Source organism: Atheta coriaria, unplaced genomic scaffold (assembly GCF_025399875.1).
Source record: "Atheta coriaria isolate IRGN ID8LTWV9N9 unplaced genomic scaffold, Caltech_Dcor_3.1 hic_scaffold_5_pilon, whole genome shotgun sequence".
In the NCBI taxonomy this organism is placed as follows: Eukaryota; Metazoa; Arthropoda; class Insecta; order Coleoptera; family Staphylinidae; genus Dalotia; species Dalotia coriaria.
In genome coordinates, this window is record NW_027045447.1 from 5,895,438 (window position 1) to 6,822,683 (window position 927,246).

At 37.6% G+C, this 927,246-nt stretch overlaps 102 protein-coding genes, 14 long non-coding RNA genes and 3 other non-coding genes across 204 annotated transcripts; 49 read left to right on the top strand and 70 right to left on the bottom strand.

Moving 5' to 3' along the window:
* Nucleotides 1–6,743: 6,743 nt before the first annotated feature.
* LOC135792482 (uncharacterized) lies at nt 6,744–8,920 on the bottom strand. Its single transcript, XM_065303132.1, has 4 exons — nt 8,768–8,920; nt 8,592–8,713; nt 7,992–8,533; nt 6,744–7,934 (listed from the first exon to the last, which is right to left on the bottom strand). The coding sequence occupies exons 1-4, from the start codon at nt 8,778–8,780 to the stop codon at nt 6,977–6,979; spliced, it is 1,635 nt and encodes a 544-aa protein (XP_065159204.1). The 5' UTR covers nt 8,781–8,920; the 3' UTR covers nt 6,744–6,976.
* A 599-nt stretch (nt 8,921–9,519) lies between these two features.
* LOC135791615 (luciferin 4-monooxygenase-like) lies at nt 9,520–11,417 on the bottom strand. The gene is made up of 4 exons (XM_065302062.1): nt 11,340–11,417; nt 11,164–11,285; nt 10,570–11,111; nt 9,520–10,506 (listed from the first exon to the last, which is right to left on the bottom strand). Exons 1-4 carry the CDS (start codon nt 11,350–11,352, stop codon nt 9,582–9,584), a joined length of 1,602 nt encoding a protein of 533 aa, XP_065158134.1. The 5' UTR covers nt 11,353–11,417; the 3' UTR covers nt 9,520–9,581.
* A 21-nt stretch (nt 11,418–11,438) lies between these two features.
* Nucleotides 11,439–15,407, bottom strand: LOC135791614 (luciferin 4-monooxygenase-like). Of its 2 annotated transcripts, none has more exons than XM_065302061.1 (5): nt 15,216–15,402; nt 14,476–15,157; nt 14,265–14,424; nt 12,180–12,470; nt 11,439–12,122 (listed from the first exon to the last, which is right to left on the bottom strand). In XM_065302061.1, the coding sequence occupies exons 1-5, from the start codon at nt 15,217–15,219 to the stop codon at nt 11,610–11,612; spliced, it is 1,650 nt and encodes a 549-aa protein (XP_065158133.1). In that variant the 5' UTR covers nt 15,220–15,402; the 3' UTR covers nt 11,439–11,609. The 2 variants fall into 2 exon arrangements, with proteins under 2 accessions (XP_065158133.1, XP_065158131.1); XM_065302059.1 differs by lacking the exons at nt 11,439–12,122; nt 12,180–12,470 and adding exons at nt 13,168–13,850; nt 13,908–14,198 and having other exon boundaries at nt 15,216–15,407.
* Nucleotides 15,408–15,755: 348 nt separating this feature from the next.
* On the top strand, nt 15,756–16,886 carry LOC135791958 (serine/threonine-protein kinase 33-like). The gene is made up of 4 exons (XM_065302572.1): nt 15,756–15,924; nt 15,988–16,158; nt 16,215–16,552; nt 16,611–16,886. Exons 1-4 carry the CDS (start codon nt 15,801–15,803, stop codon nt 16,794–16,796), a joined length of 819 nt encoding a protein of 272 aa, XP_065158644.1. The 5' UTR covers nt 15,756–15,800; the 3' UTR covers nt 16,797–16,886.
* Nucleotides 16,887–17,154: 268 nt separating this feature from the next.
* On the top strand, nt 17,155–19,542 carry LOC135791613 (ESF1 homolog). Its single transcript, XM_065302058.1, has one exon. The coding sequence runs from the start codon at nt 17,256–17,258 to the stop codon at nt 19,443–19,445; it is 2,190 nt and encodes a 729-aa protein (XP_065158130.1). The 5' UTR covers nt 17,155–17,255; the 3' UTR covers nt 19,446–19,542.
* On the bottom strand, nt 19,492–21,525 carry LOC135791616 (N-alpha-acetyltransferase 30-like). The gene is made up of 3 exons (XM_065302063.1): nt 21,168–21,525; nt 20,672–21,105; nt 19,492–20,616 (listed from the first exon to the last, which is right to left on the bottom strand). The coding sequence occupies exons 1-3, from the start codon at nt 21,370–21,372 to the stop codon at nt 20,299–20,301; spliced, it is 957 nt and encodes a 318-aa protein (XP_065158135.1). The 5' UTR covers nt 21,373–21,525; the 3' UTR covers nt 19,492–20,298.
* A 933-nt stretch (nt 21,526–22,458) lies between these two features.
* On the top strand, nt 22,459–191,746 carry kek5 (kekkon 5). 5 transcript variants are annotated; one of them, XM_065302645.1, is made up of 7 exons: nt 22,459–23,408; nt 149,182–149,261; nt 157,933–157,996; nt 171,073–171,107; nt 178,420–178,446; nt 188,005–189,491; nt 189,558–191,746. In XM_065302645.1, the coding sequence occupies exons 6-7, from the start codon at nt 188,042–188,044 to the stop codon at nt 190,382–190,384; spliced, it is 2,277 nt and encodes a 758-aa protein (XP_065158717.1). In that variant the 5' UTR covers nt 22,459–23,408; nt 149,182–149,261; nt 157,933–157,996; nt 171,073–171,107; nt 178,420–178,446; nt 188,005–188,041; the 3' UTR covers nt 190,385–191,746. The 5 variants fall into 5 exon arrangements, with proteins under 5 accessions (XP_065158717.1, XP_065158718.1, XP_065158716.1 ...); XM_065302646.1 differs by lacking the exons at nt 22,459–23,408; nt 149,182–149,261 and adding an exon at nt 153,298–153,319; XM_065302644.1 differs by lacking the exons at nt 22,459–23,408; nt 149,182–149,261; nt 157,933–157,996 and adding an exon at nt 165,577–165,877.
* Nucleotides 166,063–168,086, bottom strand: LOC135792022 (uncharacterized). The gene is made up of 3 exons (XR_010548187.1): nt 167,046–168,086; nt 166,498–166,989; nt 166,063–166,426 (listed from the first exon to the last, which is right to left on the bottom strand). It is a non-coding gene; the product is annotated as an uncharacterized lncRNA (long non-coding RNA).
* A 6,959-nt stretch (nt 191,747–198,705) lies between the features above and the next one.
* On the bottom strand, nt 198,706–211,291 carry mei-P26 (meiotic P26). 2 transcript variants are annotated; one of them, XR_010548200.1, is made up of 7 exons: nt 210,700–211,291; nt 210,079–210,399; nt 209,869–210,013; nt 207,433–209,416; nt 207,132–207,364; nt 206,850–207,069; nt 198,706–199,958 (listed from the first exon to the last, which is right to left on the bottom strand). XR_010548200.1 is itself a non-coding variant. In XM_065302762.1 (6 exons), exons 2-6 carry the CDS (start codon nt 210,237–210,239, stop codon nt 206,965–206,967), a joined length of 2,628 nt encoding a protein of 875 aa, XP_065158834.1. In that variant the 5' UTR covers nt 210,240–210,399; nt 210,700–211,291; the 3' UTR covers nt 198,706–206,964. The 2 variants fall into 2 exon arrangements, 1 of the variants encoding a protein (XP_065158834.1); XM_065302762.1 differs by having other exon boundaries at nt 198,706–207,069.
* Nucleotides 211,292–212,024: 733 nt separating this feature from the next.
* MED25 (Mediator complex subunit 25) lies at nt 212,025–215,798 on the bottom strand. The gene is made up of 7 exons (XM_065302758.1): nt 215,504–215,798; nt 215,107–215,277; nt 214,811–215,036; nt 214,047–214,743; nt 213,240–213,982; nt 212,442–213,176; nt 212,025–212,384 (listed from the first exon to the last, which is right to left on the bottom strand). The coding sequence occupies exons 1-7, from the start codon at nt 215,623–215,625 to the stop codon at nt 212,085–212,087; spliced, it is 2,994 nt and encodes a 997-aa protein (XP_065158830.1). The 5' UTR covers nt 215,626–215,798; the 3' UTR covers nt 212,025–212,084.
* An 854-nt stretch (nt 215,799–216,652) lies between these two features.
* On the top strand, nt 216,653–219,949 carry RnrL (Ribonucleoside diphosphate reductase large subunit). The gene is given in 5 exon segments (XM_065302763.1): nt 216,653–217,033; nt 217,135–217,223; nt 217,284–217,461; nt 217,526–218,194; nt 218,197–219,949. Coding segments are annotated over 5 exon segments (2,472 nt in total). The 5' UTR covers nt 216,653–216,990; the 3' UTR covers nt 219,690–219,949.
* Nucleotides 219,871–220,693, bottom strand: LOC135792143 (metallo-beta-lactamase domain-containing protein 1). 2 transcript variants are annotated; one of them, XM_065302765.1, is made up of 2 exons: nt 220,518–220,693; nt 219,871–220,453 (listed from the first exon to the last, which is right to left on the bottom strand). In XM_065302765.1, the coding sequence occupies exon 2, from the start codon at nt 220,413–220,415 to the stop codon at nt 219,882–219,884; it is 534 nt and encodes a 177-aa protein (XP_065158837.1). In that variant the 5' UTR covers nt 220,416–220,453; nt 220,518–220,693; the 3' UTR covers nt 219,871–219,881. The 2 variants fall into 2 exon arrangements, with proteins under 2 accessions (XP_065158837.1, XP_065158836.1); XM_065302764.1 differs by having other exon boundaries at nt 219,871–220,690.
* A 106-nt stretch (nt 220,694–220,799) lies between these two features.
* Naa15-16 (N-alpha-acetyltransferase 15/16) lies at nt 220,800–243,074 on the top strand. Its single transcript, XM_065302761.1, has 8 exons — nt 220,800–221,004; nt 221,427–221,909; nt 221,970–222,971; nt 223,033–223,246; nt 241,335–241,528; nt 241,593–241,701; nt 241,764–242,107; nt 242,176–243,074. The coding sequence occupies exons 1-8, from the start codon at nt 220,948–220,950 to the stop codon at nt 242,401–242,403; spliced, it is 2,631 nt and encodes an 876-aa protein (XP_065158833.1). The 5' UTR covers nt 220,800–220,947; the 3' UTR covers nt 242,404–243,074.
* LOC135792139 (uncharacterized) lies at nt 223,762–233,521 on the bottom strand. The gene is made up of 2 exons (XM_065302759.1): nt 232,975–233,521; nt 223,762–227,151 (listed from the first exon to the last, which is right to left on the bottom strand). Exon 2 carries the CDS (start codon nt 227,149–227,151, stop codon nt 224,302–224,304), a length of 2,850 nt encoding a protein of 949 aa, XP_065158831.1. The 5' UTR covers nt 232,975–233,521; the 3' UTR covers nt 223,762–224,301.
* Nucleotides 243,075–244,929: 1,855 nt separating the features above from the next.
* LOC135792382 (uncharacterized) lies at nt 244,930–246,206 on the top strand. The gene is made up of 3 exons (XM_065303012.1): nt 244,930–245,468; nt 245,533–245,882; nt 245,940–246,206. Exons 1-3 carry the CDS (start codon nt 245,079–245,081, stop codon nt 246,112–246,114), a joined length of 915 nt encoding a protein of 304 aa, XP_065159084.1. The 5' UTR covers nt 244,930–245,078; the 3' UTR covers nt 246,115–246,206.
* A 121-nt stretch (nt 246,207–246,327) lies between these two features.
* LOC135792381 (uncharacterized) lies at nt 246,328–247,956 on the top strand. Its single transcript, XM_065303011.1, has 3 exons — nt 246,328–246,939; nt 247,228–247,607; nt 247,665–247,956. The coding sequence occupies exons 1-3, from the start codon at nt 246,550–246,552 to the stop codon at nt 247,828–247,830; spliced, it is 936 nt and encodes a 311-aa protein (XP_065159083.1). The 5' UTR covers nt 246,328–246,549; the 3' UTR covers nt 247,831–247,956.
* On the bottom strand, nt 247,821–249,692 carry ort (ora transientless). The gene is made up of 6 exons (XM_065303010.1): nt 249,508–249,692; nt 249,309–249,453; nt 249,027–249,253; nt 248,879–248,961; nt 248,583–248,818; nt 247,821–248,516 (listed from the first exon to the last, which is right to left on the bottom strand). Exons 1-6 carry the CDS (start codon nt 249,582–249,584, stop codon nt 248,067–248,069), a joined length of 1,218 nt encoding a protein of 405 aa, XP_065159082.1. The 5' UTR covers nt 249,585–249,692; the 3' UTR covers nt 247,821–248,066.
* Nucleotides 249,693–250,556: 864 nt separating this feature from the next.
* Nucleotides 250,557–253,504, bottom strand: LOC135792846 (heparanase-like). Of its 3 annotated transcripts, none has more exons than XM_065303606.1 (10): nt 253,462–253,504; nt 252,660–252,763; nt 252,384–252,600; nt 251,942–252,315; nt 251,655–251,886; nt 251,466–251,602; nt 251,232–251,410; nt 251,028–251,169; nt 250,838–250,961; nt 250,557–250,776 (listed from the first exon to the last, which is right to left on the bottom strand). In XM_065303606.1, exons 2-10 carry the CDS (start codon nt 252,745–252,747, stop codon nt 250,632–250,634), a joined length of 1,638 nt encoding a protein of 545 aa, XP_065159678.1. In that variant the 5' UTR covers nt 252,748–252,763; nt 253,462–253,504; the 3' UTR covers nt 250,557–250,631. The 3 variants fall into 3 exon arrangements, with proteins under 3 accessions (XP_065159678.1, XP_065159679.1, XP_065159677.1); XM_065303607.1 differs by lacking the exon at nt 253,462–253,504 and adding an exon at nt 253,158–253,287; XM_065303605.1 differs by lacking the exon at nt 253,462–253,504 and adding an exon at nt 253,088–253,146.
* LOC135792849 (oocyte zinc finger protein XlCOF26-like) lies at nt 253,293–254,508 on the top strand. Its single transcript, XM_065303614.1, has 3 exons — nt 253,293–253,426; nt 253,489–254,169; nt 254,229–254,508. Exons 1-3 carry the CDS (start codon nt 253,319–253,321, stop codon nt 254,409–254,411), a joined length of 972 nt encoding a protein of 323 aa, XP_065159686.1. The 5' UTR covers nt 253,293–253,318; the 3' UTR covers nt 254,412–254,508.
* Nucleotides 254,487–263,825, bottom strand: LOC135792105 (probable multidrug resistance-associated protein lethal(2)03659). Its single transcript, XM_065302725.1, has 7 exons — nt 263,643–263,825; nt 262,895–263,334; nt 262,603–262,836; nt 262,130–262,543; nt 255,826–257,120; nt 255,538–255,768; nt 254,487–255,471 (listed from the first exon to the last, which is right to left on the bottom strand). The coding sequence occupies exons 2-7, from the start codon at nt 262,969–262,971 to the stop codon at nt 254,531–254,533; spliced, it is 3,192 nt and encodes a 1,063-aa protein (XP_065158797.1). The 5' UTR covers nt 262,972–263,334; nt 263,643–263,825; the 3' UTR covers nt 254,487–254,530.
* Nucleotides 263,826–264,298: 473 nt separating this feature from the next.
* LOC135792106 (probable multidrug resistance-associated protein lethal(2)03659) lies at nt 264,299–274,528 on the bottom strand. Its single transcript, XM_065302726.1, is given in 10 exon segments — nt 264,299–264,711; nt 264,766–265,952; nt 266,038–266,206; nt 266,209–266,311; nt 266,313–267,710; nt 267,768–267,904; nt 273,160–273,418; nt 273,479–273,602; nt 274,071–274,339; nt 274,396–274,528. Coding segments are annotated over 9 exon segments (3,582 nt in total). The 5' UTR covers nt 274,249–274,339; nt 274,396–274,528; the 3' UTR covers nt 264,299–264,684.
* LOC135792850 (rhomboid-related protein 2-like) lies at nt 268,463–269,751 on the top strand. 3 transcript variants are annotated; one of them, XM_065303616.1, is made up of 5 exons: nt 268,463–268,821; nt 268,873–269,135; nt 269,191–269,404; nt 269,460–269,481; nt 269,548–269,751. In XM_065303616.1, the coding sequence occupies exons 1-5, from the start codon at nt 268,738–268,740 to the stop codon at nt 269,727–269,729; spliced, it is 765 nt and encodes a 254-aa protein (XP_065159688.1). In that variant the 5' UTR covers nt 268,463–268,737; the 3' UTR covers nt 269,730–269,751. The 3 variants fall into 3 exon arrangements, with proteins under 3 accessions (XP_065159688.1, XP_065159689.1, XP_065159687.1); XM_065303617.1 differs by having other exon boundaries at nt 268,873–268,929; nt 269,044–269,135; nt 269,460–269,751; XM_065303615.1 differs by having other exon boundaries at nt 269,460–269,751.
* On the top strand, nt 269,837–271,599 carry LOC135792848 (rhomboid-related protein 1-like). 4 transcript variants are annotated; one of them, XM_065303612.1, is made up of 6 exons: nt 269,837–270,054; nt 270,145–270,353; nt 270,408–270,601; nt 270,663–270,893; nt 270,960–271,170; nt 271,233–271,599. In XM_065303612.1, exons 2-6 carry the CDS (start codon nt 270,270–270,272, stop codon nt 271,494–271,496), a joined length of 984 nt encoding a protein of 327 aa, XP_065159684.1. In that variant the 5' UTR covers nt 269,837–270,054; nt 270,145–270,269; the 3' UTR covers nt 271,497–271,599. The 4 variants fall into 4 exon arrangements, with proteins under 4 accessions (XP_065159684.1, XP_065159682.1, XP_065159683.1 ...); XM_065303610.1 differs by having other exon boundaries at nt 269,837–270,049; XM_065303613.1 differs by having other exon boundaries at nt 269,847–269,987.
* LOC135792847 (GPN-loop GTPase 1) lies at nt 271,512–272,940 on the bottom strand. Its single transcript, XM_065303608.1, has 4 exons — nt 272,660–272,940; nt 272,004–272,595; nt 271,763–271,953; nt 271,512–271,700 (listed from the first exon to the last, which is right to left on the bottom strand). Exons 1-4 carry the CDS (start codon nt 272,832–272,834, stop codon nt 271,591–271,593), a joined length of 1,068 nt encoding a protein of 355 aa, XP_065159680.1. The 5' UTR covers nt 272,835–272,940; the 3' UTR covers nt 271,512–271,590.
* A 964-nt stretch (nt 274,529–275,492) lies between the features above and the next one.
* LOC135792977 (uncharacterized) lies at nt 275,493–276,834 on the bottom strand. Of its 3 annotated transcripts, XR_010548503.1 has the most exons (6): nt 276,503–276,833; nt 276,361–276,415; nt 276,199–276,307; nt 275,945–276,092; nt 275,735–275,891; nt 275,493–275,671 (listed from the first exon to the last, which is right to left on the bottom strand). XR_010548503.1 is itself a non-coding variant. In XM_065303807.1 (4 exons), exons 1-4 carry the CDS (start codon nt 276,669–276,671, stop codon nt 275,660–275,662), a joined length of 486 nt encoding a protein of 161 aa, XP_065159879.1. In that variant the 5' UTR covers nt 276,672–276,830; the 3' UTR covers nt 275,493–275,659. The 3 variants fall into 3 exon arrangements, 1 of the variants encoding a protein (XP_065159879.1); XR_010548502.1 differs by having other exon boundaries at nt 276,199–276,415; nt 276,503–276,834; XM_065303807.1 differs by lacking the exons at nt 276,199–276,307; nt 276,361–276,415 and having other exon boundaries at nt 276,503–276,830.
* A 70-nt stretch (nt 276,835–276,904) lies between these two features.
* On the top strand, nt 276,905–278,377 carry LOC135792975 (serine/threonine-protein kinase 16). The gene is made up of 3 exons (XM_065303803.1): nt 276,905–277,246; nt 277,299–277,471; nt 277,545–278,377. Exons 1-3 carry the CDS (start codon nt 277,137–277,139, stop codon nt 278,216–278,218), a joined length of 957 nt encoding a protein of 318 aa, XP_065159875.1. The 5' UTR covers nt 276,905–277,136; the 3' UTR covers nt 278,219–278,377.
* LOC135792107 (ciliogenesis-associated TTC17-interacting protein) lies at nt 278,377–280,312 on the top strand. The gene is made up of 6 exons (XM_065302727.1): nt 278,377–278,725; nt 278,785–279,186; nt 279,269–279,516; nt 279,571–279,694; nt 279,755–279,915; nt 279,970–280,312. The coding sequence occupies exons 1-6, from the start codon at nt 278,377–278,379 to the stop codon at nt 280,147–280,149; spliced, it is 1,464 nt and encodes a 487-aa protein (XP_065158799.1). The 3' UTR covers nt 280,150–280,312.
* Nucleotides 280,188–288,827, bottom strand: ZnT63C (zinc transporter 63C). 2 transcript variants are annotated; one of them, XM_065303801.1, is made up of 6 exons: nt 288,152–288,814; nt 282,308–282,501; nt 282,018–282,240; nt 281,419–281,953; nt 281,125–281,356; nt 280,188–280,996 (listed from the first exon to the last, which is right to left on the bottom strand). In XM_065303801.1, exons 2-6 carry the CDS (start codon nt 282,479–282,481, stop codon nt 280,772–280,774), a joined length of 1,389 nt encoding a protein of 462 aa, XP_065159873.1. In that variant the 5' UTR covers nt 282,482–282,501; nt 288,152–288,814; the 3' UTR covers nt 280,188–280,771. The 2 variants fall into 2 exon arrangements, with proteins under 2 accessions (XP_065159873.1, XP_065159874.1); XM_065303802.1 differs by having other exon boundaries at nt 280,933–281,067; nt 288,152–288,827.
* A 239-nt stretch (nt 288,828–289,066) lies between these two features.
* Nucleotides 289,067–290,153, bottom strand: aay (phosphoserine phosphatase). Of its 2 annotated transcripts, none has more exons than XM_065303805.1 (3): nt 289,829–290,153; nt 289,268–289,710; nt 289,067–289,217 (listed from the first exon to the last, which is right to left on the bottom strand). In XM_065303805.1, exons 1-3 carry the CDS (start codon nt 290,065–290,067, stop codon nt 289,177–289,179), a joined length of 723 nt encoding a protein of 240 aa, XP_065159877.1. In that variant the 5' UTR covers nt 290,068–290,153; the 3' UTR covers nt 289,067–289,176. The 2 variants fall into 2 exon arrangements, with proteins under 2 accessions (XP_065159877.1, XP_065159876.1); XM_065303804.1 differs by having other exon boundaries at nt 289,067–289,201; nt 289,829–290,150.
* A 42-nt stretch (nt 290,154–290,195) lies between these two features.
* Nucleotides 290,196–300,202, top strand: LOC135792979 (uncharacterized). Of its 7 annotated transcripts, none has more exons than XM_065303812.1 (5): nt 290,206–290,335; nt 290,514–290,565; nt 290,617–290,762; nt 299,161–299,280; nt 299,334–299,698. In XM_065303812.1, the coding sequence occupies exons 2-4, from the start codon at nt 290,535–290,537 to the stop codon at nt 299,269–299,271; spliced, it is 288 nt and encodes a 95-aa protein (XP_065159884.1). In that variant the 5' UTR covers nt 290,206–290,335; nt 290,514–290,534; the 3' UTR covers nt 299,272–299,280; nt 299,334–299,698. The 7 variants fall into 7 exon arrangements, with proteins under 7 accessions (XP_065159882.1, XP_065159881.1, XP_065159884.1 ...); XM_065303814.1 differs by having other exon boundaries at nt 290,620–290,762; XM_065303810.1 differs by lacking the exon at nt 290,514–290,565 and having other exon boundaries at nt 290,196–290,335.
* On the bottom strand, nt 290,940–295,784 carry LOC135792972 (uncharacterized). Of its 2 annotated transcripts, none has more exons than XM_065303800.1 (15): nt 295,588–295,784; nt 295,323–295,529; nt 294,932–295,261; nt 294,734–294,877; nt 294,459–294,673; nt 294,230–294,401; nt 293,767–294,170; nt 293,226–293,709; nt 292,938–293,166; nt 292,360–292,881; nt 292,036–292,296; nt 291,629–291,975; nt 291,364–291,568; nt 291,144–291,309; nt 290,940–291,086 (listed from the first exon to the last, which is right to left on the bottom strand). In XM_065303800.1, the coding sequence occupies exons 1-15, from the start codon at nt 295,696–295,698 to the stop codon at nt 290,942–290,944; spliced, it is 3,942 nt and encodes a 1,313-aa protein (XP_065159872.1). In that variant the 5' UTR covers nt 295,699–295,784; the 3' UTR covers nt 290,940–290,941. The 2 variants fall into 2 exon arrangements, with proteins under 2 accessions (XP_065159872.1, XP_065159871.1); XM_065303799.1 differs by having other exon boundaries at nt 294,230–294,404.
* Nucleotides 296,637–296,987, bottom strand: LOC135792982 (uncharacterized). Its single transcript, XR_010548505.1, has 2 exons — nt 296,900–296,987; nt 296,637–296,833 (listed from the first exon to the last, which is right to left on the bottom strand). It is a non-coding gene; the product is annotated as an uncharacterized lncRNA (long non-coding RNA).
* On the bottom strand, nt 297,184–298,416 carry LOC135792031 (galectin-3-like). Its single transcript, XM_065302657.1, has 3 exons — nt 298,241–298,416; nt 297,503–298,187; nt 297,184–297,436 (listed from the first exon to the last, which is right to left on the bottom strand). Exons 1-2 carry the CDS (start codon nt 298,389–298,391, stop codon nt 297,898–297,900), a joined length of 441 nt encoding a protein of 146 aa, XP_065158729.1. The 5' UTR covers nt 298,392–298,416; the 3' UTR covers nt 297,184–297,436; nt 297,503–297,897.
* Nucleotides 300,203–300,850: 648 nt separating the features above from the next.
* LOC135792981 (uncharacterized) lies at nt 300,851–301,481 on the bottom strand. The gene is made up of 2 exons (XR_010548504.1): nt 301,226–301,481; nt 300,851–301,168 (listed from the first exon to the last, which is right to left on the bottom strand). It is a non-coding gene; the product is annotated as an uncharacterized lncRNA (long non-coding RNA).
* Nucleotides 301,482–301,803: 322 nt separating this feature from the next.
* Nucleotides 301,804–302,476, top strand: LOC135792978 (uncharacterized). The gene is made up of 2 exons (XM_065303808.1): nt 301,804–302,043; nt 302,110–302,476. The coding sequence occupies exons 1-2, from the start codon at nt 301,890–301,892 to the stop codon at nt 302,436–302,438; spliced, it is 483 nt and encodes a 160-aa protein (XP_065159880.1). The 5' UTR covers nt 301,804–301,889; the 3' UTR covers nt 302,439–302,476.
* Nucleotides 302,477–303,392: 916 nt separating this feature from the next.
* On the bottom strand, nt 303,393–337,474 carry Plc21C (Phospholipase C at 21C). The gene is made up of 10 exons (XM_065302262.1): nt 336,355–337,474; nt 319,887–320,033; nt 310,312–310,583; nt 310,071–310,256; nt 309,161–309,998; nt 308,826–309,039; nt 307,486–308,770; nt 307,171–307,414; nt 306,865–307,119; nt 303,393–306,804 (listed from the first exon to the last, which is right to left on the bottom strand). The coding sequence occupies exons 1-10, from the start codon at nt 336,499–336,501 to the stop codon at nt 306,736–306,738; spliced, it is 3,657 nt and encodes a 1,218-aa protein (XP_065158334.1). The 5' UTR covers nt 336,502–337,474; the 3' UTR covers nt 303,393–306,735.
* A 527-nt stretch (nt 337,475–338,001) lies between these two features.
* MSBP (membrane steroid binding protein) lies at nt 338,002–340,994 on the bottom strand. The gene is made up of 3 exons (XM_065302633.1): nt 340,321–340,994; nt 340,106–340,255; nt 338,002–338,736 (listed from the first exon to the last, which is right to left on the bottom strand). Exons 1-3 carry the CDS (start codon nt 340,658–340,660, stop codon nt 338,627–338,629), a joined length of 600 nt encoding a protein of 199 aa, XP_065158705.1. The 5' UTR covers nt 340,661–340,994; the 3' UTR covers nt 338,002–338,626.
* A 19,643-nt stretch (nt 340,995–360,637) lies between these two features.
* Nucleotides 360,638–371,416, top strand: LOC135791706 (liprin-beta-1-like). 6 transcript variants are annotated; one of them, XR_010548106.1, is made up of 16 exons: nt 360,638–361,869; nt 361,922–362,137; nt 365,712–365,861; nt 365,947–366,566; nt 366,729–366,905; nt 366,960–367,187; nt 367,272–367,364; nt 367,439–367,673; nt 367,977–368,078; nt 368,162–368,294; nt 368,356–368,603; nt 368,669–368,957; nt 369,031–369,301; nt 369,360–369,488; nt 369,707–369,795; nt 370,078–371,416. XR_010548106.1 is itself a non-coding variant. In XM_065302192.1 (15 exons), exons 1-15 carry the CDS (start codon nt 361,272–361,274, stop codon nt 370,122–370,124), a joined length of 3,501 nt encoding a protein of 1,166 aa, XP_065158264.1. In that variant the 5' UTR covers nt 360,653–361,271; the 3' UTR covers nt 370,125–371,416. The 6 variants fall into 6 exon arrangements, 5 of the variants coding, with proteins under 5 accessions (XP_065158264.1, XP_065158265.1, XP_065158262.1 ...); XM_065302192.1 differs by lacking the exon at nt 369,707–369,795 and having other exon boundaries at nt 360,653–361,869; nt 369,360–369,453; XM_065302190.1 differs by lacking the exon at nt 369,707–369,795 and having other exon boundaries at nt 360,656–361,869.
* A 6,021-nt stretch (nt 371,417–377,437) lies between these two features.
* On the bottom strand, nt 377,438–378,798 carry LOC135792691 (uncharacterized). The gene is made up of 3 exons (XR_010548426.1): nt 378,774–378,798; nt 378,609–378,660; nt 377,438–378,495 (listed from the first exon to the last, which is right to left on the bottom strand). It is a non-coding gene; the product is annotated as an uncharacterized lncRNA (long non-coding RNA).
* A 1,240-nt stretch (nt 378,799–380,038) lies between these two features.
* On the bottom strand, nt 380,039–381,287 carry LOC135792685 (testis-specific serine/threonine-protein kinase 1-like). Its single transcript, XM_065303361.1, has one exon. It carries the CDS (start codon nt 381,163–381,165, stop codon nt 380,110–380,112), a length of 1,056 nt encoding a protein of 351 aa, XP_065159433.1. The 5' UTR covers nt 381,166–381,287; the 3' UTR covers nt 380,039–380,109.
* Edem1 (ER degradation-enhancing alpha-mannosidase-like protein 2) lies at nt 381,023–383,561 on the bottom strand. The gene is made up of 7 exons (XM_065303352.1): nt 383,419–383,561; nt 383,225–383,335; nt 382,985–383,170; nt 382,355–382,929; nt 382,042–382,298; nt 381,292–381,977; nt 381,023–381,156 (listed from the first exon to the last, which is right to left on the bottom strand). Exons 1-7 carry the CDS (start codon nt 383,523–383,525, stop codon nt 381,147–381,149), a joined length of 1,932 nt encoding a protein of 643 aa, XP_065159424.1. The 5' UTR covers nt 383,526–383,561; the 3' UTR covers nt 381,023–381,146.
* Nucleotides 383,562–383,582: 21 nt separating this feature from the next.
* On the top strand, nt 383,583–387,979 carry LOC135792684 (uncharacterized). 2 transcript variants are annotated; one of them, XM_065303360.1, is made up of 6 exons: nt 383,583–383,692; nt 386,256–386,539; nt 386,598–386,795; nt 386,867–387,077; nt 387,139–387,284; nt 387,347–387,979. In XM_065303360.1, exons 2-6 carry the CDS (start codon nt 386,343–386,345, stop codon nt 387,888–387,890), a joined length of 1,296 nt encoding a protein of 431 aa, XP_065159432.1. In that variant the 5' UTR covers nt 383,583–383,692; nt 386,256–386,342; the 3' UTR covers nt 387,891–387,979. The 2 variants fall into 2 exon arrangements, with proteins under 2 accessions (XP_065159432.1, XP_065159431.1); XM_065303359.1 differs by lacking the exon at nt 383,583–383,692 and having other exon boundaries at nt 385,939–386,539.
* LOC135792683 (uncharacterized) lies at nt 384,087–385,739 on the top strand. Its single transcript, XM_065303356.1, has 5 exons — nt 384,087–384,283; nt 384,345–384,536; nt 384,593–384,949; nt 385,007–385,439; nt 385,496–385,739. Exons 1-5 carry the CDS (start codon nt 384,087–384,089, stop codon nt 385,610–385,612), a joined length of 1,296 nt encoding a protein of 431 aa, XP_065159428.1. The 3' UTR covers nt 385,613–385,739.
* Nucleotides 387,929–390,837, bottom strand: LOC135792690 (calcineurin subunit B type 2). Of its 2 annotated transcripts, none has more exons than XM_065303367.1 (5): nt 390,700–390,837; nt 390,499–390,538; nt 390,179–390,355; nt 389,988–390,109; nt 387,929–389,745 (listed from the first exon to the last, which is right to left on the bottom strand). In XM_065303367.1, the coding sequence occupies exons 1-5, from the start codon at nt 390,700–390,702 to the stop codon at nt 389,575–389,577; spliced, it is 513 nt and encodes a 170-aa protein (XP_065159439.1). In that variant the 5' UTR covers nt 390,703–390,837; the 3' UTR covers nt 387,929–389,574. The 2 variants fall into 2 exon arrangements, with proteins under 2 accessions (XP_065159439.1, XP_065159440.1); XM_065303368.1 differs by having other exon boundaries at nt 390,621–390,791.
* A 518-nt stretch (nt 390,838–391,355) lies between these two features.
* Nucleotides 391,356–393,866, top strand: eEF1gamma (elongation factor 1-gamma). Of its 2 annotated transcripts, XM_065303353.1 has the most exons (6): nt 391,356–391,503; nt 391,625–391,774; nt 391,835–392,041; nt 392,277–392,583; nt 392,643–392,720; nt 392,932–393,866. In XM_065303353.1, exons 1-6 carry the CDS (start codon nt 391,492–391,494, stop codon nt 393,546–393,548), a joined length of 1,371 nt encoding a protein of 456 aa, XP_065159425.1. In that variant the 5' UTR covers nt 391,356–391,491; the 3' UTR covers nt 393,549–393,866. The 2 variants fall into 2 exon arrangements, with proteins under 2 accessions (XP_065159425.1, XP_065159426.1); XM_065303354.1 differs by lacking the exon at nt 392,643–392,720.
* A 361-nt stretch (nt 393,867–394,227) lies between these two features.
* Nucleotides 394,228–431,847, bottom strand: rsh (Rap GTPase activating protein radish). Of its 11 annotated transcripts, none has more exons than XM_065303343.1 (17): nt 431,689–431,847; nt 418,584–418,664; nt 412,286–412,386; nt 410,157–411,826; nt 406,190–406,465; nt 402,256–402,444; nt 401,497–401,737; nt 399,307–399,487; nt 398,207–398,399; nt 397,930–398,139; nt 397,394–397,687; nt 397,090–397,277; nt 396,668–397,028; nt 396,313–396,608; nt 396,080–396,246; nt 395,848–396,022; nt 394,228–395,784 (listed from the first exon to the last, which is right to left on the bottom strand). In XM_065303343.1, exons 3-17 carry the CDS (start codon nt 412,321–412,323, stop codon nt 395,611–395,613), a joined length of 4,653 nt encoding a protein of 1,550 aa, XP_065159415.1. In that variant the 5' UTR covers nt 412,324–412,386; nt 418,584–418,664; nt 431,689–431,847; the 3' UTR covers nt 394,228–395,610. The 11 variants fall into 11 exon arrangements, with proteins under 11 accessions (XP_065159415.1, XP_065159413.1, XP_065159412.1 ...); XM_065303341.1 differs by having other exon boundaries at nt 412,286–412,597; XM_065303340.1 differs by lacking the exon at nt 431,689–431,847 and adding an exon at nt 429,205–429,334 and having other exon boundaries at nt 412,286–412,597.
* Nucleotides 431,848–431,994: 147 nt separating this feature from the next.
* LOC135792692 (uncharacterized) lies at nt 431,995–444,074 on the top strand. Of its 2 annotated transcripts, XR_010548429.1 has the most exons (3): nt 431,995–432,207; nt 439,045–439,373; nt 443,739–444,074. It is a non-coding gene; the product is annotated as an uncharacterized lncRNA (long non-coding RNA). The 2 variants fall into 2 exon arrangements; XR_010548428.1 differs by lacking the exon at nt 443,739–444,074 and having other exon boundaries at nt 439,045–439,535.
* A 13,199-nt stretch (nt 444,075–457,273) lies between these two features.
* Nucleotides 457,274–458,698, bottom strand: eIF3f1 (eukaryotic translation initiation factor 3 subunit f1). The gene is made up of 2 exons (XM_065303363.1): nt 458,545–458,698; nt 457,274–458,158 (listed from the first exon to the last, which is right to left on the bottom strand). The coding sequence occupies exons 1-2, from the start codon at nt 458,651–458,653 to the stop codon at nt 457,431–457,433; spliced, it is 837 nt and encodes a 278-aa protein (XP_065159435.1). The 5' UTR covers nt 458,654–458,698; the 3' UTR covers nt 457,274–457,430.
* A 428-nt stretch (nt 458,699–459,126) lies between these two features.
* On the top strand, nt 459,127–464,889 carry LOC135792677 (nuclear factor related to kappa-B-binding protein). Its single transcript, XM_065303350.1, is given in 7 exon segments — nt 459,127–459,732; nt 459,789–460,170; nt 460,321–461,253; nt 461,255–463,422; nt 463,475–463,615; nt 463,677–464,597; nt 464,656–464,889. Coding segments are annotated over 7 exon segments (4,659 nt in total). The 5' UTR covers nt 459,127–459,728; the 3' UTR covers nt 464,766–464,889.
* Nucleotides 464,840–465,406, bottom strand: LOC135792693 (uncharacterized). The gene is made up of 2 exons (XR_010548430.1): nt 465,280–465,406; nt 464,840–465,221 (listed from the first exon to the last, which is right to left on the bottom strand). It is a non-coding gene; the product is annotated as an uncharacterized lncRNA (long non-coding RNA).
* LOC135792688 (uncharacterized) lies at nt 465,327–467,595 on the top strand. Of its 3 annotated transcripts, none has more exons than XM_065303366.1 (4): nt 465,327–465,482; nt 465,541–466,050; nt 466,111–466,299; nt 466,681–467,188. In XM_065303366.1, the coding sequence occupies exons 2-4, from the start codon at nt 465,707–465,709 to the stop codon at nt 466,751–466,753; spliced, it is 606 nt and encodes a 201-aa protein (XP_065159438.1). In that variant the 5' UTR covers nt 465,327–465,482; nt 465,541–465,706; the 3' UTR covers nt 466,754–467,188. The 3 variants fall into 3 exon arrangements, with proteins under 3 accessions (XP_065159438.1, XP_065159436.1, XP_065159437.1); XM_065303364.1 differs by having other exon boundaries at nt 465,328–465,482; nt 467,023–467,595; XM_065303365.1 differs by having other exon boundaries at nt 465,350–465,482; nt 465,557–466,050; nt 467,023–467,595.
* Nucleotides 467,596–467,943: 348 nt separating this feature from the next.
* Nucleotides 467,944–470,327, bottom strand: Ccdc85 (coiled-coil domain-containing protein 85). Its single transcript, XM_065303355.1, has 3 exons — nt 468,776–470,327; nt 468,397–468,710; nt 467,944–468,163 (listed from the first exon to the last, which is right to left on the bottom strand). The coding sequence occupies exons 1-3, from the start codon at nt 469,770–469,772 to the stop codon at nt 468,119–468,121; spliced, it is 1,356 nt and encodes a 451-aa protein (XP_065159427.1). The 5' UTR covers nt 469,773–470,327; the 3' UTR covers nt 467,944–468,118.
* Nucleotides 470,328–470,541: 214 nt separating this feature from the next.
* Glyp (glycogen phosphorylase) lies at nt 470,542–473,569 on the top strand. The gene is made up of 4 exons (XM_065303351.1): nt 470,542–470,875; nt 470,994–471,522; nt 471,606–473,212; nt 473,282–473,569. Exons 1-4 carry the CDS (start codon nt 470,633–470,635, stop codon nt 473,450–473,452), a joined length of 2,550 nt encoding a protein of 849 aa, XP_065159423.1. The 5' UTR covers nt 470,542–470,632; the 3' UTR covers nt 473,453–473,569.
* A 615-nt stretch (nt 473,570–474,184) lies between these two features.
* On the top strand, nt 474,185–475,385 carry LOC135792686 (uncharacterized). Its single transcript, XM_065303362.1, has 2 exons — nt 474,185–474,600; nt 474,770–475,385. The coding sequence occupies exons 1-2, from the start codon at nt 474,228–474,230 to the stop codon at nt 475,294–475,296; spliced, it is 900 nt and encodes a 299-aa protein (XP_065159434.1). The 5' UTR covers nt 474,185–474,227; the 3' UTR covers nt 475,297–475,385.
* A 3,374-nt stretch (nt 475,386–478,759) lies between these two features.
* Nucleotides 478,760–482,062, top strand: LOC135792327 (uncharacterized). Of its 2 annotated transcripts, XM_065302945.1 has the most exons (4): nt 478,760–478,916; nt 479,038–479,126; nt 479,217–480,069; nt 480,238–482,062. In XM_065302945.1, the coding sequence occupies exons 1-4, from the start codon at nt 478,914–478,916 to the stop codon at nt 480,334–480,336; spliced, it is 1,044 nt and encodes a 347-aa protein (XP_065159017.1). In that variant the 5' UTR covers nt 478,760–478,913; the 3' UTR covers nt 480,337–482,062. The 2 variants fall into 2 exon arrangements, with proteins under 2 accessions (XP_065159017.1, XP_065159016.1); XM_065302944.1 differs by having other exon boundaries at nt 479,038–480,069.
* Nucleotides 482,063–483,439: 1,377 nt separating this feature from the next.
* LOC135792832 (uncharacterized) lies at nt 483,440–484,536 on the bottom strand. Its single transcript, XM_065303591.1, has 5 exons — nt 484,401–484,536; nt 484,255–484,340; nt 483,961–484,204; nt 483,798–483,901; nt 483,440–483,731 (listed from the first exon to the last, which is right to left on the bottom strand). The coding sequence occupies exons 1-5, from the start codon at nt 484,533–484,535 to the stop codon at nt 483,560–483,562; spliced, it is 741 nt and encodes a 246-aa protein (XP_065159663.1). The 5' UTR covers nt 484,536; the 3' UTR covers nt 483,440–483,559.
* A 55-nt stretch (nt 484,537–484,591) lies between these two features.
* On the top strand, nt 484,592–487,469 carry LOC135792830 (ATPase family gene 2 protein homolog A). The gene is made up of 5 exons (XM_065303587.1): nt 484,592–484,722; nt 484,949–485,344; nt 485,399–485,747; nt 485,813–486,376; nt 486,442–487,469. Exons 2-5 carry the CDS (start codon nt 484,957–484,959, stop codon nt 487,451–487,453), a joined length of 2,313 nt encoding a protein of 770 aa, XP_065159659.1. The 5' UTR covers nt 484,592–484,722; nt 484,949–484,956; the 3' UTR covers nt 487,454–487,469.
* Nucleotides 487,470–492,938: 5,469 nt separating this feature from the next.
* LOC135792051 (uncharacterized) lies at nt 492,939–494,071 on the bottom strand. Of its 2 annotated transcripts, XR_010548190.1 has the most exons (3): nt 493,984–494,071; nt 493,806–493,934; nt 492,939–493,756 (listed from the first exon to the last, which is right to left on the bottom strand). It is a non-coding gene; the product is annotated as an uncharacterized lncRNA (long non-coding RNA). The 2 variants fall into 2 exon arrangements; XR_010548189.1 differs by having other exon boundaries at nt 493,806–494,064.
* Nucleotides 494,072–498,048: 3,977 nt separating this feature from the next.
* Nucleotides 498,049–500,070, top strand: LOC135791833 (CD151 antigen-like). The gene is given in 9 exon segments (XM_065302382.1): nt 498,049–498,299; nt 499,084–499,170; nt 499,238–499,394; nt 499,397–499,425; nt 499,487–499,504; nt 499,506–499,697; nt 499,699–499,821; nt 499,823–499,891; nt 499,956–500,070. Coding segments are annotated over 8 exon segments (714 nt in total). The 5' UTR covers nt 498,049–498,299; nt 499,084–499,092; the 3' UTR covers nt 500,004–500,070.
* Nucleotides 500,071–500,342: 272 nt separating this feature from the next.
* LOC135792834 (transmembrane protein 272-like) lies at nt 500,343–501,409 on the bottom strand. The gene is made up of 4 exons (XM_065303592.1): nt 501,129–501,409; nt 500,965–501,075; nt 500,646–500,909; nt 500,343–500,583 (listed from the first exon to the last, which is right to left on the bottom strand). Exons 1-4 carry the CDS (start codon nt 501,253–501,255, stop codon nt 500,351–500,353), a joined length of 735 nt encoding a protein of 244 aa, XP_065159664.1. The 5' UTR covers nt 501,256–501,409; the 3' UTR covers nt 500,343–500,350.
* Nucleotides 501,410–501,461: 52 nt separating this feature from the next.
* Nucleotides 501,462–505,215, bottom strand: LOC135792831 (uncharacterized). 2 transcript variants are annotated; one of them, XM_065303589.1, is made up of 10 exons: nt 504,986–505,215; nt 503,375–503,580; nt 503,118–503,308; nt 502,963–503,065; nt 502,829–502,909; nt 502,598–502,764; nt 502,359–502,547; nt 501,872–502,310; nt 501,670–501,808; nt 501,462–501,607 (listed from the first exon to the last, which is right to left on the bottom strand). In XM_065303589.1, the coding sequence occupies exons 2-10, from the start codon at nt 503,490–503,492 to the stop codon at nt 501,532–501,534; spliced, it is 1,503 nt and encodes a 500-aa protein (XP_065159661.1). In that variant the 5' UTR covers nt 503,493–503,580; nt 504,986–505,215; the 3' UTR covers nt 501,462–501,531. The 2 variants fall into 2 exon arrangements, with proteins under 2 accessions (XP_065159661.1, XP_065159660.1); XM_065303588.1 differs by having other exon boundaries at nt 504,852–505,215.
* Nucleotides 505,216–505,222: 7 nt separating this feature from the next.
* LOC135792835 (uncharacterized) lies at nt 505,223–505,944 on the top strand. The gene is made up of 2 exons (XM_065303593.1): nt 505,223–505,532; nt 505,697–505,944. The coding sequence occupies exons 1-2, from the start codon at nt 505,316–505,318 to the stop codon at nt 505,891–505,893; spliced, it is 414 nt and encodes a 137-aa protein (XP_065159665.1). The 5' UTR covers nt 505,223–505,315; the 3' UTR covers nt 505,894–505,944.
* Nucleotides 505,945–506,022: 78 nt separating this feature from the next.
* Hsp110 (heat shock protein 70Cb) lies at nt 506,023–509,668 on the bottom strand. 2 transcript variants are annotated; one of them, XM_065303585.1, is made up of 5 exons: nt 509,358–509,668; nt 508,977–509,175; nt 507,857–508,922; nt 507,531–507,802; nt 506,023–507,246 (listed from the first exon to the last, which is right to left on the bottom strand). In XM_065303585.1, the coding sequence occupies exons 1-5, from the start codon at nt 509,471–509,473 to the stop codon at nt 506,443–506,445; spliced, it is 2,457 nt and encodes an 818-aa protein (XP_065159657.1). In that variant the 5' UTR covers nt 509,474–509,668; the 3' UTR covers nt 506,023–506,442. The 2 variants fall into 2 exon arrangements, with proteins under 2 accessions (XP_065159657.1, XP_065159658.1); XM_065303586.1 differs by having other exon boundaries at nt 507,576–507,802; nt 509,358–509,666.
* A 491-nt stretch (nt 509,669–510,159) lies between these two features.
* On the bottom strand, nt 510,160–510,823 carry UQCR-Q (Ubiquinol-cytochrome c reductase ubiquinone-binding protein). The gene is made up of 3 exons (XM_065302378.1): nt 510,689–510,823; nt 510,371–510,529; nt 510,160–510,312 (listed from the first exon to the last, which is right to left on the bottom strand). Exons 2-3 carry the CDS (start codon nt 510,522–510,524, stop codon nt 510,218–510,220), a joined length of 249 nt encoding a protein of 82 aa, XP_065158450.1. The 5' UTR covers nt 510,525–510,529; nt 510,689–510,823; the 3' UTR covers nt 510,160–510,217.
* Nucleotides 510,824–511,061: 238 nt separating this feature from the next.
* Nucleotides 511,062–514,982, top strand: Top3beta (topoisomerase 3-beta). Of its 2 annotated transcripts, XM_065302735.1 has the most exons (9): nt 511,062–511,247; nt 511,303–511,710; nt 511,765–512,113; nt 512,183–512,981; nt 513,052–513,269; nt 513,336–513,356; nt 513,495–513,719; nt 513,784–513,939; nt 513,997–514,982. In XM_065302735.1, the coding sequence occupies exons 1-9, from the start codon at nt 511,157–511,159 to the stop codon at nt 514,313–514,315; spliced, it is 2,586 nt and encodes an 861-aa protein (XP_065158807.1). In that variant the 5' UTR covers nt 511,062–511,156; the 3' UTR covers nt 514,316–514,982. The 2 variants fall into 2 exon arrangements, with proteins under 2 accessions (XP_065158807.1, XP_065158808.1); XM_065302736.1 differs by lacking the exon at nt 513,336–513,356.
* On the bottom strand, nt 514,340–520,210 carry fid (fire dancer). Its single transcript, XM_065302733.1, has 4 exons — nt 519,943–520,210; nt 519,158–519,431; nt 518,749–519,098; nt 514,340–518,692 (listed from the first exon to the last, which is right to left on the bottom strand). Exons 2-4 carry the CDS (start codon nt 519,419–519,421, stop codon nt 515,815–515,817), a joined length of 3,492 nt encoding a protein of 1,163 aa, XP_065158805.1. The 5' UTR covers nt 519,422–519,431; nt 519,943–520,210; the 3' UTR covers nt 514,340–515,814.
* Nucleotides 520,211–522,189: 1,979 nt separating this feature from the next.
* Nucleotides 522,190–527,836, bottom strand: egh (beta-1,4-mannosyltransferase egh). Its single transcript, XM_065302011.1, has 2 exons — nt 526,650–527,836; nt 522,190–523,570 (listed from the first exon to the last, which is right to left on the bottom strand). The coding sequence occupies exons 1-2, from the start codon at nt 527,451–527,453 to the stop codon at nt 523,001–523,003; spliced, it is 1,374 nt and encodes a 457-aa protein (XP_065158083.1). The 5' UTR covers nt 527,454–527,836; the 3' UTR covers nt 522,190–523,000.
* Nucleotides 527,837–527,904: 68 nt separating this feature from the next.
* On the bottom strand, nt 527,905–528,521 carry LOC135791576 (mitochondrial inner membrane protease subunit 1). Its single transcript, XM_065302013.1, has 2 exons — nt 528,377–528,521; nt 527,905–528,318 (listed from the first exon to the last, which is right to left on the bottom strand). Exons 1-2 carry the CDS (start codon nt 528,476–528,478, stop codon nt 527,965–527,967), a joined length of 456 nt encoding a protein of 151 aa, XP_065158085.1. The 5' UTR covers nt 528,479–528,521; the 3' UTR covers nt 527,905–527,964.
* On the top strand, nt 528,522–529,215 carry mRpL23 (mitochondrial ribosomal protein L23). Its single transcript, XM_065302015.1, has 2 exons — nt 528,522–528,660; nt 528,717–529,215. The coding sequence occupies exons 1-2, from the start codon at nt 528,647–528,649 to the stop codon at nt 529,153–529,155; spliced, it is 453 nt and encodes a 150-aa protein (XP_065158087.1). The 5' UTR covers nt 528,522–528,646; the 3' UTR covers nt 529,156–529,215.
* A 401-nt stretch (nt 529,216–529,616) lies between these two features.
* Nucleotides 529,617–530,434, bottom strand: LOC135791580 (uncharacterized). The gene is made up of 3 exons (XR_010548055.1): nt 530,038–530,434; nt 529,893–529,984; nt 529,617–529,754 (listed from the first exon to the last, which is right to left on the bottom strand). It is a non-coding gene; the product is annotated as an uncharacterized lncRNA (long non-coding RNA).
* Nucleotides 530,435–530,655: 221 nt separating this feature from the next.
* On the top strand, nt 530,656–532,110 carry LOC135791575 (serine/threonine/tyrosine-interacting protein-like). Its single transcript, XM_065302012.1, has 3 exons — nt 530,656–530,873; nt 531,074–531,513; nt 531,569–532,110. Exons 2-3 carry the CDS (start codon nt 531,074–531,076, stop codon nt 531,867–531,869), a joined length of 741 nt encoding a protein of 246 aa, XP_065158084.1. The 5' UTR covers nt 530,656–530,873; the 3' UTR covers nt 531,870–532,110.
* A 432-nt stretch (nt 532,111–532,542) lies between these two features.
* LOC135791577 (ecdysteroid-regulated 16 kDa protein-like) lies at nt 532,543–533,598 on the bottom strand. Its single transcript, XM_065302014.1, has 5 exons — nt 533,441–533,598; nt 533,269–533,358; nt 533,089–533,202; nt 532,845–533,020; nt 532,543–532,714 (listed from the first exon to the last, which is right to left on the bottom strand). Exons 2-5 carry the CDS (start codon nt 533,351–533,353, stop codon nt 532,637–532,639), a joined length of 453 nt encoding a protein of 150 aa, XP_065158086.1. The 5' UTR covers nt 533,354–533,358; nt 533,441–533,598; the 3' UTR covers nt 532,543–532,636.
* Nucleotides 533,599–534,095: 497 nt separating this feature from the next.
* LOC135792889 (protein transport protein Sec61 subunit gamma) lies at nt 534,096–534,891 on the top strand. The gene is made up of 3 exons (XM_065303680.1): nt 534,096–534,292; nt 534,398–534,500; nt 534,597–534,891. The coding sequence occupies exons 2-3, from the start codon at nt 534,407–534,409 to the stop codon at nt 534,707–534,709; spliced, it is 207 nt and encodes a 68-aa protein (XP_065159752.1). The 5' UTR covers nt 534,096–534,292; nt 534,398–534,406; the 3' UTR covers nt 534,710–534,891.
* Nucleotides 534,892–535,616: 725 nt separating this feature from the next.
* Nucleotides 535,617–563,662, bottom strand: Atf3 (Activating transcription factor 3). Of its 5 annotated transcripts, XM_065303677.1 has the most exons (4): nt 563,320–563,662; nt 548,096–548,173; nt 538,716–539,307; nt 535,617–537,899 (listed from the first exon to the last, which is right to left on the bottom strand). In XM_065303677.1, the coding sequence occupies exons 3-4, from the start codon at nt 539,178–539,180 to the stop codon at nt 537,354–537,356; spliced, it is 1,011 nt and encodes a 336-aa protein (XP_065159749.1). In that variant the 5' UTR covers nt 539,181–539,307; nt 548,096–548,173; nt 563,320–563,662; the 3' UTR covers nt 535,617–537,353. The 5 variants fall into 5 exon arrangements, with proteins under 5 accessions (XP_065159749.1, XP_065159750.1, XP_065159747.1 ...); XM_065303678.1 differs by lacking the exon at nt 548,096–548,173 and having other exon boundaries at nt 538,716–539,303; XM_065303675.1 differs by lacking the exon at nt 548,096–548,173.
* Nucleotides 563,663–564,369: 707 nt separating this feature from the next.
* Nucleotides 564,370–569,191, top strand: LOC135792887 (uncharacterized). 2 transcript variants are annotated; one of them, XM_065303673.1, is made up of 6 exons: nt 564,370–565,263; nt 565,320–566,044; nt 566,100–566,191; nt 566,355–566,508; nt 566,672–567,216; nt 567,403–569,191. In XM_065303673.1, the coding sequence occupies exons 1-6, from the start codon at nt 564,849–564,851 to the stop codon at nt 568,739–568,741; spliced, it is 3,270 nt and encodes a 1,089-aa protein (XP_065159745.1). In that variant the 5' UTR covers nt 564,370–564,848; the 3' UTR covers nt 568,742–569,191. The 2 variants fall into 2 exon arrangements, with proteins under 2 accessions (XP_065159745.1, XP_065159746.1); XM_065303674.1 differs by having other exon boundaries at nt 564,380–565,251.
* Nucleotides 569,192–577,226: 8,035 nt separating this feature from the next.
* Prosalpha7 (proteasome alpha7 subunit) lies at nt 577,227–578,536 on the bottom strand. The gene is made up of 5 exons (XM_065302586.1): nt 578,375–578,536; nt 578,113–578,319; nt 577,705–577,953; nt 577,535–577,647; nt 577,227–577,471 (listed from the first exon to the last, which is right to left on the bottom strand). Exons 1-5 carry the CDS (start codon nt 578,393–578,395, stop codon nt 577,294–577,296), a joined length of 768 nt encoding a protein of 255 aa, XP_065158658.1. The 5' UTR covers nt 578,396–578,536; the 3' UTR covers nt 577,227–577,293.
* Nucleotides 578,537–578,883: 347 nt separating this feature from the next.
* Nucleotides 578,884–582,228, bottom strand: Cpsf6 (cleavage and polyadenylation specificity factor subunit 6). 2 transcript variants are annotated; one of them, XM_065302584.1, is made up of 5 exons: nt 582,106–582,228; nt 581,737–581,952; nt 581,078–581,671; nt 580,063–581,018; nt 578,884–579,968 (listed from the first exon to the last, which is right to left on the bottom strand). In XM_065302584.1, the coding sequence occupies exons 1-5, from the start codon at nt 582,160–582,162 to the stop codon at nt 579,785–579,787; spliced, it is 2,007 nt and encodes a 668-aa protein (XP_065158656.1). In that variant the 5' UTR covers nt 582,163–582,228; the 3' UTR covers nt 578,884–579,784. The 2 variants fall into 2 exon arrangements, with proteins under 2 accessions (XP_065158656.1, XP_065158655.1); XM_065302583.1 differs by having other exon boundaries at nt 580,063–581,024.
* Nucleotides 582,229–582,695: 467 nt separating this feature from the next.
* Nucleotides 582,696–603,116, bottom strand: UBL3 (ubiquitin like 3). 2 transcript variants are annotated; one of them, XM_065301916.1, is made up of 4 exons: nt 602,652–603,116; nt 585,907–586,015; nt 585,351–585,515; nt 582,696–585,292 (listed from the first exon to the last, which is right to left on the bottom strand). In XM_065301916.1, exons 1-4 carry the CDS (start codon nt 602,676–602,678, stop codon nt 585,228–585,230), a joined length of 366 nt encoding a protein of 121 aa, XP_065157988.1. In that variant the 5' UTR covers nt 602,679–603,116; the 3' UTR covers nt 582,696–585,227. The 2 variants fall into 2 exon arrangements, with proteins under 2 accessions (XP_065157988.1, XP_065157989.1); XM_065301917.1 differs by lacking the exon at nt 602,652–603,116 and adding an exon at nt 596,285–596,311.
* Nucleotides 603,117–603,447: 331 nt separating this feature from the next.
* Nucleotides 603,448–605,553, top strand: Art3 (arginine methyltransferase 3). Its single transcript, XM_065301913.1, has 7 exons — nt 603,448–603,569; nt 603,627–603,977; nt 604,032–604,147; nt 604,196–604,390; nt 604,452–604,639; nt 604,709–604,935; nt 604,996–605,553. Exons 1-7 carry the CDS (start codon nt 603,557–603,559, stop codon nt 605,463–605,465), a joined length of 1,560 nt encoding a protein of 519 aa, XP_065157985.1. The 5' UTR covers nt 603,448–603,556; the 3' UTR covers nt 605,466–605,553.
* LOC135791518 (alpha-N-acetylgalactosaminidase) lies at nt 605,457–611,339 on the bottom strand. Of its 2 annotated transcripts, none has more exons than XM_065301914.1 (7): nt 610,990–611,339; nt 608,549–608,742; nt 608,301–608,475; nt 607,798–608,229; nt 606,127–606,324; nt 605,900–606,064; nt 605,457–605,826 (listed from the first exon to the last, which is right to left on the bottom strand). In XM_065301914.1, the coding sequence occupies exons 2-7, from the start codon at nt 608,710–608,712 to the stop codon at nt 605,629–605,631; spliced, it is 1,332 nt and encodes a 443-aa protein (XP_065157986.1). In that variant the 5' UTR covers nt 608,713–608,742; nt 610,990–611,339; the 3' UTR covers nt 605,457–605,628. The 2 variants fall into 2 exon arrangements, with proteins under 2 accessions (XP_065157986.1, XP_065157987.1); XM_065301915.1 differs by lacking the exon at nt 610,990–611,339 and adding an exon at nt 608,800–609,067.
* A 2,832-nt stretch (nt 611,340–614,171) lies between these two features.
* Nucleotides 614,172–674,330, bottom strand: LOC135791880 (transcription factor Sox-5-like). 3 transcript variants are annotated; one of them, XM_065302444.1, is made up of 7 exons: nt 674,014–674,330; nt 660,308–660,348; nt 636,752–637,402; nt 635,655–635,811; nt 617,257–617,481; nt 616,728–617,193; nt 614,172–616,643 (listed from the first exon to the last, which is right to left on the bottom strand). In XM_065302444.1, exons 2-7 carry the CDS (start codon nt 660,316–660,318, stop codon nt 615,979–615,981), a joined length of 2,175 nt encoding a protein of 724 aa, XP_065158516.1. In that variant the 5' UTR covers nt 660,319–660,348; nt 674,014–674,330; the 3' UTR covers nt 614,172–615,978. The 3 variants fall into 3 exon arrangements, with proteins under 3 accessions (XP_065158516.1, XP_065158515.1, XP_065158517.1); XM_065302443.1 differs by lacking the exon at nt 674,014–674,330 and adding an exon at nt 660,420–660,472; XM_065302445.1 differs by lacking the exons at nt 660,308–660,348; nt 674,014–674,330 and adding an exon at nt 642,440–642,957.
* A 22,058-nt stretch (nt 674,331–696,388) lies between these two features.
* LOC135792108 (uncharacterized) lies at nt 696,389–700,883 on the top strand. The gene is made up of 4 exons (XM_065302728.1): nt 696,389–696,420; nt 696,479–697,355; nt 699,958–699,965; nt 700,030–700,883. The coding sequence occupies exons 1-4, from the start codon at nt 696,397–696,399 to the stop codon at nt 700,771–700,773; spliced, it is 1,653 nt and encodes a 550-aa protein (XP_065158800.1). The 5' UTR covers nt 696,389–696,396; the 3' UTR covers nt 700,774–700,883.
* LOC135791936 (uncharacterized) lies at nt 698,025–699,157 on the top strand. The gene is made up of 2 exons (XM_065302531.1): nt 698,025–698,079; nt 698,130–699,157. The coding sequence occupies exons 1-2, from the start codon at nt 698,056–698,058 to the stop codon at nt 699,102–699,104; spliced, it is 999 nt and encodes a 332-aa protein (XP_065158603.1). The 5' UTR covers nt 698,025–698,055; the 3' UTR covers nt 699,105–699,157.
* Nucleotides 700,884–737,594: 36,711 nt separating the features above from the next.
* On the bottom strand, nt 737,595–738,065 carry LOC135792576 (uncharacterized). Its single transcript, XR_010548391.1, has 2 exons — nt 738,010–738,065; nt 737,595–737,900 (listed from the first exon to the last, which is right to left on the bottom strand). It is a non-coding gene; the product is annotated as an uncharacterized lncRNA (long non-coding RNA).
* A 111-nt stretch (nt 738,066–738,176) lies between these two features.
* Nucleotides 738,177–739,275, bottom strand: LOC135792575 (uncharacterized). Of its 2 annotated transcripts, XR_010548389.1 has the most exons (6): nt 739,156–739,275; nt 738,837–739,071; nt 738,667–738,723; nt 738,507–738,558; nt 738,343–738,415; nt 738,177–738,229 (listed from the first exon to the last, which is right to left on the bottom strand). It is a non-coding gene; the product is annotated as an uncharacterized lncRNA (long non-coding RNA). The 2 variants fall into 2 exon arrangements; XR_010548390.1 differs by lacking the exons at nt 738,177–738,229; nt 738,343–738,415 and having other exon boundaries at nt 738,475–738,723.
* A 16,836-nt stretch (nt 739,276–756,111) lies between these two features.
* On the bottom strand, nt 756,112–766,192 carry LOC135791570 (ankyrin repeat and SAM domain-containing protein 1A-like). 2 transcript variants are annotated; one of them, XM_065302005.1, is made up of 16 exons: nt 765,935–766,192; nt 764,876–764,956; nt 764,651–764,804; nt 763,506–763,651; nt 763,310–763,432; nt 762,418–762,644; nt 762,099–762,345; nt 761,422–761,878; nt 760,680–761,363; nt 760,247–760,406; nt 759,150–759,697; nt 758,686–759,069; nt 758,106–758,432; nt 757,900–758,052; nt 757,714–757,845; nt 756,112–757,651 (listed from the first exon to the last, which is right to left on the bottom strand). In XM_065302005.1, the coding sequence occupies exons 1-16, from the start codon at nt 766,036–766,038 to the stop codon at nt 757,286–757,288; spliced, it is 4,293 nt and encodes a 1,430-aa protein (XP_065158077.1). In that variant the 5' UTR covers nt 766,039–766,192; the 3' UTR covers nt 756,112–757,285. The 2 variants fall into 2 exon arrangements, with proteins under 2 accessions (XP_065158077.1, XP_065158078.1); XM_065302006.1 differs by having other exon boundaries at nt 761,422–761,668; nt 765,935–766,191.
* On the bottom strand, nt 765,161–765,242 carry TRNAS-AGA (transfer RNA serine (anticodon AGA)). Its single transcript has one exon. It is a non-coding gene; the product is annotated as a tRNA-Ser (tRNA).
* Nucleotides 766,193–766,800: 608 nt separating the features above from the next.
* LOC135791573 (uncharacterized) lies at nt 766,801–767,502 on the bottom strand. The gene is made up of 2 exons (XR_010548054.1): nt 767,370–767,502; nt 766,801–767,144 (listed from the first exon to the last, which is right to left on the bottom strand). It is a non-coding gene; the product is annotated as an uncharacterized lncRNA (long non-coding RNA).
* Nucleotides 767,138–769,976, top strand: LOC135791571 (transmembrane 7 superfamily member 3-like). Its single transcript, XM_065302007.1, has 7 exons — nt 767,138–767,312; nt 767,372–767,713; nt 768,440–768,696; nt 768,859–769,030; nt 769,091–769,390; nt 769,456–769,704; nt 769,774–769,976. Exons 1-7 carry the CDS (start codon nt 767,231–767,233, stop codon nt 769,881–769,883), a joined length of 1,512 nt encoding a protein of 503 aa, XP_065158079.1. The 5' UTR covers nt 767,138–767,230; the 3' UTR covers nt 769,884–769,976.
* On the bottom strand, nt 769,973–780,680 carry toy (twin of eyeless). Of its 2 annotated transcripts, none has more exons than XM_065302010.1 (10): nt 780,323–780,680; nt 779,292–779,434; nt 777,250–777,472; nt 777,005–777,185; nt 774,431–774,650; nt 773,598–773,744; nt 773,296–773,378; nt 771,829–772,013; nt 771,454–771,671; nt 769,973–770,922 (listed from the first exon to the last, which is right to left on the bottom strand). In XM_065302010.1, the coding sequence occupies exons 2-10, from the start codon at nt 779,302–779,304 to the stop codon at nt 770,819–770,821; spliced, it is 1,374 nt and encodes a 457-aa protein (XP_065158082.1). In that variant the 5' UTR covers nt 779,305–779,434; nt 780,323–780,680; the 3' UTR covers nt 769,973–770,818. The 2 variants fall into 2 exon arrangements, with proteins under 2 accessions (XP_065158082.1, XP_065158081.1); XM_065302009.1 differs by having other exon boundaries at nt 777,250–777,475.
* Nucleotides 780,681–783,554: 2,874 nt separating this feature from the next.
* On the top strand, nt 783,555–784,688 carry LOC135792109 (uncharacterized). The gene is made up of 2 exons (XM_065302729.1): nt 783,555–784,082; nt 784,143–784,688. Exons 1-2 carry the CDS (start codon nt 784,071–784,073, stop codon nt 784,686–784,688), a joined length of 558 nt encoding a protein of 185 aa, XP_065158801.1. The 5' UTR covers nt 783,555–784,070.
* A 3,684-nt stretch (nt 784,689–788,372) lies between these two features.
* On the top strand, nt 788,373–796,491 carry tsl (membrane-attack complex domain containing protein torso-like). 6 transcript variants are annotated; one of them, XM_065302210.1, is made up of 4 exons: nt 788,373–788,757; nt 788,947–789,047; nt 794,618–795,268; nt 795,413–796,491. In XM_065302210.1, the coding sequence occupies exons 2-4, from the start codon at nt 789,015–789,017 to the stop codon at nt 795,806–795,808; spliced, it is 1,080 nt and encodes a 359-aa protein (XP_065158282.1). In that variant the 5' UTR covers nt 788,373–788,757; nt 788,947–789,014; the 3' UTR covers nt 795,809–796,491. The 6 variants fall into 6 exon arrangements, with proteins under 6 accessions (XP_065158282.1, XP_065158281.1, XP_065158280.1 ...); XM_065302209.1 differs by having other exon boundaries at nt 788,953–789,047; XM_065302208.1 differs by lacking the exons at nt 788,373–788,757; nt 788,947–789,047 and adding an exon at nt 789,867–789,937.
* LOC135791716 (tetratricopeptide repeat protein 5-like) lies at nt 795,939–798,468 on the bottom strand. Its single transcript, XM_065302206.1, has 8 exons — nt 797,826–798,468; nt 797,646–797,778; nt 797,346–797,560; nt 797,052–797,294; nt 796,943–796,996; nt 796,490–796,851; nt 796,233–796,377; nt 795,939–796,166 (listed from the first exon to the last, which is right to left on the bottom strand). Exons 1-8 carry the CDS (start codon nt 797,898–797,900, stop codon nt 796,047–796,049), a joined length of 1,347 nt encoding a protein of 448 aa, XP_065158278.1. The 5' UTR covers nt 797,901–798,468; the 3' UTR covers nt 795,939–796,046.
* On the bottom strand, nt 798,466–798,557 carry TRNAI-UAU (transfer RNA isoleucine (anticodon UAU)). The gene is given in 2 exon segments: nt 798,466–798,501; nt 798,520–798,557. It is a non-coding gene; the product is annotated as a tRNA-Ile (tRNA).
* Nucleotides 798,558–798,999: 442 nt separating this feature from the next.
* LOC135791718 (kielin/chordin-like protein) lies at nt 799,000–800,345 on the top strand. Its single transcript, XM_065302214.1, has 4 exons — nt 799,000–799,353; nt 799,441–799,824; nt 799,881–800,059; nt 800,127–800,345. The coding sequence occupies exons 1-4, from the start codon at nt 799,230–799,232 to the stop codon at nt 800,229–800,231; spliced, it is 792 nt and encodes a 263-aa protein (XP_065158286.1). The 5' UTR covers nt 799,000–799,229; the 3' UTR covers nt 800,232–800,345.
* Nucleotides 800,346–800,725: 380 nt separating this feature from the next.
* Nucleotides 800,726–806,900, bottom strand: LOC135791715 (uncharacterized). Of its 3 annotated transcripts, none has more exons than XM_065302204.1 (4): nt 806,514–806,897; nt 801,575–804,125; nt 801,236–801,393; nt 800,726–801,044 (listed from the first exon to the last, which is right to left on the bottom strand). In XM_065302204.1, exons 1-4 carry the CDS (start codon nt 806,526–806,528, stop codon nt 800,952–800,954), a joined length of 2,817 nt encoding a protein of 938 aa, XP_065158276.1. In that variant the 5' UTR covers nt 806,529–806,897; the 3' UTR covers nt 800,726–800,951. The 3 variants fall into 3 exon arrangements, 2 of the variants coding, with proteins under 2 accessions (XP_065158276.1, XP_065158277.1); XM_065302205.1 differs by lacking the exon at nt 806,514–806,897 and adding an exon at nt 804,176–804,258; XR_010548107.1 differs by having other exon boundaries at nt 800,964–801,044; nt 801,165–801,393; nt 806,514–806,900.
* A 2,015-nt stretch (nt 806,901–808,915) lies between these two features.
* LOC135792645 (uncharacterized) lies at nt 808,916–809,373 on the top strand. The gene is made up of 2 exons (XR_010548413.1): nt 808,916–809,122; nt 809,183–809,373. It is a non-coding gene; the product is annotated as an uncharacterized lncRNA (long non-coding RNA).
* Nucleotides 809,347–810,704, bottom strand: LOC135792644 (uncharacterized). The gene is made up of 2 exons (XM_065303304.1): nt 810,571–810,704; nt 809,347–810,511 (listed from the first exon to the last, which is right to left on the bottom strand). Exons 1-2 carry the CDS (start codon nt 810,628–810,630, stop codon nt 809,393–809,395), a joined length of 1,179 nt encoding a protein of 392 aa, XP_065159376.1. The 5' UTR covers nt 810,631–810,704; the 3' UTR covers nt 809,347–809,392.
* Nucleotides 810,705–814,479: 3,775 nt separating this feature from the next.
* On the top strand, nt 814,480–821,834 carry LOC135791720 (transforming growth factor beta regulator 1). Of its 2 annotated transcripts, XM_065302220.1 has the most exons (8): nt 814,480–814,758; nt 814,815–815,326; nt 815,386–815,467; nt 819,021–819,076; nt 819,141–819,195; nt 819,305–819,355; nt 819,421–819,482; nt 819,540–821,834. In XM_065302220.1, exons 1-4 carry the CDS (start codon nt 814,675–814,677, stop codon nt 819,033–819,035), a joined length of 693 nt encoding a protein of 230 aa, XP_065158292.1. In that variant the 5' UTR covers nt 814,480–814,674; the 3' UTR covers nt 819,036–819,076; nt 819,141–819,195; nt 819,305–819,355; nt 819,421–819,482; nt 819,540–821,834. The 2 variants fall into 2 exon arrangements, with proteins under 2 accessions (XP_065158292.1, XP_065158291.1); XM_065302219.1 differs by lacking the exons at nt 819,021–819,076; nt 819,141–819,195; nt 819,305–819,355; nt 819,421–819,482; nt 819,540–821,834 and having other exon boundaries at nt 814,491–814,758; nt 815,386–815,922.
* On the bottom strand, nt 815,713–816,761 carry LOC135791721 (uncharacterized). Its single transcript, XR_010548108.1, has 3 exons — nt 816,470–816,761; nt 815,917–816,411; nt 815,713–815,859 (listed from the first exon to the last, which is right to left on the bottom strand). It is a non-coding gene; the product is annotated as an uncharacterized lncRNA (long non-coding RNA).
* Nucleotides 816,869–818,959, bottom strand: LOC135791719 (probable protein phosphatase 2C T23F11.1). Of its 3 annotated transcripts, none has more exons than XM_065302218.1 (3): nt 818,809–818,959; nt 817,846–818,478; nt 816,869–817,790 (listed from the first exon to the last, which is right to left on the bottom strand). In XM_065302218.1, the coding sequence occupies exons 2-3, from the start codon at nt 818,462–818,464 to the stop codon at nt 817,363–817,365; spliced, it is 1,047 nt and encodes a 348-aa protein (XP_065158290.1). In that variant the 5' UTR covers nt 818,465–818,478; nt 818,809–818,959; the 3' UTR covers nt 816,869–817,362. The 3 variants fall into 3 exon arrangements, with proteins under 3 accessions (XP_065158290.1, XP_065158287.1, XP_065158288.1); XM_065302215.1 differs by having other exon boundaries at nt 818,635–818,944; XM_065302216.1 differs by lacking the exon at nt 818,809–818,959 and having other exon boundaries at nt 817,846–818,628.
* Nucleotides 821,835–829,315: 7,481 nt separating the features above from the next.
* On the top strand, nt 829,316–830,248 carry LOC135792255 (uncharacterized). Its single transcript, XM_065302873.1, has 2 exons — nt 829,316–829,824; nt 829,887–830,248. Exons 1-2 carry the CDS (start codon nt 829,704–829,706, stop codon nt 830,096–830,098), a joined length of 333 nt encoding a protein of 110 aa, XP_065158945.1. The 5' UTR covers nt 829,316–829,703; the 3' UTR covers nt 830,099–830,248.
* A 406-nt stretch (nt 830,249–830,654) lies between these two features.
* On the bottom strand, nt 830,655–857,650 carry rk (G-protein coupled receptor rickets). 2 transcript variants are annotated; one of them, XM_065302871.1, is made up of 16 exons: nt 857,378–857,650; nt 839,974–840,045; nt 837,837–837,908; nt 836,340–836,411; nt 835,916–836,059; nt 835,300–835,371; nt 834,881–834,952; nt 834,603–834,671; nt 834,324–834,467; nt 834,017–834,157; nt 833,891–833,956; nt 833,676–833,819; nt 833,519–833,590; nt 833,150–833,436; nt 832,721–833,092; nt 830,655–832,662 (listed from the first exon to the last, which is right to left on the bottom strand). In XM_065302871.1, the coding sequence occupies exons 1-16, from the start codon at nt 857,605–857,607 to the stop codon at nt 831,065–831,067; spliced, it is 3,627 nt and encodes a 1,208-aa protein (XP_065158943.1). In that variant the 5' UTR covers nt 857,608–857,650; the 3' UTR covers nt 830,655–831,064. The 2 variants fall into 2 exon arrangements, with proteins under 2 accessions (XP_065158943.1, XP_065158944.1); XM_065302872.1 differs by lacking the exon at nt 835,916–836,059.
* A 1,296-nt stretch (nt 857,651–858,946) lies between these two features.
* On the bottom strand, nt 858,947–861,843 carry LOC135791482 (double-stranded RNA-binding protein Staufen homolog). Its single transcript, XM_065301866.1, has 4 exons — nt 861,476–861,843; nt 861,150–861,254; nt 859,167–860,528; nt 858,947–859,108 (listed from the first exon to the last, which is right to left on the bottom strand). The coding sequence occupies exons 1-4, from the start codon at nt 861,582–861,584 to the stop codon at nt 859,068–859,070; spliced, it is 1,617 nt and encodes a 538-aa protein (XP_065157938.1). The 5' UTR covers nt 861,585–861,843; the 3' UTR covers nt 858,947–859,067.
* A 153-nt stretch (nt 861,844–861,996) lies between these two features.
* On the top strand, nt 861,997–864,343 carry Ufsp2 (UFM1 specific peptidase 2). The gene is made up of 6 exons (XM_065301865.1): nt 861,997–862,156; nt 862,220–862,913; nt 862,973–863,236; nt 863,297–863,449; nt 863,619–863,993; nt 864,050–864,343. The coding sequence occupies exons 1-6, from the start codon at nt 862,118–862,120 to the stop codon at nt 864,259–864,261; spliced, it is 1,737 nt and encodes a 578-aa protein (XP_065157937.1). The 5' UTR covers nt 861,997–862,117; the 3' UTR covers nt 864,262–864,343.
* On the bottom strand, nt 864,230–867,387 carry NTPase (ectonucleoside triphosphate diphosphohydrolase NTPase). Of its 3 annotated transcripts, none has more exons than XM_065301869.1 (5): nt 867,264–867,387; nt 865,428–866,061; nt 864,806–865,372; nt 864,638–864,744; nt 864,230–864,580 (listed from the first exon to the last, which is right to left on the bottom strand). In XM_065301869.1, exons 1-5 carry the CDS (start codon nt 867,267–867,269, stop codon nt 864,500–864,502), a joined length of 1,395 nt encoding a protein of 464 aa, XP_065157941.1. In that variant the 5' UTR covers nt 867,270–867,387; the 3' UTR covers nt 864,230–864,499. The 3 variants fall into 3 exon arrangements, with proteins under 3 accessions (XP_065157941.1, XP_065157939.1, XP_065157940.1); XM_065301867.1 differs by lacking the exon at nt 867,264–867,387 and adding an exon at nt 866,549–866,921; XM_065301868.1 differs by lacking the exon at nt 867,264–867,387 and adding an exon at nt 866,373–866,519.
* Nucleotides 867,388–867,403: 16 nt separating this feature from the next.
* On the top strand, nt 867,404–869,354 carry LOC135791480 (alkylated DNA repair protein alkB homolog 8). The gene is made up of 3 exons (XM_065301864.1): nt 867,404–867,558; nt 867,617–868,696; nt 868,762–869,354. The coding sequence occupies exons 1-3, from the start codon at nt 867,448–867,450 to the stop codon at nt 869,341–869,343; spliced, it is 1,773 nt and encodes a 590-aa protein (XP_065157936.1). The 5' UTR covers nt 867,404–867,447; the 3' UTR covers nt 869,344–869,354.
* LOC135791479 (Bardet-Biedl syndrome 7 protein homolog) lies at nt 869,208–871,811 on the bottom strand. The gene is given in 7 exon segments (XM_065301862.1): nt 869,208–869,484; nt 869,540–869,695; nt 869,698–869,772; nt 869,828–870,773; nt 870,833–871,210; nt 871,264–871,393; nt 871,445–871,811. Coding segments are annotated over 7 exon segments (2,166 nt in total). The 5' UTR covers nt 871,786–871,811; the 3' UTR covers nt 869,208–869,344.
* Nucleotides 871,812–872,182: 371 nt separating this feature from the next.
* Nucleotides 872,183–875,019, top strand: LOC135792079 (uncharacterized). The gene is made up of 7 exons (XM_065302700.1): nt 872,183–872,579; nt 872,707–872,882; nt 872,950–873,391; nt 873,443–873,791; nt 873,859–874,089; nt 874,157–874,498; nt 874,560–875,019. The coding sequence occupies exons 1-7, from the start codon at nt 872,480–872,482 to the stop codon at nt 874,852–874,854; spliced, it is 1,935 nt and encodes a 644-aa protein (XP_065158772.1). The 5' UTR covers nt 872,183–872,479; the 3' UTR covers nt 874,855–875,019.
* LOC135792082 (uncharacterized) lies at nt 873,687–875,236 on the bottom strand. Its single transcript, XR_010548194.1, has 2 exons — nt 875,099–875,236; nt 873,687–874,485 (listed from the first exon to the last, which is right to left on the bottom strand). It is a non-coding gene; the product is annotated as an uncharacterized lncRNA (long non-coding RNA).
* On the top strand, nt 875,218–877,985 carry Pvf1 (PDGF- and VEGF-related factor 1). Its single transcript, XM_065302701.1, has 6 exons — nt 875,218–875,578; nt 875,818–875,917; nt 877,092–877,118; nt 877,168–877,355; nt 877,417–877,527; nt 877,583–877,985. The coding sequence occupies exons 1-6, from the start codon at nt 875,396–875,398 to the stop codon at nt 877,886–877,888; spliced, it is 915 nt and encodes a 304-aa protein (XP_065158773.1). The 5' UTR covers nt 875,218–875,395; the 3' UTR covers nt 877,889–877,985.
* On the bottom strand, nt 875,923–878,115 carry LOC135792081 (uncharacterized). Its single transcript, XM_065302702.1, has 3 exons — nt 878,018–878,115; nt 877,914–877,956; nt 875,923–877,006 (listed from the first exon to the last, which is right to left on the bottom strand). The coding sequence occupies exon 3, from the start codon at nt 876,992–876,994 to the stop codon at nt 876,293–876,295; it is 702 nt and encodes a 233-aa protein (XP_065158774.1). The 5' UTR covers nt 876,995–877,006; nt 877,914–877,956; nt 878,018–878,115; the 3' UTR covers nt 875,923–876,292.
* A 7,523-nt stretch (nt 878,116–885,638) lies between these two features.
* On the bottom strand, nt 885,639–889,450 carry dap (cyclin-dependent kinase inhibitor dacapo). Its single transcript, XM_065302832.1, has 2 exons — nt 888,675–889,450; nt 885,639–886,882 (listed from the first exon to the last, which is right to left on the bottom strand). The coding sequence occupies exons 1-2, from the start codon at nt 889,120–889,122 to the stop codon at nt 886,779–886,781; spliced, it is 552 nt and encodes a 183-aa protein (XP_065158904.1). The 5' UTR covers nt 889,123–889,450; the 3' UTR covers nt 885,639–886,778.
* A 5,853-nt stretch (nt 889,451–895,303) lies between these two features.
* On the bottom strand, nt 895,304–896,573 carry LOC135791829 (uncharacterized). The gene is made up of 2 exons (XM_065302379.1): nt 896,029–896,573; nt 895,304–895,553 (listed from the first exon to the last, which is right to left on the bottom strand). The coding sequence occupies exons 1-2, from the start codon at nt 896,453–896,455 to the stop codon at nt 895,468–895,470; spliced, it is 513 nt and encodes a 170-aa protein (XP_065158451.1). The 5' UTR covers nt 896,456–896,573; the 3' UTR covers nt 895,304–895,467.
* A 3,111-nt stretch (nt 896,574–899,684) lies between these two features.
* LOC135792711 (DNA ligase 1-like) lies at nt 899,685–909,201 on the bottom strand. 2 transcript variants are annotated; one of them, XM_065303395.1, is made up of 4 exons: nt 909,070–909,201; nt 900,601–902,610; nt 900,331–900,520; nt 899,685–900,233 (listed from the first exon to the last, which is right to left on the bottom strand). In XM_065303395.1, exons 1-2 carry the CDS (start codon nt 909,098–909,100, stop codon nt 900,971–900,973), a joined length of 1,671 nt encoding a protein of 556 aa, XP_065159467.1. In that variant the 5' UTR covers nt 909,101–909,201; the 3' UTR covers nt 899,685–900,233; nt 900,331–900,520; nt 900,601–900,970. The 2 variants fall into 2 exon arrangements, with proteins under 2 accessions (XP_065159467.1, XP_065159466.1); XM_065303394.1 differs by lacking the exon at nt 909,070–909,201 and adding an exon at nt 903,323–903,873.
* TRNAD-GUC (transfer RNA aspartic acid (anticodon GUC)) lies at nt 905,412–905,483 on the bottom strand. Its single transcript has one exon. It is a non-coding gene; the product is annotated as a tRNA-Asp (tRNA).
* Hipk (Homeodomain interacting protein kinase) lies at nt 907,026–917,866 on the top strand. 5 transcript variants are annotated; one of them, XM_065303388.1, is made up of 11 exons: nt 907,026–907,495; nt 908,734–909,024; nt 909,085–909,220; nt 909,406–909,599; nt 909,666–909,896; nt 909,952–910,542; nt 910,594–910,890; nt 910,957–911,931; nt 911,985–912,511; nt 912,611–912,796; nt 912,924–913,146. In XM_065303388.1, the coding sequence occupies exons 2-11, from the start codon at nt 908,737–908,739 to the stop codon at nt 912,985–912,987; spliced, it is 3,489 nt and encodes a 1,162-aa protein (XP_065159460.1). In that variant the 5' UTR covers nt 907,026–907,495; nt 908,734–908,736; the 3' UTR covers nt 912,988–913,146. The 5 variants fall into 5 exon arrangements, with proteins under 5 accessions (XP_065159460.1, XP_065159461.1, XP_065159457.1 ...); XM_065303385.1 differs by lacking the exon at nt 912,924–913,146 and adding an exon at nt 913,300–917,866 and having other exon boundaries at nt 907,027–907,495; XM_065303386.1 differs by lacking the exon at nt 912,924–913,146 and adding an exon at nt 913,300–917,866 and having other exon boundaries at nt 907,027–907,495; nt 909,952–910,539.
* Nucleotides 917,867–918,307: 441 nt separating this feature from the next.
* Nf-YA (nuclear factor Y-box A) lies at nt 918,308–920,286 on the top strand. 2 transcript variants are annotated; one of them, XM_065303396.1, is made up of 6 exons: nt 918,308–918,628; nt 918,857–919,204; nt 919,262–919,443; nt 919,542–919,712; nt 919,773–919,970; nt 920,026–920,286. In XM_065303396.1, exons 2-6 carry the CDS (start codon nt 918,862–918,864, stop codon nt 920,065–920,067), a joined length of 936 nt encoding a protein of 311 aa, XP_065159468.1. In that variant the 5' UTR covers nt 918,308–918,628; nt 918,857–918,861; the 3' UTR covers nt 920,068–920,286. The 2 variants fall into 2 exon arrangements, with proteins under 2 accessions (XP_065159468.1, XP_065159469.1); XM_065303397.1 differs by having other exon boundaries at nt 919,262–919,425.
* Nucleotides 920,287–920,418: 132 nt separating this feature from the next.
* On the top strand, nt 920,419–926,759 carry pod1 (coronin pod1). 3 transcript variants are annotated; one of them, XM_065303391.1, is made up of 7 exons: nt 920,419–920,676; nt 921,204–922,406; nt 922,466–922,900; nt 923,030–923,675; nt 923,735–924,808; nt 924,868–925,007; nt 925,070–926,759. In XM_065303391.1, exons 2-7 carry the CDS (start codon nt 921,204–921,206, stop codon nt 925,160–925,162), a joined length of 3,591 nt encoding a protein of 1,196 aa, XP_065159463.1. In that variant the 5' UTR covers nt 920,419–920,676; the 3' UTR covers nt 925,163–926,759. The 3 variants fall into 3 exon arrangements, with proteins under 3 accessions (XP_065159463.1, XP_065159464.1, XP_065159465.1); XM_065303392.1 differs by having other exon boundaries at nt 920,420–920,676; nt 922,466–922,663; XM_065303393.1 differs by having other exon boundaries at nt 920,421–920,676; nt 922,466–922,627.
* Nucleotides 926,760–927,246: the final 487 nt, after the last annotated feature.

Consider the following 927,246-nt stretch of genomic DNA (forward strand, 5'->3'; position numbering starts at 1 on the left):
TGTGTGGTGAGAGGAGCGGGCGAGCGGGCCGCCGTCGAAGGTCCGACTGAACGCATCGGTCGACTCTGCTTGGCGTCGTCGATTCCGCTCGTCTCGCTCCGCTTTTCTCCGTTCACTTCCGGTATTACGTCAGCGCGAGCGCGAGCTGCGTGCGCGCCCCCGTTCGAATTCTGCACCTTACGATTTACATACGGCATGGAGACAAAGAAATGTCCGAAACTTATCTTCTTTGTTCATCATCGCGCACGGCACATACATAATACCCAACTAAAAACACACATGCTTTATTTTTTAACAACCTAACCATCCTGTATAATAACAATTAAAACAAATTTGTGGCTCACCATGATATAACACTGCTCTCCTTGCACTCCTTGTGGAATATTATCCTTCGGGTGAGGATAATATTGCTAACGTCATCACCGGCGCACCCTCATCCACACCAAAAGTACCTTTTCGAGACCTTACTTTTTTCGGCTTGTTTTTTAATTTGTGTGGTGTATACTTCAAGGATTGAATTTGGGTTAGAAGTTTTGGTGTATCACTGGTTGCCTATGTTGAGATTTTTCAACTTGGTTTTGATTGGATTTTTATAAATTTCGCGCAATGTGATTGTTTTATGTTTAACCGGAAGGCGGAAGGAGGAAGAAGTGGCGGTGGCCATCCCCACGTTCGCATTAGCTAAATGGGAGTGGGCTCGGCCGCGCCTCAGTTTGCAGTTATTATATTGTAAACAAATAGAACTCAAACACGGCACGCAACTCGCGATGTGCATTTCTACGATGCGCGCGATGTTACAGTAAGGGACGGCCACAACTAGTCTACACGCACAACACACACACAACGCTGCGTTGAAAATAAATACAATTGTGTGTTTTAGTTTTAAATTACATAATCTCTTTCTCTTTGTAAATTGTTTCGTTTGACTTTGTTGCCGTGCTGTGCTGCGCGAATTGCTGTATACACCAACGGCGAGAAAAAGTTTTATTTGCGATGTGATGACGATTGTCGGCGGCTCGTCAGAATCGGAAAAACGCAATTTATCATGGGCCTTTAACGATGACAGTCTGACAGACTGTCGCAGGGCGATAAATGCGATAAGCTGGCAAACAGGCGCTGAAATGCGATCGAATCCTGACTAAACAAAATGAAGACTCGCACCTTTACCCCGCCCTCGCAGGTTACACAGCGGATTTAAGCGCGCAATTTCCGGCTTTAGTGCACAATCTGAATCGTCATAGGCAACTTATTAAAACATACTTCAAACACAATACAATATTCGACGAGTGACGTTATTTTTTTGTGTGTAAGTGGGAGTTTTCGTGCTGGCCAGCCAACGATGATGGCAACGTTTAATTAACACTAATTAATTCGAGCTGGGTTACGTGGGCGTATATGTATAGCACGCGGTCGTAAAATGCGATAAACTAAATGCGGAAAATATGCTAGTGGTGGTGGTGTAGGATGATAATAACGATAGCGAGTCACCTCCACCGGCGCAACTTCAAACAACCCCTCACGCAAACAATGTTTGTCTACGTATATTTCTCCAAGACATGTAATAATTCATTCGGGCGATATATTTACATACAATATAATATAGGCAAACTACACAAACACCAAATTTTTCCATTTGCTAAACTATAGGCAAACCAATCATACGTATTTTGATTTAATTAAGTCTACGACACGCCAGTTTATTTTTATACTCAGCGCCCGTCTAATTGGGCAACATTTGCGAGACAACACACACACGACACAAGGTAATAACTATTAATTTTGATCGGGCAATGAATTCTTCAATATGCGCAATTTGTAACCCCACAAATCATCATAAAAGTTTATACAGGTTTTTTATACCGTGTCATATGCAGATGGCATTTGAAGACGCGTTGCCCTTTATCAGCGTAAAGTTTAGCGCGCGTAACGAAGCGAAACAATCAAAATGTCACAATACCGTTTTCGAGGGTGCGGTGAATGCCAAACACAATGGTCAGTCCGCCATAATGATGCGTAGGTTGTGCTTGGTTGCTGATGTTGCTCGGAAGAGGTCGAGAAGTGCGCGCGTCGAGCGATGTTATGGTAAGAGGCCGAGCCGCTCTACAAGCATCCCTTGGCTGAGCACCCCAGCGCGGTCTGGTCGGTGGTGTTCGTGGCTCGTCGGCTCGAGACGCGGCCCTTCCGCTGGGTTGTAGGTCGCGGATGTTGTGGGCGTTCCGGACTTCGCCGCAAGTGGGCGCCGGAGCCAAGGGCGACTTCACTCCCCCCTCTCGAAGCGAGGTCCGTACGTAGAACCTCTCCAATCGGCTTGCGTGGGACGTGGAGGTCTTCGTCACGACGTTGCCTTCAACGAGGCCCAGTTCGTAAGTCTCGGGACCTAGGGACCGGAGAACCACGAAGGGGCCGCTATACGTGGTCGTAAGCTTATGGCGCGTGGGATGGTGTGGGGGAACGCGTCGCTTCACAAGGTCGCCAACTTGAAACGCACTTGTCTCGTGCTCCTGGTTGTGTCGATCTCGTCGTCCCTCTTTTTCTTCGTTCGACCTCTGGGTCGCATCGGCGCGGGCTACCTCTACCGGCACATTGTCGCAGGCAGCATCGGATGGCTCAGCGAACTGCAGGAAGCGCGGGGAGTAGCCGGTAATCCCATGCGGTGTTCGGTTATGGTTGTCCACCACTTGAGAAAGAAGCGTTGACCATCTTTGGCTTGGGTGATCAACTACTTCCAGGCGTAGGCCTCGCGCTATCAGGTCGTTCGCCTTCTCGCAGAGGCCATTGGCCTGCGGATGGTAGGGCGACGTGGTGACGTGACGCACTCCGTGAGCTTCCAGGAAACGCCGGAACGCGTTTGCCGAGAAGTTGGTGCCCCTGTCCGAGATCAGTCGTTCCGGGGGGCCTACGGCGGTGAACAGCTAGCTCAGTAACCCTATAACAGTCGCAGTGGTGTTTTTAGGTGTGGGAAATGCCCAAACGTACCTTGAGTGATGATCCACTACCACCTGGATATACTTCGCCTTGGTGCGTGCAGCTGCAGACCCCATGACGATGGTGTCGATCGCCCATATGACCCCTGACCCCGGCGGCGAAGCGATCGGCTGAAGGAGGCCGAGTGGTCGACGGTTAGCAGGCTTCACCAGCTGGCACGCCGTGCACCCACGAACGTACGCCTTGATGTGATCGGCGGCTTCAGGCCACCAATAGTGTCCGCCCAAGAGGCGTTGTGTCCTCAACACGCCAGGATGTCCGTGCTCGTCGTGGTAGTGTCGGAGAACCTCGACGCGGAGTGGGGCCGGTACGAATATTCGATTCAGGCCTCGATGGCGATGAATCAAAAGGCCATCCTGCGTTCGTTGGCAGCCTGGGGGTGGATCGTCCAGCAAGTTTTGCTCGCGTCGCAAGACGTCATCATCGATGAGGAGCGACACCGGCTCTCGAGAGCGTCACACCCTTACGCCGTCCGGCCGATGATGCACGTAGTGGTACACCGACAAGCGGATCGACCAGCGGGTACAGCTTGCCTGAGGGGTTCTTCATGTTGAAGAGCCACCGCAGCGCTGAATGGTCTGAGTAGATGTCCACATGTCAAGCGTGCATCGTAGACATGGGCGTCACCGCACTTAGGACCGCTTGGTGGCACTGAGCTCGCTGGCGCTGTATCGACTCTCAGCATCGCATACAAGCGCGGAGTAGTATGCACTGCTGATGTCGATGGCCAATGTCGTCTGCTGCACTTCAAGACAGCTCCAAGTCCAACGGTGCTGGCGTCAGTAAACAGGACCACAGGCTTGTCCGGGCGGTAGATGCTGACTACCGGCGTCGAAGTTAAGGCGTTCTTGATGGCTTCGAACGCGGCCTCCTGCTCGGCGCCCCAGGAGTCGGTGATGTTGTCGGCAAACTCCTTCCTGGTGAGTCTGGTGAGAGGTTCGGCGACTCGGGCGTAGTCATCGACAAAGCGGCGGTAAAAATTGGCAATCCCAAGAAACCGCTGGAGTGCCTTGACGTTCTGCGGCCTTGGAAATTCAGCAACCGCAGCAAATTTTCCCTGCGGAGATCACATGGCCAAGGTACTCCACCTCGGGCTGCGAAAAGTGGCACTTCTCCCGGCGAAGGCGGACGTTGGCGGCTGCGAGGCGGGTGAACACCTCCTCCAAGAGGGCATCGTGCTGCTGCTGCGTCGGTGCGTGAACAATAACGTCGTCCAGATACGGAACGACGCCCTTGTTCAGCAGATCCCCTAGGACTTGACGCACCACTCGTTGGAACGTCGGCGGGGCATTTCGGAGGCCGAATGGCAAGACCAGCCATTCGTACTGGCCATCGGCGGTGACAAAAGCTGTGAGTGGCACGGACTCTTCGGCGACGGCGATGTGCCAATAGCCCCAGGCCATATCGAGGACGGACATGACGCGGGACTCCGCCAGTTGGTCGATGACGTCACGGATGTCTGGTAGTGGCTCACGTTCAGCAACGGTGACGGCATTGAGGGGCCTGTAATCAATGCATAAACGCTTACCACCGGACTTTTTCTCGACGAGGAGAGCGCGTGATGCCCACGGAGACGTGGACTTCCTAATGAGGCCCTTGGACAGCAGCGTAGTGACCTGGGCGCGGATGGCTTCGGCATCTGGCTGGGAGTGCCGGAAGGGCCTGCGGGAGACGGGTGCGGAATTCGGCTCGAGGCGGATGCGGTGAGCCACATCGGGGATGCGGCCGACGTCGGTATCCTCGGTAGCGAACAGCTGCGGGAAGCGACCCACAATGGTGGAGACGCTAGGCGGCAGCTGGGCATCTGCGGTGAGGCAGAGCGTTGGTTGTGTTTGGCCAGGGGTCTGTCGGTGGACCGTGAGCTGGCGAAAGTCGATCTTCAGTCCGAAGACTCGACTCGTGTGGAGGCCAATAATCACGTCGCGGGGTGAATTGGCCAACACGTGGACATCGACAGAATGGCTGTCGTTGCCGATGGTCAGAGAGACGGTGGCGGAACCGTCGCTAAAGGTGCGACCGTTCACTTGGAAGACGGCGATTGCGGTGTGCGGACGGGGCTTGACATTCAAGCGTCTGGCGAGGGTGGCGCTGATGACGTTGATGGTGCTCCCGGAGTCAATAACAGCTCTGCTGGGGGAACCGTTGATACGCACCGCAATATCCAGCAAGCCTAGTGACGGTCGCTCAGGAAGTTTTCCTGAACAGGAACGACTTCCTCATGTGGCACCTGTTGGACCGCGTCCCCGGGGTCGTGGTGAGGTTCGGCGGCGACCATTACTACCGGCTGGGTCCGCAGACGAGGACACTCGCGGTGCCAGTGCCATTGCGTCAGCCCGCTTTCGGCACAGATGCGGCACGCTGTTGGTGGGCGACGTTTTTGGTTGTTGGGACCCGAACTGCGCGCGGGCGTCGACGTCCAACGCTGTGGCGAAGGAACTGCTCGTGGTTGTGCGGGCGGTGGCGCTGGTTTCCCCAGCGTGGCTTCCAACTGCATGGCCACGTGAAGCCAGTCGGTCGCTGTTGGAGTGGCGGCGCACAGCAAATAACCGCGGTAATGCGTCGGCATTCCCTCGGTCAGTTGCGCCACCACGTGCGTCTCCCCAATGGCGATCATTCGCAGTAGCCGCATCTTGTCGTTAAAATACGACTCTACTGACTCTGCGGGCCCTAGGATGCGGCGCTGAGCCTGCACCAGCGGGTCGGCCACTGGCCGGCCAAATCGCGCGATCAATTTGCGTCGGACCTCTGCCCATGTGATTGAGCCCATTCGTGGGGCTATGTCCATCGCGTACCACTGTAGCGCGTCGTCCACGAGGTACCCCATGAGCATGGCTACCTTCTCATTGTCGGTTTTGTCGAAGCCGACCACTTCGAACAAGTTCAGCCATAATTCGGCGCGAATGACGGTTTTGTGTCCGGAGTACTTTTCAAGAGCGGGTGCGGCCATCTTCCACCGGATCGCAGGTCAATTATGGAAATGTTGTATACCTCTTCGAATCCTACCGACTGCGCCAAAATTGATGCGTAGGTTGTGCTAGTTACTGATGATGCTCGGAAGAGGTCGAGAGATGCGTGCGGCGTCGAGCGACGCTGATGGTAAAGAGGCCGAGTCGCTCAGCATTCCTTGCTGAGCACCCTCAGCGCGGTCTGGTCGGCGGTGTTCGTGGCTCGTCGGCTTGAGATGCGGCCTCTTCCGCTGGGGGTTGTAGGTCGCGGATGTTGTAGGCGTTCCGGACTTCGCCGTATGTGGGCGCCGGAGCCAAGGGCGACTTCAATATAATTGATCAGTTTGAATTAATTAAATTAATAATTGTATAAATACTAGCGACCTGCCCCGGCTTCGCACGGAAGTAAAAAACCGCATCAAAATCCGTTGCGTAGTTTCAATGATTTAAGCATACAAAGAGACAGACAGAGAAAGCGACTTTCCTTCTCCAAACAAAAACATCAACCGGTCAACACGTCTATGCTTGGAGGGGGAAGCTACGAAGCATCGCACAAAGAGCAGACGGGAATAATCGAAAACTTTGTATTTACGACATCACATTAGAAACCTCAAAAATAACAGTACTTCTCCACTATTTAATGGATGTTATTATACATACAAACCTTCCTCTTGAATCACTCTATCTATTAAAAAAAACGGCATCAAAATCCGTTGCGTAGTTTCAAATATTTAAGCGAACAAAGGGACCGGAAAAAAAGCGACTTTACTTTATACTATGTAGTGATTTGTAAAGGTTACTTTACACTCCATATGAGTGTAGGACAGTAAAATATTACTTATTTTTATTTCAGTGCTACATTTATAACTGTACACATCGTGAAACTAAAATAAATAACTTTATAAATTATCAAATTAACTTAATAAAAACAAAAGTAAAATTTAAATATTTATGTTTGATGTATTATAACACGATATTGTGTTTTCTACCATGAAGTATATATATATATATATATACTTCGTGGCGTGTAATATTAATGCATGAATTTACATTTCTGCTCGTACCATATCATAAACTTTATTTCGTTGAATTTTTCCTGTAGGAGTTCTAGGCATTTCTGTAACAATGTAAACGCCACCTCTTAATCTTTGCCTATCTGCTACTCTTTCTTCCACGAAGTTGGCAATATCTTCGGGTTTGATTTTGCCGATCATTTTTTTGTGCAGAGTTATTGCTGCACTTGGCAGGAAACCATCTTCTTCGTGTGGTATTCCAAAAACAATGGCTTCATCTACTGCGGAATGTTCTTTAATAATGGATTCCAAAGAAGCTGGGACAATGTGCCAGGACTGGTATTTAAACATGTCCTTACTGCGCCCGGAAATATACATCATTTTATTTTCATCATAATGTCCCAAATCTCCTGATCTTATAAATCCTTCTTTATCAAATGGATTTTCCGTATTGTTTTTGTGATAGCCGAGCATGCTAAATCTTGATTTGCAACAAATTTCGCCTCGTTCATTAGGTCCCAAAACTTTACCGGTTTCTGTATCGATAATTTTTATAGTAAATCCTGCAAGAGGAACACCAGTGCTTTCCGGAAACTGTTCCCTGTAAGATCGATAGTTTGCTGTGAATGCACAACATGGTCCACCAAATTCCGTCATGCCATATCCTTGATTGAAATGAATCTGTGGAAACGTTGACTGCATTAGGGCAAATTGTCCTTTGGTTGGAGTCATGCCACCAGCCATAACGGCTTTGAGAGGTGTTTGGTTAATTAAATCTTTGGCTTGGAGAAATTTTGATAGGTAGCTGGTCGCTAAAAATGTTCCTTCGACTTTATACTGTTTGCAAACGTTGCAAAATTCTAGAATATCAAATTTGCGCAAGGCTACTTTGGTAGCACCTTTGAGAAACTGGCCAATAAACATGCCCAAACCCGAAATCCAATAAAAAGTTGTACATAAAGTAAAAACATTTGGATTTTCCATAAGTTCGCTAAAAAAGAATGCAATTTTAAAAGCATAAACAAAGAGAAATCGACGATTGACTTACTGCATTAGTGTACCAACATACAAAACACTTTCATGATTCAAACATATTCCTTTTGGCAAACCTGTGGTTCCACTACTGAACAAAATGGCTGCCATTGTTTTGGCAGGATCTTTAACAATGACAGGTTCAAATCCGGATGTGATATCTGTTGTTGCCAATAAATCTTGTAGATGCAGGTTTCCATTTCTTTCTAGTTGCGTGTGATCGTAGTTTACTATTAATTTAGCTTCTTTTTTAATGTTTTTTAATGCTGCTTTGATATTTTCGACAATGTCTGCGTTTACAAAAATAACTTTTGGCTCAGCTAAGTTAATTAGATACTCGCAATCACGAATAGAAAGTGAAGGATCTAAGGAACAAGTCACAGCATTCAGGTAGAATGTTGCAGCAATTGGAAGAGAATTTTCCAGGGAATTTTTCATTGACGTCATTATAATATCGCCTGGTTGTACTCCACATAAAGCCCGCAGGTTTGCGGCAAGGTTTAAGGATTGTACTTTGAAATCGTGGAAAGTTATTGAAGCGTTTGTAAATGGACATATCTATAATATGTATAGAATTAAAATAATTATAATACAATTAGAAAATATGTTTGTTTACCTGAAATGTATTGGTAGCAAATTTGTGACATGCTTCTAGTATAAAATGTCCTAAGCCTTTTTGGACGGTCAGGTCTGTGTCTGGTGTGCAAAGCACTCCATTTTTGATAGTTATATCATAATCTATATGAAGCACAAAATTAATTAAGGACATTAAAGACTTATTAAAGCACCTACCTTTATAATTCATCTTTCGTATATATTATATGTGATACAAATGAATGTTAGAAATATAAAATCACAATTTACTGATAGGTACGTTTATGTGATGAACGTTTTAGTATGATTGATATAACGTATAAATACTTGTGATAATCGTAACATTAGTTTACTCTCATGTATCAACAACATTTATCTCGTATGTGACGTAACAATTATTTAGTCTAGTCATTATTGTTTAAATAATGTTATACAAATATGAATCAGCAATATTTCATTTATGAATTTAAATTTTAACTAAAGATGGAAATATTTTTCAAAGAAATTCAATTTTCTTATTTTGAAGAAGCTTTAAAATATGGGGTATTCCATACCAAATTGACCACTTTTGAATTCAAGACAAAGAAATAATCGCATTTCTGAGTAAAAATCCAATTTTTTCAAAGTTCGCCATTTAAAACAAAATTATTTTCTAAAAAAAAAGTTTTCACAACTATTTCCCCATAATTTCGAAATGAGCCGATTATATTTTATATTTTTTCTTTTTAATCGCAAAATAATGGTCTTTTGCAGCACGTAATTTTTCAATTAAATAAAAAAAATATATATGAAATAAAATTGACCCACTCTCAAATTAGCGGGAATAATTGTCAAAAAACTTGAATTTTTCCAAAATAATCGCCAATTTAAACTTTGAAACGTAAATAATTCCAGAACTAAAAAAGAAAACTCTGTCAGGATAAAAGATGGGTAATCAAATTCTCTTTCGTATTGCATCATTAAATTTTTTATTTCAAATTTTTAATTTTTAATTGATATAATATCATAAATTTTATTTTTTGGATTTTTCCAGTTGGCGTTCTTGGAAGTCGGTGAGAATATACACTCCTCCTCTTAGTCTTTGTCTATCAGCAACTCGTTCCGCTACAAAATTAGCAATATCCTCAGGTTTGATTTTATCCCTCATTTTCTTATGTAGAGTAACAGCGGCACTTGGCAAGAAGCCATCTTCCTCGTGCGGAATACCAAAAACAATAGCTTCGTCAACACCATCACATTCTAGTATTATAGATTCTAAAGAAGCTGGCACAATATGCCATGACTGATATTTAAACATATCTTTACTACGACCGGAAATGAAAATCATCTTGTTTTCGTTATAATAACCGAGATCACCCGATTTTATAAAACCATCTTTGTCAAAAGCTTGATCTACATCGTTTCTATAGTATCCCATCATACTATATTTAGATTTACAATAAATTTCTCCTTGTTGATTTGGTCCTAAGATTTTACCAGTTTCCGAGTCAACAATTTTGATACTAAATCCTTCAATGGGCGGACCAGTGCTTTCTGGGAACTTCTTTATATCATGTCGATAATTTGCGGTGAACGCGCAAATTGGACCACCACATTCTGTCATTCCATAAACTTGGTTAAAGTTAATTTGGGGAAACGTGGATTGCATGACAGCAAATTGTCCTTTGTTAGCCATCATGCCACCAGCAATAAGTGACTTTAAAGGTGTCTGATTTACCAAATCTTTGTATTGAAGCAATTTTGATAAGTAGCTAGTAGCCAAAAATGTTCCTTCAACTTTATTCTGAATGCATAGTCTTGAGAATTCGTGAATGTCAAATGTTTTTAAAGCAACTTTTGAAGAACCTTTAATAAATTGCCCTGCAAACATTCCCAAGCCAGATATCCAATAAAATGTCGTGCACAGGAGATAAACTTGAGGCATGTCCATTAACTCACTGTAGAAAAACAAACATTATAAAATAAATTACCAAAATAAAACTAATAAATTATATACTTACTGCATTGTTACACCTGCAAAATACACACTTTGATGGTTCAAACAAATGCCTTTTGGGAAACCTGTAGTTCCACTACTAAATAAAATCGCCGCCATTGATTTATTGGAATCTTTGACTATTACAGGCTCAAAACCAGTTGAAATTTCGGTGGAAAGCAACAAATTCTGAAGATGCAAGTGTTCATTACTTTCTGATGCAGGTTGACTGCAGTTTACAATCAATTTTGGTTTAAGTGTCAGATTTTGAATAGCTTCTTCAATCTTCTCCTGGACTTCAGCATCCACAATTATAATTTTTGGCTGGGCCAAATTAATCAGATACTCGCAATCTCGAGCAGATATTGTGGGATCTATTGAGCTTGTAACTGCGTTTAAATAAAACGCTGCAGCAACGGGAAGTGAATTTACTAAAGAATTTTTCATTGAAGTCATCACAATATCACCAGGTTGAACTCCACATAAATGGCGAAGATTTGCTGCCAAGTTTAGTGATTGTATTTTGAAATCGGAGTATGTTATTGAAGCGTTTGTAAATTGACATATCTAAAAAATTAAAAGTTATATTAACGTATATATGTACATAGTTATTACTTACTTGAAATATATTTTTTGAAAATTTGTTACAGCCTTCAATTATGTAATGTCCTAAACCTTTTGGAACGTTTAATTCAGTACCGGGAGTGCATAACACTCCATCTTTAATTATTATGTCATAATCTATAAACGCAGAATAAATAATTGAAAAATTTGTACTTTATTAATGTATTTTACCTTTACAAGACATTATAGATTCTAATAATAATTGTATTAATAACCTTTTAGCTGAAATTATAACTTGGAACTAAATTTAATATTAATTTTCAACGCATATTTGACGAAATATCTCTTTATTCATATCTGTTATCAATGACTCTGCAGTTTCACATATCTAAATTAATATAAATCATAAGTAAACAACAACTTCTAATATAACACGATTACAAAACATGTTTATCTATTTATAAACTAGTAACCAATGACCCAGTAAATCACAGTCAATATTTATCTTGGCATACACTTCAATAACATATCTTTAACTTTCCGACGCTGAATCTTTCCAGACGGAGTTTTCGGCATATTTTCGACGAAATAAACTCCACCACGTAGCTTCTCTCGGTCAACTACCAACTCGGCGACAAAATCTTCAATGTCACTTTCTTTGATGTTGCAACCGGGTTTCAAAACTACAGCAGCAGCTGGTAGATTTTCGGCAATTTCACTAGGAATACCAAATACTACACATTCTTGAACTGCTGGATGTTCTTTGATGACAGCTTCAACAGCGGCTGGGACAATATGCCAAGACATATATTTGAACATATCTTTTATTCGATCACAAACGTAGATTAAGAAATGCTGGTTAAAATATCCTATATCTCCAGATTTAAAAAATCCATCGGCATCATAACTGTCTTCTGTTTTCTTGTAGTATCCGAGCAGTTTTGATGGTGGTTTGAAAAGTATTTCACCCATTTCATCAGGGCCGAGCAATTTGTTTGATTCGGGATCCACAATCTATAATTTAAATCTAATTATTTCTAACATTATTTTAAATTTTTTAAATTTCTATACCTTTAGTTGCATTCCTCTCATAGGTCTCCCACAAGATGATGGATACTGCAAAAAATCTTTTCTATCTTGCGGGAGGTAGCCAACTACACATGATGCTACTTCTGTCATACCATATCCTAGGAAAATACTGCAATGTGGTAAACATTCTCGTGCTTTGACCATTTGCTCAGCACTAAGTGGACCTCCTCCTAAAAGAATACTTTTCAACGAAGAGATGTTATACTTCTTTGATAATTGTTTTAATGTTTCGAATTGATAAGCCATTGGTGTTGCCATAAATGCTGAAGTAATCTAAAAATAAATCGAAAAACACTATTAACATTTGCGATACATTAAAATTGAAATAAATTAACATACGTTGTGTTTTGAATTAATTTACAGGTATCCTCAGGTATAAAACTTCTTGCGGCTAATCGACAACTTCCATTGATAAACGTCGCTAATGAAAATCATAATGGCGGACACCCAGTATAGTGTACTATAGTGTAAAATACAAGTAGTGTCATCCAGTAATTCACTAAAATCACATTTTTATTGTTATGTTTTGAATATATAGTAATACATAAATGGCGAAGATTTGCTGCTAAGTTTACAGATTGTATTTTGAAATCGGAGTATGTTATTGAAGCGTTTGTAAATTGACATATCTAAAAAATTAAAAGTTATATTAACGTATATATGTACATAGTTATTACTTACTTGAAATATATTTTTTGAAAATTTGTTACAGCCTTCAATTATGTAATGTCCTAAACCTTTTGGAACGTTTAATTCAGTATCGGGAGTGCATAACACTCCATCTTTAATTATTATATCATAATCTATAAACGCAGCATACATTATTGAAATATTCAATATATCAATTAATATTTCTTACCTTTACAAGACATTTTAAATTCTAATAATAATTGTATTCACTGAATATTAATAACCTTTTAGGTGAAATTATAACTTGGAACTAAATTTAATATTAATTTTCAACGCATAATTGACGTAATATCTCTTTATTCATATCTGCTATCAATGACTCTGCAGTTTCACATATCTAAATTAATATAAATCATAAGTAAACAACAACTTCTAATATAACACGATTACAAAACATGTTTATCTATTTATAAACTAGTAACCAATGACCCAGTAAATCACAGTCAATATTTATCTTGGCATACACTTCAATAACATATCTTTAACTTTCCGACGCTGAATCTTTCCAGACGGAGTTTTCGGCATATTTTCGACGAAATAAACTCCACCACGCAGCTTCTCTCGGTCAACTACCAACTCGGCGACAAAATCTTCAATGTCACTTTCTTTAATGTTGCAACCGGGTTTCAAAACTACAGCAGCAGCTGGTAGATTTTCCGCAATTTCACTAGGAATGCCAAATACTACACATTCTTGTACTGCTGGATGTTCTTTGATGACAGCTTCAACAGCGGCTGGGACAATATGCCAAGACATGTATTTGAACATATCTTTTATTCGATCACAAACGTAGATTAAGAAATGCTGGTTAAAATATCCTATATCTCCAGATTTAAAAAACCCATCGGCATCATAACTGTCTTCTGTTTTCTTGTAGTATCCGAGCAGTTTTGATGGTGGTTTGAAAAGTATTTCACCCATTTCATCAGGGCCGAGTAATTTGTTTGATTCGGGATCCACAATCTATAATTTAAATCGAATTATTTCTAACATTATTTTAATGTTTTTAAATTTCTATACCTTTAGTTGCATTCCTCTCATAGGTCTCCCACAAGATGATGGATACTGCAAAAAATCTTTTCTATCTTGCGGGAGGTAGCCAACTACACACGATGCTACTTCTGTCATACCATATCCTAGGAAAATACTGCAATGTGGTAAACATTCTCGTGCTTTGACCATTTGCTCAGCACTAAGTGGACCTCCTCCTAAAAGAATACTTTTCAAGGAAGAGATGTTATACTTCTTTGATAAGTGTTTTAATGCTTCGAATTGATAAGCCATTGGTGTTGCCATAAATGCTGAAGTAATCTAAAAATAAATCGAAAAACACTATTAACATTTGCGATACATTAAAATTGAAATAAATTAACATACGTTGTGTTTTTGAATTAATTTACAGGTATCCTCAGGTATAAAACTTCTTGCGGCTAATCGACAACTTCCATTGATAAACGTCGCTATGAAAATCATAATGGCGGACACCCAGTATAGTGTACTATAGTGTAAAATACAAGTAGTGTCATCCAGTAATTCACTAAAATCATTTTTTTATTGTTATGTTTTGAATATATAGTAATAAATATACAGTAAACTATGAGCTCCTAAAAAGAATGATTTGTGAGATACACAAATCCCTTTTGATAGTCCAGTACTACCACTGCTGAACATAATCAGGCAATTTTCATCCAAATTCTCTGCTTTCCTTGGTTTAAATCCTTTTGCGTCATTTTGCAAAAAAGTTTTAAATGTATCATATTTTACATTTTTTTTATTGTCACCTGTAGATCCTTGAATAACAATTTGAGGATGTATATCACTTTCATTAAGACCACTTATTTTTAAACTTTCTTCAATTAACTCCAGAGCATCTTCATGCACAAAAATAAATTTCGGCTCAATTAACTTCAACAAATGCCCGCATTCTCTGTGAGATAAAGTTGGATCCAAAGTTGAAGAAATTGCACCAATGTATAAACATGCTGCAGTTGTTATTGCACTATCATAATGATTCGGACAACAGTTGACAATCACATCCTTTGGTTTGACTCCTCGACGGATCAACTCTTTGGCTACTCTTGAAGAACGATCTTTGAAACTTTCAAATGTCTCACTTTTAAAATTCTCCAATTCATTCCCACATGGACTTATGTGGCAAATCTTTTTTGCGTATTTTGTGCAAGCAGCAAATATCATACACCCCAAACCTTCTTTCGGACATTGCGCCGTCACTGGAGGTCCTTTTATTATATTATTTGATATAGTTACACCTGAAACAAGTACTCGTTAGAAGTAATACTATATAAATTGGTACATTGTATTGCGTACTCATGATTGCTACACGTAATATTAGAACTAGTTTTGCGCTGTTGCACGTTTTATATACTCTTAAATGCAAATTAATTTAATTATTGCTTTGTGTAGCGGCATGTGATTCAACATTGTATGATATCGCATGATTGGTGGTGCAATTTGTTCAAAGTGCAATCGTGCAGCTTCAAATAAACTGACATGTACTTAATAAATAATTGAATATTTCCCTCCATATAGTTTGCCAATCGTTTGCATTAAATAATGGATCAAGGAAAATAACCGTAATAACAGATGTAATAATAGATAACTACTGTATACACTGGGTAATGTTGGATGATTTTTAAAATAAATCATGTGTTCTTTTATTTCTGGTCGCATACCTTCATCAATAATTAAATTGACTTATATGGCAGTTTAACTAGATTATGCAATTTTAATGATCGTGTGGTAAATAAACAGGTTTCATTATTCTTATGAGAAGTAATTACATAAACACACGACATTCAATTAAACCTTATTTGTGCAAAATTATGTATGAAATACAACATTATCATTTCTCTGCGTGAAGTTTTTGAATCGGCGAGTAAGATATATCTCATCATGGAGAAATGTCTTAGCGACTTGATGAAACTGACGAGAGACGAGAACATGCGTTTTACCGAGAGCAATGTCAGACCAATTATTAATGATTTGACCAGTGCCATTACGTATTTACATAAAAACGGTAAAAATTCGTAGAAAAACTTAAAACTTATTTTATTTTAAAATTTATTTTAATCATGACAAGATATTGTTCATCGAGATGTGAAAATGGAGAACGTCTTGGTAACAAACAATCCAAATAATGTAAATGATCACATGTACATTAAACTTAGCGATTTTGGGCTAAGTATTGTTAAGAGTGGACATGGTATTGCCAATATGCTAAATGAACGTTGTGGAACGTTGCAATACATGTGTATGTTCATCTCTTAATTATTTAAACTCTGATTGTTCGAGAATTTATTATTTTAGCGCCTGAAATTTTACAATCGAAGTCTTATAGCCAGCAATGCGACGTATGGTCAATTGGTGTTATTACTTATTATATTTTATCATTACAAATGCCTTTTACGGGAAAAACGGAAGCAGAAATTATAACGAATATTTGTAGCAGTATTCCCCAACCGCAGCACTTTTTCTCCCCAGAATTAAGAGATCTCATCGGACGAGTACTGAATAAAGATCCTGCCGCAAGAATCACCGCCGCTGAACTACTTAATCATCCATGGTTGAAAGGAAAGAAATTAATTGATTATTCTCAATCGCATAATGTTATCGATATGATGCGTTTGTGTAATAAGGACATGCGCGTAAGTAAAAGGAATAAAATACTAAATTATTTTATTATACAGGGATTTGTTTTATTAGATAAGTTTAGATGACGAAACTGATGATGAGCTTCTGTACGCACCAGATCAGCACAAACGTTCAGCAGCTGCAGTTTCTGTAAAAAATGTAACGTTCGATAAAAGGAACAAACGTGCTTCCAATATGGGTTCAAAGCGTTCTCGGGGACAAGGTCGGCAAGACGACAAGAGTCCCAAACGCCGCTGATTATCTAAGTTATACGCCGTTTGCTTTTCACGTATGCTTTTTACGTCAATAAAGTTAATTGGTATAAATACATATGAATAATTAAGACAATTGTACTCGTTGATTTGCCGCCGTATGTGTTTTCTCCAGCATGTTTTCAAATTTTTAGTTAAATATTGATTTGTAATGAGCATTTCGGGCACTTCCATGCATAAAATAAAGGGCTTTTGAACTACAATATGAAAGAAAAAACTTAAAATTTGGTGTTCTTCACATTATGATTTCCAATTTTAAGAAAATGCTAATTTTTAATGGGTATTTCCTGAGTTATATGCAACCCGTTTAACGGTTAGCCTGCTGCATGCTTACTCTGAAAAAGTCCGTAACCTCAGTTTGTGGTGTTTGAATTCTTCAATAAGTTTGCACATAAACACGTGCTACATTTAATTTTAACTTAATATAATATTGTTATAAACCATAATGGAAGCCGATAAACGTTTTGCACATGTTGCAAACGACCCGAAATTTCGGCGCATTCCAAAAGGGGAACGTAAGGTAAAAATCGACAAACGTTTCCAGTCTATGTTCAAAGACAAGAAATTCAAAGTAAAATACACTGTGGACAAGCGTGGACGACCTGTAAATCATTCGACGACTGAAAATTTAAAACGGTACTATGATATTGACTCTGATGATGATGATGAGAAGGATAATGAAGACAGCAACCAAGAAGAGTCTGAAGAAGAATCAGAGGAAGGTACTAATGAAGACAAGGAACAGGATGATGAAGAAGATGATGAAGAGGAAGAAGAAGAAGAAAAAGAAGTCCAGCAAGATGATAAGAAGCTAAAAAATAAACTCAATAAGGAAAAGCAGAAGAAAGTTAAAGAACCAACACTTGATTCATCTGATAAAAATGTATCAGATCAAATTAAAAAGAAATTGAAGAATCTAACAGTAGATTATGCTAGAGGTGAAGGCAATTTGTTGTCTGGTGAGTCTTCATCAGATGATGAAGAGACTGATGATGATGTTCAGGCACTTGAAGAAGATGATGGCATAGATCACAAGTGGGGAGAATTAGATGCAGATGCTGGAAGCACTGAGGAAGCTACATACAGACTAGCAGCATGTAACATGGATTGGGACAGAATAAAAGCAAATGATTTAATGGTTCTATTCAATTCATTCTTACCTCCTGGAGGAAGCATCTCTTCAATTATCATCTACCCATCCGAATTTGGTAAGAAAAGGCTTGCTGAGGAGGAAATCAAAGGTCCGGCTGAACTGGTTCAATCTAATGAAGATAATGAGAATGAAAATGAAGAAGGATCCAAATATCACATGGAAAAACTGAGGCAATATCAGTTAAACAGGCTTAAATATTACTATGCTGTTGTAACTTGTGATAGTGCAAATTCTGCAAATAAAATTTACACAGAGTGTGATGGTATGGAATATGAAAGTAGTGCAACAAAAATTGACTTGAGATTTATTCCTGATGATATGGAGTTTGATGATGAACCAAAAGAGGTTTGTGATAAGTTGCCTGAGATGTCAAAGTACAAACCTAGGTTTTTCACAACCACAGCACTGCAACAGGCTAAAGTTGATTTAACTTGGGATGAAACTAATCCTGATCGAGTGGAAATTGCTGAAAAATTAGCGAGTGGAAAGATTGACGACATTGCAGATGCAGATTTGCAGGCATATTTGGCTTCAAGTAGTGGAGAAGAGTCGGAAAATGAAGAAACGAATGATATTAACGATAATTCAGACGATGAAAACAATGATGCGCCTGCAAGTAAAAAGAAAATGATTGATAAGTACAAAATGTTACTACAAGAAATAGAAGTGAAGGAGAAAGCCAAGGAGAAGAAAGATATTGGTATGGAAATCAGTTGGGGAGTTGATCTTCAGAAGAAAACTGAAGAAATTATAAAAGAAAAGAAAGCAGCGGCCGAAAATAAGACACCATTCGAGCAGTTGATGGATAAACGTAAAGAAAAACGCAAAGAAAAGCGAGAGGCAAGGAAAAACGCGCAAAGTGGAGATAAAGATGATGACGAATCTGATGTACCTTCAGATATTGACATGAATGATCCATACTTTGCTGAAGAATTCAATACTCCTGAGTTCCAACAAAAGAAAAAGAAAACAAAGTCGAAAACGAAAGAAATCGATAGTGATTACGATTCAGAATCAGAGTCTGAAACAGCCGAACGCAAAGCACAACTTGAGTTGTTATTGAATGATGAAGATGAAGGCAAGAAACATTTCAGTTTAAAGAAGATCCAAGACAATGAAAACGAGTCAAAGTCAAAGAAAAAACGCAAGAATAAAAAACCTACTACGGATGTAAATGAAACTAAGGATGATTTTCAAGTTAATACGAACGATGAACGATTTTCAGCGCTTTTTACAAGTCATCATTATAATATTGACCCCACAGACCCACACTACAAGAAAACAAAGAACATGGACATATTGATCAGTGAGAAAATTAAACGAAGAGCTGAAATTGAAGATGGTGATTCCACAATAACGAAAAATCCCAAAAAGAAGAAACTTAATGATGATAGTAAGGCGAAAAAGGGTAATGCTGAATTAAATGTACTTGTTAAAAGTGTTAAACGTAAAGCTGAAGCATTCAAAAATAAGAAAAAATGATTAACATTCGTTTGAACGCGAGTTTTTGTTGATGTTTGATGGGCTATTGTTAGTCTTCATATTTTATTGTTTAATAAATCAACAAAGTACTAGCTCATATTCGAATTCACGTCATTTCATTCCAAAAACGATTACCATACCATTTTGTACGCAATCTATTGCATAATATTAAAGTTTGTTCACGTGGTAATACAATAATCAAAATATTTAAAAGATTGCTGTGAATTTGCACAATTTCAATGTTTAGCTTTCTGCAGGAGGCGTGAAATCGATTCCTATTAATTTGTTAATTAATTATTTCTCATCATTTATGTACAACATATTAAGATATATGTTAATAGTTGGTTTAACACATGTAAAGCGATTGCATTTCCATGTAGTTTTGGTATTTTCTCGTAGATGAACGTGTCTTTACTCGTATCCATCGTATTGCGTTTGCCATCCAGAACGTAAAAAGTTATTATCAATTAATTATGCGCTAAGTCAATTTATAACCGAGACTAGAATTAGAATTACATCCAATGTTAACGAAATTGGTCGATGGTGTGGGGGGGAGTCGGTATCACCACGTGCACTTTTAGCTCAACAGGACGCTGTTTTAAAAACCATCAAATTTCAAACAAAAGTAATCGGGTAACAAATCATTGTTTGTACACACAAATGAAGTCCTCACGCAGACATGTGTCGTTCTTGCGCATCCAGCTTGTTGCATTACGTAGTTACTCCGTTACTCGTTACATTATTGTTGAGGTAGCGTATAGTCTCCTACCCGGTTGTGTAACTTTCGCCAGATCGCAAATTTCTACAACTAAACGACGATACCCTGAGCTCAAGCACCGCGGTGTCGCGTGCCTCATCTGAGCCACAGTTTGAGGCGCAGTGCGTCTACGCCATTGAGATAGTAGCGAAAGAGACGTTTGTCGCGCACGAAACCCAGTGCTTCGTACAACCGCAACGCAGGCCGATTGGTAATCTCCGTCTCCAGAACAACCTCATCAGCGTCGCCAGCGATCATCTCTTGAATAGCGCGCTTAACTAATGTTGAACCCAATCCATGTTTGCGGTACTGCTTGTCTACAGCGAGCATGGCGATATATCCTCGCTTTATTACTTTTCTGTGCATGTCCAGCTTGCACACGATTGCGCCCACGCATTTACTTTCGTGCATTGCCTAAAAAAACATTCAGTTTTAATAGATTTGCAGTAGAAATGTGTATTTTTCTTACCAGAAAGCATAAATTGGGCCAATTATGAATGAAATACCTATATGTGTATATTGAATAAGGTTCTGACAAGTCTTTCTGGATTATCTTCATTATAAGTGGCATTTGTAGCTCAGACTGATAGGCAACATATTCAATCGTTGGATTCTCTACCCTTGGCAGCTCTGGATCTGGTATCACTGTTGATTTATCATCTTTTAACTCAATCTTTTCAAAGTGATTCACCACTATTTTGAGCTTTTCATCACTGCTGCCTGCTTCCTGCTTGTACTTGTCTCTAATTATGCTTGTGATGTCAAAGTCATCATGAAGACATGGGTGTGAGTTGGATTCTGCATGAATATCATTCTTATTCCTCTTCTTTTTGGCCTTTTTCTGCTTGGTTTCTTTCTCTTCACTGCTTCCTTCTACTTTTGTAGTATCTGCTTGTGATGTGTCTTGAAATTCAACCACAAAAACACTTTAAAGTCATGTAGATTTATGAGGAAATGATGCTTACCAGTCTTCGCCATGGGCGGGTGTTCCTCGTGGACGACGTCGACATCGGTGCCGTTGACGACTCCGTTGAGCGCCTTCGTCTTTAGCTTTATTTTCTCGATGTTGTCGCACACGGACTGCTGCAGTTCACATTTCGAGCCGTTCGAGGGCGGCTCACAGCCGCCCGTGGGCGCGCAGTCCTTTCTTTTACTATCTACTTTGTTCATTGTCTATGTACAAATTTGATTTTAACTAGTTCGAGCGTATATACAAATTTACAATGCATTTATACACGGATTTTCATGATTTACACATTGAACGGATGGCCATCTTTAATATCAAATCGAGTCGACGGCGCGTGAATGAAAGACTAACTTTAGGGGTAATTGATGACATTTGGCATTGGATTTTACAAAATAAAGCATTAACTTTTAGTTGTATTTTAAGAAATAAATGGACTTGTTTTGTGCAATAGACAGTTTAATTTTATAAGTTGATTTATCAGATTAAACAAAACGATTTATTAAGAGTATTCAGTTTAAACATTTTTGGCGTTTGCGCAATAACACACGTGGAAAATTCTAAGGCTACTTTCACAACACTGTAAGTTTTGTGAATATAATTTATTTTAAATTACTTACATATAAATTATGGCCATAAATATTTAATACATTTTATAAATATAAGCTTTAAACAATGTAATTTTAAATTGAATAACGCAAAAAATAGCGTTATCGATAGTTTGTAAAATGTTTAACCAGGAAGTACTTAGATTTGACGGCAGATGTCACTGGTAGTATCATATTAAGATTTATTTTATTATTATCTTTAGAATTGGCAACCAATACTGAAAAAAAAAACCACCAACAAACAAAGTTGACACAAGACGCCATGTACGATAGACGGAATTTTGTGTGTGCAAGTAAGAATTATTTAAAATGCAATAATTTAATGCTAATGCTATTTCTTTGGTTTTCATGTAAGTTAATTTATAAATAATGATAATAATCAATGAGAAAAATATGATTGATAAAAAGACACATTATTATTATTTAAAAAAAAAACGAATATTATATATGATTGTGTATGATTATAATGAGCAATGCTTTAGACTAATGGAATTATAATAATATGCGATCAACAATTGGTTTTTCTTCGCGTTGCCAACCAAAATAATTGTTGTAACGATGCAATTGTCGAATATCCAGAGTGGCCTTCAAAGTCTGGCGCTAGTGTGTATCGAAACCCCCTCTAAATGAATATTCTAATAAAATATCTGTCAAAAATCATCCAACCGATCCAACCTGTTTATTTGCAGTCCTAGTTTTCTAGTGTTACCATTCTTGCCGCCTCCGCTGCCGCCGTCGGCGTCGTCGCAACTCGCGCCGCCTCGTGCGCCCTCGCTGCCGCAACACTCTGCCTCTTGTGCTATACGGGCCGCAATCGTTCGTCGGCTCTCCTCCAGGACGTGTTATCCTCCGCCGTTGTCGCCGCCGGTGTGCGTGTTTACACACGCTCGCGCTTGGGATACACACGATTTTTGCCGCGACCCCAAAAACCGCCGATTGTTGATTGTTTTTGATGCGTTTTTCGTGTACGCGAAAGTTTTTCCCGCACTGCGAGGACGAGAGGACGAAAACCCAAGGATCACGAAAAAGTTTCCAACGCGTAATCAGTGGTGTGTTGTTCTAAAAAAACAACAAAAAAAGTTTAAAATATTTCCAAAGTTTCAACATTCTAAACTCAACCAAATCTAATAAAAAAATACTAGAACATTACTTCATAACTTATTATCGGCTAATTGATAATATAATCGTGCGCACTAATATATAATCTTATAAATACTAACAAAAGATAAATAGAAGTAAATTACATTAGTCCAATTATTATACTCTAGTAAAATATAAAAATTCTTTGAAAATATAAATATTTTATTATAAACAAAAAATTAATAGGCTTCTACAGGCTTTGGAAAAGATATAAAAAGTAAATGACTTGCTACCAAATAACGCGTAGAAAACACAATACAGAGCAAAAAAACGATAAATAGCATTAGTTAGCTTATGCGCATATTCTTTAATGTATACCAAGAAGACATAACCAACAAAAAGTGTAGGTACACAAAATATAATAACGACAAAATCTGTTTTACTCGTGCTGAGTGTTAAATTAAATTGAACAGAAGTGTTGTGAAGTTCATCAAGCATCAAAAAGACTGCAACCATACATACACAGGACTAGAATTCATCATAAATCTAATAAGGTTAGTAATTTTATTATTTTAACCATTTTTAATGTTATATTTAAACAAAAACTATTTTTTGTTTAAATTTGTTTAAATACTAGGAATATTTTATCATATGCATTACTAATGTAATAATAGTGCTCGACATTTTATTTCACAGCATATCTTTATGCTTTTTGATTTCGAGCGATAATAATTATTGAGTTAAAAGTCGATTCATTTAATCGCGTTTGTTTTGTTTCGTATTTTCCGTTTTCAACATTCGTGTGTGTTGGGTTGTCGCGATTGCGTTATGAGATTATAAACGTTTTAAAACGCAAAAATCATTCGAACTTTTCCCATACATATATATGCTACAAAGTAATTATATTAGAAGGGGTTGTAATTAAAATAAATATAGACTTAGCACTTTTCTTTCTATTATACTCGTTTTAATTCCTGCTCCACATTTACTTTTTCACATTTGTACAAAAAATAATAATTCATCTTTACATCATACTTGAGTATATAGCATGAAAAATGAAAAACTTCTTTTAACTTGTTTCTTAGTTAAACTTCACTCATTGCAAACGGAAAATTCGAAAGTCAGAAAGTCGGAAACATTGGTTATTCCACTAGCATCTAGTTTTCGTTTCGAGGGGTCATTTCTGCCATTTTTGTCGAGTTGTGTTTAAGAGAACCGAACGAAAAACGACCATCAATCAAGTTATTAACCCCGTTTTAGATGCGTATCGCAAACGCGCGGTTTCCTACCGCGTTTTTTCCGTTCTCGCCGTGCGCGCAACAGCATTAACAATAATATGCAAACGAGCAGTGCGGCGTACTCGAATTATAGTGATATAAGGGGTGGTCGTAAATTAAATCATTTGCTTAATATATTTTGATACATTTTTCGGCATAATCGCCATGCTATTTGCTAGTATTATGTTGAATAATAGGCATTTTAGGGGGACACAAAGAAAACATTTACTTAAGGATATGAAAAAAGTAATAAAACTTATAAAACCATAAAATTTTGACATTTTTATTTGTATATTAATAAAATTTACTAACTAATAATTATAATTTTTCCAAAACTAAAAAAACTTAAAACCTGTTATGTTTGTGTGTATTTGGTTGCATAAATCAATACTTTTACACAAATCAGGTTAAATAAAAAGTTAAAGTGACAGGAAAATTATTTATTCACACGACAATTATATATAAACTTTATATGATGCAAAAAACATACTCACAGCTATTAATTTACGATTTTTCTCCGCATTTAAATGAAGTGCTTTCTACACTTTGTAATAAAAGTATACTCAAAGGATAAGTGCTCGCAAACAATTTATTAAACTGAGTATTGCTTAATGCATGCATAATAAATTTCCTCGCATTGATAAAACGGCCTAGAAATAACTTTTACGTAATCCATGGGCATATAACTGACCGATGTAAACCACTCTGGAATAGAAGGGGAAACAACCTAACAATAATATATCGCAAAGTACCACAAACACCATCTATGCATTCGACGAGTCGTTTTTGTGTTACATAAATGCTTTTGGTTTGTATTGGGCAGTAATTTTATTTTATTTCCATTATTACAAATTTTGTTTTCTTTTTAAATACATTAAAGATGATAAAAATGCATTTTAACGCCATCTATGTTTGAATTATATAACTATAACAATGATTGAATTTTTAAACAAATTTTCATCATTTGTTTCACGCCTTATAAATCATAATTTTTGATATGTTAATAGTTATTTTGCTATTCTAGACCAAGACAAATTCAACAAATCATAGATAATCAAAATCTGTTCAGACGTTCTTGAGTTATATTTGGTGTAACTAACACGACTTTAAAAAATCGGCATATTCAACTGTATTGTTCACAAAAAATCATTTTTACCGAATTAATTTTTCTATAATCATGAGATAAAAAAATATAAATAAATATAAATAAAGCATACTGTATAATACATTGACTGACATTTTTATAATAGCGATAGTCTCGCACAAATTCTATGCGCGGATACAAAAACCAATTGTTTATTATAAACCCATCAGCATGGCGATAACTTGCGAAAGAGCGACGCAAAGGGAGTAAAAGTAGAAAATATCGAATATCCACTCAACTGACAACGCAAGATACACAAAAACCTAATCAAACATTCATACGCGCTCAAAACTATTATTCGTGTTACGTGATGTGAGCGCAGAACAAACACGACACGCATTTCGCCGGGGCGCCGAATTATCATTTTCGCCAGCAACGCAACGAAAATAAATGGTGGAGGCGCCGGGCATTCGAAAATAGAAAAGTGATTAAAAATAAATTCATAATCGCCACTCTCGGCCGACAACCTCAACTCAATTTAAATTTGAAATTTCATATTTTCAATCAAGTTATCAACAACATAGTAGTACTTGTTTATTTAGGGTTTACCTAAACCGAAAAATGCTCCTGGTAAAAAAGTTGTAAATGTTTAAATAATTGTTATGTTTAAATATTGAATGCTTTGTATTGTTCGCAGCGGCAACACGATGCACAACGGAATGCGGGATTTAATTACGAAATGAAAACATTAATTAAACCGTTTCCAGTATTCTGCGCGCATCGTGCTCCTCACTATTCCACCGTCGAACAATGCCATCCATTTGTATTTATAACCGCGTCCATCAACAATTAGATTCGAAACGCGCATAACCCTAAATATTATTTGCGAGTTGCATATTATGCAACCCAATGTACACGCATTTGTTATGTTTTTGTTTTTAACCCCAATATTTATAAACTTTTAACAAGCATAAACTATTAAATATGTTTTGATATTCATATATATAGATCAATTAGTAAATAGGTTATAATGAGCTAATGTGTATTGTTATCTCCTGCGTGTTATTCGAGTCGAAGCGATATTTATTCGGAGCATGTTTGCGGTCGCTCATTAATTAGCGTCGCTCAATGCAATATTAATGCAAATGACTGTCTGTGTTTATATTTCCGAACGCAACTGACACTAATGCAGACAAAAATAATATTTGCTTTGACTTAATAATATTCATATTTGATTGGAATATTAATTAGTATTTTATTTGAAAGCAATAAAAAGTTTTTTTTTTACGTGTTGGTTGGGGATTGAATTTAATTTCGAAAATAAATAGAAAAATAAAAGCGTAACTCGAAACGAAACGCTAATAACGTTAAAACCCGGTTTGTGGACGAACATAAATTCATTTCGTGTCAAAAGGACATTAAGTTGGCGACATTATACCTACGTCTATTTGTAGTATGCATCGTGCTCATATGTTGGACTGTTTTCTTTTCCTGCTCTGTGTGTTCAGAGCGCATGGAACCACGCAATATGAAACGTGTTAGTGTGGAGGAAGACTTTTGTTTCTTGTGTATCTGTTTCATGGTTTTAAGCATTACTACGTTTTCTTCGTTTTCTGGGTGCTAGCTTTTACGACTTTATTGAAAGAACAAATAAATGGGAGGAATAGAATGCTACAAGGAAGCTAAAGAAAGAAAATGTGAGGTTAGTGTAGTTTGGTTATTATTATTGGCAGAATAAAGGAGTTGTAGGATAGAGAATAGTGAGATGGAGTGAATAAGTTTAGATGAGGTTTTAGGGGTAAGACAAAGAAGAGTAGTAAAAACAGGGTCAGGATATTAACTTGAGAATGAATGTGAATGCGAATATGAACAAAAAGTTATTCAATTTATTCAATTTTGGGGTATGTTTTATTTGATAATAGAGAAATATGCAAATTCCGAGTAATTTATGTAAATTATGTGTTATGAAGAACACTAAAGTCATTTTTAACCTCAAATATTTATATTTTAGGTTCTGCGCATGCGCCAAAATAGTAGTTAATTAGATATCTACCAAAACATGTATATAATAAATAGGCAACATACATTACAAATCATTAAACGTATAGAATTGACTTGTTTTTACTCTTTTTTAACTCAAAATTTGTTCAAATAATAACATCGTTGTAATCGACGTAAAGCAAATTTGTTTCTTCTACCTGCCCAATCTCTCCCTCTAGTACCCTCGAGTACTTAATGTCACAAAGTAGATTTAAGATGATAACTCGGAAAATCTGACCATCTTTTCGTTCCTTTGATGCTCGCCCGCTGTAAGTAAGAGCGAACGCGTGAGCTCGTCGCGAAAATGACTTTCGCATGTAAATTAAGCCCAAGGTTAAGTTTCCCATTAACGTAACCTCACCCTCGTCTAAACTCGAGCGGAACGAAAGAAACTCGTCGAAAACTCTGCCACGACAAACCCGAAAGTGCGAACTTCATAAATATAGACTTCTTTTCAATTTTTTCAAACCAATTTCTTGAAACAAAAACTTTTTTAATCCTTATGTGCCTAAGTAAAATGCAATATTTTATTCTAAATTGTAAAACGTCACGTTTTATTCTCAAAGAATTTAAATAGAAAATCCCGAATGGTAAATGGAATCTAAAACTGTTTGAAAAAAAAAAACGTAAAGTTGAAAGTTTTGAAGTGTGGAAACTGAGAAAACTGAGCAAAGTTGTGAATGCACTCGGAAAATAAAAGATTTGTCATTCGAGGTTGCATTCTATTTGCATCAATCCGTGTGGCGTCGATTGCACTTTTGCAATTCTCTCTCGATTTGCCAAAAAACGTTCCACTTGATGCGCATTTACATTCCAATACGATTCAGACTAGCATTCATTTTTTATCGGCGAAAAACTTTTCCAAACTTTTTTGTTATTCTTGTTTTATTCACTCTACTTTAATTTAAATTGTTATAAATTTTTTACATCAGGTGGGCGATATAACAAGATGTGCACTACGTGAAGAAAATAAATTATCCTTAACAATTTTTTGTTTTGCCGTAAAAAAACTTGCAAACGTTTCAATTCGCGAAACAAAAAACAACCCTTAAATAAAAAAAACTAAAGAGTACGTGAGTAAAAATCGTAACTCGTTTACCTCCCCAACCTTTACGACCCTCGCCGTGTAACAGATTCTTTCGATCTTAATTTTATTTCGCTCGCTCATTTTTTTTGCGCATTCGAAGTTTTTCGCGCGCGCCACCGAAAATTGATGTATTAGAGCGTGTCGCCGGGTCGAGGCTGGAGACAAACATATCGATCAGTGTTTCAGACTTCGTGTCGGCGCGCAATTTGCATAAATAGTTGGAAAACGACGTCGCGACGCGCGACCGAATGATGGATAGATGGCTGCGAATCGAATTTTGTTTTTCTTGCGATTTTTGCGATCGCGATCGATCGCAGCGCGAGTAAATCACGCTCTGTCGCTCGAGGGGTGAGTTATTACGAGCCAGACTCGTCGGATTACTGGATTACACATGTCGCTTGCGTGCAGATTGAATTTTAGATAAGCCGTTTGTTTATTAACAATAAACCAGGCGAATATTTCAGTAAAAAAACAGCAGTAATCAATTTTTTAAATTCAATGTATATTGAGTTGCCTAACCTGTCGAAAACAAGTTATGGAAAAAAATTGAGGTTAAGTTTATGCAAATACAATTGATTTGTTTTATTTTTTATGTTTAACATGGGTATAATTTGCAAAAGTCATGTAACATGTCAAAAATACGCGCAGCAGGACGAAAGATGAAAAAAATAAAATAAAAATAGTAAAAGACGTGCGCGAGTCTGATTTGTGGTCGGCGCTTTTTTATATTATTCTAATTCGTACATGTGTACCACGCATGCCGCAAAATTAGCATAGAAAGCACATTTTTAATGATTTATTCCTCAATTTGTTTGCGTTTTTTCGCGCAAACTAACGTAACTAAACATAACCCCAAAACGCAAACTACAAAATGCTCGTTTTTCAACTAAGTACGTGACGTGCGCTCATTTATTCGCGTATTTTTGCGTTATTTTTAGACAAATTAGATAAATAATAATTCTTGCTTTAGCTTGCACACACAAACAGGATTGTGCAAATTGAGAGCTGAGCTTGAGAGAGAACCAAGCAGTGCGGTTCATGTAAATCGTAAATATTTGCATGACGTGAGTGCTACTCAAACAACAACACAACTTTTGTATGAGACGGTGAAAATAAATTGTTTTCCACGTGCCCCGCAGCCAAATTCAGACATTTATTTAAGTTTTAAACCACTTTTAACTTCGTTACACATAAAAACAATTGTGCAAGTTATACAACTCATTATACACTTGTTTGCATATTGAGAATTGGGTTGCATATGTGAAATATTCTTGTGTAAATTATAAAAAGTCAAAAATAGAAAAAAACAAAATAAACGCGAGTTGCGTCATGCTGCGATTCAGGAGTTGATAAATTCGGATATTTTTTGAATATTTCGGCAAACACGTGCAACGTTTGCAGATGAAATTTTAGCGTCGCTTTGTTGACAGTTGGCTTGTGTTTGCTTTATTTTTATTTTTATTTCTGTGCGTATTTTAAGCTTTCGCACACGGATGACACTTTTGCAGCTTGTGCACTTGATGTTGATGTTGATATTGTGCAAAAATGCAAATCTGCGTGTGATAATTTCATTTTTTTCAATTTTTTTACACAAAAAAGGTTAAATATTAATTTTTTTTTTATTTTTTCACATTCGGTTATTTTCTTTGTTTTTATTTACGCCCCGCATCTGAGAAATCTCTGCGAGCATCGAAGGGGCACGCGATTGATGAGGGTTTTAAGTCTTGCAATAAATTCGGTATTTTTCTGCGGGGGTAATACTAAATTTTACGATTGTTTACCGTGCAAGAGCTTGGGCACATGTCCGCGCCGAAGAGCGCCGGAGTTATGGAAAATCGCGCAAATAAATTTCGGCTTTCGATTGTGATATGCGATACAATCGTGCAACACAACGGCAACGCAAAGTCGATGAAACACTGCGAGCGTTTTTTTCCGTCGTAGATTAGACCAAATTTATTTCCTCCCTTTTTTTTCCTGGCGATATATGAGGATAATAACAAAGTATTACAAGGATGAGAGGATAGGAAATCAATCAGAAACAAAACGTAAATAAATATGACATAAAATCCACACAAATGAATTTTTGACGTTTCAAATGTTAGCCAACTTATTATACATTAATGTATCGGTAATGTATATTGAGTTGCCTATATCAGAAAAAAAAATGCTTTTTGTTTTTTTTGCTGATACACGTCTTGCACCAAAATGAAAATGATGGAATGTCGAGCAATCGATATTTGTTTCGTGCAAAGCAACCCTCCGGAGGTTCCCCAAGCATTGGCTCGCATCCTCCGCGTCGAATATTATCGAAAGCCCAAAGGTATATTCAGACTTTATCGCAATTCGGACGCGTTTCGTTCGGTTCCGTTTATTTATGTATTCCCCATTTTCTTACATTTGGTTCGAAGGGTGGTGTGCGCATTCCGACATTCCGCGACTTGCCTCTGCATGCTCGATATTTCTATTATTTTCGACTCTTTCTCAGCGAGAGATGAAAATGTTCTTATTTATTTTTTCCAGCGTCGAGTTTTTCTTTGAGCGCGGAAATACAAAGTTGCCAGGGGTGAAAAAATAAAATTTTCCAAATTGAATGTTTCTGCGAAGCCACGCAAATAAATTTCGGAGCGTGATCTCGACGGCAAAAGAACCGTTTGAACGATTGATCACTTATATCAACTGATATTGATATTCAACAATAAAAAATTTCAATTTTTTAAGATTTATTTTATATTAATTTTAGGTTAAAAAATAATCAATGCAGGCAATCAAATTTACTTTCATTTTATATACAATTTATTTTGATGTTTTTTATTTATGATATGAATTGGTTGAGTGGATAAAAACCAGGTCAAAACCCAGAAAGTTTTCCGCATTCGGAAAGATTCGAAATAAAAATACAAAAAAAATATAAATAACTTTCCTTTTATTCTGGACTCATTTTTGGCATGATACAGTCGCATTCACGCCCGTTAAAAGCCTCCACGCACAATATCGACGAGGACAAATTTATTGCGCATAAATTCGGCTTACATGACAATTTGTTTTGACTGCCCTCGAAACGCTGCGAATAAATCATTCATTTACAGCAAACACTTCACAGTTTCGATCGCTTGAATTATGCATTTATTAACAGTTTAAACAATTCGGGCGAAAAACAAAACAACAAAACTTAAAATATTAAACAGAGTTTAACAATAAACATGCATTAATAAATTAAAATACAGTTATGCAACCAAACATACAAAATGTAAGCCGTTGAAGTTGCCTATATAATAAAAATGAACCAGTTAAACTTATTTTATTACAAAATGAAGATAATTCCGTAAAGTAAGCGGTCACAGTGTCGTAATAGGACTAATTAAACAAAAATTAATTAAACGCGAGTTCTATCAAAACGTTGATATAACATAAACATCGCAGAAAGGGCGATTCGGCGCTAATTTTCGACATTCGGCCTCGACAAGCCCCGCCGCTGCTGAAAATTAATTAAACTAAGCAATTTGTTCGTTTTCGTGCGCCGAATGCATGACTATGACAACCTTTATACAGTATGCTACAAATAATGAAGTTTACCTATTCAATTAACAAAATTTACGACTACATTGTTTCTTACTAAATAGATATAACTATTATCAAGGAAAATTGAGTTGAAACTAAATTTAAGTCCAACTTTAGTTAAGTTTAAGGACTTATCTTGTTCAGGCAAGAAGTTTTTCGTAATTTGAAGGTAGTTGCAGGAGTTTGCAAGAGTTGCGCTGCAGGAAATGCGTCGCAAAGAGTCCACGCAGTTACGTATTAAGACAATAACGTAATATTTGTGTTTAAATATCGTTAATAATGCTTTATCGTCCTGAATAAATACGCGACGGGACTCGACCTGAACAAATAACGTCTTAGCTCGCCGGGAAAATGTACAGCATATTGTGTTACATTTAATTTTCCTTCGAAGGGATAATGAATTAATTTTATAATTTAATTCATGCAATATTTAAGGTTAAAAAATTTCAATTTCGTATTTTGGGTTGCCTACCATGTAGAGTTTTTAATTTGACCGGAATTGTTTGCTGGAAAATTTCGTTTGGTATTTTTTTCTCTGTTTGAGGTTGTGGAAATTAATTTGGTTCAATTTCGGTTAACATCATTACATTACACGCGCTTCAGGTTTTAATTACAGTTTTTCGTTTTGTTGTTTTTTTTTTCCTTCTGAGGGCGTAAATTTTTCGTTTTCGTCGATGCGGTGCGGTTGTTATCGATTCAGCGGGGCGGAATCGCATGCACAGATTGCTCGCAGGCGTCACACATTCCAATGTTTTCGCTGTTTCGCCTCTTCGAACAAATCAACGCGTCCCCGACGCGTCTCCGCAGACAGGCAAAAGCGATTAATATTGGTTTGGTTGTTTTTTCAGCGCTTTTTTCCACATTCGCTCCCCCTATTCATTCCACTCACAACTTTCTCACCACTTACCGATAGCCGCGGGGGTGCATGAAAGGATTATGCAGAAAAGAAAGGAAATATGCGCACGATAGCGACGACCAAAAGAAAAAAAACCGCGCAGGAAAAAAAGCGTGTATTATTATCAACCTCGAAATGAACGTGAACGTTTCACAAATCGGGTGAACTCACGCGATTTGGATCGAATGTGCGGTGCGTTTCGCGGCGAAATGAAATACAATTTAGTGAAACAAGTTGAAAAAAATAATACGCAAGCGGAAAAAAAAACACAACACAACGAGGGATGAAAATTCATTTACATGCACACATCATCGGAGGCTTGGCGTAAAACACCGCACGAGCGCGCGAAAAAAAAAAAACAACGAACGCGTAGCAAAATGAGGCGAAATGAAAATGGACGTGCAGGTGGAATGGTATTAACTGTTTCGGGCTTTGTTGCCTTTGATTGGACAAAGCTCTGCGCGTTTAACGCACAAAAATGAACAGCGTCAGAATAATAACGTTTGGGTAATGTATGAATTGCCAAATGGAAAATTCAAAAATATAAATTCATATAACATAGGCAACCAAATTTACTCAAAGCTAGAGTTTAATCATTTTAACCTATTTCGCAAACTATTACCATTAAATATTCATCTTTTCATCTGTTGGAATACAAATTTACAACTTGTTGAGATTAGAATCAGCAATCACCTGCGACTTGGGTTGCGTCTTCGCGTCACCAGATTTAAACGCGAGATAAAACTCATCTCAATCTGTACGTCTGATTATAGTTGTTCTACTATTGTATTTGTAACGCTTGACGTGCAATTTGTTGATAACACTCCGCAACTAATGATCGTACGCATTAATTATCATCGTGTGGTTGTGGTTGTGAATGTGTGACCCTTTGGTTTCATGCCTACGTAGATCAAGTTTCCCCTAACACGCCAATACACAACACAATAACGAAATGCGTGCTTTGTGTGGGTGTGCGCAATCTCAGTAGATCGAAATCGAAACTTAAATCAAAATGTTAGTTTTGGGTCAGGTCAGAACTCGCCGACTAACGATAGAATGAGAATTAGAGGTTGGTACGGTTCGTGGCGATAGTTTGCAATGTGTTACTTCCTTTCGAGAGGACAGCAAGCGGCAGGAAGGGCTGGAGTGGTGGAAGTGGTGGATTTATGCGCGCCGTACGCATCGCAACCAACTATTAATTAGTTGCAATTAATAACGGCGCGCGGCCACCGGCGGACATCGCGCCAAGCGTTATCGACGCGTGCGATCGCGAAACTAATTTGAATTTCGGATAAAGATGTGGACCATGCAAACGTTAATTAATGTTCAAATCAATTTCATGTATGATTTCACTAAATACATAGTGGCTACAAGTTTTGAATCAATAATTGTTTATTTGGGATAAAAATTATTACAAATATTTTAAATTTTAATAAATGTATTAAGTATTTATTAATTAAAACAAACATTAAAGCTTTTAATTTTATATATTTGCAATGATTGGTTGTAAAAATGAATTGTTTCTTTTCTTGCAATATATATTTTTATAAAATACTTAGACAACCAAATAAACATAACCTTGCTTGAGAAAATATTATTTTTTCATAATATTAATAATTTTTTCTATAAAACTCAAATGTTTATTATTGTTTCAAGTAATTTCATGAATAATTTTACTAAATACATATTAGGTACCATTTTTAAAGACATCACTTCTTAAATATTTATAATAAAATTTATTTAAAAATGCAAACAATTTAAATTCAAAACACAAATTACAAACTTTTCACGTTTATTCATAAAAATTTTATTGTTAAACAGTAAAATAAAAAAGTTTTCCGATTTAAGCATTACACAAATTCATAAATAATATATGCAACCCATTAAACATAACCCTACTTGTTAAATATTAAATTTATCTAAAACAACTCATTTAATATTAATAAGAGTTAAAATAATAATAATTTTTATCTTTACGATACAATTCCGTGCATAACTGACCCAGAAATATGGTTTGAAGACAAAACGCGACAATATTTTTACTACGAAAATGTTTATTCTTCCGTGAAGCCGGGCGCTCCATTAGCTAAGTCAAGAACGCTGTTACGCCCGGACGAGATACCGAAAAAAAAAAACGAATAAAAACCCTGACCGCGGGGCCGAGCTATAAAGTTGCAACAAGCCGCGACCGCGGCGCCTCCACCATAATATGTTACAGATGAGACACACCGCGCTCTCCAGCTCTCCGGCAGAGAAAACGTACGTTTATGATGTCCGCAGGAATGTTTTATATGTGCGATGCTCTTGCGCAGCGATACAAATGTGTGCAAGTGTGTTATTTTAGTAACTTTGAGCTCAGTCGTAAAAAAAAACGAAACGTACAAAAGTATACGATGTGATATGATGAGGGAAAAAAATGTAATATTTGTGTAAAATGTAAGCATATTTGAATTCCTCACTGCGCAAACATGTTGTTGAGTGTAAACCAACACTTGAACGGAGTTTACATTTTTTTATTTCGACGCGAAAGAAAAGTTTTATTACGTTTCTTATCAGATATAACATGTTTTAGACTATTAACACACTTGTAGCTTGTATGTTGGGTTGCGTACTTGGGTGTAGGTTATGTTAGGTTATGCGTGTATCATTCGCGGTGTTCCGCATTTCCACACGCACTTGCGTTCATTGCTTTGCCGGCTGTGAATCAGTATGCAAACGCCGCAAAATTTACCACCCTCTGACGCCAGGCGCTCGCGTGTTGTGTAAATTGTTTCGGCGTTGTGTGATAATGCGCATTGTAAATATACGCACGCGCACGCATCCATCACATCCCGCATTATTCAAATTCGGCTAATATTTGCTGATTAGTTGCGGGCGGCCGGTCGAAGGCCGACTCGTTCGTGCGCGGGCGCGCTTAATTAATTAACGAAATTGCCGCCGCCATCGACCTTCATTCGAGTAATGAATTTATTGCCCAAGGGGCTGAAAAAAACATAAAGCAAGGAAGCAAATCAGAAGCAATAATATTTGGATTGAGGAGGAGTGAGGGGTGGGGGAACATTAGAAATATTTGTCAAATTTACTGATTCATTATTTTTTTATTAAAAATTAAGAATTTTAGTTTAAATCAACAAAAATTATTTTTTTCTTTGTGGATTTGCTATGTTCGATACTTATACCGCAACTCAAACCCAGTGTTATTCTAAATTTCTAAGTTATTATTATTATTTCTAATAATATGTAAAACATGTTAATATTATATCATTTAATGTATGTTTTTGTTTGTTTCAGGTATGTACAATTCCATTGTCTATTCAAGAGGATAAAATGATGAAATACTAAACTGGTAACGTTATTTATTAGAACTTATTGTTTCCATTATGATTTGAATAGAATGAAAGTGAAGCTTTGTAGCTTGTAATGCGTGGCCCGAGCGCATGAAAATTTGATTCACAATGAGAAAGTTTCTAATTACTATTATTAGCCGCTCGACCGCGTTGCCGGTTTGCCGGTTCGACTTTACGGACTTTTGAAACTGTTCGACAAGAAGCCAAAACTTTAAACATCAGGCTAAACTTCCGACTGTACAAAGCACGACTACAACGGTGAATATTATATTTAAGTATTAATCCAAATTAATTTAAAGAGTATTTAAAAATACATACTTGTAACATTTTCGTGTCAATTAAATTCTAAATTTTAATTTTAAGAAACAAAAATACTAATAACTTACTTTAGCGCCATCTCAATTCGAATTATAAAACTAAAACAATAATTGAATTTCAAAACTAACTTTCAACCCTTATTTCATGCCCTTCCAATTAAATTTTTGTGACAAAAAGTAGTCTATGTTATTTTCAAAGATCAATACTATCTCTATACAAAAATTTATCAAAAATGATTCAGTGGTTTTTCTGTAAAAGCGTAACAAACAAACTCCCATTCTGATTAATACTATTTCTTACGATTATCTGATCTAAAAGAAGGTTTTCTTCATTTATTTTATTTTCCATGGTTACATCTATCTCTATACCAAATTCTATCAAAATTAGTTCAGTGGTTTTTGCGTGAAAGCGTAACAAACAAACAAATAAACTCAAATATACATTTATAATACTACTTTAAATATAAGTAAGTAAATATTGCTTTAGATAAATCGAGAGAAACAAAATCACTACTCATTTCCTCATTTACACGAAACTATGTCACTTGATGAGCGAGCAGTGTAAAGTGCAAAGTGGTACTGCCATTGCGCTCGTTTCGAGTCCGGCCATTTTCATTCCGAAGGGGGCGCTCGCGCTAGATAACGCCAAGCGTAAAATAAAAATCTCCAACGTGTGGCCCCGCCAGAGATGCACCACTATCGTCGCTTTCTTATTGCTCTCGTAATTCATGTAATTCCCATTCTCATCAGCGCTGTGACGACGCTGCGTTTGCGAAAGAGGCGAAAATAATGGCAATGATTAAATGCATACGAAGTGTTGCAGCACTTTGCTCTTGCAATTTAAATATTTCAAGGTTTTTAAGATGTTTTCACAGATTACAAACAAGAATCGAGGATATTACCAAAAAGTTTATTTCATGAAGTGTATTTTATATTTAAATATCATGAAAAGTATTAATGTTGGATTAATTTTTGTTTTGGGAATTAATAAAGTATTTAGTTAGGTATTTATTTTATCAAATTGAATTTCGTTGGTTTAAATATTAAATAAATTAATTACATTATAAAAATGAAAAACATGAAAATGGCCTCAAAATTTATTTTAAAATTTAAATAACCGGAGAATTATTCATTGTAAACAAATTTTCTTTTTTACAATTGAAATAACATTCGATTAAGTATTTATTTCACTAGTTTTAATTCATATATTGCAAAAAGAATAGCAAGTAAATGCAATACAATTAATAAAAACAAGTAGCAATACATTGAAATACTGAATTAAATTGTTGGAAATATATTTTAAAATTTACATAAAATCAAAAGTATTAATGTTAAATTATACATATTTATTTATTGCAAAGACATAGTATTTATTTAAATACCTAATTAACTAATATTTAATTTAAATTTATTTAAACAGCATTAAAAACATAGTAAATGAAATACAACTAATAAAAACATTGAAATATTTAAAAAAATTAAAATATAATTAAATATTTTATATATATATATATATATATATATACTACTAAACTAATTAACTATGTACTAAAATAATTAAAGTTTAACAAATAATTTTTTTTTTCAATATAAAACACTAGGTATATTTAAACACGGTTTTAATTGAAATTTATAAATTGATCAGTAATAACCTGGGATTTGAGTGAGTCGAAAGCACGAAAACAAGCGAGCGTAAATTGCATTTTGTTTTCTAGAACTTGCGTTGTTCTCTTTTGTTTAGCTGCAGCGCGTTTCCGTTTTCATTTCATTGTTGGGATCGAGGTTGAGTATGAGCTTGAGTTCTAAGTCAGATCTCAGCTCCGAGATCTCGAAACTGGAGTTTCTGTTTTTCGCTCGTCTCTGACCATGCTGCGGTTTCCGTATTATTTCTTCCTCTACCTGAACCACTACCAACCTAACAACCACTACAAGAAATTTATACAGAGTGTTATAAAATCCACAAAAAACATTTTAATATCAATCCAATGCGTTTTTATCACCGCGTAAAGTTTTAAACATATGTATGGTTGTTTTAGTTTGATTGCGTGATGGTGATACCAAAAACCACTTTGTAAATGAAGTTTAAGTTTACGTCCGCCCTTAGGACAACAAAACAGAGTGTTATTGCGTTGCGTTCGCCATTGTTCGCTTTCCGGTTGCGCTCCGTCGAGCACCTTTTTCCATTTTCAAAGCTTGACCTGCGGTCGCCTCATATGTTGATCGAACGCTTTATTTCATTGTCCGTCGGCGGTTTGGGAAATGAAAACCTGACGATATGAAACTGCATGCAGGTACATTTAAGTTTCAAATTCGAGAATGCAATCGCATCTGGTGCTCCAGGTTGGAAATGAAAGACAAAGGTTTTACGTTTGTTCGACAAGTACGCCAACATTTTGTACCTTGTTTCGATGTCGCGAGTAGAGCGTAGAGATAAAATAAAGTCGGGGGCGGGGGATGGACGTCGCCGCCGCACTTACTTTTATAGTTGTCGAATAATGGGCACACGGCGTGCTCGGATTTATCGAATTCGTTCATAGTTTAGTCTACGACGGTGGAGGCACCGCTCGTAAAATTGATTTATTGCATACTGGTCGTGCGCTACAACTAAATAATTCAACTAGAGACATTCAAGAACTCCCATGATGAACCAAACTTTTATTTCAATTCAACTTTGGTAACTTTAATAACCACAATTATATGAGAAATAATTTAACTCAACAGTAACGCCATTTAGTGATACTAAAAACGTAAAATTTTACGATTTACATTTAAATTAATACATTACCTAGTACTTACAATAAAATTTACAAAAACGAGTTGAAATTCATTGAAATATTAAATAAAATTATTGGAATTATGTTTTAAAATTGAAATAACAAGAAAATTATACATCAAAAACAAATTATTGTTTTAACCATTCAAATAGCATTTATGTCCGTATTTATTTTACTAGTTTTAATTTATAAATTACAAAAAGAGTAGCAATTAATTGCAATACAATTAATAAAAGCAGGTAGCAATATTCGGAAACACAAAATAAAATTTTGTTTTAAAATTCAAATAACAAATAAATAAACATTAAAAGCAAATTTAATTTTTTCCAATTAAAATAGCGTTTATTTAAATATTTGTTTTACCAATTTTGATAGATATATTGCAAAAAAAAACATTAATTGCAATTCAAGTAATAAAATATAAAGTAACGCCATCCAGCGACACAAAACACAACACAAACACAAATTGACATTTTTAGCCTCAAAAATAAAAAGTAATTACCCAATAATATTTTTTATTCTTGCGCATAGGAATTTTTGCAATTTATATCGATACCGAATATATTGACCTATATACCCACCATCTTAATACCGCTTTGATCTATCTCCTCGCGAAGAACTGGAGTTTATGATTGAGTCTTACAAGTTATATTCGGCCGCACTTGTGCTCCCTTCGTAGAAGGTGAGCGAGTGAAGTCTTAAGAGATTTAAGGGCGAACTCCCCCATTTCCCGTGCGCCGACATGAACTTATGTTTGTACTTCTTAAACGCAAAGCTGATTCGTGATGGAAAACCGAGCGAAACATCATTTCGCAAATGTGTTTGAACTGCGGGCGTACGGCGGTAATAAAGTGAGTTTTATACGCGCACGAGATGCGGAAATGATTGGGGAATATTCAAAAAGTTATGATTTTTGCACTCAAATTCATATCAAGCGTCCATAAAGTCATAAAATATTAAGAATTATTAAAACATGTAATTTTTTAGCTTACGCCTAAAAGTATGCAACTTGTTGTACACAATGTATTATCCATAAATGCAATGTGGCTTGCCTATAGTTTAAAAATTCAAATTAAGTAGCGATATAGAATAAAATATAAAAAATTAAAAAAAAAATTTTTGTGTTCTGGCTAAAGGTATGCAACTTGTTATACGCAATAAAATACCACACAAATACAATGTTGGTTGTCTATAGTTGTCAAATTAAAATTATTGGAAAAAAGAAATCAGCGTCATTCAAACACATATTTTGTTGTTTATTTATAAACCATCCACGCTGGGCTTTATGCGCCGACACGCCCGATGATTTATTGCTTTCATTTCAAACTTCACCAGGTGAAAATATGCCACGCATTTATTTCGATATAAATTTTAATATATGAACATAAATATTTTGTGCTATTAAATTTTACTATAAAAAATGTAATAAAAATTTTGGTTATTATTCCGTTGAAAAAATTCGATGCAGCAAAAATGTTGCGCATGCCTATGCAATTTTAATATTTACTGATTGTGTTTATGCTGGATACGAGTGTTGTGTTTAATTAATTTTGTTTATGATTGCCGCGCGGAATATTAGTTCCAGTCGATTATTTCCATCGCGATCATTTCAAGCGTGGCTTTCAACCCCCGGAACGAGTTGACCTCGTGTGTCCAGGACAATCGCGACGGTAACACGCACAATTACCGCGTGAATTATATTTGCAACAGGCTGGATTGTTATTCATTCAAATCAAATCCGTCTTTAAATTAGTTGTGATGATTGCATCGTAAAGTAGTGGTGAGTTTAGTAGCGTCATCTGGCTGAATATAAATCTATTGCTATATAAAACACAGTTGTGTTAGTTACAACATTTATAACTCAAGAACGGCTGGACAAAATTTGATTATCTATAGCTTGTTGGATTCGTTTTTGTCTTGAAAAGCAGAATAACTATTAAAATATGAAAAATTATGTTTTGAAGGGTGTTAATTAAGGGATTAAAATTTATATAGAGATTTAATCATAGTTATAGCTAAATAATTGAATCCGTGATGGCGTTAAAGGTCATTATTAACAATTCTCTTTAGTTTAAAATAAATTTAGGAATTATATTGATTCAATCGACACATAATTTATTAAGAAATTGAAAATTAATTACTTTTTACTAAAATCGTGCATAAAAGCAGGTATAAAATGAATATAAATTTCACGATGAAAATTAATGCTCAGTATAGATTATAACTGTAATTTGCAAATGTACGAATTATTAGACAAGGGGTGAATGGGATTCTAGGGTTGGCATATTGAACGCAACATTAAAATGCACCCCAACGCGTATACAAAGCAAAAAAGCGCGTTCTCGTTCTCTCTATTCGCAGCAAATGCATTTTACCATTTGTAATAATTAACTCGTTTGCATTTTTAACAAAAACAAATTGTACACTATTAATTAATTATTTCCATACAAAAACATTAATTACTTTAAAATTTTGTAAACTTTTTCAAAAACAAAACCGGAAAAAAATGTATTCATAATTAATTATTTTACGCATATACTATTTTTCTTTATAGAAGAACTAAAACAAAGCTGATTTTTTGCGTATAATATTAAAATATTTAAAATGAAAATTTTCATTTTGCCAACAGCAGCGGGTAATTAAACATTTTTAATCCTTTCATTCACGAAGGCAAGAAAAATGCGTTCTTAAAACCCTCACTCTTAATAGAAGTACATTTTTCAGTCCGTAAATAATGCAAAAAGAAAAAAATTGCCATTAACAAAATATAAAATAAAAATATTACACTCTGAGAGGACTATCAACACAAAGGCAACGCACAGTCAACAAAGTCAAAGAGGAGCTCTTTGGCTCTTCACTTCGTACTTGCGAGATACTCGTATAACGAGAAAAATATGCAAAACGTTTTCTTTCTTTTTTCATTCTACCATCCAACGAGGGCTTAGGTTAGAGTAGCATGAATCGTAGGTCACATTCATTTTTTTAAAGTTTGCTCTATATTTTCTTTCTTATAGAAAAAGAAGAAGCAAGAAAGAAAAAAAAATAGTTTAAGGCAAAACCAACAGAGAAGATAATTTTTTCTGCCTGTAGAAAGAAAAAGGGATAAAATATTTAGGTTATGTCTTCATCAGTATGCTTACAACATTACGCTGTTGGCCTTGGGGTAGTTTTCAGAAAATTCCGCATGAAAATTTCACATTTTGCTTGTATTTGTGCCAAAAAGCAAAAAACTTTTACAGTCACACATAGATGGCGTTTATTAACATGATAAATACCCTTGCATATCATAAATTATACAATATATAATTATCATGTCGTTAGCATTTGATGCGCGTTCAGTAATCATCCCGCAAACAGACACACGCGATTCTTCATACCGCACGCGCGCATAAATCCAACATAACCTCACCTAACCTAACTTCCACTCACCTCACCTCAATAGCAATGAAATATAGTTAATGATAGTATTTACAATGTGTAGTCGTGTGGGGTAGTTATGTTGAGGTTGAGTAATCCTCATGTTAGCATCCACCGCTCGGACCATAATAGACTTGATGTGGAATTTACAACTTGTATTCTCGCCGGTGTTAGTGCCAGGGGCGGTCGTGGTGGCGCGGGAAGAGTAATGTAGTGACTGCATGGTACAACGTATAATTTGTGCGTAATACCGCGCGTAATTTTCTATTATTAACATTTATTTTGGAAACAAATTGGTTTAGACCTGACTTCTGCTCTGATTTGCAAGCTTTGGCTTAAATATTTTATATTTACGTATAAATAATTTAAGTGTTGTGGTTTGTATCATGCTGAAACGTAGTAATAGTTTGTGGAATGATTAATGTGCGGTAATCGCTCATTATTAATGTTTTGGATGGACTGAATGTTTGACCAGCGCCGCAATGCTGTACAGCGATGATTAATGCGTGATTTTTCTTTCATTATGCTTGTTTTTTGTTGTGAATTTTAAAGTTTTTATTTATTTTCTTGCGTTTTTGGATATGGTAGTGACCTCTTGCGGATAAAATGATTAATGTCTTGTTTTTAGTTAGGCAACACAATATACAAAACTAAAAATTTCATAAAATCACAAAAATTCTATGTTATTTCATTATTTTTATAAGAAATCCTTAAGAATGTTTAATTTAATTTTGAATTGTTTTTCAGCGCATTGTTGTTTTACTCATGAAGCTAGTCAAGTCTAAAGTCTACACGAAAAATACAAGAAACTAGCTCGCAAGACACAATAATGAAACAATAGAAGCTTTTTCCTCTTCGGAAACCAATGGCAACGCTGTATACTCAGCTTCCTTGTGCCTTATTGCCGACTCCAGCCAGCAGCACATTGTAGATTTATGCGAATACGTGCCGCGTGCCTTCGTGCCAGAATATTCAAGCGCGAGTACATTGAAAACGGAGCAAGCCGGCTGAACACGCTGGAACAGTGAACTCGGCGACGAATTCGAAGCTGAAGAAGCCGAAGGCTATGTCGCGGGGAGCACATGCACATCGCGCACAATAAGCACGCGAATAAATAAGCCAATCTATGCGCACATGTTTTATGTTGCTGCGCTGTTTTTCGCATGCATTATTTGCATAAATTTCAATGTTCCGCTACACAATGTGCAAGCGATCATAATGGTTCCCTGTTTATTTTTAAGTGAAGAATTAATCTGCGCATTTTTTATACATGATCACTGGTATTATCATATTTTTACATAAATTATTTTCTTTTAGAGACAAAAAAAATATAAATTAGAGCTTAAATTAATAATAATTGTTGTTTTATTCTGTTTTACATTTGTTTTCTAGGTTATGCTATGTTAGCTTACAGCAGTGAATAATAGGTGGCGCTGTATGGACAAAATATGACATATTACACTTACAATAGACTAAACATAGTCAATTACTTATTATATTTCCTCTCAAAACCAATGAAAACCTAAAAATTAATTTAATTTCATATTTTATGTCAAAATTAAGTTAAAGATGGTTTACTGAGTGACTTTTTGACAAAATGCATTGTCCTAAGTGTAAATAGCTAATTTTTTAGGTTAAAATAATTTTCTTTATGCCTTATTTTACAATTCATCTTCTGTTGTTGTTGTTGTTAATCAAACAAAGCTAGAAATTAGTCTAATTACACAAAATACATACGCACTTCCCAGACCGGTGCGGCGGTGCGTCGAATTTACAGATTTACACCTCTGGAAAATTGAATTTTCGCTAAACCTAATTCGATTTGCTCGCGTAGCATGGCGCGCACCTCGTTTTGGTCCCTTGCTCACAAAACTCCGAATTCAACGAGAAGCCAGACACTAGCCAACAATTCTCACACTCAAACTCACATTATTTATTTATTTACAACAAAATATGTTAATTAAAATTTTAATTTGTTTCATTAAATTGTATTAAATCAGTTAAATATGTAAACGATGTGTTTTTTAGTTGAGTATAGTTTGTTTTAGTTGTAGTTTTAGTTTAGTTGTAGTATTATCTGATTATTATTCATGTCACGTTCGCTTTTCATTTGTTTCCGGAGTGTTCGTCGTTTTGCGACAAAGAACGGTTTATCAACATGCGTATGGCGTTTGTGATGCTTTTTGTTCCTGTGCCGAGCGACAAAGATGAAAGGAGCATCGAGGGCTTTTGTTTAAAGGTTTTAAGCACACTAGAAATAGAACACTCAATTGTTTTTATATGTCTTAAATAACAGGCAACAAAATAACATTATATCTATCTACAATATAAAAATGAATCGCAATATGTGTTGGTAAGCGCATAACTCATCAACGCTTAGACCAATTTGGCCAATTCTTTTTTTTTAATGTTCGTTAAAGTCCAAGGATGGTTTTTACGGCGAGAAAAATTCGAATAATTGCCGGGAAAACCTTAAAGATAGCCCTTTTCTATAGGATTAAAGTTGGCATTGAGATTCAATCATAGTTATAGTTAAATAATTGAATCCGAGATGGCGTGCTGAATTGCATTATTAGCAATTCTCATTTCTTTAAAATAAAATTGCGAAACTTATTGATAGAATTGAGACATACTATGTTTAGAACAAGAGAGTAAAAATAAATTACATTTTTATTAAACACTAGTTTATTTGTTACATTTTTAACCACTAGATGTCTCTCAAAACAATTTTGATTCCAACAATCTTTTTTATTTTATCAATTGAGTTGTAAAACATAATTATATTCGTAAACTTTGAATTTTTAAACTATTTATATTTTATTACTAAACTTTCAAGCAAATTCTTGGGTCGTATCAAAAAGTAAAATTTTTATTTTCTTGCATCTCATTAAATTCCAACTTCTGTAAAAGTGCACTCATGATGCCGCAGATTTTTAAACACAACATAAAATTTTAATAACCATTAATTTCCTCAATTTCCGCGAGCTCTTGCGGTTTATATCGTTCTGGTGCACCATGCACGCTGTTATTAATAAAATTTAAACTTTACAGCGTACTCAAAACTCAAATGCATGAATAACTTTATTTAAAACTAATATTTGCGTTTATTGTTAATAAATGCTTGTGATTTTAGCAAATCAAAATAATAATTTTTAATATCTTAGTGTAAAAAGTAATATTTCTTAGGTCAAATGAAAAATTTATGCTTTTTTAATAATTTTCTCGGAGTAAAAATGTTTTTAATAATAAACCCGTAACGTGCACCTTCCATTTCGATATGAATTCAATGCCATAGTGCGTATTCATAGATGAACTCGTTTTTCTCGCACCTTGCTAAAGAAACACGAGAACTAATATCAGTATTTTCCTCTTACTTATAATACAGAGTGTTACAAAACATTTTGATTATTATTTTTATTTAAAAAAATAAAAATTTTATTAATTTTAACAAATAACAACTAAAAATTTATTTAATATTTTATTCATTGATGATTTTATTTTGATAAATGATATTTTAAGTGTAATTTGAGTAGTTTTTGTATCATAAGGTGTTGGTGAATCACTATCTAAACTCTTATGAAAAATGCACGTAATCTCAGGATGGCGCGCGAACGCGCTAAGAGTGATAAAACGCGAGTGACGCTTTGAAATTACAGATTATAACGTTCGCCAACATCTACACACGCTCTCCCGCAACCAGCCGAACACAAACTTCACACCTTTACACCTCTCAAACACACTCACACTCCTCCACAAACATCTTTCATCTTGAATCCTTTCTATTTCATCTCTTACCACCACATCTGCAACTACTACACATCCAAATATATATGGTTGAGTATTGGTGCGAGTTAAAAAGTAATGGTCGAAGGGATGAAGCAAACGTTGAGGGAACGTTTTGGGGTTTAAGGTGTGCGCCAATACTCTCTGCGCGAGGTTTTTCAACGTTGGCGTGTACTTGCGGCTGGATGCGGGTGTGTAAGATGCACGAACGCTTTGAAATGTCTCGTAGAATATATGGCGGTGGCAGCAGCGCGGTCGCGCTGGCCTTCTTTAGAAAAATGTCGGCGTTTTGGCACTAAGTCAGCGGCTGCGAACGCCCGGCGCCTCCGCCATCGCCATCAGGACGCAATATTACGACAAAAGTTCAAAAACGGGACCTTCAAATAGTGCTAAAAATATATTGAACATAAAAATTGGTAATCGATAACTTTATCAAAGATTAATTTTGTTTTTAGAGACAATATAAAAATAAATTGTTTTGACATTAAAAATGTCAAAAATGAAATTTTTTTTGTTTGAAAAGTAGAAAAACAATCAGATATTTTTTGTACTAATGCCTAAAAATGCTTTTAAGAATAAAAAATGGCATTAAAAACATATTCTTTGATTCTAGTGCAAAAAATATTAAATTTTCGCTTATATTTTCTCCTAAAATACTAAAAAATCCAAATATTCAACAAGTAGATTATGATTCAAAAATAAAATTGCAATATGCGTTGTTCCACTCATGATTGTGATGATTTGGAGTTTGATTTATTCCGAGTACGGCTTATGCCGGTATAAAAAGTATCATAAAACATGGTGGGCGTAATTTATCGGCGATGTTTTCTTATTTCCGGCTGGCAGCGCGTCTCCTCATTGCTCAAAGTAGGCTGTTATCTTAATGCCAGCGAAATGATATTTTGACAAATGTAAAGCGTGAAAGCGACGCGCGCGTACGACCATTACGCACTTACGCACACTTTATGTTGTACTTTATTCTCGGCGCTGCAGCGACGTCTCCGAACTGTTTTACTTTTACTTCCCGTTTTGTTTATTTTATTTATTTCTTGCGATGTATGTTTTGTGGCACTCAAAACAAATGACGAGAATAACAAATGACAAATTTTGCAATAAAATGCAAATGCTTTAATAGAATACATTTTTAATTTTGGATAGAAACATGTTTTATGCAAAAGAAGTTTTTTTCGAGTTTTAATTATGAAATTTGAACGTGAAAAGCTAGAAATAAGTTAAAATATCCCAGAGATGGCGTTGTGGAACGTATACTAGCGACATCTCTATGCCAAATATAAAAATTCACTATTATAGTTTAAAATAAAACAAATTTTAAATAATTCAAGTTAAAATCATGCATATTTAGAGCAAAAGTTAATAAAAAGTTAGGTTTTTGTTATCTGGGTGCAAAAAATCAAGTTTTTCATGGTTTTTTGTGTAAATTAATACTAATAATGGCGTTGTAAGAACACTTACTGCAGCCATCTTTAAACCATGCCCAAAAACTCACAATTCTAACCTAAAATAAAACAAAATTTTAATTTTTTTGGCGCAGGTGAGCGAAAAATGTTACTTTTATTACATTTTTTTACATTGTGTTTAATTTATATTAGAAGTGAGTTTTCAAATAAAAATTAGATAATATGTAACCATATACGACATAAGTGTCGTGCGGGGGCGCGCGTCGCGACCTTTTATGGGGCGAGAGTAAAAGATCATAACCGTTTGCGGTCTCGGCCGCATTTCCCGCCGCAACATAACGCAACATAACGTTCGGTCATTTTTTTAATAACAATCATATTACGCCGGCGCTTTTATAGCTTTTTATGGACACGCGGAGCGTGCGCGCGTCCCCGCGAGCTAAAGGTTTTATAACGCCCCAACAATGATAACAATGTAACGCGCTTAATGCGCCGGATGGCCGAGAATCTTTAATTAAATAAAAATCTAGCCCAATCTTACCCAACAATCACAATGTTACTCTATTTAAAATTTTACAATAGTTTTAATGCGTGTTTTTATGCGATAGTTTTAATGCCTTTTGGCAATAATTTTAACGCTGGTAATTTAAAAGACGTTTGTCTTAAACGCTTCGCTTTTCGGCGTTTGAAGGGTAAAACCGGGTGCAAAACACACGGAACAAAATAAACTTTTGATTAAACTTGCCGTCCTGCTCGGCTCGGGCTGTCCTAGCAGATGGAAACTTAATTATTCCGTAAGCCGCACGTAATATTGCAAGTTATACAAATATTCGGCGGGCGCAGGTGCCGGCCGAAAGTTTATTTTAGTTTGTTTTAAGGTACAAAGCGCCACAACCTGGACGGAATCTTCGAATCTGAGAAAACGCAAACGGCACAACGGCCCGAAGCGCAACAAGAACACGCGGTGGTAAAATGTAAAGTATGAAGAGAGATAAGCGAAAAAAGCAAGTGCTGAGAGGAGAAATGCGTGGGCGGAAAGGCAAGAAATGTTCGAGAGAATACTTCGTCGTAATGGCTGTACATAATTTGTGCGCAAATTAATTTCATTACTGAAAATATTCTTTGAATTTACCGACATTTTAGCCGGCAGTATCATAATGGGCTGGAGGATATCTCAAAACTTTGAGGAGCGGTAGAATTTTCAGTAGCGTTAATCTGGTGGAGTGTATTTTAGTCAAAAATTGTTTATATTTGCTTTAATTCCATGTGGAGTATAATATTATGCTTTATTTTAGTGAAAAACTTTGAATTAGCATTTAATTAATTAAAATTCACTAAAATTAAAAAACTGATATAAAACTAATCTAGCAGCACTCAAAAATAGTGTGATTTATAGGTTAGAATTCATTTTTTGCGGTTATATGAAGTAAATTAATTTTTAAATTTTTAAATTATTTTTTAGAAAAACTTAATAAAACCCCTGTATTAGATGTAAATTAAAATTAATTTTTGGTGGTTTTATGTATTGCAAGAATTAAAACCTATTTATCTCAAATATTTTTTTTTAAATGTTAAATGTGTTGCCTACCTTTCGTAATTCAAGAAATTTTGATTTTCAACTACGTTCTCCGTATCCAAACAGATCCTTCTTAAATAAAGCGATACACATAGGGTTACATTTCGAGGGATGGAGCATTGGCAAACATTCAACATTCAAACAATTCCAGGGATTTGCGCTTGCACACTCCTACAATATCACCAGAATACACCTACGTGAATACTCAAACATTCACTCACCCAAACCCAGCAGGTAAAGAGAGATGGCGCTGAATATGAGTACAAATATGTGTATTCACAATGAAGATGAAGATGAACGCGTATACCTACTCGTATTCTGAAATAAAGGTGGAGATATACGAGGAAAAGCCGTGTCGTTCGCGTCGATTGCGTCGAGTGTGCTTGGCGACGACGCTGAATAAAAGATTTTCTCTGGTCGTGGCAACAGTATTGGCTTTAATACCATTCGAGTACTTGAAGCGGTGAGAATGATGTAGGCAACTCTACAATAATCATTGCATCATTTTTCTTGCGCATGCGCGTTAAAAATATATAAATTTTTAGGTTAAATTAAGTTAATATACAGTAAAATAAAATTCGTCGTCAGGTCGTCAGCACAGAGTGTAAAAAGTGGAATTTATCTTCCCACAGCTCTGTAAGTGTAAGTGTTAGTGTAAGAAGAGTTGACTAAGTTAAAGTCGAGCGTAAACTTTTTTCTCTATTCATAAAAATAAAAACAACAAGTACATTTGGTTCACTTACATTACCTTGATTAAAATTTTATTGGTTAGTTTAAAAGTTCACAATTTACTGTGTTGTGTGATAGGTTTGAAATTGTTTTGGCATTCGAATTTAATCAAAACTAAAATGTCAAAAGCCACAAAGTAGTGTAGGAATCAAAGTAAACGTAAAAACCCGATATATTTGTAGTTACCATTCGTTCTTAGTGCTTCTTTTGTACTGAATGTACGATCCAGTTGTACTAGTAGATACGATTTGTCTGCGTACGTTTGTAAATTGCTTTCAATTACGTAGGTTACGTACGCTCCGAATTCAATCGCGCGCATTCGTTCATTGTCTGGGTTCGAGCAAATTGATTTTTGTATTTCTATCATTCCTGGCAGTGCTATTCAATTATTTAAGTTCTTTTTTCGATGAAGTAATTTTCCAATGGTTTAAAAATTTAAAGCTAATTTAAATTAAGTGCTTATTTAACCTGTTTTTTCTTGTTTCAGGTAAAACTAAAACATTTTCGACATTTTCATTTCGATGGAAAATAATGGTAAATATTATTTATTCAATTAGAATCTTTGGATGTTGGTTATGTTTTGTGTGTTGCCTATATTAACATCGATCCATAGAATCAAATAAGCTATGATATTGTGAGTATATGCAACCCATTTTTTTAAACAATTTTAAGTGTTTTTTAAGTAATTTCAATTAAAAACTACTAAATATCTCAAATAAAATGAATATAAGATAATTTTTTCTAAAAATATTTATATTTTTTACGAAAACAGCAAAAAATCATGTAAAAACAAAACAAAAATAGTAATTTCTCTCACTTCACTTGTTCACTTCTCGAGTAGACATTATTTCCAGTTGAAACTCTGGCAAATAATGACTAGATGAACGCAATGAATTAAAATGGCGTCGAGAGACAGGATCCCGCCAGGCAGTGGTGGTACGGCGTCCTAGATTGATTTCAAAGCGAGTGCCTAATTTACAAAGCGCATTGTTTAAATTCGTTTCCATTACAATTATAATCGCACCTTTTCAATTTTGCTCGCCAGCGAGTGCCAGATTGAAAATATCGCGCCTGAGCTGAATTTCTGCGATGTGCGCGATGTTTTACGCTTGGTGTGGTGCCAACAAAGCGCACTCACTATGACTCTACGGATAGACTTCAACTAGAATTGAAACAATGACAAATGACAAACGTGAATTATAAAAAGCATAAAATTAATTTGTTTATCTTTCAATTACATTCATGTTTTTAACAAATTAAAAAAATATTTTTCTTCTATTTTTGTTGTTTGTTTTAGTTTTTGTGTTGAAAGTAAATTTTCTTTGATTGGCTTTAATTCTTTGTGAAAATGAATGTAAGTGGGTCAAATTGGTCGTAATCAAACGAATTCACGATTTTCTTAATTCCTCAAAGCCTGTACACTCTAATCACTAATTAATCAACTTTAAAATTACCCTCAAACATGTTTGAAACTAATTAATTGGATTTTTATTGCTGCAAATCGGTGGATTGCAAACAAAACATTTTTGTAATTTTTAGTTTTTTTCTGGTTTACAAAAGAAGATTTAGAATCTAGCTACCCCAATTGGCAGGGATTTGCAGGCAAAGCGAACGCACGAAATCCGATTAATTAAACAATTCGCCGATGGGGCACGATAATCCCCGCCGCCCGCAAAACGACGTATAAATTTCCGATGTAGGTGGATCGGGATCAGTAAACGGGTGGTTTGACGTTCCGAGGGAGGCGGTTGGCGTAGAAAACGAGGGATGGGTGCCGCAGTTCGCACAGTTACACGTCGCGTCGCTTTGGTTTGCTTTGCATTGATTTCTCAATTCACAATTCGTGAACAGTTTTGGCAATTCAACCCCTTTGGAGCAAGGGCTCATGTTTCAAGGTTTCATGCCTTTAGCTATGCGGAACATATAATTTACTCTATGGGGGATGTTTGGTTAACCTTTACAAGTAAAGAAAATGTTGTTTAAGTTGGATTTTTAGATATAAGTATTGATTATGTCACGCCTATAAAGCGCAGTGCGCATGCGCAATCAACTTTAGGTGAAATCAGAGTAAACAAGTCAATATTTTTGATGGAATAAAATTTTTAATTATATTTTAATATGATATCAAAATAAAATGGAAATTAATTGACAGATTAATTGAATTTTCACGTTATTTTGTTGCATTTTATATAAAAGCTTAATTTTATTAAATTAATAATACAAATATGAAGTTAACATGCGTATTATGATATTATAAATGCTAATTTGACAATATTTGTTGGTTTGTGACGCTTTCACGTAAAACCCACTTATCCAATATTAATAAATGTTGGTTTGGAGCTATTTTAGACAAAGGAAAAGGATATAAGCTACTTTATGTCGCAAAAATATAACATACAGGGTGTAAAATAAATGTTTAAAGTTATTATGGAAATTTAATGATTGTTAAAGTACATAATTTAAATGTAGGTGGCGCTATAGTTTATTATTTTTATTTTTTATTTTTTGAAATTAAAGTTACTATTTTTTTGATGAATTTGCTTCATAATAAGACGAAAAGATTTCCTAAAATAAAATTTAAACACTGGTTTGGTTTTAGTGACCGAGTCTTAAATGCATTAAACTTGTTGGAATAGTTGAACCCACGTTTTCCGTCAGTTTCTTGTCACTTTGTGCTTGTTACACACCCCAACTCAACTGCTTTCAGCTCGCTTATTACTCCATGACGGATGTGAGAACAAACCCAAGACTTCCCGAGCGAAACTTACACTTTCCTGGCGCGTGGGTCCTGCGAGGTCATTGCAACTATTACAATTCTGGCTGGGGAACAAAGACGTTAGCAGGACCTCACGCAGGATTTAAGCACCGCAACGAGGAGTTAAAACTATTAGGCGGTCTTGCAACTGGACCCAAACAAACACCAACGAAATTGTCTTTCATTATACCGAGTGTATGTGCAACTCAAAGAGAATGCGAATTTGTTTCGTGAATGCAAGTGAACTAAAAGAGCAAGAAAAAGTTCTTTGTGTGACTTTAATTATTTTCTTTTTGATAGTTCAAAGCGTCTTTCATTAAAAGTGCGCACGAAATGCGCAATAGACAAAGAAGTACGAAAAGTCTTGAATCTTTTATACGTTTAATTAAAGCCCAACTTTTATTATTATTTATTTTTATCTGTTGTGCAAAAAAAATAATTTTTTAGATTTTATATAGAAAGGTCTATTTTCTCACACCGCAAAAGCGGGCAACATCAAAGAAAAGCGCTTATCTCTGAAGCGTTGGCGTTTAGCGTTCGGCGTCTCAACCTCAACACGAAATAACGTCCGTCCTGAAAGGACATGCAGGTCGTGTCGTGTAATCATACGTGGGATGGCCCAGCGGCGGAAATGAGAACAGACAAATTTTCGTGCCGAATATTCAGCGTCCATTGGATAATCCTTTGCACACGCGGGCAGCGCCATCTTCGGATGGCTTGAATTTCCCGTCGCCGACCGGCCGGCCGAAACCCAATTGTGAATGTAAATCGTAAATCTTTGGTTCGCGCGGATGTGCGAATATGTTTCATCTCCGCCTACTCGTGTTTTACATATTTCATGCGAGAATTGGGTGGATATCAAAGATATTATTGTCCTTCCGATGTGCGAAATGATTATATTTTGATTTATATTTATACTAGATTTTGCCAAAATTAATTTTAATTTCAAAACATTGCTTAACTAATGATTTTTGGTGTTTTAAGGATATTATGTGCAGAATTTGGTAATAAAATTATTAATTTTGATTTTATGTGAATAAGAAATGCTTATAATGCATTCTAACGCCATCTGGAGTTGAGTTTTATAACTATAACTATAATTGAATGTCCATAATAACTTGCATCCTTTATTTTTCACCCTTACAGTTATTTTTCTGCAACAAAAAGTAGCCTATGTGCTTTTCCATGGTAAAAAGTATCTAGATACGAAAATTTTTCAAAATTGTTTCAGTAGTTTTTGCGTGAAAGCCTTACAAACAAACAAAAACACTCAAATTTACATTTATATCGATAATTTCCCTTATTTTGCGCTTTTCTAGATTAAAAATCATGTATGGACACATTAATGATGACAAAATTAAGTTAACACAGTTGTTTCAATAGTTAATTACGCCATATTTCATAATTTAAAACGTTGAATGTGTTTTCTTGACGTTTTTCATCATTTCCAGCTAAAAATAAAGCACGAGCGCATGTTGCCGTAAGAACACGAAGCGAAAGAAATCGTTTCCAATTAAGTGCGCTGAATCGTAATGATATGCACACATTTTAATAAGAGGCGACGACGCGCGTCGCTTCGTCGACAATGATACTAATGTTTGCCTATTAAGGCGAGTGGCGCCGAGTGCAAACTATCTCTCTCTCAATGCGACCATATCGACAAACACCCACGCAGCCGACCCAAAATGACATCAAACACCATTAAAAAACAGTGCCGCACTAACAACACCCACAACATTCACAAAATCAACAAAAACACAATTTCCTATCGCGAGTATTTAAATAACACTAATTAAAAACGCATTTATGACAGTTTAATTAAAAGATGTTTAGATGTGATATGAATTGAAACGCATTTAATTGCATTATTGCGCATTTCATTAGCATGCCACTCCTGCCCGCTGGCATCTCTAATGGTTGTTATTATCGAGTGCGAAATGTCGTCGGCCATTTGCGCGCGCTGCAAATTGCAGAATTGCAGCTTTGAATTTTGTGCATAGCGCACTCGTCGCCGGCTAATTGAAACAAAGAGCGCCGCGCAAAGTGGCGGCCGAGGCTGCATTTTAAGCATTGCCGCCGCTCGCTGCCGCCTTCGTCTGTGAACATCTTGGACGCGAACAGCGCGCGAATTTATTGATGCAATTCGCGCCGTGCACATTGCGCATTATTTGCATTTCGTACGCGCGGCACGTCGCCGCAAACATTACACTTCGTTTAGGCGATAATCTAATTTAATATTGTCAACTATTTTCAACATTAAACGATTATACCAAGTATAACTATTAATTTAAAGTTTATTTTGTATTTCGCATGCGTAGTATTAAATTTACTTACTGTAAAAAACACCAAAAGTTTTTTTTTTGTTTGGTGCTTTTACATGCTTTTAATTTGCACTGGCAGAGGCGACCAGTGTAACGACGCAACTTTACCCACCGGACAAAAAAAGCGAACTGCCAAAATTGAGCGCACTTTTAGTCAAATAGTGTTGGAACGTTTACTGGAAGCGGCATGCTGCGTCATCGATACGCTGGTTAATTGAGGCTCCCAGCCAATTTTGGCAATTTTCGTAACCGTCGCAAAGCGTTAACGATCGCCGATAAATTGCATTTTTTACACGTGCGAAGGAAAAAAAAACATTTTTAATGCGCGTTGTGTCGTTGTAAATAAATTTCAACATTCGCGTATGTGCATTTATTTATTACTGCGTATGTTTTATTTGTGTACAATATCTGTTTGTTTTATTTGGTGAAATATTGATGATTGTAGGTTTTTTGTATAAAATTATAATATTTTATTAGAAAATCGGTACTAAAGTAGTATTTTACAACATTGGCATTAAAGTTAAATTTTAATATTTTAATTTTATGTGTTAAGTAACTATTTATTATGCATATAATAAATAAAAACCGATATTTCTCATTTTGAGAGTAATTTGGCTATCAGAGGATATAAAATTTTACAATTTAATGCACGAACCTTAATAATGGCTTTGTATTGCATATTTTTTATGCTTTTTGTTATATTATTGTCAGTTTTACAATAATTATTAATATTTTTAGCAAAAAATTTAGCTTATATTACTCTTAGGTAATACAGCTTCCAATTAACAAAAGAATTTTAAAAATTCAGTAAGTAATCTTTGCGTTTATTCAGCACAAACAAACATGTAGAAGAATAAAATCATTTATTATACATTTTAAATCTTTTCCATATAATACTATTAATAAAACTGAAAATTTAATACTTCAATAATAATTCTATACAATAGGAAAAACTAAATGAAAAATAAAAATGAAAATTCTATGCGTGCTGCGGATGTAAAATCTTATTACGGATTTCCTCAATTTTCGCATGCTACAACATTTCATTTCTTTCGTTTCTTTGCGTTGTAAACGAGCATTCTAATTTTTTCCGCTTTTTGTTTATTGCGAGCGTATATTTCTATGTATTTATGTATCTGCGGACATGACGGCGATATCCTTGCAAGAAAGAATTTTTATTTTTACGAGCTTTACGATTTCCCTACAATGTTGTGCCCCGGTAATGTCTCAAGCGTCTCAAGTCGTAGCAGGCAACCAACCACACGCCAACTCCCTATCCACGCCATTTTTGCATGTTCGCCTTTAATAAAAGAGTAAAAATTTAAATGTGGTGATAATTACACGCTCGCCATCAAACCTCACATGTGCGATATCTGCATATATGCAAAGAGAAATGCATGAAAAATCATAAAAGCTTCGCAATTTGTAATTAAAACATGATGCAATTAGTGCGTTTCGTTTTTGATTAAATATACCAGTTAAAAATCGTTTGAGTTTATATTATTTACAATCGGTAGTATAACATGGAATGCGTTTTAATTCAAATTTAATTAATTGTTAATGTTGCACGCACTATCGTAAGTAGTCTATTATGATAACGCTGTCGGGGTGTTGGCGCTTTATTTACGAGCGCGATTTGCCAACGGGCGAGCACTTTGCCGTAGAGTGCATAAAAATGGGCGTTAATTAACGGCGCAAAATTAATAACGAACCGGCGACGATGATAATAAGAAAGCGTTCCTGGAAAACGCGGAATAACGCGTGGAAAACCGAAACCGGAATGAAAATGAGCGCTACGCAAACATATATTAACAAATTTTAATATACAGGGTGATAAAATATTTTAAACATAATAATAAACTGTTTAAAATATAATTTTAGTGTAATTTTATACAGAAAAAGCGAATTTTATGTTTTACATGTTTGTTTGTGTTGAATTAACTCGGAAATTATTTTAAAAACTTTAAATATTTTTTATTAATTGATAGATGTATTATTAGTGAGTAATATGAGATAATTTTTTTGCTAAAAATACTAATAATTACCAAGAAAATAGCAATAAAGTAACCTAAAGCATAAATAACTGTTTTTTGAAGTCATTATTCACGGTATGCAGCACAAATTACACTAAACAAATATAACATTTATTTCCTTTCAATTTTTTCTTTTTTTCCTCCCTATATATAATTTTTTCCTATTTATACACATTGTACACCTAATATTACTAATTATCGCGTCTAACGAAGCGTATAACAATATTCCAACAAGAGTTTTCTTACTGCTGTAACGCTTCCAAGAACTAACAACGAATACAAGTAGGTGTATCGTGTGTAACGTGTCGTATGCCGACCGACGCTTTTAATAAATTACCATCCTCGTAATTAATTTCTTCGCCGTGCGGAAATATGCGCGCGCGAGTCTAATCCGTGCGGAAAATAGACGCGTAGGCAGTAGATTTAAGGATAGTGTCCTTTAGATCTAGACATGTACTACTAAAGCTCAGTTGTGCACAGTGTAGAAATGTACAAGGAATTGCAGTTTGCAGCCGGATGTGAGCAAGCAGGAAACCGGGTAGAAATCGATGACTCGGACGTTATCTAAGACTAATGTGCTTGAGATGGACTTAAGTGGCGCGTAAATCAATGTGGAACATGTGTAACTACTGCAAACATTGTGAGAAAGTGAAAAATTACAAAGTAAACTCAAATATTTATAAAAAACACATTTTTGGGATTTCAGATACTTTTTAAAAGAATTTTTTTGTTAAAAATATTGAAAATTTTATTTTATAGAAATTAAAAGTGCAAAAAATACATTAGCGCCATCTGGATATGAATTATTTAATTATAAATACCATTAAACCTCTATATCAATTTTAATCTCTTATATTTCACCCTTTGAGTCATATTTTAGTGATAAAACGTAGTCTATTTTGTTTATTATAGTCAAAAATATTTTTAAACCAAAATTTACCATAATATCTTCAGTAGTTTTTGTTAGAAAGCGTCACAAACAAACAAATATCTCACATTTTCCTTTTTAACATAGTTTATACACCTATTGATTTATTATATGTTTGCTTACCATCAGGTCAATTTGTTTTTGTTTATTTCTCAAATTTCTCTAATTTAAACAATAGTTTATACGCAACTAAAGCATATAAATCACTTGTCTAGGACTCGAGTCGAGATTAAAATACTCGTAGCTGCACAGTGCACATTTAAGTGAACCACTGACTCCGCTCGCATTGGAAGTTGTAGTCGGTTAGGAAAAGCAAGAGAAAAGCTGTCCGAGAGCCCTGCAACTCTCCGCTCCGACCGATATGTTACCGCGAGATCGCTCGCAAACATTCAACATTCAGCCAACCGCCAGTGTAACATGTAGCGGACGAGAGGACAAAGATGTAAACTCGGCGCAAGCGGACCATAAATTTACCAATGTTTGTTAATTTCTCTTTGGTTGCGCAACCGCTTGTCCAGAAGCACAAAATTAAATGGAAAAGTAAGACATGTTAGTGTCAGGACAATATCAGACATAACCTTAATTCATATTTTGTGGGAAATAATAAAAAATATATTTTTGGTTTGTTAGATTAAGTATATTGGTGTTTTGGATTTTTTTAAATTTTATTTTTAATACTGTTGGTTATAGTTTTCATTTTTTTAGAGAAAATCCGTTAAAATGAAGCAAAACCAAACATAACCTCAATTTAAGCCTAGTAAAACGTGAAAGGCATTAATGCATCACTCAAAAAAGAGGATATTATTTTTTGTCATTCAGATATAACCTTAAATTTGGTTATTAACGTTGAAAGTATTATCAAAAAAGTGTTTTTAGCTATTTTTGTGTGAATTTTTTATCAATTTTTTGTGAAAATGTACCAGAAACAAACCTAACCTCAATTTAAACCTACTATAACCTTATGTTGAATTACTATTGCCGGAAGTAGTTAAAAAAGTTTTTTTCCTGATTTACTTCTATTTCTAATCCTGCTGCTAACATTTTTGTTAAAAATTGATTTTTTCTTCTAAAAATATGTGTCAATGCAAAACGTCCGCTTTGTTACACTCCTTCATTTTATTTTCTTCATATATTTTCCCTCCCCGCGTTGTGGTTTCGTGCATTGTTATTACGAAAAACCCCACAGCCGCAAATGAATGACACGCACGCCATGCTTACCAGCATTCGCGTGCGTTCGGAATTTCGCGAACATTGTTTATGCCCCACTTTCTCATTACCATACGAATATAAACATTTTTTCCGCCGCCCTCCACACACAATGTAGATCGAGCGGGAAATATACACATCCACTCGCTTCTTATGTTGCGCGCCGCAATTCTCACGAATTCGTACAAATTTTAACGATCGTCAAACGCTGCAAAGTTTATTACGCTTTTTAGTATGCCTCCTATTCGCTGTAACGCGTTCTACATTTCATACATAATCTGCGCGAAACAAGAAGTGGAATTAAATGAAATTTAGACATTTGCACATTGGAAATGAAACGATTTTGGATTTTCAATGATATATCTCCATTCATAGAACCTATCATATTACTAAAATCACGTCGTCGGATGAGTGTATGTCTCAAATTTCATTCGAATGATAAATAAATCAGTTTGCAAATGTTCCGCTTCTTGTTTATTCACTCAAGCTCGCTGAAATTCAGCCGTAGTCTCGTATGCGCCTGTCAGCAGCAAATATTTCTTCCGGCATTCCGGTATTCCGGTGCTTCTGGCGGCGGTGTCGCACAACCAGGTTGCAAATTGTTTTAAGCAGCGCATATTCGCGATGTATTGTCGTCGGCGAGAGTAATGTGCACTCGCGACGCAAGCCCTGAAGCGGCAAGACGCTAATTTGATTAGCAAATATGTAAATTGCCCCCGCAAATTCTCACAGCGCTACATTCCGCCCCTGTGACGTGAATATCGAGTTGAGAGATAAATTTCCGATCATGCGACAAGTAAATGTAAGCACGAACAATACAAGATTTTGGTTAGTTTATATTTAGGCAACCCAAAATACGCTTTGTATATATTATACGCAAATAGGCGAATTTGTTGGTTATGTGCTTATAAAACTTGAATTACTTTTTAGTTTTATTGTACGATTGTTGTATTTTTGAATAGATTGGATTATGGTTGGTGTGTTTTTTTTTTGTTTGGCAATTTCCAGCGTTTTTTGTTTCTTTTTCTGCAGCGTAGGAAGAAAATTCCGAAAGGTACACGCTTGACGACAGGACGACAATATGGAAATTTCTAGTATCCTTCGGGGTGTGCTAAACTTTTTTGCTGGCGTCAGGAAAAAGAAAAGACACGAAACAAAAACGACCTCGTTTTTCCATTACGATCAACACCTTTGAATAAAATTTTAGGAGGAAAATAAAATTAAAGGATCAAATATAAGCCCTCAGCTTCAAATTATCTTGAAATAAAACAAAAGAAAAAAATTGTAATATGAAACATTTTGAGCAGAGAAGAAAAAAAATTAAAAATTCATATCACAACAAAATAATTATTACGTAAATGTAAAATGTAATATATCCTAAGATGTAATGAATAAACTAACAAGGGAGTTGATAGAGTTGATGGATGTCTTAACGGATATCTCCATCTCTCCGCTTCATGATATCGCAGGAATATCAGCGTCCCTAAATAAATAGGGATCGAGTAATGTTGACGGCACTATGAAAAGACACCATGGTGACTCATCTGTTTTCCCCGCGTGTAGTAAAGTGAAGACGTTGTTGGTATAGACATGTAGACATAACCTCAAAGAAAACATTCTAACATTCACTTTCGATGGATATCGAAGGGCGACGCAGTCGTCTGCGGGTAATGATCAATCGAGAGGGAAAGCGTCCCTAAAACGCCAGTTTATCACTGTCATGGCTTGACCTTGTCACAAGGGGAATCAAAAGTTAACCTCAATCACAAAAATATATAAAGTACTACGAAAAATTATGTTTTTTTTAAATTTTAAGCTAAAATTTTGAATATTTTTAAAATTTTTATCTTTCTGTTACACTCTGTATATTGTATCGAAGGGTTGTTGTAAATGAGATGCGAGTAAGCAATAAACCGCAACCGAAGACGCGTCCGAAGAGTTAATGGCTCTCGAAGTTCACGCCTCGCGCTGACGCCAGCATACACACACGAAAAGGTGGCGGTTGCCACCCCGCGCGCGCGCGCGCGCTCTTCCGGAATGTCTGTATATCGAGCGGCTGACAGTAATACCCGCGTTAGTGGCCTGTCACGGATAGTGACACGACTCTTTCGTCTTCACACACAACTCACCAAACTCGTCGACACCACGAACAGGACCAAAAGGGTGCTCTGGGTACACGAATCGGAAACGCAAAAAAACGAACTCCACCTCCCGGTTATCCGGGGAATCTTTAGTGTTCACGCATCCTAAGTGCACGTGGTGGAGTGTAGACGTGCTTGCAGTTGTACCTTCGTCTTATTTAAGCGCTTAGAGACAAAGACATGTCTTAACCGGCTGGAGGATGAAGGACGAAGGACGCCGGAATGCGACCCAATAGTGCGCATACCTTACGTCCTTTCGGGTAGACGTCGACCGGTTTCCGCAGCGCTTTGACGCTTTGAGACGACGACGACGACGACGACTTGCAAGGTGTGTTGCCTAGCGGACTCGAGCGGACATGGAAGTATTACCTACCGCTGACTCGCGTTAGTCATTTCGGGCGGAAACGAATGGCCGTCGGTGTTGGCGCGCGTTTGCTCCTCGTGCCATTTTTATTGAGGCGTCCAGCGACGAATTGTTTTCCGTCTGGGGACATTTTCCATTTCCGTTTTCTATTTTCACTTGTTTGAGCTAACACGTTAATTTACACTCGTGGAGCAAAAGAGGAAAACTAACAAAACTGTCAAGTGAACACGTGGAATTCCAATTCTTTTCTCTAGTTACATTCTCACACTTCCGGTTTTCCGGTTTCTGGAAATTTATCACTAACTACATTTAAAAATGATTGTTACATTAATTTTAAAAATTTTTCGAACCCGGAAAACTATTCCGGAAGTAAAATTTTCGTCGTTGATGAAATATGCATGCGTTAGCAGTATGCTGACGTACGGTTGGTCAGGAAATAAAACCGCATTTTTGTACGATTAAAGTTTTCGTTTTCCGCATTGTTGTCGCGCATTATTTATGAGGCGCGCCCGTTTTTATTTTATTTTATATTTCGGTGCGAAAATATTTACGACCGCCGCGGTGCATATGTAACTATCGCGCGCAAAATAAAAATCGCGGAAACGCAACCGAAGCACAAAAAAAAATTACAACGACAAAAACATGTCATTTCACAATTTTTTTTTGTTGCGAATCACATATGAGTAATAAAAGTTTTACTGAGCATATAAACATGTTAAAATTCCAAAATATTTTTTTATCATAAAATATTTTATTAATAAAAGAATCATTACATTCACGTTTACATAAATTATTATTCATGGAACAATGAACGACATAAAATAGAATTCGATATAATTTCTTCCTTTGTTGGCGATTTTACAAACGTATTACGACGGGACAATTATCGATTGCGTTTGATTAGGCGACGAGGCAAACTGCAGCGAGTCAAAGACGATGACAATGACAAGCAGTGGGCGGAAATACGATCAAACTACTTTTCCGCGACGAGTGAGCGCCGATTCGTTGATTGCCAATATTGCCGTTTGCGATCGTCCGCAACGAAACGCGACGCGACGTAACGACGGATCTAATTAGGAAATAATTGTTTCACGGCGTGGACAAGCGCAAATTGCACATCGTGTTTCAGTCAACTGATGGCCGGACTTATTTTTATTAGGCTACAAACGCTAAATTCGTTAATTGATCAATTAACACTATTTGAAATTGATTTATTCTATTTTTGAGCTTGAAAATTGAATTAATAACTGGTTTTACGTTGCATTTGCTAATAATATTTTATTATAAAATTTGGATGATAATGTTTCATTGAAAAACTAAGGTTATATTTTTTTAAGAGAAAATAGGTTTCTTTTGAGGTTATGTTGCCAAACAACTGATCCAGATAGTTTTAAACTGTGTTAATCGTTTTTTTTTAGAAAAATTAAGATTTTCTACAACCGGTGTGGAAAACACTGTTTTCAACGCTAGTGCATTGTACTGAAAACAATATTTTCAAATATAGCAGCAAAAAAAAAAATGAAAAAAAAAATGTTTTTTCCATTTTATGAAAATTCACTAATGTGACACTTTGAAGTCTTGTCGTGGCAGCTAGTTCCTATATAAATCTAATATTTGAAACCTTCGAGAGTACCTAACCTATAAAATTTTATAGATTTGATATACATTTCTTTCCTGAGTTGTAAGACAATATTATTGTGTGCTCGTTGCAGCAGCAGCATAAACAGATATTAAAATTTTATTATTTTCACTATTTTCAGTATCTGCAGCATTTCGAGCGTTTTCAGCGTTTATATTGCGGCGGCTCACAATGCGATCAGGTACTAGCGGGCGCGTATTAAAAATTGAAGCTAATAAAGCAGAGAGCATGAAAGATTGAGTAGTAACAGTACTCCGGCGAAGGTGGAAGATAAAGCATAAAGTAAGAAATGAGCGCTAAACCGAATGCGAAAAGTATTGTGCTTGTGCTTTATGGAGGAAAAAGTATGGCTGCGTGGTTTTATGTGAAAAATGTTATTTAAATGTAAATTTTAGTTGGCGTTGTTTCCAACACTTTGTATGCGTGATGGTTGGGGATGTTTCGGATCGTCGGAGCGTGTCGGCTCGTCTGTTTGCTGTTTGTTATGCGCAGCAGGGAGGAAGTGATTTCCTATTCAGATCTATTATCTGCATGCATTCATTGAGAATGCAGTTTTTGGATTTTCTTCTGCTGTAATACTTCATGTTGCATTTTCAACCGCGGAGAGGATTTATATTTATTACCAACACGTTAATCTTCCAAAACCAAGTTTAAAGAATTTTTCCGTGAACATAACCTTAACTTAAGTTATTTTAAGTTAGGTTATGTTACAAATTTACAGGTTATGTATTTTTTTCGGTATGTTTTCATTGGTTTTCGATGTGAATTTGTATGAGATTAACCGCCTATTAGTTTTATCACGCCTCGACTATTATTCATGAAACCGGAAATGAGAAGCACGACCGCCTCCTAAACAATTCTCCACTATTCCTCTTCTTGATCTCCTCTCCCCACTAATTTCTGCTACTACAAGATCCAATAACACCCTGTATAATACTTCTTAGGAGCTTATATTCTACATCCCCGTCTAGTTATCTAATGATGCACTCTACAACCATTCTCATGCTTGTTCTTGATCTTGTCCGGGTACGTGTGGATTGTGTTTGGTTGTGGTCGGGCTTGCATTCAAGGCAATCCAAAATTCCGACGAAATTCAACAGGAAGAAAAGCAGTTTCCGGAAGGTTCATCCTTCACACGCTGAAGGCTGGACCACCAGCTTGCCGCCGACCACTGATAGCCATGGGGGATGAAGATTGAGAGAGATGCCTTGCTCAGCAAGGGTGGTGGTGTTGACTTGACTTGAATAGCGGTCGCGGTCGCCAGCATGATGAATGAATCTCGTACGAAATATGCAGCAAACCGGAACCTCCACCACACTTTAAAAATGCATGCCCTAGGGGTAGCAAGGTACTAAAACTAATACCTGCAACGCATACTTGCCGCATCATTTCCGGCTTTACACAATATCATATTTTAAAATATTACGGAAAATATAAAAATTTTCCAAACCGGAAAACCGGAAATTCAAAGCTGAATATCGTACAAAGTGTCTCATGATTGTTCTAGTTATTGTCTTGGCGTTCTCGGTGCTTATCGCTGAAATATTATACTCTGAATTGCAGTCGTAAATTGCAAGCACAACAATCTGGAGAAGCTTTCTGCTCCTTGAAAGGATAATACGTAATGCAATATTCTCTCAGTGCTTATAAGCTTTACTGTCGGGGTTTTGAAAATTAAAATATTTACGAAATTCTATTTGGGTTAGAGTTATTTTCCGGGTATTTTTATTGGGAAATATTTTAGGGTTATGTTGGTGGTAGTCGTGCATACGGAGAGGGCACTTCATCAAATTGAGTGCATTCCATGCAGTTTATCGTGTTAGACACTCGGAATAATTCGATTGCGGCAATTGTACGGTAATTGCTTAATATGACAAATAGAGTTTCCATCCTGGTATGATAAATTTTAGAGGTTAGAATCACACATTGATATATTATATTGATGGTAATTTATATTAATATTTTTAGTAGTTTCGCGCCATTTTTGATCATCAATGAATTTCTTTATAAATTTTGAACCCTTATTTAACACCTTTTAAATTAGAATTTCTAACATTTTACTATTTATTATTCTATTCCTAATAAAGGCAAAGCCAAAAACACAAAAATCATCTAAATCTATCCAGCCGTTCTTGAGTTATAAACGATGTAACTAACACTAAATGTTTAATATATAGATTTACCGCTCCGGAACGTAAAGAATTCTATTCCTCACCAACTGTGTGTATCCTATGCAACCAGTGTATCATTTACATTAGCGTGTTATTCCCACTGACACAGATGCGATCCGCGCTCGAGGGGTAGCGCACCAAACCCGCCTCCCCACAGTAATAACCGTTATATAGTTAGTTGTATACTTGGTGTTGGTGATGAAACAACTGCCGGCGTCACGCCCTAGTCGTGGCGTCGCGCGACGCGCCGCAGGACAATGCTGTATTCGACAAAATCGTAAAACCGCTAAAATTGCAGACATACCTATCCACACGCAAAACAAACAAATAAAACGACCAAAAATGGAAATAGAGCAAATAACGCCATCGTAAAAGTACCAAAAATTCAAAACTCCATAAATAACCTCAAACAACCCACACTGCCATCTATAAATACTGTATTCACTTAAAACCACTCACCGCTAGATGGCAGTAAATAAAATTAACCTAAAAACCATTCCACAAAAAGTATTTAAATATTTTATAACAACTTCTATTGTTTGAAGCAACGAAACTCAACTGTGGGTCATAACAACCCCTCACATTCTATTTATATTGCACTCGGTTGGTTTTTTTGTTAACTATACACACATGTTGTTTTATTCAGGTTTATTTTATACCCTTTTCCATCATCCCCGCCGTAACGCACACCCAGGGCGCAGTCTTTTCTAAAATGCGCGTTTGAGTTGTTTGAGTCAGAGTCAGAGTCAGAGTCTTCAAACGTATGTGCATATTTCACCGGCAGCGCGGGCACGAATATAATATCGGCGGGATATTGATGGCGTACTCGTGTGCGGGCTGGTTCTCTGCACACAGGTAGACCTCCTGGTGGAATGGGGATATGTGCGTGGTATGATTGTGTGTTTGTTGTGTGGCTGTGTGAGGGTGAGCATATTGGACGCAATTCGAGAGTCCTTTTACCTCACAGCTCGTACGGACAGCGAGCGCCCTGGCGGCCATCATCATTCTTCATGTTTCCAACAACCAACGACCCACCCACACTCGGAACCCACGCTTTCTGCAATGTCATAACCCCGGCGTTCGCACACGGCGCTCGGTCGTGTCAATAATATCGAATGCGATGCGGTTTTCCGCGAACGCAGGACGATATCGGAACGTCCGGCATTGAGGATAAAATATACAGGGTGTTAATAATATTTCAAATTTGAGTTTGATTAGAAAACATGTATTTAATTATTAAATTGATGATTTTATGATGTTTAACTGGGAAAAAATTGATTTTTTTTTAGTTTTTATTTAATTCCTTGGATAATATTAAGGTTAGAATTTTAAAGTTGGTAGAAATTGATTTTTAATTAAATTCTACGTTTAATTATTTTAAAGTTAGTTTATATAACTGTTAGAGAAAAAGTTATTAACAAGTAAAGTTTGACTTTATAAAAATTGATAAATTTTAATTTAAATCACTTATATATTCTGTCTTAAAATATCTATTAATAAAATAATTACATAATTTGCTTCAGAATTTAATTTCAAACAAGACTGTAAAAATCATCATCTTAAGTCAATTAGTTTTCGAGTAATTAACAAAAACTATTATTTTCCCAATATTAAGCTTCCATCAAGTAAATGTGCCGTGACTATACTCGTAGATTCTAAAAGCACACGTCATGAAATATGCATACGCTCCATATTTGTTTTTTATTGTTTGATCGTAAACTTTTACCGGAGCTCACGCTTCAAATACCCGCTAACAAAAAGGAAAAACAATTGAAAAAGACAATGCACGATGTACCCAGCAATTTGTTCGCAAATATCTTCGATTCGTCTCGCATTGCATACATTTTAATTTCGAATATTTCAAAACACGAAACTCAATTTAACAAGCAAACAATTGCTGGAATGTTCATTTAATTAAAACCGTCCGAAATAAAAATAAAAAATACAATAATTTATCTTCCATGCAATTTATCAACGCGATGCATCATACAACAAACACGAATGTAATTAACTTTAACATTTCTATACTTGTACATACTTGTATAGGTGTATTCGTATGAGTGCCCAATCAACGATTCCATTTGCCTCGCATTGATGGCACACCAATATCGTTAATTGATATATCGCCCACCTGTGCGTTCCGGACAATAATGCGCTATCACTTTGTTTGCCACCCACTTGCTTAATAAGCTATCGTAAAACAATTTAATTTACTTTACCTTTACTTACATATAAGTTATATGTATACATATTACTAGCGCCATCTAGAAAGAACATTTTGGACTACATAATGTGAGTTTGGTTGCATATATTTTAGTTATACAAATACTCAACCCATTGTTGATTATTATGATAATCAATGATTAATGTTGTCCTACCATATCGATCTCCGTCCATTCTGAACATTGTTACGGCGCTGGGGTTATCCAATTGTCGGTAAACACCGCATCCATAACGAAACAGGTGTTACGGTTCACTGGCCCAGCAAGCTTCTCGGTTACGCTGCTTACTTTGCGTCGTTCTAATTGTATTGCCTTGTAGCTGAATGTAGGGTAGTCTTTGCAACGCATAGCGAAACAGGAACAGGAGCAGCATGCAGGTGGGGAGCTATTAGACGATTAACAGGGAAGTTATATTAAAGTAAACAACTTCTTGCTGTTCCTGCTGCTGCTGCTGCTATAGGTTGAAATAAGTTCATGTGTGTTAATCTGGGCAACTAACTTGTAAGAGGACTTTACTCGTATATGAAATCCTAAGTGCAAATATCAAACAATAAAGAAAAGGTTATGATGTTATGCAGTTATTAAGTTACGCCATCTATCGGATAATAACCGTATTATAACTATATTGTAATTATATAGGTATATTAATAGAATAGAATAAAATGGTTTGACAATAGAGAGTGGTGAAAGGGTTCCACACTTGTCCCTTGTCCGATCAACAAACATCCGAAAGGAAACTCGGCGATTATTAATGAGGCGCTTATCGACAGCCCAGCCGGAAGCTGACCCTGCTCATAATTACGAAACTAAACTAAACCAACAGCAACACATCCCTACACTCTCATACACACACACACACACACACACATAACCTCTTTACTCATGATGTGTTGTTGATGATGTTGGTCAGTATCCAGCATGGAAAGTTATTTCAGGGAATTAATGCGGCGATAGAGAATGCTTCCGTTTTTGGACTTAACCGAACTATAAGTGTGGTTATGTTGTGCTGTGTTGTGTAGTTGTAGTGGTCTGCGCGTGATGGAGCGCGCAAAGTTCTTATCGCGCGAAAAGGAAAATCAATTTACGCAATAACCGAGCGGCGGCGTTTCAGTTACGGTTATAGTTATCGTCCACTTCCAAGAGTGCTAATTATAAACGACCGGCGAATTCCCAGCGGGGGGATGCGAACGCAAACATTTGAACAATGAGCGTTCCATCAACACTTAATTATTGAATGCGGAGATCAATTACTATTAAAATTATACGTAACTAACGCCATCTATGATTTAAAAAACTATAGTTATTAGGTTATATCTGGAATATTGAAGGTTTAATCGGACGTAATAATAATTTAAACGTGTAATCATTAATCACTGTCACTGTCAGTCGTAATTCCAAATGAAACAAACACAACACGTCGCGTGTGGGGCCGAATTTATTTTTGCTGCAACCCAACATACACCTAGAACTATTAATAATTGGATATCGGAGCACTATTTTTATTATGGAGATAATAGACAGGCAGAAGTAGATATAGGCAAACACAGATAGGATTTCATAATGGCCGTAATGCGGGTAAACGGCATAATAATGGTAATAATGTTAATAGGCCAGTACTATTATACCCATAACCAGAACACCATCGCGGCTGTGTTAGTTTAGTGGCGGTTCGTGCGGCTATCGTGGATATTGAATGATCGCGGATCACGATAATGAAAATGAAAGGTACTGATAGCGTCGATTCCAGCACTGGATAGTGCTTAATCGCTTAATATCCTGTGAAAACATGCCAGCGAATGGGAATCGTAAAGGTCAGGACAAAAAATTTCCGTGGTTCAAACAAAAACGAAGGTAATAAAGTTGAATAAATTTTTTATGCATTGTACACACACTATTTATTCGCCCACATATTTTTTTATCAATGCTATGGCTTAAAATACCAAAAATTGTTTTTTAAGGTTGAATATATTATTAAATTAATATTAAGAACAAAAAAAATTAAGGTAAAATATTTTTTACGCATTGTACACACATTATTTTTTCGCCCACCTATTTTTACCGACTGTATGGCCCCAAAATAACAAAAATTATTTTTAGGGTTAAATATATAATATTTAGATTAAGATTAAAGTTTAGATTCACGTTCGAGTTAAGTTTTTCGTAGTTTTATAACCTGTCATAACATATTCGTGCAAATTTTCATTGCTCCACTTCCACGGCGCTTAAAAACTCGCAAAATTCACATTGGCTTAGCGCAGTCAAGTGAAACTTTAATCAAACACCTTGTAGAAACTGCCTGGGCGGGCGGCAGTTGCTCATGTAACATGAAATAACATGAAACGCTAATGAGGATTACGCGCTCATGACGGCCGGGGTGGCAAAGCCACCCCAATGGCGATATTTCGTCATGGCCGTTTGTGTGCCGCCGCGTTATTACACATTCAGCGGGAAAGGAAGAGTTATACTCGAGAGCGTTCCCATATGCAACAGCCACCACCCAAAACTGCCACTGGAAGTCCATTCCGGAGTGTCGTAGCCGCCGGGGGCGGCATTCGGTCAGAGTGCATAAATATATCATTTGCAAAGCACACACGTACGTGTTTACCCAAAATAGAGAAATTCTAAACCGGAAAACAGAGTTTTAACTAGTTCTACACACAAGTTAGGTTAATTTCGTCATAAAAAATACTTTTTTCTATTTACCTACAGATGGCGCAGTAAAAATATTGACATAAATGGTGTATATAAAGTAAATTTATGATTTTTTGATGAAACACATCATATTTTATGACTTTGAACATGAGAACCACTCAAATTTAAATTTACAACCCTTAAGAAATATTTTTTATACAACAGGTGTTCGGCTTTACACTTGAAGTGATGTAAAAGGTAAAGATTCGATTTTAGATTAAACAAAGTACTTTTGAGTTTGGTTGTCATCTCTTTATCTACCTCTGTGCAAACCCCTCAAACCGCAATGTTTGAAACCGGTGGTTTATTGCATATACTCCTTTGAACGTAAATTGCATGACAATAATATTAAAATGATACGCGTTGAGGGTGAAAATTTAATCAAATTACTATACGATTAAATATTGTCGACGTTAATGTGGCAATGCGTTAATAATTTCCAAATGAACGCATCGCTCATTTCAACGCATTTGAGTGCGAAAATATTATAGTCTATTGTCTCGTTGAAATTGAACAATTATTTAATACTACATTAAATCCTGATAAATTCGCGAAATTTAATCTCGTTTGGCATTAATTGTGTTCATCAATATCATCATAAATAAATATATTTTGTTTCATTTGAAATTTACGTTGATTATGACATTATTAGGTTATGTTATGTAATGACATAATTACAGGAATCTGTAATTTGTGTGTCTAGACGCTTTTGATCGTAAATGCAAGTTATTAACACACGCATTCTACGCGAAGGGTTGATGAGCAAGACGTTAAATTGCGCGGCGTGTTGGTCCTCGCATGCTTGATTCATTTTCATAATCAAACATCTAATGTGTCGTCGTGATGTTAATTACACGCGAGATGGCGTGGCGTCTTTGCACGCTTCGTTTGGTTACTTCCCGAATGTAATCTCGTTGCGAGCTCAATCGATGTGCCCGAATCAATATATTTTCTGATTAAAGTCTTTTAACAAATATACAGAGTGTTTAAATTTTAAAATGAGTTTTTGTTGAAAAATTATAATAGTTTGAATTTATTGATGATTTTGTAAAGTTGGATTTTTGGTGGTGCATTCAGAAGGGTGCAGATTTATCTGCGAAGTGGGAGTACTTGCGCGGACGTCGAACCGTAGGCAAAACGGCGGAAACTGCTTGCGATGGCGACGCCAAATCCCACATCGAATAATCACCTTGGGTAATTACTCTTCGGCGAGACGGAATTCATTTCCGAGGATGTTAAGGTTCGTAAATTAGAGGTAACTAACCATTGGGGGTAATAGTCACTTTTTAGGATTACAAAGAAATTAGTAGATGCAATTGTTTGATTCTCAACTTTTCTCAAAATGCATTCAAAGTTTTTATTCCGGTTATTTTTGTACCGGAAAACCGGAAACAACTTATGATTAATTTATTTTATTAAATTTAATCTTAAAAATCACAAATATATTTTATTTGGATTAAAAATTAGGTTAAATATGTTATTTATTAGGTTACTAGCTTTAAGCCGCGGGCTTCGCTCGCGTTGAATCCATCAAATAAATATTAGAAATCATTATACATAGTTAAAACGGATTGATAGAAAGAATGTATATTTCATTGCTTGACTAGGATTCCAGATGCAGAGGTATTATTGGATAAACAATTTCTTTATTTTATTTAAAAAATAATTGTTTTTATTAAATAAAAAGTAGCCTATAACCATTCGGGGACCACTAAGAATATGTGTACAAATTTTCATGATGATCGGTTAAGTAGTTTTTGCGTGAAAGTGTAACAAACATCCGGACTTTCGCATTTATAATATTAGTAGGGATGTTATGTAATGTCACAATTACAGGAATCTGTAATTTTATTTTAGTTATTTTGGTGTTCTACAAGCGTTTGATTGAATTTTAAAATTATTTTGATGCATGTAAACGACAACAAATGAGATTTTGCTAATTTTCCGATGACAGATGTTAAAAAACGCGTGAAATCAGCGAAGATAATTAACGAATCGAATGAACAAGCGTAACATCTCGTAAAGTAGTCATCGCCAGCAGCGCGTCTCGACTGCACTCGTAATTAACTTAGTGCAAGCCGCGATAAAAACGTTTGAAGTTTCCCTTCGGTTTCCACTCGTTTCCACCATTACACTCATCACTAGCAAGTCGACAACGTCGCCATTACAAGCCACCAGTCGCACCATTTCCTCCATTTTCGTTTTCTCTCACTTTTCCTCGAAATCAATTCGAAACTTGCGGTTTTTTTTGCGTGCCACCACTAACTAGCGCAAAGACCGAATTACGCTACTTAAACAATTTCGCAAAGTGATTCAATCCGCGAATCTCTCCGAGTGCGACCGAGGAAGTTAACCAAAGTTAATTTTTAATTTTTATGCAGTCGCACTTTGACGATACGAGTGCGGGATTTTAAAAATTAACGAGCCCTGCGAACGCGTTCACGGAAATTTCGTAATCTTTTTTACAGCCACTAAAAGGGCTCGCCGAGGAAAAATTCTTCACCGCGAAAAGTTTCGTTTGAAGTCACACACAAGTCAGAATTCGCAAGTCGCAAGTTTGAGCGGTGAATTTAAACTAAAACTTAAAATATTAAACTTCTAACCCACTATTTCTATATATGCGGAGGAATAAGTTCAAAAGTTAAACCGTTTGATTTTATTTCAATTTAGTTTTTTCGCTTATTACTTCGGCAAGTACGTCGTAAGGAGGTAAAGTCCGAAAGTGAGCGTTGACGTCGTCGCCGGAAGGAACGCGGATGTCGGATGGTGGAAGCGAGTTAAAGTTTTCAAGTGCAGAACGTCATCCAATTAGGTACCGGTGTCGTGGTCCGACAAATTCACGTTCTTGTCAGGTAATAGTTAGAAGTCAATTAGTGTTCAAGTTTAAATACATTTTTAAATTTTTTTTCGCAATAAAAAAGGTTTTATTAGAATGGGTAAGTTTTAAGTAGACTTTAGAAACATTTGGATTAGAGAGGCAATAAATTGTCATTTTAGTGCTTAAGCATTAAAGTTAGGCAATAAATAAATATATTTATATATTATATAATGAAGTTGATTTAATTTTCATTTTAATCATAATTTTGGAAATTATTTTTTTAAAGAAAAATTTCTATATCAAAATTACAGGAACCTGTAATTACAAATTACAGATTACAGATTCCTGTAATTATGACATTACACAACATAACCTAACATTGTCATATTCAATTAAAATTTGAAACACCACAAAATTTACCTATAAATTAATAAAAATTTATATAATTACACTTTGTAATTATCATAATTGATCGATAATAAACAATTAAAAACATTTTTAGTCTAAAAATTGCATTATCATCAAATTAACTTTAAAATTCACTAAAATAGCAAGTTTTATAACTAAATTTCCTCTCTTTTCCTGAATAAGGATAACAGGAAGGACAACATGGCGGCCATTACGCATTAATACCGTAATAGGCGCGCCACGCGCCTTGTACATACGAGTATACCAAACGAGGTCGAAAACTAAATAATTTATCGAAGGAGACTGACGAAAGGGCACTGGTGCTCCCGGATTAGACGCACAGCACCACCACACACATGTGAACGCAAAAAAGAACCGGGAACAACATTAGAACCGGGATAGAAAAAGAAAACCCTCTTAGTATTTCAACAAGAAGAATTGCATAACGGTCAGCGTCCGGAACTCCGGTTGCTCCGGGTTGTATCCTCGTTGTCCTTGCGCTACACTGTACTTGTAGTTCTAGTATCATATCATCTGTATGTGTGTGAGTGGGCGTGCTGGAAGAAGCGGGAGAAATGTGGACGGAAGCAGCACGCCCTCTGAATTATTTAATATTAGCCTGAAACAAGGAACAAAAGCAGGAGCGGAGTTTATTCCGTGGGGTGTTCGCCCTGCAGGTAATCTACAAGATGTTCACACACACTCACACATCGCGTTCGTTATTTGCAAGTTGGGAAATGAACGAAATCTACGACCAATTTTATTCCATTCCGGTTTTTTGCTCGTTTTTGTTTGAATATAAATATTTTATTTGTGCATAGGAATCAAATATTTATCGATTGGAATTTTATTTTTTTGAAGCATAAATTTTGTCCTTTTTATCTATCCAATTATTATCAAGGACATCCTTGATTGCTTCAGGAGGCTTTTTATCTCTTTTATTTCTTTAGCGTTTCAAATCGCTTACGAGGAATTTTTTTCGCGCTCGTTTCTGTTCGGTTCGATTTACATTGGGCTGGATTTAATTATTCGGCCGTGTCGCACCCTTTGATAATTTTTAGGGCGCCGAGGCGCTCAATTAAGATGAGAAAATTGCGAATTTAAAAAATAATTTTATTCGTCTTTTTCTTTGCTTCCAATTAAAAAAATACGGATGTGAAAAGGAAAAAATTATGAATAGGGTTGTAAATATTAAAATATTAAAAATTATATAGGTCTTAACTTATATTTTGCTTTATATTTTTATTATCTTACCGGTAATAAGCAATTTTAACTTTTTTATGTGATAGATAGCGCTAGGTGATGATTTTTGCATTTTTTAAGTTTTTATTTAATTAAAAATTATCTGTTAATCATAAATTAACTTTTTTGATATAAAGTTATAGTTAAAGAAATTCTTAATTGTTAACAGCAAGAATTAATTATTTATAATTATTTGTTTCCTTTTTATTAACCTTTAAAGTTTCACCAACTTTATACAAAAAAGTCGTTGACCCTGTTTGCATTTGTATTTAGTTTTTATTTAATTAAAAATTATCTATAACCATTAAAATTAATTTATTTTTATAAAATAATACCCAATTAAATTCTCTATCTTTGACACTAAGATTTAATCATTTATAACTTTTGGTTTTTCAGTTATAACCCTTTAAAGTTACACAAACTTGACGCAAAAAAACGCTTGGCTTTCCGCTTAAAAAGCTTATTCCGCAACCGAAAACTTTGATGAATTTTATTATCCATATATTGAAATATATTTATTGGCCAAACTGGCGTATCCGAGTAGAAAAGTTTGACGCAAAACACGATTGCCAATTGAATTGAAATCGCCTCGACCGAAACGCAACCGTTTGCAAACTTTTCCACAAATTTGCATGCATACTTCTAATGTCGCACAACGTATAAGAATATGAATGCTTATCCTTTTTCCCTTCCGCATTTATTACGTTTCTTCAACTCATCACGCTGACATATATGAAAAAGTTTCACGAGCTCAAAAATGCGCGCACACAAACAAGTATCAACTAAAATGTGAGCATGTTAACATACAAGTTTTACCTGTGGTTGGATTTTTGACGTTGTGCCTTGAATCCTTGAATTCTTGCGTGTGGCGTGTCCTTGAGTGAACTTTACTTTTCCTGGTTGAGTTGGCTTGTAGTTTGTGTGTGCATTCTTTTCTTTTTTCTTTGCGTTTTCAGCAAACCGTAATAAATCTCCGGCCGGTGGTATTTATTGCTTTTTATATTTATTTTTCTCCGCAAAAAACTGCCGTCGAGTCAAAAGTGGGCCTTTCGAAACGCGCTCATAAATATTTTTTCAGCCTTGTCGTTGACAAATGATATTATTTTTCAATATTTCATTCTTTCGCCAATAAAGTAATCTTTTTTGCTTTGTTATTCGCTACTTTTATTATAATATTATCTTAATTATATTTTTAAACAGAAATATTCTGTATTTGTTTAAATATTATAACATTTAAACGTAGTGTATTCTATAGATAATTTATTTACCTTCCATTTAAGACTAAATTTGGTTTTCTACGACAAAAATTATAAAAGTTATTCACAATTTTAGTTCAAGTTACAAATTACAATTTTATGTTAACATAAACTAAAAATAAACAAAAAACTACTTATACTAACACAATATAAACAAATTATACATCATTTTAAAGCCAATTAAACAAGCTATCTACCCAATTTAGTTTTAATAAAATTCTACTTCTGAATCAAAAGTAATTAGCAATTTTCTCAAAAATTATTCTAATTTCAACGCAATTTCCCAACTTAATTAATCCATGAACATCCTATTGAATTCAAAGTGTCTCAATTATCACTCTCACGCCAGAACACATCTCGACTCGCGTCAGCTCCGGCTTGTTGCGACTTCCGGCGTTAATTAATCTCGCGCGTCGTCGCCCGATAGCGTCATAACTTCAGGTGCACACCCGCACCGCAGTGACTTGATACATCAAACTGCATGCATGATGCACGTCGTCAAAGTATGCAAGCCGAAAGTTGTAAGTATATTCGAAATTTGCAAGTTTCTGAAGCGCGCATCGTCGCTAATTGATTAATTACGACGCGCCGCATAAAGGCAATAGCACAATGTAACCTTGGAAACCTGCGAAATTCAAGCGTGAAACTTGCCCGTCATGCTGCAACATACTTTAGCAAAGTGTTCAACAGTGTGCTTAATAATAAAACAGTTTTGTTGCGTTTAAGATAAGTATTTTTAGTTGGATTAAACTGATACCGATAGGTGGCGACCTCTAACGGAGCGCGTGGATACTAGTGTCTAATCTTTTGTTTTATTTTTGTTTTGTTGGGTTGGTAGTGGTCGCGTCGCATCTCCTCGTGGCATTTGTGCGTGCATCGTGGTTGAGTGCAGGTTAAAACATTTCTATTGCAAAAAAATCAAGTTAAAAGTGATTATTTCCAGTTTTTTCGTTGTTTTACACGTTGAGCAAACAGTTAGTATCGGTTAGAGTCAATTTGCGTGCTGAGTAACGTTGGTTAGTGTTTAAAATGGAAGAAAACGTGAAATTACTCATAGACATTTTTGATGGTATGGCGTGCCGGTACCCCATGCGGTTAAAAATGAGGATTCTGCATAGCATAAGGTATTTGTTCATTTATTTTGCGTGGTTATTGCCGTAATACATTGATTCTCGTCTTGTGCTTGGTTTTTATGTTAATTCCTATTTGAATTCTTAAAGAATTCTCACGTTTCTTCCTTTTTTGCTTGCTGCTCTTCGATTTCCTGAATTTTTTCACTAAGTACAACTCAGGAAATCCTAATGCAATGCATAAAAGGATTGCTTGGCCTGATCCGAAAGTTTCGGAGCGTTGGGAGCGCTGCGAAGCGCTGAGGGAAAAATGTAGATGGCTAGATGGACATCGAGAGGACATTGGAGGGACATCAGGGAGATATCACGCCGAGGTTATATCTCTTTCGCCATCTTGTGCGGGAAAGTTTAGCGTCCGGTGGCCCTTTAGGTTTTTACGTCTTTACATTTTTTATGCGCGAATATGTCTGGATTCAGCTCTCCTGAATGGCTTTCGAGGTCACTACCTAAGTTCTTTTCGGGTCACCGGCTGGAATTTTGTGGAAATCGTTATATGTATATGAAAACAAAAAATAAATTTGATTTATAAAGAATACTAATGGATATTTCTTTTTGTTTCAGGTAAATTTCTTTATTTCAACATCAAAATGAACATTTGGAGGTGTAAAGCTGGTATAAATCGTTGAAAATTGAATAAATATTTTCATAGAAAGGTAATAATAGGACAATTATATTGATATTTGGTTAAGAATGTGTCTGGGTACAAATTATTCAATTGCAGGAAACAAAAACTAAAATAATTTTAATTGTAGATTACTGGATAAGGTTCTAATAACTGTAGTTTCATTTATTTTATGAAAAGTAAAAACTTTTATATCATAAATTAGCTGCAATTCGTTGTAAACACTTCAGAAAGACTTTTGCAGCGTTGGTATTTTATAGAACACTTCACGCTGCACTTATCAATAGTGTTGTTGTTCTATAAACTGGTTTTGCGCCGAACTAGACGATGCAAAACTACGAAACGAATTTACATTGTTTACATTCGAGCAAATATTGTCAGACAAATACAGTATAGATATCTTGAATGAAAGTTGTATTAGATTATGAATAATGCAGAAAATCTTCAAATTTGTCTGCAAATATAAAAATAATATGATAGATTTTTAGAATACTATCTGCAAAGTTTTTCGTCGTACTTATTTCGTAGTGATTTTATTCCAAAGCACTTTGCGTGAAAACAATTCACTTTGCACCGCTTGCCCGTTTGTTGTTCACTTTTTTCGAGGTTATAACACCGATAACATTATTGCTGAGCGAATGGTGCATCGTCAGCTTGCGCGAACTGCACACATACACTAAGAGCGTTCAATTTGTAAAGCTTAAAAGCCACTTTATTTCTTGCGGAATCTGCGCCGTCTCGACGCTAAGAGCCGAGACGATAGCAATAAATGCAATAGAAATTCACACCACACTTGCTTGGAAAACAAGTATGTGTTGCATGTTATGCGGAAAATTACAACAAAACTTTATTAATTTCCTAAATTAATTCACGGATACATTATTATGTTGAGGGTATGGAGTGTGGAAGTTGGTATAGAGCAACAAGTCACTTTGAAAGCGCATGTACATCATACGGGTCAACGCACCCCCTTTCACTTTTCTCCCTCTGTGTGCTGGTCCTGACTACACACACCTTTGCTTTCATTCTTTTCCCGTTTTTCCCCGCACGAAGCCGCTCGGCATTACATAAATATTGCAATTTTACGAGGGAATATCGGTCGATGGGGCGGATGAGCACGATCAAAAGAGTCTCGCACACAATGGCGCGCCGCATTGATCCGCGCGCGCAATTCTCCGTAAAGTTACAAATCCGTGGCGTACAAAACACAAAAGCACCACCCTTTGGCGCTGCCCCGCGCAGGGTAAAAGTATTGAAAGTGTTTGACAATCTCGGATAAACCTTCAAAAATTGCGCGCTAATCCGCTTGAAGTTTAAACTTTACATCTTTATAACTTGATTTCGGTGTAAGTAGAAACCCTTTTCAAGACAAGCGACAGCATATTATGCCTTGTATAGTCCCTTTATTAACCCTTGCGTATGTTTTGCTGCGTTGCGCTTGAGCTTTTGTGCTTTACGAGTGTATCAAACGACGGTTGTAAGTTGTAATGTTGTAATCTTGTAATGGAGATTATTTAAATGAAGCCGTGTGCATGTTCTCAATGCCTCAATTATATTAACAGATATATCCATGGAATAAAGGTACTTTTGCGAGGGGGGTTCATGCGAGTGTGTAATTACATTAAAATTAGTCGGGATGATACTCGGCGCGCTAAGGTTGCCAACGGGGGCGGTGAGAATAAAGGAGTAAGTGCTAAGCACTCGGGAGTAATGGGTTAAGGGTCAGGAATGATATAAAAGATAAGAATTAGCTTTTAAATTATTTTTTTAGGTTTTTTAGCGAAAAATATTCTTCTTCAGTTTTCTTATGATTAATTTTTCGATTGTGATTGTGATTGCATTTTCGTGATGCTATTAGTTTCTGCTTAATATTCGACACGCGTTGACGCCATTACTCATAGCTTCATAGCTTCCTTCAACTTCCGTCGCAGGCGCACGATCTTACACCGAGTTTTTCTTGTTTTTTTTTTTTCTTCTTCTAAATCTATAAAAACTATATTTTTCTCTAGTTGAACTTTCTGCTTGATATTATAGCTATGATGTACCTATAATAAAACTATAAAGCATGCTTGTATGTTATGTGAGAAAACTCTTTCCTGCCTTGGTTGTTATAAGCCAAAAGAGAAAAGAGGAAAAGAAAGTAGCTTCAGTATTTCAGTATCCCCTTGGTTTCTTGGCTAGACAGACGTCATGAGTTCACGATGCTTTATATAGCCTTGAAGGGCACGCCATAATTCTTTCTTTCTTCCGGCTGCGCCGATCTTTGGTGTGGGGAATGACTGTGTAGGGATGAGGGATGAAAGCTGAATGTCCAGCCTATTCTCACATTTTTTTCTTGAATTTTTGTTTGTTTTTTGATAAAAATAAAAGAAAAACACAAAGAAATGTTAAAATATAAACTGCAATGAGTGAAATAGAGTGTTGTGTCCCTTGACAGGAGTAGAACTGCGACTAGGACTTGTTAATATTCCACACGAGTCATTGAATCCTTGAATAGAATCCTAGGCGCTCGAAAGAAAGCGAACGCAAAGAAAGAAATATTTCCGTATTGTACGCACGTTTTCGTTAATTAAAATTGTCACCCGCACGAAATATTTATGCGGCGACCCTTTTGCAATCACTTATCTAACTCTTCGTGCACACACAACAAATTAATTTATTAGATTAAATAAAATATGTTTAAATATTGCATTTAAATATAAATCCGGATGAAAATCGCAGTTTGTGGGAAAAGTAGTAACTTGGGAAAAGCAGGAGAGCCGGAAATGTTAGTGTGACATGACAGGAAGGCGCACGAAGAGGCCGGAAGGAATAAACAACGACTACAAGGGCTGAAAGTTGCTTGTCACAACAAAATTCACGGCACTAAATTTTGCACTTTCAGCGGAACAAAATTTTTTTCGCTTTTCGTGTATTTTCTTGCTTGTAGATTTTTAAATTCAAATGAAAAACACGCTGCTATGCAGTGATTTATCTCGCAGGTGGCGATGAAACTGCGTGCCGTGAATCGGCGATTGTTTCTCACCCTCTTTGCGGCGCAAAGTGTGTAAAGGTAACACTTTAGGCGATACAAGCAACAAAAATTGCTCGGCGCTGTTTTCAATCGAGGATTTTCGATGTCGATTTGGTTTCTGTTTCGGTTTCGGTCATGCGGAAGGGTGGAAACATTAGTGTGGTTTGGCTGGAGGTGGTTGGGGGCAGCATTATCCGGATTGCTAATCCACGTGAGTGGTCAAGGCAATTGCCACGTGCGCGGCGTACAACTAGAACTCAGATTTTCCGCCCCGCACAAAGAAACAAATTCCGGCGATGGTGCGAGACTAATAATTTCGGGTGTTTTGCACGTCAAACTAAAAATACACTTCCGTTTTTTGGTTTTGTCATTTTGTTGAAAGCACTTGCGGTGTATTATTTTTTCGTCTTGATGTGTAATTTTGAAATTTCGTGCTTTTCGTAAGTTTGGCGTTATTTTTCGTTATTTTCTCGAGTTTGGCGCGACTGCTTTTTGTCCGGATTACTTTGGAATGCGTCGCAAAGCGACAGAATGTGACCGAGGCACGTACGCATCATTCCAGTCCTGACGGCGGGTCCGCAAAGTGCCGATATGCGTCGCGCGGACCCCGTCCATCCTGCGGCGTCCAGCTTCCTCGTTTTCCTCTTGTGTTATTTTTTTTCACAGCTCACTTGCCAGAGTGGAAAGACATAACATTGCGTTTTTATGCGCACGAATCCCGCATATCGAACTTTCCGCATGCCCACTAATAGCGCAATTTACATTTTTTTCCTTTTTCGCCTTCGCACATTTTCTCGCGCGCACATCATTTCAATATCGACGTTTCTCGGTTGCACCTCTTCAACCTTGCGTATTGGTTTCATTTTCTTGCGAATGAAATCCACAGTTTGGAGTATTTTTTGCACTTTTGCACTCAACGCGCAGAAAGTGCATGTAGTCAGTCGATGCGGTAGATTTTTACGCGTTGAGGCTGTTTCAATGTCGATCGCTTCTTGTGATAGGAAGGGAGGCGAACAGCTGTGTCGTCGCTTCGAGGATATGGCGTGTTAGTAAAACATCAGGTCGTCAGGACGAGAGGGGCGCCCGCGGTAAAGTCGCGCAAAAGTATGGGCGAAACGAGTGGCACTCGCAAACGCATTAGAGTTTAATATCCACTTTATGCCCTCCTACATGCCATCAAGTCCTCCTACGTACAAAGCGGGGACGCATCAAGACGTCGTCGCGAAATCTACAACAGCTCTCGCAGATTGAAACAAAAAAAAATACGATGATGAAGAAAAATTGTATTGATTTCTTTATCAACGCTAGGCTAAAGCTAAAAATGCGTGAAATTTTTATATTTTTTATATAGTTGGTATAAATGTGCAAAAAAATTATTGTGCGTTAAAAAAAGCTTTTAAAATATTTATTTACGCTATAAGTTGCACTTAAGTGATGCTTACTAAACATTTTTTAGCACTCTGGTAAACATTTTACTTATTGTTGTGCCTTGTGAAATATTGTTGGATATAGGCATTTTGAAGTTGTCGGGGAATTTCGTGATTCTAGCTGCTTTTCTGTGCGCGGAATGCGGATGAAAGCAAATCTGAAATCCGCTGCAAGCGCAATGTCAAAAGCTGAAGTTCTTGCTGCTGCGTTTCAGACGCCACAAAAAAGCTTTTAGGCCGCGACGGTCGACGCAAATCTCGAATATATCGCCAAATCCACAAAACCCGAAAATCGCTAAGTCACCGCGTGTCGCCGCGCAAATTGCACACGATCCGATGCAGATCAAAAGTGAAATATTTCCATTTTTTAGCTACACGCACGCATAAAATACCGAAAAACATTTTTGCGGAGGCGGGGAATTTTCGGAACACATTGTATGCATTTTATGGCTCCAAGGTGAAAATCCCGCGCGCTGACGTCGACAATACACCGCAAATTGAAGTCAATGCCTTTCATTGTCGTTCGATTTCTGCGCCGCTTCGTCTCGTTCCGGCCGCAAAGGCGCGTCATCAATTTCGATTCGATTTCTTCATCTATTTCCACATTTTTTTTATTTCCTTTACGCTGAAACGTCTTGCCATAGACGGCAAGGAGGCTTTTCGTAGCTCAGTTTCGCACTGATTTTTCTCATTTTCCACCATCGTCACTCACACAATACAAGTATTACTCCAAGCAGCAGAGAAAGGTTTACATGATATTGACTAGCACTTTTATTTAATAAGTGCGGAAGTAACGACACTTCCTGGTTTTCTATCTGAAAATATCCGTATTTTTCAAATAAATTGAATGCGATAAACGCATTAATAATTCGATAATATTATCAAACATTTTAATGATGATTTAAACTGGACTGAATGCATAATTTTCTAATGCAATCTATTTTTGAGTAATACTATATATTTACCAAGCGCTAGTAGTACTTTTGTTGTGGCTGGAATAGTAATAATCCTTGCACTAAATTAGAATGCATAATATGATGTCCGATGAGTCAGTCAAATGTGGAATATGTGAATATCACGATTCCCAATAGATTTATTTGCTTCTATCATGTGTTCATGTGAATGTGGCGTTTGAATGCGACGTATTTGCATTCGTGTTGCCAATTTTCACGTGCGCATAATGCGTGTTTGATTTACATTTCAAATTAGTAATTTTCATGGTTTCAATGAGTCCGTGATTGTGATTGTGCCTCATTATGTAGGCAGCCTAATTATCAGCAGGGATTATACTGAATGAGCGCTTAATTACGTACGCCGCATAAATGTCACTATGTATATTTTATGTTTTGTCAATATTTTGACATATTTTATATTATAATTCAGTTGGGAAAGGAATTTTGATATTTTTGGTAAAATTGACTTAAAAGGACTTTAAACAGCTTTAAATTATAAAATTTTTGCGAATTTATTGCAAAAACAAATGAAATATTACTTTTAGAAGTAATTTTAAGCCAAAATTTTATTTTATTATTAAATTTACGTGTGATATTCAATTCTACGTAATCATTTTTCAATTTGGAGAAGATGTCAAGGACAATTCACAGAAAAATTGAAAAAAATAAAGAAATCCATTTGCTGATTTCTTTCTCCGGTGAGATTCCTCTTAGTTTTTTTTCTTCAGGCAAAAATTTTTCTTTCTTTCACTTTTTTCTAAAGCACACATATCGCTTGCCCTGAAGCGATATTTGTTTGATCGATTATACCTAAATTTAAAGAAATACGCACAATCTGATAGAATATAATATAACGTAGACAATGATTTATAGACCAACACAGATTCAAATTATGTCTACCTACCCACTATTGATATTTTCTTATGCAAATCCTCGGCCCCATTTGCTAGTTCTAAATTTAGATAATACATAAAACTCTTCCGGGGGCTTTGAAGTGTTTGAACTTGTTCAACTCTTTGGCGTTTTTCGACATTCAATCAAAGTGCGCCCACAAGAAAATTATTGCATGAATAATGCATGAGTCCTTCAAGTGGTGATGGAAGTGCGGCGGCGGTCGTCTTTGGCGTAATATAAGCAATACATGCGTAAATATTTGATGTAATATCATCGGCCCGCATGCGTGCACACACGCGCCGAATAGTTTCTCTCCTCCTCCGTCCCTGAAACATCATAGAGAAGTGAAACTCATGCGTACAATGTATTGGCGTGCGTGTGTGTAACGCGATACGCATTTTGGCGCATGGAATGCTCATCTGGTGGTTGTATTCAAACTGTCAGAACGCTATACCACCACCTGCAGGGCTTGGGGCTTGGAGGTCTTAGAACTATGTGTAGTTATCCAAGTACAGAACATAACCTCGAGGTATATTGTAGGTATATGCCCGAAGGTGATAGATAGGTGTAGGGTTATAGTGTGTGGTGGTGCCGGGTGATGGAGGAGACTTCAAGGATGCAGGCGACATTCAGAGTGTCATCGAGGATGGATGCGATTAATAAAGCAGAACCTAATTACTTAGCCGGGTTGTGAGTGGGTTCGGTGACGTTCGTACAATACAGTTGCTCGACTTATCAGCTGTATCAATATTAAATTCTCGACGTCAACCACAAATCAAAACTTGCGCTATTGACTCTCAACGTGTTTATCATGTATGGTAGTTGAATGGAGGAGTGCAGAAATTTGCAAATATGCTTTTGCGAATGGTAAAATCATGTTTATTTGGATTTTTTGCTATGCTAAGTAATATTATTCAAGCGAATGTGATTTTTTGTTTGTTTGTAACGTTTTGGAGGAAAGACTACTGAAGCAATTTTGATAAATCTTCGTATTGAGGTATTTTTGATCAATGAAAAGCATATAGGCTACTTTTTGTCGAAAAATGATAAATGTTTATATGGATATTTAAACGCAGTTATAGTTATATATTCGGCTCCAGATGGCGCTAATACTCATTATTAGTATTTATCATGTTTTTTAAATAAAATTGATAATTTTTTCCGCAATTTATGCATAAAATTGGAAGTTTTATATAAAAAATGATCACACCAAAGCTGTAAATTTTCAATTTTCAAAAAAACTATATTAACATATCATTTTTCTAATAGATTTAACAGATGGCGATTTTTAAGCTAATTTTACATACCTATTCTGATTTATAACTTATTCTAATGATTATACAGGCTGATTTATTAGTTTATTAGTTTATTGTCCGCACGTTGAACGCCAGAAGACAAATTGAGTCGAAATTGAATAACCCTTGTCCATACTGCAGTATTGCACACTGCACATAGCACATTGCATTCCGGCGTGGCGCAATTTGGAAATTGTAAATTTGCACTTTGCATACAATGAATACAATGATGGTCCCACCATCGTCGAATTGCTGGCGGCGGCTGTTGCTGCCCTTGTGATGTATTTACAGCTTTTGCGTCGTTATGTTCTCCTGTGCGCGCTATGTCGCCATTTTGTAAACACTAGTGCGCCGTAATCCGATTATCTCGTTTAGTTCATTATTCTGCAATTACCTGCGTATTCTATGGACACAAACGTCAGGTAACTGAATGTTTGTATTGATCTACTTGATGGTAACGACTAATACAAATCACAAATTTAAAAATAAGCATTTATAAAATGTGTAGAAACAAATGAATATCATTCATTATTTGTTTGTGGGTCTTACATCGGGTGCTTTGGGGTGCACTGGCGCAAAAGGTACATATGTTTAAATTCGCCCAACGCGCATCCCAATTGAAACATCAAAAATTTACAACGCGCGCGCGCTGTTAAGCGCAAACGAAATAAAATTGCGCATTACATATTCATATTTTTGCCTCTCGTGACTCTTGCGCGCGCCCGCTGAATGAAAGAAACCTTGAGCAGGTACAAGCTCAATGCGAGTGAGCACACAAAGGTGGCGGTTGTAAATGAGAGTGCAAAACGAAATGAACGTACAAACGCACGCATAAAGTTATGTTATGCGATGTTCACATTCAACAATCTACGAGAAAGTGAAATGTTGCCACTTTTTTTATATATATGGGAATATTTCATAGATAAAAAGTTGTGTGTGTTTGCGCATGCGTAGTAGCTGAGAGTACTTATGGGCGGAGCAAATTTGGAAAAAATGTGATTATTTACTTTCACAGCAATTGTTTTTTAGTCAAAATATGTAACATGTCATTTTTATGAGTTTGTATTGTGTAATATTGGCAATGTGTTGGTATTATTGACTGTGCGGTCCAATAAGGCCGAAATTGATTGGGACATTACAAATTGCTAATATTCCAATGACTTTGCAATACAATTGCGCCGCGCCGCGCTTTAATTCCTCTCGGGATCATGTCGATTTGCCGTCATAATCCATTGAATTTGCAACTAATTTCGATACGTCACCCAAATTCCTCCGCTTTCCATTCGCACAATACACATCAACAATATTTGATTTAAATTTCTTTTTTATATTTGTTTTTAACACAAAAAGTCAATTAGTTTACATTTTTGCTTGTCAAAGCGGTTTAGCAAATTTCCACGCGGGGTATTCAATTTCCTAATACCATGTGCTAGTCGATGATAAAGTTAATTGATTAAAAAGCTAATTGATTAAAGCGTCGCGACGCCGACGCCGTCGGCCCGCGCATAATGGAATGCATTAAAACGCATAGATTCGCGCGTCGGATAAAAAGCCAATTAACTCGTTTTGCTCGCACTTGGGAATTTCGCTCGTCCGCCGCCTCCGCTAGTTTTCTTCATTCCTTCATTCCCCTAACGTCCTCATTGCCGTCTCTCCCGGCCGCACACTACACTGTTCACTATTTCATGAAATTGTTCCCAACTAATACCTGCTCATAAAGTGAACGCCCTTGAGGAAAATTGCACTCGTAGATGAGCGATGGCACGGCACCATCCGATTGAAGAATTTTCGTTGTGTGTATGAGGGGAAGAAACGAAGAGTGTGGAAGCGAAAGCATTGGGAACTATTGCGATTAATCAACGCCCGGTGCTTTAATGTCCTTCCGCGTGCGCGAACGCGACGTGACGTCGTAAAGTTAACAAACGAAGCGTGGGACGTTAAGAAATTAGAGAGGAAAAAATAATACAAGTTTGTGTGTGTTTTATTTTCGTGGGCCGGTTTTGGATTACAGCCGTGTTATAATAATCTCTTGGTAACGCGCGCACGTCCAATTAGATCCGTCTAGCCGCGGGCGAATAGCTAATGCACGCTTAATTAAATAATTAATAAATTCCCAGCGTCCGCGCCCGCCTTCATTGCGGTTTGCATCGAAATAATTAATTATTACAGCGCTTGGCAACAAAAAGCAGCGTTCAATTTAAATAATATGTTACTGGTGCTCCGCCTACACGATTCACTGCGCATGCGTCACTAGCAGTGTTTGATTATTTCGATTATGTAAATTGTAATGAGCAGTAGGCGACGTGCGCCGAAAGAGAATCGGTGGAAAGGACTAAAAAGGTTATGTGTGTGCACGATGGTCCTTCATTGACATGGCGACCGTAACAAGTTCATAATTACTTAAAGGTGACCGCAATTCGTGTGTGCGCAGTCATTGCGTCATTCGACTCATGGCTGCCACTTTAAACCCTTTTGCACGCAGGCGGGCGCGAGGGATGAATTTCGAATTAGAAGTCTCTGGAGCACGAAACCTGCAGATATGTATGCAAATCGACGCGGCCGGTGTGAGGAGGGATTTAATTTAACTTTTGATTTGCTCGAATTTGCCGAAAAATATGCACACATAGATGTGTAGAGAAAATGTTAACAAATTTAAATTAAAACTGAAAACAATTTAACTGATTGTTGTTTTCTGTTATAATTGAATTTATTGAATGTATAGGAAAGGTAATATTATACAGGAGGTCATCGAAATTATATTTTTTGTGAAATAAGTTTTCCATTTTACCAATTTTCATTCTTTATTTTGCACTCTTTCATTATATTTTTGGGTTAAAAGTATTCTATGTCTTTTTCCAAGAACAAATCAATCTCCACACAAAATTTTATTGAAATTGCTCTAATAGTTTTTGAATTAAATCTAAACAAACATACATTTTGCATTTCAAAAACTCGTTTTGACAATATTAATACAATCTTTTATGTTTTCTTCATTCCAATGCCATTAATACATTTATTTAACCCAATATATCCAAGAAAATTGTTGTTTATTCCCAAAATAATTTAATTATTAACTTTAAAACAATTACAACCAAAATATAAGCAAATATCACCGATAATACAATATTATTGTTTTGAAATGATTTTTTTATGAAACAAAACAACGTACTACATTGTGAAAGTTGGTAATATCCTGAAACAAAGCAGCACCAGGCTGAAAAACGTCCCGGATCGTCCAGGCTAGTCCAGGACGTCATGATTTATCGCCCTGACTATATTGCGTCTTGACTGTCGGGGCTGTCGGCTCTGGCAACAGAGACGTTAAGCGCCAAGATGCCAAACGACTACGAAAATACTTTGCCCGCCGAAAAGAAAGGCAGACGTGCGTCGTGCGCGTGGCCAGGACTAGTTTTACAAGTTGTCGGGACTTCGGCGCGTAGATAATATCGCATCAATTTATACAAACTTGTAGAAACAAGAATCTGCGCTAAATTTATGACTAGAAACATATTTTTCCTGGAGGTTAGGGAATATAAGTCTGCTGCGCATGCGCAAACTATAAATTATATTAATTTTGTTTTATTTTGTTTCAGGTGAGTTACGAGGTGAAATTTAGACGTTTCCTGTGAGTAGAACTTAATTTTTTTTTTACAAAAGTTGTAGTATCTTATCTGTGGTTGAAGGTAAAACCAAAAATTTAATTTTATGAGAAAGTAGAATAAATTCACTATCTTTTGATGAAATTTTTTATTGATAAACTAAGAATATGAGCGCATAAAAGAGAAAACAAAAATTTTACTTGAAGCTCTAGTAACGAGGCATTTTAGGCAATTTATGCGATTCTGAATTGTCAGAGATCAAATCGGAGATTGTCTGCGTCACATATGCGCACATATCTCTGGTGGCGTCGTGCGTTGCTAGCGCCGCGTAGGAAATTAAAATTGTAGTAAAACTTTTCCAATTAACCGAATCCCCACAAGAAATTAAAGTGATAGCGCTCGCTCCGCGACTCCAATGTCGTCGTGCGGATGTCATCGGATGCCAGCCAATCGCCCACACGCCCCCCGACCACATCCTCCACTCCTTATTAAATACAGAGTGTTAACATGTCAAACGATAAACAAAAAATAAAATCCCGTTTGTAGATTATTGGCACTTTGTATAGCACACATTTTAATTCCCACGAGGGCGAAAAAACTCAGAATTCGATTCCGCGTAGAATCTAATTTACATACTGACGACAAAAATTAATCAAAAATTCTAATTACAGCGCTTCGGAAAAATTTATATTTGATTTTATTATGATTATTATTATATTCTGCGGTTTCTAATTTAAATTTACGCTGTTGTCAACATATCCACGCCCGCCGGCGACGATGTGCGCGAGCGTGCCGCATTTCCGTGCGCTAAAAATGATTAATCCGGGAAATCCGGCAGCGAAGTTAACTTGTTAGAGAGTTCTTGCGCTTTTTGCGCCGCCGAGATGAAATTATAAAATCCGAAACTCGGAACGAGAAACGCGAAACACCAAACGCCAAACTACATGCTACTTACTTCCTTCGGGGGGTGGCAATGGTTACGGCGGCGTAGAGTAAGCGGAGAGAAAGTCGGGACTTTCCGCGAGTTGCACTTTATAAATTATAGTTACTTAAACTTCGTTTTATCATCGTTACGAAGCCGCAATAGCTGCGCACGCGGCTTGTTATTTCGGCAGTCATGTTTCATCATTATTTAAATATTTAATTTGCGCGCATTTTACACTAATTGTTTGTGTTATTAGTATTTACATTAACATGTGAATGGGATTTGGGGATTTATTATAAAATAATTAACAATAGGTATAAAATTGCATTTGATATTAACTAGTTTTTGCCTGTTACTTAATATTAATTTTTTAAACTTTCATCCCTTGTTTTACACCCTTCTACTTTCATTTTTGCAATAAAAAGTAGTCTATTTGCTTTTCTTCAGTGAGAAATAACTGTATATTAAAATGTATTAAAATTGGTTAAGTGGTTTTTGCGTGAAAACGTCATAAACAAACAAATAAACTCACATTTGCATTTATAACATGTTAAAACATAATATTAACATCGTTCTCATCTTTTTCATACAAGTCAATACTATCAAAGTCACAAGATTGCATGAAATCCAATTTTTTCAGCTCTGGTAGACAACAAAACACAATTTTGTTGGTTTTACTGGCAGTTTTAAATTTTTGACGCTAGATGACACTAGCAGTAATAGTAAATATTAGAATTTATTATTTATTAAGGCAGTTTAATCAAAATTTAATGCGTTGACACATAAATACAAACGATTGCGATTTTTGTTTCTTCTGCATGTGCGCGACGCGCGAGAAATAAAAAGCAATAAATGGCAACCAACGTCGCGATACGCAATCGCATATTTTACGTTTATCTAATTTACGCCCGCTCGTTTTTCCTCTCCGGGGCGCATTTTTGTGCGTTCGTTTGGCGAATTTTACGTTTTCGGTTTTGCGTTTCATTTCGCTGTTTTATTTCGACATTCTTCATGTTTATCACGCCTTTATTACGTTAGATTGCATTAACAGACAACATCATCACGATCGTAATCATCGGCGTTAACAACATTAACAGCATTACGGTCGCTATCAAAAATATATCAAAATTATTCCTCTTTGTGGGCACGTGGTAGGTGGATGCTTTGGAATATTACAGGGGCATTAATATAGCGTGTTTATTTTCGAAATTTATCGTTTGTTCTTTTACGTTTTCATCGTTTTGTTTGCGTTTTTTTATTCGTTTGAATTCGTGGAATTTGTTTGTGTTTTCATTTTATTCTCTCTCGTTGTGTTTTAATGCTGTTGTTATTGTTAAGATTTGAATGTGCGCAGTAAACAGTAAAAAAACGCGAGCATTAACTTCCAATCTGTCCGATCTGTTAATTAAAATCGAACGCAGGGCGCTGCGTCAGGGCGTGTTAGGCGCAGCAAGACAAAATTGAAATGGAAAAGACAGGCGGAAAAGCAGTTCGACGATGAGAACGAGGAGAAAAAATACGAGATGTAGGGGAAAACGAGTGTGATAGATGAAAAGTCTTGAGCGAGTGATATTTACGCGCAAATAAAAAGAAAAACAGCATAGATTGACATAGAAATCAGACAAACAAAAGAAAAACTTTGAAAGTGCGTGGGACGTAGAAAAACAACACGACGGAAACAATCAAGTCGAAGTCGGGTTGGCAAACAGTTTTAATTGAAACAGATCTGTCATTCAAACTTGCGTAAAAATAGAAATATAAATATTATGAAAATAATTAATTACTTACAATCTATTTATATTAAAGTTAAGTTTTCAATATAAATAAATTTTTCATTAAATTTTTCTCATAAATTCGTAGAATTTGTGTTTATTTTGTTATTAAAAAAAAGTAATAATCAATTTAATTTTGCAATTCTAAAAATTTTGATTTATTTCTGTTATATTTTGCTTAATAACTTTTACAACAAAAGCATTAACAATAAAAATATTTTTATTGTGAAATTCAGGATTTAATAATGCACAATACTGTAAAAAAATATAATAAATATCTTTATTAGTTTTTGAGTAATTAATAAAAAAACTAGAATTATTCAACCATTGAAAAAATATTTTAAACATTTTTACAGCTTTTTGCTTCACTAGTCTATATTTTAAAAGCCAAAATATCAATAAATTAATCCGCCGATAATTAACACATCGTTTACAAACCAGAAAAACAAATAAAACGCCGATTTGTGCGCTATCGTGTTTTACCCGCCGCATTATTGCGATTACAAATCATCTCATTCTGTTAACAAATAATTTCATTAAGTCGAATTAAAAACGCCCAGCATAATGCTGCAATTGGTGTTAATGTGTGGGAGAATTTTACCAGCGACAATGAATCGCAATGGTTGTATTACTCTTGTAGTTGTTGTTGTTGTTTTCGTTGCTGTTAGTGTTGTTATATTGGTTGTTATAGTGTGTAATTATGGACAATGCCGCGCGGCATAAAAACCCGCAGCGCTTTCAAAGTTTATTAAGTTAATTAACATTGTAAAAGCTCAGCGCCGCGAGCGTTGTAACAAGTTTATTAATACGCAATATGTGCGCGGTGCTAACCACGTGGGCGGCGTATGTGAGGCTTGTACAGGTAATAATTTTAATTAAATTTAGTTATGTTTCTGGCCGGCCGGCGTACAATACGAAGCTTCGATTTGTCGCTGGTGCTTAGAACTCGAGTTTATTGACGAGCGTTAACCTGAGGACGATCATTTCGATGTGTATTGCTTTAAAAATGAGCATAGTTTTATGTTTACGAGCGAGATAATATTTATTTTCGATTATTACCTTCGGAAATTCGCAGAAAATTTAAAAATGATTAATATTGAGCTACAATAGTCTTGTAGATTGCAGTTTAATGTCGGTTACATTGCACTAATTCGCATTGTTTATTAATAAATTCATCTTAATCTACGTGCAACAACAATAGCCGGTGAAAATTGCGATTTTTTTTCGTTGGCTAATCGCCTTTCATGATCCCATTTCACTAACATTCTAAACCTATTGTTCAGTTTTCTTTTGATTCACGCGCAGTAAAACGAAAACGGTTTTCTTGGCCGCTCCCCATTTCCTCCGCTTGTAAATCTCTTCTTCTCTTTTTTACTCCCGCGCGCAAGAAAAGAGAGTCGCATGTAGACGAAATGAAGACGAAACGAATGAAAAGCGAAAGGCCTGCTGGAGGAAAGTGCGTAATCGGTGAAAACGCGCCGAACGGAAAACAAAAGGAAACAATGGCGATAATTAACCTTTATTAGCGCTAATAAGCTTATCCAATGAGCCAATGAATCGAAAAAGCGTGAATATAAACTTTGGCGAACATAAAAAATATTCTCTTCTTTAAAGAAAAAGAAGAGGGAAATTTCCGGTATTTTTCTAGGTTTTATTTTGATAGCCCAGTTGCGGGATCTTACATTAAGTCGTCCTGACGTCCTGATAGAGAAATAACTCTCAACTCTCTTAGCCTCGCCGGCCTTGGGCAATTTTTTCTTTATTGACTTGAGCGGTCGGTCTTTACCGAAATTCACTAAAGAGGTTTTTCGCGAGTGAACGGCGCAGGAAAACTAAGCGATGGCCGAGGATAGCTCACAGGACTAACAGGACGTGTAGGGCACGCGCGGGTCGGGTTTCTAGCTCAATTCGTATTCGTATTAGTATAAGTATAAGTATAGATGCGTCGATAGGTTCGAATAGAAATAGAGTTTGAGAGGTCGGGCCGTGGAAGGACGAAGGATGAAGAGAATGAAACTTGGAATTGGCCGTTAAACCTTCTCGATTATTGATGGCGGTGTATTGCAAGTTGTAATGGAATTGAAATTTTATTTATGTTTGTTTAGTTTGGCGCTTTATTGTGCGTTTAAATTTGTTACGTTTGATATTTTACGCTGCGCAAACGGGAAATCTATTCATATGTTAATCCTTTTCGTAGTGCAGGCATAAGAAACGCAAACGTGCAGTTGCAGGCTGCTTCCAGTTTGCGAAATGTAATTAAAAGAACTCGGCGGTGGACACGCGAGCGTTTCGAATTAAATTACGCTTTACAGATTTATATTACGTTTGCAGTTAGGTACTATTATGTTTGCAACGAATTACTTTTTCATACTATCAAAAAGATTTGCATATTTGCATGGGTAATAAAAATGTTTTTGTGGTTACAAAAGTTTAATAATAAGTAATAATTAATTGCATTCACATTATTATATTAATAGTAATTTTTATAAAGTATTTTAACATTTTAGTAAGAGTAATATTAGTTTTAGTTAAAAAAATAAATAAAAATCTATTTCTACTTTAATTTATTCAAAATTTCAAGAAATGTGTAATAATATGTTACATAGCTAGAGTGGAAAACAGTGTATTATGTAATAACGTGAAATACACGCGTTTCGAGTGTTTATTCATATCGTTATAACTGTTAACATGAAAAACATTGCTTTTAACATCATTTTATCGCATGGTAAATTCTGTTTTTAATTTTAATAGATGAAAAAAAACACACGTTTTACTTGTTTTGATTGTAGTTTTAAATTTTTACCACTAGATGACACTAGCAATATTAGTTTTAAAAAAAGCAATTTATTGTTTTCGTGTTTTTCTGTGTAATACTTTTGCTATTTTCACAAATTTTCAACTAGATTTTATTTTATAAGCTGCCAAAGTTTGTAATTTGTTATTTGTGATTCGATTCGCATTCGATTTATATTCACAGCGGCGCGAAACAGACGAAATTGATGCAATAAACACGCAAAAACTCGCCCCGAAACTAGGTTTCAACTTTACGTTGCGAAACTTGGGCTTTGATTCCGCGAGTTGTTACAGTTTCTTCCATTTGCACATCGCCGCTAAACTGCGCCGAACTTTGATCACATTCAGCGGCTTTAAAATATTCGCACATGTCGACTCAACTTTGACTCTAAGTGTGATTCTAGTTTATAGTCGAGTGCAAAAAGTCGCTGGCTGAGTTGAAAAAAAAACATAGGAAGTGGATATGCACATGAAGAGGCAGCTAAAGTAAAGTTTCGTGAAGTGTAAACCCAAGACACTAAGAAAACCAAGAGATAAGTTGATGTAACTTTTTTACATCGAGGTATTTTATATATTTCGCCACAAGATGGAGCAGTTTAGTGATTTTTTCTTATTTTGAGGTTAGAATTTGCAAGCATTGAAATGACCCAACATGAAAATGAACTTTGCCCTGCGCGTGAATCATAGATAATAATAGACACTTAAGTGTGTGTACGTTTGTCCTAGAAAAGTACCGCTTGTTACCAGCAAGTTTCACGATTCCTTCGCGGCGTCTGTTTGCAATACAGTTCGTTAGTCTGTATAGTTTGGTCGGCAGTCACAGCCGCAGCGTGCGGACGAGTGGAAAATATTCAAATCATTACTCTGCATATTCATAAGCGGCGGGTTTTGTGAAGTGCACGCGCGCCGGAGCGTTTTTCGTTCGGTTCATGAATAAATTTTGCGGCGGCGAAGTTTAATGAAAATTGCCGCGTTCCGGCGTGCTGGATTTCGACGCGTTTTTCGATCGATGTTCGAACTGAATTCGCCGAATCAAAAACTCAAACTCGGAGTTGTTTTAATTGCCAGATAATTTATTTTATGCATAAATAGGAAAAAAAATTCAGAAGTAAAATATATATTTTATTGCTTAGATATTAAAAATATATTTACTATGCGCAAAAGTAAGATTTGACTTTTTAATTCGCGTCGCTTAACTGCCATCGTTAAAAATACGAACGCCTACGCTAAGCGCACAAAGGACCTAGTAACTCTAACTCTAAAGTCAAAACTTTTTTTAGGAATTTTTGCAAATGAAGATGAAGACAGATAAAGAAAGGGAAAATTATGCATCCAGCGCCGCCGGTGGCGACGGCGACGGAGTAATCACATTAAAAGTAAAAAATTCGTTAAACAAGTGTAATATAATTAGGCGCAGCGACCGCCCGACACGCCGAAACGCCCCGCAGCAAACGTAATTAATTATTAAACTTGCGGCACAGAGGCATTACGTTGTTCTCCGGTTACATGCGGAAAAATGAATTAAATATTTCAAACATTCACTCGGCAATCATTTATATTAATCCATTCAAGTATTGTATTTCGACTGAATTGTTATTTATTTTGTGTAAAGACACACTGTATGTTTATGCTGCGAAAGTGTGTGGTGTGCCCGCAGGTGGTTTTCGCAATCTGTGCAAAAGTTAATTTCACGCATATGAATACGCAAACGGACTCAAAGCCGGCAAGCAGCGCCGGGTGCGATTTTTTACGTTTTGCACCCTTTTTCGCACTTTTCGACTTTTCCATGCACACTGCCGGCGCGCTCATCTGTTTCGCATGCAAGTGCGAAACATCTGCAAAGTGTGCGCGTCGCGCGTCGGCAATTAGCATTGCGACTAATTAGAAAATTAGATTACGTCGCCGGCCGGAACAACCCCTCTTAGAAATACGAATTAAAACCCAAGAAGAGCTGGAGAAAAAAAAACATTTGCGAAATGTCTAAAAATATAAAACTTAATGAAAAAACCCAGCAACATAACAATGACACAAAATAAAAATAGAAGGAAGTAATTTTTCGCGTTGGGTGTTTTTGCGGCAAACAAGGACGAAATGCGAACGAAAACGACAAGCAGGTTAGCGAAAAGAAAAAAAATTAAATGTAAATTGTAAGTGAATACGCGTTAATTACGGCAATACAATTAACACTTATTTTTCCAAGGTTCGCTTCGTCCTGTCGCAGTGGCCTAGAACGTGCCAGGGTGTTTTTTTTTTCGCATCGCCTTTTGTAGTTGGGCTCGGTGTGCTTCGTTTTTTTATGTCCAACACGCTCTCTGAGCCTTGAGCAGAGGAAAGTAAACAGCGTTTCGTTTAAGCTGCTTTTATAGTTTACAATTCTGCAATTTTCACTATATTTACCGCTTTTTACATCTTAGTATTTGCGCTGTTTTTAGTATTTTACACGAAATTCTAAATAAACAAGTTTATCTACACTGCTAATTAGTGCGGTAAAATTTTCCTACTTTAATTACGATATTTCTTACGTTTTACAAATTTCTAAAATATTATGTTTTTATTTATTTCAAACAGATGGCGTTAGTTACTAGTAATTTTAATCCCATCCGAAATGAACAAATTGCGTATTTATTAATGTGAATGTACTTATGAAATTGTTGTAATTAATTTTAAAACATGACGCTAATTAATTAAATTGCACTCGCGTGCATTGATCGCACGCAAACTGATGGGATTTAAAATGATGCGAGGTTATGTGTTGTAATGGCCGGAAATATGCGCAGTCGCAACATGAAAATGTAATTTGATGCGATTTGATGTCGGTCGGGCGTAATTATACGCTCGATTCGGAACCGCACTAATAACGCACTCCTCTATACGTATATTCTTTCTCACAATGCGATTTATACACACCCGCGCATTCGTAATGTGCATTACTGCATACTTCCGCTATGGGAGTTTCGACAACTCGTTTTTGCATTCATTTAATTCAGTAATTTGTAGCATAGTTTACAAATTTGTTGGTTTTTAATTCGGAGTATTTTATAAATTGCTAAAACTTTATTTATTTTGCCAAAAATATTTCTAGTAATTAATTTAATGTATATTATACTTATTAATGTCAAATTTGTTAAATAAGTTCACAGTTTTAATGTAAAAATATGAAAACGGTAAATAATACACTCTAGCGCCATCTATGTGTGAATTACATAACGATAACTATGATAAAATGTTTATTTCAACTTTAATCTCTTATTTTTTACTCTTCAAGTAATATTTTTGCGACAAAAAACATCCTATTTTATTTTCCAAGATGAAAACTACTTCTACCCCAAAATTTATCAAAATTACTTCAGTGGTTATTGTGTGTAAGCGTAACAAACAAACAAATTCACATTTGCATATATAACATTACTCAAAATTTGACTCCAATTAAAATTATTAACTCTTGATTAAAATATTTCGGGTTAAATTTTGATCAAATTGTTTTGCTAAGGTGAAATTCCTCCCCGGGAAGCTCCTTAGCACCTAAACACCGCACAATGCGAGAGTTTGACCTAAGCTTGGATGACTGAAAGTCCAACAACGGTATCCACCATCCGCCGGTGGCAACTTTGCGAGCTGGCCGCTTCTAATTAGAATAACGTACTTAATTAGCCAAGCGTCGAGGTGAAACTTCGCGGACGTTGACCACAATCATCTCCGGGGGTTGAAAGGTTACAAAGTTTTATATTATAATATATAGCGAAATTAATTGGCGTATCACTCGATGTCATTTCCGGTCTGAGGAGGTCGATTCCGCATCGATTGTCCGTACACATCAATGGCACGTTCTGCCGCATCAAACGGGACAGCTTGTCACGCTAATTAGCTTAATGCGACTGCTAATCAATGTTGACAATGTCCCACTATCGCAATGCATGCATAGTGCTGTTGGGAATAGTGTATCATACGTGTCATTGACGATCTAGTACTTCCGGAGCTGTCTGTTTCATTTGTTCGCTTTGCTCTAGTGTAATTAATTTTATACCGCGATCTAGTGTAAGGTATTAATATAAATATACTGAAATATTTCGTGTGCAATAATTGAATTTAATTTATTGATGAAATTCGACGCGATCGGATTTCGCAAACCGGCGAAGTTGGACGTTAACTCGTCGCCAAAGTGCAAAATTGTGGCGAAGTTTAAACTTAAATTAACCAAGTCAACACCAACTAATCTAACTTTTCAACAAACACTGCAACGCTAACGTTGTAACACTACAAACTACACAAATCCACGAATCAAATTTGCGTTTTAACATAACTTGATTTTATGAATATGAATTTTACATAAATTCATAATTTATTGCGTTAGACAGTGAATAATTTTATTTTTATGAAAATACAACGTGTAGAAGGAGAAAAAAATATTTTAGCAAAAAAACTGCGTAAAAGTTTTTTGTTTCTCTGTTGAAATGCACGAGAAAAAAAAACCTCCGAACGGACCAAAACAAAAACAGATAATTAAAACGAAGCCCGAGCGAAATTTAAGCCGATTATTATAATATGCACGTTTCTCTGTTATTATTTACGGTTTTTTTTTTCTGTTCCGGGACTAAAAATGTCAATGAAAGATTAAACCTTTCACCAAAAATAAAAAAAATATAATTTATTTTATCCACCAACACTTTTTCCTAGGGGTTAATGAGACGAGTAATCTGTTAAGCAGTGGATAAAGTCTAGTATTCAACTTGAATTAATTTAGTATCATCATTTAAATCACATCAGAGTTAATAATTAATTATTTCTTCGTTTATTCGTAAATGACGTGCGAAACCAAGCCAACGGAGTCTTGAACATTTTTGTTTCGCTTTTATTTCCATGATTTTGTATTATTTCGCTCGTTTTGTTTCATTTACTCGAGTGATTATAACGTGCGCGCACGTCGATGTTAATTATGTCGATTATTTTCGCATTTTTAACTCATTCATCACACCGTTTCTTTGTTTTTATAATTTATCATGACGGTGCAATTTTGCGCATGTCACAGTCGCTAATTCTATCGCTACTTAATGATAATTAATGTGCAGCGTTAAAATATAATAATAATTTAAAATATTTTTTATTAAAAAGAAAAAAATGCTGATGACACGATTGCGCTAGCGCGAGCGCTCGTTTAACTTGCTTCGGACGTAAATATGAAATTTCAATTTACTTTTTAAATATTTAAAACTTTTCGAATCATCGCTGTTGGTGGTGTAGGTATGGTGGCGTGTTTGCGCAACCCCTTTTACATCCCTTCGTCGTCGTTTCCTTCGGCGCTGTACGCTGAGGTTATTGTAGCAGTGGGCGAGAAGGCGAAAAAAGTTTGCAAACTTTCGACGACACGGAAATATTCAGCTCGAACGCGTCCTTACGTTTTTCACATCCTGCGAGCAGAAGGTAATCTAATAAAAACGGCCAACCGAAGAGATAAGTCCGTCCGGACATTTAAAATGAACAACTTTTTTGATTTATTTTTGTTTTCGGCCGGTTAGCAACGAAAGTATGAATAAATCAAAACCGGAAAAAGCAAAGAAATGCAATCGGAATATAAATGTGTAGTTTTAGTTGAAAAAAGTAAAACTAAAGCATTGGGTAAAAAATAATTAAAAGCGGTGTGAGTTTCCGGTTTTCCGGTTTATTATTTTTACGCATATGTGAATAAAAATACTAGAAAAGTATGTACCTTTGAAAAATAATTAAAAGAAATATTTGTTTCCGGTTTTCCTGTTTAATATTTTTTGCGCATATGGGAGTAATTTATGCCGGGTATATATAAATCGTAATAGTCTGACGGTAACATCTAACACTACGTGTCATTTTGGTGCATGCGGTGTGAATTACACGGCACCGGAAGAAAGATTGAACCAATTCCATTATGAAAATTACAGTTTTCGTGCGTTTGCTGTGGCACAGTTTGGTAAAACATGCGCTGATAAATTACAATTTTATTGGTGTGAACGCTCGCTGGCAGTTGTTAAAAATTGGCTTTGAAAACAAGACGAAACAAACAACAATTTAAATCCGCATTAAAACAAACCAAAACCAAAACAAACAACAAGTGTAATAATCGTAAAAGTCATGAAAATATATCAAAAATATCCGCATATATTTTATGCGCATGCGCGAAATCAATTCTCTTTTGATTTGTTTTGTTTATTATTACGTGCGGTTTCTAATGTGTTTATTATGTATGTACGAGAAATAATGGCGTGATCGGCTCGTGTGCGAAAGAGTCAAAGAGCGTGGGCGGAATTTCTTGGCGGTTGGCTGTAAATTTCCGTTAGCGCCTTGGCGGAGCGGAAAAGCGCGCCGGCAGGAAACAACAGACGCTGGTATTAATCTTGGACGCCTTTTCGCGCGCACCGTGCGTTTATTTACGTTGCCGGCGGCAATAATTTACGGGCGTCGATTACATTTATTGAGTCTTATTGTTGGCGCGATGGCTTCGTGCCTAGACGCACGCCGGCGAGCGCGCGCGCACACCCCCGATGGTCTAGGAATTTAATGCCGCAATTGTGCGCCGATAATTCTGCACGCACTCACTGCCTTCATGGATGTTTATTTGATTTCACACGAGGTGATAAATTTTCGGCACGGTGTTGAGCTGCAGGCAAGATTATTCGGTTTATAAATATTAGAAATAGTGGCTTAATCTTTAACTTTTTAAAAGGTAATTTTCAGTGAATTCATAAATATGGCATTTTGAGGTTGAAGAAATGAGAAATGTGTCTCAGAATTAATTGAATATTAAATATTTGGTAGGCAACTAAACATACATTATGTTAATTTTGAATTGGTCGACAAAGGGCACTAGTTTCAACTGTTAAATGGCGCTTTTAGCTTCTTTAACCTATGATTCATTGTTTTCACTTTTAATATAGAATGAAACATTTATATCATATATTTATTCATTTTTATGTAAAGAAATCAAAAAGTTTCTGTCTTAAAATACCAAATTTTGTAATTTTTAAATTTTGGAACATATAATTTGCCTGGAAGGTATATTTTGATTAATACAGCTTTACACCGCCGAGAAAATAAATTTGGTGTCGTGCCGACACACATCGCCTTTTTTCTTCAATAAAAAACGTGTGTGATAACATGTTAACGCACAAAAAAAAAACCTACGTATTGAAAAATTTGCCATTTACGGAAGCAGGAAGCGGAAATACCAGTTAAAAATTCAATTTGGCTTTTATAATAAAACCAATTTTTTTTCTGTTGTAAAACTTTACTAAAAATAAATACTATGGACACCAAATGTTTACTATAAACTGCTAGGCTTTTAATCACGACCCACATCAAGGTAGCAATGTGTAATCAAAAATTAATTATCTTGGTCATTTTGCCATTTTGCAATTTAATCCATTCTAACGCATTATTCAGTTTGCGGCGAGGATTTAATAACAAAACATTTCATGCGTGTAAGTGACATGTTGAATATTAACAATGTAAATGTAGTAATCAAATTTATAATCACGGACTAATTACAAAAGTATTACGTTTGTGATGAATGTAGATGTACTCTCGTAGTTAATGTTGAAATTTTGTGATTTTAAAAATATTTATGTATTTTATAAGCAATTTTGTTTACTTAAACGTCTCCTCGTTCTTATTTGCCGGATAATGTCCGTCTAAAGCACACGGAAGCTCCAACTCGTGCTCATGCTAAGCCTTACTAGCTGCTTTCTTGGGTGGTCCTGGTGTAGCAAAGGATAATAACGCCGAGCGCAAGTAATCCGATGCAATCGTGCGCGAAATCAAACGGCGAAGACGTGACACGCATCGAACGCTCGTCCTTACCGGCCTCCTTACACACTCATCCTTAAACATCTACCAACAACTCCTCTGCTTCCTACTAGTCAGTCCTTTATACCTAGTCCAAGGACCACAACACAACACCACACCACACAACGTGGGATAGAAAATAAAAAAAGAGGAAAAACGTAACACAAACGTTTATGAACTTTATGCACGTATTATATTCGTTTACGCGGTTTTCGTGCCGTGCCATTTTATATCCTGAAGCCATAGTATAAGTACGAGTATATTCTGAGTGTGTGTTTAAGCTTTAAGCTATCTAGCTTGTAATGTAATTCGTTATGTATATTAAATAAGCACTGCGGGGTGGGCAAAGGTTGGAGATGATTCGATTTTTGTTGTTTTCTTTTTGGCGTCGCTGGCGGAAAAGACGAATTGCCGCTAGCATGGCGGAAAATGGAAAAACGCGTTACTCTGAGTGCGGAAAGGGCGATGGGGAGAGTGCTGCGCTGCCAACCAACCTGGTCGTAGGTTGAACGTAATGAAAAACAGTTTAAGCGACATGCATGAATACTTCGCTGCGCATTGAATAAATAGATTACTTTGTAAATAAACTGCGAGGAAGCATACAGAATAACAAATTGACTCGAAACAAAAATTCGCACGAAATTTCACGGGAAATATGCGCGCAGCGTCTTTTAATTTAAATTGCCAATTTATTTTGCGATTATTTATTGTTTAAAGTGGATAATGCGATAGATAAATCATGTCTTAGAGTTTTTTTTAATGTTTTATCAGATTTTTTAAAACTTTTCATTGTTTTTTAAATCTTTGTATCATAAATGTTTATTTGTTACATTTTTTGATGATAATCTTTGAAAAATCCTTGAAATTTAATTTCTTTGTGAATTTTTCTTTTTAACAAAACGTTGATTTTCCATCGTTTTTTCCAATTCTACGCATAACTTTACCACGAAAAAATCGATTGGGATTTTTTTTCTTCTAAATTTTCAATTTTAATACAATTTTTGATAAAAAAAATGAAAAAAAAAATTTAAACCCTAATTCTATGATATTTTATGCTTCCACTCTTAAAAAATAGTAAAAATTGCTTATTTTATTTCCTAATTAGTAAAGTGTAATTTTTTAATTGTTCGCAGTTAAATTAAATTGAATAGAGTTTTCTTTAGCGTGCATTATCCTTGATGGGCGTGTTTAGTCATGTTTTGTTTGTGTTTACTCGCGATTTACGCACTCTAATTACGATTTTCATTAGTGAATTCTTCACTCAATTATTCAACAGTGTGTTGTAGCGTGCGCCGGCGTCTTTGTCGCGAGTTCAAAACTTCAAACAACTTTCGATGCGGAAGCACACACAAGCCAAGATTAATTAATGACGACAACGTCGACGGCGTTGCGCGCTGCGTCCTTTTTGATTCCGTCGTTGTCGAATTCAACACACGCGCACATACTCTACACGTGTGTGGTGGTGCTACGCCATGCATTGTTATTAACATAAGGACATCCATCATGTGGTTTTCAGCGCACGCGGCGGGTGTTTAGTGCTTCCGTCTTCCCCACTTCATCCCTCATCCTTCGTCAGCGGACTATCGTCCCGGATCGTTTCATACACGCTCTCTTAATGCGTGGATTTGCTGCTGGGGTTGCGCTAGTGGCGCGCTTATGCTACAATTTACAATTGTGGAGGACACGGATTTAAACCGCCCTTGTTGTCGCGCCGCCATTATATGGGTGGGTGGTGTGTTCGCGGGTATTGTTCTCGAACGCGTGAATGAACGCAAACACACTTGCGAGCGGTGGAGGCGGAGGCGGAGGCGGTAGTGTCGCTGAAAGCGACAACTAGCAAGCGTTTTAGGGCTTGTTTCAGTCTTGAATCTCTACTCAACTATCAAGTGTAAAGTGGGAACTGTTATGTGTGTATAGTGCATAACCCGAATAGGGGGGAAAGTGCAAAGTTGAAGGGTTGAGATTTTAGGGATGATATATTGTATTTATTTTTACAAGTATAGTTACATTTATATTAATTTTTGTTTATTTTTATTGTTTCAGGTTAGTTGAACACTCTGTATCTTCATCTAAGGGCGTGTAAATGAGGTGCGTATTAATCGGTGGCATTAGATGGCTATTGCGGCAATTGTTGGGGATTGTGAGGACAAATCGCTGCTTTCAGGTTTCAAATACACCTACACACAATTATTGCCATCAATATTATTAGTATCGCAATAATTTTACGGTAAACAAAGATTCTCATGATTTACGCTACATTTCTCTATCACATAACCTAGTTTTACTAAATAGTAGTTTATATTGTTGTGGATAGATGGCGCTCGCGTACAAATTCTATTAATATTTTATTTGTTTTTGTATTGCTGGAGTTAAATACTGGAAATAATATTATAGTCAATTATTATCCATTTTTCTTGCTTGTTTTACGTCGGTTGCCGGTTATCAACAGTTTAATTCAGAAGCAATAAGATGAGATTGCGTTCAATCAAGAGATAACTCCATTCTCTTATTCGTTTTATATTTGGCTGCCTTTTTGTGGCCCGCTTGAGACCTGCCCGAGATAGTATTTTATGTTCGCTGTGCTCGATAATGGCAAAGCCGATGAGAATCGCCGGCGGCTTCATCTTGCTGCTGCTGCCCTCGCGTTCGGACGGTTCATCAAATTCCCACCGCGTTGGCCGGCATCGCCGGCCTGGATGGTCAATTCCGGTGAGATATTCCGGCGAGGATTCACCCGGGCACGACCTGTGGATTTTCTATAGAGTGCATGAACAAATATAGTTTGTAATTTCGCATCGAACATGTTTTCACAAAACGAGATTTTTAGTTTTAGTAATTTTTAGCGCGGAAATTATTTTGTTATGGTTTAATTTTTAAAATGACGAATGGCGTTAAATATAGCCAAGTGAGCAATCACAATGAAGTATATTTCAAAGTGTAAATGGCGAACGTCTGGTCGTGACGTGAGGTCGTTAATATTTTTAATATTCTCCGGAAATATTTCACCTTTTGTCAGTGAGTCAGTGTGTCTTGCTGCATATTTCATAAAATAAGGTCAATTTTCGCTTGCGAAGCAAGAATTCAATTCTCCGTAAAGAAGTTTTATTGCAGCATAACCTCAAATTCCTAATTGGATTTATTTTTCATCATTAAATTACAAAACTGCTTATAAAACTATTCGTTACTTTTTTTGCTTAAAAAAATTGTGTTTAGTAAAACTAAATTTTAGCATGATTAGTCTTTTGAAATGTACAATTTGTACATGTATAGACGCTGAAAAATTAACCCTTTTGTCTACCCGGCAAGTTATCATCCACGAAATGTACATACAGATATTTTTCGCAGCTTTGTACGCGCCCAGCGCGCACATAAACGGTCATAAGTCTAACTTTTCAATTCATTTGTTCACCTAATGCGCCCATCGCAGCACTTTTCATTCGAATGCGCCAAATGCCCACTCGGGCCTAGATGTAATGCGATATGTACCTAATGTGCGCCGGAGTTTATGCGAGTATGTGAGCAGTTCGAAGTTGAATGTTGAATGTTGGAAGTTCTTCTTGGGTTTATTATACATATTCGCGAGATGTATGAGCGCGCATTACGCGCGCGCGCTCAAAGGCAGCCAGCGAAATAAAATGAAACGTAACGAAATGAAATGAAATGGAAATAAATGAACTCACTCTGGCAGCATTCAAAAACGCCGAGTGTGTGTATAGAGAAAAGTTATCCGATGGCGAGTTGTTCACATGAGTGTACATGTCTTGATGTGAGCATCTGAATGTTGAAAGTATGCTGATGGTGGTAAATTTGGCAAATTTTTCGTTATTTACTATACAAGAAGCGGAAATGTATCAACAAATCGTTGAAATATCAATGTATCAAATGGTATCGTAAGAAAACATAAGAAAAATTGTATTTAGAGTGGAAAACAATGTTTTACATGCTTGTATATGTAATGTTTTGTTTTCCACTCTTGGTGTGTAATGTATTACATAATTGCATTACGTTTAGGACGTTAAAACCTTTATTTTTGCAAAAAAATATTTTTCTATTATTCCTGAGACTCTTGGACGTTAAATATGCTTTTTTGTCTCGAAATAATTATTTTTAAAACAAAATGAAGCTAAAAACAAAACATTTTTAATATTTATTAATGGTGGGCGTAGAAATATTGTGTTTACAACGTGCAGAAAATGAATAATGTTCAATTCAATGAATATTTTATCCTATTTTTGTTAAAAGTCTAATTTAGTCTTTCTTTCATTTACGTTGGGTAATAATTTAGTTGTTTGCACAAGTTTCCATTGTTCCCACTCTGACGGAAAGCATAAATCAATGCTCTGGGTAAAAACACTGGCACATGACCTTTAATTTCGCATTATTGCTGTGTCCGATATTACATATTATTATGTTTGCGCTCGGTTCTTAATCAAGAATTTAATCATTCGCATGGGATGGCCAAAATTCCTATTTCCGAACGCAAATCCCCTGATTCGGATCCCGATCCTGATCCTCTTGTTCCGGGTGTGTTTGTTGGTTTAGTCGTTTTCGACGATGATATTAAATTATACGCTTCCAAAACCAGCGAATTAAAATCCTCCTCCAATGAGTAATTTATTATTTTCCATGTAATTTTATAAATCAATAAAAAAACATTTTTCGTTTTTTTTTTGCATTCGAAGCGAGTTTTCAATATAAAAATCGGTATTTTACGCATGCATCCAACATAATTTAAGAACTAATACTTTGCTTCACGCGCGCCTTGGCAAAGATGTGGTGGCGTGGCGTAGGGAAAACAAATATATGGCCACAAAGCGGACGTTATTTACTGCCCGCGCACCTGTCAACCAGAACGCGGCACTAAAGTCTCGCGCGGCGCCTCCGCCATCGTCGGCGCAGCGATTTGCGGAGGCTGCAATAATGTTGGCCTTACGATGCTGTGCATGCGGAACAATAGGATACGCAAAATAGAATTTCGCAAAGCAACCACACAACACCCACACGGCTAGATATACCGAAAAAGCCAAATTGCATGCAGCGGAAGACGAAAAAAAAAAAAAAGGATACAAATCTTGGTGGAGACGTAAAAAGCGTGAAGGAATAAATAAAGATTAAGAGTGTGACATACACATAAAAACAAAACAATACTATATTATTTTTATACAGTGTGTTTAGTTTTTTTTTAATTTGTTTAAATTTTTTATATTTTTTCAAAATTTAAACACATTGTATTTCTAAACTGTAAAACTTTATATATTTCAATATATACTCGTCTAGAAAAAGTCGTCTTGTGCGGACATAAAATGGATATTAAAGTTTTAAGCTGTGCTGTTCGCCTTTCGCTCTGCTCGGTTTGTTATTTATGCGTATTAAATGCTCTCACACAAACACACGTTTATTTTAAACCAGTGTACTCGTACATACTTGATACTTTCCTCATCGGCCCGCCGGACAATGCCTGTAGCATGCAGTAAATCTTAATTTGCGGAATGTTGGCTGCAACTATCGGAGGGTGGTTTTAGTATAGTTGAGGCTTTTCGAATATGTTCCTCTGCTCTTATCCGCGTACATTGATTCTATCTGCGTTTTGGGCATTAATCCAAAGCATCCGACTAAGTCCGATTTATTTATTGCGCCAACATCGAATCCGGCCGCTGGGACGCGCGCTCGTAAATTATCATTAATGTTCGATATTGTTTTAATTAAATGTGCGCACGACGCCGGCGATAAACCTGAGCGGCGCACTTGCATTGACCTGAAATGTTTTGATTAATTTCAGCCGGAATAATATTATCTGGTTAATAAAATAATATTAATTTTTTTTTTGTTGGAGGAATGAAACATTTGATTTTAATTTTTTCGCACTCTGGTTAATCCCAGGCGTCGTTAGTCACTTAAACAACCACTGCGCCAGGTATTTACGCTTAATTTGCTTTTAATTACTGCGCTACGCACTTTTTCCGCGTGGGGCTCGATTCGTTCGATACTCGAGCGGGAAAAACTCGGGGGTAAACGATTTATCCAGTAAAGCCTTCTCCAATCGCCGAAATCCACGTATTCGCCGAGGAGGGTTGTAGTGATTTCGAAGCTAATGAAATTTTAATCCCGATTGGTTAACTAGTCTACTAATTTGGCTTGAAATATTACCAAAAACACGTTTATTTCAAATAATCAAATGTTTATATACAGTATGTTTATATTTTAGGTTAAAGAATAATAAAACTGAAAAGTTGTTTAACTGTCGTTTGAAGCGTATGAGACGCGAAAACTGAAGAGCGAATACCGAAAACTATTTAAACTTGAAAGTTGAGGCTTGCTTGGCGCGCCGGAAAAGTTTAATAGATTTTATAATTTAGGCAGCTATCTCGCGTGGGGCGGCGGTGGAAGCACCTAATATAACACGCGTAAGACGGTTTATTATGAGACGGCGAGAGCTAGCAATGGCTTTTTGAAAATGTGAGGATAACTATATATCACGCGGCGGGGGTGTGCTTTATTTTTACACACGCTTTTCAATTTGGAAAGTTTTGTGTGCCAAGTTGAGACAAAAATTCAATATTGTTATAAAACTGTTGTAGGAGGAACATAAATTAAGACATAGGGAGAAAATCAAGCAAAATCTTATTTTATTCTATGTTAAATATTAGTATAAATAGAAATTTGAGTTTTTTGTATGTTTGTGACGTGTTCACACTATAACCCCTGAAGGAATTTTGATAAAATTTGGTATAGAAATTTCTATGAATAAGGAAAAGGGAATAGGCTATTTTTGTCGCAAAAATATAATATACAGAGTGTAAAATTAAAGATAAAAGTTGATATTGAAATTAAATCATAGTTATAGTTGCATAAATCTAACAGAGATGGCGTTTTAATTATTGTTAATGCATTGAAACGATATTTCAACTTTTTAAAATTGAGAATTTTATTCATAAATTCGACATTTAATGGATACAGGAATCAAAAAAGTAAAAATTTTAAAATCTTGTAATATTAAAAGTCAACGTTTTGTACATTTTTGTGCAAAATGTGAATAAAAAGAAGAAAACATATTTACCTACCACGCAATCAACAAAGTTGTGTTTGATCTTTAAGTCAAATCCAACGTAAAAGTAAGCGAAACCAGTAATTACCTGCTCTCTTCTCGCTGCTCATGATTGAAATTGCACTCGAAAATATCCTCATTAACGTTCTAATTACAACTTCCTTGTTTTGCTTTGTTTTGCAGCGCGCTACCGGTTACCTCATGTTTTATCTTTAATATTTCCACGGCCTTAGATATAACGTGTACCGTATTGCGTATTTGTAATATTGGCGGCTGGTTTCCGCTTGCCTTTTGCCCCGGATAATGTTGCAATACCTTAATTACCTCACTGTACACACGCCCGCGCCGCAGGCGACTGTGAGCGACTACAATAGTACTTCGCGGAAATTACAAAGTCCCACTGATTACAAAAGCCGACGCCAGCGCGCAGAATACGAAACGCCGGAAAACACAATATTACACCGCTGATTTATAAGTTTAAATCGTGTTGGTTTTTTTATTGGAAATTTCTTAGGACATATTGTATATTGTGTTGATAATGTGATTTTCTTTCGAACGATTTGTTGCCAACCAGATAGCGGTTAACATGTTAGTCCACGTTGGGATTTTCGCTAATACACACATTAAACCTTCATCCTCGCCGCATCCTTGAAGATCCTGCCGGAGATCTAATTAAGTTGACGACGTATTAATTGGGTCACTCACGGCTTACCCAAGACTTAACACTTTACACGAAACGAAAAGTAAACTTTTTCTTAATCATTAAATATAAAATTGCTTCGATGTCGGGGTTTATCTAATCATGTTCTCGGGCGTTTTTCGACATGTTGCGATGCTTAGTTCTGACATGGTTTTGCAGGAAATGTCGTTTGCTTGCGGGTCGTGCGCCCACGTTATCCTATTTCGAAGGCGAGTTATATTAACTCACGCACGGGCATGGTCACAGGCGCTTGCAGGATATTGCGAGGATTCTCCTTGCAATAATGGACAGATATTAATAACGCTCTGACCGCATCACGACCAAAGGCAAACTGTCAAATACATGTCTTGAAGTTCAGATATAGAGAATGTTTCATAAAATTTTATCAGAGAACAGTTTTATGCTTTTTGTTGAAAATTTCGAAATTAATGGTTTTGGTAGTTTTATTTTTCAAATTTAAAATTTTTTATTAAAAAAGCACCGATTAAGACCATTTTTCTTGTGAATTATCATTTTAAAGCCTATTTTCTAATAGAAATAATTCAAAATGAATAAAAATCTCATTTCTATGCAATTTTCAAGTTAATAAGTTATTTTGATGAAGATTTATTGATGAGGCGGAACAAAATAAGCCTGGAAAATAAACTACAATAGAAAATAATTTTAGATATTTTTATATTTTTTGCTATTTATTCTTTCGTGTCAAGGATTTTATTCTCCCAACTCTAGTTTAGTAAATATGTCATACCATGTGACCTCGCCGTCAATGTGGCGACATTGCCGCCCCGATAAAACGCAAAAGAACTGTTGAAATGGATGCAAATAAAAAGCGCAAACCTCCTCCGGCGGAAAATTTGGTGGAGGCGCCTTGGCAACTATTCAAAGATGCGTCCAGTTAAACCTAAGCGTGCACGAGCCGCGACCAACAAAAAGAAAAGAAACTAGAGCATCACACAATATTTTGCGTCTTGCTGTTTGTGCCTGCCCTATTTTCCTTCTTCGTATTTTATGCTGAAAATATTAAAATATTAATTTTAAACGAGACAAAGCGCGCATTTTCCATTCCGATGCGAATCGTTACGTTTATTGCATCGACAATAAACATGAATATCCAACGCTGAAAAGGGTCAGGAACTTTTGTCGTCTTAATAGCTTATGATATCGATGTAATTTTCTTGTTCTACTTGGCAACAACTCAAAACATTTTTACGCCAATGCATAAAATCGTCTCGCATGCGATTTTCCGATGAATAAAATTTTATTTTATTAAAATGCGCGCCGCGCGTTGCACTCAGCGAGTTTATGAAGTCGTAAAACATGCAATTTTTACCATATTTTGAAATATCACCTACATTTTATTGTTGGCGCATTAAACTTCTACATATATATTATTTCAAGTTTTAATTTAAAAATGCAATGGAATTATTGGTTCCCGGTGTAATCGAAATTCGTGCGAATCCGATACACGAGCTTCATTACCGGTGAGCCGACGAGACTCACTCGCAGGATGCTAGCGAATCGGAACTGCGATAAAGCCGCGCCTCGGTCTCGTCCTCGGATCGGAAGAATCCGTTTAATGATTAAGTGCGCGCGACGGGCGTAAAGTTTGCGTCGCGCGAGATTAGCTCGAACCTTAAACGAGCGCGCAGGCATCCTGCATCCACGATGGGCCAGGATAACGCAAACTTCAACTCATCTAAACGAACTTACTTCACTTACAACTTCTTCCACATCGACGAGAGAAGTAAGAGAATGTGTGCATTAAAAAAATTAATTTAAGAATTTGATTTTTATTTGCACGTCTGCACAGCGTGTGAGAGTTTTGTTTGTTTTTTCTTTGAATAATTTATTATCGAGAAACGTGACACTGAGATGAATTATTTGCGCCGGATATCTATAGGTATATTATTGGCGATATTGCGATGAGAATGTGTCTAAGTTCTTTGAATAAAAGAAAGAAGCAAAAAATACGCAAGGTTTTTCATGATTTATGAGGAAAATTATCATTAATAAGGTGCACCTGAATGGAAACATTACAGAATCATGAAAAATGCGAGCGAAAAGTTTAAATTAATAAAAAAAGACACTGCAAACAACTTTTAAGTAGGTAGACGTTTATTTATAAGATTTAATTAAATTTATACAAATTGTTTTGTTTGATTTGATGTGAAAATAATAAATTTTCGCGTTTTAGGTGAATATTTTGTTTGTGTGGTTGGTTGCAGTAAAGATTTTTCTCAATTATGTGATGCTGCAATCTCTTGGCATGCTGCAGCACCTAATTTATTTATTCCTGCATCTTTTACTCGGTTTATAACATTTTCTTGCTTCTTCCACTCTCAATTTTATTTCATTTGCTTTTTTTCCGCTTGTATATTTATTTAAATTTTTTGTTGTTGTGTATGCCAAGAGAGTCACGATCTGTTGGCCTGTTGCAATGCATTTTGCGCACGGTAGGAAAAGCGCAATACCGGAAGCGGCACTTTATTATTTATTTGATAAACTCCATCGCGCCGCCGCGCGGGAGATGAGCAGCGCATCGCAAATATATTTCCATTTTCTTACCCGCCCAGAGGGCGCGGGTGTTGTACCTAACGGCGGCGGCGTTACGTACGGGTAATAAAATTTCGACGCGCCGGAAAAAGCGCCAACTCGAGCAAACTCGCTCTTCTCGCACCGCGCCATGGGAAATGCATGTCGAGATGCCAGGAATGTGCGCTATGTACTTTGATTTCCGGCGCGATTCTTCGCGAATTCTACAACTCTACTTGTAGGAAGTAAATTTCTTGTGACATTCATAAACTAGACTTGTACGCCGACCTATATATTGCATCCACAATATTTTTATTTGATTTAAACCCGAGGAAGTTTTTATTTTAATTCAATTTCGTATTTTATCGCATTTCCAGGTTTTAGAAGCAATAAAATGAAAAGGTTTACATTTTGTGGATTTAATTTTGATTTTAACTCTTGGTTATTTACAATAATTATAATCTAATTGCACATTTCATTTTGACAGGCGGTGCGCAATGCTCGAAAGAGAGATAAAATTAATTGGGTGCCATTTGTGCAACTACATAAATAATCCGCGATTTGTCCACTCTCGGCGCATTTCCTTTCGCGTTACGATTTGCGCAAATTATATGAATACGCGCGCGGCGGCTGTTGCCAAAACGGCCCCGACCGTTTGGCCGACCTTCGCCGCCGCCCATCCCCAGACTCTGCACGTTTTCACCATTGCGCCATGTCCTTGTCATTATCGCAAAAATCATGGAAAATCCCTCGGGGGCGTGTTTGAACGTTGTACACGGCCATGGGATTTACTGAAAGTGCATTCAGGTGCAGTGGTACGGAATGTTGAAGGACAGGAAATGATTTTTTTAAATTTTGTTTGGGTTTTTGTGAAACTTTTGAGTTTAGCGTTTTCATAATTGGCGTTGAAATTTGTTTGTGTTCCTATGCCATGCGCTTGGTCGTGGGTTGAGCTCACTCTCTCCGTACGTGTTGAACGATTGGTGGTTGTCGTCGCTGGTGCGGTGGGGTACCGCCGCTGCGTTGGGCTAACCCGTGCGTCAATTCAGCGCCTGGACGGTCGTCTCAAATTGATGCGCAAACAAAATGACCAAGGGTTGATTGAGGCAGGACGTTAAATTGGGTGCTCATCATCCCTGGGAAAATTGATCTTTAACAAAGGCCGTTTGGTTGGTTTAAAAAAAGCGAAGGTAAATGAGGTTCATTATGTTTTTATCGAAGTTTTAGGTCAGATTTGATTAATTTTGGTGATTTGATGGGTTTTAGGTTTTGGTTTGAAGGATTCCATTTTAAGTGGGTGGTTCTGGATTTTGAGCCTGGAAATCCGGCTTATTAAAACCGACTTTCGAACCGGACGGAACAATAACATCTTACCGATAGAAATCTCAAACGATCCTTACCCCAGAATGTTATTATAATGCAGTATAATCCAGACTCGGCCTGGACGAACGCGCGCGTCCTCATCAATGAATAATAAAGCGCCGATGGGCGGAAAGTGCGGTGACCGAAAAAGATCGTTTAGACAGACAAACAGCTTTGAATATAAATTGACTGATTCGGCCGAAACGCCATCTCGTTTTATCGAATCAGATTCATTCCGCCCTTGCCGCCTTCCAGTACGTCTTTGTTCGTTTCGTACGTGCGGTGTGTTGTTCGCAATGGCATTTGATTCTTTGGGGATCATGCCTTCGGTGTTGGTTATTGAGCCATTTTGCGTGTTGGTTTCGCGGCGGCCACGTATTTGATACCGACGGACGTGGGATGATGTTTCCGTGCGAGGTTGAACTTAATATGGTAAGTAAAGCCGAAGGTTTTGGTGCGATGATTTGGTGGACTGGATTTCCAGAGTGGTATAATTATAAAAATATTACAGGAATGTAGATAATTTATGCAGCTTTCAATTGATATTAAACAAATTATTAATTAGCATTAGCAAAGTGGCACAGGTGATAAATGCAAGGTAAACCGTAGCCAAAAATGTTATTTTGAAATTTAATGCATTATAACGATAAATCTTACAGTGATACAAAATTTATTCTTTCTTGTATAGTTGGCTAATTTAATCAGCTTTTATTTAATGTATAAAACATGAAATTCCTGCAAAAATTAAACAAGTTATACGCAAATATTCGCCCCGATGACAAAACTAAACTCCTGATGCTGCATAAATAGTTGCGTCCTCGAATAAGAATGATATCGATGATGTAGCATTATTGCACGCATGGGGCCGCCACCGCGTGATAATTGTTTCATTTTCCCCGCATATAAGCCGCCATTTGCATCGCGGGCCAACATGAGCACGAACAATGTCCGTCATTGAAAAGTGTGCGTTTGTGCGATGGGTCCCTGGACGTATATCGGTTTGTTATTGCGCTGCCGCCGCCGCCATTGCGGACGAACGCGCGTATCGGTTTCCGGCGTCAGCCAGATGGCGATGTCGCCGGTCCCAGCGCGTCCGCGTGTCCGTGTGATATTGAATTTCGTGTCCTGCAGGACGGCGCCGAACGTGTTATTGCCTGCGACATGCATCAATTGCATCCATCGCGCGACCATTCCGAGTGCATCAATTTCGCACGACACGATGCACTAATGAACGATTCAATTTATAATTCAGATCGCGTCGGCGGCGGCGCCGGCAAAATTCACCATCGGCCAAATTCAGCATTTAAAAGATATGCGAAAAAGGTAAATGTAGCAAACGTAAGTTGGAAAAATGAGTTTCAATTCCGGTTTGTGTCGAGTTTGATGCAATGCTATAATGATTTCGAGTGGAGTTTTGCGGAGGCGGTGTATTGGTGGCGGGTTAAAAGTCGAAAATGCAATAAAACGAACGTGGCTCGACGCGCGATCCATCAATCACCGAGGCAAATCATTGCAATCAATCAATTCGCGAATCGAAAACGTATTCAGTAGAAATTTTAAGAAATCTTTTTGCTGAGATACAATTTTTTTATTCATTTATATACAAAAAAACAAAGTTATGTTAGTTATAACATTTATAACTCGAGAACGACTTGACAGATTTTGATGATTTATAATTTTTTGGATTTGTCTTTATCAGGAATAGCAGAATAACTTTTAAAAAAATAAAAATTATTACTTAAAAGGTGTCAAATAAAGGATGAAAATATGTATAGAGATTCAATCATAGTTATAATTGAATAATTGAATCCTAGATGGCGTTAATGTGTAATATAACAATTTTTTACTGTTTTTAATTAAATTCATGAAAATGTTTCCTATTAAAATCAAAGTTTTGGCAAAAAAATATTTTTCTTCTATGTTCGGTAGATGTACTGCAACTCAAACGTTAAGCTTCTACTGAAAATAATAGGTTTTAATTTTTGTGTGGTAGATAAAGTTGGTTGTCGTTAAGGATAGAAACAAATTGGTATTTTCTTGCGATCGTAAAGTGTTAAATTGTTAGCCGGCGCGCATTGAATCGTTCGCGCCCCGCGAACACACATAATCTTGATAATCGTGCGGATTGGCCATAAGTTTGCCGCGAACGTCTCGCAATAAACATGGCGGCGCGCATACTTAGTGGTTACGTAAGCAGCGAAATGAAATTGCGCGAAATTGGCAAAAACGCGCAACGCATAAAATAGAAAATAAACCCGATGCGCATGATGATAGCAAACACTTACCCGACTACTACTACTGCTGCTAGCTGAAACCGCAGCTGGTAGATGGAAAAAATACGGGCGCTAGACATGTTTATGAGAATTTAAATTTAAAGCGTTGTTATGAAGGTTTAACCGCGATGGTTTACGACACGTGCGCTCTTATTATCCTCGCGAGCGAACGCAGCAAACGGGATCGATTTTAGTGGCGCGGCGCGCACCGAGCCGGAGATATTGGTTTGGTAAGCATCCAAATGTGTGTACCGAACGTGTAGCGTAAGGATAACGACGGGCGTACAATGGTACCACCTTAGCTACTCGTGAAAGAGTAGAGTAGAGTAGTGGGTGGTTAGTCGCAAGAGAAGAGCGCGCCCGCAATCGATGCCTGGCGTGCTTCGAGTTCGATTCGAGGGGCCGACGCTGCTCGCACTGTCGAAGATTGCTGCAATGCAGCACTGTGACGACAATTTGCCAATTATCGGTTAAACGCCGCGCGGATGCCTGCAAACGCGACAATGCGGGGATTTGCGAACGACTTTCACGGTCATACAATTACAGGCGATTCTTTTCAACAGTTTTAGAGCCAATTTATTTTGCGTAGGGGTATTTTGACAGTTGTTAGGTCATTATAGTAACTACCGCCATCTGGTGGTCAAATATAAAATTATTTTAATGTTTGGTTGGTTGCCTAATTAAATTTTAAAGTTTAAGTTAACTTCTCTTTAGTTTTAGCAGAAATAAAAGTAGATTTCTGTAATTTGACTATTTTTCAATGTATAAAAACATTATTTCTTTGATAATTTTATTGTTTTCACGCAGTTTTACTTTCAACTCTCATCTTTGCATTTCTCTCAACTTAAAATCGCTTCCAACCTAACCTAAAAGTGAACATGAACGCGAATGTGAATGCAGATTGTAGTTTTGCTATAGTCACATGATATCACTGGTGTTGGTTGAGTTGCCTGGATACTAATAGCGTCGCACACGTTCCCCGGAGCGGCACCGCTAACACCAGACGCAAATTGACATAAAATTGCATTAAAACTAAATTCACTTTGCTCCTGACGCTGAAGCTTTCCATTTCCATTCGTGCGCGCGCGCCTCTGGAAATTGTATCACCACACAACTCCTTTACACAATTCCACTCGTACCTTAATACACCTACAGTCGTACGTATTTTTGTGTGTTTATGTGATTGTCACTTCGTACTAACTACTTGAATGTTTAATGGTTAAAGTTGCGAACGCGATTTATTTAATCCTGGGTATTTGTCACAATCGCCGCAAGAGGCGCGCAATTGTTACCAACAACAGTCGTTAAAAGCAAAATGATTGAACGATTTATTCACAGAGATATATTTGTTTTAATACTCCGCGGATATAATGAGTTTTAAATTCATTTTTATCGTGTTTAAAACAGATAATAATCGAATATAACGAATAAAGTAAATGTGTTTGTAATTATCGCTAGTGTTTAAGGTTTAGTCGAGCTGAAATTGAAATATTAATCCGGTGTGGCGTTTTGCATGCTTTATCGATTTGTTGAGGGGCGGTTTTTGGCCTAGTTAACGCCTCTTGACCTATACCAACATGTTGGATGGCGGTTTAAACGGCCTGCTTGAAACTAAAATAGCAATATTTTGTGATTAAACGATAAAATCAAAATTTTAGAGTGTAATAAAATTGCACACAATAATATTTCCAATAAAAGGTGATTTGTGAATAATATTGATGTTTTATTGCAATTTATATTTTGTTTTTATCGCGTTCGGATAATATTAATAAAAATAATAATAAAATATTTACGGTACTCTAACGGTTAATTTTTAATAATTTCCATTTTGATATACCGCTAGAGAATTGAATAACGGTTCGAAAAGTGAACATTTAGTTTTCAATCTCGTCGAAAGTTTCGATGTATTTCAAGTCAATTTGAGTCAAACTTCAGGTGGAATTATTCAAGCCGGGTAATTTTCTCATTTTCCCATTTCCATCGGTGTCACATTTCACGCGGCGCAATATACCTACTACGCCGCCTTGTTCTCACCTCCGCGGCGGCGGCGGCGGCGGTTCTCTTTTACGAAAAGGTTATTCGACTACGTCGACATGAAGGTGTAATTTTCATGACTTCACACGACTGTGAGTGAGTTTTGTTTTCGCGCTGGTTTTCGCTTGTTTCTTGTTTCATTCGGCATGGAACTGCGTCCCCAGACAACAAAACACCCTGCTCACATCATTGCGAGCTCGAGCAGCTGCTCGCGCAGGTACTTTATAGTTAGAGTAGTTTCTGGACTGCTTTTCATTCGGTGAAGCGTTGGAGGTCTGACAGTGGATAGCGGCCGGTCGTTTTCCTTCTCTTTATAATCGAAACTAACTAAACTTGGATGGGGTGAGTAAATTATTCATGTGGGTGGGAGGCGGGAATACTTTGCGTCTGAAACGTGGAGGACCCTTTGCATACTTGATTAGATTTATTATCTCTTTGAAATTTGTTTGAAAAATTAATATTTTTTAGTATTTTGGGTTGTTTTAAGGTATAAAGTAAATATTTTAAAGAAAGTGAAGCAAAAGAAACAAATTTTACTTTTTAATCATTTTGCTAAGCATTTTCTACATTTACTACATAATTAATTATTTTATCGACGTGGTCAACATGAACATTTAACTGATAACAATCACGATTTCTGCATACAATCGTAAATTAACAATTTAACGTAAAATTAATGCAAAACTAAAATGTTTTTACTGTTTTTGCCCACTTTGCGTTTCTTTGCATTTGCGCTGTCGTCGTTTTTAATTGTGAATTGTAAATTTCAATAATTTACGAGCGCTGTGTCGTCCGAGTGGCGCGAGGCGGAACCGCGGAAAAGGTCTAGGACTCTAGGCGAATGAGAAATTATTAACAGCCGGGGCGAGCGCGCGCGCGAGCTTTTCTCATTAGCATTACGAATTAGCAATTACGGCGTAATAATCACCCTTGTTCTCGGCGTCCGCGCGCGTTTTAGTGTTTACGGCTCGCTCGCCACCCACCCCGACACTGCAGCCACTCCACCACTCTGGGGAGTTGCAAGTTTTCATTTCACATTTTCTACTGCCTTCGTTTTCGTTCGTTTCTACGAGTATTTTGCGTATGAAAGTGCATTTTAAGGTTTTAAGGTTTTATTATATTTTAGATAAGTACTAGTTTTTTACTGATGGAATGAGAATTATTTTGCTCTTTATTTCAGAAATGTAAAAAATTAATTCATTTTTATTCTTTATTTCAAGAATATATAATTTATTATGTGAATTTTATTGTAATTTTAGTTTAGATTTATTGTTTCATCCCAAAATTATAATTTTTTTGCCTTAAAAATCAATTTTCTGCATAAATTTTCTTCATTTTTGATTATTTTGATTTTGAATATTGTCCTTCAGATGAAGATCTCTATTATGATGCAGAATGCTTGATAAATAGCCGCTTATCCAAGCGGTAAATTACAAAATTAAATCAATTTTACTCGTGAGTCGCTCGTTGTTAATCCCGCGCCGCCCGCGATTAATACCGGCGATTATATCCGAGTATATCAATGTATAAATATCCTGGCGGGCGATTAAGTTGCCGGGCGCAGCGCCCAGGTGAGCTAATGATATCCTTGCCGGTTAGTTAGTTACCTTGTGAAATACTATCGGGTCTCTTCCGTTTCGCGCCGCGCCAAAATATGCTACACATAGTTGCGTTCATTATAAGAACAATTCAATTTCCACGTCGAGTTTATCTAATGAAATATAATAAATTAACACCCACACATACATAAATATTATACTTACTTAGGGGGCTGAAATGTGAAAAGTAAATCGTTGATTATATTTACGAACTTCCGGGTTTGATCATTAACATTTCGCCGAGGCGCTCAAACATGAAAATCATTTTCCATTTGTAACTTTACGATTTCACCTCATTGCTTCATCTCTTCATCGCTTTAACGCCGAAAATATCCGCTGGCCGCAGGCGAAGCACAAAGTTATCACATGTTGTTAAGTAATTTTACAACTTGAAAGCTTTTAAAATTTGCGAGCGCTAATTCTGCGCTCTGTGTGTATGTGTGCGGGGCTTTAAGCTGCGCGGATTCGCGAATTCGCTGCCGTCGTTCGGTTTGCGCGCACAACAACGCGTAATTTTGTTTATGCGGCGAAGTAATTATTCTTCGGCTTTTTATGCGCCGTCGACGACGCGATGCCCTAACGCTATAAAGCCCCCGTGGTGGTGGTGGTTGTATTACAGAGAGTGGGAAGTTATGTGCCAGTAATTTAATTAGTCATTGGCTTTGCCTTCTGCGCGCGAGGTCTTTGCTCAGATGCAAAATTGAGCAATTATAAAAGTAGTAAATATAAGGATATATTTTATTAGGATTAAAATTTAATGGCCGGAGCTTAACTGCGTTTTTCGTTAATTTATTTATTAATATAGATAAAGTAAAAGGGTTTAAGTGGGTTTTATTTAATTAAAACTATTAAATTTGGTAGTTTTAGTAGTAAAAATGAAAATGTCTATGTTTTGACTTGCGGTATAAGTACCGAACATAGTATTTCTTGATAAAATTATTTTTTTGCTGAATTTAATACACATTTTTTAAATTCTTGTGAGTTTGTGATTTTTTAATATTAATTTCTTTTTATATTTACTAAAACTTTTATATTTTTCTAAGAAATATAAGTTTACTTTAAGAATGCACGACGGTGTTGGTTCCGCGAAAAGATGGAAAATGAAAACGGAGAATTTATGTGCGCCGTGCTGGTTGGCGTCCGCGCGTCCGAATGACGAGCGGCGGCGGTGGTGGCGGCGCGCACCGCGTGCGCCCATAAATTCTAAAATCTGGCATAAATCTGTTCGCCGTGTGCGGGCGAAGGGGGCGCCGCGAGTCAGCTGCGGAATGCAGATATCGCAAAGAGAACGCGCTCTCCCCTTTCACATCCTTTCATAACCGTACGCATTCTTCCTGATCCGCCAAAGGAGCGAATCTTTTGTCCTTTTTCCCCGCGGCTTTATTTCTTGGAAATCACAGCCGAAGAATTATTTTGCGTCGAAAGATAAGAAGATAAGCACAAACACACAGGAAAAGAGTAGCGTCTGTGCTTTTGGCGGTGGTGGTGGAGGAAAGCGAAAGGAAACGGAAGTCGGAATATGAAATGTAATGTCGGGAGAACATGAACATGAACATGAACATCAACGCGAAGCAGATGTTGTTAATTACCACGCTTTTGGGCATTTTGCGCCGTGCCGCGTGGAACACAAAGTAATGGCGGCACCAACAAATCCACGCAGTTACATGGAGTTGCGAGTTGCTAAGAGTTTGCCAAGGCGAGTGAAAGATGATAGATAGCAGGAGATAAGGTCGTAATTCGGTCGATTCGCTTTCACTTTTTGCCCGTTTGCAACATTTACGCGCGTTTTACACTCATTCACAATTGTTGCCAAACACACATTAAGCAAATCTTTTAATTTAATATTTCCCGAAAAGTTTTTAAGTAATATTACTTTAAAAGCTTCAAAATTGCAATTAAAATAAATTTGGTGTGATTGAACAGTTTGTTTTGAATTTAAGTATAAAATTTCACAAATCCAATTTGTATGATTTGCTTTTTATTTGTGACGTTAATGCATCGAATATGCATCGAATCGAATACATTCGAAGATTGATAGTTTTAACGAGAAATGCGAATATTCGCAACGCCACATTGAAATTATATTTCGCTTCATCGATCAGTGTCAAGCGGTGAACACTTGGTTCGTTCGCTGCAGAGAATCTGGAAAAGTCTAAAATCCATCGAAGGTCTGACATTGCACCGTGGAGAAATGAATTTTTTTTGTAATTAAAAAGTTATACATAATTCACAACAAGTTAATGTTTGATTCCGCTAAACATTGATCAATTATAAATTGAGTAAACTTTATTTCTAGCTGCGAAAGTTGGACAGTTGTGTTATAAACTTTTATGAAATTTTTGTTTCTGCATCAAACTAATTTCGATCAGGGCTGACAGCGTTGTTGCAGTGTGCGAAAACTGACGAGTGCAGTTTTATAAAGTTTTATATTGTTGTTGGTGTTTTTTTTTGTGTATTTGTATGAAAGGAATGTCGATTATATTAAATTCCATTTGCAAATAAATTAATATCACTTTGAATTAAAAACACAATTTGTTGAATGCACGCATCGTGAAGAGAACAATGGATTACGTTTTTGGGAAATACAAACAGATAACAATTTATGACAATAATGAATTTTATTGTTGAATATGTTGTTTGTATTCTGTTTGTTTATTAATTTATAGAAATTTCAAGGTTTCTCAGTTACACATCTGTTCTTCATCTCTTTGTCTTTTGTTCTTCACCTTTGTTAACATACCACAACAAATGTGTGTAAATTTACAATCAACTTCTTTGTCTCATGCTTGTTTGCAAGTATCTAGCCCACGTGTATTCTCTTTCAAAAACATTTTCAATGTCGCTGCCAATGGGCTCTTATATCACCTCCGGTGAGCGCACGTGAAATTTGTAGTTCACTCGGAGACGAAATGAAGCGCAACATCAATTAAACGCCGAGAGTGGAAGTGACGATGAGCGAGGAGTGAGCGGAGATTGGTGATTCAGAAAGACAGGGTTAGCGTGAGAGTGGTGGTTGGCAGTGGTGGTTCCGAGGGCGCCTGGTATGGGTGGTAGTCAGCTGTGATAGCGGATAACTGCGTGCGACATCTTCGTTTCCGGCTGCGCGCCCAAATCCCTCCTGTCACCGGCAGTCGTGTTGTTCATTCTTGCGACTAATTTATTCAATACAGAAACACACAAAACACAAACAAAATTACATTTAAACTAATGCGTATTCAGAAATAATCATTATAGGCAACCAAGTATACAATACATTTATAACCAAATGTAAAATTGGTTGCCTACATTTAAAATTTTTCATATTTAATTTTATATGCATTTAACATTTTGCATTCAAAGTGTGAAACACAAAACTTTTTTACTTTCTTTCTCTCAGGAAGATGGAAAAAATTGGAGCGATTATAAACGTGCGTGAGACTCGCTAATGACGTAATGCGTGTCATTAATAATTCATATCGCGACTGAGTACACCGAGTTAAAAGTACCGACTAAGCCTCGTTGGCGAAACGCGAAGAATATTATTATTGAAACTTTTATATTCCCGCACGTCCTTTGCGCTTTTTTTAAGCATGGCAAATCACCAAAGAATAGACGTGTGCAAAAGTATTGTACATACTTACACATACAACCGAGGCTATAAAATAATGGAAGTATGAAAGGACGATTAATGAATATTAACGTCACATTACAACAATGCGGGGACTTGAACCGTGCATCCGAAAGTATTTTTTTTTGTACTTTCTGGCATTTTCGTTGACGCTGGTAATTTCAATTCTTTGCGTGCTTTTAGTCTTTTCAATTTCGTTTTCGCTTTGTTTATGAATGCATGTGTGCTGGTAGAATTCCGAAATGCTGTAAATGTTTGGATATAAAAACAGGGAATGTGTGTGAGTGTGTGTGTGAATGCGTGAAGCGTGGCCGTAATCCTGTTTTTGTTCCTTGCGTGTCGAATAATTATAACGTGGGGCAAGGCAACGAGAAATAAAAGAATTCCTCGGTGGGTCTTTGTTAACGTATAATGTTCCTTTTAAATTTTTGATTTTTTAATGCTGAAAATTCGTTATTCAATTCAATTTACTAATAGAATAAATGTTTATATCATAATATGAATATTTAAAATATTTTTATTAGTTTATCTCGTATTTCTCTTTATTTATTTTTTAATTTAGTCAATTTTAATACAAAAATATCCGCATAAATAATTTTTTAGTATTTTTCGAGGTTTTTTTAAGAAAAATCTTATATCTTGCTGATTTCTTAACTTTTGAGACAAAAAAAAAGGAATTTAAAGCAAAATTAATATTCTAAGATTTTTTTGGCGATGACATTATGGCGTACAGGAAACGCCCGACGGTGCTAATAACCTAATTATAAGCTTCTAAGCTGATATTTTCCGTTTTGCGCTCGACGCTTTGATGTTCAAACGACACCGGAAGCGGAACATGGAAAGTTTTTAAGAGAATGCGATTACAAGAATAAAATCAGTACAAGGACGACGAGCTAAAGGATTTTTGGGTCACATTAAAAAATTATCAACTCCATTTTATAAAATATTTAAAATTTTGATAGAACCGGATGACATTTCACAAAATTTGCATTTTTGACACTTTAAATTATTCACAAACGAAAGGGGTGAAAATGGAGTCATAATTTAAGTGTATTTTAACAATAAATATAATATTTTAACATTTTTAATGCTTTTCATTTAAAAAAATGTAATTTTTTATTGTTTTTTATTTGCTACTGCTGATTTTGTCAATCAATAAAAGGTGCTTTTATAAAAATTGGCGCAAAATTAAATTTAGACTCAATATAGTATTTGTTTTTTATATAAATTGAATTTTTTATAAATAAATTTAATATTTTCCAGATAAAGCGGAATGCAATCTATTTTTATTTTTAGCAATTTGCAAATACAATCGGTTGTCTGTGACTTGCATATATGCGGGCTTTAAAATTGAATTAAATTTAATGTTTCATCTATATTCGTGAGCGAGGCGTGTAACCCCGATGGTTTGCTGGGGTGGCTGGCTGGTGTTATGTACGAACTCTTCAATTATTTTTGTTATACAGTTTCTACACCTTGCAACAACTGCAACAACACGAACGCAATAACTGAAATAACAAGGGATTGCAGTTTAAACATCCGCCATGCATTTCACTATCGTCTATTATCGCAAGATTTATAAATATTTAAATTGGATTTTTATCGAACCGAATGAAATCATATCGCAAACAAATATTTCTGTTCAATTTTGTTTCATAATATCAAATATTGTAATGTTTAACATTTGTATCGTACCTCTTGTTCAATTTAAATTCTCGAATGTCGTAAATTGGCGAAATTAATTTTTCACGTATGAATGTTATTACTAAGCACACACACGTGCCGGTATAGCCCTAATTTTTAATCACGAAACGTTTTTAGAACATTCCGAATATAATTTTCATAATTTCGCTCTTTCATTCCAGTGAGTAATCATAAAACATAATAAAATTCAATTCCGGCATTACGCAACAATGTAGCACAACTATACGAGCTGAGTAAGTCACAACAGCGTGCTGCGTTTTTATCGTCGTCGCGTTACACTCGCGCTCATTTATTATTTATTCGCCATTTTATTTCGTTTTGCTTGGCGATACGTTTATGGCGCGCTTAACGGCTGCAGCCGCGTTTGCTCAGGTGCCATTTGGGTGGCCTAACCACCCACCCTACCAACACGTGGGTCGACCTACTGCAAACACACAGCGAACAGGAGAAAAACTTAACGTTTCTTTTATGTTTTTCATTTTCTCATAATTTCTTCCTTTGCACTGCACTCTCTTATACTTTCAGCGTTTCGGGGCGTCTTTTTACGCTTGTTACACACACTTGTAATGTTGTAATCTTGGAACTAGCGCAATTGGACATTTCGCGTACATGAAATGCACGTGCGAAATTATATTGCGGACGTCATTAAATTCGGGCGTACGCTGGAAACAAAACGTAGCGCCACGCATTAGAAATTGCGCTGTGTTTTTTTTTCTTTTGTTAAAGCAATTCAACCATAAAAATGAAATACGCATGAAACTGCTGGGAATTTATTGCGACAGCATTCGAATTGTTAGGGTTAATTAACGCTGGAAACGATTTATTAATTTATGTGTCACGCAGACATTAATTACATGAATATTTTTGCGATACATTGTAGTAAATTCTTAATCAAATTAATTAGTCGTTTTATTGCCGCGACACGACTGAATATTGAGAAAGTCCTTGTCAAGGACGATATGGATAGCGCTGCACGAACGATAAAATTCGCTCTTTCCCGTCGATAAACTTTTAATGGAACTTGTGCTCAGTAGTTTTGCGTTCACAGCAAATAAAGCTTGTTAATTATTTACATTATCTCATCACAAAACTATTCAATAAAAAAATTAATAGTTTTTTATAGTATGCAACCAGTTTTACACATTATTGAATAGTGTGTTGTCTACATATAATTTCGTTTTTAAATATGATATAAATTTACAGTTTTAAATGAACACATTAAATTAACGAGCCAATAATTTGCAATTAAGGACGTGTAACGATCGCTCGTCCGCAAAGGTAATGGCCAATTAACGATTATAAAATTACGGAATTTTATAGCTTTGTGTGAGGCACGCGCAATTTGGCGATAAATTTCGACAATTTTCTCATTTTCTCGCTCTGGTAAAAACGTTTAGGGTTTCGACTCGAAGGCTATTTTAATAATAATAAATTCCGGAATGTGTAAAAGCAAATAACAATATTAAAATTTATGCGTTAAATGTTGGTTTCGTATGTAAATGCAATATTAAATTTTGTATCGAGGTAGCTTGTAAAACAAACGTGTAATTTAGCACCGCCGCTTTAAATAGTGGGCTCTCTGCGTTTCATTTCGCAGCAAAAGGGAGGAAATGATTGCGAAACGCGTATTCTTGTGTGTTGGTTTGTTGTGCACGTATCAGATTCGCGTGCGCTAATTACAGAGTGCGCAATCCGGCTACCTGTTTTCTATTTGCCGCCGCTGCAGCGCCGGCGAATGCAAATAGGAAACATTAGAATGTGTGTGGTTGGTTGCCTGCTGTACGATATTGCAATGGGAGCGCCAGAGGTCTCAACTAGGGTTAAATTCGGTGTTTAAATCGTAACTGCATGTTGTTCACATTCAGCTTTTAGTAATCAAGATTTAAAACGAAATTACTGCACAAATTTTTCTACATTTTGGATTATTCTTGCATAAAGCACCATTTGATGGAGTATTTAGCAAAGCGATAAAATATTATGGCGGGATTATGCAACTACTTTGATATTAGTATGCTTTGTTATTAACAACAATTGATTTTATGGTTTATTGGAAAGTTGTGGTTAATGGGGTTGCAAATACCGACAATATCGAAATTTCCGTTTCGATTAATTTCACCGAGTGATTGTGTTTGGTATGATTAGATTGATTAAAGTGACTTTGGATGTGATGGATTGGATAATAATTTTATTGTTTTCTGCTCTAGGACGGCAAAATTCAAACCTTTTTTTTACAATAATGAAAAATAAAACTGTTACTATTGTAAATTTTGATTGGTTTACGCTGGAAAAAACAGAAAAACTATCAAATCCTCAAAATTTAAAAGGGAAAATATGGATTTATCGGTTTTCACAGCTAAAATAATGCATTGTATAGTAAAAGTGGAGAACAATGAATTACATATGTAAGAGAAATTCACTTCGTTAGGTCAAATAATATTTTACCGTAATTTTAAATAATAACACGTTTTTGGTTGTGAAAATAATTGATCGAAAAATTATTGTGTGTACAACGTGCATAAAATGATAAATGATACCAAATACACAATTTTGTTTCTATTTACAGAATATGTGTATTCATTTTGTTAAGCGTTCTGTGGTCGAAAGCGTTCGAAATGTGTTCCATTCCGACCCGCACTTTTCGAAACACTCTTCGACCCTTTAGCCAGCTGATTTTTTATTGTTCGTATACTCGTGTTGTTATACTTGTATACTGGTTTGTGTATTTTACTTTTATTTGTATCACTGGCTCGAATGGCGATTGTTGCTATTCTTTCAGCTCAGCCTAGCAATATCGTAACGCGCCAGACACCGCGCGCAATGAAAAGAAATGGCGAGAAGCGAACGGCGAGTCCGAAACAAGTTGGGCGGAAAAGTTTTAATTAAAGAGAATGCCCTCGCCTTCGTTGTGTCTTCGCCGTGCGCAAACACGAGCGCGGGCGCAATCTTGAATCGCGAGTCCTGATTTCTCATTCGCGAGAGCAAATAGAAACCGGAAATAGGAAATGGCGAAAACAAATTGCAACATATTTGTTCGGCTGCTAACAATTTGCAAACATCTTCAAACTTTTATCAAAATTAATTTTAGTTGCTTTGCTGCAGTGGAAAAATGTCGGCAACCAAGTATACACTCGGCACTAGATATATAATTGCCAATTTGACGTTGGAATTTATTTCTTCTACTCGATATATGCGATATATTCACCCTCATCTTAGTTATTTTTCTACGCTGCGCGCGTAGACATATTCATATCTTTTTATCCTTGACCACAATACGAATGTAACGAACGAAATATTGCTATATTGGTTTTTGGGGTAAGCCAACGGCGGGTAAAAGCAACCCCTCGTTCGGATTCGTAAGTAATGGTCGTTAGAATCGTATCGCCGGACGGAGAGAGGTCCTTCCTGCGACCGGGTCGGCCATTTGCCATTCGACAATTCGAGGCTAGTCCTGCGACAGTGACGCATTATGAATAAGGACTCGCAACTGTCCGAGCCGGTCGCGCGTCTCTAACGACGTCATTTGTATCGTCGTTGTCCTCGAAACATCAAGCAGCAACTCACAAAAAAATATAACACGAGTCAGTCAATATAGGAAAAATGAGTATTTGTCATCTCAAGGCAATATTTTTCAATATCAGCTCAATTGCCCAGAATTAATTCGATAAATAAATCAAGCAATGCAAAAATTTAAACGAATTCCAATCTAATTGAATTTTAAATGCACTCCATGTGATTTGCACTCCAATATCCTTGGCGTTGGTCTTTCGTCCTTGGCACTGCGAAAATCGTGTGTACTGTGTATAATGAGTGCGTGCGTTATGCGCAAACGATTTCCTCCCATCTCGGCTTCGTGCCTATATAAATGTAAATTCGGAAAATTCAACTCTCAGCCTCATAGTGGGGTAACCACCCTGCAAGACACTTTTTTCCTACGCTGGCATGTCTACACATTTGTGCGTGTGTGCGACTTTTTCAAGGTTTTCATCAGTGTCTCTCTGGCGCTGATGTCTGTAACTTGCTTGAGTAGGGGATGAAACCCCGACTGGGTCGATGGCATCGGCAACTTGCACATATATTAAATTAGATAAGTGAGGGAGCAAATGAAATTTATGGCACAGTGTTGAAACGCGTGCATATTTGCCACCCTCACGTTTACTCTCCACGCCACCATTGGAAGACTAGAATGGTGCATGGACTACTTTGGAAAAGTTGTGCTGAAATTCTAATCGTTATTGCACTTTCGGAATGAACGCGACGAACGCGTCAAATTGTTGCGGAATGCTTTTCTCGAGGATAAGATGAGGGAAGATGCAGTGGGGGGTGAATTATGGCCGTCGGCGCAATTTGGCGTTGCGCCATCGTCACCATCAGCTACGCATCTGCATCCTATGAAAAGATAAAGTAATTTGTCCCAAAAACAAATTTAAATTTTTTTTCTAAAATATTTTTGCAAAAAAATTATTAAAACAAAGTTTGTTTAACGATATTAAACTTAGTAAATACTTAATGATATTAAAACACTAAAGCAACAGCTCTAATTTCAAGAACTTACTTGACTAGCATTGTAGTATACGAGTACGTACCTAACAAGTCTTCTTCTTTAGTGAAGGTGCTCGGCTGCGTCGTGCACGATTGCAATAATTGCGAGCGAGCGAGTGCGCAACCTGTAATCAGTAAATACTCGCCTAAATTACAACGTAAATTGTTCAAATTGGTTTCGGTTATGTTTGTTATTGCGAGCGGAGTCGGAGGCGTTTGCGCGACGGACGGCAATTGCAGCGGGCGTGCGCGCTCAGTAATTGTGTTATCAAATCAACCCCCTGGTGGAACTCACGAATCCTTCTCCTGGAAATGCACAGATGCACCCGCATTAGACGTTACACCCCTTACAATTTGCTAAATACCAGACATGAACTATTTGTAAATTTACTCCTTTGTTACATTTATATTAAATTTCGTGTTTATTAACAAAGTAATTAATATAAAATTATTTTTATGTCAATTGTAAAATGTATTAATGTAGATTTTATTTGGCGACAAATATGTGAACATTACGCGTATCAGAATTCGAAATGCGGTTGTTGGGTCGGACATTGAACGCAAATTATGCATGAAACGCACGCGTTTTCGGGAATGTGGGTGAGTCGCGTGTGCGAATTGAATGCGTTCGGCCGTTACGTTCGATTTGCATGCGATTCGATTCGCCGCCCGCCGCCGCCACGAATAATAAAATCACTCATTCGGGCCGCTGCCACGGCTGGCACGTTTTGGAATGACGAGAACAAAGTGACCCAGCACAGTATGCACTAACAGACCTGTCGCATCACACATTAAGCGTGATCAAATCGACAGCGGTGACAAATTGGCCAAAAAAATTACAAATCATTTACAGACAAATTGGGTAATATTAATAGATTTGAAAAAAACGGTATTAAATTGCTTTTTTTTGTTCGTGTAAGCATGAAAATTGGCACAGTTTTGTCATAAATAATATAAAAACTAACATATCTTACAGGGTAAGATTGGAATCAGTGTGTAATAAATTTTATTCTTGCTCGTTTACAATGTCTTCAACAAATTTGCAAACGAAAACAAGTAAAAAACATTGTAGCACAATGCTTGTCGCACAAAAAAGTCACATTAATTTATTTTTATGTGTGTAATGATATATGCATGTTCTTTTTCTACATTTGCCCTGCATACAAACTGTTTAAAGAAAAAAGAATTGGATCAATAAAATGTACATGTAATAGATTATGTGGAGGCGCCGGGCATAATCTAAAATATGACCTTAAAATTAGTTATATTTTACACTATGGGTGTAATAATTTGTATAATTTTTAATAGTTTATGAATTTTTGCTATATTACTCATTGTTTATTGTTGTTTTCCTGTTTATGGAAATCTATCAAGCACAAGATCGCAAATCTCGGCACACGCATGAATAACATGAATAATAAGCGCGTGGGATATGGGAAAATCGAGCGTCAACACTCACACACATCCACGTGCACGGGTAAAACGGCTTTTGTTTATCTCCTGCCCTCGTGTGCTCGTAGTCTGGCGTTAGTCCTAGCGCTAGAGATACGGAAGGACATCGCAGCAGCTTTATCTTCGACGCACTGCAGGGCCTGAAAGCCGCAGGTTTCAAGTCCTCTCGTCCTGTGTGTGTAGTCTTTTAGCTCAATGTTTAATCCTCGAAGGCAACGCGCGTAAGTTTCGGCGTCGCCACATATAAAATTTACAATTTTGTTTTCCTATGTAAATTTAATGCCGGGCGCTTGGTATAAACTATGTAGTAGTATCTCATACGCAAGAATGAGGGTTGTGTGGGAAAATATTTAGTTGAGTCAACAGGATTTAATTTTGATATGTCATCAAAATATTCAATTTTATTTCTAATATATGCAGCCCAATTTACGCGCCTGGGAAATATGTGGTTTTTAGTCTACTTAGTATTATTATTTGCTTCTTTTGTGGTTCATTAACTTTGGTAATGAAGCTTTGTGAGACCAGCTTGTTTCACTCCACTTCACTTAATACTGAAGTATGAAGCTTAGACGAAGAATTTAAGCCTGATATTCCCCGGTTCCCTTCGCTTGTCTCATCTTAGCTAACTCCCAACACAAGAAAAACTAAAATAAAAGGTGAAAGAGGAAAATCTGAGCATCTGCGAGCAGCGGTGAGAACCTGCCCGTGCGGGTGAACAAAAAGGGTTTGTCGAAGGGGTGCGAAATCCGCTCCGCGCGCAGTAACGGCAGCAAATTAATTTATCTCGGCAAATCTCTGCCGAAGCTTCAAATTGGGTTAAAGAGATTGATTTCACTTCGACAGTCTATAGGGGTACACAGGGGTGGATAAGGTAAAGCAGGGTTGAAAGTGACGGCAATTCGAGCAAAGAAAACAAAAGTTTTAATAAAACATAAAAAAATTTGTAACAAGATTAATTCTTGACGGATTTTGATGGATTTGATTGTAAACGTCCGCAGGGTAGTTTGTTCGCGCGCTGGTCACTTAATTTAATCGCCGGGGTGGATCCGACACCCATGTTTGCGGCCGTTGTGGAAGACCTCGAGGGCCGCCGCCGATCATCTATGCATTCCTTCTTCCGCCTTTGGGTATCTTACAGCGGCTATCCCTTACTACAACATCCGGTTCATTCACTCCGCGTCTCACTTTCACTAGACCATTATGGGCCATCGCGCTTACAAACTTCACTTGATTTCGCCCACCAAGTGCCGGGGAGTGCTGGCGCGCAATTCGCTATTAATCATTGCGCGTTTTTCTTCTTCAACTCGCTCAAGCGCGTGAGTGGGTGAGTGGCTGAGTGGCGGCGAAGGCGGCGACGGCGTTGCCGTAAGAGGCATTAAATCATTAAGGGTGCGAGCCGCGAACCCCGCCAGCGGTCGTGATTAATAACGCGCCGATCCATCATTCGCACGTACGCAGAATTTAACTATCGCGAGCTTATCAAAACAGGAACAGACTGTCAATAATACATAATCACGCTGAAAATTGAATACATACAATGTGTTTTTATATAAATAATCATGATTTTTGTTATTTGTTTCAGGTATGTCTTGATCCATTCGAAAACTCTGCTATTATCCTTGGTATGTACAAAATTTAAATCAAATTTTAGTTTATTTTAATTTAAATCATGATTAAAATATAAAAAGTTTGTTATTTTGTTGTTTAAAAGTTGTAAATTAACTTTTCAACTGTTTTTTACCACTTTGCGTGTGTAAAACTTTAATTTTCCACACTTATAACACAAAATACTATTTTTTATAGTATTTTACATGAGTTAATAATTTTTTTGATTTGAAATGATTGAAGATAATGGCTAATCTACACATAATCGACAAAAACCAAGCTATCATTTTACAAAAAGCTTTAAAAAAGCTTGCGCCCGCATGGAAGCCGAAAGAAACAAGGCGAAAACGTTGTTAGTAGTTAGTTTGGCTGCGGGGTCACGCGGCGGGCGGCTAAAAATATCTCATTAATACAAATAGAAACACGCGATCTGATAAGGGCGCGCACGGAAAAATGGCCACATGAAATATTCGCCAAGCGCGCTAACTCGTTCACGTATGGCATTCGCAAACCACGTGCAGTGACACACACACACACACACAAACAAAGAAAACAAACGCAGAATGCCGGTGGGAAGGGTGGAAATCAACCGAATGAAATATAGCTGCGGGCATAAAAAACGAGACGCATAATCATCGTAATGAAATAGGCTTTAATCAATCACGCGCTGTTTAGTGCCCGGCATGATTCGCAAACTACACGCGAAAAATGATACACAAACTAAAATCAAATTAAATTAATATTTTTAAGATAAATTTAAGATTTATATTAATTTTAGTGTCGAAGCAAGTTTTATTATGATACGAAAAAAATAAATAAAACGAAAATAAAGTAAGCCCACTTGCTAAGCTTGTTGTGCTCTGGCCGCGCTTGGTTTTAATGTATTAATAACCACGCCGAAAACTCAACGAAAACACCGAAACACACAGCAAACAGCTGGAAAGTACACGACAACCCTGTTAGTCGACCGCTGTTTTGCTAATGCGCATTATTCGCATCGTGCGCACCCCGAGTGCAAACAAAAACAAAAAATATCCTTTTAAAAGGACCTCAAAAGAAAAATCCGTTGCGTTATTTTTGCGCAAATTTAAATCTACCAAAATGATCAAAATATAACCGCGAAACCTTTGAGAAATAATTAGCAGAAACATTTGATGAAATATACGATTGATGATTTGTGATTTATTAATGTTGGCGGCAAAATGTCAAATGTCACGTGGGAATTAAAACAAATGATCAACTGCCGGCGGGCGTGCGCAAATTGGCTCGCGTGTCTTTGCGTCGAACAACAACGATGTGCATTTGCAAATTAATAGTTAAGTCTACCCCGTTCGCCGACATGAACTTAAACAAACAGCTTTGTGTGCCGCTCGCGTGTTTACACCCCTTTCGATAGATAGCTTGTGTGCTCGATCATCCTGTCGCATTAAAAATGCAAGATGCAAGCGGATTGATTGCTTATTGCTTTCAATCCTGAATCTTTATAACATAAAAACAATACATTGTGTATGAATTGTATTTTAAGTTTATTGCCTAAACATTAATTAGGAAAATAATTTTCTTTGAAAGTTTGTACGTTTTGTTGTCCTTGTTTGCGCTTGTGTAACAAATTGCGTATTAAATTTTAAAACTTGTTTCTTTTGTGCACGCGTTACGCACATAATCACATAATAGATATTCAGATTGCGCAAGAAGTTTGTGATGTGTTGGTCGCGCGCTTTGACTTTCGCCACTTTGGACTTTATGCGCTCGGAAAATTTCTTAATTGTGTGGCTTTAACTGTGTGCCACTTTGCGGTGCGCGAAACTTTCGACGTGGCGTTTTGTGTCTTTTGAAAAGTGCGAACAAAAGCTTTTATTGGGGCTAATATTTCAAACGCTTTTGTCATTTTCCGCACATAACTTTGCGCAATTTGAGCGCACAATAAAAATTACTCATTATAATTTTTTATTTCGGCAAACAGCCGAAAAAAATGTGTTGGTAATGTAAGAGAGTGGAGAGAGAGTCGTCCGCAAATATTTAACCATGTGAGGAGTATGTGGAGCGAACAAAAATGAAAATGCGTGCGTTGAATAATTAATGAAATTTGCGTAGGTACGCGTTGTGTAAACACGCGAGCGATATTAATCACACGTTTCTTTCCACCTCCTCTCCGGTTACACAATTTGCAACCGTTAATTTATTTTTTATATAGATATATACCCAGAAATAGAATAGATACACTATAATTTTATTTAAAAAAAACAAAACTAATCATATATTATCATTGGATCAATAGTTTGCCCGGCGCCTCCACCTAATAAATAAACTTGTATAAATATTAAAAGCTTTTAGCCTCAATAGTCAAATGAAAACATAAAATATTCTAAGTGCAGGCGGGCGGAAACGGCAAATACCACCGTTATGGATGTTTCGATTGTTTGTTTACCGTCGTCGTCTCTTTGCGCTCCACCGCAGTGAGCGTGGTTTTCGAACATCGATACGTGTGTCGACTGTGTATTACAAGTTTAGCTGCTACTGTGTATAACCCGGTAACGCAGTCGCGTTATTTGCTCGCTGCTAGCGTGCCGAAACCGAAAACTGGAATTTCTTGCCGCCCCTTTTGCTGCACATGCACATGCACATTAATGTCTTGCGACCTAGTTTCATTCGGATGGCGGTGGAACTAGTTTTAGTCGTTTTGTGCATGAACCACTCGCTTAAAACCGAAAACTTTACCCACTTGAGACACAGCGTGCAAATTCGAAGCGGGAAGTTTATTATTTAGAAGATTGTAAAATAGTTATTTAGCATATATGTCAGTTTGTAGTGTCTAGTAATGGAATTGTGAATATATCCGGTTTTGCAGTCAGTAGTAGCTGACATTCGATTAGTGGTCGGTTGTCACCAGTCGGCTGTCGGTGGTGGCGATGCGCGTGACGCTGTCATCACATTACCCACCCTGTTAGCCATCGAACACAATTGTATTGACATCTTCATTTGGCATACCGGTTTAGTGCACTTCATTTTCTAGGAATATATGCATGCAGTATTGGTTTATTCACATTTCTCGCCAGGTATATACTGTTTTTGTGTTGATTACAATGTGATTATATTACTTCAAGAGTTTCGATGGCAGTAATGCTTTGTGTGCTGTGCTTTAATGTCATGCAATGGTTTATTCACAAGATGTTGATGCATTTTTTATTGTAATCCAGATAAAAGCTTTGGTCGAAGCAAAAGTATTGCTGATATTTGAAGCAAAAGTAGTTCTAAGAATTCTGATGTAAAGAGAGATTATGATGTGATTTAAAGAGAATATATTTAGAAAATTTTAGTGTATTTGCTTTGCAAAAATGTAAAAATTTGTCGAGTTGACGTAAATAGAAGAATTGCGTTAAAATTGATGCAAAGCAAAGAAGAAAAAAAAAACGCAAAAGTCTGCGTAGTCTGGCAATTCCAATGCGGTGAAAAACCAACTTGGTTCAATAATAGTTCAATCAGAAGAGCTCCGCAAGCATTCGAGAGCGCGCCCGCAATCGAAGTTCGAAATGGCTCGAAATGCGTTTATCTAAGTTATCTCCAACATCAAACCAAAGCCAAAAGCGAACGAACGCAGTGTGCTAAACCAACAGTCAACAGACGAAGCCATCAGATGCAAACGCAAAAGAACTTGAAACAAAAGCCAAGCACTGTGAGGAATCGAATCAAAAGTCAAGTTGCAATCTGCAACCACTGAAATTTCATTTTTCCAACGCAAACACATATTAAATGTTAATTACACTCGAACTTATTGTGGAAGAAGAATTATACTTTTGTTTTATTATGTGCGGTGCGTAACTTGTGATCTACAATCGCAATATAGTCGGCGGTGTAACGGATGGTTGTCATTTTGTTGTGTTGTGCCGACGCCAATTTACGTTAATTTTTAACCGAGCGTCCGCGGTCAGGATTGATGGGCTGCGAACGCCCGGCGCCTCCACCCGCCACCGCCGATGGTTGATGGCCAACAAATTGTGTATATTGCGTTCGTTTGTCACCGACCGGCAGGCCGTTGCCATTCTGGCTTTAATTTCATTAACCAGCCCACTACGTTATTTTGCGTTATTTATGAGTTTATTAAACTTTTCGCGACTTTTACGCTCGGGCGCTTATTAAACGATGCGTCACATGAAATCAAGAGTGACAACGACGGAGGCATTACTCTCAAAGTAATTTATATATTTATTTTCTTTTTAGCAAAAGAAAATAATATTGGAAGTTTAGTTTATAGCTAATTATTAGGAAAAATCAATTTAATTTATGTTCAAATTAATATCACAAGCAATTAATTAATATCTCGGAAAGAAAATGTATCTATAATATGAGCTTCTGAAGATGTGTTTTTTTTCTCTATTTATTTTTTAGATGTTTTTGATATTTATACCTTCGTTTGATGTCGAGTCCGGAATCAAATAACTTTGATAAAGAGTAAATCAACGCTGCCGCGTTTCGTCGCCGTGCTTTGTCGACTTATTCAAAGCGAAAAGCGAATTTCTGGGAACCAGCGTGTCGGTTTTCACTTTTTCACCGCGCCGACGCTGGTAATGTTAAAAACGTTAAAATGTTAAGCAAAATATGCCTCGACGTTGCTTTGTCGCCGTCGTCGCGTTGATTCTCTCGTTTGCTGCTTATTTTTCGACGTCTTTCAGCTGCACGCGCGTTTTTTTCATCTCTCGCAAGCGATATGGCATTAACCTTAGCGGGGCATTTCGTATTCGGGGGTGTAATATCGTTTTACAGGGGTTAGAGACAAACCTGCGACGACACTTGCCAACGCAAGAACCTCTGAAAGGATGAAGGACGTAGTGCTGGGCGTAAAAACAAGCTCGACGTTTTAAATAACAACGTTTGACATGCGAAACGCGCTTGAAACATAAACAAAAATATTTTTAAAAAAAGTAAAATGAATAAAACTAAAAATATAACATGACATGAACATCTGCGGTTCTGTGAGCGGCTAAATATTAAATTATTCTTGTTTGATATTAAAATCCTTGGAATTAATTGCTTAACGCGCACGCAGCAAATCCGCGCGCAATTGCCGCCGCAGTTGGCGAATGTTTGCAGGATGTGCCGAACAGCGTCGACCTGGAATATTGCAATATTGCCCTCTTAGACCTCGGGCTCGTCCGACCGTGATTAGTTAAATCGTCCTTTATTCCGGCGCGCGTCCTGCGGGCCATATATCAATTTGTGTTTAGTCCGAGGCGGCGTCGCGGTAAGGTTTATTAATGTCCGGCTAGCAGCAGCCGCAGGAGCAGGTCTTAAGCGCGCCGACTATTAATATTTGCATAATTAAAGTCTCCATCCTGACGACGAGGCGACTATCACTGCGACAAGGACTTGAACCAGCCGAACTAAGTGTTGGTAAATGTTTGGAGGGCTGTGCTTTAATCGAAATTTAAAGGAAACGGAAATGGCAGCAATCGACCTCGCTCGGTGGTTAACTTGATAACAAGATGAAGATGTTAGGATATTGACTTTACACTACTACAAGCTAATTATTTAAATATTTTAAGCGTGATAGTTTTTTATGTCCTCCAATTTCATCTTGTTTGTAATCTGGGTAGTATACGTACACTTTTGGTTTGAGAGCTTTCGACTATAAGTTTTCGAATTTTATGTGGCTCGGCACATCGCGCACGGCGGCGCATGTTTAGTGATCGTAAAAATATTCTCATCAAATTTTCCACTCTGCACAGCCTCTGGATTAAAGCTCACAGCGATGGAAAAAAGCCGCGTAATAGTTTTTTTTTTTTCGGTTTTTTAATCATAAGATGATGCAAATTAAATTTTCAAAGTGTTTTGTTGTTTCGAAAATGATGTGCTGCTGTGTGATACCGCTGGGAACATACAAGCAGACATCGTAATAAGGAATAAGAATAGGAATAGGAATTGCGGGTGTAAACTCCAAAGCTGCGATTCGGCGCGGCCATAAGCGTCGTGGAAGTTGGAAAACTCGGGTTTGCTTTGAATCATTTATAAGTCGTTTCTGGTGCTCCGCCGGAGGATTCTGTCCTTGCGATCGCAACTCCCCTATGACCATCGACATTGACGAGGTCTTATCAGGACAATGAACTAAACAAAACTAAAAATAATACTTTTATTTTATTATTTAGGAACTAATTTATTTATATATAAATGGTTTTAAAATTTTTGCAAAAAATCGTTTTTAATTTTTTTTTTAATTTTAAACACTCTGTATATTTACCAAAAGTTTAAAAGGTCACTGACCTTTGATGCAGCACTGACCTCTCCTAAAGTTGCGCGAGAACGCCATAACAACAGCTCCATAACCGAGTTATAAACGTATAACTTACTTCCCGGAGTTTTCCGGTTCTTCCTTCCAATTGTTCTGTTTGCGTCCTGCCGAGCCAATCGACTTATCGGCATTGATACAGATCTTCGTCCGAGCCGTATCTTCGGGTCAGTATACTCTTTGTGATTCCACTACGGACGCGGCGACTTACTTGAGCAAATTTGCAATTTTTTACGATTTTCTTCAAATAATGCGACGACTTTTATCAAGATTGAACAATTATTTCAATTGATCCCTGCTTTTGTTTTGTTTGTTGGTGATTTTGGTGTCTGGAGAACCCCGCCGACGTCGTAAATTTCTTCGTGTTCGTTTCTAATCAGACTTGAAATCACTTTGCGAATTTCCCTCCGGGCTTCGATGCTCGCACATTAGTCGCCAATTATACGACCGCGGCGAGACGTGACGATATTAAAAATTCTTCTATTCTTAAAAGCAATCAATATACACTCGGCGTTCTTGGCGAGAATAATAAACAACCAAGTGGAAAGACAAACACATTGACACTGGCTGCAATTTTATTATTTTGTCAACAATTAAATTTAATGCGCAGCGCCTAACCTCAAATTACGGCGCGGATGAAATTCACCTTAAAAGGGTCTCTCACATCGCGTGGAAATTGCTGAACTCGCGCAAATGGCCGAGATAATTTATTAATGATATTAAAATATGCATCGAAACGTTTTCCGACTCGTCGAAACGCTATCAACGAATAATCAGGCTGGTTGGAAGTCTGAATCGTGGCGGCCATGTTTGTCCAGTGGTCGTTTTTTGTTATGCTAGCTACAGATCCAGTGAGCTTCGCTTAGTATTTTCACAGTTGTTTGCTTTCGGGTGAAATTTCTCATTTGGAAAAGACGGAAAATGTTTAAAATTACTAAGATATTTTTGGTTCTATTTTAAGCATCAATTTGCTACAATAATGTTGTATTTTGGTTTGTTTGTTCTCTTTTCACGCCTAAATCAGTGAACAAATTTTGGGGAATTTTGGTATATAAATAGATTCGACCTTGGAGAAGAACATAGGCTACTTTTTTGGTTTAAATAAAACATGGAGGACCATAAAAATGTTAAAAATTAGTAAAAAAAATTATTTTTCTTTTTTTTGGTTTTGAGACAATTTTTGCGTTTGCTTCTCGCATTGATTTCCTCGAAGTTTCAACGATAGGGTTGCGGTAACAGTGCCACCTCCAAGTTTCCTCTGAACGTCGCGACGCTGCGTATATATTTAGCCATGTTTATTTACCGAGCATCGAATTTCAAACGCAATTGCACGCTGTTCGATTATTTGCTTCCCACTTGTACACCGTTGCGCTGTGTGTTTCCCAAGGACAATTATTTGCTCCCACGTTCAATATCAAGAAAAATAAACAGCACTCAACCAACAGCATAATAGTAGTTTACACTATGCATAAATGCCGACAACCCACATCACACATAAATTGAGCTAATAATAAAACATTGTCGTTTTTTCATTGTGAATGTGTTGAAAATAAACTAAGCAGAAACAAAACGATTGAAATCAATTGAAAGCCTAAATATTTACCGGGCTCAACCCTTAAAAATGAATTACAATTGTTTGTTGGCTTTTTTGACGGCTGATAGCACGCAATTTGTATTCCGGCCTTGCGGTGCCGCATGTTATTTGTTATTCGCACACAAATTAATTATCCTTTTGAACGCATGAGTGGAATGCCATCGAGGGTGACGCGCGCCCTATTGAACCGGTGACCCTCTTTATTTGAACACCGCTTTCGAAACGTATCAACCGAACAATACGCGCCGCCTCGCACTTCAACTCTTCCGCGGCGTAACAACAACCACCATCATCAGCACCAACAAAACTAGGTGGAATAAGCATACGGAAACCGGGGTGGTGGCGATGGTGGTTGTTAAGTGGTCGCGCGATCGTAAATGCCATCGTGCTCGTCAGGCGCTTATTATGCGTAAATAAATTTTGTTGTTTGGGGGGCGGCAAAATAAAAACGCTTCGTGCATTCCATTTCAGGAAGGTCATTATCCACATATGAACACATTATAATTATATACAGTGTGTTTATATATTTAATAATATTTTTTTTACATTTTGAATAAAAATAAATAAATTTAATGCTGATGTTATTATAGCATCACCCTGTATATAGAGTATATTGTCGTAAAGGGTTTCTGGGTTTGGGGCGTGCGAATGGCCGGTTATGACTGGCGTCCTCGACGCCTTGTCAGTTGCAGTGATTAATGAATGGAAATAAAACGACGCCGGCTCGTTACGCGGCGTCGACCCAATCCAGCATGCAGGGAAAAAACTCACCGTGTTTTTTTTTTATTTCGCTAACACGAAGCGTATAATAATGCGCGAAAACCGCAGCAACATGCAAACCATACCATCATCGGCTGTGTGCACGTAAAAAGCAAGCGTCAACATCACACGAGTGATAAAATATGTTTACCTAATCATTGGATTATAACCAAACAACTGAACTCAATTTAGGCAACCAACAATGCAGAAAGCACTAGTTTTTCTCTTATTTTAAAAGTAATTAAGCTAATTATACGGTTTTTTAGCGGCGCATGCGTCTGAACATGTTAGTTGTTTCAACTTTTGTTTGTATTATTCCGCCGCACAATGGCGGACTGCACTTTTCGTGTCCGTATTTGTTTAGTTCATTCAACATTCAAAGTTTTGAGTTTGGTTTAGTTTGGCTGTGTGCTTTTGTGCTCATAGTTTCAGCTAGGGAGACTAAGGGTTCCGCATGTTGTTTCTCGTTTCGAGTTGGATTAAACTCGCAGGCGCATCCACCAATTAAAAAATTTCATTATAATGAAAACTGTAATCAAAAATATCACAACGGAATTTATGGCAATGATTTATTTATTATTTTTAGTTTAATATACAATTTATTATTACGAAAATATATTTATTTTATAGTTTATTGTTTATTGCAGGCATTTTATTGTCGACAATAATGTTATATTTAAAGCTATATTGAGGCGATTGCGAAATTCAGCGCTGTTACTGATCGGTATTGTATTTAATGTTCACATTTGTATTAATGTTTGATCATAAAACATAAAATCTATTTATATTGCACCAGCAATACAATATATTTTTCTGTGTGTGTGAGTTTGGTTGCATACTTTTAATTTTTTTCAACATACATGAAATTATTATCGGCGCGATTATCATCATCTTTATTCAACGCTTTAGTTGCATTTGGTATTGTACTTGTGTTTATAGTGAGGTACAATACGTACCCGATACGAAACGTATCGTTATTCGTTGTGCGCTCGCTCGTTACCGCATGCCGGGGGTGAAATTATTATTCACCAGCGATCATCGGACCCGCACGAGCGCATTTCTCTTCTTGTCGCCAGCATACTACTGCATATTTCTTCACCGCCAACCGGAGTAATTTGAAATGCGATGCATACCGATCGCGAACGTAAAGTTTACGCTAGCCGAAGGCGAGTCGAAGCACGAAGCAGCACAAAACGTGGACGTTGCACTACGCAGGGGATGAAGCAATTCATCTTGTCTCGTCAAATTTAATTGCGACGAATGGCATCAACGACACTGACGACGCGACCGAGAATACGTAACGAGTAACGACACTCGGGCGAGATGTCGAGCATAAATTAAGAATTTTTTTTGGGGTTGCTTAAAAAATAGGACGGAATAGTAAAACAAACAGCGCGACAGTGATGACAGTTGCTAATGGCTTGTATTTTTCATTTGTGGAAAAATATTCAAATAAATTTTGATGAAATTGTGAAAATTTTACATTTTTGGTTGTGTTTTGAGGGCGTTTTAGGTGGTTTTGTTAAATATTTTAGGATTTTTTCGAGTGCGTTTTGGGATTAATGGAACGGTTGTAAATTTTACACATTTGCTTGGTTTGCAATGGCGGAAATAAATGAAAAGGGTATGAATTTGCGAATTATCCAATTTGCGCCGCGGCCATTTTCCACTTTTCTACTTTCACTCTTTTGACAACCGGGGAAACGCAAAAAGCGCCAATTACGGCACGATGCCCCGGACTATAAAACGCGGTTTTTACCTAAAACGCACCTACCATCTATCTCTTGTAGATATCTGCTCATATACAGAGTGTTAACACAACATAAGCAAAGAAAATTGACAAAAATTACATTAAAAACTTGCAATTTATACCACATTTTCTTAAAACCTTAAATTTACTGAATTTTGTTGTATCAATGATTTTATTTGATTTTTATGTTATAAATCCGAGTTTTCTGCATTTTTCTATTTTAATTTTTGGCACTTTTTGCAAATTTTCTTTGCATAGGACTGTGAGTTTTGGTGAGCATGCATAAATCGTAATAATGCGTCGGCAGACACACACCGCGTCCTTTCGGTGCGTCCCGCGTCGGGCGAATCCATTAAATGGCGCGTGAAAGTGGCCGCGAAATGGGCCCTGGTTCCAATTCGGCGCGCGCGGCCCGGCGCCTCCACCACTCGCGCGCCCATTTGCGCCTCTACGCTTTAAAGTAAAACTTTTACACTTATCCCCGGCTCTCGAGCCCCGCCGCTGAAGAGGAGATTTGAAGAAGTTGGAAAATATACATTTTCGGCCATTTTTAGCAATCTCTAGCCATCCGAAGCCATTCTTAGCCATTACTGCAATTTCAGCCACTTCCGCTTGTCGTTTACGAAATTTTTACGACTCACATTTTCGTCAAATTATTGACTTGATTTAACATCAATGACAAAATGTAAATTTTCCATTGTTTAAGAAATAAACTTGGTTGAAATAGCGGAAAATATAGGGGAAAAATATTTACACTCCTAGAAAAGGGTGCAATTAGGTAGAGTACGCCGGCGGCAGTTTATGACAAAGCTGGGCGTGCATTCCGCCCCCGTCGACGAGAGTTTACTGCGTGCGGACGTGCCGAGGCATGCGTTTACTAATTCCCACCGTCCTCTGCCGATGGATGCGGTTTATCGTCCACAGAATGATCAGGACCAACCACCAGAACGAACATTGCCGCCCCCTGACTGATCCTTACTCTAATTCGACCAATTTACTAGATTGTACTTTGAATTTAAGTCAATAGCATTCTTCACTTAGCTACAATTACGCAATAGCATGTAATAAAACACCTCGCAGCATAAATATCACCGGTGTTAAAAATAAAAACTTTTAGCATAATTAATAGTTGCCGTATGCGAAAATAAATTACCCCGCTATAAAATTTTAATCCCCTGCTGGATTTAGTACATTATCCGGGCGAATGTTTTCATGTAAGCGCTCGCAGTGTTCAGTATCCAACAAGTGGCCATCGGCGGCAACGGCGGCGGTCGGGTGTGTTTGCGTGCCTACACTACACTCTTCGCCGCCCCGCAGCGCGCTTCGGGTTCATCGAGCACGGCTCGTAATAATAAATCACTTAAAATGCACCTCCAATAACACCCCCGCGTCGTGTCGATGCGGCGCTGCGGTGGAATTGCAGCTTTACTTATTTTTAGCTCGATTTGCAGCTTTTAGTGCTCGCCCGCTTTGCCACCGGATAACGATACTTTTCCATCGACGACGACGACGCTATGCATACGTTATTCTTATCGATGGCACGTCGTTAAAACTCTGCAATACAAACAGTAGAAAAACCACGAGTTGTTGGAAAATTGATGGTATCAAAAAAATTAAATTAATGTTTATTGGGTTGCCTATGTAGTTAAAAACACATAAAGTATACTTTAATATTAGGTTGGGATTTTTTTTATGTGTGAGCTCTTGTTTTATAAAACGAGTTTTTTTCATGTGATAATCTCTTTAGATTTTGAACTAGATAGACGTTTGGGCTTTGCTAATGCTCGTGTGACGTCCTGTTCCTTTTCGGAATGTGCGCACTGCCGCAGATTACCTCCACACCAAAATCGGGATCGCAGACACATCGCATTGCGATTATCCCGCGCCACCTCTCTGCGTCGGGGAAAAAGGTGATGTGGTCTGAGGGGGTGTTTTTTTCCGGTGCATAATCATAGGTCGTTATTGCGATACCTCTGCGAATTCGCGTCATAAACTCAACATATCGCCGCGCCGCTGATGCTGTTATCAGCCCCTATATATATATATATACAGGGTTGGATGTTTGGCGGATGTCAAACTGAAACGCAAACCGAACGTGAATGTAGATCAGACGTGTGTGTGTGTGAGGGTAAAAGTGTGGGTGTAATCAGCTCGCGCCCGGTTTGGCTCTGATAAGGCACGATTGCTTCGATGCGCGTCGTTCTTCGGCATCGCAAACCGGACTCTGCAATACAAACAGTAGAAAAACCACGAGTTGTTGGAAAATTGATGGTATCAAAAAATTAAATTAATGTTTATTGGGTTGCCTATGTAGTTAAAACACATAAAGTATACTTTAATATTAGGTTGGGATTTTTTTTATGTGTGAGCTCTTGTTTTATAAAACGAGTTTTTTCATGTGATAATCTCTTTAGATTTTGAACTAGATAGACGTTTGGGCTTTGCTAATGCTCGTGTGACGTCCTGTTCCTTTTCGGAATGTGCGCACTGCCGCAGATTACCTCCACACCAAAATCGGGATCGCAGACACATCGCATTGCGATTATCCCGCGCCACCTCTCTGCGTCGGGGAAAAAGGTGATGTGGTCTGAGGGGATGTTTTTTTTCCGGTGCATAATCATAGGTCGTTATTGCGATACCTCTGCGAATTCGCGTCATAAACTCAACATATCGCCGCGCCGCTGATGCTGTTATCAGCCCCTATATATATATATATACAGGGTTGGATGTTTGGCGGATGTCAAACTGAAACGCAAACCGAACGTGAATGTAGATCAGACGTGTGTGTGTGTGAGGGTAAAAGTGTGGGGTGTAATCAGCTCGCGCCCGGTTTGGCTCTGATAAGGCACGATTGCTTCGATGCGCGTCGTTCTTCGGCATCGCAAACCGGACGTCATAAACGATCTGTTCGCTGTTCGTTTGTGCGCGCGCGACAAACGGATGAAAAACGCAAAAAACCTTATCGCCGCCACACACGGCGCCGGCGCTGATAGCGCACTGTGGTATTTTACAGTGTTGAGTTTAGAGTTGAGAGTTTAGAGTTTACGTTTTTTTTTTATGTAGAAAAGTGTGTGTGTGGGTGGGTGGGTTTTAACGCGCGCATCGTTCGGAATCCTCACTCACATGAGATGGAATTGAACCCACGCATCATTTACCTGCGAAACGAACACACGGTGAAGATTTTAGAGGAACTCAAGCGTGATGAAAGAACATAGAAAAAATAAAAAGGAAAAATGATTGTGTTTTGTTATCAGGCAAAGTAGCTATTGCCTCGGGTTTATTTTTTACTTTTTAATTAATTCAACAAAAACTATAGAGCTAATAATTATTATTTTTGTATGTATAGTTTTATAAATTAATTTTACATCTAATTATGAAAAAAATATTTTTATTCGACTAATGATTTAAAAGTTATAAACAATTAAAATTTAATTTTTGAAGTTATCGAATAATTGTGTATTTTGTAGAATAATTATTGTTAGAAAAGTGATATGCTTGTTATCTTTCTAAATGTTGCATAACATTTAACCATAAATTGATTATAGAAGAAATCATTAATATATATTGTTCGGTTGTAGAGTAATTAATAAATAACGATATCAATTTATCCATTATCTACACGCAATGTTTGCTGCATCGACTATAATTCAATAGTCACAGTTATTAATTAATTATTCGAAAACTACGAGAGCTAGATTCATTATTCTTTCACAAATAAATTCCGAACTAAATTCCACATCACAAAATGTAAACATATCATTACTGAGTTTATCACACACAAAGTTATAAACAATTAAAATTGGACTTTACGATATTTCCGTGTATTTTGGGTGTTAAATATTAATTTTCCATTTTATACTTATCATCACGTCATCAAAAATATTTATAAGTACTTCATAAATATTTTTCATTCGGCTTACTTCGGTTTCCGGTTCTTTTGTTTGTCAATTTTATCCTGCATATTGTTAGCACACATTCGCGAATCGTACTCACTCCTACATTTAATATGTACATACATCAAAAATATATGCAAAAAAAATTCCCGTACGCAAGTTATTTCGCAAAAGGACGAATCGCGTCGCGGCTGGCGTTGACGCGCGTTTATAGATTTCCTCCGGACCGTGACACCTTTCTCGCGAGACGCGCGACGCGACGCCAAAGTCATGAAAGGATTTGATAAATTGCTCCGACAGGACGACGTAATGCGCAATAATATTTAGAAAGGAATGAAGGATGTGCATACCGACGCGTTGATATTCACATAAATGTACAACATAAAAATTGCATTATCATATTTTTTCAATGACAAAAAAACAACAATAATAATAATAATAAAGGTGTTATCTTTGTAGTGCTTTAAATGTTTAGTATTCTTGTAATTCTTGTTGCGTGTTTTTATGCGCATACTCATTCTGACACTTACACACTTTTTGTACTTGCGCAAAGTGTTATGGAATCCTGTGAAGTCCTGTTGAGTTCTGTTGAGAATGTCGCTCGTTTCATACCTGTCTGGAAATTTGTGCCTTCTGCTAAAGCATGCCACGAATACCGATAAAAACGCAAGCAGAGAGATAGCGCCGAAAAAAATTGCTTCGCAGGAAACTGTGAGGATGGAAAGGAAAGGACGAACTAAAGGCACGTCCTGTCTAGTCTCGTGACTAGTTCTTTCTCGTTTTCTCTTATTGAGGGTTTTATCCAGCGTCGTAAAGACGGTTAGTTTGGTAGTGCGTCGTCCTTGCTGGCGCGTCGACGTCACTAGTTTAATTGGGCGCTTGGGGCGTCTCGAATATGACACGAACGAACAACTCCACAACTAGCACTCCTTGCTTGTAATATAAAGAAAGTCCTAGAGAATATTTCAAGGGCGAATGAAAGCAAAAAAATTGTTTTAGGTAAAAATAAATTTTCTTGCTTTGCTTTGTGTTTAAATGTGTAACAAAAGTTATTCAGGCTCGTTTGAGGTGTAATAGGCTTGTGATGTTTTGGCGTCTCTTGTGTGAAAAGTTTAGTTTTAAATTACGTTGGTGGGTAATGAGTAGGATCAGGTGACTTTTGCCCAGCGGCACTCTGGCAAATTAAAACCTAGCAATGTTCACTATATCCCCACACTTGTGTCTATTTTTGTGGCCTTGATATAAACTGTATGCGACATAAAATGAACAAAACTAGTTTTTTGTAAAGTTAGGTTATGTGTGTGTTTAAAAAACGTGCACGTGCGGGTGTATTGGTTCTTTTGGTTTCGTGGTTTAGTTTTGCGGGGTTTGGTTTGGCCTCACAGACAAATTGCGCGAGAAATTCGACGAACGACGCGTTTGGGATTTATAAATTCGGCCGAACCCAAGCCAGAACGGACCAAGGAAGGTTGTAGAAGGTTGTACGGCTGTAACTATAACAGCGCAATATATACTAACTACATACGTACACTATAACTATCTCGCTAACTGCCGGCACCATTTCGGCACACTGTTCTCTTCACTTGGAGCATTTTCTATTTATTTCAGCAGGTTTACGTGGGAAATACGAGAAAAGTTTTGGATACACGAATAAAAATGTGTGTTTTTCGCACTTGTGCAAAAAAAATTCAAATACAAACTTTATTATAAAGTAAAAACAAAATTTTGTAGTGTATGACCAATAAATGTCGTTTTGTATATTCACAGATGTCGTTAACTGACATTAGGCAACCAAACATTCACATTACTTTATTACTTTTAATTTAATATAATTAAAACAGTTTATTTATTTATTAATATTTACATTTCAGATAGTGAAGTCTAGTGCGTCATTGAAACATTTTCATCTTCCTGAAAACTACATCTTAAACAACGGAAACTGCATAAAATCGTAAGCAATTTTCTATATTTACTAACAAGTTCATGAAGTTCATTAAGTTCATTAACATCATTAACTCACATTCATTTTATGCGTTTCCCGCTGCATGCTATTAAAACATAATCACCAATAATTACATTTATTTCTATTTGCATTGGAAAATCAGGCGTAGAAAATTATAAAACGAAAGAAAAATCTTAGTTTTGCGTGTTGGTACTGCATTATTCTTCAATCTAATGCGCGCTTTGTTGAGCTTTCACAATGAAGTTGAAGTTTAACGACAAACGAGACAAGATACTACTGACATCGGAAGGCAGAGGGTGGCTCTTCCAGGGCAGTAAAACGCAAACTTTACCGATCTCGAATGTTTGCGCTAACGCTATAACTAACGATGCGCAGCGCGAGCGAAAATATTCCTCCGGAATAATACAAGTTTTAATGACTGACACTAACATTAAATGACAAGCGTTAGATGTTAGAAACTAGTTGTGCTTGAATACTGAAATCTCAAATGAAGCGCCCTCTACGTTTTAATGTTTTACAACTTTTATTGTTTACTACCTTCTTTAGATGATAATCTTTTGTTTTGTTTTGTTGTGATGCCTACAAAGGTGCGCAGATAATATTATTTATGCTAATTAGAAGCGATGATAAAATCAGTGCTGGATTCAACCCCTAACATGCATTGTTTTGTTTCTAACGGGCTGCTTAAACTTTCATCGTGCCTTTTATTTTCTTCTCCGGTGCGTTTCTTTCTTCTCTAATTTCTCGACTAATTCGTCAGCGGAAAATTTCTAATGCGTCTCGGGGGTGTCTTTTGCATTTGAGCATTATATCCGCGCTCGTCACTTTTGTTTTGTTTTCTTCGGCGCCGGCTTCTTTTGTTTTTGCCCCTTTCGGAGTTTGTTTGTTTTCGCATCGCATCGGCCGGCGTGTGTCGAGTTGTATTCCCTGCTTGCGCATTTTTACGTTTCGGGCGGGTTTTTGGCCCGCTTGTGGAGGTTTTATTTCACGTTTGAAGGGTGGGCTTAGAGCGCCGGCGCCGGCGGAGGGCATTAAAGTGCAATTTAATAATTAATTAGCGCGCTGGCTTCCAGCGGGCCGCCGCCGCCACTTAACTAAATAATTAATGAAGTATCTAACCCCCTTATGCTTGCGACTGATATGATATGCGCGCGCGCGTTATTAATTTCCGAAACGCCTGTTCAAAATAAATGTATTTCGAATAATAAATCGCGCGGCGAGTGCGGCGCGACAAAAATAAGACAATTTGTCAGAAATGTGTCGAGACTTTGGCTAATTTATGGCGCAAGATTCGCGACACGCAGAAATATTAAACGTATAAAATATTAGTCATAAAATTTCAAGGATATTAATTAAGTTATTACATTTAATACTCAAGAATAATATAGATTTTTTTCTCAAATAAACTTGAAAAAAGGGTGTTAATAAAATTCCGTTATATGAATGTAGATGGCGTTGGATTGTATAAAAGTTTTGATAATAAAAACTCAGACATTAATTTAAAAGTTATAATTACAAACTTTTCACATATAAATAAAATATTCCCAATAAAATGTGATTTATTTTTTGAGGTCTTAACTGAAATATGAGTTCTATTGGCTGTAACTCAACATTTTCAACTCTTTCAAACCATCTAGAATCTAGATACTCTTAGCTGATTCTAGAGTAGTCTAGACCTACTCTAGATCTTGACTCATATCCCACACTCGAGACTCGCGAATCTGAAGATCCCTAGCGTCTCCCCTCGTATTCCCTCACTTTGCACATGTTGGCGGCATACAATGAAGTGGTACGAGTGGCAATAATATTTTTTCAAGTCGGTAATAACTTGTCACAGTCACATCTTGTCGGCGTGTGCGCCGTAATCGCATTTCATTCGTTTCTCTCCATGCTGCGCCTCTTGGAGACGCGCTTTCGTCACACATGTCGGCGGCGTGCTTTACGCAAGCACTTGGCCGACTTGGCGAAGACGTTAAGTATGCTAAAAGCCATCGCGGTAATCTCGGTAATGCGAGCAGCAAATCCATTTCGTCGAGATAACGATTTTCAGACTAACAAATTTAATGAAAAAAAATGCGAGTGGTTGGTTTTTTTTTTCATTTGATAAATACATGAATTTATTTAATTATTTTGAGCGTTGTCTTGTGCCGCTTGCAATATGAGCAAGCATATATTAAAATATGCCGTGAAGTGTGTTATGCTTTAATTGGATTATATCCGGTTTAATATTAAAAGGTCAGTGCCTCGCCTGAGTGGATGTTTGTGCATTTACGTGCGCTGCCCTTCTGCCGGTTGTATTTAAGTTGCGTTTCGTTGCCTCGCCGAGTGATTAGTCTTGTTCCGGTGCGGTGCGAACTGTTTTCCGTTTTGTATGTTTGGTCAAGGGATTACAAAGGTCGCCAAAACTCACTCTCATCCACTCCGAACATTTGCGTAAAACCCAAATAAACATTGCGAATTTTGAAAGTTTAAATATTTAAAAATCTGCACATCTTGAGGTTTGTCAACTGGTGAATATCTTAGGCTTGGTGGTGGTGGTATGTGCGCATGAAAATGTTTGCGGTTTAAATTCCGACGAATTCCGCGGAAAATAGTTCGTATAACTCGAGATACTTTGGATGGCTTGCGGTGTGCACTTTGGCTCGTCGTGGCGCTGCGGTTTTCCGCCGACTCGCCCGAAACGCCAATAAACAAATCGGTCGCACGCCGCCGCCAAGTTGCATCGAATAAATAAACTGAAAACCGAGCTGCGGCGAAATCCTCACTGCGAGTACACACTGTGTTTGCTTGCGTTCACGCGCCACCGGCAATTCTCGGAAATGAAAAAAATTATAGAAAAAGATAAAACAGACGGGTGCAATAGTGCGAACCAACATAATACACACCAACGATCAAAAACACAAAAACAAATCCCGAAATTCCCAGCAGCTTAGTACCGCTTTTGATATCGTGATAGAATTCAACATATAGGGATACACATTCATTCCAATACTCGTGTACTCGTGATTCTGTTTTGTGAATTGTACAGCCTCTGTTTTGTCAGTCAATGACTGGACTGCAGGCAGGAGTTGATGGCGCTGTCGATGATAACATCTGCATTAAAGAGCGTTTGCTCGCGTTTACGCCGCGCTAATAATAGTGCGGGGCCCGCATATTTACGACTGGCAATGATTTTGCCGCGCTGTGGCGCAGCCTAAGGAAATTGCTTCCGATTTGTTATGCTTTTTTTTCTCTCGTTCGGCGATTAAATACCGCATTGGAAAGCCATATGCGCGCACAGACGAAATAAACTAAATTTATATTTGGATGACGATGGGAACGTTGACCCGATTTATTGAAATTTTATTGAAATTATAGAAAGTTATACGTACATCGCGTGTCCCCAGACACTACATTTACTTCCGGTAGAACCAAGGGAGCAGAAATAGGGAAGATGCCCTTTATTTCGGGGCTTCCTTCATGTTTCTTACAAACTCGTACTTGGTTTGTAGTTTAACTTAGTCCATTGTCCAGTACACGCCCCTGTAGGTACTAGCAACTTCCTTAGGGTTGCACCCATTGACTCATTCCACTCACCCTCATGCTTCAATGCCATCAGTTGCATCGATTTCTCGTTTCTTCGTTTACATTCATTCACATTCGACTCGTGCTATTAGTAGTGGAGTTCGGGGACTTGAGGATTGTTTCTTGAAGGTTGCGTGCATGTTGTCTGTGCGCGAGTTTTCGGGGCGCATTGCCGAAGCGCCGAAAAGGGGACACGGGATACGCTCGGATGGTTGGGTTTTCAGATAGGCGGGTAGTACGTCTGCGGCCGTCGTGCGGTGCTGCTCGTGTGCACCTCGCCACTCTAGCTGTAGAAAAATCATCGCGTGTGTGTGGTTCACGTTTTTATTTTCATTCAAAAATTGTAGCATAATTACAATGCACTTGGATGTGGCTTAAAATTAAAATTGTGTGCCAAAAATAAACGAGATTTTTTTTATAAAAATATTTTTTATTAATAAAAAGCGTGAAAAATCATGGATTACGATGCTGAATACAAATAGGTAAATTTTTATTTGTAGTTTATGACTAACACAAATATAAATAGCGCTGTGTTGCACACTGCTTTCTGATTAATGCGCTCGGTGGACCATAAATCACAATTTCATGCAATCCAATTTAATTACACGCATTCTCAGTCCCACGTGCATATTATATACACCCCAATATCTCTCTTAGAAATATAGAATATCGAGAAGTATACCGGGTGTTTACCGACGTTAAATTTTATAATTGTCGATGTGAAAGTTTAAGTTTATACAGACACACTGTATATAAGTGACAATACCTACATACTTGAATTGGAATATTCAACGATTGAAGTATTTGCGCGTATTCCTTGAAATGAATGAATGAATGAATACGGGAACGTATGAATAGATCCGTTGGAAACGCGTCGTGCGAATTCCTTGCTGTTGTGAGGGCTAGTTGTCGGCGGTAGGGTGGAGGTTGGCGCATTCATACAACATTCAACAATATTCGACAGTTCGACAAATTCGCTCTCGATCACGATCACGAACACTCGTTTCGCGATTGAAAGTGGAGCAGACGCGTATAATGTGTACATAATCGTGTTTTAAGGGTTGCAGGGGCACGAGTGGTTTGTGATCGCATGTGCGACAAATTGCCACTTGACAATATGACAAGTTTTCTATCTTTGAGCAAAAAAGTATAGAAAAAATATGGATTTCTTGATTTTTATAGTTTAAAAGTACAATTTTTGATATTAAAATAACTTTAAAATTTATTGTAGGCAACCAAATATACATCCAACATGAATTTATGTTTAATAATTTTATTTGTACTTTTTAACACTCTGTATATTCAATATCATATTACAAAGCACCAGATTTTCCATTTAATAACTAATCATATTGAAAAACTTCTAATTTTAGTTGTAAACCATGTATTGTACTCATAAATTATCTGGATTATGTATATGTGGGCTTCATTAATTCATTCACAACTCATTGTTGGTACTTTATACATAAATTATCCAACGTGCATTTCCTCGTGCGACGCGTCACATGATAAATACTCACACGAGAAAAAAATTGGAAGCCGGCGTGTTTTGTTTGGTTATATTTTAAAAGTAAGTAAGTACAAAGCGCGAAGGAAAAAGTTATGTAAATATTTATTATTTAGACGCCGCGTTTTTTCCCTTCTACGGGGTGGTCGTCTACCTCTCATAAAAAAACGTATTTTTATTACGACTTGTTGCCACTAGCTAGACTCAGTGTAAATACACTTTTAAAGCTTTTCCTAAGGCAAATAATGATGATATTTCCACCCACGATAAAAAGTAATAAGTTTATATGAGTTTTTGGTTGCCTACGGTAATTAATTTTTTATATTATAGGTTATGTAGTTCAGTGAATAATTAAATTGTCGGCTTTTCAATGGAAACTATGGAATTCTTTTTAAAAATCACGAAAATATTGTATTTCCTATTTATTTCGTGCATTTTTTTTTACTTTTTTGATCATATTGTTTGGTTTACTGAAAACAGTGGAGGCGTTTTTTGCTTATTAAAAACGCGTATCATTTTTTCCTCTTGCGTTTGTTTGTTTCAGTTGCCTACGCATTTTGACAATTTGGTAGTAGGTAGTACATTTTCTGAATTGTGAATTCCGAAATGTTTTTTTTTGTCTGACCGCCGCAATCGGAAGCGCACTCAACTGACGCGAGTAAATATAGAAAACATAGACTGCGCCCTGTTTGTCCCGAACAGGCACGTATCGCATAATTCGCGCCGCTGTGTGGAAAAGCAAAACGACAACGCGCCGAAAAAAAACGCTGCAGAAAACAAACATGCGTCAACGCTAAAAACAACTTCATAACCCGATGTGCACTACCGAATTGCATGGCGACTATTGTTTTATTTCGTGAGGTACTCATCCAGAATTTACTTTTGCCAATTCCGAAACTGTTGATTTAATTATTCGCCAATAATGTATTTGACCGTTTGATTTCATAGGCAACATATAGTACAAAACTTTATTGTTTAGTATTTATTGTACCTGCAATACGTGTTGCATAGATAAACTATTTAATGGTAAAGTTTTCATGCGTTTTGCATGTTTGGGCTGAGTTGGCAAAAACCTTTTGCATATATAGTCGATAACGTATTTTCAACCTTCAACTTTCGAACAATTCCGAAATAGTTCAAATGGTGCGGAATCGTTTGGTTCGATTCGACCTCATCGCGCGCGCGATCCACCATTAGGAACAGATGTCCCGTTCCAAGGGGGTGCACAAAAAGTAATTTTATTTCAGCCCCGTAATGACCCCTCTTTTCCATTCTAACCAGCTTTCTGCGCCGGAACGAAAATCGACAAAATCGACACAAAACACAAAAACTTTCATACTTTGAATATAGAACACCCGTTTGTTTCACTCTCAAACACCCACACACACAAACACTGGGTGTTTTTGCGAATGTGTTTACGTAGAGTAAAGTTGCATCCCACTGCGAGCGCGAAAATGTTTGATGTTAAATTGTGCATGGAATTATCGATTCGGTGGTGTTTTCGTTCGAGACAACGTATGCACCGAGCGGAAACTCCCAACTCGTACCTGGGAAACTTTTTCGAAAAACACACACACACACACAATTGGACAGAACGTCCCAATACAGAATCTTTGTGTGTGTGTGGTGTACTACCCTCGTTGCATTCGCACGTTGCGCTTGGCTGATGCGTTGCACACAAACCCTGATTGCTTTCGTTTTTAGGGGTGGCATGCACGCTGAGCATGACAGTGCTACTTTGGTTACCTGTGTCGTGTTGTGGTTTTTATTCCCCAAAAATTCTTGTTAGTTATATATTTTTTTCTTCATTGTATGCAACCCAACCGACAATGTACGAGTATAATTGGTTGCAGTATTAGATTTATAATGTTTTAGTTACGATAATAAGTTATCTCAAGTGTTGTAATCTTTTAGCTTTTAGTTTCAACCAGAACTAGGCAGATAAAATATATGAATGCGTGTGTGGTGGCGTGTGCAAGAAGGGTATACACCCATCTAATAAATCCAAACGACTGGGTGAAATGTGCGCGCTATTCCCGCATAAATTTGTCCCTGTGAGGTCATACATTTTCGCTCGGGAATAAACTCTAGTTATATCAATTCAGAATGTTTTTGAAAATTTTGCGCCCGATATTTATTGAGTGAGTGAGTATTGTAACGGTTTTTGGCTTTTGTATGTGGGCACCTGGCTCACCTGGCGCTTGGCTTACACCTTGGTTCAGCTCTGTTAGGTAATAATAAAGTTCGGATGCTAATGGATCACGACGCATGCTGCGCATCTTGTCGCACTGCGAGTAATAACATTATTTCATCAAGTGAAGCGTGCAACTTTCGTCTCTCTACTGATTCTACTGATTCTTGAATTGAGGCAAATCTCTTCACAATGCTCAAGAAAATTCTCCGCTGTCGTGCCTCTCTGTAATTGTAATTTATTTCCACGCGCAGCAATATTATTCACGGTTCAGTTGATGTTCAGACATCAAAGCACTGAAGAAAACCTGTAGAACAGAAGAATTGATGTTCTACGAACTCAAGTTGAAGTTGAAGTTCATTCTGCGAGATAATGTTCAATAAGCAAACAGATTTTTTACGATAAGGTCTGTTTTTTATCTTTCTATTTTTAGTGATTTTTCTTGGATTTTGTAATAATAGTCTATCATGATTTACTGCTGCAATCATCGTATTACATAAATAAACATATTTTCGGCTTCTAGCGTTTGAAGACGTGCCGAACGACATCGTACCTCAGCGTTGAAAGAAGCCGACTTTATAAATTGAGTGTTAAGTTTCCCGAAAAGTACTTTACTTAGAATTTTCAGGTAAAAAAAGTAAAAAAAAGTTAAACTTTGAGTTGGAATTCAATTATCGAACGTATAGACCACCTTAACACGATTTTAACTTAGAAATATGTTGAAAATTAAAAATGTCATATTTCTTTTCATGTAATATACGAATCGGGTCGATTTAATTAAACGAGGAATATTAATTTTCCTACATGTCGCCCGATAGCCCCCCGGCGCAGTGTATTACCGGCGACACGAGCGACGAACATGTTTCATTAATGCGCCGCGCACACCTCGTGCAATATGCGATCGGTGTTCGGAGGGCGGCCGAAGCCGCCCCTAATATGAACACCGTGAGCTATGCGTGCATTACACATACAATACCTACAATATCGGGCGTTTATTCATCGATTCTCGCCCTCCGACAAACAGTACAACTTTCAAATTTCAACTGCGAACAAGCAAACCTTCCAGCGAGAGCATTGTGCAATTTGTACGATTCACAATCGTACTCACAATTACATTAATTCATTATATGCAACCAATCGTGCATGGGCAGCCATTACCAATCGGATCATATTTAATCATTAATTTAATTTGTGTTTTAGACGCTCTGATGGTAATTTAAACTTGTTTTTTGGTATTATAGTAATAAACACTATAATACTGGAATTATTTGATGTATGCAACCATGTATACTGTCAAAACATGGCCATCTGGTGTTAAATTATAGATATACATAACCAAACATTAGATAAATGATGATTTGCTTGTAATTTAATTTCGTTCGTCTTTTTTCTTGCAGCATCTGGTTGAATGTGAATCGTGAAGTCTTCGGGCGACGACGACACGGTGGATGAATGCATGCGGTGAGTGCTCCAAACATTTTTCTCTGCTTTTCGTAGCATAATAAGTGCAGCCAGCAGTGGTGATGTCGCAAATGTCGTAAATGCTACACTAACATCGTTAGGTCCTTCCTGTGAAGGGGAAACATGAATTTTATTGCGTAGGGTGATCAAGCTAATACAGGGCAATAAAAAATTTAGTTTCGGATTATTTTGAAAGGTCTTGAATAAATGTGAAATGTGAAATTTAAAAAATGAATTTGCTGAGAGATGGAAAAAATGTTTTTTCTGCCAAAGTATCATTTTCCACTCGATGGAAAGTAAAAACGCGCACGTATTCGAACGTTCATTTTCCGGTTTGGCTCGAAGGGGCAGGCGCAAATCGAAATAGAGCGCTGATTGCACCTCATCATCGCCGAAGTCGGCGTCCTTTTTATCCGCGTCGCGCAGCCATCGCGGTTCAATGGCGTCATTCGTCCCGGTGCTCTCAGCTGGCAACCACCGAATCGAAGCGCACAGAATAGGTCATATAATACCTTTTGAATTCTTCTCCGAACGCCCGGGGACGGCTGATAACTCTCGTGCACTCCGGCGGCCATCAGGCCCTGAATTGAATGCATGCGGATTCAGAATTCTGAATCTAGATGCGGAATGGTGGAGAATTGTGCGCGCGCGAATTGGCATCATACACACACTCTCGTTCCGGGCGATGAGCGCGCGACAAGGGTGCATGGCGCGCGCACGGGGTGCAGACTGGCCCGGCTGATAAGACGGATGTTTCGGACGTGCCGTCAATGCGAATTGCGCGCGGAATTAGGCAGGCGCCGGCGATGGGCGAATGTGCGAACGAGCTGGAAGAACTCCTCCGGCCTGGCGAATTCAATCGAGAATGGAGAATAGAGAATGCAAAACTCCCCAGTTGCACACGCGCCGCAACGGGCGCTATCAGTAGAGATAGCCCCGGCTGCTGCCGAGGGGATGGATGCCCGCATTGCAAGTAATTATGGATGCAATTGGATTTGACTTGTTGGAGCAATACGCGGCTGCTACAAATAAATTAAGCTTCACTTCCGCTTCAATTTGGTTTGTTTTTGAAGTGGGGGGTTGGGGAGATGAATCATTAGGGTGTTTGCTGGCTTGAAATGTATCTAATATATAATTTAGTTGATTCCGGCTGCAATTTTCGCTGTATTTTGTAAACCCCTAGGGTAATTTTTAATTTCTATTTGGATTTTGAAATATTATTAAATTTTGCATTATATTGCACTATATTTTATTTTTTCTAAAATAGAATAATTATGAAAATTAACTTTAAAAATTTCTTACAAAAATTTGCCAAAAAACATTGAGTTATATTTAGCTTCATAATTAATTAAATTTTATAATTAATTGCATCCAAATTATTTATTTTTATAGGTTGTGAAATTTACTTTTTAATACCGATTTTTTGGTATTTATAATTTTTAAAAAGTTTGTCAAAATTAACGTCAAACTTGAAACTTTGTAAAAAATTTCATTTCCTCATACAAAAGTTTTATTTTATTTTTTAATTCATTAAATATTCAAGTTATTGTAAATTTTATTTTTGATAATAATAGCAATTTAAATTCTTCTTTTAAGTGTATTTTTCACAAAATTTTAATATTTTTACAAATACTTCAAAAATAACTTTGAAATTTGATCTTTTAAGAAAAAATTTCTTCAATTTTTTTATTGAATAATTTGCATTTTTTCGCCTAGTTTATAAAATAGTTCAGTTATTATTAATTTTATTCTTGATAGCAGTAGGTAATTAAATTCTTCCCTTAAATTTATTTTTTTCAAAATTTTAATATTCCAACAAATAGTTTAAAATTGCCTTTGAAGTTGAACAATTTTTATTTAAAATTGCGTGCTCATAGCAAAGGATCAGTACAGCTTAGCTTATCATACAACGCCGATTTAAATATTATTAAGCCTGTATTAACCGACGTTAAAATGTGCAACCCGCGCAATTTTTTCCCTCCGATGCTTTTTTATGCAACATTTTGTCTCTGTGCGCGGCGGCGCGCTCATCTCATCTTCTGGTCGGGCGACATTTCGCATTCCTCGCCGCGTATCCACCCCTCAGAGTGAAGTTATCTTTGCGCGCCGCATTCCGCATTCCGTTTTGCCGCTTTTCCGCCTTTCCGTGCTTTCGGCTTTGTCCTCACCGCTTGTCGTCGACCTTTCAACTCGCTTTTTTTCCCCGAGTGCTGAGGGTTTTGTTTTGCGTTTGCATCGGACCCTGCGACTTCAGGTTGTGCGAGTAAATAAATAATGCTGACGATGTAATTAACGCCGCTTTGAACATTCTTAGCGCATGACAAGCGAGGGTTTTATATGGAAAATGCAGCAATAAGGATAAAAATACACGTGTAACTGTTGAAAAAATGTTTGCGGAGACTTTTTTGGCTGGTTTACTTGAGTTTTGTGATTTTTGTCATCTGTAAGTCAGTTTCCAGTGAAATATGCATTCGTGCATCAATCAAACCTCGCTTCCTGGAGTACGTGCACTGTGCATGTGGCGGTTTGCGCATCTCGCCTGCGAGTTTTCCACATCTTCTCATGCCTTTTGTGCATCCGTCAACGCTGTCGCTTCGCCACGTCGATAGCAGCGAGAGCGCCGAGAAAAATTTGCGAATTGTCACTTGAACATCCACATACTACATCCTCTCTCACCACTCTCGATATAAATCCGACAGACTACATATTCTAACCTCAAATTCCAATCTTTCAGTCACCATTGAGAAAGTGGAATAAAAATACAAGTTTGATATTAAAAGAAACAAAAAATTAAAAACTATTTTTTTCGTAAATTTTATATTAATAATTCAATTACATAACGCATTTTTATTTATAGATATTGCGTATTTTGGTACACATATATCGTATTTTCTGCGTTTGTGAGTTTTTGACAAATGTGCTCAACGTGTGAATGACGTACGTCATAATCACACATCACAAGACATCTCAAGACATCAACTCTATTCTCGTCTCGTCTGCATTCTTTTTTTCGCTGCCTGAAATTTCGTTTCTGCAGATGTCAACCAAGTGACGATAAAGTCGATAAAAAATTATACACACATTTACACTTAGAGATAACACGTGTTGTGCAAACTAACACAATGCAATTTCCTGTTACATATTTTATGTATGTAAATATTTCTCTTTTACTTTCCTAAGAATCAACGTATTTTTATTATTATTGTCCAGACTAGAGTTGCCACGAATAGTGATTTGGCCGAATACCGAATACCGAATATTCGGCAATGCTGTCGGCCGAAGCGCCGAATATTTGGCGGCCGAATATTCGGCTAAGTACGATTCTTCTCCACGTCGTAAGAAGAGAAACTTGAACGAAAATGATAAGACATTTGAAATACACGACAGTTTCTGGAACTGCTTTGAGGAAGTCGCTAAAGATAATATGCGAAATAGTAATAGGCAAATGAGACGGATTTTTATTTGAAATCAAATCGCCTAGATCGGAAAGCTGATCCTTACAAGTGGTGGTCAGCAAATGAAAAACAATACCCAAACCTCTCGAAATTTGCTAAAGTTTATCTTTCTTCTCCCGGGAGTAGCGTGTATAGTGAGAGGTTATTTTCTGAAGCTGGTACCATTTACGACGAAAAGCGTAATCGTTTGCTACCGTCAAATGCTGAAAAGCTTGTTTTTATCCATCACAACTTACCGATGATTAATTTTACTTATTAAAGTATTTTAATTTGATAATAAATACATATCATGATTAATATGATGTGTTTTTCTATGATTTGGTATTCGGTATTCGGCCGAATAGTACCTATTATTCGGCCGAATACCGAATACCAAACAAAGTGGCCGAATAGGCCGAATACCGAATAGTAGCCGAATATTCGTGGCACCTCTAGTCCAGACAGTTATTTTTTTTTTTTAAACTGAGATTTTTTTTTGTATACCTACTTCGGATAAAGAAATTAAACATTTGTTTGACGTCATGGGTAATGGAGAAATAAGCGACGGGTAAATATTGAAATACAATAAGTGTGCAAACACACACGTCGCACCATATTAGTCTTCTGAGAATTAATTCCTTCATTATCGTCGATTCGTCTACAATTCTATGCGATATAAGTGCGTTGCTCAGCGTTACAGTTTACACTTCTCTTATATTTCGTATTGTCTCTAGTCTTACCCGTATCTAATTGTAATTAGCAATGCAATCATTGAGTGTAACGCAATACGCTTTGTTCTAATTAATTTCCTAACGTAAACATTTATAATAATTAAAGTTAATCTTATAATTGTGAAATTTTACAATGTAATAATTTTATTTTTATTTTTATTGAATTTTATTGATTTTTTATTTTTTGCTTAATGTAATTAACTTAAGTGTATTCCCACGCAATCTAAATGCATAAAATTAACCCATGTTAAACTTTGCGATTGTCAGTGCAGAGGGCAAGTGACACAAAGCGAATTAAAATTTAAAATGAAACGAAAACGCGCATCGATAATAAAATGCACTACACAACATTGTACTCGTTATGTATGTGTGTGTGCCTTTGGTTGCAAGTCGCAACATTTCCAACACTCGAACATTAAAAGTTAATCATCGTTAATGGAGTCGAACTCGAGTTCGAGTTGGCTGATTTAACAGTTTCACCACTTGACGTTCGACATTTCCACTCGACGAGTGACATGTCATGACACAGAGATCGTTACTTGGTCGTGTTTATCGTCTGCCAACTTGCAGGACATAAAAATGAGTTTTAAAGAAACCGCATGCATTTTTTAATATTGTAGTCAAAACATCATTAGGGTTGGCATTTAAGCTTTAAAATATATTATATTGTGATGGTAATAAATAGTTTTTTGTGGGTTGGGGTGCAGGAATGTTGAAATTGTAAAATTTCTTTATTAGTTTTGGTTTGAGTTGGGTCGATTTATGACCCTTGTAGAAGGGAAAACTTATCTGTAAATCTTGAAATCTTTCAGTGTTGAAAAACAGGCGACGATTTTCAGTTCTTGATGAATTATTAGGTTACATTCGTCTATAACTGAAGCACGACTCGTCTGTCTATCTAAAGTATCAACTATCAGTAGATGAGAAGAAACATGGAAGACGTTTTGGTCATTTTAGTCATTTTAAACACTCGAGGAAACTTAAAATCAACCTCAAGATCGTATAATAATGACATTTGTTGGAGAGCACTCGAAACTGTCTTCATCAGTGTTATCACATGTCGTAATTCTTTCTGAAGAGGAAGAGAAATAAAAAAATGAGGTTAAAGAGATCATTTGAAGCATCACCATAACCTCAAATTTACATAATAATTTGTTAATTTGAAATTAAATTAAAAACTATACCATAACACTGATAACACCAATATTAACACAAGAGCGATAATTTATTATAATCCCTGAAACAAATACTTTTGTGATTAGTAATAACCTCAACCGGATGGACGGTCTCATGACGCATCTGTTAAGAATTCCATCCAAATATTTTTTGCACCATCTTTAAACGTCGCATCAGGTAAAAAAATCTACACCAGTCATAATTATACGTTTAGAATACATACTTCATCATCATACTTAAATTAAACGCTCAAGGTGACTCTACAACCAGCATTATTCCTATTTCTCTATTTCTATCTTTTTTTGTACTACGTTAATAGCGAATAGTTTTGCAGTCGTCAGGAAACGCAATCAAACGCAAACGCAATTAATCACTGTTATCGACAGTATAACTAGCTACTATCAACATTATCCTGCAATTCAATAAATACGCAATGCAAAGTTTATAAACTCAATAAAATAAATACAAGTCATTTCTCGCCAGCACGCCGACTTTTCCAACATTAAAAATGCAGTGTATTTAGTTTTAAGATTAAAACAAGACAACAGTGCCGTTACTCTTTGCAGTCAAAGACTGCAGCGACGTCAAGTTGCATATGAATAAATAATCGCGACGTAGTATAAACAACGTTATAAACAACGTAATCAGAGACAGAATAACTGAATAGTGAATATCTTTGCATGGCGCCAGTATCGCAGACGCCTAAGTTATCTGACGCGTTAAGATATTATTATATATTGCATTTATGAATATTAAAATGTGACGATGCACATAAATTTATTTTTACGGACGTATCTAGGAGTAAAGTCGCGACAAGTGTTTTCAATGGTAATGATGAGATTTTTTATAGTTTTTAATTTATAACTCGAATACTATTTGGGTTAGCGTTATGATCCTATTAGGAAATTATTTTTAATAAAATTTTATATCTAACTACCAAAAATGGTATTGATCCGTTTGTTAATTAAAAAGTTATAAACATTTTATATTGGAAATTTTGGAAAACATTAATTGGAAACAAATTGGCTTACAACTATTGATTAAAACCTGTTATCAATGACATTTTTTATTTTTAGGAAGATAATTTTATGCTAGATAGGTTGCAAAAAAGATTATTTATTTATATTTATTACTTTTTGAGTTATGAATTAAAATATATTAAAAAATGTACTAAAAGTTCAATAATTACAATATCAACATAAAATTGTTTTGTAATTTTGATAATTTTAATAATTTATATGAAGTTAATGTTTAGTGTATCACTTTATTCTATTTTATTATCAGTTATTTGTGTCTATCGTTCATATTTTCTACGAATATTATTAACTGGAGCATGACTCAAACACACTTCATTTAAATCAATTTTTCAACTATAAAACGTCTGAACAAACATAATTTAATGCTTCGCAACCAGAGAATTAGTGATAACGGTTGTTATTTTATTTTCAATAAACATTCCACTCTTAGATAAAACTATTTCTGTTGCAGTTGTACTTAGTTTGTTGTTTTACCACTCTATAATTACACATTTTTACCATTTTGTCCGCCGGAAAAAGTCTCATTAAAGCCGGGCTGTGATTAGTAGCTACAATAAATCGAAAGCAATGCAAACAAAAAACTCTCTACAACAAATACTTCAACAACTGCAGCCAGATCTAACATCAAACCGAATAGTTTCAATAGTTCTTGCATCGCATCTTCTTGTACTTCTTGTAGTGCTCGGTTGCAACGATCTGGTAATCGCCCCGTCGGGAATCGGAGTTATTGCTTGAATGGCGAGCGTCGCCAGCGTTTTAATGGCGTAATGTTTTAACTATACTCCTCGGAGTCATCCGAGTGCTAACTGCTAAACTAGTCACTTTGAAAACATGGACGCTGCGAGTGAAAAACAAAGCGACGACCGCATGATTGTGATTCTGCAACACTGTGTATACAAAAACACAGCGAAGCAAAAGTGAGAAAGAGTTTATAGTTAAACGTAAACTGGTTTCGCACCTCCGATCGGCCAGTGTGCCTGCTGGAAACAAGTCACGAGTCATCTGAATTTTTAAATATTCTACACGGTGCGGTGCGCGTACATGGATTTTTTGATGTGTAACACTCTGTAAGATGAGTTAAGTCGGGGCGAACGCAGTCGAAGGTGGTCTAGTCGGCCACGCTCGGACAGAGAACAAGACGCGATGCGCATGCGCGCCAGGTTGAGTGTGTTGAGAGAGTTCGTTGGTGTTTGCTTCGGCGTGCACGTTCTGCTGTGTGTTGGTAATTTCGTGCACCAGTTGATGCACACGGCGCAGACAAAACCGGCATCGCGTCTGATCGCCGCAGTTCACGCTTGCTATCCGCGTCGTGTTGACTTAAGTCTTTTCTTGCGCGTTGCAGCTGCAACTGCAGCAAAATCTTCCATTAAAACATTTCATTTCAAGTAACTATTTAGTGTTGTGTGTATAAAATCTAGTTCCAATTGGATTTACCACGGTTTGTCCAACAAAGAAAATGGATTAACACACAGGTTACGAAAACCGAAGCAACAAAGACATGAGGTATGAAATGCGTTATCACTTGACACATATTTATATATAAAGTGTTATCGTACATATTGAAGCGTTCGGTCAACATTTACACAAATGCGATTGATAACATAACATAAGGTGAAATTGGATTCACGCTGTCGTTTTTTATCTTATCACATTGATTAAACAAGAAACTTTTATTTCCTATAGACGTATGCAAAGAGGGTACGCAGTGTAAATATATTTTACGTTTTGATATAAATCCATATCTCTTACTGATATAACGCAGTATAATATCGTATTCCGTGAGCTGTGAGTTGTGTTGATTATTTTCGGATAGCACGATTACAGGTCGGGTCGTTTCGGCTGTATAGAGTTAATTAAGGTAATTATTTACGGTTGCGATGCGCGGTACATGTTCACGTCACAGTGGAGTGGTATGTTTGATCAAAAATTCACATAACTAACGGTGTAGCATTAATATTAAGCCACAAATAACAATTAACAACGGATTGTTTAATATTCGGATCAGTTTAGTTGTTAGTCGTATGTAGTGTTGATGTTGATATTGATAACAATCTAAAAACAGAAACAAAACAAGTTTATTTTTTATTTTTTATACTTCCAAGTATAATTTATATTTCGTTGACCTTTTATTGTATATTGTTGTATATTATATAGGTGCACTAGTATAGCACCATGTTGGTCATCATCATCATCATCATCACGATGGTGTTTTCATGCAGTGCAGTCAAATCTGTTCTTGTATGCATGGTCAGCAAAGCAAAGCAAAAGCTCTCGGTTTTATCTTGTAGGTATAGGAATAGGTATCCTAGGGTCAGGTCTCAGGTTCTCTTTGCTCTAACCTCTAATAATATAATGCAGCTTGCATCTTTCTTGCCCACAGGTAACCATTTTGTTCGTCTATGGCTAGCTGCCGGCATTCTGGGTTTGTTTTTCTCACTTTTTGTGTTGTGTTGTGTTTTTGTGGTGATGTTGTCGTTGCGGGTCTCTACCTCTCTCGGTATACGAGCGCTTGCTGCTTCCTTGGAAACTGATCATTGTGTGCTCGCTCTCTATTGTCCACTCGAAGACTGGTTTCTCAAACTCAAACTCAAACTGAAAACGAACGTGAAGCTGAACTGAAATCCAATCATTAGAATTTTATTCCTTTTTTAACTTAAATGTAAGCTTATACCTATAAATGGTTATAGGAATACAAAACGTGAGGTTATGTTAGTTTTAGATTTTGGTTTGATAGAATTGTAAAACAAGTTTTTAATTGTCGGGCTGCTTGTTTCTAGATCGATCGATTGATGATTAATATCAAGATCTAGCAAAGTGCGAAAGTTACGAAAAGCAATTTCGTTGAAGCGTCATTGGAATTCTCCGACGTTTGTTAAATCATCGACCTTGAAAGTTGGCAACTTTCCGCGATCGTGTTCGACTTTCCGACGCGTGTTTATTGGCTCTGCCCTTCTCGAAGTCTCTTCGTGACGAGTCGACACGCTCAACATTTTACCACATTAACTTTTAATTTATTTTTCGGCGCATTCGCTTCTCCAACACTCGATGAAAAAAAAAACAAGACTCATTGCGATCAAATATTGTGTAGGATGTTGATATCCTTGATAATCTTAATTCTCTCTCCTCTGGATGCTTCAAAGTTCAAGCGCCAGGTAAACGTATAGATAGATTCTTGTAAATTATTTACTTTTTCTCTTCTTTTGGAGAGTTTACTCGTACTGTGTTTGTTGTCGTCTCAACATCAACGTTTTCCGCGCCGACATTTGGACTTTCTCAATATAAATTTCTTTTATATTGGCATGTTTCGTTCTGTTTGTAATGCGAAACTTTTTTGTAGAAATCCTCTTCTTCTTCTCATTCTCGGCGTGTCTGTTGAGAGAGGCTTGGAAGATGATATTATTGCGGGGAATATCGTTCGGGCAGGAAAAAGCGTGCGGGAAACAACTTCAACTTCCTCGAATTTATCGAATTCAACTCAAATAACTTTATTACGGATTAGACAGACAAGCGTATAGGGGTTGAGTCGTGTGTCCTCTCAGAGATGAGGAAAAATTGACGGATTCAGAGCACGTTTATTACATTTGCTTGTATTTTCTGCAAACAGCGAACAAATACTTGACTAAACCGATGTCTCAAAAACCGAAATAAATTTAATTAACAAGTTAATATTAAATAACTTACCAAATTAATATTTATGTCAATTTTATGTTCTACTTGCATGCGCTTGAACGTTTAGTTAAATACTGCACAAAGTTGGAAAACAAAAAGTCGGAAAACACGAACTATCAACTCGAACAACTGCAATTACATGCTCGCGATGTATGTGTGTATGTGTATTCGCGTTGCTCACATAATTTTAAATTTGTTCCACATAACATTAGTCGACATTAAATAATTTGGCTTGTTTTTACGCCGCTTGCGGCCGGCGGTTATTTAATTAAAGACACACAAACCGCATGAATGTATAGTTTTATGACGAGTTCATGTAACGCAAAGTTACGAACTTAAGTTTAAATTATTATCGCGTGTGGAATTTAATAAATTAATTCATTAGCTTGAAAATGCGCTCATTAATGTTTGCTTTAACTTGTCAAAAGCGTGAAATTCTTAAAAAGTAGTAGACTGTGTCAATTGTAATTTTATACGATGTGAAGACAGGATCTAATATAATACGACACAAAGGAATTGATATTTATTGTTGGTTTGTTTTTTTCGGTTAAACTCGAGCGTTTCCTTTTTATCTCCGCGTGGAATTGCAATTGCAACTTCAATCAATTTGATTACAAACAGTAATGCAATAACCGCGGTGCATCATTATAGAGTTGTAGACAATTCAACACAATTTGTATAATTAAGAGTCGTTCATTGAAAATTGCGTTGAGAGTTTAACATAAAGAAGAGCGGAAGACAAAAATGTAATTATTTTGTTTTACAGCTTTGTGGCAACACCATCAACACCATATTTTCATCTTTAATTTCCACCCTTTGCGTAAAGCTGAACTTTTTCTTGGTTTTACAAGAAGTGGGTGTAGTTATTTGCGTGCCAGGATAATTTTTCTCAATCTAAATTCAAATGAAGTTGGCTAAGTTTTTCGGGCGTCGCCGGTGGAACTTCTTTTCTCTCGTTCGTCGTCGTCTTGCGTGCAGCTTTTGGTCTCTGTGTGCTCTCGTCCATTACTTCTTGGATTTCTCGGACGCAAAGCTTTGGCTCGCGCGTTCGTTCGCCGCGGCGCAAAACTCGTTTTAATTTAAACTCCTTTGAGTAATAATTCAGCTCGTTGGGGCGAACGAACCCTGAAACCAGCCACCAACTAGTACCTACTACTTCCAGGACAATAAGGAAATTATTTTAATTTCCTACTAATTCTAACCTATAAAGTGTGCTTGTGTTTTTTTTTTCTTGTCGAAGTTTTTAATTAAGAATTAGTAAAGTCATCTAAAGTTAAGACAAGAAGCCGACTTTATCACAACTCATTAAATTGCAGGCATAAGCATGAATAGAGATGGTTTATTATTTATAATTGACGGCAATTAAGCGACTGATAATAAATTTATGTTTAATTAAACTACTGAAACTCTCGTCGGCCGGCACACTAACGGCATCGACGTCCATTAAACCGTCGTTGGGGCCGCAATTTCGCCATTGACTCGGACATGTATTCGATCTCAATCAAATCGGACGATTTCAACGTGCATTTTCTGCGGCCTGGCCTATGCAAAGTGCAAAAATGTTCGGAAGCCATTAAACTATCGAGTGGCGGGCCGTATTCGAGCATAACAAAGTTATTACTGTACGCGCTTGACCGGCGCACAGTTGAGTGATATGAATAAATTCTTTATGGTCTCGTTAAAACGGTACAACGATGGAAAATGTGTACTCGTACGCTCTCGGCGACGGTATTGTTAGCCATGTCTGTCTAATGGATTAAATTGCGCGCGGCATTCAGTTCTCTAACCTCTCGAAAACATCGAAACCCATCGCAGATGCAGATTGGAAATGTCAGTCAGATTTTATTAGCAAGAGCAAATCATTTTAAACGGAAGCATTAAACTTTTAATATATTTTCATAGAATTTTCACAAGTTGTGTTGTGTGTTTTTTTCGGTGTAGAATTTCTTAGAAAAGTTGTACATTAAAGAATTTTACTTCTCGAGTTGCGACGGTGATAAGAAAACGAGCGAAGCGAGGAGAACGTGCTCAAAGCGAAATTCCGCGCGTCGCAATATCACGGTTTTCTCCACCCTCGACTCGAAAGTTCCACACGTTTGTGTGAACGAAAATAAAAATATCTCGTCGGCGCGTCGCGAGATTATCTGTTGCAAAAATAGACTCGTGCCGGAACTAAACAGCAACCGGAAATATAAGATAAGTACAACACGTGCTAAACCTGGGGGAGACAAAAAATTGGTTTAGATTTTTTCTTTTCGTTTTTAAATTATACTTGCACATATAAATAGCGTTTGAAATAAAATATTTGTCTTGTTGTCTAGAGGTAGAAATCTTTTGCTCGTTGCTTGGTTTCGAGCTTGGGTCAAAAGTCACGTGCGCTGTTGAAGTATACACGCACGTATCACGAATAAATGCTCACTACTTCCATAATGCACCCGGCGGGTTGCAGCGTGTGTCGGCCATGGCCGACATGCAGTGCACATATTTCTACATATTCCGAACGTGCGCACACACGATCTCATTACGCGCGGACGTTATTATTCCCCTCGTCGCACATTCCGGCGCCGCACACATCCAACGAAATTATTGCTTTGTACATACTCGGAAAGTTGCTGAGTGCACTCGAAAAAAGCTGATTTCAAATGTCCGTCACGCTGTGTGTTACACACACTCGCGCGCGCCATCTATCTATCTGTGCAGTCACCTGTTTCCGTTGGATACACGATGTCAAAAAGTGGCGAAAGCTTTCGCTTGGAGATTTTGCGATAAAACGCACCACCAGCCAGCAATCTATAAAACAAAAGGAGCAGAGTTGCAGGGCAAAAATGGGAAAGTGCGCCGTCGGCATGTGTGCGCGATGGCATCGCGCTTTTATGGCGTTTTGATTGAATTCTGTTTGACCGGGCGGCGTGCGCGCTGCCTCAGCGCTCGTAATAACGCGAAACCTAATTAGTTTCAAGATTGCACTTCGATATCGCTCTACGGCAAAACTTGATGATGTTGCTAATTAAGTCTGTTTTTTTTTGCAGTGCGCTTCCTGGATTCATACAAAGACCAGATTAAGGTAAACAAATTATTTCATACTTACCGCAATATTTCACCACTGGTTTTGTATTAATTTTCCGCAAAGTTTTTGAAGCGCTGCGCGAGTGAATAATGGCCGATGCACTTTGTATATTGAATTCGCGATGATTTATGCGTCTGTTTATCAGTTATGGCGCTTCGGCAGTGGCGGAGTTGTTGCAGAGTCGACGCATATTGGCCGATCGCGCGAGTTATCGAAGCAATTTAGCATCGTAAAACGCTGAAAACGTCCGAGCGCAAAAATCCGCCGCCGTGCTAAAAACGCGGAAATTGAAGAGCCGTCGCGAGTAACGGCTTAGTTGGATCGAATAAACCATTTCGACATTCGACGTTGTGTTATCCATTCGTTAGTCGTTACTTTATCGCATCACGAGTGCCATCAATCGCATTCATTTCTAGATATGCACTTTTCTGATGCGCACAATATTTTTCATCTGCAGCGCTTGCAGTTTCAGTTTTTCCGTGTTTGCAATATTACAAAATTACAGATTTCAGCATGTATTTTATTCAGTCATATTACAGAACTCTGTAATTTTTAGCGCCGTTATATTGTGTTGCAGTAAAATACAAATTTTTCATTTGCATCCACGATTTGCATCGATGACATTTTCTATTTTTTGATGCAAAATTACAGATTCCTGTATTGATTTAGGAACCTGTAATTTTTAGGGAGGTTATGTTTGGTTGAAGTAAAATATACATTTTAGTGCCTTTAATGAATTAATTCACTTTATCTTGGCGCGGTCGTCAAAATAATCCGGACTTAGGAACGTATTCGGCATTTAAAGACTTTGGGGAATTTTTCACGCCCTTAGAAAATGCTATTTATGTCCGCAACAGGCCTCGCCTGGATTTTTCGCTCGCGATAAGCAACCAGCTCTAGTTATTTAAGTTTTTGTCGGCGTGTTCTCTGGGGGCGCGTCGTAAAATCGGTTTATTTCCGTTATTCTTATTTAAAAGCGATTGCGCGTGCATAAATTACGCGGACGCCGCGCCTCTCGGGTGAAGTATTTCGAGCATCGGGCGCGCGTCAGGAAACTTGAGGCTGACTAATAAAAGCTCGTGTCCTGGTGAAATAAGTTGAAATAAGTACACAAAGGGACAACAACCAAACACCTGGGATGCATGAGAGTGCCACGCGGAAAAACGAGCCGTCCCCGAAAGCGAAAGGCATTCTTCGCCAGCCGGAAGTTTCGGCTTACTTTCTTATTAAATAAATTTATTTGTCTTCCTGCGCGCGCGCGCGTAAGGAAAGTTATTCGTCGACGTTTAAGTGAAATACCGCGCATCGTCCAAGGGACGAAATAAAACCCTGTGCCTGTCGGTCGTAAATTATTCGGCTACGCGACGCTGTCTTTTTGGCCAAGGTGCTTGCCATCCGGGGTGCTTAAATTGCTTAATATGTACTCGAGGAGAGTTTGGAGAACCGAGTTGAAAAATCATCCGAATCGAGCGCAGTGTTTTAACAAAGTAGGAAAAAATGTGAAGTTCTCTGGTTTTACGCTCGAGATGAGTGTCCGCAACGCGTTCATAATTTTCACATATCTCTCGTGGCAAAAGCGGCAAAAAGCAAAATATGAAAAATTACTCGCCAACACCGAGCAAGTAAATGTTTTATCGTCGATCTAATGTATCAATGTCGTCTGCGAAAAACCTAAAAGCTCTCTCGCTGGCGGGCTGGTACTCTGGTACTCTGTGAAAGTGCAAAAAGTCGCCTCGATTCCGATAGTCGACACGTTCCTATTACAAAGTATTATAAAGTTAAATTTTCTGCATTACAAATGAAGCACAGCCGGCAGAAGGAGGGAGGCGTGTGTAAAAAAGCAATTTTCTGATAGCGCAAAAAAACCGGTATGGAAAAAAACGTATATAGATATGAGCGAAGTACAAATGCGGGGTGGCAAAACGTGCGGACGTGAAAGACGATCGCAATGTGAAGGAGAGTCGAGGGAGCTGGAAACGATAACGTTGAATTAATCTCGGATATATTTTTCATGCAAATCCCGATTTCTACGTGCTAGTTTCTGCATGAGAAAATTGGAAAATCTGGAGCAAATTAAAAATTACAATTTTTAGCTTTGTAAATATACTAGCAACTTTGCCCCTGTTGTATTTAGTAAAATTTTAATTAATTTTTACCTTCTGGGACCTTATATGTGTCCATCAATCAGATTCGCAATTTTATTTTGAAGAAATGAGATATGGTAATAATGCACTTTTGCGCCATCTCTGATTCAATTATTTAACTAGAAGTATGATTGAATCTCAATACCATTTTTTTATCTCTTATTTAACACCCTGTAAATCAATATTTCCAATATTTTAATAGTTATTCTGCTATTTTAGACCAAGGCGAATCTACCAAATCATTGATTATCAAAATCTGTCCAGGCGTTTTCGAGTTATAAAAGTTGTAACTAACACGACTTTGTTTTATAGATTTTATAGAAAATTAACGTTAATTAAACGCAATTAACTTAGCCATAAAACATGTTTCGAAACTTTTTCAACGAAAAGTTAAAATTTTTATTTTTAGCATCTGCTCTCGCATGCATTTACTAATTTGTTTATAACCTTCGACATTGTTCTCCTAATTACATGAATCACTTAACAAATTGAAGCTAATTAAATTGCCTACTGCTCAACATTAACACTACTGTTCTATTATGACTCACCTTTCTTTAAACTCGCTGTGAATTAGGTCATTTTTTGCTCGATGAGTATCCACTCGACACTCTTCTATTAATATTAATAAATCTATTACTTCCGTAATTATTCCAAGAACTGTCTAATGACTACACAGCGATTAAAGCCGATTGAAACATTAAATTTTATTTATCAAACCCTCATTGTCTTCTATTTATATCGTAAGTTGTTTGTTTGCCGTTTCGTTTTATTTTTATACAAGTCATGAAAATAATTTCGAACTAGATTGAAGTTTATTGTTTGGAAATAAATACTCGATGGACGATAACAATAACATAAAAATAGCGGATTTGTTCACTTGAGTCTGGAGTGCACGACAATAATAATAATAACTGCTCGATAAGTTTTCTGTTGAAAAACGACGCCGCGAGTTCAATACGCTTTGAACTGATTGTTTGCTTCGAGCTCACTGCCGCCGCCACCGCCGCGGCATGTCCGTTTGCGTTACGAATCATCGGTATGATTCATAACTTCTTACGAGCTACATAACTGAAGTACAATTGAAGTATGTAGGTAATGCACACACGCACGATTTATTCAGGGAATCAAGAATCAAGTGATTTTACGAGGCAGGAGACTTATTCATTTATCAATTCAATAAATTCATTCTTGCAATTGCCGCACATGCGTAGGTAGAAAGTTAGAGTACATTTGTTCAATATTATTTATCGCTGACGTTTATCATTGTGTCATTGTGTCGGTTATTATATATTTTACTTCTTGTTCTTTTGTTTAGTTTTGTTTTTTTGTTCGTGTAATAACGATGACCAAATTGGACAAAGATACGACGTGAAACATGGTCAGATGACGCCATTACGAACATGACACACGACACACACGTGGAGATTATATCTTAAGGCTGAGAATAGTTTAAAATTAATTAATTTAATTCGACTATGCGTGCGCAAATTTATTCACATGTGGTAATGTGAGTGTAGGTTACGGTGGCACATATAATTATAAAGAGATTCGCGGATTGCGGAAGCCGGAAACTGGAAACTAGCAACGCGTTTGGTCGGAGGTTGCTCATTCAAAGTTTCTCGCGCTCATTTGGCGGATTTCTTCTCTGATTAGGACCGAGTCTTTGATCCCAACGCGCGCTGCGGGCGCATGAAAAAGTCGTAATTAAAAATTTCTTGCTTTGAACATTTTATAATGTCGTTCTGTTTGAATTTTTACTTGGAAAAATTCTTTTAGAATTTTAGTATACTTGATACTTAATTTAGTTAACATCCAATATTAATTTAATGTAGTTGTTGGCAATAACAATCTAGGAATGGTCATATTATTAATTTTTATGGAAATTGGAAATATTAAACAAATTGCAATTGCAATGGTAATTTTAATGTAATTTTTACGAATGTACTTTAATTAAACACGTAATTAAATGTACTTTACAGTATTTAAAGTTTTATATTAATATCAGCTTTAATTTATGTGTTTTTCGTACGTAAAATTGAAACTTTTTTCAAAAATTCTTTTAATTTTAGCATCAAAAAGTACACGACTCATTTGTAATGCCAATTAAATTAAGTTACCTTTACTTTACGCATCTGAATATAATACTAGTTAATCTCTATTAAATTTACTACTAGTTGGTGCTAATTTCAGCTAGATTTATTACCTAGTTCATCAGCAAATTAAACTCAAAATTAAAAAAAAAAGTTAAAATTCCTAGTTTTTCACAATTTTTTGACAAAATTTACAAGTTATCTGAATACGACCGCAATTAAAAGGTAAATTAGTCATCCTTGGGTTTTATTTTATACCTAATTAACTATATAATATTTTTGTTTGACTTTTATATGATTTTAACTCATAGTTCTTGAGCTATTATTCGGTAAAGTTGAAATTTGTTTGATAATTTAAATAAAGATTTCGCAAATAACTAACGTTTATAATTTATAGCATCGTAAATATTTACATCAGCGATATAAAATTAGTACTAAATTATGCACGATAAAATAGTCTATTATCTCATGAACTCCAATTGTTATTATACTGAGTGTTTAATAATTTATTAAAATAATTTCTTTCGAAAGTTTAACATAAATATTCGATTTTTTTGTCTTGCAGAATTTGTTTGCTTTCCACGATAGTAAAATATTCAGCGGTTGGTGAGAGGCGGTGGCGGCGGCAGCGCGCGCAATATTCGCAGCGCTCGTTTCGGCTGCGAGTCAGCATTATTATTATGCAAATGGCCCTTTGTTTTCCGGTTATGTTAAATTAAAATCTTACATTACGCAGCTTGCACAAAACGCGAACGTGAGCGATAGCGGCAGCGGTGGCGGCTGCACGCGGGCGGCTTTCAGTTCGACGTAATAAAACTTTCGGCGAACAAGTCGCGCGCCGCCATTACGATTATGACATTATGCCATTTGCGTTATGCGTCCGCATCCGTTATATCTCGTTTTACGATTCCATTGTGATTGTGATTATAATCATAATGCCTTTTCACACTTTTGACAATATAATGTGCACGATGCCTGGATTTTTCCCTCTTCGTCAATTTCACACTTTACGTCGTATATTTTTTCGGATCAGGCAAACTCAAACAAAGTTTGCAGTTTGCAATTTAACATGAGTTTTGAATGTTTTCGTGCTGAAGAACTTTCCAAACTTTTTCGTCTGTGCGCGCGCGAAAACTTAACACAACTTAAAATTCGTTACGTTGACTGACTTTCAATCCACGAGTAGATGTCGCTTTAAACTTAAACGTCTTAATAGATTTTATCTTCATTTTTTCGCATTGTTGAAAGCCGCGCGTCATTATTTTATCCCGCGGAAATGAGATTTTGTGCATGCGCGAGTCGTGCTCGTAACTGAATCGAAACGCTTGAATAAACATCGTTTAAAAAGAAGTCACTCCTTGACTGCAGCCAGAGAAAAAAAGACAACGCTGCAAAGGAGCGATTCGGTGGCATCGTTTTGGCGATTCGGCGATACGAGCACAGTCGTAAAAGTGGCTTAACAGATTTTCCGTGCGCGCGCTGTTTTTCACTATGTACTTTCTTCGGTGTGTATTTTTTTTGCTGCAGCGCCCTACGGCGAGTCGTTGGATGAGTTGACGAGTTTTATTTCTCTGTTAGTGCACAACGAAACGGCGTTTATGTCGTCGTTCGGTGAGTTTCGGAAAAATAATAGGATTCGATACGATGGAGCAGTCGATAATGACACGTAGGAAACTTTTAATACTCTCATATCGAATAGGGTCATCGAAATGCCTTGTAATGAGGAAACTAGACAAGTTATTGTTATCACTTAACTGTGTTTTGTCCAGAATAGAGGTTTCTTGCACACAGTCACAAAGATAATAGAATATTGTTATTTTTGAAAGCTCAAAGACGTGTTAAATATGCATTTTATTATTCAAGCAGTAAAATTTCTATTTGTATCTTCCATGTTTGACTGGAAGCAGGTAATTAATTTTTTATAAGGTTTATATGCTTTGAATAGTAATTAAAATGTTTATATGGTTTAAAAAAGAAAATTCAAAACATATTTATTGCCCTTTTATAGACGAGAAATTAATTTGCGTCGGCCATAAAACATTTTATCACTCGTGTATCTAGGAAAATAGATTGTTTTTTCCAAAGTAATTTCATGCTTAATTCAGAAGTTTTCCACGTTTTTCCACGGATTGTTGATATTCTACGCAACCCAACAAACACACTCGCCATTGTATTGTTGGGCTAAGAATAACTTTAAATATTTTTGTGTTTGGTGTAAAACTATCACTTTTATTTGGTAAAATTATCTTTTAGTATCATTTACTGCTTCTAATACCTATCTCGCGCCTTTATTATGTGCTTTCATCGTATTTATATAAACAGATATTTTCGATATTTTTACGCTTGTAGACATTGTAGGCAACCCAACAAACAAACTCGCTGTTTGTCGTTTTGTTCGGCTAAAAATAACTTCAAAATATTTTGATGTTTGGCGGGAAACTATGACTTCTATTCCGTAAAATATTCTTTTTGAAATACAATGGTAGTACGAGCAATATTCTTTTCTATCATTTACTGTTTATATAGGCAACCCAACGAACAAACTCGTTGTTTTATTGTTGGGCTAAAAATAATTCAAAATATTTTGATGTTTGGCGGGAAACTATCACTTTAATTCCGTAAAATTATATTTTGCTAGTCATTTACTGCTTGTAGCAACTCGCGCCGTTGTAATTTGCATCCACCGTATCTACGTATTGATGTCGGCGTTATTTCATTACGACGTTATGACATTATGAGCGATGCGGTGGGCATAATTCGCGCCGCGCGCAATAAATTCGGCGGCGGCGCGTTTGTCGCGCTAATGATATCATCGGCAATCCGACGCTTCGTCACGATCACGTGTGCATAATGTTGTTATATCTTCTGCGAACGCGCACACGTCACTCTAAAATTTAATACGTATTAAATATTGCTTTACTAGAGTATTAATAGCATTAACAAAGCAACACCGTGCACTGATTTGTTTTGATATAATGCGTTTTATTTTGCATGGAATTTGCATATAAATTACTTTTATTAACTTTTTTTGTTCATTTTATGTGAAAATGCTAAATATTCTTGTTTTTGTTGCAGATCTGGATGAAATTTACTAATTAACTGGTGAGTAAAACTGAAAATTATTAAAAATAAGAATATAATCATGTTATTAATTAATTTTAACTAAAAAATGGTAAAATTAATTTGCAATTTTAATTTTTGCATAATTTTTACTTGTTTTTTACTTCAAACTTGAATTTACCTCATAAATAATTCAATATTTTCATTTTTTAATTTATTATTTTATTCACAATTAAATTTTCTATACGACTTCAAATTGAACTGATTATAAATGTTATTTTAAGGGTAGTTTTTGCCCCTTCAAAGTTCACGTTGTTGTGTTTGCGCCATTGAAAGTTGAACTTTAAAGCAGAAATAATTGTCGTAGACTAAACAACTTCGTGTCTCTTATTCACGGGGCGAAACTTATATAAGTCATAACTCGTGTTCGCCGGCGTCGCCGCCTCCTTGCTCGCGTTGCGCGTCCATTAATTATATGTTAAACGACGAGATGAGCTGCGCCGAGCCGCGACGCGAGAAAGCTTTGTCGTGTAATCCAAGGCGAACGGTGGAAAATTATCCATAATGCTATACGGTTATGTTCGTCGGGGACGGCGGAGGCGGCGGCATGAACTCGTCGGCTCGTGTGAGCGCGCGCGCGGTCGTTACGTCTCACATATCGAGCAGTAAACCGTGTAAACCGTAAACCTTGGGCGTTAAGGAGCGTATTTATCCGCCGCCGACGACGACGAGCCCCGGTCTCGCGCCCGCACGGTGACGGCAAAGGATAAGAAAATAAACACCCGACGACGGGCCCAGGCAGGCAGGCAGGAAAGCGCGCGGGTCGGAAATCGCTTGCAATTGAAGTACGCGCCCCGGCGTGTAATTTTATGTCGTGTTTGTCGTATGGTAATATGTCAGCCGGTAATTTCGTCGTTGTCAAAATCCTGTCGCGACGGAAAACGACGCAAGATGGTAAACAATGTAAACACCGTTTGATGTTGTGTAAACGCGTATGTATATACACACATGGGTGACGACGTTGGATTTTTTTCTTCGCGGAAACTGTCGCATTAAAAGCGGAAATAATTGTTTATCGCCAAACAAGTAGACGTAATATGGTTTGTGATTAAATTTTGTATATTGTGGTAACAATTTTTGGCGTAAATTATATCAAAGCAGGATTTTACAGGCTTGCAAAGTTGATACTTTCATTATGAAATATTTTACATTTTTGGTACAAGTTGAGTTTAAATTAATATTTTGTTATGAAATTATTATTAGAAATTAAAATTTTTGACATGATTTTATTCACAATGAAATTATTTATAACTTGTGACAGTTTCAATTGAAAATATTTATAACTTTACAGAATAAAATAATTATTTTTTAATAAAGTGAAAATATATATTGTTAATTGACAATTTTTACCAAAATATTTTATAGTGATTAATTTGTGCATAAATTGTTTATAAAATAATACAAAAATAATTAGAAAATATTGTTTTTTGTGGCATTTACAGCCTTGCAAAGTGTTTGCTTAAACTGTGTTGTTGATCTGGTTTTGTTTGATTTTTGCACTTCAAAGCATAATTAATCAAACAAATTACGATTAATACTAAATAGTTTTCTCGGTATCTTATAGTATATTAATTGGCTTTTTAATTATTAAAAAGTTAACTAGAAACTATTAATATTAAGTGCATTTACCTTTCGTAGAAAGTACACAGTTTAATCGTAATGTCGTAATTCTCAGCATGTTATCGTCGCCTATAATTCGAAATTAACCATGAAATATCCGCTTAATTCACAATTGCTGATTATACCAGGGTTTTCCATAAAATATGCTGCCCAGTGATCGAAAATTTCATCAAAAATTATTAATATTAAGCACGGTTACTACCTCCTAAACCCCGAGCAGAGTGTATTATTGCGTCCTGTTGATTACATTTAATGAATTTATGAACGCGTGCGGCGCACAGCTGTGTTTCCCTACGAACAACAATCCCGTGAATCCCCGGATGAGGATCTAGGGATATACCCGTCTAAAACCTAGCGTATAATCTGTGCAAGGAAACGCGTTCGGAAAATCCTTCGATTGCAAACGAAGAGTTTGGTTTTGTACGCCGCAAAGGACCTTCAAATATTTGCACAAGCACGATTTTATTCTCGACACCCTCGAGAACAATATAAACATAACATTTTACGTGTCGTGCTTAAAATTTTTCCACACTTTTTTTCTCACTTGCTGAGCAAAAAAAAATTACGTGAAATAAATTTTGTTCAAATTTCATTCCGCCTAGAAATGTTTTGAGCGTCGAAATGTAAATTCCGGGCTTTGATACATTTGATGTAGAGGTAGTCGAAATAGATCCTGAAATAAAAACGAGGACGTGGTTTAGCGAGTTGAAAGCGGCAACCGAAACGCGCATTCGTGCGCGTTCGAAAAAAATCCACGAAATAAAAGCGGGCTAATGGTAATAGCCCCGAAGGTTAAAGGCCTCAAAAAGAAATACGCGAAAAGCAAAGCCCAAAAACGTAAAAAAATAAAACGCAAACGAACGAGCCGGCGCACGAAAAAGGAAATGGCGTCGGGCGCAAAAAACGAATGCAACACACCCACACACACCGACGACTCGAGTCGAGTCTCACGGCGCGCGTCGAGTTTACGTTTCGGGTTGGAGGTTGAAGAGTTGAAGTTGAAATTTTTATTTTCCAAGAGATTCTCTCCTATCTTGCTGCGCGTTTGCTATGTTCCATTCTATTCCCGTGCGGCTGGAACGCAGAATAGAAAATATGCAATGCGATAGCAGCGTCGAGATATGCAACCAAGCACACACGCGTATAACACTGCACTGAATAGCGCTGAATATCGCGCAGCGGCGTTCTGTTATTTATCGGAACACAATCGCGCATCCTTTGCGCGAAGAATTCGTCGAAGTTGAAATCCCACGCGTGAGTTCATGCTCGTGACTTTACACGCGGCGCTTTTTTACTAAAGCCCCAACTAACATAACCTAACTTAATAGATACCGTTATGTCGGGCTAATAATTTACGTTTCGATCGTCGCAATTGCTTTGATGTTGTTGCTTGCTCGTCTTCTTGGTTCGTCTGTACGTGCTCGCGGCGCGTTTGTAAAATGTTTGTGAATTTGCATGCGGCACGTATTTCCAGCTCGCTGTGATGATAGTCAAGTCGAGTTGCATTGTGTTGCATTTCGGTGTTTTCTTGTTGCGTGGGGGCGGCGACGGCAAACAAAGCATCGCGCACAACATTCGGAGCGTGTTTTGAATGCGCGCTTCGATTCGCTTTTGCGCGATTTCTGCCATCTTTGAATCATAACATGTGGTTGTGTGGTTCGCCGCTTGTGAATATATTAGATTATCAGATGTTTGCCTGGATTTACACGATGTAATCTTTGCATATCACACGAACCGTACATTCATTTTCAATATTTTTACTGTATGCAATCCAGAATACACCTTTTTTGCTGGTGCATACTTGTTGGTGTTTTTGCAACCTTCACCGAAGTTATGAACGTGGCCGGCTGAAATTTATTATTAAAAAAGTTTTATTCCTCATATCCTTTGGAGACTTCCGGCGCGTTTGGGCTTTGACGACACTTTTGGTTATTAAAATAGTTTTAATGTTCTATATCGAAAGGTGGTGCTTTTCATTAATAAAATTAAACTCATAGAATATTTGATGTAATATCGAAAAATTATTGTTGATATTAACTCTGCGGAGGCTAGATTGCAATTTCAATATTTGTTTATGACTACTCATTAATTTCGCACTGAAAGGCTTCGCAGGTGTGTTTGCAATTCAAATGTTTCATCTCGGCGCGATGTTTTCAATCGTCTCTGCGCCACTCATTCGATGATTGATTAATAAACGCGTTCGCATTGCATTAGCCGCGGCTGAATGGCAATGGATTCACTCGCAGCCAGAAATTAACCAAAATCGTATTGGTTTGTTTATTCGAGCCTTTCGCTTTGATTAAAATCCGCTGCAAAGCTGTAACGTTTACCGCGAAAGAGCTTACAAAAGACAAAACATCCAACATCCGCCAAAATGGCGGCGTGTTTGGAGCGTTTGCGATCAGCATCTGATGAAATGCGCGCTCGAGACACATTTCGTTTCATCGTTCAATAAACTTCCAAGTGAAGTTAAGGGCCATTGGGCTTTTATTATTTCCCAGGCAGCAGCAGCAACGTCTGATCTTGTTCCATCAGCGTCATCAACATCAACAACGAACCAACGGTGTGGGTTTGTCGTCCTAAGCCTGCATTGCGTTAGTCGACTCGTAAAAAACTGCGGATAATGATGATGTCCGGCGTTTGCTGGCGGCGTAATGAAAATCATGGCCCAGCTGTTACGCTAGTTTGCTGGAAATAAACCCACGAAACGAACAAAATATAACAATAAACCGATGGCGATCTTGTCAACAAAAACGCACCAGGGACGCGGCGCAACATATGACACCATTTATATACAATGTGTTCGAAATTATAGGTTTATTTATATATTTTTTTGTGTGTTGTGGCTCGTTTATAAATCCGCGGTGGCTATGTGTCTATTTCATTTGGTTAGTAATGGCTTTGAAATAGCCACCATTATCTTTTTTCGATCAATTCCGGTTTTCCGGTGCGCGATGTGGCTCTTGCCAATGGTGCGCGTCGCATTTATCGACGCGTTTCAATAAATCATAACGATTCGCGCCCGGTTTATTGTCGAAGCATTAACAGCTCTTCGGTTGCGTATAGGCTGCCGCCGCCACCGCCAGTCACCACCACCGCAGGCAATGAATTGCTCTCTCACATTTCGAGCGCGTCGTATCAGTATCTGTATCGGTATCGGCATGGCGCGATCCATCGCAATGAATTAGTTTCTGACATTCTTTTTTTCTCGTTCTCTTTTTCGCTTTTGCTTCAACCACGGCGTGCTACCCGAAGAGTATTTATTGCCGCCGACCCAAATCTACTACTCTCGGCCGTCGTCGCCATTTTGGTCCTAGTCTAGCAGTTTCTGAAAGAGTCTCTCGCAGTTTATCGCACAAACGGAATTGTGTTGAATAGCGCGGCCGCGTTGAATATTTCTTCTGGTCTTTTGGCTTTGGCGACGTTTTATGTTTTATTTTTCGCTGCCATTTTCGGCGTCGCGGCGGCGGCGCTATCTCGCGCTCGTTTGATATCAAAATGGTTTGGAAACGGCCGGACTTTCGGGACATTATGCGCCAACTTTGCCAACAATTACAGCCCGTGCGCGCAAAGTTTTTTATTTAATCTTTGCGAGGCGATCTTTATAGAGTGCCTCGGTCCTTTTGCCGCCCTGCGCCCTTCGCCCACCGTCGGGATACGCAAAACTAGCGACGCGCTAAAGCGAATAAAAAACACATTTCGGTTGTTTGTTGTCGGCTGTTTCACCTCCTCACCGGAGAGCAGCAGACGAGCGCGCACACGAAGCAATAAAAAGTTTAAAATTAACTTTACGTGTAAAAATGCAAAATGCAAAATCGTTTGCCCTTATTTCCGCCCCCGAACGCTGCTCGAAAGTGAGTTTTTGTTGCTTTTTCCGTGTGCTTCAACTCCTGAGCACACTGTGGACTTTTTTTTTGCACAAACTAAAACAACAAATTTCAACCCAAAGCATGTGTAGGTAGTTTATTAGGTAAACTACTGAATACTTTGAATGTATTCTGAATATTTAACTTATAATGATGAGAAATACATTAGAACCAATTTTATGCATTAAAAATTATATCAGATATGTATCTAACTAGGTTTATGGCTTTATTTTCGTTTCAATTAATAATAACATCGTGAACAGGTTAATTATCTTATAATTATTGAACATTTTACGATTTTAATTCTCCGCGGTAACCTAAAACGTTTATTTTGCTTTGCTATGACTACATAGGCAACCAACAATACATTTATCATAATAGTTTACTCAGGAATAACTTTCGACCTGACATATTCACTTGTTTAATGCAATAATAATGTACTTAAAACGATTTTAATATCAGTTTTATATTAGCCGCCAACTTTATAAAAGTTGAACACGCACGCTCGTTTTTTGTGTGGATTTGCTTGTTTGTCGCTTGAAGCGACTGACGTAAAAGTCAAAGTTCAATTTCCTCTGCTCAGCAACAAAAGGAAAGCAATAATAATAAAGGTGAAACTAGCGGCTCGCTACCACCAACGCCAACGCACAATGTACATTGATTTTATGTCAAACGTTATACCTTCCAACCTCGATTACATCCGGCTTGTAAATAAATAAGTGGCGATAACTTAAGCTGTCGTTAAAGATAACAATTATTGGCGGATATTTCATTTTGCAAACTTGTATTACATGGAAACACTTTAAAGTGGATTTATGTTTGATTTCAACGCTTGTTTATGCTGGCAAATATTTTCTTTCTAATATGATTTCTGTTGCTTTTTTTTCTACGTCTGTAAGTGTTTGAATTATGAAGGAAAAAAGTATCAAGGACTTGAGTTGAGTTGAGTCTTGAGAAAAGGGGTAAAAAATGCGGTGTCATTATGAGCGCGCGCAACGAGTTGGTAATGGAAAACGTGAGACGTCTAACTAGCACTTTGGAAACGTGTTCCAATTATATTCTCACTCGCCTCGGTCAGGACGACAGGCCGTAAACTAGCTGGCTGCTCCTGGTTTTTCGTGTCTTTCAGTCTGTTACTCTCGCATGTCATTCGGTCCTTCGTGTCTTCGTGCGGTTCCTGCCACGGCACGCGTCGAGACGATAATGTAAAACCAAAAGTGAGAAACCGGAAAACGTCACTTTTACCCCAACACATTTATTTTGTTTCTTTTTGGTGATAATCTTGGGAAATAAATTTACTTTCAATCCAACTAAACTGAAATACTACATTTAAAATTTACTAGTAATGTAGGTATTATTTGTTGCCTACTATGATATGATAGGCTAATTTAAATCAAATTACAATTGAAAAAAAAAGTAATAGATTTTTTTCCACTTTACTCGTAAGTACAAATCTATTAACAAGCCTCGGAGGTTTTAACGATTTCCTTGTTTCCTTCATTGGGTGCATTTAGGGTTTGAGACAGGAAACAAAAAAACGCAGCGACAAAGGAGCGGGCGTCGGTTTTCTTGGTCTGTGGGGTGAAAACGACGCGTGCTAATGACTCAAAAGAAAAGAAAGCCGTGCAGTGACGTCGAGCCGGGCGTAAAAAGGAAATCTTCGGGATTCGTAAATCGTTTTCTAATCGTAAAACTGTACTCGCTTTATATACGAGTCTCTGGCAACTCCAGACGCAGTCGGGAAGTTCCAGAGTTTTTCTCTCTTTGTTGCGACTTGCAAAAAGTGTTTAGACGCGGGTAGGAAAAATGGCCGAAAAAAGTTTGCGAAGAAACGTGAGAAATCACTGCCTATCGGGCCTATAAATCTTCAATTCGCGTATGCTTCGTGTATATTTCTACGTTTTTTTTCTCTTGTTATACGGATACTCTTTATTTATACATATAGTTTTCTTTTTATATATAAAAATGATGAAATATTACTCTAGGAGCAAACTAAGAGCAATATTATAATTTATCGTATGCAACCAATCATACACGTTGTATAGAATGAAATATTAACTTTACTATTATAGGTAGCCAATTAAAGGGCTTTATGCTGGGAACGTGTAAAGTACAGAATAATTGCATTTCGAGTTAAGTTTGCTCGGAAGCGGGTGGTAGTTAAACGATGGTCCACTTGTTGGGAACACTGTTTGTACGTCGCTCGGCCATTGCTCAAGTCAGCAGTGAATGCAGCGACTGCCCGAAAGCGAGATTGCTTCATTTCGTCTCGGCGTGCGCTCGAATTTCGATTGAATTTCGATTGAAATTCGAACGTCCGCAGGGCAAGCAGCAGAAGAGGAACATCGGAAGCAGCGAGACTCGGGACTAATGAAATTTCGATTTAAATTCATTCTCGAGCTCGTTCTCGGTGTGTTATCAGAATAATGGCACTTTCTTAGCGGCGCTCTCTTTCATTATTTCAGCGCAATTTGAGTGGAATGTAAGGAATTTAAATTGAACGCTTGATGATAAACTAAATGTACTAAACTTGGCGCAGGTCAAACTTCGATTGATCATTGTTCCCGTACGTGCTGATAGCAATGTGTGGTCTAATCTATTATTTATTGCTTTGTAGGTTCACAGTTGTGCTTTCTTTCTTCGATTTCTGTTCAAATCAGACAAATCACCTCATTGTTCACTGATTACCATAGGGACGATGGTATTATTGAGCTGCAATCGCTTTATTAACGCAACAATGGCGGCAAAGAAGCAACTCTTTTGTACCCGGCACTATTTCTACACTCAGTTAAATCGTTATCATTATCATATTCAATATGCGGTCGAAGTCGTCGCCTTGCATTCGTATCTAAATCGCCATCTAAACTGGCTATAAAATGCATTTCCGAGTTTTGCGCCCGGCGTGCAAGGTGAATGTGAAATTCGCAGCGTCCGCTCGGCGTATATTCTCGAGTGGAGCGGCGCTAGAACAAGAAGCGAACGTATTGTGTCCGGAACTTGAGTCGGTGTTTGCACGGCGTGCGAGAGCAATTTCCCGCCTTCCGGCCCGCCACCGAAGAGAAATGTTCAATTGCTCCCAGCTCGAGAGCAAAACCGACCTGAGGTAGGAGTCCCCTGAACATTCGTTGTCTTATTTTATCACCGGCGCACAATTTGCCAGCTTGCGAAAGTGGCCAAAAACTGGAAATACCAAATTTTGCGCGACGCATTGAACGCAAGTTTACAGAAAACCACTGCGAAAAAAAGTCACACAAAATCAAGATAAGAGCATGTCGTGTCGTTGCGGGGGCGGTATTTGTATTTTCTCGTTTGCGGCAAGGTGACTGACTGCATTTCACAGACTTTGCTCTCTTACCTTATCCGAATAATATTTTCCGTGCTTTATGCAACGCTCTTTATGTTCAACCGCAACGTTTTTCGTTTGAGTTTACGCGCACGACGCTGAATTCAGCTCGAGTTTACGATTCGTGTCTCGACCGCGCACAAGGTGTTCTTGCACATAATTCTCCAGCATTGTGTTTGTCGTTGCCGTTTTTACCGTCGTCCCAAAAACTGCTATCCGCCTGAAATGTGACTGTTGTGACTTTAAAGTTTAATGCTGACTTCTAAATGTTTTACTACCGCAGTAATTGGCCGGCTTAAGTTTTATTTTTAATTTAATGTTATTGGTATCTCTGGTAAAATGTAAAATGAGGCGTGTAATAAAATTGTCAGCGTTTGTGCGAGCGGCAGCGACGCGCGCTTTGTTGGTAGGGCGAAATCTCATAGGGGAGTCGGAATTTAATTTAATCTTAATTACAGTGTATATAAATCTCCCCGTTTTGCGTTGATTCGCAGCGGCATCTCGCCGAGATTTCATTACGATGACAATGCGCCCGACCACCCTCTGGGGCATCGAACACATTGCCGGGTTGATACCCTCCACATGCACTGTCATTCTATATCTATACATTTGGTTATGAAACGAAGTGAATTTTCGATTATCGGAAAGCACTGCGTAGATTAACTTTCTCGTGTTGATCATAAACTTAATGATATTCTTGTTTGCTTTCAGATGGAATAGTGGTCCCCATTTGGCGCTTGTATCGAAAATGGCGTCACCGTTAACGATACCACTCTTTTTGGTGGCTTGTGCATTGGTGCTGCTGCCGGTACTCAGCGAAAAAGACTGGACGACCGAGTGCAACAAGTGTAAATGTGTTTGGTCGAGTGGCAAAAAATCCGCCGACTGTCGCAACCTACGCTTCAGTCAGATCCCTAACGACCTCAGTAAAGAAGTTCGTGAGATTGACTTTTCGGGCAATCCACTTTACCAGCTCCGTCAGCGTGAGTTCGACGACGCCGGACTGCAAAATGTGCACAAGCTCAAGCTGGCGAACTGCAGTATTGAAGAGGTGGACCCCAGCGCTTTCGAGCGACTAATGCTGCTCATTGAGCTGGACCTTTCCAACAACAACATCAAGAAGCTGGACAACATGGTCTTCAAGGCCAATGTTAAGCTGAGAATCTTATATTTGTCGCATAATAAATTGCGGCAACTAGGGAGTAACATGTTTCCGAACATGACGCACCTTCAACGGATTCATCTGGATGACAATCGTTTGGAGGTGATTAGCGAGGATACTTTCGGTCCCACGTGCCCTATAACGCATTTGTCATTGGAGAACAATCGGCTGACTTATTTAGGGCCCAGTTTCACGGATAGAATGCAAAAGTTGAGTAGTATTGAGCTTGGCGGTAATCCGTGGATGTGCGATTGTAAGCTGGAATCGTTTAGGAAACTAGCGCTGGTGAATAATTGGATCACACAACCCATTGAGTGCCAGCAACCGGAACGCCTAAGAGGCAGAAAGTGGGCTGACGAGAGCGTGATCTTTGCCTGCGAGCCGAAAATCATCGAACCCTCGCCCAGCGCGGTACTGGAGATTGACAGTGTTAATTACACTATACCCTGCAAGGTTGAAGGTGATCCTCGTCCGTCTGTTGTTTGGATGTCGAACGGACGGAGTGTAGACACACATAGAAATTCACAAAAATATCACGTGTCCAGTTCGAAAGATTGGCCCTACTGGGATAATTTGACTATAATTAACGTGAGCTATCGTGATCGCGGAGATTATAAGTGCATTGCCACCAATCCGGGTGGTTCTGACGAGCGTAACGTCACCGTGTATCTCAGAGGTACGGATTATTTGGGTGGTGGCACTTTATCGTCCACTTCAATGTCCAACACTATGTTGCTGATTATTCTCCTGGCTGCCGGTGCGATTATTCTACTTGTGGTCATCATGCTGCTCATCTGCTGCTGCTGCAAGCGCACTGATAACCATGAGCGCTTAACCAAGAACAATCCAAATCAAAAGGAAATGCAGGAGTTCATCAGGAATAATTCCGACTCTAGACACGATGACGGCCGGATTACTAGTGTTAATCCTGTTTCCAAACCGCCGAGGCAGCATTCTGTGCCCACTTCGGTTATTAGCGGTGGCACTGAAGTCAGTGATGCCAAGACCAAACTCATTGATGATGAGTCTATTTACAGTAAGTCTTTTTTTCAATATTAAATGATATTTTATTTTGCAATGGATACTCATTCATGTTTTTTAGATGGTGATGAAGAAATGAAGTTGTATGATTATCCTGCTTTGAAAGCTCCAAAGCGGAACCCAATGGTCGATGATTATAAAACGGATCACTATCCTCCAGATCTGTTGTCATTTCCACCGAGGGCAACTCACCAAATTTCGCCAGCTGGAAGTTCTGCATCTACAGTTGCAGATACTACCAGATTACCACATCATGGGATGCATTCGCCAATTCACAGCCCATCGTACGACCATTCAAACGCTCTCTACAGGACACTGCCCTACTCTAGGTCGCATTCGCCATTTGCTTCTAATGGTGTTCAGCCTTTGGCTAGGGTGTCCCGCCCGGGAGCATATGTAACCATTCCTAGACGACCTCGCTCCAGCTGGAGTAGCGAACCTCCCAACATGCCCGAAGTGGGCGAACCCCTCTACGACAATCTGGGCCTACGCACTACGGCTAAAGGCGCCTCCGCGCTATCTCTCAACAAGCTGGACGCTACATCTCCGGCTGGAACGCCAACGCGTACCGCACGGCCGAATATGCCGTTGCTATCACCGCAACCTTGTGATACCATCGCCGAGCACGAGTCCCCGCCTCGTGCTCTCACCGCATCTACGCTGCCGCGAAACCTCGCTGCGCATCGTGCGCTAAGTCCTCAGTTTGATCTGCGTAGTTCGTGGGCGCGCAGCTCCGATACTGACTCGCGGCGCGACTCTACAGCATCGCTCATCCCTACCGACGGCAAATCACCTAAGATCCCGCCGCGACCTCCGCCAAAGCCTAAGAAGCGCACCTCTACCGGTCCCCTCTTCGAGGACGAGGGTGAGGATGGTACCGAGGTGTGAGAATGGCTTTTACTAGTGCTCACTCGAGCACTGGTCGTGTAACATACAAAGATACGCTAAACTGTTGGTGCTACCAGATGCCACGCAGTGCGGACCAATGACGGATGGAACGATTGAGCCGTGTTCACTTACGATAATCACAGGGTTTCTAGGACGAATAGCTTGTATATAACTTGCGGTCGAACGCGGTCAGAACGCGATGGGATGTTGATTGTGCCTTACATGTAAATTACGACTCGTTTCATTCGGCGATCTTCACCACTGTTCTTCTCTCACGTACGACGACCTAGCTCAGTACTGCTTCGGTTGTTCGAACACTCGACACTAGTACCTCGGGCTTCCAGTTGAATGTTTTCGGACTACACTTGCGTATACTTGTAATAATGGAACTAAGCGTACATTAGCGAAATTTAATCCATATTCGAAAAACGCATGCGTCTTATTTATTTTGTACTTTTATATCGATGAAGACTATACTAGTAGATTGTGAGTTGAATGCGAGATTGGCCCATCTAAACTTGTTAACCCGACCACGAGGACAATCGTGCTGAAAACACTGATCTCTTATGTTAGCGTTTAAGATTAGACATAAGACGAAACAACAATCCGCAGTTCAGTATTATACAAACAGACAGTCGGCGGCGATAATCTATGAGGTGTGTTAGACAGTTGGAATGAGTTCATTCTAATTGTCAAGAGCCCAGATGTAAACATCTTTCCGTTGTTTCGATAAGTTAGTTCATTGTAAATGATTCATAGCTCAAGCAACAAAGAATGCGAATGTAAGATCATCGATAATTGCACGCCACTGACGTAACATGTAATTAATTAACAATAATTTCAAATGTGTGCTCTCTCTATCTCTGGTTTCGTACATGAAATGTATCATCCCTCATGTCATTCTGTAAATATTGCCATGACATTTATTGACGAATCAAACAAATTTGTAAACATAAGCTACGAAAACTAAACAATTTTATTACTGTGACCATTGATTGACATAACTATTGTAAAATTTTGTACAGATGTACAAATCATTCCTCGACATATTGTTAAACAACCAACAAATGCTTTTCGGTGTTATACATTTATACATTTTCAATATCAAAATTTCAAAGTAAACCTAAAGCCTGACCCAAAAATAAAGTTATAAAATTAATTAAATTTAACTCGATTTAAAACGAATAACAACGGCTTGTATAAAATATTATAGTATCTACATCAAAAATATAATGTACATATTCCTATTTTCTAAATAATTGTATAATGAATTATGTTAATTTGGATTATGATAGATAATATTAATGATGCTACATGTAAATGTTTTATTGTCATGGAAAGAAAAACAAGATATATAATCAACTTGTAATCGCTTTTACGGCTTTGCTAGTTCAATCGGCCAACACATTTATTGTTCCGATACTCATGTGATTAAATCCCTGGACCGGAAATTAATTACGCACACCTACAATTTGGGTTCTTCTCCTAAGTTTCAAACAGATCCAAACGTGATTCTATTTGAGATTTTACTGCTAGAAAATACGCGAGAATTATGTGGTTGTTTATGTGCAAGTAGTTTTTTTCATCGGTGCACCGCGCGCTTTTAGCCTTGTGTTGTTTGTGACTGTTATCTACGAGTAGTTTGATTCTGTTTGCCGGTGCGTCCGTACGCACCATGCGGTTCGCCACGTTTCTCGGGTATTTTATTCGGTTAATCGCAATAATTGCTATCGACTATTATTGTGATAATAATAAATGCAGTGGTAAGTTGCTAATCAAATAAAAAATTCTCCATTTAATAATAAAGGAGTGTGGAGTTTACTGGAGATACTGTAAATGTTTGTTTACTTTTTAAAATGTGATTAATAATGTAACATTTATAACAGCAACAAACAACAACTTAAGTTCAGCGTGGTAGCTCAGTGGTATGTGCATTTACTAGCGTACTAAAGGTGTATGAGAGTCATGGAATCTACAATACCATGAAGGAAGTATTGGAGATGCGCACATTTTAAGGCAAGTTTTTACTGCTACGAAATTTGAGTCGTCAATGTTTTATTTGAAAAAATATTTCTTTCTACACGTTGGCAATAAAACACAATATAATGTTAAAAATTAATTCTTATTTTGTATGTATCCCGTTTGTTGTTTTCAGTATTGGTATCACAAATCATATATTGCATATAAATTTAATGCGCGTGAAGCGTGTGAAACGCATAGCTGCTGCATGTATTGTTGTTTTTAAATTGAATAAAAGATAAACATATATAGAAGAAACGAATAACAATAATAAAAACACTCGGTGGTCGAGTGGAGACGTGCACCTGCTGGCATGCTAGTAGACACGGATCGAATCTCAGACAGAAGGCATTTTTTCTCAATATAAAAATATCAGATTGGGGAAATTTGGGTTGCATATACTTTGGGTACGGCAAGTACGCAGAAATGGAAATACAAGTAGGGGTAATAAGAAGTAAGAGGAAATGGAGGAAACGGAGAACAGAGGAAATAGGAGAAGTCAGAAAAAAGGAATAGTAGAAAAGAGTTGAAGACAGAAGGAGAAGGTATTAGAGAAGAGGAGGAGGAGATAGAAGAAAAAGCAACAGGAGCGGATCAGATTTTTAAATTTTTTGGAGCGTGTCGTTAGACAGTCCTTGCTTCGATGCGTTCATTGCTCCCAGCCCATCCCTACAGCTACGATGTCTCTGCGCTTCATCCCCAGAAAATTCTCAGACATAAACTTAATTTTAATGGCCGGGATGCCCCAGAGAGAGAGGACTCCTTGCAAAAGGACAATCCCTAATAAGGACTTTCGCTTTAGTATTCTAAGTTTTAAGTCGCCCTCAAGAGGTGACACCATATTCTTACAAGTTCTGACCTGTGGCTGAAAATGAAAGATGGGTACACGAATCGCACCGGGAATACCTTAACAATTTTTAAAAGTGGGGATCATCCCCTGGGGAGAGGGGAACTGTTCCTGAAGTAATCATAGAAGGGGTACATACCTAGGTAAAGAAGTCCAATATATCTTACTGATTCTTTAGTAACAATAGAATACAAGTTTACATTTTACAAGTCAACCAAATAAGTTCCGCCATATTTGAAGCAGGACTTACGACCTGCCAAGCCACGCACTTTTATATAAGCAAGTAGAAGTTCAGTTCTACCGGAATAAGGAAATTAGCAAATATGGTTCATTTCTACGTTATTGAAAACGAAAACAACTATATACAGATTATTGTTAGAAATGAAAATTTTCTACCTTGAAACCGAAAATATTTTAACACTACAAATATCATTCGTTTCACGAGGCTCAGGAAACTAATATATACAGGGTGTTACAAAAAATTCAAGGGGCAATAAAGAAAACCCTAAAACAACGTTAAAACAAGGTTTTCACGGACACAAAGAATTGTATACAGGGTGTTTTCGGAAGAAAATCTCTGGTTAAACGAAAAAAACGCCAATACGGCTGGCGATTTTCTACGTAGTGTTAGAAAAACAATATACACATAATTTACTAAGAAAAACTTTAAAACTTTACAAAAGGTTTAATATTTCACAACACGAAGAGAAATTTACAATACAATAACAATATTTTAATACAAAAATCAGATTTTGCAAAAAAATCATCAGGAAGTGAGCAAAGACTGACATAAAAATAAATTATTTATATTGGCAGGAATGCGTATTCATTAATTGAAGCATCTTTACATAAAGTAACCGACGGGTGAAGCATCACATCATAAATTGATAGAATATCGGCGGAAACATTCAAATCAGCTGACAGCGGCAAGCGACGGCGTAGCAATACAGTTGTCCAAAGAGAGGGATAAAAATAACTATTTTTTTGCGTATTTAAAATGTATAGAACTATAGAAAACGAATTATTCAAGGTACAAGATGTGTTACTAAAAGAGTTGCAAATCGATTAAAACATTTAAATTGTTCATCAGAAAAGATGGCCGAGCAATAGAGCGACCGACAGCAAAGTGAGTGTTGTCGACCATATAGATAGTACGAATTTTAATAAGCTAAGATGCTTTTTTAAAACAGTGTTTGCAGTAATTAAATCATCCATGTATTTAATTTCGGAAACGGAACTAAAATTCTGATAAAAATGTTGCCTACCATGTGTGTTTTGTAATTTGCTAGATGATACATGCAAATTTCATATACTCATATAGAATAATCAATTTAAATTGAAACCGGCGTAACTTTCCGTAAAAAATTTGAGTACGCAGCAACTGTATTAAAGAAGTTTTATGTTTGAATATAATTATAACAAAACACGCACAGATTAATGGACCTTACCTTTATTTCAGGAGAATCTAAACGCCTGGAAATCACATTGAAGCAGAGCGACACATGCGGCAGAATAATAATTGCTTTGATGGTCGAAAAAAGTACGTGATTAATCCAATTACAGCCTCAAAACGCACGGCGATTAGAAGGAACACGTTCGCGGATACGCGGTGAAACGGCTACCGAGTGCGCTTCGCTTAGCCAGGTACAAGGCTGGTGGTAGCGATATTACGCGCATTAGTCAACAGAAAAAGTTGTTTATACACGGGCAATAGTGATAAACTCGGATTGAAAGACCAAACTAAAATTTCACAGTATTTGAAATAACCGACATACACAGGAAATCAACTTTTTTACTTTCCAATATTTCTCGGCATAAAGAAAATGAATTTATTGAAGCTTTTGGGATGTCTCATAAGATTGAGAAAAACAGGAATTTAATTTTAAAACTATTACAAACTGAACGTTGCGTTCCATCTTTTTGATGCCGCGCCAGGGTATGCAGAACTGCTACGATCAGTACAAACTCAAAAAATACAAATATTTCCGAAAACGGTGGGTACATCACACTTTAATGCAAATTTGTACGGGTTGCAGGAGAATTCCTCCATCACACACATACACCTGACGGAGAATTTAATTCCATCTTTAGATGCAGCGCCGAAGTTGTGAGACGCTGAGATCACGTCTTACCTCAAAAAAATACGATTATTTCACGAAAAACTGACAGATAAATCACACTTTAAAGGTTGGCGGGTTGCGGGTCAGATTCCTGCATCAAACAAATACAGCTAGACGGAGAATTTAATTTAAACCCATTCCACCCGCCTGGTTTATAGCGGCGACCCGCTCGCGTTCAATGACTAAAGACATTACATATTATTACCAGCACCTGTCGATAGAGGTACAGAAACATACATAATTACATATTCTACATACCAGTATTTCACAGGTTGCAACGCTCGACACTAATCTTGAAATAATAAAATCTGCCTAATAAGTATAAATGACATTGTTATGAGGAAATGCGGGAAGAGGTATATTTGTTTATTTTATTTTAAATCGGGAGTCGGCCGACGAAGCGACTATTCAAATTTGGCTCGTGACTCGCCCTAAAACAGAGAAGAGAACAACAGAGAGAGTTTTTCGTAGTTTATCGTAGCAGTTTTTATGGACAACAACTAAGACTCACTTAACACAAACATTTTTGAAAAGGTTACTTCACACTTTATATGTGTGCAAAACAGTAAAATATTGCTTATTTCTATTTCAGTGCAGAAGTAATACATTTATAACACTACACACTTTAAAATTGAAATAAATATTTATATTAGTTATATTAATTTTGAAATACAATGGTAGTTCGAGAGGGTGAATATAAGCTAAGTAAAGTTAAGTAAACACTTACTGTACACTATACCCTCACAATATCGCCGAAACGATATTTTTACTAAACCTGGCTTTGTCAAGCCAGTAGGTGTGCTGATGAGACCTCTAATGGTCGAAATAGCTATCCACATCAGGCTTGACAAATACTTGCATTGACTTGCAATGGTTTAGTAATACAGGTAGTGATACATTTTATAACATTATATTAATTAATAACACAAAAATAAACTTTTATATTGATGCGTAGGTTTTCTGTCAGCGGTGGTGAAGGGCTTGGGTATTAGTGGACTGGTGAGGATGTCGCTGTTCTGAGAGGTTGAGCTCGCTTGCAAGGTGTCGATGTTTAGTGAGGTCGGATTGTGGGTTGCCGCTTGTCATGAGGACAGCTCCCTAAGATCCCAGCTCTCTAGGATCCCTAGTTGAGCGTCCTTAGCGCGGTCTAGTCGGCGGTGCTCGTAGTCCATACGCCGCTAGAGAGCGCCGGAGCCAAGGTGGCTTCAATATAATTATGGTTTATGTATTATATCACGATATTATATGTTAGGTTTCATTGTGTCAACCTGCCCAAGCTTAGTTAACGCATTCGTGATTTGTAAAGCGTACTTTACACTTTATCAAAAATGTTTAAATATCAGTAAAGTTATATTTATTTGTATTTTAGTGTTACAATGTAATAGTTGTAACTCTTTTACACCTTCTAAAATATAACACCTGGTATGGTTCCAACCTAGCCAAAACTATAATATTTTTTAACTTTTTACTTTCGTTATATTAAGAAGCTGAATTTGATACATATTATAAATTTGGTCGGTTCTGTCATCCTGCCAGACGCATTGATGTATAAGAGTTGTAAAAGTTAAATTGTTTAAACATGAAATTTACGCATAATAGTAATTTTATTTCAACAAATCTTTAATAATTTTCATCATTGTTCTCGATACCGCGACTGAAACCGCGACTGAAAGAGCTCAAAAGTGCAATTTTCAATTTTTGACGTTTTATTTCAATTGCTAATATCTCGTAAACTAAAGGAGATAGAAAGGAACGAATAGCCAAGATATCGATGATGATTATTATTAAATATTTGTTAAATTAAAATTACTATTCTCTGAAAATTTTATGTTTAAACAATTTAAATTTTGCAACTTTTATACATTGATAAATATAAAAATATTATACTCGCATAAATAAACGAACAATATATGTAAAAATGGAGTTTGCTAAAATAACGTGAAAACAGGCTTAACTTTCCTAAAATTTGGTAATAGTTGTAACTCTACACCTTCTAAAATATAAATAAATAATTGTATAAATGATAAATAATTGATAAATTGATTGATAAATATTGATGATATTGATAAATATAGCATAAATAAAAAATGTGAAAACAGGCTTAACTTTGGGGGTCATTTTAACACAATTCGAGCAACATAAGAAGGCGCAGGTACGTGCCCTTATAAATAACTCTTGAGCAATCTAATTTTGAAAAGAAAGCTGAATTATAGGTGAAAGCAGGGCGTGAACCTACAAGTGCAAGGAGAGGGTAGGACTTGAACCCACTAATTCAATGGTAGTGCGGCTTGAAACTACTAACGGGTGGTTGGAAGGAGTTCAGCAGTCTCTCATCCAAGTACTACCCGCGCCCGACGATGCTAGACTTCGATAATCGCAGGAATGCACGGGTTTGAACCATGCTACGGCCGGTGCCTGAAGGTTCCCCATTGAAATATGAAGAGAAAACTAAAATATAGGTATCATAGCTATAAAATATGTTTCGTAAACTTGCTAATCTTAAAGGTATTGGTTTGGAAACTAACCCTACGATCGCAAATAAGATAAAAAAAAAGATCTGTTGCACTAAATCGCACAAAACAGTCAACACACAAACACCTACAAACTCAAAAATGACCTGATCAAATCTAATATAAACAGTAAGTACATCCTAATTAAAAAATCAATAGCGATATTTCTATTTCTTATTTCCAGAATTATAAAAATAAATTACCTCTAATTTGTTGCTGCATTCATATATCCTTATATGTTGATTTGTAGACGTTTGAAGATAATCTACATCCGACGGCACAACATCTTCCTCCCCAACACATGAACAGCCACTCGAATTGTACAAACACCTTGTACAAACACTCCGCACCGTTCACGCGGGATAAATCATTAGCACAACATCGCGCAAGAATATTGTCACTCAATATCATCGGTAGCCGATCAAGCAGAATACGATTTCCTAATTAAAATCTTTAAAACTGCGGCGAATCGCGTGCAACGCGTGTGAGCGGCCGGTCGACTAGAAACTGCAGGAATGTAGCAAGTCTGCCAAAGTACTGCGAGATACCGGCGAGGTGAGAAGAGGGCAGCAGCAACCAGACTCTAAAAGATCGCACGACTCCAATTCGCGCGCCGAACGTGATAAAACTTGTTTACATTCAAACGCTGATACACATGTCGAAATGACATTGAAAACAATTCAAGTTCACCTTTTTATCAAAGTTACAAAACATCGCATCTATGCAAGCAAAGTTTTATTCACTTACCTGCGGACGAATGTATTCCATTGTCGATAGTAGAGGTTTAAACAATAATACGTCATATAACAAAAATACACAGCAACATTTTGTAATTGTAAATATTTATTTTAAATAAAAAACCAAAAAAACTTACAAAGTAACAACCATAAAATCGTCATCAGTACAGTACATATACATATTATTAAATTTTTTGTGTTTTTATAAAGTAATTTTTGCTTTTTTTTTTGTTGTGATCTCCACAATTTTCTGATCGTAATATTGTAACTCTTGCATTTTCGTTTCATTTCAAGTTATGCAAGATCGCATTCGTTTAGCACTTCATTACTACGCTCGTAACTCTACTATTCTATAGAAATAAGGTACACATCGTATTCATTCGTTGGTCAATCCGCCAACCCCCTCGGGAGTAATGCGCAAATCAACCAACGTTCATTCTAATTGTTAAATATCAATAAGACAATAAAAACGCCCACACAATTAAATTTGGTTGCGTCCGTATGATCGGATATAATGGTAATAGTATAGTAATAGGTACATGAATAATTTGCAAAATATGCCGTATCAATTAATAGTACATCATATAATACGTAATATGCAATAATAACCAAATAAACTGCATCCAAAAATACATTTCTTCCGAAGCCATTTCGTTAACTCGCCATTGCAATCGTCTCGCGACGCATCATCTTCATCAAAGTTGCGTGTATTCGTGCACGTCGCTCGTCGATTCTTAGGCGCTCTCATGATAAATAAATAAAACGGCTTCCGAATTATAACCCTGAATAACCATTGTGTTTATTGTATTTGCGATTCATGCTTAGTATTTCCGTTTCGTTCGTTCATTTCCAATGTCCGCGAAAACACCCCGTTTTTGATTCATCTTGTTTATCTTACAAGGTAAAGAAGAAACTAACAACAATTAGTTTTAAAGATATAGAAAGAAAAAAAAAGGTGTAAACAACAAGTCTACGAAGAATGGTATACAAAATGAAAAATTATCAAAAAATGAGAAACAATAAGTTTCGGAGAAGCAGTAACAAAACCAAAATCAAAATTACTGTGCAATATAGCAGGATAAAGTCGGAGTTGTAAAGTAATAGATAAGAAAAGGACCGGACGACCAGTAAGTAGCGTTTAGTTATTCTTCCGCTTTGACATGTATTCGTTTTTTCGTCGCCAATCCCAATTAAATCTCTTGTTGTTTGGCTAACGTGTAAATAGACGCGATTTCTTTATCAATTCTTACATCAAGCGCTTTCAGCTCAATCAATTAGATGCCTTTTGTTTCGGTCTTTCTTTCAACTTTTAAAAATCCGTTTCAAATTGTTTCTTAAAATCTAGAAAAGTCAAGATTGTTAGATAGGTAAAACAAGCGGATTTAATATGCGCAGGCCAGCCTTTCTACTCGAACAATTGCTACCGGAGATCTGCAGAAGATCTTCAATTTGTCTCCATCTATGTGTGTAGCGCGAGATATTAATGCACATGCGTTTGAATGTTGCTTTTTTGCCACGATTCGTCGGTAGTTATCTTAAGAAATTTGTAATAATTGTAAAATGGAAACTTGTAAATATCAAGAGATTACAATTACACTTAGGTATATAGTTTTTGCATACTAGTGCGAGCAACCACTAGCAAACGCTAATCGTAGAAATGGCAATAAAATCTTTGGATGTTTTCATTTGAATTTCATTTCACACGCAAATTTGCGTGAATGTGTATACATGTAAACTCGTCAACAGTATATACGGCAATTCAAAAAAGTTCATTTTGGTGTCTTCAAAGAGCCAAGTTTCAATTTGGTTGCATTGTTAAATTCTTATTCGTTCTAAACTTATTCGCAAATTTTGTCATTCCTGCATCGTCCAAACACAACCAAGTAAAATTCTACGACAATTTGGATTTTGGAAGTTTTTTTTTGCTTGTTATTAAATATTCTTTGATGGAGAAACACGTGCTTGTCAATATATTAATTATGTATATGGTAATTAATAAGTTGCAATTGGCGCGTTGTTGTCAACTTCAATCCGGGCTGTTCTTCTCAAAGCAATTCGTAATTGGCGACTTAGAAATTCGATAAAAACGACTATCAACGACAGCTATTAGTTATTTTAAAATTCCGTAAAGTTTGCTAGAAAATTATACATGAAAATCGTCAAAATGATATGTTTGCAACGTTTACAATATGACTTAATCAACAAGAGCTTCTTACATCGTATTTTACTCTAAATTCTACAATCGTACATTCTCGTTACACGTACTGCAAAGTTTACAAACTAAACGACGCATATACAACTCGACAAAAACTAAAATCCGAATATCAGAATCGTTGAAACTTTTTTAACATCTATGCAAACACACTAAAATACATACATCAATTTATTTTAATTAACGACTCCTTTAATTTAATTTGTAGTAATTCACACGACTCTTCAAAAATATTCATTTCTTTTAGTGTTAAATTTGTACTTTCCTGACTAAAATGCAGTTTTATTTCCATTTACACCACACAAATAACGAACGTACAACTAAACTCCGCCAAAATTTTGATTCATTTCTGGTTACAACATTTGTAGAATTATTGTTTTAATTTCATGATGTTCACTCATCGTATTTGCAGTTATTGCACAATCTGCTTTCAAAACACGACACTACCATCTCCCACCTAATACTACGATATCTAAGACAACTTTGAAAAAACACGTAAAAAATAGGGGCATGTGGCAAATAGATATCTTCCTCTTATTATCGCATCGCAACAACCAAACGGGGGCAAAAAATACTCTTGATTTGCATCGATACATCAATGGGGCTCACAACCGTTCATTGAAGAAACCAATTAATTAATAAGAACCCACGCCAGCGCGCGTCACGACGCAGTGAATATATTTTACTTAGATTCAATTGGTTTGGATAATAAGTTGCATTATGAGGTAAGGTAGATAAGGTATCTTTACTTTCTTTATACATTAGTAAATATTATTATTATTCTTTTAAGTGGTGTATAGATATATTATATATGGTCGTTTCAAAATGATTGTACAGAGCGTCATCTAGAAAACCGTCTAATTCAGTGTTCAATTTTAGAATAAAATTTTTCTTTTTTTTTTTCATTGCGTTTTCGTAAAACCGGTGTTGATATTATTTCGCAAGTTTCGAAAGAATTCAAGCAACTCATCGAGAAACTAGTTAGCATTTTAGGATGTTTCATATAAAACCAACTAGGATAACAACTACATGTTCAACACGTCTGGCTAAATTTGTCAACTATACATTGTCAATTCATGTTCCATTAATGTTGTAATTTTTACGATAAATACTGATTTTCTTCTCTCGTGAAATACTTATTGCTATAGTTAAACTTTAAGCTTGAATTTGAATAACTTTCCAAACAGCTTCCTCACGCCTTCTTTAGTTTTTCGTTATTTGCGATTGCTTTTTTGTCATTATTAAATGATTCAACAAACACCCACATTAGATTTACACCAATCTTGTAAATATCCAAATCAATCAATGAATAATAAATGTATAATTTATAAATATTAACTTTTGTATGTGTGTATACATGGCGAAAATACGAGTATCTAAAAACGTTTAATATTTTCTCCTCTCCACTCTCGTTTCCTCTTTTTTTTGCATTTTGTTTGTTTTTCTCAGGTGACTTTTTAAATATTTAGACTTCATCTTAAATTCACACCATCGCTTTCCTACCGCCCGTCGCTGCTTTGTACACGATTCATGATAACATTTAATATTTTGTCAAACATTTCAATTATGAGACTGTTAGCGATTGTAAAAATCATCAAAAATCTATCACATTAAAGTTATACATGTTTCATATTTTGAATATATTTGAAAGGTAGTGGTAGTCGTGTCCTAAGTTTGTGTCTGTGTCGTATAATATTATCAACATTCGGGAAAAATTGTATGTATGTCATAAACATGCGGATGTTGAGAGAAAGTGTGTCTAATATTGCGATATTGCGTGGAATATACTTCCGGCGTGCAACAACCTTTCAGTAAGAATTAGTCCTAGAGTCCTAGTGGAAATACATCTAATTATTAACATTCGTAGTAACGCGTAGGTTCCCAAAACGTGAGGAATATAGCAAGTATATCATCAACTTCAATTCGAAAGCAACTTGATATTTTGGTGTGGGTGTGGATTCGTAAGAGTGCATTATTGAGATTTTCATAGATATTAAAAGAAACATCCAACACTCGTTTTGATTCCTTGATTCCTACTTTTTAAACTTCTATAGTAAGTGAGCAAATGCTTCTCATTTTCTTTGATAAAATGTAAATGTATATATGTATATGAAGATTTGTTTCAATTTTCTGCATTCTCATACACATAGTAGTTAATAGTACAATATGTAAACGTTTATTAATTGTCTTTGGCGAGAAAAATATGTCGATGCCATGTCAATAAGTCAACAACAACATGTTACAGGTTTTTGTTTTAAATGGACTCCCTTCTAACGCTTTACTTCGTGTGTTACATTATGTGAATGTAAATTGTAAATCAAAAGCGATTCCATTACGATAATCAATTTTGTTTCTTGATAATTTGAGTGGACGCCAAATCAGCGCGCAACTTCATAAAATATGTATGTGTGTGGGTGACTTAACTACTAAATTTATTATGCATCGCCTCACTATTTGTTTCATTATTAAGTTCTTTCATCTTGATTTGTAAAATAAAACACCAAACGAACCGACTAATCTTAATATTGCCTCACCAATTCGCCATATTTGTTAGTTTCGAACTTAATCTAGAGAAAATAATGTATGTATATTATGTATGTATATATATATAAAGAAACATTGTTAAACAATTAAATAAAAAATAAATCAGTTTCGTTCTACCTTAATATGAATCATACGATAATTGTAAATACACATTTTGTAATTGTATAAGTTGTAAAATGACTTTCGAATGACTTCATTTTGCTTATTGTTACTTCGCTTGAAAATTAATTCAATCAATAATCATGCAGAATGCGAGCGTGCCGCCGCACTCATTATTTAATTGTAAATAGTTTTGCATGTTAGTACCAACTAATATCTAATGTTTTTTTTGTGTTTTTCTCATTTTTTCTTCTTTGCCATCATGTTCAAGAGATAAAATTGACATCACAAGTAAATTTGTAAAGTTTTTCATTTGTATGCTATGTTATTACATACTAATAATATAATCGTGTATTATAAGAGGTACGGATATTAATTGTAATATTGTATAGTTTAAAATTTAGTTTGCTTCAATGCCGTGTCTCCTTGAACTGTCCCACAAACTCGATTTTCGACTGTGACTCTTTGATATATGTATCAATACTACAATTTTTAAATATTGAATGACTGTAGCTCTTGTTTTTGTGTCTCAATTAGTTTTTGCTTCATTTTGTATGCATCTCTTTACATGTATATAATATATACATAAATATCGTAATATATTTAAAAATATTTCTTGCGCGTCGCACTAAAAATGTAATAATCATGCTTGGAACGTTGCAGGTCGGTTTAGGGGCAAAACGCGCCCGCGCTGCCAAACGTGCAACGTTTAACACTCATTAGAATAGTTAATGTCATGTTGCGCAAGTCGTGCGGCGCGCAAAATAACAACGACAGACTAAGGTCACAACTTATCCTGAAGATACTATTATCACAGGCGCGGTTCGCCGTGGCTGCTTACATTTCGATTCTAATTTATTCAAACACCGAATATTTCAAAATTAAAACTTATCGCACTTCTCATACATTACATGTCGCTCTAATTAAAATTTTGGTTGTTTTCTTTGGATTGGAAACTTTTGTGTTAACCTGCAAGCAGTCACGGTGATATTTTTTGTATTTTCATTTTTTTTTTCTTTTGAAGAACAATTATATACCACAATCAAACGTACATTTACTCGAGAACATTTCAAAATGTCCAATCATTCACAGCACATTCACGCTTGTACTCAACACAAATCATTTTGGTAAGTAAATCAATAATTAATAATACAGCGGCGCTTCTTCCTTCCCTCGTATTGTTACTCAATATTAGGCTGATATAACTGTACGTGTGTATATATCATTTTGTTTTGTTTAGTTATCGTCGATCGTACTTGCTCTAGTGCGTAGACATAGTAGATACAATTGTATGAAGATAAATAATCAAATAACATTCTTAAAATTTTTAGTACCCTACAATTAAAAACAGCTACGGATGATGGCACAATGTATAATGCTATTATTTGTATTCCTTCAATCATTCTCACACCGCCCCCTAAGTTTTCAAACTTTATCGTTTTCTTTTTACACAAGTCTAACGCTAACATCCTGAAAATTTGATATTTGCACGCGTCTTTTACGATTATCCACATTCCTCATCTGCCTGGACTAAATTTACATTTTTTAAGGAAACGCCTAAGCAACCTGAGTACGTATATATGAATTTTGAATTTTAAAGCGCGCCTGTAAATATTTACGCCTAGGTATCATATATGTAAATAGAAAATCTGATGAATCAATTTGATTGAAAACATTCACCCAACCACACGCATCATCTTCCATCTCCTCCTCTGCTCTTCTCGTCGATTGTTGCATTAAATTTAATATTTAATATGTAAATAAAAGCATTCAAAAATTAATTAAACATATCAATCAATAATTTGATCTCAACTTCAAAAATAAAAATAAATAATCACAAAAAACAACAAACTTACAAACTAAAATACATTATGTGTTCGCGTAATAATTTTATTTGATTATTAAATGTTAAAAATTAAAAGTAGTTAAATAAACGGAATGATTGTTGTTGTTTGTGTTTCGTGTACGCCCAGACTATGCGGCAGTCATTCAATCAAACACAACTTTTGATCAAACTTCGGCTGCAAATCCCCTCCGTTTTACACTAATAAACTCCTGTCTCGCGCAAGTAATCAGAAATCCCAAACTCAGAGACAACAATTAGGCGATCGCAAAACATATAAGTGTATATAAAAATGTCACAAACGTATGTAGTAGTATATTGTAATCGTAGTTTTGTATAATATCAAAAAGATTGTGCTCGTATTACCGTTTTTTTTTTGTTTGTTTTTCTTTTTAAACTTCAGGTATGCGCTCTTCAAAATGGAAATTTAAATTTATACTCGTGATCACTACGCAAATCAATCACCCGCCGAGATTCATCAATTATTAATGTGCAAATTTTTGGTATTACGCTGTTTTTGTGTTGAACAATTCGAAACTTTAAAATTTAGTAATTGGCACATGAAATATCTTTGTATTTATTTTCATTATCGCTTATAGTAATTATCATCAATATATAGTAAACGTTTAGCTCGATCTCACCCACAAACTTTTTACTTTTGTTGGTTTGCATTTTCCGCGCGAATAATTGACAAATCAAAAAATTGATAAAACTTAAAAGTAATAATTATAATTAACGTGTAAATATGTAGGAACCTTATTCATCTCGCTTTGTCTGCCTTGCAGTAAATGTGTGCTTGTGTGTGTGTGTGTTTGTATGTGTGTAATTTAAAATTACATTTCTCATGAAGTTAAACTATATAAAAACATATCAAAAAACAAATCTTACGAATTGTAAATAAAGAAAACAAGTTTTAAAAAACGTTAAAATCTGCGTGTGTACACATTTTGACATTGCAGCCCCATCTCGGGGCAATTTTAGTAAATTCATAGCTAAAATACGTATGTATGTAGAATATGAATGTATGTGTGTATGTAAACTTTGGATTTAAACTTCACATGGCTTTTTGTTTGTGTACGGTCGCGATATTCATCCTCATCTACATTGTTTTTGTGTTTTTCTTTATGTGGTTTCGTAGAATTAAAAATCGTTCATGTAAATATTGTAAATCTTTTCGTTCTCACTTGAATTGTATCGCTTTAAAATTATATGTTACGGTTTAAATTAAGTGATTATGTTTTCACACTCCATAGGTTAGGCGAAAACGTTAGAAATTAAATATTAATAATTTTTAACGTTGTCGCGCAAAATCATAGATTCTGTCGATTTGACTACTATGGAAATTTGAAATATTTTAAACAAGCATCGCTGATAATAACAGCGACAGTGAGGGTGTCGATGCTTCGACGCGTAAACAAACATTTTTCATATTTTTTTTGTTTAGAACAAATCAACAACTAGTAAAATAAAATCAGTTCTGTGAATAAAAATTAATTAAATCTAATATATAAAAGAGATCAAAAATACTACTTGCCGTTGGTAGAGTGCTTTTGTTGGATGGCGCTTGTCGCTGGTCGGCAATTATGTGTGTGTGAAGAGTTCATTAGTTGATTTTCGTGCAGGGCTTCGTTTTTCTTGTTATCTTGTATTTAGAGAATGTAAAGCGTGTTGAGCACCAAGACGTGATGATTATTCTTGGCCAAGGTGACAACGTAGCCCTCGGACGTGATCTTCAAACCGCAACAGCGAGAAACCTGCACAAACATAATTACATAATTTATTTTGAAGGAAAAAAAAAAGATGAAAAAGAACTTACTTTGACATAGGGGCACTCGAATTCCGAAATGAGGTCGCCTTCACGATTGAATACAGCGACATGGAAGCGATTGCCGTGTGAGTCGCCGATGAGAATGTCGCCAGCGTCGGATATGTCGATGCCGTTCGGATAACTGGTGATGTTATCCCAACCAATGCGGCGGATGTAATTGCCATCCTCGCTGAAAATCACCACGTTGTGACCCTTGAAGTCACAAACGTAGAACTCTTTGCCTGTAAGAGACACAAACATAACGATCAATTAACTTCATGTAACAAGTCGAATCTAAGACGTGACTTACCGTGGATAGCAATATCAGACGGTTCGCGCATGTAATCGCTGCAATCAAACCATCTAATGAGATCGCCGTTTTCGGAAATCACGAAAACAGTCGGACTGACACTGTCCACAGCGACAATCTCGCCGTTGGTGGTCACTGCCAGTCCGGCAACGATGTCGATGTATCTGATGGCGATCTTCTTCAAGAAATGTCCGTTCTTGGTGAAGATTTGCATGCGCGAGCGTTCATTACCGCGATCGCAAACAACGTACTTGCCGCTTGAGCGCATCACAGCAACCTTTCGCGGATACCATAGCTGCCCCTCGTCTTTTCCAGCCACGCCGAATTGAAACTTGAACGTTCCATTCTTGTCAAACACCTGAATTCGGTGATTATTCGTGTCGGCCACGACAATATCCTCCTCTAAACCCAAGCAGAATCCATGCGGGGAGTTAAACTGCCCTTTTCCAGCGCCCAATTGCCCAAATTTACAGCGTATCTGCATCGGGCACACCTTGCCAGCTCTCTGCACCTGTGGTCCACGACCAGCTTGATGACCCATTCCATCAGGAATAATATCATCCGGTGTGGACAACAACGGCGAAGTGGAAGTCGACAACGGAGCAAACCCATTGAGAAGATTATTAGTCAACGCCGGTGAAGAGGCGCGCATCATCATACCACCCCCATTGGAAATACCATGATCTCCATTGCTAAAGCCGCCAAGCTTCGCCAGCGACTGGAGATTCTTGAATGCAGTGTCGGTAGTAAACAAGTCAGCCAAAAACGGCGGTTGAGTCGGCGATGTCGCAGTATTGGCATTCTCAGCCAAACTGGCAAGTTGAGTTATATTGTATTCAGCAATACTGGTAAAACCTTGCAAACCAGCGGAGTTAATTGGCGCAATGGGTGGAGTAGACGCCAGAGCCAAGCCTTGCAAATTGGAGCTCAAATCTCCATCGAATGAAGATTGCATCGACGTCGGCAGAGATATCGGGCTGCTGGTGGTCTGCGAATCATCGGGAATGTTTCCATTCGGAATTGGAATCATCGGCAAGTTAACCGGCTTCTCTTTCTTGACCTCAACAGGCTCTTCCATCACCGCATCAATCGGGGCAATATTTTCGGTCTTAAACCTACCGAAAACTTTCTTCATCACAGCTTCGAACTCATTAATATCAGTGACGAATTCGAACGAATAGTTGCATTCGGGTTTACGCAATTGTTTAATCAACTTCATGAGCTGGCTGCCGACAACACTACGCAGATACATTATCTCCGAAGCGGTGCCGACCTCGAGGACGCGTGTAGCGTACTTGCAAGCATCCTCCAACAGCTCAGTATCTCTACCAACCTTCTGAGTCATATCCATAATCTTCAGTTCCCTGTCGCGATACAAATTATTGAGCTGGCCGAGCGTGTCCTCGCAGCATTGCTCCAAGATAGCCTTGTAGCTCTGGTAGGATTCGGTAATTAGATCTTTGGCGGTGCTCTTCTGATTAGCAAGCTCCTCGAGAGCGCTGTCCAAGTCACCAGAGGCTTTGAACATGCCCTCGGCGACATTCTTAGTCTTATCAAGCAAGCACTGCAGTTCTTCGCGAACGCGCTGTTCGGACTCGAGAATCTGCTCGTACTTGTGGCCAGCGGCACTGTTGTGCTCCACCTTGACGCACTCAGTGCACACGGGCATCTCGCAAGTGCCGCAGTAATAGAGAAGATGTTCGCCGGCGTGCTGCGCGCACACCAACGGCTTATGGATGGTGATTTTCTTACCCTCGGCGCGCATCTCATCCAGAGAGACCACCACGTGGGTCTCAAACAGACGCATAAAGTGATGCGCTTTCTCGCAATGACTGCACAGCAAATTGTGGCACGTCGAGCAGCGCGACACGGCCACCTCCTTGGCGGTGCAGCTGGTACACTGCAAGTTGGAATTGTTGGTCACGTCAGAGATGTTGGTCGTCATTACGTCCAATGGTAATGAGGCTAATTTTTTCATGCCAACCTATAAATACCATCACATTGCATAAGAAAATCAAATTATTCAAGATACAAATATATTATGATTATGTGCTTGGCCTTCAAATGTACAGGTGCCGTGCACACTGTCGCCCCCTATCTTCGCCATCTCTCGCGCACCGCCGCCCCCGGTACGACGCGTCAGCCGCGCCAATATGCCGCACCGCGCGCTGCCACCCCAATGGGACACGTGCGGAATTGGGTCACGACCCAGTTCCGCAACTAGATCCGACCGCATTGACCCAGATGTCGAGCGTTTCGCGACAACTGGACCAGATAAAAACTTTCCCACTTTTCCAGACAACTCTAAACTCTTAATTACAACCAATTCTCACCTCATCAGATTAGGACACTTTCATTTCCTTCTCAACACCGCAAATCTTTTTTGATCTTATTACATCTAATTTGAACTCTAAAAAAATAATAATCTGCACTTACATTAGTGTCCTGTTCACAGATTGGACAGCAAATAACTGTAGTTGTACAGCCAGCATCACCACCCCCATCCATCAGCTTCATATCCAAGCATTGCTCACAAAACACATGTAGGCAAGACAGCAATCTTGGAACAACCAATGGTCCCCTGCAAATCAAATTTTATTATTATTTCAACTACTTTACAAGTAAAAAAACAGTAAATTTTATTACCTGCACAAGCGGCAATTGTCTGGATCGCCCAACAAGGCATTCTCCAGTGGACTAGAACTGCTGCTCTTGACACCATCCCCAAAAATGGTTCCTGATAGACCAAACTCCTCAATGGGCTCAAAATCCTTTTCACAGTAATCTTGTTTCAGTTCATCCATCATTGCAGCGGATTGCGGACGTTACAATGTTCCCGGCAAAGCGTCCAATGGCAATATGCGAATCGTGTCCTATCACTTGTCTTGTATTCTTGTGGCGTGAACTTGCAACTTGATTACTTAATGTTATAGGCCCCCCAAACTTGCAAACTTAAGAAACGTTCATCTGAACGTCACAAACAAAAGATATTAATAGAATAATCATATTGTATATACACACGAACATTAGTATTGGATAAATTGAAGAGCATTTAAAAAAAATAAAGCTCACAAGTAAAAAATGAGCAAGTGTGTGGGAGTAGGAAAGCTAGGTTAGTTTAACTGCACTGCGTGCGGCAAAGCTCACGAAATCAATCAATCGGGTAATTCACGCGACGTGAATAACATGCAATCATTCACTGCCTGCAGTTTAGCGAGGATTATGGCGACGCAATGAGACGATAAAGAGAAGAAAAATTACACTCACCACTGCCATGACGAGCGTGTGGAATTGTTTAGCAAATGGCGCGTCTCGCTGCGCGTTCGAGTTTGAGCGATCTGAGCAGAAGCGCAAGGGCACGCAGCAACACACAAGCAGCAGCGGGCAGCAGCACACACGGCTGCGTGGTACGCGTGCGGCGACCGCCAGCCAATCACAAATCGGTGTCGGCGCGAGCAGGAGCACGCGGCACGCGTCTTCGTCCCAAGCGGTCTCCCTTCGCTGCGCCGTTCTGTCGCACTCAGACCCACTCACTGCACGCTCTGACGCAACGACAACCACGGGCGCACTGTGTTAACACGTCCGCCGCGCGGGTCCACTTGTCCGCATGCAGTGTATAATCAACGAGACCGAGCGACTGACTGAGGGACGCGCAAAAAATCACTGTGTCGCTCGCACATCTCGCCGCGTGGGCGATGTGATAACGCGCCACACTGCGGAACGAGGAAGCGAGATGGACTAATATCCGCATGTCTCCTACAATGTCGCAGCGTCAAATAAACACGCAACAATCGGTTGAATTTCTAGAAGTTGAAACATATTATACATAATTTTCGGACACCCTATATAGATGTGGAGTTATTGTGCATTAATATTTATAACAGGTTGCAATTGAGTTGCGCGATGCCCGCCCACACAATATCACACACACCGCATGCGAAAGCAATAATGACTATTGATAAGAACAACGCGATGACCTTGGGGCGGCGGGTGCCTTTAGTTTCTTGTTTGTATACAAATAAATGAGCGCTGGCTCAAAAGCTAACGCAAGCAATTAATAAAATAAATGCGTATAATCCCGCACATCATCCGCAATGCGGCTGTAGTTCCACGGGCACATTTATATTTCATTCGTCTGCAGTTACTAATACCTGATATACCTCAATAAATGAAATTTTCATTCAAAATTCATCTTTTCATAGAAATAAAGATTGAGTTTTAAAAAAGATAAGAAAATGTACTCACCGATGAATGAATGCACATCGAGGCTCCAATTAACATGTAATAAATGATTGCGAATGCGTATGCCGAGATTTGAATATGTAAATTTGTCGCAAAACAACTAAGACACAAGTGTGATGCAATGATCTGGTTTCGAGAATCTGCGTCTCACCGCCGCCACGATTTTTTGCCCCTTGTAATATGCTGGCGACAGTAAACAAATCACCATAGCAAATGCGTTTTGCTTTTATTTTGATGTTGTTTTCCTCCAGCAACTTGATTTTGTTTTTGCCGCTGGTTTGTTTACAAACCAAACAAAAACAATTTTTATAATTATGGACATTCATCGTAGGCAACCACTCATACACATCTTTAGACATTAATACGTTTATCGCTTGTATATATGTATATAAATTACGTTAAAATAATGCTTAATTATTGGTGAAATAATCAAAGTTTGAAACTTCATCGAAGTTCACCTGATTATTTCCTTGCCCTTGTCCCATTTGTTGATCCATCGTTGGTCGCGGTCCGCCATGTTGCATATTACCACCCATGTTCGGATGCATCTGCCCAGCCATCATCTGTTGACGATATTGTGGCTGTTGTTGTAGCAACGTCCTCAATCCTGGATTGTTTGGTAGGACTTGTGGTCCGCCAGGTCCCGATAACATCATTCTTTGAGGTTGTATACAATTCGGCGTTGGTATAACAGTTTTCATACGTTGTTGCTGTTAAAAATCAAAAATTAAAAATAAAACAGCAAAGTATTCAACAATGCGCCTTACATCAAGCAACTTATATTGCATCTCTTGTTGCTGAGCAACATGCAACGCCTCCTGTAACTGTTGCGTCTTCATATGGGAAATCCTCTCGAGTTGATTCTTATACTGTTGCTCCTGTTGTTGCGCAACTTCCAGCGTTTGCTTCAACTGATTAATCTTATCCAGATTAACCTGTCGCTCCGCCTCAAGTTGATTATACCCTTGCTGTGGCCGATTAGGCCCACCCATCATACCACCTTGTTGACTCCCACCCGCCATAGTTTGATTAGGAGGAGCTTGTTGCTGTGCTTGATTCGGGATCGGCATCCTCAACCGCATCCCACCAGGCATATTCGGGTTCATCATCCCACCGGGACCAGGAATATTCGGTTGTGGTTGACTACTGGAAGTAACCACATTCTGTGTGAGTTGACCACCTCCCATGGTCATCGTGTTCTTTTGCACCATCATCATTGGTTGACTCGCTGATTGCGGAGTGGAAGTATTTGGCATTTGTGTAGGACAACCAATTCCAGGCCCAGGTTGACCAGGATTCATGCCTTGCGTCTGATCAACACGACGCATAATTTGCGTGGATTTTTGTTGCTGGATTACTTTTCGAAGACGATCAACAAACGCAACTTGATCGTTAGGAATGAAACCTAAATATGCGCGTTTCTCAGCGGTGTAGAGAAGAATCAAGACTTTAATATCACAAACGGATTGGTTGTTTGCGCCTGTAAAGTGTACACAACCAGCCTGCATACAAAATTTAAAAATTAATCAAAAAAACTTAAAAATAAATAAAAATCAAATACTTACAAAACCAGTACTCATAACTTTCGTCAAAGAATCCAAAGCCTCACATGGCAATGGATGAAAAAACACCGATTTCGAATTCTTCAAATACGCTCCACCAATATTTCCAATAAGTTGCTTAGGCATCAATTGCATAATCAACTTGTGTGGCCATCCATCAGCCTTCAACTCCAATTCGCCATCTTTAACGCCAGCCGAAACAGAGCATTGCACTTGTTTAGTAATCTTTTGCGAATCCGGCAAAACCTTTGGTTTTTCAATCCATTCCAAAACACCCTGCCAGATTGTTTGCCTACCCCCAGTACCAGGCTGTGCTTGTGAAGTAATCGGTTGATTACCCTGGGCTTGCTGTTGAATAGGCATGGATTGTTGCATGGTCCCTGGACCTACGTTACTCACATTAGGCATTACATTAGGCGGAACACCTTGGTTCACATTCACGCCTTGTTGATTTACATTGGACATAGAGGTTTGTATATTTTGCTGTTGTTGTTGTTGTTGGGCTTGTTGCTGTTGCTGCTGTTGTTGCTGTAAATTTTGCTGTTGTTGTTGCATATTCTGCTGCTGTTGGTTTAGCTGTTGTTGCGCAAGCTGTTGCTGCTGATTCAACTGCTGTTGTTGATTCAATTGTTGCTGTTGATTCAACTGTTGTTGCTGTTGTTGCGGCGTGAGTAAACCCATACGAATTTGCTGTTGTTGGTTGTTCGGGTGTTGTTGTTGAGGAGACATCGCTACGTTATTACCCACTACAAGAAAAACGTAATAGAAAAATTAGCAAAAAACGCAAAATTTCCAGAATAAAATGCTTACATGAGTTAAATTGATTAACCGTATTAGGCATAGAATTCGGCGGTTGTGTAAGTTGCGCAATCAAAGCACTCCCCTGACTCTGTCCCCCTTGAGGTTGATTCTGCATGAATGGTGGCCGTTGCGGTTGTTGTGGCGGCATCATCCATCCACGTTGCGGACGATTTCCACCCATACCACCCATGGAAATAGTCTGTTGATAACCAGGCGGTGCTTGCATTTGCGTGTTTTGGAACTGCTGGTTGCCCATCAGTCCACCGCGTACTTGATTCATTAGTATATTCTGCTGTTGTTGATTTTGTTGCTGCAGCGATGTAATGCCTTGCGGATTGTTCGGGCGGAAGACATTATTCGGCCCAACTTGATTAGGTCCAGCGTTAGGATTTTGACCCATCATGTTAGGATTAACACCTTGTTGACCACCAGGAATAGGAGAATCATTGTTTGCAATCGGACTTGGCAATGAACCGATTTGTATAGGATTGCTGCTAGGAAGTTGGTTTTGAGATGAAGTAACAGGGCCACTCGGTGGAGTCAAGGGTCTTTCTTTAAGCGAGAAACCTTTAAGAAGTACCAAATGTCGTGGATCTTTCGCATAATTTTTAGTTTGCGAGATTGAGAGATCACCACCGGCTTTTTCAAAGAGTTTATACAAGGATGGAATTTTTCTTGGGGAAATAATTGATAAATTAATCCCATTCTAAGAATAAAATGAAAATAATACATTATTTACCTATTTGGTAAATTATTACATTCATTCAACTCACTTCCTGTAAAACTCCTGCAAGTTGTTCAGTATTCTTCCCAGAATAATTATGTGACTCCAAAACTGGAATCAAATATGGCGGCGAGTGACAAACCAAGATACAATGTTTCTGCACAGATGCATTACTAGCAGCATCTCTTTTCTGACCCAACTCTTCAAAACAATTTAAAGCTGTGGCTAGACCTTCGCCGATATTTGCATGGGATTCACCTTTACCCCCAATCAATCTTAACAAAACAAACCCAACATATATTTACATCATTCTTATTCTTTTCTAATGAACATTTATTGACTTACTCAAGTTTATCAAGTGCATTCAGTAATTTACTTGGACTTGAATATGGGCCAATTGTGTCACTGCTAGGACTTGGCAAACAATCTGCTGCATGGTAAACTACAATACCATACAAACAATTTGCATTCTCAGAGATATAGTTAATATCATCAATATTTCCCTGGCTAAAGTATCTGTAACAATTTCAAAAACAAAAAATGGGTAACTAATTAAATCTAGTAAGGTGTGCAGTTAAAATTTTAATAAAAAAAGGATCAGGTGTGTAAATTTTCACATAAAACAGCAAGGTTACATCCAAGATTAACCAGATACCTCAAACCATCTTCAAATATCCGTTCGGTTTCATCATGTTTCGTATGTAATGTGAAATAATTTAGAATGTATTAGAAAGTCACTTACTCTAGGGATGGTAGAATGTAGTTCGTCTTCAAATCGTTTATGTATGCTCCATTTATAGCTGTTGCTTCGATGACGAAAATTACGTCGGCTTGTAAGCCGTGATCAGCCGGGCACACAACCATTTTGTTAAAAGAATAACAACTTATTAACTTATTAGTTGGTTTATGCTATTGTTGCGAGTATAATCGAGTAGTTATCACTTCATTTTAATGAGTTTCACGGAGAAAAGCAATTACTATAACTTGGTTATGTTTCTGTTGTTCCTCCGCCAACCCTACCAACTCAACTGAGTGTAAAACAGAACCTGTTATTGACGATAACACCTCGTACGCTTAAACAAAAGCAAAATGATTTTATGAAATTGTAAGAAAATTAACTTTATAAATGTCTTCCATTTAAAAAATATTCTATAGTTTAATAGTATTAATAGATTATTCATGTAAAAGACGTAAAAAGTTCAAAAACCGTTCTTTGATCGCGCATGATCGCCTACGATCGTAATTTTTCGTCTGTTGAAAACAAAGAATATTTGCAGAAACAAATAAAAGCTATATTTTTATATTTTAGCAACCTATGAATTATATATCCATGATAAAACAAAATAAAGTGTTGATAATAATAATTAATAACCTTTCAAGTTTCAGTTTGAATCGTTTTACCCGCGAGTATTGAATATAATTCCTTGAACAAATCCAACAACCCTCAACATGATTGGTCCACTGCTTCGTGCTCGGTCATTATTTACAAGACAACCGATTCGCACTCAAATCTGGAAGAAACTTTGCGAGAAAAGAGTCCCACCCGACCCGAAAGATTTCCTGTCCAAGTCCATCGGCGGTGATCCCTTCTATATGGTACCATTTCAAATCAGGAATCATATGCGTTTTACCATTGTTTTCCTGTTATACTTCGGAATTGCTTTCTGGGCTCCACCGATTGTCGTTCATCTTCAATTGTACAAACGGCAATTAAATGCTAATTAATATGTCGCATCTGACGTTGATTTGAACTTTCAAACAAAATAAACACTGAATTTGAAAGAAACGAACACGTCTTCCACCTCTTTTGATTTAATTGTGCTTCTTGCGCATGCTTACTTATTTTGAATAAGTTTTGGCGGGATACTCGGGCGGTTTTTATTTTTTTTGGTCATGGGCCGCTGTTTCGCGCCACTTGTTTAAGGTTATCGCAGTTTTCGCACCGCTTTTTACAACTTACCCTCATTTACTCACACTGCTGCGAGTTCGTTATAAAACGGCCGTGCGTTACGCCGAACGATCTTGTTCATTCTTGTTTGTGCACGACGCAGTTTGCCTCGCGTGAGGCAGGTGTTTTTTTTTATATAATCAACGATTTTTACCTGCTATTGTTGGGATTGCAACGGAATTTCTTCCACTTTTTCGTTTTATTGTAACAGTCGACGAGGGAGTTAACTTGTAGCCACCCTCTTCCTCTCGATAATCGCAGTGCAGAGTCACATTTTTACAATGGTGAACAAACCTTTGAGCAAGATGTTTGTCCTTAAGAGAGGTGAGCTAAAAACTTATATTAAATGTATAAAATACTAATAGATCAAGTGTAAACTAATTAAACAACATCCATAACATGTTAATAAATATCTTTATCTTCAGATGGAAGAAAAGAAGAAGTCCACCTTGACAAGATCACCTCAAGAGTACAAAAGCTCTGTTATGGATTGAATGCAGACTTTGTAGATCCTGTAAGTAACATTTCTTAATGTATTTATTCATCTGAATAATGTTTATTTTTCTTTAATTAGTTGGCAATCACTTTAAAAGTCATCAATGGCCTCTACCCTGGTGTCACAACAGTTGAGCTGGACACTCTGGCTGCTGAAACAGCAGCTATGATGACCACAGATCATCCTGATTATGCTATACTTGCCGCACGTATTGCCGTTTCCAATCTACACAAGGAAACAAAGAAACAATTTAGCGGTAAGTCTCATAACATTACACTAAGACTTATAAAAGTATTAATTCAATTTGATTGCAATAACAGATGTTATTGAGGATTTATACACGATGATCAACGAGAAAACCGGTAGACGTTGTCCGCAAATCTCTGATTATCACTATAAAATCATCATGGAGAATGCCGATAAATTAAATTCCTGTATCATCTACGATCGCGACTTCTCTTACAATTATTTTGGCTTTAAAACCTTGGAACGATCTTATTTAATCCGCATTAATGGAAAAATTGTCGAGCGTCCTCAGCATATGTTGATGCGAGTTTCTGTCGGAATCCACGGTGAAGATATTCCTGCAGTTATAGAAACCTACAATTATTTGAGTGAGAGATATTTCACTCATGCATCGCCGACTTTATTTGCTGCTGCAACACCGCGTCCACAATTATCTTCATGTTTCTTGTTGATGATGCCTGATGATTCCATTGAGGGTATTTTCCGTTGTCTTAGTCAATGCGCTTATATCTCGAAATCCGCTGGTGGAATCGGTGTGAATGTACACAACATCCGCGCGAATGGCACTTACATTGCTGGAACTGGCGGACATTCGAATGGGTTGGTACCTATGCTGCGTGTTTTCAACAATACAGCAAGATATGTTGATCAAGGAGGTAACAAACGCCCCGGTGCATTCGCTATCTATTTAGAGCCATGGCATGCGGATATTTTTGATTTCTTAAACTTAAAGAAAAACACTGGAAAGAGGAATTACGCGCGCGTGAATTATTCTACGCGCTATGGATTCCTGATTTGTTTATGAAGCGCGTTGAAGAGGACGGAAAGTGGTCATTGATGTGCCCACATCAATGTCCTGGATTGTCTGATTGTTGGGGTGAAGAATTCGAGAAATTGTATCAGAGTTATGAGGAACAAGGCAAGTTTACCAAACAAGTTGATGCTAGAAGTCTCTGGTCGCAAATCTGCGTATCACAAATTGAGACTGGAACACCTTATATGTTGTACAAAGATGCATGTAACAGGAAATCTAATCAACAGAATTTGGGAACGATTAAATCTTCGAATTTGTGTACTGAGATTATTGAATACACTTCACCGGATGAGATTGCCGTATGTAATCTTGCTTCAATTGCTGTTAACATGTTTGTCGTTGATAAAGACAAGTATGATTTTGATGAGCTCAAGAAAGTTACTAAAGTTGTGACTAAAAACCTGAATAAAATCATTGATGTTAACTATTATCCTGTACCAGAGGCGAAGAAATCTAACTTGAGACACCGACCAATTGGTATTGGTGTTCAAGGCCTTGCAGATGCTTTTATTCTCATGAAAATGCCGTTTGAAAGTGCAGAAGCTCAAAAGTTGAATGTTCAGATTTTCGAGACGATTTATTACGGAGCTTTGGAAGCCAGCTGTGAAATCGCTGAAGTTGATGGACCGTATTCAACTTATGAAGGTTCACCAGTCTCCAAAGGTATTCTACAATATGAAATGTGGGATGTAACACCGACAAGTCTCTGGGATTGGTCTGCGTTGAAGGCTAAAATCGCTAAACACGGAATTAGAAATTCACTGCTCCTGGCACCAATGCCAACTGCTTCCACTGCTCAAATTCTAGGCAATAATGAATCCGTTGAGCCTTATACTTCTAACATCTACACGAGGAGAGTGTTATCTGGTGAATTCCAAGTGGTAAATCATCATTTACTCAAAGATTTGACTGATAAAGGTTTGTGGGATGATGTGATGAAGAATCAAATCATCGCAAATTGTGGTTCGATTCAAAACATTCCAACTATTCCGGATGATTTGAAGAAAATCTACAAAACCGTCTGGGAAATCTCACAGAAAGTCATCATAAACATGGCCGCTGATCGCGGTGCTTTCATTGACCAATCGCAAAGCTTGAATATTCACATTGAGAAACCGAATTATGGAGTTTTGACATCGATGCATTTCTACGGATGGAAAAAGGGATTGAAGACTGGTATGTATTACTTGCGCACAAAGCCCGCTGCTAGGCCGATTCAATTCACGGTTGATAAGTCTAAATTGATGGTGAAGGAAAACGGAACCGCACAAAACGGTGTAAGTAATGGTGATACGAAGGAAAATGGCGTCAATGGTAACGATAAAAGTTTCCATGAGGAAGAAGTTGAGGAGGTAGAAAAGAATATGGCGGCGATGGTTTGCTCACTGGCCAATCCTGAGGGTTGTGAAATGTGTGGAGCTTAAATTATATTTTAGGAAATTATACCTTTGTGCCTTTTATCTTTATATGCTCCAATTAATCTTAAGTTTTAGTTTATAGTCAAATACATAAATTTTCCAGCTTTACTTTTATGAATCTTGTCTAATGTATTGTAGAAATTGACTGCGGTTTGTCTTATAGTTTTAATTGAGTATTTCATATTGATACAACTTGATTTAAGTTTTATTTGGGTTTTTAAACATGGGACCATGTCCAGGTACAATAAAATCAGCTATTTCAAGAATTTTTCTTCTACTTTCCTCCTGAATTTCAGGAAAGTCACTGCAACACTTCCACAGCTCCTCATCATCCATATCTTGTTTCTTTTCAAATAAATCACCTACAATAGCAATTAATCCTTCTTGTGTCTGTACCAGGACTGTTATACACTCAGAGGTATGTCCAGGTGTTGTTATTAATTTCACATACTCATCAATTACATGGTTATCTTTGAAATCATAGTCATAATACAAATCATTCCTGGAAATGCATGTTTTTCCAACTATGTGTAAAGCGTTTTGGAAGAGATAGTTGCAACCAATGTGGTCCGAATGGCTATGAGTACAGATAACATAATTTATGTCTTCAGGTTTGATATTTTGTTGCTGAAGAGCTGTGATAAGGCTGTCACCATCCCATGGTGTTCTTGTATCAATAATTATCTTGTTTTTTTCGCTTTTTAATAATGTACAGGTACAATTAGCCTTCATACCCTCCTCTACGGTTGTAGAGTAACCATCAAAGAGTACTATTAATTCGTATTTACTCATAGTTTTAGTTTAGTATGATAAATATATAAGTTCTTTTCTCACCCTGCTTTTAATTATCACATGCTGCACAAAGTGCCGACAAAACATATAGGCAACCCATACTGCGCAAAACAATATTAGAACTTAAATTTTAGAGTTTTCCTTAAATAAAGTTGCTTTTAAATAATTTCATGCACTTTTTCTAAGTTATGTTTTTAGGTATTTACGTTTGATTAGTACAAATAATTATAAATGAATAAACCTAAATTGTGCAAACGTGGTTACGGCAATTTCGGCGCAAAATTTACTCGCAAGCGGCGTGATTTATTTGATCAGGGACACTATTTCCCGGCGCGATCGGTTGGCGGCAGTGGTGTTGGTCACGTGACGTCTATCGACTCCGTGAGGTTTGTGTGACCACGAGGTTTTTATTTTATCCATAATTCTAATTTCGCCGGATTATTTATAACACACACATAGTGGAATTGTTACGATGCCCTCAAGTAATCCGTTGCCGCCAAAAGAAAATGCCTTATTTAAACGAATATTGGTATGTACAACGTCAACCATGCACTGCTAAACTTACAGGAGCAAGCCATTAAATGTTTGCGCCGCTTTATCCAACCGGCAGCCGCGTAGAAGCCGCTACGATTTTCTTATATTCAGCAACTTTTTCGAATGTAAAATCACTGCCGCAAATAGCTAGCGAATTCAATACCGAAATTATTTGCAAATCGACAGCCTAGTCATGTCGGTACATAACCTATTTTATTAATGTTGATGCTTTTCTTGCTTCCTATGAAAATGAAACATTTTACATATCAACTTACAAAATATCCAATATCAACTAGTTGTTATAAACTGATTGTTTTATTAAGGATTAAATGGCTATGCTACTGTTTGTTTTGTCAGAATGCTACTAAAAGTAAATTTTAATATTATGTAATTAATGTTTGGAAAATTTTCCCACAGAGATGCTATGAACAAAAGCAGTACAAAAATGGATTGAAGTTTGCCAAACAAATCCTCACCAATCCAAAGTATCAAGAACATGGAGAAACCTTGGCAATGAAAGGCCTGACATTGAATTGTCTAGGCAGAAAAGAGGAGGCATACGAGTATGTACGAAGAGGGCTGCGAAATGATTTACGCTCGCACGTGTGTTGGCATGTATACGGTCTTCTACAACGCTCGGATAAAAAGTACGATGAGGCAATCAAGTGCTACCGCAATGCGCTCAAATGGGAGAAGGACAACATTCAAATCCTGCGCGATTTGTCCCTGCTGCAAATACAAATGCGCGATTTGGAAGGATACAGGGAGACCAGGTACCAGCTGCTGATGCTGAGAGCCACTCAAAGAACTTCATGGATTGGCTATGCCATGTCCTATCACCTTTTAGGTGATTATAAGAATGCACTGATTATATTAGACACTTTCCTGGATCAGCAACCAGTAAGTTAATGATTAATCAATTTATATTTATTAATACTTAAACGTTTTTGTTTGTTACAGAAGGGTAATTTTGATTATGAACACAGTGAGCTCTTGCTCTACCAGAACCTAGTGATACAAGAGTCTGGCGATCTGCAAAAAGCCTTAGATCATTTGCAAAAGAACGCCGACCAGATTGTTGACAAACTCACCTGGAAAGAGAATCTTGGTTCATTGCATCTGCAGTTGAAGCAGTTTTCTGATGCAACCAGGATTTACGAAGAGCTGATTCGGCGAAATCCAGAGAATACTATTTACTACAAGAAGTTGATTGAAGCCAAACAACTGACGAACGCCAACGATATTGTTAACTTCTATCTGGATTATTCAGAGAAGTTTCCACGCGCGATGCCACCGCGTAGACTTCCACTGAATTACGCTACCGGTGAGACTTTCAAGTCGCAAGTGGATAAATACATGCGTCGCGGGTTTACCAAAGGTGTCCCGCCGCTTTTCGTCGATCTCAGATCCCTCTACACCGATCCGGCAAAGGTTGCAATCATCGAAAGCCTTCTTCTACAATATGTGGATTCATTGAAGAGTTGCGGAAAGTACGCGGAGTCTGAAAAGAATAACGGACCACGCGAACCAGCATCCGCATTATTATGGGTATATTATTACCTTGCTCAACACTATGACTATCTAACCAACACTGATAAGTCACTCAGTTATATTACTTCGGCCATCGAGCATACCCCGACACTTATCGAACTGTACGTGACTAAAGGTCGTATTTTCAAGCATGCCGGTGATGCGGAAGAGGCGTACAAGTGGTTGGATGAGGCACAAGCCCTCGACACTGCCGATCGCTACATTAACTCCAAATGCGCCAAGTATATGCTCCGGGCGAATCATATTAAGGAAGCAGAGGAGACCTGCGCTAAGTTCACACGTGAAGGTGTTTCTGCGATGGAGAACTTGAATGAGATGCAGTGCATGTGGTTCCAGACGGAGTGCGCGTTGGCTTACCAAAGACTGGAGCAATACGGCGATGCCTTAAAGAAGTGTCATGAAGTGGACAGAGTAAGTTGATCATATTATGATATAAGAGTATATTAATAGTTACTTTGTGATGTTTTTGTAGCATTTTTCGGAAATCATCGAGGATCAATTCGACTTTCATACATACTGCATGCGTAAAATGACATTACGATCGTATGTTGGCTTGTTGCGCTTGGAGGACGTCTTGAGGGGGCATCCTTTTTACTTCAAGGCTGCACGATGTGCGATTGAGGTCTACCTGCACTTGTTTGATTCACCATTGAAGGATGAGAGTGCCGAGCAGGAACTTGACACTGGTAAGTGTATTTTTTGGATTATTTTGGTTAAATTTGGTTAAAACACTTATGCGGAAATATCTTGAAATTTGAAATGTTAGGGGCATATTTGATTGATTTATACTGTGATACTGTGAACTTGTGATAAATAACCGAAACATCATGTTTTTATGGTGAATTAATTAGTAATTGTCAATGAAACATGAAATTAGTAAAATTATTCGCGTATTTAATTGGTTTATGCTGAAATTTATGATAAGCAATTGAAAAAACTGTTTTTACCGGGTTTTTAATACAAAAAATTGTCCATGAATTATAAAAATTAACAGTACTAGTCGTGTTTTTATCAGGTTTAAGTAAAAATTGATCATGAAACATGAAATTAGCAATATTAGTCGTGTTGTTCGTTGATTTATGCTGAAATTTATGATGAAACAATCGAAAAAACAATTTTTTATCGAAAATTACTCAAAAATTGCCCTTCGATTTGCATTTTCTAAGATCTGAATTTAAATCCTGGATGCAAGCAACATGCATTCTACATACAAGTGTTTATTGTACATGCTTCTCTCCTTAACATAACAGTAATTTACAATGCTCGTAAATATCAACTCGTCTGGAGTCGCGAAAAGAAAGAAGAATTGTCTCGCGCGGCGTAACACTCTCTCTCGATTCGTTTGGTAGATTCCTGGGAATATTCACACCACATATTTTTATTAATCTTTTCTATACTTAAGCATTATACATACATACATATTCATCAATTTTTCATCTTGAATAAATTGCAGTCGAAATGCGTGAGCGTGTTCTGGCACTCCGACGATCACAGACCACTCAAAAATAAAATAATTACTAAATCATATTTGTTTCTTCGTTCTTTAAATACAGCATGAATTAAATTAATATCTATGATTACATAAACGTTGCAATAGGAAGCATACATGAGAAACACAAATCATTATCGGGTAGTGTAGAATAGAGTAATAGGTAGTAGGTAGGTGGGCAAATTTTACAAGTACATAAATTATCGTGTGTGTCCATAAATATTTGAGCGTTGACTGGATGCTGACGCGCTGTTAGCTCTTGGTGCGTTGCTGCTGCTGTTGCTGCTTGTCTTTGAGCTCTTGCGCCTTCGGATTCTCAAAGTAGAAACCTGCCCCTTGGTCTCTGCTCTGCGCCAGCTGCGGGGTGAGGAAGTAGAAGTGCGCCCCATCATCACCCGGTAGTTCATAAGAGATAAACGAGCCGGGTTTACCTTCGGGCGATGCGGCGATTTTCACTGGTATGGCTTGCACAATTTCTGGCTTTGAGGGCGCCGGATGCTGCGGCTGTGGCCGCCTGGCGCGCACATATTCCGCCTGCGCTTCAATCGGGCGCGGCCGCACGTAATTTACGATCGTGTCGCCGTGCAGAGATACCTCTTTACCTGCGCTCTGCGCGTACTGAATCTGCACATTAGGCCGCTGGGTATTTGTGGGAATCGGCGTGGTTTGTCCGGGTATTTTCTTACCGAAAACCGTGAAATATTTCTGTGTTAAATCATCTAAATACGCATCTTCCGGTTTTGTATAGTATTGCTGGTATGGATTCGGTGTAGCATCGAATGAATACTGACTTATTGGTTTTGGAGTGGCAGTTGCTGTTTGATAAGGCGACTTTTGCTTAACATCAATCTGTTCATAATCATAATCCGGTTGAGGTGTAGTGTAATACTTGGAAGGTCGTTCTGTGGACGTCTGCAGGACTTGAATTGGTTTCGGGTGGTAATATTGTCCTGGTGAGGGTGTATTTTGATAGGGAATCCTTGTGGGCAGTACTTCTATGGCTGGTTGTATTTCAACATTGTATTTATTAATCGGTTGGAACTTTTCATCATCAGAATCATCCAGTGGTGATGCCCGGAAACCATTTATTTGCTGTGGTTGATAGTTTGCAGCTTGGAAACTAAACTGATATACTGGTTTAGGGGCTGGTTGTTGTTGTTGTCGTGGTTGTTCATAACTAAGATAAGGTTCTGGAGTAGTGTAATATTGATGAATTTGTTGTTTTAGTCGAGCTACATGAATACTAAACGAATCTGGCTTTTTGGTTGTTTCTACAAATCGGTACCGACTTGCTGGAGGTCGACTTGGCCGGTAGTAGTATTGTGGTTGTTGTTCTAGAATTGGTTTCGCCTGGTAATTCTCACGAACCGCCTGCTTTGCAGGCACGTAGTATTCCTGCGGCACGTTGAAGTAATTCTGTTGATGCTGTTGTTGTTTGGGTGTGCGTTGGGTGGTGATTGAATTCACCTGCGGTTGCTCTTCGTAGTAGTAGTATTGTCGCGGTTGTTTCGTTGTGGTTCTCGGCCGATAGTAATCAGTTTCGGGCAGTTGAGTCACTACCGAATTGGTGTCGATTTCATTCGATGTGCTGTAGTGATATTGGGCTTTCAATGGTATTTGCGTGGAGCTAACTGTTGTTCGTGGTCTGCTTGGTGGCCCGTAAATCTTGTATGGTTTAACGTTGTTTTCGTAGAAGTAAATTGGTCGTGGCGTGGGTGCTGGTGTATTTCCGGTTTTGACTGGTTTCAGGACTGTGACAGATTCGGGTTTGGGTCGTACCACAACCCCTGTTCGGTTGTATTGTTGGGTGTGATAGTGTTTTACTGGGACTATTGTGACTATTCGTTGGGGTTCGATTGGTTGGGCTGGTGTTGTGTCTTCTACGTGTATAACAACACGTGGTGGTTGTTGTGGAGGTGGTGGGGGGATGTAATGGTTATCCACTTTGACTCTGTTGGATTTATGTGGCGTAGGTGGTAAGGCAGTTGTTGTAGGTCGAATTTGTTTAAAGCCTTCCGTGCTCACTGTTGTGAATGGTTTACGAGTTGTTGTCGTTGTTGTTGTTGTGGTAGTGCTGACACGTATTGGTTTCATTCGGGGTTTATCCAATGGCGCAAAGAAATTTGGCGGTGGTGGTAGGACTATACCCGGAACCAAAGGACCTGGTGGTACTTGTGTTGAATTATCCATCTGGTAATAAAAACTATACGGCGGTGGATAATATATTGATGGGTCATCATCATCGTATTCTATGCTGGTATTACTCGGTGGAGGCAGTATAGCAGCTCCGGGTGGTAGCGATGCGAAAAAGGGTGGTATACTGCCGTTCAGCGGGAACGGCGGTGTGCCAAATTCTGGAGGGAAAGCAGGTATTGGGAACGGAGTTTCCCCGGAAGTAGTGTTGGCCTGATAGGCACCTCCATCTGACGGGAACGATGGATAGAAGCCGCCTTCCGCGGGCGGTAGGGGGTATGGTGACGCTGCGATCGTTCCATTAAGCGTTGTCGAATAGTTTGTGCCCAGGATTTGGAGTGGCCCGTCCTCGGTGAGCTGGACGGGAAAGGGCGGTGGCACTTTTGGATTGCTCGGCAGCTTGACCTGCCTCCCCGGCGCGTGATAATCATCGATGGGCGGCCACACCGGATGGCTATCACTGACGGCGGGCACATCCTGATCGGCAAAGTCGCCACCTCTTATTACTAATAGGTGGTTCTCGGCCAGCCAGATGTCGTTCTTATTCAGTCCTCCTAAATTGTTTATATTGTCCTTAGGCACTTCCGGATTACTCTCGTAACTAATTATACCCGGCTTTTTCACCGGCTTGCTGAACAATTCGTTCTGTATCAGTCCGTATTTACCGTCCGCCACTTGCTGCGACAGTGTTTTTTTGTCGTCGCCTTCTTTTGTTTTACTTTCGCGACCTCCGCCCGCACTGGAGGTGATTATTAATTCGGCATCGTCTAATTCCGGTTGAGTTCTCATGTGACCACCAACGAGTCGGTGTAACGTTCGTTGCGGCGACGATGTATCACATTGTACAAGGACTAACCATAATGGAAGTAACAGTAGAAAACCCCAAAGTGGGCCTAGCTGCGGCTGCATCTGAAAACAATGCGAAATTTCTAATTAGTTTGAGCCGTATTTAGAGGTATCTGGTTGCGACTTTCGCTGTTACGCGCGAGAGACCCGCGACATGATAGTTTAATTGCAACTAGAGCTTGCTCAGCGGCGCCGCCGTTCCTCTTAGACGCTGTTGGTTTGCTGCTATGAATGTAGCCTTGCACCTTTCTATAATTATACTTAGTCTTGTTTATTTTTTATTGCGTTTCCTCATTTTTACCAAACGGCCGGCACACGTCCGGCGCTCCCTTTGCAAATTAATGTCATTTGCGAGAATTATAACTCGCTCGCCATTAGATTGTCTGCAAGTCATCGGCGTGCTCTTTAAATTTCAAGCCGCGCTACAAGATAGAAACTCTTAAAGGTGTCTGCGCCGCAATGAACACAATTTCTGTTTAGGTCAGAGGCCAGTGGAGCGGTTTCGTGATTGTCTTTACACTGCCCAAGGTTAAATGACAGGGCGCGGTTTTTCATAACTGGACCATTGCATTTTGTGGTCAACGTTTACGTTCTCTTCTCTAGATCATGGAATAATCCCGGCATGGATTATTATTTTTCGACACAAAAAAGGCAATTTATTAATTATTTATTTTAATAGACCGAACATATACGGTTGAGTAAAACTATTACAGAATATTTCAATTGAATTGATTTCATGCATTGCGCACATTTGCGAAATGTGTCTGGTAACGAGACGACGAATATAAGGAAAAAGACCGCGTGATATATATATTTTGTTTCGTACGTTGTTAAACAATTGTGAATATCACCACCTTATAAAATGTTCCGCAAGTGTTTGATAACCGTTTTCGTCACACGGCATATTTTCAGTAATTACCCGCGATTAAGTAGTTTTATTATTCAATAAAATAAAAACATTACCTCACTCGGACACACGGAATTGACTAAACTCACACATTATTCTATTTTTAATGCTTGCAACTTTTTCACAGCAATAATTAGCGCTCTTTTCGATTGTGCTAATTGTAATAATTTTTGATTTGGTCTATTGTTTAACAAGAGCTTTCACGAGCACCAAATGCGCCGACCTTGACTTGCCGCGATGGGAACTATTAGCAATTTGTTAATTGGAGTATGCCGCACTCAGGTAACCTTAGAACAAAGGCATTTTTGACGTCTTAATTACGAAAACAATGTTACTTTTTTCTCTCTTTCGTTTAACATTGTGCAACATTTTTATCATTCACAAAGTAGGTACTAGCGAAAAAATCAATTTGAAATTGACTTCCTTAAACATTAAAAAATAAAGTGTTTTACACATCCTTCTCAACCGGAGAGGTATTTGCCTTAAATGCATCTAATATACAATAAGGAACTCCTAATCACAGTGTTTGCAGAGATGTGTTATTAATATAATTACTAGGCACGAATTGTGCTTGGAATTGTTTCGACGGATGTGTAATTTAACTGGTCAGTTAGTGAAGTTAATTTAATAGTCGTTTTTATGATTATTATAATATACTTTTACTAAGTAATGACATTTTCTCATAAAAGTGAAGATATTTTCTTATTTACTTTCTTGAGTCATTAAAAAACGTGTGCGTTAAGAATTACACTTCATTCCGATGCGATATGTAACTTGTTTTTCGATTGGGAATGCAGAGTATTCAATTATCTGCATTCCGAATCGCAAGCCTTAAAATGACGCGCGAATATTTATGCCCCGCGTGTTAATGTTGTATTATTGTGAATTGTTGCATCTCGTGCTCAGTACGCTGCGCACGGATACGAAAACAGAATACGTGCAGAAATTACCGGATTGTCTATGTGTTCGAGTAATTATCGTAACGATTGTGTGGCGCGTCGAAATGGGTAATTGGTGTTTTGAAACACGACTTGTACAGGAAAGAAATAAACCGAAATCAGTATAATTAGTGTGAATTAAAGGCGTGCGCCCGCGCATATGTATGCGTTTGTTTGTTGTCAAGTGTTAAAATAGTGTTTTTCAATCGGCTGCTGCCACCAAAAGAACTGCTAATATATGTGTTTAATATGTTTATGAATGCAAGCGCGCCGAAATGTGTTTGAATTTGAAGTGAGGCCACTTGTTACATTTCTTTTGTGGTTTAATCCTAGGACGTAGGAGTAAATTGTTAAATTATAACGTTTATTCAGATCAAGGTTAATCGTTTTCAAAAAGTGCGCAAAATTTTCAGTTCCTAAACGCGCGCAATTATGTGCGTCTATTATTTGTGTTTGCTTCAAATTATTGATTGCATTGGGTCGAGAGTTGGCTGTGCAAGCCGCAAGCCATTAATTCAACTCTTTGAGGTCGACAATTGTTGCACACTCCTCCTGTGATATGACTTTGTAACTTTATTGCAAGAGAGCTGAGCTGACGCTGTTCAAATCGCAGTTTTACATTCATTGTTTGACTTCATTTAATTTCTAAAAACGACTTAAATTCTCGTTAATATTCGTTGCAAAGTGGTTGAGAGTATTGCAATAGAATTCAGCGTCATATTATGACACGGTATCACATAAAAGACAATACAATGTGCTTGCTCGCCATGAATAATCGCGGAGAATGAAAACTTGAGCAAATGACATTTACAAATATATGTGATTCTAGACGTGTACGCTTGAATAGTTCACGAGGTCTTGGGTAGAGTGATAATTGATTAGTAGATATTGTAATTATCAGGTGATACATGCTAGTTATTTATGAACTGGTAGTTTTCGTCTGTGAAAAGTACTTATTATGTGCCGATTCCGTCAATAAAATTCTCAATTTTATTTTAAGGGAATGAGAAATACTATAAATGAATTTTTGCGCCATCTGAAGTTGAAATATAAAACTATAACTTTGATAAAAAAATTTATATCAATTTTTATCCCTTATTTTACACTCTTTAAGTTATAATTTTGTGACAAAAAGTGGTCTATTTGTTTTTCCAAGGTTAAAAATATATCTATACAAAAATTGATAAAAATTTCTTCAGTTGTTTTGGTGAAAAAGCGAAACAAACAAACAAATTCATATTTTTCATTTATAATATTACTTACTAAAATACTATACACGTGAAATTTTTTTTTATAAACTTGTTGTAATTTATTTTTGTACAAATTTCTGTATTCTTGAATGAATGCATTTTCTGACAGATTTCTCTACTCCTTAAAGTGCTACAATAAGTAATGACTAGCGGCGCCTGCAGGCAGATAAAATTTAGGCTAATTTGTGTAAAGAACATGAAGAAATACCAGAAATCTGCAGGGCAACGCGTCACTTAACTCACTTTTGTTAGTTTTTTGTGTTAAATATTCATTAATACCAGAATGTGGTAATACACGAGTTCGAAACACTCTCTTGCCATTAAAATCAGTCTGATAGCAGTTGATTGACACGAATGTAGTTAGTATGAGTATTTAATTAAGAATATATGATACAGTTTTATATCTTTACTACCGGTTATAGCATGTTAATCTTTAATTACCTCATTCGTTGATAAACAGAAATATATAAATCTTGTTCTTGTTTGATTCTGGAAATTACGTAAATCTAATGTTTGCTTTCATTCAAAAGTTACGATTTAATTAATATTTATTCATGAAAATAAACTGAGTAAAGTGTTAATGTAGCATCATCTTTATTAGAACTTTAAACCTGTCTTGATAATGAAAATGATTCCGCTATCACAATTACGTTTCCATTTAATTCGCGTTAATGGTATAAATTACTAATTGCGCACATTTTAGTGCGTTATCCATACGTCAATCTTGCGCGATTATAAATCGTCTGAAAGTGATTTCTTTCTTCGATCAACCGCCACCTCCACCATCGAATTCATCATTCATCACGGAACGCGAGCGTTCTCTGCGGTATCTGTCGATAATTAATTGCTTTTCCTTGTCGCTGGCAATCAAATATATTTATCTCTACAATGTTTTATGTATCAACATTGCGAAAGTTGCATTACCGCGCGGCACGGGCTACGAAAAAGTAAAGTGGATAAGAGGAGAAAAAAATTGTAATGCCAAGAGCAAAATTTGTAGCGCGGCAAATCGCCGCAGTTTACAAGTTAGTTAGCTATCAAATGTTTAGACACAAATATATAAAGCATGATCAAAACGAAGCGAATGGTAACAAGGCGGTTGCTCTTACGAAGTACAAAAGAACGAGACGAGAATCGAATGCCAGACATTAGCCGATATTATATGGGTATAACATTGCTAATATGCCTTGTAAAGTGGACGAAAGCACATGCTGTATAGGATTATGCCGTTGGTGTGTTGGTGTCTCCATTGCGTCATTTGCTTAAGACTCATTTATCTGTATCGCCGTAGTGAAATGGAATAGAAAATATGCTTTATTCGGTGATAGATATTGCGGGTATTATGTTTGGACGTATGGCATGTGGATCGAAATCGAATGTTTTTGCTCTGCTTTATGTTATGTTACTCAGGAAATGTATTATGCTCGACGAGTGGCTGGAAAAAAAATTCAAATGTTGTATTGGATTTACTCCAGATAAGTTTATTTATAGTCGACGCACGACGTTATGTAAATAATTGTTATAGTGCAAACCGTCGAAGCGCATTGTTGGCGATTAAAAAATCGTAGTAACGTGCAATAAAGTGTGTATTGACATGGTGATGGAACGTGGCCGAGCATAATTCTTATATAATTTCGTCAGATTAGATGCGATATTTGCCATTTTGGTGAAATGAATTATACGCAAATCAGGCAAATTAGCTGCGCTCCTAAATAATTTTATTCGAACTAGTTGTGAGCGCTTGCGATTTTGTTTTAATATGTATGTGGGTGAGGAAAAACGCGAGTCGGTAAATGCGAGTGCAGCGAATTGAAGAAACGAAGCAAGAACGACGAAGGCTGTAAAATCCGTGCGCGCAGCGAGCAAATGCATTTGTTGCTCTGAATTAATGCAAGCACAGCTGGTGTGTGTGTGTGTGTGTGCTTGAAAGAGTTGCGTTTTCTGTCACAAGTAACACATAAATACTAACAGCGTTTAACCGTTTCCAACGTAGCAAAAGAAAGTTTAAAGCAACAATAAGATCTATATAACTGCTCATTGCGCAGAATTAAATTCGCTCTCGAGACGGAACAAAAAACTTTCATTCTTTCAGCGTAATGTGCAACTATAAAGTTTGAAACTGATAATGTGTGCGGTTAATTTACGTTGAATGCGCGAAGAACTAATCGAAGGATAACATTTAATGCGATTTAATTACGAGTAATGCGCATTACGCGGTGAAATTGATTTGATTTTGAAATTTCTCTAATATCAAACGCATTCAGATTCATCTCATTTGTGAACTTTCATCACATGTGTGTGCTTGGAAATTAAAATAATTAAAACGCTCCCGTTTATGGTGATTCCATGGCGTATGCAAAATATAGTTCAAGGTGCTGTTGTGTTGTACGCGAATAACGATTATTAATTACACGAGAGATAAATTTCACATATTAGCGAAGGAGTTTCCAAAAAACGCGATTGTGAACCTTGGGAAGAAAGAACACGATGAATAGAAGTGTTACTATATGCGAAAAGTTTTATTATTTGAATAGATTGTTTTATTTTCCCATGAAATATGCTGCACGAACTGGAGTTGTGCGGCGAATTCATATTGTTGTGCAGTTAGCACAAATCCCTAGAGTTGAGACACATTCCCGCGTTATTTATGAATAACAATGAGAATCCGAGCAGATGTGCATGCAAAGTGGGTCGCTTTTCACATTTGAATGTGCGCAAAAATGAAACAAGACAAAAAATGGTGGCTTAATTTAATTTTGAGTATAATTGTCGACAAACAGCAATATCTTACTTTGATTATTTTTGTATTTTTTATATAAGCTCCAAAAGCGTTTGTGAGGTGATGGTGTTGGTTATTATTCGTTGCGATTTGTTGATATCGATGATGTTAACTTCCTGCACTTCCACTTAAACATTACGCAGTTTTCACATTGTCGTAGGAAACACATTTCACATTGCCTTTTAAGTAAACAACAATAAATCGATTAAGTATTAATTTAGCCGATTGTGTATTAATTTGCGCAACTTTTGTGTGCTGCGGCTGCTGCCACCGTCGATATGAAAAACCGCGTTATGTTTTTTTTTGGTGTTTGCGTGCAATGAGGCGGCGTGTGCGCTCTGGTTTGCGCGCGCGTTTTGTTGTTGTCTTGAATTGACCGGTCGCTTGGCTCGTGCTCGAGTCGCACTTGCACGATTCCGCCGAACAACACCTTCCACGGCTCCAGCGTTTTACCGACACCGCTGCTTGGTTGGCTTCTACTACGCGCGCGGCTGCAAAGAGAATTGTTTGAGGTCTACAATAAGACACAAATATCTCGTGCCGTACTCGACGGCTCGCGCGCGACTTCCACGAGGTGTGCGGTATCTCTTGGGGCTCGAGCATCCTGGCTTTGGCGAATAGTGGGAGGCAGGTTGAGACCTCGACAAGGACGTCCGGGATTTCCTAAATTACATTTTGTTTTATTTGCTTTTATTTTATTATTTATTCCGGTAATACCCATTTACACGTTACTCAGATTTTTACATTACGATGTCAGAAAAATGCATAATAATTTGATTTTTTATAATTACTTTGCTGTATTAGTCATTTTCTTTAATATTCATTTTAGTAGTCTTACTATACTCAACTTTTATGATTTTTTAGGCTTAATTTTTTATTATTCTCTTTGAAAATAACATATTTATGGTAAACAGGATGCCAACTATACTTAAATGCAAGGAAACTAATTGAATTTCTTATTTTTTCAAAAATAAATTAATTTTACCACTTAAAATATTGGCTGTAAGTTGTGACCTTAAAAAATTAAGCAAAATTCAATTCATTGCTAAAAAACCTTTTATCTTCAAACAATACAAATTTTTTCTTCTTTAAACTTTAAACAAAAAAATATGTTCAATGCTCCTGTAGATTGCGTGCACTGCTTTTTCTACTAGTTTACTTCATTGCTAGTCTCAACACTGCGAAAAATAAAAGTGAAGCATAGCGTACGCGGCATTTCCTGTAAATCATACACCGTAAAGGAATCAACAAGTTTCACGTCGTTTTTGTCCATTTGGTTTTATATAGCGAAAACTTCGTAGCAATGCTTTTATATTCGTTAATTTGTATGCATCATGCACAACTTCGTTTACATGCTGTGACATAAACTTTACAAAAACATTTAAAAGTTCTTTGCCGTACTTAAATAAATGCAATTCTGAAGTTTTAAGTCATGTACTTCTTGGAGTACAGTTTATTTGACTTCAATCTTCCGTTAAGGTGTTTCGAATTGTTTTCAAACCAAATTTAGATAAAAGAAACATGAAACTTTGCTTTAATACTCTTTATTATTCTTATCAGCAGCTTACGATCATTTAGTTTAAAAAATAATTCAGCTATTTCGTGTTATATAATTCACAACTCGGGCGTAATTAAGAAGTGCGATTTCCACAGCTTTGGAAATAATTACAATAGACTAACCTAGAAAGAAAAAAGTGCTAAAGAAAAGAAAAATTTTAAAAATGTTTTTGTATCGCATTATACTCAAGTAAACAATGTTTTAAGTGAATTGTTCTTTGGGCCACCACCCGCCTGCAATGCACGAGCAAAAACTACATGTTATAGGTGGAATTTCGAGCAAGGTTGTATTTCAAACGCACCGCCAGATTGTTGTTTTCACCGATTGTCTCTCATGTCTTTCATTAAGCTAGAAATGTGACCTTTTCAGGTCTATTAGACAATCGTGCTATATGTAAAATAAAATGTGTATCAAGTGTGTCCCGTGGGCGCGGTCTGCACTCCTTCAGCGCGGCGGTCCGAGCGAACCATAACTCAGACATTTAATTGAATATGTATCGCATTTCATTATACGAGTATGTTCGCGTAAAGAAAAAATTCAGGTTCAAGGCTTGATCAGTTCACTTCTAATCTAGACGTAGTCACACGTTTTGTATAAACGTTAATTGGTAATTTATTAAAACATTATAATCTAACTATTTCCTCAATTTGAGTTTTAATTATGATTTGTATCATATTTTTGTAAAAAACTTGATTTTTATAAAGAAAAAATGTAGTAAATTTTATGTGTTTTACATAATTTTCTATTCTAAGTCACAATTAACCTGGATGATCTACATCCGGATTAATCGTCGTCTGTCGTAACAAAATTAATTTTGAAAAACATCTTCATGGCAATCAAAGGATTATGTCAAAAGCAATCTGCGCGCAACGCATGTGGTTGCATTCGCTGCTTTTGCAACAATTAAAATCACATCCGGAGCGCTTAGCTTTCGGGTTATATAAAAATTTCAAGTTGCGACAATAGCATGAACGCTTGTGTGCATGAAGTAATCAACCCATACACTAATTATACTTTATAATCGTCTCGATGTGAGAGCTGTCATACACCCGCGCAATCTCTTCGGCCCACGTGTGAGTGTAATTATTGTCTGTTTTAATTTTTAACTATTGACAATGCGAAATTATTCTAAAATTTTTAAGATTTGAATATTTCACGGTCTGAAACATGCGCGCATGCTTTGATAAAATAATTGAGGCATTGCGAACGTTGAGAGTTTATTTCACTTTTCACTTGTTTTGTTTCGGTTGTTGTCTTTTTGTCGCGTTGGCTCTGGGATTAGCATTCGTGTAGATATTAAAAGCGAAGCTATCTCGTCGCAGTCGACGGTTTGTAATTAGAGCGGTTTTCTCTTCGGCGTGACCGTTGCCGTTTATTTTGTGCATGGTGCACGTATACAGGATGCTGGCGAGGAAAAATACAAATAATACACTTTATATTGCAACATATATATAACATATAGTTTATCATAATTGAGCAGCGATTCGAAATATATAATTTATACTCGTATTGGTCAACTCAACTGCATTTCTCTCTCGATCGTTAAATCCTAATGATTTTTGCATTGAGATTTCGTTAGATACGCCGCCTGCCGATTGAGTTTCTTTTTCTGCTGTTGATGGACAGCTCGAAAACGCGCTAAATGTGTTGTTCTTTGAATGACAAACAATACTTTTTCATACAAATGGAATAAACTCACAGTGTGCACAGCAATACATTCTATTTCTTCGAATTAAATCTAATAGCGCACGCCAGGTGTGTACACAGTTGAAGAAGAAGCTGTGCACAACATTGAAAATGTATACTAATTATTTATTAATATACTGAATCCGTACATTCGCAGTCTGTGCTTCTTTTACTTTCACACTTTTAGGGATAAAACAATTTGCTTGGCACAGATTTTACGAGCTTAAAACGTTTATTTACTTCACGGCTTTTTCACGCACAAATTGTACCATTTAGAGTATTATAAACAATGGCGCGGAATGTGGACCAGATTTCATCAAATGAAAGCGTGCTGAATTTATCATTTTTAATTAAAATTTGTATAGTAGTAGTCCATTACACTTGCGCTTGTGAATAAATATAATAAGATAAAATTTATCCCAATTCCCTCCGTATTCAATTGAAAGCTGGCTTCGCTACGCACTTTTATTTTAGCTATTCACTACGTATTTCGGAACAATATGCTTTCATTCCGATTGCTCGTTCTCGTTTTACTTTCTTGTCGCATTATTCACAGCACAGTGTTGTGTTGTTAGAAATCTATACGATCGGTTTTATGGCGCGTTTCTTCTGCGCCTGTCAATGGCAGATCTTCGAATGCTTTATATTAGAAATCATTATAATTAAGGCAATCCGATGACAAGACAGGAAGTAGTAAAGAACTTGACACAGGACGCGGATGGCGATCGTCGCAATGTCCCAAGTGCACGCACACGTGTGCATCTCGTCGTTGACCATAGAAGAATCGCCTCAAATGGCGATTCCGCATTAAGGACTTTCCATGCGGTTGTGAATAGCCGTTATTATTTTGTTAAAACGTTTACTTTCGTTAAAGACTGCAGATTTTGGAGCGGATAGTTTGACCGATCCAGCCGATTGGTGGAAGCATTTTGTGCACGTGCCACTCCTAAAATAAATGCCTGCTTTTAAATTGCTCCGAAGCGGTACTTATCCAAATACTAGGCGGATAAATTTATTACACTCGCGCATTGCTCATTCACTTGATCCGAGTAATATTAACCTATGAATTCACTACATTCACCATTCGTAGATTAATCTGGTTCAATTATCCGCTGAATGAGTGTAAATTTCGCTGCAATACAATTAGGTAATATTTCAGATTGTTTTATCAGTTTTATAATCGACTTGTCAAAACTTTGAATTTTAGCCATGAGCAATGAGTATTTAAACAAATAAAATGTTTATTTTATCGATTGACTTTTAATAATTCTATATGCGATGAAATAGGTTTACTGAACTTAATAAATACGCACATTGACACTAATTCATTACTTTAGAAATGTTATTATTTTATTGCATTCAGCGCGGAGTGTTCGAAGGTGTCCGTCACAGCACACATGGCATTTCATTAACATACAAGTACACTTTAAAGTCAGTTGAGTGAAAGGATATTTCTACAAAGGAAACGCCAATGCTTTATCCCTACGTTCTATATATTGATTTAAAAAAAAAGAGTTTTATACACCTACAACTAAATACCAACTTTTTCGATTTTATAGCTTAAAATATTTATTATTTATTTAAAGATGTGTGATGCTGTGAGGTTTGTCGTGATTTTCTGATTAAAACTTTTAGCCATGACACGCGAATATCATCTTGACAGATTTTTGTCATTGCCGGCGCCGCGCGTATGTAAATTAATCTTGAGGTTACATCTTCTCTTCAATTTTCGTTGTGCTGTTGTAATAGTTGGCAACAAGTCGCAACAAGAAGCCAGGCACGTTTCAGTAACGAGCAATAATTAATAACTTTGAGTTGTTAATTGATTCCAAGTATGAATTGAATGCGCCGAACAAACAACGCGCGCCAAAGTCACGCTAAAATGGCTGTTCTACATTTCGCGTTACGCTGTGCGGCCATCGGTTGTATAAGGAACAGCTAACAAATTCCATCATTGCCAGATATTTTCATTAGTTAATTTCATACGATATTATTACCATTATTACTTGGTACGTGCAACACCACGCGCGCGCGCCAGTCAGGCAATCCAACGTAACGCAAAAAAAAAAACGTTACTTAATGTGCAACTTTTACAACTGCATTAATTTATTAATGTTTCCGCAATTGTAATGCACTAGGTAATGTTGATTGTCTAGATGCAGGGGCTGCAAGAATACTTATTTTCAGCGCAGTAGTAATACATTATAATGGATTTGTTGTTTATTAATAAAATACGAATATTTAGGGATTTTATTTCTTTTTATTAAAACTGGGACATGTTTTGGACAGATTTTTGACTATTTTGAAATTGAAAACAGTAAAAATTAGTTGAAAATCCTAGGAAATTGCTTTATGCAACAAAGAATAATATAATTTCTTACAATTTGAACACATTACCAATTGTAAAACTCTTTTTCCGCTGTAAATACTTGTATTTACAACTTGCATTGTATTCAAATTGAACTACATTCACTAATCAATAAATATATTATTTGGTTCCATATGTAAATGATTGTAAATGTGTACTGACGCAAATCATGTTTAATTTAATTTATTACATTCAAGGCCGGTGAATTTTGCCATTCTTTCGATTAATTTCCGCATATTTAAGTAAAAACAACTCAATAGTGATTAATAAATATCAACATCCGCGATTTTGGGTTGGGTCAGTCTGTGCTCTGATTTAATTCGGTCGGTAATTATTTAATTTATGGTGTAATGCACGGCAGAAAAATGCTCAATCACCTTTTGTTGCGCCTGTCGCACTTACATGTTAGATATATGCAAAGGCTAGTTAAAGTTATGCAATGCAACCAGTTTTCGGCTTCATTTTTCAAATACTCGGCCACTCTCGTGCGGAGAGTGTATTACCGGGGCCTGCCCATGTGCCGGGTTATTAAAATTGGAGCATTCCGACCATATATAGTTATAACGAGCGAATGTGCTCGCCTCGGGCCTGGGCAGGACACTTACAATACCGATTGAAACCGCGCTGTTTGTAGTTGTGTAGTAGGTAGTAAGTAGTAGGAGAGCTTACACTTTCGCTGTTGCTATTGGTATGTATTCGATATTATTGCTTCATCGCATTTGTTGGCGCGCTCACGTGCGCCCGGTGCTAACAACTCTTTGGATTTCTTTTCCGCGAGCATCGAACACCTTCGATTACGGCGCGCACGCGTCAACCTGTTGCCCGCGATTACGAATAATAAATGCATGACTAATTTGTGCGGAACATCTCAACAAGACACGATGACATTTGAATTGAAATTAATTAAAACCAAGCTAACCAATTATTTATGTAATGTATTCCGATTCTAATTGAATTGTCTTCGGAGCGCGGTTAAATGTTAGCCGTGATTTATGATGTCGCGCTGTCGATCCGTAGATGGAAGTGTTGCGAATTTACATGTTTCGGGACAGTTTTCTAATTTTGAAAGCGTTTTTGACTTGATACATTTTATGACAATAATAAATAAAGCACAACGAAAGTTTAAAAGCTGTTAAAATCTAAAGTTTACGTCTTTTTTTTTGTTGTATTGTGAATAACTTGACCAGTCACCGATGACCATTGTGTTGGCCGTTAAATGTTGAATGTTGTGATAATATAATGGAGCGATTTAGACGATATAAGCGCGCATTGTGCACCTTTATGAAAAGGAAATCATTTTCGACGGAGTGGAGAGATAGATAGATACACTCTGTGGTGGAAATTATTGTCGCCTGGTCATTGCACAGCGGTATTCCCATTGGCTCGCCATCGTTGCGCAATAATATGATTATTACAGATTAAAATCGAGCACGTCTGAAGTAAAAGCGAAAAAGCGCGCCGCGCACAAAGTGAATTTATAAACGATCGTTTTCAAATATCTACAGTAAATCTCCTTATCGATTTTCTTGCCCAACTTATAAATTGGCATTTCTGTGGTAGAAATATTTCCAGTAGTAGGTAGTAGGAGCAGTGTACGTGCGCGAATGTTTGTATAGCGTTCGTTCATTGTAATAACATGTAACGCGGCAATAACAAATCGCTGCCCGTGCTCTAGTTGTATCTTACGTTGTGTTCACCGCAAGCAAAAAATGCAATTTCCTTTTATATATATCTTTGGATTTTCTAATTATAATGGACGGTGCTGGTGGTTGCACAAGTGGGCATAATGTGATCGAGATTCGAATACGTTTGTGGAAACAATTTGTCTACAAGTTTTTGAATCGACATTCTGCCCCCGGTGCATTGGCCAACAATCAGTTGGACTAATCATATGAATTATATGACCCCCCGCAGCCCATAACACATTTGTATAAATTGTCTTGCTTGAAGTTTGGCAATGTAATTTTTTTCGTTCGGGCGTGGTGCGCTGCGCGTATTCTTAAAAGATCAAGATCTATGCGTTATAATTTATTATGTTATCGATTATCGAATATTGGACATAAATTGCATTCTATGCAAATCGAGGAAAAAAATTACTGCAGCACTAGAAAGTTTATAGTATCAGTTGCGAATAAAAGCTAAAAACTGTAAAATCTACGGCGCGCAAAAAGATTTATTTGATTTTGTTTATTAAGTGCTCTGTGTACACAACAGCCGCTTGAAAGGAAAATAATAAAGAGTTTAATGCTTCAATTGGAAAGGAATGTTCAATTTAATTGTGCTTCTTGTAAGCGTACCATATTGGCAAATAATTTTATTATGGTCGAGATATTGATACTCGCGTGTAAAACAAGTCGGATTATTTATATTGAATATATAATAATTTTACTAAATATTACAAAAGGTAATTACGTCTTTTACAGGGGGACTTAACTAATATTTTGTCTTTATGTCAGACAACAATAACAAAATGTATACTTTCACTTGTATGCAATTAAAATGGACACACGTAAAATATTTAGGCTTGGAGTTTTGCAAACAACGAACATTCTATATGAAAAAACGAATTCGCCTTCTCATTTCGCAAGATTTAAAATATAAAACAATTAATCGCATTTGTAACCGGCGTGTAATGTTTGTTGTAGTGTGCGCTTTGAATATGTAGCACGTATTGGTGTTGTTGCAATGCATGGCCAACGACCGGTCTGGGCGCGGCCGCCACAGTTTGTGCACTTTTACGAAAATGCTTCTTGTTTGCAGATAACTTGGCGCCATCGGAATTGAAGAAACTACGCAACAAGCAACGCAAGGCACGCAAGAAGGCCGAGCAGGAGAGTGCGCAGGCTGCACAGGCGCAGGTGAAGAAGGACCAGCATCATAAATCACGCCAGCAAGGCGATGTGGAAGCTGACGCACCGCAACTCGATGAATTAATTCCTGATAAACTTGCAAGAGTATGTATTTTATTACTGTGTAAGAGAGATGATGCTGAATTGTTAACATCATTTGTTTTTGTAGGTGGACGATCCTTTGGAGCAGGCCATCAAATTCCTGCAACCATTGCAAACGCTGGCGGGCAATTGCATCGAAACGCATCTTATGGCATTCGAAGTGTACTATAGGAAAAGTATGTTTAAGTTTTATTGTGTATTAATGCTGTGGTCTATAAGATGTGTTTTTATGTTTTAGAAAAAGTACTGCTAATGCTGCAATCCATTAAGCGCGCGCATAAATTGGAACCGAACAATGCGAAATTGCACAGTTGCTTTGTCCGATTTTGTAATTTCATGAATCAAAACAAAGTCGAGCTGGACCCCGCCGTTGCAGAGGTGCTGAAAAAACAAAGCGAAACCCTGTTCAGTGCGAAGGAGGCGAAGCAACTGAACAACGACTTCCTGGATAAGAATTCGAGTTCGATGCAGGCCGTTTTGGAGGGTGCCAAGATGGTATACTTTTTGGATCCTAAGAACCAGAAAACTGCCCTCAATCTGATTTGTAGTCTTGACAATAAATTTAAGGATGTAAATATTGAAGTAAGTTATATTAATTTTGTTATGTTTGTTGTATGCAACCAAATTAACGTTTCTGTTCTTTGTTTCAGAATTGTATAAATGTTCTAACGGCATTGAAGCAGGGCGATTTCGGCGAATGCGAAGCCAACATAAACGAATTCAAAACAAAATGCAATAAACTTTTCTCGCATTGTTCCGACTTTCGTGCGTCGGACCAAGCCGACGAGAGCAATCACAAACATCAAGGATCAGATACGTCGCCGTGCGACTGCCAGATAGTCAATGATGATCAAATCATGTCATTTAACAATAAATAATAGATAAGGTTGCATTAAAACGGAACATCTTTGCTAAATCATGGATATTTTGAAATGTTCTCATCAGGCCTTTGTATCGTTTATCCATCATCTCATCGAATTGATTGCGATTTACATGGATACAAAACGTTGTGGTATATAGTTTTACCTCTGCGACTTTAACAAATAAATTATTATGTTAAAACCATAATTACTCCCCGAACACGAGGGATAGACTATTCATTAAAGGATTAATAAAATAAAATTGATACAGAAGGAGTTTCACTTCCTATGCAACTCATTTATCATACTGCACTAACAACAATATTTTTACTTGTTGTATTTACTTTTTTCTTGTCTCCGTTTCATATCAGATACAACAAAATCGAAGAAAATGAAGACACCAATTAATTTTTCACTATTTTGATGTTTTATTTGACGGTTATACTAAAATTGTAAATGTTTATTTGTAGTTATTGTTATTGCTATTTCAATCACCATCTATTTTGTTTATATGAAGAATTAAATACCGAATTGCGATTTTGGTGATACGATCAATGTATTTATGGCTCTGACGTTGTAATAATAGACTTTTTTACATTACAGTGTGTGTACATGTGTGTTTGGGGTGTGTGTGTTCTTGGTATAAAAGTTTATTTGTAATAAAATTTAATATAGGATTTACTAAGCAACTACGTTTATTACTGTTACTTATCGACTCCTTTATTACTTTTTAAATCCTTAAAATTCCTTAAATGGTAGTAAAACTTTTTCGCTCGAAAGGCAGGGTCGAACTGTTTTTATTAAAATATTCTTTGCCGAAGGCAGGTCCGAACTTTTTCGTTAAAATGTTTTGTGTCGAAAGACAGGTCCGAACTTTTTCGTTAAAATGTTTTCTGCCGAAAGACAGGTCCGAACTTTTTCGATAAAATATTTTCTGCCGAAAACAGGGTCGAACTTTTTCTTTGAAATATTTTCTGCCGAAAGACAGGTCCGAACTTTTGTGTTAAAATATTTTCGGTCAAAACACAGTGTTCAACTTTAATGTTAATACTCGTATATTTTCTGTTGAAATCAAAATAACTCCTGAACCAAAGAAAAAAGCTTTACAGATTCTTGATCCCTGAAAGATTCCCTCCAGGAATGTCTATTTAAAATTTTCTCAGTTTAGTCTTGTACATTTAAAAGTCCGGTTTAATAATGTACAATACCAGACGTAGAGGTACCCATATATAGGGTGATTACTATAAAACTAATAGTCTGATAATAAAATATTACTAAGATAAAGTATTCAGAATCACGTTTTCTTCAATCTCTTTCAATAAAAAGATTAAATTTCAAATTTTTAATTTTTATTTAAGAAATGTTAAAGAAAATGAATAATCCAGTTTTTGCAGTTTTCTTGCAAACTAATAATGTTAGAGAAAAACGGTTTTTAGATTCGTATTTAGAGTAAAATTCTACATTATTTGACACATTAAAATTTTCAATTATCTACACTTACGTAAGAAATGAAAATAGTCAATAAGTCGAAAACTAATTACGTCATCAAAACCAAACCAAAACTAATGGACTCCTTGCATCATTCTACATCATGCTAGAAAGTTTCATGAAAATCGGAGAGGTGGTTCAGTTTGGACAGTTTTGATTTTCACCAGTTATTTGGGAAATAATCATGATATCGAAAAACTGACTAGATATCTTTCATCCCCTTGCAATTCCCTATCAATTGGCGTTTTTCATTTTTCTCTAGCTTAAAAAATAATTTTTGAGCCAAAGAATAGTCAAGTGTAACCTCTTGACAAATTTTTGGTGTTTTTTGTCAACTCTTTAGAATCAAAAAAGTAAAACTGCCATTTTATAGATCCTTGTTAGGGCATGAAGAATATGCAAAAAGTTTGTCTGTATCTTTTATAATTTTCGAGAAAATCATATCGAAAAATCAGTTTTCACTAGATAAAAAATATAAATTTTATAATCTGGTTCTATGAAGAATTATCAATTGAATACAATGGTGTTTTCCGTTTTAGATTATCTTTATTAGTTTTTGAGATATTTGGTATTTAAGGGTGCTGCAAGTACACGCTGCACATAGTACACGATTAAAGCTATGAAGTAGCAAATTTGGTAAACAAGGTAATTAATATCCAATTAATATCCAAAACAATGGTATTATGAATTTTGAAAAATAAATTAAACCACTTAATAAAATGTCCGGCGCCTCCGCCACATTTTAGTAAATTATTTGCATTTTATAAAAAATTAAAAATACATAAGATTTTATAACTGATTATTTAAAATTTTATAATAGATTAGTTTAGAAAAAAATTGAAAAATTATTAACACAGATTTGATTTCCACATACAGATTATCTCTGCTCATTTGACACAATTATAATCTAATTACATATATTCAAAATCACGCAAATTATGGTATCAGCCTTGATTTTTACTACTTCATTCGAGAGTACGAGAGTACATATCTAAAATTGCTGTGTCATTGTGGACGCAGCTTACTCACACCACACGTATTATAACAAATTAAACATTATTGAGTAATCGTGTAGCACCATACTTGATATAAGGTTTGTCGCGCATGGGAAGTCGCTTCAGTACAATAGGCACGTTGTCGCAAAGCGGACACTCACTCCATAAAATCTATTAATTGACTCGTAAATTATTTACGGTATTTGCACCATGGCTCCAGTAAATTTGAATACACTCTCAGAGATTCAACTACGCGAATTTTTTCAGTCCATTGATAACATACTTTGTGATAACGATGGTGTCTTAAGTGTTTTTGGCGCTCTTTTACCAGGCGTATTAAACTGCATTAATAAATTTCGCGATGCTGGAAAACGCGTGAAAATTGTTACCAATAATAGTGCATTTGGAAGTGATTTATTGAGTAAGATTTTTCTAAAACAAGGACTACAATGTACCAAAGATGATGTTATCACGCCCACGTGTGCCTTGACGAATTATCTTAAAGAAATAAACTTTAACGGAAAAGTTTGGTTGATGGGCTTTGAAAATATGAAAGCGGAACTTGAAGAAAATGGATTCACAGTTGCAGAATCTGAAGATGTACGTATTACCAAAATTGTTTCACAGATATATTGATTTATATTGATTATATTTTGAATTACAGCCAAAAATTATAACTCTTAGTGAAGCACAGTCATATATAACAAGTATTGATCCTGAAATCAAAGCAATCGTCATGGACATATGTCTAAATATGACATCCGGTTGTATTGCCAAAGCAGTGGACTACTTAAAAAAAGATCCTAGCATTTTACTCTTGTTTGGTTCAACGGATGCAGCCATACCTATTGCCAAAGACAAACTAGTAATGGGGTCGAAATATTTTCAAGATATTTTAGTTCAATTAACAAACCGGACGCCTCTGGTGTTCGGGAAACCTAGTGAAAATTTTGGCAAGTACTTAGTTGAAGCATTGAACTGTGATCCAGCTCGTACATTATTTATTGGTGATAGGTAATTATTTCATCTGCTAAAATTTAATATGATGTATTATAAAACAATTTTGTTTAGTTTGGAGCAAGATATAGGCTTTGCAAAGCAAATGGGCTTCCAACAACTGTTGGTAATGACAGGCATTTCCAAAATGGTCGATGTAGAACAATGTCCGGATGCGTTTAAACCTAATTACTATGTGAACAGTTTAGAAGAGTTAGATTCGCTGTTGAGTAAAAGTGCAATATTATAAATAAGTAACCTGATTTATATTTTATTTTATTTACTTTTTTATCATACGTGTTTAATAAGTGATTACTTAATATATTTGTGTCAACCAGGCAACTGTGTCAATTTTGTTATCTTTATTCGGTGTTTATCCACATGGTGATAACAATAACCACATTAATCGTGCAATATTTGCTGGAATATTTAGTAAGTAAGTGTAAATCTGTGAATATAATGAAAGCAACTTTAGCAATGTTATTTTTAGATAAATTCAAATGTAAAATAACCAAAGTATTTATGCTACATATAGTTATTGCAAATTATACAATAGAATTATTACTTTTTCATACTACGGAATATATTAACTTTTAACATTTAACCCACTGTTTTACATATGTTATTATATTTTCCTAGATATATTCGCTTCATTGGTTTAAATATTGTTACTTTGTAATAAAACATGTTTCCAACAGATTTGAAGTGTCTCTCCGATTGGAAATTGAAAGCATTTTTTAATAGTTTTGATGTTATTTTTTGTGATTGTGATGGAGTGATATTATCGCAACAGAATGTATTAAGTGGTATTCCTGATGCGATATATGCTCTGAAACAAATTGGCAAAAAGATAATGTATGTTACAAACAATACGAGTATATCCAGAAGAAAACTGCAAGAGATATTTAAGCGTGCTGCAATCGATGTCGATGTTAATGATGTAATAAATCCAGCCGTTGCAATTGGAGCATATTTTCAGAAGATACAATTTACAAAGAAAGTTTTTGTCATTGGTTTGCCTGGTCTTCGTGAGGACTTAACTTCGTCTGGAGTTGATATTGCAAACGAGGCTTATGTAAGTGTTAAATTTTGGATTGTAGTACGTGAGTGTTGTTATTCTTTTATGTACTATTGTGAAAATGCCTTTGTGTGCATGTACCAGGATTTCAAGAACGAGGTACCTCTTGCAATTGACCTTCAAAGCAGCCCCATAACTCAAGCCTGTACCCCTACTTCCTTTTCAGGGTAGACCGCAGGTTTTTCTCCTTTCGGGTTTATCTTCTACGGGAATTTCTCCTTGCACTTCTGATTTGAATATTCTCACCTTAATAAAGTTATAAAATTTATTTGTAATAAATTTTAGGATACATTGGATAACTATACTGTAGAATGTCTTAAAAAGAAATTAAATTCTCGTGATGACAACGTTGGGGCGGTTATAATTTGTTTGGACTTCAATATGACCTTACTGTCTTTAAACCAAGCTCTCAATTACTTACAAGATCCAAATGTCTTGTTTATTATTACTGGAACCGAGAAAACCTTATTCCGGTCATCGTTGTCAACGAATCGCCCTCGTCAAATTTGTCTAGGTGCCGGGTACGTACAAAACATTGTACAGGATGTAACCCAACGAAAACCTTTGGGTTTTGGTAAACCACTTGAAGGTCTTGAACAATATCTAAAGTGTTTAATAAAGGAACACAACTATAGAGCGAGTCGAATATTATTTATTGGTGACAGGTACGATTCAGAATTTTCCAAATAAATTATTATATCCTAAAATGTTTAATTTTTCAGTTTAAATCAAGATGTATTGTTTGCAAAAAAGCTGGGTATACGGCAATTGCTTGTATTAACAGGCAATACTAAATTAAAAGATTTATACCATTGTAATAATAACCAACTCCCGGATTATTATATTCATGGGCTGTCTGAATTAACAACACTTCTACGTCGAGTGTAATTATGTTAGTTTATTAAACACATACGTTAACAATAGAATCAATAATAATTTACAGCCATAATGATCAACCTCTAAGTTGTTTTTAAGCCATAACGTATTATAACAAATATAATAATTCAAACTCAAGGTGTGTTACATATACATATATGCATAGTTCTTCTAATTGACACAAACCTTATCTTCAATTACAACTAGCAAATTAAAATAGTTGTGTTTTGAAACAATAAATGAGCACTTTAGATGTATTCGGCAAAAAGTATCCAATAAATTGCATTTAGCAATGCAAACAGAAACGGAAAGCCAACTCGTGAGCATCTGTCAATGTTTATGGCGCGATTGCGTGCTTTCTGTGCCAAAGTAGGACCTGCTGGAGGAGGTTTTGGTGCACCGGTCAACAACAATGAATTTTCTTTGGCCACTTCGAATAAGTTATCTTTTTTGGGCGGTTCCGTTGGTTTAACCATGTCGTGATCACCGAGCACAATGTTGACCAAGCAGTATTCCATCAACGCCATGAATACAAAAATGGTACAGGTGGACATGAACGCGTCTACAGCTTTCAGGTACGAAACCGGTGGCAAAGCAGCTTGGCTTTTGGCATGTTGAGTGGAAAGCGTCAACAAGGATGTTACACCGAGAGTGACACGTGCTGGAGCTGCTTCCGGTTTGATCCAAAACGAAACCCACTGCAACATAATTAATAAATGTTTATAAACTAATAGTTTAAGAAATAAAAATGTGTAATAACTTACAGACATAATTACAATGAGGCAAGTTGGTATATAGGTGTGAAATAAATAATAACCGAGACGTCGTTTTAAAACAAAAACAACTTCCAAACAAGTGAAATTTCCTGTGGAATAAACTTGAGTGCAATCAGCCGTGTAGTTTTTCACCAATCCCAATTGCGGTAGTTCAATGTTTTCATCAACAACTAATGGTACTTCAGGATCCCATTGAAATATCATATCATCCGTCGTATGGGAAACTGTAAATTTTAGTTTATTTGTATTACAATTAATGGAAATCATTGAATATTATAACTTACGACTCTCCATTTGCAATTTACATTCTTGAGTGTCATGAGGGTAGATCATGAAATTCATTACACAAGATAATTTCAGTGTTAGTCTGGAAATGTAGATTAGATTGCTCCAAAATAAATCTGTACCTGTTTAACCAATTGGACTACTTACTTGACCATGTACAAAATAGTTTTATCTTTATACAACCACATGTAGTGGTTGGGTATAGTCATTGTTTGAAAAGTTACCGATTTGGCATTTTTAAAGAACGAGTCTGGCCTCCACATGCTCTTCAACCAATCCACTTCTAGCAGCCTATATTCCGACGTCATGTTTTCCGGCAATCTAAGTCTATGATCTTTCCATGTTTGAGCAAAAAATATATCCGCCGCATACGTCTAAGTAAAACATTAAAAATTTAAAATTTAAAAAGTTAATTTTGTTAGCACTTACCATCGAACCCTCATCGATACTGTCCAATCCCATGACGGTCACGTGAAAATATACAATGGTCGGATTACCATCTTTTTTAGGCGGTCGCATTTTATCATATTGGGAGGGATCTTCAGGGAAAATATCTTTGATTGCCAAACCAGTTCTAAAATAATTTAATTTAAATATATTCCGAACCTAATTGTTGAACAGTACTTACTGCATTTGTTGGTAGGCTTGAGCATGACATTTAAAAACAAACACAATAATCACAAAAAAGTGGTTGAGCGACACCATAATGGAGCACTACACAAAACCCGCTCTGAGTCGCATCTCTAAGATTTCTTATTCATCATTCCAAGAGCAATGTGACAAGACGACTGATTCGCATGTCGTCAGTGGAAGGCTTTTTATAACTTCCTCTTTGGCCCTTTCCCACCACGATTTGTGTTTTCAGGTCGTCCGGAAAAAAGGATGAACAAACGCACTGACGCGCGCATCTCTCAGTCCTGCCAATTTGCAATCAAACATTATGCGCTACCTTTGCCTAGATCTTGCTTTTGAACAAGCATTGACGAGCTGTAATTACACCGAAACTTCAAATTAATATAGAAATGGAATTTCAATCTATTTCCGGTCGCGTCACTCGTTAGAAACATTTTTAACTGGACGAGGATTAAAGTTGTGCACATTGAAAGCGTACAAAAGGTTCACCGGGTGAGATTTGCGCTGATTTCCGCGGGCATTCAATCAAACTGTATATATGCGCGGGGCTTTAAGTTATGCACGATGCCACCACACCAAAGATGCTTTAGTTGTTAGCGGGTTCTCGAGCACGATTCTAGTGCCAGCACATTTGAAGTGCAAAGATCGCGATTCTTGAGTGGCCGGGTATAGGTCGTATTCATAGTCGCCGCTTTTATGGAAGAGCATCGACGTCGTTATTTTGAGGTTTCATACTTTTCTATGCACTTGTACATCAGTTACTTGAACATATAAAGATTTTTCAGAGTGGAGGGACACGAAACGATGCCATTACGAAATCACCTCCAACAAGATCGTTACACACGCATTTCGAGTATCATTTTTATCATTGAGTAATTATTATTGAAAAACTGACATCCCAAATAGGACATAGTCGTAAAGTAGACCGCCTACACTTTGATATTCATATTCCTATAATCCAATAAAGTAAGAGTAAAGGTCATGGAGGAAATAGCTGATTCTTCAGATTTACGCTTCATTGTTTTGTGGAGAGTACAGTTAATATTTGACTTCATTCTACGAATTTTAATGAAGTACATCACAATTATTCGCATTTACATAATTATTACACATATTTTTCTAACACGCTGAAACCGGAATCAACCAGAAACCCAGTGTGTAGGGAGGTATAGTAATGATGTTGGATGTTATATTTCTTGGCTGAAATTTGGGCAATTGTCCATTTGTTTGCATCCTAAGTAGCTCGTTGTTTAAATAAATATCCCTGAAAATATTCATATAGTAAACACACTTAATAATAAGAATAATTTGAAATAAATAATTACTTTGATACAATTGATGCATGAGTTTGAATGAGAAACTCAAGAAAGTTTAATGTGTCTTGATACTCTGAATTTACTTCTTGTAGTCTTACTAATGCCGGCGAATAATTCATATTACTTCCAAATACTGCAATTAATACATAAATAACTTGGCAATACATCGAGAAAAACAAATAAATATAATTTATATTACCAACTAGTGCAGAGCCATTCAAATATCCATTTTGTTTATTCGCACAATGACAATATAAGCGCACACGGCGATTTCCTCTAAGCATGCAATCAATGACTTCTTGACCAACTAGTTTTTTGTAAATAACGCTAACCCACCAGTCCTATAATCAAAATAAATAAGTAAATAAGTTATACGGAAATACAATATGAAAGATGTTCTAACCGGATTGGGATCGTAGTTCTCGTCCAATAAAGCATAGTGTCCTTTGAACAGCGATTGTCTCACGATTAAATCGATACCGTTTTTCGCAGCCAGACCTAATTTATCCAGCCATATAAAAGTGGCTGCAAATTTATCAGAATATTTCGCGGAACCTCCACCGTAAGCTGATGATGACTCTCCTAAAATAATAAATATTATTTATTTTGCATTATTTAGAATTAAAATATATCTTACCTAACCAGATGGGCAGATCTGAATTAAAGGCCTGTTTTGTAACAAATTTAATAGCAGTGATTTCATCTTCAAGCATATCAAAAACATCTGGACTCAAAAAATTGCTAAGAGGTGCATTTTGTCCTTTAAAATAATATCTAAAAGTTCAATTTTATTATGTTTATGTATCTTTTGTAAGTTTCAACGTACTGATGCCATGTGATTGCGTTTAAAACATTTCTATCCAACTCTATCAAGAAATCAAGCAAAAATTGCCTTGGTTCTTCATTAAAGAGTTTTGGTTTAGTAATGTCAGGTCCCACAAGAAGCGAATTTTTATATCTGGGATATTTGTTTAAAATATTCCGCAACTTTTTAAAATCGTCCGCTAATTGCTCTCCTGTGACTTCATAGTTGAAAGTATGTCTATACGCATTTGGTTCTAGAATAATAAGTGTTAGATCAAAGTGATTTACTTGATGTATGAGTGTTTCAACCATTTCCCAATTGCCAAATCAAGTCAAATTTCTGTTGATTCGAAAATGAAATGAGTGACTTTGCGTTTGTTGCATCCCAAGCACCTCGCCTGGTACGACGTAAGGAGTTCAAGTCAAAAAGAATTGTAAAATTGGTTAAAACAGCCAAACGGTTCAACAATGTCCAAGCTGATCTTGATAAAGTAAAATTAGGACGATTGCTGAATAGACAGTTAAGGCCATCATAAACGCAGCGACCGTTGTCTGCTTCATAAGTAAAATGAGTGTCATGCATTGCCTTTCGTGGTGCGAATTTTAATCGATCCGCCATTGTCCCACCAATGCGTAAGTAAGATCCACCCAATGGCAACATCATCATATGTAATTTTGAACTTCTGTTAGATAAATGAAACTAGTTTTAAAACTACTATTAAATTAGATATAACTAAATATTTAAATATACCGCATATCAAATCCTTTAAAGTTATTGGCAAGCAATGAAGTATCCAACGCCACACTTAAATAGCGTTCGTTGGTTTTGTAAATCGGGGGCGCATCAGCATCAATGAGCAGTATGTTAATCTCACTTTGAAGAGGCTGATATAAGAACAAAATGATGACCACGGCAGATATAACGAGCATGGCCGTCATTACTTTGGAGGTCCATTTCGGTGGACAAACTGAATAAATATAATTAAATTAAATTTGTATTGCTAATAATGTAGGAAAAATTACTTACCGGTTAGCATTGGATTAAAATAAAGACGATTATTCGCTGTATCATATGAAGTTATATAGCGTTGGGAGGGTGAGATGTAATACGCCATCTTGTAATAAGTGTTTCTTTAAAAAAAGATATTCAAATGATTATTCTGATATTTAAACGTAATTTTGTCGAAAATACACATGAGAATGTATACATAAGATGACACATCAATAGGATGTTGATAAATTAATATCAATAACATGGAATGTTGCTTAGCATAATAATTGTGTAATTATAGGCAGACATTGTTTTTTTCAGGAATAATTTCAAGAATGCTACTGAATTACTTTCAACGCTAAATCAATCAAACAAATTTTCAAGATATTCGCTTTAAAAGATCATGAACCACTTGAAAATTTTAAGTTGTTAACGAGTAAAAATCATACAGAAAAGTTTCATACAGAAATAACTGAATAGACAAGGTTGCCGTCGCAGACATAAAAATACATAACGATAGAGAAAATAGCGCACTTGAAAATATAACCTCTGAGAGATATTCGATATTCGCCTCGTGTGTTTGGAGTGTCTGGTGGGGCCTACGGCAGGGCCGTTGTGCTTATGCGAAAGCTCTTAGGTTTTAATTGTGTTGTCTTGTGTTGTTCTTCACACTATCTTTTATTAATCTATGTATAATGAGTCCCAAATCTCCAAAGCGATATGCTTGCACATATCCAGGATGTAAATCATCGTTTCCACGACCCAGCAAACTAGCAAATCACACTTCTCTACATGAAGGAAAGGTATAGTCCATTTATATGCTTAAATTACTACTTACTATTAATAAATCTTAATATAATTGTAGAAACCTTTTCAATGTGATATTGATGGATGTGATAAAGGCTACACTACTAAAACCCACCTTAAAAGACATCAAAGTATTCAACATCAAAAAGAACAAACAAACACTAAAACAATCTGCCTGGATCCAGAGTGCAAAAAGGAGTTTTCTAATGTTGCCAATATGCAAAGACACATGAAAAGAGCACACAATCCCAATCATGTTTATAATTATATCTGTAATGAATGCAATCAGAGCTTTCCCAAAAAGAAACTGCTGCATCAACATAGTTACCTTCACACTGGTGAATTTTACTACAATTGTGATAGATGCCACCAAGGTTTTCATTTGCTAAGTGAATTACACAAACATACAAGATTACATAAAGTGTACAAATGCACAGAATGTAAAGAAAGCTTCACGAAGTGGTCTGAATTAAGACACCACAAATTATCACACAGACCTCTTTTCAAATGTAGCCAGTGTCATTATAAAACATACAGAAGATTGTATATAAAAGTACACGAGAGTACACACACAGCAATTGAGAAAAGAAAAAAGTTTCATTGTAAATATGAAAACTGCTCAAGGAGTTATTTATATATGAGAAATCTAAATCTTCATGTGAAAGTATTCCATTTGGGCATTAAGAGAGAGAAAATTAAATGTCTTGTTGATGGCTGCCCTAAATCACTGTCTAAAATGGTAATACTATTATTATTAATACTAATTCAGTATTAGTTTCAATTTTTAATTCCTTTTAGGTACTTCTTAAGCGTCATATGCAAGTATTTCACGAGGGAGCACCAATGTTAATCAAACGCCAACGACGTGTCAGGAAAGACGCTGGCAAACCGAAAGCCAATGATATCAATCGGATAATATTAGGAGTTGCAAGACAACAAAACGCGTTGAATGAAGTTGCTCAGGTATTAGTTAAATCTTAAAATAGTTTTCATCTAAAAGTCATCAGATGCTAAACATACTAATATTTTAAGATTGTTTTAGTAGAGAATACGTAATAAAAGTTTATGATTGTTTTTATTTTCATTGTACTTTGCCGATATTATTTTAATATTTTAGCTATATCCATCCCACTTGACTCCACCATACCTTTAAATATGCCATTATCTTTTTGTAATAGATTTGGCACCGTGTCGAATTCGATGACTTCACCAGCGTCCATTACTAATATTTTATCCGAGTCAATAATCGAATTTAAACGATGCGCGATGGTTAACACCGTGCAATTTGCAAAATGTCTTCTGATTGTTTCCTGAATCAACGCATCCGTTTGTTGATCCACGTTGGCAGTCACTTCATCGAGCACTAATATTTGATTTCTTCGGATTATCGCTCTCGCCAAACAAATTAATTGCCTTTGACCAACGCTATAATTTGATCCTTCTTCGGCGATGTTTGTGTGTAATCCCTGTGGCATTTCGGCAATGCTTGCTTTTAATTCTACTTGTTCCAAGGCACTCCATAACTCGTCATCGTTGTATTCATCAAAAGGGTCTAAATTTTTACGCATTGTGCCACGAAATAGAGTGGCATCCTGAGGAATGATTGATATTTTTGACCGGACCATCGCAAGTGATAGTTCGGTAATGTTTACGTTATCAATAAAAATGGCACCTTCCAAATCGTAAAGTTGGAATAATGAATTAATGATTGAGGATTTGCCTGCACCAGTACGGCCAACAATTCCTACTTTTTCTCCACAATGCACAACAAAACTGATATTTTTTAAAACTGGATCATCAGTTAGAGTGTATCTCATCGATACGTTTTTAAATTCTAGTTTCCCTTCCTCTGGCCAATTTGTTGGTAGAATCATTTTATTGTCACGCAATGGTTCTTTGTCTAGTTGTGTATATTCTAAAACACGTTCAACAGAAGTCATCAAGTTTTCCATTTCACTCCATTGACGCATTCCCCATTGTAATGCTCCTAACAATCCCATATACTGGGTAATAATCAATCCAAGAGATGCACCTTCCTCAACTAAATTAAAATTTAATAGATTATTAACCATTCTCATGATATGAAGTTGATATACAAGTAGCTTACCTTGTTCAAAAGCTAGCATACAAATGGTAACAATCCCAAGAAAGAATACACAGAGTAAATCCAACCAGAATCCAAACGCTCTCGTTGCATTAATAAACGAATACCAAGCTGAACTATGCAAATCTTGGAAACGATCAAATTCCTTTATCGCGATTTGTTCACCAGCAAACGCGCGAATTGTGCTCAAGCCATTCATTGAGGTAGTCATTTTGTTATAAACCGGACTTCGAGCTAAAACCACATTCATAAAACAACACTGCCATCCTTATTTCTGTTTGAATCTCTTACCAACAGCCTCAATCCGTTTTATATTCCTACTTGCACCAACATAAACAACCCTCATTAAATAAAACACCACAAGTAAAACAAGTGCAGCTGGAAGTAACATGGCGTTGACAATGCTGGTCAGAATAAGTGTACCAAAAAGCATCAAAGCGCTTCTTAAAACTTCAATTGTTGCATTTGGTAAAAGGTCATCAATAATACCAATATCCATAGAAAATTTGTTTAAAATACGTCCCACTGGATTGGTGTTGAAGAATTGTAGCTTGGCTCTTGTTAATTGCTCAAAGATACTATTGTGCAAGTTGCTGGATGATCGAATTAAATAGTAATATGCAAATATGTTGCAAAATAATGACAATATGATTACTATTATTGTTAATCCTGTGTACTCGTAGATCAGTACGAGTCTTTCACTGTTTAACAGAGGTATTTCTGTACTGGAGGAATTTAATTCACCAGTGTAATTTAATTCAGTCGCCATTTCAAGTTTCCTAGCTGAAAAGTCATTTTCTCTGTCGACCCAATACGCCAGGAAGAAATCGCCGAGTCTTGTAATCACTTCAAACACAATGTACGATCCAAACAGGACAAACAGCAATCCACAACCTCCAGTATTAAAGTATCTTCTGTAAGTTGTAAATGTTACTTTGCCCGCCGCGATAGTTTCTTTCTCAAGCATTGGATCTTCGGCGTTGTTTTCAAGTGAACCGGCATTTTCTTCACTTTTCTCACTCTTAACTGAAGTTTGTCGCGAAATTCGACGTTTCCTAACAGTTGTAGTAACAACTTCAGTTTCATCTTCTTCAGGTACATCAGGCTCTTCGATTTCTTCAAGTAAATCATCTACGCCTAGTTTCTGCACTGTGTGGTAATCACCCAAAGCTGCCACTTTTCCTTCTTTCAATATTAGTATTTCATCTGCTTCTGTTAAATATTTTAGCTGATGCGTCACTAATACTACAATCTTGTCATGCAGAAATGATTTAATACATTCTTTAAACAACAATTCTCCAACATGTGTATCAACGGCTGATAATGGATCATCCAGTAAATAAATATCGGCTTGTTTGTAAATAGCTCGAGCCAAGTTTATCCTCGCTTTCTGACCACCACTTAAAGATCGGCCTCTTTCACCCACCAAAGTTTTATCCCTGTGAGGTAATTGAGCGAAATCATTTTCCAATGCGCAGACTTTACATATTTTGCGATATCGTTTCTCATCATACACATCACCAAACAATATGTTTTCGCGAATACTTCCGGAAAATAACCACGGTTCCTGTGCGCAATAGGATATTCGAATATAGATAAGTCATAGCTGCGATGGTAGCAATCCGGGGCAATCAAATATAATGCAACGGAATGAAAACCCGACTTCAAATCTGACTTACATGCTCGTCATTAAGTTAACCACATGACAAACCGAGGAATTTTATGCATTGAATTTTTATTGAATTGCAATATTTTTCTGTAGATAAGTCCGCGCATGAGATGCGCATCTTCATCGTCGTAATGTTGCAACCAGAACATAACCGGATGAGCAATTAGTCTTTCCAGTGTCAAACATGCAATTAAGGCAGCCGCGTATAAGTAAGCTTCTGTGTGTGTAATCTCTTCATTGGTATGAAAAATAAGTAACTAATCGTCCAATTGAGACGGGAATAAGTAATCTAAAAAAATATTCACGAAATAAAAAGATTAAAATTGTTAATCTGTGTTTTTTACTTACATTCTTGAAAATTCTTTGATAATGAAAAATAAAATTCCAGTTGTACAAATTGGTACCAAATATTTTAAATAGTACTGTGTGTAGTGTATTTTTTATGTTTTATTTGCTTGTTTCCAAGCATTTTCAATGAATCGGTTAAACGTTCCGAATCATCTTCTTTAAGTATTTCATAAGATCATTTTTGTAAAACCACGTTTATATGATTTATAAAGCACAGAGATTATATATCTATAATTTAGAAATAAATTGTATGTTATTCATTAATAATAAAATATAATATACTTACAGAAACAATAATTTTGAGAAAATGTTGTTTCTAGCTCATTAGTTTCGTCTGTGTTCGCATTTTCTTCTTTTCCATAATTTATTACCTAGTTAATTTTTTATTATATTGGAAGTAACCCGCTAAATATTGTGTGATAGGAGTTGTACTTTTACGAACACTTGTTTAGCACTGATGTGGTGGGAAATGGCAATGAACCACGCATGCACGTGAACTTCCACCAAGGTAGCGAATACAACTACAAATCCATTCAATCGTTATAAATGCATTAGAAGCGATTTTGTGAACCTACAATATTGCGCAACTATTCGTCTGATATAATTGCTCGCTGCTACGATTCTGGTGGGATAATTGTGTATTATGACATGTTGTTTAAATTTTCACGCGCGATGAATTGAGCATAAAATCTTGACAAGTTTGCCAATAAAATGTGGCGGACATATTTAAAACATAATTGTTGGTATATAACACTATATTCGACATTGCATTTTATTACACAGAAATTATTTCTTTGGCCAATGCTAAATCCTGCGCAGAAGCAATTCATAGCAAATACTCGCAAAATAGCGAAGTGTAAGCAAAACTTTTTATATCGTTTGTAGCGCCTCCATGCTTTCTCATTTTCTCCCAAAAGGGATGATTTGGTCATTTAGTAGATTTAAATTAAGGAGGCATGCATAAATAATCAATTGTCGAACCAATATCACATGGGTCAATAACATTTCACGCATGTTATTTACTTACAACAAAATATTGATGATATGATATTACTGGTAGCTCTGGGATGCTGTCTTTACCATATAAGATCCGGCCATTTTGTAATTTTTAAAAACAAATTGATAACCGACTGCAGCAAACTTCAGGCAGTAAATGTAGTAATTTGTGCGTAAAATGTGATGTATAACAGTTTATATGCCACATAGACTATATTTCGGCATAACATTTTAGCATTGGTTTGTACTCTATAAATAAGTAAAAGATCCGAAAGTGTTGCTTTATTAACCTTGCACAAGCTGAAATACGTGATGAGCCGAAGTTATCTCACATACTTTTTTTTGGCCCAGAAATATTTGGCCCCATTATAATTTTACGTGATTTTGGATTTTACAATTTGTAGTTGAGTTGACATGTCGCTTAGAGGCATCTTCATAAATGTTTAAAATGGATTACGTATTCGCCAAGAAAGTAATAATCCACATGCTGTTAATTATTTTGTTGAGATTTCAACAATTTTCATGGAAATTTATATCACCAATATTTGAAAATTTTGAATATGTTTGTACAGTGTGCTTTATTACCTACTGTTTCACAATTTTATTATTTTTCTAAGTTGAATACGTAATCCATGGTAGTAGTAAGAAACAGTTTTGATGATGCCCACAGGGCGAAACATGTAAACACATAAACAAAACTGTAAATCGAAAATCACAAATTATATTAGCCAAACCTATTTCATAAATTGTTTCACAATTGTTGTATGTTAATAAACAAAATCAATATGCATGAAATACTTGTTAGAATTGCGAAATGTTGTTTCGGTTTTACTTTATTCAATAACATAGAGCGATCGGATCTTAACTATGAACAGTTAATACCAGATGCAGGAACTTACAAGTATGATGTTTTCCAAAGAGACGAATGACGCAAATCCTTTGACATAAACAGAGAAACCCTCCATCGGTGATGTGACTCCATGCCCACAGAGTGTTTTGCATGTTGTTGGTGCATGGTCATATACAATAACACTTACCTGCAACTTTATTTTAAATTTTTTTGTAATTTTCAAAATGAAAAATAATTCTAAAATAGGGTAATGCTGATTTATTTTAATAGTCGCTGTTGATGCCTAGAAACAATGATTATTAATCAAAAATTCATTCAAATGTTGTTTTCTTACCTTTTTCGGCAATGTCAGCTAAATCCTTGGCATATGTCCCTTGTTTTCTCAACCATCATCTAAGTGTCCCGCCCGAGATTCTGTAGTAGCACGTGTGGTTCCCCAAACTCCACAACCTCCCCAGCATCCATAACCAGAATTTTATCGAATCCATCACAGTTTTGCAACTAACCTGTGATACTTGATGGTTAGTACCAGTACAATCGTAAAGGCAGTCGAATAGTATTCTGAATCAATTCATCGGTATATGGGTCAACGTGGCTGTAGCTTCATCCAGGACAAGTATTCTATTTTTTCCGAACAATGGCCCTCATACAAACACACTGAGTACCTTTGACCAACTTTCAAATTAGCACCACCTTCAGTGATATTTACTCTGTAATCCCAGCAACATATTAGTCATATAGTCCTTTAGTTTGACTTGATCTAAAGCATTCCATAGAATATAATCGGAGTATTGATCAAATGGATCTAAATTTTTCCGCATTGTTCCTTCAAATAATATTGGTTCCTGTGGGATAATCGATATCTTTGAACGTAGTGTATGTAATGGTAATTTAGTCACGTCAATGTCGTCAATTAGTATGTTACCATCTGTTGGATACAATTGAAACAGCGCTGTTATAATTGACGATTTTCCAGCACCAGTACGCCCAACAATCCCAATTTTATCACCGGCTTTAGCTACAAAACTGATTTGTTTCAATACTGGGGGCTTTCATCGATTAAATACATGGATTTATATTTTTAAACTCTAATTTGCCTTTTGCAGGCCAATCCAGGGGTAATTTATTCTTGCATACTCGTTTAGGTTCAGTATCTAGTTCGGTATATTCCAAGACACGCTCTACTGAAGTCATATTTATTTCCATGTCACTCCATTGCCGCATACCAAATTGAATCGATGTCATCAATCCCATGTGTTAGGTTATAATGAGTCCCAAGTCACCACCGCGCGCTATCGATGTATTCACAGATAAAAGCAGCAAAATCGCGATTGCAATAAAAGACCACGCATGTTATGTCAACCACATGCCGAATGCACGTCATTTGCCACCGTGAATAACCAATATAGGCTGTTGTGTTCATCTTGGATTGAATGAAACTCTCTGATCACACTCTCCTCAACGCCGAAGGCTTTTATAGTGCTGAGGCCTGTGAAAGTAGCTGTGACTTGATTTACAATTGGACTAGAGTCTGAAAATAAAAACAAAAACATTAAAAATTTTGATATAATAATAAATCTATGTCATACTTATTCCTTCAATTCGTTTCACGCTGCGACTGCATGGCAAATAGAAACATCTCATAGCATAAAACACAAAAATCAAAACAATGGCGGGTGCAAACGTATGGTTCCTGGAACTTGTAAGAATAACAATTCCAAGCAAATGCATTGTTATATCCGATAAATTGAACATAACAGTTGGTAAATGCTCATCAACAGTTCCCAAATCTTTGGAAAATCTATTAAGTACGCGGCCCATTGGTGTAGTATTAAAGAAATGCATTTGTGCATCTAGTAACTTCCTGAATATATGATTATGCTAGTTGACAGATGCACGCATCATCCTAACAAAATAGAATACTTTGTGGTAAATTGCAAAAAATACAACTGCAGCTATAACTGCCGCATATTCATAGATTATAACATTACGTAGAGAGTTTTCTATTTCAGGCTCCAAGTTATTTTTTGCAAAACTTTCCTCGGTGTTTACCCAATAAGTAAGGAGATAATTTGCACCCCGTGATGATGTCTCATACATAATAAATGAGAGCAGAACCATTGTAAGTACGAAATAATTTCCTCCAGCGCGAAAATATCTTGTGTAAGTTGATTTTGTGACGGCTCCAGATTTGGCTGTTTCTTTTTCTATGTGTGTCTTGGGTTTTTCTATAAGTTCATCAGCGCAGTTGCCATTTTCTTGTTTGTTGATTGTGTTTTCATCTTCTTCGCTGGTGTTGCCCAAAAGTTGCGCGAAATCTAATCCACTTTTTTGTAATTCTGCATAAGTACCAATACCTTCATTTTTACCTGGTTAAAGTATTAAGATTTTATCAGTTATTTGTAAAATTGCAGCTTTGGTGTGTAATCCAAAATGCATATTTTTATCGTGGAGGAAAGTCTTGATACATTCATGGAATAGTTTTCGACCCTGCAGTGTCAACAGCAGATAATGGATCATCAAGTAAATAAATATCAGCTGGTTTATAAATTGATCTAGCTAAACTAATTCGTGCTTTCTGTCCGCCGCTAATCGCCTTGCCATTTTCGCCGACTTGTGTTTGGTCGCCATGTTGAAATTGACGAAAATCTGTTTCCAATGCACAGATTTCACACTTTTCGATATCTTTTCTCATCGTATTTGTTCCCGAATAAAATATTTTTGACGAATACTTGCTACGAAGAAATATCACAGTTCCTGTGAATAATATGAAATTCGAATATAGATAAGTCATAGCTGCGATGGTAGCAATCGGAGCAATCCAAATATAATGCAACGAATGAAAACCCATTTCAAATCGACTTACATCACTCGTCATTAAGTTAACCACATGACCGACCGAAATTTTATGCATTGAATTTTTATTGAATTGCAATATTTTTCTGTAGATAAGTCCGCTGCATGAGATGCGCATCTTCATCGTCATGTGTTGCAGCCAGAACATAACCGGATGAGCAATTAGTCTTTCCAGTGTCAAACATGCAATTAAGGCAGCTGCGTATAAGTAAGCTTCTGTGTGTGTAATCTCTTCATTGGTATGAGAAAAATAAGTAACTAATCGTCCAATTGAGACGGGAATAAGTAATCTAAAAAAATATCCATGTGTTAAAAAGAATAAAATTGTTAAATCTGTGTTTTTTCTTACATTCTTGAAAATTCTTTGATAAATAATAAAATTCCAGTTGTACAAATTGGTACACCAAATATTTTAAATAGTGCTATGTGTAGTGTGTATTTTTTATGTTTTTTATTTGCTTGTTTCCAAGCATTTTCCAATGAATCGGTTAAACGTTCCGAATCATCTTCTTTAAGTATTTCATAAAGATCATTTTTTGTAAAACCACGTTTATATGATTTATAAAGCACAGGAATTATATATCTATAATTTAGAAATAAATTGTTATGTTATTCATTAATAATAAATATAATATACTTACAGAAACAATAATTTTGAGAAAATATTTGTTCTAGCTCGTGGATTTCGTCTGTGCTCGCATTTTTCTTCTTTTTCCATAATTTATTACTAGTTAATTTTTATTATATTGAAGTAACCCGCTAAATATTAATGATAGGTTGTACTTTAACGAACACTTGTTTAGCACTGATGTGGTGGGAAATGGCAATGAACCACGCATGCACGTGAACTTCCACCAAGGTAGCAGATACAACTACAAATCCATTCAATCGTTATAAATGCATTAGAAGCGATTTTGTGAACCTACAATATTGCGCAACTATTCGTGCGATATAATTGCTCGCTTTGCTACGATTCTGGTGGGATAATTGTGTATTATGACATGTTGTGTGTTTATTTTCACGCGCGATGAATTGAGCATAAACTGTGACAAGTTTGCCAATAAAATATGGCAGACATATTCTAAAACATAATTGTTAGTATATAACACTATATTCGATATTGTATTTATTACACAGAAATTATTTCTTTGGCAAATGCTAGAAATCCCACCATAAACAATTCATAGCCAAATACTCGCAAAATAGCGAAGTGTAAGCAAAACTTTTTATATCGTTTATAGTAGCGCCTCCATGCTTTTTCTAATTTTTCTCCCAAAAGGGATGATTTGGTCATTTAGTAGATTTAAATTAAAGAGCATACATAAATAATCAATTGTCAAGGTCAATATCACATGGGTCAATAACATTTCACACATGTTATTTACTTACAACAAAAATATTGATGATATGACATTACTGGTGGCTCTGGGATGCTGTCTTCTCTTAAGATCGGCCATTTTGTAATTTTAAAACAAATTGATAACCGACTGCAACAAACTTCGGGCAGTAAATGTAGTAATTTGTGCGTAAAACGTGATGTATAACTTGGTTATATGCCACATAGACTACGGTTTCGGCATAACATTTAGCATTGGTTTGTACTCTATAAATAAATAAAAGATCCGAAAGTGTTGCTTTATTAACCTTGCACAAGCTGAAACATGTGATGAGCCAGTTATCTCCACATACTTTTTTTATTTGAAATATTTATTTATTATAATTTTACGTGATTTTTGCCAATTTGTAGTTGAGTTGATCGCCCAGAGGGCATCTTCATAAACTGTTTAAAATGGATTACGTATTCGCCAAAGAAAGTAATAAATCCACATACTTTGTTAATTATTTTGTTAAATTTCAACAATTTTCATGGAATTTATATCACCAATATTTGAAAATTTTGAATATGTTTTACAATTAATGCTTTATTACCTACTGTTTCACAATTTTATTATTTTCTAAGTTGAATACGTAATCCATGGTAGTAGTAAGAAACAGTTTCTGATGATGCCCACGAAACATGTAAAACTCGTGTAAAATCACACAAATTATATTAATAAATATATTTCATAAATTGTTTCACAATTGTTGGCAATAGTTAATAAACAAAATCAATATGCATAGAAATACTTGTTAGAATTACGAAATGTTGTTTCGGTTTTAATACTTTTCTTCAATAATACTTAACTGTGAACAGTTAATACCGAATGCCGGAACACGAGTGTGATGTTTTCAAGAGACGAATAACGCAAATCGCTGACATAAACAGAGAAACCCCCCATCGGTGATGTGACTCCATGCCCACAGTGTTTTGCATGTTGTTGGTGCATGGTCATATACGTAACCTTACATACTTTATTTTAATTTCTTATACGAATAAATTTTTTTGTAATTTTCAAAATGAAAAAATAATTCTAAAATAGAATTGTCTTGGTTATTTTAATAGTCGCTGTTGATGTGCCTAGAAACAATGATTATTAATCAAAAATACATTCAAAATGTTGTTTTTTCTTACCTTTTCGGCAATGTCCATTAAATCCTTAGCATATGTCCCACTTGTTTTCTCAACCATCATCCTAAGTGTCCCGCCTGAATTCTGTAGTAACACGTGTGGTTCCCCAAACTCCACAACCTCCCCAGCATCCATAACCAGAATTTTATCCGAATCCATCACAGTTTGTAACCTGTGTGCAATGGTTAGCACAGTACAATCGTAAAAGGCAGTCCGAATAGTATTCTGAATCAATTCATCAGTATATGGGTCAACATTAGCTGTAGCTTCATCCAGGACAAGTATTCTATTTTTCCGAACAATAGCCCTCGCCAAACACACTAATTGCCTCTGACCAACACTGAAATTAGCACCACCTTCAGTGATATTACTCTGTAATCCCAGCAACATATTAGTCACATAGTCCTTTAGTTTGACTTGATCTAAAGCATTCCATAGAATATAATCGGAGTATTGATCAAATGGATCTAAATTTTTCCGCATTGTTCCTTCAAATAATATTGGTTCCTGTGGGATAATCGATATCTTTGAACGTAGTGTGTGTAATGGTAATTTAGTCACGTCAATGTCGTCAATTAGTATGTTACCATCTGTTGGATACAATTGAAACAGCGCTGTAATAATTGACGATTTTCCAGCTCCAGTACGCCCAACAATTCCAATTTTATCACCGGCTTTAGCTACAAAACTGATTTGTTTCAATACTGGGGCTTCATCAGTTAAATACTTCATGGTTATATTTTTAAACTCTAATTTGCCTTTTGCAGGCCAATCCAGGGGTAATTTATTCTTGCATACTCGTTTAGGTTCCGTATCTAGTTCGGTATATTCCAAGACACGCTCTACTGAAGTCATATTTATTTCCATGTCACTCCATTGCCGCATACCATATTGAATGGATGTCATCAATCCCATGTATTGGGTTATAATGAGTCCCAAGTCACCACCGCGCATATCCGATGTATTCACAGATAAAAGCACCAAAATCACGATTGCAATAAAGACCACGCATGTTATATCCAACCACATGCCGAATGCACGTGTTGCCACCGTGAATAACCAATAGGCTGTTGTGTGTTCATCTTGGATTGAATGAAACTCTCTGATCACACTCTCCTCAACGCCGAAGGCTTTTATGGTGCTGAGGCCTGTGAAAGTAGCTGTGACTTGATTGACAATTGGACTACGATCTGAAAGTTAAATAAACTTCGATTTAGAATATATTAAAATAACATAAAAACACTGTTTCATACTTATTCCTTCAATTCGTTTCACGCTGCGACTGCATGGCAAATAGAAACATCTCATAGCATAAAACACAAAAAATCAAAACAATGGCAGGTGCAAGCAGCCATGGTTTCACAAGACTTGTAAGAATAACAATTCCAAGCAAATGCATTGTTATATCCGATAAATTGAACATAACAGTTGGTAAATGCTCATCAACAGTTCCCCCAAATCTTTGGAAAATCTATTAAGTACTCGGCCCATTGGTGTAGTATTAAAGAAATGCATTTGTGCATCTAGTAACTTCCTGAATATATCATTATAAGTTGACAGATGCACGCATCATCACAATAAAATAGAATACTTTGTGGTAAATTGCAAAAAATACAACTGCAGCTATAACTGCCGCATATTCATAGATTATAACATTACGTAGAGAGTTTTCTATTTCAGGCTCCAAGTTATTTTTACAAAAACTTTCTCCTCGGTAAGCCACCCACAAGTATGATAATTTGCACCCCCGTGATGATGTCCCCATACATAATAAATGGTATAAAACCATTGTAAGTACGAAATAATTTCCTCCAGCGCGAAAATATCTTGTGTAAGTTGATTTTGTGACGGCTCCAGATTTGGCTGTTTCTTTTTCTATGTGTGTCTTGGGTTTTTCTATAAGTTCATCAGCGCAGTTGCCATTTTCTTGCTTGTTGTTTGTGTTTTCATCTTCTTCGCTGGTGTTGCCCAAAAGCTGTGCGAAATCTAATCCACTTTTTTGTAATTCTGCATAAGTACCAATACCTTCATTTTTACCCTGGCTAAGTATTAAGATTTTATCGGATTGTTGTAAAAATTGCAACTGGTGTGTAATCAAAATACATATTTTATCGTGGAGGAAAGTCTTGATACATTCATGGAATAGTTTTCGACCCACTGCAGTGTCAACAGCAGATAATGGATCATCAAGTAAATAAATATCAGCTGGTTTATAAATTGATCTAGCTAAACTAATTCGTGCTTTCTGTCCACCGCTAATCGCCTTGCCATTTTCGCCGACTTGTGTTTGGTCACCATGTTGAAATTGACGAAAATCTGTTTCCAATGCGCAGATTTCACACACTTTTCGATATCTTTTCTCATCGTATTTGTTCCCGAATAAAATATTTTGACGAATACTTGCTGAAAATATCCACGGTTCCTGTGAATAATATGAAATCCTCCCGTTGACAGACACATTTCCTGTTGTAACTGGTAATTCATTCAGGATTGTATAAAGTAAACTTGTTTTTCCGCAACCCACGGGACCAATAACAGCAAACAATTGTGGTTCAGATAGATTAAATGAAATCCCAGATAAAACCTCTTCATAATTCTCACCGTTCCACCTTGCACCGACATTTTCTAACACAATCGATGGATTCAACTGATACACATCAGTATCAATCGACGGTATGCTAGTTTTCTGTTGTAAAAATGTGTTGATACGTTGAACAGTGACATCCATTTCAGCACCATTGCGAATTGCTCCTTCGAAAAGAGACGCAATCGTGTGATTGACCACATCAAACAGGGCGACAAGACTGAAGACAATTTCCGCTGTTATTTCTTCGCCCATTAGATGAAAAGTTACCAGAGTGATAAAAATCGCTATTCTGCTTGCATACATTTCAAAATGTGTAAAGGACGATATCAATTTTTGATGACGAATAAATTTTATCTCTTTCCTAGAATCAAATTACATTAAAACAAATATTTACATCAATTGTATTATATGTTATCACTTGCGAATTGCCTTGATTAACTTGGCGAACGGTCTTTCCCACGTATACATTTTAATCACTTGAACTCCTGATATTATCTCATTCATCAATCTTACTCTTATATCAGTACTTTGCGCTGTTTTTAAACGTAATCCAAAGCAGCATTAGAAGCGATTTTGTGAACCTACAATATTGCGCAACTTCTCGTGCGATATAACTGCTCGCTTTGCTATGATTATGGTGGGATAATTGTAAATTATGACATGTTCTGTGTTTATTTAAACGCGCGATGAGTTTGGGCAAAATTTAATATGTGATTTCAACATTTTAACAATGACTCAAGTTAATTGGTTTTAATTGATTAAAACTACTTGAATTTAGCCGAATGTCAAGAATTAATAAATGAAAATAGCATTATACAAAACAAAAGTTGTCCTTGCTTATAAATTGAAAGCAAAGGCTATAAATTATTTTGATTAACACCAATTGGTTATTCTTAAATGTTATCTATAGATTTATGGAAACCTATTTGATTTAATAATTTGTTTAAGTATATTTTTATTAAAAAAATAAAAATTATTATCAATTAATAAATTGGTTATGAGCGTTTATACGTTTTATCAGTTCAACAAACATTTACACAAATAGATTACTTATTGATAACATTGCTTTAAGAACACGCCGAGACAAACTTTTCAAAAACCACTTAAAATCAACCTTTACAGTGTGCGTTACAAAATACAGTAACTGAGACTAATAACAATTGCATTCAAGTTAGAGCCAAAAAAAAAACTTGCATCGATTGTTAATTATGAAAAAAAGCTGAAGTCCCCAGTAAATAATTAATTAGTTTCAAGACGAAACTTGATAAATAAAATATAAATTTTAATCAAAACGTTTACATTTTAAATGTACACATACAAACAAATTATTTTAAAATTTTATTATTAAGTTTTAAAATTTATTTTGTTTTGTTACTACAACAGTGGAGATGCCTATGGAGATGAATCAAATTCGTTTCACAGAAAATGAACAACCAGAAAGCTCAAATCTTATGCACGACAAAATTAACCAGGTATGTCATATTCTCATTATCTTAAAACAACTTTTAATTTATTATTTCCAGAATGAAAGAAACAGAGAAGCGACTGAAGTTAATTATAAGCAAAGATTTTCGCTCAATGTAAGAAGGCAGGTTATTGAATATTATCGTGATGATCAACGTAAATTTTGGCGCATGTATTCAACCATGGCGATTGTCTTTGTGCAAATAATTATTTATGTGTTTGACCAACAGATAGATAACAAACTAACTAAAATATTAGAATTTCAACCAAAGAATAAAAGAGAAGCATGGCGATATTTGTCATATTCTTTCATTCACAGCAAGTAAGTATTTATTTTATGCGTGTTTTAATAATTGTTATTTATTATTATTTCCTAGTTGGTTGCACTTAGTTGGCAATTGTACCTTTCAATTACTTGCTGGAGCTTTGCTGGAACCATTATACAGCGCATTAAGAGTGTCAGGCGTATTCGCAATCGGTGTGGTTTCAGGAAGTTTAGTGCAAGCAGTTTTCAATCATGCGTATGCTTTGTTGGGCTCAAGCGCTGGTGTTTATGCATTGATGGTATCTTTGGTTCCTAATGTCTTTCTTGTAAGTAATATTATTACTATTGCTAACATAAAAATTAATTGTTTTCTTTGTTTAGAATTGGCAGGAACAGTTGCATGGTAAATCTAAGATTATTTTAATTATTCTGTTCATTATAAAGGTAATTTTGGATTATTTTATGCCAGAAGGATCAAGTATTCCAGCACACTTAGCTGGTGTATTTTCAGGAGTCGTATTTGGGCTGCTTATATTTGAAAATTATCAGGTAGAGGCATATGAAAAATGTATTATAATAATAGCGTGGATACTAAGTATTCTTTTCCTTCTAATATTTATCGGTTTGAATGTTTTGGATAGATATACATGAATAAATATATTATATTACACTATCTACAATATTAATACATTTCAAACGCAGTGCGGAACACGCCGACTCAAGTACCTAGTGCTTAGTAAAAAACGCATGCGCAGTACGATAAAAAAAAAACTAAACAATCGCATTGGTTACTTAAGTCAGGTGTGAATTCTGATTGCGGATGTTGCAGTCACATTCCAATCAAAGATGTCGTTTTGCTAGCAACTCCAAAATTCCTACTAATTAACGTAGTAAAGTATTTTTGTTCGGGTAAATATTTTGAGTCACTTATATCCAGTAGAAGCGGTGCGGTTACAATCAGTTTTAATCAGGTTAAGTATGGCGTAGTTTAGCACTGTTCACTTATTCGTAAATCGTTCCGTCTGTCTCACCGCACTAATCTAATCTAATCTATACATATTACCAGTGAAAAACCAAAAAATGATTTCGGGAATAAGGATTGTTCTTGGGAGTGGCATCGAATCGCAGTACAAGCAGTATTAAATTATTGAAAAGCTTGAATTTATTTATTAACTTACACTTACTACAACTATGGAGTTGAGAAGAATGAATAGTGGCGGCTCGGAGGCGGAGAATTTACTTCGAATGGAACACTTAAGAAGACTTTTTGACCAGGTAATACTCAATATAAGTTTTTTTATGTTGATATTGAAATTAATTGTTTTAAAGATTGATAAAAACAGAGATGGACAAGTAAATCGACAAGAATTAGGCTGCGCGTTAAAATCCGCCGGGATCGAAATACCTGATCATGTCAGGGATATATTATTTGAGAGGGGCGATACGGATGCGGATGGCACGATCAACTTCGAAGAGTTTTGCAAACTTGTTGATCAACCTGATATGAAGCAATTCTTTTACAAGTAAGATTTTATTTTAAATTCATAATTCAATGCTTAATCATCTAAATTATTTCTTTTTTAGATTTTTCAACATTCCGCCTATATCTAGAATAAAAGACAGAGCACTCAACTATTGGCAGGAGTGCCAATGGACCAGTCCACCTCCCATCTTTAATCTTATGTTTATTCTTGTACAAATAACTATTTATGCAATTGACAAGGACTCATTGAAGTGTAGAAAAGTGCTAGAGTTTCAACCCTCCAACAATAAAGAAGCATGGCGTTATTTTACTTATTCTTTGATACATATGAAGTAAGCATATTGTACAAATTCTTTTTTTTTGCTGAAAAAATGCTTATAATCATTTATTTTTTACAGCTGGATGCATCTTATTGGCAATTCTGTCTTCCAGTTAATTTTTGGCACTGCGCTGGAACCAGTGCATGGGCCAAGAGTTGCTTTATTGTATTTTATTGGAGTTTTATCTGGTAGTTTACTGCATTCATTTACGAATCACGCATCAACCCTGGTGGGTGCTAGCGCCGGTGCATCTGCGTTGATATTGGCGTGGGTTTCCGACGTTTTTCTGGTAATTATTATGAAAAGTTTTCTTCTAAAGCGCTAGATTTAATTGTTTATAATTTCAAATAGAATTGGGCCGAGCAGTCTTGTCCAATGGTGTCTCTAGTTCCTGTGATTTTGTTTATTATATGGCAATGTGTTATGACGCCTGGAATGACGAGTCTTCCAGCACACATCTCCGGAGCTATTACCGGGCTGCTTTTTGGTTTCCTAGTGCTTAAGAATATCAAGGAACACCCGTTTGAACGAAAAATTACCAAAGTTGCCGTTGTCTTGGGCGTTGTGTACCTTGGCACATTAATATTATTGAATATTTGTAACGTTTACACGTGAAAACAGTATTATAGATTTTATGGAAAGAATGAGTTTATAAGTTTTATAAAAAGATATGCCAGTAAATATTATTATTATTATTACAATACATTATTTAAGATTTTTTTGCCGCTTGGTCTCTGGCTTGCATTCTCTTGATTTGCATTTCCTTTTGTTGCTGAAGAACCTTTTGGAAAGATTTAACCTCCTCTTGATCATCCATTTCTAATGATTTAAAATAATAAAATTTACTTTGTATATAAACTTAAATTAATGCGAATCTTCACCTTTTGAGTCAATTTCTTCACCTTCTGAATCAGAACTACTCTCATCATCAAGTGCTGGTCTTAAAAATACGTCGGATATTTCCCTGCCTCCGCTAACTTCCATAACGGAAGCATCTTTTGTAGTTCCAGGCTTAGCGTTCTTTTTCTCTTCTTGTTCTTGCCTCCTTTTGTTCCACTCAGGTTTGTAATCCCTAAAAATGCATTACTAATATTGTTTTGCAACAATTTTATATTTACATACCTGTTAAATTCTTCCTTGGCTTCCCTGATCAAAGTGTAAAGTTTGTCAAAACCTTCTCCTGTTGCAGCAGACACACCACAAACTTTCAAATTGGCATAGAATTCATCCAATGTTAGTGCCATAGACTGAGTTAAGTTACTAATATAACTACTTTCTTGTGCTTCAAGGGCTTCATGAAATACTTCAAAATTAGTCATCCAGTCAAGTGCATATTTATGATCAACAATATCAATTTTGTTGATGACAACTATGAATGGTAATTGAGTTTTATACAGTATTGAACATGCATATAACATATTTGACATAAAGGTGACTGGTGAAGTGCTTCTTACAGAATCAATAACATATAAAATAACAGTGGGAAAAGATGAAGCTAAGCTTTCTGTGATTATAGAACCAGATACACTCCAGGTGAAGACTTCAAGTTGTCCTGGTGTATCAAGTATACAAAATTCCTGTTTGGCACTATTAATATATTGTAAAACTGATGGAAATTTTGTTGCAAAGAGATTCAAAGAAGTCACAATTGCACCATTGGGACCCAACTTGTATTGTTTCATTACTTCCTTGTATTTGACTGTATCTCGAATGTCTGCAAAGCAAGAACAGAAATATAGTATTAAAGCATATATGATTTATGCCTTTATAAGATGTACCTATATTGGCAAAAAATGGTAAATTAGCACATGCTGGGTCCAAATTCACAGCATATTGGTTTTGAGTTGAGCCCAACATTTTAGTAACTAGTGAAGTTTTGCCAGAACCAGCCATCCCCAGAACAATCACACAAATTGTAGAAGTTTCTTCAGTATCATGTTTTGCTTCATCCATGATAAAAATATTCCAATAAATAAGATGAAAGAACGAAGAAAATTTAAACTTAACTTCTTTACTGTTGTACGCATTAGTATTAATAAGTTAGGTTATACAAGCGTGCAGTGGTAGTGGAGCGAAAACAAATTCATGCAAATAATTTAAAAACACCCCGAACTTTATCTAAATACAACGTTTTTGAGTATCTGCGTACTGATCATACGTTTTACTCTTTGCATCCTTTCAACCCTTCGGAATTCGTTTTGCTAAAAATAAAATTACTTACAATATCTCATTATCTACTGTATAAAAAGTTTATTAATAAATTAAATAACAATAATTATTGCATATCTCTAGCATTGTTGTTCGTAAACTTAGAAAATGATGAACCTGCTGAAGGCTGTTTACTTGGAGGTGGTTCTACAACTTCTAAATAATAGTCATGGTCAAACTCAGGCCGGTTTTCATCAGAAGAATGCAGAATAAAATATTTGTTATCTTCCCTAGGTTTTTCAGTTTCAGCCAACATCACCTCGCGTTCCTCCAAGCCATTCCCACTACTGTTAGGTGTGGATCGTTCCTCATCGGTCATCTCCAGTGAGCTATATCATTAACAGATACTTTAATACACACTGAAACATTGACTTTGATTAAATAACAACCTGCTAAAACTGAGTTCCTTTTTAACTTCGCTCATCTCTTCGGTTTGGTATGCATCTTCTTCAAGTTCTATCCCATTGGCAATGACATTATTATCATTTTTAAGTAGTTGCCCATGTAATTTGCCTAAATAAATCAATAAAATAAGTGATTCAAGTGGCGAATATTTGCCAGCTGGAATAATAAAGGTTTAAATGTTGTGTTTCAGTAACGAAACACAAATCCGCATGATTATAATCACTTTCTTCCGAAAATAAGTCCGGTTTACATTAAATATATTGTATCTATACTTACTGGTTTCCTGTGTCTTCTTCAAGTTAACAAAATTTATTTATTCAATTTAAATGCATGAATAAATAAACAAACATTACATTAGGAAGACAAACAAATAAACAATGCTCCATAATTTAAGAAATAAAAACATGCATGACACTAACTTGAAGAAGAATACTATAGTTGGTGGTATTCACTCTGCATCATCTCCTCAATATTTCACTTTGTGTTCACTTTAAACAGTTAAAAATGGCATCAATAAATACGTTTTCAAACAACAATTAAATAATTAAATCTTTATCATCAGAAATTAATATTTACCTGATTTTTGTACCAACATAGAGACTGCAAGGGATTGTTTAATATCTCTGTTCAGGTCAATATCTAATGTAGAAACATCTAGAGAAGCGAACCTGTTCTTGCGCCTAACATGCACAGATTTTAATTCGATTGGATCGTATTTACGTTTAACTGTAATTTGCTTAGGCATCTTGGGCATCACTGTTTTACAGTTAATAAAAAGTTAACTTAACCCCTATGGAGTGTTTACACTAGCTTGTAAACATATGTAACTTCTATGAATACAGTTTCTGAAATGTTAAAATGTATTTTATATCAAAACCAATTCACTTCTGACGCTACTTACAGAGATTAGGTGTTCATTTCTATTTCAGGCGAAGATTTCAAAGATGCATGTTATTGTTGTTGTTGTTGTTACGAAGTAGTGGAAGATATCACGTGGCCGGTAAGCAGCGGGGTAAAACTGCATACCTGTAAGATGGTGATGCCTAAGCGCCATCATACGGAGTAACATGGAACGAATTAAAAGCTGCAACCACATATACTATACAACCACTATACACATTGTCTGACTACAAATCTGAAAACAAAATTCAAATGCAGGAAAACAGTAACAAATAAACTAATTTCACGTCTATATGAACTTTACACTGTTTATTATAGAATAAATAAGGTCAATCAATTTTGTCTACATCATAAAATACACATAGTAATGTGTTATTGCAATACTAAACGCAATTCTTCTACACAAATGTTTTTACGAATAACACACTTTCACAGTTAAAAACATTTAAATGTTTTCTATTCATCTTCGAATCTGGAAAATATTTACCTGATTTTTGTACCAACATAGAGACTGCAAGGGATTGTTTAATATCTCTGTTCAGGTCAATATCTAATGTAGAAACATCTAGAGAAGCGAACCTGTTCTTGCGCCTAACATGCACCGATTTTAATTCGATTGGATCGTATTTACGTTTAACTGTAATTTGCTTAGGCATCTTGGGCATCACTGTTTTAAAGTTAATAAAACTCCTAACCCCTGTTTAGTGTTTACACTAACTTGTAAACATATGAATACAGTTTCTGAAATGTTAAAATGTATTTTATATCCAAAACAATTCACTTCTAAGGCTACTTACAGTGATTAGGTGTTAATTTCTATTTCAGATGAAGATTTAAAAGGTGCATGTTGTTGTTGTTGTTGTTGCATAGACGAAACGAAGTAGTGGAAGATATCACGTGGCCGGTAAGCAGCGGGGTAAAACTGCATACCTGTAAGATGGTGATGCCTAAGCGCCATCATACGGAGTAACATGGAACGAATTAAAAGCTGCAACCACATATACTATACAACCACTATACACATTGTCTGACTACAAATCTGAAAACAAAATTCAAATGCAGGAAAACAGTAACAAATAAACTAATTTCACGTCTATATGAACTTTACACTGTTTATTATAGAATAAATAAGGTCAATCAATTTTGTCTACATCATAAAATACACATAGTAATGTGTTATTGCAATACTAAACGCAATTCTTCTACACAAATGTTTTTACGAATAACACACTTTCACAGTTAAAAAACATTTAAATGTTTTCTATTCATCTTCGAATCTGGAAAACAATTATGTTAATAATAAAAACAATAATAATAAGTGTCTATTCAATTTGCCTTACATGATTATCAGTAGGGAATTGCCTTGTTTCTATTGCTTGTTCCAAATTATTGATGTTGTTGTGTGGAGATGTCATGCAATATTGATGATCCTGAGAGAAATAGACGTCACGATCTTCTACAATGTTTGGCCGTCTTGGGGACGCATTTTCTACGAAGCTAGATATATTCTTCAATATAGTGTTGATTCTTTAATTTTTCAAAGTTATTACCTGACTGTTCTTGTTTCATTTTCGTTTTTATTTCTTGTATTTACATATTGCTCTGAACATTTTCCCTGTACCATATATGCATCTTCATCAAGTGTAATCATATTTGATTTCACATCACCATGTAGCAGTAGTTTTCCAAATATTTGATCTGCACACACCAATGAATTAGATTTAATAATAAAACCAATTAATGGATTACAAATGCAACTTAATTTTTATATTGTAATCAATATTTGTTCACTTTCTATACTTACGGAATTACTGCTGTGTTAAACTGTTATAACTCCTAGTTTTTTCTATTACTTCACTGCATAAACATTGACAATATGAATCACTTGCATTAATACAATATTAAATCATATTCTGAAAATCAAAACAAATAAAATCATGCATGACTTGATGTAAAACATTTTCACCTGATATTTTCTTCATTATCTTCATATCTTCTTCATATAATTCACTTTATTTTCACTTTAAACAAGTAATAATATCAGAAATTTGGTATTTCAACAAATAGAATCATTGCAATGATATGTCACAGAAGATAATTTTATTTACCTGTTTCTTGTGCAAATTTAGTGAAATCTTCAGAAGCTTTAATGTTTCTTTTCAGCTCCACTTCCCTCACATCCTCATCTAAATAAGCTTTGCTTCTTAGTGATACTGTCACCAACTTTAATTCATTTATATCATAATTTATCTGAGCTTTATCTGCCTTGGATATCATTTTAGTGAATTTGGTGAATTGTTTGGTATACAAGAGCACAGGTATATTGCTACGATGGTTACTTTCCAGTTATGAAGTTAACATGCGTTGTGAAGAGCAAGAATAGCATAAATGAGAATAGACCTATTCTTCGCACTGATAGCTTGACAACGCTTGTGTCATCCAGTAACTAAAACTGGCAACAGTGTAACACGGAATAAAACATTACCCACGACCAATCGGATTCAAGGATGCTGACATATCATGAAGCATTGTTGACGTTCACCAAACGTCTCAGGTTATCAGTTGTTTCTTCCAGATGATCCGTCTAAAGTCAGATCGAGAACATCTGTTTGTTTGTTTACGTGGTTAGTTGTTTAGTGGTTTACGTGGTTTGCATCGTATTTCCGTTGTTTTTATACTGCAGAGGAAAACTTTAAATCATTAAAAACAAATAATTATTAATTATCATCACATACACTAAAGATGAATGCCTTGGGGTTGACTATGATCATGAAAATGGGGTGTATATGCACCAGGGAAACAATTAATATTAATGGAATTAAGTACTCTGTATTGGAACGACTAGGAGATGGGTAATTAAAGATAATGTAATTCATATTTAAATTTTAACCCAATATATTGCAGTGGATTCAGCACTGTGGACTTAGTTGAGTGTAAGAATAATAAAAAAATCTATGCCATGAAGAGAATGACTTGTCATAGCATTGCTGATCAGCAGAAAGTTCAGAGAGAAATTGACTATTTAAAGAAAATAAGACATGCAAATATAATGGAACTACATGATTCTTATTTTAAGGGTAAGTTTAATACATTAAATTACTTCTCTCAGTAAAAAACTTATTTTTGATTGATTTATTGTTTTATTTATAGGATCAGCAGATATTGTAGTGAATACTACATCAGAAGCATTTTTGGTATTACCATATTATCCTAGAGGAACTCTGCACGATAATTTACAATCACGCGCCATAGAAAAGCACCACATGGATGTGACAGAAATATTCCGAATATTCTCCAGCGTTTGCGATGCGGTTCAATACCTTCACGAGATGAAGCCCCAACCTCTGGCACATCGAGATCTCAAGACTGCCAATATATGTTTCACCGATAACTTCACACCGGTTGTAATCGATTTAGGATCAATGGTGGAGGCGCGCATTCAAGTCTGCGGATCCCAAGATGCGCAAAAACTACAAGACGAAGCAGCGGAAAATTCTTCGGCGCCATATCGTGCTCCAGAATTATTTAACGTCGATAGTTATTGTGTAATTGATGAACGAACTGATATCTGGAGCTTAGGATGCATTTTGTACGCATTGTGTTATTTTATGTCGCCGTTCGATTTGGTTTACATGCGTGGTGATTCCGTCGCTTTGGCTGTCCTCTCCGGAGGGGTGCACTTCCCCGAGGAGAGTAAATATCCAGATCATGTGCATGATTTAATCATTTATATGTTGAATACAAATCCGGCTGAGAGGCCATTTATTCAAAGTGTTATTGAAAAAACGCAAATTGTGATGAATACCGTAAATAATATTGCTTGATTTACATTCCGTTTTATTATATGTATTTATTTTATTTTGTATCATAGCTACTGTATTGATATTTATTTATGGCTATGAGAGCAGTCATTAAAAATGCTGTCGTGTTTGTCAGTTTATAGAAATCAAAATAAATTTATTTGCGTATTTAGAATTTCATAATGGCCGAGCAAGATGATAAGTCCCAATATGACGATGATAGTGCTTCTCTAATGCGAACTCTCATTGAAACTGTATCGTCAGAATCAACTACCGAATCAATTCCATCTGATCCCGCGGAAATTGTCGATAGTTTATCAGAAGATGTGTTGCAAAACGTTTTTAAAAACTATGTAGACCTGCAGGTCCATGAACAATCCATCAGTTCCATTGACACATATGAAGAAGAGATTACACCTATTGTTCTTCAGTACGAAGATGATTCACAAGCATTATATGATGCTAAATGCCATGCACACCATCAATATGATTTGTTTAAGTTAGCTGAGTTCATTCCGAACTTTGATATTGGTATGCATAATTGTTTTTGAAGTAAACGCGGCCATTTTGAATGAAAAACTTTGTTTCAGATGATAAGATATACGATGCGATTACTTTCCGTGAATGTTTAATCATCAACAAGTTGGAAGGTGGTTTGGACAAGGAAGGTACGATGGCATTCACTACAAATCCCGTCGGTGGTATTTGTATTGATATACAAAAAGCAGAGGGAAAACAACCACAAGTAAGACTCTTGGAAGAGTATGAAGAAAAGCTGTTGAAATTGTTAGATGCTGAAGGGGTTAATATTCATATGACTACAGAAGCTAATACACCACAAACGTCTGAAGATAGTTTAAGTGTACAAAACGAGTATGGTTATTCTAAATTTGTAGTTCATACCAGCTCACATTTGGATGTTGATGGTTCCAATGGCGGATCTTCAATCACATCATGGGTTGATAGAAATTGTCATACAATTGAAGAACTACGCAAAGAGTAAGTAGAATTTACTTAGAAACTGCGATATATGGGTATGTTTTACCTTTTTGTTGAAGATTTATAGTTGAGGAGGAAATGAACAGAATATAAACGAGAAATCGTTATACACCGCAATGAAAAAGAACTATTATTATGTAAAACACACTGCATTCGCTAATTCGGTAGATGACAGAAAACTGTATAGCATGAAGAAAATGCAGGGCTACGTTTCGGAGAATGCTAACTTTGTTCTGATGCGTTATCTGGCTATCAGGAGATATTTTGGTAATTTTGAACTATCCTGCTGTTACATTAACGGTGACATGTGTAGAAATATTTATGTAAGCTAATCATTTACTTTGTTTTTAAACAATAAGTTAATAATGCTTTTGAAGGAATGTTTTGGTCCAGAATCAGATATGTTCAATAACAGAAGAATCGATTGTTGTCGCATAAAGCGAATAATCATTGAAGAATGTGGATTGGTGCACAAAAGTTTGACGGTTCTCACATTACATGGTAATAAAATTTATTTACTTTATCCCTGGCGGTATTCAAGGATAAAACAATTCATTCTAGGACTGATATTGAAACACGAATGGGATGATTGTGATTATGTCTTCACAATAAATCCAAAACAAGTTATAAAAGACTCAAAACCGAGTTGTTTGGATGACTTAAATCTGGATGCGTGTTGGCTGGAAGATTTGCAAATACTTTCCAGTTATTTAGACATGAAAGTATACTTTCTTTGTACAAATTCTTTTGAAAAAATATAATCTGTTATTTTCCAGGATAAAGCACTGTTGGAAGTTAAAACGTATGATGTTGATCATCCAGAGCTACGAATCTTAATGGCAGATTACGTAAATCAAATATTACTACTGAGACCTTCAGATATCAAAAATTTCACGTATAAATTCTTTGGAAGTTTCGTATCAGCGCGTATTCCACGAAACGATTACCTGGAATAAACTCACACACATTCATCTTCAATGAATTACAAAACATATAAAATAAATTCTTAATTTATACTTGAAATTGTAAAAATTAATCTGACTGTACAATCACGTATCATGTTCAATATTCACACATGGAAGAAATGTTCGTCGATAATAAAATAATAACATAAATTCAGCTTCGCCACTCATCGCAACTCCGGTGTAAGTCGTTTTTAAATTATATATGAAGTAATAATAAATGTTTTTCAATTAATACAAAATGCCACAAATCTCATTTAAAATGATCCGTAATAATCTCGCGCAGATTGTGAAGTGTAAACAATGTTTGTTTAAAACAAGTATTTCGTAGACTAGAATCGGGCACAAGCGAAGCTATCATTAAATTAGAAAAATACTCTGGGCCTGGACAATATGTACGTTAAAATCACAATGTGAGTGCGTCACACCTTCACGAAAAACGGGGTGCAGTGCGTGAATGTGATCCGTGTTCAAGTGTTTCGTACATGAACGCTGTTTAAAAAGTCACTCATCCTAATCGTAAATGTTTAAAAAAACCGTAGTTGATAGTAATAATAATAATAATTAGAAGTTATCGTTAAGATTTGCGAATATATATCTGCTATTATATCCATTGTCAATCACATAGTTCGTGCCCGATGCTGATTTGCGAACACTTTGGATCACACGCGCAATCACCGCCGCATTTGCCGCGCGCCGATGAAAATTTGCTACCAATGCTAAGCAGTGAACCATTCTCCATGTCGTTCACCTCCTGATTGCGCGAGTTTAACGTCGCGGTGCTGGTGCGCTGCCGGCAGGTGTACGTTTCGTTGTCTTCCAGCGAAGGTGAGCCCCGACCCTAACGAATACAATCACAACCATTACGTTTAATTTCGGAACAAACAAAATCGTGGACGTGGTGCTTGTTTACTGAAAGGATCAAACGGGATGTTGCAGGAATTGGGATAGGTTTGTGGCAATAATTACCTCATCGCGTGGAGGTCCGCAGCACGTGTTGAAAATGCAGTTGTCATTGCTGGCAGTTTTCGGGCAGTCGAGCACGCAGTTGTCGGGTGTTTCACGCTCCTCGCCGCTATCAGTGTTGGCATCATCAATGTCGATAAATTCCGGTTGAATGGTTGTCGAGTGAATGCCTTCGTTATGGAAGAATTCCTTCACCTTTTCGGCGATTCGCATATATTCCGATAAATTTCTACATCTAAAACAATAAAATCATTAATAAACACACAGATAATTAAATATAAGTTAATATTTTTATACCTAATGTGTGCGGAAGCAATAATTTTATCACCGGCCAGCTGCCAAACGTGAAATTCGTGCACAGCCAAAACTCCATCGACTTTAGCCAACAGACGGCCCTTAATAGCATCAACTTGTATATGTGTAGGCACAGTCTGCAGAAGAATCAGCCCAGAGTCACGCAGCAAAGGCCACACCGAGTGCAGAATCAACATAACAAGCAGGACACTGAGCGCCGGATCAATGTAATACTTAAACACCCAGTCAGTCTTCCAGAAAATGACCGCCGAGATAATAACAATAACGGAACCAAGCGCGTCGGAAAGTACATGAAGGAAAACACCGCGCATATTCATCTGAGTGGCAGACGGAGGTGGCGCGTGTGAATGATTGTCATCGCCGTGTCTAGGCTGTGGCGGTGGGCTCGGATAGGTCTCATCGTTCTCGTTATCATCGGTAACCGCCAATTGTGTGAGGCGATTACGACTAGTCTTTAGACGACCACCGTGTGAATGCCCATGGCCGCCATGACTATGACCATGCGCAGAACCATGTTCTGAGAAAAAAATAATTTTATTTATGTTTTCATTTAAAGAATCAGAAGGAAAAAATATTCTCACCATGGAAAAGTGCTAATCCTATAAGATTAATAACCAAACCGATGACACCGACAATCACCAACAGTTGTGGATCATGAATCGGCTCGATTTCGATGAACCGCTTGATGGCCTCCATCAAAATGGATAAGCACAAGGCCGCAAGAAAGACGGCGTTGACCAGTGCGCCCAGGACTTCTGCGCGCGCCCAGCCAAACGTATTTTTGGACCATTTCTTTGGCGACATCTACAAAACAAACAAAAAATTAACAAAAACACAATAAAATCAATAAAAATATTAATTATAAACATACCTTAACAGACATATACGCTATCACTAAGGCTAACACATCACTGAGCATGTGAAAACTGTCGGCAACCAACGCCATCGAGTTGGTAACGTATCCGACAACAATCTCGACGAAGAAGAACATCGTCGTCAGCCATAGCATCGACAGCAAGCGACATTTTTTACCGAATTTGCCCATTATTCCGTTCTATTCGTAATCTGAAACAAAACAAAGCGAAAAATCAGCACAATAATCATTTAAATGCACTTGTACCTGCATAGATAAGAAACATGAATAAACACACACGTTATCTCCTTGAAATGACGCAAGTGAAAGAAAAAATTAAACGCATTCCAATTCCAATCACAAGAAGGAAATCAGTTGACTCGGCGGATTGCATTTTAAATCAAAATAAAATAAAACACGTAAACGCGCTTAAAATTCACGCCGCGTCGCCGCTGGTTGGCAAATATTCTCGTGTCGTCGGCGGCAAAAACTGCCCGAACAACTTAACTTACTTTCGCAACTTTATCATTTGCCTACATGTCCTCCGCTTCTTAATAATAATTTTCTTGCTTTTTTTTGCAAGAATCCAAGCAGGCAAACACCAACAGAAAATAATTTACATTTTTCTGCTAAAAATAACTATAAAAAACACAATACCAGTTATATTTCCAAAATTAAGTTTCATTCTTATTTAAAAAATGCAAATATTCGTAAAATATTCACAGGATAAACACATTACGCTTAAATATTCACAAACAACTGATCCATATGAATAATTAAATCGGTAAATGACTGAGCACGCAGGAGTTTAGCTTTTTTTTAACCTTTTTAATGACTAGACAATTGAATTAAACATTGAATCCGTAAGTAAACTGTTTTTTTAAGATGCATGTTCATTATTTTGTAAAATAATTATTGTTTTGTCAATAAAATAGTATTATAAGTGCAACAAAAATGTAAATTTAGTTACTAACTGTTGTGTCCCTGCTAAATATTGTGTTTTGCACTTATACTTTACTAAATTTACAAACAATGCAGTTTTACGGTTCGAATAATCAAAAAAGTTGCAAAAACATTTCTTCAAACAACAACCATAAAATAATCATGTGAGTTGACAATAGATTTTCTTTTATTCATGACAATCATTTTTGAAAATTTGCGTTTGCAAAATTTTATTACCCACTTATTAAGATAACAAAACGAATAAATGTTGACGAAACAATTTGACAATTGACAGCAAATAAAGCCATTTAAGCCAGCATTGTTATCTTCTACCTATTTAAGTTACATTTCAGTAGAATTTCGATAATTGAGGTTAGTTCCAACATTTCTTAGTATAGTATAATACCAATAAATGTACTTATCATAATATTTTTAACCCAATTAACCTTCGAGTGCGTATACATTCCGAGCAAGTGCCTTAAGTAAATAATCACTTACGGAATTATTGATTTTTTACAATAATCATATCAGCGATTATCACGCACCAGTCTGGATAGATAAAAATCAATGCACTATTGTCACCATTATATAATGGCAAAATATATAAATGGAATACTAGATACTGCCATCCATGCGTTTAGCAACAATGTAGTCAACCGCACAAAATTCATAGTAAAAGTGATTCATACACATAGTTATAGCGAATCGTAATCGTGCACGATGAAAGTTCAGCTAATTTTATGCAATACATACGATTACAATATCAGATGCGCCCGGCGTTCGCAAAACATTTCAACAATAACCGCTACCCTGGCCATCGACGTGCCTCACACGAATCTAGTTCAAGTTCATCGTGCGATAATTACAAATTCGACCATGGCAAGGCCGTCCCTCACGAATGCATTCCTATTCTTACATCAGCGATGAAATTAAATTAATAAACTAGACACAATAAACATTAACCAGAAACGCACAAGTGAATTCCGTGCGATGGTCAAGAGAAGTACATATGCAACCAATTGTGTCAATGTCGTCACCGGCCACCATCTTCTTTTACCACATCAGCAACCCTTCATACATTAATTAAACTGAAAGCTCACTTGTTAACTTTGTGTGTTCATATTGACGTCGTGTATTGAAGTTGTGCGCGGCGGTTGTTTTTATTTTCCGCACGACGCTGTTTGGCAATTAATTAATTCACCACTGTGGAAGCGTGTGCAAAGAATAATCGCCGCGCATGAAATGTAAACACGTGCGGAAGCTATGAGACACACTGACGACGCCGTCGCGCCACACCAGATTCCGCATTCGTAATATTCGAATAATATTTGCTTATTTGCCCACATTTAACACACAGTGTAAAATGCAAAACGAATATGAGAAATGAGAAATCGATACACAAACACGTCGCTAACATAAATATCATTTGCAATCAGCGCGCCGTGCCGTGTGCAGAAATTATATTCTCAAACGTCTACGTCTCGATTACACAATGCATGTGTTAATCCTCAATTCACATCAAATTCATCATATTTGTCTTGCATTTATATTATTTACACATACATTAATTAATTAATCAGTGATAGTAAATTGTAATGCTTTCCATGTGATGAAATTGAATAAATGCGAGAGGTTTACGCATAATAATTCGCGTAAATTTTGTTTGTCTGTTGCTAGAAAAAATCAACAGCATACCCGGAGGTCGTAGATACTTGCGGTGTGGTGTCGTGTGGTTGCAATCGCGGGAAGTTAGCAACACAACACGACACCAGTGTGCTGCGCTGGGAAGCAGCTATTCGTGGTGCCGTGTGCCACACCGCATAGCTTTTGTTCACCTTTTCCTCGGCAAAACCACACACACGATTTACGTCGGTGGTATTTTTGTGTTTGTTTTTCTATGCAAGACTTCTTTTTGTAATCGCAGGTGTGTTTTAGTTGGTTCGCGCCTGGTTTACCTTGTGTTTTCAATTGTCTCTTGTCACATAATATCTTCATCATGTTATTGTATTAATTATGTTGACAAATAAATCATGTGCATCATAATTATGCATAGGATATAACTATATTATTTTACGCAACGTAAAAAGAGTTGATGTTTGTGGTTGTATCGATTGCAATGGAAAATAAGAGTTTAAGATTCATTGATGTCATTTGTATATAGGGGTAATTCAAATAGTAATCCTATATTGTCATATGCATGGCTTTCACAATGTAATCCAAGTCATTTATCAACTGTTTATTAAGTGTGTAACGTTAAACTTTTGATAACGAAATTGTAGTCTGAAATGCATTATGTATGCTAACATAACGCAACATTATTTTGCTTCAAAGTGAAAATTTTCTTTTATTGACAGAGAGGAACCTGGAGACTTGTGATTTTACTCAACCCCCACCACCTTTTGTGGGTAGCATGTTTCCAGGCTCATCTCTCTCCCAAATTTTGCTAAATAACTAAAATAATAGGTTTTACCAATAAAAAATGCTTTAAATTCCAAAATTAAAGAAAAAACCAATAATTATTTAAACAATTAATAGCAAATTTCGTCCACTTCCTCCTAAACTTCCCAGAAATCATATTTCAAACACAAACCTATGATTATATCAATGTTTTGATACAAAACAATCGAAAATAACTTCTACTTTAACCACAGAAAATTGATTATTACGAAACTTTAAAATTTCAATAACAAAAACATCAAAAATCAAGAGCACATTACGTTACTCCTCACATAATTAATATGCACGCAAGCGGCAAAACTTAAATTTCAAGGATGACAAAAGAAGACTTTATAGTAAACAAGATCAACACAAACAGCGCAAGCAGCGCCGAAAAACGATTAGCTATTCAAGCAACATTAACATTTTACCAATGAATAATAATAACGCCCATAATTTAATCGCCGCGCTCGTAAACGACCATCGGACATAAATAATGACCAATTTACATGGAATTTTAACGTTTATGCGTTCACCGCACATCAGTAAAACCCAAAACTATAACATTTAACATCATCAATGAGTATGACTTACATACTGGTATGAGTTATCGCTGCCAAATATTAGAAACAGCAAGTGGCTGTGGTATATTTTCGAGCGCGTTTTAAAAATGCAACGGACAAAACACGTAAATGTCGAAAATATTACGCCGCCGAAAACGTGGTTACGTCGTGATTACCTTGCGCTCTCGAAAAGAAACCGTGGCCAATGCTGGCTTATGCAATAGATGTTTCAAATTAAGTAATCTAAACAACAGTCAATGAGCAAGCCGAAGCAATTAAAGCGTTTCATTGTTGTGTTTATTCGCCTATCGCCACAGAAATAAACGCTTGTAAAAATTGCAATTAACGCTACTAAGTAGGTGCAAATAAAATACGAATAGGTAATGCAAGGTACTTCAATATGCGCCACAATGGAATAAAAACCGGCGAAACGAATGAAGCGACGAAATAATTACGGCTTTGAAGAAAGCATATTAAATGTTTATTCGATTCGTCTCACATCGTTTAGCACCAAATATTTGTTTCTTTTCGATGTTGTTTGTGTTAAAAAGTTGAAAAGCTGCATTTCCATGAGATTTAAATTAGTTTTAAGACATAATTTGAGATAAAATTATTATTTTAATTATAAAACATATTTTTGAATATTATTTTGAATTTGTTAAGTTATTTTGTGGTAAATTGTTTTAGTAAGACATTTTTCACAAACTTGGACAACAATATTCGGCAAATAATTATAAAAAGCGTGGTTGAAATTTTTTCCGAAGAAAAATCGAAAAAAAAAAAGTTATTATTGCAATGTAAAGTCCAAATTGATTGAAAATTTCGATAGGATTTACTGGAAATCTTGAAGTAAAGTATTAATACTATTAATAGTAATACTTGACGTTTATTACTATTAAAATCAATTTTTATAAGCAATAATAACTGAATTGCAACTCAAACGCTATTGTACTGCATTTTTCATTACCTTCAAGAATAGAACCACAAAATTTCTGCTAAAATTGTCTCAAAAAAATAATTAAACAGAACATTTTGCAACATGGTGCACTTCAATTCATGTTTGTTTTTTTAAATCCATTCAATGCCAATTTGGAAGAATGAAAAAACAACTTATCGCCAGATTAAATAAACCCGAAAAAAATCAACCATGATTGATGAAAGAATGGAAGCTTAAAATTGCTTTACCACGAACAAGATAAAAATCACTCAAACCATTTTTTACTCCCGTGTGCAAACCTCAATGAATCCTCGAAAACAAACCGCAAAAAAAAAAAACAAGGAACCTGCAAACGGAAATCATAGCATCACAGAGATTATTAATAGTCTCCTGAGAAGATAAATTAAGAAGTCCTTGTTCTCTTAATTTAGTCACTCTTTTGTGACTCAAATGAAAAGAAACAATTTCACCACACAAAACAGAATAATCATATAGTTACAATTAAACCGCGAGACTTTTAATAATCTAATAAATTCCTGACAATGCGAAATAGTTTCGCCCACTGAACGCGTCCGTCCGTCAACGCAAACAGACATTGAACCTAGTTGAATCACAGTTTGTTTGGCGACGCGTTGTGCGTTTTGTTGAATCGATACAATGCCCATTGAATGCATTTAGTTAATGTTTATTCGCCAACTTCCCCGACGACGAGAAAGCGAGAGTTTTAATCAACACATTTCCAGGTAAATATTAATCATGCGTGAGGCGACGCAGAAAAAAGCCGAATAATTTTATTGATGCGCACACAATTAGAAATCAATTAACGCGTAATGGATCGCATGTCATGCATCGCAACCCCATTTCAATCTGGTTTCTAATAATGCTAATGGCTCATAATCGCTAATCACTGAATCGTGAACTAGTTAAGTCGCTTTTAAACATAAACACACATAATAGACATGTATAAAAATAGTGTACACTAACCTTTATCTGGAATTAAATTATTTCTCTTCTCTGCGTCTTGTCGGTAATAAAAAAATCTGCTTCTATGTGGTATTCACTGTTTTTTTCACGCGACGAACTGGTATCTGGGATGCATGCACACGGCTGGTTGCAGCTCTGGGGTTCGGTCCGTGTTGTGCTGTATTATCGACTTGGCGGATCTGCTGCCTGCTTGACGATGCGATACATTTTGTTCTTTTCACTTCGAAGAGGCTAGCGTAAACAACACGGCCGCGTGTGCATGTGCGCTCTATCACCGCGCTGGCGAATCGAGAACGTCTTCTTCGACGTGCGCACGGCGATTGCACTCGGCGCGGGCAGTGTATTTGTGATTTTCGCTATGACGCACTGCAAATCAGCCGTTTTTCGTTGATTTTCACGCGATGTGAGCTCGCGTACATGCGGGTTGTGCTCAACGAGAGCGAACACTGGCGGATTATGTCGCGACGACGCGACTAATGAAACTAAACTAACCGCCGTTGGCGTTGCGCGATCGAGCCGTGTGGAACGCCACCAGCCACCACCTCCACCTCCGCCGCAAATGAGTACGTTGCCACCACCGCTCCCAGGTTTTTTCTTTCGAATGTCAGGAAAACCCTGTATTACTTGTAATTTATCTTCTTGGTTTTGTTGAAATACGAATGGAATATTTACATTAATTTGATGTTATTGATGGCAAGACTATGAACTTGTAACTGACAACTGTGGTAATAAATTGTTTTAGTGAATTATATAGGCAACCCAACATACATATAAGGAAAATATAAGATGGCATCATATTTCCACAAAAATTTTATTAGAACCGAATAAACTACTAGAATATATCCCAAAAACTCAAATAAACGCATAAAAATAAAGTTTTATGTAATATCAACAATACAATTACAATAAAACATATTTTCATCTTAATTCTTTATTTAAATCATTGAAATTGTTATCAAAGACTTAAAACTTGTATAAGTTCATTAAAATCAGTCACATACCATTTGGCTTTCGAGCGTACAGCATCACGAATCACATTTCCACCATATCCTAACAAAAATAATCGCTTTTAATTCCTATTTAACCATTATTCCATAGTTTTATATAAATATTTACCTATAAAACCATCAGCTGGTGGACATGCTTCTAAATCAGTAGCACCATCACCAATTAGAACGAGATTTTGATATCTATGCTTGTCTTTTAACAAATTTATCACTACACCTTTACCTCCACTTTTGGACGTAGGTTGTGTATCATCAAAACCTGCATATTCACCAGTATAAAAAAATTTCAACTTATTGGCATAAATATTTGCAAGTGGAATGTTGAGTTGTTGAGCAATTGGTGCAATAATGCTCTTGAATCCTCCAGAGATTAAATAAATTGGAATGTTTTTAGCTTGAAGTGTTCCCACTAACTTCTTTATTCCTGGTGTTAACGTTGGTGGTTTTGTTTTAATGAAGTCTTTCAACTGCTGTAAACTTGGTTGTATAATATCCAGGCGCAGTTTTAGTGATTCTTGAAAAGTCATGGATCCGGACATTGCTTTGCTCGTTCTAGAATTGTATTTCAATGCTTTAGTTATGCATTGGTTTATTAAGATGACCTTATCAGGTCATGTTACATAACACAGTGCTGTGCGAAAGTTGTTATGCATTTTGTTGTGGTACTTACAGATTGGCTACTTCAGTGCCTTTGTTGCAGAACTTTGCCAATTCATCGATTCCTTCTTCGGTGATTACCGTGCTGTCTACATCAAAACAAACGCAGTCTGCGCGTTTCCACACTTGTTGCATTTCGCTAGCCATTGGAAAATGATTGATATTGTTGCGTGGAATTAAATCGCGCGTTACGAATCGTACGCAATTGACGACGGCCGCTTTACTACTGACTGGCCAGCGAGTCACTAGCATGCTGTAGAAATGCTGAATGTTGTTTTCATTTTACTTGATGAGATAAGAATTAATTGGCAACCAAGGCCGAATCTTTACAATCATCATTTACGTATACAACTCAGCCTGCAGTTAATGGAATTTCGTCATAGTATGACGTCGTGGTAGTGATCAAAGTAAACATGTTCAGTAAAAATTGCATCCTAACACGTTAATAATAAATTTTAAAGTAATTAATTTAATAATAAAATCAATGACCACGTTATTCAATTAAAAACTAGAAATAAATGTAAGTACTGTTAGTTTTCATAAATATTTTTCAAAACCGTTTACACTGTTGCCATCTTTCACAAAATAAACCAACCAAACAAACAAAATTCGAATCGAGCATTTTTATTGGTCAACTACAAACCGTTAATTCGGCGCGCTAGCAACAAAACCTAACCTCGCATTTAAACTATTGCAAGTCACGACGAGAATCAACCAGCATGGAAGAAGGATTAGAGTTTGCTAACAATGGTATAAATGTACCAAGTAAATGTTCTGCAATTATGATTTGCTTGTTTTCAGAAGATTTGGGTGGCAATCTGGCAATTATGGTCGCTTATTACGAACTGCACCTGATTTTGCGTGTGAAATGGGGTAAGGATCAACACAATCAACTCTCGAATATCCTCAAGAGCAATCCATCACATTTGGCTGCTTGCATTTGTCAGGTATGTGCTTCATATATATAATTTAAGTTTAAACGAATATAGAATCCGTTTAAAAGTCATATGATGTGCAAACTGTAATGCAGGCATAATTAAAGGCAAGAAACACCCAATCATAAATCTTAACTTAGTATATTGATAAGTATAACAAAATTAATACAATTGAGAGTCATCATAAACTTTTAATTATTCAACTTGATTTGAAATCGTGGATGAAAAATGTCCAATTCCATTTTAATCAGTTCCTTATAATACCTGAAAATCAATTCCTGGGAATACGGATTGATCATCATGAATAAATGACCAAACAACTTGTTGGTTTCTTTTCTAAACACAAAAACAAATGAATAAACCACAGGTATAAATACACATTTATCCACATACTTCACCAATTCGTCCATTTTGCATTTATGTAAACACACCAACCATATACAATGCGCATTAATAGAATCATCCGCACATTTCTTCATTTGCGTTATAGCAATTGACGGTGAGCCATACAATGCTTCATAATACGCACCAGCTAAGTGCATTCGATTCTTTTCCAAAGCTATCAACACAAAATCTCATTAATTGACAGTACAAATATAGAAACATACGTTACCAGAGTAGTCCAAATGTATCGCAATATTTCGTATCTTATGCGCCATTGATAAATTACCAAGATAATAATACATGCGCATTTCTTCCATTCGATTCACCAAAGTGTCAGTTTTGTGGGCACTAGTCGGTCGCACCAATTCATTAGGCAACCGTTTTGTAGTCTCATACTTACTGCGACGTTCCTTGATCTCGTCAAGTTCAGCAATCTGCATAAATCAAACATATTAAACATATTTTTAAAATAAAATAAAATAAATATAATATACGTCTTCAGGATGAAAATGATTCAATTGCGAGAAGTACTTCTGATATTCCACATCACCATCTGGTAAATTGAATCGTTTGCAAAATCCCACATACAGTAGAGCGAAGAGTTTAATTTTATTCCGTTTAATATTTGTCTTCTTCGGACCAAGAACGTGTATAAACATTGACTGCAAAAACTCAACGACGTCCGGTTTACTACACGCGTCCTGAATTAAATCTTCAATGATTTGAATCATGTTTACATGAGAACTGAACATAAGTTTTTGCACAAGTTGGCTTTTCGCTTCGACGAAACGCTTACTTTCAATGCATTCACGCACTTTCATGTAACATATCAACGCATTTACTAAAAAATAACAAGTTAACAATAAGAGTTCTTTAACGTAAAAAATATTCAATTAATTACTTGCGTTGTTGTCATTCTCACGAGCGAAACACAGTTTAATGTTGTGAAGTATTTGAATAACCTTCGTGAGCATTCCACAGTCTGCCCAATGTTTGCATACGAGTCGAACCACATAAACATCGGTCGAATATTTTCTTAATAGATCATGACCAATTCTTTCTATCTCTTGAGTATCAGTCAACTTAAGAAATTGATCTATTTCACTGTCAATCACTTTGGGAGGCATTATATCAGCAATCATTAGAAGACGGGTCCTAAATTCTACAAAAAAATTCAAGAAAACGTTTTCAAACTGATTTTGATCACGATTACTATTCAACTTGCCATCAAAAGTTATTTCAGTTTCACTATCGTCTATTATATGTATCACATTGTCATTCTGTGAAGATGTAGACATTGGTTTAGAAGTTGTTGTTACAGGTACTTCTTTCACATCTTCCAATACAATCACTTCTGGTTCAACTGGCGTTGGAGTTTTAATAACCTCAGTAATTTCCGGTGCTTTTTCAGGCTGCGGTAACTTTGCCACTGGTTTTTCAGCAACGCAGCAATCTTGATAAACGTTCTGCGCATGTTTCAACGTCTCAACATTGCCGAATACTTTTTCAAACTCAATATGCGCTTTAAGTAAAACATCTTTCTTGTCTTTTTCCAAGTCGGAAGCGGCTATCATGCCGAATACTTTTCGTGCAAATCCGACATTAGTCCGAGGCAAATCTTTACTTAAAAATATGGCGGCGTTATTGATTTCGAATGACTCAGCGATTATGAGAATCATATTCTCGGCGACATTTTGCTCGCCATATTGGATTTCAAACAGTGTGAAAACACAATAAAGTTGTTCACCTAAGGAATAGATTTATAAATAATAACAGAATTATAATTATATAAACAATTTTTACCCATTTTCTTTGGAACGGTTGCCATTGCATTAGTTAAAAATGTCCGTCCATCCGAATACAACTGAAATCTATAGAATTCTCTCCCGATGGCTTTGTAATACTTCAGCGCCAGTGTATATTGTTTAAGTACTTGTTGACAAGCTTCGTCTAAATTCTTCTTGACTACATCCAAAGGAGTTTCTGGTTTCATGTCAAGTACTTTTAAAATAATTTCATCTTTTACATACATCTATAAAATAAATATTTAATCATTCTGTTGACGTATTTTCTCATGTGAATTATACCAACCCGTAAATCACCGATATTTGTATCAATGCTTTCTTTATTTTCAGTCGCTTGTGTGGAACTCATAATCTGTTTATTCTTCTGTAAATTTATGGTAATACCTTTTAATTGACTTGGTTTATTCGCGACGAAAGTTGATCCTGTTAATTCAAAAGCTTTATCTGTTGATTCTTGTACTTGCGTGTTTAGGGGTTTTGTATTCGCTTTGGGTTTATTAGATGCCTTTTGCTGTTTCGGTATAATTGTGTCCTTAAGAATTTGTACGTTAGTAAGAGTTTTACCCAAGGTTTTTTGTTTTTTCTGCGTTTGTTTCGAAACTATCGGGGTTATTATTTGTTCTTGTTGGTGTGGAACCGGACAAGGTACAGGGTTAATCTGAATAACCTTCTGAACTGGTTGTAACATTGGTTTTATCTCTTCAATGCGTTGTTGTTGTAAGACTGGTGGCGCAACAGGAGTTGGCATATCTTGTTCCAAATTGCTGAAACTACCGACAGAAAGTCACTATATTATATGGAATTATAAAAGTAATGTGTATACATACTCGAAAGCAATAGCTGGTAATTTATCAGCCTTGAATAGATCTTTAAATAAAAGTAACGCAGTTTGTAAATTAAATTCAGCTTCCTTTAAACATTTCAAAGCCCATTTGGGGACTAAATTCGTCAATGCAACAAATGCGGCAACCATTTCGGCCTTTTCGCTCTGTGTTTTTGCTTGGGGGATGGTACTAGCCGAACGTGCAATTTTTACCACTTTGAAAGCGGCTGCTTGTTGATTTACCGTCGCGTTTGTCACGTGCAACATTTCATTAGCAATTGTAAACTCCAAATTGTTGGATGACACCAGAATAAAAGTCCTTGTGAAATTATAAAAGTATTCTGTTTCTAAAAGACTTTGTCCAGGTTCTTTAAAAACACCTGTAATTACAATTGTCGCAGATTTTTCCTTAAAAAATTTTCAAAGTTTAAAGAGTTATTATCACTTTAAAGAAAAAAAAAACTTACTGACAACTGTAATAAATCAACAGTAAATGAACATGGATCATGTTCCGTCTCCGGTAACATCTTCAACAAATTACCAATATTTGTAGGACCATAAAAAATAAACTCATGGCCTTTAGACAAGTCCGATAATGTCTTTAAATTGTGGCTAAATTGCTTATAGACGAATAATCGACTACTAAAAAATAGTTTTCTTCATATTTTACTATTAGATAAATAAATATTAATTTACCTGGACGAAACATCACCACCACCAGTTAAATAATTCGACGTAATAGAAAACAGTGAATGTTTATGGTACATATTTTTAAGCAATTCGCGATTTTGCGAATCGTAAAGTGTGAAATAATGTTCAAGAAAATGATCGACAAAATTCACACCCATTGGATCACATACATAGTTTCTCTTCATTGCTAACACGCCAATTTCAGGTACATCCCTATTATCCTAAAATATTAAATTTAATCAAAAACAATGTTTAAAAACAAATTCATATTAAGCACTTACAATTTTCTTTATTTGTGGCCAATAACTTTTTATGAGTTTAACATAGTCACACTCAGACAAATTTTGAGTTAATGGATTACTACTCAGATGTATTTCAGTGATATTAAATCCCTTTACACTTTCAAGTTCATCACCTTTTGAAATCTACAAAGCATTTTTGAAACATAATTTAGTATATAAATTATGGTGATAACTTACATTATTCCTCCTTAAATCAAGCACTGATAATGCTTTACCAGCTGGTGAATTGTGTAAAGCTTGAATGGATGTTAAAGTCTCCAATTCATTTCCATTCAATTTCAATTGTTGAAATGGAAAATCTTTACTTAAATAGAGCACAAAGTAAAGCAGTTTGGGTTGTGAGAGAGGACAAAACTCCTGAAGTTCTGGATCTTTTATAAAATACTCTAAATTGAGCACTTTCGATTGTGTATTGTATCTTCTCTGCAGCACACTCATGATATTGTTTTGAATCTCCACTTTGAACTCTGATGCTTCAGCATGGTTCAATTTAATTGTTAATTTAAACTAATGAAACATAAACAATTCATCAAAATGAACAAATTTAACTAATATAAATATTTCTTACTGGAGGTAATTTTTTTTGCTCATCTGGATGAGGTATTGTAAGATTTAATAAACACATTTTGGTGATTGAAGGTCCACAATTCTTGAGCATAAATGTAGCATAGTCATTTTCGATAGCATAAGATACTGGAATGAAGTCAAGTGGATGCACAGCATTCATAATTGTCCGGAGGACAAACTCTCGGCTGTATTTTGTTGCATTTTGTACCTAATGCAAGAGTTAGAAGATTTATAGTGTTAATAAGAAAGTAATACAAAATACTCACAAATATTTTATGCCAATAAAGTCCAGAGTTTATTACTTTGTGTTCCTTGTGAACAATTCCTGTGTTGATATTAGAATCGTTGATAATTAACAATGATGCTGCTTTATTCATCTTGATATAACTTTGTTTTATTGCATCTCAAAACTTAAGGAGCAAACGTTTGTATTTTGAACGTTGAGGTTATAAATGCCTATGAGGTTTTATTGTGTCTTTACAGGAAACAACCGCAAACAACCAAATTTAAAAAATAATTTCAAATAAATTCAAAGGAAGATTTAAAAATTAAGTTTCTGATAAAAAGATTAAAATGTTGAAAATATTACTATGGGACATTCTGGATGCATTGAAATTAAATTTTAAAATTATTACAACGTTCAGAGTGAAATTTATTTAACATTTTTTATTTTTTATTTGCATATCTTGCAGCACCTGGACCAAGACCTAATCCAACACCTAAACCAAACTCAGTGCCTCCCAATTTTGCTCTAAAATTCAGTCCCCATCCGCCATTTGGCCCCTCAAATCCAATTCGGAAATATTTTCTGCCAGTTCTACTTGCATCCATGTTCACATTATTATTCACATTATAATAAGGCAACTACTTAGTTAAGTCGTCAGTAAGCAGTACATTATCTCCGTGATCTTCATTATATGGATTTCTTCGCCATATCACATTGTTATCGTAATAACTTGGAAAGTTCCTATATATTTCATTTTCATAGCCTAAAAATAGTATATAATATTGTTTAAAACAAAATTATGATATTTTAATACTTACCGTATGGATAGTCGACGTATAAGGATTGTCCGCTAATTGCTAACAACAACAAAGTAAACACATGAAACATGATGTAAAAGACAAAATGTAGACTTATTAAAGCAATATGTTTTTTGTAAGTGAGAATTGCGACATTATCAGTCAGGAAATACTATTTTATGGCTCAATTATATTCAGTTTTAATTGTAACAAGTTATAATTTATTAAAGCATTGTTTCATTAATTAATTAAATTTGATTGCGTAGGAGGATTTCACTGAATTACTTAGATATTGCAAGACAGGTCAATACAATTTATTGGGAATGTTGTTATTTATGATATTTCTTGTTTATCATTAATTTTAATTTTAAACAAGTTAACTTCGGTTTTGCCAACTTCGGTTTGGGCTTCAATATTTGGGACCACTTCCTCGTTTTTTCTCATTATTTTTAAGTGCACTTTGGGGTATCTCTCTGGTTTTTCTGTCAGCTATATAAATGTTATAATATAAATACTATATGGGTTTATATATAATTATTTAGTAATATTACTAACGTTTTGGCTCCATCATGGGTTTCTTTTTATCGTTATGTTTAAGTGCACTTTGGAGTACCTCTCTGGCTTTTCTGTTAGCTATATAAATAAAAGACAAAATCTAGACTTATTAAGGCAATATGTTATTTGTAAGTGAGAATTGTGATAATATTAATCATGAAATAACATTTTATTGCTCAGTTATATTCAGTTTTATTTGTATCAAGTTATAATTTATTTAAGTATTGTTTTATTAATTAATTAAAAACGATTATGTAGGAGGATTTCACTAAATTACTTAGATATTGCACGACAGCTCAATACAATTTATTGTGAATGTTGTTATTTACTACTTTTTTGTTTACAATTAATAGTGTTTGCAATTTGGTTTCTTTTAAACAAGTTCGAGTATAGGCTGTTATGACGTAGAGGTTGCTTTGGAGCATCAACCCAAACTGACGCCAACTTCGGTTTTGGCGTGACCATGAATCCATGGTTTTTTCTGGGCTCCAACATAACCGCTAACTTCTCCTTTGAATCCAAAAACTCTTCTGTCAGCTATATAGATATTATATTATTAATACCTACTATATAGGTTTATATATAATTATTTAGTAATATTACAATTGTCCCAGTGTACACAACAGGTACCCAGGGTACCAAATGCATCTCCTTTCGAAACTGTTATTTGTTGGCAATGATGTGAGTTTCCTGCATAACACACTGCAACCACTACCAATAAAACAAAAAGCTTCGCGGAAAACATTTTCGAAAAGTTAGTTGGAATTGTACTACAAATTTCTCAAAGTTTGCTCTTTTATATTACTTCTTAAATTCAAAGCAACGCAATTTTAATTTATAGCTTATTGTTTTACTTTTATTTAAATTAATATACCGAAGCGGTGCCGGGTATTTGAATATTCAAAACGTAAAATGATATTATTTATAGTCAATGATCTGAACAAAATAAAATAATAATAATAATAGTTAATGTGGGACTATATTTTATTATCTGTGGATTAATAATATCCTGGATGAGGATATGGGGCAGGATACGCTGGAGGATATGCCGGAGGTGGGTACGCTGGAGGTGCTGCTGGACCTGGTACTGCTACTGGTACAGGTACTACCGATGGTGCTGGAGGATCATCATCTCCACCACCGCCCAATCCAAAACCAACTGTTCCTCCAATTCCACCTTTAATGTTGCGACCTTTGCTGTCATTTAGATATCCGCTTACTCCAGCACCAAAGCCCATTCCACCGAATAATCCAGAAAGTAATCCTTTTCTTCCGCCGGCAATTTGGTCTTAAATAAAATTAAGGTAATAATAAACGTAATTCAGATTTATATAAAGTTACCATCCCATGTTACGCAACAAGTTCCTCTTGTCCCGAATCGATCTCCCTTGTCGACTCGGATGATTTCACAATCATCCATTCTTTGGTCCATGCGTTGAGAGTATACTAAAGAAGCAAGCACAGCAAACACAAGCAGTGTTAGGTAGGACATTGTAGCTGATTGTTTAACGCCACAATCAGGGTAATGGGTGGGGTTCCGAAATACGTTACCTTTTATACCCTGGTTTAATTAGTAGGTTAATTGTTTATGCATAATTTAATTTATTGCTTCTTTGTATATGTGTCAATTTGAACCATAAAAACAAATTAATTTCATCCAACGATACAGAAATTGTTTACCGAATCATATGTTTACAATTGGAAATAAGTTTAAAACATCTATATCACCAAATATTAATTTATATCCCCATATCTCCAAAATTATTATTTTTTTGAATTATGTACAGAAAACAGCTTCTGTAAAACTGAAACTTCATTATATCGTTATATGTTTATTGAATGTTAAGTCAGAAGGATCGATAGCAAAATATTTTCCGTACTTGGACAAGACCCGAAAGAAGCTGAACTTTTCCTTTTTTTATATAAATTAAATGAATAACCCGCTTGTACAGATCGCTGTTAAACACTGATACTACACCTATATTACGCATCAAACATCTGACCATGATTACAAATTGAGACCGTAAGATTGACCGATAATTCGTATCCGATTTGTTGAATAGAATTAATTCGTTTTAGGTATAGTTCAGATTGACACACATATCAAAATACAATAAATAAATTAACGCGTAACAATTATATATTAATTGTGGAATAGTATAAAAGGTGCTGTAATATGACGAAAGCACCCACTATCCTTCTTGTTATCATAAACCTACCAGGAAGAATGTCCTATCTAACATTACTTGTGTTTGCCGCAGTGCTTGTCTGTTCAGTACAATCTCAACGTATACAACGACCTATGGACCAATGTGAAATTATTCGTGTTGACAAAGGAGATCGATACGGCACAGCTGGGACCTGTTGCGTAACATGGGATGGTAACTTTATATAATTCTGATTTATATTTATCATTGTCTTAATTTTATTCAAGACCAAATCCCCCGCGGAAGGAAAGGAATATTTTCGGGATTACTGGGTGGACTTGGTTTTGGTGCTGGAGTAAGTGGATACTTAAATGACAGTAAAGGGCGCAACATTAAGGGTGGACTTGGAGGAACAATTGGTATTGGACTAGGCGGTGGTGGAGATGATGACCCTCCACCACCATCGGTAGTACCTGTACCAGTAGCAGTACCAGGTCCAGCAGCAGTGGTACCGGCTGTTCCAGCAGCTTATCCATATGGATACGTGTCTGGTGCTTATGGTGCTTATGGCGCATCTGATAGATCAAGATATGTTGTTAACGCATACTAAAGCATTGCAAAAAAATAAAATAAAATGAACTAAAGCATTAAATTCTCTCTTTTTCCCCCATATTTTGCACCATCTTATATTATATAAATCTCGTGTCACAATGTTTGTCCTCAATGGACTCCTAAACCACTTAACCGATTATAATAAAATTCGCACACCATGTGCAGTTCGATCCAACTTGAGAGATAGGATAGTTTAAATCTCAAATTATAGTCGCAATTTTAATGTATTGCTAATTATTTGTCTGTTATTATTTGACAGTCACAATTATCTCCAAATGATTCTAACAGATGTCGATACCTTTCGACTGGGTTGAGTAAGTAAAGTCATTTCTTAACAATAATTATAAAATTGAATTTATAAATTTTGAAACAGAAACGGTGAATTATAATAATGGATGTGGCACATATAGCTAAAGAAGTCTTTTAAGAATATCGATAATATTCAAGAAAGAATAGTCGAGACGAAGTTCGGCAGGGCAGCTAGTATAATATACGATTTTACAATAAAAATATTGATGCATCATATTGAGGAAGTTTATAACTAATATATAACTATGAAACACACAAGATCTATTTATTTATTAAAGAGATTCGAAGAATTATCGAACAACTATTATAATTTTGGAGAAAAAGCAATATTATTTGATTTGAAAAAAAAAATTGCATTTCTCCTACACAGCATGGGAAGATGAAAATGTACCATAGCAATCTGCATTTGTCGTTATTGTTTTGAATGTGTTTGCGTCGTTTAAGCGCAATTTTAAGCTTTGTATTAATTATTGGAGGGTGTATTGTGGTTTTCAAAGTAGTTGTAGTATAAGATTTATAAATATATATTAAAATGTTAAAATGACGTAATTACACTTGCGACATCTTAGGTCAATGCTTATGTCAAACTGAATTACAAACTATATCCAAAACTGTTATTTCTTAGCACTGAACTGAAGCCATTGTCAATAAAAGGAAAAGTTTTGAGGAAACCATTTTTTACCTGTTACATGAAATTGTACTATTTTTTAAATCTCCTCATTTTAACACCTTTTTAACATAAATAACACGCCACTTCATTTGCTTATTTCTGCTTTTAATTTATTTAAATAATTAATAAGCCAAAGCGTTGCGGACATTTGAATATTCAAGGCATTTCTTAAAATTATATTTAGTTGAGGGTGGGCGTAAAATAAAAGAATAGTGGAAGTCGACCAATATTTTATTTTCTGTGTATTAATAATATCCAGGTGGAGGATACGCAGCAGGATACCCCGGAGAATATGCCGGAGGTGGGTATGCTGGAGCTGCTGGTCCTGGTACTGCTACTGGTACAGGTACTACCGATGGTGGTGGAGGGTCATCATCTCCACCACCGCCCAATCCAAAACCAACTGTTCCTCCAATTCCACCTTTAATGTTGCGACCTTTGCTGTCATTTAGGTATCCGCTTACTCCAGCACCAAAGCCCAATCCACCCAGTAATCCCGTAAATAGTCCTTTTCTTCCCCGGCGATTTGGTCTTGAATAAAATTAATAAATTAATTAATAAATATAATTCAGATTTATATAAAGTTACCATCCCATGTTACGCAACAAGTTCCCCTTGTCCCGAATCGATCTCCTTTATCGACACGGATGATTTCACAAACATCCATTCTTTGGTCCATACGTTGAGAGTATACTGAACAGGCAAGCACAGCAAACACAACCAGTGTTAGGTAGGACATTTTTGCTGATTGTTAAACGCGACAATCAGGATAATAGGTGGGGTTTCGAATTGCGTTACCTTTTATACCATGGTTAAATTAATTAGGTTAATTGTTTATGCATAATTTAATTTACAGCTTCTTTGTATATGTGTCAATTTGAGCAATAAAAACAAATTAATTTCATCCAACGATACAGAAATTGTTTACCGAATCTTCTGTTGACAACTGGATATGAGATGATTTGAGAACATTTATATACCACTATATATTAGTTTATATCTCTATATATCAATATCACAGATATTTTATGCCTATAAAACTTATAGCAAAGAATCAATTCCTGTAGAAAAATCAATCCAAGTTGATGATTAAATTTAATTAGTTTTATAGTTCAAATTGAAACACGCATATAAATAATTTAATTAAGACGTAATTAATTAATTAAATAATTGAGCAACGGTATAAAAGGACCTGTCATATGCATCCGAAAGCATCCATTATCCTTATTGTGGTCATAAAACAACAAGGAAAATGTCCTACCTAACACTACTTGTGTTTGCCGCAGCGCTTGCTTCTTCTGTGTACTCTCAACGTATGGGCCAACCAAAGGACCAATGTGAAGTCATCCGTGTCGACAAAGGAGATCGATTCGGGACACTTGGGACCTGTTGTGTAACATGGGATGGTAACTTTATATAAGTCTGATTGAGTCAAAATAATTATATTCATCGTTGTCTTAAATCTGTTCCAGACCAACTTCCCGGGTCAAGAAGATTATTGGGTGGAATAGGATTTGGTGCTGGAGTTAAGGGATATTTAAACGACAGCAGAGGTCGCAATATTAAGGGCGGACTTGGAGGGACAATTGGCTTTGGACTGGGTGGTGGTGGAGATGATGACTCTTCACCACAAGTACAGCCACAAATGGCAGCGGCATTTTCAGGTTACCCACACGGCGGATTTGGTGGTTATGGCGGATTCGGCGGATATGGCGGATATGGTGGATTTGGTGGTGGATTTGGTGGATATCCCCCATATGGTGGATATGGCGAACTAAGATATAGTGAATACGGAAAATAAAGTGTTTTAACAAAAATAAAATTAACTAAAACATAAAATTTCTTTTTTTTTACCCATATTTTACACCTTAAAATACTTTAAAGTACCTAAAATATCCTATACTTTTCATCGTAATTTTAAGGTACTTTTGGAAGTTATTAGGGCTTCACACGAGACGAGACTGGGCGAGACTATCAAAGGTATCGTCTCGGTCTCGGTATCGTCTCGCAAAAGCGATACGAGACCGAGACGATACGAGAAAAGTCTCGGTATCGCGTGAAGCCCTAGAAGTTATATCAAGTACAAAATGAACATATCTTTTTGAAGAAGTGTTTATCGAATATATGACCAGAAAATATACTAAATTTATTTATTTGTGAAAGAGATACAAGGTGATTTCAATCAACTTTAAGAATTTAGAGGAAAAAAGCCATTATTTCTAATTTATAAAAATGCTTTTCTCCCACATAACACAAGAAGCAATTTATAAGTGTAGGCTAATCGATTTAAGTGTGAACTTGAGCTCATCGGCAATTTATAGGTTCGAAATTAATTAATACAATGCGTCAGAACTCAAGCCATTCAACGCATGTAATACATTAAAATACAACAATACAATTAAAAATGATATAGGTTTATTTCAATTAATGGATAGTCATGTTTACTGCTGTTCTTTAAATAGCAGTTAATAAATTCGCAAATAATCATTCTCATTAGTAATGCATATCCGTTGAAAAAGAAAATATTTATCAAAAACTATGAATAAACATAAAACTGCTTTATTCCATAAAAATTTGTTTTAATTTTCTATCACATAATCAAAAAATCAAATTATTTTACTCTGCGGTAATAAAAATGACAAAAGATCAACGAAATCATGCGATTTCTTGCCAATAATTTAAATTTTCAAATAATCTAAGTAATTTCCGATATCAAAATAAATAAAAAAAAGGTTATAATAACAAACACCTCAAATGTATTGATCATCCACATAAATATCGTTTATTTGTTCATATTTAGTTCAGTTTATAGTTATTCATATTTTAATAGACACATCAATTTTTAAATAAGTAGGTAAGTAAACACAGTTACATGAGTATGCAATGTATACGGTTAGTAATCGTATCGATGGTACCATTTTTTACAAATTATCAATTCGTCAAGACTTAGTTCGCAAATCGTATCGTCATTCCAAACGTGACGTATATAACTATCCTTAAGTAAATGTTAGATGTACTTAGTGGGTGGTGGTTGAAAGGGAAAGGATGGTCGAGCATAATTACACGAGTGTGGGTCAAAGATGGGTGAGAATTTGTTTACAATTTTTTGCCCAACCCGCACAATACACGTTTACATTCATTGATTCTCTGTTTGTGTTCGCAATTCCAGTTTCATCCATCATTTTGCTTATGATTTTAATTAGTTTTCGCACCGACGTGAACGTGTGTGGTGAATTTCGACGCATTTTTAATATTTTAAAGATTCAAACGAGACCAAGGCACAGTTTGGAAAATGAGATTCATAAATATGATAATAATTATATGCTTAAAACATAGTAACATAGTCAATTCTCTATTTACATAAAGCACAGAATATTATTTTCATGTTTTTCATTCATTAGAGCACAACTCTCGCGTTCAAAATGCACGAATGCTGTGTCAAAGACGCAACTAACATAAAATTATATATATATCTTTAAGTTTTATACATGATAGTAACAGTTCTAGACTACAATTTGCGAGTGAGTACTTCCCAAACTCTGAAGTCGTGGAGCATTTTGACTAATCTAACAGAACAACTCTTTCAATTCGACGCATTTGTTTTGCTACAATTACATTCGCTACACACATTGCTAACAATCAACAATTCCGATTCAGATTATCGCTCGTCACATCTTAATAAACAATAACGGAATGTAAAATATCGTCCGACAAGAAAAAAACATACATATATAGCTTTAAAATTTAAAATTAGCATAGAAAACAATAGTAACATAAAAACGATTAACAAAAACAATAAATTTGAGTTAATTCTTTAACAAAACAGACAATTACATAATTAAAAACTGGCTAATTCTCTCATCATATGCATGGCTTCCTATCCTTCGTCCCGTTGTAGTTATTTATATCTATTAGTACAATGTATATATTATATCTTTTCTATATTCATTATAAATTACATTAATGAATGTGTCGTCAAATGTAATGATATAAATATTTATATGTAGGCCGTTGGTAAATAGGAAATACGAATGTTTGTTTTCAGTTTGTTTCAAAATCTAAACTTTAATTTATGTACACAATCATTTCTTCATCTTTGTGTTGAGAATAGTCATAGAATAATAGATTAATTTCGAATAGAGTACACATCTTTTTCAATAACTTCTTTTACAGATAAATATATATAGAGAGAGTGTGATTTGATTGATTTTTATTGCTACTGTCCGTATGAGTGTGTTGTGTTTATTTAAAGTAAGTAATAAGTACCTCTCATTGGCATATATGGCGTTTCTTACTTAAACATCGTCGTAAACAATTAAGTTTCGAACTAAAACTACGTTTGAAAATCCCTGTCTGTGTTTACAAGAGTAAATTCCTTCCTTCCCGTTTCAATAACTGACCATTTTATTGAAATCTCGATCGCGTTTGTGTTATGGCCGTGGTTCAAATCAGCTAACAATTAATTAACAACCATTGAGTCGTAAATATGTGGTGTACATGATGGTAGTTATAGTAAGTAGATAACAACGAACATGAACATGTGTGTTCACAAATCTCTCTCAAGCGACACATTTACATAACTAGCATATCTACAGCGAATCTAATCAACCAGCTCGTGTGTGCGACTTGTCACGAAGTCTATATTTATATAATAACACATCTTTCATCATAGTCGCAATGCCTAGAAATTCATTTCATTAACTATCTAAATAATATTTATATTTGCATGTAATGACTATCTATATCGCTAGCAACGACAATTTTGGCAACATTCATTTTCTTTATACATATTTATTACTATGATGTGATTTAGTTTCTTTACTTGAACCAATATTAAAATAGTTGAAAAGCACATCGCGCAAAATATGTAATCAATCGTGTGCAACGCAATGGAATCCCAATAAAAATTTAAATTCGAGCGTTCGAGTGGTGATTGTGCGTAAATCAAACGTATTATTGCTAATTGTTGAGCGTAAAGTGTTGCATTTACCCGTATGTTAACATAAAATTGTGCCTAAGCAATCGTTTAAGTAATTAATGCCGTTTAATGACGTTGTTGCTTGCATCGTGTGCATTTTCATAAGTGCCACATCACATTACATTAGATTGATTACATACTTAAGTAATTCTACATTGTTTCCGTCGTTCCCGTCAACCCTGTTTTTGTAAACTTTATTGAGACGCTGCACATTCTTTCCTACGTGTTTATCAATTAATTGGTTTAGGTTTGTTTAACTTGTAATAACACCCTGTATATTGCTTCAATAAAACATTGAAATCGACGCAGAGATTTGTGCCAACACCAAAGCGGGTCGATTTCTTACGATTATTTGGCCCGCAACCGATAAACTAATTAGAATCGTTTCATTATTGCAACGTCCGTGTCACTTTAGAATAAATCGACATTTGTTATATTTACGCTGCTTGCCATTCGCTAATCGCGCTATCAATTTGTACAACACAAGTTTCTGTGCGGGCTATGATTGGCATGTGTGACACCATGGCACAAATAAACTATGAAATTCAACCGAGAAGCGCGCAACAAAAATATCATCATCATGTTTACCTAAAACGCTAGAAAAACCAACTAAACTAATCTGAACGTAACAACTAGAATATCACAATGATACGACATCGACCGTACAATCTACTTACAGTATGCGTAATGCACCATTCGTTTTTCGCAAATGTTTTATGTTTAATGTGCGTCGCATGGACAGCACACTAGTCTATAAATGCGGTTGTTGTTGTACACATCGGTTATGATTGTCGCGAAAATGTTTTGCCAGCATCGGCAATGTGTTTCCGTTTCTTATAAATAGTTTCGATGGTGACACCGGTTGCTTTCCTCGTGTGTGTGTGAATGTATCGTAATATTGCAGAAAAGGTAAAGTTGGCTAGTTGGTATCAATCGTCGTCGTGAGGCTGAAATGTTAACGATGATAGAAACGTCTTCGTCGTTCGCAAGGTACACAGCTCGAGTTGATTCCGGGCGTCGCGCGCGCCGAATCGCCGAATTCGATTGTCGACACCACAAAAAGGTTCAAGATTTTTGCTGATTGTTTCGCCGTTGTCGCTTGTGGCCGCCAAGTGGGCCCTTAAGTCATCGGCTCGTTTTCCACCCGCGCCATACGCATCTCAAACTCTTTGTTTAACGCTTGCTTCGCCTGAAAATACAATAAAACGTATTTACACTACACTCTAATGATGAGATATTTATTAGTTACCTTGGTGCGATGTTCCTGCAGAGCGTTCTTGACATGTTCGTGTTGTCGCGTGATGTCGTCGCGTTTCTGTTCGAACAATCGAGCAAGTCTTTCGCGTTCAATCACGCCTCGATCTACCACAGCACTGTTGACTTCACGCTTCACCCGAACCAATTCATCCCGATCGCGGTGAATTTTCGAAAGCGCTTTGACTTCTTCCTTGCGATTTGCCTGCAGCCGTCGCATGGTTTCGACCGTTTCGCGTTCAAATTGCGTCTGAAAAGCAGCAATAAATCAATCAAGAAGTTTAATATTGTTGATTCTTACCGTGAGGATTTTTATCTGGTTCGCCTGCGAATCTTTCATTATCTTATCGGCGGTGTTGTAGATCAAGTCGTGATACTTCTCACGCAGTTCCTTCTCCTGTGTGACAAAGTCCCTGTTTGCGGCGAGCAAACGCTCCGATTGACTTCGAGGCAATATCGGGCGTTCGCTGCCGTCGCTCGTTTCCGGACAGTCGGCGACGCTGGTCAACGGCTCGGAACTCGGTGATTCCGTTGCGAATACGCCGCTGTCGAAAGAAAATTAATTTCGTTTTACGTTTAAACTTGCGCCCAAGACTGCTGGCTGTGTGGTACTTACATGTTTTTACTGGAGAGTCGTTTGACAAGTTTGATATTAATCAATTTCGATCGCTTCTCGCCGCCGCAATCGCTCGACTTTTGCGACTGCAGCGTCAACTTTTTCTTCTCGTGCTTTTTTCGTAAACTATCCAGCTTCTTCTCCAGCTCCAGACGTTTTTCCTTGACAGATTTATTGTTCAGTAGTTTATCCAGCGGTTCGGCCACAATGTCCTCCATTTTATCTCCGATTTCGGGCGTTTTCACAATCGAATTCGACTGCTCGACAGACATGGCCGAGGTGAGAATACTTGTACTGGTCGGTACCGGATCCAGCTGGTCCGTGTTGAGATCAATGCTTGCGGCTGGTTTGTTTATCGGCGGGCGTGTTGTCGGACTGCCATTAGTAGCGGTTGAATCCTTCGGTTTGGCGACGGCTGTTGCCGGCGGCGTTGACTTTGCCTCTTCGCCATCGATGCAATCCATGCCGTCGGTGAGGCGAGCCAATTGTTCGGCTCGCTTCTCCAAGTCGCTTTGATACTTAATGGGATTCGCGAGCGCTTCCGCAAAGTCGCTCAGTCCGTCGGGCACGTAATCCTTGACGACAATATGCAAAAACAGCGTCGCCAACGGCAACGGCTGGCCCAGTTCGCTACGCAGATTCATGTGCCTGTAGCCGGGACACAATCCGATCACGGGCAACACCCGATGCCCGATGAGTTTACCCGACTCCTCATAGACGGATATTCGTATGCTGGCCAGCTCCGGCAGGACGACCTTCTTGAAAACAAACGGCTCCTCATCGTAAATCGGATTGATGCCGTTATTGGACACGGTTTTCGTGCGAAACTTTCGCCGCACCGTATCCGCAGGCAGACCGTACATATCCACATCAACATAGGTGCCCACACGTTTGTCGGTAAGGAATTGTCCAGATATCACAGTAATTTTCACAGTGCCAGCGATGATGCCGTCGACATTCTTCTCGGCGAACGGATCCAATCGTCGGTCCTTGCGTCGCATAAATTCCGGCTTCAGGAGATACCCACAACGATGATTGTACTCAAACACGCCCAGATTGAGCTGCATTGCAAGGTCCAACGTTTGGAAGTTGAGTGCCACCAGCTGGCAGCCGGCATTCCAAAACACCTGCGGCATGAAGTTGGACGAATCGAAACGAGTGCCGACCGGATAAACGCGGCTCAACTGGTGTTTGTTGTAGTTGACGAACTCGAGCGGACTCTCCTTGAGCAGCGTGGTCGCTTGCCGCTCATCAAACGAGGACATTTCGTAGTTGCGACTCTTTTCTGTAAACACGAGCATGCGCTAAGCAAATAATTGGCGAACATGATATACACTTACTCTCCGCATTCTCGAAGCTCGAAAAGTGCACCGGCTGCACGTAATTTACGAGCGCTGAAATTTCAGCGCCGGCTTCGGTTTCCTTCGCAGCCGGCGCCTTCTCGCCGGCGGCCGTGCCGTCCTGCGATTCGCTCGGCGGTTCCGGATCGCCGCCATCGACTTCCTCATCGCTGGAAGAGTCTTCTTCCTCGGTGGCCGTCGATTCCTTTGAGCCCTGCGAAAACGGAGATCAAAGCCTTAGATACTTGCACTATACTTCAAAGCACCGACACCGCGGCGTTCAGTTTCGCTAAATTTGCTTTTGTAATCAGATTCCTCACGCTACTAATACATACTTGTCTGGTTTGCAGCGGCGGGGCATGTGCGTGGGTGGAGATCTCGCCGTTTCCGGTATTCGAAGATTCGTTTATAGATTCCTGCTGCACCGGATGCGGATGTGCACGCTTGTGATGGTGATGATGCTTCTTCTTGTTCTTAATGATAATTTTCCGGCGTAACAACGAAGGCGGTGGCAGCGAAGCACCGGGTTCCAGCTTGTGCGATTCCAATGGTTCAGCCAATAACATATCTCCGAAAATATCCCGACAATAATTCGCTATCTTTGCCTGCTGGCGTGGATTGCAATGATTTTCAAAACTAAGCACGACGGGAAAATCGGAAGTCTTAAAAGCGCTTTCGGCTATAGCTTCTAGAACCTCACGGGCACTGATCTCCGGTACGAAGGTATAGCCGTGTACAATGACGGGTTCTTCAGTACGGCCATTCCAGAAATCCAACTCAACACAACGGCACCCAGCTAGGAGACACTGGCGATAGATTTCCACACTCGAGCGGCCGGTAATCTGATGTCCCGTCAGATACGTGTTGTGCGACGAATTGATGAAGTAGTGCGCCAGCGGCTGGTCCATTTCCTCGCACAGGTCGTAGCTGCTCAACGCGATAATATTATTATCTTCGGACATCAGGTATTTCAGGAAGCCGTCGCACGACAGCACGCCCTTTTGTGCGTTCGACTTGGAGTCGTATTGTGTTATCAGATCTTTCGCACGCTCCGCATTCGCGTACGGATGGAGAATCTCGTTCAGACGCGGATCGCGCTGCTGATTATTGAGGAAAGCGACGAGCTGATCAGTTGACATTGTGACCTTTTTCTGGGAGCCAGTCGAACCGCATCTGATTGTAAGAATCATTAAAAAAATCATAAATAAACAACGAAAACTTAAAAAAAAAGTTTTTCATACGTACAATTCATAGAAAACCTTTTCGAGATCTGTGCGCTGTGTGAGATGTTTGTAAAAGCTGAAGAAGTCGTCGTAGGTGAATTTTTCCGGATTGATGGCGTCGTTTTTACCGGAAGGGAAACCACACGAGTCAAGTGCCTTCTCCACGCGCTTTCGGTCGTCTTTATTTTGAGCAAACATTTTCACAATACTGCAATACAATGTTCATTTTTATATTTTTTGTTTTGCGAATGATAGAAACATACTTTTTCACTGGGATTTTTCCAGTTTTGTTGGGAATGAGCGAGATCTTTGTGTACGCCTTGAGTAAAAACATACTGTTCGTGCCGTTGATGCGATTCAAGTTGTACGCGAGGCTCATCAGCGAGTCCGTCCACAGCTTGGCGATCTCTTTGCGCGTGCAGCAGAAATTGATAAAGTTGATGTTGACAAAGTCGCTCGCCACGCACACGGTGACGGTTTTCTCCTCGAGCGTGTCCTGCGAGCCCATCGTGACGATTTGTCGAAGGCGCGGATCCTGTGTGCGACAAACAAATGATTTTCAATTAAAACTCGAGTGCGCAAAGTTTCTCATTCGCCCAACTTTTCGATTTAAACGCATTACAATGCTAGCGAAAAACTTGAATTAAAAAACACTGTGATAACATGAAACCTATGCGTGGAATGAAAAGAAAATCGCACAAAAAGCAGAGATAGACTATGGATGTGAGACTTGGAACGCTTCCAAATAGTTGATGCGGCATTCGTTTAACATTTGTGCGGGTATGCAGCGGTTATTCATTAATAATTTTTGATATTTTTTTTTGGTGCCCGGGCGATATTTTTTCCAATGTCAACGGAATGTCAAGCTGTGTGCTGACTTTCGGTGCACCGCGATGACAAATTTACACTCGTAAATCATCTTATCCTCGCATAGCACATCCTTTTGGGTTCTTGAGGGTAAAAAACCAACAAAGAAGGCGATTTTAATATCTATACAACCCAAAATACTCGATATATTATTTTAGGACAGGTTTTGGAGAAAGTATAGGTTATATCTTGAATTTCTATCAAAATATTACAAATTTTGGGTTATATTTGCCTCAAAAATAGTATATCCGCTCTGAAAAGTATAAAAATAGTCTGATTTGCGGTTTTTGATTGTGTTTTACGTTGATGCAATTAAAAATATCTCGATATATTATTTTAAAACAGATTTAAAAGAAAATTACAGCTTACATCATCAATTTCTGACAAAATATTAAAAGTTTTGTGATGTACAGATCAGAAAAATGGATTTTCGATTCAAAAAGGTTCAAAATTTTTCTTATTTTCAGTTTTGAATTGAGTGTCACATCGATACGAATCAAAAATATCCCTTAAATATGGTTAGAATGTCAAAAAGCAACATAACCTATAAAATAAACATTTACCCGATCACTAATGATCAATTAATGAATATTTTGCACATTTAAAAAGCTGACCTCACATTTTCGCGATAAGATAGACAAAATTGATTGATTTTTTAAATGAAAATGTTTGGCACCTTCATTAAATAATGAATGAATAGCTAATGACTTGAACGTCCCCAGTTTCCCGATAACATGCCATTAAAGCCTTCTCTTAGTTCCTCCTGACATTGAAATCATTAACCAGCGCCTCGGCTGTGAATGCGTGCGTAACACACAGCGCGTGTATTATTTATAAGCACGATGCGGGCGGCTGTCGAAGGTGACGAGGGAAATCGAGCGCAAGAGCCAGAGGACCATAACTTGAACGCGCGCGCGCGCCATGATAATTGCCACTCGTAAATCACTTACGGCGCATTGCGCGACACGCGAATTGCGTGCGCGACAACGCGCCCAATAAAATTCATTGTTTCACAGTTTAAGATTATGGCGACGTACGCATTAAATCCGCGCCGGCAATAAAAACCGACCGAACGCTATTAAAGCGTGTCCGAGAACGTGTTTGCATCGACGCGGGCATAGAAAGTCGAGAAATGTATATTCGGAGTGACGGTGAAATATGATTGCACAATCAACATTTATTTATTGTTTATTTTGTGTATCGGGCAAATAATAAATTATGCATTGTTGTGTTGTGGAAGTCGATTTTATTTTCGGCTGCGGCGTAGAATCGAATTAAAGTTTCATTCGCTTATCAACTTGTGGCGCAGCTTAGAAGGCGGGGGCGGTCATTAAGCTCGGCGGTGTTTCAATGTGTAATTACAATAAGTGACGGTGGAGATCAGCTGAGGGAGTGGGAGAACTAATTGCTTTGCTGTTGGAAAGTGTAATCAACAGTTTTTTTTTCGCTTACATGAGATAAAAATCAAGTTTTGGTTTACAAAAGGCGGAGAATTATGTTTAACTATCAACGGACTAAAGATTTGTCGTTATTTTTTAATCTAACAAATATTAACATGTTTTATTTGCCCTATAAATGTGTATTAAATATTAATTTATGTTTTGTAGGTTATATCGGTTTCAGAATACAAGTAAATGATTAAAATACCCTGAAAACTTTTTAAATTTGTTAAAAATCGATTATTTTTGTATTCCAGAAGTGAAAAACAATGTTTTAATATCAAAAGACTCAAGAATTGATGTTATTATTTCATCTATTGACACTATATGTTCGTATGCAATATAAAAATGTGATTTGTAGGTTATGTTAGCTTCCGACCGCGTCCATATTGAACAATCATTAACCATTGAAGCCACCACAACCTTATTTTGTTGAAAAATGCCTCAAAATGCTTTTAACTATCGAAAATCAACAATTTTAATGTACAAAGAGCAAAAAAGTCAATTTTTTGTAGGTTATGCAATACACTTACATAACTATGAGAGGAATACAATGAAACATTGTTTAAAAGCGGTCTCAAAACTTTTTAATGATCCACATTCATGTAAAAGTCTATTCTTCTCCAAACAAATAAACTAAACAAAGAAATTCTTTATGTGAAAATGTGAAAAAGTGTTAAAATATTATATTATAGGTAAATTTCTTAGTTAAACGCAATTTTAGCATACTATTTTGAGCACTTTTATGACAACCATTAAAATGTCCGCCTGCAGCATCCGCATAATGAAATTAATGGGCAATTCCGAACCGTCAAAACTCTCCGCGAATTGCGGCGCTCCTGAAAACTAAAACAACATGCTACATTATGCATCCATGCGCCGACGGCGCTGCAAAAAGTTGCAAAATTAAAATGCACAAAAACATTTGTGTTTGTGTTGTGCACATCCGGTGAGGCCCCTCGGCTTGAGAAAACAAGCAACGAGTACAAGTACGCGCAGGAAGACACAATTTAAAAATGTCTTTTATCTTTCCCCCGCCTCCTTCGAGCTGCCGGCGGCTGATGAAGATGAAACACTAGACACGGCCCGGCCGGAATAGATGCGCGACGTGGGAGCGACTTGTCTTGGTGGAAAATTGGTTTTTTATTTCTTTGTTTTCCTTTATTCCTGGCGGCCGCGTGTTTGCTAGCTTTTGTAAACAAAAACTCGACGGGGTGCTCCTCGCCTAGCGCTGAGTTGTTTGATGACTTATTTTTAAACGATTCGCGCTTCTTCGCCGCGCCTCTTTGATCGTTTATTTATGTCTTTATCGTTTGAAATCTTCTTTTTTTTTGTACTCGTAGAAGATGTAATTGCAGTAGAAATGTGTTTAGATTTTAAAAATCGTATTTGCTTTGCCATTTTATGCCTGCTAACACTATTATCTTTCAAATACGCACAATATATTGTACAAGGAAACGAGTTCAAAGTTAAAATAAAAGAAAAACAATCGGCGTGTATTATTTATTCGAAACCCGCATGTTTATTCAATTTTTCGAATAAATATTGCGGAGCGCAAAGCGGAAAGTTGTTTGTTTCCATCAAGTTCGCACAGTTCGATATGCGCAGAAAAATATCACGTGTGGCGTGCAGATTTTCCAACCGTGTGCAACAAGTATGGAACAAAGTGGGTGAAACAAAACTGAAACTTTAGACAAAGTGTGTGCAACCAAGAAACAACTAAAGAACTTTATAATAGCGAAACCCAACTGCATTGTATTATAAAATAGTGAAATTTAATCAAAAATTGGTTGATTTATTGATTTTTGAAGAAAAATATTATAAACAAACAAATTTAATTGAATAAATCAACAAAGAAAGCTAATAAACATAATTAAATAACATTTTTGTTTTGTAGGTTATGTAACTTACTGATTGCAATGTGTTACTTCGTAATTTGACATTGTTCACACGCAAATATTCTCAAAGGACACAAAACACGCAAATACAAATTAATGTTGTGACAATTACATTCAACAATTATGAATTTGATTACTAACAAAGTAAAACAATAACTAACTTTAATTTCTGTCACCACAAAACATAAAATGTTTAATATATGCAACTTGTTCGACATTAACCTAGTTTTTCTGCCCAATATGAAACTAAAAGCACATTTTCTCTTCAAGTTAATGCGCATATAAATGTAAACATCAAACCAATTTGTAATATAAATCGCTGTCAGTTACCCTAATGAAAATTCAATGAAACGAGTGACCGAAACGTAAATACAGAACAAACGAGCAAAGAAAACCGAACAAACCTGCAAAGAAAAGAGGCCATACGCTCGCCCGCATGACTTTCTATATTAAATTAAATGTAAATGTTTATTCAAGAGTCCATTAGGGAATGCCCGTCGGACGAGGAACATCAATTGCATTACACGGCCAGAAAGGGCAGAGAGGGTTGTTTAATAGGTATTTATTACAACAAAGTACAAGCGTTGCACTATTGCGCTAACGCTGAAAACTTTCTCTTTGACTCCGCAGGAAACAAATGAAAATGAAGATACCAGTCGGCTACAATGCGGAAAAACCGGAAGGAAACACACTGGGCCTCGAAATACAAACATTCATGGATACAAAATGAAAGGAATGAATATTCGCATGTGAAAATATGCTTATCGGAATGACATGCGACATGTTTTCGGCTGTTCCAAGTTTGAATTGTATCGTTGGAGGCAAAACGCAAATGAAATTTTTGAAATTTTATACCGTCGCGTAATGAACGAAACAAACGAAACAAAACGGAAGCGAGAAGACAAAAGCAACGCCAGTCGACCGATGTGAAAACAAATGAATGCCGTGGTTGTGGAAATCGGGGAAAAACGAAACAAACGCGCCATCGAATTCAATTAAATTCTTGTATTCAATGTTTTACTATTTGCACGCCTTCACGTCTAGTTTTTATGCTGTGTTTGGGTGTAAAATGGGTTGCATACATTTATTAAATTAACTGCGTGTTGCGCACGCATTTGTACACCCTTTGGGGAAACATTTCCTTATTGCAGTCGTTTCGACACGGTCTTTTTTATCTCTGTAATAAGGAAACTCATTATTGCCATCATTACGAGCATGCAAGGCTTAATGCCCGTTTATTCACTTAGCGTTTCAGCGGCTTAACATTTCACATTGCATGAAACACTTTAATTCGCTCGTTTTCATGCTCACAAACAACTATTTTTAGTGACAATATGTTAATTCCTCATTAATTTTACTAATTTTAGCGGATTAAAATAATTTCACGTTGTAATAATCAGAGAATCAACAAATATTCAATATTTAAATTTGTATTCCGTCAGAGTTTCAGTAAACCGCCGCGCGACATGCGCGCCGCGTCTGTTATAACCTCGACAAATGTTCTGCACGCACATAAAAATCCGCAAGTAATCTTTGTTTATTTTAATCTTGAAATTCATAAGAATATGTGCAGTGTAAACGCGGCGTGGTAATTGTGCAGTGTCTAGTGTTTGCTGATCCATATTTCGCAACTTTGGGTAAGTGAGTTTTTGTTTTGTTTAGTTTTAACATGTTATTATATTGTAGCAATATGTCCTTGAAATGTTTAACATTGCCGGCAGAGAATCTCGACAATGTCACTGAAAATACCAATACAAAACTGTAATTTACATTATATTACTTTACTTATCAAAGTAATTTTTAGTTGAGCAATTTACGCCGGTTTCCATGTCGCAAAATAAAAGTTAGGTTATGAACAATGATAATCATAATCTAATTGCATGGCGACGCCACTGGGACTGGAGAACTAATATGAATTAAAAACTTTGTGCGCGCCCAGCGCAAACTTAATTTGAAAATTACAAATTGCGTGGAATAAAATTAAAAACGCAGCGCATAAAAATCAGCAACAAAAGTTGCGGACACACCATATTTCACAAGTTGGCAAAGTTTGATTGTGAAACCCCTGCTGCTGCTGCTGCGGCGGGGGTGGTAAAAGATATCTCTGCACATTGCGACGATTTCCACCTAAAGATACATAATGCATAAAATACACACCAAGCGCACACAGACATTAATATTACATGTAATGAATATACTTATATCGTGGATTTCTGTAGCGTGCGCCTGCGACATGTATAACGAACGCACATATAATTTATAAAATTTAATTAAAATTCAAATTGGTGTACGTGCCGTATCTCTCTGCGCTCTGGCACTGCCGCCGAGGGGTGTGCGCGCAATGCGTACTCGCAGAGAGTATCGTTTTAGAATTCGCGCGTGAATGTAATTTCGCTTGCCATTAACCATTAACCCATTATGTCATTAGGCGCTTTATTGCCATAAATGCATCTTGCCCAAGTACAGTACATTTAAGTTGCACTTGAAATATCGGTTATGGTCTGCGAATAACTTTGAGTAGTCGAATCAATTTAGTTTAGTAGTCGGGCTGTTTCCCGAATGCTCAAACACACTTAACAGCCACTTGAGATATATTACCACTTTTACTACTTTCAAGTGCACAACTTACTTCAAATATTATGATTAATATTGCAACTTTACAACCATCAAATATTTCTGCAAATTTTCGTGTTTCGCGTAAATCTACGCTTAAATTATACTTTTACATCACTTTATAAACAACTTTACTTAAAGTCTGCGATGAAATCTAGTTCTGAAAACAAAAATTTCTACTTTATCTCTTATACTTTCAAAGTTTTTAAGATTTTGGTTTAATTTAATTTTTTTCTGCTAAAAGTTCGTTTTTCTAATAATATTCTGAGATTTTGATTGTGGGAGAAGTTGTGTAGAGTAGAGATTTGCCAATCGGTGTCTCTGTGCGTCTCCTCGCTGCGTGCATATCGATTTTAATTATTCTTGGATTCTGCCCAATTCCATAAGCAAGCAATCTCCCTATGGCTGGATGCGTCCGTGTAGTGTGCGCCGCACAACCGCCGAGATCTGAGAAAATTTGCCTCGCCAGAGCTTCGTGTGCACGCTGCGTTGATGCCTCAATCGTTCCCATTTCGTTCCGGCCGCCAACAACCGAACGACAAACAGAAACGACCGTGTCGCCCACCCACCACCATCGCCGCCATCGCCCTGCGTCCTAATGGCCCGATTCCCGATATCTAACCGAAACTGCGGATCATTGAGTGCGCATCTTAAAACCAACGAGTCGTTTTACGCTCTCGTTTCGCTGGCGAAAAAGCAGCCAGTGATATCTGGCCCATTGATCAAAATGTTCGAACATTGCGAACTCAACCAGCCGATATTATTATAGAGAAGTCGGGCAAACACTCAAAGATATTACATATGTCGCATTTGGTGTGCGAGAGCGCGTCGCGACGCAAATGGAACTCGCACAAGTTTTGTGTGAGCGAAGTTTAACGATTCCCAACATTTCAAAAGCCACTTTTTCGTCGTGTATCAGGTGGCATTTTCGTAACTACACTTCATATTCATACATATTTATGTAGACTTATAAAGTTGCTGCATGTCACGCTGATAAGTGAGTGATATTTGGAATTCCGAAAAGCTTATAGCTATTATATTGATGGCATTTGAATGTTCGTAAAAGTCGGCGTATCGTATTCCCGGCGGGACGGAAATCTTATGAAAGTTAACTAAACGTGAAGAATGGAAAACTCGCATGTATTTTTAATGGGCGGCGGGCTCGCGTCGTTTCAAATGTTGGTAAACATTGCAGAGGCGTCACAGATGCGACTAATATAGGAAACATTTCGCAATATTTTCCAAAGCCGTGCGGCGCGTTGATCTCCTTCAATATATTACCGGCTAAAATTAGTATCAAAACACAAAAACGTCTGTGATGTTTTAAATTTTTCAAAATAGGTTATGTTAAACGATAAAACCAATTAAAATTTATTTGTTTTGCAAATATTAGCTTTATTATTTGCAAAAATATAAAACCGTGCGTGATAGGTAATAATAATAAAAATTAAATCACTAAAATTAAATTCCGATGTGGAATAAATGCATTATTGATTAATCAAAATAGTGTATTGTCTAACTTTTATGAGGATCATCAATAATTTTCATTTTCAAACGATAAACTTCAATTTTAGCGTGTTTAATGGATTTTATATTTTTATATTGAAGACCGATCGAGTTTGATTCGATTTTTTGTTTGTGGAAAATATTTATTCGCCATTATCGCGGATTGACAAGTAAATGGACATTAGCTTCGCCGCTGAGCGTGCATTAAAAACGTTATAAACAAGCGCGCGATTCAATTTATATGCAAATCTATCGGACGTGGTGCTTATACACCGAATGTTTTCAAAGTTAATACATTAGACTAATAAAAATAGTGAATTAACTTCACTACACATTAAAATGTTTCGAAAATATTTGAAATTTTAAATCGTAAGACTACTCGCTGAAGAAAGTAAACATTTACAGTCGAATTACAATAAAGTAACATGTTTATATTACATGTTTGTACAAACATCGCATAAATGTTTCAATTGCATCCAGAATATAAACAGCGAGACGCTTCCAAGTTTCTCAAAGCAAACAGTCTAAAACTGACACAAAATGTGCATTGCCTTTATGCAAATAATTAGTATGAAAATTCCACTTTTACGCTCCGGAAATTCCTCAAGTAGAAAAATTTGTCTAGTCTGGAACAAAGCACGCCGAGCCGCGTGTTTTTACAGAAACTTGCGCAAATGCCAACAAATTCGCATCTGCATGTATGTGTAAATAAATAAATGTGTTGAATTTATTATATCGCCAAAAGACGTCGATGTCGAGACGGATAAACACACGAATTCGAAACGGAACGAATCGGATGTGAATTTTATTGCGAAATACGTTTAATGTTTAACGCAAATTTAAAAGCCATCTAATTATTTGCTTAACTTAGTTTGGAAGCAGATAAAATCCGAATAAAATGCACTCGGTGGTAAATTAAGTGATGAGAATCATAATGAGTAAGTAAATCACTTTAATTGCGTTGATAATCATCGTTTTTTTTTTCCTCCATGAAAACTTTAAACGAGTTGATTTTCCTTGAAAATATTTTTTCTTATCACACCAAACATGTTAATTAACTCGAACTTGACTAGAATATTCCGAGGCATATTATATAGCGCCGATATAAATTTCTCTAATTATACGCTCACAAAAACCGATAGACGAAAAGTCGCCGTCGCTTGATTTTAATATTAGATTAGATCGACGATAGCCGCAAACGAGCACGAATCCTCCTACTTCCTCGTAAATTCAATATCCATCACATTCTCAGCGTTTAACAGCCGCACGTAGCCAACTCGTTCACCGCGCGCAACCTCACCAACCGAAACGAAAGAGGCGAAAAAAAAAAAAGGTCACGCCGTGAAATATTCACGCGACCTGCGCTCGAATTTATTGCGCGATGCTTAATTGTCCTAATTGTCACATTAATTTGAATATAAAACTGCGCACAAGCGCTACAGTCGCATTAATATTGCGCAGAGTCATTTGTAAAATGTTGTGAGGTTGTTAAGGGTGTGTAATGGTCGAACTCACCTTTGGTATTTTAGCATATTTCGCAGTCCGCGTGTCTCGGATGGTTGCGATATCGAGCAGATCGGTTTCCTTGTTCTGATCCGTCCAGTAGATGTAGAAGCCATGTTGGTCGACGTATAACGTCACTGGTGTACCCACTCCAGAGTCCTGTAAACATATATTTTGATAAAATCAGTGAAATTTATAATATTATAGTGTTCGGGGAGTTATACCGCAAGTCAAACATTTGATATTTCGTTAAATAGTAGAAAAAAAAAGTTTAATTGACGTAAAATTAAAGATTTATTATATTTTCGTCAGGCCAGACGGCTAGAAAATCGATACAAGACGTTTTTAAATGTAAAATATTCATTGGACGAATGAAAGCTGCCATCAACATGTCACAATTTCGAACAACTCAACAAGAACAGCGAAAAATCAATTAGTGTTTAATAATTCAACCAAGAATTGTTAAATTATTTGTGGTACCTAAGTTCGAAGACCTTTTAATAATTACAAGTGCATTTCAACCGAGCCACACATGCAATAATTCATTATTGACGAGAAAATTGATATCAGATAAAAATATAACAACATAATGACTTGTTGTTGTTATTCTTGGTACTTTAGTTCACTTAACAGTATTAAATTAGAAAACATAAAGAACTAATTTTGTAAATGTGATGTGAATCTCGATCCTATTTTTATATTCATTCTGAATAATAGGTTGTAAAAGTTTGTTTGTATTTTATGCGTAGTGCCTACTTAAAGCAGCTTTGTTGCAAAAGCATTATTACGCCCGCGGTGGTGGAGGTAATACTGCTTTTCTAGTGGGTAATTATTTTCTACGTTTTACGTCTTCTTCATTCTTCACATGTAAGTACACTGCACGTGGTATAAGAGGATGATATTAAGACATATTGTCCTGGTGGTGCAGGTTTCATTTATGTGGGATTTAAGAGGAGTTACGAACGAAAATAGATGATTTATGAGGTTAGGGTTAAAATATAATAAAATTTTAATAAAAAAATGTATGATTAAATTAAAGTCAACTGATAAAACCGGTAATGAAACAATATTTTTTGAGTGCTTGTAACTTTTATCACGTTTCTCGATATCTGGTGGCCTATTGTGTCTATTGAAAAGGCGAACAGATACTTTACGATTGTTCGCCTCCACGCGTATTATATTATTGAGTCGCGTCGTGTCGCGGCGGGAAAACGACACTGTGTTTACATTTGTTTGCACACTTCCCGAGGGCGGCGGAAGAGCGTCAGTTATGATTTTATGTGCACAACTTTCATTTGATTGACATGCCGGTTAACCGACTACGACTGATGCGTGATGTATACACGCTCAATCTACCACGACACATTTTTCTCGCTTTTATTTATGTGTAGGTTTTATATCTCGACATAAATAAAAAATAAAACTTGATTTAGTTTAGTCGTCGTAGTTACGCTAAAGTCTATAATGAATTCGAATTTCGCCGGCACACCCCAAAAACGCACCGCCGAACAATATGTATGCTCAACTTCGTACTCCACAGCTGCGAATAACGATCCTTCCTCCAATTTCCTTCGGCGTTCCTTCTTCGCCTTCGCGATGACGTAGCTGCTGCTTATGCATCGTTTACGACTTCCGTCCGCAACGTGCCCCGCGAGCAAGTTCACACACACATACAGTTGATGGGAATGAGGTTTGGTTTAGGGGGCGGTTGTTCCCGCTTCGATGTTTACGACGCGGCGTTTGATGGTCGTTTCGTTGCGGGCGCGCACCGCCGAGCCGCCCGGAATGTCGGCATACGTAATGTATAAGTATTAGGTAAACGGTGGATGGACCGGGGGCCCGGGAGGTTTTATGCTGATCGCTTTATTGTCGGTCCGACAGACGGTCCACGCACTTAAAGTCAATGAGAATGATATTATTAAGGCGCGCGTTCTTTTCGCAGTCGCAATTTTATTCACGGAGGGGAAATTTCAACTCTAACCTGCGGTTTTGTGCCAATAAAAGTAATATTATTTTTATTTATTTAATAACAATCAGTTGCGGCAAGAAAAATTGACTTAAATTAATTATTAACGGATTTAATTCAGTTTTTCATCATAAATCGGGTTAGAAACGACACTAGCGCCACTAGAAAAATGTTATACGTGACATAACCTAGCTTTTGAACTACAATTTCTTGTCGTGACATTTTTTAATGTTTTAATAGTTATTTTAATGATAATTTTGGGTGAAAATTAAAGAAAATAAATCAAAAATGAACAAAATTAGCCAATTTTTTAGTTAAAAATGTTGTAAAACAACAGAATTGCGATTTAAAATATTTGTTTCGATGTTTCTTAGATAGAGTGTTCTGTAGTTAACTAAACCTCCACTTGAAAAAACAACACTTTTTATTTTTATACCCGCCGCTTAAAATTTATCTCCGCCGTTGAAAGATTTACAACTCGCAATCTTAGAATTGGATTAAAGCAAAATCTGTCTTTCAGCTGCCGATGGAAATAAAAGCATCAAATCAACATGATTAAAATGAAGCGGAAAACTAGTTTACGACGCCAGTCACACGAATTTTAATGATCTTGATCCTTATGAATATCTTCGTTGTATCAAGCAATTTTCCAACGCGCGTATTTTATTTGCGACGCATTTGGCGCAACCGAAACGTTTACGTTTCACGCGATGATTTATCGATGAATATTATTACGTGGACGCTAATAAATTTCACGGTAAATAAATTCGAAAAGGATTAATTCCGAATCGCGCGTCGATACGATACGCGCGCGCGATGCCAATGCATAAAACATAAAACAAAACTTCGCCGCATGAAAAAACACCTAGTGTGCTAAAAATATCGGCACGCAGTCGGCGCAAATAGAATAAGAAAATATTACTGTTGATAAAGGATAAATTGCACAAGCTACAAAATCAAATCGTTTTTATATATTTTTTGTTTCTACTAAAATTGACACAGAAATATTATGAGATAAGGGAAAATAAATTAATATTGAGGAAAAAAAGTGATTAATTTTCAGGGATAATTAAATAGTTAACCAAGTCAAGGAGAAAGAAGTAACTTTCGCACGAATTCGTTCTAATAATAGTCCGGACAAAATTAGGTTAGATTCGGAATGGCGCATCAAGTGCAGCGATAAAGAAAGCAGCGAAACTACAAAATCGTTATTTAATCATTCAATTAAGTTGGAAATAAATATAGACGTGTCAGAATTGTATTGTTTAATGAATTAAACTTGACGAGCGCGGTCATGGCATTCATCCGCAATGTATATATTTAGCACTTTTCGCGCACCATTCAAATGCGGATTTATTTTTAAAGTGCAAAATTCATGACGTCAGCGCGTTGATCATTATAAAAATGCGGCAGAGGATAATTTCTTCATCTCAACAAGTTCTTGTTTTTTTTTATGAAGCAAAGTTTACGTGTAAATGTGGTAAACGCACGACACGCCGGTGCTGGTGGCGGCGGCGCTGCCCCGAAAGTATATACGTGCCGAATCAATATATCGACCAACAAACACGGCCGACGCGGCGCGCTCGGTTCTCCCCCAAAACGGAAAATTATTATACGCGTACACACGACCGCCGCCGCTCTGCTGTGCGGGCCCGGCTGGTACGTTTCGCGAGAGCGCCCGCATAATGCTCGTTCATTTTCCTTGATGACGACGCGTTTAAAGATTTTCTCACCCGCGCACACCGGCGCAGTGGTGGTGGTGGTGGTAGTGGCGGCGGCAACACCACCACCTTCTCGGCACGTACGCGAACTGCCAAACGGCTCGTAACTATTCGCTAATAGTAATACGCCTCGCTCACCGCCGCGCCACACGTACGCTACGCGCCTACGAAATTGAAACTTTCGCAGATTTTCAATTTGATTTTAGTGTAAGCGACGCCGGAAATGGGTAACACGGATGTCGGAAACAATTTCGATTTCTTTGTTTTCTTCTGTTCTTCTTGTTTTCCACTTTGAAAACTTTTTACTTGATTGAAGAAAAAAAAAACTAATAATAATGATAATAAGCACGCAATAAAATATGAAAATGTAGTCGTTGAAAGTTTCTACAACTCACGGGAAAAAAACTTCTGCCAGTTGCAGCACGCTTCAGAAATGATTGGCACAAAATGAATTTCTGTATTTATCGCCAACTTTTAATTCGCTCTTTAAATAACTTTACTTTAATTAATATTTTCAGGCCGGCTGGAAATTAAAAGAAAATAATACGTTCTCATTAATTTTCATTCAGTTCAACCGGAAAGCTGTCAAGTGCAATGGAAATTATTTTTACAAAGAATATTAAAACATGAAAATGCCTCAAAATTGTGCTTTGTTTTACTTGCAAAATTCAATTTCATACTGAAATTTATTTCATATATGTGTACAAACACTGTACGAGAGGAATGTACTAGATAAGCAGCCCTTAAAGTTTCACTGTTTGCCGCATATCATCGTTTTGTGTGTATCTACTGTTGCGCGACTCTGCTAGGTAATACAATCGCTTCCAGATTGTTCATTTAGCAGTTGGTTGCGAGCAAAGTACCGCGAATGCCTGCCTATCATCGCGCACCAAATATTGTCTTCCACTTCGACAGATCGTCAATATTATTATCAGTATTTCGCGTAACTTAAACTTTCGTAATATAAATATTATTGGGGGAGGTGCCGGGCATGGTGGAAAAGTTGTGGAATGAGTGAAAGTTTATTTGAAATAAATTTTGAAGAAAATCATTTAAAACATGTTTCAAAAGTTTAAAGTTTAATAGAAACACGATTTTTATACTTTTTTGAGTTTTTTCTTAATTAAAATGAAGTTTTAGGAAAGTAAATTTATAATCAGTTGATTATTTACAAAATTATAGGCAAAAACACAAAAAAACTGGAAAAATCGTTGATTTTTTAAATTTAATTCTAAAAAGTAGCTAAAAATGAATAAAATTTAATTTAATTCTATATTAATTAATTTAAGAGAACACTTTTTAATATCAGGCTATAATTTTTCCCAGGACAACTTGAATTTACTATATTTTCACCTCATAACTTGTTAGTTGATATCTGCAGCATAATGAATGTATAATTGCCACTTGGGGCGAACGTGAAGATATAGTCCTCCTCAGCAAGCAGATTCGTAACGCACGTAACGCGCGATTAGTATGTATGACACGGCGATATGTTGATGGTAAACGTATATTGCGGCGGATAAGTCGAAAAGGACATTAGAGACAATGCGAGCGCCGCCCGCGTCAGGCGAACGAGTGCGCACTTAACCTCGACTTGAAGTGCCTCGCCGCCCGGCTCCTCCACCATGTGCATGTGGAGTGGGTCCGTGAGTCCGCGTAATAAGCAGACAGCCAACAGCGACTTCATTCGTCGTCGCCGGCGGCGATATATATAAGTATTCTTTCTGAGAGCACACGCTCCATCAACATCTAACAACTACAACAATTGCAAATGTTATACAGAGGAAAAAAAGTGAACAGTAGAATTAATGGTAAACATTTAGAAATGTAAGAAAAATAGTAATGTTGTTGTAAAAGTTTTATTTTGTTAAAAAAATTAGTTATTTCTTATAGTTTCGGAGTTATATTGGTAATTTTGATCAATAGTAATGTCTAAATCTAATTTTCGACTAGTTGAGAATATTTCTTGGCCAACTTCATGATTGTACATTTGCTGATTGCTTTTTGCGCGCTCACAAGGTTGCCTTACGTCTTATATCTTATGTTTTACACTTGTATAGCTCGAGTACAGCCGTTATTCATGCGACTTATAAGATGTCTCATTTATGCATGGAGCTCTAGCATTAACTTGAACTTCTTTCTCCCCGCACATAACCAAGTTCATAGAGTCGAGAGTTTATGCGAGGGCGGCGGTTTATGCGCGCTGTTCACAAGTGCACAGCGCATTGTTCGCGACACACACGTCGGCTGGTCGCCTCGGTAAGAATGAGCAAGTACTCGACGCCCGCGCGCAAGGAGTAGGTTAATGAAGGACCATACACACGACACACGACAAGGTAATCGCTGACTTTTATCGCTTCGGAAAAAGGGCGAGCTTGAAGCGCGCACACGGCGTCGATCTGGGTCAAGTACGCCGGCGGGCAACCCCCTTGTGCGGACTATTTTAAAACACCCATACAGAGACATACGTGACGCGCGGCGATTAATATCGGCGATAAGAATTTAACGCCCCACTTGGAGCGCGAAAATAAACAATGTCCTTAAGCAGTTTAGATCTATTTTTAGACATAAGTAATGACAATAAATTTATAAATTTTATTATTATTTCATCGCGGAGTGATGTAGTGGGTTGTGGATGGACATTCAACTAACATGCAGGAAGTTGGAGGACGATGACTACGCCATAAATAAACAAGCGATTATAAACGGCAGTAAACTTGTGCGCGCCGAAACTAAACTTAAGACAAGACTTTAAATTACGTTCGCTGTCAGTGCGGTGGCGCATAAAATACAACACGATACAATATAGACTCTCTTCGGCAAATCGGGTTAGCAACAGCAAATATAACTCAAGAACGGTCGAATTAAATTTTATGATTGTTGATTTATTGGGTTTGTGTTATATTAAATAATTTATTAGATAAATTTATCAATTTCCCCCAAGTGTTTTTTGATAAACTATAGAAATTGGTTAACTTTGGCGGCGTTTTTGGGGCGATTATGAAGGAATTTTGGGGTGTTGAATAGACGTATCATAAAGAACAACTCTTATACTGTCTTAATATGAAAAGAGAATACAAATAACTTAACCCATTTATGAGATACAGCTCAATTTCCATAACTTGTTTTTGATAAACTGCAAAAAATGCTTTACTTTGGCGGCGTTTTTGGGGCCATTTAAGGAAAATTTCGGAGTACAAGAAGCACGCATCTTAAAAAGAGACTCTTATGTTATCTAAATATGTAAAGGGCACACAAATATCTAAAATGACTCTTAAGAAATCGCCCCATTTCCAGTGATATATAAAGGCGGCGTAGTATCGTAGCGTCGTGTTTATAATAAAGAGCAACTTTAAAACTGCTATACATAAAAAATGGCGACTCTTCAGAAAAAAATGTGAGGAAAATTTTTATAAAATATTACATACTGTTTATTTGGCCTATTTTGATGATAAAACTTATTCAAAAATGCAAAAAATACATTTTTCAAATTTGATCTTGAATAACTTTTTAAAGAAATTCGCTTAACAATTAATTTAAAGCAATATTATTTATTGATAATTTAATACTACGTTTACCGGAAAAGATAGGAAACAATATATGTCAATTTTGTACATCTATTGATCAAGAAGAAATTTGGTAATAAATAGATTTCAGACATCTTGAATGTAGTTGTCATCGTCGACGGGTGACGGTATCACACAGACGAATAGTATGAGGGGCGGCGGGCGGCTGCTGACATGTTCAACAAGCCTTTTAATCCCACATCATTCAACCGCCGACCCGATGCATGTAAGGCTCGCGCAGATATAGCATACTATAGTGTAGAAGCAGATAAATGGGCGCATTGGAACAATATAATAAAGGACGCCGAATGACATGATAAGCTCTTTTCGTTGTATATACGTTGTGTGTGGACAGCGCGGACAACAAGTCCCTATCTAAACCAACCACAACAATAGTCACAACAAGAATTCGAATTAAAACTAAAATTAACCATGCGTAATTAGTTATTACATAATTGAAAAGACGAAATTCACCAGATTTTAGATCAGGTGGATTCTATACACTCGTATCAAGATAGTGAATAAGCGCGGAAGATTGGAGAGCATTGAAACTCGCAATATGGAATGAACCTGACAAGCGAAGCGAGTGCCGCCATTGAATGTAGTATATCTCTATACAGGTGGAAATAGCGGCAGCATGAATGCCGGCTAAATGGAAACACGAAACACACATATGCATGCATATGCGGCAGGTTTTCCATGCGGCGTCTGCAGTTTTCTCGTTTCACCGTTGGTTCGTTCCGTACGAATGACGGCGAACAGCCTGGTTGGCACATGGACACGAATGGAACTAACGAAACGATGTTGATCTGGCCGGGTTCGCTTTTCCGTCTATTTGCACACGCATTCGCATACATACGCGCACAAATCGGGCAGCAGACCGGACACACGGGTTATGAATAGGTAAAATCGGGTATAATAGCATTTGTGTTTTGTGATCGCCATGGATTTCGAGTTTTTTTGCAGTTTTCATCGGCAATTAGTATCGAATTTCGTAATTGGCAGAAAAACTATCCTATTATTTTCCGAATTTGATATTATTTACAATGAAAGATATTTTTGCAAAAATTGTTGGTTTAATTGGTATAAAAAAGATTTTAGTTTGAAATTTTTAAATTTCACATTTCACAATATGCGGGCGATGAAAATTCAAATTTCATTTTTTTAATGAATTGATTGGTGTTTTTCATATCTTGGCTAATATTACCTCACATTTTTCTGCAATTCACTGTAATTTCCAATTTTTTCTTCAAAATTTTTAATCCCAATCTCTCAAGATAAACCAAAAAATCACAAAAAATTAGTCTTTTTAACTCATCTCGAGATTTATTGACTTATAGATTTTTTTTCCTCAAAATTCAACAATAAATAAACTTAGTAGAATCGATCCTGTCACTGCGGTAGGTAACTGCAAATCAGGACATCATCTCCTGCCTGTCTCCCGCACAAACATATCCAATTCTACCGCAAGCCGTACATCCCAAACCACATTAGACCACATATTACATGTCGACATCATGTTCACTGTGTCAACCAAAGTGCTAAATCTGCAGCAAACCCAGATGATTCAATATGTCCACTCAACTCCACCAATACCACAAATCTAATAACCAATTTAATACTTACTTAAGTCTTTTATGAAACTATAATAATAAAGCTATTGGCAGCTTTCATCGTAAAACCGAACCAAGGCAAAACGGAAATCAACTAGGAAGTGTTAACGGCGTGCGTTATGAAATATCAAAATTGAATTTGTAATTTCCGGCGCGCTTAAACCCGCCGGGAAATGATCACACACCTTCGGCCTTCAGTTATACACCGGCACTGCATAAATAACATCAAATCTACGGAGTACTTATAACCTGACGATCGAAAGCTTTCAAACGCAAAACGATAAATAACATTTATTCCGTTTTTATTTTTTTCCACACAAACACACACCCTACGCCCTACAAAAGCAAAGGTTAAAAATAAAAATAAATAAAACTAATAAATAAACGACGCCCGAAGAAAAATGAAGGACATAAAGAATTATGATGAATCGCCGCGGAAGGAAAATTGGAAAACGCAAGCTTTTGCCTTTTTCCCACCTTCGGAAAAGGGGCGACTCGCCGTCACGCCATTATATTCATAGTTTTATTTTTATGGCGCATGTCATGCTAGCAATGACAAATCGCACAGCCGCTGGTTTACCAACGCCGGTGATATCTCATCCCATTGCGATTCACTTATTTCAGGGATGCGTCCGTGTTTTGTTTCGGATAAGAAAATACGAAAAAGCCTCGCCGTGTGCTGAGAATGCGGATATCGCATGGAAAAAGGGTTCAAGATACGAAAGAGCACGAAATAAAAGCCAAACATATACGATATGCATCTCTGGCTCTGCCTCCGAAAAAGCTCTAAAGGTAAAATAGTAAAAAATAAAAAATGCACGTAAAATTATTCGGATTTGTTAGTTGTGGCTGAATTGTGACACACACGAGGGGTACGCACTCAGTATTCCAAACGCGGCCGGAATTTATTGATTTAGTTATTTAGTTTCCGCCCTTGCTACCATCGCCGCGGCGAGTCGGGAGAGATGGGTGGTATTTTGATTTCTTGCGCTTTCGGATTTGCGGTAATCCTTAAAATCTCGCCATAGGGCTTTCCTAATAAACCCGCACAATATTTGATAACTTTTCATTTTTCTTTATCTTTATATTTCTGTTTGTCTTGACATTTTGTTGGCAAAAACAAGCACATAGCACGCGCGCTGTCGTAAACTAAAGTAAAACAGCTGAAATTGTTGTTCATTTCGACTTTGCGGTATTATATTGTTGTTGTTTATTTATGGTACGCAGTTAGCGTACCGGTGTTAGTTGTTCAACCCCCTCGGCGGGCGCGGAGGGTAGCGCATTCGTCGCAAAGTCGTAGGTTTTATTTTATTTATGTTTGTTTGTCGAGTATTCCCGCACGAATAAAACGCGCGCGGGATTCTCATAATGTGCACACTGCACATATACAGATTGTTCAAAGTTAATTCTTGTTGTAAATCTAGTAATGTGGACATTGTGAATTCGCTAGAGAGATAGGAATACAGCAGGAGTATTTTTTAATTTACCTGAATCGCTATTCACAAGAGAATTTGATATTTTTTGATAGAAAACTATAATTAAAATATGTGAAATATTTATTAGAAGAATTTTTAATCATTTTGATGTATTTTAACATTAAAAATTGAATTTTTAAAATAATATTTGTCGAATCATGGGATTTCTAAGCTTGTGCGCTCGACGAGAAATGCAAAGATCACTTTCCCAACGAAAGTATCCTCTCGGGTATACTACATCCGAAGCAAACGGCAAAAAAAAGAAGCAGAAATGAATCCTTGCCAGGTCAACCGGAAGCCAAACAAATTGGAAGAATTACATCTCGGAAAAACTGAACTCTAATTTGAGATTTTGACGCTGTCAATACTAAATTTACAATTATTTTTCGCGCGCTGCCCCAAATTCGTGCGAGTAAATCTGAAAGTTGGCCGTTAAGACGTCTCCGCAGCCATAACACTCTGACATATCACTTTGTTTGCTTTGCGACGCATGCCCGCACACAACGCGCGCGCCGAATGCATTATGCTTCCATTGCAGTTCCGCGTGATAAATGACGCGTAACGCGCATCAGTGACACATAACCGCCACTGGCGTAGACAATAAAGCGGCAGCGCGGTGCATTTTGTCAAAAATTAAAGTGCGCGCGACTCAATTAATTACGAGGCGGGTGTAGAATGAATGAATGTGGCATGATGATGGCAATCACGTTATTAACGAGTATAATCTAATAATAACTATTTGATGTATGTATTTTCAAACAACCTGACGTAACTAATTTTAAATCGCAATGTTTATAAACAAATCTCGGTGAGATTTATGTATGAGATGTTATATTATGCAATGAAAGTAAATTGTAAGTATTAAACGCAGAAAATTTTATTTTCAACAAAAAATCAAAATGTTTTAATATAGGTTATGTTTTAGACTAATATTACCGCCATCTGGTGGCTAAAAAGTAATTTATTAGAGGTTATCATTTATTTTATTGCCTAAAAAATGAATTTAATCTTCGAATCACTTTAGTAAATGTATATTAATCGTTTACCCGTCAATTTCGGCAAAATTGATGTCTCTTGCTTTAATCCACTGCGTTTGACAACATACCACCACCCGAACGATCACTTTTTCCGCATGGGGTGCCCTCCTGCAAAACGGCACTCTAATTGCGCCTCTGATTAATTAATGCCTCTGTTGCATAATTAAGCGATTAAGCGTGATCGGCGTTATTCGATTCCGGCGGAGGCGCGCGCGCTTGTCGGCGTATTAATTTTCTAGTGGGATCACGCGCGTCCGGTGCTGGTGCTGCATTGTGTGTGCACCTATTAACGAACGCAATCAATCTCGGACCACTCGATCCGATTCGATCGGCCGGCCTGGACTATTATTGGTCGAGTGAGTGAGTCGAGCTACCAGCGGCACCAGCACTTACCGCGCGGCGCGAACGCATCATGAATATTGGAACACAATATTCATTACCGAGTGGACCCGTAGAGTGGACCGGGGAGCAGCAGCTCAGAAGTCGAGTGGTTCGAGTATGCCACATCAAATCGACGAATTGTTTGTTTGTGTGTTTTGGTGCATCAGAATTGATAAATCGGGGTTTACATTCAATTGAAAATTTTCCATTTTCATATTTTCTTCTTATATTGGGGATAAATTGATTTTTTAGAATGTGGTAGAGTGGAAAAATCATTTTTTGAATTTTTAAAAGTGGAAAACAATGAATTACTCGCTTGCTGCGCATGTATTTCGCTAATATATGAAATGCATTGTTTTCCACTCTTAATATGTAATGAACTATTATTATTCAACACATTTTTTACTTTTTTAAACAAATTTATTATTTTTTTACTTGATACGCAATTTTCCCGCCATTATTACAACGCTCCGTATATTAATTAAATTATCGATATTGCGCCGCAGACGCATCTTTGGCAGTTTGTAGGTCGTGTAATACAATTCGCATCATCAAAAGGAATAAATATTATTCCGAGATTCGAGCGTTCGCACTCGTCGCGCGCGCTGAATTTCAACGCAATTGATAATAAAATCAATCAATACTCAATCTCTCATGCAGTTTACAATCGGTAAACTGCTGGTGTTTGTTTTGTGCGGCTTGATTGATTTTATTTGATTAAGTGCGAAGATATAATTATGCTAATTCGCTTTAATATTGCAAGAAGTGGATTCATTAAAATGCAGCCGGCGATGGATTTGCATGAAATGGGTGTGACGGAAAATAAATTATTTATTGCACGATGAAAATTCCGGCGAGTTTATTTATAAATAAAGCAATTTGCTTATGCTAAGTGCAGTACGTGCTTAAATGAATAATTTTGCTATATTTAGATATATTGGGGTAATAATTACGTTGTACGTTGGACATTTGAATAAAGCAGTTAGAGTGTAAATGGATTAGGCGGAAAATGAAGGTGTAACTAGATAACAACCCTTGTGTGTTTTCTATCTTGGGCTTCTAGGTACTAAATATGCTAATGTTGCGGGACATATAAGTCGAATAGAATTAACCGTTGTAATGACCATTCGAGCATTTTCGTATATACAGAGTGTCTTAAAAATTAAAAAAAGCTAAAAACAGATAAATTTATATATAAAACAGAGTGGTGTTAGTTAGAGCATTTATAACTCATGAACTGTTGGGCAGATTTTGATGGTCAATGATTTTTTGGATTCGACAAAGCCCTGAATAGCAGAATAACTATTAAAATATCGGAAATTGTGATTTAAAATAGGTTAAATAAGGAATGAAAGTTTATATTGAGATTCAATTATCGCATTTCTAAGAAAGAAGAATGTGAAAATTAATTACATTTCTACTAAAAGCTAGTTTTCAATAATAAAAAGGAAATATTTAGTTATGTTACATTTCAAACGAAGTTGATGTATAATCTAATTGAAGTGTGGTTGCCGGCTGTAGGACGCCGCCGCCATCAACCACGCCACATGATTACTTTTTTTTTGCATACGCTCATTGTACGTATATTCATTTCATCCGGAGATGAGCACAAGTAAAACCATAGAAAATCCTAAATTAATTTCACATCTTGTAAGATGTCTTTTTATTAAATTTCAGTATCTATAGGGAAAATACTAAACTTAATTTAATAAACAAACAAACAAGCACAAAATAAAACCAGTTGAGAAAAAGATGCCGTAAAGTTTTATTGCAAGCATTAAACATCAACCTACGGCAACATTGTGGCATTGCGTTTCAATTTTATTTCCGACATTTTCACGTTCATTTGCCGCGCGTATTGAATCAGCAATAAACGAAACTAGCAACGAAGAACCGTGAGAAAGTTAACTAAGTGTGCTGTTTTGATGCATTGCTTGCAACAACAACACATTAAAAGCTTTAATGAAGACATTACTCTCACAATACGCCCACGGCATTTAGGTATATTTTTATTAAAACCTATATAGAACAATGAAACAATCGCAGTGTTTTATTACAAAACTAGTTGTGTTGGCGGACTTCGTACGGTCTTATCGATAAAAGACGACAATTAATTATTTGAAATTTATTCTGTTTTGTGTTCTGATATAATAAGAACTGATTACACTTTGCAGTTTTTAATAAATTGTGAATAAATGTAAAACTACGATAAATTTTTCTTTAAAAATAATTGAGAAAAAGATATTATAATATAAAAAGATTATATTCTGAAAAAGAAAAATTGGAATATCGATATATTGTTCAATTTCGAGGTCCTGTACTATTTTTGGTTAAGTTTAATTCAATTGTTCGTGAATAAAAGGCATAAAACAGAAATATATAGGAAAATATTGGAAGTGTTGTATTGGCAAATATACTGCCTGAATCAAAGAGATATTACTTTTTTAAGTGGCGCTAGTATCGCTTCTCAATGTCGTTATGTTAAACCATATAACCTTATCTATAAAACTTTTATTTTCATTTTTACTTAGAATTTTCAAATACTTTAATATTTTACTATTTGAACCATAGTCAAATGCAATAAATCAAATATTATAAAAAAATATACCTTTTTCAATTATAATTTTTTTTAATGTAAGTATAAAAGATCTTTGCCAAACAGGTTCAAAAATACTGAAATATCTTTATTTCCCTCCCAGAATGTAAATGAAATTATATCCGACATGTTTGCGAAAAAGGTTCCTGGCTCTAGTCTTAACTGCGTGCCCAGTTGAAAGGTTGAAACATTACACCGCACACACATATAGGTGCGCTTACCAGCCGTATGCATAATGTAAATTTTATATCATGAATCAATTTGTGCGAACACAACCCCTAATATCCCGTTTTCAAGACACGCCACCTTCAACTTTATGTAAATACATCCGAACCGCGCGCGCTTTGATCCTTGAACCTTTTCCACCTCGCGCGCCAGCCACACACAACATAACACAACAGCACAACTCGTCCACATTTCGCATTTCTCTGCGTGCGTACTGGTGATAAGAGAGTAGAACAACACGTCATATCAAAACATTTGATGTTGCAACATCAAACTAATCCCTTCGGGGGTAATTTACACTCCCCGGCTCACATAAACACACGAATCGCCCCGACGCACACACTTTGCCCCTAGAGCACCACCTCTGCCGCTTTCAATTCTTCCGCATTTCGGCGTTGAGCCAATTTCGACGTTCTTCCCAATCTTGTCGTGCCTTCCTCGCGCAGCGGAAGCGTGCGCGCCTGCCTTTCTTGTACCCGGGATTTTAGGTGGTACGTAACTTTCGACGTGTTTGAAATTATTCGCATTTTTCGCATGCCAGTGCGCTGCACGTTTCTAATTTGGAACCGGACGCAATGTGCGAGTTTTATAAGATTGCGGATCGGAATATTAACGGTAATGCCAACTGCCAAACTATTTATAGCGGCAGGTTTAACGATTTTTATTTCATTTACGCTATCTACACACTATTTCTTCCATGCGCCACAGTATGCAATTCACACCAGAGGTCATATCAAGGTTATTTTTACGATTTGACAGAAAAATGTCAAAGAAAAACATAACCTATAAAAATACAAGAGTAAAACAGTGAATTGTGTAGTTTTTTACATGAATTTCCCGAGTAAGGTGAGCAAAATTAAGTTTAACATCGAAACATTATTGAAAATGTTTGTTTATTAACATTATCTATATGAATACGTAGCCCTGAGCGTATTGATATGGCAGGCACATCAATACACAACATCGTTACGATTATTAATTGATAACTCGTTTGAATGTCTGAATGCTCGAAATTCCGAACGTGATTTACATGCGTCGCGTCGCGTACGCCAGTTGCGTGTTATTGGCATAACTGGGACACGCGAGAGACGAGCGCGCGCGCGCGCCTTCGCCAGCGCGCTGACAATGAATGGATATAATTTGTTAACAACATTAACATCACAATGATGGCGACGGGGAGCGCGAGGTGTACGCGCGTAACCGGCCGCATGCAAAAATGTGATAATAGAATAATCCAACTCCTAATGACACACTAAGTAGTATGCATTAACCGGAGAGCACTTCGTGATAATGCAGTGTTTATGATATTCGTGCGCAGTTACGCAAACAAACGCATTTTCTTCTTGGTATGTGTTTTTTTTTTCGCATTCAAGCTTCAAGCAAAGTTTTGTTTGGTAAAGTAGAAAATGTAAATTATGTTTTATTTGTAAATTTCACAGAAAATTTACAAGTTTTTGTTATAAAAAGAGCAAAAATTATATTTTTGAGGTTAGATTTGAAGAGTATAAAGATTCAGGCAGGAATATTGAGGATATTTATTTAAAACATGTGGAAAACTAATCAATATTCTAAATTTAACCTTTTAAAACACTCGCAACACCTACCAGCGAACATTTTCAGCTTTAATTAGTATAATTGCATGTTTTGCATTCTCGCAAATGTCGGGCAGCAATTTCCTACGCTATTTCGAACTGCGTAAACTTTCCGAGCAGTTTTCCAACTGTCAAAATACATTAACAGCGCTTTTCCTGCAAGTTTGGACGCGTGTGGGTCAGATATTTTCAACGTGTAAAAATTTCGCATTATTTGTTATTCTATCGGTGGTGTTGTCATGGCAACATAACAAGCGGCCATTTTAAAACAAAATGCATTTTTTGGTGGTTGGTGGTGGTATATTTACCTCGTCCCATTTGATGAACTTCTCGCCGGCCTGCAGCATCGGCGGTACTTCGACGGGCCGCAGCGAGACGAAGTTGGTCGGCGTGCCGCCGCCGCCACCACCGCCGGGCAGCGTCGTCGTGCTGCTTCGACCCTGCACCGCCGACATCGCCGCCGATGACAATCGCACACTCACACGTCGCAACCCTTCTCAACCTGCTGCTGGGCCGTCCGTCCGTCGTCCCGTTGGCGGTGTGTAGGTGTGCCGTTCGAGTTTTATTAGATCAGCGTGACATCGACGATATGGCAAGTCGAACGCTTTTCCGCATCTGTGCCGCAAATGTCCGCACGTCCGCTCGATGATGCGCGCTCGGGGGGATGAAGCGCGTTAAATCACGCATCGATAAACGGGCGCCGGTGGCCGCGACCGTCGTCGCGCTGCATTCTAATTGAATATTGTTGAAAGTTGTTGTTGGTTCTCTTTCGATTTCGACTGGTGCGCTGCGTTGCGCTAGAGACTTGTGCGTCCTGCGGCGCGCTTCGTACGACTAGTTGGTATGAACAGGCGCCTAGCTGTTGCTCGTGCGCTGCCACCCCCGGCCGAATCTCGAGAATCACCTGTGCGATTAGGATGCACCGACACACATTCGGCACGCGCGCGAGACGTTTTAGCTGCGCTGCTGCTGCTGGTTGCGTGCTGCTGTCTCGTCGTCGACGCGGCGGTGGTCACTCCTTTCGGCCGATAACATTTTTTTCGTCCCTTGGTAACTAGTACTGCGTGCGTGTCGAAATTTATCGCGCGCGCTCTCCTGCCCCGCCGCAGCCTCCCCCGATCAAGGTGACATCCTGCGAGATTGCTGCACCTGAGTTCGTTTCGCTATCGTCGTTCAATGTGTCACTGGGCTACTAGCATGTACGCGCGCGGTCCACACACACTCACGGTTGAGCGATGCCCGACTGCTGAGCGCACGCATCGAGGTAGGTTAGCTAATCTGGCCAGGCCAACTCTCACTGCTGGCTGCAGCCTGCAGAAACGCGGAGTGCTTCCTTCTGTGCCCGGCAGCAGTTCGGGCGCAAACCCGCCGCTCGTGCGCATCTAGTTTATCGATGCTTTCGAAAGCAGGAGGCTGGCGGCAGCACCTAATGTTTAGCTACTGTACTAATGACGTGCCAGCAGGAATGGCGCATTAATCAGCTGACTAGTGTTTATTAATCGTGTAAACCACGTGTAGCCATCTAGTATATAACATTTAAACTAATAATCCAGCAGGAATGATTAAAAATATCAAAAATCATAAATTATATTAAGATTTATTTTGTAAAACAAATATTATATCTCCGTTTAAATAATTTTAGTTTCTAACAATATTTTTCATATTTAACTCTCAAAATAAGCATACTATGGCCCTCTAGTGGTAAATACCCGTAACTTTTCGAATAATTTTTAACTGATAACAAGCGGAAATTTATGCGGTTATTTATCGCCGTGTTTACCACACTTTAATCGTCTACGTTTACGAATATTAACATTAAAATGATGAATATTTCATTAGATGCATGAATAATTCCCAGTTGCAATCGATAGTTTTTGGCCGTTGCCCCTAAACGTCGATAAACTGCCCAACGACCCAAATGAAAGTGCGTAACAAGTAAACAAAGGGGAAAAACGTTTGTCCTTCTATAAAATAGATACTTTTTACTTTCATTACCACAACAACATAAGCGGTACATATGATTTACTTCGTTATAAAAACAATCGATAACAAAATTTAGACGTAAACCGAGAAATTGCAAAGCCTTACATCATTTACATAATTAACAAGTACATAAATGCGATAAATGTACACCTTCTTTAACTGGAGAGCAGCGTATGAATCAAACGAAACCGGATATCATAAAAACACCTTGCACCTCAATATACAATATAAATATGTTACATTAATTTCTTAAAAGTCGCAGGCGCGCATACACAATTTATGATACATCTGATTTTTATGTTTTGTTGTTAGTTGTCTCTGCGTTGACACCCCATTAAAATGTGTTTTCCGTGTATTTCATTTAAAACTTAAACTTAAACATGGGGTATAGCGTGTAAGATAGTATCGGATAAAAAAATATAGTACAAGAATCAGACTTTCACAATTATAAAGTAAGTATGACGTCCCTCTTCCCCCGTAGATGTTGTGTTGGTTCGGACGCAGCTGTAAAATGATACTTGCTTAATAAAACTTCTTGGATGAAGGTTCCTCTAACCCATTCTTTATTAGTTTAGATTTTCTTTGCTCGCAGGAAATTTAATTCTCTTTTTTGTCTTGGGGCGCGCTGCTCGGTTCTTCTTCTTCATCGGAATAGTTTGTGGGTTGCTCGCCGGGCTTCAATAGTTTTCCGACTCTGTCATACTTTTCTGCAACGTAATAAACACAAACACTTGAAAATTACTTTTCTGCACTGTCATCAATGATGATGTATAATGTATTAATAAATAAAAAGTCAAAAACAATGATGATAATGATAAACTAGAGGACAAAGTACACTTTCATCACCAAGGAAGTGTATCATTAGGCTAATTTTATGTTATTACTTCAACTCAACTGGTTACCACATAAAATATGTTCAAAGAAACACACCGTGCACTTTTATAGTGATTATTATATGTATATGTCGTCATCGAAAAGCGCAATATTTAATTAAGGCGTAGATAAATTCATTAAAATTTGGTGTTGCATAAAATACGAATCACGTGAGCGTGAGGTTCAATCATGATGCGCATTATCATTCGAAATGAACAACCTTGAAACAATACGGAGTTGAGCGGCGCACCAACGAAAATAAAACTGAATATGCCGCATCATGTTGCATGTTTTGTATCAAGCTGGTGAACCCGGTTATTGAAATTTAAAAATTTCTGTGCAAGTAAAAGTATAGTAGTGATTAGTTTATGTGACACTTTAAGCTGTACATATTCGGCGGCAGTCGACGACGAAATGGAGTTAGTTGCGCGCCGTTACAACTGACGCAATACACAAATAATTGTTCATAAAACATGCGCTGTGTTACAACATCATGCGCTACAACCGTGCGAGCAAAGTGCACTAGCGGTTTTTGACACAGTCATAATATTTTCACACCAGACAAACTATCAAAAACTACAGCACATTGATTGCTAAAGATAGCGATTAAATAACAACAAAAACTTATGTTGTAACGCGCGTAATTTCGGTATCTATTAGGAGAGATCGCTAATTTAATAGTCATTAATAATATAATGCGTGTTTAATGGTCGAATTATCCGCCTTATTGATTATTATCCGATGTGATGACGGGATTTCTAAGTATCTTTGTTGCACAGCCCAGCTAGAAAGTCATTGTTTGAGTGGTTTAATGTGTACACAAACCGGTGCAGTACATGAACGACTTTCTTTATAGTTTTACCCCATTTTCTCTCGGCAAGCACTGCATAACTGTATTTCAATGTTTAGCTTATCACAATGAATATTTGCAGAATCGTTTCTATAAATAACTCTGGCAATCATCGTGTGCATCGCGAACAAATATTACACATTTTCTAATAAATGACATTTCTTCAAATATGTACAATGTATTGATTAAGCTGATAATATCTAGTATCTTGCACTGATTATTGTTGTTTGCCAAACCAACATTGGCTACACTTACAATAATATTTTTAGCATGTCAGCTAGTAGATGCTATTAATGCTTGTATTGCAAACTGGTTTCGCTCGGTTTTTACATGAAAACACTTTGAGTTTTTACCTTTGAATTGTGCCTCCCATTCTCGTACACCATCCATTTCCATTGGGGATAGGTCACTGAGGTCATCATAACCCTCTGTGGACGCTGAGACAGAGAATGTGGCCAGGCCACGACTGGCATCTCTTCCGCCGAAAGCCGCATAAGGCCCACCTACAATTTTTAATATAATAGTTTATGTAATTTATGCGTTTTTCATGGGTTGGTGGTTTAATTACCGGGGCCATAGAAGCGTTTGCCTTTGGTTACATCGAAGACGATGCCGTTCACAGCGACCAATATCCTGCCGTCCGGTTGTGTGCCATCGTAGGCTCGTAGTTCCTGTGGTGTAAAGTCTTTGCGTAGTTTCGGTAGCTGGGGCTCGGGCGGCGTGTACGTCGTCGCTGGGTTCTTGTTGCGCATAATTTTGTATATGAGAAAGACGATGAGGACGACAAGCGTGAGGTGTAGCGGGCTGGTGATGATTTCTTCCACGATACCGACGAGAAATCCGCCAGCGGATTCCTCCTCCATCGGCGCGTCATCTGTGGCTACTGGCTTATCAATGGTTTCAGCCATTTTTCGAATTGAATGAAGTTGAAGTTAGGTGAAAATCACGCACAAGTTGGCACTCGGCGCGGATCACTGTTTCAACGCGGCGGATCGGCAGAGACAGTGGTGGCTGACTGGCGCTTCCAAAATATAATGTAAATCTACTCCTAGCGGACTCGTTTGCACTTGAAACGTGACTCGTCGACGTTTGGTTGGCTGGCTGGCTGAGGCGCACTCACATCGACTGTTGTGTTGACTGACCTGACCCTACGTTCCTCCGTTCTGCGTTGCGTTCGCTGCGTCGTCGCCGTGATGCGCGTCGTAATTTCCACACGGCTTTGACAAACAATGCCGAATGCAGTACCTCACCAAGCGAAACGATCGGTCTGATTTTTACCTGTGCGATTCTATAACTTGCAGCCAGGCAAGTTTATACAGTTAAATATATACAACGTTATTAATACAATTCATAAAATTCATTGTGTTCATGGTTCAGCCTGTTGGTATCTGTAAAATGACGTAGCAAAAATTGTGAAATTGACTCGTATTTATTTAATACATACATACTTGAGTTACAGCCATTGCGCAACTCCATATTTATATTGCATAATACACAAATATGGTGACCTTCTAGGCGTGTTTCAAATTATTGCTAATGATTTGCAATTTGCGCTAAAGTGAACCTTCAAAACTGTTTTCAAACTGCAACAATGTATCGTGCAGTTGTCGATTATGTCTCACAGATGGCGCTGCATGTATCATTTCAACATAATTTATTCATAAATTATTTTGTTTTCAATCAATATTATCAAATATTAAGCAGTATTAAATTAAAAATTAGGTAAATGTAATTAAATTATTACTTTTATTTGCATTCTTTTTGCAATAAGAAGATTTTTAAAATGTGTTATGCACAAGTTAAGTTTTTCTGCCAGCAGATGGCGCCATCAGTATTATAAAATTATATTTGCTTCATTCAGCGTGTAGCAGTGTGCAGTTGATGACCTTGTGCGTGTATTTTCCTGTTCGCTTGTGTCGCTCCACGGCAACGGCGACAACGCGGACGCAAGCCGTGCGCGTAGCGTGTGTTTACGTCGACTCGCGCGACATAATAATAAACTGCAAACTTTCACTTTGAGTGCACAATTCTTCCGCGGTTGCAGGTTGCATACCGCGCGTGTGCGGACGCGTTACACGTCCAATTGTATTTCGGGTGCTTGTTAGTTGTACGATTGCCGGTTTCGTGTGTGTTTTACGAAAACAGTCGTAACTATTGTAGTGTAGCAGGTCGTCGCCTGTGATAATCACGTTTTGATTCGGCTGTGCAACTACAATGGGCAAGGCAGAGTCGATGGGGCCCAGCACACCGCAGACGGAGGCGAGCAAGCTGCTGGAGGCCGCGCTGTTGCAAATGGACGGGATTATATCCGGTGAGTTTAGTTAAAATTGCAGCGGAATGTAAATAGCTGTGCACGTGTTGGTGTTACACACGCGAACCAAAACAAACATCAACAAGTGAAAAAACAATTCGCCACTTATCTCTCCATCTCTGATATGAGAAATTGCTATTTGTTATACGTATAGTTTATTGTCGTTTTATTATACGACAGAAAATTCTCTGTGTTGCAGTATAGCAATTGTTTCGCAAAAGAAAAACAAAAGAAAGCAGTTTTTAATGTTTGCTCTGTGTTTGGTTTATGAATGAGGTTAGGTTAGCTCATTGAATGGGTGTACTCATCGGTGAATGAGCGTACAGGTGGTTCGTTTATCACCCCATTTTCTTGTCTACTTTTTTCACGCCCCCTGATCACGTACAATTTGTCCGCGAGTGTTGGACATGAAAAACATTTCTTCTACGCGATAGATTTCTAAAAGTTTCTGTCGGTCGTGTACATTTTGGTTTAGTACATTTCCTGTGAGTCCTGATTTACGACATACTTTATACACCCTCGGCGCAAGTTACCTGAATGCTTGCGCGTTTTGTATGGCGAGACTTCCGGTTTGCCACCAGACTGCCCCGAGGGAGATGGTGCTCGCCGGGGACATTGACACCGCTTGCAATTTCAATTTCGCCATAATGCGTTGGTTTATGTATGACAATGCGCGCAATGATACGTAATGGCGCGTAGTGCTGCAATTATTTTCTGTTTTGCGGTGGCGGATAGTCTTTATATGTGTATGTGTGTGATTCTTATGAATATCATGAATTCATTAATGGCGCATTAATGACGTTAAAATAATTGGGGCGGCACTATTCTCTTTTCAATCTTCATTCATAGTAATAGAATGGAATTAAATGCACTGAATGCTTTTGTGAATATTTTTAGCCGTCAGATTGTCGATTAAAGAAGAAGAAAAAAATTCGTTTGTTTTATTTTCATATTCATGAACTAAAAGTCGTTGTATTCCCAGGGGTAAATTTAATTTACGCCGTTGATGAGTTGTCGCAAGTGTTCTGCAATCTTAGCGAATTTAATTTCGCTGCATGATTAAACGAGAGTAATAATTAACGCTGTTCTTGAGATTTTCATTAAAACTCTATTTGGATACATATTTATAGGGGGATATTTATAGACTGATTTTTATGCTTCGCATATGAAGGAGGGTTGGTGTGAAAGGTACAAAAATTCGATTTTCTCTGTATTCAAGCTATTTCTCATCTCATTGATATGAATGATGTTGACGGCGCGAGAAAGCTTTCAATTTCGACGCCCTTCTCAAGATGAAGACCCTGAAGATGTTCCTTTGCTTCCTTTCTTTGACGGGGTGCGTTTTTTTTCGTTTGGGACTTCAGTGCGTGCATCCGGCGAATCTCTTCTGCCTCACTTACTTTTACTACCTTAGTAAATTAGCTTTTCGAGGGTGCGACACGCATGTTATGAATAAATATTAAAATTACGTTTATTCTCAACTACTTCTATCGCTTATTTTACTATTATTGGAGCAATAATAACAAATATCTGAGGAGATATTAGTGGAATTCGCACTTAATAAAATTTTATTTGTTTAAGTTATTTTTTAATTGTATAAACCCACATTAAATATAAACATACTGGAATAATTTTAATGATTAATATCTTAGTATCAAAATTGTGAGGAATAAAAACAGGGGCATTAAAAAAAGGTGCAATAAGTAAATGAATTGTAATCATATACATTTCGATAGCAAATAATTAATTATTTATGGTTTCAGAAATGATTTTGAAGGTGGTACTATTTTCCCACTTGCTCCTAATACATAAAATATAAGAGGTGGGTACATGACTTATTGCTATAGTATCAAAAAAGCGTTTTTTACGCACCTGAACATGATTTTATCATAAGTATGAATTTTTTAAAAACATGATCATACTTTCTGTGGTTTTGAAATGGACGCAAATAATGTATGTATCGAGAGAATATGAACCGAAGTTTCCAATAAGAATCATAATGTTGGTTTTACTAACAAATTTGCGATTTTATGACAGTTTTGATGAGGGGTTGTATGACTATGTGTCGTATAAAGTTCCTCTGGACAGTTAGAGTAATTCTATTATATTTTATCACAACATGTAAAATTATTCGGGAGGGATTAATATTTAGTGTAAATAATATTCCTAGTTATGTAGCGATCATGTTAATTCCATAATTACAGATGTTATCAACTTGGGCGGGTTAATGCATCATCCCCGACCGCCCAGCGTGATATCATATCACCCGGTGGCGGTGGCGGCAGTGGCGCGGCGGCTTTTGACGCACAGCGCAGACGCCCGCTTTGCAGCGCCGGCAGTGCAAAAACCCTTCACTGTCGGAGGCGGTCAGTGTTAAAGCCGCGTCGCCGGCATCAACAGGTGCGATACGCTGCGCTTTCGCGAGACGCGCTTATCTTCCGTTATTATTACGCGAGTGAGATTAAAATCACCATCCGTGTAGAATTTATATTCAAAACTTGTGATCATACCAGGATTAAATTTAATATACATATTACCAGAGTATTTATACTATAATACGACTGATATATTTATTAAATTCCTCTTAAAACTTGTGCATTATAAAAATCTGGGTCTTTTTGAATAATAATAAGATAAAAGTGTTTTAAATGCAGGATATCCTGGATTTAAGGACTGAAATATTTGCGGTTATTAGTTCCACTTTAATAACTTTTTTAATACCTACACATTTTAATGTTTTTCCACAAAAGTTCTGCCTTTGTTGGTAGAGTTACTAAAGCATAGGGGAAGGGGGGGCAAAGTGGGCCCCTGGGGGCAAAGTGGGCCCCCTGAAATTCAGGAGGCTTAAAAAATTGAGGGTCAAAGTGGGCCCCCTAAAATTTTTGATATATAAGATGAAGTTGCAAGAACAACTTATCCACAACAAATTCGAAGTAAGAAATAAAAAAAGAAAATAAAATAAGCAAAAAATTGATACAAAGGTAAGAGCCTAATTTTTATGAGTGGGGGCCCACTTTGCCCCATATTCTGATTTTTTTTTTATTTTGATAGACACGTCTTATTAATATTGAATACTGAACAAGGATGTAAAAAATAGTGTAACGAGTAAAAAAAAGTAAACAAATTCCCTTTTTTCGCTTTTGGGGCCCACTTTGCCCCACCCTCCCCTACATTGTTTTTTTATTTCTGAATTATAAGCGTCCTGGGAGAGGCCACATTTGCGTCCTGCCATAGGATATAAGAAATTGTACGTACTCTACATTAATTTTAGAAGCATTTTTCTCTAATGCGGGCACCGGCGCTGCGGCGTAATATTCGTGCATTGGACAGCGTAGGAACAGCACCGAATGCGATTAATGAAAAATATCAGCTTCTGGGTTAAAATATAAAAAGGGCCATAAAGTTCAAATCATGACATGACGTTAATGCAGAAATTAATGTCCATGATTAATTTTGTATTTCATCATGGTGAATTCTTTCGGTCTTTGAAAGTGCATCACAGTAAAGTAGATTTCGCCGCACAAAAGTAAAGTGATGCTTTTATATTTCATAAAGGGAAAAAATGAGAAAATTCTCTGCGCGCCGCAAAATTAATTCGCTCTTGTTCGACGTTCCGTGATGTAAATTACACACTTGTGGAGTTCGCATTAAATCAATCCTTAAAAGCATCGAAACGCCGACAATACGGAAGGGGCGGTCTCGCCGCCGCCGCACCGGCTTATCCCAGCCGGCGCACACGTAGCGACACTTTCACGCCTATAGATCTTTATATCTATATAGTCAGCCTATAGTTGGATATAGATTTTGTGTGCGGAGATGCAAGCCTCCAGATATAGCCGCCATAGGCAGTCGAGCCTATGGCATATATTTAGGGTTGGGTTTGGTTTTCACACCGTATAGATCTTTATTTTATGGGCGCGTATTGTAAAATACAGGGTTTACCACTAGAACTAGATATTTGGGTGTAAAATGAGATCTTTTATACAAACGTGCGAAAATATATTATTTTATATACGCAAAAATTAAAAAAAAAACATTATTTTAAAGTTAAATAAAGAAGTAAAATTCACATATGTGCATCATTGCACATCCTGGCTGTGCATTGCACTTGCCATAGGAGTAATGGTGGCAATGTGCTTTGGAATTGCTATCGACATTGCGGCTTTCCAGCGAACAGTAGCTGCATTGAAGCACGGGCTATGCGACTCCCCGATAGCGGCAGTAAAATATACGTGTTTGAACTAACGATAGACGCAACACACTACACTGATGCGCTTTAATTAACGATTCCATAATATTTTATTGTCAGTGTGCATGGGCCTATGCCGTCACTGTTCATCCAGCGCGTTGGTAGTTGCGATATATACTGAATGTTTGTAAAACTGCATCGGGTGGTATAAATTTTTTCCGTTGCTCTTTTGATCTGCTTTTATCTATTTCGGCTAGACTGGATTGATGAATGGATTTACTATGTTTGCTAGTGAGAGATGTATTCAATCCAATGTGGAATTACGATTCAGGATGCAGGATTCAAAGAGGAGGAGGATTTCCCATTGATGCGTTTACTTTTCATCTTTATTTGTATTGATGTATTTGGAAATTAGTGTATGAATAATGTTTATAAACACTCTGTTTAAGTAGCAATAGCGAATTTAGTTCCATTGCTCATTGTGCCATTAGTGTCCAATGAGTAGGAGTGGATAGAAGATGGGTACTCGAGGAATTGAGATTACAATAGTTGCACTAGACAACGACTAGAGTGGAAAGAAGCTTTTGTGATCGTGATTAATACTCGTTTAATTTGTTCACTCTTTCGCTTGCAATAGCAAGGGAATAAAATTCATTTAAGTCTAAACTAATTGCACTTTTCTTTGGTTTACTAGTAAAAATATATTTTGAATTCAACATAATTTTCTCTATTAAAATTTTCTGCATAATTCCCTAAAATCTGTTCAAGTCGAAAAGTACATACTCCTTTTGATAGCAGTACTAAATGAAGTCGTTTCCGGTTCTGTTTGTTCAGGCGCGCCACACACACCCATACTCTGAAGAAGATTGATTATTATTATTACGGTGCAAAACTTGATAAATCGTTGGTGTTCCAGCATTCGCCGAGGAAGTGCGCGTGCATGCTCAGGCGCGTAAGCGAGTCAATTCGTTTCCAGTCCTCGGCACAAAGCCCACCGCGTAAGTGGGAAGTTTGGAAAGAAAAATTAAAACGAATCAAAGGAGCTTAATTCGATTACGATAATATTTTCTTGCAAAAGATTGCTTCGTCGGTGTATTGTGAAGCTAGAATCTTGTTAATGTATACTCACTCTGAAGGGATAGAGATGCTTTTAAGGTGGATTGGGGGAGGAATGGCAAGGTATCGCCCTAAATTTTGATAAAATATTCAATATCGTCTGATGGACGGCAGCGAAATATAGCGATATAATCTATTACAGGCGTATTTTCCAATATCATCTTGTCTTGTATTGTTTGCTAGGTATTATCATTTCGGGGCAATATCAGCTGATCGTTTGCACGTTCGAATCATTTCCTTGAATTGGATAGATTTCGTTCTCATTTATTAAGTGCTTCAAGTTGCCTGGTGGGCTGGTAGTAACTGGAAAACTTTCGGGAAAGGGGAATTGGATCACGAGTTGATCTGCGTGTGGCAGTTATCGGTTTTGGGGGCGCAATCGTTCGACCGCTCCCAATTCGTCGGATAATTCAATCAGCAGCTGGGGTGCTCTGCGCGCGTGTTTCCGTAAGTGCTTAAATATGACCTTCGCGACATACGAAATATTTGAATGATTGCATTTCGGTTGCTCTGGCCGCTCGCGCATGATTGGATTGCGATTGGATATTGTTTCGTCCATTCGCCTTTTGCGTGCGGTCCGCTGTAATTAATATCTTTGGACGTGTTTCGTGTTTGGTTTTAGCTGGGCGGGCTAAACGGTTTCACATTGCTTCGATACCTCTAATTTTCTATCATACTGAATGTTTGAGTAAAATTATTTATTAGTTCTGATTGTGTCCACACTCGGTGTATTTGTTTCACAATCCACGTTTGCCTAGGTGCGATGGTTCGATGCACCCGAAACCAACCTACAATCCTGCAAACAAAAGAAAATCGGCAAAAGCACAACATGAAAGGCACGCCTCGGCGGACATCCTTTCCCTTTACCTAGTCCTGTGTGACATAAAAAGGGTTAGACCATCATTTGTCGACAGTGTCATCTCGTAGCATATACTCACACAAAAAAGCGAGGACACACCTTGTGCACTGGTTCAACTCGTGCGAAAACTACGCGAGCAACAAACGAGCCTCGAAAGGATGCGCGTAAAAACAACGAAACTGTGTAAGCACGTAATTCGTAGGTCGAAATTGAATCGTACCAGATAGCGGCGGGTGCAAACGAATGTGCGTGAGACTGCTAAATGCGAGCAACAACATCCGCACCCTCAAACATCCTCGGTTTGTGTGGAAGTTTGCTTAACGACTTTGTTGTTGATCGCTGGTTATTAATCGGGACGAAACCACAACACTTTGGGGAACGCAAGTGTTTCTCCTTCTGTGTTGCTGGCGCCGCTTAAGGCGGGTGCTTGTGTTGAATTGCCGCAATTTCTGAATTTGGATAGCGATCTAATGCGAGCGTTCCTGCGTTTGCCATTTGGGTTACGGACAAGGATAAAATATTCTTGAATTTTGTAAAATTAAATTCTTATATTAAATTTTCCTTGTCCAAAATCTCTTTAATATTTGATTTCAATAAACTTGCAGTATAATCGTTAAATCGTGCTTGGCGATAAATCTCAATTCAATTTAATTACAGGGTCGTATATTTTTCGTTTTATTACCGTTTGTACTTTTCAAAAGCAATATTGGAAGTTTGTGAATCAAATTAAATTAAATTTATTTTCTTTATATTTCGTTTATTACTTTTATTTCATCACGCACTGAACAATAATGCGAGGAAAAATATCAGCGCCAAGAGGGTAAAAGTTTATGAAAATGAGGCGGGGAGGAAGGAAGGCTGGCGGAAGCGGCGCGACCGCAACGTGCGTGATTCTTAACCCGAAAACTGCGCTGTGAATATGCATAATGGCATTCCTTTTCCGCGATGCTTGTAATAAAGCTGCGGGCAGGGGTAATGCGGACGCGATGACGACGCGCTGGTGGATTTCGGTACGCGTGCGGAATGCCAAGAAGGCGGAAAGCTCGCAAAGATGAACTCGGCTTGAACTTGGCAATTAATCGATTTGCATTCTTAACGCGTGCCAAAAATCGCTACCGACGGACTGTTCGTTTTCAATTAACCATCAGCGAACATTCAACAATCCTGCAAGTGATATTTACAGTGTCTTTTTTGTGATTACCAAGCAAATTTTAATATTTCTTTAATTCCGGTATTTTTTTTTTCAATTTTTTGAATTGAAATGCTGTTGACAAGAATAATGCTTGAATATTTGTATAAAATGCAACAGAAAAAAAAAGTTTAAGAGGAATTTAATGAAACACACATTCGTGCACACATTTTAAATTTGCAACATGTTTCATCCAGCCGCCACAATGTTAATGGGAAAGTTTAATGGTGTTTTTTATGCGAACGGACACGTTCCACCGAAATGTGAGGCGGCAAAAGTTGAGCGCGAACAATGTCGCTTGCAACGTCCAGTGCGTTAAAGTGACAAACTTTAATTAGATTTAATAAATGCCATTTCCGAAGCCGCGCTATTAATGATAATTAATGAATGAAGTTGTGAAGCGACATTACTTGTTCAAATAAATGACACGCTGGTGGTGGTTCAATATGTGCCACTCGGCGCAAATAAACAGTAAGTTTTTCGCTTCTACTATATTATAAATTAAATATTTTTTAAATTTGCAATTTTCCATGCATGCATAAAACATCCCATGCTATCTGTTCGTTTTTATCACAAAAGCGTGTGCATTGAAGCATAGTGCAAGTTGCATCTGAAAGCAAATTCGGATTTGCGAATTCCCTACGCTATCTGAAAAGCTCTAGAAGATTCGAAACGACTTCAAACTAGATGCGACATGCGTCCACACCACAACACTAGATAAGAATACTGCCGGAACGAAATTGTCTCGAGCAGACACAATACGATAAAAGTTTATTCGTGTGCGTTTCATTAGTATGGTAATTTTTAGATGCAATTATGTTTATCTTGAGTTACTCGTTGGTTGGAACAGAGGCGTTACTTGTCGGTCAATTTAAATGAATTTATGCTAATAGGTAAATAGAGAAACACTACTGGAGTCAAAACATTTTATTTACAGGAAACTTTTAGTGCTTTGCCTTTTAGCCAACTATGGGTGCTTGAAAAGTTTTCAAATGTAAATTCAATACGCCACTTTTCTCGTTTTCTTGCTGGAGTTTCAAGTTGGAGTTTTCTCTTGGAGGTTTTTATTACCTTTTTCATATCTTTTAACTCGTATTCTTGTTTGAGCTTGTTCTTGCCCTACAAAGTACATGTACGTACTTGAGTTTTTGCACAAAGAACTCAAATGCTTCCACCTGTACATTTTTATTAAATTTATTTTTTTTTTTTATATACTTTGTTGTCATTTGTTCTATATTAAAGAAAAAAAATCAAGTAAACAATTTTATTCTTGGCAAGCTTTTATCCGAAGCAACATTTTCAAAGTCTTAAACCATTCGCCTGTGGAAGCCCTCTTTCTCTTATCTTCAACGCTTGGCTTGCTCTATTCACGGGGTAAATTAAAAAAGAAAAGCGCACACCACCTGAATCTTAAAGATGCGATGAAGGACGCCGTTTGAATGCACCGGAAATGCAGCAAACGTTACGTCGCGGAGATTTTTTTGCGCTTGCTTTTAATTTCGTTTAATTAGTGCCGCAAACCGAGATGCGAAAATTACCACCGCGGAAAAATGAAAGAATTCTGCAATGAAATGAAAGGCTTGGGCGAAAATGAAAGAAAGATTAAAGCTGGAAAAAAGCGCAGATGGTACATGAAAAAGTTTCACCGCAATTTTTTATTTTCGTTCTGATTTAATTCCTACGAATCATATAATATCGCATAACTAACCGTAGGTACTCTTATTTCATTGCCCCTCGAAGTTTGGAATGCTCGGTTATGATCTACATCGACGCTTGCACTGGGCGGCTTTAATTAAAAGTGTGCTAATTAAAACCAACCTCACCACCGGTTTTGTTTTTTATTTTTTATTCACATTGCAATTTGCAGTGCCCTTTATCGTGGCAGAACACCTCGCTGAACAATTCGTCATTGTTTTATGTGAACATCATACCAGACACAACACAAGAAAAACTGAAAATTCAGTTTTTAATTAATATCTTTGCTAGGAACATAAATATTTGTTAATATTTGTATATATTCAGGACAATGCATAAGAATACTGCTTTGTTATGTTTATGTTTATGTGTGCAATATGTAATTTTAGTAAAAATGTTTTTTTAACTACGAAAATGCAATTTTTAGTAATGTATTATTTATAATTTTATATTTACATAACATTATTATTGAAATATCCAATTAAACGCTTCAACGAATTCAATTTTCATACAAATGAGATTTGAAGTTATGAAATTCCTCAACACGAAATTAAATTCATAGATTTAAGCTTCAATCAATTGTATTTTATGAAATTCGCAAACTATTAGCACTAGTAATTAAATGTTTTTGCTACTGACGATAACGACTGTATATTGTTTCTTTATAGGCAACACCGGTTCGATAACAGCCCATTCGCCGGACTACGGATTCGCATCCTCACCGCCGGGGGTGCGTGAGGCGGCGAATACTTTGGCGAACGCCGTACAGAACTGCACCGCCCCACCGCAACCCGATCCGAACGTCTTGCGGATACTCACACATTGGCTGCAGGTAAAATCACATTTTCTCTCTATTACTGCTATTAAATAATGCCGCAGTGCAGCGTTTCACCCACTTTGTGACCCAACTAAAAGCCTCTTTCTGCATGCTGTTTTGAAACTTTGTTAATATCAAAGTTTCTATGCACCACCGCGCGATATTTGTCATAACTAGGTGACTAATACCAAAGTTTTGTTGTCCATTAAACTCATCATCGTTATGAGTTACACATATAGAAATTATTTTTGCAGTTATATCACTAGTTGCACATAGTCCTGTTGTTTTAGTTAGTTATTAATTAATTACTCGAAAGTTGTTTGTTCAATAATTACATTTGTTTAAAAATTTCTTCCTAAATGAATTTTACAATTAATTGCGCCAAAATTTTGTTTATTTGATTATTACATAAAAAGTTATGAATAATTAAAAAATATTTTATAAATAATTATTTTTTTTGAATGAATTTTTGAAATGAATTTTGATATTTTCGACTAATTACCTACTTTGAATCCCTCTGTCATCAGTTTTGACGGTTTTAAATTTTGATTCATTAATTATACAACAAAGCAGACTTGCCTTGCCTATGAATTTTAATTAATGAATATTTAATGAATGTAAAGTGATTATTAACTACCACCTGACCGGGTCCGTATTTGTTTTCAATTTACGAATCGATTTTCTATTTCAATTTTAATTAGCGGAAATTTACGGTTCTATTTGACATAGCAAATAAATAAAAATATTATCAGTATGGGATGATGTCGTGTGATGTCTGCGCTGGTTGTCTGGATGTTTTGTGGTGGTTTGTTTTCAAAATTGCACCACAATGCTATTGATTTTTAATTAAGTTTTGGTTACTCGGGCAGCGGACCGTGTTCAGTGCGGATTCTCGGTTTTCGGCCGTAAGTTTTTAATTGACAGCGCGAATGCCGGAAAACAGGCGCACTAGAAGTTAATTTAATAATGCTCTTCCCTTGGCAAGTTACTTGCCCGTTGCGCCTGACACTCGAGTGTAACTTGCCTCCAACTTTTACCGGGTAAAGTGAATGATCTATTTAATCTAATTAGAAACGTTTGCATTTTTGATTCATCCAAAGGGAGTTCATTTTCATTAATTACAGTTTTTTTTTAATGATTGTTAGGATGTTTTCAGGTTTTAAGAGGAAAATATGTCAGTTGCTATTCATTTTTGGTTAAATTGATTCACTGTTTAATAATTCAGTACTTTTATCAAGTATTTGAGAAGAAAATTTAAGAGATATTGTTAAAAGTAATATTTATTGAACATTTATTCATTTATTTTTTAAGTAATTTGACTTAAAATAAAATTATAGGGGTTTTTAAGTGGTTTCAGATACCAAATAGGTAATTATTAATTGAATTAATTAAATGTTGTAATAATGTAATAAGTATAGGGGAAGGGGGGGCAAAGTGGGCCCCCTGAAATTCAGGAGGCTTAAAAAATTGAGGGTCAAAGTGGGCCCCCTAAAATTTTTGATATATAAGATGAAGTTGCAAGAACAACTTATCCACAACAAATTCGAAGTAAGAAATAAAAAAAGAAAATAATATAAGCAAAAAATTGATACAAAGGTAAGAGCCTAATTTTTATGAGTGGGGGCCCACTTTGCCCCATATTCTGATTTTTTTTTATTTTGATAGACACGTCTTATTAATATTGAATACTGAACAAGGATGTAAAAAATAGTGTAACGAGTAAAAAAAAGTAAACAAATTCCCTTTTTTCGCTTTTGGGGCCCACTTTGCCCCACCCTCCCCTACTTTATATAAAACGATTAAAATAGTGTTTTAGATAAATATTTTTTTAGATAATTGGTAATATTTATAGGCGATCAATATCCTACTCCTACATTATGCCCACATGAAATATTACAATAATATATTGCCAATGTTGTTGCATTACGAGTATAATGCATTCACAACAACACAACTATGTACTATCAACAGCAAACATTTCATTATCCTCTTTTTAATAGCTCAACTCAAAACATAAAATTGTTTACCCTGATTTCAGCATGACCACTCGCTTCAAAATCGCAGCATTATTAATAATTATTTGAGCGTGAATTATGTCTGCAATACACTGCGCTTAAAATAACTTTCACGTAGCGCACTGAACGTGCCCGTCGGCAATTACGGCAACAATATTAATACACCATTTGTTTTAATTCTCTTGTATACGATCTGTTTATACGTAAATATGCATTGCGACGCATCTATATAGGGAAGTGCAATTTACTCGAATTAAATGATACTCGAAAGTTTGGAATTATATAAGACGCAATACCTATCTAACAAATTTTAATTTAGTTTCATAATAATGTTAGAGTATATATGGTATGACATTAAAAGCCATCCAGGCATGTATATTGAATATTGCGACGGATTCTTATTTGTTGCACAATGAGGAAAGTTTCAAAGATATGCCGGCGAATATAACATAACCTGGAACACATTTTATGATCGTTAACGAGGAAAATAAATTCTCTATAAATTACTATTTTTATGTGCTATAAAAGTGGAATGATAATTTAAAATACGAATTTTATTTGTTTTCATATTGTGTTTACTTTAAAGGGTTGTATATTAAATTTATGGAATTTGCAGTGTAGTTTTCACGCTTGCATGGTCGCATATTGATTTTTAATGGTTGAAAAGCGCAAGATTCTTTGATATTAGGTTATTAATTTGCCAAAAACAGTTTGTTTTATATCGTAAAAATAAATTTTAATTCTAAAATTAAAAAAAAATAATAATAACAACAAATGTTAAAACTAATTAAATGCTTCAAAACTTGTATAAGTTTTTATTTTGTTATCCAATTTGTACCAAGTATGTCTGTGTCTACATTTTCTCTTCAGTATAATGAATAAGATAAATATTAGTTGAGGAAGAAGTTTATTTACCGTAGAATAAGAATAGTTTGCTGAACAAATGTTTCGTTCTATTCAGCAATTTACTTGTTTCAGGCATTTATTGCGTTCCTAAAATGTTGACTTTGTTTCTGAAAATGGTGCACTAATAAACAACCACACCACAGTAGTGCACAAAGGATAATATTTTACGGTTGCACTCGCAGCTAGGAATTATTCTGCACCACTTCCGCCTTGTTAAATTTTCACACTTGTCTTACTCCACTAGGCTTTTCAATAATAGATCGTTCAATAACATTCTACGAATAGTGAATACGTCAACGTAAAATTTCAGAAGTGAAACGTTTGCGTTTTTTCTTTTAACCTTCTGCAATTGATTTTTATGTCGGGCTCCTACTACGTGTCTTTAACATAATTCTTTTTTATGTGCAACGTTTTATTTTCGAATATCGCTTTTCTCAGCGGAAAATCTTAGCAAAGTCCAATAGCAATAAAGCAAGTCTCTATATGACATCATAAATTTTCAACTTTTCGGTAATTTTATTATTAGTCTCGGGGAATTTAGAAATTCGCGTCACTTTTCATTCTCGTGTTGTTCTTATTACTCGAGTAAAATCTTGAACATCGAGCGCAAAATGTCGCTTAATAACATTTGGCCATAAAGAAGAGGTTGCCAAGCAACGAGATTCTTGCATTGTTGGAATACTGGCATATATACTCCGCAATCGATACGCGAGGGGATATCATTAGAAGTGCAAAAGAAAGGCATTCCATGCGACAGCGGAGGAAATATTGAACCGAATATAATATTTATACACAAATAACCAGTTATGAAATTTCATATTTTATTATTGGATTTTCATGTATTTACACTGCGTTATTGTTACGGATATGAAATATTTAACGCCTCGGTACGCTGAATTTTTAAAACTTTATCAACTGTTGTGACTGGCACAATAGGCCCAAACACATTCCAATTACAGGGCGTTGCATTTTTAAGCATTGCTGGCGTGGCGTATCTATGCTATCTACGTTTGTAGTCGGCGTAGCGTGGTTGGATGTTAAATAATGCGAATGTGACACCACTGCCAGACATATCGATCATCTTCTGCCTGGTTCGCAGCAGTTGAAAATGTGATTGTCGAGTATACTGAACGAAAAACGTAAAATACTTACAAGAAAATCTTATCTGTATTTTATGCAAGTGCACAAACACCAGTGACTCACTTTTATTCACTAAATAAATATTTGTAAAAACGGTATTTATCCTAGTCGCATATACCTACTCACCTACACTTCATAAGTCAAACGTTTATTAATTGTATTATATTATCATGCTGGCTACAGCTACAGCCCACGACAATTATGCACGCATGAGACGCGCGGAGAGCACAATTCAAATATTCCCCGGGATGACTGGATGGCAATGACAAATGCGATTTATCAGCGCACGCGGCTGTTTCACGCTGATATAATTGTTGACTGCTGGCAAACTGCAAACTGCCAACTCTTACCAGTTCACAGTGCGGTGGTTGCGGTTCAGACGCACGTGCTAGACTTCCATTTCTTGATTAGTTGATAATAATAATAATAATTTTGTGCTAATAACGAAAATTTTATCTAAGTAATTAAGTTTTCTACTTTGATGCATTTTAAAAACCGTGATATACTAGAATAAACAAGCTGTTTATGATAACCACTGAAATATATCCACTGATAAGATAAATCAATACTATTCGTTAATAATTCGTTAATATGATTAATGTCCTACACGCAGTTAATCATGATAAACCGTGCACGGCATGACATGACAACCTAGTGATCAAATGATATAATGTGCAACTATATTACACATTTTAATTTAACATTGTTAGAAATGGAATTGAACTCAACGGTTAGAATAATATTTCACTATTACCCATTAAATATTGATAATATGACTAAATATGTTATTTTTGTTCCAGGTAAGTGTCGCCTACATGGAATTCTGCTAATTTGTGAACATGAACGTTCGAGATATTGTCGGAAACAATGTGTGTTTCTAAATGGAGTAAGTCAAATTGCCTGCCGACACGATTCGTTGCTCTCTCTGTGCGTAGCGATGTTTGTTGTTTTGGTTGTTAAGCTCTAACGCCGACAGATAGCCGTTTTCGCTACGAGTCGACGCTCACGATTTGTGCGTCGAAGACAAATTGTAACATTAACACCTACAACCCGTCCGCCACCGCTGGCACGATGTAAATCTTTTTATTCATCGGCGGACGTGTGGGCTTAAGTATATCGAAACTTGTGTATTCAGTTGGGAGTTGTATACGCTGCGACGAAAAAGTTTTAAGAAGATGGAGATAGCTGCTATCTTTTTTATATTGGTTGGTGTTGGAAGAAGCTTTCGAAGTGTGTAAGTTCATATCTGATTCAAAGTTCAGCGTAAAGCTACGGCAATTTCCTGTTATCTCGACATGCTCACATGGAGGATGCTGATTTCTTTCTGGAGGCGATTTTATTTTCTGTCTCGGAAATGAATTCTCTATAAGTTGTTTTACGCTGCGTATGTGTATATATTGTGTTTGGCTTTTTTCTTTGCGTTGATTTTCGTTTCCACCATTTTGACTATTTTCTAATTCTAAATCTATTTCGATCGACAATCAGAAAGCGTACCCGGCGTTCCATCCGTATATTAGTCGCATTTGTCGCCAGCCTCTTTTTCTAAGCTCTCGGCGAGCTTTTCGTTTCCATGGCGATGCGACGTTCCATTCGTGATTGCGCCGCACCGCCCAGTGATTAATTCTGATTTCCGTTGGAAAGTAGTGCGTTTACTATTCGCTTGACAATTCGAGATATAGAGATTACTATCGCTGCGACAGTTGGTGCGTGCTTTCGGTGCTTTTTAAAGAGTTTACATGTGTGGATTTTTCGCGTTTGCGATGCGACTCAAAGTTTTCTGCACATGAAAGCGGAGAATTTCAATTTATACATCATGCTGGTCGAGTTGTGGCGACGCGGAACAGGGCAACCGGCAAATTGTAACTTGGTGTTTGTGTGCGCGGGGACAGTTTAAATATTCCGTGCTCGTGAAATATGCGAGAGTACGGTTTGCATCCCGAGGGCCAGCACGCGCACTGAAGGGTTACCGATTATTACCATATAAGTGAGTCTGAAATGCTTGCGGAGCGTAGGAAAACTCGGACACACGTTCCGCCAGTGCACAATTTCGTCGCCCGCTGTGGAATTTCACATGCGCCACGGACGAAACGTGAGATAAGCACATCCACGTCTACTGACACATCGTCAGCAGGATTTTACTAACTACCTGCACCCACGAGGGGAAAAGTCAGACAGATTTTACGTTTATTTTTCACTTGGGGTGTGAAAATGGATTTGCACCACCAGCATCTCGAGAGTAGTGAAGAAGTTTCGTTTGTATTGCGATTGATCCCGACGCCACCCGTCCGACGACATCGAATAATCACGGAAGATGCAGGCACGTCGGCGTCTGGTTGGGATGTTATCATCGAAACCCCCGAACGCTCGCAACGACAAACCGTTCACGGCCGGCCGATAAGTTCCGCATCTTCGAGCAGTGATTATCAGCATGTGCAGCACGATTATGTTAACATACATGCAGCGAATTATGGGTATAATTATAATCAATATGGGTACATACCGCACCTGCCACCGCATGCACCTATGTCGCCAACGAGACGACGCCGACCTTTGCCTGAACCTTCTGCGCCTCCATCCGAGGACGAGGATGCTGCACAACCAGAAAAAACCGCAAGGGTTGACATTGCGGCGCTTTGCGGGACAAAATGGTAATTTTTTGATGTGTTGATGTCACGAAACAGCTTGTTTTGCTTGTTACGCTGGGTTTCGCTGTGTGTCTTTAATTAAGTTTGTTAATTGGGTTAAAAATGATTGTCCACCGTAAAACCACACATTGTTTATGCATTACAAAGTGGAAAACTCGACTCTACTCTACTCAAATCAGCAAAAAAAGGATTTCATTTTAGCTGATTTTGTACCTGGACCGCTTGGGAATTTCGAAATTTGCATGAACCAACGTACTGTGAAAAATATGCAGTTTTGATATCGCTTCTGGAATGTTTGCGGAATGAAAATATTCCTGAAATTTAATTTTCAAAGCTAATAAACTATCTGGTGTGGTTTGAATTTTTGTACGGAAATGAAGACAGATACAAACTATTCGCGTATAAATATTCAGTTTTCTATCTTGCACGCAATGGACACATAACTGATAGGGTGTCATTTAGTTCCAAGCGAGTGGGAGCTAAAAAAGGACATCTCAACATGCCGAGTGGTAACTTTTAACTCTACATGCTCGTTTGGTGGATGCCTATATCCCTATATGCTTATATAAATAGACATTTTGGGCTTTATTTATAGCCACGTTATTTGTCTTTGTTTTGTTTTTATTTTATTTTCCCCTCGCCTGGAATTTTCCGTTAACGTGCTCAAATCCTGCTGCGCACGTGGCGTTGTCTTCGAGACCAATAAATCAGCAAAGCGCATCGCGACAATTCGAAATCGTAACTCCGTCATCCGAAACTGTTCCGGAACGATAATGAACGAAATCGTTTCATCATCCAGCCATGATCTTAGTTTCATTCACATTTCTTTATGACCCTGCACAGCACACGTCTGCATTTAAAGTTATCTGGCCATTATCTATTTATCTTTTTAAACTGGTGTGCACATAAATCAATGGCAATCCTACACATCTTGAAATATTTTTGTATTATACCAGTTGTTTTGGCTAAATTCGTCCTGCTTCTTCATTAATAAATAAAGTCTTAAATTTATTATTAACTAAACTTAATTAGGTTTTGTCATTATGACAAAAGAATACTTTTTATAGAAGTTTTTTTATTAAAGTGAAAAGAAAATCTGCTTTGATCTATTTTTTTTTATTTTCTTGTTTTTTGAATGGAGGCAATATTGCATTTGTTGCAATATGTTTGAGTAGCCTGTATGTTTGTAATATTGACACACTGGAGTTAATTAAATGGGCCTTGAAGGGAAGCCTTCGTTAAAAATAATTAGTGAGTCAATTGCAAGTTGGTATTGCGGTCTCGTTTTTGTTTACATTCGTAACATGTTGCAGTTTCTTTGTCGGTTTTGTACGCGCTGGAAAAGTCGAGGGAATTTGTAACTTGCGCGCCGCGTATTGGGAGAGTATGGATCGTTCAGGTTCAGGCGACGCCCAAAATGCACGCTCGAGATACTGCAATGTGGTGTCTCCGGCTCTATCGATATTAATAAATTATTGCTCAGGGAGTTGGGTGCGTCGCACATTCAATGCCAGATTTTAATACCTTCGCTACCTTCGGGAATTTGCTATATTCTTTAAAACTGAATTGATTTTATCATAAAATCTTTATTTGCTTCTAAATATTTCAATAATTCCGTTTTTTATTGCTATTAAATCTTGATATAAAGATGTTGGTGTTGGTGTTGGTGTTGATATGTAATGAATAGTTTAACTACCCTTTTATAGTTTATGGTTTTATTCACCCTCGAAGTGGGTTTATGGAGCGTTTTAAAATATGTCCTGTACGTTTGACAATATTTCTAACACCATCATCATCATCACCTCATCAACGGCGTTATTTATATTTACAGCCCAGTATCAAATATAGCACATCATCATCGTTTCACACGCATTCCCCGCCCGTATCAGAGCTTTTCCGTGTTCATAAGTTATTTATAACATTTCCGTGCAGGCGGCATTCCGCGTGTGTTATGCGCGTTATAAATAATTGAATTTCAGACCGAGTTTAATATCGGATAAACACCGCGTGCAATACTTTCAGGTTAAAACAAAATAAATCTCATCCCAAAATTTTGCCAAAAGAGAGGTGAAAAATTGATAATGGACTGATGATGAATGAGTGAGTGACATATTGTTTGCTGAGCGCCAGTTGGTATTGACATAACATGGTAGAAGTTGCGCCTCTGTTTTACTCGTCCGCATGCAAAGCGCAGCGCGACAAACGTCAAGCAGGAAAACGATGAGGCGCACTTAAGTCGTTTAGTCATGCGGACGCGCGACGACGTCTCGTCAGTCAGTCAGGCAGCCAGCCAGCCGGCGCGGGTTGGTCGATGAGTATTGTAAACTATTCAAGCCCGCCGTCAATCGGAAGTGCATTTACCCGACGCAGTTGTGACTTATTAATCAGTGCACACGCACACGAAATCGATTGCACCGCTGACTCGCCGAGATATTTCCATTTTTATCCGAGACACCACGACGCATCCTCACGTGTAACATGTGAGAAAATTAAATGAGCATCCACTCTCGTTCGCGTTTGAGGTCGGCGCTAAAAATAATCCCCGTCTACGCCAAAAAGCGCCGCACGGCGACGACGACGTCGCCGCCAACAACGACAGTTAACGCATTACTTACTTAAGCCTTGTCGGACGCGTAAATGCGCGCGCCACTTAAAAAACTATCCGCCGCAAAAGTGTTTATGTGTTTATCAAGTGATAGTGATATTGTTGCATGGTTAATGAGTGGCTCGAGTGATTGTTATTGTTTTGCCGATAAACAATGCGCGATCTGTGTGCAACGAACGACGACGTCAGCGATGAATGGTAAGAAGGGGGCCGCCGTTGCGGCCGCGGTGGCCTTCCTCGAACGCCAGCAGCAACAAAAGTCCAAGCCTATGTTGCACCAGCAAACGACGGATAAAAATGTGAAAATTGCGGTGGCAAGAGATAACATTACTGTCGCCAGCAATGAGAATTGTGCGGACGCGAATAAATTACTAAACGGGGTCGCGCCAACCATGAGTGCTGTGGCGGAAAAGCGGAAAAAGTTCGACGCCAATCGTCCGAAAGTATTCGCGCGGCAAACGAGTGAGAACAGCGAGAATCGCATCAGTAATGTAGAGAAAACTTTACCGCGCAGCGACGACGATCACGTAAATACGTTCGAAGGTGCCGTTTTAGACTTTGATTTGACAGCTGAGGATGTACAGAAATTTGTTGCTGAATCAATGAGGAAGATAGAATCTGCCACGCAAGGTAATACTTCACCTGGAGTAAAAATTATTTGTAAAGCTATATATCTATATAGAAGCACAAGATTGTATGATTGCCTCCACTACATCGGAGTATGTAGCATCTGATGACTTCGAAGACTCCACTTCAGAATCAAGCAGTAGTGGAGGTAGTAGCAGTGAATCGGACACCGAAGAGGAATGTAAGGACTTGCCAGCTGGTCTAGCGACCATTGCTGAAGAGGATGTCGGTGTTAGTAGCTGCGGTATGCATTCTACTGACGAAGGAGAAGGTATAATTACAATTATAATCAATATAGTGCGTTTCAATTTGTTGCAATCTTTAAATATTCCGTTTTATTTATTCGCACGCACAGCCGCAATGCGGGGGCGTCGGCGCCTCATCAAACATGTTTTTTCCTGCATCATAAAAGCACTGAACAAAACAGACACGCAGAATATACATGTGTCGACATACAAATGCTCTATTTATATTTCTAGTACTCGTTTATGTTGTATGATGATTGCCGGAATAGTTTAATTTAATTATTTCACCGCCATTTATGTTCTGTAATAATATAATTGAAATAGTAGAGTATTTTCACTTTTGTTCCATGTGCCAACTAGTATTATGTGTAATTATGTTTGGCCCGGCTAATAGTGCTCACTTTTTTGGCAAACAACATTTTCGTGTCTACATGACGCATTTTATATTCAAACAGAATTTCGGCATTTATTTGTGGAGGTGCCGGGTGATACAATTTTGTTTGTAAATACTGAAGTAGAAATACGTGTTAAATGGGTGTCAATTAATTAATTAAAGTTTTTCAATTTGAAAGCTGAACGTGTGACACATCACCACTTATCTTCTTCTAACCTGCTGTCAGATTGTATCAACAACATACGAGTAGCTGTATAATGCTGTAACCTGGCAGTTGTAGAGTGATAAAAGATGGCCACGCTATTCTTATCCAAATCGGCTTTCAGCAGGTTCTTAATACTTTTATTGCTTTGAGTACTTTTTGACTGTCATGCGATTGCATCATCGTTGCATCTCACATGTCTTCTATCCACTTGTTTTCTAGTTTGCTTCGTACAAGTTTCACTATAGAAGTGCTTCCTAGATCTATAGCGTAGTGCGACGTAGTGGTTTTCTTCGTACTCCCAGTTTCTTCCTGGTTCACGTGCTACGTGCTCAATGTGTGTGTGCGTTTGTGTGGCTGTTGAATGTCTTCTGGAGGCTGCAGACGATGAAAAAGCTTGGCTCGCCGCCAAAGCGCCCGCAGTGTGCCTGTTGCGGCTGTTCGCGAGTCCGATCTAGTGTGCTCGCGTGTATAATGTGTATAATGAACAAATTCAGGGAGAGCGCGCACGCGGCCCGCCGCAAATAGAATATTTCCGAACGTCTTTTCGTAAACGCACGCATAGTTTATTCGTTTTTATCGGTGAAGCTGTGCAGGCCGGCAAACACGATCGGTCCGCGCGCCTCGCGAGTCGCTCGTTTTAACGTTTTTCTGTGTACATCTCTTGCTTTTTGCTTCGGGCGCAAAATTCAAACCTGATGTGTGCGCGTCTGTCGGCGGTATTCATCGGGGAGCAACTCGCCGCCTTCACACATCGTTTCGCTCTTAGTTTCCTGTTTTTTTTTATCGCCGTGCATCATATGTTTGTTTTTCTTGTCTGGTCGGCGCTGATGGTGGAGGCGCCGTGCTTCCCCGCCGTGTGTTAAATCGACGCGAAGACGTGACAAACATGAACGTGTTCTAATGGTCTTGTGTCACTTAATAACGTAAATGGATTCGCGACATGTTGCCGCAACCCCGCCGCATCAGCCGGTGCCTGTTTCCTGCCAGCAACAAACGTTGAATGGCAGGAGATGGAAGCGGCGCAAGCAAAAAGCGGCGAAATCCAGTCCGAAGCGAGGAAATGGTAATTATCACATTTACGGCGCCCCGGCCGGAAATGCGCGACTTAATTAAACATGTTTCTCTGCGTGTTTTGTTTATTTTAATTTTCAAGCCTTTGGAGTTTACGAAGTTGGTTGAAATGAAATTTTCAGTAATGAATTTTATTGACGATAAAAACTTTTGCAACAATAAACATGTCATATTTCCTATTGCAAGTAATTTTAAGCGAAGATAATTATCCACAAATTAATTACGGCACAGTTTTATTTTACTGACAGTTTCCGGAATGAAGTGCTGCAGTCTGCAATTCAGTGAATTCTGGAAATATGGGACAACCAGCATCACAAAGCCGATATAAATTACTTCGCTGTTTTTGTTCTTTATTTGTTTCCCCTAGCATAGTAGTATTCTGTGCCACGCTGTTATTTTAGGCGTATTCCAGTGTTTTTCTGTGTTATCCACTACGCCAACTGCAATCATTCTTCGGTGCGCACCCGAACTGTTTGTACAACCACATTTGCTCGCTCCGACGAGCACAACTCTTTTGCGGATGGCGCATAACGCCACCGCTATTCAAAGGAGCACATGTATTCGTATATAATACCATAATATGTTGATTTATTCGATACAAAAGAGGAAGACAGGAAGGTATTACACCAATGCGTTATGTAAACAACATAGACAAATGTTTCCTGCTATCGAACAACATGAATCGACTACTTGTAAAACAATAAACAAAAACACGATTATCGTTATTGTTTAATCGACCATAAAATGAAACATGATTAAGCCTGCTGACCCGTCGCGAGATAGTGGAAATTTCTGTAGTCGTTTTTTATTCTGTGTATTGTTTCAACCGGCGTCAGTTAATTAATGAAATTTATGTTGTTAACACGATTGTAATAGTAATTGCGAATGCAGCGGTGGCTGTGGCAGTGGCTCAATTGTGCAAGAAAGAAAAGAAGTATATGTCATAGTCAGACGTATTATTGCCCTTTTATTGTAAGTGACGTCTACTCGTGCGCCGCGAAATTAATAACCGGCGGGGCCCGGCTGACTGAGTGAGTGCATGCCAAGCGTCGGGGGCTCCGGCACGACCATTATATCGGCGGCCGGGCACGTGCATGCTGCGCGCCGGGCGGAAAACGGAAGGGTGGGTCGCGACACAGAATAATGTACGTGGTGCTTGTGCGTTGCGCCTGCTGGCAGGATGAAAGACGCTTGACTAGCAGGGGACTACTGGAAAATGGCAATCATAGTCAGATTACAGGGTTGTACTCGAAATATTTTACATTTACCACGACACCCCATCTAAATTAACTGCACATGTGCTAGATTAGTGAAATATTTTGCAGGGAATCCTCGAGAGGAATTCAATTATTGTACTGAAACTTGGAAAATCTCTGTACGCGTGTTTCTGTCTGTCTGTTTGTAACTGAAATGTGCAAGCTGCATGTGACTGCGATTTGCTACTGTTCGGGACAGATTATTATCTTGTCGTAAAATTGAAGGCCCGAAAGAAGCAGGCACAGGTCGTAAACAAAACCGACATCGCTTCGGATTGGAATTATTAGCTTCGACTGGTTTGATATTAATAGAAGTTGAAATAGATTCCATTAAAGATGTTTGGGATGGTTTTGATGCTGGTTTATTGTTTTGGAATTCGTATTACCGATCGCGATCTATTTCAAGCAAATATTTCGGTGTTTATTATTGAATACGCGCGCTTTTAATTCCGTGTTTTAGTGTTTTGATGAATTCCGTTTTTAAAATTAGACTCTGTAAACAAAAAAATCATCATGGACATATGCTTCTCATCAACTTGAAACGTATTAGTCTTTATATTTATGCAGCTAGCGCAAATTGCGCTGCTTTTAAAGTCAAGTGCCCCTGAATAGTACATAATGTACAGACGTAGTATAAATGTGAATTGTAATTCATGTTAAAATATACCGTTCAGATGCTAGCAGCGATGATGGATCGACGACTCAAGAGGACGAAAGCAGCGCAAAGCTGAAGCAGACGCGAAATAAACCGGAAAGCAGTGCTAAAAGGACGGACTCACCATCGTCCGATAGTTCCTCATCCACTCCGGAGACAAACAGGAAAGGTGCGCTTAACTACCACGCCAAAGCTGTTTACAAGCAGTGTACGGGTGGTGTAGAACAAGGCTTGAACTTTAAATCACTCTTCAGATAGCTCGACGCGTTGCAACGGCGACTTCCAATGGATTCCACCGAAGCACTCGACGCCGTTAACGGACGCCAAGCCGCCGATAAATCGCAATCATTCGCAATCGAGTGCCCATCGGGATCGGACGCCGCGGCGGGCCTTAGCCGGTGATAAATCGGCGCCGGGCAGTTTGGATCGTCGACGCAACAGTTCGCCACGCACGGATCGACAGGAACGCGATCAAAAATCGCGATCATCGTATGCGCTCAAATCGCCGCCGCGGTTGGAGGATTTTGTTAATCAATCGAATTTCCATGGTGGTGGCGGTGGCTGTCAGAATTGGTGCTGTAATCCGTCCGGGCCCGCTGAGTATTATGAGAATTTCCATCGGCGGCATGAACGCTTGGATCCAATGCGTTATGGTAGTAATCCGATGCTGATGTGCGGTGGCGCGCCAATGGACCAACAACAACGCGGCAGTCATCCGAATTTGTATAGCAATACAGGCAGTGGCAATCATCTCGATTATCAATCGCAAAGTTTATGCGGATGCGGTTGCGGATACCCGCATATGCCCATGATGCCACCTTTTTATTATGATCCACGGGCGTACCACTGGGGTCCTCCCTTGCATTCTAATAAGGTACACGGGAAACTAAACCACAACACTCACTAATAACTAACTCCGCAAAATGCTTATATTGAATGAAAATGATAAGGCAATTTGACTTACGACAACTCCGCTTTGTATATTTGTAATTTATTTATTTATATATTTATATTTTTACTAATTTATAAATATTAGCTTCCAGATCAAGATGAAAGATTTCGTAAGCTGCAACAGGAGCGCGATAATCTCCAGCTTCAAGTGCAGGTCCTCAGCGAGCAGATCGATGCGCAAAACGAGAAAATATCGGACGTGGAAAAGTCCCTCGCCGAAAAGAAGCAGATGCTTATCAGCGCCGAGGATACGCTTCAAAGAGTACTTAATATGATTACGCAATCTTTTCCTTTGTTCATTTTCATATTTCATTAGGAGATGCTGTCGCGTTCGTCGCTCGAAACGCAAAAGTTGGAGCTGATGTCGGCGATCAGCGAGATGAAGCTGCAGCAGGCGGCGTTGGAGCGCGAGAATCTCGAATTGAAAACAGCCCAACAACAACAGATCGCAAACAGTGCGTTCGAAGCCAAGAAGGCGGCGTTCTTGGCGAGAATGTCGCCACAACCTGCGCTTACCTCTACACCTGTTCATTCTAGCAGTCAAGTAGGTTTAGATAACAACGACTTCATTTAAAAATGTTTTGCGTTTAATTAATGTGGGGTTTTCCATTTGATTTTTATCTTTTAGTTGAGGAAATCTCCATCACCCAGTCCCGTGACGGTCGGCTCGCTATCAGCTTCACCTCGCCGCTCTGACGGATCGGATCATCAATCACCCAAGGTAATTATTCGCAATTACAACTCTTCCGAATATGGCGGCTGGATCGATTCGCAACTCAACAAATTGTTTCGCAGACGCCGCCGGCTAGCTACCGCCGCCAGATTGAACTGCAGTACTCCAGCTTGCCGCGCCAGCAGTTTCTAAGTAATGGCGGCACGTCCTTTTCGGTGGTGGACGCGAACGCGAACCCATCATCCTCGGCCGGTGCGGCGGCGATGAATGGCGGGGTCAAGAAGGGAGTGGCATTTGGTATGGGGCTTTCATCACTACTTGGGGTTAAGGCGCGGGGGCACTCGGTGCCCAATCTAGGTGAAAAATTCAAACAGAACAAACGTGTGCAGCACACTAAACTAATTTAGATAACCGGAACGTTCACTAAAATAGCAAAAACTGAATTATATGCGCAACAAAAGCACTTAACTTTATGTTTTGCATCAAAGAATATTAATTTTGATTCACCGATTAACACGCATTAATTAGAATTAAGGCACTGCTTTCACAATTCTTCCGCTTTATCTGTACTGTTTGCTTTGGAATGTGACAATGGCGTCTGCTTGAATCATTCGTTAGTCGTGCAGATGATGATCAGTTTGCGGAATTTGATTTTTACAGCCGAAACCGAAAAAATCGTTATCGGAGAATCGAACAATCCATCCGTACCGCAATCGCCGTCACTTCAATTCAACAACAAAAAAGGAATTAAAAAGATTTTTGGTATTTAATTTAATTTTCTGTTTTGTTTTTTATTTTTTATCATATGTTTTGTTTTATTTTGTACTCATTAAATTTTTATCTAGGTAAAATCAAACGATCCAACTCTGGAACTTTGGACGACTTCTCATCTAACTGTAGTGATTTCCAACGTGGTGGTGTTAGAGCTACTGCGTCTGCGCGCTTGGGTTGGAGTGAACCTACACCTCCTCTTATAAAGTAATTTATATTCTGTTAAATGAAATAATTTAGGTTTTACCAGCTTAATTTTATTATATAGACCAGATAAACCATTCGCCGAGTGGGACACTGAAAACATTTGCGACTGGTTGCAAGACTTAGGATTGGATCAATACGTGGTGGATGCAAAGCGTTGGGTCAAAAATGGTCAGCATTTACAGGAAGCAAGTTTGAGCGAGATTGAAAAGGAACTGGCGATTAAAAATCCTCTGCACAAAAAGAAGTTACAACTGGCGTTGATTGACATTGAAGAAAACAGTTCTAGCGATCCTTATTTGTCAAAAGCAGGTAATTATTACAGTTGTTTATAGACTGTTCTCAGAAGTTAGGTCTATAATCGCTCCTTTGTGAAGGTAAATTGGACACCGCTTGGGTATTACGTTGGCTGGACGACACAGGCTTACCGCAACACAAAGAGAACTTCCTGCTAAACCGCATTGACGGTCGCGTGCTGCACAGACTCACCATGGATGATTTGGCGCTACTGCACGTGACCGCGCTACTACACGTGGCGAGTATAAAGCGCGGCATTCAGGTCCTTCGAGAGAACAACTATGAACCGGGATGTTTACAGCGACGCACTTTGCCCGAGGATCCGGAACATGCGACAGCAAAACAAATATCGTTATGGACGACACACAGGTACTTATATTCCTCGATTTCATTCAATGTGTTAGAATTTATAGGTGTAACATGTTGATTAATTGCATTCAAGGGTGATGGAATGGTTGAAAGCCGTGGATTTGGCTGAATACGCCCCAAATTTGCGAGGGGCGGGCGTACACGGTGGCCTGATGGTGCTCGAGAATAAATTTAACGCTGAACTGCTCGCCGCGCTATTGAGCATACCGGCGAACAAAACTTTGCTGCGGCGGCATCTGAATACGCACTTTAAGGAACTCTTGGGCAAAGATGTCATACAGGCGAAGCGTGAAGCCGAAGGAACTTTGGGATATATTCCGTTGACGCCATCTGCTAAACTCAAGGTTTGATCATGCTTCGCTAAACGATTTCTAGTTGCAACGTGTGTTTCTTCTGTTTCAGGTTGCTAAAAAGTCGCATTTTTCTTTGAAGAGAAGCAAGAGCAAGTCGGAGGCCGATTACGGCGATCTGGTTTGTCCACTGAATGCGAACTCAGGTGAAAATTGTCAGAATGGTTCTCCTAACATTGGTGTAAGTTACTAACACTAATATTAACTAACATTATTACATTCTAAATGCAATTGTATTCTATCTCAAGGGTATATAATATTCGCTTTTAAATGACATGATTATCAACGGCCTGAAAATTGACGTATGAATAAGAGCTTTGTTAAATGATGTGCTCTTGTTTTTCATGCTTTGCGAACGGCTCACACGCACACATGGCACGGCCGAAATGACGAATTTAGGTTCCGGAAATCATGGTTATCCATTGTTAAATTACTAACACGCTATGTGTTGTTACATAGTTTTAAATAACCGAATTAGAGTCTTATAGGTTCGTCACGAATCTCTAGCATATGATAGACAACATTTGCGTAGTGGCTAATATTTTATTTATATTTTGTTTCTTTTTTAAGCTCAAACAGAAAAATTACAAAACGGGCGAAATTGCGAATAATTGATAACTAGATAATTATTTTTGCTTCTATATTTTAGTTTGTTATGGAGTTTTAGCTGCAGCATGGCAAAAGAATTGCTTGACACTAGTTTCTGCTTTTATTATACTGTAATCATGTTTTGCACAAGCACTAATGGCTTCTTTGTTGTTTGTGTTTAGATGACGAAGAGGAACGGAAGGGACGAGGTTGTTTATCATCTCGTTGAAGATGACAGTCTTTCGGGTTCTTCAACTAATTCGCCGATACCTGAACGACACGAATTTTAAGAATGTGTTACTGATTTGCGCCCAGTGTAAAACAAGAACTGACAATCAACATAAAGTTTTGTTAACGTATTGATTTTTTGATTTTTCACTGGTCTACGCATTCTTTAGATTAAGATGGCGGTAGCAAGGGTTGATGAATGGGTGCTCTAGCAAGGAAACAAAGGAAATTCTTCATTCATAGCTAAAAGTTCCTGACACATTTTAGCCATTTGTATGTATTGCAAGTATTTATATGAAAAAAAGCTCGGAAATTAGTCTTCCCCAGAGAATCTAGATCTGCCTTATTATCAATGATATGTATTGTATAACCAGCAGTATATTTTGACCACTTTATTTAAATATTCAACATGGCGCAAGTATTATATTACTTTTCTGTGCATTTATTAAGATTAGTGACACCTACTAGCATTGTGTTCTACACTAGTAGTAGATGATAAACGTATAAAACATCATATTTGACAATATACACCCTAGAAATATGCGAATTTCGGGCAAATATTTAACAGACTTACTAGTGCCAAAACGAATTCAAATGTAAATTACATTCAAAGCAAGCGAACCACTAGAAATTCATTGACTTGTAGCATTTTACATGATACTAACTATAAGATATATTTTAATGAAACATATATTTAAATATTATAGTTTTATGGAGGTTGAACCAAATATGAATTATTGTTGTTTGATTATTTGTTGTATGATGAGTATTAAACGATGAAGTTAACGTGTGTAATCATGTAAAGCATCATTTTACTGCTTTAACATAAATAATAATAAACTATGTACACTTAAGTAGCATTTGTTACCGGAATACTATACAATATCATACAACATACAGGAAAGTAGCAGTTAGCTATATTATACAGTCTTAATTTATAACTGTAAAAGTTGACCAAATTTTATATACAGGTGGAAATGTGTATAAATATGCATAAAACAGTTCTTTCAAATAGCTCACAGTAGCATACTACAACTGTCTCTAAGTTGGGTATGTCTATAATTTAAAACGTGTGCTTTTATCATGAGTGAAGTTAAGGATGTAAGACTTAAAATATCGTTTATTTTCACCATTATGATGTATGTTTAGGGAGAATATGTATAATGAATGATCATGAAACATATATAGTACTGAAATCATTAGTGTGTTGCATTGTTTGCAATAAACTAAATTAAATTGACAACAAATTATATATCACAATGTTATGAATATAATAACAACTTATTAATTCTGTCTTGTTGTATGTTTATTTAATATCATCAAAGTCTTGTAAGGTGCGTACTATTTTTGACGCAAGTTTTGTTTTCGTTGATCTCAAGGCACACATCACGCCATACTACGAAACACTAGATATGGTGTAGTATGTTTATCGCGTTACTGTAAGGAATTCTCAGGTGGCGCAACGATGCACATTTTTAACTAAAACTAGTCGTACGGTTGAAAATAATAGTGCACGGTCGCTGCAATGTCCGTACGCATCTCTTCTGGTGTCACGCGCTCCACGTTTTTAGTTTCGATAAATCGTGTTATGTGTGATTAAACATCGTTAATATTTGCTGGTAATAAACCTATTTTTGGTTTTATGCTATTGATTTATCGCGAGTGGAATCTTTTAAGGCGTTAGTGCGTTTTGTATGTTTTTTGTGTGTTCGGAGTGATTTGCCGTCGGACGCTAATGGTTAAAACTTTCCCTGTTGTAAATAATGTGAATGAAAGTTAGTGCAGCATTACCATACTGAATGTATCAGTGTTTACAAACAAACAAGTTTTCTTATCTCGTGCAATTTTTGAGCGGTCGCCACGCGGTTCCCCTCGCGATTGGCTTGCCTGCCACGTCAGTCTTATATTTGTCGCCGAGGAATCTGCACGCACATTTTCTTCACAATAATTTGAGATCCTTAATTTCTTCGCGTCATTACATAATATTTCTAAATGCTCCTTCCATTGTGTGCGAGTGATGTACAGCGTTCGTTAAATGCGAATTGTTTATACGCAGAGGTAAAACGTGAGTGATGTTCCGTCGGCCGTCGGTTATTCTTTTTGTATGATACGCGTATTTCATCATTTCTACAATGTGCCTAATTAAGGTCCTTACAATTTATTGGATAAGCCAAAAGCGCAAAATTAATTTTGCATTAAGGTATGTTTCTGCATTTCTTAAGCCATTTGAAAATCAAATCCATTATTGCCTTTACTTGTTTTTACCTTAATTGCGTGGTGGTCTTTAAGCCTACAAATAATTTTTGTCTCTGTTTCAATACCGTTGATTTGCTTTACGTATTTGATACCTTGTTTTGTTTTTGTTTAATGTACAAATTACAAATATTAAGATAGTCGCATGCCGTCGGATGCGTTCTTGATCCTCTGGCGACTTTCCGTGCTGGTCGCTGGTTGTTTTACATGATTTAAAAATTCTGCTTTGTGCTTTATTTTTGTAATATCCAACCCAAAGCGATTCATATCCAAGGAAAATACAATTTGTGAAATGTTCTATTTTTATGTTTTCGTACTTACTTACTAATTCCTAATGGCTTTCTTCTTATATTACCTTGTTATTGTCACCTTGTTAATTGTTTCCATCCGTTTTCCTACTTTAATCTTAATTTTTCTTTGTGTATCACCCAGTAGATATATTTTCCTTATCATTTAATAGACCATATTTATTATTGTTTGGGTGTTTTACCTTTTTAGAGTTTTCTTTTTATAACACCCTGTTTATTTATTTCCCGTGGTGTCAAAAGGGGAAAGATGTATGTTATCCCATTTAAACTTAGGAGTTTCCTTTAAAATATTGTTGTTTTCTTTTTAAATCACCCTGTAGTGGGTTTGTCAAAAGGGAAAGATATATGTTATCAGACTTAAACTTAGGATTTTCTTTTAAAATATTGTAGTTTTCTTTTTGTATTACTCTGTATTATAATTTCCCCTAGTGGTTTTTTGTAACACCCTGTATACTAATTTCCCATGGTTAATTTGTCAAAAGGGGAAAGATATATGTCATCCCACTTAAACTTAGGATTTTTCTTTAAAATTTTATCGTTTTCTCGTTACATTACCCTGTATATTAATTTCCTTTGATTTTACTTGGACTATGTTTCCCAACTTGAATTTAGCATTTCCTCTTAAAATGTTATTATATTGTTTTTGGAACACGAAGGTTAGCGGTAGAAGTGACTCGTGTTCAGGGCACCGTACGAAGGTAGCGGTAGAAGTGACTCGTCTTAACGGCACCATACGAAGATAGCGGTAGAAGTGACTCGTGTTCAGGGCACCGTACGAAGGTAGCGGTAGAAGTGACTCGTGTTCAGGGCACCGTACGAAGGAAGCGGTAGAAGTGACTCGATTCAGGGCACCGTACAAGGGTAGCGGTAGAAGTGAGTCGTATTGATAAAATATAAATTATTTTTGGACGTTTTTGCCCAAGAAATTTAATTTTTTTATACTTTTATCTGATAGAGAATTTTCCAAAGTTTCTTAATCTTCAATCCATTGGTCGCTAACGTTTTTAGTTGAAATGTTACCAAAAATACTCGAAAAAGCATGACGCAGCACCTCCCTTTACTCATTTAAGTGAATATTGAATTTTAAAAAATTAAATAAATTACTTATTTGTAATGGTAAATTAAATTCCTGTTTTTGTCAATCTTATTACATCCGAAAGTCAATATATTCTTTTCTTAAGCCGAGAAATATTGAAAGTAAAAGTACATTCCGTGTATATGTGCTATTTCAATATTGAGAATTTTAGTTTCGTCTTTTCAACTACGTGTTTACTATTACGTTTGTGTATAATCAACTTTTTTTGTTCGACTGACGCGTGTTATCGCGGTGTACCTGCCTTGCTACGCGTAGTGCACACGGCAGTCGTTTCACCGCGTGGTCCGCGAACGTGTCTCTCTATCGCCATGCGTTTTGAGGTTTTAATTGTATTAATCGTCGTGTATTCGTTCGGCCATCGTCAAAATATTCGCAATGGAAATGTGTGCCTGTTTTGTTTAATGATTTATGGCGGTTAGGGTCTTCTTAGGTGAGAAATAAGAGTCCGTTAATCCCTGCGCAAGTTTTCAGTTGATAGAATATATTTCAGGATAGAAAGTCTCCTCATCAATGCACAGGTTGGTGCATAATTAAAATTTATCGCGGAAAGTTAAGGCGGTTTAACGGCGGTTGATTATTTAATTTGACGGATATTAATTTTGTAGATTACAAACACGTGATGGAATTTTTATCAGAATTCTTCTTAGTCGCGTTTCCGAAAATAACATGCTTCATTTAATTATTACAAGCACGGTTTTTAAAATGATCTGAAGATTATTAAAATGATAATATTCATATGGTCGACCACACTTTCTTTGCCGTCGGCCGTCGGTTCGGTCATGTTTTCGATGATCACGTAAACATTTGTAATCGAATTGAATCATTAAATTAATAATTTCTTGTTGAAATAAAATCTTGAACGGTGAATAGTTTTTCGTTTTCGTAGTCTCAGTATATCTTAATATTTATAAAGAAATAGTTATTTTTACCGTCTTTAACCACTGTGCTACGCGCCGTCGCTTGCCGTCTGTAGATTTAGATGTTTTCCGCCGGATATTCTACTCGTATAAATTTATGATGATGCTTCACCTGTCGCTTACCTTATAAGGTTGATGCTACCATCAATTAATAAAATATATATTAAAATGTAAGTGTTTTAATTTTGTAGCACCTTTTTTGCTCAATTGATTTTCGGGTAAAATATCTGATTTTATATTAAAATATTGTTGTTAATTTGTAAATTTCCCTCTTCATATTATGAGTATTGACTCCCTTTGTAGTTTCAATTTTTTTTAAACACCCGGTATATTAGTTTTCCTAACAGCACGTAGGAAATCACCTTTAGTTGTGAGTTTTTAGTGTTCTATGTTATTGATGGGATTTTCTTCCTAGAAGACCCTGTATATATGTTTTCCTTTGTGTCCGCGAAAATTTTGCTTTAATTGTGGTTTTAGCTATTGTCCCCTTTGCACTTCGAATTTTCCTTCTGGAACACCCTGTATATTAGTTTCCCTGATTATCGAGTGAGAGGCGCTTGTAGTGTTGAGAGTTTTTTGTTTGCACTTTAAATTTTCTTTTTGTAACATCCTGTATATTTGTTTCCAATCACCTAGAAAATTGACTATGTACTAATTTCATTATTCCGGCAGCACTTTATGAAGTAGTACTTGCTGGCATGTGCGCGGCTATGCAGGTCGTAAGTTTTGCTTCAATATGGCAGCACGTATCCTGTTGAAATATAAACTTGTATTCTATTACTAATAAATAAATAGTAAGATATATTGACTTCTTTGATTTGTGTACACCTTCTATCATTTCAGGAACAGGTCTCTAAGAGAGTTCCCTCTCTCAGGGGATGATCCCCACTATAAAATTGTTTTCTACTCGTATAAATTTATGATGATGCTTCACCTGTCGCTTACCTTATAAGGTTGATGCTACCATCAATTAATAAAATATATATTAAAATGTAAGTGTTTTAATTTTGTAGCACCTTTTTTGCTCAATTGATTTTCGGGTAAAATATCTGATTTTATATTAAAATATTGTTGTTAATTTGTAAATTTCCCTCTTCATATTATGAGTATTGACTCCCTTTGTAGTTTCAATTTTTTTAAACACCCGGTATATTAGTTTTCCTAACAGCACGTAGGAAATCACCTTTAGTTGTGAGTTTTAGTGTTCTATGTTATTGATGGGATTTTCTTCCTAGAAGACCCTGTATATATGTTTTCCTTTGTGTCCGCGAAAATTTTGCTTTAATTGTGGTTTTAGCTATTGTCCCTTTGCACTTCGAATTTTCCTTCTGGAACACCCTGTATATTAGTTTCCCTGATTATCGAGTGAGAGGCGCTTGTAGTGTTGAGAGTTTTTGTTTGCAAAGGTATCCTGGGTGATTTGTGTGCTTCTTCTTTCATTTCAGCTACAGGTCAGAACTTGTAAGAATATTTTGAAGTGTCACCTCTCTTGAGGCGACTTAAAACTTAGAAATATTTGAACAAGACCTTATAAGGATTGTCCTTATAAGGAGTTCCCTCTCTCTGGGGTGATCCCCACCATAAAATTGTTGATATGCCTGATAATTCCGGGGATGAAGCGCAGAGACATCGTAGCTGTAGGATGGGCCGGGAGCGATGGACGCATCGAAGCAGTAGACTGTCTAACGACACGCGCCAAAAAATTTAAAAATCTGATCCGCTCCTGTTGCTCTTTCTTCTATCTCCTCCTCAAACTTGCCTTAAACACTCACATCTCCAACACTTCACCTATAGATATTGCAAACTCCATTCGTGCATTCACAAACTACTTGTCTGGGCATCAAAGTTGTTCATTTGCTGGAATTAATTATATATCCAAGCGATAACTGAATGCCGACGGACGCGCGCGTACAGGTGAATCGAGAATTAATCCACGATTGTTAAACACAGCAGCATGCATTCACGCTTGTAAAACCCCGGTCAACCCCGATTCTGGTATATGCAGTCGATTGCTTAATGAATATAAATCAATTTACTTAATTATGATCTGAAGTAACAGGACACGCGCACCACACTCGACGCCCGGAATTGAATTGCGTGTGCAGCAAAATGCATACAGCCAACTGCGACAACACGAGGTCACTATCAGTATTGCGCGATACGTTCGCAGAACGCAGCAACAAAATTGTTTACATACAAGTCCCGCGCGTACAGATCCTTACTATGGGTGCATAGCAAGCAGTGCCTGTTTTTCTTCCCCACTCTGTTTTCTCTTCCTTCTGTCTTCTACTCTTCTCTACTATTCCTTCTTCGACTTCTCCCGATTTATTTCCCCGTTCTCCGTTTCTCCACTTACTTTCTTACTTCTCTTATTGCCTTCACTTGTACTTCAATTTCTCTTATATTTCATTGCAATTCATATATGCAACCCAAATTACACCTGATATTTTTATGTTTGAGAAAAATACCTTCTATACCTGGGATTCGATCCGTGTCTGCCAGCATGCCAGCAGATGCACGTCTCCACTCGACCACCGAGTGTTTTTATTATTGTTATTTGATTCTTCTGTATATGTTTCTACTTTAATCAACTTTTTAAAAACAATAACACAAGCCTTGGATATGTTGCACACGCTCCACGCACTGTACTATACTATGGTGTACAATTAGAGTTCAACTTGACTTAATACTAATCCTGAAAACGATCAACTGAACACTAGGGCACATGCAAACAAGAATGTAAAACTAAATCTTTATTGACTGAATCTTTTTCAATTATTATAAAACAATAACATGGTGCAAGATTTAAAAAGTTAAATAAAAGTAAAATTTTATTTGATGTTACTTACTCCTTTGTTCTTATATCAATAAAGGACTAAGGCGCACAAACACGTTCCCGCAAATTGTATGTATTATTGATGATACACACTTCTTTTCCATTCCACGCAGATATTCTAAATGTATTCACATCAAACACATAAATTTAACTTCATTTAACTCCAGTAAGTATCCATAGTCACCGGAACATATCCGACAGACGCCACGCGCACTCCGCAAAAAAATCACTTATATCATTCGTGCCCCTGATCGTCAATCGATTTAAGTAATGCAACAAAATATCAAGAATAGCGAGAAAGTCTCACCATGTTTAGTTAATGAACAAAACACGAGCGCACTCGCAACAGCGCTCAACCGACTAAGCCGAACTAAGCAAGACAGATTGATAACCAACCCGCAAATGGAGGGGCATTTTTCTATATGCATACGGCAGAAATGCAATAACAACCATGTAGCAAGATATTGTTAAACATAAAAGCTGTGTATAAAAGTGACGTACGCACCGCAACTCAGCGCACAAGAAACAACCACAAAATTTAAGTATGAATTTAAACCAAATCGATGGAAGCGTCATCTGTCCGTAGCGGAACCAAACAAAATAGATAGCTGCCACTAGCGCATAATCAAGTTATGAAACTTTGAAATTACAGAAATCTGCATCTGCATTGCTAATATTTAACATTTAATTCACTTTAGATTAAAGACAATTATTTACGAAAATTATATACAAATTCAATACTTACAATCTGATGAAAAAATCGTTGTCCTAGGACATTTAGTTCTCCCGTTAGACGTCTAAAACTACCAAAAACCAGTACTTCGAAGCACAAAAATTATCTTTTTGCAGGTTTCCCGGGTGCTAATCACACAAATTATTTATGAAAATGATAAACAAATTCAATACTTACAATGTGATAAAAGAATCGTTGTCCTAGAATATTCCGTTCGCCCGCTAGACATCTAAAACAACCAAAAATTAGCATATCAATGCTCAAAAATGGCATTTTCGCAGGTTTACTGTGGGCTAATCACACAAATTATTTATGAAAATGATAAACAAATTCAATACTTACAATGTGATAAAAGAATCGTTGTCCTAGGGTATTGCGTTCGCCCGCTAGACACCTAAAACAACCAAAAATTAGCATATCAAAGCACAAAAATGACATTTTCACAGGTTTCCTGTGAGCAAATCACACAAATTATTTATGAAAATGATAAACAAATTCAATACTTACAATGTGATAAAAGAATCGTTGTCCTTGACTGATCCTGAAGACGACTAAGTAAACACTAGGAATAAATGCGAATAAGAATATAAGATTAAGTAATCCATTATTAATTGAATCATTTCAAATTATTATAGAACCAATAAGATTGTACCTGTAATTCCATTCCTAAAGTACCAAAGCGCACAACACGTTTCCGCAAATTGTTAGTAGAGTTGATGCACGGGAAGCACATATTTTCAAAAAAAACACTTACATTCCTGGTATACACATAAATTTAATACTAAAACTATTAATTTTATTACTTTCAATTGTGAATACGTAATCCATTGTATGTTTTTAAAATATTTATTTATAAAATTCTACGTGATTTAATTGGATTTTACAATTTTATATGTTGAGTTAAGATGTTTCGCCCTGAGGGCATCTTCATAAACTTCATTAAATTCATAAACTTAGTTGCCACGTGCGTACGCTCAATTTCCATGAGTGATAAATCATTCACTAAACGGTATTATTATTACGCTGGTCATTAGTAAACTTCGGTGATTGCCGACCGATTCTAATATCAACACCGAATGGAAAATATGACAAAGAGGCCAACTAATAAACAAAACACGCGCAGCATCGAAAGCAGCGTAAAACAGACTGAGCTGGAAAAGAAAATGACAAAACATAGAAATAATCACGATTGTGTCGCTATCTATGTGTAGTAGGTCAAACCTATTTGCTTGTTATAAAACTTATGTTGACAGTAGCGCCATCTAGTTTTAGAAGAATCAACTACATATAGACAGGAAACTGTAATGCTGCTTTTGTTATACAGCGATCTAAAAAATTTATAAGTGCAAAATAGTGTTTAAGAAATAATTTGAATTACCTTAACTGATCTACGGAAGATAATTGTGCACAGTTACAAGAAACCTACAACAAACAAAAATTAATGCCTCAAAAACCTAAAATGGCAATTTTCTGTTGTCACAGTGTGTTAATACTAAAAGTTAATTTTGAAACTAAGGAGGAAATTTGAAAGTTACTCTTCTATACAAGCACAAGATATGCACAAAATAAGATAATGTTCAACAGACAAGCTAAGTAAAGTATTCACTTACTGTACGCTATACAGTTTTAACAATGTTCTAACGTTAGGAAAATGTGTATCCCTTATTTAGTATATCCCTGTACAGGTCTAGAGAAAAATTGCATAAATTAATTTTACTGAATTTCACTTACCTTGGTCACAGATATCTTTATAATGCTTATTTAATCTCATGTTCTACGGTCATATCTATGTGTTGCGCTTTATTTTTATTTTAGTTTGAAATTGAAATTATTATAATTGAAGTTAGAGAGATAACGATGGGAAAGACATCTTGTTACCTCTACCTTCATCAACAGTCATTACCTTGATATCATCGGTTGACTTGGATCTTTGTTTTGTATCCAATTTGCCTTTACCCTCTATGTACTTCCTCTTTTGATCATGAGCATGCTGAATGGCCGCCTTCTCAGCAGGCGTTAGCTCCAGTAATTTGGGATCGATGGACATCCAATCTGAATTCAAGATCTGCTCGACTCGCCACCGCTTCGTCACTTCCGGATCCAGTAGATGTGATGCGGCCCTCTTCACTTGTTCACTCAATGTATCTACGACTTTAGCGCGAAACTTCCATCGGCGATTTATTTGCTGCTCGTACAACTTTTTAATATTACCGTCGTCAAATGGCATCGCTTTGTTGAGCATTATATACAAAATAACACCGAGAGACCAAACGTCTGCAATTTTTGCATGGTATGGCACACCACGTAAAATCTCCGGTGCGGCGTACGATAAGGAACCGCAGTAAGTTTCGCTCGTTACGCGCTTTCCATTATAATCGATCACAAACCGCGAGAAACCAAAATCGGCCAGCTTCAAATTATAGTTACTCGTGATCAGCGCATTTTCGCATTTCAAATCGCGATGCGCAATTTCCATCTCGTGTAAGTACTGAACAGCCAGGGCAAGTTGCCGCATCCAAACACGACATTGCGCTTCAGATACAGCGCCTTTTTTCACGACAAACTCAAGCAGGTCACCATTTTCAGCAAATCGCATAAAAATAAAATACTTCGACTTGCGTTGGAAGATGTTTTGAATGTGTACAACATGCGGGTGGTTGAGTTTGACGAGAATATCAAGTTCACGAGGAAGAAACTTTTTAACGAAATCTTTGGGCGCTTTAGATGTGTCTATAATCTTGCATGCCAGCGATTGCGACTTTTCCGGTTCTTTCGCATTCGTGTATTCGGTTAAGTAAACCTTCGCATAGCTGCCTTCGCCCAACTTTCTCACGAGTTTGTAGCCTCTATTTGCAAGAACGTTATCTTCCGATGGTGTTGTTATGACGTCCTTGGACATAGCGGCAAAAGTATTACATAATTTCGCTTGCAAATAATTTAGAAAAACGCATTGACAAATTGTGTCATAATTTATACACAATTACTCAACATTCAGTTGCACATGTCAATATTATATTATACTTACACCTCATTGAAAAATTCACCATAAATCGACATCTTTTGAAGGAACGGTTGCGGGCGGCACGTCAACAAGGAATAATTCTCCTCCCAGGTGATATTCGTCGGTTGCTTCGCACGACTGCGAATTTTCATCAAGAGTTCTTGCAGATTATACTTCTTCTCTATTGGCAACGGTTGCTCCATAAAATCCGGTAAGATACTCTTATCAGAGTCGTCTTTCGGTGCTTGGACCAAAATTGCTGGCTCCTCTTCGGAATCAACTGTAACATTGAATGCCTCATCATCCATTTGGTAACTCTTTGACGACTCCGTGGTTATTTCATCCATATCACTTATTTCAGTCACAGGCTCTTCTACAATCGGCGCCTCATTCTTTAACTTTTTAACTTTCACTCCTCGGAAAGTATCTTTATTTGAAAGCAAAGCATCTAAATCATGGAGCTGTAACTTTGGCATTGTATGGCAGCAATGTAAAGCTGCAGGATCAATGGGATGCGCTTCGGTGTTAAATATATAACCACCAGCATCAATTACACACTTGCCATTTGGTGTTTCAATAGTTGTTCCGTGCTGGCCAGAATTATGGATAAAATTATCAGTGTCAAAAAGAAGATAAAGATATTTCGTTGTTTCTGCGAGGAAAAACGATTCCATACGATCTTCTTTTCTATGATCACGCACATCTTTAATCTATTAAAAATATAAATATAAAAATGTGTATATCATATACGATGTTATTGTTTGATAAACTTACTGTTGCATAACCGCAAGGTGTTTTCGCACTGTGTTGAATACTTTTCAGGATATCGACACCAGCTTGAATTAAAAATGGATCACCAGTAGCCCGATATAGATACATTATCGACTCGATAAGCTCCGGTCTTAGAGGATACGTTTCCCGATTCGTACCGGCTTCCATTTGAGGAATATTATAAATCTCCGGTGTAAAACCATATTGAGACCACACTTGATGATAGTTATGCAATGTTTTCATTGCGTTTGATGTTTCACCTATTAAAATCATATAATATAAAATATTATTCAATTAAAATTATATAAGTACTTACCTAGAAGACTTAGTACACCAGGCCAGTAAGCTTCCAATGATTGAAAAACCGGAATAGTTACTTGTCCCTTAGTCATAGACACCCAGAGATACCAATCATCCCTCTTTAAATACTTTTCAATACCTTTACGAGCAATATGAAACATTTCAAGCAATTCAGGTTTTTGTAATAAGATCGATCCTTTGACTAAATATTCAAAATACGAGTCAACGCCGCTTCCAATTCCAGAATCATGTGCTGTCCAGCGCCCAGTTGCGATGTCAATGTGATTGCCAAAAAGACCGATATAAGATCGATGATTGAAAAGCGAATACAATGCATTCATCGCTACTTCCTCATAGATTGGATCACCAGTCAGCCGGCTCAACGTACCGAACTCTACAATAAATGTACCAATACCAGCGGTGCATGTTACTGTTGTTTCAGCCTTCGGTACGCCATTTTGAAGATTTACGGTTCCATAGGGCATTCCAGTCGGAGTATCAAACGCGATTATCAGTCTTTTGGCAACATCTTCAGCAAGCCTCAACAGGGGACCATTACATGGCCATCCAGGCTCTAATTTTATACCAGCTCTAGAAATAGCATATTAAATAATATTATGTAAGTTAAACATGTAAAAGATCTTACTTGTGTGATAATAAATGAGCACTCAATAATCCACCTATGATTCTAATGTTTGTCTCAAAAACAGACACATTTATATTGGAATCAAAGTTTTCTTTGGTTGTTAAGATATCTACTACTCTTTGAAACTCTGTGTAATTGCCCATTATTGCTAGAGTGTCCAATGCATCAATGAGAGTCAATGAATAGCTAAAAATAATATATTGTACACTATTCATTTATTTATGTATAGATTTGGAGTACCTTCCATAAGTATCAACTCCATCACAACTGATTGGCCTCAACTCATCATAAGGGTAAGCAAACTTTAAATAACTATCATAGGCGTGGTAAAACATCTCTTTGACTTCATCTCTACAAGCACAACATAAAACAAGTTACGTTTTGATGAAATGATAAATAAGACAAATGAATATTTACATGAGAAGCTTACTAACCGAAATTTATCGATTTCCTGTTTGCTGTATGTTCTCAGGCCGTGCCCATAGTTGCAAATTAATATTATAAATATAGATATTAGTTTAATTAATTTCGCTTTACGCATTTCTGTCGTGGAACTAATTTAATATTTAAATTAACTACGTGTTTTCTTCTCGCTTGACAACTACAAATGTAAACATAACCTATCAATTTAATCTTTTTTGTTGTGTATGTAAAGTTGGCTACAGTTCCTTCAAGTGCACTTACTAATTAAATATCCGCCGAAAAAAGGTAAATTAATGCAATATTTTGTTTTGACTTTAAATTGTTATGCAATTAGTAATAACAAAAATGTTTGGTTCTTGTTTAAACATATACATATGTACATAAGCTTACTTTTGTTTGATTTATTGATTAATTGAGTGCGAATCTCAATTTAGCGCAAATTGCCGAAAATCAAGTTGATAAAAACATCGTTATCAAATTATTAGAGAAAAAAGAAGAGCGTGCTTCAATTCTATTGGCCCAACTCAGTCATTTATTAATCTAAAGAAATTACTCTATTCCGGTGGACTTATACCAATGTTATAATACTCGCTCCCACTTTTAATGCGTTTATTACGTATGTTGAATAAAAGGCGTAACAAAACTTTCAAAGTCACTATATTTTAGTGATTAAACAAATATGGAGTCTTTCCAACAAATACAGGATTTAATATCGCCAAAATTAACTTGGAAAGTGTTTGAAACAGTGTTAAAAAAGCAAAATTGCAGTGAAAATGTAAAATTAATAAATATCACACTTGGAAAACCGACCAAAAAGGGAGATTCATATTTAAGTACAGTGACACGTTTCTCCGTTGAATATTCTGGAGAAATCAGGTAAAATAGACACAAATATAAGACATTTTCTTTAAATATTTAACTTTTGATTTGTTTGTAGTGGTACCAGTAAAGTATTTAAGTTACATGTAATTGGTAAATCTTTACTGAAGAATATTGCACAAAGAAAAACATTCCGTAACTCCGATTTCTTCACGAATGAAATTCGTTTTTATCAACAAGTATGGCCGGAGATGGATGCATTCCAAAAGGAGTTATTAAATCCTAATCAATTGTTTAAGGAGATTCCCAAGTACATTATATCGTTGTTAATATAATTTATAAATAATAAACTAATATTGTTTTTAGTTATCTTTGCGGGGAGTTTGATGGCACAAACGATTATATTTTATTAGAAGATTTGTCATTTCAAGGCTACCAGGGTGTCGACCGATCCGATGCGTTAACATTTGAAAAATCAAAACTTGTTTTAAGAATATTATCACGTTTCCACGCACTTGGATATGCTTTCAACGAAATGAAACCTGATCTATTTCTACAGACAGCTACGAAACTAAATGAGACATATTTTCACGCTAACTTTCGTACTTGGTACACGAAATTTCAAAGAAATGTGATTAATATTACATTGGATGCAGTACAACAAGAACTCCCAGAGCAATACGTTAATAAATTTAAAGAAGTTGCGTCCCGCGATGTTTACGGGTATGATTATTCTTATTAATGTTAAACAAAACATAATTATTTAAAATTTTATTATAGGGAAATTATAGATTTATGTTCTCCTACAGCAAACACAAAATTTAAGACAATCACACATGGAGATACGTGGATGCCGAACTTTTTGACTCGTTATGACGAATCAAAGCAACCAATACATTCTGTGATGATTGATTTTCAACTGACAAGATATTCTTCATTGGCCCAAGACTTGCATTTCTTTATTTACGCTTGCACAGATGCTGATATGCGAGCCGAGCGCTATGAAGACATGTTGAAGTATTACTGCCATGAATTCAATGAATTTTTTGCTCAATTATGCCCCAAACATGTACAAAATGAAGTTGCATTAAGTTATGATGATTTGATGGATGAATTGAAAGCTAATGGGATGTTTGCTTTGAGTATGTCTATGGAAGCTTGCATTATGTCAATGCTAGATGATGATGAAGTTTCTGATTTGGATCAAATTGAAGTATGTATTGATTATTTCATTATGTTCAGTTATTATTATTATTATTATTTTAATAGGGACAAGATGCCGTTCCGTTGGAGACAGTATGGATTGTAAAACCTTTGAAAACCAAAGAAAAACGCGTGAAACTAGCGCAGATCATTAAGCATATGATGGATCACAATTTTATTTAATACTTTTCTTAATTTATACTTGTTTTTGTGTATAATTGGGCAGATACATAGATCTAACCAAACACGAGAGCAGTTTTGTAGCAAATTTGTATTGTATTGTGAAATAAATCGACATATAAAAAGACAATGTGTTTTAATTTCATTTGTTATTAAAAAAATATAACCTAACAATAATTTATTTATTATTTCTTGCTATAAATCACAGCAAAGTAGTTGATTATAACGATATTTTAAACACAGATAACAAATCTGTTAGGCAATCGAGTTTTACTCATATCTTTGACTAGATCATAATTTCAAACGTGATTGTTACGAGATTATTTAATTTGTTATGTAGTTTGGCATTGAAATGAATGAGTCTCATTAAATTGCGTTGTAATCGTGCAAAACAAGTTAACTCGTCCACGTTGTCAAGAGCATGGAAAATTGTAGGAAATATACTAATATTTGCTGAATGCGGCATATAAATTTCTTTGATTTATTATCAGCAGTATTGTTGACAGATAATACTTTATAGTGTGTAAACTTGACTTTTGTGTAGTACATGTACAGTGCGTGGTGGTGCTTAGAAAGTTATTGAACTTGATACAAACATAACATGCTTTAATTCTATTGGTCCAGCTCATCATTTCGGAAATTTTAGGCACATACATTCTACACTACGAGTATAAAGCATAAAAAACAGATAAAACAGCATCAGAGACACACGGGATCAATACAATCTTTAAAAATGGAACAATTTAAACAAATACAGGATTTAGTTTCACCGAAATTTACTTGGGAGGTGTTCGAAACTGTTTTGAAGAAGCAAAGCAACAGTGATAAAGTAAAATTAATCAATATTACACTTGGAAGCGAGACAAGTAAAGGAGATTCGTATTTAAGTACAGTGACACGGTTTTCAGTTGACTATACCGGAGAAAACAAGTAAGATACACGTTAGATCATTAATAATTTCTATAAATATTTATGTAAATGTTTGTAGTGGTGACAGCAAACCATTTAAACTGCATGTATTTGGCAAATCTTTGCTGAGAAATGTTGCGCGAAGGAACACATATCGCAACTCAGATTTTTTCGCCAATGAAATTGTTTTCTATGAGGAAATATGGCCAAAACTTGACGCATTCCAAAAGGAATTTAATGCGTTGAAAACAATTCAACTTTATGACGAAATTCCTAAGTAAATATTCGTTTTATTTAAATTATCAAATTTATAAATCAAATTAAATCTATTTTAATTTATTATTCTAGTTATTTATGTGGTGAATTTGATGGGTCAAACGATTATATGCTTCTTGAAGACTTGTCCTATCAAGGATATCAAAGTGCAAGTCGATCAGATGCATTGACATTTGAAAGAGCAAAACTTGTTTTAAAAGTATTATCAAAATATCACGCTCTTGGATATGCATTTAAAGAACTCCACCCGGAATCATTCCAGGAAACAGCTTCCAAATTAAGGGTAAAAATGAAATATACATGTTTTTTTGTGCGTTTCCTATCTTGGTATTTATTATTTATAGGAAACTTATTTTCACGATGATTTTCGCGGTTGGTACGCCAAGTTCCAGCATAATCTTTCAATTATTACCTTGGACGCAGTGGAAAAAGAACTTCCTGAAGTTTACGGCAATAGGTTGAAAGAAATATTCGCTCGTGATTATTATGGGTAACTTATTAAGTTTAAAATAATTTAATTTACTGTATTTACATTTTCTTATTGTATTATAGTGAAGCAGTGGCTTTATGTGCACCATCAGCAAAAACAAACTTCAAAACAATCGCGCATGGCGATACGTGGATGCCTAATCTGTTAATCCGTTTCGACGAGAAAAAACAACCGGTTCATTCTGTGTTGATCGATTTCCAACTCGCAAGATATGCTACTGTTGCACAAGATTTACTTTTCTTCACCTACGCTTGTATTGATGAAGATTTACGCGCCAACCACCGCGAAGACCTCATAAAGTATTACTGCCAAGAATTCAGCGCATTTTTCGCTCAATTTGTCCCCGAAAACCCAAATGTTTTAACTTATGATGCTATGGCTAAAGAAATGAAAGCGAATGGAATGTTTGCGTTCAATATGACTATGGAAGCTATCATCATGTCATTGTTAGACGATCATGAAGTTCCCGATTTGGATGAAATGCAAGGCGAAGAGGCTGTTCCACTAGAAATTGCACTAAGCATCGTAACACTTTTAAAAACAAAAGAAAAACGTCTTAAAGTAGCAAATATTTTTAAGCACATGATGGATTTAAACTATGTTTAATCTAACTTAAGTTAATTAATGTATGTATAGAGACTATATTAAAGAGGTGAAATTATTTTATTGGAACAACATAAAGTTTTTAAAACAGATTCAACTAGATATTATATAATATTATTTTATCAGCACAACACAACCATATTATAACATATTATACAAGAGGCGCAAGTGTATTATAGTAACTGTCCAGCATAATATTATACGTACGGCGGTTGCAACGGGAATTTATCGTTTAAATTGTTTTTTTGGTATTTTACTCGGTAGTTTTTTTTTTTAAATGTCATCTCGCTACGCTTTTCTTCACTACGACGAGCTAGTGTCTTCACTAATGTATTTAATAAGTATTACACATAAAATGTTATCGATAGTGCCTTGAGCTAAAGAGAGAATCCCTCAACATTCGGTGTTTATTCCCGGCGCACACAGACGGAAACTATCAGCGAATCAATGTGGACGAAAGTTTCGCGTGGCTAATCGACCACCAGGTTGTGCACTGTAACCCAATCGCCAGGAAGCCACGCACGCGCTAATAAGTGCCGTGGAGTTTTTATTTTATTTTAGTGTGTTTTTTCTTTGCTTCGATTTGAAAAGCGACATTTCTACGTTTATGACTGATGCATGATCAGTTCGTTTTTGAGTAAGTACATACCATATATCATTTAGTTGTGTATTAAGCAGACCGTTTTGAAGATTGACGTAATAAGTTAGAATACATGCTTATTACTAATTTGTATGTGTGATTACTTTTTGTTTTATACATATACTGTTACCTCTAAAACACACAACACCAAGATAAAACATAAAGTACAATTAATATACATGTATAATGTGTATTTAATTTACTCTCCGATTTTTTTTTGCGTTTTCTTTATCATTTTTTCATCTTCCCACTTGACTATCCGATTTTCATATATCAAGTTTAAGTATCAAGTGACTTGATTAACAAAATAATGGTTGGTTTTAAAGAACGAGAAGCATTCTTAGAATAAGACAGTACTTTCGACTTAAGTCTACGCTTAAATGACGAATGATTGAAATGAATCGTGACCAAAAACACACGCAAGTGTTAGATTTTTAGTTATGTGACTAATGCAGATGATGAATTCTCTAATCGAATGCAGCACTTAATCGTAGCGAATCTTTTCTTTTTAGTTTAAATAGATTAGTAAATTGTTATCTGAACAACCACATACGTAATAATTAATGACTTTTGACTAATAAGTTGAAATATGTTTGCTTCATTTGTATTTAATATCCAATAGTTAAACGTGATCCTATAGATAGAATAATAAGTGATGTAAAGATATATAGAATAGAGATTCCATCCGAAAGTCGCGTTAAACACATTTTCGGAAATGTATTTGGTCAAATCAGATGAACGTGATACGCATTTCAACATAATCCGCAATCCTTGCATTTGTTTGATTTTTGTTTTTTGGTTTAAAGCTTGAACGTTTACGTTTACCCCTATTGTATAAGGGCGCGAGTAAGACTTGTTTATAACAATTCGCCAAACATATATGATATGGAGATGTTATCCCGAAAATGTGTTTTCGTATAAATATCAAATCCAACAGCAAGTCATATTATTTATAAATTAATTTAAAGATAATGTTAATGTTAGATAATCGAACGTTATCATTCATTTGTTTTAATTGTGTTAGTGTTAATGGCATTACTATATCTCTTAAACGTCGACGACCATCTTTTTATGTATGTCGGTGTTGCCAACCACCGAACAAAACTCTTCGAAAGAAATTTTGCCGTCTTCGTCCTTATCGGCGAAGAGAATCGTTTTATCAACAATTTGTTGAAGTTGGGTGTCTTTGAGATTATTTCCAACCATCATTTTTAGCACCTGTAAACAAGTCTTAATAACACTCGGCATTTTCAAAGCAACTGAACTAAAAAAAAGCGCAAGGAGTGATTTTTGTTAGATTGAATTCATGCGCTAGGAGCGTACGTTCAAAGTACGACTGGTTGCAGACAACCACCTGTCAAATAATGTATGTTCTGCGATTGCGCAGAGTAAACCACCAATCAGAGCAAAGAATGACAAAAGCGCGAAATAGTTTAGAACAGAAACATAAAGTTACGTACCTGGAACAGTTCCCCATTTGAAATATACCCATCATTATCCATGTCGTAAATTCGGAACGCAAAGCGCAATTTTGATAGTTTATCACCTTTGACACTGAATTGAGAGACACCCTGTATAAATTCTGAAAGCATGCTCAAACAGAATTAGGTCATTCTACACACAGACAAATCCACACAAACAATAGCCTTACCTTTAAAATCAACCTCCCCATTTCCATCAGCATCAAATATATCAATAACACGTTGTACCAGAGGATTCTGTTGAAGCTCAGGTAATGACATAAACTCATCAATGCTCAGTGCACCTGAGTTGTCCAAGTCCAGTTTCTTGAAGCGTTTACCCAGGCGACGAATTTCATCGGCGTCGACTACAAATAAACAACAAGTCAGTGGAGCACCTCAATTTCACAATCACAATACACATAATTAGTGAATCTACTGGCAGGTGCAGCCAGCTACTTAATAATTAATGTGTATCAGCATGCAAGTGGCTGAATCCAAGTGTACTTACAATTTGAGCATAGCTCCATGGGCAGAGAGGTTTCATTACCCTGAAAATAATCAATAGGAAAACATTTATTTCTTTGCAAATAATATTTGGAGAAATGGGCTTGCCCAGAAGGGAATAACAACCATTTTCGCGCAGTGCGCCGAGTGTGCACCCACAGCAATGGCTTATTTAACTCAAGACTAATTATCAAAATGCAATTACCATGATTATTATGCGGCCGTCACTCTTTAATTACTAAAATAACTACAATTATCGTAAAATGTGCTCGCTGATACACTACACTCTAGTACCTACTGCGTACCATTTCTTCGAGGGGGCGCTGGTGTGCACGGCGCAGCAGCGACGCGGTTTATACAAATATTCAATCAATGAGCGTAGCAGGTTGTATGTGTGCATAAAAACATAATTAATTTAATTAAAACTCATTAATCATGTATGTAAACATTTATTGCAGGTGCAATTTAATTGTTTCTCCGGGAAATAGGTTTCTTTTGGCATCTACAACTTTTTTGACAGCCTAAAGTAAAAATAACTCATGCGAAAATGAAATAATACTGCCAGTTGAATTAGTGTAGGTGGACGGAATGCACTCAAAAGCAGTAAAAATGTCATTTGTTTAAATAACAAATGAAATCACGTCCTGCGCCTGGGAAAAGCAGAACTATTAATAGTTTCAGATGCAGTCTGACCATGCAAGTTATATAATTATTAGCAAACAATTATTTTGTTCATATTCTTTGCTAAATAAAACAAAATAAATTTTTCATTGCAATATAAATTAAATAATAAACAATGAGAATTAAATTTTTGTTAATTGATAATCGAAGTAGACAACCAAATGTACTATAAAAACGTGGCAACCGTGTCAATTTACAAACTACAGTGTTGGCAAGAAAGATGTCACTTTTGTCAAGTTCACGGCTAAAAATATCCGGCTCCCCGTCGGACTCCAATCAGATCTGCCTCCTTTCAATATCCAGCTAGCGAAGTACGATGGCTGCCGGAGTAAGTATTTTGAACGAATCAATCTAAATCACCTACAATAATAGGCCATCGTGACTTAAATTCGATAGATTTTGATGTCTGGAAGTGTATACGATTGATTAACAGGCATATTTTCTTTCAGACTTTATACACTTATCCCGAGAATTTTCGTGCGTACAAGGCGCTCGTAGCGGCTCAATATGCATCTGCCAACGTCAAAGTTGCAAGCAATTTTGTGTTTGGGGAAACCAACAAAACCGCAGACTTTTTAAAGAAGTTCCCCACAGGAAAAGTAAGTGCATTTATAATCTAAGCAATTTTTATGTTATTAAAATTTTTATTTTATTTAAAGGTTCCGGCATTCGAATCAAATGATGGCAAGTGCTTAACCGACGGCAACGCAATTTCATACTATGTGGCCAATAATCAGCTGCGCGGTGGCAGTGATTTTGATAAAGCACAAGTATTGCAATGGATGAGTTTTGCTGACAATGAAGTTTTGCAAGCTGCTGTCCCCTGGGTGTTCCCTGTAATGGGAATTGTACAGTACAACAAGAATGTAAGTTTCTCTAACCTTATTTTATGTTTCTACTCTCATCAAAGGTGGATTTTTGCATTTTAATTGCACAATTCATAACAAAGTAGAGTTATAGCAAGTTGACCATTCAATTCTTTTGAATGCCTTGAGGACCAAGAGTTAATAATGTTCATACATCAATTCACAACTTGGCTATGATTTGCTGCATGTATTCAATTGCATAAGCTTTACTTATAAATAGATCTGAATGTTTTAGAACTTTGAGAAGGCCAAGGAAGATGTGAAGGCTATCATGAGTGTGTTAAACACACATCTGTCCACAAGGACATATCTTGTTGGTGAAAGAATCACACTGGCAGATATCAGTGTGGCTTGCACCTTACTGCATCTGTACTCCAAGGTGATGGATCCCGCATACCGTAAGCCATATTCACATGTCAACCGTTGGTTCCTCACTGTCGTCAACCAGCCACAATTCAAAGCTGTCAACGGCGAACCTAAATTGTGCGATAAACCGGCTGAAGTAGATCCTAAGAAGTTCCAACAACAACAGCAACAATCAGGTATAGATTTAAAATATTATTTTAATGATGATCTCATAATAACCAATTTATCATGCAAGCTGCTCTTAATAATCATGTGGAAAATAACAAATCTAATAATACTACATCTGAAACTAAAACTAGTAAAAAGAAGAAGAGTAAGTACACCTCATTTAAATAATAATCTCTATACCTGAATGCTACTTACAAAACATTTCATTTTTATCTTATCTCATCTTATCTTTAACAACTTTAAATAATTAATTAAATTAACATGAAAATTGAAAAAGTAAATAAATTAAATTAATTAAATAAACAGTTAATGATGAATTTATGACGACTTATTAAAGTGATTGTTCGTTTCTGTAGGCAAAGCAAAAGATAATAAGAAGGAACAGAAGAAGGAAGAAAAGAAAGAACAAAAGAAAGCTACTCCCAAGAAGGAGAAAGAACCTGAAGAAGAAATGGACGCTGCCGAGGCCGCACTTGCCGCTGAACCTAAAAGCAAGGATCCCTTCGATTCCCTCCCCAAAGGCACATTCAACATGGACGACTACAAGCGTTGTTACTCCAATGAGGATGAATCTGTCTCAATTCCGTACTTCTGGGAGAAGTTCGACGCCGAGAACTATTCCATCTGGATGGGCGAGTACAAGTACAACGAGGAACTCGCCAAGGTGTTTATGAGCTGCAACCTTATCACCGGAATGTTCCAACGTTTGGATAAAATGCGTAAACAAGCCTTTGCGTCGGTGTGCCTATTCGGCGAGGATAACAACAGCAGTATCTCCGGTATCTGGGTGTGGAGAGGCCAAGAATTGGCATTCCCCCTCAGCCCCGACTGGCAGATCGATTACGAGGTGTACGACTGGAAGAAACTTGATCCTAAGTCTGAGGAGACGAAGAAATTAGTCGCGCAATATTTCTCATGGACTGGCACCGACAACAAAGGCCGAAAGTTCAACCAGGGCAAGATCTTCAAATAATAAGCGCTTTAAGAGATTCCCGAGAGCCCAACGCTGTAACATCTTCTTTTCTTGTAAAGATACTTCTACTCATTTGTAAATTAAAGGCAGATCATGTTGTGTGGGAGAAACAATTTTCGTTTTGTTAGATTTGTTGGGTTTGTTATTCTGGTCAGCTGGATTGTGTTTCACTCTTTACTTTTGATGAACTGTTCTGTAGAGGCTGTTACAGCTTGGTCTGTCAACTTTGATCCCGGTTTATAATTTATTTTTTCAACGGTTCGTAATGCAAATCGCGACTTGTCACAATTTTAATAAAGATTCAATCTAATATGAAAAGTGTTTACTTACGATTCTCCAGATCCTGATACGTTGTGGGTGAATCTACTTCCACGAGGCACGCTAAACAACACTTAACCTCATGCCACTAAGTCAAATCAGCCCGGATAATATCAGGAACGTGAAAACCTGCAACTGCACCACGTGAGCACTCAGAGATGACTAAGCGCATTGCGCGCTGCGCGTTGTCCTTCTAAATCTGATACCAACCTGTTATGAGTGGTGGGGGTAGGCCAACTGGTACAACTAGTGCGTGCGGTGGTGTTTTGCTAATAAAAAACACTCCTGCAACAAATATTAGCAATATTTTCTTATAACACTCGAATTTAAAGATACCGAATATGTTGCAATAAAAGTCACATTATATAAGTACAAAATATAATAATTAATTGTACATTTTGAGAATGTTTCCACAACTTAACAACATGTATCCATTTTGTAGTTTTCAATGCCAACAACTCAATATAATCGTCGCATTCAGCTCTTGCGCTGTGAGGGCACATTTATAAACAGTGGCAATCAGCTACATCTTGGTTTGTGCTTACAATAGTATGGAAGATCCATTGAAAGCGAATGAAACAATTTCGTGCAAATGAATGACACTTAACAGGGCACAAATCATTGTTTTCGCGTTTTGCTCAACAGACAATAATATTACAACATTTTCATTTTTCATTTAATTATACAATATATTCCATCATGATGATTGATTAGTTAATTTCATTACAAGTATCATTTGTTAACTATAATATGAATTCGAATAAAGATGTGTGAAAAATTAACGTTGAATATATATGTAATAATATGGATATAATATAACAATCATTAAAATTTTGAAATGTTTTTGCAAAAATATAAAATGATCTTTTATATTTTGTACATTTAAGACTCGTATATCTATACTTTGTTGATTTACACGCTCGATATTATACGATGTTTACTTTTACGGTTGTTTCTTTATATGTGGCATACGTTTGGCGATAATGTTATCAATTTGTATCAAAATATTTCATGTTGTTTCTTCTTCTTAAACATTTAAAAATTTTATTTTATCGGCTAGCTACGAATTACGTAATATAGTCTTTCAGATGCTTAGCATTTTTATAAATAAATATCGCGCTGCATCATCATCATCAGATATACATATATTTAACGTTTACATTATATGTTTTTATTGATATTAACATCAAACATACACAACAGCAAGTTAATTTTGTTTTGTTTTTGTTTGTTTTTCTTTAATTGAATACAATATAGACAGGGTCCACGATAACCTGCCGAGTATTCATCACACACCACATAACACATGCAGTTGCTTTGTTCAATATTAAGAAGACGAAATCGATTGGAAGGAAAAGCCATCCAGCATCAAATGTTCTTCAAGACAAAGGTATAATACGCATCTCTTCAACCTGTATAGTGGCCATAACAATAATTTATCGCCTTTCTCAAGTTAGTACGTACAACCGTGCGAGAAAGAAGAAAGCACAATAATCAACAATGCTAAATTATCCTTTATATTATATATGCACCGACGTCCCGGTCTGAGTTATCCTAGATTGTCCTGCAATCTCCGAAATTTGTTTCATTTTCATGGTGTCTTGTAAACAGTTTATATAATTATGTAAGTGTACATCAACATTTTTTATACATTTATCACTTCTTTTCAAAATATAAACTCGAAAGCTATAAAATTATACTTATACATATCGATAGCGATCATTTACGCAAATGTACTGAATGCTTACGCGCTATAATCGAAGGACTCCCATTCGGAGAATCGCGAGTCTTGTTTCTGCAGTCTTTGCCTGCACTCCTTCAAGTAGGAATCCTGTATGCGGTACATACCCGAATTGGCTTGAAACATCAGCGTCTCCAAGATGCGCTCGTTCTTAATCGCCTTCGACGGTAGCACAACCTTTACAGAAACATATGTTATAGATGAACCAAAAAGTAATAAAAAGAAGGATTAATTATTTACCTTAATAAGTTCTTGGGGCGTAATCCGATACAATTTCAAATCGCGCGCTAAGCGTTCCATGATACATTTAAATTCTAGTTTGGCATCGAGTTTGCTAGAAGTCTTTGTTCGGATCTTATGCCTTGCCCAACTGAGCATCGCTTCGAATTTTCGCACCTCGGGCACCTCCAGGTTTCTACAATCCGAACAATTAACTTAAATCAACCCAAATGTACTCGCAAACTTCTCCTACCGGCACATAATCATCTGCACCATTGATTCGCTAAGAGTCAAGAACTCGGGCGTTTGGAACAATTGATAAGCTCGCGTTTCTACGAACGCCAGGATCATATTCACCAACTCAGAAGCCGAAGTGTAGCGCCAGTAATAATTTTCTAGTGAACACAGCATGCAGCACACCTTCAAAGCAAAACATTAATTAATTGATCTAAAACAAAACAATAATTATATTAATAAACAACGTACAACTTCGATTCTGAGAAACTGCTTGGCATGATGAAAGCAAGCTTGAAGCAGTTCGGGTAGGTCGTAATGTTCAGCGGCACAAATAAGGCCCGGTATTGTCGAGCAGGTAAGCGGACACGAGCCGGTGTGTAAGTAGTCCAGCAATATTCGAAATGTATCCGGATCGAATTCGATAATCGAGAACTCGGTCTGCGCTAATTTAGCGCGATCAACTTTCTGGGCATCAGCGCACACGCTTAATCTAGGTACGGGAAGTTGCGCTGGTTTTTCTTTATCTTTATCCTTTACTTCTTTATCTGTAAAAAAACAATAAGTAAATGATATTTACGTGTGTTTTCCGTTTTAAATAGCTTACTGGAGCAGTCATGGCTGCTGGCCCATTTCTTTTTATCGTCCGCCGAGAGTGAAGGCGCATTGTGCTTCCGTATTGAACGTCCCCAGCCGGCTGTAATGGTCCCGATGCGGCTGATAGCTCGTCGGACCATCGGCGAGCTAGGCACACTCTTCGGACGCGGTGACTCTATATCCGGCACTTGCAGGAAGTTGCTGCTCTTTGTGCGCGACTGCTGCGGGCTCATCAGGGTGGGTACGGGCCGGGCGAGCAGCTCGGCGACAGGCACTTGGGGAGATCCGAATCCCGTCTGGATTCCGTAGAGCATCTCTTGAAACACGCGACTACGCACGCCGAGGATCGCTCGAACAGCAATGAATTTCGTCTGAAATTCCAACCAAAATCAATGCTGTACTAACAGGTGTAATAGTAATGGCAAAATTTACTTTCTGTTTGGATTGTCCGACCATGAAAACAACGTCAAATAGCTGCGAATTGACGAGGAGGTTTTCCTCGGCGTTTAAGAACATCTTAGTGAAATCTTTAGCGAGCTGATCGTAATCCTCGAATTGATCTCGCACGCTATCTAGTAGAGGTGACGACGGTCGCATGTGACCTATGGGCCTCCAGGAACCTATAAAACGGCCATAAATAAGACGACAATCAATAACGCTGGCCGAGCGGTGGTGGACTGACTCTCAAGTCCCCAAAGACTGACGGCCGGCTTTGTCGGCAATAAGAAAACCTTACCTCGCCGATACGGCTTTGGAATTTGACCGGTCTCGGCGTGGTTCTGCAAATTGGCCACGATGTCCTCGAGCATCTGCGACCGGGTGCGCTCCTGCATGCGGGCGAATTTCGGCGCCGAGTAGCTGGCGCGTTCGCCGTTGACGATTTTCGTCAGCAGCCACTCACGGAACATGGTGCCCTTGTCGAAGACGCTCTGCTCCCACAGATACGGTTTGTAAGCGCCGACTTCGTCCCGGGTGACAACCGACACCTCATAGCGTGTCGGCTTTCGCTTGATCCGCGGCGACGTGCGAACTAAATTGGGTAATACAATTGAATTTTCCTATTTTCCCGCACACCCTAAGTGCCTTAAACTCAGGGGCGTAGCTACCGCCGTATTTGCCGTATCAATTATACGGGGCCCCCGGGTCACGGGGGCCCCCAAAGTGTGTAAGGAAAAACTTTTACCTCCATATAAGGGCCTCCAAAAAAATTTTATACGGGGCCCCGACAAGGCACGCTACGCCGCTGCTTAAACTTATAATACAAGTACATACCGAGAATGAACGTGTGAAGGAAATGGCTTTTTATACACGATGGTGAAAAGGACGTATTGTCAGCTTCGAGGAATACAACGCACACAATGTCGTTTCCGATGTGACGCTTCCTCTGCAATTTTTGTGGGTCGTGCTTTTCGTACGGCAGCTGTGTGCTCACGTGAAACATGATCTCGATGTTACGCCAATTTGTATACACCGAATATAAACCTAGACATTAAATAAATACTCAAAATAAACTTTTGATTTTTTTCTCGCTGAGTTTAATTAAACTTGCCTGTAAGATCGTGCACTGTATCTAAACCACCTTTGTACTTATCGAATCCTTTCAAGCGAACCTTGTCCCCCAAAACCTGCAGGAACTCGTCGAAGAGCGGCGAGTTTGCGTTATTGTCTAAAATTTCCTCCTCGGTGTATTGTCCTTCGACGACATAGATAACGCCCACCTTTAGTTCCGATTTAATAAAAACCTGCAAATAAAAGTCGCAACTTTCTTTATGTCCGCCAACAATTTGCGTCGAGTGAAATTACGCGACTTATGAGGCTTTTAAAAAGTTAACGAGCAATTTAATCTCGCGCGATTTTCCGCGCTGAAAGACTCTCCAGCATTCAACTGAACTCTTTAAAGTAATCAGTCCAAGAAAGGACGATAAAATTATGACTCAAGTTTACTTCTTAATTGAATTTAATTTCATATATTTTTTTACGACTCCTGCTCGTGGATAGTCAGTAATTTTGCAAACCTTTGGGGGATTTGCAGCAGCGACACAAACAGCCCCGGGTGAATAAACGTTGATTGATTATATCCAGGCGATTACAACCCGTCTTAATCCCAGCGCTCGGTCATTCCGTGCGCGCACTTTATTTCCGTCTCTTTTTCGTATATTTTAAAGTCAATCTCAGCTAAATTTAGACGAAAGTAAATATCTCAGCAATGACTGATTATTGCCCGAGAATGAATGTGAAATCAATTTTTGTGTGAATAGACACACATGCACGCCATCTCGGCAAGTTGCGCTCCTTTGTGTAGCAGACCATGCAGGAAAAAATCCATTAATCAATCGAAAGGTTTGGAGAATGTTTGAACATTGGCGCAAAGGGAGCACGGGGCAAAAGTGGAAATTTGAAAATTTAATATTCGCACATACAGGAGCGCCGTAAAAGTCGTTTAATATTTCAGGAGCCAACCTTCGTTACCCGTATTGAGTTGCGCGCCACTTTTCTATTTCCGACTAAATTCGCCGAATCACAAAAGCACACGGTTACGACAAGATTGTGCGCGCTAAACCAAATTTATATTAAATAAAAAAAGTACACAAAATCTTCGTCGGGTATTTTTATCTTAACAAGTAATAACTTTGTGAGAATAAGACTTACCTGATCTAATTTGAGAAGCTCCTCAGGCGTGTCTGGTAACTGACCGAGTGTTAACGGCGGATTGATGTTGACTTCCTTGCCGAGGGATCGTACAACTTCTTCACGATTATATCTGTCGGCGAATACACAACTGGCCGGGATCAATCCATGCACCGTGTAGCTAATGGCCCGCACTAATATTCTGCAAATTGAGAGAGAGAGAAGGAAAGAATTAGATCGTGTTCTAGGAATGTTGTTCCGTTCCGCCGATGATAGTCAGGGCGGTAGTCGTGAGCGAAATTAAATTCCGCGCGCAAATCTGGGATTATTCAAATTATTGAAGAAAATTCCCGGCTTTCATTACGAGGCAGCGCAGCGTAGTTAAGTTTAATCTCGGCAATACAGACCAAACACGCACACAGATCGCCTGGATTTCGGCGTGTAACAAAATGTTTTCCATCATTCAGCTGGAATTGTTGGCGCTTCCTCAGGTGTTAGATTACTTGGATGTAAAAGCATCGTGTTCGCATCGACCTCGCCAGACATAAGAAAGCTTAGCACGTGAAAATATTATTTCAGTAAATAGCGGCTCTCAGCGCAGTGCAGCTTTTTCGAACGCCAAGCGAACGAATATAAATATTTGGAGAGGTGAATGAAAGTACACGAAGAGGTATATGTGAGTACATTCGCTGGGCAAAGAAATAAAAGCAAAAACTGCGATGATAAAAGTATGCTGTAGATGAAAATGCTGCGGTGTCCTTGGTGCAATTGTAAAATATCGATGAATATCGTGCGGAGACGACAGCACGACGACGTGCGATGACATTTTTGGGTGGGTGTGAAGCAGAAAACGCAAAAACGAATTTCCTAAATGGAAACCGTCAAACAGACCCCCGATGCCACCCTTCCTCCACACCCTCCCCCGCCGCTCATTCACGTTCTTCCTTTTCCCTTTTTCCAAACACGCTTTTCGCGCGCCGGAGCTCGTCCGCACGATTGTTATACATTTATCGATTCGTCGAGTGCACACTTAAAATCGGAACGAGCCATCAATCACAAGCCCCGACAACATGTCGAATAACTTGTTATCAATTTGGACGTTTCGCATTTATACGCGCTTTGCATCCTTCGCATCTCTCTGTGTACCATTCCAGCGCTCGCACGTAAACGCGAGTGTGTCATGTATCGTCGTAAATACGTAAACGAGGCAAGGGCTAGGCGTGCGCGCGCGTGATTGTGATGTGCAAACCGAGCGAAATCGCAGCGCAAAATGTCCGTTTTGCTACAATAATAAAAACGCGATTGAATCGATATTCATATTCGCGATTGTGTGCAATGCGATACGCTGGAAATGAATAACGAATGATAGAGGTGTAGCGTCATTGGAATTTTGATGTTATCTACCCGTTTTGACAGCATTCTAGCTGTCACTGATAATGCTACGTCATTGGAATTAATTTATTTCGAGGGGGGAAATATTCACCAAATTAAACAAATATCTCCGGCCTTATCTATTAATGAATATCTTTTAATTTATTGTTCTAACAGTATTATAATAACTGTGAGTAACTTTCGATGTGTATACTATTAATTTAGTGATGACAGCAGCTAATCTATCATTAAAAAACATATTATATCCAAATAAATACTATAAATAATTATATTAGCATTTATAAACCATCAGATGGCGCTAGTTGGAGACAAACATAACCAAGCTATGCAAAGTTGTCAAATTTGATAGTTATAATGAAAATAAAATGTTTGTTTTAAATTATTTGTGAACAAAAAGTAATCATGATGAAGTCAAACATGAAAAGCATTTAATTTAACACATAACGCACTAATTAACGCGCTAATCGCTCGCAGTAAGTCTAGCGAAACGCCTTTCTTGTTAGTGTCGCTAATTAACAGCCAGTTTTGCATATTTACAACTGACGTCGAGTGTTCATTCTACGCATATAAAATACAAACATGGATTCCGCGTTTTTCGGTTCTTCATATTCCAACGTAACAAACAAAAATGTTTTTATACGTCTATATATTTATCTACTCGTATGAACCCTTTTATTTATTTAATTTAATCCTTTTATACACCCTTTGTTCTTTAGAAGTGTCCTTATGTTCTCTACTTGACTATTTTTTATTGATTTTTAACACATTTCTAGTGTTAGCTGGGATAAAAAAAAACTGAATATAAAATGTGCCACTAACCTGAATTGATCTCGCCCGTTGAGCGTCTCCTGCTTGATCGAAAGTATGACAGGACCAAGATCCTCATCGTTGGTGAAGTAATTCCAATGTTCGGTGCCATAAAAGTACCGCTCGTACGTCTCCTGCTCGACGCTCGTCAGCTCGAAGGCCTGATTCTTCTCCCATTGCTCCTCGATGGTCGTCTTCTTACGCGGCGATGACGTGTCGTCGTCTTCGTCGTCTTCGTATAAATCATCGCATCCTTTTATGTTTAGATACACCGAAGCAGCGGTGCGGATACCAGAAAAAAGAGAAGAGCGGAAAAAAATTGAAGACGATTAGACATCCATTAGTTCGTAATGTTTTACAGCCAGACTGGCTGGTGCCCGTGCTCTTCCAAGACTCAAGCTCATCATTTAAGTGTCCCTTGAGAAATCACTTTGTTTTTTATATGCTTTATTTCCGTATTACACAGTCGGAACATTGTAGCAAAAAGTATGAATCCATCTCAAGGGGTTGGATTTAAGTACGCGTTACGCATTTACAATTTACTTGATGCACTCGCTACAAAGTTTTAATAAGTTTATAATCTGAAATGCGGGTAGAAGAAAAAATAAGGATAACAGGCCTAACTTTGGCCCGTACAAAATAATCTTCAAACTTGTTACGGCTGGCGGCCAAGAATTTAGGACTTTGGAACTTATGTAAATCATTCAACTTTTCGCAATAATCCGATATTTTCTTTAAAAAAAAAATGATGTGGAATGCGCTTTTACTCACCGTGGTCTCTTGATTTGTGTCCATTCTCGTCCAGATTCAAATGGCGGTCGTCTTCGTCGCCCTCGGGCAACTCGTGGTCGGACTCGCTTTCGTCCCAGATCGTGTCGGTGGCGATTTTCTGGCGCGAGCATTCGATCCAATAACCTGGCGTCGGAATGAAGTTGTGCGGAAATTCCTCACAAAACTCATCTGGAAGGCACACAAATCTACATTAGCGGACGAATCATTACACCTGTAGCTCCATAATGGTAGTTACTATATATTTTACCCAGGTAAAACACTAGACTATTTGTTTGCAAACTTGTTTTCTGTCATAATTTGCGTTAATAAATAAAGTTTGTTGGGTGCACCATTTATTTTAACTCATAAATGGTGAACTGACTTGATTTATAGATTTTGTTTTTGCCCTCAATAACAGAATAAATATTATAATTTCAAAAAATTCATGAAAAAATGAAATAAATGAAGGAAAATAATTTTATGGATAAGGTTATGCCCTTGGACATTCTTTGCACATATTGTCTACATTGTAATGTTCAGGAAATTTTGCAAAACTGTAAGTTATTTCCATTCGCTTCAATATATCACAAATTTTATTTCATTTTTTGTATTTACTTTATCTCAATATCCAAACCGAACTTAATTCAGTAAATACTGCAAATAGGTTATGTAACTAACTTCTAAGTACACTGCCACACTACCAATTGCGGCGTAGCCACGTTTCACTTAAAATAATGCATCAAATCTACAAAAGTATCATCTTCCTATACTCTCTATGTAAAACATTGCAAAATGATGATTTCCCAGGCAGGTGGGCAAAAGATTATATCCCTTAATGTTGTGCAATCTATTGTAGCGACGTCGGCAGCATGAAATAATTAACTTATACCACCCGGGGGATAATAAGTTTGTTAATATTATCGCACATCCCCGGCGTGTGCGTGTTTGCGCCGCAGTACATTTTAGGTGCGTATTATATACCTAATATAACATTGTTAAGTAAGAATTATGTCCGTAATAAAACGCGGCGATAGCTTTCGCTTTTTTTGTTCTTCTTTGCGCCGTAACTCGACTCCAGTTCCAGTTCCAGTATGTACGTAATATACACTTAATTCGCCATTTAGGATACTAGCCTCGCTGTAATCTCGCCGAGAGTGATCTACTATCATAAATCAAAAGCGTCTTTTTCTGACGCGGAAATTTCCAACTTTGGCTCAAACACAACCCAACTACGAACCGATGTACGTTGTTATAGTAGTGGTAAGTGAGTCTAGTGGCGCAGAACACACTTGAACAACAACAACAACAACCACAACGACGACATCTTGTTTGCGGACGTTCGCGACGCCACAAACGGAACTTTGAGTGATAAATCAATCTAAGTCGATGTACATCTCGCAGCCATCTAGAACATTCGTATCGCACGATTAACGTAATTAATCGATGTGTTTTGCGCGCATATTTTTTGTGTTTTCAACACAATTTAATCAATAATTTCATGCGAACATATTCTGACACTCCTTGAGGCGGGGTTTGCCTGCGCACACCCTAATTATATTAATATATTATTGTAGTGTGTCAACAACAAGACTTGTTCAACATGTAGATGCCTTTATAGATGTTTCCAGTTGATCGATTAATGCATATCGCGTAATTAGGATTAATTACCTCTAATTTGCAATACGCTAAAAGCAATAGCAGCCTTAGAGCACCGAACTAAAACGATAATCCTATAGTGTGTTCAAATCACAGTTCGCAACTAATTAATCATCAACTGCTGCGCGGATGCTCGCTTTATTGTCCATGATACATTATGAAGTAATCGTCGTCATCGTAGATAATTAGTTGTTATCATAATCATCACACGTTGAATTGGTGTACAGTCAACTCACTGTAAGGTAGAACACCAAACGAACTAAATGTAGCTTGGTGCTCAAACTTAGAGTGACCTGACTATACACAGGACGAACAAGCGGGAAGATGAGAATTAACACACTTCCCTTCTTTCACATGCGGCGGTTTGGGTTGGGGTGCGACGTGACGGAGTTGATGAATAGATGCTGGCGTCTCGTTTAGTACTCATATTCCAACCGGAGCGCCATCCATCGCAATGGCGGCGGTCGGGTACGTGGCGGAAGGAATTCGGCGTACGTGCGCAGGCGGTACGGCGGAGGAGCTGAAGGAAAAAATATTCCCGGGGCCGGCGCACAAATCTTCATTTTATGCTTTATTAATTCTCATGGAAAAAAGCAGCCACCGATTGTCCTCAATATTTCATGTTTTAAACTTGGTGCAAAACCGCAATATTCTTACCAAGATTTTTTACATTTCTTAAGCATTTTAAGTAAGTAATAATTAAGTTGTAAAAGAGACTATAAAGTATATTGATAAATATTTGATAGCTTTTTGGTCTGGATATATAGCTGACGATTTGTTATGTTTTCCCAGCGCGATACTTTTTATCGAACTTCTTCGCACATGCTTGTGCATACTGAAAGAGCCGCGATGCAGTCACGCTCGCTGATAGAAGCGGGTACACATGAAGCGAATGCAAAACAACCAAAGCTGTACGAGAGCGTTTTCGGGCACGTATCGCCGGATACTTTTGCATTTGCCCGTCTACTATTAGTGCATAATGCACGTCACATTTATTTACAGTTGGAATTTGCGCTGGCAATCAGCGCATTCATCAAATCCGAACTAAAATGCCAGCGGCAAGTAAAGCACATCAACACACGGATTCGATAAACATTTTACGAGCTTATTTCAGTACTAAAATGTTGCAAAAAGTTAAAAAATGTTGAAAAGAGTTTAGATTAGGGTAATAACTGGTGATGCATATAAAAATACAACAAGAACACGATTTTTGTTGTGTTATTGTTGTTTTTTTATATAAATTATAAAGTAACAAAAGCTAAAAAGGCAAAAACTTGCGAAAACACACAAAAAGCATGCTACAGGAAGGAAAAAGACGAGGTTAATCCGTAAGAAACGAAAAATTACGACCTGATGATAAATAAGGTAAAGGCGGATTAAGTATAGCTCCCGTTGTCCCTCGTCGGTTTCTTGCACGGAAAATGTATGTGCCACCGTGCAGGCTTAACTGTTTTGATATGTAATTATTATTCATGCCTAGTCACGGTTCTGTTAGCTAGACTTATGAAGCCTGCTGGCCTGGTTGCCGCACTATGTGACGAGCATATTTATCAAATATTATTATTATTATTACCGCAGGCGACGCCATTTTGTCAGTATTTATATTATTCTAGATTGCCAGCAATAATTTTGATGTAGAATAAAAATATGAAATGGAGCATGTCCATGACACAAATTGTAACCCCCGCGGGAGTTTTAAAACGGCGCACAATGCAAACAAAGCGTTGAAAATCTCCATCTAGCAGCGATAATAATTTAATTTCCTCGTCCTGTTGTATTCTAAACAAACGCGATAAATCGCATTATAAAATCCTTTGACTCCAAGACATGACTTTGTGTCACACACCGGATCTCCGCCGTTTGTATCAGAAAGCAGCCCCGTTTCGGTGCTGCTATGCGACAAAGAGGGCGAAGAATCTGTAACCGAGTGCGAACATTATCGGGGAGGGGTAGCCGCCGGAGTGTGTAATGTACACCATTCGAAATTAGACGCCGAAAGTTCAGAAAGTTGACGGCGTTTAATTGTCGCGCCGGCAACTTTATATATATAATGTTTAAGTAGCAGCTGCCAGCATATTATTAAATACGTCGGTCGGCAGCGCACCGCTTTGTGCTGATTTAATTGAAATTTTCGTTTTGGAACGGTGCGCTTTCAGCTTGAATTTCCAATTATAGTAACTTTGCAATACTTCTATAGCAAATAAAAAAAAGAACGCCAGACAATGTATGAAGTATATATAGGGTGGAGGCGCCGGGATGAGTGATTTTAAACACTTACCGGAACATGCTTGTGGCGGCAGCGGAAATATGAGCGTCGTCGAAGACTTCCTTCGCGCGACAGCGCAGCCCAATGATTGCGGCTTGAACGCACGCAACTGTTGCATGAAGTCCGAGCACTCCATGAGCGCCACATCGGCAAAGTGCAGATCGCATAGAATGTGATTCTTGAAGCGACGGGCACGCTTCTGATTCGGCCCGGTTAGATTCAATCCGCACGAATTGCAACGCAGACATTCTTCGTGATAATGATTGTTATCATACAACGGCGACGGCTCTATAAAAAAGAAGAAAATTTTTTATTAATAAAAATGCCAGATTTTACAAAAGTATAATTGTGTAGAGATTAATGAGAGTTAGAAAAATAAGAGCTTCTAAAATGACAAGTCATTAAGTAAAACGTTTGATTTTCATTGTGCTTTTTCACGTATGACATTCAGGCGCGTGGGACAAAAACCATTGAATAGAGCCGAGAGAAAAACATGATGATGAAAAACAGCCATTATCAGTGTTACTTTTAGTCATTAGCTTCCTGTTTTTTCAATGAATGGCTGCCACATTTTCGAATCCGGGTAAAGCTCATTTACAAACAGAGAGGAGTTGTTCGCACTTAGTTGTGCCTTTTACTCGCCGCAAAACTTTTCGAATGATTTAGTCACAGAATGGAATGAAACTTGTTTCGCAGTTTATGCAACTGCAGTTTACGGAAACAATTTGCGGTGGTAAATGTCGCACAAATTGCTATGCTGTAAATGTTGTTTAGGGGGATCTTCAAAAGCCGCGGTAGCGCTTTTGCAAATCCTGTGAGACCCAATTTTATCAGTTCAAAAATTGAGGTTTATGGAAAAAATCTTTGCAAAAGTTTTGTTTTGTATTTTTTTGGGTGGAAATTTGATAAAAAAGTAAAATGTTGTTATATTTATCCATCCAAAAAACATTACTTTAGTGTTAATGACAAAATTTGTAAAATTCAACGTTATTAACATTAAAATGATATGCTATTTGAAACTATTTCATAGTATATTAAATAAAACATAATAAACTTGCAAATAATAACGCAATAATTAACAAAATTGCAATTTGCGCTCAGTACTTGTACTTCAACTCAATGCATTGGCAAAATGAGTATTTCCTATTCAAATCTAAAGATATATTATGCAATTTGCTTGTAAACTGCAACTTTTCATTACTTATTTATACCATTCCAGTAGAGAATTTAAATAAATATTATAAAGCGCAGCATTCGCACGTTAATTGAAATTAGCGTCACGAAATCGCTAGAGAAGCAAGTTAGTTCATAATGAGTTGCAATTTCATCATCTTGCTGCGGCCTATCCGACGCTACCGGTACAACTTCCTTTTACCTTTGCCCGGCAGGCACACAGCCGGCGGTCCTCAAGTGCCACTCTATTTATTTAACATAAACGGGTAACTTTAAATTAATGCATCCATCAAAACAGCTAATGATAATATAACAAAAGCGAAAAAACGCCTAGATAAATACAGGTACAAGTATCTTAGCGCATTTCCGGTTGTTTTAATGGGTTTTATTCTATCTACAACCACTACGATGAGGTACTAAATAATTTACGCTTGTGCCTATATGCCCAGTTTTAATAACTTATAATTCACGCCGGTGTAAATTATGGAAATGCATCAAATGTTTATGCTTCATTAAGTTTAATATAGCACGCATAAAAATGATAATAGCGTACTTGGGGATATTTTATTTATTATTTGATATTAGGATAAATAACGTCCAACGCAAGTATGTCAAGTTGACTGGCAATAAAAAAACATGAAGGCAAAAGCCAAGCCTATAAATGTATGCAACCCAACATGCAACGTTCATAAAAACATAACCTATATTGACCAATATACCAATAATTGCAGTTTCACACTGTAATAAACTGTAAAAATGATTCTAAGAACAAAACAAAAATGACAGTTCTATTAGAACGTACTGAATATTCAACACACCAGCTAGTGTTATTGTTTTGTTTGCTTTGACACCACGTTTGATAGACCGTCGCTTTGCGCGAGAATATTGAACATTATTGCAGACGTGATTGTGCGACATTTCCAATTTCAAATTGAATATCGGGAATACGCCTTTGGCTCGCATATTTCGAAGACCTGTCTGTAATTGAAATCAGCTCAAGGGTATTCCCCTTCTCCCAACAACCTCAATATCTATAGTGTTATTAATATTAGTAAGCAAACCTATTATTTGTCCTAAATTGTATCAATTGTGGGCGCTAAACGGCGGAAAAAATTAATTGACGCAAATCAAGTGTAATGAGTTTGATGCATTTGACGCATTAAATTAACAATATCAGCTTTTGTTTTTGCTTTTTAGCCCTTTGTTCCAATAAATGTTTTTAAAACATTTTGCATATTCAATTGAATATGTGAATTAATGCAACGGAAATAATGCGTAACTGCAGCGGACAATCAAATGTTAAAATACGTGTTATTAATAGATTATATTCATGTGATTAATATGCAGTGTTGATTAAAATTTAGTTAAAATAATTTTAATCATAATTTTAATGTTTGCTAGCTTTTAGTGAAGTAATAAAATCATGACAAGAGTTTTATGTTACAAAGTTTCATCAGGAAATAGTCACCAGTTGACTCTCGATTCAATCGCTATTGAATCGTTTGCAATTCTGAATTGAATGCAAGACGCGAACTGCTTTAATTAAATTTGTAAAATATGTAACACAAAAGCAATCAAATCGTACGCTTTTCTCTGCTTTATTTGTTGCTTTAGTCCATACAAGTTAATTGACAAATTGGCGTCGACTTTAAGTTGTTTGTGGACACAAACCTGGACAGAAAACCAACAAAGAAAGCTGTTAGATTGATTAAAATTGATCGCTGCAAGTTTTGCGAACATATTCTCATGGCCAAGGTTTTATTCTATACACCTACATATTTTTTTGCCAAGTAAAACTCGAAATAAAAAAATGCAAACAATTAAAACTACGAAGCAACACGTGTTAAATGTTTTCCACGTTTGTAAGTAATTTAAACGAAAATAAAATAATGTACTACAATACACAACGGCACAAAGCAATCAACGAATTAAAAATAAAACAGAATAATATAGGTGTAGCCAGCCACATGCTCTATATATACGTCTCAATACACATTGTGATGGTTTTTACCCATTGTCCGTCTGAAGCAACTGTTGCAGCCCGATATTCACAAGCACTGAATCGTCACGCGGCGTGGAATTCATGTAGTCTGCTCATACTTCCCGCCGAACACAGCAGAATAACAACGTTCGCGATATTTTTGCGTTTCTTATGCAATGTCAATTTACACCTAGCGCGAATTTCGTGTATTCGTGCACGTCTTACGTTAGGGTTCGACTCGACTGTGGGATGTGCGCGGCGTGGACGTGCGGCAACGGTGGCGACGGCGGCGGCGGCAGAGAAGGATAGGTCCACGTGCTGCGGACGCCACGGAACCACTGAGGCAGCGTCGCGGCGCCGACCCCACCCCCGATCGATTACCAACTGTGTTATCACAAATATTACTGAGATGCCGGCGCGCACGTTAAAATTATTTCGCCAGCCGGACTAAACATTCACACAAACAAAAAATCCGATACTAAATTAAATAAATTACATTCACTATACAACCAGCGAATCATCCGGATGTGGCTTACTCGTATATGTTGCTTATCTCATAAATACGTCAGAAAGTAAATTAAACTTGTGTGTTTTGTTATTTGTATAAAACCAAATCAATTACGCACTGATAAAAAATAATACCCAGCATTATTTAAATTAGTTATTGTGAAGATATTGTAAAGATAGAAAAAGTATGATGAGAGCACACGCAACAGGTATAAATCGAGAGCTAGAATGAATATGCACTGATGCGATAGTGAATAAGCACAGTGAATCTTTGATAGAAATTTAAAGTTATCGATTAAAAAACCAAACAAATCCTACCTGTCTGAGTGCTCGAATCAAAAAACGTACTTGATGTTTCAATGGTCATTGATGCAATGGTGCCATCGGTGATTTGAGCACAAGAATCCCGCCGTCCTCGAAATTTCGACGTGTCATCACTCTGTGAGCTCTGTCTGCGAAAGTTTCGGCATCGAATCATTTCCTCGGTAGTAGACTGCCGTCTAAATCCACGAGCAATCAGGATTTCTTCGGTGGTTGACTGCCGCCGGATCATGGGTCTATGCGATTCGCCCCGTTCGGGCATAGGTCTGGCACATGGACTCGGATCCCGCGATGAACAAGACGATGAATCCGGCGAGCGGTGGCCACGGCCGGCAATACTGGTGGATTGTCGCCGTAGGCGACGGCTGCTCCTTCGCATTGGGCTGATGTCGCGCTCGCCCGACCGATCCGGACTTAGATGGGTGCGTGAATCGCGGCGGCTGCGAGACGCCGAGTCGGGGCTTAAACTGTCCCGCCTGGATTTGCGGCCGGTGTCGTCAACATCGGGGCTCAATGCCGTCGGTTGTGATCCGCGTCGGCCCCAGCCGCCGGGCGGCAGGCAGCTTTCGTCGTAGGCGGTATTCTGACGCTGCAGGCGTGAATTGCGTCGTTCTGGACTTGCATGACTGCGTGAGTCGCGCCGGCCAAGACGTACACTGCATTGGGTTGTGGAATCGCGGCGAGTTGAAAGCAGTGGATGCGTTGGCGTTGTCGCCTGCACCTGTGGCACCGTGGGTGAGGTGGCCGGCGGTGTGACGCTGGACATGATAATGGTAGGCGGTGGCAGTGCCTGTGTGCCCATATCCGTTGATGTGGTACAAGTAGTGACCACTTGGATGATAGGAGTTGAATCGGAAGCGGTGGAGGAGGTAGAAGGACGCTGATCTTGACGATTATATGGTGTGTCGTTAATTGTACGCGAATCACGACGTTTCTTATGTGCGGTTACTATCTTAGGAGGTAGGGGAGTGATCAGCGTGGTGGAATCACGTCGTCCACTGCGTCCACTCTCGCCTGAGCCTCTCCTGGAAGCGCCATACGAATGGCTAATTGAATCACGTCGTCCACTTCGACTCGACTCGCCCGAATCTCGTCTCGGCGGTGAGCTGGCTGTAATAATTCTCTCCGTAGTTGATTCCCTGCGCTGCCATAGTTTAGCCACCTCGCTCCGGAAGTCCGAAAAGGTGTGATGTTGCTGTGAGTCCCGTCTAGACTTACCGCTGATACTCTTAATACCCGAATCCGCGCTCGACTCGCGCCGTTTTCGGTTATAACTCGGCGCGCCATCTGTGGTTGTCTGCCGTCCCCAAGGTAAACTGCGCGCTAAATCCGCCAGTGTCTCGCGGCGACTTAGCGGCGCTTTCCGGCGTGTCTTCGTCGACGCACCGCTCCACTCCTTCAAGATGTCTGTAAGCTGAGCAAGCGAGCTGCGTCTTCGTCTCGGCTGGCCCGACGTCGGCGGCGATGTTTCCTGCGTTTCCGTCGGTGGTGATATACTGGTTGCCTGCGCTGCGGAATCGCGTCTTCCGCCCAATCGTTGGCGAATCGTCGATTCTTCGACTTGCTCGCGCACCAAGTCGTCCCATCCATTGCCGCCCTGCCATATCAATCCGACTTGATGCGAGAGAATCGGTAGATTGCACACGAAGCAAATGGCCGTCATTGTCCTACGGAAAGCAAAGCAAACAAAACACGATATCAGTCCAACTTTCTGCACATTTGCATGACAAATGCACTTGCATAAATAACCAAGTCGAGAGTGCTCCAGAAATGATGGCATATTCAAAAAAGGTGCTCGTCATGAATAATAAACACACACACGCACACAAAACACACCCACAGACAGCTATAAATGATGTAGAATAACATCGAAAAGATAATAGTAAATATATTATGTTTGTTTTGCGGTGCTATACAGCGGCATGCTGAAAGAAGAAGTAAAAAACGTAGCGGCGATGTTGTATAATTTAATATAATATAATATAATAAATGACTCGTTCTGCGTATCCATCAAATCAACTTGTCGCATATGCATTTCAAAAGGTACTTAGAGAACGTTCGGAGTGCGTGCAAAATTTTTTGATGCTTGATGCGTTATTTTTTTTGTTTTTGATTTTGATCAGAACCTGTAATGACGCAGGCGCGGCGACGGTATCTGCGCCATGGCTCATTCTGACGGCCCCACTCCGTCTTGCTCCTTCACTCTCTGCCAGGATTCCTTGCCAGCCTGCTCAACATCAAACACCAAACAAACACATTAATTACATTAATTACTCGGCCTTCAATTTGCTAATGGTTGGCGGTGGGTATTGGTGTGTGCTCGGGGGTAGTTTGCAGGTAGTTTTGTAAGTGGACGTGATTTTCTACGGGAATTATTCAGATCTTCTGTATATGATTTTCAGTAAAAATGCGTTTAATTAACAATTCGGAGCAAACATCTGAAAGATTTAATAAGTAGTTACAACAATATTTAAATATAAAATAGGTATACACATTGTATCTACACATTAAATGAGCTTATTTTATTACAAAAAGAATAAAAAACGAATAAAAAGGTACAAACACGTAACGCAAAAAATGAATAACAAATAAAGATGTTGATTGGGCAAATTACATTTTTACCGTCGTCGATTAACGCACAAGTCGCCGAGTGGTCGTTGAGAGAGTTAAGTTCGTGTCCCTTGGTTTTTAAACAGCTCGTAACAGGTGGTTTTAATGTCAGAGTAGTGGTAATAAGCACGATAACGTCATGTTCAGCGAGAATTTACGTTTTCTTTTATGCATGATTCAACCGTGTATTAATAATCGCACTAGTTTTTTTTTTAGGTTTTGAAAACGAAAAAATGAAAGCAAATAAATCTCGCACAAATTTGGGTACGTATCGATGTAGCACTTGCCGAGATCACCTTCTGTAGCATACTAGCAAAAGCTGCGGTGGAGGCGCCTCGGCACAGTGCCGCTGCGCGAGCTCGACACTGACAGCGCACTGTAAAATAAGCGCGCCGTCGACGTTAGACTGGGGGCCGCCAGGCAGCGTCCGGATAATGTGAAACGGTCGGCGCGAGCGCCACGCGTTCTGCCGGAGCGTATCGATCCGCGAGAGAGACCGATGCCAGCACCGGCGGCGGCAGCGGCCGCGGCGGCTGGATGCCTACCTACTCGACCTGCACGCGTCTACGCTACGCAAGAGGAGAATGGAGCACACAAGCGCCACTCGCACGATCTGTGCAGGTGAACTACATTCAATCCGGCCATTCTTGCTCCCCTGACGCCACCGCCACCGCCGCCACCCAGCCAGGCAGCCAGCTGCCCGCGCATCCCACGATCCAACAGGTACAGCCAGCGAATAGCAGCATACGTCACGCGGCACATTTTCCTCAAGCTTAATAGAAAACTAGCATAATTGCGCATTAAATTTTATAAACACTCAACCAAGCCAGCCAGGATGTAATCAAGTGGTCAGCTATATTGTTAATTAAATTAATTAGACCACGGAATAAGAGAATATACGCCTCTTGGATCGTAAAGATGTTTAGTCTTGCATTAAATAAAGCTTATCCGAGCGCAGTTCCCTTGTGTTGTCAAGAAATACAAGTCTGAACGGCAAAGATAATAGTTTGGCGCATTTGATCCGAAATATTTTTTCGAGATATATTAAATAAAAAGTTATGTTTTGCCACACGGGAATTGTTTGCATCTATATATTCCACTGAACAAATATTTTGACACGGCCATTTTCAGTGGCTTTATTCCGACGGGTCAAATTTCTGCAGACGATCCTCACGTATGGCATACAAAAGTGGAAAAAATGTTCCGTTCGTTCGGGGAGTTACTGAGGTGACAAAAATTCGTCGGTGAACCTTTTTTTTAACCTCCAGAGACAATGTAAAATATAAATTTATAACCTTCGAGTCAAAAAATGTGATAAACACGAAGTAAATCTTGTTCTCTGGATACTCACGTGCAAAATTAACTTTTTCTCTACAAAAAATCCAATTTATAATTAAAAATTGTGAAATTATATTCATTAATTTAATATAAAATGTTGCAACTCCTATTTTATCTTATTACAATAAAAAATTTGCAGCAAATTGTAGCCTATGTTTTAATCCAAAGTCTAATCAATGTTTTCACCAAATTATATAAATTTTTATCAAGTAGTTTAAACGTGAAACAAAACCAAAGCTACTTATGCATTTTTAATTGGGAATTGGCCTAGTCAATAATAGGCAACTTGTACTACATGATTGTTTGAACTATAGTATACAATTGCCCGATACAATAACGATAAATTTAATTCCAATTGCAATCGATTCATTTTAATACGCCCGTTAGTAACAAACTTTATCATTATCCCGCATTATTAATAATATGAAACTCTCGACTCTATTGCAGAAGCTTTAAACCTTCTCATTAAAAGTTATTACGTTTTTGACTGTAGAAATATAACCCGTCAGACATATTATAACAATACGCAAATATTAATCAGATCAATTTTGCCTTTTGCGTCGTTATAATCTTTAACAATACGTTTACAATTGGATTAGTTTCTATAATGCGACTCGCATTTCAATATAGAAATAATTATTCATTTGTCGATTTCTGCACACAGAAAAGAAAAACCGAATGAAACGAAAGCGGATTGAAAAGTCTCGAAATAATTGGCGGAAGTATACTGAAGTCACGTTTTGGCATTGGAAATATTCACACCATCACGCAGCACAATTACAATTTGAATGGATGTGTAATTGTGTGCGAAATTTAAGATAAAATTTTACTTTCAGAAAGATTTAGTTAATCCTATTGTGAGCGTTTAATTCAAATTGTTACATAATCTAATCCGAATGTGTGAAATATTAATATGTCTGGTTGTGACGCGACAACTAAGCTCCCTTTTCGAAATGCTTGAAGCATTGTTGACGGCGGCAAACGGAAAAGAAGCAAAAATTTTAACGCGCTTTGAACTAGCAGCTCGGTTTGTGACGCCGCGGAATATTTCGGTGTGTTCAGGTAGTCGTCGTCCTGCTTTTCATTAAAAGGAGTGCTCTTTTTGTCAGCGTCGGCGGCAATCCCATCGAGGGCACGTTTTCAACTTTAGCAACTCAATTTCGTGCGCATTTACATTTGACACAATTTATCACCTTTTAAACTATTTTATGCGACATTCAGTCGGAATCGTTTCGTTACATTTCATTACGCATTACATCATTGACACGAATAAAAGATGCTTTTTACACGCCGGCGCATATATAGCTAGTTTAGTTAGCGCCGGTATATCCAATAAAGGCCGAATGTCGAAGAGTCGCAAACGCAACACAAACGATTACATATCCGAGAGCGAGTTATAAATTATGCATAAGGTTTGGCCCACACCCCGGCCGCCCTCGCCCTGCGAAAACATCATCGAAATAGCGTTAACCGCATTGGAGAGGTGCAAACCGTGTGCTGCGGAGGTGGATGTGGAAGAGGTACTACGCGAAAGCCCAGAAGCGTGCTTTTCGGGGTCGAGCGCAAAGCACGCCAATTGTGTGCGCGAGGGTGTGTTGAGAGCGGCGGCGGAAAGCGATGGCCCATCGGTTCGATAGGTGTCATCCATGCAGATAATCAATTTTAACACTTGGAGACTAATGGAAAGAAAACACCGGCGTACGCATTCTCAGCCCAAAGGGGACGCAGTTCACATAACTCGGCGCATTCGAAACTGCCGCGCTGTTTGGATTATCATTCTGTCCATTAATCAATTAATTTTATCCATGATAAATTATACGTATTTTTAAATGTCAATTTCATGTCTCTACATAACCTACTTTTTAATTTTTATTTATTTTGACATGGAAATTTTTTGCGTTGTTAAAAAGTGTTTTTTGTAGTAAAAAAATTTGATTTTAACTCTTTCGGCTAATTAAGTAAGTAAAATTGAGTTAAACACGTTTTTCTTGGCCACAGTCAAACAGTATTTGACATTTTATTGACGTAGACCAAAAAATAGGTTATGTTTAGTAAATAACCTCAAATTTAGTTATTTGTGCAAAAAAGCCAATTCTTTAGTCTAAGGGTCTAAAAACTACATTTTACAACCTTCAATAATACCAAATAGTTAATTTTAAGCCCCACTTAATTCGACACCGGAAATTATAGCATTTTAAACCGCAAAATACGTGCACACTAATTTTGTTTAGCAATTAAATGAACAAAAGAACAAAATCAGCGCAATTAGAACCGTGATATTACTCATACACCCCAACGCCTCCACAAACGCGCGCCTAATTCATTCGCATTAACCATTTTGCAGAGTGTAGCCGCGCTCCGACTCCGCGCGGCTTCTGTTTAACCAAGATAATTGGAATGGCAGAATAGGAACAATAAATGCATTTAGTTCACGGACTCATGGTGTGCGATATCACACTAGCGTTGTTTGCGGATAGATTTCGTTGTTGGTTCCACCCCCGCACACACTCACGCCTCAAGCAAACACACCTTGGGGGCGTCATACCGCACACACATCTTCTCACACGTATCGTCTTAATCTCTTCGCGTGCGTATCTTATTCGGCGCGTTTTCATTTAAACATCAGCAGCTTGGATAATCTGAATGCGATCTTCCGCCGGCGTAAGTTATTCAGTGCGGGCTGGTATTGTTGGCGCGGTTCCGCTCGCAATTCAATAATAGGAAGAGCGTAAAGCTTTCAGGGCACAAAGTTATTGTGCATGCCGAAGCTCCGGTGGAGGCATTCGGGGAATCTAAATCTAAACTAACATAAGCGGGAATTAACGAAACTATGTACGCCTTGGTTATGTGGTGAGTCATCTAAAAGGTGTTTACATCGGGATAATGAAATTGATGCATTCTTTCAATACAACTCAATTTAATTCCGAAAAGATGCACTTTTGGAGAATTGCAGCTTTTTTAAGAATTTTATCTTCAAACTAGCGTGGATTTTAGTAGAAAGAATTACTTATTTAATTCATGGACCTATTATGTGCCGACTACATTAGTAGGTTTCTTAATTTTAATTTGCAAAAATGAGAAACACTAAAAATGCACTTTTGCGCCCTCTGGGTTTGAAACATATAACTAAAACTATAATTACTCCTACATATCAACTTTCATCCCTCATTGTACGCCCTTCTCGTTATATTTTTGCAACAAAAAGTGTTCTATTTGCTTTTCCATGTTGAAAAATATCTCCTTACCAAAATGTATCAAAATTAATTCAATGGTTTTTGAGTGAAAGTGTCACAAATATACGTTGCATAATTACGAGTATGACGGTTTTCAATTAAAAAATTACAACTTTTCATACAAAAATAAATATTTTAAAATATTTTTAATTAATATTAATGAAGTTTTTACCGTATTTCCCACGTTATCCGTATTTTGGCTGCAATTTCCAGTTGACAACTTGCAATAGAAACATATAGAATTATATCGAAACTTTTAACATGATTAAGCTCTTTCCAACAAACAACAAGTGTTTAACTCCACCTAGATTAAATTCTATGCAAGTTGACTGCCAGGGCATTAGTAATTCCCAAACATTTAAATGTATATTACGTGTTATTTTTTTGTGCACACGTCATTCGCAACATAGCGGACGTGCAGCACAAGCATTAAAAGTACGTTTCGAAAATTTCGAATGCGCTAACAATATCCCTTATGCGCGCGTAGAAAAGCGTATTCAAATTGAATTCATATGCAGGACTATGTGCGACCCCGGGCGCAAAAGTGTACTCTCAATACGTGGAGGTGTTGGTGTAGGGTGCGGCAACACAAAAAAAAAGTTGGAGGAAAAAAACTGTATAATAGACGTGTTCAACTTGCCGTTCTCTCCGCTCCAAAGGATTACGATTATTTCGCGCAACGTTGTGTTTTGGCAGTCATCACGTGTACGTCGTAATGCCGTTTTTATTTCTCGCATTCCGACAAGTGCCGCCGCGCCGTGTGCGTACCTACAGCGGCATTTCAAAATGCGTTTTACGCTCGACGAAATTTTTACTCTTAAAAGCTTTCTCTTTTAGATTTTGTGCCTCATTCAAGAAAAACACTAGCGCAATGCATGCTGCTCACCGCGAGCGTTCAAGTGCCTTAAGAGCAGGCGCGCGCTGCGCTTTCGACAAGGAACAAAATGGAAAACGGCATATAAGAATAACAACCTACGTCGTGCAAAAATAACGCCTGTCAAAACGTGTGGCCGGGTTTTGTATGAAAATCATTTTCGCACCGCGTAACTTTTTCTGGCCTATCCTTTTAGATCCTTTATCCCTGACGCGTGTGTTTCGCTTTTTTTTTATCTGATATTCAAGTCGTTTTTTCATTTGTTTTCTTTCCTTCGGCACGCCAAAATCAATAAAAGTATTAACTCCGGTGGCAAAGTGTTTTAAAATTAAATTTAAAAGTACGTAAACAACTTATTAATATTAATACCTTTATTTTAATGGTTGATTTGTGTTTGTTAGGTTCTTCTGGTGATTTTCCAACTTCTCCAACAGGCTTGCGGCTTTAAAACTGAAACATACAAATTAGAATTAAAATAAGTTTAAAGTCTTATCAATAATGCTTTAAATTACATAAATAACAATGTTGCTTATCAGAGTAATGGATCAAATAAGTTTAAAAGTAAATTTTGTTTACCAACATTAACAATACTAGAATCATAAATGCAAATCATGAATACTTGATGTTTGCATACAAATCGATAAAAATATTGTGTCAGCAAACGCAAAAAATTACAATTTTTAACTTACGCTTGTCAAATAATGTCATAAATAAATTGTGACAGCATGTTACTAATCCTAATTTTCTTATTTTACTGCCTAGGCATTTTTTACAACTGCAATGACACTTTCACTCAACATCAGCGCCGATTTAGCAAAAAAAAAAGTTATTTGATTTACAGGAGAAGAACACTCCTCCTGCGGCCTACTTTTTAACCTCTCGCGCACGTAATCCCCCAAACAGGCGCAAAATAAAATAAAAAACGCAATGACGTAAAACCGCAATTTAATTTCTTACATTTGCCATTTCCATTTCGCGCTCGCCGCCGCGCGTTTTTTAAAGCCTCGTTCTCGTTGATGCGGGTGCCGTAAGCAAAGCAAAGTACTTTTTAAAATGCTTGTTCTCGCTTTGCTTCAACGAACAGACGTGCAGGCTTAGAAATAAAAGTGCATCATTTCAAATCCACATAACATTTCTGCGGAAAACTCTTTTACTTCGAGTGAACACAGAGAGCAGAAAAAAGCACGACTCGCGCATAGTGATGCAGCACAGCTATCCCGCTTACTCTTGGACACTTTTTGCATTTTGACACAGCATCAAATAGAGCATCCTAGGTTTTATGCAATCAAGTAAGACTTAATTCGAGAATTGGATTTGTCGTACGTGACCAACACACAATAAAAACTTTACGAGTTAATTTCGTACGTTTTACACTCAGTGTCTTCTTTACTCACGTGAGTTAATTTATTTTCTAGAAGTTGCTTTATTTACGAAACAAAATTAATTAATTGTTAAGTCAATTTAATTCATTTCTTTCACAAATTTAAGAAAAGAAATGATTAATTGAAGTAATAATAATGTTTTTAGTTTCAGGCGGCAGATGGCAGCAGATAATATACACAAATGGTTTATAAGTTGCCTATGAACGCACAAACTCACAGAAACCTAACCTAAATTAAATAATTTAAATTTGAAAAATACGTTTTTCTTTCTTAATCCAGTTTTTAATTGAATTTCCTGATATTTTCTAGAATATTTATTTATTCTGCGTTGCTTAATTCTAAACGTTTATATCTAAACAATGTTCATTTTGCTTTATTTCACAGTTTATAAACATACGCTTATAATAAACTCATAGCAACGTTTTTAAATTACTTAAGTGATGTATTGTCAAGATTATACCGCTTCATTCAATTGAAAAATACTCGGTGCGAGGCGGCTTTTAATTACTATGTTCAAGACAAGAAAAAAATAAACGTCGTAATTAATTAGATTTTTTCCTGCTGGTTTTTCATCCAACTTCCTACGTCCTGTGATATTTGCAAAGCGAAGAAAAAAGTAGTACTTCTCTGAATTCGTTTTTGTGTACAATCGAGACACCCTGCGGCGTTCGAAGGGTTTGGGTTACATAATATGCAAGCCTCATTAATGAATAATGACGAGACCATCTGGTTGAGGGTAAAATCAAATTCGTACACGCCGTGCGCTAAACGAGCACTGATACTGATTCAAATCCGCAAGTTTACATTTCCAAAATTTACATTTCATATTCACTGAATGCCTCCACATTTGGGTAATTATATTATTTTTTGCGCTCCAAACGCCCGGAAATAGATTATGCACAAAAGGTACTCGTAATATATTTGTTCGTGTAAATAAAGGGACTGTATATCGATGTTTATCGTTTAATTAGAATGCTTGTAATTAAACCGGCGGACACTAAACCCTCGGTTAGGTCCATAGACTAAGGTGGATTGCATCCGTTGTTTCGTAAGCGACGTGAATGGCACGCGGTAAAATTTATTTAATTAAAAACGATTTCAGGCAGATATCACATTTTTGGATGGATATTAATATAGTATCTACACGTGTTATTCGTTCATTATGTGGATTTCACTTCACATTGTTGCAGTGTTCGAATGCATTTCAGTTATAATTACAAAACGCGCAACTAATTAATACGCGGAATATTATTGTTTGATGCCGTTGTTACAGGTGCAGTGTATATAATTGTGGCGATATTATATTACTCAATTTTCATCAATGTACAAGTGTAACAATTCGGCATCGCGAGGTCGAATATTTATTTATGATTAGTTTGCGAACGATAAATATACTATAGTTAAAATTAATTATGCTTTATTTAATGTAATAAGTATTCATTTTATTTCGAAATAAATAAATATTTGCCTAATATGCTGCGCATTAAATCGGAAATTATATAAATTCTTAGAAGTTAAATTTAAATGTTTTGATCACTGCGATTTGTATTATTTTGCAAATTCTACTAATTAAAATTAACAATAACCCGAAAATATTAAAATTAAAATGTTGTGTCTAACTTAATTGTACTACTTTTTGTTATAGATGGCAGCAGAAGATACTCCCATGATACTCTAACGTAAGAAAAGTTGCCTATGCACCCAAAAATTTTCAATAAACTGACCTATCTTAAATAATTTAATAATTACATAATGTTTTTACAAAACAACGAAACAAATATTGTGTACGAAACAAAGGAAACGTATTTTCCGTTTGCTTGTATAAATACAATGACATTTATCAAGTGAAGCGAAAACATTAAGTTACCTGCAGGGCACAAACAAATATTTACCGGGCAAACTTTATACAATAATTACAAGATCCTATTACAGTTCCGACAACTTTCTGCTTACGATGCTATACAAGTTAAGCTCAACTAGACTCTCGTTCTCGGTATGTACTTATGCTCGTCTGTAATCATGTACATATAAACCACAACTTAGCTCACTACTTAATTATTCAGCTTTATCTCTCTACCAGACAATGATAAGTACCTGTCTTCAATTCCCCAGCAATTGTAAATTCGAAAAAAAAAATTAATTAAAAATCGCTTTGTCAATTTTCGTAGATAACTTTGTTCATTAGCTACATTTCTTATCTGAAAACAATGCGACGTAGAAAAACTAGAACCAAGATAAAAGTTGGTGGGAAATAATACGTACGGTTCAGTTGTTAGTTCTTACATTTCCAGCAAAGTTTTGCTCTCGCCGGCGCAATTTCCATTAGTACGAGTCAGCCGCATATAATTTTATAGCGCGCTCAAAAATGCAAATCATATTTTCGCGACGACAAAGAAACGTCATATGGAAAAACAACAATAGACCTGTCAGCGACGTGCGGCAAAGCGGCACAAACATTAATTTTCCTCCCATTCTATTATCCCGCGCGCGCGTCAGGTAATTCTGTTCCGACGCAGGACAACAATTATCTGTCGAGCGCACAAAGAGGACGCAGCGTGTGCGCGCGCCGGAAACAAAGCATTTCTTAATATCGCTCAATTAGCGTGAAAGCGTAATTATGATTATTGCTCCGATTCCACTTCCACCGCCACCGTCGCGAAATATAATGTTATGCATATTGCCTCATGGCCACCACAGGGACACATTGGACATTGACCGTCACAGCGTAATTAATTTCGATATTAATACATTCTGCGATGTACCTACGTGGGGCAATCGCAGCAGGTGAGAAGGATATAGATAGGGAAACTGTTGCATACTTTAGCCACGGAAAATATAATGCCTGCTCGCCCTCCGGTCCATCGCTCCGCACGCGCACCTGTCCTAAGCTACGCTCGTGTGTACGACGTGTACCTTTGGCAATCTCGTTACCGGAGGGCCTCATTGCCATGGTTACATAATTCAGTGCTATTGTGCCCGCGACGGTTGTGTGCGTGCCGTTTATACCTCGATGTGTGGTCGGGTCGCATGCATGCATGAGCATTAAACCAAGAGAGTAAGAAAGGACAAATCAGGTTGTTGCGAGCAGGACAACGCATCGGCGAAGCAAGCCGCACGCCGTTGGTTATACGAGTACGTAGGTAGATGTATTATATTATACGGTAAGTAAGAAAGCAGATGAATATGAAATAACAAATTTAATATTCCCGACTTTTTTCGTATTATAATTTTAAGTAGTCCATCTGTATAATGCTGTGTGTGCAATTTTTATGCGCGTGGAAATAAGATCTTATTTGACGTTTACATATTTGTGCATTTTATGTACGTTAATATTTTACTGCGTATTTTATTTTACGGAAAAGATTATTTTCTGCTTGTAGAATATATCCAGAGGTAAAGAATTTAAAGTAATATATGATTATGTTCGCATAATTTTGATGTTATTTAGTGTTTTTGTGAATTAAAAACTTATTTGAAAAGTTTTAACATAAAATATTCAACAAATTTACCACATAACCACAATACGCATCAATTTTTACGATGTATTATTACGAGTGAGTTATTATTTGCATTTGGAAGTTGTAATTAATACTTGTGATGCCTAAATATAATTATAGTATAATTAATAATTATTTATGAACAATTTGCTCTGCTTACCACGTAACCTCAACTCATAACTATTTTAATTACATGACGCAGTAAATTAATTTTGACCGTTTTAACCTCAAATAATGCACTACTTTACTACCTAACCACAATTGACAACTACCTAAATGGTAATATAACTAATTTTTAAATTTTGAGGTTATAATTGGTTATTATGTCTGGTTTTATTATAACTTGTTGCATTTCAACCATAAAAAGATATTTACGTCGTGTTTGCCTTGTAGTGTTAATGAAGTATCTAAAATAGCAGTCATAATTTTTTTAATTTATAAAATGTCAAAATATAATCTCCCAAAGCTTCCCGCTTATCATGACATGCAACAGCCCGATGAAAAGCTTTAAGGCACACGCGTACAAGCAAATGAAAGCAGGAAAAAGCACGAAAACAAATTAGTCTTTGCCGACGAGATTATCAAAACTTTTTTTGTATTGTTTTGAATATATTTTTTTCTAAATACCTCAAAAAACAGAACAAAGGAAAATACCTACTAATTCTCCGCAGCGAATGCTGTAACAATCGAAAACACAAAAACATTATCCCCTTGAGCGTTACGCGAAATGAGTGCGTATTCAAGCCGGATATCTTTTAAATGTACGAAGCGTATTTAAAATCTTGCTCGAAGCGAACGTCGCTAACACAAACTACAAGAATGCCTGTAGGTCGTGTGGTATTGTCTATGAACGTATAGTACATATAGTTCAAACATGGTTTGATTGTATCATAATTAACTCAATAATCCTTAAGGCTACGCCTGTAAAACGCAACCAACACGACAACGCGCCCAGCTACTTGTGGCATCCGTGACACACGGCGCTAACAACGTAATGCTGACAACAAGATATGTTGCCTTGTTATTGGCATGCTTTATCTGATCAAATTCTACCCTCTTCAGTGCATGTGAAGGAGATTGTATTCAACGACTTTATTTCACGCAAACGCAGGCATTCGGAAAATATTTCGTATGAAATGAAGCGGAAGAAGAATTCGAATAAATAAACTAGCTCGCAAATATTTACAAAGTTTAATTAAACGTCATTTCCTTCGAATACGGTAAATATGGGAAAGTAAACAAAGGTACAGTTTTCATTATTCCCCGTATCTCTTCTTAAAGCGAGTGCGCGGAAAATTAACTTGAAAGCGCGAAAAATTCAATCTAAATTCACTTTTTAAATGAGTAATTTGAAAAATTACGCTGGCTAGGTAATAAAAACTAGGTGTCCCGGTATGTTTTATACCGTTTTATTAATAAATGTCATTTTAAATTAGTTATTAACAGAATTTTATTCAGTTGCGTGTTATTAAAATTAGATGAATAATTTCTATTAAATGTTTTATGGTATGAAAAGTTAATGATTATTTTAATTTAAAAAATGGACTGCTATTGTTGGATAACTCAACATTGACGTCACAAGCAAACGTTTTAGTTTTAAAATTGCAAATTAAATAACTAAACTCATAATTTATGACAAAAATAGCTTAATAATTGTAAAATATATATTTCTTTGCCTTAGAGAGCAGTATTCCAAGAATATTCATCTCTTGGAATCTTTCTCATCATTTTTATTATTTTCTTCTCTTGTTATTTTTTAAATTTAATTTTTTTGATATTTTTGGAGACAAATCAATAAATCAACTATTTTAAAGACCCCCACTGACGTTTTTACATTATTTGCCATAAAAAGAGAAATAAAATTGACTTAATAAATGATTATATTCATTTATATCACACTCCTCTTTTTCTTTTCCCGATGAGAATCATAAAACAAGCACAAAACAAGCATTACCGCAACCATTAGCCGCACAACTTGTGGATTTGCAATTTAAATCACACATAACATTCCCTGTTCTAGTCAGATACCTACCCCTCTAGTATACCTACCTGTGAGCGGATAAATGAATATTAATATTTCGGTGCTTTTTACTATTCGCAATAACCATCATACGTGCTTTATTTGCTTGCTCAAGTGCGCAGCGTGAATAAATCCACGCCATCGGAGAATAAAGTGTAGAAAATAAATAAAGCAAGCGTCTGTTTGTGTACTGGTATACGCTGGTGTACGTTTATATATCATATCTCAACGAAATATGCGTCGCTGTCCCTGCGAACATCCCGTGTCGCGAGAAAACAAAGCTCAATATTATTCTTTTGTGCGCTCGTTTATAACTCTCGCGCGCGGCGGCGGCGGCGGCGACGACCGCTCGCATTGTCGTCCTCTTGCTATTCATGGGGCGCCGCTTTGTACGAAAGACGCCCAGGGAGGAAATATCAAGCGCCTTCGGCCCACCAAAGACTACAACATCTATATACAATTCTAAATGAATGTTATTAAAATTGTTTCGTTTTTTTTTTCCTGCGCCAATGCGCGCTCGCCGGTATTGAAACGCAGATGGAACGAATACTAATAGCAGTGGAACAAATGTTTTGTTTTAATGTGAGTAAAATGTACAAAGAATAAGAATTAATTGAAAAACAGTTTTAGAAAAGGGAAAAATTGGTTATGTAACTTTTTAATATTCTGTGTGCGTTGTTACAAAAATCGCTGTGTATCACAACACATAAAATCAATAAAGGCAACACTAAAACCAATCACACGTTAAAATATTGTTATAGCATTTGTTTATTTACTCGTGTCTTGTTTATACTTGTAATCTATGCAACCAAACATGCAAATTAATAGCGTTTTGATACGAATCTGCAATTTTTGTTTTCGTGTTTCCTTGAATAACCATTAAGGACGTTATATTCAATGTGTATTCAAATTTGATACTGATATACATATGTTCCTATTGAGTAGTAATGTCTGCTTACACTAATCGCTCATAGTTTTGTCCGAATGACGACCTGCTAACATAATGCATATAATTACACCGCGTGTGGTATTTGGTATTCAACAGCTCGCATGTAATCAATCAAAATGTCTCGTTAATGCAACGCAAAAGCCCGAATAATTCATTCAATCGCCGCGATCTGGTTTCCGATTCTGCGGCGTCCGGGAATGAGCGCAATAGGTACTACCCGAGGAAATGACATTCGGTCGCGCATGCGGTGCGTTTGCTTTAATGAATTAATATCCTCCTCACTTCGGAAAAATAATTTCAAACTCATGAATGCAATTTCTCCAGCAACAAAAAAAAAACGTGAAAAATTCTTCCCAGTTTGTGTTTATTACTTGTTGCGCGTGGAACAAATTACAAACCGAATATTGAAATGCACGGCACGCGTTGCAAGTTAACTAAACGTTATTAACTTACAAAACGCACTTTTGCCGGGTCGATAACTTCCGACCACACGCCATATCGTTCCGCAAATGTTTTCGAAGCAGTCGTGCGCTCGTCATTTAACACGAGTGGAGCTAGGCGCATGTTTCACGTGATTCGGAGTGCACTCGCACGTTTTGAAAGGCACTCACGTCGCCGGCAATGAATAATATGAGTTGAACGAAGCTGATGTTGAAGCTGCAGTTCAAGAGTCGAAGAAGAGCGCCGTGCCGCAAGTTGAAGATGCGTCTTTCTGACCTGACAACCTACAACAACACCTAGCAAAGAGTGCCGACTGCTAGAGGAATGCCTATATCACAAGGATCTTGGATAACTTAATTACGGCGTACGTATAACAGCCGCATATGTTTCTAACAGCTTCCACTGCACGTCATCCTATAACTGTTCCAACACTCGACTAGCGGCGACGTTCAAACTCAATTAAGATTGTTTGCTTTTTCTCAGGCGCAATTTATGTGCTCACATTTTTTGACAGAGTTTTATAATTTAACTAGTGGCATGTAGGGACGCTGATGTCGCGCTGTCAAATGTCAAATCATGATTTGTATGAGCAACAAGAATGAATTATGGAATAGAATTAAATTTAATTCAAATGTTTTAATGTTTTATGATGAAAAAATAAATATTTTCTCCTATTTAGTTACATTTTTGGGGAAAATTTTAATTTAAATCCCCAATTGACATATAGGGGCGATAGCATCGGGTTATTAGCTCTGTCAAATGTCAAACCAATGAAAAATAAAGATTTCTAAGATATCATAGAGTGGATTATTGAATGCAATCAAATTTAATTGCCAGAACCAATATTTTAAAGTTGACGTTCGATAAAAGGATAAATATTTTCCTTTACTTTGTTACTCTCCAACCTACTTAACCTCAAAATCCCAAAAAATACTTGACACACATTTCGAAAACTTATTAAACTAGATTTCGTTATATGATTTTTAATTAAATTATAATTAAAATATGCATAAATAATTGAAATCCAATTTAATTTAATTTATGAATTCAATTTCCCTGCCAATCTAACCAATATCCTACCATACTCATAATTCATTTCTTTTTTCTCTCTAGATAAATTTTATTTTATTTGTTTTTGTTCATTTCGTCTGCAAAAAAAAAAGCTTGAAAAGAACGCGCTAGTCAATGGCAGATGCTTAATTAATTTTTATTCCTTGGAGCTTGCGTGTTATTCCGGACTTTTGCTTCGCAGGCACTCTCGCCGGCTGAAAGTGCTCCAGAGCAGGCACCCGCCGGCCGAGCGCGCAGTTATTTATAATAAACGACATTGACTATCGTTGGAAATTTATAAGTGAGCGTTAGCGGTGCTGAGAGCGCCAGAAAGTAGGTAAATAATGGACATCTTGTAGTACCATATTTCATTTCCCGGCCTCTCGCACGTGTACGTGTCCCGTGCTGCGATTTTCTCACGGCGAGCAAATCTGAAATCGAAGCGGGCGCCCAAAATGAACGAGACCCTTTTGTGCAACCGAGCGTACGTGACTGACCGACTCTCTTCGGACTGGTTTTCGCATAACAAGATATTCCGACAAGCGCCGATTTTCCCGAATAAAATAAAACGTGTCACGAAAGGAAAACTTTACGAAATTTTATATTCACATTTCTTCGTCTTGCTATCCAACTCAAAACAAAAAAAATTAAATTGGGTTGCGAAACAGCGTGGAATTTAAATTTTATTCTTCAAACAAAACGAAAATGATTGATTAAACTTTCGTTAACTTTAACTAACCGATGTTCAATGAAGATATGTACAGAAACATGGCAACATTGCATATTTTTATATTATATACGAGAATGCAACGGAATTTCGCCGGCTTTTTTGCTTGTTTGTACATTCAGACGTAAACTTGATCACACTTTGTATAATCAATCAGTGTCAGGAGATTGTATTAGGATTAAACAGATAATCCGTCCACAAGCGAGTGACAACCACCATGCGTCAAGTTGCGTTCGCCCGCACCGCTGGGGGTCTGCGCCGCTTGATATGGAAATAAACTTTTTAAAATTCATTGAGCCATTTAACTTTGTCACACTCCTTGCTTATACAGTACATTAAGTCTCAATTTAAAGTCAGGATAATGTTATATCGTAGTACTTCAACTATCTGAACAGCTATATAACACACAAAAAATTTGTTCCAGGAATATAGTGCTAACAAATCAACGTCAACGGTGATGTTTTTATAAAGGAAACTTTAAATGTATTATGCTAAGATAGATGTTATATGTAAGTAGTCATTTAGTTTTTGTGTTTCAATTTTAATGACTATTTTTCACATAACCTCAAAATCTTATTATTTAAATGAGTTGAAATCATTAGGTACTAACCTTGCATTTCACTAATACCTCGCGTTAGGATAAATCAGTCAATACAAAACACTAAATTATCACTTTAAATAAAGTGCATTAACTATTTTCAGCCAAACCCTATACTTTAAACTGTTTATTCTGTGCACTATGCGTCGTCACGCAATGACTTCGTACTTTCTACACTCACTGTCAAAAGTCATTTTTGTCATTTGATTTGAATTGACATTTCTTGCCCGGTGAGAACAAAACTCAACTATTCGAAATGAAATAACCCTACTTTTTGTTTGAATCAACCATTTATCATGCAATAATAGAAAAATGAATATACTAACCTGCACCAATATCTTTAATTTTAATGATTTCACCAACACTAAACACTGGAGTGCTACTTTAACTGAGTAAGTACATTAATTATTTCTAACTTTAAACAAATCTTTAATCTGTTTGTGAGTGAATTATGCTATGTCACTCTAAATGCTGATCATCGAAGTGAATGTCACTTTTGACATTCGATTTGAATTGTCATTCATCCCCTGGTGGTAAAAATACGAACTAAATTCATTTTCATGAAATAACCTTTCCTTTGTTTCAGTCTGCCTAAATTTTTACACTTTTTATACAATTTTTATTGAAAACTAATTAAATTTTTCAATATTTCATAGAATCTACACACCTGGCCAGAATCCATTAACGTTATTAAATAATTTCATCAATACGAGCAGAGCACGACATGAGTTTGCACAGTAATAGCGAGACCAAAAGTTACCGGGACAACACGGACTCATAGAGAATTTTGCAATAATTAGGAATTTGGCGTCCGTCGCGCCAAAACCGAACGGCAGCACAATGAGCAGAAGCACTCACACCCACAATATATTAAACACACATATAAAGCGAGTGAGATGGATGAAGAGAAAACGGGTTCGAAACTAAACACTAAAATAGCGCACTGATGTTCATACTCCACTTCTGTGCTAACACAACATTCACATGTGTGTGTGTGTATATGTGAACGTAAGCCGCATAAAAGATTGTGTGCTGAGCGAAATTCCGGCCGCGTGTGTGCGACTATCGACGTGTATATGTGTGTGTGTATGGTCGTACGCCGAGTTTCACTGCTCAAACAACTCGCTTTGTATAAATATTTAGAGACCACCTGTGTCTAGTCCCGACCCACACACATACGCGGAGTGTGCGCGCGCCCGGCCGCCCCCAGTCGAGTTTCGATGAAAAGGGGTTGTCAGCGTGTTCATCTGAATGTGTGTGTCCGAGCCGAAGCTATTGTAGGCGTCATGTGGGTGTGTAACGTGCGCACCGGCTGAGTGCTAACTCGAAGCGCTTTATTATCATCGCGTACATGGAATGAATATTTTTTCGCCGGTCGGTACCTACGCGCAATCATATTTCACATCGTTTAGGTATGTACTAACTAGTGACCAGTCATCGTCGCTGGATTACGTATTCATTTTATTGACCGGTGCATTCTTTCAGCGCTTATTTCGAATCGTATTGAGTCAATGGGCATGTTCAGATGATGATTTTATTGCAAATCGCGCGCCCCGAACAAAAACGCCGAAGAGCATTCCATGTAATTATTTTCGAAACTATGCTGCGATGGATTTTCATCCCTTCGTACATTCCGCGCATATTTCGCGTGTGCTTCATTTCGTCACTGGATGCTTTGGCGCCTCCCGGTGAGCAAACAATAATTTGCACAACAAAGATAAACGGCTTTGTCGTTTATTTACACTCACTTATCAAACAGAAAGTTTCGCATAATACCGTATCAATTTAAACGCTTGTTTAGATAAAACTGCGTTATATTTAATCAATTTGCAGCGAATTTAATCAATTATATTTTAGTGTGCGTGTGCATGCGTTGCGAAGAGTTTAAATATTGCGAAATCAATTTGTGAATTTTACGTTGGAAGTGTTCGTTGTAGCCAATAACGGACGGCACCCCGCACAATCTATAAATAACCAAACCACCCGCCGTTCACCTATATTCAGCGTGCACACTGATTGTGCGCAGGAAATAGTAAAAATCTTTTGTTTTCTTCCGTTTACGCCTTGAAAATATATCAAAATAGAGTTCTATAGGTGTCAAAAATAATAATGGTGTAAAAAAAGTTGCATTGGTTGAATTTTAAGTGCAGAATTGGGGATTAAATCAATATCTATAGTAAAATTGCTGGTAAATTTAATTAACAACGGCAATAAGGGCCAGTTTTTGCTTATTTGTTGGTGTATACCTTGTTTACACTCAAAAATAATCAGAATTTTTAGTATTTATTAGTTTAAAACTTAAAATTAATCAAAATAAAGTTAAAACTTTTTATAGTGCGTAAAGGGTTGCATATGTTGCATTTTAAATATAAGAAGTGGAAAATCTAAGGTTTTACTGACGATTTAACTTAAAATTTAAATAATAACGGAAGAAAACTTATCTACCAACAAAAAATAGCCCGTATTTTCCATGATTGTGCTCCAATAAAGAAATATTCATAGTTTTTTTCTTAGTTTTATACGAGAAATACATCAAAATAGAGTTAAATCTTCAATGAATCATTACAAGTTGCATATCTTGCATATCAAATGCATAAATTACAAAATAGAAGCAAATTTAATATTTGAAATCAATTAAAAACATATTGATACTTAAATACTGGCATAAACTTTAATTACACTAAAAAATAATATAAATCTTTAGTTAATTTACTTGAAATAACTCAAAATAAAGTTTTAAACAACAGGTGGTTAACTTAACACTTACACATCTCAACAATTGCATGAGAATAAAAATAAACACAACTTACTTGCACTCAATGCGAATTTCATTGCGATGATGAGATGCCACGTGTAAAACGCATATTGATGAATAATTAACGCACCGCACACGGTCGTGGGGAGAATGCAGCGAGATGATGATGCCTCCCCGTCCGCTCACTTAAAATACCAGCACTGGTATATATCGCCGCAGCGTGCTCGATGATATGCCACTGAAAACTGCGGCCGGCGTCTCGGCGCTTTCGGCGAGCGTCGTTCGCAATTCGGGCCGTGACGCCCTCGCCGTCGTCCTATCAGCCGAACGCGCGTGGATACACAGTTGCGCGGCGCGGCGCAAACACGCCGGAAACAATATGCGCCCCGAACCGCGGGCGCGCTTATTCGATAATAAAAAGCGACACGCACGAAACGTCAGAAAGTGAAACTCTCAAGTGGGCATACACATACTGCATGCGAATGCTCGCCATTTTATGATTGCCAATGCATGAAAAACAAGAGAAGCGAAATATTTCCACTGATATAAAATTTTATGGCGCACTTAAGTCAAAGTAAGTATTGCTTTGAGGAAAATCTTATTGAATTTTTTTCATGAATATACTAGCAGTATACGTAAACTTCAATAAATCTGGTTGTAAATTAATTATTTAGCGATTTATGGCTTTGATATTATCTTAAAACGCTTTAGGTTTGATATTTTATTGAAGATCGCGTTGCAAACGACACAAGCGACACCAAAAATCATTTATTTTGGTTTGTATCACGAAAATATTACCAATTTATGCATAAATAAGCAAATTAAGTATACAATAAAGTTATTAGCTAAAGAAAACATATAAATAATTAACTGAATCAGTTGAAGATAAATATTTAATAGTTACGTACAACATAACCTCAAATAACATAACCTTACGATAAATTTTCTTCTTTTCTAGCGTTTCTTTGAATTTAAAAAATATTTTAATAGTTATTATGCTGTTTGAAGAAGAAATAAGTACAAAAACTCAAAAATAACAAAAATAGCTTCAGCAAATTTTGTTTTTGGTGCTAAAATGTAATTTAACCTAAAATAATTTGTATTTGCGTGCGAATAATAGCGGATGCAATTATTGCAACTCGATTAAGTGCCAATTGGCAATAAATATAATCTAAGTACGTTGGTGATAATTATTAATCGATTCGATAATAAATTAAACGGACATTTCTGCATTTATATGATTGTCGTGCAGTGCAAGCACTTTCTACGCTGCAGCAACTTGTTGCCCTATTTACGAGTGTTTATCGATCATAAGTTAAAAGTAGATATCTGAAAGCTTTTATAATAATTGATTTAACACTTTGTTGCAATTTTATTTTCTCTCAAACATAAATATAAACAGCAGTAAATTATTTAGTTGAGAGTTTAAACATTAGTTACCGAAATGCATTAATAATGTTCCAAGGTTTGCGGTGACGGGCCTGTTAAATGCTTAACTGATTAGTACGCGTCCAATATTGAGATCCTGCTCGGCGTTCGAATGCAAACGCGAGAAATTGACCGGTTAAGCGGATAGCTAACGAAATACCGAAATTGAGTGGAGGTGCCGGGCGAGCGCATGTTGCTTCAGTTTGCCGGGTTGGCAACAAGCGAAATTTGGGATGATGAATTTTAGAGCTGGCTTTGCTGCAAACGGTGCTCCCTTGTGTGAAGCGAAATTACATTAAATGCGCGCTTGGTTCACGAATGTTTTAACACTCGCGATTATATTTCTGATTCATTTAGTTATGTGTTGAATTTGCAATGGTGCATGCATGAAGAGTTGCATACATTGCATTGAATTGCATTAAATGAGAGTATTTCGATAATTTGCAGGTATTTCATCCTAAATTTAAAATATAACAAAATAGGATTTATTTACTGTTAATGGAAGTGTTTAAAAAGTTAGTTTTGACACTGAAACGTTAAAATACAGTCGTAAAAAGGGGAATATTTGAAATATTCAAAAATATTGAGTAAAACATTATTTTTAAGCATAAATAAACAAAAAACATTCAAATATTTTATATTAGTGTGTAAAAATATTATTTTAAACATTTTACACAATAATTTTACTCATGATAATAACATTTATAATGATTTATAATGGTGCATGCATGAAAAGTTGCATACATAGTATAGAAATGCAACAAATACAGAAATTCGACGTTCAATCGATTTAACATTCAGGAATTTCTTTCTATATTTAAAATATATCAAAATATGATATATTTACAGTTAATGGCAGTGTTTAAAAAGTTATTTTAGACCCTGAATTGCTAAAATTCCTTCGTAAACAACGTAATATTTTAAATATTCCAAAATATTGAGTAAAACAATATTTTTAAAGCATACATAAACAAAAAAACATTCAAATATTTTATATTAATGTAAACCATTATTTTAAACATTTTATTAAATAATTTTATTCATAATAATTTTTCTAAAAACCGTAAAAAATGCATTATAACCATTTTTATATTTTAAATAACTCTTTCAACTCGAAATTCACAAAAGAATACCATTTTATGAAATATTATATTTAATGTAACTGTAATATAAAAATCACCGACTAGTAAAAAGCAGCAACTAATGGATGCAAATGGAAATTATAATCCTCTTAAAATTAGCACTCTCATTCTTGTTGCGAAATAAAACAATAAGCTACTCACTACCTAGCCGTATGTACTGCCAAATCAAAAATAAATTGATCTTTCATATGTAATCATCAAACAAAACTCGAGTTGCAAAACAGAAATGCGATTGGCCCACGAAACACGTCGGAAAGCAAGCGAGGAAAATCAATAAGTGGAGATATATTAATCCGGTTTGATGCGATCAAGTTTAACTTCTTCGTGAATGTGTCTTCACGCTCCAATTGAATTCATTTGATTTTATTATTTATTGAAGCAGTTTTTTCCGCGTCTGCGAAATTATTGATTTCGGGCGGATATTTAGCTGGGTATTATATAAATTTAATGAATTAATTTCCAAAGATAAATCCTGATATCAAAATGAATGTGTTTTTGAGGGTTGGTAAAAACATAACGAACCCAATCAAAAGTTTGCGTGGACGTTTGGCTTGCGCGATGGAAGTTGAGAGAATTTCCATCTCGGCATCTCTGCAACATTAAAACATGACTTTGGCAACAAGAATTCTCCTTATGTATCTCATCCAAATATAACTTTTAATCAGTTTTGCTGCTTCCGCGCTCCTGTCAGGAAGACGCTGCGAATCAAACGCTACAATTGCGTGTACAGCAATTTTCCCAACACGAAGATTACGACAAATTCTTCAGCGATGCAAGTTCCTGACTGAATACCTGACTCTATTGCATAGGTATAAATTTGTATTTTATTTTTATTAGTTTTAGTTTTATTAAAGTAAAAAGTTTAATTTTGCATTTTTTAATTTTTATTTTAAAATAATAAAAGAAAAAACATCATTAATCAATTGAATTGTTCATTTTGCTTGTTTTAATAAATGTGCATTTCGCATGCAGTTGAGCGACAGGCTCGCATGTCGGTTTTGACAAGACAAACAATAGTTGTGTTTTAATCCTTAATTCAATACGTTTTGTTCGGTCGCTCCGATGAGAGCGGCCCTCGGCGCTGCGGGGCTTTCTGGCTTTCAACAACGTCAATTTGTGAACTAATTTGCCCACAAAACAATGCCGACTGCTGAATTTACCTCGGCGCATTCACTCTGCAAATCCGCAACCGTTCACATTGAATCCACTAAAGACCGAAAGCCGATCATATAGATTAAAATTCAATGCCTCTAGACGGAACTTTACACTGCACTAGCAACAATCTACAACCAATACATCTTTCACATAAAAAATATACATAATCTCACAAAAATGTACATCACGTAAAAATTATCAAACCTAACCTAATAGTACAGCTATTGTATAGTATAATCAACGAGTGAGTTGGAATTGTAATCCAGATTACGTGCCATTAGTTTCGGATTGGACATAACATGCGTAAAACATTGACAAGCGCTCAAATTTTCCAATACATTTCGGGGGCATGTAATCCCGGCTGCTGCATGAAACATTTCGAACTTTAATGAAATATAAACGCAAACAAGCGAGGGCGAAATATGCAGCAAATCAAGCACTCTCGCACGTCAAAAGCCCATAAAGCCGACGCCGGTGAACTAAAAGCTTTGTATACGAAAGAGATTAAAGCGCCGAAGGGGTTATTGATAAAGATTGCGCAATGCACTACTAGGCATCTTCGGGCATACCTATCAGGCTCAACTTGCCAGAAATGTGTGATGTGGTGTTAATGTAACGGCTGTGAGCAGCGCAACATCGTAATTAACAAGAAAATCATTACCTGAATAATAACATTTAAGAATGGTATTTTTAGGTTATTTAGGTTATGTCAAATGTTGAGTTGGAAAAGGTTATGTTGATTGACATCATGCGCGCGCATCGATTGATAGTTTATTAAGAAATTTATTCTGAAATTCCGTTAAAAATAAATTTAAGACATTTATTGATGCAGGTATTCATGAGGGAAATTAAAATATTATATTCCTTATTCATGTTGCTATGGTGATGGCTTATGATGACCCTTTGCAGACTTTATTCTAATCTGTAATTTATTTTTAATTAGAAAACGCATTTAATCCGGACAACGAAACAAATTCCATTAAAATTTATTCGTGTAAAGTGTTCAAATAACGCGACACAATGTCCTTATGTATATGTTGACAATTCGAAGCAAATCTCTGATTCTCCTTCAATCCGTGGAACGTGAGATGCGCCAAGAATGAAACATTTTTCGGCACATTTCAATAGAAATGTTTTTTCACGCTGTGTAATCTTTGAAATGCGAGCAGAGATTAAATTTGTAATATTTAATTAAAACGTATATTAAGTTTTAAAAATTTAACGCAAATGGTGTTTAGGTAAAATTGTAAAATTGCATTTTCGATCAAACCTGTCATCTCATCAACGCTGGTGAATGGCGTTCACACATACGGATATTAAAGTTATCGATTATGTTTGTGTCAGCGGAAGCCACGCATATGGGACAGAATAAATGATACACAATGAGCAAATTTCACCTTTTTCGGCAAGAAACATGGCCGTCATCAATCTTCGCTAGAGTAACCACCTAATCAATAACCAAGTGAAATAATAAAGTCAACTTTCGCCGTATTCACGCTGTTTCTTATATTAAACAAGCATTTATGTATACAACAAGTATAAATATATTTTAATGACTATTTTTGTTCATTTTCCTGGTAAATTAGCTTTTCTGCACAAATAATTAACGTTCATGAAGTTTACTGGTGATTTCATAGTGAAATTAGGACGTTTTCAATTTTAATTTGATGTTTTATCAATTTCACATCCGAGAATCCTGTTAAATTGTAAATAAAATGCATAACCCCAAATCTATAAACTTGAAACGCGTAATATAGGCAACCAATTATACTAAACCAACCTAAAACTTCACTTTCACATAAAATTTCTCTGTTATTTAATGTTTTAATCATTTAATACACTAAGAAATACATTTTTCATTAACTGAGTTTAATGTGTGACCAAGTTGTCTTTAAAGACCTGATAAATTACGCGCGCTTCTATAAGAAGATATAAAATATAGCGTAAAGAAATTTTAAAACAACTAACTTTACAAACACAAAACTTTAAGATATCTGCGTATACGGCATAAAAGTTGGCGAATTGTTTTCGTAACATTGCCGCCTAAGCACCGCGCATGGCGAAGAGTAAAAACTTGCGTTCACAGCAAAGCTTTACAAATTAGTCCGAGTCCTGAATCTGTGAATATGCCCGTAAAAGCTGGAACGGACAAGCAATTCGCCAAAACGGAGAAAAAGTTTCCATGCCCGAACTTTTAATGCACTTTCATATAATTGTTTCCTTATCTCTATTATACCGATTCGCTTTTAAGTGAAGTTTCATGTAGAATATATTTTAAGCTCGTGTTTTTGCGGCAATTTTTCATTGGCGCATCGACGACGGATTATTTATTGGTAAATTTGAAATATGAGAAGAAGATTCAATTTTGAGTATTATGGAATGATCGATTTAATGTAAATGCTTTATGCATATTTTAAGCATGATAGAATGCAAATTTTTATTAAGTACCAACAACGGAACTCGATATAATTCGCTTTTGGTAATGTGATACTTCCGTGTTTACGTGGAAGAGCCGGAGGAAAGTGGGCGAAGAAGATCCTGTAATTTCCGCTGAAAAATAATTAGGTTTTCGCAACTGCGAGCGCAAAATCGCCAACAGCACCCAAATTATATCTCACAGCTTACGAGAACAGAGAGCTTCAAGCATTGCGACAATACTAAGTCACTTTATTAATAGTTTACACTAATTTAAACTCAGGATATTTATACATTTAAGACAGAAACGAGACAAATTTCATTAAACACTTTTTTTATTCATTTTAAATTCTTTTTTATTTGGCTATTAAACTTAGAAAATGTTTAAGTTATTTTAAATTAAAATTCTGTAATGTAAAAACACGTGAATGTGCATGTGGACGAGTATTGGTTTTCTTTTAAGATTAATCTGCATACCACGGTAGTAAATCAAAGGTTTCGTGATCAAAGACTTGGTTATTTTTGTCTTCTTTTCATTTGACTTCTTTTTTCTGGGCTCTTGATGACTATCGCACAGATAGCCTATCAAGAACATTCTGCTAGGTATAAACTTTTATCAGGATGATTAATTAAAGTAAAAAGTACAAAAATTTTACGGTTTTTAGTCTTTTACAAGACTGCAGATTGAAATTTTACTATTCAGTTTTTATGTAAAAAAAAGTGAAAAAAATCTCCATGACTTTGTTTTTTAAGAATATTACCTCAATTAAATTTAATTTTGAGCCAATATATTAATACATTCTAACGCCATCTGGATGTGTATTGTGTAACTATAAAAATGATTGAATTGCCATATGAACTTTGATCGCTTATTTTACACCGTTTAAGTTATATTTTTGCTATTAAACTTTACAATATTACTTTCTAGACTACTCTAAACATTTTCTGAAATTTTTTTAAAAATTCGTAAAGCCGTTTATGAGATAATTAAAACATACATACAAACACTGATTTCTCCACATATATAGATATATTAACATATTATTTGGTTGTAGAATTAACATAAAAATAAGGTCAAGTAATAAATGAATAAAATTTCCATTTTTATGTAAATTCAGCCTTAATTATCTATAACTACCCTCATAACTATTTATTAAAGTAAACCTGAAATTAAATTAATGTAGTTTGGTCAACCGCAGTGTAATCATCGTTAACTATTACAACCAACAACATACAAAAACACATTTTTCTATTTCCTGTTTTTTTTTCAGCTCTTACCACATCAACTCTGATGCAATATTTAATTGAAACCAACCGAGTCGCAATTAGGGAGAAATGTGAGAATAGCAACGGCGCAACGCGCTATCCGAACCAATGCAGCGTGCAACCGATAATTACACCAAGTAATGGTTTGTTAACGCGAAGCGAACGCAAAATTATTACTGGTTTGCAAAGATTATTTAATCCATGCACGGGTTTGGAGCTCTTTTAGCGGGTTGCCTAATCGCTGGCATATCGACATGCTGGCGCACAGGAACAATCGGGATTATTCAGCGCAGACTAAAATGGAGTCAACCCTTCTGTCCCGGAAGCCTTTAAGGTTTGACCTTAGACTTTAGAACATTATGATTAGGAAAGTAAATCATTCAATTAGTGCCAGAGTATTAGTATTAGTAGAATTTGCTTTTGCTTTGTTCGAAACGCAAGTATTTTAATTAATCTCTGTAAGATGTTTGATGTTAGATAAAAATGTGAAAATCAATGTGGAAGCCATAAAGTTTTCGCTCCGGGGTTCCTCTGATGTCGATATAAAGACGATAAATTTACTCGGCGATGACATCGCGCCACGTACGCAGCCGTGCACGTCTTTAACGGGCTGATAATTCTAAAAGAGCAATTCTGCTACTGCTACTCGGCTACTGTCCCTTATGAACCAGAGCTCTTCACAACTATCAGCGTCTACAGCGTCTGCAAACCTATCTAAAGGATCAAAGGTCTTAAAGATCAGGCAAGGGTCATTGCGAATCTCTTCGTGCCCACTTCGGCGATACTCTCTCTTCTCTTCGCCATAAAAGCGTCTTCAAAAGTGCTCGGACAGACGTTTATATTCCCGCGTCGCTTCTTTTCACCATGTGCACAGTTGCGAGTTGGAGAACTCAAAGTAGAACGAATTTTCTATATAACATGAGGGATGCTAAAGTTACTTGTTACGCGAAACGCCGCCGGCTGCGAGCCGATCGCGAGCGCACAAAAGTTTAATGCAAATTCGATATTTTAATAGGATGATCAACTTTCTACGTTTCTTCGCTTTCCGCATGATGATAAAAGCGAAAGTTGGAATACTTTCCGCACACATAAAATAAACATTTATCATTCATGTGTTGCGCTCGTCAGTGCGGCAGTTTGCAAACAAAAAGTCAATCGACTTCTTTATTGTGATTGATGATTGAGGTGTTGCAGCCACTTGTAATGGAAATGTCAAGCATTTCAGACACTTCGCGTGTTATTTTTCTTTTTTCTCGTGTGTGTAGTCAACCAAAACCACACAAAAACGTCGTAGGCAATTGAATCACCATCAAATCCACACTAGCGCCATCTACTTGACCAAAACTGGAAGCTTTCCAACCTTAAAAATTAATTTTTATGCTTCAGGATTGTATTGTGGCATATCTCGTGTTATTTTTCGTTTTGCTCGTGTGTGTAGTCAACCAAAACCACACAAAAACGTCGTAGGCAATTGTATCACCACCAAATCCACACTAGCGCCATCTATTTTACTAAAACTGATTTTTTATTTTTAACCTTAAACATCAATTTTTTGGCTTCAAAATTATATTGAGAAATAAAATACGGTGATGTTTTTTTAATAAAACCAATCGGTTTACAATATTATGCTCAAAATGCGAAATGTTTTTGTAAAATATGCGCCGGAACAGACTAGGCCAAAGCAGGAATTTTTAATATAACCGACAAATCAATATTTGCATTACATGCTGGCGTATTTTAATCCGCGACTTTTATTTTTCCACAGCATCACACAGCGAAAAGAGACCCCGCGGTAACGGATAGCGTTGCTAGCATAAACAACACACCGCGAAAAAAACACACAAAAAAATTGCGCGGCTGCGTTCCACATTGTGGTGGACGCTCGCCCATACATCATCCGCAAATATTGCTCGCCAAATAGAAATAAATGAATATCCATTTGTACATGCATATGTCTTCCACATTCGAACTGGGCTTTTTTTTCCGGTGCGCGCGCGCTCGCGCGGAATCGATGCAAAAACACAACGCACGGTAAGCTTTTTGGTCCACCGGCATGACCGGAATGATATAAAATGTAATTAAGACCCCGGGTTAATTCGTTTTGTTTATTTATCGGTTACGGTAAATTGATTTTTGCAGAATGTGTCCACAGCAACGAGATCGATTAGGCTTAGTGTAGGAATAAATCCTCCGCGGACGTTTATAAATGCAATATTGTTGGTTTTACAACTAGCCTGGATTATATTTTCTATATTAATTAAATTGCATATTTCAATAATAAAATAAACAGTCAAAACTTTTATATTTCGTAGTAGTATTAATATTTTATCATGGATAACACTTGTATCCATTTAGAGATTAAATATTTTTTGAACATTTTTATTAAAAAGAACAGTAATGATTAATCTGAGTGTTAAAACGTGTTTATACTATCAAATAAAAAATTTAAATAGATATTATTCTAGGTTAGGTAACGTTTTGACAGCGTCTATTGACATTTCATGTTGTATAACCTTAAAAAGACGCTAACAACGCAATGTGACAGCTTGTTAATATTTAATCGACTTTACAATCGTAAATTTTAATGTTTATGCACCTATAAAGAACAAATATCTACAAAATACATAAACAGGTCTTACCACATAAATATACAAACTTGTATGTACCTAACCTACAAATGTAAAATGTCGTATTTTACTCATGTAAATGATATAATTTGATATTAAATTAGGTATTATTAGATTTGTACAGTAAATACTCTCCTATAGATGTAAATAAGTAAGAAATTTAATTACAAAACTTGACAACAAATGGAATAAAAGCGTCATCGCCCAAAACAAGCCTCATATAAATTCCGTCTCATCTCGAACCGACCAAGTACACAAATTACTTTCATGTACGAAATTTTGCATTCCAAGATTAATAATCTTAAGATCAAAGCACAAAAAACTCTCCGAACAAAAAAATTATTGCGAAAATAATGTTGCGAAATAGAAATCATCACCTGAATCTCCTTTAATGTAACTAAACAAAAGTAAGCCTCCATTGCAACAAAGCTGCAGAAAATGTTGTAACACGCTGTTTGAATAAATAATGATGAAAAAGTGCCACGATGAAAGCTTATTTATTCGCCGACGCCATCAGGCACATCGTAAAATCTTAATCATTTAAGCCGATAGAAACGCTTAATATTTAAAAAGCTTTGCGCCGCACTTCCACGTCATATATTTTTTGCCATACTTTTCGATAAGTATACATATAAAAAAAATTTCCGTTATTTTCTGCCGTCAATATGATGCTCGTGTTCTGTTATACCATAAACATTGAATTATTAATGCATCAAAGTAATTGATTTTTGTAGAAGTAAAAATGTGGTGAATTTTTTTTTCATATTCTGCTTCTATATCAGTAATATTACATTATGACAGGTTGAAATTCACGAAAATACAAGATAATAGTATGATGTAATCCATGTTTGACACACGACATGCATACAGGTACACAAGATGTCCTCCCGTTTGTTTTGGAGATATGAATTGTGTTTCGTGTTTATCCCCGGCGTACGCTTTGAATATGAGAGGCGGCGGTGGTGCTTTCCGCTCCCGCGAGTGCTGAGTAATGTTGCAGTAATAACGCGCGCCGCGGCTCGTTTTCATTTCTAATGTATGCTTGTGCTTTATCGAAATGGCGGCGACGCTCGCACAGTGTCAAACAGCACACACCGCATGATGTAGTGCAGACGCAGGTGAAATTATTGTAAATGCCTTTGTAATCTCGCATGGATATTCTAGTTAGTTTTAGTATACACAAGGCGGTGCCTAGTACTTGAGGTAATGGTGATAACAATCTACGCGTTACGCGTTTCGCGCGGAAAACCTGAGAAATATGCGCGTGCATATATTGCTATCAAAGTATACGAGTGTCGTTTGGAATTTATTATGTATGTTGGTATAGTTATTTGTTGTGGTGATAAATATTGTCGAAACTTTGGTGGGAAACTTTTCATCCTTCACGAATCCATTTCCGCGCTGAAATAAGCACGGAATGTAATATTTGGGAGATGTTGAGAAATCGATGGTTTCTATAAGCGTTGAAGTGTGAATGATTTGACTGGCAACCAAATATACAAACTTGTTTCTTGTATTTGTGCAAAAGTAAATCAATATTAATCTAGTTTCGGAATAAATTCTTTTGTAAATAGTAGAAATATATCAATATTAATGTTTTCTTTGTTATTTTAATGTAACTTGTTGGTAATAATGCCGTAATTGCATTATTGGTCATATTATTTGCATAATATAATATTTTAGACGTTTAGAGACAGAAATAATGTGAAAATATTTACTTCTTTAACACGAAATCATAAAAAACATTTTTGGTTTAATTTTTACAAAATTTTTAGTTTTTGCAAATTATAAGTAACTTTATATGCAAAATATTGTATTTTAGGCGTTTACAAACAAAATTAAAGAAAAAACATTCACTTTTTCATTACAATATCATAAAAAAATACATTTTAGTCCAAATATTTACTTAATTTTTTGTTTTTGCAAATGATAAGTACCATTAATTGCAAAACATTACATTTTTGATATTTCCACAGAAAAATAACCTCAATTTTTCACTCCTTCAGCATAAAAACCTAAAAATTCTATTTTATATGTTTTAATATTTACATAATTCATTTATATCCTTTTAGAATAGAAAAACTAACATCCGAGCACGCAGCGTCGAGAAACTAATTGCACCATCCGTTCCGACTTTCCCACATTCCATTATCTGGCAAAACACGAGCATTTCCCACCGACCGAGTTAAGTTCGCTGCCGGCTGGCCAGCCTACAAAAAACTACAATGTCATTTTCTATTGAAAACGGCGCACAGGACATGGCAGAAGACGGAAGAATACAAAGAACAAACACGAAAAACGAGTGTGCGTGTTGCGTTGTCCATTATTGTGCTTAGCGAGGTCAGCAGGAAGCAGAAAAACATTCTTGTGCGTTTTGGTGTCAAGCTTTGACTTTTCTCCTTTCTCTGGGGACAAGATTTTCGTAAATAACAAATGTGGTGCTGATTTGTCGTCAAATGTCATTGTGTGATGCAATGTTTTGTGAAGTCATTCAAGGAAATGGAAAATATTTCATAGTAAAATGGTAAAATGAGTAAATTTAAAAAGAATAATGTTTGAGTTGTGGTATAAGTACCGAACATAATAAAATAATCAATATTATTGAGTAAATTTGCTAAATTTTTGAATTTTTAGGTTGTAGTTTGTAATTTGGGTTGCCTAACATTAAATCAAGCATATATTTATACAGTTAAAATGTATATATTTTCATAACACGTTATTACTGATATTATTTCAGTGAATGTTTTTGAATAAAGCTTTTAACTTGTAGTAAAACATTAAAATATTATGTAACACAACATTTAACGAGTGAATGTCGATAAAAAGATCCAGTGGATTTGCATATTTATTCAAAATTATATAATTTCCAGCTGAAATCACACTGTAAACACAAAAGGCACAAATTACCTGAACCGGCAGAATTTCTCTACAAACATGCACACTGTTAAATTTATTGAATCAGCTAAACATTGCCAATTATATTGTCGAATGTTTGCGAGTTATAGAAAATAAATGCATACATATTAGTCGACAGAATGTCAACAATCGCAATGCAATTCCCATATGCGCCGGTCGAATAGATTGAAACAATTTCAAAGATCGCCCGAAATAAATCGGCTTTGAAGCAAGTGCTTTCCTGATTCATTTAACGTACGCGATCGCATACGTTGCGGCATTGACCCGCGATTGACGTATTTCGGCGCAGCGAGGCTTTGTTTCGCGAAAAACATGCTTTTTTTACGGCTTACGATACCGCGCGCGCCGTATTACGCTGTTGTGTGCCGGCATACAAAAAGAAGCACGAGCCAAATCGAAATCCCTGATATATATGTTTTCCAATTTTTCTATTGCGTGGCGTACGGGCGACGAACGGCGAAATACGAAAACGACAGGATTCGGTTGCGGCTTACGCGGATGTTAGTTGCCGTTCTAGCTCCAAACGCAGAGAAAGACGAATAATACAACAAGGAAAAAAGAAAACAAAAAGCCTAAACCACATAACCTATATATACAGCTACCTACGTTAAAAATTCAATACGAAACACGCGCGGAATGAAAATTGAGCTGTCGGTATCATTTTCAGTCTTGATAATTAATTGCAATCAAAATCATATCATAGTTTAGTGTGCATTTTGTCGTAGATATGTGTTAGGCTGAATGTAAATGGATGTTATAAGTTTGCTTAGCTTGAGAGAGATTAGTTAGGTAGTTTGCATTCATGAATAATTACCGCAACGACTAATTAGTAAGTAGTGCTTATGGATGCTTGTCTTTAGCATTGCAATTTAGCTCAGTGCACAATGTCAGACCCACAAAAGTTGCCATTTTGTTATACTAAACTTGATTATCACTATGAAAAGCATTTTTCTTTTGTTTTGTTCTTATTTTGTCTTAAAATTAAAGAAAACAAAAATATTTCATTGACATTTTGATTTAACCTTAAAATTTACATAATTTTAAGCTATTTGTGTTGTTTTAGTTGCCTATATTAACCCAAACAACAAAACACTAACTGAATACACTAAACTGAGCCAAATTTAATGCTTCCTCTAAAAATAATATTTTGCAACTGAAAAAACTTTGTTTCTTTGCTTGAAATATGCGAAAGACGAAACTTTTTACTTCATTCAAGCTTGTTTTTTATATCACATGCTTATTACCCCGCTTTCATTCCAACAATTTGCAGTCGGGCTCTCAAATATGAAAAATTCTGTTGAGACAGAGCGCATGTTTGGATAATTAACTCATGCCGCACTCGAGTGCTCGTTATACGGCTTTATGTTATAGACATAGACTGACTGACTGCTACTTTCGCGTGTAGACGAGTGTATCTGGTGTAGGTACACAGTGCATGTTATTTATTTAATCATGTTGTGCTTGAGCGTGCCTTTGTCCCAGCGTTTTGTTAGTTTAGGAAATTATTTCTCGACGAAAACCGAATCCGGTTGGCGAGGATAAGTAAAGTTTGGGCGCAGCGGCTGTGGTGGCTGCGGAAATTGTAACTAATTCAGTTGCATTTCCTTCTTGTTTTCCACCGGCTTGTTAACTCGCTGTTAAATATTAATTAGAGCTTTTTTAGGTGCATATTTGTCACAAATTTGAAAATATGTTACATGCTGTGTGTTTATAAATACAATAATAAGAATATTTATGATTGTTTTTTGCATAAAAGCAAGTAAAAGGATAAAAAACATGTAAAAACAAAACTAGTTACTAAATAGTGAATTTTGTTTTTCCCAAGTGTATTGGTAACACTGCTAGAGCTTTAGAAAGTAAGGTTGTCAAATGTGAAGCGGATAAAAACGTTTCTAACCTAGAAAAATGCTAAAAGTGACGGTCACTAAAGTAAATTTCAAGTAAAACTTGATTGTTTTGTTGTATAATAACCAACAAATAATAAACAACTATTAAACATAGTTTTTGTATTTGTAAAACCTACGTTCTTCTGTTTATAACTTGAGTGTGTTTTATTTTATTGAGTTTTCATTCTTGTCGATGCGGATAACCTAAGATTTTATTCCTCGTTGTTTTCCTATGGCTTGGATAAAAGAAGCTCGATAAAAGCACACCTAAGGTAAGCATTGTAATAATTCTAAAAATAAAACATAGAAATAATATTTCCTCTTCTTTATATATTCAAAACAAATAATACAACAAATTGTAAACGGAAACATTTTCCCTCACATAATGTTTCCAAAAACTAAAACATTGTCTATATTCATCTGATCGATAGCAAAATGATAAATCGAGAAACTTTAAGAAAAGCCCGCAGCATCTTCGCTTTCTCTTTCCATCCCGACGGACCAAAATGTGCTTGACGAAAGCCTTAACGAAACACCACTCGAAGCGTACGCCACGCGAAAGTTTCGCCAGCCGAGGGAATTCCGCCGTTACGCCTTACGCATATTGTGAGGTAAGTACCGCCACGCGCGCTGATATCATCGAGACACTGAAGACGCTTGGGACAACGCTGGAAGTGTTATAATGGAAATGTTAGCAAAGTTCTCCATCAAATCTCTTAGACCATATATATAGTACACCGCGCTCAGATGTTATACGGATCTACCTTTCTGACTCGGCCCGTACCTTTACTCCCAACTCCTTATCCCTAACTCAACACTATTCTCTGACAAAAGACAATGATCACTTGAAACACACTTGAAACTTGTGTGATGCCTTTGATAAATTATCGTCATAACAACATTTTTAAACCAATTTATTCAGCGAATGAAAATAAAAATCAATAGGACGCTTCCTGAAAGTAACTTCATTCAAACAGAAAAAAATAAGAAGGAAGCAGACGAGTCAATTGATAACGTCGGCATCACGCACGTAAACACGTCGCTATCGACTCGTCCGATGCGTACGCAAGCATCTATAAAGAGAAAACTGTTCGAGCGTAGCGAAAGCGCACGCAGATAGAGCCACCCCGAAGTGAGTGATAAAAATAGACTCGGGGGCGGAAATGATGCAGCATCTGGGTGGGCGGCGAGTGTCGGTAAGAAACGAAGCGACGCCGAGCGCAAATCGGGGGCCGACGCAAACCCAGCGAGCGCAACAGGGTCGACAATACAACAGGTAGTTCAACCTTCACCCTCAGGCCCGTCCTGACCCACTTTCCATACTTCCCTTCGACGCGCGCTCTGTTCCAATAATCTTACGACCACCTTTCCACGTGCGGACGTATATTTCATATATAAACCAATTTTCGATGTTAAAAGTTTCCGCCCTGCAAGTACCTCTACTATAAATAGCTTATATTTTATTTTACCTTGCGTAATTAATTTAATTATAGACATTATTCCGTGGTAGAGTTGAATAATATTCATGAGTTTCTTGTTTCCGTGTAGAAACATGTATTTATTAATATTTATTGTGATGCTAGATGATACAAAAAGTTTACATCATTGTCATTCACAGCAGACGACCTCATTCTACTCAAAAACAACAACAACAACCCTTTGCGGTCCATTCGCTTACGTTTTGCATTATATTCGTTTACATCCCTTTTATCTCATTCTCTTTCTGGTCGTAAAGAGTAGAATTTAAATTTTCAAATGAAATTAATGCCGCGCAGGTTTTTCTAACCTGATGTTTTTTTTTCATAATTAACATTAACATGGGATGCAATAAAATGCGAGGCATTTCGTCGTAATAAAATAATAAAATCTCTGTGCGTGTATTATAAAACACGCTTGATATTAGGTAATATCACGTTACCTTAGAGCCTTAGACATATTTTACCTGTGCAGATATTTTTTATTACAGTAAACTCAGGAATTTACGTTTTACGTTCATTAAAACCACATTGTGTTCCAAGCACAAATCCCTGCACATCGTTCTAACGGCAGAATAATAAAGTGTATTTTTGTGCATTGAATTTATTAAAAAAAAAAACAAGAGAAAATATTTAATTGGGTTAGGATTTAGTTTAATGGTGAATTGAGGTTAGTTTTGCGATTAGTCAGCCGTGGTGAATAAGAATATTGCAAACTCGGTGGCAGATTGCATGATAAATTACAGCTTGTCACCCGGCGTAAATGATAAAACGCTCGAGTAGAATAATTTTTTATGTAACCTTCCTTCCCGTTGTCACTTCTGCAGCATTTCTATTAGTATCCAATAAAACATGCACTTTGCTGAATGCGGCTATTGAGTATATCCTGACGTTGATGGATAATCCTTCGAAAAAAACATGCTCGGCACTATAAAACATGTTTCGTGGAAAATATTTATTAAAACTACTTTTTTGCTTTTTTTCGTGATACCTATGCATGAATATTATTTTTATTGACAAAGGAATGTTTGGAAGGAATGGTATGCCATTGGTACGCACAATGGCGCTGCATCTGCACAAAATAATAAACGTGTAATCAGAGAGAATTTTCATGGAATGCGATTATTAACAGAACAGAACTTGGCAAACACAAACGCGCATTGTTCACGTTCACCACTTTTTGTGCACCCGCCGAAACAAGCCGTGCGCATTTGCAAAATCAATTGTTCACACACGCAAAATGACAAACTCTCTCTCTCCGCGAATAGTCAGTCGGATTTTCCATTAAAAATCCCGCATGCATAAATGCATGTTTTTTGTGCGGCTGATGCATAATTAATTGCGTTCATTTTATTAACCGCATTATTATTTTAGTTTCGTTTATTTGCGTTTATTGAATTGCTCGAATCTATTTATTCATTTTCCGGCTGGATTAGCCGCTGCCTGAATGATGAAAATGTTTGTCAAGCTTATACACAGCGTATAACCGTACTAATAACCTGTCCAAACTCCTAGGGGGAGACTTGAAAGGAAGAAGTAAATTAAATTCTGTTTGCTTTCCGCGCTTTTGCCCGACACGGTTATCTCATCGCGTCGCTTCGTCCTCTCATGCCCTGCGATATGCAAACAGCGGATTGCACTAAATAATCTGATGGCACAACTACTCGCGATAGACACCCTCATGCCAACGCCAAACATGCTTGTGGATATCCGTTTATTACTCGTATCATTGTTATTGTTTGCAGAATGTTTTAGATCTGTCAAGTCAATCAAATTCACAAATTCTGTCATACATTGATATTAATTAAATTTTTTTGCTAGTTATGCAGAAAAATGACGAGAATATAATATGTATCTACATAATAACGAATTACCTGAACCGAATCAAGATGCATTTGCCACTGCAAGATTCTACAGACGATTGTGCATGGTGTTTATCGTCATCGAATTCAATTTGCTTATTGTAACCTGTTATTTTATATGGGAGTTGTATCATTACGAAGAGATGACAATGGCGAATGATATAAAAATGTAATTTAAAGGAGTTCATCTTGTGTTGTATTGAATATTGAAGTTTATTGTAAATTACATTTGAGTTGGAATGAAATCTCGCTATTATTAGTTGTTATATTGCACCGCAATTCACAATAGGGACAGTTTTTAATATCCAGGTTGCCAGTGTAAACACGAAAAGTATCACTTTTATTAAAAATGTTCAACTTGAACGCACGAATGCTTTGAACGCTTTGCAAACTGGATGAAATGTGACGTTTATAGACGGGGAAATTTCCTGTTATATATCTCTAACTTTAAAAATGTTCATTCAACGCAATAAATGTGCGCAAGTTGAGGAGTGCAGTAATGATTTTGCGCCAAGGGTTGAGAGCCCGCAACAATATCTAAATAAATTTAACAGAAATGTCAAGAAAAGGAAATTTATATAATGAAGACAAATAGAAATGTATAAATGGGGAAAAGGTACGTAATATTTATGCATCACAATACATTTTGACGTTGTGGAATCAAAAAGGTGTAATTGCATTTCTGCAAATGAAGAATACATGAAAACTTAACATAACCTTAATAATATCATGTGTCTAGTAATTTTTATGCATTGTGTCAAAAATTTGCAACGTTGCCGTGCAAAAATGAAATTATGAAACAAAAAATGCATATAAATGCATATAAACCTACTTTTTACATCCAATTTATTAACAAAGACATAATTTTAAAGAAGAAAATTATTATAGTACTTGATTTTGTACTTGTTCTGCAATTTTACATCGGAAAAATGTAAGAAAACTTAACATAACCCTAAAAATATCTTGTCAATTTATTTTCATGTATTGCGTCAAAAATTTGCAACGTTGCCAAGTAAAAAGAGGTTATAAAACAAAAAATAACAAAAATGTACCTAACCTCTTTTTTACTTTTATTTTATTAACAGAAACAGTATTTTAAAGAAGAAAAACATTATAGTACATGATTTTGTACTTATTCCACAATTTTCCAACTGAAAAATGCATGAAATCTTAACATAACCCTGAAAAACATTGCAACCCTTGTAACTATTCAATTTTTTTTCTCTAAAATTAGCAGTGTCGTAGTTGAATGTAAATTGAATGATTACATTATACAATGTCCCCGTAGCGTTCCTTACAAAGTTCTAAATTAATTTGCAACAAGAATCTTTTTATCTCTCAGCGGTATTCATTTTTTAATTACTAAAAGCGTTATTTATGCATACATAATGTCGGCGCGAGCAGGTACCCGCCGCCGTCTGAATGTGTGTGCAAGCGCCGCTTTTAATTAAAAACCACACAAAGCACTTTGTAATTTGTGTAGACGACACATTTTTCTGCGGCGTCCCACAAATGTGCCCTTTTTCTTGCTTTCCTCTGTTTCCTTTCGCGTGCAACTTCTTCGTTTACCACAGCGCCAAACTTGTATAAATAAAAATACCGGTTATGGACGATATATTCATGTATGTAAAGCTCTGGTGGGATTTACGTAAAAGAAACGGATGTACCGGGTGACTGTCGCAAATGAGGGTTTGCGACATCGGCGACACGAAATGGGCGCGTTCTGAATTATTTATGCGTTGGGCTTGTATGTATATCCATCGAAACGGACGTCTTGAAATATTAGATTTATAGATTCATACATATTTCATATCGATACTGAAAGTTTCTTATTCACTTTTTTAACCTCTAACCACATTCATTCATCTAGAAGTCAGCCATTTTGTTTATCGTGGTTTGGATTACATTATATCCATAACATTTACGCTTACGATTCGCACGATAAAGTAGTTACCTACTAAAGTAACTGCGTAAAAGATGACTGGCTTGTTAATGACCGAGTCGGTTTTACAAGCGTAACACAAACTTGATGAAAGCCTTTTATTTATTTACGCACGTATTTTGAGTACGCAGTAAAGCACAGGCTATAACTAAGCGACGTGCGCGCCAGCAGGCGCCATTACAATAGCGCTCAGAGAAAGTGACGTATTTTAAAGTTTATTGCAAAACTATAATGACGCAGGAAACCGGTGCAGCCGCCCCATTTTATGGTCTCTTCTCTACATTGTCCTCACAACGTCTCGCACATCAGATGACGATGATTATGATGATGATGATAATGACGATGATGGTGCCTGCGCGCATCCTGAGGTTGTGTAATCGTCATGGCGAACGGCAAGCGCAGAAAGTTAATTGTCCATTTATACAATTCGTCGGTTTGTCCCTTTACCTCGACACATAACGAGCTGTCGTCCTTTACAGCTGAACAATTATGGTGGTAGTGGTCGTGGTGGTTTTATTTTTTTTTGTTTTGTATTTTTAGAAGCGTGTAGTTTGTTTGTGTGGATCATTCATTGGTTGATTGAAAAGTTTACCGCTTCCGGTTTAGCTTGTTGTCCTAACAGCACACATAAACAAATAAAAGTAGGTAATTCGACGCAAATTTGCTTAATTGGATGTCTAATCAATTTCCAATCGAGTTACACAGAGCAAATAATGAAACCGTAGTTTATTGACGTGCGTGTAAACCTCGTAGACTTATTACCTATGTATTATTGATTGAGTATTTTAATATTTTTTACTTTTTGAGGAAAAAGTTAGAAAAATACATAAAATTTTGTTTTATTAAAAAATCTAGAAGTTTATGCATCAAAAATATGTGCTGAAGGAAACTTTTGAGTATTTGCTCTGTGGTGGTCATTTTAGTAAACTAGTACACAGAACTTTGAAACAAGCTTTGGTTAAATTATAAACGATGCAAACTTTATTTGATGTTCCAAAACTCGGCAAAGCTGATATCATTAATTAAACTTATTTTTTGTATATTTTTTAGGATAATTATAGTTTTTTTTGAATTTTGGAAATCATTAACAAAATCAACAAACAAAACTATAATAAATAATTATATACCGACTTGCAAAATAATAAACAAAATATCACATCATTTCAATTACAAAACACACACCTAATCAATCAGTTGATTTCCAACGAAGTTAAACATAAATATTTATATATGTAAACAATTTATGAATCAATTTAATAAAATTATTCATGCTTTTACATCAATACAAACTAATTTCATTGCATAAAGATTAATAATTTACCACTTAAATGTCTTTTTGGTCCGTAAAACTTTTTTTACACTTTTGGGCGACTAAAGCTCGCCAAATTAAGAAAAACGTCGATAAACCAGATGAATATTACATGCTGCACGATCATTTATTCTTAAGGGCGGTGCTGTGAACCTAAACGCGCACTACTCGACAAATGAAGATAAATTCAAAGCGATTTAAAGCGGTGCGCCACCCTCGTTCGCACTGCGAATCATAATTAATTCGCATTCGACTGCCGTAACTCCTACCACATCGCATATACGCCCTTTAATTATTCCAATAGCTATAAATATTTGAAGGAAAAAATGTGAACGTACACAAGGCCAATTTGTGCAATTATTTTTTACAACGCCGAAAAAATATTGTGTTATTAAAAAGGCAACGCGTAAATAAAATATAATTGCACAAATAAAAACGCTTAATTAAATTTTGCGATGTGTGAGTACGTGTGTATACAATGTGCTAAAATCAAATCATTTGTTTGGTTGTTCAAGCTGCGATATGTGCACAGAGTTTAATTAAAATTTACAAATAATCCGCGTTTGGTTTTATAGGATATAGATATCTAGTTGTTGAAAATGGTGATTGGATTTTTTTTTTTTGAATTTTTGATATATTTTCAAAGTTTCAAGGTTTCTAACGCAAGAAATATAATTTATGATCACGTCCACAATACGGTATTTCATATAAGGATACTATATACTCGTACTTAAAAGAAGTGTTTGAAATCTGTTTCGTTTCGCTGCGAACCGCCGCTGCGCCATTAGCGGTAAGATTTAAGACAGCAAAGTTTTAATGAAAACCCGCAAAGAGATGCGGAACTTTTCAGCATATTTCATCAAAGACATCTTTGTATAACTTTAACAGTTTATTAGAAAATATTTGCACAATATTTCCATCTTCGATAAATGAAATCTATAAAATCTTATTTAGAATTTAATCCAATACCTACATTTTGATGTTGTTGTTTTAATAAATTTGAAAATTTCAGGTGAGTTGGAAAATTATGCATTCATACGATATCTGTTTGCATAACATTATTAATTTCAAAATATGTACGGCTACAATCGCTGAAAAGTTGCGACGGGGTGTTAGTTTCACATCAAATAACTTTCCGCTGCAGCGTTTACGTTAATCCGTATATTCAGTGCACGAATATAATTTTCGTGTTCTGCGAGATGTTCATTTGGAGGCGGTGGGACTATGGTGCATGAATTTAACGGACGCGTATGTCTACATGTTGTCATCTGCAGTGAAAGATACATTCATGTGCGCATGCATACGCGAAACGCAAAAAGTACCTACGAGTAGAACAGGAAAGTCTATTCATGCAAAATAACCGGCTTTAAAATGCGTTTTATGGGGCCATTTTATCTGAATGCAAATCGTTTTGTTGTACACAGCGTTTGATGTACCTACGATTTTAAGTATGAGCAGTCGTTAGTTGGAATATAACTGCATGTAGTATACCAAAAACATATTTTTGATTGAATAGGATATTTTATTTTTATAAATCATATCAAGTACTTATTGAAATGCATATTTAAGGTTTTTTGTATGTTTGGGACGCTTTCACACAAAAACCAGTGACACGATTTTGGTTAAATTTGGTGTAGATGTATTTTTGGTTATCAAAAAGCAAATAGATAACTTTTTATTGCATAAATATAATTTTAAGGGTGTGAAATAAGGGCTGAAAGTTTATATGAAGATACATTTATATTGATAATTATATTATTCATACTTAGATGGCGCTAAAATGCAGTATTAACATTTTTCTCTCTTTTAAATAAAATTTTAGAATCTTATTCACGGATTTAGCTCATAATTAATCAAAAAAAACAAGAAATTAATCAACTGGATTACTTGCAAAAAAATAAAACACTACTTACATTTTATTTGACCAAATAAAAAAGATTTCCCGAATGATTCTGTTGGGCAATAATATGTTGTTACTGACATTCAATGAAATCAACACGATTGCAATTCAATTCGCTCTTCCTCTTCGCCGTTCAAGGAAGCGGGTTTGTGTAATAACGTCACATCATCAGCCAAATAAATATGTATTCGCGAGCGCGTTTTCCTCGATTTGTTCGAATGCGATCGCTTTCCTTTTATGTGTGCGTTTGCTTTTCACGAGCAATGTGTTCGATACGCGCTCCCTCCACTCTCCGTATTTGCGCGCTTTGTCTCTTATTTACAATTTTCAGGAAATTGTGCGCGTTGTATTTGCGAACGCTGAAGGTCTACACAAACCGCTTCAAATTTTACACTCTATGGTAGATAAAATGCAAAAGTCTCATTAAAATTTCAATGCGGCGCATCTAATGATCTAATCAATACGCCATAAATATTGATATCAATGATTGCATATCATGATGGTAAATATTGTGCTTTTATTGTGTTTGATGTCATCGGTAACAATAAATTAGCTCAGAAATAAATATTGCATAAATTACACATTTTTATGATATTCAGTAAACAATAAACTAACCTGCTTTTGGTTATGATATTAAAATATACTTTTTCTACTTCCACGGTATTTCCACGGTTTTGAGGCACAAAAAGTTGTACTTTAAACACGGACTGTCACAGTCGTGACTAAAGTACTTTAGTGCGGCAATTCACAGGTGTTCATAACCTTACATTTCCCAATAGTATGCGAACAAAGTTCGCAGTTTTAAAATACAAAAACCTAAACGTGGAAATAGAATGGAATTTAAAAAATTGCCTAAACTTCACTTCTATTAACGTTGCAAAACATGCCATTTAGCGCACTTGATACTTAAAATACTATTTTTTTACTTAACGTGTCTAAAAAAATAATTTTACACACTAAAATTATAAATTGTTGGATATTTGAATTATATTGTCGTGTAGAGGCAGCATAAACTGAAAATTACTGTAAATTCGATATTTCTCGTGATCCCGATGGAACTATTTACGATCCGCTTACACGCATTGAGCGTATTTAATGAATACGTAGTGCAAGTCATGAATAGCGCGCCGCCCGCCGCCTCCAAATCCTCTACGAGGTCATTTAATTTAACATCAATACCTATATGTACCTACATTGTCTGTGTTTACACGAGCGCTCCAAATTTACAAAATATATTTTATACATTTACATATTATTGCATGACCTTTAATGTAAATCTAATTTTAATGAGCAAAATAATGAGCATTTAATCTGATAAGTCCATGAATCTGATTAGTGATACAAAATCAATAGGTATAAATAAAAATATAACTCATATATATTTGTGGGAATACAATATTTTTCTAAATTTACTCACGTGCCGCTGAAAACTTCCCTTCAAACACAATTTCCGCTCGTTGCTCTTCTGTTCGACGCGAAATGCGCTGCTTTTGCTACAAGGTTACTGCAACTCTGGTGCGTTACACTTCGACGAAAAGAAATCAACCGAAGACGTGACTAGTTTTATAACCGTTTTGCGTGAAAATGTTGCGCGACAGCGGAGAAGAATCTTATATATAGAACAAAGTTAAACATTTAAAACAATAATAAACTAAAAATACACCATAAAATGTCGTGTCAAAATATTAAACTGGTTTCTGATAAAATGTTGCTGCGCGATGTATTTTCTAAAAACAACAGTTGCAAAAATACGCACAATGTTGACTTTATTTTTAGCTTAAACGGATGATAGTAAATTGTATTAATTGCATTGTAAACTATGAGTGCAGTAAAGCTTAAAAACGAATGCAGTCACTATAGGTGTGTAGTGATCCACTAATTCTATTTTTTTTAATTCACAGAAATACAAAATTGACAATGCAATATTATTTTATCTTTTGTAATTTTAACGTAGTTTACTGTATTTTTACCAAATATTGAATTTTGTACCGAAAATAATCTGTATCTTGCTGAAAACCAGGTAATTTGTAATTTATAGTTTGTGTCAGTTAAGTGTAGAATAGTAAGTGAGTTATGGTTATTTTTAACTACGACTAACAGACGTTTACAAACCTCAAATCGCTCTCTTCTTCGAATGATCCAAGTTTTCTTGAAGTTACATAAATGCACATAGCATAGCCACTTTTATGAAGCAAATTTACCCTTTAAAACTAGATCCAGAGGCTAAAAATCCTTTTCATGTGAAAAAAAAGAGTATACACACTTTAATAAACAAACTATTTGTTTTAAAACGTGATTTCAGCGCAAAAAAACAAAATTTAAACGGTGAAACATAGGCATATGTATTTCTAAGTTGAAGAATTCATACAATTTGTTTTATCCCTTAATAAAAGTATACTTTATTAGAGAAAAGACAAAATTGGAATACACGCGCTCTCCACTTGCGTATATAGAGGTTTTTATAATAAATCTTCCTACACTGATGTCAACAGGGTCAGCTTCTCGTTCAACTGCAACTGCGTCTTCAATAATTGCGACAGAGTAATAACCATAAGCAAATCTTTGACGTTGCTGTTGAACATTTCAAAGAATTGTTCAGAGCTCATGTGCGGAACGGAATTGACAAGATCCAAGAGTGAGCGGCCGACAGCGTTGTCCGGCTGCACGCGGTTAGCTAACACGTCTTCGACGTATTGTAATACTTGGTCAAGCAAGGCGCCCATCTTGGTGCCGGCTTCAGAAATCTGGGCCAGATCTAACATTGGGTGGACATTGCGTGGCCGACCACCGGGTGCACCCAGTGTTTTCTGGCACAGCTGCAATCCGAATACTTCCGGATCATAACTGGTCACCTCCACATTGATCGGTGTAAACATGCAGCCTTGCTTGCCGCTGGGCACGCCAAGGTTGACGCACACATAGGCTTTCAGCCCCATTCGTGCTCCTTGCAGACCGGTGTCGAGGGTGACATGAATTGGGTTTGTGCATTCGCGTGAGTAGTATTCGTGAATGACACTGCTGTGGTTGGTGACTTCATTGCCGGTCGCCCACCAGCCGACGATATTCTCATTGGAATTAACGCGACGATTTAGGTCGTAAACGTCGCTGGCGTAGCTCAATTCAGCTTCCACATTGTCATCATATTCCTTGTGTGGAACACAGAAGCAGTTTGTCACTTCAACAATACCCTTATCTTGGGTTCCTAAAAACAAAACAAACAAAAAGGTTAGCTAGACTCATTTCTATTCATATTATAAAAACAAAGTATGGGATGCATTTTTTCTGACATTATTCTTCTTAATGAGTCATGATGCTGCAAAATGTAACCACTTTTGATTCCCTAATTATTAACAGGTGATTAGATAAAACTATTATAAACAAGATATAACAACCCCTGTTTCATGTAGAAATATCCTAGTGAGCAATAAATACGTGTACTTTTATAAAAGTGTAAGCATACGGTAAATTTCAAATTTAAACGCAAATTATATGCAAAAGAAATCATGAGGTTAGGTTTACAGTGGACACATGTACAACCAAAATATACAAAGTACAATGTTTCAACCAATGCAAAAAACGTTTACTTACCTAAAAGAGTGCCGATAACACGATGCGAGTCCGCATTTCGTCGCTCGTAGGCATCTACAATTTGAAATAACACTACGGGATGCACCTTAACGGTGAGGTTAAGCGCCATGTTTGTGCCGTACTGATACAAGGTTGCCAAGTGACACCAGTAGCAGGTGTCTCTGCCGACAAAAGTTTACTATATTTAAAATCTCCATAAATAATCTGTGTAATGAACAAAACATTTATTTATATCAATGGTATAGTAAAACATAAAATAAAGTTATTTTAACGACAATTTAAATTAAAATTGTATAGCCAGGAATCGATTTTAATTGAGTTTGCACATGCGCAGTGCATAATTATTTGGTGAAACAAGTTAGACAACATGCGAGAACTAAATGTTACTATGGAATGCTGAATTTTCTTCTTGGACATTCGAATTTCAAAGATTAATTTTGGCGAAAAACGAAGTTGTTTGAAGAAATGATTATGCACAAATGACTAAACATCTAAACTTGGTTATTATAAGAATGCCACATATCTTTGAAAGTCTAGAATATTCTATTAATGTCTGCCATGTTGAAGACGAACGAATGGCAGCAAAACAAAATGGTTTTCGCGGCCCACCACTACCATAGAACGCAAGCTGTGTATATGCCGTGCTTGTGGCTGGCATATCCGCAATGCAGGCGTCGTCTATGTAATACCAGTTTGTAGTGAGTGCGGTCGCGTTTCTCGCTGCTCGAAACCATACGCGCCGAGTCTCGAGCGTCATCGCCAAAGGGTTTCTTGCGTTTCGGATGGATGCTACCCCTCCCCACCTCCGCCACTCGATGCTTTTTCAATCTCGATTGTTTATTGCTAGCCTATAAAAACCCATTGAAGCAGGGCCCCACGAATAACGAACTCATTATCTGAGGAGCGCTCGAAAATAACTCGCTTGCGCCTGTAAGGTGACCTTCGGAGCTTGATCGTATGAAACAAATGCATCAGAAACATCTAGCAGAAGAGACTCATCACAACAATTTGCAGTTACATCATGGAAGTACAACTAATAACTAACAATAGCTTAATAGCAGCCTGCTGACAATGTGAAAACATTCAACTACTCAACACATTATGCCAACATGCTTAAGGCAATCATTGAATGCATCAAACAATCACAGAAGAAGCTGTGGAAGAATTGAGACCTAACCTGCATCATGTGTATGTTGATTTGTTTATTTCCACAATTAAATATTATAAAATCATGTTATTTATAGATAACAACACCATGTCTGACTCTGACTCAGAGTCATCTGAGGAGCACTCAAGCTCAGAGTGCTCTACAGATTCTTCTGATGATGACAAACTGGAGATGGTCAAGCTCAACAACAACCAGGTCCTGCTGCCACAAGGCTTATGTGAGAAGAAAGACATTTTCAATGAGTTCTTTGCAAGGAGCTGGAGTGCACTTGGGGAATCAAACCAGAAGCACTTGAGGCAATTTCTGCCCAAGTTTCCTGAGGGAAATGAGGAGCAGGAGCAGAACATCACTCTGCAGAAATTATTCAAAGGGGAGAACTTTAAATTCTCTAGCCCTTTGGATAATTTTTATGAACACTTGAAGGATGGCCATTATAGACCAGATATTGCTAAAATGAGGTCTGTTTAATAAATATTTACAAATTGTTTATTTATTTAATTTTCTTTTGTCAATATTAGATTTATTAATGTAGTTATGGCGTTATAATTTAATTTAATCTTTAGTTTTCTTACTTTATATGATTATATCTAGCTATCTGTTTATTTCAGATATTTAATTCGAAAAGCAGAACGAAAAGAAAGCCTCTGGCGACATAGAAAGTTTAAAGAACGTTTGCACGCTGAAATAATCGAGTCTCGAAAAAACTTAATGCGTCAGATGAGCAATCTTCCCCCAGGAGTTGAACCACGATTACCACGTCCCAGCACGACGAGCAGTAGTAAAGTACAGAATCCGATTTATAATCGAACGAAACGCAGGTATTTTGAAGTATTAGCATCGATAAAATCGAAAGTAGACGAAAGCGGATTCTCCTCGGATGATAATTATCCCGAAGGTGCACCAACTCCTGTCAGCCGCAAAGATAAACGAGTTTTAAACACAATTAAAAACTCGCAAGTCCTCAACGGCGAAAAAGTAATTGTTTCAACAATTGCTTCGAAAGCGGCTGGTTTCGATCTGGAGAAGAATGTAGAACCGAATCACAATCCATACATCATCACAGAGAACTTCTATCGGCATTTGCTACAGGAGCATCGCAAGCGTAAATTTGATACCGTATCAAACGAGACAAAGGACTTGAATGTTTCGGATATAATTACACGTGCTAGAGTGAATTATAACAAACGCGAGAAACTGGTCAAGCCCGAGGTCGTCCAGAAACCAGTGAAGCGGAAAATTAAGAAGGAAATACCCGAGCGGGTGAGTTATTCATCCGAGATGAACTTTTCGTCCGGATCTGATTCGGATTCAATCGCGACCGAAGTGTCTTTGCCTACTGTCGTACCTGCAATACCACCGCATCAGCCTCCTGTAAACATGGCGCCTGCTACAGCACTTGTAAATCCCAGTAAACCTCCCACACCAAAATCAGAAGGCAAGAAAAAGATCAAGACGGAACATCGACTTTCTCCGAAACCAGTGCCTCAACTACCGACGCCGCCGCCACCATTACCACCACCGACTATCATCAAACAAGAACCACTCCCCGCCTCCTCCTCCAGTGGTAATTAAAAAAGAAGAAATAAAAACCGAACCAATTAAGACGGAATATATTGCGCCAGCGACACTATCGGATTTGGAAGGCATAGATATGATGAAGTTACCGATTGATCTACAGGACTCTTCCATTGACATCATGGAAATTTCAACCAAAGTGGAACTAATGCAAGATACGCATGCGAACTATTTAGCACTCATACGTGATATAATCTGTTCAACGCCCGAGCATCGAATGGATATGCCCATGCTGCAGGATAAGTTGCGCGCGTGGCAGGCGAATCCGATCACAGCGTTGAACGACTGGTACTGTTTAGCGGACAACTGGCTCGTTGATCTGCAATCGGCTATTAACTTTCTCAGCGGTAACTTTCCCGAACAGCCCGATGAGTTTGTGCCGTATATTGAATTCAAGCCGTCGCTGAATAAATACCAATGGATTGGCGCCGGTCGTGACTCTGATAATTTGTTAGCCCCGCTGTTTCAGTACTGGTTGGACCACAAGAGCGAAATGAAGCCGGTTATATCAATAAAAGAAAAGGAGGACGACAAGGATGACATTGACTTGGACTTGGATAGATCTCTAACACCTCCGCCGCCTCGTTGTCCCACAGATTGGCAGGTGCGTAAAGCTGACGCGGAAGAAGTGAAAATATTCCGCGAGCAGGAACGTTTGCGCTACGATAATCCACATAAATCATTTACGTATCGCTGTAATGGTTACGAGAGTGTTGTTGGTCCGCTGAAGGGTATTTATAGTCCGTCTTCGAGTAATACCAAAGCGCGTGGACACACGATGCTCAGCGCTGATAGACCGAATTTCGTCACGATATTATCACTAGTCCGAGATGCCACTGCAAGATTACCGAATGGCGAAGGTACTCGTGCGGAAATCTGCGAATTGCTCAAGTGCAGTCAATATATTTCCAGCACAGCGCCTGATAATCTGCTGCAATCGGTTGTCAGTGGTGCATTGGATAGAATGCACACCCAGTATGACCCATGCGTCAAATATGATCCAAAACGAAAGATATGGATCTATCTGCATCGGAATCGATCCGAGCAAGATTTTGAACGTATACATCAGCAATATCAAGGTATGAATAAGAGCAACAAGAAGAAAAAGTCCCCAGCTAAGCCAAAAACTCCCAAAGTTGATAAAAAGAATAACAACGCGGTTAAAAATAATATTCTTACGCCTGCACCACCAGTGGAAGTCGAAAAACCTATCAAAGAACCACCTAAACAAACATCACTGTTGATTAATCAACAAAATCAACATATTAACACTCAATCGCTGCTGGTTAACAGTCCTGTTGTGAAGGTGGAAGAAATAAAACAGGAAGTGAAACCGCCTACGCCAACACCTATTGTGGAAGAGCTTTCACAAGAAGATCGAGAGATAACTCAAGCTCTACAGTCAATCACGCAACCAATGCAGACTCAATCTCCTGTCCCGCAACTTCATACAACACAATCGCAAGTACACCAAGTCGTTCAGGTCGTACAACCGTCAGCGATGCAGCATAAGATGCCAAAACAAGCCAACAAGAAGAGTCTCGTGAAAATTATCACGTCGAATCAGGGCGCCAAATCGTTAATCATTCCGTCGAGCGCTAACACGATTATCAAGCAAGACGGACGCAACGTCATCACCACGTCAAAGGTGAACCAAACACCGATTATCACCCAACAACTATTGCAGACGATCGCGCATCAAAAACAACTCAATCAGCAGCAGCTCATTCGTGTTGAGATGCCTGATAACAAAGACAATAAGAAAACTAATTTATCAATACAGCAGCAGATCTTGCAGAGTATATCACCGCAACAATTACCTAATATTAAAAATGTAACATTGTTGAGAAATGTGCGGCAGAATGATGTGTCGCCAACGTCGGATGGTAAATTAGATAGTCCAGAGAGTAATCATATGCAGCAGACTCCTATTCGTGTGCAACAAGGCACATTAACACTATCGCAACAACAGCAATTGTTGCAAACGATACGACAGAAAAGTTTAGCGCAAGTTACAGGGCAGCAGCAAGTGTTGATACGGCATAAATCGCCGGTGATTCAGAAGAGTGTACAGGCGGCTCCTGGAACTTCTTTGCTTGGTCAAGCACGAGTAGTGGCAGGAAATAGAACTTCATGTAAATAAATGTTTAATTCAATGTTATGTATAACTAATAATTGATGTTTTAGATGTTAATGCAACGAATAAGACTAGTTTGAGTTCGAATCAAGGACCAATTGTCGCCAAAGTTCTAACAAACTCGGCGGGGCAAGTCATTTCCGTTGAGAGTTTGTTAGCGCATCAGAAACAACATGGCGGCATATCTCAAGGTAATTGTATTGTATTGATTTCCTATTAATGGAGTTTCTCAAAAGTTATTTAATCTTTAAGGTACAACATTACGAGTTTCCGGAATAAAAGGCGGTCCCAATATCATTCAGTTGGGTTCCCCACAGAATAAAACCTCTCAGGTTACTCAAGTTGTAGGCTCACAGAATAATTTTATTACGTTGTCGAACCAACCGAAATTGGTGTTATCATCGACAGCAACAACAAACGCCACTACGACGGTCACCGCGTCGAAACCCATCACAAAAACCATGACGAAAACTCAATCGATAGGCAAATTTCCGCAGAAAGTAACGCAACAGATAATAAACGCAAAGTTTATCGCGCAGAACGTAGACGGCCAGAAGTTGGTCCAACCTAAAGTGATCATCGGTCAGAATCAGATTAAACTGACGAATAAGAATGCCAAACCGATTAGTATACAAACATCAGCCGCGAATGCGAATTCAATACGAATGGTAAACGCCGCCAACTTGAATCTTGCACATTTAGGCGGTAAGCCGTTACTGCTTGCATCAAAAGGCAGTAGTTTGCAAAATATTCAAGGGCAGAATGTTATCATTCAGTCCCAGGCCAATACGAGTACGTCAAGTTTACTGGCGGTGTCGAAGAGCACTGCGAATACAAGTGCGGTGAATGTTATTAGTCAAGGAGGCCAGCAGGTTGTGCTAGCTCCACAATTGAAGGTACAACCTCAGGTTCTCCTCAGTTCGAATGTGAAAAACTCGAATCTGATACAAAACCAAGGCACATCGAATCAAATTATTGTCGGTGGCCATCCAGTGCGATTGGCGAGCACTTCTGCTGGGAGTGGTGCACAGCGTGTTGTGCTGGCGAGTCAGGGACAAGGTGGGCAACTGCTAGCGCAGCAGATTTTATTGCCGGCTGGGTTTCAGGGCACAGCGATTAATATTAAATCGTTGCAGGGTGTAAAAGTTATACCTATTGCGCAACAAACTAAAGGTAAATATTTCAAATAGTTAAAATAATATGAAAAATAAATGTAATTGTTTGTTTAAAGGCTTTCAAGGAAGGCAAGTCTTCGCAAGGGTAATGAATCCCTCAAGTATTGTACGTACGGCGACTGTATCAGCCGCCGACGTTCAACAGACGACTCCTACGAGCGAATAAATTTTTAATTTATTATTACTCTCATCATCAAACCATCCTATGATAAATAGATAAATTTAACACATTTGTAAATATGCATTTGAAAATATAATAAAGTAACATATGTATACTTAATACACATAAACTTCGATGTTTTTCTATGGGAAACAACATTCTGTTTGAAAAGCATTCAAACAAAAGTGATTTACTACAAAATCGATCATGATCGCCGGTTGTAGGATAAATATTTTATGAGATATTGCATATTGCGTCGCAATAAATAGAAAATTCAGCGAAGAAATGCAAATATTAAAATGGGGTTAACAGTAGTCGTGCCATTTGGTATAACCTGTAACGCTGTAACTCAGCCCATGTATAACAAGCAATTTTCATTCCATTTAATCATTAAACCACCATAAATTGTTTATCTAGGTCATGCTAATGAAGACATTTGTCGTTTTAAATTTTAATGTGTTTCTGAAACCCTCAATATATGTAGTAAAAAGGTACCGACATCGCGCGAAGCCATACGAACATTTTGTTTACTCTGCCTTATATGTGTCGGTGCACACAGACGCGTTCGTTTACGTTCCGGCTTGGTGACTTGCATCAATCGTCATTGCTGTAGTGGTAGTGGCACAATACACGCATCGAGCTCGACACTGCTCGACACTAAAATTGATAAAACAAGTGCATCCTTCATTTTGTTTAATCGATAATTGTACACACACCAGAGACGTAAGTATCGCATTGCATTTCCGCCGTGGAGCGGTCACTAATTCCATTAACTCGCTAGCATGGTTCTGAAATAGCTCGGCAATCGTACACAACGTTGCAGCCAACACGGCCAACACCCGCGCGGAACGCATCGTCACTTTTATCAGATCACCCGTACGCGTTGCGTTTGTTTCTTGCCAGGCGACCGACTTACGAACGTCGACACGTACAAAAACACGAACGAAATGAGAGACAACGAGCAGATCTCGCCGAAAGTGCGCCGTAGTCGCAGCCGCAGCAGAAGCAGCTCAAAGAGCAGCAAGGCTAGCAAAAAGAGCGCGGACAGATCCAGCTACTCGAAGAGCCTGTCCAGATCGAGATCGCGCAGCTCCAGCCAGGAGATTGACGGTTTCAGGCTGCACATTGCTGACGTGGGTGAGAATGTGCGCAAATCGGACTTGGAGAAGCTTTTCTCTGCTCATGGACAGTTGAAGGAGATCTGGATGACAAACAGCACACCCTGCTTTGGGTTTGCTGTTTTTAAAGATAAAAAGGACGCTGCCAATGCTCTACAGGCTTGTGATGGAGTGTAAGTTATGTTTAATTGCATTAAAATCTCTTATAATCATAGAAATTGCGTTGTTTTTAGGGATGTAGCTGGATCTCGAATTCGTGTGTCATATGCAAAGCCGAGAACCCGCGGCTCTGGTCGCCGATTCTTCAATCCGAATATGCGCTGCTACCAATGCGGCTATTCGGGTCACTTTTACAGAGATTGCCCCGACTTGAACGGCGGGGGAGGCGGTGGAGGTGGCGGAGACAAGCGCAGCTCATCACGGTAAGTATTCGTCCTGCTTCGGTGTGTTTTGTTTGAGGGAGCTTATTGTATTTGTATTTGTTGCTTTCACGTGTCACTATTCGCGCGATTATGTTTTTAATTTCAAGAAATAAGTTCATTCTTCTGTGAGCTTATTTCAGCAAGCGTGTGTTTCAGTGGTGTGAGTCACGTGGATTTGTTTTTCGTTCATTTCCCGGTACGTTAACAGCCGTTTACAATAGCTCCCGAATTGAATAGCCATTTTTGGTCAATAGTAGCTTCTCGTCAATCCAAGAGTCGATTGATTAATACTATTCATAATATGATATTGATTTTTAATGTACCATGTTATTTGTTGTGATGGGTATTTCTGCACCTAATTGTTGTTTTATGGTTTATCAGGCTCATGGCGTTTTGGCATAGTTTATATGGTTTGGTTAAACATAATAATGGATTGTGTTATGGCATAGGCTAAGTAGTCAAAACGGTCAAAAAGAAACGGTCTTGGTGAGAATGGTTGAGATATGTGGATTGTGCTAGCAAATTGCGGCTCCCCCCAAATAGCGAACTAGCCAACTTGAGTGCAAAACCAAAAACAAATCTGTTTAACCACAAAAAATGCTATAAAAAAAAGTAAACTAAAGTCTCTCTGTCGAGTGTCCGAGCGTTTTTAGGGAATCACACACATTTGTAACCGTTATGGAGATGTATGAGGATGGCTGCCTGACTTAGAGATGTTTTTAGTTACGACTCGCACTCGGATCGCTATAGTAGCAGGCGCAGGGAAAGAAGCGAACGAGACAATCACTACGACAGGGACTACGGCCGAAGACGTACCTCACACCATCGCTCGTCACGTCGGTACGACGACTATAGCAGCAGCCGCAGCAGTCGTCGCCATCGCTATTAACAGCGATGCAACTAAGTAAAATGAAACATTGTGCATTTTGAATCACTGCAACCTAATGATACAAAACATAATTGATACATATATACACGTTTTTGCAAACTGTTGGTATTACGAACACACACGAGTTGAAACGTTTTATTGTCTTGACAAAAATTCATGATGGTGGTTCTTTAGCATGTTTGTGTAATCAAGTACGAATATCGATTTGATGAATATTTAGTGTTGATTTTCGTAAGATTTTGACCAAATTTATTATTTGTTTTTATGTTTTCATTTTCCAAAGTATAAATAGTTCAATATAAATATGATTAGTACAAAATCTCATCCCTGTGTACCTCTCAGCGTATGCAAATGCTCCCCGATGTTAATTTTTGAAGTATTGATTAAAGTTGATTGATAACCACTGATTCGTTGCATTTTACATTCTAATTTACGTCATGTAAGGTAAGTGCACATCTATGTATATCAAAATGTGTTACTGTGTATCAGCCTCGCTAAAATTAATTAAATTAATGGGCCAAAATTGGACGGTGAACATCTTTTGATCGCCCCAACCAGAACCGAAGAGGAAGGGGACTAAAGACTTGCTGATAGACTACTGGACGAATCAGGCACGACTGAACATGATGCGCTCTGTGCGCTGTCCTTTTTCCTGCTGGTGACCTGTAAATCTTTCGGCCTGACCATAGGCAGTGCTAGTACCCGCAATAATCAGAACTCTGAGGTAAAAGTTTGGGGCAGCAAAAGATCCTGGGTAGTTTGATAAAATTTTATTTAAAAATGAATAATTTGTACAACAATATAACATAGACAATAAGATAGAACTATTCAAAATCAATAAATATAAATGTTTGATAATACACGTTAAAGCGGAATAAAAGTTACGTCTTCGAGGACATTGTAATGTGAGAATTATGGGAAAGATGGCGTTCACCGTCTTGACTGCGGGCTTTCCTCCAGTTTCCGCCAAACGACCTGCAAGCACAAACAGTTATTAAGATTATGTAAAATAGATTAGTCCCGTACAGCGACCGAATAGATTAAAAGTATCATCAGAAAAAGAAAACGCTGATTGTATAATTAGCTTTCACCGCAACGATAAAAATTAGCGTGAGACTTTTATATCGCTTAATTTGCATAAAGAAATTAATACTTGTGTCATTATTTCGAGATTTTCTCATCATGATTCGAAAGTTTTGTATACTCACATTGCACATTTCGCGTACGAGAGCTTTTTCCCCATCGTCCATGTCGCCATTGGTTACTTGCGCAATAGTTTCACCGCGTTCAGGTAATCTCCCTTCACGTTCGAGTTGTTCGCGCACTTCTAATACCTGCAGCGCCCTTACAACAGCTTCCGGTCGACCTGACAAAACACCCACACCTGCTTCGGGCGGTATTGCGATCGTGGCATCGCCACTGCTGGTCGCAATCTGATTGATTTTATGCGTGAGGCTTCTTTTGTCGTCTTCGAGCTGCTTGACGCGGTTCTCAAGGCTTCGTACATACTGCATTATTTGATCTGTAACAAAAGATTTTCGTATGAATGATTTCACTAGGCTACAATTGTGCGGTAGGCTATTGTACCATTGAATGTGCTCCTTTGGCGTGCCAAATTTTCATGTAAAAGACGCTCCCGGCTTGCTGACCGCCGCGGCGGATTTCCAGTCGTGAATTGTTGGGGCACAGGTGGTTCATCGGCATTCGTGCTGGAACTAGAACCATCGCCATCGTCACGTAGATTAGTGGTAGAAGTACTACTACCGCATGATGGACATATAGTACTACCACGTTCTTCATCCAGGTACAAACAGAGCTCTTTAAGTTCGAGATTGTCTTTTATGAGCTCCTGTTGTTTGTTGTCTAACTCGCGTAGTTTGCTTTGATATGCGGATACTTCCTGTCTCATAACCGAGGCAGTGTATCGTCCGAATCGCTGCCATTCTCTAGCAAGTTTCCGCCCTTTTTGGCGATCATCATCGAGGAAACAGCAGAGATCTCGCAATTCTTGATTATCGTCCGCCAGTCGTTGGTTTGCTTCTTTCAACGAACGCAATTCAACAACAACGCCTTGCATGTGTCTCGGATCCGGCATATGCCTCGGTCCCGCATCGGAAATAATCCGATTATCATCTGTTTTACGCACGAATTTAAGCATCTCAGCCTGTCGAATCAAATCCTCTTCGTATCTATTATGATTCGGCGCAACACGTTGTGGGATTTGTGGTATTTGCGGGATTCCAGGCTCGTCCAACGCGGGCGGCCTTTGATGAATTTGCACTTGAGTGCGCGATTCCTGATTTGGTGGTAGACCAACAGGGTACGGATACGGCGGATATTTATTAGCAACCTGCTGTTGTTGTTGTTGTGGTTGTCCTGCGTATGATGGTATTTGTTGATGTTTCACCAGATTTAAATCTTTTGCTGGATAGATTTTGCCAGCATCTTTTATCGTTGGATGTTTGAGTATACCTGGATTAGTACCAGGTGGTTGTGGAGGCGGTTGGTACCGTGGCGGCACCGAATTGCCGTCCACACTATTCGATTTAATCAAATACGGCTGCTGCTTCTTGCTGGTGGACATGATAACAACGCACGGCGCAGCATTCACACTCCGATAGAAGGTAACTCGAACATTTTGATGTTAACACGCGTTGAAATTTAAAAGGCACGCAGTCACTGAGCTGGGTAAAGATTTCAAGTGGGTCACGGAAGTAGCTCACACACGGCAACTCTTGTTTATGATGCTGCGGCGGCGCGCAACTCTCGCATATTGAAGAGACTCGAAGAGTTTCTTGAGGCGCTGCGCTTTGAAAACAGATTTTGGGCGTGGAATGAGGACACTTTGATTATAATCACACGCAATGAGTAACCACACGCAGATCGCGAGACGACGGAAACGCACGAATTTTTTTTATCAGTCTGAGAGTGATTCGCTTCGCGCTGCGCGGCAGACGCACGCTCTCAACATGGCTGAATAGCGACTCAGATTTATTCGCTTACCTAGAACGTCACAGGTAGAGGTAGAGGTAAGAAGCAAAGTAGAGGAACTGTAAATGCGACCACAGGCACAACAAGGGCAACGAAACCGATGTTTATTTTCTTCGTCTTTAAACAGAGACAACTGATTTTTACGCCAAGCAATTATGAATTCCTAATGAACATAAATTATTTTTCTACGTAAACATAAAAACACTCATTTTCCATTTGCAATTGTATATTTATTTGTGTGGAAATTAAAACGCATGATATCTCTGTCTGTTTGCTTTATTTTAATATGACTTTACTCTTGGTGGGGTTTGAATGTTGTTTAGAGCGCATGCGCGAGTGGTTTAAGTACGGCGCGTCCCCGAATTGACCTCTACGACTATTCGCCTATCACAACAGTATCAGCCGGCATTCCAAAATCGAAATTAATATCGCTAAGAACGTCGCACGCCGAAGATGTCGAAGCCGCAATCGGATCAAGAGCGAAGGAAGCAGATCAGTGTGAGAGGCATCGCCGAAGTTGGCGACGTGACCGAAATTAAGAAGACTTTCAATCGTCATCTGCATTACACGCTCGTCAAGGACCGAAATGTGGCCACTCCAAGGGATTATTACTTTGCCCTTGCCCACACAGTCAAAGACCATTTGGTTTCCAGATGGATCCGCACTCAGCAACATTACTACGAAAACGACCCAAAGGTAAATTAAATTATAATATATTTTTTATGACTAAAACTATTTTATCAATCGGTTAATATAATTTAATCTTTGATCTAAATAAATTTGACCTCAGAGATATATTTTTTAACATTTGCAGAGAGTCTATTATCTCTCACTAGAATTTTATATGGGTCGTTCACTAACGAATACAATGATCAATTTGGGTATTCAAACGCCATGTGACGAAGCGCTTTATCAGATGGGTTTGGATATTGAGGAATTGGAGAGTTTTGAAGAGGATGCGGGTCTAGGCAATGGCGGTTTGGGCCGTTTGGCCGCATGCTTTTTGGATTCAATGGCGACGCTTGGAATGGCCGCGTACGGATATGGCATTCGTTACGAATACGGAATATTCGCGCAGAAAATCGTCAACGGCGAACAGAAGGAAGAACCGGATGATTGGTTACGTTTCGGCAATCCGTGGGAGAAAGCCAGACCCGAGTATATGCTCCCGATCAATTTCTACGGGCACGTTGAAGACACGCCGAAGGGCAAGAAGTGGGTCAACACGCAGGTCGTCTTCGCCCTGCCCTACGATAGTCCAGTACCCGGATATAATAACAACGTTGTGAACACGCTGCGATTGTGGAGCGCCAAATCGCCGATTGATTTCAATTTGAAATTCTGTAAGTGTTACCTGACCTTGTATGACTTTGAAATTGCAGTCACGGTCACCCACTGTTATTAACTAGATATAAATCTATTTCAGTCAATGATGGCGACTACATCCAGGCTGTATTGGACCGTAATTTAGCCGAAAACATTTCACGTGTTTTGTATCCCAATGATAACTTCTTCGAAGGAAAAGAACTGCGACTCAAGCAGGAATATTTCATGGTAGCTGCTACTTTACAGGACATTATCCGTCGGTTTAAATCAGTGAAATTTGGCTCCAGGGACGCAATTCGTACAGATTTTAAATTGTTACCTACAAAAGTAGCGATTCAATTGAATGACACTCATCCATCATTGGCAATTCCGGAGTTGATGCGTATTTTGGTTGATATCGAAGGATTGTCATGGAGTGAGGCATGGGATATCACTGTCAAAACATGCGCGTACACAAATCACACTGTACTTCCGGAAGCGTTAGAAAGATGGCCGACCAGTATGTTGGAACATATCCTACCGAGACATTTAGAGATTATTTACCATATTAACTTCTTGCATATGCAAGATGTTGAAAAGAAATGGCCTGGAGATATGGATAAAATGCGTTGCATGTCTCTGATTGAAGAGGACGGTGAAAAGCGTGTCAATATGGCGCATCTTTCTATTGTCGGCTCGCATGCTGTCAATGGCGTTGCAAGGATTCATTCGGAAATTATCAAAGCGGATCTTTTTAAGAACTTCTACGAGTTGACACCGGAAAAGTTCCAGAATAAGACCAATGGAATCACACCAAGGCGTTGGTTACTCATGTGTAACCCCGGTTTGAGCGATTTGATCTCCGACAAGATCGGTGAAGATTGGATTGTACATTTGGATGAATTGAAAAAGTTGCAGAAATTATCCAAAGATGCGAATTTCCAGCGTGCTGTAATGAAAGTCAAGCAGGAGAACAAATTGAAATTGGCAGCGCTGCTCGAGGAAGATTACGGCATTAAGGTGAATTCAGCGTCGTTGTTCGACGTGCACGTGAAGCGCATTCACGAGTACAAACGCCAACTGTTGAATTGCTTACACATCATCACAATGTACAATCGCATCAAGAAGAATCCGGCCGGGAAATTCACGCCACGCACGGTGATGATCGGTGGTAAAGCAGCGCCCGGTTATTATACCGCCAAAAAAATCATCAAATTGATTTGTGCGGTCGCCAATGTGGTGAATAATGATCCGATCGTTGGCGATAAACTCAAAGTGATCTATTTGGAGAATTATCGCGTAACACTCGCCGAAAAAATCATTCCTGCCTCGGATCTAAGCGAGCAAATATCCACGGCTGGCACGGAAGCATCCGGCACTGGTAATATGAAGTTCCAATTGAACGGCGCGCTTACAATTGGTACATTGGACGGTGCCAATGTTGAAATGGCCGAGGAAATGGGTAAAGAGAATATTTTCATCTTTGGTATGACTGTGGAAGAGGTAGAAGCATTGAAGAAAACTGGTTACAATGCGTACGATTACTACAATAAAATCCCCGAGCTGAAGCAAGTCATTGATCAGATTCAAAACGGTTTCTTCAGCCCGAACAATCCTGATGAGTACAAGGACATTGGAGACATTCTCTTGAAATACGATCGGTTTTATTTACTCGCTGATTATGAGGATTACATTAAAACCCAAGAACGCGTAAATTCCGTCTATCAGGTAGGTTTTTACAAATAAATAAATAAATATGTTTATAGTTTGACTTAATAATATTTTATGGAATTTCAGAACCAAAGTAAATGGTCCGAGATGGCAATCAATAATATCGCATCAGCTGGTAAATTCTCCAGTGACCGCACAATCATCGAGTACGGCAAGGACATTTGGGACGTTGACGCATCCTACGACAAACTGCCGGAGCCGAATGTACCAAGGGAAATCGCCCTGAAGGGAAACTAAAGAGTTATACGATGCCATAATAATAAGCTTAACATAATTGTGATTTTATGTATCTTGTTGTGAATATCTAGCTAATCATTTACGAACGTAAAAATATATATTTTGTTACAAGTCAAACATATTTTTTATGTTTGTTTGCATTCCACAGCCTGAAAATCAACTTTTTTTATTGAGTCATTGTGTGTAATTAAATTTTATGATCTTCACCATTAGTGTAAGTACAGATTCGCGTTTAATTGCACCCTTTTAACACAAACCACTTGTGATTCATTACCAGTTTTGTCACAAACCTTGAAATGTGTTCCGGTCATTTATTTACAGTTAAAAAATAAAAAATACCCGCGCCGTGTTCCAAGAATGTAACAAGTGTATTCACACAAAACGCAAACAAACGCAGCTAAATGTAACAAATCAAATACAAATGTATCATTTACTTGGTAATTATTGCACGCTGTCATGCGGTGGATGTAGATGAGTATGCACTGACCACTAATTACTTTTTGGCGCGACTGCGTTTTTTGAAGTGATATTACATGCGTTAGTCATATCGATTAATTTCTGTTTCCGATAAACAATAATATGCTACTGATGTGAGGCATGAAACAACATTCAAATGGGAATTTCCTATATGTACTGACCACACACACACACACACACATGTACATTAAACACGTATTTATTATGTTCTTATATCGTTTTGACCGATCAAACTTGAGTTCGCTATATAAACACGTAAATTCGACGGTTTCGCTTCCAGTCGAAGTGAGCCCACGAAATGGCGAGCGTCAAAACAAAATTCCGCACGTTGTGTGTGCTGGTGTTGGTGTTTCTGTGCAGCGTTGAAGCTGATGAGCAGTATGAGATTCCTCAGCCGAAATTTCAACTTCTTAAACCGAAAGGTTTTCAAGTATCGATACCGGATGAACCCGGGATGAAACTGTTTGCGTTTCATGGCAATCTTAATAAAAAGATGGAGAAAATGGGCAATGGACAGTTTGCTATGGATATCATTGAGAAGATGAATGGGAGATGGATTTATCAGAATCGCAAGTTGAAACTACGAGCTGGCGATGTGATTTACTTCTGGGTGTTTGTCATTAAGAATGTTTCGGGTTACACGCGTGAGGATGGGATCTACCAAGTAACCGGTTAGTGCATTTTTTTCAGTTGCATGATTGAGTTAAGACACAACAAACTTAAGTACTTAAAATTAAGTATGCGGGTCATTGTGACACGATAACCCTTGTGTGATGATTGTTGTTTATTTACGCAAGCTTATTGCGCATTCTATTGACGTTAACATATATTTGTTTTTAGAAAGTGACGTAAACAGAATATCGAAAAAGATACACAAACTAAAGAAGAGATCCGCACGTAGGTTTAGCGATTCATTTGATTTTGGTCCTCATTATTATGGTTCTGATGCAGATCGGTACCAATATGGCGGCCGACGCCATTTTGGACGTGGATATCATTATACTCTTCATACACCTGAATATCACTCGCTTTATCCAAACTTCGGATCAAGTGAATACCACAATCATGATCATAGATTCTATGGACATGGACATCACGGAAGCTTTCATGACCATCCGCATCACAGTTGGGGCCATCATCATGACAGCAATTGTGATTGGTCTGATTCGTCCGATGAAAGCACCTCTAACCACGAAGAGACTAACACTGCATTAGTGACGGAAGTTGTTTCATCATCTGGTGAAACCACATCGACACCAATTAAAACAACTGAATTGATTTCACCTGAACCCGAAGCAGAATTAATTGTGACTACGACAAGCGAACCACAAATCGATTTGCGATTTGGCGCAAAAACTAAAAACTAATTAATAGTTAAATAGATAGATTATAAGTTCATATTTTATCTCCCTGTTGAGAAGCTATTATATTATTGAAGTAAACTTTTTCAAGCGGTCGTGTTCATGGTTTATAATAATTAATTGCAAATCAGATCCTAACCTAACATATGCCCTATCCGTCGTTAAAAGTTTTAGGGATTGTGTATTATTTGACAGCGCACAACAGCCGGTACGTGTTAAATAATAAAGCACTCGTAATGCTTGCGGCGTAAACGCGTGGGCGCTTAAATGTTTGACCTCTCTCAACGCGGCCGCCGCCGCCGCCGACAACGTGGAGGGCCTCAACCCGCGCGGGCGCGCGCGCCCTCGATTCGTTTTTGCGACGGCGCCGGGCGGCGCGTGGGTGTCCTAGCTTCCTGCAGCATTCGGGGCGCGCCACAGGAGGATGCTCGGCATCTCTCTGGAGCGATCGAAGTTTTTCGGCGCTCCCAGTCTGCGCAACCACATATTGCTAACGAGAGGCAACCGAGAAGCTCAGCGAGCTATTTTTAGACACGACCCTCTCCTTTGCCCCGAAATTCATTCACACATTTGCAACAGATGGAAATTTATTTCTTTGCGGTCAAGTTAAACACTTTTTTTATAATTCATTTAAATGCATTCCTTCTTGGAAAATAAATGTAATAAAAATTCATGTAGTCTCGCAATTTTTCTTCCTTATTTTCTTCGTTGATGTATTTATTTAATCGTATTAATTTTGTTCGTCGTTCTCGTTCGTCCTGTTGTTTTCGAAATGTTCGCCGTGGCTCCTGGCAGTCGCGACACGGACGACTTGCGAACTTCAGCACGCATCGTGTGTTTTGGTGAGACTTGCTATCACTTGTTAAAGAAGGAAACCGAATGGAAGCAAAGCACAACAAGCCCCGTTTTATTTTTAGAATCGAGCTGCCCACGAACGCCGTGCTTTGCAAAAACGATCAGCGATGTCCGATTCGATTTGTTATTCCAGCCAACAAGGTCCTTGGAGTGTTTGAGTTAATTAAATGCTAATGCAAATACAATTAAATATAGTAGCAATTTATATCTATGTTTATTCTATCTTCAATTTGTTTATTTAGTATTAAACTATTGAAAAAAACAAATAATTTTATTGCAAATTGAAAAAAAACGTTGGTTTTATAGCAATACATCAACTTTGTATATTATTTTAATGGAGACATATGTGTCTTTGAAAACATGCAAACATTATACATCCACCAAGCCTAGACGTAGCTGCCGCCCCCGCATGCTCGCGGTCCCGGGCCCACCCGCGCACACAGACAAATTTCACTAACTCCACAAACAAGTCCTGTAAACAAACCTCCTGAACCAATCATCGTCATATTCTCATTAATCAACAACGAAATAACGGCACATAAAACACTATACATTCACTTTCAAGTGTCAATAAGCATGTTTTTCATAATTAATCATCTAATAAATATAGTTAATATTTAATTCATATGTTTTTCACGTATTCACGTATCAAATATTAACTATCCAAATAAAATTAAATTTAAATGAAGATATTAATTCTGATCACATAATATCACAGTAATGTCAACACGCAGTTCGATATTTTCTGCATAACTAATTACAAGTTCAATATAATCTATCAGTCGAATGCAGCAGGACAGTTCAGGTGGTATTAAAATTGTGCGCGCGTGCATAAATGACAGTTTTCTCCAACGCAAGCGACGTGAGCGCATTTTATTTCTCTCAGCACAGATATACAAAGGATACGTAACCTTTTGGGTTACAGGAAAATTACAAACATTTTCTCATTTTACAGCATCTGAATTATGTATTTATTATACATGCGCCTGCAGCAATTATTATTTTATTTAAAACATCAGGAAGTTTTGCAGTAAAATGCGTGGGCTGAGTATTACGACTATCTCTTTTATCTCCTCTATGAATAAATAAAAACTAGATGCAGATAAAGGGATTTACGTTGGTAAATGCGTTACAATTCGCATTTTGATTGGCCTTCCATAAAAATAATTGAATTTTATATTTGGATAATGTGGACTTTAAATTTATCAATTTCATTATTTTATAAAGTGAAACTTTGACATTTATTGCCAATTTTGTTGGTGAAAAGCTTCAAAAATTAATTGTAATATTTTGTTTATTTATAATATTGAAAATATTGTGGTTAATTAGTTACACACGAATTTAACTGTTTGTTCTAATCATTTCTTAAAAATCTCACTAAATAAGTAGTAATTGAATAAATGGTTTTATTTTTTTATACCGCAAAGTGATTAATAAAAACCATATACGTTTAAATGTATAATTTATTATAGTATACATTTGAGATCTAAATATAACCTTAATTAGGAGCTATTTTAAAATGATTACATATTAACTATTAGTTATGCAACCAAAAACACATAATTCTGAGATTTAAGCACTTTTGAAGCTTATTTATGTTGCAATATGAAATTTTCGTTCTTCAACTTAGTAATTCCATGATATTGCATTCTCCTCCATCTTTGTTATGTCATAATGGAAGCAAATGGATGCTTCACTTTCCACTCATAATTTAATTACCATCACCCTACAGCTTTGGTACTAAAACAAGCGTAACCTAAATTGCGAAAATGTGAAGTAGCATTCCATTAAAGTTCATATTCTATCAATAGCATAAAACCCAACTTATTACTCACTATTGATTTACACAACGACAACATACTAAATGACATAGTACCTACGCAGTTAATCTAATAATAGACGGCTGGCACCTGTTGTACTCAAGTTCTCTCATAAAAAAATAAACATGTTTGATGGCAAACGGTTCAGTTTACGTTTATTTTTAAACTTTAATAATATCGTTATAAATTCATAGCGCTTCTACGTATCCCGAAAGTATCAGTAATTCCATGAAGAAATTACTCATCAAGTCGGTGCTAACTATATTTAATCGTATTCTAAATTTAGATTATGTGGCACATACCCATTTTCTAAGTGAACTGTACCAGAATGGTATGTTCCATGTTCGAATGAAACAGAAGAACCGAGCAGAGGCAAACTACATCGGCTCATCGTGACGTAGAAAATTTCGATCGAGTCTGGGATCCAAGCAGCCGCAACTTATGAATGAAATGGTCTCCCACCACGCGTAGTAACAACGTGCAGGATAAGCAAAAAGGACGCGTGCAACAAAGGAACCGTGCATGTTTTGGGTAGGCGGGTAGGCAAACGAGACGCCAGCTTGAAAGGTAAAGAAGCCCGGACTGATTCTGCGCCATGTCGCAACAATTGATCCAAGCCGCCGATCAATAACGTCGCAATCCAATGAGAACCTTCGCCGTACCGCAAGCCGCCAATCGCGAGTCACTGTCGCAGTTTCAAACCTGCCGCCCCCACTAAGACACTAAGTTCATTGATAACGTGTGGGCCGATGATGGCGGGGATGGCGCACGAGGAAGTTATAAATAGCAGTGGATCGGCGTCGCGACGCATTTGCGCTCTTCAACGTTGTGACGTGCAACTCAATTCACGTATTAAATTAATCCGCAAAGATTGTGCTTGTGAAGTGATAAAACCTGTTACATCAACGCGAAAAAAAGTGAAAAAAGTTTTTATCATCGAAATAAAAAATGGTAAGTTATTTTTATATATATTTGCGGTAAAATAAAATTGTTCGGAGTAATAACCTGTTGACTCAGAGAAGTTAGAGAACTAGGTCAGCCCTTATGCCCTAATTCGGTGTCTTGTCCGCAGATTGCTGTTAAGTTACTGCCGCTGCTTCAAGTGCTGGTGATTCTGTGTTCGCCATCGCACTCATATCCGACTGCCTATGGCGCGAAAAGGTATGGCCGACTACAACGCTCTTACCAAGCGAGTCCTTACCTACGCTCCCAGAGATATCCAATGAATTACTACGAAATGTATCCCTATAGCCAGACCTACCCGGAGGAGTACTACTATGAGCCGATGTCATACCCGGTCTACTATCCGCGCACCTCCAAGTATGAGGTATATCAAGCCGTCCTGCCTTACTACTACGACAGGCCGTTGATGCGTACCGGTTTCGGTTACTACGGATATGAAGACGCGGATCCCATCGTCGATATCGAAGAAGAAATGATACATGATGCCGAGCGCAAACAACGCGAGGATGCGCAACCGATTGGTCAGGAGACGTATTTCGAGGATGATGCCAACTCGTCTACGGACGAGAACTACTACAATGACGTCAACGCTGCCTTTCTGAATAATTTAATCATGTCACAGATGTATAAAGATTCACTCGACAGCGATGATGACGTCTACGGGAAGGTCGATGAATATCCACCCAAGAGTAAATCTACATATTTCGATTCCGGCGATGAGGATGAACTGGAACTCAAGAGTTTGGTTGAAAACAAACAGAAACAAGTCAAGCCAGACGATCGTTGGAGTTGGTTCCAGAAAGGTTCAAATAAAAAGTCAAACGAATTCTTTGATTCGGACTTTAACGAGAAGAAACGCTCTGTTGATGGTCACCTTCAATGGTTCACGGATCGCGATGATAGAAAACCGACGGTGAAGCCTACAATAACCCCGAGTACAACCACTACGGTTACGAATGGTTTCACATCGAAGAAAACTCAACGTGGACAGAAAGAAGTTGTCCTTCCGCGGCCTGCAGCTCCAGTTAAACATTTATTCGCTCCTGTTGTTAATGATGTCTACAAGAAGGACAGGCCTAGACAACCATCAGTTTATGACACTATCAAACACATGCTGGACATGGAGAAGAGTTTAGAAAAGGTGATTATATAGCATTTCATTCATGTTTCGATTTTCTCACACTCCGCACGTAGTGGCGCAGACTAGTGACGCCGACTATAGATAGACATAAACTACATTGGCACGATGCCAAAATTTCCGCGGTTGAGGTAGGACCCGGACGTTATATCCTCGCTTTTTGATTTACAGGCCGACAGCGTTGCAGTCAAGCCGGTGATGCGTAAGCGCATCATTTCCAGCGAGGACAGCCTCACTCGTCAGCTCTCCGTACTCAAGAAGCACGAATAAATGATTAACACACACACTGTTAATTACTGACGAAGCTATGTACGTATATGATGCACACAAACATATTGTACACGGTATACATGTACTATACGTCTATGTATTGATTTTTAAGACTGATTGATAGAGATTTATTACAAAACTAGAAGCAGGCAAGGGTGATCACAAAAGAGGATATCACGAACTGATCGGTAGTAGAAAATGTGCTGGCATTAATTAAATATTTCGTTGTTTGTTTGTCGATCAATTATCGTTTGCAACAGAGGGTCTCCAGGTATTTAAACAATATTAAATGAAGATAAAAAAACATTGCACAGTTCTCGTCATGGCGCTGTTCTCTATTAGATAGGCAACCTAAATGCTAAACGTCAATCAATCTTTCCGATTCTATCGAATTCGCGTTTCGTTTGGTTTGCATCGAAATATGTGTGAGTGTTCTTCTCTATGTACTGAAATATACAGAGTTGTCAATATGTTCGGTTTCTTTCGTACAAGATTACAGACATCGCATCTGTGATATCAAAGAGAAACAAAGGACTGTGCTGTAATAAGTAGTTCATTGTCTAAATTAAAACCACCATTTTGTTTTTACTCAAAAGAATAACATATAGTCACGGTGACATTTTAATGTTTTATTAAATTAAAATCCTCTGTTTTTTTTAACAAAACAGCCGTGATTATTATCGGTACATTTATTAAAAATCCGAATTGATGTTTATCGATGATTTTGGTCCTAAAGGAAAGAATGGTAATGGTGCTAAATGGGATGTACGTCAATATTTCGATACAGGAATCAAAGAAAAAACACAATAACGAGATTTAATCACAGTTCAAAGAGAATGAGCGAGTATAAAGTACAAAAACCACTTTTATCGATCGTTATTTTCTGTATTATTGAAACGCGGTGTGTTGACATTTTTGGGAAAGCTTTAAAACAACCCTTCAAGCATGCTGCTATGTACTAACTAACCTTCCGTGTAGGAAATAGTATGCTTTCATAACTCTCGGCAACTGTTCTTCCGCATGAACTAGAACTTAGGTAAAAATAGATATTTTTCTAGATTTTGTGCAGAAAAAAAGATCAAAATTTCTTTACGCGTAAACTGTTCGTCCAATTGATACAAGAAAAATATGAAAACAGAGTACCTTAGAATGACATTAACTAACAATATTACTAAGGCTATAAGTTTGCTTTTGCGCCATTATTTCAACGTATTATTCACTCAAAAAAGTGCTGCAGAACTCTTCGTGACAATGTTGTACATATCCCCTTAATTTTATATCGAATGTATATATATGAACTATATTTTGATAACTTAGTAAAATACATACTACTGCATATTCAATATCGTTGTGCAAAATTAGATATATATACGATAGTTGCGCTGATATACGATGTTGTCTTACTAGAATTAGCATACGCATCTAGATTCAATACTTGCTGCATTTTCTGATAATATAAATCATGTTTGCGTAACTTCCAAAGACTGTTAAAATATTGAACTTACTGGTTATTGATTTCTTGTTATGTTGTTGGTGTGGCTAACTCAACTGAGGCGAACTCAAACGTCTTTTGCGTATACATAAATAAGTAGATAGCATTCCTTATCAATTCGATAAAATATTTAACATTATTGTATATACTATTATCAATTGATTATTGATTCTAACATTACCTAACTGAAATTATTGTATGATTGATTATTGACTGAATAAATGGCAAAATCAATTACTGCGTGTGCTATTCCTTTGTTTATTATCAATATTTCAGTATCCTGTCCTTCGATCAGAATTAAAATCGATTCAAAATCAGTTTTTGACCGACAGACACGTAACGCGATGTGGATCATGCAATATGTGTTGTGAAAAGTGAGGAAATGCGCTGTTTTCACCTTCCACCCACACCTGCACTACCCCTCGACACGTAATATACGTTCAATGACCTAATTTTCCACACGCCGACTTGGCATGCCTTGTTGGCAGCGTGATTGTCTGGTGGCGGTGGCATACGCTGCTAAGCAACCAAAATGGAACGTTTTCTGAACTTTTTTCCTTTCGCGCCGCGCACGTGTGCATTGCAGCAGGGGTTGAGTTGTCAATGCACAGGTGTAGGTGCGAGTTGTGGGTGTGAGTCGATGAAGCTTTGCGGAAATGTGGGTCATTCGATGAATGCAACTTGCAAGCGATTTCCGAGTGAGGTAGGGTCGGTGACCGTAGCGCACTACCCTGGCTGGCTGTTGCTAGGGCCTCGCATTCTATACATACAACTTTATCATCATTGACTGAATGTTTTCAAGAAATTTATCAGATTATAACAATCTGTACACAAATCCCAAAGGAGTTAAACGATGTAAAATTAATTATTTTGATTAAATTTGTTCATTATAGTTATATTTATAAATTTTGTTGTCTGTTAGTTTGAATAAAGGAAGAAAAATTAAGTATTAGCAGTATATTTTTATTATGTATTGATTTTGAATATAACAACATTATGTTGCTCAGGTAACTGGTTTCGGTCCATCCTCCATCCAGGCTTTGCTGTAACCTTTGACATTTCAGCATAAATCCGATATGCCAGCCACTAAACAACGCAGATGCTTTATAAAGGTGAACCTGCCGGATTATCATTACAAGAAGAGACATTTAGCTACCTGAATATCGTTTTTACTTCATATGCAATATGTTATTTGTTTATTTGTCAGTGTACCAATTCTATTTCTAGAAAAAAAAAGAATAACGTTGAATGTTTTTACATAACTGAAGGCAATCAGAAAAATAAAACGAAGTATGAGTAAGCATTAGAGTAAAAAGTAATTTTCGTATCTGCTTTCTGCTTGAACCTCAATAAACCTCCCATCTCGAAGAATCTCGGGAGATATATTTACGTTTTGCGCGCAAATTAATGTTTCTTCTTGAGTAAGTCGACATAAGTGGAAATAACTCACTAATCTTCGTCTCTCAGGTCTATGCAAAACCTGAGGCACGTTCTTATTTAGAAATTGAGTTATGCAATTTATTACTGACAGGTTTAGTGTTGTTTTGCGTAAATTTATTACTTTCTGATGAAAATCTATGATGGGAAATGAAAAATAAAGGGATTAAATCATTGTGATCAAAATTGCTTTATTAAAGATATTATGTACAAAATTAATACAACTCAATAAATTAAAAAAGTACCAACTTATAAACACATTGGTAGTTATACTTAATAAATGCAATAAAAAAACTAATTCTTCCTAAAACTCCTAAGTATTGGAAATATATTATCTAATGCTTCCTTTATTTCATTTCGTGTTTTAGCGCCGGTAAATACAATTTTACCATTAACAAATATTAACATTACTAGCCGTGGCTTCACCATTCTATAAATTAATGCGGGGAATAGTTCAGGTTCATAACTGGAATCGTAAAACATTTGTTTAATTTACAACTTGTTGATCACATTATTAAAAATTGAACTTTACCTGCTAAATTGTCCATGCATTTGATTTAAATTCTCTAACTTAATTGGAAATCGAAGATCACAAGTAGCTACAAGATTTTGTACCTTAAACTTAGTAAATTTCACCTAGAAACAAGCATATGGAAAATTATTTTGAATTCATTGTAACCACAAGTAATACTTGCCTGAAAATTAAGTTTTTGTATTATCCTGGCAAATTTTTTAGCTGCCAAAAGAGCGTCATGTTCGTTACGGGCACCGGTGCATACAATTTTACCTGATCTGAAAATTAAGGCTGTTGTTCTTGGCTCCCTGATACGCATTATAACGCCATTGAAACGTGCGGGATTATATTCGGAATTTCGTGTGCGAAAATTAATTGACATTAAATTCAGTTCACAGCCCAAGTCTAGGGTTGCAACACAATTTCTAAAATTTGAATTATTAATTTTATATATTATTTTATAAGTATAACTTACTGTAAAGTAATATTTGTGTGTGGATCACCTACTCCAGAGCCCGGAGTAAGAACCATCATTTGTGAAGCAGCTTTAGGTGTAACAGCCTATAAGCATATACTTAAGTAATTGTTTTTTAATGTAGATATTTATTAACAGTAACTTACAGCAGGGGGGCCCATACTGGATATGCCAGAAGTGGTCGGTGTGGACCAATCTGGTATAGGCACAGCTGGAGTTGCATGTCTAGCAGGGCTAGACAGTAAACTCCTTAAATAGGAGGTATCTGATTTTTGTTCCATGTTTAATTGATTATTTTATCGGTTAAGCACGTGTTAACATGTGCGATCGTCCGCACATCTAAACTCTTCGGGATTTACTCCAAAAATGGCAAGAGCAACCAGAAACGTTGGGGTTATGTACAATATTTATGTACAGATGTAATTTTTGACAAGTTTTACGAATATTCACGATTGAAAATTAAAGGGCGTAAGAAATTTTTAAACTAAAATTTATTAAACCATGTACTAATGTAACTCTTAACTGAATTATATTTGAATTTACAAAATATATAAATCTTTATTTGCAAAGTTAAATGTTTATTTTAAAAACTTTGCACAAGGAGTCGCAACATAACATAACTTAACCTTAGTATTGCACGTTGGATTGTTGTGAAATTGGGATATTTGCGTTCAGTTTAACAATTTCTTCTTAGTCCTTAGAATGGCGAAAAAAATGACTACCCCGAAAGGTAAATCAGCACCGAACGCATGGGCATTATGTGAACAATGTTCTGCTTCAATATCATCCAAAGAAGTTGAGCTGCATTCAAATGATTGTCCACCAAGCATAGATGACCCAAGACACAGTTTCATTTTGGATAAAACGTTGTATGGTAAATTAGATACTAAATCCAATGATATGATAAAAGGATTAACAGAGGAACAAAAAGATTCTTTGGTCTTTATGAGTCAATCTGCAATGAAAATATGTAGCATTGCCATTGGTGATACTGTTTTGGTCAAGCAAATTGGCCAAGCTAATGCCTTCATAGGAAATGCTTGGCCCACTGCAGAAAAATCAGTTGTTACAGTACTTTTAACAAAGAATGGTAAATATATTTGAATAATAAAATTATTCTATTTAATACAGTTTTATTTTTAAGCTATGGATAACAATGCACTCAAAAATAATATGGTTTTATCAATAAACAAATACAAAACAAATCAAACTGCAAAATCAGTTTATTTACTGTTTACAAATGCAGCCAAAACAATGGAAATAACAAATGAACTAAAATTAAGACTTAAAAATCAATTTATTGGTAGATGTGTGACAGAAGGAAGTTGTTTAACACTTTTATACTTTGGAAAACAACTGAAAATAGATGTTAAACTAATTACTTCAGATAAAAATAATGATGAAGATTTAGTTGAGGATTTTAATCAATTAAATCTATCAGAAACCAATCACTTTTATTTACTAACAGATAAAACTCAAGTTTTATTATACAAGTGAGTAAATAATTTAGGATTATTGTAAAATACCACATTCTACTAATAATAAAACATCATGTTAGGGATGAAGAAGAATTTCAAGCTGAGACTAAACCAGTGCAATACCTACTGAGTACATTGGGTGGTTTAAAGAATGAAATAGAAGAAATTAAATCTTTGTTGGATAATGCATTATTATGCAATAAGAAGAAATTTATCAAGTCATGTAAAGGTGTATTACTTTTTGGACAGTCTGGCACTGGCAAAACACATTTAGCTAAAGCTTTAGCTAGTACTGCTTGTGCAAATGTGATTGAAGTTAACTCCACTGACTTGTACAGCAAATATTCCGGCAATGTTGAAGAGAATTTAAAGAAACTATTCAAAGATGCACGAAGTTCCGCACCTTGTATTATTTTAATTGACGAAATCGAATTATTGTGCGCGAATAGAACTTCACGGATTACCGAATCTGAAAAGCGAATTGTGTCTTGTGTACTCAGCGAATTGGATACTTTATTAAATGATGATAGTAAAATATTTGTACTTGGTACTACAAATAGATTAGATGCCGTTGATCCAGCTTTTCGAAGGTGCGGACGATTCGATAGAGAAATTGAGATTCCTATTCCAAATCCGATTGGAAGGTACGCCATTAATTATTATAATTTTTCATTTAATCGATTTAATTTATGTTCTTATGTGTTTATAGATTGGATATTTTAGAACTTTTACTTGGGGCCAATTGTGATGATAACACATTGAAACAAGTAGCTTATGAAACACATGGCTTTGTTGGTGCTGATCTTATATCTTTGTGTGCTACTGCAGCAACTCATTCTTCTCAAGAGAAGCTGTGTTATGAAGATTTCCGTTATGCGCTCACGAAAGTTCGTCCCAGCGCGATGCGTGAGGTACAAATTGAAGTGCCGAATGTAAAATGGGGCGATATTGGTGGTCAAGAGAGGCTGAAACTGATTTTGAAGCAGTGTGTGGAATGGCCGCTTAAGCATTCTGATAGTTTTATTCGGTTAGGGATAAAGCCGCCAAGAGGAGTGTTGATGTTTGGTCCACCCGGATGTTCGAAAACTATGATTGCGAAAGCGCTCGCAACTGAAAGTGGTTTGAATTTCTTGGCTATTAAAGGTCCTGAGTTGTTCAGTAAATGGGTTGGTGAATCCGAGAAAGCAATTCGGGATGTTTTCCGAAAAGCGAGACAAGTGGCACCGTCAATTATATTTTTTGATGAAATTGACGCTTTAGGAGGTGAGAGATCTGCGAGTGGGTCAAGTAGCGTTCAGGAAAGAGTATTGGCTCAGTTGCTTACTGAATTAGACGGAGTTTCATCACTAGGAGATGTAATGATTTTGGCTGCGACTAACAGACCGGATCGTATTGATAATGCTCTTTTACGCCCGGGCCGCCTAGACAGGATTGTTTATGTGCCTTTGCCGAACGAGGAAACACGACGTGATATTTTCAAGATTAAACTGGATAAAATGCCGGTGAAGAACGTGGATATTGATGATCTGGTAGGAAGAACTGTGGGATTTTCTGGGGCGGAAATTAATGCAATTTGCCATGAAGCAGCTATGGCAGCACTTGAAGAAGATATAGCTGTTGAGTTTGTAGAAAGCAGACATTTTGATAAAGCTTTATTGCTAATCACTCCTAGAACGCCTGCTAGCCTTGTTGCCATGTATGAAGAGTACATTAAAAAATAAAATTGTTAGAGCGGGAGAGTTCCTCTACAAGATGCATACCCCTCCTACATACCAGCCTTTTTGGAAGAGCCCCAAAATGCCCTACAAAAATGTACAATTTTAGGAAAATTTGAAAACATGTTGTGGTAAACACCCTGTATTTAGTGAACTAATTGACTTTCTTAGAGTTTCTCCACGCCAGAATAGAGTTAGGGAGTTCCTCTACTCGACGAATACCCTTTCAACCATTCACTCCTTCCGGAAGTGCCTTAAAATGCCCTTCAAAAATGAGCAATTTTAGAAAAATTTGAAAACATGGTGTGGGAAACACCCTGTATCTAGTGAATTAATAGATTTTCTTTGAGTTTCTCCACGCCAAAATAGAGTTAGGGAGTTCCTCTACACGATGAATACCCTTTCAACCATCCAGCCCTTCCGGAAGTGCCTTAAAATGCCTTCAAAAATCAGCATTTTAAGGAAAATTTGTAAAGAGGAGGTAGAAAACATCCTGTATCTCCAAAACAAATTGACTTTCTTTGAGTTTCTGCACGCCAGAATAAAGTCAGGGAGTTTGTCTACACGATGCATACCTTTTCAACCTTCCAGCCCTTTTGGAAGGGCCCTAAAATGCCCTTAAAAAATTAGCAATTTTAGAAAAATTTGTAAACATAGTGTGGAAAACACCCTGTATCTCGTAAACAAATTGACTATTTTCTAGTTTCTCCACGCCAGAAGAGAGTCAGGGAGTTTGTCTACACGATGCATACTCTTTATACCTTCCAGCCCTTTCGGAAATGCCCTAAAATGCTCTTCAAAAATGAGCAAATTTTAGGAAAATTTGAAAACATGGTGTGAAAAACACCTTGTATCACGTGAACTGATTTTCTTGAAGTTTCTTATCGTCATGTTAAAGTTCGAGAGACCCTTTACACTATTCATACCTTTTTAACCCTATAAACCCTTTGGAAGTGTCTTAAAATCTCATTCGAGTATCGCTATTTTTGCCCAATATATTTCATTTTTGGTCGAATAACAGGGTCGAACTTTTTTTAATAATTTTTTAGGGCGAAGAACAGGGTCGAACTTTTTTACTTAAAATTTTTTCGGTCGAATTTTTTGTCAAAATTTATTCGGTCGAAAAACAATCGAACTTTTTTACTTAAAATTTTTCGGTCGAATTTTTTTGTTAAAATTTTTTTGATCGAAAAACAGAATCGAACTATTGTGTTAAAATATTTTTCGGTCAAAGAACAGAGTCGAATTTTTTAGCGATTATGTCAAGAACAAAAAGTCTACGAAAACGAATGCATTTTTCTCTAAAATTGTAAATAGGGTCTAAACGGTTAATGTTAGTTACTAAAACTGTGTAGAATTAAATTATCTATCAGAATCCGATTAAGAATTTAATAAAAATGAATAGTTCCATGCATAGTACAATTCTTCTCATGTTCTGCACTACCACACTGAAAGTATCAGTGTTTACAAACAAACAAGTTTCTTTATCTCTTGCAGTTTTGTGCGGTCGCCGCGCGGTTGACGTGCGTACGACATTAGTCTCATTTTTGTCGTCAGGTGATCTGGACGCACATTTTCTTTGCAATATTTTGAGTTCCGTAATTTTTTGTTGCGTTATTACGTACTGTTTCTGAATGCTCCATCGAATGTGCGCGAGTGTTGTGCGGCGTTCGTGCGCGGATTGTACACACGCAGAGGTAAAGCGTGTGTGATGTTCCGTCAGTCGTCGGATACTCTTTTTGTATGATACGCGTATTTCATAATTTCTACAATGTACATAATTAAGGTCCTTACAATTTATTGGATAGGCCAAAAGCGCAAAAATTAATTTTGCATCAAGGTATGTTCTCGCATTTCTTAAACCATTTGAAAATCAAATCCATTATTGCCTTTACTTGTTTTTACCTTAACTGTGTGGTCTTTAAACCTACTAATAATTTTTGTCTCTGTTTCAATAAAGTTGATTTAGATTTCGTATTTGATACCTTGTTTTGTTTTTGTTTAATGTACAAATCAAAAAGATTAAGATAGTCGCATGCCGTCGGCTGCGTTCTTGATCCTCTGGCGGCTATCCGGGCTGGTCGCTGGTTTATTTTACATGATTTAAATAAATTCTGCTTTGTGCTTTATTTTTATAATATCAACTCGTCACTTTCCTTCATATCCAAAGAAAATACGAATTTTTAAAATATTTATTTTTTATGTTTTTCTTAGTTTTCACTTTTCTTTGATTTCGGTCTAAACATTTTTGATTTTTAAAATTCCGATGGCTTCCTTCTCATATTATCTTGTTATGGTCGCCTTGTTAATTGTTTCCATCCGTTTTCCTGCTTAAATCTTAATTTTTCTTTTGTGTATCACCCGGTAGATATATTTTCCTTATTATTTAATAGACCATATTTATTGGTGTTTGGGCATTTTACATTTAATTTTATCGTTTCTCTTTACATCACCTGAATATTAATTTTCCTTTGATTTTTACTTGGACTGTGTTTCCCTACTTAGATTTTTGCATTTTCTCTTTAAATGTTATTATATTGTTTTCGAACTCCGAAGGTTAGCGGTAGAAGTGACTCGTGTTCCAGGGCACCGCACGAAGGTAGCGGTACAAGAGACTCGATTCAGGGCACCGCACGAAGGTAGTGAGTAGAAGAGACTCGATTCAGGGCACCGTACAAAATTGTGGTAGAAGTGAGTCATGATGATAAAATATAGAATTGATTTTTGGACATTTTAGCCAGGAAATTTTTATTGTTTTATACTTTTATCTGATGGAGAATTTCCCAAAGTTTCATAATCTTCAAACCCTTGGTCGCTAAAAATACTCAAAAAAAATATGATGCAGCTTTACTCCCTTTGCCCATTTAGTGAATATTTAATTTAGGCGCGATATTGTGAACACAATTGTGAGTATCATAAGGTGCAGTAAGCTTTACGAAGACAATAAAATTATTTATTTGTATAAGTAGATTCCGTGTATATGTGCAATTTCAATATTGAAATTTTACGTTTCGTCGTCTCAACTACGTGTTTATTAGTACGTTTGTGTATAAACAACTTTTTTGTTCGGCTGACGTGTTGTCGCTGTGTACCTGCCTTACTGCGCGTCGTGCACACGGCGGTCGTTTCACCGCGTGGTCGCAAACGTGTCTCTAATCGCCATGCGTTTTGAGGTTTTAATTGTATTAATCGTCGTGTATTCTTTTCGGTCATCGTCAAAATATTCGCAATGAAGATGTAGTACTTGCTATTTTTTGTTTAATGATTTATAGCGTTGAGGTCCTCTTAAATTGAGAAATAAGTGTTCGTTAATCCCTGCGCGAGTTTTCAGTTGATAGAATATATTTCCAGGATAGAAAATCTCACATCAATTGCACAGGTTGGTGGATAATTAAAATTTATCGCGGAAAGTTAAAGACGGTTTAACTTAAATTAATTATTTAATTTGACGGATATTAATTTTGTAGATTACAAACACGTGGTGCCATTTTTATCAGAATTCTTCCTAGTCGCGTTTCCGAAAATAACATGCTTCATTTAATTATTACAAACACGGTTTTTAAAATTATCTGAGGATTATTGAAATGACAATATTCATGTGGTCGACCACGCTTACTTTGCCGTCTGACGTCGGTTCGGTCATGTTTTCGATGATCACGTAAACATTTTTAATCGAATTGCATCATTAAATTAATAATTTATTGTTTAAATAAAATCTTGAACCGTGAACAGTTTTTCGTTTTCGTAGTCTCAGTATATCTTAATATTTATAAAGAAATTGTTATTTTATTTTTATCATCTTTAACCACTGTGTTGCTAGGCGCCGTCGCTTGCCGTCTGTAGATTTAGGTGTTTTCCGCCAGATATTCTATCAATTTATTATGATGCTTATACAATTGATGCTACCATCAATTAATAAATATATATTCACAATATATTAAAATGTTAGTGTTTTAATTTTGTAGCACCTTTTTGCTCAATTGTCCGATGATTTTCTGGTAAAATCTCTCATTTTATATTAAAATATTGTAGTAAATTTTGTCCCTCTTCATATTGTGAATATGGACTCCCTTTGTAGTTTCTAGTTTTTTTTAACACCCTGTATATTAGTTTTCCTAACAGCACGTAGGAAATCACCTTTAGTTGTGAGTTTTGAGTGTGCTATGTTTTGATTGATGGGATTTTCTTTCTAGAACACCTTGTATATATGTTTTCCTTTGTCTCTGCGAAAATTTTGCTTTAAGTGTGGTTTTTAGTATTGTCCCCTTTGCACTTCGAATGTTCTTTTTGGAACACCCTGTATATTAGTTTCTCTGATTGTCGAGTGAGCGGCGTTTGTAGTGTTGAGAGTTTTTTGTTTGCACTTTAAATTTTCTTTTTGTAACATCCTGTATATTTGTTTCCAATCACCTAGAAAATTGACTATGTACTAATTTCATTATTCCGGCAGAACTTTATGAAGTAGTACTTGCTGGCATGTGCGCGGCTATGCAGGTCGTAAGTTTGGCTTCAATATGGCAGCACGTATCCTGTTGACTTGTAAAATATAAACTTGTATTCTATTGCTAATAAATAAATAGTAAAGATATATTGACTTCTTTGATTTATTGCCCTTCTATATCATTTGGAACAGGTCTCTAAGAGTTCCCTCTCTCCAGGGGATGATCCCCACTATAAAATTGTTAAAATTTATCTTGTGGGTTATTATTGCTTCTTCTTTCGGCAATACAGGTCAGAACTTGTAAGAATATTTTTAGTGTCACCTCTCTTGGAAGCGGCTTAAACTTAGAAATATTTGAACAAGACTATATAGGATTGTCATACTAGGGTTCCACCTCTCTCTGGGGGTGATCCCCCACCATTAAAATTGTTGATATGCCCTGAAATCCTGGGGATGAAGCGCAGAGACATCATGGCAGGATGGGCCGGGAACGTGGACACTTTATCGACACCTGATGAACTGTCACTGTACACTGTACACACTGTCGTGTGGACATTTTGCCTTAAAAATTTAAAAATCTGATCCGCTCCTGTTGCTCATTCTTCTATCTCCTCCCTCTTTTCTCCACTCTCTGTTCTCTTTTCTACTCTTCTCTACTATTCCTTCTTCTACTTCTCCTATTTCTCCACTTACTTTCTTACTTCTCTTATTGCCTTCACTTGAATTTCAATTTCTCTTATATTTCGTTGCAATTCATGTATGCAACCCAAATTACACCTGATATTTTTATGTTTGAGAAAAATGCCTTCTATAGCTGAGATTCGATCCGTGTCTGCCAGCATGCCAGCAGGTGCACGTTTCCACTCGACCACCGAGTGCTCTTATCACTGTTGTTTGATTCTTCTATTTATGTTTCAATTTTTAAAAATAACAACACAAGCCGCAGCTATGTTCCGCTCGCTCCACGCGCATAAGATTTATATGCAATATGACTCAAGACGTCAATACTGAAAACGGCACAGGGAATACCACAAAGAAATATGCATGAGATTATAATTTTACCGTGAGTTTTATTGACAACAATAATAATAGATACATTTTTCTTAAATAGACAAATATCGACAGTTAGCAAATTCGGAAGTAGTAAAAACTTGCCTTAAACACTCACATCTCCAACACTTCACCTATAGATATTGCAAACTCCATTCGTGCATTCACAAACTACTTGTCTGGGCATCAAAGTTGTTCATTTGCTGGAATTAATTATATATCCAAGCGATAACTGAATGCCGACGGACGCGCGCGTACAGGTGAATCGAGAATTAATCCACGATTGTTAAACACAGCAGCATGCATTCACGCTTGTAAAACCCCGGTCAACCCCGATTCTGGTATATGCAGTCGATTGCTTAATGAATATAAATCAATTTACTTAATTATGATCTGAAGTAACAGGACACGCGCACCACACTCGACGCCCGGAATTGAATTGCGTGTGCAGCAAAATGCATACAGCCAACTGCGACAACACGAGGTCACTATCAGTATTGCGCGATACGTTCGCAGAACGCAGCAAAAAAATTGTTTACATACAAGTCCCGCGCGTACAGATCCTTACTATGGGTGCATAGCAAGCAGTGCCTGTTTTGGTACTTCTAGTACCAAATAATTGGAGATTAATTTAATACTTCCAGATACTCAAAATTATTAAAATCGAGTAACTAAAACGTGAGATGCAGGCCGTATTCCACCACAACTTTTCAAACATGACAAAACTTGCTGAACTTGAGAATGATTTAAGGGCACTTCCCGATCATTAAGGGTGACTGACTATAGTTCATACGATTAAAGAACTCTTCTTCTATCACCTGAAGCAAACAAAATTAAAATCCAGTCAAGGAAACGCGAGATACAGACCATTTTCCACAGCAACTTTTCAAAAATGACAAAAATTGCTGAAGTTTGAGAGTGATTTAAGGGCACTTTCCGACCCTTGAGGGTGACTGTATGTAAGTTCATAAGATTAAAAAACTCATCTTCTATCACCTGAAGCAAACAGAATTAAATTCCAGTCAAGAAAACGCGAATTACAGACCATTTTCCACAGCAACTTTTCAAAAATGACATATATTGCAGTAGTTTGAGAGAGATTTAAGGGCACTTCCCGACCCTTGATGGTGACATATCAATAAGGGACTAAGCGCACAAACACGTTTCCTGGAAATTGTATGTATAATTGTTGATACACACTTCTATTCTATTCCACGCAGATATTCACGTCAAACACATAAATTTAACTTCATTTAACTCCAGTAAGTATCCATAGTCACCGGAACATATCCGACGGACGCGCGATCCGCATAGAATTACTCAAATCAATCGTTGACCGCAGTGGGCTGTTACTACTAAATGCGCCTGATCGTCAATCGATTTAAGTAATGCTACAAAATATCAAGAATCGCGAGAAAGTGCCACCACGTTTGATTAATGAACAAAACACGTGCGCACTCGCAACAGCGCTCAACCGACTAAGCCGAACTAAGCAAGACAGATTGATAACCGACCCGCAGTTGGGGGCATCTTTCATGCATACGATGCGATTCAATCATGTTTACAAGTTGTTGTTAAACATACAAAGAGTTGTATAAAAGTGATGCTTACGCACCGCAATTCAGTGCACAAAAACAATGTCGCTTACAATCTGACGAAAGAATCGTTGTCCTAGGACATTCCGGTCGCCCCCTAGACATCTACTCATAAAACAACCGAAAATTAGCATATCGAAGCACAAAAATGAAATTTGCACAGGTTTCCTGTGTGCTAATCACATAATTTATTTATGAAAATATTAAACAAATTCAATACTTACAATATGATAAAAGAATCGTTGTCCTAGGACATTCCGTTCGCCCGCTAGACAACCAAAACAACCAAAAATTAGCATATCGAAGCATAAAAAATGACATTTCAAGGTTTCCTGTGTTAATCACACAAATTTATTAATGAAAAATGATAAACAAATTCAATACTTACAATGCGGATGAAAGAATCGTTGTCCTAGGACATTCCGATCGCCCAAGGCTAGACACCTAAAACAACCGAAAATTAGCATATCGAAGCAATAAAATGACCATTTCACAGGTTTCCTGTATGGTAATCACACAATTTACAATGAAAATGATAAACAAATTCATTACTTCAAGTAATGTGATGAAAGAATCAAGTTGTCCTAGGACATTCCCTCTCTCGCCCATAGATACCCAAGTATAAAACAACAAAAATTAAGCATGAGCCTGAAGCACAAAACCGACATTTTCGCATGTTTCCCTCTAAGCTAATCACACAAATTATTTATGAAAACATAAACCAAATTCAATACTTACAATCTGATAAAAATCGTTTTCCTATATTACTTTATCTGCCCGCCAGACACCGAAAACTACATAAAGTCAGTAATGTCAAAGCACAAAAATTATCTTTTGCAGGATTCCCGTGTGTGCTAATCACACAAATTATAAATGTAAATGATATACAAATTCAATACTTTACAATCTGATGAAAAATCGTTGTCCAAGGACAATCTGTTCGCCCGCTAGACACCGAAAACTACCAAAAATCAGTACACATCGAAGAACAAAAATTATCTTTTTGCAGGTTTCCTGCGTTTATCACACAAATTATAAAATGTAAATGATAACACAAATTCACTCACCACAATCTGATAAAAAAAAAAAAAATCGTTGTCCTAGGACATTTCTGTTCGCCCGTTAGACACCCAAAACTACCAAAAAATCAGTACATCTAAGCACAAGCGTACGAGTAGCGTACATACGCATGGAAGTAAATTTAAATAGTCTTCTATAAATATATTACTTTTTATAACTGATTGTTGATTTACTAAAACACGTCAACACGACTGCATAATTATGAAATCAAAAGAAAATGAGTGCTAAGAAAAATACGCTCAATAAAACCCACGATCGACAGTACAAACCTTACAGTCTGCAGCGAGATTGAAAAGCCATATTAATTTAAGGCAGAAATTGTAATGTAAGAATGTTTATTAACTTACTGGTTCATCGGGTAATCACAGAAAGTACTGAAACAGAAAAAGCACGTGTGTTTGAACTTGCATTATGCTGCACACTTATTAAGTACTAGCTTTATCCCGCGGCTTCGCTCGCGTTGAATCCATCAAATAAATATTAGAAATCATTATACATAGTTGAAACGGATTGATAGAAAGAATGTATATTCCTGCTTGGCAAGGATTATCTATGTGAAAAATTGCTACATGCAATAAAGTTTAAATTTTAGATGTGGAATGCTAGATGGCGTTAAGTAGTCAATTAGTAGTGCAGAGGTATTATTATTTAAACAATTTCTTTATTTTATTTAAATATTTTTATTAAATAAAAAAGTAGCCTATAATATTCAGGACCATCAGGGGACCACTAAGAATATGTGTACGGATTTGGAGATGTTGACGTAGCTGTCGGTAATACAGTGTGATAATTGCTATAGTACTTGAGTGTGAGCTTCATTGCTGGAATGCTTTAGATGGCGTTAAAAGTAGTCAAATAACCAGATGCAGAGGTGTTAGTGACTAAACAATTTTGCTTTATTTTAATTTAAAAATAATTATTTTTATTAAATAAAAAGTAGCCTATAACCTATCAGGGACCACTAAGAATATGTGTACAAATTTTTCATATTGATCTGTTAAGTAGTTTTTGCGTGAAAGCACGATAAACTTCAGGACATACTTGCATTTATAATATTATTAAGGATGTTTGCGTCGTTTAACGGACTGAATGACTGACAATATTCCGTGAAATCCTGTCGGCGACAGGCGTTAATTATACTTGCGGAATTTATCAATAGGATACCTATTCATGGTCAATTATCGGCATCAAAATAATCGAAAGTAAAACACAGGTTTATCAACAATTCACGGAAGTAACTCATCATTTGCAAAAACACTGAAGACATTTGTTGTCATTAACTGCCGATATTTATGTCGATATTAATTAATAAAATGTTATGCAATACTCGTAAAAATCAGTCGTATTTAATGAACAAACGATCAAGCCGCGTGCAAATAACAACACAATGAAACGTTGGAACGTTCGTAGCACGAGGGAAGCATGAAACTGGCTCACAGCATTTGACAAAAAAGTTGTTTAGACGAGTACCTCACACCAATAAGCATGTGGAGTTGAAAACGAAACATTCTGATATTAGGAGTAATACACCAATTTAGGGTAATATGCTTAATCTTCTTGAGAATTTCACTTCCAAGATCTAGTGTAGGATCCTTGTTTTTCTAGCCGTTTTAGTTCTCAGATATGTACTTACAATGTAATAACTTAAACTTCGACCTTAAAAATAAAATAAAAATGTTCAACTTTATTCTTTTGACCGAAAATTATTTAAAAAAATCTTGTTATAAAAATAATTTTTTAATAGAAAAGAGATTGACCATTCTTTAGTAAAATATTTTCCAAATTGTTTGCCCCTGCATTTCAGTCAATAAATGAAAACTAATCAATGCATTGTCAAAGCCGACGTGAGGAATTTAAATCAATCCTTCACAAAGGGAAAAAGAAAAGTAAAATGTTTTAAATAAATGCATTATTTACATACCATTTACATACTCTTATTTTATTAAGTAAATAAGTATAGCAATGGGTGGAAAATCTGTAAAAATACGCAATACATAACAAACAGCAAGGAAGTTTTGTTATCTTATTTTTCAAAGCACATTGCAAAACATATTGTTCCTACGCCCACGCGCAATCAATTCGACGCAATCCTAACATATAAACGAGCTATTGAAGAAAAGCAAACGTCCGTAATTGGAGTCAATTAACATTAAGCCTATGTTGGCCTTCTAGTAGTAGAAATCATCCATTCTGTGGTAACTGCAGTAACAGTTGTAATAATGATTACATCGGATGACACGTAAAGTGAAAGTTGTTGAGTATGACACCATAGTGCAGTACGCAATTAAGTATTAATCATGTTTGAGTAGTGATGATCACTAGATCACTTTATTATCATAGTTGACCATTCCATTGCCTGTCGTGTGTGCCAATTAGATTTCAATTTCATCTAACTAAACGCTAACACTCAACAACTCATAAGAACCTATGAACATTCAAGCGCGGAAATCCAAGAAATTTTCTCGCACTCGAGCAATAACTGCGAGCGGGGACATGAAAGTCCTTGGACCACGATGTGGTATTGGTCAAAATCAACGAAACAACTAACAACATGCAGTGCGACTCAAGCAAGCGTCCGCGGCGCATATTATTCTATATCCGCGCGTTTAACGTCGTCTTCTTCAGCTAGTAATATTCCACAAGTGAATTTTGTTTTTTAATTAACCTACGGTTACACATTTAATTGGTAAGTCATATAAAAAAATAAAAGTCATACTTTAAAAGCGTAAGGAAGATTAAAAACAAGGTTCATATTAGTACCGCATACTACCAATAAACGTGGGCAAGAGTGGTCGTTTCGATAACAATATAACAACTATTTTATGTAACACCTTAACAGTATGTTATTGTTACGACTGGTGCACGCCTTTTTAAATGAATTCTATTCGTTCTGACTCACGAATTCAACCTTCTGCACGTGAGCTCACTGTTTACTGTTCTTGCAAAAGTGTGAAAATTACCATCGTTAATTTACTCGCTAAGTTAACAATAACGTACCTGTTGGAATTCACATGCATGGCATGGTTTTAAACGTATACAGGTGGTCTGAAGATATAATTATGCAGCGGTGTGTTGCAATCGTCGGCCGCATTAATTCTTGATCCAATGCCCAGTATTCTTGCCTCAAGGTTTGCGTTCCACCACGTTCCTCGAAAGTGGAACAGCGCGCGCGCGCGTGCGTTTGTTTCCAAAGTTCTTGTTGCCTCTTCGGCGCCGCAAGTCGTCAACGAGTGTATTGGCGTGGTTCGCTTGTTGCAAGCGACAGCGAAAGTTGAATTTCTAATTTTAAAATTTCGGTAAACGCGTGTTTGCCGAGGCGCTGGACAAAAAATCGATAGTTTTGCATGCATATTTAGACCTTGCACCAGTAGCGTGCTACAAGTGCGTTTAAAAGTATAAGTAGTGTATACATACGTGCGTGTGAGTACTTACAATGAAAGATCTTTGTTTACAATGCCGTTTTATTTTAGATTTCAACCATGGGGTACGGAAGCCATATGGATGGCTGCGGCACTTTTATGAAATACTCCATGTTTATAATAAACTTCATTATATTCGTATGTACTGCAACCAAACACTGGTAAATATTATGGATATTGAGAGCACTAAAATATTTAATTTTAGCTTGGTGGTATTACCGTTGTCGCACTTGGAGTATGGACGGTCGTGGATAAATCCTTTGCGAATGAATTATTGGGCACGAATATGTACATCGGTGCCGTTTATGTAATTACAACAGGGATATTAGTCTCGGTGATTTCATGTTTTGGTTGTTTTGGTTCGGCCAGGAAGTGCGCTGTATGTTGGTAACTGTAAGTATTCCCGATTATTATTCAGTAACATTTTGTTCAATGAATTTTTGAAATATTTCAGTACTTCATCTTCGTGTATTTTAATCTTTGTCACCATGCTGGTTGGTGGTATTCTGGGATATGTTTTTCGCGCCAAAGCCGAAACAACTCTTCGCAATGAAAATGATTGGTTCCATCCGATCGTACAGGCAACGATAGGCTTAATTTCGGAAGCCTGGGACGAAACCCAATCTCGTCTCCATTGCTGTGGCGTCACCGACTACCGAGATTGGTACTATTAAGATTCCGGACTCCTGCTGTCGCGAACCGGTTCCCGAAAAACGCCGGGGCGATGCAACTTACTCGTCGAAACCCAAAACTCTTCACCTCTACAACAAAGGATGCTACAACGTCACCGCTGAATAAATATGTGAAGCAAAACGCGGCCATTATCGGCGGTGCTGGTATTGTTGTCGCTGGCCTTATGGTACGTACCAAACTAATTAATCCTACAATATTTAAATGTTAATATTATTGGTTTTAATTTCCAGCTCATTGGTATGATTTTCTGCTGTGCACTATACAAAATGATTGAATAATCTGCACGTCAAGAATCTCACAGTGATGGCGAGATGAATACTGTAATATTTTGTTAATTAAGCTAAGTTATGTAGTAGTAGTATGACAAAAGTTAAATCCACAAATAATTCAAAAGAAACCAATGCTCCTGGAACCATGGTGTTCGTCGTAGTTTTTAAACTGGATAACATAATTCCCAACGTAGGTGCCATACAGTCAGTAGCAATATTAATGAATTCCGATTTGTAAATCGTGAATATGTACAAAGACAAAGTCGGCCATTTGTTACTCGAAAAATACTAACAAATAATGACTGTGAGAAATTTAATGTGGAATAAAATGTTTTTGTATTAAAAGATAAATGTACTTACCATTCAATTCGGCCGTCGGACATATCGTTTTGGCTTCCACCAATCTGAGGCTGAAAAATGATGCTCGCGATGCTCAGTGAGCACAAACACACTGTGACTGTACCCAGAAGAATGTAAACTGAAGTGATCAACCAGAAAGCAAACAAGTAGAGGCTTTTATTGCAGTAGCGGCCGTTTTCCTTATTTGGGTCATAGTTGGGTTCAAATTCTTTGTACACCCAGACAGATCCTGTAATGTTATTATTTTAGAAAAGATGAACATGCATAGAAACGTGTTATAAAATAATATACCTATTATAAACCATCCTAACATAAAACAATTAAGTAGAGCTTGTGTGGGAGATTGTCTCAAATGCTCAGCATCTCTATCCTCCTGTCTTTCCCTTACTCTTGCAGACAAGTGTAACAACTGCTTGAGAATACCAAATATACCCCCAACCAGCAAATACACAGGAATGTATTCTCCTTGTGGGCATTCATGGAGATATATTGAACCCATTACTATCATACATATAGGTATAGCTATTGTTACACCCAAGATTATTGTACACCCAACTAAAAACACAAATAATCAATAATGTCTTTACATTTTCTTATCAGATCAATATACCTGCACCAAGCAATATGATGAAAACATTCTTAAAGAAATCAAAGATGCCTTTGCTTGTTTTCCTAGCCTCTCGTACTCTACCAAAGAGTGAATCATATGATGGTGGTGGTGCTGTAAAAATCATGTGATTATACCCAAAATGATTGAATGATTGGAATAACTACCATTGGGGTTGATGGCTTCCTCATAGGATGGTGGAGCACCGTTGCTGGTGGACGGTGAGAGGGCCCCCGCGATGTTATTATACGACGGAGGGGGCCGACTGGTGTTCTGTGTCGTTTGTGCAACCATTACATCGTCGAGTCGTACGATTCGTGCATACTATTCTGTGGCTTCAAGACTATACTACGTACTTTAAACTTAAATGATTGAAAGAAATGCATTAAGAATGTGCGTGTTGCTGCGACTCGAAGAAAAGTGTTAGCTTCGCAAACATAACATCACTCATATTTGCAGCTAGAAAACGTAAAAATGTAGAATGCGAACGCAGCGCCATCTAGATATTAAAACTTGTATTTATTAAATGTTTAAATGCTGGTCGCATAAAATATGCAAAAAAACATTGCTTTATGCGGTAATGTTGGTCCAAACATAACAATACATCTTTCTGAAGGTAATAATTTTAGGTTTAACATCAAGGTACCTAAAATAATACATTATAAATGTTTGAATTAATTATTTCAGCAAGACTGAAAGACTTCATACTGTGTGATAAAATTAATTTCTTCCACATCCATTGTGCAAGGCATTTCATACAACCATAATATTTTTGTATCTACTTCTTCTTTAAAAAGGTTTATAATTCTCCAGAACTCCATGAAAAGATCAACAAAGTAATTTCGCCCTGCACAACAAAACATTTAAACAAAACTTCACTTCTGCAAAGAAACAAAACTGAATTACTTACGAAAATGTCGCAATTTGTTCTTCAAAATATTCGTTCCACCAATAATAAGTGAAATATGTCCAATCTCTTTGCATTTCATACGTGTAACATCTTCAATGTGCATGTGCACAATCTTCTTTTTAATTGGAGTGTTCGTCGTCACACTAACCAGCCTCACGGCAGTGTTATTCAGATATTTATTCATCTGTTTTTTTACTTCATACAAATTGATTCGATTGTATGATAGCGCGTCGCAGTTTTCATATAAACCATTACACTTTATAGCTAGTAAAATATTGAAAGGAAACGGAAAAACAGCTTCAATGCTCATTGATGATCCATAAAACAATGTTAGAACCTTTATATCACTTTGAGAGCGTGCATTCATCTTTGGAAACTTATTTAAAACTATTTCATTGGGCAATAGATCAGTTTCATTGGTTGTAATAAAGATGGCTGACTACAATTACAAAAAATAGTTTAGATAATTCAAAATGGAATAATATACCTTCAGCGTATGTTCTTCAGAAACGTGTAGTAAACCCTGCACCATATTTGTACAAAGAACACAAAAAGGCACACTAGTTACCATTGTGAATGACCAGTAAGTTTTAATGCAAAAGTTGCAGAAAGCAGCTTCACATGCAGGATTCTTACATTGAAACTTTTTAGCATTACCACAAACAAAACAATATTCCTACAATCAATACAATAGTAAAAGTTGTTTATAAACTAAATTACACTTACATAATGTCCATCTTTAACACAATAAAGTACTTCCTGCAACTTTTTTGCACATTGTACACAAATCTTAGCTTCAAAGAGTGGATGTGCAACTCCATTTTCAGTTAGATCAGATAAACATGCTACACAAGTTTTTTCTATAGCATGTGGAAGATAATATTGAATTTTTCCTATAAAATATATTTTATTATAAACTGATGTTTATCAGATTTTACTGCATTATTCAAATCTTACTTAGTTTTTTTGATCTATCAAGTTGTTGTTTTCTCAATAATTCTCTGGAATGAATTGAAATTTTAACAAATTCAGGCAAATCTAAAACAAAAATGGTGCATATTTATTCATTTTTTAATAAAATATAATAATACCTTCAGTATTTGAGGTATGATCAATATTCAGCATTCCATTACTTCTTGCAAATGCAATTAAAGAATTAAAACCCATGCCAGCAGTAAATGGATATCCATAGTGCTACAAACAAATGGATTTAAATATTCAAAGATTTTTGAGAAATAAAACTTACTGTTATGCACTCTTCAACTGCCTTTTGCCAAAGTGGAGACTTTTTTGATTTGTAATGCTTAGAAAAGTTGATTGCAAAATGTACAATACCATTTTGGCTAACATGTGAAATTCTATGGTCACCAAACCAAAATATTATACAGTGGTCTCTCTTTTCATTAAATTGTACATCTTTGTGGTTTATAATAATGCCTTAAAATGTTAGTCATTGTTAGTGCAATAAATATTAAATAACAATTAAAGTTTGTTGAACTCTACCTGGCCAATAGGAACTATTAAATTTCGCCCAAACATAGGTACCTCTCATGAATAACGAATCCGCAACATTTTCAAGTACTTTTCGTTTACGAAGTTTTGTTTCAGCCTTTGTTGCCATTATTTAAATGTCACCAAAAACTCATATAAAATTATGAAGATTTCCATAAATTCAGGTTATTCCCGGTAATTCCCAATGTGTTCGATTTCTTAAAGCGCATGAGCCGTCAATACACGAAGAAAGACGAAAAGTATCGAAAAATGTAATCGTCGCATACTTATTAGGGATTGTCCATTAATCACGTGAGGCATGAAGGGGGGGGAGGGGTTTGTTAAAAATCACGAAAAATCACCAGGGGGAGGGGGGAGTGGAGTAAGATATCACGTGTATTTATTTTTTCGTCAAACGCACGATTTCTAAAGAGAAAAATTTTATTATTCTTTGTTGGGATTAAAATACACGTGATGATGGGGGTGGGGGTAATCTTAAACCTCACGACGTATCACCAAGGGGGAGGGGGGGTCCAAAAAATGAAAAAAAAAGATCACGTGATTAATGGACAGCCCCTTAGCAGCCATAGGAACCGGAAACTAAGAAGAAATACAAACAAATCCGTTGAGATATGAACGCTTAAGCAGGCAACCATATATGTAGCCGAAGACAAAGTTTCCGTGAACAAATCAAAAGTACAAACTGCAAAACAATTACTTCTTGATAAATAAACAGTAAAAGACAGAATTTAAATGTAAAATAAATGGGATTGTCAATTACAATCCGCTGAAAGCGCGATTTGTGCATTATAACCACTAAGCGGCTAAATTTAGAGTCTATTAATAAATTTGTATATTGTATTTTGAGTCGAATTGAGAACGTTTTGGCAGGGCAGAGCTGCGGTGCAGCGGAAGAAAATTTCATCGCTAAATCGCAATCGATATCAGCGAAACAGTAAATATTAGACAAACACTACATTGACATAATAATTAGTTTACACGTAGTTTAAAAGGCCGCAAACAAACGAACACGGAATGGATGCTGTACTAATGTTTGATGTACTTATGTACTTGAATGTCTTCTACTACCCGCTATTCGCCCTGAGCCATCCGCTAATGACAGTTGCAAAGTTCTTTAGTCCAAATTACAAGACTCCCGATCTCATTGCAGTAGATGCGGCAATTGTGACCACTTTAATACTGTCCGATTTTGTTAAAATTATTGTGTTTCGTAGAATGCGTGAGCAACGTAGAGGTAAAGTAGAATTTGAATTTAGTTTCTATGAATGCTTTTTGCAATAGTTTTTTATCACCCAACTAAAAAGTTTATAAAGACTTTTTGATTTTAAACTCGCGTGCGTTTTAGAAATAATATCGTAACTACTTTAACCAGGTTGGCATTTATATTTAACTCTTGTTTTATATTCGTGCAAAAGTTTAATATAAACTTAATTTTAGTTGTTGCAGTTGTGATCGCCGTTTTGTTAACCTGCATCTCACTGTGCTGCATCTTATACATCCTGATCAAGCAGGAAAAGGTGATGCGAATGGAATATATCATCTGCAGCATAACATTCGTACTCTTCGTCAACGAGTTGGCCTTTGGAACACTGCAATTCTTACCGTGCTGCAAGAAAAACGAATTTAAATGATTAAAAAGACACTTCCACTACGGACGCACAATGTTAACTAGCTGCTAACTTCATAAGTTTGTATTATTACCGAAAACTGGCGATGAAATGTCGCCCCTAAAAATAAAATGGTACAGATACCGAACACGCTCGTTCTACATATATTTTCTAATTACACGTTGCTTTCGCTATAAATAAATGTAAAATATTAATGAGCCAAAACGCGCGTATCGGACACATTTTTTCCTTGCCGCGGCGCGGGCTAACTTGGGACGGCATCGCGGAATCGCAGCAGTTAGTTAATTTTACATAATCGCCAGCCATGGATGCGCCGCTCATGTACGAAGTGCTTCTTTACTTAAACGTATACTATTTCGGTGTGTTCGCTGGCAGCGAAATGCTCATCGTCTTCGCCAAATTCAACGGCCCGCTGCCGACGCCACACATCGAACTCGACGGTGCCGTGGTCGCCGGTATTCTAATCTCCGAACTGATAAAGTTGCTTATGTTTAATCGTCTTAGGGACTTAGACCGGAAGTGTAAGTGTTTGGTTTGCGATTTTCACGTGAGCGCCGACAACACAAGTTTCCAGTGCCACAAACCAACAACTAATGTGTGTAGTTTTGTAGATTGTAGATAAAACCAACTGCTTACCTGTGATTCCATTAACTTACGATTTAGAACAATTGAAACTTTTATTCAGGTTTATCAGACTTCCTAGCGCAATTCCTCACAGCTCTCTCGCTGTTGGGGCTGGTCTACATATTCGTATTGCAACATCCGGTGCTAAAAATCGAATACATCGTCTGCACCATTATGTTCCTACTGCTAATCACTGAGTTCACATACGGTTTCCTGCAATTCGTGCCGTGCTGCAAGAAGAAACAATACGCCGAATAAAATGTAATGTGATAAAATTAAAGAAATACATATATAACACTTTCGGATGCATTTTATGGAATTACATATTTATTGGCCTGGCAATAACGGTGCACTTACATCGTTAGTTCGTTATTGGAATAAAAGCACTTTCGAGTGTATTAGCAAATTTTAATACCAATAAACAAACTGAGTTACAAAAATCATCCGGATAAATTACGGTTGCGGTTCAAAAATGGCTACAAGTAGAAAATAATTACACTAGTCCTCCCTGTCACCCTCAAAGTGGTCCTACGGTGCCAATTTGTAGCTAGAATTATCATATTATCACCAGCAAAATAAACGCAACTCTGGAAATGTCGCTAACCAAATTTAGGAAATGCTAGGAAAAATCTGTCGAGTTGTTTACAAAATGAACAATTCCACGGCCGAAAGCATTAGTGAATTGAACGCCAGATTCCATGTCGCTACTTGATTTGGAAAGTGTAAATGAACTGAACATCATATCGAACGTTGATATCGTTTTTAGTTTTTTATATATAAGTTTTCTATCTAAACAACGTGCAATTTCTATGAACAATCCATCTTCTCTTCCGAATTGCTTTCAGTCGTCTTCTGCTTATCCTGTTTCGCGTCCGCGTTGTTCTCCTTCGCTGGTTTCTCATCTTTAGGTGGTGAAGGCGCCTTCGGTTGTGGTTTGTTGAAGATAGGATTGACGATGCTTTCAAACGACGCCGCTTCCTGGCGGATTTGCGCTACGGTAACGGGTGGATTCTCGTGCTTCTTTGCAGCAGCTAATTTATTATGAGTTTTTTCCAACCATTTGAACGAATGTTCCAACGCTTCGGCGGCTTTCTTCCTTTCCTCATCGGTAACGTGTGCGTACTTCGGATCACCAGATCTCATCGCCTCCAATACCTTGTGAGATAGTTGCAGGCTACGCGAAAAGCTCTCAAGAATCATAGGTCGCAACTCACTCTCAACGCGACGCATTTGAATGGGTTCACCCTTGCTCTTCAACTCGGCGAGTTTATCAACATATACCTGGCGGTTGCAATTTTCGCCATCTTCGTACAGCCAATTTTCCATATCGTCCAATTGGGAGAGGAGACCAGAACCATCGGATTCCAAAACGTACGGAGCTAGTTCACAATCTGCTCCGAGCTTACCACGCAACTCGTACACGTATTCTTCAAGAGCATTTCGCGCATCCGCACGTTCCTTTTCCTGCCTATCCGCAGCAATCATCTTCAATTCTTGCTCAGTATATTGATTAAGTTCAACCTGTGAGAAACCATACACTGATGGTTCAATGTTGAGTTCAATACTCTTAACAGATTTCTTCTTTTTCTCTTTTTTGTCATCAGCACTCTCCTGGAAATTAAACTTGATCGTTAAAAACACGTTAAAGTTTCGATACTCAAGCAACATACACATCCGAAAATATGATGAAGAAATACATGCAAATGCAACATAGACAAAGAAAATATAAAACCACAAAACACAAGACATGTGTATACAAATAACGAAACCTAGTCAGCATAGGTTTTTCTTTAGCAATGTTTTTTTTTTCAAGTTAAAAGTGCAAAATAAAAATTTTGAAAAGTGTTTGCGTTTCTGGATTTAACCGGGCATTGGCCAGGGCTAGATGAGCGTACCCGGCCGAACAAGGCTGATATTTTCTTCGTCCAGCTGGGGCCTACCTCAGGTGCGCCATTGGCCTCCGCTGGCGGCTGGGCTTCCTTGTCATTAGCCTCATCCTCGCCTGCTTTGGGCGCATCTGCATCAGCTTCCATCGGTTCTTCCTTGCTCTCGTACATCTGAGCGGAGCTGATGGCCATAATACCGTGCAAGTTAATTCGAGCCTTGACCTTCACCTTCTGCTCTTTACCATCCGGACTAGGCTTCACGTCCTTGATAGTCCAAACACCTATAAAAACCCTACAATTAACAAGCAACACATTAAAATTCATCAATAACCTACCAATATGTTTATCGGGGTATGGAACATCGCAGTTGTACGCTGCCCGAACGCTGAAGGGTTCCTGCCTGTAGAAACTGAGCATTTTCGAGAAGGGCGCGGCGTGATTAGCCGGAAACACTTCAACCTCACCAGGTTCATCATGTGCACTGCCGTCCCAGGAAACATAAATGGGATATTCTTGGACATCGGTGACGCTGAAATCACGCACACGCACTGCCGGCGACAAAATAGCGCATTGCAATGCGCAACCACGCGACACCGACTCATCCTGGTTGAGTGTAGTACTAGCCGGCCGGTGGAAAACTTTCTCAATCAACTGTTTAATCGCAGGAATCCTAGTAGAACCGCCAACAACTTCTACAGAATGAATATCAGCCACGTCCAAACCGCAGCGAGTCAACAAAGTGCTCAAAGTCACCTCTACTCTCTGGAATAATGGCGCGCATAGTTCCTCCATATCTGCGCGTTTCATTTCGCTATGCACATCTTTATCATTCATTAAGCATTCGATGTTCAATGGTAGTGGGGTTGAATTAGCAGACATCTGCTTCTTAATCTTTTCTACCTCAGCGAGTAAACGTACATAAGCCCTGGCGTTAGTTCTCGCGTCAATATGATATTTCGCAAGAAATTCTTTAGCGAAATGCTCGGCGAGTATCGTATCAATGTTGCGCCCGCCTAATGCATGATCTGACGCTGTGGCTAGCATCTTTAGTTTACCCTTGTGGAATGCCACCGCGGATACTTGCAGCGAAGATTGCCCGCAGTCTACGAACACAACATTCCGCGGTTTTTCTTCGGGCGGCGGTAAGTCCTGCTTATAAATGCCGTATGATAATGCCGTAGCCGTGGTTTCATTGAACAGTCTCAGAACATTAAGTCCCGCAATCGCCGCTGAATCTAGCAGAGCCTTGCGCTCATTATTGGTGAAGTAAGAAGGAACAGAAATGACACAATCATTGATCGGTGTTTGTAAAGCGGTGGCAGAATCGTCCTTCAGTTTGGTAAGTAACATAGCAAAACATTGTTCTGGAGAGAAAATGTGTTCCTCATCTAAATACTGGACCTACAAGTACAACTTGTTGTAAGCTGCAAGCTGTAAATTTTTAATGAAACCTACCTTTATGCCTATATTCCCATTTTTTGTTTCCAAAATGTTATAAGGCAAAGAAGCGATTTCCTTTTGGACTAACGGATCCTTAAATTTCCTACCCAGTAATCTTTTGATATTGAAGATGGTGTTTTTCATGTTGGTGACCTGCTGGTTTTTGGCGGCCACCCCCAAAATGCGATTTTTGCCCGAAAATGCAATGCATGATCTGTAATAAGATTCCGAATTTGGAGAGACACCCACCTTAACGCAAACCGCGTGAAATCATACGCGCTTCTAACCAAATTAGGAAAATGCGCAAATATGGCAATGTTGGAATTTTACAATGTCAATTGATCAATGGGAGATTTAATTATCAAATGCAATAAAAACGAAGGATTATGTACTTACGGCGTTGCCCGCAAACTGTAGTCATTGGCGATTGTCTCGATGCCGCCCGCCTTCGCCACCGCCACATAACACGATTCGTTGCCGAAGTCGATACCGATGACGGACATTGCAGCCATTATTCGTCGATATTACGTTCGAAATAAACAACGTTCTATGTTAGCGTAGAATGAAATCACCACGTTTTAAAGCGGCGAATTGGATTCACGTGTTTCGCCAGCAAGTACAGCGTGCAGACACAAATGAACGCAGTTGTTCGCTCGAACTGCCGGCAATGCTAGTGGAAACTGAGACACCAACCAATAGGGAATTTTCTAGAACTGGAACTTTCTAGAACGCTAACGTCGTCTCTTTCAAACACAAGCCGACTGCCATTTTCTGTAGGATAAAATGCGGCGGACAGAAATAGAGAAAGAGAGAGAGAGATTTGGATGCCATACCAACAAAACAGCTGCAAAATCAATACTGACAGTCATCGCACTAAATTTCGTTCGTTATCGTGGTACCTCGTGCAAATATAATAGGCAACCAAATTCGCTTTGCAAACAAATAAAATACAAACCAGCAAAACAGCATTTCATTGTGTACAAAACCATTGTTTCTGATTATAAAACTTTGTATAGGACAAAAATAAATGTTATTCACCAAAATTACGCATTTGCTACGTAATATTTGGAAGTATTTCAAAAGTACATTCAACATCATTGTTTCCTTCCAGTCACAAACATTAGTCAACATTCTATAATTACAATCAAGTTATGATATCCTAGAAATAGGGAATTTTAAAGATAATATAACATCCATGTATTGTTACTATAATTTATTTATAACTTTATGACACTACCAGCATATTTTATTTACATTTACTTATCATTTTCAAAGTCAGCAGGATTCTTCCTCATGAGTTGGTAATGAGCTTTCTCAATTTGGTCATAAACTAGGTAACCGATAACAAATGCTAGAAAATAGAAATTTTCACATTGGGATAAATAAATGTCATCTTATATATAACTTACGAGGTACAACATAGAGGAAAGATGAACTCATCCTTCTCACAGTGTTGGGAATGCCATGTGAAACCACATTGGCAAATGCTTTTTGTTCAAAGGGCGATAGGCGGTATTGGATGATACCGCGCATCTTGAACAATTCACCGAATCCGTGACCCATTATGCCTAAAAATTGTTTTTACTATTTAGCTATTACATAATTATCCTAGTAAAGACTTTTATTGATTCTCATTTACGGGAAAACGGAAGTGATGGATAGAATAGTGAATATAAATAGTTAGCTGAGTTTAATAGGGCATACTATTTAGTGCACTTATAATTTACCTGTTTACTTGGAATTTGGTCTATATCGAAATAAATCTAGTCGCTGCTGAATCGAGTGCCCTGCAAACTCAGTGCTAGTAGCCAAGGTCACCAAAAATAAGATTCTGACAGTGTGACACATGTCAGGGTTAGGCATTTTCATATACATGTTCAAATCATATACATTCAATGGATTACCTGATGGTGTAATTTCTGGTAAAGAAAACGAAAATAAAATTTTATAAAGCGGAATTAATCAAAATTACTATGATTATAATTTTATTGTAACTTTATTGTAATATTATTGTTTTATGTTTTTGTTTAAATAAATTATCTTTTACAATCGCAGATTATTTCTTATAATTTTACCCATTCTATTCGTTCTGATCCTATCAATGCCGGCCGGCTACAAACAGCTAAAAACTGGCAATTGGCAATGTGAAAAACCTAATTATTTTTCTTTAAAGGAAATACCAACAACAAACAATCATGAAAACGGTGTTGATGGTAGCTGAGAAGCCTTCTTTGGCGGCTTCTTTAGCCAATATTTTATCCAACAATAAAAGTTCTTCAAGAAAAGGTAAAATAATCCCATGACAACATTTCAGAAAATAATATAAAATCAACAATTTAAGGATTAAATGGCTCCTGTTCTGTCCACGAATGGACCGGTTCCTTTATGGGGCAGAACGTCCGTTTAAAAATGACTTCTGTATGTGGTCATGTAATGAGTCTGGACTTCCTTGGCAAATACAACAACTGGGATAGGGTGGATCCTGTAGAACTCTTTTCATGCCCAACAGAGAAGAAGGAAGCAACAGCAAAGTTAAAAATGCCCTTATTTTTGAGTGTGGAAGCCAAAGGTTGTGACTATTTAGTATTATGGCTAGATTGTGACAAAGAAGGAGAAAATATTTGCTATGAAGTTATGAATTGTGTTGCCAGCAGTATACATGGAAATGTATACAGTGATGCTGTAACATACAGAGCAAAATTCTCTGCCATTACTGAACGCGATATTAAAGCCGCATTTAATAATCTAGGTAAGAATATTTTAAAAAGAAACAATACCACTCTAATTTAAAATATTAACAAAGGAAAACCGAACGAAAACGAAGCAAAAAGCGTTGATGCCCGTCAAGAACTAGATTTGCGCATTGGTTGTGCATTCACCAGGTTTCAAACGAAGTTTTTCCAAGGACGCTATGGCGATTTAGATGCGTCTTTAATTTCTTATGGTCCATGCCAAACTCCAACTTTGGGCTTTTGTGTACAGAGACATGACCAGATTCAAACATTTAAGCCTGAACCATATTGGGTTGTGCAGGTTTATGTTAAAACAAATGAAGGGCAAACTGTTAATTTAGACTGGCAGCGGATGCGCTGTTTTGATAAAGAAGTAGCAAATGTTTTCTTACAAATAGTAAGAGAAACAAAAATTGCAAAGTAAGTACTACTATTCTTTCTAATAACTATATAAGTAACATTTAACTAAAAATATTTTACTTTATCAAGAGTACAAAGTGTAATAAGTAAAGAAAAACTAAAACCGCGACCACCGGCGTTGAACACAGTTGAATTAATGCGTGTTGCAAGTTCCGGTCTTGGTATGGGACCACATCATGCAATGCAAATTGCGGAAAGGCTTTACACACAAGGATATATCAGTTATCCTCGTACAGAGACCACGCGTTATCCGGAAAACTTCGATTTACTCGGCGCATTGAAACTACAACAACACAACTCAGACTGGGGAAGTGAAGTTAGTGAAATTCTACGTGATGGTATAAATCGTCCTAAATCCGGACATGATGCTGGCGACCATCCTCCAATTACTCCGATGAGGAGCGCATCACGTTCGGAACTCGATGGAGATGCATGGAAGCTATACGATTATATAACCAGACATTTTATTGGTACATTATCAAAAGATTGCAAGTATTTAAGCACGAAAGCTACTTTCATTATTAACGAAGAAGTATTTACAACATCCGGGAAAACTTTGCTTGATCCTGGTTTTACTAAAGTGATGACTTGGCAGGAGTTGGGTAAAGGTGAAATTGTACCCACGTTTAAGACTAATGATAATGTTCCGATTCTTGAAAGTAAACTAACTGAACACCAAACATGTCCGCCTGATTATTTAACGGAGGCCGAGTTGATTACTTTGATGGAGAAACATGGTATTGGTACAGATGCGTCTATTCCTGTGCATATTAATAATATTTGTCAAAGGAATTATGTGACTGTGTCTGGTGGTAGGAGACTTATACCTACAACGTTGGGAATTGTTCTTGTGCATGGTTATCAAAAGGTAATAAAGTAAAAATTTAATTCTTTTGAAACAATTTCAATAAAATAATACTTTTGATTGAATTGAATAGATTGATCCGCAATTGGTTTTGCCTACAATGCGTTCAGCTGTAGAAGAACAATTGAATCTCATAGCAGCTGGTAAAGCAAATTTTCAAGCAGTGCTTAAACACACCGTCGAAATATTCAAATTGAAGTTTCAATACTTTGTGCAGAACATTGACGGAATGGATCAATTATTCGAGGTTTCTTTCAGTCCGTTGAGTGCTTCCGGCAAGGCATTCTGCAGGTAATTACATATCGATTAATTTTAATCGCGTTATTTTTGAAATTTATAAAGAGTTTACACTTGCAGACCATTCTACTTGTTTTCCAGGTAATTTAAACCTGCAAAAATAAGCTTCAGTGTGTTTATAACAAATAGTTAACTTAATTTAATATTATTTTATGTTGTAACTAATATGCAACGCATTTCTGGTTTTAAATTTTGTTTTAAACATGTTTTTCATTATAGATGCGGTAAATGTCGTCGTTATATGAAGTATATCCAAGCGAAACCTCAACGTTTACATTGCTCACAATGTGATGAGACATATTCACTTCCTCAGAATGGTAATATAAGATTGTATAAGGAGTTGAAGTGCCCGTTGGATGATTTTGAACTGTTGTCGTGGACAATGGGAAATAAAGGCAAAAGTTTTACGTTTTGTCCGTATTGTTATAATCATGCACCATTCAGGTATATTAACTGCTGTAATACTTAGAATTTTAGCAATATTGACATAATTTATTTGTTTATTTAGGGATATGAAGAAGGGAAGTGGATGTAATGCTTGTTTACATCCGAATTGTCCTCATAGTTTGAATAGTAATGGCGTCTCGAGTTGCATTGAATGTGAAATTGGTGTACTTGTGTTGGATCCAAGTAGTGCACCAAAATGGAAATTAGTTTGTAACAAGTAAGTTTATTCAATGTTTATAAACAACTGAGTTATTTAATTGTTCCATTTTCCTAGATGCGATATTATTATTCATTTATTCGATGATGCTCAGAAGGTAAGCGTGGAAGATGATGTCTGTGAGTGTGGCACACAGCTCTTGAATGTCAAGTATCAATCTGAGAAGACAAAGCTGCCTAATGAGGCGACCGACATGACGGGTTGCATGTTCTGTATGCCAGAGTTTGCGAAACTGGTCGATAAGCATAAAGCAATCGCGAATAAACGTGGCCCGCGTGCATTTCGCGGTGGCCGTGGTGCTGGTCGAGGTCGTGGGCGTTCCAGGCCCAAGCAACCTAAAGACAAAATGGCGCAACTCGCCGCGTATTTCGTGTGAAATAGGAAATAATCATACACTTAGTTGCGAATTTTTTGTAAATATGTTTGTTTATTTTCGTATTTACATCGTATTTATTTTCGTATGGTAATTTTTCATTTATCGATAGAGTGAAACACATTTAATCCAATCCACAGAACTTCAATGAGTAGTGATGCTATTTTGTTTCCTTGTGTGTTATTTTTTTTGTTTAGACTTTTTTCTTCTTTCTTAAGACGTATCAAAAAGATTTCTTTTTATTATTATAATATGTTATACATTATAACAATCAAGACAGGCACAAAGTTCGGTTTCTTATTTTTTTTTTGTTTTCTCATTGTGTGTACTCTGTATAAAAGTACGCAGCGTACGAACCAGTTCGAAGCAAGTACATACGTCAATTTGCAATCATAATTATTAATACATATAAAAATAACAATCAAATATAACATTGGTGTATGTAAGAGAACGTAATCTATACTTATACTTATATAGAACATTAAAGCTTTGTATTCATGAGAAGTAAAATCGAATTCCGCAACGAATCGAAATCAAATACGTAGAGTTTTTAGTTTGTAACAAAAGTATACACGTAGAAAATCTGCTATCATGTTTAATGAATATGTACAAGATCAGATGTATTTAAATATTATTTGTCAGCTCAAGTATATATCATCTACGATATTAATATTATGTTTAAACTTTATTATCAGTAACTTCTAAATATCATCATGTTCGAATCATTGTGAACGAAAGTAGAACTCTCAAAATCAACAAATTAGCCTAAATTTTATTTACTCTTATTAACATTACTGATCAAACCATATCAATCAATCAATCATTCAATAAATCTTTTCGTAAACTCTGATATGAAATGCCAGTGAGTACAATATTCATGCCATTATTAATATTAGTTGTAAATCTGAAGCAAACGCCACTATGAAGCAGTTAATTCTTCAAAAATTACGTTATTTCAAGAACATATCATATAAACAACAACTTCAAACCCGAACAATACTTTTACACCTCATTCTTTCTTCGTAATACTGCGCATAAGTAGTAGTATAAAATGTTTCGCATTAACACGCCCATTTATAAATCGATACTATTCTCGTTTCGTTCAAAGAATCATCTTTTTTGAAATTTTAGGCATAATCATAAAAATTGTATTTACAACCACAAATTGATTGTTTGAATACTGTGTGGAGGAAGGATTCTATATCAGCGACTATGTAGCACTTAACAAGACTTATCATTTAAAGTGGCGATTCACTAATATGTTCTTATGTTTTAGCGCAATATGTACACCTTGTGCTTTTTTGACGTCCTTCAAGCTTAACAATGTTGTTGATATTTGTTTGTTTGGTGAAAAAATGTCCTGAAGCAAACCGAAAATACTTGAGCAAAACGTTCTAGAATGTCGTCGTCTCTCCTTCGATGTTACATCTATACGCTAGAATGTGTTTTACAATGTTTCTTGTTTTGATTGTAACCGGTGACAGTATTATTATGAAAGCTGGTCAGATTGTCCATACCTGCACCTTCTCGGCGACAACACACCAGCTGGCGTGGTCGTAGTAGGATGAAATAATGTGTAGGTTCTCTACGTACTTTTCTATCAGTTGGTCCAATTCACCTTCTCTAAAAACGTGATAATATCGATGATACGTGATTTCGCCGCCGACGTTGTCCGAGGGTAGGGATTCTTGCGACGTGTCGCTGAGCGACGGTATCAGGTTCGATTTGTTCGAGGCGTCCTTTGATGAGAGCTTGGAATTAGTGCTCTTCTCGTCGAAGGAGGAGCGTTGTTGCGCTTCGATGTTGAGTTTCCCTTTGATCGTCTTCCATTCGGGGCATGAAGCTAACGATGCTGTACTGCCACCATCACCACTGTAACGACTTACAGTATCTTCAGATTCTATCGAATGTCGACTCAGTTGTAATCCGGTACCGGTGGATGTAGAAATTGTCGAATTCGGACTGCTACCACGTTCGGAATCACAGGAATCAATACTCGCGCCATTCTTGTTTAGTTTATTATGATTACCATTCGTTGGTAAGGATGTGGTGGCTATCATACTACCGCATGCTTCAATATCCTCCGCAGGACGATTGATGTCAATAGCGGGTACCTTCATGACTCGCTTCGTTTGTTTACCACTACTGCATCTACATTCGTACTTTTTACATTTGGGACAATAGAATTGTTTGTCACTGGCGCTGAGCTTGGCAAGATATTCGTTCTGTTTTTGAATTTCGGCGCTTAGTTTTGATAAATCTTGGAGCTCCTCGCTCAGTCTATGAATATACGGGTCGTCGATATGTTCCAGCGAATGGTTGCTACCGGCAGCTTCGTTGCACTTCAACTTCTCCTGATACTGATCAATCTCATGCAGCAGTTTCTCGCTGAGCTTATCTGCGAAATCAGTCAGATGTTTATGGCATTCTTCGTTCCAGTCATCATCGCCTAGCAGTGGGATGCGATCCGATTCGTACCGGCGCTGCATGACCGATTGCACTTCGTCAGTCTTGATCTCTCTGCGTTTAGCTCTCGGCGATGATTTGATCACCTTTTCGACCGCATTGTCGAGCGATTCGGCGACGTCCCGCGCGGCTTGTAGCAGCGCTGTGCGTTCTTGATGCACTTCGGGGAATTGAAACTTTGACTTTGTTTCGGAATTGTTCACACTGATCACACTATCAACTGACTCTGGCGAAGACACTGCACTTGAATCACTATCCTTATCATCTGTCTCCGGATTGAAGAGTTCTAGGGATAACAGTTTCGGTAGAGGTTTTGCGATTGTCTCTACTTTCCCGTTGGAGACTGAACTATGACGCACGATGGGATAATTGTGTTTCGAGGTACGCGCACCAAAACCCGGTTTCGAACTGAGAAGATCTTTGATTTTCTGTAAGTTCACATCCTTCTCCTTCGTAGTAGTTGTTGTGTTGTTATTGCTATTTGTTTCTACTGCCGTAGGTTTGAATTTCGGAATCGGAGAAACTGCATATTTCTGGGCTAACGATTCATTGACAGGTTTCGGAATGGATGATCTACGTTCGGTTAATTTAATATCAGTCGGTGATAGGATACTAGCAGTGGTGGGTTTCGGTGAACTCAATTGTTTCGTCAACGGATAGATACTGAGAGGCATTTGTTTGATGCGAGGACTTGTAGGGCAGGACGATTGTTTGATGCGTGGTGAATTCGGGACGGAATTAGTGTTGACACGTGGAGATGTTGGACCTGGGGACAATGTAGGCGACATGGGATTGGATTTCGGTACGAAGATAACTGAAGCAAAACTATCTTCGGAATCAACACTGGTGTCACTTTGTAAACTGCTGTCTTTGGATGAATCAGATCCGTCTTCTTTCGACGATCTGCGTTCGTTGTTCGCGTTGCACTGTTCAATAATAATCGCTTTCTGTACATTACAACTATTTGCGACATCATCTTCAGGAATCGTCGGTGAAATCATCTCGGAACTCTTCCATTGTTGAAACATACGCACGAATCCATTCTTGAGTGATGCACCAGTCACACGTTCGATGTTCGTTGATTTGATTTTATTCGTGAAGCCGGTCTTAATCAATTGCAAACGCTTCGCTGTGCTCGTATAAAAGTACGTGTCTCGGAAGTTTTCAAACGAGTAATTCCTATGATAAATCAAATCTTCATTGAGTGAGGCTTGTTTATGAATATGTTTACGCAGTCGTTCTTTTTCCTGCAGTCGATCAGTTGACATGAGTTCTTCGTTGAGTGACCGCTGCTTTTGTACACCTCCACGAAACTTTGACCTATTCTCAATACGAATATCAGGCAGCAGTTTTTGGATCTCAGTCGGTTTGTCAAGATCTTCTTCTGCGTCTTCCTCGCATATTGATTGTTTTTGTTTGACAAGTTTCGGTTTAGTTGATCGAATGCTACTGGTGTTAGAATCTGATGTTGAAATGGCGTCCGGAATACTCGCCACGCTTGAATTTGATCGAATGATATTATTGTTCTCCATTGCGGTCATATTATTAAGACTCCTCGACTTCATCGTGACAATATCGTTGATTATCTGCGACGATGGAAATGTCTGCCGTCGTTGAGGCATTTCATCATCATCCACACGTCGTAATTCAATTGGTAAATCTTGAGCATCACACTCGCAACATTCACAACCATCCGGATCATATCGTTTAGGTGGTGGTTCCTTGTGTGACCAACTGTCCATAAACCATGGTCTATGTACACCCATCCGACGTCCACCGGCTAGTTTTTGAATGGCTCGTCTTACAAACGAGTAACAAGTCTCATTGGGACTCGACAAACTCGAGCTGCTTGGAGACGGAGCCTTGGGGTCAATAGATCTTGTCGTACGTCTCGTTTTTCCACGTTTTTTACCTCTAAAAATAGATTTCATGATAAACATGTGCGTATTTTATGATGATTGCAAACGTACCTTGTTGATTTACCACTCTCGCTATCAGAAGTGTGACTGTACGCATGATAATGCATACAATCATCCTCCGAAGTATTCGTGGTCGATGTAAGTTCCAGGGACGGTGTGCTCAGGTGCTGTGGCCGATGCCATGGCACAAGAACATCTTGCGATTCAAATTTCCGGTGGCTCTGTTCCATCGCCCAGACGGAAATGATCAACCGTCCTCCGATGCGTAGCACTCGTGCCAATTCACGCAACGCACTCACGCGTCTTTCAGTGGTTGCAAAATGATGGATGACTGCAATCGACAAGACTGCATCCATGCTTTCATCACGAAATGGCAGCGCTAAGTTATCAAGCACCAACACCTGTCAATCACATTTATCAAATTAGTTGATAAGAATATTATAATTATGGTATATTTAACCTCGTTGTCTTTTTCATGCGCCATTTCGCATAATCGCCGACATTTCTCTCCGCCCACATTGAATATATTGCCACCGCTGACGTTCAAGTATTTTCCGTTTCCGCACCCGATGTCGCACACCAACGAACCCGGCTCCAACCCTTCGATGAACTCCTGCACACGCGGCCATGGTCGACTTCTGGAGCTTTCGCAGAACTGTTCGTAGACGTCGTGTACGTACGCCTGCTCTAAAGCAACACTTCTTGCTACTTTCTCATTTGTCATCTTATTCTATCTGTAATAATATAGAAATAATGTTTATGACTTAGAAATCAGTTTGTTTTAGGTGTATGCGGTGCGTCTGCGGTAATTCATTAATGTGCTAAATTTAGTATTCTGTTATATATGACATTCGCCCCATCGCAAACCCGCAAAAATCGCGAATCCTGCTCGTATATACATAGACCTGCTTCCTCTTTCGGTCTCCAGCAGCAGTGCCAGTATACGAGGTATTGATCCGCACAATTTCTCGCCATCCCTTACATTGTCTCCTCTTCTCGCCCACATAGATCACATGCATTCGACCATTATGGAGCGCGATACGAGGTTCATTCACAAAAAGCTTGCCCCATATTTCTCGCATGCGAGCGACAATAAAAGCGCGATTCTATGTCCCAACATTAGAAACATTTCCCCCGACAAACACAAAAACAACTCGCCCTCAACTAATAATATTTTTATATTAAAAAATAAAACAAAATTTATCCATAAATTTGGGTGGGTTATTTCTGTTGGGTACAACTTACCTATGACTTCGTTGCGTTATTGTTCCGATATTTATCGTGGCGGTGCGTTATCACAGGCATAATGAAATCCAATTCACTTTATTTCTCTTTTGTGAGTTGTTGGTCACACGCGAGTACCGAGTGAGTGAGTGCCCGATTTGTTACTGAATGCAGGTGTAGTAATATCGGCATTTAGCCAGCCGAAAGAACCATCGTGGCGGTTGGCGGTGGCGAAGACACGTACAGTGAGCTCGCGGCTTGCGCGTAATGCGAGCACTGAAGACTGGTGGCAACCGTCGTTTGACGTCATCGCCGCCGCTCCACCGCCGCTATGCGCAATTTTCGTGTGGGATCGGTGTCGGCGGCGCACATCCACCGCCGCACGTATACAAAGCGTTGGTGAAAACACATCAAACAAATGAAGCGCATATTATTCTAATGCACTTGTAAGCGCGTCTAATCAAGCAATATACCTGTCCTAATCAGATTCAGCATATAATTTAATCATTATAAATCAATATATACTAAAATTTTCTTAAATCTAATCGAAATATTGATTTATTTATGCAATTACATGTATTAATGACGAATGTAAATCTTTTCAGTGCATTTATTTATATTATGCGTGTGTGGTTATCATATTGTTATTAATTTTTATCGATTTTCCGAGTGGATTGGCCTAAACTTAGTGGAATGAAGCGATGTGGGTGTTCTGTCGTCATAATGTGTTGCGACCAATCAAAATATCGCGGTCTGCGCCCCATGTGTTGGCGGTTGGCGTGGCGTGGCACGCACGCGTCATAGTTTTTCGAGAAAATGGAAAATGCACCGAGGTTTCATCATAGATCAAACATACTAAGTTTTATTTTATTGCCTCGTTGCAATAAGGAGCATGAAGGGGTAACTAAGGGGTGGAAGAGAATAGAATGACGTCAAAAGTGGCACGTGAAGTGTTTACCATGGCACCACACGTGTAGTTTATTGTATACGTGCGCAAAATTAAACATATTGGTATCGAATAAGGTATTTTTAGTATGCAACTTGCAATTATATTGCGCAGATGCAACAGGAATGTATTTTGATAAAAAATTTAGTTTTTAACTTTAAAACTATTGCGTAAATGATAATTGCGATTTGTGACATCAATTTTGAGTTAACAAAACAGGGAACTTGGTGTTTATAGAATGTAATCAATGAAAACTACACTCAATATACAAAATGGCTGACAAATCTCGATCGGGGAAGTGACGACAGAGTTGCCTAATTCGTTTTTATTGATATCTTGGCGATTTTCCCAATTTCGCAGAGAAAATAATCATCAAAAGCAGTTTCTGTATGCCATTACTTCTGTTTCATTAAATACGAGTTAATTTAAGTGATTTTCAGTTATAATTCAATGTCAGACGTGGCCATTGTTTACAAAAACCAATTATAGACACATATTTCTTCATGGTTGGCATTACAAACGCGTATAAAGTACTTTTGAATACTTTTTCCTGCCTGCAACTGACATACAATCCATTTATATGACAATGAAATGAATATCACGTGTAAAACGAACTCAAAAAATAATTCCGTATTTTTGTGCATTAAAATACCATTCTGCGCATATAATAAGATAATAAAACAGACAATTCGCAACAATATGTACCACACATAAGTATACAGTGATAATAATGGTATTCTAGACATGACATGTGTAAAATTAAGCCAAGGATGTTCATTATCATAAAAATGCGTTTGTAAACTCATTTCGCTCGCTCAAAAAAAACACGTGTGTAAACTTTTTCTACCTTCAATGAAATCGTATGAAAAACTCCACGAAAAACTCCTGCGTTGGGATGCAATATGTTAATCAGGTATGTTGCTACATAGTTTCCTGAAATAAACTCACTTGCTTAAATACATACACACGCGCGGCGTGTTCGTTTACCAAATTGATACCCGCATATAAAATCTAGTATAATAATAAATTGGGTTAATTGTATTTGGCCTTGCCATCTGCCAAAATACTATAAGCGCACATTCCGACGTGTGCCTAACAGCAATTAAAAATACATTTGCTGTATTCCACTGAACACACTCAACGGGAACAAATAAAAAGGAAAGAATAGCACATATTACTTCATAAATATTTATTTTTCATAAAACTGAAATCGATATCGCCTGATATAGCGCACTGAAAATAAATCAATGAAACCAATTAAATCACCCCTGTAAATAATAGATATCTGTATACGTGGTGAGAGAAAATCACACTCGCAAGTATTAAATATGTTTCTTCTTTTATTTTTAATCAACTCATCCATATTCCGGCTGGTTTTTCAATATTTTCTTCGTCAAGTTATCTCAAATAATCTCATTTTGATCAAATACACGTTTATTTGTTTATAATATCTAGCGGAAATGTAAATAAATCTGTTTTGTACCTTTCTTCAAATACGTGCGTGTAAATATTCGACAATCGGCGAGTATTTGCACTGATAGAGGAGATGAATACAGAGTGTAGAGATACTTACATACAATAAACAAGCGCGTTTGTACCTCGTATCAATTACATGAACAAAAGATGCTTCAATCGAAAACAATGACTTAATGATAGGTCATATTCATAAGTATACTGCGCGGTGTGTAGGTATGTGCTGTGTTTGTGTAATAATATAATCGATAAAAAACGATGGCGACTTGCTATCACGAAGTCAGTCGTTTAGTTAGGTGGTTAAGTAATCTTCACATGACGCAACGTTTCAATGTCTACTTTAGATCGCAAGCACACAGCGTTCGTGTTCAAAACACGACGAGTTTACCTTAAATTGTTAGGGATCACATGTGACTGCATATAGTTGGTGATAATAAGTCTTTTTTTTTTTTACGCAGATCGCACAAAACTAATGCAGAACATATATATCTAAACAAAGTCTTTTCATTTCCTTTTAAATATCAGTTTTTTTTTCGGCATGTAAAAAGTAGAAATCAAATCTTAACGAGTGCACGTAGCGACTAGTTTTAAGTAAAAAAAAGGACTGTCCCTTCCTATCGATATCATCATTAAATATCTATAATATACGTATCACATAAATCATACGTTGAATTGGCGAATGTTTTTGTTGACGATGTAGAACTTGTGCTTCTTGCCGACAACGCCCCAGATAACAGCAATGTTCTCAATGACGATGTTGATCGGCATCGTCAGCAGCGCGCCGATGATGCACAGCATGAATCGCCAGATACCAAAGCGCACGATCGTGAAGGACTTGACGACGCCGAAGACGTACATGTACATGTTCACCGAGCAGATGAACGCGCAGAGGAAGTCCACCAGCGGTGGGCAGGGGATGGGGCAGAGCGCAGCGAGGATCAAATTTGAGGTGCACAACGGCAGCGTCACCCACGAGTAGCATGAAATGGCGAGCAATAACTTCGTGCGCACAGGCAACGCTTTCGAGTGTATCACGAGTAGAATACCCTGCAACCATCGCTTGCGTTGCTGGATGAAATCAAAGAGAGTAAACGGCGACTTTTCCCACATTTCGCCCTCGATGAAATTGAAACTGTAGCCTTCTTTATGCGCACGCATCGCAAAGAAGCAATCTTCGGCGACGGATCCGTCCAGGCCATTATCGAACGACACAGCTTTCTCGGCAGCGAGCTGGAAATAAAAGATAATACATTATTAGTCAATCATATTGTGCAATCAAGTTCAAGTCAAGGGTGTTATCTCTTTATGATTCAACCGATTCAACCAACAATAACGCCAGTGAGTGACACAAGTCAATATTTGAACTTGGCGCATGTCTGGAGCAGATAACATACTTTTTATTGTAACATATACAAATATATATTACACCAAACGTAATATATGCAGACAGAAGTAAGAACTTGCATATTAAACCATTAAAAAAACTATTTTTATATACAGTCAATCATAAGTTTATTATTTATTGACCAAAGTAGGTATTGAATGAATATGTTCAAGTAATAAGTGCTGCTTGTTTGAGTTGTTAATATAATGGCGCAAATGGATGTCATTGAAGTTAAAAACGGAGCCATTTATCGCAACGCTCAACGTTTTGTTTCAAAGTTTAATGTTCGAGTTGCACACCCACCGAATCAACTACGTGCGTGAACTGGACAAATAGTTGATAATTAAGTGAATTTGTTTCTGAATAAATGATGTAATTTAGGTGCCAGACTTGTAAAATTTAATGAATCATTAACTGCTTTAATCTAGTCATAAAATTTTTAGAATTTCATTGCTTATCTGTGACCCATAACCTAAAATTATATTCTGTGAAAATATGAAACTATAATGACTCTTATTTTAAAAATACTGTCAATTTAAATTTAGAAATTTGATTCTATGAAACATAACCTGAAATTAAACTCTGTCAAAACTTCTTAACTAATAATGACTTTCATTTTAGAAAATGCTTTGAATTTATATTTAGAAATTTGATTTACACAGTTGGTACTGTAAAATCCCGGGTATTAATGAGTATAAATTCGTTTCAAATGAGCCGGAGAAAATTAGGCCGTAAATATGCTATTTATATACACAGTTAGCAAGTTAGCACGTCACGTACTTCACCTCAGCCCAAAAAAAAGTAAATTTTCACGAAAAAATGTCGAAATAATCTGTTCGTGCATAACTCCCAAACCGGCCGGTATTCTTTCCGTCAAATAAAGCAACAGCATGATTCCAGGACGCCGTAATTACACGTTTCGTTACACATTTTATAACACAACGTATCAGTTCGGGCAGCATTGTCACATGCCGACACTAAACTCATACTTAATATACTACATGACGAACCGAGTTTCATTTGACTGAATTTGGAGACTATAGAGACACATTTTTTACCACATTTATTGACTGCGCGCTGTTTATTCCGACACATTCTGGAAATTGTGTGCGCTGAGTGCGCCTCAACAATAAAAGCAAATAAAACCGAGAAAAACACATTAGTGCGTCATACAAAATGTACTCGGAGGGCAATTTCTCCAACTCATTTCGTGCGTACACTAGGTACACGAAATGTTTGAGCGACGGTTCACCATTAGGTGAGCGCCAGTGAGCAGTGAACAAATACATCACGTATAAATAATAAAGAAAAGTCATTACATACAACAATAGATAAACAAAGCAAATCAACTCGTCAATAATTTACCAGCGCATTATTTTTTGAGGCCCGGATTGTGTGAGAATGTTAATGAAAAATGTCGCAATGTCAGCCGCACGCCATTAAAAGGTTTAATAACAGTTTGATGTAAAAGGCAAAAAAAATATACAAAAGGATGTCACGTTCTGATAGCTGTACACTGGCATTGGCGTGCAATGCGGATAAAACAAACACACACACACAGCGAAAAAAATATTTGCTGCAAGTTGTGTCTACGCTTGATTGAGTGCAGTCAAAGATTAGATGAAATGAAGGAAAATTACAAATTGCATTCGTAGGAAAACGGTAATAACGCAATTACACACCGACAGAAACAACGGTATTCTTGTTTTCCGGCATTAAATCGATAAAATAAAACTTCATATTTGAAATTTTCGAATCAGAAAATACTAACGAGCGCCCGACATAAAAAAAAACACAGTCATTACCGCAGTTTAATCAGTGGCCTTGGAATAGAAGCATATATTCTATATTGTGTTACATTGCGATAATAGTTTGTCACTGAATATATACAATGCACATTATGTGCGCGCACGCAAACCCCAGCATAATATGGGCAACAAAGAGCGAATCAATTAAAAAAAATATATGAAAAAACAGCGATCGGAAGTTATTAATTATTGTTATTATGACGTTGTTCATGGCTGTGGTTGTTGTTGGCATGTGTGTGGATGTAACACTCTTCTGCTTGCGTAACACAAGTATAGCTTTGCATGTTATTGCATCAAAATCACGTGAATTGTATGATGCTTCACAATTGATGCAAATTACATTTGCAACCAGTTTATTTGTAGCGTTGTACTATGAATATGCAATTAAAAATGATTGGAATATTATCAGTACTTCCCACAATTGATATCAGCCCAGTTCTGGTTTAATTTTATTGAAATTTTTTATTTATTTTCTGTTATTTCATCATTTTTGTTTGGTTGTGTAATAAAATTTGTAATTTTAATGCATGTAGTGCATTATTCTGATGAAATATTATGTCACAAATAGGAAATTTTTAGTTTTTAGTTCATTTCGGTTCATTAGCATGCGGAGGCGATAATTTGTAAATTTGCACAGTGACAGTGACTCCCTCAGGTAAACAATTTGTAATTCAGTAATTCAAACAAGATAAATAGACTAGGGCTAGCCCAGAAGCAAGTCGGCATGTTTTAACTAAATTAGATTCATTCAACTCTTCGGTGACGTTGCGCACGCGGCCTCCACACACCGAAATATAAAATGGGGTTGCAGCACTCGCTAATATAATAGAGTGGCAATTGATTTCCATGATGCGCACAGATCCGGACTCTCCATGAAAAAAACAAATATTACTGTTATACTGATAACAATATGCAAACAATACCTTATCATGTAATTAAAATACAATCAACATGCGATGATTTCATTTGTTTGCCCTAAATTTTTATGTAAATACGATGCTGCGTGCCAGAAACTTATAAAAAGAAATATAGCCAAAAAAACCCGAAGCAACTTGAACTGTTTTGTCGCAATGCGCCAAATAACAAGTTTTCCGCTGCGAAAACAACTGCAACCCACCTGCGTCACCACATAGGATCCTTTCCAGCTGAACAGCGGCTTGTGAAACGTATAGAACTGCATTCTCATCTTGCCCATGTCATCAGCAACGCGAAAACTGTCCGCTAATGTGGTGATCCAGTTAACAACCTCTTCATTCGCATACGTGATGAGTCCCTGCCCGAATTGATGCTTGCCATCCATGACAAAGTTGAGAATTCCTCTCACTGAGTTCTCCGTGAGGAGTGTTTCCTCGTCCAGGTGTACGATCCAGTCGGAATCAGCGAGGATGTTCACCGAGTCCTCGAGGCAGTATTGTAGCGCGCGTGCTTTGAATAACGCGCCCGTCTTCGTCCGATACTGGGGCGGCACGACAATCTCGCGTATGCGGCGATGATTCTCGACATTCACCGGTTTATCAGTCACCACCTCGATGATGAAGTTCTCCAGGCCGGCGTCGATGCATTTGTTCATATTGCGGTTGACATTCGTGCGCACTAGCTGCGGATAGTCGCCGCGCGTCACCACCCGAATGCAAATGAAGGGCGCCAAAATGGGGCTGCCCTTGAGGATGACTTTGTCCGGAAAGGCATTGTAGAGTATCAAGCCGGCGAAGTTAAACAACACCTGCGGTAGCGGCAGGAAGGTGACAAGCCGCAGCAGGTATAATACTATTGTCCATACATAGCCGTAGCGCGTCCACGGGTTGATCTCTAACGTCTCGTCGGCGCCGAGCTTGATTCCACCCGAGAACAGTTCGAATAATATTATCACAGTGAAGAGCAGGCAGACGTGCAGGTAGTGTTTCGTTTTGCTGCTGAGCATCGTTGCGCATAGGTAGATCTTCTGTGTGTTACAAACAGGCCGCCCTTACGTTTTTCGAACGTTTGCAACCCCTTTGCTCCTTCTGCGTCAGCTATATGGCGTTACCTCACGCGTGCACTATCACTAGAACATCCAGGGCGGTATCACAATTCGCACATTGTTTCAGCACGCTCCCGGTCCGCATTATTAAGCCGGCATCACTCACACGCTAACTCGGTTACAATGCCGGTCGGCTGCAGACGCTGGGACAGACGCAACGAGCCAAACGCAACCAGTACACCGATTCACCGAGCCCCGAGGCGAGCCAAACGTACCAACTTCGAATAACCCCCTCTTTGCTGCTTTGCTTCGCAGTGCTTGAACTTCTGCGTGCTTCTGCGCAGTGGAAGCAACGTTGCACGTTACCAATCCAAACGTCACAACCGCATAACATCGCGTGCTAAAGATAAACTTATAATAACATTAATTTATTATTGTTGAAACTCTATCTTTATAACAAATATTACTAATATCATTCATCTTTTAACGTAGATATCTCATTGAATGGCCATACTCTACAAACAGCGCGACTTCTGATGAGTCCCTGTGGAACCGGTCCATAATTCCTGGAATCTGATGAATTTCGCGTATTATCACCTTCCAACCAGACGTGTCCTCGTGGAACTATTTCGACGGATGCATAGCCAACTCTGATGCGGTCTCCGGGAAGTCCTTTTACACGTTTGCAAACTTGTTGTTTCGGGTTGGTCGGACATTTTGCTATTACAATATCACCGCGTTCCAGACGCCTAAACAGCGGCGTCAAATGTTCCGTGAAGAGAATATTATCGGAGTAAATTGTAGGTTCCATTGATGGTCCGGAACACTGTTTGAAATTACCGCCGTTACCCCACTGCTTAGTTATTCTAATCGGTGTAACTTACCATCACCAAATCGCCGAGGTACTCGAATGTGCAATGCGCAATGCAGTAATATTGTATTGCATAGCCGGTTACACCAGCTAGCTTTGATAAAAACACCCGCATTGTTTATAAACAATTGGGGTACAATTAAAAGCAGGGAAAATTGAGCGTAGAGAGAGCAAGAGAGCTTGTTTTGACATTAAAGTGCATTGTTGCCATTTGACAATATTCCTAACCTGAATATTTCTGAACTGTTCAAGAACGTGAAAATTTAAAGAAATTACCGCAATAATGTCAACTAGATGGTATTATTTCAATAATATCTATTAATAATTAGATATTAACCGATATATAATCTTAGGTATCCATTATATCAAAGAGGAGCGCCTCAATTGAGGGTTTTCCTGCCTAACTTTTGGATGAAATTAATAAGACCAACAGAAGAACAGCCTACAAATGTTGTACAATTTTCTGTATCAATGGAGATGACAAAGCATGATATCAAAAACTATTTAGAAAAAATATACGATGTTAAATCTGTTGATATAAGAACAAGAATAGCACTAGGTAATATGAAAAAAGACTTGAAAGGATATATAACCAAAGAAGATGACATAAAATATGCCTATGTGACTCTACCAAGAGGTGAACATTTTGAATTTCCTGATCTTTTCCCTTCATCAGTGGAAGAACAACGTAAAGATGAAGAAAAGTCACTGGAAGAAGCTAAGAAAAGCTACAATACCTTTGTAGATAGGAACAAGGATAGAAGAAACACTCCTGGCTGGTTTGGAATTTAAGATGATTGCTTTAGAAGCTAGATGTACAAATAGTGTGTAATAAATTTAGTTATTCTTAGATCCCTTTCTTTTGGAAGATTTCATGTTTCTTCTGGATGACCTTTTGGATGAAACAGGTGTTGGAGTTAGAGGTGTGAAGGCATCTGACAGATTTTCCAGAACATCACTCATGATATTTTGTGATTGGGTCAGGGGAAGTGGAATTTTTCACTTCCTGAGACATGTTCTGGAGTCTGTCCTGGAATGTCTTGATTTTCCTGGCTGTCTTGAGTATCCTGATTGGTTAAGCCGACAAAGACGTCAAGTTTATGAAAGCGCGTCTTTACAGCAGCCAGAGTAACATATTTATGACGCTCCTCTGACCGTTTGCGTTTGGCCGATGTGAAATATAAAGCAAGTTCGTCAAAAGGAACCGCTAAAAATAAGCGATAAGTATGATTAACGATGAGTTATATATATGTACCGACGTACTATCATAAAATTGCCAGTTGAATATGATTTTTACTTCATGGTCAGCGAGATTGTTCTTGGGAAGTTGGTTTATTTGATTGAAAAACTTGCTGGCAACCACTTCAGCTGTTCGTCCACGCGAAAAGTTGCTAAAATGTTCAGTTTTGTAAAGATTTTTGCGTTTAGTTGAAGAGCTTTCTTAAATTTTAATGTGCGCGGAATTCCTGCGCATGTTGGCAACCATTTTGTTTTACTGTTTGATATAAAGTTAGAAAAATGAATCTTACCCATCACCAGATTTATAAGTCAACTTGAAAACGTACTTTTCAACTGTTTCATCACTTTCTCGACTTAGAATGTTAACACAAATTTCCTTGAGCTAAACATTTAATGTTAGTAACTATAAATATGATTGAAATGCAAATTATTTACGTGTTTTCGTTCGATATACGTCTTCATACGTGGTTGCATTGCTAAAAACCTAGCCAAGTTATGTCCATGTGGAATATTTGACCGAAATCCAACATAAGGCACTCCTTTCAAAGAGTAATTACGAATATATTCTGGATCAAAGTTGCAACGCCTATTCAATACGGAAGCAATTGAAAGTGGCACAATCGTTGTTAGAAATTGGCATGAGCCAACATATGCCGAAATGTCCATTTCAGCAAATGATTTTTCAGACACTACGGCGTCTGTTCCGTGAGACGCTAATTGAAGAGTCATTGTTTTAGAGTATTTACACTTTGCACCATTTAAAACAAAATCAAATCTACTATTGTAACAAAATTTAAAACAAATGAATTGCAAACTTAACATGACAGCTGTCATTTCATCATCTTTTGACAGGTCTAGTTTGGTTAATCTGCGTGCCAACTGTACACATTTAGTTTCATTTTTTAAAACGATTATAAAATTTGTTAATATTTATCAAAATTTAATACAATTGTTATAAATAACAATTATAATGTTACAAAAATTACAAGGAAATGTTTGAAATTCGCGGGTTATAGATAAAATTTACACTTCCGTTCGATGATTGTCCATCCCGTCCATAAAGATTGCGTCAATCATGTCAGTTATCTGTCAGTTGTTGCTAGCGAAAATGCTTTTAATTTAAATCGACTTAATTCTCATTGATTTCGCGATGATTTTCCACCGTAACACTATTTATTTCTAACCATCGAATCTATTTTAACATCCATCAGCTTAGTTTGCGTTCAAACATGTCGACGCTGCTCTAGCATACATATTACTACGTTGGCGAGGTTAGTACCCGACTGATTAAAAATCCTGAATATCTTCCATATCACATACTTTAGTCGCTAATCACTACTGCAAATAAGTTTAATGCACTGCATTCCACATGTCCTGCACGCTGTTAGCTCATTTCAAGTGGAATTTCATGTTGGCGCGTAATTCTCTTCCGACCTAACCTTCCTGACGTCTGGTGCGCTTATCCTTGCAGATGGGGGACTTGATCGACATGACATCCGTGTACAACAATGTACCACACTATCCTACGACGGTGGGATGGCAGTACTCGATGCGTCGCAACATGCAAGAAATAATTCCAGGCCTATTTCTTGGTCCCTATTCTGTGGCCCAAAAGAACTCACATAGCATCTTGGTTGAACATGGAATTACACATATTGTTTGTGTAAGACAGAGCTTAGAAGCTCAGTATATTAAGCCACAATTTGCTGATTCTACAATCATTTACTTGACGCTCGAGATCGCCGACCTGGCGACCGAAAGCATTATTTCACACTTTCCTAAAGTGAGGCAGTTTATTGATGAAGCACTAGGCAAGAATGGCAAGGTGCTTATTCATGGGAACAATGGTATTTCGCGAAGTGCCACATTAGTTCTTGCATATGTAATGGAAAAATTTGGTCTCAATTGCAAGTATGTGATAATTACAACCATGTAAAATCAAATATAATCAATATTAATGTTTTAGGGACGCTTATAAGTTCGTAAAAGACAGGCGCGCATGCATAAAACCCAATGAGGGGTTTGTCGCTCAACTAGTAGAATACGAACCAATCTATCGCGCGAGACAGAGCCTTGAACAGGGCGCTTCTTCAGGCACACATCGACAGAAGCGGAAAAGTGAGCAACTGTCGGAGATCGTAGATATAGATTTAATCCAACCTCCTCCTAGTCCATCGACCGATAATTACCAAACTGACTGCAGGCCCGAGGAAGTCCACGATATATCCAATCATTTCTACAGGCTGTGGCTTTTGAAAAGCTCCTAAAAACTACCTTGACACTTTTAGATGTAAATATGACGAAGACGAACGCTAGAAAATCAAGTGCATTTGATGGGAATCCATTGATTTTTTTTGATAGTGGTGCATTCTTGTAAGTGTTTAACATTTGTCAATTGTTCATTTGTAAATATGTAAAAACTATTTTTTTATTATATACATACAATATATTATGCCGTACGACTATATGTAGGTAAGATTTTAATAAACTGTTTTAATACTCCAAAAATATTTTATTAGATTGTGCATTAGGCTGAATAATATGTTGATGAATATATACTATTAAGTTTTTAACGTGGCTCGTGAGACGAATATGGCTCTAGTTTATTTTTACTAAAATATTAAACTTTGAGTAAGAACTGACTTTATTTCGAATGATTTTTGTAATCAACGTTGAGTTTATGTTTAGGTGAAACATTGTACCTTGTTTTGACAACAACAAATTGCAACACAAATCAAGGTGATTCATGACGATTTTATCAAATGGGACTTACTATTGTTTAATGTACTTTACTCTATTTATATGTACAACATTCCTAATTAGGAAGATAAAGAATGTTGAACAAGTGTCATACAGCATGCAAAACATCAACGATGCCTGCCCTAACGCGTAAAACCCAAAAAGAAAGAAGAAAATTGAAGCTTGAGACCAAGATACGCATTTTTCGCAGATTATTTTACTTTCATATAATTCACTGGCTAGTTTTCATCCAGACAAACATAGTTACAAAGATACAATGAATATTTATACATTACTAATGCAGTTTGGCAGGGATCAACACGCAGACATAATCCTCATCTGATTTTAATTCGAATTGAATGTCCACAGAAACCTAAAATGACAAAACATTAGTCTAATGATTATGGTTAACAAACAAAACTATTAATTTTAAACAAGCAAATGATATTATCCTCTATTATACTTAAAACCTTGATACAAATTAATATTTACTAATCACTTACTCTGGGATAAGCCTTCAGGATTGGTAGTGTGGTTGAGAACGCATATTTGTTTCCTGTGACGATCGGACATTCCACGCCTGAGTCCTTGCACGCATCTGGATTTGGCATTGGGAATGGTGTGTGTATATCCATAATGATTCCGTGCACGACAACTTTGAGTTCATCTGCGTCTTTGTCTGAAATATAAATAGATTATAAATGTATAATTCTATTATTTATTTTATTGTGTGTTAACTTTACTTACTCGCTTCGAAATCGATTTCGATTGTTGCATTTGTATTTCTTTTTAAAATACATTGCTTGTCTGCTTCAGTGCATCCCGTAACACGAACTTCTGTTACTTTACCATTTACTGAACCTATAATCAAAGATTTCTCATGTTAAATACAAAGTTTTCTTTGCTTTATTTTAAATATTCACTTACCACAATCGTTTACAGCAATTTTATCCGCAAATCCGCTCAAAACCAACGCGAATACAACAAGAATTAAAGACATGCACCGCTCCATGATTACTGGTGGTTAATAAAAATAAGTCTTTTACTTTTAAAAGTTTAAACTTTACTTTGTGATAATATAATTTGGTGTATTACTTACGTTTTATCAAACAAAGCTTTAAGCGCAGTATAAACAAAACTGTCGGACTTGTTTGCAGATCTAATAATTTACATTGATATCCGTCGAGTTCGTGCACTGAAATTATTTTAATGATACTTGAATATACACACGCATATGTACAATTTGTGCCATTGTAGTAGGGGCACTATAATTGCACAGGATCCTTTATTGAAGACAAACAGGAAATGAAATGGAACTATAAAACAACATGCTGTGTATTTAATAGTAATTACACCGTATAAAACTACAAATTTAATATAAATTTAATGCAAAGTGTCTTAACCTTTTGATTCAATTTAACACTTTCAATTTCAGAAGATTCAGCTCAAACTTCAATCTAAAAACGAGTTTTATACTAATTTCAATTAAAATCCTGCTGTAAATAACAATTTTGCGTAAACTATAACTATTTACATGTATTTAAGGGAATTAAATCATATTTTATGTATTAATAATCAAAGAAAATCTTATTTTACAAACTTTATTCCTAAGTAAACTAAACCATTTGTATTTACATTCGAACTATACCAACCCAACTATTTGTAAGCATTTGTTACATTTTCCACCGACAGAGGGCGCTACCATGTCCATTTCACGATTTAGAAAACGTGAAAAAGCATTGCGCGGAAGGAGAAGTTCGTCGAACACGTCACGCGCGTGTTGCCATCGTGGCGATTCCAACACCGCTTGCAAAGTGACGCTTGGCCCGGTTGACGGGTAACGTGTTGGTGATTTTTCGTTCAGTCGACTTGCAATTGCACAGCCGTCACGAAAATTGTTCGCTCCTGCCAAGCTTGAATTATATTTATATCAACTCAAAACCCAATCCACGTAAGTCACAAATATTGAAACGCAGTAAACCATTTCTACACAAATTCATTCAACTAACGGTATCTGTTCGGGTTGAAACTAAATATGTTTTATTTCATTAATTAGATTATCAACATGGACCAGATTAGGAGCACCCTTCAGCCCTGCCAATATTTCATCAAAGACTCCATCAGATTAGTCAAGCGATGCACAAAACCCGACCGAAAAGGTACAGATATTTTTGGTTATTTTTAATACACATACTGCATGTCTTGCATGATTGTGAAGTGATTGGTGATAATAATTATGTTTTGTATCTGTTTAGAATTCCAGAAGATTGCAATTGCCACTGCTATTGGCTTCTGCATCATGGGATTCATTGGCTTCTTTGTTAAACTCATCCATATACCTATCAACAATATCATTGTTGGATCATAAATACTTAAAATTAACTTATTTCTATATATACCTATAAAAAGCAATCTTGTGTTGAATACAATGTGTTTTTCTATATCATTTGGTGAATTCTTCATCTTTGTTCCACTATATTTTCATAATATTGATATAAGTGTTGAATTTATTTATCAGCAAAAATAAAATTTTATATGTAATCTAAAGAACACAGTATTTATTTATTCCACAATGGTAATGGCCAGGTTACAAGTAATCCTCAAAAGTAATATTAAAATTAAGATAGATTAACTCTTAATGTGTAGGAACTAATAGTTTTGTAATAACCAGTCTAAGTAGATAATGATGGTAAGGATATTTAAATTTAATACAAATTAGGTGTTCATGGAATATTTGGTGGATAATTTGTTTTCAATTGTTTGATTTCTGGATCTGTAGATCTGAACATGATAAATTTCTTGAATGTGACATTGTAACACTGATTAAAGAGGTAATAACAGCGAGAATGTAAAAAAACTAGTTCTGTTTATGAATAGTCATGTTTGTACTTGAATAATAATACATGAAACAATTCTATATGCAGAATTAAAACACGTTGGAATCATAAAAATGAAACTTTAGCGGCTAATTTTAGAAGTTGGGTTAAATTTTAGGTTAAAATAAACAATTAAAAGGTTTACATATAATATGACTGGTATAAAATCTAGATTAAAGTATTTGTTAACAGAATAAAATCAATGATTTGATGATGATATGATTATTAAACGTTTCTAGCCACCATCTTTTAAGTAAGTTAATGTGCAAGGTTGGTTGCCTATCACACAATGCAGTATAATATTTTTTTACCTTTATTTACCAACACGGCAAATAATTGTTGATACTCACATATCTAATTTCATGTGCGTTTATCACTGGAACTAAATAAAGAAGGCAATTTAAAAATTTGATTGTGTATTGAATATAATTTTGACGACATTATCTTTAAATGAAAGTGAAGTCAATACAACAGAATGAAAATGAAAGAAATTATAGGCACAATATCATTTGCAAAATACAAAATATACAATATAAATTAAATATGATGGTATAATACAATTTAAAATGATTTATACAAAGTTATAACAGCAATTTTATACAAAAAATATTGAAAACAATGGTAAAATGAATTAAACATGCGTTATTCACCCGTAAAGTGGAAATAAAACTACAGGTAACAAGTGTTGAATCAAATTTTCATAATATTTATATAAACAAATTGGTAATTGCGACAATTAATATATATCTGACTTGAAATTCTCTGCATGTGGTAACAATAAAATCTATTTTAGACACGTATCGAGTAAAATCCGTGCAGCACCAAGTATCAACTTCGTTAATATTTGAAATATGTTCACAACTTTAAGTTTTTCTCTGTATACATCCCATCAAAATTCTCTCTTGCAATTTTTCGTGTTGATTTTTATATAAAAAAAATATTTGTCATTGAACAAAACAGAATCACTTCGTCATCTACCCAATCCTGGCATCTTTTAATAAAAATAGAAATGCTGGTTACATTTTCTGTCGTTAAGCCATCTCATCTCTTAATAGATATATCACAAATTCATTAATATTTATAATTAATTAACAACGTATGTACTTATTGTGCATGTAATTTGTTCTTAATCTGCATCAATCTTCACGTTCGAATCTCTTTTTGATCTCATCTTGTTAGTGTTTGCTTTTCACGAATGGAATTGTGTGAAAAGTTAGTTCTTTTATATACATATACAACTAATGCCATTCTATTGCTTACAAAGTATAAAATATTTAATGAAAGTCAACAATAAGGCACAGGGATCCGCTTTAATTACGTGTGGCAGAAAGCGCTTATAAAAATATATGAGTAGGATAGTGCAAATGTCTACATTTTAGTTTTCATGCTCATTTTTTTCTCCTCGCAACAAAGAGTCGCACCAAATAGTCAAAAATTGTGCGACTGGTTTTGCCTCTTAAAGCGAATTTATACAAATCTCTATAAATTGCTTAAGTAACAAAGTTCTGCATCATCTCAATCTCAATCTCACACGATATAGATTAGAGGCATCAAGTTTCAAATCAAAATCGTAGCGCCAATCTGTTCGATATCATGTATGTACACATCAAAAGCGTTGCGTACAGCTGAGATAAACAATTTGGCAGTTAAAAACAGAATTCAAAAACAATACTATCTTTCAGTTTGATTGTATACATCATTAAAACTCCTACAAATCATGCTTGGAATGCTCGAAGAAACAAAGAAAGACAACCTTTTAAAATGGGGGTGCATTTGAGGTTAAACCAACATCTATACTAAGCAAAAATCGAATTTACATCAATAAATTCGTGACTTGCAACTGTTCTAACCTCAAATTGACACAAACAGATTAATAGAATAAGATTTACACACCCTCCTTGGCTAAAATTTAAAATTAATTCAGGTATTTCGAATTTCCCGAATGCGCATTTGAAAATTTACATTGCGCTAGCAACGGAGACACTTTTCAAAGCATTTGGGAGATTCATAGATTCAAGATCTAAAGCGCGCTTTACTATATATCATTATATCCGAGTCGACCACGATTAAAATATGAAAATTAAAAACGGTATAACAAATGTTAAAACTCTGTGAGTGTTTAATATCTAGACACTGTTAGGCCATGCAGCCATCCAAGCTGTAGTTTTGATTCTGTCCGTAATTGTAGCCGTAGCTAGTGTCGTTTGGATTATCCAGATCCGTCAAACTGGGATAATCGTCGTCGTTGACGGACTCGACGATTATACTAGGCGTTTTGTACTGCAAGGTGTTGTACATTTGCGTCGAATCGAAGTCCAATTGATTCGCTTGCTGGTGATGATAGCAGGAGTCGTTCGTGTCCACCGTGGACGTCGGCGGACGACTGTAGGAATGGTGATTACTTGTCGTTTCGATCGAGTGCATTGGCGGCAGGCGATTATACGCGGAATCCTGCTCTTTGGAACAGGACAGCTTATGCTGGCGTAGTATTTCCTCCAAGCGCAACTTTTCCGTTTTGAGCGCCGAAAATTGTGCCTTGAATTCAACATTGGACGATTCGAGTACTTCGGCCTCCTGGATGAGATTCGCGGTGCGCTCGCGCTTCTTCAAGCGGCACTTTGTCGCAGCGATCTTGTTGCGCTCACGTCGGCGACGGCGTCGCTCTTCGTCCTCAGGTGTCAACTAAAACACACACAAGACCAAAATGAGTATGATTGATATATGCAATGGCGCATCGCACTTGGCAGCGCGTTCAAAGACATTCATACGGGTACAAGCAAGCTACAGGTTGTTGGCGCCGCGCCAATCGAACAAAAACGTGTCCTGTTTATCGCGTCGCCTTACATAACACCTAGTATTGTTCAAAATTCATTTGCAATGAATTACGATTAGCCGCATACACAATACCCGAGTTGTGTTTTTTAACGTGTGGGCAGTGATGGAGTAGTAAAAAACATTCAGTGGAAGCGTGTGTTGAACATAAATATCTATCCATTTAATACAATTACTTTTTTACACTTTGTAAAGTCAGCCAGAAGGTCAATCGCAGCATTTTCAAACGCGGCCAATCTAGTTCAGAGCAATAATTGTTACGATTCTTTATTGATTTGTTTTGACGTCTGCCCTATGTACCTGCGGTGCCTACTCAAACGTCAACTCCTCAACTTTGCATCAACCAAATTGGCACAATGAAAGTTCAATGCATGTCGAGTGTCTGCGTTGAAACAAAAGAACTAATTTCGAATGAGTGACACGTTTCGGGTTTTATGTCCACGAGTCTATATGCTTCATGCTTCGCGGCGTTCGTCTTCGGCCTTTTGTTCGGTGTTAATGTTTAAGATTTACGCATATGGCAAACAATGGTGTGGGTGTGTTTGCCGGATAGTTAAAACTAGGAGAGCTCGTAAACGTGATCAGTGTCTGAAGTATATTAAACGAAATAAAAGTAAACTAAAAGTAAGGTTATGTTTGTGTTAGGTTAGAAGTGTATATACATACCCCAAGTATGCTACTCTGTTTGTCCTCTTCGGATTCACTTTCGTTTCTCTTGATCCGCTTGATCTTGTTGAGATCGACTAGATCCTCGTTGTCGCTTTGCAGTTTTCGTTTCTGCTCGATCGATAGTTTGAGTCCGGCTTTGATGAGCTGCGAGCACGTCTGCTGGATGCTCGGTGCAGGCGTCGGTGGGAAGGCATTGATGCGTATATGATGGCCGCCGCCAGTGCGCGACTCCTGGCTGGAGCTGGAGCTGTTCGAATCACTGGAAGCGCTATTCGCATAAAAGCGCTTCATCGACGTGGCTCCGTAATTGATGCCGTTGTTATCACCGCCGCACATGAAGTCCAGCGGGTTTGTCATGGCGATCAATGAGTTGACGATTTCTGGAGTGCGTGGCGTCGCTGAGTTGTTCGACGCCGCCGCCGCCATCGCCGTGCTGGTATCCAAGTTATGCATGATATGCATAATAACTAAATTAAGTAGTACGTCTGTTTATTATAAAGTTCGTCTTGTTGCAGCACTACAACTGGATTGCAATCTTCTTCGTTCAGTTGGGCGGATGAATTCCTTTTGTTTAACAGGTGCAAGCTTTCTGAAAGCAAACAAAATCGACATTTTAAAATCGGTGGAGGCGTTTGGGTGCAATGTAAAGACACCCACATTACATTGACAAAAATAAGATTATTTAATTTAATGCAAGTTGATGTCAAGTCGAGTAATGTAAGAACGATTTCATCCTGACAACAAAGACACTTTTATTTATTGCCATGTTTCGATATTCAACAATTCAACACTTGACGTGACGAATATTTGGTTACGACTTGTTTACGCTGGAAAGATTTGTGTGATTAGTTTCGTGAGCAGAATAAATGATTGCAGCGTGTATTTAATAAAATAAATGTCTTCTGTCCACAAAGTGGGACGACATTTATTACATACCTATTTTAATTCGATTGCGTTCGTAGCGCATTATATCTTTCACCCGCCGGCGTTTTATCTGCTCAATGTGATAAATGATTTGTATTCTGTGCGTTTCATTCTTTTGATTATCGCAAAGTAAATATAAACACCCCATTTTTTACCTTGCGTCTTGCTATTGCGCATAAATTCCGCGCACGAATTTAATCCGAGTCGTTGGAAACAGTTTTAACTAAAAACTAAACAATCTCTTCTGGAATGCATCGAAATAGAAGATGAAAGATATGTGTTTTGTGTTTGCGAAAAGTTTTAAGTGAATTTCAGGGTCGCAGCTGGTCTCGCTAACAAAGTTGTTACATAAACAAGCGAAACAGACTCCGACCAAATCCCAAAACTCTTGTGTTCCATAAAATGTTAAATAATAAAAAAAAATTAACATCTACGGACACGAATTTTGTTGTTTCTGTTAAAATAATTAAGCAGTGTTGTGTTTTGAATAAATATAGACGAAATATTTATGAGATATATGAAACTAAATGCATTTTCATTGTGACATATAAAAACCTACTTATTGAGAACACATGTTTTATATTTTTCGGTTTTTCTCATGTGTTTGTCGCTCCCACGGATGTTTTCTATACAGTATGGTCGCGCAGAGAAAAAAAGCGCGCATCGTGGACACAACAAGCGCTTTATATTTCGTCTAAATTTATAACAACCCACCCAAAAATCTCGATCTTAAGTAAAAACCGCTAGCACTTGGTTAAAATCATAAATCATGTATGTGTAAATATCCTGCGTGGCTTTGTGTTCGATCCTGTTTGATGCGATTAATATTTACAAATGTGGCTTTGGTACAATAAACACATGCGCATTGCGCACATTCTTTCAATGTTCACGATAATCTGTTTCTGTTTCTTTTGGCTTTCTTTAACTAGTTTTAATTAACGCATATGAATTAATGGCTTCGTAATTAATGGGTCACGATTCGGTTTGAAATTAAAACTAGATAAGATCTATAAATTAATGTGTTTGTTTATTAAATTTAGAAAATTAAAACAAAACAAGCAATATGTGTTGCATATACCTATATATACATAATCCGGTTCAAGTCAGTTATGAAAAAGTGAGGTTATGACAACTTTTAGTTGTTCTGCTAGTAATTTGAATAATTTGTGCGTATTTCTTTATGATTCCTCCAATATAGTAAGTAAATAATACATCTAGTGAACAATATTAATGCAGATTTATTGTAGATTTGAAATGATCAGTGAATATCTGGTATTTACTGCCAAAGTGTGGAAATTTCCAGCACAATTCAAATATTTTTCACAAAACACCATTCTACAGCAGAATTTTCAGTTTTCCAGCTGTTATATCTGCTTTTCAACCTTTGGTGAATATAATACTACATTATTTTACCTTATTCTATGCATAACCACTTAAAAAACTACAAAACTTTGTTTATTGCATGATTTAACTACCAAATTAACATTTCTTCCATTATTTATTAACAATTATGAAATTTTAGAGTTTTATGCCTAACCGACAGTATAACTATATAAATGCTATTAAAATTAAACTAGAAAAATGAATTAAAACATATATGTATAGTGCGAACGCATTAACGATAATTACAGTTAATGGTGGCGCTCACAATTATTAATTCAAACGCTGCGTGCCATCACTGTACATGTATGGGTGTTAAAAGTAATGTCAGAAATTTGTAGTAGTAGTACATGTATGGGTTGTCCATACTAAATTGCCACATCCTGTTCAAATTATGTGTACGCACACACCAACTTTACTCAAACACGATGCTTGACCGTTTAGTCGGAATCATAAAATGGTTGCGGTTGAAAAGTTTGGAAATTATAAACCAATGACTCTAATTTGTATTAATAATAGTCTTTTGAAGCGTAGTTTTGAGTAATCTTAACATTCTGGAAGAAAAGTGTGTTGGCAGCACTGTTTCAATTGATTGTTTTGTTCATTTCAATGAGTCAGGAACGTTTTATTGATATTTTATAGTATTCATTGAGGAATAATTAGTAATGTATAAAGTTACTCATTTGCCAAATGCATTTTATGTTGTTATTTTCAAAAACAGCAATTGTAATGTTTTACCTGCTTTTTATTACAAAAGGAAAACATTTGATTGTCAATCTGCCTGAAAACATAAGTTTTTTCTTCATATGACTTTAAACAAGTAAAAATACATGTGTCATGTATCGTTATAAGTTCTAACTCTACAAGAGTAATTGCAAATGCTATTTGTCGACAATATTTCTTGACAATCAGTCAATTTGTCTTTTTGTTTTGTTTGATTTGCGAGTTTAGTTCCTGCAGCAACCGTATGCGCCGTCCAAGGTGACCGCAACCCGTACTACCGCGCTTACATAACCTACAAATCAATCATGCGTTTATGCGTGATTGTTCGTGAGTTGTTAACAATTTATCGCAAATATTTCCTATTTATGGGTAATCCGGGCTGAAAATTAATAGTACATCGTGATATAGTGCCCTAGAATGAGATCAGATTGCATTCAGCGCGCAGGTGAGTGTAAAATTTTCGCAAGTCATAACTTGTTAGACTTACACAATGCACCAATTAATTCAGCGTGTTTTAACATGTCAATCTTTTCTCCCTCAAATAAATCAGTTCACCATATAAAACGTTTTCTATTGTTTGGAACTTAACGACCACCAGTCGTAAAGATAAAAGTCGCGAGCGATTTTGACACAACAATCGCATTTTCTAGGTAAACGCATGCACACCACCAATCTGCATAACAACTGATATTCCACATCCAAACTCTGCGCTCAATTTCGCACTGTGTAAACACATTGGTTGTAATTGTTCGTGTTAAGCAGAAACGCGTGTTGACATAATAACAAATACTTAGTTATAGTCAAAACTAAGATTAAGCGTGCATGCATGCAGTCTGGTTAAATTTACAACAAAGACGTATGAAAAATAGGCGCATATTATTTACTAATAGTGTTAAATAGTTAAACGTAATAAGTGTTAAACATTTGTAGGATTAGTGCGTAGTACACAATTCCATAAATGTCTCTAAAAAGAGCTTAAATTCGTGGTCAAAATGAAAATAAATTCAAATAAACAACAACATTGTTGAGTTATTTAATTATAGGACTAATAAAATATAAAATCCTGTCAATAACTTGCTCATAAATAACAGTGTTGCAATTGTTTTTGTTTGTTTGAATAAATTTCATTCAATTGAAGAAGAAACACGCAGGTTTTCTATAATTGTCGCTAATTATAGGGTCCTTGCGGTTTACATTATCCATTCAATTAGATATAAAAACTAATTAATAAATTCCAATCGACGCGTCGATATTGCTCGTTGCAAAACCATGTCTAACAGAAAAGAATTAAATTTACATTTCGTTTCGAGAGAAATAAAATGAAATTTAAAAAAAGACGCACAGCGCACACAAATTTATAAATAATGTATAAGTTTTTAATTATTGTTATTTTTATGTTGTATTATGGCATTTCTATGTATAGCAAGCACAACTCACTTTCAAGTCCATGTTGGTACACAAACCGAGTAGAAATTAGAATTCAAGCACGTGCTGCGTGCCGTATGAATCAAACATGTTTTCGTTTCAGGCGCACAATACGTACAATAGATCAAAAATTCCAGAGACTTTATTGCGCTGGGCTGCTGAGATGCGTTGCAATATGAAATTCATCATCGTTTCAAAATTAAAATTGTCACACATACACACATACAGATTGTGAATTCATTCGGCGAGGCTCTTGACAGGAAGAGTTGATAAATGTTAATTTATGTAAATTTCTCCTGCGCTACGGTTTTATGATAATCGCTATTTGAAATTTGAAGTTTTGTGTGTTGAGCAAACGGGTTAATTTAATTAAATTTATGAATATTGTCAACGAAAGAAAAGCACGCGAGTAACTCACGTTGTCTCATCGTCAAGGCGGAGTCGTGATTTATTGTTTAAATGTTACAAAGAAAAAGAATTGCATAATATTAACTTGTTCTATTTTTTAAGGTTTAAAAAATTGCTATTAACACGCTTAATTTGAAGTTTTTAGCACAAAAGTTAGGTTAAGGTTGAAAGTAAAGAATATGACATTTGACAGCCGAATGACAGATATTTAATTATGACAGTTTGACAGCGCAGCCATTTTTTGTTTTTGTTTTTTTAAATTCAATCTTGGAATTATACTGTAAAGTGTGCCACATGAAAAAAAAATCATCTGTCCTTTGATTAATTTCATCTTCATAAAAATATTTTCTAAAAAAACACTTGTGCAGAGCACGTACTTGGTACGTAGCGCACTGTTTCGTTTAAGTGTGCGTTGAAGTAATAATTAAACGCTGGAAATCATTGGATTAAGAGGTCAAGGTTTTCAGTTTCACGCGGTTTCACATCGTCGAAGAAAAAGACGACTACACGCATAACTTGTGACTTAACGTGGGTGTAAACTGTAGAATACAGCAATTGTTGTTTTTGTGCACTTTGTTATTTAAAAAAATATATATATTTCATTTCGTAAAAATGCACTACTGATAAGATAAATGCTAATAATTTAGTTGGTTGCTTACCAGATGTATCAATATGTGGATATAATCACAGAGTATTTTTTGAAAACTTTTTTTTCATTCCAAGCGCACAATAAATACACTGGAAGGCAAAAATGATGCGAGGCACACTTTAGGACCGCGACGAGCGCGTCGGAGCCGCGAAGTCATCAAAACGACGAAACTGGTACTCGGTTTCGGGTTCGCGTTTCGTCCTCTCGCGCAGAAACCGAATTACATTACAAAATTGGCCAAATGCGCTGCGCTCGGTGTGCTTCCATTCCCATTTCTTTGCTGGAGAGTTTATTTACTGCGGTTAGGTGTGTGTGTGTGTGTGTGTGCGGATTCTTGAAACTACCGTGGGCTGGTCCGTCGGTCGTCGCTGGTTGGCGACATTTTTGTTTACATTCGCATTCATATTTGGGGTTTTATCCGCGCTCGCGAACGCGATTGTTATGACTGGGAGCGCTTTTTTAAGGATGGGCACTAAATGCGTGTGTACCGGTTTCTCGGCGCGCATAATAAGTCGAAAGTTTTGCGCGTTTTTATCATTGATAAAGAAGTGGATATATCAGATTAACATCATAAAGCGACGTACTTATAGGGTGTCTTAATGCGTTTGACAGAAAGGCGCAGCGCAATAAAAATTTCATTTTGTCTTTTAGTTTATTTTATTCACGAAAGATTTATTGCTGTTGAAATTACGGTGAAATATGAAAAATTGCGGACGAGTACGTTTTTTAAACAAACACACCCTTTGAGTCATATTGTGGGCTCCGTAACCAATGACGGAGTGTCACGTACTTGTTCATATTTTGCGCAATACTTTTATTTTGTCATGTTCAGAAAGTTTTGCATAAAAAAATCGTTAAAAATTAGGTTATGGTCGGTTTAGTGACAAAGACTAAATGGCAACCCTGCTCAACTTGACGCAGAAGATCTGCAACCAAGATTACAGCCGTGTAATGAAAATTAACAATTGTAATTTAAAAGACTTGCAAAAACTAAAGAAAATAAATTTCTGGTGTAATTTGGAGTTGCAAAACTTTTACGAGAGGCATAATTGAAACCTGTGCATATATTTTAATCAGTAAATGACCATTACCTAGACCTAGACATTAATTAAATCCCTCGTCAAAGCTTTGAATGGGAAAATAAAAAGTTCTAATTCAGTATTACGGTGCCATGGAAGTCGTTAAACGTGCAAGTTTCAATTTATTATTGTCGCTCGTCGCCGGTGCGTCCACCACACATACGTCTCACCTCTAAATACGTGTTGATACATCCCTGTTCGATCGGCATACGCGCGCGACCAACTTAAGGATCGCGTGTTTATTGCTAATGAAATTTGCTAGCGCCTAGCCTAGCCTCTCGCATCCAGTGTGTGTGTATAATATACGCGCGTGTGGAATAGGGAGCAGCGCGCCTATTAAAATTTCGTCCGCCGGTTTCAATTACCATGCGCGGCGGCGGCTGCGGCGGCGCTACGTGTTGTTTGCTTAATGTTAATGGCCGTCGCACACTGGCGCGCGCACTGCTGTGTGCTATTTGCCAACCCTGGAAACACGCGGGACATTGCGGCACCAACAATAATAATTACACACGAACTACACCCATGTTTCTTTTAAAATTTTTATTGTCTAACTTTCGAGAAAAACGCATAAATCGCCGCGTAAACAATGCGACGAATCGTAATTGGGTCAATGGAAAATTCAATATAATTATCATCGGATTAATGTAATAATATTTACAATTGGACGTGGAGCGTAAATCATTCGAAATGACATCGCCATCTCGGAGTTGTGGTATGGCAGTACTACACGTGTTTCTCGTTTTTCGAAGGAATTATTTAAATCAATCCGCGCCCACGCAAACAGTGTACTAGTATGTAAAATTACTGATGCAGAAAATATTATTATGATAAATAATAATAATTAGTTGCAGATGTTGCTTTTATATTCAAAGTTTAAAGATTTTTCAAAAAATTATTTTTTCACTTTTCACTCGGAAATTGAAAATTTTTACATAAAATAATTTTGTATTCAAAGAATTATTAAGTAAACTAACAAATTTAAGGTGTAAAAGTTGCATTTTGCTAAAAATTACAAGTTTTAAATAAATTTGTTTACTCAGCAGCAGTAAATTGTTAAAAACATGTAATAAATACGCGAAACAAACAAATTATTCAAATTATTTCAAACAAAGAATTAAAAATATTATGATATTGACACATTTCGCTATTCAAAAATAAAATCAACTTCAATTTATCAAAGTTAAATCATTTATTCATCTAAACCATCATCAATTTATCATCGCGTAATTTTATCTATTCACTAATATACCCGAATTTATAAAACGGATGGACCTTGTGCAACTGACGCGTTGATGGCTGCCAACAGTTTAATAAAATAAAATTTAAAAAACTCTCTACTTCAAAGCTGCGTACATCACACACGTGCACACACACAGCGTTGATGGACGGTAGTAATTCGTCAATAAGCAATAAACTTCTCTATTTACAACTCACTAAATTCCGTTGAGCCACTTTAAGCAATCTTCAAGAGACAAAGATTCCAATCGTCAAGATAAAAAACGTATTTATTGATTAATTAACTCTCCTAAGCGTGACAAAGATATTAAATTACTGTGTTGATGTGCATCTGATGTGATTTTTGAGTTTTAACGATTTTTACTAAAACAAGACGTGTCTCAATCGCACAAATCAACCAGCGGGTGTTAATTGAATGTCGCAACTCGTGTTTGATTTCATAGACAGCTTAAACGTTGCACAATCGTAATGCAGTTATCAAGTTACGTTTTTATTTTTTTCGTGGTTTTTCTATTTTTAATTTTCGAAGAATGTTGAAACTTTCTTCTAAATATAAAAATATGCAAAATGTAATCAGAAGTATGTACCGCTAAACCATGACACAAATTCACTTTACTTGTAATAACTAATTACCTCATTTATATTAAAATCACGAAATTGTTGAAAACGTGATCGAATCTGCTTAGCATTAAAACGAAGACGCGAAGAATTGGTTTTAATTACGAGCGGTTGATTTCTATACAAACCAGTTAAAGCTACTTAAATTATAGATAAATAATGTTAAAAGTCTGACAAATTTGTTGAGTAATAAAAATTAAGGTTTATAATATTTATAATGGTCATTTTTAATATGCAAAGGCAAAATCAATTTCTCCAGACGTAGTAAATTTTCGTTTTGTAGAATTTTGTTTTGCGTATGTTTGTACACAACGCGTACACATTTAACTTGAAATATTCGACGAACATTCTTCACGCATTCTGTACGCCCGACGCCAAGCATGTCAAGATTGATTTCGACAAGCTAACGCGCTAGCAACCGAAACTAAATTTCTTCGGCGAAGATTTATCGCAGTGTATTTATTTATACTATACTGAATTGTAAATTCCTCTATCACACAATATCCAACAAATGAACTAACATTTATTCGGTATTGTATTTTCAGATAATGTTGGATAATTCGTTATCGAAACGGAAAGGTAAGACTTTTTATTTAGTTTTTAAATACTTTTTAGTACATTTTGAATCTATTTAACACCTACAGGCTTTAATTTGTGAATAATAATAGAAAATATAATATTTTAATGTCCGTTTACGCTGAAGCATGAAAAATTCACCCATAAAAACATCTTTTCAAATCGCCTCGCGAACATCACCGGCGAAGGTCGCATTAAATCCCGCAATCACGCGATAATTAAATTTGAATATAAATCAAATGATACACGTACCGAGACCAATGCGCAATGAAGAATAAGTCTCTGCTTTTGGACATTTTTATACGCGCTATAAAGACGACTTTATTACCGTTGCATTAATAAAACTAAATCGTAATTACCTATAGAATTTGTTGTTGGTTTCTGTCATCTTGTTCTAAGGTTTTCGGTAAGCGTTTCGGGAATAAAATACAACTCACCTGCAAAAAATAGAAACAACGAATTAAATTTGCATAATTTTTAGTTTTTTGAACATTCGAAAACATTTTAAAATGACATTATGTCTTTGCAAACGTGTTATGTGTGTGAGAACGACAGTATCAAGCAAATATGTATGAACAACCATGTTATATGACATGGTAATATGAGTTGTGATATGGTATATCAGTTTTATAAGTAAACATACAACGTTTGATGATTTGCCGACTTTGTCTGCTGTCTGGGCAGTGATACAAGAAGGCACCAGCAATTTTTTTATAACCGTCTTTTAGGGATATAAAATTGCAAATATTTGTAAATTATGAAATAATTTTTACAATAAACGAAGTTTTCCTCGAACATTTTTCATTTTTTATCGGATAATCCAGATGGTTGGGGTCTATCGGTATTCAAACATTGATGAAATGTAAAATTTTAATTTCATACATTCAACTTGCACGTTAAATGTTTCTTAATAATCTACTTTACATTCATGTCACTAAACAACTACTACACGCATTGAATAAGTGATGATCTCGGGAAATCCGTCCGCAATCAACTTTAATATTGGTTTATCTCTACACCTAATTAAATACTGCCGTTTTATTTGTGCACTCCGCCAACCAGTTCGAAATTGTGGGTGGCGGCCTTGTGTAAATCATAGCGAACAACAAATACGTGACATTTATGGTCGTGATGGCTGTTTTTTTGTTTCACTACACACGTGTAAAACGTACAAAACTTTGGTAGTTTTCGTGAATTGCATTTCATACTCGAATGCAACATGTGCGCTACAGTTTTTAGCATTCGGACAATTTCCGTGCGCACATTTAACATTTTATTACACCGCGACTATTAAAAATCATCATTTTGTAAGAACAATGAGACAGGAAGAGGCTCGAGAGTGATCAACTCAAGGTTCGCGTCAAACGCCCGCTGTGTGTGTGCTAAATTGATGGGACAGGAAATGGACCGCATGTAAAACTAACAGTCCGACTTTGTGACCCGTGTAATAACAATGAATTGCACGAATGTTTAATTAAGCTCAATGTGCAGCCATAGGGTGTGGAAAAATTCACGGTTTTAATTTATTTTTCTAACATCCGAAGATAAAAACGCTTGCAACAAATGCAAACAAGACAGAATCGTGCGTATTTTTACCTTCACTAATTAATTTATGCTAATTGCGCGGGTTAATGAAGAGCGACAGCTGTATAAAGTGAAAAACTAAGTGTAAGAACGAAGAACGTTTCAATGAAAAACGTATTCATTCGTTTTTTTTTCGTGCTAACTTTGCGCGTTCGCTGGAAGATAATCCACTAAGCCGCAATAATGTGCGCCATTATCGATAGGTATGTGCATCTTAAATTCAAGTCAATTAGTTGCCGCTTTTAACCTTCACACACTAAGCACAACGCGAGGCGAGTAAATAAAAACAAGCAGCCGCGAAACACGGTTGCCAGGTTCGGAATTTTATACGGCACAACACAACACAAGCCGTAAACAAATCTCTCGAGTTTTCGTCGCTTGCAGAAAGTCATATAATAACAATTAGCGCTTATTAACACGCATTAAAATTGATTTCAATGCAATGACAAACAGCACCTTTTAGGTTCGCCGGCATGTTCATAAATAAATGCTACTTCAGACAACAAACAAATTTAAATATATTAATTTAGCAAGCAATTTAATTCTATCCAGACAAAGTGTAATTATCTACTTAAGGTTTTTTTTAGTTGTTTGCTTTTGGATCGTTATAACTCAACTATTTAAATTGTTAGAGATTTGAGTGAGTTTTTAAATGGTAGAGAATTTAGTGGAGTTTTTATGTGTATAAAATTATCTGCCTCATTTTACTGAATTATTTTTAACGAATAAAAAAGTAAAAAGCGGAATTTTGTAGTTTAAATTGTCAAAATCGCAAAAAAATCATGATAACTACAAAATCAAAGCTGATAACAAAATAATTTTTATGGTTAGTCATAGATTTTATCAATTAATAAAAAAAATTGCTATAAAATAAATCAGAAAATCTAATTATTTGCCAACAAATTTTAAAAAATTGCAAAAATTATAAAACTTTGATTAATTTGATGTTAAATTAATTATCACCTATGACAATAAGATAATTTTATTAATGCAATTGCGTTTCGTACGCATTCATGTGGATTCAGCCGTGTCCCATCCTCGGACAATCTGCATTTATTTATTACATTGTTTTGTTCTGTTTCGCTTTTTTTTGTTTTCAACTACCGACTGATTAAATCCGAATGTCTCAAACTTCGTAGCATGATACTAATGTGATTTCACACAAATGTAATGTGGTTAAGTAACAAATAAAAGCATAATCAAACATCAAACAGAATCATAAAAACAAACACATTGTCAAGTATTTGAAATGAACCACTACTGCATTAACATTGTGTTCGCAATGAACAATTGTGTTTAGTTCTCACAGCATGATTTAAAAAAGAGGTACAAACTGTAGTGGTCAACTAGTGTGAAATAAAGTATGTATGTGTTACATAATAAGGTTTTAAGTAAAGTTTTAATGCAATCTAAGATAACTCGTAGATACATTTAATTAGCGCAATCGTTTTAGATGTTACCCGCATCGTACTTAACTAGAAACATTTTATTTTCGTGGTGGTTAATTTAGTGTAATTGAAAGTTTCCGAGAATTTTTTGGATTAATTTGAAGTAAAAAGTAAAAAAATTAATTAAAGTGAAGCTATTTTAAACACGAAGCTTTTTAAAATAGTTGAAAATTTGTTTCAAGTAATATTTTGCTCATAAATAAATTTAAAGTGCAGAAAATTTATGTTCTTTTGCGTTTGAAGTGAGTTTTAAATTTATTTTCTGCATTAATGCACAGTAAATGCATAAAATTCTTCAGTTGAGTGTGAAATACATAATCCCGCAGTCACATGAATTCAATTTAATTATGGTGGTTTTTATCGCAATAATTTTAATCATATTTATTCTATTTAATATGTGGTAGATGGAAGCTGCGGTAATGGTAAATGCATAAAACATAAATAATAAAGTAATATGACATTAACACATAGTAGTTTTTTTCAACATGCTAATTATTAATGCATTTTGATTAGATAAATTGGTAAAATGTCTTATCGAAACGAACGTACTAGCATATTTTATTGTCGGCGTTGATTTCTTTTTAACCTCTGACACACATTTCATCACCGCAAAGATATTTAAACATAAACGACAAACAATTTGCTCGGTTTTTATTTCATGCGATAAATTTACCAAATAAGAATATTAGGGGAGAAAATAAATAGATAAGTAAATTGAATTTAAATGATTAAAATTTAATTATTTTCATAATTTTGCATTTTTGGCATGAAAATATAAAAGAAATAATATTAATCACTCAGAAAGTGAAACCTTAAGTATGTATTGCATAAATTCCTTTTTCCCAAGAAATATGTGTCCCATAAAAATTTAAAAATACTACCAGCTTAGCAATCACAGACCACCCTGAAGCAATCCAAATGACATGCACAACAAGCGGACAGTTAATCCCTTTTTCCTCTTTTAACTCGAGCGATTAATCAAGATGCCAGGAGCCGTCTTAATACAAATTGCAGCTCAATATTTTTGTAACAGGTGTTGTATTGTAGCCGAAAAATATAATTAGAACTAATGCGTTTCGTAGCGATTTATCCACATCGTGCGATAGTCGATTTGAATATTTATCATAGCGTCTCACATCCCGCCTTGTAACATGAATACGTGAACATTTTATTGCATGAAACGCAAAATGCACGCAGCAAAGCGTGACTACTAAATCATCCACCCTATCACATTTTTGGCACCCGTTCAAATTCACAGTCATCGTAAATACACACGCATTATATGAACTGTATAACAGCGATGAGTAATTAATAACAATGTGTGAATTAAAATCAATATTTTAGAATAAATATAGCGGTTTGCAGCGTATGCAGTAACAAGTTTATTAATACGGAATATTGGATGTGCAATGTGTACATCGGATGCATGTAGATATTCTTGTTGAAAGCGTGTTTGTCGTAAAATTATCGTAATTCGTGGCAATGGGTGGTCGGTTGCTTTGGTCGCAACCTAAATCCCTGGTTTTTATTTTGTGTTGGATGCTGTAATGCATATATTCGCGCGCAATGCGTAAACTGTAAACACATAAAACGCACGCAGATAAGACATTGGGGAAGCTGCGTATGACTAAGAATATACGGAAAACAAATGTTTTCGCGTGGCGAATAAAAATACAAGCTCGAAATAAATGTAATTGAACTAGTGTGGGTATTTTTAGGTTTTTGGCAAAGCTTCGTGAATGTATTGGGAAAAGTTGAAAAATATTACAAAGTTAAATAATAGTGTATAATTTTATTTGTGCATAATAATTTTTTATATTTGAGCAAGAAACTATAATTTATTAATCATTTTTTCTGAAATTTCTTGAAAATAATTATTTTTTCAGAAGGAAAAAAACTTTAATTTCACTTTCTATTGATTGATTGGTAAATTATTGCTCTAGGATAATTAAAAATGATTGAAAAAATTATTTTAATTCGAAATCTGCGTAAATTTGATAGAAGTTCCTTTAAAACTGTTGCAAAAAGCACGTTTTCGCAAATTTAGTAAAAAGACAAAAAAGCAATACCAAAAGTTATTTGCGAATATTATACCACACTATCTCACAAACGATTAAATATTTATGATTGCTATTAAAAATTGGCATGGTGGCGCTATTTTCAGCACTTATTCAGTAATTATTATAAGGAATTTGAATGCAATAAATTAATTAAAATGCATTTCTCAAATTTCTACGAATACTTTTATTCTCTGCGTATGCATCATAATAATTTGCATTCACAACCGTATCTAAATGAACGCAATTCTAAACAAATTTCTAGAAAACGATGAAAAGTCACGTAGCTACATCTGTGAGTAGTAAGTAATTCGTCTAAAAATCGTACGATATGAACCGCAAACTATTACTCATTTGTGTCGTCGACACTCGCATAAATTCACTGAGCAAACAACGACGGCAAATTTAAATAAAGAAGCAATAAAGATGCACCACACTTGCAGAGATGCATCATTATACAAACAATAGTTGAAATTAATATAGTAATTAATTGCGTCTTACCCAAAACGAAAATCTTCCTGTTTATCTATCATCCGTTGGTATCACAGTACACTAACAAAACTAACGTAGTAATATTTAAGAAAACTCCGGTCGGCGCGTAATTCTAATCCTAATGCCATCATTAGGCATCAACCGGAGCGCAAGTGAAGTGTGACTGAAGCATGGCATCCGCACACCTCCACTATTATACTTACATCTTGCGCGCGTTTTGTAGACGGCGTGACGCGGCTAACCGCAAACAACGGCGACGTAACGGCCAATTTATTAAGTGCACACACACGCTATGCTACGTCGTCGATTGTCGAAGAGCGGAGTGGAGGGATTGATGAACGTTCAGCGATTACTGCTAATCGCGGCGATGATGTATTTACATCCAGCGCACGATTGCATTAATCTATATTACTAAAGAGGCATAGCGAATCGCGTGTCTGGCGCGTGTGTGCTCTTCCTCACAAATTGTTGCTTTTTGTTATTAACGAGTAGTTTTTTCGATTAGCGTGCATAATTGTAGTTAATTCACTTATTACCTAGTCGGAAATAGGTTTAAATGTACGTTTAAGTTGGTGTGAAAAGCTCATTTACAATATAATCGTTTTTGGATTTTTTTGTGTTTTAATGGAGCTATTGGAATTCAGAAAAAAATGGTAATAGGTTTAGTGAAGAAGAAATGTACGGGAGATTAAATATAACCAGGAAAAGAGTTTGAATTGTATAAATTTCGTGAAAAAATTAGGAAAAACGAGTTAAAAATTACTATAAATTCGAAACTAAATATGATAAAAATGTGAAGCTTTGACAAAAGATACATAGATCATAACTAAAACTATAGGGAGAATTACTTTTAAATTTAAATAATATTTTGACTCATCCATACTTTAAAGAAAATCAAACAAAGCAGTGATTTGAATGACTGAGATTGTTTTCAAATTGTTATAACTCAGTTATTCAAAATGGTATAAAAATAATTCAAGTATTAATATATAGGGCAGTTATTGTAGATTTAAGGCTAATTCGACAAAAAGTGTGCGAGCTGTCATTTTTCTTTGAGGATGAACATTGTATCGCTCTTAACTTTCAATTTATACACGATAAAAATCAGCAGCGTCGACAATAAATGCAATATACGTTCAACTTTTGATAAAAACGCACAGAAAATAATACAGAATATCAGATAAACTATCCTCTTTCTTATATAATATGATTTAATACATATCTGTCAGTCAAAGCAATGAAAAATTATGTGAATCTGACACCGTGCTGCACAAAAAAAGCTATTTTTCGCTGTAAAAAAATTAATGTTATAATTAATCTCCAGCCATAGCCAGGCCATAATAAAATAAGTTTTTCATTCTAATGTTCTAATGTCCCCATTTACAATTTTATTATACACAAAATACGCGTATGCATGCAAGTTGAAGTATTAAATTTCGTTTTAATTGATATTTATGTGGTTGTTTTATGACTTTTGGACCATTGGAGCAACTTCTGGTCCTACACGCGCTCCAAGGGGGACACTGGCTAGCGCTCACTGACTAAAATCGTTAAAACGCGTTTGTTTAAACAAATGTTCGCCTTCGCAAGCGCCGTTAAAATTCACATGTTGATTTTTCCATTTAGCACAAAATTCGCGCGCAACCAAAACAAAAATCTATAAACTTAAAAGAGAAAAAAGCAAAAAAGATCCGCCGGCGCTTTAAATAGATTATGATTTTATAGATATGTATACACATTATGTTCCGGGTTATAATGGCACTGTTAGTATAATAAACAGCGCATCTCTGCGCGCAGCTAATTGAAAAATGGTTTAAGTTGAGTTTGAGTTGGATATGCGCACTTCCATAAAAATGACAGGACAATCAATTAACAATCGACTGTGTGATTAATGGCCTGCAAGGGAGCACGCCGATCAGCCTATCCTTAGTCATTTACACATTCATTATCTAACTTACTCATTTCTTATAAATACATCTTTCGTATCGTATTCTCCAACACATACCTACACGGGTGAATAATTAATTCTGATCGTGAGGACCATAATTAACGTGTTTAACATGCTTGTAGCAATTTGCGAACGCGCGAGGAGTTCCTGTTGAATGCTCGGTTTCAAACAAGATAAGGCATTTGTAGATACTCAAAAAAATTCGTGATTTAGTAACGATGGCAATTAACGAGCGTGTCAAATTTTGTCATTCTGCATTTGGTAAATATCTCCATAAGTTTAATTTATAACGAATGTTTCAGTAAATAAATTAACTAATTAAAGATTGAAATTTTTCGGGTAAAAATTTGTTTACATAACAACGCCTTGACATTTCTGTCTGCCGGAATATGAAATGATTGTTTGAACGATCAATTTATTCCGATTTATTATTCGCCCGCACAAATTTAAATGCTATGCATGCACAAATCAATTAATCCGCAATTATTTCACTCGTTTTGCTGTTTACTCAACGGCTTGAATTATTCCAGCAAAAAACATGAATCAATTATACTATCTTGTCGTGAGCGCCAATCATTGTCGATGTCGATTCGTACATTGGCTATTATTTATAAACAAACTCATAATCTGCATAATTGACTCATGAAATTTATGTCGGTTTATATATATAAATATAATAATGGCGTAATGTGCAAATTTCGTATTACTACGCGTATAGTGGAAGAATAATATAAGAAAATCGCGATTCTCGAACGTTTGACCACAGATGAGCTCATACTCTTTTTCGCGACGTAGTCGCTGATTATTTAATACGTAATGATTAATACGTAATAATAATGATTGTTCGTGATCCTGTTTAGCATAATCGAGCGGCTCGACCACGATGTATGCGTCACCGTGTTGTGTTGTTGATAAATACACACATACTCAGTGGGCAAAACATCACAAATCTCATATCTCTGTGGTTGCACACTCACATCTACATGGCACAGATGTAAGAAAGAAAGAATTAATGGGTTTCTATAAATAGAGATTACTTCTGTCTAAGGAATCGTGTTCCGAGTTGAATATGGGTCATATTTACAGCATAAGTGTGTCGCAGCTTCCAGGCGCCATAGTAAAATTTAATAGTTTATTGCTTGAAATGTTTTAATGTCCGTTGCTCGTGTCCCTTGGTTCAAGAAAAAATTAGGAAGGGAATTATTCAATATTTCACTAATTTCGCAAATTTTAGTGAAGTTTTTCGTCAGTTTTTCTCGTAGCAAATAAATTAATGGGTTATTAATGAAATTTATTTTTTTAACAAATATTTCATCGTCTTTTCTAGCGTAAAATAATTATTTTCTTGCTGAATTCACAGAAATTTACTTATTTTTCACTTTATTCGTTGAAATCCTATTTTAATACTCTTGCACATCACTAAAACAAACAAATTATTATTATCCTAGTATTTGTCGTATTTGTCAAAAAAATCCCTTTCTGCATTTAAATTAGAATGAAATTTACATTTTGAAATCAATTTGTCAATATGTGCAAAAATGCCTCTTTTTGCATTCAAATTGGAACGAAATTTACATTTTGAAATCAATTGCAGTAGATTAGGCATTAATTAACACCTTGAAATGTTTTGTTCTCTTGTCTGCGTCTCCAACTAAGGCCATTGATTGTATAATCAATGACCGTTTAATAAGTGTACAAGTATGTACCTACGAGCACGGCGAATTCAGGAATAAGCAATAAATCACTCGTTTCGATGACACCTCCATTAGCATAATAATTACCTGCGTATACATCTATATTGTTCGCGAGCGTTTGCTGCAGTTTTTACAAAAAAAAATTTCAAGGTACTTTTGAAACAATCGTCAACGCCCACAAATGCTAGTTTATTTTATTTCTATTAAATTAAACTATCAATTGTGTTGATTTGTTTACACATTTTAATAAATATTTTTGGTATTGGTCTTGCGGACCACCTACCGTCGCGCATAATAGTAACGAAAATATCTTCAAACATAGCAATTACGAATTGGTTATACTATACAGGTATAAATAAGTACATTATACACGGACATATAAGTAATAAAATTATTATAGCTCACTCACGGCACTATTTGACTTCTGACTCCTTGGGCAACCGACACTAATATAATTTATTCACATTTTTTTGCATTATAATTTTAATATTTTAAAGAGTCGTAAAGATTACGAACTATATATTTATAAAATCATAATATGGATGTTTATTCATTTGCCGCTAGATTAATACGCCGTTTATTTAAATTAGCGCTGTTGAAGATGCGCTTATTAGAGAAAAATCGTCCTTGTAGTTTGTGGGTTATGAAAAATGCAATAAACAATTACATATAGTAATAACAACTATCAGCACTAGTACTATAACTCTAATATAAAACTTGGAGATTATCTTCGTAATAATAAAATTATTTTTGAAAGTCCTAGTGCTAGATTTAATGTTTCTGAATTTTTTTATATCCTCGTATATAGTAAGAGTACTTAGGTTGGTGTATAATTGAAGTTTCAGGGTGAATTTTAAGGTCGCGTGATTGTTATTGTTCTGGAGATTATATTATGCATTCGCTGATTGGTACAAGGTGTTGGAAGTACTACAACAACATGTTTACACATGATATCATTATATTGGTAATGGTTTACAATCTTACTACAACCTGTAGTAGGTGCACGATAGTGCGAATGCATTGAGGCGATTTGCGGCATTTGCAGGCGCGATCGACTGACTTAGATACTGTGGCGAGTGTGGGTGGCACAGCCATTATGTCAATTTGTTCAGTGGCGTGTGTAAGAAAGCGATGGTAATTGCCGGGTATTGAAATACCTTTGAACGATTGGCCCCGACCGCTGGCTGCGCGCTGGTGTGTTCCGCGCACATGATACTTATGCTTATGAATCATCGCATCGTGTTGTGGATTCGACGGGATAACAGAGTAAACAGCATCAAGAGAATAAGCAAGCGTAAAATGCCATCATGCTGTAGTATACGAGTAAGAGCAACGGAACAAGTTATTTGAATATTTTTAAATTTATATATTTATTAGCTATCAACATAGACTCGGGTCAATAATAATAATAATACGGTTTTATTTTATTTTGAGTAGAAATGTCATATGTCTGTAGCAAGAATAACAAGCAGTGGAAGTTTAGTTCTTGTTTTATAACCCACTAACTGTCCTGGCAAACTTCACACCCTCTCATATATAAATGTCGGCTTAAAATAATTATTCATTCATGATGCTGAAGTTTTATTGGCATTGATTTATGAAAACAAATTAAAATGACTCGCGTTCAACTGCAATGACTGAAAATAGTTCTGTTTCATATTTTTTTCTTTAGTTTTCTTGATGTTTTCATATTAAATATCATTAAAATTTGTTCAGTCATCCTGGAATTATAAATAACATAACACTACTGACTTTATTTTATATTTATAGGCATTTTGTAGCAAAGAAATTGTGAAAAACTAGTAATTTATTGTAGATATTCAATTAATTTTGTGTTTTTTTAGCAAACACTGCAATAAAATAATAAAAAATTAGCCAAACTAATCGATAATTGCTGAAGAGAAGCTTGTTTAATTATTTCCTATTATTTATTATCATTATTATTGTTATTATCAGTGGCCTTAGTCATAAAGTAAACAAAACACTTCAAGGTACCAATTAAAACCTAATATCCACTGCAATTGATTCCAAAATGCAAATTTTGTCCTAAAATATTTCTCGCATGATTAATCCGAAAAACATCTTCCGCTCGTTATTAATTTTAATAAATAATAAATAACGCTATGCCATAGAATTATGGACATTTATTTATTTGCATATATACGAAACGTGAGCTTTCATCTCGTCCGCCGCTCATTACACAAGCCCCGTAATAGCATTATTAGCAATGACATTTCTGCATTTCGATTCGTCTACCTCTGCCTCTACCAGCAATGAAAGTGTACAAACTCGTATGACTCGCAAGTGTGTCTAATTCAAAGTCACATCGCGAGGTGCTACACACACACTCACACGGAGACATTATAGTGTGATCGCATAAAATTTAAATACCAATTATGCCGCTCGACAAGAATTGACTCTAGGCATTTCGCTGCCACCTTAATTACCGGCATTTCTATACGCACGCCGCACGCGAAACGAAACCCGATCATTAGGCGTGATTACAAGCCGGCGGCGATCGCGCGCGACTACAATGCGTTTCGTCTTTTTGCCGTGTGTATCTAATTATTATCAGAAATATATGCTCGGGTGTTTATCCCGGATTGACAAGCGCGATTGAATTGTCGGCGGTGTCGTTAGGCAAGCATTGTGACTTAATGAATCCGATGATGAATGTGAAGCAGAAAAATATTAGGTATGCCCACACGCGTTATAAATTGTGTAGTCAGTAGTCGAACATACACACCTGGTGTGAGCGAGTAAATAAGTAAATAAATGTTTGTAGGAGGTCACAATATCGCAGTATTTATTGATAATGGTATTAACGATCTCGGTGCGTATGTGCAAAAGACTGTGTTTATGTATACGAGTAATTTGTTTGAAGATGCTGAGATCGTAGGCATACGAAATGCGCCGGCGGGTAGAAAATTTCGAATATTAAACGTGTATTATTAGTGGATTTATTCATTCGAGGATTAGAATGGAGGTCTTAATTCTAAAGGTGATTCATGGTTTTATAGAGATATTCACAAAATATTAAAAAACTTGTTTAGAATTTAGTAATAAATAATATCTATTATGAATTATTTTTGTTTAGTTGTTCTTAGAAGTACCAGTAAGTGGAAAAACGTGAGTGCGTTTTATCTGATAAAGGTTTTTAAACTCAAAAGTCAATAAAAACTTAAAGTTCACAGAGTTAATATTGAATTAGGTATAAAAAGAATGCTCAGAACTAATTTTGTCTTAGAGTATGGCAATTATATGAAATATCTCCAATGTTTCGTTAATTAATAATTTTTAACTTTTGATAATTACGATGTTGGAAGCATAGATAATCCTAAATTAATTATTTTCGCTGAATTTTCTGTAATTTTCCTAGTTTTTTTGTTAAATTATGTGTAAATAACAATATTTTCTATATTTTGGCGCTGCTCATCTAATTTTACCACCAAAAATACGCAAATCAAAAGTTAGTATCCCAATTAGTTTTGATGTTACAACAATATTTGTTTTTACAAATTAAAAAACTTCTGGTTTTCTAAAATTGGTAACTCATTGCTTATTAAATCACCTTTTCAGTGTAACTTTAATCAATTATTTCCGTTTTGAAATAACTACTTTATGATGCAAAATCATCCAATTTTCTTCGCATAAATAGTAACAAAAATTAACGATTTGCCCACTGCATCGTGCGTATGTTCTATATGTTCATCACACTTGCGAGTACTCATTGACGTAAACTATCACCACCATCTTTCAGTTAATTAAATTTGTGAGAATTTTGTACTCGCTTTGATCCTACAAAGCTTTTACGATGTTAAACAATTAGAAACGTAAAATTCATGGTTATGCAATAAATTTGCAAAATTACAACTATGTATTTTATTTTAAATAAGCAAATAGCAAACATATAACACATTTCAATAAGTTTTATCGAAAACATGCAGAGCAACAACAGCCTGAAACATTTCAAATGCTCGGATACTTTATTTTAAGATACAAATTATCATAAAACTAATTTTGGATAAGTTTAAGTACAAAACTCGCCGTTAAAATGTATGATGTAAGTATGTACATTGAAAAAGTGTCGCTTCAAAGAGAAAATATACTTGTGTAGTTGTTTGTAGGTTCAATAAAAGGAAGTGTTTATTATTAAATTCTTGTGCGGATGCAATAATTTATGTTTATAAATCGGTACTTAATATTTGTCAAAATAATAATTAATTATCCGATTTAATTTCCTGTTTTTCATTCCATTGGCAATAATTTGACCTCGAAATGATTTCGAAAGTGAAAATAACACCCTGTGTTGTATTGCTGCTCCCAGGTAGTCGTCGGGCTGCTCCCAACTTTGTTGGTGTCCAGAACACGAAAGCGCATTCATCGCAAAAAGAGAGCACATAAAAACAGCGAACGCGCGACAACGGCTGGCTAAATCCTTATAGGGAATCGATTTAATTTAACCTTGACTCACTTAGGTATAAAAGTTTATTATTGCTCGCACACCGTAGCCGCCGATGCACACATGCTTCGTAATCGCAACTACAAAACGCTTGCGCCCGTTCGTTATCAACTCCACACGGCGTGTCACTATAATCCTTTTCAAATTTGCGAAAAACGATAAAAAGCAACATTTATTTACGTATATATTCGTTTAAATTTGATTTGTTTGCATTTCTGCACAAGTATAGCTTTCACAACGCGTTGATGGTTTCAATTAGTGAATAGTTTTCGATTCGGTTCTGCGCTACTTTCAGAGAAGACTTGCGTTACAATAATGGTAAACTTAAACTTAAACTAGCTCAATAAAAAGCACCAATATAAATGATGGCTAATGTACATCATTAAATAGGACAAACTGTAGGTGTGGATAAAAAGCGGACGCGCGGTTTTGTCTGTTTCGGCAAAGCGCGCAAAGTTCTACCTAGTGTGTTGTCTGTGTTGTGTTGGATTTTGTGTGTGCTTCTGCCTGTTCTGCCTCCTTCGTGTCGGATATTTGTCTGCTTTGAGTCACGGCAGATTTATCTCGGCGAAACACCAACCGGGCCGGGCAATAAAAACTTTTTTTATATACATATTCAAATTTCGCGCAAGATGGAGACCCGCTGGATGTGTTGCTATGTTTCGTTTGGATAAACAAGCTCATGAATGGCACACACAGAGAGGAAAGACTGCAAAGACAGAAGATTTATGCATAACAACTTTGTACGCGCGAATAAACTTTCAGCCTCATTACTCTAACTTTATAAGCGAGCGAACTAATTAATGAGCTTGCATGTTGAATGCACTATTCATAGTCAATCAAAATATTTATTACTAGATACAATATTCTCGTTGTTTTCATGGTTGTATTTGTTTTGCAAATATTTTTGTATCATATTTTGAGATATAACTTTAGAATTTTGAAGTGTTTTGATGATGAATGCGCATGCGCAGGAATATTTTTTATGTCACGACTAATCTTAGGTCTCAAATAATGTTCTATCCAAATTTCTGGGATATTAAATAACAAAGTTATGAGAAAATTTACAATTTTCACGCATAATTTCCTAACTTTTAGCTGTTTTCTTTAAATTATAGATTAATTATTTATTTTTAAAATACCACAGTCAATAGTTCTTGTTTATATCAACTCGTTAAAATCAAAATGTAGTTTGTATCTCTTTTTGCTTCGGAGTTTTAACGACTTTTATCTAGTTTGACGCAATATTTTAATCATACTATCTCAAACTTTGCAAAAACAATATTTTGAACTAATATTTCATCTGATAGAATCTTTCAATCTATTTTGTGTTGTTTTAATTACCGAGTTATAAACAATTGTGTTTTTAAATTAATTTTTCCCTTTTTTCCTTTTAATTATTACTAAATATCGAAACTATAAATTAATTTTAATGCGTAAATAGTTAGTTTTACTTGGACACAACTGATAGAACATTTTACCATCGAATTTGAAACGATTTTATCAAATGTGGGCGCCATAAAAGCGTAAGCGCCTCGCGTAAATTGCGCTGCCACTTGAAGCGCGCCTGTTGAGTGTGAATGCGCTTGGCAGGCAGCGGCAGGCATGAGACGGGATAGTGTAACGTAGCCGTAATTGAATTTTTATGTTGCTTAATTAAGAACCCTACTATTTCACCATTAAGAAAACAATGCATTTATTAAGACAATGAATGAAAGATGAGTGTTGGGTGCACATCTATCCACCCGACCAATATTATAAAATTTTATAAATATTTTACAGATATATAAATTAGAAAATTAATAAATTAATTAATTTGAATCATGCATCCGCATGCAGATATATTAGGTAAATGTAGGAGTTGAGTGGCAGTGGCAGTTAGGTAAACAAGCATTTACCTCGCGTTCGGACACCTGCCGCCGGTAGGATTCACCACGACGCGCCTGAACGAAACTTTGCCGAGCGGCGTGCCAAGACGCCGCCGCCGCTGCCCTGGCGGTGCCTGCTGCCCTTGCTGCCCTCCGGGTGCCTTTGGTGGTGCGCGAAAGTCGCGAAAACTTAGTCGCGCGTATAATGCGGGCGGTAAACGTTCGTCGCGCGCGCTCACGTCGGACTCATTGATGCGGCACACCGTGTTGATCGTGTTGTAATCCTTGTCGTGGATAATATTCATCGCATAGAACGGCGTGCGCTCGTGGAATAGATGCTGCCGGAGCGCCGCGCCAAACTCAAACATACCCACACCGCGCGGATATTTCGCTTATATACGAGCTATTTTTAGACCCTGATGTAACGCGCACGGCATACGATTGGCGGTGGCTGATCTCAGCCGGCGCGCAGGTTGGTTGGAGCGGTCGGAGCGTGTTTTTTGCACGCTCCCGCCAGCGGCGCGCGCGATCACGATTTTATTTCGCACTTTTCGCGCCGCGCGGAACTTTTGCATTGATTTCTGCGCACCGCCGCACTATTATTAATAAATAATCGCTTCATTATAATTCGCGCATTAAAAAGTCCGGCTGTAATTTTTGCGCCAAATTTTTATCGCTTTCTTTATCGAGACTTGATGTAGAATTAGATTTTTCAATGCGGCGAAATTAATTTGATGTAATTTTAGTTAGTCTGTTGAAGTTTATGTCATCGAAATTTATTGTTTGGGGCCAACGTGCATTCCGCGTTATAGTTATAGTTGCATTTCAAAGCATCCATTTATAAATTTTATGTGTATTCCGAAAGTTCCGTACGCACCCGATGATGTATTTTCGTTTGTGAGAACTGAGCAAACAACTTGTAAATCCGATCACATATTTTGCATTTATTTTTAGTTCAAACTACAACTTCCTCTTGCACATTTGCAAATAGAGTCATAAGTTAAAGTTAAAAACATGGAGATTGATTCGATTGATAATCAACAAATACACATCATAAATGTTTATGTTTCTCCGTTATTTAAAACTTTAAAACTAAAGCTTTACGATTGCGACGACATCTGTGTGTGATAGCTTTGAACTAAAGTTGTGCAACTTGAAAACTTGTCTACTAGATGGAGCAGTAGTGCATGCAAAATGCAAGCGAGGGTACACGATCGTAAGTTGATGCACCCAATGCGCCCCCTAACGAGAACGCCGCTTATTGCGTGAAGTGTCGTTCATCTTGCGAGTGCCTGTTGTTTCGTTTCGAATTTGATTGTCTAACAAACGACGTAGCAACGGGAAATAATCCAATTGGCAGTGCTAGTTGGTGTGTAAAAGTAGTCGTAACTGCAAGTGCTAGTCGAAGTCGCGCTAACGTTACCCTTCCGTTGCAACCGTATCTTGAAGGTTAAGCAACGCGGCGGATGCATCTAATGACGCACAACGATGCATCGAGTTTGCTATCGTTTCTAATGTTTTCCAATTAAATAAACCTTGTCTGCGAGGCCTAAATCAATATGGAGAGCACGAAGGCAACGCCGCGAGTAACCCGCACCAGAGGTAAAGCAACATTGGCCGAGGATACTCCGGCTGCTAATACCGACGCAGAAATGGCGCCAAATCTAAACGGTAACAAAGATGGTGGAGTTGATACAGAAAATGCTACTACTGTGCCAGTTAAAGAAGCAGAGGCGGCGAAAGAAAGCGGCCGCGTTACGCGCAAACGTAAACTTACGGAAGTAAAGACTGATGAGGAGGTTATCAAGGAGGCAAAAGAGAGTGCTGTTGATAATAAAGCAGACACCAAGGAGGACTCGACAAATAATGATGAAGCAGTGACTCCAGAAGAAAGCAACAACACAAATCAAGCAGAAGAGGTACCTGTTGCTATGGATACAATTGAGCCAAGCAAACCTGCAGGTAATATATCTAGTAAAAATAAAGATATGTGATTAAAATAATTAAATTAAATGTTTTGTTTTTATTAGAAGTCATCACGCCCGTTGTAGAGCAGCCAGTAGTTGAATCAATGAGCAATGATTTTATATCCATAAGTACGGGGAGTGAAACTTATGGCAAGGGGAAGCGAGCACGGGTACCCAACAAACGTTATAGCGATATTATACGACCAATTACACGTACACCCAAATCCGAAGGTGCTTCTCGAGGGAGTCGAACACATGAAAGTCCGGGGGCAAAGAATGGGGAATTTCCCGAAGACGATTTAGGAGAAATATTACGGGAAGAGTCTGAATTTGAGGCTAAGGGTGGATTGTCGCCCGTAGCAAAAAAAGGTGTCAAAAAGACAAAGCCTGTGTCGATGTCAAATCCCAACTATCTAAAACCGTTCAAATATGGCTGGAAGCGTGAGCTTGTTTTCCGGACAACGTTCACAGACGGTTGTCGGAACAGGGACGTCTACTATTACAACGCGGCTGGGAAAAAATTTCGGTCCATGCGTGAAATTACGGATAATTTGCATAACAACCGTGAATTATCGCAGGAAAATTTTACTTTTTGCAAGGAAACGCTAGGTTTGGATGATACTGATAAGGAAATTGTTCGGTTTGCGAAACAAGGTAACACAACGCCGCTTCAGATTAATCGTAAAATGACGTCGAAATTAATTAAGCCGAAAAAGGGATCGAAAGCTGATTCACCGCCTGCGGCATCACCTACAAAGGGCAAATCTGCGAAATCTGCTTCTTTTAAGGTGCGTTTTTATTGTTACACATTTAAAAAAATATTTAATGATAATTAAACCTCAGGTTAAAGCACCCGTTAAACCGGCGATAAAAAAGACGAAAAAGGAAGCTGAAGTTGAAGCTCCAGTTTGGAACTTTAACAAGAAAAAGATCAAGTAAGTCCACTATAGTTATTATTTGTTTATTTTGATTGCAAATTTTGTCTGGTTAGCTTATTTTGCAACTTTGTATTGGAATTAGTTTGAGACTCGTAACGTGTTAGGATGTTAACTCCATGATAAATGTCCTCCATCCTCTCACCTTACCAAAACATTGCAGTGTGGATAGGAAACCGTGCCAACCGTGTTCTATTCGGTGCGATGGTATGCAGGGACTCGTTCCTTGTCTGCAGTGTCGCATTTGCCTATGTCTCTATCACAATGAATGCGTCGGAATTGCTCCGCAGGTCAATGTCCAAGCCTATGTGTGCAAGGTATAAACATGTTCATCCAGGGAAAACTGGAATTGTTAAAAATCGCGAAATTCATTATTTTTGATGTGATTTTTAATTCAATTCAGTCTTACCTTGGTGGTACTCGGTTGCAGAAATCGTTTGTAGGATGAATTGTAAAGCTTTACAAGTTTGTATTCTGCAGAAATGTCAACTGGAACAAGAACCGAGCGACGGGAACAGCGGAACTAGTTTGTCAACAGAAACCAATCTCCCACAACCGAATACTCCTTTCACTCCTGCTCTTGCAAATACTGATAATACAAGCGCTCCCGAAAGGCAGAACGCGGATTTATCGCCGAATTCGAAATTGAAATTGAACAATAATAATACTGAGCAGAAGAGTTTGGTCGGTTCGCTCACTACGTGGTTTCCTCAAAGTTCGACTATACAAGTCAGTAATAATGAATCGGATTCACTTGCAAATATACCGCGCAGACCTCAGCTGGTTGAATACATTGGAAATAAGAAATACGTAGTTGTACCGAGGCACAATATTCTCTCAGTTCGATCGCCTGCGCAGGCCGATGTTGCAAGCACTGCGATATTTAAACAACGCGAAACAAATGTAGTTTCTGATTGTCCGCAAAGTCCAACCGAAAGTTCTGCTTGCAACCCATCTAAGGCAGAAACCCCGGATCGAGGAGAGTGTAAGCAGGAGGCCTTCACGCCATCGACCGCAGAAGACGAGTGAGTTCACTTTCTTACTTGTACCACTTTTTCTGCTGAGTTTATTATTGTCCTCCTTCGAGCCGAGACAAGTTCCAATACATAGTTTATATGATATTTATTTAATTTTGAGACTCCCAGTTTCTGTTTTAAAATTGTAACTGCCGTAAAATTGCTATGCTAATGGGAAACTCTCATTTGTTACAGGAAACCTGCAGAACCCGTCAAAACATCTAAGCCTTCTCCGCGTTCACAAGAAGGATCCGTAGCGAGATCAGGCCCTCCAAACTTTATGAATACATATATGCAAAATCTGCAGTATGGTTATACAACACTTTTTGGTGTGTTTCAGTACTTAAAAGTGCAGGATTTATTGCGTGCCGGCTGCGTGTGTACAATGTGGCGGGACATGTCTCGTTATCCAGCGTTATGGCGTACGGTGCGAATGAAAAATTCACAAATTCATAGCTTTGACGGTATGGCAAACGCCTTGCGCCAACATGGCACTGTACATCTTGATTTGAGAAAGATGTTGTTGCCTTCAAATGCCACTGATGATGATATTTGGCCTTCATTCACAAACGCAATTAAGAAAGTGGAAAGTTTGAGGCGTATTGAGTTATGTCGTTGCTTAGCTTCGGTTGTTGAAGACCTAGCTCGTAACAATCACAATCTTGAAGTTATTAATGCAGTCACAATCAAATGCGAAGGCATGACTTTTGAACCGTTCGAGAATCTGACCAATTTGGTCGATTTAAGATTGAAGTCAATGGCTGGTTTAACATTGTCATCGGATCTCTCCGCACTACAAGCACTTACGAAGCTGAAGCACCTGTCGATCACATCTATCAAGGATCTCAACAAGTTAAATATTGAAGTAATTGCCGATTTGGTAAATCTGGAAGTTTTAGATTTAGGTGAATGCACAGATTTCCCCAAACATTTTGGTACTGATATTCTTAGTAAACTAACAAAGCTCGAAAAATTACGGCTGGAAAAGGGTCAAGGGGATTGTCACACATTCGAAATTCTTGAGGCAGTAAAAGAATTACCTGGACTGCAGCAGCTCGAATTGGTCAATTTCGATATAAAGGCCGGTTTTGATAAGACGTTGGGTGCATGTTTTAATATTAAGAAGTTATTGATCATACCTACGTATATATCGCAATCTGCGACCACTAACCACATGGTTCTTGGTGGCGTTTTGCGCTTACAGAAAACACTGTCTCATTTCGTTTGGGGTGTGACTTTGGAGTTGTTAAGGGTTACGCAGTTATTTGTAAGTCAGCAGAGCAGCGAGCAGCCAGATAAAAAGGAATCAAATGAAACCAACAGCGAGAGTATTCCAGTGCTCAAACCCGTGCCTTTGCACGGCATTCCGCAGGCCGAGGCCGCGTCACCTTCAGACACGCCACAAGTGGAAATCTTGCCCTTGTCGAATTTGAAAAACCTGCTGCTACAGAATTTGCCCACAACCCGAGTGAAGATTGTTAAGATACCTTTCCATTCAACATGGAGGCAAAGTATAACGGACAGTGTGAATTAAATCACGTAGGCGGTCAACGTGTGAACTATGTTATGCATAGATTAATTTAATATTACAGATAAGCAAAATCATTATTAAATATTCTGCATTGATGGTAATTATTAGTTACATTACATACATGTTATGCTACTTATGCTAAGTTTCATTTATAATTAATTCGCTGCGAAAAGAAAAATACTTTGAAATCATTTCTATAGTGCTGTTTTGTACAGTGTATGTTAGTTTCCCGAAGTTTAAATGATTATTGAATATTTTTAAAGTGGAGTCTGCTGTAGAAAATTTAATCGTGTTTTATAAAATTTGGGATTCTTGTCGTTAAAATGGAAGACAGTAAAATAGAACTTTGAGAAATACCTTCATGTAGAAGAATCTGATCTTCTTTTATACAATTTGACTAAAGATGTAAATTATTAGTAATTTGCAAATATATCAATAAATATTTTATGATTAGATGATTTCTTGTATGCGAAAATTGTCTTACAAACAAATCAAATATAATAAATTAGTCTTCTTTATAGTGGTATACCGAATTGGATTTTATAAAGTTCATTTTAATATTGGGTTTTTGCTGCCCTTAGAAATACACTAGAATCATTTTAAAACCGTTACTAAAGACATTAGAAATGTTTTCGTTTTCATCTCTGCGCGTTTGTTTATGCTAATTTTTACCCACTTTTTTGATTGCACCCCGCTCACCTTGCCGCGTGTTGTGATACGTATGTGCGCGCGGTTTCCATCAAGTCGTAGTTACATATCTAGAATTTAGTTTGGTTCTGTTCGCCTGTGTGCACGCACGCATAAACCTCGTGGTTTGTTGTGTTTCTTAATTATTTAATTCGATTAATCGAGTTATTGTCGACCGACCATCGTTTGCGGCATGTGTAGTGATTTGTTAGTGATTAGTCGGGCGTTGAAAGTTCATAAACGCGTTCTAGCAAGTTGATTCATTGTTTGTACTGCAAATCTCTCTTACGGAACCTTCTGCGGGGTGCGGACAGCATATAGTCTTATCTTCGCGTGCTGTCGGTACAATGTAAACATTGTACATTAGTAACTGACGTATCCGTATTTTTTTAAATTAAACTTCTAAGAAATAAATATAAATTGTGAGAGACCAAAAATTGTCCATGGTTTCATTGCCTGCGATCCTACACACTGTCACCATCGGTGAAGATTAATGAGTAAGTAACATATCGAAGAATGAAGAAGCTTGTTTGGCTTAGTTTGTATTATTTGTTTGGGTAATTTTGTCAATAAATGAAACAATTGAAAAACAGTTCATATTTTCATTTTTAATCCGTTTTTGCCGCTTTCAGAATTAGTTTTAAAGATCATACTTGACTGCATCCGCTGTTGAGCAAGGCGGATACATAAATCTTGTTGTTTTTAAAAACTGAATAAAAGATAAACATATATAGAAGAAATGAATAACAATAATAAAAACACTCGGTGGTCGAGTGGGTACGTGCACCCGCTAGCATGCTAGTAGACACGGATCGAATTACAGGTGTAGAAAGCATTTTTCTCAAATATAAAAATAACAGGTGTAATTTGGGTTGCATATGTAAACTCCAATGAAATATTAGAGAATTGCAATACTAGTGAAGGCAATAAGAGAAGTAAGAAAGAAAGAAATGGAGAAGGAATAGCAGAGAAGAGTAGATGGCAGAAGGAAGAGAACAGAGAGTGGAGAAGAGGAGGGGAGATAGAAGACAGAGCAACAGGAGTGGATCAGATTTTTAAATTTTTTGGCTCGTGTCGTTAGACAGTCTAACTATTTCGATGCGTCCATTGCTCCCGGCCCATCCTACAGCTACGATGTCTCTGCGCTTCATCCCCAGGATTCTTAGGCATATCAACAATTTTTATGGTGGGGGATCACCCCCAGAGAGAGGGAACTCCTAATAAGGACAATCCTTATAAGGTCTTGTCCAAATATTTCTAAGTTTTAAGTCGCCTCAAGAGAGGTGACACTTAAAAATATTCTTACAAGTTCTGACCTGCAGCTGAAATGAAAGATGGAGTACACAAATCATACAGGTTACCTTAACAATTTCTATAGAGGGGATCATCCCCTGAAAGAGGGAACTCTTTCAGAAATGATAGAAGGCGTACATACAAATCAAATAAGTCAATATATCTTACTGTTTCTTTATTAACAACAGAATACAAGTTTACATTTTACATGTCAACCAAATAGGTGCCGCCATGTTGAAATAGGACTTACGACCTGCCAAGCCGCGCACATATAAGCAAGTAGAAGTTCAGTTCTACCGGAATAAGGAAATTAGCAAATAATTCATTTTCTACGTTATTGAAAATGAAAACAAATATACAGGGTGTTACAAATGAAAAATTTTATGTGAAAACAGAAAAATATTTTAACACTGCAAATATCATTCGTTTTTCACCCGAGACTCCGGGAAACTAATATACAGGGTGTCACAAAAAGAAAATTCAAAGTGCAATGAGGAAAACCCTAAAAACAACAGTTGTAGCAAAATTTTCACGGACACAAAAAAGAAGAATATACAGTTTTTGGAAACAAAAAACACTCAAAACTCCCAAATACAGGCGATTTTCTACGCAGTGTTAGGAAAACTAACATACATGGTGTTACAAAAAGAAAACTTTTGAAACTACAAAGGGAGTTAATATCCACAACACCAAGAGGGACATTTACAAATAAAAACAATATTTTAATACAAAATCTAAGATTTTTCCAAAAAATCATCGGAAATTGAGCAAAAAGATGCTATCAAAATTTTATTAATTGATGCCTGAACTGCATAAAGTAACCGTCGGATACAGCATCATCATAAATTGATAGAATATCCGGCGGAAAACATTCAAATCAGCTGACGGCAAGCGACGACGCGTGGCAATACAGTTGGTAGGGAGGATAAAAATAACTATTTTTTTGTAAATATTAAAATGTACGGAGACTATGAAAACGAAAAACTATTCAACGTACAAGATTTTACTAAAGAATGCAAATCGATTAAAAACATTCACGTGTTCATCGAAAAGATGGCCGAGCCGACGGCCGACGACAAAGTGATCGTGGTCGACCATATGAATATTACCAATTTTAATAATCTTCAGATACTTTTTTAAAACAGTGTTTGTAGTAATTAAATCATACATGCTATTTTCGGAAACGGAACTAAGAATTCTGATAAAAATGCTACATGCCATGTGTTTGTAATTTGCAAGATGATGCATGCAAATTTTATATCACTCATATAGAATAATCAATTTAAGTTAAACCGGCGTAACTTTCCGTAAAAAATTTAATTACACAGCAACCTACGCATTAAAGAGAGGATTTTATATCCTGGAATATATTCTATCAACTGAAAACACACGCACAGATTAATGGACACTTATTTCTTATTTAAGGAGACTCTAAACGCCACAAATCATTAAACAAAACAGGCACACATGCCCATTGCAAATATTTTGCTGATGATCGAAAATGTACACGACGATTAATCCAATTTAAACCTCAAAATGCACGGCGATTAGAGGGACACGTTCGCGGACCACGCGGTGAAACGACTGCCGTGAGCGCTTTGCTTAGCCAGGTACAAGGCTGGTACGTAGCGATAATACGCGTCAATCGAACAGAAAAAGTTGTTTATACACAAACGTACTGATAAACTCGTAGTTGAAAAGACCAAACTAAAATTTCACAATGTTGAAATAACACGTTGACATACACGAAAATTACTTTTACTTTCAATATTTCTCGGCATAAGAAAAGAATTTATTGGCTTTGGGATGTCATAAGATTGAGAAAAACAGGAATTTAATTTTAATTTTTGCGGGTTGCTGGTCTAATTCCTCCATCAAACCAATACTACCCGACGGAGAATTTACAGAAATACAAATATTTCACAAAAAACGGTGAGTAAATCACACTTTAATGCAAATTTTCGCGGGTTGCAGGTTTAATTCCTGCATCAACAAATACCACCCGACGGAGAATTTAATTCCGCATCTTTAGATGCTGTGCCGAAGTTATTGAGACGCTAATGCAAACTCGAAAAAAAAAACAAATATTTCATGAAAAACGGTGAGTAAATCGCGTTCAATGACTAAAAAGATGTACATATTACCAGCACGTGTCGATAAGTACAATACATACACTTAATTACATATACTACATACCAGTATTTCACGCGTTGCAACACTCAGCAGTAATGTTGACGAAAAAAAAAATATCTGCGTAATAAATGACATTGTTAAGGGGAAATGAGGGAAGAGGTATATTTGTTTATTTTATTTTAAATCAGGAGTCGGCCGGTGAAGCGACGATTCAAATTTGGCTCGTGACTCGCTCTAAAACAGAGAAGAGAACAACAGAGACAAAATAATGCAGAGTCTAAACATGCAATAAAACTTCTGCGCGAAGTGAAAAATACGAGTATGATATAAATGTGACACGAAAACGTGTTTATACACAATCGAATACTGATACTAAAAGAGATAGAAATGAATGGATTGTAAATTGGCAATCTACACCAAATTCTCTATAAGTTAATTGCAATTTCCATCGCAAAACACTAGAAATGTGCAAAATATTGCTGAAGTTTGGGGGTGTTTGTCGTAGTTTATCGTAGTAGTTTTTATGTACAACAACTAAGGCTCACTTAACACAAACATTTTTGTAAAGGTTACTTCACACTTTATATGTGTGTAGAACAATAAAATAATGCTTATTTCTATTTCAGTGCAGGAGTATTACGTTTATAACACTACACACTTTAAAATTGAAATAAATATTTATATTAGTTGTTATAATAATTTAATAAAAACAAAAGTATATTTTTATAATTTTTTCATATATTTTTATATATTTATATATAAATTTTTTATATTTATGTTTTATGTATTATATCTCGATATTATATGTTAGGTTTCATTGTGTCAACCTGCCAAAGCTTAGTTTACGCATTCGTGGTATGTAAAGCGTACTTTACACTTAATCAAAAATGTTTAAATATCGGTAAAGTTATATTTATTTGTATTTTAGTGTTACAATGTAATAATTATAACTCTGCACCTTCTAAAATATATATAAATAATTGTATAAATGATTGCGTTAACTTAGTACCGACAAAAGTTAAATTTTATTTATTATAGTTTTTAACTTATACTTTTTTACTTCCATGGCTTAGTTAACACAAACGTAGTTTGCAAAGATTACTTTACACTTCATATAAGTGTTGGAACGTAAAATATTACTTATTTGTATTTCAGTGCTACAAAGATACATTTATAATTTTACCCATCCTGAAACTAAAATAAATAATTACCTATATAACTTATCAAATTAAATTAAAGTAAAGTTTAAATCACGAAGTATAGATATAAGGAGTTCGAACGGTATAGGCTTTTTCGTCGTAGTCATGGTACACAATTATAAACACATCTCATAGTTCTCTTTTCTGCCACTGGTTGCGCTGGGAACCCGAGGGAACCGATCACGAAGTATAGATATAAGGAGTCCGAACGGTATAGGCTTTTTCGTTCTGTTCCCTAGATTTTGACCATTAATTTAACATGACGTTCGGTCTCCTGTGTATCTATACTTCGTGGTTTAAATATTTATGTTTGATGTATTATGTCACGAGATTATGCCGTTATCTCCAATTGTCTCAACCTACCAAGGCTTAGTTAGCACACACGAAGTGTGTAAAGCGTATTTTACACTTTATAAAACACGTTCAAACGTCAGTAAAGTTATATTTACATCTATTTCAGTGTTACAGTGATAGACAAAAACGGATTTCAAACTCCTAATCAACGGAAAATTCTCTATAAAATGTGCTAGTTAAATTGAAAATCTAAGATATAAAAAATAATTTGAAAAAAAATGGGCGAATAAGAGTCACGAGTCACTTCTACCCTCGTACGGTGCCCTGAACACGGGTCACTTCTACCGCTACCCTCATACGGTGCCATGAACATGAATCACATCTACCGCTGCCCTTGTACGGTGCCCTGAATACGTGCCCTCTTTTAAACTAAAATTGCAAGTGACCCTCGGATCCAAGAATATGAAAGATTGGAAAATTCTCTATCAGGTAAAAATTAAAAATAATTTTGTTTCGTGGGGTATATGCGATCAAAACTAAACTAAAATATACTGCATGCGATATAAGCAGATGGCAACGCGACACAAAAATGTTGATGATAAAAAATATAAAAATTGAGCAATTTTTAGTTGTTGCTAGTACCATCTATGAATTATACTGTAAATAAAAACAAACAAATTTTCAAAACTCTCCTAAAATTGAAAATGATAAACCTCTCAGTGAGATAAAACAAGAATTGTCTTGAGCAAATTTTTATTTATGAATTATTCTCGACCTCTCTTATTTTCCGAATTTTGAATACCTTATCTTATAGAGAATTTTCCAAAGATTTAGAATCTTTAATCCGAAATAATTGGAATTTAAAAAAACCGAGACAAAAATGGGATAGGGATGGTTTAGGCAGATTTCCGCTGAATTGCATCTTCAAGAACAACTCTTGCGCTTTTGTAAGCGAAGGAAAAACTAAACAGTTAATTTTGAGTTGTATCAGCCGAGTACGCAACTATCTTATATATTTGAAACACGCGGTGGAACGCGATAAATCAACGTAAATACAAACTAATGGAGAACACAGAAATTAAAATGAAAAATATAATTGAATTATAAACTTACCAATGCAGAACTCATGGACTCCAAGGCACGGCAAATTCTGCAAATAAACAAAGAAAACATATGTTAAAACAAAAACATTTAATACAATTTAGTAATATTATAATGACACAGCGGTGAAAAACAAACAATCTTGTTTAGTTACTTACACCAGCACGATGGGTCATCCTATGATAAATATCAAATCAACATGGGGGCGATACACTTAACCGGCATTTATGGACAATAAACGCGCAAACAGTAAATAACAATATTATAGTCGATTGATGATCGAATATAATGTGAATTTGGAAAGTATATGTCCGGACACACAATACGAGTCGCGTAAAATATTGGAACAACCAGATATCGGTACGAAACTGGCTGCAAACTGTGCAAGCAACAACGCGACAGTTTATGATAAGAAAGCAATAGATGCGCAAAGCCAGTGCGTCGATGGCATGCGATCTTGTGTGCAAATCGCTTTAGCACGTTACCTGCAAAACTAAACTAAGATGCGCCAACATGCGGCGTGAGGGGATCTCATGCGTTGCATTCTCGCGACGAATGCGATAAGAAAGTGGAAGTTGTGTTCAAAACAAACACAATTCTCGTGTCGAATGCTCGCGCTTGCTGATAGCTATAGAAATAAACAATACATGTCTATTTTACAATTTTTGTTAATGCTAGTGCCATCTATAAATAATGCAAATAGTAGTCCCGGAATTTGGATTAAAAAAATTAATAAAAATTTAAAATCCGAATTATGTAATTCACATTTGTTATGCTGAAAGATTGCACAGATTCTTAATCTGCTGATAATTCTCTATAAAAAAAGCTAGTTAAATTGGAACTCTATGTAATGAAAAAAATCATCCTCATTTGGTGCCCTAAATACGAGTCACTTCTACCGCTGCCCTCGTACGGTGCCCTGAATGGAAGTCACTTTCACCGCCATCCTGCTACGGTACGCCAAATGAGACTCAACTATACAATTGCAATTAATTGCAATATAACTAAATAAACAAAGAAAAATCAATGTTGTTGACATATTTAAGTTAATAAACTTGAATAGTGCATACCTTTTAAACTAAAAGCGATAACGACCAACAGATTGAAGAATATGAAAAATTGGAAAATTCTCGATAAGATAAAAATTTTTAAAAATTCTATTCTTTGGGTCCTAAAAAATTCATTTTTTTGATAAGATAAGAAATAAGCATTCGCTTCGCTTGAGATGACAACACATGCTAAGCAATTGTAAGCACATTCATGAATATAACAATCTATAAAACACTACGAAAATATGATAAGAAAGAACAACAAAAGGCCGCAATAAAATCAATCAATGCGGTTGAGAATATTATTTAATTTACTTACTGGTTAGTATTGTAAAACATCCATCGTAAACGGCATCCGTCGGCACCCCGCTCACGAACAAATACACTACATTTGCGTTTCGCGAACAATCTATAAGCGATAAATCATTAGCGAGACACAATAACCAAAAATAATCACTAAGAATACCGAAAGTAATACGCATTACAGATTTAAATCCTAAGAAAGGAGAATCGCGACGACCGCGTGCGAACCATCCGTCGGATACGGCGAAACTAATTTTTATTCCTGCAGCGTGAGCAAACAATACACGCAACGCCATCACACGGTCACGAATATAGTACAAAACTATATACTACTATCGTACACGAACCACCTGACAATAAGAGATAAGAACAACCCCGTCGAAATCCAGTGCGAAATTAAAATAGCGCAAACGGTTTGGAAATAATGCGCAATTTTAAATTTATTTATTGTGAGTAATATTTAAGATAGTAATAGTAAAAAAGATACACATTTAAGTTACATGTCTTCAGTGTCTGAATCAGAATCTGCTTCAACTGCTTGCTTTGCGCTTTTCTCAGCTTCGTGGAAAATATCAAGGGGTACCCTTTCATGTCGGCCATTTGTATCAGCAGACACCCAAGACAATTCCATTTCAAAGTTCTTGTCCTTCAGTTCATCATGAACGAGGTAAATGCTGAAATATTAATAGTAAATGAAAATTATACATACATCAAAAACACAATCTATACAAACATACATTCGTGCTGCTTCCTTTACCAACTCTTTTGTTGTCATATTCGCAAGCTTCAGCTTTTCAATTTCGGTTTTGGCAGCCTGTTTTGCTTTACCAGTGGCACATCCATGGTAACCCTATATCCAGAAAATGTAATACTCATACATAACATCAATACTACAATTTAAACTTACATAAGACACTCCAGATGGATCAATCATGTGCATGCTTGGCCCATCTGCTTCATTATAACTTCCAATAATAACACTTGATCCATAAGGCCTAACAGCACTGTACAAAGTGTATGCATGCATGTACATACTGACGCGGTCATTTAGGTATTTTAATGGTATCTGTACACCATACTGAGACCTGTAGTTGGCTGCCTCCTTCCTGGCAATTTCAGCCAATTGCCTTGCATCAGCAATTAGTCCAGACACTGCCTACATATATACAATAAAATTAATTCAAAATATTCACAAATATTTAAAACAATAACATGAATTTAAATTGAGACAATTACTTGGATATAAAAGAGGAAAAACATAGATAACACAAATTTGGTTAAAACATAGATACAAATAAATATACAAAAATATTACCATTCCAACATGTTTGTCAATATTGAAGATGCGTTTGTTTGCGCCGGGTTCATACAGCTTTGAAGTAACTAACTTCTCAACGGCAAAGACAACACCATCTTTCCCTCGGAGACCGATAGCGGTGCCACTGTTTTCGACCGCTTTAACCGCATACTCCACTTGGAAGACACGGCCATCCGGCGAAAATTGCGACGCGGACAAGTCGTACTATAAAATAAACTCTTATTAGTGGATAGAATTTCATTAACATGAAATAACTTACTCCTGTGCCGATTGAACTCATATTTTACTGGTCTCCTCACCTTAGAGTTACGAACTTTATGAATGATTTGCAGTTCGTAATTTGTTTTGAGGTTAAATGCCGCTTACTGGCAGAATGACTTGCTCACAAATGGTCGAATCATGTAAAGACGAGTTCACACTTTACATAATAAGATTCACGCATGCGCGTTCGTTTCTCGCCTAGTATGTTTATTTACTTCATAGGCGTTGTTTTAAACTAGTTTGTACATTTTTACAACTTATTTCTTTAAGACCTGATAATTTTTGCTTACGATTTGGGCGTGGTTATGAACAGTTGAAAGAGTTTTAAAATTGACTCAAATGTTTTTACATTTTCAAGTACAGCGCCATGATGATATTCCGATAATATTAAAATTGATATTCAAATTTAAAAAGTATTTTTATAAAAGAAATCACGCAATCTTCAATAATTAAATGAATTCCTTATTGGCTTTTAAACTCTTATCAACGACGTATAATTGAAAAATATTTAACTTCAAATAGTTGTATATCTATCAAATTATTCGCTCACTATTATAATGTGTACGTATTTGGTCCACTAATTTCAATTGACTGAAGTGCTTGCTCAAAGCAATGGTTAAAAGTAAACAGTTTTACTTTTGCAGTCAAAACAATTAAATTTTGGTTCCTTTGTCAATATTGAATGAAATAGTTCTGCTAAATATAAACAATTCCTATTAAAAATTAGTAGTTTCGCTCATCATCTTGATTAAACAAGATGTAAATTCTCAGTCTACTCATTTCTCATTCCCTTAAGAACTAATATCACAAAAAGTAAGTGGCAGTTAAATACGAATTTTGCGCAGCCACAATTCGAATATAAAATCAATCAGATTTGTATGATGACGAGTGCCAGATACATTTATAATGAGTCCGTAGAGAAATACAATGTCTTTACAGTTTCAGTCTTTGCTCCGTACAATTTACGACATCGTTCATCATCAGTTATAAGTCGCATTCAATAAAAATAATAAAATAAAATTCGTTGCTTAAAATACATAGACATCGTGACTACTTCGGGGCAACTAATAAGTTAGCCAGACAAATGCAAACAAATTCGTACAAAAACAAAAAAGAAATAAATATAAATAAAATTAACAAGGTGTTTGGGTTGATTGTTCGCATCAGACAAATAAAAATCATCAAATTATTATTTTTTTGCACGCAATTTTTATCATATAACATACAATCTTCTTTGCTCCACTTCATTGTCGTCGGTCTGCTCCGATCGCTTCTCGTTTGTCAACGTAATGATTGAAGTCCATAATCGACGTGCAAAGTTAACACCTAGTCGTATAGTTGAAACGCAAATTAACTACAATACATAAAAATAATTGTAGATACTCGAATGTTTTAAAATGATAGGTTTTTAATGTCTAGATCTATGAGTTTCGTCACGACGATCACGTTCACGATCTCTGTCGCGATCGCTTTCGCGTGCACGTCCGGATTCGGTGCGATCACGGTATCGTTCTTCATAATACCGCGACTTTGACGAATCGCCCGCTGCTTCAGCACCATCGGGTGGTGACTTATTTCTTGGTCGAGACACCCTAAAAATTTGGATGTGTTAATGTTAATTGACAAAGTTAAAATTATACATATTAAACTAAACATTAATAAATTTAAAAAATTATAATAACTTACCTGTCGTCAGTTTCCCGGTCACGATAGTCGCGCTCACGCTCTCTTTCACGTTCGCCACCTCGGCTTCGAGATCTATCCCTCTCCCTGTCACGTTCTCTGTAATTGTCGGCATAATAACGATCTCGGTCGCGATCCCTATCCCGATCGCGTTCCCGTTCCCGACTCCGCTCGCGATATCTCGAAGACGATCGCTCGCGTCTGCCACGACGATGTGACCTCTCTCGCGAGCGTGATCTATCCCTGCGACCAGAGCTATAACTCTTATCCTCGACGCCGCGTAGCGTGTCCTGTAAGGATGTAATTAAAATTTTACATCTGTCGTCGTTGGCCACCTTCGACTGTTTGATGAGAGAAATAGCCGTAACTAATGTTTCAATCGCACTGGCGTACTCGCCTGCGGCAGCGTCTGAAACTGCCCTCGCAATTGCCGAACTAGAAACCGTGCGGTTGCGTGCCATTATATCCTCAAATTCTTGATCGCTAATTGGTGGCATATCATTACGATGGTCGCTTTGCTGGGGACCACTTCCATACGGAGGCGCCATATTCGAAGGTGGACCGTAATGCCCGCCTGGAGGAGGACCATTATTCGGGCCCATTGGGCCACCATGAGGTCCATGCGGTCCCTGTTGCATGCCATGATGTGGAGGCATTCCTGGAGGACCTCCTTGCATAGGATGACCCATGTTTGGTGGTGGTCCACCTTGGTTGAAGAATGCTGGATTTACATGAGGTGCTGGGCCTTGATTCGGACCTTGAGGGGGCCCGTTCGGCGGACCGCCCATTGGTGGACCACGTGGTCCCATATTTGGGCCAGGTCCTTGCATGTTTGGTGGACCTTGCTGTGGGAAACCTTGGTTCATTGGTGGTCTATTCCAGTCGGGTCTTGGTGGTCCTTGCGGTGGGCCTTGGTTAGACATGCCTCGTGGAGGACCCTGCATTCCTTGAGGTGGTCCCTGGAACTTCATAATTTTGATATAGTAAATATACAATTGAGAAATAAATATTAAATTACCATAGGTCTCCCGGGCGGTCCTTGTGGGCCACCTGGACCTGGCGGTCGCATTGGGCCCATGTTTGGTCCGGGTCCATTCGGCCTAGGACCATTCCATTGAGGCTGTTGGAAGCGCATGTTGTTCTGATTCATCTGTGGAGGTCCATTAAACCCTGGAGGAGGGCCTTGCATGCGTGGGCCGTTCGGACCAGGCCCTTGCATGCCGTGGTTCATAGGACCACCGCGTGCCGGGGAGTTCATTTGCATTCGGGGCTGGTAGCTTTGATGGGGACCTGAGGAAATAGGATGGTTAGCTTGGCCGGGATGGGAGCCTCGAGGGCCGTTGTTATTAGGTGGAGTGGGACGAGTTTTTGACTGACTTTCAAATGTACTTAATGCCTGTTTTGTTGGCAAAGTTACAACGGGATTCTGGTTATGTATTTGAAGTTTAGGAAGGTTGTCCATGCACATTCGCATGCTATTTTCCGACCCCATCGAAATAACACAAAAGCCTTTGGATTGCCCATTCGGCCGATGCTCAAAGAACTTTACTTCATTGAAATCCGACACTCCAATCTCGCGGACTGCATTTATAATATCTTGATCAGTAGTCCACTAAAATTACAATAATTTTGTCAAGGTTACAACTTAATTTATAAACAAACAAATAAAGCGCATACCCATGACAGATTTCCAACATAAAGCTGATGCCTTCTTCCCAGTGTATTTGGCGTAATATTGTTACCTTGTGATGGATACACAGAGCCATTGGTGTCCTCAGGGTTTGTATTTGATGTTGGCTGTTGTGAATCTAACCCATCCGAGTTGTTGCCGCCCGCGGCCGGCGTGGATATCACATCGTCGTACAAATCTACATTGTCGCCAGCGAATTCATCCTAAAAGCAAACATCGAGTTACTGAACCGGCGATTGATTCGGTGCTTGCTAACACAAAACATGCGACAACTACCGCGAGAAATATATAACTAACAGACGTGCAATTACTGAATTCAAATACAACTAAAAAGAAAGAGACGTAAATTCAATTACCTGCACGAAATCTTGATCTATATCGTCGGCGTATAAATCTATGTCGTTGTCAGCCATTCTGGCGGCACTACACAACGCACGCAAACATCAATATGGCTTCGCCCGCTTTGCACGGCGGCGAGGACGCATAATTTAGTTCGTGAGAAGTCCACCCGCCGCGCTACTACAGTTGTCGTTTCCCACCACCCTCTTTTTCGTGTGGCGCAATCTTCAAATTATTTCGATGTGTAGTATATTCAACAATTAAGAATTATAATACAACGTAATATTTATTTATTTAACTATCGTTTTAAGACAAATAAATATTCTTCGCGTAGAAAACGCGCGCACAAATATGTTGATAGTGCACTTCTACAATGTGCAAGTTGGTGGCCACCCTCACGCGCATGCGCACTGAGTTGAATAATGCAACAATGCAACATGTGCAAATTGATTACGTTTGAAAAAATTTATAATACCCCTTATTATATTAAATTAACACGTCATCCAATATACACAATCATGAATATGAATATGTTGTACCATTTATAATATTTAAATAAAAGCATCATAAACACTGAGGATTTAATAAAGGAATTGAAAAAAATACATTTTCTTACAATACTACTATATATTTACAATAAAACGCTATTATTTAGACATCAGATTCTTGAACATAAGTCTTAACAAGATTTATACTTACAACAAAATGAAATTGAACACAATTCATTTTGCCATAGATTGTAATATATCTCATTAATTAATAATTAAATATATATTTTATACCTCTTTTACTGCGTGTGTGATGATTTCTCACTCTACAATATAATTTTGTTGTTAGTTCGAATAATCTCAAATGAAACAAATACATTCAACCAGATATTGCGTTACACCGCATGATGAAATGGCGAAAACTTCCACATTTCGTCCACCCTCAACTCGAATACAACAGAAGGACGATTTCTGCACGCATCGATTCAATTTTGTGGTGTTTCTGGTTTAGTGCCTATAATGTAGAAACTCGCAACTCGCCGATGGTCATGATCAAATAATAGATATAAATAAAACGTGAATGTATGCGACGATGTGTGTATAATGTAAGATGCAAAATGCGTTTTCTTTTTATGTATTTCTTGGTATGTTAATCGTTGTTTTGCGTTTCCTCATGTATTTATTTTCATGTTCTTTCATTTGCTGCATGGTCCAAATTCTAATATACATTATACTTTGTAATTTAATACTTAATTAATAAATATTTCATATTATCGGTAATAGTAATAACATAGATAACTTTGCATTAAGTTTCGCTAATCGATTTCAAGAGTATAATGTACATGATAATGACGATGGTTTTTTTGATTTAGCTTTTTTTGCAAAATGGACCACACAATATTTATCAAGTATATATCAAACAAATCAAACACTGTCTTTGCAATCAAAAGCAGTCATAAACACATCCGCAGGCATTGTATAACTCGAAATGATCGTAAATTAACTTAAAGGTTGTTTAATGCTGATGTGCGGATGTGTTCATTTTCACCTTTGATCAGTGTGTAATGTATCTTTTGCAACGCAATTACTGAAACACGAATTCAGCTCGAATCAATTCGAGTTTACTGCTGTTCTCGGTGTGTAGTTTGTTTTTGTGCAAGGAAGGAGATATGCAAGGTTATTCTGTACAATTAATTAAATTGATAAAAATTAATTACTACAACGCAACGAAACATCCGCAAAATTGCATATAAAGATCCTGGTCACGCACAGGTAACGCTTTCGAAATATTCTACTCAAAAATGTTTTAATTTTGTGTTCACGCGTTGTTAATGAACAACTCGTTTATGTAATGCTCTAATTATATGCATGTATAAACACGTAATATTTATAAATATATCCTACCGCTGTCCAAGAGATAATATGAGTCTTTAAATTGTTTTCTTCTTCTTCATTTAATACGCGTTAAGTTTCATTTTCTTTTATATAATGGACAGAAGACTTAAGGTTAGAAAGTATTGCGGGCGCCGTATGTGTGTTCAATGTTTGTGTTGCAGTTTTTTTGTCGTTCGATATGATGAATAATACTGAAGAAAATCAACTGAACGAGTATCAAACTAAATGACTGTACCAGCAACAACGCTTCCCAGCAAAGCATCCAGCGCACATCAGATTACTTTGCTCAGATGGTTGTTATAGCTAAGAATTTCGCAAGTCAGCAAATTTAAAAATAACCAATTAAAAATTACACGTTAAAATTTTCAGTATAAAACAAATAATTAAAGAAATTACAAATCGTACTACATTTATTCGATACTAGAATATAGTTCTCGCTTTCGACGTTAGCGTTAATGGTTGACCGTGAAGTCGATGATCCAAAGCGATGAGATGATGATGTCGCCGACAACAGAATGGATATGATGATTAGAACAACATTCCTCCTCATAAAGATGATCCAGCTCCGTGGTTGGCATGATGCGCTAGCTCTACGATGAATTATTGTAATTTTTGGTATCGACATTTGACAATAAATGTTTTCACTGATACTGATGAAATCAAAAATATGTTATGCATCGTACTCTCTCCGTGTTGAAATGTAGTACTGAAAACACACTCTAGTCTGGCACATGAGTATATATACTTATATAAGATATTATTATACACTAAATGATATCACAACATTATGGAAACTTTTCAGTATTCGGTTTCGCTTGTCTTCATCGTACTCGGTTCTCTTTAGATTGAAGTTAGTATGCAATACGCCTGCACTGCTATCTTTTTTCTTTTGTTTTCTTTTACACAGACATGTATACACACCGAACAATTGGCATACAATATTCGCGCGACGTTTCCAACTCCTTAATATTTGTTTTTTAGGTATTTTTGTATTTCTTGCTTTTTGCTTGATTTAATATTACGAGTTTTAAATACACAAAGTCTTCCTCCTAAACGTTAATTCGTCAAATTTCAGTGCAGTCACCCATTTGTTTTGTTTCTTTCATTTATATACGATTATTATTAATTGTTTCCTTTTTTAAGTTATTGTTGCTTTGATGATTTTGAATCGGCTGTTTAATATTCAATAAGCTAGGAGCAATTATGTGACTCTTGACAGTTGTTTCCTTGGCCGTTCCGTCGACGTCCCAATCTTCTTAAAGTATAGTACACGAGGCAGAGCAACAACTACTATTACCGCCTTTACTTTTTTGTCGTTGATCTGCAATCAAAACTGAATTAGTACATCAATCCCAACAAAACAAAAGCATACCGTTTACCTTGTGAATTAGGCTCAGGTAAATTTTCTCTAGGAACCAAATGCATGACTGTCGTTTTGCCGTACGGTAAGCCCAATGCGCCTAACGTGACGTTGCTGTGAAGGAAGCGACCCTGGTAAATGAGCCGTAGGATCTCTGCTTTCGCCACAGCTTCCTGACGCCAATCTAAACACAAAAACCCAACAAAATAGTAAAACTTAAAAACCCTTGCTTCGCATAAATATTGACCTAAATATAATTCTTAACTTTAATCTAATAGAACAAAGAATACAAATGCTCACACAACGAGGACAAACAAGACTCAACATAATTTGATAAGTCGCTTTTAATTAAATTATCTGTTTCTGTCTATGAGCCTAGTTTACAGCGTGCAGTATATAGTATTACACATAGCAACTTTCTATTTCAACGCTTAAAAAATACGGAAATAAAATAAAAGCATTTTTACTAATACAGAAATGAAAGTAAGTACACAAGTAGGAACATTCATCAATTTTCAGTGGAAGTGAACATGTATAAACGAGAAGAAGTGTAGTTTGCGAAAGAAAAATATTACCTTCGGGCCAATTTTCGAAAACATGTTGCGCAATGTCCCCCGCCGACTCGCTGGGACTGAACAAGAACTCCTTCGTCTTGCCACTGACCAGAATGAGTCTCAAGTTGATCTGCAACAAAGAATAAAAAATTAAGTTTCGCTTTCACTCGCTACTGCTGCCGTCTGCCAGCTTGTACATACCACCAGCAACATACACATATTCGCTAAAAAAAACGCCGCAGAAATGTATTCGTATTTGGTTTCGTGTCGGCGTCGCATTGGACTCCTTTTACAAGCGGGGCGACGTTCCACTCGAATAAAATATTTACAACACAAGAAAAAACCTTGCGTGCTTCCTCCTTTGCTTCTATTAACTTTGCGCCATTCGGCACGGTTGCACCACTAGCACAAAACGTGTTTCCGTCTGCCAATCGATATGAGCACCACTATCAAACTGTGTCATGATAAACCCAACACCCACCATATAAAATTCATTGCGATGAGTACGTGTGATAACCGCCGCAAACGTTGAAATTGTTTTTCTCTATATTCATTAATTGTTAATACTTGTAATTACATTGCAATAATTCATCGAACAATGCCTCACGTAGTCGTAACGTCATCCTGTTACTATAATTCAATTCTTATTAAATTATTGCGCGCGTGTAATGATGAAATTCAGCGATCCGAGTTTGTAGTTTATTGCCTCATTGTAATTGATCATTAAAAAAAGGAATATCGCTTTAATTAGCAATTGCACATTGTGACCCCACCGCAAATTATTTTCACTTCTTCGTTTGATCTCAACCACAAAAAAATAAATAATACATATTCACATTATGAATTGTGTGATGTCACTAATTCAATAATTATACATTATGGCGGCGATTCTTAATTGAGATTAATTAAACTATTAAATCCATCATGACCGCATTCACTATGAGCATTTTACGAACACTTAAATGGTTTAATTGTCGAATAAAACGTTGTTGCTCTTGTGCATGGTGTGCGGCTATCCGTGAACGGACAAAAATATCCGTAATTGCTAGTCGACGACGAGACTAGAATAGCATCATCATGCATGCTGCGGCAATAATTACAAAAACCCAAATAACGCGTAGATATGCATAATTTATAAACATCCATACATTGCTTATTTATTTTATCATTCCGAAGTACACACTTCCTTTACAAAGCATCGTCGTCGATCGTGCACATACACTCACCTCATTAATATTTCACCGCGCGCAACTTCCTAATGGATATTCGACTACGAGAGAGAATACGCTGAGGTACGCGCATCGCATTCGATATGTACTTAGTATAGTTTTCACCGGCACGAACAGTTTTAGTAACATGACGTCGAGAGATTCTTGGTACATTAATTCCGGTGCGCGACCGAAAACTACTTTTGGTAGATAAAAGTAAAAACGCAATTTCGAATTGCTTTTTCTCGTGCGAGCTTTCTTGCGTTTCAACATCGAAACGTTGCCACTTTCTAATGTCGTGTCCTTTAGTGTCGCTACGATTATCTGCAAGGTTTCATTCGCTAAACGACGAAAGTTGTTAAAGTTGCTAAAAATATCTCGCGACGACAACAGCAACAACTTGAAGTTACGTTTTTATCTTTTATACCAAAAATAAAATAAAACACGACGCAGCACGTAGGAGGCTTTAGAATTTCGTTGCTGTAGTTGTATCTAGAATGTGGAAATTACCACCTATAACAATTTGCTTAATAATGGACATTTGCTTCGGGTCAGAATTCGTGTCAATTAAATGGGAATTTGACTTAACTGTCGGCTTAGAGAGAAAAGCTGTATATATTGTTGGTTCGCGTGCGCTGCGAATGTAAATCCAAAAAAACGAAAATGCAAAAATTCACTCGAAATTTCCCCCGCAGCTAATTCATACCAACATTCCGGCAGTGAATGAAACAACTCAAAATTACTACATTCGACCCAAAAAAAGAATTCCCACACAAATTCCCAGGCACAAATTTTAACTTAACAAATTTCCAAAAAAACAAAAATCAATATACATACATCAAAAAACACATAAACGAAAAGTGTTTATAGACACTCTCAATACTTGTAAGTAAGTGGTTTTCCCGAGGCAATCATCAGCAAAATATAGCACTACTGTCTCCCAAACAAAGAAACCCGGGAAACGCGCTAAATTTAAACTGAAATATGAATAACTGTAAGAGTAATCGTTGCGTGCATTTTTCGGCCACGATTACGCATCGCGTTGCCGCACTAATTACGCACACTTACACATCGTTTTCGCACACAATTCAGTGCGTTGAACTTGGCAGCAACATAAGTTCTTTGTAAGTAATTTCTAAACGTTTCATTGTCCTCTTGCGGTCGTTAAAGCGTGCATCATTTGCCATCATTTTTCCTTCCCAAATTAATATAGCTGTAACTTGTTATACGCGAGTGTATAATCTTGTAATCTCGCATATGTAAATTTTTTGACGCGCCCAATTTAATCAACACACTAATCATTATAATCTTCACGTATAGTGTGTATTTGCAGATGATGATGAAAAAAAATGGCGATTGCTTGTAGCCGTCGACAATGTGCTGCATTCCAGGCAACAAACGGCAGTAGCAAATTTCCAGGTAGGCGGTATTCATCAAGCAAACGCGAAACCTGAACATAAACGTCGAAATAAGCAGCGCGCGCGCGTTCAACTGCCGCGCGTATACGTTCCTGTTTGTTCGCATGCACAATGTTCAACAATGACATCTGGTTAAACAATGTATCCTTTCATGTCTTCACTCCTAAATATCCTTGTAAATACGTTTTATTAGTGAAGATACCAGAGTGAGGCAGAGCAAGTTGTGCGTGTGTGCCGTTACTTGACGCGACGCGGCAACTCTTGTGTCGTATTTATTAAATGTTGGTCTCGTTGCTAACACAACAAACAGTAGTCTCGTAACGAGACAAGGCAACGAACGGAGGATATGCTAGACTCTGCAGATACCGACAAACATTTCAGGCAACCGACGATGACAACGAAGTTGTCGGCATTTATGGTTCACCGTGCGCCGCGCGCATTGTTAAATTTGATTAAAAGCACAAGACAACAACTTCAGCATCAAAGACGAACACAGCGCGATACACACGTTAACGTAAATGAAGGTACATATCCCAAGTTGATTGCCAATTTGTCAATAAATTGATGACATTTATCTTTTTCGCTTCATCACACACGAATGTAATAATTCAAAATACGACACGCAATGTGAACGACAATAATTAATAGAATTCGATAGAACACGTTAATTAACAAACAATAGAACGCACGTAGCGCAATTATGTTGTTCAAATATGCAAGGAACAGCACGCGGACGAAATGCAATTGAATGAGCACGAAACGGCTGCCGGTTGTTAAACAATTCAATGAAAACAAATAACCCACAGCAGACGCAATCGCGAAATTAGTCTCGCGTTGGCCAGACGTTATTTACAAATTAAATTAAAATTATAATAACAATAATAAATACCCGGACCTCAAATGTTCGCAGCTCAAAGATGTCAATTGGTGCATACGCGCACTTTCACTTTTGACCTGACAAACTGCACCAACAATCAAATCAAACGTTGCCACATGCATTATATTATATTTTATTCTCATGGCTCGTTAGGCCATTTAGAAATGGTTTCATCAAGACAAAACACAAATACACACATATAATTTTCAATAAGAAATTTATTTCTTAGACATTGTAATTTTATTTTATCTTTAAAAACGAATAATATGATAAAATAAAATTTTATGGACATGTTATTAATACCACTCGTCATTTTTTTTATCTTTATGCCGTAAAAACCCAGTTTATAATTCCACTGAGAGAATACATCTCGTACATCGGATTGGGAGGTTTGCCGAAATGAAATATTTAACAAATCAATAATCATGAGTTGCGTAATATGCAGAAAAATAAATATTACATCAACAAAAATATTCTACATACATTTTAATGAGTGGGTGTCTAAAAAGAACAGACATATCTACAACAATCCAAGGTTAAAGTTTAAAGAAAAAACGCTATTTTCGAAAGCCAGTTATTTATAGAAATCATTGTAATATTCCATAATTTAACAATAGCGATTTAATTTCGATATACGCCACAGGTTTAATTATTTCCAGACTGTCACAAACTGCAACGAATCAATTAATAGTAAAATAAAAATAGACATTGACATAAAACCGCGCTGAAATTCTATTATTATATTCTTGTGTGTGCGAGATGAATAAAAGTCTGATTTGGAACGTAGGAGGGCAAACGTGGAGGGTTGCAAAGCTGAAAAACGTCCGTCACATTCGTTAATGTCGCCGGCGTTATAACGCGCCGGGTGCCAATGCCCTTAATATTATCAGAAGTTCGCCTCGCGACCAACCGACCGAGGGGAGAAGAAGATCTACGGTTGTGCGGCAACCAACGAATTCAATGCGCAATTACAAATCTTCCCTCTTCGCAATCGTCCCGCGTGTCCTCATAGAACGTGTTTGCCAACGTGCAGTGCGCGCGCTAACGAAATCAACGCTATTGCTCTCACGCGATGTGACGTTTCGCTATTCACCCACTTCGTCCTCATCATCGACATTCATAATATCCAACCACCCCTCTCTCAAGGGGGGCAAAGCGCGCGCAGAACCGCAGACATCGCTCGGAGTAGAAAATAGCTTCGCAAAGTAAGTAAAAATAAACATTATTGACCCATTCACTATTTTCATAAAAGTTCACATCTGCGGCACCATCGAGCAAAACGCAAATGACTTTAGACTGATGAAAATTAAGCAAGTGTAATAAGATTGTATAATAGCAAGGCACAAATGCGCCCGTTATATTCCCTTCGGCGTGTACGCGCGCATTTCTGCGGTTTCCAACTAACTCGGTTTTGTAACCGGGCATCATCATCATCATGAGGAAACCAGGTCAAGACGGTACACGCAGCTCACATCTCTCGGCTGCATTATGTTTCAGTTCTCTTGTGATCACCTTAAAAGCATTCGCATTCACGTGCGGCACAAAGAGACACATATTCCGCGAACGTATCATACTTTCAGCAACTTTTCACGTTTCTAGTCGATCGTACCAGCTGCGCGTAGTGCGTCACAATGAACCGCAGATTATAAACAGATATAATCACTCAAGGACTTTTCATGTCATGAGAATATGGTGTATTCAGATCGCTTCCTGCTACCAAAAGAAGCTGTTATTGTATAAATAAAGAATTTAATTGGAGACTCCTTGTCACTTTGTATGCAGTAGTATGAAAGGCAGTGAGTTTACCTGCAAACTTCCCCCACCACTTTTTGCGGGTGGCTCGAAGGTATCAAAGAGAAAGGCACTACAAGTACAGTGTATCTTATACAGGCCCTCTCATTTTTAGACCTCACCCATCACTTCTGCGACTCTGCAAAGTTATCTATTTTTCTGATGACCTTTGAACTTTTTTCCACTGTTTTTTGATACCTAAACCACCGCCGCTTGAAAGTTTTCACGAGACTATGTGACAGACAATTATTTTTATATCCCAAAGATAAATAAATTAAAAGCAAAGCCTTAAGATGGATAAATAATTTAAATCGGCACTGGCTTATGCTACTCAAACACGATTAAGGTCCAACCCTCATCAATAAACTAGCACCAAATCATTAAAATGGGGAAGTCAGCATCGATGTGAGTCAAACATATCGAACGAATATCATTCCCTAGAGGCTTCAATGGCTCCAACGGAGGATTTACACCAAATCATGACTCATGCGGGCAGCACACAAAGTAAATTATGTATTTCGTATATTTTCTCTAGCAACTGCGTCTCTCCTGAGAAACCCGGACCACCATATGTAGAAAAAAAAACACATACACAGCAGTAAAGCTATTTCGGGGCGCACAACGTGCCTTCCTTGCATAATTTCTATTGTCCACGTCCTGCTGATGCCTGTTTCGATCGTATCCATGCGTTTTGCCTACACGGGCCGGCGGCCGAACGCGAAAGAGCACTGGATGACATACAAGGATCTAGTTCTGGGTCAAAGAGGAGGGGCCGGGCACACAACGAGTGCGCGCGTGTGTTAACGGCGTGTGTGTGTGCGTGTACATGGGGCGGCTGTATGTGCGCGTGTGTACGGATACGCCGAGGCGCGAGATCGATACCGACGAAACGAGAGCCAAACGCGACGGCGAACGTCGGCACACGGGCCAAGGCAATGAGGAATGCGAATGAGCGCCGGCATCAGCAGCGGCGGCGACGACGGCGGCATTGGCAACGGCCACCGCCGACGCGGCAGGCGCTACGCACTTATCGCTCGTTTAAGTTTTCGCCCCCTTGGCTCTAGCCGCCTCCGCATTCGATTTTGTGCACAACACAACACGGAAATATACACAAATATATCATATTCGTTGTCAAACACAATCACAAAAATCAACTTTATTCAATTATTCTTCTTACATTTTTCTTCTTCAACGACGAATTGCAAATATGAAAAATAAAATCTCATGACATCAAAATACTTGAATCCCGTTGAATTTCTAATCGCAGGAATCTCTCCCCGGCGAGATTTATTACGAGGTTGCTATACATTATGCTCCCATTTAAACGCGAAACGTGTGTCTGGCGGTAGGTTGTTCTTAATGGAAACGGTCTAACTAAACGATTCCGATGCCCTCATAAATTCGACTCGTAGCGCTTATCTAAAAAGACTTAAAGACTTCATACTCTATGTAGGCACCTACATTGCTGTGCGGCAAACCCTCCCGGACACAAGCCCCGACGTATCTGCCGATAGCAAAACGGAATAAAATTTTCACTCCTTTTAACCAATGCCATTACAAATTTCCAATGGTGGAAAACCTCTCCGAAGCACACAAGTCAAGGCAGGCAGCACCGAGGAAAGCCATCGGAATTGGAAACAAGAAATAAACAACTGCTGAAGAATACAAAATACAAGAAATACAGGCAGGAGCTTATTCTCGAAATTAATTCCAGCAGGCTTAATTTAACAGAATATTTTAATTGATAATGTCAGCCCACGTCGAGATAAATCAACTCACTGAGTTTGAATCCATGATGAGACAAGGCAAAACCTTAATGAGAAATTCTTCTAAAAATTAATTCCACCCAAGTAAATAAATATAATCAGAAAACAACCAGTATAATTGCAATTTCACCCCGACTGTGCGGCGCAATAAAAGAATTGAATAATGCATTAGTATCTGACATCTCCTCTTTCTTCCAAACACATCAACATAATTTAGTTTTTCAGTCTTCGGTGTTTTTCAGTTTTCTATCCGCTGCGGAAAATCGTATTTATTCGCAACACGAAGCCGCTTGATAGCAACATGCCCGAAAATCTCTTATCTTAGTAGCTCAACCACCCGAAGCAGTGACCACTAGTACATTTATGCTGCGCCGGATGTTGTAACTGAACGTAACCGCCATTGAAGCTTTTAGGAAAACTGTTACTGCCGTTGTTTCTTATTGCTCTGCAGGAAAATGCTCGCAAGCACACATGCAAGATTAACTATGCTTCTTTCTTCGACACAAAACGGTTATTTTTTTGTTTCAACGTGCATTGCTCCTAAGTCTAAGACTAAAACAATCATTATGCGTTTTTTTTTTAGTTTGTTTTATATTTATTACACCTGGTGGCTTGTGTTTCATTGAAGTCACTCCGCTGGCGAAGAACCGTAATGAGAACGCGTCTATAACTGTACTCGGTCTCACACAATCAACGAATCGAGTTACTAGGTCGGAACATAAAAAAATAATTTTCTTCTTTATTTACGCTGGTGTAATGTGGCCGCGGCGACGCACAAAAATCGCTGCCTGTATTGGGCGAACAATTTTCCAACATCCCCAACAAAGTTCGGGGAGATTTCGTGCACAATGACTCCAGGTCTCGCACGCGGGCAAAAGAGACGTCGCGGCGGTTCCTGCCGCATCCATCCGTGGAAAAGTTTATATGCTTGGGGGACTGTTTCGTGCACTCGGGAGGCTTTGCAATATATCACAGAATTAACTTATAAAGTCCCTAATGCCTTCGCTAGGTTCGCAATACCCTCACCGCGCAACATTGCTTTTTATCCGCTCGAAAGCTAGCCTACTGTGGGCGAAACGCGCTACGCATACATATCCGACAGGGAGGGAAAGTGCGTGCAAGAGGGTGTAAATGAAAAATATTTAACGCAGTAACGTGTAGTGCGTCCGGAGTGGCCGCGAACAGGGAGCAGAGAAAAAAAGGAAAAGAAAAACAGAATGATGAAAGCGAGGGATCGAAATAAAGTGGTTATTTAGTTTAATTATTTAAATGTAACCAAATCGAAAAATCAAACAGAAGTGAAATGTGGTCATTTGATGCAAGTTATAAGTTTGTATTAATAGATACAGAAAATGGAAGTGGATTTCTAGAACAGCACAAACTAGATTTCCTAGGTTACGCTTCCAACGCGAAGAAAATGAACTCTTAATTGGTCAAGCGATATTTCTCGAAAATAACGACGCTCGATCCACAATACTTATTAACACAAACGTCCGTCGGTAAAGCCAGAAAGCTTCACACTTTTCTATATCAGCCATAAGTCTAGCGTAACGAGTAGCACGTAAAGCAATTCGGCCGTAATACTCCGGTAGACACGAAGTAATTTGTAAGAGGGACCTCTACCCTTATATTGCGCGACAACCCACAGCTGGAGCAGTTTTGCCGTCAAACGCCAACGCCAGCAGCAGAAGGTTCGCTGATTGTGTGGGCGCTCAGCACCGTCTGCCGAACTTTGATTACTTGCTGTTATAAGTTAAAATTATTTCGGTTAAAACACGAATTTCAAAAAATATGCCATATTACGTTCGTATAATTAGTTTATGAACATTTACTTAAAAGTTTTATTAGTTTTGTTTGCAATAAAAGAAATTTGAAAAAAAAGTTTCTGGCAAATTCTAGACAATTTAAAAAAATAAGGTTTTAAACTAAATTTACAACATGATAATAGGGAAGGTAGCCTAATTTGGACCAGCGCCTAAGTTGGACCACCACGATATCCGCGGACTGTGGAAGTTTGTGCAATAATAGACTGGCCCCTCGTTTTACTCGTATTTATAAACAATTAATGCAACTATTTGGGTTAAAACTTGCCGCGTGCTTTCGTCGTGGCAACAACTTCGTGTATCATTGATTATCAAATCTATTATAACGACGTAAGTGCAAGAGCTGTCAAGCCGATTAAACGTTAGTTTTACTGATTATTATTTTATCATCAGAAAGCTTCTTTATTTATCTCTAATTTATAGTATTAATTTTGAGAGGTTATGTTATATTAAGATTGTTGTTGATCATTAAATATAAATTCTTCAAGTTGCCCAAGTTGGACCGAAGACAGGCACCGCGGTTTTAACAGGGAAAACGTATATCATTTTTTCGACCTCCTAGAAAAGCTTGTGGACGAGCACAAATCTTCGAAATGATCCACTGTATGAAATGCCGCACTTTGGTTTATACAAAATGTGCTTGTGTTAGTGCTAAAACTAAAATTTACTATTGTGTCAATTGCCGTTAAAAAAGCATGGTCCAATTTAGGAAACCGCGCGGTCCAATTTAGGAAACCGGTTTCTTAATTTGGACCAAAAACACAATTTTTTTAAATTGAAATTTGAGGGGTGTAAATATAATTTTTACTTATACCAAAAATATCATTTTGTTGGTAAGCCTTGTGAGTTACTTTTCCGCTACTTAATTTTTATTGACAGTTTATATGTGGCTCTATAAATCAAAAAATATAAAAATGGTCCAAATATGGCTACTTTCCCTATATATTATTAGAAATATTTATGGGACTCTATTTGAAATAAATTGTTTAAATAGCAATAAATGCGAGAAAGTGTCATTATCAGCGGAATTTCAACGAACCCAGCGTTGTTGGTTTCCCGTCGCGATACTCGTGGTTACTAATAAATAAAGCCGCTTTGCACATTTCAGACGATAAATAACAACGGAAGCGAAAGAAAGCCGCGTACGCATGCGCATTCAACAAATAAAACGATTTACAGCGAATTACAATAATTATGATGATTTAAAACGTAAACAATCCGATAAACAACAATTTGTTGCTCAATTTTGCACTGTGTGCGAGTGCCGAGTGAGTGTACCGACCGCGCCATTACAGACTTTTTAAATAAATGCGCTCAACTGAATAATAACGCTATACTTGAGTCGTTGCACCCGACTTTATATTAACATAAAAACAAAACAACAGCTTTTGCGCACAAACCGCAAAATAAAAAATAAAATTTCGTAATTATTTACTTTCTTTTTCGTCCATTGTTTGGACGCATTCAGTCTAAACTGACTAATTAGCAACGGTACCAACTAGATAAAACAACTTACGGTTTGCGCCATTTGTCTATGTTTGCAGTACTACTTATCGAATGTCATTCTCACCTGAAACAAATTAACATGCGATTAGTAAGTGCCAATAAAGCGAAAAATGATAATGCGAGCAAATATAGACTCGTAACTTAATAGAGCCTATTTGTGGGTGCCAAAAATACAATCACGCGCACAAAAGCGAACATATCGAAGCGCGGAATTGGAAATGTGGGCAGACACAGCAAACGACAGAGGGAGAAAAGTGTGATCAATATACCGCAGCGTGAGAGCGCCTCGAACGGCGTGGCATTTTCTCGCACAGAAACACACATTCTCGCCAGTTTTTCTGGCACGTCGCCCGCCTCCGCCGATCCAAATAGAAAACCGACAACGAACGCAGAAAAAGAAGGATGCAACAAAAAAATTGGTGCGCGTTATGTGCGCGCCATTATCTCGATAATTAAAAATTTCAAACTCGCCGCGCGTAAATAATACACCGGGGGGATGTATTCTCATGCAGGGGAAGCTGACCATATGTCTACACAACGTGTAACACACGAGTACAAAGCAATAACTACTGATTAATTGCTTTTGTTTCCACGCGGCAAATTTCCGTTGGTTTTACCCGATTACGATTGTTGACAAAATTGCAAAAACCACACTGACTAAACCTGCTTCACTTTTTTGTTTTAAATTGTAATAGCAATAGAATCAAGTCACGTTTTGTGTCGTATGTTTTATTAAACTAATGGGAATAGAGAGGAATAAGTACGTAAATATGATCACGTTGTACTGTGCGCAGTAGCGTACATACGCTGGTAATGTAGGAAATGGTTCCGTGTTTAGGAAACGTGTGGGACTTGCGATCAATGACACCAGCAGGCCGACGCGGACCGGCCCGGCGAGCGCACGAAGAGACCATGCCTACGCCAAGGCATGCCATGCCATTGAACGTGCACATATAGCTGCCACATAACCACGGGACCAAGTCCTGCGACTCTCCACTCGAGCAGTCGGTGGTTGGTGATGAAGATTAGACGCGTGTGTTAGTTGGTTCGGGGCGCACAGGAAATCCCGTTTTCAAATTCTGGTCTGAACCGCGGTGACCTCAACTAATCTAGTTGCGAGAGGGTGGAGAGGAATTTGATAAACCACATTTTCATAATGTGCATCGTTATTAGCACCACTAATCGCACCCAATTCATTTACGCAGCAAAAGTGAAAGAATCACTTTGACAGAGTGTATTTCACCATGTGGATGAGGAAATTGCGTATTACAAGTCGAGTAGCAAATGTACTTGACTTGCGATAATGTAAGTCCAACCTTAACCTCTGCATACCAACATATAAATACTATTAAAAGACCATAACAAGCATTTAAATTTGCAAACCAGCATAATTTCTAGTTGCTCAAGTATCGCAACCTTAGTGCAAACCTTGCCTTAGGTAAAAATATTGGTGTGCAAGTTCACACCCATATATCTACCATTGAAACACAATTTCTCAACCTTACTTCGTAAATAAATCATTCTAAAACAAGAAAAACTACATTTAATTAGTAGAAAAAGCAGTGGAAGCAAAATGAAAGGTATGCTTCAAGTGATGAGCTGGCGCACGAATGTTATCTATGTATTTATTGAAGTTGTAATCCAGGAATTCCGCATTAAGGAATTTCCAGTGAGGGAGCGTGAGGTGGAGAAGACGCCAGTTGGGAAAAGGGCCCCCAACTATTATGTCGGCGCGTACTTCGAAACCAGATGCGCAGATAATTTATGAGGATGCATTCGGTGAGCCGAGAACAAAGATGTCGGCAGCACGAAAATATTCGATTGCAGAATGCAGCGACATTAATAAAATTGTACACCTTGATATATTACTAGCAATAAAATCGTAAAAAATTAAAGCGTAGATTCTTATAACAAAACAATATTATTAAGTAATTTCCAAAAAATTGCCTGCGTAACACTGTGAATTCATTGGTTGCAAAATCAACTTTTACCATTGTGTTGCACGGTCACAAGACCGTAACAATTAGATAAGATACTCGCGTTCGAAACTATTATTCATACACACGACGATGAATGAATTTCACTTATTTCCATTTAATGAACGTCGCGAATAAAACCCAGGCCGTAACTACTGCGTGTGGCTAAAACGAAAGTTTGTGCTGACATAACGGAAGCGTAATAAATAACAACAAAGACATTGGAAAACTAGGTATATTTCCGAAAAAAAGCCTACTACCAATACAAACGCTACCTAGAATCAGCTTTTTATTCTTATCTATTGTGGTCGAACGAATTGTTACGCTGAAAAGACGAAACTGATGACTTCCTCAATATATCATTCGTTCGGGTGCTTTTCGTAAAAACGAAATCGTCGCAGTGTCCTTCCAAGAATGCCAACCAAGAACGTAATTCATTATTACCCGTAAAAAGTCGAGTTAATTTGCAGCGCACGCATATATTGTTGCTGCGGCGTATAAACAAGAATGGAGCAAGCAAGCAAAAGAAGAGTGCAGTGCAGTATAATAGACAAGGTATCATGCAGTGTATCAAAAGATCAAGCAAGCCACGCCAGGCAGCGAGTAAGAAAGGAATACGATCCTTTAAAAAGTCAAACCTGTATTCGTTCGCGAGTAGGTACAATCTGAGCACAAGAATATAACGACGCGGGGTCAGATCTTTGATCTAACAGCGGTTTCACGCCGGCCACACTACAACTGCACTGAATTATCCGAACGCGCACGGTGGAATTCGAGAAGTTCATCTATCGCGTCCCGCCCGGTCACGATTTTCGTCCGCGAAAAACAGTTAACTGCAAATTGGGAGCTTCGAATATTAATAAAACATAACCGACGGTCCGTGGAAAGTTGTAGTTCGTGCACCAGCACACCACGACTATTAATTTCGTCCCGATGTATGCGAAACAACAATAACGAACGCGCGCGCGTTTGCGGAGGAGTAAATCAATTGCGCTCGAATGAATCTTCACACACACACGAAGAACTAATGGTTCGTGCATAAAGCAACATCGCATCTCGCTGGTTCGCTGAGCTTGTGGCTTGGTGACAAAAACGCAACAGCAACGTGTGGTTGCTCGCAAAGGTTTTCGGTTGGGTTGAATTGCGCACAGAAATGAAAATAGTATATTCACTGTGAAGGCGCGATAATTATTTTCTATCCTTTAGGTACAAAAAAAAACCATACATGCTAAATTACTGGAAGATAATTGCATGAAAATATGGCAATATCGCAATAATTAAACAAGTTGAGTGTGTCGCCTGTTACTAAACGCAAACCGGATTTTAAATATTTGGTTCATTTCGATAACTAGTTCATCTATTATTCATTAACGAAATAAAAGCGAAGATAGTTGCAAACTTAGTAATTACTTCCCGTACAAACAATTTAAACTTAATGTACCTAAGCAAATCGAAGAATTTGATCGATTTTAGCATGAAGACGAGTATTAAAGACGCTAAAAGTGATTAATAATTAAAAGCACTCATTCAACCAGAATAAACTAATAAATATTAATATGCAGCATGAAATTCAACGACCAACACTGCGGATATAATTAAAAACACATACAAAAGTAACATTTCACAACTGCGGCTACAAAAACTTTCGTTTAAAGATTTTACGGGAAACATGTGTTTCATAATATCACATTTCCCACTCGTCATAAAATTGAGGCTTGGTTCTCCAAATGTTACCACCGTGTGACATTCAAATTAAAACCAATATTGGAGTGAATATCATTCCATATAGATAAATATTCTTTCTAGAGGCAATCAATCATAGGCACTTGAGTTGTAGAGAATCAAATAGATTTCGAAAAAATATCTCCCCCTTTGTACACACATTCTCCCAGTGACTAAATGTGTCATCATCTTCACGGATCCATCCCGAGGCGCTAAGTATGAGTCGTAATCGCCAAAGGGGCTTTCTGCCCAGCTAAAAATAGCGCCCACACATCATCAAAACTCTCGAAAGCGCTGTGCGCGCACACAGATAATATTAAAACCACAATAAACAAGTTAAGAAAGTTCGGAGTCTTGAAGACTGCTGGTGTGCAGACCGCAGCGTTGTCTATTCGAATATTCGATGACAATCTCAACTCAAGCAGTCGTCGCCCAAATTTCCACGCACAACACAAGTTATCACAATACTGTATTCTCGTGTTATTTTCGGTGATGTTTTTACAAGGAATTAACTGCATTGGTTGATGTAATAAATCAAGTCACATGACGCCCCGCGCAGAGTAGGTAATAAATTTGTGTAAAGAGAAAACCCTGAAGAGCATTGATTAAACTTCATGCCTCTTTTTTTTGTTATTCTCAAGATGGTATTTATATTGGAGTTGTTTTTGCATTGCCTTGCATATTTGTAAGTACGTTATTTATGAACCTAGAAAGCAAAAACAGTTTGTTTGGTTGCTGTCATCTTTGTTTCCCTACATCTCATTTAATTTATGAATTGTCTGGGATGGTTTAGTGAAAAATCATGTTCAAACAATAACAAACTTTGTTGTTGATAACTTCAACTTCCACATCTGACGATATCTAGGAAGTAATGAACAAAAACCGATTAAAACGGAACTGTATAGATCTAGTAAAATACAGTTTCATCAATAATAAATAAATGTACTTACTTTTCCGTAGGAACCAGAGAGCATAAAGCCTGCGGAGCTAATAATAAAAGTAACTACGTCATTGTGCTTGGCTTTATAAGTTGAATTTTGCCTTGACGATCCCACGTTTTTCGATCAATGCTAATAGACGCACAGCTAGCAAACACGAGCAAGTACCGATGGCATTGGCTATCGATATCGAAACGATTTTCGCACAATAAGTAAATGCAACAAATGTATTTTGCCTTTTTCCCAAAAATAGAACTGAAAACAATTTATGCACGCTTCACACGGAAATAAAAATGGCGCGCAATGTTATTTCAATGCCAGTATTGTCATTTTTTCCTTTTAGTGTACTTGTAACAGTGTAACCACCCCGAAAAAAGAAGAATAGAAAATAAACGTCTTGAAGGCATTGCAACATATCTAATTCACCATCTAACTATTCATATTTCGTCTCTCGACTTGAATACTACACGAGAGTGCTCGAACCTGTTCCTACAAGTTTTCAACTAGTTTTCAACGACGATGCCTTCGCAACGCAAACCATCACAAAGTGTTTTCAACCTGCGCGCTGCGCTCGGCGTTGGCAACAAAACACAAACAGGCGGCCGAGGCAACGGGGCGGCAGCGCTTCGAATACAAAAATACAATAATAGAACGGACAGGGATAATGTCGACCGAATAAAGAAAAAAAAAACGAAAAATATACCTCTAGCAAGGTGAGGGCCAGTGTACGCAGTGCAAACGCACCCAAGCCAACCGAGAGCGGATCGAAGGGGATCCGGCAAACACTTGTCTGCGCTTCATGCTTACGAGGACCAAGTGGACCAAGTGATCCATTCTGTAATGTGAGACAAGTCGTTTTTGTTCGCTGAGCGAGGACGTTCCGTCATTGTATTTCGTATATCAGTGCCGGTGGGCTCAGGAAGGTGCTCTTTTGTTATTTCCATCGTGGTATGATATTATTGGTAGGATTCAACTACCTGAATCGCCACCCTCAATAGAGAAAAGGTTTCAAGCAAATTCCAAGTATATATGTTGATAATTAATTGTAAAATTAAAATTACATTGAATTAGGAAATGATTCATATGACGCAAAGTTATCTACAGCTTATAAGCAGCATTTTTATAAAGATAATGATTCCGCGAAAAATACAATTGTATTGCAACATACACACTTAAATAGAAATGCAAATACTGTTGGCGCATGCAATAAACAACCATAAATAAAGAATGTTAACTAAGGTTAATCTTCGCAGTTTAATTCACTTCATACGAGTTTATTTTTAATGCGTTGCAAATAAACAACGTTGTTTTTTCAGTGGAAAAAAGAATATTCTGAATTGTGATTTTTTTTTGTTGTGATTTTTTATCTTCTACACTTGCAAAGTGTCAATCGAAATAAATGTTTCTGTTTGCGCGGTGCGCATTAAACTTGTTCGTACGTTTGTTTGACAGAGCTGCACAACGTGAATTGAATGTGGGCTAAAAAAGTAGGTCGTTCATATATAACCGAAACAGTTGTCGGATTGTTGCTGCAGCAGATTTGCACACTTGTACGCCTAGTGTATATACAAAATCATGAAATTTGTTTAAGATGATAGCATACGCTTGCGAGATGATAAGTCTTCTCTTGGCGGTTCAGGAAGGGTGCGGTTGCGGTGCAATTGCAACGCGGAGGCGCGCGATGCCCCCCAACAATAACAAAAAACACATCTCATCCGCGGCGCGCAAAATCGATAATTACCTTATCAGCTGGTATGTGTCTGCTCATGTTTATTTGTATATTATATCCACAATGCACACGCAGGCGAAACGATGCGCCTTTTTGGGCGCGAGCAAGAAAAGGTCCCTTGCGATGACTCGCGCGCGCAGAGACACACACCACACAAGCAAACGCAGTCGACGGCTCACGGCTCTCTCCCGTATGCGCGCTCGGCTACTCCATAATGGTGTGCGTGCTGTTCTCGCTCGAAATATTTTTCACATGCCACACTCGTTCCGTCACCGAACACACTTGTTCACGCACTGTGTTTGCACCCGCAATTGTTTTTCACCCGAAGATTTTGCGTTCAAGTTGGATAACGCGCCCTGTGTGAGCTGCGGATAGGCGACGACGATGCACACACGCGCGCGCCCCGCTCATACAGACAGCAATCCGGACACGAACTGATTGCGCGATGCCTGCGCCGAGCAGCCAGTCGCTACAAACAATGCACTGCAGCAAACTTGTGCGCGCTCACCATCGATGCGCAGAACGTGCGGCGCGCTGAACCAGCTGGAACGATTACAAACTCATGAATTTTCCACCAAATAGCATGCTAGCGCCCTCTATGACATGTATATAGTACTTTTAAGCTTAATTTAATTCCAAATTCAACATAATAGTGACACCTAGGAACATTTATGACTACTATACATTTTAAAATGTTTGTTAACTTTTGAAATATGTAATGTAGTTTTAAATATTTACTTTAAATATACATAGATACTATTCAGAAATTAGTACCTGCCTATTTATTTACCTGTAATAGATAAACTAATTAAAATAAAAGTCGATAATACAACCTAACCTGTTAAGAAAACAAACTACTGTTAACTTGCGCTAACTGCGTTATTTCAACACGTGTGGGTATTTCTGGTTGTTCGAAAATGAGCGACGCAGGTAAACTACTTTTTAAATAATTAATAATCCATTTAAAAATGATCCACTTACTTCTAGACATTCCACCTCTAGAGGACATCTGTGATGGTGCCACAGCAATGCAGGATAATGATGATTCTGATGGTTGGGATGAAATGGAAAGTGCTGCAGAACAGACAACATGCTTATTCTGCCCTTTGCAATTTCGTACAATTGCAGTAGCAATGGATCATTGCAGATCCCTTCATGATTTTGATCCATTAGATCTTAAAACCAAGTATAACATGGACATTTACTCCTTCATTAAGATGATAAATTATATTAGAAAACATCAACCTGAACCATACACATTGATGCAATTTGAAGTTGCACCATGGAACAGTGATGAATATTTAAAACCAAATGAAACTGAGACTTGGTTAATGTTTGGTAATACATATTCTCTATATTAGTATGAATTGTTCTTTATACTGCAAATTTAAGATTTTGATGATTTGGGTAGTGCTCCTTCCACTCCACATTATGCCATAGATGGAAAAAGTCCCATCTCACTTTCTTATGCCCATTTACAACAACAAGTTCATGATTTATCAACAGAGGTAAGATGTTTGCACATTATTCAACCTCATATTAAATGATATTTTTAGATAAAGCATAAAAATATGCTTTTGGATAATGCTTTGAGTGATATCTCAAGAATGAAAGAGATCACAAAGAATATAGTTGAACATGGTGATGAAAACTATCAAGCACCAAAGTGTGTTAGTCATGTTCCAGTAGGAAATGATAGTGAATATTTCAATTCCTATGCTCATTATGATATCCATTTAGAGATGCTTAGTGTAAGTAATTTTCAGTACTATTAAAATTAAAAACGAATAAATTATCATTATTATCAATTAGGACACAATCCGCACTGAAAGTTATAGAGACGCCATCTTAAAAAACACAAACACATTTAACAATAAATTGGTGTTAGATGTTGGTTGCGGTACGAGTATATTATCCATGTTTGCCGCTACAGCAGGCGCCCAAAAAGTCTACGGAATTGATCTCTCTGATGTTGTATTCAAAGCAATGGACATTGTCAGGTATTTACATTTTTGTTGTGCATTTTAATAGAAACAATCAAACAAAACACAATTGCGTACAATTTCAAGGCTAAACAACTTACACGACAAAATTGAACTACTGCATGGACGATTAGAAGACACCAAGCTACCCGTGGATAAAGTTGATATTATTATATCGGAATGGATGGGATACTTTTTATTATTCGAGGGCATGCTGGATAGTGTAATATACGCGCGAGACAACCACCTCAAACCGAACGGTATTATATTACCAAATCGCTGTAACATTCAAATCACAGCATGTTCCGACAAAGGTGAGCAAGTAAAATAACTACTTAAAAAAGAATTGAACAACTTTCTTATTTTTACCGCAGAACGGTACGACCAGATAATAAACTACTGGGATGACGTTTATGGATTTAAAATGCATTGTATGAAATCAGATGTAATCTCCGAAGCGGTTGTAGAGGTTGTGCCCGATGAGCGAATTGTTGCCAACTCTGCCATTTTGACCGAAATTGATATTAATACATGCACCACAGGCACACCGGACTTTACAGCTCCATTTGAATTAGAAATAACAAAAGACTGTACTGTCACTGGATTAGTTGGATATTTCGATACATTCTTTGATTTAGAAGTGCCAGTAATGTTCTCAACCGGCCCGAAAACCAAGAAAACACATTGGAAACAAACTGTGTTTTATTTGCCAAAAGTTCTAGACATGCAACAAGGAGATACATTAAAAGGTACTCTGATTTGCAAAAGGAAACCAACAAACGTGCGAGGATTATCCGTAACCATACACATAGGTACTGACAAATACGACTACAACATTGATTAACTTTATATTTTAATTAAAGTATAAAAAATATTGTCATTATGATGTAATCTTTTCGAATAAAAGAACATTAAAAATTAAATAAACAAAACTAGTATTTACAAAAAAAAGAGACACATAAACTGAAGACAAGACACAGGCTGGAATACGATTTTAATGAAAACACTCAAAACCCGTTATTCCTTACCCTGAACACCTGATTGATCGGATCGTACGGGGTTCTCTGAGTGCTATAGAATGGTATCCGTCGAGTATAGTCCGGCTGGACATCAGCACGCAATATTACGACTCCTGATGGATTCACTTTCACTTTGATCTTCGTCTGCGACGACAACACATCATAATCGACATCTTCGTAGAGGTCCTACAAGCATGATCGGAATAATAAGTGTTAATAAGTATGTGGTAAGAAAATTTACAAGTAATAATATACATACTTCGACTCTGTAACCTGTCGGCGATGTTAATCCGAGTTCTTTGAGCGTCACCGCGACATCGGATGGTGTGCCGTCCGTACGACGATTTACAAATGCCACCGCATACGAGAAGTAATTTTGGTACAGAGGTGTGATCGGACGCGACCAGATTTCAATTCCTTTATGCTAATTTCACAGGTATTAATTCACGTAACGTATTATACAATCGTACAAACATATATTATTACCTTATAAATACGCCTGCCTTGAATGCCAAGCGGATCTTGATCCACGGAGATGATTTTGCGATTCTGCAAGATTGCTTTGTATTCTGGCCGGATGGTGCGTAAGTCAACGGACATTAGTAACGGTGCAGCTAGAATGGCCCAAATTGCCATTTGCGTCTTGGACTGCTCATAACTCAAACCAAAGTTACCGATGATCAACTAAAAATCGAATCAAAACTAGGGTAAATGCCATAATACTATAATTAATCAAATTGTGGTTGTTAGTATGTATTTTAATTATAGAAAGCGAGGTGACTTTTGAACCAATAAAACACGCCGCCGACGCTTGTTATTTATTATATAACGATGAATAAGAGATCTAAGTGAAGCTTAGAACGTCAAGTAAAGAATTCACACGTCCATGCTGTGCAATTGTATAAACAAGCTTGTTGGAGTCAAAGCAGAACCAGAGAAGCAATACCCGTGCGTGACCTTTCTTATTTAAATGGTATTTCGAATAGATGATGAGTATTGCCCAACTCCGGCTTTTCATTATCACATCAGTAAGCAATGCGTGAAATCTAAGTGAAGATATTCTGTTAATTACAAGAATAAGCGAGAAATTGTTACTTTTGAACAAAAAATGTATTCTGTAGATCTGTAAAAAGAGAAACTTTCAATGTAACAATATAATCATCACTTCTTTACAACTTCATGTAAGTAGGCATCAGTGGTCAGGTCCATAATCATTCCTCTATGATATTGCGTGCAGCTCACACGCAAAAATATGTCAGTGTTAAGTAACTTTCAATTAGAACGTTAGGCCTGCAACTTCTCACAGTTGATAGTTTTATGACACTTTTAGAATGTCGCTTGCAAATCTTTAACGCAATCGGAAGCGAAGAGTTGCAAGACCAACCCTGATTTAGTTACACATATAGGCGCGTGTCACGTTCGCACATTAGGCCTCGAGCGCAGTCACAAACCTCGCCAACCGATCAGAAAGAAATGTGAAAGTGGTTTAGTTACCAACAAGAGTACATATATTGATAAAACACCATCATAAGTACTCAGCTGTACGTAATATTCTCAAATTCGGAATTTCGTATCACTGTTTATATTTAGAAAGTTAGAGGAATTAATTTCAGACCTTGATATTGGTTAAAAATGCGATCGCGGTTTGTGCAATGACAAACAGTAATTAACTAACGAACAATAATGACAATTATAACAAATTCTTGTACAATGCGTTGGAAATGTAAAATAATTAATACTGTTTTTTTTAATTTTTAGATTGGTACACTTTGGTACTGATTGTTGGCGTTATGAAATTTGTACATGGAACAATGACTTAATCTGCACTAAGAAAAGCAAAGAAAAGAGTTTAAGATAAATTGTAGACGATGTGTCTGAGAGCACAGCTCGCTGTAATAGCAGGCGCAATTATAATGGAAGAAAATCCATGGGAAAAAAGTAAAAGTTGCATTTTCGCATGGGACTGAAATTTCACTTCGCTTTGAAGTCTTCACTTAAGTCATTTACAGCGAAAAAAACACTCGTCAACTTTTAAATGTGACAATATTCATTCTCGAATTCTCAGTCATATTGTTAAATTGTTAAGAGCGCCTAGAAAGCGACATTTGCATTATGTCCTCAAGGCAAAGCATTAGTGAACGTAATCATAACTCTCACCATATCTGGATCATTCCAATGGCCGGGACCGGCATTGGGCACGACGCTGTCCTGATTGTTGCCGTAATAGTCCATAATGCTCTCCACGCTTGACCAGGAATCCTGAATGTCATCGAAGTTGCGCCACAGATTGCAATGTTGAATGATTGAAGAGTAATTCGGTTGCATGCCTGCGTAGATTTGATACACAGGCCAGCTGCAGGAGTAAATCATCTGACGTCCAGTGCGATTTAAATAGTATCCGAATTCCGGATATCCTCGGTCCATGTCCGATGGATGCGCGTAACACCCGTCCAGTTTCACGTAGTCAACGTCCCAGGAGGCGAATGTTGCCGCATCGATCTGAGAATATCCCAATATGCCCGGATAGCCGGCGCATGTGTAATTGCCGTAGTCTTCGTAAATTCCAAACTTCAGACCTTTCGAATGAACCTAGATGTAATCCAACAACAACAAGCGCAAGATTAAGCATCGAATTAAAACGAAATTATTGCATGTCTTACGTAATCGCTCAGCGACTTCATTCCTCTTGGAAACCGCTGGCGATCCGGCACTAACTGTCCGTGGACGTTTCTCTCCTTCTCCAGCCAGCAGTCGTCTACGTTCACATACTCATAGCCGACTTTGGCGTATCCTTCCGAGACGACCAAATCAGCCATGGTTCGGAACAACCGCTCACTGAACCACAACAAAGAAGAGAAAAAAGCGAACGTTGAAGAAATTTTATCGACTCAACTTTAATGTTACGCACCTTATACAATTTTCAGGATCGTTTTTGCAGTCGGTGTTACATCGAAAGCGTTCCCACGCCAGCCATCCCATCGGCGGTGTGCGTGCGACGCCATTTTCTAATGGTGCAACGTTAACAACAATGTACGACAATATCACAGCCCAAAGAGTCCATAATTGAAACATAATTCACAAGGCTCGCGTCCACAATGTACCCTAGGAAGAAAAACTTGAATAACATAATAATCTATGCGAAGATGTAGAGTTAAATACTTCCACACAGCATTTTCTTTCCGATGAAGTCAGATTATGGAAAAAATAGATGTACAAAGTTGATAAAACTATCTTAGAGTATAATAATTTTGGTTATCGCTTAAAACTACGCTCTCTTGTTAAATCTTCAACCATTTTGTGAGATCTTTGACATTTTCATCCGTTTTGAAGTTGTCAACAATTCATTTTCAGATTTCTAAAGTCATGGGAATTTATTATTGCTTGAATTGATCTTAACGAACTCCTCATTGGAATTCACACATGCAAACTCATCTTAACATAAAATAAAAAGAAAGTTTAAACTATTTCTATGAAAAATATGTGACAATGTCTTTCAAATTCAGGAAAATGAACGTTGACATGCAACCAATGACGTAAGTATTTACAAAACTTGTAAAATTATCTGCAACGATACTTCATGCTCCACCCTGTACATATCCATTACATGCTCACATCTTGCAAACAAGGAAAAAGTAACAAAAACTGCAAATCGTTTAAGGTCAACCGACAAACAGCATACAGGTCACCACTACCGTTTTTGTGCAACAGCGTAATTTTTGTTTGTTAAAAAGCGCGCTCTGTAACCGTTTAACACAATTTCGTCTAGGTATCAACATGTACATAGTAACATTAACTCTTGCGCACACATTATCTTCGACAATTGTCGAATCAACCGTGAAACAACGCGCGCAGCATCACCATAGCAACTTTCGAAACTCCAAATGACAAGAAAATGTCTTGTCTGCGCAAGATTTACGAATGCGTTTCTATTCTTCTACGGTATGAATGAATATATTGTTGATTGCTCGTTGATAACCCCCAACTTGCAATTCCGTACGTGCTATTACATACACTTCCTCTCAAACACGCTAAGAAAATAGTTTTCCGTTGCAGTATGTGCTTAATTGCGCTACCAATTCATGCAGAACACACTTGTAGTTATATTGACATTATTGCTTTCTCAGAAACGAAATTATAGATACATTGGCACAAATATCTAGGTGGTAGTTAAAACAACTAATCATTGTTTGTGAGTGCACACGAGTATAATCTGTGTTTGTGTTTGGAATACATTTGGGACTTTGGCACCGCTTTCGACATTTATTTAACAACTAACAGTAATCGTATTTAACGGTCAAGTTTACTACACACACGAAGTCGTGACAAGATATGGTCAAGTACACATTCATAAATTGTGCATATGTAAAATACTTTCTTATCTGATTTTATTATACTTATATATGAATATAGTAATAATACTACGAATACACCAATTGACATGCGTAATTTCTTTAAGTAAATGCTTTCACTTTATTGAAGAAAACCAAATCCCTTTCAATCATTTGTTCGTCTAGCTCCATTAACTTTATAAAACTTGTGTATACAAGCAATTTCCTCAATTAAATAAATTTAAAAAAAGTTTATGAATGATTTCGAAATTAATTTAGAGGTAAAACGGAACTTTTTAAGATGAAATAATTATGGATTTTCGGATTATTGTGTCAATGCCACTAACAGCCTGGTTAAGTAGTTGGTCAATGACCTAATCTATAAGAAATTAATTGATGCTGTATCATCAAAGCATCATTAAATCATTTCAAACGGTTTTAAACCAAGATATTTCTCAATAAATTTAAATTGAATACTAAGGAAACAACGAATAAATCATTGTTATGAATATTTGATTATAGTAGGTAACTACTATGCAAAACAAACGTGTTTTGATTTTCACTTGTTTGTTAAAAGTTAAAATATTCCAAAAACGTAATTAAACATATTCAACAATTTCATTACACTCGTCTTCCGCGTTAGATGAGTCGAAATTGTTTGTTTGTCATGCCGTAAATATTAAATAATGTACGTTGCACTTCCTACATCGATAAATAGTTATTAAATTTACATGTTATTGTGTGAAGAATGGTCTAAGTATTTATATTTTGAAGGTTGTGCATTAAAATAATTGATATTTAAACTAATTAAATTCATTAAATTTAATAAAATTTGCAAACGCGATTTTGTATACTTATTATGTAACAACACAAACTGTTATCAATGCACTTTACACTACATACACTTTCTACAACAACTAGACTACTTCTCGCTTAATTAAAGCGATAAACAAACTCGTTTTCAGACCGCTTCCGGCATGATCGCATGATAATGTGCAATGTGTTATTTGATTTTAGTTACCTCTTTATTTGTACGCTTCGCGAACTGATCTGCGGCACTTAATAATCTCGCCAATTAGTCGCACGATGTAATTATACAAAATTGCAAACAAAAACACACAATATTGTTAGGTGCACTGAACGAACGCGCACACGAACTGCATTATTGCGGCAAACACGTTTCGCGCGCTGCGATGATAGCAGCAACGAAGCCAAACAAAGTCGATTGTAGGTAGATAAAAGTCACTCGCGTGTGCGCGACCAGTAAGCAAGAACAACTGATCTCAACTGAACTAGACTCAAGTTAAGTCGCGACTCAACGCTCGAAGTTAGCGCGGAGGTGGTTCGCTTTCGACTGGCCGCTGGTCCAGACGCGTCGCGCACTTTTCAACTTGCACGTTTTGTGCAGAACACACCGCACACACATTACCGCATCTTACATACCTAATATACGCGCTCGCATAATGAATGCGGTTACCGAATGTGTGGTAACATCTTTCCGTTTGGCCGCGAGATGCAACAAGGCACAAATGACCACCTGCGCAATTTGCTGCGCTTTTTTGCACTTATCTACAACTATACTTCAGCGCCGTTTGAAGGCACTTTCACCCAATGCCCTATATTGCTTTTGCACAAGCGCATCATCACAGAGGAAGTTTATTTTCAGTTGAAAATGCTGATGGTGATGTTTTGTGGAGCGTTCGTTAGCAGATAGTCGTGCTGCTGGTTGCGAGCACGAATTCGTTATTATTGCGAATTAAGGTTGGCGGCTGAACAAAATATGCATCACCGCGCAACAAAGAGTATAAAACTAAATGAAGGTAAAAGTGAAAAGTCAACACCAACGCGCACGGACGAAATCGTTGGCTTCACGGTCATCACACTGTGTAAATTGATACCTGATCTGCATAAACAATCTGCCGACCCACAACAAAAGATTGCTCACTGCAATGTGGTTAATTTCATTATTTAATCTTGAATATTCTTACTACAAAAAGGCTTAATTTTATTAGGCTATTCATTTTAACTTCCTATGAATTCATCTAATTGTGTCTAACGGTTTGGACGTTCTGCTTTCAATGCAAAAACACTTAGGAACGACAATTGCATCAGCATTCATTTCCAACGCATTCATCTGTTCAGAAAGTCTCTGGAACCGTTATAGAATTGAAACTGTAGCCTTAAATCGCATAACTGCGTAATCCACAAACAACATAAAAATATTATCCGAAAATGCGATCGTCTATCAATCCTCAAATACATTCTCTTTTCGAAATAGAAATAGAAATAGAAATAGGAAAAGCCAAATCTCCTATTTGGACCTTTACTTAAATGCTTCGTCCTTCATATTTAGTTGAAGATTGCACGACTTGTTGATGCAATGTAATAGTTTATGTTTTTTTCTGTGTAAATATTCGAGACAGATGAGGCAAAATAAATTCAACTTGCAAACAAACGTAACATAAAGAAATAGACACCGGCGCGGATGTGTTTCAACTTCAACAGTTTCAACACAATGATGCGGGGCTTAAAAAAGATTGCTAAACGTTTAGGAACTCGAAGAACAATTGATTTTTTGTATATCAGTTCAACGAAGTCGTTGTCATTATGTCTGCTGCATGTGTTAACGCTATTATTAAAACATTAATTTCATCAGTTAGGCTGGATTTTCCGGCACAAGTTCACACGCAAAATGGGCGAACAATTAAAACATTTCATTCATTCATATATCACACAAAGCATTGCATGCACTGCTTACATTTTACGTTCAATTGTCTCGGTATCGCAACTTGCAACACATTGCTCGCGTCAAGAAGCACAAAATAGAGCTGTAAAAAAGAACAACAACTTTAACAACAACACACGTTTCAAATACTGCATAGGATGATGAATGTTGCTTACAAATTTGGAGTTATTATTATGTTGTGCAACTTTACACTTTGCTTTGTTCGATTCTTCTTGTTTTTACAAACATTATAGTTGTAATTTGTAATTTGCCAACCTTGAGTGACAATAAATTATTTGAGTTTATTCTTTTGAGTGCGCAAATCTTATATCATCTGCTCACTGGTCCAGAATTGCACTACAACTTGCTTTCACTATCCATCTTTTCCGTCTTCTCGAATCTTCAGCAAATCGTCCGAGGTCGACCAGTCTAAAAAGATTTAGAGTGCCCGAGTTATGGAGAATGTTTGCCCGCATTAACAGAACTCCTAAACTCAGATTGTGCAATCATCGATTAGATACACCACATCATGAAGACACAAGACACAAGTGTTGCTGAGAGTAGAGAGAAACGAAGCAGTCCGAAACGAGGAAGATTATTCGTCGATATACCAAAAAAATGTTTATGTAACACGTAACACTTGTTTCACATAACTATTAGAATATGTCAGAGATGATTAAAATCGAATCGACATTTCTGGTTCAAAACGCGGCACTTCACCTGCGTTACCAAATCACATCTCGCACATTTTTCTTGTTTTTCGACAGCATCGCAGATTGCGTCGGTTGTTAAGCACGTTATGCGTTTATTTACGATGGTAAGTGACATAAATTGTGCATTTAGCATCGCGCGATTCTTAATTAGTAATTGCATAACGAGATGCTTTGATAAATTACCATTTCGTTTTATCACTTACGACGCAATCAAGACACATTTGTTTTAGAAATCATGGGAACTCTTCAGTTTTTCGGTATTTCATCTTTATGGTATAATATTTAAACGCTTCATTATATGCTCATTAACATCACCACAACAAATACGTGGGCTTAACAACTTTAGTACGTACATAGTTTATTTTTGTCATGAATACTTAAGCAGGCATAGTTGTCATCCAACGGTATAAATTATTTCATCATTGATGGGATGCTCCACATGAATATTGATACCTTATTAAAGCATCTGAAGCAGTATCTTAAGATGCAATTGTGAACGATGTTAATTAAAATTAAAATTAAAATAGCTGTTCCCGTACTCGGATTATGAATTATACAATGAGTTATAATTATAATAATGTATAAGTACAATGGGCTTTAAAAAAAATAAAACAAACACGCAAATATTATATTCTAGTTTAAGAGAATAAACACAGCAAACTAGATTATCGTTTCTCAACCTTTGGAAGGTTAATGTAGCAATTATTTATTCTTGGTATTGATATCATTGCAAAAATGGAATGTAATGGAGAAAAACAAGCAACATAAGTTTGTACATTTTTCATCTTTATTCTTTTTATAATTTGGCACAGTAAACAGTGAGCCTAGACCTAGTAAACAGTGTTTGTTTGTTGATATATGACTTGATATACAGTACTTATTCATCGTAGGTATGTATCAGAATAATTTACATTGAGAATGGTATTATTAGTATCAATATCATATCCTTATGTATATAAACATTCACTAGCCCTATAGTATTTAATGTCTCATTTAAATAATCGTTAATCCATTAAATATGTACGCTCTTAATCATATTTCATATGTCTTAACATGTATGCATTCAAAATGTTGTATATGTCGAAGTCGTCAATTGAATTTGCTTGCAAGTGGAATAATTTAAATGCTGTACGTGTTTTTGTATACTTATTATTTCATTAAATATTACATATGTTACTTGTATGCAACGCAATGCAATGCAAAACTTTTTCATTCATTGCTAACCATCGCTTAAAATAACATCACATAATGACCAAACGTATGTATTTCATGGTGTTGTCCAAATTTTGCATTCTAAGTACGTTTGCGAAATAGATTAATTAGTTGATCATTATTGTTTTACAAGTGTGTTTTTTTAATAATTATGTACAACATCCGCTTTCGCTAGTTACTAAATAGTGAATGAAGCAATTTTCGATAATATCTTTTCACCACAAATGTTTTTTTGTGTCTACGTCGCCAATGACGCTCGTGTAAGTTGTATGTGTATGTATTTATAAGTTACTGGGGTTTGTCTACAATATCGTTTATAGTTTATAAATGTCTAAGTACATTGTATCATGTTTTTTTTCTTTATAACCAACAACATTTTTACTGTACAAGAGCGCACAAGAGTGCGCGATTAGAATTAATTTTTGGGAAAAGTAGTAAAGAACATTAAGGTATGGCTTCTGTTGTCTAATTTTTTCTTTAATTATAAAGAAAACAAATCAAAGAAAATGAGGACAATTTAAACTAAACGTTTAGCGAATAAATTAAAGTATTACTTAATGTGTACTGGCTCTTATAGCTTAATATATTTTATAAACATCAACAGTAAAAATTTTAGTTCATGGTGACGCATGAATATTGTTCGCTGAATTTGTTCAAAATTAAGCTTATGCTCATTAAATCATTGCACGTCGTGTTCACCTGTTTCAACAAAACTTGAGAACAATGTGAGAAACACTCAAAGAAACAAAATTGTAAAGCCGATCCAATGCAATGCAAGAAAATAAAAACAAAGTTAAGTAGATTACAAGTCGATAACCGCTTCTTTACAGATTTACAAAATAAAAATAATAAAAATATTATAATAATAAAAAACAAATAATAATATTAAGGATTTAATAAATAACTTGAAACACGCGTCCGTCTAACTATCTCATTCATTCAATTTTATCGGCTCAATTCTATATAATATCTACATAACAATACATCTACAACACCGATAATTATTTATAGTACTCGTATATAAAGTTAAAATTTAATAAAAATGTCCTCTGGCAAGTTGTCCAAGAGATCAAAAAGTTTCAAATCGATTCGAACGCTCCATTCGAACGACAATGATTGTTGCATTATGAAACGAATCACTGCTAATAAAACAAAGCAAAATATCATCGTTTTATTAAACATGGCACACAGAATTTTGGACTGCCCGTTCAACTAAATCGCATCAAAGTCTCATGCCATTGTGCTTCCCTCCCGTCGTTTGCAATTCGTTTAAGTGTTTTGACTACATTCGAGTTGTGCGAAAATTTGTTTAATACCAGGGAGTCTGAGGGAAGGCCATCGCCTCCCTACTGGCCCTGTTTCAGTCGTCCTCGTGCCTAGGACTAGAATCGTACGGCGAAGGTGCGTGCTCGTTGGAGTAGTTCAGGACGTCCGGCGAGACGCTGTCGCGATAATAGAAATTGTCTGATGAGGGCCCGGCGCCGTTCATTAGACCGCTGAGCGGCGGCGATAGTGACGGCCGACCGGAGGTTGAAGTCGCCGGTGAGGCTAAATCCGAACTACCCGGAAGAAAGTTCATTTCGGAGCCGTCCCGACACCACAGCTGTCGCATCTCTTGACGTCGCTGACGCATCAGCGTCTTGTACTCGGAGATGCGCATCTTTTTACCGTCGACGATGCATGTCCGCTTCGGTCGCGGCCTGTAACGATAATCGGGGTGTTTCTCCATGTGCAGCTTGCTTAATCGCGATTGCTCCTCATAGTAGGGTTGCTTCTCGGCGTTTGACATAGCTTTCCATCTTGCGCCAAGGATTTTTGATATGTTTGAGTTGTGCATGTCTGGACACGCCTTGAGGATCTTCCGTCGTTCGTCCTTTGCCCATACCATGAAGGCGTTCATGGGTCGCTTAATGTGCGGTTTGTTTTCGGTGTCGCGTTTGGCGCTTGGCTGCCGGACAATTTTTGCTTTTTCATTGTTATCCTCCGGTAATTTATATGCACCTCCATCATGAGGCCCCCATAATGCTACATTAAAATATTCACAATTAATTATTTACCAATAAAACCTAATATTCTTCATATAACTTTTAAAATGATTAAATTCCTTACATTGGCAAGTCGAAATGAAATCTGCATCATCCTTTCCAGAAAGCTCATCGCGTTTACTTTGATGCGGTGCGGGGAAACCTCCATAATAAGGAAAGGCGGGGTTTTTATCAGGAGACAACAATTCTTTCTTAAGCCTATCAGAGTTGGGCTGTAGAGGAAATTGTGGCGGCAAGCCAGCATAAGGAGGGAATGGACGTGAAATTAAAAGGTTGGGAGGAGGTATAAGTTTGGGTGTCGTCGCTGCGACGGGTTGTTCATGTTGATGGCCAATGGAAGAATTATGTGGGCTCGACCCCGCTGATCCCGAACTCGAAGATTTTGGCTTGCTCAAATTTAACGGTGCGTCGGGATCTGATGGCGGTGGCGGAGATGGAGTTGGTTGCGGGGGCGGTGTTCGTTTCTCTATACACGCGGACATTTGCCCCAGGTGCGTTGCTGATAACCAACTGTGATGAAATGGTAGCATCTGCAGAGAATATCAAGAATACGAATAAATAAACTCCCAAATTAAAGGAATTGCTACACCTACATTCTTTGTTACACCGGGTGGCAATTGCGGTAAGTTGCGCAGCTGCTCCAGAATTGGAAAATACATAAGACTTTGAGGTCCTGCAGCACCCGGGTATTGCGCCATGAGTTGTCCTTGCAACTCCTGCAGTTTCTGCTGCTGCTGCATGAAGTGCTCATGTTCACGCTGGCGCTGCCTCTCCTGCTCCTTTTCAGTTTCATTGATGAGTTGACTAGCGGTCTGTTGCTGCAATGAAACGAAAAAAAACTGTCGTAAAACAACCGAGAAGAAAATGGGTGTTTTGTTTTTGTTATTATTAGGTTAAACGCTGAATAACTTCGAGTGCACGCGAGGATACATTAGAAAGAAGTTTGTCCATCTGTTACATTCCCGCTGCTGGGTTTTTTTCTTTAAGTATTTGCAGGTTGCCAAGCCGCCTACTGCTACTAAATATAAGCCGGCATCCGTCCAAATTTATCCTCCATTCACTGCAACTTCCACCAACATCATTCCGTACAAGATACTCACGGTAAGCGCACCGCACAACATCGTCGTAAATATTTAATAAATACACGATTTGATGATGGCCGCACATCTCAAACCCTAATATTAACTTCAGGTCATTAAAGTTCTACGACTCATTCGAATTGCGCTTGTATCTAGAGTTCTAGCGATGCATCTGATTGAAGATATTAATTCATTTCAGAAACTCGATCTACGAATGCAGATCAGGTTCGTGCGAATGAAAGAATCTTTTATTAGCTCGGCTAGAGATGTGTCACACATGAAATGACAACGAAGGGATTGGAGCCGACAGATCTCCTCCGGATTCTAGGTCTGCGCGCAAATAATAAGAACACTATGATATGCATCAAAGCAGGCGTTGCTGCACATGCGTCTGCGAGAAGCTGGGAGATTATTCTGGTGTGTCGGTCATTATTACGACATGATGTATCTCTTCCGGTGCGTGTTAATTACTCGGCCAGCTAAACAACAAGCTGCGTTAACAATTTAGTCGATCTTTCATTCAACTTTCTGCACGAGCCAGCCGGCGTCTTCTCTTTCTAGCACTGCTAGACGAAATAAATACTTCAGCTGGACCATTTTTTCTTTTTGACATTTTTTATTGATGTTTATATAACACATTAAAAACGCGAGTTATTTTTAAACTTTCATTCATAATTATATCTTATATACCTATCTCTACAACCTATCATGTTCATTCTTCGTTTTGAGTTCGTACTGGAAAAACAAAGTTAAACGGGTACGCGAGACACATAAAATTGCCAACAGACGTCTAGTGCGAACAGACAAGTCGCAGTCAAGCAGTTTATAGAGAATTAAAGTGTGAGGATAGCGGTTGGTGGTTTCGGATCCTATTATAATTAGGAAAATTAAATTCACATGCAAGAAGATCAAACGCGTTGAGAAAAAGCAATCAAAGTGTACAATTAGCGGCTGGAAAATTCGTGGATCAATTTTGTACGGCGTACGGGCTCTAGATACAATAATAACCGAGCGCACATAAAATGTTACGAAAAACACAAAGCTTCTCTCGTCGTCTTCCAATTCCGAGCGTAACAAAGAAGACTACTATGATTACACATGCGTGTGTGGCTTAACATAGCATTCGGACGTGTTCGAGTCGAGAAGTATTTTGCATCTGTTAAACACATGTGAACGCCGGATATTCTCCAGAAACGCGCCGCCGAGACATACCATGCATTTATGTGTTATTATGGATGTTTATTCGAGCACACCGCTTTTAAACAAAGTCGAAGTCGGTGGCGAGACAATAACGCCCATTGTAATATAATCCAGTCGTTGTTGGAAGTCAATGTAGCTGTCGAAAAATGCGTTCCACATCAATAAAATCAAGAAAAATGTGCGTTCAAGGTTTAATTTATACGCGTGCAGTGCGTTTGGTTGCCTATGTCACAACGCCACAACTGATTTATATTACCGCGAAATGTTTACTGGAAGGAACTAGAATGGTGATGGCGAACGAAGAAAATCTGAGTAGATTCCCGCGTTTTACGATGCAATCGTAAATCATGTGAACATAATAATTTAATTATCATCTGGTTTTTGTGGGCGGTTTACTATTTCCGCTTCTGTCTACCCAATCCCGAAGACGTTTTATTTGTTATTCTTAGGCACCTTGAAATTTGAATTCAACACTTGGAAAAATTATTTCGAGCATTTCAGGAATTCACATCCTACATCCGAATCCGGCTTCTCACATGTGCGCGTAAAAAACTACCACGCTGAGGAAGTTTGTGGTTTCGCAACATTCCATTCTATTCAACCATTTGCTCTTGTTACAGTTCCGTCCCGCGATTAGTGTACTTGTGTCCCTAGTTCCGTCCCAGCGATGGTGGATGAAGTGCATGCATTGAGAGTTTGTTTATTATCGAACAATTCAAACGCATTAGAGCAACTCGACTGTTCCATTCCAACAAATAAACTCGTGTTAACTTTATGAACTGGGAAACAGTGTCGAAGAGATGCACACTGAAAATGGGACTGTATGTGTGTGTGTCTGTTGCACGTTCCGCACGCATTGCGATGTGTGATGCTCGCGGGCAAGAGCACGGGTTGTCGAGAGCGAATCGACCGACCGACCAACTGGCGGGCTGATTTACAATGTTTACTCGAATGAATGATGGGCCGCTAGAAACAACAGCCTTCACGTGTTATATAAATCCATCCCGCATGCAGGCAGCCGCGGCAAAAAGCCATCGAACATGACCGCACGATCCCCTTCTTCTTGTCGAATGATTCAACTTCAATTCGCTGCTCGCGCAGAGCTTTGTCAGCTTGACAAAGTTGCCTTAGTTGCCTTACTTTTCGGCTTAAGCTCGATCGCGATAATATTCCAAAATACAGAATAGATTCACGCTTTATCACTCTAATTACGTATCTATTTATGTACCCGGCGTGAATGTATGAAAAGAAAGAAAATTTACTATCCCATTATTCCGAGGGAGATATAATCTAACTGAAAAGCTTCACGATTTTCAATACATGTCTATGAATGTGTGTGTGTGTGGAGACAAAAAAGGACGAAGAGACGTCGGCGACACATCGGTTTGCTATTCCCTTTGGATTTGTCACGTCAGTATCCACAATGGTCGAGTCTTATAATACTCTCTCTCTGCTCTTCCCTAGACGTAGGATTACGTTCCCTATTCCTCCTCTTCTTTTTGCTCTTCTCTCGAACCATCTTCAACATTTCATCTCGCGCGTCGTCTCTGGCTCTTCTGTCAAACTAGTTCACTTTTATATGAAAGTTATTATCACCTATGTTCTTTAATGCTCTTTGAAAAGGCTGCTGAGACGTAATCCGCTTAATATCGGCAGCGCGCCGCAACACTCACACGAGTGTCTTCGGCGATGTATGAATGGTAACAAAGTGCTCTCCTCCTCTACGTGCTGTCTCACAATGCGCGCAACAGCAGCCTTAGAAATGGAATTAAAATGTAATGCATGTCCGTCGCGCTGATAAAATGAAAAAGACAATAATATCGACGGCGCGGCGTTTGTCTAGTCGACGACGACTTATTCCTTTCGTGTTTTACATTTTATTTCCAACTCCTGTCTCTCCTCCGTTCGCGCACTGTTCTTTTGTACAAAGCAACAACCCACACACACGCACGCACGCACATGGCCCGCATTGAAAAGATCAGTAACAAAAGTGTCTGAAAATAAGAAACGAATTTAAATTTCAGCACGGACCCGAAATCCCTCGCCGGGACACAGGCGCATCGGCGATGGCTTTGATCCTATAAGACAACAAAGTCTTATTGAGAAGTTATGGCGAGCTTCCTTCCATACATGTAGGTCTATATACGTGCACGTGAAGCGATGAAAATATGTATTTATTTTTAGCGACTGAATGATGTTGACGATGATGATTTATATCACGAGCGTGTGCATTTCCGTGCTTCTTGGGGAATTTCATAATCATAATTCTTTGCGTTATCGAAACTTTATCAGATACAAATCTCTCTGGCATCTTCTTTCCTCTATACCTGCCATAAGAGTGTAATTTTTAATATTCCTGCGCTTACAAACTTTCAGCAAATTGCGAAGGAGACCAAAACGGAATGCGCACGAGTTGTCTTGGCTCAAAGAGACCCACTATTCATAAATTTATGCTCTGGCTGTGGCGAGGAAATTCTCACATGAGAAGAGGAAATTATAACTAGCGCAATAGAGCCGTCAACGTTGGCGTAGACCGAATGCGACCGAAGCGCATATTAAGAGTGTGTTCGGCGACTGTCATGCGTAAAATGCTTGCTGACAGAGGCAATGTGCGATGCTTGATTGTACCGCCGAAGCTTCCTTCGCCACCCGCTTTCATCGTCCTCATTCTCCCAGAGGGAAAACGATGTTCACTTTGGCGTTTGTTTTATCCCTTCGAGACAATACACGCAATGTGTGGGTTGCCTATATGTGCGAGATACATAAGGACGTCATTTCGATTAAAATTATATTTGTGTTTGGCATCAAGGGACCCGATTTATTTATACAGCGTCTGGATACAAACAACACTATAAAAAGCAATATTAGATCTCGATTTTAACCCGTGCGTTGTGAATTTTGCAACATGTATATATATATGCTGATTCACCGAATCAGATATGTTTGTTAAAGCATGTGTATTCCCTTACTCCCAGCTACGCGTTTAATACACAAAGGAGCGCGCCGAAATAATGTGCATTAAAATCATAGACGGATTACAAGTTAAGCTCTTTGAACCCATCACGCTCGGCGCACCCGATGTTCTTCGCCAACTCATTTGCTTCGCGCGCGCCCTTCATCACTCCCACTGCTGCTCCATCAATGCCACCATGGCGACGCATCACATCGCGTGCACAATCAACCGAAAACTACTGTTCTATATGACGGCGGGGATGCGAAAGGGGAAGGTATAAACATAATGTTTGTGTATTGTTTGAATACACTCAATTAGTGGCGAACATAAGGTTCGCAGCGCCCTTCAAACGTTTGGACACACAAAGCTATTCATAAACGCATTAATCAACGAGATTTCCACGTGAAGCAGCGTATCAGAAGTGTATCTATGAAAAGGTACGACATGGAGGTATAGATGGAAAACCCTAAATCAGAGAAGCACGAATTATAACCACGAATATTGCTTGAGCGGTGGGTGAACCAACCATTCGGTATGTTCCCAGTGATTTATTTATTTGTCTCAATCTTGTTTATTGTTTAGATTGCTTCGCGTCTCGCTATACACACTCACAAGCGAGAGCTTTTGAATAATATGTTTCGATGAAGAAGTGGAATGCGTTGGTCGGAAATGTATTCCAATAATGCACGTCGTTTCGGGCGCATATTTGTAACATGTCGAATATGTCGTCGCTGAAATATTTAAGTCAATGAGGGGTCTATTGTGGCGCAAGTCGGGCGTGAAGATATAAGTTGGGTGCATTGTGCGCCAGCCCCAATGTTAGTGTTCTCCTGCCTGCTGTGACGCATGAGCCCTTCGATGTGAACGGCGAACGTGAAGGAATATGAACCAAGCACGAAATATGATTTATGAACCATGCTGTCATAAGCTAACCACTGTTAGGGGTAATTAACTTTGCGGGGTCGATTAAAGCGAGGGGTTGTACAATGAAATTCTATTAGCGGAGCAATTAATGACACCTAAAGAATTTGGTTTTAATAAACTTCATATGAATTTTAAAATAAAAATTTTTTTAAAGAAAAAAATTAAAATTTTCCTTTGATGTGTTAACAATAGTCAAATATGTTTAGATAATACCAACCCTCTGTTCATTCTTTAAACAAAGTCGCTTCCGATTCGTATATTGGCATAATACAAATATTTGTAGATAATACTTTATTTGCTTATCTGTCATACGCATCTTTGATGTCAAGTGCGGCAAGGATCCCCAGATATAATCCTAAAATAACATAATGGCAAACCCCAATGAGGGCGCAAGGAAGCGCGATTGTGGGGAGCGTCGACAAATAGCGAAGAACAAGGAAACCAAAAGGGGTATTATATCATCATTACACGCAACAGGACAAAATAACAAGCCCTCCCTCTATATCAAGTGGGTGGATTACATCCTCGACTCGGTGCGTGCGTGCGGTAACGACGCGTGTTTGGTGGGCACGTGCCCTGCGCGCGTAATAAAGTGGTTTGATTGCCCCATCGACAAGGGTTGCGGAACGTTCGCGTGCAGGTTAGACACAACTAATTAATGAATTCTTATGATCGAATTGGAAAGCCCGTCGGAATGCAATTTCCAAATAGTTAAAATACTCACAGAAAAAAGCCGCGTGCGTTTTAACTCGAAATATAAAAACATGTTAATCGATTTATATCGTTTCACATATTAAACGAATGCATAATTTATCATTAGGTGTGTGTATATTTGTGCGGCATAGCAATTTCACGGCCTGTTAATATATTTATCTCTGTATTTTTTTCCTCTCAGGCGTATCAAGATTGAGTTCAATACGAGACACCATTTGACTAAATCAAATTTAATTAAAATAAATGTCCGATCATGTCCAACGACGTGAATTATTTTTTCGTCGATCTCTGGGACGAGTCATTTTCACATAAAAACGCTCCTCACCTATCTCTGGCGGGCCGCATAGAAAGTATACCAATTAATATCGTCGAAATATATTACACAAATGCGGCGATGAATAAAAAGCCGGACCCTGGGTGCGCGCTCGCGCTTCTTCGGCCGATTGTAAGTGTATTTGTGTGTGTATCTTTAGAAATGAGGCGATCCGTGGACGAGCATTATTTATCAAGGCTTGTGTCACCGAAAATTCTTCTTCGTCGCAAACGCGCGGCCCGAAAACGAGTCAATAATTAGAATAAGTGCTCGTAAATCAGTGATTTTGTCATAATGTCAATCATAAAACATCTTTCAATTTGCTGTATTTCACGAGTTTAAATTCATAAATGCCGGCCGATCATTAAACCTGCGTTTAAATGCTGAATTTCGCTTTTATTGCTGGAGCTACCGCACTTCGTCGCGGAAGGCTACAATGTCGCTGGGTAATAAAATGACATTCTAGACGAGATGACATTTTGCACTTGGGTCTTCTATTTGTAAAATACAATGAACTTGCAACATAACTATTCATAGAACTTCAATAGAAAAATTAATTAATTCTAATAAATATCAAATCAATAATAGGTATATAATAAAATTATTATAAGAATATTCTACGCAGGTGAATTTTATTTGCGACTATTAATAAAGAGTTTTTTGTGTAGCTCTGACGTGCACAAAAATCCGTCGCAGCACAATTTGCCTCAACGACCCGCGCAAAATCGCCAAAAAATCCAACAAGGTATCGAAATAGATTCGCGACGAGTATTTTAATATCACTCGGCGGTATATTTAGAAACATTACAATCAAAAATATCAGACACACGCGGATGACGCAACGTTTACGCGCGAAATACGAAATAAATTACGCGCCTTGTCACAATAACACAACGCGCGCACGTCCCACTTGATTACAAACGAAGAAAGCATGCTGAACAAGCGCTGTTTCCGAAAATTGTAAATTATCACTACAAAGCAACCGGCTTTACTTTGATTCTTTTGCTTTGATATGTGCCGAAACCAATATGTAGCGTTTTATTTATTAATTACAGCGTTTATAACAACGATTTCGACGCTTGCCAATAGTGTGGAATGAAGGTTAGGTATGTAAGTGGAAAATATGAAAATATCTTAAAGATTTAATAGCATGATGGGCACACATAGCGCAGTTTAAGTATTTTTAGGCGCACACGCTCACTCATGCCTCACTCGTCTTGCGAGAGCGCTTTTCTCGCTCCTTAGCTTTGGAAATAAAAAATAAATAAAACAGCTGATGCTGTAGGTATAAATTATAGGTGTATCAATCTTTACACACTCGAAAGTCTAAAAATAACAATAGCTTTGGCGGCAGATGTAAAAATTTACTTTATTAATTGACTAACAATAAGCCTTAATTGGTCATTAATTAGACAATTTAAATCTACCGATAATGGCCATTTATGTTGGAATATAAAAGCAGCCGGAGAAACAGGATGCCGGAGTTTTTGTTTTGTATAAAAACGTAATAAAAATTGTATTTAATTATTGACTATGAATAAAAGAGATAGAAATCGATGCAAAGGCAAAAAAGAATTTCTATTTTGTGTTCGCAGGCCGCATCTGAACTTGTGTGTCCGAATCGGAGTTACTATTACAGCACAACATAAAAGAGAGGCTCACTCATTAACTAATGTAGAAAAGTTAACGTCCAGCGTCGAATGTGTGGCGCGCACGGCTCACCATTGGACATCGGATAGATAATATTATGAGAATTTATAATTGGAATAGCTAATGAGTGTGTTTAATGCGATTGGCTGGTATTTTCGATCGACGTAAGGGATTAAATATGCGTGTCAATGATCTTATTAGTTCTTGTATCGTGTCGTCGCCATCCGCGCGTTCGCCCTTGCCGATTTTAATGGCTTTCCCATCCCGACGACAACAAATAAATGCCCATGCAGGCAATTGCGCTGCGAGCAGTAGGACGCGCGGAGAAAAGGTAACAACGCAACAACTAATGTAACTGACAGCAACTTCGTGTAGCACAGCGCGCTCGCAAAGTTAATTTTCCTGTTTTGTCCCCTTTATTTCAATTGCCTTTGATTGTAATTCGTGCACGGCGCATAAATGCGAACAAAACAAGCGCGCGCGAGCTGGAATAATGAAATGTACGAATGAAATAATGGTAATTTGTAATCGTTTTGCTTGTTATTGTGGCATCGTCTCGCGAGTCGCGCTACACGCCGGACCGTTGTTGAAACAACGCGTTCGAAAAACGAGCAAAACAAACGCAACAAAAAAAAAACCAACTCATGTGTGAATGTGTGTATGTGTCTATGTGCTGGTGGACGGTGGACGGCGGAGGACGCGACACGAGCAAACACACCGCAAGAAGCAGCCAGCGTTTAAAGCACCTGTACTCGTAAGTTATAAAACGCCGAGGCGCATCTCTCCGCTCGCGAGACAGAGATATTATATTATACTCGTACGCGTATACAATGTAAATGTAATTTATTAATTTTGTGCGGGGATAACGAAGTCGCATGATTGACTTTCAAACTGGTTTACGCCGCGCGTAGTTATACGGTGGGACTTAACGCACATGCACGTTCAACGGACGATGTTATTATACGAAAACGACAGTCAATGGCCCGATAATATTTAATTCTCGCGCGTTTTATGTTAAATTTTCTATTTTCTGAAGACAGCGCAGGTTGCTTTTGGTTTGTTTGGTTAGAAAATCGATGCGTCGGCCTTGAGGAGGCAAACGAGCTTACAGGGAAGAACAGAAAATGCTTCTTTCACATTTTCACATTTTGTTTTTAGCTTGAAGCATAAGTTTTTTTTAAATTTTAATTAACAAATGTTCTGAAAATTATAAAAATTTGCCTCAAAAAATCTCTTAACCACCAAAATTTACTGGTGACATAACCTAATTAATCATATAACAACCGCAAACACACAAAAACAACGAAAACCCAACATGATTTAGGTTAATTTTTCTTATTTTAAGGACAAATTTTCATCAAATTTTTGATAAAATTCTAAAATGAACTGGTAACATAACCTCTAACAATAACTAGCATTGAGTATTGTGGGTTGCATTACTTTCTGCAGCAAGTTTCCGAAAAAATCTCCACCGGACGAAGAAAAGACGAAAACTAATACCGGATGTTACATAATCCGTGAAATATGTATCTCCGCACGATCTCACAAACACATTGCTTAAAACACAAAGGGGTTGATATTTATAATCCACCCCTTTTGGTTTTAAACATAGGCGCGCACCGTGCGCGGCACTCAAATGTGTCGAATAATTTATGACTGTGGATGCTGTGGAAATAGGTAACCGGAGACAAACCAGAACCGCCCGCGACTATTTTTACCCCTTACGCTGATTGTGTGTTTATGTTTGTTTTCATAGACCACGGATTTTGGGCGCTAATGAATTTTGAGGCGTAATTAAGTAATTGCGTAATGGAATGGCATCGCATAAATTGGACGGCGTGTGTCGCTGCGGACGAGCAACCCTATTAAGTGAAGAATGATCGGGGCGTGTTTAATAGCATGTTAACTGCCACATTAAATAATCACCGACGTGAGTAATTCCACTATAAATCACGATTTCTACAATTAGTTTTAATTGGGAACCGGTGCCCCACGATTGCATCTTTTATAACGTCTTGAGCATCTTTTTAAAAAACTTCTTCTTTTTTTTTAAATGCGCGCGTGACTTCTGCCGTGCAGCGCTAATAATGAAAAATTAGTACAGAAATAACGAGCAGGCCTGTTAGTTCGGCTAAACTATTGTGTTGTCAACGCGGGCTATGCTGCAGTTTATAAAAATGCTACTCGAGCATGCCCCATCGACGAGGTGCACGAGGCGCGCGGCCGAGAGTCACAAATAATAATGCAATCTTTTGACAATTACGCGCCTGCTTCGTGCCAGAAATAATACAATTTGTCATGTGAATGCCCAATTTATCTTTCTTGCTCGTGCGTTCTCAAGTCGTCGTCTTGTTCTTCCTGTACTGCACTGTAATGCAAATTTTGTATGCATAATTTTATTCAAAAATAACTATTATAAAATTGACACAAATTTAAACAAACAAATTTAATACTTAACTAATATAAATTAGTAATACTAATAATAATTTTCATAGTAACTTTCATCCCTTATTTTCCCCGCTTTAAGTTAAATTTTTGCAATAAAAAGAAGCCTATTTTATTTTCCTCGATTAAAACTATCTCTATAACAAAATGTATCAAAATTTATTCAGTAGTTTTTGCGTGAAAGCGTCACAAATAAACATAAACACTAATACTTGCATTTATAATTGAAATTAGTTAAAATTTTCATCACTTAATCGCAAAAATAAAGATTTTTGCCCAAAATAAATATTTTTTCCTTATGTATTATCCTGTAGAATAAATATGTGTAAGTGCGCCGACCGTCACTTCTTCAGAAGGTCCCCGGATTGCAGGCATTCGTCGCTTCAACACACTTTATCGAAAGCAATTCCGAAGCGCCAACATAATATGCAAGTGATGAGGAATAAGAATGAGAACATTTCACAACGTCGTAAAATTTCGTTTATTATTCAATAATAAATACCAGAGAAGAGCGCGAGGAGCTGAAATACACACAACTCCTATATCTACACTTTGCGCGCGCGATGCATATAATAGGTATATATTTATTCATTTCTTCTTCTTGTCGACTGACTGACTGCATTATGTAACGTCATTATATCGTCGCGCAGTCTCTACAGCGCTGCGACGAAACGCTATTTTCGATATCTGTATATAAACTGAGTGCCGCCGTAAAAATTACCTCCCTAACTGCAAACGCACACACGCAATCAACATCTCTGAACTAAAAACGAAGAACGCACATAAATTTTAATTTTTCAACGTTGTAATTTTTACATCTTCTGCGCGCTGTTGTTGTTTTTGCCTAATTTAATGGCTCGGAATATTTATAAGCAGCGAATTGCTACGGCGAGTCGAAAACGTCAAAACTACCGGCTTCTGATTTCCACTTAAGTTTTACTACTTTGTGTGATATTAAATTAAGTCACAAACTGATCGATTTTACTTTCTGCATGTAAAAAATAAAAAGGAAAAAACTAAACACAAAAAACAACAAAATTGTACAAGTAGTTAATGGTCATTATACAAGTAATACTCTTATATAATTTATGCAAATTATTTCGCAAGCAATAACTTGTAACTATAATCTTCCAGCAAGAGAATAATTTGCTTAGATTATAGTTTAGTTGTAGTCGCGCGCGTCTGCAGCGCGCAAGTGAGGATAGCACTCAAGCTCAATTTGAATTCAAATTGTAAGATTTTATTTTATTTAAATATATTCAAATAGTGCATTTTTAAGCGCCCGTCAGCATGCGAAGCGACGATAAAGCGGTAGAAGAACAACAGAAGTACACGTGTAACGTCAATAAATTAGCGTCACGGCGTACTCGACAACGGTTATTTGCCTTCGCCAAATATGTACGGCTAATTGCAAAATGCACTTATTGGCGCGCATCGTAAACAAGTCGAAATGTTTTATCCGCGCTTATTAGAAATTCGGATGCGAAAAGCGTAGGAAACACATCTAGGCTGTGTGCGCTTGTGTCGCGCTCGAGCACGCGATGATGCTGCGTCAGATTAATTTCTGTTATTTATACGCTTTATTTATACAACATATATGAATTTTAAATGTTGCAGTTGCGCCGTCGCCTGTCATTCCCAAATTAAAAATAATACAAACATTGTACTAAAAATAAAAAGAAAAAATCGGCTTGAATGCTTCACACACGGGCGCGAAGTTTTTCATGCGCGCACGCCACGGAAAATTATTAAAACAACACGCTTTCCAAACTACTACTACTACAGCAGTATATCTACCTAACCAAGAGGGAGAGAAGCGGACTAATTTTATCCCTTGGCGCTCATTAATAAAGATAAAAGTGATATAAGGTGGTGGCGATGAAAATTCCAACGGCTAGTGTTATCAAGCTGTCATACGAGTGTGTGAAATTATTAATAGACTCGAATATATTAATATTTCGGTGTGGTGTAGTGTGTGCACTTTGTTCGACTGTAATAAGACATATAATAAGTTTTATTCGATGTTGGAAGTTACACGAGGCGTTATTTTTGCGCGCCGTTATCAGTGCATAGTTTGCGAAAGCTTTTCTATTCCGACCGTGTGTGATCTCTGGTGCACTCGTGTTTGTACTTTGGTATTGTTAATTTTAATTTTGCTTCGCAGTAAAACGCGTAAACAATTCCATTATTGTGATCATTTGCATGTTTGCGCAAAACGAGCATCTAATGTGATAACAACGTCGTAAATTATTGATTTGTGCTGCGCTGTCAGTTAAAACTATATCGCCGTTGTGTTCGATGAAGCACCTTTGAGTATATTATACGGTGGCACTTTGGCATGAAAATGCATTAGGTTGCCAAGCGCGCACATATTACATCGAAGTGACTTGCATTTATAATTGTGTTAAATTACCCGCACACCCTAAGATAAGCGCACTAATTTAATAATGCAGGTAAAATCAGCAGCGTCATACTATAGAGTACAGAACATGACAAAATTCGACACACCCAACACAACCACCAACGTCTTTAAATTGCGAATCGGATGCCTATTTTGATACGCAATGACACGTTTAAAATCGGTAGCTGCGATCATCAATAACTGCTATTTATCACTATGCAAACAAAAGGGAGTCTATTCCCCTGGCCCTAAACATAAAAATGTATAAAATAAAGGGATTATATTTGTGTTGGGTCAGAGAGGTTGAATTAAAATCGAAATGCCTGAAAGCGCATTCATCGTGATTAGCAACATTAATAGACCGTCATTACATTATATTGTGGTTTGGTGTATCATCATTTCGAAAGCAGACACTCACACTCACACAAACATATTGGAGGCAGAGACAAACAAATATAGTGTAGCCCACGCCAACGTGAATGGTGGCAGCGCCGGCTGAATATCCGAGGCACATCAATTGGAATCATGGAAATTAGTTGTTATTGTACAGCCTGCTGGGGGATATCAATGCGTATAATGCGCAAACAAACACGGGCACGAGCATTATAATCAGTCCAATATTTGACAAAGTCCTTTGTGCCTCATCCGGCGCTTGGCAGCGCAATACAGGTTTTGTATTATTGCCAATTGATGCGGCGCCCAATAGCCGAATGGAAAAAATAAGCGTCCGCCAGTTTTCAAATTGGAGAATGATGATGCGTGGTCTGCCATAAATGCAATATCCATTATTTTTTGTAACAAATTGGGCCTTTTATTATCTTGCATACAAGATAAAAAAAACGTAGAGTTTAATTATGGTGCGCTTTCAAAAACCTTATTTTTTTATATTCATATGTTTTTCCTTTGCGTTGCTAAATGGATAACTCGATAAGATAATTAAGATATTTGTTCAGCGCGGGTTTTTTAAAAGAACCGGGAAGCCATTGATTCCTGTGCGGGGAAGCATCGAACCGAGGAATAATAATTAAATGGATGTATAAAGAGATGCGCGCCGAGCAAATTTGAATCCTGTGGCGGAAAGGAGCAAATCCCTCCCCTTGAAAGGCGCCGCAGGAAACAAGGATAGCTCATCGCCTGCTTCATCAATGCATATGCAGATAGCGAACGGGATATAAACAGTTTGTACAAATATTGCAAACATTCGACTCGCGTGCGCGCGCGGGGGTTGTGCGTCTACACACAGCTTGCCGAAAGCTGGCGAGGGGAGGTTAAGATCAGAAAGCGCACAACTTTGATTCCCATTACTTAATTACACAGAGAAACTGAATTCGGCATGGCGATGTGTAGTGCGGCGTCACCTAAAAGAGCGGGAAATAGCGCAGCAGCTCTCGGGTGAGATCCTTTGATGGTCCCAAAATCAGATGCTGCGCACCGCTTCGACCCCGGGTGTGCTAATGATAACGAGATTAGCTACAATTACACACCGTCTTCTGACTGCACACCGTGCACGACTGTGTCCTCCTCCACCTCCTCTTCTTCACCAGCATCTCAGCGCATGCGGTAGGTGTGTAAGTTGGTAAAACGAGCACGCAAAGATAAATCAGCGCGACGCCATTGACATGCCCCAGTCCATTTATTATTTGAACGTCTTCAATTCGTCATTCTCATTCTCATGTATGCGCAATCCACGCACACGCATTTCAACGCCGGCTTACACTAATTCCGTCAATGTAATGCATATCCCCGTAGTCAAATCCGGCGTTTGTGTTGCACAATTTGAATGAAAACGCAATCAAATCGCGGCCAGCAGGAACGCTGACAAAGCTCCCGGGGGATATTGCGCTTTATTGTACGAAAACAAATCCTGAGAAAGGACGATTATACAACGAATACGCCGCCAGAAAAAAAATAAAATTTTCGTAACATGTTTTTGTGAAAAACTTGCGATAATAATACTTATACTTAGACACATGGACAATTACAGTAATAAATGACAGCTATAAAGTTAAACATTACACGGGTACGCAAAGATCACGTTATGGATGGCGCGCTGCAAGTTCGCGCGATTCCTTGTTTGCATATTAATTACATGATAATTATGCAAACGCATTTCTTTCACCGTTCTAACGCATGCGCGCGCACTTTTGTTGTCCGAGGCTTGGATTTCGATGTGATCGTTTTTGTTATTCGCAAGCTGATACAATAATTCTGCGGGACATTGGAATGCCGCTTACACGAACCGGGAAAACGTAAAAAATCCACACATTACATTAAGATGCCTACAACGTGCGTATGCAAATTATCCGCGTCTAGTATTACCTGGGCACCGATAATGTCTATGGTTTTCCATAGGCGCAAATATTCGATATTTGTACAATCTGTCTGAGACACGTTAACGCGCTTAACGTGACTATTTATTCGAATTAATTTACAAAGATCCTCGCAGATTACTAAATCCACGTATATCGACTGTCGAGACGAAAGATAATACGCAAGAAAAGCCTCGCCAGTAATTATAAATTTACTTTTGAAACAAACAAACCTCTCGACGCGTGTGCGCAAAGTTAAAGCTCTCGCATGCTCGCTGAAAGCGTAACAAACCGTATTTCAGATTCGCGCACGTAACTTTAATGTTTGTCACATACATCATTCAAGAAGTTAGAAGGATGAGTCGCGTGTATATAAACACGTATACATGTATTTACTCTCGCATTGCTTACTTTTGTTTGTGTCAACCGAACCAATCGGAGGCGAATCTTCAACTTAACAATTCTCTATATTTCGCTGCGGTTGCAATTATACATTTGCATGCGCACACGTTAAGCCCTCCTCCCATCGCACGAAGATGTCGCCTCTCTCCACTCTTACGAGAGATAATATAATGAATGATGGAATTGAAAACTCGCTTTGATCAACATTCATCACCACATTCAAGCGCAGCGCACGAAATATCGCATGTTGACATAAAGTAGAAGGACATTAATTGCACTACCATTTATTATCGACCCCTTATAGTTTGTTAACATGCAACAAATGTTCCGAAACTGAAAAGTGCTTTTTATAGGTTTAGGTGGTGCTCATTTTTTTTCTTCGTTAAACTTGTACACGAGGGGAGCTTAAAAAACTTATTTTCGAGGCTCATCACTTAACGCCGGCGAGATTTTAACGGATTACCGTTGCGACGCGTAGACTTTGACGATTTGTTGTATCAGTCATGTGAAGACGAACAAAAAGCTTAGACTTTCCGAAGTTTTTTTATAAAAAAAAGCGCATTGGTAGCCATGAAATTACGAAGGAAAGAATTTTTCACATTAATTACACATAGGAGATGCGAATAATTTGCTGGCGAGTATTTTATCGCCGTTATCATCATAATACGCGTTATAGGTTCCACCACTCGAACCCATTCAGCACGGATTGGCGGACACAAAGCTCGCGCGTACTTTGTGCGTCGAGTTTCGATAGGTAGTCGAGCATGAATATATTATAATTTATGATTCTCTTTAACCTTACTTCTATAAAACTAAAAGCGGCACGGTTTTAATACATCCTCGTAAAAGCCGAGTTTAAAAGATCCGCGCGCACGATGGACATGCAGCCAGGACCGCGCTGCTGCGAGTTTACGACGGCCACGACGAAGAAGAAGAAGAAGACCTGCTCTTAAGGTTTAACTAGAATCATCAAGTATGTAGCCTGGACTGCAGCGTCTCGATGCGAAATAAATATATAAAATTGACCACCATTAATGGAAAACTATACAGTTGATACTTAACAAAACTTATAAACGTTTCAGCGCCGAGAATCCGTGCGCTCGGGTGGAAGGAGCCCTTTTACGCGCGCGCACACATTTGAAACATTCGTCGATTTATTTTTTATGCGCCGAATGCGCCGCCATACCTTTAGATATTTTATCCCCCATTACATTTTAGCCTTTTTAAGTTGATTTGATTTGAGAGAGGAAAGTTTCGAGCGTGTTTCTTCCAGGCATCTGAATTCGCATCACGTTTGCTAATAATTTTATTTATTTTTTTATTATAACTAAGCGTGAAAATATTTCGTTTTTCAATTAATGCAATTTCCTGCGAGTTGCAGGATGACTTTTTGCTTTCCGTTCGTATTTCAGCATTAAAAGTCGTCTCCTGTCTCGCCATTGTGCAGAGTCGCAAACGTGAACGTGTGTTTTGACCAATGGCCATTCGTCGACGAACAGTGCCAGAGCCAATGAGCAACTAAACGCGCGTGGGTGCCGTCACGGATGAGACAATGCGCATCGCCTAATGTGCGATCATTAGAGACCATATTCGACTACTGCGGCGGAAAAGCTCCGCGTGCTTTTGAAACACCCACAACAGCAATGCGCGCGCTTTCATACAAAAGCCACCCTTTTCCTCCACCCATCACAACCCTTGTTTCCTTTTGTTTCTTTGCGGGAGCGCGCGCGTGTTTGTGTTATCGCTCTCTGTGCTCGTTTCGAGTTTTCTGCTTTTTGTCGGCACAGCAACGAAAACAGAACGATGATGCATCGAACAAAACCGCAACCTTTTTCCCTCCCCCTTCTCTATCTATCGACGTATGAAAATTACAAAGCTTTACTGTTACTCCAAGCGCGGAGGTAGAGGAAACCGCCGGAGCCAGACGTAGCAAGCGTATTTGTATCATCACACGAGAGACATGAGAAAAGCACGCATACGTGCCACTGAATGTAGTAACATTTTACAGAAAAGAGAATCAAATGTGTAACTTCAATGGAAATGCGCCGTACGTAATAGGTCTGGGCATATCACAGAGCATCTCGTTCATTATTCATTTTTGTATGTGTTTTGTGCTCTGTTCGCGGCGCAGTGTGTACACGCCGCCGTATGTTTAATTTAACTTGGAAGTTGTATTCACATTCACGTTTTCCCTTTATGTGCGGCGGCGCTCTTGCACAAAACGCCGCCGCACCCGGCACACCAGCCGCGTGATGGTGGTGGCATTGAATTTTTGTAATTCTTCATTCGTTATTTTGGACTCTTGACGTCCCCAACACACAACTGGGCACCCCCCAGCATCAAATCTATTGCGGGTTAGCATTACCGGCATCAAAAGAACAAGTCAACAAGGTGACCTGAATGCAGAAGAACCTAAAGTATGCAAAAGACGCACGCGCCAAAAAGGAACCCTTATCCACAAAAAAAACCGCGTGCTTTGTGTTGATATACAACCCCGATCAAAGTGTACACACACTTTCATATAAATTAGATTACATCATCCGATCACGATATGAGTAAATAGTGAATAATTAACGAAAGCGTTATATGTTGTTTTCTTACCTTGTGTTCGCTCTGCTGCTGCGATTGTAGTTGCTGCTGCGATAAGAGCTGTTCGCGTACCATCTGCAACGAGAGTATCATCTCCGAAAGCCGGCGCTCCTTCTCCGCAATGTTATCTCCGGAGAGCGCCTGGTGCAGAGCGGCCGCCCCCTCATCACTGAGAACAGAGAATCATCATTATTGCTGCATCCATATTCTGCTTCTTTATACATATGTTAGTAGCGCGGCGTGCGCCATGCAGATGCAAGAGATCGAAGCGGAGATAGCAAAAAAGAGTAAGTAATAGAAAACAGAACAAAAGCAGTAGCGGCGGCGGCGGCATGCACTCGCAATTGCAGTATATTACAAATGCTAGCGGGGCAACGCAAAAGTCACAAATATACAAATGCAACCGGGCGGCACCAGGCGACGCATTCAGAAGTTTGTTAGCCGATGTATTATTCAGCGTCGTCGCTCGGACGCTGGTTTCCGTGGCGCGGTGTCACCTCTTCTACTCGCCCTCAATGTGCACGTCCGTGGCGAACGGCACGTACTCATTGGATGTGTAAGGTGCCTGGTCTCTGCGAGAGACTAGCCGCTTCTCTACTACTCCTAGTCGGTAGTTCAATAATGTAATATGCATTGGATATTAAATTACCACAACTACTGGGCTTGCATGCTGGTGTTTACGTGTCCCGCCCGAGTGGGAACTTTGATTTTCCTCTTTTCATCCAGCATCCAGCATGCATTATTCAAATTCCCCTTTTTCCCGCTCTACACCCTTATATAAACCAGCGCTCGGAAATTTATTTATCAATGATTTATATATTACGCAATCGCTTGTTGTAATGAATGAATGTGAAGAATTGGGTTAATCGGTTATGTTGTATAATTTTTCCTGTGCGTGTTGTGTTATCGCCCAAAGAGGGTTAAAAAGTCAAGGCAAATTCGATTACTGTAGTAAAATAAAGTCGATACAGGGCGATGTGAGTGCAGAAAAACGTGCGGATGTTATTTACAATTACGCGCAGTTGTTATCTATCAGCAAAGCCATAACTCTCCCAACACTACACTTATTTGTTATTAAGTTGCAAAACTCTTCAGCATGTGTCACTCACGAGTTGTTCGGCGTCGTAGACGGTGTCGGCCGCTTCTCCTCCTTTATCGTGCTGTTATTCATCTTGGAAGTGAGCCGCTTCAAGACGTCGTCCATCGTACGCTTGATCGGATGCGAGGAACTATTGTTATTGTGTATACTACTATTGTTATTGTTATAATGAATACTAGTCGTCTTGTTTAGGTCGGACGTCGGCGAGCTGCACTCGGACGAGTTCCGCCGCTGCGCACCATTGTTATCTATGTCTTTAGCGAGCAGCGCAAGGTTAATTGTTGCAGTTGTCGCTGTGGCTGCCGCCACCGGTGTATTGTTGGTACTGTTGGCGCAGCCTTCCGCCGCTGAGGTGACGCGTTGTTTCTTCAGCGGCGGACTGCGATCCTCTTCAATACCGTCGTCGCTGCCTGAGAGCGACGCCGATGATGATTCGGATAATTTATATGACTTGAATGTGGCGGGATTGCAGTGATCCTCTTCGCCGAGATCGCTCAGATTGTTGCTGCTGGTCTCGTCGAGATCAGTCAGGCCGCCGCCGTCGCTGCCACCGCCGACAATCGTGGGCGGGAGGGGCGCGAGCTCCTCGGCCACCAGACACCCTGCGCCGGCGCCTTCTTGCAATTTCGTCGGTGGCGATTTTCGTTTCGAAGACATGGTTCTGAAACAATAACAAAATGCCATGTACTCTTTCTCTCCGCGCGACTGCCCTCCTTGTGTTGACGTGCGTGAAGGTGTTAGTTGTAGTTGTGGCAGTAGTTAGGTATTTGTTATTAGATGTCCATCAAAATTCTCATTAAAGATGGTGAGTCGTTTGGCGCGCCTGGGTGTTGCGTGTGTGTGTGTGTTTGTATGTGTGTTATTTAATTAGCCCCAAGGAGTGAAAGCCGCATGCCAATTTCCGTTAACAAATAACATCAAATTGCATTTGCAGTTTGGATTTGACCAGAAATCTCGTTGCGAAATTGCGAGACACACAAATATGTAGTAACGGAATTCGTCTCGGTCAATAAATTGGATGACGAAATGTTTTTTTCTTATTTTTCGACCACAATTCGAGAACAATTATGTCAAGAGGTTAGTTAAATGCAGATAAATTTCTCGCCTTTACGTAACGCGCTGCGCATCCGCACGTTCTTCATATCACATTGTTATGCGTCGTCCTGAATCACATATTGTAATCAAGGGTCACAAATGTTACCAAACAATGCTCCATATATTATACTATATTATATAAATTTTTATCGTCACACAGTCGATAAATATAACCAACAATAGCAGTTAAATAATCATCAGACTAATTTCGTTCCAAACATTATATTCTAGTTAATTATGTATCAATAGTATCAATATATTTTGACAAAAATATATTTTAAGCTACTTAAATGATGTGTAACATAAAAAATAGAAAATTCAGCATTCATTATGTTCGTCTCTTTTATATATTTATAATGTGGAGAAATTGGCTGTTTTATGTGCACGATGTGTATTGATTCGAGGAGAAAGACGTTGAATTTTTTTATGCGCCCAGAATACCTCAGATGTGCGTTGTTGTGTGCTTCCTTTTTCTATTTCTGCGCTGTGCCAATAAAATACGAACGAGCACGAAAACGCTGCAAGACAGGAGAAGAGCGCGCAAAACCGACAAATCTAATTTCTTACAAAAATAAAATATTACGTTCTGTTGCGTTTGCATCTTTTTTTTCCTTTCTTCGTTTGGGATTCTCCGCAGGTAGAAAGCATTTATTTATCAATACTCGTTATACAGTAATGTCAAATGAACGACCTCAGAATTTGATTTCGCAAGCACGCATGAAGGATGATTCCAAGGCCCGCGTTACAATATTTTGGCAATAAAACAAATATTTTGGGGGCGCCACCTTCGAATCCATTTGCCAATGGTGTGAGTACGAGTAGGTGTATGCTGAAGCTGAATATTCATTACATGTCCCCTGAAATTATTTGCTTGGCGCATAAGTCACTGCCGGTCATTATGTCACACAATGCATTGATTGCTTGGTCGAGGGTTGTAGCCATTGAATGAAACAGAATGGTCGAGTGCGTATTCTTTGATAAAAGAATAGAAAACGACATGTGCGATTGAATCTTGTTGAAGTGATGAGGCATAACAATCGTACCGTTATTATCATAATGAATAAGTCAGAAATACTAACGAGAATGAGAATTTGATCAACATTGATGTGTGATTTTTGTTGTTGACATTATGGTGAAATATCTGCACGCGAAAAACTCGCCACAGAGAGACAAACAAAAAACTCAGAATTCCTCAGTTGCTTGCAGCGAAATATTGTTGATTTTCTTATACTCGCGCTCCTAGCTTCTTCGGATGAAAAAACGATCAGTAATTGCAGATGAAAAGAGCGTTTACACCATTAGCTCGTGCGCCTTACGCGGTTATAAACCTCTCGCAGACGTCCACGGCCGGTAAAAGCACGCAGAGGCAACAATTGCAATTAATATCATATAGAAGATATACAAGTACCACATTGTTGTATTGAATGCGTCGCGTTCCATTCTGTAAATTCTCGAGAAGTAACGTGACATGATTAAATCAATGCCCGCATGTGTTAGGCGAACGCTGTGTGTTCTTCAGTATCTTCCGAGCACTCGCGCGCGCACATTGAAGAAATAAAAAGTTTGCATCGTTTATTAATATTGTTTTTAATTTGTGAAACGCAAGAATGTTTTCCAGATAAATTATTTATACGCTGGTATTTTTGAGCGCGCGTGGCATGATGATGGTACGTTATAATTTGAAAAACGACAACGAACAAATTGCGAATTGATGATTGAAAATGAAACGGAACAGGACGCACAAAGCGTAATAGGCGCGCGCGAGTGATCCGAATGGCATTTCTATGATGAGGGAAATTGAATTGTCGTCCCGGTGAATCGGGAATCGGTAAAATGACACAGTCGGCGAGTACGAGTAATGGTAGTTGTTTGAAAAGGGATGGTCCCGTTTGTGTTGACCGAGAATGTGTGTGCGTAAGTGTATGCAAAAAGGCTCGGATTATTGGGGTGGACAGTAGTGTTGTGCTGTTGCGGGACACAAAAGCATTGGAGTCCTCTCTGTAGTGGCCGGCCGCGTCGGGAGAACAGCCTCGCGAATGGATCGCTTTCACAGATTGTGTGTGTGCCGATGCAGGACCTCTCCTCGGCGTCTACTATTGATGACCAACGCCGAATCCACTCAACGCGCAAATGTGTATTCGTTGTGCATTATTCCCCGAACGGGGTTTTGGCGCTGCTTTTTTCCGACCCCTCTTTTAACAAACAACTTTTATTCGCGCGCTGAATTGTTTCATGTAATATTCAATGTGTGTTGGGGAAGAGTGGAGATATTTAAATGACAAATTTGTTGACGTTAAAGAGAGTCGCATTTTCCGGAATGCACAAAGCACTTTGTCAGAGATAACCGAATATGATCGAAATATCGGCGGTGGAATGGATCGTAAACATGGGCAAACAACGATCGTGTGTGTTATTTCAAGGAAGCACACATCCGTCGTGTGGCGGTGAAATATGGGCCCGTCGCATCTCGTTGCCCACTCAAAAGGAACCCACGGAGACAATTCTTTTACAATACTCGTGTAGGGTAGGAAAATAAATAGACTTTGATCATCCGCAAGCAATCGATGCATTGCAAAAGGAAGCGATCGAGGAAACGCGGTTGGATGTCCAAAGTTGTTGAATAAATTCATATCAACTATAAAATAAAGATGATTCTCATTCTCGTAATATCTACTTGTTTGTTTTTGTGCTTTAGAAATTTTAATGCGCCGAGCAACAAATAAGTCGCTGTTCAACAAACACCCATACCCAGTTACGTAAATTTTTGTTGCATGTACACATACATTGAATGCATGCAGTAATAACAAACAAATTTAATTATTTAGTAATGAAATGATCATTTGGCCCAGTTAGCCGCGTATATTTTGACCTTTCGATGAACAAACGCCGACATTTTTAATACGCTTCAAAATTATTTGAAGGCATTGTGCGTTTGGTGTCTGAAAAGGAGTAAAGTCTCCGTTTTGATTGTGATAAAACTGGCATAATAACGACGAAGGTTATTCGTGATTTAGACCATACAAGTGATAACATCACATAGTGATAATGTGTCATTAGAATACAACAGCGGGCAAAGCGCATCATATACTAAACAATCCTTGAAAGTGCTTCGAATTGGTGTTACTGTGGAAATGTTTGCTGAGAGGCAGAAATAAAAACAAAAAAAAGCCCGAAAAATTAATGAGCCTTTTGAAGGTGCTTAAGTATGCGCACAGATGTAAAATGACACCGCGCACATCTGCGAGCGGCTTTGACAATGCCATTTTTATGCTGCGCCCTTATCGGACGCATTAAGAAGATAAAGACAAAGACAACACGTTTGCCAATGAATCGACAACATCTGTTTGCCATTTAGCCCGACTGACAACTTTTGGCCACATCCTGTGCCGTCCGCGGATGAATATAGGTTGAAATTAACTTTTCGGCATTCTCGTATCCAAATTTGTGGCAATATGAAAATGTTTTAAAAATGCACCCTCGCTATGAGGGGAGCGCAGCAATCTGATTTATGTAGTTGGGTCAGTAGTGTGTAACCTAAGACGTGCACGAAACAAAATTTGAAAAATATTCGTCAAAATCCGTCTACCAGACAAACGTTTTAAAACAGAAACACACACACACAACATAGTGCAACAGGAACCAAAACCATTATAGTATGACTGCGTGGTGTTATATTCTCTCACTTGACGAAAACCAGATGCGTACCACTTTGCTTACTGAAACCGTCCACAATAAAGCGAACAAAGATTGGCCTACGAAGCAGAAATAATAGTAGCAGGCTGCGAGGCAGAGAGAAAAAAATAAAAAAGCAAAAGATGAGTCGTCGGCAGGCGCGTTATTAATATTTGACCACTTAGTATAATGCGGTTGTTGGCAACAAAAGAATCACGTCGTTAAAAAAACTTTAATCTTTTAATAGATATTTCAGCATTTCACGCCGCACGCGGCAGGCATATTGTTTTGTGGGGCCCGCGGGCATCGTTGTGAATTTTCATCATTTCTCTCGCGGTGTTGTGTTGTTTTTTTTTGTTTCTATTTTTTGCGCCATGCACACACGCCGGGGCAACGTCGAACAAGTGAACAACATCATAATACACTCGGCTCTCCACGCCTGCGGTGAAACGATGACGCAAAGAGTAGCGCGATATATTAATATGCGACACTATTGTTCTGGCAACGAAATCTATTCCCCATCAAAACGCTCATTTATCAAAGCAATATGTGCGTTACCGCTTCATCAACTAACTAAACACACATGACATATGCCAGTCGGGCAGCTCGACGAGACAATAACGGCGATTGTCTCAACGCTCATGTGTCCCCGGCGAAAATAAACACATCAGAAAAGAAAAAAAAGTAAAACTGCACCAGCGTTGAATCATCACAATTCTCTACATTGTTTAAATTAAAAACAATAAATTGGTTACCAGTTATCAATGGCGGGTAACCAGTAAGAGTAACCACTTCCGAGATCCGCAAAACGCGTTAATATGATTATATAACAGGTGCAAATAATGACAGACGCCTTGTGGTTGTTGTCGATGGTGATATCTAGATATCTTCACACCTACGTGCGTGATAGACGTTGATGGTAGCAACTTACCGCAATTGTGTGATCAACTGGAGGTCAACACATGGCGAAAGAGTCGCCGCCTGAGAGCGAACCTCTTGAAAATGTGCGGTAGCCACTGTGGCGAGTGTCCGTGAAGACTGGAAGGCGTACACTGCAGGACCGGACGACGGTGCGCTTCAAGAGGAGAGGGCGAGGAACTAAACTGAGCGCACCCTTTGCGAGAGAGAGTCCCGATTTACACCTATTGTTTACACGAGTACGATTGGCCGCCGCGCACTGTCACTGCAAGAGCATCAACGATGAACAACGAACAACTCGAATCCGTATCACACTAAACAGTATTGTTGTGTATATTATTTTGATTGATCTCGAAGAGTTTGTTTGTAGGTTGGTGGTTGGCACAGCAGCAGCAACCGAATAGAAGAAAGCAGCGACGAGATGCGACGCGTGTGCGTGTGCTGCGTGCTGCGATGCGTCTGGGCATCTAGCGCAGCGGAGTCTCTCCGCAGGAGCGGATTCCCTCTCCTCCGGCGGCGCGGCACGGGTCGGCCGTGTGCTCTGCGGTGTCGCGCACCGCCTCGGATCCTCCTTTAGCGCCCACGTGGCCGGACCGCCTCCGCCGCCAACTATTATGCTCGCCGAACACTGAAAAGCTGTTTCCGCGGAGCGCGAAAGAACGTTTGCGGATTCGCATTGTTATATTATAAGGCGGAGCGTGTTCTGCTAGACTCCCACGTATCCTCGCGTGCGCGTTTACTGCCGGCGAGCGTATCGCTTCTCTTCCTGCGAAGACAATGAGGACGTTCCGCGTTTATCAAGCCGCTACTACACAACCATTTAGGTTGTTTCTATTTAATCACGTTAAGACCTCGTAAATACACGTTGTTATTAAGCGCGCTGCACTTTATTGTAACTGTACGCTTTGCTAATTAAGACGTTCATTTTTATTAGAGATAATAACTGCTATTAAAAGCAGTTCAAGTCATTTTCATAACATTACGTTTCACCGACGAGATTAATTTCCACTTTAATCTAGTTATAATTAAATAAATTAACAAGTATTGGTAAATTTTGCTCATTTTTAAACTTTCCAATTGAAATAATCACTTTTTTTCAAAAAATAAAAAATAAACAAAAATTATTTCTGCGTCAAAATTTTTTTCTTGCTAATTTTTTGCACTAGGGCTTTAGCTTTAGGCATAACAAATAAACGGTTCTAGTATGCAAACACAGAAGCACTAGGGGGTACATCTGAGTCGTCACGTGTTGTTAAACTCTCATACGTGCGGTGCCACACCGGCAATTACTCCTTCCTCGTAGCGACGTTTAGCATCGGTAAGAAGGTGGGCAGAGGCCGGGCGCGCAAGGCAGAGGAGACAGTCTGGCTTTAGGCGGCACCACACACGAGAAAGAAGGCACCTCAGAGCAATCAATTATAACTCGTATAATATCATACTTATTATCCAATAACGGATGAATTAATTAGGCGCCTAATGGCGCCGAAGGTACTTTCTATCGATTTGCTCAGCAATTAAAAAACGCACTCACTTTAGTTACTGTAATTATCTCGCTTTAGCTACGGTTTAGCTGAAATAATGACGCGATGTGTTATAAGTTGCCGTTACTTCTTGTCGCCGCACTTACTTATCGCAAGGCACGTAGTGAAAGAGTGATTTTCGTGCTTTTTTATTTTCTTCGATTTTTAACTCATCATCGTTTAATTTGGATCATGTGTTTGCGTTCGTGCTCGAACGTTTGACGTGTGTGTTGGGGAAAGGTCTTACTTCTTGCGGTTTCCAGCGTGCGCCTCGCGCTTTTTCTTCGTCTTCGGAGGGCGATCTGTCAGCGAGCCGGTGATTGAGGAAGCGTGCAGGGAGATAACGTGAGAGTGATTATCGGCAGATGGGCATTGCTATCTCGGGTCGCGACGCGAACCGCAGCAGCGCGAGCTTCTCGGCAAGCTCCGCGGCTGGTGATTAATGACTTTGTGCATTAGGCATTGACACGGCGCATTGTCGCTGTATAAACGAACGCGAAACGCGCTGAATGAGAAATGCCCCCGTCGGCCCCCGGTGGTGCGCTCGTTTCGTTCAGTTTTCCTCTTTTTTCCTTGTATGAATTTAAAAAAGACTTAATTGAATGGTAGTATTTTTCGCAACGCCCAAACGTCAATCGAGCCGAAAAACTTTTTGCACCGCAACGAAAATGGCTTTTCTTGCCGTATAATTTACAGAAAACGTGGAAAGTCAAAAAGCACCCCCGTTCTGCAATAAATAAAGAGTTTATTAACTGCGCGCCGAATTATAGTCGCTCGCGCACTTTGCGCGAAACTATAAACAAAATCGAGCGAGGCAGCATGCAAATTTAATGAGGTTTAATGCACCGCCATGTAATTATGTTAGTATTCAGTCTCTTAGGAGCTAACAAGTTATGAAACCGTTCTGCGAGCGTTTGGAGGAGATATCATTTGTTTCCAAGCCGAAACAGTATCAAACAGATCCTCATTATGAACTTGCTTAATGTTCATAAAATATGGAATGCGAGGAAGCGCGAGCGTCACCCCGGGGGTGGCATACGACGACATGACGATGGGGGTGGCGTTAGTGCTCTTTGCGTGCGCGCAGAGGTCGAGTATAATCCCCATGTTGTTATACGAAGATAATGCGGTTAACCCTTTAACTAGGGGGTTGCGCTTACGCCTTTGATATTCAATCCACGGAGGCCACTACAGTGTCGGCGGTAATCACCGGCGCGCACTCGCTCACCTCCGCGCATAACATCTATTAGCGTTTAATCATTTCGGGCATTTTTGAAAGCGCATAAAGACCTAACATAATTCAGGCCCATTAATGCTTAAACACGAGGATGGCATAATGAGGAATCCAAAGAGAGTAAATGTAATGGAACGATGCGGATGGGAAGCTCGCCTCTGTGCGGGTACAGCCGTTCTTTGAACATGAATCTTCCTAATCGCATTGGGAAAAAAGGCGCGCGATGCACGCGGTCGCATTATTTGGAGAATGTCCAAGATCACCGAACCAACAAGTCTATTTGTCTTCGCAATCACCATCAGATGCAATGACCATTCCATTGATGATGGCCCCCGGATGGCAGCGTTTTATTATCCTGACAATATTACGCATTTTTAGTGCATGTGGTCGCGGGTTTCGTGGAGTTAATTAGGGTTCACGATAGTTTGCCACGCGTTTTACGTACAGATCGTTAGGTTCGTCATATGTGTGTGTATGTATCAACAAACGTAAAAAACAACTCTTTCGCGTCTAAATTTAAGCCGGCGCAACTTCCGGCAGGCGACTTGCCAGCAGTGACAATGGAAAGCCCATCTACTATAACCGAGGCAACTACTAAGCAAAATGCAGAGTGTATTTAGGGACGTGTCGCGCGCTTGTTTACGGGAATAAGAAAACGGTGACAGGGGACAAAGGCAAGTTATTACATTGAACCTTAACAAGAAGCAATTAAGTAGTTAGGAACGGGTAGGTAGATTATAATGAAAAGAAAGAAAAAAAAACGAGTTTGTCACAAGTGACTTTGATCTCTTTCTTTAAAGTAACATAAAACCAAATGACGTCCTCGTAACTGTTAGGTGCCTGTATTATTTCGCATTATTATGCAAAAAGAGAACGATGGCGATGAAGAGATGAGCTATCCGGCAGCAAGAGACCAAGGGGCCGAATTGCGTCTCGGCTGCAAGGATGCAAACGTCCGCGAAGGGTTTTATTCGCATTCTTCCCGAGTGGTGGTGTGTGCGCGCCATGTCGTGGCCGAACGCGACGTAACACCTGAGTTCGTTTTATGATGCTATATTCTTATATTTTATTCCCCGCCTTATCGCATTTTATGAACATCCTTTCGAAATGGCACCGAGTTATATTGACAATAAAGGAACAAGAACTTTAGTGTATTTTTGTTCAAATGGACTCGCCGCGTATATAAAATGTATAGAATAATTTATTTCCACCAGCGGACCAAACGCCGTGTTCGCGTTCTTCTCGCGCCGAACGCCCGGGAACGGGATATGTTTGGCTGCATATTTCGCTCGGGCAGCGCGAGGATGACACAAGAGCAAAACGACACTCACACCACAGGTTTAGAATAAGCGCAAACAAAAAATCGAGCAAAACGAAATTATTTATTTGCGTAGAGACAATTTTGTATGCGGTGTGTGCACCCGGGGACGGAGCGCCGAGAAGAGCGACAACGTCCGATTCAAGCAGCCGTTCGGGTAGCGGGAAACGAGCACGGGTCATCTCCGCGGACGACATGAATAGCCCGCGTAGCAGAGGAAGCTAAATCGGTCGCGTGATGTTCATTCATAATCTCGACTTGCGGCGAGTTCTCTCCCGGTGCTGCTGCATTTTGGCTCTCGCCTAGCTGCATCTCAATATACTCTTGACTACGTACCCGGAAGACCGGCCACCTTGCCAAAGTCCATTCACAGATGCACAACTTAGTCAAATGCATATTCTTGTGTGCTCTCCCACTTATTTATAGACACTTCTTACCATTGTGAATGCGCGCACGCGACGAATTAAATGTGCGGTGATCAGGATGATTTCATTTCATTGTACTCGCCGCGTATTTTTACTCACCAACCTCCATTCATCGAAAAAAGCCTACCTATATAGTTGACATCGTTAACGATATGTAATTTTCAAAGACAAATCCTGCACATCCTGAACAAACAGATACACCCCAAGTGGAATACGTGATTTAATCCAACAACTGCACAGGGGGATGGAAAGGTCTTTGTGAATAATTGAAAACATAAATCCCCTTTTTGTCATCGGTTGTCTGAAAATATTTTATTTCCCGAGTGCTCTATACCCTTGCAATTAACAAATTTAATTGTACATTGATAGGTACGAGTTTAATTACGAAAATGTCGTTTGACATTTGCCGACTAATTGATAAATTCATCAACTTATCGGGAATATAAATTGCATGCCTCCCACGTTCATAATAATTCTCGCCTTTATAAATAATCATAACCAAATTAGGGGAGCGCACGTTGCTTTTGTAAATCAGCAAAATCAAAAGGCCGAAAACAAGAGGATTGTTGAATTGTATGATCATAACCCCTTTTCCGTACACAGTAGTTGTACACAGCATGCGGCTGTTGTTCATGCTCATTTCAACGACCGCCGCGCCAGCCCGAATTAAATAATAATAATGAAGAAGGAGGAAGAAAAAAACACAACGTCCGGCTACAACAAAAAGCGACGCTCACACAAACCCGCGCGCGCGCGCGAGTAAATAGAGTGTTGGTTGGTTAGAAAGGAGAAGTCGAGTGGGTTCTCCACAGCCCGACTGGGGTCTGCGCGCGGCTTGAAGTTGCTGCACACTTCACTTTTTTGTTAATAATAATGGCCGCCTCCGCGGTTTCGAGTGTCTTCCTAATCAGAGAAATACAATGCCCTGGTCTGGCGAGCGCATGCACCTACCTAGTGCGCATGCAATGCTTTTCATTTAATTTAGTTCTCGTACTAGAGCTGCTTTTGTATATATCCCTCAGTCATAATCTTCTCTCGCCGCCGCTCGACGCGTCTTCGCCGAGACTTTCCAAATGCACAACACCGGACGGAATGCAGAACGCGTGCAACCATCATAATTCATCGTTACCGAGTCAAGTGGAACTGCACAAAAGGCCTCCAGAAATTATTAATAAAATAATTTTTACTTACTCAACGCAAAAAAAATTACCATATAAACAATAAATGAATTTAAATTCAAATCAGTTAATCCAATTAGACAAATAGCGAGAGAAAATAAAAATAATCATCGTAAAATTTTAATTATTTCCAGCGATAATATAGAAAGGCATGTAAATGAAATAAATATTGTTACTGCCGAAGTATTTATTGCGAGTTGCATTCATAATTGAATAACATAACGCGATGCATGTTGTGTGCATAAATACGCGCCGGAGCTCCCCAGCCAGGCGTGCGTTTTGTGTTTATGTGCAATTATCGATATTACATCAGATCAAACACGAACGGAATGACAGCGCCGCGCCACTGCACAGGTAGAATAGACAACGACACCAACACGCAGGCGCGACGCGCTTAAATAATGAAATACAATGCGTCTTCTACACGCGGCGCACGTTTGTCGACTTGATATATATCGCTTAATTAAAAAGCGTACGCTTAAGGTGAACTTAACATAAGTTATATGGAAGCACTTGCAGGCGAATGCAGGCTAATTGCCTCGATGGATTAATTGATCGCTGCGAGAGCGACGGTGATTGACTTCTATTACGCTTATTTATGACGAATCAATCTGCAAAATCTAATTGCAGTCATCTGTATTGTTCGATATTAATAAATTTATATCAAATTGAGCAACAATGTTGCCTGGCAATTAAAAATTTAAAAAAATCTTTATGGCATTACGTAAAGCATGTTTTATTGGTGAGGTATTTTTATTTATGAAAAGTGTTGCCAACTTTGTTACGCAAACGCGTTAATTTATATATGTGAAGTAATGAAATATAATGGGGAAGATTAATTAGCTCACTATATTAGTATCAATTGATCGCTGTGCATTGTGGGTTGTTTTGTGGCGAGGAAAGTGTCAGGAAATAAATGGATTGCCCATTATGTTGTTTAAACACCCACACATAAAGGGGCATATCCTGCCAACATTAATGCATTGTTGATAGGGGTGAAAACGTACGATAATCCATCATCACCCCGCTAGCATATGATATAAAATAATTTGCGTGCGGCTGAGAGACTCCTGCGAAATCAATGAATAAACTTTTTGTTACATTATATTTTTGCTTTCATATGGAACTTGTTTTGAAATTTAATATAATAGCGTCTCTTTTTTTGATAGAAAATCTTTGCTTCTGGGAACAAAGTTAAAGAACACATTGACGTGAAAAATTAATACACATTAAACGCAATCTGTTTGCTCATTAATATTGAAATTTCAAGTAAAATGGAAAAGTTCTAATGAAAGGCCTCTTTTCGACAGCATTCTCGGCGCTGCTTGTTCGTTAGCCCGCACAAAGAAGCGCGAGATAAAGAAGGGAGTGCAACCTACATAACACATTTGATTCGCAGCGAAATTAACGAACCCCACGCAAGGTACAATACACTGTACTATACCTACTTATTCATAAAAGAGAAAGAAAAAATCTTGCGATGAAAAAAATAACGTAATTGCAAATACAAAGTAAGCTGAATAATTCAGGACTTGTGTATCTAAAAAGGGACACATTGCACATTGAAAGATCATGAATTGGTTTTTGGGGACGTTCCGCAACGAGCACGACCTTAGGTTTTGGCAGCGTCGCGAGCTGAGGGAAAAGCGAGACAGCTTCTGATAGGGCTGTCCGTCAAAGTGATTTATGTGAAACCTATACCCATACCGCACACCCCGAGGTCGCGCCTACACTTAAAAAGTTTTTAGTGATAAATACATTCACACACTGAACAAAAACCTCCATGAGAATGTCTAATTTCGTAAATTTTAATTAATAAAAAATACGACGTACAAAAGATCAAAGCCATTTTCATAAAGCTGAGTTATTATGCAAGTAAATTTTTGTTGAAAATGTAATTTCCTGCGCTTACTTGGAATCGACAGGTTAAGTAATAGCAAAACTGTTATTTATAATTCCATTTTATTTTTAGGGGTACAGACGCGCTGTGTGTGAGTCAATAGTAATCGCAAAATCTGGTAATTTCCTTTACGCTCCTTTGTAACTTCTTCCTCGCAATTTACAAACTACCAGCAAGTTTTATCGAAAACGTTCAGCGAATAAAACCAGAAAAGAAAACACTCATGCGCGCACGTTTATCAGCAATTGCTCATTTGATATTACAGCTTTGGTGTTTGTGTGTTGTATATATTCGCGATTTATCCCGACACAACGGCGAATAAAATGCGAATGCAATATTTTCGAACGCATGGAGGGACATAAAAGAGCAAACACCATTGCGATGGGACAACGAAGACAACGCTGTGAGAATATCTCTGCTTGTGTGTGCGAAACATGGTCGCATCGTCTCACGATGCACGCGGCGATTTCGCGTTGTTTGCTGCCTCGAACAACTGCGGCGAGAAAACAGGTAAGGCACCGGCTCGTGACACGAACACTGTATAATTCACCAACGAGTTCGAATAATTTGTCTCTTATCGTGTAATTGTTTGAATAATTCATACTAATGGGTTAGGAAACCGAGATTTATGGCTACATCAGGATCAGCACCAACAATGCAATTAAAACCACACACACACTAAAAATTTTAAAATTAAATTTTTTTTTTTTTGAAGGAAATTAAAATAATTTTAGTTGTTTCCCGAGTGTTGATGGTTGACGTGGTCGAATCATAAACATCCCGGGTGCTCGCGAGTCAATGAATCAGACGCTGCAAAGTTCATTCGAGTGTTGAGTGAGTAAGCGCACAAACCGATTGCAGGAAGCACCCCATCTATCTGTTTTACTATGTTTACCAAACTGCATATGCACATTAGAGCACGAAAAAAGGGGTTGAATATATTTTTAACCTACAAAAAACACACCGGCGCGCGCGTCAATATTGTTTGCGGAGGACAGGCTTGAGACCAAACATCCTTTTTACGGAAAAACGCTGTTTTCGTACACAAATCACCCCTTTTTCAGTTGCTCCCTTTTAGAGTGTTTTAAGGCAACAATAATTCACATTCACACTACGCCATCGTCGCTTCCTTTCCAATGGGACAGCTTTATGCGCATCTTTGATCTTTATAATCTATTTCGAAAATCACAAAAACGCATCATCTGTTTTTGTACTCGTGATGCAAGAGAACACAAGCGCTATGTTTATTTTCGTTTTTCCGTTAAGTACTCGCCGATTTCGCGCGAACATATTCTATAGGTGAGTCGAAAAGTAAATACAATCTGTTATTGCTATCTATTTCCATCAAACGATTGCCTTTCATTTAGAAATAATTATATTAGCGCAAGTGTGCGCCGCACACACTTGGCACGCAAACTATTTATACACACTGCTTCTAAGCAAATCTCAGCGAATGCTATTCTTGATTTGCGCGCGCGCGTCATTGTGATGTGGCATATTCTTATGTTAAAAAAGCACCATTCGCGTTGTTTGTCCGTGGCTCTCTTCTCGATAATCGTTTCCATGTTTTCGTAAACGATGCGCGCTTGTAACTTAATAGCGATTACAAGAACTGGAGACGAGATTTATGTTTGCGATGAAAGCGTCCCTATGTTCTTGTAATGGACACTTTTCTCTTTCGTAGCGTGGCATGCCACATAGAAACGCGACTTGTACACTTCGATTCAATGCGTGCGCGCTGTGTAAAAACGCAGCCCAGCGAAGGGAAAAGGAACAAGTGACTTTTGTGTTTTGTGTGTTCGGCTGCACGGGATGCTTTTTGAATGGGACGCTCATCCATTTTATTTTTGCTGGCGCGCGCGCGCGGAGGAGACGCGTATTTATAATTCCGTTCTTGAGCGCTCCGAAAACAAGCAGCAAAAAAAAACACACACAACAACTTAACGTCCGGAGATAATAAGAGACGACGAGCAAGGCTGGTCGCAGAGATGCGCTCGGGTTATATCGCGACGGTTTTTGAGCGTAACCGTAACTATTCTCTCCCGATGCGTCGTCGACTCCTTAATACGCAAAGAGAAAACGAGTGGATGATGGAGATATAAAACCGAAACAACCACCACGCGCGCGCGCGCACGCGTTTATTAAAAGCTTTTATGAATTATGTTTCCCGCATTGTGAATGTATTTTTATCCAAGCGGGCTCAGCGCTCAGGTTGTCTTCGACGTTTGGCGCAGTGCTCCTTTTTCAAAAGCGTCAACTGATGTGGAGTGAAAAGCGCAGAGAGACGAGCGTGCGTCGTTGTCGCACGCCGTTGTCATGTGTTACCAATACGCAACGTCAGAGCGTGTGTAAGCCGAGGAAGATATTCATATTTTGTATTTATGACTTTTATACAACATTCACTTAGTTAGGCTGGTGGAGTCTAGGCATCCGTAGGCAGCTGTTTGCACTCCGGAAAAAATCAGTGACACACGATACGATTATTATAAGAAAATTTTCACTTTAAATCTTTCCGCAGCTCGACGAGGGCGTGCCGAGCACGAGCATCAGCATCAGTGCGTCGGCAATCGACCGAAATTATTATCCACGCCAATTAAAAGTCCTGACGTACACGTTTAACACGCGTAGCAGCCATGCAGAGTGCGCGGTTGAGACGTGTGAAGAAAGAAGGCATGTGCACTCAACGAGAGAGGCATTTGTGCGCTGGCTGTGCGCATCTTTTACCATCCTCAGATTCGACTATTGAAGCGAACACATCTTCCGCGCGCGCATGATATGTACAGTTATGTTAGAAAGGTAGAAGTGAAAGGGCCCGGGCTTGTTCGACAATAATACTGCGTACAATTACACATCGTCGTGTACCGTACGCACCACACGAAATTATCACGCTTGTATCTTCACGGCGCGCATCATAAAAACGAATGCGAAATCGGACAGACGCAGACATTGTCTCCGTTAGAATGCGTCGAATTCTTTGATACGAAAATATGCGGTGCGCGCCTTTTCGACCGGCCAAGCATTGAGAGATTAAAAAGCCTCGCCGTAACTGGTGACACCGACGAGTTAATGAAGTTAGGCCGCGCTTTTTGCATGAAAAAGAAAAAAGTCTTTTCATGCAAAACCCTTTTAAGCTGGCGGCAGCTGTGCGAGCGAGAGAGCGGCCGAAAGTGTCGGCGCATTAACACTGATGCAAGACACCAGGACCCCGGTGATTATAAAAACATTAAAATCCCGACCTCATTGATATGCAAGACTGCAAAGTTCGGGTCCGACACAGAGGACGGCGAGCACGGCACGCCGTCGCCACCAAGGAAGCACAAAAGGACGCTCCTGATGCGAACGTAACCTCAAACATTGGCATATCAAGTACCCTTTGGATCAGAACGGACTTAGTAATCAGCTCAGAAATTCCATTTAAAACCGCATTAAATTTAATTCGCTTTTAATTTAGTGAAATTGGCACACTGCAAATAATATATGATTACTCAATAGCGTGTGTGCAATTCGAAGCTTCCGAAGAGCGAACTCCCGTCGGAGACTTGGTTACTTACAAAAGATTAAAACTAGTACAAGTGCTCAGTCATAAAGCGTCTTACGGCTAGAGCAGCGGAAAGTATAAATTGGCGAACTTTGTAATATGTTATCCTGCGCCGCCACCATCGGGCTAAATACTTTAAGCGCTTACACACACAGGAGTCCTTATTTCGGACAGATCGTAAAATCGCGCTAATGGATGACATTTTCTTCCGTCCATCCAGGGGCCAAGTTTACGTCTTACCGATGGCCAAAGTTAAATGCAGCTAGGGACACAGCGCCGTACCGAAGAGGAGCTTATAACTTATTTGTCCATCAAATATCCGATGTATATAATCGACGGGCGCGCCGAAACATAATTACACTTTTTGATGACCCGATGACAGAGCTTTAAGCGCACGAGCGTGTTTTGTATGACGTGCGCGTTATGTGCATTGACGTCGGTCGCATATACGAAGCTTTCGTAAGTATGTTTTATTATGGCTCGCCGGTTCAATAAGGTGTTCGACACTAGGGGGGAACAGGGGGCGCCGGCGCGCGCGAACAGAAAAAGGGATTACAGATATTACGCTCTGGTGTAATTGTGCGCCGTCAATGGCATGGCACACCATTTCGCCGCGAAACCATCGATGAGGATTGAAGGATGATCAGGAGCGCGTCGCGTACAAACGAGAGTAGCGCGCGGCGTAATCCTGAGCGTCGCCGGCGCTTTTGTGTTGGAACTCCATTTACCACCTATACAAGTGTCCCAGCCGCCGACATCTGTGCGGCAATCATACCAAGGCGACATAATACCTCTCCTTATCTCAACCGCACACATAATAATCGAAGGTTTATTTTGTTTGACTTTGTCCTAGCAAATCTCCTCGCCAACATTGTATTTTCGCTCTTTATTAAAAAAGCTTTTGGGGTGTCCACCAAAATGTTTAAAATTTGGTTTTATTAAAAATAGTAGGTAGTAAAGTTGATCTTTGGTTTATTGTCAATCATTTAATTTCAAAATCTTAGAAAATTGCTATAAAAATGAAAGAAAACAAGCAAAATTGACAAAAATTTGTAAAATTTTGCTGTTTTGAAATTTAAACGATAAATAAATAAATTGTTTTTCATAAAATCTATGAATGATCAATGATTCTATTCTAAACTTTTTTAAAACGAGAAAAAAACACCATAAAAACATCAAATTTTGATAAATTTTCCAAATATTTAGTAAATTTTAAACAATTTTGGCCATTACAAGATAAAAACCGCTTTGATACATAAATAACTATTATTTGAATATGCCAACATAAGATGACATCCAGAAGTAAACGAGAAGATGGTGAAATATGATTAGAAAAGAGGTTAAATAATTCCCAGCTATTTCCGTTCTATTTTCACGTGCATTAATATCATACACGTACGCACATATTCATCCAGTTGACTTACACATGTGCGCCGCCACCATACGCAACCGCTCTTAATTTTTTTTATGTTAATTTTAAATGGAAGCGCACGGAATTCTGGCAGTGAACGTGTGCCTGCTCAGAAGCTCTCTGGAATCATGAATGAAACGCTCGTGCGTACCGCGGGCGATACACTGCCACACCGACAAACCGCATCACATCGCATCTTATTGCATCGCATCCTTATCTAACACTCCAAAAATTTACACCAATTGAATTATTTCATTTCGGACACTTGAGTTTGTGCACCACCAGTTTTTCGGCGATTGAAACTGTTCTTATCATTGTCGAGTTATTATTATTAATGTACAAATAATAATTTATTTGAACAATCCTATTTTTTGCCAAAATTGCAATTTATCTTGTTTGTATTTGCTCTTCAAAACACATATTTACTTTATTTATTTACTATTTATGTAATCAAAATATCAAAATTAGAGAATTGTCGTGATGTGTCACTCTGTCAGCGAGCAATTTGGCACCTAGATTTTTTTATTAACAAAAGCCATTTAACACGTTTTGTTTGTTTAATATATCAAACAAATTCGGGAGAAATTATATCTTATCTAATTGTATTGACTCTTTCAATGTCAAATACTAATAACTGGCAAAAAGTACAAAACTTTGTAGGCCTAGTACGTAGGTTTGTACACGCAATCTTGAAACAACAACAAAAAAACGCAAAAAGCCGCTAGAGGAAAGTTGAAAGCTGCTCATCAAAAAGTTGCGATATATCGAAACCCCGGCTAAATTAGTTTTAATTGGTTTGCGCGCGTAGTGGCAAGAGTTGTGGCAATAACGACCTCGTAAAAAATAATAAATTTGTCAGAAATAATAAATAAGTTATGGGCTCCGGCGTTCGCAACAGCCGCGCCGCGTTTTGCGTGATATCGTACGCTTCGCATATACGAGTACACATAGATGAAGAGCAAGGCATGGAACAATTCCAACATACATATATTTTCATATTTGACAGTTCGTGTTGCAATTATCGCAACTACACTTTATATTTTACTATTTGTTTCCATATCGAAATATTTACGTTCCCGACTGCACAACTGACACAACCGACATCTTCATAACTATTCCATACTTATTTCAGGAGTGCATTCGACATGGACGAAGATTATAACATCTTTCATAATTCATATTTTTGTAGACACAACAAGGAATTCATCATTGAATGCTGTCCGCAGTGAGGATCGTTTGAAATTTTTTAAACAGATAAAGTTGCTGGTTTTATGTGGTGTTTTCTTAGCTTTGCTTTTGATGGAGAATTACTAAAGAAAAAACATCTATTTTTGCTCGCGGAGAAAAACAATCTAAATTGGATTTCAAAAGTAATTCGAAGACATTTACCTAAGTGGTTTTGCCAGTGTAATATATATTTTTATATTTTACACACTTCTATGTTGATTTATATAAAATCGTCGCGTTTTATTGACTTAACACGATAATAGTAAATAAAACCGATTAAGTAAATAGAAGTCAAAATTTATCGCCAAATTGATAATGCATACTCATTGTAGCTAAATATAAAGTTAGTCACTCAATTTTGTAACACACCAAACTGAAAATAGATTGACTAAAAATACAAACAAACAAATAATGGAGCAGGAAACGCATTGTCTGTAATTGTAATAGCGTGCGCTGCGAACAAGTTGCGGCGTACGTTTTTTCACGTTGTTCACTTCAATAGTAATTTAAATTTACACGTTACCAGTAGTCGAACGGTTTGTTTATTTCGGTTTGTTCTCCGACGATAATGAGTACGAAATAAATGGTTTGTTCCTGCGCACCATATACAGCATCACACCGAGTTGTAGACGTGAGGCATCTTCACTTAAAGAATCGGTTTAGCTGTTGATGTGGCGCAGTGCTACTCGGAACTCTGCTGTCAATCAAGTCAACACGCGATTCGGTGTTGTGTCAGTGTATGTCCCCAACGTTTTTGTTCCCTGCTAAGTGCCCCGGTGCGTGATTATTGTTTATTGCCGGATTGTTTGGTTTATGAAGTCCGTCGAATAATTGCCGGTTGTTGAATTTATGATCGCGGCGCCGCGCGCCGGTCGTGACCGTTTGTCGATCTGGGCATGGATCGTGTAATGAGTGCGGCCTGGTCAATTATGGGTGGACTTGAATAATAGCAGCAAATTAAAGTTATGCAGATAACGCGCGCGGTCGGATGGGTTGCATGCGCGCGCGAGCCGGCTCCCGCTCCTGTGTAGGTAGCCAGCGAGCCGTGGCCGAAGAAGAAGAAGAAGATTGTTACCACATAAGTATTACGAGTAAGTGGAATTGCGCCAAGTGTTTTGCCTTGTTCCAAACAGCAACGACAAGTGCATGTAGCTGGCGCGACGGCGGACAAACGTCCGCCCGAGTGTCGCGGACCAAAGGAGCTGCTCACAGGCTGTGCTGGTGTTAATGAAGGAACATTTCATTAGGACCACGACGATATCCGATCTTGCGCTGGCGCTACGCAAGCGGCCGCTTTGTAAATTCATAGGATTTCAATCGGGAGCATGTACTTACCAGTACGATTGTATCTCGGTGTTATTTATTCGGTACTTATTGCTGTTTGTACTCCACAAACCAACAATAGTCCGTACTTATGCGCCAGCGCGTACATGCTCCGGGAGTGTGGTGCGAGATGTGTAAGACTGGTATCCCGGTCGAGAACATGTGCACGTAACTTCTGGCCGGGCAATATCTGGATCTGTGTATGTAATCCATAAATTCGCTCGATAGTTAACTCGGCTGCCCCTGCGGTGGGAGAGCAAAACGGCGCGCTATCTCTATTACACCTACCGCCTTCGATTATTTCACGTTTATAAATTCCATGCGGAAAATCTCCCCTTTCTCCCTGATATACCAAAATCACCTATCAATAATATTCGGACCCTCCTACTGCCCCCGACACATTTATTGCCACTCTTACAAATGAAACTTTAAAATTCATAACGTATGGACCAGAAAAACTTCTAAGAGCCAACTGGGGATTCATCCGTGTCCGTGGTATGATACCGTTTTTTTATATATATTATATTACGACAAAAAAAATTACATCTCGAAAATGTCCGCAGTCGCATTGTCAAGAGTCCATCGTCGAAATGAGCACTGGCCGTTTGATGTGAAAGGCCAGACATTAATTCATAATAAACGAGTCGCTCGTAGTTCGCCACTTATATTTCCTTAATCCCCATATGTCCGGGAGCGGCGCGCTGCCGCCGCCACCGCCGCCATCCGCGATAGTAAGTAACGCGCGCGCGGGAGAGAGCTGTAAGTAAGCAGCAACATGATGAAAACGTAATGGTTATATCTCTTTATGTCGTAGAGATCAAAGGCCACATACATGCGCGCGGAGCGGGTTGGTCCTTTTTCGAAACTGGTCATATCTAAGGCTCCCCTCAAACTCACCACCCGAGCATCCGACCCTGTGTGTATAAATGTGTATATATTTACTGATACACACACACAAACACAACTTTCTGACCGCCACGGAATGCATTCTAGTCTCGGGCCTCTAATTAGCGGACTCGTTCTTCGCGCGCATATACTTGATGATGATTTAAGTGCATCCAACTTTTGCATTCGCCATTCATTGTAACCGCGCGCCGGCCAGATCGATGCATCTCTCAGGACTGGTTTGCTTATTTAATGTCGTCCAGTTATAAGGTTGCGAAATAAAAAAAAAACAACACACAACACGAGCGAGCGCACGAAAAGCGAAAAAAAGGTTAACCCTAAATTACGGCCGCAACAATTGCACGAGATTGCCCCGAATATATCTGCATAAGTTGGGCCCGTTGTTCCCGTTGCTACATTGTGGTTGTCGTGTGCAGGCACGTCCGCGGTCGGCCAATAAACACTTTTTGTCGCGACGCGGCTACGTTTTCGAATTGGTTCGATTCCGAACGAGTTTCGCTAATGAATATTTCTCCGATGCAAGACAAATGAGTCGCAAACCGAACGTAATCGGTCGGTGCGGCGCGACGATGCGACACCGGAATGCGTGCCGTTAAAATAATGAGCGAGGCAACGGTGACAAGTGACACACGACTTTTTAAATCTATCTCATAACCTTCCATGCACCGCTATATCGAAATAAACTGTGTTGACGTTTTTCTTTCAACCCGCACATTCCCGACCCCAACTCATTAACCCTCGCAGCCGAAAATGATTCTCGACTTGGTTATATTGTCTAAGGACGCGCTTCGCTTATTACCCTTTAACGTCTACAGAAAACTATTAACGTTCCACCACCAAATCGTGCGAAACCAATTAGTTTTGCTTCTTTAGCTCACTTTGCGCATGATTCGCATCCGCCTCGCGCGCGCCTGGCAATCTGTATCATTTATTAGAAAGCATGCCAGAAAGAGTAATCGTTTGGCGAATGACTGTTCGAATTTCAATAACGCACACACGTCCGCCAACTGCTTGAATTCAATACAAGCACCCGCGCTGGAGTTTCCAATTCCACCGTGGCCATGAATGCCAAAGAAGAAGAAGGAGAAAAAAAAAACAACTTATAAACTTGTACGTAGGTATATCCCTCGAAGAGTTATGTATCGGATTGTTAGAACAAAACGATGTAAAACAAGTCGGAAGTAGTCCCCGGAGCCTCGTAGAACACCCCCGGCGTTTTGAGTTCGACATCGGTTTGCTGGTTGCGCCCGACGGAAAAAGAGAAGCGCTGAAGAAAGCGAACGCGCGGGCCCGTTATGTTGACTGCAAAATACGAGTGTTTCGGGAGCTGGCTGCATGCCTCCATGCCGGAACGAACGAGCAATGATGCGCATTGGGACGGCAATTTTTAAATAATTGACTGGAGTCCGGTTGGAAAATGAATTACAGTTTGGATCCCTCAATAACGTATAGTAACTTATGGCGCTTGTGAGAGTAGCCATTGCAGCGCGCATATGATTCCACCTTCCTTATCGCTATCAAATTGCACACAAATCATACACATGTACAAACGTGCTTCTCGCTTTATCTTCCACACCGCAAACGTCGATTATTTTTTATTGTAGGCAAGCGATACATAATGAAATTGAAATAGGTGGATGCCGAAGTGTTTTCCGAAGTCGGAATTGAGGATTTTGATGGGCAGTAAGTAAGAAAAACCGAAATAAAAAAAAGCGCTCGGACGTAAAGCGAATGAGATTTTCGTTTGGGTGGATGCGCCAGTCGTATATACAACACACATACGCTTTAACCCTGCCACATTTTCTATAACCACTCTCAGTCATTCCCAAGCGTTGTAAAAGTTTGTTGCGGCCAATACGCGGACTCATAGTGTTAATGCATAATGTATGAAAGGTACTCACCGAGAAGTCATGGCATCTATTTGACGGCGTGAGGTCCACTTCTGCAACACAAACATTTACAACGTTTAATTTAATATTATTTGCGTAAAAAATTTAAAAAATTAATCTCTACCATGTCGTGGGCGAGTGTCGGCATATTCGCCGCGTGCCAAATATACATATTTATTACACCGTGCGCGCGGAGCTATCAAATCACACTGCAAACAGCGACAATGTGAAATAAATGTATAGGTCTCCAAGTTCCTATCGAAATCTGAACCAAATATTGGCACAACTTCCAGACGAATAATTGGTTGATAAGCTCGAGTGCAAGTAAAGCCATGTCACCAGCATGAGGGCATATAATACATATACGTGTGTGCAGTGTAAGTTAATTGTCACTTTCCTGTTATATTTCCGTCTGCGCTTGGGATGCACGCTGTGCGCGGCGAGCATTTTCCATTTTTTCTGCGTCTTTAGCAGATGTACAACACGCTGGAAAAAATAATGCCGCCGTGGAGAGATTTTTTCCCGAGCTGTTTTGCCTTGTGTGTATTTGTTCGATTTGGAAAAAGCGAAATTAAATATCCTTCTTCTATGCCGGAAATAAAGAGCCGAGCGATTTTTATTTTGCATACGTGCGATCGTCAAGAGCCGTGCATTCCCCCCTTCGTAATACACTTGCCAGCCTTGCTATGCTCGAGCGCGCACACACCTAGCTACATGATTTCGTATTATTAAATATAGGGAAGGCCCCGGGGGCACCTGCCCCGTTGTTGAACGAATTAGGAAACAATTCGCAGCGCATAAACGAGGCGTTGACGACTTAGCTGCGAACCCCTCTCGCGATTGACTTCACGCACTAATGCCCCAACAATCATAATACTTAACACCCCTTTTAATCAATCACCGAATCCGATTATTTCACTTGCGGATGTTACACGTAATGATTTTTGAATATTCACCACCGAGTGTTTGATAAAATTTTCGAAAATCATTAATGAAACATAAATAATGATAATTATAAACATAGTGACATTAGAAATATTATTTATGCACTTATCATCATTGCAGTCGTATGACATCTGCGTACCTGCGCAGTTGGTTATCGATATTATATTCGTTTACTTGAAATGCACACTGCGTTTCACATCAGGAAAGAAATTCGAGAAGGCGTACGTTTTTAGCGTGCATATCTACATATCGAAAGGTTTTTGATGCAGTTGCATGTACTTACATCTTGCTGCGGCGCCGCTTTCTTATATACGTATGTGCCACGCATTATTATATACGATCGATGGAACGCAATCATTGAGTTCATTACGATCGGTGGAAATATAAAAATTCTTCGTAATAAAACCGCAGATTTAACGGGTGGTGGGAAATAACAGGTTAATGATTCTTAAATTTTAATTTTATATCCCCGTTTTGTACGGCGTCAAAGACGCTGCGTTTGCAATAAAATCCTGAACGCTCACCAAGCGGCAAATATCCAAGAACCAGCCAGGCTCAAACACAATATAAAACTCTCATCGATAGTTATCCTATAGGTTAGTATTCAAAGTATTTTTATATTCATTAAATGCACGATTTTAAACAATACGCGACACGTCGAATAATTTACACAGTGAGAGTGATAGAAAAGAATGCATTATTGACGAAATAAATATCTGGAGGTGTATAAAAACTTCTGGCTATCAGTTTTATTCAAACAGTATTCTAATTCGTAATAAAACGACGGCTGCCGTGTAATAAATGTTACGATAATCGCGTCGCTGGAATAAAACGGCCTTAGCAGCGAGCGCAGGCATTTAATACACTTGACCAATTGCTCTGCTCTTATCCGCCTCGCATTTATGGAACGCCGTTGCATACATATGCATGAGGCGCATCGCGCAACTAGCGGTCCGTCCATTTTCAATATTATTATATGGCGAACGAGCGAACGAATAACGCGATCAAAGTTACATTCATCTATGTGCTGCATAACTTTACCATCGATTCCCACCACATTACAAATTCACAAGAATTCGTTAAGTGCTTTCACTGCGCCGAGAAGTGGTCACACATCTCGACAACGAAGAACGCCACTTGGAATTACAGCATCCAGCATCAACCGGCGCACCGCGGTTAACGAAAAAAAGTTTATTGTTTCGACTAAAGCGGGCACACAGTTTAATCATCAAGACAGTTTCGTGACTTTATCGGGAGGCTGCGGCCCGTTGTCGTCGTGTTTTACATGAATCAGTGTAATTTTGATGAATGGGACAAGCATTGTGTATAAATGAAGTGCCTGTCAAGAAGCCGCGCGCGCACACATACTGCTCATGGTTTAACTTTAAAATAAAGTCGTTATTTTTTTATGGTGTTAATTTTAAAAAGGAGATAATAGCGTAAGATAGCGTATTAAGTTATGGGAGAGAAAAACGATCACGTCCGAGTTGCACACACACATACATCAATGAGGTGCCTTTGAGATGATCTCCTCTCTCGCGATGTGTGTGTGTGTGTAAGTGTGCATCTCGATCTTCTATCAGTTTTCTGCTACACGCAAACATTTGTTGCGTGGCGTACAATGCAAACACGTTGGCCGGGATGGCAGGCGAGCCTTTTATGATTAATGATGCAGGAAGCGATCGGTTTGTCGGACACACTGCGTTGTTGGTCTTCTAATTGTTTTTAGTTGCCTGTTACGTCGGCCCGATGCCGGACAGCCGCATTACATGCTACAACGCTTGATTACACGCCTGTCCACTTTTTACGAACTCATAAACAACAACAATCTTTGAGCAGTATCTTCGAAAAAACGCCCGCTCACAGCCGACAATAACGCCGGCCTTAATCTGCGCGCCTTTTTTTACTGACATTCCGCGCGCCTGACAAAAAGGCGTAAATAATAAACGTTTAATCCGATAATCTACGCCGCGCGGCACTTTTCACACGTTCATTTATGAATAAATTATTTATTGAGGCAGGTTATTAAAAGCGGACCATTCTGACACTTTGAAAATTGAGATCACAATTTTCTTCCCCGCAGCGTGCTATTACCTACATTCACGCTGGTGAAAATGCAACACTTTGGTACATTTGCAGGCCAAGATGTCGAAAGAAAACCCGGTTGTTCTCGGGTGGTGAATGTGGAAACACATGTAGTGCCTACCCAGCACTCTAAGGTTGTGACTACGCACATTGAATATTTTAAGAGTCAAAGAAGCAATTTGTACTCGACCAGCGACAACAAAAGCGGGTACATTGTGATCGCGTAATGAGAGTCCAAGTACGTCCCATTCTATTGCTCTCCACACACTCCTCGGCGCGCTACATGATGACAACAACGCCGCATCGTTCTCCACGGCCCATTCTATTCCGCGAAGGACATACCGCTTTAGTAGTAACATACCTTAGTGTCAAGTAAAATGAGTTCCATTGTTTTGTACAAAGTGGTATTGACTTAAAAAGAGGAACAGACGTTTGCTGCGACGATAAAACCGATACACAATAAACAAGAAAACAAAATAAAAAAAGAGTTAAACCTGCTGGTCTCAACAGCGAATTGTTTTTGTGGAACAATCGTATTTCTATTTGATGACGATAAGATGAAGTACCAAACTAGAGAAACGTTAATTGCACATCTGTATAACATGAGTCTGACCTCATTCCTTCGTCAAATAATTCTTCAACCACACGAAAGAAGTGGCAACAATCAAAGAACCAAACAATGATGTCGAAGCCGGACATGAGTTGGAACGCACAAATTTGAAAGAAGACTGATAAAAAAAAAACAACGACGAAAATTATTCGTAATGTGTGTGTGTGCAGCGCGCGCGGTGTGTGGATAAAAAGTAATAGTAACTTATTAAGTTATTATTCCTCTTCACTCTCGCGAGGATCGAAGGAATGAAATAGGTATCATTAAAGTATTTAACTCGACACAACAACGCAACGCTGTGGCAATTGCTGCATTTACGGCCCATCGTCGGCAGCCGCATTTCATTTCAATCCGAAGAATTACAATTACGAGCAAAACAGACGCCCGTATAGAAAAAAAGCAGCAACAACACAGAATACAACAAAATTTGTGTGGCGCAATTACGTTTTTGACGCGCCAGTTAGTGTATTCCTACTTTTCGAAGGCAAACAAAAAAATATGTGTGTAGATCTCACCGTCGAAATGTTTGTATATTATTACAACCGTAGGAAATCGGAACGCGCACCGCATCATCTATTTATCGTAGCTTTTATTGTGTTTATAATTAAAACTAATATAAATATTGCGTCAGGACTTTATTCCGACTCAAACCGCATGTCTCTGCTGGGAATAACTCATAATATTCATGTGTTGCTTCATTTTTTCCCGCAAACTTAAATATTAATAACAAAAATTAACTTTACATCACTTTTTGTTAAAAATGTATTGTTATTTACTAATTTATTTTATAAATAATAAATATTTTGAGGTTTTGTAACACTCGGTGTATATTTACCACACAAAACATACGAGATTTGTTCTTGTTGTACACGAGAGTTTTCTATTTTCATTGATTTTTATTGTTTTTCGTTTTTCCGGCGATCTGTACATATGCATCGCTAGTTGGCGATGTTTGTAGTTTCAATAAATACACACTTGTGTTTCGAATGTTTTATGAACTAATTCCGAACTTTATGATCGCGTATAAATAGTTCAGAATCGTTTTTTACGAGCGTGGCATTCGGTGAAGGAAGGTATCTTTACTCGGTGAAAAAAAAAAAACTACAATTACAAACACAGAAATCCAAGGAGCAAAAATCGATAAAATACATTTTACATTGTAGTAGGAAATGTGTTCGTTATAAAGTCGTCAGATGGAAATAATTATTATGTTAATGAATAAAAGTTTTATTTATTAAGCATAAAAGCTTTGGCAAATGACAGAAACTCAAAGTGAAGCGGGTGCTGCTGACCGGTCGATCGGGTGTGTTCCGGGCCTGCGCGAGGTAACTATATTTAATTGGATCTTTGTAAAAATCACGCGCGCCAGAAATACTCGACTTGTATGTACTTACGCTTCGCTTATCTACTTCATTTTATAAAACGTACAAACACGAGCACACAAATATACCGGGGTCCGCGGACGAAACGAAATGAACGAGCCGAACGCACGTGCAAATTCGCGTATAAAGATCCTTTAAACATGACACACAAATTACACGCTATCATCTCACTTTTCTGCATGCCCTCTTGCCAGTCGGATGTGTACGTCCAACCGTCCACTTTGTGCTTATTTTTTCGCAACTCCTCGCATGTGAACCACCCGAACACAAAGTGGACAAACACCGAATTACAAATTACATTTTTTTCCACGCTTTGACGTTTTCCCGGCGAAGCGCAAGAGTTTTTAAATAAATGTGTACAAAACGAGCTTTTAATGCTTAATGGCCTAATGGTTTAATTTTTTGCATCAGCCTCATATCAGTCGGCAAGCTGCTGGCCGGCTATGCAAACAGAGCATTAAGTCGCGGCTGCTTAAAAAAGAAATACAAAATCGTAATGAAATATTAATACATGCGTATAATGCAAATTGCTAATTCTAATCTAATGCCTGGCATTCCGAGATACCAATCGAATATGTCTATATCTATCTATACGGTAGTTGGAATAATATTTTCAGTGATGTAATCAGATTAGACGGTGATTGTTTTTAATGAATATTTATTATGGGCTTATGCTGTGCTGGACGTTTTTGAATTTCCCTTTTCGACGCAATTGCGTGCTCTGCCTCGACGAGAGACAAACGCAAAGCGTGCTGCTTTATTTAATAGAAAGTAGCCATCGGGTAAATATCGATGTGTTATTAAAGCGCTGCGGTAACAACCAACCAAAGTTGTTGATCATAACCAACAAATTTATAAATAACGCACCTGGCCTTAATAACAAAGAAATTTATTGATTATTACCGTTAATTCTCGAAATAAAAAAATACTAATCTTAATTTATGTTTACGAATAAATCTGCATATTAAAATATTAATGCTAGCTGAGTTTAGCAATTTTACCCAACAAAATGGATGAAAAACTCGGTGGATACAGTTGTCCTAATATAATTTTAAATTTATATCCGTCTGGCCCCGTAAAAAAGCCATCAAACAAAGTTATCAAACAAAAACAACCTATTTGTGGGAAAAGGCTCAATAAAATCGAGGGGTGCTTTTTTAAGCCGACCGCTTCTGACCCTTAGGTGGTGGTGGTGGTAGTGTGTGCGCCCGCTCTAAAAGCGGGCAATCCTCTCGCCCTCACAGGCGCACTCGACCTTATTAATTATTTAGTTCGATTGTGTGCAATGAATAAGTCACGATGCATTATAAAATGTGTATCGACCCTTCTTTGCGTTCGCCACGACACACGACAAACGGACAGTACAAGCGAAGTAAAGAAGAAAAAAAAAATGAAAAAAATATAAAACATGAACAGGAGAAGAGAGCAGTGACGCAATGATCCAATATAATTTAAGTGGACGATGATGACGTGGTGCGCCCCATTGGGGAATATTTTCCGCAGAATAGAAGAGTATAAAAATGCACGGCACGATCGATTCTTATTTCTTACATGCCCGCTCATCATTTCTGAATCTTCGGGGAGAAGGATACCCGTTATAAATACCTGAAATTGTTCCACTTCCGTTTGCTGACCAAGCTGTCGTGTTCAAATATGATTTGATGTGATAATGAGATGTAATTTGCTTAACTTGTAAGGGTGCTCACTCGGAACGCCGCTTTTATTACGTTTACAAGCAGCACGCGAAACAAACGTTCAAAAATGTAAATGTAACGACGTGTTCCACATAAATTATATCATCATGTAATATGTAGATGGTTATCGCTAATTGTTTGTTTAAAGTGCGTTCCTTCCGATTAGATCTCTACCGCGACCGAGTGATTTTTCAAGCGAGTGCGAGTTTTCAGCAAAGCTCCACCTCTGCGTGCACGTACGCGGAACTAATTTTCCTTTCAGTTAACCTGCCTTGTAATGACTAATGAGCATCTAAAGATATGCTATTGTCATAGTTTTTAATTGAAAATATCTCTGAAAGGTAAACACGCAGACGCGTTGCGTTGGCAATGCAACAATTGATTGTTGGCGATTTAATGCGTTTTTAATTACGCGCTGGACGTTTTTTCGTTGGACTTTTACACGCGTAATGAGAATTTGAGAGAATTATTTCTATTGCCGGCGTGTTCGCAAACACACATCATCGCATGCACAATCTGAATAAGTTCGTTGTCCTGCTGATGCTGATGTGTTCGCGCTCGGATGTAATTTTAAAACCCGACCTAGAAGAAGAACAAGGCGAACAACGAGAATAGCGAAATAGCCCAGCAGCTAGATGTTGGAAGCTTGAGCTCTCACACACAATATGTTGGTTTGAGGAGGCGCGCGTACATTTATACGCAGTACGCGCGCGCGCACTGGGCAAGTGTGTGGCGGAATTGTGGCGACTTATTAATCATTTCGCTCGGCAACCTAAACGATCATTAATGGAAGGCCTGCATTGTCCAATTATATAACAGGTAGCCATTATATCTGCCGCTTCTTCGCGGCGCGCATACCCACACTCTGCGCGCGCGAGCTCGCCCCGCAGGCAATTATCTCCATGAGAATGAACTGACCGGCCAACTACTGTTATAGTTCTTTATCAAAAATTCATTCCGATTCATTCAGTGCCAGCGTGCGCGCGCGCGCGCAGAGAGAAGGTCAACGTGATGCCACTGTGCCTCAAATGAATTAATTACCTTTCATGTAGGTTCAACTGGACGCGCACGAACAACAGTACTTTTTATTTGTTTTTAGATTTCGCCGCGATGCCCGATGCTGATGATGATGATGGGCCCGAGATAAATATTAATGAACCCGTTCGCTCGCCACACGTTGATATGCGCGAAGCGTACGAAAGACGGGAAACTGGAAGTCGGCTGCGAAGGCTTTCGATTGGGAATTATCATAATTGTGATCTCCTATTATGTGTGTGCTACTGGTAGGGTAGGTGAGTCGCCCGCGGGCGATTATTACAACAGCATACCGAATACACGTTTGCTTCATTCGCCGCGCGGTCAGCAAGACAACAATCAACTTACACAGCGCATTCTCCGACGATTCGTACCCCGCGGCATTGATTAACAATCGAAGCCTAAGTGAATATGGCACTATTTAGATCAATAGTCAAGTGTAGAGAGTTTTTCATTGCGAAAACAATGAATTGATGAATTTATCCCGACCCAACGAATTATATGCTTCTATAGAAAAGCAACCGTGTTTAAAAACTGGCAGGAATTGAATGAGGAACGTATAATCAGTGCGCGCGTCTTTACGACCACGATGCGATAGAGAATAGCGCCGAGTTCTTTTGGCTCGACCGACAAAACCTTCTTTCAGACTCTCGGTGTGCATCACGATGCTTCTCGTCATTGTGTTTTCGCTGCCAGCATCTCTGCCGCGGCTGATAGAATTGTTTATTTAAAGTCTCTAACGCGCGCACAAAGCCGATTTCGAATAAACAAATGCGAATTAGAAAATGGCAATACAACATTCCCGGCAGGTTAATAACCACTCAATAATTGTGTACGCTGTTTGTTCTGGTCGAGTTCGAACGCGAACATGTATTGCTCGAAGAGTTGTCATCATGTGATAACAACTGTTTTTCCACACACGTCATTGTTTATGCTGCCGCGAGCGCAGCGAGTGAAAAAAAAAATGCGCACACTGATCGAAAGATTCCGCTGAAGAAGAACCGCTTGACCGTCAGTGGAAAGCGTCAGTCGCGTTACCATAAACAAAAGTCCTTAGGCATCTATAAAACAATAGGAAATCTAGTCGCAGCGCTTCCATGGAAAAGTATCAACGACATACATAATTCATTTTATAGAGAGCCGTTTAAATAGAATAAGTTGGCTATCGAGTTAGACCGGAACAGTACGATTATATTGGATTGGCATCGAATCGAACGTTCGTGACCAGAATGCACTACTCGCAGTCACCGACGCTATGAAATGTACCCTTACACAAGATACCTACGAGATATTGAATTGGATAATTAATTGATTTCAAAATATCTTTAAATTCTAAATGGGTATTGTTGGAATGTGTTTTAAGTGTACCCATCAGCCAAAAAGTTTCCCAGAAAGAACAAGCGATTAAATAAATATCTAAGCATTAGTGCGTAATGTAATATTAATCAGAAGATTTATGTACGCGATTAAAGCTAGAAAGAGCAAGTGACTTTCACGGAAGACACTCTGGGCCGTTCGAGATCATAAAATATATTATCCATCTAGGTGTGCAGTGACCATATTGCAGGTATGTTGGTGTATGTTGGCGCGTACCTGATGTATTCAACAAATTAAATTTTACGAGTCGAGAGCGTAAATTATTACATTGTGCACGGCGCGCACAAACACACACACACGCGTGCGCGCGCGGAGTACGCAACTTGTTGGTTGTTGGCGAAACGCTTCGGTCGAGTGTCCTATAATCGGCAATAACCAGAAACCAGAGAAAGAACACAATTGCCTCGCGATGCCTGTGTGCGTGTGTGCGGCACAAGTCGAGCGCTGCGTTTCTTTCACAACTCGCACACCACGTTAAGAGCAGTTATAAACATCGAAACGCGATGCTGACAACAAGTGTATTTTGTTGTGATCCAGTTTTCGTCCGACTTAATTTCTTTTCAATTCGGTCGGCCGCACGTAACGCATGCGCCCGTTTATTTACATATTATGTGTGTCTATTGGCTCCGCTGCTTTCATTAGGACTAGTCGTAGTAGTAGTAGAGCACCTGTTCGATATTATTATTATTATGATTACGCAAGCGACACGCCAACCGAAAGACCGGCTCTCTCGTGTAAATGATACGCGCGATAGTTTCTCGCGCCTGCGTCATTCACAATGTTCCAGTTTTTGATTCGATTTTATTTGGCGCTTGTTGTTTATACGAACATAGAAAATTACGATTATGGCCACGCGCAGTTGTTTGCCAAGAATGCCCCGTGATATGTGAATCCGGAAAGGACGTGTGTATAGGAGAGGTGATAATCCAACGTTGACGTGCGGCTGTTCGCTCTCGGACGGAAAGATTTCGACGGATAGACGGACGGCCCAGCAGGAGCACCCGACGAGGTCGGGGCCACGTCACTGCACAAAACGGCCGATGACTGCGGCGAGCGTGTGTACTCTCTATGTGCAATATGTGAACTTCTTCTTAGTCTATCGCTTTCCGAGTTTCCCCGTCTTCTTTGTGCATGCATAATATCGCCAGCAAAGTTATATTGTATGTGTGTGTGAGTGTGTTGTGCAGAGTGCACGAGCTTTTAAAAAATATCAATCTCTTGTCGGGGGGCCTCGATTAGTCGCACCGTGAGACCATGATGTATCTCTGTTGTTACGACATGCCGTGTGAGATATATACCCGATGCCTCGGACCGCGTCCCAGGGCAGGCTCACTCATTGTTATAACTCGATATATGATAATAGGCGCATCGCTCCTATCTACAAAGCACGATTAAAGCTCAGCGCAAGAACAAAACAATTGTGGCTACAAAAATGGGCGGTGTAAATGATGCGGTTGACAATATCTATTTATTTCTTTAAAAATGTCTCTATTCGACTAGACAAAAAAGGCGAAAACAAATTATGTCAGCCCACCGGAGAAAGAAAAAAAAATGATGAAATGAAGATTTATGAACAGGCCAACTTTCATATTTTTAAGTGTTAATAATTTGCAACATTAATAATGCGTTAATATTTTCTAACAGTTGGCGTGATGACCGCGCGATGCTTGAATCCGTATGTATGATATACCCATACCCGGAATTGAATTGCAAGAATACCTTCATTGTATAATTACTCGCCTCTTTGTGCCGAGGCCCCTCTTACAGAACGGATTTAAGAAAACATGTGATTTCAGCGTCTGACCGCAGGCACACATTCCCATCATCACACGATGGTCATTCGCGGCAGTTATAAAAATCTGCGAGCGTTTCGTTTTAAACCAGCGTGTTTATTATTATGCGTGCGCAAACATTTTCTGCGCTGATGCAGGTTGTTTTCCAGCCGTTCGTCTTAGGAAGCCAGCCAATCTGTTTATCATAGCCATTTGAAAGTGAATTCTTCGACTCTTTAATCCTGGCGTCTCCGTCTTCAGCCGGCGTTCATTTCTTTGCACTGGTATTCACCATTACCGTTGTTGCAGTTGGCTTGTGTGTTTTTTCCACACTCGCTGCCGCATAGCAAGCAAGTGCGCGCGCGCGCGCCGCGCTTAACTTCGACTTTATTATTTCGCTCTACGCACACGCGCGGACTGCTTAGACGAGTTGATGCTTGCGCGAAAATTCGAAAGTTTCTACACGAGGTACACCCCGTCGCGCAGAAAAACAATGGACGCTCAAATCGTATACAACAAGTGCGTATATATCGAATTTTATCGAATCTCGTTCCTCTTGTACCGCGCGCGCGCAATTAGATTCGAAAGTACAACTTTCGTGCTGCACTTTTTGTGTCGGTTATAAAAATTATTACACGATGTACATAAGCAAAGTGTGTGTGTTTGCGTTAAATTGCAATCGATTAAAATATAATTTGTCGATTCCGATATAATTTCGAATCACCAACGTGCTAACCGTCTCGCGTTCAATAATCATCATCGTTTGCTCGCCGTGCGGTGTATAGCAGGCTATAATTCACGATAAACGTTTATTAATAGCGTTTCACAAAATGCCCAGTAAAATTATTTAAATATTGATAATTTGCGAAGATTAACGAAGCAAAGTGGAACGAAAAGAAAATTTTGTCTCGACACGTCGTTAAATCCTCAAACAAATTATGCTTTCCTTCTAACCTAACCTTAGATTCGCGCTTGAAGGTTGGCGCATGAAGATAATACCAAGGATATATCCGCGTGTATCTTGCAGCAGGTTTGAACTTCTTACTTGAATGCTTCACCACAACGCAAACTTGTAACTATGGCCGATAATGTGAAACGCATGTAATTTGAGATCTCATGCGAACAAGCCATTTCGTCGTTTTTGTTTCAACTTGTTGCTTGTTGTTTGTTCCACAATTACAACTGGAAGCCGCGCGCGCGCACGAAACCAACGAACGCACGCAGTGTCATTAATTATTAGGTAGATTTAATTGGATTGCAAAAGAACAAAGCCGTTCAAGAAGTGTCGGCGCGTAAAGCATCATCAGTTTGACGTAGGCGCACTTGTTCCATGCACTTGTCCACCGCGCGCGCAATTAATTCAAAGACGAATCTTACTATTTGCAACATATACTTCGACAGCATCGCACGGAAAATACGAATAAAACATATTAATTAAGAAACGCTTAAACTCCTCTTATATGTACTGCTCTAGCTCTGTAATTACCCAACAAACTGCTATTTTAATGGTTATTATTTAGAAATTGCTGTCCGCATAATAGACAGCTTGATGCTGCCCGTGAACGCACTGCAAGAGGCGTCACCCATCCTCTTCAGTCTTGCCAACTTGCCAAGAAAAGCCGCGATCGATTTTGCCCTCGACAGTTATAATTTCCCGCTTAAATATTACACCGTACATGTGAGCGAATGGAAAACTCTTGATAAATCAATGAGGAACATACCTGCGCTGAAAATGACTTTCTACATACCCTAATCTTAATAAATTCGAATGGATGGAGTGAACGGACACGCAGCCGGATCATTTATGTCCCTCATTTAAATTACGTCGCACGAGTCCGCTCCTAGCGCATTCCATCGCCGCACGCAGAAAATTTATTTATTGCCACGCTCTTCTTTCCACAAGATCGCTCGGTTTTACTAATAAAATAATAGAAATTGATCGCTGAGACGAAGAACGGTTAATGCGGTTACGGGCGCGCGCGCACGCACAATATTTAATGCATTCCGTTGTCGAGGTGATAGAAGTGACAAGTGAGAGGGTTACAAGGCGAGAGTGTGCACTTGTTCGCGAATGTTGGAATTTGTGGAACCGGATATGGCGAGCGAGTCGAGATGAAACGGAAGAGCAGGTGGACAAGTGTAAATCAGGGTTTGCTTAACATGCACAGGTCGTCTAATGCAGCGTAGGCCACAACACGTCGGTCGCTACATGTTCATCTACATCGCACACATACATTTGAATGTCGCATTTGCCAAGAGAGGTTGTGAGGTTCCTCATACCGCAGCAAAGTGCGGCACTCTCTCGGAGTCAATTTTGCTTTTGTTTGATCACTCTAGCAGCAAAATTTCAAGCATATTTTTAATAAGTTGCAATTTTAAGAAATTTTTATTCGTTTGCATATGTTGTGGTAAACCACAACATTGCAGATTCTTATTACTATTGTCTCTTAACAATTTCCGCTTTATTTTTATGCTAATGTAGTTTGTATTTTCCAGAGGGAAAAAATCCGTCACGATTCAGTGGTTTCTTGAGTAGAAATGGCGCAACGTAAACTAGATTTGGCTTTGCCCGAGTATTTTACTCCATCAGCGACCGGATTTTCCATATTAAGACACTCATAATTAACAGATATGCCCGGCATGCGGCACAGTTAAGTGTGAAAACGGAGTGTGCGAGCGCCACGCTTCCACTTTGTCACAATCCGTCCGTCCGTGTCCACGCCCGGCGCAATGGTCATAAAATGAATCATGGCATAAAATGCACGCTTCGCGACGACCTTTGCTAGGACGCGTCGCGATGAACACGTGAGTGACTTACCTGTTGATCACACTACTCTCGATGGCAGCGGCGCCGCTGAATTTTCTTCGCACGGAGAAGATGCAATCGCAGCTGCTGGCATCACTGTTTTTCTATCACTTGTATTACGAAAATCCATCCGGAGGTCCCCTCAATTTCACCAAAACCACTATGTTTTTCTATATGATTCACATTTGATGAAAAACTCTTTTGGGTGAGATGCACTTGTTGGTTAGGAAAAACGCGTCGCGGATATTTAATATTTCGGTTACCAATGCTCCATTCATAAACAGTTTATAAACAACGCGAAAGCAAAGAGGTCCGCGTGCTCTCCCGAAGACTCCACTTCTTACACTGATCACATACACATGACCGTAAGAATGGACCGGTGGGGAGACATGTACGCATTAACCAGGTAGACCAGGCAGTCAAGCAAGTTGAACATTTTTCGCTGGTGTAGTGGTCTGCTCTCCACGCGTGTGCTGCACATGTACGCGCGCGCAGAGTGTATCATCACATAGGCAACCCTGCCACTTCTGCGAGCACAATGATTGCAAACTTTGTTTGCGATTGTCCACAATTAAATATAGGGTTAGTTACGCGTAATATTTACTTTTATAAATTTTATATTTTTGAATTTCTAGTTGACGTTTGGTGAATTTTTATTGCGCCGCGTCTGCGGATCATTAAAACGCAAAAAGGGTAAAGTATATCACGGCGTCTTCGATTGTGAAGGCTCGATATCAGGGGCGACGGCACGCACTGCTCACGTGATTGACTTGACAATGCAAACCTAATGTTCATCAGTTTGGAGTGAACAATGGACCGCGCGGGTTATTACCGACCGGCCTGCATCTCGATAAGCGGTGATGGAAGGCTGACGCGCCGCGACAAGAGCAGAATCCCCGCGATATATATGGATTCTAAATACAATAGACACCTCGTAATGACGTTATGTAATAAGTGTGCTTATGCGGCGCGAGCGGTCCATGCAGGTGGCCAGCGCTGAAGATGTACGATGGCAGACTGAGCGCCGACGATGGCAGCAAACCAGCAAACGTCCTCACGGATCACCACCGGGGCCACTGGGGTGTTTGATATGAGGCGCCGCCGAACACCGAATCCATTAGAAGAGGCCCTCTCCTCGTGTCATCATCGGGACCAGCGTTCTAAATGTAGTATCGCTTTTCGTCTCCTGCCCGACGGCGAGGATGCGAGAGTTGACCGCATCGATAATTAGATATAGTGTCCTCTCATTACTATATTGATTGCTCTATTGTCTTCGCAACGCCCGCGCAGGAAACGTGCAAGCGTCAACTTCTAAAACTAAGTTAGCGACGAATAATGGACAAAGGTCCAAAGCGAGTGCGACCGAGGAGTCGTCTCGCAGTTTCGCGTACAATACTCTTGATTATCCCTATTACCCGTTATTAGCACTTCGTATCGCTCGACACACCGGAGGTACGAACACAATTTGTATATCAAATTTGTGAGACAATTATTGAAGAAATAAAAAGAAGGAAAAAGAAGACACGGTCCAAGCGGGTTTCTTCTGGCAGGCCCACATGATTTATGATACGGTCAAATCATTGTGTCTTGTTTAAACGTTCACAATCGGTCGAATGTAGCACGGTAGCAGGCCACGATTAGCCCTAGACCACGTGCAAGTCACGCCGACTCACGATCCACCTCGGGCTACTTTATCTCAAACATTTAATATTTTCATCCGTTAACATGGAAAATTTATAGTATATTAAGTATCAAGTGCGCTAAACAGCACTTTAGTCACGCCTTAATAAATGGAGTGTTTAATAATGTTTAGCAACGTGATACTTACGCAATTTTTCTACTTCTTCGCTATTTACACAAAGCCAACGCCGCCGCGGTTATTTTGGCAAGCTTCACCCGTGACTAAAGCCCGTGACTAAAGTATTTTATTCACAAAAATGTGGAAAAACGCGTTTTAAAGGTGGAAATCAAAAAAATTTTTTAATAATTGTCAAGTGTGGTTAACTGGAATGAGGATAAAAATGAAATAAAGATGTCTTTGATGGACAAGTTGAGATCAGTTCATAACGAATAATTTGCACAATGGACAGGATACCATCACAAGAGGAGTGACAGAATGAAGATATTTGGAAGGGCATCTCTGGAGATGTGAAACGCACACAATGCGTATAATATGAAACATTAGATCATTGTGTGCACGTCCAAGATTAATACGGAATAAACTAGTTTTGCATACCTATATATGAGCATTCGAATGTAGATCCGTGGTTATCTCTCCACTTTTGTGTCCGGTGCGTATAAGCACTTACAATGCGTGCGCGTTTTTGTTATTCCCATGTGTGCGAAATTTGAGCGGAGTAGTTGCGCATCTTATTTACAGCTTATTAGCATAAGTAGTACAAGAAAAACTCGTATCTTTGTGTCGGCGATCGAAGCGCGTAACGCAGTGCGCTTTCGCGCACAACAAAAGGCGTTCGACCCCATTTTTACAATAAACAATGCCGAAGATGGAGAGAAGGAACGACAGGACAGTGTCAGTGGACAATGAATCGAATCGTTAGGTGCCTGGCAAAGAGTCACCGAGAAGAGCCACCACGGGGCCGGGGTTCAAAACCTTTTGCGCGCCTCACTTTTTTCAATTCAGTGTCTTGCCGACACACGCACGTGTGCAGAAGATACGCACCGCGTCGTCGGGCCGCTCTTTTAACTCGCCTCTCTCCTCCTGCTCAGCGCCCAATCTGCATACGTGTACTTCGGCGATGATTTCGCGAAAAGGGAGACGCGATAAAAAATAACAATAGGAGCAGGTTTGCATGTGAATTGGCGAGTTCGAGCAGATGTGATCGTCGTGATAGAAGCACGCCGCGTACAATGCACGTCATGGGCATGATTAATTAGGACCATCTCGGTGCGTTTCGTTTCATTCGAAACATCATGCTCGCCGCTCAACTCGCACGTACGTATTCATCTTGGCACATAGTTACATAGAGAGCCCGACCGCGCACCGAGAGAGTAATGTACGACTTCATAATGGCGAGGCATCAACGGAATGCCCAAACGACCAGGCGCGAGAGCATTACCAGCGCACACAAAACAATTATTAAGTGATTTAGGCAAATAACTTTTTTCGTTTGCCTTTTTTCGGCAACACAACGGAAAATCGTAATCGCGAGTCATAAATCATATTTTACACTCGATGATTATTGACCTCGAATCGAATCGTCCAGTGTGTGTACGTTTCGAAATGATGATTTATTCGGCGATTTGCATTTTTTTAAACGGACTCGCGAGCGCTCGCACAGCCTCACATCACAGCATGGTGTGCAACATAAGTAGACTACTTTCTATTGTAATATTTAACGTTTAAGTCGTCATGACCTAAGGGTTTCAAGAGTACTTACACTCACAGCACGTCACTACGAAAGTATTCACCCAAAAGGAACAATTAGTGGTCGCGACTCAAAAAAACCTAACAAGCAATACGCTTTCTAACGCTTTGTTTAAAATTTCAAGGAGACATTTCATGACTAGCAGGTTATAGCAATGTACAAATCAATTTTATCCTCTTCGCTTTTGTTCCCAGGAATTTCGCGAAGATAACAACACAACAGTTAAAAAACAATAAAAAAGAAGTTATGAATTATTGCATGAAGAGAATTAACATAACCACAAACCGGCTAAGATAGTTTTTTATTGTCTCTGCTGGTGGTTATCTATCAGACGTTTTTCTTGTTCCCTTTTGCGGCTGCGAGTCGCGCGGTGGCGCGAGCACGACGATTTTGTATAATTTGTTTTATTGTTTTTATTCGCAAAGGTGAAAATCTCTGATTATAAGCAGTTTGTGCGTATATTCGTTGTACATATAAATTACTGGAGATTTATTATGAGCGTCAGGCAAGTGTGTAGTTATGAAACCCCGTTTGTCTTTTCGCATTCTGGTCTTAGCGTTGTCATTGCAGAAGTTCCACGTTCGTTTTGATTCTTATTTTATTTGCGTAAAATTTAAAACATTTATTAACATTATCTCCCGCTTTATTACGGTGTTTCTTTATTTGAGTCCTGCTTATCTGCATAATGCATCTCAAGGAAACACGGCTCGTATTATAAATAATCGCCATGATTATGACATATAAGATGGTTGTGTGTGTATCTAAGTAACGCGTAAAGGTACGAAAAAACGCATTGAGTTATGTGTTAATAAACGCGCCCACAATTATACCAAGAAGCTTAATTAAAAGAATTGTTCTGCGTGCGCGTTTATGGCCGCCGTTCAAGATTGTGTCTTGAGACGCCTGCAGCGAGGAGTCGGAGTTTATGCATATAGCGTAATGAGGACACCGACGGACACTGAACGCGAAACAATATGAGTTGCCTCCGCGCGCGAAAATGTACGTACACTTGTTTGTGAAAGGCCGGACTATCCAAAACGGCAGTGAAAGGGAAAACAAACACATGTGTTTTCGCTGCAGGCGTGCACTGGCTGTATACGCACATTCGACGAACATTAATTCAGCTCGTATAAAAACGCACCAACTCACACACATGCATATTATATGTATACCACGTGTTTTTTTTTATTCTTTAGATGCTGAATTTTGGGACTTGCAAGGGTTTTTATTTATACTGGCTGCTCATTATTCTGTCAACAATATGAGCAAAGGGCATTCTTATGAATGTGATCATCCATCTGAAATGTTCTGCAAGTGTTGAGTGCAAACTTAGAGGGGTTGCTGTCTTTTGTTGTGGACGGACTTGTTTCTCCCTATAATACTCTGGAAATATTTGGGGATTCGCACAGGTGATATTTTTTTAAATATTTTTTTTTAACTGAAATTTTGTATAAAGTGACCAAATCTAATCAATAAAATAAATTAAATGAAAGGAAAGCAGATTGGCGTGCATGTATTATAGATATTTACTATGCCTTCTTAGTTCGGCATTGAGGTATGTAAGAAGTCGGCGTCGTTTGAATCGGACAAAGTTCGTCTCACTAGAGATGCGCGCATTGGTATTCGAGCGTATGTATGTAAATAAGTCGGCGTTCCACTGTACTCCAGATAAGAGAAGAGCACCCGAAGAAGAATCTTCTCTCTTCGGCGTGGAACCAATCACAACTAAGTCGAGTAATGAAACTCTCCGGCCTGCTATAATCATCGCTACAGTTTCGCCGACTGCCGCCGCCGCCTCCGCCGGTTTAGTCTCCTTGCATTGAACCTGGGAACTATTCAGCAAATGGAGCTGTTGATGGAAAATCAAAAGGAACGAAGAGGTTTGCTCAAACAGAAACAAACATCCCAAGTTATAAAGACCCGTGCGGCAACGGTGAGGTCGGGGGCGAGAGGTAGTACTTAGAAGTAGCGGTGTGGCGGCTTCTTGCAGAAACGCCGGCAAGCAGTACATAGCCTCGACGAACAGTTACATATACAAACAACAAGCCACAAACGCAGAATAAACATTAGAATACGCTCCGCTCTGTTCCTTAAGCTTTCCCTCCTATACGCTCTATAATTAATTACGAAATTTATATCTATTATTGATCCGGCTCTAATACACAAATAAAATGGAATTACCCAAACACGCCCGGCTACGACCTTACGCACAGCACTTCAATAATAAATATTCTCCGGCCAACATTATTGGGCATAGAACACGCCTTTGATCTCCGGGAAATTTATTAGAGGTATTTCGGAAAAAAAGTATATCTAAAAAAGAAATTCACTAAATAAGAGTTCACAGAAGTCGCGCATTAGTTATAGGTTGTCGAGGAATTAGGAAACAGTCGACACCTTTTCAAACCGGGCGCGCCGCTCAAAGAAAAATAAATAATCGACGACTGAACGACGGCTGGTCGACGCCAAAGCGCCAGCAGTCTTTTTCATAAATAATATTTCCTCCCGGATTATTGTGCAGGAGGAGTGTGGCGGGCGTGAAGGGGGCGGCGATTTGTCGTGCGGTGGATTGCGGACGTTATTTCGTATTCTTAGCGCCGACGGGAATTCCGCAGTGCACAACGGGAAGAAAGTGTTGCGGGCGTTATCGTGAATCAATGAAGCCCAAATATTTGTAGTTCTCTTTGGCAGCGCGAACGCCCTAATGGGAATCACAATACATTACCTCGCTGAGTGTATTGACTGCCGTTGACAAATGCCTCGACCACACAAAGCGCACGAGCATAAAGAGCGACGATGCCTTTTTTACGATTCTCTTCTCCTGCGAAATGCGCTCTCATGCGGGGACGAATCCACAAGAAAGAATTTCCGTGTTCTCGCCCAGCGATACAGGACTCGCTCGTTTTTTTTATGCCTTCCTTCTGCTTGTTCGCAAACGAACGCAACGTCCTAGAGTGCATTCAATCGTTAATCATGGGAATACTCATGCCGGAATACACTACTTACTTCCAAGTCGATGCCTGCGCTTAAAAATAAATAAATCGCTGTGGATGGTGGACGAGGAGAGAAGATCGAAAAATTATGCAGGACATCGGGCGAATTTCTAACGGTCAGCTGTAATAGTTTTCGAGTCAAAAACAATTTGTAGACGTATTTGGTGAGAATGCGGGAAAAATTAATCGATGACATCATTTTAATCACGCTAACCCGTTAATGGACATCGTCCATCGATGAATATTGAGCGGCGATGTGCGCGCCGATTAGTATATGAAAGCTTCGAAGTGTTTTATTGACGAATAGAATAGAATGGTGCGCATGTCGACGAGATGAGCTCGAATGTTTTATGTAGATACGGACATTTCATTCCAGGTAATATTCATTAATTTTAATCGCTTCTAATTTTTTGTTTATAGTTCACCAATAAATCAAAATAATGTTTCAACGGGCCGTAAAATTACTCGCATGCGACTTAACGTACTTAAAATATTTCAGTAAACTGATCGAAATTGAAACAAAAAATTAAAAACAAGTTTCTAACTGATTAAATGATGGAAACTTGTTTGGAAATATTTTAGAATTGCAGTTATGTGTAATTTTTTTCTTTCACACATTCGCATTGCTTGTTGGTGCAAATATTTTACACATACACAATTTGCATTATCTTCAACATTCAGACGTGTCGTAAATAACAGAAGAAGACCCCACATCCACGCGTGTGGTAACTAACCGACGCCGACAGGACAAGTACTTACAGTACATATTGTAATGACAAAATACCTAACGCCGAGATTCAAAAGACGCAGCAAAACGGGATAAAACAAGTTTATTCTTTCATCATAACCTCAAAAATCCACCTATCTTGACTATGGCTCATTACAAATTAGATAAAATTAAATGATCAACAAACTGTTTAACAGTTTTTGACCGACGTCGATTGAAAAGCGTCTTATTCAAAACCGAACGCCGTATTTGGAGGGATCAGCTTTTATATCAACTCTTTTCAAATTCTTTTTTTTTTTCGCCTGTAATTATGCGGCTGATCTCGTTGGTCGGTATCAAAATATATATCTTTATCCGTGTTTGTATTGAAAAGAAATCGGACTACAAGAGCTGCGAGCCCAAATCAAACAGGCGCTCATCATTCCCGCTGATAATAGTGTGGCACTGACAAAAAGAACCAATAATTATGTGTAAAATACATACTCGTTATGCAGAGTGATACTGATAATTTCGATTCAAATTGATTTACGTAACGTGTGGTACTTGTTACAGAGCGAACACTTTAATACGGCTTAGGCTTTTTAAAAAGTTTTAAATATCTAGCGTGTTTTTACTGAATAATAAATTAGTTAGCTAATTGCTTTAGAATTGCTCGAATATTTTGGCTATAAAATTTTATTAACACATTAATGATTTTTTAATTACAGAAATTTCATTTCTTGATACCATTCGAGGAATTCAAATGTTTAATGTGAACAATTTGTCAAGAAATATTTTAAGTAAGTGAAAGAATCATTTTTAATCACTTGGTATAATTTGGAAGATTCTTTTAAGAACAACAGTGTCGAGTAACAGTGTTCTAAAACTATACACTATACACAAATCAATCTATCATAGCAAGACTATAATTTGGTGAATAATTGAAAGTCGAATTTGGCTGAGCCGACTGAAGCCATTCATTGAAATATGCGCGCCGGCACGCAGACAACGTCAATTATATTCGGAGCGTTCATTCTTAACTGAAAACTTTTCACCCGACGCCGTTCGAAGCGAGCGCCGAAACGCGGCGCAACTTTTTCGCTATTATTAAATAGTTGGAACTTCCGAAAGTATAACTCGCATCCATTCATCACTGACTTTCCGCGGCGCACACTGCATGTTACGCCGTATCCTCGGAACAAAGTAAGACGACTATTAATCATAACTTCGACCACCATGAGAGCGCCGGCGCAATGTCGACAAAGAAAACTATTGTTTTTTCACATTTTAAATAAAAAAAATTTTAAAAATAAAAAAATGCGTTGAATTTGTTTATTGCAATAAGAGTAATAAGCAAATATTTGGTTGGATGCGTAAAACGCTCTCAGAGGGAGGTTAAGAAGGGTTAAATGATTGTAACAAGCTTGTAGCTTTTGTAATAGTCATCCCGTTATCTGCGCCTGAGAAACCCCCACTAAACGCGCGTATGTTTATGCGATTGCAAGTTGTATTAATGACACGAAGAAGCAGCAAAGCCATTAAGAGATGAAAGCCGAACTGAAATGGGCTGCTCTCGTTGCTTGTTACATCACAATTTAATCGCGCACCGCGGATCCCGCTCATAACTATTACTTTCGTACTTTACAGCGGGCGTATATGCTTGCGTTTATGAATACGCATACACGCACGGCGCCTTTAAATTTGTCTTCACAAAGTAGATGAAATTAAAAAAATCTACTACGTGACTCCGAACGTGAGTACTTAGTGGGAAGCTTTTTCAAGGTTCAATTTTTCTGGATGCAAGTGCTGTGGGGAAGCACCTGTGCCTGCGCACGCAGAGTGAGTGTGTGTTTTATATTATTTACAAGCGTGACTAAAAGTAAAAGCTCGACTGATTGATTCCCGGCTATTAAGAAGCGAACGCTGTCGTGCTGCGCGCCTCGCTTGCAATCCATCAAAACCGCTCATAAATAAGTCGCCGTGGCGGCTTGCAAGTACAATACTATAGAGTGTAGAATCCGGCGTTCATTATTCCACAGGCGACGCTAAATATTTATGTCTTTATGTATCGTATTAGAGAACAAGCGGCTGTGTCCGAGAAGTGGCGTTGGATGTGTCAGCGAATGTGCGTGCGCGGCGTGTGTCCCTTCTTAATTACTTATCGAGCGACAAGGATTGATCGCGCGAGACGTCACACAGTCGTACGCGCAAAGGTCCCCCTCGCTAATTACATTATTATCTTTGATGGCACAAATTAAATATGGGGGAGGGCTCTCGTTTCGCTTTCATACAAATAAATCCACCCTGTTTCGTCAACTTCAAATGTATCCTCCGTGCGCAGCCTGAATAGACCCGACAACAAACGCATGCAAACAAAAATATTTTAATTATTCATTATGCAGATACGCTGTCTGCTTTCAAAGTCGTTTTATTTGCATTTATTTATTTCGTTAGACGCATTACATTTTAGGTTCTAATTAGTTGATCATGTTAACTTTAAATCGTTAAATATTGTTTGTTATTCTCTTTAAAAGCAAGATAATTAAACTATTTTATTAACTACAAAGCAATTAATACTGGAAGGGTTAAGAACCACATTTTATCTTGTAAAACTATTAGTATAATCTGTAAGTAGATTTTAAAAGAATTCAATTTTTAATTTTCATCATAAATTTCTAACATTTTGGTGGAGGCGCCGGACATTTAAATATTTATTAGCAACATTAACAATAGTAGTAAAAATGTTAGGAATCACTGCCTCTAAAATCATTACTGTAGGCAATGCGTCGCTAAATTAGAAAAGCATTGAGGTCGCACATGAGTGGGGTGTGCGTGGTTGGTGAGACGGCAGGCACAAAAAATTGTAATAAATCCTTCGTGATGAATGTGTTCTGCGAGTCACAAGTGTGACCCATACGCTGCGGTCGTCTCCAAAAGAGCGTGCGATTACACAGCAATTAATATTTTCTCTCTTTCTTGATTCAATTTTAATTCTTCTCGCCTTAATCACGCACAAAATGTGTCCTCTCCTCGAAATTGCCAACGACAGAGCAAAATAAATAACCCCTTTTTGACGTTTTGTCCAGGGCAGCGTTTCGAGGGCAAAACAAGAAGTATAGCAAATTGTAAGAAAAATAAAGCGGACCGAAGCGAGCGAAATAAAAGCGGCGTGAATGCGCCGGGCATTATACTCGATACACGGTCGTGAAACGGAAGAATAAAAGAGCTACGAATTGCGCGCAGGATCGTTCGGGAGCACACCGTAAACCGTCTATAGAAAATTCGAGTGAATCGAGAGATAACTGAATGGTCCCTGGAAAACTTTTGCTCTTTCATTGTGCGCTGGCGCGCGCGCGCGGGGCCCAGGAGTCGAGCTGCTGTGCTCCGAAGGCTATCATTTTGTTTCATCGAAAGAATGAACAGAGAGCCGAGTCGGCGACAAAGAGGAACCGACAATGAGGGTAATGAAAGGAAATCACTGGGTATTGTATAACTCGCTCAACTATATGTAATTTTCTATAATAGTTGCGCGCGAATGAATATAGACGCGATTGATCAAGTCAGAAGCGCACTTACACGGAGAATGCAGCGCGCCGGGCGACAAAGCCCCCGACGCAATGCATGGCAGTCAACCTTCGTGATCATATAAAAACTTTTGCAATTAGAGATGAGAGAAGAATATAAAGGCCTTCGTCCATCCTGATTTCACTGCATATTGTTGAGTGTGAGTGCGGCGGTGTACTACACGCGAATGCTTCTTCTGCAAGGGAATTCGCAAAATTTATGCCGCTGGTATTTGGAATAATAGCCCGACCGGCGTTGTCTGACGGCACGAGAACATGCGAGTGACTAAAAAAACCACAGCGACATAAACGGCAAGAAACAAAGTTAAACGATATTAAATCGCATACCGGTATCACTCGGTATAACTTGGGTAGGTAACACTTTTGTTGAATAAAAAAGTGTCCGGTGTTCCTTCCCCCCATAAACAGTAAAATTAATGTCGACGCCACAATCCGTTAATGTCTCTAATCTGATGCGGCCGGCAGTTAAACTCTTTGAGGAATTTTGCGACTATTAATTTCCCGCTTCTTCTTCGCGCTGGACTCGCCGCGCTTTGCTTAACAAACAGATTCCGTATTCACGACAATGGAGCCGAAGAAACCGAAGGAGTCGAAGGATCCAACCGCGCCGCGTGCATTTTTTACCACGTCGAATTAATTTACGGCCAAATAGAAATTTGATTTAAAATACCAAAATGTGGACCTAAATCACTTTTTCAACCGCCACGCGCTGGGAAAGCATAAGTTATTTCGTGTAATAAGCTACGAATATGCTAATCAAGCAAATGAAGGATGTTGTCGACGAGCGCCTGCCACGCGAAGAAAGCAAGTAGGCTCCGCGAGTGTGTACAAAGCCTCTCATTACAAGGGTGCATACAAAGTTAACACTTTTAAACATGCGCGCATCGGTTGAAATCATGAGCAACATCATGCTGGACGCTCCACCGAAACTGTGCTTCGTAATGACCCATCGGAGACCCCCCAAGCGGACGAGTCGCTATGGGGTCACCAGCGTGGCGTGCACAACTCATAGTTATTTCGTGTTGATAACTAGGCATTTCATCCGCCAAGATTCAGATTTACAGCGTCAATAATATTAATTGTGTGTGCGTACGCTCGTCTTAACTAACCAGTTAACAACCGCACTCAAGAGCCAGTTGTAGTAGCCGATGTAAACCAGCGTTATTTATTTATATTATTTATATTGCGTTTGTGTAAAATACTTTTCTTATCTCAATGAACCTGTTTCACAAATCATAATTGTTGAGCAATAATTCGTTAACTTGCACAGTTATACATATTGTTTCAATTTTAAAAATTAAAAAATAATTTTTTTTTCTTAGAAATGCATTAAAATAAACGTTTTAATTTATAAATATTAAAAATTTTAGATGTAGTGATTTATTTCTGGTATTATTTTTATGTACCTTGAAAACATTTAGCGCAACCGGTAGAAATAATCGCGCAACAACGCGAAACACAACTGCAAACATGCGTGCTTGTAAAAGAAACGAAACATTTATTTTTTACTGCTCCTCCGAAGAGTTGTGGCCGCGGATGGTTGCATTCGTTGCATTATTATTGTTGGCTGGTGGTTCGCGTTGCTGCCGCCGCTTTCACGTTCAATTGCCGTGCAACACGGTATGAAATTCCAATCAATTTATATATTATACACGGCGGACAAGGTAATAATATAATTTATTGCTGCATTATCGATTCTTTCATCGCGCGCTTGTGTCTTTCGCGCGCGCACGCGTATTACCAATGCCAATAAATGACATACACCCATTCGATAGTAATAATCATGTTGGAAAAATGTTGCCTCATCTCGGCGCCCAGAGATATTGTTCGCCGGGGCGATATGATAAATGACATTGTTTAATTATTCATCGAATTCACTTAGTCATGATGGAAGCGCGAGGAGCTGGTGGCGTCGACTAATGACGTAATAAACGCCGGTCACTAGACTATTAGGTTTTCACATTGATGGCACGACGTTTATCTCATACCTGATATGGTCTCGAACAGGATTCGACTTGAATGCAGTTCAGAGAAGCGTTCCTATTGTTTTCTTCAACAATGAGAGAGGTCATCTTTAACAAATATGTTATTACTGCTTGCGATCATTATAGAAATGATGGCATGCATGATATCATTAAATGTCTATTTTGTTTGTGAAGAGGTCCCCCTCTCTTTCATATGGATTTTACACAACTAACCAGAACACAAACAGAATCTCATTTAAATACGTTTTATTTTATTACGCACAAAAAAGCACCGCCGCGTGGCTTATTTGCAAACTGGAAAATAAATATTTAGTTTAAAATCATCAAAGATCAAAGATCTCTTTTCTTCATGCCATCCATTGTTTATAGTAGTGGAGCCAAACGCGCTGGACCCCTGGATGTACGCGAGCACTATACAAATATTGCTGGTAAATCGTCATATTGAATGTACACAATATACAGCGACTACTCACTTCGCTGTCGGGCAATTAAAGCCACTTCAATTGATTCTCTTAGTTGCCGCGCACATTTTGTTGCAGAATATATGACGATAGTGGTCGAACTTAAACATTGCAACTTTGTTTGCTCGTAATCGCTTCCGTTTCAAAGGAAACAGACAGCCGATGGTAATTACAACCGAATCTAATGTATACACGTGGTCAATCGAAGCTTCTATCAAAATATACTTTGCGAAGATTGTTTCGAGCAAATCTATTCGCGCAATGACAAGTAATCGTTATTTTGACATGGCTTTGATATGTCCCAAATGTGCCAGTTTAAGATTCACCCCGATAACTCGCGGCATATGCATAACTAGCAATATTAATGGCACAACAGCAATGGGGGAACGTTCGGGATTAGATGGAACGGTCTCCTGAGGAATCCGCTGCATGCACATGTTGTGTGCGTGTTCAATATGGAAATCATGACCCCATTCATGTAAAATTTGGCGGCGGCGCTTCCCCGTATCATCATATAATAACTAACAGACACAAATGAATTGCGAAGGCATGCACCCTTCTCTAAATACAGACAACATTCCACTGGCAAGGCGAGCATTTTAATAAGGCCCCGGTTTTACAGCCGATTGAAAGTGACGATCCAACAAATAAAAGACGACAATAAAAGTGACGCCCAAGACAAAGAAATTGTTTTACGAGATACTAAACAAACATGTTTTCTAAAAATATCACCCTTTTCAGGTCCCCGGTGAGCGCTTACACTCTACACACACACATGTATTTCACCGTGTGCGCTTTTGTCTGCACGTCTGCTCGCAGAGACAACACGACAGATCCAAGAAAATAAGTTAGGTGCCGTACATCTTTCACTGCGACGCTCACGACTGCGACATCTCAACTTGGTTGGAGAGTCAGTCGTAACGATATTCGTTGGGTGTCTGTCTCATCGTATTGTTACGACTTGTCATTCAGTAATGCAGTCCAAAACACAATTAGCTTTCATGCTCCCGTAAATATTTCACAACTCTGGCGCGCGTTGCGATGTTATGTTGTGCGCGCTGGGTGTTTGTTTGAGGTTTGAGGTGTATTTTTAAAACTACAATAAGTAAGCGAGAAAATGCGTCACTCTGGATGACAGTAAGTAACCGTCGACAATTTTTTCGTCCTCGTTCCAAGCTTGATTATTTACGTAAAACATTCCGCGCCGCTGCGACGGGTGCATCTCCTCCGGCGCTAGAACAATAGCAATTACAACACACAATTTGTCTTGAGACAGTGTCGCGCGGACTCCCACGTGCATTCTTTGCGAGTGTGGCGCAGACAATCGTGAAAGATTTAGAAACATGGCGACCGTATAAATCAGCCGAAACGCTCGAAATGAAATGCGCGCTTAGTTTTATACACACTCGGCTGACAGCTTGGAGCGTCACACGAAAACAATCGTGGATTTATTTTTAATTTATTGACAAATTAAATTAGTCAACGACAAACAATACTTACATACTCACAAATACACCAGATTGGAATTACGTGTGCAATTGAATGTGCTATAAATATTTACGCGGAAATATAATACGTAAACACTTAGTGGATGCACGAAAAAAATGAAAATAACCGAATCAATCGTCGGTTTTATTATTCGGCACTTGTGCGCTTTCAAGCTGTATTCTTACATCGGCGTATAAATCAGTGACCCCAATCGCAACGCACAGACGCTTTTAATTCGACAAAAGACGGTGCATGTAAGCGAGGGAAATGCGCCGCGCATAGTTCCAAACTATAAATTTCGACCGAAACGTCGGAGCGCTGATTGATTTCTCGAAACAAAGCCGCGCGATAGTTGCTATAAACATGTGGAATTGTTTAGTTACAGTCACGATGATTGAGTGCATAAATCGGACGGGTAAATAAATAAAGTTTTATGTGCTGTCGGTTGGTGAGCCCATATAATTCAGATTCATCTTGTGTTTTGTAAACGACGGACGCGCGGTCCCTGCAGTTGAAAACATTGTCGGAGTTTTCTAATAATTTATAATGGGGTGGTAAAGGCGCTTATGTATTTACATACGGAGCGGAATTTATTACTTTGTATTTGCGTGTTTTTGTTTCCTGTTTGCTTTTTATTTCGCAAAGCGTCGACCTGCGCTCAAATTTCGCACACACCGTTATTTCGTAAATGTTGTAAAAAGCGAGCGCGCAAAGCTCCAGGAAGAGCGCCAAATAAGAAACCGAGAAATTCGAAAATGTATATAGGCACACGAACACCAAGTAAATACGAGATAATAATTTCGAAATTGGTGTTGTTTGGAGGCAACCGACGACGAGTCGCCTTTTTCCTTATTGCCGAACTCCTCCGCGAACAAACTCGCGCTACGAACGCGCCTACCTACGAATCGAACAAACGCCTCTGAGGCTTTCCATTAACTTCTTTGAGTTCTGAACCCCGCATTGAAGGAGCTTTTCCAATTTTCTTTCAACATAATTTCTCTTTGCTTTACATTTCATTTTTTTTTTTCTTCTTTACGTTGACGAACTTAGTACGCGTAGACAGACAGATGAAAAAGCAAAGAAAGGCTAACTTTACAAAATGATAAAAGATTAAATGTTGTTAAATCACAAAAAAACACACAAGCATTCTATTCGACGTGAAAATTTATAGCTAGCGCACGTTACCGTTGCATCGTAAAAACAATGCGCGCTGATTCAAACGAGCCGAAGAAGGATTACAATAGCATTCAATAAATGATAAAGCTTTATTCGTCAACTGGTGCGCGAGAGCGCTTAGTGGCGCGAACAGAAAGGAGCGAATGAAAGGGATGCAGCGGCACAAAGGCATTAGTCTCCGATAAACCGGCTGTGCGCGCACTCCGCGTGCAGAAGCGCGACCGGTAAGAAGCGATTCAAAAGAATCGCTAAACAACAAAGCCCCCGGATAGATGCGCCTTAATGCTCACAACCTGACGTATCATTAATTATCGGTGATCACCGAGCGCACCGCAACATTATATCACCTCGGCCAACAATCCGACAAAATATTTCATTGTGGGCCACGGCTACTCCAAACCAGACCGAAATGATTGTTCGATGCGCGCGAGCTGACGGCACACACACAGCCAGACACCAGCATGTGAAATGTGTTTTTAGACTTGTCATCGTCGACAGTTGCTCTGTTGTGAGTGATGCTCGTTTTGTTATGAGCGTGTTGAACGAGGGCTACCGGCGTTTTTTTTCGGGTACGAAAATCTTAAACTCATTGTTTGACACCTTTCGTTATGTCTCATCATTAAAACCGCACATTAACCCTTAACCGACGTCTTTTACCGCTAATGCACGCACGCTGTCTATCACTTAACGCCACGATTTATTACCCGGGAGCTTTTCATGCTATTCACAACCTCTTTGATGCAGTGGTGAATGTGGTTATGTGTTTGCATAGTTATAGTTATAGTCAGTGTTGTAAAAAGTCTCTTGCAACGCAATAATATTCTTACTTGTATTTTGTAGCGTTGTGAAATATTAGATGATAAATATGGCGTCTGAATGTCCGGTCGTCTCGGCGGCACGAAACAATATAATTGCAATCGATCATAAACGCGTTACGGTATTTCGTAATGAGTGTGTTTAAAAATGGCAATATTAGAGGCTCCAGCCAGACAGTCTCAGACAACTGGTTCTCGACGAATACAGTAACATTTTCGTCCATATCCGCTCCCAGCAAATGACCGATCTAATTCTACATTATAGGCAAATAAAACTGACAATTACAGATGAATCGGCTGATGGCGCGGTAAATGTTGATGCCCAGCGTTTTCACGCGCCTCGCAGACGCATTCACACGCATACCACACACACACGCATACGCAAAATAAGAAATGTGCCGTTGTTGTAGGAATATGATTATACACAACGTCCTACAAATCATACGCAAGGTAATAGACATCTTATCACCGATCAGCATCTCAATTGAAACAGAGATTGCTCGCGAACAAGTTAATGCATCTGTCAGAGGCGGACTTTGGCTTTACTTTACGACCAAAGGCATTAATTACTTTTACTTGGTAACCCTACGCACGTAATTCGAAAACTAGTAGTTGAAAAATTCCGATTGCTGCCATTGATTCTCCTCTTCTCCGCGTATATGAATGTTTAATTTATAATGCAATGCATGAGGAACAAGAACAATAATCAATTCATGAAGATAGGCAGATGGACACGTTGATTAGGCGGCTAATAAATAATTTTTGGATCTTAATTATTAAAAGTCAACGATTCTCGTTAGTGCAGTTGTTGCTCTGTTTGTATTGTACGCGTCTTCGTTTTTTTTTCTCAATGTTTCATATTCCAGCTCGAGTGTAGGTATACTACGTGTGGTGGAAATTGATCATTTGATACGAATCGCATCGTTAATTGCAAGCGCTTCAAGTATGAATGTTCGAGCCACGGAGTTTTAACGATTTCTTTATTTATGTTTTAATCTGGGAGGTACCAACATGCATAGTCGTAAACGGTGGCACGTCTTGATTAAGTTATATAAAACTAGAGCCAGTTATTAAAGCCATAATTATTGCAAATGATTTTTATTAGCACTTTAATGATTTAGTTCTTTATTAAGGTGTAATTACGAAATATCCCAAGTGAAAGATCATCAATTTCGGTTGGATGTTACCGCAAGCCCTAAAACTGGTAGCATTGCCAACTGATTAATAAAAAGTTAAACGTTTTGACTTCATAAATCAATTCATCCGTCAGAGACAGCGTCTTTGTTGGTAGTGTTTCTTTTTATTGTTGGGGTATCCTGCGAGGCAAGTAAGTTTATGGCCGTCAAGACGTTCAAAGGACGACCAAAGTGCATATGCATTCAAAGCGTCAGTGCAGTATCGCCGCGCGAGTGACACGTTCCAAGATATGGAGTGCTACTGATTTCTCAAAGCTCCACCGTTTGTATTATTCGCATCGGCAATCCGACCTTTTAACTATCAGTTAATGAACCCGCGAATCTATAAAGATGCCGACGCTGCGGTCCGTTCTTGGCGCGGCGTGGGTTAAACGCGGCAATCGAGTTGGATACAACAATATGGAGCCGCCGCTGGGAAAAACGAGAATGTGTCGTAACGCGTCTTCTGCATCTAACGGAAGCATTTCAGTAATTTCCAGCGTTATGTGATTACCTCGACGGCGCAGCGTTTCGATTTAATTTTTCTCTTAAAAACGTCCGACTTTCTCCATTATCTTAATTTATAAACCAATAACGGTGACTTAGGGAATAATGCCTCCGTTCGAACGGTGCCGCCGCCACGAAGAAAAACTCTCTCACACATTGCGCGGATGAATAACGACAACGGGCAAACGCAAGAATGGAAACCGACGAGCCGCGCGACGACAAACAAACGACCATTGCGTCGATAACAAGAAACGCAACCGGTTTCCAAATTTACCCAATACAACGTTAAGTAATTTAAATTGACATTCTTTTAATACGAAACTAATGCACTTGTTTCCAACTACGCGGGCCGCGGCTATAGGATATGTTAATGTTAATCTTGTATCAAAAATCTGAACAACGACATTTTTCGATTTTTGAGGCTTTTCCCATTTGCGGCGGTGTGTGTAAACTAATCAAAAATGCTAAACAACTCCAAGTAAAATGTAAAAATTAAATCTATAACAAGCTATTTTTTTTCTAGTCTCACCTTACTTAACTTCTTTGAAATCTGATCTCGGACTTATTCGATACTTAAAAAAGCTCCAACAAGTCGCATGTAATTATCATTCATTATGATGTGTCACAATTCGTTGTACAAAATATCGTCATCGTTTTCTCAGACGGAAAGCAAGATCAGGAAACATAATTCATAAAAATTAATGTTTGCTCGTTTTGTTTCCAATTTCGAATTTTTTGGCGTCTTAACTAGCTGAGAGAGTTACAAATATCTAAGTGTACGCGTGCGTATTTAAAATCAAGAAGAAAATACGAGCAACGCGATGATATAAATGGAGTACGTATAGACGCTGAAAGAAGAACGAGCAAAACAGCGAACAAAAAACGGACGCGACGGACACAAAAGTGGTCCACAAGAAATTTACATCCAAAGGAATAAGTTGACATGTCTACTTATCTAAGAGCCAAGTAAAGAATGTCCTTATACGTATTTAGATTGTGTGCATGTGTGTATGCGGCGCAAGGAAACATAAAGGCAGAACGTATGTAACTATAGAAGAGATATAGTGTGGAGAGCCGGGCACGCCAGTTTCGTTCGTCGGGCACAAAGGAGAGCCGCCCCGGATTTTTCTTGCTGTTTCTGTTATATAAAACAATGTTAAAGAAATTGTGACTTCTCAAAGATAGAATAGAATGGCCGTGACGTTTTCGGTGTCGCGGCGGCTTTCTGTGTGCGTGTATAATTTATTATTAAATAAAACGCTTAAACGTTGTGTGCGTCGCGCGGTTCTCATACACCTCTCTTAATAGGGACAATCGGGTCTTAAAATACGAACACCGAATCCTAATTAAAAACTACTGCCACGCGGATCATCTCGCGCCGAGAGTGAACGCTGATCAATTTGCCGCGCGAAGTAAATTACTCGAAGATGTTGCAGCCAAAGCGATTTTTGGTTTTCTTATAGACTGCGCCTGGAAATGCGCTAATACAATCGAAACGAATGATCACGTTTCTATTTTGACATTTGCAAGTCACGCTATATAAAAGCTTCTGTGCGTGTCGTTTTTGACACATGCAGAACGTTGTAAACGCATTTAAACGCCTATAAACGAATCTGGTAGCGAACTCCATGGGAAAAGATGCTGGGAGGATGTGCGCTAACCTCGCCATCACGCATATAAACAATGTGATTATTTAAAAACCAATTAAGGCATGTCTAAGTAATAATTTTGATTCAAAAATATTACACTGTACCGGATTATTGTAATTATTTATTAAGAAATTGACACAAATAAAAATTACTAGCAACACGAAAAGTGCAAACCGTGTAAATAAATTACGCCAATTTATTTTTAATTAACTAATTTTGCATCCTAGTTCATTAATTAAACCAAAATGTGTCTAGCGTAGAAATAAATTATATCATCCAGCTTCGAATTTCTTCATCTCTTGTCGCATGTGACTGAAAGATTCATTGGCGTTCGGTGTGAAGCTCGCTAAATAATTTATTTATGCGCTTCACCTGGTTTTGGGTTAATTTGTTAACATCGATGGTCGCTGCGGAATCACATTACATTACCGGCTGGAGACGAGCTACGCATAATAAGCCCGTTTTTATGTGTTCGACGAAAACAACATACCTAGGCTCTATGAAATTATTAATTAATGTGAACATAATATATCAATTCGTGGCCGGCTATAAAGTCGCCCGGACAAAACCGATTAGCATAGGAATTATAATAATTATAAACGCGTTAATTATTATAGATGTAGAAATAGGATGAGAACCGATTTTTTATTGGCGCTCTTTCACGTCAGTGGAGTCGAAGCTTTTATTTTTAATCGACTATGATTTGATAGGCATTTTAAGCTACGTGTTGTCCACACACTATGAAATTGATTTTTATGACACCCAAATTGTAATCGTTTTGTATTTTTTTATTCTCAGGATTTAAAAATTGCAAAATGTTTTCCAAACAGATTGTGTATAACACGAGGAGAAAAATTATTAAGATTCTTTTATGATGAGTCAAAATTTAATTTTTAGCGTTGTAAACAAGTAAATATTAACAAAATTCAGGTCAAACATGTAAAGAACTCTATGACAAATTGCAAAAAACATTTTTTTAAATTGTTTTAATTTTCTGATTGCCATTTCTTTAAATCTGAATGTATATCTACTAATTTAAATAAATTGAACATGGAGAAGTTGATTAATTAATTTTACACAAGTACAACTTTTTGCGATCGGCCGCAATTACTTATTTATCATCGATGAATCCACGCACACGATGCATATGTATGACTTTTGCTGATTTCCAGTTTCATACGCAGTTACGACATCCGTTCGGCTGCTGTTATAATCCATATCAAATCATTTTCCACAAGCTACTAAAATCGACAGTGATTGCGGAGGCAACGCAAACAAATCTAAACGAATCGAAAAGCTTGCAGTGCGCCTGATGAGCATATTTTAAGACGTGCATCAAAGCAATAGTCGTGGATTTTATGAGAATGGCATGCGAAGAGACGTGGTAATAGCGGAAGAGCCACGGCCAGTGCACAAGCAATCGTCTTGTGTGCTAAAGAATGATCGTGTGCAATAAATTTACGATGAAACAATAAAAACACAAAAATACCGATAAGCCAAGTAACACCGTGAATTGTGTTCGATTATAATTGGCCATTGTTCCTCCGTCGTAATACTACCCATAATTATTAGTTACGCAAGTTAATAATGAAAGTCAATTTAATATTTTTCTTTCTTTGCGTCCTAGGTAAGTACAGAATATATGTGTGTGTATACTATACGCGAAGACGAACCGCGCGCCGCTCATATACGCCTATTAATTTTCGTAATTTTTTTAATGCCCCGTCCATTCTATACCCATCCCGCGTGTAATGGACAAACGAAGGAACGGAGGCGAAGCAACAACGCTAGGATATATTCGCCTTTTGCTCGTGAACAATTTATTACCGTTTTCTATGCTCACTACGTTCATAAATTATAAATGAGCACATTGGAAAAGAAGATTGCCGGATCCTCCTTTTAGCTTTACCACGTCGTGCCATCGAAAGTTCAGGCGAACTAAAGCTGGATCGGTAAATGATGGCATCCACACCACACAAAAGCTAAACTCTGCGGCGAAAAACACTTCAAAACATCAAATTGTGCGAAAAACCAACGATTATTAAATTAGTTCAAATGAATTAATCATAAATCATTGTTGAGAAGGCACACAAACGCAAATTAATAAATCACGACGAAGAGTTTACTTTTGAGATTTTATATAAACGCTTGTGTGACTAATTGCGCTGGTGCTATTAGCGTTCATTCGCTTTTCGTCTGTTTATATTCACGGGTTGTTATCGACAATGACGGATATTAATCGAGACGTTGCCCCCGAAATTATTGCGAGACGCGCTGATTCGGTGAAAAATTCATCTCATAAAGATAAGGACAATGCATCAATATAATTCCTACAATCAAAACATAGTAAAACAAAGTAATTAATTCATAAAATTTGTAAGTGTCATGGGAAAATATGTTTTTCATTTTTCACTATATAAACTCAAGAAAAAATTGCACAAATTTCATTATAAGATATTTTAGCATAATGACAACTCTTCATATTATTGTCGTAAGTATCTCCGTTTAAATATCAAAATAAAATTAATAATCAACTTTTTAATAAACAGGTACTCGCTATATTTTCTGGAGTTTCATACGCTGGTCGTGTTGATGACGAAAACTTTGTGTGTTCCGAACAAGGACGATTTAAAGACCGTAGAGATACGAATTGTAGACGTTACCATTTGTGCTCCGCTGGAAACGGAGGAAAATGGGTAAGGAGCAGTTATGACTGCCCTGAAGGAACAGTATTTGATGGATCTTTGGGACACTGTTCCCTGGGTCCATGCGAAAAAGATTCTTCTTCTTCAGAATCTTCTTCTTCATCGTCAGAATCCCATTATGATGGTGATGATTACAACTGCAAGAAAATAGGACGTTTTGATGATACGAAAGATCCTTACTGTTCTGGTTACTACGAGTGTAAGAAACACCACAAGGGATTTTTATTCGGTGTGAAAATTCCATGTCCACCACCGAGTAAATTCAACCCTGATGATAAACAGTGTTCACATCAGTATGTCTGTCGAAGGCATTTTGAATGTACACGTGAAGGACGGTTTGATGATGGAACTGACGACAATAACAAGCGATACTTCCTATGCTCGAAAAATAAAAAAGGACAGTATGTTAAAAGTGTTTACACTTGTCCGTTGTACAGTAGATTTGTATCAGATTTTGAACTGTGTGCTATTCCAAATGAGACTGCTTCTGATGAGATTGAGATTCATGATCATAACTTGCCTGTCGAAGATTGGGATAATTTGGATTCATTTAAGTGCAGGTCCAGAGGTTTCAATGCAAACAGATATGATAGTACATATAGGTCCTTTTACTTTTGTGACGTTATGTCAGATGGCAAGTTTGCTAAGTATATATTACTTTGTCCGCGATATTATTACTGGAATGGGGATACTAACTTGTGTACTCCTGGACGCCGTTCGAGTTAAAAAAAAGTAAAAAAATATGTTTTTTTTTGTTTTTAATTGCTTTGATGTAATTGAATTTTGTTAAGATGCTTGGATATGAATATATAAGTAATAGCATTAGTAGAATATGTGTAATTTTATGCCAAATATTTATTATTTTGATGAACAATAAAATTGCTATAACTTAACAAAATATCACAGTATTATTGTCTCTTACCGAATCTCCAGTTATTCAAACATGATTTTCGGTTATATAAACATCCCTCGAATATATTTGGTAAGACAATTACTTAAATACCGAATTATGGCTAAAATGCCCTTTTTGAAACAATTAGATATTTTCTATTAGTTAAAACAGATTAATAATGATAATATAAGGAATTTTATGTTGCGTGCAAATTAATTTTGTGTTTATGTATTTTCGGGGCTTATGGTTTGTAAATAAATAATTAACTAAATTTTATAGTTACTTTTATTATGAGGTGTTAATATTTTAATGTAAGTTTGCAGCAATAAAGAAAGTTTAATACATCTTATTATTAAACGACCTTGACTTTCGTATTTGATTACTTAGAGAATTTGTAAATATAATTTCCATAAAGATTATTATATTAAATATTTGAACATAATTGCGTAGAATCTGTAATTTGACTTCTTCCGGAGGTATTAAAACGTCTGACAATGCCTTGGAAGGTTCATTATCTCAAACCACAGCCATGAGGATTTCCTCGATCTATTTAGTAAGTTTTTTCCAATATTTCTGCATATTAATAATATCATATTTTGACAGGTTGTTCTTCTTGCGAGTTTTCATTTGACAAAAAGTGAAGACTCCTCCTCTTCCTCTTCTTCCTCTTCATCCTCTTCATCCTCTTCTTCCTCCTCCTCTTCTTCTTACTCAGACGACGACTTTGAATGTTCCGAAACTGGCCGATTTGCTGTTGACACTGACCCAACATGCAAACAATATTACTCTTGTAGAACAGGAAATGAAGGACAATGGCAGAAAACAATTTATGATTGTCCGGATGGAACCATTTTTGACAACAATTCCGGACACTGCTCATCAACAGTAAAATGCCATAGAGATTCTTCAGATTCAGATTCCTCCGATTCTTCTTCAGACTCTTCTTCAGATTCATCTTCAGATTCATCTTCAAATTATGACAGCGGCGAATTCAATTGCAGGAAACCAGGACTTTTTGATGATGTCTACGATCCCACTTGTAGCAATTACTACGAGTGCAAATACCAACATGGTGTATTGTTTTCTGACCGCCGCCCCTGCCCACCACCAAGTAAATTTAACCCAAAAGAAAAGCACTGCAGCAAGAATTATATCTGTCCCAGACATTTTCATTGCTCAGGAAGAGGACGTTTTGACGATGAGACTGATCCGAATAACAAACGTTACTTTCTTTGTATTAAGAAGCAAAATGGAGACTTTTCCCAAACAATATATACGTGTCCTTTATACAGTAGATTTGATCCTGTTGACAATGTGTGTGTTGTTCCTGACGAATCATTATCAGACGAAGAAGCAATTCACGATCATACCTTGCCAGTGGAAGACTGGGATCATGCGGATTCGTATAAGTGTACAGCAAGAGGTTTCTTCACAAATACACATGACCAAAATTGCAAATCATTTTATTTCTGCGATGTGAACGCTGATGGGAAATTTTCGAAACATGTTTTAGTTTGTCCACGGGGATATGGATGGAATAGAGATACAAACTTATGTACTTTTGGTTATTCTTGTTAATATGTATATTACTTTTATGAAATTATAATTAAATAAAGAAATTCAAGTATTAATTCAAGTTTATTTCTTGTAATATTAGTATATATTACACCATAGACCAAATAAAATTAATTTCAATTAATTTTTAGTAGAAATATTGAAAGTTATTGCAACTTACTTGACTAATTGGCTCTAAAAATCGTTTTGAATCAATTTTAAATTATTTATAATAAATATTTGACTAAAGTTTGCTTTAAAAATATTGAGATGTTCTATATTTTATAAGAAATAAATAAATAATTTTAATAAAATCAGTTATACTCTATGATGTCCTATTCTCTGAATAAAAATAATGTTTATTTATTAAAATGATGGTTTCTAAAGTTTAATAAAATTATTAACAATATTTTCTTTCATTTCTTTCATTTTTGATTTTTCTTTGTATTAACATAAACCAACCTACAACACTTTACCAAATTTATTATCTTCATTTGTGCAGCGATTAATATCAAATTATCAAAATTCGACGTTTGAGATTATTTTTACCAGAATATTATGCATAAATATTATGCATGTTTTTCTTCAATATCCATTAACGTGCAAATATATGCCGGCTGTTTGCTTATCTTTTACAACCCTCTGAGATAGCAAAATTTTCCATGTTGCTCATAACTGAACAAGTGATCAATATTTAATTAATGAAGTAATAAAAATTTAAAATCACGTAAATATGCTTTTCATAAATGCATCGTTGATAATTTATTCTTTTACAGATGCTTTATTGTTCTTGTATAAAATGTTCAAGTATAAAAGAGCAGGATAACTTCGATAACATCACATTCACTCAGTGAAGTAATCATGAATACACTCACAGCTTCCTTAGTAAGTTATAAAGAAAATTCATATTAATATTTTTATACATTTTTCTTTCTTTTTTCTCTAATAGATCGTGCTCATTGCAACAATTCATCTTGCAAGAGGTGGAGAAACCGACGACTTTGAATGCTCCGAACGTGGTCGTTTTGCCGATGAAACCAACTGCAGACAATACTATTCTTGCCGTTTAGGATATGGAGGACAATGGCAAAAATCTAAATTCGACTGTCCCGATGGTACCGTTTTCGACCAAGACGCTGGACACTGCTCATCAACCGCCTCATGCAGCTCTGAATCTTCTTCATCATCCGATTCCTCCTCCGATTCTTCCTCATCCGATTTCTCTTCATCCGACGAAAATGGCGAATACAACTGCAAGAAACCCGGCCTTTTCGAAGATTCCAATGATCCCACCTGCTGCAATTACTACGAATGCAAATATCAACATGGTGAATTGTTCTCTGTCCGCCGTCCATGCCCACCACCCAGCAAATTCAACCCCAAGACCAAACACTGCAGCAAGACCTACACCTGTACCAAACATTTCAAATGCACAAAAGTGGGACGTTTCGATGATGAAACCGATGAGAACAACAAACGTTATTTCCTCTGCGTGAAGAAGAAGAACGGTGTCTTTGTCCAGACTATCTACTCCTGCCCTCTGTACAGTCGATTTGATGCCATTGACCATATCTGTGTCATTCCCAACGAATCACTCTCTGACGAAGAAGAAGTTCATGATCACACCTTGCCCAATGAAGACTGGGATGCATTCTCATGCCCTGCCAAATGCAAGAAATACCTTTGCCACTAATCGCAACAAAAGCTATGAATTGTATTATTTGGACATTCTTATTGATTTATATTTTTAAAGAAACAATGTACTTATCAAACAAATAAATAATAAATGCAATATTATATTAACTTTTGTTTTTACTTTGAATTTTACATTTTCAGATAATATTTCAAAAATTTCTCAAACGGTGTCAAAAGTAAACAGTTCTCTGAATAGACGAAGTTTGAGTTCACATTAGACGGGCAGAAATCTATTAACAAATAGTGAGTGAAGTAAAATGAATAATTATGGCACCGCCTCTACACGTCTTGTGGAATGCTACTGTATCTGGATCGTAATTTGTAAGACGTATTATTAAGCCGCAGGCTTGCATATATTTCACTTTATTATTGTAGTTAGAAGCTACTTGTCCATTCGGAACAATCGGGGACATACATTTTAATTGTGCGCCTTCAGTGCCTTGCTCCAACTACGTTATGCCAGAGGACGGAAAACCGAGTGGAAAAAGCAACCGATGCATCGAGATGACGGCGGCGTGTGATTATGATGATTATATGAACGAAGAGTTCATTTTGTTGATATACAAAAATCACCGCAAGAAATCAACTTTAAATTGTACAATATGCATTCCAGAAATGTCGTTGCCTTCTAATAACCTGAAATGTTTCTAATTAAGTAAACCATCCATTTAAAAACGACATTTTTTCGTTAGATATTGTAAAAATTTAAACATTTATAAAGTGTGTTTGAATTTAATGCATTCACCATGTTACGTACGAAATGTTTCTTCTTGTCTAAATTTATAGCCAGCTATTTAGAACTAGAAATACTTAAGACTCAACGATGTTCAGTTTTTTTTATATTAAATATTTTATGTCACCAATCATTTATTGACAGTTTAGGTAATTACCAATATACGATTAAACTGCAATTATTGGTGTATTACTAAAATTTAATCACAAATTTTTACATTGTGCGTTTATAGCTGCAGGTTTTGAAATGAAACATTTCGGTTTAATGCGTCGATGTATTTCTGAGCATCAAATGCGCTTGCCAATTGGTATTTACTAGCATCGAAGGCGACAAGTCTTTCGGCGTGCATCAAAGCATAGCAGCACATAATTCTATCATCACATTCAGCTGGAAACATGTAACAACTAAAATAAAATGTAAATTTATAATCACCGTTTCGGCCAATTCACTAATCCAACACGAATATTCAATGTACCACAATGATTAGTGATTATTAGTTTAAATGATGACATCGGTCTTTGAAGGCGCCATTCTTGCCGCCGATGAGCGATTATCGCCTTTTGTTTCGTATAAATAAATATTTTAATGCGCGGAGATGAAACGAATCTGGGTGCAATTCTTGTGATAGTATTTATATGCGTGGAGCAGAAATAAGAAGAATGCGAGTAGCTTAATCTGTTAGGTGGTCGTTCTATTAGTGGGGAATGTTCCTGCCATTGTGCCCGACTGAAGTGTACTAATGACTATGCTATCGTGGCGGCATTGCCAGGGCAGGTATTTAAAACATGGCATTTGCATGCGGCAAAAAACAACAAGCAACGTGTGACCCTAAACCAAACCTTCGTCTGTCGCCAGAGTATCTGACGCTTGTGATTTGTCACTGAAATAATTCAAATCGTTCGATTTTTAACTACAATTTAAATTGTTACATTGTATAATTTCATTTATAAGCAGGTGTACCTGCAGAAAACCTGCATATATTAACTAAACTTAGAAAATATATAAAAAAAAAAAGTTCTCGTGCGCCTGCGTGTTTACTTCGCATCCTAATTACAACGAAGACTTGAATATAATATCGAGTGCGTTCGAGGCAACTGCACCACGACTACAATTTAATGAAGATAAACACCGGCCGATGGTGGTGATTATTAAACGTGTGTGCATTCGCTGCGTGGATTACAGAAAAACGTCTTATCACCATCAAGTTTTATCGAAAACTGGTTTGACAATGCAACGAAAAAGACGTTGATTTCATCAGAAAACCAACAAAAACCAAGCACACATCTTGACGCACTGGTTATTTTTGTATCGACATACATTATTCGACTTTTGACCGTTGCAACTGTGCATTAAAAACGTTCGCTAATTAGATTAGCAATTAATTATAGTACTGTATGTATAATTATAACCAACTAGTAATTACTAGTATTCTAACTGTATTTATATAAATTGATATACATGAAAGAAAGCACAAACTAGTTTAGCGAATGGTTGCGTATAATATTTACAATTATGTGAATCCAAATTACATTTCATTAACAAAGCCTGTATTATCGGAAATTGTAATCATAATAAATCGATTACACATAAATCTATTCAAATTATAATTATTTCAATCTATATTCGGAGTATTTGATAGAGATTAACAGAATATACCATTTATTAGTTTTTCTTTTTTTCTCTTTGCAATACTTGACTGTGTGTTGAACAAAACTTCATTTCACGTAACTAGGGTAAACAATAGCGAACCCTTTTGCACACAGCGTGCTGAATATGAAGTGCTCGTAACTCGCAGGCGTCTAGTGGGTAGGTACAATTCCTTACAATAAATTGGTTACATTGTTCTGACGCGCAGTGCCCGCCGCGCCCCAGAAGGGGGGCAAATCATATTATTAAAATCGATTTCCTCGTATTGTCGCATTCGTGTTTTCGCCGCGTCAAGATGAAGTTAGTTTCAAGTAGAGCACCCGCACGAGAATTATGAATTGCATGTGAGTAAATTGTGTAAACCCACCCCCCGTTGTCTCAAATCACACATCAACATTGTTCTACGTTGATATTGTGCTGCCGCTGACAATTCCTAATGAGCAATACATTCCCCTGCATTGTACACGACGCAATTGTGTGCATGTATTGATACAATGCTCCCCGAAAAGTTGTGCGGGAATAATCGTGCGCGTCTAGGACGTGATCATAATGCCCCGGCTTGCGGGAGAATTATGAAGCACCACACACATCATTTACGTCATTTGTTGTGCTCGCATGTGTGTGGAAAAGGTAGACGAAGATGATGAATATCTCTAATGAGTTATATTGTTATAAGGTAAGTAGGAGCGACGCACCGAGCAAATATTTGATGTTTGTGTTTCTGACCAGCGCGCAGCTGCGGAAGAGAAGTTAAAGAAGCTTCGCATGTCTCGTTAATAATAAGCACGACAAACAACAATTATGGCTTCGTTAACATTCCACTTCCAGCGGGTGACCAACAATACTGATCGCGTTTGATTCAATATTTATTTTGTTGCTGCCGTGGACAATACGCTAATATAATTTTAATGATTTGATGATATTTAATATTTATTGACGATAGAAATTCATGAAATTATTTTATCATGCATACGACATTCTAAAAAGAAAGCTCGTCAGAAAAAGCGCATGCTAATCTTGTAAAGACTTCAATAGTTGATTGAACTCGCATCTTACAAAAAGGTTTTCCTTTGCTTCATCAAAAAAACGACGCAGTCTTCATCCAGCTTTTCTTATAATTACATATTTTCTTTCAACCTCTTTTATACATTTTTTTTTTGCTTTATGTCGGAGTTGTCAGAAGAAGAAGAAGGGTCTTGTTGTGAAACGAAAGTCTATTATCACTCACTCCCTCACTCCGCGCCCGGGCGCTGGTTTTTATGATTTTCTTTCGCAACGACGTTACACTGTTATTATGCGCGTGCTAAATTTGCAAAACTCGGTAAACAAATACACAGTTGCCTTTGATTTTTTAAAAAGTATACGTGTAGCCTTTATCCTTTGCACATGCTGTGCCAGTAAACGAAAAGATGACTGCCGTAGAGCATCCACTTCGAACGCTTATTAGATAATCAACCAAGTGAATGAGAATCGCGTCCTCCCTCCGCCATGAAGTTTGCACCGAATTGCGTATATTGTGTCGCCGTCGGGGGGCGAAATAAAAATACGCTTGGTGCTTGGAGTTCGGCGGAGGCGACGACAGCATAAAAGGCGCTCTGAGGACGAAGCAAAGTAATTAGGTTGTCGTAAACACTCAGTCGCAGTCGCTCGACGCATTGCGAACACAAGTAAGTTTGGCTTTTGTTGTGTGATCATTTGATATTTGTGTTACACGGGCTCGTTTATTGTTTGCGCTGGAAACCAGTCAGCGTGGAAAATTACGTGATAATTTGCTCATAAATTCTTGCGGATATTTAATCGCTACGCAGTCGACCCATTTCCTATTAATACGCGCACAGGAAATCGATGACAATTTGTGCGAATAGGAAAACGCCTCAAGTCTCCCGCTTCGAAAGATTCATTGTCGCATTTCTCAACGTTGTTAAAGATATTTTTGTTTTGTTTAATTCAACATTGACTGATTGTTTCGTTACGCGTTCCTCGACTCCACACCAACGTCACTATTTGTAAACGATTGAATCGTCGAGATTATCCCATAAGGTGACAACTCACTATTAATTATTGTCATGCGCGCGGAAAACTTGTAATTGAATGTCGGCCTTCACCAGCAAACTTATTGGATTCGAGACTAATGATAAAACGTCTGCAACTTTCAAATCCCCGTGTGTCGCCCTGGAAAATACGCGATAATCGAATAATTGTATTCTTTCTACACCTGCACCACCAATTTTTTAAGATTAACGTAGTTTTAAGACAAAAATAAATTCTCGGCGGTTGCAATCGAAGAATGTAGTAGTGATTCGGTAGTCGACAGGTACACCTCCGCACAACCTAACGATCTACACATGTATTTAATGATTGTTTGTTGAAGTAACACACGAAGCGAAACATGAGCGCCAAATGGGCCACAAAACATTCAGTTTGCGGCAGTAGGGGCCCGGACGTATTGTAATGCGCCGGCGTATGAATGAAACCGTGCCCGTAGGTGTGTGTTACCTGTTCCTCGGTCTGTCAGTAGTCGTCGTTTAGGCCCTTCGTGGGTGTTTATGTTTCTATCAAGTGGGCGCTCGAATGAGAGACAAACAAGTTGATGTCTTCACTACTACCACCACTACCGCATCACTTGCATGATGTATTTTATAACACTATTTAATTATTTGTCTATTTTTATCCATAGTATAAATTAAACTAGATAAATAAAAAAATAAGCACTTGATGTCTGTGACAGGTCTGAAGACGTGGAATCAGTATCAACCATCAACAGCTTTTGTTTCATCCTGTTGGCATGCGTTATTAATTACCCGTATGACAAGCATTGCGATTTCTTCCAAACAGCTGAAAGATATAAAACCCTCCGATATAATATACGTTGGCTATCGGAAATGCAAATATGCATAGATTGTTGGTTCCAATAAATAATTGGTCAATGGCTGCGCAGGCATCCAGCGAAACGATGTCAGTCGGCGCGGCGCGCATAGAGAGGCGTATTCAATGGAGATACGCGAATGATAAGTGCCGCAATGGTGTATCGAGGGATATTTGTTGTAATACCGAACAAACAACTGCTACACTAAACCCGATTGTAAGAATGTCAGCGGTCTTCTAATGAAATGGCTAACAAAGCTAGGTGGTTACACGACAGCCGCGAAACGGCATCGCTGTAATTGACAATTGTTTATCATTCATGCACGGCGTCGGCCAGCAAAATGGTCAATGCAATTACTTGCTGTGCCAAATCACTTGTGAGAAACAACTTGGAAAAGTTGTTAGCATTTGAAGAATTCAATCTTTTCGCGCGATTATCTTAAATTTGCGCCTGATGATCAACGATAATGAATCTTAACCAAACAAAGAAACGAATACGAGTAAAGAATGAGATTACAATATACAAGTACAAGACGAAACAGGCGAAACGCTTTTATCCCGCTGTTAGGTGCCTTTGCGCCGTGACAATAAAAATTATAGGCTGGCCGGAGCTGAAAAACAACAGGTCGAGGAGGCGAGCAACCGACGATCGTGGATTGCATTCATTAAATCCGACTGGCACGCAAGACCAAGACAAGAGAGGAATAAAAGCAAAGCCACTGAGCGAAGAGAAGTAAGTTACGAAGTTACACGGCGTGTGCGTGCGACACCCCGGGCGCACCCGCCTCCAGCGGAGTATCTGCTGCCCCCTGGTAGCGCTACAAACTAATTGCGCCTTCTTTGGACGTTGCACTTCGGGGTCGTTTACAGTTATTACAGCAATTTCTTTGTGGATCTCTCCAAGGAGACGCTCGCATGTACACACTGCACACGCATTGTCGGTTGTCGGATGCGGTCGGTAACGAGTTCGAACGAATCGTTTTAAAGCGCAGCGCGCGCGGCATCGCAAATTATGCTAATGGATCGAACTCACCGAAACAATTCGGATGCGAGCGGCGAGCTTCGAGAGTTTCGGGGCTCTGGGGCCGGCTAAAACGCCTCATAAATCTCGCCCGACATCAATTAATCACCAATGCATGCGGCACACACAGTTCCCAACACCCGAGGAATTTATAAAACATTTCTGACAATAAAGACTAAACACCGCGAATAAATGCATTCCCAATACGACGTTTGACAATTTATTTCCTCACCAAAACCGCAGAATGTCAAGTTTGATTGTTTTTCATTAAATAAATGATGATTTTGTGAAAGTGGCTAATGTTAAATTGATTATATTTACATGCATACATTGCCCAGAGTGAAACGAGTTTTCGCATGATAATAAATACACGATTGCGATGATTTTGATTGATCGGTTGCGTATATAGATCGAGTTGGAAATATTTCCGCCTCGAGATACAGCAAGTGGAGCGCTATTAAAGAGCGATCTGTAGTGAAATGAATTAATTGACCCTGGAATGGAAAGAACAATACACCGCCGCACGCACAAGATGGTTCCCATCCCAAAGTGTGAGTGAGCTTTTCGTTTTCGCCTTCGGCCCTCTCTTCAGCATGATCTTTACCTCTTTGTCTTCGGCCTGTCGTCGTCATTGTCGTTGTCATGGTCGCCGCTTTTTTATATTATAGAATTTTAAATGAAAGTTTGTGTTCGGCGTCGTAAAATAATTTAGGCAGCTCGTTTAGAAAATGGGAACACGGGATAACAAAGAGAAATAACCATAATTAAGGAGATTCAACGCTTGAGCCCGGCGCGGACAGATAACACGAGAGAGAGCCCGTAATCGAGCCTATCGACTGACTTTTGTGACCACTAAACTATCTTGTTTATTGTTTATTAAAATGTGGTAAAGACTTTTACGTTTAATGCGAGCCGAGGGCTCCGCGGAGTGGCGACACGGCGCGCATGGTGGACGCGACGCGCTGGCATCCGCGGCATCGTCGCCGATGAAGAAGAAGAAGAAAAAAACCACCGACCGGACTGTGGGTAATAATCCTTGGGTCCACCGCATCAAGACTACGTAACGGAATTCGCTCAATCGCCCGTTTTGCATCCCATTTCGTGTTATTGTTATTTGGGTATTTAAAAGGCCGCCTCAATACTCATATCTGAATATGCTCGGATTAACTGTATACACCGTTGGCCACAAATGGAAGAGATTGACCATATTCAGCTGAAAACTCGTAATTTCAACTAGAATCAGATCCAGATAGATGCGTACACGTATCCTACGAACGGAACCTAGATGATGAAAACTGTTACGGACGAATTCTAAAAATTAAAAACACGAGACACAGCGCCATTTTAATTTTTAATATCGCAGCGCCATATTTTTTTACGTCGTTACGAAGAAGACAACAAAGGAAATTCTTATTGGCGACAGCTTAACTACCTCGCTGCTGTTTTAATATCGCCTGTCGCGACATGTACGCAGTTACACGACGACTAGAAGCGGTTTTCACTCGTTGCCCCCTTGTCTGAGGTCTAATTAAACAATAACAGCATCGGAACAACACACGCAATTGAAATAAATAAGTGCGCTGCCATGTTGCGCGTTGCGATGCGTGATAGTTGGGAAATAATAGCAGAGGATCAGGCAATTGTGAATTCTACAACATAATAGGAGCATCACATTGTTGACCGCTTCGTGCAGTTTTTTTTTTCTTCGGCGTCTCTGCAGGACATTACGCGGATCGCAAACAATAACGCCAAACGACCAAACAATCGTTAGGTCAAAAGCAGAAGCCGGTCTAGTAAAACAAGTCCATTAAATCGATGCGCTGGTATATATGGAAACGTTTTATGACTATTGACTAGCGTTTGTGATCCTTTTGTGGGCTATTTACCTACTCCAATTAAAGCCTGATCGACGATGATTGTTCTCTTCAACTTGCTCATACTTTCTTTTGTGTTTTCTCCGTGTGTGTTTCTGAAATAATTAAAATCGTAAAATTTATTTGAGGTTAACAACTTAATAACCCATTTTAATTTACGAGCACATTTTGCACACAGAAGTGCCCTTCCTAACGAGATCGGTAGTCGTCGAGTTGAAATGCAAAAATTCGTTAAGGATCGTTGCGACTTATCAACCGCGATGATCTGCCGGCAATTCCAACCAGCCTACAGCATCGCATGCCACAGTAGTCAACAAATAACACTAGTCATGAAGTAAAGCCGAGGAAATTTTCACAGGCGCACAAAACACTTTTAAGCTGCGGGCTTTCGACTGATTTTTACGCATACAAATGAATTTACTGACATAACTGACAATATATATGATTATGCACGAGTGAATTGACGAGTTCGAAGCACTTGGGGCACATATTTAGATGCCTGCATATATTTGAGTTCTAAGTTCTAAGAAATTCATAAACACAAACATAAAAACTGCAAATGCAATAATTTCTGTTTTCTGCAGATGAAACAATCGACACAAAAACACACGCCACACGTTATAAATTATAATTTGTATATCTATTATTTATTGCATAAGATCCAATGAAACAATTACCGTCATAATAAACAATGAACATTGAACCATGCTGATATTAATGATGCTTACCGATTAACGACGCGAAAATGTATATTAAACGTTTTTTTTTGCTGGATAATAATTTTATTGTGCGGTTGATTGCTTTGCAATTACGTGCTATAAAAGAATATATGCACAAGCATTCGAGTGGGCAGACATTGTTACGATGCGCGTTTTTTTGCAAACAACTTAAACATAATATTGACGTATAATTAATAGACGTTTGTGTTGTTAATTCATTCTAACTGTAATAAGCGAATAGTTGGCTCATAAAATTTACTACTATATTGCATGCATATTGTTTTATTTACTAAATATTTGGATACTTATTTACGTAAACTGTCTGGCTGCGTCAGGAAATATTAAATGAGGAAATTCATTAGCGCGGAGCAGTAAATTTAATTTAAGTAATAGATATTTAGACACAATTGTCAATTGTTTTCAGTTTAAATATTGATTATTTTATGGCTGAAGAATGGAACAATTTGGGTTTGACAACATTTTAATTTCCATTCCACAATGTCTTGATACATAAATAACTGTTGTTAACGGCTCTTTGTCGTTTTTGACAGAATAAAGTTATGTGTTTGTTCCTAATTCCATTCTATCGATACCATTGAGGATTGTGAATGCACAAATGCATCTGCAGCACAAATGAACGACCTTTAGAAATATGCAAGCGACCTCATTTGACATAAAACAAATGCGTGCATGTCCTCCGGGCGCCAGCGCGAGAGTTAAACCAGTTTTCATTTCGCGGCTTTGCGCTGCGACGAACGCAAACAGCGAAAAGCGTGACGACGACGTTACGCCGTCAATAATTTCATTACGAAATATTACAGGCACCTGATTCATTCATCATTACATTTTAGTAATGAATGTGTTTAATTTCCAAGTAAACAATACAAAAATATGCAAATAATAAGATTTTTATCTGTAACTTTTTAAATTTTTATTATTTTACTTGTTAAGTGATGATAAAGTGATTTATTTAACTTATACTTAAAAGGCTAGCCTACTTCACGTGCACTTTACCAAGAAACTATTCAATAACTTCATTTAACAAACGCAAAATTCAATTATTCTCAGAAACATCGATAACGATGTTGTTTTTTGATTTGGATCGGCATTTCTTTGACTCAAAATCTAATCATGGAACATTTGGTCAATAGTCAAGCAATTGAATCAATTGCCAATTCATTAATCATTGTGTGAGCATTACTTGCGCGGATAAATATGGACAAGCACCGTAGACGTCTCGAACAAATTTGAAACAATATGTTTCTCAGGCGCTGCGATAGATAAAAAGTGAATCGTGTTTTGTTGCGGCAAGGATTAGTCAGTAGGTGTTCTTTGGGTACTTGAACTTCCAAACGGATTGAAGAAATATTTGTTCTTTCCACGGTGATTATTATTCAGCTGGGGCCACACAACAAGCGATTAGTAATTATCTATCTTCAGAATATCTAATCACCAAATTTTCGACGTATTAGCATGTGTGCGCCGTGTGTGGAACAAATTTATTTTGATGGATAATAATCATGATGATAAATGACAAGTGGACGCGAATAAACAATAAATTGATTAAATTCTCACGCTGAAAAAATGTTGTTACTGTAAATAAATGTTTGGTGTTTTAAATTTTGTTGTTGTACAAAATGGTCTATTATGTAATAAGAGTAGAGAAATTCGTGCAAAATGAGCTTTTAATTTGTAAAGCAGTATGTGATTAAAGTCGACCATAATAGATTTATGATTCACGGTTTGGCGAATTATTAACTCTTTCAGGATGAGTCTGTGGCGTGCAGAATCGTTTATCGCTCGCTGAATGCGTCCGTAAACAGAGACGATTATTCCGTAAGTCGCAGTAAGCGATTCCTTCATTGCGGCTCATAATAACCGATAATTATTTTCCATATACTGATTTAATACAATATCAGAAGCGATCATTGCATATTATAGTTTGTTGCAGTCTACTAAATATTTATGCGTGCGATTTTTGCGTAAACGCCTAGAGTTGGCAAAACGCATTCGAGTAAATCGTGTTGTTGGTTTATTGAAATTGCAAAATCAATAGGACACTTGCGCACAGTTGCATAACAGCTGCATTTGCGTTCGGCATGTGCGACTTTGTGTGTACATTCGTTTGTTTTAAATGCACAAAACATTCACGAGACAAAACGCGCGCACATACTGAGCCCCGAATGGCCGCAGGTACGCACAATTACGTGGCGATTCGCAATATTCACGTTCGACAATTAATTTTAACGATGTCATTTCGTAGGCTAGTCCCACTTGTTATTATTGCAATGGTCCGTCTCTTGCACGTTAGGAGGTCGTATAAATTAAGCGCATAATTAATATTTTATTGATACTTTCTTTCTTGCGCATGCGCAATTAGCCATTATCGAGTGCAATATGGACGCAATTGAGTCATTAAAGGAGACACCCCAACGATCACTAGCATGATGTAATAAATTTACTTTACTTAATCGTCGATTTAGATTTTTTTAATAAAAATTTTTCTGAAAACAGTTATGCGAGTTTTAACTTCAAGAGCTTGGATGCTGCTGCCATGGCAGCAAGACATAAATATCATTTGGCCTATTTTTCTTTTTGAATAAATAATATAAACTTCATCTTGTTCGTTTTCTGCTTATTTCGTGGATGGAAAATGCATGCAATACTCATAATTTATAAAACTTACTCGCGCACTTGCTTCCCAAACGTTCAATGGGATATTTATTGCATTCAAACACGAAGCTCGAATAATATTCCCGCTTTAATAATGTATGTTGCACAATAAAGCAGTGCGTTAAAAAACTACTCAAAATGCTAAACGCATTCGGAAAAGGAAAATATATTTCTGCAAAGGCAGAAGAATTTTAATATTCAAATATAAGAAGCTTAGATATTTATAGACTAGTGTCTCTTGATTGTACAAGCAGCTTGCACAGTCAACCAAGCAAGGTTATTGCTAGGAATTCAATTTTCTACATGTAGTTTCATATTTCCTATTCAGTCTCGTTACCACACAGATACCACACAAAGGTGGTTTTGTTAGCCAGCGAATGATTGATTGCTATTCAGTTCTGCTCAAACAATTTCCAATAATTAATGCTTGTTCGGCATTAGTGGAGATCGCACGGGGGATAGAGATTAATTATGTCTTACTTTATGTCAATAAAAAAACGTAACGTATATTGTCGACGTCCGAACGCATTGTGCTCAACATGCTTATCGCCGGCGCACAGTTGAATGAAACAATTATTTCGTAGAGCAATGCCATATTTGACTTGATTCGTGTTTTACGAAATCTAAACGATGCCGGTGTAACTGTAACCGAAACAAGTTCGCCGGTGTCCATCAATCAAATATTTCTACATACACACAATCTCTGTGAACACTTTGATAAATTTTGATTGAACAAATTTGCACTGACACACACGCACAGAGAATATTCATCGGCTGTCTAACTTTTTACGACCAGCCAACATAATTAAATATATTATATTAGTCTATTTAATTACTTAATTGAAAGCAAACAGTTTTAACGTCTTAACTCTCAACATTTGAACACCGAAATGACAATATTTTATAATCACTTTTATTTCCTGTTGTGTATCTTCTATCTTCATCGTCGCTTTGTTGCTTTTATGAATCTGGATGTTTAAATAACCGGCGTAAAGACCGTGAGAAGCTGTGGGCCCACTGGATGCGCAGCACTATCTTAAGATGTTAGATACGTTGCGGTGTAAACTGGTCGTCATTATTAAATAATAATTTCGTTTATAAACAAATCGGTGAGTAGCCGATGGTCTTGCATAAATCAATGCCAAACGCAGGCGGTTTTGTTCGACCGCGATGCTAATTTGACAAATTTCCTAGACTCGGAGTGAGTTTAGTCACATCAGGTGGAATTAGTGGCTTCCTGCTGCACACACCAACCGGCGAACATATTAACACGTAGCGACTGTGCGCCAGCGCAATAATCAGCGATGTAAACAGAAAATTTAAATTAATATTTGAATATTAAACAGGCTCACACAGTGTTTTATGACAAAGAAGGACTTAATAATGCAAGCCCATTACGCAATTTCCTTCTCTATTAGCTACTAAATAAATGCGCTTAGTTATTAAAATCACGTATAGGTAGTTTGTGAAGAAATTTATTTTATAATTAAATTAATGTGACATTAATTCTTGTTAGCTAATATTTTTGGAAATCTTTATTACGTGGTAACTTCTACATCCATATGAATACAAAAATATTATTTTAATATTTTTATGAATTCCACTTGGATAATTCGCTGATCAAATACAATCGGACGTGGAAAACAGATGAGAAGTAAAATTACACCAAAAAAATAATTGTGCATTGCGCGTTAATGAACTCGACGCATATGTGTAATAATTTATTCGGAGTGATGTTCGTCGATGAGTTGATATGTAAGCTATCATTTACGACATCGAGTGGAATTTCTTTAGTCCAGTGGATGGCCATAAAAGCGACTCGTATTAATGAGACATTAAAACTTTCTAAGATTGTTATCGCCGGAGCGTAGAATACACAACAACGAAATATAACGCCGAGACAACAGGTATCTTCACAGCGCAGCACAAAAAGAAATTCAAATGCGACCGAAAAGAACAAAAAATATGCTGCCGATCGTGTTGTTGTGTTGGCTGAGTAATTTCGTCAAGTGTTCTGGTTGCATAATTTCTTCACAGAAGGAAATTTATTAACGACACACCTCAAATCGATTGTGTTGCCGATCATTATTATTTATTTATAAACAACAACAGCGTAAACCGGTAAAAACAACAGCCGCTCGTCCCCAATTAGAACGTTTCGAGCATTAATTAGTACACTTTCACCTGATAACCATTGGTATTCGTATTCGTCGCGAGTACGCGCGTGTACGACAATAGCCAAGACTGGTCCATTGATTTGGTATGACAATTAACCGAGGCGAACAATTAATTAACGCTTTTATGACTTGTTATGGACAGCAAACAAATTCCATCGGAACGCCCCGAGAGCTTTTCGCATCTTCCTAACGCGAACTCGAACAACTTACCTTTCTCGAAATCTCACATTACTTATGTATGTACATTGTTGATCGATTCGGTTGACCTACTGGGGATTGATTATATAGCACCTGACTTGAATAGCTAATATACGTTGTGTTCTTTTTTATTATTGTTCGCCGAATGATATATTCCTATATAAAATTAACGCTGAACAAACTATACGGTCAGCTAGTAATAATCATAATTTCTGCGAGCGCTAGATTAATAGAAAACACCATTAATCATTATACGAAATTGCGTTCATCTATGTGCTAATTATTATTTTAGAATATGATATCGCGTAACCGCACACACGTAGGTGCATAATTTGGCATCAATAATATAGTAGCAACAAATTTAATAAATTTGAGACGCTTTCGAATCCGCATTGTTGTCCATCTGATGTAATATAGCTATCTAGTAGTCACAGATTACTTGAGTAGAAAATTTAATCAATAAATCATCAAATTAAATTTTAAACGATTTGTAAAATTGAGCGTAAACAAAAGTATTCATCCACGTAATAAATACGTTGTTCTGCGGATCATTGACTCCGCGTAGTGTTGGTTAATTATAACCCAGAAATATGTAATTACTGGAATACAATCAGTGGATGCGCAAGACGCGGACATTCCACTGTAATTATTAATATCCAGCGCTTGAGCGTTTAAGATGTACCTCTACGCATTGATATAAAAATGTGTCTTGGATGCACCCAATCTAAAACTGACATGGTTGACCTCCGAGACGTGAATCAGAAAATAGGAAGTTTAAACATTTTCATATAAATACACTTTTGTGCTGCTACAAGTACCGTGGATGTTTTTAAGGACGTGTAACACAAAACAAATAACTGAACATTAATTTCACGCATACAAACAATGCACAGCAAGTTACAATACGCCGTGATGATGGGTGAAATATTGCTCCGGCTTTCGTGCCGGCCGGTCAACAAGACAGGTTTCTATTACAACACTGCCGCATTAATATTTAACTATTGAAGAAGACAATCAGGGAAAATTCTTCGTCTTTTCACATACGTATATACGCGCGCGCCAGCGTGCGAGTCCTCCCTCTTCGCTTAAATCATCAATCTCAAGCTGGAGGAACGAACGCTACACGGAAAAGGGACAAAAGAATTCATTAAGTTATGTCAGTTCATGTCCAATTAATATTATACCATTGACTATAATCCGCGCGAAGGATTACTCACTCAGATTAAAAAAATACGTCTTATTTATTTTATTAGAAATTTTTGCAGAAATTTCTTCAACGAAATTAATCAGCTTGAAACAAACGCATTAAAAAACTACAGTAGCAATAATCGTAAAAGTACTTAGTGCAATTAAACACAGCATTATAAAAACACTAGATGATAAAAACGTTTCAGACCATTTTTTTTTTCGTTCTTAATATATTAACTACCAGTTGTACTTATGTGCATTATAAAATATTTATTTTTTAATATCATATCTAAAGTACACTACGATGCTGCTCGCTCTAGGCGAATAAGTAAATAATTGTAATAAACATTTTAATGTCCAATTGATATGTGGTAATAAATAATACACCTTTATTGGGGAACACTATAGAGATAATTAGAAAATAAAAATGTTTACTTGTAATGTACTCCACGCGCAACATCGACAAGTCCTTATAATCATTCCGTTTTTTTTTTTATATCCAGCAGTATTCGCTTGGAAACACGAAACGAGACTCTATTCCTATATTTATAATTCGGTGTGCTTCTGTATCTTGTCGATTTTATTATGTACAGACGGATAATAAAAAGTATGCCTTTTATACAACGCCATTATTAAATTAAACTACTGAGCTTTTTTCGGGGCCGGGCGAAACGCGCTCGAACAACGGGTATCGGCTCATTTGCATAAGTATAGGTTCGCATGTGTACGGCTGCCGCTTAATATCACATCTTTTGTGTGCGCATTTGCGTAATACAATGAGATGCGTACCGCATTCTTATCCGCTGCGTAGAGCTATAATTATTGTCTATTATTGGTCCTTCTGAAACTCCAAAAACTAATAGCTGTCTAATTAAGTAGCCATTGGGTTAGGTATTGCCAAACTTTGATATTACAATACATTTATTACACAAATCATCAAGTTACCTGTCAAAAAATTGAAATTTGCTCGAAAATTCATACTATTTTTATTGAAAATGATATTTTGGTATAAATTATTGGAAAAATTACCTTTTTGCAACGAATGTGTTGTTTATGACGTCAATATTGAGTTTAAATTAACAAAACAAAAAACTTAACACTTATTTGGTTGATTTTACAGAGAAAAAACTTTCAATCTAAATAAACTACAATGAGATTGACATATATTTTACTTTTATTTCGTTTTGACGTGATAACGTCTTTAAAATCGTTTTAGTCGGGTGACATGTTCAGAAACTTGTCACGAGGCCTCCGATCGCAGGTATAACGAGAGAGAGAGAGACGGACCGATCTCCCGTCTCATCTCGAGCGCTGCCAGTCATTCCGTGAAACTTGACACGCGGAATCCACACGAGCGGAGGCAGGCATAGTGTTCGAGTGAGTGGACCGATCTTCCGTCTCTCTCACTCTAGCGGCATACAAACGAATGGAGATTTTCTCGTGCGGTTAAGTTTTCGTTGAATATTTAACAGTGAAACAAAATGTGAAGTGCAAGTGAAGTGTTACAACAATTGCAACAAAAAAAATTATATCACCAATAAGACGTTATCACGTAAACATCTCGATCGTAAACTTACTTTACAAACAACCATTTTTGATTGATTTTTGAATAATTAATCATAAAAATCAAAAACAATTGTTAATGCCTGGACATGAGACATGAGCATTATTTCGCAAACACGAAACTGGGCGCCTAACCGACATACACCTGTTGAACAAAACCAGTTCGAATTAACACCCATAGTCATGCGAGTACGTAAGCGTTTAATGTATTCAAACGCGCAGATAACGCAATGCAAACGCGCACGCATTGCGCGCACGGTTTAATTGAAACGCACAAGGAAAATGCATATTTATGGCGTTTATCTCTTCAAACGCAAGCTTGTTCGGACACAGGTTAATAAATCGATTTTGTATTAGCACACACCAGATTCGTGTGCTTGTACCATTGTGTACCAGCGGCGTGATTTTTCGTTTTCTTCATGCCATGCCACATTAGTAAACACAGTGAAAATGTAATTCAATTATATTGCCACTGTTGATTATCTCAACAACAACAAACGCCGTTTGTGTTTCGGAATAGCTCTGGGGTATTTTTAATTAATACGTATGGCTAATAGCTGTGCACCGCATTCTTTGGAGGCGAGAACGGAGGCTGCGATTTCGCTCGAGGTGGAAAAGAAATCGCTCGGTATGATATATGGGGGGCTATTATTGTTTTCGAAAATGAAGCCATTAATTCGTCTTGCGTACTTGCGTTGGCTTTGTACTGTTTTGAATTTGGACGCGATTCTTTTGGTGGAAGCATTTCAAACGTAAATCATTCATTCATTACGGATAATTAATTTCACCATTTCGTATATCTCGACGAGAATAGAAAAAAAGCAAGCGTAGTATACTTATAATAGTCACGCCTAAGAATGCCGAGCAGAAGCAAAAGCCTGCAGCGAATTAGCATGCTGCTCGGACGATCCGCCGAGTGTGAACACACATACCGCATTCTCTTCTATTAGCTAATTAGAAAGCAATTATGGAAGTAACAAATAATCGCTCGCCCGGTCTCGCGGTTGTATAATCACATTATAAATTTGAAGAATTTCCCACCCTATTGCGACGCCCCGCGCACGTAATGAATATCTCTCCCGTGTACGGAGAGCTTCTTCCTTGTAGCGTCGTAGGTATTCTTTTTTTTTTCTTGTGTCGCTGCATCCTCGTTCGTGTAACTTATCGAGAGTAGGTATTGGTAAAAGAAGCACCTGTAAGATTTAGTGCTTCCATTAACGACGTGCCACTTTCACGCTGTGAAGCGAGACTATTGTTTATGGGGCTTCTTGAATCCGGAATGCTTGTGCATGTGCGTGTGCATCGATGGGCGCGCTTGTGCTTCGTATATTTGTTGCCACGCGGCCCAGTTCGATACAGGCGAAGGAATCAAAATATTAATTAAGCACCACGGAAATCTGGCAATCAGCCACGCACAATACGCGAGTTATTTATTTTTACTTTATAATTGCCATTAGCTATATAATATTTTAAGAAAAGTAGCACGCTGTGTTTCAAACGCTTAGGTACTTTCTGCTTTTATTAACAATTTTTACTTTTCTTTATTTTCTACTTTAATTTTTAATTTCCGTGTGATATTTTTATTTTCGATATTTTTCGACCAATTTTCCAACTTTAACCGCAAATTAAAATGGAAATTAATATATGTGATGTAATTATGTGATTACATTAACAAACTAAAAATCAAAAACAATAATATTACTAAATTAAATCTTAGGAATTAATCATTACATTTAAAAAATGTTAATCGATACAATTACTGTCAAAATTTCAAGATATAATGATAAAAACAACTTGTGTTGAACTAATCGATTATAAAATAACATAATATTATGACATAATTATTTAAGAATGATATTTTATTAATTAATAAAAGAATTGTTTTCTATGGTGAGATTTGAGGGTTTATATCGCGTTAAAAGGTAGCTGTTACGCAGATCGTTTGCAAATTTACGATTTGTATCCGATTTGTCTGATAAATGTCCCTTCATAAAAGTTAATGAATCATTGTGATATTTTAATGCTGACAGCGGCCCAGTAGGATGCTGATTGACAGGCGAGATTGTCGAGTGACAGATATACTACGAATGGTTTTGTCCGCGCCGCCGCACTCTCGAAGCGCGACGGAATAAAGACGAGCAGACGAACCAGTTAATAATCGCCCACACTATCGTAAAGTGATGCGTCTTACGCATGGGAATCGGCGAGTCTCATTGATCCGTAACCAAGGCCGCGGATTAAAACAATACACAAGGTTTTACACAGAAGTCGTGGATGCTCGGGGGCTGAAGGTGTGTTTGCTGGTGGTAGCCGCACGGCAGCGGTACCCAAGTACTACCCAAGTAGGTAGTTCCGGATCCGGCGAGAAGGTGAGTCGCTCACGGGCAGGAGCATTGTGTGCACAGGCGGCGGGAGCGGGGCGCTTCGGCGAGCGCCGCACAAGTGACCTCAGGCCGGCAGGTGCACCGGGTTTATTGACTCCGACTTGTTCTCATCACCGGAGAGCGCGCAGCAGCGGGCTACACGGCGATGATGCTGCCGCGGCTCGCGCACGCCGCTTACGCGCACCGCTCAATCAATGGGCCGGCGGACGCAGTACACGTACACCCAGTGCGCGTGTATGTGCCAAACGGCGGCAGCAGCAGGGTGCGGTCACGGGGCCCGAGCGCGCCGCGTGGAAAATATGGCGCATTTGAAAAATGAAAACGCGTTTGTTACGCGAAGAATGCGGGATGTAAATCAAAACTCGATACAATTTATCTGCTTTATATGGCGTTATGGCGAAGCGAAGTGTATCCACAAGAAACGCCAAGTCGCGAAACCAACCGGACTGGCGCCTGTAATATCCATCGGATCTGACGCGTCGCCGTTTGCTGCCCCGTTCGACACAAACGGAATCCGCACAATTGACGCACGCGAGATAGATAATAGCAGGCCGCTTCGCCGCAAGAAATACAAATGATTTAAGCACCGCACTTGACTTTCATTCTAAACAACTCAGCGTACCTACAAGTTTGTCAACTATTTCAATCTTATTTTATCATTATTTTTACGCAAACCTGCCGCGCCAAATACGGCTCGAAGTATTATCATCAATTCAACGAAATGACAGTTTCCAACTTGCTTTTATAACAATGTAATTATTTCATCATAATCAAGAATTCAATGAGCGGACTACATATGTACTAACAATGCGATTAAAAAAGATACGGCTCCAGTGCCCGCTTCGGTTACTAGGAATTTGGACTTTTATAATGCCATATTTAATTATAATTGTCTCGCTGATGTTGCAATGTCGTTTTTCTTCTTTTTTTTCTTCCCGCCGCGCGCGTCCAGCGTCTCTTGTTCACTTGAGCATAGGGGCTTCGGCTTCGATAGCGCGCTTGAATTTATAAAGATGAGCTTGGACGCCGGCACGAACCTCGCCCGTTACTTTTTTAATTGGCTGTTTTAATATTTAATGAGTTCAATAAAATAAAAATTGTACAGGTGTTACAAACTTTTTAAAGGTCTCGATCTCAATTGAAAGAAAAACAAAAAAATGTGCGGCTGCGGCGGCGGCGGCTTTTTTAAAAATAGAAACTCGAAGCGAACGCGAGCAATAAGTCTAGGCTTGTCTCTCCGCGACTGAAGAATCGATTTTCTACGTGATGTGCGCAGCAAACATTGTTTGATAAATCAGCGCTCGTTTAAAGTATTTGCGCAATTATTTAATGTCAAATTATGCTACAGATTATTAGTGAAGGTATTCTTTAACCAGCGATAATTTGCATCCCGGTTGATTGAAACCTGCGGTGGTCTTCGATGTTCATTCGTTCCAGAGCACGTCGTGGCGTACGTTTTGCAAGTATGTGGAACAAAATGCGCATTGCGCTCCAACACTGTATTTACAAAGCGTGCAATTAATATTCCTTGCATAACTAATTTTTCACCGCGTGCGCGTTTTTTCTTTCTTTCTTTTCTCTCCCATCATAAATTAATAATAAACAAACAGTGTGACCCACGTATTTGTTGCTTCAAATTTTTTAACACCTGTTTCGCTTGTCTCAAATTTCATTTTAATGAAGAATAGGGTACACCTTGACGTTAGATGTTGGAGAAGAAGAAAAAAGCTCGGATGAAAAGCTTAAAAATTAAAATGCCTCGCGCGTCTCTATTAAACTATGAGATAATAAAGAATCCGAGCGCAGGTTGATCGCGCCGCGGACGTTTACACGTAGTGAATATGAAATCCGCTGGTAACGAGCGAACCAAAATCAAAACGGTAATCATTTTTGACTTAAGCGTCAAGCGGTGCGCACGCTTGTAAACATCAGAATAATTTAATTTTGTTGCTTGTGCATGTGCGTTCGTTCTACTCAACCACACACAAACACAAATCACATTCAGAGAAAATCCAGCCTGTTTTATCTATTTTTTTCTGTTTTCCTTTGATGTATTTTGTGTTATTGTAGAGTAAAATTCGAAAAATGTTAAAACAATAATTTTGAAATATTTTAAATTGGCAAATTTATTTTGGTATGCCGATTGTGTAGTCCTGTAGACTAAACACCGGAGAATCCAAATAAACGAATTGTCTGAGGCATTGTTCGTTGTTATCCGGCATTGTTCGCTCTCCAATTGTGTCGTACGAGTTGTAGGTATTCAGAGCACAACATTAGATTGCTTATCTTCGTCTTTCACCGACAAAGATGCGCGCCTCGTCACTGATGGCCCATTCGCGGCGCGAGAGAGCTTTCAGCAGACCGGGCGACACATCGAAGAACAGAAACGTAGGACCATTGTTTGAATAAGAAGGCTACGGCATTGTGCGCACTCTTATTGTATTAAGTTTGGATGAAAGGTGTTTTTACATATGTACCCTGTCATTCTTCCACCCTCGCCGATAAATTTTACATTTCCGCGTGCGGAAATCGTTAAATCTTAAAAAATTACGAAAAATTTGAATTAAACTTCGCAAAACAACACATTTTTCATTTTTATTTTTTGCTGACATCCTGTTATGTAATCGTCATCATTTGATATCGCACAATAGCATTGTGTTCGTTTTCATGGTTTCACAAAAAGGGTTTGCATGCCCAACCGCCCAATCTATAGAACAATACCGCCGAATAAGTATTCTTGCACGCACACATGTAAGTTGAAATTCGTGAGAAATCTCATATCACATTCATCCGAGCGTCTTTAGACTCGGCGGGCACTGAGGTCACATCGTGGGTGCTATTTCATTAGGCTGAAAGATTACCCAACAATAGCAATAGCTAAGGACAAACCACAGAAAGGACTCTTTCTTATGTCAAGTATTTTTATGCGCGGATGAAATATTCGTTAGCCGCACAGGCACATACCTCATCCAATGGACACGCATTTAATTGTCGTGGTCGCAGTTGCTTCTGTGCAAAATTTATAATGTCTGGCGTGTGTTGTTACGTTCTAAATGCTATTTATTATGTCATTGTAATATAACACACGCACGCATTTCTAAATAGTTAGAGAGTAATTTATGTCTTTATTTGTGCTTACGTAGAAACGCAAAAGCTTACTAAAACTAAATTGCGGAATCAGCGAAACGACTTTCGTACCTAGACTCACACAAATAATGATAATATAAAATAATATTTATGGCAGATGAATATTATCTTAGTGGATCGAAACACTCACATATGATTTAATATCACACGTAGAGACAATTTGTTCGTAAACGAATAAAAATGGTCGTTGATAATTTTCTTTAACTTGAAAATTTAAGATCTGATAATATCTGATATTTATGACCGTCTGAAACAGTTGTTGCGCCTTTATCTTCAATGAATATCACAACAGTTTTATGTGTCAGAAGAATAATATTGTCACATGATTCCATGCGTTATCAGCCTAGAGATATATTGTAATCTAAGAGGAAATCATATTTCAGACACTTGAAATTGATGTATGATCATGCGGCGTTGCGATTCTTTGATATTTATTCATGCAATCAATTGTTTCGAGCATGCATTGTAACTCACAATCTTGGATTGGAGAAATCGGGCCAATCTTGATTTTGAGGGCAGTTCGAAATCAGCGATGCGAGTCACATATGACAGCGATCGTATCTCATTGTAACGAAATCGATTGTTATTTTCTTTTAATTTTCTGACTTTGTTGTTGTCTAAAGACGCTTTCAACCAAAATATCGATGTTCGATCATTTTATTACGCGATTGTTTCACTTGACAGGCCTGTACGCGTGTTCGAACGGTACATTAAACACAATTGTGTTTTGCAATGTAGGTATACGCACACAGCGAATCGTTTAGCAATGAGGCGACGCCACATTCAAAGGACTGGATGCACTTGAGCTGCACTTGCGGAACGCGACAAGTGGAATAGAAAGCAGCCCTGCCGCGCAGTTATGATTTATTTCAAGTGTACAATAGCGAATGTGTTTTTTGACATTCTTTGATGTTTGCAATAAATATCATCTTGAATTGTTTGAAGTACACTTGCATTTACATTGTTTTGCAGACACTGATTATTTATCTTACTTTCTTGTTCTAAATTTATCGAATATTTAAATTCATTAAAAGTTAAGCACCTTGAGGATAACTATGCGTGACAGGTCGAGAGTTAAAATGCAATATTCCGCCGCAGTTGTGGTCGTGTACTGAAGATGATGTTCTGTAATCGCTCTGCTGACCTAACGGAATGCTGCGAGACCAGATTTTAATATAAACAATGGACGCAGGACGAAGAATACCTCTCATCTTTGAACCGAAGCAATAAAATGATTTTACAATTAATTTCTGCAATTATCCCGGCGCCTCCGTCAAAACAAGTTTTCGGTTGTGATTAACTTGTTATGTTTTCGTATGCAAATAAAACCTTAATCGAGATGAAGATCCCAAGTGCAAACCGTGTGCATGAGCGCTAAATGTAATTGCAGTGTGTAATTGATGAACAATGTACGGCGATTTGTGATACCGATAAGGCAATGGATAAATTTAGCTTGCATGCGCAAAAAATACAAAGCAAGCTTAAATCGAAGCACCGAACGGTATAATGAAGAAGGCAATTAAAGGCGCGAGAAGCGCGCACCGAACGGATTTATATTCTTCGGAATCTAATTATCGACTCATCGTGATCTTGTTGTAAATGTACGTAACGATTCGAGTTTAATTTTCTCGCAGTGTGCGTGCCGCTTCGCTCGTCTTCTTGGTTTTATTGTTGGCGCTGAGTGCAATGGATTAACCGCGGACGTTCTTGAATATTATCGTGTTTTGAATGAAGCGTTGGACTGGGAGGTTGAGTAAGTTATGATTAGCAATGGCAAGATATGCGCGTGACAGCATATATCCTGTAGGATTTCTCTATTTTCTGACTTTCAGTACCTACCCAGGACACACCAGTGATGGATCTCGCTAGGACTTGGTCGAGAGTAGAAAGAGGTTGAAACAAGACCCCTGATGCGTCGTCGGCGTCTCTAATAGATGTAAGTCTATGCGTGCGTGTGTGCGTGCGTAAATGGTCGTTAGCATAAAGCTTGATGCTTTTCACTTTGCTCTCCTGCAGACGGGTGCGCACTTACGTTTTCCACGACGAAATGAAATGAAATTCCGAAGTTTTGTGAGCGCGCTAGCGTCTTCGAGCAGCTAATAGCGGCGCATTATGTGCTCTCTCACGATTACCATTTAGAATATAATAAAATTCGCGTGGTTTAAGTAAGTGTGGTTATGGGGCGCAGAAGTACGCGCGGTGTGTCGATTATATGCTTTATTGCGTCGATTAAAAAAGTGGAATTTATATAAAATGTATGCGCGCGATGGCATGTAGAAGCACAAGTCGCAATCAATGATATATCAGCGGAACATAAACAACACTTGTGCAAAACTGATATCAACCGCTCGCCGCCGACTCGTCACAAACTCGCAATGGCTAATTTATGAGTGGAGTAGTGTTAGATATGCACGTACAAGCTGGAAGATAAACAGCGATAAAGTTGCTTTTACACAAGAGCACTTTTTTGTCTCCGCTAGATGTTGGTGTACCCAGCCATTTTACGCTGAAGACGCACACTCACACTCCAAGGAATGCTATGCCACTTCTACCATCGTCCGCGCGGCCGGCGTCCATGCGGAGGTCACGCAAGTACGTGGAACTTTTAAATGGACCTTTCACATATAAATAATAATTTTATGCATAATTATCAACTATTCCGACCTCCTCTAATCTTCTTTAGGTGTAATAAGTAGTTTTGGATCTAGCCGCCTCGAACACCACTGCAGTTCCTGTTCCACTCTCGCCGCGTTCGCAACCCGTCCGAAGATGAGCTTCTATTTGCGCCGAGATGCTTCATCTCCTTGTTGCGCTTTTTCTTCATCTTCATCATCATCAGCACCATCGCCAGAGCGTTCCGCTGGGTAAAGTGTTTAGCAACAAACAAGCGAGACGTTCTGTATGTGTATTAATGACCAATATGTTTTTATGAAAAACACATTGCTCGGCCAACACAATATATCATCATTTAATTGCTGTTCATTACAAATTTGCTTAAGCAAGTTGTACTTAATACACCTCTTAATGCCCGAGACCAGCTTGAAGAAGTATGTATTAAATTACACTCAAAAATGTTATTCATGTTGTTTTTCAGCGGTCGGTATCTATACTCAGAAGTGAGTTGCAATTACAACTCGAATCATCTCTTCAATTGTGCAAGTTTATTAACCAATTTTTAATTTTGATTTATTAAAACTTTAAATAGGTAGATTTATTGAAAATTTGCAAATTTCTATCGGAATTCCAATTAATCTGACTTTATTTTTTCATTTTAGTGGCTAATAAATAATTTTATCCCATTATAATGCGCATTTAATAATTAAACGCATATAAATCTATAATACCAAATACTATTAAGGTTTGATAAGTGTATGGAGATAGGTGTAATTATGATAACACGCTAAAGAGTGAATATTTTATGCAAAACACACGACTCCAATGTTCACCCGTCTAACATCAATTGCGTTTTGCGATGGCCGAGCATTTACGAACAGGCCGCGGCTGGGGCATTGAAAGCGAAGAAGAGATAGATACCCGAGAAGATGGATAAATCAAAAAGGCTTATCTCATTTGTTATTCTACCGTCGTCCGTGTTCCACTCGAGCGAGGAACGAAAAAAGTGCACTTAGTGGAAGCGAACCCTTGCTCCGCACTGCATGCGCGCGAGCAAGATCCGAGCCACTCACAATGAAGAGTATGGAAATGAAGAATCGCGTTATAAATGTCCAGAGCGGCAAAGGGGGCTGCTCCCCTCGACAATGTGCGGACGATGAAATATGCGCACATAGTTCGCAATTAAGCGATTACAGCTTTTGTTCTTTCGCGTCGCATCTTGCAACCATCGCGGCACGTTCGCTTGTTGCGCATACCTATTCCGAATTGATTTATGCCGGCATAATAAGGAGCAACGCACATTATTATTTCTCATTGTAAGTGGTCCCATAACTCTTTGATTACATTATAAAACACACGTTAAAATGGCGATTTATAGCAACGGCTAGAAAGTATTAATAATTTTATAAAATATTAATAATTGCTTTATCGCCGGTAGGAATCAGTATGAAACGTCAGCGTGCCCCATTGTGCGTGTGCTACAAAGACGAATGGACTGTGTCGCCCGTAAACATGACATCTTATTTTTGTATACCGTATTCAGTTTCTTTCCATGTACTCATTGCATCTATATAGAACAGTCATAGATTCTATGAATGATAATAGTTTCTACTATTAATTCAACTTGTTTTGTATTGTCCAAGGTGTAGCTGTGAATTTGTGTAATATATTTACGAGGAGTAAGATTATAATGTGTACGCTTACATGAAGCACATCAAGATTGAGATTCAGTTTTATTTAAAGCTCTTTCACCGAAAGTGTCTCTTCATTGATGTCGATCATTTATTCTTAAACCAGTTGCGATAAATTCACATTCACGCAGCGCGGAAAAACAATTAATCTAACAATAAGTTATTATACGGTGGCAATGGTGTGTTTTGTGTATGTAATAGAAGAAATAAGCTTCTAGGTGAAGCCCTGAATGCCAGAGCCAATCGGTCCGCGTTCAGAGGAAGTGCTACTTGAACGTGGTTTGCGGAAAGCTCAAGCAAATGAACAATACCGTTCGCAGGAAACCACGCCTGCTCGTTGTGTTGTGCTAGACAATTGTTCCTGCCGCGACTGCGCCCGCACGCCCGCACGGCGCAACAATACCCGTTGTCTGTTCGTCGCATTGTTCGCTTCCCAATCCGACGACGTAGGCGGCGCCGCCTCCGATGCGCTCCGTTTAGCCGCCAATTGGACAGTTTTTGTGCGCCGCTTCCGATTTTCCCTTCGGCGAGAACGCGCACGATCGCACTCGGTAACAATAGGTTATGCGCAACAAACGAATGCCGCCGCCGCCGCTACTGTGAAGCCGTAATCTAATTGGACGCTTTCGCGTGCGTCGCGAACGCTGTTCGTTTATCTCACACGCGCATGCAACTCTTCGTGTGCATCGGGCGCATAGTTGCACGGCGATTTTCCACCGACTTGAGTTACTGTTTCGTACGCCCGATACTCAGGTACGTAAACGTGCACGTCATATCAATGTGTCTTTCGACGGCGCACACGAATAATGTGAGCTGTACGCTGCCCGGATAGACGAAAACATAGAGGCTTGAAATTTAATAAGTAATATGTCTTACAATTACAAGGAATTTCTGTCTTGTAAGTGCTGAAACACCGTTCACGGTTATTTATATAAATATAATCCAGCAAGTACTTATATAGTCAAAGCTTTCAGATATCGAATAACAGAGAGCATTAATTTTCCGCATCTACCGATGAAACTGTGTGGAGCTTACTTATTCGGTACAAATAGACACAATCAACCAACTAAATTTAATTTCAGTACAAACTCAAGTTCAAATTCAAATCATTCTTGCAATTAGTTTTTATTACCTGGAAAAGACAGCTTATTGCAATTAATGAGTACCTATTTACAATAAATCCGTGAAAATGAGACGTCAACAAGCAAACGAGCTTGAGCTTTCGCGATCAATACAAGACAGTGAAGCACAGACATTATTCATTACATATAAAACACTTATTTAAAGATGGGCAAATGGATAGCCATCTACACTTGAAGCTCGAAAGCTTGCGAGCAGCTTTCACGGGGTACCGGCGTACATAAAGAGCTTTTTAACAGAGCACTGCATATCCTGAGTCAAATATTGATTTCTATGCTCGGACCGGAATATTAAGTATTTCTATTCATCTGTAGGGAATACCACTAAAAATGTTTTAATGTTAAATAATTAATACCTACAAATAAAAAAATTTTAAATTTTTGGGACAAGGCAAAACTAATAATAAATTTATTTAACCTGGTAAATGTGTAAAGTTACAAAAAGTTACATTCTGGAAACAAAACTCAATAAATACAGGAATCTGTACTAATTTAAGTAGGTACCTATACAATTTAGTGATGGTTTTACAACCGTTTTGTTGTTCTGGATCTTGAAGGATCAATAATATCTCTAATTAACACTTTCGTTTAGTTTAAATTTTAGTTTAAATATTTTGTTAAAATAGTTTAACTTTTTCTCTTAAAAATTATTTTCAATCGAATAAATAACAGGACCAAATTTTTACTATTTTTTAAATATTTTTGGTTGCGCAACAGGTTCCAACATTTATTGTTTTAGGCCCAATCGGGTTGTAAAACCAATTAACCCGATGTACTTTAAACAAATTTAAATGAGGTACTAAAATTGTTGTTTAAAATACATGTAAAACATGATTATAGAATAGAATCTATAGTTATTTCATGCATCTTTTCAAAATCATACAAATTGTAACATATTACACCTATATATCAGCAGGTTTCTTTATAAACTCTACTCGTCTAGTTAGTATTTTAAAAGGTTTAAATAATGTACGATCTGAGTTTCTAAACTTTGACCATGTATGCCATTTGAAATAAAATTCCGGTAACGTAAAGTAAACCTATTTATATCTGGTATTACTCTGATTGGTTTTACGTAATTATTTTCCATAACTTAATATAATTAATCAAAAAAATTTACCGTATATTTATCATTGTGTATTGTATATAGAGTTGTAATCGTCGTGAATACTATTAAGTATATTTGTTTATACTTTTTATTGCATTGAAGAGTAAATTACGGTACTACGTATTATCCGTTCTATACCTGCACGACCTTCACCATACTAGTGGCGGGGAGCGGAGAGAGGATAGTTTAGTGGACTGCTAGCAGTTTCGGGCCGATTGTCAGCTGATATGGTGGCTGATCAGTGTTCTTCACTCGCGTGTCTGTAGATACATTTGTTTTTATTTCGAGAGTTGTATAGGTATATCATTATTTTTAATATCAATTAAAGAGTAGCCGTTTCAAGAAGCGTTATAAAATCACTAGCTTTAACCCGCGGCTTCGCTCGCGTTGAATCCATCAAATAAATATTAGAAATCATTATACATAGTTGGAACGGATTGCTAGAAAGAATGTATATTTCACTGCTTGGCTAGGATTATCAATGTGAAAAAATTACTGCATGCAATAAAGTTTTAAATTTTAGATGGAATGCTAGATGGCGTTAAAGTAGTCAATTAGCCAGATGCAGAGGTATTATTGGCTAAACAATTTCTTTATTTTATTTAAAAAAATAATTTTTTTTATTAAATAAAAAAGATGCCTATAACTATTCCGGGACCATGGGGGACCACTAAGAATATGTGTACGGATTTGATGTTAACGTAGCTGTTGGTAATACCAGTGTGATGTTACTATAGTACTTAGGTGTGAGCTTCATTGCTGGAATGCTAGATGGCGTAGTCAAATAACCAGATGCAGAGGTGTTAGTGACTAAACAATTTCTTTATTTTAATTTAAAAAATTATTATTTTTATTAAATAAAAAGTAGCCTATAACCTATCGGGGACCACTAAGAATATGTGTACAAATTTTCATGATGATCTGTTAAGCAGTTTTTGCGTGAAAGCACGATAAACTTCAGGACATACGCATTTATAATATTAGTAAGGATGGTGTGGAAAACGCCCAGTATTTCGTAAATTGTTTCACTTTTTACCGTTTTTTTACCGTCATGTTCCTAACCTTTACCCCCGCAGGGGTGAAACGGAGATTCTAGGGGGGTAACACGGGATGGCACGAAATAGTATTAAAATAGCAATAAACAAAATAATAATTCGGTAAAGGGTAGCACGACGCTATTTATATATTATATAAATTTTTATATTACTTTACTAGTTACGTAAACGTGCAATTTTTTACATAATAAACATATTTTCGTTCGAATTTATGTAGTTTTAATTATTTTAAATTAGCTAGGGGTAAACTCAGTTCCCTACTTGTTCACAGGGGTAGTGACCTTGAAAAGGTTAGGAACCACTGCTCTACAAGATGCATACCCCTCCTACCTATCAGCCTTTTTGGTAGTGCCCCCAAAATACTCTTAAAAAATTAACAATTTTAGGAAAATTTTAAAACATGGTGTGGAAAACACTCTGTATCTAGTGAACTAATCGACTTTCTTAGAGTTTCTCCAGGCCAGAATAAAGTTAGCGAGTTCCTCTACATGAATTGAATACCTTTTCAACCCTACAGCCCTTCCGGAAGTGCCTTAAAATGCCCTTCTAAAATGAGCAATTTTAGAAAAATTTGAAAACATAGTGTGGAAAATACCCTGTATCTTGTAAACAAATTTATTATTTTATAGTTTCTCCACGCCAGAAGAGAGTCAGGGAGCTTGTCTATTCGATGCATACTCTTTATACCTTTCAGCCCTTCCGGAAATGCCCTAAAATGTTTTTCAAAAATGAGCAATTTTAAGAAAATTTGAAAACATGGTGTGGAAAACACCCTGTAGATATTGAACTAATTAACTTTCTGAGAGTTTCTCTACGCCAGAATAAAGTTGGCGAGTTCCTCTATACGATGAATACTCTTTCAACCTTTCAGCCCTGCCGGAAGTACCTTAAAATGCCCTTCAAAAATGAGCAATTTTAGAAAAATATGAAAACATAATGTGGAAAACACTCTGTATCTCGTAAACAAATTAACTATTTTCTAGTTTCTGCACGCCAGAAGAGAGTCAGGGAGTTTGTCTACACGATGCATACCTTTTCAACCTACCATCCCTTTCGGAAGTACCCTAAAATGCTTTTCATAAATGAGCAATTTTATGAAAATTTGAAAACATGGTGTGAAAAACACCATGAATCGCGTGAACTAATTGATTTTATTGAAGTTTCTTAATGCCATGTTAAAATTCGAGAGACCCTATATAATATGCATACCTTTTTAACCCTATAAACCCTTTGAAAGTCTCTTAAAATCTCATTCGAATATCGCTATTTTTGTCCAATAAATTTCACTTTTTGGTCGAATAACAGGGTCGAACTTTTTTAATAAATATTTTTTGGTCGAAGAACAGGGTCTAACTTTTTTTCTTATTTTTTTTGTCGAAATTTTTTGTTAAAATTTTTTTGTTTGAAAAACAGGATTGAACTTTTTTTCATAAAATTTTTTCGGTCGAAATGTTTTTGTTAAAATTTTTACGGTCGAACTTTTTTACTTAAAATTTTTTTGGTCGAATTTTTTCGTTAAAATTTTTCTGTTGAAAAACAGGGTCGAATTTTTTTACTTAAAAATGTTTCGGTCAATGAACAGGGTCCTACTATTGTGTTAAAATATTTTTCGGTCGAAGAACAGGGTCGAATTTTTTGGCGATTATGTAAAGAACAAAAAGGTCTACGAAAAACGAATGCATTAAATTAATTAAATTAAATTATCTATCAGAATCCGATTAAGAATTTAATAAAAATTGATAGTTCCATGCATTGCACGAGTACAATTCTTCTCATGTTCTGCACTACCACACTGAAAGTATCAGTGTTTACAAACAAACAAGTTTCTTTATCTCCCGCAGTTTTGTGCGGTCGCCACGCGGTTGGCGTGCGTACCATGTTAGTCTCATTTTTGTCGTCAGGTGATCTGAACGCACATTTTCTTTATAATATTTTGAGTTCCTTAATTTTTTATCGCGTTATTACGTACTGTTTCTAAATGCCCCATCGATTGTGCGCGAGTGATGTGAGGCGTTCGTTAAGCGCGGATTGTACACACGCAGAGGTAAAGCGAGAGTGATGTTCCGTCGGCCGTCGGTTATTCTTTTTGTATTATACGCATATTTCATATTTATTTCGTATTTTCTTTGGATATGCCAAACGCGCAAAAATTTATAAGGTACATACCTTGATGCAAAATTGCGAGAACATTCTCGCATATCTTCAGCCATATGAAAATCAAATCCATTATTGACTTAACTTGTTTTTACTTCAACCGCGTGGTCTTTAACCACACAAATAATTTTTGTCTCTGTTTCAATGTCTACCGTTGATTTGCAATACGTATTCGATGCATTGATTCGTTTTCGTTTAATGTTTCCATCCGTTTTTCTACTTAAATATTAATTTTTCTTTGTGTAGGTATCACCCAGTAGATATATTTTCCTTGTCATTTAATAAACTATATTTATTAATGTTTGGGCATTTTACATTTAATTTTTTTTGTTTTCTTTTTGTAACACCCTGCATATTAATTTCCCGTAGTGCCAAAAGGGGACAGATGCATATTGTCCCATTTAAACTTAGGATTTTCCTTTAAAATATAGTACTTTTTTTTATATCATCCTGTATTGCAATTTCCCGTAGTTGGTTTATGTAACACCCTGTATACTAATTTCCCGTGGTAAATTTGTCAAAAGGAAAAGGATATGTCATCACACTTAAACTTAGGATTTTTCTTTAAAATTTTATCGTTTTCTCTTTACATCACCCTGTATATTAATTTCCTTTGATATTACTTGGACTGTGTTTCCCTACTTGAATTTTGCATTTTCTCTTTAAATGTTATTATATTGTTTTTCGAACCCGAAGGTTAGCGGTAAAAGTGATTCGTGTTTAGGGCCCCGTACGAAGGTAGCGGTAGAAGGGACTCGTGTTCAGGGCACCGTACCAAGGTAGCGGTAGAAGGGACTCGTGTTCAGAGCACCGTACGAAGGTAGCGGTAGAAGTGACTCGTATTGATAAAATATAAATTATTTTTGGACGTTTTAGCCCAGGAAAATTAATTATTTTATACTTTTATCTAATAGAGAATTTCCCAAAGTTTCATAATCTTCAATCCGGTCGCTAACGTTTTTAGTTTAAATGATATTCGTTACCAAAAATACTCAAAAAATATGACGCAGCACCTTCCTTTGCCCATTTAAGTGAATATTTAATTTAGGCGCGATATTATGAACACCAATTACTTAATTGTCTAAGGTACATAGTAAACTTTTACGAAGACAATAAATTATTTATTTGTAAAATTAGAATTTTAGTTTCGTCTTCTCAACTACGTGTTTATTAGTACGTTTGTGTATAAACAACTCTTTTTTGTTCGACTGACGCGTGTTATCGCTGTGTACCTGCCTTGCTACGCGTAGTGCACACGGCAGTCGTTTCACCGCGTGGTTCGCGAACGTGTCTCTCTAATCGCCATGCGTTTTGAGGTTTTAATTGTAATAATCGTAGTGTATTCTTTCGGCCATCGTCAAAATATTCGCAATGGGAATGTGTGCCTGTTTTGTTTAATGATTTATGGCGGTTAGAGTCTTCTTAAGTGAGAAATAAGTGTCTGCTAATCCTTGCGCAAGTTTTCAGTTGATAGAATATATTTCAGGATAGAAAATCTTCTCGTCAATGCACAGGTAATTTTGTAGATTACCAACACGTGGTGGCATTTTTATCAGAATTCTTCTTAGTCGCGTTTCCGAAAATATCATGCTTCATTTAATTATTACAAGCCCGGTTTTTAAAATTATCGGAGGATTATTGAAATGACAATATAATCAATTTTAAATGTTTAAATGAAATTGATTATACTCTATGAGTGATATAAAATTAGCATGTATCATCTTACAAATTACAAACACATGGTATGTAGCAGTTTTATCAGAATTCTTGGTTCGGTTTCCAAAAATAACATGGATGATTTAATTACTACCAACATAGTTTTAAAAAAGTATCTGAAGATTATTAAAATTGGCAATATTTATGTGGTCTACCACGCTCACTTTGCCATCGGCCGTCGGCCCGGCCATCTTTTCGCTGAACACGTGAATGTTTTTAATCGATTTGCACTCCTTAGCATCATTAAATTAAGAAGTTTCTTGTTGACCTAGTAAAATCTTGTACATTGAATAGTTTTTCGTTTTCATAGTCTCCGTACATCATAATATTTTCAAAAAAATAGTTAGTTAGTTAGTTAACTGTATTGGCACGCGTCGTCGCTTGCCGTCAGCTGATTTGAATGTTTTCCGCCGGATATTCTATCAATTTATGATGATGCTTCTCCCGTCGGTTACTTTATGCAGTTTATGCATCTATTAATAAATATACATTCACAAAATGTTAAAATGTAAGTGATTTATTTTTATACCATCTTTTTGCTCAATTTCCCTATGATTTTTTGGTAAAGTCTTGGATTTTGTATTAAAATATTGTTGTTTATTTGTAAATTTCCTTCTTCGTGTTGTGAATATTAACTCCCTTTGTAGTTTCTAAAGTTTTCTTTTTGTAACACCATGTTTATTAGTTGTCCTAACACTACGTAGAAAGTCGCCGGTATTTGTGAGTTGCGGGTCCTTTTTGTTTCAACTAGAGATTTTCTTTCTGAAACCTCCTGTATATTCACTTTTTCTTTGGGTTCGTCAAAAAATGTTGCTTAAATTTTTGTATTTAGGGTTTTCCTTATTGCCCTTTGAATTTTCTTTTTGTGAGACCCTGTATATTAGTTTCCTGGATCTTCGGGTAAAAAACGAAAAAAAAAACAGTAATTTGTAGTGTTAAAATGTTTTTCTGTTTTTACATTAAATTTGTCATTTGTAACACCCTGTATATTTGTTTTCATTTTCGATAACGTAGAAAATGAACTATTTGCTAATTTCCTTATTCCGGTAGAACAAAACGAAATGCTACTTGCTTATATGTGCGCGGCTATGCAGGTCGTAAGTTTTGCTTCAATATGGCAACACGTATTCTGTTGACTTGTAAAATATAAACTTGTATTCTATTGCTAATAAATAAATAGTAAGATATATTGACTTCTTTGAATTGTGTACCCCTTCTATCATTTCAGGAACTCTCTAAGAGAGTTCCCTATCTCAGGGGATGATCCCCACTATAAAAATTGTTAAGGTATCCTGTGTGATTTGTGTGCTCCTTCTGTCATTTCAGCTACAGGTCAGAATTTGTAAGAATATTTTTAAGTGTCACCTCTCTTGAGGCAACTTAAAACTTAGAAATATTTGAACAAGATCTTATAAGGATTGTCCTTATAAGGAGTTCCCCCTCTCTGGGGGTGATCCCCCACCATAAAAATTGTTGATATGCCTAAGAATCCTGGGGATGAAGCGCAGAGAAATCGTAGCTGTAGGTTGGGCCGGGAGCAATGAACGGATCGAAGCAGTGGGCTGTCTAACGACACGCTCCAAAAAATTTAAAAATCTGATCCGCCCCTGTTGCTCTTTCTTCTATCTCCTCCTCTCCTTCCCCACTCTGTTCTCTTTCTTCTATCTTCTACTCTTCTCTACTATTCCTTCTTCGACTTCTCCTTTCTCTGTTCTCCGTTTCTCCACTTACTTTTCTTACTTCTCTTATTGCCTTCATCACTTTACTTCAATTTCTCTTATATTTTCGTTGCAATTCATGTATGCAACCCAAATTACACTTGTTATTTTCATATTTAAGAAAAATGCCTTCTATAACTGGAGATCGAACCACCGATCGATGGTTTGGCAGCATGTGCTGCACACCTGAGAGCCACGCGGCTTTCTTATCAAATTTTATTCGTTTCTTATATTTATGTATTCATATCTTATGATTAAAGAAAACAACATCATACATGCCCCACACTATGCTATACTATGCTGTGCCATACTCTTACTGTGCAAACGACTTAATACCAATCCTGAAAACGACTAAGAAAACACTAGGGATATATGTAAACAAGAATGTAAGATTAAATAATCTTTATTGACTGAATCATTTATAATTGTTATTAAGCAAATGATGCCTGTAAAATTTAAAAACTTAAATAAAAGTAAAGTTTTACTTGATGTTACTTACTCCTTTGTTCTTCCATCTATAAAAAACTAAAGCGCATAAACACCATTCCGCAAATTGTAAATAGAATTGATGATATGCACTTATTTACTATTCCACGCGGATATCACAAATGGAAAACTTCTTCTCACATCAAACACATAGACACCGGCAGAACATATCTGACGGACGCCACGCACGCACCGCAAATGGTGATTACTCAAATCACTCGTTGTGCGCTACACTGGGCTGTTACTACTAAATCTCTATGATGGTCAACCGATTCAAGTATTACTACAGATTTAAAATATTAAGAAACGCGTAAAATCGTCACCATGTTTGATTAATGAACAAAACACGTGCGCACCATGAGGTGGCGCTCAACGGACTAAGCCGGACTAAGCGGCTAAGAGAATTGATAACCGACTCGCAGTTGGAGGGGCATTCTTCTATATGCACACGATAAAAATGCTATTACAAATATATTGCAAGTTATAAAGTAAGCAGCTGAACTTTACAAACAACATTATTTGGAAGAAAGGATTTTAATAAACGTACTGTGGAAAAATACGACATTTGTGGTACAAATGGTCGTATTGGTTGTTCTACGACATCGCGATCGCCCGCTAGACACTTAAAACAAACGAAAATTATAGCGTTCAAAGAGCAAAAATCGAACTTTCGTTATTTTTCGTTTTGCTAAACATAAAAGTTGTGTATAAAAGTGACGTGCGCATCGCAACTCTGTGCACCAAAAACTAAACAAAAATGAAGTAAGATTTCAAACCAAATCGATGGAAACGCCATCTGGCCGTGGTGGAACAAAACAAAATAGATAGCTCATATGAGCGCCATCTGGGTGTGACGGAACAAAATATATTAGACCACCCGATCGTGGCACCATCTGGTTTTGGGACCACGAACTTGAAATAAATTACTACGAAATCTGCAACGCGTCTGCTAATATTTAAAATAACTAATTTAATTTACTTTTCATTGTATGAAACATGACAATTATTTACAAAAATGAGAAACAATTTCAACACATACAATATCATAATAGGACCGTTGTCTTAAGACCTTTCGTCCGCCCGTTAGACACCAAAAATCATCAAAAATTTGCATTTCGAAGCACACAAATGACATTTTTGCAGGTTTCCCGTGTGCTAATCACACAAATTATTTATGAAAATGATAAACAAATTCAATACTTACAATCTGATAAAATAATGGATCTCCTACTATGTCAGGTTCATGTGCAAAATCCCTAAAACAAGCCAAAATTAGTCATTCGAAACACAAAAATGCAATTTTTGCAGCTAATTAATAAACTAATCACTAAAGTTATTAATGAAGATGATAAAGAAATTCAATACCTACAATCTGATGAAAGAAGGGTTCTGCTACGATGTCAGGTTCATGGGCAAAACCCTAAAACAAGCCAAAATTAGTCTTTTGAAACACAAAGATGCAATTTTTGCTGCTAATTAATAAACTAATCACTAAAGTTATTAATGAAGATGATAAAGAAGTTCAATACCTACCATCTGATGAAAGAGCGGTTCTTCTACGATGTCAGGTTCATTTGCAAAACCTCTAAAACAAGCCAAAATTAGTCCTTCAAAACACAAAAATGCAATTTTGATCGCTTATTTGTGAGTTAATCACAATAGTTATTTATGAAAATGATAAAAACAATCGATACTTACAATTTCCTGCAAGAATGGTTCAGCTAGGACGTCGGGCTCAGGTGCGAAGCCCTAAAACAAGCACAAATCCGCCCTTCCAAATGCAAAAATTTTAATTTTGTAACCCATTTGTGAATTAATACCAAAAGTCAATTATGAAAATAATAAATAAATTTAATATTTACAATCTGGTTCATGAATGGTTTTTCTACGATGTTAGACTCAGGTGCAAAATCCCTAAAACCAGCAGAAATTAGTCCTTCGAACAGAAAAATGCAATTTTGGGGGTCAATTTGTGAGATTATCACAAAAGTTATTTAGGAAAATAATAAGGAAATTTAATACTTTCAATCTGCTGCAAGAGTGATTCTTCTAGGATGTTGGGCTCAGGTCCGTAAAACTCTAAAACAAGCAAAAATTAGTCCTTCAAAACACAAAAATTCGATTTTGTCGCCCATTTATGAGTTAATTCCAAAAGTTATTTAAGGAAATAATAAAAAAGGTTCAATACTTACAAATTTGCTACAGGAGTAAATTTCCTTGCATGTCGAGTCAGTTTGCCTCTTGCTTTTTGTCCTTTCAGCTAATAGAACATGTCCCATGTTGAGCCTTTGTAATTTAAGCCAACCAAGATTGTTAAATTAGCAGCAATTTTTAACAACAATTCAGCATTCATTTCTCCTCTGTCCAAACCTCAAAAATGCAAATTGTATAAGTATAATCTCAAATTTACATGGTCTTTGTCTCCATCTAAAAGAATATTGTATGAATTAGGAACATAGTATTTCATTTATTTCTTCTTAAAAGCTTTTCTAATCTTATTAAATACTTAACGAATTTCTAATTCACTCCTTTAAGTTCTTCCTTGCAGTAACCAATACAATCATGCAGAAACAACCAAACGCCGGAAACAACAAAACAAAACAATGCTATTGAAAACATTCACAGCTAGCAATATCCTCACAAAAAACTGCAAATCAAGCGGCGCTAGAGATGGGCGTTCATGGATTAACGTTGCCACTGACCCACAGAGGGCGATGCGGTTTAGATTTACGAATAAAATTCAACATTTTGAAAAATACATTTTCTGTTTCTACTGTGTTTACTTAATTACGTATTAATTTAATAATATGTATAAGTCCATCATATAATGTAAAACAATATAAAATAAAATGGAAATAAAACGTATTTTCAATAATCGCAATATAAACATTATAAAAATGTATGAATGTCAACAAATATGATTTAAGTGTAATGATTCCAACCGCAATCTTTTTAAATATTGATTAATTTAATGTTATATTTCACATATTAATTTTTAAATATGCAAAAGGTATTAACAACAATTTATGAACAGTTAATTAATTTATTTTGTGCGCTGTAACAAATGTTACCGGCACTAAACATTAAATAAACATTTCAACATAGAAAACTAATTTTAGAGATAATTTGCATTAGAGAAACACGAATCTCGTTTATTTTACAAGCCGCTTTTTATTGTTGTTTACAGAGGAAGCACTGGCAGCGTATATCGTTGGCGAGTTCCTCTCTATCAGCAGTTCCGTTTTCGCCAATCCTATGCGTGTTTGCGTTTATAGGTTTCTTGCTGGAAGCAATATCAGAATTTGGATGCTAAATGTGTTTGTGTGCATGCTCTCGCCCTGTGCGAAGCTAAATGTAGTGGAACTTCAGACCAACCGTGAGTGATGGATAGTAGTACGCCCTTCACCTATCCACCGACGAAGGCCCACTGCTTTGCCAGCATATCGATGTAATATGCGTTATTGTGATGTGTATATGAGTATTAATAAGTGAAAATTGTAATTTTATGCCTGCCAGATTAAACGCACTTGTTTCTGACAAAACAATTAACACCACAAATTTAAATTTATTGAGATAATCATAGCAAAAACTAGAAAATAGTTTTTATCTTATCGAGACTATTTTAGAATCCACATGGTGCAGCATTCAATATCAAAAACCCGAAAAATATAAAGGAAAGACGCTTCACTCTCGAGTGGACTTGGTATTATTGTGCGTCCATCTGCTTTCCCGGTCCGATTCATGTTACTTCCGCGTCGAAGAACCCTTAAGGTCATTTTCCTTGCCGATGTCGTTCGAACACGATATACGAAAGGAAAATACATTCACTGTCGAATACCAAATACGCACCATTCAGATGAAAAGCAAAAAATCTTTAAAGATAGTCAAGATTTCCGCTGATTAATCTAAAATCGGCAAAATCAAAGAATTATGCGTGTAATTTGAACATATTAATTAAATGCAACGATAGATTACTTCCACTACATTTTGCAGCTTCAATAATATATACCATCTATCATTCAGCTATCGCCAACACATTTCCATATATATCGACAGATGTTATAATCGCATTTAAGTGCAATTTCCAATAATTTACTAGGCGCAAAAGTTCAGCATCAAAAACGCTCGAGTGTGGTGCGTACGGCTGAAATTTGCATGTCGTGTTTCGTATAATGAGCGTCGTAATCACACAATTTCAAAACATACGAAGGTGTGGATGCATATGATGATGGCGGTGGTTAACGCGATAAAACTCGTCGATAGCGAGCGACGAGCGGCGTATCAATTGTTCTATTTTAGCACGACACCGGTGCGGCAGGAAGCGTGAAAGCATCACCATCGCAGCATGCAGGACGGTCATAACATCAGGAGCAGCAGTGGCAACAGCAGCAGCAGGTATAACTACGGTGTGTGATTTTCACAATTCAGCGACTCTGCTGAAAATAACAATGGGCGTGCAGTCACGCGAAATAACACCCTGTAGTTTTACACGGTGCGTTGTGTAACACACACCGTTTATTGCCACTTCAAGTGCCGGCGATATATTTCCATCGTCATTGTGCGACGCGAATGTGTGTCGCTTTGACGCCCAGTTTTAATATTGCACTCGATTTTATTTCTGCATAATGCCAGGCGTAAAACACGACATGCAGGCGGATGAGAAGGCCGTCTATGACGTTATTATCCTCTGCACACACATAAATATTTTTACACATTTGACGATCTGATGAATGAATATACCCGTGATTTACGATTTTTAAATGAAGTTATGTACGCTCATAAATTCCAATCATATGATGATAGCATTCATTGCAATGCATATGCGTATAAAAGTTTAGATTTTATAGGTAGCAGCTTTTACGACATCAACGTACAAGTTGCCAGTATTACTGAAAACATTTTCGTAATTGGATGAATACTTTTGGCTTAAAATTTAATCGCAGTTGCTATTTTTGGTTATGTAACGACGCAACCCACATAACAACTGCTTATTACGCGCACAATGTGTGGTGAACTCTTTTTGCCCCACAATGTCATCATGTAAGTTTTATAACGTGTGCTGTTTTTCCCTAGGGTATACGAACAGTCGGCCGACGTCGATTCGTTGCTACAAATTGCATAATATCGTATGCGGTACAATCGGTTCTTAGCAGTGCGCCATTCGTTACGTCGTTCCGCCGCCGTTAAGGGTTGCACGATAAATCATTTTAGCAAATTCACGTTTCCACTTTTCAATAATATAAATGGAGTTTTGCATACACTCGTAAACTTCGCCGAAAAACATGACGGAATTTTGTGTATATCATGCGGGTCGTAATAGTGGCATGGTGCGAGATTCAAGGCGTGCGCGTGTTAGTTGTATAGTTTGAAAAAGGGGATGAAAACAACATCGTTATACATAACAAGTTATTCCTTCTGCGGTTGATTTATGATGCGCTTTCACCGCCGCCTATGCTAATAGTAGCATTTATATATGTCTGCGTAATATAAGTTACATAGCGAGTTAATTTGTTACTTTGATTTATTTCAAACATCTACGCAAACACCAAAAAATGTTTTTTTTTGTTGTTTATTCGTTTGTTTTTAATCTTAGATATACTCGTAGCAATACTATTATACAAAGACGTGAAATCTGTAATTGTTGTGAATGTTACATGAAAATGTCAACTTTTTAAAATCGAATTAATCGCATCCCTCGAAGGTACCCACAACAATAGCCCACATATTCAAGTGCGTTTGTTGTCTGAGTATTCGAACGCAATAGAATTCGCATCTGTCAGTGATATCAATGCGGATGCGAGGCAGAGGACGGCGAGAATTAAGCAAAACCCTTGGCTAGCCTTAAACCAGTTAGCATAGAAAACCTCCAAAGCGTAAAGAACAGAGCGACACCAGGGGAGTGCGCGAATTGTGTGTATATATCACTGCGTTTTATCATTGCTTGCGTGTGAGAGTATGTGTGTAACATTGGAGACGAGAAGAGATGTAACGTCCGATGTCTGTCACATCAGTATTAGGGTGGTGGTGAGGACGACATTCACGACACTTCAGTTTCCAGAGATTTCATGCCGGATTGAATTCTCATAATGAAATATTTCAGCTAATTGCCACACCACCTCGAAATATAAAATAATGAAGTACGTAAAAATCAGTTCCCCAGCAGCAGGAGTTTCCGCACGGATGCATCGCAACGTGCCAGCGACGCGACTCGGCAACAACCAAACGCGCCGAGCTTAATCTACTGTCAACAAATTAATTATAGAATCGCCGGACAAGTCAGGAACAACTGTAATTTGCGGTGATCTGCTGTTGACACGGAGACAATGTAAGCTTCACTGACGATGATAGATGGTGCAACCATGATGGATGCTGTGCGACCACTTCCCGATTACAGCAACATTCCGCTAATAAACAATCAAATGCGTGAACGTGCAGGCAAGCGTGCGGTTGGTCGCCGTCCACGCCAATGTGGATCGGGGTGGTGGATGCACTTTCGGGGTGCTGGCGGCGGAATGTGCACGAGATGGCCGAACGTGCGCGCACGAAATTTCACAAAACACATCATGCGGACACGGGAAAAAGGTGTTTACATATCTGTTCACGCTTCGCTCACATTCTAAATGGAAGAACGTCAAGACGCGCTGGACCAAACGGCAGCTGTACAAATCTTCAAATGCTCATTATGCATTTACCCAAAGAATAAGAATACAAACTTTTTTTTCGTCAATTTTTGCCTCTAGCTGTTTTTCAAAATGACAAAACTCCTTAAATACAAATCAAAATATTTATTTCTGGGGACATGTTACATTTTATGTGAATATAACTAGTCCTGTGTCAAAACGTCAAGTGTATCAAAGTTTGGAACATAGATACTTGTACCTACATTGTTCGGGGGTTGAATGTTGAATGTGAAAGGACCACCCGGAATGGTCGATAGCCCCGAAACTAAACAATAGATTTTCGAGATGGAAAACAGTTGTGGTCGCTGACAGACGGTAGAAAGATCTCATTATCAGATACGAGTAGCAATATGAGCCGATAAACACCGGCGGAGATTTTGGGGAAATTACCACAAAACCAAAATCCACCCTTCAAATTTAGTGCCAAAAATTCTCATTACTTATTTTAAAATTTACGAAATAAATTTATTTTATTTATTTCACTGCTTTTGTGTAATTTATGTAATTAGTAAAAAGGTCACTTTTGCAAGTATAAAAGTAAAGACGAGAAATTAAATTAGAATATTGAATAAGCAGACAAACTGGCAGCGCTACAGCACGTCGAAAAATTACGACCCGAAGCACACGACATAAAATTCTCCGCGAGAGTGAAAAAAAAGGTTTTTATATGAATACAGAACATTAATTATGAGCTTTTTGTGTAACAATGTAATACGCGTACTTTTCGCCGGGATGCGCGTACACGTAAAAATGTTAGTACTAAATGTAATTACTTAACAGGAGCTTCGCATATAAAAAGGAGTCTCATTCGTGGTTCCTGTAGCGTAACGGTAGTCAAGGAGCATCATGACTAATTGAAGCTCGTCCGTGTACGAGCCGGAACACAGGTATGCACAAAGATAAAGCTGGATCAGCAATCAGGTGAATTAGCGGAGAGACGGATTACTACTAAGAGAGCAGCGCGATGATACAAGATTGCCGATGCGTGAATCCATTCAACGCACTGTATACTTCCTAATTGGCATCGAATATGACGAAGGAGATGCTTCACGTGTATATTCCACTATACGCGAAGATGGCCTCTTACGGTCGGCGCATTTATAGCGCTCTGAATGCCTCTTGCATCCCGGGAAACATTCAAACTGAGATTTCTATGCGAGCGTTCACATTAATTAAGACGTAAAACTAGAAATCTAATAAATTGGCGCGCAATCACTCGCTCTAAGCCACAGCACGCGCGCGTCTCTTTTTTAAATTGCGCCCAATTTCGCGGTAATTGTGCGCGTCACAATGACGTGGCAACTATTTTATCTCAAACCGATGTTGTATGAAGACGAGCGCCGTCAGAGCGCAACATGAAAGCGATAGTAACAATGCGCCGGCCACGTGGCGGCGGCACGTGGACTCGCGCTTGCGACCAACGAGACGAGTAATAACGTTTTTTAACACCCTTCAATAAAATACACACGTTTATGGGACTTACATGCACGCTACTCATCAGGGAGTGAAAATCAGTGAAGCGGATAGTTTTCTGGTGCGCTCGCAAGTATAAATCAAGGAAACGTTGACTGCATCTTTACCACAAATTTAATCTGCTCCAGTGGATGCTCGGATGGTTTTTTTTTGCAACAAACTTCAGCGCAGAAATAGAAATATTCTGCATAAACTCAAGAAACACATAAATATTCATTAAATGATTTTTTTTCTTTAACTGAAATGAATTATAGTCGTTTTTAAAGAGATATGAATTTAAATACAGTTTTAAGTCGGTCGCACCCTATATTATTATCGAATTGAAACTGAGTTGTAAGTAGTTAGAACAAACAATAGATCCCAATGCGCCCCATCTCGTATCCATGACAGTTAATGCCAATGTAGATGACGTTGGCGATGTAACGCGTTAGCGACAAAAAAGCCATCCGCCGGACCCCTTTACGGAAGTAAAAGCTGTATGATATATTTTTATAGTGTTGAATCATTATCACCATCATGCGATCCATCATATAAATATGAAAGTGTCGTTGCACCCATGTCGAGGGTGTTAATATAGTAGAGGGTTAAGTGTTCCCGGACGTACAAAGAATCATTTGGAGTGGGGCTTTGATAATTGCACAATAGATGTTTAGCGATTATTCGGCGTGACCAAAAAGTGCGATGTAACAGTGTTCGGCAAGTTTGTATCCGCGAGAGTCACGGATCGAATAAAGCAGCAGTCATCAATTTATCTCTCCTCCTGCCTCGGGGGTGGATTAGAGCGCCATAAATCTGGAATACATTCCCATATTTCCTCGTCCTCGGTTTCGAAGTGATGGAGATCGCCGAAGCTACATTTGTTATTGTGTCACTACTACTGACGCCCGCGCAATTCGACGGAACGCGCGCAATATGTCTCCGAATCAGACTAGCGTAAAAACATATTAAGAAAGATTAATTTCGCCGAGATAAATCTTCGCATCGACACATGAAATAATATTGGCGCGGGTCATTCGGTGAAAATCAAGACGTAAACGTTTTTTCTTTTTGTTTAAAAAAATAAAAGATTATTAGAAGCATCATGCATGAGAGAATATTTATTACCTATTGTATAATACACAATATGTTGCAAGTAAAGAATACCGCAAGATAAAAGAACCTACAGTTACGTACTACTCATCACACACGTATAGATACAAAGTGAAGTTTTTTTCTTCTCTTCTAGGGATGATTATAAAAGAATACGCCGGTGGGCTCGTTCGCGCAGAAAGAAATTAGAGAACAATATCGAACATGGGGCACACGTTGAGGATCGTATTTTGTGCTTGGCACGCAAAGAGGCGGTTAGTTGTCACCGATGGTGTCGTCGCTCTATACATTGTTGCTGGTTAACGTCGGCGTTTTAAGACACACCGGCACCGAAAGCGTCTTAGCCGCCCTTCAATAGGCATCCATTTCGCACACAATCTTTCAGATTCTTAACTTTAATGCGCGCCGAGTTTCGTCGAGATGGGATTTAAATTTGCGGTCCAATAAATCGCCATTATTGCATCCAGCGTGCTTAAATTCTATTGATACTCTTCGGCAGCACGACAAATAGCTTTAAGGCAAAAACGTGCGAAATTCGCCGCTTGCGTAAACACTCGGAGCGATGCGCATCTTGTTCTACAAATGTGTGTGCAGTACATGCCATTTTGAATAAGAATTGGCAATTTAAAACGGTGCCCATGCATGAAATGATGTGCTTTTGACGCGTGCAACTCGATTGTTTCGTTTATTTAGATTATTAATATGCGCGTATCAGTGTCATTCAAAGTATGAGCTCGTGTCGAATGATATTACAACATAATTTGACGCCGATTTGATATCAGTTGGTATTACTTGCAGTAAATGTATCTAACGATGGCCGGTCGTCAGTCGTCGCCAGTTTGACGGTCATAATGTTAATATCCGCGCCACGCGCCCGCCACGTGTCGCGCAAAGCGTTCTTTGACATCTACATTTAACAAACCCACCCTTCGCGCGAGTATTGTGTGTGAGAAGAACGCGCGGCTTCAACACTATCGGCGAGATTTTAATATCAACATCAAACGAATTGTTGCAGATGGAAAACACTTGAAAAGCGCGACGTGTTAAGTTCAACTTGACGAACAATTCTAATATAGTGGGCACATTCTTCGGATGCTGGAGAATCAACTAAAAAGCAGATAACGACTACAACTTGCGCATTTAAATCGAAATTTCTGAAATTGTTTGTATCGAAGTCTGACGCACACGGAGAGAAGACCAAAAAAACACATTCGCATTACTAACGCTGGAAAGCACCCGATGATGGCCACAATCGCCGGGGGCTGTTTTGCATGTCTTTTGCGGGTTCTATCTTCTCCTTTCCGTTCCGCGTCTGTAGAACACATTTTCAGACTTTAATGATATTCTTTCTTATAGAGTGAATGTTTTATTTTGAGCGGCGCGACAAAAACTAGCAATTGAAGCCAGCATCGTGAATCGCAGCAAATCTCGCCCGCCACCCCATGGCTAAGTAAGCGGGATATCTCCTGAGCGCACTAGAATATCATTACATTATGCTACCAGCTGATAACTGCCGTCGCGTAATCACTTTATAAAACAATTTGTCCGGTCAGTGATGCGTGCATATTGTGCTGCAGCTCTATTAATATTTGTAGCTATGTGGTCCTTTTCTCAGCGTGTGGCTCTCGTCGTAATTGCATTACATACCCCATACAAATCACTTCAAAACTGGTTAGCCGACTCGTTCGATAGGACCTAACCTACAACGGCGGGCATCAAAAGGAAGATTTACCATAAAATGAGTCATATGCAAGAGGATGTGGCATCAAAGTTTGCGTAGAAATTACGAAAGCGTAATATGAAAGGGCGCGTGTTGGTTTTACACAACGTGTGCGTGTGCGTCGTCCGCGTGGATCGGTTAAACATATTTCACCGCAAATTGTGCAGTCATTTGCAGGATAACAATGACATTAAGGACGTGATGGGCCATAGAATACAGTATTCGCTGTGTGCATGACGTTACCGGGGAAAATCCGCAAAACGGAAACCGTACACTGCGGGCGCGCTACCTAATGGCCCAAAACTAAACTTCCCATTTACGCAGCAGCAGCAGCAACGCCGGGACATGTAAAAACACCAACGTTTCCCTTTTCGCCCCTTACTTTGCCAATCGCGGTTGTGCGCGCTGGTTGTCCTGCTTCCAACTCAAAATAATATTACGCTTTTACAAAGAACTCGTTTCTTTTTTTTGTTTTTTTGTTTTATCCAACATACAACGGAGCGCATAGTGGATTCACCCTGCGCTTTTTCCTTTTCCTTCGTAATTATTCTGGTTTTCTGTTTATGGATGGCTTTATTCACCTCCCGTGGTGGCCCCTTTGTTGCACACAAAACCACGAGCTTTTGTTGTTCTTTTCAAACAAACAGTACATTTTATGCAGCCGCAACATACGCATGTTATCACACTAGGATGGATGTGTTTTAACATATGGAATTGTTGACCGACGACGAGAAACGCGGTCTCCAAATTAAACGGGACATAAAGAATTTGCAATTACACGAAACTATTAATCAAGTGCGTTTGCAAAGCGTAAATCAATCCGGATTAGACTTTTCATAGCCACTGGTTCGCTGGAATTCTCATGAATCCTAGACTGCTCTAGAAGAGATCCTGGAATGTAACTTACACTATACAATACTATCTCCAGTCCGGTATTACTATTCCAGAATGTAAATTTGCACAATTTTAATTATTTCAACACATTTTTTTAATGCAAACAATTTTTTTATTCTTTTAGATAAATTCAAATAAATTGATACAGGCTCATGTATCATCAGTGTACAATACATGTCACGCACGCCTGCAAATATGAGTTGAGTTTCAATCCGATCCGATGCACAGAAGTTTACTTCCGCCCTGTCTGATCATGTACACGTGGCGCCCTTGCATATTTCCGGTCGCATCGTGGCGTGCACGCGCTGGATAACCGAGAGACATATTGTGCGAACGCATTGTTATCATTATCGCATCTCTCGAAATGTTGATCCCTAAAATGTTTCAATTTGAATGCAAAAAAAAGATCGATAATGTTTCCGTTGAACTTTTTAAAATATGTAAACTCAACGATAAATTTTCCATTCTAATCACTTTCAAACAACAATAAAACTTGATTAATGTTGTGCTTCCGTATTTTTAAGTATATGCAACTAAACTTGGAGAGATCCTTTGTAGTATTGATGTTTTGGAGGAGCTGGAGAATGTAGCAAGTGCATCTGAAGAAGAAAAAAAGTTCGTTGTAGTCGTTTACGCTGGAAAAAGGGGGAGTAATAGCAAACGCGCTAGCGGACAATGCAAGCAATACGGGAGAGGGTCTGTCACTATATCCGCAGTTCCGGATTATACTTTAATTGATTCGGGCACGCAGACGGCGGTTGCTCACGCGTGAATAACTACCATTGTTACTAGATATCCCTAATCATTATATTTTCTTCATGCACGTTTCGTGTTTCCTGCTGCTGCCTTCCAAAATTGTTTCAGTTTAGACACAATTCAAAAACTAGCATAAAACGTTCAAAAAATTTGATTTGACTTAACCGAATTAAATTCTATTGTGATATAAGAGCATTAATTTAATCGCGACGAACAAATCTTGATGAAGTGAACGCGAATTATATTTACGCATTGGAATTACTAATATAAAACGCAATCATGCTTCATATTCCTACATGCACGCGAACAAAACGCGAAGGGGTGAACAACTAACGCCCCTTATCAGAGCGCCAAATTCGATTAGCACAAACGGCATTAAAACAATCCGGTGTGTTGGAAGCCCTTCGACGTTGCACACACGATTGTGAACGCGCGCGCACTAAATCCCAATGTGCGCCAAATGTTTTAATCCAGTTTCATACGCGTTTTCATCTCAAATGTTTGTGCACGCCGCTGAAATCATAAAAACGAATCAATTGATGCGCGTGCCAAAAAATTGACGCGTGTACAAAAAGCAAAAATTGGAGAATTTTGTAATAATTTTTTTCATATTATTACACAACAAATGCAGTTATGCAAAAGTGTTGCTCGATGGGAAAAACGTACATATGCATTATCATAGGGGTTGCGCTCCGCCCTTTGACGACGAGTCACCAATGTGCAGTGGTGCGTTAGTAACAAACCACCCCAGCGTATACGCCCCAAACGTCGGAGGAACTACCCGAGTGGCGCAGCGTACACTTTTCATGCGCGTAGAACCAACTAAACGCCAAGCTGTTTATTTTTTCTTTCAATACCCAACGCAATATTAAATGTAATATATCAAGAGCCATTGTTTTGTTTTAATTCCGTACGATTGTCACTTTTATTTCACCGCCCGAAAGTCGAAAGATATTGGTCGAATGCAATATTTACTTCAAACGGATAATAAATCCGGTGTTCGTTCCGGCGCAAGCTTCCAATATATTCTCGTCGTGCGTTTATCCCGCTGCCTGAGATAGTCCGGCTCGTCCAGATTAAGCTAGAAATTGACCTGATCGAACCGTCCCTCATTCACACACCGCTGCCCAAATCGCCTGTCACACTCGTTCGTCTATCCATCCGACCTGGGCGATAGCATATTGGATCACCCCATTCAGATTGATTGACTGTGTTTACACATGCTTGCCTAAACATTTCCAATTCCATCGATATTATACAAATCGCCATCTCGCCACGCAAATTTCCTTCACACATATCAGGACCTTCCTTTGCCCAAATCTCAAATGAAACGCAAACACTTCTACGCACTTGAGAACAATATGTATTTTAATAATTCACTTAAATTTATTGTTTTATTGAGATTTCTATGTAGGTATCACTTTGATGGTTTGATGGACTTGGAACGCTTTTTCGTGTCGTCTTTCTGAATATCGGCGAGCAACTGCATCGCGATCGCGTCCTCGAAGCTCTTTATATATACTCTTGCCGAATTTTGTGGACCACTTAACTAGAAAACCTTACGCTTACACAATTCGCTGCAAATGCAAAATTACACGGTTCAAGCTAGCAAGCCGTGAAACCGGTATTAAGCGGTTCCTTGCATGGACGCACCGATGGCTCCGCTCTCCATTTCGCCTCCTTCGCCAGGGTGCTCAAGTACGCTGAAACTGGAACATGCCCAACGACTTCACTGCCCTATGCCCTGATCTGGTAAAAAGTTGCTTCACAAAAAGCAAATCTGATAAGATGTTGACGTTCCCACTTAAACACACCACATCACTTCAAAATCAGAAAAAAATCATAATTATTCATAACTTAAAATTTTGCAATTTTATTTTGGGTAAAAAATACACGAGGCGAGATTTGTATGCAAACGAAAGCAGTTCGCATCAACCGCGCCTCGTCGATATATTAATATTGCACGAAATGATTTTTCCCTTCATCTCTTAGCTCCTCATCACAAAAATTGCCGGCTCGCACGGTTCACTGTGCACGATAACGAGACCTAGACGACAAATCAACTCAAAATATACGTGTATACGCGTATTCTATGCATAAAACGTTGGCACTGGTTGGAGCCCCGGCTTCGGCGTATGCGGAAGCACGAAAAATCGATCTGAATTTATAATGCCCAAGAAATATGTGCGCCGTGCGGCTGCTACACATAGCGAGAGGGTGAGAAACATAGTGGTGTAATACACACACACACACATCCATAGAAGCTTGCAAACAAAACCACGCACCACGTAAAATTGGATCTCCCAATTGCGGTCGTACACAGGCCGCAAATTCAAAAAACTTGGCGGTTTTTATATATACACACAGCCAGTACATAAGGGAAATATATCGAGATATACCGATCAGGACGTAGCCCGAAAGATGTGAAGTGCATCATTTTATTGTGGAAATCCATTTCGGCGCATCTGCCTCGGTTATAACCTCTTATTGTCTACCTCTTCTTCTTATTCTGCTTATCTCCGTTTCCGTCCCTCGATCATTTCCGCCGAAATGCACTTGAAAACTGGCAAAGCTGTGCGGTTTACTATACGGCTCCAAATATTGTGCGCACTGAGCGAACGGATGGCGAAATCGGCGAAAGAGTCTCGCCCGATATCTATCTGGACTATTATCTTCTTTCATATTGGTCTTGGAATAATATTTTTCACGTCCATTGTTGCAATATTATAAGAACCTTAAGTATAATGCATGCTGCACACAAGAGAGTTAAGAAAAGTGAAGGCAAGAAAGCAAAAAAAAAAAATGAATAAAAATTATATCTTCGGGTATAAAGCTGGTTCATTCTTTTTATTTTTTGTTGTATCCACTTGGATTGTGTACCTATCTGGGAAGCAACATTCAATTATAATATTCAGATGCTCTGTCCTAATAATGACGAGGTGGAAGCACAAGCAAAGCTAAGAAATGTTTCTCCTCGAGTGAATTTCCTTGACTGTAAAGGTTAAAGAGTTAATTTAACTCTTGGCAGAGTTTTATTTTGTAGCAAATGTGCCTTGTTAGCGAAATAACATTTGCAAAACAACGTCGACGACAAAGCCAAACGTAACGCGCAAATCTTGAAAGGCAGACCGGGTTTATTTTCTTTTAAAATATTTTGCTAGAATTACTTTGTGGACAATGTTTGCGAAAGCCAGCAAAATTAACGAGCTTTCCACGACTGCTTCAGAAAATCTTATATGCATCTTATATTTTCTTCTTTTGTGTGTCAATATTAAAAGTAACAAAGCGAATTTTTTAATTTTAATTGCAGTTGCGAAAGAATTTGCATCCAAATCGAATTAACCAAATTGACTCACTACTCTAGGACATAAAATGATATATATATGAGAACAAAGTCTACTGTTAGTAATGTGATATGCAAACATGAAGAATAGCGCGATGAAATATGAATCACTGATGATTTGCTCTTACGTCGTCGCTGTGTTAAAGTGAGGGCTGCAACCAGAAGCGACGCTCTCGACAATCGAAGCACTCAAAATGCAAAAACCATTTTGGCTTATTTATGAAGAGTTCAGTGCGCGCAGCTAGGTGCCAGAAAAAGCGACATCTATAAACTCTGATTAATGACCGTTTTCGTAATAAATAATGACGATTCATTTATTTCGACGCAGTTACTATAAAACATCCACTACGAATGTAAATTTTGTACTTAAAATGGAAGCGCCGCGCAGCCATTTTAATAGATATGATGACAATGGCGACCACAACTGGTTGTGCATCACATGCCGCAAATGAGCACGAAAATGTTTTAACTGTAGTAGTTGCCGAGTAACCGCACGTCGGCTTTTTTGCGTCGCAGAGGACAATGGGATTGCGCAATATCTTCTTCCCCCTAAATTGTAATGACAGGAGGGCGCGTAACCCTCCGTGTTATCTCACCTGCCCGAGGCACATCGAGGCGCATCGCAATCATTTTACGGTACCAAAGGCGTTTACCAAACCACTATATTATGTATACATACGATAAATATAACGGACACATGGCGGCCACAAAACTAAAACACAAAGCTGTAAAGTAAGGTTAGAAACTTTCTTTTTCGAATTTTCTCTTATGCGTGGAGTTTATGGTCAGCTAAATTTATTAAATTGTAAACACGGTGTTTGTGCTTGTGCTGGTGCTAATCGGACATTGTTTATCATCCGTTGTGCGTGAATATAAATAATCGGCGAGAATGCAGGCTTGCGCCTCTTTAATGGTTAATCCCGGCCGTAAAGCAAGATATACAACGCAATTATTCCTAAACCAGTGACCGTAAGCTACACGGGCTTTGAGTTCCAAGGTGATATATGGGATTCATTGCAATTTATGTTTCCGCACGAAGCTGAAGGAATTTTTTGCGGGCTGGAAATGTTGCGTTAATTTTCTAATTCATGCAACGCGTAGGTATAAATCATCGAAATTAAAGCAGAATTTTTTCACTCAGATTAATGAAGTTGTACGGTTAGCATCGTAGGGATCATTAATCGCAAAAACATCAATTGTCGCCGAGTTGAACATTCATCATAAATCCAGAATTGGAATACGTGCGCGTTCGACTGGCTAAAACACAGCCGATGTAATTAGTAATATGAGTTGTGTTGACGCGAAGCATCGGCAATCGGCGATATGGATTTGATAGAAATCGGCGTTGCGCGTGTAGTGAGAAATAAAAGTGCGCAAATTTTCATATTAATTAAAAATCCAATCCAATTAGCAGTCGCATTCGCATAACGGCGCGTCGCCGCCTGTTTGCAGGCTCTCCCGATGTGCTCGACGCGTAAAGGTACTGCCTCCATGTTCCTGCTGCTGCTCCTGCTGCTCCCGGGCCTTCTCTCTACGAGTGCGTTATGTATATTAGTACACGAATTGCCCCGTGCCTGCACTTGACACACGTCTGGTCCAAGCTAAGTCTATTCTACCGGAATAATGTATTGGCAAATACGGAGGGGGTGTTCGAATTAATCCTTATTACAACGATCCCATTATATTGTGTAAGACCTATGGGCCTTAACGACATTACGATCTATATCCACCGCCTGGAAAACAATGGATTCAATCAAAAAGTCTGCGGCTGAGTCGAAAACAGTCAAATAAATCCCAAATATCTTAATGCAATTTATTGCTTTGTTTAATTATTCTTTTCACATGCAGATGTCAATATTTAAATTATTTCTACGCACCCTCAGTAGAATATTCATTCCCGAATGTTTAAAATTATACTTTTAGACACGTAAAATTAATGTTTGAGGTTAATTTAACATCAAAAATGTACAAAAATACAAAATATGTTTTGGTTCCCGGCGACTTCACCAAAATATATCCACCAAAAGTAAATTGAAGTTGATTGTAAGTGCATTCAAAAGCGTGACATATTTTCAAGCACACTTGTCGTTAATGTAAGTGTATAAACGATAATGGTAACAAATGTTACCCCACACAACAACATAATATTTACAATGAGGCCTTGTCGTGTGCGCAACATGTAATTGTTACCCGCGCTGGTACAAACAACCCCCCGAAGCAATCTCATAGTGGCACTAGGTACCGTTTTCCATTCAGACATTCATTCGATCGCAATATACTTCGAAATGGAAGTCGACGAAAAGGGAACGACAAATCTCAGTGTGCAATTAGTGCAGCAGCGACGAGCTTTTGCATTAAGTGCACTTCTGTCCTTGACTTACCGTTCAAACTAAATTAATCAACAACGCAGATATTTCGGATAAATTACATGGTAAAATAAATATGTTTTCGCCGTTAAATTGATATTAAATAAATAATAAACAATAAATAAACACTAATGAGAGTTTGGTAAAGTTCTAAAACACAATAAACATTTATAATTCAATTAAATTTTATGGTTTGTCCTTATTATAATTATTTTAATGCGGTTTAATTATAAATATTTCACATTTTGATGTAAATTAACTTTATCGTTTGATTTATTTTTCTAGTTTTTAATTAAACAAAGCAAATATTGGTTGATTAATCAACGTAGCAATTTCGTTATTTTAATTACTGCAGGAGCGTAAATTATAGTTGACTGAGTATGAATTTGGAAATAAAAATTAATTCGATATTGGCGGAATGGAAATATAATTAAAATGTTCATTATATTTTACAAAATTTGATAAACAAGTAAATCTGATTTGACTGGTGATTGAAGGGTTCGAATTTCAGTGGGAATGAAATCAGAAGTGATCGTTCGTTCAGTTTAAGTGTGTGCCGCTTGTCACTTACCACTTATGCGCTTGGGGTTCTTTTAGTGGTCCCCCGAGGAGCTTCAATTGGTTCAATGAATGATGATAACCTGCGTTTGGTCCTTGGACTATTCAGTAAACAACAATTAATTCAAATTGCAACGCATCACTGCACATTATTCACATACACAGAGCGAAAAAATAAATTGAAGAGAAATTTTCTTATCTTATCTTGTGAAAGTATTACATTGCGCAAATGAAAATGGTTAACGGCACTTCTGGAAGGAAAAGATCAAACGATATAAATTGCTGCGGTGGTCAAGAGGCTGACTTCCTGGTGTAGAAACATTTATACCTATACAATTACGCCGGCAATGCGCGCTATTGTCGTTTACAGCCCCTCGGCAGCAGGAAGGCGGATGGGGGCGGGCGTCCTCCTCCCACATACGTACACTTCCTGTTCGAGCGGCCGGATGCCTGGCGATCAAACAGAAGGACCTCGATATAACTCAATATCACCCCTCGCAACCTGCAGGCTCTCCGCAAGCCAATAATATTTATTGCAACAAAACGCATCCTGCAAGAAAAAGAAAACGAATATAAAACATCACAATATTCTTCACCAACCAACATTTGTTTATTCATTCATTTATCCGACTTTTGAATCACAACACTGAGTTTAATACAATATTAATTATACTCTTTTTAAAAGAGGTCATTTCACTTTTATAATATTTAATATAAATGTATATCAATTAAATGATATCAAAAACAGCTTGAACTAATCAAAAAACGAAGCACATTTGTTATCATTGCACATTGCACATAGTTTCCAGCAATATAGAAGATAATATTCGTTCTTGGAGTTTTTTTTTTATGTTTTCTCTAGTAAGATGATTGGCATTCTCTCAGAATGATGATAGGATATTATTTTATAATATTTATATAGTAATTTAACATTCTCCATTGTAACTATAAGTATATATAATAAATTATTTGTTTCATAATAATAATCTTTGCTAAATATTTCCAAACAGTTTAATGTAATGTATGTATTTCGAATACGATATTATAAGCAAAATTTTTTTTCTGTCGAAATGTCACTTAGTGAAGCTGTTTACACTGCTAATAAACTTTATAAAGTCGTTATAATGCTGCTAAAACGTGTATATATATATATTTACAAACAAGCTATGCCAATAAATATGCAACTATCTACAACAGAATCGTATTTAATTTTTTACTTTTAATGAATGATCAGGATGAGGATGATGTGCGTTTGAATATCTGTTTCTTTGATCTTGTATAATGATTATTATACATACAAATTTGTTCCCGAGTATACACGTCTTCTACATGTTTCGTGGATGCGTTTAATTTATTTTGTCTCCTTTGTAAAATATTGCATGTAAATATTTGAGCAACAAATTGATTCGGAACGTCTTAATAATTTAGTTGTATATATTCGTAGGTACGCTATGACTAAACGACACACCAAAAGAATGATTGGTAGATATGGCAGTGATTATTGCAACTCAATAACTCGATCTTATGTAATGTCATCGTCGTCGGGTCCGGCCCGAATTATAGCAGTAATATGCACTAAAATAATATCACATATACGCGTAAGTCGCGTATTAGTTTGACAATCTTTTCATTTTCACACAAACTTCATCGGCATCGGCATCACCGCTGAAACTCGTACATGTAAGTTTATAGTATATATAGTTGTAATTAAATGTAGTGGTGTAATGATGAAATGAATGCGGAGCTAGATTATGGAAAGAGATTACGCTTCGATATCACTGCAATTCACTTTGGTTGGCGTTCTTTGCATTTGCGTTCCCGCGGCAGCATCAATGATTGGTTCGGGAGAAGCTGCGATGGACAGAGTCAGCGGTTTCATCTTCAAAGGATGACCGTTCAGTTTCAGATCGGCGCGCGCCATCGACGTCGTTGAGCTGGCGTTTGTCGTCGTCGCATCTTTCGGATAATGCGGCGTAGAGGTGGAGGAGGAGCCGGGACTCGACGCGAGCATCTTGTGGTTATCTTTATGATTCGTCTTACTTTTGCTAGTGACTTGTTCCCTTAATGCCATTTGATAGGCGAGCTCAAAAGCTTGACCCAGCGTTAGGATGATGTCCGTTGCTTGTTCCTGTAAATACAAGAAAGGCCAAGAAAGTTGAAGTGAATCTTTTCAATACGAAAAATACCCACTGCTGATTTCGTTGAAAACACGTGACAGTAGTACTCGTTTTGATCTTTAGTGATGTATGCGAAGTACAGACGGGATTCCGGATCTTGGCACGCGCAGTTGACATTTTTGATTTCATGATCACAGATACATTCCTAGAATGTAACACTTAAAAAATTTCTCTTCTTTTCCTGGTATTCGTTTCGTACCTGTGCATCCTGACTAAGAAACTTGAGTCCTTTGTAGGAAATTGCCAGCACAATATCTTGTCCGTTCTTCTCCTCGGATTTGCGTATTTTTTGAATGGATTTCTTCGTTGATTCAGTGCCCTTGAATTCTTTGACTAAAGTCGATCCTAAATACTGTAATTTTTTTTAATTTAGAAGTTAAAACTTAATTTTATTGCAATACGCACGTTTACAGTGTACTTGACTACGCCGGTGATCAACAATAACGGTTGATGCCTCCACTGGGCCTTAATGGACCCCGTCCCACCAACAGATATTTCTGATTGTGACTTTTTATCTGCATCTGGCGTTGATACAGTGGAGGCGTTCGTAGTGGTCGGCGTCGTATTAGGTGGATTCGCATTCTTATGCGTTGGTGGCGGCGGCGCCGGGCGCGATTTTTTATGTCTGTGACGAATAGTGCCCGTATTACCGGGCGCCGTTGCCGCCACCGCTGACGCCGCGGCAGTAGACGGCGAACGCATTTCAGATTTCAATTGCTGTATATTGTTTTTCTACAAATCACAAAGCAAAAGAGGGAAATTGAACGACGTAAAATATTGCGCCAGCAAACATCCACAATAAAGAAGATTGAATGCGTTTCGCAACAAAAGAGAAATGAAATGAAACTGTTGTAATTAAAAAGCTCGCAAACGGCACGCCGGAACACATCCGAATAAAGGCGGAATGCAAAATAAAAAATACTAAACCCTAGTGCACATCTACATACGAATATTAAAAAGTCGAGAGTCGTACGGCGAAACTCACCAGCGCACTCAAATCCGCATTGATTTCTTCCAGCTTCGGCCCGGCTGTTGCCTGTTCGCCACTGTTGACGCTAAGCAGAATGCGTTTTCGGTGGCCAACTTTTTCAATGTCCAGCACCGTGGACAATTCCACATCCCATATACGTTTTATGCGTTCCATATCGACGTAGAGATGCTTTGCGAATGTTTCGGCATACTGTTCCAGTCGTATATGTTTCAGCCAATTATCAACACCATCTTTGCCACCGTCTGTCATGCTGTTCATATTATATAGGAAGTCATTTATCATAGACGGTAACTGTTTGCATGCATTTAAGATTGTTTGCCGCTCCGCATCGCTAACGATACCCATTGTTTTTAAATCGGAATCTTCCAATGTGCCGTTCTACAATACATCGTAGTGCTGAGATATTTGCGACGTCGCAAAACACACGCAAAACAAACAAAAACTAATTTATGACTTACCAAAAAGTCCAGATCATCAAAGCCATGGCCAAGGAAAAGCGGTAAATAGTCGGACATTTCGATGGTTGTCAACCATTTTTCTAACGTATTCGGCTGGTTGTGATTATGGGCAGATTGCAGGTTGTGATTCGACGTGCTCAGAGACATGAGACGATTCTGAAACTCCGTCTCTAGTTCGGAGACGAATACGGACTCGCGCACAATGCCGGTGCCAAAAGAAGCCATAATTTCTTGAATTTTCGCCCATTCCTCCTGCTCATCGAACGGACTGAGCGTCGATACGCGCTGTTCCGCTTTATTGGCACAATCGGCGCCGCCTTCGTTGTTACCACTGCCATTATTACGATTTTCCGTGCGGTTTTCTTTATTCTCCGACTCCTTATCGGACCCCGACGAGTTGCTGCTCGATTTATTATCTTGGCGGCCGTTCGCGCCGCCCGCCACGAAATTGTCATACACGCGTTTGAGTTTCTTGAGCGTCTTGGGTCGTTCGAGTGCGGTTTGCTTGTTCGAATCGGTCAGCACTTGTGTCGAACCTTTAATTAAGCCTGGAGAAACACCGCGCACCGGCGAAGGGGCGGGTATAAGTGAATATTTTAATTCGCTTCCTCAGCGCAAAACACACGCACTCTATGTATTGTATTTGCAAATACAAAAACATACACATACAAAAACTAATAACACAGCGTACATCCCTATTTATGCCCTCTCACATTTGCGCACATACAGCAAACTAAACAACACTGTACACTCCGTATAACGACATTAATTAAATAACATTTTCAGCAGTGATTGCATTTAAAGAATCAACAAAATTGTTTGCACTGTACTAATGAAACTACATTGAATTTAATTAAAATTGAAATTAATTAACTCGCGAATTTATTATAAATTATGATTAAAGGGCAAACAAACGTGAAACAAACGTCCACGGCGCTGAACAAAACGTCATTACGCTTTGTTCGTGTGCGTTTATTTGAAATTTGTGTGAAAATTTATTTGCGATCAAAAGCCTAGCATAGGTATGTATATATTTATTATCACTAGCCTGAAGTATTGCTTTTTGTGTCTGCTTATTTAGTAAGTATATAATTTACCTGCAAACGGCGCATCCGAGTAATATTCTTCTACTACATTATCGGTGCTCTTGTCGGAGAGTGACACACTACTAGAGAAACTGCCGCTCGAGCCGTCGAAGATTAATAAATACTCGTCCTCCGTTTCAGTCTCCATATCCTTTGATCTTCTTTTGTACTCCTGAGCGAATTTCAAATTACATTCATAAGCTTATGCTTTGAATCGCTCAGAAAAGGTCATTTTAAAGCGTTGAAAAGGTGTGAGGTATGTACTGTGTGCAGGTGATTTGCAAACAAAAAGTGCATGGACAAAATTTATTCGGTGGATATAAATAAAACATCTTGTTCATAGCAAAATATTTAACAAACAAAAAAAAAACGAAACAAATAATAAAATTCAGAGGACAGGACTTTGCAGCTCATCAACTATTTCGCATAATTATTCAAGACTTACCTGACTAAGTGGACGTATTCGGTCGTGTATTGCATTCTCGGCTTGCAGTGCCGAAGGTGGTGGATGTTCCGGCGTCGGCGGTTGTTGATAGTGCGTAGGACTCAGTGGAATTGTTTGACTCACTCGTTTAATCGTTCGCTCCTTTTCTTTCGGATCATTATAATCGTCCTTGATCATTAGGAACTTCCGAGACACGAAGGTCTCCGGCGCTGAGGAGCTGGTCTTGTTGATGGGTAGGTCATAGTCTTCGTAAACATTTTCCTGACTGCGATCGTATTGATCTGGGTTTCTTCGCAGTTTTCGTTTCGGATTCGGTTTGATTACGTTTTCGTACGCAATGGCAACCGGTTCCGGTTTCGGGCGGCGTGTGTCTAGATCCTCGCTTTTCCCACGCTGTAATTCTTTGTTCGGCGGGGGCATAGGAGCACCTTCATCATCGTCTAGGTTAATACTGAAAACTGTATTCATTTCGACATATTGATCAACACTGCGTCCGTGCATTAAACGCTCGCGTCTGGATTCCTGCTGATCGACATTATCCAAGTTGTCCTGACTCTTGGTGCCGGAATGGGCGAGAAATAAAAATTCGTACGCGTTATTACTGTAACCGTCAGCACCGATTGTGTGCAAGTGAGTGGGAGACACTGATAAATTTCGTCGCGGTGGTTTCTTTGGTGGTGTAGGCTGTGAAACACATATAATATTTGATTATTGTGATTGATGTGAAGACAATAATCCTTACAGAGACTTTGTTGTTGGAACAAGGACTGTGGGCACCTTTCGAGTTGAGCATATTCATGGGCATGTAGAGTGGTGTCGCACCACTACTATCCGGTCGCCGCGGATAACCCGTCGAGGACGCAGTTGAGGATAAACTGATACGATCTGATTCACGGCTATTGCACATAAATATATCGTCCGAATTCACACTCGAGTCCATAAATTGCTTGGGCGCGCAATGAATCTGATAGAGGCTGTTATCAGACTCCCTGGAACAATCAAGCGACACCTTCCTGTATGCGGAAATCGAAGAGATCCTACGCTTTTTCTCTATGTGCAATTTTTCGCTAAACGAAAACGTGATGCTGTCCGCAATTGAGGAAGTACTTGAAGCCAGCTCATGCATCGAGTGTACCTTTATGCTTTTCGGTTTTGTCCGACGTAACGGCGGCAAGCTTCGATACAGAAAGTTGCGCAGCCTAAAACATGCAGTTAATATTGCAAAATGCAAAGCCATGCGCCCAAAAAGCAAAACAAAATAAAGGTAGACAAGTAAAAATAAAAGTTTTGCCAATTAGTCACAGCCCAAATTCAAAAAAACAACCAAAAATAGAATTTCAATAGAAGCAATTTTAAAATTTCAAAAAACGCTTTAGATATTCAGCCCAATTTATAACAAGCTACATCTCTACCACTTACATTGAAGTCCCAGATATTCTTCGATCTTCAACACAATCAACCGACCTGGCTTGCCTATGAAAATCCCATCGATGCGGCGAAGATCCCGGAGATGGATCAGTCGTCATGGACCTTCCTCTGGAACACGATCTAACATTTTCATAGGGACTACCTAGCTCAGAATCCAAGTGAGAAATAGGAGGAAACGGTTGACTGAAGCCTTCACCATCGCTATCAGCAAAATGACTGGCACGTAGTTTCTTATGTCCTGATCACCACAAAAACAATAATAAAAACTATTACAGAACAATATTCACGACAACCATCTAAGAATATTTACGTTTTAACAACGCCATGATCTCCTGAGTAGCGTGCGCCGGAAATTGTCTGAGCAGATCTTTAACCGTATAGTTGTGAGCATCCCTAATATGTATATCAACCCCATACTCCAGCAAGGTCCTAACTACTTCAATCTTCCCGCACAACGCCGCTTCATGCAGAGCTGTACCAGCCGGCGTTCGGATATTTGCATCCAAACCAGAACGAAGCAATACTTCGACGACCATTCTAATATTAATACAAAACATTAATATTAGTAAAAATTCTGGTCACCTGCGGTGGTAGATTGGGGTTGGGTGAGAGGGTGGTTTAAGGTTCACAGAGGGTGAGTACGCAATCAGCCTCCGCAAACGCGTGAGCTCACCGTACAATATTGCAATGCATATTAAACACATCCCATCATCATGAAACCAACGTGTTATCTATTTATACCTGTGTATAGGTAGCGCTGTATTAGCGCAACTCGATGACTCGATTGATCTGCGTATATTTATTTTTAAGACATTTAAGATAGGTTGGCTGCCAGCGCAGGATTCTAGTTTCACGCTCTAATAATGATTGCATTTTGCACTGGTGCGCATCACACCATACGTAATTAGCATTGCGACTCGAGAGTAATATGTGCAGAGGTGTGTGCATAATAAACAATCTGTTGCATAGTTACCAATGCACCCCGACTGCAAATGGTAGGATGCTCATTCGGATGTGTTGGTGCGCGAAAACTAGGCGAATAATGTGGGTTCGATATGTGGTGTTTGGAGGGCGGCGTATCGCGAAGCGCATTATCGCTAGCGCTGCGAGTGCGTACAACACCACCACCACCACTACACGCTGATGGTGATTTCCATCCGAAACTATTATTATCTCTAATTAAGCATCGTTTATGCACTTACTTGTGTCCATTGCGGCTGGCGAGATGCAGCGGCGTGTGTGGAAACACTGTGCCAGGTATAACCCGGACCATCTGCTGTATTAATATTGGATGCATACGGACCAATAATTCGACAGTTTCCAATCTGCGGTGGATAATTCGCGCGAAACGAGATGATTAGCGTTACGGATCGTAATGAGCTCGTTCGGTTATCTTACCTTCCGTATTGCGCGGCGAGGTCGAGCGCATTCTCACCGCGAATGTTTCGCACTCCGGGATCACAGCCACGTTCAAGTAACATGCCGACCACAATGGTGTGGCCATACTGTGCGCCGCAATGCAACGCCGTTTCATCATCCTTCGTCTGTAAATCAAATATCAAACATGTTTATATTTGTTTTTATTTTTCAGCAATTGAAAAATTTCCCGGCGATGGCTTTAAAAAGTTTATAATTATACATATTCCACGAAGTTTGCGGAAAGAAAAACAGAAACAGCTAAGAGCATCAACAGAACTCGACGCTCTTGTTAGAAAAACATAAGCATGACTCGCGGATTTAAAGGAAAGTTTAAGTTTTAAATTTTAAATAAGTAGATCGCGAACTGAAGCGTATTCCCCGCGTTTGGGTTCGCAACACACAAAAGTGAGAACGAAGGAATGGTGAGTGAACGAGGCCTGTCAGCAGCAGCTTTAGTGAATCCGTCAAGAAGCGGCGCGCTGCAAGTGGCACATCGCATCCGAATTACACGACGGTCCAGTGCGTCCGGGTGGCGTGGAATTGAAAAGATCATGCCAAGTTTGCATTCCCGAGGAGAGGCTTCGCTTTTTTTTTACCCCGAGACTTCTTTGCTTTCGGCTGCGGTGTGCTTTGCGTCGGCGGATAAAATGTATTACTGTATACATCAAAAGTTACTTCAAAACTTTCTCCGCGGCGGGCGCAATGTTAATTTAATTGAAAACCATCCCGGAGACCGTGCAACCAAGTAGTTGTAGTCGTAAACGTCGCTCACATCCTTGCCAGCAACATTTTGAGATCTATACGCCATCGACGACTCTCGAATGCGCATGCAATTTGATCCTTATCGGTTAAGTGCCCCGTTCGAAACGTCATTGTAGGTTTGGCGACCGAGGGGAGGGCGACTCGCATTCATGACGACTGCCAGGACGTGTGTCACTACACCAAAGTAATGAGGGTGAACATCGCGCTAATTAAGATCATGAATGGTATTGACGGTCAAAAGGTTACTCAAGTGGCTAACCTGAAAGGACCTCAATTCAAGTGATGCCAACTTTCAAAGCGCGCGCGCAAACATCAAAAACCTTACTTACTTATCTTAAATATTAATTTAATTCTATGATTACCTTTAAATTGACATCGCATGTAATGTGGGCATTGAGTAATAGTTTGACGATGTCCGTATTGCCGGACCACGCGGCCAGATGCAGCGGCGTGGATCCTTTGCTGTCGATGATGTTCGTATACGCATCGTGATCGAGTAGAAGTTTCACGATCTCCCTGCGAACAGCGTAAGTTGTGCCCGTTTTGAGCGCATTCCGGATTTGACCTACTTGCGAGCTGTGACTTACTTGTGTCCGTTGAGAGCCGCGTGGTGCAGGCATGAGAAGCCGCTGCTATCCCTCGCGTTCACCCCGGGCCCTCGGCGTAAACTGCAAAGACATTTGGGGTGTCAAGTAGCAATAATTGTCAATGGAAGGTATACTATATTTATTGTCTACACAAAATCCACCCTAATAATCCGAAAATCTCATAAAGCAAACGTCAGGATTTATTGACAATCACTTCTGATTGTATGTTATTAAATAGACGTTATACTTATAACTAAATAAATCACGGGGAAAAAAATATTTCACCGCAGTCGGTAGGATTCGAACCTACGCTCCCAGAGGGAATCTGATTTCTAGTCAGACGCCTTAACCGCTCGGCCACGACTGCTTCATGCTTGCTAGCCACCAATACACATTATATTTGTAAATATATATAATTTAGAAAGTATTTTAGTGAAACTTTTTTTTAATGTGTAAGTTTAACTATTGGCAGATATCGTGTATGTCCCGTGACAGAAAATACGATCGATGAGCGTTCAGTTCAACTCGACCAAGAGAGCATGAAGCGGCAGAACTTCCTGCTCCACCACACCCTACCATAACACTTATCAAGAGGCGTATGTGTGAGCATTTAATAACCCTACAACTTTCACTGGTCTCGTTAAAAATATTAAAACGACCTTGCTGGACACTTAACAAAATTAGTTCGTTTTCATGCAAAGCATTCCTATTACACACATATGTATCGCATATTATTTCGTGGAATTGAAGCATTTTAACGTGTTTTTATTGAATGCATTCAAACTAACTAAACTTATGACTCATCTGGACTTAAATATTAAGTATAGAATTGTATATCTGGTATGACATACTTTTTTGTTACTTATTCTTATGACGCAAGGCGTAAACAAAACAACTGAGTGTAGCTATGTTGCTATGGGTTAAAAACATGATTTTCAAATAGGGAATATTGAATGAAAAGCACTTTTGAATGCGATTAGCAGGTAGCGGTAGTGAATAAAAGCGCCGGGACAAGTTGTAGTGCGTACGCCCGCGACAGCTGATTGAGAGAGCACCCACCTTGCAAGGGGGCCACTCCTTTTGGCCCTTTGGCCGAGTATCTTCTCGACGACAGCTACATTGCCGTTGCGAGCAGCCTCCAGCAGGTCCTCGTCTTTCCCCATTTACGCCACAAGTCACACGCGCTAGTCACAATTGCAGCGTAACATTATTAAAAACACTTATCGTGTACACTCGCTCGTACTACTGTTCATTGATCGGCGGCTTCGCCATATTGTGCCCGACGCGCCTCTGCCAGACGCGGGCGGCACTACTCGCTACAAGTGCAGCGAGCGAGCGAGCCGAGCGCGAGACGCAGTCGTGAGTTGAAGTCGAAGCAGCACCAGGGCCGTATCACGGTCGGAATAGAAGAAAATTTGAATTATTCACTTCAAAACAAGTAAGAAATAGCGATAATTTCAGTATTTAAGCATGTATGCTCGTGTATTTTAAGAATAAATGGTTGATATTTACTTTCATAAGCAAGTAAATATTATATTTAAGTATTTATTATATAAATTGACAGGAAATTGGTTTTATTTGATTACTGTCATTGTCAAAATGAATAAAACTATTGTTTTACTGCCATAAAACACAAATGACAATTATAGTATTATTCGATTTACATCTTTTAGATGAAAATCTGTAGGTTACACACATAAAAACACCTGAAACTTTAATTTTACGCATTAAAATTGGATACATCTACTTTATCGGGTTTTAAGTGTGTAAAATACGCATTTTAAACACTCAATTGTAAACAAATCGATGATTAGTATGTAATACAGCTTATAAAGTGTCAAAATGTCCATTTTACATCAAATTTAATATCAGACAATGTAATTAAAGTGTAATATCATTTTCTGTTGCGTGAAAAGCTAAGAAAATTACTTTTGAAATTGTTTAATAGTACAAAACCATTTTATATCAATTTCTGAACATTCTAATAACTAAAATTATATTCAATATGTACAATTGCAGCGTGAAATGATACTTTTTTGCATTAGTACAAAAAGTATTACATTATTCATAAAAAATTTCCCATCGCCGTTGTTTTTAAAAGAATATTTAAAATACGTTCCTGTTAAATAGTAGCATGTGATTGACCTTCAACTCACTTGCTCCTATATGAATTTCTATACACTTCATATCTCCGTCCGAGCTTGTATTCCGCTGATTCAACAATTTGTTTATTTCCTGATGTGTGATAACGTGCTTATATTGTTTTCGCCTGCAAAGTACGAAATATCTTGTTAATGAAATATGTTTTAAAGAACAATTCAGTATTGAAGTGTTGAGTGCGCAACGCTGTTCACGATGACATCAAATAGTTTCCTAATCTACGCGATATTAAGCTTCTTTGTTGCCTGTGAGGTTAGCTGTGCGTCGGAGTCGAAAGGTAATCAAGCACTTTGTACTTCACAGTAGTATCTACAGTAAAATGAGAAATGCTTACAGATGTTGCTCGAATTATTGTAAATCAATGTGAGAATTGTGAATCGTCAAGTTATCAGTATGCTACAATTGGTAGTAGTGAATATGATTCAAAAGACACAATTCAGAATATCCGTTTGTCTGTTCCAATAAGTAGTTACTTTTATGTGATCCAAGTGCATAGCTATTTGGAATCGGTGCTGTTGAGTTATGACGCTGAACCAACGGTTGCAACTAGCGTTCATGGCACGAATGTTGGCTTGAATCAATTCACTCATGATAAGCCTAATCATACGTTCTATTTGTTTAATAATTTTACTGCTCCACGTGAAGTATTAATCGCTGTTACGTCATATACAGGCTCAGGTAAAGTATAATTTTGTTTAAAAATTATATTTTAAGTGTTACAATGAATTGTTATGTTGCAATAATATGACAAAAGTTTACATTTGGCTTCGAATTTATGTTTATAAACTTAAAAGTTTTACAAGGGAACAAAAAAATGCTTTTTTTAATTTGCGTGCATAAAACTCGCATTATACCACTTACACAATATAATACACAATAAAATTATAAATAATTAGCCGTCATCCGCGAACTTCATATCTCTACATGAAATTTCATTGAAATTCGTGTCATGTATTAAGGTATTTGTTCAATTGAAGCTAATTGAAGTGATTTGCTTAGTTTTGTTGCACTACTTTCTGAGTTAGCTGTCAAAAACATAACCTAATCTAAAACATTTTTTCTCTTTAATTTTTTCTTGTTTTTTTTTGAATATTGCAGTGTTTTAATATTAAATCCGATTTTCTGCTATTAAAAATGTTATACATTTTATTTTAAATTATTCATCTATAAATTTTGTGCTTTCCAGCTACTAATCTATACAATAAATATAATCCACGTAATGTTTTATTACGTTTTACCAAATTATTGTGCCAAATAACCGCATGTACCGATGTAGTTAATGCAATTTAAGCAAATAACAAAATTAATTGGATATAAACCTATGTTTACAATCAAATATATTGTGCATTTTGTTAATCATTTATTTTATTCATATTCACGAGAGTTAATATAATAAATCCGTAGCCCCAATGCCAGGCGGCTGTAATATGGAATTCAACACGAAAACTGCGCCTTATCAACATGTTGACTACAATGACGCGTTGATTACCGTAGACGTGCAGAGTGCATCACTTTATCAGCAAACTTGCGACGTACAAGGAAATATAACTCTTGATTTTTATCTACTTTTTGTGAATAATGGAGATTTACCTGTTAATGGCTCATATAAAGCTATTATTCAAATGTTAACGGTCAAATCGATCAAAATATATGGGCATAAGGTATAAAACTCATCAATTGCATTTTGTGTGCATATATTCCCAACTACCAATTTTATTACTTACCAATTCAGTTAATATAAAATATATGTACTTAATATTTTGGTAGTGGGGAATAAAATTCGGTTATGTATCACAGATTTTACAAGTACCTATAACTTATAGGTTATAAAACCGCCAAGTGGTCCACTTCTACGAAGATATTTCAGCAATTATCAAGGTTTTGGAGTTGTATATGCTGTTATTGCAACTTATGGAGATGCAAGTTCCGCGTATGTTCCATCATTTACCTATGGCTGCAATATGCAAAATGGCAAAGAAAGTTGTTTCAGCACGGGTACAACATAACCTAATCTAACCTACCTGATGAATACTAAACCTAATCATTAATTTTCAGATAAAACAACTGAATGGATCACAATGGAAGTCACAACATCAATATCCTTATTCCTACTTTTAAGTTCATTTACAGCGTTTCTGGTACCGTTTTTCCAATTCGGATATTACGCCACCGACGCAATATTAATGTTAATCGGTATTCCATACTCACCATTTATTTACATCGCCATTGGAGCCGGCGTTGTTTTGGCGTGTTTACTGGGCGGATGCTCAAAATGGTTTGCAATCGATAATATCATATTGAGATTATACGCAGCACATATCTTAACAGCTGTCATATATTTTGGAACAGCTACAGGTACGTACTTGTAAAACCTAACCTCAAATCATAAAATTTTAATGAAATATGATTACCTATTTCAGGAGATTTTGAATTGTGTCAAACTATGGGATATTTTTGGATATTATATGTTGCACTTATGATTATGATGTTGGTACCAGTGCTGGATGGAGTTGCTAAATATATTAATGTCTGTTTTCATACGGTATTAATGGTGGATTCACTTGTTGGCAATGGAAGACTAATGTATTTCAATATAAATTCAGTCCGCAGGGCTGCAGTTTCAAACTTTTATCTTGCTAGTTTGTATGCACCCAATCCATCAGCCCTATGTAAGTTATATATGCAAATAATAACTGTTTTATTTGCAAAATAATAAATTCGCAATATTTTTGTTTTAGCGATTGGTTGTATTATACTTATTGGTATTTCATATTTAATCAGTAATTTTATCAGACACTGTAAAGGTACCAGAAGGGTTGTGGGTGAAGCAACTCCATTGCTAGGGTAAATTCATATACCTACCTTTATATTTGCATTCACTACCTGCAATTTGATAAAGAATCTCTTTGTTGCATAATAATAAATTGACACATAATATTTTCTTATGTTTCTTTTATTTCACAAGTATACGATAATTGTATATTATATGTATACACACTAAAAACATGAATGTATCTAATACTATATTATTTCAAAATCAAACTTAATCACAGCAACAATGATCTGTCAATCAATAAATTACGACATTTACATAATGATCATCTTCATTTTTCACTTTCAGGTGCTACAACCACTGGTATAAAATCGGAATAAAATCAAATTTGTGTTTTTTGTTTTGTTTTGAAAAAATGATTATTACTTGGTACAAAGCAGAAATCTATCGATTTTTTACTTCTCTATACGTCTGAAAACTATCTCGTACTTTTTCCTATACATATACATTGGAATTATTGCTATTAAATCCGCGTAATTATTGCAATGAACCATTTTATCATTATTGAATTGTTATATTAATATGTACAATGTACACACGCGCAAATTTACGTCGTCTCCACGAAGAACTTGCAAGTAATTTGTGCTCGTCGCTCACTATAAGGAAATAGAGGGTATTTATACTTGTAATTCGTTCCTATAGCATCGTAAAACTCGGAATTCAACACACAATTGCGATTATATTTACATAGTACCCTGAACCGCCCGGGTCGGACGTTTGTTAAAATTTTTGGTAATTAATATTTGCTGTAAAATTGTTTCATTTCTTTTTTTGTGTTTGTATCTTGGGCACCGTTGGTAAAGAGTAATTAATTAAATATTTCGTTTTTGTATTTAAGTGGACTCGTGGCTGGCGTCCTGGGCGCTCACGGTCGCTGGCGGTGTAATGTTGCCGTGCAGACTCGGGTTGTCCACCAGTAAGCTGGGCGGCGGAAACCCGAAAAGTTGAGATCACTGAATGCGCGGCCAATAGTTCGACGCCGCTAAGTTGGAGGACAGCTCAGAGGTCTGGTTGGGAATTTGTACTGGCACAGATACTCCAGCTGAAATGACACCTGTAAAAAACATGTTACAATTGAGGTGAGATGTGAGATTACTTCCTTCAATAGGAGTCGACTATATGTTTTAGTCTATGTGTGTGCGGTGGGTTCACCGCTGTGCGTATGTTTGTATTATTGTACACAAGTGAGGTTTGGGGTTAAGTGGGTTCCCGGGGGAGAAGATACCAAACGAACCTTGCAACCAGAACAACGGTATCCCCTCCTTACTTTAGTTCGCACATTATTGAGCGCCTGCCGAGTCGAGAATTGGTAACCACCCTCGACGAACACTTTAAACTGATCACGGACAATGAAATTTACGGCCGAAGGAGAAACTGCTAAAGTTGCTCCTTTCTCCACGCCGCGGCGGCGGCGGAACGGCGCACAGATAACTCGAAACTTCCTTCTGTGTATGCGTCCCGTCTGTTTTGCTTTCACCGCCACAGCACTCGCCATCTTTCTCACCATCATTTTTTCTTTTCATATTCTCTCCAAGCGACAAGAAAAAAACAAAAAAAGAAGAAGAAGATTCTTTTGTGTACTTACCGGTTCCCGTTGACGGCACCGACGTCGGCGTGCCCGATGAGGCGTACGCCGGATGGCTGGACTGTTGTGCGTGCGCCACCACAGGATTGCATGCCGCCGCTGCCGCCCGCGAATTGTACGACGAGCTGAGCGAATGCAGGGGATCGTGGAACATGTACGGATAGCCGCTTGGGTCGCGCTGCTGGAGACAACTGCTACTTAAACCACCAGACATCGAGCTGCAAGCACGCAAAGCAGAGAAGACCAAAAATGAATAATTATATATACACAGAATATATGAGTGAGTAGCGGTCAGGTGTCACGTCGTCGTCAGATTAAACCATCAACTAACAAAACAAGAATTTATTTCTTCTACAAAAAAAAAAAACAAGTTACCTGTAGGTGTCTGCCATTGTCGCAATGGGTTGTGGTATCGACGAGTACATGGAATTGAACCCGGTGTTGATGGGCAGTCGGCCACTGGATACCGGCGGACTAACAGCAACTTGCTCAACAGCACGCCGTTGATTCCTTAGTTTTTCCTCTCTGCGCCACTTGGCACGTCTGTTGCTGAACCAAACCTGCACACAAAAATGAAACAAGCACATTTTATTGTGTTCCGCCTGCATGGGATAGCTGAGATGTGGAAACAATTCCCAATGTGATTTATGATCGCGCGCCGAGATGGTGTGGCTGTGCAAGAAATATTTGCCCCGGAAAATAGCCCACACATTCGTAAAATTAAACGTCCGTTTGCACGTGTGGACCATTTTTCATTCAGACAAATATCTAGTTCTAACGCGTGAAGAAAAAGCGCAAATTTGCCGCACGCATAGCGCAGCTATAGAGAGAAGGATTCCGAAAATGGGGGTATAACCATCAGGGCTGATTTTGGTTCGAAAAACCCGTCGGGGAGGTGATCAATACCAAAACCCCGGCAAACAAGCACTGAAAACATGCGTCAACACCACGGCCGCCTCGCAGTTTGTTCATATAGTATATACATTTGTACGTTCCCGTTGTGTATTCCGTGTTATATACGCGAAAGATAGAAAGAGCGAAGTGCACGTGCCGCCACCACGCAGCCGGGCGGCGGCGGCAGCGGCGGCGGCAGGCCCGTGCAACTAGACAAGCTGTGCGAGTATTTGCACCCCTGCCAACCTCCCCCTCTCGACGTCGACGACGACGACGACGTCAATCTGCGTGTGTACATTTTCGCACTGTGTACACATTATTTACATGCAATGATAAATATTATGGCACGAAAGATCAGGCGGCAATCGCGCACCCCACACACAGCAACCACCACCGCTGCTTGCTCTGAAGTGCCTACTTCAATGAGCATGTGTCTCACGCTGAAGACCACCCGGTCCTAATATTATTTATTTGCTAAAGACTTTATTGGCATATTAATGCAAACATTCATACTTTGAATGCGCCTGTTAAATCTATGCTACCTAATATTGCGTAATAGCGGTTACGAGCGCACGTTTTTCCATATGTATACGTATTCATTAAAACCCCGAGCGTTGAAAGCTTTCAAGTGATGAGAACGAAAATGCGAATTTACGAACGCGCACGCCTCGCATCCGTACACGAGCCACCATCGTGCGTATATTTCGGTATGTGTGTGTAAATATGATGTATGCATTTAATTCCATGTAATACAAATGGTTTTCCGAGTTTTCCAACGGGCGTGCTCGCGATTATTTATTTATTAAATGTGAGAGATGACTGTTTCGATACTTTTTGCTTTTTTTGTTTGTGTAAGTTTTTTTTAATTTTTTCGTTGCTTTTAATTTGCGTAGTGTGCGTTCGGTACTACGTAAGTACGTATACGTGTGTTTGATAAAGAATGGTTACCTGGATACGTGCCTCAGGTAATCCAATTTTCTCCGCTAGCCTTTCCCTGGCGAAAACGTCCGGGTAATGTGTGCGCTCAAATTCTGGAAATTAAATTTTCTTCATTAGTTTAAACGGCCGTAAACAATTACTTTGTCACGGGCTTTTGTCAACTTCCCAGTCACACCGTCTACGTCCTAGAGGACACTATATTTATATACTGTTAGTTTAACCATAGTTTATTGCATATTATACGTGGAAAATGATGTTTGGTGTTGAATTTTCGCAGAATAAAATAATAATTCTTAGTATTTGAAGGTTACCTTTTTCCAAACTGTCAATTTGTTCGTTTGTAAACGAGGTTCGATTTCGCTGCAGTTTCCTCTTCAAGCGTAACCGTAATTGAGAATCTTCGTCACCCGATGAATTGTGCTCGGAGTTTCCATCTGATGTATTCTCGTGAAGAATTTCTGGGAACCAAAAAAAAAGTTATCAGAATGTTACTACGCACTAGTAGTATAGTAATATATTTTCTTCATTGTGTGCCGATGCGTTTTTGCTCCACTCGGGTTAAAAGACGTAAACGTTTTCTTGGATATTCGGAAAATCTTTACGAGCGCTCGTAAAATACCCGCGAGTTGACGTTGTGAGGCTAGAGCCGCTGTGCGCACAACTACAGGAAGTTAATTTCGTGTGAGGTAAAGTTGTAAAAATTATCCCAGAAAACAAAAGTGTGCGACATGGGATGGAGGGCAAGTCGAGTATCAAAATAACACGAACAAAACGGGCCTAGTCATTCCGGTGTGTTGCGATGTCCTTCTGCGTTTCCCACCACCGCTGCCGCCACCCCCGCGATTCTCGCAACCCTCTTTACTTCCGCTTCTGTAAACTCCACCCCATTTCATATCCACCCTCGCCATTTCATTCTCCTTGTTTTATTTCATCTTCTGATCCTATTCCCCGCCGTTCGGCCGCTTCGCTCGGCACCAGATAAGACTTTCCCCATTTGCTGTTTATGTTTTCCACAGGCGAATCTCGTTACGCAAATTTACATAATTTTAGATTTTAGCAATTTTCACGATCGCGAAATAACAGAATTATATTTTATATATTTGCTTGTGTTTCTTGGCGATATTAATATCGTACATTCGCTTACCTCGCTTTTGAAGATCATCTCGTGTGATTTGACTAGTGAGTGCGGTGGGTGCCGGTGGTAAGCTGAGATGCGGCGTGGAAGGTGTCCCCGGATACCAGGCCCAGCCGGCAGCCTGACCATTGAACATTCGCAGCTTATCGTAGACGGATTCGTTCTGTGCCGTCGCCTGCTGCTCCTTCTGCGAGGCCAGATTGCGCAGTACCCGGTTGATGGAGGAGACCTGTGTGCAAAACGGAACAATACCCGAGCGTATAATGTTACCATTCTGCAGCGGGCCAAAGCCTTCGGAAACAAAAATTAAGCCAATAATGTTGATTGTGTGCAAGAGTGGCGTGGACGCAATTTGGAAGCGTGCAACACGCGCAACAATTCAACGCCAGCCAGTCAGCGCCAGCTTACAATATCCGAGGTGTTGTACTTCCAGTCCAATGATCCTGGAGAATAAGCGATAATAATGCGTGCGGGGTCCTAAGCCAGTTACCCCCGTTACAAGGGGTACAAATATTCTGCATCTGGCATATATTATGTTTGCATACATTCGTTTTCCCACAAAAAAAAAAACATTGTTGATGTGGTTCACCATTCAGATGCTAATTGATGCAGTAGCGTGAAGAATATGTTCGAATTTTAAAATTATAAGGTTGTCGCGCGATTTTTCGATGATTTGCGTGTGGTTAGCGATGTGTGTGCAGGGATTATCATTAAGATGGCATTGTCTCCGTAGAAATATGCCCGAGGTAACAATCATGCGGTCTACCGAAAAGGGGAAATCACCGTGACCGTTTTCATAAATTGAACAATTTAATTCGCTGAAATTCAATTACGTTTTACGATAAATTTCTTTTGAGTTCATTTTGAAATTCCCCGTTATTACCGACTGCGAAAACTAGGACCAGAGGAGCAGGAGCCGAGGACGGCGCGCACATCCCGGTATAGCTGCGGGGACCGGGATCCCTCAATACCAGGCCTCGGCTATTTCACATATGACCGATCACGAATTGTGCAACACGCTTAGCTGACTTCATTCAAAAATTTCGCCTCTCGCGTGCCCCTTTTTCCCCCTAGTTTTCCTGAATTACAACTACGTATAAATCATTCGCGTCCTTGTCTGCCTCGGAGATAGTTCCGCACGTTCTTCGCACATAAAACAGCGACACAACACCGCTGGTAACCTTAAAAAATGCGAACGCATTTCATTCCCTGAATGTGTTTGTTGAGTGAGTGTGTTTGTATGCTGTCGTCACCAGTCCATTCTCGGTTGACATGTGCGGTTTTCGAACGAACAATAACGTGCGTGCGCGTTTTACATTAATTGTATTACGCCTAATTCTTGATTCGATGGTAATTTAAAAATAAAATCAGGCTGCTAAAAATGCACGCGGCTAATTGTTAATTTTCTGCTTGCATGATGTGCTCGCAGGGCCTGACTTGCAATAATTTCCATCAACTTGTGTGTGTGGAGTGGTGTAGAGATGCGACGGCATTTTCGGCGGCGGAATATTTACGCATTGCAGACGGCTGACTGGAGGGCTGGAAGGGCGCCCGCGCGCGTTGTGTGGCGCGCGAAGACTATATTTGTCGGTATGTGAGGGTCTAGTTGCTACGGTAACCACCAGCCGGGGGAGGTGTGTTGGAACGCAACCGAGGGGATTATAAAAATAGATAGAGATTACAGAAAATGGTGGACTACTTTGGTTCGCTCTCCGTTTCGCTGGAACCCGTCGAGCTTTTGCCCGCCGCTGCGTCGTCCCTTTTACGGCCAGGATACGCATCGGGAGAGCGAAAAAAGCCATAAAAAAGGAGTGGACCGGGGGGCGAATAAAAGAAGCGACCGCCATCCTCTCTCGCGCGCGCGCGCGCCCAAAACCATAAAATAAGCAGTTTAACGAATGGAATTCGTGATCATGTTAAAAATGTTCGATCGCTGCTATCTCCGGCGTCGAAACGGGCCCATTTACAGACGTTTTCCTCCTTACGCTGGCATTTCCTCTTCACATTCGATTGCGTCCGAATTGTTTGACCTATCCGCCGTCTTGTTCCTTTTCGGTTCTCCAAGTAAAAGTCGACTATTATTGCGACACGGGAAGTAAGTGTATTGTCGGTTTTTATTGCATGAGCGCATCGAGTGCACGCTAATAAATTCTTAGATGCGAGCGAGAGACGCTTGGCATTTTTTCGCGTGACACTTCTACTTAAACCCGCCAAGTGCACGGCGATTTGTACGAGTTCCCGGCTACTCCCAATCATCCCGATCATGTGTACACAGCTGATTAAGTGTTTTGCTTTCCGCCTTAATCGCTATTTAATCAATGATTCGCGAACGCGAGGACAATAACAAAATCGCGCAACCAATCGCGGCGTGTTATTAAATTTGCCGCTGATTTTCGTGTAAACAAATCAAAATTTTCCGATAAATTTGCGCGTGCGTGCTTAATATAATTTCGGCGCTTCCAGTCTCCCGGCACGCATCATCCCGCAACCAAATTGGAAATGGTGGGCACGCACAAAAACCACTATTGGCTTTATTTTTGCATCAAAAATAAAAAAAAAATTCAAAATAAAATTTCAACTCACGCTAGGAATATTGTCGTTGTTGCACACTCCTTCAGAAAGCAGCCGGTCTCTAATCTCCCAGGCGAAGATGGAGGGACATTCACGCTTGTAGTCGGCGATTTTGTCAACAACAGGTTGAGTTGCTACCCGCGGTTTGGAACCGCCAATTGCGCGTGGTTTAATTGACCCAGTCTCGTAATATCTTTAATAAATCAAAAAAAAGTTAAAAATTGTTTCATTTGAACGTTTTTTAATGTATTGCTTACCTGCCGAGTATTTTCGACACGCAACCATTGGACACCTGCAGAATTCTGGAGATGTCGCACGGCCGCGCACCTGAATGTGCTAACTCGACAATCTTCTGGCGGGTGGAGTCCGGCAGCGGGCGGCCGTTAACGTAAACACCGCCTAATTGATTGATGCCACTGTGGCCAGCCGACGAGCAGCCAAATATTGTGCTCTGACCCATTGCGTGATGCATTAGATCTTCTTCTGGAACAAAGAGCAAATATTGTACTTAGTGCGTGTTAGGGTTTTGATGGTTTGAAGGTGTGCGCAACGCTGGATTTTCATTATAGGAGATATTTTGCTCGAAGCGACGGCAAACTCACGAGAGCAACTTACTAACTTCGGAATCCTCCTCCCCTGAGCTAAGCCAGCGTCAGTGCATTGCTGTACTCAACGAATGTGTATGTTACTTTAATATGAGGCCTTCACCGCTCGGCACTAATCTATTCACTAATGTACCAACGGATTATAATGCACTTAAACCCCTTTTCATCCATTACTATATCCTCTTGTGTATAAACCACTTTCATTGTGTACTTGAACATTACGATCAACCCCAACTGACTTATTGGTACTTTATTATTGCCGATGACATATCAGTAGTGGAAAATTCAGTTGGAGGAAAGTTAGCGCTGGAAATTCATAAAGTGCGACTGTGAAAATGGCGGCGTCGTCGTCGGTGGCGCTTTGTTGACTCGGTAACCCGTGAGTTCGCGGCACTCGCGTTCAATTGCATTAGCCTTAACATTACATGGAGAATTGAGGATGTACCCAGACGTGAAAGCGCGGAGAGGGGTGCTCTTTAAACCGGCAAGATGGTGACAAGCTCGCAAAGTCGACCAGACATGAATTAATGATGACAGAGTTGGCGATATCGTGCCGGTGGTGATGGCGGTGGTGGTAGTAGTGGTGGTGGTGACGGGCGCCCGGAATCGCGTTTGCAACAAATTTCCAGCGAAAATTGTGTGTACGCGTTTCGATTTTTCTTTTCGGGTGCCATTCGTCGGCACGTTTGCTCGCCGTGATGGAGGCGGAGCGGGAGCTGGCAGCGTAGCCGCCACCGCTGCTGCCGCTGCCGTCGGTCGCGCGAGCGCTGTTTTTATACCAAATCGGCGGTTTTTCCTCTCTCGCGCATGTAAACCAAATTTAATATGTGTCCCATTACGCGCTCATCCGAGCGCACGCTCACCATGAATGTGCTGCGCGGTTCTCTCCGACGTGTAGGAATTTTTCGCCGCCGCCGCCACCTTCGCCACAAAATAATCGAAGCATCGACATTATTCGACAATGGATATTGCCGCGGCGCGCGTTTCAAGATATGAGTGATTTATCGAACGACGGCCTGAAAAGCGCACACATCACAGGTGCCTCACCACTCGCCGCCTCCACCACGCTGCGCGCCCTCGGACGAGAAAACGCGTGTGTGCGGTTGGTGTATTGGAAGCACCCACTGTGAAACGCGATTGTCGCAAACCCTCGCTCAGATTTTGCACTTTTCCATTCCACACCTACACCCGCACATACCATCGAATATAATAAATCTGAAATCCCTCGCGCGTACGCACATATCTCATATATGGTATATACCACCATATACCTATATATATATAGATATAGTACTATAACGAACGCGATTTCTATTCTATAGAATTGCGGCATCGCGCGCAAGCATACATAAGCAAGTTAGATCAAAATTATATTACCGACGCGGCGCGCTCAGAAAATCCGCTCTAAGCGACACACACAACTTGCTTTGGCACCTCAAACCCTCCCCCGATGCTACCAATCAGGGTGAACGCCGCCGCAGACCGCATGCACATGTGAAACGGATGGAGGAAGCGGCGGCGCCGCTTTGAAGGGGGTCGAAGATAAAAAATATCAGTTAATTGCAGTTTGATTACAGGACGCCGCGCGTGTGTTCATTACATTTTCATCAATGAAATGCCAACGACCACCATCATCATCATCATCCCTTTTGATTACTCCATCATATAAATAAATATGAAAAGATGTTACATACCTTTGTGCGGCATCTTCCAGAAGGAGTCTGGAGCCACCGCGTGGTCGCGCAGTGACAGTGTTTTCGTCGATAGGACTGGAGAAAACCCGCCCGGCGTCGGGACGGGTCCGGATGTTGCTCCCAGTCTGAACAATTGCACACACCTGCAAAACAATTCCGATATAATCTCCAAATTGCAACAATCAATTCAGTAACTTTGACAATACGCATAGATCTCGAAATAGTCTTCTCGTTTGAGGTCTGAACACAAACTCCACAAACTCCTGTCATGGTCAATGGTCATATATCACTCTGGCGCGTAAAAAAAAGCATCGTGCAATCACCTCGACACCTGTTTCGGGCAGCGACGGTAATCAATCAAGAATACCCAACACCACCACACAACAATCCAACCGGTTAAGTGATAAGTTCATCAAATATACCACAACGTGATTATTCCTCGGGAGATCAAATAGACGCAACCGAAAATTGTTTTTTAAGGCATTGCTTTTTGTAGCAGGGCGAATTGAAAGGATACGTTAAGTCGCTTTTTAGCATGTGCAGCAGGTTCAAAGCTTTTAACCGCGCTTTCATCCGCTCTCTATAACTATGTACATTTTTGTTAAACTTCCCGTCAAAGTGGAGGGCGCGTTAAGAGGCGCTGGTTTTTGTGTTCGCCTACTCGCAGAAGTACGCGCCTTTCAGCGATTGCAATAAAAAAATGTTATTCCATTTTATTTACACCTTTGATCTTGGGCGCGCTGCATACACGATACCAGAGCGCCTACATCATTAACTTTGTGCGTTTTGGAAAATCGTCGTGCGCGCGGTCGTTTCTAATTATTTGACAAGTGGTGGTTGTTGGGTGTTCTGATCCCCGCCGATTTCAATACGCTCCACTTCGAGCACATTTGAGGTCTTCGGGGGCGACCGTTTTAACTTTACGATTATATTCAAGTGCGACGGCAGCCGACGGATTTTTACACACAATGCAATTTTTTACATTTGTTGCACACTGAGTTTAAAGGAAGAAAAAATATTGAATGACTTACCGATTTAATAATAATTTGTGAAAATGTTGTGGTCGCAAGTCTCTTGTTGACACAAACACACACTACGCACCAGAAAATTCGCACGATTGATTAATTTCGTCTTTGACGATTTTTCGCTTTCAAGTTTGTGCGGGCGCGCGGAAGGAAATAAATAAAAACTCTCGCGTTCGCGTCGCACACTTAAAAGGACGCGTTATCCTTGGCTGAGTTCACAGACGGCGGCGGCGGCGATTCCGGTTGATTTGGCGGTAATTACCCGTTCGAACGTGGTCCGCTGATCTTTCGGCAATAAGCAATTGGACACGTGTTCTCCCGAGTGCATGCTACGTTACGTACGGAGCGTCAACTGTGCTGCCATGCGAGCGGGCCGAAGACTGGCTTCAGCACACCATGTCAGTCAGCCGTGTAAGGGTGACTTGATCCTGCAATTCTTGGCGGGCGTGGTTAACACGCGCGCCGCCCAGATTATAATTGAAGTGGGGCTTTTTTGAATCGGCCAGGATAACCGCTCTCTCTGGCGCGCGCGTCCCACTCCGCACACGTTGGTATCTTGCGTGCGGTGCGACCGGCAGGTAATCGATTGTGTGTTGATTGTGGCGTTCCCGCTGCCAGCCACGAGATGATTCATTAACCAAAGGTGTTTTAATATGCCTACATCACCCAGCGAAATTTTTTGAGTTGATTTTAAATATTTCCGATTGATTTTTTGGACGCTTTTATGCGTTGATGTTTCTCGGATTTCGTGTTCACGTGTTGCTACGACGTTGGTGGGGCGTGGTAGGAATATGCAATGTTCTTGCGCCGAGGATGCGTCGATTGGACTCCGGTAGGACGCCATTGTTTACGGCCGTGAAACGTCGCGACGGCGCACCAGCAATCGACGCTCGCCCGCAGCGCATTCCGCTCGACATTCGCGTCGCGACGCCAGCTACCAAACGACGCTCCCTGCTTCAGTGTTTTCACTCAAAATTTCAAACATTTACACACTATCAGAGGTACTATCTACATTTATTTTCTATTTCAAAAATCTATTTTTTTTTTCTTGTGCGTTTGACATGGGACCACACCAATTTGGATTTATCTACCTTTATACCTCACCGCCATTGTCTTCATCTCAGACAAATTGGGAACCGTAAACAAACACCCAAATATATCTATTATTCGAATACAAACACTTCCCTAAAAGTTGGTCAATATTTACAGCATGCCGATATAATTGTCGTGACAATAAATCGCTCAAGAGTAGCGGAAGTAAGGTATACGCACAGAGCACAACATACGCATCATTACTAATAAGCAAACAGCAGTCGGAGCCGCACACCGGAAGACCGCCATCATTTTGGTTATGAATGCATCGCAATACATCAACAAATTATTTATTTATCACACAATCGAGATCGGCACTCGTCGCTACGTTTTTGATGTTGCGCTTGACTTTATACTGATTCTAATCGGTAATCTGCTATAACGAGACGTTTATAAATGCACACTGTGGCTGTGTGCGCAGAGGCGATGCGGCGGCGGGCGGCTCGCGACGAGAAATGAAGCGCAATCGAATCGGCGCGTAAACGCAAAGAGGCGCCGCTCGAGATGGATGTTTTCAATTAAAACAATTAATTAACAGAATTGATCGAAAGGCCAGATATTTGCTGGATGCCATGAGGACTGTTTTAACAAAGTATGTTCATTCATGAACTTTTGCAGGTACTTGTAAATAAGTAAACAGCATTTTTAGCACGAAAAAAACACAATTTTTATTCGCCCACCAATGTAATGCCAAAAATATTATATTATATTTTAATTTATAACTTAGAAAGACTAAAAAAATTATTTATTTTTAGTGTAATTTTAATAAATTTATTATTAGGCATTAAATTTGTCTTTTTAGCATAGAAAAAATAATAATAAACAGAAGTAAAAAATTTGGAACAAATATTAATGATTTTAAGATTTGTGAATAAAGCTTTTTCTTTACTGCCTCGGCATTAAAATGCAACATTTTATCATAAAAAGTATTTATTTCAAAACTTTTAACTCACCGGTATCAATAATAATATTTGCACTTTTCCTAAGCCTTAATTTATCACTCAACTAATTAATTTTTACTTTTTAACTTTTATTATGCAATTTTACAGCTTAATTATTAAACGGAAACCGTAAACAGCTGAAAAAAGTGAAAACCGTGCTGCGGCTTCATCAACATTATTAACATTTAAATATTTCGTTAACATTCGCATGTGTACATCTCTGATACTGCATGATCGATCACTGGGGTTATTGTTACACGTATAAAGCGTTTATCGCTTGGCTTATTCATATTCACGCAACATTTATTCATTAAATACCGACTTTTACAAGAAACGCCTATATAATTTATTACAAAATCTCGTGTGCGCCAAGATATTCAAAGCGTTCCGTTTCGCCGTCCGGCTCGCATACAGGTGTTTTAATTTGCTTCGGTTTTTTGTACTTTTATTTCCTGACCATGGAAATTTGCTTCGCGCGGGCGAAAAGTGCGTGAATCTAAAATGCGTATCGTATGCTATTAAATTGAATTAAATAGTGATCTAATTTACATATATAGATATGTTATTCATAGAGGCAGGCTTTTAATTTGCTTCACGACTGTGTGTAAAGTGTGTGTGCTCCCCTTTTTGATCGCAGGCGAAAAGAACTGGCCGATGTATGAAACATCTATAACAGCATTTATAAAATCCATGAAGCTTACAACTGAAGGATCAAAACACCCTCATTCATCAGCTGAATAGGGAATGATTCGTTACAAATAACGCAAATAGACGGCGTAGAGCCCTTTTTACGCGTGCGGCAAAACGATGGTGCAATATTATAGGGGTTGCACACACGTTGCGACAACCTCGAGGCACTGTGTGCGCCTGCAACACGAGAAGAAGGCCAATTTTTGATTACGCAATGCTGCAGCACCCACACGCCCTTCAACAATTCAAGAACAATGCGGGAGTAACTGCTTTTATTTATCAGGAATCATATCTAATAGCATTCCGGCATGTTCACATGAAATTATTACATATTTCAATTGTGGCTGGAGAGAAAGATACCGAGGCATTAGTCCTCGAAAGCAAAAGAGGATAAAGTCGTCTCGTTTTAAAATTTGTATCTGTATTAAGTGTCGGTATGTACACTTAGAAAGAAAAACAACACAACATGCAGGCATGAGGGATGATCTTGCGGAGCCTTGATTTTTTTCGGTACCTTTTTCGTAATGCCGACAACTCGGCCTCTTTGAACTGAAGTATTTTTCTGTATAAAGGGATGAAACTTTACTAAGCCATAGAAAGAACTAGGGTTTTACATTATGGGGATTACATGGCAGGTATCAGTCGCTACCAATATTGCGGGTTTTCGAATTGAATGGATCGCTTCTAGCTTATCGTGACTTAAAGAACCACTTATACAGATAGTTTTCGGATTTGCTGTTTCTTTTCTTGCCGCTGGCTGTGATTACAATGCGTACACAATTGTACAATTTGCAAACGACACCGTTGAAAAGCTAAAAAGTTAAAAATTACCAAAAATCAACAATTAGGTATACCTACACCAATTTAATTACATGCACAGTGCGGTTAAGTAATAAATAATGCATTAAAATACCACCGCACCTTTCTAATTACCAGTTTATTACAAGTTTTGAGTATAAAAACCTCCGACGACTGATAAAAAACCATCAGTTGTTTGTTTTGACTAACAATACCAACCTAACTCACTCACCATGAAATCTATTGTAAGTTAATCAACTTTTTATTATATCTCTGCTTAATTAATAATAATTTATTAAAATTAGGTTGCCTTCCTTGGAATCTTGGTGGTTGCCACTGCATTCCCATTGGAAGATGGACATGTTGATGTGGAGGAAGATACCCTTGGAAACTACAAACTTAGCTATGACACCAAAACCGCCTCACGTACCGAACAGCGTTTCCAAGATGGCCGTGTCATCGGAAGCTACAGCTATGTTGATCTGGATGGAGTAAAACACACTGTCACTTACCTGGCTGCTCCCGAGCATGGTTTTGGAGCTGAAGGTGCTGATATCCCACAACCCGTCCATGATGATGCTGTGCCAGTCCCAGAATCCTACGAATTGATCAAGGCCCGTAATGATCATCTGACACTTGTCAACATGGCTAAGGCTCTTGGTCTTCATGAAGATACACCAGTACCCGCTGCTGCAGTCCTTGCTCGTTTGGGAGATGTACCAGAAATTGCATCTTTGCCATCCGACTTTGTCCCTTCAGTGGATGCTGATCATCTTGCTGCTAGGGCTGAGCTTCTGGCTGCATACTCTCACGCTCTTTCCCGCTTGGCTGAAGAATACCGACGAGTGTAAAATGTTTTAATACCACAAATAAAATAAAACTATTATATATCAAAGCAAAAATTATCGCACCCAATTCTGACAGATAGAAACATGCGCAAGTGAAGAAAGACGAGACAGGTGAAAAGGGGCAGGTAATATAATATCACAAAATACTCTTTTTGTGGTTGTAGTTTATCTGTGTTAGAAATCAAACTCATACGCCGAAATGTCAATAAGTTGGGAGGCAAAATGATTAGGTAAACGTGAGGCAAAAGCCTCGACGCTTTATTAACCCATCTGTCTTCTCGTCTGATACAGAAAGGATTAGTTTACATGGGATCTTGGGATCTTGGAGCGGCACGAAAAATCTGGAGCGAAATGCGCCAAGGTAAAAATTATGTTTTAGTTTTTTTTGGTTTTCTTTTTCTTTCTTTCTCTCTTCGGCAGCATCACCAATGCATTAATGCACATGTATATAAAGTCCAGATTATCTATCTAATTGAATTTCTCACTATCGGCTTGTGTATCTATCGGCTCGTCTTCTTTATACACACAACGCGAGTGGATAATATGCCGCGGTGTATTTTCAAAACTGAAAGGCAAAAATAATTCTTCGAAGAATTCCGAGAGTCACTCTGTGTGCGCTTTCTTTAAGCAATGGCCGCCTTTTGATCTCAATGCCCACAAGATACGCGCAGAGCGCTACCGGACTGATGATGTTTTATTCGGATTCGGCGTGTGTTGTGCGCCGGCCATTGTGGCAGCCGCGTTTGATTCTGCATTTCATTATATGAATTATCCAAGTTTGTAGCGCTACATTAGTATTGTGTGCATTGAAAATTAAATGTCTATTCATTAGCGGTACCTGGCTGCCTCTTCTAATCGAATAAATAATCCTCTCTCATTCCGCGATTGCTTTCCGGCAATTTACAAATCAAACATTTCGCCTATACAACAATCGTTTTTCTCTGATTAATTAAATTGTATCTAGTAGAAGATGTTGAAAATGATGGAATGTGTTGATAGCAAATTGTCGGCATTCGGTGCCTATCCACAAAGAGCATTGTGCGCAAGCGTATTGTGCTTACAGTTTGCTTATTGTGTGCATACACGTTGTGATTCTTTGCAAGTGTACAATACTGATCGTACAATACGGTTTTGTGTAGATGAAGTCAAAATATAATAGGTGCATGATTTCGTTTCTTCGAGTTTCTCGCACTGCATGGGAATGTTACTCCACATACGCACAGGTGCCAAATTCAGAGCGATAATATTTGGAGCGGTGGTGCAATCGAAATTGATACACGTTGACTCAAATCTAAAGGGTTGCAGGTCAGACGGCGCGGCGCGTTTAATCTCGCTGGGGAATTTTTCCAAGACGTGTACTTTTCGTGCGGCTGATTACAATGACATGTAGGAGTGCGTAGAAACAGTAAGACCACCATACGAGCGGCGAACGAGTATAAAAACGGCGCGTTGATCACTGCCAGCGATACACCGATAAACCCGATGTCATCCATCATCGTTCTGCAACGCATAGCAACGTGTCCTTTAATGAACCGCTCCGATCAATTGTCTACCACAGAAAAAACAACCGATCGGGCCGAGATTTTTTTCCATGTCAACTCGATATTAAAACAAATAATCATGGACGCTCTCGGCTTGTATGAAGTATACAACAAGAAGTAAGAAATACACGCATACATTGTCTTCAAAATTATGAATAAATATAAATTATTATATTCTTTTTTTGTTGTTGGCCCCTTATCAACCGAATTAGACGTGGCCCGTCACGTCAAATCAAAACCGGAGACGTGGATGCGCTCAACGTGAGAATGTGTGCGCGTATATTCAGCATCTCATGAATTTATTCAAAACCTCGACGGTTGCGGTCATTAGACCTGCACGATTGGTGCCTGCGTGTTGTACACGGCCGCAAACGTGTGCGCCCATCACGCCCGCGTGCGCCTGTGTGTATATTATTAAACGGTAGCAGTGAACAATTCAGTTTCTGCGTGAACGCACAGTTTCAAGCGGGCCGGCGTGCCGTCCACCACCGCCGCAGGAGTCTTAACAGGTAGCAACTGAAAGGATTGGCCTGTGTCTTCCTTTGTGTGGCGCACTGCGCACATACTTATGGCAAGTGTAGATCATTTTTTTCTTTGCTTCGCCTCCGCCTCTAGTCCAAACATTCGGCCCTCGCAGGGAGGTCTCGTTTTAATTTCACATCAATGATTCGTATCCCAAAAACAACAATAGATTTAATTTGGGTCACTTACAACATTTTAAAATGAAAAAAAAAAATTAAATTGGGTTTAATTAATACCTGGCTATAATTTGAATCATTTAGTAATTAAAACTTTGAGTAAATTTTGATCGTACGTGATTTTAATTACAGACTAATGTCATTTTCAAACTTTGTTAGTGCATCTTCCGAACTCATATGCACTTCTTCGATTATCAAACCACTTGAGCCATCATGCGAATGATTAAAATCCAGTCATCTAAGCGTAAGTATGCAGACTTACATCAGGTGCTTATATCTCGAAAAATATTCACATTTTACAAGTACAGGAATGCAATGCCTACTCGTACTTACAACTAGTACAATAAGCTTCTTACGATTCTTAGAAAGTATGTAATGTCATTTTCTTGCTACTGGTGTTAGAAGTGATTAATAATCAATAGGTAATAATCACCTCTTCTTTCGGATGGATTTGATAATCGCCTCTTTGAAATGTGACACGATTGCATAAAGACTTGTTTCGAGCTGCTCGTCTCCAAGAGCTTTTTCAACTAGCTGCGTACCTACTTAATAATTACCAGACAATCTGACGACACGACGTTTTCCTCCTGCATTAATCGCCTTGTTGAAATCTGGACAGACGAATACGATGGCTCAATATTATATGTTTTGTCGGCGCTTTTAAACTAGGCAATTAATTTTCCAATTTTATGTGTATACAAAATTGCTGTCAACAGAAATGTTTGCAAGGTAATAAATTCAACATGCGTTGACTTGTTTGAGAACGTCAGCGATCGGCAATGCTCTTGATTACACGCACGTCAAACAAAATAGACTCGTGAATGCCGACGAGCGTGTTACTTACCTGCTTTCTAAATTTTTTCGTCACTTTCAATGCGACACAATCATTATATGGACTTTGGCCAATGATGTCCTTTGTTGAATGACAATGATCTGTTTTTGTGTATCTTACGGACGAAGACCGACGATTTCTTTAACATTTCGTGTTTGCTGAGGTACTGAGTGACCATTGTCCACTACCTCTTGAGGGCATGAATTAGCTATACATTTCAAGTGCGTGATTCTCGTAAACGAGGAATAAAGCAAAGCTGCCGAAAATTTGTTGCTGCTTTGTGAAGCCGCTTATACAATGAAGGCGATATATCACCCCTGGGGTGATCGGTAGTATTATTTTCACGGTTTTGTTCATTCAAAGTCCCCTCGCACTTACAAATTTTTAAATGAATGGGTATTATAAGGTGGGAGAACACGATTCGATTCTACCTGAATTTTAATCATAAGCGAACCTAGGGAGACATCTAACGGATTAAAAGTGAGTATAAAAATATTCCAATCTGCATTCTACCGCCACCTTTACGCCAATAATCCAAACATATCATCGTCCTTGATGCAAACTGGTATCTACAGCAAAGGAGATAAATGTGAAATAAAAACAGATACCTAACATTGAATAACTTCGGTATCTGTCCTCTAGACGTAAAATTAAAAGATATTAACGAAATTATTTAATAAATTATTCAAATATTTCGGTGACACAAAAATTCATTGATTAAACTAAACTGGACGTTTACACAACGTTTATATTATCATGTCATTGTCATCGGACTGATATTTTTTGTCATTTCTACTATTTAAACGTCTATTGCGCGTTCATATCCACACGCAATTTGCATCCTTGACCAACTGAAGAGATATTTGTACATCGGCGGCCGAAAAACAACGATTTACAATTGGAGTAAATCGTAATTATCAAGTGAAACTTTCTTTCTGGTGACTACGTTGTTGTGGCAGTCCTTGGTGGGCCGGTCATAGACGGATAACAATCGGACAATGGTAAGTGTAGAAAGAGTTAATCACTGTTTGAAATCGTGAAGAAACACGTGGTAAAGTTATCAATTCAAACATGTTTAGCCTTCACACTGATATGTTTAACAATATGTTGATATTATAAACAGTAATTATTTCATTGCTACTAGTTTTTCAACAGTTTCATGTGTTAATTTGATAAAATCCGTTTTTGAGTTGCAGTACAACTGTTGCGAACGATTTTATGGTGGAGGGGAATTTATAGTCCATCGACGTAGCTATCCATGATACGTTTGCGTTATTTGTCGATAGGAATGGTAAGAATTATTTTTTTTATACATAATTATTTAAATATATTTCTACTTTTTAAATTAAAACAATTTTACTGGAAATAGAATTGAATAGAAAATGCAAAACATCCTGCCTATTAAATTATAATTTTTACATAGTAATAGATTCATTAAATAACTGAATAGGCCGCACAATTTTTTCCAACTCCTATCGAACATGAAATCATTAATCAAAATTGTTGTTATCTGCGGCACCATTTTTAAATTCAATAATCATAATAATACGAACGAAATTCCCCATTCAAACGCACACCATATTATTAAAAAATAAACAACAATAAACCGGAAATCACCGCATGAATACTGATTTTTAACATCTCACTAAACTTATTAGGTTTTTTAATTTATAAATCAATTTGTTCAACTTTCGTGATGTCTTCACTTTTATGCCTTAAACCAAACATGCGTGAGGAATGTATCACAGTAATTGGTCGCCGCAGAGATAATTATGTAACGATTCGTCTTTCTGTTTTTGTTGCTTGAATGTTGTATGTTGACCTTAGTTAGAAGCGCGCACAGAGCCAGTGGTGGACAGAAGGCATCGCATTCGTACATACTAGTTACTCGTTTAATGGTCATTAGCGCTCGTTTGCAGAAGGCTTTTGATGAAATTGATTATTGTACGTTTTTCTTGAAAGCGCACCGAGTCACAGTCACTGACACACACACACACATTTGAGCACGCATACCACTTCAGTTTTTATTTTATGTCGATTCTTGCAAAACATGATTGTTTTGGGATCGATCAGCATTAATCGCACAAGAGACACTTGCGCGTCTCATATTATAGTCAAGTAACAACTGTCAAGATGTACAGACGCTGTCTACCATCATCTCGGCGATATTCAACTACAAAGGTAATATCTAATAATTTGATTCATTTGAAATTTATAAAACTAGAGCAAAATTTTGCTATCTTGAAGAGGTTACTTAAAATAGTCACGAGTGTTCTCCGCCTTCGAAATTAGGACATCAAACGAATTAAAGTTTATTTCAAGCATCATTTCGTTATTTGCCGACTGTGTTTGTTGAACAGTGAAGACTAATGTAGCCGTAAGATGCAATAATGTATAAATAGTTGGCGATGATACTCAACAAACACATTTGTTTTCTTTTGGCACATTGCATCATTCGGAACGAGTTTTGAATCTAACTTTTAACAATATTTGTGCGCTATGAGTTGATATATAAAGTGCAGCAAGTCTCGAAAGTCACAGCGTTTAAACAAAGTCGTGCTTTGTTTTCGTTGCAATCGCCTGGAATAATTCAAACGCTTATGATAGCAAGGCGGATGATGGTTTTTAGCTGTTGCAGCTATAAATCCATATCGCACATCTGTGTTTTGCGTTTTATCCTGCGTGCGCTGTAAAAATTCGAATCTAGCGCAAAAGAATCGCCGCTGAGCTGAGCTGTGTGATCTATTGCGCAATTTGTTAGCATTTTGTAGACGCATCGTGATGTTATTAAAACGAAGTTTATAAGCCGATGCATACGTATTGAAGACCGCGACTGCTCGCATCCGGGCGCACATTTATCATGTGCAACAAAGAGACTTCACCACAGCTCTGGAAATATCATATGTGTGTGTAAGTCTGTTGCATTAAGGAGAATTGCGGCAAGAAGTGCTACATAATCAATTAAATTTATGTTGCAACGCTCAAAGTGCAAATAATTTTTCAAATGTTATTATATCTTCCTGCTTGCATGTAATTATGCATTTTTTCGCATCATACTATAAATGTCATTGATTTAAAAGCCAAGGACTTGTAAAAACACTGATGGGTAATAATTTTCTTTTTTATAGATAATCTTCAATTGTTATAAAAAAAATTGCATTTTTGAAGTTTTAGTCGTGTTAAAATAATTTTTATGGTTTTCTTAAATTATTTCTTAGAATTACGGCCATATTAAAATATTAATACTCTTCAAATTAAGTCCATATTATTCTCTTCTTCGTAGTGAATCAGTAAAATTATACATCGGTTTATTATCTTTATTAGTTTGCGAGTTATGCATTTTTATCTCGTGGTGATTCGAAAGAAGGAACAATTTATTTAATTTATCTATATGACTTTTAAATTAACATATAACTACCTATCTAATTAGAAAAAAAATAATGCTCATCTTGTAGTCCTTGTTATAATGTACAAATAACATTTTTCAGTTCTTGTTTCGTTCACAAGCAATTTTTAAATTAATTCCTCAGCAATTTAATTACCTGATCGATGACATATAGAAATCCAAGCACACAAATTATTCCTAATTGAACTTGATCACCTTGTGTCCAGTTAAATGAAGTAATAACTCTTTATGTAAAATAATTTTGACTTTGTTATCATTTAAATTGAATTACATTTTGTATACATATACGCAATTTTGCGCCAATTTGGGTCGTAACGTTCCCAGCATGTTTCCAGCAATTCGCCAAGCAAATTGTCACGAATCGAAAATTAGCGTACACTCACGTCAGCCGAACAACGTAATGTCATAATATACGTGTGCATTGTTCGACGCTAGAATGGAATTATGGAATGAAAGCAGCAGCATAAGTGCGCGTTCGTCAAGTCAGACGTGTAAAAAGTGCGTTTTTCACTTTCGATCGTTCGCTATGCTATAAACTAAACATTCGCTATTCGCTGGAACGCCGCTATTATAAGTCAATGTCATTTGTGCTTATGCGACACGCTTTTAATTACATCAATGGACCGGTTTGCTTCTTCTCGCGGCGTGCGCGCGCTCTTGTTCACAGGCCTAAGAAAAATAAGAAATATTCGTCGTTTGTGCACTTCATACTCGTTGGATCGTAACATATAAAACGTAAAAAAAGAAAGAATTGCGCTTGCGGAGGCGCATGCAACTGAATTGCAAAGTTATTTAATTAACAGCTACTTAGTATAAATAGTACAACGCTGTTGTCGGCGTTCGAAAAAAAATCTATTCGTATACTGCTACCGTACGCCCGTGTGCCCGCTGCGGTTTCGTTTCATTTAACAGATCGGCAACACTTTCGATTTCGATACTAGTTGCAGTGTCTGAATCGAGTCCAGGTCAGAAACGTCTACAAGACGGTTTCGTTCTCGTGCTGCGTCTCGTAACAGAGCGCTTAGGTCGCGTTACAACACATTCGCGTTTTTGTCTTCGAACTTATTATATTAAAGACAATGTTACTCACTGCTTCGAGCCACCGCTATTTGCTAATTGGATTTAGTTGAGTTGAGTTAATTGATTATTACCTACTCTTGGTATGTATTTATTTTTTTGGTGGAAAAAATTGTTGATCATCTATCTTGTACTGTTATGCTGTTTTGCGAGCGTTATTCACGGTTCGTTTCGAGTAGATATATCGTATAACCAGCCCACCAAGTCCACAAGGTCGACGATTTTGCAATAAGCTCTCTCAAGTAAAACTCATCAGTACTTGTACTTGTTATAACCAGCTGTATGTATGTCCTAAATAACAAACAAATTATATATGTAGAAATATGCACTCGGCAAACACCTAAAGGAATTTAAATAATTAAAACTTTGGATAACCTCGTTATTGAAAGTGTTTTTGATTTATGTGATAGATATCTAAGTGAATTATCTTCAAAGTTCTTCCTTTTTGTTTGGTTTTATCGCCTAGTGCTCATAATGCGCGTCTCCGCTATTAAGTCATTAATTATCTACCAAAAATAATTTATACTTCCTTGTAGATGTGGTATTAATGAAGTGTTGGAAATTTTTTCAACGCAAGACAACTTTCTTAGCAAATATCGTTGAGATACGATTGCTTTCCACGCGTTGACAATCAGATAAGTTCCGTATTTCGAAATTCTTGGGCAGTTGAGCGATTAAGACCGGTAGGCAAATGAATGTAATTATTATGTAATTTGCCAATAAAAGCACGATATAGGTACACGCAAAGTGGAGACACAATACATCCGCCTTAGTCTTAAATAGTCCTTTTATAGGATCACACATAAATTGTAACTGTTTTGAGTCATTTAAGTACGTAAAGTGTATAAAAATATGTTTTTCAAGTCAGGAAATCAATATAACCTCAAAATATAGCTATTCTAACCTTAAATGTCAAATATTTTAACAGAATAATATATTGATGACAGAGAAATTAATAATTTTCATTCTAAAGCTTTTTTCTGTCAAAAATTTGCTTTTCAAAATGACCAAAATGATTGCAAAGTAAAAATATAGTAGTAATAAGAGTATCCAGAAATGTCTGTTCCAAATTTCAGTGAAAATTCCAATCTAACTGTTTCTTATCATAGCGTAACTACGGAAAAACATTTTCCGTGAATTGCGTTAAACTTGCGGCAACTTCCCTCTCTACGACCACGTCGCGACGCGATTAGTAATTCGATTGAACCGTGCCTGACGGTCGCCGAATGCGGTGGCGCTTTTATAAAATTGTTGCGTTCTGTTCATTCAGTCGCGTTTGTGCAGTGAAAGTGTGAGCAGGATCGAGCGCGACGCGCAAACGGCAAACGCGAGGGTTACCCCGGCTCCCCCTTTTTCCCTGCGACATGTTTGTGTTCGGGCACTTAACTGCCTGCTGACACACACAGGATACCTGCGAATAGAAGTGATACTGAGCCCCACACCGGAACTGTCCAAACCTGGTCAATAATATGTACCAGAGCACGCGGTGCAACAGTGTTGTGATCGCGCCGTTTTCCAGCCCCTGCGCTTAGAATTTCTATTCGACTCCTGCTGCGACGCCCGATGACACATTGTCCAGTTTGCAAACAAAGCGCGCGCGCTGCACAAATATCAGGATAATAAAAGTTTTATTAGTGTTTTACCGTGATAAACTAGTAAATAAAAACATAAATATTATATTGTTTTCACCGCAAGTTCTACGTTTGTATCCATTCCAGTTTCTTATGTCACTAAAGTTGTGACTTAAGTTGTTTGGTAATTAAATAACTACAAAATTCGCACTATATGCTCTGGTAAGCGCTTGCATTTTGATATAGTGTACAATAAAATGAAATTTGGGTTGCGGGTTGCCGCTTAAATAATCGCTATTATACACAAAAATCATAATTTCTGATGCTTTCTCGTGGCGGCGCGGTCTCGCGCGTGAAAACGTGCGCGGTTCGTTTGCGTAATCTAATTGCGCAATTAAAGCACGTACCATATTCACTTTTAATTAGAAATTCATATCGACAAATACGCACCAAAGAAATGTAATCGCGTACACGGAATTGATACCTAAGCTAAAGACTCACATTCGCTACTGTAATTACGCACAAGTATGTTATTGTTTGATATTATCGTCGGTGCGATCATATCACATGCGCACATTTTGTTTGTACACATCTACGACCTTTACTCTTGCAGTTTTATTATAATGTAATCTCGCGCAGAAATCGCCGCAAGATTTGTTTTAGTCACTTTTCGAGTTAACGGTTTGAAGGACGGATAATTACAATCTCCAGCATGCGCAACAACTCAATGGAATTGTTTCATTATCGTACTGAAGCGAACGGTGGAAGCAGCAGGAATTTGTTTTACAGAATTATTATTTGTTGCAGGTGTCAGTTGCGTTTAGGATGTGGTGGCGTGCGCTGCTGCTCGTCATAGTGACCGTACTGCTCGTCGGTTCCACGGAAGGTGATACACTGCAGGTAGGACAGTCGATGGACTTGATGAGTCGGTATGGATACCTAGGAATAACAATGAAAGTGGTCGGGAGAAATGAATCCGACGCCGGGTGGATATTCAGGGAGCCGACTTATGATGTTTTTGCCAATTTGGAACCGCTCACAGTCCACGAGACACGCAGCGCTAAGAAAAACACATTCGATGGCGAATTTCATATGGAATTCTGTGATAATCTCGTGCAATTAATGCAGGCGTACTTCAGGGAATTCTCATTCGAAGGTTTGGATAAACCGTGGTTAGCGTTTACTAATGGTTGGAATTCCCCGGAGGTAATCGCGCGGAATATGGGTATAAATTCATCCTTCGTGCACAAAGATTACTGTTATGTGTTAGTGCGACTATCCCGATTTTGGGACACGGTGAAATTAGCTAGGATACCAAACAATGTCAACCTGCTGGATTCGATGGCACAAGAAATCAACAATATCTACGTGGATAATGTCACCAGTGTGCTGATGTTCACGAAGAGGGTCGGTACACATTACATCAATTCTTTCGTCACTGGCAACTCATTATATCAGGTAAATCACAGGCCCAAAGTTCGAGGTCGCGCTTGCATGGCATTAAAGTTGCATTTCAATTTCACTCGCTGCGGGCCCGACCTTGGTCGGATGTGCACGCGGCAGACTTTCTAAGCAATGACTGTTTTATTGTTCTCTTTCCAGGTGTTCGTCTACCGGAAACCAGTGTATCTACGAATTCGCGAACGGTTGAAGACGCGTGGCATATCGAATCTCAGTCCGGTCGAGTTATCAAACTTTTTCAGTCCGTGGTATGCGGATCACATGGGTCAAATTAAAGTAGCCAGCGGTAACAAGACAGTTCAGAATTGGGCGGCGCAAAAATTGGCCGTTCATTACTACATCTTCACTTATCCCAGCCTGTTGAAAATTCACGGTGATCCGAAGCTGTTGAGTGAATTGAACGGGATGTTACAAAACGAGGCGCTGCTGCAGTTGGAACTCAAAAGACTGACTCCCGTATTTAAAGACCCCGTGAAGCGTGAGTGGTTCAACGAGATACTTAGCAATTATCTCAACCTGCTGGAGGTGAACAGCTGAAGGACATCCATTGCGGTCGAATGTGTTTATTGCTACGTCACGTGATATACGTTTGTGATAAAATGGTACTTCTATAACCAGTGAAAAATGAACGCTCCTGCGTTCGTATTTAATAGGCACCTATATGTAATTACTTTTTTTATAATTTTATTATAAACATGTCAGAATTACGAGAATGCGTTAGTCGAGTAGTGAGTAAGTAAATTATGGCGGATGCGAAGTGTATAAAGTTGTAGGGTTAATCAAACTTTTTGAAGAGAGACATCTGAACGCCCGCTTGAAGATCTCGATTCGCTTTCTTACCGTTTACGACTAATATTAGCGGTGTCTCGATGCGAATTAGACGGAACTTGTATTCCTGGAATTTCACCAAACGCACAAACAATTAAAATAACCATATTTAGAGTAAGATATTGGATCTTACTTCGCTCTTGTACTTAAAATCGATATCTGATAAGTAGGGTTCAGGAATGGCGACCGAGTGTCCTATGATAACGCCTTTGCCGTCGGCTAAATTGTATATCGTAGCAACAACACAAGTTCCTATTTTATCTACCAAACAAAATGTGCTGTAAATGAGAGAACCGAAGTGTTAAAAACACGTTGATTAATATAAACAAGCGTATTTTCTAAATATGTAAAATGCAAATAATAAAAAAATGATTTACTTTTATTACTTACAACGGGACGGTGTCTTCATTGCGCACCGAGCACACTACTTTACCCAGGACGACCTTTTGTTCATTAAGACCAGGTTTTAAGTCATTGAAATGTACATGTTGCAGGTTTATTTTTTGTCCATTTGTTGATATGTAGGTGCCACCACCATAAGGACCTAGATGTTTAGAATCTAGTGTTTGTAGTAATTGATTCAACTTTTTAACTTTCATTTTGCCCGTGGTGGCGACCATTTCGTTGATTTCCTTGAGGTAGTTTAAGAATTGACGTCGTTTTAATTCTGGTGCTTCCCAGGTTGGATCTAAACTTATTGCACGGTCAAATGCTTCGAGCGCTGGTAAATACTCTTCTTCATATTTAAGCATCTTAAATTAATCATTTACTAAGTTTAATTGAAATACAATGGTAGGTAGTACTACTAAGTTTAAATTCAACAAAAAATAAGTTTATACTTACAATTGCTTTATTGTAATGTAAATCAGTAGTATTTCTAGTCACTATATCCTTTTCCTATGGAAATAAAGTCCAATAACAACTCTGCAAGTTAATAAAACAAAATACTTACAGCTTGTGTATAAGCACTTAAACATTGCTGTAAAGTTTTTGGATTTTGTGATATTCCAAAAAAGGAAGACAAGTAGGCATTCCCCAGCACAGCCCAGGAGCTACCATCTTGAGTATCTAACTGTACTGCCTCCTTGGCATATTTTAAACCAAGTTCTATGTTTTTTAAACGTTCAGCACTACTTTTCACAGGCTGTAATCTCATTAAAATTGAAAGATTCCTTAAAGAAACCTTGTTTTTCTCCTGAAAATGATACAATCAAATTTCTAAATTCAAGATTAGCATGTCTCTTACATAATTCAAAGCTTTATCAAAACAATGAGCTGCCTCCTGTAAATTATTCTTCTTGCAATAACAATCTCCTAATTCATTCCATGCTCTGATTAATTTAGGATCTAATTTCACAGCCTTGAAGAGCAACTCCTCTGCTTCCTTGCAATATGTAGGCACTACATTTAATATATAACCTTTAAGATAATAATACTTAGCTCTACACTTCTTTTCACAGTCTGTAACAATAATTAATGCAAAGATATAAATTGAAACCAAAAAAAGTATAAATATTAATAATGTCAGGTTAAAACATGAAAATACCTTTATTTTCTTCAAATATTTTCATGGTCCCTTGAAGTTTATCTTCAATATGAGTATTTCTTTTGATTGCATCTTCTATATTGTGATGTTCAAAGTAATGATCTCGAAAGTCATAAAGTTCTTTAGCTGCAACCTAAATTTCTGATAGTACACCAATAAAAATCGAAAATAAAGATATACCTCTAATAATTCAAATGCTGCACAAAGTTCTTCTTCAGATCTTTCATTATCTTCATTCATTTCGAAACTAGACATTTTGTAAACAAACTTTTATCCTGCACTTCTTACTTGTTTCTGAGCATTTGTATAGTTTGGAGATGTTAGGTTAGTATGGTCACTATTGGATTGACTGAGGTCAACGCCAACGATTTTTTCTTGATTAGTTTAACAAACCATATTTGGTTTCATTTATGATGCTAATAGATTCATAGTTGAGTCAGTCCGATGGATTACTCACAAGATGTGTTTAAATTATGTTAATTAAACAAAGAATAAAGAATATTTGAAATGCATATTCATTCATAGATGCCGCTAGCAGTATGACATTTTTAATAAAATATCAGCACGAATGTTTTGTTTGTGCAAAAGTCGATTGTGTATTGAAGCTGATAATGTAATTCTATGAACCGATAAGATTTCAAACAACAACAAAGATATGTTTTGGCAGAGTGCTGATATTTAGTTTATTGAGAGTTGAATCTTTTAATTACATTCTCATATTACAGATTTCAGCAAATTGATCAAAATTTGATGAGTGGAGTGTGAGGAGTGTATCAATGGCGTAGTGAAAAGGTATTGTTTATTAAAATGTTAAAAACAATGCTCTAGGTGAGGCTCGAACTCACAACCCCGGCATCGCTCACGACTACTGCCTTATAAGTACCGTGCGCTAACCAATTGCGCCACTAGAGCCGATGATACTGGGTCATCTTTGTCTGAATATAAGGAACCTGACAATTCTTCATTATCAATTTAACAAATTGCAGGAAATTGTAGGAAAATATTACAACATAAAACCACAAAGTATACATAAACGACACTCTATCACGCACATGTTTATATTTATCTTTCGTTTATCTATAGTCATTTATAAAAATGTAAAAACAGTATTGATTAATGCACTAAAATAACTTGATGCAGCGTTATACCTGCATTCTTCGATCCTTTGATAGCAATCTACTGGCTCCGCGTGCTTCGCAGCCACGTCCTGTAAGAGAGTAGCAAAAGGTCGACAATGGAATCTTGTTTTCACTTACTTAGGCCGGCGCGTACGAGCTCCCGGTCGATATGGAGACTGCGCGCAGCTAGCGTGCAAGCGTGCGTGATTATCGACACTGTATCAAATGTATGCTAGAGTGGACAGGTTAGTGCTACTAGCAGTGGCAGCTACCAGTTCTGCGGCAGATGCCAGTACTGCACGAACACTAAACGCGAACTTCCTTCGCAAAACTTAATCATTTGCCCCTGACGCTGCACTCACTAATCGATCTCATCTCGCCGCGGCGGGCGAACACTAAAAATAAATATGCCTCGCACGCCCACTACCATTCATTAACTCAGAGTGGCTGCGGCGAGTCGTGAGATATGTCGCGGTTCATCTGGTTTATCTATTTGGCAAGTGGCCTGTGCGTGCTTTGCACCGCCTCGATTGAGAATGTGATTCTCACTGGGAGGATCACAAGCAAGTCGCCGGCTGCCAACCTGCCAGGTATTCCTTACTACATCATAATCACATTAAAACTATTCATTGGCTTATTATGTAATTTTATGTTTGACCTAAAAATGTTTTTTGCAGGCGAAGTAAACGTTTTGCAATTGATGAATGTTTCTGCAAAGGATCCCGGTGTTTCATTAGTGGAAGGAGCAATTCTGAAATATCCGGCGTATAAATTCCGATTGCCATATGAAAATGTCCCCCTGGCTAATTCCAGCGCCATTACCGAGGCAATGATGGCCGAATCTGGATTCACCGTACTCTTTTTATATCGCCAACAGAAAAATAACCTCGGCACTTTAATCTCAGTTAATTCTCCGGGAAAATTAACACCGTGGTTTCAAATAAATTCGAATCTAAAAACGAACACACTAACAGTCCGATATATTCTTGTTGGCACACATAATTTACGTCAAATTGACTTCAAGCTACCGAAACAATTCCATCGGAAGTCATCATTAGCCGGTTAGTATTACAAATGCGTCTTAAAAATTAATTACGAAGCGCTCTTTTGATTGTAGCATGGTTGTGGGTTGGATTCACGTTTGATTTTAAAACCGGCACAGTACGATTGGATCTGGATTGTCTGCCGAGTCAGTTTGAATTGTTGAATTCGAAAAGAAAGCATCAGCGCATCACGCTCACGTCGGATTCGCTGGTCTACTTTCGACAAGAGCCTGGCCGCAAGAAAAAGTTTTTGGTACGTTTTGTTTATCGTGGATTTGTTCTCAGGCATTAATTGAGCGTTGTGTGCAATTGTTTTGCAGGGATCCATGCAAGTGGCGAAGATACTTCCCTATATTACCGAGCAACGACCCTGGACATGTCTGCAGATTCTTGAACATAATAAGCACAAACCTTTAGTCGACTGAGCTTTGCAAACTTCAATTTATTCATATGATATAAAATTGAATATAGTGAGACATTTTTATTAATACGTACTTTTTGTGTTCTTTTTTAAATAATTAAATATTGGAGAAATAATATTTGAATTGAGTATATATTTTATTAACTACTAGCGACTCCTAGGGACACCTTGTTAATTCGCACGAGATGGTGTGGGCTGTGTACGCCTGGGCTGCCTTTTCCCCCACCACTTTTTGTGGGTCGGCCGCAGGAGCGCAGTGCGCCCGAGGCTTCCAGTGTCCCAATCGCAGGTCTCTAGGTTTCTCTCTCCTGGATCCTCGTTTTGGATTGTGCACATGAGATGTAGTGTCGTAAATCGGTGAAACATCGTCATAAAAGTGACAAAATTGTGTTTTTAATTTTTTGTTCGTTTTTTAGTTTTAGCGAGTCAAACAAACAAAAACAAATTTTATATATGTATTATATATATTAATAGCTTCTTATAATTTACATTAACATGTTTTTCTGGAATAAATACTATGATATAAGACTAAATCATATACACAAAAGAATTGTACTACAATTAGCTGTTTATAAACTCAATATTAACTTCATGCAAAAGGGTTTTTAGGAATCAAGAACACTCCATAAAGTCAAAATATTCATCATCACTTTGGTTACACTGGCTTATGTAAATTGTCTCTGTTCAATCAAAATGGCAACTTAATCAATTTGCGTTTCATTCGTTACTTGAGCGACGTGCTTTTCATTGTGGTCGTTACTTTCTTTTCCTCCGCAGTGCCGCGTTTCTTCAGCGATGCCGTAGCAACATTTATCACCTACGGGTTAGAAAAAGCTTAGTGAAATTTAATAATTTTATTAGGTTAAAATTTCGTGGGAATCGTGTTTGCAAACAATGGTGTTATAAAGACGGCAGAGAAATAGTAACATACACTCACCTCGTAGTCGCAGTGTAAGAAAGAAATTGTGTGTCGGTGATGTATGTGCGCGGCATTCATTGTATTTTTACCTTTGAATGGCCCGAGTATGTTTCTATCGTTGAATTGGCTGGCGGCGTGTACGACGATAAATCCATCAAGCCAAACAGTGGATGCCTCGAAGTCGGCTTTGGAGTTGTTGTTGATGATGGCGGCGGTGGATTCTTCGTAATTGTCGCTAAATTATTTACTGAAACACAACAAATGCGCATGCAATCAGCATCTTGATGAATTCCTGCCGGAGTCATTATCATTATGTGAAAGTAAAAATCTCTCACTGTGTTTCATTGCGATTTTCCCTTTTCTCTAAACTTAACTCGGTTTGTGCACAATTAAAACGCGTTATGAAATCGCCGTTGATGAATACTTACTTAAGTGCGGCCACTCGCTGAGCACAACGCGCACATCATTAGAGTCCTCGGTTTTGTTGCGCATGGGCATTATACTGATGGAAAACGTTGAGTTACGTTCGTTTTCACGAGACTGCCGCCAACTGGTAGTCGCTGTTTTTGGTTGAGGTGTAACCACGTAGATTTTTTCTTTCGTCAGTGGACTTACTGCAATATGAATTTTGTCCCAACTTTGTAACCGCGTTAGTTTTTGAAATTTCGGTGTTGTTGATTGCTCAGTTGTCGCAATCAAATTTGACTGTAAATATTCTTTAGAATTACTGCCAGCTGGTTCATGATCTAAATATTTCGGTGTTGAACGTGGTGTGGTTGATGATAGTTTAGTTTCAGCAAAATTATAAGGTAATGTTGTAAGATAATCATCAGGAATACGTTTTGATGATAAAAATTTAGTTGTTGAAGTTGCAGCGGTTGATGCTGAAGTTTTTCCATACGCGAAAATATTCTTCGAGTATTCTTGTTCAGTCCAACCGTCAATATTCTTCTGCAAACGGATGACATCAAATGGTGGGTTTTTATTGTTATGGTTTTTATTGTTCTTGAAGAACTCTTGTATATTTATTACGGCAGTTGGTTGTTTTGGTATTTCCGCTGGTGGATTTATCTTCTGTTTATCCAATTCTGTATTAGTTGTGTACGGAATAATGATTTGAATTTGTTTAGGTTTCTTTGTGCTCGTATTTTCCACATATCTTCCCGAATTCAAGTAGTGGGGTGCTAGCCACGGAGAATCGCCGATGGGCGGAGGCTGCATGGATGTTGATGGAGGTGGAGTTTGTTGTTGCTGTTGTTGTTGACCACTTATTCCGTTTAATATTTGTTGAATAAAATCTTCGCCCACTTCGCTGCTCTGCAGATTGTTGAAAGTGCTGACTGTTTTGTTTTCATTGGTCGCGGCCGCTACGTGCGTATCTTCAACAACAATCGGATTCTCACTCAGCTTATAATCGTCATAGTTCCCGCTATCAGCAACAGATCCATATGTGGGTTGAATATTGTAGTTATTAAAACTATTTTGTGGACTAACAGTACTGTAGTATTCATCAGACGGAGAACTTGTATTTGCCACATTGACATCCAGAATTGGTGAGCGAATGACACTAATCGGGTGCTCAATTGACGCTAAGAAATCAGCAACTGGTATGCTTTGTTGAATTTGAACGTTACTGTCGTATGGTATTTCTACATGTGATCCTGGTTGGGGGAAGTTATCTTGGAAGTTTTGTGGGTTATGTAATGGAGCAACTGGTCTAGAAGATAGGTTAGGGAACGGAATCGGTTCAGCATTATGGCCAGTGGCAATTGGTAACTGTTCTATTGGTGGTAAATATTCCGGATTTGTTACTTGAGTTTTTATATCAAGGTTCTGTGTAGGTACACCATGATTTACAAAGGTGCCAAAACTATTAAAGCTGATTGGTCCACCTGAGTTATAATTTGTTGGTGGTGGTGGAGGTTTGAAGTTAGTTGGAAGATTACTATACTTTCCTTTGTTTAAAGGAATATATTTATACACAGGCTGTGGTGGTGGAGGACTAAATTGCATATGGGGCCGCTGATGGAACCCTGGACGTATTTGCCTAGGTGCTTTCCCTGACGAATAACCAGGTTTTGGTATTGAAAACGTAGGTTGATTAATCGGAGGACCATAGTTTTTAGAAGGAATTTTAAATATTGGTTTTGGTGCTCCGTAATGGTTACCAAAGTTTGAAGGTCCTGGAGCTGGTGCTGGTGGCTTATTAAATACACTTGGTGCAGAATAAGAAGGTGCTGATATAGGTGCTCCATAATCTAAAGAAGGTGGTGGTGGACCATAATTATTACCAGGTGACGGTGGAGGTGGAGGTCCATAATTATCTGAAGGAGGTGGAGGACCATAATTGTTCTGAGGTGGGGCAGGAGGCCCATAATTATTTTGAGGTGGGGCTGGAGGACCATACAACTCTTGAGGAGCACTAGAAATTGGTGGTAAACTTGGTGGTCCGTAATTACTAGAAATTTGTGGTGGTGGTTTAAAATTCTCTAAAACATGCGGGGATGAAGGCGGGTTATAAGTCTGCTGTGGACCAGAGTGGAATCCATGGTTAGGAGTACCATAACTACCAGATGAAAAACTATGCTGGTTATATAAACCACCATTGCCACCACTAGTTACATCATGCGATTGCATGAATCCCACTAGTTGATTGTGTCCATAGTTAGTCGTAATAGGAATCCATGGTTCCTTGTTACAAGGATTACAGTCCTCCTGAAATCCATTTCGTGACGCTGGCGGAGGCCCGTATTGCACCGATTGTTGCGTATCTGCAGTTTCGGCATCTTCACTCGGACCAAAGATTAAATTGTTTAGTTTTGTCATAAACCCAGGCTCCTCACTTCTTGCAACGTCCTCATTTTTTGTAGATGAATTAATTGTGTTCTCTATTGTGTTATTAACAGTTGGTAACGTATTGGTGACATTTTCCGCTCCATTCAACTCCTTGCTCCCGATCAGTAAGCATATAAAAATGACCTGGAAATAGAAATACAAATAGAAATATAATTTGAATTAATTATTTTCACCTGTTGCTGGTTTTCTTTTCAACCGATTTTTTTTTTCAAAGAACACATGTGCTAGGAGTTTTTTTAAAGCAGTTTGAACGTGTGACTTTCTAGTTTTATTGTAAATGCTTATCGCATTCCAAGACGCCGAGTTGTAACTACCGGTGCTAACTACGTTGTAATTATTAACGCGAAAATCTAAACAACAACATCAACAACAACAAACCAACTTGCCTAATTTTTTACACGGAACAATGTTAACACGAAAATGCTTCTCGCCGCTTCTTTAGAAAACCGCACGGAATTTATCGTTAAGAAACTTGTCTCGGATAGCATAGGTATGCGGTAGACCACAGGCCGCATTTGTAAATAAAATTACTACGTACTTAGTTATTTTCTTCTTATTTCAATGCAATTGGATTCAGACAAAAAAACAAATATCTTATCGTGATGCTGCGGAACTCGCTTCAATGCAAAGTAATAATTTACATCGACGTTAGGTAAATTCACTTCCTGGTGTTAATATTATTGTCGTAACTAAGTCATGTCATCATGTATGAAGAGACTATTATTAGCAAAAAAATTAGTACGTTTGCTCCCATTACATGTGATTTGCCACTTAAATAAGAGCACTGAAATAATTACTTAACCTGATTAAACTATAAATTATATTAAGCTGATCATCATCATAGAATTTCTAATCAACTCGATATGTCTCACCTTTTTGCGAGCATATCATTTGCGTATTTTCCACATCATATGTGACTGCGTGACTTTCATTTCGAATCATTTTATAATGGAATCTACTGCGACTCCGACTCAGACGCCAAAGAAAGCTCCGCGTTGCGATATCGGAATATAAACGAATTTTATGTGCGCGAAGGAAGATGGTGCTAACACGGTAACTGCATCGTCCGCTGTGTTCTTACCTGCCGCGGATATAATACATACCTACTTTAATAGTTCCTCAGTAGGTCAATTTCTGCACGCGCGCTGAGAGTTCGTATTGATTTATTCCGGCGAACATATGTCGTCGAAACAACAAATATAATTATTTCGGCTAAATATGTGTACTCTCGAATTTTAATTATTAATCATCCAAAGAGGGAAATTTAATCGTCAATTTCTACCGACTTCAACTTTAGCTATAAAATGCGTTGTACTCAAGGAAGAAAAACGCATTAAAGTGTTGCTTCCGCTCAAAATGTGCTTAATACAGCATCATAAGTTGAAAACTCTGGGTTTTTTTTTTCAGTAAATCTTAGAGAAAGTATTTTTCTTGATGTCGTACTATCGTAGTTACCATCCGTTAAGTAGCCTTCACCCATATAATCTATTGTTACATTCAGAATGAATTTAAACAAACTCGCATTAAAGCTATGCATTACTGATGAACACCGGCTGCGTTCCTGTGCGGACAATGCGCACTTGAATGGTGTGGAAAAGATATGCAAACTGAAGAAGACAATATAGATGAGAATAAGGCATGTATGTCGGAAATAGGAAAGTGAAGACGAATTCACGTTGATTTTCATTCTGCTACTCTGCTTTTGCGCATATGGCGATCAAAACCACACTGTGTCTGCCTCTGAATACAATGAACTCGCACGTGAAATATTATGCGAATGTATATTGCCTTTATATTAATAAACGCTTTCCAAAGTGCAATTCCTTGCGGGCTTTATCACAAGCGCGATTTATTTTCACCCATAGTCATTTAATACCAGTTTGTGAACATATGTGCCTGTTAGGCGTATTGAATGTTGTCAATCAGTTTTATATTAATATATTCTGTGTATATTTGCATCATTAGCGAATGCAATCAAGTACTTAGACATTCACGCTAACGAAGGTTGGAGATATCGGGTTTCTATTTACAAAAAAAAAAAATGTTTATGCGGTTATAACCTTTGCCTTTTCATTGGGCATCGGAATTGAGTTCATATCGTGAGTTGCCAAGAGAAAATAACTTTTACAAATATTTATGGTACTTGTTTTTGCTTCCGAATTAACCAACAAAATAAAACATGGTCATTGCCTGTTACAGCACTAATTCGTAGCATATAATGTGATTAGATTACTGATACAATTTGCGTGCACGCTCTTCGTCATGGTTTGATGCGTCTGTTGAGAGTAAAAAGCTACCGACGCAAGACCGTGAAATAGTTACAAATGTAATTTAATTGACCACACACGATCGGGATGCGGTCGTTGTTGGTTTTTCATTTGTTTTACCACAATTATTAATAAAAATTGGTGTCGCTTGTCTGTCATCGAAAGAAAGTTCAAAGAAAACTATTGAATTAAGTTTTATGTCGTTTTTACACGTTTACAAGACGATAAAATCAGAAAAACTTACCGATTTCACGTTCATAATGTTCCTACAATACTCCTGGAGTAAAAGTCTTGTAAGGTCTTTTCTTTCACTGGAATATACGTCGGAATCATCTGGTTTCAGTCCGAGCAATCCATGGTTTCAATTTACAACACAAAGTAATCACAATCACTTGTCACTATAGATGTAGCTATAAATGTTGTTTGTTGTTTTATATGCAGTCATTAATTTCACGCGCACGTTGTTGCTTCATTGATCTTCAAACTGTGTGCGGATGCGTTCGGCTCGTAAGATATTTCACCATTCACTGGTGTGCGTCTTCGGCAGTGATCAACGTGAAAGCATTCCAAATCCCTGCCCGCCGCTGCTGGCTGGAAGTAGTCGCTCAGACGCCTGACGAGAAGAAGTGAAATTGACTGTGACCGTGTTATACCGACACTTAGACACCGAATAACTAAAATCATATTGGGTGCCAACGTTTTATATACGAGTGACCCACATCATACGAAATTTTCGGTGTACCTGCCACTTTGGGTTACCTGACTGTCTCCTACCATGCACCCCTTCTTGGGGCACAGGTAGATGGCAAAACGCATTCCGCTACCTGCAATACCAGTGTTTCACTTTGTGCTTACAAAGTTTTGCAACGGACTAATGTTACGACTTGTACTGATATTACAGATACAGATTACAAGAGACAATGTTCTAATTGCCGTCTTGCAATTGTTATGTCAACGCCTTTCAAGAAATATTTCATTTTGTTAAACTTCTTATCATCGTGTCGCGACGTCTAGACATCTAGATGATAAATATTTTAGCCCTTAAAATTTTTGGAGTGCTTAAATTGAAATATTTAGACACTCGTTAAATTTATCACCTTCAGGAAAAATTTGGATCATGTAAACATCGAAAGTTTTTTTACCTAACCCTGAATCCTGTTATGTAAACAATTTTTGTATTGTTTGTTAAATACACACGTATAATTTAAAGTTTTAACATTTCCACAAAAATCAAATTTGTTTAAATTGAATTTCATTATCATAACCATATCAAGTGGTTAAATTTAAATTAGATTAATTTTTTACAAAAAGAAAGTGTTGCGGTTGCAAAAAAAAGTTTTCTAAATTATGTTCACCAAAATTGAATTTTTTGGCGCTGCATTTTTTACAAGATGGTAATTCATGTATGCGTACCACAATTTAACATTGATATCTAAGTTGTAAAAGTGGTACGATCCGCCTTTAATGGCTTTGTGGTCTATTATAAGTCGTTTATAGTTAATAGAGGTAGATTTGACGCGCAACTATAAACACTATTTGCACATTGTTTTCCTGGCACGTTTTATGAATTTGTTATTAATTTCGCCGTGTTGTCCATGTTACTGTAGGTGACAAGTAGAGTATTTTCCATTTTGGATTTCCAAATATTTGCATGTGCTCACCAGACACGCTGTTAACATTAATTGCAATGTTTTACACGTTTTTTTCTTCCGACATCGCTTTCTCCAGCGGGTCATTGACTATTTTACATAAAAAGTCTATTTCGTGAATTCCATGCACATTTTGCTCGATTGATGGATGCATGTTGAATTTATGGACTATTTGAAGAAGTCATTTGAAGAAAGTTACGTCTGTGCAAACTTTTTCAATTATAAAACTGTCGTAAACGGTTGCCAGACACTTTCCGAATGCACCGTTACATCGGAAACGCACATTTAGATATTTCGCGAGAGGTATAGCTAATGTTGGTAAAAGTAAGTCATTGGATGCGTAGAAAAATTTAGTTATGTGCAAACGATTGTTTAACCTTGATCTCACACATAACAATAATCAACAGCAATCTTTTTTTCTTCATCGTGCTAATTAAACTAAACATTTGCTATAATCGCTTCGGGTTTATGATGGAGTTTCACATTTATTGACATTTTGCGTGCTGTACCATTCTAATGGTAAATAGGTATACATTTTGATTTGCACCGTATTGACGTTAACAACTTACTCGTTTTTAGCAAGTAGTTCTATACATCATTAAATGGCATTTATAAAAAGTATAAGTTTATGTGAATTTTCACTACTTCACCCACTTTCTGTGTAGTGAGCTTGTCCAGCATATTAATCTCACTTGGTTCATGTTCACGAATATTCGTTAGTGTCGTATGTAAATGCGCAAATAGAGAGTTGTATCAATATGTTTCGTACGTAAAAAGAAATTGCTGCTTGTTGCAATCATGCAAAACTTTCGGCAGTTTGCTCTGCATCACAATGACACTTTATATTTTTTGCATTAAATTCTTTTAGTGTAACACCAGAACTACATAGGTACATAATTTTAAAAGTTATATAAAAATCTTACGGGTTTTACTATAGTGGCTTTATCATTTTCTAGAATGACACATTTTTTGCCAACATCCGTTACAATTGCATGAGGTAAGCATGCGCTCATGTTTATTTCCATACCTTGATGTTTATGTAAGTCATACCTATCCAAGTGGGAATAATATCATCAACAGATTACTGGTTAGCAGTTAATTTGTAGCTACGTTAGAGAAAAGTTGAATTTTTGATTAAAATGTCGTGTTTTGGCTTCTGTCGTTCCAAAACCAAGGAAGTAGATACAAACATTTCATCGTATACGTAAGTTAGAATGTTTAAAAGTCCTGCTATTAAATAAATTAATATTTATTTGAATTTTAGATTGGATAAAATTGATGATTACGACATTCCAGCAGAAATTTATCTGAAAAAGTATCAAAAGCAAAGTGATGACCGTAATATTTCCGCATCAAACGCATCTTAAAAAGATGTATACTTTAAAATCATTAATTAATTAAGGAAATTGTATTTCACATCTACGAGTATTGAATAATAAATGTATATTAAGTGAATTTATAGCAAGTATAATGATTACATATTACATAAGTTTGTAGTTTCATCAAAACTATACGCAACTGGACACATAAGTTCATATTGATAAATTTTCCCATCTCCCAAAACATCACAGAAAAAATACGATTTCATCGAAGAGTCGTTGCTGTTCTTAAAATATCCACGCTTTTGACAATGAAAAGTTGACTCCCATTTTTCTGTGACAGTTTCGATTGGGCATTTGTAATCCGTCTGGCATTCTTGTACATGCGGATTAAAATTCATATCGATTGGACAAGTGTAGTGGAAAGCCTGAAGGTCTACGCATAAGTAATACTCTTTACAGTTTAGGTCATTCGGATCACCAAAACGTCCCGAGTCGGTGCAATTAAACGGTTTTGATGGCGGTGATAAATCCGTAGTCGTACTAAGAATGGAATCTGTGGTTAAATCGTCATTAGGTGTTGTTGATGTTATTGCATCAACACATATTTCCAGCGTTTCATTAAACACCATATTAGGAAGACAGTTGTAATGCGTTTGCAAGAAACTTCCATCTTCCATTTGCTCACACGTGTAATAAGTGTTATTACTTGGGTTAAGTATATCTAGGAAATTGCCTTCTTCTTTACAGACGAATTCTTCTATGCAATGATAGTTTGGACTACAAACCGATAATTCTGGATCAAATTTTGTATTTGGAGGACAATAAAGGCGCGTGCTGACTAATTGTTGTTGATAATATTTACAATCATAAAACCATCCACAATCACATGCAGTCTTGTCTGGATAACGTCCTTCTTTCTCGCAAGTGTAATTTGTATTTGAAGGCTGCATTGTGGTGACAGTTATTTCAGTAGTCTCCCAGTTTGACGTTGTTGTAAGATCTGTAACTTCTGTAGTTTCGGTAACTTCTGTAACTTTTGTACTTGTTGTTGTTGAAAATGCACATAGAGCGGTGCTTGTACAATAACCCAAATCCGGGTCAAAGTTTGCAGTTTCCGGGCAATTGTAAGCGGTTTTCACCCATACTCCGTTTTTCTTTTGGGAGCAAAGAAAATATCTTTTACATTCTGGGTCTGTTTCATCAATAAAACGACCTTTCATCGAACAAGTAAATTCGGGAGTATCATAACTTAATGATTCCGTCGCTATAGCCTAAAAATATAATAATGTTTCTAATATTTTTTAAATAATTATTAATAATTTATTCTTACGAACGATACGATGATAAATACTATTGTATTCATTTTATGATTTGATCTCTGCATTATCATCTTCAAGTTAAACTTATATAAGGAGTGATACCAATTTAGCAAAGGTTATCTTATTTAGAGAAGCATTATCTTAATATGAACATCAAAGTAAAACATTGTGAACTAAGCCAGACAAGGTTTTATCGACTTATTGCTTAAGATCATGTTTTAAAGACTTCTGCTTAACAATCAAATTGTGGTGTTAAACAACGTGCAAAATAAGATTAAGGTTTATTGCGCTTAATTCTGATAGAGAGTTTAGATTAGTCATTAAATTAGTTTATGAATAAAACAAGAATATGGAGTACTGTTTTCGTTTATGTCAGCATAAAATATTGTTTATTTCCGAATTTACAAAATATAAATATATTGCGTTATAATATGTTTTCGTTTTGTTTCTTTATAAACCCAGAATTATTATAGAAAATCACATTATTCCAACCATTATTAGATCAAAATGTGGTCCCGCTTTATAATTTTTTACAATGTTTTAATTTGTGTGCTTGTTAAACCGGTAAGTTGATTTATGGTATTAATTAAATGAATTCCTACATTATTTTATATTTTAGAACATGGAATTTTCTAATATTGTCGATGAAATATTCAATTCTGATGACGAGTATCACGTGCGAAGTGATTTCATATCGAGAAATGAACTAAGCCGGGTTTGTTGGATAAAAACAATTAACGTTATTTATTATAAAAATGGCACCAAGTCCGAGGATCGTGATTATTCAATTATATTTGATAATAATTACAACATAAATCGGAATATAAGCAACGAAATTAATGACGACCCTAAATTTAATTTTACTACACAATTTTCCGCCGACAATTTTACAATTAACATTAATAAGAGTATTACTTGTGGACTCGGTAACATGATGACAAAGGTGTACACTCATTGGGGATCCAAACAACGTTTACAAGTCAACATTGGTTCAAAAAAATTATTGGAAGAATACCGATATCGTAATACAAATAAAGGTGAAATTAAATACAATGAAGAAGAGAAGAAACTCAGTAAGAATAAAATAAAGTCGTTATCCAACTTTGATGATACAAAATCGGAACCAAAAGAACGAGTGAAAAAGCAAACTAACGATGGAAATGATAACAAATCTAGATCGGTTTACAAAGCGCTGATTACAGTTAAAATCTTCAAGATTGAATTTAATGAAGAAGATCGAAAGTATAATGATACAGTAATTCGAGAATATGAACGAAAGTTAGACATAAACCAAAACGTAGAAGGTAGTAAAATGAATATAACGGAAAAATCTGTTAAACAAGCTTGGAATAAATTTAGCAAAGTTTTAGTTTTGAAACTAAACAATGAACCCTACAATGCCAATAAAACAATTATATTCTAGCGAGCTCCTGAAACAAGTTCTAAACTAAATTAATTACATTTATTTGTAATAAATTTACCAATTGTAACAACAGTTTCTATCTAATTAAATATAATTATAATTCAATCTAATTATAAAAATGAATTCCCGAAATGCATGTAATCCCATCATGACCACGACGACATCAAATTGAATAATTCTTTTTAATGTTTCTTACAATCAAGCCAACGTTGCACTAAATCGGCCGATTAAGCAAACCAGTCACAATCTTAATAAAATAAACAAAACCACACGATATATGAACAAACAGTTGAGACGCTCAACTGTTGTCCCCGCAGTTGAAAATGCCAATTCGCTGAACATATTTTGAATATATGTAAAAATCAACATTTACTTGTAACTGGTAACTTCAACACATTCGACTAGTGTTTCTTCTGCTACAACAAAACAGTGTTTCGTGCGTTAAGAGCAGTGGTTTAGATGTTGGGTAATTTATTCTTAGTGATTGATAAGAAAATGTCAGTGAGGCGTAAAAATTGCAGCTAACGTACACATTTGTGGTCGAGTAGCTATCGGAAGACGAGCTGTGGCTGGAAGATTCCGAGACACTGGTATGGTCGCTGCTGTGAGAGTGCGATCCAGAGTGATGAGAAACACTGCTGTGATCAGAGCTAGAGTGATCTTCGCTTGTGGTCGAGTAGCTATCGGAAGACGAGCTGTGGCTGGAAGATTCCGAGACACTGGTATGGTCGCTGCTGTGAGAGTGCGATCCAGAGTGATGAGAAACACTGCTGTGATCAGAGCTAGAGTGATCTTCGCTTGTGGTCGAGTAGCTATCGGAAGACGAGCTGTGGCTGGAAGATTCCGAGACACTGGTATGGTCGCTGCTGTGAGAGTGCGATCCAGAGTGATGAGAAACGGAACTGTGATCAGAGCTAGAGTGATCTTCGCTTGTGGTCGAGTAGCTATCGGAAGACGAGCTGTGGCTGGAAGATTCCGAGACACTGGTATGGTCGCTGCTGATGAGTGATCTTCGCTTGTGCGATCCAGAGTGATGAGACACTGGTACTGTGAGAGTGCGATCCAGAGTGATGAGAAACGGAACTGTGATCAGAGCTAGAGTGATCTTCGCTTGTGGTCGAGTAGCTATCGGAAGACGAGCTGTGGCTGGAAGATTCCGAGACACTGGTATGGTCGCTGCTGTGAGAGTGCGATCCAGAGTGATGAGATACACTGCTGTGATCAGAGCTAGAGTGATCTTCGCTTGTGGTCGAGTAGCTATCGGAAGACGAGCTGTGGCTGGAAGATTCCGAGACACTGGTATGGTCGCTGCTGTGAGAGTGCGATCCAGAGTGATGAGAAACGGAACTGTGATCAGAGCTAGAGTGATCTTCGCTTGTGGTAATTTCTTTCATTTATTCCATGATCTATATTTATTGCATTTTCAGTTTTCTTCTTACTTTATAAATTGACCTTCAATCAAAATCTTATTACCGTGACTACAGTATACTCCATCCGCTTGTTTTACTAAAACCAATATTTAATTTGATCTGTTGTTTATTATTTGAATGCTTTTGCAATTAATTAATTTGTTTATTTAGCCACGTTGGTACCATAGGTGTTGATACCGTAAGAATATTACTGGTTTTAGTTATAACGATAACTTATTTGTTTATTGATGAAATAATTTGAATTATATATTACGTATGTGCGCTTACTAGAAGCGTCGGGGTCAATTTTAGACTTTACTCGTTTTCCAATCATTCAAATACACACTTCTAAAACACTTATTAACTTTTCCGAATCGCGGAATATGTAAGTACTTTCATATTTTTTGCTTTAATAAGATTACTTTCGCGATTCTGTGCATATTTCAAGTAATTTTGGTTTAAATATCCTCACAATGAAAATATTAATATTAACGAGGTAGACAACAAATATTTTTTATTTTAGTAAAATTTCTTTATTTGCTACGAGCTCAAGTTTTAATATACGACTGGAATAATAAAATGAACATGTTTCATTTATTATATTAAAATTTAATTATGAATCATTTATTTTCATGTATTTATATTTACATTTGAGTAAAAATAATTTTCTCGCCTCCTTGTTATTAAAAACCATTAAGTATTGTCCCGTAAATTTGTTCTGATTTAAGGTCGAATTTAACTTAAATTAATATTATTGGCAAACATGGCTTTTGGAATTGAATTTCATTCAACTATAATTTTTTAACATCGCCAACTATAACTGTAATTGGGTGTTTTAACTTAGTAACAACAATTAAATTTGATATGTTAAACTGAATAACCAAGAGTTGTAAATTAGTTGCAATCTGTGAAATTTGCCATTATATTGGTCTCTAATGTAATATTGCAACAACTCTAAGATGTACCTTATTTTTTAAAGACGTGATTCAACGTAGAAAAAAATTTCATTCAAAGTTAGTTTGAAAAAACTCAGGCGCATAGGCCACACATAATGATGTATTTATTTTTACTACTGTATAGTTTATAATTGTAATTATCAAAAGTCTTTGCGTAAGTTGTTATTTTATTGCATTCAAACATGAGGCAAAGTTTTGGCGCTGCCATCAGGCGCCATCTAAGCAAGCCAGTATAAATGTGAATCAACGTGAACCTCAAGCAAGGAAATAAAACAGTCCGAGAGTAATATAATAAAGTTTGCACCATAATATAGTGTTTACACAATAATGTCAGAAAATAGGATTGCAAGTATTGGCAGATACAAGAGAAAAATCTCCCAATTAAAACAATTTATAAGAGAATGTGTACATGTAAGTTACAATTATACTTTAGAAGGTTATGGTTTATGCAGTTGTGTTATTTTCAGGAAAACGCTGCTCTATGCGATGAGATCAACGAAACGCAAAACAGAACGATTGTTTATAATGAGGAACGAAAATTTCTTCTTAAAAAGTTGTGCTTATTTGATCCACATGTGGAAGCTGAGGTTGAGGATCTATCACACCAACTCTACAACAATTCTAGTAATATATCAGTGGATAGAAAAACTAAGAAAAAGGTGTTAGAGACATCTATAATAACAGATAATACTAAAAAGTCATCTGGTGCCAAATCCAGGAAAAGTAGTTCTAAATTAAGAAAGAAAATTGTCCAACCAATACCATTAGATCCAACTGGTAGACCAATTTTTCCAATTGAACTTGGAAGTATAACAATTCATTCACTTGGAGAAGTTGTATCAGATAGAAAAGAATTCCATTGTGAAGATGCAATATATCCAGTGGGGTATGTTTCAACAAAATTGTATGCTAGCACTAAAGATACCAGCATTAAATGTATGTATACATGCAAAATTTCAGATGCCAATGGTTTGCCGAGGTAAGTCATAAACTATTTATTATTTATGTGCATTTTCTAAGCATATTTTCCTTTTTAAGGTTTGAAATTGCTGCTGATGACAACAGTATTCCTATTGTTGGTGGTACACCTGATGTTTGTCACAGCCTCTTACTTCAAAAGGTAAATAACTTTTTATCTATAAATCTGGTGCCTATAAAACCAAATGGAAACGCATTCTTTGGTTTAACGCATCCGACTGTACTAAATTTAGTACAAAGTTCTACTGGGGCACGCAAATGTTCAAATTATAGGTGGAATAAGTTTGAGGTAGCTAAAAATGGGGATAGTTACATTGAAGATACGGATTTCACTTTAAATTATGAATCATTACAAAGGTCTATTGAATTGCACAACTATAAAATGGATGAGTTTTATAACAGTCAGAAAGCGAAATTTATTTAAAGGCGTCAAATAGTTTATTTTGCGTATTCTTCTAACTTTTGTTGTACGTGTGGTTTAATAAGATTTGCGAAGAAATGTTCAGTATCTTTTTTGTGGTTTTTGGTGAGGGCCTGAAAGCAATATGGTTTAACTATTGTCAACATATCAATATTAAAACTACTATTTGCCTCTTTTATTGATGTTTTCATTGACTGCTTAGAGATTTTCCTCGCGATAAAGTCAACTTGATCAAATTGCTTAAAAAATAATTCACTTGTTTCATGTGCATCTTCTTCATTGGCGGCAATTTGATCTATTAAACCAATTGTTAATGCTTGTTCGGTAGTAAATAATACGCCACTAGTAAGGGCAAGTTCTGATTGTCTTCGGGAAGTCGCATAAGTAAATATTGAATGTGCCCAAGGGGGTACGGGCATTCCCAACTTAGTTTCGTTCATTCCTATCGTATAACCACTTACCATAATACGATACTCACACGATAATGGCAATAAACAGCCACCTGCTATTGCGTGTCCATTGACCACAGCCGCAGTCGGAATTTTCATCATATTTAGTTTCAGTAAAACATCTTTGAAACAAGACCAATAAGGTGTAAAGCGTTCAATTGTCGGTTTGTACAGTTCTTTAATGTTCAATCCAGCTGAAAATATATTTTTAATTCCCTGTAAGATATCGAAATTTTTAAAATTAATTGCACGGAGTTAGATAATGAAAATTTACTGATGTTAGTAAAATTCCTCGCACTCTGTTGTTTTCAGCACATTCCAACGCGTCCCGTATTTCAGTTAGTAGTTGCGTACTCAAAGCGTTGACCGGTTTTCTTTGAATTTCTATGATGCTTATTCCTTCATTATTTATAGCGGTGTTGACTAGTTTAGTGGATATATTTCTTAATTGTTGAATTCGTCGGTATGTACCCGCTGCGCCTTTGATTGATTTAAACATTGTTTAGTTTTACATGCACTGAACTTTATTAGGTTGTTTTCGGACTGCGTAATTATTAACTTATGTAAGTCTGCTGCTGATAAGAACAGCTTATTAGTATTAGATTATTTGTAGAGACGCAGCATTGTGATTTATTTCAGGAATAGTATACATGCGCTAAATAAGTAAAACCAGTTTATGCCTATACAATAATTTATTCTAATGGTAATTACTGAAAACACGTGTGAAAAAATACACTGATTAACGTTTTTAATTGACAAAAGTCTTCAAAGTGTATGATGGATACAAACGTAAAGGTCTATAATTTAAAAGGGTGTCTTAAGTTTATTAATCTACCTGACTAATTTATCACAAACTACATATTTCAAATATGTGGATTTTAAAATCGCGATTATACATTATTTTAGTAGGTGACACTCCAGATACAAAAATATGCACTTTTCATTTGATCGCACATATTACAGAATTGTGCTTCACACGAAATGAAATGGGAGGAAGCACTCGCCAAGCATCAGTGGTTTTGAAAAAGATAGTATAAGCTAGAAAAGTATTATAAAATGCGACTGCAAAATCAATATTTAAAAAAATGACCATATGTACAACGTCTAATAGAACTATAAAATAATATTTCAACTTTGCTGGTACATCTCTAAAGCGCCGAACAAGTGTTATTTTAAATCGGGAATCTCCTCTGGTTCCGGCCCCTGTTCTCCCTCAGCAGGTACGATAACCTCGTTTGTTGCTGCTTCAACCACTTCTTCATTTTCGTCCGCAGATGGAATTTCGGTGGGTTTGTTTGCGTCGTCGTACTTTTTCGAACATCTCTGTACCAAATCGGAATACGGCTTATCCTGGAGCAAACCAATGATTACGACTGTCATGTTGTCGCATCCAAGTCCTCCCATCAAACAATCTGGCGCCAAGCACTTCATCATTAAGCCTTCACATATTTCTTCCGGCTCATAACCAGCAGCGATATTTTCTCGGGCATATTCAATAACTTCTTCGTTTTTCATAACATCCCAAATACCATCACATGCTAGCACTATAAATTCCCAGTCATCTGTTATGGTTCTGACTTCTACATCCGGATATGCTATAAAAATAGAAACAAACTTAATAATTATCTAGATATTATTGAAATATTCTACCTGTTACAATCTGCTCCTCAGCTTGTTTCTTTTCATTTCTCTTGAATCCAAAATCTCCTAGTGCTCTGGAAAGTGCCAAGTTGCCATTGACTCTGTTATACTCCACCCAGCCTCCAGCAGCAGTGATTCTATTGTATTCAATTTCATTTGTTGGTTTATGATCAAATGATAACTGTTCTACTCTGCCATTGACTGAAGCTATTGCTCTTGAGTCACCCACATTAGCACAATACAAAACATTATCTTTAATAAGCATTGTAACAGCTGTACTGCCAGCTTGCACATTTTTGAGTGATTCCTCTTGAAGCATAATCTCATCAATCTCAAGAAAAGCCTGCTTCATTGCTTCCTCAAAATGACCATCCTGATAATGGCTTTGTTTAGTCAAAATCTTGTGTAGGTGATTGCCAGCATATTCAGCAATGGTGGAACCACCATGACCATCATATACAGCAAAAAACGCAGTGCCAGGGTCGTCCGGTAATGAAAGAATATGCGTGTGCGAATCTTCCATGTTTATCCTCCATCCTTGCATGCAACTTGAACCAACTTTGAAGAAGTTGTTCTCACAGTATGCAGTGTCCTTTGCTGTGTCTGGTTCTGACAATGTCTGACCCATGGTTTAGGAATATTCTGTAATGTATTGAATTAGATACACAGAATTCACTTAATTCTGCATTGATTTGCAGTTGATATACGACAATTTGGTGGTTGATTCATAAAAATTACGTTGACACACAAAAAAGTGGGCCGTCAAATTAATTCAGTCGTGGATTGGCGCTCACTAACCTTAAAAGTTTGCACACAACTTCCGTGATGGAAGGTACATATATGTATATAATTAGTTGGTTTGCTACTCTAACTCCTGCATATTTTGGTAATTTGAATAAAGTGAACACTTTAAAATACCCTTAAACTACGCTCTACTGTTAAATCGAATTGAACTATGAACTTAGCACTTACTATTCCTTCTACGAGTAGCGTATTATAAATTATGTGTAAGTGACATTTATTTAAATGGGCATTTTATATTTTCCGTGTATTTGGTATTTAAACATGGTTTGATGAGTATGATGCCTTATTTGCATCGGATTAGCAAGTTTAGCTAAACACACGAAGAATCCTAAGTCTTACATTTCAATGTTTGAAGTATTATTCTTTCTTGTTTGCTTTAGGAATCTGTAAACTGAACCTGAGCTCACAAGATGCCTGCACTAACACCAGCTTGCCTGTAAGTAGTAAAATTCCAAATGTTATTTTATTGTTAGAGATAACTTTCTTTTGCTCTGATTTAGTTGTTTTGCAGTACAACATGACCACGCAACACAACAATGGTACATGCATCAAGTTGTGAGTATTAAAATTCTTTATCATTTTCATATAACTTTTGTTTGTCTAAATGTGGAGCATCATATATATAATTTTTGTCTATGAAGGAATTAACATTTGTCTGTTTTAGGGATTTAGCAGTTTAAGAGACATTACGGCGTAATGGTACCTGTATCAGGTAGTAAGTATTCAAATTCTTGATAATTTTAATCAGAAATTTAAATAGCAGAATACTGTTGATTACAGTTTCCCGCAATATTTCCTGTGGCTGTTAGATGGCGCTAGTAGCAATCTTTTGTGAGTTGTCAGTAAGTTTGTTGTCTTATACATAGATGGCGCTGCTGTCACTCGCTTGCGTTTTTTAGGTATCGAGCAGTTGATCAACATCTCACGAGAATCATTTGTGCATCACGTTGTAATTATTGATTTTCCTTATTATTTTATTATATAGCGTTTGTGTTTAGCTCACGAACGGGTAAATAAATTGCATTTTTGTGTTACAAAGGGTTAATTTTTAGGGGTTTAGTACGCGAATCTGACATCGTAGAAGAACCACCGTTGCATCAGATTGTGAGTATTGAATTTCTTTTTCATTTTTTTACATTACTTTTGTGATTAACTCACCAAAGGGGCAACAAAAATTGCAATTTTGTGTTTTGAAGGACAATTTTTTTGCTTGTTTTAGGGATTTTACACTTAAGTTTGATATTGTAGTAGGACCATTTTTGCATCAGATTGTAAGCATTAAATTTCTTTATTATTTTCCTAATTTACTTTTGTGATTATCTCACAAATTGACTTCCAAAATTGCATTTTTATGTTTGAAGGACTATTTTTTGATAGTTTTAGGGGTTTTGCACCTGAGTCTGACATCGTAGAAGGACCATTCTTACATCAGATTGTAAGTATTAAATTTCTTTATCATTTTCCTAAATAGCTTTTGAGATTATCTCACAAATTGACTCCCAAAATTGCATTTATATGTTCGAAGGACAAATTTTTGTTGGTTTTAGGGATTTTACACTTGAGTCTGATATAGTAGAGGGACCATTCTTGGATTAGATTGTTTGTATTAAATTTCTTTATCATTTTCCTTAATAACTTTTTTTGATTATCTCACAAATTGACTCCCAAAATTTCATTTTTATGTTTGAAGGACTAATTTTTGATGGTTTTAGGGGTTTTGCACCTGAGACTGACATCCCCTGACGCTGCACATTGTCACGTCTTAGTTTAGTGATCACAGGTAACATGCCTGTTGCAATTCACGCACAAGGTCGCGTGCAATCAGCTGGCTGCTTTGCCAGCTATTGCTTTTACCTGCGGGGTTCATGCTGCAGGCACATTGTCTTATTAGAAACTGTCGCATCGTTGCTTGCGCTATCGATGGATTGCAGCCAGTTTCGTGCAGGTCCCTGGCGTATCTAGGCGTGTTTCGCGCGACTCGTATCGTTTTATCGGACTCTCATTTTCTAAAGCATTGTATTCGGTCATCAATTGACTATTTAGTTGTGACATCCATCTGCAGTGTTTTGTTAATGATTAATTGTGCTTTAATGTCCATAATCTTTATTTGTTTATGTTTGATGTTTACACTCCAAATGCATAGTGTTGCCATGATGTTTCCCGTCATTAGGAGGTCCCTTCGTACTTGAGTAAGTAACTTATATCTGACTTGTGCTACTCAGCACTGAATATTTATTTTCTCCGATGTATGAATATAATATTATATTGTATGCAATGTATTTATTTTAACTTAAAGTTACTTTTAATTGCAGTACTTGCTGTACCCTAGCAATCCCAGGAGCACTGCATTCGTAAGTTTTTATTAAGTTATATTATTCGGTCAAATGTTTCATTGCAATAGCCCGCGAATTAAAGGTGCCTTGAATTTGAAATTCGAAATGCGTTCTTGTCTATCTAATCTAATTAAACGAAAAATGGTTATTTATAGCACAGTTGGTCACGTTTTTGGACCTTTCACCTCACAAAATAAAATTATTTTTTTTATCTGATAGAGAATTTTCCAATTTTTCAATTTTTGACAATTTATTTCAATTGCGAATATCTCGTAAACTAAAATTGGAAATGTACGAATCAGAGAGTCCTAATCTACGGGCAATTCTCTATAAAATAATAGATATTTTGTTGCAGTATTGTAAAGTATGCTTAGGCGGGCTAGAATACTCGCATATGAATGAATGTAAACAAGTTTTTTATTGCTTTCAGCGTGCGTATCTCAACAGCGATAGTGACCTCGTGCAGTTGCTGTCGACTGTGTGCAAATCAAGGCATACGCAGTTCCATTTTGGTTGTCGGGTGAATCGCGCGTTTTCCTTGCGACTATTTTTCGTTCTTCAAATCATAATTAGATAAATTGCGGAATATTCATTTAACAGTTGACGGCATTTACTGAAGTCGGATGTGAATGTGTTTTTGCTAGTGAGATAGCATACGTTGTATGTTCATCAATTGTGGAGTTATCGGTGGTTCACCTATGCGCGTGTAATGCTCCGACGGCGGTCGTTGATTGTTTTTCGATTGTGGAATTACATTGCACTCGTGGTAATAACCATGCAGGTTATTTAAAACATACTTGATAGTAATTTGAATTAATGTTTAATTAGTATAAATAAACAACGTTGATGCCTGTTGAAGAAGTTTAGGAGCACTTGTGCCAAGGAGTCTACCACTTCCGTCGTAGAAATGTTAAAGATGCGCGTAAGTTTTACTTTCAGGAGATTAAAAGCTGGCTATGATTTTCGATTTTAAAAATGTATGTAGTTTTTAATGTTGCTAATAAAACATAATATAATATTATATACTTCTTTCTGGATTCCCCTTTGCCGTTTGCAGGATTGATGTCTTAAATCACATTCCATATAATTCTTAAGTGCGTCGAGCGTGTACAATATATAGCTGTTGTTTGTGTTGTTGTTTTAAAAAGTTGAATAAAGCAGAAACATAAATAGAAGAATCAAATACAAATGATAAAAACACTCGGTGGACGAGTGGAGACGTGCACCTGCTAGCATGCTAGCAGACACGGATCGAATCTCAGGTATAGAAGGCATTTTTCTCAAATATAAAAATATCAGGTGAAATTTGGGTTGCATATATGAATTTCAACGAAATATAAGAGAAATTGAATTACAAGTGAAAGCAATATGAGAAATAAGAAAGAGGAACGGAGAAACGGAGAACAGAGAAATAGAAGAAGAAGTAGTATTGAAGCGGAGAAAGGAAGAGAACTACAGAGTAGGAAAGAGGGTAGAATAGAAGAAAGAGAACAGGAGAGAATCGGATTTTTAAATTTTTTGGCGCGTGTCGTTAGACAGCCCACTGCTTCGATGCGTCCATTGCTCCCGGCCCATCCTACAGCTACGATGTCTCTGCGCTTCATCCCCAGGATTCTTAGGCATATCAACAATTTTTATGGTGGGGGCTCACCCCCAGAGAGAGGGAACTCTTAATAAGGACAATCCTTATAAGGTCTTGTTCAAATATTTCTAAGTTTAAGTCGTCTCAAGAGAGGAGACACTTAAAAATATTCTTAAAAGTTCTGACCTGTAGGTGAAATGAAAGATGGAGTACACAAATCATACAGGTTACCTTAACAATTTCTGTAGAGGGGATCATCCCCTGAGAGGGCGAACTCTGTCTGAAATGATAGAAGGCGTACATACAAATCAAAGAAGTCAATATATCTTGCTGTTTCTTTATTAACAATAGAATACAAGTTTACATTTTACAAGTCAACCAAATAGGTGCCGCCATGTTGAAACAGGACTTACGACCTGCCAAGGCGCGCACATATAAGCAAGTAGAAGTTCAGTTCTACCGGAATATGGAAATTAGCAAATAGTTCATTATCTACGTTATTGAAATCGAAAACAAATACACAGGATTTTTTTCGGGTTGCAGATCGAATTCCAGCATCAAACAAACATCACCCGACGAAGGATTTAATTCCGCATCTTTACGTGCCTCGCCGAAGTTATTTAGACGCTAAGATCGCATGCAAACTCGAAAAAATTCAAATATTTCTCGAAAAACGGTGAGTAAATCACACTTTAATGCAAATTTTGTCGGGTTGCGGGAAGAATTCCTGAAACAAACAAATACCACCCGACGGATAATTTAATTCCGCATCTTTGGATGCCGCACCGAAGTTATTGAGGAGCTAAATTCGCGTGCAAACACGAAAAAATATAAACATTTCATGAAAAAGGATGAGTAAATCACACTTTAAAGTAAATTTTTGCGGGATCCAGGTCGAATCCCAGCATTAAATAAATATCACCCAATGCAGAATTTAATTCCGCATCTTTGGATGCCGCGCCGAAGTTATTGAGGCGCTAAATTCGCGTGCAAACTCGAAAAAATAAAAATATTTCACGAAAAACGGTGAGTAAATCACGATTTAATGCAAATTTTCTCGGGTTGCAAGTCTAATTCCTGCAACAAACAAATACCACCAGACGGAGAATTTAATTCCGCATCTTTGGATGCCACGCAGAAGTTATTGAGGCGCTAAGCTCGCGTGCAAACTCGAATAAATACAAATATTTCACGAAAAAGGGTGAGTAAATCACAATTTAATGCAAATTTCCTCGGGTTGCAAGTCTAATTCCTGCAACAAACAAATACCGCCCGACGGAGAATTTAATTCCGCATCTTTGGATGCCGCGCCGAAGTTATTGAGGAGCTAAATTCGCGTGCAAACCCGAAAAAATATAAACATTTCTTGAAAAAGGATGAGTAAATCACACTTTAAAGTAAATTTTTGCGGGATCCAGGTCGAATCCCAGCATTAAATAAATATCACCCAATGCAGAATTTAATTCCGCATCTTTGGATGCCGCGCCGAAGTTATTGAAACGCTAAGATCGCGTGCAAACTCGAAAAAATAAAAATATTTCACGAAAAACGGTGAATAAATCACAATTAAATGCAAATTTTCTCGGGTTGCAAGTCTAATTCCTGCAACAAACAAATACCGCCCGGCGGAGAATTTAATTCCGCATCTTTTGATGCTGCGTCGAAGTTATTGAGACGATAAGATCGCGCGCAAACTCGAAAAAATAAAAATATTTCACGAGAAACGGTGAGTAAATCACACTTTAATGCAAATTTTCTCGCGTTGCAGGTCTAATTCCTGCCTCAAGTAAATACCACACGACGGAGAATTCAATTCCGCATATTTAGTTGCTGCGCCGAATTTATTGAGATGCCAAGATCGCGTGAAAACTCGAAAAATACAAATATTTCACGAAAAACGGTGAATAAATCGCACTTTAATGCAAAACTTGCGCGGGTTGCAGGTCTAATTCCTGCATCAAGCAAATACCACCCGATGGAGAATTTAATTCTGCAACACAATACACCCCGCTCAAGTTTATGTGGCGGCCAGCACGTGTCGATAAGTACAAAACACACTTAATTACATATACTACATACCATTATTTCACGCTTTGCAACACTCGGCACTAATGTTGAAGATAATAAAAATCTGCGTAATAAATGACATTATTAAGGGAAAATGCGGGAAGGGGTATATTTCTTTATTTTATTTTAAATCGGGAGTCGGCCGACGAAGCGACGATTCAAATTTGGCTCGTGACTCGCCCTAAAACAGAGAAGAGAACAACAGAGATAAAATAATGCAGAGTCTAAACATGCCACAAAACTTCTGCGCGAAGTGTAAAATATGATATAAATGCGACACGAAAACGTGTTTATACACAAACGAATACTGATTCTAAAATTGAAATAAATATTTATATTAGTTGTTATATTAATGTAATAAAAATAAAAGTATATTTTAAACATTTATGGGGCTAAGCACATTTCTCAGACTTGCTTGGCACATTTCTCTGACTTGCGGAATGCGCAGGCGCACGTTCAAATCTCGAAGCATGATCGTGCTTCTCCGCGCGCACACGACTAAACGAAACTATAAGTGTAGAAATGGAATACAGAGTAAGTCCGATGATTACTAATAAGAAAATATGCTCAAAGCAGGCTCACCCAAAAGGGAGCCGTGTCATGGATGGCAAACACGAAATTGCATCCCAAAAACTTTACAATGGCTCAAAGCAGAAACACATGTCTTTTTGATCAAAATTTACACTACGAGTCCGGCGGTTGTGCCAGCGCCCATTTATGTATGATGTATTATGTCACGATATTATGTTATGTATAATTGTGTCCACCTACCAAGGCTTAGTTAACACACACGAAGTAGGTAAAGCGTATTTTACACTTTATAGAACACGTTCAAATGTCAGTAAAGTTATACATATTTACGTATTTACTTTATAAAATATTATTTTCTAAGTTGAATACGTAATCCATGGTTTATAAAATGTATTTATTAAAATAATTTTGTGATTTTCTTGGATTTTACAATTTTGTATGCGAGTTTTACAAGTGTTTGTGTTGTGTTAATGTGTGTTATCGTTAGTAGTAGGTATGTGGAGCTTTTTGAGGGGTTTGAAAATAGTGTCGTGTATTGAATTTATCTGTTCGTTGAAGAGTGTGTGTTTGTGTTTGTGTTTGTAAATTTGTCTATTGTGTTGTGTTGGTGGTTGTGTTTTAAGATGTGATTCCCGTAGTGTGAGTGGTATGTGTGTGGATTTTTTATTGCGTTAGTATGTTCTTGATATCTGATCATCATATTTCTGTTTGTTTTACCTATATATATTTCCTGACGTATTTACTTCCATTTCAGTATTACTATACAGTGATACACAAAAACAGATTTCAAACCCTTAATCTACGGAAAATTCTCTATAAGATAAGCTGGTTAAATTGGAAATCTAAGAGCTGAAAAACTAATTCATAAAAAAAAATGGGCAAATGGGAGTCATCTATACAATCATCCACGTGCGGTGCCCTGAACACGAGTCACTTTTACCGATGCTATGAATGGGAGACACTTTTACCCCCACCCTGCTACGGTACACTGAATGAGATTCAACTATAGGGGAAGGGGGGGCAAAATGGGCCCCTGGGGGCAAAGTGGGCCCCCTGAAATTCAGGAGGCTTAAAAAATTGAGAGCCAAAGTGGACCCCCTAAAATTTTTGATATATAAGATGAAGTTGCAACAACAACTTATCCACAACAAATTCGAAGTAAGAAATAAGAAAAGAAAATAATATAAGCAAAAAATTGATACAAAGGTAAGAGCCTAATTTTTATGAGTGGGGGCCCACTTTGCCCCATATTCTGATTTTTTTTTTATTTTGATAGACACGTCTTATTAATATTGAATACTGAACAAAGATGTAAAAAATAGTGTAACGAGTGAAAAAAGGTAAACAAATTCCCTTTTTTCGCTTTTGGGGCCCACTTTGCCCCACCCTCCCCTACAATTGCGATTAATTGAAATATAACTAAATAAACAAAAAAATCAACGTTCTTGCCATATTTAAGCTAATAAACTTGAATAGTGCATATCTTTTAAACTAAAAGCGAAAGCGGCCAACAGATTGAAGAATATGAAAGATTGGAAAATTCTCTATAAGATAAAAATAAAAAATAATTCTATTCTTTGGGGTATAAGGTCCAAAAATATGACTAAAAGTGTTAAAATGTGCAATTTTCTGGTTTTTGTCAAAGAATAAGAAATAAGAATACAACCGCTTCGCTGGATGTGAGAACACATGCCATGCAGTTTTAAGCACATTTATGAATATAAAAATCTATAAAACACTACAAAAATATAGATAATAATAAAGAGAAACAAACGGCAGAAACATAATCAATCAATGTGGTTGAGATGTTGAGAATATTATTTAAGTTACTTACTGGTTAGTACTGTAAAACTTCCATCGTAAACGGCATCCGTCGGCACCCCGCTCACGAACATATTTGCATTCCGCGAACATCTTATAAGCGATAAATCATTAGCAAGACACAATAGTCAGCAATACCTACTAATTAAGAACACCAAAAGTAATACGAGTTACGGAATTAAATCCGAAGAAAGGAGAATCGCGACGACCGCGTGCGAACCATCCGTCGGATTCGGCGAAACTAATTTTATTCCTGCAGCGTGAGCAAACGATACACGCGACGCCATCATACGGTCGCGAATATAGTACAAAACTATACACGAATATCGTACGCGAATCACCTGGCAATAAGAGATAAGAACAAACCGGTCGAATTCCAGTGTGACGTGAGATCGCAAGGCTGTTTAGACACTACCACATACAAACATTGGACGTGTATATTCGTCAATAAAATATAAATGTTTGTTTACCTTTTCTTAAGTGTTCAAATTGCTTCGAAACAATTAAATCTTAATTCGGATAAAATAAAGTTTTTTTAATTAGTAATTTATTTAGTCGCCCTTACAATTAAAATCGCACGCATTATATATACCTAGTTATATTTTCCTGGATGTAAGGTTGTCAAACGTCAAATCAGGAAATAAAAATCATATATTTAAATTCCTTGCAGCTATAAATCCATAAATTATTATATATTCATATACGCGCATAATCGAGACGGATTTATTTGCCGCAAGAATGATTGCAACCTGATACAAAATGCAATCATTCGCGGCGTGTAAGCTCACCGCGACTATGGTAATTTATTTCTATTGATAATATATTTCCACGACTTTCGAATAGCAGAATCTTAACCTATGGACTATTCTCTATAAAATAAACTAGTTAAATTAGAAATTTAACAGATGAAATTTTAATTCATAAGAAAAAATGGGCAAATGGGAGTCAGCTATGCATTCATCCACGTACGGTGCCCTGAACCCGAGTCACTTCTACCACTGCCCATGTACGGTGCCCTGAATACGAGTCACTTCCACCGCTGCCCTCGTACGGTGCCCTGAGCACGAGGCACTTCTACCGCTGCCCTTGTACAGTGCCCTGAATACGAGTTACTTCTACCGCTACCCTCGTACGGTGCCCTGAATACGAGTCACTTCTATCGCTACCCTCGTACGGTGCCCTGAATTAGAGTCACTTCTACCGTCACCCTTGTATACGGTTCAATTAATAATATAGAGATATCCCTTAAAATAAAGGCGATAGATAGGAACGAATTAAAAATTCCCTATAAGATAGAGTATGAAAAACTAAATTATCTATAAGATAAGCTATGAAAATCAAGAAATTAAAAAAATTCATAAATGTATAAGAGGGTTTCCCTCTGTCACTCTAGTTTATAAGTCAAGGAAATTAGAAAAAAACCAATGGACTCCGAGATAAGACACAATTTTTACAATGGAATTTTAAATAATTAAAAAATCGTAGGACTTGAACCTATTTTGAGTAAAGTTTGTCGGCCATTTAGAAAGGGTTTGTATGGAATATGTCAGGTTAACAAAGACGCGTCTTTAAAAAAACCTGCGCATTCATAATATGAAGCAGAAAAAATATACCGAATTTTGTCGCAAGTTTTAAAAATGTTGAATCGGGCCAAATCAGAAGCACAAAATACATGAAGCCCGTATTTCGGAGAAATATTATACAAAGCACTGTTACTTACCTTACGATTCTGGAAATCGCAGGAAAACATTGTTAGTAATAATCCTTTAATTTCTTTATAAAAACAAGTACTAAATTCTTTCAGCAAACACGCACGCCTCATTTCCGTACTATGCACGATAAATTTTATAAGATTTCGTTACTATTATATTAAATATAATATTATTAAACTCGTGATACACTGCTATCAAAGTGAACGAATCAACTGACATAAAATCAACAAGAAAATAAACTAGTTTTACTCTCTAGAATTATTGTTGTTGCGGCATCTCACTCGTGTAAGGTGAAACAAACACTTTATTTTGTTTTAAAATACATTATAAGCGCAATGAACCAACTGGATACCCACATAATACAGAATGCAGTGTAAGAAACGTAGCGAGCCGCAATAAACACGCCCGGACACAAATCGACCGGCATCAAAAGATAAGAAAAACGTGATACCTCACCCATTCAACTGATAAATCATAACTTTCATGTGTGTAATATTGAAATGTTAGTATTCATTTATGAATATTGAACCTTTTAATGAACGGTAGGAGAATCTATAGTCAGTTTTGACAGAATGAACAGGATCTGAAAAAGGAATTTATATACATATTATATTTTTGTACTTTAAACGCAGTTCAGTACTGCGAACGCGCAGTTCACCACAGTTGTTTCAGTTGCGCAGTGTTGTGAGTGTCAGAAGTTTAAATTTAGAATGAAAATGATTCGAAGTGAGCATCTATAGAAAAACAGAAAGCCAATGTTCCCAATTTTTGGTTACTAAAAAATACAATATTCAATTTAGTCCCCTAATTTGTTTTCTACGAGCAGCGACAACCGTTACGCTATAAACAATATAACAATTAAAACTTTGGAGAATACATGCTGTTAACAATTTACAAAATACTATATTAACGAAAGAGTGATAAATATAGACTGAGTGCCTCGCAACAACCTCTTATGAAAATCAAAACGAAGATTTGACCAAGTTGACAAAAAAAAGCATTGCGTTCTGTTCAGTAATGGATTCTGTTTATCCCGAACCGATGTCGTTATTGCGTAGACGTGTTGTACCGAAAAAGCGCAAGGGCACAGCTAGCAGATACAGAACTCAACCCGTGACATTCCTTGAGATTCAGGCAAGTAATAAACGTTCTTGATAACGGCATTAAGTACGTCAAAATGAGGTGCTACATTTTAGGAAGTCGACGAGGAGAACCTGGAAGAACCGAGCGAGCCCACAACGTCTCGCTCAGAACTAAGTATTCTAAATAGCAAATTCGATGAATTTCGACGCTCCCGAGATTTAATATTAAACACTTGTGATAGTAATCAAGATAATTCGGCACAAAATGTGTCGGCAATGAACACATCCAAGGTGTTGAATGTGACTAAACAAAACAGACCATCCATTTAAATATTTAAATTGTATCTCAAAGTCAAACATTATCTATTTACAAGTTATCTATAAAATATGTGTTTTCAGTATGTATATGTAAAAAGTAAAGTGCTTTATTTTTGTATTGATGCGATGAATATTGAAAATAAAGTTGAATAGAATTCATTATATTGAGTAAACAATATAAAGACCTTTTATAAATAAAAATGGCAGTTTATTATTTACAATTTTATAAATAATTTGAATTTCATGGCTTAAAATGTTTGAAATCTGTATACAATACTATAATATATAAGTGTATATAAATACTAGAACTGTAGTTAAACAGAAGCGTACAAATAAATAACAATGCTAATACTTGATGTCGTTGACTGGCAGTTTGTAGGCCGTTGCATCCGAAATGAAACACAGCAATGAACGTAAGTACATGTAAAGCTTGCAGAGCTTTTCTGCTAAGTTTCCCGTTTTCATAATATACAAATATAGCTATTTTGTACATAATCGAATAAAACCTATCTCTAGTTTATGGCAATATAATAATTTAATATATTCCTTCCATTAGTAAATGTTATCATCTCACTTAATAAATTTATTTAGATAGTATCAACCTTAATGCTAATTATTTAGTATATCACGCATTCTTTATCGTATTGTACACTTGGGATAAATATATTAGTATATCTGGGGTACCGAAAAATAGTGACTCATTGGACATTTCTACATTTTACACAAAATTTCAGTTAAATATATTTTTCGGAAATGCCCCCGTATTCATTATATATATGTACAAAATAAACTACAATAATTTAATAATGAGCACCCTCCTACACAACATATTCTGGAAGCATGAACCCTGGAATGTGTACTTATACATCGTATAAGACGGTACTCGATTAATCTATCTATGAATACAGTGCATTTAATATCGAATGTAATTTAATTACACTGCATAGAAAAATACATAATATTAATTTGGACTAATTATTATCTTTTTACGTCTGAAACAGGTTTTGAAGGACCTGCTTCAGGCTGACTAGTCGCAGTGCATGTATTTGGTGGATGTAACGTGACGATGCTTTGTCGTCGCGTCGGCGTAATAATGGGCGTCGTATGCAGGATTGCATACAAAGGACCTTCGCGCTCTTTTGTCGGCGAGATAAGCAGGGGCGGCTCCTCGTCCTGTTGCATACTATTCTCCGCTGCCGATGGTATTGTCGTTAGGAAGCGAACGGTAAGCCGGCCCGGCGATCCTGGCGGATCGAATTCGTCCTGCACGGCGCATTGACGCGTCAATCGCGGCTTGGCGCGTAGGCGTGTCGCCGGTTCACTGGACGCACTCGACCGCGAGATACGCCACGTGCCCGTACTAGCCGTCGTGGCCGATCCAGAGGAATCATTTCGAGAACTCGACAGGTTGGAGTCCTGTGACGTCTTTCGTGTCACTAGCCACGAGGATGCACGGCGTTTCGGATCGAGCAGTCTCAGGGGTATACCGCAGTGATGATTGTGACGCCAGGAATCCGAACGTGACGAACTGAAATTCTCACTCGACGAAACGCTAGAGGCGCGTTTGTGTTGCTTCTGCTGTATTTCAGCAATTTGATAGGTGTACTGGTCACTCCTAGGCCGATGCCGACTTTGTCTTCGAACGCACAACATCCATCTGGTTTTACTTAAGAACCATTCTTTAGTGCGACTCTTACGCGTCTGCGGCCGTGGAGTGTTTTCATTTTGATCACCCAACAGCTTCACGTTGCACGTGCACGACGGAACGTGATGATTTTGATTCTCTCTCGACGATCTGTCCGCTAAACTGTTTGTGTTCGCGGGCGTTTGCCGATTGCTAAAGTTTGAGCTATGCCTGCACCGGCCAATGCCTCTCGTCACTCTACTTTCTTCTATGGCCTTACAGATCATGACGCAGTCTTTTTTAAATTGTTTAGTAAGTATGGCATACAAAAAAGGATTGCAACAAGAATTCAATGGCAGCACGAAAACAGTGAATACTTTTGCCTGCTCCAACGTTATAAGTTGCAAACCAAAGGCGGCTGTCAAGCTAAAGAATGCAATTGGTGACCAGCACAAAAAGTCTGTGAATACTAACAATGCCATACGTTTTGCGATCCGCGAATCGTTGCTGTTCCACGCCTGAGAACCGCGAATTGCACAGTACATTTTTAAGTAACAACCCATTAAAATTAAAAACGCAATACCATTTATAAACATTAAAAACACTACGTAAGTTAGGCTCGCGGTGTTGTTTGTTTCAAACGGCAAACACACCGCAAACTTCCGATAATCGGATATACTAAACAAAGGTAGCACCGCCATGATAATTGCGAAGGTCCAACCGACCATCATAATATAACCGGCGTGCTTCAAAGAGAGCCTCTTATTGAGATGCATGGCATGCGTTATCGCATAGTTGCGTTCCAAGGTAATCACTGCCAATGTGTAAACCGACAATTCCGAACTCAATACGCCCAAGAATCCCGCCATTTGACATCCTGCCGACATCTGCCATGGAATCGCATACATGCGAAACTCGCCGAGTGTTGAAGCATCAACAACCGCTAAAAAACCTGTGAACACGATTTGAATTAAAATTTTAAATTGCTGCGCTGCAAAAGGTTTTGTTACCTAAATAAACGCCCATAAAGAAGTCCGCTGCCGCTAAATTGCATACTAAGAATCGAGGTACGTCCATCTTACTTCGGCTAAATATAAGTACAAACACAACAGTACCATTCCCCAACATTGCACATAAAAATACAATCCACACACCACAACGCAAAGTCCACCAATCAAATAAATCCTGACATGGTAGAAAAGGGCCTGGCAATGGCAAACACTGAATTTTGCCGGGAGGACCATCGCTGCCAGTAATGCGATTTAATTCCTCCTCGGTGTATTCCTCCATATAAGCGGGAAAGTTTCCCGGGTACGTGAAATCAGTGCCAATACGGTCCCACAACGCTTTGAATTTCTTGCCAAATTTGTGACTTATGTTTTCTAAGGAGGGCAATCCTAAATTACAACCTGGGATTAAAATTGGGTTGATATACTTACGCATTGATGGCCACAAGTCTATCGAACTGGAATTCCATATATTCAAATCGATATCATCAATGTCGGGAAACACGATTATATCTTTAGCTCGCGGCGGTGGGTTCGAAGGTATCAAGGGGAGAAAGGCGCAACAGTGATAAGCGTACGCGAGTACCAATGTTTGAATACGCGGAAAAACTTCGGGTGGTGGAAATTCCCGTAAGTTTGGATTGTTGAACGTCTTCAAATGCAGCAAACGTTCCAACCCAGCAAATGGCAGTATTGAGAACACATTGTTACCCAAATTTCTGCAAGACGAATATACCTCAGTGCTTACTCAAGCACAAAAAATACCAATAGTCGCCCTAGGGCAGCCGAAAATGTACTCACAAGTCTTCGATGTGTGAAATCGACAGGAAGGCGTCGGGATGAATGAAGGAAATTTTATTATCTTCGAGATCTCTGTGGGGCAAACAAGAAGATAAAAAAAGTGATATGCATAATCCTATGAGAGGCATGATTTATAAATGCGTCTGGAGCCACTTACAACACTTGTAGTTTAGATAGGCCGTAGAAGGCGTCGTAGGAGATGTGATGGATATCGTTGTGAGCTAAAAGCAGATCGTGCATTTGCGACATCCCCTTAAAAGGTCGACTCTCCAAAGAATTTATCTTGTTGCCAGCCAAATCCCTAAAGCAAACAAATAGAAAGGCGCACATAATCAAAATGGATTTGTCGCAAAAACTTACTATGTTACTTACAGCACTCGTATGTCCTTGCAATTAGACAGATCTGGCACTTCCACCAGTTTGTTTGATTTAAGATCTCTGAAATATATTTACAGAATTATATCGATGGAGCATGTCGGGGAATAAAATAAAACTAACAAACTCTTCAATCCAGGGCAAGTGTAGCATAGAGTGGCTGGCACTGACGAAATGCCGGCGCGATCTAATCGCAGAATTTCCAGAGCGCTTGTTCCATTTAGGGATGGAAACGTCGACAGTTCACGAGCATCCGATAAAATTCTGATTGAATAAAAGTCAATTATTTTTCACTTCCAATCAACTACTGTTACGAACGTGTAGAGAAATTGTAATTTAATGCAGTAAACATCGAAAATGCTGATTTAATCTCAATTCTAAACCTAAAGGGTTAATGAAAATGTAACGGTTTAGGGAACATAATACTTGCAGCTTTCGTAGTCGTGGTAGAAATGAGAATGCATGTGTATCGACGCCCACTAACGGATTGCCTTTTAGTTCCAATAAGGCTAATCCAGGTGTTTTCTGGAGCAATCCACTGGGAATATACTTAATGCGATTCCCCGAGATAGACCTACAAGAGAACAACACTGTTCATATTGTTGGTTCTCAATTCAGAATCGATTCGCTTTTAATAGAAAAGTAATTAAAAGAAAACACTCGAGACAAAATTAAGTTCTAAAAGTTTATCGGAATGAATTTTACTTACAAATCTTGTAGGGAAGGGAGTTTAGTCACCGCTGTTGGAATGCTTGTCAAGAAGTTGTCGTCAAGTTCGCTGCACACAGAATAAGAACACATTTGCACATTACAATGTTGCCTGTACCCAAGATGAAATGAAGTCGAGTTATAAAAAGACATGAAAAATCATCGCCTCGTCCTTTTTAAAACGTCTTATTTCCATCGCCATATAATAAGCGATTCTCGTTTTAATTCGACCAAATAAGTCACAGTGATAAATAACGTGATGCATGCGTGAATACTCACATGACTCTCAGTGCCGTCATGTTTGCGAAAGCGTCCTCAGCTATTTCAGTGATTTGATTCCTCTTGAGATACCTGCAAATAAGGCAATATTACTCATATATATTATGACGTCGTTTGAGTCTGATATGAAATTGTATTTTTAAATCGCCAAGCAGTTGGTCTTGTATAAAATATAGTTGTGTCATTTTTGTTTCCTAATATCCGAATTAAAGTCTAAATATAACAACGGAAAAGTTCATTGGCACACTTACAAACTAAATATCCGATAACTATTTGTAAAGCTATTTTTTGCTCGTAGAAAACAAATCAATATGTTCGGGTGATGATATTATGTACTCAAGATTTTTTAGACTGTAAATTGGGTATGATTTATGCGACAGGCATGTTGAGGCAGAGTCACGATGCGAAAGAAAACTTACAGAACGATAAGATTTTCCATTCTGGGGAACGCGTCCACTGGAATGGAAGTGATGAGATTGTTGCCCAGGTTTCTGAAAAGAAGTAAATTTTTCGTACGTTAGAACGTTTACATTTAACAATAGTTTAAGCAAAAGCCACATTAGATGAATTATAAAATTCATTTATAAACTACATCTATTTGCAAAAACACATAATAATGTAGGAAGCGCTGAAATGCTCGGAAAATCTTGCCAATCACTGTGCCAATTCGTATTTGTTTATTGTCAATTCACAAAATGGAATTGCGACAATAAAACCGGCATATTTACAAAAGCGCCATTCGATTTTGCGGTGTTATTAATTGTGTATTGTTGATAAATTGTCTTTCGATGAATGTATGCACTTGTATTCATATTTTTTTCGTGGTTGTTGTGTTTTTATTCGTAATTGTTATTGTTGTCTGTGGTTGGGTGTAGTGTTTTCTTTCATGTTTTGTATTGAGCAATCATAAAAGCTAATTTAAGCATTATCCACAATATTTATCGCATCAATTTTGGAGTTGAATTTGGTTTAAAAATTCGAAGCGCATTCAGCATTCAGGCTTAACTGGTCCTCGACTTGACTGTTTGTACTCACAGGACCTCTAGATGTTCAAGCCATTGCAGTGCATTTGTCGGTATGGCGCGTAGGCGATTTCCGTCCAGGCGCAAACTTCGAAGCATTTGCAGTTGTCGGAATGTACTTCCGTCCAGTTCCCATATTTCATTTTGGCCCAGCTGCCTAACCCAACAATAGTAAGTTCGCATTTTTTTTTGTTCAAAATCACCGTAGGTCTAGTAAAAATTGTACTTCCAACCATAAATATAAATTACTCTTCGTTTAGGGTTCAAAAGTGCAATAAAAATAGAATATGAAACAATTTTACCGTAACTAATATAACATCTATATGAAGATTATATTTTTGTTACCTACGTGAAGACCAGATTATTTAGTGCCTAATTCTTAATATAACATACGCGCGCTGTTTGTGGTCGACCCTTAAAAATAATTACATACTTACAATGTGTGAAGTTTCTTCAACGGCAATAAAGCTGCCTTGGGAACTTCAGTAAGCCTACAATTTTGGAGGATTCTGAAAACAAAGCAATTTATTATAATATCATATAATGCTATAGAGTGCAGACTGCAGAATCCAGCCACCAGTGCAGAAAATTCCGAGAGCAGTATCGGAAAATCTCCAAATTTATAGTTCTTTGTGCGAATGTCTCCGTATATAAAATATTGTGACTTAAAATTGGGTTAGATATAATCCCTTCGAGATATACGCTACTGCGGCGAGACGTCGAAATTGAATTTCCATGTATTATGAATGTGCAGAACGAAATGCCTTTCCCGACAAGTTGGCGATCGTAAACCGCAGAGCTTGTTGGATAATATACCCGCGATCGTAAAATTGTTTTGCCCATTGCTTTAAAAACTAGAATCGAACACAGCTTTATAAACTTTATTTCATAAAGTAATTTGATTATGCAAGTAGTAACTTTTTGGAATAAAAGCTTCATTTTATATGCACTGCAATTAATTTTCATTATGCTTGTTTGAATTACAGTAGAAAAAACCTTCAAGCGTTGGCCAATTACGAAGATTGCCTTTATGAACGTGCAATTTCCTAAATTTGACAGTTTTTCATTAATTACAGTGCACCCATACTTAATGCAAATTACACTTTAGCCAAAGTGCGAATTTCATTAAAATATTATTAATCATAAAGTAGGTTTCATCATCATACGTGTCTGCGTCTCGTCATCGTCCTTCAACGGCGTGTGCCTCGCCATACTGTCTTCGCCTTAGTGTCATCCGTAAAATGATTAATTACAATTAGCCTCAAACAGCATTTAATACCCTTAAAACATTCCACACCGATGCTATTAATATGTTATTATGCACAAAAGTAGCTTATGCGAAATTAATGTACAGGGTGAGTAGGAATGACCGCCTGACCCCATTAAGGATGAGAATAGTGGGGAATGTCCCTAATGCCCTGGACGATCCACGGGACGTATGTACAGAACAAACTACGTCACAGATTGCGTGCACTGGGAAAATTTCGTGCTTCCTGCTCCATGCAACAATGTTACGTATCAGTGAAAGCGCTATATCCTTTTAACTATAGAGATCATTTGGTCATTCAACTTTCAAATCGTCTTTATTATATCTATTGATAGAATAAAATTATTATTCTGATTTATAAGGATTTACAACAAAGAAATGATTTACGACGCACGCATTCCCTACAACAAATGGCAGTAAAATATTATTTATGTCAGGAGGGTCCTGTTAAACAAGGGATTTTGAAATGTCCTGTCATCATTCGCACCGTCGAGGTTCGTGTAATGCCCTCGTTAATAAAATTCAATTCATTCCACCAAACGTTTTGTATGAATTCTCGCATTTTACATTTCAGCGCATACAGCGCACAAGCTGCGCGTTATTGATTCGATATCTCAATACTTCACTATATAAAAAGATTTACGTTTAGAAGGAAAAAAATACTCACAATCTTTTGATGTGAATGGTCTTCGCAAATGCTTCCGGGTGTATTTCAACTAGATGATTATCGATGAGTATTCTGTAAAGAAATTACGAAAACATTATGACTTGCAAATAGAAATCAGTAATCTTGCATGTGTACCGGCCATTATACATTATACCAGAGCAAATTCGAAATTCACCTTTGAGTTAAAAATTTATGTTACGACCGTGAGGAACGAGATAATTGCCCATTCGGATGATAAAAAACTACATTACCGTGCACAAAAGTAAAGTTCACAAACCATTTAATTCAATGAATCGGGGGAATACTTGAAGCAATCCGTTTCACCGGACGGCTTTATGTTGAATTAAATCATTATGGAAAAATTCGTGCAATGCAAACGCTTCCGTAGAAAATAGAAAATGGGCTAAATGAGGTCGACGCAAACTCGTGCATAAAATGTTCCATCTGAAAATGTACTTCGACTATGCAGAAACTTCTCTCATCGTGTGCTTGCTCCTTTTACGACCGCGATGTGCTTTTGTGAGGGCTGCTTTTGAGTACAATATATACGTTATGAAAACCATAATAAAAAAATAGAAGTGGAGCAACATTTTCAACATTCATGTCTCAGTTAGTGAATTGAAGATTGAATATACGTACTACAATCGTGAATTTGTATGACAACAAATAACAAACAGTAAAAATGTTATCGCTGAAAGTCAGCAACTCACGGAATAAATGTTAAAGTAAATAAACGTGAACTCAACAAAACAGGGCAGGTAATAATCAATTCATACATCGCGCGACATCTGTTCGCAAAAATTAGTACAATTAATATGAAATTAGTTGAAATTCCGATGAAAACTTACACAATTTACTTAAAAATTTCAAATTTTTTAAGTGCAACTTTAAAGACACTTCTCGAGTAGTCTTAAAACGTAGGTTTATGATAAAATGTAACTGCATATCACGATAAAAGTACCCTTAAAAAGAAGCATTACTTTTATGCACCAAAACAAGATAATTATCTAAGATCCGACGATTAAATTCATGCGAAACTTTTAAAAAGTTAGCTTAACTGCTGTAGTCAGCTCGCCGTTTAAAGTGAAATGTGTGCGTGGAGTTGGCGCGCAGAGCAACTACTAATTTGATTGTGTGCGGCTGCAAACTTCATTTATTTCGGCGCGCAGATAGCGTCAGACGCAAGCCAGATGCAATTAGTTCGCTTAGAGTGCAATTAAATTGACCCGCAGACAACGATAACAGAACCACTTCAGCTCTCCATCCGATTATACGCATAATTAAATGACTTTGTACAACTAATAACAAAATATCACATGTACTCACTATACCTATATTCGTACAAATTGTAATAACTATATTTAAACAGATTTCTCAAGTGGCAATTCGATGCTGCGCGTCAACGCTGGATATGTAAATATATACTACCTAGTTGGAAAGCACGGCGGTAAAATGAATATTGAACAGGGTAAATGTTCATTCGAGCCAATTTGTTGGTGAGTATTTACATCGTGAAATTCGATGGTGTTTGAAAATGGGGAAAATGTGCAAATCTTCGCTAGTCAAGATAGAGCGAGGAAAAGAAACGTAGATAGGCCATAGGGCACATTTGCATGCGCAAAATGTTGACACTGAAACGTTGATGTTTCCTCGGCGAATGTAGATTGAGTCGGAATGTCCTAGACGACACAACAAGTCAGTTGATATTGGAAAGTATATGGACTGAATATTCAAATACGAAATTGAATGCTATATACTCGTTTGTCGCTCATCGGTTTCGGGTAGTTCTCCCCGCTTGACTGCTATATCAAACTGACAAGCTGAACGAAAAGATATATTGGTATTTGAATAACTTTACAAAGATTTACACAGGTGTAGCTGAAAATAATTGATGATTTTGATCAAATCGAAAAGCAAGGTTAGGTTCATCGTGGGACAGGATGTGGGCGGTCGTAAAAGTAGGAATATCCCTAGTAATGTGTCTGGTACCCGCCATTTGCACAAAATTCGCTTGAGGCAAAACCAAATTGGGGTGACTGATCTTATAAACAATACCTACTATAATACAGATGAGATGAGATGAGAATCAAATTGAATAGTTGCCAAATCTATTTCGTACTGACTAATTCACACTTACAATTCTTCCAGTCGCGTGTACTGCTTCAGTGAGATGGCGTCTAATGCCGTGATGTTATTGCTCGTTAAGTCTCTGCAAAAAAAAAGAAGAGCAAACATCGTCAAATTTTCATTCTACACAACAAAGAAAATAGTTTTACAAGCACTACTAGTATTAACATTCAACGAAAAAAATTATTACCCCACAAGAGAAATTCGCAAAGTAGTCGAAGAGAGAAAGTAGAGGAAAATAAGCTTTGATATGTGTGTTCCGCATTCTACCGAGTTGTATTAAAGACACAACAGTTGTCACGTAAAATTGTAATGGACATTAATCTACCGCCAGGATAGCGCGCTGAACGCAAACGGGAAACACGACGACACGCTGACTCGACAAAATAAGAGAAAAAAAAAAGGTCACGAACGACAAAACCGTAAATTCTTAAACTATTTCCACTTGAAGCGAACAGGATTTGTCTTACATTCGTTATTTATTCGAGCGTGAGTGAATCATATAACTTTTTCCGTCTGAGATATTGAACCACACTTATGTATAAATAAATGTTAACACTTTATCCGGACAATTCCGACGCATAACGCAATTTATTACCGACATGTATAATTATAATTTTTCTTGATTTACAACCGGTCATTAATATAATCTACGATTATCTATAGATAAAAATGACTAAAAGATGTCTTCAAACACTTGCGCTCGAAGAAAATGAGTGGCATTAAATTAAAACACTAAAAATAGTGCGACAAATTGGTATTTAGTGTCGTAGTACTAAAAACAAAATAAATACCAGCGTACTTAAAACTGTTTGCGCTTCAAACATGAATTATGAGTAAACTAAGGAAATTGTGTCGCCGTCGCGCTCGTAACTTGAGTAAGACAGATATTTCGAATCGGAATGGCGACTTAATTCTAGTCACCACCAGAAATGGTAGAAACCGGTGGGTAATGTTGCAATTACGATGTGCAGTATCGCGCAAAGACACTAGCAGGATTTAATTGGAAGCGACGCGCGCAGAGAACTGGAAACCTGTCTCCAGTTGTATCATATTTACCGATTTGCAGCTCTTTGAAAAACCGAAACAGCGTGATTTATGTTTGGGGTGTGCTATTGACCCCCGCTGAATGGACGTTTATCAATAATTAACGATGATTGATTATTGTATATTGCTTTGAATTCAGAGCATCGCAATTCGTTATATTATTTATCATTTGTTCACATTCGGAGTTTTCCCATTCAATGAACGAGTAAAATACGTCGGGAAAACATGCGCCACAAATAAAAAAAATCAAACGGCTGTGCGTTGTGTGTTGTTGAATCTGCTGTAGGCAATTTTAAGAATTTCCAAGTTAGTTTATTTTATGAATATGATGTTGATATGAGCCGATTACTATGCGCGCCCATCCGAATGTATATGCAGAGAATTTATCCGGAAAAGGATATAGAAGGAAAACTACAACGCTTTCTTCTCGCGATGCGGAAGAGCGTGTAAATCGAGGGTGAACGAACTGGCCTTTTCTTGGCGCGGCGCGTCCTTCAAGGATCGAGGATAACGAACGAACGAGAACGGATTCCACGCAACTTTGCCCTCTGCTGCCAGCAAACAATTCGACCATCCACCACTAGTACTAGCATACCATTTTCGCATCCAGCGGCACACTACTATCGAGCGTATAATATGCACACAAAGCCGCCACCACTGCCGCCGCCACCACTACGCGGTGGTGATTAATTATGCACGCTTTTCTCTTTAGTCTTTATTCATTTTTTTGGTCTGTTGCGAATGCCTCGAAGCCGTTCATTTATTTCCGGAGAGAAATAAGAGTGGAAAAACAATAATAAATAATTATGTAGTCACCAGAGCGCCATCAACACGGACGCGCTGATAATAACAACTAAGAGAACAATAAAAACTCGCGTGCGGCGATAAAAAATAATTGCGAAAAAAGCAGCCGATTCTCTTTCACACTTTTATATGGATGGCATTGACAAAAGTTAGCGCGCAGCGAGAGCAATAAATGGAGCAACTTGGTGAACCCTAACGATTTCGGTCATTTGAGTAATTCGTAATTCGTAATGCGAAATGTGTCGTCGGCGCTTCTACTCGGATTGCCGCAATTAAAATCATCGTCCCTTATTAGACCATAAAAGGGTGCTAATAAAAACGTTGTTTTGATTTGTTAACATTCTCTTCTGCGTATGTGTGTCTTGTTTTTTTTATAGTTTGTTTACGCTACCATGTGGGTTCCGATTTGTATTGGGCAAACGTTTGCATAATCGAGTAGAAAATTACGCAGTTCAATCTATAAATTATTCTAATACATTTATGCTAATGATATCGGGCGGAACTCGAAACTGGAAGATCATGTACATTAAGCGAGACGCCTCCGTTCAATGGTATAGAAAAAGTAATATATAAGCGAGCAAATGGATAGAAACCAAAGCGCGCTCGCATCGGCAACACACACTCAAAACACTTTTTATATTTATCTCCATCCATCCCATATATATTTCATTCGTAGAACGATTTATGCGCAATATAATTCATTTTCGTGAATTCGATTGAAAACCTAATAAATTCACAGGCGAGAATAAACAGATATCGACGCTTTTGTTCGACTGCCGATCCATTACACATTACACTCCTCTTTTCCTTTTACGCAGTGTTCTTTACTCAACACGCCATCCATTGTATCTGATGCATTAAATAAAAATCAAAGTGTAAATACGCCGAAACCTTTGACATTCCGGGTCAGTTAACATGTAAATTTGAACAAAAGGAGACATCTGTTATGGCCAAATACCTTACTTTCATTGTGGCACACAATATGAAGATGAGGATGAGATAGATGCAGATAGAATTTATGCGTAATACATTTATCATTTTATTCTTATTTTTTGTTTATCTTTAACACATTTCGCGTGGATGAAATGAAGTAGGCTAAGAGCGTAATGCAAATAGCTGTTATTTATTTTAATATTTCATATACAAAACAAAAAATAATTACCAAATTTTTAAAAACTTCCTTTAATTTTTATTATTTCAGCGGAAAATGTAAAAATGTAATTTCCATTTAAAATGTGTAAAACTACGAAAATATAAATAATAGAAATTAAAAATGCGCTAAGCCACTAAGGAATAATAAATGTAAGATATTTGCACGCATGAAAATAATATTCGGTGAATTTAACATAATGTAAACAAGCGCATCTTACCGCCAACCAGGTTGCAGAAGAGTTTAGGTATGAATAGTGCACGCAGCGCGTGAGCTCTCACGAATGCTAGTATTCACGTTTATCTCAAAGCAGATTCACAACAAACAAACAACTCTACTGATAAACAAAGATTCCGCTGCACGCGGCAGCGAGAACGCGCACTCACTGACACCAACACACAAATTCGCACATGCACGCAAACCGTTGTTTAATGCACATAAGTGCATTCTATTGCCATCTAGGCGTGAACTAGATAACTCTCACGAAATAAAACATGTTTTATGTCTCTCCCGGGCCTTTTTTCTGCATAAGAATGTTACTTTGACTTCAATTAACATTTTAAAGCAAATATTACTGAATTGCGGCGTATTTTATACATAAATATTTTAAATATATAATAAAAAAATGTTATGCTCAAATCCTGGTAGCAAATTCACTTTTCCCTTAACACCTTACACGTCAATACACTTATGATACCATCAAATAAAAATGAATAACTCTACACGCACATAAATATCGAAAACTTTAGCAAAAGTCTTAAGCGATGTGACATTCCCCAAATACATAAATCAATTGACATCGATAGGGATGCCCCAGCGGAAGACATCCCGAGTACATTATGCAGTAAATTATTGTGACGAACTACACTTGCGGGCGTAATTTACATAATAAACGCATACAGCAAATCAATTTTATTTCACGACAAGAAATAAAAACACACACACCAATATATTATATTCACATGAGCCGGCAACAAAACATGCAAAAAGCATTTTAACAAAAAGTACGTTTTTTCCACGTTTTCTTCGAGCAAATTTATTACTCCTCAATAAAAATGTGCCCGCCGAGGCTTTTTATTTGGCAAGTTTTAGGTGGTTGACTTGCAACTTTCTAGCAACATATAAAAAGTGAATTTAATAAAAAGACGTCAAGCTATAAACCACCACGGGCGGGATCACTTCTTCGCTTTATAAATTAAATCCTAAATATTTAATAATACGACTGCCTATGGTTTTGTGCACAGCAGGGAGGAACAAAGCAACATTATTGATACTGTTACCTACGTAGCGGTACAATTTTGAAGCACACTTTCCGATAATATAATCGAGGATATACCTCCGGCGTCAAACGTTGACATATAGTGTAATTTACGTGCGCGTGGCGCACATCCGATACAGATGATTATGATGATGAAGTTCCGTACGCACCACTGCATCTTCTTCTTAGGTGGCTGCGCTTAAAGCGGATCCACAGCGTGCGCATGCATTGGCGTCGTTATCGTAAAGAGGGTTCTGCAAATAGGCAAACAAGTGCCTAGTTTATAGAAGATTGTTAAGAGATGTCTGGGCCAGAATAGGCGTTACATTGTCTCGGCGCTCCTAATCCTGACCTCCGCCCGAGGGTTTACAACTGAAATCCCGTCTTTATGCGGCAACTACTAGTGTACGACAAAAAGCGCTAACTTCCTCGGGAATGTCATCCACAAACGTGTACATACACACGCGAGAAAGGAGCTGCTGCCTGCCATTTCGACGATCAACTACGCGAAAACGAATATCACAGTCACAGCAAACGAGGAATCGGGGAAAACAGGCAAAGACTCGACGAAATACCAGCCGACCCATTGATTTATAGCTTTATTTTTCTTCGGATGCCACAGATTTTCTTAGTTATACATATTTATACATTCAGGCAACCCTAGTAATAGAATGTGAATGAAAAAAGCAAACTTTTCAACGAATATCATCAAAATATGAGCAAAATATTTTCTCATCATCGTTAGTTGCCTGTAGTATTACATCTCACAAAAAGTAGTCAACCAACATGGCACTGCAGCATTTTTGTACATCTAGATTTTTCCAACTTGACATTTTCAGCTACCCACTAATTGTCTTGCATTAACTTAAATTCGTGCAAGTCTGCAAGAATAAATTAACAACCCGTGCCCCGCAAATAAAATTAAGTAAGGAGTATTAATTATACGTGGGAAGAACGAATGAGAAAATTAAGATTGTCCTTACTGCTCTCGTTCTATCTACGCCGTTGGGAGTTACACGCACCACATTCATAGCAATAAATTCATTGCGTGCCTCTCGTGCGGTCGCACAAAACACGCAAAACTAAACAAAAATAAATCAAGATCGTACGAGTTTATTGCCGCGTCGTCCCTTTCAATGTTTTTTTGCTCGGAGGTATCATGACTTTTTTCATTGACCACTCAGATTATGGAAAATGGAAAATTTCGGGGCGGTCACCCTTCGCTCGGTTACCCTAGTCCCAACGACCCGTACCGAAATCAGTCAAGGTTCAGGATTCATTATACAGATATATACGCTGAGAAATGTTTAATTAGGATAGCCACGCTAATTTATCTCACCGCGCGCTAAGGGCATAAAACCCAAATCTTCTTGTTAACCAACAATTCCCCTACAATTGCCTTGGTTGCTGTCATAGTTACGCCCAAGCCTATAAAACAAACTGCCCGCAGTAAAAACCTCCTATCTTCTAGGACCTAGGACTTACAATCATCAAGCATCTCGAATCTAGATATCGAACAATAATATTCGCGTATTGATCTAAAATAAACTCTCTTGGTGTGTGCGTTGGTGTCTGCTTACGCTGTGAGGTTGTTTAATACATAATTGTCCCCAGCGTTGTGCAAGAAACGGCCGGATGATAAATTATGGCAAAAACTTTTGGAAATCGCGCGTTTTTTTCGTATTTGCTTACCCACGCCCCACAAGCGCGTTAGATTTTTGATCAGGATCAAGCAGAGATAAGGATAGACAGAGCGCGCACGAGATAAGAAACGCAAAGGGTGGCTGGTGGTTTGCTGGACTGAATGTGTTCCGACACAAAAAAAAGTTGCGGATTTTTGGTTCGGTAATTTATATTTAAACCGTCAGCCAGTTTCTCGCGCTAGCACCTTATTGAAAACCCGGCGCCGGCATAATGCGGGAGTAATTTAGGCACCCCTCGATCAGAATATTTATAGACCAGCGGGTAGACCGCGCATAATGCGAAGAACGAGAAACCGTGCATAAAAAAATGCCACTTGCCTTTGTCAACTCGCTTAAGTATTTCGTGAGCGACGGCGCGCCAAAAAAGTGAAACTTTATCAGGTTGTGCGTTTTTTTGTCGTGACGAAAGTGAAAAACGATTCATTTTCACAGCTAAGTGAGCTGTATTTTCTAATTAGGCTACACAATATACAATATTGAACACAAAAGGCGGAAAATGGTGGACGGCGGACGGAATTAATTGATTCAGATGTGGGTTATGTAATTTTTAGCCGAGCCAAAACATGCAATTGACGTCAACAACATAAATTGACAGCGTACTAGTTTAAAAATAGTACGATTGTGAACAAATGCTACGGATTTAGGAGATTTTCGACTGTTCAATGACCTGTGATAAAAATAAACAGCCCTAAAGCCTCAAAAGTTTAAAAAATGTAAAATATTGAATATTGACCATGACTAAATGTTAAAATTAAAACCTTACTTTTTTACTGATCAAAATACTTGTCTTGCATCACAACAAATTTAATCATTACAATTATATTGTAAGTATCGCATTACAAGGTTGTTTCCAAAGAAATAATTTAACACGTCATCCATACAAAACCCTGCAAACACTTTCTCTTTATGGCATCGTATTTAAAAGATGTTAAAAAATTTGGCGCATGAAAAAATCCGGGAAATAAATAAATATGTAATACCGGAAAATGTTAAAAGCCGAAGTATAAGATTGATCATCGGATAAGGTACAAGATGCCACTCTAGATAAGCAAAAGGCTCCGCACGCTGAAAAACAACTTCTTTGTTATTTTATATTAGACCTATTCCATCTATTTCGTACACTGTTTTTGTGCAAGCCTCCACATGGCAATAACTAAACTTTGATCGTAACTAATAACGTCCTCGCAGTGGAAACTGTCGCAGCCGTAGGATCGACATAAAGGAGTAAATATTGCAATCGGGCTGTCCGCATTTGCTAAACGAAAAGTTTTCGCCTTTTGGCCGCTCGTTTCAAGAACGTTTCTTTGCATTTGCTAGTTTTCCCAGTGCAGAGAATTGAAGAAAAGAAGCTCTACGCTAGAATGGAAATTTATCCAATGTGATCCAAACCAAAAGTAAGAAAGTAACTAATAAAGTAGAAACGACAGGCAATAATCATATCCCAAGTCTCCAACAACAATGAGACTATGGCTCGTAAAATTTGATTAAGAAGAAGGAATTTAATCGGCAGTAAACTTCAAATAATATTTTGTATATTTTATAATTCGGTAGATTTATGTAGTGCAACAACAAATTTCAATTATGTGTCAATCAAATATCGGACCAACAGGGCCAACAAGAGCAGGATTTTCCTTTGTTTCCTCACATACGGCGAACATATCCGAAACTAAAAAGAATCGCGGGGATATCGCAGCAAAAAGCAATAAATTCACCCAGAAATATATTATAACTACCGGCGACCGGATCATGTCGCGCGTATAGGAAAAATAATATAAAAAAGTTTCTCTCCTCGTGTTTAGGAAATTCCCACTAGATTATGACTGCTTCCAGAGTCAGATTCGGCGTTGTGCAAATAACACAACTGAGAAAAACTTTCAGAAATAATGGTCAACTTATTTTAAGTTTACTTTTCAAGAATTATAATCTATTGTTAATCGATCAGAGACCAATAAAAATCTATCTAAATGTATCTCAGTCTATTATAAACAAATTCTATTTTAATGTGGTGCTTGAGTTCAAGAAACTACATGCTCATGTAAATATTTAAACCTATTTGAATGTTTTTGATGTTTTGAAGTGTAGTTAAGTTGATTTCATTGCACATCCAACTAAATAATCAATATTTAACTTTGTTACATTAACGCAGTTATCAGCGGACACCGTAAATTGTATTTTATCTGATTTTAATTGCGGCCCAAAATCGCATTAGCCAATAAACGACATAAATCCACCGCGTTGGCATCGGTGTAGATTAGTTACATGTAACATCTACATCAACTTCAGGCATATGCTATATGACTTAATTAATTGTTGATTAAATCGCATATAATCTCGACTCCTAATGGAGTTTCATACATCAACGTCGCCAGCATCACCGACCGCACATCTACATTAAGCACACTCGAATGGCTAAAGTACCATTTACACCGGATAGTTTATTTAACAAACATTTAAATACTTACGAATTTTATAACTATTGAAATGCGTGAGTATCTACATTTATTGGTTATTTATTTGATGTTGGTGAAGTTGTAGTTTTACGTAAATCTTTTAGTCGCAAACGCTGGAAGCAATGAAGAAATGAATAAATCGCAACGAGCGTGGGATATTATTGGTTTTATATTGACATGAAAACCGTATTAAAACACTAAGCGCACGCCATGAATTTATGGCCGTCGGTCTAGACTCCACTCCGGAGATGCAGACCACTCAAAGAGCGCATAATTCAATAAATATTGCTATAAAATATAATCTACTCACTAGAATAATAAAATGTGATAAATGCTATTTAATTCACAAAGTGAGATTTATTTGTTATTCAAAAAAAGCTGCTTTTGCTTCATGCTGTGCTGATAAAACAAAAGATAGCTGTCAGTAAACCGCGGGCTGTCAATTTATTTAAATGTGTTGAGTGCGTTGAGTGAAAGGCTGGAATTAGAAATATTTCTGTTTTAATTTTGGATGAGTCAAAGCTAACATAAACTGAAAAACTTCTGATGTATTTTATTTTCTTTTTGTTTGCTAGACACACATAAACTATTATCGTGATGTAGTCCAATACAGGTAACCAATTATCCTGTCCATAGCGATCGATTCACATTGAAGTCATGCGATGGCAATGATGTTACAACACGTGAATTGTTGGTGTTTGCGTTTACCGTTGGGGGAGGTCGGCGACGAGACATAACTTGCAAATTTATCGTTCGTAATTACGAAGGAGTGTTATGTGAATTATAGTGCGCAAATTGGGCGAACCGCATAATGTACATATTAGCGATAATTAGTTGTGTGCCTCTAGCCTACAGCGCTTGAAAATTGCGCGTCCCGAGCGCGTGAATGTACAAAACGAAAAGTTAAACGAATTTGTGAATTTGACTCCGCGCTCTTTAATAACTTAAGCACTGACAGATAGCTCCACGAGTCTCACAGTGAGTGACTGCGTTGACTAGTTTGTCGAAAAATAAACGGCTGACAGAACTTTTCGACGAATATAAAAATAGCCGCACTGTTTAAGACCCTGTCAGAGGAAACAAGTAACATTTAACTTGAAAATCGTCGGATAACTAGAAAACGCACATTTTTAATTTTTCAATGGAAACGAAAATTATTATTTTGTTTGCGACGTAAAATATAAAAAAGCCTCATTTCACCTTTTACAAGCATGGCAGAACACAACTACTCTCTCATCCCCTGGAAAAAGAAGGTTTAAATGCGCACCAAGCGAAGGAAACGCACGACAAGTAAAAGAAGAATCGACCACCACTTTTGTGTGTTTTTGACGATGCTCCTCCCTTTGTACGAATTGTCTCGCTCTACAACTCTAACTACACATGTATACAATCGCAAACCTAAGCAGAAAAATAATGTCCGCTGAAGAACGCATTGCCCTCCACGGTTTCACAGCGCAATACATACGGTAAGTCAAAGTCAATGAACCTATCATTGCTACCAACTTGGGAATGTTTTTTGCGCTCCTCTTATCCAGAAACAGAAAAGAAAATCTTTCTTGCTGGTAAATCATAGCGTTCAAAGACGTATTAAAAATTGTCCCCAGATATGTTGTAAACATGAAATTATTAATAAAGCAAAAAATAAACAAATTGGGTTTTGCTGAATATTTCCATAGCGTTGTCGTTGAAATTCTGTCGAAGGCGCGTGTGCTGGATATTTTACATGATTTGGCGCGGTGGCAGACTAATCTGAAACGGCGTTCGATGTGATCAATCATCGTCTCTCAGGGGACGCTTCTTTTTGTTGTCCCCATGGCATCTTCCACGCTTCTTTTGTAGCAGTCCCCCGCACACACCTCGCAGTTCTCAGTTCAGTACCACGCGACTCGAAGACCCACCGAATATTTTATTTATCGCGAGCGTGAACAGCCAGCGTCCATATTTCATCCTTTATTTCCGCCACACGTGAACATCGCGCTAAACGCTACGAGGCTGAATTTACAATATAAATCACACCGTTGAACACATTGTTAAAAGATCTAGTCGGTCGCAACAAATGGTCGAAAAAGTCGCAGTAGAATGCGCAGCTATAAAAGCACATTGCACAAATTAGCTACTTCTTACGAGTGCAATGTGCGAAGTGGTAATATTTTAGAAAGATAAGCCACGAAGGCAAGTTTTTCTAATTATAACCCTGAGAGATAAATCTTTCAAAAACAAAGAAACACCTCAACCGAACAAAAAATAATGATATTCTTCATAACTTACAGCCATCGTATATCATCTTTTAACTGATGTAAGTAGTTTTGAAGTTTGAAATAAAAATAACGTCGCAACGGATTGCAAGTGAACCAAAAATGCGAATCAAAAACAAAAGCAAGTTGTATCTTATTTATCGGCGGACGTTCTTGACACTGGTATTCGTCGTTGTCGCGCGTTATTACAGCAGATTTATATTGTTTGAAAGTTCGTATAAATGCTGTGACAAAATCTGGAACACAGCGAACAACGGCGCCCGCTTGCCAATTTCAATTCCGTATGAAATATCATAACATGCGCGAACTGCTGCACCGATCACAACATTGGCGGCGGCGACGTCGGCCAAAGCGAAATGAAAACTTTTTAAGCTTCAACATTTGTTACCGACAAAACACTCCCTTCCAAAGATCGTCGCAAGTCGAGTACCGGACTATTGTGTGTGTGTGCGTGTATGAATTTTCTTTGCGTCGCGACGCCGTCCACGTATAAATACGTACCGGTTTTTTTTTCTGCGCTCATTCGAATCATTTCAATTACCTTCCATGTTCCATATAATGTATGCAGTGCGAAATTTAACGATCTGAAAATAACCGCTATGAGCGATAACTTTTTTGTGATACATTTTAAATTAGCTCAGAGTATTAGAATAACGCAAACTCACTACAACAAAATCATACAGAATGAAAAGTAAAAGAAAAAACTCAATTAACTATCATAAAATAACCTGTAATAAACTTATTACGAACAAGTTAATTAGGTATTATTATCTCATATCACATGAAGATAATCGTTTTCGTTTATAAAGTTTCATTTCATTTCAATTGATTGAAAAAGAAATGATTTGGCAAATATCAACGTGTTGCGAATGTCGCTGGCATTCATAGATTGCTGCAAGAACACGAGGTAAATAGAGAAATTTAGAACGATTTCAATCTATAATTAAATATGTATGTTTGGATGGAAATATGACTGCCTCCGGAGAGTGAGACATGTGTTTGCCTGCTAGTAAATTGTATAATACACGTCACAAAGCATGAGCCAACATTGCGTAGCAAATATCGTCTTTATAAGGAACTCCTAATTCAACTTCTACCTAAACCTGTTTTCTATAAGTCAATGATTCATTTCAGATTGCAGCATATTTTTAATTTTAATTACTAAAAAATAATTTACGTGATTGTATGCAACCAATATTACATTATACATAACCAAATATAAAGATTATACTAATTTTAGAATTAATTTCATAAATGTATACTTTATGTCTTCGTTAATAAGCTGCTATAAAATATGTTTTTCTTAGAACAAAATTGTAGATAATATAATCTAACGAGAGCTTTTGATCAACCAGTTTTATGACTAAATGAACTCGTAAACAGAACATAAATAAAAAAAACTGAAATGAAATCAACACTCTAACGTGTATAAAATATAAATTTCTTTCTAGGTTTCTTTACATACATTAAATTTATACTTAACCTACGTCGTAGGTAATATGCAACGATAAATATGGTAAAATGTGTGGTGCTCACATAAAGTCACACAAAATGCGGTTAATTACCATCGCCTACACCTACACTCTACGTCTAGTAAAAATTCCCAACGTACTGGTTGTAACAAAGCGAAGAAATTTAATAAAAGTGTCATCTGTCGCCCGTAGGAAATTCCAATATGTGTAATGAAAGTAATTCTTGATATTCCACGTCTATGACAACGAAAACTGTTCGGATTGCGGACGATATCAAAATTACAAATCATGTTTCCAATATCTCCTAGAGGCATTATTCGTCGATGCGGATGATGGGATCTGTTCCTGTTTTAATATTTTTTTACTATTACGAGTTCGGAACTGCCGCGCTCGTTTAGTTGCATAAACCAGGTCAACAAAAATGTGAATATATACATTATATCTGCTTTTCGAAACGACGTTGGTGGTACGCACACAATTTCCATTTTCAATTATGTTCGCTTTTTTCGGTTTCGTATCTGCGCCGAAAAGCCTGCGAGCGCTATTGCGATTAATTAATTACTTTCATAATTTCCGTTCTTTTTCTCCATTTAATAGTTTTTAGAACGCACATGTTCGTTGTTCGCACGCTCGTCCGCCCAATTTGCGATAAACTTAAATCTACATGCTTAATCTACAGCTAATGCGTCCAGAATTCTATTTTTGTTAGCCGAAAAAAAATTACAGCACTAAGCATATTAACTCTTAGCGTGGTGTTTTAATTCTAATATCGTTTGTTCAACGGCGAAATGACGTTTTCTCCCAATGAGCTTAAACTAATTATATTTCGTTCGTTTTCGCCTACACTTCGCAGAAAATTAAATTCTCCGAAGACACGATGAATGTAACTTTCGTCTTCCATAGGTTCATTATAGGAAAAACGAGCGCAGCGCAAGACCCCCCTCAAAACTTCATTTATTAAACTGAATTTGTGTGTGTGGCTATTATCTTGTACATGATACCATACACCAATGTGTGTAAAATGTGTCTAGACGCTCTTCTCGCGACAAGTATGCATGAAAACATTGTCTAGAAAACGCATTAGCCAAACAACATCAACAAAGATGATAGAAAATTAATTAAAACATTTATTGCTTCTTGTTTGTAATAAAGTTAGATTCAAAATTTAGCTTAGCATGATTGATGGCTTCTTAAAATGATATTCTTATCATGGAAACTACGCTTACATGGTCGGAATATCAAGGAAAAGACAACAAATAGCTTGTTTGCCAATATAACGCGCGTTGAACGATTTTGTGGGATAAGCGAACGCTACACTATTATGGGAATGGTTATACGATGGGCTGAGCATGTGCCTGAATGGGTTGGTGTCATCTTGGCCTCCATTAACAGCAAGCGTGCTGTGATGGTGCGGTATGTATTATTCACGAACGCACGCCGGCGATATAATGATCACACTTGCATTTTACACAATGTAGCACAGCATTTATCGACATATTCGATTCAAGTTCCAACTCGGAACGAACGAGTTTCGGTGACAAAAGGTGTTTGACATCCAGTGAAAGGTCACACTGGCTTTAATTAAGTTTCGGGGTAAATGAGATCACATCAACTTCTTGATTATGTAAATTACAAACAGTTCGTGGAGATTGGTGGAGTGTGGAGTGAATGCAAAGGTATACGAACTATTCAATGTGTTGTGTATGTAACTTATGGCAGTGCGCATACAGAGAAAACGATATTTCGGTGGCAATTCGTCAAAAGCATCAAGGTTGAAGGCACTGCCGGCACGTAACCACAGGCGTGCTGGCGACGAAGCGATATGAGGAATATCAAAAAGGTGCGTGCCACTGAAAGTTCGAGGTGTCGACTTCCAACACTCATCCAAGTTTAGTCTGTTTTTAAGTAATTGAAACTTCCCCGCACACAAATCCTTGATATTTTCTTCCGTTGCGAATGTTAACGCCAACTGCGCCAAAAACTTTTTGTTAGCTAAGTACTGTACGTTCTTTTCTGGTCACTTAAACAACGTCATCAGTTCCAGTGGTTTGCAGGCGTCGAACGAAACAACAACATCGCAATAATCGATTTTGCAACTTTTTGATGCGAAATTTTCCCGTTCGGCCTTTCGACCTCTTTTACATACGAAATTAATGTGTGTGGTCAGCAGGAATCTCCCATATTCCTACGACTGCAATCAGATAAAGTGCGTTGTTTATCTGAACTAGAAAAGAATGGCCGTCGTCGTCGTCGTCGTCGACGGTTTGGTGCTTGTATAAAGCGGTCATGTAAACACAGTGCCCTCGCGCTGTTTTTTTTCTTCGCTTCAGTTTCACGTTTCTTTCTGGTTTTGCAAAACCTAACTTTAGCCGTTGGGCTGCTTTTACGATGCGTTTCCGTCCACAATAACCACCAAACTTTCCATCACTTGATGTCCACTATCCAAGCAATAGTAAAAAAAATCGTATGCAGCACGCAGATTTTCATTAAATTCCGCACAACAACTCTTGTTGTTATTCGATATACTCAAGATGGCCAACAGTGGAAGCACAATTAATATTTCGAACTCGAGACCGAGACGAAAGTAACGTGTAATTCGAGTCTTCGCGCAGCTGAGAACTTAAATAGGCCCACTTCGTCAACTAAACACTTCCGAGTTGTGGAAAACTCCTCGAAACTACTTCTACGCTCCCAAAACAAAACAGGAAACGGATTTTTCGAGGAAAAAGTTCGCTTAAACGGAATGGGATTTAAGACTTCACACAACTTTTAGTACCCTTTGCTTTAAATTAGACGATGAACCCTTCTAAATGTACTTGCTAGCCTAGTTTCACAGAGTTAAAATAATAAATCTTTAAATTTACAGAAAAAACGTCAACAAATTCCAGATGAAATTTTCATATCATAAAAACTGTGCGTTTTTTTGGCTACGCAAGCAAAAGAGCAATAGAAAAATGATTATAATATCCCAATTTGCCTCCGTGTGAGTATACTATCTAGATATATAACATTCGCGATATAGATGACATAATAAATCGGCGGCTGTAAAAGTCGCAACGACCCAATGGCATTCGCAAAATACGAATTCCTTAGCGAGGGCTTTTGAGATTGCCTCCGCGCAAGCAACTTCAACAGCTACTTGCGCCTTGTTTTGTATATTTACGCCACTTCCTTTTATATTCCGCGCCGCACGAATAAAGGATGTATAAGGGAGTAGTCCCGCATATAAATACAAATTCACATTTTTGCCCAGCTAAACGCACAGACTCGTTTTGTTGTGCACTTATTGTTGCCGGTTAGCGGCGCGCAACAAAAGAACGAGATACCTTGCAAATGAAATCTTCTACATATATCGATCCCGGCTGCGTATGTGGAAGCACAACAAACACTTTGGAAACAAACATAGAACAGAAGCGGCGGCGTCTTCACACGATATCGTTCCGCCCAAGTGGCTCCGCGACACGCCCACCCTCCTAACTTCCCGAACAATTAATCGCAACTCGTGGTTAATTTGATTCACTCCAAAGCCGCACGAATAAACACGCCAGAAGTTTGCTCATGACACAATCGCAGGAGATAACACGCCGAAGACTATAACTCGCCAATTACCTAGTTTATTCGTGCACGCGGCGCAACAAACACTTTGCGTTGACGCCCGGAGCGTCGGAGGTGGCGAAGCAAATCGAATTACATTTTTCAGGCGAGGGGCGATAAGTTGGCGTCAAATTTTCTACTATAAATCATCCATAAATTGATAAGCATCGTATAACAGGGTCTAGCGCAGGGTCCTGCCCTATTCCCATCTGCTATACAACAAGAATATAAACATGAACATGTTACAAATTGTTTCGGCGGCAGGAGGAAAGACTTTTGTGAAGAAAAGGTCCTTAAAATAGTGTTACAATGGCTGTCATTCGACCCTACGCAACGCAATGCTGTCAAAATATTACATAACCTATAAAAATGGCAAATGAGCAATTTTTTATTGTTTCTTGAAGAAAATAAAAAAGAAAAACGCTGTATAAATACGATTTTAACTGTAGACTATAACAAAGACCTATTTTAACTTTGAAAATGTTAAAAGGTACTTAATTATGCGTGACCTGTTAATGACTTAAATACTTAAAATATTACCCTGGCGTGATTTTCAAGGAGGTTCTAAACGGAAGCAAACTGAAGTACTTTGAATGAGGCAATAAATTTAAAAAGTAAAAAAAATATTGGTATTCCGTTAACAATAAAAAACACACCCGCCGCGATCGGAAAACTATTCAAATTGTAGAAAACAGGATAAAAGTTAAAAGAATATATACGAGCGCGCATTGTTTTCCGCCGCTCGCGTGGAGGCAGTTAAGGATGATTTTTTTTCTTCTCTACCCTCATTCGACTACATTAGTTTTTGTCCCGAGGAGCTAGTCCATTTATTATTTGTCTAACAAAAGCTATTTATCATTACCGATTGATTGCACTTCTAAGCGTTCGCATGCGAAGCGCGCGATAATGTGCGCTATTTTATTAAAGTATTAAACAATCAAAATTGGGTTGCGTTGGAATTGCAATTGCACTGCAGTTGAAATAAGTACACAAGAAGCAATTATTACAATTGCGGCGGGGAGCTAAACGACCGGAGCCAACCATCCCGCAAGTTGGTTGAAACGATAAATTCCCAATAAGTGTACGGGATTAAACTCTCAGCCAAACCGACATTAACATTTGCAAAAGTGAGTTAATAAAACGGGCATTAGCGAAATTATAAATCGCCAGTGTGTAAACGCAAACCGACATCGATTTTATTTGTTTTATTATCAGTAGCGCACAGGAGGGACGTAATGGATTTTCGTTTTCGTAGATTTGGTTTGGTTTGGCCTTATTGGCATGCCGGCGGCGCGCCGGTTTATAAATATTAACACATAAACGCGCGCGCGTTTTCCTCGGAAGGCGCGTTTTCGCCGGCGCGTGATACATGCGGCGTTCTTGTGAATGACAACTTGATCGGAGTCAAAGTCGTTCCACTCGAGCGAGAGCAAGACAAAACAAAGTCTTGCATAACGAGACACCACACGACGGAGAACGTCTCACCTATATTACTCGTTATGTCATAATAACGTGTTCTTTCCATCTCGCCACCAACAACACACGCGAATAACTCAAAAACAGCGCGGAGCGCGCAAGTGCAGATGTTCAAATTTTTTTTCAAAACTTTTTTGTTTTCAGATAAAAAATAAACACATCAACACCGATAGAATGAAGAGTATTTGTTTTGTTGAAGACTCACAGTTTGGTAATGGTATTTGGCAGTGTTGAAGGTACGGTGGTAAATCCGGCCGTTTTGCAGACAAACTCCTGCAGATCAGCGGAACAACGGCACTGGCCCTCGAGTATCGGGCAGGAGGAGGTAGAGGCGTCATGCGGCTGATGGTGGTGGCCCTCGGTGACGGTAAGCCGCGCCGCATGCGGCTGCAGCTTGGACAACATCACCACAGCTGCTAGCAAGAGCAGACGCATGCTGTGTGCACGCGATCACCTCGCGTTCGCCTTCACTTGCCCGCGCTCGCCAGTCTACTGACGCGAAGCGGGAGCCAAGCAGGACGAAAGCGCAATCGACGCGCGCGCCGCGCATCGCGCCACGGTCCTCCTCCGGACCGGACCGGTTTACTTCTCGCTCCTCTCTCAACGCGCGTATAATCAAATCGGCCGCTTTTATTTTTCAACAATTCGTACACCAACATATAGGACGCCACAATTGCATTGCCATTATTAAAGCGCATCACGCATAAATCCCGTCCACACTCATCTGGATGCACTTTAATCACCTGGACGTGTGTCATGCGCAGGTGCGTACTACTTAAAACACCACAAATCATCATAAAACTAATTTTAAACTTTCAACATACCTACATACTTAAAAATGTCAATGTGGCGTTACTCTGGCGGCGATCAAACGGTAACAATCATAAAAATACTGATTAAGAGCATATACCGGTCCAATTAATCGGTTTTCGTTCGAAATTTACCAAACGGAACACCCATGCGGTTAACAATTTGTTGACCGCCTTAATTAATATGCGTCGTAAAGATGGAATCAGCGACGAATTTTAATATTAAGTACACAACAAATTCAATCGATCTCCAAGTACGCTGGCGTTAGGGGAGCCTTGACCTCCCAGTTTAAGGTGATGGAAGTCATAAAGAACAAACGCGCGAAACTAGAATGGTATAAGTAACTTTCTAATTTATCTGTCTATTAAATCGTTCGTACGTAGATACGTGTTGAACAATTAATGTATTTTTCAAACATTTACACACACACACGCACACAGACAGAAAATTTTAACAGCGATGAATCAATCCTATCTTTTTTTATGCGAGACTCGTACTACGGGCGAATATTAATTGGTTCCAGGTTCCAGGCGCGAGAGAAAAAGATTGAATTCGCAATTCCATGATCGCATGGATGACAATGTAATAAATGTTACGATTACGCGCCTCGCTAACGTCGGTGGCGTTTTATTTTCCAAATAAATTGGACATCGAGCGAGGGGTGACGTTTTAAACGCGCGGCGCAATAAAAAAAAAAGCAGTCGCATTCTATTTGTACGCCGATTTTGCCACTTTTATATTGAATTTATGCGCGCCATGCTCGTCATTATGTTTTGTTGACGGTTAATTTAAAATGTGGGCGGTGTAGGCGAATTTCGGTAGGTTTCTTCGATTGATCTATCGGGTCGGCTATTTTTAGCGCGATTAAAAGCCATTATAAACTACGCCAGAGCCCAATGAATGTTATGACAAATTAAAAAGATGCGTGGGATGGAATTTTTAGGAAAGCTGAAATTCTTGGCAGTTAAAAAGTTAAAAACATTTCGTTTTATTCTATGTAGATGTTTGTAATATGTACGTCAAGATGTTTGTACCAAAAGTGAACATCGTAATTTGTAAAAAAGAGGATTAGAATTGCTTACTGTTTAGTTTTTCACGTTCATTGATTGTATTTTCCAATAATATACTGAAAATAAAAATAATAAATTTGATAAATTTGTAATATTTGTTTTAAAAACACTTACATTTTCTTCCCTTCGGGATTTTTAACGGTATCATGATATTATCGAGTCCAACGTGTTTGAGAAATTTTAACGCACTTAATGCGGCATTTTCTTCCGCCTGCTGCGCTGACAGGTCCTTACTGTAACAGTGATACCCTGGGTTCGTATCCAAACTGACCAAACTTCCGTACTGATCGTCATCTTCAGCAAGATAGGACGAAAAACGAACGCCGATGCCAATATCCCTCCCCAGGGTCAACAAGTCACCTTTGGGACCTTTCTCATTCGCATTATCACTTTTTGAGCTTCCGTCGCTTCCGTCGTTGACAGCTATTGTCGCAAACGCATCTACCACATTCATTGTCGCCTGCCGCAGCATGTCCGGTCGAGTGATTTTGTTCTTCTTCTTATTCTTTTGCGTTTTTTCCTTTTCGACACCTCGCACGTTAATCAAGTCCCACGGCTGGACATTTTCCAACATCTTTAGCATCGCCTCGGCTGCCTTCCGCTTCGATTCCTTTTTCGATGAACCTTCTCCTTCCGTAGTTAAATCGGACATCTTGCAACGCGTCACGAATAACTTCTTGTGCGCTGGCCCCGACTCGCTGATAACATCAAAGGCGAGGTCCCATTGATGTTTCGCTGCCGTTTCGTGGAGTAATGAAATCGGTGATTTTATATTCAACTTGTTGCACAACTGGCCGCTAGTTAAGCATTCATCGGCGTCCTGCAGGGACATTTTTCGAAACTTTTCGAGTGCTTTTTCCGCGGCATCGTGTCTCGCCGACTGTATGGTCCAGCCGGTGCCGATAAAGCTCTCGTCGCCCACGTCGACGCGCACGCGAAACGGGCCGTGGTGTACTTCGTTTTCCACACCGCGCGCCTTGAGACCAGCCGGAAAAGTTGAGTTAAGTTCGCTCATGTAATCGCGCGATGTTGAATCCAACGAATAATAAACATACTTGTCACTGGAATCGATGAGGACATTACCAGCATCGTTGTAATATTCGACTTTCATGCCCAGTTTTCCGGCGATGCTATTCAAGTAAACGGTTGGTGTTAATTGTTGAACGTCACGCTTGATTTGCTCAGGTGTCTTGGTCGGTGGGCGTTCGTATTTTGTATTCGCTAATGCGTTTAGTGCCGCTTTACGTTTCGCTGCTTTAATTTGCCTCGCCGATGCAATGTAAACTTCGTCGCCGAGGTTTAGTCGAACGCGATAAGTTCTTTCGTGAGGTTCGCCCACTTCCGCAATGAGAATAAATTCGATTGAAATTTTATTGAGTTGCGCCAATTCGTTGATTATATTTAAAGTGTTTTTTTCTTCTTGGGCGATTTTTTTCAGTTCGACCAACATAGATGTATCTTCCGTCGCCTTTGAAGCTGTAATATATTTTTTAAATAGCTACATTTTGTAATAATATTTTTTTATTAAAGAAATACGTAAGAACTGGACAGCATCTTCCAAGAAAACCAATAAACTGCATATTAAAGAACCGTGCCTTTGAGATTGTTTAAAAAAACTCCGAAGCAATCTTAAATTCTAGGAAAATAAGTGAATAATTATAAGGAGCCGAAGAAAGGATGATACGCAGAACCACGCACAAAAGGACGAAAATTTACAAGTCACTAAGGAATAAATACATAAAATAATCAACTCACAACCCTTCCGAGACTTGCATTCTGGTTGTAATAGAAATGATTTCATTTTAAAATGAATAAAAGACAGAAATTTAATATTTTGATTGTCAAAGTAAAAGTGTGTTGCTTTGCGTCTTGTTTTTCGGTTTAGACAGTGCTGCTGTGATAAACAATGATATCTTGACCGTGGAATATCGATAAACCGAAACGAATCTTAGTCGTTTTTAACATTTATACGATTTTTAACAACGATTTTGTTTTGTATTACAAACATATTTTAATTTAATCATTTCTTTCAATGCTTCAATTTTGTTCAAATACTTCCGTTTTAATTGTGTTTAAATTTTCGGTAATTGTACTTACCTAAATTAATTCCCTGCGTCTTCAGAAGTATTAAATTACTTGACGGAATAATATATTCACTCTCAGAATCTGCGGCAGTTTCCAACTTTTCCAACGTGAATTCACCTTTAATATAGACAACACATTTTACACGAATACTGCACGTTCGTAACTAGACAAAAATAAACGGTGTCTCAGTTTTATAACCTCTGAAGCATTTTCTTGACCGTCTTATGTTGATAACATGACAAAACAACGAATCAGCAATTAATTTGTAGGCCAATAACAGTAATTCTAGGAACCACACAACACTAACTATGTTTAAAAGCATAAATTAATGCACATACCTTCAATACACTCATCGCCGTTGAATATTTCATCCAGTTCTCTAATTCCTAACAAATGAACACTATCACAGCTCAATAACAACAGTATAAACATGTATTTGATGTACATGTTGAACAACGAGTATTTGATCTCTTATTCATTAAAGAAAACCGATCTCGGTGAAAGTAAAGAACACTGGCACAACAAACATACCGCAATACACTGTGATTATCAACTGCAAATAAATATGTCGGTACTTCCCATAAGTCACGTGACTGACAAAATTAAACCCAAACTAAAATCCAAATTAATGTCATTTCATACAATTTTTAATAAAATTTATGTAGACATAAATGTTATTTAAATTTGTTCACTTTAATAAAATTGCAATAGGTAAACAGAATTCGCATTTCTGTATAGGTGTTTTTGTTGAATTCTAAGAATTTGCTAGTAAACAATCTTATCTTATCGAGTGTTCGCTTCACGAGTTTGCTTCGACGGTAAAATAAATTTTATTAAAATCATACCTGTGTTTCCCTCTATGATTGATACCAGATACTATTTGACATTAGCGCGAGGTCATCCAGCTTTCCAAATCGCTCCAAAATTCATGCATGTTCAAACGAGACATACGTGTTCATATCCTCATTAATTACTGAAACATGAAGGCGAAAATTAAAATATCCCAATCTGTAATAGATGTAAGTTGATTTATCAATGTTATATCCTGCTGTTAGGTTTCTAATCAACTATTACAATTTTAGAGAATAAAGTCATGTAAAACTGACCAAAGTGGTGCATTATATGGTGTAATTCATCAGGATAAACAATATGTTCTTGGTTTATTCAGCAACGATGATTATTCCTATGCAGATTTACTATTTCCATCTAATATTGACATGTGTGGTGCCTATCAGATGGGTGCAATTGACAAAGAAGAAGTCAATAAAATACTGATGGATGTTGATGTTACTGACAATCCAATATTCCTTTCTGTGCCTGAACCAAACACCATTACTGCTTACCATATCATCAACAACAAATTAGAGAATGCAGAGCTGAGTATTATCACTGACAGCAACATATATGCTGATTTTATGCATGTCAGATTACAAGCACCAATATTGCTAACATCTGAAGTTGATGTTGAGAGTGTAAATGATGAACTTCTAATGATCAGAAAGCAGATAAGCAGTGGCAAGCTGGCATTTCAATGTGACAAATATGGTATCTACATATTAAGTGAGAACAATATTGTTAGCTCAGTAGAATTCAATGAAGATATGCCATTGGGTAAACTAAATGACTTCTACTCCAAACATGGAGAAGTTGATTATACCAGAGATAAAACTGATGATATTGAACTGGAAGTACTACCTATCACTATGCTAAAAAAGGCAACATTTGAAAAAAGTGATACTACCACTTCACATGCACCAATTATTCAAATTGAACAAAGTATACTTATCATAATTAAATATTATGGATTTTAGGTAATTTTAAACATGTATTTTCAGATGAAATGAAGTTATTGAGTATGGTTCTTCAACTAGATGCCATCTCATTGGTGCACAAGGAAACCACTTTAAATAAACTTTACACTATTCTTGTTGAGAGTGCTTGCAGGAATCTAAAACTCATAGGGAATTATATCATGGATATAATGACCGAGAACGATAACAACTTGCCAAAAAAGTTCCAACCGGAAATCCTCCATTTCTTCCCGAGTAAATGCGGCCATTTTATTACAAGGGTATTAAACCGATATGGAGAAGATGAAGGTAAAATTCTATAATAAATTAATCAATAAATAAATAAATATTGTATAATATTTTTTCTAGATAATGTCAGACTGTTACTTCATAGCAACTTTTTATTACCAAAATCCCGTCCAATCTTCAGGCGCGGAAATATTTACCACTTCAAGACCAGCCAGACCAATGGGCAAACACGCCTGTGGAATCCGCATCAAGATATTCGCCTTTCTAATGGAGGTAAATCAAGTCACAGAGAAAGTCTCTATTCAATCTAAAATCTAAGATAAAAACCTAAAATCTCCACCTACAATCTCCACCTGAAACCTACAATAAATAAATATAAATACCATCATTCCCTTTTCCAAAGTAGATAAATAAATAACTTGTCAGTTATCTTTACTTTAAGGTGGTGAAGTTGCATTAGTCTCTGGTAACTATTTATATTACCATTACAAACAAGATGGACTAGATGATGACGGCTGGGGTTGCGCGTATCGTTCGCTACAAACCTTAGCATCATGGTTGTTACTTCAAGGATACACCGATAAGCCAGTGCCTTCATTCAAACAAATTCAACAATGTTTGTATGACATCGGAGACAAACCATCGTCATTCGTAGGATCACGTCAATGGATTGGCTCTACAGAAGTCAACTTTGTCTTGGAGTCACTCTTGGGTATCAGTTGTAGGATACTCAATGTAAGCTCCGGTGATGATTTGGCGAGCAAAGGACCTGATCTTGTCTATCATTTCCAAACATATGGAACACCAATAATGATTGGTAATATTACAAATGAATTTTGCATAAAACATTTTAAACATTTTTAAAAATCCTAGGTGGTGGAGTTTTGGCGCATACAATCCTGGGCGTGGACTACAACCGCGACACAGGAGATATAAAGTTTTTGATTTTGGATCCGCATTATACTGGCGCGGATAACATTAAGACTATTTTAAGTAAAGGTTGGTGCGGTTGGAAAAACATGAGCTTCTGGGATAAGAAAGCTTATTACAATATGTGTTTACCAATTGTACCAAACTGTGTATAATTTAATCACTGTTAATGTCTTGTTACAATTTGGTTTCAATGCGTTTTTAAAGAAGTAATAATAAAAACTATATATATATTAATGCGTTTAACAGTTTTGTGTAGAAATGTTTCGTGACCAGATTAATTTACAATTACAATCCCAAGAAAACATTGCACAGCCTAACAAAGACAAAATGATTAAGAAAAAACACCCCATCCATAAAATCTGAAGGCACTTGTGGTCGTTGTGTTGCGTTTTATTTTAAATTCTCGTGCAAGAGATTGTATGCAGCACCAAGAGCCCAACTAATTTCATGTCCGTCAATTTTCTTATAAAGCTGCAAGATTTTTTATGAATTTAACTTGAATTTCAAATAAATTTAAAAGGTACTTACATTAATTGTTGTAGAATTGTCCAAACCAAGTCCATCTTCCAATAGACTCACTATAAAACTCATATCCAAGCACATGAATGGCTGCTCAGTGTTTGGATCTTCACAAACTAAGAAATAACAAAATATATTTTAGTCAGAAACACATTTTACTGTCAAAATATAAATTACCTTTAGTTTGTGCATGTTTCAGTGCTTCAATTGTAACAGATCCACCTTTAGTTTCATCAATCAGTCCACATTCAGCAGCCCTATCAAAATAGTAACTGAAAGCGAAGATGCGCTTATTTGACAACTCAGCCAATGGTGTTGCCTTGGTCTTTACATAGTCGCGAACAATCTGTTTACATTTATCTAAATCAACAATTGGAACATGTTCCTGTTGACTGATCGCAGTATTAGGATAAGTTTTCGTCGGATAATTCTCCTGTGGACCGCTGATAAGATAATCAGTGCCACCATAGTGCCACTTTTTGTTTTTGATAACAGGATTCACGCAAATACTGGTAATATGTGCAGTGTCATCGTTGTCGTGCGTTAAAATCTCCTTGCGTGCCGCCATTAATCCTAAACCTAGATAACTGTTGGTGAAAACTTGGGTCTTTCCTTGACCCAAAAGTGCGTCGTGGATGAATTCTCTTTGTTTGAGAGTCGCTGGAGTCTGTGGCGCGAATGTAACTTGTGTGGATCCACCGCCCAAGTCAAGAGCAGCGACAGTTCTTGCAGCTTTGCTATTGTCTATAAATAATATAGTTATAAAGTGGATTCATAAATAAAAAGACTAATAACTAACGTAGTAAATAATTAACAGTAAACCAAGAGAAGATTCCTTCATCAGTCCCATCCATAATCTCAACAGAATCCTCCCTGGTTTGGAAAGGTACTTTCTTGAACAGTTCTCTAATAGTATCCAGTAATTTATTGGCCTTTGCAGCTGGGAGTAGCCTAAGTCCAGCTGTCGCTCTAAGAATTAACACAGTCTGCTGCCAATACTCTTGCGGAATCTCATCCTTGGCTTTTTCTATCAAATTATTGATACTGGCCGCAGCCTTGGCTGGATCATCAGCAAAAGCAGACAATCCTGGCTTAGTATACTCGAATAATTCCTTATCAAGTATCAAATCGCCATTCATAATGGCCCGGTGGAATGAAAAAGCAAGTACCCTTGATCCCGTGCTGCCGGCATCCAGCACCACCGCATAGACGGGATAATGTGTGCCCATCGACTTCGCCACATTATCAACGATTCGATTGCTAACATGCCACGGAATGTCATTGTCTGTGTATAAAAGTGTAACAAAAAGGAGCAATGTACCGCTGACCAGCAGACAGATCAGCGATTTGTAAATGCCGCTGGCCTCAACGTTACGACTTTTTTGCTTCGACTTGCGTGGGTGCGCAGGTCTGCCATTCTCCTTATCGTTCGCCTACAAGTACAAGGAATACAAATGATAAGATAACGTTTTACGATTGTGAATAATATGTAAACACTCATAACAATTATGTATGAAAGGGCAAAGAACCATAGCCATTACAAACAAAAAAAGGTAAATTAAGTGCCTGCTAAAAGCTGTACACACACTTGCTCAACCATCAAAAACTCGACCTTGAATTGAATTGTGACAATCATTGATAATTTGTTTGTTTCTAAAGTCGATTTTATGATATGATGAACATCGGAGAATGAATACTTCTATGTTAGTGGATCAAGAAATAACAGATATTATCACTAACTTACAATGCAACTCATAGAGATGACAAAATCTACAAGTTGATGAATAATAACTAAAATTATATCTGCACAACTTTACTTAATAAACGTGTATCTATTTGATGACATCAAAATAATACTCCTCTATTAAACAATAACATTCTGGCGCTCGTGCAACAATCAAAAAGAAGTCAAAGTTGTACCTTTCTTCTTCGCAAGTCCGCTGATTTATTCATCTTTATTAATACTTAACGGCAGGTGTACGATTTGCGCACTCAACGACGATGTTAGCACGAAAATAATACGATTTTGTACTTGCTTACGATTCAACTGATTTGATTTCTATGCCGGCACATTACCGAACTGCACTAGTCGCACTACAGAAATATTTCATTAACTAGCAGACACACTTAAGCGGCTTGAGGTTATACAAGTGATAAAATCGTTCAATTTCAGCACGCAGTGCTGATATACGCAGATAACAATACGATAAAATGTTCTAATGCATAAAATCGCAAAGGTTTTAATTTTGTCGCGTCATTACGATGATTACAACACTTGACCTTCTATTGAATCGTTGGATAGGAAACTAACAACGCTACCGAGTCATGAACTTCACTATTTATGCCAAATAGACATCGTTTGTCAGAATTGCCCGAAGCATGCGTATTCGAGTTTAATATTGGAGTAGAATTTCTGTATTGTATGATGCGTTGCTATCAGTAGCATTAAGGATAGTGTTGCAATCAGAGATTATGTATCAGCACTTAACGAATTCATTTGCTCTAGATTGATGTTTATTTTGATGTGGATTCTAGAAGTACATCGAATGTTAATGCAACGCTGTAATTAATTAATTTTTGAATTTTCAACCTTATGCTTATAGTATACCCCTAAAATCTGAGAAAATAAACTTACCCGCATCTGTAGAAATAAAATTAATAATGGTTTTTATGTATCATTACAAGTCTTTTGTATAAACAATCTTTTAAAATGCAAGAATGCCGCTTTTCTGCTGGCATTTGGTTTTGTTGGCATGTATGAGCAACATAACCGCCAATTTTCGACTTAGTTAACTTTATTTTAAAGTCAAGTTTTAAAAATGTTGGAAACTAGTAAAAGTTCAATTAAAAAATGCATTAAAAAACAACAGCGATGCCAAGCAATAATAGGAAAAGATGCTAATATTGTATTTTCAGACCAGCCAACAAATGTAAGCCTAATTTAAAGTTTCAATCATATTCAGTTCTGATTGTACTTGTTTATTTCAGAATATCGTTATTTGTAATGCGGGCCTTTCTAATGGTTTAACCCCAGAACAAGTAATAGAGAATTTTACCCAATATGGACCAATTTCTGCCGTTCATATGTTACCAGGAAAGTCTTATTGTTACCTCATATTTCAAAATATATATGATGCTGAACATGCTTACAACTCATGCAATGGCATTCTTAACTTAGCTCAGGACAAGAAACCTCTTTATTTGGGGTACACAAATTCTACTTTAACATCTCCAACTTCAAATTCATTTGATAAACCACCAGGGTTAAAAATAATAGAAAATGTTTTAACTGCAGATGAAGAAACTTCATTTCTAAATTTTATTCTTAATGATCCAGAAAATAATGAACATCAGCAGCTAAAACATAGATTTGTTAAGCACTTTGGATATGAATTCAAGTATGAAATCAATAATGTTGATAGGAATTCACCACTTAAAGAAACTATACCTTCACATTGTGAGAAATTATTTAAGTTCATGAATATAACTCCTGATCAATTGACTGTGAATTGTTATAATCCTGGGCAGGGTATACCAGCTCATGTAGACACACATAGTGCTTTTGAAGGTCCAATTATTTCACTATCATTAGGGTCTGATGTTGTTATGGAGTTTAAACATGATGATGGAAGAAGTTGTTCTGTTTTGCTGCCAAGAAGAAGTTTGACTATAATGGATGGTGAATCAAGGTATGATTGGACACATGGCATCACACCAAGAAAATTAGATGTAATTAAAGGCATGAATGGTTTGACAATTAATAAAAGAGATGTGAGAGTATCTTACACCTTTAGAAAAGTTAATATGTCAGGTGTTTGCACTTGTAACTATCCATCAAAGTGCGACTCGCGTAAAAATATAGAAATTAATGATGAAGATGCTAGAAAACTGGAAGATATTCATGTACAACAGGTGTATAATAACATAGCGTCGCATTTTAGTGATACTAGGCATACACCATGGCCAAATGTACTTGAATTTGTTCAATCGTTTGATTTAGGTTCTGTTGTTCTTGATATTGGATGTGGTAACGGCAAAAACATCGGTCATACTATTACAAACTTCGAGGTAACTATAATATGATAATTAATTACTGCATGAACATGTAAAACCTTAATATTTCTATGTTTCAGATTGGTTGTGATAACAGTATAGGACTATTGTCTTTATGCCGTGAACGCAACTTGGAAGCACTTGCTTGCAATTGTCTTCAAGTGCCATTTAAAGACTCAATCGCCGATGGCATTCTAAGTATTGCTGTAATCCATCACTTAGGCAGTGAATCACGACGTCTTCAAGCCATTGCAGAAATAATTAGATTACTACGAGTAGGCGGTAAAGCATTGATATATGTATGGGCAAAAGATCAAAATCGTAATGAAAAATCAAGCTATCTTAAACAAGACCGCAAAAATCGTAAAAGCACTAGTTGCGTTCAAGCCTCCAATACCACCAAAAAAGTTAATGTTGGTGAAAATATTGCTTTAGCCGTACACACAAACCGTAAGCAGTTTGCTGAACAAGATATGCTGGTACCATGGAAACTAAAGGGCACCGAAATTGAAAACAAGAACGAATCGGAGTTTCTTAGGTTCTATCACGTCTTTCAAGATCAAGAACTTTTATTACTCGTTGAATCTTTTAAGAATGTTAACATACTTAAGTACTATTATGATCAAGGTAATTGGTGTGTAATTTTTGAGAAAATAAATTGAATTATACATAATTTGGTCTGAAAAAGTGTAGTAATTCATTGTAGTCGTAGTTTTCCAGGATTTCCATTAACTTTGGAATCTTACTTTTAACATTTATACCTTTAAATTTGTTGTAGTCAACATATAAATCAGTTATTATACCTGTAAGAATAATCACATCGTTTAAAATTAAATCATCAATGATGATTTCATTTACCATGTAATCGATCACAGAATGAAGGCTGTCGTTTAAATTCGTCTCTGTATCTCTTTTCATTAGCAAGCAAGTCGCGATATTTCTTGCTGAGAACATCCATTGTATCGTCATTGTCATTTACGTCCAATTCGTGCAGTGCATTAATCAAATCAACCTTTTATTCAAATCAATGAAACCCTTGAGCTTTGGATCGATGAGTTGTAAAACATGATTAATACTTTCATCATTTATATCTAGAAATGATTTCAAAGAATTATATATTGAAGTATTGATTATATAAGTACTTACATGCAGATGCTTCAAATTTAATATTCTTTTTAGTAGCTTGTTTACTAAAGAACTCTTTTAATATTGAAATAGTAGTAACATTATCAGATTTAAATGTTCCTTCTCCTTTGGTGTATCGACATTGTAAGATGGTATCCAAAAATGTGGATTGAAAATTCAACACAGTTTCTTCTCCAAAATTGGGTTTCTCTGGAACTTCTGGTAGGCAATTGCTCACCCAGGAATGAATTTCTGCCACGCTAAATGATCCCTTTACAGTTAAAACGTCAAATGCACGTTGTTCATCAAAGTGGTGAATGCGTAAATGTAGCGATAAAGGTTTAATTTCATATTCACGCAGTTGACAAAACTTCGGTTGTAGTAATGGCGTAATATACGCCTTTAAAACACCATATTGCCCTTCGATCGTACGAATGTTCACTTCCAATCGATTAGTATTAACTTGACAACGATATGTTGCCAGTAAGAAATTACCAGATTTTGCATCAGCGTCGCTATAACTTACAACAGCCGAATTTTTCTCTACATCCAACAAATCAACCGGCACATCACTTTGCAAAAGAACGTTATCAATCGCTGTAGGTACTTCTAATGTAAGAGTGTATGACGCACCTTCTTTGCTTAAAATCATTGAATCTTTAATACTTAACATCGGTATAGCTGAGAATTCATCAAGAAAACTATGCGTCAACGATTGATATCTCTCGCGTTCCTTGACTAAAGTTGTCTGCAGTTCTTCAATTTCCGATTTAAGTTTGATTATTTTATGTGACGCATCCGCGGAATACATGTAGGAGCCATTTTGACTATCTCCACCAACCTTTTTATCTGTAGCTTCCGAGGTGAGACCAAAAATTCGACCTGTGTAAGTTGCCACGACAATTTCATCGAAACCTACGGTGCTTACAATGCCACATTGCAAAGAGGTGACACTTTCATTGCAATGCTACAAACAATCAATAATGAAATTAAAAATTACTCAAAATTGTAATTATTTTAACATACATATGTAAATACTAAGTTGGGACGATCAATTTTATCCAGAATGTTAATGGTGTATACTTCTATATTACCATCACTTCTTCCAATGACCAAATTATTGGCACCGTTTTTTGTTAAGTCGTAAGATACGATGCAACTGATTGAACTTGAATTTTGCGAATGATTAAGTAACCAGCGATCAAAAGTATGAGCTCTGTCCAAATCTAACAGACCAACTTTACCATCAACTGTTCCAAAGATAACAAAATGTCGATCTTCAAACTCGTAAATGTGTAATAATGTCGGTGGAGATTCTATTTCAATGCTGTGTGTAACTCTTGCATGTTCCAAACTTCTAATCATTCTTCCTTCGCATGCAATCAGCGAAATAAGACGGTTAGTCTAAAATGATTATGTTTAACAAATGTATTTAAAGATTAATCTATAAATAATACTTTGTCTAAATACAATGCAATCACGTCGACGATTCTATCACCACATAAATATGATCCAACATCTTTACAATCCCTGTAGTGATTATAAATGTGTTTTCCACAGACGAATAAATCATTACCAAAAACGTACCTAAAATGTATATTTCTTTATTATTTTGCATTACAATTTATAATAACTTACATTGAAGAAATCGGTTCTGTCAGGTTTGTATCAAAACTTAGAAATAATTTTCCTTTCTTTGTGAACCCCCGCACTTCATTATCAGTAGCGATAAAGATTTTATCATGTGGTGTTCCTGATGCACCAGCAAGTTGCAAGGACGTACATTTAGGCCCTGGCAGTGTTTTAAAATGCAGTAGCACATCTTCCTTCTTAATAGAAAACACTTGCAGGATACCATCTTGATCAGCAACGGCAACCTTCTGCGTTTCACCGGATACCTCACAGGGTAAAAGTTTAACACAATTATTAGAATTTACACCAATTATGGTATAATCCACTCGGGTTAACTCCAGCTCCATTTTCGAAATAAAGTGCAATGAAAACCCAATCGATCGATATACAAGAATTCGTCATGACAACTATTCAATACAAACAATTACTAAAAGATGTGACTACGATGACATTGCATCAATCCGTTACGTTTAATGTGAATAGAATAATTCGCAATAATAATAAAATCGGTATAATTGCATAATTTACTGGTTCATTAAGCGCAAACAGCGTTGTTATTAGCTTAGGTCAAGGCAACCGGAAGTAGATATCAGCAGTAGATAAATTTGTCGAATTCAATGTTGCGGCTGTGATGCATCACACCATTCATTGTCATTGAAATGATTGTAATGTTCCAAAAAGCCAGGTAGCCAGGCACATAACTATATGCTTCGGAACGGGAAATGGGTTTTGTTGTTTTGTATCGCAACGCTTGCGCACCTATGTGTTTGATCAATGTGCGTCCGCGTATTGCACCTGACAAAGCCCCGCGATATTACAACCAAGAATACAACCCATTTTAGCGACCAGCAGCAGAACGCATGCAACGGGCGCGCGTGTTGTACGTGTTGTTCATTATACACATTTTGAGCCATGCGCGTGCACCATAAACACAAGCCAATTTGTTTTGGGCGCGTTTTTAATTAATTAGCAAAGATAAGTTTAAAATGAAGTTTAAAACTTTTTGAATGTGCGTTTGCTGAGCCAACGATCAGTGTTCAAATGGAAATAAATCTGTTGTTAAGTGTAGTGTTGCTTTTAAAGTGCGCGCATGGGGAATACCTGAATCTTACCAATTTATCTAAGATAAAAGAAGGCATTGGTAAGTTAATACTTTTATAGTTGCTGTAATTTACTTGTGTAAATTACATAATTATGTTGTATCATCCCGTACCAAGCGCGATTATTGTAGCATCCTCATTTGATCAATAAAAGCGCGTGTATTGTAGAATTGGCCGCGCTTGAAAATGCATTCCGACACGTCCAGAGCAGTTACAAACTGGAGGACTTCTTCTGGACTGGATCTGGCGATGGGCCAACCGGACCAGAGGACGAAACTGATTACACTACTGTGTTCAGTACAAGCACGAGTACTAAAACCGTTTACGTGACTTCAACAGCATACGTAAACTAATTTCATAATCAGAGCACGCGATCAAATCGCTTTGTATGCATTTCGTAAATATTTTCAGACTCCGCCAACTACTACCAGTGCAACCACTGTGTGTCAGTCTTGTGATGGTTCAACTATTGAACCAACAGCGTACGATTACGATTTGGATGCCGATAAAGAGTTTTGGCTACTCACTGTGTTGAAAAGCGATGGGAAAGATCCGGATATCGTTGATTTGAGGAAAAGTTTAGCGAACTTATACAAGAAGGCGTTTCTAAGGCAACAGGCCAAACATTTAGGCATAAATCCACGTATAAAACGCGAAGATAAACCGATCAATGTTTATATACATAAAATTGACAGGCAACCCATCAATGGCGAGGATAAAATTGAAGTGGTTTATCATGTTGCCGTATCTGGACAACCTGTAGATGCAGTTACTGCTTCCGAAGACATGCGATTGGTGACTGATAAGGAAGTTAAAGAGGAACTTGGGTTTCCGTTTCTAGTCAAAGCCGAACGTAATAAATCAATTTTTTCTAACTAAAATTTGAGTAATTTTTAAATTTTAGCTTATATTAAACCAACAGTCGCTCAAGAACTTGCTGAAGTAAAATCCACGTGGTTGTTTATAAGCATTTCATTAATAATATTAATCATATTGATATTGGGTGTTATTTTGATTGCGTTTTGTATAACTAAGCGGAACCCTGATGACAAACAAAAGAAAGTGTTCGGGGAACGTGAAGGGCGACTTAATGAAGCTTTTCAAACTGATGCGGTGGATTCTAGGTCTTATACAAGTGGTAGACGTAATCAGAATCCATCCCCTACGTATATTAACTTCCGAACACAAGCATCAACAGAAACACTTACAAATATTCGCCCTAATAGCGGTCTCAGTTCATCAACTTTGTCGAGGTATACCATACACAATGTTGATCATTAACGCATACATAACAAGCTATCGAGTTTTGTTTCATTGCAGTAATAGCAGTGTCGACATATCGCCCCTGATGGCACTCGGAAAACCGCGCAAACTTCAGCGCCCGAAAGCCGCCGTCAACAAAACGGTGCCATTAAATGTAGCGCCAAGTAATTTATCCACAAGTAGCAGTAGTAGTACATTAAGCGACGCTATCTACGTTGGACATCATGATCCAGGTGTTATCAGCCCTAAATCATATTTATCCATGCCGTCCGTAAAAGCGTTCCCAAAGTATGTTGGATGTTTTATAATGAAAACAAATCAATACTTTACTGACATGTAAATATAAATATTTTAGAGGCAATAATCCCGAGCCGTTGAACAAAGTACTGGAGCCCCTGAGCGTGCATCATTTAGACATGCACGACCCGGACGAGTTTACAATCAGCCGACACGGAAGCCTAGGTGCGTCAGAAGATCCTGGCGTGATAGGCCCGGTTGTTTGGAATCTACACAAACATCGCATGCAACAGCAAGGCTTGGATGATGGGGACATCGATGACGGGCAGCCGACGAACGTCTCGAAGATGCGCAAGCGATTCCATGAATTACTCGATGACACATTCAGTTTGTTCGGAAGCAGAAGAGAAAGTCCAATGCATAAACCGATACAAGTTAAGAGTCAATCTGCAATGGATCGGTAAACAATTATTTTAAAATATTTCATCATAAATTATCTTAAAATTTAATCTTTTTGACAGAAACTTTGAAATTAAACACGACCCACCAAGACCCAAAACAACCGAACCTCGTCGCACTATTGAAGGCCCCAAAGGCGCCTGGATGAGTACTGCCCCATCGCCATTAGTCCGCCCAATCAGTGCACCCTTTGATAGACCCTACACCGCGCCTCGAATAAACCGCGAATTAATATTAGTTAATGGCGTGCTAAAAGAAAACGACCCGGCGATACCGTTGATTGAGGAAATCAAAAAGGAAATCGACAAGTGTTCAACGCCAAATTTTGATAAACCTGGTACCAGCAAACAAAATTAAACAATAAAGTAGGCCAATCGGTTTTTAATAAAAATTTTGAATGACTAATGTGTTAGCGTTTGCAATAATCTTGAGTTGTTAACTACTGCATCGAATGTTTGAAATTATAGTGTTTAACATACTTGATACAGATTTATATAATAAACTTGATGTTTTTATTAATAATCAGGTCTGATCGTGTTACCGAAAATATCTAGAGTGACTAAATTAATTAGTAACCTGCGCATATATAACCAATACTTGCATTTTATATGTAGGTATATAAATATTGTGTCATTAGGTGTCCCCACCCAAAGATAAAATTCTCCTTGGGTCGTGTTGAAGTTCTCGTCGGACCGTCCACCTACCTAATCACTTAGTGATACACAATCGGTCAGTGTGGTGCAGTTCTTCCATCGGGCATTATCTGTTGCTTCTTTTGCTCGCGCGTATTATTATTCTAAACGTCTCAACATCTAAACAAACCTTGACTCAGAAACAAGTTTGGTTCGAGTGCTGGTGTTGTTAATAAGTAGACAAACATTAAAAAATCTGCCTTAGAATGATGCGTTGTTGGACGTTAGTGTTGTTTGGCTTATTAGTTGATGGGAATCCATACTCGGGGCACGTGGCAGACACAGATACTGATTCAATATCTTTCCCTGGAGCTGTCCACCGTCGGACCATAGACATCTCCAAATCGCCAAAGTCAAACGTTACACTCGGTTATAATTCCCTTGAAACGGTAAGTAATAATTATTTTAATTAGCACGAGTATATACTAAATTGTTTTACTCTGCAATTAATTTTTGATACGATAGCAAATTTATTACCACCGTCTAGTTTAAACTGCACATAAAATTAATTGCGATGACGAATCGTGCGAAATCCGCATCGTGAAATCCATTTATTTATAGAACTAATTTAAATATGGGTATTTCCCACCCATTTTAATCGAAATCTTCTATTTTTCATAACGTTGAGATCCCGCCAGTGGAATTCATACAAAAGATCAGCACGTACAATGTCAGCGACCTATTGTTGTACTATGTCGACGATTATGAGGACGAAGCAGTTGTTGCAAGTAAGTTTGTTTTCTATAACATTTTATATTAACTGTTAATACAAAAAATATTTATCGCAAAGTTCACACGTATCAAATAAGTCTATCATCTTGATTTTGGCACATTGTGATCACTTACAGTACACTAACAAACAAGAATTCCATAAATAATAAGTTTATAACAAATTTCTATTTACAATGAGAGTTAAAATCGTATTTTAAATCGTAGATGATTAATAATTTTTTTGATTTGTTGTAAATTAACATTAGATCTAATAAAAGAGATTCATTGTTTGTAATAATACTAACAGTAACAAAACAACTTCATAAAGCTTTGCAGAAGATTCAAAATTAATGATTGGGACCCCAATTAATTGCACGTTGATAAGAAGAGATTCATTCTGCGGGATTCGGCACCGCGTTGAAATCATTGAGCAAATTCCGCCTGCATCGCATGTTACCTTTATAAATGATCAAGTGTACGAGATAGCCGGTGGGCGTTTTACTGTACGCAACTTGGAATGTGCAAGGCCGTTGCCACTTGGTTTCCTTTTGATACTTCTTGCCGCTTTTCCCGCGAAACTCCAGATATCCTGTTGAGCTTATATTCGCGGTGTATAGGGGCGCGGAGATTTTCGGCTCGATAACATCGCCTGTGAGTCGCGAGCGTTTCGCTGGCGATTCAGACGGGCAATTATGCAGGCCATCGCCTTGACCCTTTTCTCGCTTGCGTGAACTAGTCGCGATCGTGGCGTTCGGTGGTGTTTTTTCTTGTTGTGCACTGGGATTCGGTTTCACTTCCGAAACGTCGTTCGCGTCGGTTGCACGCAATGTCGAGTACTCGACTATATGGGTTTTTCGGTAGCCTATTTCGTGACACGGTTCAATTTTTGAAAACCTATGCTTCATCAAGTCCATGTGCAACTTGGCAAAGTCTTTTATGTTTTGAACACCTTTAATTGTCCTGCCAAACCAATCAAGGACAGCGCCCTCTGATAAATGATACGTGAATGTTTCACGATGGTTTTCGAGGAGATCGAAGTAGAAGGAAGCGAATTCCTGCGCGTCTTCGTATTGTTCTGAAGTGAACGAGTCCATAATTTCGAAATTCTGTAATAAATTTGACGTAGAAATAGTTTAGCGATTGTTTTTTTGCCTCGCAAAACCAACTTGACAGTATATTTTTCATTTACAGCTAGATTTGGTGCAGATGTAGAAAGAAGTAAGTAATGAGATATAAGCAAACATAAATAATAATCAAATTGTAATAGGTTCAGCAATCACACCAAAACCAGCACCATGCATACCAGAACTTCAAACTGTAAAGCTTGCACCTGAAAATAATGATCCTTCCCTTATTTTTATTCCTGCCTGTACCAGAATAGAAAGATGTGGAGGATGTTGCTCACACAATCTATTATCATGCCAGCCAAAAGACAGTGAAATAGTGAGTTTTAAGGTAAGAATATTTAACTATTCACAGTACCAATTGGATTCTATTAAATCTGACCTTATCATAGCTCATCAAAACACAATTTGCATCAGGGAATAGGTTGAAATATGTTGGTAAAGAGATAGTCCACATGGAAAAGCATACAAAGTGTTTTTGTGGTTGCAAAGTTAAAGCAACAGTAAGTTCTAAACACAATTTTAGAAAATGCAACATTATAACAATTATTTTTATAGGATTGCACTGCAGTTCAAAAATATAATGAACAAGAATGCAAGTGTGAATGTGCCAATACAGATGAAGAACAAAAGTGTCATGCAAGCAGTGGCAAGAAATTATGGGATTACACAACATGTTCCTGCCAATGCAGGAATACCTCTCACTGTTCTACAGGTTTTATGTTTGATAGCATTAATTGCAGATGCATTCCAATACCAAAAAGACGCCATGTCCTAGACCAGAGACCCATTGAAGAAGCAGAAAAGCAGAAACCAGTGCCATTTACATTCCAAGCAACAGTTGATGAAGACTATGACTATTAATGACATTAAGAAATTTTGTACTTACTGTTACTGTTGATTAAAGCATGGTGTCCATTGTGTCAGTGGAACTAAAATTAAAATAAACACATAAAATACGTTACGAATTTTCACTTCAAATACAACACATACCATTGTTTCCTGTGCAAACACAACATTTCAATCACTGTCGCCTCGTGATTTCAACTCGAATGGCTTGAATCGATGTGAAGAGTGATTTGTACGATGGTAGAGATGTTGTCAGTGGTTGTTATTAATTAAAAACGCTTGAAAAAGTACTAATTATTTCAAATAACCTTCAAATGTTAAAAAACGAGTGTGTTTGCAATGCAGAGTCAGCGAAACGAAACAAACAATACGCCGCAAGGTTGAAAGCCATGCGCTTAGTAGCGTTAGTAGGCAAAAGTAGTTAACGTAGTAGAAGCGATGGCCGCAGACATCACAAAATGGCGTCGGTGAGCTTACAGAAAGCTGTGGTGGCGTCGCCTACACACGTAAGTATATTTAACATCGGTAGATGGCAGCTGAACCTTCGAAATAACATTTTATACGTACAAATCCTGCCAAAACGCTTTAATTTTATTTTTAACAATAATTAACACAATATTAGCGCTAATAAATATTTATTTACACATTGAAAGACGTCTTGAATAATTCTGTGCTATTATTCAGTTGTAGATTACAATTTAAAAAGAACGCGAATGAAATATGTTTCTCAATAAAAAAAAACATCGCCAGGGTTGTAGGTTGTAACCATAGCATTAGCATGGTATCATCGTTCATCACAAATCGGTGCAACCGTCGGGGGCATTCCACGATACGACAGGCGCATATTAAAAACTGGATGCTACATTATAACGCAGCGTTGGTAAAAGCTCCGGGCTACTGTTCAGTTTATTGCGTCGGCAGCTTCTTGGTACTCACTGACGCCACTAACGATACAAAGGTGCGCAAAGAACAAATGAAAAATGATTAGACTTCTGATACCGACTTCAAACTTTAAATTATCGCTCCAAAAAAAAGTATTGTCGAGACATAACTTCTTCATACAATACGAAGAAGTAGAAAAACCCAGAAAGCTCCCTAACAGCGAGAATTCGATTAAAACTTGGGGGAGTGGTTATTATTGCCGCTATAATGCGCCGACGTGCATTACTTATTTCAGGGCTTAGCTACCTGTCTTACGACTTCTTGGTTGCGACTACAAAAGCGTCCTTAACTTCATACGCTGCGTGGCCCCTTTAGCGAACGAGTTTTGTTCTTGGGAGCTTCGGGAGGGTGTTTTTTTTTTATTTCCTCGACGCCTGACTACCGATCTTAAGTTATTTTTAACACTTGTAAGTATATGAATATTCAATTCGCTGTAATTGTATGCACCTACACGGAACACAATAAAAATACTCGCGACTCGAACAATTCACTTCTTTCACGGTCAGAAAATGTTTCAAAATTTAAACTTGATAAAGTCAAGCTTAAATACACACATGCGTACTTAAAAAAAGAAGCTTGTGGTCTAGCATTCCGTAAATATTTGGTTAAACGCAGTACAAATTTGAATAGTGCAGTTGTAACAAGGTACAAGTTTAGGAAAAACATGTAAATTAAATTAGAGTGTGCCACTCACCGAATTTTACTGTGTTTCAACAAATAGCGCCTGGCTGTTCAACTGGTTCTCACTTGTCCTAGTCTACGCGACCTATGAACGCATGAACAAAACTAGCACAACTTGTGTGTCTGTCTAAATAGACTACTAGAATTTTACGCTGTAGAATGATAAATAAGTAGGTATGTAGAAAATAAAATTCTAAGTATAAGTTGAATCTACGATGATTGCAACCTTGAATATCTTGGGATTTCTTCAAAGATGCGCAGCAATTATGTTCTGCTGTAATATCTTTCCATTTATTCGATGCGCGTCGAAGATGCACGCTGCATTATGCCGTAGGATCGCATTTGATACGTAAGCGCATTTACTTACAACAACAACAATCGCCTTGAACTCGAGCCACGGTGTCAGTGACTTCGGTATAATCAGAATGTTTCTGCAATCTGCACAACCCCGTAACCAACTTGTAGTGGATTATGAAATAAAATTTATTAATTTGTCCTCACACACTTTAATTGCCCACGGTAAGTCAAATAGAAAAAAAAAAGTTTTTTTCTTCTTCTATTTTCTCTTCATGTCTTATTCAGTGCGCTGAAAAAGTGCGAATCAATTCAAACGCCCTTATATGGATTTGCAATTGCAGATGTCACCCATCACTACATGCTATATAAAGTAGCATGACACGCAAACATTCAGAGCAACACCAAATATGCATAATTTATTCCATCATTCTATCATCTTGATCGACGCACGAAGCATGCGTCTACCGCATTGGTATTCTCCCAGCGGTTGAGAATGCTGCACATTCACGTCTGCAAACGACCGACCACTTTTATACATCCGATAATATAGGATATGCGTCTATTACAGCATCTTTGTGCTTACAATTGATGCGGCGATGCTGGTTTTTGTCTGCGTTTTCCTTTTCACTTAAATTGCTACAAATTGGTAATAATCAAGTGGTGAAATTACGTATTGCGCACGACCGTATTTGGAACACAATAGCTGCCATCGCCGTTCAAGGGAGGACAATAGTACCTTGCACTTTTCGTATATGTTAATCGTTGTTTCTTGTGTGCGTCGTGCTGTGGTTAATTCCTCGACTCCACCCTAATGTGCTTATAATAGCGGAGAAAGATTTAAACGTTGAAATTCTATTCTTATTTTTTTTTTACACCAAGAAAAATCTGAGTAGTAAAACAGATCTAACCTAAAAAATCTTCTTTTATTATTTTTGTGGTTAGATTATTTAATATTCCCACAATATTTGGATATTCATGATTTGCTGTAATTAAGAAAAAATACGTTGGTACCTGGTTACAATCGATAAGACCACTTGTAGACGTGTTTGTCACGCACGAGGTGGCAAAAATCCAACCGGCATTTCTTTGAAATTATGGGAACGCCGGCATAATCTTTCACTCGAATCAAGAAACATGACCGTGACTTCCATGTTTGAAACTCACATAGCGCAACCAGCGCGCGAGCATAAAACGAATCAACAACCCTTCGCGACTGTACCCGAACTAATTTGTTGGGTAAATTTCGTAAAAGCTGCGCGCCTGCGAGTATGCTTTAGCAGAATCTTGTTTACATTCACCTGCATTCGCCGTGATTCAGCGGTGCATTACTTCTTCGTCGTTCGTCAAATTAACTTTACACACCACTGCGCCGCAATCATTCTGCGCATGCAATTGCCACCTGTTTCTCTAATTGTAAGTCCACACATCCACAGGTGTCTTGCGGTTAAGTTTCTGTCATGCATCAGTAAATATCTACCAGTTTTAAATTTTTTAATAAAAAATCTTGAAATTCGTAGAAATGCATACATAACCACTACCAGGACCTATTTTACGAGTGTAAGTCGTAAAATTTTTTTAGGTTAAAGCTTAGACAGTCGTAAATGTCATCGAAACGAAATGTTTGTCGCCTTTCACATGCGATGTGATGAGTTCTGATTCATATTCTAAACTTTTATGCGTTTTATCTTTTGTTCACATGAGAAAAGAAGATACCACCAACCATGATAATGCGGGGGTCTCGTCGTGATTTTCATGCGTAGAGTTCACGATAGGTAATTTAGGGTCAACTTCTCGGTGCGCTGTTCGCCGGCAATTACACGAGTGAGTAAAAAGTGGATAAAGGTCGGGCATTTAATGCCGACATCGTAATTACGATTTCCATCGCTGTGCCCAGCAACACACAACTAGAAACCGAAAACGACGTGTATATTCACGTTCGTAATGTGCGTACAATAATTTATCCACTTTAATTATAGTACATCAAATGTAGCATCGTAATTGCATGAGATATGGGTACAATTCGTATCGACGCAATGCACAAGCATGAAAAGTATGTCTGTGTTCTCAATGTAAGCTGATTACAGGTTAGAATTTGTTGTTTTCGTCGTGCGCGTGGCCTAATTGCTGGGATATTATCCCGCGATGAAGGGTTTTACTTTAAAGGAGTCACGATGCCAATAAATGTATTTGCTTTCATAATGACCAATGATTGTATCACTTAAATTGGTATTTCTGATGTAAAATTTATTCAAAACGCGCAAAATTTCTAAATGATTAAGTTTTCATCTTTTTAGGGACATGTTTAACCTAATTTCTTTGTCTGGTGTGTAGATAACCGATGTAAAATACATCAACAACATTTGTATGTTGAAAAAATCAGGTTCCCTTTCCGCTTAAGTGAATTACCATTTAATTAGAGCCGCGGACAAAGCGAACCGTTCACATGCGCATTTTCTCATGCAAAAATGTTCGACGCGACCCCCTGTGTGTGTCAAATATCCTCTCTCGCGTTTATCGGGAGGCAGGAGATGAATGCCGAATGTCCATTATGAAAAAAAAAATGGGCGCACCCATCATCGCGCGGAGTCCGGCAACCCTCTTTCAATTGTACGCTCGACTCGGCCTATAAGCTTTCCTTTATTTGCGAATAAATAATGGCGAAACAGTACTGAATAGGACAGGTTTACGGGTTTTGCAAGTGTGAATTGTCCGTTGGCGCCGCGAAAACTGGTCGCTTGGTCGGCGTTGCAAGCCGATCAAACACACAAAAAGCGAGCTCGCGTACGCTCACACGTACGCGTTGATGATAAAACAGACTTCACGTAACCACCTGATACCGTACGGACATGTCACTGAATGGATGCAATAGAATTTTATTTCATTTTTTTTATTTTCTTGTGAGAAATGCAGCATTTCATTTCTCATCTGGTATACGAGTACAACAGCTGCGGAATGCATTGTAATGAAAGCTTGAGGAGTTGAAAGTCTTGCGAAGTTAATGATAGATACGTGAAGCATGCGCACTTGTACGCTTGCAACGAACTTTGCGCAAAGGTGAGTGCACCGAGTTTACCTCAAGACGATGCAGTTCATTGGACCTGAGCTCCATCACCGTATGCGCAAAATGTTGCGGCTGCAACTGGCTTCCTTACTCCTCGCGGCTTTAAATCAAAAGGAGCACTATGGATTTTAAAATAGTATTTTTTGATAAAGTTCTCATGCATTAATAGAAGTGAATTGCTTCAAGTGGCTTAAAATTGCCGTAAAATCGCCGAAAAGCGGCGTCTAATCGAAAACGTTCATAAGGGTGTTTGATAAGTGCTATAAGTGGGGTAATTAAGACTTTTTTTGTCGGTACACGTTTGACATCTAGGGTTGGCAGTAAAGAAAAGCCGAAAGTCTTTGTCCGAGTCGTTGTTTGGCAAGTTGACCTATTCCATTGTCATCGCTGGACGCTCGCCTAGCCTAGAAAACGTTTATACGGTTGTTCAAACCGAATTAGCAAACACAACCCTCGTCTTGCAAACAAACAGCAACGGGCGTAAATACTCGCGACCTAGTTCCATTGCACCCCTCACGGTGTTGTTGTGCATCTTGACCGACATCTATTCGTTGCATAAGGTGTTAAGAACACACCTGAAAGCACTCGAAAGCGATTAAGGTGTTTTATGAGTGTCCCTGGGGGTGCAGCAAGAAGGGAGTTCCCCTTTTCCTTTCACTTGGTCTTCAACATCTCGCCCTATTGCTTTGCTATTTACAACATTACTTACTACTATCGCTAGGTTATTTTGTGTTTCTTTGTGCGTGAATGCGGATCAATCTGAGGTGTGTACCTGAGGCGGGCAAGTGGGGAAAATTATTACCTCTAAATATGCGAAATAGCTCGCGTATTGTTACGCATCTTGCAAGGGGGCAAGGGTGAGTGAGGTGGCTTTGTGTGCGTGGCGCTAGAAAAACGTTCGCACGCAATCAACGTGCGCGATGCATTCAAAGGGAATAATTGCACTAAATTGTGTTGATTTGATGTATATATTATTAGGATTAAATCAGATTACAAAATAATAAACAACCCTCAAAAATTTAAATTTGTTGTGTTGTTATTATGCAAATAATAAATCGTATTATTTGCAATATTTCATTGAAATACCAACTTTCTTAACTTTTGCCATGACATATTGATTGTAATGTTGGCTGCCTACCTTTGTGAAATGTTCAAATTCGCAATGTGTAACCTATACCTAAATCTACTAAACATTCCTTATTAATATGCAAATGTAAATGATTATGACCTAAAGCTATGCCGAATTGAATTGAATTGTAGAAAACGGTGACCCTCAAAATATGAATACTAATATTAATACAATTCAGTTAAAAGCCACGAGGGAACAAACAAGTTTACGGGGCCCACGAGAAGCAAGTGGCACACTGGCACACATATTTACGCTTCACTTTGCCTGAATGCATCGTGCAAGCAAACGCGATCATGTTTGTTTAATTGAGACTTAACGCACAGGTTAGCATAATATTTCCTTTCATCTCGGCAAATCTCCCGGCAAGGTAGAGTTCAGTGTAATCTTTCCCGCGTTTTGAGATGAATGAAAAACCGCCAAGTAATATTCGAGCCCCTTATTTCAAGAGGCATTCATTTCCTCTAATCAGAAAATAATCAAATAAAAAACTAAAACACACTTGACTTGATCACAACAGCCACGGGGATTTTTTCAGCAGTGACTTCATTCATGGGATAGTTGGAAAAAAACTGAACTGAGCAGAACAGAAGAGTTATATGAATAATATGAAATAAGTCGACGTTAAACGTTTCACCCGTCACCAAATTTAGTTTTTAAATGCAGTATGTTTTTTTGGCTTCTAGGAAGGAATGCTGTAATGTTTCCCACTTGTTCGCCAGTCAATATTTTGAAGTAGTGTTTAACTAATCGTGTGTTTAAGTAATGAATAAAATATTATGACTACGCAGTGTTATTTTCTTTCAACATTGTGATGTAACACCAGAGACAAAACAATTTCAGGTTAGTTTTGTACGTTTATTGCGAATATGAAGAAAATTAACTCATCAGACGCTCAGAAGTATAACTCACGCTGCTTATCTTCACAGTTAAGTAAATAGTTTTCTTGTTTATTTAGTGATTCAAGTAAACTAACAAGATAATGCCCAAAATCACAAAACTGAGTCTATGAAACTAACTTATATGAATTTTGAAGTTGATTTCGCATACTCTGAGGATCTCCTGATGTAAATTTGCTTCTGTACACTAGGAAAACAATTTTTTTACCATAAATATCGATAATTTACTTATTCTCCTAGTAATTTTTTATCTGATCGTTAAAAACTTCCGCACTTGATCGAACACAAGTGAATCAACACGACATGTGCGCGTAATCGTAATTCAAACAAGTTCAAATGTTATTTAAACGAAAAACAAATCGTACAAATAGCGTCTAGTGTAATAAACGCACGCACAGCAAATTACCATATTGAATGTCGCGTTGTCGCGTATTTTACGCATAATCGCCATAAACATGCGTGGCCGGTTAGATTTTATTACAATGTGGCGGTGCTGGCGGCGATAAAATATTCATTCAAACGTTTTGAAAACAACACGCGTTGCCTGCGAATAAAAGATTAGCACATACCAGAAATAATAATAATAAAGGCACGCACATAATTTGTTGATAAAAAATAGTCGTGTGTGAAGCGCTCGACCTTGGAATGTTTATCAATGTTGCAAAACTAGTGGCTCAAAGGACATAAACTTGGCCTCAAAGCTCCGCCAAGACTTAAAATAGCTGAAAACATTTAAATTAACAACAATAAAATGCAGGATTCTTTATAACAACATGTGAAGCCCATTTATTTGCATCAATTCGAATTAAAAATGATTTTTTCGCTCGATTGATGCGATTGTGAACATATTACGGTAATGTGATTAATAATTACAACTAAGAATAAAATTGGGATCTTACAAAACACACACGTACATTGATAATTGAAATTATACAATAATAATGCACTTTTCCATCCCGTCAGGTTGTTGTTGATTTTCCAAGCTACATACGTATATTCAAATATAAGTGTTTATAATATACTTTCACTAAACTAATAAAATTCATGTATAAAATATTATTTTAATGTTTATACTCTAAAATGTATTTGAAAATTGAGATCAAAATCTTATTATACATCACAGGTGTTGCTATTATAAATTCCTCTTAATTTGCTTTTCTTCATTTTACAGGCGTTTCACAAACAATTTTGTCGTATAACTTTTGTGTCTAGATTAGAGAAGAGTGTGTTTGTACAATACGCCATTTGATTATGCATTGCATAGTGCCGAAATCTGAAGCATCACCAATACTTTCCATAAATTTATTTTTAATAAATTAGTACACAACGAAAATTACGATTAATTGATCGAAATTCGAATCAAATCATTTCAACTGGGATTAGTGATCAATTAGTACGAAAATAAAATTCATCACGAATTTGAAAATAATGCCTGAAAATAGCTATTTTTTTAGATATATCAGTGCATCACAGTTAGCTCAAAGTCCATGGGAAAGAAATCTGCTCACAGCTGAGCAGGAAAAAGACGAATGCGAACTTACAGTAGTGTTTTTTTTTTGGCCATCACTGCAACAATTCTTGTGCAGTTCACGCGCCACAATCGATGATGTCATATCGAATATTAGAACTTAAAAGAGAAATAAAATAAATAATAAACTCAAAAAATTTACAACACTATAAAATATGAAAAATTTTCAACTTAAATTAAACTATTCAGAAATAATTCCTTTGCTTTTTCTTTCTGCGTTACGTTTTGAACATATTGTGTGTGTTTTATCCTCCGTTTTGCAACCGTGGACTATTTAGAGATCTCTTATAGTTTGTATCTTTCTTGTGGTTATGATTTCTCTTATCAGTTGAATTTTTTGATTAATTGAATTAAAAAAAGAAGTTGTGTGATTAACTGCTGAATGATGCGCGTTTGGTGGGAATCGGTGATGATGAACCGGACACCTTCTTGGTGAACGCCAAATCGGCCGCCCGTTTTCGCGACTGCATGAAATCTGAAACAGACAAAAAAACGCACAACATTATTAATCGTTGAACCTTGCATTGTGTCAACGAATTTGCGGTTCTTTCAATACGCATCCGTTAAAATAGCGCGAACAAAAAAGGTCATGCCACAAGTTAAGAACCTGACACAAGGGAGCACAAAAAGGGTTCCACGAGTTGATGTTTCGCGTGCACGTGGATGCGGCGCTACTGTAGCACGTCTAATTATGCATATGTAGTACACACACATTACTCCCAACTGATTCCCACGTTTCTATCGCTGTAGCCTGTATTAGAGCAGTGGGGAGAGCTCTAATTTTTCTCATTCTCATGACGTTACAGCATTCAAGCCGAATTTACATCCGGGTGGATTAAATTACTGTCAGTCATTACTCATGCATCTATAGTAAAAATAATTTTGTTTGTATTTTAACTCCCTCGGGAAGATACCAAGGGATAAGAAGACGGCGTGGTGTATACAACATAGTATAAACAAGAAGCCGCACATGAAACGAGCTTCAGTTGTCTTCTTGTAATGGGTGAACGCTCCGTCCAAGGTGAACCACCTTTGACCGATCTCTTACAAGCGTGTATATACGCCGAGCGTGGTTACTTCACAAAGAAAAGCCTGGCGAAGAAGAGATTGGACACGCACAACGTGAGCGCGCGTGAGGTGGTTTCACGATATCGAAGAAGACGCGTACACGCACCGCGAGACCAGATTTATCTAGGAGAGCCTAGTCTGTTCAACACACAGTCCAACGAACTCGTTTGAAGGTTGATGCTTCCTAGCAAAGCGCAAGTCCTGTTGTAGAGTAGAGTAAGAAGTAAAAAAAAAGTACCAAAGCCAAGGAGTATACATCTGAAGATATTAAAGGGCGAAGTGGTAAGCGTAACCGGTTTCCCTTACTCGGACATCATCATCCACACATACACAACGAGCGCGTATATAATGTATGCTTGGGCATCATGCATCAATGTTGGCTTGTGCTGCGTGCACAAGCGTAATACGGAGGACGAGTCTGAATGTTTATGACTAGCACGAGATTGTGCCTACTACGGTTACGCATTTACGGCAAAACGGCAGCCGTATGGCACAGGCGAAACACTCGTAAAAACCGTTACGCGTTCCACCCCCTTTTTTCCATATATAAACTAGACGTGTGTGTTTGATGGTTATGCGTGTACCCCCACATCAATAGCGCACGACGCACACCTTTTAGACGATGATTTCCAATCGCGATGGGCACCCGGACACCCCATTCCGAATAATATAAGGGAGGAAGTTAAACATCTGCCCCGAGTTGTGTTGATAACAGCTGTTTTGCTTACGCAGTTTCGCCAAATGCGTGGCATCCTAATGAAATGAATACTTTCTATTGTCGGCAGGCAGACTTTTGGGGATTGCCGGCGTTTGAAAAAAAAAAAGGGTGCGGAGAGGTATTGTTAACATAACGCGGCACGTTCTCGGCACAAGATCTAAGAAACCCCTTGAGGTTTTCAAAAACACCTCCCGATCATATTTGTCAACACGTGCCATTGTTACTCAAATAATTCAAATTTGTTTATTATCTGCGTTCGACTAGGATGTGTATAACTTAGCATGCGTTATCGTATAACTCATACACCAGTTTGCATGTTACATATTTGTAATAGACACAAATATAGACCAAGTTCGTTGAACTTATCTTTTATGTTGCAGTTGTGACATTAAATAAGTGAAAACATAATGAAAACTTCCGGATATTTTAATATGACTTTACATGCTAATAGAATCTAATTGGATTTGAAAAATGGTCATACCTGTGATTTTACTCTGTCGTTTAGGAATCTCAGTGTTAAGCTCATCACTGCTTACAGGATCAACCATAGTCAAATCCTTCTCTGGAAGTGTTGGATAACATTCACTGTTATCATATTCGACCTGCAGTTGACGTTTTCGCGGAGCCAGGGAGATCTTCGACGGTGTGACGGGTTTCCACGCATACCGACCCTTGTTGTTGTTGGGGTTGCAGGGTCTCTCCTGCTTGAAGTCAAACTCCCATTTATTGCAATCGTTGTGCGCGTACTGATCAAGCTCAGTACGTAGGAACTGTTCGGTTTCGGCGTGATCGACGGGTTCGAAGAGCACACGGCGCACCTTTTCCATGCTCCGCATGCCCCTGTTGACGATGGTGCCCCGTATTCTGGGCAGCTCAAAATTGAGCGTGCTCAGGGAGGAGTGAATGGGTTTGAACACCGATGCGCTCATCTTGTATGCTTTGCTATGGTGTGATGCTCGTATGATAGGCAACCAACTGCGCTCGGCGTACGTTGTCTTATGAGCACGCGAAAGGCGCGTCCTCGGTAACGTATCCAAACAAGCGACGATGAACGACACACACTTGAAAATCACACTAGTTTATCAATTGTTTTCGTCTAGTTGACTTGATTGGATATCGATAAGACGCGGGTGTTGTTTGCGTTGGAGTTGTTAATTTTGAGGGCACAGGACACAGCCACGGCGACGGACGCAACCAAGCGCTGCGACCTAGCGTTTTTGACTGACTTTATGAGCGTACTCGCGTCGCGTCGAACGATCGCGGCGTTTGTGTGCGGCGAGCGCACTCTATGGTTGAATAATGCGTCGCAGACTCGCGGAGCGCAGGGGGAGTCCGCGGGTTCGGCGATGCGACTGCGTCGAGGGGAGGCCGTATGTGCATCGACACACAGCACACACTTCACGGCTTGAAGTTCATACAGTACACATTTTACACATCGTTCGCACGTTAAACAACAGAACATCGATAAGCAATACATTAAAAACTAATAACTTTCACTATTTCACTAGCTGTTAACACATCTTTTCGCACGTTTCGCTTCCATAACATCATAAGTAAGTTTTCATTCTATTTTATTTCATTAATTTCATGTTTATCGAATTTATCTGCAACAGTCTTAATTTTATGTTGACAATGACGCGGCTTATTTTAAAAATGACCGTTTTTTTTTGACATGACTGAGATTGGAAATAATTTCCGTTGTTCAAATTATTTGCAATGTCAACAGTCTGTGAGTTTCCTGCACTTCCTGCGTTCACACACGTTTATGTACTGCAATAAAAAGTAGACGGCTCAAGAAGCCTACGTACCGGAACACGGCTTAAAAGTTGAGAAATCTTATAAGACATTTCCGGTATGTTGCGCACTCTAAACTGCATTGGGGTCCAACTGGAAATAACTCGAAGGGTTGGAATGGGCTGTGGATGCGATTCAGTGTGAATGAATCGCGAGTCGCGACTTCAAATCGAGGGGTTTTGACTTTCGAGGGTGAGAATATCCGCCTTCGGAAAGACACACGTTCGTATTTCAATGCTTCTTCTCTTCCGCGCGGTTAAACTCGAGTTCATTGTTTTAAGTCTCATAGGAATCCGATATTATCTTTCGTATTCGTTAATTATCAACAACGGACACACAGTTTGCAATATAATTTGTCATCGTTTATTTTTATCAGTTCCTATATCCTACAATGTAATGTTTTGTAATGTATGCGTTGAAAGAGCGGTCATTTTGAGTGATAACACAAACATTATTCGGAATTATTTATTTATGTATAAATCAATGTTTAAGTAAACAGTCTTCGTTTAAAGACAGGCAAAAATGCTGATTTGGCAAAAAATCTTTTACATTGTATCAGGCCACGCTTAAATAAGTTAAATCAAACTTTATTTATGTAAATATAGCGCACAACCCATATATAATCACACAGTATGAAGTAAATAAATAATTGCAGGGTTATTAAAATATTTGTAAATATGACTTGTCTTTTCTTTGATCACAACTGGCGTTCATTTTGAGGAGTTAACTTCGCTTTCAGTTCGTCTGCTTTCTTTGGTATGACTTCAGGTACACGTATAGCTTCCCACTCGTAATTTCCATCCAATGGCACTTCATTAACAAAATCAAAATTCCATTTGGCTTTCGCTTCTTCTGATTTTTCTTGCAGTTCTTTTAAGAATTTATCATCTTCTTGTTCTGCGTTCAGGTTTTCTTCAGAAGTGGATGGAAAAAGCACTTTTTGCACGTTTGAATGGATTGGTAAACTCATCTGAAATAATTTTTAACAATTTTAAGTCATACTCGTAGTTCAGCCTTTGACGAATAGCGAGCAACCAAGCAGCGAAATATGTGTTTATAAAGTTTTTTAAAAAAGTGATGCACACGTGCCGCACACACGTCATGCCGCGGGAATGTCTCTCCCTGACAGAAGACAAATTTAGAAATACACATATCCCGTTTTTATTTACCTCGCACACCCCAAGCGGTTCTAAATATAAGTATTGAGTGATGAGGAGAAAACTTTCATAAAACATGATTGTATGGGGTAAAGTTTAAGGTTATATCTACTGCCAAATGGGATAAATGCTATCATAGGTTTCTTATCATGAACAACGGATTTATAAAGCAAACGTGTTCACATGAAATTTCTACTTATTGATTTCATTCAACTAACCTTGTAAAAGTCTGTTTCGTCGTTTTTCTTGCCACCAACCAGTACAAAAATGTTTCACTTGTAGAAAATTTGTAAAAACATAAATATTATTGCACTATTTCTATCACAAATGCATGTGATTAACGCGCGTATTGATTTTCGCGGGGAACACGCAGCTCCTGCTGTCTACGTGACTGGTGTTCCTGCGGTGCAGTCGACGACTGCCGCTCTGACAACCGGCATGAAAATGGCGTGCTAGAAAATTACACATAATGGAAAGCAATACATCGCTTAATGTCAGTTTGCGTACACACTCTAGACATGCAAGCAAGATTTCAATAGTAGTACCTACATATTTGCAAGAATCATGACATTTTGTACTTATCGCTTTATTCGATATCTTTTCAAGAGAGTCATGCAATACCACAATTGTATAAACCGAGATAATGTGCAAGTGTAAGGTTGTGCCTAAATAATGCGTTATTAATAATCATATTTCAAGTAAATTCAATTTAACGCGCAGCAGTAGTGACAATAAATATCAACTAGCGTTAATTAATTTAATTGACCTCATTGATGCTTTGTTGGATGTGATATCAAGAAACCCAGCTGCAAATTTGATAGTTACGAATGTTTATATAAATTTTGCTTCGATAGTGCTCACCTAGTGATTATTATATAGGCAATAAGTTCATAATGTTATCATTGCAAGCAGAGATTGTTTATTTATACTGTCTGCATGTTTATTTATTATGTATCAGCATAGATTGCATTGCACTGGTCTTGATAAATTTGGCAATTTAAATAATTTATGAGAATGCAAAAATTCTGTTTCATGTGCTAATGGTTGAAAAATATTGGCAATAGATTTATGAGAATTAGAATATTTACAAAATTATATGGAATTTTTTATCAAAACCTATTTCTGTTTATATTTATAAGATAAAACAATGACCGCTTAGAGCACTACATGCAAGTGATAACTTGGTAATTTAAAAGTTTGAGTCACCAGCTAAACGAAGTCGCAATGGGTACCTAATAAAAGGTCAAATCTAATTTTATAGAAATTCTTTAGAAGCTACTAAACATTTCTCCACCTCACATTTTATAGTTTCTAATATATAGGTATAGTTTCATACTCCACAATTCCGATGATAAATGACTTCATAACTGCAACAAAAATAAATTGATGCACACCCAGGAACCACACTTCCTTCTTTTGTTAAACACGCGCACACCTCATTGCATACGCTCGTGTGGGCTCAGACTGCACACATTTATTCGCCAAAGATAGGTAATTGAGCGTGTAACTAGTAATCTAACACCACTGTGATCATCCTTAAACATGGCAAAGACATACGCCAGATGGCCAACAGAAGATTTTCTTACAAATTTTACACATCATAAAACAATAGGGTGATCTTAAATGACAAAATGCTGGTCATGGTCGCAAACTAAACAAATATAAACTTTAAGCATCATCCACATACCTCCCAAGCGCATGTTTAAAAACAAAAGTTTCAGACACTGCTTTGTTATTTGTCTTAAACCATGACAAAAGGAAAGGGTGTGAAATGTAACAATGCAGCGAAAGGAAATTGGTCCATCCTCCTGCAATGTTTTCACGATGAAGACAATGAATCATTTGCATAATTACTTACGTGTCGCATATATTTAACGGTCTGGTACTTTTCATTGTATCACATGAAATGTTTTTTTTATGTTTACAAAAACATTGTTGTCTTTTGAAATTACCAAGAAATAATAGGTAATAAGGTGTGGTTTTATTTGAGTATACGGTGCTTTACCTTAAAATGAATCATTTCGTCTGCTAACATTTGACCAGACAGGAAACTCAAAAAAAGTCGTTCAGATGTGTCGTATTTACCAATTCGAGAAGGGAAACCTTTCCATGCGCACACCTTCACACATACACATGTTGATCCAGTCAACATCCTTTACGCAATGCACGAAAATCATCAGTTTTTCATTTCGAACTTTATAAGTTACGCATGTGTTAGTGCTTCCTGTTGCAAGCTTAACCAAATTTCAAAACATGCGTTTCGGTATAAAAAGTTCCCGCCATCCGCCCGCAACAGCCTCACCTCATCTAGAAATAGCACACCCTAACAATTTTAAATTACAGACTTACAGACATAGGCACAGACACAGACGACCTTGAAACTTTCCATGAATAAACATTCGCACTTTTCATTATCTTTGAGAGTATCAGTAGTATTTGTTGTGCACAAGATGGTATGGCAGTGTGGACAGCGAGAATTTAAAAATGTTTAATAATCGTTTAGCACCAGAAAGCTGACACCACAAAGAGGGATCGTGTCATCTGTTCAACGTACCTACATTGTGCACGCTGAAACACAATATCACACGGGATCATCTGGTGGTCCTATCATATTGTTCGAAAATATCACTTTGGACAGCTCACTAACGATCCAATGTGTTTAATTAATTAAACATAAAAACAAAACACCGAAATTATTAACGTTCTAGTTTTTTTCCGCTTCATTAAAACACTTTTCAAACCGCTCTTTAACCGAAATAAAAACCAAAATATAAGGGTACCTATTCTCTTGTATACAATAAACGTTTTTTCGGGCACGTGGTCGATAATTTGTTGTCGATAAAAAACCTCCACACATCAAGATTGATATCTTTATGCGCAACAGTGTAACCCTTTGTACTTTTATTTTGTGTTTTTCGTTTTCATCTCGTCATTACCATTTGCTTGTGGTAGTGATGCGGGTACCTACTACATACCTGGGCTCACTGCTGTGTGCAGCACGCGTCCGTCGACAATACGCGCAAATGTTTATCAAGATGACGCGGTGCGCATATGTGTTGATAAGTTGTCGGTTGCTGAAATATATTCTAATGAATGCGTGCAAACCAGTCAAGCGACAAAATCAGTACCGGGAGATACGCATCTGCAATAAAATCGGTTAAACACCGCAGGTAGTTAAATAATTATGTATTTTTCTAAACCACATTTGCGCCACTATTGTTTTCAGGCAGATGGTTGGTCTGAAAATCACGTAGGCAAATTTGAATTTATGTTCAGCTCCATATTAGTCTGGCTTTGGTCAATTTATTCCATTCACGGGATGGCCCACGCACTACCCACATCCAACCGGCTTGTTATTATACGCGTTTGATTTGCAAAAACAAAACTGAACCGTTTTTATAACGGTGGCATGCATGGTGTGCCATATTTGGTGTGACAAATAAATGCACTCCGCAAAGGCAGTAATTAATGATCGTATAAAACTGTGACATTGTTGCGGTCGATGTGTTAAACACTAATGATTATACCATCATGCACAGACTTGTCTCAACATGCATCCTCCAAGAGTATTCAGGTGATACGCACATCTAGTTCGTAGAATCGAAGTGTTTGAATGAGTCATTGAGTCCCTTTTTGTGGGATGCTGCGGTGTGACGCATACAATAAGAATTTTCCCGCCAAAATTGGCCTATTGCGCGTGTGTCGAAATTATACGCAACTTTCTTTTCGAACGAAAGAATGAGGTGATTATTAAGAGCATGCAAGATGCAAACCTGCCGCCACATGTTTCGTTACGTTGTCTTTTTATAGCACAGATGTTTGTCCCGGTTTCGTATCATGTTTATCTCCGGAGGTAAAAATTTCAAAACGCGCCTCTTACTTAGAAGAACTTTTGTGGTGGCAAAAACGTGGAAAGCGTTTGGGAAACGATGCACCGAGCGAAATCTTCGAGACGAACAGCTGATACTCGGGATACAGGTAAAAGGTATCGTGTTCGGCGTTGTGGGCGACCGGAGGACAGGTGGTTTTTGGATGCAGCGGGCGAGAATTTTTGGCGCCAAAATTGCACTGCACCATACGTTTTATTTTCGTGGAAATAACTTACACAAAAGGTGTATTCTACACATCTTTCATCATCTGACAAAAAAATCGAAATTCATTTAATTTTTAGACATTTTTTATTTAAAAAGAAAAAACGTTCGGCATTTAACAACATTAACAACAAATTGCTTTTTGCCAAAATAATATTTGCATAAAGACTAGAATAACACGTAATCAATAAATTATACATCAACATAATTTGGTCATAGGCGATGCACGTAGTCACAGTGTTTGTTGAGGCATCTTCTTGGCATCAACCGGCAGTAGATTTAGATTAGACGTGGGCGACTTTTTCACCTGGCAGAAATCTGTAACGATCAAATGAACAACCATTAAAAATCGAAGATTTGAAGGGTTTTTAGGAGGCAGGTGGTGGATGAGACATTTAAAAGTTTAAAGGTCTAAAGGGCCGATCTACGGCAGATGTACAACCAGCATATACCTAGTTTCGGCACATTCCAAGCTCTAAACTCCAAAATATTAGCATTGAATTTTTAAATAGAAACCGGAGGGTAAACGATACAATATATGAAGTGTGTGCAACACTTCGATATGAATTTACAAAGTACCCGCATAGATGTGAATTGAATTCGTAAGGGTTGCAACGGTGCATTTTAAAAAGGTAAGGCACACGTTAGACACACGCTTCCTTGGTGAAACTCACGAGTAAAACTATTATTGTGCAGCCAGAAGCCGGGTGGCTATGCGAGTCGTAAAACTTCAATTACAGACAATCAACGCTCGTCGGAAATAAATGGATTTTAAATTAAACTTTCAATTTACCGGTTATTTTCATTTGTTGTTGTTGTTGTAGCTGAGTCTGATGAGTGGATGGTTGATTGTTTGCGTTGTAAGGTTTTAGCGCGCGTTTCATTCGAATTGTCTTCTTGTTGGTGATTTTACCACCGCCAACGTGGGAAGATGAAGGTGCAGGCGCAGGCATCACCGGACGCAACTTATTTTTCTTGTATTCATCTTCATCTATCGCCAAACGATCTAAATCCTCCATGTGGATTCCAAATCGATAGAAAAACCTCTCTTTTTCTTGATCAAAATTCTCTTTAACCATTTGATAAGTTTCTTCTTGGTTTGTAGCTCCAAATAAACACTTTCTACTTTTTTGGCGAATGTTTAATTTCTTCGAAGCCGTGGTGGTGGTTTTTAGTGATTTCAAGACGTTGAAGTCGAAGTGGTTGTACATTAAATCCATTTTTAATTTGATGAGTGAGTAACGGTTGCGCACACGTTGCTAGTAGCAACAAACGGAACAAACACAAGGTGAACTTGACTGGAACTTGCACAAAACTCGGACGAGAGCTGCGACTGCAGTGTGCGTGATTCTTTGCGTTCGGTGGCTTTTATGCATTTCCCCTTCCAAAAGGGCAACCGTAGCTGTTTAAAATTTTGGTTATTGTAGAGGGGATTGGGCAACGAAGGGATTTCTAACGACCTTTCTTGATTTTAGAACTTTGAAACGCAGCTGCGTAAAGTTTGCGACTACTTTGCCATTAGGAATAAAATAAAATTTACTTATCTAAGTCATAAACTCATCAATTTATGATAATATCTAATATTTATTCAGTGCATATTGTTGTGAGAATAGTCATTTCGATAATTATTATTTAGTTTAGTCATTTACGCCAGTCAGTCGGGCTCCGATCGGGATTAACGCTCTTGCCGGCGACACATTTGTTTACAGACCAAAGTAACAATCATTTATATAAAATAATAATCATCATCGTCATTATCATCTTAAAAATAATTGTAATTTTTAGTTAAACATCAAAAATGCATAATTTTATCAATTATTATTTAAATATTTAAACAAAAATTACAAAAATAGATAAAACAGATGAATCCGTGGCATGCTCCGCAAACATCCGATATATTCATAGGTAGAGCACGTATTTACGCAATATGTTCCATGTCCCTTTAAACCAAACATCCCTTCGTGGTGTTTGCTGTTTAATTTTTAAAAGGAAACTTGTACGCATGGCACATGACAATACAAAGACGCCCGAGAAGCAGGTGGTACTTGTAGCCATCTTTGCGTGTAATTATACAAAACCCAAATCTCGAGACTATTTCACGGCACGTTGTCGTCTTCTTCCTTTTGTAGACTGTGCAAGCAATAAGCACACGCATAAGGCGCGCGCCCTTCGGAAATAGAGCAGGTACTGTTTCTTCAAGCGCAAAAGGGAACCAAAAATTATATTACCTACATATTAAGTTAATATCTTTACTCCTACAGTTGTATAATTTATAGCTTTGGTTTCTTTTTGAGTAAAAAATAAAAATATCGTGTTAATGAAATGCAGAAACCGTTAAAATCAAAATTATACAAACGTAGGAGGTAATATGTGTTTGTAGCTTCAACCTTGTCGCCAACGAAAGTCTTTATTACCGAATAACTGAATGGAATGTGCGACGGACGGTTCCGTCTATTATTTGTTTTCGTATATTCAGTATTTACTCGAGTGCGTTATGGAGGTTGATTATAACCGTCATCGTCGTCGAACCGTGACCTGCACTCGTTCGTACTTTACCGGTGGTAACATTCACATCCTGTCTGATGCCCGGCGTCCGTCCTGCTAATGTAATGACCGATGCATGCGAACGCATTCCACGACCTCCCTCGCCCTTTTTATGAACGTCGTTTTCAATATTGCTTCGATATTCATTAAAAATAAAATGTTTTTAGCATTTTGGTAATTATATCTAATGATAACAGTTTTATCTGCTTTGGTAGGTGATGAATTGCATGAAAACAGTTTACGTTTTATATTTTTGCATCAAATTGATTAATTATTGCTGCGAAGCAATAAACTACTAGTCCATAACACGCAGGAAGTAAAATAAATTGGGTGCTAAGTGAAACATGACGAATAACATATATAAATAGAACCGCGTCAATTTCAGCAACTGGTATCTCACATTCATCCCCAAATGCTGTAAATATTTATGTGGGAACCCACGCGGACCAGTTTTCACCCTCATTTTATTTTCGTTTGTTTTTATCTTTCAATTTTACAAAAATTGCATTTCTAAATTTAAAATAAATGAATTGTATTTGAAATATTTATTTATTTATAATTTTTCGTGAATATTGGATTTACAATTTTATTTTGAGTTGACATGTTTCGCCCAGAGGGCATCTTCATAAACTGAATTTAGTAGGTATGTTAGGGGTGTTTTGTGTGTCAAGTGTTTGTGTTATTGTGTGTTATCGTGCTTGTGGGAATGTGTAGTTTGTTAAGTGGTTTAAAAATTGTGTCGTGTATTGAGTGTGTCTGTTCGTTTAGCAATTGGTGTTTGATTTTGTGTTTGTATATCTGTATGTGTTCTTTAATGTTTAAAAATTTATCTGTGGATGATTTTATCAGATATACAAACTCAAAATTGCTAAACGAACAGACACACTCAATACACGACACAATTTTTAAACCACTTAACAATAAATAAATGAATTGTTTTATTCATTCTCTTAAAATTTTACTAATATTGACATATACAGTTCCATTAAATTAAACACATTAAAGAAAAAAGTCCATGTGACCGACGCGTTCGTTTCGGTGTTTGATTGTGAACGTCATAATGAGCGCACATTATGCTGCACGGTGTGTGATTCCATGAGAAACCGGATCAACATTTACATAACACTGGCGCAAGTGCAATATCGGCTCACTACACATCGTGGGTAAATTTTCGGACACCTTTTTTTGAGTGTTTTTACTCTGTGTCCAAAGTTTGGGAGCGATTAGTTTTCATCAAAACAAGTTAACTTCATTTGCGGTTTCAACACGACGTATATTCTTCAAGTTTTGTGCAGCGTATTGCCATCTGTCGGAAATCTTGAGAACTATTCATGCTGCAAATGTGTTAAATTTAGGTTTTTTCTATCAAACCACGCACAACAGTATTATTTTGTTAGTTTATTTTTTAATGTTGCTAATTTTAGCAATAGCAAAGCAAAACTTTTATAAAACAAGACATTTTTAGGTCAAATATTAATATATACCAAGAACCAAGTTAATTTGGTTGCATATTAGCTGTTATTTGGTGTTAGATAATAAAAAGAACTTTTTTTACGTATTATTGATTGAAATTAAGTTAGAAATTAAGTTTTGAGCAATTTTCACCACCCGCATTTCTGGCACACGTGGGCCACACGCATGTGCGCATCTATGAGTACATAATGATAGGTGTCACGTGTGCCATCACATTGATGAGCGATATTAACTACATATAATTTGCACCTGGGCACGCACCACATTTCAATTTCTGTCACTACATACACTACATGCGAGCAATCATTGATTATCATGTACACATTCATCCCCTGCTTGAAATAATTAATGGTAAATGATACCATGTCCCCCAAAAAATGCGCAATACAAACATTAACATCAAAAGAGCTAAAATTCAATTGTAAATTTTATTAAGAAAGCCTACCAGTCGTATATAAAATGCATCTGCTAATAATCTATAATATTTTACATAGGTACTAATGGTAACTTACAATATAATTATAATTATCAAGTATTTATTGCTTCAATTTGGTCTTTTCTGATTTTAATTTGTGCTTTTAGAATTAAATCAATCAAATAGATATTAATTATTTAATTTGTAACAAAATGGCACTACTATTTGGCAAACTTCACTTTGTATCTTCATTTGTATCACTAATATTTAACATATAGGATGTATTTATTTATCTAATGAAACTTTGAAAATTCTTGCTTGACTACGTAGTTTTTTGTAACTGTAAATTGATACTGAAATAATAACGATAAAAAGACACAATCCACCAGATGCAATTTGTATCGCCATTGCATTATCAACACTAAGTAATGATATAGTTGCGTAATCATCTTTCTTGCGATATAATTTAACGTTTAGATGTGTTAACGTCACTGTGGTATTCTTCGACAAGTTGATGGTCATTGGTTCGGTGAGGTATCTTTCCAATTGTGTTGCAAGGAAGTTTTCTACAAATAAAAAACACGTTTTAGACATTTTTCTCGTTATTTTAAATTTATGCAAATAATAAAGTTATTATTTGCAATTTTAAAATTAAAAACTTACCTTTCTTAGTTTTATAAAAGACTTCTTCAATATAACTCTCTTCTTCATCCCCAATAAAAGTAAAACTCAACGTAGAATTCATTGTATTCATCTCTTTTCCTTCGTTTCTCCACGTGAAGTTCAAATATGCACCAAAAGACGTACACTCGCCGAAAACCCTAGCAGTCTTCGGTACCCATTGAGTGAAATCCTGATAAAACACATAAAGTCATAAAATAACAATAAATATTTTTCTTCTTCATGCTTATCAGATATACGAGTAGTACTTACGTTGGTTGTAATCTTGATTGACAAGCCGGAAGCATTCAGGCAAACGTTTCCATCCATGCGGTCCGTAATCAATGCCGACACTTTTGGGTCTCCGACCTTTTCCACAACTTCCTCTTCGGAGAACTGGTCAACGTCAACCGCAAGTTCAACATCATCCAGGGTGTTATCTTCTGAACTACTATGATCAGCAAGTATTTTTTTACGTTCTTTGTCAATATCATCAAATACTTCTTCATTGGAGGCTATTTCTGTTTTGTTTTCTTCAAGTAATTCATTGGAATCTTCATTATTGTCATTATTATTAGTGTCTTCCATTGAATTTGAATTGAGGGCATGTAAAAATTGGTCAATGGAGATTTTGGTTGGTTCTTCACTGGGAGTTGAAGATGTTAAATCGTTTTCTTTTGATTTCATGGATGATTTCATCAACTACTTCATTTACAATGTCGTAGGAATTGTGAGATTCTGTGGTTGAAGAAGGAATTTCATTTGTTTCAGTTGATTCAACGTTTGTTACTGGAATATTCTTTAAAGTGACATCTTCATCTTCTTTTTCATTATTTTCATTTATTTCTTCATCTTCTTCATTATTTTCATTTATTTCTTCTTCTTTTTCATCATTTTCATTTATTTTTTCTTCTGTGACTGTTGTTTCTGTTTCTGTTACAATTATAATTTCTTCTTGTGGCATTGTAGTTATTTCCATTTCTACTTCCGTTGTGGTACTTGGCGCATTTGTTGTTTCAATCATTGTAGTATAATGTCCTTCAGTTGTTATTTCAGACGAGATAACTTCAGTTGTGATAATAGGACTTTCAGTGGTAGTAATATTCTCTGTAGTTGTGATAAAAACACTTTCAGTGGTGGCAATATTCTCGGTTGTTACAGTTCTGTCATCAACAATATTAACAGTAATAGTTTCTTCTTCAATTTCATCACGTGATTCTGAAATTGTCGTAATAGAATCTTCTGAATTAATTTCATCAATGATTGTAATCATTACAGTAGTATCTTCTTCTTTTTCTGTTCCTTCTTTTACAATTTCTCTTTCTGTTGTTGTTGCTTGAGGAACAGTTTCTTCATCTTCAAATACCACTTCAGCAAATTCTACCATTTTAGCATTTTCTGTTGTAAATAATTCAGGTTGCATAAGTATTGTCGTTGTTTCTCCCTGTTCTTCTTCTTCTATTTCTTCTAGAATAATCCCAGGGGTAGCAGTCGTAGCAATTTCAAATTCAACAAATTCGGTTGTTCCATCTGTGGTTAATTCAGTTACAATACTTTGCGTTGTTTGATCATGACTTGAAGAAGCTTCCAATTTATTCAAGTTTTCTTCAATATCCTGTATAATTTCCTCTCTTTCTTCCTCTTCTTCTTTTTCTTCAGCTTGTACTCTATTTAATTTCTTCAAGTCATCTTCAATCTTTTCAATAGTATCTTTAATCTTTTCAGTAGAACTTTCCTCTTTAACATTCAATTCATTTTCCACCGGTGGTAAATCTTCACTTTCTTTCTGCACGTTTACAATTTCAGTAGTAGTTCCATTCCCATTTCCAGCCTCCTCGTCATCATAAATCTCATTAACTGTATAGTCATCCGTAGTCTGAGTATAGTCGTAATCTTCCGTAGTGGTTCCGCTGACAAATTCATTCGCTTGCTCCTTCAGCCAACTCTGAATAATTCCGAACCCTTTCATCTCATCCTTAACCACATCGATACTTTTTTTCAAAACATCGTTTATGCTTATGGAATATTCATGTGTGGGAGGCATCGTCGTCCATTCGCTACTCTGGTCTTCGTCACGTGTACTCGATAACTCTTCATTCTCATCAAGATCATTCGCCGCGTCGACTGCATCGTTCGTTTCAGTATTCGTTGAATTATTTTCTATTTCTGTTGAACTTAGGGTCGTATTTATATCTGTGTTCGTGGTTTCGGTAGTTTCTGACTTAAATAACTCATCCTGGTACTTCCTCGTCGCTGAATCGTCGGGTTCTTGACATTCGGCACCTGCGACATTCACCGAACACAAGTAAATAAATAAATAATTGAATTAACTACGACTTTGATAATTAACTAGACAAGTTAAATGACTTAATGATCTTTTTCAATGAAGCTTCAAGTATCGTTTGGATCATTTTGTATTGACTTTCAGTGCTTTCGTTTCGCTTTACGGCGTGTTTCTGGACGTTTCAAAAGGTTTTTACGGAATGGAACATATGGTAGTTTTATGACATCTATTCATTCATCTATTACGTGACGAAAGAGTCTTTTAAGTGCGCGCCATGAAGTGCTACATGTGCTGTTTACATAAACGTACAAACGTAACGAAATAAAATGCGAAGTTTTTATGCAAAGATGCGGACAAAGGCAATGCTGTTGAACTAATTCGAGGATTTGAAAATTTAAAATTTACACTCCCCATTGGGTTGGAGTCGATGGGCAATTAAAACCAGATGTTTCTTTTTCGTGACATCACGAATCACGACCCTACTGGAGGGCGTTTTTCTGAGATGTAAGAAAAATACTCAAAACTAACAGTTATTCTATGAACCATAGTTATTCCTACGTGACTTTGAATATAAATTGACTTTTGAGACAAATTTTTAGTAAAATATTAAATATTTTTGATAAAAATTATGAAAAAATCAATTTTTAAGTAAAATTTTAATTTTTACATTTTTATGTATTATTTAATTAATTAAACTATTTTAATACTTACATGTTAATAAAATTATAATCAACCCAAATAGAAGCCACTTTTTTATCATTTTGATAAATTTAAAATACACTTTCGGTAATATTTCTTAGTACACGAAGCGATTCAAACTATTCTAAGATCACCCTCGCACTTAATCGACGCTTCTTCCAAAACCGACTGAAACTAAGCTACTGAGCACTGAAACACAAAACTCGACTAGACTGGATTGCGCGCTTCTTCGCCGGCATCTGCGACGGACGACGCCGAAGTGAAGAATATTTACGCTGTCGGTGGTATCGCCGAAATCTACGACAAATGACCGCCCGTCTTGAAATCCTCAAAAATCTCCGCCGACGCAGACAGGGTCATAAAACTTGCAATACAAACACAAATAGCACTCGTTTAAGTCGACTCGACGACAGTAAACACACCAACAACCCTATTAGTGCCCAGAAGACTGTATATTGCCAATATAAAAGGTAATATTTAAAATGAATGTGTCTCTACGATAAGTCTCTGACTAGACGTAGACACGATTTGAACAAATATCGCGCTGCCGATGCAAATTGCGCGGCGTGGTTTGTTCCGCACCGACGTAATGTAAAACCTAATTAAAACTGCTGTTTGGTGCGAATTTTTGTTTGCGCAGACATTTACTAAGTGCGGATTTGTGGATTCTTATGCCAGCTTTTTTTCTAACGAGTTAATATTGCGTGATAGGGTTTCAGTAATTGAAGTTGCACGGATACAAAGTCAAAAGTTAAAAATCATACGATCATACGATGTGGATCATTAGAAGGGATTATTTTACAGTAATTATTCATTTGTTGAGTTAATTTATGGAAAATTACTAAGAATAAATTAGTATTGAAAGAAAAAAATCAAATTAAATAATTTTTTGCTTCTAAAACATCAAAAAAAAAAAAGAAGTTTTCAATTGGTATATATTTCAGTTAACAGAAAGTAATCCATTATTTCGTTAGCATATGATGAAATGCACTTCTCCCCCATGTTTTCTTCTCCACCCCTTTCATTGTTGATTTGAAAATGTCAATGCCAATATCAATCACGCAATATTATTAATTATTGTGGTTTTGTACCCCTGTGGTGATTTACCAAAGCCACAATAATTAGTGCTGCGCTGAAAACATTTGCAATTGACATGCAATTGAACGTGTGTCATGCCGTCAAAGAGTTAGAAGAACAATCGATGGCAGCTGAAATTCTAATACCTATACACGTGTACATTTCGATTGAAATTTCGAATCGGTTAGTTTTCAGCTGTCCGTATCACAAGCAAAATAATTGTAATAATAGTTTAGGTTTGCATTTGGTGCGTGCCGGTTGCTGCAGACGTAATATCAGCTTATTCAATGCGTGGAGGAATGCTTCAAAGGGGTAGAAATATATTTCTAAAATGTGATTGAAATTTATTTTTGTGTTTTAGTAGAAACGTTACGAATCTTATTGTAATTTATTATTGAAAGTGTTTTTAAAACTACTTAAATCTATTTTTAGAAGAAGATAATATTATTTTTGTTAATTTTTGAAAGTACGTAATAAATACAACTTATTAAAATTTTATAGATTAGCTTTTTTGTACGTAATGTACATTTAATATTTTAATATCGGTCTACGTATGTTGTTTCATATTAGAAATTGATAAATTCAAAATTCTACAGTTTGTTCACCTTTGCAGAGATAACGCACGGGAATTTGAAGGTTAGATGTTCAATATTATAAATGGCCACTGCCAATACAACGTGCATGACACGTTACTAGAAGGTGATTGTTATTAAGTGTTATTGTTAATACGAAAATATCGAACAACTGCATTGGTGAGCTATATCTTTACTACATTTCTTATTATTTGTATAAAAACAGCAAATTTTCTTTTATTTATTGTTTAAATTGTAAACATGCTGCGTTTAATAAATGTTAGGTTATGTTAACGTGCAGAACCTCAGTCAGCACGGTTCGTAGATGTGTTGCACGCACGCTCCATATGCCTTGCAGAAACGAAAACGGCAGGTAAACTATTGATCGCAACAACAAATATATATTGTTTATAAACAAAAGGACATTTTCATGTCCTTTAAAACAAAAAGTCCTCCCCGGCGGGGAATCGAACCCCGGTCTCCCGCGTGACAGGCGGGGATACTGACCACTATACTACCGAGGACTTGTAAGGACATCAAAATTTCATGGCTTTTCCCCCCAGTTTATCACAAACTGCGTGTATACATAGCATAGTAGTTCCTATTTTTAGAACTTATATCAGCCTGGGCAGTTATCAATCATGAGCTAAAGGCAATGTAATTAGAGCACGTACCAATATATAAACGAGGAAAATTTCTAAGTATTTAAAACTTGAGTTTGTTTTTTTGTTTAGTCTACGATATATGCATTTTATGATTCAAGTGTTACTTAACGTTAGAAGCTAAATTGAGTTTTCAATAACCTAATGCACACAATATACAATGTTTGCTTTCATTGGCTCATAAATAGAACAATACTTAATAACCAAGATAGAAAATAAATGTGTTGGCATAATTAATCTACAAAGAAAGCGCTATAATTATAACTATTTATATTTGAAATTTACTATTTACTATAGTACATGTTTCAATGATAAATGTGTGCGTGGCGTTCTAGTCCTCTTGTGCTACAGTCAATTAAAACAAGTTATGGTACATGACCTGACATCTAGCGGCAAGTATAAGGACTATTTATTCATGTTGAGTTCTTTATTGAAGAATATAATTTCTGAGCAAATTGTAACTTGTTATGCATAGATATAACTAATTTTACTTTAAAAATTAAACAAAACTCCAATAATTTTTTATGTGTGGTCTTTAAAATACTTTAAAAACATAAATAAATACGTAATTTTATACGAAGAAAGTTAAAATAATTAATGTTGCTGTATTTTCTCTTTCTAAACAAATATTCTAGATTCTAGTAATCGGGAATTCCACACTTTCCATAAGGTATATTTTCTTTACTAGTCCTGCATGACTCATCGTTACATCGTACTCTTAAAGTAGAGTAAATTCCGTAAAATCTACGCGCCCGCCTACCGCAATATTCATGCAATGTGACGCAACAGGAAATTCTCAGAAGCAACCCCTCGTGACCTCGTGGTGAATGAAAACAAAACAAAATCCAACTGCGTATAACACCAGCCCTGCTGCCGGTCGGCGGCATACGATGAGTCATCGTGCGCTACAGTCCTGCTTGCCTATCTGCACAGGCGCAAACATGGCAAGAATTCATTTTAAAAACGCTGCGCAAAGTTTTCATTCGTTTCATACGCACTTTCCGCCGTTCGACTTTACCACCTGCCTCACTCGATTGTTGACTGACACAATTTCCGCGCTACTTGTGAAATTTGCGCGATGCAGTCAATTACAAACGCGAACGTATAAAAAATTGTGAAAGTGCGTTCGTTTCAATCGGCTTACCATTGGTGCAAACCTGCGGACGCATTGTGAAAGAACAATTGTTATTGCATGTATCTGTACACTTACAAGATATACAAATAAATTTATTTGTTAGTTGGCAGTATTTGAAATATTCTTAGAAATTGTTGGTTAGCTTGAAAATCAATTTTTATTCCAAGGGTTCCAGACACTTTCAAACGCGATTGCGTCGGTAGCGTTCGTTTGGCCTCGCTTCGGATAGTTACGTGCAACTTCGGGCTACGCTTCGGAAATATGCTCGCAAAACCGACCAGTTGAGTTGGAAGAGTGCTTGCGTGAACACAATGAAACACATAACATAAATAATAAGAGGACAAACGACAAACGGCGGCGGCCGAAAATGTGCTAGCGCCGCGAAACGAACTTTAATCTATCCATATGGGATAGATCGGCCGCGTTGTAAATAGCCTGCAACAATAGTGTGCTAAAGTTCCATCTGTCCGGGAGCAGTGCCTCGCAGTAACGAAATGAGTTTGTGTGCGTGACTATGCATGTGTGCGGTGCGTTTGTGTTTAACTTAAAACGTAGATTGTAGAATTTCGAAGTTTATCGCTGCGCGATAGAAACGAAATAGATATATCGAAGTAAATAACTAAGCGGATGTATTAAAAGTGCGTGCGAGGGGGCAAGATGGCTGGAAAATAAAAGTTCCACAACACACATATGTCACTATGATATTGGATTGGTTTCTGTGGATTGACGGCAAAGAAAGGTACAATTTTATTGTTTCAAATGTTTATTAGTGATTTTCGTCGCTTGCTTGCGTTTTAGTACGAAATATTTTGGTTTTAATGTCGTCATGGCCGACATATTTTGCTCACAAGTGTTTTCCATATAAAACGGCCATGCGCTGTTGCCATTCACGAATGCTTCGCTGTGCAACGCATTGGTATTGTCTCAACGTAAATGTAAATCGTAAACTAAATAAATAAACTCGGCATGATCAGCGTTTATATATTTTTTATAATTATGTTCAATGTCAATAATGATAACATGGAGGCAGCAGCATGTTTTGCCAATGTGGCGACACAGAAAAGCACGATATTTCGATAAAAGTAGATATCGCGCGTCTCAACCTGTGCAATTTAACTTGCGCGTAGTTTTAAAAATGTTGTAAGCAATACGTGGCCTCGTCTCTTCGGAAATCGGTATTATTACAATATAATGTTTGTTGACGTGTTACCTCATTGCGCGTTATATCGGAGCCGGTCTTTTTTTAGTTCAATGCCCGCCTCCACCTCCTCGCTAACCACTTACTGGTACGGCTTTACATAACGATTCGAGCGAACCGTTGCAAACAGTGCGAATAGTGGGCCTGCGCCCGCCGGGCCCCAAACTTTTGACTCTTCAGCGCGCGCGGACATTGAAATGCCGACGCAGGTACAATTCTTTATATTCGGAGACATGTTACAAGTACGAAGGTCGCGGGCATGCATTCGTATTGACACCACTCACGAATAAGAAATTGCTGTATACAAAGGAGGTCAATATATAAATCAGCGACATTTCCAACACAGCGCGTCTGCGAAGGCAAAACAATATTGTTACAACCTTGTTTCCACTAGACACTTTTACGCGTGTTTTATTGTTGCTATGCGCGCGGCAGGTAATTGCAAGATCCGAGAAAAAGTCGACTCCGAGGGTCTTAACGTGGTTGGCACGCTGCGCGCATGGCCCCCAGACAATTTACTACCTGTAACTAGTATACGAGCACATGGCGAGATTGGCATTGATTCTGCGATTATTTATTCTGATGACCCCGTTCTAAGCCGAGGCAGACGAATCTTATTATTGCAGCAACAAATCAAAGATCTTGTATTTCTCTAGCTGGGCCAGAAATAGAACACAATTTATTTCTGGTGCGCTTATTAATAGCAATATGCAATACCCCGAAGCACCGAAATAGCGTAAAATATAATTTGTTATCAACTCGTATAATTGTTGTTGCAGGGAATGCATGACATGTTCATCCAATCTCAACAGTTGGTCGCAAACAACGTCATTAGCAGTGGTGCACTGGGACAGTCTACGCACGGTAGCAAAAAGCGCAAAACCGAACAGTACAACGACGAACAACTTGTGCCCCAAAACACAACATCAGCATCATCCTACTCGTTAGTGAATAATGCAAGTCCGCGTTGCTACCAGCAGCAAGTGCGAACACAACAACAACAACACCACCAACGCGCAACTACCATCAAAGTCGTAGATAATTCTTCGTATCAACGCTGCGGGCAGAAGGTATAGATTCCCGTTTTTTGACGCCGGGACACTAGTGTTAATTACCTGTGACGGTTATAGCGCAAAGCTTGGTCATCCGAAGGAGGGAATGCGGATGGTGGGGAGCAAATTAAACTGGGAAGCAACACAACCATCACGACGGCTCACAGCAAGGTCAACGCGGCCCCGGGGGCCAACCCCCAGCCGCAAGGTAAGCGTAAGTTGCACTCAATTTTTCTTTTCTTTTCAACAATTCATACAACTACAAAATATATTCAACTACAACTTTGTAAATATATACAACTTTGAAATATGAAATTGACACAAATTGTTTTTATGTCAAGTGAAAGTCGATTGTGAATGATGTGGATAAACAGCGCATATCTTAAATGTCTGATACAGGGTCGGGGAGCGGCGCCGATGGGGATTATCAGCTGGTACAACATGAAGTGCTCTACTCCATGACCAACCAGTATGAAGTCCTGGAATTTCTCGGCCGTGGTACCTTCGGACAGGTAGTCAAATGTTGGAAGAAGGGCACAAATGAAATTGTCGCCATCAAGATCCTTAAGAATCATCCTTCGTATGCCAGACAGGTAAATTAAGAGTAAATCTTTTATGATTCGCGGTATTTTACGATTTTTTTTTTGCGATGATTACAGGGTCAAATTGAAGTTAGCATACTGTCAAGACTGAGCCAGGAGAATGCGGACGAATTTAACTTTGTGCGCGCGTACGAATGCTTCCAGCACAAGAACCACACGTGTTTGGTGTTTGAGATGCTGGAGCAGAATCTGTACGACTTTCTCAAACAGAACAAGTTCAGCCCGTTGCCGCTAAAATTCATACGACCGATCCTCCAACAAGTGCTCACCGCGTTGCTGAAACTAAAGGTATTGTTGTCATTTCTACAAAAATATTCCCGATATTTACTTTTTTCTTCTATAGCAACTCGGATTGATACATGCCGACTTGAAACCAGAAAACATCATGTTGGTTGATCCGGTGCGGCAACCGTATAGAGTGAAAGTCATCGACTTTGGCAGCGCCAGTCACGTCAGCAAGGCAGTGTGCAACACCTACTTGCAATCGCGCTACTATCGTGCGCCCGAGATTATCTTGGGACTGCCGTTCTGCGAAGCGATCGACATGTGGTCTTTGGGATGCGTGGTCGCTGAGTTATTCCTCGGCTGGCCGCTGTATCCTGGCTCTTCGGAGTATGATCAAATTCGCTACATCAGTCAAACGCAGGGTTTGCCAACGGAACACATGCTGAACAACGCATCGAAGACGACCAAGTTTTTCTACCGCGATATGGAGAGCACGTATCCATTCTGGAGACTGAAAACGCCCGAGGAGCATGAGGCGGAGACGGGTATTAAAAGCAAAGAGGCTCGCAAGTACATATTCAACTGCCTGGATGATATCGGACAGGTGAATGTGCCGACTGACTTGGAGGGTGGGCAATTACTCGCGGAGAAGGCAGATCGTAAAGAATTTATCGATCTGCTGAAGCGTATGCTGACAATGGACCAGGTAGCAAAGATGGTGTGATTATTGCTAGATATTAATTGCTTTTTTTTGAAACAGGAACGAAGAACGACGCCGGGTGAAGCATTAAACCATCCGTTTGTGCGATTGTCGCATTTGGTTGATTATGCGCACTGTAATAACGTCAAGGCTAGCGTTCAAATGATGGAGGTGTGTCGACGTAATGATTTCAACGGGAGTACCACCAGCAGCCATCACCAAACTGCTCAACAGGCGCCTTCTTTGGTCGCGAACTTTGTTCCCAGCAGTAATGGCAACGTTACGTTTACAATTAACAATCAACTGACTAATCAAGTGCAACGGCTTGTTCGTGATCGATCAGGTTATGACAATTTGGTACGTAAATCAAATTCATTCTGCCTTGTGATGTTTTATTAATTTTTTAACTTATTAATATTACAGTATCAAATCTATAATGGGCGTACAGTGGGTAGACAGTACACGACAAGTAGCAGGGCTGATCCATTCCAACATCAATTAGTATCTAGTATACTATGCCCCGCTAGTTATCAGGGAATGGGTGGTTCACCAGCAAAGCATGTTACTGTGGTGCAACAACCACCGTTGCAGATTCAGCCACCTATTTTAAGTCAACCTGGCCAACAACAATATGTTCCTGTGAGTGTGGTCGAGCCGAGCGGGCGTCAAATGTTGCTTACGAATGCTGTGCAAACATCCTGGCCTACCAATCGGCAAATGGCGATTGTACCCAGCTGGCAACAGATTCCCACTCATCAAACGGCAATTCAGCAACCAATGCTATCGGAAGCCGATTGGACGCGGCCATTACTGGTTGAATCCTCTGCGATTTTGCAAGAACAGCGACCTGTGTTTCCTGTCGATGTCAGTGCAGATGTTTATAATCAAGCGATTGTTGAACATTCTGGATCCACCTGGACATCTAGCAAGCGTAGTTCTAAAAATCATCATATGTCCAGTGGGCACCACAGTCACCATCTTATGGTACCGTCCCATCATCGGTCGCAGCATGACAAAAAGGAACAAACACAATTAAGTCCCGTGAAGAAACGCGTCAAAGAAAGCACGCCGCCACATGACAACAGTTACCGCAATCGAAACAGCCACGTTTCGTCCCACAATTGGAACCACCAACAGGTGCAAACCAAACAGGAACCAAGCAGTACACGCCAGCATACGATTTTGATCAACGACACACCATCGCCGGCAGTATCGATAATCACTATATCCGACAGCGAGGACGATGAGGCTTCGAAAAAACCGGTTATCCAACAACAGCAGCAGCAGCAGCAACCGCAACAGCACCAAGCGCCCAATCCAGAAATAAACAGGAAAAACGTAATTAGTTGCGTCAGTGTTGGCGACAGTGATAATGAGGATCATAAAAGTCCGGCAAAGGTATGCTTCCATTTTTATATGTCACAGTCCATTCAACTTTGTTTGTATTTCAGATTCAACACTATCGACAGCAGGCGATTAAAAACGAACCGCAACAAAATCAACAGCAGCATATGGCTGCTGGTGGTTCTCACAGTAATTATGGCGGTTCGAGGAAAACGCGTCTCTTGGCCAAAGCTCAATCCGAATGCATGCTGAATTTACCCACTAAACAAGAACCGGGTACTGATTACCAACGCGGCGATTATCAGAACTGCACTTCAGCGTGCAAGGAACCGCAGCCGTACTACGTCAACTCGACTGCGGCCGGCCATACGCAAGACCAGCAACAGCTTGTTTATTCCTCCTGTGATAAACGAGTTTCCTGGGCGGCACCCGCTGCGCATGTACCGACCTCCCACGGCAGCAGTCGACGCCATTCTGCTGTACCTGTTGTAAATCTTCGGGAATACAACATGCATAAAGAGTATGTTCAACCACCAGCGGCGCACTCCACCCGGGATCTTACAATACCAAGGGATCAACATCTTCTCGCGCCGAGCAAGAGTTGGGCCCCACAAACCTTACATCAAGGTTATAGGTATGTAGTAAATTATTTTTATTAAGTTTGTGTAGTGTAGACGATTAGTAGAGTAGCTGGGGATGGATTTGTGCATGTTGTAAAACGAATGGTTTGTAGACATACGAACGCTCACTTGTCGCCACAACCGTTGGCTGGGGCGCCGAGGCTGTCCCCGCAGCATCCTTTGGCCGCTACCGGACAGCCGTTGTACCACCAGACTGAGCTCTATCGGCGGCCGGCGGTCTACGTCACTACGACGCAGCCAGCGTATCTGCCCGCCAGTCATCAGGTGGCTCCAGCGGGGTGAGTACTTTGATTCATCCGAATGGTTATTTGGGCAATTAGAATGCTTGATTCCTAACCAAAAAAAAAACCGCTCTAACATCTTGTATCATCTTCATTTGTTCTAAACTAAAGGGGTCTTTTGCAGTTTCTTAACGAGAAAACGCAAGTTATCCGCTGCCGAGGTGTCAGATTTTTTCGAGAATCTCTAATACACACATACACGTATATAATTATTATACAAACAAACATTTCAACTTAATCATTATTTAATTAAATAGTTTAATATATAAATATAAAATACGAATTGCGAATGATTATTGTTCAACTATGATGGGTAGAAATATATAAAAATCTAATCTAAGCATAAACTTCATTGGCATATCTTACTCTCTTCTCGTTTGCATCATCAATCACCAGGTGGGACGTGCTTATCAATCCTAACATAAATGCTTGTGTGCACGCCAGCTGAATATGTCGCGCAAATTGTGTTTACTGAGTTGTGTCTGATGATATCGTTGCAGTCGGCAGTTACCGCCGCCGGCCCATCATGCCAGTGCCCGGCCCGTGCTGGCGAGTCATCCGAGCCATCCGTTGCCGGCGCATCTGCAGTTCCCATCTCACGCACAAGTCGCCGCCTCCTATGGATTTGCGCCGCTCAGTCCGGCCAAGGGGCACCAGTACCAAACGAGTCTATGGTTTGCCGAATAAGTTGTGTGTGTGCGTTTTATTTTTAATATGCAGATAAGTATCTGAACTGATTTTAAGTTTTCATCGCGAACGAAAGCGAGAAACAAGCGTTATTTTAATACTGCCTAAAATTAAGCTTACACGAAAAGAAATTTGATGAGAATTATGTTGATATGCTTCGGTAGTTGTTTATTGCATACATTTCACGCAGGCATTAATTTTTATTTTAGATTAGATTAGTTTTAGTTTTTTAGATGAAGCTTTTATTTTCAACCTTTTAACAACAAACTAATGGTGAACATAGGAATATAATTGAATATTTTATTGATGTGCCTCTGTATATTATATATGATATATGAATGTATAGATTATACATTAATAATGATACGAAAAATTCGTCGCACCGCAGAGCGACCACTTTGCTTCCGTGCTCTGTAGTGAGAACTTCATTGTACTCGTACATTGTTTGTTGTTTCGAGCGTCGGATTCGTTTTAGATGTGATATTTAACTACAAAAAAGCAGATGCAGAAAAATTATTAATTGTTACTATTATTCTTAGCTCATGTACATAGAAATCAACTAGCGAATAGCTGCAACAATTTTTAGTTTTATTCACTCTTAGGTTATTTTAATTGATTATCTCGCGCGTTTAATTTACGTTTTTTAAAAGTAATTTTATTTAATTGCCTATGCAATGTAAAGGTTCAGTTTGTTTCGTTTGTATTCGTAAGTAATTTTTAAATCAAAAATAGCAAATAGCCAATCTTAGAATCTTCTCTGAAATAATTTCATTTGAGTATTGTACATACAGTTTGAAAATCTAACAATCTGAGACAGTAGATTTGAGGCATATATTTATACTGGATAATTACATATATATGAATATATATATATTTATGGTACACATAAATACATGATATTACACACGTGAATAACTCACATGTAAAATAAAGTATCACTGATTTGATATATGAGATAAAAATATAAATATTTTTGGATCGTGTAGTAATAACTTACAATTAGTCATACAAATAATATTCGGGGATTTAGATTAAATGAATTCTAGAGCTTTTATTATATTATGAACTGCGAATATTCCCATAGTATACAATTCCCACACACACTTTTAGCATAACACAAGGTGTGGGGATATTCAACGTTATCATTATAAAAAGAATTTCGCATTATTGAGTGACTACAAACACTTGGTTTTCTTCAAAGTAGATTAACGGTTGATTAAAAGACAAAAATAGTGGCAAATTTTGTGGCAATAAACGTATATATCTATACTGTATGAATTGTATCGTTCATAGTTGAATTATCAAATATTTTTATACACATTTTCACAAATTTTCTCCCTCTCAGCGCGCCTAGTCACTCACGCAACTATAATATTACAATTTTCATAAGATTAGCGATGTGAACGTTTTCAATTGATGTGCCGATGCTGTCCAAAACTAAACACTATTTGTAACTATTGTCTATCTTGTCATTTTAGGGTTCTCTGATATGCCCGCATTGATGTTAACGCGTGTTTACAAATTATTCAAATATTCCCATTTGATATCGATCAACTTTTGCAAAATATTGAAAAATATTAAATGTGTCTAGGGTAGTGTTTCTGGTAATAGTTCTGATATTCTAAAACCACGTAACTTATACATTCAGGGTGTTAAGGGCTTGTTACAAAAACGATAAAACAACATGATCTTATTTTGGACAAAAATTGCTACACTTGAGATTTCGTTCATCCGTAATGAACCAACCAGCCTTAACAAAGAACAATATATTCTTCACACATGTTGAGCTAGCTAGAAATGTTTTAATGTGTATATCATTATGTACGCGACATAAATAGGGCCAACGTAGATAGTGTTTTGTTAAACCTAGGTAGCGAGAAGAGAGAATTATTACTAAACTAAACGATGAATGTATTTATTATAACACATTAACGTTTTTGCCTTAAACGTAGTAAATTGATACAATGAATAATCGTACTTAGTGATCAAGTCATCGTTTTAATTGTATAATAATGATAATAATCTTAGGGGCTCGTATTAGATAGGAGGGTAGTGGTGTTTGTTTTTAGTAGAGCGCCGGAACACGCTTTGTTTGTCATCGTTAGAAATATATCTTAACGACATTGAAAACACACAACGAAGAACACATGTTGAACGCTGTTTCTGTACATTGAAGATGCTGCAAATCAGCAACATTCTAAGACTGGCCTAAAACAATTATTAAAATATCGTACATACGCACTAGACACTATAGTATAAGTATATACCTATGCTTCGCTACTGTACAATCCAAATATATAAAGTTACATTTTTAACATATCCGTAATCACTCGGGTAACGCAAAAATATCACATGCAAATGAATACAACCAGTACAATATCTACTGTGAATGATACACAACCTATTCTAATCCATTCGATCTCTTTTTAGTAGAAATTGATGATAACCGCGCACTAGATATTTAGATTTCTATATTTCGTTGATCATGATTAATAAGTTGGTTTTGCCAAATTGCACAATAGTGAATCGGCGCTCTTTCTAGATGTTTGTATTCAAATTTTAACACAGAAACAAGTGTAAAGAAAGAATTTGTACACACAAAGACTGGTGTAGTTCATGTCAATACATAAACTTAGCTATGTTGTAAGAAACGTTAGATAATAATTAATGAAAATACATATTACAATGAGTAGGAGATACGTGTAGATGTAGCGACAAACTATTAACAATATAAAGCTCGCTCTTAAAATGGGATTATTATATTTATATACTAAATTACAACATATGAGATAAATTGTGTTTATAGGGTATATGCATATATAAAAAACAGTTAGATGTAATTGGTGATTGTTTACTTTTGAAGTCTTAGAAGGAATTATAAACTAGTTGTAATACTAGTAAAACTGTCAAATGAACATAATAAGCGTAATCTTTAGTTGTAATATTATATTTATTACTTTTGTTCTGAATTTGTTAATCAAGTACTACGTAACTTAAGTTTTTAATCATTGCATCTTAACATCAGGAATGTGTCTTTGTTAAATGTGAACCTGGAGGCGATTTTAAGCTGTAGAATTGATGTGGTGTGCAATTTCAACTTCTAATCCAGTTTAATGTCATTAACTACTATTTTTGTTAAATCTAATAATTGTATATACATATTGTATGGATAACGTGTAGATATACTGTAGAACTTGCGCATCAAGCATACACTGACATTTCTTTGACAATTATATATTGAATGATGGTACAAAACAGGAAATTTCAAATTTCACACTGCAGCCTGTATATTCTGTGTGTAGTCGAGGGCAAAAACATAAAAAACAAACAAAAAATTGAAGAAATGGCAAACGAATGTGATAACAATATTAAAATTTCATATTAAACCTATATATACCAAACATTAAGTAATTAATTAAAGAAATTCTTCATTTTCACGCTCCTACTGGTTTGAATCTTTGTAATATATGTAATTATATTTATGTTAGGAGTTTGACGGAGTTTTCTATTAAGTCTGTAGTTGTAACAACACCAAGAGCTAATCATTTTGTGCACAAACTGATTCGAATGATTTGATACTGGTCCAAAAACTTAGTACTGACAATCTGTGCGAGAATTTGTCCGAAAACACGTTGAATATATTGCTTCCTGTTTATCCTAATACTACTCATAGCTGCAATACAATGCAAGCATATTAATATTAACTATTAGCAGGGTATAACTGAATTGTAGTCTATTGTTACTGTACTGTACAAGCAAACCTAGCGAAAGTCCAATGATTTATTTATGCGGTGGTCCTAAAATACAAATGTCTAATGCTGATAAACGGATGTAGAGATTTCATTCGGATGTAAGACGATGTGAATTTAAAATTAACCTGTTAAAGGAGTTGTACAGACTGCATTATATACCTGCCACGAAATATTATAAATTAAAATAACATAAGCGGATATTTAAAACTAGTTGGACCAAGGCATATTAATTACTGGTAGATTTGAAAACCGCAAAACTGAATTTAAAACAAATATCTCGGCCTCAATGTATAATTAGATCAATTTGCAATTGTTTAAACTAGGAAAACTTGTATTGTAATTGGTGCAATTTGCATGTAACATAAGATTTAATAAGGAGTATATATTATATAGATTTATATATAAATATATATATAAACAACAAAATGATATATGTAAGGCTTGCATATATGATACATATATATTTTAGCCATTTTCAAACACTTCAATTAATTGTTTCTCTTGTAATATTGTAATAACATCAAACTTTCAAAACTGTGTTGTTATATTTACAGAATATTGTAGTTTGTATCGACGCTAACTAATTTTGAGCAATGAGTTGTCTGAAATATACTTTTTTGCACTATAATTAGCGCAATTAGCAAATACCTTGAATATTCCAATGTTTTCTATTAAAATAAAGTCTGAATGTTTTTCTACTTGGATGTTTGACATTTCAAATTCAAATTTCCCGCGCTGTATACTTTTGAATTTAGGTAGCGGGGTTTTTGTTTTTGGGCGGTTGGTAACATCTGTGTTTATCTCACTTCTACGCATTAATAGTACTGCTACTGTGCGTTTTTTTGTGTTTTTTGTTTGTTTCCTTTGTTATCCAGAATACTTATCGATTTTTTAACCCTCGAACCCTACTAACTGAATTCACCATTAATATTTTCATAATTCATACCCAAATGACTGAACGCATTAATGAATTTGTTTATTCGTAATTGTAATGGAAAATAGACGACATCGAAACATGAATATCAACCCGTATGACATGAATATAACGCCATAAATGGCGCTTGAATCATTGCGAACAGAGCTGTTCGATTCGATAGGCTTTCGATCAAGTTTGGCTCTTCTCTTGGATTAGCCATGGATTAGAGGGCCTTCCTTCTCTACATTCGTAATTGGTCGCGCGTTTCCCGCGCCTAGCGTCGACAGGCTCGTCGGATCGGCACCACATCCACATCCACCGACCATCGACCGTTATCCGCGCGCAGCGGCACCGCATACGCCAGGGAGTGGAAGCGACACCACCAATACACAGCCAGACGTGTGCGCGCTGCGTTGCGACCATTGGTCTACAATTTGTCGACCAATCATTGGGAAACCGACGAAAATATCCCGAGTAAGTTCAAAAATTACATCTCGTCACATTGCTGCAATCATTCGCAATCACAGTCGGCCGTCTTTGTGTGGCGCTGAGATTTTTCTACGATTCTACACGTATTTCACTTCCCAAACGAAAATGGCGCACGCTGTCTGTACAAAGCGCTTGCAGCGTTCTATCATCTGGCATGATGCAATATGTGTTTTTGATAGAGCGCTTAAATCTAATGGTTTCATCAAATTTTAGCCAGAATGGAGCAACTCACGACCGCAGATGGACAAGTTGTTATGCAAGCAGTCACACCACAGCAGGTGCAAGTCATGCAAATGCAAGGTGGACAGATGATACAAGGAGCGAATGGGCAACAGATTATGGTCCATGGATTGCCTCAGAATGGACAGATTCAAGTTGCTCAAGGTGCTAATGGTCTGCAACAAATTCAAGTGCTCCCAGTGTCAAGCCTGCAAGGGCAAGGGCAAATTTTATTACAACAACCATCACAACAAGCACAAATTGTACAAACTGCCGATGGACAAACATTTATCTACCAACCAGTTGCATTAGATAATGGTATTCAACAGGCACAACCTACAGGTAAGATATATTGCCTACAACTAGTACTCCTTTACTAATTGAAACATTTAATTTAAGTTTTAAATATCAATGGAAACTTGGTGCAACTCCAAGCACCCCAGCCTACAGCATCAACTGCAACTGTCACTCAACAATCTCCAGTAGCAAGTCCAGCAACGCCCACGGTGGTTCAACATGTAGCAGGAGGACTTCCTGCGATGGCTAACGGCAACATAGTGATGGTGAGAAATTCCACCGACGTACGTACAAACACACACAAAACTTGCACAAGCACACAACTTGTTTTAAGGTTTGTTTTAATGTCCTTAAGGTTTAATTCACTTTAAATGTGTTATAGATGGTGCCGAGTACAAGCGCTGCAGCAGCTTCGCGTGTTCCAATTACCGGTAATGAAGTTCTGGAGGAAGAACCATTGTATGTAAATGCAAAACAGTATCGACGTATTCTCAAGCGACGGCAGGCGAGGGCAAAACTGGAGGCAGAAGGGAAAATTCCAAAGGAAAGACCTGTATGTTTAATCATAATTAATTGATTTAGTTTTGTTTGTTAACTGTTCATGCTTATATAGAAATATCTGCACGAATCGCGACATCGTCATGCAATGAACCGAATTCGCGGTGAAGGTGGCAGATTCCACTCTGGTAGTGTGAAGAAAATGAAGCGTGAGATGGAGGAACAAGAACGTCATCATCAGCAACAGCAACATCAACAACAGAATCAACAGCGATCGATTAATCCGTATTTAGCGGACGCTATAATTATTGAAGTAAGTTGATAGAGTGAACATTATAATAGCATAACATTAATCTTTATTCTTTCAGTCAGTAATGCCGGAATCGATAAAATCGGATCCAATGATGTAATGCGATTATTTGTAAATATTTTGTACATATTGATCATTTGTAAATATGCTAATATTAGGAGTGAAAATCTTCATGAAGGTGTTCTACAATACATACTATTAAACAATTTTTTTATAAAATTTAGGCTAGCCTTAGATGATCGCACAAGCATTAATAGTATTTTATTAACACGATAATATTGTGAAAATAAATAAACGTATTTATACTATTCCTCGGTAATATTTATGGAATTTTATTTTTCTTTGTCTAGAAAATAATTGCATCTCTTTGTTATAGGCAACCCATAATTCCCGTTCGATACTTGAGAATGTTGTGAATCGATGACAGCTGTCAGTGAAGTGTGATTTGCGCAAGCGTGAGCATGGGCCTAGTTGTGTGCGTGCCAGAAGTTGGTGAGGTGAATAGATGTGCGCGTTCAGTGTAGTGTTAGTTTGGCTGGGCGAACGCGTCTTTGAGGGTCGCCCGTCGTCGCCAAATCATTTATTATAAATTTATCAAATAACGTGCACCGCCACTGTGATTCGCAATCAAAGGTACTTTTTTATGTGACGATTTACAACCGTTGGCAACAGTTGAAGTTGAAGTAAGCGACAATTCAGCGTCTTCAAAGTGAGTATTTTTGCGGCATTTGTTTTGCACGGCATCGCCTTTCGTATGTATGCGTGTATGTGAATGAAGTCGCGTTCGTGTGCGTGCAGGAGGGGTTGATCACACCCCTATTGTTTCATTTCGCGTCCTCAGTGGAAATTTTATCTAACGAAAGTTTGTTGAGAGTTTGTATGCGTTGTGAATGCACGTTGCGTAAAGTTTGTTCACATTACAGGAACTGTTTCTGTTTCCGCCCGATACACCTTCTGCATTAATAATTCAATAGTAAACATAGCGCGCATCGGATTAATATTTTTGTTGGATGTTCATGTTTGTCAATTCTGTTTTCTGTGATACCGTTGCTTTTCGATTCGAAACTTATATTTATTTATTTATACCGTTACAAAGTGAATAAATTCGATGGTAATTAATTTTAGATTACATCATATCTACAACGGAATTAGTCAGTCAAGGCTAAATGATTATTTAGTTTTAATGATTAATTTGTGTACACAGACAGTAAGTCATCATTTGAAATACTTTTCCAGATGGCTTGGCGATTCAAAGCGTCGAAATACAAAAATGCCGCGCCTATTGTTCCGAAACCGGAAAACTGCGTTCGGGATATTTGCATTGGCTCTTATCAAACGTACGGTAACAACATTACGACCTCCGCTAAGTTTATGGCCTTCAACTGGGAACATGCCGGCTCCAGCTTGGCAGTTCTGCCGCTGGACGATTCTGGACGCAAGTCGAAATTAATGCCACTGCTTCACGCCCATTCGGATACCGTCACCGACATGGACTTTTCCCCATTCCACGACGGCCTGTTGGCAACCGGATCTCAAGACTGCTCCGTAAAAATTTGGCACATACCCGAAGAAGGCCTGCTGGAATCCTTGCTAAACTCTGAGTGCGCCTTTTCGCACAAACAGCGCCGGGTCGAAACAGTTGGCTTCCATCCAACTGCCAATTATTTATTGCATTCCACTTCATACACTACCATTACGCTGTGGGATTTGATGTCGCAGCAGGAACTGTTTTCGAATTCGGATCACGGGGATGTGGTACAGTCGATCAGCTGGAAACGCGATGGAACTTTGATTGCTTCCTCAGCGAAAGATAAGCAAGTGCGTATTATCGACCCGCGCACTAAAACGCCTTGCATCAGCACCGCCAACAGCCATCAGAGCATCAAGGATTCCAGAATTGTCTGGTTAGGTGACACTAATCGAATCCTCACTACCGGTTTTGATGCGCAGCGTTTGCGGCAAATTATAATTCGAGACGCGCGAAACTTCGGAGAAATTGAGAAGAGCTTGGAATTGGATTGCTCTACGGGTGTATTAATGCCGTTGTACGATGCCGATACCGGAATGCTCTTTTTAGCCGGTAAAGGCGACTCGACGATTGCTTATATGGAAGTGACGGATAAGGAGCCGTACTTAATTGAAGGGATCCGGCACTCTGGCGAGCAAACAAAGGGCGCTTGTTTGGTGCCAAAACGCGCGCTGAACGTGATGCAGGGCGAGGTCAACCGCATCATGCAGTTGACGAGCAATTCTGTGATACCCATCACGTATCAGGTGCCGCGGAAAACTTATCGCGATTTTCACGCTGATTTGTATCCGGATACTCCTGGCTATTCCAGCAAATTGTATCCCGAACAATGGGTTAACGGCAGCAACGCACAATTGGCAAAAATATCATTGGATCCATCTAAACGCGAAAATGGAGAAAATCCCATTATTGTAAGTTAAATCATAAAATATTTTTGTTTGTTTTGTTTTAACTTTGTTTTATTATGTAGGTGCATAAGGGTGCATTGGAGAAGTTAAAGCAAGATTATCTGAACGAAATGAACGAAACGAAAAAGGCGCCAGCGCCCAAGATGAGCCAAGAGAAGGAGAAGGAGGTGATGAAGAACGAGCTGAACAATTCGGTGAAAGACGCCATTAAAGATTTCGGCAAGGTGAAACCACTTGACAATAAATACGAGGCCGAGAAGGTGAACGTACTAATAAAAAATAACGATTATATAAACGGGCAGAATCAAACTAACAAAGCCGTCGAGCAAGCGCCCGAATTACCGCCGAAGCCTTTGCCGAGAACTTCGCGCTCGGGATCGGTTGCCGATCCAGCCGAAGAGCTGCCTCCCAAACCCGTTGCTAGACCGCGTACTAACAGTTGTGCTCCGGTTGTAACTTCTGTTAACCCTAATATGCCTGTTGCTGGCGGATATAAGGTTCATATTAATAGTCTTACATTACTTGCACACCTTGCTTTCATTCTGTAGTTTTATTAGTGCATGATCGTATTTCACTCGGATGTTCCTTTATTATAGCATCATTAATTAATATGGTGATATTTGTAGCCACGCTTGGGACCAAAACCATTTTCCGCGCCAAAGTTTGCCGAATCCGAAGCGTTCGACAAAGTATTTTCTGTACCAGCTGCCCCTGGTAGTAATGGCGTGCATGCTGAATCAGAAGCAGAACCGGAGCCCGAAGTATCTCCGCCGCAATCTATGGAAGCTGAGGATTCAACAACGCCCATCGAAAATGTCGTTGATGATCAAGTGGACTTGTGCAAGCAAGCCGGAGCGATTGAGTTACGTAAATCACCGGAGGCTGGTGATATGGAAAGTGACGAAACTGAAAAGTCTCTCAGTATTTCCGAGCGTCGAAAGATGTATGAACGCTCTCAGTCGAACATGGATGGTAACACTGTCGAAAAACCTGATGGTAGTCCAGTGATGATGAAACGCAAAGATTCATTCAAAAATCGTAAAAACGGCGATGTAAAAGAAGAGCCTAGAAAATCCATGACAAAACAATTGAGTTATGATCCTCAAGCAGCGCGCAAATCAGAAGCTGCCGCTCCCAAAAGAACTTCGACCGTTTTTGGGCGAGTTTCTAAATTTAGACACTTGAAGGGTACTCCTGCACATAAGTCGTTCCACATAGAGAATGTACGCAATTTGAGTCGTCAAATTTCTGGAGAATGTGATGGATTTCACGGTAATATAAAATTAAATATACAAAATTGTTTTGTGTGATAATTATTTTTGTATCTTTAGCCAATTCTGCACGTGTTGCTGTGCCGCTTAGCGGACCAGGTGGGAAAATCGCAATCTTTGAGCTGTCGAAGACAGGCAGGCTGCCAGACGGTGTAATTCCCACATTGGTGCAAGGCAGCAATATAATGGACTTCCAATGGGATCCGTTTGATAAGCAACGTCTTGCCGTAGCGTGCGATGACGGCATTATTAAATTATGGATTGTTCCGGAGAGTGGATTATCTGAACCCACCAACACTCCTGAACAAGAATTTAACGCACATTCCGATAAAATCTACTTTATTAAATTCCATCCCACAGCTAAGGATGTCTTGGCTTCGGGATCTTTCGATATGACAATCCGATTGTGGGATCTTACCACATTGACTGAGAAAATAGTGCTCAAGGGTCATACGGATCAAATGTTTAGTTTTGCATGGAGCCCATGTGGAAACTTTTGCTCTACCATGTGCAAAGACGGAAAAATCCGTCTATACAAACCACGCAGTTCAGATGTACCAATCAGGGAGGGTAAAGGCCCTGTTGGTAACCGCGGAGCTAGACTTGTCTGGGCACTAGATGGTAACTTTATTGTTGTGATGGGATTCGATAAAGTGTCTGAAAGGCAAATCATGGTCTTCAAATCGAGTGATTTGAATAGTCCGCTTAATACAATTGGCCTGGATGTATCTCCCGCAATTTTGATTCCATTTTATGACGAGGATAGTTCTACTTTGTTTTTGACCGGAAAGGGCGATACCACTATTTATGCATTTGAAGTAACAGAAGAGTCTCCTTATATCTGCCCACTGAGCCATCACAGATGCAATACTCTTCATCAAGGTTTGTCATTCCTTCCCAAGAACGTTTGTGATGTACAAACTGTCGAGTTTGCGAAAGCTTTACGGCTCACCAACAACGCCATAGAACCGTTGTCGTTTACTGTACCCAGAATTAAAACCGACTTATTCCAAGATGATTTATTTCCACCCACCAGTGTGACATGGACTCCAACTTTAAGCAGCAGTGAATGGTTTGCTGGGAAAGACAAACCTGTTCCAAGAACAAGTCTAAAGCCTGAAGGGATGGAGAATTGTACGACATAATTAAATTTGTTTCTTAAATTTGTGATTAATAATTTGTTTCCATTTTAGTGTCTGATTGTCAAGGACAACCGACAGTTGAGAGAACGATTAATAAATCCGCGTCGCAACCATTTATTGGCGGATCTCACTCTAATAAATTCGGAATTAACGCCGATATTTATGGATCAGCGAAATCTAAACAAAATGAGGTATAATTATCAAGAGCACTTATTTGTTTTGCTTTATTTATTTTATTTTTTGGTTATCCAAGATATCAAAGTCGGTTAGTAATCGAATGGAAGTGAATATGAAGTTGGAGCAAGATGAAATGGAAGGTGTAGATGAGAAAGAATGGGACGATTAAAGTCGGTAACAACTTGCATTAATTTGTATTTCCAACTAACATTTAATTTCAATTCTGTGCATTTCTCCTCGTCACGTTATGACGGCGCAAAGGTATTTTTACACCTTTCTATGGCATTTTAAAACAATTCTCAAGTTTGGTTTGCTAGAACCGAATTGACATTATAACAATGCTACTCATTTTAAGGATTTATACAGCTCTTTAGAGTATATAAATTTATTTTCGATTTATACACTCGACGTTTTTTATATTGACGCGTCTAGTCCTTCTTTTTACTATTCAAGCTTGATATGTATAACAAACAACTCGCAGTCGAAAACTAGATACCAAATGATTAATTTTTTGAAGCATTTACATTTACTACGAGTCATACATGGCCATATAGATTTGTATGATGGTGCCAAATATCGCAAAACAACCCGTGCTCAATCTTCGCTTATTTGGCACAAGGAAACGGAACGGATGAACAATATTTTGAACCTTTTTTTAGTCATTCCAGTGCTATATTTTTTATCAATTGTTTTATTAAGTGATGATATTTATCTAGCATAATATTTATTTATTGTATTAGTGGAATTGTGTATTTGTATCTGTGAACTTCTTTTTTATGGTAAAACATTCCGTAATAAAATTAATTACCATATATTTTTAATGTACTTCTAAGCCCCGAATTTGTTCAATCATTATTCCGTTACGGCATTTATTACATCACATTCACTTGGAATTTATAACGATATTTATCTGTCACATTTTCTTGCGTTTAACATTAATTTTCTTATATTGATGATGGATTTAAGTAGAAAAGTTATGCATGCCATGTAAAATGCTAGTTATTAGTCATAATGACTAATGAGAATGCATTAATTACCAATATGCCAAAATGTTCAATATAAAAGACCGAAAAAGTTTTTTCAGTGATTACTGTACAACACATTGCTTCATAACATGTTTGCATTTTCATTGTTGCTATTTGCTGTTTGCACTGTTACAGCACAAATTCCAAACGGTAATGTGGACATAAATTTGAGAGTGACTTTATCACAGCTATCTAGTTATGCCGCAACTGAAAAGGACCGCGCTGAAGAAAGCTTCAAGATTAAGTCGGATGATTTCCAGAAATATCTGGAGACCAATAGAAACCAATTGGATAAACGCATGAAGCAGATTCAGAAGGAATTGAACAAAGCACCAAAAGCTTGTAGGGATATTTCAGGTACTATTAACGACAACTACCAGATTATTACCAACAATTTGGAGGATATAAAGAAAACCGATGTTGTGGCAATGCTGAAAACTGGCAAGGAAGTGTCTGAAGTTTTAAAAGAGATGGATGAAAATGCCGCCAACGCTAAGAAAGTGTACCAAAAATGCCCAGTTGCTTGTTTAGGATATATTGGAAAAGTAAATACTATTCAAGGATATATCGGTGGTACTCGAGAAAAGTTTAGAACTGCTCTTAATGCAAATTTTGATAGTTTAATGATGCCGGCTACTGATCGTCATAATTTTGCTGAAAAAATGTTAAATAAATACGAAGCTGATATTGGTAAATGCATTGCTTCCTCAAATTAGATGAATAATAAATAATTAAACTTTGCTTCAAGTTTATATTCTCTTCTAATAAAAGACGAGAGCGAATTATTTTGTTACAATATTTTTAGTCGAGTAACGGCCGAACTATACAAATTCCGCAATTGTTCCATTTTTTAAAGTTTTGTTGTGGAAATCAGGTCATATCTCCGGAATTCTTTTGACTTTTGACTATTGCCGCCCTCCTGAAATCATGAGAGAAGTGCCTTCGTGCCTAATTAACAATGTTGTTATTCAATGTTTATTTTCAACATTATATAAATTGTGTTACACATCCATATCAGAATGCTTCGTTTAAACTCCCCACGCTTATCGGTGTCAGTGTTTAATCAACTTTTTTTATCGCTTTGAACCGGTTATATGCTGCGGTCGTGCTACGAACGCTCGAACGTTTCAGTCTGTTCTTACTTGCACGCGGCGTGTCATCTTGCTTGTATTCATTTCGATTAATTTAATTGTATTACATTTTATCAATCAATATCAGCAGAAATATC

Excerpts from the sequence above, each read along its gene's own strand:
- LOC135792482 (XM_065303132.1), bottom strand. Across the intron at positions 8,534-8,591 it reads TTGCTACCAATACATTTCAG|ATATGTCCATTTACAAACGC; the intron begins GTAAACAAACAT and ends TACATATTATAG. Across the intron at positions 7,935-7,991 it reads TATGTTGGTACACTAATGCA|CGAACTTATGGAAAATCCAA; the intron begins GTAAGTCAATCG and ends ATTCTTTTTTAG.
- LOC135791615 (XM_065302062.1), bottom strand. Across the intron at positions 11,112-11,163 it reads TTTCAAAAAATATATTTCAA|ATATGTCAATTTACAAACGC; the intron begins GTAAGTAATAAC and ends TTAATTTTTTAG. Across the intron at positions 10,507-10,569 it reads TTTGCAGGTGTAACAATGCA|TGAGTTAATGGACATGCCTC; the intron begins GTAAGTATATAA and ends GTTTTTCTACAG.
- LOC135791614 (XM_065302061.1), bottom strand. Across the intron at positions 14,425-14,475 it reads TTAGGAGCTCATAGTTTACT|TGAATTACTGGATGACACTA; the intron begins GTATATTTATTA and ends AAATGATTTTAG. Across the intron at positions 12,471-14,264 it reads AATTAATTCAAAAACACAAC|ATTACTTCAGCATTTATGGC; the intron begins GTATGTTAATTT and ends ATTTATTTTTAG.
- LOC135791958 (XM_065302572.1), top strand. The coding sequence starts at position 15,801 with ATGGAGAAATGTCTTAGCGACTTGATGAAACTGACGAGAGACGAGAAC. Across the intron at positions 15,925-15,987 it reads TACGTATTTACATAAAAACG|ATATTGTTCATCGAGATGTG; the intron begins GTAAAAATTCGT and ends AATCATGACAAG. Across the intron at positions 16,553-16,610 it reads TGTGTAATAAGGACATGCGC|ATAAGTTTAGATGACGAAAC; the intron begins GTAAGTAAAAGG and ends TTGTTTTATTAG.
- LOC135791613 (XM_065302058.1), top strand. The coding sequence starts at position 17,256 with ATGGAAGCCGATAAACGTTTTGCACATGTTGCAAACGACCCGAAATTT.
- LOC135791616 (XM_065302063.1), bottom strand. The coding sequence starts at position 21,372 with ATGAACAAAGTAGATAGTAAAAGAAAGGACTGCGCGCCCACGGGCGGC. Across the intron at positions 21,106-21,167 it reads CCCGCCCATGGCGAAGACTG|ACACATCACAAGCAGATACT; the intron begins GTAAGCATCATT and ends TTGAATTTCAAG. Across the intron at positions 20,617-20,671 it reads GGCCCAATTTATGCTTTCTG|GCAATGCACGAAAGTAAATG; the intron begins GTAAGAAAAATA and ends ATGTTTTTTTAG.
- kek5 (XM_065302645.1), top strand. The coding sequence starts at position 188,042 with ATGGCGTCACCGTTAACGATACCACTCTTTTTGGTGGCTTGTGCATTG. Across the intron at positions 189,492-189,557 it reads TGATGATGAGTCTATTTACA|ATGGTGATGAAGAAATGAAG; the intron begins GTAAGTCTTTTT and ends CATGTTTTTTAG.
- mei-P26 (XM_065302762.1), bottom strand. The coding sequence starts at position 210,239 with ATGATGGATGAACTGAAACAAGATTACTGTGAAAAGGATTTTGAGCCC. Across the intron at positions 209,417-209,868 it reads TCTGTGAACAGGACACTAAT|GTTGGCATGAAAAAATTAGC; the intron begins GTAAGTGCAGAT and ends TGGTATTTATAG. Across the intron at positions 207,365-207,432 it reads GTCTGATATTGCTATCCACG|GCAAAGAGTTCTACGTTTGT; the intron begins GTAAGTCACGTC and ends TGTCTCTTACAG.
- MED25 (XM_065302758.1), bottom strand. The coding sequence starts at position 215,625 with ATGGTTGTGTGCCCGGCTGATCACGGCTTACAAGCCGACGTAATTTTC. Across the intron at positions 215,278-215,503 it reads TACATTCTACCATCCCTAGA|ATACTTTAGCCAGGGAAATA; the intron begins GTAAGTGACTTT and ends AAATTGTTACAG. Across the intron at positions 214,744-214,810 it reads TTGCAGGAGTTTTACAGGAA|AATGGGATTAATTTATCAAT; the intron begins GTGAGTTGAATG and ends TTTTATTCTTAG.
- LOC135792143 (XM_065302764.1), bottom strand. The coding sequence starts at position 220,475 with ATGAGTAAATACGAATTAATAGTACTCTTTGATGGTTACTCTACAACC.
- Naa15-16 (XM_065302761.1), top strand. The coding sequence starts at position 220,948 with ATGCCCTCAAGTAATCCGTTGCCGCCAAAAGAAAATGCCTTATTTAAA. Across the intron at positions 221,910-221,969 it reads CTTTCCTGGATCAGCAACCA|AAGGGTAATTTTGATTATGA; the intron begins GTAAGTTAATGA and ends TGTTTGTTACAG. Across the intron at positions 223,247-241,334 it reads CGAGCAGGAACTTGACACTG|ATAACTTGGCGCCATCGGAA; the intron begins GTAAGTGTATTT and ends TCTTGTTTGCAG.
- LOC135792139 (XM_065302759.1), bottom strand. The coding sequence starts at position 227,151 with ATGCAGCCGCAGCTAGGCCCACTTTGGGGTTTTCTACTGTTACTTCCA.
- LOC135792382 (XM_065303012.1), top strand. The coding sequence starts at position 245,079 with ATGGCTCCAGTAAATTTGAATACACTCTCAGAGATTCAACTACGCGAA. Across the intron at positions 245,469-245,532 it reads CAGTTGCAGAATCTGAAGAT|CCAAAAATTATAACTCTTAG; the intron begins GTACGTATTACC and ends TTTGAATTACAG. Across the intron at positions 245,883-245,939 it reads ACATTATTTATTGGTGATAG|TTTGGAGCAAGATATAGGCT; the intron begins GTAATTATTTCA and ends AATTTTGTTTAG.
- LOC135792381 (XM_065303011.1), top strand. The coding sequence starts at position 246,550 with ATGTTTCCAACAGATTTGAAGTGTCTCTCCGATTGGAAATTGAAAGCA. Across the intron at positions 246,940-247,227 it reads ATATTGCAAACGAGGCTTAT|GATACATTGGATAACTATAC; the intron begins GTAAGTGTTAAA and ends AATAAATTTTAG. Across the intron at positions 247,608-247,664 it reads ATATTATTTATTGGTGACAG|TTTAAATCAAGATGTATTGT; the intron begins GTACGATTCAGA and ends TTAATTTTTCAG.
- ort (XM_065303010.1), bottom strand. The coding sequence starts at position 249,584 with ATGGTGTCGCTCAACCACTTTTTTGTGATTATTGTGTTTGTTTTTAAA. Across the intron at positions 249,454-249,507 it reads CAAGCCTACCAACAAATGCA|AACTGGTTTGGCAATCAAAG; the intron begins GTAAGTACTGTT and ends AAATTATTTTAG. Across the intron at positions 248,819-248,878 it reads TAAATTGCAAATGGAGAGTC|TTTCCCATACGACGGATGAT; the intron begins GTAAGTTATAAT and ends TAAAATTTACAG.
- LOC135792846 (XM_065303605.1), bottom strand. The coding sequence starts at position 253,125 with ATGTCTGCGACGGCAACCTTGTCTATTCAGTTATTTCT. Across the intron at positions 252,316-252,383 it reads TTTAAAGGATTTGATATGCG|AAGTTCAAAATTACATATGA; the intron begins GTATATTTAAAT and ends TTTATCTAACAG. Across the intron at positions 250,962-251,027 it reads GAATGGCTCTGCACTAGTTG|TATTTGGAAGTAATATGAAT; the intron begins GTAATATAAATT and ends TATTAATTGCAG.
- LOC135792849 (XM_065303614.1), top strand. The coding sequence starts at position 253,319 with ATGAGTCCCAAATCTCCAAAGCGATATGCTTGCACATATCCAGGATGT. Across the intron at positions 253,427-253,488 it reads CTTCTCTACATGAAGGAAAG|AAACCTTTTCAATGTGATAT; the intron begins GTATAGTCCATT and ends ATATAATTGTAG. Across the intron at positions 254,170-254,228 it reads CTAAATCACTGTCTAAAATG|GTACTTCTTAAGCGTCATAT; the intron begins GTAATACTATTA and ends AATTCCTTTTAG.
- LOC135792105 (XM_065302725.1), bottom strand. The coding sequence starts at position 262,971 with ATGGAAAAAGAAGAAAAATGCGAGCACAGACGAAATCCACGAGCTAGA. Across the intron at positions 262,837-262,894 it reads TTCTCAAAATTATTGTTTCT|ATATATAATTCCTGTGCTTT; the intron begins GTAAGTATATTA and ends TCTAAATTATAG. Across the intron at positions 262,544-262,602 it reads ATCAAAGAATTTTCAAGAAT|ATTACTTATTCCCGTCTCAA; the intron begins GTAAGAAAAAAC and ends ATATTTTTTTAG.
- LOC135792850 (XM_065303615.1), top strand. The coding sequence starts at position 268,738 with ATGCCTATGGAGATGAATCAAATTCGTTTCACAGAAAATGAACAACCA. Across the intron at positions 269,136-269,190 it reads TATTCTTTCATTCACAGCAA|TTGGTTGCACTTAGTTGGCA; the intron begins GTAAGTATTTAT and ends ATTATTTCCTAG. Across the intron at positions 269,405-269,459 it reads TGGTTCCTAATGTCTTTCTT|AATTGGCAGGAACAGTTGCA; the intron begins GTAAGTAATATT and ends TTCTTTGTTTAG.
- LOC135792848 (XM_065303611.1), top strand. The coding sequence starts at position 270,270 with ATGGAGTTGAGAAGAATGAATAGTGGCGGCTCGGAGGCGGAGAATTTA. Across the intron at positions 270,354-270,407 it reads TAAGAAGACTTTTTGACCAG|ATTGATAAAAACAGAGATGG; the intron begins GTAATACTCAAT and ends ATTGTTTTAAAG. Across the intron at positions 270,894-270,959 it reads TATTCTTTGATACATATGAA|CTGGATGCATCTTATTGGCA; the intron begins GTAAGCATATTG and ends TATTTTTTACAG.
- LOC135792847 (XM_065303608.1), bottom strand. The coding sequence starts at position 272,834 with ATGGATGAAGCAAAACATGATACTGAAGAAACTTCTACAATTTGTGTG. Across the intron at positions 271,954-272,003 it reads GCCAAGGAAGAATTTAACAG|GGATTACAAACCTGAGTGGA; the intron begins GTATGTAAATAT and ends ATGCATTTTTAG. Across the intron at positions 271,701-271,762 it reads TGAAGAAATTGACTCAAAAG|AAATGGATGATCAAGAGGAG; the intron begins GTGAAGATTCGC and ends TTAAATCATTAG.
- LOC135792977 (XM_065303807.1), bottom strand. The coding sequence starts at position 276,671 with ATGATATCCAAGGCAGATAAAGCTCAGATAAATTATGATATAAATGAA. Across the intron at positions 276,093-276,502 it reads TAAATTTGCACAAGAAACAG|ATCAAATATTTGGAAAACTA; the intron begins GTAAATAAAATT and ends TGGTGTGTGCAG. Across the intron at positions 275,892-275,944 it reads AATGAAACAAGAACAGTCAG|CTTCGTAGAAAATGCGTCCC; the intron begins GTAATAACTTTG and ends GAATATATCTAG.
- LOC135792975 (XM_065303803.1), top strand. The coding sequence starts at position 277,137 with ATGAATGCCTTGGGGTTGACTATGATCATGAAAATGGGGTGTATATGC. Across the intron at positions 277,247-277,298 it reads TTGGAACGACTAGGAGATGG|TGGATTCAGCACTGTGGACT; the intron begins GTAATTAAAGAT and ends AATATATTGCAG. Across the intron at positions 277,472-277,544 it reads ACATGATTCTTATTTTAAGG|GATCAGCAGATATTGTAGTG; the intron begins GTAAGTTTAATA and ends TTTTATTTATAG.
- LOC135792107 (XM_065302727.1), top strand. The coding sequence starts at position 278,377 with ATGGCCGAGCAAGATGATAAGTCCCAATATGACGATGATAGTGCTTCT. Across the intron at positions 279,695-279,754 it reads GACGGTTCTCACATTACATG|GACTGATATTGAAACACGAA; the intron begins GTAATAAAATTT and ends AATTCATTCTAG. Across the intron at positions 279,916-279,969 it reads CCAGTTATTTAGACATGAAA|GATAAAGCACTGTTGGAAGT; the intron begins GTATACTTTCTT and ends GTTATTTTCCAG.
- ZnT63C (XM_065303801.1), bottom strand. The coding sequence starts at position 282,481 with ATGGGCAAATTCGGTAAAAAATGTCGCTTGCTGTCGATGCTATGGCTG. Across the intron at positions 282,241-282,307 it reads TAGCGTATATGTCTGTTAAG|ATGTCGCCAAAGAAATGGTC; the intron begins GTATGTTTATAA and ends TTTGTTTTGTAG. Across the intron at positions 281,357-281,418 it reads ATTGCTTCCGCACACATTAG|ATGTAGAAATTTATCGGAAT; the intron begins GTATAAAAATAT and ends TTATTGTTTTAG.
- aay (XM_065303804.1), bottom strand. The coding sequence starts at position 290,067 with ATGCTAGTGACTCGCTGGCCAGTCAGTAGTAAAGCGGCCGTCGTCAAT. Across the intron at positions 289,711-289,828 it reads GGCACTGAAGTAGCCAATCT|AACGAGCAAAGCAATGTCCG; the intron begins GTAAGTACCACA and ends ATACAATTCTAG. Across the intron at positions 289,202-289,267 it reads ACCAGCTGATGGTTTTATAG|GATATGGTGGAAATGTGATT; the intron begins GTAAATATTTAT and ends TATTTTTGTTAG.
- LOC135792972 (XM_065303799.1), bottom strand. The coding sequence starts at position 295,698 with ATGAATAAAGCAGCATCATTGTTAATTATCAACGATTCTAATATCAAC. Across the intron at positions 294,674-294,733 it reads GGCCACAAATAAAGAAAATT|GATAATAGGGATGTACCTGA; the intron begins GTAAGTGCTTAA and ends TTAATATTTTAG. Across the intron at positions 293,710-293,766 it reads TTACCAGCTATTGCTTTCGA|TTTCAGCAATTTGGAACAAG; the intron begins GTATGTATACAC and ends TTCTGTCGGTAG.
- LOC135792031 (XM_065302657.1), bottom strand. The coding sequence starts at position 298,391 with ATGTCCTACCTAACACTGCTTGTGTTTGCTGTGCTTGCTTCTTTAGTA. Across the intron at positions 298,188-298,240 it reads TTGTTGCGTAACATGGGATG|ACCAAATTGCCGGCGGAAGA; the intron begins GTAACTTTATAT and ends ATTTTATTTAAG.
- LOC135792979 (XM_065303810.1), top strand. The coding sequence starts at position 299,202 with ATGGACCAATGTGAAATTATTCGTGTTGACAAAGGAGATCGATACGGC. Across the intron at positions 299,281-299,333 it reads CTGTTGCGTAACATGGGATG|ACCAAATCCCCCGCGGAAGG; the intron begins GTAACTTTATAT and ends ATTTTATTCAAG.
- LOC135792978 (XM_065303808.1), top strand. The coding sequence starts at position 301,890 with ATGTCCTACCTAACACTACTTGTGTTTGCCGCAGCGCTTGCTTCTTCT. Across the intron at positions 302,044-302,109 it reads CTGTTGTGTAACATGGGATG|ACCAACTTCCCGGGTCAAGA; the intron begins GTAACTTTATAT and ends AATCTGTTCCAG.
- Plc21C (XM_065302262.1), bottom strand. The coding sequence starts at position 336,501 with ATGTCGGCGGTGCAGGGTCGAAGCAGCACGACGACGCTGCCCGGCGGT. Across the intron at positions 309,999-310,070 it reads GAAAAGGTTTTCTATGAATT|ATGCGGTTCGACTGGCTCCC; the intron begins GTACGTATGAAA and ends TCTTACAATCAG. Across the intron at positions 307,415-307,485 it reads CGACTCTCCAGTAAAAACAT|CGGCGTATTCGCAACGGAAT; the intron begins GTAAGTACCACA and ends TTCTTTCGACAG.
- MSBP (XM_065302633.1), bottom strand. The coding sequence starts at position 340,660 with ATGGCTGAAACCATTGATAAGCCAGTAGCCACAGATGACGCGCCGATG. Across the intron at positions 340,256-340,320 it reads CAAACGCTTCTATGGCCCCG|GTGGGCCTTATGCGGCTTTC; the intron begins GTAATTAAACCA and ends TAAAAATTGTAG. Across the intron at positions 338,737-340,105 it reads ATGGGAGGCACAATTCAAAG|AAAAGTATGACAGAGTCGGA; the intron begins GTAAAAACTCAA and ends ATTACGTTGCAG.
- LOC135791706 (XM_065302190.1), top strand. The coding sequence starts at position 361,272 with ATGCGCGCGCCACTTAAAAAACTATCCGCCGCAAAAGTGTTTATGTGT. Across the intron at positions 368,958-369,030 it reads TCGTTATGGACGACACACAG|GGTGATGGAATGGTTGAAAG; the intron begins GTACTTATATTC and ends ATTGCATTCAAG. Across the intron at positions 369,489-370,077 it reads ATGGTTCTCCTAACATTGGT|ATGACGAAGAGGAACGGAAG; the intron begins GTAAGTTACTAA and ends GTTTGTGTTTAG.
- LOC135792685 (XM_065303361.1), bottom strand. The coding sequence starts at position 381,165 with ATGTCCAAGGACGTCATAACAACACCATCGGAAGATAACGTTCTTGCA.
- Edem1 (XM_065303352.1), bottom strand. The coding sequence starts at position 383,525 with ATGCGTAAAGCGAAATTAATTAAACTAATATCTATATTTATAATATTA. Across the intron at positions 382,930-382,984 it reads GCTCATTTATTATCACACAA|AGCTGGTATAAAATTAGAGC; the intron begins GTAAGATCTTTT and ends TGCTATTTCTAG. Across the intron at positions 382,299-382,354 it reads TGGTGTACTAAGTCTTCTAG|GTGAAACATCAAACGCAATG; the intron begins GTAAGTACTTAT and ends TGATTTTAATAG.
- LOC135792683 (XM_065303356.1), top strand. The coding sequence starts at position 384,087 with ATGGAGTCTTTCCAACAAATACAGGATTTAATATCGCCAAAATTAACT. Across the intron at positions 384,537-384,592 it reads TTGTTTAAGGAGATTCCCAA|TTATCTTTGCGGGGAGTTTG; the intron begins GTACATTATATC and ends TATTGTTTTTAG. Across the intron at positions 385,440-385,495 it reads CTGATTTGGATCAAATTGAA|GGACAAGATGCCGTTCCGTT; the intron begins GTATGTATTGAT and ends TTATTTTAATAG.
- LOC135792684 (XM_065303360.1), top strand. The coding sequence starts at position 386,343 with ATGGAACAATTTAAACAAATACAGGATTTAGTTTCACCGAAATTTACT. Across the intron at positions 386,540-386,597 it reads GACTATACCGGAGAAAACAA|TGGTGACAGCAAACCATTTA; the intron begins GTAAGATACACG and ends AAATGTTTGTAG. Across the intron at positions 387,078-387,138 it reads AAACAGCTTCCAAATTAAGG|GAAACTTATTTTCACGATGA; the intron begins GTAAAAATGAAA and ends TATTATTTATAG.
- LOC135792690 (XM_065303367.1), bottom strand. Across the intron at positions 390,356-390,498 it reads CATGGAGCTATGCTCAAATT|TCGACGCCGATGAAATTCGT; the intron begins GTAAGTACACTT and ends GTTTATTTGTAG. Across the intron at positions 389,746-389,987 it reads CAAATGGGGAACTGTTCCAG|GTGCTAAAAATGATGGTTGG; the intron begins GTACGTAACTTT and ends ACTTGTTTACAG.
- eEF1gamma (XM_065303353.1), top strand. Across the intron at positions 392,584-392,642 it reads ACAACAACAGCAACAATCAG|CTGCTCTTAATAATCATGTG; the intron begins GTATAGATTTAA and ends TTATCATGCAAG. Across the intron at positions 392,721-392,931 it reads AACTAGTAAAAAGAAGAAGA|GCAAAGCAAAAGATAATAAG; the intron begins GTAAGTACACCT and ends TCGTTTCTGTAG.
- rsh (XM_065303338.1), bottom strand. The coding sequence starts at position 411,939 with ATGCCATCATTTCTGGAGCACTCTCGACTTGGTTATTTATGCAAGTGC. Across the intron at positions 401,738-402,255 it reads ACACAAATCAAGAGACCACG|GATGCGATGATTTATACGAA; the intron begins GTGAGTAAAAGC and ends TAAACATAAAAG. Across the intron at positions 396,609-396,667 it reads CAGCAGCCATGACTGCTCCA|ATAAAGAAGTAAAGGATAAA; the intron begins GTAAGCTATTTA and ends GTTTTTTTACAG.
- eIF3f1 (XM_065303363.1), bottom strand. The coding sequence starts at position 458,653 with ATGGCGCTTAACCTCACCGTTAAGGTGCATCCCGTAGTGTTATTTCAA. Across the intron at positions 458,159-458,544 it reads TGTTATCGGCACTCTTTTAG|GAACCCAAGATAAGGGTATT; the intron begins GTAAGTAAACGT and ends TTTTGTTTTTAG.
- LOC135792688 (XM_065303364.1), top strand. The coding sequence starts at position 465,707 with ATGAGAGACAACGAGCAGATCTCGCCGAAAGTGCGCCGTAGTCGCAGC. Across the intron at positions 466,051-466,110 it reads CTACAGGCTTGTGATGGAGT|GGATGTAGCTGGATCTCGAA; the intron begins GTAAGTTATGTT and ends CGTTGTTTTTAG. Across the intron at positions 466,300-467,022 it reads GACAAGCGCAGCTCATCACG|TTACGACTCGCACTCGGATC; the intron begins GTAAGTATTCGT and ends AGATGTTTTTAG.
- Ccdc85 (XM_065303355.1), bottom strand. The coding sequence starts at position 469,772 with ATGTCCACCAGCAAGAAGCAGCAGCCGTATTTGATTAAATCGAATAGT. Across the intron at positions 468,711-468,775 it reads CCAAAGGAGCACATTCAATG|ATCAAATAATGCAGTATGTA; the intron begins GTACAATAGCCT and ends CTTTTGTTACAG. Across the intron at positions 468,164-468,396 it reads TCGTACGCGAAATGTGCAAT|GTCGTTTGGCGGAAACTGGA; the intron begins GTGAGTATACAA and ends TTGTGCTTGCAG.
- Glyp (XM_065303351.1), top strand. The coding sequence starts at position 470,633 with ATGTCGAAGCCGCAATCGGATCAAGAGCGAAGGAAGCAGATCAGTGTG. Across the intron at positions 470,876-470,993 it reads ACTACGAAAACGACCCAAAG|AGAGTCTATTATCTCTCACT; the intron begins GTAAATTAAATT and ends TAACATTTGCAG. Across the intron at positions 473,213-473,281 it reads GCGTAAATTCCGTCTATCAG|AACCAAAGTAAATGGTCCGA; the intron begins GTAGGTTTTTAC and ends ATGGAATTTCAG.
- LOC135792686 (XM_065303362.1), top strand. The coding sequence starts at position 474,228 with ATGGCGAGCGTCAAAACAAAATTCCGCACGTTGTGTGTGCTGGTGTTG. Across the intron at positions 474,601-474,769 it reads TGGGATCTACCAAGTAACCG|AAAGTGACGTAAACAGAATA; the intron begins GTTAGTGCATTT and ends ATTTGTTTTTAG.
- LOC135792327 (XM_065302944.1), top strand. Across the intron at positions 480,070-480,237 it reads TGGAGAAGAGTTTAGAAAAG|GCCGACAGCGTTGCAGTCAA; the intron begins GTGATTATATAG and ends TTTGATTTACAG.
- LOC135792832 (XM_065303591.1), bottom strand. The coding sequence starts at position 484,535 with ATGGAACAAAAATCAGATACCTCCTATTTAAGGAGTTTACTGTCTAGC. Across the intron at positions 484,341-484,400 it reads CCAGTATGGGCCCCCCTGCT|GCTGTTACACCTAAAGCTGC; the intron begins GTAAGTTACTGT and ends ATATGCTTATAG. Across the intron at positions 483,732-483,797 it reads ATGCATGGACAATTTAGCAG|TTATGAACCTGAACTATTCC; the intron begins GTAAAGTTCAAT and ends TTACGATTCCAG.
- LOC135792830 (XM_065303587.1), top strand. The coding sequence starts at position 484,957 with ATGGCGAAAAAAATGACTACCCCGAAAGGTAAATCAGCACCGAACGCA. Across the intron at positions 485,345-485,398 it reads AGTACTTTTAACAAAGAATG|CTATGGATAACAATGCACTC; the intron begins GTAAATATATTT and ends TTTATTTTTAAG. Across the intron at positions 485,748-485,812 it reads ACTCAAGTTTTATTATACAA|GGATGAAGAAGAATTTCAAG; the intron begins GTGAGTAAATAA and ends ACATCATGTTAG.
- LOC135792834 (XM_065303592.1), bottom strand. The coding sequence starts at position 501,255 with ATGGTTGCACAAACGACACAGAACACCAGTCGGCCCCCTCCGTCGTAT. Across the intron at positions 500,910-500,964 it reads CATCATATTGCTTGGTGCAG|TTGGGTGTACAATAATCTTG; the intron begins GTATATTGATCT and ends TTGTGTTTTTAG. Across the intron at positions 500,584-500,645 it reads GTTAGGATGGTTTATAATAG|GATCTGTCTGGGTGTACAAA; the intron begins GTATATTATTTT and ends ATAACATTACAG.
- LOC135792831 (XM_065303589.1), bottom strand. The coding sequence starts at position 503,492 with ATGGCAACAAAGGCTGAAACAAAACTTCGTAAACGAAAAGTACTTGAA. Across the intron at positions 503,309-503,374 it reads TAATAGTTCCTATTGGCCAG|GCATTATTATAAACCACAAA; the intron begins GTAGAGTTCAAC and ends TAACATTTTAAG. Across the intron at positions 503,066-503,117 it reads CAGTTGAAGAGTGCATAACA|CACTATGGATATCCATTTAC; the intron begins GTAAGTTTTATT and ends ATTTGTTTGTAG.
- LOC135792835 (XM_065303593.1), top strand. The coding sequence starts at position 505,316 with ATGGATGCGCCGCTCATGTACGAAGTGCTTCTTTACTTAAACGTATAC. Across the intron at positions 505,533-505,696 it reads TAGGGACTTAGACCGGAAGT|GTTTATCAGACTTCCTAGCG; the intron begins GTAAGTGTTTGG and ends ACTTTTATTCAG.
- Hsp110 (XM_065303585.1), bottom strand. The coding sequence starts at position 509,473 with ATGGCTGCAATGTCCGTCATCGGTATCGACTTCGGCAACGAATCGTGT. Across the intron at positions 509,176-509,357 it reads TACAGTTTGCGGGCAACGCC|ATCATGCATTGCATTTTCGG; the intron begins GTAAGTACATAA and ends ATCTTATTACAG. Across the intron at positions 507,247-507,530 it reads TATCAGCCTTGTTCGGCCGG|GAGAGTGCTGATGACAAAAA; the intron begins GTACGCTCATCT and ends TTTAATTTCCAG.
- UQCR-Q (XM_065302378.1), bottom strand. The coding sequence starts at position 510,524 with ATGGGTCACGGATTCGGTGAATTGTTCAAGATGCGCGGTATCATCCAA. Across the intron at positions 510,313-510,370 it reads TTTCCTCTATGTTGTACCTC|CATTTGTTATCGGTTACCTA; the intron begins GTAAGTTATATA and ends TCTATTTTCTAG.
- Top3beta (XM_065302735.1), top strand. The coding sequence starts at position 511,157 with ATGAAAACGGTGTTGATGGTAGCTGAGAAGCCTTCTTTGGCGGCTTCT. Across the intron at positions 513,270-513,335 it reads TCCGGCAAGGCATTCTGCAG|ACCATTCTACTTGTTTTCCA; the intron begins GTAATTACATAT and ends TTACACTTGCAG. Across the intron at positions 513,940-513,996 it reads TGGAAATTAGTTTGTAACAA|ATGCGATATTATTATTCATT; the intron begins GTAAGTTTATTC and ends CCATTTTCCTAG.
- fid (XM_065302733.1), bottom strand. The coding sequence starts at position 519,421 with ATGACAAATGAGAAAGTAGCAAGAAGTGTTGCTTTAGAGCAGGCGTAC. Across the intron at positions 519,099-519,157 it reads CGCATGAAAAAGACAACGAG|GTGTTGGTGCTTGATAACTT; the intron begins GTTAAATATACC and ends TGTGATTGACAG. Across the intron at positions 518,693-518,748 it reads GAGAGTGGTAAATCAACAAG|AGGTAAAAAACGTGGAAAAA; the intron begins GTACGTTTGCAA and ends ATCTATTTTTAG.
- egh (XM_065302011.1), bottom strand. The coding sequence starts at position 527,453 with ATGCTCAGCAGCAAAACGAAACACTACCTGCACGTCTGCCTGCTCTTC. Across the intron at positions 523,571-526,649 it reads GATCCTATGTGGTGACGCAG|CTCGCTGCCGAGAAAGCTGT; the intron begins GTGGGTTGCAGT and ends TTTTATTTCCAG.
- LOC135791576 (XM_065302013.1), bottom strand. The coding sequence starts at position 528,478 with ATGCGGGTGTTTTTATCAAAGCTAGCTGGTGTAACCGGCTATGCAATA. Across the intron at positions 528,319-528,376 it reads ACCTCGGCGATTTGGTGATG|TGTTCCGGACCATCAATGGA; the intron begins GTAAGTTACACC and ends AATTTCAAACAG.
- LOC135791575 (XM_065302012.1), top strand. The coding sequence starts at position 531,074 with ATGGGGGACTTGATCGACATGACATCCGTGTACAACAATGTACCACAC. Across the intron at positions 531,514-531,568 it reads AAATTTGGTCTCAATTGCAA|GGACGCTTATAAGTTCGTAA; the intron begins GTATGTGATAAT and ends TTAATGTTTTAG.
- LOC135791577 (XM_065302014.1), bottom strand. The coding sequence starts at position 533,353 with ATGGAGCGGTGCATGTCTTTAATTCTTGTTGTATTCGCGTTGGTTTTG. Across the intron at positions 533,021-533,088 it reads CGAAATCGATTTCGAAGCGA|ACAAAGACGCAGATGAACTC; the intron begins GTAAGTAAAGTT and ends TTTATATTTCAG. Across the intron at positions 532,715-532,844 it reads TCCTGAAGGCTTATCCCAGA|GTTTCTGTGGACATTCAATT; the intron begins GTAAGTGATTAG and ends TTGTCATTTTAG.
- LOC135792889 (XM_065303680.1), top strand. The coding sequence starts at position 534,407 with ATGGACCAGATTAGGAGCACCCTTCAGCCCTGCCAATATTTCATCAAA. Across the intron at positions 534,501-534,596 it reads CACAAAACCCGACCGAAAAG|AATTCCAGAAGATTGCAATT; the intron begins GTACAGATATTT and ends GTATCTGTTTAG.
- Atf3 (XM_065303678.1), bottom strand. The coding sequence starts at position 539,180 with ATGCATATCATGCATAACTTGGATACCAGCACGGCGATGGCGGCGGCG. Across the intron at positions 537,900-538,715 it reads AACAGAGTAGCATACTTGGG|TTGACACCTGAGGACGAAGA; the intron begins GTATGTATATAC and ends TGTGTGTTTTAG.
- LOC135792887 (XM_065303673.1), top strand. The coding sequence starts at position 564,849 with ATGGAGAGCACGAAGGCAACGCCGCGAGTAACCCGCACCAGAGGTAAA. Across the intron at positions 565,264-565,319 it reads ACCTGCAGGTAATATATCTA|AAGTCATCACGCCCGTTGTA; the intron begins GTAAAAATAAAG and ends TGTTTTTATTAG. Across the intron at positions 567,217-567,402 it reads CCATCGACCGCAGAAGACGA|GAAACCTGCAGAACCCGTCA; the intron begins GTGAGTTCACTT and ends CATTTGTTACAG.
- Prosalpha7 (XM_065302586.1), bottom strand. The coding sequence starts at position 578,395 with ATGAGTTCAATCGGCACAGGA. Across the intron at positions 577,954-578,112 it reads TTGACAAACATGTTGGAATG|GCAGTGTCTGGACTAATTGC; the intron begins GTAATATTTTTG and ends GTATATATGTAG. Across the intron at positions 577,648-577,704 it reads ATCCATCTGGAGTGTCTTAT|GGTTACCATGGATGTGCCAC; the intron begins GTAAGTTTAAAT and ends TTCTGGATATAG.
- Cpsf6 (XM_065302583.1), bottom strand. The coding sequence starts at position 582,162 with ATGGCTGACAACGACATAGATTTATACGCCGACGATATAGATCAAGAT. Across the intron at positions 581,025-581,077 it reads GACCGCCCGGGAGACCTATG|TTCCAGGGACCACCTCAAGG; the intron begins GTAATTTAATAT and ends AAAATTATGAAG. Across the intron at positions 579,969-580,062 it reads GACCGGGAAACTGACGACAG|GGTGTCTCGACCAAGAAATA; the intron begins GTAAGTTATTAT and ends CCAAATTTTTAG.
- UBL3 (XM_065301916.1), bottom strand. The coding sequence starts at position 602,678 with ATGAGCAGACACATACCAGCTGATAAG. Across the intron at positions 586,016-602,651 it reads GACACATACCAGCTGATAAG|ATCAACTTGAGACTCATTCT; the intron begins GTAATTATCGAT and ends TCTTTGTTGCAG. Across the intron at positions 585,516-585,906 it reads TTTCGAAAATTGGCCCGAAG|ATTGGCGTCAGGAAGCTGTG; the intron begins GTAATATTTTTC and ends TTTTGTGTTTAG.
- Art3 (XM_065301913.1), top strand. Across the intron at positions 603,978-604,031 it reads TGAGACTTGGTTAATGTTTG|ATTTTGATGATTTGGGTAGT; the intron begins GTAATACATATT and ends TGCAAATTTAAG. Across the intron at positions 604,936-604,995 it reads CACAGCATGTTCCGACAAAG|AACGGTACGACCAGATAATA; the intron begins GTGAGCAAGTAA and ends TTTTTACCGCAG.
- LOC135791518 (XM_065301914.1), bottom strand. The coding sequence starts at position 608,712 with ATGTTTCAATTATGGACTCTTTGGGCTGTGATATTGTCGTACATTGTT. Across the intron at positions 608,476-608,548 it reads GATCCTGAAAATTGTATAAG|TGAGCGGTTGTTCCGAACCA; the intron begins GTGCGTAACATT and ends GTTGTGGTTCAG. Across the intron at positions 605,827-605,899 it reads CGACAGGTTACAGAGTCGAA|GACCTCTACGAAGATGTCGA; the intron begins GTATGTATATTA and ends TCATGCTTGTAG.
- LOC135791880 (XM_065302443.1), bottom strand. The coding sequence starts at position 660,467 with ATGTATATTTGGCACGCGGCGAATATGCCGACACTCGCCCACGACATG. Across the intron at positions 617,482-635,654 it reads AGCAGCAGAGCGAACACAAG|CAACAGACCGCTAGTCAACT; the intron begins GTAAGAAAACAA and ends GTTTCATTGCAG. Across the intron at positions 617,194-617,256 it reads CACCCGGTGTAACAAAGAAT|ATGCTACCATTTCATCACAG; the intron begins GTAGGTGTAGCA and ends TATTCTCTGCAG.
- LOC135792108 (XM_065302728.1), top strand. The coding sequence starts at position 696,397 with ATGACAACTCTTCATATTATTGTC. Across the intron at positions 696,421-696,478 it reads CAACTCTTCATATTATTGTC|GTACTCGCTATATTTTCTGG; the intron begins GTAAGTATCTCC and ends TTTAATAAACAG.
- LOC135791936 (XM_065302531.1), top strand. The coding sequence starts at position 698,056 with ATGAGGATTTCCTCGATCTATTTA. Across the intron at positions 698,080-698,129 it reads GGATTTCCTCGATCTATTTA|GTTGTTCTTCTTGCGAGTTT; the intron begins GTAAGTTTTTTC and ends ATATTTTGACAG.
- LOC135791570 (XM_065302005.1), bottom strand. The coding sequence starts at position 766,038 with ATGGGGAAAGACGAGGACCTGCTGGAGGCTGCTCGCAACGGCAATGTA. Across the intron at positions 763,433-763,505 it reads CTCGCCGCGCAATACGGAAG|ATTGGAAACTGTCGAATTAT; the intron begins GTAAGATAACCG and ends TATCCACCGCAG. Across the intron at positions 758,433-758,685 it reads ATGCGGATTTGAGTGCGCTG|AAAAACAATATACAGCAATT; the intron begins GTGAGTTTCGCC and ends TGTGATTTGTAG.
- LOC135791571 (XM_065302007.1), top strand. The coding sequence starts at position 767,231 with ATGACATCAAATAGTTTCCTAATCTACGCGATATTAAGCTTCTTTGTT. Across the intron at positions 768,697-768,858 it reads TCAAAATATATGGGCATAAG|GTTATAAAACCGCCAAGTGG; the intron begins GTATAAAACTCA and ends TATAACTTATAG. Across the intron at positions 769,031-769,090 it reads AGAAAGTTGTTTCAGCACGG|ATAAAACAACTGAATGGATC; the intron begins GTACAACATAAC and ends ATTAATTTTCAG.
- toy (XM_065302009.1), bottom strand. Across the intron at positions 773,745-774,430 it reads AGATGATCTTCAAAAGCGAG|AAATTCTTCACGAGAATACA; the intron begins GTAAGCGAATGT and ends TTTGGTTCCCAG. Across the intron at positions 772,014-773,295 it reads TACCTGAGGCACGTATCCAG|GTTTGGTTCAGCAACAGACG; the intron begins GTAACCATTCTT and ends TTTTGTGTGCAG.
- tsl (XM_065302208.1), top strand. The coding sequence starts at position 789,890 with ATGTACAGACGCTGTCTACCATCATCTCGGCGATATTCAACTACAAAG. Across the intron at positions 789,938-794,617 it reads GGCGATATTCAACTACAAAG|GTGTCAGTTGCGTTTAGGAT; the intron begins GTAATATCTAAT and ends TATTTGTTGCAG. Across the intron at positions 795,269-795,412 it reads CTGGCAACTCATTATATCAG|GTGTTCGTCTACCGGAAACC; the intron begins GTAAATCACAGG and ends TTCTCTTTCCAG.
- LOC135791716 (XM_065302206.1), bottom strand. The coding sequence starts at position 797,900 with ATGTCTAGTTTCGAAATGAATGAAGATAATGAAAGATCTGAAGAAGAA. Across the intron at positions 797,779-797,825 it reads CAGCATTTGAATTATTAGAG|GTTGCAGCTAAAGAACTTTA; the intron begins GTATATCTTTAT and ends TCAGAAATTTAG. Across the intron at positions 796,997-797,051 it reads TAAGTGCTTATACACAAGCT|GAAAAGGATATAGTGACTAG; the intron begins GTAAGTATTTTG and ends TTATTTCCATAG.
- LOC135791718 (XM_065302214.1), top strand. The coding sequence starts at position 799,230 with ATGTCGCGGTTCATCTGGTTTATCTATTTGGCAAGTGGCCTGTGCGTG. Across the intron at positions 799,354-799,440 it reads GCCGGCTGCCAACCTGCCAG|GCGAAGTAAACGTTTTGCAA; the intron begins GTATTCCTTACT and ends TGTTTTTTGCAG. Across the intron at positions 800,060-800,126 it reads GCCGCAAGAAAAAGTTTTTG|GGATCCATGCAAGTGGCGAA; the intron begins GTACGTTTTGTT and ends ATTGTTTTGCAG.
- LOC135791715 (XM_065302204.1), bottom strand. Across the intron at positions 801,394-801,574 it reads CAGCGAGTGGCCGCACTTAA|TAAATAATTTAGCGACAATT; the intron begins GTAAGTATTCAT and ends GTTGTGTTTCAG. Across the intron at positions 801,045-801,235 it reads CATACTCGGGCCATTCAAAG|GTGATAAATGTTGCTACGGC; the intron begins GTAAAAATACAA and ends TCTAACCCGTAG.
- LOC135792644 (XM_065303304.1), bottom strand. The coding sequence starts at position 810,630 with ATGATAATGCAGAGATCAAATCATAAAATGAATACAATAGTATTTATC. Across the intron at positions 810,512-810,570 it reads TATTTATCATCGTATCGTTC|GCTATAGCGACGGAATCATT; the intron begins GTAAGAATAAAT and ends TTATATTTTTAG.
- LOC135791720 (XM_065302219.1), top strand. The coding sequence starts at position 814,675 with ATGTCAGAAAATAGGATTGCAAGTATTGGCAGATACAAGAGAAAAATC. Across the intron at positions 814,759-814,814 it reads TTATAAGAGAATGTGTACAT|GAAAACGCTGCTCTATGCGA; the intron begins GTAAGTTACAAT and ends TGTTATTTTCAG. Across the intron at positions 815,327-815,385 it reads GATGCCAATGGTTTGCCGAG|GTTTGAAATTGCTGCTGATG; the intron begins GTAAGTCATAAA and ends TTCCTTTTTAAG.
- LOC135791719 (XM_065302218.1), bottom strand. The coding sequence starts at position 818,464 with ATGGGTCAGACATTGTCAGAACCAGACACAGCAAAGGACACTGCATAC. Across the intron at positions 817,791-817,845 it reads TGAGGAGCAGATTGTAACAG|CATATCCGGATGTAGAAGTC; the intron begins GTAGAATATTTC and ends CTATTTTTATAG.
- LOC135792255 (XM_065302873.1), top strand. The coding sequence starts at position 829,704 with ATGGATTCTGTTTATCCCGAACCGATGTCGTTATTGCGTAGACGTGTT. Across the intron at positions 829,825-829,886 it reads ATTCCTTGAGATTCAGGCAA|TCGACGAGGAGAACCTGGAA; the intron begins GTAATAAACGTT and ends CATTTTAGGAAG.
- rk (XM_065302871.1), bottom strand. The coding sequence starts at position 857,607 with ATGCGTCTGCTCTTGCTAGCAGCTGTGGTGATGTTGTCCAAGCTGCAG. Across the intron at positions 836,060-836,339 it reads TTGAAGAAACTTCACACATT|GCAGCTGGGCCAAAATGAAA; the intron begins GTAAGTATGTAA and ends TTGTTGGGTTAG. Across the intron at positions 833,591-833,675 it reads CTATCTAAACTACAAGTGTT|AGATCTCGAAGATAATAAAA; the intron begins GTAAGTGGCTCC and ends TTTGCCCCACAG.
- LOC135791482 (XM_065301866.1), bottom strand. The coding sequence starts at position 861,584 with ATGTACATCAAATACATGTTTATACTGTTGTTATTGAGCTGTGATAGT. Across the intron at positions 860,529-861,149 it reads GACGCAGGGAATTAATTTAG|CTTCAAAGGCGACGGAAGAT; the intron begins GTAAGTACAATT and ends AATATATTACAG. Across the intron at positions 859,109-859,166 it reads AATCCCGAAGGGAAGAAAAT|TATATTATTGGAAAATACAA; the intron begins GTAAGTGTTTTT and ends TTTTATTTTCAG.
- Ufsp2 (XM_065301865.1), top strand. The coding sequence starts at position 862,118 with ATGAAGGCGAAAATTAAAATATCCCAATCTGTAATAGAT. Across the intron at positions 862,157-862,219 it reads TATCCCAATCTGTAATAGAT|AGAATAAAGTCATGTAAAAC; the intron begins GTAAGTTGATTT and ends TTACAATTTTAG. Across the intron at positions 863,994-864,049 it reads TGGAACACCAATAATGATTG|GTGGTGGAGTTTTGGCGCAT; the intron begins GTAATATTACAA and ends TAAAAATCCTAG.
- NTPase (XM_065301867.1), bottom strand. The coding sequence starts at position 866,581 with ATGAATAAATCAGCGGACTTGCGAAGAAGAAAG. Across the intron at positions 865,373-865,427 it reads TACTGTTAATTATTTACTAC|ACAATAGCAAAGCTGCAAGA; the intron begins GTTAGTTATTAG and ends TATTATTTATAG. Across the intron at positions 864,745-864,805 it reads GAAACATGCACAAACTAAAG|TTTGTGAAGATCCAAACACT; the intron begins GTAATTTATATT and ends GTTATTTCTTAG.
- LOC135791480 (XM_065301864.1), top strand. The coding sequence starts at position 867,448 with ATGTTGGAAACTAGTAAAAGTTCAATTAAAAAATGCATTAAAAAACAA. Across the intron at positions 867,559-867,616 it reads TTTCAGACCAGCCAACAAAT|AATATCGTTATTTGTAATGC; the intron begins GTAAGCCTAATT and ends TGTTTATTTCAG. Across the intron at positions 868,697-868,761 it reads ATACTATTACAAACTTCGAG|ATTGGTTGTGATAACAGTAT; the intron begins GTAACTATAATA and ends TCTATGTTTCAG.
- LOC135792079 (XM_065302700.1), top strand. The coding sequence starts at position 872,480 with ATGGAAATAAATCTGTTGTTAAGTGTAGTGTTGCTTTTAAAGTGCGCG. Across the intron at positions 874,090-874,156 it reads TCCGTAAAAGCGTTCCCAAA|AGGCAATAATCCCGAGCCGT; the intron begins GTATGTTGGATG and ends TAAATATTTTAG. Across the intron at positions 874,499-874,559 it reads AGTCAATCTGCAATGGATCG|AAACTTTGAAATTAAACACG; the intron begins GTAAACAATTAT and ends TCTTTTTGACAG.
- Pvf1 (XM_065302701.1), top strand. The coding sequence starts at position 875,396 with ATGATGCGTTGTTGGACGTTAGTGTTGTTTGGCTTATTAGTTGATGGG. Across the intron at positions 877,119-877,167 it reads TGGTGCAGATGTAGAAAGAA|GTTCAGCAATCACACCAAAA; the intron begins GTAAGTAATGAG and ends AAATTGTAATAG. Across the intron at positions 877,356-877,416 it reads GTGAAATAGTGAGTTTTAAG|CTCATCAAAACACAATTTGC; the intron begins GTAAGAATATTT and ends ACCTTATCATAG.
- LOC135792081 (XM_065302702.1), bottom strand. The coding sequence starts at position 876,994 with ATGGACTCGTTCACTTCAGAACAATACGAAGACGCGCAGGAATTCGCT.
- dap (XM_065302832.1), bottom strand. The coding sequence starts at position 889,122 with ATGAGCGCATCGGTGTTCAAACCCATTCACTCCTCCCTGAGCACGCTC. Across the intron at positions 886,883-888,674 it reads ACGACAGAGTAAAATCACAG|ATTTCATGCAGTCGCGAAAA; the intron begins GTATGACCATTT and ends TGTCTGTTTCAG.
- LOC135791829 (XM_065302379.1), bottom strand. The coding sequence starts at position 896,455 with ATGGATTTAATGTACAACCACTTCGACTTCAACGTCTTGAAATCACTA. Across the intron at positions 895,554-896,028 it reads ACAACAAATGAAAATAACCG|ATTTCTGCCAGGTGAAAAAG; the intron begins GTAAATTGAAAG and ends TGATCGTTACAG.
- LOC135792711 (XM_065303394.1), bottom strand. The coding sequence starts at position 903,371 with ATGATAAAAAAGTGGCTTCTATTTGGGTTGATTATAATTTTATTAACA. Across the intron at positions 902,611-903,322 it reads GATTATAATTTTATTAACAT|GTGCCGAATGTCAAGAACCC; the intron begins GTAAGTATTAAA and ends TGAATGTCGCAG.
- Hipk (XM_065303385.1), top strand. The coding sequence starts at position 908,737 with ATGCATGACATGTTCATCCAATCTCAACAGTTGGTCGCAAACAACGTC. Across the intron at positions 909,600-909,665 it reads ATCCTTCGTATGCCAGACAG|GGTCAAATTGAAGTTAGCAT; the intron begins GTAAATTAAGAG and ends CGATGATTACAG. Across the intron at positions 910,891-910,956 it reads GATCAGGTTATGACAATTTG|TATCAAATCTATAATGGGCG; the intron begins GTACGTAAATCA and ends TTAATATTACAG.
- Nf-YA (XM_065303396.1), top strand. The coding sequence starts at position 918,862 with ATGGAGCAACTCACGACCGCAGATGGACAAGTTGTTATGCAAGCAGTC. Across the intron at positions 919,205-919,261 it reads TCAACAGGCACAACCTACAG|TTTTAAATATCAATGGAAAC; the intron begins GTAAGATATATT and ends ATTTAATTTAAG. Across the intron at positions 919,713-919,772 it reads AAATTCCAAAGGAAAGACCT|AAATATCTGCACGAATCGCG; the intron begins GTATGTTTAATC and ends ATGCTTATATAG.
- pod1 (XM_065303391.1), top strand. The coding sequence starts at position 921,204 with ATGGCTTGGCGATTCAAAGCGTCGAAATACAAAAATGCCGCGCCTATT. Across the intron at positions 922,407-922,465 it reads ATGGAGAAAATCCCATTATT|GTGCATAAGGGTGCATTGGA; the intron begins GTAAGTTAAATC and ends TTTATTATGTAG. Across the intron at positions 923,676-923,734 it reads AGAATGTGATGGATTTCACG|CCAATTCTGCACGTGTTGCT; the intron begins GTAATATAAAAT and ends TTGTATCTTTAG.